The 1,135,176-nt window shown below is 35.6% G+C and overlaps 6 protein-coding genes, 1 non-coding gene and 6 pseudogenes across 22 annotated transcripts; 9 read left to right on the forward strand and 4 right to left on the reverse strand.

Moving 5' to 3' along the window:
• Positions 1-55,921: 55,921 nt before the first annotated feature.
• On the forward strand, positions 55,922-550,855 carry LRRC7 (leucine rich repeat containing 7). 5 transcript variants are annotated; one of them, XM_069478066.1, is made up of 26 exons: positions 151,960-152,056; positions 233,973-234,175; positions 268,406-268,523; positions 295,360-295,438; positions 309,359-309,448; positions 310,649-310,705; positions 382,972-383,035; positions 422,591-422,665; positions 428,346-428,490; positions 436,412-436,484; positions 445,623-445,752; positions 446,999-447,114; positions 450,589-450,658; positions 452,875-452,974; positions 455,626-455,750; positions 458,366-458,614; positions 463,447-463,647; positions 471,550-471,661; positions 471,879-472,059; positions 473,678-475,358; positions 479,239-479,379; positions 488,699-488,818; positions 509,259-509,480; positions 523,422-523,514; positions 539,170-539,244; positions 550,748-550,855. In XM_069478066.1, exons 1-26 carry the CDS (start codon positions 151,960-151,962, stop codon positions 550,853-550,855), a joined length of 4,725 nt encoding a protein of 1,574 aa, XP_069334167.1. The 5 variants fall into 5 exon arrangements, with proteins under 5 accessions (XP_069334172.1, XP_069334171.1, XP_069334170.1 ...); XM_069478067.1 differs by lacking the exon at positions 479,239-479,379; XM_069478071.1 differs by lacking the exons at positions 382,972-383,035; positions 422,591-422,665; positions 428,346-428,490; ... (15 more) ...; positions 539,170-539,244; positions 550,748-550,855 and adding exons at positions 55,922-56,640; positions 182,691-182,766; positions 344,860-346,419 and having other exon boundaries at positions 151,959-152,056.
• LOC138389596 (large ribosomal subunit protein uL30-like) lies at positions 219,970-220,573 on the forward strand (annotated as a pseudogene).
• Positions 434,518-435,062, forward strand: LOC138389081 (divergent paired-related homeobox-like; annotated as a pseudogene).
• A 25,157-nt stretch (positions 550,856-576,012) lies between the features above and the next one.
• On the reverse strand, positions 576,013-623,770 carry LRRC40 (leucine rich repeat containing 40). Its single transcript, XM_069478072.1, has 15 exons — positions 623,618-623,770; positions 616,027-616,208; positions 614,873-614,946; positions 612,816-612,945; positions 608,785-608,908; positions 606,926-607,068; positions 604,647-604,819; positions 600,552-600,639; positions 600,405-600,450; positions 588,292-588,400; positions 585,268-585,375; positions 582,863-582,973; positions 580,839-580,916; positions 578,443-578,628; positions 576,013-576,244 (listed from the first exon to the last, which is right to left on the reverse strand). The coding sequence occupies exons 1-15, from the start codon at positions 623,766-623,768 to the stop codon at positions 576,139-576,141; spliced, it is 1,809 nt and encodes a 602-aa protein (XP_069334173.1). The 5' UTR covers positions 623,769-623,770; the 3' UTR covers positions 576,013-576,138.
• Positions 623,771-623,924: 154 nt separating this feature from the next.
• SRSF11 (serine and arginine rich splicing factor 11) lies at positions 623,925-668,805 on the forward strand. Of its 12 annotated transcripts, XM_069480129.1 has the most exons (14): positions 623,925-624,010; positions 636,355-636,576; positions 637,603-637,635; positions 644,674-644,807; positions 648,580-648,689; positions 651,079-651,171; positions 651,864-651,913; positions 653,186-653,313; positions 655,245-655,326; positions 660,993-661,124; positions 663,391-663,480; positions 665,663-665,758; positions 666,073-666,211; positions 666,318-668,805. In XM_069480129.1, exons 2-14 carry the CDS (start codon positions 636,377-636,379, stop codon positions 666,510-666,512), a joined length of 1,482 nt encoding a protein of 493 aa, XP_069336230.1. In that variant the 5' UTR covers positions 623,925-624,010; positions 636,355-636,376; the 3' UTR covers positions 666,513-668,805. The 12 variants fall into 12 exon arrangements, with proteins under 12 accessions (XP_069336230.1, XP_069336234.1, XP_069336239.1 ...); XM_069480133.1 differs by lacking the exon at positions 637,603-637,635 and having other exon boundaries at positions 636,352-636,576; positions 665,642-665,758; positions 666,315-668,805; XM_069480138.1 differs by lacking the exon at positions 637,603-637,635 and having other exon boundaries at positions 636,352-636,576; positions 666,315-668,805.
• On the forward strand, positions 629,282-629,388 carry LOC138390951 (U2 spliceosomal RNA; annotated as a pseudogene).
• Positions 655,930-656,034, forward strand: LOC138391067 (U6 spliceosomal RNA). The gene has a single exon (XR_011234708.1). It is a non-coding gene; the product is annotated as a U6 spliceosomal RNA (small nuclear RNA).
• Positions 668,806-680,063: 11,258 nt separating the features above from the next.
• ANKRD13C (ankyrin repeat domain 13C) lies at positions 680,064-761,113 on the reverse strand. The gene is made up of 13 exons (XM_069478073.1): positions 760,189-761,113; positions 735,721-735,762; positions 727,834-727,938; positions 720,665-720,750; positions 719,224-719,269; positions 713,330-713,396; positions 708,658-708,802; positions 702,715-702,846; positions 699,212-699,373; positions 687,099-687,178; positions 685,394-685,492; positions 682,478-682,578; positions 680,064-680,389 (listed from the first exon to the last, which is right to left on the reverse strand). Exons 1-13 carry the CDS (start codon positions 760,631-760,633, stop codon positions 680,259-680,261), a joined length of 1,641 nt encoding a protein of 546 aa, XP_069334174.1. The 5' UTR covers positions 760,634-761,113; the 3' UTR covers positions 680,064-680,258.
• A 15,340-nt stretch (positions 761,114-776,453) lies between these two features.
• On the reverse strand, positions 776,454-777,073 carry LOC138390296 (endoplasmic reticulum membrane protein complex subunit 7 pseudogene; annotated as a pseudogene).
• A 24,025-nt stretch (positions 777,074-801,098) lies between these two features.
• LOC138390689 (cystathionine gamma-lyase-like) lies at positions 801,099-831,754 on the forward strand. Its single transcript, XM_069480143.1, has 12 exons — positions 801,099-801,370; positions 804,214-804,295; positions 805,709-805,804; positions 808,101-808,210; positions 810,260-810,391; positions 820,527-820,584; positions 821,049-821,126; positions 822,202-822,354; positions 824,135-824,256; positions 825,309-825,361; positions 828,428-828,566; positions 828,814-831,754. Exons 1-12 carry the CDS (start codon positions 801,203-801,205, stop codon positions 828,838-828,840), a joined length of 1,218 nt encoding a protein of 405 aa, XP_069336244.1. The 5' UTR covers positions 801,099-801,202; the 3' UTR covers positions 828,841-831,754.
• A 15,453-nt stretch (positions 831,755-847,207) lies between these two features.
• LOC138390688 (cystathionine gamma-lyase) lies at positions 847,208-869,431 on the forward strand. Its single transcript, XM_069480142.1, has 13 exons — positions 847,208-847,236; positions 847,342-847,515; positions 850,346-850,427; positions 852,204-852,299; positions 854,930-855,039; positions 857,076-857,207; positions 861,348-861,405; positions 861,867-861,944; positions 863,035-863,187; positions 864,648-864,769; positions 865,845-865,897; positions 868,556-868,694; positions 868,943-869,431. Exons 2-13 carry the CDS (start codon positions 847,348-847,350, stop codon positions 868,967-868,969), a joined length of 1,218 nt encoding a protein of 405 aa, XP_069336243.1. The 5' UTR covers positions 847,208-847,236; positions 847,342-847,347; the 3' UTR covers positions 868,970-869,431.
• A 154,508-nt stretch (positions 869,432-1,023,939) lies between these two features.
• On the reverse strand, positions 1,023,940-1,024,257 carry LOC138389600 (large ribosomal subunit protein mL52 pseudogene; annotated as a pseudogene).
• A 4,836-nt stretch (positions 1,024,258-1,029,093) lies between these two features.
• Positions 1,029,094-1,029,201, forward strand: LOC138390998 (U5 spliceosomal RNA; annotated as a pseudogene).
• The last annotated feature ends 105,975 nt before the right edge of the window (positions 1,029,202-1,135,176 follow it).

Here is a 1,135,176-nt window from a genome sequence, read left to right on the forward strand (position 1 = left end):
ATGCATGGTGAGTCAGTACGGGCTATTGGCAAAAGACCTCAGTCCCTCATATGGACCTCTCCAAAGGACTACTTAAGTGACCTCATGACATAGCAGTGGCTTTCTTCAGACTTATTTAAGAGAGGGCAAAACAGGCATTGCAATGGCTTTTAATGCTTACCCTAAGAAATTACACAATGTTATTTCTACAATATCCTGTTGGTCACACAGTTCAGTCCTATTCAGTGTGGGAGGACACTACGCAAGGCCATGAATACCAGAAGCCAGAGATTATTATGGCCACTTTAAAAGGTGGCTAGCCACCACAGCTGGTATACTGGCATTAGCTATTACCTATGATTTCCCATAAGACTGCTTGGGCATTATATTATTTAAAACTTGCCATTTAGCATTGCTCTTTCCAAAAGAGAAAGTCAAATCCTGGAAGCTGCTTTACCAAAACAGTTTTGTAAAAATGACTACTGAGTGGAACCTTAGGATATTAAAGTCTATGATGACATAATGCTGTTATCATTTAATGTTGAATTAGTAGATAGCATATAGCAAAGTCATTAAGGAATAGAATTTATAGAATTTCTTTCAAAGAGATGAGAAACTTACAAGGTAGAAAACTCAGAGGAAAGCTAAGAAATTTTTAGTTGTATTGTATGGCTTACTCATAATCATCTATAACAGGAAGGTATAATTCTAAGCTTTTTTTTTTTTGTACTATTATACAAAGATATAGCCAAATTAATTTGGACAATATTCATTTAGTTAAAAACAGCACTTGAAGCTTTAATGTTTATGTTGTTTATACTTTTTAACAAAGAGCTAACTTTATCTTTTGACAGGTAGTAAAATAAAATTGCAGTCCTGCTGGGTCCAGTTTCACCTTGAGAAAGTTCTTCTCAACCAAATTATAAAGGTTTTATAAAAACAAGGCAAGCGTTTAATTACTATCACAAAAGCAGCACCATTCCAATATAACAGTCAGTAACACATATTATCAATCAAATTGAATTTTTAAGACTGCTTTGTGCAGAATACACACTTGATTATGTACTCTATGTCATGAATAGTTTTCTAAGGACTTTAATCCATATTGGCTTTAACCCTGTCCCCTAAGGTTCTTTGCAGCATTCAATCTGGAATGAGAAATTGTAATGAATGGATAAATAGCACAGTACGCTATCTAATAGTTGCATGCAAACCATAGCACAGACTGGATTTTGTTGCTATTTCGTAGCTAACCACAAGCCGCAGCAACTTGACTGTGACCTGAATAATCACACGCAAAAAATTTGCATTAATTTTCACCTTGAATAACTATCCTGAAGTTTATTAACACTTCTCCTAGTAAATTATTTTGAAAACAAAGCAAAGTCAATACTACTTTCCTATATTAAATGCTGTACACCATGAAACTAACTTGGTCAGGCTGATGTGCATTCACAGGGGAAAAAAATCCCCCACTGAATTTATTACTAAGTATCAATAAATAGAAAAAAATATTTCCAGAGATGTTATTTAAACTTAAACCTAAAACATGAGAAGAAACCAGATTGCAAGAAGCCCCAGGGAGATGTCTCTAGTTACAGTGAAAGAGAAGTACAGAGCCTAGGAGAGGAAAGAGCTTAACATACACAAGAGACTGCCAGAATGAAGATCAGCATGGCTGAAGTGTAGGGATGGAGCAAGGGATGGAATAACACAATGTGAGTTTGGACAGGTAGGTAAGCAACAGATTAGGCAGGCAGTATATGCCATGATAACGACTTCTTTCCAAGGACAATGGGAAGAAACAGAAGAGCTTTAAATTAGTGAATATTATGATCAGGTAAAGGTTTAGTGAATAGATTATAAGGTTTCAAAATGAAATTATGGAGACAAATTAGTAGATGATCCCAACAAGGTTAGAAATGGCGGTTACTTACACTAGGGTAGAAACAATGATGATGGAGTAGAGCAGATGTATTTGAAATGCATTATATAGAATCAATAAAACTAGGGGTGAATTATATGTGGAATATATAAGAAATGAAAGTATCAGGGAGGACTACCAGGTCTCTTGAGCAACCAATTCAGTGTTAATGTCATTTAGTGAGATGGGGGTATACTTTGGGGAAAGTAGATTTAGGGGAAAAGTTAATAGTTTCATTTTAGGATGTGTTAACTTTGAGATGCTTGCAAATCATGTAAGTGGGTAAGTCAATTATTCTTTTGGTTATAAGAAGTCTGAATATCAGGAAAAAATGTATATGCTATAGATATAAATATGGGAGTTGACAGCATAGAGATGATTTTCAAAGTCAGGAATTGATGAGTTTACCTAGCAAGAAAATATAAAGACAAGGACCAATGTCTATGCTACACACAGAATTTTAATAGAAAGATAAGCTAAAATCTTTGGAAGAAAACTGGTAGAGCATAGTATTATAAAAATTGAGAAAGGATTTGTTCGAAAAGAGAGTGGCCAACTATGTTGAAAGGCACTTCAAGGTCCAATAAGATAAGCATAGAAAATCCCCCCATCAAGATTTAGCAACAACATGGACATTTTTGCAAATTAGAGAACATCAATTGCTGTGGCCTAGTGGGGACAGAAGACTGATTATAAAGGTTAACAGAATTAATGGGGTGTGAAGAAATGGAGACAGTAGATGACTCTTTCAAAATATTTTACCATGGAAGGGAAGCAAAGAAATGTGCAGAAACTAGGGGGCATGTGTAGGACCAAGGGCAGATTTTTTGTAACATGGGAAATGTTCTAGCAGATTTATATACTGACTGGAATGATGCACTGTAGGAAAAGAGGAAATGATGATGCAGAGAAGAAGGGTTGCTGGCAGAACATACTCCTGCCTGGCTGAAGCAGAGATTAGAAAAAAGAAAAGAGTGATGATAGGATTGTGTGTTAAAAGAAGGAATCATATCCTCAAGAAAACAAGCAGGATGGAATCTAGGAAACACAGAAAAGAGAAGGGATACGTGCTCTTCCATAACAGGAGGAACCAGGAGCCGATGAGTACAGATGGGACAGGTGTGAAATAATCATTTCAGAGACTGAGAAATAAATGTTATAGGAAAACACAGCAGAACTAATGTGTGGAATCAGGGACCTGTTTGAGGTTTGTACTTGAGAATTTAAAGTGAAACCAGTGCTATGTGATTTTCTCTGGCAATATTAATTTTCTTGGGTACAGGCACAGAAAATAATTTCATTTCTTTATGGTTGGGGATATATCAGATGATAAAAACAGAGTGAGAAGGGGTCAAGTGAGCTAAGGATATTTGTCAAGGTATGAGTATAATTATAGACCAGGGAATTTAACCTGAACAAGGAATGCAGTAAAGACTGGAAGAAAGAAGCAAAGAGATAATTAGAAATGATGGAGTCCATGTTTTGGGTTTCAGTGAAGTAGAAGAATTAAAGAAATTGTAGTTCTAGGACAAATGCCTTAGAAGTAACAAAAGTTATGGTTTGATACCGGGATGTTTGAAATTCAGATCTAAGCGAAACCTCAATTTCTGATGATGACAACATTGCATATGTATCTGGAGGAGCAGATGGCTGGGGCGGGGTGGAGGGAACAGTCATTGGAGGTGGAGAAGGAAAGAACTGAGATTCAAGTTTCTGCAGAGATCATTGATATGTAAGTCACTAAGGATATGTGGAGGAGAGGAAAACTGTGAGCCAGGAACAGAAATCTTCAATGTGTGCAGTAAACTAGATTCCAATTGCTGCCCTTCCTAGGAACAGAGCATATTTATTTCATTGAATTGGTCTTTTTAATACAGTCAGATTTATTTCTTTTTAGTTTATGTAAATTCATGAAAAATGGAACTTTTTCAAATGCCGTTTTTCCAATTATATACTCTGAAAATGTATACACTACAAACCAGAGCACCTCACCACTGTAGATCTAGGACATGTTGACTCCAGAAATGGTTGAGGAGAGCTGCTGAGGTAGCAAGACAAAACCAGGGAACTCACAGAGGAGCAAGACACCCAGGACCAGAAGAGAGAAAGACATCTGAGAGCAAATTACATGACAATAGAAAGGGGTAATGCATTTAGAAAAAAAGTTCATGAATTGTGAAAAAGGCATGAGATATCTATTCAAATCTTTTCTCCACTATACATGAGCTGATGACCTTGATCATTAATTATATAACTTAGTGTCTTGAGCAGTAAGTAATATGGAGATAATACCCATGATATCTTGTGGTTTTAAAGATTAAATGAGGGGAAATATGTAAAGTTCATTTGTTAGTTAGGGTACAGGCTAAGATGTTCTAAAAAAGAGATCTAAAATTATAGTTGCTTAAAAAAAATAGTTGCCTTAAAAAGAAATTTATTTCTCTTCCACTTAACAGACTAAGGTGGGTAGATGATCCCTGCTGTGCAAGGCCATTCCAGGACTTCAGTTCTTTCCACCTTGCCATATTCTATGGCATGGTTGTCCTCATGGTTAAAGCTGGCTGACCTCCATGCCTGCATTCCTGTTTGGGGGGTGGAAAGAAAGAGTGGAAGTCCAAGGCAGACAGCTTGTCTTCAGGAAGTTGACACATGCTGAACCTGTTACTTCAACTTGCATCCCAGTGGCCCACACTCAGTCATGTGGCCAGTGTAGTCTCTAGCAGGCCGGTCTTGTTCTCAGCCTTAACTTTGAGGTTTTGGGGTCTATAACCAAAATTTAGAGGAAACAGAATTACAGGGGAGAGTTTCAGCCTCCATCACAGCACCTATCACAATAATTGATCTATATTATTTCTAATTAATAGTTCCATTAATTACCTTTTCCAGAAATTTCTTTATTCATACTTTATCAGACATTCAAGTGCAAGAACATTTAATTTTTGTTTATAAATATATGGTAAAATTGGATTTTTTTGATATTTATTAACATAACCTATCAAAATTTTAGGAACACTTTACAAGTATTTAGCCTAGTCTGCGGCTGAGCCTATTCCCATAACAAAATGCAAGTACACTGCATGGCTTGGATGTATGGAGAACTTTAAAATAGACACTCAGACATATGTTATGTCTGGAGATCGGTAGATAGGAATCTATTATTTGGCTCAGTGTAACAGATTTGTGTATGTGGACCCAGCCCAAGCAAAACTACTCATAAGTAGGATGTTAATAAAACAATCGTAAATCAATTTCTATTCACTTAATTTGGTAAATGGCCTCACAGTAATACATTATCTCTGCCAAAAAATCTGTGACTGTCTAGTTTAGTTACCTCTGCTTTATTTATTAAACATTTTTTGCTGATGAGTATCTCTGGTTGTCCAGCATATGTCCAGTGAAGCAAGAGAACATTTGCCTCTCACTCCACCAAAACATTTCCAATAATGGGTGTATGCTAAATAAAGTAGCCATGGCAGCACTGGGGACACGGAAATCAGGATGTTAATGAAGAACTGGATGCCCCCAAATTTAGAATTCCCACGAATATAGTTCATAGAACTAAAAGAGGTCATTACAACTCAAAGTCATCAATTTTATGGAAAAATAAGACACTTGTCTTCTATTGTCAAATGGAGAATTTTGTAGCAGGAGCTCTGAAAAATCAATGAAAAAATTACACAAGTAATTGCTTTTTAAAACAATAACTTTTTAATAGATAGACCTGTGAATAGGGCAAGGTACCTGCTTGTTTCCCCCATTTGGTCGATATACATCATCTCCTTTAAGATCATTTTTTTTTTTTTTTTCTGAGACAGAGTCTCACTCTGTTGCTTGGGCTAAAATGCTGTAGTGTCAGCCTAGCTCACAGCAACCTCAAACTCCTGGGCTCAAGAAATCCTTCTGCCTCAGCCTCCCGAGTAGCTGGGACTACAGGCATGTGCCACCATGCCCGGCTAATTTTTTCTATGTATTTTTAGTTGGCCAGATAATTTCTTTCTATTTTTTCAGTAGAGACAGGGTCTCGGTCTTGCTCAGGCTGGTCTCAAACTCCTGAGCTCAAAGGATCCACCCGCCTTGGCCTCCCAGAGTGCTAGGATTACAGGCATGAACCACCGTGCCCGGCCTTTAAGATCATTTTATAGTTCCCCTTCTCCAGAAAGTTTCCCTGGTTGTTACCCATACTCCTGTGTTCCATTTTTAATACTTTAAAAGTATTTTAAAACTTTTTAGACTTGTTGATCTCTGGCTCTATGAAATAAAAAAATTATGATGATTTCACTATTTAGCTACTAATATTATAAACACAAATAGAGGAAAGAAAGAAACTCACCTACTTTAACACATGATACATGTGTTTCATTCACATAAATACTTTATTTAATTCAATGCATTGTTGTACAGTGGTTAAAACTCATGTCCCAGAATCAGATAATCGCACATTTGAATTGCCTGCTTGTCTAGTTTTGCTTATGTAATCTTATGCAAAGCAAGCCTAAATTTACTCATTTTGATAATTACAGAACCTACCCTCAAATGTTGATGAATGATTAAATGAAGTAATGTGCATAGAGTTCTTTATCCTTATATGGAGTAACTGTAAATAAATAGTAAGTAGTGTTGTTTTTACCAATTACTTCTGAAGCTATAGTTATGATAAGCTTAATTGTATAGGTGACAAAACCAAGTTCAAAGATTTTAGGTAACTTGAAATATATGTAGAATAGAAGATTTAGAATTGAAAACCTATTTTAAGTCCAAATGTGTTGTACTTTCCTATCACTTTTTTATGTTTGTTTTTTGTGTCTTCCTCTCCACCAACAAACACCTAAGCAAATACTGTTGTTTTCAGAATGATTATTAAGAACAGCAGCTGACTTCTAGGCAGGGAGCTTTCTGGTTATTCTGTACCCTGGGTAGGTTGAAACAGAAAGATAATAATTGCTCTCGTAGATATTTGGCTCCTGTTGCTTTTCACATGATATTGTTAGATAGACCAAAGTTTTATTATTAAGTAGCTTTTTGTTCTGCAAATCCAGCTGCCTCCTTTCTCTGTGCCTTCTCTTTAAGAGAAGGAGAAAAGGGAGAAGGAACCCAAATGGGTCAGACAAAAAGCAAAACATGTAGACAGTGAACAATGGAGCTCGGTACTGGATCTGAAAAGTCTGGATTACCTTCTGTCAGACTCCAGAGCTAACATTTTTATTATACTATACTATGCTGCTTCTCCCTGAGAGAAATAACATTTATTATCTTCTTAGGAGCCATGTAAGAACTTCAAAGCTGTTAAGTGTTACATCAAGCAAGGAGTTTACAGAGAAAATCAGAGAGCATACAAATACCAAGTCTAAGGTTCAGCATTCTGAATCACCAAGCTACACTGTATTATCCATCCTGTCCTTTGGGAGCAATTTGCAATTCAGTCATAATTATGATAGTCATATATATAATATATATATACACACACACATATTCATACATATGAATTCATGCATATGATATTCATATATATAAAACTTAAATTGCGTTACTTCTAAGATTTGACACTTTATTTCTAATTCACAAAAAAGTTCTTTTATTTATCTCAAGGTATGCAAGTGTGTTGGCAATATGTTTCACTTCTACACATATCATTTTGTGAAGCCTGGTGAAAAAAGCTCTATATGATTCCCATGCTATACTGGTGGATGGACTCACTTTTAGAAGCAATGTTATGGAAGGTGCTTTGGTGGGGCCAGGATGGGTGGCAGGAAAATAGGAAATAATTGCAATGTTCTGGATGAAAGATAATAAGCAACTGAATTAAATGGAGATATGATGATGAAGAAAAGATATGTTGAAATACCTGCAACCGGCCAGGCGAGGTGGCTCACGCCTATAATCCTAGCACTCTGGGAGGCCGAGGCAGGTGGATGGTTTGAGCTCAGGAGTTTGAGACCAGCCTGAGCAAGAGCGAGACTCCGTCTCTACTAAAAATAGAAATAAATTAGCTGGGAAACCAAAAATATATAGAAAAAATTAGCCAGGCATGGTGGCACATGCCTGTAGTCCCAGCTGCTCAGGCTTGAGCCCAGGAATTTGAGGTTGCTGTGAGCTAGGCTGACGCCATGGCACTCTAGCCAGGGTGGCAGAGCAGGATTCTGCCTCAAAAAAAAAAAAAAAAAAAAATACCTGCAACCATCAGGCTAGATTAATGCTTGGAAGTTAAGAAAAAAGAAAAAAAACTTGGAATGAACCTTGGAGCTGGGCTTTGATGATAGATGACTAAATGTGCAAAAGAAAGGTAAAAGTAATTAGGAACAAGTTGAGTTTTAAGGGTTGTGAAATCATAAAGGTCATTCAGATGAAAGTCAACTACACAAAGTAACCAAAGTTTTAAGAAATTTTATTTAAAAAATTATTTAATAATTTAAAAATCTATATCAAATACCTATTATGTGCTTTGTAATAGCATCTCTCAAGCATCATTTAGAAATACTGTTATTATTTTGAGATTTAACCCAAATAAAATGTAGTATTTTGAAGAAATTAATTGAAAATGTTAAAACTAGTATTTTGAATCTTTCTGAAGCTTTTCTTGTTATTCAAAGATTTATTTTGCCTTAATGTAAGATTTTCTGGCCCAGTATAAATATAATTTAGTTTGGTTATTGCTGGAACATTTACAGACCAAAGTTTTATATATTATATAATGGGTTATATTTGTTTTAGTTAAAATGTTGTCCAAAGAAGGATTTAAAAATAATCCCTTTGCTCATTTCTTTGATATCATCATAATCAAGCATCATTCATTCCACTTAGAGGCTATGTCAGACATTCAGATGGAGGTCAAACATTCAGTTAATTTGGATGAGCCAGAGACACTACAAATACCACCTCAAATCACAATTCAATTTTAGTGTGTTTTTCATCAGAGAAAGTGAATTTTACCAGATTTCTCATATTTGGGGACAGCAATGGTTCAGTTATTCTAGTCCATCCAGCTGTTTACCAAAATCCAAATGGGAGATTTCAATTATGAATATAAATGAAGTATATGTTTTAGTTTATTTGTGGGATTCTATTGACATAACCTTAGGCAGGAAAGCATTAATCAATACCTCATTTCCTTATATCTGTCACAAGGACATTTCTAGTTTTAATTCTACCGGACTGGAAATGGCAAACAATTTTGCAGTGGTGATCACAGCTTTCTTTACCATTATCCCCACTTTCCATTTAGAGGTCCCTCACTACAGTGTCAAGAAACTATTCTAACAATATGAATTTTCTAATAGATGTAACTTTTTATATTGTTTCTTCTTACTGAAAAACTTTAAAATTACAATACATTTGTCTGCATTCCTAGCCTACAAAGTAAATATGAACACAAAATTGCATTGCCTCTGATTAGAAAACCAGGATGTCATTGCAAGTTTGGTAACAATGAACAAGGCATTGAAACTCTCTTTGGTTCCCTTATCCATAAAATCAGAGCAAAACAACCTAATTCTCAGAATTAGTGCAGGAATGAGATAATAATTGAAATATCAAATGAGATAGTAAGATAGTAAGTGAGACAGTTAATAAAATAGTAAGTACAAAGCATTTTGTAAAATGGTAAAACCTTATGAATTACAAGGATTAACTTGTGCATTCAACAAACATTAAGCATTAACAAATATTAACTGGACACAAAATATGTGTTAGCAGGCCCGGCGTGGTGGCTCATGCCTGTAACCCTAGCACTCTGGGAGGCTGAGGCGGGTGGATGGTTTGAGCTCAGGACTTTGAGACCAGCCTGAGCAAGAGTGAGACCCCGTCTCTGTTGAAAATAGAAAGAAATTAGCTGGACAACTAAAAATATATGGAAAAAATTAGCCGGGCATGGTGTCACATGCCTGTAGTCCCAGCTACTCGGGAGGCTGAAGCAGAAGGATTGCTTGAGCCCAGGAGTTTGAGGTTGCTGTAAACTAGGCTGATGCCATAGCACTCTAGCCCAGGCAACAAAGTGAGACTCTGTTTCAAAAAAAAAAAAAAAATGTGTTAGCCATTAGGGAAATGAGGATAAATAAGGCAAAAATCCTTCTTATACAAATATCTCAGTCTAGATGGAGATATGATAATGGAAAGAAACACAACGTGTTTAATACCATAGGACAAGAAGCATGAGGTATGCAAGGGCTTTGAGAGTACTTAGAGAAGTACTTATCTGCATATGCCAAGAGGCTTACTTACGGGGATTCTTCAAAAATAAGTAGGACTTGTTCATTGGATCAACAAGGTGAGCAAGGCAATCTTACCTTAGGGACAGGATGTTCAAAAGTAGAGAAGCTTAAAAGGAAATACAGAGATTTCTGGTTCAGTGAAGATGGAGTAGTCCTGTTGTTCCCCATTTTTCCTCTTACAATTAAAAAAGCTTAGACCTAACACAATAAGCATAGGATATCTCAGAAAGGTGGAAAGAAAAAGGTGAACAACCTAGGAAACTTGTGATTTGAAAAATGACTCAGTAATGAGTTCCCTGGATTTCCTTATTACCTCTCATACATCCCAGACAGGGTGCTGCAAACACGTCCAACCCAGAACCACCAACAGGCACAGACAAAAAAGTTTTAACAAAGCCCCTAGTCAAACTAACAGGAAAGGGGTAAAACAGAGAACTTTTTTGACAATACTGGCCCTACTCCAGCCAAATACCAACTGGTAAAACAACTGCTCTACCCACTCCAACCCCCAGCCCTGTGTCATGAGTAGGGCTCCCTGCCCCCACTGTGGAAGGAGATGATATTCCCATTCCCCTAACAAGTGGTGTCTACAGGACAGAGTGGGGCGCTAAACCACAGAGTGCTGCAATCTCCCACCCAGGATAGTGTCAGCAGGGTCCAGTGGCCAGCCAAGCCTCTACTGCCACCGAACAACAGCAAGACTTAACTAATTGGTATGAGGTGGAGCTAGTCTAGTAAGCTGACAGCAGGGCTCTATGGAGAGCAACACAGTGATGTGAGTCGGCCCTCCACTTCCTCCCTCCCCAGCAGAGAGTCGTTCTTACAATCGTGGAGATAATGAGACAGTGCCCACTTTCACTGAGAAAGAATCAGCAGAGTTGTGGAGGAGCTGAACTTTCACCCATTCATCTGCAATAAGGCAGTATGAGTCTCAAAGTTATAAAATCAATAATCTGAGTTCTTACCTCAAGTAATTAAAAGAAGAAGAGCAAAATAAATCCAGATAGAAATCAGTGAAATTAAAAACAGGAAAACAATAGAGAAAATCAATGAAGCCAAGAGCTAGTTCTTTAAAAATATCAATAATATTGATAAACCTATTGGAAAGCTGGGAAAAATGAAAAGAGAGAAGACACAAAGCATAAGATTAACAATGAAACTGGGGATATCCTTACATATCTGGTAATAATTAAAAGAATAATAAGGAAATATTATGAACAATTTCATGCTCATAAATTTGACAACATAGAAGCAATGGACCAATTCCTTAAAACTCACAAACCAGCAAAACTCAACCAAGATGAGATAGACAACCTTAATAGTGCTATCACCATAAAATAAGTAACATTATATTTTAAAACCTCCTGAAGAAGAAGTATCCAGGCTCAGATAGTTTTGCTGGAGAATGCTATGAAATTTTAAGAAAAAAATTAATATCAATTTTAAACAATATCTTCTAGAAAATAGAATAGGAGGAGAAACTTCCCAACTCATTTTATGAGACTGATATCATCCTGATACCAAAACCAGACATAGACAGTAAAACAAAGAAAACTACAGACCAATATCTCTCATGAAAATAGATGCAAAATCCTCAAAATTTTAGCAAAGGGAATCCAACAGTGCATTCAAATAATTATATGCCATGACCAAATGGTATTTATTTCAGGTATCCAAGTGTGGTTCAATTTCTGAAAATCAATCAACCAATGTAATTGACCACATGAATAGACTAAAGAAGAAAAATCACATGATGATATCAATGAATACAGAAAAAGCATTTTGATAAAATTTTATACCCATTCATAATAGAAAAATCTCTCAACAAGTTAAGAAGACAAATTTCCTCATTTGACAAAGAACATCTGCAAAAGTCCTATGGCTAACATCATATTAATATTTAATGATAAAAAACTCAATGCTTTCTCTACAAGGTAAGGACGTCTACTCTCATCATTTTTATTCAATATAGTGCTGGAAGTTCTAGTAATTAGAATAAAGTAAGAAAAAGAAGCAAAAACTGTTAAAATTGGAAATAAATAAATAAAACTATACCTATTTTCAGATGACATGATTGCTTATATAGGAAATCTCAAAGTACATTAAAAAAGTTCTTAGAACTAATAAGTGAATTCAACACGGTCAAAGGTTCATACAACGTCAACACTCACAAATCACTAACATTTCTATATACTAATAATGAACATATGAAAACCAAAATTAAAATATGATAACATTTATGATAACTCCAACGAAAAAGAAACACTTAGGTACTTATATATGACCTTAACTAATTATGTATAGAATCTGTTTTCAGAAAATTTCAAAATACTAATGAAAGAAATAAAAAAAATAACCTAAATACTTGAAGATTAGAGCTGAGCACAGTGGCTTCTTCCTGTAATTGTAGCACTTTGGGAGGCTGAGGTGGGAGGATCACTTGAGGCCAGGATTGAAGATCAGCCTGGGCAATGAGGGTGAGACCCCCGCCTTTACAAAAAATTTAAAAATTAACCAGTTGTAGTGATATGCAGCTATAGTCCTAGCTACCTGGGAGTCTGAGGTGGGAGGCTCCCTTGAGCCCAGGAAGGCTGAAGGCTGCAGTGAGCTATGACCATGCCAATGCACTCCAGCCTGGCCAACAGAGACCTTGTCTCAAAATATGTATAAATAAATAATTGAAGATTAATGCTGTGTTCCTTGGTTGGAAGGCTCAACATAGTAAAAATGTTAATTCTCCCCAAATTTATCTATCAATTTAATAAAATTTCTATCAAAGTACCAGCAAGGTCTTTTATAGACATAGACAAGCTTATTCTAAAATATACATAGAAAGGCACACTCTCCAGAATAGCTAAAATAATCTTGACAGAGAAGAATAAAGTGGAAGGAAGGGAATCACTCTCTCTGATGATAAGGCCTGTTATATAGCTACATTGATCAAGACGGTGTGATGTTGGTGAAGGGAGAGACATCTATATCGATGAAACAGGACAGAAAATCTAGAAATAGACCCAACACAGTACATAGAGCAAAATGATTTTTGGCAAAGGTGCAAACGCAATTCGGTGGAGGATGGAAGGGGAGTTGATCTGTATCCAGTGATATCCAATATTTTTCTTAATCATGTGTCCTATTAATATTAATAAAAATGTTTCAGTCCCAAGATTTATGGCCTCATTTATTAATTATTTGTAAGTTAGATGTGTGTTCTACTACACTAGCTTATTATGGAGAACATAAACAAACTATACAAATTTGAAAAGTATAAGAAAAATAAATATAATTAGAGATTCTAATATTCTAACACTTTATTTCTTTACCCCAATAGATCATCTTGGGATGCAATCACCTAGATTTGGTGGTGGCCATTGTAAACAAAGAAAAAACTTGGTAAAACATTTTTTGTTGTTCTTTATGTTTAAGTAATATATTTGATTCTATTTATTTTCCTGAAATCACTGCCCTGAAATAGTACAAAGGACTAAATAATACAGGTGATATTCTCACAGTGTTAGAGCATACTACTATTATCTAGAGAATATTTTCTGTATTATTAATAGTGGAAACTTAAACACTTCCTGAAGCCATGAGAAATGAGAAGAATCTTGGGTTTACTCATTATATTTAAAATATAGGTTTGTTTTTGTTTTTGTTTTTGTTTTGAGACAAATCCTTGCTCTGTTGCCCCAGCTAGAGTGTGGTGGTCTCATCATAGCTCACTGCAACCTCAAACTCATGGGCTCAAGTGATCCTCCTGCCCCAGTTTCCCAAGTAGCTGGGACTATAGGCACTCACCACCACACCTGACTAATTTTTTCTATTTTTTGTGGAGAAAGGATCCCACTCTTGCTCAGGCTGGTCTCAAATTCCTAACCTCAAGCAATCCTCCCACCTGGGCTTCCAAAAGTGCCAGGATTATGGGCGTGAGCCACCATGGCCAGCCAAGTATGCTAAGTTTTGTAATGCTAACAGTGCAGAAAATCAAAATGGTCTTTTCAAAATAGTCTCCTGACCAATCTTCCCTTACACTTTATTTATTATATTTCCCTGCAAAATACATGGTGATTGAAAGCTATAACTTTTTCACGGTGTGCATACGTATGTATATGCTTTTATATTCAGTTCTGCTGAAAGATGACAAGGACTTACTGTTCTAAATATATTAGCATAAAATGTTTATGTTATCTATTTCTTTATTTTTTCTGTAGTTTATGGAAGCAGCTTATAACAAATAATCTCTGAGGTCTATATCAAGAAAGACAATCTTGTGTTGTATTTCTCTTATATGACACACACACACACACATACATATATATATATATACACATATATATACACATACACTTCGGTACGTAAATGTTAGAAAGAATATTTTATATTCCTCCAAAATAATAAAAAATATTCCAGAGTACAATAGGGAACACTAAGAAGGAAGTCTTCCAACAAATATTATGAGATTTTTGGAATAAATACATATTACCAAATAACCACCTTTAAAAAATCTCAAGGATTTACCCAGTGCAGTGGCATGTGCCTGCTATTCCAGCTGATTGGGAGGTTGAGTTGAAAGGATGAGTTGAGCCCAGCAGTTTGAGACCAGCCTAGGCAACAGAGTGAGACTCTGTCTCAAAAAAAAAAAAAAAAAGAAAAGAAAAGAAAAGAAAAATAAAACAAAACAAAAAAAATCCCAAAGACTTTAACCATAACTAAAAGGCCCAAATAGAGATAAAAATGTTGTCTACTCAAACCCAGGATATAGAACACAACCTTCTGCCACAAATTCTAGTGAAAACTCATCTAACACAAAACAGTGCTGGACCAACTTAAGGAAGGATGGTGATAACCAATATATAGCTCAGCTATTCATAAGCATGATGTAGTGTTACGAGAAATAAATGAAAAAGTTCCACTGGTACCTCTAGATTCTAACAAATGAAGGCTAAAACTGAGTGGGCTTTAAGGTAAAATGTGAAGGACTACATTTCTTCAAATCACAATGATAGGCAAGGCTAGAAGAGAAATCACAATTAGCTGACCTGGCCTTCTCATCAGAAAAATTGAGAGATAGAGGTAATTAGAAATAACTGTACAGAGATAAATTATATTTGACCAATGAAGTACAAAGCTTTATTAACCATGTAGCATCTTTCTAACTTAAATATTTAGCAAGGTAACTGGTTCACTCAAAACAAAAAGAAGAAACTAAACTCCAATGAAACTCAGCATCGATGGGAACAAGATACATTCCCAGCCTACTAGAACAAGTCTAATGATCATGCACACTCAGAGAAAAAAAAAAAGAGATAACCTAGACTTCATTGCCCAGAGTCCCAGTTCCTTAGACCACCAAAAGGCAACTAGAGTGCTAAACACTGAATTTATAACATTAGTTTCTAGCATCCACAATAAAAGTTTACTTAATAGTAGCTAAATATGTGTCATTCTTAAACAGTTATGCTCTGCTACATTCCTACATGTCATCTTCTCCATGGTGACTCATTGGCATTTAAAATCATCCTATGTATTTATCTTTTTTGTCATAGATCCCATACTGAAATGTAATATCCTTGAGGGTTGGTCTGTTGCTTGATTTGTTAACTTTTAGATCTCCAGAGACAAAATTAGTGTTTGGCACAGAGCAGAAACTCAATAAATAGATGCTCATTGACTGCACAGATAAACATAAAGGAGAGTCAAGGAGATTCTACTGTAGTATTTTGTGACAAATGAACTTAAACAAAATTTATACTACTTAAGCATAGGTAAACAGAAAAAAAAAACCTAAGCAAAAATTTGACAAAAGTAAAGATATGTATATTTGATGTATGTATTATATATATGAGACATATATATTGCAATTAAGGATATGGAAGAAAACATGGATTTTATGAAATTGAAATTATGATAATTAATTACATGAAAAAGACTGAAATAGAATAAGGAAATAAATTAAAGAGCAAAATAATGATAATTCAGAACTCATATACAAGCCAAAAGGAAAGAAGGAACACAGTCATCTTTTCAGAAAACCAAATCAATGGCATGGGGCAGAGACTTCAGAAAAGCACAAATAATATGCTGGAAAGCAATAAAAGAAAATATAATAGATGATAAAGTCAGCAAATATCTAACACAGAGATTTTTGATATGCCTGGAGAAGAGAACTGAACTATTAAGAAAGAAAAAACAAATTCAAAATATAAATGAAAGAAAACTTTCCTGATATGAAAGATGACATAAATCTGTATCTCCAAAAAGACTCACTGAATCTACTTGTCAGAAAAAAAAAAATAAATAGCAAAGATTGACAATTATAAATTCTATTTAAGTCATAAATTTATATTTAAAATTTATATTTTAATTTGTTATTTAATTTTTATAAAAAATATATAAATTATATTTATAACATATTTATTATCTAAGGAGCATTTAACTAGAGGAACTAGGTCTTCTATAAAGGCAAAACAATAGTCTGGCCTCAGATTTCTTTTTGGTAACTTTAGATGTGGGTAATGGAGCAGTGTCCAAAGCAGGGTACCAGTCGAGTACCTTTACCCATTCAGATTGTAATTTACATGTATTGGCAATAGAGACATTCTCAAATACACCAAGATTTGGAAGCATCACCAAGTTATCATCCTTAAAAAAAATGTATTTGAATTAAGCCTGTCAAATGAGAGATGGCTAAAAATAAAGAGCTTATAAATAGTAAAACTATTGTCCTATTCTTGAAATTTACAATCTTTATTTTGAAACTCAAAGCTGAGCAATGACTTCATTGTTCTAGTCAGTATCTGCCTTCTCTCTGATGTAGTGAATGGTTTGATCAGTAAATACCCACAGAGCAACAAGAAAAGGCAGTGGGAAGGAGAAAATTCAGCTTACAATATCTAAAAACCTCATCTCAACTGCATTTGGAGGAAAAATTTTTGGATCAAATTCTCTGCTTATAATTCTTCGGTTGATCTCTTTCTTCTACTAACTTATCTATTGATTTTTTCAGATAGTCAACATTTTGATTTCCAGTGTTTCTAGTTTTTAAATCATGCACAGTATCTTCAAAAATACTCTAGTCTTCATAAATATTATTTTTGTCTGTTTTATTAATATTAATGTTTGGTTTGGTGTCTCTCTTTCATAGTGTTGGTTTTTCTTGAATAGTCAACTATTCTTCATTATCTTCTCACGTTTGTACCGAGAATTTCTCTTTGCCTGCCTGTCTCTGGTGCTGATGAAAGACTCCTGGGAAGGGTGGGCTAGTTAACTGTGGTCCCCAAGCCCCAGGCACAGACCAGTACCAGTCCGTGGCCTGTTAGGAACTGGGCCACAGCCACTCCCCATTGCTGGCATCACCACCTGAACTCCGCCTCCCGCCCCTCCTGCCCCACTCCCAGCCCCCCGTCCTTGGAAAAATTGTCTTCCATTAAACCAGTCACTGGTGCCAAAAGAATTGGGGACTGCTGGTGTTTTTGGAATTTGGGTGCCACCTATTCCTGCTAGAATTATTTAACTAACGTGGGCTCTGTTTCTTTAGGTTTCCATATAGACTTTTACTCCTTTAAACCTGTGGGCAAACACCCCAACTACTCACTCTTCAGCCAGCTGTGAGAAAAGAAAAGGCTAACCACCCAGCTTCTCCAAGGCAGCTCACCAAGAGATCACTCTAACTTTCCTTCCCTCCACATCTCTCCATGTGCTCTGAGCTCATTTTCCCAAAATCACTCCCATCACCTCAGGACACGTTTCTTGATATTCTCTACCTTTTATCTCAGCAATTCCTCAAAATTTCTGGTTTAATGTCCTTGTTGATTGCATCTTAGCAGAGTAAGGAGTTCAAAGAAAATAGGCTAGGAGAAAAGAACTTTGGGGGAGGTGACCTTTAAACAGAGGCATGAATGAACTGAGTTATAATATGTCATGTAATATTACACAATATAATATATCTGGAAGACTAATATTCCAGGTAATTGGAATAGCAAGTACAAAATCTAGGAGATAAGAATATGCTTGGCTTGTACAAGGAATCCAGTGGGATTGGTGTGCAGTACAGTAATCATTTCTTGGTGAAAGTGAAGAGGGAAAGACCGTCACTGTGTCACAGTGTAATGAAGGTGACAAATACACACACATATACAACTGATCCAAAAGAGAATAAGATGAACATATGAAAAAGATCTTAATTACATAAGTGAATATAAGAATGTGAAAGATTAATTTTGACAAGGTAGAATAGGCAAGATTTTGTGAAAGACCTAGGAAGTGAGCTGATCTTAAAGGAAGAGATTTATTTCTTTTTTGATGTAAAAGTGTGAGTTTGTTGACCTAGCAGGATGACTTAAATCAAGGGCTCCATCATTTATAAAGTGTTGCTCTTGTCTGAGTGGTCTAAGATGTTTCAACACTATGCAGGCATTACAACTAGAGGAAAAAGGTAAGGAAAGGTGGTCAGCATTGCCCCTTTTGAATAAGGGTAGAACTTGAAAATCATGCACATCACTTCTACTTACATTCCATTAGTCAAAAATTTAGTCACATGGCCAACTTCACTGCAAATGGAGGTTTGAAAGTGCAATCTTTATTACAACTTGCACTCTACCTAGCTAGTATCTCTATTATTCTGGAAGAGGAAACAGAAAATATAAGGCAAAATTGGCAGTCTATACCAAATTTCTAAAAAGAAAATCTTCATAATTCCAATAACCAGAATATGTCAAGTATAACACTTTTTAAACTCCACTTATATATAAACTTTAACTCCATTAACCATTTAATGAATCACATTTACCTTAGGGTGATGCTAAGCCCACCTTTGATTATATTTAGCTATAGATATTATGTGAAACATTATTTGACTAGTTGAATTACTGGGCTAACAGATTGTAACATAAATTCTTTGAATTAAGTAGACATTCTACATCCAAACAACAAATACTTCATAGGTTATCTGTCAGATTCCAAATTATATCAACTAAAATTTTTATTACTTTATTCCCCATCTCCCTCGTGGATTTTTATATTACCATTTATAAGGGTCTCTTCTATTTCAAATTTGATAGATATGCATAGTATATGAAGCAATCTATATTTATGTTCCTTGCAAAGGCCAGAAGTTGACTAAACACATCTAGAACTGCTCCTGTCAAAATGTAGTGGTACACATCATGAATACATTATTTCTGCTGCAGCATCTGCAATGCATTTGGCACAGACTGCTGCAGACTTTCAGCTGACTGCAGGAAATGGCAAATATATGCTGCTCTTTGCTCCGAGGGGAACATACTGCATAATTTTTGTGAAAGTGAAGTCTCCCAATTTGTGTTGACTGCAACAAAACGCAAAAACCAAGTATTATTTCAATAGTTGTGACTTTCTATAAATGGAAGGTCAATTTAAATACACATAAGCTAATCTGCAAGAAACATTTATTATCCTATATTATTAATGGCCTCAAAATTTAGATTATGAATGAAACTTGTCAATTTTGATTTATTAAAATAGTATTTTTGTGGTCAGAATTCAAAAAGTATCATCTACAAACATATTAATAAATGCAAATGGAAGAAGTAATTTTTAGTTTATTAAATGATGTAAATTACAGCTATTTTCTGTTACTTACATTGTGTATTTAACAACAAATATTCCCATAGTTTATAAAAATAATAGAATCAAGGAAGTGCACAGGTAAGTTTTATTTATTTTTGAGAACAAAAGCTTTGAAAATGAAGTTTAACAATCAAGAAATGATCACAGTGGAAAGCACTCCTAGAGTTCCTTGACCAGTTTATTTTGGAAAAAAAATTAAAATCATCAGAAAGATAAAACATTGCTTTGACAGAAGATAATGCCATAAAAATGGAATAATCAGAGAACAATAAATTCTTGAAAATAAAAAATGTGACAACCAAAATAAAAATATCCAAAAAAACAGTTGAAAGTGTTGGAAAATAACATCACCTAGGAGGAAAATAAAAAGACAAAGACATTTTTATAGGATAAATAGGAAAAGCTAAAAAATTGAACAGTCAATGTAGAGAGTCATATATATGAATAATAGAAGTTCTTGAAAGAATAGAGAAAAGGAAGAAAGATATTAAAGAAGTAATAAAGGAAGATTGTCTAGAACAAAGGACATGAGTTTCTGCATTGATAAGACCCAGAGAGGGTGTAACACATTAAATAAAATGATTCATACCAAGTCAGTATTATAAAATTTCAAAATACCAAGAATTCAGAAATTGGATACTGAAAAGAGTTTAAAAACTCAGACAGGAAAAATAGGTCACATACAAAGGAATAAGCAGGAAAAATGTCATTGGACTTACCAAGAGCAACGCCAGGTGCTAGAAAACAATTAGCAATGCCTTAAGTATATTGACAGAAAAGGGGTTTCACCTTAAAATGTTTTATCTAACCAACTCTCAATCAATTGTGAGGGTCAAATTTTTATCATGTAAAAATAAATTAAAAATCTCTCTCATGTACCTTCTTAGGTGACCAATGAATGGTGTGCTTCAGCAAAACAAGAGAATAAACAAAGAAAGAAATAACTGGGCAACAAAGAAGGGAGGCAAAGGGAATTTCCAAAATGAAGATGAAGGAAGTCTCTAGATGACAGCTATCCACCAGGCTGGGAAACAAAAAATAAAGAGTTGTATGAAAGAAGACTGGGGGGGGGGGGCAGGGGGGAGGGTGAGAGAAAAAAGAGAAAAAAATAAAAGAGTTGAAATGATAGATCATCTGATGTTTGGCAGTATTTGTAAACATTACTGCAAAGTACTTGGCAGACTTGTTAGAGGATTTAGGAAAAAAATAGCAATTGATACATGTAACACTAAGAAAAAGGATAAAATAAGACCATCATTAGCTCTTGGTAAAATTAACTGTTCTTGTAAAAAAGTACAGTTGACCCTGGACCAACATGGGAGTTAGAGGCACCAGCCCCCTCATGCCACCCCTACACAGTCAAAAATCCATGTATAATTTTTGATTCCCTCAAAACTTAACTACTAATAGCCTACTGTTGACTGGAACCCATAATATTAATAATAATGTGAACAGTCGATTAACACATATTTTGTATGTTATTATATATGTATTACATACTGTATTCTTACAATAAAATAAGCTAGAGAAAAGAAAATGTTATTAAGAAAATAATAAGGAAGAGAAAACATTTACTATTCATTAAATGGAAGAGTGTCATCACAAAGTTCTTCATCTTTGTCGTCTTCACTTGAGCAGGCTGAGGTGAGGAAGAGGACAAGGGGCAGTTGGTCTTGCTGTCTCATGGGTGGCAGAGAGGAAAGAAAATCTGCATATAAGTGGACCCATGCAGTTCAAACCCCTGATGTTCACGGGTCAACTGTATATTTATAGTACACTACTTAGCTCAGTAATTTGCATAATCTAGTAGTATAAATGCTGAGTACTGATTTCACTAAAAGTTATGATGCAATGATGTGGTGAAAATGAGAGCAGAGATGTTAGTTCATCCAAACTCTTAACTATTATAACAGAAAATTTAATAGAGTCTGTCAAAATTAGTAAATCAATAAAGAGCAAATTATGTATAGTATTTGGAAATATGAATGTAAATACCAGAAGCAGCAACTAAAAATTGGAAAGTGGCTAGGAAACATGAGCAAAAGATAGAGAGCAAGTACTGGACATGGTTATTTTTTAATATAAGGATAACTATTTTATTATATGAGCAGGATTTAATAATGTGCAAGTAGAAAACAAATTGATGCCTCTACTGCTCTTTCAAATATATCTGCAGTCTTTTTTTTTTCCTTTATCACTTGAGTACAATTTCTAATATGTACAATAACTATTTCAGGTTTTTCTCAGACAATAAAGTGCTCTCTGGTCATTTGTAGACCTAAGCAAAGCAACTACATTGTCCAAACTCAGGTCATAATTGCAGAGATCCATAGTCTTTCCCATTTTAAAGATTTTCCCCCATCCTGGCCGAGGATTGTTTTAGCGTGGGAAGCCAACATTGAAGGCTGGGGCTGTTAATTGAAGGGAATGGACGGCTTCTTCTCTGTTTAGTGGTTTTCTGTTTCCCTAATTCTCTGATTTCTTTCTCTTGTGGTTGAGAGCACTTCTGTGGGTTTCTCAGGCATACTTTTTCTGAGGCACCCTTAATTGAAGCTTGTTTGCTGGGGACAATAATGGCTCTCTGCTGATTACCTATCCTCTTAGGATGGTACCCTCAGTTTCTGAACCCAATAATTACAACTTTAGCCTTTAAGATATACAATTTTAATTCAGCTTTAGGCCATGCTCATCTTATGGGTCAATGGGCTCTCTGGAAAAGTTTACATCCCTGCCATAAAAAGTGGAAATGGCAGCCTCATTCCAATCAGCCCTTTCCTTTTGCTCTGCTCCCAGGCAGGCAAATCCAACCACTAATTTTCACTTTTAGTCTTCCCAGATGTGAATCACTTATCAGTTTTCATGTCCCTTTAAAATCTAAGAGTTATGTGCAAGTTATCAGAGCGATCTTAAGACTCATCTCAGATGTCTTGAGATGAGAGGGAGGCCTCCCTTCACCTCCACTCTGTAGAGGTCAAAACCATATAGAACATGACAATACCCTCCAGGAATCTTCTCTTCCCCCTCTTCAGCTTCCCATCTTACTGCTGGATGTGAGTGATCATCAAGGCTGGAAGAATATTTCACAATTGCTTAGTCTATACAACACAGGTCTACAAGTGACTAGCTTCAGAGCACAGGGGTGTTTGGCAACTACTGTTTGGTTTCTGACTTTCAGAAATCAGCTAAAACTAAAAAAGAAATCTCTTTTAATCATCCTGTTGTTTTAGCTTTTTAGTATAATTTCTTGAACTATGTGCATTTTTATTTGGATAAAAAGATCAATTTTTCTAAAAAAGAGGAAAAGTAATGAGATACCACAATATAAGCTAAGTAATAACCCTGACATTTTTTTTGTCAGGTTTCCTAGTAAAGGAAGACTTGACATGCCATCATGAAGCAGTAAAGCTTCAGGTAAGATTCATGGATCTGATCTGCAAAAGTCACAAACTCAAATGCCCACAAGAACCATACAGATAATACACATGTATGAAGTAATGTAACTGTGCTATAATATGAAATATATTTGGTCTTTGTCCCCAGTTACTGGCACAGAGCTACTAAAATCCTTAGAATTTCCTAAGTCATAGGAGTGTCTACTATTTTCATAACAAGCCACTTTAGATCATACCTGAGTTTATACTAAGGAAGGGACTTAGGGTGGGACCCCAAGATAACCTCAGGATGGAGCTGGTCACCAGAAAGACCAAGTGATTAGAGGGTTGGAACTTTCAGCTTCACAGGACCCCTTGGGAGGTGAGAGAGTCTAGAGAGTAAGCTTTATAAAAACTCTTGAATAAGGAGATTTGGACAGCTTTTGGGTTAGTGAACACACACACTGGCTGGAAGGATGGTGGGCCCAGAGAGGTCGTAGAAGGATGGTGGGCCCAGAGAGGTCGTGGAAGCTCTGCACCCACACCCCCATACCTTGACCTATGCATCTCCTTCTTCTGGCTGTTCCTAAGTTGTGTCCTTTATAAGAGACTGGTAAACATAAGTAAAGTGTTTCTCTGAGTTCCAGGAACCATTCTAGCAACTTATCAAATCTGAGGACAGGGTTCAGGAAACTCCCAATTTATAGCCAGTGGGTGAGAACTAAGGAAGGCCCGGTACTTGTGACTGGTATCTGAAGTAGAGGCAGTCTCGTGGGACTGAACCTTTAAATCTAAGGAATCTGACAATAACTCCAGGCTGTTAGTGTCAGAATTGAATCAAATGATTGGACACTCAGCTGGTGTCACAGATTATTTGGTGTCAGAAAACACCCCCGAGTAACCTCCACAAAAACCACAGGAGTATGTTTGCTGAAGTATGTCAACCAGTGTCAGAAAGATGAGAGTTAGTGGTAGGGACTTTGAGAGTTTGGATAGTCTAAATCAGGCAGCTAATACTCAGTTTCAGCTAATTACCAGGCAATGATTTTAAATATTGCAATTTCAAAAAAAAACTCATTTTATGTGGACTCTCTTAAAAAAAATTGACAACTAATTTTTAAAAACCCAAAAAATTTCTAAAACAAACAAATTTGTCTGTCAACCATATTTAGCACTTAGGCAACCTCTGGACTGCAGAATTCTTTACACAATGTCTATTGTGTATAATCACTGCTGTTAAATAGGTGCCTTATCTCCCATAGTACCCTATAACTTTCTCTAAGATTATTAGCTCTAGATTATAGAACCAACAAAGCCAAGGTCAATAATTTAGTCCATTCAATCATTTAACAAATATTTATTGAGTTCCAATTATATACAAGGTACTATACACTACAAAAAAATAAGACAATGCAAAGATCAATGACAATAAAATGTTCCTTTGTGTAAATATTAGAGTCAGAATCTTGAATCAAATAGTTAATGTATCATAGATCAAGTGGATCAAAAGTAAAGATTTGCAAGAAATGAAAAGCCATTAAGGAAAAGTCACTAATAAAATTAAAGTATAATCTTGACCTAAATATAGTATGGAAAGACTAGATTCTCATACAGCAAAGATCCATCATGCTGTTGGTGACAATTTCTTTTATTACTACTATTGGAATTGGGTACAAACAGAGACACAGTCTCTTTTTTTTTTTTTTTTTTTTTTTTTTTTTTTGTTGAGACAGAGTCTCACTTTGTTGCCCAGGCTAGAGTGAGTGCCGTGGCGTCAGCTTAGCTCACAGCAACCTCAAACTCCTGGGCTTAAGCGATCCTACTGCCTCAGCCTCCCGAGTAGCTGGGACTACAGGCATGCGCCACTATGCCCGGCTAATTTTTTCTATATAGATTTTTAGGTGTCCATATAATGTCTTTCTATTTTTAGTAGAGACGGGGTCTCGCTCAGGCTGGTCTCGAACTCCTGACCTTGAGCAATCCACCCGCCTCGGCCTCCCAGAGTGCTAGGATTACAGGCGTGAGCCACCGCGCCCGGCGACACAGTCTCTTTTAATAAGCCATGGAATCAAGAACTTCTTATATATCTTTCAGAAGCCTATACCTCTCAGTCTTTCTGTTGCAGGAGGCAAACAAGTACCTCTAAATGAAACCGCCTCTGTACCTGGGAACCAACAGCCTGTTTACTTGATCAAATCAGAGTACCAATTTTAAAGTTTTTCTTAGCTTTCCCTGTGTTTCTAGGAATATGGAGAAAAATTAAATATGAATCCCTTCAATTCACATGTGCAGGCACATACACACACACACCCATTTAAAAGACATTTGTCGCTTTCATAAATTTTTCATTGTTGTACCTTTCAATATTTTAATTTCTCATTTGTTTTCATGTTTTTCATTCATGATGTTCAAATAAAAATATGACTAAGCATCAGGAAGTTATTTGTAGATAGTCAACGCACATTTTCTATTTTTAATAGTAGTTTTTTCCAAGTTTATTATCTCAAATAATGTAAAGAAATATAACCACTAGAACCTCAGTAGACAGAAAAGTAAAGGCTTGCATATCTGGATCATTTTCTCCTTTTCTCCAGCTATTCAACTTCCCTGCATTGCTTCCTAACCTATTGTGGCAGATGCTCTCAGGGCTCTCCCCATATTCACTCAGACCCTTTTACCTATTTCCCACATATCAGCTGCTGGTGTGCTTTTCCTCCCAAGAGCTGGAAGTTAGCATCCATGGATCTTTATTTTCAGATTGGCCTCAGGTGCTGGAACTAGCTTTGACTGAGCACCAGAAAGGCCAGAAGTGCTCCCTCTATCAACCACACCCCAGTCTCAGTGGGCAGCCCCTAACCAATGACTGATGTGTACAGTAGCTGAAAAGCTCCTGCTTTCTTGCCCCGTCAACTTTAATAACAAACAGAAAGAGGCTCTCTAAAAGAAAATGATGTTTATTCAGGGATAGGGCATTGCAATGGGAATATGAATGCCATAGTAAGCTATGTACATATTCAGGGGTGTAAAGGAAGACAAAGGTTTTTAAAAGAAAAATGAAGAGGATTTCATGATTGGTTTGAGATAATTATCCTTGATTACAAGGATCAATAACAAGGGTGGCGCTAGTTTGAGGTTGGACAGGCCGTTGCTGGGCAGATGTCCCTGCAAAAGTATTTTTTGGTGTGTAAAGTTGTGATGGCCTTCGTGCAAGGGTGTGGTTTTTGCAGATTCTTTTTTTTTTTTTTTTTTTTGAGACAAAGTCTCATTCTGTTGCCCAGGCTGGAGTGCCATGGCATCATCCTAGCTCACAGCAACCTTAAACTCCTGAGTTCAAGCAATCCTCTTGCCTCAGCCTCCCCAGTAGCTGGGACTACAGGTGCATGCCACCCTGCCCAGCTAATATTTTCTGTTTTTAGTTGCCCGGCTAATTTTTTTTTTTTCTTCTATTTTTAGTAGAGACAGGGTCTTGCTCTTGCTCAGGATGGTCTTAAACTCCTGACCACAAGTGATCCTCCCACCTCAGCCTCCCAGAGTGCTAGGATTACAGGCATGAGCCACTGCGCCTGGCCGCAGATTCTTTTTAGATAGTTCTTGTTACAGGTATATGTGCATGAGAACCCTCCCTTCATGGCTTTTCCTGGCTCTGTTTGTAAGGTTTTTTATTTTATCTTTTCTAAAACATAAGTGATTTCATTTTGATTCTGACAACTTTCACATTTCTCCTTTTTGATCAAGATCTTTCTCCAAATGCATCATTGCTCAATCATCCTGTGGTTATTTTTTGATGTCCGTCGGTGCTGGGATGGACCTCTCCCACATTGCTGATGTGGTCCCACGTTAGAGGGAATGATTAGTGACTAGGAGTTGGTGTTGAGACCCTTTTAGCCACATTTGAGCAACAGGGGAGTGTTGAAGGGAGTGACTTTCAGGCTAAGTCTACCTGGAGTCCATTGTTAAGTTCAATTTTGTCTGTTCCATAGCCATTTGCTATCATCTCAAAGTGCTGGGCCAGCATATTCTGTTAAGAGTTATATTTCTGCAGAAATTACAAAGTAGCAAAGTTTGAAAAGGGAAAATAAAAAGTAAAATTAATAGTAATCTGATAACTCCAGTTTGTATAATTGTCTTGAGTTATGAATCTAGGCTTAAAGACAACCAATTATATAAATCCAATGACCCATGGGGAATTAGGTGACACATGTTATAACCACGTGTGATTTTTTTTTTTTTAAATTTTGTGTGTATGAGTCTTAACTTCCCCAGAGGAATTTATCTAGGTATAGCATATATTATTAGCAATTGCACTGGCATTTCATTATTTAACTAATAGATACTAAAGAATCTCTTAAGTCAGGTTCTGTCAAGTTATTAGGACAAGCTACGTATTATGAAATTTCAATTATACCATTATCCTACCAAGTGGAAAAGGTAGCATTAAGGGTGTTAGGAATCTCATTATAATATAGAGTCTTATTCCAACATCTTGGGAAAAGCTGCCTACAATGTAAAACTGTCAACTTCTCACCTTGGTTTGCAGTTTGAATGTCTCTGGTGATGGCATCAGGTGGTTTGGTGAACTTTCTATGTGATCCATACATCAGGCATGAGACATTTTCCTCGTGATTCATCTAGTTTCAGCTTATTGGGCTTCAGGAACAAAGAAATTCCCATTTTTAATAATTCTGCGGACAAAAGTTGGATAGGAAGAATCTAGAAAAATTCAGCACCTAGTCTAGTCTGTAAGTAGATAACAAGAACTCAAAAATAGTGCACAAAGCTACAATCTAATAATAGGTATATTACAGCTTTTCTTCAGAAAAGTAACTTTTTCTCTCTTCATTGATCATATAGGAAACTTAGACTTAAAAACCTCTTGAGGCCAGGAAACCAAAACAAGGCAGTCTTAAGGTTCCTGGGCCTGTAAGAAGTGACAATTTTTATTGACTCAGTGTGAGGCTGGTATCCCTTGAAGCCAGGAATTTTATGAACATTTTTAAATAATGACATTACAGTCAAAGCCTTGATAATATATAACCAATGTTTCCAATTGTATCCTGTTATAAAGAAATAGCTGACTTTTACTGGATTTATGTACACAATTATATTGTCATAAAAAGCAAGAATACTCATGAATAGTCTCCAAATTTTGGAGGGATCAACTAGGGAGAAAAAGAAAATATTTCCACCATTGTTCATAAAAGTATACTTTACCAAATTTCTGTAGACTACAAATGGCTTAAGGGAGAAAATTTTCTCAAAGCTGAGAAACAAAACGTTTAACTAACGAATCAATAATGTTTCAAATAAAAGTTATGAAAATATTATCTTCATTATTACTTAATCTCATGTAATTAATTTTTATTTTATTTGATCTTGGACTTTTAAAGAAGGGCCACATGCCAGGTCACAGTGCACCTCACAAAGGGTCACATGCACTGGGGGCAGGTTATAAGGGATGGCGAATCTTGGTGTCAGGAAGTCTGCCCAGGGGTCCTCAGAATCTCAGCTCCTTTGTCTTGAAAAAAATCCACATTTGTGGGAAACAACTCAAAAGGTAAAGCAGTTAGTTAAGTAAAGGATTATATAGAAGCCATTGAAATTTCTTCAATGAGGGGGCCAGTTACAAAATACAGAATAATTAAATCTCAGTGATAATGGCTATTTTAAACTTTCCAATTTAAAATAAACAAACATTTTATTTTGTTAAATTTCATGACTTTACTCTTTATAATTTCAATATGTTGAGAAGAATTATAGCATATTTGAGAAGTTGCTAATGTTGGGTCAGCAGTCTGAAATGTCGGTTCTTGGTGTGCTCTTGTATGAAGAATGACCAGACAAATCAAAAGCAAAGTCACACAAAACAAGATTTATTGAAGAGAGAAAGACAGGATTATAAAGCAAGAGGAAGATACAGGTTTACAGAGCAAGAGCAAGATACATTTGCCACAGATGACGCTTGGACCCCTTGTCATAACAAAAAGGCCTTGGTCACAGTCTGGAGTCTTGTTTTATGGTCTCTGGATTGGGACCTTCTCATGGTTCAGACATCACCATGGAACCACTTTGATGGACAGTTGGGAGTTATATGACCTGACTCTTACAGCGCACTTGGATCTCCCATGAGCTCCCCTGAAAGCCCATTTGGGGGGATGAACTGCAATGTCGAGTTAAGCTAATGACATGATAATTAGCCTTAGGTTGTCCTAGGTCACCTTCCAGACCCCGTCGTATCTGTGCTGCTTGGACCACAGGCTAGAGAATCCTCTGCATTCTTTCGCAGGTGGCAGGCTAAGTTCTGATTGGCAGATTCGTAGGGTGTTCCCTTCTCCCCGAGATGTAGCAGTTGCTAGGGGTTCCCAGCTTTGTCCCCAGGAGGGGCTGGAGGTCCCTGGCTATCTATCTGACACTAACACAGGATTTGAGTTTTGGTTCTATGTTTTGAATTTATTTCATCTTTGAAATAAGGAAGAAGAACTAGATTTTCTCTAATTTTGCTTCTAACTCTTGCATTCATAAATAGAAAACTGATCTCAGAATGGTATTTCCTATAGCTTAATTCTATATATTAAAAAGTCCAAAGGTATCTGAATTTGTACACTAAAACATTTTCATATATAGAGAGTACATGTGTGTATACATACACACATACCTAGAGACATACACATATACTAATTTAGATAATGTATTACTTAAACAAATAGACTTCTCTATGTCAGATGAATGACTGCAGGCTAAATTTTCCCAGCCAAAGTTGGAATAAATCTGCTAAAAGCATAAAGTTTCATTGGTATTCTAAAAGGAAATAATACAAGACAGCTGTGTGGTTTTTACATACCAATTATGGTTCCCCTCTTTGAGTCATGTCAACTTAAAGTGAAAAATGAGTTTAGCTTCTTGACAAAGAGCATGTAAACACCAGACATTAATTTTTCTTTTCTGCTATATATTATAGTTTTGGTGAAAGCAGTTACTTACCATGTATTTACCTTGACCCAAGGGCTTTGGCCACATATTGATCTCAGAACCCATAAACCAGACACAGAACATAAAATAATGACAGAAATTCTAGCTTTTATCTGATACAACTTTGATATTTTATAACACTCATTGAGGGTAATGAGTCAAACGTTCAATATACAGAATAATACTCAGGTTGTCTGGAAAGTCTCACCTGAACTGAGAAGCAGCCTTATGAAAGAAAGAACTATGTATTTGGACTTAAGTCTCAGCTAATCATCCTGTTTATATCTGTGGCATGAGGTTATTTCATTCCATCTTATCCTTGGTTTCCTCATCTATAAAAAGAGGGTGAAGATGATGCTTACCAAGCAGGGCGGTTGTTATGAAATCTCTAATAAGCTAAAAATGTATAATCTTCCTAGTAAATGAATGCAGTAGATGACTATGGGTCTCTCTCCTAAGTACTAGATCTGTACATCCACCAGCTGTCCAACAATGAAACCAAAATTAATGGTGTTAACTAAGCACTTACTATGTGTCAAAATTTTTAAAAAAATGAATAGACTACCTACGTAATGGCAGATCGAGTTGTCATGGAAAAATCTCCTTCTTAAATATACAGACTATTTTATGAAATATGGCAATTTAAAAATATATAGCCTCAAATAGAAAAGATGAAAAACCCCAGATGGCAGAAAAGTAACTAAATGCCATTTCATTAAAGCCATTTGTTGATGCTGTGGTAATTTAGGGATATGTTGTACCAGATATAATCCCTACAGTTTAGGCTTTGTGATTCTAACAAATAACAGGAAGTAGGTGATGAGGCTGTGATAGGACCACCAGGTTCTTTTGCCCATTGCGCAGTATCAGACCAATACACTGAGACAGCAGGGATTGCAGCAGAGAAAGAGTTTAATAATCACTGGGCAGCCTAATGAGAGATGGAAGGAACCCCTCAAATCTGTTTCCCTGAAGAGTTCCGGGCTGGAGTTTGTAAGGGAATCAGCATAGCTGATTGGCTAGATCAGAGGGGGAGTGAAATTTTAGGAGTGCAGAAACTGCATTCTTGCACTTGAGTCTGTTCCTTGGCAGGGGTCACAGGACCAGCTGGTGTCAGTGAGTCCAATGGAACACAGGGTCTGGAAAATATCTTAGAAAACAGTCTTAGGTTTGAAATTGAAAATGTTATCCATAGGAGCGATTAAGGTAAGTTATAGGACTTTGTGATAAAAGGCTACGTGAGTCTTAAGCAGTAAATAGCTATAAGGGAAAGGGCTATGGAGAAAGAGCTGGTTAATATGTAGCTGTGTTTTTTCAAGACTTATGCTCTTGTTAAAATCCCAGCAACTTGGTTTTAATTAGTTTTATGAGGATTCAAAACTTTTGAATTATAGTAAAGTGAGGATCTAGAACTCGGATACTTATACTAAGGTGATACCCTGAAAGAGCTCATTACTGCACTAAAATGAGGAAAAGAGACCTCCTACCTCACCCCAGGTTTTGCATGGTTTGGAAGTTCATATTGACATTGTTATATGGCATAGAAATTCCAACTTTAAAGTATGAAAGTTGGCCCAAGTCCAGTAAATTTTGGGGATCCCAACTATGGGATTCCAACAGAAAGCAAAACTTTGCATTATAGAAAGTTTCACAACCCAGGATTCATGGGATGCCCACAGGCAAGAAAAATACAAACAACAAAACAAACAAAAATCTCCATAGGATGTGAGCATAGAAAAAAAACCCTGGATAAACTACTACCAATTAAGGAAACAATTCATCGAGAGGAGAGTTTGCAGAAAATATAAACAAAAGAATTCACAACTCCAGAACTAACAGGAATGTTTTGTCTCTACAGGTTTCTTGTTAAGAGTAACAACATTGGCTAGGATTTATTTTGTGTTTGCTGTGAGTCATGCACTGTTCTACCTGTTTGATATGCACTAAATTATCTAATTTTTAAAATTACATGTTCAACATTAAAACAACCTGAAACAAAAGACAGGTTGCCTATAAAGAATAATAATTAAACAGACAGTAACAATAACAGTCATAGAGACTGAAAAATATTGAACTATCTTCTTTAAAATGCTAGAAAAAAATCACTTATCAATTTAAACTTCGATACCCAAATAAATTGTGAATTAAGAATAAAGAAACAAATACATTTTAGACAAAGCCTAAAAGAGTTTACCACACATAGACACTGTTGGAAATAGCCACTAAAGCCTATATTTTACAATGGAGAAATTCAAATCTAGAAGAAAAGAATGTGATGTAACAGATAATGATAAGCCTAGTAATTGGTATTGGCAAATCTAAATAAGCATTGATTGTATAAAACAATAATAATGATGATGACTAATGTGAGGGTACAAAATCAAGTTGGAAATAAAACACTGGACATCACTATGTAAGATGCAAAGGGGAATCTAAATGTTCTAACGTCTTTATAGTTTTCTGGAGTAGGTCCGAAATATGGATTAAAAAATAAATTTTATTACGTTAAATATTCACAAAAAGAATAAACATGAAATGCATAAACTTCAAATTAGTAGAGAAGAGGAAAAGAAAATAGTTATTGTTAGGTAGATAGCAAAGGACCTCTGAGACTATCCTAGGGACAAAAATGGATGCTTTGTTTTAGTGCTCCCTTGAGCAATTGCCCCACCTGGGAAAAACAACAAGGGTTGGTCCCTGTCTTGGTGCTACCCCACCTTGGTGCTGCTCCATCTTAATCCTGCCGGGAGCAATTGCCACACCTGGGGGAAGGAGGAACCCCTGCTAATCTGCAAAAGAATGCAGGGAATCCCCAGCCCTGCAGGCCAGGCAGCCCAGGCACATGGGATTTGGAAAGTGACCTAGAGTACCCTAAGGTAGGGTAGGCAATCTGCTTACCCAGAGTTCACTGATTTCAGTGCTAATAACATCCAAAAGCAGTTACCCACTCATCCTTTTGCCTTTTCATTAGTAATATCTTTCATAGGCTCTTTCTGCCCTGCTAAATCCCATTTCCCAGGAGATCCATTCTTGGTCCTCTGCTCCTTTCTCTCTACAGTCTTTTGGCAATCTGATCCAGTCTCAGGATTCTAATCGCCATCCATACATTAACCATGCAAGCTCATCCCACCCATGAGACCACCTTTAAGCTTCAGGTGCATATATTTAAATTATAGCAGTACCAATTCATTTGGTGCCTCATAGACACAGATTCAACACCTTCCAGACTAAACTCTTTAAACTTCCCTTTTCCCACTCCACTCCCCATTGCTATCTCAATGTTCCTTCTAAGCCTAATCCCTCCCCTAGTCCTGTTGATTTTAACCTCAGCGTTTTAAAGTCTTAACCACTTACCTGGACACACAAACCCTTAAGTGACCCAAAACTTGCTCTAATTTTTCTGTCACTAGCTTCACCTTTTGAGATATTGAAGTATATTTAAGTTTCATGCCTCTATGCCTTATTTCAGGTTACTTTTTGGCCTAGAGCACTGTCCCACCTCCTGTTTGTTAACCGGGGTAACCTCTTTGAACTCTGGATATTGTTGCCTAAACCTGAATACAACACTAGGTGCCACTCTGTGCGTGGTCTACCCATTCTTCTGCCTCCCTATCAGCACTTACAGAGCCCTAAGGCAGTTATGTCCTCAAAATTCTACTCCTGGGCCATGAATCATTCTAGAATGTTCCTGCTCTTTGAAAGCAGGAGCATTATATGTCTTTTTAGCCTTAGCACCTATCACAGTGTCAATAAGAGAACGTGGTTACAAAGATTTTTTTAATTATATTGAATGTGCAAGTTAAATTGACTGATTACAAAGTTTCTGCATAGACTGTGATCTGGGGACTCCTGAATGTCCTTAAGGACTTTACAAGCAACCCAAAAGGCCAAAACTATTTTCATAATAATACCAAGACATTATTTGCTTTATTGGCTACATTGAAATTTTCACTGATGGTGCAAAAGCAATGATAGGTAAAATTGCTGGCTTTTTAGCAAGAATCAAAGCAGTGGCACCAAACTGTACTGTTTAATCATTGCATTTCACCACACACTCTTATTTTTAAAATGAAACAAAATTATAATAATAAGAATAATAATAGAATGTCAACTTCACTTAAAAATGTCCCTGATAAAAAATTAAGATGACTAATTTTATTAAATCTTAACCTTTGAAGACATTTCTTTTTAATACATGCTGTGTGACAAAAATGGGAAATATGCCAAAACACTTCTACTGCATAGCAACAACAAAAAATATTTGTGTCAAGAAAAGCACTTGTATGATTGTTTAAGTTGCAGTCTGAGCTAACCACTTTTTTCACAGACTATCATTTTAATTAATTAATTATTTATTTTCTAACCTGGTTCTTAGTGTGCAACCATTTTAACTTAAAAGAATGACAAATAGGCAAGCAATGGTTATTCATTCTTGGATATTTGGCACACATTTTCTCAAAAATGAATGAAGTAAGCCTGACATCTCAAGGACAACTGACAGTATTGTTGCCAGTGATAAAATCTGAGCTTTCAAGTGAAAATTAGAATTTTGGAAAACTTATGTCTGCTTCCATGAGCTTGACAGCTTTCCAATACTTAAAAACTTTTCTGATAAGATCGGTGGCAATATTAATAAATATAATTTTTATTGGTTAATGAAATACATCAACATTTGGAAGATCTGCATATATCAGAATGGATTAATGCCATTACTGTGGTAGTGGGTTAATTATAAAGGAGTAGTCCCCTGAGAAAAGGATACATTCAGCTCTCATTTTCACTGTCTCACATGCTCATTCACCTTTCCACTTTCCACCACGGATGACCCTCACGGGATGCCAGCGCCATGCTATTGAACTTCCCAGTCTCCACAACCACGAACTAAATAAATCTCTTTTTTTAATGCATTACCTAGTCTGTGATATTCTTATAACAGCAGAAAACAGACTAAGATAGCCCTCTTCAAGGTTGCATACTGCAGTCTTCTCATTATATCCTCACATGGTGGAAACAGTATAAGACAGCTCTTGAAGGTCCCTTTTACAAGGGCACTAATCCCATTCATGAGGGTTCTACCCTCATGACCTAATTATTTCCTGAAGGACTTCCTGAAACTATCACATTGAAGATTAGAATTTTAGCATACGAATTCTGGGGGGACACAAACATTTAGTCCTTTGCTGCAAGTGATCCAATTCCAGCCAATAGAAACCAGAGAAAGGTGGAAGATTCTAGAAGATTGTTTCTAACATTTAAAAGAGAATCATGAAGCGTCTTCCTTCTCATATGATGTATCTGAATATGGCTTCAATTGCTACTAGCAACCATTAAATAATATAGGTGTCTTTGAATAGGGATATAGAAAGAACTTGGGTTTTTGATGACACTGTTGAGGTAATACACAAACCAACCCTGAGACATTCTTCCCATTTGGAGTTCATATTATTTGAGCCAATGACTGTCCTTACTGTTAAGCTAATTTGAGTCATATTTTCTTATCTCTGTAGCCAAAAGCATCCTAAGTACCATAAGACAGCTATTTTTTATTATCAAATTTCCCATAAAGCAGAATATTATAGATTTTTGACCCTCATCTGTTGCTTTATTGCCATAGGGAATAATTTGCAGGGAAACTGATGTTAATGTTATTCCAGTTGTCAAGAACACCCTCCCCACCCATTTGGCTGATTGATTCAGGCCCCAGGTAAGGTCTTTTAAACTTTGGCTTTATATTTTTCATTACAATAAGAATTTATGATGCTGCACTAACAGACATGCTGTTTAGCTACAATTGCTAGTGCTTTAACAAATGCATTATTATATTTTCAGCACTTTTGAGAACGATATTTGAGAGTAATATTACACTAAACCAAGTATTACATTGATGACCATCCAAGGATGCTATTCTGTTACTAAAAATGTACACTGTTTATGTTTTGTGTATTATATTCACAGTGTGACTACAATGAGACATCAATAGACTAAAATAAAAACTAACTACATAGTTAAATTCTTTTAAAGTAGGCCCATAGAAACTCCCCTAGGAATCAGAAGAATGCTTTTGACTTCATGTAAGAAAATGTACAACTAAAAGTGACTTAAAATAGTTTTGTTTTTTTTCTATAGTAACAGAATATCTGGAGGTAGGTGACCCCAGGACTGGTTCAAGGTGAAGAATATCAGGGTTCTTGGTCAAGTTATAAGTGATTCTTTTGGCTTTCCTTCATGGTCTGAATTTGACTGCCACAGTTCCACATGAATTCCTCAACTTATAAGCAAGGGAGGTCACAATCTTTTTTATATTTCTCTTTCTTTTTTTTTTTTATCAGAAAGGAACATATTACCCCAGAAAATTATAGCAGGCTATACCTTTCATCTTATGGCAAATCCAAACCAAGCACTGCCAAAGTGTCATGGGATTATTATAAGTTAGCCCTCTTTTCCTTATAATATTGATGATCAATAGTTCTATCGAAATGAGGTTTTGTTAGTAAGTAAGAAAAGGGTAATGCCTAAACATAGGCAGCTGACAATATCTGCCCCTTACCATCTCCTAAATAATATATAATTTAACCTAGTTTCTCTTACATAGCTTTATTCTCTCCAAAATGGGAATCTACCACGTCTCACTTTGGATAATGAGTTGTTTTCACTCACTTCAGAAGACAAGCAGGTTGTCAGCACAAACCAGGAGGAATGGGAAGGACAGGTTTGAAGATTGGTGTTGCTACATATCAGTGCATGATAAAATAGGTGACTAAATCCAGTGTATTCAGCACCTGGTGATTTAACAAATAACATATTTCTTAAAAGAATGACATTTTCACATAAAAGATTAGGAATGACATCATATTAAAACAAAATGTAGGTCTCATGAAGAGTAGTACAACTATAAACCTACATTGCTAATGAATGGACAGATAGATAGTGGATAGATTTTTGTAGTGTTTTAATCTCCCTCAGAACCAGCACTAGTCCTCAGCCCAATGGCGTACGTGAGCCAAGTTCATATTAGAATTAATATCTGAACAAACTGAGGCCTTGGAGAGCAAGATTTAGAAGAAATACAAATCCCTTTGTACAAGCCATGCTTTGTCATTTCTGTCTAAATAACTCCCAGTCCCCAATTATAATACTCCAAGTTTGGTGGGCTCATCTTTCTAAGTATCTTTTAACCAGTTATCTTATATTACTCTCATAAATTAATTTACTCATTTATTTAGTCTTTTAGCACCTATTGAGAATATATTGCATGTAAAGCACTATGATAGATGTTTTAGGAACATAGTAATGTATAGAAACAGGTCCATCTGTCAATTACTTTCCCCATTCCCTAATGCTGTTCCTCAAGTTTCCAAGGTATTAAAACATCTTGCTTAAAACTTAGCAGAGAAAAGGAGGAACTTTTCATCTTAATTTTCCTGTTTACATACTTTGTCTTATTTACTCTGTGCATGGCTCTTTGTTCTAACAATGAGCACTTTATCTGCCATATTTAGAAGACACCATTATAAAAAAAGTTGTTTTAACTTATAATGTTAGCTTTACAATCATGCATATCCTCTTGTTTGCTTTCATAGTGCTATCTCCTTCATAACATTTATCACAAAAATAGTTAGATTATGGCTTGATGTCTGTCTTTCCTACTAGCCTACAGTCTGCATTAGGGCATAGTCAGAACCTGCTAGTTCATCATTTTGTTCCTAGTACAAGGAACCATTTCTTAAACATTACTGGAGCCCAGTCTGTTTTTGTTGAAGGATTGAGTGAATGAATTCACAACTCTATTCAACTTTTAACTTCATTCTCTACTAACCAGTGGTTGATTTATATTAATGCAACAAATACACATTAAGCAAAGATTGAATGAGCACATGCTACATGCCAGGCCATGGAGAGATAAAGCTCGTGATCTTAAGAAGCTTGCAGTACAGTGAAACCTATTTTATCACATTTAAAAACTTGACTCTGATTTTTAAAACCAGCAACACTAGTGCCTAATGTGGCTAATCATTCATTCATACCACATTCTCCAGACATTATTTTTCTGTCAGTATTTTAAATAAATTTGAACATAATGAAATTGCTTTAAATCAAAGCTATATGATACTTTCCTGTTAAGGTGTCAGGCAGGGAATAGAGAAGCTAGAGGGGAAAGTTTGAAAGAGGAAAGAGTCATGCAAAAGGTGAGCAAGGCCATTTATGGTGTCACCTGCGGGCAGAGTGGAAGCTGGGGAATTGAAAGCACATGTGCATGAAAAACAACTTGAACTATAAAAATAATAATCACAATTACACAGATAATTTATTTCTTCCCGAATAGTGGGATCCATAAGAATTCTTAAATAATAGTTTTAATGTGGCAATGTAGTATTTTTGTTGTTATTCTCCAATGATCCTACCCATGCTTCAAGTGCCATTTCTTCTCAGAAATCTTCAGTGATTCCTCTGGCTAACAGGAATTCTATCTACTTTGCAGAATCATTAGGAAGAGTAAAGAACGAATGCATGTGAGTGCACCTTCTGAACTGTAAATATTTAAACTATTCGTTTATTCATTCTTTATTTCAACAAATTTTGATCACCTACCGTGTGCCAGCATTCTTCCAGACACCGAACACACACTAGTTAAGAAAAAGACAAAAAAATCTCTCATGAAGTTTACTTTATAGTGGGAGAAACAAACAACAAACAAGATAAGTAAAATACATTGTATTTAGAACTAAGTGTTTAGGAGAATAAACATGAAAGAGTTATATGAAATTTGTATAAGTGGTTAAATTTATATAGGATGATCTCCTATATAAATTTACGTAGGATGGTCTCAGTGAAGGTCTCACTGAGAAAGTGATTTTTGATTAACAGTCGGTAAGTTGAACTTTATGGAAAAATGGCAAAAAAAAAAAAAAAATTATAGGCAGAGGGAAGAGAAAATACAAAATTCCCTAAAAGGGAATTGTGTTTGGAAAGTGAGGAAGCCAGTATGGCTAGAGCAAGTGAGTAAGGGGTAACAAGTAAAGTATGAGGTCAGGAGATCATGGGAGAGCAGATATGTAGATCATATAGGGACTTAGTTATCAAATGTATTAATAAGTTATTAGTAATTTTTTTTTTTTTTTGAGACAGAGTCTTGCTCTGTTGCCCTTGGTAGAGTACAGTAGCATCATTGTAGCTCACGGCAACCTCAAACTCCTGGGTTCAAGTGATCCTCTTGCCTCAGCCTCCCAACTAGCTGGGACTACAGGTACACACCATGATGCCCAACTAATTTTTCTATATTTAGTAGAGACTAATTTTTCTATTTTTGTTTGTTTGTTTTTAGTAGAAACAGGGTCTCACTCTTCCTCAGGCTGGTCTCGAACTCCTGAGCTCAAGCAGTCCTCCCGCCTTGGCCTCCCAGAGTGCTAGGATTTCAGGTGTGAGCCACCATGCCCGGACCAGTAATTTTTATAATCAACAATAAATAAATATTTCCCTACTTGACCACTCTCAGTGTACTTTAATGTTGCTTCCTTAATGGTCCTTATCATTCTTTCTTTTCTATTTATGGTTTTTCTTTTTTATTAGATCATAGGATTAGATCTTATTTGTCATTTTATATCTTACAATGTTAAACTGAACAAATTGCTGCCCATAAAATTATGAGAATAAAACCTAAATCACTGAATTGACCTTTATCGGTGTTTTCATCATAGACAAGTGACTCCATCATTACATCAGTGAAAGGAGGATTCAGTGAAATTTTACAAGTTTTATTTGTTCATAGTCCAAACACCTGATTATTGGCCCTGTACAGATGTGTACTTTTCCAAATTTTGTTTGGGACCATTAATGTTCTATAAACGTTCCCGAGATGATACATATTCATTCAATAAGTCAACAAATGCAATTCAATGACTACCATGTGCCAAGCATTCTGGGAGTGCAATGGCCAATACAATGAATATTATCTCTGTTCACGATAAACATTGTCTCTGTTCACTTATACTCCAGTGAGGAAAACAGTCATTATTTCTAGTTATAATGATTCTGATATGAAAGCGATTGCTTTTGCTTCTAAACTAAATTAATATTTAAATATGAAGGTTAATGGCAAATCATAGCTATCATTTATATAGCCATTACTATGTGCATTTTATAAGTATTATTTTATTTAATATTTATAATCTAGAAAAATCAGTATCATTCTTATTTTATAAATGAAGACACTGAGGCACTGACATAAAAAAATTGCCAAAATTCAGATAGCATTTAGCAGAACCAGAGTTTAAACCTAGATCTGCATGACCTCAGTGATTTAGTTTTAACCTCATAGACAGTGTGTTTCCAACTGGTTAATTCTTTAGTGTATTATCTGAAGCTTTATATTTATTAATTAATTTCATATGGCAAAATATGGCAGGGAGAAATACGAGGCTTGTCATGTCAGTTTCCTCTAATGTCTGAGGACTATAAATGTCTGTACAACATGCAATTACCAGGTGTTATTTGATATGCTATTGAAAATTATATGTGAGTGATCATAGTTAAAGATGGCAATAAAGAATATAAGTAGGACTCAGGACTACTTAAAGGTAGCCCAAAGATATTAAATTTTAATGAGGGCAATATCTAATTATTCTAATTAGCTGTTATTTCACGACTGTTCATATATTCCTTCATAAACACTTAATCGTTACTTAGATTAATTTTAAGAATTTAAGATATCATGTCATAAACTGACAACATATCATTTTTGAGAATGCCAAAAGTTTGCTCCTCTGTTGCATGAAGCAGAGGGAGAACTGCCAAAAACTTCAAAGGAAATGCTTTTATGTCAGTTTTATCAGGGGGTTAATAATAACTTCTCTAATAGGCACTTTGCCCCTGTGTACTATACAACAATCTGTATCTAGTCTCCACTGCCCAGGCTGCGAACAGGGCTAGAACATTTCTCATATTCTGTGGGCTATATATTCATATTCTAATGTGAGTGTTCTCCACAGGTGCACACATGCATGGCCTTCTTAGGAGCTTTAAGTTTTCCTGAGCTTTGTGAGTAGTGTAGGAAACTGTTGCTTGGGTTACCAGATAGTGGGTGATTTTCAACATAAATTAGCAAAGACTTAGAAATCTCTCCTCCTCTCCTCCCTTATGAAAAATTCTCTGACCTTCCCACTTAGAGACAGGGTCTCATTTTGTCACCGAGGCTGGAGTGCAGAGTAGCTTTTCACAGGTGTGATTACAACACCCTCCTGGGCTCAAGCCATTCTGCTGCCTCGGCCTCCCAAGTAGCTGAGATTACAGGTGCCAGCCATGTGCCCAGCTCACCCCATTTTCGAACTCATAAAATCCTTCCTGTTGTATTCATTCAGAACTGGCCATATTATGCCATAAATTTTACTACGTTTTCATATGTGTGACCCATGTGTACACTCATCATCCTCATAGGCTGACTTTTCTGACCCCACAGAAAGCTGGAATGCAGTCTTTGGAGCCATCAAATAAACAGTCTTGCAAATAAACAGTCTAAACACAATCAGTTTAGTCCATGTTGCAAAGATTTGCTGGAGTCACAGGGCAGAATCACATTTTGACATTTGACTCCTTTAATCTCACCACATGATTTTTTCCCCCAACATGCTAATTCCCTGGGATCTCTTCTATAATTCTGCACCAAATAGTGCCCAGTATCCTAGTCTCTACTTTTTTCTTTGGTTTTCTTTTCCTGGCAATTGTCAGCACTGCCATTGCCCACTTTATGTTGCAGAATAATGTATCCACTATCACCTTTAATTCTCATACCCATCCCCATTCTAGTCCTCAGGAAAAAATAATAATAATAAGCAATTCTGGAGTACCGTGAATGATCACAATGAGAGTTACAAACAATTTTGAAAGATTCCTATATATTTTACCACTCTTACTGATTTTGAAACCACCCTCACAGGGTTAACAGTACTTCTGTATAGAAATATAGTTATAATTAAGCATTAATCAGGCTGTACTTTGGACCACTTCCTTGTAGCCAAAAGTCAGGTAGTACTAGATACTGACCACTTGGATCCCCATTATTCCTATAATACAATTTCTGACATTAGAATCATAAGGCTTTTGTTGAACAATTGCTTAGGATGTTTTGCAGATCCTGAATTCCAGTAGGTCAGCTGGTGCCTACTAGTTTGAGGACCCCTACAGAGGAACCAAATCAACATGAAAATGCAATTTCTTCCTCTCCTAGTCTCATGACTTCACCCTACACTCTTCCACCAATCAATGATCTCCGCAATCCAGCCCAGTCCAAACCCCTTAAAATCCCCAACCCCAAAGTTCTCAGGGAGGCAGATTTGAGGTTTGCTCCCATCTCCTCCTTTGGGGGCCCTGTGATTAAACCTCTTTCTCTGCTGCAACCAGGTGTCTTGGCATATTGACTTGCCACACGCATTAGGCAACTAACCTATTATGGTTACAGTTTGCAGTTTGAACATACTTCAAGGGATTGTACTGTACTTCTGTAGGTCATCCATAGTTATTTGTACTAGATAAACACTCTAATATAGGTTGTTTAGTTTATTTCTCTAAAATATAGGAGCTGTGAGAGTAAATTATTAAAAGGAAGATTTCCTTCTCTCTGATGCTTCTGGAAAAAGATGTGTCAGGTTTTATGTTACTGGAAGGAGACAATCCAGTAACCCATTTTTGTCAGGAATTTTTCAAACACATATGTGAACTCACTGGACTTCAGTCTCCTGGAGGCTAGAGACTTGGTCTATTTCATCTTCATTGTGGAAGGTCATGGGAATTGAAAAACAAGGGTTACTAGACAATGGTGGATGGGGCTTATGAAAGACAAGGTGAAGATAAGCTATGGTGTGAGGAGAGTAGAGCAAGGGATGGGGAAACAGGGGTAAGCACATGTTCTGCCCATGTTTAAGAGCTTATCTATGTTGCACTCTGATTTACCTTGCCTGAGTGATAAGTTATGCAAATTTGAGGCAAAAAAGCTTTGGACTCTTGTGGTAAAATCATTAGGGAACAGCTGTCTGGAGGTGGTACATAGGAGAGCAGCTGGCTGGAGGTGGAAATAATGGACTCCTTCTTGGGGGAAAAAAAAAACAAATTCAAAATGAAGTCTACCTTCTGGATACAAAGAAATTCTCAGCATCACACTGGGGTAGGATACCAGATATTTGCATCAACTGTATGGACTGTAGAATAAATTGCATCATGTGGCTGACGTTTTTTGACCTTCTTCCTATTCTCTAAGAGACTCAAATGCCTAAGCCAGTCCCTGCACTCAGGAAGTCTTATTATGGTAATGTATATTTTTCATTGCATTTAAAGTATTTTGTGCATAGATACTCATTAAATAGGTTGCACACTCAGTAGAAGTAGAATTTGAAAACAGAATTCAAAAGACTTCAATTTTGTAGTCATTTTTATAGAAATCAGCTAATGGCCTATAATTTCAAAGAAATAGGCATATAATGAGCATAAGAAAAACTATGGTGAAAGGATAAATAAAAAGGAATTTTTACTTAAATAATCTTGGTATAGATTATAGTTACAAAGATATTTGAGCACACATTGTGAGTAATATAAGCAGGCAGTTCAATTTTAAATTAAGTTTTTAATGTAATAGCTCTGCTACCTTTATAAAGTTTTGATTTATTTCCAGGGAAGTAAAACAATCTCTTTAAATTTAATGTTAGCATAAGCATGGAAATCTTAAATTAACCAGGTGTGCTCTTTAGAAAAACAGGAATACTTCTAGATGTTTTTCAAGATATATAATACATAAAGGTTAAATACCAATGGTAAAATCTTCCTGGTCTTTTTAGGTATGCATTTAACATTATAAAATACCCTGTTAGGCTTTAGAAGATAGTGTCTGCATACTGATCCAGTAGCTGTTTATGTAAAAAAAGTAAAAACCATCATTCAGTGGTTTAATACTACAAATAAATTGCATTCATAATGATTTTTTCATTATCTATTCATTCTTAAAATTACCATATTCTTATTTATTATTTTAAAATGCTTTGTAGTACATAGAGAAACTATTGTAGAGAAGCAGATACTATTAATTTTTATTTGAAATCAAATAACTGACAGTGAACTGTATTTAATTTTCTTTTCATATGCAGGAAAAAATACACTAAGTAACTTGAGCTCAGAGATACTGGTTTATGGCATTTTCAAGCCATGGAATTAAGAAAATGTTATTGAGTTGAAGATTACACAATGTGAACTGCCAGTGTCTGACAGGAAGAATAAAGTTATCAAAAACCCTTTGGTAGTAGTATCTATGTAATGCCAAATTCCTGTCTGAACACTAAAACATTCCTTTAACTCAACTGGGCAAAGGTTAGTTTATTGATGTGATTTAAGTCCTGAAGAATATCAGAGATTCTCTGATCTGTGACCTTTTCTTGGGAGAAATGAGGAGAAGGAGCCTGAGTGCTGGGATAGTTGGGATGTATAATGAATTGAGAAAACTTCAACATCTTTTCCTTCTAGTATTAAAGTTTCATGAGACTTAACTAAAAACTGATTTTCTATGGGAAAGATTTTGACATCTATATTGATACCCACTTTTTGGTTATTGTTTTTGCCACAGATAGAAAATATGGTAAAACAACAAAATTTTGTCCATTTACAGATAAGGTAAATCCTCTGTTTTTCAAACTTCCATAATACCATATTTCAAATTTTCATTATTGTAGATATAGAGATTAAATAAATGAAATGTTTTTGTCTATTAGATTGGGAAGATTTATCAACAGTAGTGTGAAAACAGGAATTCTGATACACAATGTTTTTTTTTTTTTTTTTTTTTTTTTTTTGAGACAGAGTCTCACTCTGTTGCCCGGGCTAGAGTGAGTGCCGTGGCGTCAGCCTAGCTCACAGCAACCTCAAACTCCTGGGCTCAAGCGATCCTCCTGTCTCAGCCTCCCGAGTAGCTGGGACTACAGGCATGCACCACCATGCCCGGCTAATTTTTTCTATATATATTTTTAGCTGTCCATATAATTCTTTCTATTTTTAGTAGAGATGGGGTCTCGCTCTTGCTCAGGCTGGTCTCAAACTCCTGAGCTCAAACGATCCGCCCACCTCGGCCTCCCAGAGAGCTAGGATTACAGGCGTGAGCCACCGCGCCCGGCCCACAATGTTTTTTTTTAATTAATCATTTTATTTATTTATTTATTTTTTAGAGACAGGGTCTCACTCTGTCACCCAGGCTACAGTACAATGACACTATCATAGATCACTGCAACCTCAAACTCCTGGGCTCAAGTGCCTCAGCCTCCTGAGTAGCTGAGACTACAGATGTGGGCCACCATACCTGGCTGATTTTTCTATTCTTTGTAGGGACAGGGTCTCACTATGTTGCCCAGTCTGGTCTTGAACTCCTGGCCTCAAGCCACCCTTCTGCCTCAGCCTCAGCCTCCCAAAGTGCTGTGATTATAGATGTGAGCTAGTACACAATTATTAAGAACATAAATTAGTTTAACATTTTGGGAAGGGAAGTTACTATCAAATTTTTGTAAATGTATACTTTTTATAATGGCAATAACATTTCTAAAAATATATTTTATAAAAATCTTCCTAAGAATGCAAAGACATATGTAAAAAAAACATTCATTACAAAATTGTTACAATAGTGAGAAATTTAGTATCCACCTAATAGTCATTAACAGGAAAGAGATTACACAAATTATGATACATATGTGCAATGGGATTCTCTGAAGCCTATAAAAATGGATTATTAGTACTAAAATAGAAGGATATTTCACAACATATTGTTTAACAAAAAGCAAGATATAAGGCAATGTATATAATAAGAACACATTTCTGAAGAATAAAATTAATAAGATAGCTGTATGTTAATATATGCTAAAAAATTCAGAAAAGTACATAATGTTTACAACTGTGATTATTTCTAGGAAAGACATTATAAAGAACTTCTATATTTTACTTTATAAAATTTCTTCAATGATTAGGATTTTAATGATAAGCATATATTACGTCTATGTCCATAAAAAAATAAAAATATAAAAACTATCAGAGAAACAATCAGGTTATTTTTATTCTTTTCTTTAACAATGCTATGTTCCTACTTGATTTTTTTCTTCTATAATTTCAATCTTATTGAATTCTCTTTTATGTCTTTATTAAAGAGTCCAAAAAGAGCTAAATTTGCTTAATTTTCTTTATGTCTTAATCTTAATTGTTAAATGAATGTTCAGAACACCTTTCATGATTCAAGTTTGTTTATACATACTGCTATCACAATCTGGAGAGAAGTTTTAAATCAAATAATTATCATTAATGCTATCCTTTAATGTGCCCTACAATAAAAAGTACATTTTATGTTTATTATCTAACTGATGGAGATAACTGCTATTTGAAAGAGATTTTTGCTTACACTGACCCTGAAAAGATATTAGAGGCATAAAAACAATAACCAAAAGTATGGGGTTTTTTTTGTTTCACTTAGAAGCTATCATTCAGTAAAGTTACCATTACATTCTTTGTAACAACATCATGGTGACAGGGCTCATTTCCACTGCTACCTCTGAAAATATCATGCCCTATAGAAAAGAAATATACAAAATGCTATTTAACCACACTAACTGTAACATTTTTGACTGCAAAAAATTCACCTCAAAAAATTGTGACATAAACAGGTAAATTAGTCCACTTTCAAGATATAGAAGGTTAAATATCATGAAAATATCTCTAGGACAAAATATCTAGAAATGCTGGATAAAAATAACAAACTACCCTTTTTAACTGTTTTGTGAACAGTGAACTTCCAGAAAAGAAGGAAAATCCATGGAGGCCAAAAAGTAAGAGAAAAGAGAAAGCCACAATTGTAAGATGTATTAAATTACAGCTCTAATGGAATTTGCCAATTTGAGTAATGTAGACTTTGTTCATGAGCAGGTAGCTGAATAGGATAGAACTCTAGCCTAAGAAAGGTAGGAGGTAACTGAGACCTCTACTTAAAGGTGGGACCCTTGAGGGACTACATTTTCACTAAATGGTTAATTTAGAAAATATCTACCTTCTGGGAAATAGGAATTATAAGGCACTCTGTCTGCTTCAACTTTCATTCTAGGTGGGGAAGAAAGCCTTTTCTAAGGATTTATAATCACAGCCATGCCCTTTTCAGCACTCAGGACTTATTTTTCTGATCTGGGAAATCCACAGCTAAAGATGAAATGATTTAGGTAGCCAGATTTCTGGAGCACTGCAAGAAACAAAACCAAATTTTTACTGGAAAGAAACAATCAATTGTTCACATCATTCCCAAAGGTAAAGTCTAACTGAAATTAGCTCACAATCCAAAAAATATACCACCAGGAGCAAAAGTCAGGAGAAAATAAATCAGCACTCCAAATTAGACTCCATGAAATTCAGATACTGGGATTCTTAAAGTATGTAATATGTGATATCTAATACACTCCTGTATCTAAAGGAGGAGATCAAAAACACAAGCAAGGAACATGATGCCTTCAGAAAAGATAGGAAAATTTTGATATATAATGAACTAGAACTTCTTGAAATTATAAATCTAATTAGTGACATTAAAAACTCATTGGTAGGTTAAACATCACATTAGATATTCCAGAGAGAATTAGTCAATGGAAAGATAAGGGTCATAAATTTATACAAAATGTATCACAGAGAGACAAATAGAGAAAATTATGAGAGAGAGGTTGAGCGATATGAAAGATAAAATGAGAAGACAATATAAAAAATGAAGAAAAGACTATATATAAAGATAAACAAGCTGAGTTTTTATCTAAAATTAATTTTGAATCCTTAGTGGCATAAAAGGAAATGAAATAAAATAATAGGAAATAAAATGAAAAGAAATCTCATGCCTAAACACACAGTGTTCAAAGACAAAATGAAAAAATATCTCAATAACAACCAGAATGAGGGAATGATTGGTGACATATAAATTGTAATTAAACTGAGAGCAGATACTTCAACTGCACAATGAACACCAGAACCCATAGATTAACATCTTCAAAGTGCTGTCAACTATTGACTTTAAATCATATACCAGCTAACTTATTATTCAAGAATAGGTTTTAAAAAAGACATTTGCATCTAACCTAAAATTTTAGAATTTGAGGTTTTTATAGTTACTGATTATAAGATATCAGGTGAAAACTGTTGAGGAGAAAACTTTACCAAAATAAATGTTATCTTGAATCCAAGTGAATCTCTATGTGTTTCTTATTGACTAAACATTGCTTTTTCTGATTATAAAATTGAAATGGTTTTAAAGAAACAAAATTGAATGATAGCAAAGTAGTAGAACTTTTTATAAGTTATTCTTATTAATCAGTAATGTCAAGACTCCATTTTGAACTTTGATTAGATTCTATGCTAACCATCATAACTTTGGAACACAGTGAAATATTCTAGTGAAATTTATATTCTGAAAGACATTTCTTTGACCTTGAAGTAAGCAAAATAGTGAGACCTAACCAAAAAGTGATGCACTCCTGACTGTATATGATGTGCAAAGTACTACTTTCCTGCTTTTACTAAAAATAGATAATTTAATAAACTCATTAAATTGTTGAACTTAAGGTTTTGGCCACCACTATTTGACTATTTTCTCTCAGACAAATAGACTAGTAAGATTATACAGACTAGAAAATATAGAAAAACTCATAAAACAAAATTGTCAAAGTTATCAAACTTAGTATATTTTGCCACAGTCAAATTAAGTTTTAATTTTGTTTGTATTTACCACCATCATTTTCATCTAGGTTTATATGTGGTCTTACATGCCAAAAATGCAGTAATAATATTGTTATGCTGTGTCTATTCCCCCATCATTGAACGGAAAGACATTCTTTCCTAGGAATTCTCTTTCTGGAGCAAAGCAAATTCCTGACATTGTAATATAGTTGAGGTCTCTGGAGACTTGCGTTATGTAAGAAAACAATTATAGATGGGCCAACATGGCACCATGATATTTTCCATAACAAGGCACCACTCCAGCAGTGATTTGAAAAAGTAGAGCTATTAGAAGAATTTAATGGTAGCTAATTTTTTGGTTATGTATCTGGAGGTACAACAAGCACAAAGTAGAAAAAAGGCAATAAATATTCTTTTGCCCTAACTTCTAAGAAACAATAACTGGTGTGTTTATACTGACTGGTTTAGCACAGAAACAATTTAATACTAAATATGTACAGGCTCTTAGATTAAAGGATTATGTTTCCTATGGGAAGGGGGGAGTATTATATATGTTCTGGATTGTCTGCCTATGTAATCTGAGCTCTGGTCAGCTGTGCAATTTAACTTCATATATTTGCAGATCATTGGAATTTTTTCAGTAATGTATAGCTGTCATTAAAAAAAGACTTTGCTAGACAAAAATCAGTTCCTATCTTTTTAAAAAGTAGTTTATGTCTTCAAATTAATAATAATATACTGTATTGAATTTTAAGAACATACAATTTCTTAATACAATAAGATAAAATAATTTTAAAATTAGGAAAATGTTAGGTTGCTTTAACCATACAACATTAATTTTAGAGTAAAGAAATGGATTTTAAATTTTTACATAGCTCTAAAACTACCTAGAGATTGCAAAGACTTTCTCAGGAAATTTTTACACAGTAATGTGTTGGTGAACTGATCTACATCTTTTATTTAAAAAAAAAAGATATTTCATTCTTCTTGGCTGGTCATTTTACTTAGATTTTATCTAAGATAACCTTCCTGTTGGAGTAGTGGCATGATGAATTTAGTCTGGAGTTCTCATGACAGAGAATTGCCAATTTGATATAGCACTATACAGAACAAGGTCTTGTGAGATCACAATCTGTTTTTGAGAGATTTGTGGTATAAGAAAAATTTAAAAAGCTATTATGAATCTGTACCATGCTTAAGTATTAATAGCACAAGAAGAAAGGATGAAGAATTGTCAAAGACATTTTGAAGAAGAACAAGATGAGGCTCCTTGCTCTTCCTATATATCAACACTGATTATAAAGCTACAGTAATCAGGACAGTTTTCAATTTGAACAGGATAGAAATGGAACCAAATACACAGCCCCAAAATAGACCAATGAACTGATATATGATAGACCATACAGTAGTACAATCAGTTATCCCATAGGGGAAAAAAAAAGAAAAACAAACACAATTAGTCCCTACCTCACACTACACAGAGAATCAATTTCAGGTGGTTTAATATCTAAAATGTAAAAAATTAAGATTATAAGGCTTATAGAATACAATATAGAAAAACATATTTATAACCTTGGGGGTAGTAAAGTTTTTCTTAAACTATATACAAAACACATACCATAAAGGAAAATAATGATAAAGTTGATAATATTAAATTAAAGCTTCTTTTTACGAAAATACACCATATGAAGAATAAAAATCAAAGATGAGATATAACTGACAAAAGATTAGAATCCAGGATACACACACACACACACACACACACACACACAAATCAAGAAAACCCAACTGAAAATGAATGAAATATATAAATAAGCAATTCATATTGAAAATGTTATGGTAAATAAACCTAGTAAAAAGTGCTCAACCTCATAAGTAAGCAGAAAAATATGAATTTAAACCACAGTAAAGTACCATTTCACACCCCTCAGAATGGACGACATAAAAATATCTGATAATACTAAATATTGCCACAGTGTGGAAAATCCTTATAAATACTAATAGAAATGTAAACTGTTCAAAAAAATTTTATATTGAATATATTATACTTTGAAACCCAGAAATACACTGCTAGGTGGCATATAAACTAGAAAAATTCTTATACACATACATAAAGAGTATAAACAAACATGTTCATAACAGCATTAGTTATAATAGTAAACTGTCACTGGGATGTTAATATGATGAATTCCTACGATCACTTATCATCCAACAGCAAAAATTAGTCAACCAGAGTGACACACAAGAAGGTGAATCATTCTCACAAACATAATGTTGATTTTTTTTAAATCAAAATCAAGTTGCAAAAGAATACGTACTGTATAACACTTATATAAGGGTTAACTATGCAAAGCAATACAAAAAATATTGTTAGCAGTAAAACTGTACAAAATTTATGAATGTAGAAATGTACAAATAAATACTGAATTTAGAAATGAAATTACCTTAGGGAGGGGTAGACAGAAATAGAGGAATGGGAAAGGAGGCTTTAATCATATTTGTAATGTTTTCTTTCTTAAGATCCATATGGGTACATCAGTGTTCATTGTACTTAAAAAAATATTTAAATATGCAAACTACTGTCAAAAACTTACTAATTATCCAAATAAATTAAAATCCACAATGAAGAAGCATACTTTTTAGGTAGAACAGAGTGTTAATCTGAGTAGTAAATTTCACAATAATGGCCATCTAACAAATTCATATGAAGAAAAATTTTAAAGACCTACTCCTACCTCCTAGTCAGAACTTCTCTGCTGTTTTTCCAAAGCTAATTACAACCAAGCAGCATTCTTTACCTTTATGGAACCCCACTGATACTGATTCTGTCCTACTAAGCTCTACTAGTTCTGAACTTTTCAGATTTATATCTTAGTATATCAAAATTTAATACTGTTTTCTGTTTCCCAAATTACTAATATCTAATTAAGCCAATCCTGTTAAGATACTAACAACTCATAAACCTGAAAGTGTTATCCTTTCTGTAAGTTTTATTTTAATTAGGAATTGCCAAAGAGGGTATTTTTTAAGACAAGAGTGGCAATTCAGGCATCCAAAGAGAAAGATTAGGAAGATGTTTAGAACCTTTTTATTTAATATCATCATATGTCTTTTATTTTCAAATAAGGTTAGTCCTGCTTATATCCTAAGAACAGATTATCATTTCAAAGATTTAGTAGTATAAGCCAAAGGAATTGATTAACAACTTACATGATTTTATAGCATTGATGTCTACCCATTTATAGATGTAATCTGAACAGCTAATCTGTTTTAGATTATTAAGTATGAAATGCCAGATTTCTTTAAATACTAAGTTTCACAGTTGATATCTCTGACATTTCACTTTGATACTTCTTGTTTTATTTTTATTGTGAAGGTAAATTCCTAGTCTTTCAAACATATATTTTGTCTTGTGGTTATCTTTCAAATTTTTGTGAAACCATGAATAACTCAAAAATTAGTGTTATTTTTGAATATGAGTTTCGTTGTAAAACCAATGCAGCACAGACAGCTCGAAATATCAATGAAGTGTTTGGAAAGGATGTAGCTAATGAACGCACTGTACATCCATGGTTTTAGAAGTTCTGTTCTGGTGATTTTAGTCTTAAAAATGAGCCATGTGGGCAACCTAGGACCAAGGTGGATAATGATGAGCTGAAAGCTGTAGTGGAAGTGAATCCATCTCGACCTACATGTGAATTAGCAGCAAGGTTTGACATTACTACTCAACGATATTGGACCACTTGAAACAAATTGTCAAGGTAAAGCAGCTGGATAGATAGGTTCTGCATGAATTAAAGGAGATTCAGAAGAGAAATCATCTGGAAGCTTGCCTTTCTTTGCTGTCACGACATAAAGGTGAACCATTTCTACACCATATTGTTATGTGTGATGAAAAATGGATTCTTTCTGACAATCACAAATGTTCGGCACAATGGTTGGATGAAGATGAAGTGCCAAAACCACAGTCCTAAACCAAATATTCATCAAAAAAAGCTAATGGTGTCTGGAGGTCCAGCGCTGGTATTATCCACTACAGCTTCACGAAACATGGTCAATCAATTACAGCAGATGTTTACTGCAGCCAGTTGGACGAAATGAAGAGGATGCTTGCTATTAAACAGCTGAGATTGGTTAATAGAAATAGGCCAATCTTCTTACAAGACAATGCTTGACCACATGTTGCACAAACAACGCTGCTCAAACTACAGAGGCTGGACTCGGAAACTCTCTGTCATCCACTGTATTCACCAAACCTTGCACCAACTGACTACCACTTTTTCTAGGCATTGGACCACTTCTTGCTAGGAGAAATATTCAATTCTCAACAAGCCGTGGACATGGCTTTCGAGATTTCATGACCACTTGCTCTCTAGTCTTCTTTGCTGCTGGCATAAACAAGCTACCGTTAAGGTGGCAAAACTATGTCAATAGTTTAGGGGCATACTTTGATTAATTGTACTGCTTCTTGTTTGAGATATAATAATCTACACTTCTGATTCAAAATCAGACATTTCATATTTAATGACCTAAAGTGTCTTGATCAAATTTTTAAAATTGTGATTGTTTTTGATGTTGGACCTTTGCTTGAACAACAGCCAAAAGATATTTAACATTCATCTCTCTCTAATTTTGAGACAGTCATCTGCATTTCCAGAGGGTTGATGACAGAGTGACTTGGGGTTTAAAGACAGCGTCTACATTTGCATTTCAATAGTTCCATAATTCTATGAAACCACTGAAATCTTTTCAATATATGTCTCATTGCTTAAATAGTGAAGGTGGCCAAATTTTGTTCAAGATTCCTAAATCTTAGGGGAGAAAATGGGCCCCTGTATTCAAGGTCTATTCTAGAGAGAATGTCTTTCTCTTTTCCTATTTTTTATGTTAAAATCATGTTTGTTAAAACCCACAGCCACTACATCACATCTGAACATATTGAAAATCTTCTATCCATTTGGATCTTTATGAGCCAAAATCAAGATTCTAGGACAAGATAAAGGGGAAAGGAGGACATGTAGTTTGAAATTTATTGTAGCAGCACCATCAGTTTTTAATTTGGGTTCCAAAAAATATTCTTTTCCCTATAGGAAACAAGTTTCTTTTCACTTAAGAAAATAGTTTCACTTAACACAGAGAAAGTAAATTCATTGGTAGGTATGCTGCTTGTTTGTAAGGATCTGCAGTTACCCATAATTGGCTATGATTTTAAACAGAAGAATTTTTGGCAATTATTTTGATGTAAGATAAGGAATCCTGAAGTTAAAATAAGAAATTCTGGGTTCAAATTCAGGGAAACTGGGTACCTTTCTGAGATAAGCCTTTGTACCTGTCCTGTAAGTATGGATAAGGTTGTCCCCCCACATAGATTTAGGAAAAGACTAAATGAAAGAACAAACGTGAAATACTGTGTAAATTGTATTCATGATAACTGGAAACCTATAAAGGATTGTTATGATTGTATAATTGTTGTGTCAGGTTTTTCTTTAATAGATTTTTAATCTGCACCTAAAATTTTTCACATCACTCCACCCAGCTGAGACATTGAGATGTGGTAAAATGTTCACAAGGACAAAACTATAGGTGAAAAAATAGAGCTCGACAGAGGTCGATTGAAAAAATTCTTTTAACAATTTTTTTTTCACTTCCTTGTCATTTTCAGAACACTTTCTCTTTGGTGTTTTGTAACACTTTAAAAATATGGTCTGGCTTTTCAAAAGATACTTTCACTCCTTTTCCTTTCTACATGCAAATGAAAGTATGCATCAGTATTTGAAATACCGGGATGTTGTCCTTAAAAGTCAGCCCACCTTCTTGACCCAGATAAAGTGGGCAATAATCCTTCTCCTCAGTACTCTGCAGTTTAGGTGTCAGTCTTTAAAGTCTCTTCCTAGACAATCTGTAGCAGCCAGAAAAGATGATTTTGACCTTGAAGACTTTAGCATTCTAAATCTAGGAATACAATCAAGTGTGTTTTGTTTTTAGTAAACTCTGAGCTTACAATACACCCCGGAGTGGCATTTGAATGCTATGTACAGAGATTGGAGAACTAAAGGGAAGATTCTCCCCTGTAATGACGAAACAAAAAAACCTATGGTTTATGTTTCACAAAAGAATGATTCCAAGATAAGAAATCCATTTTTAAAGAGGGAATTCATTAGATGTGTTTAGAGAATAAAAGTCTAAATATAGGAGTAGCTTCATCAATATGTTTTTTAACATGTTGCTGCTTATGAGAGCTTAAGGAGAAGTGTGTGAGAAGAAAGTGTCTGTGTGTGCCTTTATGTGAGGGAGTATATCAGTGTATGTGTGGTGGGGAGTGTGTGTTCATGACAGGAGGAGGGGCAGTGAATAGATGAAGGGAAGTTGGGAAACCCCTTCTCTTTCTGCGCATTCCCAGGGCAGCAACCTCGGCCCCCCGAATGAGAAGAAGGGGACCTGAGAGCAGGCACAAGGGTTGCTGCCCTGACTGATGTGAACCCGGACCCCGCAAGCAGAGATTTTTCTCCTTGGCAGCCAACAACCTGCAGCAGGGAAGGCGGGCGGGGGAGGAAACCCCGAGGAGGCGCTCCCGGCCGCCTCTTTGCTGAGATAGCAGGAGCAGCAGCCTGCGGAGCCACGAGCGCAGCGTCACCGAGCTGGTGCGGGTGCAGGGGCGCGCAGGCCGGGAGCTGCTTCTGCCGCCCAGGCGGCCGCGCTGCAGGACGACGCGCCGTGGTGCCCGAGCGCCCTGGGCTGATCTGCGAGCAGCAGGAGCTCGCGGCCGCGAGCAGCCCGGAGCGGTGCCTCGTGCCACCTGCCTGGCGCACCGCGGGCGGCAAGAAAAACCCGGAGAGCTCAGCTTGTCGTCCTGTTCTCCAAAAGCAGCCTGTGGTGACGGAGCCAGAAGGCTAGCATTTCCATTCTCCGCCGGACTGGGATTTTTCTTCTCATAATTTGGGAGAGCCCTAGTAGAGGTCAGAGGGGCAGGCGAGGATCTCATAAGGGGGCGGAGGACTGTGAACGTGGTCACCCGCTCCTATCATTGGAAAATCTCCTTGACATTTTTCACACTTTGAAGCAACTGCAGCTAGTGTCGTCGGAAAAGGGGGTGGGAAAAAAAGAGAGGGGGCGGGGAGAGCGGGGAGACACAGCCAAGAGCCATGAGCAGCGCCTCCTCGACTGCCAATCTTGGCACCTGTGCGCCGAGCCACTGCACCGAGGAAGACCCCACTCCAGGCGAACCCCAGGCTTGAAGCCACGGACATCCAGCCCCTGGGCAGCAGGTTCTCGTCGGAGGAACCTGCAGCCTCCCACTCGGACCACCGTCACCACCGCCGCCTGCAGCCAAGGGAGCGCTCTGCCCCTCCGAACCGCCCTCTGCGCTCCGGCCCCTGGGGATCCTTGCCCAGTAGAGGCGCGGCTGCGGGCAGGGGGTGTTAACGGAGTTAGGTGCACGATTCGCCTTTCCTGCTCATCTCTTCTCCGCCCAGGATTTATTGTCTGTGGAGCCTTCTGGGGGCGGGGAGGGAGCTGCGCCTCCGCCACCGCCGCCGCTGCTGCTGCTGCGGTCGCTAGCGCGGCGCGCAGGGCAGGCGGAGGCTGGGGAGTGGACGCGCTCCTGACTCCCCCGCCGGCGCTTCGGGCTTCCCCTCGGCCGCTTCCCGCGGGAACCTCTCCAGCCGTCCACCTGAAGGGCACCGACATCATGGTCTAACGTGGCACCTGCCTGGATTTCCCTCTTCCTCCGGTTCTTCCTATCTCCTAGTCCTTCCCTCCTCCTCCTCCAAGGACCCTCGCGCCCACTCCACTGCGGACCCCTGAACACTTTAAGGAATAACCCTTGGCAGCTGCACGGCTCACGGTCTCCAAAACCTCATGGGCAGTTTCTCCCGCCGGCGATGTGAGTAGGGCACTCATGCTCCGGGGCGGAAAGGGCTGCTGGGGGCCTCGCCGCCTGCGACGGTGGGCACGCGAGGTGTGGGACCAGAGCGGCCGGCCGGGGTCGGGGGCAGGAGGGCTGGAGGCTTCGGCGCTCGCTGGGAGCTGCTCTTGCAGTGGCCCGCGGAGGCGGCGATGTGGTAGGTAGCGGGGCATTTGGAAATGGGGTGCTAGTTGGGCGGGTGCTTGGGAGCACCGAGTGGCCTGGGCTGACGAGAGACCCTAAAGGGTTACATACTGCGAAAAGGAAAGGTAGAGAGCGAGTGTTGGGCGCTGGAGCTGGGACCATTGGTCCAGCTGAGATTAGGTTTAGTTCCTCTTATTATCTTGGGTATCTCCGGTCAGCTTTTTCCCGGAGGTGTTTTAGGGATGAAGCGCTTGTTTGATCGTGACACACACACACACACACACACACACTTGTGGCAGGTTGCACTTGTCTCTTTATCTCAGAAGGTGTTGCATTACTGTCTCGATGTCTTTTTTAAAAAATACAATAAAAAGATTTTTATGTCATTGGGGATCGAAGGGAAAGGGTGGGGTTTGGGGGGATGGAGGGGACGAAGGAGCGTGAGAGACTGGAGGACGGAAAGAAGTGGGGGAGCGGTGGAGCGAAAGCTTTCCCGGGAGTCAGGGAGAACGATGCCGCCCTCCCCCTAACCTACACAACTCCTGCCCACACGTCTCCTTTGTGTGGCACGAGAAGCTGGTGAACCTGCACTATTCCCAGTCCAGTGCTGGGCCCCCTTTAGCGTCTTGCGTCCTCCTCTCCGAGTCATTAAGGATGCAGGACGTGTTTCGGATCCTACGTGGAAAGAGGGAGGGAAGCACGTTAGCATTAGGGTAATGATGGCACCTTGGCTTACAGACAATTAGATTGGCTACCAGGAGTCTCTAGTCTTACTGTTTGCAGAGTCAAGAACGGGGCGGAGGAAGGAGGGGTGTACAGATTGCCTTTTAAAATAGTGTGACTTCATAATAACGGAGATGGTTGCAAAATTGCTTCATTACACTTCTCGGCCATCAGAGCTGAATAAAGGACCCGCCTCCGCCCTCTCCTCCCATTCCTCCCTCTCTTTCTCTTCCCCACCAAGTCACAAAGCGAGCAGGTTGGGGGAGAGCGCGCAGCGCGAGGCGTAGAAGGGAAGGGGTCACTTTCACAACTCCCGGGAATTGGCTTCAAAAAGGAACCTTCTGAGTCTCCCACGTTCCTTTCGAAGTTCTCCTTCAAAAGAAATTACAAAAAGCGGAGGGGTGGGGCTGGGAATCGGTGAGACACAGGGGTCCTCCTCCTGTTCTTTTCTATTACTTTTCCGATACACTTTCGACACATCGAATTTACCTGCAGTGGTTACTGGGTTCGCAGGTAAATATATGTGTACCTGCATATGTTGAAAGGTCGCACTCCTGGCGGATGAAAAGCAATTTTATGTGAGCATATTTTAACCTCGGTAAATTTCGAAGCACAATAGAGATTTTATAGCGTGGGCGAAAAGAGTGCATTCCAGCGAAAGCAGAACACGTGATCCCTCCAACCGGAGCGATACAGTATTAGGAACTCGATTTTCTTTGTTCCAGCCTGAGCCTATGAGATGCTCAGCATCCCGGTTGCTTAAGTCCTCTTACAAAAGGAAAAAAAAATATATAAAGTTGACCAGAGTAGGCAAGAATACAGGGAAAATAAGCACAGGTAGATGGACACCTGTGAAGGGCTTGAAACCTTCTCTTCTGCCATTTCTTTTTTACCGCCCACGCTCCACCCCGCCCTTCGCCCCAGCCAGCCTCCTATTTTAAAATGAGGCATTTCACCTGGGAGAGGAGGTGGAAAAGTTCTTCTGCCCCTGCACACGTGGGTTCTCCAGCGCCTCAAAACCTGCTGCTATTCGCAACAGATTATGCCACCTCCCCAGTCCAAATGTCACGCCTCCATCCAGGAGTCGTTAAGCTGACTCTAAGGGAACCACCAGGAGATCTTTTTGCAAAAGACTTTAGTCAAGTCCCTGCTTCTTGGAAACCATTGATCTTGCAGGGCAAAGAATGAGTAGGAATGATTTTATTTTTGCTTAAGGGTCTTAGGATTAAAGTATATCGGGGGGGAGGGGTGTTTAGTGATTGCGTTTGGACTCCTTTGGTGTCTCAGGCCCCTGGAATGTCCTGAGGTCAGATTATTTATTAATTTAGTGAAGATGGAGTTTATTCCCGACCCAACATTTAGAGTTATCTGACTTGGAGACTTCTCATTTCATTTTCACTTCAGGTTTTATAATCCATCTTAATGGGTTAAAGTTTTTAAAATGTGAGCTATTTTTGTGCAATGCTGCATTGCATCATATTATACTAATATGTGGTGGTGAGGAAGGCAAAGTCAATTTCTATGACATATTATGAGGTGAGAGTTCTTTATATACTTTAAAATAATTTTGTCCAAGAAAAGATGTGTGCTTACCATGGCAACCCTTACGTTCTACATCACTTGTCCCTGCACATATGCAGCTTCAGAATTAGAAACAACTTCCTAAAGAAACAAATCTGGTCCAATTACAGTAGCCATGTTTAATTCAGAATTTTAGGGCAGCTTTAGGTGGACATTAAAATTTTATTAACTGAAATCTTATTCCACTCTAAGCTTTTAATTTTCTAATTCCTTTATAAAATACAGAACATAAGCTTAAAGTGTTTTGTGTGTCTGTATTTTTGTTTGGTTTGGATTTTTTAAATTATAAAGATATAATTTAATATTATACATTTTTTGCTTATGTAAGTCATTAAGTATATTATCTATATGGTGTTAGTTCCCAGGGGTAGTTCTTAGATCTCTCTTATTTCAGTACATGATGCATGGCAATATTTGGTATAAAAACCTGCTCTTGTTAATCATGACTTAAAACGGCCACTTTTTAGAACAGCTGAAAGCTAGATGTTAGATTTTAATGAATGTATCAAAATCACACCCATTGAGAATATAATTTTATTTTCTGAATGACTGTAGCCTCAATGTAAGAATGGATCATACATTCCATATTTGATATTTGAGCTTCATTCCATATCTAAATTAACAGAGTACACAAAGAGTAACCAACTATTGATAAATTACCATCTGAATTATTTCTAGATTTTTATTACATTTTCTTTCTTCGTATAAATTACTTCAAATATTTTTTGGAAAATTCTTTTTTTCAAACATATATACTATTTATTGAGCACAACACTTATAATAGCCACATCATTAATAAAGGACATTTGGAGTATTTTCTTGTCTCCAATAACAATGACTGCTCTGCAGAGTATCATCCACATTCTTTTGTAGCGTCATGTAAATTTGTAACATGACTTTGGGGGAACTGCTAATTCAGATCTGTGACACAGAACAGGATTTAGTTTATGACAAGCCAACTAACCATTGAGTATTTCCTACCTCCAAGGAAATATAACATTGGAGAGATTTGAGAATCTTCTGAGAACCCTGAAGTTTTCACCTTGAATCTGTTTAATCTACAGGCCACATCAGTCTTTGATAGACTTTTCAGTGTTTCCATATTAACAATGGAACTTTAATATTAAAATAGCAATTTAAACCTGTAGTGTAGCAATTACATTCTATTTTGAGGAAGCACAAAATCAGAAAGGAAATTCATAGATAGGTTTCACTTATGTCTTAAAATACTAAATTGTGAATTTTCAATGAAAACTCAAAATTAAAAGTGGCGCTATAAATCAACAATGTTTGGAACGTGGTGGCCACAAATCAATAGTATTTTTTATTTATGAGGCTTTAAACCACGTTCTGTGAATAATATTTGGATCACTAGAAATATTGATGTTGTATAGGAATAACTATAGGGAATTACCCTGAGATAGTGAAAGAAATGTAAGAAAACCTTTGGTATTTCCAGTAATAAAAGTAATCTTAAGTAATATAAATTAGTCCTTTTTAATGATATAAAAGAGATAGTAATAATTGCTAATTTGTAAGTGTAGTACATATCTAATAAGACAAAATGGTACATGAAATATGATTTGGACATTTTAGAAGAGTGTAGCAAAAACAGATTTTGATACAAATCTGTTTTTCTATAGTAATATATGTGTGTGTGTGTGTGTATGTATACTTGTGTACAGTGATGGCATATTATATTTTTAAAACATCCATTTAAATAGATCAAATATATCTATTTTCTGTCTCAGGATTAAGGAATATGCTCGGAAATCCATGAGCATCACTTGTCATCTTGCTTCCCCTACCATAGTGCCTGAACTGTAATCATAATTATAATAACACCTACCAGTTCCTAAACACCTACTAAGAATCAGGTGCTTTACTTCAAAATAATCCTGTAAGGAGCATTATTCTTACCATTTTAAAGATTAGAAAACTGAGGTTCAAAGACAGCAAGTGACATGTCTGTGTCACATAGTTGGAAAGTGATGGGCCAAAAGTTAAGCCCAGATTTTCTCCTGTGCCTTTTTCCCCATACAGTGCTCTCCATCGCATAAATTGAAGTTTGTCAGTTTCAGCTGAAAATCTGTAGATCACAGAACTTTTTTCTGATGTGCAAAGAAAAGTTATGATTTTGAGCTTGATTTTTCAAAGTGATCTACATATTTTAGAATAATATACTGTATTACTTTTGTGACCATTTAATATTGATATAGAAGATACTATTGCATAATTAATTAATGACAGAAACATTTAGTAACCTATTAGAATCTGTCATATAAAAGTACATAACAGAAGTTTTCAATAATGCAAATGTTGAGTCAATAGTGGTCATGTCTTTTCTGAAACTATGACTCACTTGATAAATAAGTCTCTGAAGAAATATCACATATGCTAATTAAATTATTAATCCTAATAGAAATATTATCATTTATCATTTAAAGACACATGGAAAAATTGTTAAATAAATTGAATAACCCAAAAGATTTTCTATGTACACTCATTTTCATTTCATTATTCACTGCTTAAAATCTGTATGTAAAATAGTATTTTACTTTATTTTACATGAAAGAAATAGTAGTTACCAGGGATAAAGTATTGAAATTTATACTAGCATTGACATGATCTGTTTAAATATTTTAACCACAAAGTAGTTGTGTACATAGTTTAAAGAATTAATTTATTGGCTTCTTAAAGATATGGTTTCTTCGGTTGTGCCAGGGAATTTTTGCTCTGCATGAAGTTTAGTAAAGTTGAAAGAAAATTTAACACCAAGGGAGAGTTATACTATACCTGAGGTAGTATCATAACAAATATGTAAAGTTAAAAACAAGGGAACTGTAGAACACCTGTGTAAGAGTGTGTGTGGTCAGATGAGGGATATAAATAAATTTTGTGGTATTCAAGAGGTAAAGTAGTATGAGAACAAGAAGCTGTTGGTTCTAATTGTTAAAAAAGGTAGCTGACCTGAAAAAAACAAACATGCTGATAGCATAAATACTGTCACTATCATTATGAGACTTTCCTAGGTAAAAAGAGAAGATGGTACTGTGAAAAGCATAAAAACAGAGCTAACAGTAGACAATATGGGACAAATAGTTGGAAAAGAGCTGTTAGATGTAATTTACTAAGAAAAAATACAGGATTTTTATGCTATTATCATATTGAAAAAGATAAGGATGCTTTCATATAGTGGCAAAATATTTTATTGATGCCTGGCTGCATTATCAAGTTATTTGATAATGGAAGGAAAAGCAAGAAATGAACCTTATTGATACAGTGCCCAAGTATTGTGAAGACATGTGTTACACCTAAAAGGTGAGTAATGGACATAAAGCTAAAATATGCCAGCAGAATTTAAAGGATTGTTGTGACACAGATGGTGTAAAAATTGCAAATAATTCGAATTCTTGAGTAGTAACTGCTTAAGTGTTCTTCATCAAGCACATTCATCATTGTAGTTCTTACCACCAGTAGGCACCTTACAGAGTTATGTAGGATGGAGATGTACCTTGGACCACATATTTTGAGCACTCATATCACATTGAATATTTACTGTCCAGTGTTATTATGAGTCAGTGTAATTCAAGACAGGAAAAAATGTTCTTCTCTATTTCAAGTGTGATTAATTTATTAAGACAATTATAAAAGCTATTATAATTAAATCAAATACCTAGTTAAACTTGGAGTGAGTGTTAAATATTAGTGATATCCTTAGGGTAATATTGTATTGTTGAACATTGGGCATACTGCACACATACACATACAGTGTAATTGTTCTATTTCACAACACACGCACACAGACATAGCTGGAATCTTACTATTTTCTGAGTTTATAATACTTCAGAGCCAGAAAGGACTTTAGAGGGTCTCATTTTATAAAAAAGGAAACCGAGGCCCTCTAAGTTTGTTTTCTTACTCAAGGTGACCCAGCTGTTAATGGCAGAAACGGCAATAGAACCAGATCTCTGGGCTCCCAATCTCTGCCAGTAACACCACACCCTTGGATTGGAGTCTTTTATACCTGAGCAAAGTGAAAGAGGGAAAGGAAACTTAATCCAATAGATCCAATTAATGTAGCCAGCCAATATGATGACACCATCCAAAGACATTTCTGTTTCATTTAATTTTGGCCTGAATTTCGTCCTGAGTTTTTATTTGACTTACATGTTTTGGACAATTGCCTTATCTTTCCACTTTGATTTGACTGTCTGGGCAGACTCTACTGCTATAAATTTAACATCTATTAAGTATTCTATTTTTAAAAAGATATCTTTATTTAAGAAATATGGAATTAATTTCCATTAATCCTGAAGCATTCTAAATGTGGATACTACATCCTTTTTTAAATATTAAATTTAAAATGTTCTTTTAAATTATTGATTTTTTAGGATAATGCCAGCTAAATAAATATTGGATGATTGAAGAAATGTTCAATTCATTTTCAATAAATGAATTCTCTTCTAAATTTGCTAATTTGGTTAAGGGCCAAGCAATGAGTTTTCTTACCAAAATACAAGAATTATTTAAAGTGATATTAGGCCTTACTATAAAGTGTTGCCTTAAATATTGATTAGGAAAGCATTCTAATTGGGAAAATAAAATATGGTTTAGTTGGAATTTGTAAAACAAACTGAGTTCTGTGAATTTTTTTGCATTACTAAGTTACATTATGTTGTCGTCGTTGTCGTTGTTTTGAGACAGAGTCTCACTCTGTTGCCCAGACTAGAATGCCCTGGCATCATCCTAGCTCACAGAAACCTCAAACCCTCCTGGGCTCAAGTGACCCTCCTGCCTCATCCTCTTTAGTAGCTGTGACTACAGGTGTTCACCACCATGGCCAGCTAATTTTTTTTTTTCCTATTCTTAGTAGTGACTGGGTCTCATTCTTGCTGAGGCTAGTCTCAAACTCTTGATGAGCTCAAGCGATCCTCCAGCCTTGGCCTCCCAGAGTGCTAGGATTACAGGCGTGAGCTAGTGCAGCCAACCACTAAGTTACATTCTGAAGAGTCTTCTGAAATAAGCTCCCTCTTCGAAATATCTGTTTACATAGATGTTATGACTTAGTTATTGTATCACAGGAAAAATTTGAAATTAATGGTTCTCATTTATGTTTTCTTAGCGCTAAAATTCTCAGTCCACATTATCTACAAGCTTTGTTTACTGGGAAACTTAGGGCAAGATGTTTTTTAACTCACTGACAAAACATATTAGCAACAATCATAAAACATTTTTGAAATTATGCAAATCTCTTAAAATATGTGTTATAAACAGATATAGAAATATTTATAATAAAAAAATTTGATTAAACAGATATACTTACACAGTCCCATCTAATACTCTTAAAAAGACAAAATAAAACTAATTAGTACAGATATAATGTTTAAAATTGAAGAGACACCATCATGAGTAAATTAGTGCATTACATATCAGCACATTAGCTATGCTTTTCATTTGTAGAATGGTTCTTATTCATGCCAGCTTTCAGTGTACTGTTCTGAGACTTGTGGGTGTGATAGAACGGAACATATTTCTGCATCTGTGAATGTAATCCCACACACCATTTTATATGACAACATCTGAATGTCCTAAGACTAAGTGTTAACAGTAAGACAAGATGTCAACCTCTACCAGTCCAGAGTTTAAATTTCCCCAATAATAATACCTGTTTTTATCTTTTACAGTATCTAATTTTATATGATGAGATGTTATTATTTAAACATGTAATATAAGGAGAAAGGGTATTTGATGTTTGTTTGCTTTTTCTGCCTTGTCATATCTAAGATTTGCTTCCTGCAGACAAAAAGCAAGTCACCAAAAGTTAAACACAGTAGACACCAAAGTGGGATATAAACAAAGGGGCCTGGGTGCAAAGATGATGTGCTTTTTTTGTACTATGGTACAGGAAGAAACAACTAGAACTGCCATGTATATTTATTTTACATATAAAAATAATAAAGTAGACAAGCTTCATTAAGAGTTAATATGTGGATTAACAGAATCACATTCTATACTGAAATCGAGTACATGCTCATTTATGAAAATATAGTGTATTAGAAAAACTAGGAAGACCAAAGATAATTAAGAATGCATTTAACTTAAAGTAAAATGTGTTGGTGAGTAAAAAATGTTAGAAAAAGATTGATATCAACAGTGGTTAAGGTCTGCTTTTCTTAAATATAAATGTATGTGTGTCAACCTCTTAGTCCCAGGAACTCTCTATTTATACATCTTACCCTAAATATACTCCCTGATCGAGACCAAGGGCACTTGTCTTCTGTAGCAACTTGCAAAGCATATATCTTCTCTACCATTTATTAATCACTGTAAATTCATCTCTGAAGACATGGTGTCATGGTGATTGCTAACTGAATAATATGCTAGTCTCTCTACAATCAGTCTTAGGGATGCACTAGTCACTCCTTTTGTTCCTACTTGTGACCAAGACAGCCCCAAACCTTAAGGGTATATCTCTTCTTTGAATGTGTAAAGTTCTCTTAATTTTTAGAAAGGGATATGTTCTTAATCTCCTTCCCCCTTTTCCTGGTAGAATGTTTTTGTATGGTCATGTGTGAAAAATAGATAGAAATGCATAAAAGAGAAAGTTGCATTTGGGTTCTGGGAATATGGATGAATACTTTCTTGTTTTAAATGTCACTTAATGGTATTAATATTATTGTTTAACAATGGATGAAATGGTATATTTTTAGTATAGAAAATAGAAATTTTATTGAGGGGCAGGGGTTATGGTCTGATGAGCCCGCATTATGAAAAGTAGTATAATAGCTTCTAGTATTTCCATTAAAAAGGAAGGCAGCAAAAAGCCCTGGATGCTACATGGGTTTTGCACTCTCCCCTTCTGGATGTGAGTCAGTGAGAAATGTCTCCTTAAACTGAGTAAAGATCATTGTTAAGATGGTGAATTCTTTTTAGAGTGCTTAGTTGAATTAAAATATATTGAATATGAATACAGTTTAATGAAACTTCAGAACTTCTTGATTATGTTCTCTACATATCTCTTTTTAAAAAACGATCAAAACTTTGAATTGTATGATTTGTGTGATCATCCAAAGATCACTTTAAATTGGTCTTGTTAGAATGCTTCAGTATATGGGCCACTCATTCCTAGAATTATTGTTTAAATAATTGTTTGTTTAAATGACTGTCTCCAAAACCAGCACATGTATAGGGACTCATTTGACTTTTTTATCCCTAGCAAACTAACTCACAGCCTAGTGCAGAAAAAATACGCATGTTTTGTGAATGAACAATTGAAAGAATGAATGGTTTCACCTATACTTCTGAATCCCTCTAAGTGACTCTTACAGCCGTTAGTGCAGTTCTCATTTTCTTCTTCTTTTCCGTTTTGAAGAACATCATAGGATTGTAGTTCCCAGCCCCTATATGAAGTTAGACACAGCCATGCGACTTGCTTTGGCCAATGCAATAGGAGCAAAGAGTGAGGAGTATCTCTTCTGAGTAGAAGTGCTTATGACCAGTGCACCATTTGCTCTTTCCTTGATGTAGCAATCGAGGAAGCATATGTCATGATGGAGCCTCCATCAGCCTGGTACCTGAACAACCACGCTAAATGCAGCCCTCCCTACACACATGCATTTGACATGTAATGTGACCAAGAATATAGTACTATAAGAAATATAGATTTGGGGAGTTGTTTCTTACGAGAGAATAACCTAGTCTTCCCTGCCTCTTAAATTTATTGAATTTTAGAAACAAATTGAAATTCTAGTGAAAATAGACTATTGAAGTTCAGTTCATGGTATCACAACTCTAGAAATGTTATATGAGCATGCCTCTAATTTAGATCCTAATATAAAAATATATATATTTTATAACTGATTAAAGTTATAATTTTTAATAATGCTATTATTTAAAAGATAATATTTTATAGATAAAAAGATTAATCCATTTGGGAAACTTTTATAGGTTTTAAGCACTTTTACTTCCTCAATTTGTAATTTTGTGCACAAGCATATTTTGATACTCTAAAAGTCTCTGAACTATGCTACTGTTCTTGTACAATTTAGTAATGGCTCCTCTGATTTTTAAACACATCAAAGAAACCAGGGTTATATATATTTTCTCATCCTATATGTTTTTGGGACAATCTTTATAATAAAAAAATCTACCATATCTATAGGAATCTGTAACTTTTTCTCTGTTGAATAAATTTTACTCAAGTTCTTATATGCATTCATTCATTCTAAAAATTTATTGTGCTACTACTTTGTGCCATGACTTGTGCTAGGCATGGCTGAATACAAATGTGGCCCCTAATTCTATGGGGATTACAGTCAAATGCACTAGATCTTAAACAAATAATCATTGTAGGGATATATAATTAAAAATTATAATAAAAGCTAAGAAGGAGAAAACTAAGCTACTGAGAGTAAATATGATAAGGATCTGAAGAGGAGAAGTAGCATCTCTGATAAACTGCTATTTCAAGAAGACCCCTAAGATGACAGGAGTTAGCTAGGCAGAGAAGGGGGCAGAAGAATTCCAGGCAGGGCAAATGGCAAATGCAAAAACCCTAAATCAGGTGTATGGAAGGGCAGTGTGATTGGAAAGAGGTTAGTGTGGCTGGGTATCAAGAGCAGGGGGAGATTGGCATGATATGAATCAGATATGAGCCAGACATCTATTGACATATTGACCAGGTTAAGAATTTAAGATATTTATCTTATCTATGCAAAGTCATTAAGCATTTTTTTAAAATATTCAATTCACTTTTTATTTATTTTTTTAAGATAGGATCTCATTCTGTTGTCCCAGCCAGAGTGCAGTGGCATCATCATAGCTCAATGCAACCTCAAACTCCTGGGCTCAAGTGATCCTCCTGCGTCAGCCTCCTAAGTAGCTGAGACTATAGGCATATGCCACCATGACTGGCTGATTTTTCTATTTTTTGTAGAAATGGGGTCTCACTCTTGCTCGGGCTAGTCTCAAACTCCTGAGTTTAAGCAATCCTCCAGCCTGAGCTTCCCAGAGTGCTAGGATTACAGATGTGAGCCACTACGCTGGGCCTCATTAAGCATTTTTAAACAGAAGAGTGGTGTGAACTAATTGACATTTTTAAATGATCATTTGGCCTGCTATGTTTACAATGCATAGAAGGCAAGAGTGAAAATAGGGATTCTTAAATTAGGAAATTAGGAGCTGTTTACATTAGGCTAGGCTAGGCAATAGATTAAGTTATCTTGGGCTAGAATTTTGGTAGTAGAAATGGAAGAGGTAGATGGAACTTAAATACATTTTATAGAACCTATTGGATTGATTTTGTAGAATCAAATTGAATTGATAGTGGGAGAAGGCTAGTGAGAGGAAGTGTGGTATTAAGGATTATTCCAAGATACCTGGCATGAGAAACTGGATACATAGTGATATCTGTTGAATAGAGAATCCAGAGAGAGAACTAGTCTATTTAAGTATTAGAACATTGACATTAATTTGAAGGAAACCGAATAACTGGCTGACATACTGAAGAAGCACGAATCAGAGCATCAATTTTTAAAAATAAACACTTATTCTTGTATAAAATTATTGAATACTTTTGTGGGGAAAATAAGTAAAGCCTCTTTTTAAGAAAACAAAAGTTTTCAAATAAATAAAAATTAGATATGCAGTAGAGTGACTCACTTTATATTGCTCTCTTGGTTTATTTTAATTATTCCTTGGCATGCAAAGAAAAAATAACTTCATACCCATTCTTTCTGAATATTAATTTCTCCCACCTTTTCTCATTATGCTTTATAGTTTGGAAAGAACGGATCACTCCTGGTCTTTTTATATTTCATTTCCTAAGATGATAAGAAGGCTGTAAAAAATTGGTAAAGTTTGTTTTAAGCAACCCACCTCAAACACTTCCTAGCCTCCTGCAGGAATGTAGCCACCAAGGGATCCATACTGCGGAATTCTCTGGGCAAAACTATACCTATTTGCAACTTGCCCCATATGTGGTCTCTTTCCTAGAGCTAGCTCTTCCTCATTAAAATTTTTTACAGCTGAATTTTGTCAGTTAAGACACTCTGTAAATTGCTGCCCAGAGAGTACATACATAAATAAAAGGATAATTTTTTAGCAATATATCCCATAAAAAAGTACCGACAATTCATGGCTTAACTGAGTAAGATAGTTATTTTACCCCTTCTTCCACTTAGCTCTTTCAGTGGTAACTGCAGTCCCAAAACATCTAACTCCACTCAGCTTGGTCCACCTAGTCTTTACTCCAGGATCCAGGCTGAAGGAGCAGCCCTTATTTGGGATGCGTTGTTCTCCTGGAAGATAGCTGGAACAAGAAGCCAAACTGACCACCTAAAGTTCAATGAGAGCTTCTGCTCACACACAGAGTATTTTATGTCCATTCACTTTCCATAGGCCAAAGAAAGTCACATAAGCAAGCCTAGCATGGCAAGGAAACAAATAGTTAAGCATCCACACTTGTATAAAGGCTCAGTGATGCCTTTAGGAACTCTGACTCTTTCCGAATCTTTTTCTACCTCTAGGGTAGCGGTTTAGCATTTATACTTTGAAAGATATTTTTTCCATCTTAACATAACTGCCTCTAAGTGGACTGGCACCAAAGAAATAGCCATAGTGAATACTAACTGTTTAGTTCCCTGAGTCTCTTTCTTGTCTTTTGTATCCTGGCCAGCATGCAGATCTGTTTAATGCAGTTGTACTTATGAATAGATTTTGATTTTTTTATTCTTTGATTAAGTTGAAATGTATTTTATAAATTTATCAAGTAAATTACCTTTGCTATGCCCTATTACCCTAGGTTATGGGGCCTTTAGAAAAAATAACATTCATCTTGAAATTTAGATTAATAGCAATTTAGTTTTAGCTTGGGGAAACAGAATTTATCTTTCAAGCACTGAAGCTTAGTTATGAAATAAAATTTTATTTTTTCTATTAAAATCTGGAGGATGTGTGGAATGTTTTGGATTTTAGGAATGGAAATACTTTGGAACTCTTAAGATAACGATCAATTCATAGAGCCTAAAATTCCTTTTAATGTTCAAAACCTTATATATTTTATTTTTGTTCAGGTCTACGGAACCTAAAACTTTGGGTTATAACAATTACTTATTGAATGAACCATATTTTCACAAATAAATTTTTTGCTTTGTTAGTAAGTAGAATTATTAAAATTGGGTGCATTTCTAATTAATTAAATTCTTCGGAAGTAAGTAGATTAGATCATTCATGTTTCTACTTCCACAGGTGTTCTTTTGAAACCAGTTGGACCCCCACTTTGAAGGGTAACACAATCACCACTAAACCAGTGGTTTTCAAACATTTTTTTAAATTATGGAATTCTTTTATCAAATGAAATATTATGAAGAACTCCAATACATAAAATGGAAACAAGACTGCTGTGTTTAAAATGACTATGTTTCATGTTCAAGAATTGTCATGCCAATGTATAATTATTTTATAATTTCTCACTTCCTTTTAAACAGAGAAATAGCTTGCCCCCAATTGGGGAAATTATATAAAAATATAGGCATTATTTGTTATTTTCAGCTACAGATTGCCAACAAACTTGGGGTTGAGCAAAGTCATTTGAATTGTTTTATGAGTACAAATAGGGTTGTATTGCATTCACTCTCAATTTTTTTTCTTTGATTGACAAAGGGTGATATTATCCACACAAAGACTCTCAGAAGGGTTCATTTTATCACACCAATTATCAGTATGTATGCCAGCCCTCTCTAAGACAGAAAAGTATTTGGGACTGCCAGTTCTGCTTCTTAATGAATATCTTCTGTGCCCGCCTAAATAGGCAAAATGGCAGAGAAAACACAACTCCAGGGAATCTAAGGCAGATGAAAAGACTCACTTTGATGAATATGGCTCGTTAGGATGGCTTTGGGTTTTGTCCTTGTCAGGGCTTGGAATCCTTTACTTCTCTCATCCTAAATATCTTGCTGAGATTGGATACATTTTTTGTGAATGTAGACTCCAGGGTGGTCACCAAAAAAACTGTTTCAGAGGCAAAGGTGGACAGAATTTGATTTCTCTGTTAACCTATAAGACAGAAATATTTGAGGGTATTTAAGAGGCCTTCTATTTTGGAAGACGTGAATTTTTATTACTTTGTATTGCCTAACCTATATTATACTTTTGCTATCTGCTACTTTGGCCTTATAGTTTTTATTTTAACAAATATCTGTCAAAATTATATTTTTCTGGCATCTGTTTTAGTGGCATGCATAGCTGAATTGCAGTAAGATCAAAGATATTAATATGAGTTTAAATTTTTTTTTCTTACTTTCTAGCTAGGTGACCTTAGCAAAGTTATTTTAACTCTATACATCATAATGTACTCATCCTTGAAGTGAACATAATAATACTCATCTCACATAAATGTTGTGATGATTAAATAATCTACTTAAGAAAACCAATCTGGTACACTATTACCTTAATGATACTTTAGATATGCAAATTGAATCACCTTACCCCCCTCTCCAATTAAAACAATTTATTGATTTACTATTTCTTTTTGGATAAAAACCAAAATTCATAATTTTTACTATAAATCCCCCAGTCCACCTATTATCTACACTCCAGCTTCACTTTCTATAGTTCCAAAAATGCTGGTGTTCTTTCAGTCTTGAAAAGCCCTTGTTTCCTACTACCTCAGGTCCTTTACATATGTTGTTCTTGTTAACTGCTCTTTTTACCTGGTTAACTCCCATTTTATCTACCTATTTCAACTGAGTGATCCTTTCCTGGGAGAAGCCTGTGCTATCATCTTCTCTGTTGACACCATATGTATAGCAGAATTCTATACACTGTTCCATACACATTCACTGAGTGTAAACTGCTGTACTGATCCATAGTTGTATCTTTCTGATTCTTTGAAATGCTTTATCTCAAGCATTTACAAAATTACTTCAAAATGAATTTGTATACAAATGGAAGGAGAAGAAACAAGGTAATATTTATTGGAGACCTACCGTCATTTCAGGAACTCATTTAGCCATGATATATGTAATCCTCACCAACTCTGTGAGCAAATAAGATTTTTAGGAAAAGACTAAAATGTATAGTCATTAAAGGTATTTTGTGCAGCTTCAAATGGAGAAGAGATGCATGTACAATTTAAAGACAAAAAAAAGTATATTTCTCTTTTGTTGAAAAGCTAGAGGATTACAGGAAATTTTTATTACATCAGGAAGGGTCCATGTTGTCGGATATTCTAATCTTTTTTTACCATTTGCGTAGATCAGGTTAAATAAAATTTAAAGCTTTTTAAAATACTATATATAATACATATCTTGCACATAGTGTAATATATTTATAAATTGAGTCACTATTATGAAAATAATTCCCATTATGTATGGAAGTATCTGTGATGCTAATACTCATTTGCAACATAAACACAAAAAGAGAAACTTTGAAAGAGGCTGCAGATGTCAAAAATAAGTTGTGGGCTATCACTGTAAACATTTCTTGGAAACACAATACGTGATAAAACACTTGCAGCCAGTTAAGTGAAGGCCACTGACCTTGTCAGAATGACACAGGCAGCCGCCGATGAGTTCAGAAAGAACTACATAAACTATAACCAAGAAATATATCCTTCTCAGATTTTTAATTAGTAAACTGTTCTGTTGTTTATCTTAAACATTGTACGAGATAATGTCTTTGGTTCCCTTATACTGCAGATGAATATCAACTACTAAAAATCTTGCTTACAAAAATGATTCTCAGAATGGAGGGACTTGTACAAATCTGTAAAGAATGAAGGTTTATTGTGGACTTAAATCTACTATTGTTAAATAGTGGAGGTCCTAAGAGCTGGTCTGACACTCAGCCAACTTTACTATCTCCAGTTATGTTGGAGGATCAATCAAAATGCCAAAATAAAATTAATTGATTTAAATTTTTGTCCATTTAAAATATTGACCTACTCAAAATGTTTTTCTTTCCTTTTCCCTCCTTCCGTATGTGTAAGTACTTAAACATTATGGTAATTGGTCTCTCTGACTTTAATCTCCCTCACCCATCTGTCAAATTAATTTTTGCGAATGCTTTCTTTGCAGAATTAATTTTCCTTTTCAGAGGTCCCCAGTAGTTTACCCCAGCTTATAAAAAGTCTCAATTTCTTAAATTGACCTTCACAAGCCTTCAAATTCTACTTTATAACTTCTCAAACTTATTCTTTGCTCTTTCTTTATACAAAAGTTACACTTCATGTACACTGAGCTGAGTTCTCCAAAGAGACCTTGTTATATATTCACTCCAAAGAGACATTGTGTTGCAGTGGGCAGGACGCTCACTGTGGAGACCCACGCATATCTGGTTCTGTTGTTCACCAGTAAGCTGTAAGTTTTAAAGCCAAACACATTGTCTGTTCACCTCTAATCTTCAGTTTCCTCTTCCGTAAAAAAGGAACAACTGCAATCATAATTATAAGCGCTCTCATAAGATTGCTTTGAAGATGACATAAAATAATATGTGCAAAGCAACAAGTAAGGATTCTAGTTGAGAATTAATAAATGCTAGACCTCATACCACTTGCTTTATTGAATTCTTATTTCCCATAAAAGTGCTAGTGAATTTCCCAAGGTCATAGTGAAATATATGTCGTATTGAATATAAAGACAAAATGTAAAGAGAAACAGTGTAGAATTTGTGGTCAAGGGCAGTTCAGCTTCAGCTGGTTCTGTAACAGGCTCCAGCTCTGCCTCTTCCCAGATGTGAGATGATGGACAAGTCAGCCTCTGCAAACCTCGGTTTCCTGACCGCAAAACGTACAGTCATTCTGTTCTGATAGGATATTCAGAGGGAAGATTCAATGAAATATTGCACACCATTTACTTAAAATAATTTCAGTAACTCTCCATAACTGTTATTTATTATTATTAAAAATGAAATTAATCTTTTCAGTTTAGTAGGTACCAATATAGATTTTTTAATTGAGCTATTAATGTAAAAAAGGCATTTTACGTAACTTTATTCTTGGCATTTTGAGTGTTATTTAAAGATGTAATATTTGTTCTTTATTTCCCTAAACTATTGTTCTTTGTCCATTGCTAAGCAACAAAATATAAGATCCTAAGAACTTACTTTTATTGTTTATTGGATTCTGTTCTCTGAATTCTGAGGAACAGTATAGAATTTACGTGAGTCTAGTAGCTCCCAACATGTTCGTGCTATTTTTACAACAGTATCTACATAATGTCGTTTGTAGGAGGAATTATTTTCTTGCCTTCAGAAATATATATATGAAAAAATATATTATGAAGAAATACATTGTACATGTTTGTATTTCTACATGTCTGTTCTCCTGGGATATTTTTAAGTATGCAAATGGTAAAATATGGTGTAATATGATCAATCTAGTATTTTAATGATAACGTAAATTATCAGTAAATGAAGAAAGACATTTAAAAAAATGTCTTCCTTCTTAAATTACTCCTTTTTGATTATTGTGTATATTACATACTCATCCCAACTTAAACTCTACTACTCTCCTCCATTTAGCATATGCTTTTTCTTCTTGCATTATGATCTCTAATTCCTGAACGGTTTTCAAATTTCTTTTCCCTTCTTGTTCCCACTATTGCTCCCCCAGTTCCGGATTTCTTTGTTTAATCTGCCCTCACTCCAGTGGCCCCTGCCTGGCCCTCACTGACTCTTCCCATCCTCTGGACTCTTCTTCCTCCAATCTGTGGGGCTCTCTGCTGTTGCGAAATACAGGCCTATGTAGGACACTTCTGATTCAACCACCACTGACTCCTTGTCCCCAAACTCTTTGACCTGGATTACGTATGCACGTAGTGATTCCACTCTCACCCTGTGCATTCAATATTCTGGCCACACTGAGCTATTAGGAGCTCTAAAAATATACTCTTGTTATTTGCCAAAAATACTAGCAAACTCCTTCTACTCATTCTTTAGATTGCAGTTCCAAATGTCACTTACTCGATGAAGCCTTTCTATATTTTCCTTCTTCTTCCATCCCAGGGGAAGTTAATGGTGTTTTCCTCTGTGTTTTGAAAGTAATTTACATATATCCCTACTGTAAGACTAATTATGTTATACAGGATGTCCCCAAAGTCGCCATACATAGGGAAAATGAGAAATTGTAGCTAAATGTACCTTTATTTACCAAATATTCATTACAAAATTTTACAAAATTTTTCCTTTGTATGGAGACTTTTAGGACACTCTGTATTTTAATCTTTTATGTGTTTATCTTTTGCAATAGAATGTTCGTTATGTTATCAGAAATAACATCTTTTTTCTTTTTTTGGTGAACCCATCTCTTAGCACATGGTACCTATTCAATAAACATCTAAGGAATAATGAATAGCAAAAAAAAAAAAATGAATGAATCAGATATGAAATTAACTAACCTGTATATACATATTGCTTACTCAATGAGTGTAATGTGATCAGGCCTATATTCTAAATTATTTATTTCTTCTTATTGTTAGGTGCATATGAAAGATTATACTAAAAATTTAATTTTATAAATTGAATATATAAACATTAACTGAAATAAAACTAATGCAGAAGAGAGGAGAGAGTATGAGCTTTGGCATTGTAAAACCTAGGGGATTCTAGCTGTACCAAGTAAAAGTGAGGAAATTTGAACAGGCTGTATAAATCTTATAAGCCTTAGATTTTTCTTCTGTATAAAGAAAATAATAATATTAATATCTGTCTTACCAGTTAGTCATAAGAATCAAATGAGATAAATAAATGGAAATGTTTCATAAACTATTAAAGACTAGATGTTTTTAATATAATATTCTAGTAGGTTTAAATTTATAGTAACTGTCACAGTCTCTGATGTGCCAAAATATTACTTTCAAAATCTATACTTGATACCAAGGTATCTCACAAGCATCATTTTTGTACTTGTTAAATTTGCATTTCCTTGAAAAATGTTATCAAGCTGCTTTTTGTCTGAAACAGTGTGTTCTTCCTCTTTCTGTCTTCATGTTGCTGCTGCTGCTGTCCGTGTGTGCGTGTGTGTGGCACGCTGTGGGGAGGCACCTGGTCCCTGTGCCAACACTCTGCAGGTGTCCCCACTGCATCCACTGCCCTCACCACAATTGTCCTTAAAGTTTCTGTACATCCCACCAGGACCACTAATCACTCAGGTCTTATATTTTATGTTCTCCTTATCCCAACTCCCCGTCCTTTCAGATCCACTCACACTTTCAGCACTTCATGCTCAGCTCAGGAATTTTTAACTCAGAAATTTTCACATTTCACTGGGGTATGAAGAATCTGCTGGCATATGTGTCCTCAGGCCCATGTCTGTCGACACTTCCCTGGGTCTCCTAGATGGACACCTTGTTGCTCAGACTAATTATGGGTCCAGTGTGTTCTAAGGAGGTTTGCAGGCTTCCAGGGTTATACTTTGCGAAGAGAAGCACAAGACTCAAATAAGAGATGCCATTAAAGCTATTGGGACATTTCTGCGACACTCACCCTGAACTTTTAATGATAATGATGTACCTATTATTAGACACTCACTAGAATCCATACTATGTTATAGTTTTGTTTACTTTGAATCATTCATTCTTCCTACATGGTGAAATACTTGTTTCCTTTGTGGTGGGAAGTCAGAAACTAAATCAAGCGCTCTTGTACTCTGTGGCCAATAGTCACAATCTATGCCTATTTCTTCTAGCTTGATACTTAATGTCCGGCTTTTCAAATTTCAAGAAAAAGCTCTCTCTCTCTCCACCTCCTCTCTCTCTCTCTCTCTTTCCCCGCCCTTTCAGCAAATGTTTGAGCAATACCTTCTTTGTTCCCAGCTATGTTCATCCTCTCCCTCTACAATAAAGGCCATCGTCTCCACATTTGTAAGGGACACACAGGATATAGGAAGAAAATGTAAGAAAAAATATTATCTATGAAATGCACCCAAATATTATATTCTCATATCATTACTATAATCACCTGCAATTTAGAGATTCTACTGTTTCTTTAAATAAGCTACTGATTCTATCTTAAAATTTCCCAGAAAGATAGATAACAAATTTGATTGCTTGTTCTGTGTTTCAACTATATTATAAATTGAAGACAGAAACTATGCTCAAGTTTTCTCATCTATAAAATGGGGCTAATAATGTCTATTTCATCAGGTTATTGGTATTAAATGTGATCATGTAAATAGAATACCTGATAAATTCCTAGTATTTGGTAGAGGCTCAATAAAGTTAAATTGTTACTCTTTCTCTCATGTTGTTATGTTGTATTCCTCCATAGCACTCAAAAGAGTTGGCAACCAGGATCAGCAAAGTCTAATAATAGTAACGATAAATGCAACAGCTCACAATTATTGGTTTGTCATCCAGCTGTGGTAGCCTTTGCAGAAGTCAAACACTATGTATACTTTGCGTTAAGGAAGCCCTACTGTACTCCAAAAATTGTCAGCAACAGTGAGGATTGGAAAGCCTCACTTTTCATGTCTTTAGAGCATTTAAGAGGTAGTAGGTACCACGTTCTAGGTTTCTAACTTGGTGTGTCTAACACAATACCAGCCATGGGCTAATTGCATCTGCCTATATTGTCTTGTTAAACTATTAGTTAATGTCCAGTTCTAGTCCAGGTTTAATATCAAATATGAGCTATAGACATCAAAAATACATACATGATATAATATTTGTGGAAATTTAGTCTCTCTGATTTCTGTTATTCTCACAGAGGTGTAAGGATTGAGAGAGAATAAATATGAAAAAACTTTTTAAAAAATATAAGATGCTATTAAATATCATAGACATTATTAATATTATTATTGCATTAAGAAGTGGTTAGAAACTAAATCCATTTTGCTTAAATATAGGAGACCTTAGTCATACATAAATTGAAGTTTAATCTTCAATAAATGAAGATGATAGTGATTAATTGAAATGGGAAAATAAATTCTTAAAAAAACGGGCTGGACACGGTGGCTCATGCCTGTAATCCTAGCACTCTGGGAGGCCGAGGCGGGCGAATCATTTGAGCTCAGGAGTTCAAGACCAGCCTGAGCAAGAGTGAGACCTCGTCTCTACTATAAATAGAAAGATATTAGCCAAACAACTAAAAATAGAAAAAATTAGCTGGGCGTGGTGGCACATGCCTGTAGTCCCAGCTACGTGGGAGGCTGAGGCAGAAAGATCGCTTGAGCCCAGGAGTTTGAGGTTGCTGTGAGCTAGGCTGACACCATGGCACTTTAGCCCAGGCAACAGAGTGAGACTGTCTCAAAAAAAAAAAAAAAAAAAAAAAATTCTTAAAAAACCTATGAAAATAGTAGAATGCAATCATTGATCATTGATTCTGGATAACTTACCAGAGAAAGATGCTGTACCCAGCCAGTTGTAGGAGTTTATTTGCTGTATCTCTTGAAACTTTTTAGATTTCTTCAAAATATATGGGCAGAAAAAAATAGTGATAATCAATGCCAAAGATGGTATGTTTAATTACTATGGAAGAGCTTCCACTATGTGTGTGTGTGTGTGTGTGTGTGTGTGTGTATATTAGTTCCATTAGTTCACATCAGTATCTAAGGTTTCTGAGACAATTTTATCTTTCCACTTCATAAAAAGGCTGGGGGATAAGAAGCTATTTGGCAGAACAGTGGTTTCCTCATATATGTCAAGAGGAAAAATCTCTCTAACCAGCAAGCATAAATCATACATGCTTTGAAGTAAGGCCATATGATCCTCAAATAATCTCCCTATAGAAAATCATAGTAAAAACAATAGCTTCCATGATGGATTTACTCTAAGGGCATTTATAACTTGGATCTTTAGCATTTTGACAACTCTATGATTCCATAGTTTTTCATAACCCAATATCACCAAGATAAATATTTTTATTTTTCTATATTACCTGGAAATTCACCAGAAATCTAATCTGTGACTCAGGATTGATGATCAGGTGAATACTTACCTATCCATTTCTTTATCCAATTAGAATAAATAGGAAGCAGATGAAGCAAGGAATGGCCATTTTTCATTCTTATTAATAAGGCATTAGCAAGATTATCACATCCATCTATAGAATATCTCTTTAAGGCTGGTCTACTGTTTTACCCCAGTAATATGGAAACTTTTTCCCTCTCTGTCTTTATTCTCATTCCTTCTTTTATTTCCTCTTTCATTTTTTCTCCTTTTTGCCTTGTAAACACTGCTACAAAAATATTAATCTAATTATGTTCCCCATGTGCAAGGCACTATGTCAAATGTTAAGGATGGACTTAATCTCTTCTGTCGCTCACCTTGTAGTTTACAGGGAAATAAAGGCAATTACATTACTTTGTGCCACATGCTATAGGGTAACGTAGGTTATCTTGCCTCTCTTACATTCTCTTTCGTCTCTCCACTCCCTCATGCACACACACACACCCACACCACAACACGTGTACCATATCTCCTCAGTTTGTATAAAGGAGCAGATGTTCCAATTAAATGAAAGTTTTAAATGAAATTAAATCATTACATAAAATCTGCTGATTCTAAAGAACATAAGAACTATTCCCGAAAAGGATCAAGAATCAAAAATCCAAGAAGATTGTATTGTAATTCAGATAAACAAAAGAATAAAAAAAGGAAAAGAGAGAAAGTAACTTTTTTTACCCCCCAAATTTGACTTTTTGGAAACACTTGAGTGAGCATTTTTCTAACTTTTGAATTTTAAGTCATTATATTATAACTATACCTAATGCTAGAAAAACACCACTGTAAATTTTCTATCTAGAGAGTGAATATTGCCTGATTTGAGTTCAAAACTAAATTTATGGCAGTTTTTTGTCTACTAAGGTTTTCGCTAAAACATAGCTGAGCATTTAGGGGCAATTGTGGAATTTAAGAACTTACCTTAGGACTAGGAATGCCAAGCATCTTACTTTTAGACTTAACAATAACAGGTAAAATTGTCATTTATCAAGCATATTTCAGTAAGTACCTGGCATGTATTTAAGCTTTACAACATCTCTGGGATAAAGAAAAATTTATATTCCTAATTTTAGAAATAAGGAAAGTGCACACGAGTTATTGGAGAAGATGAATCATTTTCTTAAGGTCTTAAGAGGTAAAGCTAGGATCCAGGCCTGGGAATCCTGACACTGTAATGCTGCCTTTTAATGCCTCAAAGGTTTTAGTTTTTTCTTTTTATATAAATATCTTAAACACACACATAATGCAAGTTTATCCCTCACTTATTATGAGAGTTCAAATATAGCTGATTGTGGCCAGACAGCTCACCTCCAAACAAATATTTCTAATTAATATTTGTTTGAGTCTATATATAGATTTTTCAGAGAATCATTTTTTTTTCCAGAAAATTAAATTTGTTTGAATTTGTAGTGTGTAACATGGAAGATAAGCTGAGTAATGAGGCATAAAAAATGAGCATTCTGTAATTTAGATTATTTAGAAATTTGATTATTCTTAGAATTGCGTTCATTGGGAAATAAAGACTCATATTCTATTACAAGCAAATTATTGAAAACTAAAGTAAGATGATGAAAAACTCACAGTAGAATCCAAGTGATTTTAACAATAATAATAAAACTATATTTGGACATCAAACACATACTTTCTCTTGTTTTACATTGTTTTTACACTGTTTTGCTTTTAGTTGCAATTCACAAGTGGTTGAAGGGATTTTTCAAATTTATTGTTAGGCAAATAGTAGACATTTGATAAATATTCTCTGATTTTCAAAAAATGTATGTACAGTTTAGAATATATATAAACTGTATTGATGGATTATATTTTATATACTATAAAAGATTTTTTCTTAACTTTAATATCCACTTGTTTTTAAATGTTCTTTCTTTGTAAAGCCAAATTGCAACAATATCTAAGAACATTTTAAAAGTTTACAAAACATAGCAGTTTTCATTTCTCACATATCCTTCTTTTATTTACCTTTTAGGTATACACATTTGTGGTTGAAACCAGAAACTGGGCATGATTTTCATGCTTTCTCATTTAAACATTATTTTGTAAGGCAAGCGTTCGGAGCACAGCCTTGTGGTCAGGTGAACCTGACTTGAGTTTGAATCTGTGTTTGCTTATTTCCCATCTGTGCAAGCAGAGGCTGGGGACGTCTTACAGCCATGAACACACACAACTGAGCCTCAGTCTCCTAACATGACCTGTCCCAGGCAATGTCTCTATTCCCTTTGCCACTCATGAGCTGGGTGACCTTGGGAAATTTTCTGCAGCTAAATTTTTTCCCTTCTAAAGTGGGCATAACATTTCTTACTGTTAAGGATTGTAATTGTTAAATGAAAGAATCTATAAAGTATCTAATATAGTAAACTCAATAAGCAGTAGGAGCTATTAAAAATGTATAATTCTTATTGTCTGTAACATTCTATGAAGTTAATATATCACATAAACATCCAGACTTTATAGATGTTTTACCCATTACAATAATGTCCAAATTATATCTTTTTGTACACAATTCTTTATCCCCCTGTTGACCAAACTCACCGAAATAATTTGTTAGAAGTAAAACTATGTTATGATAGATTATGAACAGTTTTATGACTTTTTATGTATACCATCAATTTATTTTCCAAAAGGATTATACTAATTTTTGGCACTTACTATGAACACTTTTATTTGGCAAGCATTCCAGAATATAAACAGTCAAATAAGTGTTCTCACGCTCTCTTTTTAGAGTTACTTTTACATGTCTCTTGTGGCTGGATATGGAATTCCTCCCATCCCTATATCCTATCCTAAATCCTGTCCCTAACTCTATCCATAGAGACTTTCGTGCTCACACTGTTTTCTCATCTTATTATCAGTGCCCTAGTCCAAATCTTTATAATCTCTGGCCTGAAATATTCCAGAAGCATCTTAACTGGTCTCTCTGCCACCCATATTTTCTTCATCCATGTTATAGTCTCTGGTGCCAACATGGGTCCTTCTAAAGCCGAGATCTGGACAAATCCTAATCCTGCATTTAATCCTCTCATTATGCTCTTCCTCTTCTCAGGGCCTTTGCTACTTTACAAACTCTTACTCAAACTGGAACAGGTGCTACCTGAGCTATATTAAAGGATGAGAAACAATTTTTCATCAGTGCCTTTTATTATCAACATACATAGACGATTATGTCACTATACCTAAAGAGAGTTTCGTAAAAATAATCACTGTTACTTTTTGTTTGAGTGTTTACCATATATCAGGTACCACTTTAAATGTTTTATGTGGATTAATTCATTTAAACCTCACAACTGCCTTATGAGATAGGTACTATCATCATGTCCACTTTCCAAACAAAGAAAGGAAGCCACAAGGAGGTTGAGTAACTTGCCCAAAGTCTAGAACTTGTAACTGATAGGGCTGGGTTTTAACCAGGAAATCTGGCTTTTCACCACTACAGAACCAATAGCTTCCAGGCAATGCCTTTTTTTTTTTTTTTCCAGTAGTAATTACTTTGCTACAAGTACTACCTTTACAACATTATTTTCCCTATCTTGGTTCTCCTGCTCTAACTGTGCGGTGGCCACTACCACACAGTAAAGTTCAACCTGTACTGACTTCACAGTGTATCAAATGTGGTGAAATGATGCATTACATTCCTCATTTCAAAAACAATTCACTCTGCCAGATGGCACTTCAATAAGAGATTATGGTGTATTATGAAGTCTGTACAGATATCCCATCATTTGCCTCCTGAAAATATTTAACTACAATGATACCATTTAAATCTCCAATTATTTTTCTTTAAGTTCCTCAGCTTTTACAATAAAGCACATATTTTTATTTTTAAAAAATCTATATTTAATAATATATCCAATAAGTGATTGCCTACTCAGGCTTTTAAACTGTCTCAAATATAGTAGATTGTGTACTTTGATGTGAGGATTTAATTACCTTTTATGTGACTCTTCTATGTAATTATCCTTAATCGCATACAAATGGACAGTGAGACCTAAGGGTCTACATCTATAGAAGGACTTTCCAGGTACTGTAAAGCACAAGGCTTCTTGTTTTATATGCTCATACAAGGCCTTTATAATAAGAGCACTTAATGTGTGATGACCATTATTCTAACTACTTTATTAAGGTTATCTCCTTTGCTCTTCACAGCAACACTAATGTTAGCATTATTTTTGGATAAAAAGTTAAAGAAAGAACCAGAGAGGTTCGATAACTTGTTCAAGGCCATACAGCACATTAAGCGGTGAAGACAGAACAAAAACCCTGGAAATTTGGCTCTGGAGCCCTTACGATTAAACGCTGTGCGACAACTGTCTTGCTATGATGTCCCTGAGCCTGGATTCTTGCATATAGATGTTAACAGTCCTTACCTCTTCACAGAGGTCAACTGAGGCACAAGCAAATTGGCACATAACAAGATGCTTTAAATTTCTGGAGATGAACCAACTGAGGTAAACAATTGTATCCATTGAAGTGTCTCAGAAAGAGAACTTGTTTTATAATTAAATAGTGGTTATAAATATATTTTCAGCTTTTATTGGAACAACCTTTTTTCTTTCCTCCGCAGATCCATTTGGATCTGTGGAAAATTTGTCACAAGGGTTAGCTAAAAGCTGGACCACTTATAGTCTCATTTAGAGTTAAGACTTACTTTTAAATATTTTCTCGCACCTATTTTGAAAACAGAAATGGATTGCGGATGATATCAAATGAATATCCACAAGTTCACCCACAAATATGCTTTGGCTTCATTATGAAGTGTGCAGTCGTAATGAGAGCAGTGGTCCTCTCTTCTCCGTCTTTGGCTGCTGTTAAGAGTTGCACATGGTCCACACGGAGCTCGTTACAGCATATTGATGGAGAACAGTCTGGTATCAGTCACGAGGTGTTGATGAGGCGGGCAGAGAATGATTAACTTCAGAAATTAGTTCAAATTCTCATTGATTATCTTATGAAACTGAAAAATCAAAGCCAATAAATATCCATTTTCCAAATTTCCATTATCTTCTCCCTTTGACTAGAGAGTATTTAAGTGAGTAATCAAATAAAAATAAAAGACTATTTGTGATTTTAAGACATTTCCTTTTAGGTTTATTTTCCAATTTTAAAAATAGATTTTGTGCCTGTATTAACTGAGAGGGGGAATGGGGAAGAAGTGAAAGGTAGGAGTTAGATAGGCCTGGGCATTAATCTCATTCTAGCACTTGCTAGCTAACCTTAGATGGGTTATTTAAGTTTGCTGAGTCTCAGATTCTTTATCTATAGAAGAAGGATATATCTCTGAAGACTTATTACATGAATTAGAAGTAATACATGTAAAGAACTTAATATATTGCCTAAGACAACATAGGACATCAACAAAGAGTATCTACTGTTATGTACTGTCTTTCCCACCTCTTCTAGCCTTTGTCCACTCTACCACATGCTATAAATAAAAATTTTCCATTAAATGAGACTGGTTTCACTAGCTATAATTTAAGTAATATATCTTCCAGATTGAATCTGAATCCCAGCATCAAGCACAGTGTCTCTAGCACCTAGGAAAACATCTGACCCATAATAAGTGCTCAATAAATTGCTGTTGACTGAAAAAGATTATTGGTTTGAATCCCCAAAGTGGCAGGTTTCAGACTGAGTGTGGAGATGACACAGAGTAAAGGTATCTGAGAGTCAGGCTTCCAGATGGCTTTATCTATTTCACATGATGCCCATTTACTCTTAACTTCAAAATAGACTACCAAGATATTAATTCAAAGGATTAACATCATGCAATAACATGCGGCAGTGTGGTGGTTGCTTTCTTTGCAGTTCTCACCTTTGCAAATACTTTTGTGACTTAGTGAGCTCATTGAAATCATAGTAAAGGAAAACAGGGAAGGAGGAAACGAGGAAGACTTTACTTCTCCACACCAAAATAATAATCACTACAAAATGTTCTGTGAGGAACTGCTCTCATCTACCAAATGGAATTTTCATAAGTGACATAAACTGATTTGTTGAGCATAATTCTGTTACTATATAACTTGGATAGATTTAAATCTGTGTTGTCCTATCCGCTAATGCACACCTGGAAAGATGTGTTTAGTCACAACTAACTAAATTATAGCTTTTTAATGAAGTGTGAGCGTTTCCTACTCTGTTGCTATAAAGTGTCAGGTTACTAAGCTTCATTTACCTGTGATCCTGAGACTAAACTTTCTGGAATATAGTCTATGGTAAAATATCAGAGAGTATGTTTTGATCTGGTTTAAGTAAACCAAAATATGTGGTGATGGCAGTATCTTGGGCAAGCACAGTAGTACGATTTTGGGCTATAATCTTTACAAAGTCCTCTTGAATAGTAAGTTGATGTATGGTAGACACAAAGGCAAGCTCATGATTATTCTCAGCAGTTATGAGATATTATTTCCTTGAATTAGAACTTTTTTTCTAAGAATTTTCCACAAGCCATGTTTAGATTTCTGAGGCATAGGCTGTGCTTCTCTCGGGAGAAGTCTGCCTATCTCCATCAAACAATTGATCTTTTTCTAGCGGACTCTAAATAATGACATTCAATGTGGTAAGAATAATTATAAGTGCCAATATTATGTCTTGTAATTAGAAAATACCTTTCACATTCACTGGTATTCATAGCTGTCCTGTGAGGTAGATGTGATTATCCCCATAAACTAAATGTAGAAAACAGAAGCCCAGGAGAGTAAAACAAGGAAACCTACCAAGAATTAGCAAATGGCAGAGCATGAATTGAAATCAATTCTCTTGCCTCCATTATTTGTACCTTTTCACTACATCCTGGGTGTGTAAGGCAGTCTCAGGATACATGCTGTAGTAAGAGTTCTTCAGAAAGACAGAAACCACAGCATGTGGGGGGTGTGTGTGTGTGTGTGTGTGTGTGTGTGTCTATAGACAGATGGGGGATAGTTTATTTTAAGGAGTCAGTGCACTTGACTGTGTAGGTCTGGCAAGTCCAAAATCTGATGGGATAGGGCTTGTAGGCTGGAGACTCAGGGAATAATTACAGTTTGAGTCCAAAGGCAGCCTGCTGGTAGAATTTCTTCTTGGTATGAGGAGTCAATCTTTTTCTATTAAGGCCTTCAAGCAATTGGATGAGACCCACCCATACTATGGAAGTCTGTTTTACACAAAATCTATTGATTTAAATGTTAAACTCATTCAAAAAACAGATTCCCAGTATAATATTTGGCCAAATATATGAGCACTGTGGTTCAGCCAGTTGACACATAAATTTAACCATCACACAGTTCAGAGTGTTTCCAGACAAAATGTACAAAGGGATTTTGGATGTAATTAGTTAAATCAAGGATGCCATTAGCAAGGTCAATGATCAAACATTCTACAGATTTCATGTTTCAAGCATTTCTGTTGAACGTTGATCACTTTGGTCTTATCTGAGGCTTTTACTCTCTTTATTTTATATCCACATACTTCAGACTATTTCAGGTCACCATGGAATTCAAATACTTTGCTCATACATTTCTTACATGACCTACCTAGCATGACAAATGAAGCATAATAATTGGCTCAAATGTGCCTGAACCTGTAGGAAGAGTCTATATTGACAAAATGGAAAAAAAACAAAACAAAACAAAACAAACAAACAAAAAAAAACCCAGCTTGCTTGTTTTCTACATCTGGCTGATATATGTATACCACACAGGGATGAGATACACATTGTCTCAGTTTTACAAAGGAAACAAAGGACCAGAGAAAGTCAGTAACAGGTTAGGATCACATAAATAGAATGCAAGGTATTTGGGGTTCACACCCATGTCTCTTTGGTGTGCATGTTCTTTTCATTTTGATACATATGCCAGAAATTCTTGTGCACTCCTGAAGATGCAGACTGGCAGCTTTCTTGGCCATTTATCTTGTTGGAGTTCTCCTTTAATCTGTGAGTAGATGTGCAGGCTAAATTTTCACTGGGAACTTCACTGCATTGCTTGGGACCTTATGTTCCCGTGAGATAATTTATGTAATTTATAATATAACAGGTGACTAGATAGACCATAGGATGAGCTCTAGTCTTTATGTCCTAAACTATGTTGTAAGCTACATGCCAGATTTTTTAAATTCGGTAGAGTATGAACTATAATAAGATCTTTGATTATATAAGTTTTAGAAGATAATATTTCATTCATCAAAGAGACCCATATGACAAATTAGAAGCAACATACTGTAAGGGAAAACTAGTGGGAGTTGAAGCTGGGTTTTAGCCTTGGTTCCCCATTTCCTTGGTTGTGGGGTGGAAACAAACATGGCTGGTTATCTACTTGCCATCCAGTTCATTTTTCTGTCTTGCTAGCAGAGATCTGATTTCATTTGGGTATCTGCCTTTACCCACAAGTCTTGAGAAAGGTTATATCTATTTCCAGATCTAGGGTAAATCACAATTATTCTGGTTTAAACATGCCTATTCCAATCTCTTTGCCAATGACTTATTTAGACCCAGTTCTGAAACATGAAAGGAGGTCTGCAAAGAAAGTTTAGTCACTCCTAAAAAGATACACAGGAAGGAAACTGCCCCTTTTGGCAGAATGGGAAGATAGAAGCTACTGAGTTCCTTGTGATACTTTGAGACATTGATTAGACTAAGTCTAGAGCCATCCTACCTCTAGACTTTACCTTATATGGCAGGCAAAAACCAATATTCTCTGTTTTTTATTAAACTTTTTATTTTAAAATATATTTAGATTTATAGAAAAATTGCAAAGATAATACTGGGAGTTCCCACATACCCCCACACCCACGTTCCTTATTATTATCTTGCATTAGTATAATACATTTGTCACAGTTAATGAACCAATATTGAGACATTATTATTGATAAGGTCCATGCTTTATTAATACTTCCTTAGATTTTACCTATTTTCCTTTTCCTGTTCCAGGATATCACATTGCATTTAGTAATCATGTCTCCATAGGCTTCTCTTGCTGTGACAGCTTTTCAGATTTTTCTTGTGTTTTTATGACCTTGATAGTTTTGATGTGTACTGGTCAAGTATTTTTCACAATGCTCCTCAAATGGGATTTGTGTTATTTTTTTTTCTCATGATTAAACTAGGACTATAGGGTTTTGAGAGGAAGAGCACTTATATCAATATGGATTCATGGGTATTTATTTTATATTTTGAGTTATAATCCAATAGTACTTTATTTTATTGTCCCAGTTGTTCCAGCTTTGACTATTCAGTGCTCTTCATTTAGCTCCTGTGTCCCTTTGACTTTCCCCATGCTTTTTTTGAACTTCCTTACTTTGTGGCACTACAAGATGCTCCAGGCTCATCTTGTATATTTCCCGCCCTAGTCTTAGAATCAGCTGTTTCTCAGAGGGTGCCTGGTTCCTTTAATTAAAGAATGGCATTAGAAACCAAGATTGGGGCATTAAGTGTACTATTGCTACAGGGGTGTCACTGCTTCCAGGCCCTCTCAGCTGACAAGGCAAGAAAATATCTGAGTGCGTACTAACATGTAGATACACATAATCAGGTAACATAATCAGAAATATTTCTATGTGTAACCATCTGTGTCTGTATTAAACTAAACATGAGTTCATACTGTTTCCAACTCTAATCCATTACTGCATGGATCATTCTAGCCTTCTCCTTCCTTTTCTTTGTAACCTCCCATTTTAACAGTGAGAAAACTGGTTTCTATCATCCACCATCCATTTATTTACTTGTTCAATCCCAATATACCTGTATTATGGTTTCAAAATTGTTCAATCATATCCCTGTGGGGAACCAACTTTATAAACTAGAGAATAGTGCTTATGTGCAGTTACTTCTGCCTTTGGTGTTATAGACTCCTTTCATTTATAAGGTTAGTTAGGTCAGCATTTTTTCCCTGCCAATATCATCATTTTTAATATAACAATTTAATCTTTGAATTGTTAATAATAATAATAAATATTTTGAAACAAATATCAATATACAAAACTTTTGCCAGGCCAATATGAAGAAAAAGGTACTGGTTTATGCTACTAACCTCTTTCATATTAATACTATCTTCTTTTTCATTTATTAACAAGAAAAAAATGAATATACATGCTTTTTTGAGGCCCAGAGTTTTCTGAATTTAAAATTTGTTAGTTCAAATTAATACGTTTACACCTTTAGAAGCAGTGGCTACTTTGGACAGTTGAATTCAATTTTGTAAATGTACTTCCATTGGTCCACACATATATTTTCCTTGTAGATTTTATGATCAAAAACATTATTTAAATAAGAAAACTTTGAAGTATGTAACTCTAACAATGTGTAAAATATTTTCATATCTCTGTCATTTGATCTTGAAAAGAATCTCAAGGAGTTGGAAGGGCAAATTATATCAATTTACTTTACAAATAAAAAAATTGAGATTAGTAAATCTCAAAAAGTAAGTATACTTTTATGTATGACTTTAAAATGCCATAACAAGAAACAGAACTGACATCTTCTGTCTTCCGTCTCTTCATTCAAAATTTTTTCAACATCTTTCTGTTATATCTAAATGGGTTCACTCTAATATATACATTTAATCATTTCTTACATTTTCATGATCATTGATGCATTAATGGCAAAAGCAACATTCCTAATCAGCAGGGCAAGATTGACTGTAGTGCAGAATATTTAAAATATTGTACACAGGGTAAGCTATAAGAGAGTAAATGTCCTTTGAAATAGACTGATGATTCTTACGAGTGGTATATAGCTGGATGTTATGATACATGTTTCATTATTTTACAAAGTCTTAAAATGGAACATTTTAAATAAAATAAATTTTGGTAAAATAAATTAAAATTGATTTTTAAATAATTGGCATTTATTATTAATTTCAAACCCTGTTCTATGGTACTGTAGTAGCTTCATAGGGCTGTCTTAACAAATTACCACAAACTGAGTGGCTTAATAGAACAGAAATTTATTCTCTTGTAGTTCTGGAGACCGGAAGTTTGAAATCAAGGTATTAGCAGACTGGTTCCTTTTGGAGTCTCTGAGGGAAAATCAATCTGTTCCATGCCTCTCTTCTAGCTTTTGGTGGCTCAGGCAATCCTTAGCAATCCTTGGCTTATATTATACAATTATGCACCATGTAATAACATTTAGGTGGCATCATAACCTTATGAAACTTGTTTTTCTGTACCTTTTCTACATTTAGATATATTTAGATACACAAATAATTACCATTGTGTTACAATTACTTACAGGTTTCAGTTCAGGTTTGCTGTACAGGTTTGTAGCCTAGGAACAATAGGCTGTACCACACAACCTAGGTGGGTAGGAGGCTATACCACTAGGTTTGCATAAGTACACTCTATGATGTTCACACAATGACAAAATCACCTAATGATTTATTTCTCAGAATATATCCCTGTTGTTGGATGATACATGACTATACATGCATCATTCCAGTCTCTAATTCTGTCTTCACATGGCTCACCCCCTGTATGTCTCTGTGTCTCTTTTCTCTTTTTTCTGTCTCTTGTATATTTGTGCTCATGATTGGATTCAGGACTCATCCTAAATCTATAATTTTATCTCAAGATCCAAAGACCGTATTCCCATATAAAGTCATATACACAGGAACCAGAGGACTTGGACATATTTTTTGAGGCCACTACACAATCCACTACAGATATATAGCTTAGAAGGTAGAATTCAGATGATTCAGAAATGACATTAATAATTTTTGTTAGTTATATGATATTGGTGGAATTGTTAATGCTGGGATGGTTGTGATAAATGGAAGAGTTCATTTTCATGTCAGGAAAAGAGTTTAAGCATCTTGCAAATGATTTGGTATGCTATAGTAGCTGTATTTTATAACTTTTTCATTACATAAAAAGGTAATTTCTACATTTAGTATAATTCATATTAATCATTTTATTACTGAAATAGTATTCTGGTAGAGATTTTCTATAGATTATAACCTCTGTTTGACCAATATATTAATACAGAAGACTAAGAAAAACATAACTTTTCAAGAAAAATATAAGGAGAAATTCTTGCTTCATTTATTGTTTTGTAGATTTTAGGGTATCCTGTTTGGTATCTTATAGCTCAAAAATCATTTTATTCTTTTGTAATAACTTTTCAATCACTTTCAAACTTTTAATTTAATTTTAATTTAATTTCAATTTATTGTATATTCTTTGTAATACCAAAATGTAGGTGACAAATTAAGAAGCATCATAACTACTCCCCTTTGTACTTGCTTTGTTTGTGACATTTTCTTCGTTTATTCTTATTAGTTTGATACCTTTGTGACATTAAAAGATGCTTCTGGTTTTTTTATTCCCATACATTTTGTTAGAAAATAAGTGAATCATTTGTAAACATATGAATAGTGTAAAAATTTAAATATCAGCTTTATGAATATTTTTTTTTTCTGTTTTTTTTTTTTTTTTTGGACCTGGGGAGATGAAGTGAATATTTGGGACTTTTTCAAAAGGCAAGTTATGACTTCTTTGTTTTGTTTTGGGGACTTTACTTAGGTGAACATATTATTTTCAAATTCAAAATTTAAAACCCCAAACCTCTCAAAAATTATGCAGTCTATTAATTTTATTTCATTTGGCCAAGTCAATTCAGATTTGATCCTAGCCCACAGAGCTAAATATTGACGTTTTATTTTTGGTCTTCAAAAGACAATTATTTTTCATTTTAAATATGTCAATAAAAAATAATGTGATGTTCTATATTGGCCTTTTAAATGAATTTACAGCTTGTAAAATCCCTAAATAGTCCTCTCAGTTGGTGAGAGGCAGTTGGGTTATAGAAGTCCTCTGTTAAGATTCAAAATGTGGAACTAGATAAACATTGTCATTAATACCTTAATTTGATTTAATGATTTGGTTTATTGGATTAGCTCTAGCAGAGAACAGCCCCCCAGAAAAATAAAACACATGATGGATTAAGTTTTGATGAAGGACTATGATGTTTTGGGCAACACTTTTTATTATTTTATGGGTTTTGCTGTAATTATTTATAAGTAGTTCTAAATCTACCACCATTTGTTATCATATTCCCCTGGGTTTACTTGCTTTAGGTTATAGGTGGTAACATGTGTTAAGGTGGCTCCAGGGAACTTCCTGCCACTTCAAGATCTGTGAAATAAGATAATGCAAATTAAAAAGTATCTACTCAGTAAAAGAAAGTTAAGCTATTTACTACTAATGAAATGACATTACACAAATAAAGTAGAAAAGACACATCATGAATATGTAACAAAGTATTAAAACTAGTCATTCAGCAAATGAGTGAGAACAATCTGGTTTTTGACATATGGTACCCCATTGAACATCAGAGTGATTGACTGGTCTGGCTGGCTAGGCAGGTGTCTTCTCACCTTAGTGATTGTCCTGATTGAACTGGGTGATTCTATTAAAGACATAGGATGCATCCAACAAAGCTACTGAGAACTTGCTTTGTGCAAGGCACTTATTACATACCATGGAGGATGCAAAATTAATAAGATACAATTTCTTCTTTAGAAGTAGTTGGTTGGGTCAGTTAGGGACACGCAATGTGTACACCGATAATAATGTGTACACATAATTGATATAAGTGGGTAAGTGCTATATGACTATAGTTTTGATTAGATGAAGACAACTACTTGATCAGATACTAGAGGACAGTTCCTAGAAAAGGGAACATTTTATTTGGGTTCTAAAAGATGGAAAATATTTCAGTAGACCAAGAGGAGGTAATGATATGGTATGAGAAACACACTCACACACACAAGTAAAAGGGCATGAGTTTGTATTTATTTAGAATGAATGTGGGGTTGGTCTACGGCTCAATGAGAGTTATGGCTGAAAAACTAAGTATGCCGGATGTAGGAAATGATCCCAATACTAAGCCAAAGAGTTAGAGTAATATTCTTTAAAAATTTTAAATCAAACTAAAAGTTACTTTTTTTAATCTTATAATTTTATTGCTCTTTTTAAGTGGATAAACTATAGTTGCTTTAAAAATTTATATGCATATATATATATATAGATCTCAAATTTTCTGAACTGAAATAATTCTCTTTGATTGTCTGATGAAAAACTTTACATAAAGCAAGTACAAAATGCCCTTAGCATTTGCACATTTGACATTTGAGATTTTTTTACTAAATAAGGAGCTATCTCAGAAGTCTATGGCATGATAACTTGTGGTTTTGCTGAGGCATCACTTTGGACAATGTATATTTAGAATGAGTTCAGAGCTAATCAAACCGTCCCTGAGCCTAAAAAACCATCAATTCTCTAATCATGATCTCATACACATTTTATCTAAGAAATATAGCAGTGGTATAAGGGAGTCACAAGCAACTTAGGATGCACACTACTCTAAATGTCTCATAAAGACACTCATTCCATTCACAAGGGCTCCATCTTTATGACCTAATTACCTCCCAAAGACCCCACCTCCATATACCATCACTTTAGGGGTTAGGGTTTCAATCTATGAATTTTGGGGTGATATATTCAGTCCATAGCACTTATCCTTTGGTTTCACCTCAAGCATCATCTTCTTGTCTGCATGAAATGTCTCTCAAATGATATCCCTGAATTCTCAGAATATCTCTGTTGCTATTTACCACAGCATATTGTATTTCTTGCCTTCTTTGCTTGTGTTTCCAGTTGGTGAGGTCAGGGAGAATATTCCTTGTTCACTGTTATATTCTCAGTCTCTAGCACAATGCCTGGAGTATAGTGGGCACATACTTTGAAATATTTGCTGATTAAGTGAATATATATTTCCAAATGTTGAGCAAAGCAACATGTTTCTAGATTTGGCAAATAGAAGCATTTTGATAACTTCTGGTGGACTGCCCAAAACAATTATAATTGACTTATGGGAAGAAGCTAGAAAAGAGGAATTACTCTGGAAATATTTCTTCCAGTTCCAGTTATACAGTTATAACTTCCAGTCATTAACTTTCACTTGCAGAATAAATGGCAGAAATAAATACATGTCCAAGAGGAAAGAATAATAAAAGACCATTATGAATTTTCATTAAAAACATGGAAAGAAGTAAGAACTAATGAGAACATATAAGAACTTTTATCTAATGTATGATTATAAGAACCCAATAATTATTATTTATAAAGTTTCAGAAATTTGGAAACATTCATCCAATCATACATCTAATAGCTCTGTTCTTCACAAACCTGCTCCCTTTTTATTTTATATTAATTAAGAAATACACATGGATGCATCATGTACATAAGCAAACTCTTCATTGAAAAATTTTATTGGTTTACTTACATTGTCAAGAGCATTTATTAATCACCTTTGTGCTTGAAGCGGCACATGGAATATCAATGTAAAAGGAATGTGACAGACACAGGTCCTCTTCTCAGACTTTATTGTAAGGACAAACACTCAGAAGCTTAATAATAAACTGTTCATCATGACAAACAATTTCCAAATCCAATCGCACTATCGACTTATTTCAAGTAATGTTAAATACAATTAGAATACATCCCTGGAGTATGTGATAATTGTGTATCACTCTTTTCTATGCCACTAAAACTGAATGCAAATCACCTGGGGAATGTGTTCATTTTTACTTATTAGCAGTTAGGCAGATAAAACTCTTATTTACCCTGGCCTCTGTGCCATGTTGATATCACTGACCAAGCACCAATTTGGACTTTGTCCTTTTGTGCAGGAAGGTACAGGAGCAATTTAAAATCACCCTTTGGCAATTTTCATTGTCTTCATTCATGTTTCCTTTCTTGGCACTGATTACTTATCTTGCCTCTCCTATTAACTTCTGTGTGACTTTAGGGATACAGAATTTAACAACTTGTGTGATCTGTCTTATTTGTAAAATGCAACTAATCTACTTACTGTGTGGCAATGTGTGGAATTCCTAATAACACCAGGCATCTCTAATTACTGGACTGACTTAGCAATAATTTGCCACAAATTTGCGGGCTAGGCATGGGTTATATAAAAAGTCTTTCAGTGTGATATATAGATACCTCCAGAACCTATCCCACAGGGAAAGATAAAATTAGCTGAGGTATATTATATTTGTGTCTTTCAAAGAGTGGGGGGTAGTTTTCTTCTGCTTTTCCCAACTCTGAGCCAAATATTTGGCATTAAGCAATCAGACTAAATATAAATATGTTGAACTATAGATCCATGTAATTATTCTTGCTTTAAAATTAGTGTTAGATTTTTTTTTAATCAGTAAGCCCTTTTATAAAGAGTTTATAAACACTTTTGTAGCAAACTTAATCCCCTTGCTGCTTCCATCTATAGGGGCTGAAAATTTTTTCTCATTTTCCCAGTCTACCTTGTAGCTAGGGTTGGCCTTGTGACAATAGCTCTGGTCAACGAAACATTCATAGAAGACTTCTGGGATGTTCTTGGAGTGTTTTCGCTTTCTTCATGAAAGGAGGAGAGGTTGCTGATACTGTTCCTCCTTCCTTCTTTTCATGTTGAAAGAAAGTTGCATTCACCATCTTGAGGAAAAGACCAGCATAATAACAGAGAACGTGGGGCTGATGTTGCTCTACTAAGTCAACACCAACAGCTTCCTACTTTAAGAATCCTAATAATGTGAAAAGAAGAGCTTTTTTAAATTTAAGCCACTATAAGAGGATTTATTTTAAGCTAAGTACATTCTTGAAACAAGATGAAAGAATATATGTATACATGCATTTTAATATATGTGAACATACCTATAATTGTTCATGAAGCACGAAGTTTGAGGGGAGAGGGTCTAAGATTCAATTGTATAAAATTCAGGTTCAGATGGCTGTGAGGTTAATGAAAATCACTCTTTTAAAATAAATAGTATAATTGTAAAGATAAAAAATATATTGTTCATAACTAATCACACATGGAATTGAGAAAATCACAAATGATCAGGAAACAATCACTTCCTATATCTTACCCCCCCATCTACCCCTCACCATGGAGCGAATGAGAATTTTAGTTTTCTGGGCGCTGGTCAGAGGATAGGACTTAATCACCAATTATCATTACCCAGATTCCTATTAATTTACTGCAATGAAAAAGATGAGGCAAAATTTAAATGTGATTACCAGAGGAATTCAATAAATATTTTTCTAGTACCAGTGATGAAAACAGTACTGTGTTAGCATTTAACGGTATACAAAGAAAAGTAGTTAACACCTGCCTTTAATAAGTTAGCAAGAAATATTGCATATGTTTAAAATAATTTTCAGGGTTGTAATCATAGTGCAATAAATACAATTTAATGTCAATTTTTGATATCTGGTAAGTGAATTTTCATTAGTAAAGTCTAGGTCCTTTTGGTTATTATAAACAAATATGCTTTTTGTACTTACACTCAAAAATTATTAATAGATCAATTATTCCTCTATTAAAAGTCTTTTGTTGTACTATATGTATATAAATAGCTAATAGTACCCTCATAATCAAATGTTTATTAAAATAAAAATATTTTATAAAATAGCATGGTGAAGCTTCAATTCCTATGTGAGTTTACTTCCTCAATTAATTCAATAATCTTTTATTTAAACTTATCATTGCTATAATGAAAACTTAATGGAAAAAGCCTTTTTTTCAGAGGCTTCATAACTCAATACATTCATGGACTTTACTATGAGGGAAAATATAAGAAGAATACATTAGTCACAAGGATGGAGTGTGGTGCGAAAACCTTTGTGAGCTGAAGTTATACTTAGTATGGAAAAAAAATCAGAACTACTCTGAGACCTTGTGGGAGCTTGAGTCTACAAGTGGGGGAAATGATTGTGTCTGCTGGACTCAGCATCTGGGTCCTTGTGGTGGTCAGTTACTATAAGCACAAGTAGTGTCTATTACAGTCCACTCTTACTAACATCACTCATCTATGTTCCTCTTCTTCCCACATATAGGTCATACTCCTCCTCCAGAAAGGTAACCCAAAATTGCATTTAGTTACTGGATCCAGGTCAAAGTAGAGTGACTTGGGTAATAGGCAGTTCTTTTCATGGGATCTGGACATGGTTCCTTGTGAGCCAGCAGCCTAAGAACTATAAGAAAAGTAATCTACAACCGCATATAACAATAATATACAATGGTGAGGCACAATAAGAAAAACATGATAAAAAACTCTCAGAGAAAGAATGGAAAACACTGATCCATAAGAATTATGAAATCTGACAAGGCAGAATAGGATGATCTCTACTCTGGTGGTGGTGGTTGAAGAATGTTCCTTATCTAGATCTCAATTCTGCGGTCTAAGAGGAACACACTCCATTCTTTCTCAAGACTCTTGGCTCCAGGATCTGGGACATTTTTCCTTTTCTGTTACCCTCCATTGCCAGATCTGATGTGAGTGCTGGGAGTTTGCCTTTCTTGGGGGCTGCCCAATATTCACAGCCTGCTTCTGGCACATGCAAGTATTGAGGTCACGGAGTTATTTTATTTTATTTATTTTTCCCAGAAAAATTTAACAGGTTTATGTATAATTGTTATAAAGTTGAACTGCTGAAAGTTGTGCTTGAAACATTTTGACTTGTGTTAATGCTTCACATCTCTGCATTTATATTAAAAATTCACACACAAATGAAAATGGAAAAACTTCCAATACCTGATTTCTGTCCTCTATTTTTCCACTCACAATCATATACTAGGTACCTTTTGACCCCATGGGAAAAAAAAATTTCTAACGTTCAGAACTACCAATAACAGGAAGAAGAGATTTTTGGGGGGGGGGGGCGGGAAATGAAATGTTTTCCCATTATAGTGGATTCTTAAGCATGTTCTCCACATATGCAGTGTGCCAGCTGGAAGTCTTTTGGCATAATTATTACACGTTTGGCATGGGTAGCACACAGGTTGGTGTCTTCAAAAAGGCCAACCAGATAGGCCTCACTTGCCTACTGCAAAGCACCAATAGCCGTGCTCTAGAAGCACAAATCTGCTTTGGAGTCCCGAGCAATTTCTCGCACCAGACGTTGGAAAGGAAGTTTGTGAATCAGAGGTTCAGTGGATTTCTGGTAAGGTGTTGTTTCACCGAGCGCCACGGTACCAGGCCCGTAGCGATGAGGTTTCGGCACCCTTCCTGTAGAGGGCGCACTCTTGGGAGCGGCTTTCGTAGCCAGTTGCTTCCGGGTGCCTTACCACCGGTCGATTTACGGCAGTCTGCGTTGTAACTAGCCGTGGTGTAAAGACCCCCGTCTTGGCTGGAGGTCGGGGAGCGAGAGGCGGCCCTGGCGTTAGGGAGAGGCGGCAGCGGCTGCGAACACCACAGAGGTATTTTAAATACCAAGTAGTTTCGGGTTCCTAGTTTCTTTGACCATGCAATTTCCTTGAAAACTAGTCAGCTTTTGATGTATTTTATTCCAGTCAATTCTGTTTCTGTAACTATACCCAAAGTTCTTTCCTCTGCATGCCAGTCTTTCTCTGCTTAATCCCTGCTGCGCTGAGGCCACCAGACATGGTTGCAGACGCTATATCCTCAATTCGGACCCTTGCCATGAGGGCTAAATTTTAGTAGACCTTTGACTGACTCTTAGAGACAACTTTTTTGGTCTTGTTTCCTATTGTTTGGAGCATAGAAGTAGTTGTCTTTAACATTCCTTCAAGGTTGTATATTTACGGACTTTCTCCTTCCTATCATTTCTATTGACAAACCTGCCAATTCTTGTTTCAGTTTATCTCTTTCTTGTAATGTTCTGTTGAAAACCGTAATAGCATATGGGCCGGGCACGGTGGCTCACACCTGTCATCCTAGCACTCTGGGAGGCTGAGGTGGGTGGATCCTTTGAGCTCGGGAGTTGGAGACCAGCCTGAGCAAGAGCGAGGCCCCATATCTACTAAAAAAAAAAAGAGACAGAGAGAGATAGAGATAGAGATAGAAAGAAATTAGCTGGACAACTAAAAATATATATAAAAAAAATTATCTGGGCATGGTGGCGCATGCCTGTAGTCCCAGCTCCTCGGGAGGCTGAGGCAGAAGGATCGCTTGAGCCCCAGGACTTTGGGTTGCTGTGAGCTAGGCTGGCACTGTGGGACTCTAGCCGGAGCAACAGAGTGAGACTCTGTCTCAAAAAAAAAAAAAAAAAAAAAAAAAAAAAGCATCTGACACACATGATCATGTTCTTTCTTATCACTTCCGCTAGAGCTGTAGGTTCTGTGAGCAAGTATCTGCTTTCCAAATTATCATTGGTAATAGTTTTGCCAAATATTTGAAAAGGCAGAATAGGGCTTTCCAGTCTCATAGCTTCTGTCTTTTTGCTACCTATAGTCTAAACACCTGGCATAAGCTTAAGGCCCCATATTTTAGTTTTATATCATAGTAGCATCCAATTTCAAAATATCAATTTCTATATTCAGAAAGCCTTACTGTTGCAATAAACAACCTCAACTGAGTGGCTTAAACAATAAATGTTTATTTCTGATTCATGTCCCAGTCCAGTGTAGATCTATATTTGGTGGAAGGGATGGCACTTGTGCTCTGTTCCAGTCCTTCCAAGACCCATGTCCCTTTCATTTGTGACTCTACTTCCTCTAGATCAGCAGTTCTCAAACTATGGTGCATGGACTTGAAGTGGAGTGATCTGCAAGGTCAAAGCTGCCCTCAGAACACCACCAGTTTCTCCTAAAAATGTCCTTGATAAAGGAGTAATTATTAGTGATTTTAATAGTTCTTGACTTTTGAATGCAAATCTTTTTCATATTCTCTATGAAGAAATAGGAATGATGCCTAAAGCACTTCTGCTACATACTAAAAGACAATAGTTGTCTTAAGGAAAAGCCCTTGTACTGTTGTTTAAGTTTCAAACTGAACTTGTCTTTTTTACCACCCTCTGGAATAGTATTTTTGCTTGAAAGAATATTCAATTTAGACTTGGATATTTGGCATAAATTTCCTCAAATAATAACAGAGTGAGCTAATTACTTCAAGGACAACTGCTAGTATTTGTGACAAATGGCAAAATTTGAGATTTCAAGTAAAAATTAGAATTTTGGAAAATCTTTATCTGCTATTATGAGCTTGAAAGTTTCCCAATGCTTAAAAACTTTTCTGATAAGATGGGTGATGACACTGATATTTTATAATGAAATGTGTCATATTTGAAGGATACGTATAACTCTGTAGACCAATATTTTCCAAATGACTAGTGCATGATGTTATAAAATCATGTACTGGTAAACAGTCCATTCCAAATGCAAAAAAGAGTCATAGAATTTAATATAACAGAATACGAAAAGTTCATCATTGTGGTTTCAAATTTTATATTACAAGATTTAAGAAACAATGAGCTTTCATGCTATATCGAGGAAGAATATCCCAAATCATCTTAAGATACTCCTTCATTTTCCAACTATTTGTGTGTGTGAGGCTGAATTCTTCATATGCAGAAGCAGATATCAAAAACCAGCTATTTTGTATTAAGCCAACATTAAAGAAATTTGCAAAATAGTAAAATAATGCCATTCTCACTATTTTTTCTTTTTTGAAATCATAGCTATTTTGATTAAAATATGTTATATAAGTTAATATGTAATGACTTTATTATTTTTAAATGGATCAATAAATATTTATATATTTTCTCACTTTTACATTTTAATACAGTAAATATCATTAGATAGAGTCCACATTAAAAGATGCTCTGTTGTTTGATTTGGGCTTCTCGGATAATCAATAATTTTTAAAAGTATAAAGGAATTCTAAAACCAAATAGTTTAAGAACTGCTACTTTAGAATTCTGTTCTTTCAACCAGTAATGGAGAAGAAGACTAAGAATTACAAGTGCAGGTTTTAATAGTTTTGGCCCCAAAGTGACACACATAATTGTCACTTATATTCCATTAGCTGGATGTCCCTCATGCAGGCATGCCTTGCTGCAGAGGAGCTGGACAGTGTCTAACTGTGTGCCCAGAAAGAAGAGAAAAGTACTGGTGAACACTAACCATCTCTCACATGGCACTGAAAACTTCTACTGATTATAATTTTCATGTGACTGTAATTGGAAAGTTCTTGATAACATTTCTCCTCTTGTAGGAGATTGTTCTCACCTTTTCCTATTCATTTCTACTTGATGTTTGACTATCTTGTAAATATGTCTCCTCCTTTTCCATAAGTACCATTTGTTGCTGCCCTAAGTATGAATTGGCCTTGACAGATACTTTACTTATACTTTTTAAAGTAATACTCACAGGTAGTGCTGTTATCCCTGTTTCACAGAAGAGAAAATCTAGGTGAAAGACGGTGAGCTAATTTACCAGCATCCTCTGAAGCCAGGATTAAAACCTAAATTTATCTGACTCCATTTTCTCTGTTCTTTCTACTTTCTTATATTTCTTTATTTAAGAAAAGACTGTCCCAAATCGAAGTCTGTCCATTTGATTTTCTATCTGATTCTATTAGTTCTCATATATTCTCTAATTCAGATTGTTTGGAATCTTAAAACATTAGCAAATCCTTAGAACTTAATTTACACCATGTTCTTGATTCATAGGCATACAGGAGATTTTCACTCACTAGAAAATTTCCTGGTGGAAATATCATAGTTATTTAATAATCACATTCAATCTCTTTACTAGAGTAAGGTGTTTATTTTTCTACTCTCAAAGTGTTAGCTTGTAAATTGCCTTGTTAGGTTCTATCATTTTTATCTGTAAAGGTATGTCTGAACCAAACGTTTAGCTAATCTAGTAGCAACTGCTATAGCAAGTTCAATCTCCAAAAGAGGTAATTTATTACCCCCTCCACTTAATTGCTTCCATTCTGCCTTTCGAGGATCTTAACACCCTCCTCTGGAGCTGTTGCAATAAATATGCTAGGTAATTCTCCTGCTTTCCATCTTTCCTTCTGTGTGCTTCAATCCAACTCTTCCTTCATATCACTTACTGACAGAACCATGCCCATAGGTCAAGCACTCAATGCCCTTCCGGTGTCCACTCAGTTAAGTAAAATTTTTGACTTACAGTTGTATCCAAAGCCTCTTCCTATGCCTTGGCATTTCTTTTTTTACTGCCACATACTTTCCCTAATCCCTTACTAGACTGGATCATTCTTTTTCTAACTTGTACTGTCTCAGCCTTTTACTTACCTAAACCTATTCGCAGTAGTAACTTCTTCATCCTAAACGTTTTGATTCTTCCATGTCTGTCTGAATCATACCCTTTCCCAAAATTTTACCAGATTATTACAATACATAATAATCTTTTCTTTCTCTGAATTTCCAGTTATTTATTTGTATCCTTTTTAGAGCTTCTAATATATTTTACCTTGCATTTATTTGTGCACTTGGCTTACCCTGAAATTAGACTAGTAAATTCCTTAAACAATGAAAAGCTGGCTACTCATCTTCTATTTTAATAATGCCTTATATTAAATACATAACAGTTGTTCATTCTGTATGACTGTAGGTGAATATCCTTTCTCCCCTTTTCTGTTTACTAATTATCCAGTAATAGGTGGAAAATTTTTTCAGATTGAACATCATATAGAAAGTAAATTGTTTTCCAAATTATTATTCTCTTGGCACTAGTTTTGGGATAGAAACTTTCTTGTTCACATGTGGCCCACACTTTGATTATAATTATTCTTTAAATGACTTTGTCTAGATACAGCTTTTCAATTAGTTCAGGACCATTTCCTACATGTTAGGTCATGAAAAGATGAAATTGTTGTTTTTCTAAGAATCTGAAGATAATCCCTTATTTTGGCCCTAGCATCTCTGATACGAACTTCAGGACAACCCATGATTATTTTATAACTTGGAGAAGAAGTGATGGACTTTATACATCAATATCCAAAGATATAGAATTCTTAGGCAGAACTGGCTGTGTGTTGTTGAAACCTAAGACCTGAGGTAAGGTTGAGAATGAAGAGATTCTGGAGAACTGCACAGAAACTCACCTTGAAGTGCAGGTGGTAAAAAGAACAATAATGAATTTGTAAAAAGAACAATAATGAATTTTTTAAAAGCTCAAGATCTCAGTAGAAAGAACAGTCAGTGCAATCATGTCTGTTGCTTTTCCAAGTGCAGGAAAGATCTTTCTAATAATTCTCTATAACATAGACCAAACCATTATTAAATTTGGCAAATGAAAACTAAAGATACTAAATATGTGCAAGGAAGAGAAGCTGGCAACTCTACCAGATGAGGCTACTTCTAAAAAATAATAGGCCCAGGCCTGGTCTCAGGTCCTTTGAGTAGCTCCTAGTTCCTGTTCCACCTCCTCTGGGAAGGAACCAAATTGTCTAGTGTCGGGAGTGTTCAGAGAATCTGTGTAAATCAGAGTCCAGGTCTGCTACTTCCTGGATCTTTGAGGAAGGAGGAAGAGTTTTTTTACCCTTACACCACTTCTGATCTTATCTGAAAATAAAATTCTTCCCTCTACAACTGACAGTAGAAACAGACAAGAATGGAGAAACAAACACCACATGTACTCACTATTAAACTGGAACTAACTGATGAGCACACATGTGCACAGGGGAAAGTAAAACTCCATGGAAATTACCAGAGAGGAGGAGGAGGAGGGGAGAGGCAAAAGTCTACCTGAGGAGTACAATTAACACTATTTGGGGCCGGGCGCGGTGGCTCACGCCTGTAATCCTAGCACTCTGGGAGGCCGAGGCGGGTGGATCGCTCGAGGTCAGGAGTTCGAGACCAGCATGAGCAAGAGCGAGACCTCGTCTCTACTAAAAATAGAAAGAAATTATCTGGCCAACTAAAAATATATATAGAAAAAATTAGCCGGGCATGGTGGCGCATGCCTGTAGTCCCAGCTACTCGGGAGGCTGAGGCAGTAGGATCGCTTAAGCCCAGGAGTTTGAGGTTGCTGTGAGCTAGGCTGACGCCACGGCACTCACTCTAGCCCGGGCAACAGAGTGAGACTCTGTCTCAAAAAACAAACAAACAAACAAACAAACAAAAAAACCACTATTTGGGTGATGGGCACACCTATAGTGGGGACTGAAGCATTACAAAAGTGATCCATGTAATCTAAAACATTTGTACCCCCTTAATATTTTGAAATAAAGTAAAATAAAGAAAAAAGAAAGAAATGAACATTCCTTCAGGCAAACACCAACCCCAACCACAGGGACATGATCTTAGAAAACCTTCTGAAGGACAATTAAATTAAATTAAAATTCAGTTGACTTACATGGACACCTTTGGGCTTATAGAACTTTAAGTGGTACCACAAGACAAAAGATATATTTCTAGTCCTCAATGACTTGGAAATTGAGTGATTATCTATTGGCATAGAATTATCTCAATCAACTGAGATAAAACAAACATTTTAATCCAAATTCCAAAGATATGTAGCTTTGCTAAAAGAAATAATATGTTTTTGTGACTAAATAGGACATTTAATTTCTCATTCTGAATCAACTACTTTAGCACATTGAGGATTTGCCCCAAGAGCTAAGGCTGTATATTTGTTTAGCTAAAAACCTCATGGCAGTAGTTCTTTCCTAACAGTGAGAAAATCAGATTTAAATTTAAGCCTCCATCCTATAGGAATCAAAAGACTTAAAAAAAATAAAAATCAAAAAATTTTCATTATTTTAAAACACTTCAAAGCTTACAAAAAAAGGTACAGGTAAGAATATAATGAATGTCTTTTTGGAGAGAAAGCTAAAAATACAAATGAAGCTCCTTGTGTTCCTTTCTCCAATCCCATTTTCCTTTTTTGCTTCAAGAGGTAACTATTCAATGAATTGGGTGTTTATCATTCCTATGTGTGCTCTTATAATTTTACTGTATGTTTGTATTAAAAACTATATATATAATTATTTTTACTGTTTTAAATTTTATAAATGGTATATACCATACATATCTTTCTGCCTCTTGCTTTTCTTGTTCAAGCTTGTGGGTTTTATTTTTTTAGATTTATTGGTGTTCATACATGGGTTTATTAACTTTAGCTATAAAAAGGTATTCCATTATAAATAAGCCACCCTTTATTCATCTATTTTTCTGTGGTAGACATGCAGGTTGCTTTCAATTATCTCTATTATGAATAATAAAAATAACCTGTTTTCCAATATTTAATCACTGAGACTTCAAAAAAATCTTAGCATCCCATTTCATATAGATTAATTTTGTTACTCTAGTAAGGGTGAAAATTTTTACACATATATTTTGGAGTTTCTTTTGTAAAGTACTTGTATAGATTCTTTGTCTATTTTCCACTGAAGTTTTTCTCTTTTTATTACTTGAAAAGTTCATTATATAATAAAAAGATAAAACTTCATCAAATAAGTATAAATTTTATTTTTGTTTGTCAATAGATATTTTTGTTTTTTATTAAGTATAACTCATATACAACACACACACAAGTATAGAGCTGAATGAACTATCAATATCCATATAATTAACATGCTGGTCAAGAAATGAGGACATTGCACACACTTCAGAGTCTTCTCTTCATGCTGCCTCCCCTAACCCACGCTGTCCTCCCTAAAGAAATTACCAGTTTGACTTCTAAGATCATGGTTGTTGGTTTTGCCTCTTTTTGAGCATCATAGAGGAAGACATACTTTCCTATGTCTTGCTTCTTTCACTCAGTATTGTATTTATGAGATTCAGTTTATGTTCATTTTGTATAGCTGCTATCGTTTGAGTATATCTACCTCTGTTTATTTGTTCATTTGTTTTTGCAATTGCTTCCCTTAGGCTTTCAAAACAAACAAATTCTTACCCTGGTTTATAAGCCCAACATGACCTTGCCCCTCTCTCTTTTACCCTGCTGAGGTCACAGGGTAAAAAGTCAGAGAACCATGAAGTATACCTTACTAGCCTGGCTCTAGAGCCTGCTTTAACGAACAGGCTATATTGTCATCTAGTTTTATGCTGGTTTTCAAAACTTTAGATAGTGCATAGCATGCTTATTGTGTGATCTGCAAAATCTTCAACATAGTCATTTTAAAAAGTTGCAAATAGATTTTTTAAAAAATCTGTTTCTCCATGTAGCCCAGCTGTTCTGCTATAGTTTTCCTCTATGCTTTGAATCCTAAAAATACCTCTCAGTTCTGGAAGAACATTGCTGTACATACGTAATGTATGGTTCTATTGAAATGTTTTATCTTTTTGTTTTTCTGGATGATAGAGTCAAGGGGTAGGGGGCTCACTTTCTGCCAACCTAACTGTGAATGACATTAGATTCTTGTTCCTTTAAATGCATAGACTCAAAATTACCCTTTGTCTCCTAACTTTTGAGTTCTGGTTTTATGGCTGCAATTCCTGGAACCACCTCTCTTAGGGCACTCTGGAAATGGTACAATGCAGCCCCTGGCACCTCAACCTCTTGAAACATGGCAGGTTATGGTTTTTAAGCTTGGGGATGATCAGGGAAGACCAGTGGTTTTAACAGTATAGGCAGACTTGTCTGCAGATTGAAGCAAACATATAAAAGAAAATATGACTGGAAAGGAAAAGTGAGTAGTGAGAAGCAGGAAGTATGTGACATTCAAGTATTTAAAGTTAAGTAGCATTTGCTTTAAGCATAGTGAATGTGATTAATTCTTAATTACTAAAAATATAAAAGGAAAAGAATTATGTTAAAATTGCTTTTCAGTAATATTATAGCAGTAATCATTTTGGTGCATTGGATTCAAAAGAGTAAAGCAGTCATTTTGAGAATTTAAAACAGGTAATAGATTAAGATCAAAAAAGCAGAAATCAGAGGTAATAGCATAAATGGTATGAGTAATCAAGCAATGCAACTTTGTATTTCTGACAATTAAATTTTTCATTGTCCATCTGAAATGCTTATGTAATAAAAAGAATTGGAATTTTTTTCTATTGAAATTTATTTTACAAACTACATTTTAATATTGCCTTTTTACCATTTCTGGATTTTTAAAATAATAATTCAGAACAAAGGAGTAATGTTTGCTCACAGAAAATGACCAGAAAGTTGATAGTGTGTATGCACAAGTTAGCAATATGCATTCAGTACCTATGAAACTAATGTATAGTTTCATTAGTAATTAAAGATATATCTAAATAAGGTACATGTGGTGTGTTACTTATGTTTACTTTAAAAATAATAATTTACTTTAAAAATAATATTAATGACATGAATAATACGGAATAATCCAAGAGAGGGTATTAAATTACTGACAATGAGCACAATGCACATCAATTTTTAACCACAAATTATGTAGATATTAACAAATAGATTAAAACAAGTTCTCTTAATAAGTGGTATTAATTCATCTTTTTAAATTAGTAGGTAAAATATTAAATTAGGTAAGTTTGGGACATATTCATTGAATAATTGAATAAATGAATAAATACTGAACCTAATTCATGGTTTGAAAGAAACTATTATGTATCAATTCAATACTACCTAGAATAAGCGTAGAATTACGCATTTCTTAAAAAAAGAATGTTTTTTAGGTCATGCAACCACATATGTGATTCTATTCTGTTCTATTCTAAATCCATTGAAAACTTTTTTTGTTCCTTGTATATGACATGATTTCTTTTGTTAGGCATTTTTCTTAGATAGGCAAACAGAGAATGCAAAGTCCAGTTAAATTTTAGAATATATTCTCAACAATAAATTTAAAAAATGAATTCTGACATCACTACAGATCTAAAGGATTTTACATACAGACCCACATAGACATACACAAAAAGACACAGATATACATTAGATAAATTTTGTAGTTAGGAAGTAGGAGGAAGGAAGGCTGTGGTTCTCTAAAGACTTTCTGCAGTTTTTTAATCATTTGTTTTCTTATTGATGCTGTTTAGGAGTTCCAGTAGAATGTTAAATACAAATGTTGATGGTGGATATATTTATTTTGCTTGGGGCTATAAAGGGAATATTTCTAATGTCCACTATTAAGCATGGTATTTGCTGAAGGTATTGGGTAGATATATTTCTCAGGTTAAAGAAATTTTGGTATTTCTTGTTTGTTGACAGTTGAAAACCTCGGAGTTGAAATTTATCTAAAACATTTCTGCACATATTGAAGTGGTTGTACAGTTTTTCACCTTTAATATGTTTATTAGGGGAATTGAAATAATAGTCTAAAGTTAAACTAGCCATGCATTCTTGGGAGAAACTTATATTGATCATAAAAATATAAATATTTATATCTGACTGGATTGAGTTTGCTACTATTTTATTCATGAAATTTCAACTTTGTTTATGAAAGAAATTAGACTCTAATTTTCTTTGCTCATGTTGCCCTTGTCTGTTCTTTGATATAAAGGTTACAGTGACTTCATGTAAGTTGGGGAAACACTCTTTCTTCCCTTCCTTCCCCTTCCTCCTTCAATCTTTCCCGTCCTCCTGCTTCCTCTCCCCATCCAACCTTTTTCTCCCTTTCTCTCCTCCCTCCCTCTATTTCCTTTCTTTAGAATCATTAGGGTAAAGTGGATTATCTAACCATCTAGGCTTTGTGGGGGGTTGGGGTGGGTATTTGTTTGATTTTTTTTTTTTTGTTTCAAGGGTGGATTTTAAACTACTAAATAAATATCTTTAATAGTGCCAAAATTTAGGTTTTATAATATTTTTTGAGTCTCTTTCAGTTGTTTATATTTTCCATAAAAATTATTGTTCCCTTTATATTTTCAAATTTAAAATAATACTATTGATAGTCTTGGGGTTAATTCTAAGTAAATAATTGAGCATTGCAGAGTTGGAAAGGAAAATAGCAATACAGTACTGATAGTTAGAAAACCCGATTTCTTATCACATCCCTGTCACTACCTAAACCTGGGAGCTTAGGCAAGATACTGAATCTCACCAATTTTATTTCCTTACCTAAACTTTTTGGAAAATTGGTAGGTTTTTTTTTTTTTTTTTGAGAATTAAATAAGATAATTTGTTTTAAAAATCAAACATAGTACTTCTCAAAGAGGAGTTACCAAATACGTGTTAGTTCTCTTTCTCTTTCTTCCCTTTTATGACTATTTGTGGTTATATATTCTGTAAATTATCTTTAGTGATTTCTTTACCTTAAGTAAGCCATCTCCCTATAGCTAACATATTTCCTGATACAGTTCTTCCTTATATGACTTATACTTAATTACATAGGGTAATTTTAATATGTCAATTGTAGGTTTTCTAAAAGACAAAAATGTATTTTGGAGATAAGCAAAAAGACTTGTTGATGAAGCAAAATTGAATTTCTTAACTCTAGTGTAGGAAGAGAAAACACTACACTGAGAGAATCTTAGTAGTATCCTTAGAATACGAAGGTCAGAAATTTTTAGGGTTTAAGAACCTAGTTTGAGATTTTAAGGCAGGTTTTCCCAGTAGAGAAATAGCTTGGGATTGGTGGGAACAATGAAGTAAATCTTGATGAGCAATATATTAGTCTAACAAATGAAATTTTTGGTTAGTTCACAGAATTATCTTTCAGAAGCAAATATTTCCTGGAGTTATAGCCAAGGTTATTTTGCTTGTTCTCAATATTAACATAAAAATGTGAACATATGCACTGCCTCAGAATTGCTTAATTTAGGTACAAGAAAGTAATCCAGCCTCTCATTAGTGTTTGACACAGTGTCAAGAAATCACATTCATGTTAGTTCTTAATCTCATTAATTTGGTTCATGTCTAACCCTAAAATTGAATATAGACTATTACGATCTGGGAATGATTAATCTAGATCTGTACTTCTGTTTAATATGTCATGATTAAGGTAGAGTTTCTGATGGTAGTTGTTCCAGTTTCTGCAAGTGGCATGTATTCTTGTTCTTTTTGTTGGAAGATCATTTGTTGCATCATTTAAGGAGACATAACAGTGACTTTACAGCAGCCTTTAAGACCCTGAAGATCACAAATTTGATCCTTGCAATACAGACAATAAAAGGATTATTATAATCAGAGTTCATAGGCTACTTCCAAGTTAAGAACCAAGCATACATGAAGTAAGCCAAGAGTACTTACCTCCAACCTGAAGGATCTGCGGAACCAGATACGGGGACATTAGAGAAATCCAATTTTACTATTTCTTTCTTTTATCAAATTATTTTCATTTTCTGGAACAACAGAGATCTGTCCAAACAAAAATGCAACATTCTTCACCTAGGGCAACATATGTTACAGTTCAAGGTGTTGCATTATATCTAAAGCATCTGTTTTGAACAACTTGTCCAATTCTATGAATCTCTTGGGTGAGAAGTCCTATTGCCTGTCGTCCTGTTGTCCTGTTATCCTACTAGTCTCTGTACTGTACTGTGCTGTAGTAGGTATCTGTCTATACAATTGCCAGGCCTCTTATATAGTATGAGATAAAGAGACTTGGGCTGAAGAACTCAATCTAAATCCAAATTCCACTTTAGTGGTTCAGTTTTTTAACTCAGACTGAGACCCAGTTTTCTTCTACTTGAATTAAATTGTCTATTTTTTTTCAAAGGAGAGAAAGTGATCGTTCATACTGGATTTTGGATAAATATCAAAGACCATCCTGATGGCAGGTATCAGTTCATTGAGGTAATAGATTCTGAGGTAACAGATCTTGTCTAAATTGTAGGTAGTAACCAGTGGGCTTCTGTGTCCCAAATTTGGTAAGAGTTGATAGAGCCTAACAACCAAATGGTGTCGTTGAATGGCATTTAATGTTCATCCATCACTCATCAAGAATTATCACATTAGATAATGAAACTTTTAGTATATAGGTCATCAGGGTACACCTAAAGCAAAAGATCTTCAAGTTGAGCTTAAATAGTATGATTGTCTTATCACTTCTGTAAAAGTAAAACAGCCTCACAATATAAACCATCACTTCTTTAGCTTTTTTTCAAACTCTCTTTTTGTGAAAATTTTACTACCTAAACAAGCTCAGATGAAAAGACCCTGAGTGTTGATTCTATGAGGACAGGAGCCTTCCTGTATAGGTACATCCTTAAAGGGGTTTTAGATTTCTGGCTCTCAGGCCTGTTGAATTGTTTGCTCTCAATTAACCCCTTAGTAGTTTAGTCCAAATATCCAGGATACCAAGTCACTTGTTATTATAAACTGGTATCAAACAAAGCTGATTGGAACTGAAATAAAAATAGGTACAAACTTAACAGCTGGACTTCTTGTATGTTTTAGCCAAATCATAAGCAAGTAAATTCTTGCCCAGTATTTGACTCATATCAAGGCCTAAGAATGCAAAAAGCAATATTAAGGATAGAAACTTTCAAGTATCATAGTTAACAGGTAAAGAATGTCTGTTAATAATCCAAAACTTTAAGACAATAAAAAGGAAAGAAAATAACTAGGAAAATAAATAAAAATATGCAGATTGAATAGGACTATCTGTGACTCTAGATATCTGGTTCTTGTTGTGTTGGTATTGGGTGCAAGATGTCTACCTTATGCAGTTGTTGTCTTTATCTGTAAGCTCTTGGGTGGAAGCTGTCTGCTCTATGTAGTTGTCTACTCGACCCCAAAGTCTTTAGAACACACTTTATCATATTCTCAAAGTTTATCTACTTCTGGAGGATTCCTGAAAGTCTTAAGTTTGAGGTCTCCAGAAGTATGTAGATCTGAGGAGCAACACTTGAGGGTTTTTCTGCCATGTTAGTTTTTAACAGTACCAGACAGCACCCTTTTCACTGTTGTAAGGAAGATTTTTTTTTCTGTTTTTTCCCACAAGATGAAATCTCCCAAAACATTATAATGGTAGAAATTGAAATAGTCTATTTACATACAACACACAATTGATTTTTAAGGATGTAATCCACAATTGCCCTGGGAGGAAAAAGAAATTATAAACAGTGTGAACTTTTTGATTTGTATGAGCACTATAGTGAGCACTATAATTGTTCCTGATTAGCAAGAATAATGGAACTAATAACCCAGAAACCAAATCATTTTTTAAAGTCATTGTACATTGTTCTTTGTATAGAACATAAGTATATAGCTGAAAAATACACAATTGTTAAACATAGATTTTTTATTTATACCTAATTAATTTAGGAGGGCTGAGTTTTTCTTTTGACTTATCATTTTTTAAAAATTCTAAGATTGTTAAGTAAAATAGCTATGATTCTGAATTGATTAAAATTTAGAGAATGAATCACAAACTTAGTTCTATCATCCCTTCATTTGCAATATGAAGGAGCAAAGATAATTTAGATTTAAAATAAATCTTAATAGGTTTATTATTTTGAGATGGAACTTGAATTTGGAAAAGACAAAATCAATAAGGTTGTTAGTGAAACAAAATACTAACATAAGTCATAATAATATTACAAAGTAGTTATAGGCAATACAATAATTAAAATGATTATTAGGAACTTCTTTCTCTTTCAAATTTAAAGAAATTTTCTGTCAAAATGATTCAGGAACCAAAATCATTCAGAGGGTTGATAAAAGACTTTTGGTGATAAAAAGAAATTCTTTTACATGGATAAAGGACTTGGACATTTTAAGAAAGGAAAACCCACATTCTAAATTTATTTCTTTATTTTTTCCATGCAATAAATTGTAGTAAACAGTTTATAAGCTTTTTACATTAGGAATGAATGTACTAACACTGGGTCAACACTGACAAAAAATTTTGAAGACAATTTATTTATTTCTCCCCATTCACTATCCATAAACACTAAAACCCTAGACAAACTGAGATATGAATATCTCAGTTCTTTTACCTGTACAGTGTCTTCAAGTTTGTCTTTTATTATCTTTTCATTAATTGTAAACCTTTCAATTAACTTTAAAATACCCTTATGTGTATTTGTTTAGGTATACACAAATATATATGTGTATATGGAAATACATGGTAAAATGAAAGCTTTTAACTTTAGCTTTTAAAGATAAATTAATCAGCATATTAAATAATATATTTTTAAATTTCTGGTTAAATTAAATTATTAATTTATTATATTAATAAACTTTACAGTTTTCTTTAGAAGCATACAAACCATATTTATCATTCTTATGTATATTTTTAGTTGTTTGTAATTATTATAGTTAGTATTACCTCAATTTTTTATATTAATTACTACCTTTAACCAAATAACTTGTTTTTCTGGGCAAAAGCAAACTAGAAGATAAAAAATATAGAATTTTCTGTAAGTACAATTTTTTCAGAAATTTAAAAAATTTTAAGGGGGAAATAAACAGATATAATTATTAAGACATTTACACATACAATTAGTTACTATTCTACATATAAAAGTTTTACAAGTGAATTTAAAACTATATATGGTGATATATGCTTATATCTTTTTCTTAGAAAATTATTCAAGTAGTCAAAGACCATTTATTAGCTAATTTTAATAATAGAAATTTTCAGTTGAATAAAGATCTGGAAGTTATTTAAGCTAACTATTAGGGCTTCATAGTTAGAAGCATGGTAGCATTAAGAGAATTCATAGCAGTAAACTATTTTAACTGATGCCCAATATTATTGTTTCATTTAATTGAATACAATTTTATATTTTTATAATTTTAAAGCATTTGTGGAAACAATAATAGTTTACAGGGCTTATTACTAGTATAAGAACTTTACAAAGTTTAAATCATGAAATATTAAGCCCAAATTTATTTTAATAAAAATATTATGTTAATATCATTTTTACATATGGACTGTAACAGAAAGAAAAAATGTAGGGTTGCTTTTTATTTTAAATTAAATCACTCCAACTCATTCAAAATATGAGGTGTCTTGTTTGAAATTGTTGTAATACAAATAAACCATTATATTCAAATACCAAAATGTTACAATCAATTAATCTGTAAAAGTTCCTAAGTAAAAGGGAAAAGTTAGGCATAAGAGGAAAAAAATGAAATATGAGAGGGAGTTACCTTCAAACAAAAGTAGGGCAGTCTACTTCAGTAAATATAAGAACTTACTTTTTAGGCAGATAAGGCAGAGGATCTATTCATGAGGAGTTTCTCTTTCTTTCCTTTCTATTCTTCTGTTCTAAATTGCCTCTGAAACACTCTTGCTAATATCAAAGTTTCCTCAAAATAGCCACTTGCAACTTCAGATTTTCTTGATATGCCAGTTAGAAAGATATGTATGTGGCTCACAACATCATGCATTAGATAGAGGGTCAAATAGACTGAAAACTCCATGAGAATTGCAGTAGTCAGTGCATTAGTTGGAGTTTTCTAGAGAAACAGAACTAATAGGATAGGTAGGTAGATAAGATAGATAGAGAAATAGATTGATAGATAGATAGAGATAGATAGATGAGGAGATTTATTGTGGGAAGTGGCTCATGTGATTTTGGAGGCCGAGAAGTCCCATGATATGCCATCTGCAACCTGGAGAGCCAGGGAAGCCAGTGTGTGTAATCCAGTCTGAGTCTGAAGGCCCGAGAACCAGGGGAGCCAGATGGTGTAACTCTTACTACAAGGCTGAAGGCCTGGGAATGGTGGGGTGGGAGCCAGTGGTATAAGTCACGAAGTCTGAAGGCCCAAGAAGCAGAGGCTTCTGTGTCCAGAGGAGGAAAAGATGGATGTCCCAGCTCACGAAGAGAGAGAGAATTTATCCTTCTTCTGCCTTTTGTTCTATTTGGGCTCTGAATGGATTGGGTGATGCCCCCCACATTGATGAAGGTAGATCTTCTTTACTCAGCCTACTGATTAAAATGCTAATCTTTTTAGGAAGCACCCTCACAGACACACTCGGGAATAATGTTTTAACAACTATCTGGGCATCCCTAAGCTCAGTTAAGTTGACATATAAAATTAACCTTCACAGTGAGTTAAAACAGTGCTTATAAGAATATGTATCTCCAGAACCTGGTTAAACAACAGTCAATGCCAAATGAGGGCGAATAAAGCAACTTTATTCTCTGATAACAGAAATAATTTTCCAGTTTATTCTACTCCACCCTCTCTGTCAACTCTTTTACTAAAGGCATCTCCCATATTCTTTGCACCTCAAGTTCTCTTTCCTAATGATGAGCAAAATGTCTATGGTTGACTAACCCTGGTAAACTCTTACTCCTTGCTAGGCTATGTGGTACAGGCATCTAAACTATCCCAATCCTTCTGTCTGTTTACTGTTACTCTCAAATTCTTTGCTCTCTTTACTCAGCAGGCTGAGATATTAATGTCAGATTAGTATACACAGTTTACAGAAATTCCAAAATTGTCTAATAGTTTTTAAGCATCCCTCTACTCCCTTATTTGGTTTGAGAAGTCTGAGTAACCCCTCTGCTGGCCTATGGAATATATTCTCTTATAGCATATTAAATTAGAAATGTTTAAAAAAACTATTTTAGAAGATCCTCAAATGTCTTAAACAATACATTTAAAAGTAATCCATGGATTGAGGAAGAAATCAAACAAAAATTAGAAAATATTTCAAACTGAAAGAAAATAAAGATATCAAAGTTTGTGGGAAGCAGCTAAAGCAATGCTTGTAGCAAAATTTTTAGCTTTAAAATATTTTATTATATCTTTACCTTGTATGTGGTCTATCTTGGAATATTTCCCAGGTACACTTGAAAAGCATGTCTATTCTGCATTTATTGGATGTACAGTTCAATAAATGTCAATAAAAACAAGGCGATTGAGAGTGATGTTCAGATCTTCTATATTCTTACTGATTTCCACTAAGCTTATGCAGTTACTGAGGGAGAGGTATTTAAATTTTAAAATATGATTGTGGATTTTTCTATTTTTTTTATTCTGTCAGTTTTTGCTGTATACATTTTGAATCTCCTATTTTGTGCATGCACATTTAGGGTTGTTATGCCTTCCTGATGAATTATCGTGTTTATCATTATCAAAAAAATCTCTCTTTGCCTCTGGTTATAGTCTTTGTCTTACATTTTACATTTTTCTGATATTGCTCTAGTCTCACCAGCTTTCTTATGCTTACAGTTTGCACGCTAGATAATTTTCTATTCTTTTATTTTGAATGTACCTGTGTTTTTCTATTTAAAAAGTGTCTCTTGTAAATAGATAAAATTGGGCCTTGCTTTTTTAACCAGATGATTTCACTGATGAATTTTATCTAGTATTAACAAGAAGAAATAATATTAATACTAAGCAGACTCCTTTAAAAATACTGGAGGAAGAAATACGTCCCAACTAACCCTGACACCAAAACCAGGTATTATAAGAAAAAAAATTAGAGACCAATATCTTGCTAAGAGATAGACACAAAACTTTTAACAAAATGTTAACAAATTGAATCTAGCAATATATAAGGAGGAGAATGCATCATGAACAAGTAAGTTATATCTGAGGATTAACATTCAAAATAAACCAATTAAATTCACCATATTAAAAAGATAAAGGAGAAAAATCATATGACCATCACAATAGATACAAAAAAGCATTTGAAAAATTCTATGAACTTTAATTATAAAAACCCTTAGCAAATCTGGTACAGAAAAGAATTTCCTACATTTAGTATCCATAAAAATCTGCAACTAACATTCCATTTATTAATTAATTGAATTCATTCCCCAAGATAGGGGGGAAAAGCAAGAATATTGACTATCCACTCTCATAACTCATACTTAACATTGTATCAGTGTTTTCAGACAGTGCAGTAAAGTAAGAAAAGGCACAAAATTTGGAAAAGGAGTTCTTTATTCACAGATGACATGATTGATTATATAGAAAACCCAAAGGAATCTATAAAACGACTACTACAACTAAGTAAAATTGCCAAATTCAAAGTATGTAAGTTCAATATACAAAAATCAATTGTATTTCTATATAATAGCAGCAAACATTTCCAAAATGAAATTTTTCAAAACTTGCATTTACAATAGCATTAAAAATCATAAAATACTTGGTCATATGTTGGGCCTTCACAACATAGAGGCTGGGGTCTTTGGTTCTGGAAAATTGCCTTATTGTTCCATAATGTTTTCTCCATTTTTTGTGTTCTTCTTAGAATTGCATTAGTCAAGATAGTTGACCTCCTAAATTAACAACACATTTTCTTTTCTCTATTTGTTCTAACTTCTGGAAGTTTTCATCGTATTTTTCATCATTCTTCATTTTTTATAGATCAGGAAAGTCTTTCAGGATCACTTAGTTAATCAGTATTTGAACTGCTATCTTAAAACAGGCAATGTGACTCCAGAGCACATGATCTTAGCCATTTCACAATAATGCTTCTTTTAGAAAATAGTTTTGTGATAAATAATGTGATGTTTAATGAATAAATATGTTCTATAAAGCAGAGAAACCACAAAAAGATATTACTATACATTCATAATATGAGAAAATAAAAATCAGGTTTTATACTAATGATATTGTATAAGGTTTCAACTGGTTTTGGTTTAGAACTATAATAAATCTTGGTACCAAATTGATTTTTCCAGTAAAGATTTAAAATAAAATCTAATGGGAAATTTTTTCTTGTCCCAGATTGCAAAATCCTCAAGGTCAAAGGCCATGTTATATATTAAGTTTTAGACCTCAGAGTGAACAGTTTATAATAGTTTGTTATAAATGATTTATCACTGGCATTCTGAGATTTTGGAAGTTATATTATTAATATGAATGATTATAAAGTTGTACACAATGGCCAATTGGACAGCATACTTATAATTATACTGATAGGTTAATCCCCTTTTTGAAACTGAAAAGTATGAATAATACATGCCATAAGTTTTTAATCTCGTTTTTGTAACTCTAACAGTAACTTGGAATTGCTATTAAAGTGCTAGAGCCTCACATATTTATTTTACTTTATTCTTTTTTTCCACCTGCTGTGAGATATTTTAAAAAAAGATATGGAAGTTTGATGAGTATTTTTGCATAGTTTTTCACTTAGGCCATCATTTTACATTTTTCTTCATCTTCTTGGAGCAAAGCAATAAAATAGTGTAAATAAGCAAACTCATTATATTTCAAGCAGTTATAATAACACATAGTACATATCTAACATTTAGAAATGTATTAATATTAATATAAAAAGGGATATTAGAGAATTACCAATATTTGGCTTTATAGCTTCATGGCATAATGAAAGTTAAATGTTGACTTCTAATTGGAAAGTCAACATTTTCTAATCTGGCTAGTGGTCCTTGATGCAGTCTCCTTAAGCACATCACAAATCAGCTATGAAGACAAAGAAAAGATTGAAACATGAGATATAAAACTAATAAACACATTCTATAAAGACAGGGATTCTCATTGCTTATGCCACACTGTCACAAAAGGAGAAACTGCTATAGTAGTTAAAAGCAGGATTATTGGTCTTTGGCCCTTCCTACACAATGTTCCCATAACTTCAGTACTCATTCCCTGTGACCCACATTATCTACTCCCTGGTTCTGAAAAGTCTGTATTGATTTTAAAACAGCGCAGCTGAACCTCTATTGTGTTTATCAATCCTGGCTGCACTGATATATCTGTGAATGCTATTTCAATGATTTGACACCACTGAAGTCTTTTTTGGTAAGTCTGAAACAGAGCTTAAGTATCTCTATTCTTAAGGAGTCCCACTGGTCATTCAGATTGAGAACCACATACAATGTGAGCTGCTTTTGTAGGCAGCCAGAAGTTAGGTCCAGTAACCACATATCACAGTCTGTCTATATTAATCTGAAGTCTGCAACTCCTAGAGAAAAAATCTGGGAAAGAAGAAAATATCATAGCAGGAAACATAATCCTAGAATATATGTTCCCACCAGTAACTCATTATAGACATAGGCCAAAAGACCCCCATTATCAATGCCAAAAAATCATATAGCAAATTTCTAGGTCCTCTGCCTATTCCAATATTGGAGGGGCAGACTTTGGGAGTAGGAAGTAAATGCTACATCATTGTGGCAGAGGCTTTCAGTGGGAAATGGGTTTGTACCCAAGTGAGCAGCAAATGCACTGAGTTATCCCTGTGCTTTGCTAGCCAGCACTAGGTCTGGAGAAGGCCCATGGGGTAGGGGTGAAGGGGATACTTTGGAAAATAATAAAGAAGGCATCATCTTGAATATTCAGTGGAGAAGAACTCCGAGAATGATTTGCTGTGAAAACACTTTTTAAAAATTGGTTGGCAAATATTGGATGAAAAGTTGTAAGTTATAAGAAGAAAAGTACAAAGTTACAGGGTGGGATTGGGTTGAGATGAAAAAAACAATAGAATAATTGTTATCCTATCCTTCATGTTATTGTTGTCTAGCATTTTAGTTCAATTATTACTTTTAAAGTCTACCCATTTAGTCTTTATTAACTTTAAAAGTAAATAAATCACCAATATGTTTCACAAATTTCTTTTTTACTTTCTTTTTTAATTTTTTCATTTTTTGAGACAGGTTCTAACTCTGTCTCAGGCTGGAGTGAGTGGAGCGATCACAGCTCACTGTAGCCTTGAACACATGGGTTCAGCCTCAGGCCTCCCTGGTAGCTGGGACTACAGACATGCATCACTGCATCAGCTATTTTTTTTTTTTTCTTTTTAATTTTGTTTTGTAAAGAGGGAGTCTCACTAACAGCCCAGCCTGGTCTCAAATTCCTGGCCTCAAGCAACCCTCCCACCACAGCCTCCCAAAATGCTGAGATTACAAGGGTGAGCCACCATGCCCAGCTTTGTTTTACCAATTTCTTTACTGAGCATTTTCTTTTTGCATTCTACTTCCCCTACCAGATTTAACAGTCTTCTTATAGAGCATCCTTTAAAGATTCTATGAAGCAGGAACATATCTAAACTTTTTAATTTAAATGGCTTCATTTTTCTCTCGGGCTTCAGTGATAGAACAAGTGGATGTAAAATTCTAAGTTTTCACTTACTTTTCTCAACACTAAAGATATTTTGAATTCTTGCAGCCCTGTTTGTGGATGAGAAATCTGCTGTCATTCTGCTTATTGATGCTTATTTATGTACTTCTAGAAAAATCTCTATCACTTCAAATACTGCTTCTAACTCATTCTCTGCTTTTCAAAATCCCATTATATGGATATTAATTATACACAAAGAATCGTGCTCATTCCTTAATATTTCTTTCATATTTCCTATGTTCTTTAGCCTGATTTGTTTCATTGAATATATATTTACTTTCTATTTGCTTCTTTTCCAAATTTACCTGAGCTTGCTAACTAGCTATATTCTAGAAATACACACATAAAATTCAATGATTCTTTGAGTAGGTTTCTCTAAATACATCTGAAAATTCCTTTAGCTAATATAAAGTTTTTTAAAGTTTATCTTGTAATCCTTTCTTCAGATTTATTTCTAGGAATTCAATAAAAAAGGTTTATTTCTAGGATTCGGTAAAAAATTATGGGTTTCCTACTACATCTTAGTGTAGGACCCATACTAAATACTAGGTTAATAATAGAGAACAAGATAGACATGCACCCTCTCCTCATGGACTTAACCCGTAGAAGAAAATACAGACTTGATTCAGTGATTGTTGGGAGGTTTAAATGAGAATGTGTGTAACCTTTACCGCCTATCCCTTGGAAATTGCTTGCAAATTAACTGTTACTAATTTTATTAGAAAATAATACTTGAGGTATTATGAAAAGTGAATTGTATGGTTCCGTGGGAGAATATAAGGGGAACAGGGAGAACCTCCTGAGGAAGGGCTAAGAATGAGACGTTCACCAGGTGTGCAGGGACAGGGCCTATTTGCCCTGAGAGTCAAATCTTTGCCCTTCCCCTGCCTTGCTCCGTGTTCCAGGAGGCAGACCTATTAGGTGGTTCCTGGCGGGAACTAACCAGTGTGAGAAACTGAGAAGAGAGAAAGAGGAAAGGGAGAAGCAGAATATTTCTCTCCTACTCATCTGCCGCAAGGGGCTTCACCGTCAGCTGCTACATCTCCTCCATGGTGGTTCTGGATCCTGCCAGATAAGGCTACTGTGGTTTCACCTCAGCTGGGCTTTGGAAACTCTCTTCCTTCTGCCTGTCTATACACTAGTGCTGATAGTGGCTTCCAGCTGTTGCTAATTAATCTCTACCCCCTGTAGGGCTTCTCAGCTTCTCCTGCATAATCAATTTCTCTGCACTCAATTCTCTCTGTGATAAATATTTAAAGTATTTTTTGATTTTTAGTAACACTCTGAGACACCAGGTAAAAATAGGTGACGAGGTATGTTCTAGACAGTGCAAAGAGTATATCTGAAGGTCTAACTATGAGAGAGGGCACATGGGATGCTATTTTTATGAATTTGAGAAAATCACCAGAAAATGTTAAGAAAATACATTTATTTGGAGAAAATGATACTATGCTGGCACAGATGTAAAGATTTATTAAAGATACTAAGTTGCAATTTTTCAAGATTTTCCATCTTCTAGTATGTTAGAATGTGAGCATACACATATTCTTAGATTCTCTGTCTTGCTCTCTGTTTACTTCAATATCTGGCTTCACCGCTTACTAGTTATGTGATACTGTGCAAGTTATTTTAACTTCTCTGTGCCTCAGTGTACTCATTTGTAAAATGCAAATAATAATAGTAACTATCTTATAAAGTGCCTAAAATGGTGCCTAGTTCACAATGAGTACTCCATTGTTAGCTGTTATTATTATTATTTCTTCCATTTTGAAGGGGGGAAGAATTACTTTTTAACTCCTGGAAGTGAGGAAAATTATGCATGTGCTTTGCTGAACCAAAATTCTAAACAGGTCTACAGGGTTGTGGAAGAAAGTAAGTGGATTCCGGAAAGGTTGATAAGCTTCAGATTTTGAAGGTTCATGTGTGCCATATACAATGTAATTAAATATCTAGAATATTAGGACTTATCAAAAGTTTTTAAATAGTTAAGAAGCATAGTAAGATGCATCTTTTCATACTTATTTTTCTAGAAAACATTCTGTGATAGCTTTGACAATGGAATTGGAAGGAGGTGATGATAGTGGAGATTAGAGTGAAATTTAGAAAGTTCTACTAACCTTCCAGGAGCCATGTAAACAAAGACACCACTAGCCCATATGGCATCTTTGTGTTAATTGAAAAATGACTTGCCTTCTTTAATGCAGATACAACTTCATGCAAAAGTTTATGGCTTGATAAATAGACCCCTAAGCCAAGTTCTCTTTTGCGGTTAACAAACTGCTTTCAGCGTACAGTGCAAGCAGCCTTAGACTTTACCAAGGGCCTGACTAAGGCTAGTAAGGATAGCTTAATGAATAAGATGGATTTCAAAAGAGTCTCCCTCACAGGATAATTCTTGGTGTTCAATGACAGTCACATGAGGATTAGGCTTACCCTTCAAGGAGGTTTAACAGATACGAATTCTTTATGAATGACGACAGGCAAGCTTAGAAGAGATTGCAAAGTGCAGACAGAGAATCCATTAATTTTTTCCAAAACAAATATTAATTTAAAGTCATTAGGGCTCTTTCTGCTAATAAAACTCAGGGGCATAGCACAACAGTAATACTATTACTTCACTATTTATTTTGTGGTTTTTTTCTTCAAGGAAAATTCATTCCCTATGCCTTACTATCAATTTTATTTCTTCCTCAAAAAAGAAAGCAAACTTACTTTTTAAAAAAATGCTATGTAGTCTTCTCAAAAAACATTTTTTATTAAAAGCCAAGCATCTCTTTCATTTGTTACACAACAATATATTATTTCATACATGTAGCAGATATTCATTAAACATGCATTATGGGCTATCTGTGAAATCTTTGACTGTGTTTAAGCTTTGTATTCAATTAGTGTTTTTAACCATACCTTTCTAAATCAAATGTAACATTGTACAGTTTCTTATGATCAGAAATCTTAATTATTTCTTTTTAAATACACTCTGAGTTCTTCAAATTTACAGATACTCTGGCAGAATTTGGGATCACATTGCAAGCATCATTACTTTGGCACTGTCTATAGCTTACCTAATTTAAGGGGTACATTTTAGTATATTTTTCATGTGATTATAGCTGTCACTGAGAGGAATGCTATCTTCTTATGAAAGTTATAGTGGTGGTGACAAGTATAGATGTCAATTCCAGAATTATGGACTGAGGCCCACAGCTAAATCATCTCCTAAGACAGTTTGTCATATCTAGATTCATGAAAACAAGTGATGAATGTCAACTCTTTCTAACTAGGTGACAACCCAGAGGAACCATCTGCATATAGGTAAGTTGTGACATGAACATACAGGCATAAATATGTTAACTTTTTAGTATTTTATTCATATTGTTTGTTTATAATTTCAAATGTGTATGTCTATTTAAAGAAATATGGGATAATTTAAAAAGCTATTTTCTGAGGCAAGTTTAACCTGGTTTACAAATCAGCCTATGATAGTGATTTTTTTTAAAAGTGTGTTTACGTGTGAAAGAAAAGCAACTATAACTTTCTTTATAGGTGAGACCAAAATTATGCATCCTATTTAGACATAATGGAACTTTGAAAATCCAATTATGCCTGTCAATTCAAAGAATTTTTATTTTGTCTTATTATATCTACTGAAGTTATTCTTAAAATCACTAGCAGATACAATTAACGGATAATTCATTTAAATGTTAAAAGCACTGTAGGAAGGGCTCACATCAGCAAGATGACATAATAAGAAGTCCCAGCCTTTGTTGCCTCCCACAAAAACACTGATTTGGCAGTGGTATATGGAGCTAAATAGTTTTATGAAAATTCCAGAATCCAGTTAAGAAGTTGCAGTATCTCAGGTAAACACAAAGCTGAGAACACTTGCATTGAAACAGGTAAAAAGAGCAATTTCCCTTTACCTGCTTCAGCCTATTTCACAAGCCAGCATATTGCAGCACCAGGAGAAAATGCCTTGGCACGATACATCTCTGTCAAGGGGAAAGAGAAGAGTAGAATGTGCATCCAAAGTTCCATGTCTTTGGAGGGCTGTGTATTGCCTCATTCAGAGCATGACAGAGCACTAACAGAGCTGACAGAGCTTGGATGACTGGAAGGCCACTGATAACAAAGAAGAGGAGGGCGTGTCTAGCTCCAGCCATCAAGGCTTGGACAACTTGAAGTTTCTCCCTCAGGAGGCAGGAAAAGGAGTTAGAGATATCTTGCATTTCATCTCTTTGGAGGTCTACTCAAGAGACTGGTATTTGTCTTCCCTGGCTTAGGGCAGCGATTGGGAACCAGCATATTTTGGATGCCTAATGGCTTCTGAGAACAAGGGAAATAGAGGAGGTTTACTGCTATAGATCCAGACAACTTTCAGTGCTGTAGAGTCATCAGAGGGAGCAAGAAATTATCGATTCCTGAAAAAGAAACTGCAAGCAAGCTTCTCTCATTGAGAAATTGCAGACATAGGCCCAGAGAAGTTGCATCCCTTCAGAACAATTTCAGAGGCCCCAGCATTTCCAGGTAGCTGATTGGTGAGGGTATTCTGCTGTAAAAAGCCAGACTGTAGGGACTGGGAGAGGAGGCTGTTTCTTCAAATGCATAGGTCTCAACACAAAGTTATGAGACACATGAAGAAACAGGAAAACATGGCCCAAAGAAAGTTAAAAAATAATTCTCAAAAAACAAATCTTAAAGAAATGGAGGTAAATGAATTAGCTTACAAAGAATTAAAAATAACCATCCTAAAAATGCCTTGTGGGCTCAAGAATATGATGCATGAATAAGACCAAAATATAAACAAAGAGAAAATATAAGAAAGAACCAAACAGAAATTTTGGAGCTGAAGAATAAAATAACTAAACTTAAAAAAAAAAAAAATCACTAGAGGCGTTCAACAACAAACTTTATCAAGCAAAATAATCAGAGAACTCAAAAACAGGTCATTTGAAAGTATCCAGTCAGAGGAACCAAAAGAAAAAAAAGAATAGGAAAGATTGAAGAAAGATGAAGGGAATTATGGAACAGCATCAAGTGGACCAATATGTGCCTTACGGCAGTTCCAGAAAAAAAAGAGACAGTGAAAGGGACACAAAAACTTATTTAAAGAAATAAAGGAGAAAAACCCCAAATCTGGGAAGAAAATGGAAATTTGGTTTCAATAAGTATAATAGACTCCAACTAAAATGAACTCAAAAAAATCTATACTGAGACATATTATAATCATCAAAAGTTAAAGACAAAGAGAGAATTTTGAAAGCAGCAAGAGAACAGTGACTTGTCACGTAAAAGGGATTCTTTAGATGACAATCAGTGGATTTCTCCACAGAAATCTTGCAGGCCAGAAGATAGTGGGATGATATATTCAAAGTGCTGAAAGAAAAAAAATCCTGGCAACCAAGAATACTACATCCAGCAAAAAATATGCTTCAAAAATGAAGGAAAACATAAAGAATTTCCATGACAAATAAAAGCTGAGGATGTTCATCATCACCACTGGACTTGCTTTATGAAAAATGCTAATGGGAGTCCTACAATTTGAAAGGAAAATATGCTGGAAGAGTGTGAAAATATAAAGCTCACTGATAATGGTAAATGGCAAATACAGAATACTATAACACTATAATGGCAGTTCATAAATCACTTTTAATTCTGGTATAGAATTTTAAGAGGTAAACATTTAACCTAATAACTAAAACTATAAAGATACGTTAATGAGTACAGAATATAATAATATGTAAATTGTAATATCAAAAACAAAGTGTGGAGGAGGGAAAAGAAATATAGAGTATTTGTATGCTACTGAAGTTAAATTTTTATCAGCTTAAAATAGATTGTTGTAACTATATGATATTTTATGTAAGTTCCATGGTAACCTGAAAGAAAATACCTATAGAAGATACACAAAAGAAAATGAAGCATCTTACTGAAGAAAATTCAACAAAACATAAAGAAGATAGCAAAAGAGGAGAAAAGGGACAGAAAACTGAACAAAATGGCAATAGTAAGTCCTTCTCTATCAATAATCACTTTAAATGTAAAAGAATTTAAACCAAACACCTGCAATGGCTGAACTGTTTTTTTTTTTTAAAAAATGAAATCATTGAAAGAGACTTGCTTTCAATTTAAGAACACACATAGGCTAAAAATGGAAGGATGGAAAAAAGAAAAATGATAACAGAAAGAAAGCAGGGTGGCCATGCATATATTAGACAAAATATATTTTTGTCAAAAGTTATCAAAAGAGGCAACAAAAATTATATAGTGACAAAAGGATTAATTCGCCAAGAAAATATAGCAATTATAAATACATTTTCATCCAACATCAGAGCACCCAAATATATGAAGCAATCATTGATGGAACTGAAAAGAGAAATACACAGTAGCACAATAATACTAAGGGATTTGAATACTCCATTTTTGATAAAGAATATAACATTAAAGCAGAAGATCAATAAGAAAACAGGGGATTTAAATAACACTATAGATCAAATAGGCATAGCAGTTATATACAGAACATTTTACCCAATATTAGGAGAATTCACATTCTTCTCAAGTGCACACAAAACATTCTTTAGGCTAAATTATATCTTAGGTCACAAACAAGTCTTAACAAATTTAAGAAGATTTAAATCATACTAGTATATTTTCTGACCACAATGGAATGAAACTAGAAATCAATAGCAGAATGAAAATTGGAAAATTAAGAAATATGTGGAAATTAAACAGCACACTCTTGAGCAACCAATAAGGAAAAAAAAAAAAATCAAAGGGAAGACAGAAAAATCTCAAGAGATACAAAAATGAAAGCACTACAGACTGATACTTATGGGATGCAGAAAAACAGTACTAGAAGAAAAGTTTACAGTGATAAACAACTACATAAAAAAGAAGATCTAAAATCAACAATCTAATTTTACACCTCAACAAACTATAAAAAGAATGTCAAACTAGGTCCAGAAGAAAATAATTAAGATTACAGTAGAAATAAATGAAACAGATAATAGAAAAACAATAGGAAAAAATCAACTAAATGAAGAGTTGACTTTTGGAAAAGATCAACAAAATTAAGAAAACTATAACTAGATTAAGAAAAGAGAAGATTCAAACACATAAAATTAGAAATGAAAGTGGAAACATTACCACTGATGCCACAAAAATATGAACAATTATAAGAGACTATTATGAACAATTATGCACCAACAAATTGGATAATCTAGAAGAAATGGATAAATTACTGAAAACATGCAACATACCCAAAATCAATTATAAAGAAATAGAAAATCTGAACAGGCCCCTAACTAGTAACTAGTAAGGAGATTAAATTAGTAATAAAAGACTCCCGACAAAGAAAAGCCCAGGACCAAATGACTTTGCTGGTGATAGCTGACCTAACATTTAAAAAAGAATTAACACCAATTCTTTTCAAATTTTGAAAAAGACAAAAGAGGAGGGAATCCTTCTAAATTCATTTTATAAGGCCATCCTGATACCAAAGACAGAAAAAGATACTACAAGAAAAGAAATTATAGGCCAATTCTCTGATGAATATAGATGCAGAAATCCTCAACAAAATACTCGCAAATGAAATTCAACATCACATAAGAAGAATCATACAGTATGACCAAGTGGGATTTATCCCTGGAATGTAAGAATAGTTGAACATACGAAAATCAGTTAGATATACCACATTAGTAGAATAAATAAAACTTACATGATCATCTAATAATAAATAGGTGCCAAAAAAAGCATTTGACAAAATTCAACACCATTTTGTTCTAAAAACATTCAACAAACTAGGAATAGAAGGAAATTACCTCAATATATAAAGATCATATATGACAAGCCTACAGTTAACATTATATTCAATGGTGAGTAACTGAAAGCTTTTCTATTAAGATCAGGAACAAGGCAAGGGTATATACTCTCACCACTTCCATTCAACATAATACTGGAAGAACTGATCAGAAACATTAGGAAAGAAAAAGATATAAAAGGTATCCAAATAAGAAAGTAGTAAAATTTTCTCTGTTTACAGATGATGTGGTCTTATCTGTAGAAATCCCTAAGGATTCCATACACAGAAAGAATATTGTTAAAAGTAATAAATGAATTCATCAAAATTGCAGGATACAAAATCAACATAAAAAAATCAGTTGCATTTCTACACAATAAAAATGAACAATTCAAAAAGGAAATTAAGAACACAATCCTATTTACAATAGCATTAGCAAGAATGAAATGATTAAAAATAAACTTAAGAAAACAAAAGACTTGTATGCTAAAAATTACAGGTCAGTGATAGAAGAAATTAAAGAATACATAAATAAATGCAGAGACTCCTGTGTTCATGGATCAGAAGGCTTAATATTGTTAAAATTTCCCTACTACCCAAAGCAATCTACAAATTCAATGCAATACCTATAAAAATCTCAATGGCATTTTTTTACAGTGAATTATATGATTATTTCCTATAATTTGGAAAAACAATCCTACAATTCACATAGAACCACAAGGGACTCCAAATAGCCAAGACAATCTTGTGAAAGAAGAACCAAACTGGAGGCCTCACTTGTCTTGATTTCAACTCTGCAATATTAAAACATTATATTAATAGTAATGGCATAAAGACATATAGACCAATGGAACAGAATAGAAATCTCAGAAATAAACCCACACATATATGGTCAAACGATCTTTGACAAGGGTGTCAAGACTACACAATGGGGAAAGGATTGTTTTTTCAACAAATGGTGCTGGGAAAACTGAATATCCACATGAAAAAGAATGAAATTAGACTGTATATAATACCATATACAAAAATCAACTCAGAATGGTTTAAAAACTTAAGTGTAAGACCTGAAACTATAAAACCCTTAGAAGAAAACACCAGGAAAAAGTTTCATGACTTGATATTGGCAATGATTTCTTGGATATGACACCAAAAACAGGGGCAACGAAAGCAAAAATAGAAGAAACGTGGAACTACATCAAACTAAAACATTCTGCATAGCAAGAGAAACAATAGAGTGAAAAGCCAACTACAAAATGGGAGAAAATATTTACATACTACATATCTCATAAGGGTTTAATATCCAAAATGAATAAGAAACTCCTATAACTCCATAGCAAAACAAAAATTGTTTTTAAATGGGCAAAGGATTTGAATAGATATTTTTCCAAAGAAGACATAAAATGACCAACAAGTGTATGAAAAAGATGCTCAACATGACTAATCAGGGAAAGGCAAATCAAAACTACAATGAGGGATCACCTCACAGCTGCTAGGATGACCATAATCAAATTTAGGAAAAAACCAAACAAGTGTTGACAAGGATGTGTATCAATACAAAAATAACAACTGTTGATGAAGATGTGGAGAAATTGAAATATTTGTGCCCTGTTGTTAGTAATGTAAAATGGTGCAGCCACAATAGAAAACAGTATGGAGGTTCCGCAAAAAGTTAAAAGTATAAATATCATATGATTCAACAGTCCCACTTCTGGGTATTTATCCAAAAGAATTGAAATCAGGATCTTGAAGAGATATTTACACTTCTATGTTTACTGCAGCATTATTCACACTAGACAGGAGATGGAAACATCTTGAATGTCCATTGACCGAAGAATGGATAAAGAAAATGTGGTATTTATACACAATGAAATATTACTTAGCCATAAAAGGAAATCTTGTCATATGCAAAAACTTGGATGAACTCTGAAGACATTATGCTAAGTAACATAAGCCAGTCACAGAAGGACAAATACCAAATGACTCTATTTACATGAGGTGTCTAAAGTAATCAAACACATAGAAGCAAAAAGTAGAATGGTGATTACTATAGGTAGGGAGTGGAGGAAATGGGGAGTTGCTGTTCAATAAGTGTAGAGTTTTAGTTATGTAGCATGAAATGTTCTAGCAATCTGCTGTACAAGTGTATATGGTTAATGATACTGTACTACACACTTAAAAGTGTGTTAAGAAGTCAGATTTCATGTTATTAATATTTGTTTCTTTACTACAATAAAAAAATAAAGCACTGTGGGAAAATTGTAGACATGATACAAAGAGCCTTATATTTATGTTAAAAACAAAACAAAATTATCAAAACATAAGAAACTTGAGAAAAAATATAAAATTGGAGTGGTGATAACAACTCATGATAACCCTTATCAAAGTTGCCAGTCTTATCACACAGATCAAGTGCGACATAGACCTCAAGATGCTTCCATATCAGTGCACTTATTCCGTGATGCTAGGTGAAAAAGCCAAGTTGCTATTCTTAACTCAGAGAATCCAGCTTTTCAATTCTAAAAAACTCGTTTCTGATACTTTGCCCAATTTACTTCTGTTGTGTATCACACATTGATTTTTACAAAGATGATAACTGCTATTAAGTTACAAGAGAAGTTGCACATATTATCCTTCTTTAAACAAGTGAGAAAAGTTGAGACAAGTTAATAGTGAATGTGGCAACTTCCCTGCCATTTATTCACCATTAATAAATGATAAATTGTTTCAATAACAAATTAGCTGCACTTCTCAGAAATGAAATTAATTTTAAAATATGCATCTTGATGATAAATTATCAAGATTATCCATCCCAGGTATCTTGGCCATTATTTGAAACAGAAGTAGCTTTAACTCGGGTACCCTGTTGCCATTCATCATAATTGAGGTTTTTCTCTAAGGTGGTGCAATATTCTGTATCTCATAGCTAATTGGTCTCTTCTAGCCAGGAAGCAAATTAATCCCTGGAGCAAGTTAGGCACTTTGAGAAAGCTATGAACTTGGTCAGATTCTATGATAAATTACTACTCTATAAATATTTAATGGAGTTAAATAAAAGAGTTCTCAGACCTTACACATATGCTTGAATATATTTACTGCTAAGACATTTGTATAAGTTATGGATTACATTCAAAAGCTAGTAATATATATCACCCAAAAATGTCTCAAACCAGCATGTGTTTTATTTTTTATACTTATCTCTCCACTATAAGAAGTATGAGGTGAAGTAGCTCAGAGATACCACTGGAGACTACAGCTTCTTGTAGCTTTCTGCCCAGCTGTTTGGCTTTTGTCTTCCTGCTATTGTTTCTATGTTGCATTCACTGCCTATACAATTATATCCATGTTACAAGCAGAAAGAAGAGAAAAGGCAAAGGGAAGAGACAAAGAGAAGCTAACAGAGCCTGTCTTTTTTTCTCTTTTAAGTGACTTTGGCTTACAGCATTTTAGCCTTGGACTAAGTCACATTGCCACTCCTCAATTCATGGGAGGTTGGGAGATGGAAGATTTTAACATCCAGGTACATTATTACCTCAAACAAAATTGGGGTTCTATTAGTAAAGAAAAAGAAAAAGTATGCAAGGCAGCTACCAGTGTCTTCTAAAATATTATGGTGCTTAAATAAAAATAGTTTGCCATTTACTTGTATATTAATTGATAAATATAGGAAATATCCTTCATCTTTTAAACTAAAGATACTCAAATTGTATCACACTGTATGCAAATTATTTAAAACATAGTTTGTACATAATGTTAATGCTTCTTGCAATCAAGCTATCAAATCTTGTGTGTCACCCTGTAATGTATACAAGAACATCTCAATTTAATATTAGATATTTGAAATTCCACATATTTTTAATTTGAATATTAGAATAGATATTGAAATTTTTTTTTTATATTTACACTGTTTACCAAATAAAGAGTCCTTTGAACTAAGTTCTCAGCAATAGTTATAGATGTATCATTTGTTGGCAAGAATTCCTTTTACAAAAGAAACAATAAGTGGTTATTTAATTTAGATTTGATATACATGGAAATGGGACACAAATGGGCCAGAGTATTTTTTAAAGTAAAGAAAAAAAAAAAAAAAAGGAAAAACTTGAAGCATTTGCAGTGCTATAATCACCAAAATGGAAACATTGTTACCTTCATGTCAAGTTTTGAAATGTTGAAAATTGGAGTTATTAAATTTATAAGATAGTATATTAACTGTCAACATACTGGCTTCTGTAATGATAATAAGCTATGTAAATAACTAGAATAAAACTGCAAGTGTTTCAATAATGTTAACAAGGCCTGATGACTTATCCTGCAAACAATGTTTATGTAACATTTGTCTTAGAAGTTTACAGTGCTAAGGATAACTAATGCTGTTTGAAACAATGCAGTAGTTTCAATTCCCATATGTGCAATGGTAACTGTTTCTTGTTGACTGATTCATATATTTCTAGATAACACTACCTCTGAAATACACATAAACTGAACACTTTGTAGTTTAAAATCCAGGTTTTATGTTATCAAAACTTGTGCCAGCATTTAACATTCAACAAATTGAGTACGGATTTGTCCAAGACACTTCCATCGATATTGAGACTCTAGTAGTCAACATGGCTCAGTTTCTATTCTCATAGAGTTGACAGTCTGATCTAGTGAATGCCAACTGTAACTCATGGTTCCAAGATCCACAATTCTAGAGGCCATAAATCACGTTGTATTCTAAGTGAAAGCTACTTCCCCCATGTTGTTGTGCGAAGGCTCTGGGTTAACAACCTGTGAATTACAATAACTTTTCACTTTTTCAGCATAATTGAAAAATGAGATTTTTCTCAATAGAAAAACATTACCTCATAATGCTGTTTTGAGGATTAAATGAGATAATTTATGGGCATTATATAAGCATAATAAATTTCATGGTTTTAATTTTTTTTATTTTAAAATATTTAGAAGGTACAAATGTTTTTGTTACGTGGCTTGAGTTAGGGCTGTAAATGCCCATCACCTGAATAGTACTCATTGTACCCGTTAGGTGGGTTTTTGACCCTCCCCTTCTCCCCCCTCCACCATGTTTGGTTTCCAATGACTTTCACTTCCCTCTGTGCACTCACTTGTGTGCCCATGGGTTAGTTCCGATTTATCAGTGAATACAAGTGGTGTTTGTTTTTCCATTCTTGAGATATTTCACTTAGGATAACTGCCTCCAATTCCTTCTAAATTGCTGCAAAAGGCATTATTTCATCCTTTTTATGGCTGCGTAGTACTCTATGTGTGTGTGTATGTGTGTATGTGTGTGTCTGTGTATGTATCACATTATGTTAATCCATTCATGAATTGATGGGCACTTGGGTTGATTCCACATCTTTGCAGTTGTGAATTTTGCTGCAATAAACATTCAAGTGCAGGTGTCTTTTTTATAAAATGACTTCTTTTCCCTTGCATAGATACCCAGAAGTGGGATTTCTGGGTAGGTCTACCTTTAGTTCTGTAAGAAATCTCTGTGCTGTTTTCCATAAGTGTTGTACTAATTTGAAGTCCCACCAATAGTGTGTAAGTGTTCCTTTCTCTCTGCATCTGCACCAGCACCTATTGTTTTTGGACTTTCTAATAAAAGCCATTCTAATAGAAATAAGGTGATATCTCATTGTGGTTTTAATTTTCATTCTCTGCTGATTGGTGATGTTGAGCCTTTTTTCATATGTTTTTTGGCCTTTTGTCTATCTTAAAAAAAAAAAAAGAAACTTCTTCTCATGCCTTTAGCTTACTTTTTAATGGGGTTGTTTGTTTTTTTTTCTTGCTGATTTGTTTGAGTTCTTTGTAGAGTCTGGATATTAACCCTTTATTGTATGTGTAGATAGCAAATATTTTCTCCCATTCTGTAGGTTGTCTATTTTCTCTGTTGATTATTTCCTTGACTGTGCAAAAGCTTTTTAATTTAATCAAGTTCCATTTATTTATTTTTGTTGTTACTATAATTGCCACTGGGGTCTTAGTCATAAATTCTTTGCCTAGACTGTTATCTAGAAGAGTTTTCCCTCCATTTTCTTCTAGAATTCTTATGGTTTTATGCCTTACAATTAAGCCTTTTATCTATCTTGAATTAATTTTTGTGACTGTTGACAGATAGGGGTCCTGTTTCATTGTTTTGCATCTGGCTTTCCAATTTTCCCACACCCTTTATTGAATAGAGGGCTTCTTTACCCTGGTGTATGTTGTTCTCTGCTTTGTCAAAGATCAGTCAGCTGTAGGTGGATGGTTTTATATCTGGGTTCTCTATTCTGTTCCATTGGTCTATGTCTCTATCTTTGTACCAGTACCATGCTGTTTTGGTTGCTATGGCCTTATAGTATAGTTTGAAGTCTGGTAATGTGATGCCTTGTGATTTGTTTCTTTTGTTTGAGATTGCTGTGGCTATTTGTGCTCTTTTCTGGTTCTAAACAAAGAGTAGAATTACTTTTTTCTAGAACTGTGAAATATGCTATTGATATTTTGATGGGGAAATTTCAGTTTTAAAAAAAATGTTTTCAAATTCACGTGGTTAACAGTGTGGGTTCTGGAGCCAGATGGCCTTAATTCTAATCCTGAGTCCACCACTTTCTGTGAATGAACTTGAGCAAGGTATTTCCTCCTCTGTGAAATGCTGACCTCACAGGGTTACATGAGAAGTTAACACAGTATTTAATTCTTGTAATCATACATTATCAATAAATTTTGGTTATTAATTAATTATTAACTAAGGCTGGATTATTAAGCCTCAGTCTCCATTTTACTGAAAGATATTTGATGGACATTTTCCTAACCATTTTATGCATTTTTCTTTGCCTTTGTTAATAAAATATTAATACAATATCATTTAAACTTTTCTTCATTTTTTAATACCATAATTACAAAAAATGATATACTACAGTAAAATTAGCTCATATTTATTGAGTGCTTAGTGAGTACCAACTACTCCTTAAATTAAGCATTTTGCATGTATAACTTCATGTCATCCTCAGAACAAAGTTTGTTGTTATGACATTTACAGGTTTTTGTTTTGTTTTGTTATTGGCATCCTTGCATAGTCTCAGCTGTAATTCAGATATTTGAGGCTTCTCATTAATTGAATACAAATAAATAACATGAATATGTTTAGTACTTTTCAATGGGCACTGCTAAGATCAGAGTACATTTGAGATCAATATTTCTCATTTTTTTCCAGGATAGAGATCTCATAATAGAAAGGGCAGCTATGATTCCAACCTAGAAAGTTACCTACAACCCAACCCCAACTGTGGCTATTTGTTTTACCTCATATTAATAATTATTGCTCTTGGTATTTGGAAATATTATGATTGACCAATGCAATACTTAAAAAAAATCCTATCCACAAAAAATCATTCAAGATCTATATAAAATTCCAAAGTTATGAAAGAGATTAAGAGTTGGGTTTTTTATGTTAAAATAGCATTCTATTTTTTAAGACTCTTTAACCTGCATCCACACCGTAGAGTCACTCTGTCTTTCATCTTGATCCGAAGTGACAGAGTCAATCCCAAAAAATCAGTTCCTCCTCCTCTTGGCAGTAATAAGATGACAAAACCTCAGTTAACAAAATAATCAGTTAACCTTTAGCACAAAAGCCTAATGGAGATGTAATCTGTATTGTATTTTGCTAGAGAGACTGAAAAATAAAAGACCCATGGACTGGGTGGTTTAAACAACAGAAATTTATTTTCTCACAGTTCTGCAGGCTGGAATTCCAAGATCAAGGTCTAGCAGGTTTGGTTTCTTCTGAGGTCTCTGGCTTGTGGATGGATGACATTGCACGGTCTTTTCTCTGTGCATTCATACCCTTGGTATCTCTTTGTGTGTCCAAATTTTCCCTTATTATAAGTACACAAATCATATTGAATTAGGGCACACCCCAATAACCTCATTTTAACTTATTCACCTCTTTAAAGGCCCTATATCCAAATACAATCACATTATGAAATACTAAGGGTTAGAGCTTCAACATATGAAATGGGGTGAGACATGGTTCACCTTATCACACAATCTATTTAGAGATCACTTTTCTTCCATACCGCCTGGTTACTAAACACTAGACTTTGGCTAAAATGCATAAAACAAATAATAATATGAAATACTATGCCTTTTCATGTTTTAATAATACATCATGATTTTCTGATAAAGAACCTTATTATTTTAATAAACATAGAAGGCAACTTATTTAAATAAAAAGTCTAGTAAAATCTTAGTTTTAGTGATGAGAGCTATTTCACATTAGACAACTAAACTGAAATGTAGTGTTTTATCAACGTATTTATTTATCTAACTTTATAATTTACCAATGCCTATTTACATATGTAAGCCAGTATAGAAGAAAATGTCATTCTAAGTCAAAGGTTTAGAATTATACCATTCAGTGCTGGTAAACATAGCTTTTACTCAATGCTAACAAAATAGCTGCTGACTGATGATTTTTAGAGACTCTTAAGTAAAATGATATTGCTAAAATAACGAGAAAAAATTTTGTATAGATTCAAGAAGTAAGAATTGTTTTATTATTTTTATCTGCTGACTTTTCTACTGGAATTGAGCTGCATGTACAAAGGGAATGAATGGTTTTTGTTCATCTCCTACATTTTCAGATAGATTTTCATTAAGAGTATTCATATGTTTCTTGGTTGTTGGTATTTGTTTTGTTATCAGTATTCTTTGGTGCATATTACTGTACTTGTCATTATAACGCTACCAGGCCAATAACCCTCTAATTCAATTCAGTGTACAACTCTGACGTGAGTGGGGCAAAGGCAATATATGTAACCTAAAATATTTGTACCCCTGTAATATGCTGAAAAAAAATTCAGTGTGCAAAATGTCTGACTAGGCAATATACACTCAAAGATATCCACTTATATGTACACTTTGACTTTCATTCATTCAATATTTGCCTAGCTACTATTTTCAGAATGCTAACTATGCACTAGAATCAGTGCTAAGCACCTCCCCTTGCCTTTTTTTGCATCATTTCACTAAGCAGGCATATAACCAACCTTCAACTTGTTAAGATGATCAAGAATGCCATTTTTTTCCCCCAGTAGGTCCTCCCCAAGATCATCAATTTACTGTTTCCTAGACATTGGAATTTCACAAAGCAATGATCTGTCTTTAAAATATCTTTGGGACAAAATTTTATTAGAACAATAAAAATACATTGACCATTTATTGTCACCACAATTTTATGAGAAAGAAAATTTTAATACCAAAAAGATAGTGTAACGAAAACTTCAGTACGTTGCTAATTATTCTTACTTCCCTAGTAGAAACTTTATAATTCACAGTCCAAAATTTGGGAACCAATGATCTATAAAACAGAACAGAGGGAAGGAGAGGCAGTAAATACCAAGGGTACTAATTAAAGACCTATGTTTAGAATAGTGCATCCCTTCTTAACATGTCAATGATTGTCTAATTAAAACATCAAAAAAGCTTGCTGCTGTGCAATATTTGATAGAATGACAGCTTATTTAATATATAGTATAAGATAAATGAGAATTTTTTTTTTTAATTATGAAGTCATCCACTTGTGGCTTTAGTTTCCTAACAAGACTCCTCAGGTTATTTAACATATCCAATAGTGCAAGCATTTGTCTCAATGTAAAAAGTAGTTTCAAAAGGATTTTTGCATTAAACAGAACCATTAGATCCTAAAGGTTGACTAAATGCTGATAAATGCCTATGATGCTAATGATAGTAGAGAGAAATAATTTTAGTGACAATATAATGGAAAAGATCAAGAAATAACTACCATAATCCTTTATTACATTATAATTATTTTAAAAAATAGAAATAACGAAAAGGAAAGGGAAGGAAAGGAAAGCAAAGGGCATAAATATTTAATTACAAGCAAAACCATAATGATTCTTTATGGTGTAAAAATCCAGTAAATTGTAAACCCCAAATTAGATACTTGCATTGTGTGTTTGTGTGTCTGTGTGTATGTATGTGTGTGTGCACGCGCACGCTACTGGTTACTGACCTAAATTCGCATTGACCTAATTTCTCACCAGCATTTCTGTGTTACTAATAGTGAAAAATATTCCTGAGATATTATTACTCTATGATTAATCTGAAAGACTAAAAGCATAATGTTTTTAAAGTATAATGACTAGTCAAGAGCATTACAATTATTATTTAAGACAACAATTTATTGGAATCTTAATAGCACTCTCTTTTGAATAGATGATTTATGTAAAGAATTTCCAATGCTTCAAGATATTTCTTATAAGTAGAATTACTTCAGAATAACACATACTGTCACTTACAGAAGCAGATTAGAAGTTTACCTATATTATCCAATTTGAAAAGTACTAAAAAGACCCCCAAAGATCCCCTTCATCCAAGTGTTCTGTATCTGAACTACCACCAGTAAAATGCACACATACTATTTTTTCCATGATGTATCTTCTCTATGTAAACTATTATAAAGGCTAACATTGAATTAATTTACCATATGATGTTATTTGCTTACCTAGGTCTGCAGAGAATGTGCATAGTATAAAGACAGAGAAAACACTGGAAGTGAGGAAGATTAACAAAAGGAGTCTTGAGGGCTCATGCAAATGAATTTTCTTCCTATTTAAAGATTTTGTCTAGGAACAGTCCTCTTGAAATAACCAGTTTTTGTCATGTTGTATTTTAGGCTATTCATTTATTTCAGGTTCTTTACCAGAGTCACAGACTTGTTTATCCTCCATGTTTGTTCATAGAATATTTCTGCCCTGTGAAATAATTGCCATTGATTTATTAATATTGACAGTGATGAGAATCTGATGGTTAAAATCCTATAATATTTTATTGATTCTTTCCATTATACCTCATAGCAGTTTTTCAAATCATAGTTTTTATACTAGTAGCATGAGTACTTAATGGCTATTACTTAAGCCTAAAGTATAATAATAATATACATTTTTAGTAATATTATTTTGATATAATGTAAAAATACAAGGGTTAATAGAGTTCTTATAGAAGAGAGATTTTGGAATTAGAACAACCTAAATCCTGTTTTTCCTACTTGCTATCTGTGCCATCTCTGACAGCTTATACACTGAACATTTCTAAGGCTTAATTTTCTCATATTTTGAATACTATGGTAATATTTTAAATAATTCATATTAGCTTGATTTTATTCCTTCCAAGATATATCATCTTGACAACTGAACTTGTTTGTTAAAAAAAAAAAAAAAAGCGACTTCCATTATTGTCAGCAGGAAGCATTAAATACCCTGAAAACAGTTGTTTCCAGGAAAACAACTAAAAAATCTGAACAAAATATAAATTAAATCTTTTTATATTTAGTGGCTGTAAGTGGTCCAGCAATCAGGAAATAAAGCTTAGATATTCTTTGGAGTAAAATATACTCCAATGCAGGCCTCAAGGAATTCTCAAAGATAAATGTCCAAGAGAAATGAGCTTATTATATAAAATTATAAAACACACTAAAAAGCCACAGAAGCATGACACACCATAAATCAGAGTCAGCAGAAACAAGAAACAGAAGAATCACATAAGACAATTTGCAGATACTGAAATTTTCTAAAATGTATGTGTTTCAAGAAACATGAAATGGAAATGTAGGAAAAGAACAGGAGTTTGTAGAAATAACCGGGTAGATTTATCAAAACAGGATAGGCAGAATTAAAGGAACCAACAAGGTGTTGTGACCCATCCTGGGGTTAACAACAGCAAGAAGCTATTTTCACATCTCTTTCTAAAGAAGTGTAGAAAAGGAGAGGTTGCCAGCAACTGGAGAGCTGCAGTAGTAGCTATAGCAAAGGTCATCAAGAGGTACTGCAAGCTTGGTGGAAGAATGCAGCTTCTGTGGACCCAAAGCCCACTGGAAGGTAGGCTGGGAAGTAAATACTTGTATCTCTGTCCTCCCACATTCAAATGTCCTTCTAGGAACTCATTGTTCTTTCATTGGCCAAATACACCTGGACACCAGAGGCAAGGGAACTTTGTCAATGCATGACCTGGAGATGACTGTGCCAGGACACAGAGCAGAGTGGAGAAGGGAGGATGCAGAGAGGAAGAAAGAGAATTCCCAATACAGGAAGTTGAGAGACATTCAGGATAGAGTGAAAATGCCTAAATTACACTTAAACAGAGTTATCCAAGGAAAAAAAAAAAAAGGAAAATCAAATATTCAAAGATAAAATAGATGATACTATTTCAGAATTGCTGAAAGACAATACATCTCAGACCCAAAAAACAAACCCAATTGAAAAGAAATTTACAAAGAGACAAAGTGAAACGGAAGAACACCAAAGACAAAGAAAAACATCTTAAAATAAGCCAGAAAGAAAAGAAAAATTACCTTCCAAGGAAGAACAGTTAAATTAATAACTGATTTGTCAACAGCAGCAATGAAGACATAAATGTTGGAAATAACACCTTCAAGGTGCTTTTGGATATAACTGTCCACATTTAATTCTTCACCTTGCAAAGCATTCAAGTACAAAATGTAGACATTTTCAAATGAACAACTGAGAGGGTTTTAAAAATCTAACTCACTTTAAAGAAAATTTTAAAGGTTCGACTTCAAGAAGAAAAAAGTAAGGCCTGTGATGCAATAAAGAATAGGAGTCAAATATTAAATATGTGGATACATTGAAACATCATAATTTCCATAAAAGAAGACATAAAAAATAAAATGAAAAAAGAAAAACAATCTCAATTCAAAATAAGAAAAGCAAAGCAAAATAGAAACTTTATATAAATAGAAAACACAAAATAAGATAGTAGACGTAAGTACAAGTTATCAGTAAATCAGATAAATGAAAATATAATATTCTGCTTAAAAACTGATTTTCTTAAAAGTTTGATTTAAAATACAGAACAATATTTTCTTTTCAAGAGATATATCTCACATAGGAGAACATCCCCCAAAACCTTATTTACAAGCTATGGAAAATGACATTCCAGGCAATCACTCTTCAAAACAGATCCTGCAACACTTATTATTATCAAACAGGATGTTAGGCAAATAGCACTATTAGATCTTACAATCACGGAATAGTGATAAAAGGTTCAAGTCAACAGGATCTTATAACTTCTAGATATGCAATAATATAGTCTCAAAATGTATAAAGCAAAAATGGCAGAACTGTAAGAGAAGTAGACAAATTCACCATCCTATTGGGGGACACGTTCATACTTCTGTCACTAGTTAATAGGCAAACAGAAATAAAATCAGCAACATTTGGATTAATATACATTATTTTCAAAACACATTTGGACTTTTGTTTTTATTTCAGCCTATGATGGGAGTATAAATGTTTAGGTTACGCATATTGCCCTTACCTCCCCCCCCCACCCCAGTCAGAGCTTTAAGCGTGTCCATCCCCCAGATGGTGCGCATGGCACTCATTATGTATGTATATACCCATCCCCTCCTCCCTGCTCCCATCTGCCCAACATCCAATGAATGTTATTCCTATATGTGCATTTAGGTGTTGATGAATTAAAACTAATTGGATGGTGTTTACCAGTCAATAAACAATGAGTTCTGCAAATAAAAAAATAAGTAGGTAAAAGCTGACTGTTAGAGATTGATGACCACTAGGATAAAAGAAAAAGTAGAGCCTGGTAAGGAGGCTCAAGAGTTTTGGTTCAGGAGTGGGATTTGGGGAGAGCTATTCAAAGTGTAGGATTAACAGTGGTTTTCAGTGTAGGCATCACTGAAAAAGTAACACTTGAATAAAGACTTAATGGAAGTAAGAGGGTTACAGAGCGAGGACACTGCTAGAGTAAAGGCCTAAGGCAAGAGTCTTTTGTGTATGTTCCAGTTGATTGATTAAGAGGAAGAGAAAAGGATATGAGGAGAGGTGACAGGCAGCTGAACACAAGGGTCTCACTGGCCACTGTAAAGACATTGGCTTTTGCTCCATGTGAAATGGGAAGTCCTCGTAGCATTGGGAACAGTGCAGTGACCTAATCTGATTCATGATTTAAAAGGACTTTCTGGCTGCTGAATTGAGAATAGATCACAGGAGAACAGGGTTGTAGCAGAGGCTGTACAGGTATGCTCTAACATTCCTTTAATGCATTACATATTTATTATATTTACATTAATGTAATTCATTTATTTATATACCCACATAAAAAGCCAAAAGAAGATAACTAAAAAGAAAGAATGAAAAGCCAGAGTCCTCTGGCCACATTGGGGTAAGGAACTGAGAATGAAATGCAAGGTACAGTGTTTAAAGGGGAAATTTTTGTGCACCTGGTGATGTGATATTTCCCCATGACTTCACAAATTTTTAGAAAAAGCAAAAATATTTTTAAGTGCTCCTAGAACTAGCAGAGAATTATGTAATGTCCATCTGAATAGCTCAAGCTGTTAGTATACTCAATTTCAAATAGGAAGTTAACTGAATTTTTCCCAGAAATCTATCTTCCTAAATAAAAGAGGCATCTTGATTCTTCCTTTCCTAGTAAAAGATAAGCATATTTCATTTTCTTATCTCAGTATAAATAAGAGATTAAAAGCATTTTATGTTGTACAACATCCTAGAAATTACAGATACAATTATGATCATATTTTCTTTTTCTTATCAATGAGTCATAGCCATCAAACAGTACTCATTTGATTAATCATAACAGTGCATTTATTTTTTAAAATGTTGTGTATCTTTTACTCTGAGTGGTCAGCACCGTATGAGACAATCCTAGAGAATTTACCAGGAGAACATTATGTCAACACTCAAAAAGCTATCAGTCTAGTGACTGAGAACCATTGGTTTATGGTCCATAATCACAGCTCAGAGAGATTTATCAGGGGTAGGATGTAGAAGGAGAGCAGGCTGGAGGCAGACACCCAAGGAAACACTTGGTCTTAACATCCCTGAATTATAAAGAATATGATGTCATTTATATTCCACAATGAGTATATATTTAGATATTTATAAACATCTTGAAAAGAATGATATATATTCATATTGGAATAAATTCACTTCAAGAAAGGAATGCATGCTTTTCTTGCAGTCATTACATTCCTTCCAGGCACATTTTTTCCCGAATCTAAACAGCTACCATAAATGATAGCAGTCCCTTCTCTGAGACATAAGAAGGCTCCAGGTAGGGTGGAATAATGTGGAGGGATCAGAACAGTTCTTTCATTTAGGTAGCTGTGCTCAGGTAGAAAGAGCTTCGGGAAATCAGAAAATCCAAGCTTGAATCTGACTTTGCTGCTGACCTTGAGCAAGAGAGTCTTAATTTCTTCATCTGTAAAAGACTAAGTGCACAGGCTTTTTATGAGGATGAATAATATATGTAAAGATGTTTTATAACCACAGGCACATTAGCGCTGTATAGGGCATACATTTATTCCTAACACCATTCGTTCATTCAAGCCATTAAAAATAAATATTTAATTTCTGCCATGTTCAATGTTGTTTGCAAAATGTAGCATCTAGATTTTAAAGAAGTTCATAAAGATACCCATCTATTTTGAATTCTATTTATGTGACAAAAAAGTGAGAATAATGTACGATTGGGTTTGCTATTTCCCTAAACATGTGACATGGCAATGTAAAAACAAGTTTCTCCTCTCTGAAACTATTGCTGATCCTTGTTCTTTTAGTAAATAATCGATAGCCTTACAAATCAAGCGTTCTGATCAGTTTCCAACTGGACAGCACCTTTCTGTTCTATTAAGCATTTCACCCCTTTTCTAAGCAGTTCAACTGTGGTTAAGATGTGCTTTCTTTTCATAATAATCTTTCTGTTTAATTTCAGTTTGTCTTTATTAACTATCAGCTCAACATAGTTGGCTGAGATGATTTGGTATTGATTACTTTTGCACTGTCATTTGCAGTTCAAATTGGATCTTTATACACACTTGAGACTCTTTTCAGTGGCTACTAATATGCATGCTTTCAGCACAGTCCTGGTCTAGGGTTTGGTTAATTCTACTTCACATTCAACTTTCCTTTAAAAAAAAAAAAAATCCCAGCATCTTACTGAAAAAACAAGCCGATTTTTACCACTTCTTCAACTCTTTGCTCCTCCTCCCTTTTTTTAAAATTCAAAGCCAAATAAGGAAATTTGAAACTCTGGGGAGGTCACTTGATTTCAGGGTTTCATGAGGATAGATGGTCACACCATGCTGCTCCCATAATCTTCTCTTTCCCTGAGCAGAACAGAGCAGACTACTCACTATTATTTTCAATAATAATATAGCAATCTTAGTCTTCCTTTTTTTATATGCATGCTTAGGCTCTACTTTCACTTTTTTATCATTTTTTTTTATTTCAGCATATTATGGGGGTACAAGTGTTTAGGTAACATTGTCTTTACCTCAACCAAGTCAGAGCTTCAATCGTGTCCATCCCACAGATGGTATGCATCGCAACCATTAGATGTATATATACCCATCCCCTCCTCCCCCCTCCCATCTGCCCATCACCCAATAAATGTTACTACTATATGTGCACTTAAATGTAGGTCAGTTAATACCAATTTGATGGTGAGTACATGTGGTGCTTGTTTTTCCATTCTTGTGATACTTCAGTTAGTAGAATGGGCTCCAGCTCTATACAGGATAATACAAGAGGTGCTAGATCACCATTGTTTTTTGTGGCTGAGTAGAACTCCGTGGTATACATATATCACGTTTTATTAATCCACTCATGTATTGCTGGGCACTTGGGTTATTTCCACATCTTTGAAATTGTGAATTGTGCCGCTATAAACATTCTAGTGCAGATGTCTTTTTTTATAGAATGTCTTTTTTTCCTTGGGGTAGATGCCCACTAATGGGATTGCTGGATCAAATGGTAGTTCTACTTGTAGTTCTTTGAGATATCTCCATATTACTTTCCACAGAGGTTGTACTAGTTTCAGTCCCACTAGCAGTGTAGGAGTGTTCCTATCTCTCTGCAGCCCTGTCAACATTTATTGTTTTGGGACTTTTTGATAAAAGTCATTCTCACTGGAGATAAGTGATATCTCATTGTGGTTTTGATTTGCATTTCCCTGATGATTAGAGATGTTGAGCATTTTTTCATAATGTTTGTTGGCCATTAGTCTGTCTTCTTTTGAAAAGTTTCTGTTCATGTCCTTTGCCCATTTTTGATAGGGCTGTTTGATTTTTTCTTGCTGATTTTCCTGAGTTCCATATAGATTCTAGTAATCAGCCCTTTATTGGACGTGTAGCATGCGAATATTTTCTCCCATTCTGTAGGTTGTCTATTTGGTCTCGTGATAGTTTCCTTGGCTGTGCAGAAGCTTTTTAATTTAATTCAGGTCCCATTTATTTATTTTCATTGTTGCTGCAATTGCCTTTGTGGTCTTCTTCAAATTATTTGTCTAGGCCAATGTCTATAAGAGTTTTTCCAACATTTTCTTCTAGAATTCTTATAGTTTCATGCCTTAGGTTTAAGTCTGTTATCCACCATGAGTTGATTTTTGTGGAGGTGAAAGGTGCAGATCCTGTTTCAGTCTTCTACATGTGGCTATTCAATTTTCCTGATGCCACTTATTGAATAAGGATTCTTTTCCCCCAGTGTATGTTTTTGTCTGCTTTGTCAAAGATTAGATGGCTATATGAGGATGGTTTTATATCTGGGTTCTCAGTTCTGTTCCATTGGTCTATGTCTCGTTCTTGTGCCAGTACCATGCTGTTTTAGTTACTACAGCCTTGTAGTACAGCTTGAAGTCTGGCAAATTGATGCCTACCAATTTGTTCTTTTTGCTTAAGATTGCTTTTGCTATAAGGGGTCTTCTCTGGTTCCATACGAAGCATAGAATAATTTTTTCTAGATTTGTGAAATATGATGTTGATATTTTAATAGGGATTGTATTGAATCTGTACATCACTTTGGGTAGTATAGACACTTTAACAATATTGATTCTGCCGACCCATGAGCATAGTATGGTTTTCCACCTGTTTACGTCCTCTGCTATTTCCTTCCTCAGTGTTTCATAGTTCTCCCTGTAGAGGTCATTTACCTCCTCAGTTAAATATATTCCTAGGTATTTTATTTTCTTTGTTGCTATTGTGAAGGGTATTAAGTCTTTGATTTGGTTCTCAGTTTGACTGTTGGCATATAGGAATGCTACTGATTTCTGTACATTGACTTTGTAACCTGAGACTTTGCTGAATTTGCTTATGAATTCCAGCAGTCTCATGGCAGAATCTTTGGGGTTTTCTAGATACAAGATCATATTGTCAGCAAAGAGCAACAGTTTGACCTCTTTTGCCCCCATTTGGATGCCCTTGATTTCCTTCTCTTGTCTGATTACTCTGGATAGGACTTCACCACTGAGTTGAATAGAAGTGGTGATAGAGGGCAACCTTGTCTGGTTCCAGTTCTAAGTGGGAATGCTTTCAGTTTTTCCCCATTCAATATGATATTGGCTGTGGGTTTGTCATATATGGCTTGTATCATTTTTAGGTAAGCCCCGTCTATGCCTATTTTGTTAAGTGTTCTTATCATAAAGGGTGTTGAATTTTGTCAAATGCTTTTTCTGCATCTATTGAGAGGATCATAAGGTCTTTGTTTTTGTTTCTATTTATGTGGTGAATTATTATACAACATTGAGAAGGAAGGAATCCTCCCCAACACGTTTTATGAAGCCAAAATCACCCTGATACCAAAACCAGGAAAAGACACAACAAAAAAAGAAAACTACAAGCCAATATCCCTTATGAATATAGATGCAAAAATTCTCAACAAAATCCTAGCAAACCAAATTCAGGTGCTTATCAAAAAAATAATCCATCACGACCAAGTGGGCTTCATCCCAGAGATAGAAATGTTCTTCTACTTTAATTTTAACCTTATTTTTAATGTTGGCTTTCCATAAATTATTTCTATTGAGTTTTTATACCTGCAGAAGAGTGAGTCATATGTATTTTCACCAGTCATGTGCCAAACAGGAGCTTTTAGACATGCTGTGCTATCTAATACTGTTGTCACATGTGGTTATTGAAATTTAAATTTAAATAAATTAAAATTCAACAAATTTTTTAAAATTACAAGGTCAGTTCCTTAGTCACACTAGCCACATTTCAGGCGCCCAACAGCTGTGTATGGCTAGCAGCTACTGTATTGGACAGCACAGACATTAAACATTTCTATCATTGCAGAAATTTCTATTGCACAGCCCACATAGTAGTTAATAGATCTGTTGTCAGACACATCTGGATTTATTATAAATCCTGATTTTTTGCACTTATTCCCTATAGGATCCTAAGCAAATCACTTAACATTGTTTGAGACTCAGATTAACCATAGATAAAATAAGGATGACATAGATAATGTATATATAAAGAACCTAACATAGCACCTGGGACATAATAAGCATATTAGAATACTTATACCTGACACCTTTATTCTCTTATGCCAATTTCCTTATCTTCCAGTGAGTCAGTCATTCTCCCTCTTCCTCCTCCATACAGTATAAATCCTTATCAACCAGATTCTCTCCCAAATTGCACATCCTTTATTCACTGGCTATACCGCCATCCCAGTCCACAATTCTAGATCAGTCCAAACTTGTTCCCTGATCTGAGTCTGCCAAACCTTGTTGGAGGAAATTATTTCCCTACTGAGATTATCAGCCTTATAAATGAACAGTCTCCATGTTCCTCTGGGTGACCTTCAGGCAACTTGGCAAAACTTTGATTTTACCTTTTAGGCTACTCTTTCATTTTTGATAGTTCCTGTCCTAACTGCAATGTCCTCCCCATGCCCTCTCCCCACCTCTGCATTAGATGACTTTATCACCCAAAAGAATCCATTGAACTTGCCTCCCATACATCTCCAAGTGTTTTTATAATACTTATGGGGGATCCCAAATGCCAGTATCTGGACAATTGTAAGACTAGCTAACTACTTTATAAGTGCCTGATTAACTTTAAGAAATACACCTGCCCTTGATAAACACTTAAGCTGATTCCACATTTTAGCCATTGTGAAAAACACAGAAGTGCAAATATCTTCTGGTTACATTTTATGTCTTTGCCTCACCCTGGTTAATGGGTAATACTGTTAAACAGAAGGAAAAAGTTCTAGTGTTCAATAGTGCAATAGGGTGACTATAATTAACAATAAAAATTATATTTCAAAATAGCTAGAAGTTTTCAAATGTTCCCAACAGAAATCAATGATAAATGTTTCAGGTGAATCATGTTCCAGTTACCCTGATTTGATCATTATATGCTTGTATCAAAATATAACATATACTCCATGAATATGTACAATTATTATGTATTAATAAAAAATTAAAAAAAATACACCTACCAAGACTTGACCTCAGCCTATGGAATGAAAATCTTTAGTACTGGGAAATCAGGTGATTTTGAGACCTAGCTAGATTTGTGAGACATCACCAAGAAATTTCCAACGCCATTTGCTTATAACCTCTGGTAGCTATTTGAAATTAATCTGACGGCCCTTATTTCTCCCCAACAGTTGAGCATGTAGGCTGCACTTTTCAGAGCTCTTCAGTGAGTTGTTAGAGTATCTGTCTTGCCTGTGGTCATTTCACTTAATCTCTCTTTGCTGGAATTGTTAACACACTCCCATTGGTGGCTTGCCAATCTCAAGAGTAACTAGAATAGTTCCTTTGGAGTGTCATGGCTATGCTGCAAAATTTTGTTTTTGGTCATTTTCTGACCATTTAATGCAAACTATAGATCATAGATGACACTGGTGGAAGAGTTCAAGTAACCAGAAGTGTAATCTCAAGAAGATGGAAGTCTCACAGTTATATAATAGTTTGGACAGGAACATTGCTCTGTAAACTTTTGACTTGATTTTAAGTGTGTTTTCCAGGGGACACCATATTTAGTATTCCAAAGAACAAAAAGACTTTTAATGTTTTTAAAATTTTTTCATCTATTGACATATCACTTATATAATTTATATTGAATTCCTTTCACCCCAGTAATCTTTTTGGCAATTCTTGAAAAATTTAAAATGTCACTGATAGAAGCAAAGATTTCAGTGACAATACCAAAATGATAAAAAATCAACATGTAATCAGCAGATTAATATACAAACAAATATATATTATATTTATATACATTATTTATAGCATTTATGTATAATTAAATATTAATATAAATATTAATGTTATATTTAATAATTTCACAATTAAATATGCATGAAAAAGTAAAATCTCAGGTAGTCAGTTTCCTCGTGGAATTATAACATATAATCATGAACTCATGATAATAATTGATTAAAAAGCAATTAGAAAATGGGAAAAGTCAGAAAAGATTGTTTCAATCTCAGTTGAGCCTCTTACTTCCTCTATGGTCCTACACAAGTCACTGAGGATTTCTGAGCCTTATTTTCCTCATCTTTAATATGTTCTTTCAGAAGATTGTTCAAAAGGTTAAATTAAATAAATGGTAAATAGTAACACATTATAAAATATTTCCATTGCTTCATCGATAGTCAAAGGTCACTATGAGATTTCAAAATATTTTCTATTAAATAAATTCTCTAAAAAACAAAGTTATATAGCACTTTAGTTAATTCATGAGGATAATGACCCACTTTTATCCATCTTAATATCCTTAGAAGATTATTACTAGTAATTCCTTAAATTATACTGATAAAAATGAAGTATACTTTATTAAATTCTTCATTTCTGAAAATTGGCAATTCATATACATGGATATTTTGTTTTTCTAATAACCAGAACATTTGTTTAGCCAAATATTTTTTTCACTATAGTACCATCTGTTCATTTTTTTTATTAAATGAAAGCCAGCTCTGATATTTTCCCTAAATTAGTGGATATTTAAAATATTAGTATATGATCACATTTTTGTTTGTGATAATTATGATTGATGATCACTACATTTACTGAACTCTTGCATTGTGACAGACACAATGCAAAGCATTTTACGTGTGTTAACACATTCCTGTGAGGTAGCTAATGTTGTTCTCATTGTACTCGTGAGAAAATTAAGTCACCAAATGTGTAACTTTCCCTAAAACTATCCTTTAAGAGACAGAATGAGAGCTTGAGTCCAGGCATTCTGATTCCAGAACCCAGGTTTATCACATTTAAGCTATGCTGCATTGCTAATATCACATTATCTCCTGCACATCTGCTCCAGAGTATTCCCAGAATGGAACCTCTGGGCCCGTCATTCTTGGGAGGCTAACTTGGGGATCTTTGATGCTAATAACAACCATTTAAGTGAAGCTCTCCCAGAGACTTTGGAAGTACTTCCTAAACTGTATTTCAGTTTTTCCAACATACCCTCAACCATAGTTACATAGAAATCAGGTAGATCACTTTTGTTTTCACATATTTGATAGAGAGATAAAAGAAAAATAATAGCCCATTCAAGAGAGTGGTTTACATATATTTCCAACCAATATAAGTTTTCATTTCCCATCAGAGTGTAATCACAATGAGTAAAATTGGTTTTCAAAATTATACTATAATTTTATGTAGATGTTTGCATATGCAGGTTATGTTTGCTATATTTTACTATCTTGAGCTTATAAATACTAGTGAATAATTATAAATCCACTTAAATTGTTATTAGATCATCATGGAAATTCATGCATTTGATGAAACATATAATCAGAATTGTGAATTGAATTAATTCAAGAGTCGGGAACTAGAACATTTTATATAATTTAGTTTACATAGCTAATCCTCATGGTGAAACTGCAGTGTCAGGCCTGGAAACTTAAATCCCACACACCTCCCCACACCACACATACAAACAAACGTGTATTATTAAAGCAAATTATGTCTTAAACTCTTCAGGTTCCCATTTGGTTTTCTCTCATTGTATTATCATCGTCTTGAGAAAAATAACTCTTTTTCTCATGTGAAATGAGCTTCAGGTGAAACTAAGATTTGTTATCACTGCACATTGAGAAACATTTTTTGCATTTTATAAACATAGGCATAGGGTGTATGAGCATGTGCACACACTCACACAAACACATAAAACAGCCCCTACATATGAATGGATCAAATTCAGGAAGCGTATTTGATATAAGTGTTTTTAAGCACCAATGACAACTTTCCGTAGGAGTAGTATTATGTTACTGTTCTACTACAAAATATTTATCTCATATTTCACACCATTTTTAATATTGCTTTTATGGAATCATCGATTCCCAATTTCCTTTCCAGATACCAGAAACATAATCCTCTGTATCACTAACCATAGGAGACCCTCCACCACCATAGCCATAAAAATCACAGTGTTTTCAATGGTATACATGCTATCAGCCAGGACAGTTATCAAAACCAGTGATATCCCTGGTTTAGGATAATCACGTAGATGTTAAGTCATGTTTATATCTTCTTTCTGGATGTTGGTAAAAAAAATTAAAAAAAGAACAACAACAACAACAAAACGTCATGTTTATATTTTCAAAATGAAATATAAATACTATGATTTTATCCTGGAACATCCAATAGAGTTTCTTTTTTAATGTTATAGAAATTAGTAGAGTGTATATTACAGTGCAAAACTAAAAACTTTACTGAAAACAGAAGGTACTGACCACAAAGTACATACTGTTAAAGATGCCCACCCAAGTTGTGTTTGATGAATTTGGTATGTTTTCTGGTTGTCAGCATCACCATATCACCAGTAACTGGGAAGTACAGTTTATATTAACCTCTTTTTGTAAGAAGTCACAATTATTAGAATTAGAAATCCCTCTCAATTCAGTCATTAACATGGAATGAAAGCAGCAATTCTCTTGAAACTGATATTTGAAATTTTGGTGAAAGATATAGTCTTTCTTTTTAAAGGGTGACATTAGTTTTTTTATAAATTTGTTCACTTTGCAAGTAATTACTCTTTAGTCAATAGGTCTCTGTGTTAGTCAGCTTGGGCTGCTGTAACAAAATACCATAGCCTATGTGACTTAAACAACAGAAGTTGCTTGTTCACAGATCTGGAGGCTGGGAAGTCCAAGATCAAAGTGCTGGCACATTTGTTTCCTTATGAAGGCTTTTGTCCTGGCTTGAAGATGGCCTCTTTCTCCCTTAGTCCAAACGTGACAGAGAGAGAAAGAGGTATGATCTTCCTTCCCTGTCTTATCTTCCTCTTCTTATAAAAACACTAATCTCATCATTGGAGTTTTACCCTCATGACCTCCTCTAAACCTACTCACCTTCCAAAGGCCCTCCCTGAAAATCACAATGGGGTTTGGGGCTGCAAAATGTGAATTTTGGGGGAACACAATCAGTCTATAGCAGCCTCTAATTGGAGAATGTGCATGAGTTTCATCCACGTGGTATTTTTAGATTTTTTTTTTACTTGAAGTGCCTTGGAAAAGTCAAGCACTCTCTAATTCACCGTAGTCCCTGCCGCTTCCTACCATCTAACTTCTTGCCAGATAATCTTAATGGTATTGTCTATCAAGCATCTGTAGGTACTTGAATTTGTGCCTCTTGATTTAGTCCATTTAACTTGTATACATTTATCAAGATTTTGGTATTAAAATACACTTTTGATTCTCTCTTATAGGATGGAGAACCTAATAAGGGGAAGGAATCCCCCCCAATATCAAAGAAGTCCTTGTAAAGAAGTTCGTGCAGCACTTCGTAAGAGACCTGAAGAGGAGTGTAAGTATGTTTAATAGGATTAACTGTGTTCTAGATAGATTTTGGTGAGTAGCATAATGAAATGAAAGGGTTAAACTTTAAATGTGTAGTCAAATAATAGAATATTTATTGAATTGAATTTATTTTTAAAAACAAATTGCCATGTTACCTGAATGTAAGTGCTTAAAACCTTGTTTTCTTAAGAGTGTTCCTCTGGTACTTCAAGGTACTTTACTGATAATTGGGTTTCATATTCAAGGGGATGAAAAAGTCTGCACCACATACTAAATCATGCTTAGATATTTATACTGTATATATTAATGGTTTTGAGAAGTCCTAAAGTAAAGAAACTTTTGAAATGTATTTAAAGTCAACATTTTCCAGTTTCCATTTATCCACAGTGCTTTTTTAATTTTTTTTTTTTTTTAACTAAGAACTCTTTGAAAACCACTGCATTAGATGAAAGAATAAATATCTGGGTGTAAATATAAACCTGTTTGTCAAATTGAAACATTTGATTTAATTGAATTTAGCAAAAAGTTTTGAAAGATAGATACCATACATCCTACCATAAAGTCATTTTAGTCCATCCTTAATTTATTAAATATTATAATATGTAATTGTATGCAGAGATTTTATTTAAATATTTATTTTCTATAATATATGGTAAATTGTTAGAGATTTTTTTACATAATATTCACATTTTAAGTTTATAAGATGACCTGTAATACTAAATTTCCTCGTGTATTTGCATATAATTGTTTTCAGGAAAATAAATTACATTCCATTATGACAAAAATTTATCTGAATTTTGTCCTTTTACAGGAACTTACGTTTTACAAAGACCAAGCTAATGTAGTAGGTTTACTGAATTATACAGTTTAGTACACTTTTAAAATTATATCAGCATCTTAAATTAGTTTGAAGTACACTGCTCTGGGTAAAGACCAAAAATATAAAAGCAGGGCATGCTCATGGCAAGTTGAGTGTTTTTGTTTTGTTTTGTTTTATTATAAAGTCAATAGATAACCTTATTGGGCTGACATATATGTTGTTCAGTATAATGTTAATCTTTTAATTGGTAAATTTATAGCTTCTAACACTACAAACAATGTTTAATTAAAACTAAAATTTGAAAATGAAGTTAGAATTCATGGGCATTTAAAACAAAAATCATTTATAAGATGTGGACTTTTTCATAAAAGTATTGCTTCTTTTTATTGGGTTCATAGGAAAACTTTGGGCTTTCTCCCCTATTCTGATTTAACATGATAAGCTTAGTCTCTGGTATAGTTTTACAGATGGAAAAAAAAAAAACTTAGAAGGGATATTTGTAGCTGCATCTACAGGTAATTCTCAGAGAGTTGCTATTTAACATAAACAAAATGACTTTTGAGGCACTTGTACTGAGTTGGTCTAGGCCAACGGTTGGCCAACCATGGTTTATTTATGAAATCTAACCTGATACCTGTTTCTGTTAATACAATTTTATTGAAACACATCCATTACTTATTAATTTAGATATTATATACAACTGCTTTTGCACTGCAAAAGAATTGAATAGTAGTGACAGACACCATATGGCCCACAAAACCAAAAATATTTACATGATTCTTTATGAAAAAAGGGTTTTGAACCCTTGTCAAGGCCAGTGGTTCTCGAAGTGTGGTCTCCAGACCAATAACAGCACCTGGGAACTTGTTAGAAATGCAAATTCTAGGGCTGCGACTTACACCTTCTGAATCAGAAACTCTTAAATCAGGTCCCAGTAATCTGGATTTTAAGAAGCCTTGCAGGAGATTCTGATGCAAGCTCAAGTTTGAAAACTACTAGCCTATGTCAAATGATTGGTGTCAGATGCTATTAAATTAGCTATACAAAAGACAACTAATGATTGATTGGTATATTTCGTAGTGAAGTTTTATTGTTCTCTAACGTAAGGTACATGTATTGAGGTATGGAATATAACTGTTGCTTGTGTTAAAAGTTCTCCTCAATCGAACTGTGGCAGTCAGGGCAATTATCACCACAGCAACTCAGCTGAACTATGTTATTCAACATGGAAAGTTGTACTGCAAAATGAGAAATCTATAAAATTATATTCTCTTCCAGAGACGTTTTCTTTGTTTTTTGTTAGTGTAATGATAAGTTCTTGTCCTGTTACAACCAGTATTAATTCCCCGAGAACAAAGCCACTATCTTTTTCTATAATGGAAGCAACATATCGTGGTAGTTAAAACTATTAACATTAGGGACACACAAAGGGTTTATTCTCTAACATGACACTTAATGTAACTAACTGCAGGATCCAGAATACTACTTTTTTAAATCTAAGATTCAGTAATACTCAGTTGATTTATCTGAAAAAACATGGGGATAATGATAGAGCCTACCTTATAGGATTGTTTTAGGGATTAAGGGAGATATCTATATTAAGTACAGATACTTGGACTTGGTACTTGGCACAGTACTTGGTACAGAACCTGGGATGTAGCAAGTTTTCTCTCTCTCTCTTGCTCCCTTGCTCTCTTTTCTTGTTATTATTGTTGTTCTTATTTCAACCTAAACATTTGTTTGAGGGTATTAACGCATGTTTTTGAGAACAGAAATGCAAATCCACAAAAGCAACACTACTATTTTTAGAAACAATAATGCATGGCAAGAAACAGGTTCTAAACAAATGCCATAAACCTGAAATTCTTGTAACAATGTTAGATAGTCATTTGTCTGACACAATGTCATCATTCCTTCCCCATGAGTCTACAAATTCAATATAGGATCTATACCAAGACTTCTTGGTCAACTCCCATAGAAAACTGCCATGTTGGAAAACCATGATAAAAAGTCAAATGGTAGGATTTCCCTGTACTGAGAATTGAAAGGAATGGTGAAACTTGGCTCAGGCTATAGGATTCTCCTGAGTAGGCAAAGCCCTCTGATATTTGGAGATGTTGTATAAAGGAAGGTTTTGCTAAATCACATAGTTCATAGTTTTACAATTCTTTATACTCTTTTATAATATTTTCAGTGTTAAAATCAACATAAGGTCACCAGACATAGCTCAAAGTCAATTATTTAGTGTGAACTATATCTAGTAATGCTGCATTTAGTATAGTCAAGCCAACTGTCACTAAAAAGAAATTAAGTCTTATAGAAGAAAGACTTTTAAACATGCTTAAGTTATTCCCCACTAAAAAACAAAATAAAAACTTTGTCCTTAAAGCCACAGCACCATTCAGCTATCGCCCTACACTCTTGTTCTATTCCCAGGCAAACCTCCCCAAAGAGTCATCTATACTCGCTCCATTTACTTACCTCCCACTCAGTCCTCCAAACTGGTCCAGTCTGGCTCCTACCCAATCACTCTACTGAAACAGCTTTCATTCAGTTCACCAATAATCTTTTCATGTTGCTGTAATGGTTTTCTATTGCTATGTAACAAATTACCACAAAATTATTGTTTTGAATTAACACTCATTCATTATCTCACAGTTTCTATAGGTCAGGAGTCCAGGCACTGAGTCCAGGCAGGAGTTCTCTGCTTCAGGTTCTCACCAGGTTTAAGCCTTATCAGAAGCTCAATTGGGGAAGAATTCACTTCTAAATTCAGTGTTGGCAGAATTTGTTTCTTTGTGGTGGTATGTGAACAGCCCTGGCTTTTTGCTGGCTGCCAGCTAGAGGCACCTTTTGGCTCTAGAAGGCTTCTGAACTTCCTTGCTGCAGGGACACTCTCCACTACCTATGGCTGCTTACTTCCTCTTCTCAGGGAGAGAGCCCTGCTCCTCCATTAAGTGGTTTCATCTGACTAAACCAGGCACACCCAAGAGAATCTCAATTGTGATTAATTAAATATCAACCAATTTGGGATGATAATTACACCATCACCTTTGCATAGTCTATTGACTATAAGAAAGTCACAGGCCCTTCTTGCATCCAAGGAGAAAGGATTACATATGGCTCAAACATCAGGGTATGCAATGATGATCATGAGGCCATCTTAGAATTCTGCCTACATCTGCTAAATCCATCAAGCATTTTTTTCAGTGCTCTTCTTACTTCTTAGCAAGAATCAATATTATTGATCATTTCTTTCTTTTTAAAACTACCATGGTCTGAATGTTTGTATCTCTCCAAAATTTATATGTTGAAACATTAATTGGGTGTCGGGCAGATGTGGGGGGGGGGAGGGGATGGGTGTATACATACATAATGAGTGTGATGCACACCGTCTAGGGGATGGACATGCTTGAAGCTCTGATTTGGGGGGAGGGGGGACAAGGGCAATATATGTAATGTAAACTTTTGCACCCCCATAATATGCTGAAATAAAAAAAAATGTAGGAAAAAAAACTTAAAAAAAAAAAACACCTAATGAACAATGTGATGATATTAGAAGGTAGGCCTTTGGGAGGTAAAAATAAAGTGCCATCTGTGAACCAGAAAATGACCCTTACCAGATGCCAAATCTTGCAGAACCTTGATCTTGGACTTCCCAGCTTCCAGAACTATGAGAAATAAATCTTTGTTGTTTGTAAGCCACCTCGTTAATGGTATTTTGTTATAACAGCCTGAACTGCCTAAAACATCCTCTAATGACTTTGCTACCATAATACAATACTTCTCTGTTTTTTCTACAATATCTCTCACTGCCTTTTTGTATGCTCAAGCTTCTCTTTCCAGCCATTATATATTTGAATTTCAGAAGATAATTTGAAGTCATCATCTTCTTTCCAAATATGCTGTCTCCACAGACAATATTGATATATAAAGTGTCAGTTATTACTATAATCAGATGATTCACAAATAGATACCTCCCTCTCAGACCTCTCTCCATTCATCCCAATGTGTACTTGAAACATCATCTTGGATGTGTCAACAATGCATCAAACTCAGTAAATCCCAAACCAAATCCATGATCTTTTGCTTAAAACCTGAACTTCTTCAGGTGTTTTCTGTCTGAATTCTAGGTGCTGTTAACCCTCCTCATTCAAAATCTGAAAGCCTAGGAGTCAGTCGTCTTTCGTACCTTTCTAGCCCTTTTTCCTCTTATATCCATTCTAATTTCAAGACCTCTCAATTTTATCTCCTAAGTATTTTGAATTTGTTCACAAATCACCTCTGTAAAGATTCTACCAGATACTCCCATAAATGGCTTTCTACATAACAGTTCTGAAAGTTTTTTATCTTAAAATGACCCTATGGCTTTCCATTGCTCATTGAAGAAAGACAAAAGCCTTACTATAGTTTGTAAGACTTTGTAGAGTCTAGCCTCTCCCCACCCTGTCAGACTGATCTCGCACTCTATTCCCTTGCCCTCTGTGCTCCAACCATGACTTTATTGGAATCTTTGATTATATTCAGTGATAGGAGAACAAAATATATATTTTTAAATGATATAGAGCTAGAGAGAAAAAATTACTCTGGAAAGGAAGAATATACCTTTGGAAAATAATAAATGAAGAAACTAGAAGAAAAAAATGAAGGTTTAAAAATTTCAGTAATCATAAGAAGATAAGTACTCTAAGAAATAGCTACAAAATAAAAAATATGGAAAAGTAACAACTTATTTTTTAGAAAAAGAAAGAAAAATAAACATTGATGAGGAAGAGAATTATTAAAAAAACTAAACATGAAGAGAATAATTAAAATCTTTACCAGAGTCAGCAAAAGAAGAATTTATATTGTATAAATATCAGGAATTTGGCTTTATATTATATAAATATCAGAAATAATTTATATTGTATAATTTATACAATATATATGTATATATTATGTATATGTACATACATATGTATAATAATTTATATTGTATAAATATCAGGAACAAAAACTGGAATCACTCCATGAATACAAAAGAAAGATGACTGAACAATAAATAATGAAGGGAAACAAAGATGTACATGGAAAAATAGAGAATGAAAGTCCAACCTAAGAATTATATGTTTTCCTAAGACAGAAATTAGAACAACTTAAAGAAAAATATAAGCAGAGACTTGACTGAATGTACTTTTTAAAATTATTAAAACATCTGACTGCATATTAAAATGTCTTATGGTGTAACATACAAAAATCAGTTAAATAAGATCCATACTCAGATATACCCAGATAAACATTTTAATTCTCAGAAGAAAGAACTCTGTCTTATTCACTACTATATCAACAACCCATAGCATATTGCCTGGCACTTAGGAGGTGTTTGATAAATATTTTAGAATGAATGGAAAATGGGTGAAGAAATTAATTACTTGACTTCAGAAGTGAATATGTACCACAAAAGTCTGGTGGAAAGAAAGAAAGAGATGGGTAGGCAAGAGAAAGAAAGAGAAAGAGGGAAAGGAAGGGAAAAAAGGGGAAGAAAAAGAGAAAGGAAGGCAGGAAGGCAGGGAGAGAGGGATGAAGGGAGAGGACCTCAAACTTCTGATTCTGGATTCTATGGCATAGACTCACCTTTCCCTGCTCCTTTTCTAAATGTAACTAAACACCCTGGAAATTATTCAACAGACCATGAGAAAAGGACTCCGAATATTTGAAAGAATGCAGACTGGCTGGAACTTCAGGACTTGAGAAAAGACATCATGGTGTGTTCCTTGGATTTTCTTTTTATCTCCCATACGTCCCTGGAGCAGGCCCCAGAGAGGCCTGCAAGCTAGCACTGTCAACAGGCATAAAGAAAGGAAGAATAAAAAGCAAGAGAAGCTTGCTCTCTGTTCAGAGGACTGAGAGAGGGGAAAAACCACAGAGAGCCCCAACCTCTATTCTAAAATCCTGATCGACAAACAGTACAATACACCTGCAACAGCAGAACAGTAAGGCTCCAGGCCATCCCATCCCTGTTCTCCCTGTTAGCAGACCTATCTGGTGATTATGGCAGCAGCAGTGAAGCCCTGTGTCTTCCTACCCTCCAACCAGTGTCATAAGAAGACCCAGGCCCGCTGGCTTCTCTGCCTTCCCAGAAGGCTACCCAGCACCAGTAGGGAGCCCAAAGATACACTTTCAGTCCTGGCAGATGACACCGGCAGAGTTTGAGCAGAAGCCCCAGCAATGTCAGAAGAACAAAGCAGACCAGAACAGCATTAGCATTATAAGAGACCAGAAAACTATCCCTAGGATCTAAAGCCCACAAAAGTAGTCCAGAACCTGTAAGGTATACACGGTTAAGTGCCTGCTAAAATGAAAGATTTCAATAAATTAAGAGTCTCATAACATAATAACCAAAATATTCAAAATACAATTGAATATCATTCATCATACCACAAACCAGAAAAGCTACAATCTGAATGAGAAAAGACAGTCCACTGACCCCAATACCAAGAAGAATTAGATGTTGGAATTATCTGACAAGAAAATTGAAGCATCCATCATAAAAATGCTTCAAGAGACAATTACATAGTCTTTTGAAACAAGTGAAGAAAAACAGAAAATCTCAGCAAAAAAGATAGAAGTTATAAAAAAGAAACAAATGGAAATTATATAACTGAAAAACATAATTACCAAAATAAAAATCTCACTGAATGAACTCTGTAGTGGAGTGAAAAAATCAGAAAATAGATTCAGTGAACACAAAGACAGCTTAATAGAATTTACTCAATCTGAACAACAAAGAATATAGACTAAACGAAAATGAATAGAGCCTCAGAAATTTGTGGAAAAATTACAAAATATCTAATATTTGCATCGTCAGTGTCTCAGGACAGGAGAAGGAGTATGGAAATGAAAAATATATTTGAAGAAGTAATTATTGCAAATTTCCCCAAATTGGCCAAAGATATAAATCTAAATCCTCAAGAAGCTGGGTGAACTCCAAAGAAGATAAATCCTAAAAACCCACACAGAGCCATTTCATGATTAAACTTCTGAGAACTAAAGACAAAGAAAAATCTTAAAAACTGCCAGAGAGAAATAACACATTACATATAAAGGAACATCAATTCAAATGACAGTGTATTTTCCATCTGAAACCATAGAGGCCAGAAGGAAATGACAATACATTTTCAAGTATTATAAGAATTGTCAACCCTGAATCTTCTATCCAACTCAACCATTCTTCAGCAATGAAGGAGAAATAATCATTCTCAGATGAAGGAAAACTAAGAGATTGGTTGCTAGCAAATGGCTAAATAAAATTCTCCAAACAAAATGATAATAGATGACTTGTACCTTCAGTAAAGAAAGAACAATACAATGTAAAAAAATACATGTAAGCATAATAGACTTTCCTTTACCTCATTTTTCATGGCTGAAGCAAAAACCGTAACATTATCTGATGTGCACAATGTATGTATAGGAAATAATTAAGATAATTATATTTAAAAGGTAGAGAGGGGAAAGGAACCTAAATGTAAGTAAGGTTTCTCTACTTCACTTGAAGTGGTATAACACTGATGCCAGTAGACTGTAATAAGTTTACATATATATATATATATATATATATGTATGTGTGTGTATAAATAACTAGAGCAACCACTAAGAAAGCTATAAAAATATACTCAAAAACATTATAAATGAATCAAAATTGAACTAAAAATATGTTCAAGTAACATATAGTAAGGCAAGGTAAAAGAAACAGAGGAACAAGAAACTGAGGGAACAGAACAGAAAACAAATAATAAAATGGCAGACAAGTTTTGACATATCAATAATTACATTAAGTATAAATGATATAATTACCATGGTTAAAATACAGAGCTTGTCAGACTGGATAAAAGAGCAAGACTAACTATATATTGCCTATTAAAAAGTGCTCTTTAGATGCAAAGACAACAGTAAGATTAAATATACAAGGATGGAAAAAGATATATCATGCTAAATTATTTAAATGAAAGCTAGAATGACTATAGGAAAAAGTAAGTTCAGAACAAAACATAACACAAGGGCCAAAGAAGGTCATTTCATAATGATAAAGAGACCAGTTCATCAAGAAGATATAACAACCCAAAAAGTATATGGCCTCAACTTATTTTCGTAAATTCGTGTGTTCTAGGACTTTGTTTCATTTGCTTTGCCATAATGTCTTTTTATTCAGTTTTTATCAACCCAACTTAGTTTTCAATACTTAAGAAATTCTTGGTAGCATAATTGTGGTTGTGATCTGCTTAGAAAAAGAAGCTATTGTTTTCATACAGAGAAATATTTATGCAGGTATAATTTTTTCTCAAATTGACCAGAGTCAATATTAAGGACACTAAAAATACACAAAGCCTGTCTATAGAGTTTCTAAATAATAACAAGCATTCATTGAAGAGTTTTGGTGTTTTCATTTTTTATCTTCTTATAAAATTTAAATTCCTGATAATTCTATCCTTATGGCAGTGATATTATACTTTTCCTTAATGTAAATAATCTATTTAATATTAATATTAGCCAGAGATAACACTTAAAATTATCTTGTTTTAAGATAACAGAATGTTACCCTTTCAAATATCAAAATATTCTAATATTAACCAGTTTGGTAAAAATCATTATGATCAGTCACATTCCTGCCTTCATATTAGAAACTACTGAATATGATTTAACCTTTTCCTGATGACTCAAGGACGGTTTTATAATCTTGCATTATTGTAAAGTGTGATAATAGAATTCTGTCTGTGTGCTTCCCTCCATATCAAGTTGTCAGCTGTCACTTTTGCTGTGACTGTTCTTGCTTTTTAACTACCCCTTCTTTTGACATTCTGTTTTCCATTTTAGTTTTCTCCTTTAAGAGCTGGGAAATCTGACAAACCATTCTTCTTGAGTATTGTATAAATATGTATCAATGAATCAGGGATTGAAAATCAATCAAACCTTAGATGCTTTCTGGTAAACAGAGTGAAAGAAGTGGGGAGCATTAGTGCAGTGTAAGGAGTAGGGTTCATTAGTGTAAACGATCCTGGAGCTACTCCTCTTCCAGTTGCCTTCATCTCAGGTCTGTGCTGGACCCCCGGTTACTTGTGTTCTTCACTAGGTCCTTATTTCTAAGCCACATCCCAATGGCTCAACTATGATGTTGATGCTAGTGCCGCTGTGATCAGGAGCTTAGGCAGTGGTGTTGGTGGGGTGCAGTGGGAGGGGGGAATTCATATCTACTAAGGAAATTTGACAGTTTGCATAACCAGAAGTTCAGAAATAAAGTCAACTTCAGGACTCCACCCTTCTCTGTGTCAGCTTTATCCTCAGGTTGGTAGCTTGATGCTGTGTAGTTATAGGGCGTGACAATTTGCAAAGGAAGAAATATCGAGCTTCTTTTTATGCAAAAAAGAAAAACCTCCCAGAAGCCCCTGGAAAATATTCCCTTCTCTATCAATTTCATTGGCCTAAATGGGATTACATCCCCTTCCTGTATCATTACTGTACACCATGAGAATGCTATGTGCTCATTGGCTTAAGCCTGTTATACTGGACCAATAAATTTCAAGAGCTGGTTTAGTATTAAAAGTAATCTTAGATTTTGTATTTGCCATTTTGCCTAGTGTAAGTAATTGAGCAGGTAAGGTTACTTAACACTATATCCTGTAGTTAGCTTGCATTATATTTGTCTATACATACTCAGTCATACCATGGTATTTTAGGGTTGTGAATAGGAGCAAGAGACAGGAGGTGGTACTTGAGATATCAGGAATCTGGGCGCTAATATTAAGGCGACTTCCAGGCACCTATGTATCATTCAGTGCCCTCTTTTCCTACTTGAGCCCTGCAGTTTGTGGGCAGTTTGCATTGTCATTATCTTCAGTTTCTCCGTTAACTTCCTTAATATACTTTCTTTCCATTTTAACACTAGACCCACTGCCCCTACATCTCTTTCTCATTCTACAGCCAGCCCTTCTTCCTTTAAACCTTAAACAATTATTAGTCATATTTTACAGATAAGGCTATAGGAGCTCAGAAAGGTTCAGTAATTTATGTAATGTCACATAGCTAATAAGTGGCAAAGCTGGGGTACAAACCTAAGTTTGAGTCTAAAAGCTATCTTATTCCTACTGTTACATGCTCTCTGCCTACACCATGCTGTGTCCTCATTTTACCTCTCTAGTTTTCATCTTCTGCTTAACTCTTAAATTTTTTTAACATAAAAACTCATACATGCCAAGAAATGCATATAACATGTGCGTATAACTTAAAAATTATAAACAAATGTTAATGCTACAATATCAGGGACACTGAATTAAACATTCCTACTCAGATTTGCTTATCTCTTTAGTTAGGTGCATAATTCCAGTCTTCCCCATACCTCATTGCTTAGGTTCTTTTTTAAAGTGCGTATTTCTTAAGTTCTACAACAAAACCAAAAAAATAAAATATATGATTTTAGTACAAAGGAATGTGAGAAACAAATGGTAAGTGATTGCTCATTGTCTCTAATAGGAAGCTAGAACATTTTATTAAATATTATGCTTTGTATTAATATCTTGGATTATGGTTAAACAGTGTCATAACAATCAATTAACAACCAGAGTTGTACTCCGTTGAATTTTATCTGCATGTCCAAAAGTAATACATTTAATTAACTACTTGTTTTAGCATAATGTAAAAATAAGATTAAAGGGAGATTAGATCAAATGAGATTCACAGCCTAAACATTCTTGGACCTTTAGAAAATTGAAATCTAGCTAATGCAAACTTAGTACTTACTGAAGTATTTTAGATGTGTTTAGACAGCTTTACCATTCAAGGTAGTAATGAAAATTTAGGCAAAGAACTTACCAAGAGTATGTCTTAAGCTTTTCTCTGGAAGGTCTGTAGGTTTGGTCCAGCTTCCTTAGTTATTTTGCAGCCACACTCCTCCTGAGATGCTACATAGGGTACAATTTTAGAAAAGATCCATCAGCACTTATTTCCCTAGAACCTCTGGCCTAGCAAATCATTCATCAGTGTTAGGGCTTGAACTCCCACTGGACTTTTTTTAAAAACACAAATGTCTCTGAGGAGTAACTCATCAAACTCCTCAACATGAAAGCATTTTCAGATCACTGGCCTCAAAAACTGGAAGGAATCAAACAAGAAGAGATCTTTGAATGCCTGGGAAGAAGTAAGGAAAAGTCAGAAGACAGATTCTTGAGTGAGGGATTTGAAAAGTAAATGTCAACTACTATATATTTTTGCCAAGGGTTGGTTTTGCTATCTGATGAAGGACTTTTTCAAATAAAATTTCAGCCTTTTCCAAATCCTTCTTCTCATTTTAGTAGTAACTGTCTTGTTATTTTTCCCTCCTTTATGAAAGCATCCCTGATGCCTTTCCTCTTCTTGACAGAGAGCAAGACCTCTGCCCTCTCTGTTCCTGAAACATTTTGAACAGATTTTAAAGTAGTACTTATCTCACTGTATTTTATCCTGTTGTTTGCATGTCTATTTCTTCTCCATTCGGTTGTAAGTTGCTTAAGGGCAGGTAGACACATCTTATTCTTCTATCTATCACTAGCATTAAGTAAAACATTTGGTGTACAGTCATCACTCTAATAAAAATTTACAAAATAAAAAGGAATGAATTGTAAAAGATACAACTTGGTTCATGTTACAGTAGTTGTAGTTGCAAGTATGGTTGGAGTTCAAATGTATACAATAGATAACATTCATTTTCCACAACAATTTTGTGACCAATTGAGATATTGACAAAATGTCAGGCACTTATAAATCAAACATCATGTTTATTATTTATAAAGGCTAGATTTGAGAACACAGTTGGGATGTTTGGCAACACTGGTGCTCTTCATAGTATACTCCAGAAATGGGCATGCTTATCTATCTGGCCACAGCAGTATGGAAAAACCATAGACCTCCTCTTTGGGAGAACTATGAAGCTTACAGCATTAAGAAGCAGATTAATGTAGAGTGTCTTTCCTGAAGCAACTCCATCCTAGAGAAAGATGGAGGAAGGGACTGGGCTAAACATATGCCTCGTTCTTCTCCAAAATTTATTAGCCAGATAAATCATTCCACTTCCTAACAGGAGTTAGAAACTAGAGTATTTGGGAGTCAGAGTATTTGAGAAATCCCTCCACACAGAAAATAGATGAGTGCATCCCCACTTCCAAAGTTCCCTAGAATTTTTGTCTTTTAAGCCATTGGGCTTAAACATTAAGCCCTTAGACAACTAGGGGGACTTTTATTAGGGTAGCCTCTACCCAGATATCAATTCCTAGTTTTTCATGGGATCATTGGGGGCAGAGAGGAAAAGCAGTATAGATTTAACTCCAAAACCACTCTGAACCAAAGTCTTGACACTCATTTCATGTTCTACTCTCATCTCAGATCATGTCCTACATGGTTGTCAAAGCTACTGCAACAGGATAAAGTTACATTCATTTATTCAACAAATCATGCTTCTCCCTCTTCTGGGTGTGATGGTTAATTTTATATGTCAACTTGACTTGGCCACGGGCAGGAGCTCAGATATCTGGTTAAGCATTATTCTTGGGTGTGTCTATGAGGGGTATCCAGAATAGGTTAGCATTTAAATTGGTGGCACGCCCTGATGTGGGCCCTTCCTAAAGCAGATGGCCCTCCCTAATGTGAGCGAGGATCATCCAATCCATGAGGACCTGAATAGACCAAAAATGTGGAGAAAGGCTGAATTCATCTCTGCCTGACTGCTTGAGCAGGCACATCATTCATCACCTGTCCTTGGTGCTCTTGGTTCTCAGGCCTGCGGACCTGGAACAGAATTGGTTTACTGTCTCTCATGCTTTCAAACTACACCACTGGCTTTCCTAGGTCTCCAGCTTGCAGACAGCAGATTGTGGAACTTCTCAACCTCCGTGGTTGCATGAATCAATTTCTTACAATAAATCTCATTTATATATTAAGTTCTAGAGAATGCTAAAACTCTGACCAATATACAGGGAGAAAAAAATTTAAAATCCAAAATGGGCAAATTCTCAACAAAGTTATGTTCTCACTGGGGAAAGCAGACATTAAACAAAATTAATAAGTTAAAATATATTAGAAGTTGATTCACACTATGGAAAAAATGGGGCAAATTTACAGCCTTTAGAAGTGAGGGCAATTTCAAGTAGGGAGAATATAGGCTTTGCACAGAGGATGACGTATGACAAGGGAGTGAAAGAGTTAGCTACGCCAGTCTACTAATTGTCTAGAATCCGTGATTTGTGCATTAAAACTCAACTGGGAAAACTCTCCCATCTTGAAGCTGATTTTGGTATAAGGCATTATGATATGGGAGAATAGTCATCTAAACAGATTGTTTCCTTTCTGAGAGAGAGCTTCTGAAGACAATTTTGCCTTTTTGAAAAGTTTAGAAACTTGCAGTGGTGAACACCCAAGTCATCAGAGCTTGTTTGCACTGCCTTTTTTTCCTGTGCAATATTTTCAAAACTTTAAAATTTGTTTTTCCCCTTTGAACATCGAGGGTGGACTGACTGTGTTTGTCTAATGGCATGGTTTCTACAAAGTCTGGTGAGCAGCTGTCTTTGGAGCCCTAGTGGCTGTTGCCACGTGCATTGCTGTGGAACTACTGATGCTTACACAACTTCGATCATTCTCATCTGAAGAATTAATCTCAACATACTCCTGACCTAAAGCAGCCATTCATATTTCAGAAATGTGTGCCCCTAGGACCTGATGAGGATAAGCATCTGCTTATTCAGGAAACTTGCTCAATAGTAGAATTTCTTTCTGCTATATCTTTTTCACAGAAGTGAAAAAGGCACAGTGTTTTATCTCTCTCTGTTGTTCTACTGCTTTTAGCATAGGGTTGCCATATAAAATAAAAGACACATGATTAAAATTGGGTTTCAGATAAGCAACAAGTAATTTTTTAGTATAAGTTTGTCCCATGAAATATTTAGGGCACACTTATACTAAAAAAATATTCATTGCTTATTTGAAACTCAGGTTTGATTGAGTATCTGTATTAGTCAGGGTTCTCAAGAGAAATAGAACCAATAGGACGTGTGTGTATATATATAGAGAGAGAAAGATTTATTTTAAGGAATTGGCTCCCATGATTTTGGAGGCTGGCAAGTCTAAAATCTGCAGGGTAGTCTGGCAGGCTGGCAACCCAAGGAGAAGTGGATGTTGCAATTTAAGTCTGAAGGCTGTCTGCTGGCAGAATTCCTTTTTTCTAGGGAGAGGTCAGTCTTTTTCTGTTAATGTCTTCACCTGATTGGATTAGGCCCATTGGCATCGTGGAGGGTAATCTGTTTTACTCTAAATCCACTGATATAAATGGTAATCTTATCCAAAAACACCCTCATAGAAACAGCCAGAATAAGGTTTGGCCAAATATCTGGGCACTTTGGCCCAGCCGAATTGACATATAAAATTAACCATCACACTTGTCCTTTATTTTTATTTTCTAAATCTGGCAACCCTATTTCAAGGACTCCAAATTGAATATCTAAGAGTTTAAATTGTTTTCATGGTTGATCTTTCTTTCTTTCTTTACCAATGTAAAATTAGTACAATTTACTAGTATCTTGTTTTTTAGTTGTTCATTGCTTTCAGATCCAAACATATATTTTTGTAACATATTTCCTTAAATGTTGTCTGATGAGGTCCCACATATGAGAGATAAGAAATCAGTAAGTTCTTAGTCTTACAAAAGCCTCCACTGTTCAAACAAATGATATCCATCCTTGCCTTCCTGGGTTGGATAATCCCATCCAGGAGGAAATTTCCCATTAAGTCAGCATGAAACCCAAGCCTGGACTTGATCTCTCACTGCTTTGCCTGCCTTTTCCTATAATATGCCTCTTGTAATATGTCTCATCTTACTGGATTTTCCTGAATTCCTTACATTTATGGAGTGTTCCCTTTGGACAATGCAATACCTGTACCCTCTCCTATAATGATTTTATCACTTTCAATATTTAAAAAATATGCTTTAAATATTTTGTGTTGATTTCCTGCCTTCTTCAATCTTTTATATTTTCTGGACTCTTTGTATAGAGTCCTCAGTCTTCAAGCTATAGTTCACCAGTTGCTGTTACTCTGAACTTGCTGTAGGTTTAAAAGGCCACATTCTCAGGTTTTCCCTAATTCTGCTCCCTCTTAGAGATTCATTCCAGACATTTCAGATTGCCCTATAAAATTGTCTCTCGGCTTCAGTAAGATTTCTTTAGGTTCCAGTGACAATTTTTTGACCTGGTAACAGTTGAAACATCTCCCATTTTTCTATTGGCTTTTAAAAAAAAAAAATTATCCATTTCCTCTAGATTTTCTAGTTGGTGTGCATAGATGTGTTCATAGTAGTCTTCATTTGTATTTCTGTTGTATCAGTTGTAAAGTCTCCTTTTTCATTTCTGATTGAGCTTGCTTGAATCCTATCTTTTCTTTTCTTGCTTAATCTAGTCAGTGGTCTGTCAATTTTGTTTATCTTTTAAATGAACCAACTTTTCATTTATTGATTCTTTGTAATTTTTATTTGGTTTCATTTTCATTTAATTCTGCTCTGATCTTTGTTATTTCTTATCTTCTGCTAGCTTTAGGTTTGGTTCTTGTTTTTGTAGTTCTTTGAGTTGTGACATTAGGTTGTTCATTTGTGATCTTTCTGTCTTTTTGATGTTGGCATTTAGTGCTATGAATTTTTCTCTTAGCATTACTTTTGCTGTATCCCAGAGATTTTGGTAGTGTGTGTCACCATTGTCATTCAATTAAAAAATTTTTTATTTCCATCTTGGTTTTGTCATTGATCCAAAAATCGTTCAGCAGCAGTTTGTTTCTGATCCCTTTTAAATCACTAATCTAGCTGGGGGATTCAAAATGTGTAGAACCTAAACTTAGCTAGCATAGAACAGTCAGGAGTATGTTAGAACATGTATCCTGAAGCCACGCTGCCTGTGTTTGAATGATAGCTTTATCATTTACTAGCTGTATGACTCAGGCAATTCACTTAATCTCCCTGTGCCTCAGTTTTCTCACTGAAAATGATATGGATTAAATGAGTTAAAATATGTAAAGCATTTGTAATAATTCCTGACTTATAATAAACACTATATAACTATTTGCTATTATTATTCCTTTGTAAATTCTGCATAAACTGATCTGGCTTTAGAATATCACATCTATACCTTGCTGCCTCTACTGAAATCTGTATTTGAGCATCCCCTTATACTTGTTCTATATCCAGTTCTTTTACTGGCCTAGCAGAAATTCACATTAACCTGGCACTTCCATGTCTTTTCTCCACATCATTGGACAAGAAACCAGAGTAAACTAGTTAGGCTGTGAGAGACTTCCACCTACTGTGAGGCTGGCTTCACTTTTCATAGAATAGTAATGCTAGCTAGCCCCTGGAAAATAATGACCCAGGAGCTTAGCAACACATTCAGCTACCTCACTTAAGCCAAAGGAAACAGAGAAGCAAAAGAGGAAGAAAGGGACAAAGACCCAGAAAACTCTAGGGAATTCAGTAGGAGGAGTTCATGGGTATTCTTTCTCAAGTGCCACCATCAATATGCTTCAGTTCCAAAGATTTGAAATCACTATCCCTCCATTTCAAGTATTTTTTCTCAGCAGAGAGAGAATTTGACTAGCCCAAGACCAGGGTTATGCTACCTTGTGTTTCAAAACTATTCCCAGAAAGAAGGAATCCTTGCATGACAGACAACCCCCCAGGAGGTGTCCGCTGTAGCTTGGAGCCCATGACTGTCCTGTGCCCCCTTGTGGCTTCCTCTCTGTTGTTAGCTTTGGCCATCCTTGACTTCTGACCTGCTGTAGCCCTAGCTGCAAAACCACAAGTGATTTGCAACAGCCTCAAGATGTTTTTTTAATTGTACTAGATCAAACTGTACTTGTGGCTTTAAAAATGATGGACAAAAGGTACAGACCAAGCCTCCTTCCTCTCTAAATTGTCAAATCAATTGTACATGTAAGGAACTAAGAAGTGCATCAGTTAGAACACCAATGTATTTCCAGTGTTTCAGGCTCATTGGAGTAAATAAATATAAGCCCCCACCTTGCTAAAGCAGAAATACTATTAACAGAGTGTCGTGTTGTTAGTTTTGCTTCACTAGACTCTTAGCACTGTGGAAACTGGGATTCTGCCTCTGTTGCTCTTAGCAATACCACTAACACTGAGCCCAGTGCCTGGCACATGGAGATGCTTGGTAAATACTTGTTCATTGAGTGAATGAATTAGTGAATAGTGGAAGGCATGTTCATTAAAAAAAAATACACTTCCATTTTTGTTCTCTTATCTTCCATATTAAATGAAAAGGAAAGTCATTAAAATGATAACATTTTAAAGCCAGTTATATATTTATGAATTCCATAAATTCATAAGGCTGTTTTCATATGTAGAATATGTAAGTGTTCCTATGAAATAAAGTCCTAAAGACAAGAAATTCATTCTATCCTCTTTGGAAGACTCTGGTTTTATTAAGTTAAAGGAAACCTAACTATTTTATAAGCGCCTGCTATTCTAGAAATAGCTGACTTAATTTACTTTCAAATTAGTACACAGAGAATATTTGTACTCAATCATTTTAAAATGGCATCTCCAGTATTGTGCAGGCCAAAGGAAAGAATTCATATTACATATATTAATTGTTTGAATTGATGATGTGTCCACACAGTATAAAGTTCAGAAAGTCTTTGTATTAATACTTTCTAAATTCTGTTTGTAAGTTCTTTTACAATTTTTAATAAAAAATGGCCAAAAATCAGGCATTGTGTTTTATTTTGTGTGAGTTTGAACATCCTGTAGTCAAGAACAAAGCCAAATACTTCCTTTTTAATTTTAAAAGCAAAAATATATATGACTTTTTGTCCCACTTGGCTGCATGCCCAAAGAGTGAATAATGTTACCTATCTCTTCATGGGTCAGCACACACCATGTTTAATCGAGAACATATTTTCACCTACAGTATTTGACATGTCACATGCCTATCAGTTTACTGTCAAGCAAGATAGAATACATCGTCAAGTGCATCAGTTCTTATTGCTCTCTTTTGGAGCCCAGCACTGCAGATGACAGTGAACATGACAGCTTTTGTGATTGGCAACATTTTTGCTGGCATCTTGTTATTAATAATACTTTGGCTAAGACAGTATTTCCAGGGATAACTCGTGGTGGAACAACCATCCTGCATCGTCAGCCACAAAATGAATTTTAAGCTTTTTCTAAGGCTTTTTCTTTTTCAGATTTTTTTTCTCCCCTTGGCCAAACTCTTAAACAAACCTTGTTATAAAATTAGTTGGGAAGGGGAAAAAAAGGACGAAGAGACCATTAAAGGCCAACTCTTTAATTTGTGACACAAAGGCTATTTACCAACTTTTAAGAACCACAATGTGTATGGAAGACTATAATCAAGAGTAAATGTGATAGAGACATGGATTTAAAAATGGAAAGAATGGAAAAATGATTTTTGATGGAATATACGGGAATATACAATTATAGCACTTGGAAGTTTATTACTGAGATGAAAATTTCTGATGACATGTGAAATATAGCCAGTATCCTGGGCATAGTATAATATGTACTTAATAGCCATAATGACTTTTTGTGTTTTTTTTCTTTTAAAATCAATGGCAGTTAGGAAAGGGTGAGTAGTTTTATGACTAACCATTATCCAGATGTGTTTTCCTCTCCTAGGATCAATTGCAATGTTTATTACGTAGATGCAATTTATATTTCTGGTGCTATGTATTATCTATACCATCATTAAGCAAAGCTCATGAGTGGCATGTTCCCAGTTCACTTATCTATCTGCATAGAGTCCACCCTTTAATTTCCTAATATTTTTAGTTCTAGTGAGCCCCTAGGACAGTCTGAAGAGAAGACAGTATAATTTTCTATGAATTTTACCTCAAAACCATTTTCACTTTGACCTTGTCTTATTTTATCTTGAAAAGTCTCACAGGAATGAATCTCTCCTGGCACCATTTTTAAAAACTTGTAAGTGGTTAAAAAATAGATTATTTATTTTATCTGATTGTTAATGCTTCAAAAAATCTTGATTTACTTTGTTTCATAAAATTTGTGCTATATTTTAATATTTTAGTGATAAATCTAAGCATTTTAGATAATTTTTTAGATTTCCTAGAACTCATTTACTCAAAGACAGCAAGATTTTATTTCCTTTGATATTTTTATTTAGAGTGATGGGACCATGAAAATTGAGAAAGGAGGTTATTTTATATCTTAAATCATACTTACTTGTTGGCTAGTTTATCTAAGGATGGCATAACTTTAGAGCCTTTTGTGATTTGTACTAGTTATATATCTACCTATCTATTCTCAGGACAAATTTAAATTTCTGATTTATAGGAATCGTTTAACAGATTACATAATCGTTGCTTCAAATTCACAAATTTGTGTAAATATATTTTTGCATGTGTATACATGCAACATGTACATAATGTACATATTAACATATATTAACTTCATTTTGTGATTTGCCCTTCAATTAACATAAAAAGTACTTCCTAGTAAAAGACGATCCACATAAAAGCACACATAGATAGTGTACATAATCACATATTTTATTTAATCACTATTATTTCTTTTATCTAAATGCTTAAAATTTATTTATCAAAGTTGAAAAGAAAAGGATTTGGTGAATGTTCTTGTTTATAGGTATTCTAGGTTACAAGATACATAATCAACAGGTTAAATACCTTTAAGAATTTTTTACCAGAGTCAATGTGCTTCCTTGTAACAGATACAGAAAATATGTAACCTGTACTTTTCCTTCATTGATTTTCTTCCAGGAACCAAAAAGATACACTCAACGCTAAGTCACAATAAACATATATAATAAGGTCTTTTCTTTTTTTCTCCTTTTTATGGTTATAATTTTTTTTTTTACTTAAAACTAATTTATAGGTATCTTTTGTTGTCTCCTAAAATTTTTTTTGGAGGAGATAAAGAAAGTGAAATGAAATAATAATAAAATAAAATGCCTTTTTTGTGTGCACGTTAATCATTGATTCAGTGAGCTGTTACTAAGCACATGCTATGTGCTGTTTTTTTATTAGGCACTTCATGTAAACTAAATCTCTTCTCATCTCAAGGAAAGAATCCATCTTGCCTCCATTTTCTCATCTACAAAATGGGAAATATTACCTATTTCCTAGTGAATTTTGTCATAAATTTTTAATGTTCTAGAATAGCTTTGATGTATAGTAAAGACTATTTATGGATATTTGTAATATTTAATTTTCATTTTATGAAATTTGACATTTTCAACTTTAATTTTTCAGTATTTTTTAAAGTTGAACATACAAAATAATTATTCTATTTATAAATATGGTAAGTTTTAACGATCACTTTAAACCTCATTATTTATGGAATATTATATCTTTAAAAATATATTCATTTTCTTCATAAATCTACTACATTTTATTTTATTTTATTTATTAAGCACTTCACACCTTGATATGACAAGCAAAACCATCCCAACAACTAAAACCACTCTCACAAATTTAATCAATTACATGTATAAGTGTAGTAATTTCAAATTCTCTGAAACATTACAATATTATTCTTAACCAACTAAATAAAATTCTCCTACATATTTCAACTAAAAATCACAATTCAGTGATTTATTACTCATTTCATATAAAATTACATGCCCTTATGCCCTAGCATGTTAAATTCTTTTAAATATTATAAACACTTTACATCTCATTTATATATTTATTTCTACATTAAATCCAACATCACTTATGGAAAGTGATTTTCTTCATAATCTCAATTTTTAATCTGTAATCTTTCCCAGAATTAGAAAGACACTATTGCCCACTTCCTCTTACACAGCATTTACCATGCAGTAATAAACAACTCCCGAACTGTAGTGTTTACTTTTTACTACCATTATTTGTTGCCTGCATATTGGCTAGGGCTCTGTTCCACCTTCTCTTTGTTCCAGAATCTTGAAAGAAAATGAGCTAAGGGTTGCCATAGAGGGAAAGCAACACTGGTAGAAGCACAGGATGGCTCATAAAGCTTCTCCTTGACTTGTATTCTGTAGCCAAAGTGAGTCTAGGATTTATCATCTTTCACACCCACCCCTCTGACTGCTCTAGAAATTATATTCACATCCATGCAGCCTTTTTACGTTGGACTTTTTGGACACTAGACCACACTGTTTTCTCCTATTAAGCTAATTGTTGACAATAAGCAATCTGCAAGTCATTTTCACATATGGCTTTAGGCAACATTTCACTCATCCTATGATGTTTTTTGCACTAATGTTTTTAAAGATGCAAAACTAAGCTAGCTAGCCAGATTATAGAAGGATTTGAAAGTCAGGGAGAGGAGTTTAGATTTAATGATGTAGGAAATAGGAAATAATTAACTCTTCTGAGGTGGGAAAAAGGAAAAGAGCATGGTGTCTTTATCACAGTGTGTCAAAGAGTATGGTATTCATGTCAGACCATCCTGGATTGGAATCCTATCACCACTGATATGGCCTAGGGTTCCTACCCATTAATGAAGATGACACTACCCACCTTGTACGGGTGTCATTCATTCATTGATTCAACAAATATCAGATGGTTCCTACTTTGTACTGGACATTGGTAAACAAAATAAACTCAGTTCTGAACCTCATACTCTCAGTGTAATGACACATACAAAAAATGTACAAGAAAAGAAGCAAATTGACAGTAAACAATTGTCATAAGGGCTCAAAAGGAAAACCACAAGTGATAGAGTATGGTGGGAAGGTGTATCTTTACACTGAATGGTCAGGGAATTGAAGTTCTGAAATGGTAACAATTAATGAAGAATAGATGAGAAAAAGTTTCCGAAGCTGTTGAGGATCCTTCAAGTTCCTTTGCCCTTTGGTATTCCAGTCGTGCCCTTGGCATCTAAGTGAAGGCACTGTCAAATCCCCCTGAGAACATTCTTCCAGCTGGTGTTCAGAGCAGCTGGAAGCACAGAGGAGTTAGTGCCCCCATGTGCCACGATCCTCATTGACACATTATTCCTAGGAGAATAAATAGCCCACCCTCCTCACCCCTCTAATGGGTCACCCTGAGGCATGTTCCACACTGTCTCCCAGAGTCCTCCAGCAGGATAGAGCCTCAGTTGCCCAGTGTGGCAATCTGCTTCTCTGCACACCCATTACTGGGTTCCTTTCCTTCCCTGTTTCATTTCTTTGCTCTTCTACTGGAGTTTCTTGTGTTGCCTCCCAAATTAATTATTTAATTTCAAATTTTTGTCCCAGGTAGAGTCTGCTGCAGGGAAACTAACCTGAGAAAGAAATCATCTCTAATCACTTAGGATAATGTATAGAATAAAATATGCACTCAGTAAATGTTGTTTTTACTTTTCCTCACCTTTGTCCCCCCAAGTCAAACATGTCCAATGAAAATGTTTTAGAATGTCATCTCTAGACTATATTCTAATCTTGGAAGTAGGTAATGTTTAGAATCATAGAGACCTGTGAGGGAACAGGCTATTGTTTTAGAACAGACAAAATGCAATGAAGACCCAGGCAGACCAAGGTGAGATGCCTGTGAAATTTAGTTATAATTATCAGTTTATGACTTTTCTGTATCTCTCACTGCACGTTATATACTCTGCAGGGCCACAGAGTTCTATGGGGTGGTATAAGAGGGTAGTGGTACTGTAAAGATACGCTTGGGTAAGAGAAATTATACATGCTATTAGGCTAACAAAAGTAGGCTGAGGGTTTGATGAAATTTATCAGGGCTTCCCCCAGCCTCCTGCTCTAATCTGTCATCCCTAGTAGGAGTAGCAAGTAGAAATGTGGAAGAGCCTCAGATGTCTGTCAGCACCCCAAAGCCACTATATATCCATATAACACATAAAATCTAAGTAAAAACAATATGCTTGCTATATAAGTGCATTTTCAAGTCAAGTATTTCTGTCCTCTCTTTCAACTCATTTCCCATATCTAAGTTAGCCTTCAACAGACATTCTGCAATCTCTACTGGCTCTAGTAAAATTTAAAAATTAATTTCCTACAGGCCTACAAGGTCTGATCCCTCCAATCTCTTCTTGAGCTACTTTTTCTTCATGCTCATTAGGCTCTGGCACAGTGGCCATCATTTAGTTCCTCAAAATATGCCACACTTTAGTCTCTTTTTGAATGTTGTTCTTTCTTCTGGAATTTTCTTATCAGCTGCAACATAGATAGCTCCCTTTCATTCATTAGGTGTTCACTTAAATGTCACCTTCTCATTGAGGTCTTTATCTGAGGAAATGTGTCAGTTAGTTATTACTACAGCAATGCTGTGTAACAACAAAATTTCAGTGATATGCAATAATGAATATTGATTGAGCCCAAGTGCCTGAGGCTTGGTTTGGGGCCTGCTCATCAGGGTGGGCTTCACTCAGTGGCTCTGCTGATCTCCTTTGGGCTTGTTGCTGTCTGGAAGTCAGTTGGAGGTCTGCTGATCTAAGGTGCCTCTGCTGGTATGAATCTGCTCCATATGTCTCTCATCTTCCTCCGAGGACCAGTGGGCTAACCTGGACGTGTTCATTTCATAGCCCCTACGGGGGAAAGAGGGGTAACAGTGTGAGCAGAGACACACAGGATCTCTTAAGGTGTAGGCTCAGAACTGGTCCATCGTTACTTCCACCTGTTCTGTTGGCCAAAACAAGTGACAGATGAAACCCAACGTCACTGGTATGCTCCTCCTATGGAAGTAAGGGGGGTAGGTAGTGAATATTTCTGAGCAAATCTCCAATCTACATTAGGTCTCCTTGTTTACTCTAGTTCAGAATGCTCAGTTTGTTCTCTGCAATTTTGTTTTCTGTGATCATGTGGTTAGTGTCTATCTTGCTCATGAAACTTTGCATTAGATAAGAAATAATAGACTATGCTATGATAACAAATTAAACCCCTATTTAACACAATAATAGTTTATTTCTCCTTCATATCACAGTTCAGTGCAGATTGGAAGGCTCCTCTCTTTGTGGCTATGCCAACTGGGTCTTTGAAGTTTGCCAGGGAAAGAGAGGACAAAAATATCATATGGGATGATTTTTCTCAGGGCCAGGCCTAGAAATGGTTTTTCTTACATTCACTCACCATTGACCAAACTTTCAGTCACATGGCCCAAAACTATCTGCAGTGGGAGGTGGGGGCAGAGAACTCCGAGTCTTCCTGTGTATCCAGGAAAAGAAAATGGTGCGCTGAACACACAGGTTTGTTTTTGCTGGGACTATGTGAGGTCTTTGATGACAAGATGTGTTTTTAGTGCTTGGCAAATCTAAACTCTTCATTTGTTAAATGAATGAATGAATGATACATGACTCCAAAGTCAATCTTTTCATCTGTAAAAAGACAATAATAATATATGCCTAACAGAATCATCATAAAGATTAAACAAACAATCTGTATGATAGGGAATTGTTTTATAGGAAAGATGAAATTTCTGGGGACCTCTCTTAAGTTCATGACTTCAATTCTGTTTCAAAAATACATAAGAAATTTTGTTATCGAATATTATCATAATTTGTAATAATAATGAGGAAAAATTGTTTATTTATGCAACTATTTGTATGGATATATGAGGTAATAAGACGTTTAGGTTTCATTTCATAAGATAAAAAGTAGGGATGATCTAAGCACAAAGTCAAGACAGGAGACCTAGAGCAGTGAAAAGCACAAGCGGTGGCCCTGTCTAGCTCCTAGTCTTCACTACATCTTCAGGGTTTCCTTCTCTGGCCAGCAGCACCGCGGCCAAGCAGTTCCACCCTGTCTGCTCCTCCCTGTAGAGTAAGGGATTTGGAGAGGGGAGCATATGTAAAGGCAACAATGAAAGCTTTATAGAGATCTACAGTCTGTGCTGTTTTTTTCTGTCTTCTTCTTACTGGGCTTAAGGCAAAATCATATGCATGAAAGAAACTTAAGGAATCTTGGTTTTGTTGACTGAAAATTAACTAAGATTTAATAAAGTGCATAAAATGCTTGAGACATCCAAGGTATTAACTGATGAGAAGCCCTTTATGAACCCCCAGACTGTGCTGAGTGTTCCTCATCCGGGTTCAATAGTACGCTGTATACCCTTCTGTCATACCACAGCTCACATTGCTGCCCCTCAACAATAAGCTCTTCTGTGGAGCTTATTCATATTGTATCCCAGAGCCCACATGGAATGGATAACTAGAAGGCCTTAGTCTCATATTTGGAAGGCTGTTTGCTCTTCCAGTTTCTGAAAAACCTTCATGTAGGAATTTTAAAGCCCTGCTTTTTAATTCAAGTGGCTCACAGCACCTGCTGCAGAGATATCCTTTGCTCCACCCAGACTGCACAAGTCCAACATTGGACACATGGCCCTGTGCTTTCTTGAAAGCCCTGCAACTCTGATTCTTACGTGTTGGGCACCTACCACAAGATGTGACAACAAATCCTTATAAATTTTCTGAAGGTGATGGTGACCTTCAAAATGTAGTAAATTCTTACTTGATGAGGATAGCTATAGTGTTATTTTCCTAAAATAATAAACTGACTATTGCTATTTAAAATTTCTTTTAAGCCTCTAATTCAATTTAAATATTTTCTCTACCATTATTTTTGCTTGAGGTAGTTCTTATCAAATTTCTTTGATATGCAGTCCCTGTGCTTCATTAGCTCCTAGGACATTGGTATTTAATAGTCAATGACTATTAGTAATCATGTCACAAAAACACTAAGAGAACTTTAACCATGAGACTGAGTTGGAGTTCTGAGCCAATTCAATATCTATTTCAAAGCATTCTTGACATTTCAAATCCCCTGAATTTTTCATTTATTCAGTAATTGGAAACCTAAATCTAAAACTTTGGTATTGTCAAGAGTGCTCACTGCACCCTCTGGATTGGAAAGGTTAATTTTAATGAACGTTTAAACACTTGCATTAGGAAATCTCATTTAAATATAATTGAACTGTGAAGCTGGTGGTTGGCATCCAAATGTGGCCTATTTACTGTGCAGTCACAGCTCAAGTGCTGTAGCAACACTTGTTAAATATTGCAGTGTCTACGGAGTCACAAACATTGATTAGAAGCAAAACTGAACAAGTTGCTTGCCCCTGGGAGACCATGTTTTAAGTAGGAACTTATATCCTAAGGACTTTTCACATGTACTTTCCACTTTTGAGTAGCATGTCAGAGGCAGGTCAGAATGGGGACAAATGGAGCGTGGGCCACTGAAAGATGTGGGAAGTGCAGGAAGGAAAGGGCTACAATAAGGAGTGCAGTGCTTGCTAGTGAGAATTAGCATCTGCCTACTATGCACAATGAGGGGGGTCTGTTGTGTCATTGCTTACATATAATTAAGGCACTGAGTGAGGAGATTATATTTCAAGAATGTTGACTAAAAATATGGTAAACAGAAATGCCACAAAACAAGAGTTATAGCCCAAAGCAAGGAGCTTTTCAAAAGACTTTCAAACAATACTTCCATTTGTAGGCTCTTTCAATAATTCTCTTAAAATAGACTTTAACCTAGAGGCACAGGCACTTAGCCAAGTGTACCCTAAGCCAACCAGGACAGTGGTAGCACTGAAAAAAAAAAAACAAAAAACACTTTAAAATTTAATTTCTTTTATCCATCTTAAGATATTTAGAAAAAGAGAACTATTAAGGCTGGTATGCTGGTCTCTATTATAAACAAAAGTTCTTTTTTTTTTTTCCTTTCAACGTTGGCCTTAAAATGCAATGGCACCAGTGACTAAGTACATTCAGTCTCTTGTAAAAGAATAATAACATAATGTCCTTAATAGTATGTGTGCCTTCCTGACTTTATCTCTTTTCTCTGAAGGATTGGGGTGATGTTGTGTACATTGCACTAACCATGGCAAGGCCATATTCCACCTATTTGCAAGGGACAAAAGCAAGTCTATTCGTCTTTAAAATGCTATTTAACATGAACATCTATTGTTCTAAATGTAGATACATATTCCCTCAGTGTATGAAGTAGTGAATCTGTCTGAATGTGGAGGAGCAATATTTATTTTCAACATAATGGCAACAAGATTACAGAAAACAAGAATAAAGTAATTTATTTTTAAATACATCACTTTGTCGGGTACTAGAATAATATATTTTAGATATATAATTTTACTTGTTATAATAAAACAAATAATAGTGAATACCCTTCTCCTAAGGAGAACGCTTAGTTTTTAAGAACTTATTTTATATTAAGATCAATTATTATTGTCATTTTATAGAAAAATAAGTTGAAATAACTGATTCCTTTTTTCTAATCTGTGGACCTAGGCTATATTAAATGATATTTAGTCAAACTGTAGAATGGCTATTTTCTTAATTTCAGTTCTGTTCATGATCCTTGCAGTTCCACCTTAGTTATCTGAATAACACAGAGTTGCACTCTGCGTGGGATCTGGTATGAAACTGATTAGAGGGTTTTGAATTCTGGGGAATAGACAGAATTGTTAAGCCTTTTGCCCCAGACAAGAATTTTCACCACAGAATGTTAATAATAGCTGAATGCTTAGCTTACTGTGTATCAGACACTACCTTCAGAGCTTTGCTTAGGAAATCTACCCAGTAATCTTACACATTCCTGGGACTTTCCCTGGCTTCTACTATTCTGTCCCTTTGTTAATCTCACTGCTAAGCTCAGCCAACACCTTCATAAGAAATATTTTGTAGAATTTACAAAAAGAAGCATATGCAGAGAGGTGTGTTATATGGAGGGGCCACAGCCTTCATCAATTCACCTTGTGCTCTTTGTCTTCCTTCTTCCCAGAAGATTCTCCTCTGCTAGTCCCAGACACACTGGGCTCCTCTGAGTCTCTGCTTCTACACCAAGAGGATATACTGAGGAACAAAATCTAGTGTCCCTCTAGGAGGAATTAGCTTACTGACAAAATTTTCTCTAGCCTAATACATCAGCAATATTCATTGAATTTAAAAAAGTATGAAATGTTTACAGTCTGTAATATATCATCTGAATTTAGTAGAAATACAAAGATAAATCAAAGAGGAAAGCAACGTGAGGAAGTTATAACTTAGCTGTTTGATGTGATGAAACATAAATAACTATGATCTGTTGGAAAGTGGTACAAGAGATAAGGAAAAATGGAAATTCAGAAGAGAAAGATTGCACACAAGTGAGAAGAATCAGGAAAAGCTTCCTGGAAGAGGAAACTCATTATCTGGACTTCGAAGGGAGTGGTGAAACCACACACGCAGAAATCAGTAAAATCAGTAGAAGGGCAGTCTGAGTGAAGAGAGCAATGTGAACAAAGATGAAGTAGGGGCCAGGGTGGTGAAGAGTCCAGCAAGTGTTTCGGTCTGCCTGGCCCATAAAGCATGATAGAATAATCTGTTAAGAGCAAAGTTAGGGGCAGAGAATCAATTTTTAAGCTGAATATCAAGATAAGGAATCTGGATTTTTTTTTCTGTAGACAGTGGCAGGACTAGAAGGAACATTTTTATCATGTTAAAACCATATCTCACTTTAGTAATACATTTGTAATCAGAAAATTACTTCAGCCTAAATACACCATTTGCTAATAAGCTTTATTGATTCTAAGACTGTGCATTTTATACAAATAAAGAATTGCATCAATTAAATAAACAATCTTCAGCATTTTACATGCTATTTATAGATTGTCACTATGGTTTTTATTTTCCAAAATATCCTTTACAGTTCTCATTTCAAGAAGAGGTTTTTAGTATCTAAGTCCTACTGTGCACAACTGGCTTAATTAAGCAGATCTTAAAATTCTTTTGGCCTTTTCACTCCCCTTTTTAAATTGTTGAAGCATTGTACTAAGTAATATTGAGAGCAAACTTCCCTTTATGACCCCTAAAACACACCAGGCCCTGCCTGACTCTGAACAAGGACTAGGTACTTCTCCATTCCACTGATAAATAGTCTTGACTTCCCTATAGTCTTGACTTATACATTTAATAATTATATAGAGAATCTTGGGTTTCATAGATATAGATATAAAGGCTTTACATAGAATGTTCAAATGAATAATTTTAAGGTACATTTTCTTTTTTATTTCCCATATCAACCACGGTGTAGTAAAAGTATACAGTGCAAACTGCATCATAAAAGTAACGTGTATATTTGCATTAGTCTCATGGAAGTCACTTATCTAAAATAAGTTTGATTATTACAAATGCATATGGGTATTTTGGGCTCAGTTATTTTAACTGTAATGCACTGAATACATTAAGCCATGACTATATGCCTATGTAATAACTGACAATGTTAAAGTACTTTGCTTTTTTTAAATGATCACTGGGAATTACCAAATTTATATACTTTATTTATACTATACTATTTATACTTTAAACCACTGTTTAGAGTATAATAGTGAGAATATAAAACTTTATTCATTTAGAATAATTAGAGTAGAAGGTAACTCTGACCTGTAAGAATCTAAATTATGAAATATTTTAAAAGAAAGTATAATTTCAAAACAAGGAAAAATATATTTTCTATTTATTATTATATTTAGTTATTAGGAATAAAACAGGCAAGAAGGAAAAGCACTATAAAAAGCATTTTTCTTGTAGGTATTGAAGTGTTGCTTTAAGAAAGAGTGTTAGACAACACTCATCCTTTTGTTCCACCTTGGATTTATACACCCACACACAAACGTTTCAAGCGATAGTGTTTGTGGAATTATTCTGATAGGATGTGTAATCTGACAACAATGAGAAAAGCACCTGATTAAGCTCTACACATTCCATTCTTGCTTATTATGTTCATTTAGATGCATTTGTCAATTTATAAATGCAGTTACTTAAAATTTTTTAAATTTTCTTTCTTTTTTAAAGGAGCCCGCTACATGAAAAAAATGCAAGTCAAAGTGGTCACAACCTAGAAGTCTGCAGAGACAGGAATAACTAGCAAGTAGATACTATGTTATTTTACTATGCTTAAGTATATAGAATTCAGTAGTGTCTGGGAATTTTACTCTATAATGACCAAATAGTCTTGTAATTTTAAATTTATACTTAGCAGTATTTGTGTTAACTTATACCACAAAAATAATTAGGAAGAAAAATGGTAACTATACATTTCAGTAAACTTATTTTTTTAAATAATAATGGAATAACTTTTGTAAGAAACGTGAGTTTAAATATTGTATCCTCTCTCAGGTCTTATTTTTAGAACACTAATTCAACATTTATTCCTTTATAAAAGAGCAAATTAATCTCCCTATGTCGTGTGACATATTTATCCATTATGCAAATGCATTAATTCCTCTCATAAACCATTAATAGATATTATGTTATAACCATGCTTTTAGGAAAGAGTGAAATTACATTCATTTTTCAAGGTTACATTTCAAAAATTCAAGGTGATATCAAATGAAATCCGGGAACAAAACAGCAGCTTTTCATTTATTAGTATTCCCTGACATTTTCAAGAAATGAAATAGGAGGTTCAATGATAAAAACATGCAATACTTGAACAAATGGATAAAAAATGAACTTAAGAATGTGGGAAAGGTAAATAAGATTATTTGAATGGTAAGAAGAATCTTTGAAAAGCTCATTGCTCCATGTTAAAATGTCCAGAGTTGATTCTTTCTCCTCAAATGTATCTTGAAGATTGTAATAGAATTAGAAAATGTTAGTTTTAACATCCTTTTTAGTTTTAAAGGGATTTTAGAAAATATTTACACTAAATATTTCATTGGTATCAAGAAGGGAACTGAGTTTGCTATTATAAACAGATTTTACATGTTATATGTATACATACATATAGGTATATAAATATTTTTTTCTTGAGATAATGCAGTTAGTTCTTATCTAAAAGGTATTTTTCAATGGTAATAATATTAAAATATATTTGCAAACAGAAATGTATAAGAAATGATGGGGATATCCACAATCAAAATATTTTAGAAATTGTGCTTAAATGTTTCATATTTAAAATTCTATAGTAATAGAAATTTCTATAACTATAGAAAATGTGTAAAATTGTATTTCAATTGCTTAAAAGTATAGATTCCTAAGAAATCTTATAAGCCAACAGACGTTTCTTCCTTTTCAGTCTTCTTTGAAGGCTTTGTGAATGGCAAGTCATGAATGATAAATACCTCACAGATAAACTTTATCAAATATTTATACAATTAGAGCCACACATTTTGATAAGAATACTAAGCAATAACTCAGTAGAGATGAAAAACATTTTTATAAAGTAAACTTTGGTTTGTACATTTAGACTTTGTATCTTTGATTGTCATAAAGTGACAAAAGCTTACACTAAGAGGGGGTGGAAAGGAAGGCACCTTCAAAATTCAAAGCCTTTTCTCATAGTTCAGTTGGTCTAACTTCATATTGAAAGAAGAAATTTGTAAAAATGTGTTTAAAGTTACCTTGATAATAGTCAACATCAGTTTTAGCTCAGAAGGAAATTTAGAAGGCCATAATGTAAAAGATATTGAAGAACTTAAAAAGCCGAGTTAGTACAAAAGGACAAATGTTAGTAGGAGTATGAGACTAGACTATTGGGAGAGAGTTTGGTCCTGGGAGACCAGGAAACTGATGCTAGCAGTAATCCAGGTGCAATACAGTGGTTGCAGAAGAGATAGAGAAGAAGACCTTGATTTGAAAGAAATACCTTCTTCACTAGATTCCACAGTAACTTAGTTTGGATGAATAGTAATCCCATTATTTAAGACCTGGAACATTAAAAGACAAGCAGTTAACTTTCAGTAGAGGATGTTAAATGGCCACTTTAGTTGGGAACATGAAGTGAAATCCGTGTGCTTCCAGCACAGCAAAATGGGGATGTAACAGGGATGGTAGAAATAAATACAGAACTGAGCTCTAGGATTGGAAGACGAGTGGGCTGATTGGTCTGAATAGAGATGGTAGTTGAAGCTATCAGAATTTAATCAGGCAAAATATATATATATATATATATATATATGTATATATGTATATATATACATATATATACACACAGAGTGAAAAGGGAACTTTACCACAGGGAGAATTCTGAGGACCAAAAACATCCAATCATCAAAATTCTGTTTGAAGGTAGAGGAATCAGCCACAGAAACTGAGCAATAGTCAAAAATAAGAGGAAAACTGGCTTGCAGTGTCTGTTTTGTTTTGTTTTTAAAAGAAACCAAAGAAGCAGAGAAATTCAAAGAGGTCAACAGTGTTAAATGCTCCAGAATCGTCTAGGAGAATGATTGAGGGAGAAAAAGTTTTTGGACGTTGCCATTAGTAATGGGAAGCCCACTGGAGCCAATTCAACTTTGGATGCCAGATGTTTTTCTGAATCCTTTTCAACATAGTGTCTTTATTCTTAATTTCTTCCTATATCAATCCCAATGATAGAATTATGGTTTTTAGATTTATCTATGGATAATTTCATTTTTAAAAATCCAATTTACTTATTCTCAAAATATCATTCAGGATATCATTGTGATAAGCACTTTAAGACTTCCTGTAATTTGAATATCAAAGTCAATTTAACGTACATTAGTTAAAGAATTGTTATCCTTGGGTAATTTTATCAAATATGCAGACCTATTATTATTCCATTTAGTAATCTCATAAATTATTTCTCATATTAGGCTGACAAATATTCAATTAGCCTCACAAATAATTTTAATCAGTACTTGGAACATAGTAGGTACTTATAAGTTATTATTGAGTAAATGAATTAATGAATCAGTGCTTTCCTCCCTTTAGAACATTACCATATTCTTTTTTTTTTTAGGTACCAGTATATCATCTGCTTGCAGAAAATACACTCAGAATAAATTATCTTCAAATTCTTAAATAAACAAATAGGACTAAGAAAAAATGAGATTATGTAACATTTTTATATGAGATTTCCCACCTGATTTTCATTAGCTCTATTTTTATTTTTCCTGCCCTGGCAATATAGACTTAATTTTCATAGTTGTAATCAGGGCCTAATAGCCAGCAAATCTTTTTATTTAGTAGAGATTACTCTTAAATCTTTGTCTTGCTTTCTTTCTTTTTATATCCACAATAAAAAATGACTTTATTGTTTTATTTCAGGTTATATAAATAATTCATGCTTTTTATAAAAGTTTCAAACAATGAGTAAAAGTATGATGAATGTAAAAATCACTTGACAAATGATCCAAATGATGGCCATAATTGATATTTACATTCCTTATGAACTGACCTCTTTATTGTTATCTCTAATAATGCTTTTTGCTTTAAAATCCACTCTCCTGTTTTTAGTTCAAATACTGCCAACTTTCATTTGGTTAATATTTGCATGACTTTTCTTTTTGCATCCTTCTTTCAACCTTCTTGTTCTTATATCTGTGGTCTCTTGTAAGCATCATATAGTAGCCTATATTTTAAAAAGCCTAATCTGATAATATTGATCAGATATTATCAATCAACATCTGATTGATATTGACTAAAAATATGATTGATATTGATTTCAAGTAAATACTTGAAATACATTTCTATTTAATTAAATAAATATAAAATTGAATTTTATCTACCATGTTACTATTTATTTTCTCTTTAACACACCTACTTATGTTCGTTTTTCTCTTTTATTACTTTCTTTTGAAGTTTTGGATTAATTAGATACTTCTTGTTCTGTTTCTTTCTCTATTAACTTATTAGGTAAACATCCTTGCACTGTTCTCATAGTGGTTACTCTAGAGATTTCAACATTCATCCTTAACTTATTACATTCTAACACAAATAGTTACTTTTAGCAATTCCCTGATATTACTTGCATCTTAGAAAACTTTAACTCCATCTTTTGCTATTATTATTGTGATAGATTTTTCAACAGGTGTCTTAAGCCTCACTGAATACATTTCTACTATTGTTTGTACAGTCAATATATTTATCTACATATTTACCTTTTCTGTTGTCCTTTATTTCTTCCTGCATATCTGTGTTTTCATCTGGGAATATTTTCCTTATGTCTGAAGAAGGCTCTTTAGTATTTCCTTTAATACTAGTGTGATGGAAATAAATTTTCTTGGTTTTTATTTCTCTGAAAATTGTTTATCTTCATTTCTTAAGTTTATTTTTGTTGGTTATAGAATTTCTTTCAGCACTAAAGATGTCTTTCCATTGTCTTCTAGCTTTCACCTTTTCTGTTGGGAAGTCATCAGTCTTTTTGCTTCTTTGATGAGTGTTTGTTTTATTGTTAAAATTATGTTTAAATCTTTTCTAAATTATTTTTTTAGTTGTAATAAAATACTCATAAAATTTACCATCTTAACCATTTTTAAGTGTGCAGTTCAGTGGCATTAATATATTCACATTGTTTTGCAGCCATCACCACCATCCCTTTCTGAAACTCTTTCATCTTACAAAACTGAAACAATGTCCCCATTAAAAAATAACTCCCCATTCTCCTTCCCTACCCCAGGCCCTGGCAGCCAGTATTCTACTTTCTGATTCTATGAATTTGTCTACTCTAAGTACTTCATATAAGTGAAATCATATAGTATTTGTCCTTTAGTAACTAGCTTATTTCACTTGGCATAATGCCCTCTAGAATTATCCATATTGTAGCAAGTATCAGAATTCCCATTCTTTTTAAGGCTGTATAGTAATTCATTGTATGGTATATACCACATTTTGTTTATCTGTTCATCTGTTGATAGACACTTGGGTTGTTGTTGGCACGTTTTTGCTATTATGAATACTGCTGCTATGAATATGGGTGTACAAATATCTCTTCAGACCCTTGCTTTCAGTTCTTTTGGATATATACCCAGAAGTGGAATTGCTGAATCATATGACAATTCCATTTTTAATTTTTTTAGTAAGACTTATACTGTTTTGTCTAACAGCTGCACCATTTTAGATTCCCATCAATAGTGCACAGGGGTTCTAATTTTCCTGATCCTTGCCACCACTAATTATTTTCTGTATTTTGCCTTTTTTATTTCTTTTTTAAAATAGTAGCCATCTTAATGGGTCTAGGGAAGTATATTAATGTGGTTTGAATATGCTTTTCTCTAATGACTAATGATATGAACATATTTTCACATTCTTATTAGCCATTTGTATATCTTCTTTGGAGAAATTTATATTCATGTTCTTTGCCTATTTTTTAATCTAGTTGTTTTGTTCTTATTGTTTACATGCTTTTTAAGATATTTCCCTTTTTTATATTCAACACTTTGATTATGATATACCTAAGCGTGATTTTCTTTCCAGTTATTTTGCTTGAGGTTTGCAAAAATTCTTGCATCTTGGGGTCAGTGCCTTTGTCAACTTTGACACACTCTTAGCCACCATTTTTCAAATACTGTTTCAATTCCATTATTTCTGGTTTTTGTCTGGGACTTCAACTGCATATATGTTAGATATTTCTACTATGTCTTACATTTCTCTTATCCTCTATTTTATATTTTATATCATTTTTCTCTCTTACTTTAGTTTGGATATTTTCTATTGATCTGTTTTCCAGTTCACTATTCCACATTTTTAATCTAGTTTAAAATTCATTTATTGAGTTCTGAATTTCAAATATATTTTTTAAATTCTCATCTATTTGATCCTTTTTATATATCCTAATTATCTATTATCTGGTCAAATTCTATTTCTTTATATCAAATCTGTTTTGTGCATTTTTTCTGTTATTTTCTTGAGCACATAAGTCATAGTTATTTTAAAGTTCTTATCTGTTAACCCAAATATCTAAATCATTTGTGCATCTATTTTCAAGATCTGTTCCTTCCCTTAAATTTTGGTCATTATGGGTCTGTCACTTTACTTTTTTTGTTTTGTTTTAATTTTTAGAAATTTTTAGTTGATAAATAGAAATTTTATATATTTATCATGTAAATGTTTTGAAATGTGAGTCATAGAATAGTCATATAGATTCTTTTTTCTTTTTTAATTTCAGAATATAATGGGGATACAAATATTTTCATTACATGGATTGCTTTTGTACTGCTTGAGGCAGTTATAAGTATGCCCGTATGCCAGATAATGTACATTCTATCCATTAGGTATGAGTTCACCCATCCCCTCCTTCCCCCTACCCACCTGCATGATTTCGATTGAGTTTTACTTCCATCTGTGTACATGAGTGCTGACTGGTAGTTCCAAATTAATAGTGAGTACGTGTGGTGTTTGTTTTTTCATTCTTGCAATACTTCACTTAGGAGAATGGTCTCCACTTCCATCCAGATTGTTGCAAAAGATATTAATTCGTTTTTTATGACTGAGTAGTAATTCATGGTGTACCTATAAATTATATTAATCCACTCATAAATTAATGGTAACTTGGGTTAATTCCACTTCTTTGTGATTTTTAATTGTGCAGCAGTAAACATTCTAGTGCAAGTGTCTATTAGATAAAATGACTTTTTTTCCTTTGGATAAATACCCAATAGTGGGATTGCTGGATCAGATGATAGGTCTACTTCTAGTTCTTTGAAGAATCTCCATACTATTTTCCATAGAGATTGCACTAGTTTGCAGTCCCACCAACAGTATATAAGTGTTCCTTCCTCTCTGCATCATGCCAACATCTATTGTTTTGGGACTTTTTGATAAAAGCCATTCTCACTGGAGTTAGGTGGTGTCTCATTTTGGTTTTCATTTGCATTTCTCTGATGCATAGTGATGTTGAGCATTTTTTCGTATGTTTATTGGCCATTAGTCTATCTTCTTTTGAAAAGCTTCTGTTCATGTCTTTTTTCCACTTTTTAATGGAGTTGTTTGATTTTTTCCTTGCTGATTTGCTTTAGTTCTTTGTAGATACTGGTTATTAGCCATATATCGAGTATATAGCATGTAACTATTTTCTCCCATTCTGTAGGTTGTCTATTTGCTCTATTGATTGTTTTCTTGCCTGTGCAGAAGCTTTTTAATTTAATAAAGTGAGATTTATTTATTTTTGTTGTTGCTGTGATTGCCTTTGGTGTCTTCCTCATAAATTCTTTGCCTAGGCCAATATCTAGAAGAGTTTTTCCTACATTCTGTTTTAGAATTCTTATGGTTTCATGTCTTAAAGTCTGTTATCCATCTTGAATTAATTTTGTAAGTGTCATCAGTTGTGATTATATATATATATATACATATATATATATGTGTGTTTGAGTCTTCTACATGGGCTATCCAATTTTCCAAGCACCATTTATTGAATAGGGATTCTTTCCCCCAGTGTATAATGCTGTCTACTTTATCAAAGTTCAGGTGTCAATATGTGGATGGTTTGATATCTGGGTTTTCTGTTCTGTTCCATTGGTGTGTGTCTCTATTTTTTTATTAGTACCATGCTGTTTTGGTTACTGTTGCATTGTAGTATAGCTTAAAGTCTGATAAAGTGATGCCTCCAGATTTGTTCCTTTTGTTTAAGGTTGCTTTGGCTATTTGATCTCTTTACTGGTACCAAACAAAGCATAGAATTATTTTTTCTTAAAAAAATTTTTTATGCAAAAAAAATGACATTGGTATTTTGATGAGGGATTGCATTGAATCTGTAAATCACTTTGGGTAATGTAGACATTTTAACAATGTCGATTCTGACAATCCATGAGTTTCATATGTTTTTCCATTTGTTTACATCATTTGGAATTTCCTTCCTCAGTGATTTGTAGTTCTCTTTGTAGAGATATTTCACCTTCTTAGTTAATATATTCCTAGGTATTTTATTTTCTTTGTTGCTACTGTGAAAGATATTAAGTCTTCGATTTCATTCTCAGCTTGACTATCATTGGTGTACAGGAATGCTACTGATTTATGTACATTGATTTTGTAGCCTGAGATCTTTCTGACTTTATTTATCAATTCCAGGAGTCTCTTGGTTAAATCTTTGGTATTTTCTAGTATAAGATGATATCATCAGCAAAGAGCAATAGCTTGACCTCCTCTTTCCCCATTTCGATACCCTTAATCTCCTTCTCTTCCCTAATCGCTCTAGTTAAGACTCCCAGCAGTATGTTGAATAGAAGTGGTGACAGTGAGCATCCTTGTCTTGTTCCAGTTCTGAGTGGAAACAGTTTCAACTTTTCCCCATTCAGTATGATGTTGGCTGTGGGTTTGTCCTACATGACTTTTATAATTTTTAGGTATGTTCCATCTATGCCTATTTTGCTAAGAGTTCTTATCATAAAAGGGTGCTGAATTTTGTCGAATGCTTTTTCTACATCTATTGTAATGACAATATAATCTTTGTTTTTACCTGTGTTTATGTAGTGAATCATATTTATGGGTTTATGTATGTTGAGCCATCCTTGCATCCTTGGGATGATGCCCACTGGGTCGTGGTGGATTTTTTTTTTTTTTTGATGTGCTGTTAAATTCTATTTTCTAGAATTGTATTGAGGATTTTTGCCTCTATATTCATAAGAGATATTGGTCTATAGTTTTCTTTTCTTCTTGTGTCTTTTCCTGGTTTTGGTATCAAGGTGATACTGGCTTCATAGAATGAGTTGGGGAGGATTCCTTCCTTCTCAATGGTATGAAATAATTTCTGCAGTATGTGTAGCAATTTTTTGTAGGCCTGATAAAATTTGCATGTGAAACCATCTGGTCTGGGAGTTTTTTTGTTGGAAGACTTTTTATTGCTGCTTCAATGTTGTTGCTCTTATTGGTCTATTCAGGAGTTCTAGTTTCTTCCTGATTGAGCTTTTGTAAGATTGTGTGTTTCCAGGAATTTGGTCATTGCGTCAACGTTGTTGAGTCTATGTGCATAGCAATTTTTACAGTATTCACAGATATTTTGTATTTGTGTGGTATCAGTTGTAACATCTCCTTTTTTATTTCTGATTCAGCTTATTTGGGGCCTTTTCTATTGCTGGTTAATCTATCAAGACGTTTATCAATTTTGTTTATCTTTTCAAAGAACCAACTCTTTGTTTCATTAATCTGCTGTATAATTTTTTGTTTGTTTGTTTTCAATTTCATTTAGTTCTTCTCTGACCTTAGTTATTTCTTTTCTTCTGCTGGGTTTCTGTTTGATTTGCTTTCCTTTTCTAGTTCCTTGAGATGATTCATTAGATTGTTGATTTGCGATCTTTTTGTCTTTTGACGTAGGCATTTAAGGCTATGAAATTTCACCTTAGGACTACTTGTGCTGAGTCTCACAGATTTTGATAGCTTGTGTCCCCTTGGTCATTTAGTTTGAGGAATCACTTGATTTCCACCTTAATTTCCTCCTTGACCCAATAGCTATTCATCAGTAGGTTGTTTAATTTCCATGACTTTGTGTAGAACTGAGTGTTTCTGTTGGAGTTGATTTCTAATTTTATTACACAATGGTCTGAGAAGATACATGGTATAGTTTCTATTATTATTATTATTTTTTTTTTTGGATTTGTTGAGATATGTTTTGTGGCCTGAGATGTGATCAATCTGAGGGAATGTGCCATGTGCTGTTGAGAAGAATGTATATGCAGTTGTTTGGGGATTGTTCTGTTGTAAAGAATGTTCTGTAAATGTCTGTTAGGTCCATTTGCTCTAGAGTCCCAATCCCTTCTAGCTTGTAAGATCTCAGTTGAGAAATCTGTAGTTAGCCTGGTGGGTTTTCCTTTCTAAGTTACCTGCTGTTTTTGCCTTATAGCTCACAGGAGTTCCTCCTTCAGGGTAACTTTGGCTGGTCTGATAACTGTGCATTATGGTGATTTCCTCTTTGTGATGAATCTCCCAGGTGTTCATTCAGCTTCTTGTACCTGAATTTCAAAATTTCTAGCAAGACCAGGGAAGTTTTCCACAATCATTCCCTCAAATAGGTTTTCCAACCCTTGTGTGTTTTCTTCTTCACCCTCAGGGATGCCTATAATTCTTATGTTTGGCCTCTTTACCTAATCCCATATTTCTTGTAGGCCTTGTTCTTTCCTCATAATTCTCTGTTCCTTATCTTTGACTGATTTGTTTAATGTAAAGGTGTTGTCTTCAAGCTCTGAGATTCTTTCTTCTACCAGGTCTAGTCTATTCTCAAGACTTTCCACTGTGTTTTGTATTTCCCTGAATGAATTTTTCATTTCCAGAAGTTCTATTTGATTGTTTTTTAATAATTTGATTTCTTTATTGAATTTTTCATTCATTTCCTGAAGTTTTTTGTGGCTTCTTTGTGTTGATTTTTAATTTTCTCTTGTATTTCATTGAATTTACTTTTAATCTGTATTTGGAATTTTATATCTGTCATTTCAATATTCTGATTTTGTTTGGTTTCCATTGCTAGAGATCTGGCGTTCCTGGTTTTTGGGGTGACCTTTCTCTCTGATTCTTCATATTTCTGGAGTTCTTTCACTGATTCCTTCTCATCTGGAGCAGCTGTTGCTTCTTATTTTTGGACGTTCTTTTGTTTAGTGTATGAGCTGCTGAAGCGAGCACAGATTTTCTTTTGTTTAGCTAGGGCTTTTTCCCCTCGTCCCAGTCCTACAGGTGTGTTTGTAGCGTATGTTGAGTAAGAACTTTTGCCTTTACTTGTGGGTGCTTTGATGGCTATCTAGGTTCTGTATGGATACCTTGGTCATACATATCCTTGGTGTGGTGGTTTTCTCAGTTGCTAGTTTTTGTAGGCTATAGGAGTGGTGAGCTATGTGAGTGAGCAGATTCCCTGCCTCTCTTTGATGAGGGAAGATGGTGGTCTTTGAAATCCTTTCTCTTTTTCCAGCCCTGTGGTCTTCTTAACAGTGTGAATTGTAATGGCATGCCCAGTTTAATCTTTGAGACAGTAGGTGGTGCTTGTGGGTGAGAATCAACCACAACTTATATGACTGAGTCTGTGAATGTTGTAAAGGGCATGCAAATTGACCTCCATATCAGTAGGTGGTGCTTGCCAGAAGGGACAAGCTGCAGTGTTGTTTTTGGGTCCTGTGACTGGCCCTAGTCCCTCAGGAGAAGCACTCAAATATCCCAGGGGATAGGTAGGGCTCTGGAACTTCAGGTGAGTCCTTACTCTCTGCCACTGCAGAGGCCAGTTGGGGAGTGAGGCTTGGAGGGCCTGGGTTGAGTGAGCTTGCCCTCAGGCTACACAAAAGCTTGGGAAGTGTCTGTTTTGGCAGGGGTCCAAGGTCTGTTCCCAGCTTCTGGGCAATACTGCCAGGAAGGTGCTGAAATGATCCTACCAGCCAGAATGTCTGCGTATGTCTTGTGGGGAGCACCTGAGACTCACAATCTGGCAGTCTGGAACAGGCCTCACTTGTCTCCACTCTCCCTTGCTCCATGGTTTTCCCCCAGCATCTGGCAGTAGGCAGGAGCTCAAGCTCGTTGAACTCCCTCATGACTGTGATGCAGGCCAGAAGGTTCCCTGCCCAGGATCCTGGCCTGAGCTGAGAGCACAGCCCTTCTGTGGTGGGAGGGGTCCCCTGGGAGCCTGCTTCAGCTAGGACCCACACTACACTCTTCCCACTGATCTGCCCATGTGGGCTCCCTTGCCTCCCGAGACTAATTCACAAATCTCTCCTCCTGCCCCCATGCAGTCATGACCTGCGGGTACGGGATCTGGCCTGTGGGCCCATCCCTGGTTTCCCGAAGATCAATCCTTGACCATGCCAGGAAGAAGTGTGTTGGTCTCAAGTTGCCCATGGGGTGCCCAAGCAAGTTCAATGTCCCTCCACCCCAGAGTGTGCCCCACTCTGATGGAGTAGGTGAGCAGCACCAGCAAGGACTGGAAGACAGGATGCTCCCAGTCTAAGCATCCCTCGGTCTGCTGCAGGACCCCAAGAGGAAAGATCAGAGCCCCACTCTCTGTGGAAGCCTTAGTGTGAAGTCTCAATTGTCTCTCTCAGAAGCCATGGGTTGGGGAGGAGAAGGGAAGAAAAACAGTCTGAATGGAAGAAAGCTAGTCTGGTCGTGTCTGTCCCTCACTGTGGGAGGCCACCCACCCAGAATGTCTAGGCACTGGAGTCACACAGATCACCCAGGACCCACTGGATCCCTGTGGCCCCTGCAGTCTGAGAAATGTCTGTGAGGGAGTGAGCAAGATGAAACCTGAGGATTTGAAGCCTCTTGGGGAGGACAAAGGCTCATGGTGGGTAAAGAAGCAATATGGTGCCTTACGTCCTGGCTGGGGTCCATGGAGACAGGAGGTGCCCCAGAGGGCTGGGATCCTGGTGCTCTGTCCACAAGAAACTCCCAGCTCGCTGGCAGCAGCAGCCTCTGGGCTCATATGTGCTGAAAGTCTCTCCAGCAGCTTGGAACCTCCCAACTCTCAGAGATGTGAATGAAGGAAGGAGAAACAAACTGCTCCACCTACCCTTTTCATTGGACTCCAAGCCTCTTGGGGTTTGATCTCTGCCAATACCTTGCTCCTTCCTGTTCTGCTTCACAACTTCTTCCCATGAAGTCTCCTGAAGGTTCTAGCACCCTTCCCTCAAATCCATACCCAATCCCTGTCTGTTTGATTTTTCCCTTTCATCTAAAACTTCTCCTTTTTAGATGCTCTAGCAGCTGGTGTCTCTAGTCAGTTATCTTGCTCACCATTCCAGTTATATAGTTTCTGAAGTGTAGTCCTCATACATGTGGAATGGCTAAATCGAGCTAATTAGCATATGGATTACTTCACATACTTATAATCTTTTGTAGTGAGCCATGATGGATCTGTCTCTTTAAGTAATTTTGCATTGAATGGTAGTCTTTCAGTATACAGAATTTTACAGTCTCCAGGTGAAAATATCTAGGCAAATAAATTAGAAAAGCTGTTCCACCTAATTCTTTCAGATACTGAGATAAGTAGAGGATGGGTGCCTAAGTCTATCTCTGTTTGTCCCCTCTTTCTAGAGTGTAGCTTCTAAGATTTTCAGTTGAAAGCTTTGTGTGTTCACCATTATTCTACCTCCAATGAATCTTTGTCAATAAGGGAGATTATTCTGCTCTGCATTTCAGAGGTTTTTAGCTAAAACTCTAGTTTTCTGTGTCATAAAGCACCAGAATACAGCAAATGGCTCAAAGGAGAGACAGACTATAATACTGAAGTTCCTCAATTCTCCAATTTTCACTCCAGGCTCACAAGGCCACATACAGCTCCTCTTATTTAGCTTTTCCCCAATTGTGGCATTCTGATCAAACTAAACCCACCCAGATTCAAAACTCTATTTTCTGTATCAGAATTGGCATATGTCTCTAGGAAAAGGAAGCTTCTGATGCTTTAGCTTATATTTCTTCAGTTCTTGGCACTCTGGAAACTTAGCCCAACTAGCCTTGTAGATTCCTCAGTTCTCTGATGCATTAAAATAGATGAATGTTTAAATTTATCTGGCTTTTCCAGTTGCTCTCTACAGGAGTGTTGGTACTATAGAAACTACTTATTCTTGCATTATTTTTGTGTATAATGGCAAAATTTTTGCATGTATATGCAAAAATATGTCATTATACATGCTGTTTTTATTATAGCTTTTTAAACATTTGTTTCTTTTATTCCATTTTTTACTCCTTTCCTGCCAATTATCATTCTAATTTCATATGTGTGAGAGTTTATTTAAATTACTCTTTCCATCATATTTTTCCTACTTAATAAATCATAAAAATCAACTTTGGAAAATATTTTGGAAGTTAATTACAAAGTTAAACATATACTTACTATACAACTTTGAAATCCCATTCCTAGGTATTTACTCAAGATAAATGAAAACATATGTCCACACAAAGACCTGGACACAAATTTTATAATAGCTTAATTCATAATCACAAAAAACTGGAAATAACCCCAATATCCCTCAACTGGCAAATGCATAAACAAATCATTGTTCATCTATACTTGGAAAGCTACTCAGCAATAAAAAGGAACCAACTACTGATATATACAACAAAATGGATATATCTCAAAAGCACTATTCTAACTAAAAGAATCCAGACACAAAAAGCTAAATATTTAAGTTACATGATATTTTATAAAAGAGAAAGCCATTGGTACTGAAACAAGATTAGCGGTTGACAAGGGCTGAGGCTGGGGGAAGGAGATTGACCACAAGGGAGTATGGGGAATTTTGTGGGGTAATTGAAATATTCTATATCTTGATTGAAGTAGTGTATACACAGTTATATATGTCTATCAAAACTCATCAAACTGTAAACCTAAATATATACACCTAAGTTAAAAACTTTTTATTAGAAAAAATACCAAGACAAAAATAAATAAATCATGGAAACCTTTACAGGTCAACTAGTCTAATGTATTCTTTCTTTCCTTCTCTTTTTAAAATTGCTTTTAGAATTTCTTTTTACACTTGTTTTATATTTTAGAGTAGTTTTAGGCTTATTGCAAAATATTGAGCAGAAACTACAGAGAATTCCCATATACCACCTAATCCCGTGCATGCACAGCCACTCCACTATCAAGAATGTATAAGAATGGTACATTTGTTACAATCTATGAACTTACATTAATGTATTAATATCATGATCATCTAAAGTCCATAGTTTACATTAAGGTTAGCTCTTGGTGTTGTATATTCTATGGATTTTGACAAGTGTATAATGGCATATATCCACCATTATAGTATCATACAGCATAATTTCATTGCCCTAAAAATCCTCTGTGCTCCATTGCCCCTAATCACTGGCAACCACTGGTCTTTTTACTGTCTCTATAGTTTTGCCTTTTCCAGAATATCACACAGTTGGAATCAAGCATTGTTTAATCAAACATTTTTTAAAATGATTATTTCACTCAGATCATGTGGCTACTTAGTGGCAGAATCGTACAGTAAGTATATGGCCTTTTCTGATTGACTTCTTTCACTTAGTAATATACATTTAAGTTTCTTTAGTGTCTTTTCACGGATTGATAGCTCCTTTCTTTTTAGCACTGAAATATATGCCATTGTATGGATGTACCATTGTTTATCCATTCATAATGTATTCTCTTTAATGACTGCACAGATTCTATATCTGGATGAATTTTATTAAATAATCTTCTGCTTAGGGACAATTTACTGTTTCTAATTTTCTGCCACCTAAAATAAAGATATATGAGCTAACTTGAATATATACTATTTTTGTTTACATTTGCTTCCAAAGGTATATATACCCAGGTACAGGTTTGTGGAGAAATGAGTAGTTTTAAAAAAAAAAATTTTATTATCCTAAAATATATGTATGATAAAATTTATCATTTTAATTACTTTTAAGTGTAAGGTTCAGTGTCATTAAATACATTTACATTGATGTGCAAAAATTTATTTTTAATGTTAATAGGTGATATAGTTCATATAGTTAAAAAATCAAAAGCTTCTAAATGATATAAACTAAAAAAACTTTCACCCAACTCTATCCCCAGCCAATCAATTTTCCTCTCCAGAGGGAGGTAACTGGTATTATCAATTTCTTGTATGAATTTCCAGAGATATTTTTCACATATGTAAGCCTATGTATACATGCATATTTTTCTTATTTTCCATAGAAATAATAACATATTTAGGCTGTTCAATACCTTGCTTGGCCTCTTAAAAGAAAATATTGGTGACAATTTCACATGTGTTCATAAAGAAGTTTCTTATTTTATTTTCATTTTTTGTAACTCCTAGTAGCATATTGCATGGATTTGTATCACTGCCAGTCTTTTGCCATCATAAACAGTGCTGCTCTAAATGATCATATACAAGATTATTTTGCATCTATGCAAGTACATCATGGGAGAAATGGAATTTTTAGAGACAGTTATATGCCTTTTTGTAATTTTGGTAGATTTTGTAAAATTTTCCTCTACAGAGCTTGTTCCAATTTTTACCATTATCCATAATGTGGTGAATATGACTTTCTAAATTCAATAGATGATAATGCACTCAAAAGCGGTGATGGTTTACATTTTCACAAGATTATACAGGTAAGCATCCTTTTCCCACATTGCAGCCCAGAAGTAGGTTGTAATCACTGTTTTCTCATTTTTCTCATTATACTGGTATAAAGTAATATCTGAGTCACTCCTAGTTCCATTTTCCTTGCTACTAGAGAGATTTGGCATTGCTTCATATTTCTATTAGTCATATGCTTTTCTGTAAATTGTATATTGATATCCTTTGCCTATTGTTTTTATTGTGTTGGCTTTTTCTTATGACTTTATAATTACTCTTTGATTATATATATACATATACAGAAATGTATTTTTTTCTTTCAAAAGCCTTGCAGATATTTTCTCTGGCTCAAATCTGATTTTTATGTTAGTTTTTGCCATTTTATTTAGTTATGTTAGGCAAAATACATCTTTTGTTTTTGCAATGGAATTAACTATTTAGTGTCTGCCCTGATTCTTCTACATTTAATGTATATTATCATTTAATTTTCTGAAAGTAGTTAGGTAGTTCTTATAGATTATAATGACAGGAGGTCTGTCCTTCCTAAATCTCCACCTATGATTGGTGGAAAAGTTCATTTTTACAATCAGGGAACATCTTATATCTAATGTGGAATACATAGATGGACTTTTATACATAAAAGTGTGGACTTCATACTTTTATGCAGTTACTCTGAATATATCGTTTTCTAGATGAGAGGTGTCAATAAACAAAAAGCAGTAAAACCTGACTTGAGACTTAACAGATTAAAAGAAAAAGGTGTGTCAAAGTAACAAAAACAGGAAAGAAATACAGCTTTTTAAAAAATCTTTCTGATACTAATTAGGTGGCCAGAAGTACTCCTAAGTTATTTCTTACTTTCCTCTATGTTTTAGTGGACAGTTCCTACAAATTATTAGGAAGAGAATTTGGAAATTAAAACCTTCATTTTTATTATCATTCAGCTCATGTGATATTTAGAGACCTTTCTATTCTTTATAAGTTACAGTGGTAGAAAGTATCCTCATCCTTTTGGGATGCTATGACAAAATACCATAAACTGGGTGACTTATAAACAATAGAAGTCTATTTCTTACAGTTCTGGAGCCTGTGAAGTTAGAGATCACAGCAGCAGCAGATTTGGGATGTAAACAGGGCTCCCTTCCTCATGGACAGCTGTAACCCCAGTGTCTTCTCACTGTAACCCCATGTGACAGAGGGGGCAGGGGAGTCTCTAGGGTCTGGTCTGGTCTTGTCTTGTCTTGTCTTGTCTTGTCTTGTCTTTTCTTTTCTTTTCTTTTCTTAATTTCAGAATATTACTGAGGTACAAACACTTTGGTTACATATATTACCTTTGCACTGCCCAGGTCAGAACTACAGCATGCCCAGGCCCTAGACATTGCTCACCATACCCATTAGGTGTGAATTTACCCATCCTCTAGTCCCCCCCACCACCTGCCCAGTGCCCTGTGAATGTTACTTCCATATGTGCACTTAAATGTGGATCAGTTAGTACCAATTTAATGTTGAGTACATGTGATGCTTGTTTTTCCATTCCTGTGATACCTCACTTAGAAGAATGGGCTCCACCTCCATCCAGGATAGTACAAGGGGTATTAGTTCATCATTCTTTATGGCAGAGTATACTCCGTGGTATACATATACCACCTTTTATTAATCAATTCATATATTGATGGGCACTTGGGTTGTTTCCATATCTTTGCAATTGTGAATTCTGCTGCAATGAACAACCTAGTGCAGATGTCTTTTTTATAGAATGTCTTTTTTTCCTGTGGGTAAATACCCAGCAGTGGAATTGCTGGATCAAATGGTAGTTCTACTTTGAATCCTTTGAGGTATCTCCATATTAATTTCCATAGAGGTTATACTAGTTTGCAGTCCCACCAGCAGTGTCAGCGTGTTCCCGTCTCTCCACATCCATGCCAACATTTATTGTTTTTGGACTTTTTGATAAAAGCCATTCTTACTGGAGTTGAGTGATATCTAAGGTCTCTTTTATAAGGACGATAATACCATTTATGAGGGCTCTGACCCCTCATGACCTAATCACCTCTCAAAGGCTCTACCTCCTAATACTTTGCCTCGGAGGTTAGGATTTTGACATAAGAAATTTGGGGATACATAAAAATTCAGTTCATTGTAGATAGGCATCAAGGATAATAGAGATATATAAGTCATGGAAGCAATAGGGCCTAGTGGTTAAAAACACATGTTCTCTAGGTGGATAGTCTAGTTTAAAATTCAGCACTACCATTTATGGCTATTTAAAATTGACCATATTACTTAATTTTTCACTGATTCTATTTCCTCATCTATAAAAAATGAGAATAATAATTGCACTTGCCAGTTAAGATTGTCTTGGGAATAAAGCAGCAAACAAAACGACAAAACCCACACCTTTGTGAATGAGCTATTCATTTGAAATATAAATGTGAGAACAAGATGAGAAATTGATTGGAATAAGAAGCACAGGACACATGTGACCACATAATAAACATTACTTATAATAATTATTTGAGAATCAAGAAGTACAAATCAAATTGGAAAAATTTATTTCAACAGATGGTATATTTAAAGCAGAATTTGTATTTGGAACTTATAAACCTATTCTAAACATTTTTGAAAAAAATTCTCATTCATAGTTTATAAAGAGAATAAAAAAATTATAAAATTATACAAAATGGACAAATTTATGCTTTTTTAACACTGGGATTTATTTATTCCACCAGTGTTTATTGAACATCTACCATATGATGGACGCTGTTCTAGGTGCTGGGGATGTAGCAGTAAATAAAACAGATAAAATCCACACCCTCATGAAGGCTTGTGTTTTGTGCAAGGGAGTGTTAGTTTAGGAAATCCTGACAACCATGTGGGAAATGGATTGGAATAGGGAGCAACAAATGTAAAACTCAGTCAGGAGGCTGTTTCTCTTTTGAGATGAGAAGTCACAGAGACTTATACTTGTGGATGGCAGAGAGTCCCACAAAAATTGTACAGTTGTGTGGTTACTGAATTTTTGCAAAGAAAATCATTTCACTGTACTATGGGAATTTGCTACTTTTAAATAAATCCTCTTGAACTATTACTATAAATAATTAGCTACTTATTTATTTGGCTTATATATTTAGTTTCTTTAAAGTATGATAAACTTACACTACAAAAAAATAAGACAATTGACCCTTAAACAACTTGGGGGTTTGAGGCACCAACCCCTTGTGTAGTGAAAAATCCATGAATAACTTTTGACTCCCCAAAAGCTTAACTACTAATAGCCTACTGTTGACTGGAAGCCTTACTTATAACATAAAACATTGATTAACACGTATTTTTATGTTATGCATACATATTATATAGTGTATTCTTAAATTAAGGTAGAGAAAAGAAAATGTCATTAAGAAAATCATAAGGAGGAGAAATAGTTATTATTCATTAAGTGGAAGTAAATCATCATAAACATCTTCATCCTCATCATCTTCATGTTGAGTAGTCTGAGGGGGGAGAGGAGGAGGAGGGGTTGGTCTTGCTGTCTCAGGAGTGGCAGAGGCAGAAGAACATACACATATAAGTGGACCTGTGCAGTTCAAGGGTCCACTGTACTAACCCCAAGCCATCCCCAAGTGCATATCCCACTGAGAATACCTCAGTCATTGTGTTTGGTAGACAAAGAAAAATTTTAAATAATATGTCTATAGAGATTAACCTAAAATTGAAAACCAGTTCTTAACAAGCTAGAGTTGACCTTTATAAAGGTAGAAATTCAAAATCTAAAAACTGAAATTACTGAAAAGATTCTTTAGATTCTGAGTAGGCACCAAAATGCCAGCATGTAACTTAGGTGCCTAAATGTTTTGAATATTATGCAAGGAAATAAAGTTATAGGAACTTGGGTGAGCCACAAAGTAGTCAGTACTGGAGAGGGAAGCTGGAGGCAAGCACGGAACGTGTTGCAAACCATGCTTGACTCTTAGGGCCATGATGGAGAGAGAGGGACGACTACCAGCTGCGCACCCCAAGCTCCTGCCCAGACTTGTGCTGTTTTGGGGAGCTCTACATGAGCCAGCAACTCAGCTTCTGTGCCCTCAGGTGTTCTGATACCAGGCAGACAAATCTCTGATTCTGTGATGCCTTTCTGACTGTATTCCTAAATTATCTGTGCCCAACGAAGGGCCCAAACCCTATCCATGGTCTGGAGAGCACTTTCTAGCTGGAATTGAGGAATTGAGGTTAGTTGTTTAACCTGTAGCTGGAACCATAAACCTAGAAAGGGAAGGAAGGTAAAAGAGAGGGAAATTCACATTTATCAAGTAACTTCTATGTAGTCTAGATACATTTATATATACATTTTCTTACTTAGCACTCATGCTATTCTTATAAGAAAGACAAGAAGCTGAGGTACAGGGAAGTTAGCTGAGTGACTTTTCAACATTTACCACAGTTCCTAAAGGGGAAATCAGTATTAAAATCTATTTCTATATGACTCGAAGGACCATTCCATTTCTCCTACATTACCAGGAGGAAAGAGTTTTCCTGAGAGAAATTGGATGGAGAGAACATCATAAAATTTTATCACCATAATAAAACTCTACAGAGTCATAGGTTTATTAAATAGAAATGCAAGGACTCCTTAAAGCAACAACAATGGAACAATGACAATAGCATTATTGATGGCATTAAATGTGGCACCTCTAGCTATAGTGTAAAGGATAGATTGGTGGAGACTATGGCAGGAGGTGGGAAGAATGGCTCCCAGGAGCAGCCATAGGACATCCAGAAAGCAATACCAAATGGGTTTATGAAACACAGGACAGAGATCTGGGCTAAAGATGTGGATTCAGGAGGTTTTACCATGAAGATGGGAACCAAACACTAAACATTAAAGAGTGCACCATAGCAGTAAGTATATAGTATAAATGATATTGCCCAAGAAAAAGTACATAGCAAGGTAAGAAGAGAATTGAGAGCAAAACTTGGGTTAAAATTTTTTAAAAAATAGAGAGGTAGGAAGAGAGCCAGGGTCAGTTGAGTTTGCAGAAGCAAAAAAAGGAAAAAGTGCTAAGATAAAATGGTCAACTGAATTAAATAAAAACTACAAAGCAATCTAAGAGTTCATAGAATCTTGTGGTTAAGTATTTTAGGGACCTATAAGAGAACTTCATAAACATGTAGGTTAAGCAATTGAGTGTGTCTTAGGTTGGATTCCTTGCAAACTCTGGGATAAAGATTTGTGTGCAAGAGGATTATTGGGTAGCGCTGGGAAGAGAGAGAAATTGAACTACAATCAGGTTGCAACAAAGGCTTCAAATAGAGCCTAGCAGTGACACTGGAGCTAAGAAACCCTTCGGTATTTTGCCAAAGTGAGGCAAGGCAAATGGGCATTTAAATCAGCACAGAGGGGTATATCCTGGGTGAGGTAATTCCCTTCAGTGAAGGGTAGTGCCCAGAGGGGAATGCACCTGTGCGCCATTAAAAGAAAACCTTCCAACAACTGGGAGAATGAATGGTTCCATCCTGCAAAGGAATCTGGGCTGGTCAGTGCCTTACAGCATCCCAGGAGAGTGTAGAAAATTAACATAAAGACTAGGCTATTATTTTAACACATTAACTGCCATGTGAGTTGTATTTAGTTTTGAGCCCAGGGCCTTGTGAAGCAGATGTAACTCACATGTCTCTTCACCTGGGGAGCTGCAAGAACTATTTTTCAAGTTGCATATAACACACACAGAAAACAATAAAAAATTACAATTTTTTCATTAAATTAGAAAGGATTGTTTTGTTTTCAAAGTTTTTTTTTTTTTTTTTTTTTTTTTTTTGAGACAGAGTCTCACTCTCTTGCCCGGGCTAGAGTGAGTGCCGTGGCGTCAGTCTAGCTCACAGCAACCTCAAACTCCTGGGCTTAAGCGATCCTACTGCCTCAGCCTCCCGAGTAGCTGGGACTACAGACATGCGCCACCATGCCCGGCTAATTTTTTGTATATATATATTTTAGTTGTCCATAATTTCTTTCTATTTTTAGTAGAGACGGGGTCTCACTCTTGCTCAGGCTGGTCTCGAACTCCTGACCTCGAGCGATCCACCCGCCTCGGCCTCCCAGAGTGCTAGGATTACAGGCGTGAGCCACCGCGCCCGGCCTGTTTTCAAAGTTTTTATTCTATTTTTGTAATAAAATGCTGTGGCCCCAAGAGAAAAAAAATATTTTTCTAGTGTAGCAGTCACTGTGTTAAATACTTTGCCATAAAGGATTTTTAATATTGCTGCCACTAATTCTCTTCCAAATTCTTCCCCACCAGCATCTTCTAGCCAACTCAATTCCTTTGCTGTCAGATTTTCTTCTTAGATAGATGTTTCATTCAATTATACATCCTCTAACTAAGTAGCTCTTTTTTCTTTAGCTCTCATTGAGTTGTTACTCTTAGCCTGCTAGTACTGTAGGAGACAATGTAAGTTTAAGTGGATTCCTGTAACCATCCCCGTTAATACTCATTATGTGAAAAAAATAACCATATTTTACAGAATTACTATTCCTAGATTAATTACCTTAGAAAGGAAGATTTCTAAAAAAAAAAAAAAAAAAAAAAAGGAGGATTTCTGTGGGAGCTTAAATTTAAGGAATTTAGAAATTATAAACCAAAACTTGATGTATCATTTCCAGGATCTGACTGAATGGAAAAGTGTGGTTTTATATATTTTTTGTAGGATTTTACATTTCCTTACAAGAAGACACTAAATAAACAGGTTACAATTTTTAATATGCAATTGTACCATAATCTTATACTAATCAATATAGAAAAAGGTTAAATAAAAACTATTAATCATTTTGGCAATTATTAACTTATGACAGCTCTGAGTGTGAGAATGGTGTAAAAATAGTTCCCAGGAGGGATTTGAGTCAAGGTGCACTTATATCATCCTGTCAACCATTTTTATCATTGTGTATTTTTATGTTCCCTATAGGTGCTCAATACAATATCAACTGTCCCTGGAAGTCACCTGGAATGTATATTTAGTGGCAATTTTATTACCTTTTCAGATTATATCATACCATATTTTTATTGATCTTTCAAAATTATTGATAGAATAGTTTGATATTTAATATGTGTTGGTGACAAGTTTTTTTGGAAAATGTGAATTTCTACTATATTTAAAAAAAACAGATTATGTAACACCTTTATTGAAATCTAACTAGAAACCGTTTGAAAAAGGCAGATTTGTTCTTGCTTTGAAAATACCATATAAACACCAAAAAAAAAAAAAAAAAATCAGTCCCATCTGTCAAATTGCCTGGAGATTGCATTTAACAAGGAATGAAGTTACATTAAAGGCCATGAAATATGCAACAAGAGAAGGAAGGATAAAGCCATCCAGCAGTTCATTGGCTTCACCTACTGTGCAGTGTACTCCTTGTGAACAAGATAGATTGGGTAGTTATTGCTACATCAAAATAAGTGCCATGGTGGAGAGTAAGAGAATTGAAAAAAGGATAGTGAACTACAAATTCCAACTCCTTCCATGATCATTAGCCAAGGAAACGTGAAAATTAATTACATTTTCTTTCATTTTAAGGGAGCAGATCAACTTTTCTTATTAGGAAACAAAAAAGCTTATTTACAATCAAGTAGCCTGCAACTCCATTAATATTATTACCAATTTGGCAGATGAAAGAAATTTTGCAGCTAAGCCCAAGGGAAAAGGAACAAATTGCTAAAGTGTATGCTGCTGAGATGGATAATGGCAATAATATAGACTCACTATTGTTTCACCAAAATGTGGAAGAAGCACTAGAAAATAGGGCTCATTTGGAGGACGCTAGCGGAAAATAGTGTGTTCCTAAATTAGCCCACTGAAAAAAGAGACATGATAAACGTATTTAGACACCCTTTTCAAAGGTAGCTTTTCCTTTGGATTGTACTTTTGAAAGGTGTTCACTTTGTTATCAAGTAACAAATTGAAAAAACATTATCTGGGACAAAATGTTCAATGTTAGATTTATTGAAAGTGGTCTCCATCTGTGAATGTTAGCAAATCTATCCAAGGATTCTCTACCAATACATTTTGAAGACAGGATAATAGCATCAGATGTCCTGAGCTATTTATAAACACTTACAAAATAGGAACTACACTATTAAAAGATCTTGATCATTAGTAGTAAGAAGTTATTTGGTACTTCCAAGTAAAATATGAAAATGTCCTCTCTACTGTTCCTAAGTTTTCTCACTTTACAGGCTAAGAAAACTCCATTTTTAATTCTAACTAATTTATTTAAAACACTAGACAAAGTATTTTGCTTGATTTCCTTATACCAGTGGAACTATTCTTCAAACCATTTAGTTCCTACAAAATGTAATAAAATAGAAAAACAGTCTCTCAGTAAAAAAAAAGTTACAAGTGGCAAAAATAATTCCAATTTAGTGGTAATAACAATTATCTAATTCTTAAAATACTGACTTCTTTAAAAAGGTCTGGAACATAACGTCACAAAAAAAGAACTATTTTTTTAAATAAAGGAAACTTTTAACACTACGGCAAATAAACAGATGTTTTAAAGATTGTAGTTTTAAAGAGTTGGATGATATTATACAATTTAATGAAAAACACAAAACATATATATATATATATATATATATATATATAAATTATTTAAAGGAAGATGCATACAATTATGACTAAAATATGCAATCACTGAGAAATTCCCAAAGTTCTGGTCAAGTGAAAAAAAAAGTATACCTGAAAGCTTAGAAATAAAGGATCTAAATATCTTGCCCAAATTCAGGAACTATAAAACAGCAATTATTTTAAGGCCTATATGTCAATTTTCTGCTGTGAGCGAATGAGATAAAGATTGTTTCATATTGGCAGACAGGGACAAATATCTAGAGAGAAATTAGATTTAAGTAAATGTAATAATGGAGCCCCTATTGAAGAAAATATAGAGAATTCTGCAATGCTCAATTGGCCTCAGTGAATGCTTGTAATATTTTGACTCTAAATTTTGACAAAATGAAGAGTTGGCTCTCTCCCCTTTTAATGAACAAAAATACTTTAGTTTCCTTGAACTAAAAATTAAATGTGAATACATACACGGGGCTATAACCAACATGCTCCTTTGAAGAATGATGTTTGCCAAAATATTCTATATAGAGTAAACCACTTTAACATGTTAGATATAAAACATGTTCATGGTTAACAGGGATTCCATTCATTTCTGAGAAAGTGGGAATTAATCAATGACACAGGAATTGATTCAGAGGCCCTGCATTAGCCAAATGAGAAAGAGATATCTAATTCCTAGGGGAGATTTCAGTGTAGGAAGGGATCTAGATGGGTTTCTGTAGAAAAGGCAATGTAAGAAAAAATACATGAAGCATGTATTTTCTTATCTGTTTAAGACATTATAAAGTTAGAAAATCTCAGAAATGGGGACCAATGTATTCTATATATATTAATAAATGAAAATATTTTCATAAAGGTGATTTGACTGGGATCATGTGGCTATTTAACAGCAGAACTGGAACTAGAATTTAGTTCTCCGGATTCTTAATCCAAAGCTCTTTAATGGAATTCTGGCAAGATTCCTGATGATACTTGATGTTCCCTGTTAGACATGCAATTAAGCTTATAATTGGTCCTTGTTCCACTTCTCTGTGAACATGACTTTCTTCAGATTCTATGAAATGGTACATTATTCACTGAGAGACAGAGAAGAGAGTGTAAAATTAAGTCAGCGAAGTAATTTTAAGTTGTCCAGGACACAAGGATAATAACATGATTTGATTATTTGTTATTTTCAACTTGTGTTTTCTTATTTGCATTAACTGAGTACCTGATTCATCTATGTTAGCTACAAGGGACTTTCAATTTCTGAAGAATAGTAAAAATTTTTATTGTAAATTGGAGCCTCCTCTGCTGTGCTTTCAGGTTTCCCCTGAATTATGATGTTTCATGTCATGCCCAACATTGCTCTTCTTAAAACTATCAAAACCTTTCTTTGCTATCACTAAAAATCTTGTTTACTTGTTTCTCAATACTGCATCTATTTTTATGCAGAGAAACAGCACCTTTGCTAAAAATGTCATTTTTTCCCAAAGGCATTTGGTTTTACTGTATCAGATTTATGCATCTGTGGGAGAGGTTTTCCATCTCAGAAATCAGTTTATCATGGTTTCTTGCTATGGTTAATTGTACTTATCTACCATCAGGCAACTTAGCTGGGGTTAGTTGTCTCCTAACTAACCCTAGGTCACTTTTAAGTGATCATAAATAAAAGTTTGAGTTGATAAGATGGTGCTCTTGTTTGTAATAGGAAACATTGCAAAAGTTGGAACTGCACATAAAAGTGGCATAAATAGCAGGGGATTAAAGTTGGGATTGTCACATGTATTTATCAAGAATCCAAGCTCCTGTTTAACTTTTTTGTTTTATATTAATTTTTAATCTTATTATTAAGCAAAACAGTCATTGTCAAAAAGTTAGAAAATACATATAGCTAAAATAAAGAAAATTTAAAGTATCCATAAGCCATTGGGGATAACCCCTATTAAATTTCAGTTACCTCTGGCTGTAGAGCTTCGTGCCTATAATCCTAGCACTTTGGGAGTCCAAGATGGGAGGATTGCTTGAAGTCAGGAGTTTAGCCTGGGAAACATAGCAAGACCCCATCTCTACAAAAAATAATAAAAAAAATCAGCCAGGTGTGGTGGCATGTGCCTGTAGTCCCAGCTACTTGGGAGGCTGAGGCAGGAGGATTGCTTGAGCCCAGAAATTCAAGGCTCCAGTGAGCTATGATCACACTACTGAAGTCCAGCTTGAGTGACATACTGAGACCTTGTCTCAAAAAAAAAAAAAAAAAAAAAAATTCAGGTACCTCTATCTGAACACACACACACACACACACACACACACACACCTATGAGAAAGAATAATTCTCAATATGAAATTTGTTGAGATTTTTTTGCTTTTAGCAATATATGATAAAGATTTTATCATTAAATACAATCAATTTTGAATTAAAAATACTAATTCAATGTGTGGATTTTACATGAATATTATTTCTGAATGAAAGAGAGCAACAAGAGCCAGAGTATTCACCTACAACATCATTTTAATAGCTGCATAGTATTTCATTATAAATGCATTCTGTATTTATTTAACCAATCCTCTCTGGCTACATTTTGAGCTCTTCTAAGTTTTCTTTGCTTTTATAAGCACTCATGCCTGACTTTGTACACAGTTAATTCTATGTAGATTTTCAAGGGTAGAATTACTGTTCAAGTAAAATTTCTGAATAACAGTTTTTAACTCTTCACTTTCTATTCCTTTGTTTCCTATGCCTATTGCTAATTTAATTTTATGCTGGAGACATTTTTTACTCCAGTTTTAGTGTACTATAGACAAAATGACTGAAAATAATTTTTTAAAGTCATGTGGATAAATAGAATGCTTATCCAATGACAATATACAAAGAAATATATAAGAATAATAAAATATTTTCTAGATTTTCAGACCTATAAAAAAGTGTTAAAAATAGAAAAAGGAGTACTCACATATTCTTTACCTAGATTCAACAATTGTCAACCTTTAGTCACATTATCTTAATCTAAGTTGCAGACATTATAACACTTTGTCTTTAGATATTTCACTTTACCTCTTCTAAATTAAGGACAGTCTCTTTTATAACCACAACAGGCCTAAAAAAATTTTATAATAATTACTTAACATAATTCACAATGTAGTCCACATTTAAATTTCCCCAAATGTCTCCCAAATGAAAATTTATGACTGTTTTGTTTCTAATCCAATCAACATTTATGCATTACATTTGGTCATTTTGTCCCTTTCTTCTCTTAATCTATAATAGTGTCTCTGAATTTCTTCAACATATTTCTTTTCCATAATACTGACTTTTTAAAAAACTCTTGGCCAATCATCTTTTAAAAGGTCCCATATACTGGATTTGTTAATCATTTCTTCATTATTTAGGTTATCCATTTGGGCAAAACTACTAGATTGCTCATATTGTATGATTCTTATTATATCACATCAGAAGACATACAATATCAATTTGTACTACAATTGGTGATACTAAATTTGACCACTTAATTGAGTTGATGCTAAATTCCTCCACTGTATGTTTCCTTCTATGTAATTAGTAAATAATTATAATAGATAAGTAAATAATGTGTGGGTTTTGAAAGTATGTGAATATCCTGACTCCCAACAACATTTTTACCAATAGTTACAGCATCCATTGATGATTCCTGTCTGAATTCCATTAAAGATTGTAAAATGAACATAGTCTATTCATTTTTCTACATTGTATTAGGATTCTTTCAAGAAGCTTCCTTTTCAATCTCTCTATCATTCTGTCTGTCTCTCTCTGTCTCTCTGTCTCTGCCTCTCTCTCTCTACCTCACCCCTCATCACTATGGACTCATGAGTTCATTTTTAATTCAATAAATTTTAAAAATTCAATGAAAGCAATAGAAATGTGATTGTTAAACTAGCACACTTTGGCTGGTAAAAATGTTCAAAATTATGCCATTGGGGAAGATGTATACATTTAGTAATATTAGCAGTGTTCTATTATTATTTTTAAATAATGATTTTGATGCTTTTCTGCAAGTCTCACTATAACATGTTGAAATTAATTACTTCACAATTTTCTCTTCCCAAAAATGGCATTTTAAATTTGTAAGATTAAACACTGCAGAAGTGTTATTCAGCTTGCTTTGTAAATTCCCACGAGACTCGATTACTTTTTCTTACTGATACACTAAGAATAGAAAATTATTGATTTATTCAGTAACATAGTCTAGGATGTTTAATATTTCAACATTGCTAAGTCACTTTGCTGTATCTTTACCTCTGAAAGAAAAACCAAGGAACTTCATTTGTAATTACTACTTTTATATTTTTAGTGTTTTACACACATAAAATTTACTTAATGTTTTCTTCATATTTTAACACAATCCAATAGTATTTCAAAGTCAATGAGATATTTTAGATCAGCAAAAGGCAGTTTTCAAAAATATTTCATCAGTGTTTGTGAATAAGTTAAATAACGATTCTCTTTCGGAGGAACAAAGCATCTGAGAGATAAAGATTTCTATCTGGAAAGTTATGGAAAATTTTCATTAACTTTAATGTGAATGTCCATTCTTGTGTGTGTAGTGGATAAATATACATATTTTAAAGTAAAACCATCACCTCTTTGAATATGGATTCATTCACGGCTTTGGGACTTCTTTGCCATATCTGTACAAAGGCGACAAAGCTGCCTGCTCTGAGTCCTTGATGTAAGACCCACAGTAGGCCTCATTTGATCGATGTAGCCATCACGATTATTATTATCGCCATCATCATCTTGACCTTGCCTTTCATATCATCAGTCTTGGAATTAATTTGAAGGTTGTGAAAGTAGGAGTCTTTTTTATATAAAGGAGTTAAAGGTGACCTTTTTGTATTGGTCTTTATGTTGTTTACTTCTTCACAGCTAGCTCAAAGCCTGCCGGTGCCAAACTCAAATTCTTACACATTTAAGTGCTTTACATGTTGCTCAAGTAGTCATAGTTTTAGCTACTTAGAGTCCTGCTGCTTCCCATGTGCCACAAATCTTCACCTACCATCTGCTAACCATAGACAGGACACGCCCTATGGCTACAAAAGACCTCAAAAGGCTGCTACCCCTTGTAGCTTTATGACCCAGAGACTCCCCACTTGGCTGCTGAGCAACATCCTCTAGACGTATAAGCCTCCTGTCCGATTCCCCTCTTTCCCAGAGTTCCCTTGCCCTAGTCCCCTTCTGTGTAGTGGTCCCTGCCACAGTGTTTGGAAGGTCTCCCAGTGTGAGACTCTTCCCATAACTCTTGCAAACCTGTCCAAGTGACACCTAATAAAGCTCGTTGTGCAATACTGCCATCTGGTGGTCATGTCATTTCTTTGATTAGCTCCCACATCCTGGACTCACCTCAGTCTCTTACTGGAGTTTTAGATTAAGGACTAAGGAGCTGAGAGTCTTTTAATAAATATTAAGCCTGGAATTTACTCTTTTGCTTTTTTTTAAGACAGAAGGGAAGGAGAAGTATGGGCTTTGGTCTACATTTATTTCACAACTTTACCCTAGGGAGTTTGATTGTGAGCTCTATTGCACTTATCCACCAGCGAATCTGATTTTTTTTTGGCAGAAACTGCCTTAATTTTATCCCAGAGGGTGACATATATTTGTCTGGGTTTACTGAGAACCATTTCGAGTGCTAAATAAGGGCCTGAATCTCTTAAGGAGGGCCATCTATGTCTTACTGAGTTCACAGGAAAAGAAAAATGTACTGAGTTCTAATAAGGAATGTTACATTGATTACTTCAGTCAGTCCTATTTAGAAGGGAATATTGGTATTTTATTGGGAGGGTAACTGGAATGATAGAGCTAGTAATTGGTAGAGCTGGTATTTGAACTCTGACCTTATCCTTTCATAGGCTTTCCCACTCACCATCTGTAACTGTACCAGAGCGGGTGCTGATCTGCAATTCAGTATTTTATAAGACCTCTGAAAAGGATACAAATATATTTTTTTTAATATTTTTCTGCAAGATTTTATTTCTGTCTGTGTTTTTCTATTGCCAATTCATCAAGTATCTTATAAAATGGAAAACTGGAACTCTTCAAAACAAAATGCCTACCCTTTAAAAAAAATGCCTTTATGTGTTTTTCTTATTATACACAGTGTTAGTTTATCAGTGGGCTGCTGTTTGAACCAGTTGCTTAGGGAGATTGAATAATACCCCTTTGAGAGAGGGAAAAAGAAAGGCTATTTTTATTCAAAAACAACACACTGGTGGATCTGTTAGTTGTAAAGGCAAGCCCCCCCACCCCCCGCCCCCCAGAGGTAGCTTATGTGAGAGAAATAAGACACAGAAAGAGCTAAACTGCTTCACTTAAGAAACTATCAGGAATTACAAATTTGAGTCTTGGCAGCTTGAGAAGGAAAAACTTAAATGGACCCTGGAGCCTCACAAAAAAGTAGATAGGCAGGAGCAAGTTTTTGAAGGACTCTTAATAGCTTGGAAACAAACAGGACTTAGAAAAAGATGGCCAAGTGAGAAATCCCTTAGAGAGGAAAATCAGACTATCATTATGTCAAAAATACCAGCTTTTAGGTTACTAGGTATAATATAAAATTCCTGGACTGAACAATAAAAAGAATTTGAGAGGCTTGTCTAAAAGCAAGATAGTGGTAGCTGGTCACTATGGTAACCAGAGGTAAAATGATGCTGATGGGAAGAAACAACATTAAGATTAGGTTGACTTTATGTATAAAGGACATAGAGAAAGAAAATCAGGTTGCCTTTTTTCATATATCCATTCTTCTTTGATTTGGAAAAGGAAAGATAGAGAGACAGTCACTAGCTAGTAAATATAATATAAATCATATAGTTCTTCCTGGTTTTCTTGGGGGCCAGCTGAAGACAGGCCAAGGTAAGGAAGGTAAGTGCAGTAATTAAAGGTATTAGTCATAGAGGGGGACAGCCATGGGGCTTTCAGCAGGTCCGCTGTCAGCCCAGAATATAGAAGAAGAAATGCTTCCCATCCACCAAGGATCAGAACGGCTTGAGGCCATCTTTCTACTGCCAAGCCTGCTTAACAGCTATAGAATGATTTAAACTGTACAGTCTCAGAATGGATACAACATCAAAGAGCACAAGATTGTAATAAGATTGGGGTACACTTTGAGAAAGTTAATTGATTTGACTGTAGGCCTTTGCGTTCGATTTTTTCCATTGCTTTGAATGGCATTTACTTTTTTATTATCAAAGGAGAAGTAGGCTATTTACTGGTTAACTGGACAATTTACTGGTTAATTGTGTCAGGTAATTTACATTTCATTTAATTTAATGAGGAGCTAGTGATTAAAGACATAAAGTCATATTTTGCCAAAAACAAGTTTAATTTGTGTACAATGGTGGCTACAAATCTGAATTTTCAAGATATCAATCCCCAGAGAAGAAACTGGCTGCTGGTTTATGCTATTATATAAATAATTATCATTAGGCAAACTGAATTCACTTGACAAGTTTACAGTTAAAAAAAAAAATGCCCTTGTCATCTGTTAGTCAGAATCTGGTTTTATAACTACCCAGTGTTCACAGATGTGAGTAGCATCAGAAAAAGGGCTCTAATGCAGAGAGCAGCCAAATGGAGAAAATTAACAAAAGATGAGAGGTTAGAGGCTCTTCTGTATGATTGGTCAGTTTTCTAAATAGAAGGAAAGGAGTACATTTATGATGGCTGTGCAGACTGAGGATGGCTGGGTGAGTCTGCTAGGGCTGCCACAACAAACCACAGACGGGATGGGTTAAACAGAAAGTTATTTTAAGGGTTGAAAGTCTAAGATCGAGGTGCCATCAGGTTGCCTTCTGAGGCTTCTCTGCACGGCTTACAGATGGCTCTCTTCTCACTGTCTCCTCACATGGCCTTTTCTCTGTACACACTCACCCCTGGTGTCCCTTCCTCTACTTATTAGGACATCAGTCATTTTGGATTGATGTCCAAAGTGGATTGGGGCCCCACTTTTATGACCTCATTTAACCTTACTTAGCTCTATAAAGCCCTTATCTCCAAATACAGTTACACTGGGAGTTAGGGCCTTAACATAGGAATTTGCGAGGGTGGTGGGGGGCAGGAGGACTTAATTCAGTCCATAACAATTGCCAATGCCCAAAACAGAGCAGACTAGTAGAAGTGTTCATTCATAAATTTAGACAAAAAATATTTATTAAGTATCCATTATATGCTAGACACTACACTAGACACTGGAGGAGCTACAGTGATGAAAGGCAAATGTAGATGTTATTCTATAGGTTAGTGGAGAAGGGAGTCATTTCAACAATTATACTACATGAACTGTAAAGTGCTGAGTTCTCTGAACTGTGCAGGAGTATTTAGCAGGGGCCCCCAATCTAGTCCTGCCAGATTAAATATAGAATGACCAGTTACATTTGAATTTCAAACAAAAAAAAAAAACAGAAAAATTTTTAGTATAGATGTGTCCCAAATCAGTGGTCCCCAACCTTTTTGGCACCAGAGATTGGTTTCATGGAAGATAATTTTTCCATGGACTCGATAGACTCCATGGTGGGGGGATTGGGGAGGAAGGGGGAGGGCGCTCAGGTGGTGATGTGAGTGATGGGGAGGAGGGCAGCAGCTATAAGGCTATAAATGCAGATGAAGCTTCATTCGCTCAACTTCACGGATGGTGGTGGAGGGGGAAGCTTTGTGGCCTGATCTTCGGCCCAGGGGTTGGGGACTACAGTCCCAAATATTGCATGGGGCATACTTATAGTATCCATTGTTTATCTAAAATTTAAATTTAATTGGGAATCCTGAGATTTTTGTTATTTGATTGTTTTTGTTTTTTTGTTTGTTTGCTGTATCTGTCAACTCTATAATCCAGGAAAACTTCACAGAGAAGGTGACATGTAACCTAAGAGGTGATGGATTGAGTAAGAGCAGGAAAAAAGTAGGAAACCAAAAGAGAAGAAAAGAATCGTGGACCACAAAAAGATGCTAGAGACTAGCAGGGAAGGTAGAAACCTCCAAAATGCAGTGTAGATGAGAACCAGTGGTAGAAGCAGACATTTAACAATGATTAGCCATAGAATACAGAACAGAGACAGGCATGAGGAAGAGATGGAAGAAATAATAACCCAATTCTACTAGTCTCCAAAGGTAATCAATATAAGAATGAGCTAGAAAAGATTTACCAACCAAGACCAGCCAACCACCAAGTCTTGCTGATTGTAACCATAATTTAGTTATTTATTTACTTAATTTTTTACTATGTTCACTCCTTTCTTCTCTACCTCCTTCTGCCTGCAACTTCTTCAGGAGCCTCCTGATTGGTTTTCTAACCTTCTTCAAACTTCTCCACAGAGCAGCAAGATGCAAATGCAAATCTAATCAGATCCTTCCCCCAACTTAGAACCCTCAGCACATTTCAAGATGCACTTTCATCTTGTTTAAGCCAATACAAATTATTCAGAAAGTGGTTCTAAGATATAAAAAACTGATCGAGACTTGAACGTGATTTTAAAAGAACAAGAACAGAAACAAAAACTATATGTGTGTGTTTATGCTAGTTATGTAACATAAAAACTCAGAAGGAAAACATTCTAAAATCCTCACAGATTCTAAACTGAATAAAGCAGAGCCAGGTATATGAAATAATTAGAATCATAAGTATTACTTTTGTTAAAAATATGAACAATTCCAGTCAAAAACTATTATTTTGTCTATCATTTAGGACACTTATTGGTTTATATCAGAATCAGGATTAGAATGCAAATTTTCTGGTGTCTTAATATATACTTATAAGTATACATAAGCTGCTTTATACAAATTATAACTAAGTAACATAGTATATTTTCAGTGAAAAGATTTTCAAACCAATAGTAATTTTATATACTCATATATTTTATTTTGGATGTGTTTAGTATCAGATTAGTCATTACAAAATATTTATGCACGTATGTGAGGGAGAGCCATGTGTATAAATACTGTGAGATATCTCAGCAACCAGCTCTGAATAATTGGCGATATGAGACTTGCTTATTTAAAAATGCTTACCAAATTCTGCATTAGTATGTTCAACCATTCTCAGATTAAAGTAGAAAAATAGGGTGGCTATTATTTCATAGAGACATTCCATAGACCTTCATTATTTTGAATTTTTGTGACTGAAAATGTAATTATATTAGTATCATTAACTTTATCAAACATGCCTTTACTGTTTACAGAGCATAATTGTAATGTATAAATGACAAGTAATTTTTTTAATTTTTATATACTTTTTTGTACCCACGGCAGAAAATATTTCTGAGCCGTAGATTTACTAATAATAGTAAGATATTCTATTGTTAAAGAAAACAGAGTTGGTGTCTGGTCATTTTTGTTATAACCTACCTGGGTGTTATTTAGAACATAGATGTTACTATAGAAGACATTTAATGAGAAAGATGATTCATTATTTAGAAGTCACCCATATGTAATATCTGATAAAGCATAAACATGCTTGGACATTTCTTTCTGAAGAAACTTAAAAAGAAATCCACATCATCAGCTGGCTAGGGATGGATACTTTCAAAGTAAAGAATTCTGGAATTGTCTGTCTTGGTCAGGAATGAACAGATTAGGGTCAGTATAAGTCCTCAGATAGAGCTTGACAGTTTACCATAATAAATGTTAGAAAGTGCTCTGAGAGCACAAGAATAGAATAACTTACGTCCTGAGGAAGTTGGAAAAGATTTGCAGAGGGAGTGACATTTGGAATGTCTTAAAGATGGATGATTAAGATTTCTCCAAGTTAAGAAAAGAATGAAGATCATTCCTGGCATAGAAAATCATTTGCAAAAGCGTGGAAGAACGCAAAGGCATTGTGGATGTGTGTTAGGTGGGAAGAAGTTGACAGCATTTCTAGGGTAGGCGATGAGGAAGCCAATTAGAAAACTATTTAAGAAGTCAAAGCAAGAGAAAAAAGGCAACATGATTAAACATTCCAGCAATGTTGCAATGAGGAGGAGCCAAATTTAAAAATCTGATTTATTTGTGATATTGAAAGTGAAAAAATGATAGAAAATACACAGTAAATGATGCTTCCAAAATTTTAGTGCAGGAGATGGAGGAGTTGCAACTAAAAGATGGAAGTGCCGTAAGAAAGTCAGATTTGGGGAAGAAAATAATGAGAGCATGTGTTAAACATTGTTGTAAGTTTAAAGGAAAATTAAAACAGTAATGAATAAGAGTCTGTACAGAGGGAGAAATTCATTGAGGACAACAATTTTGTGAGACTTAACTGAAATATAAACTTTTAACAAGAAAAAATCTTTTCTCTGTTACTCTGATATTGAGATTGTATGATTGTATATATTTACTATACTTCTTTTTAAAAGCAGAAAATTTCTAAAAAATGATAAAATACCCTTCAATTACTATGTCCTACCCAATTAAATCTATTATAATCTCTACAAAACAGCCCACCAATACTCGTGATAACTCTGAGACAAGCAAAAAAAATATTATACTAAATATATTCCCTTTACTATGGTCGGGGAAAATACATTTTTAAAATATAAATGAAATACTTAATCTACGAAGATAAAGAGATGGCTGAATTATCTAGCATAATCACTTATTCCAAAGTGTACATGTTTTCTCCTGTTCCAATACAGCATGCTCTCAACACATGCATTTATACACACACAAGCACAGTGCATATAAACTCATTTAATAATTTTTTTTCTACTATTCTTAAAAACTAAGTAGATGGCCCAGGAGAATGATGAAATTATGTTACTTGTCTGCTCAGATTAGATTCGGCTTTTGGTTCAGAGCCAGTCTAGGAAAATAGTTGTTGCTACTTAATGAGAAACCAGGTGTATTTTGTCTCCTTTAATGTTCATTTCTGTACCTTGTTTTGTTCTCCATATGTCTAGAAAATGTGAAATAGAAAGAAGATTTTCCCTGATTACATCCACATGTTAATCTCAGTACAATTGCCGGAGATGGATTGAGTTCTAACTGGGTTCATGAAAAAAGTAAAACAATTGAATTTATATTACTAAAAGAATTATTTGGTCTGTGGCATTCTGTGTCAGTAAGAAACATAAATATTTTTGATCTAAGGCTTAGTGCAAAATTCCGAGCTCACTCAATAGAAACATTTCCATCTGAAAAGGGTGCATTAGAGACGATGGAAAACAAAACCTTACTAATATTTTTCTCCCCATTTATTCATGCTATTGTAAATACACTTACCTGAAAACACACAACCAAATGAGAGATGACATGGTAAAATGCTATAAATTCTATTTGTCTTCCATATATAAAGATGCACCCTTTATTTGATCATTTACATGATTCCCTTATAATGGATCCACCTGCTCAAAAGCCATGGCCAGTAGGAAACTTCCAAAAATGTCTGGATTATTCACACACTGTGCTGGGACTATACCTGAGAATTATCCTACTTATCAAAATGAGACTGTTCCTATAACTAAAATAGGAAGTTATGGGATTAGCAGATGATCTTGTTCAGCAGGTGAGAAGGGTATTCCCAGAAATGATATTTAAAGGCAGTAATTGGTGAAAATAAAGTGTTTCTTATTTGTACTCCACTGAGTTCATCAATAAACTGATTTTATAAGCATAATCAAAGGCAGAACAAATAAAGAGATAGATTTAAAGCAGCTTAGCTCTTTTCTGGCTGGAATCACAGAGAGTGTCAAAGAGAAGAAAAAGAAGGTTCCTGCTGTGCCAGAAACCCTTAAGAAAAAGCAAAGGAATTTCGCATAGCTGAATGAAGATCAAATGCCTGAGAAAGAAGTTTGCCCAAAAGATGTGTCGAAAGGCAAGGAGGAAGCTTATCTGTGAAAAAGCTAAGCATTATAGGAATATAGGCAGATGTACAGAACTGAGATGCAAATGGCTAGGATGGCAAGAAAAGCTGGCAACTTCTATGTACCTGTACCTACCCTATAGATTGTCATTTGTCATAAGGATCAGAGTCATCAGTGGTGTGAGCCCAAAGGTCTGACAGATGTTGGAGCGTCTTTGCCTTCACCAGATCTTCAATGGATCCTTTGCTAAGCTCAGCAAGGCTCCAACTAACATGCTGAGGACTGTGGAACCATGTATTGCATGGGGGTGCCCAAACGTAAAGTCAGTAAATGAACTAATCTGTAAGCGTGGTTATGGCAAAATCAAGAAGAAGGAATTGTGTTGATAGATAATACTTTGCTCAATCTCCTGGTAAATATGGCATCATCTGCATGGAGGATCTGATTCATGAGATCTATGCTGTTGAAAATGCTTCAAAGAAGCAAATTACTTCCTGTGGCCCTTCAAGTGGAATGAAGAAAAAGACAACCCACTTTGTAGAAGGTGGAGATGCTGGCAACAGGGAAGACCAGATCAACAGGCTTTTTAGAAGAATGAACTAAAGTATCTACCATGATTATTTCTGTAATCTGGTTAGTGAATAAACAGTGACTGCTTTCAAATTGGAATAAAATTTAAAAAATAAAAAAACAGCTTAAATTACACTTGGCTCCACCAAACTAACAAAAATTGAAAATAAACTGATAATATCAGCTGGCAATGGTAAAAGAAAATGAACATTCACATACAATACTCCAGGAATATCAATTGTAAAATAATTGAGCAGTTTTGCAGTATTTACCAAGAAGCATGAAAGTGTTGAAATGATTTTTTACCTAGTAAATGCACAAGAGTTTATATTTAAGGTTGTTTATCAAAGTCTTAATCATAATTTAAAAAAATGGTAAATGTATATAAATTCCTAGTATGGGAAGAAAACTGGCCAAATAAATTAGTAGACATATTCACAGCAGAATATTTCATAGTCTTCAAAAAATATTTTTCAAGGAATATTTAATGATATGAGAAAATGTTCACAGTATAATGCTAAATTAAAAAGCATGACACAAGACAATACATTTAATCTTAATGATATGCATGTGTATTAGGGGATGTGTGTGTATTTGGAGTGCAACCTCAGAGTGCAATGATAGGAAATATATCACTGTGGTACTAGTGCTTTATTTCCAGATGACAAGAGTATTGTGAATTTCTTCTCTTAGTTGTACTTTTCTATATTTTTCAAATGCTTAATAATTAACATGTATTACTTTTATATTCTGAAAAAATAACAAATAGAATTTTAAATAGTGAAAGTCTGATTAAGCTGAATTATGTGACCAAAATGTCTAAATAGTTCTTTCATTACTCCTATTTCTTGTCTCTGTGCCAATAATGTTCATTAGTAAAGTATCACCCAGATATATTTCACATGATCTAGTGGTTAATAGTGTACTTTCTAAGGTAATATAATTTCTATTTTTATCCTCTCTCGAAAGTTCTTGAATTTACTTCCGTGATGACTTTAGGATATCCACATTCACGTACAGTGTCCTCTCTTTTCCATTAGAACTACTTCTCCTGAATGAGAAACACCCATCATTTCCATATGAAGTCATCATATCACTTTTGCAAGACACTTCTGAAATCTTTATCTAACTCTTTGGATCAAATTTTTAGGTTCAAGTAGTTTATTAGAGTCACTATGTGTGGTTGCTTAAAGATACTGGTAGTCATTTTTTTTCCTGGCTGTTTATTCCTGAAAAAGTGTGGGTACCCAATTGGCTTTATTCCCTCTGTGATGTCATGTATGTTCTTCAGAGTGTCTAGTTTTATACCCTTATTGGGCATTTTTTACCTGCATCTAAAATTATAGTTTTAAATCCTCTTCTACATGTTGGTGAGTTTAAGTTCAAACAAAATTTTCATCTTTGCTTCACTTGTTTATGTATTAATGTGTACAAAAGAGAATTTGATTGAGAACATATTGTGTGTCTGCCATGTAATCTCTGTCATGTATTTGGGGTATAAATAAAACACAGTCCATTTTTTTTTTACAAATAATAGTCTAATGAAGAGCTCATGCTACCTCAAGAGATTGGTAAGGAAACGACTGTAATAAATCTGTGCCAGAGTTGGGTCCTAAGTTTTATAGATGTCAGAGAAGAGCCACCTAACCTTTGTCTGGAAGCTAAAGACAGGTTATATGAGTTTTCTAGGGCTGCCATAACAAAATACCACAGACTGGTGGCTTAAACAGCAGAAATTCGTTGTCTCATAGATCTGGAGGCTAAAAGGCCCAAATCAAGATGTGATCACTTCCAGTTCCTTTTGAGGGCTGAGAGGGAAGGGTCTGTTGTTACAGGACTCTCTCCTTGGCTTGTAGAGGGCAGTTGTCTCCCTGTATCTCTTCGCATCATCTTCCTTCTGGGCACATCTGTCTTTTCCCAGGCCTTCTTTTTATAAGGACACCAGTTATACTGCAGTATACTCCAGAGTGACCTCATCTTAACTAATTACAGCTGCAACTACTCTATTTCCAAATAAGGTCACTTTCTAAGGTACTGGGGTTAGGACGTAGCACACGAAGTTCGGGGGACACCATTCAACCTATAACAGGGATAGAGGAAAAATTTTCTATGAGGCTCATCCTTGAATTTAGTTGAAGATGATGAGGAAAGGAAAGGTGAGCAGGCAAGATAGTTCAGGAGAAGAAACAGGAACTACAAAGGAACACAGGCATGGAAGATAAGGCGCTTGTGTGGGTGTGGTCCCAGAGGAGAGTGGAGTCTTGGCAGAGGCTTGTGTGCCAGCTCAGCAGTGTGGGATTGATAGTGAAGATAGCATAAAGCCAGTGAAGAATTTTATGTACAGTCGGATTTGGATTTTAGAAATGCTTAGTCTGGTAGCAACGTGAGTTTTGTGAAGTACATTCTGTCCACCAGCAGGACTCCATTCTTTGAGCATGCTCTTTTCATTCTACAAGCTCATCTGCCTTCTTTAAGCCTTTTCCAATACACTTTGCAAAACTTAATGCCCTCAAGTTTTGTTACCTTTCACTATCTTCTAAATAATATAATTCAGTAACAATTCAATTTCGTTTCAGTAAGAAATGAACAAATTTTATTTATAGCATTTATTACTTATAAAATGAATCAAGATAAGTATTTAAATATTCAGAATGTAGTAAACTGTTTGAAATTGTACTTTTGATCCTATATCACAGACTATGAAAAAAATTCAGAATTGTAACAAAATCATTCAGTTTTAAAACGAGCCTGTGATTCTGCCATTTCATGCTTTCATGAACCTTTCATTTAACAATTGTTAAATTTGCAAATGCATTCTCACATGCCTTTAACTTCCTTGCTGAAAGATTCTTAAATTAATTCTTCTTTTATTTGAACTCTTCTTTCAGCCTGAGGGTGACATCGAGCAGGCTTGTATGTTTCATGAATCTCTTAAAATCTTTCCAATTATAAAGTAACTGCCTAGATTTATACCCAAAGCAACTTAGTTGATTAAAAGATTATCACTACAAACCCTGTTTATTTAGTTCAGTCTCAAAATTGCAGCATTTGTTCTAAGTATCCTGCAGGCACAAGTACAGCTATCATCAGCAGTAGGTAAAATATTAATAAACATAGATAATATCAGAAGTTATCCATACTTATGATAGAAGAATGAGCATAAAGCAGCATGAAATGTCATTTCAAAATGCTTTCTTTAAGTTGTTTAAATCAGATTGAAAAGATGGGTCTTTCATCATATCTTGTGCAGGGCACCGTATTGACATTGTCACATCACAAAAGACAAAGAATCTCTTGAGATGACACAACTACCTGGAAAATGCTCTAGTATCTACTAAAGCTCCTACTCAAATCTTTGGAAGAAGGTATGGAGTAAGGTGCTTCAAATAAAGTGGACTTTGTACAAAAATAAATATTAATCATCTATATACCCAGATTTTCATTAAATAAAATACTTGATTAGACCACATCTAAATGTACTATACACATCCCTGCCTTCTCAATAGATCATGCTGTATCATTGATCTTTGTCTTTATAACTCTCTCATCATTAAGAACACAAATCTTTTTATACTACAGTATAAAAATTTCTTGGGAGATATAAAGGTTTGAGAACGCCATCTGAGTAATTTATTCAAGGATCACATGAGTGATTACACTGAGGTTCCCCCCAAACTTGAGATTCTATCAGTTAAATAGCCTCTCTCTGACTGCTTCTGCTCCATTCTTTTATTGTGTCTCTATATAAACAAACCTTCAGATATTAGTCCAAAAGTTTTTACTTTAGGTTATCACCTTATGAAAATTAGATCTTTGAGAGTGTCCTACTGATCATAAATTTGGTTCTTCTTACTGCTCTTGGCTCTGTTTCCCACTTGCCTGGAAGCCAAACTCTTCAATAAACATACCTAGAACAATTCATTACTGAATTAGAACTTTTCCCTGAACTTTGGCTGCTTTTGATCTGATGCTAAAATTTGCTTTGCACTGTCCTTACAGCTGTATTTGCATATTTAAATAAGTCAGTAGACAAAAATTCCAAGAGAAGATATGTGGACAGAGGACAGAAGTACTAAAGTATAATTGTTCACCTATGAGATACAATAAGGAGAGATCATTACACATTCTATACATGTATCTAAATATCACATGTGCCCCATAAATATGTACAACGATTATGTATCAATAATATTTATTTTAAATTTTTTAATTAAAAAAATTATTTAGGAAACACTGGTTGGAATGAAGACAAACATAGAGGTTTTTTTAATTGCAAGACCTCTGTCATAGTTCATTTGTGCTGTTGTAACAAAATACCACACACTGATTAATTTATAAATAATAGAAATTTATTTCTCACAGTTTTGAGGTTGGGAGTCCATGATCAAGGTGCTGGCAGGTTCGGTGTCTGGTGAAAGCCCAGTCTTCACTTCCAAGATGGTGTCTTGGTGCTGTGTGCTCTGGAGGGGACTAACACTGTGTCCTCACATGGTGAGGGGACAGAATGACAAAAAGGGACTGAGCTAGTTCCCTCCAGCCCTTTTATAAGTCATTAATCCATTCATGAAGATGGAGTCCTCATGACTTAATCACTTCTCAAAAGGTCCCACCTCCTAATACCACCACATGGGGATTAAGTTTTAACATGAATTTTAGAGTGGACACAAACATTCAAACCATAGCAACATCTCTGAGTCACTAATATGCTAATACACACTGCTTATTTCTAAGAAGAAGAGATAACCCAGGAGTGTGGGCTGGGAAATACTGCTGTTGAAAATGTAGACTCAGTGAAGCTTTTAGAACTGGGAAATGGACATGCATTTTAGGAGATTAATCAATTTATTAAATGTATGTATCAATATATAAAAAAGAGAAAACTCTAATATTCTCTTTTATATATATTATTGTAATTTGCAAATATAGATTTATTTAAATGACTTTTTATTTGATATTGATACTTACAACCCTGTAATTTATTAAAGCAGGGACCATAACTCTTTTACTCATTGGTGCTTTCCAGCGTATAACCCTGTACCTAGCACATAATAGATAGTCAATAAATATTTGCTGGCTAAAAGATTGTATAGAAAACGTCTAGGAACATTGAGCTTTTGTACAGTATTCCTTTTGGCAGTGCTACTCAGAGATGGTAAAGGTCTGAACTAGATTGACTGAATGGTGAAGAAAGGAAAAAAAAGACATAAAATATTTAATATAGAAGGAAAGGAAGCAGCAGATGACTCAAGGTAGAAAATTAAGAGATTTAAAGCACTATTAATTAAAACGAGATATCAAGAAGGAAAGCACAGTGCCTGGTAAGGAGTAGGAGCTTAGTATATTTTCAAGTTCTGCTTGGACAAGTGGAGTTTCATTTAAATTTGGCAGTTCATTAAGCAATAAGAAGCCAAAGTCAGGAATGATGGTTTAAATCAGGAATCATTCATAGAAAGAAGCTCTTTGAAGTCAATAGATGAAAATTCCTGGGCATACTGTGTAGCGAGAGAACAGAAGCATTGCTCTTCTTAAAGAGAGTAACTTGTCTAAAGAAGAACTTAGAAAAATTTAATAAGCTCCCTCTTGGTATTAAGCACTATGAGTTCTTTCTTGTTTTCTTGTTTTGATTGCTGATACGATAACATTAGCATTAAATACCACAAGGAGGTTTGTCTCAATAACAGTCCATTGATCCTGGTGAAGACAAACTGGGTTCCTTATATTGATCACAAATCAAATCATGTACAGCAATTGAAGATTTTCAGATATTGTGATAAGATGAAAACAAACCCATGAAATCTGAGTAGTTCTGAAATGCAGTCATTTCAACAGTCAACAAACAAACAAAGAAGAAAGCCTCAGAGGCTCCACTTGGAGTCCCAGAATCATGACATATATTGTCTAGGTAAGAGGGCTTCAGAGATGTACTTGAAGTTCCATAATGGTTTTAAAGATGCTTTTTGAAATACAATGTGGAGCAAGTTTGGCAGGTTTCCATATCAGTATAGCACATTTAGTGAGGAAAAAGGCTTCTCAGTGAATAAATTAGAAACATTTGTTATTTAAAAAATGCAAGACTGTGCCAAGTATGAGGACAGCCAGAATATTTGTCACAAGAAGTCTTGAAAAGATTGGGCTTTCCTTTATCCTGTTATCTTTCCAGGTATAGAATATTAGGCAAGTAGAACATGGGTGGACATTGATCTAAACTTCTAGAGAATGCAAAGGTATTGAAAGCTGAGTGTTTAGATATTTTTGTTGGTGTTGTTTGAGTGAAATCCTGCAGGCATAATTCTCAAGTAGTTGAAATTCTCTTTGGTTTAAATTATTAGCAGGGAAGGATTTGAAGAATATAGTAAGACAAGTCTTCCATAACTTCATCCAGGTTAGGCCAGGCTAGCAAGCACTACCACTCAAATGCATTTGACTCCGTGGGAGAGTATTGAAAGGGAGACTATTGACTGCACACTGTAGTTGTAGAAAAAGAAAATTTCCCCTTAGGTGTTCAGTTTAGATTCAAAAGAGAAGGGAATCTATGTAGTGTTATGAGAATCCAGAAAAGGATGCTCTATCTTTGATTTCAAGAAATTTACTGGAAGGGCCTTAAGAGAAAGAGATAAATACCTGTTTTCCTTTTGCCTTTTTCAACCCTTTTGAAAACTGAGAATCTAAGAATTCCTCTTTTGGATGTGTGTGGATATGTGATAACACAAGAAATGAGATTGCTAGCAAGTCAAGTCCAAACAATGGGTATGAAGCTAAATATCTCTGATGTATACTGGGCAGTGGCCATGTTTCAGAAGAAAGCACACATTTACTTCTATCATATGGGTAATGTATTTGTGCTTTCTTGGGTACTGTGCTCTACTCAGTTTCTGAAATACTTTCTCTATTCTACCATACTGTATTCCCATCCTTTTGACATTCAAAAAATTCTTTAAGACTGATCACTGGATAAGACAACAATATTATTTCCTTTATAGCTACCTCCTCATCCTGTTTTGTACCTGTAAAGTATTGAAAGCACAAATCACTGTCAAATGAGTATGTATGTATGAGAGAGAGAGAGAGGAAAAAGAAAGAGAGAGAGAGAACTACTAGTAAATTCACATCTTTGTAAATTCTTATATGCTGATCTATATACATCATCAAGGTAATACAAGGTCTGCTAATGGAAAAAAAAATCAATGGCTTTGGGGTAAGGAGGCATGGAATCCAAGGCCAGGTCCACTAATTATTCTGTGTTTGACCTGAGGCACATTACAGACTCACTAAACCTTAATTAGTTTATCATCAAAATGTGGCAAATAATATATAAACTGTCTATTTCTCATGAAACAAACAAGGTAATAGATTGTAAAAGGGCTTGAAATTTTGCAGAGATTATAGAAATAAAAGTAATCACAATCATCTTTAGCTCCCATATTCATTTGCTTACATAGTTAATATTTTAATGCATCTTTTCAAACTAGATACTAAACAAGTTACCAGAAATGTACATTGTGAACAGGCTGGACATGGTCTCTATCTTCACAGACCTTTCAATTTAGTAAACATGACTGATATTGAATAAGTAATTAAAACATGATCAAAGTGAATTGCAGCATATGGTTGTGATGTACCATATAATTTCCAAGAATTATAACTTACCTTGGTGAATAGTAAGAAGATATTCTCTCTATTTAATTTGAATGTTTTTAAAAGGCAAGGTGAATATACCCTTTTGCTCTATGCAGAAGCAACCACAGTTCTGAAGACTCTAGTATAAGAGATACCATGTAATCTTAGAAATGCAAAAGAAGCCATGAGTACAACAAGCACAGAAAGCAATGAGAAGAATGGTACCTGGCCAGGCTGGGCAGGGGCCTGAGTGTGAGTGTAGAAGGCAAGAGTCAGACAATGGGACCATATCACACTTGTTAGGTCATACTAAAAGTTTTGGACTTTGCCTTGAGGACAGAGAGGAATCATTGAAGTATTTGCAGCAAGAGGGTGATATAATATATTTGTGTTTTCAAAAGTTCATCCAGCTGCACCATGAAGGGAGAACAATAAAAAGATAGACACGGGAATAAATGTAAGAGATAATAGATTGAAGTAGATCAATGGGCAGTTGAGATGAAGAAAAACAGGCTTGACTCAGGAAATATGTAAGTTATGTGTGGTTAAGACTTGGTGATTGTTAAATACGGAAAGTGAGAGAATTGGAGGAATCAAAAATGATGCCAAGATTTCTGTCTTGAGAAAGTAGGTGAATGATATTGCTGTTCCCTGAGATTGGGAACACAGTAGGAGCACGTTTGCGTAGAATGGAAATTGCTAACACTTAGTGTACTCTTAAAATTTGAAGATGCAATTTTCAGTGTTTTGTGTGTACTTTATTATTTTACAGATGAAGAAATTGATAGAGGTAAAATAATGTGCCCCGGGTCATACAGCCAGGCAGTTGGCTCCAGAGTCCAAGCTCTTGACAATGATGATGTGCTACCTACCTCTCAAGAGCATCACTTCAATTATGAACATGCTATGTTTGAGATGCCTATAAAACATAAAGTAGAAATGACGAGGGATATAAATCTGAGTTAGACATAAAAATTTTTTGCAGCCATCCACTTACCATTTAACTTATGTTAAATGAAGTGAGAGTTGGGAAAGGTGAAAAAGATTATAAAGAAAAAGAGCACACAATTAGAAGAGCAACAGGCCTAGGGGAAAACTCTAACACTGTAAATCTCAGTGTCTGGGTGGAGAAAGTGACACCTCCTCAAAATACTGAAAGGGAGGAACCAAAGCGGAAAGATAAATGTCAGCAGAGTATGATGTCAGGGGAGCCAAAGAAAAGAGTGTTTCCAAAAGGAGGATGTAGTTCTGTGCCCAGGACTATGCAGAACTACTTGCTCATAGGTCAACTAAAAAGGGATTAAAAGGATGAGTGGGATTAAAATAAAAGCTTTCTTTAAACATGGAAGTTAATCTCCCACCTTCCTGATTTACCTATTCTTATAATCAAGACTTCACTAAGCTAAAAGGAATTTTAAAATATATATACTTGCAAGGATAGAGAAAATAGAAGAGAAGACATAGGCAGATAAGGAACTTCAGCGAAAATTTAGAAGACAGGGAAAGAAGATGCAGTTTATATACATACACGTTGCAAAGTATATGCTACATTAGCTACACTGTAGCTATAATTGTAGCTACATTGTAAAGTAGCTAAAAGAGATATGAAAATTGATTTACACCACAGACCTCTGTAGAATCTTGGAGACATCAGGTACCAGGCAAGAAACTGAACAGACTTGGTGTTAATACTACAAAAATTGAAAGTCTTCATATATATGGTAACATGGCTGTACACCAGGCTGAAGATCAGAATATTCTTCTCCAGAATATTCTTTGGCTTGTTGCCAGATCGTCTTGCAATAAAACATACCATGTATGCAAAGCTTCCAATTAGCATTTAAGAGCATCACTCTTCAATATTGGAGGACAATCTGGGATCACCAGATATTTGAGGAAAACCTCTACCATGAAAGATGAAGATCAAAAGAAACAAACAGAAAATAGAACTCAAAAATAACACAGCGACCAGGGGAGAAAAGACCAAAAGTCTACATTTAATATCTTCTGAGAGAAAGGAAAATGATATGCAACCTGAAACACAAATAGGATATTATAAAAAAGAATATTCAGGAAACAACACATAACTCTTGCAAGTAAAAATATTCTATTACATAAAAGATAATTTAGTACATGGATTAATAAGATAAAGTTGAGAAAATCTCCCAGAATATAGAATAAAAGGACAAAAACATGGAATTTCTATGAGAGAAAATAATTGAATTATAGCATAAGTCGAAGAGACAGGTCCTTCATCCAGCTAATAGAAATTGCAGAAAAGAGAAAATGTTTATAAAATGAAGAAGTAGAAATTATAAATTAAATAATAACAGAAAATTTAACAGAATTTCAGGATAAGTGTTTCCAGAGTGAAAGGGCCCATCAGCACCCAGTGTGATGGGTAAAAAAGCAAACCAAAACAGATTGTCATGAATTTTTAAGACTGAGGATAAAATAAAATTCTAAAATTTTCAGCTGGAGAAAAATATAGGTGCAAAACAGGATTTTGAATAAGAATGGAACTGGGTTTCCTTAGAAACTAGAAAATATAATAAATAAAAAGTGCCTTCAAATTTATAAAGAAAAAGTATTTCTAACCTAGAGGTCTATATCCAGCCAAACTTTCAGTCATTTGTGGGTAAAATAAAGCTAGCTTTAGACATGCAAAGCCTCAAAAAATGTACCTACCATAATCCATTCTCAGTAAGTGAATGGACATTATATTCCACCAAACTGAAGGAATAAATCTGGAAATAAAAAGATATGGCATCCAGAAAATAGTAAATATAACACAGAAAACAAATGCAAAATTCATAGAATGATGATGAAGAGACATTCCAGGATTACAGCTAGAAAAGCAAGGAGCAAGAAGAAGTGGCATTCCCAAAAGATTACTCTGGAATGGGGCAGGAGAGAGGAGTCAAGAAGTAGCACTACAATCAAGTTACTTAGAAATTTAGGGGAAAATACCTCTAAAAAGTGAAAATTGGAGCGTAAATCAGGAATGGAAGGTGCTGTGATTGAGAGCTCATCCACCAACTAGATAACAAAGTCATTAATGAAAGAAAGGAATGTTCAAGAGATTGGTAAATGAATGGTATGATAAAGAGTAGAGAGATGTTACTACTAGGGAAGGGGATCATCAACTGAGTAGGGGTTTTACAGGATGAGAGAGGAGTAATAGTATTTAGAGAACAAGGGAGAGGAGAATCCCACCTGCCAATGCAGAAGCTGGTTAATCAGCAGGAGATGTGAGAAAATCAGCACGCTCTACTTTTAAAGGCTATAAGATAGATAAATGACCTCAGGAGAGAACCAACTTTTAGTTGAGTCTATGAGAAGGGGAGGAAGAAGCATTCAGTGAAGGGGCTGAGGCTCAATGAAGATGGTGATCATGGTATAAGGCACAATCTAAGAGTTCAGAGGGAGCAAAGGAGAGGGAAGTTGGGCCAGGGGAATAGTTCAGCACACTGTGAAATGAGCGAAGAAATAGAAAAGATGACTGGAAGAGCTTGGATTTGTGACTAATGGAAAGGAAAGCAATCATAAGTAAATTAAATTTTCAAAGTTTTGGTGGACAGTGGACACTGACCAAATGGTTCAGGTGCAGGCCTGAGCATTCTTTTTTTCCTCTTGGTTCATAATAAAAACATGTGGTAGCAGCAACAAATAGACATCAAGAAATAGCCACATGATCCACTACAAAAGGATGAGTGAGAGACTTTGGGCAACAAGAAACATGAGCAATTGATTCACTACTCCTCTGTGTGTCACAGAGGCAGATGGGATGTATGCCTTGGGTCAGCTCTATGACATCACTGCTGTGGGGTCAATGTGACTACTAGTTACGCAAATTAAAAACCTGGGAATCTTTCAAGACACCTCCTTCTCCCCTACAGCCTCCCATTCCACTTCGCATTTAATTTATCACCAACTTTTTGCATTCTTCTTCTTAAATATCTTCCCAATCCTTCAATTCTTTTTATCCTCATTGCTACTGCCATAGTGTAAGCTATCATCACTTACCTTTACAACTGCAATTATCTCAGCAAACATTCACTAGCTTCCTAATGTATGTCAGATATTTGCTAGGTGCATTTATTGGATGCCTAACATGTGCTAGATCCCAGATCGAGGCATTGAAAGGCACCAATCCTATAATCAAAAATTTCGAGTAATATCAACTAAAATGATAGTTACAAAATCTTGCAATTCTGGCTCCAAGAAATGAGAAGTATACAAGTTTGAGAGACAGAAAGTAATAGAGAAGAAAGGTCATCTTTTTTAATGTTTTTGGTTAGCCTTCTACACATTACCATGTGCAAACAACCACCTATAAGTGCTTACTCATGACTTGTCCCCAGAATATCCTTTTATTAATTTCAGAAGTTAAAGGAAGAATAAGGATGGCTTGGGGCTGAACTTTCAACACCTCTTAATTGCCTCAAAATTTTACTTACTCTGAGCAATTTAAAAAACAAAATGCTAAATTGTTTTTTATAAACCATTACTAATTTCTGTTTCAGCAAAAAATTTATGTTGCTAGGTAAAAGTAAATAAACAAATTAAGTACAAATTTTAAATTCATGTTCTTTAAATACTAATTCTGTAGTTGGCAGACTGTACTGTATTCTGTGAATTTAAGGATAAGTAAGACGAGATATCCTCAAGAACTTGCTTAATACATGGGGAAATAGCATACACAATTAGAAAGCAATGTGCTCTGGGAACCCAGAGGAAGATGCTATTCATTCTTCCTGGGAAGACATTCACAGAGATAGTGACCTTTCAGTTAGAGTAAGAAATTTTTCAAGCAAATGTTTTTCACTAGCTGATGGTGATTTGGAGGAGAGTCCCAAACATATTTATTTATTCATTTGTCTATTCTACAGTTGTTACTGAATTTCTACTGTGTCAAGCAGCAAGATAAATACGAAGATGCATAAGACAGTCCCAGCCCACAAGAGGCTTATAGTCTATGACATAAAAAATAATAGACTGAATTAAATATTAAAGGTGCCGTAATACAAGTCTGTGCAAGATTTCATGACATTTGGTCAGTTTAACCTAGAGGAATAAGAAAAAAAAGATGTGTTGGGAATGTCACAGGAATTTCTACCCTGAGTACAAGTTATTTTCTCCCATCAAAATCACAGGATCCATAAAGATAGACTCCCCCATTCAGAAGTGAATAACCAATCAAGTTGTAATCTGTAGCTCTAGTAGAATTTAAACTCCATGAAAACAGGGTCTTTGTTCATGCATCACTCTAGCCCCAGTACCTAGATCAGTGCCTTGAACATTGTGGTTATTAAATAAGTATCTTTTCAATGATGGAATGAATTTATGAGTTTAAAAGAGGACACTATTAACTTTGGAGATGAGACCTGAATATTTTTACAGAAATGAGAGACATGTCTTTTCCAACAAATTCTAAGTATTTCTGTTCTACACTATAATTTTTGTAAACTCCAAAACACATTATAGATCCGTTTCAAGTGAGAGTGTAAGCATGATGGTAGCATTGAACTGAGTCAGGGTTGTATTCTGTCCCAATTCTGTCATTCCAAAGCTGTGTGGTAATGGAAAGTCCCTTAACCTCTCTGAGTCCATTTTTTAATTTGTTAACCTATCTCACAAACCTTTTAGGGTTGCTTAAGAATTCAATGATATAATACACGTGTGTGTCCTAATAAGGTTTAAAGCATTATAGGATTATAAAGTATATACCTAAATTAATATTCTAAGCTTTAAATATTATAAGAATGCCTGAAAAATGCAATTAAGGTTTTTTTTTCTTTCTGTTTTTCTCCAGTGCAGTGCCTGGAGATGACCACCAAACGGAAAATCATCGGCCGTCTCGTGCCATGCCGATGTTTCCGAGGTGAAGAAGAAATCATCTCAGTTTTAGATTACTCCCACTGCAGTCTTCAGCAGGTGCCAAAGGAGGTCTTTAACTTTGAACGGACATTAGAGGAGCTTTATCTAGATGCCAATCAAATTGAAGAACTACCCAAGGTAATTTTTGAAAACCTAAAATATATACTGTAAATGAGTATTTCATAATTTTCAAAGACTTAGCATAATAGTAATGTTAATTATATACTTCTGTCTGGGTAATTGACAAATCATTGAAAGTGCTATAACTTCCCCCAATATTTTCATTACCTTCTAATACCACTCCATTTGTAATCTCTTGTGATATATTAATAAACAATTGAACTCCATGGAAATCATCATTTTATGGATTATGCCTTGTTATTTTCACTTAAAATGGTCTCCATTGGAGGGTTGAGATCCATAGTTTATGTTTAGAAAAGAAAGGAAAAATATGACACTGTCTATTACAGAACTGAAAATTTGTATGTTGGACATTAAGGTGACGTTATTTTAAAACCTTGAATTATATGTTCTAAGTCTGAAAAATGCTTTCACATACAGTAATACTATTATGAAAAACATGTTTTCTGTTCCTGGATTTAAATAGTTGATTATTACAAACATCACTCAATATATATGTGGCATATAGTTAGTAAAAATAGTTTAGTAAAACTTTTAATTATCCAATGTCACATGCATGAACACACACACACACACACGGCCATTATAACATCGTTCTATGCAAAGCAAACCAGGTCTCTTGTGACCTCATTCTCCATTGCAGAAAAGATTAGGTAATAAGAGATTAGTTTAGAGCAGACCAAGACCACACAGCAGAGAGGTTCAAAATCTAAACCAGTGGATCCTAATAGTCACCTAAGTAGGTGATTCAGATTAAATAGTTGGTGTGTCATTTACTTGTGAAGGATTTATATATCTGAAAGGGAAAAAATTGTCCTGCATTCCGTTTCCATTGTTTATGCTAAAAAATACATGTATTAAATGTCCAGTAACCAAAAAAAGAATCTTCCACCATAAAAACTGGAACTGCATTATCAGTATCTGAGATTTCAATGTACTGATCAAAGCAAAATATGAATAATTGGTTTCATTTACGATTATGAATTATGATGTTTGCATATTAACATTTCAAAGTTAGGAACTATGTAATGTGTACTTCAAAAACAATAGTCTTTATTTTTGACAACCTGTGTATATAGTATCATCTGGGATCTTTCCTCGGGAGAGCTAAGTTAGGCCTAAAAAAATTGTTGGTCACATGGATTAGCTCCAGGATTGCACATCGAGTAGAGGCTGGTCTGAAATGGACTGTCTCTTCTACCAGAGGAGAAGCTACGTAAGGGCATGGATGGCAACCTTATTCCTCCTCAACTCCCTGTACACAGGCATGCATGGTGACTTTTACCTAATGGATACCGAGTCTCTGTTGTTCCTGACTGGTAGAATAATACAGAGAACTTCATGTGCTATAAGACTTAATTGGCAAAAGTATATGAGGTTTAAAAAGTCATAAATTTGGTATTTCATTCTAATTCAGAAAAATAAGCACAAGTTTTGTTTGTTTTTAGGTCAGGCCAATCTAGGATTGCCAGATAAAATAAAGGACACCTGGTCAAATTTGAATTTTAAATTAAAAAACTGACAATTTTTGTTTAATTATGTCCCAAATATTGCATGGGATCCATTTAGTAGTTTTTTATTTACATGAAATTCAAAGTTAACTGGGCATCCTGTATTTTTATTTGCTAAATCTGGCAACCCTAGGCCAATCTAGTTATTTAAAATCTTTTTCTAGATCCATTCAAAAGATCCTGAAAGATAAACAGTAAAAACAGGTTAATTTATCAAGCAAGTATTTATTTAATATCTACTCTGCCTCATAGAACTTGAGGCTTTAGTACAAGAGAAATAAATCTCAATCCCTGCTCTTCAGGATCTGACAGCCTAAGTATAGAAAAGAACTGAAGCATGAGGGGTGAGTGCTCAGTTATGTAATCAGAGCCAAAGAACCAAATACTATTGTGGAACTTATGTGTGGAGAGGGTTCCATTCCTAGAGAGGTGAAGGAAGGACTTGACCAAAAAGCACAGGTGCAAAATTTAAGATGAATGGGGGGAGAGCAGAGTTGTAAAGAGTTTGGAACTGCAATTGCGTGTGGGTAAATTCAACAAGATGTGGGGAGAGTAGGGCAGATCCAGATTTTGAAAAGTCTTGAAAGTCACATTGCATTGTTTGGCTTAATACATTAGTAAGATAACGCCATTGGAGAGTGTTATACATCAAGCAACTCACTAGAAACTTAAGTAGGCTCGGAAGAGAAATATTAAGATATTTTGTCTATTTAGTTAGTTAAAACAATGGCCTAACAATAAATAAAAATATAAGTGTACCAAAGACTTAATATACTTTACCAATATATTAGAATTAAAAATAAATTATCTTTTATCATTGCCATTATTTATATATTTCAAAGATTTTTCACATGATGTTAAGGTTTCTGTGAGTTCCCAGATTCAATTTTGTTACTTTCATAAAACTTCCCTGTGAGTTAGTTTCTTCTAAAGTATATGATGTATTGAGATATGATTTAAATGATCTGACATTGGGATATGATCATTATAGTACATGGATATATTTGTGCATTATAAGAAAAAATAGGAAATTAAAAATCAAAAGGAATGATGATGTATCAACTAGAGTTCATTATGTGTGTTTCAAGTAATGGAAAACCCAATCCAAATGGACTTTAGAAAGAAGTGGCTTGATTGGCTCACATAAGTGGAAGGTCCATCTCAGGACAGGATCCAGAATTGATTTGTTTCTATATACCTTGTGGGGGACCACCTTTGTTGTGTGGCCAGCCTCTCTCAGTGGCAAAATGGCTGCAAGAGTTCTAGAGTTCACTTCCACAACATCCCAAAAGAGAAACCTGAAACACTCTTTCTGAGAAGGACAAAAAAGTGTCTCCCCTAGAATGCCTCAACACTTGTCCTTAGATCTCACTGGCCTTAATTGTGTCACAGATCCAGTTCATTTGTTATTTGATTACAGAATAGGCTATTATGCAAGAAAAATGGGATTGCCCTGATTGGGCTTAATAATGATGGGTCACCTCTGTGGAACTGTGACTGCTGGCAACAATGTAAGGGGTAGGTGTAGAAGAGCTGTTGGGGAGATTACCACAATGTGCACTATAAACAAACTGCTATAAAATGATTGTTTCACGAGGAAAAGTTGCTTTAAATCAAAGACTGTGAGTGTAGTTTTTAATGACCTGTAAGCAAAGCATTGAGATCTTTGAGGATTTGGATCTTTAAAGTTAGATTAAAGTGTTTTTGTTTGCCATCTTATTTTACAGTTTTCTTTGTATTCCTCTTGTATTATTCTATTGCAATTTCAGATTGGTTGGGCAATATAATAGCCATTTTTATTCTTGATATTATAATATCATAAGAATTTTCTTTTATATATGTTTCTATTCTTTGCTTTCTGGTATTTTATACAGAGAATATTCTAGGTGGTCATGAATCTCTACTATAAAATGTTATACAAGTACAGAACAAAAAGTCGAGGTAATGGCACTAGGAAAGATATGTCAAGAGTGTGTCAGAAAAGATGCAAAAATAGATATGAAAGAACAGGAAGTATTTTGATTAGGAATAGTTCAATCTGTGTGTCTTAATTTTCACTAGTAGAAGGTAAAAATACAAAATGAGATGCCTTTCACACAGTGATAGAAACCCACACAGCTTATAATTTAGTACTGTTTTGCTTGTTATTTTGAATTAGGAACTTAAAATTACAGACAGAATAATAGACCATAACAGGTGCATATTATATATGAAGTAGTGTGGGAAGGCAAATGTGAAAAAAAGCAACAAAGAGAAAAACTGCACAGAAACTTCTTGAAACTGAAGAAGAACTTTTAAAAAGAGAATATAAATAATTTTGGAAAAGCCAACATGTGACCAAAACTGAAAGACATGGTGAGCAAATTTGTTAGATGAAGTCAATTTAACCATATGTAAAAGAGAACGGGATTGAATTTAGAGCACCATACTTTCAAAGCTTTCTCTACTTAAAAGTTTACAATCTACTCTACAGATACTTTAGGGGTTAAGAACCTGAGCTTTCAATCCAAACAAACGTGGCATTAGATCCTATCACTGCTATTTGGTTGAGAAAGTATTTTATTTTCTGGAAACCTCAATTTCTTCGTTAGCAAAAGTGGGGAAGTAACAGTACCACCTCCAGTGGGTAGACAGATGATTGATAGATAGATGATGATAGATAGAGTATTGGGTGAGATAATGGCATGTGGAATACCTGGAATAGAAAAATATTCACTAATTGGTATTTATTATTCTCCTATCACAGCTGAAGTAAGATTTCCATGTTAATTACTTTGAATCAAACAAAAGTAAGATTTTATAACATCTCAGGATAGTTCTAGGTGTTGATTATTCAGCACGAAATATCATGGCATGACTTTATCTCTATTTTGAATCTCCGAAAACATCTTCTAGGAAAAACATTCCCCTGCCCATAAAAGGTGATAGGTTTCCAACCCTACACAGTTATGCCAACACATTTGTGATAATACTACTAATTCCCCAGAGAATTTCCTTGACTCACAGAATGACAATATTATATAATTTTGAGTAGATGCAACCTTGGGGATTATTTAATTTGGCCCTCATTTATTACTAAGTATATCCAGAATGGAAAAGTTAATTGACTTTCCTTAGGCCACATGGCATGTTACACTCCTATCCAAAATTATTACCAAAGACTATGTATTACTCAGGAAAGGAGAGGTTATGATATAGTAAAAACAAATCAAAATCTCAGTGGATAACTGAGCAGAAATTTTTCTTTGTGTCCCATGAGTGTTGGCAAGGACCACTGCTCTTCAGGAGCCCATACATAATAAGTCTAACTTTCTACTCAATGCAGAAAAGTCTACTTATTATTTCTCTTGCAACAGTCATCCAATCTCTTCATGACCATTTCTATTACTGGGAAAAATCACTAACTTAAGAGGTAGGCTATTATATTACTGGAGAGTATTACTGGAGAGTTGTAGTTCTTAGAAAGTTGTTCCATTTGTCAATGATGTTTTCCTACATCCATCCATCTATCCACCCATCCAACACTTGACTAGGAGTTCAGGGTGATACAAAGATTATTAAGGCATGCTTTCCCTGGATAAGGAACTATGCTTCCATAATTACTGCCTTTATCCTTCAGATATTTTAAAGAAATCCATGTACTTTGCCTTAGAGTTCTCTTTTCTAAGATAAGCTTCCAAGTATTATTCACCTTTTTTTTTTTTTTATTTCAGCTTATTATGGGGGTAAAAAGTTCAGGTTATATATATTGCCCATGTACTGCCCATCCCCCCAAGTCAGAGCTTCAAGCATGTCCATTCCCCAGACAGTGCGCATTGCACTCATCATGTAGTTATACCCCATCCCCTGCCCCCACCCCTATCCCCCCGAGTCAGCACATTCAAGCGTGACCATTCCCCAGACAGTGCGCAATGCACTCATCATGTAGGATGCACCCATCCCCTCCCCCCACCCCCCACCTCAGTCTGATACCCAATTGATGTCATTCCCAAATGTGCATTTAGGTGATGATAAGGGAAAACAATTTGCTGGTGAGTACATGTGGTGCTTGTTTTTCCATTCTTGGGATACTTCACTTAATAGAATGGGTTCCAACTCTCTCCAGGAGAACAAAAGGGATTCTATATCACCGTTATTTCTTATAGCTGAGTAATACTCCATGGTATACATATACCACAATTTACTAATCCATTCATGAATTGATGGGCATTTGGGTTGTTTCCACATCTTTGCAATTGTGAATTGTGCTGGTATAAACATTCGGGTACAGGTGTCTTTGTCAGACAGAATGACTTTTGTTCCTTTGGGTATATGCCCAATAATGGGATTGCTGGATCGAATGGTAGGTCTACTTGAATCTGTTTAAGGAATCTCCATAATGCTTTCCACAGGAGTTGCACTAGTTTGCAGTCCCACCAGCAGTGTATGAGTGTTCCTGTCTCTCCGCATCCAGGCCAACGTGTTGTTTTGGGACTTTTTGATAAAGGCCGTTCTCACTGGAGTTAAGTGATCTCTCATTGTGGTTTTGATTTGCATTTCCCTGATGATTAGGGATGTTGAGCATTTTTCATATGTTTGTTAGCCATTCTCATATCTTCTTTTGAAACATTTCTATTCATGTCGTTTGCCCACTTTTTGATAGGGTTGTTTGATTTTTTCTTGCTGATTTTCCTGACAAAGCAGACAAAAACATACTCTGGGGACAAGAATCCTTATTCAATAAATGGTGCTGGGAAAATTGGATAGCCACATACAGAAGACTGAAACAGGACCCACAGCTTTCACCTCTCACAAAAATCAAATCACGGTGGATAACAGACTTAAACCTTAGGTGTGAAACGATTAGAATTCTAGAAGAAAATGTAGGAAAAACTCTTACAGACATTGGCCTAGGCAAAGAATTTATGAAGAAGACCCCTAAGGCAATCACAGCAACAACAAAAATAAATGAACGGGACCTGATTAAATTAAAAAGCTTCTGCACAGCCAAAGAAACAGTCACGAGAATAAACAGACAACCTACAGAATGGGAAAAAATTTTCTCATACTTCACCTTTTTTCAAAGATATGTTTTCTAGACTGTTAACTATCTTGATTATTTTCCTCTGGACACAGTCTAGTTATTAGCTTGCTTTTATATGTTGATTTATCAAATAAAACTATCCAGGTGGAAGTATCTAACAAAGGAGTAACAAAATATAATGGAACTCAAAAGAGAGATCTGAGTTGATATGAATATTTAACAGTCTTCCCCTTACAAGTAAGAGTTAAAACCAAAAGATAAAAAAAATACCCTTGCAGAGAAAGGAAAAAGACAATTGCAGAGAAACAAATATTAAACCTTGAAAAGTAAAATGATAGTACAAACACTGCTGGAACTTGCCTAGGAGTTATTAATATTTTTGTTTCCCCCAGAAGTCATGGCAACTTTGTATACAGGGGTAAAATTGGAAAATTTTATTGTGCTCATGAAGCCAAAAACCTCTGCATGGATGAGAGAAATATACCATCTCAATTGATTTTGATCTAGGTTTCTATTGCTTACAAAACCTATTTGCTCTAATGAACAGAACAAAAGGAGATAGCAACTTACTGTGTAGCACTTTCAAAGCTAATTCTAGATATTTCCAATCTTCCAAGGCATTTGAGATTTAAGGTCTTGAGCATTTCACTTGTAGAAACCAAAAATTAGCTATTTTATATATGAGGGAAGTGAGGGTCTAGCTTCCTTTTAGAGTACCATAAAACACTCAGAATGGGAACAAAATTGGTGAGATGTAGGGAAGTCAGAAATATATTTAAAAATAATTAGCAGGAAAACCAAAGAAAGAAATACTAATTTGAATATTAAGCTATGTAATCTTAAAATGCTCATTTTCTGGAGGCACATTGATGGTGTCTACATTTGAGGCTAGTGGTACCTTGGCAGGACTCAGATCACTAGATCACAGATGTCAAAATCCAGCACAATGTGGGAACTGACATTCTCTTTCTTTTGCTAAGTAAACATTTTAAAATTCTCATATATTACTTTTATTATTTTATTGTAAAAAGAATACTTTAACAGCCAAATGTGGACAACACTTATAATCACAGAATCAATGTTATCCCTTCACCAGAAAAGATAGGCAGTCAGTGTACACTCTGGTTTTTCTACATAGAAGTTTTATTGGGATGTAATTGATATATCCTCATATTCATTTTTATAAATTCAGTTGTTATATTCAGAGTTACGTAATCACCACCACTGTCTAATTCTAGAACATTTTCGTCACCCCCTGGAATAAACCACATTCCCTGCTTTGGCTGGCCCCTGGCAATTTCTTTTCCATACATTTGCCTATTCCAGAAATTTCATATAAACAGAATCATACAGCATGAGGCCTTTTGTGACTGGCTTCTTCACTGGGCGTAATGTTTTCAAGGTTCATGCATGTTGTAACATGTATCAGTACTTCATTCCTTTTTATTGCCGAATAATTTTCCTTTGTATGTATACACCATATACCAATTTTTAAAAAATAGAATATGACACTTTTTTGTAATGCAGAAAAAATTATTTTAAAATGTTACTTTTCTATAACACATATGTGTAATTGTTTTCTTAATACAAGTCCATCAATTTGGGGCTTTATAGTCTATAGGGTGCATGAAGCTGAGCTTCAGTACCTCACTTCTTCCAGTATTTTGTTTTAATTAAGCAATTGTTGAAATTCAATGTCATAAAAGTATACATTAAAAATGAAAGTATATTTTTTACAATATTCTATTCAGTATAAAATATTGTATGTAAACTGAAAGATATCAGAAAAAGCAGCCTCCATTGTTTCTCCTAGGAAAAACACAGACATAGGGAAGCCAGGGCCAGGCAAGGGCTGCAGGAAAGCAGTTGCATGGTGCTCACTACTCCGTATTGGCCCCTCATGCTGGCTGTGTAGCTGGAACATTGATCATCCGATATCAAGCAGTCAGAGATTTATCAAAAAGGGATGTTTTAGACTGGTGAAAATTTTGTCATGAGCTGGCTCCAGCCAGCAGCCCACGAAGTAGCAGAAATCCTCACTAACTCTTCAGAATATGAATGAATGACAAAAATGCGCCTGAATCATAACAGCAGCCAGCAAGTACAATAGAGCTCTGAGTTAATGACCAGCAAATGGGCTATGACTGCTGTGTTGGAGCTGTTTGGGCCAAGCCTACATGAAAATACCAAAAGAACTTTTTCCTCAGAGACTTTGCCTTTGGTCTTTCCTCTGCCAGGCTTGCTCTTCCGAGTGGCTTGCTCCTTTCTTTCTTTTTTTCTCTTTCTTTTTTTCTTTCTTTCTTTTTTTTTTTTTTTTAGTTTTTAATTTATTTCAGCTTATTATGGGGGTACAAAAGTTCAGGTTATTCAGGTTATATATATTGCCTATGCCCCCTCCATCCCCCCAAGTCAGAGCTTCAAGCGTGTCTATTCCCCAGACAGTGCGCATCGCACCCATCATGTAGGTATGCACCCATCCCCTCCCCCCATCCCCATCCCCCCGAGTCAGAACTTCAAACGTGTCCATTCCCCAGACAGTGCACATCGCACTCATCATGTAGGTATACATCCATCCCCTCCCCCTACCCCCCCACCTCTGTCCAATACTCAATTGGTGTTATTCCCAGATGTGCACTTAGGTGATGATCAGGGAAACCAATTTGCTGGTGAGTACATGTGGTGCTTATTTTTCCATTCTTGGGATACTTCACTTAGTATAATGGGTTCCAACTCTCTCCAGGAGAACAAAAGAGATTCTATATTACCGTTATTTCTTATGGCTGAGTAATACTCCATGGTATACATATACCACATTTTACTAATCCACTCATGAATTCTTGGGCATTTGGGTTGTTTCCACATCTTTAGAATTGTGAATTGTGCTGCTATAAACATTCGGGTGCAGGTATCTTTGTCATAGAATGTCTTTTGTTCTTTTGGGTAGATGCTCAATAATGGGATTGCTGGATTGAATGGTAGGTCTACTTGAATCTGTTTAGGGTATCTCCATATTGCTTTCCACAGGGGTTGCACTAGTTTGCAGTCCCACCAGCAGTGTATGAGTTTTCCTGTCTCTTCGCATCCTTCAAGTCTCTGCTCAAACACGGGAAAAGCTTTCCCCCATTATCTTATACAAAATATCAATACCCACCACCACCACCGCTTATTTACCCCCAACAAAATTTAAGGCTTCATTGTGTCTCTAGGAGATACCCAATGTAATTCAATTGCGTTAACCAGTATTAAGATACTGCCTAAATACTTTATCACTGGTATAAAATATCAGCATAAATAGCTCCCTCTGATATACTGGCCATTATTTTACAAGGAATAAGACCTTTGACAATGGCCAGAGGTGAGGAAGAAAGGAAAACATTGTTGCATATCTGCATATGCATAACACACAGAAAATAAATCTCTCATTTAATAGATTTTTAATTTTTGGTACTAATCCTGGGATATGGGGTGACATGAGATAATATTTGTGGCTTCTCCATAATCCACCACCTAACAGCACATTCTTTGCATTTTTTTCCTCCTCTCAATCTCTGAGTAATTTATCCATATAAATTAGAGCTACCACATAATGTTTCCTTAAATAAAGGAATGTGCCCTCTGACTCTAGGAACAGTCAAAGGCGGGACGTCATGGAATGTGCTTTTATATGTTTGTGGGTATTTGGTGGAATAAGTCCTCTAAAATGTTTTCCAAACTTTATGTTTAGTGATTCACTAGTTTGAGCTTCTTTTTAAATGGACAAAAATGACTGATAATCGAAAGAAGCATTCTGACAGAGTAGTGACTGTAGTCACTGGTTACTATCACAGATATACTACAGCACAATGTAAAGAATTCTGGTGAGAGAGGACCTACGCTTAACACAAGCTCTGCCACTCATCAGTCATGTAACTTCAGATATCTTGTTTAACTCCTTTGAACCTTAGCATCATCTTTCGCAGTAGATGCCCATCTAAATTTCTTCCTGTCCATCTCCTCCTGTTGTGTGTGGCAAGGCTCAAATAATATAGAGTGTACAAAAGCACTTTAAAAACAGCAAAGTAATCTACAGGTTGAGCATCCTAATCTGCCATGATGCCACACTTGAAAAATCCCACACCTGACCTTATATGACGGGTCACGGTCAAAACACAGTCAAAAATGCAGTCAAAACACAGTCAAAATTCCGTCAAAACTTTGTGCACAAAATTATTCTAAAATATTATTTAAAATTACCTTTCAGGCTACTATGTATAAGGTATATATGAAGTATAAATGAATTTTGTGTTTGGACTTGGATCCCATCCCCAAGATATCTCATTATGTATATTCAAATATTCCAAAGTCAAAAAAAATTCAAAATCCCAAACACTTCTGGTCCCAAGTGTTTTGGATAAGGGATACTCAATTTGTAAAACTCTTGAGTTAAGAGAAATGGCTTATTTTAATAAGAAAGGAAATTTTTTTAATGAAGTTGATTTGTTTATTTAAAATAAAGACAAATATAGCACTATAATAACAAAACAAAACAAACAAACAATTTAGTTGGCTAACAAGTTGCTACAGATTTGCTGCTTAATATGGGTTTACAGTTGTCAGTCAGGTTTTTTTTTATTGTGGGCCACAAAAACCAACTGACCATTTTAGGTAAAGATGAATATTTATTGGAAATATATCCACGGTCATAAAATTAATAGGATCCTAAAGAACTTTACATGGAAAAAAGACAGGAACCAAGAGAGCTCTAGATTGCTGCTCAGAATTCACAGCACAGTGACAGTCTGCTGCTCTTGTAAAGATGGCAACCTCCAAAGACTCCCATGTAGCCATGACAGTTGTTCAAGATTCAAATTCCAGCTGCCTCCCCCAAATGATATGCAAAGAAAGATGCTGTTAAAAGGAAGGTCAAGGTTCTAATGGGATAGAGGGAATGGATGTCAGACGAGCAAAAAAAAATTGTCCTCCAATATTCTACATAGTGTAGATCTTCAATGTTCTTGATTCTTCTTTTCATTCACTGATATTTGCAACTTAAAATATGCTAGTCCAAGACCGTTTTTCTTAGACCTTTCAATAAAATTATTTGAAATCAAGGACACTTGCTTATTTTGTGAGAGGTCTAATGAGATCAAAGAAGCCACAGAAGAAAGCTTTTGGAGGTGACAAAGTTTGAAATGCTATTTCATAGTTGCGATTTTAGTTTATCAAAACTTGAATAATCACTGATTATTTTATTCTTTTCTTCTAAAAAGGAGTCTTTTTGAAATGAAAGAAACTACTATATCACTGTAATTGCTGCTTAAACAATTGTCATGATTGGGAAATATGAACTGTTTTGCTCTAGATTTAACATGGCCTAAATTTGCAAATGCAGAATAAAAACATTGCTACTTGTTTAATAAAGTTGTCTCATTTTAAAATTTCATGTTAATAATAATTCCCATAGGTGTTTGTCTTTTATAAACATGGAATTGTCCATAATCTTGGCATTTTATATAAGCAGCCCCACAGATACCTATGGGGGGCTCTTCTTAGATTCTGGGTATAAGTAAAGGTGAAAAAATGACCTTTTCAACTCTCTCACACCCTCACAGATTTCTAGGATTCATTATTCTGTCCTCCAGTGCCAAAAGTATAGAATTTTTCTGAATATATAAAACCATATCCAGAATAAAACTATCTCATATATATGCATAAGTGATACATAAATAATCAAAGTTTGACTCTTTAAATCTCTTGCCTGAATCATCTTTCTTTAAATCTGTTCTTTTATTGTAATTATTCTGGCATTCAAATGAATAGTTTTTTTTTCAATAAATAAATAATGTAGGTGGACTCTCAAGAGGCCTAAGGAAGAGTGAAATGAAGGACAAATTAGCAAAAGCATAGTTTATATGTGGAAAATAATAGATAATTTGGGCTTACTCAGATTTCTATTTTTGATAAAAGTTTTATTATTTAAAAAGTTTGGAATATCAGCAACTCTTAATTAAGTTAGTCAATGAGAAATTGTGGTATATGTAGTACCCCAGTCATTTTTTCCTTTGTTTTATAATCTTTTTTTCCAGTCTATAATGAGGAATAAGACATTCTTGACATCACTTATTTCTAACCTTTTCCCAAATATTAAATCTCATTGAAATCTGATTAAATACATTTGCTGATTTTACTGCCAATTTTTGGGAAACGATATTTTTTTTAAATCCCAAATTTTAGGTAAAATATGTCAATTGATTTGTTTATTCATTCAGCAACCATTTCTTGAGTGCCAATTATGAGCAAACATTATTCTAGATGCTGGAGATACATTATTGAGCAAGACCAATAAATTCCTGTCCTCACAAAATCTACCTTGCTACAAAGGAGGATATAAATAAATAAATGATTTTAAAAGAAAATGTAAGGTAGTGAATGACAAATGCCATGATGAAAATAAAACAGGATAATTGCTGGGAGGCTACTTGAGGTTGAAAGAACAGTAAGTGCCTCTCTGAGGAGTGACCCTTTATGTTGAGTTCTGAATGACAGGAAGAGGTCAACCATGCAAGATCTGGGAGGAACATTCTAGGCAGAAGGGATACTCTGAAGTAGAAAGAAGTGTAGCATGTTAAAAGAATAGAAAGAAGGCAGGTGTGTTACAACATGGATGAATCCTAAAAATGTTATGCCCAGTGAAGAAGCCAATCACAAAAGGCCCCGTGCTGTATGATTCTGTTTATATGAAATTTCTGGAATAGGCAAATAGATGGAGAAAGAAATTGCCAGGGGTTAGGCATAGCAGGGAATGTGGAGGTTTATTCCAGGGGTGATGGAAATGTTCTAGCATTAGACAGTGGCGATGGCTGTGCAATTCTGTGAATGTAACAACCACCAAATTTGTAAAAATGAATTTGATGGTATGTAAATTACATCTCAGTAAAATTTCTATGTAAAAAAGCCAGAGTGCACATTTACTGCCTATCTTTTCTGGTGAAGGGTAGCATTGATTCTGTCGTTATGAGAGAAAGAGTGGTACAACACATGGTAGGAGAGGCAGGTGGGAGAGATGATGGGAGAGAGAATGGGGCTAAATCATGTAAGTTCAAGTAAGCTAAAAAAGGGCTTAAGATTTTGTTCTAAGTGACATGGGGGGCCATTTGAAGGATTTTAAAAAAAACATATGAACTTCCTTATATTTTTAAGATACCACTCTGACTGCAGTGGGAATACATTGTGGCAAGTCAAGAGTAGAGACAGAGATTAGAGGTTGTCACAGTTGTTCAAGGGAGAGGTTGGTGGCTTCAACTAAATCGATAGTAGTGAAGAAAAAGAGAAGAGTTTCAGACTATGTTTTGTAGGTAAAGTTAACAGAATTTTCTAACGGAATGGATTTGGGATGTAGGAGATTAGGATCTGAAATGATATTTAGAAAGAGTTGCTGTTGATAAAGGAGGAAAATAAGGAAAGAAAGGATTGTTGAGGATATAGGAAGAAAATGTATGTTGTCATGGAAGCCATGAAAAGAACAGAAAGTGTTTAAGAAGAGATTATAAACTAAGAGATTGGCTAAAATGACAGAGGGGAGACCATTGTGTTTGCTAGTATGTAAGTAATTGGTGGCCTTGATGAGAGCTGTACAATGAAAACCCAATTGAATGGTGAGTATAAACATCTCTATTATAAGGTTTTATTGTTAGAGAAATGGAACAAGCTAGGGAAGAGTGTGAGATTAAGGTACATTTTATTTTGTGTTTTAAGGTCAATGACATGAAAGCACATTTGTACACTACTAGGAATAAATGAGAAGAAAGGGGGAGAAACTAGATTCAGGAAATTAATTGAATAATTTTAGAAGCAAAATTCCTGAAGGCAAAAGGACATGGGATTCACAGAATGCATGAAGGGGTTACCTTGGAGGGGAACAGACACACTTCATCCTTTGAGATGAGACAGAAAAAAGAAAATATGGGTCAGATGATGATGGTTGGTAGGACTTCAGAGATATGATGGGTACCGAAATTTGGTTCAAATGATAGAGGTCTCAGTGTGTGAAAGAAATGCTGGAATCAGTGAGCTGAAAGGATGAGAAGCTGCAATCTTTCAATGTGCTGAGAGAGTGGGAGAGTAGGGTGCATGAAAGTTAGGATTACAGAGGAGTATCATTTATAAAAGAGATTAACAGCCTTAAATGTATAAAGTATCTGCAATTTGTAAATTTTCTTCTTGAAGTAGTGGGTAGTTGAGAAACAGATACCAAAGGCAAGTTCTCCTATAGTCTTCAATTTCAGCTTACATGTCTGGACCAGTGAATTAGCAGTAGAAACTGAAAAGATGACAGGTGAACAAGCTAAGTACAGAGGGGAAGGCAGGAAATGCAGCAATGTTTATTGTTTACCTGCTCTGTGCTAGGCCCTTCATATGCAATAGCTTTACTATCCTCAGAACAATCCTGATGAGTAGGTTTTGTTATCTTCATTTTAAATTTAAGATCCCCAAAACACAATGAGATTAAAGAATTTACCAAAGAATTATACAACAAGAAAATGACACAGTCTTTGCAATACAAATTTAAGCTTATATTACCCCAAATCCCACATTTTCACTTTACTCATCTGAGGGAAGGCCTTCTAGAATTTAGCGTTTGACTAGACTTGTGGATGAACAAGAAGGCTAAATTAAGGATAAGATTTGCATCCTAGAGAACTGGGAAAATAATACTATAAAAACAAATATTGAAAGGGGCTGCTGTGTCGAGAAGCATGAAAAATTCTGTTTCATATGCAAAATATGAGACATCAGCCCAGCATCCTTATAAAGATTCCAAAAGACAGTGAGAGATCTGGGACTGATCCTCACATCAGGACTGGCAATACAAATCTAACTTCTGTCCAGAGATCAGAAACAAGTAGGTATGTTTTCTTTGACCTGCCTATTTCTTGTTAAATGAGGTATTAGCCAACTTATATTAAATTTCACACACACACACACACACACACACAAATCCAGATTCCCAACTTCTCTAAAAAAAAGCCCTGCAAGATCTAGTAGGGTTCATGTTCCCAACTGGTAACAATTTTAGATGGAACTGAGTAGTGGCTGGGCTCTTTAGATGGAACATACCTAGGTTACCATAGATCACACTCAGGTTGGCCCCCACATTGAAATTACCTGTCTAGCTCCTCTAGGAAATTGAATTTGCAGCTCAATATGGATATTTATTAATTTTTAATGAAAAAATAATTGAGCTTTACTGTGTGCCAGGTATTTTGCTCGTCACTGGAACAATAGCAATTGAATAGGCTTATGTACTCTTGAGCATAAAAGAAAGACATTGAACAAGTAATAGCAATCAAGTATGTTGTCTGTTATGATGTATGGGAAGACACTGGTGTTTTGAAAACACTCAATGGAGTATCCTTCCTGAGGAATGTCATTGCAACTAATACTTAAGGATAAGAGTTCACCAGAAGAGGAATGAGCAGTATTTCCAGAGAGGGTGAATGAGGCATATTTAAGGAACTGAAATAAGTTCAGTATTGTTTCAATACATAATGCAAGAAAGAGTTGGGAAAAATGAAACTGGAGAAATTAAAGAGGCTTTTTGTGTCAAGATAGGGAGTTTAAATTTTATCCTGAAATCTAGGGAAATTCATTTAAAGGTTTATCTGGGTAACAGCAAGATCAGATACATAGTTCAGAAAGATAGTTTGGGCTGCATTAAGAATAGATTGTAATAGAGTAAACCAGACCTTATAAAAGCTAATGTCAGAGCTAATGATGGCCTGGCCCAGGGTGGTGACCCTGAAGATGGATTGAAGGACATGGATTGGAGAGGTTTTTAAGAGGCAAAATTTACTGGATTGGTCATTTCGATGTTGGTAGAAGGAGAAAAATGGGTCGCAGGTGACTCCTAGTTTTCTACTAAAGGATGTGGGAGTCAACCAAAATAAGAAAGGCATAGAATCCAGGAAACCAGAGCGCAGATCAGGAGAGTAGCAAAGGAGTATCTGTGGAAGCCAGTTGAGCACCATACTGAGAAAGCAATGTGCCTAGACTGGAGCCGGCTACACGGCACAGGGTGAGTTGCTCTAGAATATAGTGTGGACCTAGCAGTTAATCTGATGTGCTTTAGGATTGGAAATATAATTGCTGAACATTTGATGGAGCTGTTCCAGCATTTGGAGAAAATTAAGGATAACTGTATAGAAAACCAAGCTAATAAAAAATGAAACTACTTCAGGAAAAAAATGTTTATAAGTAGCAGATATAAAAGATGAACACATCTAGAGAGAGATCTGATGTACAACATGAGGACCATAGGTAATGAAATTGTACTGTATATTGAATTCATGCTAAATAAGTAGATTTTAGCTGCCCTGCCACAAAAACAAAAATACAATTGATAACTATATGAGATGACAGATATGTTCATTAGTTTTACTATAGTAATCTTTCTACCATCTATACGTATCACATAACATCATGTTGCATACTTTAAATATACACAATGACATTTATTTTTAAAAAACTTTTATCAGTAAAAACCATACACCACAGGGTACAAATACATATTACTATTGTCAGCATTGACTACTGCTCTAACCAAAAATTCGGATACAAGTATATTGGGAAGATGAGGAAAAAGAGAGTGATGGTGGTTGTGGTGGTAAGAGGTGATATGATTTTTCAACTGCCATACTATGAAATAAATAGGTGATGTCTACAATTGATAAATAAGAAATAGAAATACATGTCCATCCTTTAGAAATATAGAATAAAATACAAGAAGTAATAGCTATAAGAGTTGAAATCAACTATGGAAGAAGGATTATGGGATATGAATGAGAGGAAAAAGAAATGACACAATATTTTTATAAAACTAAAACTTATTTTTTAAAAAAGAAAAATATTTAGTCAGAAGAGAAAAGTGCCAGGGATTAACTCTGGTAGATCTGAACAAATCTGACCATATTATAATACTTCCTTTTGAAAATGATCCATAAGCCACACTGATAAACTAAATGTCTAATGCTCATGTAAATTATAAAGCATCATTTGAGCAAATTAAATGACATAAAAAGTAAAAATGTAACTTCATCAAGGTGTGTCAATTTCTGCTATCCTTTTCGCCAGTTCTTACAATAGTTGTTACCTGATTATTACATGATTTAATATTCTTCTTTCCCTGGCCTAGTCTTTAGTATGTGACTTGAAAGCTTGTTCTATTTTAGAGAAATAATCCTCCGTCAATTCCCAAAAGGCTGATTTTATTCTAGAAGTGAGTCCAAATTGCTACATTAGTAAAATGCCCTCTGATTTAGAACCACTTCAAAATCCAGTTTTTGACCAGCCATTCCTAGAACGTAAGTCCATTATCAGCTTATTATGGGAACATGGGGTTACTTCAGCATCATTATGAGGCTGACCTCCCATAGAACTGGCCACTAGTCATATGTAAAAATCATATGTGAACATTTGCTTACAAAAATTAGCAGAGCCATATGAGAACATGAGTCTGGATCTATGATAGCGTAGCATACATGTGCTGAATATTTCTATAATAACAAATAATTAAAGGATTTCTAAGAGAGAAACATGAATATGTTATGGAATCAAATGCAATATTCATGTGAATTCCAAAGAATAAAATATCATGTTTATTCTATTCTGCTGTTAAAGATATTGTGGTAGAAAAGTTTAAGAGACCCTGATCTAGACTTTAGAGATAATGAGCAGTTCCCCAGGTTCTGAGAATTAATGAGAAAGAAAAAAAGCTAAGAGCATGAATAATGTAAGATCACACTTATTGCATGCTGGCTAGTATTATTTAATTTTAAAGGTCAGCTCCAAAATTCCAAAAGGGCCTGTAATTGCAGAGACAAAGAGCAGTTAAAAGTGAAATGTCTGGTGTAGTGGAAAGCACTAAAGCCATGGAGTCAGGTGGACTTAAATTTGAATCCCAACTTGGGAAGGCTCTCAGCCTCAGTTTCTCTCCTATGTAAAATGAAGAAAATAGCAGCTACCTTGAAGGATTGTCTCACCCACATCTTATTTTTGTCATCTACTGACCTAGTGGTAATTCCTCTTCACTGTTATAAACTTAATAACATACTACTATATAAGTTGTGAATATGGGGTCAGCAAAACGTGAACTTTCAACAGATAGCAGCAACTGTATGAGCTGCAATACCATAAAGAATACAAAAAAAGTAGACTTTTTTCTATGAGAAGTAATAATAATCATACATTTCAGAAAGGAGGTTATCCTCTTTTCCAAGTTAACAGTTATATAAAATGAGAAAATCTTTTGCAGATACTTATTCTTTAAAAGTTTATGTGGAAATTACTTTTTAATAAAATCCTAGAGATGTTTGTCCTTTCTATGCATAGGGGAAATTTGTTGTTTCCACATTGAACCTGAAACAGCACTAAATGAGTTACATCTTGACCAGTCAGAGATTAAGGGAAACACTAATATTCTATCCCTTTCTTTAGGACCATTTTACTGTTTCTTGCTTTCCTGGTAACAATGTAGCCTTGCTGTTGACTTTTCATTTTGGCGAGTGTGTGTGTGTGTGTGTGTGTGTGTGAGAGAGAGAGAGAGAGAGAGAGAGATTTATTGCTTAGACAGTTAAGTTTTCTGTTTTCTTTAAATTTCAAGTGGATGAATTAAAGATTTGTTTCCCTTTTCTGAGAGGGCAATAAAGGTTATTTACATTGAATTTCATTCCTGTGGCCCTCAATGGAGTCTTTTCTGTGTGTCAATTGGCCTTTAATAGGAATAAAGATCTTTTTCATTGTTCTAATTAATTAATAGTTGATTGATAAAAGCTTGTAATATACTTTCACCACATGAATTGTGTTACTCATTACCATTAATGATAGCTGCTTTTGTCATCACCAATGAAGCACTGCCACCGGCCTGCAGAGAAATCCTAACTCTCGGAGACATGGGGCAGGGCCAAGGCCAACAGGGGCAGGGCATAGAAGACACCAACAGACAGGAGGAGGAACTCTCTAGAAGAACAAAGTCATGAAATCAGGGCGGGTAAAGCCTTTTAAGGAGGGAAGGATGACATTGTCAAATGGAATAGGGAGGCCAAAGAAGGCAAGAACTGGATAATCCATTAGACAGGCAATAAGGCGTCACTTGGGACTTTTGCAATGCCAGTGTCAGGGAAAAAGGGGAGAGCTTCTTCATCCTCCCATTCTCTCTAGGTTATTGCCCTCATCCATTCTCATGTTCTCAGCTACCGCACTGAGGACTCACAAATCTACTGGGCCAGCTCAGCCTTATCTCTCGATCTTTAAACTTGTACGTTTTGCAAACTTACTTGAGTATTCACGCTCAAGTCTAATTTCTCCCTCGAATCCTGTCACTTGTCTTGTATTCTGTGTCTGAGTTGGTGGCTATCCATTCAGTCTCATTACCAAGACTGTCATCCATTACTCTTTCTACTTACTCAGCTTCCACAGCAAATCAATGGCTTAATCTTGTCAATTTTGCTACTTAAATATTTCTTAAATCTAATTTCACCTCTCTACCCTATGACCAGAGCCTGTGTCAGGCCTTTATCATCTCTTGGCAGACTAACGGAACAGTCTCCTTATTGATAGATCCATTTTATTCTTCACACAGCCAACAGTGATATGTTCCAAATATAAATATGACCAGAACACAATATATGTTAAGGCAGCTACCTGTCTCTTCTCTAACTTCAGGGGAAAAAGCCATGCAACTTAGCAGGGAATGCTGATATGAGGCCTCCATTTACAGTCTACCTCTGCAATCTCTTGCTGCTTCTGCTCTCAGGAAGTATTTCTGAAACACAAAACTTTTTCTTCCCTCTAGGTTCACGCCATTTCCTCTGTCTGGTGTGCTACTTTGAGATTCATCTTAACTGTTACTTCTTCCCACAGCCTTCATTATTCACTAACTGGCACAGTTGTTTAACTTTCCACTGTGCCTCCGTGTTACTATGTGTACAGTTCCACAATTGTACTTACCGAACCATGGTAATTATTCATTCAATACATATTTACTGAATGCCCACTCTATTCCAAGGAAATAGGGGAGAAGAAGAAAGATACTGCTGTGTGGCTGCCTCCCCCACCAGAATATGGGACTACGTCCATTTGATGTTTATTTCACCAGGAACTAGAACAGTGTATTATCCAAAGCTAGATTCTCACTAAATATTTGTTGTATAAATAATTATAATATGATTTTGTAATAGTGGGTTATAGAAATATACACACAAGATTACAACTAATCCTACTTTTCTTAGGGGTCAGGGTAGTCTGCCTGACAGAAGATCATTGCTCAAGACAAGACTAGAGCACAATGTAATTAGGTTTGTAAATTAGAAATTGAGCCTTGAAGAAAATGGAACTTATTCAACAACATGGTTTGTTAAGGGTGGAGTCAGAATTCAAATCCAGGGCAATCTGATTCTAAAGTTTATAATCTATCCACTATTACCACTGGTGGAGAAAAGACTCCAGTTATATCATAAGCCATCTTCTCTCTGGGGCAGGGTTAGTCAGCAAAGTTGGGCCTTTGCTACCCACAACTAATCAGGACATAGGCAAAAATTTTATTTATATATATACTATATATACATATATATATATATGGGTGTGTGTATATATGTATATACACATGCACACAATCAGCTTATACTAGTATGAATGTCTAGATAAATGCCATTCAGCCCAATTGTTCACACATCACATTGATTTCTCTCTATATACAAAGCCAGTATTTTCTTAAATGTCAATTAATCAAAAATTTTACAACCGTTAATTACTAAAAAAGCAACGAAAGGAAAGCCACAAGGCATATCTGTGTGCACAAAAGCTCACACACATGCATCCCTTCTCTTTACCTTATAGGAAGATCAGGAATTCACCCCAAATGCCTAGAAACAGTGAAGCAGGATCAAAACTAATAACTTAAAGCTGTGCTTTTAAATTCAGCTTTCACTTTTTCTTATTTCTTTCTGGGTGTTAGCTTGCTACCATCACATAAAGTAATCAAGGATATGTAAGTTAAAGAATATTTTCTTTTTAAATGCAAATTATTGTTTAGGTATGACAATGTGCTATGCCTTCTACATTCAAACCAACAGCTGTTATTCCCATAAAACAGATACATTCCCTTCCTTCTGAGACAATGACAAATGTTAAAATAACCTTGCTGTTCCAAAGGGGAAAATGATTCAACAATGCTTTTGTACAAATTGCTCTTGAACAGATCTGTATTTTAAAAACAACAGCACTGATATTTATTGTTTTCTAGGATAAAATGCCTGGGTATTTATTGTAGTTATCATCTTTCTGCAGGAAATAAAAGGCTCTTCTCTGCAGCACATTCAGTACTGCTAAAATGCACTAGAAAAGATTATTGTTCTCTTTTCCTAGAGCTCCAGTCTTATTTGATGCTACCAGCACTTGTCTGGCCCTATAGCTTCCACATCAACTCTGTACCACCCTACCACTAGAGCCCCTGAAGTCTTGTTTGACTACTAAACCTTCCCTTCTTTGACTGCCCACACACAACTGGTACCAAGTCTTAATAATTCCTCCTTTTAAATGTGTCTCCCTCCTCATCCCTACTAACAATGTCTTAACTAAGAATATCATTATTTTTTATTGATATATTTTCTAATCTCCCACCTGCCTGCTTTTGGTCACAGGTGCCAGTTTCCTCTTGAAAACAAAATCTGAGTAAGTCCCTTCCCTGCTTATGACTATCTAAGGAGTGGACGTTAGCATGAGGGAGTAATGTAAAATAGTTTGAAAGTCTCACAAATCCACATATTCAAATTCTCTAGGTTAAGGGCAAAGTCTAGGGATGTTTATTTTGGAATAAAATGTACTTTCCAAGCCCTCTCTCTGCTGTAGCATTTATTACGTTGCATTTTAATTTTTTCCTGGTATTCATAACCACTAATTGGTTGTATATTTGAGGAAGGGGATTCTTTGTTATTCATCTTTGAGTTCTGGCACTGTGTGTGACACTGTGCCTGTCACTAGGTAGATGTTCAAGAGGTATTCATAGAACCCAAGCAGTCTAGGAAAAAGGGAAATGGAAAGGAAAGAAGAAATGAAAAATGGGGGGGAAAGGAGAGAAAGAGGGAGGGAGAGAAGAAGGAAGAAAAGAAGAAAGAAAGCGAAGGAAGGAGGAAGGAACTGAATGTCATAATTAGAAGCTTACAATTTCACCATGTGTATATAAAACCATTTTTACTCTGTTATTTTTAAGAGTTGGCTCTTTCCTAACTAAAGATAATTATTAACACTTGTATTAAGCTAAGAATTTTAAAACATTTTATCATAATATGCACAATATAATTATTTCTTTGAAACAGCTTTCAAATGAACTTGGAAACAGTATAGGCTGAACATTTTTAAAGGGATTCAAAGGAAGAACTTCTAAGAAACCAGCCATTTAGAGATGCCAACTCATTAGACAATCAGTCACTTTCCCCGGTGAAATCCACATGTGCCAACATATGGCATCAATAACCCTCTCATTGAATATTTATGATTTTATATAAAACTTTTCAGGAAAAAAGCTTATCTGTGGAAAATTCACAGACAACTAATGCTTTATTATTTGAGGTGGAAAACTAGACAGTTTATTTTCTTATTTTTTCCTAAGGAACTATGTTTTGAGATGTAGTCATTCACATTTATGCCATTTTTATAGTGTTTTTAATTTTCCAAGCCTGAATATAAAGATGATAATAAAATGCTAATTCAAGTTATAATAGTTTGCTTTTATATAGCACTAATTTAGGTCCTTGCTGTCAGTAGATAGTCATTGAATCTGAGTTTTCTTTCCTAATCCTCCTGGGACCTGGGACCATTATGATGGCTCCCTGTCCCATTCATTCTCCCCTCCCTGGCAGCCACCAACTGCTGTCAATTGTCGCTGTTATCTTTCCAAAGAACAGATCTGATAGTTCAGAGGAGGTAGCGTGTTATTGCAGAAATGGCTTTGTACCCAGATGATTTTGAATGCTGCCTCTGGCATTTGCTAGCTGTATGACCTTGTAAAAGTTACTTACTGAGTTTTTTCATCTACAAAATAGGGATAATAATAACTCCCTTGCAACAGTGTTATAAGTAAAGATGATAAATTTTAAAGTATAGTTTAGTGCCTTGCACCTGTATAATAGGCACTCAAGAAATGGTGGCCACATTTCTATTATTTTGTTGTCCTGCATGAAAGAACAACTATTTATTAAGAAGATCCAATGTGCCAGGCATTGTGTTACACACTTTCCATGCTGCAGGAACTAGATAAGCTTATAGTCCAGTAATCACAAAACACAGACATCCACGCTTCAACAGGGATGAGTAAAGAATGTTTACAAAAGCACACAGGTGAAGCATGTAAACAGGTGTTAATCTATGACCTGGAAGATGGGAAGATCTTAGCTTGAAGAAGAGGTTAGAGGAGAGGTGGGATAGCGTAGGGTGGAAAAGAATTCCAGCTGGAGACCTGAGATTTGCAAAGTCCAGGACGAAACACAGCTGCTGAGTGTAGCTAGAGAGGTGATAATGCAGGACAGCAGAGGGCAAGGTATGAGGAAGGGACAGGGAACAAGAGGAATGGTAAGATGAGAAACTGGAGAGATGAAGGTCCTAGAAAGCCACATTAACGAATTTAGATGCTGTCCTGTAGAGATCAGAAAACCATTGAAAAATTATGAACAAATCACATTTGCTGTTTAAGAAGTGACATCTTATGACTTGCTATCACCAAGGTCATTAACCTGGTCCACAGACCCATGCCTTGGCTTCAGGTGATTTGCAGTTTCCCTGAAATTGAATGCAAATGTGTGTATTTGTGTGTGTGCATGAGTACACTTGTGCACATGTGAGTTCTCACAAACATTTTTCTGGAGATAACATCTGTAGTACTGACTGAAAAATTCTTAAAAATGACCAAACACTTCCTAGAGGATAAAGCTCAGACTCTTACAACTTTTCACATTCTGGCTAAAACTCTCATTTTCTATCCCCCTCCACACAGTTTCTAATATAGCCACTCGCAATTTTTTTGCCATTCCCAATATGTTTCTGAGCCTTTTCTCCATGTGCAGCTTCCTGGACTTCCCTGATGTTCCCCATATACCTGTACCTCCACATCCCACCTTCTGCTCAGAAAACTACCCCTCTCTCAAAACCTAGTTGAACTGTTTCTTCCTTCTCTGGGCATCCCTTCATATTCCTTTCGCATTCTTCTCTGGCACAAGCACAAATCACAGTCATAGAATTCTGGTGATCCAGCTAGAATGAGAGGAAAAATAAACAGACAAGTAGGCTAGAAATAGAAAGTCCAGAAACTGACCCATACTTACGTGGAAATCAGATATACAACAAACTTGTCTTATAAATCAGTGGAGAAATAATGGACTTTTTAAAAATGGTACTGGAACAACTGATTATCTGTAAGAGGAAAAAATGAAGCCTTCACATCATTCAAAAAAATAAATTCCAGATGGATCAAATGAAAATATTAAAACTTTTACAAGAAATAAAAATAAGACAATATCTGCACAAGTTAAAACTGAAAGATAAATTTGACTACTGTAAAACTCTTTTTATCGAAAGACACCACAAAGAAATGAAAAGACTAGCCATATATTGGGAGAACTGTTAAAGAACTATTGTCCAGAATATGTGATAAACACTTTCACATCAATAAAACAGGAAAAGATGGTCAACTTATTAGTAATTAGGCAGAATATGTTAGCATTTTTCACAGCATAGATTGGAAAAAAAAATAGCCTGAAAATGGTATGGAAAAATAAGTATTCTTATCCTTTTTGGTGGGAACTCAAATTGTTGGAGCAATTTTGGAAAACAATTTCTATTACTTTGTAAATCTGAATATATATCTACCTACTCAGAGAAACTTTGGTGTATATGCACTAGCAGATGTATATAAGGATATTCTTAGCAGCATTGTTCATGTTAGAAAAACTCTGGAAACAACTCAAAAGTTATGAACACTAGAATGCATAAGAAAGTTGTATTATAGAACATAGAAGCATAAAGTAGTAAAAGTGAATGAATACATTGTATGCATTAACATGGGCTATGTTAATAACAATACCGAATTAAAAATGAAAAATTGCAGATGGAAGCATACAGTATTATTCTATCCATATAAAGAGAGACAAAACAATATATAATTTTAGCATTACTAAACCTATGATAAAAGTATAGAGAAAAGCAAGAGAATGAGTAGAATAAAATTCAAGAAATTGATTGCCTCTCAGTGGAGGTGGGTAGAAGACAAAGGGATATGATTAAGAGGAGCATAGAAGAGATTTCTTCAACTGGATTGAGAAATATGGATCTTTTTGTTTTATTATCATAATTTTAAAAGAACATACATATCGTATACACTGTAGTGTATATATATACAGATATATATTTCACAGTAAGAATTTAAAAAGACAATATTAAGATAAATACAATGACCCACTCCTCTCCTGAGGAGCTCAAAGTTTGATGCTTGCTTCAGACCCTATGTCCTTGCTACTTCATACATTGTTGTGATGGGCTCTATATTATTATCTTCCTTCTATATTATTTGAGTTTATTCTTTTGCCTTTTTCTGTCTCCTTAAGCTGTATGCTTAACTCATTCATTTTCAGCTCTTTGTCTTTTCTAATGTAAGCATTTAAGGCTACAAATTTACCACCAATTATTCTAGCTATATCCTGGCATTTTCATTACATAATCTTTTATTATAATACTTGTGTTTTGTAACTTCCATTATGATTTCATCTCTGGAACATGAGTTATTAAATTTTAGTTTGTAAATATACATCAAAATATAAAAGCTTTTAAAATTATCTTTTTGTTAAAAATGTATAACTTAATTGCATTATTGACTAAGAATGTGGTCTTTTATTATTAATTCTTTGAAATTTGTTGAGATTTCCTTTATGTCTAGTACATGGTCAATTGCAAATTTTTCATATGTACTTTTAAAAACATTATAATAGTTGAGTTCAGTGTTCTATATGTGTCCACTATAATAAGCTCATTAAATGTGGTCATCAGTTCTTCTGTGGCTTTTATTTTTGTCTGCTTTTTTAGTCAATTATTGAAAAATATCTTTTAAACTATCCTGCTATGGTAGCAGTTTAATATCTCCTTGAAAATCTGTCAAATGTTTCTTTAAATATATTAATGCTAGCATACTAAATGTATACAAGTTTAGAGTTGTTAAATAGTTGTAGTGAACTGACTTATGAACATACGGTCATTATCTCTAGTAATTCATTTTTCCCTAAATCAATACTACTGCATAACATTTCTTTTAATTTTGACAGTTTCATGATTTTCCATCAATTTTTGGGTGTCTCTCTCATAAACACAGTATAGCTTGATTATTTTTAATATTAATTTATTCTGAAAGTCTATTTTTAATTGTAGAGATTAAATCATATTTATTGATGGTAATTATTGATATATTTGTATTAATTTATTCAAATCTGTTCTTCATTTTTATGTCTTGCTACTTCTGAGTCTTTTATTTGCTTCCATTATATTTATTAAAGATCCCTTTATCCCTCTTTATCTCATTCTGTGTATTTTGCCTTTGCTCACTAAGAAATTCTACACTTTATTTTCATTCTTTTAGTTGTTATTCTAGAAATTTTAACATATCTCTTTAACTTAGCATGCATATTTAACTTTAATCTAAAGTTAATCAGTACCATTACTTTCTTCTCAAACAATGGGAAAAGCTGAGAATATTTTTATTCTGATTGTCTTTTTCCTGATATACGTACTTTGGTTGTTCAGAATTTTATTTCTACATTGAATTTTTAATCCAACAATTATCTATCTTGTTATTGTTTTATATAGTCAATGTTGTTTATATTTAACCACACATTTTCCTTTTTTATATTTTTTACTTTATCAATATTCCTTCTTGCTGCTCACACCTTTCTCCTGGGTCATTTTTTTCTTACTAAAAGGTATCTTTTGACAGCTGCTTTAGTAAAAGTGTCTTAATAGTAAATTCAGTTTGCCTTTGTTTGAAAATGTTATTTCAGCCTTTTTGTTATAACTGCAAATGTAAGATTATTTATTCTTAGCACTTTAGAGATGCCATCTAATAAATCACTGCTTTAATTATTGTTCTTGAGAAGTCAGCCTTCTGTTGTGTTTTCGCTTTCATTTGAGAAATTTTTTAATTTCCTTCCTAATGTCTTCATTGACCCACTGATCATTCAGGAGCATATGGCTTAATTTTCATGTGTTCATATAGTTTCCTGTGTTCCTCTTGTTATTGATTTCTAGTTGTATTCCATTGTGGTCAGAGAAAAGACTTTTTCTGATTTAAATTTTTTGAAATTTTTAAGACTTGTTTTGTGCCTTAATATATAATCTATCCTTGAGAATGATCCATGAGCTGAGGAGAAGAATGTGTATTCTGCAGTTGTTGGGTGAAACGTTCTGCAAATATCTATTAGGTTTGTTTGGTCTATAGTGCAGATTAAGTCCTGTGTTTTTTTGTTGATTTTCTAAGTGGATGATCTGTTCAGTGCTAAAAGTGGAGTATTGAGTTCTCCAACAGTTATTCTATTGGGGTCTTCTCTCTCTCTAGCTCTGATAATATTTGGATTATATATCTGGATGTGCCAATATTGGGTGCATATATATTTAGAATTATTATATCCTCTTGCTGAATTTACCCTTTATCATTATATAATGATGTTCTTTGTATCTCTTTACAGTTATCTGATAGAAATATAGCTACTCCTGCCTGCTCTTTTTTGGTTTCCATTTGCATGGAATATCTTTTTCCATCCCTTTATTATCAGTCTATATGTGTCTTTATAGGTGAAGTAAGTTTTTTGCAGACAACATAATGTTGAGTCTTGTTTTTATTATCCATTCAGCCACTCTATGTCTTTTGATTAGAGAGTATAGTCCATTTACATTCATTGTTATTTTTGGTAGGTAAGGACTTACTACTGCCATGTTGTTATTTGATTTCTGGTTGTTTTGTGGTCCGCTCTTTCTTTCTTACTTCCTGCCTGTGTTCTGTTGTTAAAGTGATTTTGTCTGGTTGTGTGTTTTAGTTTCTTGCTTTTTATTTTTTGTGTACCTATTGCAGGTTTTTTGATTTGAGGTTACCATGAGACTTGCAATAAATACTTTACAATAAATTATTTTAAATACATGACAACTTAACACTGCTTTCAAACAAACAAACAAAGAATCAAGGAAAAGATAAATCTAAAAGAAATTCTACCCTTCAACTTCATCCACTCCACTTTATAACTTTTTGTTGTTTCCATCCATACAAAAGATATGGATAAAAAGAATACTATCTCTCTCTCAAAAAGTAGTTGTGGTTATTTTTGAAAGGTATGTCTTTTAGTCTCTCTACTCAAGCTATAAGTGGTTTATATACCCCAATTCCAACAGTGTGATATTCTTTATTTGTGTGCTTATTGTTACCAGTCAGTTTTATACCTTCAGATGATTACTTTTTATTCATTAATGTCCTTTTTTTCATATTGAAGAACTCCTTTTAGCATTTCTTGTAGAATAGGTCTGGTGTCGATGAAATCCCTCAGCTTTTGTTTGTATGGGAAAGTCTTTATTTCTCCTTCATGTTTGAAGGATATTTTTGTAGGATATAATATTCTAGAGTGAAAGTTTTTTTCCTTCAGAACTTTGAATAAGTCATGCTATCTCCTGGTCTATCAGGTTTCCACTGAGAAGTCTGCTGCCAGACTATATTGGAGGTCCTTTATATGTTAGTTTTTTTCTTTTTTCTTGCTTTCCTGAGGATCTTTTCTTTATCTATGTCCTTGGGAGGTTGATTATTAAATGCCTTGAGGTAGTCTTGTTTGCATTAAATCTGCTTGGTGTTCTATGACCTTCGTATACTTGAAAACTGATATATTCCTCTAGGTTTGGGAAGTTTTCTATTATTATTTCTTTTCTACCCCAATCTCTCTCTCTGTCTCCTCTTTAAGACCAATAACTCTTAGATATGCTGTTTTAAATTTATTTTCTAGATCTTGTAGGTATGCTTCATTTGTTTTTATCTTTTTTTCTCTTCTGATTGTGCATTTTCAAATAGCCTGTTCTTCAAGCTCACTAATTCTTTCTTCTGCTTGATCAAGTCCACTACTGAGAGACTGTGATGCATTTTTTAATTTGTCAACTGAATTTTTCAGCTCCAGAATGTCTGCTTGATTTTTTTTATTGTTTCTATCTATTTGCTAAATTTCTGTAATAGGCTTCTGAATTCCTTTTCTGTATTGTCTTGAAGTTCATTGAGCTTTTTCAGAACAGGTATTTTGAATTTCTTATCTGAAAGATCAAATATCTCCATCAGTCCAAGATTGGTCACTGGGACCTTAATTAGTTCATTTGATGAGGCTCTGTTTTCCTGGATGTTCTTGATAGTTGTGGATATTCATCAATGCCTGGGAATTGAAGAGTTAGGTATTTATTTTAATCTTCACAGTCTGGGCTTGTTTGGACCCATCCTTCTTGAGAAGGCTTTTCAGATATTCAAAAGGAATTGAGGGCTGTAATCTATGTCTTTGGTCACTGCAACCATACCAGCACTAGGGGTTCCCCAAGCCCAGTAATACTGTGAATCTTGCAGTCTCCTGGTTTTACCACCTTGGTGGACTTGGATGAGATATGGGAGAATTTCCTGGATTGCCAGGCAAGATCTCTCACTTTCTTCTCTCACTCTCTGGGGTGGACTGCTAGAGCTGAGGGAGGAGTGATGTGGCCACTCCCTTATGGCCACCACAGCTGGAACTGTGGCAGGTCACACCTAAAGCCAGCCAATATCACTCAAAACCTGTAGTGACTGCTTTCTGGCTACCTCTGATGTTTATTCAAAGCCCAAGGTCTCCTTAGTCATACGTGGTGAATCCGGCTAGGACTGGGTTCCTTCAGGGCAGCATGTTTCCTTCTGCTCTAGGATGGGTCTAGAAATGTCATCCAGGAACTAAGGCCTGGACTCAGAGGCTTTGGGAGTCTGCTTGGTATTTTATTTTACTGTGCCCGAGCTGGTACTCAAGTTGCAAAACAGAATCCTCTGGACTCTTCCCTTTCCTCTCCCCAAGTGGAAGAAGTCTCTCCCTCAGCTGCACTGCCTGGAGTTGGGGGAGGGGTGACACAGGGATTGGCTTGGCCACTGCCACTGGTGTCTCACTGGGTCACATGCACCCCAAGTCCACTGACTCTGAGCCAGCACAGCCATAGGAATTGCTCATGGACTGTAGTCTTTGTGGCCTGACTGCCTTATGAATTTATTCCAGTCCCTCAGGCCACATTTTGTCAGCTGGTGGTAAGGCTAGCTGGAACTCCTGTTTCAGGGTAGAGGATTTCCCTCTGGCTGAGCTGGTCTAAATGCTCTCTCCATGGGCACCTGTGCAGTTCTGCCCTGTGCTGTGCAAAGTCCCATAATCACTTCACTCTCCCATCCCCAAGGGTCACATGTTTTCTCTGCACTCAGCATACTTGCATGACACTGCAGGAAGACAGGGAAGGGTGGCTTAGACAATGCAAAACTGTCTCTTCTGCCCTCTTCTGTGCCTCTTTCCTTGACATAATGTTAAAACCAGGTACTGTGATTGCTCACCTGATTTTTGGTTCTTCTGAAGTTGCTTCCTTACATGGATAGTTGTTGAATTTGGTGTTCGTGTGGAGGGATGATCCCTAGAGCTTTTCTATTCAGCCATCTTGCTCCCTCCTTCTTTCTGAAATAATATCTTTTAGAATGTACATTTTTTAGCCCAAACACACATTTATTTTCAACTTTTGGGCCTTTTTCTTCTGTATCAACACTCATGGAAAACTCCTATTTGTGCTTTAGTTTTAAATGTTTACTATGGACTCAGTAATTTATATTGCATACTCTTCCCAAACCAATTTTTTCAGAGTTAAATTGCTTCCTTTAGCTCAAGAAAAAGGGCACTTTAGTACATAGATATTTTAAGATTCAAAATAATTTTATTGTTTTTGAAATGTGAAATATCATTTGCAAATGAAAAGCAGGGTAACCATGACCACTAACAGTTTTACTCTAATTAACTATTAATTGTATTTGCTCTATTTTACGATATTGAAGAATTACAGCTATTTTATAATTATTCTATGCCTCATTTTCATTCAAAGCTTAAATCTTGAGAGAGCCATTACCATGGCATCTTAATTTCCTTGCCAATTTGTAGACATTATGACTCATATCTTTAGATTCTACTGAGACTATTTACCTAACTGAAGCTTCCAATCCAGTGAACTACCAGTCTTCATTGAAACCTAGCACTCTCCTCATTTTTCATTTAATTATTATTTAATTATTTCATGTAATTATTATGCATACTTCTAAAAATATTTACTCAGCATATACTATGTATAAGACACTGTGCTGATCACTTTTGTATATAGAAAGAAGAAACAGGTTGATACTAAGGTAAATTGGATGTGATGCCATCCTTCAAAAACCTCATCACGTAGAAAAGTAAGAAATAAATTATTATATAGGTGTGCCTCTGTGTCTGGTATATAAATATTAATAACAGCTAGCAGTTATCAAGTTTAATAAATGCCAAACACAGTTCTACATTTTCACAAGTACCATATTTCATCAAATTCAAGGCCATTGATCATAAGACACATTATTATTATAGTACCATTAAGCAAGAAAAAGACATTTCTTAAAAATTATTACTTACTCTTGATTGAAAGATGTATTCCAGATATCAAAGATGTTAATATATGAAAAAATGTGGAACTTAGAATTGATGAATATATTAACTCATATAATTCTCTCAACAACTCTTCAAGTTAGGTAATTTGTTGTTCTCATTTTGAGGCAAGGAAACTGATGGGTTCAGAAATGTTAGATAACTTGGCCAAGATTGCACAACTAATAAATAAATGAGTGAAGATTGATCACACGTCAACTTGATTCCATATGCAATGTTCTTAATCTCTATACCAGAGATCTTGGATTCTCTCTCTTGTAGGCTGTTCAGGAGTTTCTATACCTTTTGTTCCTAATGTGACCTCATTTAAAGTTAAAGAAGAATATTAGGACTTCTATTAATTTAGTTGAGATGATGATGTAAATTTTAAAAAAACAACAGGCAATTGTGTTCAAGCCTGAACATTGCTTAAAATGGTAATAGTAATTGTACTAAAGAGTAGTCAGTAAATCTTACACAATCAGTCATGAAGCAATTGATTTTTTAATCAATGAATCTATAAGTAACCACATTGCATACAGATGTAGATGTAATAGGGCTATCAGAATGATAGACACTAAAAATAACTTTACATTAACTTTTACCATGAGTATAGACATCTGTTTTCCTATTCCTTTAATAGGAACATTAGTAGTTAGTGGAAACTATCCATCGAAGTGTCCATCACAGTTTTATTTTTTAGGTTTTATAAAAAGAAGTAGCAACATTTATGTATAAGATGTTGAAAATTAATTCTACACTGCATGAAGTATTCCACATAATCTTTGTAAAGAGCCAAAAATGACCAACCCAAAGTAAGAAACTGCATATTTTATCTTGAGTAACAACCGGCATAATCTATTTTTTAAAAAGCTAATGAGTTAAGAAATCATAACCTTGTGCTACATTGTTTTTGCTTGCCTATAAATAATGAATTACATGTGAGAACAAGTGATAGTTAAGTGTACTGTAAGCTAATTGCATAGTCATGGATACCAGAAACTTAATCTGTTGAAATTTAGCAAAACAGAATTAGAAATGTCAAACAGAAAAGATCTCATTAAGATAATTCTTCCAGAAATGAATCAAAAATTTTGTCCCAGCTGTTCATATCATACGGGAATTAAGATGAGTTGGACAGAGCTAAAAAATAAAATTTATTATTTCTCAAATATGGTACTGGAAACACACATCAAAATTTCCAGATCACCTGTGTGTTTGATAAAAATGCAGATTTTTGACCCTCTTCCCAGACCTATTTGGGTGGAGCTCAAGAATTCACATTTTGAACAAGCAGTGTTGTAAGCATGTTGGATTTCAGAACCATTACTTTAATGCTTGGCTCTTCCCCACCTAGTGCTTTGGACTGATGGCAGAAATAAACCAATCACTTGTGATGTTTTCTCATCAAATATCAGAGGTTAAATATTTTATTTACCAAATATTTATGAAATAGTGTTGGGGGAGGGACACAAAAGAAATATGAGCTCATATATATCAATGTATTGCAATTCTTGTATGTCTAAAAACTGTTCAACATGATGAAATTAATGTGTTATGAAATCTAATGCAGTTGCAGAAAAAGACCATTGGGGTAATCCTGGTAGCTGTGAGAACAGAAAGGACAACTCCAGAAGTTATTTCAAAGAAAAAGAAGTCAGTAGGATTCACTGGCAAATTGAATGTTAGTGGTAAACACAAGGGGAAAAGTGAAATATCTTGGGTTTTGAGTCTGGGTAGCAGAAAATAGAGAGGCATGAATGGGGATGCAATGGAAAAGCATTCTGAAAACAATTAAGAATATGGGTATGGATAAAAGTGAAGCTTTTATAGTGGCTTTTTTACTACCACATCTATAAAAATGGTGACTTTCATTTTGTTACTGAGTTTATGTATGAATGGATTTAACTGGATTGAGATCTAATTAATGATTATTTTTCTGTTACAGCAATTGTTCAACTGTCAAGCTCTACGAAAACTAAGTATTCCTGACAATGACCTTTCAAATCTGCCAACCACTATTGCTAGTTTAGTTAATCTTAAAGAACTCGACATCAGTAAAAATGGTAAGAATCTTATCTCATCTCTAAAGATCTAGAAACATTTTGCTGAAAATGTGCTTTAATGTTTTCTCTTGGCAAATGATATAAAATAACTTTTTCTTTGATTTTGTTGCAACTATAAGTTAATTTTGTTGAAAAAATAAATTCTAAATTATAAGTCAAAGAGAGAAAACTTCTCCTCTTACTAATGTGCCTGACTCACTTAGGCCTTATTTCCCTCTGCTTCAGATATATAATATAAATTTTAATGAAATATTTTACTGCCCTTACACTGTTTATTTCCCTCATTCTCAGAGTAAAATTGTTTCTCAACATGTCTCAAATATCACCTGCACAATGAGGCCTCCTTGTTCACCCTACTTGAAATTGTACTCTCAATTTCCCTTACTGGGCTCCATTTTTCCCCCTAGCACTAACCATCCTCACAATATTGTATAATTTACTTATTGTCTATGATTATTTTATATTTTCTCCTGTCCTAGAATGTAAACTCCATTATGTGACAGGAGGAATTTTTCTCTATTTTGGTCACTGATGTGTCCCCAAATATCTAGAGCAGTGCCTGAGAAATAAGAAGGACTCAGTAGTATTTGTCATATTTCTGGCCAAACTTGTGTATCTGGTGTTTTTGTTGATGCGTCCGCTGATGTTGATATTCAGGTTGATGAGATTTACCTTTGAGTGTTTGTGGAAGTGCTGCTTCACACTTCAGTATGTCCAGGCACAATGAGGATATAAAACCTGACCCCTTCCATCCTTAAACTGTGAACATTTAGTTAAACTTTGTGTGTGTGTGCGTGTGTGTGTGTGCATGCACATGTGTGCGGCACACATGCACAAGTAGCGCTTTGGTTATAATATATTTGGTGCCGAGGGGACAGGCATGGACAAAATAGATCCCTGCCCTCATGAAACTTACATTCTATTGAGTTACTTAGACTTTAAACAGTAATTGTAGGTGATTAAATAAACAATTTTTTGTGAAGATACATTCAATGAGAAGGGCATGCATATGAGAGGGATATAATTGTAATCCAGTCTTTGCATTACAGGAAAGTTTCCCTAAGAAGTGATAACCAAGCTCAGACAGAACCAATAGATGTTAGGTAAGATTGGCTTGACATACTAGGTTAATAAGTATCTGTTTTGTGGAAGACCACCAGAAAAATCTCTTGGTCACATGTAAATGTGACTTTCCTAAGAAATGTGGTCCCTTTTAGAGCTCCATGACAATATCCCAGTAGCCTTGTCTTTCTTCATTTGGCCAGAAACTCCTCTCCACAGAGATCTGCATTGCTCATTCCCTTACCACCTTCAGGCCTTTGCTCAACTGTACTCTCAACAAAGCCTTCCCAGACCATCCTACTTAAAAATAAGACACTGCAACAAGCACATTCTATTCCTCTTCCTTGTTTTTTTTTTCTTTCTTTTTTCATATAAGAAACTGACATACCACATGTTTAACTTATTTATTTTTATATTTTCTGGACTCCTCTTACTAGAATTAAAATTCATCAATGCCCCAATTTTGTTGTTTTGTTTGCTGCTATATATCCATTGCCTAAACCAGTGTGCAGAGAGCCCATGAATGGATGGTTGTTCTGAAACATAGAACACTTGTTGAAATTTACCAGTGTGAATTGCTAGCGATTTCTTCAGTTTAAATCTTTTGAGAGTCGTTGAGAAGTTTATAGTATCCCTGAGGAGATAAGACTGACACTCATAAATAATCAGTGACTATCATAAAATACTATGCAATGAAGTGCTTAATTATAAGGCACACATTACAATTATAAATTCTTAGAGAACAGAAGATTAATTAAGACTGCTGTTATTAGAGGAGAGTTCAAGCAAAAGACGTAGCCTGAAGATTTCTGTGAAGCACAGTAGCATCTGAATAAAGGAAAGCATTTCATTTGAAGGAGACAATCAGAATGAAAACAGAGGACACAGACATCTTTCTATACCAGCTTGACTTGCCACTTACAGGTTTTTCAGGAGGACAATCTTAAAAGTACCAAGTGCAAATTTAGAGAGAGAATAGCAGCTAGATTTAGACCCATGGAAAGATAACCTTGGATCTATTAATACTATTATTCTTTTGAGAATAGATTTACAGGTTATACATTTGTATGGACTGGTTTTTCTATACTTTAATAAAAATTACTACTACTTAGATGTTTATATACATTCACACATCAGATTCTAAGCTTAAATTACAATTTCTGAGAAATATATGGACGAATGCCATGTCCCTTGGCTTTCAGACAGATTTAGCTGGATAGTCCAAGTAAATAAAAATCTATCTTATTTTTAAAGAGGATTAGAAAGCAATTTATCAGTGGCCACTGGTGATCAAATGGACTATAAGCCTCTCTTCTCTCCATGGAGGTTGGAGGGGGTGGGGCTGAAAGTCTCAACCCTCTAGTCTTTGTGGTGACCAGTCCCCATTCTGAAATTACAGATGGGCCGCCAGCGACGAGTCATCTCATTAGCATACAAACGACACCCTTTGGAATCCAGAGATTCCCAGGGTTTTAGCTGATGTGTGCTAGGAACCAGGGGCAGAGACCAAATATATATTTCTTACTATATCACAATGTCACAAGTTATAGTCATGAAACTTCAGATATTATACTTAATGGACAAGTTAAAGATTTTTAAGAGTAGTTTTAATTAAATGTAATTTTCACGTTGCCTTTGGACCTGGACACCTATGGAAACTGCCCTTCTTCTGTAAGTGTTCAGTTACATTTTGGGAAATTAGTGCTATTACCAATTGCAGAAACTGGAGAACAAGGTTGCACAGCAAGTTTTGCTTGACGTTCATGGAAAAGAAATGCCCCCTGGGTTGCTATATTGTGAGGAAAGAAGGACAAAGGCCAGCATATGTGTTAAGTGTGGGAACATATGCTCCCCACACCTGGCTTGCCCCCACCTAATGTAGCAGAATGGGTCTCCTCTGCACAGCTGCATATTGGGCTCAGTTTCAGTTTTGGTGTTTTCTGTTCCATTAATCTGTTCTCTCTTCCTCATTCAGCCCTTCTATGATGTATGTAACTACCATAAGCCAAATGGGGTTATCACAATTAAAGTTCATTTCCAAAATAATATCCAGAATAGGCAAAATACCATCAGGGCAAAAGCACTTTCCATCCTTTGTCCTTGATTATCTGTTTTCCCTTCAGTTTGGGCCTTACTGTCTTGTCAACTCTTTGATGCTTTTAAGATGTTTTAAAATGTATTTTATCTACATTTTGTGGTTTTTCTCAGTGAGAAGGTGGGTTTGAATAACCTAGCCTCACCACCATTGGAAACATTCCTTCCTATTCAGTGGGAAAAAGTTCACTTCCCATTAAGGTACAAGTCAACATCTTCCTGAAGTTTTCCTTTATAGTTAGTCCAAAAAGTTTCCATTCTTTCATGTTCCATTGATAGGTTCTAACTCTGTTTTTCCACTGTTCATATCCTGTGTTTAATGTGCTGCTTATGCCAGCTTATGGCTGCCTCTCAGCTAGAAGTGAAGTCCTTGAGTATGAACCCTGTCTTAGTTATTTTTCTGTCCTTGGTAACATCAAATTCATGTATTTTATATAATAGACTCTCAATACATGCATTGGTTGAATTGTGCTGGATTCTGCTGAAATAGAATAAAAGGGTTAAAAAGAAAAAAAAAACAATTTATCACCAAATGTAAATATGAAATTCTTGAGAAATATGACATTTCATGAGCATATAATTCCTAGCTGCCCTCTTGAATCAAAAAAAAAAATTTGTTGCTAGGAAGTGAATCACAAGTTACACTTCTTCAACTCAGAAGTTAGTCTGTAAGCATCCTTAGAAGTCTTTGCAACTGTTATTTTGCGGCTTTATTCTATGTTTATGATTCTCTATATTCTGGGAATATTTGTGCAAAAAGACATTCAGGAGATGGTGAGCTACTCTGCAACCCCAGTGCAGCACTAAAGACTGGATGAGTATGATTATATATAAGCCATTGCTAGAAGTTACACAAACAGTAAAAGCTTTCATCACATTGACCTTTTCAGAAAACCATACCTAAAAGAGCTGTCACTGATTCTGTGACAAATACCTAGACATATTACGCTGTATTACTTAGGGAGCATAATACATCCTTTGGAAATCTGTCAAGTGAAGAAAGAGCAGATAGCAGAAAATAAGTGCAGTGTCAGCACCACAATTGACAAGGTTGGAATAGCCCTGGTCAAGAAGAGGCAAGACTTGAGAGAATACAAGTGGCATTGGTATTTAAGGACAGGACTCAAGAGTATTTTGAGATAGTGACTCTTTCAGGCACTCCTCAATGTATGTAAAAATTTGCCTGAAATATGCTTGAATTAGATGAGTGACCCCTTAATGAAACTAATTCACTCCGAGGCTGAGGTTGAATCCGATCTTGGTTGTTCATGTGGCCTGCAATCTTTATTTTTCATGTCCAGTTCTTCTACCTGTCATCTTGATCCACCAGTTTTTCTTCATAATTCAAAAATAATATTATATATTAAAGCCTTTAGATAAGTGAGCTATTGTGTGCACAAGGTATCTGCCCAATTTGAGTGAATAGATTTTATCTACCTCTCTAACTAGAACTCCAACTGGCTATCTCCCTTCCATGTCATCCTGATAATGCCAAATCACCATTCCCAAGTGAATCAGGCTGTGATAAGTTGCTGTGACAGAAGAAACTATACTATCTTGTCTACCCACTCCATCCTCCCCACTGCTGTACAGAGTCCTCTTCACTTTTAAAAATACATTTCAGATGTCATTTATACTGGCACACTTTCTTGATAGCCTATACACAAAGAGAATTAATTGCTTCTTCCTCTATGATACATTTTTACCATATATATGTATATATATATTTTGTTTTAAATTTATCTCACTTTTGAATTTAATTTCTATGTATTTGATTAGATTATGAGACCCTTGAAATCAGAGACTATCTTATTCATTTCTTGATTTGGAACTACTAGCACAATATCCAGTATATAGGGTAGGCATTCAATAAATGTTCAGCAGGTAAATAAACATTATTAAAAAAGCATTCTTTTAAAAAACATAATATATTTGTATTACATTACATTAGGGATCATACATAGGATAGGGTCCCCATCTGTTATACTGAGAACCCACTAAATGTTTTAACTGAGGACTGGAAAAGATAGAAATGACATTGCATTAAGTAATAAGTAACCGCTAAAATCAGCTGTAATCTGCCATATAATAATATATTTAGTATCTTTGTTCCTTGGGATGACTACCTCATGTCAAGCTTTGACCTCTCCTTTGAGCTTCAGACTAATCTAACCAACTGCATGCTGGGTATAGCTATAATATATCCCCTAAACACCCCAAACATAATGTATTTAACACCAAACTCATCATCCACCTCAATCTGCTTTTCCTCATAATCCAATTCTCTGTTAATGTTACTATGATCTACACAGGGATTCAAGGCAAAAATTCATCCTCTCTTTCAACTTCCATATCCATTCAGTCTCCAACTCCAGTCAAATTCACCTCATAAATATATGGCAACTCTGTTTCCTCCTTACTACTCCCATTGCCACAGTCTTAAATGAGTTCCCTGTCTCTTTCCTAGACTATTCAAACAGCCTGCTAACTGGTCTCATTGTCTCCATCACCACCACCACATCACCAAACCCACCCTTCGCAAAACAGCTTTAGAACTCTTTCTAAATTGCTAATTTGACTGCATTACTCTCCAACTTAAGATACTTCAGTTGATCTAGGATAGAGTATATGGTCCTTAACACAGAATTAAAAGTCCCCACAATTGACCTCTATAGACACTTCCATTCCATCTGCCAGTCCCACCAAGGATGAGTTGCACTTTTTGACTTTATGGTCTAGATACTGAAGAGCTTCCTCACATATTTAATAGTGTGTCACCACCTCCATGACTTTATTTGTATTATTTCCTCTGACTAAATCACTTTTCATACCTTATTTTACCTGGTTTAATCATATTCTTTATTCAAAACTCAGTTCAGATATCATTGTTTCTGTGCAGCCTCTAAACTCCTAAATTAAGTCATGGGTCTCTCCTCTGTACTAATACACCCTGTGTATTCTCCATTCTAATGCTTAATATTGTATTGAAAATTTTGAAAGTTATATTAGAATATTTGTATGGTTTTAATTTTTTAACTATTAAACATTTTAAGCATGAAAAACATAATATGAGGCACCAATATGCCCACCATGGAGATTAAAGTGTTAACAATTATTACAGATATCACATTCTAGGGTTATTTTTTAGTAAATAAAATGTTACAGAAACTTGTTAATGCTCATCCCCATCCCTTCCCACTTTCTCCCTCTCAGAGTTAATCTGTTTAAAATTTCAATGAAATGCTAACTCATTTATAATATATATTATTCTGGAAGATTCTTTTCCTTGATAACTGATAGGTTATTTCCTCCCTTTATTTTTTATTTGTATATATTCATGGGATACAAGTACAATTCTGCTACATTGCTATATTGCATTGTGGTGAAGTCAGGGCCTTCAGTGTATACATCATGGAAGCAACACAATGTGTATATTATCTTTTTGATGGGATGTTGGATTTAATTTGGTAGTATTTTTTAAGGATTTTTGCATCTATGTTCATCAAGAATATCAGTCTGTAGTTTTCGTTTTTTGTGTGTCCTTGTATGGTTTTAGTATCAAGGTGATACTGGCATCACACAATGAGTTGGGGAGAATTCCCTCCTCTTTGATTTTTTGGAACAGTTTCAGGATTGGTATTAGTTCTCTGCATGTTTGGTAGAGTGCAGCTATGAATTCTTCTGGTCCTGGGATTTTTTTGTTGGGAGATTTTTTTTTACTACTGATTCAATTTTGCTACTCATTATAAGTTTATTCAGGAGTTCTATTTCTTCCTGATTCAATTTTGAGAGGTTGTATGTCTCCAGGAATTTATCCCTTTCCTCTAGGTTTTCTAGTTTGAGAGCATACAGTTGTTCATAATAGTCTCTGATGATCTTTTGTATTTCTGTGGTATCAGTTGTAATGTCTCATTTTTCATTTCTGATTTTGTTTATTTGAATCTTCTCTCCTCTTTTCTTGGTTAGTCTAAATAGTGTTTTTTATCAACTTTATCTTTTCAAAAAACAAACTTTTCATTGATTATTTGCATTGTTTTTTGTTCTCTATTTCATTTAGTTCTGCTCTGATCTTTGTTATTTAATTTCTTATGCTAACTTTGGGTTTGGTTTATTCTTGTTCCTTGAGGTGTGATATTAGATTGTTAACTTGTGATCTTCCACTTTTTTGTTGTAGACATTTAATGCAATGTAATTTCCTATTAGCATTGCTTTTCCTGTATCCCACAGATTTGGGTATGTTGTGTTTTCATTTTTATTCATTTCAAAAACATTTTTAATTTATGTTTTAATTCTTCATTGACCCAGTGATTGTTTAGGACCACGCTGTTTAATTTCCATGTATTTGCATAGTCTGAAGTTTTTCTTCCTATTGATTTCTAGCATTATTCCACTGTGGTCTGATAAGATACTTGAAATGATTTCAATTTTTAAAATATTCGTTAAGACTTGTTTCGTAGCCTAACATGTGGTCTATCTTGGAGAATGTTTCATACGCTGGTGAAAAAATGTATATTCTGTATTTGTTGGGAAGAATGTTCTGTAAATATCTTTTAAGTCCATTTGGTCTAAAGATCAATTTAAATCCAATGTTTCTTTGTTAATTTTCAATCTTGATGGTATGTATAGATATTGAAGTCCTGCACTATTATTGTGTTGCTTTCTATCTCTTTCTTTAGGTCTAGTGATAATTGTTTTATGAATCTGGGAGCACCAAGGTTGGGTGCATATATATATAGGATTGTTATATCCTCTTGCTGAACTTTATCATTTTATAAGGACCGTCTTTGTCTTTGTCTTTTTTTACTGTTTTTGGTTTAAAGTTTGTATGAGTACAGCTACTCTCGCTCACTTTTGGTTTTTGTTTGCATGGAAAATCTTTTCCATCCCTTTACTTTCAGTCTATGTGTTTCTTTACTAGCAATGTGAGTTTCTCATAAGCAGCATATAATTGGATCATGTTTTTTTTTTTTCACTCCATTCTACCAATCCATATCTTTTGAGTATAGCATTTAACCCATTTATGTTCAAGGTTAATATTGATACCTTTATTCCTTTATTCCTATTACATTGTTATAGGAATGTAGCAACTAGGAATTACTTTCTAGTTTGTTTTATAATGTTTTTGTTTTTTTTCTTTTTCTCTTTTTGTCTTTGTGGTTTCATGAAATTCTGTAATGTTGCCATTTGATTAATCTTCCCCCCTTGGGTGATTATTTATAAGACCTGCAAGTTATATTTTCATGTGTTTTTGTAATAGTGAATATCAACCTTTCATTTTCATGTTTAAGACCCGTATGAGCATTTCCTATAGGAGTCTAGTGGTGACATATTCCCTCAGCATTTGCTTGTGTGGGCAAGAATATTTCTCCTCCATTTATGAAGCTTATTCTTGTAAGAAATAAAATTCTTGGCTGACAGTTTTTTTTCTTTCAGCACTTTGAAAATGCCATCCTATTCTCTTCTGGCCTGTAAGGCTTCTGACGAGAAATCTGTTTTAGTCTTAATGGGATTTCCTTTATAGGTGACCACTTTTCTCTTGCTAATTTTAAAATTCTTTCCTTCACTTTGGCTTTAGACATTCTGAATATAATATGTCATGATGAAGTACTTTGCACAATATATTTTCTTGGGGTTCACTGGACCTCCTGTATCTATCTGTATGTCTAATTCCTGTGCTAGACTTGGGAAGTTTTCATCGATTATTTCCTTAAATAGGTTTTGTAAACTTTTGATCTCCCTTCCTCCTCGGAATTCATAAATTTGGTTGCTTTATGTAGTCTCAGATGTCTCAAAGGCTTTGTATATTCTTCTTTATTCTTTTTACCTTATTTTTGTCTGACTGAATTATTTCAAAGGCCTTTCTTCAAGTTCTGAGATTTGCTCTTCTACCTGGTCTAGTCTATTAGCAAACCTTTTGAATGTGTATTGTAGTATATCGTTTGGCCTTTAATAAGATCTTCAGTTGAAGAATTTCTGCTTGGATTTTGTTTAAGATGTCTGTCTTCTTGGGAAATTTGTCACTCATATACTGAATTGATTTTCTGATTTCTTTGTATTGGTTTTCAGATTTCTCTTTCATCTCATTGAACTTCTTTAAAATCAATATTTTGAATTTTGTCTGGAATTTCAAGGAACTCTTTTTGATTGGGACTTTTTGCTGTACAATAGTTTTGGTCCTTTGGTGGTGTCATGTTTCCTTTCTTTTTCATGTTTCCTGTTTCCTTGCATTGAGATCTGCACATCTGGTGTCACAGTCATTTCTTCCAGTTTTTTGAAGTTGCTTTCATAGGTGAGAATTTTTTCTTGAAGATGTATGTATGTTGTTGGTTTAGTAAGATACTTTAGCTTTGGTTTTGGGTGCCTTGGTAGTGTGACCTTTATATGATTTCTTCATCAGTACACAGGGTCAGTAGTATCTATGATTTCCTCAGTGGCTTAGGGTATGGTTATTAGTTGAGGCTGTGGTGAAGTTTTGCTGAGGACTTGGATGCTAACTGAGCCAGTCTTGAGGCTCTGGTGGTGGCAGCAGTATGCTGAGTGTGCCTGTTTAGGCCCCAGATCAGCTTATACTGGCAGAGGTGTTAGTGTGTGTTGGGGGGCCAAGTCTTGGGCTTCTAGGTATCTTTCTCAGAAGCTATTAATGGGAGGACTGAGCCAGGTATGTTGGCAGGTTCTCAGGCCCCTGGGCAGCTGATGTGATGTTGGGTGAGGGCAGTAGCAGTAGTGGATCAACCCACTGGGACTAATATGGTCTGCAATCCCATGCCACCTGTAACAGAGTGGTGGGTATGGCCCTAGGTATGTTTAGGAGAGCTTTGTCTTCTCTGTCTTTCCCTGGCCTGGTGGCCCCTATAGCTGCACTGAAAACTTGGCCCAAGGGCGGAGCACAGCCCAGGATTAATCTCTCAAAATGGTGCCTGGGGCCTGCAACCAGAGAGGGCAGGACTCCTCTCAGGCAAACAGTGTGGGCAAAAGCTCTGGGGAGTTCAGTCCACTCACATCTCAGTTTCACAGAAGTCTGTAACAGTGCAGTGGGTATTGTGCTAGGTATGTCTATGAGAGCCTGATTTCTCTCTCTCTCCTTGGCCAGGTGGAGGCTACAGCCATGTCAGCCTGAACTTGGCCCAAGGGCAGAGCACAGCCCAGTACTGATTTCTCAAAATGGCACTTTGAACTTGTGACCAGAGAGGGTGGGGCCCCTTCCAGGCAGGTGGCATAGGCAAGAAACAGTGGGGAGTGTGATCCACTCACATTTCAGTCTCAATAGCATCCCACAACAGGGGATGGGGACCTTCCCATGGTTGTGTGAGCTCCTGGTCCCCCCTCTTCATCCTCAGAGCAGTGCAGTGGCGGCAACCTTGTCTGTAGATCCTCGGTATGTGGGCTGTCAGAATGGCACCCAGCTGGAAATGCTGTAGGCTCAGATGCCTGTGGGATTCTGTGTGAGTTCCCCTTCTGAAGCAACATCTCTTTGCGATCTCTAGGGAGCTCCCTGTGTTAGGCCCAAGGCCCGTGTGGGTCAAGGGGTTCTCCCATAGGCAAGACTGTAAAAGCCCATTTTGGACTATGAAGCACTGGGTATTTCTTATTGTTTCCCTTCATCCAGGAGCTTCTCCCAGCTCTCACCCAGTTCCTGGAAAGGCAAGCTGCCTTAAACCCTCTCCTTACTTCTTTTTGGTGCTTCCCCTCACTTCTCTGGTGAATCTTCATGTCCTCTCCACGATGATCTGTTGAAATATGACTATCTCCTTACTATTCTGGTTCGTCTTTGTGGAGGAGGCATATACTACCTGTGTCTAGTCAGCCATCTTGATCCTATCTCTATTCTGTGAGTTTTTCATTCCACATTGTCTTTCTGAAATTCGTCCTTGGAAATCAATGTGGATCTAGTTACATCAGCAAAGTGGGAAAGTCCTTACTGCTCCATATACTTGCCCACATATTGGGTTATTAGATATATTAAATGTCAGCCAATCAAATGGATATATAAGGGTAGCTTGATACTTTAATTTATATTTCACTAATCACTAGTGAAGTTGGCAATAAAAAAATTTATTGGCCAGTTTACAGTATCTTTCTCTATAGTTTTCTCTTTGGGTCCATTTCAATTTTGAATGTCTGTATTTGATTTGAAAGATTTATATACTCTTAACACTAGTCCATTGTTGCTTGTATGGGCTACAAATATTGTTTCCCAATTTGTGGCTTGTCTTCACTTAGAGATGCCATTGTCATAAAGAAGTTGCCAATTTTAGTGTACTAAAATTTATTACTCTTCCCTTTATTAGCTGTGTTTTTATAACTTAAGAAAGTCTTCCCTACTCTAATATCACAAAGACATTTTTCTATATTTTTTTCTAAAACTAGTAGTTTTTCTTTTCTCACTGAGGTCTTTAATTTATTAATTTCCAACTTATTTTTGTGCTATATATGACCAAAATTTATCTTTTTTCCATATGAATAGATGATTAATTGTGCCAGCAACATTTATTGAGTTTCCTTACTGATTTGTAATTCTACCTTTTTTATTACAGAAAGCCTTTCCCCCCAAATCTCTATCCTGTCCCATCACCTTATTTGCCTATTCCTGTGCCATTACAACATTATTCTAATCACTATAGCTTAATTTTAAGTTTTAATATCTGAAAACATGAGTCCTTTTTTTTTTCTTATTTTCATTTTCAAATGTGTTTTGCTATTCTTGGTACTTAATTCTTCCATATGAATTTTAGGTTCCATTTGTTGAGGTGCACAATCTATTGAAATTTTTTTAATTGATTTGAATTGAAAGATTTAGAAAGAGGTGATATTTTTCCAGTGGTAAAACTTGTAATTCATGAGCATGGTATTTCGTGTTAGGTTTTATTTTGTGTCCTTCAATAAAATTTTGTAACTTCCATCATGAAGGTGTTACATATATTTTGTGAAGAGTGATATTTTAGGTACTTTAGGTTGTTAGTTTTATAAATTTTATCCCTTTTAAAAAATATTTTTTCTAATTTTGGTTGATTCTGTATAGAAACATTACTAATTTTGTTATCTTGATCTTATGTTCAGCTACAGTGGTGAATATAAGTTCTAATATATAGCCAGTAGATTCTTTTGAATTTTTATGTATAAAAACATTTCATCTGCATATGACAATATTATTTCTTTCTTTCTAATCCTTAAATCTTTGTTCTTCTTGAGTAACATTTTTGTAAATTATAATTCAACTAAGAAATAATCCATTTCATCATCCAGAATTTCAATTTTATTTCCATTTATTGTCCATAATCTTCTCTTATACTTTTTATAAATCTCTTCCACATCTGTGGCTGTTTCTTCCTTTGCATTCCTAATATTGTTTTGTGCTATCTTTTATTCTTTTTAATAATCTTACCAGATGTTTTCTACTTTATTAATCTTTCAAATATACTTTTGTCTTATTGGTCTTTTTTGATGTTTAGTTTTTTTGTTTTATTTATTTTCCAACTCATGAATTTCTATTTTCTATTGCAATTATTTTTATTATGCCCATTCTTCTTCTTTCTTAGGATTTACTCAGTTGTTTTGTAGTATTCTAATATATTGGGGGTTTTGTTAGTCATCAGTGTGTTATTTTTATGGAAATATATTGCAGGCTACATGATCTGGATGATACCGAGTTCTTATTAGTTATTGCCTTTCACATTGTGGCCAAGAATGTGGTCAATTTTTAAAATGTTCCTTGTTACTTATAATTACATGTATTCTTTGATTATTGGGTATAGGCCAGGGATCTATTAATATTATACTTTATTCTCCATTATATTGCTTCTCTAGGACAAATATTAATACCATATGTTCATGATTTTTACATACTTGTAACATTGAAAGCACCTAATACTTGCAACATTTTACTTACTTAGAAGATTCAAAACACCTAATGAACTGGAAAGAGATGAATTGGAAAATGAAGTTTCAACCTCTTGTGTTCAATAAAAATCCTATTCTTTTTTTCTTAAAAATAAGTACATTAACCTTGATCTTTCTAAAGAAATTTCAGTCAATTTTACCAAAACTTGGTTATTTATCTAGCTACATATTTAGAAATAAATAAATAAATATCCATGCTGCATATAAATCACCCTTCCTCTCTTAATTCTTTCTGTTCCCTAATTACATGCAGCAATCTGTGGGTAAAAGCATCAGCTGTCCACACCAAAGAATTTTTTATCTGTTATTCTTAATATTTTAATTAAGTAATAAAATAAAAATTCTATGTGCATCAAAGATAAATGATTTTGTGATATTGTGATCTCTGAATAAATAGTCTATGTCTGTTTATAGAGCTGATACCTGGTCATAATGGAGTAAATTGCTTCATATGGTAAAGCAAGGTAATGAATGATAAGGTTTAATTAAGCAGTGATTCCATTTCAAGTCTGATTGTCAATTTGTCATAGAGACTATGACACTATAATTTAAGGACTTTAATGAAAATGAATTAATTTGAAAGCTCTTTCTAATTCTGCAGCAATTAAGTGATTTTTCTCTGATCCACTAAAACTTATTTCTATACAAGAATGGATTTGAACAGCATCATAGTAGGCAAAATCATTATTGTTAGTTATAATGAAAGGCAATCAGAATTGAAGGCATTATTTTGTGTTTTACCAACTTGCCAATTATTCCACCCCTTCTCCCAAATGCATGCAAAACACTGAAGACAAATAATATCCTCTACTTGCAGGATATGAGAGGGAATATTTCTCTCTCAAATACATTAGGGAAAGCAGATATGAGTAACAAGTTAAATGATAAAAATCTTTAAACATTTGAGCCTACTAAGAGAAAAATAGAGACTCTGGTAGTGTATATATTATAAATTCTTAGGAGAGTCTATTTTGGGATGCCTTGTGTGGGTTGGGAAGAAAATGTTACCATGTATTTGTTCTCCATAAGCAATAAATGTGGTCTTTGGTGTTTTGCAAATCATTAGACCATTTATTTAGAGTAGCGCTTATTATTTTGCCCTATTAAATGCCTCACTTGCTGCACCAATAATATGTTATTTATCTGAAATGTGATCACTAGCACTTCCGTCACTTTAAGACTATCTTCCCTTTCTACAGAATCTGCTTCTGCCCAGAATTATGATTTTAAGATAAACTGAAGATTGATTTCCTCTGTTTCCTAATGGACATCATGGCAACAAAACTCAAATCTCTTTCTCCTGCCACCCTTTCAGCCTGATGCCAGGACTTTTAACTCTTTCTAACCTTTTCATCAGGAAATAAAATCAACAAATAATGCCTATATGTGTTACCAGCACTTACTCCATTGGAGATAGAGTCTACAGTCTGGTTAAGTACTAAACACAAGGAGGAAAGGAACTGCCACTACTCCCTTGCCCTTCTGAAGTCTGTGTGGGTCTCTTGTCACCTAGACCTGCAGTCACCAACCCCCGGCTGGGACCAGTACCCATCCATGGCCTGTTAGGAAAACAGGGCCCCGAATCACCACCTGAGCTCTGTCTCCCCTCTCTGCCTCACTGCCCGGTTCCCTCGCTTCCGTGGAAAAATTGTCTTCCATGAAACCGGTCCCTGGAGCCAAAAAGTTGGGGACCGCTAACCTAGAATGATCAATTTTCCTAGAGTCACAGCAGAGCCTTTTCTGAGCTAAGTGAATAACCTGTCTTCTGTGTCTCAGCAAATCCTAAAGTAATTGCGAGACAATGAAGTTGAACCGGTAATGCAGTATTATGAGGCCTCTCTTTACCATGCCATGCTTCCTTTCAGCTTCAGTATAAACTCCTTCAAACCAAGACAACCTTACATTGTGTCTAAATCCACAATAGCCCCTACCAATGTGCAGGCATAGTGAGTGCTCAATAAAGTGGCTGATTAATAATGAAGGAAAAATTCATTAGTCCGATATGAATCAAAATTATTAAACAGTCCATTTCACATCATAATGATTCGATATGTTTGTTGTTGAAGCAATGAGAGAGGGAAAGAGAGGGAATGAGGTGTCACTTAAATTAACTCATTTAGACTAAGTCGAATTCATTCCTCTGTAAACTCATTGTTGGTCAAGGTCATAACCACTTCTCAAAATTTTCTCAAAATATGTCCCTAAGGTTGAATCAGTTGTATGACTGTCTCTAATTATTGATTACTTTACCAGCATTTGGCTTTGCGCTTTATAAAGCCAATAAAATAGGCAGAGTCTTGCAGGAGACCTTTTAACTCTTCTTGCTGAGATTCCTACTGAGTTCCTGAGTCCCTGTACTTGAGTAGTTAGAGGTAAAGTAAACAATTCTAGTCTGTTTGCTCTTCTTGTTTTTTTTTTTTTCTTTCTCATTATCTTCTTAAGATCTGACCTGTATAGGTTCTCCTAAATTTACTAACCTAATAGCTGTATGCTTTTTTCTTTCTAGTATATAATAGATTGCCTCTCTGGAATCTCTAATCAGTACTTCCTGCACAACAAGTTATTGCCTCATTTGCCAAATATCCTTGGGATATGTGGGTGTATACACAAACTAATTTTCAAAATAAAATTAAAGTTCATCCTTTTACATATCAAAATTTTAATTTTGTTTTAATCATTCTGGGTGGACATTATTCCAAAAATGTTTCACATTGCATTATCTTCTTAAAATGAGTGAAATAAATGTAATTTAACTTATCCATGTTGATTTGAGTTCATCATGGTTTATGGTATTAAACTGTCTTTTTTAGTGCATGTAGCTCTTTGTCTCTACACAAAATAAGAATAGTAACTGTGAAGAGTTCTGGTGTCAACTTGGTAGTTTTTCCCATTATCCTCTCCATAATGAGACCATCAGTTATAACTTCTTCATGCTGACACCCTATTTTGAATAGGCCTCTCTTCTTATTTGCTCTTGCTAATAGCTATTGATTGAATACTAAGAGTACAAATATTCTGAACTAAGCTTCCAGTGCTTCTTGTCAGTATATCAGATTCAGAAATGAAGGACTTTATTATCTGATGATTACACTCAAAGTTCCAAAAAGTTGATACTGTCTGAAATTTGACCAAAGGTGATTATAGAGCAAGTGCATTTCCAATGCCCCTCTAAGGATGCTACATGATCTGTCTTGAGTATGCATTAAACTCAGAGTTCCAGAAAGCTGGGGTTGTTTGTGTTTGACCTGTATAGTAAGTATGCAACAAATGCAATATATAGTGCTCTGTTATAAGTGCTACATTGCCAATCTTGTAGAGCTAAAACTCATATCCCAAAGTAGTTTAAATCCTAGATTTGATGGAGGCAATTTAACATAAGTGAAATATGGTAGTGTTTGGAATAAGCTTGGCCTGGTTTCAAATCCTGGCTAGCCTCTGAGCCTCAGTTTCCTCATTAATTAAATGAGAATATTAAATTATTTTATCATTAAGAGGATGAAATAAAGTGCTTGTAACATTTTCTTATTAACCTTGATTTTTTCCTTAAGTCCAATCCAATTTATTAGATATACAAATAACCTACTTGCCTTCTCAATATTGAAAAATGCAATTACAAAAATCGATATCATAATTTAAAATATCAGATGAAAATATTAAAATCTTATAAATATGTTTTCCTTTTTTATTTTATACAAGGTATAACATTAGGGTTTTTGTCTTTTATCAGCATGTGACACATATCATAGAGTAAACCATTTGGACTGATATTTGTGAACTTCAGAAGACATAAGCATTCAATATGCACTATCCATAACTATTACATGTGTATTGATTTATACAAAAATTTATAAGTTAGAAATTTTTCAGCATTTGAGAGATCACTAAATTCTTGAAAATTTGGTATTTGTATGGAAAGAGATAGTTACCTTTTTTTATCTTCAAACAGGTAGTTAGAATCTGTAGCTTCTGGAATAAAATCCAGTGTTTCTTTTTGTTTGTAAAGTGTTTCAGGTTGTTGCTTCAAGCTATCAATGCTAAAATATAATTAGATGCAATTTAACAAGCATTTGCTGAGTTTCCATTGTTTTCTTAGCTATAACCCAGGTACTGGCGGGAATATCAAGAAATGAACATACTCTGAGAGGTTCTGTCTCAGTCTGTTCAGGCTGCTATAACAAAATACTACAAACGGGTGGCTTAGAAACAACAAACATTTATTTTTCACAGTTCTGAAGCTGTAAAGCCCAGGATCAAGGCAGTGGCAGAGTCTGATTTGGATGAGGGCTTGTTCCTCATAAACAGAACCTCAGGTAGTATAAGGCCCTTAGTGCCCTCATAAAAAAGGCTCCAGAGAGCTGCCATGCCCCTGCTAGCTGTGTCCTCACATGGTGGAAGGAACAAGACAGTTCTCTGGGAACTCTTCTATAAGGGTATGAATCCCATCTGTGAGAGCTCTGCCCTTGTGGCCTAATCATCTCCAAAATGCACCACTTTCTTCCTAGTATCATCACCTTGGGCATTAGTATTTCAATACATTAATTTGGGGAGGACACAAACATTCAGACCATAGCAGACATATTCTGGCCTCTCTGCAACCAGTCAGTATTTCTTCTCCAAAAGTTGTTTTATGCAAAAGCATGGTTTTAAGGGAATTCTTTATTTTTATATTTTAGTGGGAATCCTGGAATGTCCCAGTGAAAGAGATTTTTAAACATTTTTGGCAGTGTCTGTGTTTTAGAGCTGGCATTTGGCTTTGTTTAATTGGAAGATAGAACTTAATTTTCATTCTTATTTAAATTCCATTTTCTTTTTAATTTTAAAAAACTTGATTTTTTTCGAGATTACAATATAGCATTATTAACTACAGTCACTATGGTGTACATTAGATCTTCAGAATTTATTCATCTTATAACTGAGTTTATTTCCTTTGACCAACATCTCCCCCTTTCCGTCCACCCCTAGGGCCTGGTAACCACCATTCTACTCTCTGTTTCTATGAGTTTGACTTTTTTAGATTCCCCATATAAATGATCTGATGCAGTATTCATCTTTCTCTGTCTGGTTTATTTCACATAGCATAATATCATCCTGGGTCACTCTATGTTGTTGCAAAGAGCACGATTTCCTTCTTTTTTAAGGTCAAATAATAATTTATTGTATGTGTGTGTGTGGGTGTGTATGGATGCACACACACATAAATATTTATATAGGTACATATACACATGTATATGTATATGTTATGTTTATATTTTATGCATATAAGCTTTGCACATATTATGTTTTGCTGTGTGAAACCTTTTTAATTTTATATAATCCCACTTGTTTACTTTTGCATTTGTTGCCTGTGCTTTTGGTGTCATATTCAAAAAATCATTACCAATGTCAATGTCAAGGAGCTTTATTCCTATGTTTTCTTCTAGGAGTTTTACAATTTCAGGTCTTACATTTAAGTCTTTAATCCATTTTGAGTTGATTTTTATGTATGACCTAAGATAAAAGGTACAAATTCATTCTTCTACATGTAGATATTCAGTTTTTCCGGCACCATTTGTTGAAAAGACTGTCTTTTCTCCATTGTGTACTTTTGACACATTTATGAAAAATTAGTTGATTATGTGTAGGTTTATTTCTGGACTCTCTATTTTGTTCCATTGGTCTGTATGTCTGTTTTTGTGCCAGTGTTACACTGTTTTGATTACTGTAGCCTTATAACATAGTTTGAAATCAAGAATTGTGAGGCCTCCAGCTTGTTCTTATTGCTCAAAATTAGCTATTCAGAGTCTTTTGTGATTCCATAAAAATTTTAGGATTTTTTTAATATTTCAGTGAAAAATGTCATTGAGATTTTGATAGGGATTGCACTGAATCTGTGAATTATTTGGGCAGTATGAACATTTAACAATATTAATTCTCCACTCCATGAACACATGATATCTTTCTACTTATTTATGTCTTCCATTTCTTTCATCAGTATTTTGAAGTTTTCAGTGTACAGATCTTTTACCTTGGTAAAATTTCTTCTTAAGTATTGAATTCTTTTTGATCTTATTGTAAACAGGTTATTTATTTCTTTCTCAGATAGTTTATTGTTAGTATATAGAAATAAAACTAATTTCAAAATGTTAATTTTATATCCTGAACTTTAGTGAATCTGCTTATTAATTATAACAGTTTTTGAAGGATTCTTTAGGATTTTCTCTATAAAAGATCATGTCATCTGCAAACAAGGACAATTTACTTCTCTTTCTGATTTGGATGCCTTTATTTCTTTTTTTGCTTAATTTCTTTGGCTAGGACTTCAGTACTATGTTGAATAAGAGTGGCAAAAGTGGTCATTCTTGTCTTGTTCCTGATCTTAGGAGGAAAGCTTTCAGCTCTTCACTGTTGAGTATGATATTTGTTGTGGGCTTGTCATATATGTCCTTTGTTGTGTTAAAGTACATTTTTTTAGATACTTAATGTGATGAGAGTTTTATTATTAAAGGATGTTAGATTTTGTTAAACTCTTTTCCTGCAGCTATTGAAATGATCATATTATTTTTATCCTTTGTTCTCTTAATGTGGTGTATCAGATTTATTGATTTGCAGATGTTGAACCATCTTTGTGTCCCAGGGATAGATCCTATTTAACCATGTGCTGTTGAATTTGGTTTACTAGTACTTTGTTGAAGTTCTTGCATCTGTGTTCATCAGGAATATTGGCATGTGATTTTTTTTTTCTTATAATGTTTTTGTATGGTTTTGTGTCAGGTAATGCTGGCCTTACCTGTGTCTTGTAGGCCCATATAGTCGTGTTTTGGTTATTTTATCCATTCAGCTACTCTCTGTCTTCTGATTGGAAAATTAAGTCCATTTACATTGAAAGTAATTATTGATAGGTAAGGACTTTCTATTGCTATTATTAAATTTTTTTTCTGACTGTTTTGTAATTCCTTTATTTCTCTTTCTCTCTTACTGTCTTCCTTGTGGTTTTCTATAGTGGTGTGACTTGATTCCTCCTATTTTTTGTATTTGTTGTATCTACCATAGGTCTTTACTTTGTGGTTATCATATAGCTTACATTTAAAAAATCTTATAATTATAACATTCTATTTTTAGCTGATAGTAACTTAACTTTGCTTATAAAAATTCTAATGCCTTTACCCACACACACATATTTTAAGCTTTTGATGTCACAATTTATTTCTTTTTATATTGTGCATCCACTAACCAATTATTGTAGCTTTATTTATTTTTAATAACCTTTGTCTTTTAACTTTTATACTAGAATTAAAATTGATTTACACATCACCATTACAGTATTAAAGTATTCTGTTTTAAACTTTTATATGTTTTCATGTTACTAATTAGCATCCTCTCATTTAAGCTTGAAAAACTCCCTTTTGCATTTCTTGTAAGATAGGTCTAATTGTGATAAACTTCCTCAGCTTTTGTCTGTCTAGGAAAATGACAGATTTGCCTGGTAAAATACTCTTGGTTGGAAATTTATATATTTTTTCAGAGCCTTGAAAATATCCCACTCTCTCCTGTTCTGTTAGATTTCTACTAAGAAATCTACTAGTAATCTAAGTGAGGTTACTTTGATTTTGGTGTCTTTTTTCTCATGCTGCTTTAAAATTTCTATATCTTTCATTTTTGACAATTGAATTATAGTGTTTCAGTTTGGGTTTAACCTGTTTTGAGATCTATAAGCGTCAGGTACCTGGATGTCCATCTCTATTCTAAGATTTGGGAATTTTTCAGCCATTATGTCTTTAAATAAGTTTTCTGTGCTTTCTCTCTGTGTCTTCTTATTCTGGGATTTCCATAATCTTTATCTTATTTATCTTGATGGTGTCTCATAAATCCCATTCTTTTTCATTATGTCTTCTTTCTACTCTGACTGGGTAATTTTACATGACCTGTCTCCAAGTTTATAGATTCTTCCTTCTGCTTGATCAAATCTGCCCTTGAAACTCTATATTGCATTTTCCATTTCATTTACTATTTCTTCAGCTCCAGAATTTTGGGGAGGTTTAAAAAATAATTTCTATCTCTTGATTCAACTTCTTATTTTATTGATATATTGTTTTCCTGATTTCATTGAGTTGTCTATCTCTGCCATTTTATAGCTTACTAAAAACAAAAAAACTAAAAAGCTTCCTTAAAACAATTATTTTGAATTCTTTGTAAGGCAATTAATAAATATTGATTTCTTTGGGATTGATTACCAGAAAATTATTGTTCCTTTGGTGGTGTCATGTTTCCTTGGTTTTTTTTTTTTTTTTTTTTTTTTTTTTGGTTTTTTGTTTGTTTGTTTGTTTGTATTCCTTGAAGTTTTGTATTATTGTCTTTGCATTTGAAGAAGTTGTCACTTCCTTCAGTCTTTACTGACTGGCTTCAGGAGATAAACATCTTCACCAGTCAGTCAGGTGAAGAATTCTAAGTCTTTTGCAGACATTTTCTATGGATGTCCCCACTCCACTTATCTTGTTTCCTCTTGGGCAGAGTTTCTTAAGATTATTTGGCCTCTCTCAATCCCACAAAGCCAGAGTGGGTGCTGAGTATTCCACTTGTTTCCCTTAGGCAATGCCCTGAGATGCTTGAGTTTATGTGCCCTTTCCCAATCCTGCAGAGTCAAGATGGCTAGCTGTGCATGCCAGCCAAATATCTGCAAATGCTTGCACTGGCTATCCGGCAGGCACATGAAAAATCTAGCCTTAGTTACAGAGGAAAGGATAGGGAAAGTAATGTTTTAGGGACACCTATGGGCCAGTTGGGCCAGTCTTCAGCTAAGGCATACCATACAGCTCATGGGTGAACCTTCTAATAGAGAATAGTAGGCTATATAACTCTTTGTTTAGTTTTGAGCTCTGGTTGCTGAGAGTCTCCACCTCTCTTCCCTGCTTCCAGCTTCTCCCACCCACACAGCCATGCTATTCCCCTCAGTATTCTGGGTGGAGCAAGAAAAGGGGTGGGCCTCTAGAGCAGTGTTCCATACAGCTGGGAAAGCCAGGCGCTCACTTACTACACTTTTTCTCCTATGGGGGAATCATAGATTGAAGAGGCATCTTTTAACATTGAGCTGTACCACCTTAGGGGAGGGTTGAAGTGGGTAAAATGAAATTATTCTCCTAACCCTCTTCAATGCGTCTATTCTTATATGTTTTGCTCCAGTGGTGTACTGGAATTTTTCTGCTGGATGCCAAGACTCCCTCAAATATACTCTCATCTCTAGATGGTTGTCAAAATCAGTACACTGGGAGATAATGGTATAAAACTCCATTCTGCCATCTTGTTGATGTCACTGAAAATGTCTTTATTCCACCCTCATCTTTATAGTTGAGTGGATAATAGTTTGGTGGTATAAAAGATTTTAATTGGAAATTATTTTGCTTCAGAATTTATATATATTTCTTCATAATGTTCTCATTCCAAATATTTTTGAGAAGTAAAATATCACTTAGATCTTGATACTTTGTATAAAATCTGTATATACTCCCTTCTGTTTATTCCTGTACTCATTGAACTGGTGAACTTTTCTAATCTGTATTATTTTGCTATTCATTCTTTGAAATTACTGAAATATTCCTGAATTGTTTCTTTAAGATTTTCTATTCTTTGTTTTCACAGTTCACTCTTGTTAGGGATTTTATTATTTAGATACTAAAATGTCTGAACTATTCTAATTTTATCTTTTCTGGGTTTTTTTGGTCTAATTTTACTATATTTTCTAGACAATTTGCTCAGATTTTTCTTTTTATTCTCCCATAGAGTTTTTCTTCCAATCATTCTTTTAAGTTAGAATATAAATTTGAAAAAAATGAAGTGAAGTAAGCTTCACTTCATTTTTGATGTCTGTTTCTTTAGCACAATGTCTGGTACTTTTGAGTCCTCAACAGCATATATTCACATATCATAATGTATGTGTTGTGTGTATGTACACCCCCTTGTGTATTATATTATTATATATGTAAAGTATAATTTATATATCAATTATATCTCATCTGCAAGAGAATTTATCTCAGTTACTGTATTGATTAGAGATTAGCATAGTCTTTCAGCACACTAATTCTTACCTCTCTCCTGTGTTCTCAGAAACAGATAAATTTTACAAATTTATATCTAAAGTTAGCTCATTTTGATGTGATTTTGGTTCTTTTGTTGACTAACATCCTCTGCTATATTTATTTCTAATAATTATAGATGACATTATTATAGTACTTTGTGCCAATTGCTTTGTATCATGTTTCAATCCTCACTACAACTCTATGATGAAACCATTTATATAACCATCATTTTTCAGAGTAGGAAACTAAGACATTGAGAGTTTAAATGACTTTCCTAGGGTTACCCAGCCAGTAAATAATAAAGCTGGGATTCTACCTTAAGTCAACAGACTCTGCTTTGAATTATTTTAAATTTAAACTGTAAACAACATAATACACATTTTGGACAAATAATGTAGTACAATTTTCATCACAATAGGCAATTCTATTTTCAGCAGAAGATAAATAGATATAATCTCTTCATTATAATCATATTTTAATTTACTTCTGGTTCCATATCTTGGCTTACACATACTTTAACAGAATATCGTCTTAAGACAGCAACCTGGAAAATAAGGCGTCAGGCACAACAGCATGTAATAAGCTCAGATTGGAGAATGAACAGAAAAAGCTTAAGAGAGAATAGAAGAAGTCTGTATTCCTATTAGTTAGCGATATCCAAGGTAAACGTGAATTCTAAGGGGAAATATTGAGGATGGTTCACAGGTTAGCTTATTGTGCCATTTTTTAACATTTACTTAGAGTAGCTCTAGGTCTCATGATCTTCTGAAAAAGAGAATCAATCTTTCTTACTAAATTCATAAATAATGAAGCTTCCAAAATTATTTGATTTCTTATTTAGAAGTTAAAATAATTCAGCAATCATTTTAATATAGCATAATTTCTTTTTTACCATTTTTTTTGGTACTTATTCATGGGGTACATGTGCAACTGTACTACATTGATATATTGTATTTTGTTGAAGTAAGGGGCTTCAGTGCATACATCACTGAAGCAACACACATTGTACCCACAAAGCAACCTCCCATCATTGAACCCCCCCAACCCCACCCCTCCCAGTCTCCATTGTCCTTCATTCTACACTTTGCTTTTATGTGTACACATTATTTAGCTCCAACTTATAAGTGAGAACATGCACTATCTGTCTTTCTGTGTTTGAGTTGTTTCACTTAAGATAATGGCCTCCAGTTCCATCCATGCTGCTGCAAAAGTACATGATTTCATTCATTTTTATAGCTGAATAATATTCCTTTTTGTATAAATACATTTCCTTTATAGAATCCTCCACTGATGGACATTTAGGTTGATTTTATACATGTGCTATTATGATTAGTGCTATGATAAACATATGAGTACAGGTATCTTTTTTATATATTGATTTCTTTCCTTTGGGTAGATATCCTGAAGTGGGATTGCTGAATTGTATGGTAGTTCTATTTTTAGTTTTTTGAGAAATCTCCATACTGTTTTCCATAGAGGTTGCACTAATTTACATTCCCCCCAACAGTATATAAGCGTTTCTCCACACCCTTTTCTCTGTACCCTCATCAACATCTGTTATTTTTTGTCTTTTTAATAGTAGCCTTTCTGATTGGTGTAAGATATCTCATTGTGGTTTTAATTTGCTTTTTTCTGATGATTAGTGATGTTTCATATGCTTTTTAGCCATTTGTATGTCTTCTTTTGAAAGATGTCTATTCGTGTCCTTAGCCCACTTTTTAATAGGGCTAATTGTGGGGGTTTTGTTGAGTTGAGTTCCTTGTAAATTCTGGATATTGGTTCCCCATTGGATGTGTAGTGTACAAATATTTTCTCCCATTCTGCATGCTGTCTGTTGGCTCTGTTGATTATGTCTTCTGCTGTGCAAAAGCTTTGTAGTTTAATTAAGTCCCATTCTTTTATTTTCATTTTTGTTGCCTGTGCTTTTGAGTAATTCTTTGCCTAGACCAATGTCCAGAAGAGTTTTCTCTGTTTTTTTTTTCCCCTAGTATTTTTACAGTTTTGAGCCTTTCACTCAAGGCTTTAATTTATCTTTAGTTGATTTTTGTATATGGTTAGAGATAGGGGTCCAGTTTCATTCTTGTGCATATGGCAATCCAATTTTCCCAGTAGCATTTACTGAAAAGGGTATCCTTTCCCTAGTGTATGTTCTTGTCAACTTTGTCAAAGATCAGTTGGCTATAACTATGTGGCTTTATTTCTGGGTTCTTTATTCTGTTCCATTGATCTAAGGACATAATTTCTAATGCAATTTCACATAGAGAGAAATGGGATGAGAAACAACCCATACTCTTCTTTTCACCCTTATTTTGCATTGGATAATAAATGACCTGTCTTGGATTTGACTGCCTTTTTGCTTTTGCTTTTGCTTTTGCTTTTGCTTTCTTTTCTTTTCTTTTTTTTTTTTTTTTTTTTGAAATAGGGTCACACTCTGTTGCCCAGGCTGGTGTGCAGTGGCACAGTCATAGCTCAGTATGACCTCACACTCCTAGGCTCAAGCAGTCCTCTCATCTAAGCCTCCCAAGTAGCTGAGACTATAGGTTCATGCCACCACTCTGGCTAATTGTTTTGTTTTATAGAGACAGAGTCTCACTATGTTGCCCAGGCTGATCTTGAATTCCTGGCTTCAAGCAGTGCTCTCATCTCAGCTTCCCAAAGTGCTGGATTATAGGTATAAGCCACTGAGCCTCCCTGGAAGGTAGAATCTTTTGTTTTTTGAGCATCCATCATCAAAAAGTTCAACTACATCCTGCCACAAAATGTTCCTCATTCTTCTGTAAGATATGAAGTACTGGACTATTTTAGTTTTTTATGGAAATTTTTATATCCTTAGTAATAGTTTCAAAAATTGAGAGAAAGTGGTACTGCAGACATATCACGTAGCAACAGCTTCAGTCTTCGTTTCTAACTTTTGCAGAACCTACTATATTGTATCAGTTGATTGAAGTTTATCCCACATATTCTATTCTTCTGACCCTCACATTTATAGATTAGGTTTGTGGCTTCTTTATTTTCAGTTTCATAGAAATATGTGTGTTTTTCTGTCACAAAGCCCGTAGCACAGCTGTGACAGCAGATGAGCAATTCTCAAAGGCAATAAGCCAGAGACTACTTCAGGGACTCCAGGGAGGACACAAGGAAGAGATGCTCATCTCTTCACACTTTCAGGCAGATGCAGAGCTACACTCTGTGCAGCCAACAAGAAAGAATTCCATAAAATTTGTTAGAGACACATATTTGTTCGGGAATATTTATTGTTTTGTGATGTGTCCTTAAGTATTTTTTCAAGTGTATGTGTTCAGTGTTCCCAATCTTATAAAATGATTCTGGCAGTAAATATTTTATCTTCTGTTTTCTTTGTATCTGCTGATTCTCCCTTCTTTCAGCAGTGACACTGTAACTAAATAGCTTAAGCTATTGTTAATTCTTTAGGTTAGTAAATGTCAAAGTTCTATCTTAGGCTAAATATACAATTGTCCTCAATTTTATATCAATTTCCAACTATTACTATCATAAAATATTATTTTACATTCAACTTTTATTATAAAAAATGTATATGTTATATGACATTAATGTATTATTAAGTTATTGTTCCTACTTAAATGGTTATCCTAAATGGTGTTTACACTGTGTTTTGACTCATAATTTTAATAATTATTCCTAATATTAGAACTATAGTTTAAAGAATGTTTGCTGGAACCTTTTCATGTACTTTCATTTTTTTCACATTTTAGGTGTACAAGAATTTCCAGAAAACATAAAGTGCTGTAAGTGTTTAACAATTATTGAAGCCAGTGTCAATCCCATTTCTAAGTGAGTATGGGTGATTCAATTTTATTTATATGTATGTTTCCATTGGAAAATAATGTACAAAGATAGATGAAATTCACAAATAATTGAACTTTAAATATAACATTGATGTAGCATTTAATAGAATGATAGGAATGAAATAATTACATCAGAATAGTTTGATAAAACATGATTAAAAGCATTGCTGAGTGGCAATGAAGTCCCAATTGGCACAAGATAACATTACTTTGAAGTAAACTATGTCATCATTTTCTTCTCAGAAATTCTTAGTAATTCTTAGGCCACAATCCATGGATGAGAGTTGAAACTAAGAGAAGAGCTGTTAGTTATGGCCATGGTGGTAATATAGCATCAAGAACCTGACAGAACTTCAAGCGAGTGTAAGAGTTTAGGTTTTTGATGAGTGCATAAAAATAACTGACTGTGTAGTTCAAAGGATTCAAGTATGACCAGAAATAGAGAATACTTGTGTACCAGAGACCATAGCAAGAGGAAAGCAATAACCCTATGAGGATAGCAGAATGGAAGACATGGATGGTAAAGATGCTGTGATTAGAAAAACGGTATATGTGGTTCAAGATCTGCTAGTAAGAAATGCCATGGGAAAATGAGACCCATTATGTGATCATGTTGGTGAATTTTGGGTATTGTGTAATGACAAAGGTCTATGGAACCAAGCAGGTCAAGAAACCATGAAGTAAATGGATTGGATAAGTCATGAACATGAAGCTAATGTCACTAACAATGGAAATGGGTATAAAATTTAGAATGACTATTGACAGTTGTAGTATTTTGAAGAAGTATAAACAAATCAGTGGTATTCAGATGCAGACAATGAGTTTCAGAGTAAGACTGGCATTTTAATTACACAAGGCTGACAGTAGAATTTGAGAAAAATTTCTGTCTTTTGTCCACATGAAGTTGGGGAGGCTGGGAGAAACTGAAGCCCGTTTGGAAAGGCATTCAAGAGAAGTTGATGGGAAATTTTATACCAATAGAGTTGAGGAGAGGGAGTAGTGAGTGAGGTGATTCTCTGTGGATCATGAGAAGAGGCTCTAGTTGAGGCCAAGCATGGAATGTAAAAGAATGAAATAGAAGTTTAGATGGAGATCTTTATATTAAATGGTTTGTGAAATAATTTGAGGCTTTTAGTAGAAAATGTAGAACATCAAGCAATAAAGTGTGTTTGAAAGTTACAATTTTTCTACCTCAAAAGTAGAATATGGAGGGAAAAATAAACAAAACAAAACAAAGCCCTGAAAAGCTTTTCCAAAACTCTTGGACCAAAATGAAATTTTTTCAACATCTCAATGAAATAGATGTTACTAATCTCTCACACCAGAACTGCAACCATGTCCTTAACTTGAGTCATAACAATCCAGAATAGATGATGAATTGTTTTATTCCTTATTTTATTAATTCTAATAGCTCATCCTATTTAGGAATAATGGTAAAAATGGGAATGGAAGCCAGATGATGAATTACATATTTAGGAAGTTTAAAGTCTATAGCTATATCAGATATGTCTCTGAATTCCTTTCATATGTATGACTTTTTAAAAAATAAATAAATGTGACCTATTTTATAAAAAATGTATAATACTATAAACAGACAGTTTGGAAATTCATAAAAAAGTTACTCTATAGAAAAATGAATTTAAATAGTATATTAATTTTTAAAGCCAGGTTTTTTAAAATATAGTTTATATGCAGCAAAATTCATCCTTTTAGGTGTTAAATCAATTTTGAAAAAAGTATGCATGCATGTAACCATTACCATAATAAAGATATAGATTATTGGCATCACCCCAAAAAGTTCCCTCAGCCCAATTATCCAATGATCTGATTACTACCCCAGTAGTTTTGTTTTTTCCAAAATGACATATAAATTATATCATACTTTTGTGTCTGACTTCTTTTACTTAATATAATGATTTTTAGATTTATTCATGTTGTTTCAATAATCAGTACTTCATTGCTCTTTACTGCTAGGTAGTATTCCATTGTAACAGTATAACAAATATCACATGATTTGTGTATCTGTAAGTTGTTACACATTTAGAATGTTTTCAGTTTTGGGCTATTATCATTAAAGCTGGTACAAATTATACACGTGTGTATATGTGAGCATATATTTTCATTTTTATTGGGTAAACACCTAGGAGTAGTTTTGCGAATAGTATGGTATGCATATGTTTAACCTTATAAGAAACTTCCAAACTGCTTTCCAAGACAGCTATTGAATTTTGTGCTCCTACCAGTAATATATTAGAGTTTCAGCTGTTCCTCATCTTTGTCAGAATTTGGTTCTATCAGTTTTTTATTTTTTCTATTTTAGCTAGTGTAGTAGATGTGGTATTTCATTATGATTTAATTTACATTTCTAATGTCTAATTAGCATCTTTCCATGTACTTATTTACAATCTGTTTTGCTTCTTTTGTAAAGATTCAAACATTTTGTCCATACTCATTGGCTTGCCTTTTTATTATTAAATTGTAAGAATTTATATATTGTGGATACAAGTCTTCTAGCAAATATTTACTTACAAATAGATAAGACTACAGTTTATCTCTTCATTTTCTAAATAGTTCCTTTCAAATAGAAGTTTTTAATTTTAATGAAGTCTTATTTAATAATTTTTTATGGTTTATACTCTTGTTTCCTGTCTAACAGATCTTTGCTAAATTCGTAGGCATAATGATTTTCCGTTATGCTTTTCTCTGAAATTTTTATAGTTTAGGTTTTACACTTAGGTCTGTCATCAATTTGAAGTTGATTTTTGTATATTTGCAAGGTGTAAGGGTCATGGCTCATTTCTTTTGCACATGGCTAATTGTTCCAGTATCTTTTGTTGAAGCAATTATCCATTTTTCATAGAATTACATGGGTACCTTTGTTGTAGATCAATTGATCACATATGTTTGGGTCCTTTTCTGGATTTTCAGTTTTGTTAGATTAATTTATATGCTTGTTCTGACACCAATTCCATACTCTTATTACTATTGTAGCTTTATATTAAGTTATGAAATCATGGAATGTGAGTCCTTCAACTTTGTTCTTCTCTCTCAAAATTGTCTGGGCTAGTCTATACCCTTTGATTTTCTACATAAATTTTGTAACCAGCTTGCTAATTTCCACAAAAATATTAAAGCCTGCTGGAATTTTTGTAGGGATTGCATTGAATCTGTAAATCAATTTGGGCAGAAATGACATCTCAAAAATATTGAGGATTCTTATCTCTGAGCATAATATAGTTTCATACTGATTTAGGTCTTTTAAAATTTCTTTTATCAATAGTTTATGAATTCTGACATACACATTTTACATGTTTTATTCATTTTATTCCTAAGTAGTTCATGTTTTTTGTGCTGTTGCAAATGATCTTTATTATTCCAATTGTTTAATACTAGTGTATATAAATACAATTGATTTTTATATAGTTACCATAGATCCTGTAGTTTTGCTAAACTTACTATTAGTTCTACTAAATTCTTTTTGTGGATTTTGGGGAGATTTTCTATGTAAACTATCATATCTCTGGCAAATAAGACAGTTTTAGTTTATCATTTTAAATCTATATGCTATTTATTTACTTAGTTTTCTTGCCTTATTATTCTGGCTAGGACCTCCTTTATATATTGAAGAGAAGAGGTGAAAGCAGATACCATTGCCTTGTTCCCAGTCTTAGGGAAAAAGCATTTAGACGTTCACCATTGTGTGATTGTTACTTGTTTTTTTTTTTCAGATATACCCTTTATTAGGTTAAGAATGTTTCCAGTACCCTGTCACTCACTTCAAGTCCTCACTAGCTATGTATACTATGTAACAAATTACCACAAGCTTGGCAACTTGAAACCACACATATTTATTATTTCTCAGCATCTTTGGGTCAGGAATTTGGACATGGCTTATCTGAGTTCCCTACTTCAAAGTTCTCACCAAGCTACAATCAAGATGTGAGTCAAACTGTATTCTCATCTGGAGACTCACCTGGTGAAGAATCCATTTTCACTCTCATTCAAGTTGTTTGCAGAGTTCATTTCCTTGTTATAAAGCTGAGAGCCCCAGCTTTTTTTTTTTTTTCTTTTGTCACATTTTTTTTCACGGTATTATGGGGGTACAAACATTTTGGTTACATGTAATGCATTTGCCCCGCTCAAGCCAGGGATACAAGCATGTCCCTCCCCCATACAGTGCGTTCTGCTTCCATTTAGTTGTGGGTTTACTCCCCACACCCCCACCGCACCCCGCCACCTGACCAGCACCCAATGAATATTACTGCCATGAGTCCCAGCTTTTTTGCTGGCTGTCAGCGCGAGGCTACACGTGGGACCTAAAGGCTGTGTGCAGTTCCTTGCCATGTAATCCTCTCCAAAGGCAGTTTACAATATAGCAGCTTGCTTCTCCAGGGCCAGCAGCTGAATGAGAGTGAGTCTCTCAGCAAGATGGGGGTTATCTAAATAGTATAGTTATGGGAGTGACTCCCATCATATTTGTCACATTCTGTTGATTAGTAGCAAGTCACAGGTCCTACCAACACTCAAAGGAAGAAGATTATATTAAGGCATGAACATCAGGAGGTGAGGAACACAAGGGCCACCTTAAATGTGTCTGCCACACTTTTGATATCTGGTTTACTGAGATTATTTATTATCAATGAATGTTGAATTTGGTTAAAGTTGGGTTTTTTTTTTAAATAACATCTATTAACATGATCTTATGGTTTTTCTTCTTTAGTTTGATCATATGATAACTTACACATTGATTTTTGAATGCCATTCCAGCTTTGCATTCCAGGGATAAACTCTACTCAGTTATGAAGTATTACTCTTTTTTTATATATTGATGGCTCTGATTTGCTATAAATAATTAAGCATTTTCCCTTCTATATTGATGAGGCATATTAGTCTGAAGTTTTTTGTCTCGTAATTTCTTTGTCTGACTTTGCTGTCAAGGTAAAACTGGCTTCATAAAATGAGTTGGGAAATGTTCTATTTTCTATAAGAGTTTGTATACAATTAATATTATTCTCCTTAAATATTGGAGAATATGTAAGTGCAGCCATCTAGGCCTGAAGTTTTCATGATGAGAAAGTTTTAATTACAAATTTAATTTTCTTAATACCTATATGGCTATTCAAACTACCTTATTTATTCTTGAGTTATCTTTAGTAGTTTGTGTTTTTCAGGAATTTGTATGCTTCATGTAAGTTTTCAAATTTATTGGCATATCATTTTCAAAGAATTTCTTTATTGGTCCTTTAATATCTATAGGTTCTCTAGTGATGCCCTCTCTTTCTTTCCTGTTGTCGGAAATTTGTGTCTTTTTTTCTTTTTTTGCTTGATTAATCTAACTAGAGATTTTTTATTTTATTTATCTTTTTAAAAAACCAAATTTGAGTTCCACTGATTTTTTTCTGTATTGCTTTTCTGTTATTTTCTTTGCCCTAAGAAATATGTAAAGTATTAGGTCATGAAAACCCTATAATATAAAAGTTATAGTTGTGAGTGTTAGCAAGATGTGAACTTTATAGTATAGCCTGAATGCCTTAACTAAATCATTAATGAATATTATCACAATAAAATTAAAAGTGACTACTCAATGAGAAAACCAAGAGCTAACATTTATAGAGAACCTACCATGTCTCAGGCTTTTAGATATGTTATTTCATTTTAATTTTCACAGCAACTTTATTATATAGATAATTATTTAATATTATTACCTTTCTACAGATAGAAATGTATGAAGTCAGTATGTAAATTCCTGAGTTCTTTTGTTATATTTTACCATATCTGAAGAAGCATTTTTATTTGGTATAAATTAAAAGATGCATTTTGAAAAATTTGCAACATTCTTAATGCTCAACAATGAGGAAATTACTAGTAAATTACAATACATCTACTGGGTAGATAGGAAAGTTATATGTAGGATGACTATATGTCTCTGTTTGCCCAAATCATCTCTGTTTACTCTTCTTGATGTGGCATATTTAATAATGGCTCCCTTTTAACTTTGAAAAGTGTCCTAGTTTGAATTATAAATTATGTAGTTACTCTGTTTAAACAGCAAAATTTGAAAGGTAATTATAAGTATAAATTAAAGGGAGTAATAATGGTATAAGTTTGCAGTGATGTTAAAACAATTAATAGGAGATTAGAAAGAAATACATGAAATTATAATCGTGATTGTGTTAAATAGGTGGAATTGTGAATAATACTTTTCTCTTTATTTTCTAAATGTTCTCTAATATTGTTATATTAATTTGATAATTTTAAGCTATATAAATAAAAATATTTAGATGTAAAATATCTTTCCAGTTAGAGTAGAAGCTTTTACATTGGCTTCTTACTATGGCTTAACTGTTCTATTAGAAGTGAGATGTCTGTAATATGTTTTTACTTAACTTCTAAAATAAATGCAATGAGAAAAGTGTTGAAACAAGGGTGTCTGCAGCCAATCTTAATTTGCCTGTTCAAATAATGAAAATTCACAATTATAAAAGCACTTAAAATTGTACTCTAGACGATATTTTTTGAAAGGTCAGAATAAAAACAATACTAAGAAAAGGTAGCATAATTTCTCCTGTTTACTGATTCTTACTATGGGACAGGAAATTATTTAATCATTGGGGCAAATTTGAGCAGTGATATTAGTATTATTATTTTATAAATAAGGAAATAAAATCTTACAACGCTAAGTAATTTGCAGAGGTCACCTAGATGATAATTGGAATAACTGTGATTCAAACCAAGGTCTTCTGACATCAATACCCATGAGCTCAAACTCTATGGATGTCTAGGTTTATTGCTATCTTTTCTTTGTTGTAGTTTTTCTTAATTTAATTTTTTGATACATAGTAGATGTACATTTTTGAGGCACATGTGATAATTTGATATATTTATATAATTAAATCAGGGTAATTTGGATTCCATCACTTTAAATATTTATCTTTTATTTATACTAGAAACATTGAAATTATTCTCTTCTATACATTTTGAAATGTGCAATTGATTAATGTTAACTATAGTCACCCTACTGATCTGTAGAACACCAAGTCTTATTCCTTCTAACTATGTATTTGTACATATCACTTTTAATTTAAGAAGTTAATACAAGGAAAGTATTTACTTAATAGAGTTATTTACCAATTTATAAAACATATATTCTTTCAATTTTGAATAAATCTGTCAAATTTATTCGTGTGAATAATCACCACATAACTTTAGGATAGTAAAATCATTTCATTATTGGGAACTCATTACTTAGTGTAAAATATTGGCTATGATTGACTAGTTTGGAGAAAAATAAAGACAACCTGTGGTTATCATCTTCATCAAGTGTATCTAGCTTTCTAGGGAATATCTTCTGCCCCACAGTTCCCCATACATTCCTCTGGAAGTGGTGAAATGGACAAGTGGAGTCCCTGACTCTATTAAAAGCTACAAAATGTACCATAAAATTAAAAATAAAGTTGTTTTTAGCAGACTTTTTGACTATATATGTATTTTTCAAATAATCTAATCCAATTTTTATTGCCTGTTGTTTTCAAAGTACAATACTAGATAGTTTAAGAGATTTTAAAAATCATTATCCTCAGCTAATTTATAATTTATCTTATGAATAGAAAATGTCCAATACTGGTATAATAGAAAGCATAATTGGTATAAGCATTCTACTAAATCTATGAACAGAATCCTATAAGGAAAATGAAGGAGACGTTAATTTTGAAACTAAGTGCAGAGTAGCCATTCAATAAATTCATGTTGAAGTGAATTGAAATAAAAAGTATAGATGCTGGCTGGGCACAGTGACCCAGTCTTGGAATCCCAGCATTTTGAGAGGCTGAGGCAGGAGGATCACTTGAAGGCAGGAGTTGGAAATCAGCTTGGACAACATAGCAAGACTCCACCTATACAATAAAATAAAAAAATTATCCAGATGTAGTGGCATGTGCCTGTATCCTAGGTACTCCGGAGGCTGAGGCAGAAGGATTCCTAGAGCCCAGGAGTTCAAGGTTGCAGTGAGCTATGATTGTGCCACTCACTTAGTGTGGGTGACAGAGAGAGATCATCTCTCTCTCTTTCTGTCTCTCTCTCTCTCCATATATATATATATATATATTCTACATTTTTAAGAAGAAATATCCAACATAAAATGTCAGTTCATCTTTGTTTACAACCAGGCTAAAACCTGTCTTACTTTGTATGCTTGTTTTTCATATAATCTATTTTTAGTAGTCCAATTTTGCAATTGGAATCTACAAAATGTGGTCAATTCTTAAACCCTAGAACAAGTGTTCTATGAAATAAGCTAGATTCTTCTAAGGCATAAGCATTTCCAGAAAATCAATTAAAAATATATTTTTGATCGAAGAAATAATACAATACCATTTATCATATACATATGAGGAATAGTGGATTGAGGGAAGCTGAATCATTCAAACCATCCCTATAACTAGAAAATTAGTATTTTGAAAGCCTTTTTACTTATTAGTAGTGATGTTTTTAAAATAAATTATTAGATTAATGGTTTTAATATTTTTCTACTCCTAGATGTATCATATTGATCTTCTTTTTTGAAAAGTCATAAATAATGCCTTTTTTGAATGACTATAGGAACCAACAAGACAGCAAAGTAAGATAGTAGTTAAATTTCAATTGAAATCTATTCAACATCTGTGCCATTATCATAAAAACTGTCATACTATCAAGATGTGAGCTCTAATGCATTACAACAAAGGAAAATTAATGATCCACCATAGATCTTTTTGTAATCCCATAAGATTGAGTTCAAACCTTTGAGTTGAGCACTCAAGGCCTCTAAATCCTGCCCCCCTACTAATATTCTCAACTCTTAACTCCTGATATTCTCATACATAAAGTATTTGCTTTATAACCATCTTTTCTTTGTCACTCTTCTCAGGTGTCTTCTTACCTCTTCATTATAAATACTCTCATTCTTCCCCTGCCTCCTTTCTTTCTTTTCTGCTTTCATGAATCCTCTCTCTTAAGAGCAAACATGGAAACATCTTCTGTGAAGCCATATCCAAAAACTCAGCCCCCAAATACAAACAAACAATATATTTGCAGCAAAAATAACCGATATCCTATCAGTGTATAGTAAGTCTGTACACTAATCTGATATTAACATCATTGATAGGTTCTTGGAAACTGCGACTTTAAGCAAAATGATGTACAGCAGGTCCTCAAATAATGTCATTACCTTCAACACTGGTTTGTTATAATGTTGATGAAAAAAGAAAGATTGGTATTTTTGTTCTCATTTTGCTTAAAGTCACAGTTTCTAAGAACCTATTAATGACATTGAGTGAGGATTTTCTCCTGAGAATGTGTAGAGAATTGCTCTAAATCAATACAAAAATATTAATTGTGATTAGTTTGGATTCCTCAGAAGCAGATGTTTAGGAAAGATACAGGCAGTATATTTAGGAGGTGACCCCAGGAATACGTGTTGAGAGTGTATTATCAAGCTGTTTACTAGTATGGGCCACTGGACCTTAATCCTTCAGGGGAACTCTGGGAAACAGTGTTAGACACCTAACTCAGAGTTGTCAAACACAATGGAAGAGGGAACTGAGGTATTTATATTCCTAATAGTCATTAGTTGAGGACTGTTCCTGAGTGACATTAATTCCCCAGAGTTGTGGCCTACCGTGCGCATGATCAGAGCAGGCCTCAGCCTCTGTAGAAAGCCTTCAAACAGGGAACAAGAGGTGGCACACAGGAAACAAGAGTTTGATGATCAGGAGTTGCCCCAGTGTGCACTAAAATCATAAAAGCAGGGAGATGTGGGTGTGGTACCAACAGAAAAATGGACAAAATAAGTAAACATATATTTCACAGAAGAGGAAACACAAATTGCTAATAAACTTAGGTTCATAACTAATCGAGGAAATGATACTTTTTACTATTTTACATTTACCAAATTGGTAAAAGTAAGAAAAGCTAACAAAACCAAGGGTTAAAAAGGACATGGAAATAAGTTCTTATTCATTGATGGTTTCATTATAAATGAGTGAAACTACTTTGAATGAAATTTGGCTACATGTATTAAATCTAAACTTGCATTTCCTGTGATCTAGTGATATCACTTCTAGGGATACAACTTAAGTAATGTCTTGTAAATATACACCATTATTTATGTTCAAAAATATTCACAGAAAAAATGTTTGCAATACCAAAACAAAACACTAGAAACAGCTATAATGTTCATTAGAAAGAAAATAATATATTGTATATTCATACAATGGAATACTATGCTATGAAGGCCAATCAGTCACATCAAAATGGCTGAATCTAAAAGCTCTAATGCTCATTTTTTTATATTAAGGAGGTACAAGTGTTTTTGCTACATGACTAGCTTTTATAATGCTTGAGTCAGGGCTTTAAGTGTGCCTACCTGCATAATGTTCTTTGTACCTGTTAGGTAGATCTTAACCCCTCCGCTCCTTCCCCTCCTTAATTTCTAACATTTTTTACTTCTTTCTGTAACCATGTGTGCCTATCAATTAGTTCCAAATTATCAGAGAGTACGTGTGGTATTTGTTTTTCCATTCTTGAGATACTTCACTTAGGATAATGTTCTCTAGTTCCATCCAAATTGCTGCAAAAGACATTAATTCATTTCTTTTTATGGCTGAGTAGTACTCCCTGGTATACATGTACCACATTTTGTTAATCCACTCATGAATTCATGGGCACTTGGGTTGATTCCACATCTTTATAATTGTGAATTGTGCTGCAATAAACATTTGAGTGCAGGTGTCTTTTTGATGAAATGACTTCTTTTCCTTTGGGTAGATCCAGTAGTGGGATTGCTGGATCAAATGGGAGGTCTACTTTTAGTTCTTCAAGAACTCTTCATACTGCTTTGCATAGAGGTTGCACTAATTTGCAGTCTCACCAACAATGTATAATCATTCCTTTCTCTCTGCATCCATGCCAGCATCTGTTGTTTTTGCACTTTTTAATAAAAACCATTCTAACAGGGATAAGGTAATATCTCATTGTGGTTTTAATTTGCATTTCCTTGATGATTAGGGAAATTGAGAATTTTTTCATAGGTTTATTGGCCATTTGTCTATCTTCTTTTGAAAAGTTTCTGTTCATATCTTTTGCCTACTTTTTAATGGGGTTATTTGGTTTTTTTCTTGCTGATTTGTTTGAGTTCTTTGTAGATTCTGGATATTAGCTCTTCATCAAATGTGTAGTTTGCAAAGGTTTTCTCCCATTCTGTAAGTTGTCTATTTGCTCTGTTGATTATTTCTTTTGCTGTGCAGAAGGTTTTAAATTTAATCAAATCCCGTTTCTTTATTTTTATTGTTGGTGTAATTGACTTTGGGGTCTTAGTCATAAATACTGTGCCTAGGCTGTTACCTAGAAGTGTTTTTTCTATATTTTCTTCTAGAATTTTTATGGTTTCGTGCCTTACATTTAAGCCTTTTATCATCTTGAATTAATTTTTGTGAGTGGTGAGAGATAGGGGTCCTGTTTTATTCATCTGTATGTGGCTATCTAATTTTCCCAGCACTATTTATTGAATAGGGGGCTTCTTTTCCCCAATATATGTTGTTGTCTGCTTTGTCAAAGATCAGTTAACTGAAGGTAAATGGTTTTATACCTGGGTTCCCTGTTCTGTGCCATTGGTCTATGCCTCCAATTTTTGTACCAATGTCATGCTATTTTGATTACCTTATAGCCTTATAGTATAGTTTGAAGTTTGGTAATATTGTGCCTCCAGATTTGTTCTTTTTGCTTAAGATTGCTTTGGCTATTTGGGCTCTTTTTTGGTTCCAAATGAAACAGAATTATTTTTTCTGGATCTATGAAATACAATGGTGGTATTTTAATGGGGATTGCATTGCACTGAATCTGTAAATCACTTTGGGTAGTATGGACATTTTAATAATGTTATTTCTACTGATACATGAGCATGACATGTTTTTCTATTTGTTTGTGTCATCCACGATTTCTTTCCTCAGTGTTCCCTAGTTCTCCTTGTAAAGATCTTTCACCTCTTTGGTTAAGTATATAGGTATTTTATTTCCTTTGTAGCTATTGTGAATGGTATTGAGTCTTTGATTTGACTCTCAGCTTGATTACTATTGATATATAGAAATGCAATTTATGTACATTGAGTTTGTAAACTGAGACTTTGCTGAATTTATTTGTCAATTCTGGGAGTCTTCTGGTGGAGTCTTTGGGATTTTCTAGATATAAGCTCTTATCATCAGCAAAAAGCAATAATTTGACCTCCTCTTTCCTGATTTAGATGCCTGTTCTTTCTTTCTCTTGTCTGATTGCTCTGGCTTGGACTTCCAGTACTATGTTGAACAGAAGTGGTGACAGTGGGCACCCTTGTCTTGTTCCAGCTCTAAGGGGAATGCTTTCAACTTTTCCGCATTCAATTCTAATGCTAATTTTTAAAAGCCTTAGGAAAATGTACACAGGATGATCTGATTTATACAGTGTTCAAAACCATGCAAAACTATACATGTTTTAGGGGATTAAATAGTTATAATAAAGCTATTTAGAAAGCAGAATAGTAAACCTCATTCAGGGATTTGTGGGGTAAATAGGAAGATGTAGTCGGGGGTGGGGGGGGCACCCTGAGCGTTTCAAAGGTACTGGTTCTATTTCTTCTTTCTATTGTGTGTACAAATATATTATTTTATGCATATAATATATTTTATAGCAAAAGGTTGGTCAGAGGAAGACAAACCATGTAATGAAACTCAGATCCAATATCCCAGGATGAGAAGCAGGAAAACTGTTTTAGTAGAGGCAAAGGAGAGAACAGTCAATGATGGCAACTGTTGCTAGGCAGTGCGAGGTACAAAACGAAATGAAGCTAATGGGACTGGGATTTAAGAGGTCATTGGAGGCCTTGGTGAGTGCATTTTCAGTAATAGAGTTGGTGTAGATGCCAGAAAACTATAGTTTGAGTAGTAATAAAAAACAATGAGCTCTTTAAATAATTTTGGCAGTAAACGCAAGGAGGAAGGTAGGTTGTGACTTGAGGAGAAGGCAAATTTGAAGGCTATTTAAAGGTATTTTACAAAAGAACATAATTTGGACTAGACAATCGATAAAGGCATTCAAAATGTTTAAATAGGAATTTACTAATAGGAAAAAAATTAAGTACCCTTCCAAGAAAAAGTGTCCCAGAAAATCCTTGAATTAAATCTTTTTTAGTGAAAAAGATTCATATTTCAAATAATTATTTCATCTAATTTCTAAAATTCCCCCAAAGGATGTTTTCTCTTTTTTAAATGCCTCTTATATCATTTATGATTCTGTTTAATTATTTTTCTATGTTCTTGCTCATTTTTAATAAATATGAGTTAGACCAATTTGAATCATAATGTACATACATGTTGAGCTTGCATTGAAGAAATTATCAGTTAGGGGACAACATACTCCTCTTTTCATATTGGGCAGCTTTAATCATCACCATAACAAACTGTAGACAAATTTTGATGATTAAGTGAAATAGTAAGTAGATATTCTTGCCTGACATATATATGAATATTCTATTAAAAAAGGACATTAATTTTAAAATTACAAACATGCCATACAATATAAAATTTCTATAAAAAAATATCTTGGCCGGTGTGCATAAGGTTAGGACAGCAGTAAGAGATGATGTCGCTGACTTTAGCAGTGACATAAATCTCAGTATAGGAAAACAGCGTGGAGGTGGGTAAATGCCATTTATTTTAATAACAGGCAAATTTTTCAAGCTGTAACAACATGCTCAATAAATTCTTTCAATATTTTAATGCCAAAGGAGAGTTGAAAAATGTATTACATTTCTATTTTTTTCTCCTCGGAGATATGTATATTTTTGTTCTGTTTCTATAGCAACATTGATGCAGTGACTAAAACTTTAACTCCTTTTTAGACTTCCTGATGGCTTCACGCAGCTTCTAAACTTGACCCAGCTGTATCTGAATGACGCCTTTCTTGAATTTCTTCCAGCCAATTTTGGAAGGTAAGAATAAGAAATTTAAATTATGCAATTTTATTTTACCTTAGGTAAGTGCTTTGCTAGTGCCAGTAGATGAGGCTTCAAAAGTGACAGCTGTGATTAAAGATAAGCCTCATTATTATTCAGTAAATGAGATTCTGTTAATTAGTAAAACTTTTGGCAAAAACTAAAGTAAAATTAGCCCTTTACATGGCATTAATAATCAAATAAATTCTAGATGAATTAATGAGCTAAATATAAAAACTAGAGCCAGAAATGATCTGGAAAAAAATGCACATGAATATTTATGGCTCTTAGGTTGGGAAATACCTTTATAGGCATAGAAACAAAGAAAAATGTCCTAAATGTGAAATGTACATTCTTAATCACAAATGTTACTCAAACAGCAGAAACTATGAACACCTCTTATCCTCTTCCTGTGACTTCCTCAACCCTAGAGCTGGCACAGGGTGGGTGATGCCACAGATTTTTAAATGCATATCCTTTTCATAAATGTTAAAATGTATACCTTAGAGTCAATGAAATATGGTATATTATACCATTTTTTCAATTGTGTAATTAATGAAAATAATAACAGCTAGCACTTATTAAAACTTATGATGCACCAGGGATTGTGCTTTACATTATTATATCATTTAATATTCCAAACCATGTAAATTGGGTACTATCACATACTTATAGACAAAGAAACCGAAATTAGGAGGAGTTAATTAATTTGTCCAGTGTCACAGAGAAAGAATATGAGTTTGATTTTCAACTAGATCTGTCTTACCACAAAGCCCAAGTTTTTTTAACTCGATGCTGTACTATTTGCTTTGCAAGTTTATTTACAGTCTGTTGAAAGAAAGTATTGCCGTAGTCTGGCAAACACAGCACCTGGTATTTAGCATATATTTAATAATCTGTTGAATGCATGAAATTAAACAACAGTGAATCTAGTTTTATAAAACATGAAATTTAGATGACTGAGATTCAACAATATCTTTGAAATGTCTCATTTATCTTTAGGAAAGTGATATTTGTCATTGCCCAATGTTGATGCAACCCTACTCAAAATCAATTCATATATTTCTTCAAAATCTGTAACCACAGTAAAAAATGTTTGGGCATAGTTGTTTGGATAGTGATAATAATAGTTTACCATAGGAATACCTTTCTTATACAGAAATACTAAGAAGTAATTTTAAAAATTCGTTTCTATAGACTTGTCAAATTGCGAATCTTGGAGTTAAGAGAAAATCACTTGAAAACTCTACCAAAGTAAGTGACTGTGTATTTTCTGGATTTTGAATTGTGATTTTTCCCTAGTAGGAAAAATAACTACTTATTTTTATTTTGGATATGTTTTGCCATTTTGATTGAGTTAAATATTTTGCACATTTTTCCTAAAGGCCAAAAAGTATGGTATCCTGTAAGAGATCCATATTAAATAAGAATGTATCCTGCCTTATAAAACTATAATTACAAGTAAAAGTGAAAAGAGTCCTTTTAAGGTTCTTCTTATGGCTGAAGATACAAACTAGAAAATTATTGCATTAAAACATATGAAATTGTTACTTTATAGCTGAAAAACAGTTTCACGAGGTTCAACCTAATAGGATGGTTAGTTCTTCAAGTTAATTTGTGGACTGTGATATTTTTCAGTTTTTAAATCAAGGATATGCCAGAATTTTTCAGAAAAAAAGAGATTAAAATTTTTTAAGAGATCCTAACATGGTTTGGCAAAAAAGTTATATATTCTTACAAATTGTTCCTTTTTTACTAGCCTATTTAAAATTTGGCTTATATAAAAGTATGGGATATTTTAAACTAAAAACTAATCTCTAAAATTTTATGCAATGTTTAATTTAATAAAATGCTTTGTTTCACCATGCTTTGCTCTATCACATGTAACAACAGAATTTTTTATTGTACAGAAATAATTACTTTTGAAAGTCAAAAATTATTTAAAATGGACTTTTCTCCTCAGATAAATATGACTTGTGTATGTTATGATTAAAATATTGAAAGTGCTATGTTGCAGTTATTACCCTCCTGCAGTACAGAAAAATATTGAGTATAGTGATTAATTTTTCAAACATTTCTAAAAGAGTTAAAGACATTCCTCTGTTGAACCAAAACTTGATCTTATTTTTTACTTTTGGAATCCTTTTCCTAAGCAAAATAGACTGAATTTTATTGTTTTTAAACCAATATATCAACAAAATACCTTCAAGTCCATTTTATGTATGATTATATATGAAAATTTTGTCATTGAAATATAATGACATAATGATGAAAATAACTTTCAATAATAATATAGGTTAAATTCAGATATATAAATAAAGATAAAACAGCTATCTATTTCTTTATAAGTGGAAGATAAGGAGAAAGCATGAAAAATAGGAAATGTCTCCATATTTCAACACTCTGCACTTCTGAGTAATTCCTTTCTCTAAACTAAAGCATTATGCATCGGCCTAATCCAAGGTACCTGTCCCATGTTAAGGACATAAACAGAGATGGCAACATGGTTGAGAGCATTAATTGTTCAAGAATTAATCTCCTACAAATGCCGGTAGTGCCACTGTTTCCATCCCTAATGTTTTTGTTTGCCATATTTAAAGTAAGTGGAAATGGGGCCAAGTGAAAGCTAAACCAAGATAAAAGGACAGTTGTTCCCTTCATCTAAATATATACATTTAGATCAAGGAGAAAATATTGAGTATGCTGAAGAGAGTCATTTTCCCTTTGCTCTCAAATAGTGGCTTTGATTTGAAATGCAAAATTGACTTAGGTTCTCAGGTTTTTAAATATATTTTTTAAATATAAATTTGCAATATAAATCTAAACTCGATATAGATTGATAATATGGACTTTATATGAAATAGCTGTGAGAACAATTCAAAATAATGAGGAACAATACTCATAATTGGTGCATGGGTATTCTGTAGGCTGAGATCATGGCTCAGTATTAAACAGAATTAAAATAAGTAGAATAATATACATAAATAATTTTTGGCATAGAAAGACATTGTGAAGATCTATTAGAAATGACACTGGGTCTCTTTGGTATATATATAAATATATATGTACACACATACTTGTATACCTGTTACAGCTTTTACATTTTAAGAAACATATTCAAAATTATTTGTAATCTAGTGTGTTCATTTTATAACTTATTGACAAAAATCTAAAGAACCATATACAGACATAAAATATAGAGAACTTTATTTTAGTTTCAGTGTAGATAGAATGAGAATTGCAAAAAGATGTTCTGCCTCGAATAAAAATAAACTGTTTTCCCTCTATATTATACCTTTTGATCACCACTCTATAGCTGTAACTTAGAGTTATGTGAGAGATTTCTACTACCTTTATTTTGCACTTTCAATGAATATAAAGGTAAAGGAAAAACAACTTTACTTTTATAACTACTTCAAGAAGAGATAACTCATGATTTCCTCAGGGATATAAATAAGATGCTGGATCTTTAATGGATCTTCAGTGATTTTTTTCTTCTTTTCATCTTTTGCCTTAAGTGTATATGCCTGGAAATCTGTGAAAAATGTAAAAGCATGTAAGAATTACAATATAGCATACATTAAAATGTATATCCTTTAAGCAAACTGATAAAGACATTTTGATGTGTGCAAATTCTAGGATCAATTTTTTCGGTTACAAATAGAAGTTAGTATTATGAGTTTTTTACAATGTTCCTTTATGATCATTTCTCTAGATACATCAAGGGGTGATAAAATTAAATTCCTTGTGTATGCATTTGCTTAAAAATTATTGAAACAGTCGAGTCTTGATTATGTGTAATAATTGAACACATGAACATCTGGAAAAAACTAGATTGCCCAAAAGAAAAACCTTTAGATCCTATGTTACAATTTTTCCTCATAGCAGAATTATCTTCTCAGTTATTTTTTTTGAGGAATAGTCTTTAAAGTGGGGATGGTAGAGAGTTCAAATGAAAGTTAGGTGTCAAAGTAAAACCAAATTTTTGTTTGTTTACTTGGTTGTTTGTTTTACTCATTCAATTGCTGCTTATTCATTTCTTCCTTCATCTTTTTGTTTGTGTAAGAGTATCTCATGGTCAGGAATCCACGAGAGGCTGAATTCTCAGTGGTTCTGTCTCAGGGTGTCTCACAAGGTTGTAGTCAAGCTGTCAACTAGGTTCCAGTTGTATAAAAGCTTGACCTGGCTAGGAAATTTGCCTCTAATCTCACTCAAGTGGTGGTTGGCAATTGTGTTTCTCACTGGCCAGAAGCTAGAGGCTTCAATTCTATTCTTTGCCACATGGGCTTCTCTTTAGGGGTATTCTCAATTTGGCAGCTTGCATCCCCCAGAGAAAGTGATTTGAGAGAGAGAGGCAGGGGAAGGGGGCGGTCCAAGATAGAAGCCTTGGACTTTTCATAATCTAATCTCAAAAGTGACTTACCATGACTTCTACCATATGTTATTGGCTACAGAGCCCAAATCTGGTAAAGGATAACAACATAAGAGCTTAGATACCAGGATATACAAATAATTGGGGGCCATTTTAGAGGTTCCTACCACACCAGGTCTGGTTCTCACTAGGTCTCAAAACTCAATATTGACAGTGTACCAGATGTATCAGATGTGGAAGCTGACTCACACAGATCAAATTCACAGGAGATTTTATCTTCGCATGATACATTCTCTTTTTCCCAACTCTTCAGCTATACCAGTGTTCCTCTTGAACTAAACAAGTTTTTTCCCACCATTTTGGAGTATTTACATTGTTCAGAATTTTCTGCCTAGAATTCTCTTAGCACAAATCTTTGCATGGTTAAGTCTTCCTTATGATTCATGTGTTTCTTCAGATGTTGCTTCCTCATGAAGCCTTCCCCAATCACATCATGTAAAATTGTCATCTTTTTGTCTTTATACCATTTTTTTGTTCTGTTTGATTTTCTTCATAGCTCTTATGGCTCTCTGAATTATTTTGACTTCTTGTTTACTTGGAGATTATCTCTTCAAGAGAGTGTAAGCTCCATTAAGGAGAGATTTTTTTCTGTTTTGTCACTACTGACTGTCTGGTGCCTAAACCAGTACCTGGAACATGGGACATTCAATAAGCAAATAAAAGTGTTGATTTACTGATTCATGATGAGAAATGTCTGTCATGTGACCTGGACGTTTTGTGTCATTTGATTATCTTTCCCCATAGAAAGTTATATGGAAAACCAAATATTATAATCAGATGAATCTTTGGTGCGCATTCTTAAGTAAAACAAGGTAAAATTATTGGGGGTTCTCAATAGCTAATAGCCCAGCCTTGAATTCTTGAATTTTGAAGTTTAAACCTACAGATATTCTCTCCTTCTATCTCTCTCCCTCCCTCTCTCTCTCTCTTTCTCTCTCTCCCCCCCCCCCAAATAGTTTCAAAGTAGACATAATAATGAAGATATGACAAGGGAGGAAAACAACTTCAAGTTAAGGAAATTAATATGTATAACAGATAAATAAAATCCAAAAGTAGTATAACACTTATTTTCTTTTTTATTAAAATGTGACATTTAGTCAAGAAAGAAAATATATGTGAAGATAAAAATGAAGGGATGAGAACAATTTTTTAAAAATGATTTAGAAACCATTTCCACAGAAGTAATATAATAGCATATTAATGGTTAGTAATAGTAGTGGGTTTTATCTTTTAAGAAACTATTCCATATTTGTGAGAATTTTTTATTATATTTTTCATTTCAACAGATTTAGAGGATACAATTGTTTTTGTTACAGGGATGAATTGTGTAATAGTGAAGTCAGGGCTTTAGTGTACCCGTCACCAGAATTGTGTACATTGCTCCTGATAAGTAATTTCTGATTCCTCTTTTCCCTCCCACCTTCCCCTTTTCTTAGTTTCAAATATCCAATACCTCTTTATGGCCATATATACCCATCGTTTAGCTCTCACTTATAAGTGAAAACATGTAATATTTGTTTTTCCATTTCTGAGATATTTTACTTAGGATAATGGTCTCCAGTTCCACCCAAGTTGCTGCAAAAGACAATATTCATTAGTTTTGATGGCTGAGTAATATTCTGTGGCATGTATATACCACATTTTCTGTATCTACTCCTTAGTTGATGGGCACGTAGGTTGATTCCACATCTTTGCAATTGTAAATTGTGCTGCAATAAACATTTAGGTGCAAGTGTCTTTGTGATAAAATTACTCCTTTTCCTTTGGGTATATACCCAGTAATAGGATTGCTGGATCAAATGGTAGGTCTACTTTTAGTTCTTCAAGGAATCTCCGTACTGTTTTCCATAAAGGTTGTACTAATTTGCAGTCCTACCAAAAGTGTATAAGCGTTTCTTTCTCTGCGCATCCATGCCAGCATCTGTTGATTTTTGTTGGTAGCCATTGTGATAGAGCTAAGGTGGTATCTCATTGTGGTTTTAATTGCATTTCCCAGATGATTAGTAATGTTGAGCATTTTTTCATATGTTTTTTGGTCATTTGTCTATCTTCTTTTGAGACAAATCTGTTCATGTATTTTGCCTACTTTTCAATAGTGTAATTGTTTTTTTCTTGCTGATTTGTTTGAGTTCTTTGTAGATTTTTAGATACTAGTCCTTTGTCAGATGTGTAGTTTGTGAATATTTTCTCCCATCCTGTAGGTTGTCTATTCACTCTGTTGATTATTTACTTTACTGTGCAGAAACATTTTAGTTCAATTAAGTCTCATTTATTTACTTCTATTGTTGCTGTATTTTGTTTTGGGGTCTTAGTCATAAATTCTTTGCCTAGCCCAATATACAGAAGATTTTATCCAACATGTTTTTCCAGAATTGTTGTAGTTTCAGATCTTATATTTAAGTCTGTAATGCACGTTGGGTAAATTTTTGTATGTAGTGAGAGATGGGTATCCAGTTTCATTCTTCTGCATGTGGCTATCCAATTTTCCCAGCAACATTTATTGAATAGGGCATACTTTCCCCAATGTATGTTCTTATCTGCTTTGTTAAAAATCAATTGGTTGTAGATATACACTTTTATTTCTGTATTCTATATTCTGTGCCTTTGATCTATATGTCTGCTTTTATACTAGTACCATGCTGCTTTGGTTTCTATGGCCTTGAAGTATAATTTGAAGTTAAGTAATGTGATGCTTCCAGATTTATTCCTTTTACTTAGGATTGTTTTGGCTATTTGAGCTCTTTGATTCCATATGAAATTTTGGGTTGTTTTTTTCTAATTTTTTGAAAAATGGCGTTGATATATTGATGAGAATTGCATTGAATCTGTAGATCACTTTAGGCAGTATGGATATTATAACATTATTAATTCTCCCAGTGCATGAGCATGTGATGTTTTCCCATTTGTTTGTATCATTTGTGATTTCTTTCCTCAGTGTTTTGTAGTTCTCCCTGTAGAGATCTTTCACCTCCTAGGTTAAGTATATTCTCAGATATTTTATTTTCTTTGCAGCTATTGTAAATGGTATTGAGCTCTTGATTTGAAATTCAGCTTGATGGTTATTAATGTATAGAAATGCTACTGATTTGTGTACATTAGTTTTGTAACCTGAGACTTTACTGAGTTCTTTCAACAATTCTAGAAGTCTTTTGGAGGAGTCTATAGGATTTTCTAGATAGAAGATCATATCATCAGCAAACAGGGATAGTTTGACCTTCTCTTTTCCAATTTGGATGCCCTTTATTTCATTCTCTTGCCTGATTATTCTGGCAAGGACTTTCAATACTATGTTGAATGTGAGAATAATTTTTCTGATACTTAAAGTTAAAATAAAACTTTATCCAATAATACTTTATTAATGCTATAACTAATTTTGTTTCAACTAGAGCTAAAGTATATTATTTTAATGCATATGTGGTATTGTGAAAATATGAAGTAATATGAGGAAAAGGAAACACAGATAAAGCTTACATTAATGTTCATGTCTTCCCTGCCTCCTGATGCAAAAGGTATAATGTGTGATACCTCAGCGTGCTATCACAAAACACTGACTAAGAAAAGAATATTTCAAATACTTTCTAGCAGGATTTCTGGGGAAGTATCAGTAAATAAAGTAAAGCCTGATGAACATATTCAAAATTAAAAAAAGGATTAATTTGGAGGGTAAGGGATGCAAAGGACTGTTGGAAGAAAGGGTTAAAAGTGGAGAAAAGATAAGTCCAAAGTAATGACAACATCTGTTGAGTCATGGACCCTTCTGAGAATCTTAAAGAAGCTATGGAATCTAGAAAAGTATTCATTTAAAATTTAGATTGTATCTATTTTCAATATACTCATGCCCAATCATGAGTTTTCACCTTTTATTTTCACCTGAATGTAGACTATTTGGCTTTTTATGTAAAATAAGCCACATCAAAATACTTACTATACTATGAAGAAGCATGAAAACAGGGAGCCCTACCAATTTTAGGAGACCAAATGTGTCAAATGGGTAATTTTAATCATATAACTATTTCTAGTATATTCACTCAAAAAGAATAAATATACTAGATTTGAAATTTGAATATTTGAATTTGAAATTTTATTGAGCAAAGTTTCTTTTGGGCTGTTAATAGGATTATATTTCATTACCATCTATGAAGTTTTTTTAATTTCCCTTAGGAAATATTATTAAGGAATAATTTAAAGGAAAATTTTCCCAAGTACAAGCATGAATGATACTTTGAAACTAATAAACTATGTATGCTAGATAACTAGTAAATGATGTGTCTATTATTTATATAATTTTATTCCGTAGGCATAATTACTTTTATTAAGTGATTTTTCCTCTGAAAACAAAGGGTCCTGAAACTCTACAGTGTTCTGTCCCTGTGAAAACCTAAGGACTTGTAAACAACACACATATACTCACAGAAGACACCAATACATTATACCTTAAGTGAACATACTTTAAGAAAAAAAGACTCACTTTGAATTGGATATATACATTAAAACCAGAGCTACATTGAAGCACTGTTAATGAGAGACATTAGATCATGAAAGTCAAGAAAAGACTAAGGGGCTATTCCAGATTGAACAAGACTAAATAAATATTATAACTAAAAGCAATGTGATTCAGAATTGGTTCTTTTGTTATAAAAGACATTATTGGAACAACTGATAAAACTTCAGTGGGTTCTGAAGATTAGATGGCAGCAATGTATCACTGTTAATTTCCTGGTTTGTATGTTTGCCTGTGGGTTGTGTAGGAGAATGTGTTTGTGTGTAGGAAATACACACTGAAGTTTTTAAGGAATGATGGTGCATTAGATTGGCAGTTCACTCTCAAGTAGTTCAGAAAAAAAGTGATTTTTCCAGTTTTTCAATTTTCTGTAATTTTATGACTGTTTCAACATAAAAAACTCATTTTGTTTTGTATTGTTGTCTTTTGATTTTATTTTTAGTTTGTTATTATTGTGGGAAGAACATGTAACATGAGATCTACCCTCTTAACATATTGTTAAGTGCATAATACATTATTGACGGTAGGCACAATTTTGTACTGAAGATCTCTAGAACTTACTTATTTTGCTTAACTGAAACTTTGTACCAGTTGAACAACAACTTCCCATTTCCTCTTTCCCCCAGCCCCTGGTAACCATCATTCTACTCTGTTTCTATGAGTCTGACCATTTTATATACTTCATATAACTGGAATAATGCAGTATTTGTCCTTTGGTGACTGGCTTATGTTACTTAGCATGTTCATCTACATTGTCAAGATGGCAGGATTTTCTTCTTTTTTAAGGCTGAATAATATTCCATTTTATGTACATACCATATTTTTTTTATCCATTCATCTATTGTTGGAAATTTAGGTTGCTTCCATATCTTGGCTATTGTGAGTAATAAATCAGTGAACGTGGGGATACAGATATCTCTTCAAGAGTCTGATTTCAATTCTTTTGGATATATACTCAGAAGTGGGATTGCTGGATCATATGGTAGTCCTATTTTTAATTTTTTGAGGAAATTGTTCACCATAGTTTATCATACTGTTTGCCATAGGATCTGTACCATTTTCCAATATACCAGATAGAACATAAACATTTATTTTAAAAAGATACTTTCAAAGATGAATTTTTTAAAAATCAAGATTAAAAAGTACTATCAACTTAGATAAAATTATTACCTCTATTTTTTAGATACTTATATAGGGCAAGAGAATAATTTTCATTTATATGCTAAAATGCTTAAATATTTATGAAAATCAACATTTCAGTTATAAAAGTTCTACATATGCAAATACTATATGTATTGTATATTTATTTTTTTCCTAACTTGAATGGCAATACTTTATATTTGTAATTATCACTCAAATTTCTTAAGTATTCATTTCCAAATAATGTTTTTATTTTTTGGTTTGTTTGTTTATTCTCTTTTGATAAGATTACCTCATAGGCAGATTCATCTAAAATATGGTGAATTTGTCATGCTTTTTTTTAAAAACTCTCCCTTCCTTGTTATCTATTTTTCTACCAGTTTTCATTATCAATATAATGAAGAAAAGTTCATAAATTAATATGTATTCTGAACTGGACAGGTCTGACTAAGTCATTTTCTGTTCTCATTTCAGTGTCCTATTAATGAACTTATCTCATTTGGCATTGTGGTACTCTAACTAGTTATTTCAATGAAATACATCACTAGGTTCCTTAGTGCTATTGTAACAAAAATTCCGTTGTCAGGCACAGCTTACAGAATGGCTTTTTGATGTTTTTATTAACTCTGTTTTTGTAATTCTGTTTTGTAACTGTAATACATAATTGGATACTGTGTGTTTTTATAATTATATTACCTTATGCTTTAATCAATTTGTATCCATTTACAAAGCACAGTATTTTTGCTGAACCCATGGTACCATCCCCTTCTGGGTCATCTCTTATCAAAATTGACAGTATGACAAGCTAGCTACCAAGGGTGACAGTATTAGTGCCCTCTGGTTTTAGAGAATTCTAATTGGAACCAGGTATTTACTTTTTCTCACTTGGCGCTATGGTTTCAATTCAAATGAAATAAGTGATAATTATTACATTCTACATTTAAAAGCATTCTATAAGTTATAATGCAGCATAACAATGTAATTATTCGAGTCCCTTCTCAACTATCAAATATATGCTTTCATAGATTTGCAAAAGGAAAGCCTGTGAGTTCTGTTTTGTGAAGTAATTGTATTTCTTTTTAACCTTATACTCTAAACATAAAATTAAAACTGAGAATATTGTGGTTAGCTAAGATTGTGTCAAATCCAGTGAGGAGCTTGGCAGAGGTCACAAAGGTCAAGTAGCATCATGGTATTTCAAATTGCTCTTTTCAGAGTACTTCGCTCAATAGCTACTCTGATCCCTGATGATCAATTTACCCAAAGATGAAAACTGCCTGCTGTAACAGTGAAGTTGAAAGCACTGGGGCTTCAGTTTCATAAGATCTCAAGGCTTAGTCTCTCACAGAACAGTTAGCCTGCACCCCTACCTCTGTTTCACCCGAGAAGAGCCACAATGTACTTGAGTGGGTATATGCTTTGCTGTCAAACAAACCCAGATTGGTATTCACACCCTGTTGCTTGTTCATGAGTTAGTTACCTTCTCTGAACCTTGATGTCCTTCTTTGTAAAGAGTACTGAGTGTCATTACCTCTTTTAAGGTGGAAAATATATTCTGAGTAATAGTTGATGAAATAATACTTATCATTTAAAGCCAGGAAAATTTGTAAGCAAATTTAATATACACTGGTACTTAGAAAATTTGGATATGAATGAGAAAAGATTGATATGCATTATATCATTTTTCATTTTATCTCATAAAAATCTCTTTATTGAAAAGGGAATGGTATTACTTTTTAGTTTTTTCTTTATGGCAAAGTCTTAAAAATATTGTATAATGCTAATATACTTTTCTTATTTTTCTAGCAGCACTGTAGTAAAAACTGTTATGCAGATAATTGTCTCTCATCCTCAATACAGTATACAAAATGTTTAATTATCTAGTTAATTCTTAAAGTCTGTTTTTATTTTTAAAATTGATAGTTTCTTGACATAAATATTAAACTTAGAAACTAAAACACAATATAAAATTAACAAAACACTCAACACAGATTAGGAAATGCGCACATCCATTATTTGTGTCTTCATATATTTTTATGAATACAGTCACTGTAGATTTGCACATTCAAACAGTTTCATGTGGATAATTGTTCTCCCCTTTATGGCCTTTATGTAAATGTAGTATCTTTACTAAAGGCATGTCCTGAAACATCATATTAATATTGACTTTGGTCTCAGTGTCTTGGGCCAGAAAAATATACAAGAACCTAGTTAACAGATCTATTCCTGTCATCTCAGATATTACCTCTGTGCTGGTGAGTTGCCAACATTTATTTCCAGCCTGAATTTTTACCTGAATTCCAATTCCATATTCCAATAGCCAGATCTCAAATGGAATATTTACCATATATCAAAACTGAAATCATCCTCATCTCTCTCCTCCACATACCACCCCATAGCAAAATCAAACCAAACCAGACAAAAATCCCAAGCATCTTATCACTGCCTTATTACTGTACCACCCACTGAATCACAGAAATTAGAAATATTCATCTTCTTTTCCTCTCCTACTGCCCCCAAATCACTGGCCATCAACATATATCGTATTTAAACACTCATCCCTTCCCACTCTTACCACCCTCCTGGAGTTTCTTAATAACACTTGCCTTTGCCTTAAACAATTCCTCCTCCCTGTCATCTCCACCACTGGCATCCATCCTCATTGTTGTCAGGGCTTTCTTACTAAAGCATACTATGATCCATATTGATTTAAAAGCTCACAATGACTCTTCACAGCTTTCCAAAGAAAAACATGTCAATACCTTTCATCATCTGGAGTCGACATTTCTACCTTCATTACCACCTACCCTTTCACCATCCCACAGGGTCTCTCAGCTACATTCAATACACAATGCACCTTTCTGTCTCTAAGCATTTTTCTTGGGACCTTCCCTTTTTCTGCCTGAAAAACTCCAATCATCCCTTAACTTCCCCATTATTTTCACCATGAAATTAACCATAAGTTAAACATTCAGAGCAGTAGCTTAGAAATTCTACTCGAGTTTTTTCAAGGCGAATTTTCCACGGGAATTTGGATCTAATTATAGTTTTACCCAGAAAACTAATAAGCTTAATTTCATGAGAGATTTTCTTTTTTTTTTTTTTTCATTTTGAATATATTATCTGAAGCTCAGACTCCCTACATAGTTCAACTGTCAAGTAAGCAACTGCTGAGCAGTGTGCTTTCCCTTCCCGATCACAGGTTTTGTAATGGTATATAGTCTCAGCAACAGTAGACATGCAACAGGTATTAGGGAATTAATTTTCTCCAGGTCCCTTCTATGATATTTTATTAGGTACAGAAGAAAATCTCTGAATTTCAGCAGATATGTTTTATTTCAGCATTTTGAAAGATTTTTCTCCCACCCATGCTTTGATTTTTACTTTTAAAAAGGACTCTTCTGGAGTAAACAACAAACAATTACCCTATTGTTGATAGTTGGTTCAATAAAACACACTAAAACAGCTGAAATGTATCTAACTCTCCACAGATTTTTCTGCTTTCTTCGTATCTTTACTCTCCTCTTTACTTATATCCAGGGTTATTTCAGGTCTTTCAGTATGCAAAATACATCTTTAAAAAGCTTGCTTTTCTGTTGAACAGATGCAAGGGGGATATTTCTAAATTGCTGTAGTTTGCCAGTTTCTGTGACATTTAAGATCAGTGCCTGAGCAATATTAAAAATAAAAATCCACATAAGATATTAACTTCATGATATTAATTTCTTTGGATACACATTTTATATTTCCTTTTGGTAAAATGAGATTTTGTTTGTTCTTTCATGGATTTTAAAAGCTATGGTTTCATCCTTGCCAAACTACTTATTCCGTTATATTTAGTTTTATATTGCTTATACTCAAAAGGACCCCAAACCTGTACCTAATTACATTACATTTCTATTTCTTTTGCTTTAAATTTAAATTTTTTTCATAACTTTAATAGGACTTCTGCTTACATTTACTACATAGTAGCAATCTTTTCTGATTATAAAATAAATGCACTTATTTTATAAGCAAGATTATAAATAAAATTAATCAAATTAAAAATCTATGACTCATATCAAGCAGTAGCTGTTTAGATTTATGTTCATTATAAAAAGAAAGATGGGATAGAATATATTATGCTACGTGAATTGATTAAAAAGTAAGAATAACATTCTCTATTTAGGAAATGTTCAGTGGCATTTTGGATAAAGGGATTCTTTTGTGTTTCAATTACATTAAAATGTTATTAAAGCTATTTATGGACTCTGGATTATAGTGAAATATTTCTAAATTAAACATATTTCTAAAGGCAAACACCACTGCTTTATACAATTTTCAAAAGAAGAAGGAACAGCATTTCTTATGCTAAATATAATCTTAAAGGGCATCTCATAAATTATTACTTCCATCTAAATGGATATACATTTTTAAATATGTTTATATACTTTAGTTTTATAAAATGAAGATCTAATACCTAAAAGCTCTATTTAAGAGATAATTTAAAATAACGAATATTTGACTTCTATTGCTTACACATTAACAACATATAAACCCCTAGACATGGGATTCAATTCTCTTCAGTCTTGGCCCCCCTCATTCCTTCCCCCACTCCCCACTTAATTCCTAAATACAGCTTGTGGTTTTGTGCCTCTGTACACTTACTGATAAGTTCTCAGTTCATATAATCAACAAGTCAGTTAAAAATAACCTTCATTAATCATGTACCTAATGTGTCTCAGACACTATTCTAGGTGCCAGAGGATATAACAATAGAGACAGATTCTCTATTCTTCAGTGATTTTCAAGTGTGGTGGAGTGAGACAGACGATAAAGCATAAACAAATATGTGAATAAGATTGGTAACTGCTATGAAGAAAACAGGTTTTTGAGGGTTTGGGGGGAGGTTGGATGATTTTTTTGTTTTGACTAGGCTGGTCAAGGAAGACCATTTTGAAGAGGTAGAGTTTGCATTTAGATTTGATTGACGAGAATGATGAAGTTGTAGAGAAAGAGAAAGAACAAAAACAATAACCAAAAAAAAAAAAAGAAGAAGAAGAAGGAGGAGGAGGAGGAGAAAAACAGCAAACAGCAGAAGTACAACACTTGTGATGGGAACGAGCTTGATGTGTCTCAGGAGCAAACAGGCCAGAGTAGTTGGAACATGGAAAGCGCAGGGTGAAGGAGTATGTGAGGCTGGTGGGGCAAATTATGAAGAGCCTTGTGAGCCAAGTTTGGAAATTAGGATTATATTCTGCTTGTAACAGGAAGCCATTCAGCCTTTGAGAAATAGAGAACTGTTTGATCTAAGCTTTGTAACAATCAGTCTGGCTGCTCCACAGAGATGGGGTTTTACGTGCGGAAAATTGAAAGAAGGACACCAATTAGGAGATGATTGCAGTAGTGAAGATGAGAAATGATGGTGGCTTCATGTAGGGCTGTAGCGACGAAGATGGTGAGTGGGAAGATTTGAGATCCATTTTGGAGGTAGAGCCTTACTGACAGACAGAATGTATGGTGAAAGGAACAAATGGGAATCCAGGAACATTTCCAAAGTTTGTGTTTGACTAATTGGATGGATAATGCACAATTTCCTGATGTAGAGAAAATTTGAAGAGGAGCAGATGAGGGGAATCAGAAATTTGATATTGGCAGTGGAAAGTTTGAGATGTCTATTAGATAAATGGAGGCAGCTGGAAACATAAATCATCTCTTCAGGGAGATAGAGATACACGTTTAAGATTCATCAGTGCATAGAAGATATTGAAAAGTATGACACCCATTGAACTTATCAAAGGAGAGACTATAAATAAAGTAGAGACAGGAACCCAGAATTGAGCTTAGGATACTTTAACAATTATAGTTTGAGCATGGAAGAGGAGCCTACAAAAGGTACTGAGAGCGAACCTCCAGAGAGTTAAGAAGAAAACCAAGTGCAGGTAGTGCCACAGAAGCCTATAAGAAAAGCAGGAGGGAGGAGACAATTGTACCAGATATTGCTGAGAGGTCAAGTAAGATGAGAAAGGAAAACTGAACATTGTAGTTACCAAGAGATAGGTCAGTGATATAGGAGTTTGATTAGAACTATTTTGATAGTGCATTATGTGCAGTGTCAGTTAAGGAGGGTGGGTAAGGAGAGAATAGGGATTAGTAAAAGAAGGCAACAAGCACAATTTCTTCAAGTTTAGCTGCAAAATGGAGCAGTAAAAGGGCAGCAGTAACTGGACAGGGACATGGTGTCATGGAAAGGACTTTTTACAGATGGATTATAGTGCAGCTTACTTGCAAGTGGATGGAAATTATCCAGTAGAAAAAGAGGAATTAATGATGCAGGAGAAAAAGGAAATAATTACCAGAACAAATACTCGAGGAGGTGAAGAAATGGGATGCAGAGCACAAGTAGAGGACGTGGCCATAGAAGCAGGGACCCATCAAACTGGGAAACATTGGTGGCCTGCCAGATATTTCATTGGTAAAGCTTTGAATAAATGATACAAAGTGGGAAGATAATGTTCTCAACTGATTTCTTTGATTTTCTCTAGGAAACATGAATAAGAGTCATCATCTGAGTATGAGTAGAAAATATTAGAGATTTAAGGAGACAAGAGAAAGTACAAAAGAATAGTCCTCTTAGTGAGAAAGTTAATGTATTTGAGTGATGTCATAGAATCATCTGGAAGTGGTGAGTTTACATTTGAAATTTAAAGTTGTACATTTGAAGGGAATCCAATCAGCAAAGTTGAACAGTCTTCAGAAAGTCAGATACTTCTCAGGCATAGAAGGAGACAGCCAACCAGCTGGATTTTGCCAGGAAAGCCAGATGGAGGAGGGAGCAAGGGAACTTAGGCTGTTTATGGGATAATGACTAGGACCTAGGACTGCAAAATCCAAGATGGGAGATGGACAAAAGTGAGGATATGAAAGGGCCAGGAAGGAATATTTCATTTGTCCTTCTCTCCTTTTGATATAGTGTAAGTGTTTAAAGTGCAATCCAAATGCCACTCTCTCTGTAATGTGTCACCTGACACTTTAGGCACACAATTATTCTTTTCTCTTTGTTACATTGCCTTTGTACATTTCTCTATGAGAGCATTTATCACATCATGTTGAATTTGTTTTCTGAGTATATCCCCAAGAAGACTAAACTTTTAAAGGGAAGAACTGTGTCTTCTTTGTTCATCTTTATCTGGCAACAATCTGGGGCATAAGGAAGGTTCTCAAAGAACACCTGCTAAATGAAGGCAGTGTGTAGTAAGGCAGGAAGTGCTTTAGTGTCTAGAATAATGCCAAGCAGTTGATGGCCACCTGGTGAGTACTTGATTGATTTTAAGGAACAGAAATGAATAGGAAATTAAACTTTGTGGTATTTTCTCATATTACAGTTGGCATATTAACAAATTACTTGATTGTTGACAAATTAATAACTCAAACATAATGTTCATTGTTTATCTTTCTTTTCATTTCATTTGCATACTTTTAGGCATTCCATTCATCATTAGCCTTAGAGAGAGTTCACTACAGGTGTTACATTATCTTTTGTTTTTAAAAAATGTTGGCAAGGTAATAACATGGCTTAAACAAACACTCGAGTTATATGTGGATTTTAATTTGCTTTCTTAAATTAGTTAATTGAACATATTATCAATTTTAATTGAAAGAATAAATATCAACTTTGTATGTATTCTTAGATGATGTTTCCTTTATGAGAAAATGTATTATAGTACATTTTAGATGGAATGAATTTCCATAACATTATGTAAAATGAAAATGTGTTCTAAAGAAAGAAATGACGAAGAAGTTACAGTGTATTGCAAGCAATATGGCCTTTTCTAAATTGCCAAACGTTGCCTGGGAAGCAACCCATGTAAAACATCTTGTATCAGAATGTCTATAATGTAATTATAATTTGCTGTAGATATCTGTTACCAAAGTTTCTATAGTTTCCTAAATGCACTGTGCTTGAAAATGTTTACAATATCTTTGTCATCCCTGATGCCCAAATGTAACTACTGTGCATTCCCCTGATAAGGCTGATATTGTGAATAAAAACACTAATGAATGATAAACAGTATGTTCCACTGTTATATTGAAAGAACCATTATTTGATTTGTGATCTATGTAAAATTTTAAAATAAGTCACATTTTAAAGCAATTCTGTTCTACTTGTGTTCCCAGTAAAAAATTAGTACCCTCATTTTTTCCTCTTAGATAGCTTTAGATAATTCCTGATAGAAAAATTTGCATTTGAAATAAAATTTCAGATTGTTACAGGAAGAAGCATGTTGACAGAATCTAATCCAAGATGAAGGTAGAACTGAAACTCAGCAAACTGTGGGAGAAAGTTGATGAGAAATATGAACTCAGTTGATTTAGGGTAGTGGATAATTCTTTCCTTTTATAGTAACGATGAGAAAACTGAAATTCTTGCTTCAGTTGTAATTCAATAACTTACATAATTATTTTGTGGTTCTTAAATAAAATATTATGATTAACATTAGATATTGGTTCATGAGCAAAATTTACTACCTTGGAAAGCCTGGGAGACATTTCACTGGTAAACTTTTCAATAGATGATACAAAGTTCTGTTTTAACTGTGACCTCTTTTTAAGTTTAGAAATTGAAATAAGGATAACTCACTTCCCTAAAATTTCTTTTATTGTTTTCTGTCACATTTTTCCATATGTACTTTCAAACAGAAATGCACACTGTTTTTTCACTCTGGGATTACTGAAAAAGTAAGATGAAACAGAAATATGAATTTTTGGTTACATCATAAACTATTTTTAAACCAACTTCCTTGGGATGACCTGATGCATTAGAAATCTAGAAATCTTTATAATCTCACAGAAATAAGTTATTATTTGAAAACTATATAATAAAAAATAAGTATTGCTTTGGGGGAAAAACAGCATTAGATGAGCTGTTCCAACACTTTAATAGCAAAATTAAAAATATTCTATTAAAATTGAACACAAATTTCCAAACTATACCAGTATTTCAAAAATTCTATTGACTTTTTTAAGTTTGCAAGGTAAAATCTTGATTCATTTTCCTTAACTCAGCCTGTGCTTCCTCACCTTTAGCAGAAGCATTGTGACCAAGTAGAGGAGGCTTGGGCTTTGGAATGGGGCAAACATGATTCCAAATCTCTTTTTACCTCTTAGTTCCTTGGTACTTTAGAGTAAGTCATTTAGCCTCTCCGAACTTCAGTTTCCCATATGTATCATGTATTCTGGCATTATATGTAATACAGTATTTATGCTCTACCCAATAGAGTCTTGTACATGATAAGGTTGATGGATGACAAATGGAAGTGGTTGTTAAGTTTGCAGAGGGAGGAAACAAAAAGAAGCCAAGAGAAGCTTCTCAGAGGGACTCACTACTGTAGTAATCCTTGTTCAAGATAAAAATAAATTCAGAGAGTAGAGGGCCATCCAGACTACACCAATATTACCATACTAGAAGGTCTCTCTTGGTGTTCTCTTTTACCTTTCATCCTTTGAGTTGGGAATTTTGGCAGAACCCCTGCGTTCAACATTTGCCAATTCTATCCCTGTTTTGCCTGCTTTACTTCACAATGGCAGTTACACAACAGGATCTGGATAACAATTCCTCAGGAAGCCAAAATACTGATAATCAGGATCACTCTTTCTAGCCCACTAAACCATGAGTCATAAGGCATTTGCACTAAATTTTCCATGGCACAAGTACTCATTTTACATTTCCTGAGTTATCCTGACCTCTAGTTCTCAAGGAATTGTCTTTTGAGTCCTTTTATTTGTCTTAGCAATCTCAGTGCCTGGCATCTTGTCTCTAGAGACAAAGAATGTCATTATGTACTGATGAAAGGATCAATTCAACAGGAAGATATAATAATTGTAAATATATATGCACCCAACATCAGAGCACCTAAGTATATAAAACAAATATTGACAGATCTGAAAAGGGCAATTGACAGCAATACAATAAATTTCACTGTTAACCCCAGGTAACTGATCAGGAAATGAATGTCACCATTCATAAACAGAAATAAGCTTCTCTGCTTATTTTTCTACCCCCTCCCCACCCAAAAAAAAGTTTGCCTAAATCAACCCAAACCCAAATCCACTGCTTTATATACAACCCATTAAATTGCATGTTTCTGCTGAGAGTGGCTCCATAGGTACCATCTGTGTACATAAGGATTATTATCAGTAAATGTGTTAAAACTGAGAGGTGTGATAATTTCCAGCACTAGAATGAAGACAAATTTAAATACTTTTCAGTTTGCAGACAATAAATATGTGCATCCTGATTCCTGAAGTTTATTCAATAGCATTTCTAACACATTATTTTAGCATCACACACCTATGTAATAGATTTACTACATATGTAATTTCAAAACTATCATTATTATATTCAGTTATGATCCCCAAGTTGAATATGCTATTGACAGACAGCTAATTTGAATATTCTATCTTCCTTTCTCATTAAGTAAAGGTTTTATTATAAGTTGAACCAAGAATTTTTGTTCCCTTTTATATTGCTCTGATGGCATTTAGGGTTAATAGATTCTGATATTACCTCAGTCTCTTTTCTTTTGACAAGTGTAAATTAATCACTTTTGGAGAAGCTTTTCTTAGCTAAATTACAGAAATTTAAACGTCAACCTTTTTCTAAAAGTAATGCTTTTGTTAAGAGCTAACAAAGTTGAAAAAGGAATAAGGAATTCAAAATAGTGGAAAAAAGTTTCCTTAAACTGACAAATAAAATATGTTCATTTTGACTCACTTTAAAACCACAAAAAAAAAACTTTTCTAGAAGACCTACTCAAATTAATTTTGATTTTAATAATATGTGTTAATATTTGGAGAAACCACATTAATCTTTTTGTATTAATAAGTTAAATTGAACTAAATGATGTGAGCATTTATACTGAATATATCCATTTGACTACAGCCAACTTATGAGCTCAATTCTCTTTTTTTTCAGTGGTTCCCAAAATTTACAAAATTTAATTTACTATTCTATTTCTACTGTATTTTTTGTTCATGCAGACATAAACTCTTTCATCAGAGTTTTTCTTTTTTTTTGTTGATTTTTAAACTTTAAAAGGTTTACTAGCTCACATACATACTCTCTTTGTTGGATTCTATTTTGCTAAATAGTTAGCTATTATTGTATTATTTTCTTTGGATCTGTATTCCATATTCCCTGGAGAATCTCTTCGTCTCGTCGTTTCATAGTGCTTTATACCTGCCGGGCACTGGATTAAAGTATTTTATATTTATTAATATGTTTAATTCACATAATATCACAGTAATATAGGTGCCATTATCACTTTCCATTTTACAGATGAGGAAAATAAGGCTTTAGGAGATGAAGCAACTTGCCTAATATTGCACAACTCTTAAAGATAGGTTAGAGTTTCAAAGACAGACCTTCTGTCTTATAAATCTGAGCAGAAATATTGATCATAATAGTTACATTCTTTGCTAACCATATAATCATACTCTGTACACTTATCAAGCCCGAGGCCTAATATACTACTAAAATTAATAAGAGTATTTTGTAAGATGGTTGGAAACATAAATAGATGAATATCAATAAGGAATTTTTTTCATTTTAGAAAAAAACATTTATGAAGGAAACTGAAATAAATATTCCATTTCCTAGAGCAACAAAAATTAAATAATATTTAGGAATAAATGTAACAAGAAAGGCATAATGCTTATGAAAGAAAACTATAAATTCATATTGAAGTGCATAAAATAAGATGTGAATATATGAAAATATATATGATTTCTTATATGGGAAGATTTAATATTGTAAAAATATTATTTCTCCTTAAATCACTTATTAATGAAGTTCAATATTTATTTAACCCAACTCCCCAAAGGCTTTTAATTGAATGAAATAATCTTAAAATGTATATGAGAAAAAAATAAATGATGGGTTATATATTTGGGTCAATTGAGGCTGAGGTCAGAGTGAGATGTGGGTGAAAACTTAGAGGGGAGAGGAGAAAAAGACACACAATAAATAAAACTTGAAAAATTAAAACCATAATAAAAAATTATATATTACATAATCACATTTATAAATTTATAAGTTATATTTTAATTTTATATATATACAAAGCATTTTCAAATAGAAAAGTTCAAAAGGACTACCATTTAATTACTCCAACTACTATTGGTATTTATGAATTTTTGCATTATATTCCACCACATCTTCAACAGTGTTGATATTTTTCTAGATAATGGCCATAGATAATATTCTTTAGATATGTTCAGCAAATGGCATTCTTAATGCAACAGACACGACTCACTATGACCTTGGCTCAACATATTGATTTAGAAAAATGAGAGTGCTGGAAAAATCTTGCAGTGGTGACTTGAGAATCACAAATAATTTTTAATGGATTTTGACTCCTAAAATGTAATAGATTCAATCTACATTTTGAGTCCTGCTGGACATGACAAGCAATTTAACAGGTCCAGCTTACAGGGAGCTAGGAGCAGAAATCAGACCAAAAAGGAAGAAACTAGTAAATAGCTCTCATAAAAGTTGAATACATCCAAGGAGGCAGAAAATCAGGTTCAATGATATCTGCTAGGGAGTAAAGTGTTAAGCTGGTGTCACAGAACTAAAAAAGCAGACAGGATCTAGCTGTCCTTGGAAGTTTCCAGCTACACTAGCCATGACAGGAGAAGCTAATGGTGAATCTTAATTCTAAACCAGAGGCTCCTTGCTTTAAGCCTTATATCCTGCAGTGTCTATGTGTGTTTGACCTGGAAATTACAGGTATTCTTGCAGTTCAGATAGAGACAAGTGCCTATCAGGCCCTACCCACGCTTGATAAAATCAGTTGCTACAGTCTAGCTGTCTGGCACTTTTTAAAAGTTATTTGAAGAACAGGGCAGGTTCATCAGGTCAAGTTACTTGTAGTTGAGACTTTTCGTTTTTGTTTTTTTTTTTAATTTTGACAAGTATATCTTCCATTTATTGTAATAAAACATATACAGCATAAAATTTACCATTTTGACCATGCAATTTAGTGCTGTTAAATACATTTTCAGTATTATGCAACTATCACCACTATCTTCTTCCAGAACTTTCCATCATCCCAAACAGAAACTATACCCATTAAACACTAATTCTCCATTTCCCCCTCTAACCAGTGCCTAGTAACCTCTCTTCTACTTGCTGTCTTTATGAATTTCCCTCCTATAGGTACCTCATATAAGTGGTCATACAATATTTGGTTTTTTGTGTTTGGCTTTTTCACTTAGCACAATATTTTCAAGATTCATCCTTATTGTAGTATGTATCAGAATTTCATGCCTTTTTAAGGCTGAATAATATTTCATTGTATGGATATATTTGTTTATCCATTCATCTGTTAATGTACATTTGGGTTGTTTCCACGTTTTGGCTATTGTTGATATGCCGCTATGAACATTTGTGTACAAGTATCTCTTTAAGTTCCTGCTTTCAATTACTTTGGATATATACCTGGAAATGGGATCGCTGGTTCATATGGTAGTTCTATGTTTAAGTTTTTGAAGCACTGACACCATTTTCCACAGCAGCTACACCATTTTACATTTCTACCAGCAATGTGTGAGGATTCCGGTTTCTCTACATACTCATCAACACTTACTCACTTCTGTTTTTTTGTTATAGCCATATTAATTAGTGTTAAATTGTACCTCATTGTGGCTTTTATTTGCATTTCCCTAATGACTACTGATGTACATATTTTCATGTGCCATTTGGGATATCTTCTTTGAAGAAATATCTGTACAAGTTCTTTGCCTATTTCTGAATTTTTTTTTCTTGAATTTTAGGAGTTCTTTAAATATTCTGGATATTAATCCCTTATTGGATATATGACTTACAAATATTTTTCCCCATTATGTGGATCACCTTTTCAGTTTCTTAATAGCTTCCTTTTTTTTTTTTTTTTTTGAAACAGGGTCTCACTCTGTCACCCACGCCCAGGCTAAAGTGCAGTGGTGCGATCATCACTCATTTGTAGTTGAGGCTTTTCTGTTGAGATAATATTTCATTGTGAAGTCAGTGTAGCTATGCAGCTAGGTAGCAGGGCAGTCTCTGGCATATCTGTACACAAAGAGCACTTTCTACCTTGGATGGTCATTAGTCAGCACAACACCTTCCAAAATTAACCACAAAAGTATCCTCGGTAAAGGAATCTAATTATCACCCTTCTCATCTGTGACATAAAAGGAACAGTCTACTGCCCAGGATAGTATTGAAAAATATTTGCAGTAAACTACACAGCTCTGACCCAGACTCTCAAGTATAGGTTGAACATGGAGAACTGGTAGTATGTTCTTATAGATGACATATATAGGTTATATTGCTGGGTAAAAATAGTGGGTGGGACCCAAAAAGAATCAGGTTTCTTTCAACAGATGTGAAACTTTTTCTACAAGAAAATCAGAAATTAAAACTGAGTATTTATACTGTTCATTATAGTGAGGGTACACTGGAAAAGTCCAGATTTCTTCCTGGAAGTAGTCTTGATTAAAGCTTACCAATAACTAGTAGTCATGTTACCTTTGGATGTCCACATTAACAGAAAATTTTAAATCATCAGAACAGAGTCTACTGGCCCTAAATAGCAGCAGATGTTTGGAAGACTTTTAGCAAACGTAGTCAACTGAAAATATTTCCAATTAAGGATTTTCACTTGGAGAACACTATTGTAATAATTCTTTAGAGTCATGGTTCATATCCTTTCTGTTCTGAGAAATAGAGTATATTTTAGAGATGAATTATCATCTGTGTATTTCAGTACATCACAGGTGCCTTAAAGTCAGCAGTTTCAGTATTGAACTCATTATTTACATCACTATCTGTACTTTTTCCGGTATCACCAAGCTCAGTTAATAGAAATAACATTTTCTAGATCCTGTGAATCATCTCAGACCTATTTCTTACTCCCACATCCAATCAGTCAACAAGTTCTGTCAAATCTGTCTAATTTGCTTATTCATTTCCTTCTGTCTAGAACTCTCTGCCCCTAGAGGCTGGCTCCTTTTTTATCATCTAAATCTCAAATCAAATGTCATTTGCCTCAAAAGGTCTTTGATGACCCTCCAATCTAAAGTAGCCATTCCCACCCCAGGCATTTTCACAAAACTCTATTTTAATTTCTATATAACACTGATTACTACAACAAATTCTCTTATTTATTGCTTGTCTCTCCCATTTTAAAATTTCCCCTTGAGAACAGTCATCTTGCCTAGCTTGTGTATCACTGTATCCTCACTGCTTAATATACTGCCCAGTGCATAATATATAGTCATATTAATGCACTTATTTAATTCATTCATAACATGCATTCCACAAATACTTGTTAGGCATTTCTATGCCAGGAATTGTGGTAAGCATAAGAAATATGGTGATGGGCAAAAATAAACCCTATCTTTATCCTCATATAGCTTATATTTAATCAAGGAGGTAACCATTAAGTAAATGTAAAGTTACAACTGTGATAATTACTCTCAAATCTGTTTTCCCTTCTCTTAATCTCTATTGCTTTAATTTAGGTTGTCATTGTATCATGCCTCAGCTCTTAAAATCACCTATTTCTCTGCCTCCACTCTTGTCACTTTCCATTTTGTTTTTCCAAAGTTAAAATGCAAATTTGATGTCACTTTCTACCTTCAGATCTTTAATTACTTCAATGACTTTCAAGAAAAAGTATCTATACTCCTTAAGATAATGACCTTTCGTGACCTGCCTCTCATCTATCTCTCCTTCTCCTCACCACTTTTTTTCCTTCCTCACATTCAATTGCTCCAGTTACCCTAAATTACACTCTAATCTCTAGGCCTTTGTATATATTGTTCCTTCCGCCTGATACATCTTTTCCTGCTCTTTGATTAACTTATTTACTTATCCTTTATGACTCAGTGAAGATAAGCTCTTCAGAACGTCTTTTCTGAACCTATTCAGACTGGCTCAGCCATCCTTCTTCTTAGCAAAAAAATTATCTCATTGTGCTATAATTGTTTATTCACTAGCTGGTTTCCTTTTCTTGTTCCCTTTATATATGGAAGAATGTTCTTCATACTTCTATCTCTATTGCCTAGAGCAGTAGCAAGTATGTAGAATAAATGGAAGGAAAGTTGGATGGATGAATGGATGGATGGACGAATTTGCTTGACAAAATTAAAAATAAAAGCCTATAATGATATTCAACAACACAGCTTCAAACATTTACTATTTAGAATGTGTGTGAAAAGCATATTGGCCAGAACAGAAGGCTGGTGAAGCTCATTTGATTGTTCCAAGCACTGTAACAGTCAGCACTTAGTAATTTAGTATTAATAAGTTTATTCCATGTTTGTAGACATTAAGAACATCAACTCTCCATAGCCCTGTGTTTGAAGTATCAGAAGATAAGGTAACATGACAATTACATCATCAGACTACAAGATAATTTGCAAGATTTATACCACTGAATAAACACAGCTTAAAATAAATCGTAGTATCTTCCTCTAGTCTTCAGTAAGAAACTTTGTCACTTTGTAACTGAAGAAGAAAAGGTATGGTTGCAAGTTTTATGTCACTGGATGCAAGGAATTTCTGACAGATGGAGGCAGTAACATATCGTGTGTTAGGGAAACTTGCATATTTAGACCATTAAATAAAGTATAATGCAGGCTGGGACTTACTATGGCAACTGAGAATATATGGCCACTATTGCTGTCCTAGGGAAGTTGACTGTTGACTGCTATTTCTAGGGAAGCAAGAGGAACGTAAGGCACAAAGATAAGCTGGTCCTGGAAAAAGCCTCAGCATCTGTTTACAATCAGAAAGTTGTTTGTTGCCGTTAGCCATTAGGGACAGAATGAGTATATACCAAAAGTATAAAAATAAGGTGACTAGTTAATTCAACTGAGAACATTCTAACAGAGGGGAACTACTTCTGTCCTACTTCAGTGAGCCTAGAGGAAGCAATTTTCCTTGCCTTAAAAGGGTAAGTTATGCACCTATGCAGGTACTTCCATAGTAGCTATGGTCCTAGTAGAAGCTTCAGTTGACCATCTGCACAGCATGCATCTAATATTCAGCAACTATTCATTAGAAATGTACTATGTTTTAAGCATTAGGATACATGAAACCTAATAATCAGGAAAAAAAGCTAACGGTAGCTGATAGAATGGAACCAAGATGAACTTTTAGGAGTGAACACTAATAGCCACTAGATTCCTACAGTCAAGGAACCAACACTTTTAAAAGCATCAGAATAATCAAACCACTGAAGACAGTTCCTTATATATAGATGACAAAGAGAGGCAAAGCCACTGAACAAAATACTAGTCACTTCAGAAGTGGCCTGGCAATCAGCCTGTGACAAGGGTAACTTCAGAGTCAACAGCATTAATGAGTGAAGACAGAGCTCGTAGGTGTCACTGCCAAATGGAAAATAACATTTTGTGGTAGATGGAAAGTTTGGAAAAGAATAACTATGTCTGAGGCACTCATCTAACTTTCAATAGTGGGTCGATTTGCATTTGGCAAGATGGCAAGATGTCACATTCTTAAATCGTAAAAGAATGAAACCCAAGATAAATTCAACAGGATGGTTTTGCCTTAGTCTATTATTATTTCTAACACTCAAATGTTAGAAGAGCCCAGGAGGATGAGTCTTGCAATGACAGAGTTTTGGTGTGTTTGTTTATTTTTCCATCACTAGGTCTGAAAAAAAGAAAAAGAAAATAGATGGTGAAAATGAGAGAAAGTGAAATCATCTCCCTACTTTCTCTCCACTAGGGCTAAGGGTTCTTTATGGATGCTGTGGTTTTCAAAGAAGAAAGGGTTCCTGTGCCAGAGATGAGAAAGCTGTAGGGTCTGCAAGTAGAGTATAAGAATGGAGAGAAAGTGGAAAAGCAGCAATGTGTGACACTCAGCAGCAGGCTTAATGAGGGAACGGTGTATCATTCTACCCTCCCAAAGTCAACTTAGAAAATTTTTAGAGATTAGGAGCTGATGGCATCCAGACTTTCCAGACATAGACCTTTAGATTCCAAGGGTATTTATCATTTTCTATTTATAAAACTTTTTACTATAATTCTGCCTTAAGAGGATATATATTAAGAGGTAACCCATAAAATGAAAGCATCAGAGCATTCTTAAAAATATAAAAATCATAACAATAACCATACCTCACAGTGGTATTATTCAAAACAAAGTTTCTTTTCTTTTTTTTTTTTTTTTTTGAGACAGAGTCTCACTCTGTTGCCCGGGCTAGAGTGAGTGCCGTGGCGTCAGTCTAGCTCACAGCAACCTCAAACTCCTGGGCTTAAGCGATCCTCCTGCCTCAGCCTCCCGAGTAGCTGGGACTACAGGCATGCGCCACCATGCCCGGCTAATTTTTTGTATATATATATTTTAGTTGTCCATATAATTTCTTTCTATTTTTAGTAGAGACGGGGTCTCGCTCTTGCTCAGGCTGGTCTCGAACTCCTGACCTCGAGCGATCCACCCGCCTCGGCCTCCCAGAGTGCTAGGATTACAGGCGTGAGCCACCGCGCCCGGCCCAAAGTTTCTTTTCAATTAGCTTCAAAATTAATTTGTTAGCACTGAATATCAATTCTACATTAGTGTTCCTTTGGTAATTATTGCTTACTTGCAAGGCTCCATTAAGTTTCATGTTTGAAATGATGAATGTGTAGCTCTATTGATTACTGCTTATGATTTCATGAGTTATTCTTAGAATAATAATGTTTTTAACAATGTATTTATTGTTTTTCTAACATTCATTAATCAACTAAGCTTGAAAAGTTTATATATAGTAAGCTCACAGAAGGAGTAATATGTCACATTTTTTTCCAGGCTCTTTGGGATCCTGGTATAAATAAACTAGTTTAGCAAAGGCTTTATTACAAAGAACTTTACAAAATTATCGTACATCTCCATACCAAAGAAATTTAGAAATATAAAATAATATTTTTTATTTTGGTTCTGATTATGATTTTATTATAAGATCCTTATTCTTTAGTCTTCTTTCTCTTTTAATAATTATTCCTACTTTGAACCTAGAGTGAAGATGTTGCCAACATAGATATTTAGACACTTTGTCAGTTTTTAGTTTTTATAGCTTATTCTTTCAAGTTTCCAATCTGGGGTTGGAATCAGACACACAGACACACAAGTAACAATAACAGTATAGTTCTCTGAGAAGCACTGATATAAAGTGGAAAAGCCAGGATGAATCCCTTAGAGGGTTAAGAGCAGGACTGAATAACATAATGTGTGTGTATATATGTATATATGTGTATATATATAACACATAGTACAGAGCCATGCCAACAGGTCAGAACTTGGTTTTGAAGGATCCTGTGATCCACTAAAGAATATTAAGCTAAGGAGTCACATGATCATGTTTGCATTTTTCCAAAGTAAGTAACAATTATGAAGCAAATCTGAGGAAAGTGAAATTGAGGAGTCTGTAGACAGAAAGATGTATTCTATAGACCCTTTCAATAGCCTAGAAATCATGAGAACCAATTTAAATCAATGGCAACAGATTGGAGAGGAAAGACACAAGGTACACTTAGAAGATAGAGTCAAAATACTTTAGTAAAAGATTGAATTTGAATTGGGGAAGGTTGAAGGAAAAGGGAAGTCAAGGATGACCCAGTGGTCACTAGCTTGGGAGGCATGGTGCTTGGAGCTTGGGTGAATGATTGTGCTATTAACAGATACAGAAGGTTTGGGGGAAATGGGAGGGTGGGACAGGTGCTGGATAGAAATAATGAGTTTAGTTTTGAACTGGTTAAGGTTTAAGAGATGCCCTAGTGAAGAGGGCCAAGAGATATACAGATCCAGATGCCAGCGAAAGGTCTGGAATTACAGGTATGGGAATCAATCATATCATAGAGTTCATTATGAAGCCCAGGCAATCAACTACATCGTCTGAATTTCTGGTTGTGGAAGAATGATTATATTTATTGAAGTAAGCCAACTTGGTGCAATATATTATGAAGCCATTAAAATTATTTTTTAATAATGGGAAAATGCTCAAAAAATAATATCAGATCCAATAAAAACAGAATGCAAAATTTCTTGTACCATAAAATCTCAATTGTGTAAATAACATAGGCCTCAAAAAGCTGGAAGGAAAAGCATGAAAGAGTTATAATGGTCATATCAGGGTTAAAAGTTTATGGTAATTTTTCCTTCCCTTTCTTTGTATCTATGTTTCACAAGTTTTCTATGTACATTACTTAAAAATCGGTTTAGGGTAAGGATGGCTTCCTGTAAAGATAATGATTAAGCTGAATGTAAAGAAATAGAAATCAGCCAGGTGAATAGGACAGTAGTAGCAGGGGTACAAAGGTGAGGAAGGTAGTGTGTACAGGGAGCTGTAAGCAGTTCAGGCGTGATGGCGGAGAGTGATCAGAGAGGAAGCGGAATAGGAAGGTGTGGTAGCACTGTGAGGGCTTGTTATAATAAGATTATATTGCATGTACTCTGGGCAGCTCTTGAAGAAATATGCATACAGGAATGTATTCATTTGCTAGGGCTGCCATAACAAAGTACAACAGGCTGGTTGCCATAACAGAGTACCGTAACAATAGAAATCTATTTTCTTACAATTCTGGAGGCAAGAAGTCCAAGATCAAGATGTCAGCAGGGCTAGTTTATATGAGGCCAATTTCTTTGGCTTATAGATAGCCACCTTCTCCCTGTGTCTTCACATGGTCTTCCCTCTATATATCTATATCCCAACCTCTGCTTTTTATGAGGATATCAGTCATATTGGATTAGGGCACACCCTAGTGACCTCATTTTAACTTAGTTACTTCTTTAAAAACCTGATCATCAAAGACAGACACATTCTGGGATACTGGGAATTCAGACATCAACATATGAATTTGGTGGGGGGATAGGGACATAATTGAGCCCATAACAGGGAACAGTGTGGTTAAATTTCCTTTGGTAATCATGTGAAGTATGGATTTGAAGAAGAAGAGATAGATGAACAGGTTATTGTAATAATTCAGACAAAAATCACATTACTGTGTAGAACAATGTTAACAGAGATGGAGAGAAGGACAAATTACTGAAATGTTTAGGAAATAAAATTAGCACAGGCTTAAGGTTACTTGGATATTAGAAATGAGTGGACGAAGTCTAATGTAGGTCTCCAGATTTCTAGTTTGAATGACTCAGTTGATGGTGACGGCATCAATGAAGGTTAAAAAAAAATACAAAGTAAGGAGCTGGTTTAGAGAGAAAATGATGGATTCAATTAGAGTTACCTAGAATACATTTAGATATAGGAATCTGAAGTTCAAAGATAGATAATTGTACTAGAAGTCAAGTTTTGGGCTTCATTATTTGAAACGATGGGAGCAGATCCTCATATACTGAGCAATAAGCACAATGGACTTAAAAGGGAAAACCAACATTTATGAGACAGGCAGAGAACAAGCCCACGAGAAGACAATAAATTGTGAGGGAAAGCAGTAAAATTGTTTTTCATAGAGTCCAAAGGAGTAGAGAGCTTTGATGAAAGGAATAATGAATAGTGAAAGAGAGCAAAGAGATCCCAAAGATAAACACTGAGAAATGTTAGTTGGATTTGGAATTAGAAGGATTTTGGGACATTAATACCTAGCAACAATTCCTTGAGCTTTTGTGTGCTAGACACTGGGTAAAGAATGTTATGCATATTATATTTCATTTTGAGCTTCATTAAAGTAGACTAAGGAAAGTGACATTATGTCCATTTTACAGATCAAGAAGATCATGGCTCAAGAAAGTCAAATACCTTGCCTACGGTCAGCCAGAGAGCAGGAGATGTGAGAGTCAGTCCTAGGTTTCTTCCTATGCCACCAAAGCAGGTGTGATAAGTGGAGGGGCTCAAAATCCAGACGGTAATGGGCTGATGAGTGAACGGTTGGTGAGGAAGTAAGGTAGACTGCCCTTTTTAGAAGAGGAGCAAGGAGGACAGAGACCAACTGATCTTACTCCCCATTATTTAGTATATTGCCTACACACAGTAGATGCTCAATAAATTTTTAGCTCGATTAACAAGAAATAACTGTTAGCTTTTGCCAGCTATCAGGTATATATGTTAGGGGTCGAAGAGGAGGTAGCAGAGTACACACTGCCTACGAGTAAGGAGCCAGCAGAAAGGAGAACGCTGAATGAGAAAGGAAAACTTAGGAAGCCAGGTCCTTCCTAGAAGAGGTTGGTTGAACCTGATATCAAGTGCACAAGTTAGGAATTTGACTTCAATAGGTGAAGAAACACTTTCTTTCAGGCCGAATAAAAAAGAGTGAGGTATAGAAATAAATGTATAAGAATACATGGCAAGTTGCTTCCTCTATCAACAATCCCCTCAATATTAAGTTCCCACGTGAAAAAATATCTATCTCTTGTAAGTTATTTGCTGTAAAGTTTTAATAAATTTATTCATGCAATTTCCTATACCTAGAATTCCTTCTTTTCTTTGCATAGAAAATTCTTTTGGGAAAATAATCATAGGACAGGTTATCTCTTAGGATTGATTATGTCTTGAATTCTCCAAACAGATTCTATCACTCCCTCCCTTTTACGCCCTGACACACTCTCTCCTTGTTCTGTAAAGACTTGGAGGCCGAAGATAAACACATTTATATTACTTATTAAGCTCCTTTGAAATACTTAAGCATATCAACAAAATATTTCAAAATTTTATAAGTTATATTTTAGATCAAAGGCATTTCAAAAGTTGATTTAGTTTGAACACAACTGCATGTACTTAGTTCAACTTTTTATACAGAAAAAGATAACATGATTTAAATTTTCTTGCTGGTTAGCTAAGATTACTCCAAGAGATGACTGCATTTTTTAATAAAAACATATTCTTAATTCATTGACTTTTAATAATCTCATACTGCAAATGACGTGAAGATTGGGAAAATTTATACAATGTATTTAAAGAATAAAATGTTGCTTGCCATTATAAAGATGTATGTATTGATCACCTTGATGTTTAAAGAAAATGATTTGTACTTGTGCCCTATCGTCAAAGCCAAATTATATGCTGTACTATCTTAAGCTTTCAGCTGATGTTAAATTTTGGCTGGCTCAATAGTGGATGAGAGTATTAACTACTATATTACTGTTCTGCTAGAAAATTACAATTCTTGAATAATCTATATGCCCTATCAGAATATCATATGATAAGGCAGAGAGATCTGAGACAAAACAGTAAGATTTACATTGTTTTGAGTTTCGGAGGATACAATTGCATATTTCAAAATTATCCCAGAAAATTACACAAAATGCACAGTTATATTCAACTTGAGCATGAATTTGAGCTTTGTAGCATTATCCATGTGTAATTTATAAAATACAGTCAGATATTTAAAATATAAAAATATATAATAATATGTTTTGTAATATCTTGCCCATGCTGTTACTTTTCTTATATCAACAAAATAAGAATGGGAACTTAATAAACATACATTGAGAGAGTTAAAATAATCATGTGAAATTGCTATTTCAATCTGTAGATAAATACGTCTTCTAATTGACTAATATTGCATCCAAAAGTGAATAAATAAAACCAAACTTCTAGCAAAATCTATGAGACAAAATATATTCACAAAGAATCTGTTTATGTATTGCCTGCCAATTAAACATGAAGATGGGTAATTTTTGTTTAAATAGTCATGTGCTTTTCCAGTGTACCTATAGTATGCATAGAATTGTTTAACTTTTAGAGGATTTGCCAAGTTTTTCTAATGTAATTAATAATCATATGGATTTGAGGACTATACTCCTTGCCTTTTATTGTAAAAATGCTTTAAAATTAATGTGCACTAATCTCAGTTGTATGTAAAAATATTGTAATGAAATATTATATTTTCATTTTTTAATTGAAAATATAAAATTCTCTTTAGATGGAGCAAAGAGAAATTTCTGATGCAGCTAGGGAAGGTATTCAGTTGTCATTTAATGTTATGTATATCCATAATTACATTTATCTGAGAAACCATAAGTCACTTTGTGTTTTGCTATTTAAGCACATGCAATTTTTAAATTATTATATGTTAGTAAAATTGTAGCATTTCATTAATTTGAATAAAATATAGTACATAAAAATTGTAAACAAAATATGTATGAGTCTTTAATTGAAATATGTGATTGGTGGTTTTCTAGAAAAAGTGGAGAGAAAATTAAAGTAGAATAATAGCATGATTAATTGATTCAGGATGGCTCCTACTGTAAAATTATGTTCAATAAGAATCTGTCATGACTTGTGATCATTTGTCACTCTCCAGTATATCAAATATAATGGATTCAGGTGCACAAGCTGTAAAAGTGACTGTTATAAAAATGCCAATTTTTTAAAGAAGAAAGATGGTTACTTAACTGATTTAATTCCAAATAGCGACAGTATATTAATTTGGATTACTGCTGTGTTTCTAGAGATGATAAATATTTTCATAAATGATTTTGTTCTCATATATACATTTATCATTTTGCATTCAAGCCAATGATTGTTTTAAAAAAAATTTTTCGTGATACAAATTACACATATTTTTATTAAAACATAGAGATGCCTGGCAAAAGTTGCAGTTTAAATAATTAATAGAAAATAAATGGGAAGAATGATTCTTTGTTTACAACCCAAAACATTCTTTCAATTGAAATTCTTTTAATATAATGAAATGTATTCTTCTACAATATGTCCGCTTACATATACATTTCTCACTGGTGTCTTTCAGTGATGTTTTCTCATATAATAGCTTTTTTCAAATGCTATAAAGATTAAACTCAATTATTTTACCTATGATGAAAGCTGCTACACCTGAGAAGAAAATTTCATAAACTAGAAGTTCGTAAATTTTGTCATTTTCATAGAGAGAAAGGGACATTGAAACTCATGGTAAAATATCAATGGGTCCATTTCGATGCTGCCTTTAACAGTATGTATCAGTAGCACTTGTTATTGTAGAGAGTTAATTTAAATGAGTAGAAATAACCTTGGAAGTGTTAGTTTTAGCAAGTTATCTACATAAAAATGGCTACCACTTGGTGATCATCATATGAAAGTTTTGCTTGCTCCTTTCAGGAGGTATGCATGTTTTTTCTCGGTTCAATTCCACTCTGAGTTTAATTTTCTGTATGTATTTTATCTGACATTTTTCCTAATCCTAGAACTGTGCCTCTTTACAAAAATCTTGTTTAAAATCTATTACTATGGAATTACATTAAAGCAAGTAAACTTTCTACCTCCCTGTACTGTAAACCAATGGTAATTATTTTAGTCACCTTCTGCATTAGGAGTTCCATCTTTTGGGCATTGAAATTGATTTTTCTCATCTTAGCATCTGAAGATCCAGAGTGTGCCCCTTGCCCAATCGCCTGAGACTATACAGTGACACCTACAACAGAGGATGTGGAGGCAGCAGCTTTTCGGGCACCAGAAATGGCAGCATCAGGAGCATCAGCACGAATAGACTTTGTAGAGGTAGTTCTCCCAAACTATATTACGAAACCAAACATTTTTGGTGTGCTACCTGCTGATGGGGGCTGCCTTCTCACTGCCTAGTGTATACAAAATGTTTGGTCTTTGTTAAAGTTTAACAGTGACATTTCTGATTCATATAAACAGAACTGATTTTTTTCCAAGCATTTTCAGTTGCCATAACTTTCAATGAATATGAAATTTTTATCAGTCTCGGAAAAACACTAATACCCATATTTTTATCAAATTGATTTTACTATATGTATGTAAAGCTGCTGTTGCATATAATTTTTGTATAATCATTTTTAAATAGATCAAAATAAGCCATCATGTAAAAGTCATCTTAATGCAGTAAATAGGAGAATTTCTCTAGTTGGTTAAATTCTTCAGAGACTGTATTCAGTTGCCCAGTTGTTCTGTCATATTCCTTGATGATGTTCCATTGTGAACTTATTTTTCAGAGTTCCCAGATGGCCCAAGTCAAAATATGAAATGCTAGTGATTGATTGATTTTATGTTTCCTTTCATTTTATGTAATTTAATGTGAAACAGTTATTTTGTAGCTCTAAAATACACTTGTTAATTAACCATATTGGCTTTATTTGTACAGTTCAATGGCTTAAAACATTTCAATTTGCATGTAAAATGAGTCTCTGTAATGATGCTTTTACTAAATAAATAACAATTGGCATAAAGGGTGCATTTACTTTTAACATTTTATAAATACAATTTACAAGTATGATATATTTCATATGAAAATGTAAAGAGCTTGAAATTCAACATACAGAGGTCATCACCTTGCTGATGCCTAATACAGTACAGCATATTCATTCCTCACCCCATCTTAACTCCCTTTGGGAACAAGACAAAATACAAAAAATATATAATAGATTTATTGGAGCTATTGTTTAATTTAATTCAATTTAAAGGTCTTTTTAGGAAACATATATGAGCAGGATACATTGAGCTTAATGGCTTTTCCTATTTTTTTTTTTTTGCTTATATTTTATTTTACTATCAAGGAAATAACAAACTCTGACATTTTTTGCAAAACCTATGCTATGAAGCCTGTTCTTTTTTGAATATTTTTATTCTGTTTTATGCATTTTAATTATGTGAAATATATAAAATATGAAATTTTGTTCTAGAATGCATAGACCTTTGTATAAAACACATACACAACTGAAAGTGGGTGTTGATTTTTAGTTAAAATTATGTCAGTGCTGATTTTCCATGAGTTCTTATGAAGATCTAAATGTAAAAGTTTATAAATCTACTTAATTATGTTTGTACAGCATTGTTTTTAGCTGTGTGCTCCATATGTTAATTGACTTCTATCATTTTCACATATTTTGCCTATGTTGCTCAGAAACTGTATAGTGAAAAGTATACTGCTATTATAAAAACACAAAAAGTAAATCTTTGATACTGCTTTAGAATACATTGTTCTTAGTGTAGTTTTATAATGTGTTCTTCTGAATTCTCAATGCTCTTCAAATACCACCAGTCTACTTAGCTTTCTAAAATTTATTTTAGAGATTATTTAAAACATTCTTCAGGAAAATAGCTTTAAAGATTAAAGAAACATTGCTGTTTTGCCTCTATGATGTTCCAAGTAGAAAACTGGACCTTCCATTATCAAAGCTTAAAAATCTTAGGTAGCTGCAATAAAAGTCTGCAGCAATATGCAGACTGTGGGATAATTACTTTGTTAGCATGACCTTACTACAGTAAGCCATGTTGCTTTTCTGGTCTTGATAATGTTGATAATGTATAGCAATTAAAAACTTGTATGTGTAGAATAAAGGAAGCTTTTCTCAATAAAAAGAAATTGAGAAGTAACTTGAATAACTGTTGTCAAAGCTGAAGTTGTTTAAACCTGAAAAATTGCTCAATATCATTAATTATCAAGGAAATGCAAATTAAAACCACAGTGAGATACCATTTTATCCCTGCCAGAATTACCATGATTAAAAAGTCAAAAACCAATAGATGCTGGCACAGATATGGCATTGCTGGGAATGTAAATTAGTACAACCTCTATGGAAAATGGTATGTAGATTCCCTGAAGAACTAAAAGATGTACCATTCAACTCAGCAATCCCATTACTAATCTACCCAAAGGAAAAGAAGTCATCTTACCAAAAAAGATGCTTGCACCCATATGTTTGTCACAGCACAATTCACAATTGCAAAGATATAGAACCAACCTAAGTGCCCCCCAAGTGATGAGTGTATAAAGGAAATGTGGTGTATATATACACCATGAAATACTACTCATCCCCAAAAAGAATGAAATAATGTCTTTTGCAGCAACTTGGGTGGAAGCAGAGGCCATTATTCTAAGTGAAGTAACCCAGGAACAAAAAGACAAATACTGCATGTTCTCACTTATCAGTGAGCTAAGCAATGGGTATGCATGGTCATGCAGAGTGACTTAATGGGCATTGGAGATTCAGAAGTGGGAGGGTGGATGAAAAATTTCCTATTGGGTACAATGTGCACTGTTCAGGTGACAGGTATATTAAAAGCCTAGACTTCTCCACTATGCAGTTCATCCATATAAGAAAAAACCACTTGTAACCTCTAAATCTATTTAAACAAAAATAAATAAATAATAAATAACATAACTGCATCAGCAGAAGTGATTATACAAGTAAAAAGTTAAGCTAAATACCATCGAATATAATACTTGATTTATTTTTTGCCCACTGTCCATGTTATGTGTCCCTGTCTGTGCTTCAAAAAGTGCAAATGATTCATTCGTAGTGTTTGTGTCACTCTAATCTTTATTCTAAGGGGAATCACCCATAACAATTTAACAAAATATTAAATGCGTTTATAATGTAAAGTTACATATTTTTTCAGCCAGCCTCTAGATATATTTTTAAAAAACTAGATATAATGGTAAGAAGATGAAGTGTTTATATGCATTTATTATTATTGAAATAATTTTTATTGAACTCTTTTAGAAATATCTTCTACTGATTATATATTCATGAGTAGTGAGATATGCATATGAAACCAGAATTTGGCTAAATATATTCAGTAAAGAAAAACAAACAAAAAACTACCCCTTAAGAAGAAGGCAGTACATGTGCTTATCCATTCTCCAGGATACCAAATACAACAGGGACCTTTCCTCCTTCATAAAACTAGACTAACTCTGAGGAACCCGGGCATAATGTAAACAACATAGTCAATTTCCTTTCATCATCTATTGACATCTCATGAAGAGAAGCCAGTTTTTATGGCTCTTAGGAGTGCCTCAGAGAATAAAATACATATTTTCTTATATCTCTTAGAGGTTACAAGTTTCTGGAAGTTTATTAAAAATTTCATACATATATTCTACCATTCATATTTTCATTCATATAAGATTTTACCAATTAAGGTTTCTGCTATTTTGTATTTTCTTTTGAATCAAATCAACTTTTTTTGGAGCAAAACAGGCAGATCTAAATTTTTTTCACCAAAATACATGATTATTCTATCAATTTCTAGTAAAAAAGAAAATTTGAAGAAGCCATGTTGGGTGTAGTCAGTTTTATTTTCTATCACTTGTTTCTGCCACTAGCAATCAATACAAATTGGATAAAGATGATAGTTTATATTTATTCATTGGCATAAAAAGAAAATACTATTAGTAGGGCAAAAATATAGCATTTGGATATTCAGTAGAGTAAAAATAACAGGTTCAGAACAAAAGGCTAGAAAGCTTTGAGGATGTGGAAACTACATTGTTGCTTAAATTCTCATTGAGGTAAAAATCTTATATCAAACCAGTAATTCTTACAACTTCACCCACCGACCTCATATTATACATACTTGCTTTGATTTCAGCTTTATTTTACATATGGATTTAACATCTGAAATCCAAACTCTTAATCCTCTCTTTGCTTGGGTAAATTTTGGAGCAAATACAAACCTTTAATTCAATCCAGTTCAATAAACAGTTGCTGAGGGCTGACTGTGTGTCAAACACAAGTGTTAACACTGGGGACACCAGGTACAAAGAGCCCCCGCTGTTGGGCAGCTTGTAGCCTGGTAAGGAGTAGGGACAAGTAAAGCGTTACATGCAGTGCAGCATGGTACACAGGATTCTAGATACACGATGAAATAGATACGCCCAGGAACAGTACAGAGAAATAGTCCTATCTGTGAAGTTCGGGTAGGGATTTATAAAGGAGGTAAAGCCTGAGCAGTCTCAAACAATAAATTGGAATTTAAAAGTGGATGGAAGGATAGTGTTGCTCACAGAGGAAACATATCATGAGGGACAAAATGTGTAAAACAGTGAGCCTGAGGAAGGAGTAGCCATGAGGTAGACAGAGGAGAAATACTGAAAGGGGTCATATGCCATGGTTAGACTTCGTTTTGTGAATAGTAAGATTTAATGAAAGGGATTTAAGCAGAGGAATGACAAGTTAGATTTGTGAGTGATCAGATAAAATTTAAGTAAAAATTCACAGACATTCTTCTCATTAAGGAAGTAAAGAAGAAAAGCTATGCCAACAATTCTTTTTGTTAACAGTTTTATTGAGGAGTGAATTATATAACATAAAATTCACTTGTTTTAAGTGTACAATTCAATATCTTTTAGTAAACTTCTAGAGTAGTGCAGTTATCACCACAATCCAGTTTGGGCCATTTCATTCCCCCCAGTACCTCTTGCTCATTCACAGTCATTCCCCATTTGGATCTCCTTTCCTATCCCGGCCCCAGGCAACCACTAATCTGTTTTCTGTCTCTATGAAATTGCCTTTTCTGCACATTTCATATAAATGGAATTATACAACATGCAGTCTTTTGTACCTGGCTTCTTTCACAGCATAGTGTTTTTGAGGTTTCTGTGAGATTGCTATTAGACAAACAGAACAGAAGTATTTCACTCCCAGAAAGTCTATAAACATTGGGAAAACAAGAACATATGATAAGGCTATGGTGTGAGCCTGCCCAAGAAATGAAGGACATAAGGGATTGAGGGACCCAGATAGTGAGGACAGGATGGCTGGGAAAAGGAGTCAGTTAGAGTAGAAGAATCAGAAGTGCATAGTTATGTGAAAGTAGAAGAAAACATGTGAAGATATTTTAATAAAATTTGCTGAAGACTAAATATTTGAACTGCATTCCCCTTTAGTTGTTTGAGGGTCTTCTTCGTTGAGATCTTTGAAGGCAGAACTAGTCTTATTCATCATTTTCTCTCCAATGGCTACAAAAGTGCTTTGCCCAAATTTAAATTTGTTGAATGAGTAGAGGAGATACGGCAATCGGAGGAAATACAATTTTCTGCTAAGTGTTTAAGTACTATTGCAGATGATAAAAAACAACAAAATTAAAATGTCTAAAGTCATTTCCTGTATCTATTCATAAAATTGTGAAACTGTTCCAAAAATCATTCTCATCAAAACTCCCAATGAAACCAATACATTTATGGGCTATTAATCTCAATCATACTATTAGAACATTGTTGAGTTTGAAACTGTTAACATCATTCAACTACTATGTGTATAGATGTCACTTCCATTTGAATTATTGTGACACCAAAAGCTCAGGAAGCAAAAGCCAAAATAAACAAATGAGACATCAAACTAAAAAGCACAGTAAAGAAAACAATCAGCAAAATTAAAAAGCAATCTACAGATTGGGAGAAAATATTTGCAAACCATATGTCCAATAAGGGATTCATATCCAAAATATATAAGGAACTCACACAACTCAGTAGCAAAAAAAACAAGAACAATAAAAAAAAAATAAAATAATTTTAAAAATGGGCAAAGGACCTAAACAGCCATTTTTCCAAAGAAAATATATGAATGGGCCACAAGTATATGAAAAGGTCCTCAACATCACTAATCATCAGGAAAATGTAAATCAAAGCCAAGAGAGATCACCTCATATCAGTTAGGATGGCCATTATCAAAAAGACAAGAGATAAGTATTGGTGAGTGTGTAGAGAAAATATAAATTGTGGGGATGTAAATTGTTACAGCCATTATGAAAACCAGTATGGAAGTTCCTCAAAAAATTAAAAACAATATTATCATATGATCCAGCAGTTCCTATTCTGGATATATGTACACAAAGGAAATAAAAGCAAGACCTTGAAGAGATATTTGCACACCCATGTTCATTGCAGAATTATTCATAATTTCCAAGATATGGAAACAACCTAAGTGTCCAACAACTAATGAATGGATAAAGAAATTGCAGTACACAAACATCTGTGTGAATATATATATACACATACACACGTGTATATATACACACCTGTATATAAACAGTATATAATATTATTTAGCCTTATAAAAGGAGATCCTGCCATTTGTAACAACATGGATGAGTCCATAGGACATTTTGTCAAGTGAAATAAGCCAGATGCAAAAAGAAAAATACTGCATGATCTCACTTATATGTATAATGTAAAAATGTCAAATACATAGAAGTGGAGTGTAGAGCAGTGGTTATCAATAGCTGAGGGATGGGAGAAATGGAGAGATGTGGGTCAAAGTGTGCAAACCTGTAAGATGAATAAGTTTTGGAAACTGAATATATAGCATGGTGGCTATAGTCAATAATAAAATATTGCATACTTGAATTATGCTAAGAGAGTAGATCTTAAGTACAGCTATACCTCAAAGATATTGCAAGTTCAGTTCTAGACCACCACAATAAAGTGAATATCACAATAAAGCTAGTCACATGGATTTTCTTTATTTCCCAGTGCACATAAAAGTTATTTTTACAATATAGTAGTCTATTAAGTGTGCAACTGCATTATGTCTTTAAAAACAATGTACATGTCTTAATTATGAAATACTTTATTGCTAAAAAATGCTAATGATCATCTAATGCTTCAGCAAGTCATAATCTTTTTGCTAGTGGATGGTCTTGCCTCGATGTTGATGGCTGCTAACTGATCAGGTCGTGGCTAATGAAGGTTGGGGTGGCTTTGGCAACTTCTTAAAATAAGACAGCAATGAATTTACTGCATTGATTGCCTCTTCTTTTCATGAAAGATCTCTCTATAGCATGTGATGCTGTTTGCTAGCATTTTACCCACAGTGGAACTTCTTTTATAATTGGAGTCAATCCTCTTAAACTCTGCTGCTGCTTTATCAACTAAGTGTATGTAATTTTTGAAATCCTTTGTTGTCATTTCAACAATATTCACAGCATCTTCACCAGGAGTAACTTCCATATTAGGGAAGCATTTCCGCCAAACTCCAGGCTATCTTCACTGCTCCTTCTTCGCTGTGGGAGGCCCAGGTAACTGCCACAGCTTCTGTCACCCTACCACCTGCAGGTTCTGAAATATTTGTAGGGAGGATCTCTGGACACCACGGAAGTTGTGAAATGTTTACTTAAAAAGGTAAACCAAGATGGCCAACTAGAGACACTGCTTGCTAGACTGTCCCAGAGGGAACATAGGATTTCAGATAAAGGAGAAGGGAGAAGAAACTCAGATCAGGTATAGATCATAGGGAGAGGTGCCAGAGCTTGCTGGGGACCTCACAGAGGAAAATTGAAAAGCAGAGAAGGAAGAAGATAAAGAAAAAAAGATACCAATGAGGATCAAACCCAGAGAGGATTGGAGCCCAGTGAAAGGATAGGGGGGATCCCTCTCTCCCTTCCACAGCCTTTAGTGACCAGTGGGCTACCAATTTTCTTGGAGGCTTTTCCACTCCCATGAGCCCAGGCATGGCAGTAAACATGGAATAGTGGAGAGAGTTTGCGTGATCCTGGAGCTTGGTCATTCAGTGTGGGTCTCCCCTCCAAGGAGGGCATCAGGAGAGGCTGGAGAGCCAGTTTTCTTCCATTCAGACACCTCCTCTCCTTCTCCTCCCCCAACCACTGCAACTGGGAATGTAAATTGAGCCAAGAATTTGGCGAGTTGCCACCTATCCCTAGAGGGCCTGTGCTGTAGGCTGAGGTTTCCAGGAAGAGTGGTTCCCACACTTTTCCCTTTGGGGGCCCGCAGTGGACTGGGTATGCCTGATTTGGGAGCTCCCTGTCTGCTGGTGTTTCACGGAGATGCACGCTAATAGGTCAGACATGCAAGCCGGCAGGGAGGTTTTAGTGTTGGACAGCCAGGTTGTGATCTCAGACAGCCCCATATCCAAAAGCAGTCTTTCTGGTTGGGTGGATCCGCTTCAGCCTCTCCCTGGGAGCTGGGAGCAGGCCTTTTGAAGCTTGTAAAACAGCTACCTTACCAGCTGTTATGAAGCCTAAAAGCAAGCTCCCCAACCCAGCCCCACCCAGCCTCACTCCCCCACCTGCCTCTGCTGTCGGATCTCACCTGGAAGTTTCAGGGCCTCACCCACAACCTGGGCCATTTGAATGCTTCACCTGAGGGACTAGAGCCAGTCACAGGTCCCCAAAACAACATTGCAGCTTGCTCCTTCTGGCAAGCACTACCTACTTACAGGGAGGTCAATTTGCACAGCCCTTTACAGCAGTTACTGACTCAATCATACAGGGTGAGATCGATTCTAACTCACAAGTGCCACATACTGTCTCAGAAATTAAACTGGGCTTGCCAGTAAATTTCACACTGCTAAGAAGATCACAGGGCTGGAGGAAGAGAAAGGATTTCAAAGACCTCCAACCTCTCTCATCAAAGTGAGGCAGGAAATTTGCCCAGATGCATAGCTCACAACTGCTACAGCCTACAAACAACTAGCAACTGAAAAAACACTACACTATGGATATCTATAACCAAGGCATCTATCCAGAATCTAGATGGCCATGAAAGCACCTCAAAACAAAGCCAAAAGTTCTTACCCAACATATGCTACAAACACACCTGTATGAGTGTGGGGGGGGGGAGCCCCATCTAAACAAAAGAAAATCCAAAAAAAAAGAAGCAATAGCTTCTCCAGGGAGAAAGAATCAGAGAAAGAACTCCAGAAGTATGAAAAATCCAAGCAAAATGACACACCCAAAAAGGAATACCAGCTCTCTAGCAATGGATAACAACAAAAATGAAAATATTGCCATAACAGATAAAGAATTACAACTATGGATTGTAAAGAAGCTCAATGAAATACAAGAGAAAGTGGAAAACCAACTCACAGTAACCAGAAAAACAATTCAGGAAATGAATGAAAAAAATCACTAAAGAGATAGACATATTAGAGATAAATGAAATAGAACTTCTGAAAATGAAAAATCCATTTAAGGAAATATAAAACACAGTAGAAAGCTTTAAGAGTAGACTAGGCCAGGCAGAAGAAAGAATCTCAGAACTTGAAAACAACTTTTTCAAATTAACTCAGTCAAAAATAAGGAACAGAGAATTAGGAATCAACAAAGTCTGTGAGCAATATGGGATTATGTAAAATGTCCCAATGTAAGAATCATAGGCATCCCTGAGGGTGTAGAAGAAAGTGCACAAGGGCTGGAAAACCTATTTGAGGGAATAACTGAGGAAAATATCCTTGATTTTGCTAGAGATTTAGACATCCAGATTCAAGAAGCTCTATGAACACCTGGGAGACTCATAACAAAGAGGCAATCACCAAGACCATATATTTATCAGACTGGCCAAAGTCAACACAAAGGAGGAACTCCTGCAAGCCATGAGGTGAAAACATCAAATAACTTACAGAAGAAAACCCATAAAGCTAACTATAGACTTCTAAATTGAGACCTTATAAGGCAGAAGGGATTGGGGCTTCATCTTTGTTCTTGTTTACCAGAACAACTGCCAGCCTAGAATTTTGTACCCTGCAAAACTAAGTTTCATAAGTGAAGGAAAAATAAAGACTTTTCTGGACAAGTAAACACTGAGGGAATTTGTCAAGACCAGAGCCACCCTATAGGAAATACCTAGAACTGCATTATACATGAATCAGCACAATGTTCACTCACCAGTGCAAAACCAACCAAAATCTAAAGCTCAGAGTTCATATAAAAAAATAGAAAAGAGGTAAAACAAAGCAAACAGGTACTTCCCAACAGGACAAATACAACAGCATCCCACATATCAATTCTATCAATCAATATGACTGGTTTGAATTCCCTACTCAAAGACATAGGCTGGATGAATGGTTAAAAAGATACAAGCCAAGTATATGCTGTCTCCAGGAAACATATCTAACCCACAAAGACTCTTACAAACTCAAGGTTAAGGGATGGAAAAAATATTCCTTGCAAATAGAAACCAAAAGAACGCAGGTGTAGCCATTCTTATATCAGATAAAATCAACTGTAAATTAACAATAGTAAAGAAATACAAAGATGGTTATTATATAATGGTAAAGGGAGCAATTCAACAAGAAGACATAACAATCCTAAATATTTATGCAGTGAACACAGGAGCACCCAGATTCATAAAGCAAACCTTAGTAGATCTAAGCAAAGAGATAAACAGCAGCATCATAATTTCCAGAGATTTCAATACCCCACTGACAGAACTGGAAAGATAATCCATGCAGAATATAAATAAAGAAACACTGGACTTAAACGGGACTCCAGAACAAATGAGCCTAACAGACATTTACAGAATATTTTACCCAAACACTACTGAATATACATTCTTCTCATCAGCACATGGAACATTCTCCAAGATTGATCATATTTTAGACCACAAATCATGGCTCAACAAATTAAAAAAAAATTGAAATCATACCATGTATCTTCTTAGGTGACAGTGGAAAAAAACTACAAATCAACTCCAAGAGAAACACTCAATTTTATAAAAAGTCATGGAAATTAAACAACCTGTTGCTGAACAAGTATTGAATCAGTAATAAAATTAAGATGGAAATCAAAAGATTCCTCGAAATGAATGACAAAGGGGACACAAGCTATCAAAATATTGGAATTCAGCAAAAGCAGTCCTAAGGAGAAAATTCATAGCCTTAAATGCCTACAACAAAAAGACAGAAAGATCACAAATTAACAATTTGGTGACATGGCTCCAGAAACTAGAAAAGAAAGAGCAAACCAAACACAAAGCCAGCACAAGAAAAGAAATAACTAGAAAAACAATGGAATAACTAAGGTGAGAACATAACTAAATGAATTGTAGGACAAGAAAATAATGCAGAACATCAACGAAACAAAAAGTTGTATCTTTGAAAAGATAAATAAAATTGATACACTTCTTGCTAGATTAACCAGGAATAAAAGAGAAAGGACCCTAATAACACAATCAGAAATGAAATAGGAGATCTTATTACTGATACCACAAAAATACAAAATATCATCTCTGAACACTATGAAAATCTCTATGCACATAAACTCAAAAACATAGAGGAAATGAACAAATTCTCAGAATTACACAATCTCCCAAGACTCAATCAGGAAGAAATAGAACTCCTGAGTAGACCAATAACAAATAATGAAATTGAAGCAACAATAAAAAAATCTTACAACAACAAAAAAAAAAGCCACAGACCAGATGGATTCACAGCCAAATTTTATCAGACCTACAAAGAAGAGTTGGTACCCATGCTGTAGAAATGATTCCATAACATTGAGAGGAAAGGAATCCTCCCCAAATCATTCTACAAAGCCATTATCACCTTGATACCGAAGCCAGGAAAGGACACAACAAAAAAAGAAAACTACAGACCAATATCCCTTATGAACATAGATGAAAAAAAATCCTCAATAAAATACTAGCAAACCGAATTCAACAGCACATCAAAAAAAAAAAAAAATCCACCATGACCACATGAGCTTCATCCCAGGGATGCAAGGATGATTCAACATATGTTAATTGACAAATGTGATTCACCACATAAACAGAAGCAAAAACAAAGATCGTATGATCATCTCAGTAGATGTAGAAAAAGCATTTAACAAAATTCAATACCCTTTGATGATAAAAACCCTCAACAAACTAGGCATGGAAAGAACATATCTCAAAATCATGTGTATTTTACTGTTATTAATTTTATTACTGATTCAATATTTGTTCAGCAACAGGTTGTTTAATTTCCATTTGCCATATATGACAAACCCACAGTCAACATCACACTAAATGGGGAAAAGCTGAAAGCACTTCCACTAAGAACTGGAACAAGACAAGGATGCCCATTGTCACCACTTCTATTCATCATAGTGCTGGAAGTCCTAGCCAGAGCAATCACGCAAGACAAAGAAATTAAGTGTATCCAAATTGGGAAACAGAACATCAAACTATTACTTTTTGCTGACAATGTAATCTTATATCTGGAAAACCCCAAGGATTCTACCAAGAGACTGCTGGAATTGATAAATAAATTCAGCAAGGTCTCAGGGTACAAAATCAATGTACACAAATCAGTAGCATTTATATATACCAATAACAGTCAAGCTGAGAGTCAAAGCAAAGACTCAATACTATTCAAAATAGCTACAAATAAATTAAATACCTAGAAATATACTTAACCAAGGATGTGAAAGACCTCTGCAAAGAGAACTACAAAACATTAAGGAAAGAAATTGCAGATGGTACAAACAAATGGAAAAATATATGATGCTCATGGATTGGTAGAATCAACATTGTTAAAATGTCCATACTTCCCAAAGTGATTTACATCAAAATAGCAAAGTCATATTTCAGGCCTAGAAAAAATAATTCTGCACTTTGTCTGGAACCAGAAAGGATCCCGAATAGCCAAAGCAATCTTAAGCAAAAGGAACAAACCTGGAGACATCACATGGCCAGACTTCAAACTATACTACAAGGCTATAGTAACCAAAACAGCATGGTATTGACATGCTGTTGACACTAAAATAGAGGCAGACCAATGGGCCAGAATAGAAAAGTCATATATAAAACCATCCACATACATCCAACTGATGTTTAACAAAGGAGACAACAAGCTACTCTGGGGAAAAGAATACCTATTCAATAAGTGGTGCTGGGAATATTGGATAGCCACATGCAGAAGAATGAAAGGGCATCCATATTTCTCACCATTCAAAAATTAATTCAAGATAGATAAAAGACTTAAATGTAAGACATGAAACCATAAGAATACCAGAAAAAATGTTGGAAAAACTCTTCTAGATATCGGCCTAGGCAAAGAATATATGAAGACCCCAATGGCAATCACAACAACAAAAATAAATAAATGGGATATGATTAAATAAAAAACTTCTGCACAGTCAAGGAAATAATAAACAGAGCAAATAGACAACCTACAGAAGGGGAGAAAATATTTGCAAGCCATACATCCAATAAAGGGCTAACAACCAGAATCTACAAAGAACCAAGCAAATCAGTAAGAAAAAAATCAAACCACCACAACAGAAAGTGAGCAAAAGGCATGAACAGGAGCTTTTCAAAAGAAGATAGACAAATGGCCAATAAACATAAGAAAAAATGCTCAACATCACTAATCATCAGGGAAATGCAAATTAAAACCACAGTGAGATATCACCTTCCCCCTGTTACAATGGTTTTTATTTAAAAGTCCACAAACAATAGATGCTGGCCTGGATGCAGAGAAAAGAATGCTTCTACACTATTGGTGGGACTGTAAATTAGTACAACCTGTATGGAAAATGATATGGAGATACCTCAAAAATCTAAAAGCAGACTTACCATTTGATTCAGAATCTTTCCACTGGGTATTTACCCAAAGGAAAAGGAGTCATTTTATTAAAAAGACACCTGCACTCAAATGTTTACTGCAGTACAATTCACAATTGCAAATATGTGGAACAACCTAAGTGCTCATCATTCATGAGTGGATTAACACAACATGGTATATGTATACCATGGAAGGAAGGATGTCTTAATGCCTTTTGCAACAATTTGGATGAACTGGAGACCATTATCCTAAGTGAAGTATCTAAAGCATGGAAAAACAAACACCACATGTACTCACTATTAAATTGGAACTAGCTGATGAGCACACGTGTTCATACAGAGATGTAAGACTCAATGGAAATCAAGCAGGGGGGAGGGAGGAGGAGGAGATAAGTGAAAACTTACCTAACGGGTACAGTGAACAGTAGTTGGGTGACAGTCACACTTACAACCATGACTCAAGCATTATAAAAGTGATCCATGTAACCAAAAATATTTGTACTCCCGTAATACTTTGAAATAAAAAAAAGTGAACCAAAGTCTTTTATCTCCTATTAATATTTCATGAAAATCTCATTTAAATGAGAAAGCCAAATTTTACCCTTGTATTACTTTATTATTAATCTTAAAGATAATTTTAATAAGCCCTTATAAACAACAACAACAAAATTTCTTTGCTCATCCATAAGCAGCAAACTCCTCATCTACTCAAGTTTCATCATGAGATTGTTGCAATTCAGTCACATCTCCAGGCTCCACTTCTAATTCTAGTTCTCTTACTCTTTCTACCACATCTGCAGTGACTTCCTCCATTGGTCTTGAACTCCTCAAAGTCATCCATGAAGGTTGGAATCAACTTCTTCCAAACTCCCGTTAGCACTGATATTTTTGACTCCTTCCACAATTCACAACTGTTGTTTATGGCATCTAGAATGGTGAATCCTTTCCAGAGGTTTGCAGTTTACTTTGCCCAGATCCATCAGAGGAATCACTGTCTATGGCAGCTATAGCCTCAGGAAATGTATTTCTTAAATAATAAGACTTGAAAGTCCAAATTACTCCTTGATGTTGTGTTAGCAGGTATAGAAACAAAATTCATCTCCTTGTACATTTCCATTAGAGCTTTTTAGTGACTAGGTGCATTGTCAATGAGCAGTAATAATTTGAAAGGGATCTTTTTCTGAGCAATAGGTCTCAATGGTGGACTCAATATACTCAGTAAACCATGCTGTAAACAGATCTTCTGTCATCCAGGGTTTGTTGTTCCATTTCTAAAGCACAGGCAGAGTAGATTGAGCATAATTCTTAAGGCCCCTAGGATTTTCAGAATGGTAAATGAACATTGGCTTCAGCTTTCAGTCACCTGCTGCATTAGCCCCTAACAAGGGACTTACCCTTTCCTTTGAAGCTTTGAAGCCAGACATTGACTTCTCTCCCGCTATGAAAGTCCTAGATGGCATCTTCTTCAAATAGAAGGATATTTTGTCTACATTGAAATCTGTTGTTTAGTGTAGCCACCTTCATCAGTTATCTTAGCTAGATCTTCTGGATAATTTGCTGTAGCTTCTCCATCAGCACTTGCTGCTTCACCTTTAATTTTTATGTTTATGGAGATGGCTTTTTATCTTGAACCTCATGAACCAACCTCTACTGGCTTCCAACTTTTCTTCTGCAGCTTTCTTACATCTCTCAGCCTTCCTAAAATTGAAAAGAGTTAGACTTTGGCTTAAGGGAAAGCCTTAATTGTGGTTAGTTTGATCTTCTATGCAGACCATTAAAACCTTCTCCATAACAGTAAGTCTATTTCACTTTCCTATCATTCGTGTTTTCACTGGAGTAGCACTTTTAATTTCCTTCAATAAGTTTTCCTTTGCATTTACAATTTGTCAATGGTTTGGCTCAGGAGCCCTAGCTTTTGGCCTACCTCAGCTTTCAACATGCCTTCCTTACTAAGCTTAATCATTTCTAGCTTTTGATTTAAAGTAAGAGAGCTGTGACTGACTCTTCCTTTCATTTGAACAATTCAAGAGGCCATTGTAGGGTTATTAATTGTCCTAATTTCAGTATTGCTGTGTCTCAGGGAATAGCAAGCCCCAAGGAGAGGGAGAGAGATGGGGGAAAGGCTACTCAGTGGAGCAATCAGAACACACACAATTATTAATAAGTCTGTCGTCTGATATGGGTGCAGTTTGTGGTGCCCCCAAACAATTACAATAGTAACATCAAAGATCACTGATCATAGATCACCATAACAGACATAGCAATAATCAAAATGTTTGAAATATTTTGAGAATTACCAAAATGTGACACAGACACATGAAATAACCACATGCCGTTGGAAAAATGGCAACCATGGACTTGCTCACTGCAGGGTTGCCACAGACCTTCAATTTGCAAGAAACACGGTATCTGCAAAGTGCAATAAATAAAGAGAAGCACAATAAAACAAGGTATGCCTATGTTGTCACCACAAATAAAAGGTAACTGTATGAGGTGATGGGTTATGTTAATTAGCTTGATTGTGGTAATCATTTTACAATGTATATGCATATTGAAAAATCATGTTGTATACTTTGATCATGTACTAATTTTATTTGTCAATTATTCCTGTATAAAGCTGAACAAAATAAAAAATTTGAAAATAAAGTAAAAAAGTTGGGGCAGTTGTGTATTATATTTCAATTATTGGGAAGAAAGCAGTGGCACAGCAGGCAGAGGAAATGGTGGTTGTAGGAAAGTCCAAGACATTTATGGAATCAGGAGTGGACTGGTTTTCTGATAAATAGAGTAAGTTAGAATGAGTAGTGAAATTAGTGGAAAGGTAGATTGAGGAGTTAGGACCTTACTAATTGGTAGCTCTTAAAGATTGACTATGTAAGAAACAAGGACACAATTGATATTCAAGGCGGGGTTAAAAACTCAAGTGATAGAGAATAAATGTTGGAACAACTTCCCACAAATAAAGCAAATGATGTATTTAAACACAGTAAAATACACATTTTAAAAAATCCTTCTGGTACTGTGATTGGCCTGAAGATAAATGAAGTCATATGCATTACACCCAAACTTTGTCTTCCCCTCTAATAAAACAATAATCTAGACAAAACTGATTTTGCCTATAAGTGGCCTCCTATTCCTTAATTATGAAGGGGAACTAGTATTTATTTAGTGAATATGCCCAGCTATTTACTCACGTGCATTACTTCATTGCACCTTGTAACAACTCTGTAGGGTATATGTTTTAGCATTTTTACAAATGAGAACACTGAGTTTCAGAGAAATTAAACAATTTACACAAACAAGATCACTCTGATAGAAAGTGGCAGAAATTAGATTCAAACTCACTTCTCCTCATTAATCCCTAATGTTTCAACTTAATTGCTTTGCCTACAGATTATAGTTTTGCTTAAATTCTGTTTAAGAAACTTCAGTTTATACTGGTGTTGCTTATTTGATTTACCTCCAAGGCACTTGATTAGGAATCAAATTACATTAATGTTTCTTGTAGATTATAGATATTCATCACACGTGACAAGTATTACTTATTCTCTTGAGGTGTTTTTCATTTGTCAAAATACATCCAGGTACATTTTGGGTTCTGGAATCTCAGATTAACCATTCAGTCTTCATAGTGAGAGATTGAGGATATGATCAATGAGTTTTATAAGGTTAAAAAAGTGTCAGTTTCTTCATAATAATGTAATACTATCTCTAATTTATGATTCAGTGTCTTTAAGTAGCAATTTTATTTTTCTAACCTTTTAAAATTACGATAGTTTCTTCTTTTGCATTTCCTAGGATTTGAGATTGATAAAGTAACAAAACCTTATACAGCTAACATGCATTAAACTTTTCAAAGCCCATCAAAGAATGCTTTCAACAGCATATTTTTTGATCTACATATTAACCTGGTAAGAAAAACATAAAAATTACTTCCCATTCAGCTAAAAAGAACTTTAGATTGGGCACAGTGGCTCACACCTGTAATCCCAGCACTTTGGGAGACCGAGGTGAGAGGATCACTTGAGGCCAGAAATTCGAGACCAGCCAGAGCAATATAGCGAGACCCCATCTCTACAAAAAGTACAAAAATTAGCTGGGCATGGTCCTGCACATCTGTAATCCCACCTACTCAGGAGACTGAGGCAAGAGGATAACTTGAGCCTAGGAGTTTGAGGTTGCAATGAGCTATAATGATACTCTTGCATTCTAGCACAGGCAATGGAGAGAGACCCCCATCTCAAAAAAAAAAAAATTAATATTATTTGCTAAAATATAAATAATATTCTTAGGGCCATAGGCAATGAACTAATTTTTGTTTCAGCCTATGCCATTTACTGATGTATATTATATATTTTTCCTTGAGGAAAACTGTTTGGAATTGTAATTTTTATTTTAAGTAGATGCTTTGCCAAAGGATTTCATATGAACGGTAAAACTTTGAAATATAAATTGTTTTATACAGTAATTACTATAAACACAGTTAAGCAGTTCAGAGTATTTCTATACAGTAATTACTAAACAATGTACTTCCAGTAATCCTTAATATATGCAGATAGAGAAACTATGTAGATTCTAATATCAAGGCATTTCCTGTTCTAAGAGATTTTGAAATTTATTTTTTAATACAAAGTATCTCACACTTGAAAAAAACTTTTTTTTTCAGTCCTCTCAATGAGCTCTTAGTTTCGTGGGAGAGGTATTCTAGGCTCAGGAAAGTCATGTGCAAAAGCAGAGAGATGAAGGAGAAGCTGATGGAATTATGCAAGATACCAGGAGATTCATTTGTGTGGGATGTATTGGCTAGTGAATGTCAAGACATGAGGTTTGAGAAATAGAACAGAGCCTATTCAAGTATGGTTTTGTATATCAGTATAATGGTTAGATCAATAAAGAGAAATAAGCCTCATTAAATTGATTTTGGAGATACTGCCTATTTGATTTTACCTAATCTGAGCAGCAAGATCTTAACTCTAGTAAGTAATACAGTCGCTAATATTTATTGAGTTCTAAATTCCTTACATATATTAACTCATATAGCATCACAGTAGCTCTTTGAAAGTAGGTACTATTATTATCCCCCTTTTGCAAATAAGGAAACTGAAACATGAAGAAGTAACTTGCTGTAGATCGCCAAGCTGGTAAGGTGAGGAGGAAGAATTTGAGCCCTGGTAGCCTAACTCTGAAGCTTTGTTCTTAATGACCATGGCACAGCTGAATAAAGCCCACTCAAACTGAATTTCAGTTTTGAGGACATGTGATGATTTTTTTTTAGAAGTTTAAATATATATTGAATTCAGAAAGGTTTTGCTACATTTATTAGTAAAATACCTAAGCGTCCTTTTTTTTTGAAAACAGCTTTATTGAAGTATAATTGACATCTAATAGACTGCGTATACTTAAAGCATATAAATTCACAATAGCCAAAATATAGAAATAAACTAAATGTCCATTGACAGACAACTTGATAAAGAAAATGTGACTTTTGCATACAATGGAATATTGTCTATTGATTTACATGAGCCTTAAAAAAAGAAGCAAATCCTATCATTTCAACAACATGGATGGGCATGGAAGACATTATGCTAACTGAAATGTCAGTCATAGGACAAATACTGCATGATTCCTCTTGTAAGGGACACTTAAAATAGGCAGAGGTATAGAAGTAGACAATAGAATGATGGTTACTAGGAGACAGAGGGAAGGGGATATGGGGAGTTCCTGTTCAATGGGTATGAAGTTACAGTTATACAAGATGAGTAAGTTCCAGAAATCTGCAGTACAACATAGTGCCTATGGTTAATAACAAGGTATTGTGTACTTAAAATTTTGTTAAAAGGGTAAATATTATGTTAAGTGTTCTTACTACAAAAATAAATAAATAAACAAAAAAACAGCAAACAAAAAAAGAAGTGCTACAAGGAAACTTTTGAAGGTGATGGATATGTTTATTACCTGGATTGCAGTGATAGTAACATGAATATATACATATGTACACACTCACCAAATTGTATCTATTAGTTTATTACAATTTTTATACACTAACCCTAAATAAACAAGGGAAAAATTATAGAATTTGATACATTTTGAAATATATACACAACAGTGAAACATTGACACAATCAGGATAATAAATGAATCCACGACCTCAGCAGTGTCCCCGTGGCACGGCTCACCCCACCCAGGAAAATACTGTTCTGCTTTCTGTCACTATAGATGTGTTTGGATTTTCTAAAGTTTTATGTAAAGTGTATTCTCTTTTTCTGTCTGTATTCTTTCACTGGGCATAATTATTTTGAGATTCATTCATGCTGTAATGTTTATCAGTTTTTACTGCTGAATAGTATTCCATTGTAGAAATATATCATAGTTGTTTACCCTTTCACATCTTGATGAATGTTTGGGTTGCTTTCTTTCAGTTTGGGGCTGTTAAAAATATGCTGCTCTGAATACTCATGTACAAGTCTTTGTAGGAATGTTAAAGGAAAGAAGCCATAATGAATGTATATGTTCTCATTTATACAGAGTACAACATGAGGCCAAGCCAATCTATGCTATCAGAAATTACACTAATGGTTATCCTTTGGAAGTAGGGTACTTACTAGAAGAGTACTAAGGAGGGCTGCATTAGGACTCTGATAATATTTCATTTCTTCACCTTTTTAAAAAATGTTTTATTGATACATAATAGATGTACATATTTGGGGGGTACATGTGATAATTTAATACATTTATGTAATTTGTAAAGATCAAATCAGTGCAATTAGGATATCTATCACCTTAAATATTTGTCTTTTTATGCTAGAAACATATGAATTATTCTTTTCTATCTACTTTGACATTTATAATAGATTATTGTAAACTATAGCCACCCCACTGATCTATCAAATACTAGGTCTTATTTCTCCCATCAAACTATATGTTTGTTATCATTAATCAGCCTGTTTCTTCATCTTGATTTGATTTCATAGGTAACCAGTTCAGTATCTGAAAATTCAGTGAGCATTACGTTTCTGATATATATTCTTCTATAACTATCTTACATATTGATTAAAAGTTAAAATGAGGCTAATGAAATGGCTGTGGCTCAGTCTGGATGATTTTCTATATGTTGTCTGATTGGCATATAGGTTTCTCATTTCATAGCCCTATTACTATTCCAGTGATACACTCCCATACTACCCTCCCTGTACTAGCACTGGGCACTGACCATAGCTGCTACACCATCAGCCTGCAATCTTTGTTGCTATTGCCACTTCTCTACTGCTGCTGCCACTGCTCAAGCCATAACCAATTATTCATGGTCAGGAGCTTATATAGAGAGTATCTCTGGGGAGTAAGGAACATGTGTCTGTCTTGGATAGCCTAGGTGCCCAATTTACTGACAACAGAGAGGCTTGAAATCCAAATATCTGGCTTCTAAATGGGGTAAAAGTTGATACCCACCAGGCAAAGACCAGCAAATATACCTACTTACCAACTTTAAGTTTATTAATTGCTGCTGCAAGGGAGATAACGTACTATGGAGAACCACGGAGGATCTCAGTAAGAGAGAGTTAGGAGAAACTTACTATACTATAGGTGATTTTGAAAAGGGTCCAAAAAAGGAATTATGTTTTTTAGATTGGGTCTTCTCTGGAATTGGGACATTTGGCTATTGAAGATTTCAGTATTTTTAATCTATGAGGCAGGGGGAATGGAGAGAAGTTGAAGTTACCATTGGAGAAGAAGCAGTAGTCTCTCACATCATAGAAGCACAAAGTCTTTGTGTTTAAATCTATTCAGGCATAATTATATAGTTGTCTTGTTTTTATTTTGTTTCATCATGGTCAGAAAGAGTGCCCAACCAATGGTGACGTTTTGTATTTATGATCAGTAGGGAAATATCATGGCCTAGGTGATAACAACCAGGTCAGCTACCAGCTGTCAGTTGTTATGGCTGGTTTTTCCTTTCTTAGGAGGTAAGGTTTGCATCCCAGCAAGACTCCTAAACTAGGGAATTGCCAAAATGCCAGATGCTAGGCAGCCAATAAAAGAAGAAAAAATTACTAAAGATTACAATTTCCAGCTATTAAGTATCACTTTAACTTGGGGGTCAGAAAACTTTCTCTGCAATAGGTCAGATAGTAAATATTTTCAGCTTTATGGGCCATAGGGTCTGTATTGCAACTACTCAACTCTGCCAAAAGCAGCCATAGACATACGAAGACAACTGAGCATGGCTATGTTCCAGTAAAAGCATTGCTATGGTTAGAATGTGTCCCCTCTGAAATTCAGGTGTTGCCAATGTAATAGTATTAAGAGGTGGGGCCTTTAAGAGACGATTAGGCCAGGAGGGCTGCACTCTCTTTAATAGGATTAAAGCCATTATTTAAAAGAGGCTTCATGCAGTGTTTGGCTAGCTTGCTCTTCAACTCTTCTGCCATGTGAGGACTTGGTATTATGAAAAAAGAAATCCCTCACCAGATGACAACACCTTGATTTTGGACTTCCCAAGCCTCCAAAATTGTGAGAAAATAAATTTCGGTTCTTTATAAATTGCCCAGTTTATAGTATTATGTTATAGCAGCATAAGTGGACTAAGACAGCTATGCTCCAATAAAACTTTATTTATGAACACTGGAACTTGAATTTTATATTCTTTTCATTGATCATGGAATATTATTCTTCTTTTGGCTTTTTTCAACTATTTAAAAACATAGAAAACAATTCCTAATTTGTAGGCTGTATAAAAAGGGACAGTGAACCAGATTTGGTCTGTGGGCTATAGGTTACAGACCCTTGCTCCAGTAATAAATAAAATTATTGATAGGAGTCTGTTGCTCGTGTGACTGGTATGGAAAGAAAAGAACCAATGGTTTTGGATGGATCAGAAGAACTCAACATGTGCAATTAGAAGAAGAGTTACCATAAGAGAGGTTCCATGTAGCTTAGGTCCTTATAAAACTCAGATACTACACCTATTTTAATAGCTCTTATATTAGGAAATAGTGGCAGATTTTACTTACTACTTCATTTTTCTTCATTGATTTTCTAGGGCAAACTTCTTCTCATGAATTTTTAAAGGTTAATTATTTATTGGCCACCTTCACATGAGAGCCCTCATATTGGTTGCATACAAACCAAAAGCCCTGGTTGGGTTTTGCTTTTTGTTTTTATATAAAAATTGTGACAGTGTTTTTGGTAGCATACAATATTCTTCCAAGAGGCCAATCATAATAAATATGTTCCCCAAAAATTCCTCATAAAAATGAAATTACTGCATCCCTAATCTAAAAATTCAAAATCCAAAATGCTCCAATGAGTTTTTTTGTTTGTTTGTTTTTTGTTTTCTTTGTCCATCATGCAACTCTCAAAAAGTTTCGGATTTTGGAGCATTTCAGATTTTGGATTTTTGAACTAGGGATATTCAACCTGTATTCTCAATTGTGTTTTTTGTTTTTATCTAAAGAGGCCTTTAGGATATATTTTAAAGGTCTAGCTTTAGTCTTATGACCTCCAAAACTAAATCTACCAGAGAATTGTTCCCACAAGACAACCTAGCTCATTTAGCCACCATAAATGTCTCAGTATGGTTGTAAATTATAAAGTGTATAGGGATTTTGCAGGCAATAAAACCAGAAAGGTAAGCTAGTATCAAATTGTAAGGTACCTTGAATGCAATGTTGAGGAACTTGGACCTTTCCTGAAATAATTTGATTTCTGAACCCAGAAATGACATAACCAAATATTTTTGGGATTACTCTGATGACAGTGATGTATAGATTGGAAAGAGCTGAAAGCAGAGGCAGGAAGACAAGTGAAGAGGCGGTTACAAATGCCTGGGTTACCATAGTCCAAGAAGTAAGAAAGGCTAAACTAAGACAATGGCAGAGGGAATGAAAAGAAAGCATACATTCAAGAGATATAATGGAGGTAGAATAAATAGGCATTTGTAACTGACTACTTTGGAGAGTGGTGGAGAAAAAAACATTTAGAACAGCTCCAGGTTTCTATTATTTGGGCTACTGGAAGCATAGTGGTAATATTCATCAAAATAGGAAAGAGAGAAGTGGCAAGCTTTTTCTACTATTGCTTCATTAGGGCACTCAAACCTTCCTTTCCTATTGGGGAAATTGGCTTTATCTTCTGGTTTTGGTGTCAATGTTTTTTTCCATCTTTAAGAAAGAAGCCCTGCTCACAGTGTGAAGGCCCAGTGCAGCTTGACCCTAGGAACATGGCCTTACTCTAGCCTGATGGGAATAATTCTCTGAACCAGCCTTCTACAAGATTGAATTGCTCTTGAGAGAGAACCCTCTATATCTTTCTTGGGCATTAATGTTAAGGAAACAAAGAACTCCTCTGATCGCCTGCATGCTGTGGAGAACTTTACTGAGAAAATACTTTGCTATTTCCAGAACATGAAGCAAACTTTAACACCTAGGTGAATGCTAATGTTAGTGTCATTTTCTTTGCTTGGAATTCCCTTTCCACCTTATCCATTTGATGAACTCTTTATCTCTTAAACCCTAATTCCAATACTATCTTATATAAAGCAATCTCTAGGTCAGGCCCTGAATTATAAATTCTCATAGCACTCTGACTTCTGGGTAACATGAATCCCATTTAAAATAAATTAATACATTAATTTCATATTCATTTAACTTCTGAATTTTCTGGTAGAATGTAGGCTCCATTAGAGCAGGGAAGGTGTCAATTCTTGAATTGCTGTGATACATAATAAGAAGTCATAGTAGCCATTATAATTATTAGTTGGAAACATTTGTGACCACTCCACTAGGTTGTGAGGTACCTGAAGGCAACAACCACATCTTAGTCCCAGCCCTTAGCCTAGTGCCTCAAATCTAATGTGCTCAAAACATGTTTGTTAAATTAATAAAAAAATAATTATTTAGTTGATGAATTAAAAAGTCTTAATTTACAGAGAATTTATAAAGTGAAGTATCAGTGTAGTACAGAAGTAAAAGTTTAGATAATCAACGTGTTGTTTTGTTCACAATGATAACAATGATTTGAGGAATAAGACCTTTCTTCCTCTTTGGGCTATTAGCCAAATGTTTTATTACATTGACAAAAATTAACATTTCCTCAATAAAATTCAGGTTCATGAATATAATTTTTCTTAAGTGCATGTTGAGAAGCAATGGTTGATCTTATTATTATTTTAAAGCAAGATTTGCTATATATAAATATAATTGCCTATAAGAAATAATGCAACTAGACTTCAGTATCTTTTACAGTTCTGTGATTGAAATAAGTTGTCATTATGAGGCACATTTCACAATGGTCTCATTTACAGTAGATTTCTTACCCATTGTTATTTTTATTGTACAGTCCATTATTTCTGATAGCTATCCTATTATATTTTATTTCACAACTTCTAAGTGCTGACTGATATAATCATATTTTACATGATAATCTTTATGCCAGATTACATCCATGGGAAAAAAATTAGTCATGGTTAAAGGCACTCTGAAAGTTATCCTAAGTGAAATTTGTTCTTAAATTGCTATTGTAAATGAACATATGCAGCTTAAGGCACACATTATTTCAACTATTAAACAAAATCTAATTTTATTCCTATGTATTGATAGACTATTCACAAATATACCAGTAATATAGGGTATAGCATTCAAACAGTAAGGGAAGTATCTCTGGGAATACCTTTACATGGAAGGAATAACTGAGTTGTGTCAAAAACTAGTTGAGTTTGATGCAAATATTATTTTAAGGGGAAAAAACTTAGAGAAAAAGGATTGGGGTGGGGAGACAGAACAAGAAGGCTGAATAGAAACCTCTAGCCATTGTCCCTCCCCCTGAACACCAAATTCAGCAAGCACCTTCAGAAGAACCAAAAATCAGGTGAACTCTCATACTACCTGGTTTTATCATTATATCAAGGAAAGAGGTGCAGAAATAGTCAGAAAGACAATCTTGTATTGCCAACGCCACCTCTCCCTCAACCCATGTTACTGCCACACCAGCACATGGAGTGAAGAGAGAATCTGTGTGCCTGGGGGAGGGAGAGTGAAGTGATTGTGGGAGTTTGCATTGAAACTCAGGGCCACCCTAGCACGGGCAAACATAGCACAGGGCAGAATTCTGCCAATGCCCATGAAGGGAGCATTTAGACCAACCCGCCAGAGGGAAATCCTCTGCCCAACCTGAGTTCCAGCTAGCCCCACTACTGGCTGCTAAAAAGTAGCCCCAGGCCTGGACTAAATTCCTAAGGGAGTCAGGTCACAAAGGCTAAAGTCTTTGGGCAATTCTTGCAGCTATGCTGGCTCCAAGCCAGTGGACTTGAGGTGCACATGACCCAGTGAAGCACCAGCAGCTGTGGCCAGGCTTGGCTAGTGCCTGTGTCACCCTTCCCCCAATCCTAGGCAGTACAGCTGAGGGAGAGTCTTCTTCCATTTGGGGAGAGGAAAGGAAGAGCTCAGAGACATTTTTTTACAACTTGGGTACCAGCTCAGCCACAGTAAAATAAAGTATCAAGCAGACTCCTGAAACCCCTGAGTCCAGGCGTTAGTTCCTGCACAGCATTTCAGGACCCACCCTGGGCCAAAAGGAAACATATTGTCCTGAAAGGAAGGACCAAGTCCTGGCAGGATTCACCACCTGCTGACTGCAGAGCCCTTGGACTTCGAATAAACATCAGAGGTAGCAAGGCAATAGTCACCACTGGCTTTGGGTGAGACTGGGCTGCCTTCAGTTGACCTGGCACTGGCAGCCACGAGGTATTGCCCACGTCATTCCTCCCCCAACTCCAGCAGCCCAGCACAGAAAGTGAGGGAAGACAGTGAGAGACTTTGCTTTGTATTCCAGGGAAATCTCCTGTATCTTACCCACATCCACTAAGGTGGTACCACCAAGAGTCTGCAAGAGCCACAGCATTACTGGACTTGTGATATGGCTGCAGTGACCAAAGACTTAGATCACAACACTCAATTCCCTCTGAATACCTGGAAAGCCTTTTCAAGAAGGATGTGATTAAACAAGCCCAGACTGCAAAGATTAGAATAAATACCTAACTCCTCAATGCCCAAACATTGATGAATATTCATAAGCATCAAGAACATCCAGGAAAACAGATTCACAGCTAGTATCACAATACTGAATGGGGAAAAACTGAAAGCCTTTCCTCTAAGATCTGGAACAAGACAAGGCTGCCCACTGTTACTGTTATTCAACATAGTACTGGAAGTTCTAGCTGACAGAGCAGTCAGACGAGAAAGAAATAAAGAGCATCCAAATTGGAAAGGAAGAAGTCAAGTTATCCTTGTTTGCAGACAATATGATCTTATATCTAGAGAAACCTAAAGACTTCACAAAAAAATCTATTAGAACTGATAAACAAATTCAGTACAGTTGGAGGATACAAAATCAACATACAAAAATCAGTAGCATTTCCATATGCCAATAGAAAAAAATATGAAAAAGAAAGTAATCCCATTTATAATAGCTACAAATAAAATAAAATACCTAGGAATAAGCTTAACCAAAGAAGTGAAAGACCTCTATAATGAAAATTATAAGACATTGATGAAAGAAACTGAAGAGGACACAACAATATGGAAACTATGCCATGCTCATGGATTGAAAGAATCAATGTTGTTAAAATGTCCATACTATACAAAGCAATCTACAGATTCAATGCAATCCCCATCAAAATACCAATGACATTCTTCACAGACATAAGAAATATAATCCTAAAATGTATATGGAACCTCAAAAGGCCCAGAATAGTAAAGCCATCCTAAGCAAAAAGAACAAAACTGGCAATCATATTTCCTGACTTTAAATTATACTATAGAGCTATAAATAACCAAACAGCATGGTACTGGCCTAAAAACCCACACATAGACCAATAGAACAGAATAGAGAACCCAGAAATAAACCCACACATATATAGCAAATTTATCTTTGACAAAGGTGCCAAGGATATACATTGGGGAAAAGACAGTCTCTTCAATAAATAGTGCCGGGAAACTGGATATCCATATGCAGAAGAATGAAACTACACCTTTATCTCTAGCCATATACAAAAATCAAATCAAAGTAGATTTAAACATTTGATCATAAAAATTATGTTTTATTTGCCATTGAACACTAGATATTTAATGTTTCCTGGTTTGTATCAATAGGTTAGGTTTCTTTGTAAAGAGGTGTGCCAGTAGTTTGCATTTTTAATGAATGTCAATTCCTGAGCCTGTAGTCTTTAGTACCTGTGTTGTAAAGAACAATTTATTTTAAAAAAATTTGTAATATGAAGCTTATTTAAAGAGATAAATTATTAACAAGGAAATAACATGATAATTTGATAAATCATAAAATGCAAATGTCCATTAAATATAGAACACAGCCTAAGCAAAGCGAAAGATTCTTTTTCTAAGTTTCAATAAGAGAGAGACATCAGACAGCAACAACCGAGAGAAGTTTTCCTGTCTCTGCGCCTTTAATAGCCAGTAATTGGAGAGAGTATTTGAGCACATTTGAAAAATAAGTTAAAGGCTGGAATGCATAAGCCCATGCCAAAAATTTGCAGAATCCTGAGAGTCAGCAAACCCAAGTTACTGCACTGGGAGTTTATAGGGAAACAACAGTCCTGCCAACTCTATGTGGCTTTAAAGGTAATTGTACATTTAAATAGATGAAACCTTTGAATATGATAAAAAAAAAAATCATAGCTTGTACAATTTTATCAAAGTGACAGATGTCCTGAGATATTGCATTATTTTGTTCTAACTGGAATTTTTTCCAGCTTTGTAATTGGATACATGCTATAAAGTAACAGCATGATAGGAAAGACTTGATTTTAATAAATACAACCAAAATGACAGTGTTGAGAGCAAATGTCCCTGGATTCCAGTAATATGTAACCCAAGAAATGAGGATTTCAAATAATATACAAATATAAATAGTTATCTAGTGATAATTTGCTAATAATAAATATTCTCAGTCCTTTAATTTATGTCTCATATCTGTGTTCAAGGGCCTGAAACTTAAATATTCTTAAACTTTAAGAACTGGTGTAGACAAGGGGTTGGGAGAGTATGGCTTGTCCAAATCTAGCATGCCTGTGTTTGTAAATAAAGCTTTATTAGAACACAATCATGTCTATTTGTTAACATATCATCCATGGAGGCTTTTGCACTGCAATAGCAGACTTGGGTAGCTGAGACAGAGACCATATGGACCACAGAGCCTGAAACATTTCTTATCCAGCTGATTATGCAAAAATTGTGCTGACTCTTGGCATGGAATATAGTGAACTGTAGAGCATATACTTTATTCAAATGGCTTGCCATTCTGGAAAAAGAGATGAAGATCCTATATAGTGCTGTCACTAATTTTCTGTGTGATATTGAGCAAGTCACCAATTCCCCTCTAGTAAGCATGGAGTGTTTCTCTTTGCGGAGGTTGCAGAGTGTAGGGCCAAATGGCAAAACCACGGGGCTTTTAGGAAGAATGTGACAACTGAGCCAGAAAACTATGTCCAAAACAATCATAAACACAAGGAGGGCCTTAAGTGACTATTGAGAGCCAAGGTGCAGAGCCTAACAGATCAGAGTTTCAAGCAGACATATGAGGAGGAGCTCATCAAATTTAAATACTTACAGTAGCCTATTTAAATACACCTAGGCCTGTGTTTTCCTGGACTAAGTATGTCAATGATTTCATGGACTGAGATGTACAAGAACTTAGTTTCATCTTCTACAAAAAGAAGTTTTTGTAGGAAAACTGGCAAAGTGAGCTCCCAGTCTAAGAAATGTCCTGCAGGAAAGAAAAAAATGAAAAAGTTCCTTGGTTACGTAAGCAGGAAATAGTCTAAACTATTTCCATCTGTTAGAAAATCACAATGAACATTTGTATATTTTATCTGAGAAGTCCTGCCAATAAGAAATCTAACATTTTTATCAACAAGCTCTGCCAAAATGTACTGGCCATCTGAAATTTTTAAAAAATCATGCAACACCTATCTATAAATCCTTAGGAAAACTTCAGGAAAACACTGGCTTAGACAGTCTTTTATGTTGTTATTTCAAACTCTGAAAGCTTTCCCTAAGTGTTTTAGTAGCTAAGAGAGCATTTACCATGCACTATTTATGTGATTTACCTATATTAACTATTTTAATCATAACAATAACCCCATGACATAAGGATTTATATTATCATCCTTAAATTAGAGATGAGAAAACTGAGGTGCAGAGATGTTATTTAGCTTGTTCAAAGTCAAATAGCTAGTGAGTGGTGGAATCGGGATTTGGACCCAGGTAGTCTGAATCCAAAGTCCCTGGTCTCAACTACTATTCATATACAGTTTTGTTGCTATACTTCAGATATCCAGAGAAATAAAACACTTCCTAAACATTTTACCTAATATTTCTCTTATTATTTGAATTGTTTAAAAATCTATTATTGGAAATGTCAGGAAGCTAATGCAAGATTTAGACAGCCAGGGACTGGTGAATTTCAGCCTTATCTGCCTTTATCCAACATGCATATTCCACAATAAGTGAGCTAATGTATGTTCATTACAGAATTTATTAAAACAGGCCTATCAGGATAGCTTCTTGACAACTGTTAATTAATTGTAGCTGCCTCCTTGACAACTGTTAATTAATTGTAGATGACTGATAGAAATTGGGTGCTTTGTCTTTGTAAATATTCTAGGATTCAAACATCTTATTGGTAAAGAATCATTCATTCATGCCTGTGTGAATGTCTTCATTTAACAAACTCTGGCTGAGAAGTTATGCTGTAAATAAAACTGGCAAATTACTTGCTCTATGGAGGTTAAATCTACCAGAGGGAGAAAAACAATTAGCAAACAAACAAATAAAAATAGGATATTTTTAGTGGTGTTAAGAAAAAAGTAGGCCGGGCGCGGTGGCTCACGCCTGTAATCCTAGCACTCTGGGAGGCTGAGGTGGGCGGATCGTTTGAGCTCAGGAGTTCGAGACCAGCCTGAGCAAGAGCGAGACCCCACCTCTACTAAAAATAGAAAGAAATTATATGGACAGCTAAAAATATATATAGAAAAAATTAGCTGGGCATGGTGGCGCATGCCTGTAGTCCCAGCTACTCGGGAGGCTGAGACAGGAGGATCGCTTGAGCTCAGGAGTTTGAGGTTGCTGTGAGCTAGGCTGACGCCACGGCACTCACTCTAGCCTGGGCAACAGAGTGAGACTCTGTCTCGAAAAAAGTAAAACAGGGTAACATATAAAGTGAAGGCAGGGAGGATACTTTCTTTTGGATGGTGGAAGATGGACTAACATACAAGCTGAGATGAGGAAAAGGAGCCAGCTATGAGAAGATTCACAGGAAGAACATTACAGACAGGAGAAACAGCAAGGACAAAAGTAACAATCGTAGAAAATTTACACATTTGACAATTTTTACATATATGACTATATATTGGTAAATATTATTTAATATAACCAATGTTATTAGAACTTACTCCTTAAGATAACTGAGTTAATGTACAAATGAATCTAAATAATCAGCAAGATATTTGGTTCAGTTGGATGAAGATCAAATTGTCAGCATTACTGATGGAGAATGTGTCCCAAACTTGTGACCAAGTTCTAATATTTGCTCCCTGACCTATGGTGGTGATCATGTTTCCAAGGCCAGCCATTTGTATGGGGAAGTCAATCCAATGGACTTCTGGGTGGGGACAGACAGACGGGCCTGAGACAGGTGCTTACTTTACCAAAAAAGGAGTAGAGCCAATGGATGCATCCCACAAGCAGGCTAGATTCAACAGCATAAGGGCAAGCCACATGGGAACTCCCCTAGTAGAGTAAGGAGGTGACAAATGGAGGTAAGATGCTCACCTTCCTACCAATCAGGAAACGGAGGGGACATTGGCCATGGCTGGAGACAGTTTGATTGTGACAGCTGTGAAAGGAGCTACTGATATCTGGTGGATCAAGATCTTAGATGCTGTTAAACACCCCACAGTGCAAGAGATAGTCTCTTACAGCAAACAGTTGTCTCATGCTAAATGTCAATAGTGCCAAGGTTGAGAAACGCTGCATCCCAGAAGTCCCCTTTTCCAGCCATGAGGGTAGGAATAGGATTTCCTGCAACAAACACTAATGGGAATTTTGAGAGTTTCTTCACCTTGGACCAAAATCTTTTACATCCTTTGAGGACACATGTTAATATTACATGTATAAGATTATATATATAATATTATCTTAAGCTGCAATCTCAGTAAAATCAGTTGATTGTATCTCAATTTATATGTACTCTTTCAGTATTTCATTATTTCTTTTTACTTGTGCAAATATATGTGAGTCATATACAAAGTTTCTCCAAAACCCAGCTCAAATGTCACCTCTTCTTGAAATTATTACTAATTACTGAACTGTTAGCTGCTCCTTCCTCTGAGCTCCTACGGCAATCTATACACATTTTTATCCTGGCACTTATCACCCTGTGAAGTAATTTATCATTTAAAGGTCATTCCCATTTAGAAAACAAGCCCTTCAGAGTAGAGGCTGTGTAGGATGTGCTAAACATCCTGCAACGCACACGACAGCCCCCGATGTCAAAGAATTAAGCAGTTCAAAATGTCAGTAGTGCTAAGGTTGAAAAACTCCGCATCTCAGAAATCTTTGTAACTGCAGTGCCTACAGGGTGCCTGCCATAAAGAAGCACAAACTATTTAAGTGAGCTGATGAATGTTCACCAAGAACACTAACATCAAAATATTATGAGTTCTATTTTATTTTTCTAAGTCTTACTTGTTTGTATCCTCATGAAATTAAAAACTTATTACATATGTTCATTTAAAGGGAACATTTTTTGGACAATTTGACAGAATAATTATAGTTTAGCAACTAGCATGTGAACAAGAAAAGCAGTAGGCTGTGTTATGGACTGTCTAAAGTCTTGTGGGTAAGTAAAGACAGTCAATTTTAAAGGTGTAAAATATAGGCAATCATATTAGATGTCATCTTTAAAAAACAGAAATAAGAATGTAATAATTTTAAGGGAATAAAATGTAAGAAAGCATTAAACTTCAAAATGGAAGACTGTAATGATAGAATGAAACTATAATAATAGTAATTAAAAGTTGAAGGAAACTAAAATCATAAAAATAAAATGAGTTAAAATTAAAATAGAACAAAAAGCATTTTATATAAAATAACTTAAATACACTTCAGGAAATAGGTCAGAAAACCCCATGAGAAAGCTTTTCTTCACCGCCCTCCCATCCAGAACAAGTAAAAGAAATGCTAAAGGATTGGTAGGAAGCTGTATTATTTAATATAAATTTAAAGTATAGTTTCTACATATGAAGTTAAGAACCAAAAGTTTTAAAAGCAGTAGCCTAAAACTAGAATGGGAAAAGAAAAAGGCTTAGAGTTGGCATAGAGGCTATGTTTCCCCCTATGCACAAAAGGAAACAATCAAATTTAAACTACACTAATAGAAATGAAAGAGATAATAGTTTCCTTATACATTGTCTTGATCAGACAACACCTAGAGAGCATCTAGAGAGTAGTATTCAATTCTAAGTGCCACTTGGCTCTCAGAGATAGGATTGGCTCATTTTAGGCTCTGCAGTCCATATGGTCTCTGTCTCAACTAAATTCTGTGGTTGTAGCACAAAAGCAGCCATAGATATGTTAACAAATGGATACGGCTGTGTTCCAGTAAAGATTTATTTATAATACAAAAGCAGGAGTGCTGGATTTGGACCTGCCCAGTTTTGGAAAATAAACATTGACAAATTTTAGTAGGTCGAAATTGGATAATGTGTGTTTGAGGGTCTGGAAACCCTATCATATAAGGAATAATTTAAGAGATCACTAATATTATATTTAGCCTAGAAAAAAATAAATCCTATAACTAATAAAATTTGCTTTAGGACACTCAGGTACAAGACACCATTCATTTCTTCATTTAGTAAAATTAATTTTGTGTTGGTCCTCAACCACAGGACTGTCAAAAAAAAAAAATCTATTCTCAGGTTTATATTATCAGTGAGAAACACAGAGTTCACAGAATGCAGGAAATTGTCAAAGAGCCTCTGGTCTTCAGCTCATTGAGGTTCTCACCTGCATACCTGTTGCCTCAGACTACATGGCCAAATCAAATACAGGTGACTCTACTGCTCCTGTGTCACATTGAACTACTTGGTCCTTCACCTGGGCTCCCAAGGCTTTGGTGCTCATTGTTTGTTCGTTGGGCCCATGGTTTCAGAGCAAAGTTTGAGAGAATCTGCCACTAAGTATTCTCAGGCTGAAAAGAAAATCTAACTCTCTTTTCATGGGCCCCAGCTACTACTCACTCCTCTTTCCCTAGAAGCATCTATTCAGGGGTATAGATTTGGCAAGAGGTAAAGCAGATGGTCTCCTTAAAATGCTGCCCAAAGTTTTGCAACTGGTAGTCCCATATGGTCCCTTCTGGGCATCTTGAAATATATTTTAATATCTTGGTAGAGAAATGAAGCATTGGCATATGAAAAAACTTATAATTCAAGAAAGTATATGATAAATTCCAAGTAAATCATGGGGAAAAAAAAGATAACAGTATGTGAGTTATAAAGGAGAGATCATATTCAGGTAGATAAGAAGATTTCATTCCTCAAATCTTTATTTCCAGTGAAGACTTTTACCTGAGCTCCAGACACACACACACACCCCGCCCCCTACCGCACACATTTTTTCCTAATATAAGTGTCTCACATTCACCCAAAGTCAATATAGTTTTAAAATGCAATTCATTACATTCAACCTGTCTTACCTTATATTTATTCCATTCCAATAATCCCACATTTTTACTCCATCTAGAAACTATCTTTAATGTCTGTCTTCCTTCGCATCCCACATCCAATCAGTCATCTTCATTAACCAAGTCACGTCTTTCTCCAAAGCATCTCTCATACCTGCCACCATGTTATCCATATTGCCATTGCCTTATTTCTGGCCCCAGTTATATCTCACATGAATTTCAGGAAAGTGTCTTATCTGGACTCACTGCTTGGACATCTCTCCCCATTTCCCACACCATTCCAAGCTGCCAAAGTGAGCTTTCTAAAATACAAATCTGGTATCTTTTTCCTGCCTAAATCTTAAAGCCTTCAATTGCCTTCAAGCTAAAACTGAAACTCCTTGGTTTGACATATAAGATAACCTAATGATCTGCCCCTTGCCTACATATTATTTACTGTTTACTAGTTTTCTTATTATTTATTATTCCCTCCTATGTCTTATTTCTTACTCTTCCTACTAACCCATGGTTGGTTGAATGAGCCATGGTCTCTTTGAATCCACCTCCTTGACATTTCCTCCTGAAGTGGCCATCTCCCTGCCTCTGTAGACTGACCAACTCCTCCAAAGTGAAGCCTCAGTAAAGCCTCCTGCTTTCTATTCCCACCTCCCCAAGGCTGAAAAAGTACCTCTCCTCTGTGTTCTCCAGCAACCTGCACTGTATTTCTTATGACATTTACCCTAATTGGTAGAAATTATTGATTCTCTTAATCATTTCTCTCAAGATTATCAGGTACTTTATAAAAATAGCAACAACACCTTTCATCTTTTTGTTTTGTTTTTTTTTTTTTTTTTTGAGACAGAGTCTCACTCTGTTGCCCAGGCTAGAGTGAGTGCCGTGGCGTCAGCCTAGCTCACAGCAACCTCAAACTTCTGGGCTTAAGCGATCCTACTGCCTCAGCCTCCCAAGTAGCTGGGACTACAGGCATGCGCCACCATGCCCGGCTAATTTTTTTTTTTGTATATATATATTTTAGTTGTCCATATAATTTCTTTCTATTTTTAGTAGAGACGGGGTCTCACTCTTGCTCAGGCTGGTCTCGAACTCCTGACCTCGAGCGATCCACCCGCCTCGGCCTCCCAGAGTGCTAGGATTACAGGCGTGAGCCACCGCGCCCGGCCAACACCTTTCATCTTGATAACCCTAAAACTTGGGAGATAATAGAAAATCAATATATTTATGTTATCAAATAAATAATTTTGAGAGATGAATGGGTAAAGCCTTACTATTTGAATAGAACCAATTGCATTAGCAGAGCCTTAAAACTTAGAAAACTGTTCTTCTCAAAATCACCACCAGTCACTGTTGTTAAATCAAGTGATCAGTTCTCAGATCCATCTGCAGGCTTTGTCACAATTTGTCATGGCATCCTCCTTGAAATGTTTTCCTGACTTGACTTCCAGGTCATTACACTCTTCTGATTTTTCTCCTATGGCCCTAGTCACTTCTCAGCCTTCTTTGTTGGTTCATCCTCATATCCTCTTAGATCTATTCTCTTCTCATCTATACTCATTCCCTTGCTGATTTCATAGTCTCAAGACTTCACATGCCATCATGCTCAACAAGAAGTCTATGCCTGGACTTCTTCCCTGACTCCAGACTTGTGTATACACCGCCTGATTGACATCACTAGTTGGCTCCACAATAGAAATTTCCAACTTAACTCTTCTAAAACCGAACCTCTGATCTCCCCAAAACCCTGTTCAACCTGATCTTCCCCATCAGTCAATTTTAATTTCATCTTTCTAGTTGTTCAGACTAGACACACTTCTAGTCACCCTTGACTCTACTTTCATTTCCTATGGCCACTCCATCAACAAGACATTTGGCTCTAGTCTTAACTATATCCAGAACCCAGTCACTTCTCAGCACCTTTGCAGCCACCACGATGGCCCCAGCCATCATTGCCTCTCATGTGGCTTATTATATTGGTCTCCTATTTGATCTCCCTGCTTCTGCTGCTGTCCCTTTCAGTCTAGCTACAAGCCTGCAATCACAGATATCCTTTTAAAACAAGTTATTTCAAAAACATCTCCCATCAAAACCCTTCAGCGACCCTCCATCTTACTCAGAATGAAAACCAAAGCCTCAACGTTGAGCATAAGACCCCATATTATACAACTCCCCATGATACCAACTCCTCATGCCTCCTCCTTCTCCCTCATCCTGGTCTCCTAGGATGTCTTCAAGCAAGCAAAATGTACCTGTTTTAAAGTCTTTATAGGAGGGCTCTATTCTTTGTAGGAGTATTGGCATGCTCCTTCATTTCTTTTAGCCATGGCTCCAATTTCTCATTTAGGCCTTCCTTACCTGGTCACTATTAAAAATGAAATCCGTATATGAATTCTCCCTATCTACCTCCTCTGTTTAAGTTTTCTCCATAGCATTTGAACCTTCTAATATACTATTCTATTTTACTTAAATATTTTGTTTACTGTCATTCTCTCCCCACTGGATGCAAAGTCCTTTTGGGGCAGGAATTCTTACCTTTGTTCATTGCTGTACCCCAGATTAGCACATAATAATCATCTCTTAATAATAGTTGCTGAGTAAAGAAAGAGTACACATATTTTTTTGCATTTCTGAGTGCTTGATAGTGTCTGGACTGCAGCAGTTTTTCATTTAAAGTTCATAAAAGCCCCATGAGATGATTTTATATCCATTTTAAAGATGATAAAAGTAAAATTTTTAAGATTTGAGTCAGTGCTGCTTCTTTTCTGTATAGGCAGGACTTAAGGACAGCATTCCGGTTAGTGGGGAGACAAAACATCTTTCCGAAAAACACTCTCTTTTCTTATGTTGTATATTCACTTGAGAGGACTTAGAAAAATGTGCACGTATAATAATAACGTTCATCGGGTGCCAGGCAGATGGGAGGGAGGAGGAGGGAATGGGTATATACACATCTAATGGGTGCAGTGTGCACCATCTGGGGGATGGACACGCCTGAAGCTCTGACTCAGGTGGGGCAAAGGCAATATACATAACCTAAACATTTGTACCCCTATAACAGGCTGAAATTAAAAAAAAATTTTTTAAATAATAAAAAATGCTGACTGTATATGGAGAGTGCTTGGGTTCCCCTAACCTTTGACACCAACTCTTGCCCAAGGTTTTGCAATTCTTCAGAGCTGTAGCAGCATTCAAGTCAGTATGTTTAGGAGACAGTGAATACAACAATTTATCTCTAACAGAAGTTCATTTATGGGAGAAGAAAATGACAAGACTGATGATGTAATTGTGCTATATTGTGGAGTTTCATAATGGTTTTCTAAGAATTGGGTTTGTCCATTGATTCCCAAACCTGTGGTGATTCTTAAAAATATCAATAGTGGGGCCCCACCCTATACATTCTTTTGGTGTGGATATTTAACAATCTTCTCAGGTTTTTGTTAAGCAGCCACCCTTGTACTTCAACCTCTCATTGGCATTTGGAAATTGATGTTATAGATAATGATAAGCTACTAAAGGTTTTCAGATGGCAGTTTGCATACATTTCTGTGTTTTTGAAATTTACTTCTTGCTAAAGAATACCCCTATTTTTGTGCACTATTCAATCAGGTAATTCTGGTGGGGGGCGGGGGTGGAATGTCTTTCAAAGCAATGTGTCATGCACTGCTTCACAATAATATTTTTCTCCATCTGTTACAGGTCAATGCACAAACTGGCCCAATTGGAAAGACTTGACCTAGGCAATAATGAATTCAGTGAGCTGGTAAGCAAATGCCTTTTCTAAACTTGATAAATACACTCCAGGAGATTATTTTTTTGCTCTGCCTTTGTAAGCCCAGGCATTAAATCAAGTGCACATTTACATTTGTTAAATGTAATAAATAAAATCTGGGAGTTAAAGTGATTGTTTGACTATATAGTGAGCCCAGAGAACTGAATAACGTTAGGGTTCACTGAAAAAAAAAAGAGTTTGAGCAAGCTGCAAATTGACAGTTTTGAGTACCAACTATATGGCAGGCACCATATTAAGTGTGTTATATATGTTATCTCATTTAATTTGACATGTTGCCATTTTAACTTTATGGAAATGAGCTCAAAGTGGACACTGACATGCATAGCTATTAATATTATGCAGCTGAACAGGAATTAAACTGAAACTTGATTAACTACAAAGTCCATACCTGGAAAACTTCTGCCTTGGAGGCTGCTTGGTGGCATAGCATAGGAGAAGTGAGTCACTAACGCCATTCTATTTCCAGTTGTACTGAAAGTGTCTTTCTAGTGAACACACATTACTGCCTCACTGCCAGCAAGACTGGCAGAATTCTGCTTGCTCCTTTCGGGTGTTAGTTTCCTTTAAAATTTGCCCAAAGACCAAAATCTCAAATGCAGATCAGGAAACAAATATTCCCTTACAAGAAGATGCAGTTTTCTTTATTCAGAAATCTTCCACTTGGATATTTTCAATTTTCAAAAATCTAATTTTCAGAAATCTAATTCATTTAAAGTGTATTTAACTATTTTTAGATTAAAACATTTAAGTAAGTAATCAGTTTTTCCCTGTCCAAGCTCTCTTACTCTGTGGACTTTGTGCAAGTTGCTTAACCTCTCTAAACCTCATTTTCCTAATCTGTAAAATTAAAATTATAATTCCTCTCTGACACAGGGTTTGTGTGAAAATTAAATAAGATGATACATGAACAGGGCCTGGCAAAAGTTGTTCTCAGTAAATGCCAGTGTACAGGGGTGACAGGGTTTAACTCACACTGTATTCTGAATGCACAAGGAAAATTAACTTATTTTACTTTGACCATGGCTAATCTTATCATTATCCCAGCCTCTATCAACTGTTTATTAAGAGTAAAAACTGACTTTTATTCTTCTATGATTAAAAGTTTAATGTGATTTAAGAAGTTAGATGAGCCCTTTAGGTTTGTTCATCTATTTTTTTTCTTAAAAGATGTGTTAGTAAAGTTTGTTCATCTTTCTTACATAAAAACTCTCATTCTGTCATGTGTCCTCTCCCCTTCCCCTATTTCATTCCCTAAGATGGAATCTGATTATGTTCAAAGGAGGCTACATGTCTTTAGGACCTGGGTGAAAGGGACCCCCTTGGCCTTAGGCTGCTTTTTGGAAGTGCACTAGCAGCACATGCTGCCTCTAGCCTGCTGACTGCAGCTGATATCGCCTCTTGTGTTAAATTCTGAAGCTGTGGTCAGGTCTCTGGGCTCAGGCAAAACTTCCTGGGAACATTGGCTACCTTCCTCTTTGGGCATTGCTATACTCCACTTTCACTGGCTACAAGTGCGTAAGTCTCTACCGTGTCCTCCCTCCAGCACCAGTCTGAGCAGACCCTCTGCAGTTTCTGTTGTGAAGGTCTCTCACCAGCCATAATCCCAGTAGTGGCTCCACAGCCAGTCTGCTGGCTCTGAGAATCTACATGATGTGCAAACTGAGAAGAGCCCAGTAAAGATAAACTTCAGAGCCTCCCCTGCCTGCTTCCCTCCCCTGCCTGCCAAGTTTACTCTGCCTTGGATGCATCCAGTGTTATTCTAAAGCAGATTGCAAGATGGTGAGGGTGGTAAATACCAATGGAAACATGGGTATTTTTATACTGAATTAGTTGTTATGGATCTAGAATCTGCGCATGCTTTTATTAAGACATGGAGCTTGGCCTAGTAGTTGAAAGAACATGGACAGTGGATTCAGACGACTGAGGTTTGCACTCAACTCCATCTCTGGTGAGCTGAGTACCTTGGGACCTATTGCACACTCTCTAACCTCAGCTTCCTCATCCATAAAATAAAGATAACAACCCCGTCTATCTCACAGGCTTCTGGAGAGACCTTAATGTGAGAGAATCAACAGTAAACACTCAGTATGTTTCGGTGAATTCCAATTCTGTCAGGTATATCATTTTGCCAGTCTTTCATCTGGATATTTGTGAATCAATATTTTACTGTAAAGATTTTGGTCAACAAACATGAATAGGGTAGGTTAATTTTTTTAAAATAGATCTACTGAAAGTAAATTTAAAATTATTTTAATGTATGCTTTATTGTGTCTAAGAAATCATCATCTGAGCAGAAACAGTTTTTATTATTTGATATGTCAGCATTTCATGTTTGGCACAAAATAAGTCTCTTTTTCTACTTTTTTTTTTTTGCACTTGTCCTAGGAGGCTTTATTTGATAATGCTCAGTTATTTGGAGAGTATAATTGTGGAACTTCACATTTCTAATGTTATTCACTTTTAATCAAATGTCTGACTGCTATTAGTCATTTGTATGGAACTGGCTCTTGTTTCTCTGACAGTAAAAACTTTTAATGAGAAAATAAAAGACTTTGCTCTTTTGGAGATCTCTAAAAGCAATCTCTTGTGGGGGAGAGAGGATCAAATTCCATTCTGTAGCTAGACACTGACACCTAGGAGGTTATCATTGGATGATTTATTTTTGTATGACATGGTAAAGAGACAATGTGGAGAGTCTGTAACTGTAAGTTTAAAAAAAAAAAAAACTTAACATGTCAAAGCCTAGTGAAAATAGAAGTTCATTTGCCTGAGAAGCAATGTGTAATAAATATTCCAAAAAGATGCTGAGTAGAAATATCTACTATGGATGCATTTGTACTTATGAACAACTTTAAACAAAGAGAATTAGCTCATGTTTCTAACAGCAGCAACCACCCGAAGATAATGGCCAATGTTCTGGGAACATAATAGAGTCTTAAAGTTTTTTTTTTTTTTTTTAATTATTTCTTTCATGAATTGTTTTGCTCAATGTAAAACTAATAAATGTTCATTTAAGAAAATTTAGAAAGACTAAAGAAATATAAAAACAATAGTAAAAGTCATATATGATCCCATCCCATGTACATATAACCACTATAAATATTTTTTGGTATATCTTCCCCCTCATCCCTGTTTTCTTTTTTTTTTTTTTTTTTTTTTTTTTTGAGACAGAGTCTCACTCGGTTGCCCAGGCTAGAGTGAGTGCCGTGGCGTCAGCCTAGCTCACAGCAACCTCAAACTCCTGAGCTCAAGGGATCCTCCTGTCTCAGCCTCCCGAGTAGCTGGGACTACAGGCATGCACCACCATGCCCGGCTAATTTTTTCTATATATATTTTTAGCTGTCCATATAATTTCTTTCTATTTTTAGTAGAGATGGGGTCTCGCTCTTGCTCAGGCTGGTCTCGAACTCCTGAGCTCAAACGATCCGCCCACCTCGGCCTCCCAGAGTGCTAGGATTACAGGCGTGAGCCACCGCGCCCGGCCCCTGTTTTCTTTTTATTACGTCAAATGAGTATGATTTGGGGTCAGGTCAGAGATGGAACATTATTAGGTTGATGGGTGAAGCTGGATAACATCAACCCTTAATGACCTCTGTGCACTCTGAGTAGAACTAAGTGTCATAGAATAATTAGGAGCCTCCCGACTGTTGTGGAACAGTTAGCAGGGCTGAAACAGATTCCTTGACTATCATGGGGCCCAACAGCCCTATGGGAGGTACCTTTTCACTATCCAGTGAATTGAGTCCCTGTTGGTCCTGAACTGGTGGAGGAAATAATGGAGCCCCCAAAAGCAAATCACCATGTGTGAGAAACATTCAGGAAAATGAGGCAGATTGAGTAGCAGAGCTTGGAGGATGAGGGGATCAGTGGATCCAGAGGCACAGTGAGGCCCTGATGACCATCCCCCAATCTAGACCCCACTTCCAGCAAGCACCCGTCACTCCCACTCCTCTCCCCTCCCTGCCCAGGAAAGGAGAGGGCTGTTCTATAAAACAAACTGTCACTTAGAGCCCCAACAACTCTGCTATGGGAACCTTCATCAGAAGACTTAGTCCTAAGAAGCAAAATAAGCTTTTCTGCAAGCCTGAAAGAAGAGCCCAGCCCAGAGGAGGCTGACAGAGTGGGAACTGGGAAGTGGTCTGTGTGCGATGCAGAGTTCAGGAATTCAAAATAGGCAGGAGCATGGGCAGCAACCCACCCAGGACCACAGAGTGATGGGGGGCAACAGAGGAGGAAGGCAAGGATACAATGGTTATTGGAGCAGGGGCTCCCTTCTGTGGGAGATTCCCTTGTCTCTGCCCCTTCCCATCCTCCACCAAGGGAACTTCTAAAAAGAATAATTAGGGAGGAGGATCTCAGGAAGGGCCCAATTTCCTGGTCCTGTGCTATTCGAGCAGAGGGAGGGTGGGTCAAAGAAATGAGATTTGAAATTATACTGTAAATAAGGCATAATACATACTGGCTATATGTGTCTGTATAGATATTTCTATCTATTAATACCACATTGGAATTATAGCATGCATTCTATTCTATATTAATGCGTGCTTATCAAATTCAAATAATTAGATTCCTTACAGGCATTATAATTTAAAACCTTTCTTTGTAGCTTCCTAATTCAGTTGAATTAGAAAGACTGTCAAATAATAGCTACAAAATAAATAGTGAATTAAGACCTGAATTTAAGGGAAAAAAAAGTAAAACCAAAGAGGCTTGATTTTTATTATATCAAATTAGATACATATCAATTAATATGTGTAATATGCGTTTAAGTTACAAAGCATAATAAAACACACCCTACGAACCCAGTACCATGTTCTTAGGAGCTAGAACAAACACTGCCAGTCATGTGCAGCTACCTGCATGCTCTTTCCCAAAACCCACATTCTGTCTTATCCCTAGAGGTAGCAACAATCCTGAATTTGTTCAAAGTTCCCTTGCTGTAATTTTACCCCATTTGTATATATCTCTAAGTATTATATTGTTGCACTTTGCTTTTTCTCAAAATGTGACCATACCACAACTTACTTATCCTTCCTTATCTTCATGGACATTTATCTCCAGTTATTTATTACACTGTTGCTATGAACATTCCTGTAAGTGCACATGTGCAAGAGTTTATCTAAGGCATATATGTAGAAGTGGAATTTCTTTATCACAAGTTATGCATATATTCATCTCTAAAAATAATGTTTTTTTAAAAAATTGTTGTACTCATTTAGCAACAATGTGTAAGAGTTACCACACTTCACATCTTCATCAACACTTGATATTCTCAGGCTTCTTGTTTTGGCCAGTATCATGGCCATAGACTAGCATCTGATTATAATCTTAATTTTCATATCTCTGATTTCAAATGAGATTGATGATCTTTTTCATATGTTTGTGACAGTTTGTATTTTCTCTCCTGTGAAATGCCTGTTTATGTATTTTTGTCCATTTTTTTTTATTGGTTGTCTTTTTCTTAGTGACTTATAGGGATCTTTTATACAACTTAGGTACTAATCCTTTTTTAGTCATAGGTTCTACAGATCTCTCCTCCCTGTCTGTGGAGAGTCTTACTTTCTACAATGTGCCTTTTGATGAGTAGAAGTTCTTAATTGTAATATAATAAAATAAATAAATGTTTTTGTGTCTAGCACACTTTATGTCTTGATTTTTTTTTATTTCAGCTTATTATGGGGGTAAAAAAGTTCAGGTTATATATATTGCCCATTTCCCATCCATCCCCCCGAGTCAGAGCTTCAAGTGTGTCCATTCCCCAGACAGTGCACAATGCACTCATCATGTAGGTATACACCCTTCCCCTCCCCCCACCCCCCACCTCAGTCCAAAACCCAATTGGTATTATTCCCAAATGTGCACTTAGGTGATGATCAGGGAAACCAATTTGCTGGTGAGTACATGTGGTGCTTATTTTTCCATTCTTGAGATACTTCACTTAATAGAATGGGTTCCAACTCTCTCCAGGAGAACAAAAGGGATTCTATATCACTGTTATTTCTTATAACTGAGTAATACTCCATGGTATACATATACCACATTTTACTAATCCACTCATGAATTGATGGGCATTTGGGTTGTTTCCACATCTTTGTAATTGTGAATTGTGCTGCTATAAATATCCAAGTACAGGTGTCTTTTTCATAGAATGACTTTTGTTCTTTTGGGTAGATGCCCAATAATGGGATTGCTGGATCGAATGGTAGGTCTACTTGCATCTGTTTAAGGTAGCTCCATAATGCTTTCCACAGAGGTTGCACTAGTTTGCAGTCCCACCAGCAGTGTCTCCACATTCACGCCAACATGTTAAGAAGTTCTTTCCTCCCCAAAGTCAAAAAATATTTTTTATGTTTTCTTCTAAAAGATTGACAGTTTCATTTTTCATAATCAAGTGTATTTCTATTTGGGCTTAATTTTTTGTAAGATGTATTATTTTTGTTCAGATATTCAGTTTTCTAAGCAACATCTACTTCCTTTCCACATGAATATGGGTGTCATTTCCTAACAAAATATGATTTCTATACATTAATAAGTTACTTTCTTCATTGGACATTTTCTGAGTACCGGACCATACTGTTTTAATTAGCACAAACAATAAGTTTTGGTATCTGATAGGATAAATGTCCCCAACTTAGGCACCCAGACATTAACATTTCATATATAAATTTTAGAATTAGTTTATCGAGTTTCTAAAAAAGAAAAAAAAATGTTGGGATTTGATTAGAAACGCATTGACTCTGTAACTCAATTTTTTATTGGATTGACAATGAAGAATTGACATCTTTTGATAAATTGAATCTTTTTATGCATAAATGTGACATACATCTCCATTTATTTTACCATTTTAATATCTGTTTTATGATTTTATTCAAAAAAGGTTCTGTACATTTTTGATTAGTTTATTCCTAAGTACCTTATTTTTTTGTTGAGTTATAAATGTAGTTATAAACTTCTTCAAAAATTATAATCCCCAACTGTTTGTTGCAGGTGTACAGTAATCCATTTGATTTTTGTTTATATCTAGCCATCTGCTAAACCCTCTTAATAATATGATTAATTTGTCCACAGATTCTTTAGGGATTTCTATATAGCTAATCAAATAGTCTGTGAATAATCACAGTTTGTTTTCTTGCTCCTCAATTTGTAAACACTTCAGTTCTTTCTCTTGCCTTATATGTGACTAGGATCTCTAGTACTATGTTGAAATGAAGCAAATATCATTGTTCAATTCCTGATTTTAATGGGAATGCATTTAATGTCATTATGAATGCTCTTTACCATTAGTTTTCAATAGATACTCTTTATCAGGTTTAGAACACACCTTTCTGTTTTTCTAGATTACTAAGAGAATTTATCATGAAGAAATACTAAACTCTATGGAATACTTTCTTTGCATTTTTTGAGATCACATTTTTTTCTCCTTTAATCTGTTAATAGTGTGAATTATATATATGGAATTTATAGTGCAAAACCACCTTTGCATCTCTGGAATAAATACAATATGATCATGATTTGATCATGATCAAGACATTCTATATAAACTGTATTCAATTCACTCCTGCTTGGAATTTTTAAAAATCCATGCTTATGGGTGAGATTTGTTTACATTGTTCATATGTACTTTCTGTATCTGTGGGTTCATATTACTCATAAATTTTGGAAAATTATCAGCCCTACCTCTTCAAATGTTGTCTTTTATCTATTTGTTCTGTCTCTCCTGCTAGATTAAATACGAGTACAAAATCATCAGTGTTTAAGAAACACTAGCTACTTTTGTTATTAATAATTATTTTACCTGTCTTCTGAAAAAAATAATCAGATAAGGGGCACTATCCTTGAAGAGAATCTTTCTTACCTCTTTACCTAAAATTATCCAATATTCATTCTCCAGAATTTGGAGACATGCTGGTGAGATCATTTTGAGAGTGTTTTCAACTTTTTTGAACTATTTAATGTGCCAGTTACTAAAAAAGATATTTCTAAATTATAGGCTATTAAACTTCTGGATTAAAGACAAAACAGGGCCGGGCGCGGTGGCTCACGCCTGTAATCCTAGCACTCTGGGAGGCCGAGGCGGGTGGATTGCTCAAGGTCAGGAGTTCGAGACCAGCCTGAGCGAGACCCCGTCTCTACTAAAAATAGAAAGACATTATATGGACAACTAAAAATCTATATAGAAAAAATTAGCCGGGCATAGTGGCGCATGCCTGTAGTCCCAGCTACTCGGGAGGCTGAGGCAGTAGGATCGCTTAAGCCGAGGAGTCTGAGGTTGCTGTGAGCTAAGCTGACGCCACGGCACTCACTCTAGCCTGGGCAACAAAGTGAGACTTTGTCTCAACAAAAAAAAAAAAAAAAAAAAAGACAAAACAGGATTTTAAAAACAAAACACCTAAGTAACAGCAGCAAAAAATATTTGAGTGAGAAAAATTATTCCATGTGAAAAAAACAATATTTAATTTTTTAAACACAATTCAAAAATGTATTGAATTTAAAAGTTCAGAGAATTCATTAGGAAGTGAGTAGTATCATTTTAACTAATATTTGAAACTGTATATCAGGAAGTATTTATAGAAGCATTTCATAAATTCAGCCATCCGTGGAGTATTTTAGAGGACATATTCTATAATGCTTCTTTATAGAAAAGCTTTAAAAATATTTTGCACTCTACAAATCACATTTTAAATGCTTAGTAAAGTTACAGGTTATAAGCAAGAATTTCTAAACTCAACATTCAAATGGAATTGGTTTCTATTGGTTTTTCTAACTTTATTTCATAGTCAAAAATTTCAAAGAAATAAATTAAATTAACATTCTTAAAATGGAGATATTCCGAGAGAGATAATTGAGAATAAATGCCAATAGTTGTATAGACTGGGCTACATAAATAATATTAATGTGTTTTCATAGAAATTTGACAGTTGAATACTTATGCTAATGTTTAACTTGTAATTGAAATCAATTAAAATTAAATTAAACTCATTTTACTAAAAGCATGTCAGCTAATGGTTTCACCTCCTGAGTTTGTGCAAGGTGTGCCCATTTTTAATTACCTAAGATGCATGTATACCTGAGACAAGCACTATATTTGCATATCCAGTAATTTCCTTTGACAATAATGACAAAAGAGGTGTGCCACACCTACTAATCAAATGTTGTCATTTATTCTTCAAGTAAAACTTATAAATAAAAGCCAAATATTAAATAGAATTTGTCATCATATAACTGGCCACCCTATTTTTAGGAAAAATACTGGAAACATCCTCATTATTAACTCTTCCATTTTCCTGTATTTGTAAAACTACTAAGGCCGTGGATTGTATCTATATCACAGACATTTCCAGAGGTTGTTATTATAATATCAAGAGGAATTTGAGAAATGAAACTTCTTTTTAAAGTTACTGGAGGCACATCAATTTCTGTGTCAGTCGGGGTCCAGTCAGGGGTGGAAACTATATTGATTGTTTAGCAAAGAAATCTTAATAGAAAGAATGCTTATTAGAAAACTAAAAAGGGAACACTGGATGATCACACAGTCAATAACTCTAGGAAGCAGCCAATGTGCCTGTGGTGGGGAACAAAGAGAAGAGGGTGGTGTAACGAATTATGAAAACATGAAGCTGGGACTTAGCCCTAGAAGGAGGGGACCCGTCAGTTGGTGCTGTATCTCTGAGGGTGATGAGGCTGGTTCCAGTTGTATGGAAAAGCTACAAATTGGAAATAACTGCTGTTACTGAAGTCCAGTGTTACTATAGGGCAAAAAACTGTTGCTGATGAGATACTAAGAGGAGCAAAAAGTAAATAGAAAGAGCAAGTCCCTCTTTCTCCTCCAGCCTCCTGGTCTCTCCCCAGTGCAACACGGAGCCACCTGTCAGAAAAGTATTGTGTTTAACCCCAGAATTACACAATAGGGGTTAGAAGAGTTAGCTCGCAGCTGAAAGAGGCAATAGGCTAATACCCAGAAACTTAATACTGGGTCCTGAAAACAATAGATGAAAAATGTTTATTTTTGCTCACTCAATTTTAGCATCATTTTCTCCAGAAAGCCTTCCCTGTGCCTAGCAGGGTACCCAGCTCCCCAATGATACTTGACAAGTGTTGATGAACAAATGAATGAATAATCTGATTTTAAAAGTGAACAGTCAATTCTCATCATCACAATCATGCCTATATAAAAATGAAATTTTGAATTCAAACTAAACAATAATAGAGATGGAGAAAATGCTTTCATTCATCTGAAAGGCAATCATTCCGTAATTAGCTGTTTTTTGAGGTATCGATCTTTTTTTTTAATTTATTTCAGCTTATTATGGGGGTACAAAAGTTCAGGTTATATATATTGCCCATGTCCCCCCATCCCCCCGAGTCAGAGCTTCAAGTGTGTCCATTCCCCAGACAGTGCGCATCGCACTCATCACGTAGGTATACACCCATCCCCTCCCCCCACCCCCATCCCCCCGAGACAGAACATTCAAGCGTGTCCATTCCCTAAGTTACTTCAAGACATACTTCCAAATGGGTTTCTTGATGAAACTTTAAAGTACAAAATTTGGAATTACAACCAATAAACACACACACACACACAAACATACATATGTACATAAATAAATAAATAAATCTGTACTCCCACTGACTGAAATCTGAAAGGAATCCTTGATGAATCACTCAATTAAAATGCATTTTCTGACTGAAAATGATTATGGAGATATTTCTCTCAAAGAAGGATCGATTTGGAGTCTCCACTTTTATCGGTGCAACATCTGTTGGACTATGGCTTTAATAAGCAGACTCCACTGTCATACACACAGATAAAGGAACTCTTTTTCATGATTTTGAACTTTCTCTTTACTAGCAATAAAACAAATCATCTTTGCCTCTGTTTTCCAAGGAAGCAGTTTTCCCCTCATTGCCATTTCCTATTGCCACAATATCAGGACTGGGCACGAAGAATGAAATTAATTAGTTCCATTTGCCTTTTTGGAATTTTCTGGGAATGACATATATTTCAATATAGGCAAATGCCTTGGTGATTCTGTCAATAGTTTCTGACAGAGAAATTAAAGAAAATAAAAAGCTTCTTGATGGAACCAGAATAAACTACATTAAATAAGAGTTCAAATTTATACTCAAGACTTTTCAAAAAAATATAAGCATATTCTGTAATTATGGAGTAAACCCAAGAGAACTTTCTTGGGTTGCAAATAGGGGTTGTAAATCATCCAAAATACTAACAAAAACTGTTTTTAAAGTAATTAAATTCAAACTAGAGTCTTCCTCATTTATAGGCCAAAATAGTAATATCTAGATGTATTATCTGACTAAAATTGAATTAATAGAATAAAAATTGTTTTCTTTCAGATTTCACAACAAACTAAAACTAAAAGATAGTGAAAATGCTATGGAGAAATATAAAGAAAAGAAAAGGTGACATGGGGCAGAACCGATGTAATTAAGGATGGCAGTGAAGCTTCACTCGGAAGGTGACATTTTAGTAAAAACCTGAAGGAGATGAAGGAGTGAGGCAGGCAAATATCTGAGTGGAAGGTTGTTCTGTGCAGAGAGAAGAGCAAGCACAAACACCTGAGCTGGGAGCAAGGCTGACATGTGGACAGCAGGAAAACTGGAGGGACACAGTAGACTTAGTGAGAAGCAAAGGCTAGTAGGTGATCCATTAATTTGCAGGACTGGGGGGAATCCTGTAAGACATTTTAAGGATTCAGGATTTTATTCTGAGTTTAATGGGAAGCTCTTTGGAAGGTTTTGAACAAGTAGAACCTTGGTTTGACTCACATCAAATTATGTTGCATTAGGTTACATTCATTAATTACATTACATTACCAGGGTCACTTTGACTGCTATGATGGGAGAAAGGAGTTCTAGGTGGAGTCAATGAAACCACTTAGAAAGTTATTGCAATACTCTAAGTTATGGCATCCTGATTAGGGCAGTAGCAGTGCAGGTGCTAAGAAGGAGTCGATTTCTGGATAATTTTATAGCCAGTATATCTAGTGGGATCTGAACTTTGTAAATTAGGAACACCCTCTTTCAAAAAATAATACAAAATTAGGAGTACATAATTGGGTACAAAAGAGAATATTATTCAGAATGGAAAAAAGCTACAAATTTTAAGTTACAAATAAAAATTAATAAAATATAATTTCAAAAGCTGATAAATGCTGTAAACATCATAAAATCCAGGAAAATAACATAATAGCACACATGTATAGAGCTTTTCCCCTTACATTTTGCTTTCATGCTCTTTGACACCCTTTTCTATAACAAATATTTACTAATATCATTTTCCATGGAGATAACAGAAAAACAATCCAGTCTTTCTCTAACATAGTTTTTCTTACTGATCATTTCAAAATATTTATTTCAGCTTTACCATTTTTCACTGACATGCCTCATAAAATTTTAGGATTGTTGTCAAATTTGGGAAAACCTCTGCCTCCATACATTATTTTTTGTTTTATAAATAAATATTTTTATTACAGTATTACATACTTACAGAAAGTCATATGAATTATAGCATAGAAGTTTGATGAATTAGCTCTGAATGAACACATCTGTTCATTTACATCCAGAACAAGAAATAAAATAACGAAAATAACCCCAGAAAACTCCTTTATGATCTCTTCCGATCACAAAAGTAACCCCATCCTAATCCTTAATATAACACATTGATTTTGCCTGTTTTTGAACTTGACATAAATGGAATTCTATGGTATGTAGTATTTTGTTTCTGTCTTTTGCTTAACATTACATTTGTAAGATTCACTCACATCGTTTTATGCAGCATAAAGATTTTCATTGCTCTGGAGTCTTTCATTGTATAAATAAAACAGTTTCTATAACGGATACAGTGCATGCTGTCTGGGGGATGGGCACACTTATAGCTCTGACTCGGGCAGTGCAAAGGCAATTTATGTAACAAAAGCATTTGTACCCCCTAATACTCTGAAATTAAAAAAAAATTTAAATAAATAAATAGATAAATGCACCAGCGGGGGAAAGAAACAATTATCAAAAAAGAAAAAAAAAACAGATTCTTTTAAGTTCCCAAGCAAAAGTAAATTAAAATAAAAATGTAATTAATTATAACTGTCTAAGAATTGCTAAAATTATGCAAACTAGTACAACCTCTGTGGAAAGTAATACGGTGATACCTCAAAGAGCTACAAGTAGAACTACCATTTGATCCAGCAATTCCATTACTGGGCATCTACCCAAAGGAAAAAAAGACATTGTATAAAAAAGACATCTGCACTAGAATGTTTATAGCAAGCAGCACAATTCACAATTGCAAAGATGTGGAAACAACCCAAGTGCCCATTATTGCATGAGTGAATTAATAAAATATAGTATATGTATACCACAGAGTTCTACTCAGCCACAAAAAACAATGGTGAACTAGCACCTCTTGTATTATCCTGAATAGAGCTGGAGCCCATTCTACTAAGTGAAATATCCCAAGAATGGAAAAACAAGCACCACATGTACTCACCATCAAATTGGTACTAACTGACCAACACTTAAGTGCACATAGAGTAGAAACATTCATTGGGTGTCGGGCAGATGGGAGGGGGAGGAGGGGATGGGGGTATACACACCTAATGGGTGTGGTGCGCACCCTCTGAGGGATAGACACTCTTGAAGCTCTAACTCCGGTGGGGCAAGGGCAATATACAGAACCTAAACATTTGTACCCCCGTAATATGCTGAAATAAAAACAAAATTTTAAAAATTGCTAAAATTAAATAGAATGAAAATGCCTCCATACATTTTAAGCCTTGTTTTTCCTCCACTACCTACATACTTCCAGTCCCAGGAACCAAAGGGCATGTTTGTGTCTTAGTATGTCCTCTGGCTCTGCACTTTCATCCCCTGATGGCCAGGTGAGTCGACACAGTGGGCAGTAGGAGGATTTCTGGAAGCCATATCTAAACCAAATGGCTAGCCAACATAAGTGCATACAGAAATTATTGTAAATGTCATAAGTATATTCTACTACACCTGTATTAAGCATATCCCCATGCAACTTCCTTTTAGCTAGCTCCCCAAAATGCCTGTGACCATTCTATCACTGCACGACTCACAAAAGAAATTGCCACAGAGAGAAAGTCAGGACGGAAATTGTAGTTAAAGTACCCTACTTTTATCCAGCATTCCAGGTCTAGGTATATACTTGATAATTTAATGGATAAACACAATATAAAATTCTTACCTTACAGTTCCAGAGCTCAGAAGTCCTAAAATCCAGCTCTCACTGTGGCACTCCTTCTGGAGGTTCTAGAGGGGAACCCCTTTCTTCTCTTTTTCCATCTTCTAGAGGCCCCCCCATATTCCTTAGCTCATGGCCTCTTCCTCATGTCACTTTAATCTCTGCCTCTGTCGACACATCTTTTCTATCTTCTCCAACCCTCCTGCCTCCCTCTTATAAAGACCCTTGTGATTACACCAGGCTCCCTCAGGCAATCCAGGATAACCTCTCCATCCCAAAATCTTTAAATTAATCACACCCGTAAAGTTTCTTTTACCATGTAAAGTAACACATTCATATGTTCTGGGGATTAGGATGTGGACATCTTTGGGTTAGCATTATTCAATCTACCACAAACCCAAGATAATTGAAAATGTATGTGTACAGAAAGACTTGTACATATTCATAGCAACATTATTGATAACAGGCAAAAAGTAGAAACAATCCAAATGTTCATCACCTGATGAATGGATGAAGATAATATGGTATATCCACACAATGGAATAGTATTCAGTAACAAAAATTAATAAAGGACTGATAAGTGCTACCACATGGATAAACCTTGAAAACATTACGCCAACTGAAAGAAGCCAGAAGCAAAAGGCTACGTATTACACAATTTTAACTATATGAAATGTCCAGAATAGACAATCCACAGTGACAGAGAGTAGATTAGAGCTTGTTAGGGTCTGCAGGGAGAGGAGAATGGGGAGAATGAGTACAGGTTTTGTGGGAAATGACAAAAATGCACTGGAATTAGATAGTGGTGATGGTGGCACAACTTTGTGAATATACTAAAAAACACTTAATTTTATACTTTAAAAGGATGAATTTTAAGTCATGTGAATTATATTTCAATTTCTAAAATGTTAAAAAAGAAAACAATCTTACTTTTTCAAAGTTTACAAAAACATATGGCCATGTGTACTACCTTGCCAGGCTGCCTCCCAGGATCTGGAAAGGAATTCATGCAAATAAGGGCCTTAAAGCTTAAGCTTCATTAACTTCATGGTAAACCTGCCTCTATGTGAAAGCAACAGAATTTTTTGACAGATTGGATGTCAGGGACAAGAGAGAGCATAGTTAAGAATAATTTCAAGATTTGAGACCTAATCAACTAAAACATTTCTAATTCTGAGTAGAAGACTGTAAGAGATGAAGGGTTTTTTTTTTTTCTTTTGTCCAATTCTTATTTTTTTTTTTGTTATTGTGGTAAAAAACATATCCACACATAACATGAGATCTACTCTCAACAAATTTAAAATGTACATTACATTATTGTTAGCTATAAGCACAATGCTCACAGCATATATCTAGAACTTTTTAATCTTCCCATAACTGAAACTTTATATCCATTGAACTGCAACTCCCCAATTACCCCTCCCTAACAGCCCCTAGAAGTACCATTCTACTTTCTACTTCTATGGGTTTGACTACTTTAGATACGTCATTTAAGTGGAACCATGCAGTATGTATGTTTGTATGACTGACTTATTTTACTTACCAAAATGTCCACAAAGTTCATCCATGTTTTTGCATATGATAGGATTTTCTTCTTTCTTAAGGCTAAATAATTGTCCAGTGCATGTATATAATGCTCATCTATCAATCCATGCATCTGTCAATGGACATGTAGGACACTTATTTATTCATCCATCAGTGGACATTTATGTTGTTTCCACGTCTTAGTTATTGTGAATAATGCTGCAATGAACACAGAAGGACAAGTATCTTCTTGAGATCCTGATTTCAATTCTTTTGGATAAATACTCAAAAGTAGAATTGCTGGATCATATGGTAGTTTTATTTGTAATTTTTTGAGGATCTGCCATATTGTTTTCCATAGTAACTATACCATTTTACATTCTCACCAATGGTACACAAGGGTTTCAATTTTTCCACATCCTTGCCAGTATGTTTTTTGTGTGTTTTTGGTAATTATCCATTCTAACAGGTGGGAGGTGACATCTCATCATGGTTTTGATTTGCATTTCCCTGATTATTAGTGATGTTGAGCATCTTTCCATATGCCTGCTAGCCATTTGTATGTCTTCTTTTGAGAAATGTCTATTTAGATACTTTGCCCATTTTTTAATTGGGTCATTTGTTTTCTTAGTATTGTTTTCTTACTATTTGTTTTCTTACCATTGAGTTCCTCATATATTTTGGATATTAATTCCTTCTTAGATGTATGGTTTGCCAGTATTTTCTCCCATTCCATAGGTTATCTCTTCACTCTTGTTTCTATAAACATATTTTTGCTTTTGTTGCCTGTGCTTTTTGGGTATAACCCAAAACCAATGCCAAGACCAATGCCAACAAACTTTTTCTCTATGTATTCTTCTAGGAGTTTTACAGTTTTAGGAATTACACTTAAGTCTTTAACCCATTTTGATTTGATTTTTTTTATATATGGGATGAGATAAGGGTCCACACACTTCTGTGTGTGAATATCCAATTTTCCCAACACTATTTATGAAAGAGAGTGTCTTTTCCTCATTGTGTTGTCTTGGCAACTTTGCTGATGGTCACTTTTGATTAATACATATGTGGCTTTATTTCTAGCTGTTCTATCTTGTTCCATTTGTCTATATGTCTGTTCTTTGTGCCAGTAGTATGTGTTTTGATTACCATAGCTTTGTAGATTAGGTAGCATAACGCCTCCAACTTTGTTATTTTTGCTTAAGATTGTTTTGGCTATTCAAGATATTTTGTGGTTCCATACACATTTTAGGATTTTTTTTAATTTCTATGGAAAATTTCAGAATTTTGATAGGGATAGCATTCAATCTGTAAATCACTTTGGGTAGTGTGGACATTTTAACAATATTAATTCTTCCAATCCATGAATACAGGCTATCTTTCCACTTATTTGTATCTACTTCAATTTTTTTCATTAATGTTTTATAATTTTCAGTGTACAGATCTTTCACCTCCTTGGTCAAATTTATTCCTAAGTATTTTTAATTTTTTATGCTATCGTAAATGGGATTTTCTGATTTCTTTTTTGGATAGTTCATTTTCAGTGTATAGAAACTCTACTTATTTTTTCTGTTGATTTTGTATCCTGCAATTTTAGTGAATTTGTTTATTAGTCCTAACCAGTTTTTGGTGGAATTTTTAGGGTTTTCCTCATAGAAGAGCATGCCATCTGCAAAGAGAGACATTTTATTTCTCTTTCCAATTTGGATGACTTCTTATTTCTTTTTCTGCCTAATTTATCTGGCTAGGATTTCCAGTATATTTAATAGAAGTGGTGAGAGTGAGCATCTTTGTCTTGTTCCTGATCTTAGAAGAAAAGTTTATAGCTTTTCACTATTGGGTATGATGTTAGCTGTGTCCTTGTCATATGTGGCCTTTTTTTGTATAGAGGTACATTCCTTCTGTACCTCATTTCTTGAGTTTTTATCATGAAAGGATGTTGAATTTTGTCAGATTTTTTTCCACATCTACTGAGATGATCATATGATTTTTATCCTTAATTTTACTGATATAGTGTATTACATGCATCAATTTGTGTATGTTGAACCATCCTTGCATCCCAAAGATAAATCTCCTTAAGAATGTCCCATGTGCACTTGAGAAAAGTGTGTACTGAGCTGCTGTTGGAGGGAATATTCTGTAAATGTCTATTAGGTACATTTGGTCTATAGTGTTTTTCATGTTCTCTGTTTCCTTATTGATCTGGACTTTTTTTCCATTATTGAAAGTGGGGTATTCAGATCCCCTACTTATATTGTGTTGCTATCTGTTTCTCCCAATAATTTTATCAGTATTTGCTTCATACATCTGGATGTTCAGATATTAGGTTTGCATATATTTACAACTGTTATATTATCTTGGTGAATAGACCCTTTTATCATTATATAATGTCCTTGTTTGTCTCTAATGACAATTTTTAATTTAAAATCCAATTTGCGTGATATAAATATTACCACCCCTTTTCTCTTTTGGTTACCATTTGAATGGAATATCTTTTTTCATCCATTCACTTTTAGCCTATGTATCTTTAAGCCTCAGGTGAGTCTCTTGTAGATAGCTTATAGTTGGGTATTTGTTTTTATCCACTCAGTCACTCTGTTTTTTTGATTGAGGAGTTCAATCCATTTACATTTAAAGTAATTATTATGAGGAATGACTTACTGTTGCTATTTGGTTAATTGTTTTCTATCATATAACTTTTTTGTCTTTTTCTGTCCTCTTTTACTGTCTTCTTTTGTGTTCAATACACTTTTTATAGCTACTTGTTTTGACACCTTTCTCATTTTCTTTTGTGTATCTTCTATAGCTATTTTTTTTTTTTTTGGTTACCACGAGGCTTACTTAACACATCTTATAATAATCTATTTTAAGCTGATAACAACTTAATTTCAGTAACACAAAAAATTCTACACTTTTACATCTCTCCAAGTATATTTCATGCTTTTCGTGTGACAAATTACATATTTTTATGTTGTGCTTCTACCAACCTATTTTTATAGTTATATTTTTTATACTTTCATCTTTTAATTTATATACCAGACTTAACAATGGTTTGTGCACTATTACAGTAGACCCTCCTTATCTGCAGGGGATATGTTCCAAGATCCTCAATGAATGCCTGAAACTACATGTAGTACCAAACCCTATAAATGCTATGTTTTTTTCTATACATACATACCTATGGTAAAGTTTAATTTATAAATTAGGCATGGTAAGAGATTAACAGCATAAACTAATAATATAGAACAGTTATAACAATATATTGTGATAAAAGTTATGTGAATGTAGTCTCTCCCTCTTGTTCTCTGTCTCAAAAAAAAAACTTATTGTACTGTACTAATACTTCTTCTTGTAATCTGTCAGTCTGATTACTAAAATGATCATTGGATGACTAAACAGGCAGGTAGCATATACAGTGTTTACAGCACATAGTGTTGATACACTGGACAAAGGGATGATTCACACCCAAGGAGGGACGATGGAACAGGATGGTGTGAGATTTCATCATGCTACTCAAAACAGCATGCAATTTAAAACTTATGAATTGTTTATTTCTGGAATTTCTATTTAATATTTTCAGACTGTAGTTGACAGTGGGCATCTAAAACTGCATAAAAGGAGACCACAATAAAGGGGGATTTATTACAGTAATCTGTATTTGTCAATATATTTACCTTTAAAAGTAAGCTTTATACTTCCATATTCTTTTGTGTTGCTGTTTAGTGTCCTTTTGTTTCAACTTGAAGGATTCTCTTTAGCATTTCTTGTAAGGCAGGTCTAATGGTGAGCTCCTCAGCTGAACCACTCCAACTGTGAAGCAATTATATCCTATGCAGTTCTATTTCCTCTAGTGAATTTTCTGCTATCCCACTCTTCCTGGGTATCCAAGTAGGGCACCACATATAGTCTATGGTGAGTGAGAAAACATGTATACAAACAAGTACATACCATTTGGGACCTTCAAGAAAGGTGGATGCTAGTACGGGCCCTTCTTTAAGTGATTAACCACCAATTCACCATGTGATGTCCACAACTGAATAATCCATACAGTGATTGATGTGTCAGCTACCTGTTGTGAGGCACTCTCAACCCACCATCTCCTTCAGCCATTGGTATGGGATTCTCAGGGCCTAAATCTGTCCTTGCCAGAAGACATGGATGAAGAATTACTGGTGAGGACAAACACATTCTAGACATTCACTGTTGTTTTGGTTGTGCCAATCTGAAGTTAGGTGGAACACTGCCTTCTTATCTATCTGACCTTATCACTCATATTGGAACTCAGTGGGGCAGATCTTTAATGAGAAGTCCCAATGAATGAGATAGCTTTAAGTACTAAGCCGTAGAAATTTTTCAATTGCTCCTTATGGACTAACTGGCCTATTTTGCTCCTAGCACCCATTTTTCTAAGTCTGGAGATTTTCTTTGTTCAAATTGTTAAACTGATTATATTGCTCTTTGGTTGCAAAACTAATTGTATAAAAAAGAAAAAGAGAATGACCCCCCTTACTAACAACCCAGTCTCACTCCCCAGAGGCAAGCACAGTTTAATGTCTGCCATGCCACTTCTCTCTCTACAAATGTTCACGTGCATAGGCATTTTTTTCACTTACAAATCTATCATGAACATTGTAAATATTTTATTCTTTTTTAAGATTTGTATATGGTTTCCTACTGTGGGAATCCCATTATTTATTTAATCTATAACCTATTGATGGAAATCTGTGTTATTTCTAATATTTTGTTATTTTAACAGTGCAATAACCAACTTTTTATACATACATGCAAATATTTGCAAAGAATATATTCTTACAGGTAGAATTGCTGAATCACTGGGTATGCACAGTTTATTTTAATAGATACTGTAAATTCTCCCTTCCCAAAGCAGTACTAATTTATACAAACTTTTGGAACTTGTTAGAGAAACCAAGCAATTCTGACATCCCAGAGGGACGGACCCCTTTTGGTTTATATTCAGTCACAAGTGATTGACATTGATTTTTTTAAAAAATCTAATTTAAGCTACTTAAGTTGTTTTACAAAATTCTCTAAGTTTATGGCCTCTTGATTTTATTCTTTTCTGTTCACTAGTAGCAGAATTTTTTTTGCTTTCATTCATTTTCAGTTTTGTTTCTGTTCTGTCATTTCAATGGAACTTTGAGAGAGCTGAGAGATAAACCCCTTTTGACATCTGAATCAATCTGCTGTTTACTCATTCACCACATTTACTCTGTATTTATGAAGATGCTCTGCAAGGATGGAGGATACAAAAGTTAATGAAACATAAATTATGCCTTTCAGAAATTCAAGCCTAATAAGAGCAATGCAAATGAGAGCAGCACAATTAGCACATAGGTAGATGGACAGATAGATGGATAATAAAATAGGAGACCCGAAGACTGACTTTTGAGGGGAAGACAAACAGGTTCAGGGTAAAGAAAGACTTGAAAAGTAAATAGGGGAGAAAGAATGGCTCATGGAAGTTGTAGAGGGTGAAACAGAAGAGTAGGCTTAGAGAGCCTGAAGAGATTAGATGGACTGGAGTACAGATGCTTTTGTAGAATAAAAGGAAGTAAGATTGGAAAACTAAACTGAAGCAAGAGTATCTGAGTCTTTGAATGCCAGGCTAAGAATTTGGCATTTACCCGAGGAATGCCAATCTCAAAAATTAGAAGCAGGCAAATAAGATATTCAAGCCTACATTTTATAATTTACTCTGATATGAAGGATGACTTAATCAATCAACAGTTTTTTACTATAATAATAACTTACTACATGTCAGAAATTGTGATAGGAACTAGAACTTTAATAGGAAGAGATTAAAAGCAGTGATAAATGAAAATTATTATAATAGTTTTAGAAACATTATACAACCAGAACTAAAGTGATGACAGAGGAAAAGAAGAAAAGGATAGATTCAAGAAATAAAAAACTGAAAGAACACAGGGGAGGTGGATAAAAAGGAGAAAGAATCAGGTATGTTGCTTTTAGTTGTGATTTGGATGATGTCGTGGGTGGTGGTGTTAGAACTGAAATAAGAATATAGAAGGGGGAGAAGTTGAGTAGAAGATGAAACAGTTCTAAACACACTGAGTTTCAATTACCTTTGGAACACACAGTTGGAAATGTCTAAAAGACAGTTAGAAATATAGATCTGGAACTTCGTAAATCTGTCTCAGCTAGAGATAAATATTTGAGAATCACTGGTATAGTTGATCCTACGGAAATGGATAAAAGCAGAGGAAAAGTATACAGATTCAGAAGAAAAAGAGGTTGTGGAAAATAACATAACGTATTTATTTAAAGTTTTATAAACTTTAAGATATGATGTACTATAATTTATACCATAATTATCATTACTCTTTATAAACAATTGAACTAAACTACTAGATATTATTTAAATTCCACAAAATTGAGGAATTTGACCCCCATGTTCAGCAGTGTATCCAAGAACCCAGAATGTTGTCAAACATGTGATGTGGTGGGCTTTCAGTAACTATTCCTTCTCTGGGTATATTTACTGAATATCTTAGACAAATGTATTTGTCATAGGGGTAGATTAGTAGTCATGACTTTTCCCAATGAAAACTCTCACAATCATCTTCCGCAACCACACTGTTGAATTCATACAGCCAATTCTTTAACTGTGAAAAAAAAAAGTTTCTTCTTTAATTTTATAGGCCAAATAAAATTATAGCAATCAATCATTACTTCTTAAATGTTCAAACAGTTGATTTTGCATTTTGCAGGGTAGTTACTATTTTTTTCCATTCCAGGTACACATTTTTATATTATGTGAATAAGACAGAAATACAAATTTAAGAAAATATTTACAGTTAATCTGGAGAAAAAGAAAAAGAAGCACACATCTATAGTAAAGTTTCCAATGGGCTGGGATTGCAATACTCATTTTCAGATACCTCCAACATCTTCACAGCATGACCTCTGTGATTGTCAACGGTGATAATCTTACTATGTGCTTCACTGGTGCCAACAGAGCAAAGTAAATCCCCGTGGTACATGATCTTCCTACATGCTATGGGAGCCCTACTTTTGAGAACAAAACAATCTCCCTTAATCAGTCAAAAGAAGTTTTTCGAACTCCTGCTGTGTGCCAGGCATTGAGCTACATTGTGAGAGATTTATAAAGAAATATGAAACCTGCTCCTGCCTTGAAGAAACGTATTAAGTTTGTTGAGGAGACAAGGCATGAAAAATATTATATATTAATTATCAAATGAGCTGTCCCAGGAATAAATGTTACTCTGAGGTCCAGTGCTCAAGGTCTCCTGAGATCTGGCCCAGTTCACCTTTGCTAGTATTTCCTTAAATCCACAACGACAAGAACAATTATTCTTCTCATGCTCTTCACGAAGCCTAATTGAACTGTGTGCTATCCTCCATGCATATGGCATGCTTTTCCATCTTCTGTGCCCTTCCTTGTACTAATTCTTCCTTTTGGAATACCCTTGCTTTCCCTCATCCACAACTCTGTATTATCATTTGTAAATCTTACCCTTTCCTGAAGGTCCAGCTCAACTACAGCACTTTCTCCAAAATTCCGTTACTTCATTAGCTAGAAATAATCTTCACCTCCTTTCAACTCCTCTATAAAGAGATCTATACTGTACCCACTTGTCTTGTACCATAGTTGTCCCTATCTATGTAGGTGCATGATCATAGCACAAAACCTTCCCTTTCCCCGCTCTACTGCTTGGTGGATATTGTCCATAAAGGAATTCTAGTTCCTAGGAACCCAGTGAGGTTAATTTGTAGTTTCAGTGCATCTACTGGATTGCATTGACTGTTTCCATCTCTGGTGGTCCCTGAAACCATCTCACAAACCTGTTTCATTTTTCACATGTAGCAATTACGTAATATACGATTTGTATTGTAATTAACCACCTGCCCCAGCTAGGATGTGTGTTCCTTGAGGGCGGGGAATCTGTGCACTCGTCTTAGTAACCACTGTGTGCAAGTAGTATATATATTAAAGAACATTCTCAGATTACCCTCAACACATGTTAAAGATTTAGATATTTGGTCCACACTTTTAGAAATTCTGATTCAATGAGCTTTGTGTGGAGCCCAGGAACCTGCATTTTATCAAATTCCCCAAATGATTCTTATCTACAGTAAATTTGAAAATGGGCACCAGTTAACAAGCACAGTATTTGTTGAATGAATGGTTCCTTTTTTTCTTCTCATAAACTATAAGCATCTTAAAGGAAGGACAAAGGATCCTAATCTTTGATCAAATGGCCTGGCCATTTGAACATAGTAGATTCTCAAACACTATGGAATTAGTGTATCTTAATGGAATGACTTAGGTCTGGAGTAGTTCTGTTCCCTGAGGCACAGAATTTTCTAGGCCTTAAAAATAAGTTGGATTTGGATAGGTAGGGAGGAGAGAGAGCACCTTGGTCAGGAGATTGATATAATGAAAGGAAAGGGGTTGAGGAAACACAAGCGTGCTGAGAGTTGGTGATTTTGATGATTAGGTTAGTTTAAGAAGAGCAAGAGGTTCTTAGAGCAGAGGAATGAGAGATGAGGCTGCCTGCCCAGTCTATAAAATAAACATTTGTTAGCAAAACTCTCATTTTCATTTTAATTTAATAAAAGCAAAAATAAGTGGTTTTGATGTGATTAATGACTGACAAGGGATACACAGTGCTGAGTTGGCAAGCATCCACCGCCATGGCACATGTAGAAATATAAGATTTAGCACAGAATTAACCTGCCCAAGCATCTGTTCATAACTCCATATGAAAAAGAAAAAATAGACCAAAGCATATGTTATAAGTTGAAGTCTGGGCAACTTTTTTTTAATATCATGTTGGTAGGAATTCATATCTTTAGCAAAGTCTCTTATTGACTTGGTTATGTGAATTCAAATATTAAATAACCACAATAATGATAATGCAAAGCAGCTTTTTAAAAAAGGCATTCTGTTTCCATATGAAAAAAAGACCTTTTGTTGCAAAAAAGATAATAAATTTATAGTTAAAATATATCTCTTTGGTCTTTTGATATAGCCAGCATCAACCTATATATCTATAATTAATTCATGGGGACCTCTACTCATTCATTGATCTGTTAAACAGTTATTAGTGATCTACTACTTGCAGAGCACTGTTCACAAAATGTTAATGGCAAAGCATCATATGCACGATAAAAATTGATGATTCATTTTCACATGGAGAAGAGGTTGATATGGAACAATCAGTATCATCATTCGTTTTTTTCATTCATTCAACAACTCTTAGATGAACGAATATAGCTCCATGACTTTGCTTTGTTTTCTGTTGTATCCTCCACACAAACCCTCAATAAATGTTTGTTTAATGAATACATTTATCGATCACTCTTTCAGATTCTCAGGATACTAAATTAAAGTGAAAACAGAGATGGCCGTGCCTTCAGTAAGTTTATAGTCTCCTGAGAGAGACAAATAGTAATCCAGTATGCTCAGAAATGTAAAATTTCAGCTATGACAAGTGTTAAGGAGATGCTAATGGAATTTGTCCTAACATACAAAGACTTTCCGGAAGAAGTGATCTTGCATTGAAATCTAAAGAATGAGTGGAAATTAACTAGGCAAAGAGAAGGAAGAACACTTTAGGCAGAAGAGGGAGCAGGAAAGAGAATGGTTAGTCCACAGTGGCTGCAATGTAGACCGTGAGGGAGTCCCAAAAGTGTGAGTGGAGAGCTGGGTGGGTAAGGTGAAGGCATGTAAAGAGAATTCTTAGGGAGTTTCAAAATTATAAGTATTAGGCAAGGTTACATGGGTATGGAAATATATCATTTAAAGTCAATACAATACAAATTGTTTTGGTGACACTGGTATGTTTGCAATAGACATTTTTGTTAGGTTGAAACCTCAAAACTCGTAGCTCATTTGTAATATAAAAGAAAATTTTGTCTGATAAAACAAAGCATTTTTTTTAGTGATGAGCAAAACAATTAAGCATATAATTCCAAATTACATAACCTTGGCCCTTGTAGATTGCACCAACAAATATTATAATTTTACTAAATTACACAACAGCAATTAGCCCTCAAATGGGGGTTAATAATGGAATTGACACAGTATCATAAGAATAATTTGGGTGTATTGATGTAGAATTATATTGAAAAATTAATATACCCTCACTAAGGGTTTATTCAACTCTTGTGTAAGACTAATAAAAAATACATAATTTATTGATATAGTTCACATGATAGAATTAATGCAGAGAAAAATAAAGCTGAGACTTTTAAAGAGCAATTGTAGAATGGGGAAACCATGACATAAACTTATGAGCAAATAAATAATTGACTTTATTCACTCACTAGTTATTATAAAGAATTTGGTCAGGTACACTAATATGATTTTACTCAATTCACTTAGTTTTTCCTTTGGCCTTGTATACTATTATAATTTTTGCCACAGTATCTATCTCTGGATTACATCTCTCTCTCTCCATTAACCTGTATCTACATTTTGTCTGAGATAATATTATAATAATATTCAATTTTCCCTTTCCCACATGTACATTCACACATATCCTATAACTCAGTGCTTGACATAGGGTTGCTGCTTGGTAAGTAGTTGTTAAATTTTCAGATGTGGCCAATTAGAATATTTATAAATAAACACTACAAGTTTTAACACTAATAATGAGAAGTATCATAAGTGCTTAAATTTAGATTATCATTCTTATTATTTGAGTAACAGGGTTTAGGGATAGATGTTGTAGAATACTATAAATTTTCTCTTACCAGTTTATATTGTTTATGTGAAATATAGAAAACAAATATTTAATATAATAAATATCCAATAATATTTATTTCCTTTGTATTCTAACCTTATCTCTAATTGAAAATAATGCATAACTGAAGAGTAAAGATTAGAATATATCATAAAAATAGAAGATAACATATTTAGGAGTAATAAAACAAACTGTATTATATTTAGTAATAATAAAATAAAACAAATATAAAAAGTTAATAACTCAAATTCCATTTAAAATAACCCATAGAACTCTACTAATGTTTATTTAGATTTCCCAAAATGAAGTTTAAAAGTCTATGATATATAACACACATGATTTTATTGACCTACATAACAGGACTTTGCAGTGAAGTCAAGTAGGATAAGTATAAATATTCCTACTTCTCTAATGGGGAAATTGAAGCACTACAAGACTAAAGACTTCTACTGATGACACCAATCTTTTTCATTTTTTATTTAAAAAATGTCTATTAATAATTCACTGTGTATCCAGTAGGCTAGGTAGAAGACCAAGTAATGACTCAGTTTAGCATTTCCTATCTATCACAAATTGAAGACAGGATGACTTTGAACCCATCTATGAATGGGTTTTTGTCATGACTCAGTTCTTGCCTGAGCTATACCTGAAATGAGCTCTTTTTGCTACCAAACACATAAGCAAATATCTTCACCTGGAAAGATTTACAATTTTTTTAATATAGATTCTCACTTCCACTGAACCAACTGAAGCTACTGACTTAGGCAGCAGACTTTCTGCCTTATCCTTTACTGACTTTCAGGCAGAAAAGATAATGCATGCACACTTGACAGTTTAGCTTCTCATGTGATGCAATGCTTACTGTTTAGCACATTGATGATGTAATTTCTCTCTTATTTTCTGTTCAGGTAATTGGGCATTATGTAGTTTAATAGAGAATGAATGACCTTATATATCAGATATTGATTACTGACTTTCAAAGAATTCAGATTTTGAATTACAATGAAATCACTCTGAACAGTCATCTTTTACGTTTCAGAAGGTATTGCAGTTTTTCAGTACATCTTTACGACCTTCAAAGGTCATTGCCAGTATTTTATGCAACAGACACACACTGCTAAGTACCAGGGATTCAGAGATGCAAACCCTACTTTTAAAAAGCTCACAAGAGTACATATAGAATTATCAGTTAAAAGAGATTTCAGGTTATTGATTTGCCATTGAAAAATAATCACTCTGATTTTTTTAATTCAGTGAAATACCTAAATTGGGAAAGATATTTATCTGATCCAGAAGGAATAAAACAGTTTTAGATATTTTCAGAGTTTAGCTCATAGGAATGTGTGATAATAAAATGTGGTACATATAAAAGTATATGTATGTATTTTTAACATTTTAAATATTAATAAAAGATAGGGAAAATAGGTGTTAATATAACATAGAAACTATATAACTTACTATAATTATTATTTACATTAATGAACAAAATACATTACCTAAAGATTTTAAAATAAATGATTATATTGGCAACTGAAAATTTTCCCTCCATCTTGAAAATACATACAGCCATAAAATTTACTTTAATCAATTGGGCATTAATGTGAGTTTTGCATTTAGGCATTTAAAGTTGTTTTTTCTTTTCTGTATCCTTTATGGCCTGACTTTAGTAGCTAAGTACTAAGTCTGACTTACGTGGCTGTATTTCAAAGGTTCCAGCTCCGAAATGGAGGTGGTAACGACTTCCACAAGAGCAGTTTTCAGTGCTGTAGCAGAGTGGATTAAAGAGTGAATGGGAGATGAGGAAGCAAAGGCAAAGAGTGGCCAAAGTATCTCTACAGAGTTCCTGTGAAGAAGAGCAAACAAATGAGGAAGTAGTTAGAAGGAGCTATAGAGTCAGTAAAAATGATATTTTTTTAAAAAGTGATGGGAGACACTGAAGCATGTTTGCATGGTGTTGGAAATGACCTGGTAGAGAAAGAGATGAAAGTGTGTGTGGAAAGCAGATAACTCCAGGTCTAGCATTCTTGTAAAGACAAGAAGAGATCTAGAGCTCAAAAGGACAGGAAGAGGATGCAAATTTGGGAGAACCAGAGGTGGTTAATGAAAGAAAACACAGAAATGATTACAAAACACATAAATGTATTGCACCAAATCCAAACTGAAGGAAGGTCAACTTCAACTGATCCAGATCTCAGATGTGCCCCAAAGAAGTATGATGTAGGGAAAGTCCATATAGCAAAAGATAGCAGTCTTAACCAATTGTTTTTTAAAATATATTCTTTTGCAAATTTTCTGTATGTATGTGAAGAACCTGTAGTTCAAGTTTTATTGCCTTTGGAGTAAATCCACCACTGATTGTTTATTTCAGTAAATAATATGCTAAATTATGAGCTGGGGTAAGGGCAGGATACTTTTGACAAGATTGAAGAATTATGAAGGTGTCTCAGAAAGTCGAAAAGCAAATTCTTGGGGAAAAGTAGTAGGTTTGAAAGCAGTATTCAATCCCCATTTCAGGTATTTGTCATCAACTTAAAGGGAAACTTGCCAGCCAAACTGTGATTTTCTCCAACAAATCTTGGTGTAGTTGTGGAAAAGACAGAAAGTTGGATTCATCCAATGTTAAGTTCAGCTAGGTGAATGTAACAAAAGAGTTTGCTACGTGATGTTTGTGAGTAACTGTTCATAGTGATGAACTCTTTGTAATGAATATCAGCTTAGAAAGGAAGAAAAGATAGGTGAATAGAAACAAAGTAAATTTAACATATCAGTGATATGTCATGTCAGTAACTGTTGCAGGGGAATTTAAGGATATTTGGAATAAGTGAACTGAAAGTATAGGAGGTGATGATCAGCCAGTAGTTTATTTGTAATTGAGATTTCAAAGTTGATGTAGATCATTGTGAGGACAAGGTCTAAGTGTTATCTTAGGAATGGGTTACTCAGGCAGAGTAAAGGAAAAGATTGATTATGTACATGGATTGTTTATTTTGTTCAATTTAGTTGGAATTCTTGGAGCACTAGCATGCAAAAGTCACCATGGAAGGAGCTAGAGACACAGAAATAAACAAGATTCAGTTTCTGGCTTCAAGGAGCTTAAGATAATATGCAAAGCGCTACAGTATGAATACCTAACCCAATCAGGAATCAGGTAAACAGGCTTAGAGAACATTTGCAAAGACCAGATTGCAAAACAAAGCATGATGCCTTTAAGGACTGTAGAGAGTTGGGTTTTCCTCCAGGCTAGAGGATAGAGTGAAAGAAGAAGCCAGAAGTAAACAAGAGGCAAATAAGCATCCTTTTGTAAGATATGGTAAAGGCATAGCGGGGGCTTTGTAGTCTTTGGATAATAAGAAGACAATTTCAAGCAAGAGTGATTATGCTGAGCTGGCTCACAGGTTTCGGTGTAGACAGAAGATGGAGGAAGGAAATGACCATAGTTTTTATGAGAAAGAAAGCAAGACGACTGGTTTGAATTATGAGGTGAAAGTGCATGTGTTACACAGTTTCATGCTTAAATTTAGATGCAGACAATGTCACAAAAGTTTACAATCTAGGTGGAGGGTAATGCACTGAAGTGGAGATCGTGAAACCAGAATTGCTTCCCTTGTCCAGTTGTTAACATTTTGTGGAATCCAGCCAAGAAACATGAAATACCGGAATGTGGCATCCATGAGGATTTGTCTATTTTTGTTTACTACTGTTTCTCCAGTGCCTGGTACATAATGGGCCCTTAATAAATATTAATTGAGTAAAATTATTGAAGGAATTGAAGTTTACCTTCGGCATCTGATCTCCTCCTATGTCACCTTCATTCGAAGGCCCCCTGCCTAAGCAACATCATGCTAGGTGTGAAGCACTTAGAATTTTTCCCCAGAATACTCCTCTGCTTTTGAACCTTACTCATCATATCTTACACACTTCAAGATTAGGCCCTTGTGGTTCCCATATATCAGCTGTATAATTTTGGGCACATTCATTTGTTTCTTTATGCCTGATTCTCCTCTGTAAAATGGGGGTGACATCTAATGTCCAGTGAGCATTGAGCACTAACGCTTAGAACCAGGCGCTGTTCTAAGAATTTTAAATGTTTTAACAGTTCATCCTCATCATCCCCCTTTGTGGACAATGCTACTGTCATCCACCTGTTACAGATGAGAAACTTGACCCAAGGTTTTACAGCAGGTTAAATAACAAAGTCTGGATCTCTACTCAGTCTGGCTCCTGCAGCCATGCTCTAAATCTGCAGTCCCCAACCCGTGACCTGTTTAGGAACCTGGAGGCACAGCAAGAGATGAGCAGCAAACAAGCAAGTGAAGTTTCCCTATATTTACAGCTGCTTCCCATGGCTCACTCACCATTTCTCCCCCCCACCCCCAGCCCCACCCTCCACCCCCCACACCCCACACCCCTGCCAGCCACCTCCGGTCTGTGGAGAAAGTATCTTCCATGAAACCAGTCCCTTGTGCCAAAAAGGTTGCAGACTGCTGCTCTAAACTTTCTGCCTGTTCATGGTACCTACCTCACTGGATAGTTGTAAAGATTCAATGAGAATAAATCTAAGTACAAATACTTGGAAAAGTACCTTACTATATTAAGTACCCAACAGAAGTTAGATTTTGTTGCTGATACTGTTTTATTATTATTTATACCTTTTTCTGGACTTATGTATTCATTTGAGTCACCATTTCTCAAAGGAAATTAGATTACTTGATTTTAGACTGATCTAATTGGGGAAAAGTCACCGCTTGTAAGATGCTCACTTAAACTGATCTTCCTGCAACGTCCCTCATTGCTTCTAGTTCTGAGCTGGGGATGAAGATGGGACAAACCCAGCCCCACTTCCTTACAACAACTCTCAGATATTCAACGATGAGTGTCTTTGACACCGACATATTCCATTCTCTAGTCTAAACATTTTGAGTCACTTTTACCATTTCTCTTATAGCATGGTCTCCATATTCTGGGTGAACGTTGGTTTGTTAAAGACACTTTTACACTTGGGCACCTAAAAAGGAATAAAACACTGTAGTCCATATGTGGACTAATGGTTGTATAGTCCATTATACAGGACATCGAAAGAAAAGATTTGGGGATAGCCCTGTCACAGTCTGAGTTATATTTTCAGAGACCATTATAGTGCCATCTTTGCATGGAGTAGGTAGTATTTCTTGACTCAATGAGTTCACCTATAAAAAAAATGAATTAATAAATACTGAGCTTACTCTTGACCTAAATCCCTAATTTTGTTTCACATTTACTTCTGCTTTTGATTCTGTACTTCTGTGGTTGGTTTGGGGGACATATGGCAGGACTCTACGAAGTCCCTATTAAACTTCATTTTGTTAGAGCTGTCCAGTCTTCCACCATTTCAGATCATTTTGTATACTGATTTTGTCATTTCATATATCATCTGTCCCGCCAAACATTATGTCATTTGTAGATTTGTCCTCTGTGCCATCAATATAATCATCTGAGTATTTAAATGGAATACATTATGCTCATATTCATGTTAAAATATTCATAAGGGCTTATGGTTTGAAGTGTTCTAATTAATTAAAATCAGTCACATTTTCTCAGCAGTGCATTTGATTATTAATTTTCATTAAGAATATTCATGTATTCATTCATTCTTATTAAAATACTAAAAAATCCAAAATATTACCCAATTTAGGATAATTAAATTAAAAACAAAGCTTTAAAATTGTATTAACATTTTAGTGAGATGGACTTCTGAAATAAAATTGAGAAACAAAATATTAATGTAGACTGGAAATAGGCTCAGACCCTATGGCACTAACCTTTTCATCTCCAAGGAAATTAACTGAAGAAGTTGAACAGTCTCAAGGCATGTAGTACATTACAAATAAGAGAATGAACAAGTAGGCTTGTCATCAAGAGGTGAAGAATTTTAGTCATCCAATTTTGTGTATCAGAAAGAGTTTCAACCATGTACTGTGAAATTAATGAATAAAATATTTCCCAGTTGTGAGAGCTAAAGGGCTAGTAATAAACTAAGTGAATTGTTAAATAAGAGATTTAAATAAAAATGGAAGAAAGATTCTTAAAATGAAGTCATGTTTACTTGGTGAATTGCAAACCCTAAATGTTATTGAACAAAAATGGTAAAAGTAAAAAGAAATAAAAATAATACCTTGAAATACTGATAATCTCAAAATTTAGAAAAAATGTAATAACTGGAATATCTCAAAGAAATATAATAATTATGTCACTTTGGTTCAAGAATATGATTTTTTAAATTATCACTGTCCAATTTCCATTTTTTAATTCAAAAAAACACCTTCACATTTGTTTATCTGAATTTTGAAATAGGTTTAATTCTGTTTCCTTTCAGTTCTGCATAGTTTTGGAGAATAACAAGTTTTTTTATTACAATATCTATGAGGCAATTTCATACAACGTTAAGATTTTTAGTTCTTTTCTCATTTCACTAGTTTTACTATATTAGATAAGTGATGGGTGTTACATTTTTCATAGTTAACATTTCTCTTCATCTCATTGCAAAATAGGTATATAAATAAATATAATAAAACTGCATTACCCAAATTGGTGGTTAAAAGTAATATATATATTTAAATTAATGAAATAGCCTAAAATTGCATGACACAAGTTATTGAAATTTGTTGCAGTCATGAAACATCTATGTTTTATTTACCTTAATCCTGATGTAACCGTTTTCTTAGCTCATGTTGACTGATCATAGTAAAATCACCTTGAAAAGGATTCTGAAGTGGTTTAGGTAAGTGTAAATATAAAAAGACATCAGAGTGTTCTCCAATTTTTCTTATTACTAAAGTAATGTCTATGTACTATAGGAAATTTGAAATATACAGAAAAAAACAAAAGAAGAAAAATTTAAATCAATTATCATACCACCACTGAGATTTTAAAAATTAATAATTTGATGTGGTTTCTTTTAAAAAATTGAAAACAAAGATAAAAATTTTAAAGTAGTATATCAAATACCTACTAACCAAATGAACAAATTTTAACTATTTTTTATTTGATTTTGACTTTTGCTTTAAAGAAACAAAACACTGCAGATAAAGTAGAAGTCTTCTATGTTTCCCCTCCTATTCTTACTCCAATCCTTCCCTCATCAGGATAATTATTTCTTTGAATTTGGTATGCATCTATTTCATATTCCTGTTTTTATTGCTTGTAAGTATATTCATTAGTATATAACATTATTTTTTAATTTATGTAACAATTGTGCTGTATGAATTTCTGTACTTGCTTTTTCATTCAATAATATTTGCAAGATCTATTCATCTTCATACATAAAAATACAGATAATCAGCGGGGCTCGGTGGCTCACATCTGTAACCCTAGCACTTTGGGAGGCAAAGGCAGGAGAATCACTTGAGATCAGGAGTTCGAGAGCAGCCAGAGCAAGAACAAGGCCCCATCTCTACTAAAAATAGAGAAAATTAGCCGGGCATGGTGGTATGTGTCTGTAGTCCCAGCTACTTGGGAGGCTGAGGCAGGAGAATCACTTGAGCCTGGGAGTTTGAAGTTGCAGTGAGCTATGATGATGCCACTGCACTCTAGCTGGGTGACAGAGTGAGACTCTGTCTCAAAAAAAAAAAAAAAAAAAAGATAATCCATTTTCAAAGCTGTATACTATACCAACATATTACTTTATCATACCTATTCTGTTATTCTGTTGTAACCAACTTTTTAATATTATTTTCTGCAATGAACATTTTTCTGTAGTAAGTTTTTTTTAATATTTCAGATCATTTTGGTAGGTTAGTTGTCTAGAAGCAGATATGAAAGTTTTTGAAGCATGAAATACATATTTGAAAACATTTTCCAAAAAGACTGTAATTGATAATCGCCAAAGCAGTTTGTGAGAGTGTCCATCTCATAGTACCTTCACCAGTATTGAAAATATACCAAGTCATTCTTGAGTTAATTCACTGATTTTTAATGAAAATGATCAACTTTTAATGAAATTAAGTAGCATTATAAAAAAGATAATTTATGTGTTAGGTTGGATGTAAGCCATTTAGTTTAGTTCCAAGATCCACTTTAAAATTATCTATTGATCATAAAATACTATTGTATCATATACTCATGTTGTGGTTTTTGTTTTGTTTTTCAGCAAGGCTATATTTTGATCTCCTAACTATATTTTATCTCTGCTATTATCAAAAAGTTTCTGAAGTTTCCTTTATAGCACATTTTATTATAACATCCAGTAATAAAAATATCATTTTTTTAGAAATCTAGCATATGCTTTACTTTCTTTATTGGGCATTTGTGATCACCAGCTCTCTTTATTATTTTGGAATTTCAATTTTAAGCTATAACATGATGTCATCTTTGGAGCCAGAAGGCCTGAGCAATAATCCCAGCTGCAGTTATGCAACCCCCAATCAAATCATTCTCATTTTCCCCAGGAAATGATTATCATATTCTTTATCCATAAAATGGGACTATTATTACCTTATTATAGTATTAAACAGATTAAATGAGATCTTTTGAAACAAGATGAAATATAGATTAGCATCAGTTATCCCTTTCCACGTAGTCATATTACTAGATGCCTGGGGTCCCTAATACAGAGAAATTTCAGAGGAATAATTGGTCAGCTTTATCTGCCACTTTGCCTGGCACAGCCAGGAGAGTATGTTATGCAGTGCACCAAAGGCTGCCAAAATCCTTACAAACCATGCGAGGCCTTACGTTCTTACAGCATCCTCCCATGCTCACACATCAATACTTTATATTTCATACCTTAGCCAACTCTCCCCAGAATATGAATTTCATCATTGCCTGGAACTACTTCAGAAATCTTGAACCGCTAAAGTCTTCTCTCTCTTCCTAATTTTTCATTCTTCCAGTTCTCTCTGCCCCTCATTTCTACTGTACTCCTCTCTGACCTATGGAAACCTGAAGTCTTTTGTTTCTTCTATTTTCTCCTATACTGTCAGCCCCCTTCCTGGCTCAGAAAAAAACTTATAATAATTATTATTGATAGAGCTCTTTTGATAGTCCTCAGCTCCCTCTTTGATTCCCCTCAAACTATTCCAGTAGGTAGCATTCTCCCCAACAATTCTATGTATACAAAATTCTTGCCCCCTCATGCTCAAAAGATTACCTTTTTTCCTACTTGATCAAGAAAATTTGAGAACTTCAGAAATGCTTTCCCTCACCTTCTGACCCTCTCTGCACCATGCCCACCTACACCCATGTCATTTCTACAGTTTTCCCTCAAGGCTGAACGAATGAGGCATCTCACTTCTATTCATCAGTCTGTCTTCTTTGACCCCTCTTGGAATTTAAACCATTACTTTCGTACCATTTTATCTGTCCTTAATTTGTGCCTCTTTGCTAGTATCTATCAGCTTTCTTTTCCCATGACCCCTCAATTACTTCATAGGCCCCTCAACTTTTCTCCTCTCCTCTCATTCAAACTTTACAGAGAATGTTCTACCTGTATTGGGTTTATTTTCCTCTTATGTATCTTCAACCAACTGTAATATAGTTATGACCAGAAATGGCTATCACCAAGGTTACCAGTGGCCTACTATTTCCAAAATTGAGTGGATACCTTCAATCTCTTATTTCACTGGACACCTCTCTTGTGTATGATACTCTTGTTTACTTCCTTGTTCCTAACTGCTTTCAGCCCTCAGGTGTTAGCGTCCCCCAGGGTACCTTCCTCAGTCAACTACACTTCTGGTTCCCTTCACATTCCCCATGAGGACCTCATCCCTGTGTTTCTGCTTCCATAAAATGCCTAAGTTGTATCTCCAGCTCAAACCTATTCCCTAAACTTTAGATTTTAATAGTCAACTGATTCCTGGACATCTCCACTTAGGTCCCTCAGGAGCCTAAAGATAATCATGATCAAAACTGAATTCAGTCCCTCCCATGCATCTGCTCCCACCCCAATATTCTGCATCTCCACTGGTGACACCATTATATGCTGGGAAACTGGGAGACATGCATGGCTCACTCCCTTACCCCATATCCAGTCACCAACTCCTACCATTTTTATCTTCTAAATGTTTCCAGAATCAACTTCTCTTTATTTCTCATTACCTCTTTCATTACTAGCCCTAATAAGACTTCCTGTTTTTTCCTTTTTTCTACCCGGGTGGAGTATATATGCAAAACACCAATCTGTCAAAGTCACTTCCTATTAAACATCTTTTAATCATGCTCCTTCACCCATACAATAAAATTCTATCTCCTTAAAAAACGCACGAGGCCTTCATAGATCCTTGTCTTTGTTGTTGGACTCATTTCCTGCTACTCACTGTGTCTCAAACTTAACACTCTAGTTGAGCAAAATTCCTGTCATTCCTATTCACACATCAGGCTATTTCTCACCACTCTGCTTCTGACTAAAATGTACTTTTTTTCCTCTCCTCTCCTCTCTTCTTGTCACTCAACTCCTTCTCATCTCAGCTCCATGAATATTGCTCTGGCTCTCCCTCAATACTAAGGCAGATTAGTCCTCCTACTTTATATTCTCATAATATCATGTATTACCTTTATGTGTGTTTACTACAGAGCTAGACTGTGAGTTTCTTGAAGGAGAGACTGTACTATACATTATGACTCTGGCGTAATGCCTAGCACTTAAACGATGTTTAATCAGCACTTCCTTAATGAAGGGATGAATAAATTATAAAAGTGCTGTGTGTCCATTCTTGTCATTTTTTTCATACAATGTCACAATGTGGCAGAGACAGTAGTGTTCACCAAACATTCCATATACTCCTTCTACATTTCCCAGCCTTCCTTGAACTTAGCTTGGGGCCACATGAATAGTTTAGACAATAAGCTATACACATAAAGATACATGTCAGTTCCAGCCCAGTGTCTTTTAAGAGCGGTTGTGAATTTTCCACATTTTCTCTTCCCTTGCTTTGGCTCTTCTAGAAGTCTTGAGCTGGTGATATCACAAGATCTTGGGGCAGAAACCCATGTTGGACAAGTAGCAGGAGGAGGAAGTAAGCCTGTTGTGTGAAACCACTGAGAATTCAGGATTAATTTGTTAGTGGAGCATAATCTAGTCAACCCTGAATAATGCTTATGGTTACAAGCATAGACATTAATCTCTGTCTTATTATATGCATATCCGGTTTTATTGCGTCTACCCAGTGTGCAGCTCTTTCTCTTCTCCTTACCTTTGCATAATGCCTAGGCTTAGGGAAAACTGCACCGCGTGACTGTTGCTAGCCAACCTCTGTGTATCAGAGTGTGGTTCCCACAGTACATTTATGTTTTCCATCCCTGCCCAGCATAATGTACGGGCAGAGTAATTCACTGGCTGTTCCCTACAATCTAAGTGGTAATGGGAACATTTTCCTACATTAAAAAAAAAAAAATCCTCCATACTCCCTCATAGTTGGCTCTGATTTCACACAGAATGTCATGTCTCTAACTTTAAATTTTGACCCTTTTTATAAAAGAAACTTCTCCCAAGAAAAGTACTATGTTCTATTGCAATTGAAGGCTAAAAGGATCAGAGACTATCTCCACAGTAGGTCTGGAAGTCTCTGAAACACTCTTAATATGTCAAGGATGTGTGTATAACCTCCACTGACCTGTAATTACTAATATTCTGATGCTGACATTGATATAATTCCATTATTTCCCACAGGTATTCTATGAAATGCACTGGCTTTCCTAATTAGGTCCCAAATTTTACTGAACTATGCTTGTATTTTATTGTTTAAGTAGGTACTAATTCTTTCAGTTCAGGAAAAAAAAAAAAAACAGAAAATCTGGCTTCAGGTGTGGCTTAGTCCCAAGACAATATGATGTAACCAGGATCCATCTTTTAGCTCAACTTTCTTTAGAAAGACTCCATCCTCAGATAGACTGTCCCCTTTTGCCCCTGCCTGACGTTCCCAGAGCTGCACCCTTCCAGTTTTGAATCCAGCAGGGCAGAGAAAAAGTTGTTTCCCCAGAAGACACAGCCAAAGATTCATGGCTTTATATAGGTTCTGAGTGGGTCATGTTCCCATCCCTGAACCGATCCCTGTGGCCAGATGAATACAATGCACTGATTAGCTTCGGCCTTAGTCACCCCCCTGAAGTGGTAAAAAAGGAGCGGGTGTCAAAGGAAGCAAGTGGCCGAAGAGTGTGGAAGGGGATAATCTCCAGAGAGAAATTAGGCCACCACAAGGGAGCTTATGATGTTGGCAGCAATAGCAATCTCTATTCTCTCTATATAGTCTGCCATTCAGGAGGTAGATTGGAGACAGGTTCTGGTTAGGGAATGAAGATGTTTTATTATGCACTGCAGGGTAAACCTTGATCATATTCTCTTTCTCCCTTCTCTAACCTTCTCTAAGGTATTCTGTTCTCCCATATGCTGCCTTGTGTTTTAGTTACTTATAAGCATTTCTCTCCCCCAGATCTAGACCATCAGCTACTTCAAGGCAGGAACTATGTATTCTGTATTATGTATTACACATAGAAGGTATCCCCACTATTGAACAAATAATTATTTGATGATAAAACGAAGGGATAAGAAGTCAATGGGTCTTATGCACACTATTATCATGTCATGGTACTGTAATGCCTTTGCACATGGGTGTTTGCGTGTAAGGAGCTAATACACACACAGTAAGAACCTACTCTGTGCCCAAGTACAACAGTAAGCAACAGGGATGTGAGGATATAGTGATTATAAAAATAATTCCCCTGGCCTTAAAGAGCTTATACTCTAGTGAAAAAAGCAGACATTTATCAAAGAGAGTGTAAGTAATGCTACAAAAAATCATTGGAAGGTATTAAGGGAGAATGTATGTGAGTAATAGATCTTGATTTTTATTGTTTTGATTGATTCCAGATCAATTCCAGATTGCCTACCTCAGGGACTACCAGTTTTTTGGGAGGTCTGTTAAACTTGGAATTTCTTAGATGACTAATACTGGATTCCCAAATAAAAGCTTGAGATCTAAGAAATTACATCTTATATTTGTGATAAGAAAAGACTAATTTGGTTTTTTTCTCCTCTCTCCTTTCTCTCTTCCTCTCTCCTAGCCTGAAGTTATGGATCAAATACAAAACTTAAGGGAATTATGGATGGATAATAATGCATTACAAGTGCTACCTGGGGTATGTAAGTTTTTATTATGCCATGTTGTTTAACATTTATGTCATACATTGGTTGTATTTGATAATACTCCATCTTAATTCTCAGTGTTTGCATTTCAAAGTAAAATAACACTGTTTAGGAGTGTTCAGTCACCAACTGTTTCAACTAATTCATTTTTGAGTATTTCATATATCTTTTGTGAGTGTTATAAGCATGTAAAATGTATGAAAGATTTTTCTTGTTCTCTTTGGAGTATATTTGTCATCTCTTCCACATTTACTGTTTTTTTAAATCTGCAAAATTTATAACCTATATCATTAAAAGGCAAAATGCTACATATAATACCAAGTTTTATTTTTACAAAATTAACCTGATTCTTATAGATAACTAGACAATGATTTCTGCTCATATTGTTGGAGCTCTTCCATGAAATAAAAATCTCTCTCAATTGAGACAATTTTCCAATAGAATCCATTTAAATTATTGAAAATGGCAAGAATCACACTGTGTTAAAAACAGAAAGTTAAATCAGAGTCAGTTTTTTCCCTCAACTAAACAGCAGTCCAGTCATATCTCCTGAGTAGTAGGTTTACCAGTCAACCGATTGACTGCAAGTATTCCTGCTTTTTTCCATCTAGAAAAAATGGTTTGCCACAAAACGCTGCCCCTTGCCACTTGCACGCATGAGTGTGCACACACAAACACACACACACACACACACACACACAGAGCAAACACAGTCTCTCAGTTGTTTTGGATAACTCCAAACTCTTGGCATTGGACAAAGTAGCCAGAACAAATGGATATGCAATAAGTCTTCAGCCAACACAGAGGTTTAGATGTGTGTTCTCAAAGCCAATTTTATTTCTCTCTGAATTGACATTAAAAACTACTTAAAATGATTGCAAAAGCAACAAGAAGCTTATTCTCTCTTTGAACAAACATGAAACTACATAAAGGAGAAAATTTGAAAAAAGATTAGGGAAAAAATACTTCCTTCTTTTATCAAAAGGATACATTTCTATCATCACAGACGCAAAACAGAAAAGTATGTACATCTTCTATTTATTGATTTATTCAAAAATCATTTACCAATATACCTCTATGAATCGGAAACTATGCTAATGTCAGGTTTACAAAGATAATATATTCAATGACCTTGAATATATTTGTTTGAGGAGTTCACACATAGCAGGAAAGACAGATCTGGATTCTACTACACACAGTAGAGCCTGATTTGTGCCATGTTCAAGGTATGTATAAATCCTAGGGCAATACAGGTAAGACACTCATCCATTCCCTATGCAGAGATTGAGGAATCAGATTGTATGTCTAGTTGGAAGTTTATACCTGCTTCTTCATTATATTTATTTATTAAAACCACTTACATGCATTTACCATGGGCTAGGCACTCTCTAGATGTTTTCCAAATATTGATTCATTGACTTCCCATAACAACCCTATGAAGTAAGTTCTATTACCATCCCAGTTTTATAGATGATAAAACTGAAACACAGAAAAAGTAACTTAGCCCAAGGTCACGCAGCCAGTAAATAAATGGTGAAGCTATAATTCAAACCAGCTACAGAGGCTACTGTTCATTGTGATGCCCAAGATGCTCTCTATAGAACCAACAGAAGTTATAAATGAGAATTAGGTTCATCTTGCTTTTCATAAGGGTTATGTTCCCAAAATCTAACTGTGCAGAGCAACTTACGTGCCAAACTCCTTAAAAAGCTTATTATTTAAATTGAGAGGTAGTGATGAAATCTCTTGTAAAACATATAATGCTGCCTAATTTGTCTGTTTTGAAAGTAGATTTTTCACATGGACTACTACAGATTCCTTACTTTATTTAGTACACTTGAATTTGGCATTTTGCTATCCCCTATGTGAGAATACTCCACACTTCCCTGCCATGAATGGGCATGGCTGTCTGAATATCGGTGCTGGCAAATAGTTGTTTTTCAATTACCCAAGAACAGTCAACTTTGAAAGGCTCATCTTGAGTGCAGTTGCAGCACATGTCTGTCAGTTCCACAGAATGATTAATCCTAAATATTTAATGTCATAAGCCACAGGAAAAAAAGCAAGTTCACTTTTTTCTTAGTTCATGTATCATCATAAAGTTAATATACCTTTTAAATACTTTTGGAAGCCTAGGCTATTTATTATTTTCCACTCTGTTTTTCATAAATCAGAGAAGCAAATAAAGAATGATAAAATATTTAGCCTTCTGCATAGCTCTATCCTGTGACCATCAATCAAGGTTAATCAACCAAAATATGAGTAAACTGCATTGGATATGTGTTTATTTTTAAACCAACTCCAGCATCTTCTTTCACTTGTGGTTTCCACTGTGTTCATTCGCTGTTCGCTGCTCACCTACAGATCCCTCTACAGCCAGAGGAATGTTGGAGCAACATTTGTTATCTTCGAGGATTCTACAACGTTATGTCTCTAAGGCCCTTTACCACCCCAGGCTATTTTTGCCAAGGTGTTTGAAATTGAAGTTTGAGAAAGACTCAAAAATAAACCCCAAAATGTTATTTTGCTTCCAAAAAGAATGTTTAGTAACTGCACACCAAAATACTGAGTTATGCTGGAGTTAGCAATGAAGGAAGCTTCAAGGACAAAAGAAATTTTCTCCTGATAAAGGAATAAAAAAAGAAACACACACACATAAACACATATATCACCTTTTATTGCTCACTAGAAGAGAAGAGTGAGCTTAGGCAACGTAATAGTTCCTTGGGGTGGAAAGCTATAAGTGACAGTATTTTTCCAAGTGACACATTTCTAAGAATGGTGAGAAACTCAGTCCTCACTCACCCAAAGTACTCTGATTCCAGTACTCTGATGTAGCCTAGCAAACATTCACCCACTCTGAGATTGTGCTCACACTCTGCACCCATATAGAGAGCTAAGGGAGCAGGGCTAGAGATGTGCACTGGGTTAATTAGGGACATGGAGGTCAGGAACTGCCAATACAATAATTGAGTGGACTTTGCAGTCTGCAGTCTTATAAAAGTGAGTTTGAATTTCAGCTCCACCCCATACCAATGTGGTAACCTTAGACTTTTGCTTGTAGTAGATGCTCTCACACATTTTCCTCTAGGAATAAAGAACTTACTCTATTCCTCCAGCTTCACCCCCTTCAGCATTGCCTCACCTGAAGAGAACCTCCTCACCCAGGGTCACTCCTCCATTCCAAGAGACCTCCATCCAATGATCCACCAATGCAGGGATACATAAAGGCCCAGCCTTTTGGCCTCTACTCAGAACAACTGCAGGGAAAGTCCAATTTCAGTGCTCTTTGAGGGGTCAGCTGAGAACTTTCTCAAGATTTCATCACAGCCTGACTTCTTTGCCCCTTCCTTCCCTATGTCTTCCTGTCCACTGGTGTTGATCTGAAAAGCATTCTCTCATAAACTTGTATCTTTGTCTCTCCTTCCCAGAGTACTCAAGGTGTGACATTACTTAACCTCTAAGCTTTAACATGTGTTAAAATGCAGATTCTGATTCAGCAGGTCTGCGGTGAGTCTGAGATTCTACATTTCTGACAAGCTCCCAGGTGGTGTCAATGCTGCTAGTCTGTGAACACATACTGAGTAGCAAGAATATGAAATATTAAATCAAATAATATATTAGCCAGGAGTGGTGGTGCTTACCTTAGCCCCAGCTACTCAGGAGGCTGAGGCAGGAGGATTGCTTGAGCCCAGGAGTTCAAGGCTGCCGTGAGCTATCATGACACCACTGCACTCTAGCCTGGGTGACAGAGTGAGACCATGTCTCAAAAAAAGAAAAAATAAATAATATAATATATATAAAGTACTTATCACAGTACCAAGTGTGTGCTTTTGTGTATGTAACAAATGTGTTTATTACATATTTGTTTATTTACACTCTGTCAAATAAGAACAGACAATATAGTAAAATGGTAAAATGTACACATGTAGACCAGATAAATGGATGAACCATTGAGCAAATAAAATGTGTGGAACATTTATTTATAAAACACACCCTAAAGAAAAAGAAAATGAAAACTTCCATCCTGCCTTAACTCCTGTAGTCCGTGTTCCACCCATGTGATCACTGTTCCCTCCTTGCCCAAGGTGTGGGTTGATTCCTCCTCTGTCCTCAGCAATCAGTTACTAATCCAGTCATTCCACTTCTGAATTTCTCTTGAGTCCATCCCCTCTTCATCTTCACTTCTTCTGCCTTAACTACTAAAGAACTAAAATACTTCTAATTGGATTTCCCTGACTGCAGCCTTTGAAAGTTCCCTGAAGTCATTTCTTCTAAACACAAATATGAGCATGTCATTCCCCATCTTACAAGCCTGGTAGCTTTCCTTGCCTGTAAGAGTTCATTATCTCCTCACATCTAAGGCCTTTTAACAGCTGGCTTCTTCCTATAATCCCAACTTCATTACTATATTCAGCCACTTGGAATTTCTCACTCTTCTTCAAACACGCCATGCTTTTTCACACTTCTCTGTGAATGCATGTGCTGTTCTTTCTTGCAGGTACATGTTCTCCTTTCTTAAAAATCACCGTCTTCCAGACAATTTGCACTCCTTCCCTTTTCTTCTGTGGCATTCCCTACATACTTTTTCATTGCACATATCACAGGATATTATAATTATTTGTTCAGCTGAAAGTTTCCTTCAGTATTACTGTGAACTCCTTAAGGACAAGAACTGTCTTCATCATGGCAAGTCTCTCCTCATACCTTAGTCATGATTGTCCATCAGTCTGTAGCACACGTACTGGTATATAGCACATCCTCAAAAATGTGACCGAACAAAATTTGAATCTGAATAGTAGGATAAAGTCCAAATCAGAATTTAAACCTTTCTTATCCATTTGAAATTTTAAGGATCAACATGTCAACATTAGTTGTTTCAGTGCCAACTCCAAGATTATTGTGTTTTCTAACTGTGGCATTGAGATATAATTCCCATACCATACACAACTCAGTGTTTTTTTAGAATACTCGAATAGTTGTGCAACCATCCCCACTATCTAATTTTAGAACACTTTCATCAGCGCTAAAAGAATCTGTGAACTCATTAGCAGTCACTCCCATGCCCCCTCCACCTGGTTCCTAGCAGCCCTGCTCTACTTTCTCTCTCTTGGATTTGCATATTCTAGACATTTCATATAAACACAATCATACAATATGTGGTCTTTTGTGACTGGTATTTTTCACTTTGCATATGTTTTTAAGACTCGTCCACTTTATAGCATGTGTCAATATTTTATTCCTTTTTATTGTCAAATAATATTCCATTATATGTATGTACCACATTTTGTTTATCCATTCATCAATTAATGGAAATTTGGGTTGTTACCACTTTTTGGCTATTGTGAATAATGCAACTGTGACCATTTGTGTAAGTTCTTGTGTATACATATGTTTTCATTCTCAGGTATATACCTAGGGATTGTTGGATCATATGGAAACTCTATATTTAACATTTTGAGAAGCTGCCAAATCTTTTTACAAAGCAGCTGCATCATTTTACATTTCTACTAGCCATGTTTGAAGGTTTGACAATATCTCCATGTTCTTGCCAACACTTGTTATTGTTATGGTTTCTTTTAAAATTAATTTTACAGCATTGTGGTTTTTACAACTTTAAAATATCCCATGAAAGTTTCTCAACTAACCCTGAGTTTATGCAATGTCATCAAGTCTATAGGGAAGTTAAAGATGTTGGTATACCTGGATATGTCAAAAAACAGAATAGAAACGGTTGACATGGATATTTCTGGATGTGAAGCCCTTGAAGACCTCTTACTATCATCCAATATGTTGCAACAGTTGCCTGACTCTATAGGTGAGAATATAATATTTTGTCATGAATATTTATATCAAATATACCATTTTCTTTTTTGTTAGTATAGTTTGTCTATAGGTATAGGTAATATACTGTTAGTCTAATATTAATAAATTAGTAAATTCACTATGCAAATCACAAAATAGTATTTTACAAATATCCTAAAATGAAATATTAACTTTAGCTGTCAAATTCAAGAAGGCTCTCCTATTAAGATGATCCTACTAAATTGATATATTTTAAAAATCGCTAGATCTTTTATTTTGTGAAAGTCATGATAAGGAGTATATATCTTAGATTTATAGTTATTTGGTAACTATGTACATCTCCTTATATCATGATAGAATTATAGTAGTTCTATCCACAGCATGTTGCTACGTTCTATTTTTAATATTGTTATAACATTGTTATAATAATAGTATAGAAATAACATATGAAAATATATAAATATAAAATGTTTTATTTGTTCTATTATTTTTAAAAAGACCCATTGTCTTTATCATATTGTTAAGATTCATGAGGGCAGATGTTAGTATATAGGAAACCCTCAATCTATTTTTGTTTATAAATTTTTATATAAATAAAATATATAGATTTTAATCTCTTTGAAACAGGTGTGTTACATGTTCTGGAACTTAATGCTTCTAAAAATTGTCACAACCTAGGTAGCCCAGTTGAAGACAAGGTAGTCTCCCAAATTTTTCTTCACTATTTTATTTTTTCCATTTTGGCATCGTTTAAGGCTGATAAAGAGCATTAGTTTTAACAAAATTGAAGTCTAACTTTCCTTTCTTTCTGGATTTGCTGACTTTTTGATTTATTACAATCACATATTTTATAACGGTATTTTTGCAACTTGCTCGATCATGGGTCTTAACTGAGAGCTTTATCAAACACTTCCACATTTCCAGGCCTTGTCTTTGAAAATTCGGATGCAGAAAGTATGGCAAGCTCTCTGATCTGTATTTTTATCAAACATCCTAGATGAAACTTGTAATCAGACAAGTTTAGGAAATACTGGTTTATGTTGTAACAGGTAAGGAAGTATAATAGTTAAAAAGAACATTCACTGCTCAAGATCACTGGTCAAGAGTGACTTTAATACATAACCTCACACCCCTACTCAACCAGCATTCCATACTGTTTCAAATACATGATGAGGATAGAAAAACCACATATATTCAAAGAATATATTTTTCTTCATTGCTGCCTCCTCAGTGCCAAGAACTGTGCCTGGCATATGGTAGGTGCTCCTTGAATACTGAATAAATAAAAGGATTTTAGCCATCTTTAAGAAGAATGAGCATCTACTTGAAGCTGAGACAAAATTGAAATACAGCAATGACCCCAGGCCTGTTGGGCTCTGGACCACAAACAGCAGCCACAAAAAGCTCCTGTAGCAAAATAAAAAATAGAAATGCCTTAAGCATAACAGGGGAATAGAGTTTACAAAAGATTAAGGCAGGGGTCCCTTTTCTGTGAAGAGAGACTGAAAAAACCTACAACTAGTATGCAGAGCTATGGAGGAAGGAGAGAACAGAAAGGTTGAAACTGCTGAGAATTATGGCAAGTCACAAGCTGGTTTGGACTGGATCTGCAATGTCCACACAGGAAGAGAATACCACGTTGCTAACATAAGACCTGGTTCTGAACTCTAGAAACCTGGGGATCAGGTGGAGGTAACCAGACGGCATCCAGACAGGGAGGGGGGAGCATAATGAAGGAGAAAGCATTCACTCTCACAAATGAGCTTGCAAGCAAATATTTCAAAGGAAAACAAAGGTTATAACAACCAATAATTTAACCAAATAGGAGAATTTACCCCAAGGGAAACAGAAGTTATCAAGCAATGTAAAAATGATTTTATTAATAAGTGTGTATAGACCTTCAAATAGATCAAAGGAAGAATGACATTCATAAAAATAATAAGACCTTATAAAACAAGAGCCATGACTAAGAATAGATAGTTATGGAAAAGGAACAATTAAAAATCCTGGAAACGAAAAGAGAGATGTTGGTCAAAGGGTACAATGTTACAATTAGACAGGAGGAATAAATGGTAAGTATTTAAGGTGATGGATATGTTAATTAGCTTGATTCAATCATTCTACGCTGTATACATATAGCATTGTATCACTGTGTATCCCATAAATATGCATGATTATAAAATGTCAAAACTTTTAAAAAAAGAAATTAAAAAAGAGAAATCCTGGAATTGAAAATACTACATAGGGAAATAAAAAATGCAAAAGCTATGATAAAGAGAGGACCATATAGTCAGGTTCAGAATTAGTAAATTGGCAGATAATACTGAGGAACAGAACAGGCACATAGGGATTTTTTCAATGGAAAATATTAAAGATTACTTAAAAGACATGGAGAATAGAATGGAAATTGTATTCTAAAAATAAAAAAGTTTAAAAAAATTGTATTCTTCAGCCTACATGATGGGTGCAACGCGCACTATCTGGGGAACAGACACGCCTGGAGCTCTGACTTGGGGGGAAAGGTGGTACATGGGCACCGTATGTAACCTGCAATTCTGTATCCCCCATAACAATAAGATGAAATAAAAAAAATTGTATTCTTCAGAAATACAGGAAAGATGAATGGCAGAGAAACTATTCAAAGAAAAAATACTTGAGAGTATTTTTTCAGCACTAAAGATACTAGTAATTTCTCATATTAAATGCACACAGATAATGCTAAAAGGGATAAATATAATAAATTCACCCTGGCTTATTATTGTGAAACTGCAAAGAAAAAGGGGAAAAAAAAAACCTTAAAAGCTTCCATAGGAAAAAAGAGCTCATATACAAAATAATAATTGGAGATGTCATAATTCTCATCCATGAAAATAGTTTCTAGACTGCGGAATAATATTTTGAAGTACTGAAGAATAATAATAACAGGCAGACTGGATTTCTATACCCAGCTAAATGCTCATTCATGAGTGAGGACCCTTAATAAAGGAACTGGTTTGGTAAATTAAGTTGTTATCTCTAAATAAGTAGTGGCTGTAAAATAGGAATCTTTTATATTTAAAATATGGAAATAAAAAACATTGAAAAGCATTGTTAGAAAGGGTTATTGAGTGTGAAGGACATTATCTTGTTCAGGAAGAGGCTAGAAATACTGAATAACTTTAGAATGTGTAGAAAATATTAAGTTAAATATTTGCTGCATGTTAAAAATTTAAATGTATTAATATCTCTTAATAGAAATAGGATTTATAATTTCCAAACCAGCAGAGGAGGAAGAGAGGTATGAAAGAAAATATTTATACAACAGAAGAAAAAAAAATTTTAAAATCATAGAAATAGAAACATAAAATAAGATGGTAAAAATAAATTCAAATCATTTGTCATAAATCACAACAAATATAATGGATTTAATAGATTAAACTTATTTTATTAAAAGATCCAGAGTTTCAAGTTCATCTATATTCTGGTTATGAGACACATTTAAAACAAAACACAGAAAGTGTGATTTTAAAAAGGTGGTAGAAAATGAAGCATTATCATTAACATGATATAATTATTTGTTTAAACTATCTTCCTTTAAGAAAGCAAACTAGGAAATTAGCCTCCTGGTCTGAGGAAAGCAGCATGTCTAGGTAACAGAGAATACCACGCTAGATACTGGGATGACGTAAAACAGATTCAGACAGGCAGGTGGTACTATATGTTTTACAACTTCGTTTAGGATCTGAATGGTTCCCAAATGAAGAAAGTAACTGTTGCAGTAGCTTACTCTTCAAACTATCTTTGGGCCTTATTGACCTTTCAGGGGAAATTGTATTTATATATCTGCAGAGTTGCCATAGTCCCTGATTATAGATGTAGAATGACTGACTTTCCTCCAAGAATGCCCTTCTTGGTCAAGAGAATATCTGGGTTAGGAGACTAAAAGCTCTATTCTGAGGCCCGAGAATAATTCATTGATGCTAACTGGATGGCAACTTGCATCATGTCTTCCTTATTATCTATTGGACTACCAACACTTAAAAGAATAAAAGATAAGAATCTTCATAGTATTAATAGAAGGACATAGCAACTAAAATAAAATCTTTACTTCCATCATGTCTATTTGAGTTCCTCTGCAGCTGTAGGGTATTTGGAGTGGTACATTCAATGACAAATCCTATGTGCAGAATCACTTTCCTTGTGCTGGTTCCAGGGAAATTGAAGGGGACTCTTTTCTTCTTCTAGATAGAGAGTTTTAATAATCAGTTTCTTTGGATAGCAGAGAAACTCAATAAAAGAAAATATAATTTTTTACCTTCCAAAATAATTTATCTTATTTAAGGGCACAGGTTTTGTAGTCAGATGACCTGAGTTCAGATTCTGACTTTTCTACCTTACTAGCTGTATGAACTTAGATAAGTTACTTAATCTCTCTGTGCCTCAGTTTCATCATCTATAAAGTGGGAGTAGTAATAGTACTCGCATCATGAGATTATTTTGAGGAATAAATGAATTAATATAATGAAATTGCTTAGAATCCTACATGACATATAGTAAGCTACTATTATGATAATAAAATATTATTATAATCTTAGACTTAATGAGTACACAGCTATTTAATTTCAAAGTTCTATTACATATATTTAAATGCCATGTGAATATTAGCTATTTTAATAACAAATTATATTAATGTTTAATACACTGATGCTAACTATATATATATATATATATATACACACACACACACATATAGCTAAAATTGTAGTAAAAAGCCTCCTTTTTCTTTCGCTCCAGTACTTCTTAGTTGAGAGGACAGGATAAAGAGGTGGAGAATCGGTGAAGGGCACAAGGAGAGAGAAAGAATAGGACGAGATACTTTTGATTTCTGTAGAACAGAAGGAAGTCCAAGCAGATATGGTACAGAAATCCAGTAAAGCAATTATCTGCCAGAGGAAGACATGAGAAATGAGGATTAGGCTAGTGGCCTAATTCCACGTCGGAACAGTGACATTCTACAGAACCTCCAGAATCTGCTCAGAGTCTCCTCTTAGATACAATCAGAGCAGCAAAGTCACAAGTGAATGAGGTTCCTTTGAATACACAGACATGCTGCTGAGCAGGGAGGCCTAACCTTCAAAGCTGTCAAAAAGAGCCTCTTGACAGAGCTTCTTCTCAGAGCCCCTACATTTGGCCTTAGTCCCCAACTTGCTTCAAGGTTTTCACCACATCACTTCAGAGCTGGGGACCGATCCCCTGAGAGAGTGCTTTGCACACTGGCTCCGAGGTGTGTGCTCAGCCATCTGTAAGCCGGCCCCAAAGGCCTTGTTACCCAGTCAAGTGGTGTTGAAGCTGTCAACCCTCCTCCAGCACCACTCGTGGGCAGCACCACTAGTCTGATCAGCTACCAACTCATAAAAAATTTAGATGCAATTCACAGGACGCTGTTTTCTTGCCATATCTGAAAAACAAGCTCAGGTGTTCTTTTATATTTCCAAGGTTGATATTTTAACATACACACTAGAGAAACTAAAATGATTCAATCACCTTTTGAATGAGGACAAATATGTCAGTGGGTGTTCTGACTTCGGATATAAATTGCCCCAATGTGAATTGTCCTCTTTCCCAGGTGCTGTTGTTTTCAGGCTGATGTATCACGCTCCCAATGTTGTAGGTATTTTCTCATAGCAGTCTAACAGTGATAACATTTCTCTCCACTGGAATAGAATCTTGAATGCTTCTGAAGACTATATAACTGAGCATACTGAAATTTAAAGCACAGCAACAGCTTTATTTCAGACTTTTTGTGACTTACCCTGTGCCTTTAAGGAACCCTCAAAATAATTGAGAAGGGATGGGCCTGATCTAGAGCAGTGCTTCCCAAAGCATGTTCACGAAACACTAACTTTACGACATATTGTACATGCACACACACGCACGCACCCAAATTCCATAACAACTTTGGAGAGTCACACTGTTGCTTTAGTATATTAAAACTTTAGACTAGAAAAACTAGAAAAACTTTATTAAAGACCTGATCAGAGGAGCACATCTGGATCAGAAGATGTCAGGCTCAGAGGAGCTTCCTAAAGGCAAGCCCCAGATGCATTCACACAGAAAATGAACCATGTTCACTGAGAAGCAACTGGAAGATTTGAACATCTTGTTCAATAAGAATCCATATCCAAACCCCAGCCTTCAGAAAGAGATGGCCTCAAAAACTGACATACATCCAACAGTACTGCAGGTTCGGTTCAAGAACCACAGAGCAAAACTCAAGAAAGCAAAATGCAAGAATCAGCAAAAACAAGAAGCTCATCAGCAGCAGATACCAGAGGGTGGACACACAACCCAGATCCCCTAACAACGGCTATCCTGTAGCCCCCATTTATGCAGATCACCAAGCACCCTCATACCAACTTGGCTTATACTCCAATGTTAAGATCCCTACAGATGTCTTCCTTGGCCACAGAATAGTCCATTTTGGCTGCTGCCAAGATGCTGACATTGACTGCCTCTTATCCCATTTTGGAATCCCAGGTTGGTTCTCCATGCTTCAGTTCTAATGCTTTTGGCTATTCACTTATACAAAGTAGGGAGAGACACTAGACGTAAAAGGGCACATACAATGATTCACATTCAAGAGAATAATAGAGGTAGACAGACACAACAATATGAATTGATTTCAGAAACATTATGTGGCTCAAAAGAAAGATATAAACGGCTACATACTGTATTCATTCCATTTATGTGAATTCCTAGAGCAGGGAAAACTCATCTCTCGTGGTAAAAAGATTAGTGGCTGCCCATGTGGAAAGAATTAAATAGAGGCACAAAACAAATTTATTGGGGTGATGGAAATGTTTCATGTCTTAATTAGGGTGGGAGTTACCTTGAGGAATAAATTCATCAAAATCCTGAGAACTGTACATCTAAAACCTGTGCATTTTATTTTATCTAAATTTAACCTCAATAAAAAATATATAATGAGAAAAAAATGTATTAAAGAAAGCTGTTTAATTTTGTTTAGCTTGGCATTTCTCAAAACATATTTGACCAGGAAGCATACTATATCCATCAGCACAAATTTTTTGCAGAACATAGTAATCTATAGTCTACATGTGTAGTTCCAATGTAAAACAAAAATTTTGAAAATGTGAATGCTTTGCCCTTGGATTTTGGCTATTTAGGCCATAGAAATACTATAAATTATTTAATGGTTGGGTAAGGAAGTTGATTATGTCAAAGCAGCTGTACTTCAATTACTCTGTGGCTATTGCTCATTAAAACCCTGGGAGGAGAGCAAGCCATAAAGGTACTGAGGGCATAAATCAGATAGAGCAAGATGAATAGTTGTAACTTCAATTCTTGGCCAGTTCTACTTGGTGTATTAACAATTGCAAGTTTTCATGCTTACTGCTGATCCAAGCCAAGGATTTATGGTACTAAAAAGAGTATGAGGTCTATGTTGTAGTTTTCCAATACCATAATTATAACCACCACATTGCAATACCTCAGTATTCACTCATTGGTCATTAGGCTGAATTTGGATTTGTTTTCAATTTGTATCCCAACAGGAATGTCAGTTATAAGTACTTAGGAGTTAATTAAGTATACATCACAGCTGGCTTGAAAAATTTCAACTGGTCCATTTGCTAAAGAATAGAAAAGGGAAATGTAGCAGTATTAGTGTCAGCTCAGGTGTCTGTGGAGCCCTGTGTTTTGTTGACTTCTCTACATTGATGTTCTTGTACTCCCATTGATGGAAACAATTTTTTGCAACCAGAAGGTCAAAACTAGACTGCATATAAATATCGGTTTATGGTTTATATAGGCAGAGTGTAGCCAATTAACGTGCCAAGCATTCATCACAAGTGATTCATTTGATTTCCTTTGCTTCACATTTCCTGTCATAAATATGCTTTTATGTATTAATCATCTTTCTTCTCTGTTTCTAGGACTGTTGAAAAAACTAACTACTCTAAAAGTAGATGACAATCAACTTACACTGCTACCCAATACAATCGGAAAGTAAGTACCAACATTTCTTACCAGTCAGCCTCTCCAAAGCCAGAAATAAAAGGATGTATTGAGTTTTCTACTTGAAAACATTTTCTCCTAAAGATACCAATAATTTTGGTTATCTGTCAACTTATTTTTGACCATATTTTATTTATCTGTATCTATATATATTTAATTTTATATCTGAACATTGCATTGACATCCATATAATATCATGAGAAATATTTAACCACAAATCTTTCACAAGCAAAATGATTAACCAGACCTTCAATTATATTCTTGCTGATATTTTTCAGATATTATTAATTTGATGTTTTTGACAGAGTAGCCGCTCTAAATTCACTTGAATATTTCTGCAAAATCAAACCAATTTTTATAAAGCCCTGCAGTATGTACATCTACTATTATACTATTAGTAATACTTGATATTTATAGAAGCTTAATGTATGTATAGGAGCTTAATGTATTTATAGAAGTTAAAGAGAAAAGCATCTGCTTTAGCTAACATTTTTTAAAACTTCAAGATAAAAGTCCAACATTGCCTTCTAAGATGAAATATACACAATTTATTTGATAGCAATTTATTTCTAATTTTGTATTGCCATTGCTATTTGGTTTAGAGTTCTTTAAGAATATGTATCATCAATGTTTCCCTAAAACATTTTTCTTTACAATCTGTGTAAAGTGAGAAATCGATATAATCTGTCTTCATTCTAAAATTATGTAAGGCCAATTTTTCAGGGTCTTGTTCCATATCTCGGTGTGAAAAATTATATAAATTCTTAATTTAGCAAATTTGGGTATACTCAGGAGGGGAAAGTTTCATTTTTTTTTTTTTCTAAACAGCTTTGCTAGATATAACTGACATACAACAAACTCACATATTTAAAGTCCACTATTTGATAAGTTTGGGCATAGGTAAAAACCTTGAAGCCATTACCACTGCAATCAAGATGGGGAACATGTCCCTCATCTCTCCCCCATCCTCAACCCGCTTTCCCCCCAACTCCTGCCAAGTCAGCAAGTAACCACTGTTGGGCAAAGTTCCACTTTTAAAGAGTGGAACAATTCAACAAAATTCAACTTCAAATGTTCTGACTGTACAAAGTAGTAGAAGCTTAACCATACCATTTTTTATAATTTAATACCCACACCACACAGTATGTTTCTCTCTATAGCTACTTCCATTTTGTCCAGTATACAATAGAGAGAACTTTACTTCCTTTGGGGATACACAAAAGTAATTGCCTTTATCAGTCTGATGCTTTTTAAAAACTCTTGCTATCTAATTATATTCTCAGGCACTAATCTTTCTTCTTTAGGTCAATACTCAGGGGAAACTGAATTCAACTTCATTCATCCCTACTGAGGTCATGATTGGTATTTTGCCACTTATGTTGACATTTCTTATAAAAGTAATTACCCTAGCTCTTTGAAGATAAATTAAAGAGGTTTGATAACCTAAATATGGACATAGAAAAGTTACTTTTTCTATAGGAAGTGGAGCCCTGACTTTGGTTGTGCTGAGAACTAGATTTTGTCAATAGACTGGTGGTTTTCGGGCATTGCAGTCTGACTCTGTGCACACACTGTAACGTCAAGTCAGTCTTGGTTCTAACATTACCATCAGCATTTACTCATGTCCCTAGAAATCTTCCTGATAGTTGAATTATAAAAGTGGAGAAAGCTCAACTGTTCAAATAGTGACCCGATACAAGCTTTTTCACTACTGTGTTCCAAAGGAACAGATTTAGAAACATAGGTTGGCTGTCAACAGCATTCAGTTGCTCAGACAAAAAGACTTATTCCAGAAAAGCAGGGTGAGTGACCAGGAATTAGAGCATCTGTGAACCCTGAGAAGGCAGAGTAATGAGCCTTCTGTTAAAGCTGCTCATTGCTATTAAATTCTCAGATGCCACAAAGCCAGAAGAAATACTTATATCGGGTGACAGAGCTGGACAGGGTGGGGGCTTCACTGAAAGACCCAATAGAACTTAATGGAGATTCATGTGAGAGTGGGAGGAAATCACCACTTTGATTGACCATAATCAAGATCAGCCAATATCATAATGGAACTGTCCAGAAAGCCACTGAAGCATTAGTTGTGCAAACAGAGGCATCCACTCAAAATCAATAGGTACTAATAGCTTAGGTGTTCCCTGAGACTTCTGTCTCTGCCAGTTCTGAGCATCACCTATAATGGGATTGACAAGAGGGTGGCCAACATAATGACAGATGTGGAACTCTAATTCACAGGAGAAAAGGCAGAAGAAATTTGGGATGAACATCTTAGAGAAACATTTTCTAAAAATCACCTAAAGTAGGGATGTAACTACTTGAGGAATATAGTATCTGAAAGTCTGGGACCACAGACTTTCAGATACTATATTCTGGGACTTTCTCTCTACCCCCAAAACAGCTTCAGAGTAAGGAAGTATTTTCTGTTCCCACTCTACTTGCGTTCCTAGAACACAAATGTCTACACATCTTTGCTGTAGTGCTTTTCTGCTAAGTACTGGGAAAACATAGCCAGAATAGAACCAAAAATAATAATGTTGTATAGTTAAAAAATGTTATTGTAAACAGTTTATACAGGCCTGCCGATGGTGGTAGTACAGTCATGTGCCACATACCATTTCGGTCAATGATGAGCCACATATATGACAGTGGTCCTGTAAGATTTTTGTACTGTACTTTTACTATACCTTTTCCATGTTTAGATGTATTTAGATACACAAATACTTACCATTGTGTTACAATTGCCTCCAGTTTCAGTGCAGTAACACACTGCCCAGTTTTATGGCCTGGGAGCAACAGGCTATCATATAGCCTAGGTGTGTAGCAGGCTGCTGTACCATCTAGGTTTGTGTAAGTGGCCTCCACCATGTTCTCACAATGATGAAAGTGCCTGACAATATATTTCTCAGAAGGCAACATGTGACTATAATAACATCTATCATTCAATAATCCTATCACTCATCTTATTTACTAGGCTTCAGCCATACTGAGCTTTCTCCTGCACCTCTGATAGGCCAGGCTTTTTCCTGTCTCAGAGATTTCTTACTTGTTGTTTACCTTTACCAGAAATATTCTTTCTCCTCTCTTCATAAGACTGACTACTTCATGTCATGTAGGCCAACATTCTTAAACCTCAATGTGCACTCAAATTACCTGAGAACCTTGTTCAAAAGGCAGATTCTGATCCACTAGGTCTGGGATCCAAGGGGCCTGAGGTTCTGCATCTTTCACAAGCTTCTAGGTGATGTCAATAATGCAGGTTCACAACACTGTGAGTAACAGGCTCTAGGTCTAGATTTAAATATCTTCTCCACAGTGAAGGCTTCCCCCAATGCCCTTCCACCAGTTGACCACCAGAGAGTTTTCTCTGTCCCTGCTCCTGTTTTGTTTCCTTCATGACACTTTTTACAGTTTACACGCGTTTATTTTACAAACCATCTCATTCTTTTATTGTCAGGTAAATGCCACACTTCAATTAAGATAGCTTTTGTATCCCACCCCTAAAATTGTATAAAGTTTCTAAAAATTATAAACACTAGATCCTAATTTATCCTTGGTTTTGATTCCTATATAGTTTTAGATTAATCAGTGTTCTTCAGTAATACAATGAGACTATCAAACATTAATGATATTTGTAATGAGTATGCTTCAAATTTAAAACTCTTATGCCCTGACTTTTCCACTAAATGCCTTGACTCAGAGTGAAAAGACAAAGTGAAAAATGGGGAAATTATGCAAGTAAATATGGATGCTAGGTTAGTCATATACTTAGTTTTCTTTTCATTTTAATTTTTAAAAATTGACAATTCTCTTAAAAGTATGAAAAAAATTATCAAAGATAAATGAGTCTATTTAATTCAAAGGTTGATTACTGGGTTAGAGGTATAAAGGTTAAAAATTCCATCATAAAACCTCACTTATGTCCATTTTTAGTGCTATTATCTTCCCTTGATTCTTGTTTCAGGAAAAATACAAATGAAGTGTTGGAGGAATAGACTAATAAAAAAATAGGTTAAAAAAAGCACTAGTGGGTATATGGTAAATAAAACAATGTCACTCTTCTCACTAAAGATTTTTGTTTTGGAAAATATGGTTATTTTTTATAAAAATATGTTACATTAACATGTAATGGGTTTATTATTTAAGAACAAATGAATAAATAATTATTTTTCAAATTCCTGTTTTAATTTATAGTATGGTAGATACCAATAGATATAACCTATATAAGCAAAATTTCTCTGGGGCTATTAGTGATTTTTAAGAGTATGAAAGGGCCCTAAGACCAAAAAGTTTGAGAATTTTTGCTCTATATCATTCCACGGTTTGGATAACAAAATTATGATGACTATTATCTAACTTATGTTCTCACTTCAAGATAGCCATGTGTACACAAATGTTTTGTATTTACATGTATGGAAATAAAAAATAGACTAAAGTTTCACTATGTACCTTAAGCAATCTGTGTTAAAACTGAAAAGCAGTAATATTATGACTTTGCTTACTTTAGTGAACTCAAAGTTGCTGGTTCAAGGGCTAGAGATGAAATTTGATTATGATCCTGTTAAATGACACCCCAGGTCATATACAGAAAGTTTTTTATAAATTGTCAAATAACATATTTGTTATGAAATATTCTACCTTTAACTGGCATTGAAATTCTAAAAATGTTAAGACCAGCTACAGTGACCCAAAATATTCTTATTCTGCTCATGGAATATTTCAATACTTTAAATTATCTTTAAAACTGCTGAAAGAATTCATTTTTCAACATTTTTCACAGTTGAAATAGATTCCATGATTTTTGTGCCAAATGACTTGTAAAATTAATTGTCTTTATTGCTGAACCTTAATATGTGCCTAGGAGTTTCAGCAGCTCTAAGAGTTGAACGTCAAATAGAAATAATAATGAGTGATTTTTTTTGTACTCAGAGTGTTCTAGATACCATATTGTTGCTTTTTCTTACAAGCATTCTCTTAAAGTCCTCATTAGCACCATTTTATAAGTATTATCTCCCCATTAACAGATACAGAAACTGAGGCTGAGAGAAGTTACCAGATTTCAATGCCCAGCTGTTAATTGAACTATATATAGATGCCTCTCAATATATGTGATAGTCAAGTCACACATTTTGTAAGTGACTCTTCGTATTTAGTAATTTAATGGGCCCCATCATTCTAAATACAAAGGAACTTCCACAAGAAGAGAAGCCTGCTCTTTCTTAGCTTTGTAGTCTTGGATAAAAGCAAAGAAACCTTGGAAATCTGAATGTGTGTTTAAAAAGTCATTCCTTCATCAACCATGGTCTAGCAGGAAGACTGCTGGATTAGAAATCAGAAAATCTAAGTCCTTACGCAAAGTTAAATAAATCCCTTCTTTTCTAAGAGATTCAGACTCCTGAGGGGTAGTGTAGCTCTGACTTGCCCAAAGTCATTAATAGATATGACATCAAGACAAGTTTCATGAACACATAAGTTTGGGGAACTCTTGCATACAAGTTAGGGAAACGCTGCTAACTTGTTTATTTTTTTCCCCAGTTCTTATATCAGTCTCTTGTTTATCTTTTGTATTATCATTTAACTTTTTGGTTATTTTACCATGTCTTTCCAACTATAACAAAGGCTCCTTGAGGGCTGGGACCATCCCTTGAACATTTCTAATCTCCTTCATTGCACCTAGGAGGTATGGCCCAGGGGAATGGTTTCAAGCCTTGGAACTAGACTTCAGTTTCAATCCTGGCTTCTCCACCCATTAACTAACTGCCCTTGGGCAAGTCACTTCATATCTCAGAGCCATAGTTTTCCCATCTGTAAAATGGAAATAATAATACTTGTCTGAGGTTGTTGTGAGACTTAGTGCTAAATAGCCTTCAATAAATTATAACAGTTATTAAGAGTAAAAATCAAAAAGACATTTATTTAGTGGCCACTGCTTATGTTCATCCATGTGTGGATCCAGTGATATAACATGACTAAAACGTCTAATTCTTAAAAATAAAAATGTTTTATACTTATTTGCAAATGTGATAATAATACTGTATCTTAGTCTGCTGAGGCTACCATAACAAAATATCAAACTGGGTGACAAGATGGAAGTTTATTTTTGTTCTGGAGGCCGGGGAGGGAGTCCAAGACCAAGGCACCAGCAAGGTAGGTTCTATTCTGAGGCCTCTTTTCTTGGCTTGTAGGCAGCTACCATGTTGCTGTCTATTCTCATGACCTCTTCTTTGCACATGGGGAGAGTGAGAGAGAGTGAGATTTCTGGTGTCTCTTCTTACTACACTAATCCCATCATGAAGGCCCCACCCTTCTGACTTTATCCAACCCTAATTACCTCTCAAAGGCCCCATTTCCAAATACCATCACATTGGGAGTTAACAGTTCCAACATATGAATTTTTGAGGGGGGAAAACATAAAAACATTCCATCCATAACATACAAATTTTAAACTTATAACGTCTACTCTTAGGAAATGAGGTATTTGAAATTGTTTCCATGCTTTTTGGCAGAGTCCTCAAGAATAAACTGTTTACAATCATGGTATTTGATTGTCAAGTCAGAGGACTTTAGAGCAATTTAAAACACAAAATTAAAAAAATTTAATCTATTTCCCAAAGTGATAGAGGTATCCACACATAGACACACACACACACACACACACACACACACACAGTTATGGAGAAAAGTACAAAGAAATTTGATAAAGAAATTATCAAATGGAATTTCATTGATGTTTATATAAGATTTCAGTTGAAGTACAAAACCAGCAATCATACTCATTTAAGAGCCACCCTCCTTCACTGTCTAATTCCTCCTCCACTCCCTGGCCCAGAATTTTAAGATTGTGACCATTTATGGGTTGTGCACAAATATTAATTATAGTGCTTACTCCAGTATATGTGATTGTTTCATAAAATAAAATCATTTTAACAAGGAAGTATTACAGGATAACTTTTACATGTTTCAGAAACAGAATTTTCAAGATTTGGTTTTTTTAGGGTACTCTGTACCTCATAACAGATCACTTTAATGGAGTGCCATATCTGTACCAGGGGGTTAGCTTATACTTAATTCTTATTGAAACTCTATATGTTAGATATTATCAGCCAATTTTATAGATGAGAAAACAGGGGTTAATAGTAGATAAAGGACACCTAGCTATTAAATGGTCACAGTAGAATTGGAGCCCAAGCCTGTCTGAATATTTTCCACTGAATTATATTACTCCTGCTGAGAATTAAAAATTAAGAAGATGAAATTTAAAACCATTTATTTTTGTGCTTATTAGAATCTACATTAATAGGAGATTTAATGATATCTTGTGGTCATAAATGATATTAAAGTGACATTATAGATTATTTATGTAACATATTCACAATCCTTCTTCACTATTAGCTAGATAATTGAGAGTTAATGGTATAATTATAACTTCCCAACCAAGAGCAACTCAGGAAGACCAAACTAGAAAACAGTATAGAGAATACTGTTATAAAATGAGGTCAGTACTGTCTGTCCTTTGATTTCAAACATTGTTTTTCCCAGTAGAGTCATCATTCTGATACCTATGTGACCTCAGTACAATTCTTATAATGTTTCTGTGTATTTTAACTATTATTGACATGTCTGTTGTATGTGTCTAAATGTTACTCTTGAAAAATTTGGAAGAGTTATTTAAAGGCTTGAAACTCAACGTTGGTCCCTGGACAAGCAGCATCTAATTATCTAGGAGCTGGTTACAAAGGCAAGGTCTGGGCTTTGCAGCCCTGCCCCAAACAGCTGAATCAGAATCTGCATTTTAGCAAGTTCTCCTGGGGACTGGTATGCACGCTGAAGTTTGGGAAACAGTGTTTTAAAGTATTTTACACTTTCTTTGCAACTTGTTTTTACTTTCAATATGTACAATTACAGAGATAAAACTTCATAAAAAAATAAAACGATTTAGAAACAAATTTAACCAGGTTCACTAATAATAAGAGAAAAAATTTACCGAGCATGTATTTTATGACAGGTATTGTGCTAAGCTTTTTACCTACATTTCATGAAATAGTCAGAGCAACTGCATGAGGCAGGAATTATTAGTATCCTCGTTACAAACATAAAGAATCTGGGGCTTAGAGAGAAGTTATATGACTTGTCTATATAAAAGAAAATTTTTTCACAGTAAGCAGCACTTTCCTAAGAGCTGTTATTCAAAATTGAATGCTGTTTTTCACCGCAACTGGTTCTAACCTGCTGAACCTGTTAAGGTGAGGAACCTTGAGTGACCCTGCTCAGTCAGGCTGGTCCTGATTGCATTCGGGTTTTTTCCCTGACCCATGCATAATGGTACTGGATTTGCCTAACTGGACACAGAATTGGGAACTCATTCCACCCTTTCCATAATGCAGACCATCCTCAAGGCACCAAAAATCTGAGTCACTATGTAAAATTTTAAATGCTTAGATAATGAAATGCTTTTTAAAATACCACACAAAACACATCTGCAGGCAGAAATGAGACCTGTCCATGGCCTCTGCTGCAGATGCTAAGCTGAGAGGCAGGAGAATATAGTGAAGCCCTGGGGTCTGCACCGAGTTCCAGCTTTGCTACTTTGTCTGGCCTTGAGCAGGTTATGTAGCCTCTTTAAGCCTCATTTTCCTTATCTGTAAAATGAGCTTTAAAATGGTAGGTATCTTAAAGAGTTTTTATAAAGAAGAGATTATTTTTTTTCCTTTAATCCCTAAAATCCTTAGTAAAATACCTAGCATTTCATCACTGTTTTTGTTTTTATTGTTTTTCCCCTCAATCCTCCCTTGGACCTGCCCTCTCCACCCTTCTACCTCCTCACGGATATACATTCTGAACATCTGGCTACAAAGGACACCAAAATTGTAAACAAACAAAAAATCCTTCTGTCATTCTCAGTGGCTAAGTGACAGGTGAATTTAGAAAGGGAAAAAGTAAACTATAATTATTTTACCAAGTTAAACCACTTATTTGATGGGAAAAATATGACTGACTGATAATTTATATAATATGCTATTACCACATGAATAACTTTCGTTTAGTGAATTTTGGATATGGGGATTTTTTGAAAAATTTGTTTGCCATCTCACCTTTTAAAATGTCTAACTAATGTATTTAACTTTTCAGTTTATCTTTATTAGAAGAATTTGACTGTAGCTGTAATGAACTGGAGTCGCTGCCTTCTACTATTGGCTACCTTCATAGTCTTCGTACATTAGCAGTCGATGAGAATTTCCTTCCAGAATTACCCAGAGAAGTGAGGAATAAACTTGTTTTCTACTAATTAACTTTTTAAAAAATTATTATGAGTACATAAGAGTTGTATATCTGTATAAGGTACATGTGATGTTTTGATACAGGCTTACAATGTGAGTTAATCAAATCAGAATAATTGGAGTATCCAACACCTCAGGCATTTATCATTTCTTTGTGTTAGGGACATTCTAATTCCACTCTTTTAGTTATTTTAAAGTATACCCTAACTTATTGTTGATTATAGTCACTTTGTTGTGCTATCTTTTAATGAATCTGTTTTGAAATATAATCTTAACAGGTGCAATAGCAGTGTAGATTCATGAGTTGAACTGTGAATATATATAGGAATTATCTGCATATGTATTTGTTAATCATTCTATTTTAAATGACAAGTGACAAGTTCTCATATTTGATCCAGAAAATGTATTTGACTTAAACACTGCATGCAAAGAAAAGTAATAAAATATTGTAAGCTAATCAATGCTAAGGAATACCATTTTAAATCATTTAATTTATATATTTTTCTTTTAAGAACAGTTGTAAATAACATTTTGGGGTAATTAGATTTCTATTTTTGAGGCAAGCTTTTTTTAATGTGCATATCTTTATTAAGGTATCATATGGCATTACAATATTATTTTAACTTCAGGATCCACCAAGAGATTCTGTTAATTTTATCTCTAAATGGGATTTTATTTGCTAATGTCAAGAAAAAAGTATGAAGTATATTTTCAATTTAACATTGTCTACTAAACACTTTCATAATGATGGAAGAATAATCAATACATCATTATTTTAGAGCCAAAAGTTATAAATAAAAATGACAAATACCACCGTAATGTGCAATAAAACTGTGCCAAGAAAATGTCAATAATATTTTCTTTTTTGAGTACATATGATCTTCCATTATAAACACAGATATATTAGTATTCATTTGATAAACAAAATTGTGATTTATGAAAACAATGATGTTAATAACTATTTTAATAATAAAATAACAAAGAAAATTTATTTTTACTATGTAAAACAATATTAGGTATAAATTGCCTTAACATTTAAAAGAATATTATAATATATACATGTATTCTAAAAACCAAGATTATAAAAAACCAAAACATATCCTAAGAGAAAGTTAAAAGTGATAAGGAAATCTGTCACTTAACTAAATTGCTTTATAAATTAGAAAAACTAATGTAAAAATAGTATTACACTGTGATTCTTTACTTATTTTCTTTTGTTACCTATAGATTGGAAGTTGTAAGAATGTAACAGTTATGTCTCTACGCTCCAATAAACTGGAATTTCTTCCTGAAGAAATTGGACAGATGCAGAAACTAAGAGTCTTAAATTTGAGTGACAACAGGTATCTTTGCACATTTCACAAACACATTAGTTATTTACTGAAAGAAAATTATGAGGTTTTTATCTATAATATTGAACATATTTGCTGTCTTATGAAGTATATAGAAAGCAAATATCTATATTTTATTTAGGAAATGGCAGAAGCTAAATTATTTTTTAAACCAAGTATTTTTAAATTGTGTTCATTTGATTAAATTAAAATCATATATTATGTCATATATTAAAATTATATAAATATAAATCAACCAAATTTACATCCCCAAACTCTCTCATATGCAGAAAGCATAATAATATGAGGACATGGAAAATAATTATAATAAAAATATATTACATATATTAATAAAAATATATATGTGTATGTATGCACACATATGTTTTCATGGTTACATTTCCATCGCCAGCAAATTAACTGGGCAACATGTGCATTTTCAACTCCACCAGAGTACTGATGAGAATATTGCTAGTAAGTTAATGCTCAAACTTCTTAAAGTTTGAACATTATGGTAAGGACAATGAAAGGACTATTTAGTCATATTCAGAGAACTAAGAACAAAGAAAGTATACGTACTCCTCTTCTAACGAAGGTGTTATACTGGTAGATGAGTAAAAAGAAAAAGGAAACTTTTCAATTCATCTTTGCTTCAATCTTCTTTATAAAAGTTAATTACTCTCAAAAAAAGAATAAAAATAAATATTGACTCGACAGTACTGCTAAGTAGATAAAGTAATTATAGAATACAATGCACAAACTCTATGTTTTCAATAAGTTTCAGTCAGACAAGTGATAATATGAGGAACAAGAAACCCTGCAATGAAACAGTCAAAGATGAGCTTTTACGGAACAATAAGATGCTCAGATTATGAAAGTTTCAGGATAAACATGGGAGTTCTCATTTGTTTCTTAGTTTATTTGTGAAAAAAATAATGTGAATTTCAAAAAATAGAACATTTTTAAAAGGTTTGGAATTTTATTTATAAAATCAGAATGATAAGGAAGCACCAAAGCTTTAGGCATTGAGAGTAAGTCTTTTAAACCAACCTTGTTTCCTTTCTGACTGGGTTAACAGACTGAAAATGAGGAAAATGCATTGACTGTTGTCTCTGACTTTCATCAAGACATTTTTGTTAGTCACTAATTATATTTTTATAAATAAGATTAGGAAATATGGTCATGGAGATATCACAGAAAGATGGATTCCTATTGGATTCAATTACAAGTCCCCAGTGAAACTGTTACCTGGGAGAGGGTTTTTATGATGAGCTACAGAAGACTTTCCTAAATTCTTGGTCTGCTTTAATTTTATTCATTAATAATATGCACAATTATGTAGAAAATATATTTATCAAATATTACAAATGACCCATAGTTAGAAGTTCTATCAATACTTAGGAGTTACTTATTCAACAATGCTGCAGACGTTGAGTACCTTCCATGGGCCAGACATGCTGCTAGGTCCTAGGGCAAAATGTAAGAATAAGACATTGAGGAGCTCACAATACCAGAGATTTAAAATGCTTCATCAGGCCAGAAATACAAGCTTAAGTTATGTCCTAGTAGAGTGACTGGAACATGCTATGGAACCAAATTAATATTTTTAGGTTAACAAATCAATCAGTGAACCAACTAGAGGTAAAAGTCAATATTCAGCTAAAGCTGAGACCAAAATTAAATATTGCCATCAGAGAATGAACTGCTTGGAGAAAAGATTAAATAAGAAATATTATCCAAAAGTAATGATTATAACAATTTAATATTTAAAATGTGATAGATTTTTAAAGTTTGACATTATAGTTAGGAACAATGATTCCTCTGCCCTGTCAGCTACAAGATTGCTCCTGTGGCCACTGTAGTGCACATTTGTGATACTAAATAGAGGCTCACTTTCCACAAAAGAGCAAGAAAAAATGAGGGAAACTTATCCTTCCCTAGCAGTTTCTTTCTTCATATTCTACCATTGCGAATGGATTGATAATGACATCATGGACATGGTCGTACATGACTCTGGAGAGTTTTCCCCTCATGTAATTTTAATGCAGCAGAATTAACATTCTGCTTTTAATTTGTCCCCATATGAGGTGAAAAATTTCCCCAATAAGACCTTACTTCGTAATTTCTAGCTTAAGTGAATTTCAAATTAGAAACAACATTTTGGGGTAATTTGGGTTAAAGTTATGAATGATAGTATAACAAATAATTCTATTAAAAATTGTGATATAATTTAATATCTGTTATTCTTTGTAGTCTTATGTTTCACAAATATTTATTATCACAGAAAGTTAATTATATTCATCCTAAAGTTATCTAATGCCCAATCTTTTTGTATTGGTTGTCAATCTCTTTTCATATTTATTAAATTATTTGAAAGTCTAACTGGTTTTGCATTTAAATTAACTGCTTCCACAATACTTATTAAATATTGTAATTTTATTCCATTATCAAAATAAATGTATTCCTCAATTGGTTAATAGAATTACAACACATTAAAGACTTGAAATTTTTATTCCAAATTATATCTACAATGTTTACCTGTATTCAAAAGTGAACATCCAGAAGTTAGCAATAAATCTCATCGGCATGCCTTGTTTGCACTGCTCACTTTGCTCATGAGCTGTGATAGTAACTTATGTGTTCACAATTTGTTGATCGTGCACAATTTCAGGGATTCAGATAATATGTTAAAGTAGGTATTTGGCAGGTTGGCCTTCCAAAGGCTGAAGCCAAAGCTAAATACATAATTTGGATTGAATACCAAGGCTGATGTCAAACTTCACATATCTTGAAAGGGCTGTTTCTAAAGATTTCCTCTTTCAACATTTACTACACGATATACAAAGGGTGCAAGAACAAAAGAACACACTTTCTGAAAGGCAACATAACATTGGGGGCTGTAAATTTCTTTAGTAGTAAGACAGATATGTCCCCTTGCCCTCGTGGAGTCCTCCAGACTAAGAAAATAATCACAAAAATAAATATATCATTAAAAACTGTAATATATTCCGGAAGGAAAATACAAGGTGCTTTGATACTAGACCGAGGAAAGTAATTTAAATAAAGAGTCAAGGAAAGCCTTTTTGCAAAAATGGCATTTAGGCTGAGAATGAAACGATATGTGGGGTTTATTCAAGTGCAGTAAAGTGAAGTAAGGGAGAAAGGGTATCCCAGCGGAAAGGGGAGGCTGACAGAGAACCAGTGATGCTGATGAGGTAGGAATAGAGTTTCAGAAGAAACTTCTGGAGGAGTTTTTAGGAAACTTTTAAGCTTTAACAATGCATGTTAATAATTTTACAATGGGAAGTATTTGAAGGGTTGCTAATAGAAGGTTTTTCATTTTTTAAATATTGTTCAGGCTGCTCAAGGGAGAAAGGATTGTAGAGAAGAATGAAATCAACAAGTTAGAGTATTTTAAGTAATTCTTCTTAGAAATGAACCTTATCCATCTTCACCCATGCTATTACAATTTTCTTATTTTTGCAGATTGAAGAATTTACCATTCTCATTTACCAAACTTAAAGAGCTTGCAGCTTTATGGCTTTCTGACAATCAGGTAAAAACTTTTATTACCTGATTTACTTTGTTTATTAAGATGAACTGTAATTGAAACTTTGAATTACTAACTTATTTCTAATAGATAACTTTGACAATCACTACAAAATGTAGGTTCTTTATTCTCTAGAGGAGAGATTTTTGTAGAGATAGCAATTCAGACATTGCTATATACAAAACAGTACTATAATCCCTATCTTCCTTAAATATGTCTATTTAACATCTACTTGACTATCAAAGATCTAGTACACAAAATGATCATTTTATAGCCTTTTGGCTCTAGGTGGTACACGTATGTCCTTAGAGGATGTAATTTAATTATATCTCTGAAGGTAAAGAAAAAGAAACCATTTACCACAATCCCCACAAGAGGGAATTATCTTCTGTTCCTTTTTCTTCTCATGCTTTTAATTATAATCAACTTAATTCAAAAGCTTTATTCAAGAAATTTGCAACTACTAGTATTTTCTGTAAAATTTTTTGATATGATTCTTTATACTCTGGAAATGGATTATAACTGAGTTAGCAATTGAGTGTTAATGAATAATTTTATTAACTGGAAAATAACAAGAAACAATTGAAGATATCTGATTTGCCACCAGAAAAACTGGCGATAGACAATTTTGATATAGTTTATTAGTCCTCTTTTTTCATGTGATCCTAAAACTTTGAAGCACCTATTCTAAAATATGAATGGCCAAATGAAAACAATCCATCTTGAATTCAGTTTATCATTATTTTTTAAGCATAAAATAGCATTATCAGTAAATGAATTCTTCATACTTCTAGCTATTGGTCTACTTTTGTGAAAAATTAAAAATAACCTCTACAAAATATAAAATGTAAATGTAAGAATAATGTTTGCATTCCTGTAGTCATTAGAGCTTTTGCTTCCATCTACTGAGTAAAAAATTAGATTTTCATTCAAATTCAAATCTTATCAATAAACTATAGATTTTTCAAGGCATTAATATATTGTTATAAATAAATCATTTCTGGAATTAATGTGAACTGTGTTAATGGAACAGTCTATTCTACAATCTTGCATTATGAAAAAACACCCCCTAATATCATGATTTATTATTCTTGTGGGAGAATGAACAGAACAGTGATTGTATCATTTAACTTTTGTTTGGAACACTAATTTAATGTGTTTCTGACTGAGTTTCATGAGACAAACTGGTATCCCAAATCCCCTTTGTGCTTTACTCCTATTAATAAATGTCATGAAATAAGCATATTTTAGTGTGATATATTTCCAATATATTTCTGGCATATAATATCAGAGTTCTAAAAAAACTTTCAAAAATAGTATTTCTGAAATCAAATTGATAAAAGAGAATGAAATATGACTATAAGTAAATATATTGTAACATATCAGATACAAGTACAGTTGCTTATCTGTAATATGGATCCTATCTTTGATTATAAAAATATCTCTTAGAAGGCTGGGCACAGTGGCTCACACCTGTAATCCCAGCACTTGGGTAGGCTGAGGCAGGAGGATCACTTGAGACCAGGAGTTCAAGATCAGCCTGAGCACCATAGCAAAACCCCGACTCTACAAAAAATACAAAACAGCCGGGCATGCTGGCACACACCTGTAATCCCAGCTACTCAGGAGGCTGAGGCTTGAGCCTGGGAGTTTGAGATTGCAGTGAGCTGTGATGATGCCACTGCACTCTAGTCCAGACAGCAGAGCGAGACCTTGTCTCAAAATATATATATATATATATATATATATGTATATTAGAAATAAATGAATGCTTTTTAGCCTAATTAAATCCATGGATGATCTTATGTAGCATGAATTTACTAGTGAATTGCATTTGTCTTTCTAGGGCAACAGTTCATGAAAATGAATAGGCACATAGCACTATATCAAAAGCTTACTTAGTTGAAACAATTTAACACATTTTGGTCTCTTCAGGATTAAAACTGACATTGTTCAGTTGAATAGGTTTTGGTAAGTTTTGTAGAAGAGTATATTGAAGAAGAAGAAAACTTCATTATGAAAATCTTAGAATTTGAAAATATTCCTCAGCAATAGTCTTATTTCATGTTATACTTTTATTTATTTCTTTTTTTTTTTTCACTTTTCTTTCCATTGTTCATTCATCTGTGTGAGGCCAGACTATTGACTGTTATCTTATATAAAGTAAATATTCTTCATATTTGCAATTTTATTAATCTAATTTATGTGTTCTTTGCTTCCAGTCCAAAGCCCTTATCCCTTTACAAACTGAAGCCCATCCAGAAACAAAGCAAAGAGTATTGACTAACTACATGTTTCCCCAGCAACCTCGTGGTGATGAAGGTAAATTGTCAGAAGAAATTTCTTCTCTACTTATAATGATAATGGATAGAAAAGACTAATTTTATTCTGATCTCTGGCCAGGAGTACAAGCTCATGGACAAGCCTGTAAAGATAATTACACGATACACAAATATCATTTGGGGATTTGCTCTAAGCATAAGTCTTATTTTGTATGCCAAAATATTTCAAGTAAAATTCCAAAACAAAATTTTTCCTCTTTGTATCTTCTAGGAAAATAATGTTGCCCTTTAGGAGCAACTCCTCTTTGTGGATTGCAAGTCACAGGACTTGTTAACCATATGTGGGACCCAGCTAACCGAAACAAGCTAAGAGCAGTCAGATCCAAGGAGGATTCAATGAGCTGCTTCATTTTCTGTATTCACTTATTGCTTGAACACAATTTAAACATTTAGCCCAGTGACTTCAGGACTCAAATTATAGTTGACTCATGTTCTCAGTCAACTATAAAAAGATGGCTTGCAAATAATGACCATTCTTTTTTTTTTTCAAGCTGAGTTTCCCTAAACTATTTCAGCAACTAAAACCTTTTTGAATAATTAAATCTTCTATCCCATGATCACATTATTCATAAAAATTTTAAAAGAAATTTGCCGTTTACTATTAATATTTGAAACTTGGAAAAGGCTCCTTACTTCAAGCCACCACTGGTCGACATGTACATTTTCTACAGTTGTAGAGTAACAGTAATTCTTAGAAGAGTAAACCGCTTTCATCCAGCCATGGATAAAATCCGCCCCATCTGCTTGAATGAGAACAACTTGTAAAAGAAACCATTTTCTTACGTATTTTTTATTTTTAAGGATAATTATAATAAATGGCTTTAGTCTTTGACTTCCAAATGTAAGCGAACCATTTAGAGTTATTTTAGAATATTTTCTTCAAATTTTGACTTATAGAAGTAGAAAAAGGAAAAATTATTTTGCTATGTATTTTTTAGACCTTAATAAAGTTGATCGCTTGAATTTATGAAAGAAAACCCACCATGTTTACATATCATATAAGAAAAGTCTTAAGTAAAGATTATGTTTTATTCATGTAGCTTCACTTACATTTTCATTTTAGTAGCCCTAGAGTATCAAAATATTTAATTTTAAAAGGATGTGGGGAAAAATGAAAAGTGTTTCATATTCACTGGTCATTTCTGAGATCTAGACTTACAGATAAAATCCATAATTTGTCCCAGGGTGTGAGGTAAGCTTACTTAGGTAAGGTGCAATGTTAAGGAATTAGCCTAGGTGGGGTTTATTTTTTTCCTTTGAGGAAAGAAAAGTTGGTAATTGAAAAGTTTTCTTGAACTTCAAGTAAATCACCCTTTGGTTTTTCAGGCAGGAGGGTAATAAATTTTCAGAATCCCTTCAACAAACAAAGAAATATATGATAAGGCCTCCTTTGTTAAGGAATTTAGCCTAAACTAAGTAGTACTTTTATTGCATTTTAAGGTGATCTTTGCAATAATAATGCAAAGAAGATATTATCATTAGCCAACATTTTCATGTAAATTAAGGATTTATAAAACATTTTCCCTGTTAGAGACACATTTAAGCTAATTGAAACCTTAATGTTAAAGACTAAATTTTCCTCATTCTCTACCATAAAAACAAGGATCTCTCCTTCATTGCCCCACCCCACACATACCCAAAAAAGTTTCAATCTTAGATACTTTACTGCAAAATCAATGTTATGCAGTAAGCTATAATTGTGCCACTCCACTCCAGCCTGGGCGATAGAGCAAGACCTTGTCTAGAAGGAAAGAAAAAGGAAAAAAGAAGAGAGAGAGAGGGAAGGAAGGGAGGGAGGGAGGGAGGGACTGACTTTGGGAGGCTGAGGTGGGAGAATCACTTGAGGTCAGGAATTTGAGACCAGCCTAAGCAAGAGTGAGACCCCATCTCTACAAAAAATATAAAAATTAGCCAGGTGCCATGGCACACACCTGTAGTCCCAGCTACTCAGGAGGCTGAGGCAGGAGGATTGCTTGAGCCCAGGAGTTTGAGGTTGCAGTAAGCTATGATGATGCCGCTGTACTCTAGCTGGGGCGACAGAACCAGGGTGACAGATGAGAGACTCTGTCTAAAAAAAGAGAAAAAGAAAGAGAAAAAGAAATCCTGATAGGGTTTTGTGGGTACAAATACAGGCTCTATTCAGACATGGAATAGAATTCTGCCATTAGCTACAGAGAAGCTGCATAACTTTGAGCAAGTCTCTTAAAATTCAGTTATGCTTTGCTCATTAATAAAATAAGCATAACATTAATAGTACCATTATGCTGTTATGAGGCTTCAAAGAGATAATGCTTTAAAGTGCTCAGTCCAGCTCTCTCTGTTGTTATCCTATGGAGAACCCATTCCCTACACTAGGAAATTTCCCAATCCCAATATGTAACTAATGTATACTTAGGAAAGCTGAATTTGAGTTAAGATGTCAAAAGACAATGTAATAAATACCAAGAGAATTTTATTCCTTCTTTCCTCTTTCTTTCTTTCTTCCTTCCTTTCTTTTATTTGCTTCTTTCTTTTTTCTTATTTTTGTATTCTTTTGTAGTATCTATCATTTTTTGCATAGTATATTAAGTTCTAATAGTAACACTCTATGTTAAAAAAAAAATCAATAATGCTTTTGGAATTTGACTGTAGATTTCCAGTCGGACAGTGACAGCTTTAATCCTACACTGTGGGAAGAGCAGAGACAACAACGCATGACTGTTGCCTTTGAATTTGAAGACAAAAAAGATGATGATGAAAGTGCTGGGAAAGTTAAGGTGAACCTTTTAGTTTTTGTTGCTTCTTTCTCCTCTATATTCTTTTTGTTTGTCCGTTGTTATTATTCAAATAGATTTGGGAACAAATTAAGTGACCACTGCCAGAAGGTCACATACATCTTCCAGTCGCATGGTGGTACCTTTCATTACAGCAGCCTGGTAGTTCTAGAAGCACTGGTGTGCTTCGGAATGAGACTATGTCCCAAACCTGAATGAGCAAATTTGATAAGCCACCCCATCCTACAGAATGAGAGAGATTCAAGCTGAGAGGAAGTAAAAATAAATAAAAATCTGGGTGATGGACCTCCCATAAGCAGCTTAGTCCATCTTTGACACGCTGCAATGGTTTTCTTTTAATCACTGAACAAGGCATCATGCACACTGTATAAGTCCAAAGTACACATTTATGGAAGGGTCAATTGATTAATATGTTACATTGGCATTAAAATCACTGAAAGGTTCTGTGTCCCTGGGATATTTGAGAAGAATTTATGTGCTTCCTTAAATGTGAGGAAAAATTTTAAAGGAGATGAGTGCCTAATGGCAGGTGATGTTCCTTAGGGAAAATAACTTAAATATTTTTTACCTCAAAGCATATTTTTATTTTATTTTTATAGCTTTAAGGGGTACAAGTGCAGTTCTGTTACATGGGTATATTTTGCAGTAGTGAAGTCTGGGCTTTTGATGGACCTAATACCTGAATAGGGTATATTGTATCCAATAGTTGATTTTTCATCCCCTATCTACCCTCCCGGCCTCCCACTTTTTGGAATCTCCAATGTCTATTATTCCACTCTATATGGCCATGCATACCCATGGTTTAGCTTCCACTTATAAGTGAGAATATCTAATCATATTTTTAAAAATCCTTTATTGGGACTAATTTAAGTCAAGTAATAAGACTGAATTTTAAAATTTCTGTTTCATGTTATCATCATGGCAACATCTTGAATCTCTCATTTAGTTTTTATAATTTTATCTGTGCACTTTTTCCATCATGGATACTAACAGCTCTCACTCTTAGTGACTAATTATCTGAATAATTATATTTACATCCTATTAATAAATCTATATTGTGTGATGTGTTCTCTTCTCCATCCTCTCCTTCCCACATTTTCTAAACTTAAGCCAATACAGTATAGAACCTTACTAGAATTAGACAAGGTAATTGAGCCCTTACTGACAAGACCTACCTATATCATTATGGAGAACCCAAAATGGATTCCCAAATCCAGATTAAAAATTTTGTTAAAGATTTGGGTTTTTAGGCCGGGCGCGGTGGCTCACGCCTGTAATCCTAGCACTCTGGGAGGCCGAGGCGGGTGGATTGCTCAAGGTCAGGAGTTCGATACCAGCCTGAGCGAGACCCCGTCTCTACTAAAAATAGAAAGACATTATATGGACAACTAAAAATCTATATAGAAAAAATTAGCCGGGCATGGTGGCGCATGCCTGTAGTCCCAGCTACTCGGGAGGCTGAGGCAGTAGGATCGCTTAAGCCGAGGAGTCTGAGGTTGCTGTGAGCTAAGCTGACGCCACGGCACTCACTCTAGCCTGGGCAACAAAGTGAGACTCTGTCTCAACAAAAAAAAAAAAAAAAAAAAGATTTGGGTTTTTAAAAAATGTTTCTGGATGGTTGGTTAGTGACATCTAACCACCAAAGAGACATTTTTTTAACTTGTGAATTCCTGGAAAAAATAATGCTAAACTAAAAGTAAAAAAAACAAACCACTAGAACATTTCAGTTCTTCTTTTAAGGATTTCATATGTTAAATCCAGAACCAATGGATGATGCATTCTATGAGGTCCACCCTATGCTGGACCTCTGATTCATTTTTATATTTCACTGAACTGTCAAAAACTGCATGCTTCTTCCTAAATATCTATATTCAAAGGATCCAAGAAGAAAAGAGTGCATTTAATATACTCTGGTATATGTGTCAATGAAAACATAAAATATAGTAAATACAAACTATTATTTAGAAGCCCTGTTTGTGTGTTATATGATCAGGTTTTTTATAATCAGAGTAGGTTCATTATACTTTAGAATTTTTTTTCTTTATGTTTATTTACATTTGGTTTATTTATATATTGGTAAACAACGTATGTTTCCAAAATCTCAAACTACTTTGACTAATTTGAATATTTCCAATGCCGTTGGCTATTGGACAAATTAGAGCACAAACAAACTTCTAAATAAATCATCATGGATGTATGATGAATGGAATTACTGTAATTTTACACTAAATTAATCATACTTTTCTGGTTCATTACATGTACATTCAATTTAGCACCATTTTACCTTTAATTTACATGAAATTTAAAAAGGAACCATTGACCTATGCTATCAACTTTCAAATGAACTAGAGTATAATGCCCTACTTATAGTGTGTATAGTGTAGTATGAATGCTGCATTGTGTGGAGAAATTGTGACACTTTCATATGATATTGGTACTGTTTTATTACATGGATTTAAAGCTAATTTTATGATGGTTATTTTAAATGCATTACCCAGAGTGAAAGAAAAAAAATTGAGAGTAGAAAAATGATAAAGTGAAAGTATTGCTACAGTGCTCCTCTTTCTCCCAGAAAATGGAGATTCCTTCTCCCACAGGATCTCTCCTGCCAAGCCCCCTGGGAAAGGGGCCAGCGTGGGATTACTCTCCAACCTGCCAGACTGTCTGGCGATTGCTGCACACCATGGGCCAGGTGTGATCAGCAGATCCAAGATATGCCCGTCCCCCAGAATGACCCACAGCTGGCATGGGGTTGTATAACTGGCCTCCAGCAGGAAAGGAGCATGTGTACTCCATTGCCAGTTGCAGCACAATCCACCACTCTTCCCTCTCTAAGTGGCAGACAGGTAGGCCTAGGTGTTTGGGGTAGGAGAATCCCCCCTTGTACAGGCAACCTTGGAACAATGGTTTATGGGGTATATTCTGCATGATTTGGGGGGAGCAATGTTGATCACACAGGAACTTTCAAATTGCCAGTGTTTGATCCCAATTTAATTTTTTGTTTATTGACATTGGCAATGGGGTGGGGAGGACTGAGTCAGAGGGGAGGGAACATCACTGTGAGGTGCCTATTGGTGGGATATCTGGCATGGTTTTGGTTTTTGAGTTGGGTGTTTCATTTTTATTTGTATTTTTTTTTTTATTTTGAAAGATTTTTTTCTTTAAAGTGTGAGAATACGAATAGTCGGGCAGAATGTTGACAACACTATTGATACAATCTAAATTGTCCCCTCCACACATATGCACATTTTTTATAATGTCAATTGTAGAAGAGATTAAATAGCCAAAACTTGATTCTTAAAATAGCATGAGATTTAAATTGAGATTTGCTGAAAGCGGACTTTGAGCGCAAAGATAGACAAATGTTGAAAAGCATCAATTTCCTTTAATTTGAAGACCACAGATAAATGAATTCCTGTAAGAGAAGATTGGGCTGGGAGTTGTAGCAAATAGGGCTTCCTTATCTCAGTGGATTAGGTTTTTTAAGAGGTTAATGGGGGGGCAGGGGAAGGAATCATGTCTTAATGGAACATGAAAGAACACTACATTTTTTGTAAACTTTCCTACCCACATGTAATGGACTATATTCTTATTCGGTGTCTTATATTCTTTCTACAATATAAGGCAAGATGAGAATGCATTTTCCTAACTGAACCTGCTATAAGTTTCCTTTTTTGGTAAACCATTCCAACTAATTCCTAGAATAAGATAATTAACAAAAAATCAATGATCAAAGCACTAAGTATTATTTCTCTTACTGGAATTTATAATCAAATCAAATTAGAATTTGATCATGATATGAAATATAATATATTATATGAATATAATATATTATAATATCTGAAAAACATAGTTCTGTATGAATTCAAGATATCATTTCTAAATGCCCGAGCTATTATCATTAAGTAATTCTTTCTTCATTGCTAAGTTTTGGGGGGTCTCCAATATCTTACAGCTGCTATTTGCATTTACTCCACTGTATTTAGATAAATACACAGAATGTTGTGAAACATGTTTTCCAAAATTAAAATATTTCAGTAAAACTATTGCACTTTAATAAAATGTATATGTGAAATGAGCAAATACTTTATAGTGAGTGATAAACATAATACTTTTGCAAGAATATAATTGATGTATTTCCCACCTATGTTTATAATAAATGAATTTATATCTTTTTTAATTCCAGTTAAAATAGGGGAATATTTATAGCCTATATTTAGAAATATAAAGAAACTGCTTTTGTATTTGGATATTACTGAGCTATTAGCATAACTGGGTTTATGATCATATTTATTCATTTCTGAAGCAGTGCATACAGGACTTGAAAGATAGGAAAGCAAAATAATCTGTAAAATGGCATAAAATATGCTTGTACAGAGCTTACAAACATAATTTTAAAAGAAATTATAAAATATTGCATTACTTAGCTTTATTTTTCAAAACATTGAAATTATTTTGTTATTTAACTCAATAAAATTCACATTTTACACGTATAGTATTTCTTCTCAAATATTATACAAATATGTGCTGCACCTCTACCAAGGAATATCTCTGAGATAAGTAACACTTGTGTAACATAATTCTTAAAGTTAAAAGAGACATAAGTTTGAATCTAGGCATTGCACCTACTAGCTGTGTGACCTTAGGCAAGTTACACTGTCTGAGCCCCAGTTTTCTTTCTGTAAAGTGGGAACAGCTGTTGCAACGGGTTGTGAAATTTAAATGAAATTTAGTTATAAATTAATGATAAATTCTATAATTTATTAATCATTTAGTATATAAACACTAATTTATATTTAAGCCCATAGGATTAATAATATCTATTATTATATAAATAATAATAAATTAAATATCCCCATAAAATATTGAGCATGGTGCCTGGCACGTGGAAGATACTGAATAAATGATAACTGATGTTGCTGCATAAAATCTGAAAAAAGTTACAGACAAGTTACAGGTATTATGGCTAGACATATACACAGTAATCTAGATTACATAAGGAATCAAGACTTTAAAAATACGTAAGTAAAATCTGATATTAGAAATAGTATCTAATCTCTGCATAGTACTTACAAATTTTCAAAGGACCAGCCTTCATATTTTTCTCATTTTAGCTCTAGATTAACCCAACTACATGGGAAAGATATTATTTCCATGTTATATGAATAGAAATGACAGAAAGATTAGTGGCTGGTAGCTAGTTGGTAGTACATTTGTGGCTTAAATTTAAATCTTCTGACTCCAAGTCCAGCAAGTTTTGCTAGTAGACTACTAAATGGGAAGCAAGAAATTTATTTTCTAAGTGAAACAAATCTAAGCTTTATGAGACCTGAAGCTTCCACAATTTGGGGAGGGGACTTTTTTAAGGAAAGGAATATGTAGTACCTTATTATGACCCCTCATAAGACTTTGGAAGAGATTTGTAGCTTAAGCTTCTTTAGCTTCTTATTTAAATCTGTTGCTAGATTTAAATATTGTCACAGAAATAAAATATTCAAGCATATTCTACGATGTAACTGAAATATCACCTTTACTTCCTTTTAAAATAACCAGAAAATATTGGTACTATGGCCATAAGTAAATAATTATCTAATTGTGTCAGACGGGACATAGCATCTACAAAAGTAGATTACATTACTCAATGAAGTATTTAACTCAGTTAAGGAAGAACACATTTCTTTTGCCTACCATTCAATTTATAAGTGTAATTTTAGTGTTGAGGATTTTTTAAGTTACATAGAATTTTAATTTAATGCCCTATTTTCACTTATTTTTCATTCATATACCACTGGCTATTAAAAATCAAAAAATGTCCTTAATTGGCATGATAGTCATACCATTCTACAATTTACTTTCTAAAAAATGTAGTTTTTTGACTTTTAGCCCTTTGATGTCAAATACTTTTAAACAAGTACAACAATATAATTTAAAAATTAGACTTCATTTGTGATGAACATTTCCAATACCAGTTTAAACAGATGATCCAAGAATGCATGCATCCCAATGAACTTTGTCAAGCATGGATTTCATTCTTTTTATATTTATTTAAGAATGCATTATAAACTTAAGTACTCTAGGATGTATTTATATTATACTCAAATAACATAGTTTTTTTATATCAAGTCTAACTTTGTCTTGGGTTATATTTTTGTAGTTTTATTTCTACATGTTACCAATTTCATGCTTGTTGGAGATTAAGCTACAGTTAGGCAATTCTTACATTAACAAAATTATCTGGCTTTTCATCTGCTTTCCAAATATTTATTGAAAATATAATTTTATACTTTTAGTATTGAAAGGAATGTTAAAAATCATCTAGTGGAGTCCAGTCCCAGTATTTGATGAGCCACTAGGAAGACAAATATACTAGAAAGAATAACAAAGTTGGTGAATTTGCTAAAACTGCAGATGAGCAAAAGTGTTTGAATTTGTATTCATAATCCTCAGATCTGTACCACCATCATAGCTTCTTACATTCCATGAATTACATAGGTGTGTGGGGGTGGGTATGTGTGTGCCCCTCCCTCTTTTTCCTTTTCTCTTTTCCCACTCTTCCTCTTCCTCCTTTAGCTTCTCTTCCACCTTTTCTCCTCCACCTCCCTACCCTCCCACACACACTTTCCACAGACACATACTCACCACAATCACATAAACCATTCCATTTTGTAAAGTTGGTTCTACTCAGATGCAACAAGACACAATTGTTGGAACAAGCCAGGCCAAGTAAATCTGCCCCTTATTTTTCTCCACTTCCTTTGACTCAGCATGAACAACTTGTATTTATTCTATTTTAAATATAGTATAATAAATACTCTGATGTGGGATATTCTATATGGAATGTCTCGTATTTTCTCTCATTAAATACAGTGCTAAGAGCAGTGATGAATATGTGTTCCCAAAAGTCAGTCTGATACCCCAAAAATGAATTCAAGAATGGAAACAAATAGCTGGATAAATAAAAGCCAAAATTTACATGTTTGCCTAAAATATCTTTAAAAATGGTCTCAATTTTTTATTCCTCTTTATTGTAAGATATTACTCAAGAAGCAGGTTATTTTCTTAGGATAAAAACTAAGTATAGTAAACCACGCTGAAGCATTTTTTTCTTAGATTTTTACAAGAATTAACTATCCTACCTTTTGATGTAGCATGCTAATTAACATAAAGCTAATGTCTGCTTGGGCAGCGGATATTTTCAACTCTCCATTTTTTAATACACAGCTCTACTTGTAAATCTCTTGGGGTCTCCTCCCATCACCTGTATTGGTACTCTGAAGATATTCTTAACATCAAAATTATTACTTACGAATAATTAAGATAGGAAAGGGAACAGTGTCTAAAGTATGAAAGCAGCTGATAATAAGTTGATTAAATTTCTCAGAGATTACCAGTCACTTAAGTGTTTGACCTACTGCTATTTCGGCCATCTACAGGGTAGGTCTAAAGATAGGGCATAATCCAAAAATTATTCATAATCTAGAAAGGTGGGAAGGGGTAGGGAGAAGTCTCATGAGGCCGAATGTGAGAACACTATGTGTTCTACTCCATAGCATTTTCTCAGCCAGCTCAACACTCACTGTATTGCATTTGGTTATACTACTGCACATAACATGGGGTAGTTTTGTGAACATGCTTGCTGAAGTTATTTTTATGTAAATTTCTTTTTATAAACTTCTAGGTTGAAATAAACCTAAAACGATATCCAACTCCTTACCCAGAGGATTTAAAGAATATGGTAAAATCTGTTCAAAATCTCGTGGGTAAGCCAAGCCTTGGAGTGCGTGTTGAGAATTCAAATCCAACTGCTAACACGGAGCAAACTGTGAAAGAAAAATATGAACACAAGTGGCCGGTGGCCCCAAAGGAGATTACAGTGGAGGTATTTGAAGGTTATTGGTAATTGCCAGTGTGGTTTGGATTTTTTTGAATTTTAAATGATATGGGTTTTTTATTTTTAACTGAATAGATCTTCCTTGATAAGTGCATTTTTTCTAAAAATATAAATGATCTCTCTACTCTTTCAAACTATGAGGGTTGCATTTAATAAATCACAGACAAATGATGCCCTCATGGCTTAAAATCATGAATACAGCCCCAAAAGTTCCAGTACACACAGAATGAATAGTTATCATCCAGCAAGACCTGGCCAGGGAGTGCAGTATTATTTTGGCTACCCCAAATTTTTATTGTATCAGTTGTTGAAAAGACTAACCAAAGATTTTTTATTTTGGAAATCTCATAAAATTCCTACTCACATTTAGAGCACAATCTTTTTTATGTTTGGGTTACAACCTTTGTAGGAAACACCACTATTAACAACGAAAAGGGGAGATAACTTTGAAATTTAGGTTTATGGAATCTAGTCATGTGAAACTTAATTCCTGTATTTCAGAATGAGTTAGAAATTCATCCTTATTGATTTGTGTGGTCTGAAAAGAATTCAACTACATTTATGCCACCGCTACTATCTCTCTCATCAACTCCAGCTAATTTAGTTATCATCTTTTTATCTTCATTAGGACATAACTGGTATGAGTACATCTAGAAGTTCCAATAACTACTCAAAAATCTAAACTGACAAAACTCTTTTACAAATCTGCATTTCAAAGCATCGATTTGTTGCATTTATTAAACACCAACTCTATATGTAACACTGTGCTAAACACTGTGAGAGAGAGAAAAGAAATATAAAATGTGTCCATAATCCCCAATTAATTTAAAGCCTAGCCAGATACACTTAACACTCATGAAGTGATTAGAGAACATATTATATACAATATGATCACATGTTTGGTTGTGTGATAGAGAATATAATACTCTTAGTTAAGGTTAGACTGCATATTAAAGATTGAATGATTCTTTTAAAGTGAAAAAAGGAGAAAGGCATTCCTGGCAAAGGGAATATCTTGAGCAAAAAATAAGTACAGTGTGCACATTTGCCAGGCAAGGAACCAGCCTGCCCCAGAAGAGGGGAATACAGTTGTATATCTAAGGAAGACATTTTCTTAAGTATTAATTTTCATTGCTTTTAGCTTTTTGCTTATAAAATCAGTATTATTGTACTTTCTCCTTTCCAAAATATTACACATACACTATAGCAAAACAACAGGCTTTTCTTTACCCCTAAGATATTGCAGCAATATAAAAAGGAAGGAAATGAACATTTACCAGGTACACATTAAATACACACTTATAACACTTTTTATTCAAATCTCATGTAATCACAGTTTAACATCAAAATAACTATGCAGTCATGATAACTTATAAACTGGATAATTTTACTGTAATACAAAATAAGAACATCCTAAGATTTCTTAATGCAGGGATGGGATAGGTGAGGCAGGGAAAAGATGACTTTGGTCTTGAATTTGGTAATAACCCTACAGTAGAGAAAATAAATCTTAAAATTGTCCCACAAGCACTTCAAGCTTAACAAATCCAAAATTAAATTCAATGTTTTGTCCCCAAACTTGCTTCTGCTCCTGTATTATTGATCTTGATCTCAGCTGGCACCATTATCTACCATTTCATTCAAGCTAGAGATGTAAACGGTGTCCTGATTTCTTTCCTTCTTTCTCTATACATTTTTACCTAAATGTATCTTCTCTCTCTCTCTTCCCTCAGGCCCTCAACTCTGGCCAGCATTACAAACTGCCTTTCTTGGCATACCTTGTCCCCAGCCTCTTCAGCCTTGTCAGTGATCTTTCTAAAACGCAACTCTAATCATATCCTTTCCCTCCTTAAAAACACTACAGTGGCTTCTTATTAACTACACAAAATCTAAGCTTCTTAAGTACCTAAGGTAGCCATACTAAATAAGGCTAAGATTAAAGCTCAACTTTCAGCTTTAAGTTTATTTGTGTGATTTTCCCTCCCCCTTTTTTAGTTTTTTTCTTATACTGGCCTTTTCCTTTTAAATAGAAATTTCACTGCTAATTTCAATATTTTACCTAAAATTGCGATTCTAGATCTTCCTTCCCTAAGTTTGAACCAGCCTAGAGCAAGGAGAAGCTGTTGCTTTCTGTATCATCCTTCTGTCTCCAATTGACTACAGCCAAATTAAGGGTCATACTCCATTTCTTCAATGTCAGATTTAATAAATACAGATAATCAAGCATCTAGCTGATCAGTGTATACTGGGCATTTATTACATGCTTTGTACTTGCATGCTTTTTTTTGAGTCATTATTATTTAGGTATCACTGCCAAGAATGTGGAAGAGTGTAGTACACATTGCATGATATATTTATCTATGTGATTAAATATGGAAAACCAAGAAAAAAACTAAGAGCAGAGGTAGGCAGGACCAGAAGTGGAAAACAGAAAGAAAGAACAAGGTAACTAGATTACAAATACAACTGAGTAAGGAGGAAAAGGAAGAGTAAATCAACATTTATTTCTCTCTTTCTATTTGCCAACTCTATGGCAAGAGCTTTAACATGTTATGCTAGACAAAAAACAGAGCTGGAGAGCCATAAGAACAAGAGAACAGGGAGAGATGGTGGGTCCCCGATTTTCCCTTTTTTCTTTATGTCGTGTGGAGTTTGCATTTGCCTTTTCCCCAGCTCTCTTTATGTGGCTAGCACTTCCTCAGCCTTCATATTTCAGCTTGAAGGTCACCTCAACAGGAAGGCCTTCCCTTATCACCCTGATCAATCACACCCTCTGATTTTCTCAATCCCGTCACCCTGCTTGTTTGCCTTAAAATATAAAAAAAAAAAATTGTGATTACTTTGTTTATTGACTTCAGACTGTGAGGGCAGGGACCATTTCTATCTTGTCCTTCATTGTATTCCCAGAGTCTATTGCAGGGCCTAGTACAGAGGAGGAGCACAATAAATATTTGTGAATAAGTGATTGATACAGTCTAGGATTATACCTCTGGTAACATGTCTGTCTCTTCATCCAATTAAAAAAATTCACTGAATTCAAGGACAATTTCTGAGTTTTTGTTCAATTCATGATTAATTCATTATTGGCTGCCTTACCTATCCACATTTTATCACTTGTGTGTTGACTAATCTCCTGGTTTACAAATGCCCTTACTGTCTCAGTAATTTTGTTACAGTGACCCTAAACCAAAAGAAATACCTAGCAGTTCTATTTAAGTAGTTAGACCCAAACAACTTAAATATTTATGCCCTACTTAGTGATCATTTGAAAAACCAATGCACATAAATTGAAAGAGAAAATAATATTTTTATTTCATTCTTAGATAACAAAAACCAAAATGTTAATGGGATATATGTACCTGTTGGGCACTACTTACTTTCTCAAACCTAGGAATCATAGTGAATACCACAACTCTAAACTCTGTTTTGCCTTGATTTTCAAGTGGCACTTGCTTTTTAATCCCAGCAACCATCGAAAATTCTGCTTCACAAAGATTGTCTTCAAAAGGAATGTGCAATCTAATGTTGAAACTGAGAGCTACTTCAAGCTGACAATTTGCACAGTGTCTGACTGATGTCAAATATTGCTTTGTTTCCCTTGAACATTTAATATAACCCCTGGTGTCCCCGTGAATTACAACACCACCCATAGGTGCCTCAGAGCACAGTTTGGGAACCAGAGAAAAAGGCTTTTAAGTCTAGCAGATGTGAATTGAAATCTTGGCTCTACCATATTACCAATTATGTGACCTTGACAAGTCAAGTCACTAAAACCTTTCTGAGCCTTGGCTTCTTTATCTTCAAAAAAAAAAAAAAGATAATGCCTCTCAAGGTTTTTGTAGAGATGACATCAGATAATAATGAGTATTTATAAACAGCTCCAAGCACAGTTCTTGGCACAGAGGAAGGCTACAATAAATGATGATTCCCTCCCCTTCCTCAAGGGAATGATGTGCCACTTCCTGCCCTGTTCTTCTTTAATCCTTCTGCTGTCACTACCCGGATACCCGTTCACCAGGTCCACCACCGCTTTCAAAAATGTTCTCTGCTTTTCTTTTTGTTAGGAGACTCAGCCTAATCTTTCTCTATAGAGCACCCATATATTTCTCCTGGTAATAGAAAACTGTCATTTATCCTTAAAAATTTCCTTAAATTGCCTTTATTACTAGGCTGGACTCTCAAAAGCTCAGAAATAAGCTTTTTTTCCTTTCCTTTGACTTCTACCTTAGGCTCCCTTTCTCTTTGGCATCAGCAGCCAGATGTTTCAACAGTGGAAAGGCAGAGAGGCAAAAAAGAAAATTTTACCTTTTCTTTCTCCTTCACTTCTGTCTATTCACCGGAAAGAAATATGGTTCAATGTGCTTACAATGGGATCTCTACCAAATCTGATTCCCTACCAGTAGCTTCCACTGCCTTCACCCATAGAAGTAGTCTCCAAAATTTCGCCCACTTTTCCAACAGGAACTCAATTCCTTGAGCCTCTATAAGAGAATTAATAGAGACCGAGTCAATGATTAATTTACTTTGTTGGACAGTTAACTTTGTTCTGTGAAGGCTATTTGAGACATGAGCTTTACTTAGGATAGACAATATTGTGTACACAGTATCACATAGAAAATCTTTGAGTAGGAAAGATCCCAGTTTTCAAATCCAGGCTCTACTGCTTATTAAGTTTGTGAATTGGAATTATGACTTTACCTCACTGAGTCTCCATTTCCTTATCTGTAAAACAAAAATGATAATAATTATTTTAAAATAATGAATAATTATAAAAAACAAGGTTATATTTGGAATAATTAACAGGGATAATACAGGTAAAGTGTTTAGCACAATAGCAACATAATGGATGCTCCTTAACTGATGGCCATTATCATCATTGTCATCATCACCATCATCACTTTGCTCATAGAGATAAGAGAATCTACCTGGCTCAGTGCAAATTCATCATTCTTGCTTCAATAATGTCATCCTCTTAGGTGGAGGGCCACAGAACTCTAGGGATGAAATTGAAAGTTCTTAATTAGCTGATAATCATACTCTTCCTGGTCACTAAGGCTCTTTTTGATTCACAATAGAAATTCTTGAACAGAGTCAGAAACTTGAACCTGAGTCATACCTTAGCAACCGTGCAGAGTCCTGGTCACAATTTTGGGATTCAAGTTTGAAAGCTTGATCAATGTAAATAAGATGACTTGCATACTGACTGTGTAAGGCATCAGGGAAAAAAAAAATAATGAGGCTTGATTATATTAACATTCTGTACTTGTACAACTATTTGGTTTGCTTTTTTGTGTTTCTATTTTATTTTTGTTTTCAAATAAAACAAAATTCCTATAGTTGTAATTAGGTATAATAAGAGTATTTCCCTTTAAAATTATTATTTCAACAAATAAATTACCTTTAGAGTCATAGAATATTAGTACTAAACAGGAATTAACACTAATTCGTGGCCGGGTGCAGTGGCTCACGCCTGTAATCCTAGCACTCTGGGAGGCCGAGGTGGGCGGATCGTTTGAGCTCAGGAGTTCGAGACCAGCCTGAGCAAGAGCGAGACCCCATCTCTACTAAAAATAGAAAGAAATTATATGGACAGCTAAAAATATATATAGAAAAAATTAGCCGGGCATGGTGGTGCATGCCTGTAGTCCCAGCTACTCGGGAGGCTGAGACAGGAGGATCCCTTGAGCTCAGGAGTTTGAGGTTGCTGTGAGCTAGGCTGATGCCACGGCACTCACTCTAGCCTGGGCAACAGAGAGAGACTCTGTCTCAAAAAAAAAAAAAAAAAAAACACTAATTCGTATTATCTGTTTCCTATATTTTAATGATGAATTGAATAAGGTCCAGAGAGATACAGTGACTTGCCCAAGGTAACCTGATTAATAAATGATTAAAAAAAGAAACAGAAATAGAATGGAAATATGACACCTTATAACTGAAATTTTTTTGACAAGTCAACACATTTTATGCCTTTCATGGTGCTGTTTTGCAAATTCACATCTTCTTAGAAATTTCTCCAAAGGTATGTAAAGGTTTTTACTCTCTATTCTGTCACCTCAAAACTTTATTGTACATTTCTTATGCTAAACCTTTGAAATGATTTTCAAAATCCATGAAAACATGGATTTCCCTCTTCAGCTACAGAATTTTCACCAATCCCAGTCTCTTGCCTATCCCTCTTCAAATCTGATATTTCATTTTAAGTCCTTCGTGTGCTCACAGCTGAGCTTACCAGGAGGCAACATAATATAAGCGACGATCACTGGAATAGAACCCAAGAGAATCCTGCTCCAGTGATGGATCTTTGTCTAATTATCTGTGTGAGCCTACGCCTGAGCTCAGTCTCAGAATCCGTCTCTAGAAACCAAAAAAGTTGGGCTAGAGCTAGATAATCTTTCAATTTTCTTCTATTAAAATTTATTTTAAAAAGTTAAGTATCAGATATACTCAGGTTTTTCACAGGCAAATATTTCCATACAAACCTGACCAAAGTAATTCTCAAAGATAGAACTTAAGCTAAGAGTTAAAGAAAGGGATGTGTTTCTCTGCAATACCCAAAGACCTAAGCCTGTCACTATGGGGGTCCTTGGCAATATATTACATTTATAGAAAGCATTTCTCTTTGTTCATTACACCAATCAATTAGTTATAAGGCAAGACTTTTTAAATTTATATTTTGTCCTCAAATATATTCTTTCTCTGATTTAATAAAATATTTCTAAATGTGTCATATTAATGTCCCAAACTAACAAGATACTAAGGAATTTAAAACTAAGGCCAGGTGCAGTTGCTCATGCCCATAACCCAATGCACCTTGGGAGGCTGAGGTGGGAGGATCGCTTGAGCTCAGTAGTTCAAGGTTGCAGTGACCTATGATTGCACCACTGCAATCCAGCCTGGGTGACAGAGCAAGACCCTGTCTCTAAAAAAAAAAAATACTAAAAATTTAAAAATAAATGAAAATTCTTTGAATTAAAATTAATCTAAAGTTTAAAAAAGACATAAAGATAGTTACTATGCATAAATTTATATCACTACTTACTTATAGGCATAGATAAGGCATTTTTTTATGTAGAAGAAAGTGAAAATTTGGTATTGCCTTCCCTAATGCTCTCTCACTACCTGGTTAACTGGGAATAATATGAATTATAGAAGATCAAAATGCATGGTTTTTTAATGTGTTCGTTAGTCATAAAGGTATAGTCTTATATCAGTGTTGCTCATTACACTCAATGAATGGATATAGAATGAAGATTTAGCAGGCTAGATTGGTCATGAGAAAACTAGAAACCTTAGGAAGAAGGCATGCTGGAACTAGAGAAATTGCAGAGATGATCACTTGGGAAACAGAAATTGAGAGGGAGAGTGGGGAAAGAGCAGGATTTATAAGACCCATCACTGCATTAATGTGGCTAGGGATGCCAAAAAAAAAAAAAAAAATCTAATTATGTGAGAATTCACTCCTTAAAATTCTTACATGTGTATATATCAGATATATGTATGAATCATACTACTAATATATGGCTTATCGTAATTGTCTGGTGTTACAGTGAGTTATGTCTCATCTTCCCGACTAGATTGTAAACTCCCAGAGGGCACAGGCCACATTTTGTCTTTCTTTGGAACCTCCACAGTTCTTTGCACAGTGTCAGGCATATGAGCAATATGAAAAAAAAAAAAAAAAAAGTCTGATGAATAAGTGGCCTCACTTAAATCAGAAAAAAAAATAGTGCTTAACTCAGAGTTACATATGGTTCATTTCTCCCATTGGTCCACAGTGAATTAAATTCTAGAGCCACATCTTTGAATCTGAGCCAAATAAAGATATTGCCATCTTGGTTAACCATTGTTTAAATGTTTACTTTCCTTGTCCTATATTATTATATCTCTCAGGATTCTTTTGTTCATCCAGCTAATGAAATGAGGATTGGGGAACTTCACCCTTCATTAGCTGAGACCCCTCTGTATCCACCCAAACTTGTTCTGCTAGGGAAGGACAAAAAAGGTAACATTATGAACCTGATGTGGGAAATACGCCGCAAATGCATGTGCATGATAAATCACCAGTTGTACATTATGATACACCATAGCCTATAAAAATATTTTACAAATATACATCTCTAACATTAATCGGTATGGTATCTGTTTTTCATACTTGCTTTTCTGTGTTTGTAATTGTCAATGTTCATAGCATTGTAATGTTTTTGCCCTTTAAATTTCAGAATCAACTGATGAGTCTGAAGTTGACAAAACTCACTGTCTGAATAACAGTGTTTCCTCAGGCACTTACTCAGACTACTCGCCTTCCCAGGCCTCCTCGGGATCCTCTAACACCCGGGTTAAAGTGGGGTCCTTGCAGACAACAGCTAAAGATGCAGTACATAATTCTTTGTGGGGTAACAGGTGTGTTTAGAATTCCCTCTTTTTTGTTCCCAAATGCTTATTTTCAGCAACTTTTTAAAAAAATGGAATCTTCTTAATTTTGGAATTGTATTCCGCACAATTCGATGAGTGGCGTAGAAGACAGAAGAGGCAGGTAAGCAAATGTAGTTCACTCGGGACTTTCAAGTACAGGTGAATCCATCCTACAGGTGATGCCAGTGATTGAGGGAGACATGGTAGGAGATTAACAGGATGAGATGATAGAACTAAAAATTTTAAAAATCAAAAATTGTGTTTGCCCAACACTTTTTGATGAAGCCTATGGACATTTTGCCATCCAAAAAAGATGCCAGGAAAGCACTTATGTGCCTGATACAGAGAAATGTTCAACAAATTTTCATTGCTATCATCATCATCATCATGATGTTATCACCACCTGGAAAAGTTAGAATGTATTTAAAAGTACTTAATCTTTCCAAAATGCCTCCTACTCTATATTACTCCACTTTTATGTATGAAAAAAGCAAAAACCACAGAGCACAATACAGTGACTCAATAAGATAGTATTTGCCCAGTTCTAATTTTTTGTAACTTATTGCTGTGGTTTTTTACACTACAAATAGCAAATAAAAATTGTCAAATTATAGGTAATCAATAACTTTTACTCATATTTTACTAATATTGCCACTATTGGCAATATCTTCTTTAGTAATTCATGAATAACTATTTCTATTCATCAATGCCCATGATAAAAATATTAACTCTCTCAGTTTATAAATTCATTATTTTTGTATGAGCTGAGATTAATTTAGGTACTTTTGGAAAATACCTTCTAAATGTACTTTTTTTTAATTAGCATAAGCACATACAAGTATTTCCATCATTAATAAAAGGTATATAATTCAATTTTAGTGTGTAAATGGTTTATAATAAACTTCGAAAAATTACCATCTGCTAGAAATACTATTGGTCACTGGTGTAAACATGCCAATAACCTAAAGTCATAATACAATTACAGTCTAGAAAAATATACCTGAATGTGTTCTCTATACAATGCCATTTAGTGTTTCAAGACCTGGCCTTCAAATAAATGTTATTTGAAGACAAGTTAGATTCATTAGCTATACCAAGCATTTGTAAGAAAGGTACTCTCAAAGAATACTTTGGAAAATCACAATCTCCAGGGATGAGTACCAGGAATCACATGATTCTAATTATCAGTCAGGTTTCAGGGCCATTATTGAAAACCTATATATTTCATTCATTCATTCCTTCAACAAATACGTATTTAATGCCTACTATGTGCCAGGCACTATCTAGGCCTGAAGAAAATAAGATCTCTGTTCTCATGAGTTTACATTCTAGCAGAGGACATGAGATAATATACAATACATATAATGGGTAAGTAAATTATATAATATGCTAGAAGGTGATTATTAGTAGGAAGAAATAAAAGTTAGAGCAGGATAAAGGGATGGCTTTCTTTTGAACATGAAATAATAATACTATCTTGATCCTAAGTCAGGTGAGGATGAATGAGCAGCTAAAGGATGGTGGCCTTCTTTGCTGCTTGCTCTCTTTCTGGCAAAGACCCAACTCTTCCTCGTTTTCATATTTCTTCTTCCCTTTGCGTTCACAGGATTGCACCATCTTTCCCACAGCCTCTTGATGCAAAGCCATTACTCAGCCAGCGGGAGGCTGTTCCCCCTGGGAATCTACCACAGCGCCCTGACAGGCTGCCAATGGGTGATGCTTTCACTGACAACTGGACTGATGGCTCACATTATGACAACACAGGGTTTGTTGCTGAGGAAACCACAGCAGAGAATGCCAACAATAATCCTCTCTTGGGTTCGAAAGCTAGAAGCACAGCTGCTCATGGACGCAGGCCTTTGATCAGGCAGGATAGGATTGTTGGTGTTCCCCTGGAACTTGAGCAGTCTACACACAGACACACACCAGAAACAGAAGTGCCTCCTTCCAATCCTTGGCAGAATTGGACCAGAACCCCTAGTCCTTTTGAAGACAGGACCGCTTTTCCTTCCAAATTAGAGACAACCCCCACTACCAGCCCCTTGCCTGAAAGGAAAGATCATATCAAAGAATCTACTGAAATACCTAGCCCTTTTTCTCCAGGAGTACCATGGGAGTATCACGATTCCAATCCCAACAGGAGTCTTAGTAATGTCTTTTCTCAAATCCACTGCCGCCCAGAATCTTCTAAAGGTGTTATTTCAATTAGCAAAAGCACAGAGAGGCTTTCCCCACTAATGAAAGATATAAAGTCCAATAAATTCAAAAAGTCACAGAGTATCGATGAGATTGACATTGGTACATACAAGGTTTATAGTATACCGTTAGAAAACTATGCTTCTGGGAGTGAGCACTTAGGAAGCCACGAACGACCAGATAAAATGTTGGGACCAGAGCACGGGATGTCCAGTATGTCTCGAAGCCAGTCGGTCCCTATGCTGGATGACGAGATGCTCACTTACGGAAGTAGTAAAGGGTCACAACAACAAAAAGCAGCTATGACAAAAAAAGTCTATCAGTTTGACCAAAGCTTCAATCCTCAAGGAATGGTGGAAGTGAAACCTGAGAAGAGGCTACCGCCCCCTTTTCAGCACAACTCGGAGTACGTGCAGCAGCCCGGCAAGCCGGTGGCCAAGGATTTGATCAGCCCGAGAGCGTACAGAGGGTACCCGCCAGTGGAGCAGATGTTCTCCTTCTCGCAGCCGTCTGTGAACGAGGACGCTGTGGTGAACGCGCAGTTCGCGAGCCAAGCGCCGAGGGCGGGCTTCCTGCGAAGGGCCGACTCCCTGGTGAGCTCCACAGAAATGGCCATGTTTAGAAGGGTCAGTGAGCCGCACGAGCTGCCCCCGACCGATAGGTACGGCAGACCTCCGTATAGGGGAGGGCTGGATCGCCAAAGCAGCGTTTCAGTGACTGAGTCCCAGTTCCTGAAAAGGAATGGCAGGTATGAAGACGAACACCCTTCATATCAAGAAGTGAAAGCTCAGGCGGGAAGTTTTCCAGTTAAAAACCTAACCCAGAGGAGGCCACTGTCTGCAAGAAGCTACAGTACAGAGAGTTACGGTGCCTCCCAGACCAGGCCAGTTTCAGCTAGGCCGACTATGGCAGCTCTTTTGGAAAAAATACCGTCTGACTATAACTTGGGTAACTATGGTGACAAGCCATCAGATAACAGTGATATAAAGACGAGGCCTACTCCTGTGAAGGGAGAGGAGAGCTGTGGTAAAATGCCTGCAGACTGGAGACAACAGCTGCTTAGACATATAGAAGCTAGAAGGTTAGACAGGGTATGTCTGGCATTTCTCTGTAAGAATCTCTCTCCTGCCTTTAGTGTTACTTTATTGGCATTTCTAAGCACATGTAGTGAAGCATGAACTACATGGATGAGTAGATGATCAGTATTTTATTTATCTTTATATTGTGGGGGAAATGAATCATTGATAGCTATTTGTGGATATTGCTTAATGCTTTCTGAGAGTTCGTAACCTGCAGGTGAATTATTTATCGAATCTAGCCTAAATATTGTTAGTAAGAAAGAATTTGACTCTATTATATGGGATGGTGCTTCAATTGCTTTCTAGCCATTAAGGCAAAACGCCTCTTCTAGGACACAAAACTGTTCTCTAGTGACCTAAAGAGTATGATTTTTACTGAATCTATAAAAAGTGAGTATTTCTCCCCTTTCTGAACAGACTCACTTATATTAAAGTCAGGCCTAATTTGTTTATAAAAATTTGCACATAGTTACTGCTATGGGACTACTAATGTTATTACTTCTAATGAGCAATAATCTTCCCAGCAAGAAACAGAAAAATCAGCAGAGATTAAATGCCCTCCTACACATAAATTTATTTAATAAAAATCCTGTCATTTAGAATGTTGGCTTTTATATAGAAGGAAATGTTTAAACTCAAATTATATCACAGAAAACAAAAATAGATGATGTCTTTATGAAGACTACACATGTATAAATTAGTATGTATATTGCAGCAAAAAAAGGAAATTAATCCTAATTCAGTTAAAAATTGAATCACAGTGAAGCATGGAACGTACAGGGACCGGGGAGAGTAAAAAAAAAATAGCATATGAAACCTAGAATTACATTTTGTTGCCTGTTCAAATCTCTGTAAGAGAAATCGGGCATTTCATTTTCTAGAACGATTACCAATTGACCATCGTCATTCAGTGTACTTTGTGGCTTTGGTGTAGAGGGCTTTGTCTATGCTACATTGACATTAGATTCTTAAAGATACTTTTTGTGGAAATGGGGCCTTTTGTTCTCAGTTTCTAGGTTTGAATGCTCAGTGTAAATTGGGGATCTGGGTAATAGTATGCTATCAGAATGTTTCACTCAATAGTTTTATTATTTTATTTGGTGTCCTGCTAAAAGCACAGGCCACTACATTTATTATGTATTTCTTTAATACTGAATTTTGTGTTTTCAGGTTTATTATTTGTTTGTAGGTCGTGTCTACATGACAAGAAAACAATTTTTTTAGGGAAAGAGTGAACTAATAAATGTGAGTGTGGGTGTTAGTTTCTCAATGTGGAAATTGGTTCTGCCTTGCAAAATATTTCATCAGAATGTCTGTTTCAAATAGGTGTGCTCAGTCCCATTGAAGGGAGCCTCATCAAAGCCTCATGACTGGCTGTCAGTGGGAGACACCTGGTCAGTTGTCACCATGCCTTACCTCAAGTTATACCCTCCATGTAGACAGATAACTTGGAGGGCGAAAATATTTGGGGCCAAATAATACAGTACAGTTTGGGAACTCTGGCCTCGTGTAGACACGACCATACGTAACAGGGTAAGATGAACTAGACAAGAAAGGTTATAAGAAGCTTTTTGGAGCATATGTACCATGACTAGTAATTTGAGGCAACAGAGGAATGAGTGAAAACAAAGCATGAAAAAGAAAAGATAAAATTCTAAGCATTTGGTACCATCACTTCCTTACTGGTGTCCCAGATAAATGGTTCCTCTCCTTTGTTCCGAACCACTGAAAAGTAGGCAACCCTTCTTTGCAGAGCAGGAATTTTAAGGGAGCAGATAGGGCAGGGGGAAGAAGATTTGGATCAGCAAAAGTCTGGAGGCCCTGACTGTCCTAGATAACTAAAAGTGAATTCATGTGTATTTTCTATTGCTATGACAACACCTCCCTTTTTAATTAGTCTCCACATATCCCCTGTTTGTTTATGATTCCCTGGCTCTGTCTTTCACTTTTCAGAACAATTTCAATGTATATTCAATAGCTTCTCATTTGATTCCAAGAAATTAAATTACCTTAGAGTATCGCTTTAAGCCATCAGATCCTGGAAGCTCTTCCTCTTGTTTTCTCCAAGTAACATTTCTTTGCCTCTTTCAACTGGGTTACTGAGCTATTCAGGCTGTTCTTTACTTAAAACTTCCCAGCTACTCAACAAAATGAATTCAGGATACTGAAGCACAGATTTATTATGTAAAACTAGTTTTGATATTGCTGTGCTACTCAACATTCTGTCCAAAGTCAGACTGCACCAGAGACATGGTGTGCTTTGTTCCCAGTGAAATTTAGTTGAACCATTTGAACCCTGAAAATAAAATAGTTTCACTAGAAATTACAAGATCTTTGTCCATTCCACATAAAAGACAACCACCTAGAGACCTGGACCTTGGATAAGCTTAGCAGTCCAACATGATGTTGGCAAAAGATCTCAGTGCTGACCTTGGAGAGGCAGCTCCAAGTACTACCCTAGATAAAAGACGCTTCTTTTCTCCTTTAGTTTAACTGCCAGGCTCATGCTTCTACTACAGAGCCTCACTGTGACAGAGCATGGAAAACATGAGACTGCTTCTTTTCTATAGGAGCTGAGAGAGTACTAGACTGGAGTAATTTTAAACCTTAAGGAATTATCCACATGCTAGACTGATATGTTCAGTGTCCTTTTCAATTTTGGCATGGTGACAATGAAAAATCTATGTATGAAATAATCATGAATCCATAATAAATATGATTGGTAGGCAAGCACACCATCAGGAGTATAATAATCTTTCAGTTGACCTCAATGAAACTTTGATGCTAAAAATCATTACTTTGATAATAAAACCCTCAAAATAGAGTAGTGAGCCTGCTATTAATGTTCAGTAATATTCAGATAAGAAAAAATACACTAAGTTAACTTCTGGGATTTTTTTCCCAAAGTATTAATAAGAGAATTACTTAAAGAGGCCAAATTCTGTCAATGGTTTCATTTCCATTGTAGGGTGATGTTGGAGATTATACTGGTGGAAGCGATTTGCTGATAGGGCACCTAAAATGTTTTAATTTTTAAATGAAGTTCTATAGAAAAGAAATCTATCAGTCACTTAGAATAATTTTAGGTACACTCATTGAAAGGTAGCCAAAATGCAAATATCACCAGAGTGTTCTATAGATATTTAGGCATATTAGACAAATAGCATTAATAATTCAACAAATATAATTGCTTTAGTATCACTATGAAATTTCTTTAGTTTAAAATGTAATTTCTAAGAAACAAAAAAATTAGAAAATTTGGATCCACATATAACTTATTTGATTGGTTTAACTGAATTAATAAGTAAATTCAATCGAACCAATGATCAGATTGAATGTTTTTTTTTTTGACCAGTTGTTTCTCTGAGTTGCTATAATTATGCCTATAGACTAAGCAATAAAGGAGACTGATTTTGGCTTTAACATTGCTATGCATTAGCCTAAGACAGAGTTAGAAGCTAATATTTGTCTTTCTTATGTGATGATCTCACAATGTGAAAGAGACCATGAGATTTGCAGCTGGTAAAATTTAAGATCTCAGTGTTTGAATTTTTTAGATTAATGGACTACTAAAGATGAACAATACTTGTCCAAAGTCACTATAATCATGATATATAAACGATAGATTTTATAACTTTGAGTTAGCAGCAAATGTAAAACAGAATGTATCTTCTTTGCTTTTTGTCTTTTCTGTAGTTTTGGACGGTACTCATTATGTGCATAACTAACACTGTTTACTGTATGCTTCTGTCTGATCAAGTGCATGTTTAAAAAAGAAAGTTACTGTTTGCCTGCTTAAAGTTAAATGTTATAAATTTAAACATGTTCATGTAATAATCAGTTTGTTGAGCATGTGTTCACATCCTGTCACATGATTATTTCCTCTACTCAGAATGCTGCTTACAAACACAACACAGTTAACCTTGGCATGCTGCCCTATGGAGGTATTTCAGCAATGCATGCAGGCAGAAGCATGACTTTAAACTTGCAGACTAAGTCTAAATTTGATCATCAAGAACTACCTCTTCAGAAAGTAAGTATGGACTGCCCTACATGTGTCAGCATACCAAAGCCAATTAATGTTGTTTGTTCATTTAATGTGTTTAGGCTGTACGTACAACCCTGCTAATTATAGACTCTCACGAGTCCAAAAAGCACAAGGGCAAATAATGTAGAGCCCAAACTCTTAGCTGCTAAATGAATATTTGTAGCTAGACTGGTTATCAGGTTACTGCTTTTTGGACTGAGCTTTGCTTTTTGGATTGAGCAGGTACATGGCTTTTTGTGTTGCTTTAAGGCTCATTTTTCTTATTATTCATTCCCCTTGTCTTTTTTCCTTTGTTTTTCTTTCTTTTGTGTTTACATATTTATTTATTTATTTTTCTGTTTTGGAGATAGCCCTATCTTCTCTTGGTGATGCATTCTGAGAACAGAGCTGGAATTATTGGATTTCAGTTGATTCCTTTGGAAAAGATGTAGGATCCTAAATTAGAATGGAAATTAAGTGGCTGGCACTTCTAAATGCTTCTTCAGCCCATTTGTGTCTGTGTGTGTGTGTGTGTGTGTGTGTGTGTGTGAAATGTAACACAGAAGTATGAGAAACAAGTTTGTGGCTTAGGAAACTAGGTTAATGGAAAAGTAGCCAGTTCACTTGGTTTTAAATGAGAATGTAGGCACATTCGAAAGGGAATATACTGGAAGAGGAAACACTTCCATTGTTAAAGGAATATTTCTGTTTATTTTATTCAAGCAAAACTGAGAATGCACATTTTAGATGTTTAAGTTGATTAATGTCTCTGTCTTTGTTACATTTTAGTGGAGACTCATGAGTCATTTTCATATAATATGTCATTATGGCTATATATTAATACAGTCATTAGCCTAGTAAGTTGTTTTGAAAAAAAGCAATGCAAAGCAGGGATAAGAGAATGACAGCTGCTTCCAAACACTTCTCTCTTAATAAAATTAATAAACATATGAAACAAACTCCTATCCCAGCAAAATTAAGGCCATAGACCTCAAATTCATATTTTGTTGTTAAATTAGTCTTTAATAACATTCCCTGACTCTGGATGGTTTGGCTCCTACTGTGAGTAGAATAACAAAATCAAAAAGACATTTATATCCGCAGCTTTTTCATCACCTACCACCACTTTAAAACAAACAAACAAAACCCACTAAATTGATAGCCTTTGAATGTTATTTTTCCTGTCCTCAGTCTCATGTTGCAGGAGCAGTGGTGTGCTGGCAACTTTCTCTCCAGGGAGAAAAACAAGGCCCTGATTTGTGGTATTTTCCAATGTCAGAGATATAGTACTCCCACTATGGCCAATTTCAAGGTGCCAACTTAATGTCACTGAACTCAGAATTGGGAAGATTCATGTATAGTTGGATTTCAAGAGCCAGTACAAATTGTCCCCAGCACACCATCAGCACAACTATTTTTACTTGAGTTCCTACTGTAATGGAACCTGTTCTTCATGTCCTCTCAGATGCCCAAGGCCCTCATCCTCTTCCCTAACAAAACCAGTTTTCAAAAAGGTCTTGAAACTTAATTGCACTAAGTAATAGATGAGATATCACAGCTTTTTTTTTTTTTTTTTTGAGACAGGATCTGGCTCTGTCACCCTGGCTAGAGTGCAATGACATCATCCTAGCTCACTGCAACTTCAAACTCCTGGGCTCAAGTAATCCTCCTGCCTCAGCCTCCTGAGTAGCTGGGACTAGAGGCAGATGCCACCACGCCTGGCTGATTTTTCTATTTTTTGTAGAGACAGGGTCTTGGTCTTGCTCAGGCTGGTCTTGAACTCCAGGCCTCAAGCAATCCTCCCCCCTCGGCATGCAGAGTGCTAGAATTACAGGGGTGAGCCACTGCACCTGGCCATATACCACAGCTTTAAATAGTCACCTCTGCTAGAGGCCTTGGCACTTAGATACAAATCAAATCTTCAAACTAAAATAATGGGATTTCAAAATTCAGCAAGTAGATTAAAGAGATCTTGGTATTAAGGAAGCCTGAACCCCCTGAAATTATATAGCGACTCCCTTATTTTGCCTAATTTTTGGCTATATTTATTCATCAATATATATAATAATATATATATAGGTACATGCAGTATCTGAAAAATGGCAATATGCTTGAAACAGTGTTTCTCAGTGTCTACTTTATTCTCCAAATATAAATTAGGTACCTCTGTATTGCTGTATTAATTTTCTTATGTCATTTGGGCTACCCTAGATGGATTCACTATCTATTACTATAGTTCTAAGATGATCTGTAACAGAAATAATGCTGAATTATATTTGGGGACTTCTCAACCATCCTCACTTGGGCACAGAGATGACCTAAAGCTATTCTCTTTGGATGCAAACAAAGAATAATTCAAGTATTGAAAGATTCTATCTCAAAATAAATTATCATCAATACTTTATTATCTGCACCAAAGAAAATGAAGAGGGAGAAGGAGGAGGAGGAAGAGGAGGAGAAGAAAGACGGTATGCAAGGCATGAAAAAGACACACAGGCAGGGCAAGTACTCCATCACTGCGAAGACATTATGATCCCAAACTTATCAGTTTGAGGCCTATAAACTTTAAGCATTTAGGCAGCTGGGACAACTGCCCCGTCACCAGTGCAGGAACCTTATCAGGCACTGGGTGCTTAATCAGTTTCAAGAATAGTTCCAGGCTCTACCTCCTCCCATGGATTCTAATCTAAGCCTCTGTCCTTTCACCTTCATGCCCATATATGTCTCCTCTACAGAGCTTTGATTTGAAAATCTGTTTGTTTTTTCTGCCAAGCTTTAGAGCAACCTCTCTTAAAATGTGTTTCTCAGTTTATCCCTTCTTGGCTCCATTGACCATTACTAACCCGGTCCCATGATTGAGGTTCAGTTTCCCTAAACCTTTCTCCTCAGGAGACTAGATAGGCAAAAATCATTTTCCTTTGATTTAGAAATGCATAAAAGGCTATTACAACACTTTTGCTACTTGAGATAATAAAAATTAGTGTCTCGGGTATTTAAGATTTATTTGCATCCCCTAAAGGCTCATTAACCATGAGAATTGCACTAAAATAAAGGGTAAGATCAATGTATAAACAAATATTTTCAGTACATAAAATTGACAAAACTGTTCCTTCTCTGGTGGAAATTCTGAAGCTATCTCTTTTATTCATAAAATTCCTGAATGATAATATTGGGCCATCTCTAGGTAGATGCTATGGCAAATGACTCTAGGGTGTCCTAGAAAGAATGAAGTTTCCTAAGGAATCTAAATTAAGATTTTCACTTATTAGAAGTTAAGCACTGGAAATGGAGTTGCAACATACATTTGAACAGGTGATGCCCTTCCCAAGGAACATAGAGGGGCTGACATCCAGACCCTATTCCCGTCCTCTCTGTTTGCCAAGACTTGCCTCTTGCAACAATGAGGAAGGAACACCTTTTTGTATTTCCTGTGCTGCACCAAGACTGTCATAAACACATTTGAAATAAACTAATTAAAGGATACAATTATTTGTGAATGAAGATTAAAGAACTTTGCACTTGAGAAAGTATTTACATAGTGAATATGTGGATGAAAAAGGAACACTTTCCCAGGTTTTGCTAAGTATTTTGAATATTTCTAATTTTTTTGTATTTATTACATGTCAGGTTGAGACGTGTACATTTTTCATGGATTACAAGCTAAATATAGACTTTCTATACTATAAATAGTAACTTATATTTTCTATGATAATTTTATGGAATACTTTAAGATATTAAAAAAATACCAAAATAACTACAAAATTAACTTAATAAATTTAATTTCTTTTAATATTTTCATTCATTGATGCTTATGCTATTATATTTTCCTAGAAAATTTAATAATATTTAGGAACCAGAACATTTAGAACATTTGAATCAGACTTCAGAATTATTAATATTTTCTATTTATTTATTTAATCATTCATTCATTCATTTATTGATTTATCATTTATTTACTGCCTTTCCAAAAAGCATTTAAGGCAATTTTCTATGATGTTATTAATAGTTCCACGTGTTTCTTTGGATGTGTTCTATTGTAATTGAGCTTAGCTGCTGTCTTGAATTTTATGTTATCAGTGAGAAATACAACGTTGTAAAATGTCAGTACAAACTACCATTTTTATTATCTAAATTATACATTTGAATACATATTTCCATTCAGAGAAAAATAAGGACTAGGATTTATTGAGAATCTACTAAATCACCATGAGGCACTTTAAATATATTTTTTCTCACAAGTCACTAAAACCCTCAAAGGACATATTTATCTCCATTGTATAGATGAGGAAACTGAGGCTCATGTATATTTTTATTGTTTCACGGTTGTCTCCCTGTACTTAGCGTAGTAGTAGGTAGAATTTAAATCTGCCTTTGCTTGGTACCCACATACATATTCTTTCTACTATATGATGATGCATTCTCAAATGTTTGTAAAACCTAACATTTTCATAGGACATGACTCATCATAGTTGATAAACCTCTTTCATATACATTATTATCTCACATTGTCTTCAGAACAATGGAGAGGAAATATTATGGAGGAGAAAAGAATATACAAGTAGAATATATTAACTCATCCAAAGCATGTCATGACCCTAATCATTCCCTAGGTGTTACAGGTATAGTGCTCTCTTAGTTAGCTAACTTAATGAAAGTTAGTAATTACCTTGTGCTTGTTCAGATCCACTTGCATTTCCTGAGCACTCAGTATCACCAAGAATTATGTTTGGTAGCAGTGAAAGGCTAAAGGTTATGGACCCAAGAAAATCACTCATTAATCATCCAGACTGCTGCAGCCCTAGAGAGAAGCAGGGCTGGGGAAGAAATCATTTGGCCTTTCCTAACTCCCTGTCTGCAGGTATCTGGCTGTCAATAAATAGTATGGTCTCTTCTACACTGGAGAAATTGATAATTTTCTCTTGTCCTTTTTTTTAACCTTATCATCATGATATTATACCATCACATCTGCTTATTGGCTTATTGAATTAGGCACTAATATAAATTAATTATAATTTCAGGGGCAGGAAAGCTGACATCATAGAAATATACATATTAGATAATCTTACCATATAATTTTGCCTGTAAGAAACTGGTCTTACTGTCTGTTTTATTAATGTTGGTAAATTAGTTAGTTGATATTCATCCCACCAGATTTTGAGTTAGAGAAATTTAGATAGCAATATTTTCACCTAAACTATTTTTAAATTTCAAATGTCCTTTCTTACTGGATCTATGCAAATGGCTCAGGATCAGATAGTACCAACATTTGGTATGTATTTATTCACCCTAGTGCCAAGGGTTACTTTCTAAATGCCATTTTTTTTCCTGCTGAAAGCAAAGCAAGATTTATGCTGCACCTTGGGGCAACTCATGCCTATAATTTCTATCAATTTTGTTGTGTTTATTATTGGCTACCTATCGCTCAAGAAAGATTTGCTTACCTTCCTAATTATGAAAAAAGTTTTCAGCCTGTAAATCCACACAAATTCTCATAGACAGTTGTTAAAATTACCAAAATATTTAACAATAATGTTAGTACTCACATGGGTGCTTCATCACCATTATAATGAAATTCTGGCTTAAAAATCATTTGGGCATTACATTACCACCTTCAGATTGAAGCCCATGGAATCATAATCACTTAGATCTAAGCTTGGTATATATTGACCTTTGTAATACCTATATTTTCCAAGAAGGAATAATATAACAACCATTTCACTGGAAATACTTTGCAAAAAATTGTTTTTAACAATTTAATTCCTTTATGAACCATGTGCCAATTACTCAACAAAACAGGTCCTTAAGTAATATGTCCCAAGACCTTTGCAAAGTGCCAAATTCTAATAACACTCTAATACAATTTCTCCAGAAAAAAGCAATAAGTATAATTTCCCAAGCATACTGTGCACTCATCGATTAGCATATTGGAGCAAAGCTACTGTATCAGCTAAGCTTATTTAACTTATGTGAATTCTGTTCGTACACATATGTTTATACATACATACATATGGATACACATGCATAGACATATACATATGCAAACATACACATATATAGACACAAATGCACATTTGTGTCAGCAAAATTAGAAATTACTTCTTCAAGTAGACATTCATGATCATTCCCAATAGTCAAAATCATAAATATTCAATCTACAAATGTCCACACTCATCTTTGGGGATACCATTTGTTCAGTAAGACTTCTAGACCATTACTGCATTTCTTATGAAATATAATAATTTCTCATTTTTTACTAAATCACACTGGCCATTTTCTCTATTACTTTATGAAATATTAAAGACTTGCAGAATTTAGAAACTAAGTGAACAGTGCATTTTGATGATTTTCCATGTTTTTATCTTTAATTAGTTATATATAATGAGTAAAATAAGATTTGTTTTTACTCTTACCTAAAGAAAATATCTGGCCAGGTGCAGTGGCTCATGCCTGTACTTTGGGAGGCCAGCACTTTGGGAGGCCAAAGCAGGAGGATCACTGGAGGCCAGGAGTTCTAGACCAGCCTGAGTAACACAGCAAGAACCCATCTTTACCAAAAAAATTTAAAAATTAGCTGGGTGTGGTGGTGTGTGCCTGTAGTCCAAGCTACCGGGGAGACTGAGTCAGGAGGATCTCTTGAGCCCAGAAGTTCAAGGCTGCAATGAGCTATGATTGTACCACTACACTCCAACCTGGGTGGCAGAGCAAGACCCTGTCTCTTAAATAAATAAAGTGTCTGAAGAAAATATCAAGAATGTGGTCCAAAAAATAATTGAATGAATAACTGAACCTCAGTTTGGTTATTTTCTCTGGAATAATAAATTTCAACAGTGATAGCTTAATTTTTTAAAAATATTTTTCAGGATCTCCTTTGAGTCTTTTATATAATTTTAGCAGCTGAGCAACTGTATTTATATACAATAGCTATACTCCTTTGGGAAAGAATGTGAACACACTGCATAATTCTCTTTTTGGTCCCCACCACCACTACCACTACCATTACCACTAAACATCAATAAATTGTTTTCATGGTCTTTCTGCAAGCTTAAGTCACCACTGGGTATCTCATTTAATAAAAACAAAAAGGCCAGAGCATTCTTACATAGAAGTTTCTTTCAGGAAATTATTTCAATTTTGCTATCAAACTTATCTTTTTGATAAAGATTTAAAAGATGAAAGATAAAAAAGAAAGTATCTTTTTTTATGTGTTTGAATCTTTATGTTCCCTCTGGCACCTGAAATATAGAAGAATTGGTGTGGTTGTTAATTCTAATTTTAAAAAAGAGAGATATTAATTTATAAACTAGTGAGGAGCCTACACCATCATATTAGGATTTTGACTAAAGGGCTTTAGCCTCTTTTTTTTACACCAAAAAAGAATTCTGTGATTCTCAATTGCTCTCTAACAATGACTCCAGAGTCATGTCTGGGCATCTAAAACAAGTGTGGTAGAGGAAATAGAGATGGAGATGGGGATGATATGGAGATAAAAAAGGAAACCTGTTTTGAATTCTGGCCACTTCTCAAAAATCTGCATTGCATGGACCTCGCCAGATAAACATATTAATTATCCCACTTCACTGGCAAACATAAAAGTCAGAAAAGATATAAGTACTAAAAAATCAAAAAGAAAACACTGGCCAGTGGTGTTTAACCTGCATAATTATGTTTTAACAGCTTAATTTCAATATTTGTATTTTCCATATTGTAATATCCAGAAAATTGTGTATGGACATATGCAAACATATTCATCTAGAAAACATGAAGCTAGAAAATCAATGCTTGAAAACAAACAGGTGTTGAATAGCAGCTACCTGAGTATTTTCAAGTAACATGTAACTTAAATGTGTTGTCTACATTTTATTTTTCAAATAAATACATATTCATTCTTAAATAACCCAGGAGCTTAAATTCAGTACCCTTTTCCTGTTTTTTTTTAATACTTTCTGATAGGCTTATGAAAAAAGAATTCACATTACCAAAGCATAAGAAGAAAATTGAGTTATCTCCTTACTCTTCATTATATACAGTCGACCCAAGGAAGACTTTCATCTAGAGTCATAATAAATCCTATTCTAAAATTTTTCCGAACAATGCTTTTTAAAAAATGCATGTGATCAGAATGCAGATAGGGTGATTATATAATTGTTTTTTTAAAGAACGAACTAGGAACTCAAAATAACCAGTTTAAGTCGGGCAAGCAGCCCATCTGTAACATGTTATAAAGAGAAGAGTCCAGTTCTCCCTTTCTAGGGTTGGAGGATAATTCCTTACACAAAGTGCAGCAGCACATACACTCTCTAACCAGGCTTTATCAGTAGGAATTATTTAGAACATGTGCAGAAAATGGCTCAGGTAACACTGGGGCATAATATCTCAACCACATAAGAATTCTCCAGGAAACCAACAAGTACTTGTATATCCTATAGACTAGGGAAGGAAAAAAGCCTTTGCAAAAATAGATACAAATATACCACTGTATATCCCTCCACTAGAGGCTATGTTTCTGATGGTGTGTGATTGCTTGCTATTCCTCAGGATAGAATAAGGAGTTGTCCCCAAATATTTAATATTAGTAATAACAAAGACAGGGGTATTATTATTTGTTAAAAATAATAAGCAGAAAATCAGCCAAAAATAAAATACATATGAAGAATTTAAATGTTAATACATAAGTGATTTATATAAATAAATAAATTTGGTACTCAAAACAGTCATGATTTATTTATACTCTGAGTCTAATAGCATAATTTTTTCTAATAGCATATTTTTGATGTTGCTTTAATATTTCCCTCAAAGCTATTTGTAGATAATGCCATACATCTTGCATTATGCCAGTGGTAACACTATTTTGGATTAGTGCAAGGCATATTCTCCCAGAATCAATACAGCCTTATAAAATTTATTTTAGGTTATGGCTTGGAATATTGGAAGTTACATTCTATGTATTATATGGTTTCAATTTATATTCTAAATAGTAAGATCATACTAAAGACACAAATTAAGCAATCTTCAAACGTTATGGTTTTTAACACTTGGTTAATTTTATTCTGATTATTTTTATTCAGGTACCATAAATAATCTAAACTTTTCTTTAAAATTGAGTACATAACTCTAAGATGGTTATCTTAATTGTATTTCTCATTGCTTCTAAAAAGTTGTCAATTTAGAATTTGTACCTAGTAAATAGTAAATATTTCCAGTTGAGGATATGTTTTTCTGCAATTAAAAAAAATTAATTTTACTGTAATCATTAGGGACTCTTTTCAGAAAGCTATGGTAAACTTCTACTACATCACTAAAGAATGCCATACCATTTTTGCAATAGACCCCGTCCCAGCAAAGCAACATTTTAGACAATGGACAAGAAGATGTATCTCCTAGTGGCCAATGGAATCCTTATCCACTTGGGAGGCGGGATGTACCTCCGGACACCATTACTAAAAAGGTAACCAATTTCAAATTGATGACACAAACCATGAACCTTCCACATCCATTGTAATATGTAATCCATGTCTTGTGTCTTAACATCATTTCTAACTTTGTGATAACTTTAGGCTAAATATTATCCTACTAAATAGCATGTGTGGTTAACTCTAAGTGCATTGAAAAGAATGGAAAATAGACACTGTCAAGTGTTCAGAGTTGATAATGAATGTTTATAAACAACATCCTGCCACCTCTCTGCAGATATTACGTCTTTGACTTAAGAGTATCTTAAGATACTATAACCTCTTACCACCCATCTCTGAAGTGCGAATACAGAAAGGGTGTGACATATACTTCTGATTGTCTTGGCTTCAGCAGTGTATTGTAGCCAATTTGCATAAAATGAGATTTGACCACAAAAAGACTGATTCACTATATCTAAAGTCACAATTCATTCAACAAACATGTAGTGAGCAACTGTATGTACACTACTCTGTGTGGAGCACTTACTAGATGCTAGAGAAACAAAAATGAATAAGGTATGGTTTCTTACCTCAAGAACTTTTTAATCTAGTGAAGTATGCTGAGTGGTAATTAGATAATTATAATACTACATGATAGTTCACCATAACAGGAGTAAAAAGAAAGCCACAACCTGGGAGAAGACAGTTGCGATATATGTGAGGGACAAGGGATTTGCATCATTGCAGAATATATTTTTTAAAACTCCTACAAATCAATAGTAAAGACCCACAACACAATTTTTAAAACTGCCAAAATACAAGGGGAATCAGGAGAGTAAATAAACATTAAAACAAAACTGAACCTTTTTATCAATCAGAGAAATGCCAAAGATGCTATTTTACATTTACTAGACTGGCAAAAATTAAGAAATATGAAAAATGTAGTTGTCTGCAAGTATAAGAGCAATGAAAACTCTTTCATACTTCTTGTAGGAACATAAAGCACAATCACTTTGGTAACAAATTATCTTGTAAAGCTGAACATGCAAATACCCTACATTCTAGCAATTCTCCTCCTAAGATATTAAACTAGAAAAACTCTTATACATGTCATCAAGGTACTTATAATGTTTACAATACCAGAAAACTGGAAAAACTCAAATGTGTATAATCAAGAGAGTATGTAAATAATTTCTGTTTTCACACAAAGAAATATTTCACAGCAATGAAAATTAGTAAACTATAATTACAATAAGGTGTATAAACTTTAGAAACATAATTTGAGTGGAAAAAAGTTCCAGTAGATGGAAAACATCAGGAATACCATATTTATAAATCTCGAAAACAAGCAAAACTGAAAATACAATGTTTAGGCATAAGTACATTAGAAAGAAAACTATTGTTTTAAGTCAATGTAAACAGAATATTTAGAATTATGGTTACCTCTAAAGGGAAGGTAGCAGTAGGATCTGGGAGGAAGCTGATACAATTGTCGGTGCTATTCTAATTCTCAAGTCTAATTGTGGTTCTTACACTGTAGTTTTTAAGCTCATGAGTGTTCATTTTATAACTGTGCTTCATAACTTATATATTACATACTTACATACATTCTTTGTGACCTAGGTGGTTTTTTTTCCCTTGATGACTACTTCAGTGCTTTAAAAAAGTATGTTAAATATCAAATTTTATTTTATCCAAAATAATTTGTAATGTTACTGATTTTGAGGCACTAGGCATGTTGTTAATTTGCCTACTGGGTAATGATATCCAGCGCTACAGGAAATATGATGTGGTGAGTGCTGTGAAACTTCTAGTAACTGTCTCTTAGGAGAAGACCCTTTTATCCCTGAATCCTTCAATAGGCCTCTTCTTACATTTCATTGATCCAAAATAGCTAAGGACTTCCTGCCTCTAGCAAGAGGAATGAAATTATGTGAGTTACAAGGAAGATAGAGGAATGTTTAAGATATTTAAGATGGCAAATACCTGAACATATTTAAAGGCTGAAAGGAAGAAACCATTAGTGATGGGAAAATTGCAAACTTCAGACAGGAAAGGGAGGAAATCTGCTTCTTTTTGAGGAAAGAGGAGAGAATGGATGTGACTGCAGAATGTGGAGACAGTGCCTATCAGAGCCAAGAGTAAGTTGCCCAAGCAAACAAAGAAATCATATGCACTTACATAGTTGCAAAAAGTCACTATCATTTGACCTTAAAAGGAAAAGTCTTACTCATTTATTACTCTAAATGGAACTAACAAGTGTTTATATTATCCATCCATACATCCATTTTATATGGAATCCATTTTCAAAGTCCATAATACTACATTTACAATCATACCATCAATACACATCATGATGATCATTTCCTTGCCTCCCTACTTGCTTTAAGGACCCCATGCAATCCTGTGATCGGTTAAACATTTGTGAACTGGTGGTTAACCTTATTAAAATCTAAAATAATTGTTTAGTCTACCTGAAAACTTTATTATTAAACTTTTATACTTCTTGTCAAATGGGAAATAATATACTATGTCTTTAAAATTTTATCGTGTCTTTAATGTACAAAGTCATTTGTATCTTCTTATTTCTATCATGATAAACAGCTTCTGACTGCTCCATGTTACAACAACTTTGCCTAAAATCTGAGATTTTTTTGAACCTATAAATAGATATGTCTACTTGTTAACTCTGAGTAAAGAGAATAAAGGATGCTTTAAATATTCAAATTTAGCTTTTATTATATATTAATCAAACATGCCAAGTTAATATTCAGTGAGGATCAACCTAAGGAAATAAAAATAGTAACGGAAGTATTAGCCTGGGCTGCAAAATTTACTAAAATAAGTGTGATAATTAAACTATTATTTATTGAATTTATATTTTCCTCTACAATGAAGGCTTTTAAAAGCTAATGTTATTTTTGCAGTTGTCATGGAACGAGTAGTCTTAGGATACACATAATAAGAATGGAAACCTAGAAATTGAACTATAAATTGAATGAAGAATCAAAGGAGAATAAGTGGTGAAGAGTTCTTAGCCAGTGCCTACATTTGAGTTTATTTCTCCAAGCCTTTCCAGGAGATTTTTTTTTAATCTTCTCTCTGTACCCAAGCCATAAGAAACCACTGTGATGCTATAGGGATTTGGTGGGACATCAGTTTTGTAGAAAGACTGACTGGTGGCTCTCTATTCTAGCTGTCATAGCAGCTTCTTGGTTGAATAAATACTGGTAATACTCTTGGCCATGTCTACCAGTACTCCAAGCACAATAGGAGAAAAAATGTCGGTACCTTCCAATCTGTGGATCCAAAGAGTTAGGCACATGAAATAACTGGACAAAAAGTGTTCATCTCTCTGAAAGCATTTTGCTCCTGTATCTATGCCATCAACTTGTGTACCTGAGATTGGCTGGGTGATGGCAAAACGCTGAGGGTGTTAAATCCTGTCTTGTTTCTTTAATGGTGTAATAGTAGGTGGTAGTTTTTTAATCCCCTCTTGCTATGTCAGTCCCCAAAATCTCAAATTTTTATGTCCATTAATTCTAAAAGTCTAGGAATCACTGCTGAAAGAACACTTCACAGCTACGTGCATCCCTCTAACCCCTGAATTCCAGGCAGTAATATATGAGCACTTTAAGAATTATTAATAGTACTAAAATTTTTTTCAATGGCTGAAAACACTTGTGGTTTCAGAAAGAGTTATTTGTACATTAGAGTCCTATCTCATCACTTCTCTCACACCTGCAGTCTATTGGATCATACCACAGCCTCTCTGGTAAGAATATTAGCTACCATGTATTCAATCTTTACTCTATATCAGGCATTGTGGTAAATGCTTTAATGTATTTCTTCATCTAATCCTCAAAACAACCATATGAAATAAGCACTGTTATTTTAAACATTTTATGAAAGAAGAAACTGACAGAGTTAAGGTTATTTGCCATGCTCACACAGGTGACTAACCATTTTAGATTACTTTCCTATATGTAATAGAAAATAATATGAAGGCGATAGTGTAAAAAATGCAAAAACATATGTTATTTTAAAGGCAGGCATTACAGTCTGACTTGGTGACATTCTCCATAGGAATGATAATTCTGTTTTGCCCTAATTCTAGAATGACAAGACTCTTTTAAAAGTATTAGGAGTCTTAAACAGGTTGCATATCCCCAAGGAGATTAAAAACTGAAGCATAATACCTGTAAGGATATGTTAAAATGGTGGAGCAGAAAAATGTTGCAGCAAAAAGGCTACGATGGCATATTAGAACAAATATAACTTCGGACACTTCCCTTCTGGAATGCGTAACCAAGAGTCTGTGGAATCCTAGCAATACGAAATCTGAAAATTCTTTGATATCTAAAACCTAGACATTCAAAGGTCTCTTCAAGCATCTGTGACTCTTCCCTCCTTGAGTGTCTGTCCCCTCCCTCAGTCTTCTAGGTTAAGTGCATAATGACCTGGCAGTTGGAGTAATAAAGATGGGTGATAAGAGTCAACATCAGGATGGACACAGATGAACAGAATGGTATCAAAAGTTTGCTGCTTCAGTCTTAGCTCACAAACTTACCCCTTAGGCTGAACTTGCCTGTGATTTTTCTCACATCTACAATGTCAGTTCAGCCATTTAAGAGCTTCAAGATTGCCAGGAATTTATCAGGAGAAACTAGAGGAAATTATGTGGGTTTTTCTTGGGTGTATGTAGTCTTTTTCATGTCCTTAATACCCTTCCCTTACCCCATCCCCAAATTATAAATTTTGCTTTCTCAGAGCCATATAAAGTATTTTTTTAAAGATTTTTTAGGAAGTTTCAAAAAAACATTCATTTCCCATTTTAATTTTGGCATTTGTCATGTTTTTTAATATAATGCATTTCAACGTTTCTTTCCATACAAGTTTAGACAAGGAATTTAAATGAAAACATTGTATTATTTTATAAACGTCTTATCTATAATATATTATCATTAAATTATAGTCACTGAAAAGTAGCTCTCTAAAACCTTTTTCCACTAATAGGAAATAGTATCCATACTCTATATATGTGGCAATGGAATAAGAGTAACATGATTCTTGGCTTTTGTCATTTAACTGAGACTGGACATAGTGCTATTGAGATCCTTTACATCAAATGAGGAATGTATCTCATTTGCATAGAAATAGAGGAAAGTCTGGAATAGATAAGAAAGAGAGATGAGGATTTAAATATTGGAAAAAGTAGGGATGGTGGAAAATAGCCTCAATCTTGAGGATGTAAAAAAGCAAATCAAGATGTGGGAGAAGCAGATACGAAAATCAACCAGATAAACTTTACACATAAAAGACAGAAAAACAGAAATGTTCCTTATTTCCATCAACATTAAAGTCAAAACTATCTGTTCTGGTATAGAGTAAAATTGAAATTGAAAAATGATTCTAAAACCTGAGTGTCAATGCTGTAGCTAAACTCTCCTTTTGTACAGAAGTGAATATGTCAGGTAGAGTAAGTTTTTGCCTTAGGATTTGTATTTTTTCCCCCTCCCAAAAAAATATACATTATTAACAGTGAAGAGCCCCCAGGAGTAATGCTTTTACTTCATCAGTCCATAAGCAAATGGCAACAATCTTCTCCATCACTGTGAGTAATGCTAACCTCAACCCTGCCTTCCTACGTCCTGATTCTCCTTCCCAAGCCTAAATTTTATCCTCTGATAATAGCAAATTTTTCACTGATCAGAGTGAACTTTCCTCCTGGTAGACTGGGCAGTCTCTAAAATTCAGAAACAGACTGGAATTCCTTATATAGAGTTGTTTTGAACTCCATGCATTTTTCCAAATGTTAAGAGATTTTTGAGTCAGTTGGTAGGCTAAAACTCTCCTTGGTTCCCTCATCCTCTTCCCCTCACCCCAGTCCTGGTGGCATCACTTAGAACTTTGTCTTGAGCAATATAAAGACTGCATTGATATCCATGGTAACAGCATATTCTACCAAGGCTGCTGAGGAAAAGTAGCTTCAAGAAGAAACAGCAGCCAAATGCATTCGCTGTCAGCGAGCTCTGCCGGGAAACAAGAAATGAGTCAGTGAAAGGGCAGATTGATGAAATCATACAATTATAAATTGTTTAATTTAAAAAAATTCTCAGCATAATCTGTAGCTTCTGGAGAAACATTTCTTATACAAAAAAAAAAATTGCAGTTTTTCTATTGACCAAAAGCCACTTTTTTCGGGGGACATTAAAAAAAAGTGGAACAGTGGGAAGATACCAAATGTGTCCAAATAAAAAGGAAACTTCATTCTTAGCGGAACTTTGAAAATGACTTTCTAGATCTACAGTAATACAATTCTACTTTCTTTGGAGTTTTGGTATCTAGAAATAATGTAGAACTGATTGTTTGTGTGATTAGTAAGTACTCACTCCTAAATTTCACCCTCTGGTTGAAAAGGAACTTTTAAGCAGTAGTTCCAATCACAGCAGTTGCCTCGGAGGCGAACATAACCACTCTCATACAAATGTCCCTCCAAGCTAGGAGGCGTTAGGAGTAGGAGAGATGAGTAGGAGAGATAATTAGGTGGAAATTATATCTTATGCGATTTTTTTGTGGTTAGAGGTCAATTATTGATAACATTGTTAGGTACCCACCAAACAGCAATAGGAAGCTCTTTGAGATTTCTGATGCTTCTGTTTAGTGACTTATTAGTGACACATTAAGACACCCTCTCACTCCCCTTGCCTAACAAATCTATGCCTCTATCCCTACTAAACTTGCCTCAGCATGGTCTTTATGGCAGCAATATTAGTTATTGTTCTGGAACAGGATAAAAATGTACTGTTTGAGGTTGTATAAATTATAATATGCAGAATCATCCAAAGAATATTTATAGGAATAGCTAGGGGCTCAAATCAAGTTCCACTCCTTTTATGTGATTTTATGCCCTGTAATTCAGATAAATTAAATATATTCTTTTAAAACATAGCTTAACTGATCTATTATCATGTTATCTTTTCTAGAAAATCAATACAGCCATGCCCTTTGTTAAACCAGGGAAATAAGAATGAATATATCCAATTAGGTTCACTGTTCCCATAACTGAAAATTATTGATATAAGATACAGATTTTATATACATGTATATAAAAATACATATCTCTCTCTCTCTCTCTCTCTCTCTCTATATATATATATAGAGAGAGAGAGAGAGAGAGATGCTTATTAAAAAGAATTATTAGCCAAAGCAAAAGTACATGGCCTGGAGGAAATCAAGTATTCCACAAAAATAAGACCCATCAGAGGCAGCTCCATGACATAGTAATAGTAGCTGAATTAGGAAAAAAGGTTTGAAGAAATCAACGGAATAATTTATTTAATGATCAATTTCAAATATGTATTTTGTTAATTGGAAGAGCTAGAATGACATTTTTCTGATTGATTGATTTTAGTATTATTTAATTCATAGATACATTTAAAAACTTACTCTATTCTATTATGTTGTTAGATTTGTTCTCAAAAACAATATGGAAAGGAGGTTGTGGAAATGTGAATGGAAAAATTCTCTAACTTAAAGCAAAAGTGACAGGTGAATAAAATATTGCTTAGTTTCACAGTCACTTCTGTATTGGATTTTTCTTACATGATACAGCATTCTTCTTTAATTCAAAAAGCACATCCCTTTATCTCCTAATGCCAGGGCAACAATACCACTGTCTCCAGTATTGAAGAACATCACTGTCAGAAAATCAGGGGATTGTTCTCATCCAGACTGATTCTAAATTATTTCTTTAATAAAAGTGAAAACCAAAGAATGTCTATCAAATAGCTATTAAGTCAGAAATAGAAAATAAGCTTTCCACAGAGTAAAGCAATAGAAAGAGTGTAGATTAAAATACTTACTCCATCAATATTTGACATAGGTGTTCCTTAAAACAAATGACTGTTCTTCTTCTGAAAGTTGAGATAACTCAACAACATTTATACTATCTTTGTTTTGGAAGAAATCTAAAAGCAAAATTGCAAAATTAACCCAGGGCAATAAAAATGTCCTTGGTTGAGTATGTAATTTGAAGACCTAGGTAACAGGACAACTGGCAGATAATCAAGGATAGTTGTCAGATAGAGGAAGCCAAAACAATAAAATTCTATTTCATACCATTTGATCTTTATCTGACTTACTCCACTACCCATAGATTATTAGAAATCTTAAGGGTGAAAGGAATTATTGTCAAATTTTATCATTATTGTTAACATCTTCCATTTTATTTTGTTTTAGGAATGTATGTCAGTATCATCACAAACAAATCGTAGGTTGAAAAGTGTAGACTTAGTCTTAATCTCATCATTTCGCTATTATGGATGACCCATCGTTTTTTAATTTTGGTTAATAATTTCCAATTTCATAGCTATAGTTTATAGGTTGACATCTAATCATAGGAGAATGTGCTTATAGGGATTCCCTAAGTCAGAGATGACTGCCTTCACATACCAGCTAGCTGCCATCTTAAGACACATACACTGAAGTGAAAGATCTTATTGCTTCACCTTTTTATCTGTCACTTGAGATACTGAAGTATATTACCAGTATCTGACTTTAAAAATTCAAGATCAGCAAATATTTGAAAGCCCTCTAAAAATACTGCAGTGTGCCAGCACAACGCAGTGTCACCAAAACCCCAGAGAAGGAGAAAGAACATGTTTCTGCTCCCTCTCTTTTAAGTTGCAGAGCTTTCTTCCACATATTTGTGCAAGTTTGTCTTCTAACACCCAAAGGGTAGAAAGTAGATCTTGGCATCAAATGGCATCGTTAAGTACAAATAAAAGCTGAAGAAAACAATCCAGCTTAATAGCTTGGCTGTCATAATCATAAAAAGAACATCTACAATACACATAGTAGGCACTGCACTAAAGTGTTTAACATAGACACTCAATATCATCTTTATGACTTTATAGGACAAGGAGCTAGGGGCATGGAGTTAAGGAACCCAGAATTGGAATTCAGTGTTGTCTGAGTCTACATCTTGCTCTTAAACGCTATATTATACCACTCATATATTGTATCCCACCGACCCCCCCCAACCAAAAAAAAAATCAGAAAATGTTATAGCATAGCCCTGTTGCAATGTTATATAACCCTCACTATCAGGAATATATTTGATATATACTTAGCTAGTACTTTTTAGCACAGATTGGTATTGTTTCTTTTGTTTCATTTTCCGAAGAGAGAAAAAAAACCCTAGCACTAGTCATAGATTTAAAAAGAATTTTTGAGTCCTCTTCAATTAGTTTTCCTTGATCCCATGCAAATCAAAATTTTTAGAGATTTTGAAATGCATCTGTTTTCCAAAACTTTGTTTTCTTTAATCTGAAACACAAGTTCTTTACTTACCTTTGTGAATCTCAGAAAGAACAGAATCAGGAGCACTAAACACGACTTAAACAAACCTAGAGGTCCTTCTATTATATTGAATTTAGTTCATTTTGTTTCTCAATTATTTAGCACATCAAACTTACTGATTATATCATCTAAGATTCCTAACATCCCTTCCTGGACGCTGTCTCCATTTTCCACTAAATAATCTGAGTCCTGTCACCAACACCACTTGTGACAGTGACAAAACTGCACTGAATATTGAGACAAGCCCAGCTAAATGATAATTATACTAATACATAAAAACTAAACACTATATATACAACACTAAGCTGTAATACAAAAAAGACATTATCTCTACTTATTTCGTAGTTATTAGTTTTTTTTTTTCCTTTTAAGCCGAAGTTCAGGAGAAACTTTCAGCCTTAACTGTCTTGAATTCACCCTTGAGCATATTAAAATTTGCTGCTCAGTTTCTGCACCTGCAAGGAAAGAACAACGATGTACACCTTGTAAAGTGGTTTTGAAAAGGAATTAGTACTATGAGGTAAAATATTATTTTGGACAAAAATATGTTAATTATGGACAAGCTAACTTTCCTTTAGCTTTGTTCATAACAATAGGTTGTTAATGAGACCAAGGTCATGAGTTAGCATCCCTTTGACTTGGTTATCCATGAAAACAGACTCCGCTCTTCACCTGGACAGTTGGTTGTGTTAAAAACATATACAATGGTGGGGATAGAAATATCTAAGGGAAAAAATGAAGGCGAATCACAGCAACCTAAAATATTAGCTATGTTAATAGTGAGAAGTAAGCAGTATCATCTCTACTTATGGCAGGATTGATTTATTTTTATTTATTTATTGTATATGCCACCCTGATCCATAAAAAAGACCACTCCTCAATATCTGAAACAAGATGCATAATTTACTGCTTACTAACAAATAACTTGCAAGGTACAATCTCTCTGAGCAATTTGGGTTTGGGAAAGCATGGAGTTCAGGCATTGGTAGATTTTCAGAAGTTTTAATGTTTAGGAGTTCTTTGACAAAGCTTTAGCTGGGAAAGCATGGTTACTTGAGTGAGACTGTTGCTGATTGGCTGACTTTAAAGAGCAGTTTCTAAAGCAAGTTGTCATTGATTAATTATAACAAGTTTAAAACCAGTTCTTTCTGGGGATTATTTATTGCTATGGCCAAAGAACAATGAGACCTTTTCTCAGCAGCAGATAAGAACTTTTTATTCTCACTGCCATTATTGAGTACAAGCAAGACACTCAATGTATTGTGTTATCTTCTTTACTCCTCACTATCTCCTATTAATATTAAACACTTATTATTACCCACAATTTTCATATGATAAGCAGAGAGCTTACCTTCCATAGCTAAAAAGTGACAGAGCAAGAAATAAAATCCAGGTTCATCTGACTCCAAAGACTAAGTTATCTGTACTGCCTGTACTATTCTCTTAAAATTAACTTCTAGCATTTTATAACCCCTTTCATTTCTATAATTTTGCCATTTCAAGAATGCTACATAAATGGAGTCATACAATACGTAATATTTTGGGACTGGTTTGTTTTTTTTTTCCCCCAGCATATTTCTCTGGAGATTCATTCAGCTCATTACGTGTTCCTTCCTTTTTATTGCTGAGTAGTATTCCATGGTATGGACATATCATAGTTTATTTAATCATTCACCCACTGAAAGAAATCTAGGTTGTTTTCTGGTTTTGGCTTTTATGAAGAAAGCTGCTATAAAAATTCATGGGCAGGTTTTTGTGTGAACCTAACTCTTTCTGAGTCTCTGGGATAAATGCCCACGAATGTAGTTGCTGGATCATAACATACAAGCGTGTTTAGTTTTTAAGAAACTGCCAAACATTTTTCAAGAAGGGCTCTACCATTTTACATTTCCAGCAGCACTATATGAGTGATTTAGTTTTTCCTCATCACCTCCAGCATTTGATGTTGTCACTGTGTTTTTTTTTGGTCATTCCGATAGGTGGGTCATGGTATCATTGTGGTTTTAATTTGAATTTCCATAATAGTTAATGATGTTGAAACTCTTTTCATATGCTTATTTGCCTCCGTCTGTACATGTTCTTTGGTGAAATGTCTCTTCATGTCTTTTGTCCATATTCTAAATGGGTTGTTTAGCTTTTTACTGTTCGGTTTGAGAGTTCCTTATATATTCTAGGTACTATCCTTTATTGGATATATGGTTGGCAAATATTTTCCCCAGGCCCCTAGTTTGCTTTTTTATTCTCTCAATGTTTAAGGCTGTGATCTATTTTGAGTTAATTCTTATATAAAGTGTGAGACATAAGTCAAGTACATTTATTTTGCTTATGGATGTCCAACTGGGCCAGCACCATTTATTATAAAAATTCTTTCCTCTGTTGAATTGCTTTTCTACTTTTTTCTAAAATCATTTGGGCATATTTTTGTAGGTCTACTGATTAGTTTCTGTCTTATGTCATTGGTCTGTGTGTCTATCCCACTGCAAATACAGTGACACATAATCTTGATTACTTCTATTATAATAAACTTTAAATTAGATAAACTGATTCCTCTTATGTTATACTTTTTTAAAGTTTTAGCTATTCTAGTTGTCTTTCAAAATTTTAGAATAAGCACATATATCTATATTTATATATAAATCTTGCTAGATTTTGAAAAGAATTTGTTAAATTGGTGCATCAATTTGGACAGAATCTTTACTCTTTGTCTTCTAATCCATAAATAAGATATGCCTCTCCGTTTATTTAAATCTTCTTGGATATCTTCATCAGCATATAAATGTAGTTTTCAGCATATAAGTTTCACAAAAACTTTGCTTGATTTACACCTAAGTTTTTTATGATTTTTGCGTGATTATACACAGTATTGCATTTTTTTTTTTTTTTTTTTTTTGGTGAGACAGAGTCTCATTCTGTTGCCCAGGCTAGAATGTAGTGGCACAATCAAAGCTCACTGCAACCTCAAAATCCAGGTCTCAAGCAACCCTCCCACCTTGGCCTCCCAAAGTTCTGAGATTACAGGCGTGAGGCACCATGCCCAGCCAGTATTACATTTTAAATTTAGGTGTCCATGTGCTCATTGTTACCATAGATAAATACCACTTGATTTCTGTACGTTAATCTTGTATCCTATACTCTTGCTAAACTCACCTGTTAGTTTTAGACTCTTTGTTGTTGTTGATTATTTTGAATTTTCAATGTAGACAATTACGTCATCTGTATATAAGGACAGTTTATTTCCTCCTTTTCAATCTTTATGTCTCTTATTTCCTTTTCTTGCCTTATTTCACTGACTAGAATTTCTACTACTATGTTGACTAAGGGTGATGAGAGTGGACATTTATGTCTTGTTCCTGATTTTAATAGTAGAGCATTTGGTTTTTCCCATTAAGTATATTAGTTGCAAGTTTTTTTAGATGCTCTTTGTCAAGTAGAGGAAGTTTCCCTCTGTTGCTATTTCTCTGAGCATTTTATATCATGAATAGATATTGAATTTTCTCAAATACTTTTTCAGCTTCCATTGATATGATCACATGATTTTTCTTCTGTAGCCCATTAATATGGTGTATTACATTGATTGATTTTCAAATACCGAATAAGCTTTATAACATTGGAATAAACATTACTTGGTAATAGCTTATAATTCTTTTTACAATTTCTTGACTTTTTTAATTGAGGTAAAATATACATGTATAATTTACCATTTTTCCATTTTTAAGTGTACAGATTAGTCATAATAAATACATTTATATTCTTATTTTTCCCTTCCTCTTCCCCTTCCCCATTTCCTTCCCAGCCTCTGGTAACCACTAATCTACAATCTGTTTTCATGAAATCCATCTTTTTTTTGTAGAGATGGCATCTATGTTGCCCAGGCTGGTCTTGAGTTCCTGGCCTCAAGTGATCCTTCCATCTTGGCTTCTCAAAATGTTGAGATTAAAGGCATGAGCCACTGTGCTTGGCTGAGATCCACTTTTTTAGCTCCCACATATGAGTGAGAACATATGATATTGGTTTTCCTGTGCTTGTATTATTTCACTTAACATAATGGTCTCCAGTTCCATCCATGTTGCTGCAAATGACATTCTTTTTTACAGCTGAATAATATTCCATTATATGTGTGCGATTTCCTTTTTTTTTTTTTTTTTTTTTTTGAGACAGCGTCTTGCTCTGTTGCCCAGGCTAGAGTGCCATGGTGTTAGCCTAGCTCACAGCAACCTCAAACTCCTGGGCTTAAGTGAGCCTCCTGCCTCAGCCTCCCAAGTAGCTGGGACTACAGGCATGTGCCACCATGCCCAGCTAATTTTTCTATATATATTTTTAGCTGTCCATATCATTTCTTTCTATTTTTAGTAGAGGCGGGGGTCTCGCTCTTGCTCAGGCTGGTCTCGAACTCCTGAGCTCAATAAATCCACCCTCCTCGGCCTCCCAGAGTGTTAGGATTACAGGCGTGAGCCACCACGCCCAGCCCAGGTGTGATTTCTTATAATCTGCATATAGTTACATAATGTTCTTTAATTTACTCTGCCAAGGTCTGTCTTTTAGTTTGTGTATTTATACACTTTACATTTAAAGGAAGAATTGGTACATTAAGGTTTAGGTCTCAATTTATTCTTTTATTTTGTTTGTGTTCTCTTTTTTTTGCTTTTCTATTTTCTTTTTCCTGTTTCCTGTGGGTTACTTGAACATTTTTTAGAATTTCAATTTATATTTTTGCAGTGTTTTTAGTATATCTCTTTATATAGCTTTTTTAGTGATTGCTCCTGGTATTACATTATATATACATAACTTAGAAAAGTTACATGTCAAGTGTCAAGTGAAGTGTCAGTGAAGTATGGAAACCTAACCTCCTTTTATGTCTCATCACCCTCCTCTGTGTATAATTGTCTTAAATATTTCCTCTACATATATTTAGAACCATGTCAGACAGTGCCATAATTTTTACTTCAATCATCAAACACAATGTTAACAATTTAAGAGGAAAAGGAAAGCTCATTGTATTTACCTATATATTTGCTTACCATGTTCTTTCTTCCTTCCTAATATTACAAGGTTTTTTCTTTTACCATTTCCTTTTAGAGAACTTCCTTTTGATGTTATTTTAGGATAGGTCTGGTAGCAACAAATTCTCTTTGTTTTCCTTCATCTGAGAATGTCTTGATTTTTCTTTCATTGCTGAATATTTTTTCACAGGTATAGGATTTGGGTCCCACAGTTCTTTTCTTTCAGCATTTGAAAAATACTATGTCACTTCCTTCTGTCATCCATTGTTTTTGATGAGATATCCACTGTTATTCAAATTTTTTTCTATAGATAAGATATCATTTTTCTTTGTCTGCTTTCTAAATTTTTTTCTTTGTCTTTAGTTTTCAGAAGTTTAATTATGATGTGTCTATGCATAGATTTCTGTGGGTTTATTCTATGTGGAATTCTCATTGCTTCTTGAATCTGTAGGTTTTTGTCTCTTAACAAATTTCCTAATTTTTCAGCCATTATTTCATCATGTAATTTTTCAGTCCCACCTTCTTTCTCTTCTTTTGATAACATGATTGTTAGAATATTTGTAGCCCCACAGTCCCTGGGACTCTGCTCATATATTTCTCAGTGTGTTTTCTCTCTGTGTTCAGATTTTCCTGTTGTCCTATCTTCCAATTCACTGTTTCTTTCTTCTGTTCTCTACAATTTGCTGTTGATCTCTTCAATCACTGACTGAACTTTTAATTTCAGTTATTGTATTTTTCAGCTGTCAAATTCCATTTGTTTCTTCTTTACATCTATTTCTTTGGTGAGACTTTATTATTTCTTTCCTGATGGTTTCTAGTTTTTCATTTGTTTCAAGTGTGTACATAAATTGGTCACTGAAGTATTTTTATGGCTGCCTTAAAAATCAGATAATTCTAACATCTTTGTCCTCTCATCATTGGCATCTATTGATTGTCTTTTTCCATTTGGTTTGAGATCTTCCTGATTCTTGGTATGATCAGTAATTTTCAAATAAAACATGGACATTTTCATATTATGTTTTAAAACTCTGGATCTTATTTAAACTCTCTGTTTTAGTTGGTTTTCTCTGACACTACTCCAGTTGGGGAAGGGTGCAGTGATGCCTTGTTATGGCCAGGTGGAAGCAGAAATCCAATTTTCCCATTCAACCTCTATTGACCCTTGAGGCAAAGCTTCCTTCATCATTGGTCAGTAGGGATGGAAGTTTCAGCTCCCCACTTGGTCTCCACTGATACATTGGTGGAGATAGACTCATTACCATTGGGTGGTAATGGTGAAAGTCCTGACTATATAATATTAATAGGTCTTCTCTGACAGTAGAGGGGTGCTTCATTACTGTTGGGTGGGAGTGGAAGTCTAAGCTCCTCATGTGGTCTCCTCTGACATTAGGGGAGAGGGGCTTATTACTAGTTGATGGGGATGAATTCTGTGGCATCTTACTTGCCTTCTCTAATACCACCCCAGTAGGAGTGTTGCTGTGCCTTGTTATATCCTCATGAGGGTAAAAGTCTATGCTCACCACTTGGCCCTTTATGGCCTTATTGTGATGGGACCACAGTTTTCTCTATGATGTTCAGCTATAGTAGCACAGTTATTGTCCAAAAGCATTTCGTCTTGCTTGACTTCATCTTTCCTGATCCTCAAGCTCAAGAGAATAGACTTCTGTTGGGTTGTTTTGTTTTTCTTTTTTTTTTAAATTTTTGTCTGCACTTGCTGGCACTTGCAGATTACCTGCTCCTTCAGCTCCAAGTCTGGGATATATAATATAAAAATAAAACCCAGGGATCTTACCACCATGTTGTAACTTGGACCCAATGTCCCTAGCTAGTCTGCCTTCTTCTCTCTATTTTTCAGTCTCTTGACATTTATTTATATATAATGTCCAAGGTTTTTAGTTGTGCTTAATGGAGGGAATATGGAAAAGTACATCTACTTCATCTACCTAGAAACAGAAGTTTTACTGGCTCAATTTTTAAAACTTAAAACTGCATTTTTTTAAAAGGCACTGAAGAATACATGGTGTGAATAGAAAGTAATAGAACTGGATTTTTGTTATTGTTGTTTTACAAAATTACTAAAACTGACTCATTTAAATGAGGGCTGATTCCTCAGAATCCATTACTAAGTTATCCTTTGGAGAGGATTCTGTGTCGTCAATACTGCTCCCGAATTTTTTTAGAACTGTTTTGGACTTAATTTTAAAGAATGGACTGTGTTCTTTTGAACATTCTCAGTGGCATAAATTGTAATGCTTTGAGGTGGTGTTTGATATTTGGAAGCAAGCCCAAGTGGCTTAAGAGCCAAAATGGGTAGTAAAATAGATGACCAAATTGGGTAATACAATCCACTTCTCCATCTCACACTCTTTTTTAAAAGAACAGTGTGAACCAAATTATATTTATAGTGAGAAAGCCATTTCTTTTATATCATACAAAACCTTCCAAACACTTCCAACTTCCAAATAATAAGCTTGATTAGCTGTGGGATGAATTTTGCATGAGCAGTGCCATTTGGTATCAAATCAACATTTCTTCTCTGTGGTTTTCACATAACTGCTTCCTTGGGTCCCATGGATATTGGAGGTTTTTCCTGTAAACTCTGACAATTTGTTTTTTGGGTCAACTTCAAAATACCATATTCCATCACCATTCTCCTTGAATACATGTTATATTGTCCAACTTCCCTTTGAAAGTTCCAAACAAATGTCAAATCTTCTCTATTTCTTTTTGTCATTCAAAATGTGTAGCACAGGCTTTACAGAAATCTCCATGTCCAAATTCCCCTTCAGTATGAGTCAGTGTTCTCAGAGCTAACCCTCTGCTTGAACAAATCCCATCTCTAACATTTTCCACATTTTCATCAGTCCTTTGTACTTCATCATGAGCATCCTTATTACTGTTCTCATGCCTTTGTGCCACTCAAAAATAGCTTCCTCTTTACAGTTCTGAACCATAATTGTCCCTCTAGATGTCTTGCCATTTGTGTTTGTTTAACTTTCTACAAAGTGCTAATTCTTTACTTTCTACAGCTGTCATTCCTCATCCCCATTCATCACAGCCTATAGCCCAAGAGACTGAAAGAACTGCTGCTGCTGCTGCTGCTGCTGCTGCTGCTGCTGCTGCTAACAGAATCACTTTACAGCATGTTCCTTCCATGTGCACTTTTTGTTTTGCTAAGCCATCTAAGAACATGCACTTCATTACTTCATAGTAATGAAAAGATTACTAAATACAAAATCTTCATCATATTTGCTTAACCCTAAAGCTCAAAGTCATAGGCACAGCATCTAAAATAGATAGACCTAATTCAGTAACTAGGAATGGCCCTTTGGCAAACTCAAGAAATGCTAAAGAAATGGAATATATCCTCCCTCAACATCCTGATCTTTTTATTCTTTTTCATGGTTTATTTTCAGTTCATAGTTCAACTATTAGGAGGAAGGTGGCCACTTTAGAGGGGAAAGGGCCATAATATAATATATTGTTTAAGAGCAAGACCTCATTCCTACCAGTTTATAAGTTGTACAAATTACTTGGGACAGTTATTTAACCTCTCCCACTCTTAGTTTTGTCCTCAGTAAGAATGGATAATATAATCTAATGATAATTACCTCTTGCTGCCGTTGTGAAGATCAAAATAGATAATATTGTGTCTTAGCACATTGTTTGGCACTGTTTGGATGGTAGATATTACTTATTAAATGCCAGTTACTTTGTCAGTCATTAAAAACTTTAAGTAGGATAGGCTGGCACTCAAAGAGTTCAAAATTAGCATAATCATGAGCTAAATTGTCCCATCAGAAGAAGAAATAAAACAGAAATATAAGTCTAAAGGCCATTACAGTTCTATGATACATAGCATTAAGTTTTCATCCTTGGATAGACTGTACATTACTGGGTTATTCTAATCAACAAAGTAATCGTTAAGCTGCCATTATTGATTTTCTCATGTAACTTATACATCATGAAGCCAAAATCCTTCAGAGTTTGTCTGAGTGGAAAAATTCTTTGCTTATCTATGTGATTACTTTCAACTAAACTGCCAACCTTTCTCTCTCCCACTGGTTCAAACACTGACTGAAGACCCATGAATAGTAAGCCAGTAGAGGTGAGAAGCAGGTATAAACGTAAACTCCCATGATTGCTCGGTAGCCAAGCCAGTCAATCTCAGTGAGAAAGCTCCACCCTCAGCTTCTCCGACTCTAGGAGATCATTTTTTCTAACTATGTAACTGAGCATGCCAGTGAGTTCGATCAGAGTACAGCAGCTCAATATGATACTTGGCTTTTCATGTCTTTCCCCTCCTACCAAACAAAAGAACATGAAATTCCATGGGAGCAGGAAAGAATTGAATTTGCAATAAGGAACAACTTGACCAGAATGGTGTTCAATCTTCTAGAATGGCTGAAAAGGTTGCAACATCTCCTTTCATTAAGATTTCTAAGAAGGGAATAGATACACAAAGAAATACACATTTGTCCCTTATGATGTTATCTTAGTTTTGTGTGTTCACTGGTTAAGTGTGTTGGACAGTATTAGATTGATAATTGTTTTCACATTTTGCTGGTATAGTCTGAAACTCTTTTTTGCATCTTCTCCAATTTCTCATGACTGAAATATCTGTTTACATTACTGGTTTTGAATGTAAAAATTGTACATGATACCAAGATAGCCAGTTGGACATCTAAAATATAATCAAATGGTTATTTTGCCATACTTATTGCCAAATAGTAATTTTAAATATTTTCTTTTGAAATTACCCTCTTTTTTGGAATCCAGCAATATACTTTCCCTCTTCAAATGATTTTCCATTATCATTATAGTTTGTTTTTTATGTTGTTCTTCTTTAAGAACTTTAAAATAATTAAAATTAATCTCTTCCATGAATACTTGTCTAATAATTATCCTTTTATTCCTCCAATGTGACTTTTTCATGATAATCAAAAATCCTAATTAGTCAGGAAAGTTCACAAGCTTTCCTAGCTAATAAATTCTAAGATGAAATCACTTTTGAATTCCAAGTTACCTACCCTTAAAAAACCAAGAGGAAAGACAATGAATTCAGAAAGTAAATCCGCAGATCCTTCAACGGTAATAGGAGAAATTCCAAGCACAGCACTAAATATATGTTTAAAATTGTTAATGACAAGCATTCACTTCCCATGTTAGACCTCTATGCTAAACCATTCTCAATTTAAAAAGGCATATGCTGGGTTACCAGTTCACAAGCAGAGCTCCTTGCTTGGTAGAAAAGACATCAAGTAGAATCACGCAAGCAGCTGATGCTAGAATGATGATAAGAAAATAGGAATAAACAAAAGAGCAGGGGTATGATCATGTTATTTAAAGATGGGAGACTGCAGCGCACATAACCTCTCTCTTCCACCTTTAAGGATTGAGAAATGATCATTATCACTTTAAATAAGAGGTACTGATGAATCTCTCTGAAAGCTCCTGTCAAATGATCTTTTGCATGTAGAGCTCCTTTTGAAGACCTTTCCAGATCTAGTGCCTCCATAGGCTACAGCTACAGCAATTTATTAAATGATTAATTTTTAATGTCACTTAGAGACTCCAAAAACCATATTCTTAATTTAATAATGTAGAAAAGTGATAAATATTGGTTATACTCACCTGAACAAGCTTACCTGTGGCATAAAAGAAAATAAGTAATTCAATTCTTTTGCTTCGGATTTAGGAGACAGTTTCTATCATTTTTACCCTGATGTTACTTACATAGTATTACATCTCTCTCTCTTTCTCTCTCTCTCTCTCTCTCTGGTATTTTTCAAAATGAAACACCAGATGGAGCTCCACTTTATTTTCAAGTTGTTACTTCCTTTTCTTCTTGAGATTTTTCAAGCTGAATTTTGTTCCTTTAAAATGGGGTTAAAATAATCTTTGGCAAGTCACTAGATGACTACAAATGTATTTAATGCAACTTTGGTCCAGTATTAACATTTTCACAAACCACAGTAGGCAGACCCTTACTGTTTCTTCATTACCCTTTCCCGTCGTGGCTGAGAGCCCAAATGATGCCACTTTACCCAAGAGATATTCTGTATGTGTTTTCTACTTTAATCACATCCTTTCAGAACATGAATTTTTGCCTGACAGATTATCTTCCCCACAGGCAGGCAGTCACATCCAGACTTTGATGGGGTCCCAAAGCCTTCAGCATCGCAGCCGGGAGCAGCAGCCATATGAAGGAAATATAAACAAAGTGACCATCCAGCAATTTCAGTCACCATTGCCTATTCAGATCCCCTCTTCACAGGCCACCCGGGGACCTCAGCCTGGACGGTGCTTAATTCAAACTAAAGGGCAAAGGAGTATGGATGGATATCCAGAACAGGTGAGAAGAGATTTTTCATTATTGATAAATCTTCAGGAAATCCAAAGAATCCATGGTTTGCCTTCCCTCATTAATGTGATCCAGGACACAGTGCTATCACCATGTTGAATGGGGTGGAGTACTCTTTGTAGAAATTGTATCATTATTTTCAATGGTTAAGGACTACAACATGTAGGAATTTGTGGTTGGTAAAATGCCCATTCCACATAAGGAAAAACTGATGAGTCACAATAGTTTTTCAGTTACTATCCTACATCCTCTCTTAACCACTCCCAACTGTAATTTAGCTCTACCGTACAGCTTTTGAATGTTATTAAGAGCTTCAGTGGATTAAGTGTATTTCCCAAGGCCTCTGGTAAAATTGGCAGTGTGAAAAGTAAACTGTATTATTACCCTCCATTTGTGGGAAAACATTTTTTTAAGTCCTATCTTCTGATTGTTGAATGGTACAGAGATAAATCTTTGCTCTAAAAAAAATTATAAATAGCTAGAAGGGAAATATTTCTGAAATGCTCCAAAAATTACTGATAAGAGCCATGCAGCACAAACACTGCTGTTCTTCTACCTATCTGAAATTAGGATTTGCTTTTCCATTGTAGAATCTGTTATTCTTCCTTAGGACGAGAAAACTGAATAGGATCTCATCTATTGAGCTATATTAAGCTTAGAAAGTAAGACATTAAAATCTTAACACTCTGTTAAAATTAATTGATCTTATTTCAATTTTCAGATAATTAAGCAAAGCTCCCACTGACTTCACTAACTTTTTGATATGGTTTATAAAAGTTTCACTTTATTATTGCCTACTCAAAGTTTTACATGTCACCCCACCTTATTTTCTAAACATATAAGACAAGATTAACTTCATTCTCCAGTTTTTTTCCTTTACATTGTTAGGAGCCATTTATCATTTGGATCTCAACTGTTTAAACATCTCTTCTATTTCTTAATACCCTTCTTGAAGCTGAGATTATATATTAATCATTCTCAGAATCACAGATACTTTTTTCAAAATAATTTTCTTCCTTCCCTGTTCTGATCTAAACCAAGTGTTACAATTAAGGTTTAATAAACCAGACAGATGCTTTTAATTAGATAATGACATGAGGTTTTTAATTTTCCAGAGATTTAAGAAAGTTAATAAAGTTTTAAATTATGCTTTCTCAGAGGCATTTTAGGAGATTAAAAACTTCTTAATAGATATTACTTCCCCACAAATATCGTAAGCTCAACCCAGTTCTCTAATTTAGTTGTTCTTATTAATAGCTACATGGGTTTTTTTCCTTCCGGAATCAATGTATTTTAAAAATCCACTGAGATCAATGCCTTTCGTTTTAACCACTTTGAATAGTAGGTTTAATGTTAGCATGCAGTTATTCTAAACACTCTAAATTTAAACTATTTAACTATAGTGTTAAACTAAATTTAACACTATTTCTAAAAAAATACATAAATTGTAGAAAGTTTAATAAGAGGATTAGTAAGTTTTAAAGTTTACATGCATATTGAGTTTCAAACATCATGATTATTTCAGAAATGTATTTATAGTAGCTTTCAAATGTTTTGATCCATAGCTCTGGTAAACATCAAATTGATGTTTAAAAAATTTAAGCATTCAACGGCTATGGTAAGGAAAGGACATAAATATAACTCTTTTTGCTATGCCAGTTTTTTCTGCCTTGGTTTCAGGCTTAAATGATTCAGAATGTATTATACATTTCAGAATAGCTAAAAATGAGGACTTGAAATGTTCCCAGCACATAGAAATGTAAATGCCCATGATGATGGCTATCCTAAATACCCTGACTTCATCTTGACACATTCTATGCATGTAACAGAATATCACATATTCTCCATAAATATGTACAAATATTAGGTATCAATTTAAAAAACTTTAGGGTGACTACAAGAAAGCCTCAACAGCCTTTAAACAAGTAGCACTGATCCCAAAACTATGCTCTCCCCCTCCCCAATTATAAATCAAGTAGTTTCTTAAAATTGTTTTCACCATCAGTATAATATTTGTCCACTACTAGGGGCATGCTGGAGCCAGCTCACCCTGGCCCGGTATCATGTGCACTCTTCCCAGCTCCACGTTCGGTGACATCACATTAACAGGTGGAAGTTGCAGGAAAAATTACACCATGAAAATCAGCAAACACTACAAATTAGGGTATTCTTATATCCCCAACCAGCTGTTATACATTTTCCAACACACCTCTGACTACTACACTGTTTTCTTTTTTCTTTTTCTAACCTCTCCACTTCTTCATTTAATTCTATAGCCTTCAAGAAAGAAAACCATAGAACTAGATCTCAAAATTTGGGGTTCTAGTTTCATGTTTACTTGTATTAAGCCATATGACTCTGGCCAAGTTAGTAACTCTTCCTAAGCTTCTGCTTCTCTCCTTATGAATTGAGGACACTGCCACTCACTAACATTCAGAAAGTTTTTATGAGAGTCAAATGATACAATTCTATGCATACACATGCACGCGCGCGCGCACACACACACACACAGTAAACCTGGCACTGAGAATACAGAAATAGAAAATAGAAGAAGGAGAAATAGAAGATTTGAGAATTAATATATTTGAAAGAAACTAAAATTATCAGTCTCAGCCCCTTAATCTACAGATAGAAATAAAAACCAAAAAAATACAAAAAGGGACTGAAAGAGGATATGTAATTCACTCATAATGAAACTATTTCATGTATTTTTTTACTTTCCTAAGTCATATTTATTTTGAAAAGTCAGATCCCTCTAATATGTGTGTGTGGTGTTGTATGTTTTCAAGCAAGACTCTTATTCCAAATTTAATAAGAAAAAAATATTTAAAACATTTTAAGACTACATGGAGTTTTGCATGACAATTATAGGGTAGTGATTTAAGAGTAAGGACCACAGAGGTAGCATAAAATTTCTGATGTGGATTTTGGGCATATAAATCAAAACAGTCCACTTTAATGAGACATTTCTAGTGGTCTTTAAAAGAGCCAAGAAGAGAAAAATATAGTCTCATTTAAACGATCATAACACCAATGTTAAATTCTGTCAAGTATAATATGGAAAAAAACCTAAATCATTCAACATTTTTAAGAGCAAGGAGATACCATAAACCATAAACATAGCACAAAGAAAGACTGCTCAGCAAGACTAAACACTAATTCTATTAAAATAACGCTTGGAAACTCTACTTTTAAAAAAGTAATCGCTTATTGTAATGCTACAGGTTTTAAAAATCTGATTAGAATGAATACACATGTTTTATTTAGGGAAAAGAAGTCTGAATGAAAATAGCAAAAGAAGAGACAATAGTTACCATACATTGAGTGCCTGCTATGTGTCTTGCACTTTGCATCTCACACACGGGTTTGGCATTCAGGGGTGTGTGACCTGCACAGTTGTACAAGGTCCTGCTTAGAAGGGCCCACCCTTGGATTAACGCTCCACTGTCACCATTTTGTAATTCTTAATAATTGTTGATCAAGGTGCCTCACATTTTCACTTTGTACCAGGCCCAACTAATTATAGAACTAGTCCTGCCTACATATACTATTTCATTTAATCATCACAATAATCTTATTCCCTTTTTATTAATATAAATGAACACCCAAGGCACAGAGAAATAAGTAATTTATGGAAAGTATAATTGGTCAAGATAGAATTTTAACCCAGTTTATCTGACTCCAAACCCAAGTTCTTTGTCACAATCTGTTAAATTAACCACATGATCTCAGACACTTAGCTGCTGTGGCCTCAGTGTCCTCTTTTGTCAAATGATACTAATTAAACCTGCTTGAACAACAACTAAGAACTGCAGGACTGCCTCATGCAGATGGAGTGTTGATATGAACTCACATAAACACTTCAAATCGCTTTGAAAAGCAAAAGCTACTGAAGAAATGGAAACTTTTAATATTAACAAAAACATAACTCTATATCCCTTAATGTGACCCAAAGAACTCACGTATTTTTAATCTGATTAAAGTTCCATATGGCAGTGAACATATATAATAAATGCTACCACTGAGGACATTGAATGAATTAGAACGAGTTATCAATTGTGACCTAAGCAGAATATTCAACTTTGTTTAGCCATAAAGAAGCACTTAGTAAACTTTGATGTTCCTTCTCAGTGATGAAGCCATCTAAATTTTCAAACCACTCATCACAAACAGGGCAAAATATCCAAGACTTCTAGGAACTTAGAATTCTAATTTAATGCACTTATTTGTACATGTTTATTTTTCAGAAACAATGAACGTCAAGTCTGTTTTCAACTCTAAGATTAAATAAAATAAAATACATGGAAGTGATTTTTAAACTATAAAGTGTTACCCAGATTCAAGATATTAATTTCTGTAGACTATAAATCTTATTTTTAATAATAAATGTTCTTTTTAATGAAAAGTCTGCAGCAAAAACCATGTGCATGTCACCTAAAGTTTATTATCAGGGCATTTGACTTGGAAAATGGATTCTAATGCATAAACCACTTAGATTACTGACAAAAATAATAGAGGATAAGAGTCATAGTTGTATTAAGTGGTGAACTAAAGAAAACAGCCAGAAAGTGAAGGGTTGACTCCCATTCTACATGAAAAACTCTTAGCCATAGTACCCGTCCTTTTAGCTCTTCCCTTTCTTTCCCAGTCTAACTGAAGAAGCTTAACGATCCTATCCACCTTGTCCTCCCCTTCAAAATATAGTGATACTTTATCTTAATTGTGCTCAACCTCAGCTGTAGACTCTATTCAGGAGCTTTAAAAAACACTGGTGCCTCGCCCTCATCCCCAGATAAACTGATTTTACTAGTCTATATGTGGCCTAGGAAGTGCAAATTTTCAAAACTCCCCAGGTGATTCTATTGTGTAGCCAAAGTTGAGAAACGCTGCTTTAGATATTTTATAGCTGAATAACTTACCAGCTGAATAATATATTGATATTATCACTATTTAAAAGCATACATGGCTGGGGGCAGTGGCTCACGCCTGTAATCCTAGCACTCTGGGAGGCCGAGGAGGGTGGATCGCTCGAGGTCAGGAGTTCGAGACCAGCCTGAGCAAGAGCAAGACCCCATCTCTACTAAAAATAGAAAGAAATTATCTGGCCAACTAAAATATATATAGAAAAAATTAGCCGGGCATGGTGGCACATGCCTGTAGTCCCAGCTACTTGGGAGGCTGAGGCAGGAGGCTCACTTAAGCCCAGGAGTTTGAGGTTGCTGTGAGCTAGGCTGACACCATGGCACTCACTCTAGCCAGGGCAACAAAGCGACACTCTGTCTCAAAAAAAAAAAAGCATACATAATTGATCATAACTTGTTGAATATTTTTAAAAGAAACTAAAATTAGCTTGGTTTTTCCCTTTTGCAAATATATAATCCAAGACAGAGTATATTTATATATGTGGAATATATAGATTCCAAAGCATAAATAAGAAGAGAAAACATCAACATAATGCTTCAAATCTCTCAAAACCTTGTCATATATTAACTGATTTAATTTAATTGATAATTCTGTGATATAAGTAGAGCAGTTTCCATTTTATTGACTAGAAAACTAAGACTAAGAAAAGTTAAATATCTTGTCTGTGGTCATATAAAAATTTAGAAGCTGAGCTGAAATTAGAACCCAATCTCATGAACCTACCACATTGCATGCTGCAGCCTGCTATACTATAACCAAGCGTGTAAGCCAAGAGTAAGTTCACACTGGAAGAGTAAAACGATGGGAAAATACACCCTCTAGTCCATCCATGTCTGTTCCAAACAACAGGACATATCCTAACATATCAAGATGGCAGGAGCTCCATAGTTGTCTCCTGCCAGTGCCTGTAAGTATACATGCAAACTAAAGTTTGTGCCTAAAATAGAACTTGTAAGATGACATTAGACTCAGCCTCCATGAGTTATACAAACTGTTACGCATCCATCACATTCAAGAAAAAAAAGTTCCAAACCCTTCTCAAAAGAAGATGCTGTAGTCTATCCTGGAAGAAGTCATTTTAATACCAAATAATATTTGGAATACATGAAACAATTGGCTGAAAGACGGGATTTCAGACATTTCTTTGGATTAGATGCTTTGCCCAGTTGCCTGAAGAGCACGTAGGAGTTCCAGGTGAGGTTTTTGCCTATTGTGGGCAGGTGAAGAAAACCACATTCTTCCAAGTGATGTAAGAAGAAAAACTTGGAAAGATTTGTTTTATTTAAATTATTTATTTTTAAATTAAAACGCAATAATTTAATAAAGATACTTGTAAAATAGGTGTTAAAATGATTATAATTTTTTTTTTACTCAAATGATTTCAGGGACATCCTATACCTCCTCCTGCCCCACATAAAGAATTGTTATTTGTAAATATTTTCCCCCATAGAATTTTATTCTTCAGTCATTAAAATAATTCTTTAGCTCTAAATTTACAATTCACAGTTTGACACAAAGAATGTGTAACTCAACACCACAAATTTTATCAATTGTCTTTATAAGTTTTCTGCAGTCACATGGTAGAATGCAGGAAACATTGCAGTGGGAATCAAAAGACCTTTTTTAGTGTCCCACTAAATATAGGTATGATCATGTTGGTTTCCATAAGTATAAAATGAAGAAAGTGAAATGAATCATCTTTAAAACTTTTTTCCAGACTGAAAAAGCATTTCAGTTTCTATTTCCTAGATACATACAGAGTCAGCTGATTTTTTTCTGAAAGACCTAGAAAATGCTACAGCAAGGGGTTTTATTCAACAATCTTCATGAATAAAATCTTTTTGAAAGATTTAATTAGGGATTTGAGCTGGACTTACATCTCTCATTCACAATAGAAAAAGGTATGAAAATAGAAGAAGTATCAGTATTTAAAAAAATATTAGTTATTCTTGAATATTAACATTTATATATTCTATAATTATTGTTACCTTTTTGAGCCTATTACTCAGGCTCTTTAGAAATGTTGGAAAATGTAGAAAAGTTTTATATAGACTTTGTATGGCTATGCAATGCACATAATGTAAGTCAAAACAAAAAATTATAGAACCTTATTACTGCATGGCAGTCCTTATCATACAAGTGCTATTATATAATAACCCACAAAACCAGGAGCTAAAAGTAACAGCAACTTTAATTTCAAGTTTAATTTACATATCATGAAGCATTCTCCCTGCTTCTGTTAAATCTCCATCCTCATCTGATTTGACCTCTCAGCCATGTGGTTTGACTCACCATTTTTCTTGAAACATTTTCTTCTCTTGGCTACCATTATTCTACTGGTTTTCCTCTTACCACACCAGCCATTATTTCTTGGTTTCTTTGTTGGTTCCTCCTCTGTCCTGACCAAATATTGGGTGATACAGTGCTCAAGACTTGACTTTTCTCTTTTCTATCCACACTCTTCCCTAGATGACCTCATTCAGCTCCAGGCCAGGTGACTCTAAAATTTGTATCTCCAGCCCTGGCCTCCCTTCTGCACTCCAGATGTTTCCATGCCATTAGCTACTTGTTGACATCTCAACCTGGATGTCCAATGAACTTCTTAAAGTTAGCCTGGTCAAAAGAAACTGTCAATTTCCTGCCATTGCCCCTACCAAACCTGCTTCCCTCCAAGACTTACCCATTTTAGTTAATGGCCCTTTTATTCACCCTTTTGCTATGACCCTTTTTCTTACAGCCCACACCCAACCCACAGTGATTCCATCAAAATATATCCTAAATCCACCATGTCTCAGCACCTGCACCACTACCATCTTAGTCAGCCATAACCTCACCCCTAATAACTTCAAAAGAATTGCTTTTTCTCCTTCCAGTTTACTTTCCCTTGGTCTATTCCCCACTGCCACAGTGATCTTTTCAAAACATAAATCATATCACATCATTTTTCTGCTTAAAATTCTCTAGTGGCTTTCAAAATTTCTAAATAAATTCTAAATCCTCATTGTGGCATAATGTCCCTACAGATCTGGCCCCTGCCTACCTCTCTTTCTACTCTTTCCCTAGCAGTTTTCTCTATCATTCTGATCATGTTTTTTAGCAGCTTTGTTGCTATAATTTATATACCATAAAGTTCACCTGTTTAAAGTGTACAATTCAGTGGGTTGTTACATTTATACAGTTGTTCAACCATTACCATAATCCAACTTTACATTTTCGTATTCCAAAAATAAATTTTGTACACATTAACAGTCATTTTCCATACTGCCTCCCTCCAGCCCTATACAACCACTCATCTACTTTCTCTCTATGTATATTTGACTATTCTAAACAATTAATATATATGGGATCATACAATAAGTGTTTTTTCATGACTTGCTTCTTTCATTTAGCATAATGTACTAAATGTAGCATGTATCAGTACTTCATTCCGTAACATTGCTAAATAATATTTCATTGTATGGACATACCACATTTTGCTTATCCATTTATCAGTTGATGGGCAATTTGGGTTGTTTCTACTTTTTGGCTGCTATGAACATTAACATACAAATTTGTGTGTATGTTTTCATTTTTCTTGAGTAGATACATAGAAGTGAAATTGCTGAGTCATATGTAATTATGTTTAGCATTTTGAGGAACTGCCAAACTATTCTCTAAGGTAGCTACAACATATTACATTCCCACCAGCAATGAAAGAGGATTCTATTATCTCCACATCTTACTATACTTGTTATTGTCTGTCTTTTTTATTATAGCCATCTTGTGAATTAATATCTCATTAAGATTTTGATTTACATTTATCTAATGATTAATGATGTTGAATATCTTTTCATGTGCTTATTAAATATTTGTATATCTTCTTTGTAGAAATGTCCATAAAAGTCCTTTGCCTATTTTTTAATTGGGTTATTTGTCTTATTATTGGATTGTAAGAGTTATTTATATATTCTGGATATAAGAACCTAACTAGATATATGTTTTGCTAATATTTTCTACCATTCTGTGGGTTTTCTTTTCACTTTCTTGATTGTCTCCTTTGAAGCACAAAAGTTTTTAATTTTGATGAAGTCCAACATATAAATCTTATGCACCTTTGGTTTCATATCAAGGAATCATTGCCTAATCTAAGATCACGAACTTTACTCCTCCTGTATTTTATTCTAAGAGTTTTATAGTTTAGGTCTTATGTTTCAGTCTATGGTCTACTTTGAGTCAATTTGTGTGTATGGTGTGAGATACTGATACAGATTTATTCTTCTGCATGTGAATATCCCGCTGTCCCAGCACCATTTCTTGAAAAATTATCTTGAACTCTTTGTCAAAATAATTTGACCATAAATGTGAGGGTTTATTTCTGGACTCTCAATTCTATTACATTGATCTATATGTCTGTCCTTATGCCATCTTGTTGTTTCTTGACTTTATAAAGACATATCCATCTTTAGGACATTTACAATTGCCTTTTTCCTCTGCTTAGGATAGTTTTCCATTTTTCTTGTTGTCCATTTCTTATCCTTAACGTCATTTACATTTCCACTCAAATGTCACATACTCAGAGAGGCTTCTCTTGTCTTCTCTATCTAAAAGAGCTGCTCACTCCCATTCAATCAATCTCTACTACCTTATCTACTTTATTTTTTCAACAGCTCATCTCACTATCTGGAATTATTTGTTTGTTTTTTATGTTTAGTATCTATCTTCCTTATTTGAATGTAAGTTGCATGAGGTCAAAGATTTTTTTATCTTCCTTGCACATAGTAGGGAGTCAATAAATATTTGTATACTAAAGGCATGAATCATGATTTCTGCAACAATTTTCATTTTCAAAGCTATAATGGTTGTTAAGTAGTTGATTACATAATTGAAGCACTCTTTGAATAACTGGAATTCATTCTAAAATTGCTCATGTGTTTTAACAAGGAGCTATCATATCCTTTTGCTGCTGTTTATTTGAAAGTATCCTTGGCTGAACATTTATTTATCTCATTCATTTATTTATTCAAGCAAAACTTAATTGAGTGCTATGTGGCAGCTGTTGCTCCAGATAGTCAATGAAGAGGTAATAGACATAAGGAAGTGATTCAGATGTCCCACTTACATGAAAAACCATATATTAATAGATGTGGATGTCTCTTCAGCAGAGCTTTTCTTATAACTCTCCCAGAGTTCAGGCCTGGAAATGGCTTCAGAGGTGAAACGTTCTTAGTTATAAGCTTTCTTCTTGGTGCTTCAGAAAGTAACAACCCTCCAGTGGGTGAAAACCTGCCCTTAAATTTCATACAGTGTAAGATATTTGAGGTTCTAGTTGCTTGAGTTACCAAGGGGATTTTCAAACAAGTGTATAATTTAGTTTCTTTTTTAATAAAAGATAATAAAAAGCTTCTTTTACATTTGCAAATAAGCAAGATTTCCCTAGATTTTTTATCAACTAGGACACTTAATTACAAGTGACTCAATGTAATAAGACTTAATCAAAAACAGAATGTTTTGACTCATATAAGCTGAAACTCCAGGAATAGGGCAGGCTTTAGATAAGACTTAATGCTAGGCTCAGTGGAAGTCATGACTTCTTTTTCCATGGGTTGGTTTCTGTCTCAGACAGACTTCTCTCTTGTGGTAAAAAGATGGCTATGAGAGCTTCAGATCTTCTCATTTAAACCTAGCAAGAAGGAGCAAGATTCTCTTTTCTGGAAATCCTAGTAGATATCTCATAATTCCTTTCTGATTGGGTTACCTGCCCATTTTGTAAACAATCACATTTTTTAGGGAATGCAGTGCTTTGTTTTAGGTCTAGATAACATGACGAACCCAGAGCATACAGGCTGAGCATAAGGAAGTGAGTGGTTCTTCAAAGAGAAATTAAGGTATAGCTGCCAGAAGAAGGATGAACACATCTTGGGGAGTAGAAACAACAGGTGTCTACTAAAAGTTGTATGATATACACTGCAAGGAAAGAGAATGGTCACTAGGAAAACACTTCATTATAGCTTTACCAAGTATCTTTCTGTAATGCTACTCCCTAATCCTGAATTACACCTCCCCAAACACACACACACAGAGCATTATTTCCTGTGTTCCTCTGCTACTAGGTTTTGGAGCATTGCAGGACCAAGTCAGAGCACTACCCTCTATAGATTACAGATTATGACCTCATAGGACCTCACTGCTACATAGCAATCCATTTTATTCTGAAGTCCTCTCTAAAACAAGACCCAGTATTATAATTAGAGTAAGATTAACACAGACCAGAAGTAGCAAGTAAAGTCAAATGATGGAAACCGACTCTGAAAGACACAAATGCACCATTGTCACCAGAGTGCTGCATTTCAGCCAGAGATGCCATTCTTTGAAAATCAGTCTCTTAAAAGATAATTGAAATACTGATTCTCATTAAATAAGTTATTTATTAGCTTCTTAGACCTGAACTTTTGTTGGAGCGCTACATTTCCTCTTTGCTAATCCTCCAGTTTCAGACTGTTTCTGGCAGTGAGGTATTCTCTCCACTTACATTTTATGGCTTCTTTGGGCCTCAGCAGCAGGTGGAACTCCTTATATGTGAGATGAATACTCTCTCTGACATGGTTTATGAGACCCAATAGTCACAACACAACCTATTAGCCATACCTGAGCATGCCCAAGAGTAGGCTAGCTTCAGATCAGAATTTATGTTTGTCACATTTATAAAACCACAATATCATCTTTATTATTTCTATTATTAAAAAATATATTGAGGAAGTTTTTCATATAACTTGGCACATATGAAATTTGTTTCCCTTAGATTTTTAGTGCCCTCCAGATTTACAATAATATAAAATAGATATAGTCACTACCTTGAAAGAGAACAACTGGAAACTACTCTTAGCAATTTACTTTGCAAATGAAATCTGTTGCATTTGTTTCCTTTCAGGTTTTATATTGGTCTGGGGAAAGCCAGAAATGCATATACCTTCCACATGTTACATTGTGCAATATGAAATTTTTACATTAGAAAGATATAACCCCAATTTTAAATAATTTAATTGGAAATAGATATATGGGAAAAAACAAAATAAAAGTGTTTTAATCATATTGGTTGCTTTCTTCTCATTTTATAATTAATAAATAACAAAAAGGTACACTGGAATGTTGAATAAAGCTAAATTAATTATTCCTTCCAGATATATCAAATTATTATATGCTCATATCCATAGACTGTGAGCCATATAAATAGAAACTATTATAAGCTGTAGTTTCTATCGCTCTATGGTAACTAGTTTTAACAAACCTAGCTCAATTGAAGAAAAAGTTGCAATTAAATATATCTTTAAAATAAAAATATGGGAAAGTACTTACGATAATAGCATTTGCCCATAATTTAGAAACTGTTCATTAATGACTCTACCATGAAAATCACGTTAGTGGATAGTTTTTTGCCCTTGTGTTGCAAGCGAATTATATAATAGCTAAACATTATATTTACTATTATGAAATATGATAGTGAATTAAGGATAGTCCCATTAAACAGACAAACCTAATTGATCCAGTTTCCAGTGACAACATGTGCTAAGTCAGGAATAGGATTCAAGTTTGCCTTGACCTGCCTAAGAGGTAAGGATTAAAGGTCCCTTTACTATTGAAATACAGAGAGTATTTTGGGTATTTGCATTTTCCATAAGCAAATTAATAAGCTAAGCAAGAATGATGGAGAAAAAAACATTAAGCTACTTAAGAAAACAAGCATTTCCAATCACCATTAAAAACTTTTCCAGTATATATTTATATAAATACAAAATATATGGTAATGTATTTTCTGATTTTTTTTCCTAATTCTTTATTAATCTTTTGCCTGCTCACCTCTGGTAACACCTGTTTCACCTTGTTTTAGTACTTATTCTGCAGTTATAAGTTATAAAAGTGGTTTTATATCTTTATGTAACCAAAGTACGCTGCCTTTTGGTCCCAAGTCTTTCAATCATCTGGGGTCAACCTGTCCCACTTTACATGGAGAGCTAGCATTTTCCCCACAGCCCACACACACATCTCCAGCTCAGGATCACCAAGAATTCTTAAGTTTTATAGTTTCTCTAAGTCATCCCTTACACTGATTTCCCTTCTGCTGACTTCTTGATCCACACCCTGTATTAACTTTTATAATAGCTATCATCTTTATTATAGCCTTACCCCAATGCCATCATTTCACCATACTACTATAAAACACAAGGCTCTCGTTTAACAGACTTTTATTGATGATTTAGGGTACTGGGAAGATAATATAGCACAGAACATCAGAATATTAGCCTTCACAGTACAAAACATTTATTAGCCATTCCCTGTCACAAACAATGTCTCCACATTGTTGACCTCTTTCTTAAACTAGACCTATTCACACTGTTCTCTTCTTTCTTCTAAGGCCCCTAACTTCTACTCCAGGAGCTGCTGCCAGACCAAAACTCTTTTCATTGAGCATTTCACTCTTCTTTTGTTTTGCCCTCACTCAAGCTATGGTCCCTTTATCAAACAAAAAGCACTAATATTCTTAAACAGTACAATTATCTACCAAGGAGATGAATTGTACTACTCTACTAGAAAGCAGAAGCAACTTATTGAAATAGCCATTATTTCCCCTCACTCTGTATCTGAAAGTTTTCCTTTCTTTTTTCATACTGTCCTTCCCAATCAGTATGAATGCATGTTGCATTTATGGTAGATAGCTAAGAAAATGCACAATCTTTAAGTGTCAGACTTTGAATTTTCAAAAACAGCTAATCTAAATTTAGTCTTGTGTATGGTAATAAATAAGTACTTACTATTATCTGCTTGCCCAGGTAATTTCAAGCTAGTTTCCATCATAACTGATGCCTATAGGAACACTAAACATTTTTTTCAGAGTTTTTACTGCCTTTTATGCACCAAATCAACATAGGCTAAAAACTCAAGTGAAACATGAAGCTTTTCCATGGGGATGCAGTTATTTGAAAATATTTAGATTTTATAGCTATTTCATTACCTTTTTATATCTTTTTTACATAGTTTTGTGTGAGAATAGAAAAGAATCCTGGCCTTGGATTTAGTATCAGTGGTGGAATTAGTGGACAAGGAAATCCATTCAAACCTTCTGACAAGGTAAGAAATGAATTTCTTGTTGACAATTTTAATTAGAAAAATAGTGTTTTCTGCTGTGGTAACAAAAGTTAGAAAAAATTTTAAGTGTTTTTACTGTGTTTTCATGAGCTAGCTATGAAGCCAATTAGAAACTTTTTCAGCACAGGAAAAAAAGAACTCACTGCAGTGCTTGACAAATACTAAGAATAAGAAAAAATATATATTTCAGCATTTTATTTGAAATTCAGGGGAGTTTTTTCCTATTTTTGTGTTTTTTTTTTCTCACACTTATATATACATTTGTAAAGAAAGCTATATAGGCAATTTCTGACAAGTCGTTTCCAAAATTTTACTTGTAAATCACTTATTTATTATTTAGGAAAATGTTTTCTCACAGTAACAGAATGATTACGTAGTAATTCACTGCAAGGGTAAGCTGACTGACCTCTCTGTCTCTTCAACTTTGGTGTGTAAAGGCTTTCACTAATAGAATTGTAGAACTGAAAAACCACAGAAAACAAATTTTCTATGAAAAATCAGAGTTAGCATTAACAGAAGAATCAGGTCTTCCTCTCATGCTTCTCTCTATGCTTGTCAAACTCTGGGGTAAAGGTACCCCAACACCACAAACTCTAATCTCAACCATTGTCTGCACATCCAACATGCTGTCTATGCTCACATGTGGCCTGCCTAATCCCAGTGTGGACCATCTGACATTTTTATTTTTAAAAAGTTTACCCTGAGCTACATAACCTACCCTGCTATCATCAGTATTTAATACTCTCAGCTTTGAATCAATTAGTAATTATTATTCAATGATAGTTCAAATTATCTACTTTTAATTGCATCAAATTTAATTGTATTAAGTGACATCACAAAACTCTGGGATGATGAAGAAAGCAAAAATTACATATGAATAAAACCTCCACAGGCTCTTGACTTATTTACTTTGGAGGCACAAACTGGTTGGAACCATTTCAATTTACCACTATTATAAAAACCCACAAATCAATTTCTGATTATGAGACTTGCTTCAGAAAAACCTTGGATGCCCCCACTCTGGAGATTCTGCTGCCTAAAACAGAGCCTCTAATCCCATATTTTCCTCCACTTCATCCCAGTCATCTGGTTTCTGATACTCTTCCTATGCCTCTCCCTTTCGTTTTTGGAGAAGAGCAGGAGAAGAGGTTGGACCAAAAGAAGGAATTATTCACACTACTATATACATTAGGAAGGAAGGGACTAGAGAAAAACCTCCAGTGACCATAGATGGGAACTCCTTTAATCAACAGACTGGAGCAGCTTTTCATATATAAGGAATGTGATGGGACAGCCGTATACACTTAGGGGAATGCCGGTGAGGAACATCTATTTATAAGTAACTACTGCATTTCCATTTTGAAATGATGTTGAGGATACCATTGATTTATTATAATTAAAATATTCATGTTCTAGTCAGACCAACTGTTTCCTTAACTTAAATATATTATTAATACATCTTAAGATAAAAAGTAGAAAAGTTCAAAATTATCAGAAAAAATATGATGGTATTTTTAAAAACCCAAGGTATTATGTTATTCATCTTGACCCCTCTTTGTGTCTCTGGTTTTACATCTCCTCCTTAAATTCTCCCAATGAAAAGTTAATAACATTACCATTCTTAACATAGTTGAAATTCAAAAGACATGTTTTTCATTACAATTTTAGAAGCTGCGGGTAAAAATTATTTTTAAATTAAGGATGAACAGATTGCTAAATAGTCAAGATGTCAGAATGCTGTTGCATTTCTGCTATTTTCAATGCAGAAGACTAGATCTGAAGCTTTTTTTTTTGCCTATAATTCTTCCACTATGATGAATATGAACAAGTTGCAACTATTAATTTAATTTCTCATTTGTAATATTTGGATGACTTTAGTGAGACTGAACTATGCCTATGAGCTTATAATTTGCTCTTTTGGTTAAATATAACAGAACTTGAATTATATAATGTGTCCATTGAGAGATGTCTCTTCAAAAGCACTTTTCTTTGACTGATTACAGTATAAAACACTTCACAATCTGAAAAGTGAATCTCTATTATTGCAAAATTGCTAGGAGTAACTGGAAGTTCCTAATGTACAGAATAACCTCAATACTGCTCTTAATTTACTGATCACTTTTGGTGGCATGCCCAACATATGGCGGATACTTTTGTTCAGAGGATCTGAAGACATTGGCTCTGACAATTTACACAAGAATTTAGTCCACTCACAAGGAAAGAAATTAGTCTCTTGGAAACTCAATTGTATATTTTAGCCCCAATTCCCTATCTTTGTAGTGGATGCATAAAAAAGAGTAGGACCCAGTGCCTGTAGTTACCAAAAAATATTAAACAATAAAAAAATTAAAATGAACTGAAATATTCCTGTCTCCAATGTTGAAAAACAGATTGGTTTTTCATGAGTTAGCTAATTTACAACCGGAAGAGATTAGAACCAAATTAAACAGATGTTTAAATTTAACAAATACTGCCTGAGCCTGAGGTAGATGCTTTATAAGGAATCTGGTCATGGAAAAGTTTAAACTTTAATATGCTACATACTCTCTTCTAATAAATAAATCATGGATTAGGCATATTCACAGAAATACACTACATTATTTTACTTATTATTCATGGATGTTTGAATATTTTGCTGCTCAAAGTTCTAAGTATCCAAGAACATATGAATGTCTTAGAGGCACTGAGGATTTTCTTTATTAAAGTATAAACTAATAAATTTGTTCCATTCTCTTCATTATTGTTGATGAGAGCCATTGTTTCAATTAAATGTCAAGGACCAATGTAAGATAGCATCCAAACTGATTACAGCCAGACAAAGAAAGCTTGAAGTAGTCATTCCAAAAGGCTGAGAGTTGGGAGTGAGGCAAAAGTGAGCTGTGTTGCTCAGTCTGGCAGAAGTTCTGACCTAAGTTCTGGAATAGTGTGGGATTATTGCAGAAAACACATAGGACAGCCCGAAAGTTAACTGAGGCTTTATGAAGGACTCAGGATTAAGCTGTATAGGAGAAAATATTTTGTACCAGACTTTGAGAGTTTAGAATAGCAGCTTGTTTAGCAAGCTTAACTCCTCTCCAAGACCCAAGGGAGTCCTAATCAAATATGGTCTCCTCCAATTAAAAGGATAGAGCACAGTCCCATAGTTGATATTGCCAGAACAATGTTTAACAGTTGAAAAAATCAATTTGCTCACCATGGAGCTCATTATTTTGCAGTTCATTGTCACATAGAGCCACCATTTGTCCTCTCAATGAAGTGGATGGAAGCCATGATCTGATTTATTACAACAGAGAAACACTGTTGTCAAATTGGCAACATGCTGCAAGGAGATGAAAGATTTTGATACAACAAATCTGATAATTAAGCAATAAAAATAATTGCCTTTTATTGAGTGTCTACAATGTTCTGGGCACTGTATTAGGCTCTTTAATAATATATATGTGAACTTATGTGATCTTCATAACAACTTCTTTTAGTTGAGGGGTTTTATTATTCCCCACTTTACTGAGGCCCAGAGGGGCTAATTAACTTGCCCAAGGTCACTTAGCTGATGTGTGGCAGACAAGATTTGAAACCAAAATGATCTGACTCCAAATCCTTTTCTCTTAATAAGCACTATAATATATGCCTCCATCTGCAAATGCCACTTAGCAGAAGAGCCATATGACAAATTTATACCCTGTAGAGTTGAGACTAATATGATATTCTAATATTGAAAGTATTACAGAGTCCTCTAATTAGTCATAGTCTAGATATTTGCTTCAAAAAGTCCTTGGAAGTCAGCATGTATTCTCTATTGAATCTAGATAATTAGGAGCTCACTGTACAGGATGGATTCCTAAGCAATTATATAACTTGTGGACTAAGGTATCATTACAGTGGTGATTTTGCCAATGGAGCAAACCACAATACTCCTTGCCTGTGTTTAAGCATGCATAAAATAATAATTCATGACTGTAAAATTCAAGGTATTTACCAGTACAATTTCCATAGGATGTTGTTAGAAAGAAGAAACTGCATTAATAGATGACTGATACCATGCTATTATAGGATTTTACAAGGCAAACCAGGACTGTACAGAAGAAAGAATTTTTAATGATGCATTCACAAAGCCCATCATTCAGGGACTAATATCCTTCCTTGTTCCATTTGAGGAAAGAAAGACTAAGCACCTGGATTTTAAAGACATTAAGGAAGACACACAGCCCCTTTCTCTATATGCTCTAAAGGTATTGCACTGAACAGTCCTGTGAACAATTATCCAGTCATAGGATCAAAATGAAAGCAGTATCATGGATCCAGCCTATTCTCAACGGACTTGACAGCAGGAAATATACATACAGCTGTATTGGGGCCAAAGAATCACTTCTCATTTAGTCATCAACACCTAACCTTAACAGATGTCAGAGAGCTTACCCATATTTCCACCAAGTTGGGCAATCAGAAATGATAGAAACAAATCCATGTTCTTTTTAAAATAGCTTAATCCCAAGCCATACAAAATGTATTGGAAGCATGGCAAATATAAAATATAATCACCAATAAACTCTACATAAATGTCCTAGAATTTCAGAATAAATTACTATAACTTACATTCCTTTAAAATTATTGCCTCCATGCCCAAATGGCCTGCAGCAGGACTTAAACCTGTCTTCTTCTCACCCCAGCTTGTGTGGATATGGGTATTGCTTCAAATAAAATTTTTTTATGATTAAGATTAAGAAGAGAAGGACCATTAGACATGCAGAATTAAAGCATTCATTTGATACCTTTACCTGAGGATAACAATTACCCACAGGCATACATGACAATGGCAAGTGTAAAAATGCACAAGAGTAAATTTCCAGTTTTGCTCAGCTTCATGACATTGGGTGTTCATAAACAGAAGTATGCTAAAGAAATACTTTAACTTATGAAAAAGGTATATACCATATGTCTATTGCCTCTCAAGTATTCCCCATGGATATAAAAAAAACAAGAACAGACCAGGCACGGTAACTCACACCTGTAATCCTAGCACTCTGGGAGGCCAACGTGGGAGGATTATTTGGGGTCAAGAGTTCAAGGCCAGCCTGAGCAAGAGTGAGATCCCTGTCTCTATAAAAAATAGAAAAATTAGCCAGGTGTAGTGGCATGCACCTATAGTCCCAGCTACTCAGGGGGCTGAGGCAGGAGGATTGCTCGAGCTCAGGAATTTGAGGTTGCAGTGAGCTACAGTGACACCACTGCACTCTAGCCAGGGTGACAGAGTAAGACTCTTGTCTAAAAAAAAAAACAAGAAGAGCAACAAACACATTTGCCTGGAACACCACATAGCACAGGTTTATATTTACTAAATATTAAACTATATATAGCATATTTCCTTCACTTTGTACAACTACTAGGAAAATAGGATTTATTTTGCATATTTCTAAATTTATTTTGCAAATTTATATATTTGGAAAAATCTATATATTATGTGAAAATAAAATTCAGAAGCAAGGTATAGAGATCATATTGTTTTAGATTGTACTTTCGACTAAATTTAAGAAGAGGGTGAAATGACTTTATTTTATATAAGAAACTGGATTTTTAAAAATAAATTTTGAGCATAAATTATTTTACAACACAAATGATTACTTCAGCTGCATCTTAGTCACTTTGCAATTTGAGATTCTGAATGCCACATGGTTGTTTGAGGACATTAAAAGTGAGATGATTTTTTTTCAATAAAAAATGAATTTTTGCCAATTGTGTTCATTGTCTCAATGTTAGGGTAAAAAGCCCTGGATCTATTCAGAAACATTGGTATAAATGTAGTCTTCACTATCTCCTGTTAATAGTATTCCTACAGGTATATATGATCACTTATATGTTTATATGAAGCTTTTCAACAGCTCACTCTGTTGCCTGGGCTAGAGTGCCATGGCGTCAGCCTAGCTCACAGCAACCCCAAACTCCTGGACTCAAGCAATCCTCCTGCCTCAGCCTCCCGAGTAGCTGGGACTACAGGCATGTGCCACCATGCCCAGCTAATTTTTTCTATATATGTATTTTTAGCTGTCCATGTAATTTCTTTCTATTTTTAATAGAGATGGGGTCTCACTCTTGCTCAGGCTGGTCTCGAACTCCTGAGCTCAAACAATCTGCCCGCCTCAGCCTCCCAGATTGCTAGGATTACAGGCGTGAGCCACCGCGCCTGGCCTGAAGGTTTTTTTAAAAAAGGCATGGTAGTGTGCTTTAGCCAAATGAAAAATGTCACTATCCAGACATTATAAAGAAGACATGAATTTCAGCTTATGAAAGCAAATATATATCATTCAATACAGCCTTGGTTCTTTGAGAAAATATCAGTGGGGTATACATGTGAAAAAAATAAGGTGACTAAAATGTATCATTTTAAATAAGAACATCAATTAGGACTTTTTAATTCAACAACATATTTAGAAAATCACTAGAATTGAGAATGGTATCACTGTGTGATATTTTGTAACAATCAGTAAAGTATTTTTTCAACAAAAGTAAAGCCTAAGTGGATAGCTGACTCTATTAGTTGTTGGAGTTATATATTATTTATATTCTGTCTGCTACATCATTTTAGTCATTAAGCATGGAATAAAATAAGCAAGGGAGAAAATGCCATGGGGAAAGATATGGAGACTTTTTTCACATTTGTTTTTATGTGTTGAAAAATGTCAAACACTTCTCAGTCAAAATATAAAAGCACTTAAAAACCAGCTTATAAATAAGATCTTATGTAATTACTAAAAAGAATCAACAGGTCCACCAATAAATCAGGAGTTAGGTTTAGTAGTAACATTTAGCATTACTGCTTAAGGTATCAAATTACTCATATGCATTTAACTGCTCATTATCTTCACAATATAATTAAGGTAGTTATACATAGTCTTAATAACTAATTATATTTTCCAAAGTACAATGAAGTAGAAAACTGCTTCTTATATTTGAAACCTTGTTGATTAAACCCCATCACCATGCACAAACCACATTCCCGTAAAAAGGGACTATCATTTAACCCCCAGGACATTCATTAATATGAAATAACCAACCTCTTTTAGTGTTGCACTAAACATTAAAGTGAATAAAGAAAAGTCATATCTTTTTCATTTATCTGTCTCTTTGTTTATTGAGGTATACTGAGGTTCTTTGTTTGTTGAAAGAGAAAAAAAAAAATATGTTCCCTCTATTCTTTGTGTCAAAGAATGTTTCTGACTAAACTCAGAATGACCAGTTTGAATACCTAGACTTGGGAAGTTTTGCTTATTCCTCTACTGCAAGACAGACCCACAATATGTTCAGTTTTGTGTGACTCGCACACACTAGCTTGGGTGGCTTCAGTTCCCTGAAGGTGTTCATCTCTGGGCCATAAAGTGATAGCGGAGTGGTCAATGAGACAAAGAAGAACAAGGAAACATGTTTACTTACAATCCACCTGCCAGTTCTTCTGGGTATGAACTGCTTCTCCTTCATTCACACAGGCAGTCTCTGCTTTTACTCTGCGTGACATAATCATCCTCCTTTAAATATACTCTTAGTCTCAGATGTGTACAACTACCATGTCCTTTTTCTTTAATCTATACCTTTTATTTTATTACATGGTAATAAATGAAAATTCCATCACTATAACATTTCAAATAATCTAGAAATATAGGGACTAAATGTGAAAAAAAAAAAAAACCTCCCCCTTTTTCACTCTACCCTATAGCACCTATGTACAGCCTTGGAGTAAGAGCCACTGTCAGTCAGTATATTAGGAATTCACAGCGATAATGTCTCCTGGGCACTTGCCCCTGGGCTTTTTGATCTCCTGATTTCACTGCCACTTCTAAGAAATACTTCTAGCCCTTCTGACTTTACAATAATATGTTAGTCATTAAATAAAATGCATCTAGACATTATAAGATAAGGAAGACATGAATTTCAGCTTATGAAAACAAATAAATATAAAATAATACCATATTAAACCTATGAGGATTAGTTTGACTGAATATAGCTTACAACAAAAAAACTTTTCACTTCAACAACCTTATTTTAGCAGAAGTGACAAAAAAAGGTTTGGCTGAATTCTTCACTTTCAATTCATAATTTTGAAATGGTACAGTGTCAAAAAATTATACAATTGAAGGGGCTTTGAGGGAGCCTGTAAGAACGATAATCAGAAACCTGGTTACTGATAATATTTTAGGAATAACTAGAAAGGAGAATCCACAACCACCTACAGTTACCCACTCCTGTTTTTAATAGTTTCTACTATTTTATGCTATTTGTGAAGCTGAGAAGAAAAGCTATTAGAGGCTCTGACAGAATCAGTAAACTGTACAAAGCTTAGCAATCCAAATATTCACCACTAGTTGAGGTCTCATATCAAATATAAGATTTAAAGGATTTATAAAATAAAAATAAATGAAAAATATTTCTTTTATTTTACCCTTATAGGACAGAAATCTAGAAAGACAGTAAATTAAAGAGTATGATTATTGACTTTTAAAAGAATATATGACAATTAAGTAGAAGAAAATTCTTTTTTAAACTCAAGAATTTCACCAAAAAATAAACAGTATGCAAATGTACTTTTCATCAGAGTAGACAGATATCCCAGAGATGTTTAATTGTTAAAAAAGATAGGGGCATACTGAAGCAATTCATAAAATTAGGAATATAATTATAAAGTAACCAAAACCAAACACAATTTTAGCTCTTACATTCAAATTCCCTAAAAGAGAACACCCCACAATGATCAGCATCAAACTATAACAAATATTCTAGTGGCTAATATGTCATTTATATAAACAATCTCAGAGACAAGGGAATAAATTGTTTATTTTTTAGATGCTTTTAACAAGTCAGAAGAGCAGTATCTTGAAAACTATACACACACACACACACACACATATATATATAAAATATATATATATATATGCATTAACAAACAAACTTTTAGAATGACCTAAAGGAATGATGCAAGTCCAAAGACCAAACTATGTATTTCTTCCGCTAGGATACTATTTCCACTATATTGCCACTAAGATATTTGTAATGCCATAGTCAATTTCTATGAGTTTCATCAATCTCCTTGTTGCTTCAATGCATTATTAATAAATTTATTATGAATGCAACAAAGTGATTTCCAATTTTTTACTTTATTAAAAAATAGTGAAAGAGTTTGAAATTCCTTTAATCATCTGTGCATAAGATTTTCATGAAATTTTTCGAGGACTTTGGTCAGTTGCAGAATTTTTATTTGTATCTCTGTCTCAAATTTTCTAGGTTTCTAAAAGCAATTCTCCTGTCTAGTCATCTTTTACAGATCTTGCATTTCATCGCTTGTGAGCCAAAGTTCAGCAATACACTGGAGCATCATATTCAGCTGCCAGTATCCCTCTTTCTTTCTCTCTCTCCCTGTCTCCTCTCTCTCTCCCTCCCACCCTGACTTCCCATCTCCTTTAGCTTCTAATGGTCATGGAATAAATCTCTGTTCTTGCTGCATATAAGTTCCTCAGTTGCTAAGGTAGCAAATTATTCAAAACCTCAAATTTGATGAGTAACAATCAATTAACCCGAAATATTTTGCCATCACACTCTTGATTCATGGAGAGGAGCACTATTGATAATACCTTTATCCTTGATGTGTCCTGTCTTCTAATAATCATAGGGACTAAGTAAATGTAGTCCATTATGCATGTTTAATGTTGCTTCTACCAGCCACAATATAGCTTCGTGTTAATGTTGCCCACTTTATGAAAGAAAATTAATATTTACCATATTTTTAGAAACAAAAAGTTTCCCCTTAAAATCTTTGAATCTATGGCTCTTTTTGCTGTTTTCACATGTCAGTTTTTCCTCTAGAAACACTCTTTGAATTTTCATTATCATATGAAAGCATGAAAGACTATATTCTATAATATTTAACTAATGTGTTCTGAATTGTAATTGTAATAATATTTAATTTTTACTTGAGATATAGCCTTCCTAGAAACCAATTTCTTAGCATCAGCTAGAGCCAAGACTTTTCAGAATTTTAAAGAAAAGCATATTTCATAAGTTGAAGTTGCAGGTCCCTTAAGACAAGTTCTATTTTGGTGTCTACATTTACAATAGCTGAGACTGTCACAATCATTCATCTTCATCATTAAAAAGCCATATAAAGTTTCTTTCTCCTCTAAAGTTGGAATGTTAAATGTTGGCCTTGTAGAATAACTTTCTAAGTCCTTTAAAGTTTATGTCCAGAGGTGCAGAGGCTAAGTAAACAGTAGGACAAGGTCAAATCTTAACAATGGAAACCTATTAGCTTTGGTTCAAATGTATAGGGGCCCCTGTATGATGCATGAGTACATGGGGTCTGTGTCTGTCTCAGACACATCCAAATGTTGGTATCTGAGGAAGGCAAAGATTTGCATTCTTTCGAAAGGACTTTGTGGTACTTACCATGTTGCTCTGTTGAGAGATACCCTCTGGAGGTGGTACTGAGGGAAATCACTGTGCTTTTGAGCTGCTAAGGGACCTGAGGGCCATTCAAGAGGTGAGAGACATTAGAAAAACAGTGAGATGCCATGAGCCACTAACTAGATTCTAGCAGCCATTACTATAAAAACCTGATATTTCTGACTTGGAGCTACCAAAGGAAGTAGTCCCAGAAAGGTATTAAGAACCATTCATTAGAAGGCCCTCCAGATGGGAACCATGTCCACTACTGAGGGTGAACAATATTTGCAGCCATTGTCACTGTGAGCCACCACCAAGAAACCATAGGTGAGACGACGGGGGGAACTTTCCGGCCCTCTTCCCATCCCGTTCCCTGAATAAGATATGCCAGTACCCTTATCTATTGGGAATTCAAGGGAAGGATGGAAAATATTGACCCTTCAATATACTACAAACCGAGAGGAAAGAAGAATAATTTCCTGTCAATAAATCTGATACAGTTGGAGACTTAAAACCCTCAATGTGGGCTTTGCTGGATAAAAGGCCTTGAATTCTAGCTTTACTTACAAACTTTCAATAATTATTGTAACACTTATTGACCCTATACTGAGTGCCATCCACTGTTCTAAGTATTTTATATGTATTCAATCACTTTGTCCAATAACTCTATAAGGTATGTCCTGTTATTATATCCATTTTACTGATGAGGAAAAGTTAAGCACACAAAAATTAACTTGCCCAAGGTTGCCAATTTGAAATGGTGAACACAGACAGATAAACTCCAGAGCTATGCCTTTAACCACTATTTACATGGTATGGTAAACAGAAAAAAATAGCTGCCTAAAAACATCCTAATTTCCAGAACCATGAGTATGTTACAGTACATGGCAAAAGGAACTTTGCAGATGTGATGAAGTTAAAGACCTTGAGATGAGGAGATTAACCGGTATTATCCAGATGGGCCCAATGTAATCACATGGGTCCTTAAAAATGGAGACTCTTTCCCAGCTCCATTCAGAGGGAGATGTGACAACAGAAAGATGCACCATTGCTGGATTTGAAGATGGAAAAAGGAGTCCAGGAAGCAGGGAATGTAGACATTTCCTAGAAGGTAGAAGAGGCAGAGAAATGGATTCTCTCCTAGAGATTTCAAAAAAGAATGCAGCCCCTGCCAACACCTTTGTTTTAGCCCAGTGAGACCTATGTTGGACTTCTAACCAACAGAACTATAATATAATAAATTTGTGATGTTTTAAGCCACTACATTTGTGGTAATTTGTTATGGAATCAATAGGAAACTAATACATACTGCCTCATTTAAAAAGAGAGTTATTTGAGCTATTTCCCTTCCTTGGGCAAGACGTTTTTATTATAACTTTAGGTGTATAGGTTGTTTCCTTAGTTTTGGATGTATTTCACGATAGCTTGTTCCACATTTAGTGTTCTGCCAAGTGTTATAAGAAATTGAGCATATTTTAGTTCTTGCCTGCAGTTATAAAATTGTTAAGATGTCATTATTTGGATCTTTGATACATACATTAATGGTTTCTTGTTACTTGGAAGTTAGGAGATAACTTTTAACCAAACAGTAGGAAGTTATTGTAATTTTTAAAGTACAAACAATTAAAAAAAATAAATACTGTTTGGACTATGTAAAAAAACACTAAAAAAAAAATAAAATACAGTCTGATGATTCTCCACCAAATTCTGTCATCAGTGCCAAAGTATTCTTTGAAGTTTCAGAGTAAAATGAGTTGTTAAAAGGGTGACATATTGCTACAATGAGCTTTTTCAAAACAGTGTCAAAGTTTTCATGTTTTTCGTCAATATTTATCGTAACAGGGACTACAAAATGAGTTCAGATCTATTTGGTCTTTTTTATATGGCAGTATTTATATGCACAAATACAGTGAAAAATTAGGGCACTGGCCTTTGCAGGCAGTCTTTTGGGGAACATTCCACCTCCACAAATAATGAATGCCATAGACCTTTATCAAATGTAGTACTCATTGCTTTCTGTTTCAACTAATGTGGCAGTATGCTGGCTGATAGGGTATATATAGGAAAGAGGAAACTAAACCAATGGGCAGGAGCAGTTTCTTAGTTGATGAAGTTTATTGATTGAAAAGAAATAATAAAGCTTTAGAAAAAAAGCAATAAATGCTTTGGAAGACTCAGACCACCATAAGAGTAAGCACCAAAGCAAATCTTCAGAACAGCAATTGAATCCTGCAGAGCTATGTGATGGACGAAATTAAACCTGCCACAGACACCACATTTGTATTCTTTCAGCAGTCAGGTTGTGGAGTGTTGCTAGTTTCTCCTAGCATTGCAGATATGATGGCTATAATTCAGCTCCTATGGTCTGGATTCATACAAACATTATTAAAACTGTTCCTGTACAATGAGCTGAAGAAAGGCAATCAAAATTAACTGGGTAGCAGAGACTTTGACTGCTGAGATAAAATAATAGTCAAAACAACTTCACCTCCAGCAACCAGAGATGTAGTGGCTTATTTTGGGCAACAGTGTTATTCTGTCTATTGTACAGAGACCCCGACAGCAAAAAGGGGGCTATCGGGGGCTGATTATATATACAGTCTCCTCTGTTGATGGAGTATGAGAGCTGTGTGCCCAGTGAGGATAATATTTGTTGTCATAACCAGTGCCATTCACTGGTCTGGCAGATTAATCACTGAGCCTTATTTAACCTTTCTTTTTTAAACAACTAGTTTTCTTTTTTTTCTTCTGAATTGACCATTTGTACAACTGAATTAGCCAAAGCTGTTAAAGCATCATTCTTAATAGTGCCACTATCACCCTAAATTTCTTTAAGTTTTTATTATGTTCCTAATGCTATATAAGCAGTGCACATTGTGGAAAAATAAGAAAACACAAATAGACAAAAAGAAAAAAAAATCTGATGTCCCATTACCCAGTATAATTATTGTCAATGTTTAGGAGCTACCACTCCAGATATTTGCCCACACAAATATAAATATAAACATATTTCACCTAAAATAGTATCATAGCACACATAATGTTTTATAACCTGCTTTCACTAAACATTCGTGTACTTCTACATCAGCCACCTAGGACCTCATTTTTAATGACCATATACCATTCTATTGTAGGGATTTATTATAATTGCTTTAATCAATTCCCTGTTATTAGACACTTAGATATGGTTTGTAATTTTTATTTTTACAAATAATACCATAATGAACATATTAGTACATGGATATTGCATATTGGTCCAGTTATTTTCTCAAGATAAGTTCTAGAAGTCTAATAACTAGGTTAAAAGTTATGCAGTTTTCTAGAGATTTTGATGCCAATATGTAATTTCATTTAAATGAGAAGAAAACAGATTAAAATCAGAAAGATAAACATCATTCAAAAGCCTTAAATCAGTAAGTTTGATGCAGATCTGAAGTGCTGAATGAAAACACAGGTAGAAATATTTTAAATTGGGTCTGTTTGTTAAGCCATTTATACACACATACACACATTCACATATATATATATACACAAGCACACACAAAATTATGGGATGAAGTGGAAGTCATAAAGTTTATATCAGCAAGTGACATTGTTTTCTAAATAAAAGGCAAAGATATTAAAATATTGCTTTCTATTTTATTAATAATTCTTAGGAATGCAAAAAATTAACAGTAACTGTATTGACATATAATTCACATATCATAAAATTTGCCCTTTTGAAGTGTACAATTGAGTGATTTCTGTACATTCAGAGCTGTGCAACTATCGCCACTTTCTAATTTCAGAACATTTTTATTACCTTCAAAAAGAAACTATACACATTAACAGTTACTCCCCAGCCCCTGGCAAATGCTACTTTCTGTTTCTATGCATTTGCCTATATTTGATATTTCATATAAGTGGAATCATATAATATGTGGCCTTTTTGACTGGCTTCTTTTGCTTGGCATAATTCTTTCAAAGTTCATCCATGTTATAGCATGTTTCAGTACTTTATTCAATTTTATTGCCAAATAATATTCCACTATAAGGATATATCACCTTTTTTCATCCATTCATCAGTTCATTCTTTGGATGTCAATTAAAATCATGTCACCATCACACTTAAAATCCTTCAATAGCTCCTCCAGGTGATAAGAAAGTCTGTGAAAGGCCCATTTTGTTCTGGCCCTGACCTACTTGCTGGGCTGATCTTCTGCCACATTCCCAACCCCACCCACTCCCATCCTTTCATTGCCACTCCAGTCATAATAGAACTGCTTGCAATTTCCCCAATGTAATGGGCACTCTCACTTTTGTACGTGCCATCCCCTCTATCTACAATATCCTTCTTCCCCTTATCTGTGTGGATGCCTTTTACGTCCTCTATGATTTAGCTGTCAAGTATCTCCTCCTCTTGGAAGCCCTGACACACCAGGTATAAGATGGGTGCAACATTTTTACAATCCCTTATACCTCTATCATAACATTTGTCACACTGTTTTGTAATTATTGGTTTTCTTCTTCTCCACTAGATTGTGAGCTTATTGAAGTCAGAAACTATATTCTGTATATCTATCTCTGTATCACTAGCAATCAAGGCCTAGCACGTGGTAGACATTCAATATATGTTTTTTTAATATACATGATCAACAAAATTGACTTTTTAATAAACTAAATCAATTTAGAGGTTTTATAACTATGTAGACATAAACTTTAAGATGCATATTGGAGTTTTCTTATGTTGAATTTGTTCATAGACATTTTATATTAAAATTCTCAGTAACATACAAAGTAACACTCATTAAAATAAAGCAATATGTTTACATAATTCTAGCAAAGTTTTTAAAGTGTACATTGAATTTATAACCTATAGGAGACATTTTTAATGTAGAATAACAAGACAAATTCAGAATTTATATAAAAGATGGTTCAGTATCATATTTCAAATGATTTAAGAAAGGAATTATTAAAAATATGCCATGAGATCAATTTATGAATCATAATTGCACTTTCAAAACAAGACAAGCTTTTTTTTGCAAGCAAAGATGCTTCTTCTTGTAAACTTGGCATGGACAGTGGTTCCTTGCTTAAAATACAGTAGTACTTCAAACTTACATGTATAAACTGTTTTTTAATCTGTTTTTGCTATGTTCTATGTGAATGAAAATTTATTTAAGCAGGCCCAATTATTGGTAATAGAATCCTAACCTCTGTTACTTCTGACTTATAGGGTATCTTTGTTACTAGGGTTCAGCCTGATGGGCCAGCATCAAACCTACTGCAGCCTGGTGATAAGATCCTTCAGGTAAGATGATAAAAGAAATGCATGCAAATGCCAACACTGAAACAAATATGTAACCATGTTATTAAATTAAATGACTTGAATTAAATGATTGAAAATAAGTCCTCACATTGCTTATTTGCCTTTATTGTTTTGGGGCTGAGAGTCAAGTCAAAAACAATTCAGTCTGATAGAATCCTATATCCATAGCACCTTACATGATACATGGCATGTGGTATGTGTTCTGCATATTTTTGTTGAATTGAATGGAATTATTTGGTAATATAAGAAGAACTTATATATAGGAATCTATGCACAGTTATGAAGTAAAAGTAAGAGTAATGAAGTGCCTAAATATGGTGTCTGTGTGACTGTAATGAGAGAAAAGGGACTGGTCCGTATTTAATTTCTCAACAATAAGCTTATTACCGTTTGAATGCTATGAAAAACCTGGTTATATCTCTCTACACCTCCAGTCCCCACCCCAGCTCAGATGAACAAAAGTTTTGCTGTATTAAGATGAGTTTTTAAAACATATTGTCTGAAAAAGACTTCTGCTAACTTAAAGCTCTGCATATCAGTAAAGGGTCACCCTAGTAAACAGTTAAGCAAATGCTTTGCATAACCTCATCCATCTTGCTGCTTTGTCCTTCTCTCGGAATTCACTTCCCATAAAAAAGGTGCATAATCATTTCCTGCATTCCAGGGAAACGCTCTTGAGTATTGTTAATGTATTTAAAATTCAGTATTTTGGCTTATAACTCCAGAAATTTCCCACTACATAAATAGGTAGAACTACCTGAAATTGTTGTTGTTTGACCATTTGTAACTATTACTAAATGGTTCAACATAATATATTAAAGATTTAGGAGCACTGAGAAGATAAGACATGTGAAAAAGGAACCTTAGTGAGGTCACCTAATACAAACACAATTACAAGAAAGCAAGGGTCCCCTCAACTTAGCTCTGAGGAGATCTTCTGATCTGTCTACTTACTGAACTCTCTCAGAAAGTCCTAGAAAAGTAGAAATCCTGTATAGCCCAATATACATATAACAAGATTGCCTTAACATTTTATTCTCAGAAATGTTTTAAACTAATCAGCCAGATCACAGTAGAAACACCATCCAGCAGGCCTGAGTTCATTCCATGTAGGCAGAAGATGAAAAAAAACGGAAGTGGGTCTTTTGAGGTAGAACACTGAAACCAAAAAAACACAGAAGATAACCTAAAATTTTTCTTTACCACTTTATTTTGGAAGTTCTATATGTTGGACAGCCTAACTAGTCCTTTGAGTACTTTACATCGTCATGTCTATGGGCCTCAGATTTGTTATGTGTAAAATGAACTGTAGCTTCTATCTGATATCCTTCCCATCTCAAAAATTCAAGTGTTTGATAATTTTATGAATTGCTGTGAAAGACAGCCAAGAATAAACTAATAATATAACTCCCTAACACTCAGTAAATGCTGCTCATTAGCAAAGGAAATAGCTAGAGTTTTTTCTCTACTGAATTTCAAAGAAATTATTTTGAACCTCGGAGTTTGGAAAAAAAAAATGTATCCAGTTAATCTCAGATCTCTGTCCTATTAGAATGCTACAAGATTGGGAGTTCCTTTATCCATGACGGAGGTAGCAAAAGAAAGATTTTCCTTTTCTGTTCAATTCAGAAAAGAAATGTATACATGTACATCATAACAAAATTATATACATATATCCTGCAGATGACAAAATAAGTTAGCTCCTACTTGCAGGGTATTAGAAGGCTCTTTTCTGGCTATGAAATTCTAGGAGGGTTGTATGTGAGGTCATTAGGGTTTAATAGTTCTAATCCCTGAGAAGAATATAACAACATCAAAGTGCACAGAGGCATGGATTCCTAATGCAGGAAGTAGGAAGGAATTATTATATAAGCCCAATCAGTTAAAAGCCAAAAATACTGCAGAAGAGCTGCACCTGGGATATCTTTTCTCTTTACAAATGACTATTGTGGATGTAACATTTTATTTTTGCTATAGAACTCATTTGTATCTAGTATAATAAAACCAAAGTCCATTTTCAGTAAAAAAAAAAAGAAAGAAGGAAAAGAAAAAGAAAAAACCATGTAGACCTCAATCAAATAAAATACTGCATTTACAGTTTCATCCATACTAATTAAAAAGCACAAGTAGCCAACTATACTTTCTGAAAGAAATAGGAGTGGCTAATTCTGAACTAAAACTGTTGCCAACATCAGATGCTAAGAAGGCAAACTCTATTTTTTTCTCTTTATAATACTATTGTCTCTAAGTTTAAAGAACACTGGAAAATGGATTAATAACATTGAGTTATATATCACTTACAAGATCAGCATCAGATGTTCTCACTGGAGCAAATTTCTTTGCAAAGCTTAATGACAGTATTCGCCCTGGAAAAATCAAGGTTAAAGGAGAAAAGAAAAAAAAAAAAAAACAATGAAATGGCCCCTCTGATGACACTTACTGTGTTTGATAAAACCCAATAGCAAATAGCAAAAAAGATATACCTTTCTCCAGTGCTCCCCCAACCCAGAGTTTATTAGATAAGATCTTTCTTTTTCTGTAATTCTATCTACCACTCTCTTCTTATTCTGCTATGGCATTATGAGCATGTTATTTGAATTACATGAAGATGTGTACAATAAGGGATGATGTTAATTAAAACATATTCTCGTGATTTTTCTGTCATTTTATTATTCATTTTCCCAGAATAAACACACTAGAATTAATGAGCACATTCAAGTGATTCGCTGCGCTATTTTGCCTTAAGACAGTGTAGCTTATGGGAAGAGCACTACGCTAGTAGAACTCACCCTTCACAGACTCACCTTCTGTGAAGCTGGATTATATAAGAGTTAGAGAAAGAAAAAAACTGAAAGCACATGGATCATAAAAAAGATGTTATTAGACTTAGCCATTGTGCACTTGCCAATATTTGACCATTTTTGAAGTGACAATTTTGTTAATTTAGCATCAGAGTTTCTTTCTTCTGGTGTTCTTTCCACTTAAAAAATTCAGTCTAAATCATTACACATTTTAGAATTCAAAATATATCAGAATACAGAAAATCTATTAATTATAATTACTCTGTTGAAAAGATGAATAGGATAGAAAAAAAGAATATATAGGACTTTATAGTTAACAACATGATTCACAGTAACAGCCTAAAGCTCACTTGTAAGTATATCATGTTCTGTTACATCAGGGTAGCCCGCCATTCTCCCCTTCATTTACCCATTCCCTTCTCCATACATGAGCCTAACTTTGGCAGGAGAATAGAAATTAAATAACTTATAGAGAATTAGTTAATGACATCCAAATTTTGCCATTAACCAATGTAAATATGGCACCCAATTAAAGATACCAAAATAGGATAATCAATGAAATAATAATTCAAACAAGCCAGATGTTTCCCTTTTTTTTTTTTCTAGTCTTAAAAAACCTTGGCCCTACATTACAACTCATGCAGACAATTCAAGAAACCACTCTCAACAAATAACTCTGTCAACAGATACTTGGACTATTAGAGTTATTATTGTGCTTTTCTTACTTTTTTTTTTTAGCTGTTGGCAAATTGTTTGGCTCAGAGCATCATATCTCCTCCAAAATCATGGGGCGTGGTACCCATCAAGCCTATCACTGCTCTACTCCACAACCACTGACAACACTAACTCCACATCCTAATTAGTGTCTTAAAGGGGATGTCATTAGAAGCCCTGTAATAGGAGGGAAATCATATGCTCATAGCTAGGGAGATAAGATGAATGTATGCATTCATTAGAAAACAATAAAGTACTTGATTTCGTAACATAACTAATAGATATAGCAGTGTTAAGAAAATGAAGTGACTAATATAGGAAGGTGTTTCTTGGGATGCAGAGAGAGTGGCAACTCACAAGCAAAAATACAAGATGCTGGCCCCTCCTCACTGCATCCAGTGAATCAGCAAGTGAGTGGGAGAGGACACCTGTGTGGCAGGGAGTGCTGGGGATCACGGAGATCTCCCATTGAGGAAAAAGTCGGGGAAAAGGGGGTTTATTCCTAACGGAGCAGGAGTTCCTCCAGGCTTAACAGAGAGGAAAGGAGGAGGAAGAATACCCGTGGGCTAGACTGACATTGAATCTTCAGGAGCAACGGTAAGAGGCTTATTCCAGAAAGGGTGAGCATGGAGTACAAAGGACAGAATATTGGGGAGGAAGATCCCAGGCTCATGTGTTAGAGTCATAAAGGAAGGAGAAACCCTGGGATTTTAAAAAGTTTCTCATGGAGTTGAAGAATTCAAATCTCATGGAGTTGGAGATGGTTATAGTGCGGGTGGGAATAGGAGTAAGGGGGGACAGTTAGATATAGTTTTCAAGGCTCAGAGTGTGAGAAGTAAGTTTAGACTCCACAGAAATCTAAATGAAATGTCTGCAGATGGTTGGATCTGTTGTACACCAATATATAGTGGTATATGTGTATACAACCACTGAATCAAACCTTCCTTGTTTTAATGGAAGTTTTATGGCTCTTTTAATGACCAGTAGGTGTGATTAGCTGCTAAAAGAATTATCTTAATTTGGTAAAGCCTGTTTATTCAACAGCCTCAGCTATCAGGAACAAAAACATAAACTAGAAACAAACAAAATGCTTCTAAGGAAACGTAATTAATGTCACAAAGCCCATGCACTAAATCTCATGCCCTTCACTCATAAGAGAGGATTTATTTCAGACTTGGAGTCTTTTATCTAGTTTTCCAGACCACCAAGGGTAAAGCCTCTGGGTCCAGGCGCATTAACAGAAGCACAAAGTCATAGCCAACAGCTTCACTGTGCAGGAATAAAGACAAAAACTTCTAAAGCCAGAGACAAGATTCAAAAGTACAGCAGACTGGGGTCATTCAGTATAGGACAATGTTTCCCAATGGCATCCCTTCAGATATGTTTGAAAGAAAGAGTTCATGGTCAGATAAGTTTCCAAATCACCTTGTACTAACCCTAGTTTCAGTATTTCACAATGTACTAAGCATACTAAAAACCCTAAAAATCTTACAGACATATCTTCCAACATGTTTAACCATACAACCCTCTTTACTAACAGCATCAATTAACCACTCCACAAAACACATTTTGGGAAATGTTTGGTATAGAAGCAAACTAACTGGGCCCGTGGCTCTCTCCCAGAGAGTGTTGATGTTCACCATTATCACCATAAATCACTAAGAAAGGGTTAGAGTATGTTCATTTTTCTGAATTTTTAAAAATTTCTGCCAAAAAAGCTACAAAACATACAGAGTGAGAAATATTATTTTAGGGTTAAAATGAAGTGTTGGACCATTAAAGAAATAAATTTAAGGTATTTGAAAATTTCACTAAAACATTTCCCAATAAGGTCAAACAAGTTTCACATTTCGATAGTTTATCTAATTTGTGGATGAAAATCAGAAACACCAAAGGGGTTGGGGGCTGGGGGGAATAATCATGTAACTCTTAGTGTTCAGAGAAATTATTGCTTATAATGATGTAAACAATGAAGAGTAAGATTTTTTAAGATAAAGTTTTATTAGACAGCAACTAGAAATAGGTTTAAAAAATACATGTGGTTTTATATGCCAGAATTTTATTGCATATCATTAGACATCTAGTTTTGTTCATAATATATAAAGTTCTTGCACAGTAACTAATAAAAATATTTAGAAAGTACTTTCTGCAAATCAAGAAAATAATATTTTGAGTATTAAGTAAAACATGAAAACCAATAAAGACAAGTTAAATTTGTTAGGGTGGCTCTACCATTCACAGTTTGGCTGATATAAAAATAACGTTAATTAAGCATCTATATTATGTCATTTAAGTCACATGACAACACTGCAAGGTATCTTTTGTTGACAGATGTTAAATAATTTATTTGAGCTCTTTCCATTGTCAACCTCAATAATAAACAGAGGAGGTTCTCTAAAATAAAATGTTGTACACTTGGGAACAGAGCATTGCAATGGGAAAACATGTGCCACAGTAAACTATGTTTGTATTCAGGGAGGAAAGAAAGACAAATATTCTTAAAGGAAGAAATGAGGATTACATAATTGTTTTGATATAATTATCTTTAGCTACAAAGATCAGTTACAATGGTGACAACAGTCTGAGATTGGACAGGCAGTTGCTGGACAAGATGTCCTTTACAGAAGTATTTTTTTGTGTGAGATTTTGATGGACTTTGTGCAAAGTTGTATTTTTAGCAGACTCTTCAGTGATAGTTTTTGTTATTTGGTGTACAAACATAAGAGCCCTCTCTTCATGGCCTTTTCTAGCTCTGTCAGAGGTTTTTTAAACACTAGTCACCCCAGTTTGATTCTGACAACTTTCACACCATTATACGATGCTGATTCTCTGGAGCAAATTTTGCTGATAGCATTATATTGATCACATTTTCTAATTTATTTATTTATTTGTATAATACGTATCAAATGCCCGCCATATACAAAATATTGTGTCAAGCAATGGAAACAATATATTAGGGAACATGACTAAGTTCCTGCCTTTACACAACCTAGTCCTGAAAATAAGACATACCCAAATTACACGAAGCAGAAAATGAAGGAGAAAGAGAGCCAAGAAAGAGCTAAATATCAAACATTTAATAGCCCAAATCTATATTTTAAGAGTAAACTCCCCACCAAAACAGAGACCAGCCTAGCTACAAAGAGCCCCCTAAAAATGTGGGTCAATTTTCATGGCAAAAGTAAAGAAGTTATTTTTTTCATGGCAAAAGTAACAGTAATAGAATGTGTGTCTTGCTGGGAAACTGCCTTGCAAATCAAGGTAGGAAATGCATTTGTTGGAGATGTTCACTTGACATGTTTGATAAGAAAAAAACAGATATTCTAAAGTCAGAGCAGATAAATAGTAAATTTCTTCAGAATTACTATTTATTATCAGTTTCATACCCAAGTTTCCATACAAATAATTCAGTCTTCAGTTGATTTTATTCTATCTTGCCATGTCTCTTTTGAGCCTGAGTTCATGAGAAATTCAAGCTACAGTACGTGTGTGCCCTTAACACAGAAGAAAAACTCTTGTGTTTTGTGTTGTAAAGGTTTTTTTTAATACTACAGTAAAACCCATTAAAACTTCAAATTTTCTCACATTGACAAAGAACAATGTAAATTTTTCATATGAACTCTAAGAATTGAAGGCCTATACTTCAGTTTTTTTATTGGAAACTTTTAAAAATGACTTGGCATAGAGTCAATGTAGTATTGATTATGCAGTATACTCAGCCTTAATATATCCCAGTATTTAATGAGAGTACTCTATCAGATTAAAATTCTGAAGTGGAAATGAATTCCAGGTAGTTCATGTGAAGCACAATTATAATTATCTAAGATTCTTATTCTTCCTCATAATGCTTGGTAGTCAGGGTTGGCCACCATGAAGTCTTGCCTTTATATTAATAGTTCTAATTTGGTTGCTTTCTTTTTTAGTATTCCCTCATACCAAGAGCCATAGGCATTCAAAGTGCAAGATATTCATGTACTAATAACATATATCTAACATACAAAATATATATGTACTGGTCCTTTAAGTGTTTGCTCCTTGAAGGGTGAGTTTAAGTCAACCAAAAATCATATGCCCTATCTCTAATCTGATTTCCCTCTCAGAGTCTAAAAACATCAATGCTGTCCTTCTTATGAGATAGTCCCACCAACCCTGTGGCCAAGCCTTCTCTGAGGCTAGTTTTCAAGCTTAACACCTTGGATGATGAGAATACACAGAATTCCTAGAAGAATTACAGCATCATGTGGAAAACTTCTGCAGTATAAACATCCATAATTTATCCATTTAACAAAACATTTACCAGAAGGAAATCCAAGATAAATCCAGGAAGGAACAAGAGAATAAATCCAGAAACCAAGTGTGTTTTACAATAAATTGATGAGCTGTAACTGCAAAGCTCTACTTTTTGTTGGAATTGCAAATATTATTTTTATTAACCCTCAATCTTTTCATGTTTAAATCATGAAAAAGGGCAATTAAAAAACATTTTGTGGCACAGAAGATGTCAAATGGAATTAAAATAAGGAGGGATATCTGCTGGAAATAACATAAAGATTATAGTAAAATGTTCTTTCATATTTTCGAATCAGCTAAAGCTAGAAATCCATTAATTATAAATTCTTGAAGCATAAAATATTTAGAATATCTTTCTCTTTCCTGTACTGTTTTCTTGTTAATTTCATTTCAATTTAATAAGCCACTCATTTATTTCTCATTTTTCATTAGGTTGTAATTTCCTCAAAATTGCACACATTTTATTTGAATCTATGATAGTGTGTTTATATGAAACATATATACATAGCCAAACGTGGCAACACATTTTAAATTTTTATTAACTTAGCATTTATTCTTCAAATTATCTTTTGCATTTACATTATGTGTATATTTAAAATATCATATGTGTAAATGTAAATCATGTGCACATATTTTCAAAGCATCATTGAATTTATACCTTTCAATTAACATTGTGCAATACCAGCCTTTATTTCCTCAGCCTACTCTATTCACACACACAAAAGAGCCACAAAACCCCACTAGCCAAAATGTTGTGATTCTTCTGGACTTTATTTTAATTGAAAAAGCTCTACACAAATGCAGTAACATAATTGATTGCCTGTCTGAACTACCCAAGACATAAACCAGATAGCTATATTCATGTTAACAAATACAGTGTAAATTCTTTTTGCTCTTCTGTTCTAAGAATGAAAGGAGAAGGTTCTCTAGAATTGAGATTCGATCTTCTTCCATTCAAACCCCTTTCTCAATTCATTCTGTCATTGCCTTTCCCTGAAACAGGCCTAACATAATGCTCCATATCAAGAAATAGCTCAATCACTATTAAAAAGTGAATTCATTGATGAATCGAAAACATTAGTTACAACCTTACAACATCCAAAAAGACAAATCGTGTCAAGATACAGAGATTTGACAACTGTAATGTAAATTCCCACTTAGCCACTAGCTATGTGATATTGGCTATTTCATGTAATCTCTCTGATTTTCACATTTTCATGTTTCAAAAACTTAATGTTAGCTAAGCAAGGGGAAAATAGTTCCTTCCTCTAAGATTGTCTCCTTTTGTTGTTGCTTAATTAAAATTGTATTTCTTAAATTCAATAAATTAATAGTGAAGTAATATTAATAATAGTAGCTAACATTCCTCCATTGATTTTTTATAGTGTGCCAGGCCCTGTCCTAACCACTTGATATATATTAACTCATTTAATCTTTAATAAACTTTTAAAAATAACTCTTTCAGAGTCCTTCTGGTATTTTGAAGCCATTCCCAGGCAGTCCCTAGTTGTGTGGTCTTTTAAACAGGCCTCTTGAAGTTTACCAAAGCTCTCATTTAGACCCAAAACATTTCTGAGGACTAGAATTACAGAGAGAGTCCTAATGTTTATTTGACTCAGTGATGATTGGTATTAGGCTTATTCTCTCCTGGGATATAAGCTCTATTTATGTGTTTTCAATGATCTAAAAGGTGGTGTTTAAAGCTATGTTAAAAGCTAAGTTGTAAAAGGGGTCTCGCTGGCCTTGAATCAGAACCCAGACTGTGGTTCTCAACATCTTGAAGCCTTCTTTATTAGAAACCAATTTGAGCCTGGAATTAATCCAACTATTTCCTGTCCCTGTGTTTTCCTCTATGCTACAGAAAAATAGTGTAACTTGGTGCCACAAGAAAATATTTGATTCTCTTGGATTTCCAGTTGCCTTTATGAGCACTCTACTTTGGTCTCTCTTCAGGATGGCTTTTCCCCAGTCTCTCCCTGCCTGGGCCTCTTAGGAACCCCAGGTGTCCTGTACCCTCCCCTCAGTGCATTGGTACATGAGAATCTCTGATCAGAAATAACATGAAATGTAACCTCATTATCTGATTTTTACTACAACTTAGAGCAACAATTTTGAGCTGTGTAACAGACCCAAAGTTCCACTCAACTACTGTTTCCTGCACTGAAACAGCCAATGCCAACTTTGATAGGCATTTATTAAATGTTATTAATGAATGCCTATATAGTTTATTTAATTCAAAGCAAATTTATACTTATAATTACAGATTTTTCCATTTTGTTTCCTAGTATTTTCCTTATTGGTAGATGTACTATGGTTTTAAAATGCAATATTTCAGAATCTTCTTTATCACATCATTAGTCAACCAATTTTAAGGAACTAGTAATAAAATATCAGATGCTTTTCATCTAAGTTTTAAAGGTTGTGTATAGTATTGCTAGAGATTTAATACTGTTTTAAATTTGGAAAAGCTAAAAGTAGTGAAATACCTTAATTTTTAAGTGATTGGTTATTTGAAATATTAATCATATTGTAAGAAAGCATAAAAAAGAGTAAAAAAAAATAACAAAGGCAATGTGTGCCCAAAATCAGTATCAGTCCGTTGAAGATTGAGAAAGTCAACCAATTAACTGGCTCTATTACCTATACTTTGCTAAGCAGTCAACTTGACTGACTCTTCTGAATGAACTAAGTCTCAGACTGCAAGGAAAGCAATTACATAACCGTCAATCATTTAGTTGCCAAGATTTATTTCTACCAAGTTTCAATAAGATTGTGTTTTATTTTGGCCTTCATGGATGTAAAGGCTATGGGACCCGCTTCTCCCTGTACTACTAGTAAAAATCATTCCAATCAAGACAATCTGCAATTTAATGGAGAGAAAACCAAAGAACCATAAGCACTCACTTAAGAGAGGAATATATGTTTCATGACATAAATATCAAATAATACCCTGCTGGGATCTTGAAATTATAACCTTGAGCTAATTATGTTTAAAATTAATTTTGATTATTTATATTGATGATTCTTAACTAGAAGGCAGCAGGCATGTGCTCTATTACTAATGTCAGTGTGCTTTATCCCTAAGGGACACATCCTTCAGGCATATTGGATTGGTTTGAGAACCACTAGTATAGATAACAAATATAACTGCATTTAGCAATGGGGAAAATAAAAAAAAAATTTCTTTAATATAAATATATATAAGCCAAGAACTTTCAATAAGTCAAAATAAGATTTAATTGTACTATGTATGTCCAGTCATATCTGGCATGATTGAAATATTTGAACATGCTCATGGGGTTTTTTTGTGTAACACTAAGGTAATGGCCATGTGCACACTTTCAAACCACCCAACTAAGCTCCTGCCAAAACAAATCAAAACAATAACAACAGAACTAAACTACAATATCACCAGTACAGCTATCTGTTATTCACCAGTGTAATTTTATGATGGGCACAGTGGCAAAGACACATTGGGTACTCGATAAATATTTGTTGAATTCATAAATTGGGCTAAATCTGGGTAAAATTAATTAGTTACATCTGTAGTTGAAATTTCATTGTGAATTTTAAAAACAGCTAACTTTTTATGGCTCAGTGCTCCCATGAATCTTATGATTAGAAACAATGATACAGTGATAGTTTGCATTGATTGCCTTGTTTTATTTGTGTATTTACAGGCAAATGGACACAGTTTTGTACATATGGAACATGAAAAAGCTGTATTACTACTGAAGAGTTTCCAGAACACAGTAGACCTAGTTATTCAACGTGAGCTTACTGTCTAAATATTTTTTATAAATAGTGAAGATACGTCTAGCCAGACCTAATGTTCAAAAATAAATTTATACATACAAATAAATTTTGCCAATTGCTGGACCAATGGCAAACATTAGTGCCAAATGTATAATATTATATGTTAGCACTGATCATCCTTAAAAATGTTAACTCTATAAATATGATGTTCATGTGGTTATGTATTAGTTTTAATTGTCAGCCTCTGGCTGTGCATTGGTGCAGTTTTGGTTTTGTTTTTGTTTTTTTAATCAAATAAGTTTCTTCTCAAAGTGGATTTCATATAATTTCGGAGCACGGAAGCACACACAAGCTCTTTACGAATTCTGCTCTCCATCAGAAACACTGCCTCAAAGTTGTATATGCCTTTATATAGAAAATACAAATATAAAGAATTGTAATTCCCATAAAATATTTCTAGCACAAGGTATATGTTGGCATATATACAAAAACAGTATAGATAAAAACAATATTTTCATAAACTAAACATCTCGGATTGAGAAAGAAAATATATCTTAAAATAAGACTTTACTATATTGAATCTTTTTCAATAAAAATTACATGATAATGCCTTATGAAAGTAACTGTACATATGGTATAAAGTGTTTGTATTTGGTTCCATATTCATTTGCTAAATTCTCATAACACAGAGTGAAATATTTCATAAATTAGCCATTTATCTCTGGGACCCAAATAAAATACAATAAACTAATTTGTTCAATGCCTTTAGCTAATTACAAAACATGCAGAATTTAGAAACAGACTAAAGGTCATTGTAGATAACTCTTTTTCACCACAAATTTAAGCAGTGGATGATGGGTGGCAGGAAAGGTATTGCTTTATTTCTTTCAAGTTTATGTTGATTATAAACTGTAGCCCCTGTAATTTCTTTACTTGTAAATGTGGAATTTATTTGTGTGTTGCTTAATTTAATTTGCTACTTTTAAATCATTTAAAATGAGTTTTGGGAATTGACAAAATTTATCATTAAGAAAGACTGTTGTCAGAAAATTATGGTGGGTGATTAAAAAACTTTGGTATTTAAATATGAAACTTCAAATATAATTTCTCAGAGCTGTAGTCTACCTATATTATTAATTTTGATGCCTAATTTTGTGGGCAGAAATGGATAAAATACTTTTTTCCAAAAAATGTGTTAAGTCATATAAAATTCTGAATGCTGTCTTAGTGGAGAGAAAGATAAGCAAAGTTAATGTAGAATTATTTACTTTTGCATTGAAACTATTTTCTTCCATAAATAATCAAAATTCATTTTATTATCCTTTAAACATATTTCTCTTTTATAATAGTCATTAATTTGATTAAAATATTAATTTACAGTTACAGAATAATTTCCCAGAGTTGGTTTTATGCATTCTCTCTCATATTTCCACATCGTTCTTATGTTATATAATTAATTTACATGCTAGTGTCTCAAGTATTCTATCAGGAATTTCACAATAGTATCATATATTGATATCACCAAAGCTCTGAGAATAATATTTGTAAGTTAATTGTTTTATGGGGACATTGAAAATATTGTATTTTTGTAGGGTCTATTAAAATGAGTGTCACTTATTAGAAGTACAGTAGTATTTTTTGGCAATAGAATTTGTCACTTGAAGGCAAATGATACTTCACTTTATAGATGATGCACTAATTTTGATGTTACTTTATGTCAGGGTGACATTATATCACGATTTTATAGGGTTTGACAATTAGCTAATGATTAAATGATTGGCCTACTTAGTATGTTTCCCAGAAGTAACTTTTAAATGCATTTTAATATATTGAGAGTTTCTGATGAGAAATGTCTTTCAGAGCCTAATTTTCTTTGTCAAAAACTCATGTCAAGCCACTGTATACAGATATTATAGGATGATCATCATTAATCAAGATAGAGGCCCTCATTGGCCTCACAAGATCACTTAAAGGAATAATAAACTCATAGGTGTAGTTTGGTGGCAATGAAATATCTCAGATCATCCCATCAGTTTTGCTTAATCTTTTATGGGAGAGGTGGGAGAAGAGCCAGATACTGCCCCAAGTCTTTTTCTTATGTCAGGTTCCCACATCAAACCCAGGGCTTCAGGAAATGCTTCTGAGGCACACAGCTGAGAGGATCACAGTCCTAGCAAACACTTCTGCCACTTCTGATGTGCCAACATTATCTTGAGCCAATGCTTTAATACTTCCTATTCTGCAGTTCAGAAATGAGGAAAGAGAAAAGGGATCCTTGACCAACTGGAAGGGAAATCTGAAATGCCAAAGCACCTCATTGTCAATTGCACTGTCATGTTGCATACTGAGAACAGGCAGGTAATAATGAAAAGAGGCATTTTTTTTTTTTTTAGGTTGGCTGATAGAACCACTAATCCCTTGAGGAGAAAAGATCTAATTGATTCTGTAGGTGACAAAACCCAGTAATACATTGATTTTTGATTATTGACTTTTTGCAGTAACTGGTTTTGCTACCTGAAAATAGAATCTGGTTCATGTTAACAACAACAACAACAAAAAAAGTCAAGGGTGTGCTTTTTTAAAAAAAGAAAAATCAACAGCAACAAAAAGGAATGGAATTCATGATGCCTCCAACAGACTCTACCTCTTGGTCTTTGATTTTAATTGGACTCCTTCTGCTGGGGAAGCTGTTTATATGTAATGGGTCAGTAAAATCTAATGGAGTGGACTGAGAAAGGTTGGAGGTGGAAAGAATAAGCACTGAAAATCATTAGTAGAATTGTCACAGATTTTGCAAGATATAGACATTACTGGACAATTTTAAAAACTACTTACAAGGCTTAAAATACTTTGTCATAAAAGCTCTGTTATAATAATTCCAGCCTTCCAGACAACACAAGTTATCTAAACACACATAATAACTTAAAAATGTAAATGTAAAATATAAATGCATTTTTGATAAGGAATGTTCAAAGTCAGTATTACAAATATTTACATTGTGCTAATTTATTGCTCATTGAAGCCTATAGAAGATATGTGTCCCAGTTACTTAGAATTGTAATTACATAAATGTCAAATAATCTCAGTTATTTCTAGACCTTTCCTTGGATCACCACCTTCAAGATGAAAAGCAGCTTTAAAGAGGGAATGACAAAACAACATTAATTTGCTTTTCAAGATGATTGCACACATATCACTAATATAATTGCTTATTTAAAAATAGAACTGAAAAAAATAAAAATAATAAAAATAGAACTGAAATATAACAAGTGAGCTAAAGAGAAAGAATATTCAGAGGTGAGAAAACATTGAAAAAAATGAAAAGTAACTGAATTTGCCAAAATGATTAGAGGAAGGAAACCAAAAAACACTTTAATTTTAAGCATGAAATCTATTTAATATCTCTACCACAATTTAAAGCTTTGGAAAACATAGTGTGCTTGCCAACTAGTCTTTCCATTGGCTTTTACTGCTGTCCTTAATCAATTTCTGCCCCTCATTGGCACACAGATCAAGAATGTCTATTCTGATAAATACACTCTTATCAAGAGCCAAGAATACAATGTAACCAGATAAAATGCCATATCGATATAGGACTACCACTCTAAGTCTTTGGTAAATTCAATTAGACAGCACCTTTGACTGACTCCTGATATACTGACCAAAGAGCAGCTCTTTCTGGAACACTGGGTCAGTAAAAAATTTGTGCAAATAATTAAATCCAATACATTAAGAAGATGGGTCCTGTATCTAGTATAAAGAAAAGCAGAGTTGAAGTTCCACCTTAGCTCCTCTGACAGAAATGCTAAATCTTTCTGAACTTAATTCAGTGTTCAGACTCTGGGCTGGTGATATGTCCTCCCTTATGCTTATAGTTACCTGATCATCTGGGAATTAGGGGGAAACCGCCAGACTGGAGATCACTTGCATGAATGTTTTCCCTCAGCAATACAACCACCTTACATTAAGAAAAGTATCCTACCTTGGCTCAGAATATTTCCCCATCACCCAACGAGACCATACCACAAAACTACATTAGCAAGAAAATAGAATGTGGGCTATGGACAAATAGATGTGCACTATGGAAAGCATGTCGGTTAATATTACAGAAGATCCTTAGTGCCAGCTTTCCTATGCATCTTTTTTGATTTAAACTATTCAGAGAATGTATTAATATTTTCCAAGACACTCCACTATATAAAACTAAGGTATATGCAATCAAGTTTTCCAGTTCTTTCTTGAAACTTCTGGGGGCATTTCTGTTTCTAGGATGTAAAACTGACCTCTCTTCATTGCTACTGTCGCTGCTATAGAGCCATCCTCTAACTCCCCATGCTGTCCCAAGGCAGTGGATGTTTGCTTCTATCCTGCTGAAACAAAGATAAGAGCCCCCTTCAGAGTTCTAGCTGTTCGGAGATCCTTGAGTTATCAGCTGACGGTTCCAGCTTTCAATCCGGGAGGATTTTCTTGGGAGATCAAGGAACTTGTAGTAGTAACATTAACCAAGGCCCAAAGGTGGAGCACTTACCATGTTACTGACAACAACAAACAAAACTTGTGTGCAAGGGTGAGGATGGTGATACCTTAATAAAACCATGTTTCCACTTCTGTTTTTAAAATGTTGGATTTTGCCAGACTGCAGGACTTTCTCTAAGCTTCCCAGCTGCTTGTTACTGGGATAGGTTCCAGTGTTCCTTGCCTTTAACACTGTCTGCAAGAGAAGTGTTTGGAAACACTCTCCTGTGAGGGTAAAAATTGCATGGCTTCTACTTTGGAGAATTCAGAGATTTTTGAAAAACTGATAGGAAAAGTCCATTCTAAGTTCTTATTTTAAAACATACAGTGAAAATATAGAAATACTGAATCCCCTAGGCTTTTAGCTATGTGATTATCTTAATCTGCCCTGAGGGTAGTTCTATAAGAAGTAAGGAGAAAAGACTGAGAGGGGGAGATAATTTACTGGTTCCAACTTTAGAGGCATTTTTTTTTTTCCGGCTGGTAGAGTTTCCCCGCTTGGGTTCTGTGTAGGACAGTCAGCTCATACTCTTTGTCACAATGCAGTGAGCACTAAGCAAGGTAAGAGATGGGCCTGGATTAAGGCGTACACAGATGAGAAGGATATCTCTGCAGTTGCATCAATACTTCCCCAAACTATCTGCAAAACATTCTCATTTTGCCTAATTTTGTTAATGGCAGCACCTCAAAAAGTGGAAGGTTGTGTAATTCAGGCAGTGTTTATGTAGAAAGTACTAAAATCCTGTGACTCTTAGTCTGGTATTGGAACCAGTAGGGCTAACCCAGAGAAAAAGTCATGGGTCAAATTTCCACAGGTGAGATTTACAAACCTAGCATAATTTTCTTTTCTCCTTTAAAAAAATGGCTCTTTGTTTTTTCATTCTTGAAGCTACCATAAATTTCAATGGATGTAGAAATTGGTTTTGAAAAAAAGTTAAAGGAATCATCCAACCCTTCTCTAGTTTTGAAAGTATAATTTTTCTGTCACTGTTGCTCAAGGGTATTGTTTGTGCTGGTTTTTTCCTCCTTTAAAGTAACATGTTGAGTAAGCAGCCTAACAAATAGCCAGGTATCTCTAAATCTCTACACCTAGAGTAAAATATCTTAGTACAGAGACTTTTATTTTCATCAGCAAACTCCTGTATTTCCTCCACAGGAAGACATTTACTGTAGCTGAATCTCAGAGGCTTAAGGTATGTCATTCATAAATTAAAAACATTTGGAGACATTTCACTGCAAAATATAACAAAAACATTAAATGCAGTGATTACAAATATTAAAATAAATATTTGTTGAGCATCGACTATGTATTAGGCACTGCAAGGGTTATAATGTGGTAATGTGATCTCCTCTGCACAGAATCTCACAATCAAGTGGAAAGATGAGAGAAGTTCCAGATCAAAGAAAGTACAAGGCAATGTGGTGAGTCCCTTTGTCCCTGCCCTCAACCCATCTATTGCAAAAGGAAGTTCTTATCTATTCAAATCTGTTTGGGTTTAAGCATGGTTGCTCCATTTGGAGCTGCAGATAAGTCTTCCTACTGGGTCCTCCAGCCTACAAATATTTACCAGGATTTAGGACAACATTTGATGGGCTAGACATGGCAAGAGTGGATACCTTACTGGACAAGATAAATATCAACCAGAATCTCTTAAATCTCTGGAAGAGGGCCCAGAATTTTGACAGTTTGTACTACAGAGGAAAGGTAATATAATGAAGAATAGTGTCCCTCAGTCTGATCCAGCACTGTATCTATATGCCCCCAGTGTTATGGAAAAAGAAACTGAAGTCAACACTTGAAAAGACATGGGCTGTTTGAAAATTTTTCTCCAGGTTGAGTGCCCCCAAAAGGTCCCTCCTATGGCTACTATCAGTGAGCATGGGAGTCCATGCAGTACAATATTAGAGTGACCCACTCAGAAATGCAATGAGTCGAACAGCCATTCAGCTGGCTGCATTTCATTTTACTTTACTTGTGGAGTGAAGAACATTTTCACTGCATGTTGTTCAACTGATCCCATTAGAATACTGTTTGCCTGAGGTTGGTTCACACATTTCCATATATCATAAACATCTATTTATTCTACCAAGAAAAGCTTGACCCTCTGAATCTAGATATTGTTTATTTTTTTCTTCACCCTATACATACTCAGTATTTTAGACACATGGAAATCCTTACCTTTCTCAAGGACTAGCTGTGCTTTTTTATCTGAGCTTTTGCCCACAGATTTCTCTTCTGGAATGCCTTCCTCTCCCTGTTTCCTTTCTAAATTATCAAAATCATTTGTAGCCTTCAGGGTCCAGCTCAAATAACACTACAACCATGAAACCTTCCCTAATCTTAATGGGAAGAAATTTCTTTTCCTTAGTATCACTATATGAATTTTTTAATATTAATATTTTGTACTTTCACATTCTGCTTGAGATTATAGCTATTTGGTATTTATTTTTTCTCTCCTATCAATTGTAAGCACCTTAAGAGGATGAGACAATACTTAACAGAGGCCTTCTAGACAGAAGAGCCTCAGGAGGTAAGCAAAACATCTGGTTTTGCTTAAAAAGAAACAGGGTGTTCAAAAAGATTCTTCTATGTTGAGTGCCTCCAAAAGGTTCTTCCAGACATTTTGCTTACCATATATCCTTAATGCCTGTCATAGTGTCAGAAGCATAGTAGATGCTCAATAAATATTTGTGCAGTGATTAAATGGATGACAGGTCTGGCAAGTAAATGCACTTAATAAATATCGAATCAAACAGAAAGTTGATGTACGATTTGTGTAACCTTAGATCACAAACCTTTTACCTTCTCAGTTCATTCATCATTCTCAGTTTTTAAAAAAATTCTTCCTCTTAACCCAATCTTCTTCCCCTCCCCAACATTTTTCTAAGACCTTTTAGGCCTTTTCTACTGTGTTTCAGCAGTTTTGCTTAATTTCCCTTTTATGTTTTCTAAGGAACTTAACACTGTCCCAAAAGTTTAAGAAATGGCTTTTGTTCATTTAATTGGAGTACATCACATCTATTATTTTGATTTGCTTGGTTTTTATTTCTTTTCCGGGAAAAAGTCATGTATATAGTTATCATAAATATTTCAGAGAAATGAATACATGAGTTGAATTCATAGAGCCAGGGTTTTGGCATTTAGAGATAATGAAGTCCAGTTCCCTCATTTTACCAGAGGCCCCCATGGCCTGGAGAGGTGAAATGACTCTGTGAACTAAGGAGATGATAGTATATAGTTGAGTCTGATTTTAGACTCTTTTTCAAGATTCTTCTCCCTCTAGATTGTGACTTGGTACATTACTTTGCCTAAGCTAATTTTGTAATTTGGAGGTAGAGGGAAGAGTAAAGGGTGTTGTGAGAGAGATGGGGCTAGGGATGGGTAATTAGAATAAAGGGGTCTCCATCCCCATTTTACCTCTACAATTTAAACTGCTGCCTCATGCTGCCTGTTCTAGACAAAAGAATGGTCTGTCCACAGGTCTTTGGCCACAGTTTAACATTACAATGTTTACACATTGCACTTTGGCATCATTTCAAGGATAGATGCTACCCCCATATCTCTAAATTGAAAATTTCATATAGTCCAGCCAAAATTCTCACGCTACTGCAAAAGCCTATATAATTGATATGATTAAGTAGACAGAGCACAGAAAATCAGGGTTACCTTGATAAAACCATATTCTCCCTCACAATTTTTTTTTTTAAAGACAGGGTTTCTCACTCTGTCTCCTGGGATGGAGTACAGTGACAAGATCATAGCTCACTGCAGCCTTGAGCTCCTAGGCTCAAGAGATCCTCTTGCCTCAGCCTCCCGAGTAGCTGGGACTACAGATGTGCACCATCATGCCTGGATAATTTTTCTTCTTTTTGTAGAGACAGAGTCTTGCTACGTTATCCAGGCTGGCCTCAAACTCCTGGCTTCAAGTGACCCTCTCACCGCGGCTTCCCCAAAGTGCTAGGATGACAGGCATGAGCTACTGTGCCAGGCCCCAGGACCTATTATAGAGGTCAGCATCTGGCCTGTTGATCTCAAAGTAAAAAGAGAGCATATTATTTATACTGCCATGAGCATTGGCTTCATTCTATCCTTTCCTTGTAGAGACAAAAAATGGAATCCAGCCACTAAGTGGGGAAAGCCTCAGGTTAGTAAGCTCCTGACCAGTTTCTTTATTCCCTCATGGGACCTTCAAGTCTTTGCAAATGAAACATTTCTGTTTTAGCTTTCTCTCAAAAATATTTGCCGTATTTTTCCTATTTGAGTTTCATAGCAATTCATAGACTCCAAAATTGAGTGAAATATTCCCAAACATTAAATCCTTCTGTCATCCACTACTTTGCTTATACTACTAATACTTATTACCCCTATCCTGCCTCTGCTTTTTAATTTCTTGTATAAGGAGAACTTGCTAACTCTCTGTTTTGGCAAATTATGCCTTACTTTCATAAGATTTTTGACTTAAAAAGATTTAGAAGTTGTGAGTCTAGCCTGAAGGAAACTGCCATCATTGTTTTCTTTGATAGTATAATGCCTCAGATTCTCCAGAGGCCTATACTATTTTGTCTTACAACCCTGTGTCTTTATATTTACATGAGGAAAAGAATGCCAAGATCTTCTTGAATAAACATGAATGAAAAATGAAAGTGAAATATTGAGAGAGTGACATTATTTTCAGAGATTAAGTGGGTAAGAATATTTTAGAATAGTAAGAGTATTTTAAGCATTTTTAAGTAAAAGTATTTTAGAATAATGAATAAGAGCAAGAATAGATTAGGAGTGGGAGGGAGATAAATTAATAAATTATTAAGGGAGTAAGAATGAGAAAAGGAAAAGAAGGCCGATAAAGGACTGATACAGAGAAACAGAGAAACTGGATGAAAGAAATCAGATTCAGGGACATCCTCCAGTCCAGTCTCTTGGCTCTGGTGAACACACCCCTTTCTTCAGATGGCCCCCAAATTCCCTTTCTCTCCTTCTCCTCTCCCTGGGCCTGAAGAGTGATCTTTCAGTTCTTCTTGGTTTCTGGCCTCCCTCCTGCTCTTCCAGATGTCAAAAGAACTCAAAATGAAAAATAAGGCATATATTGGAAATATAACTGCTATTCCTTTCTAGAAACTATTTTTGTAATGTAGCAGGTAATTTTTCAGTCCTGCAACTTCTCCAAGCAAGGAAAATCCCTAAAAGGTATCTCATAAAAACAAAATTACCAGAGCAATAATGGCCAATATCAAACAACATAGCAATGGGTAAAAGTTCTGTGGAGAAATGAGCAAAATTTTTGTTCTATCATAAGACAGAGAAAGGCCTTGAGAGGATCTGGTTCATCTGTCTACCTACAGGGAAGAATTAATGCTATCCTTAAATTTCTCCAGAGAAGGGGCTACCACTTACCTCTGTAACCCACTCTGATAAAGCAACAAATTGTGTTTCATCTCAATAAAAACCTCCATTTAAATTACTGCGTTCAAGTCTGACATACACTGTTCTCATATACAGTTGGACACATCTACATATTTTTTTATGGAACATGTGTCTGCAGTTGAGAGGAGCCACCACTAGATGGAGACCTTACATCTACTTTTTATATCTGTGCCTTGGCAAGTCTGATCACACACTCAGCACAGCCAGTTTTTATGCCTGCTGTGCTGATGTAATTATTAACAATACCCTTTTCCATACGCTTCTGAGAATTAATTTGAAACAATGCTCTACATTTTAAAAATACAAGGGAAACATATAAGAGCTTTGAGATTATTTTAAGCAGTTTCCATATTTTTTTGTTTTTGTTCTTCAAGTGACCCATGAATGAGTTTTCCATATTTTTTGACGAAATCTGAGGTGTTATCAACCACCCAAAAACCGATCATAGAGTCAGAGATTCCTCTCTCTTTAAGCTTTGGGTAAGTGGGTGCTTTAAAGTTTTGAGGTTCCTTAATTGTTTGGTTTAATTAATATTTCTCTAACTTGCTTTTGTTTTCCAAATATTTTGTGCCTATATCCCATTATTTTAACCACACTTCTTTCAGATATTCTCATTCCAAGTACATATAGAAGAAATAGATATGCTGTAATTACTCAAAAATAAAATAAATTTTTTTGAGACAGGATCTTGCTGTGTTGCTGGGGTTAGAGTGCAGTGGCATCATAGCTCACTGCAACCTCGAACTACTGGCTCAAGCAATCCTCCTGTCCCAGCCTCCTAAGTAGCTGGGACTACAGGTGCACACCACCATGCCTGGCTAATTTTTTAAATTTTTTTTTTTTTTTGTAAACACAAGGTCTTGAACTCCCAGCCTCCCAAAGTGCTAGGATTGCAGGTGTAAGCCACTGCACCTGGCCTTGAAATTTATGCTTTAAGTGAGCTCTCCAAAACTTAAACATGAGAAACTTAACTAAGTTTGCCTAGCATAGCCTTCTTTATATAATTATAAAACTAGCCCAGTTGGAATATGTGTGTATCTGGGTATAGCTTTATTTCTATCTGGCAGTAACTAGACATCTGGCATAAACTCATTTTTTAATTTTATCCATGTGTACAAGTAATCAGCATTATATTATAATTATATCTTATTATGAAGTGAATAAGGAATATATTTCAAAATGTATCTCATAAACTGATAGTCAGATTCCAGGGGTAGTTTACAATCTCCCTCATCCTCTCTTCCGTCAGTCAGAATGTCTGGGTGTTGAATGCACAGAGCCCCTGGAAACCCTGGTGACATGTGTCCTCAAGTTATTTTGGTTCTTAGATATTTGGTATTCCAGAGCCTCTGATGGCTGGATTATTGCTTTAAAAAAAAAAAAAAAAAAAAAAAAAGCCGAATGTTTCTGTTTACTACTTCCAAGCTAATTATATCCTCACCCCTCACCCTGACAACTTAGCTGTCACCCTTGTCTGGGCTTCTCCTTTGCTAATTCCACCAAAACCCTACTTATTTGTGGGTTCAGAGTGTTTCTCTGCCAACCATTTAATCCTTTTTTCTTCCAACTTAGAGCAAAAGTAGAGGGGAAAACAAGGTGCTCTTTCCTGAAGTTTGCGTGGAACTATTTAAATCCTCTGGTGTTTTCCTCCCCAAAACCCATTTCCTTCTAGCCACATGATCACCTGCTATGAATAGAGCGCTCTTTCTAAGCAAATTCAGTTCAATCTTTTTTGGGGGTTGATCTTTTGTAACTTCTTTATGACCTCAAGCCTGCCAATTTTAGTGCACCATTTTGGGATTGCTTACCAAATGTGCTTCTTCTCTTTTCAAGGAAGTTAACTATCTCCTGAACAAATTTAATTGCCACACATTTTAAAGCAAATATAGCAGATGTGGACATTGTTTTATTCTTTTGGATATAGCTCTTGGCTTTTTGATTTGCCTGGTTTCCTATTTCAACTTTTTGATTCTTTCTCATAAGCTTTTTATAATAGGTTTAGGTGTAAAATCCAGAACGCGATATTAGAAAGAAAATGAGGAAGAATTTTACTGAGAATGGTAAGAGAAAACTACTTGAAAGTTTCTATTTATGTACTCCAATAGTGCTTTTTGTTTTCTTTTGCACTACTTCTAGATTTTTGGTATCAATTACCAAAAGTGGTTTGTTTGTTTGTTTGTTTTTGGCATATATGAATAATCTTAATTTTTTGTTCCTGGGAGCAATCTCTAGGTCAGTGCTTCCTATCCAGCAACTAGTGGAGATCCCCTTTGTGCTGACATATTGATCTCTTCTGAGTACAGTGACTTGGGGCTTACTGCTTTCACTTTTTTACCCACCAGTACCCCACTCTGCAGAACAAACATCATCATTTTCTATTTGTGTCATGACCTAAAGATGTTGGCAAGCTCTGCTTTTAGGTACAACAAATGGGAACATCACCTAGGTTGGGTTGGGGTGTAAGGCCCCCAGCAGCTGTGGGAAGAGAAGAAAGCAGGAGAAGCTGCTACTTACAATGCACTGGGTCCCTTTGAAATACTCCTTGCATTCCTCCCCTCCATTACCCTGAGGATGCTGGTTGTCCAATTGTGTCACTCCCCAGGGGAATAAGGGAATGATCATCACACTCCACACTTCACTTTTATTGGTGTTCATTAAGCCAGAATTTGTAAACGAAAGGCTGTTAGGTAGTGAGAAAGTCCCATTCTCTAAATTTTATTTTTCCTTTATATTACTTTATACAAACTCTCCCTGATTTTTGTAATCCTTGTCTTTATTGGCTGTCTTTCTGTTTTAAACCAGCCATCTTTGATAGCCAGTTTTTGGATATAATTTTTCAGCCATACTTGTGGGATCCTTCAACTTAGCAATAAGTATTCTGCACTTGATAAGATCTCACAGTTTCATTATGATCAAGACAGATTTCTCTAGCAGGCCATCACTGATATAAAACCATGAATGTTGCCAGCAAACATTGCAGGTCTATGTTTCTGGTCATTTCTCAGAGAAATTCAAACTTGGGAATTAATATCTCTCTCTCTCTCCGTGTATACACACACACACACACACACACACACACACACACATTTATTGATTTGTTTATCTAACTTATATCATTCTTTGTTTTTTACATTTCCACATATTTCTCAAAAACGACAGTTACTATCCCTTTTACCTAGGGACTTAGATCATCACAAACTACTCAAAAGTAAGGGACTATGTCTTCTTTTTTTAAGTCTTGCCATAAAAGACTCAGCATGTTCACGTTCTCAAAATATACACTCATATTTTGAGTATTTATCCAGAACTATAGGTCACCCAGACCTATAGGTTTGAACGGATCTAGCTTAGTGAGATGTTTAAAGCGTTCTCTCCTAAGTCTTCCTCTGGACTATCCTAAGGTTTGTCCTCTAGCCAATCTATGTGTTTATCTTTTTTAATATTATCAGTGGTTAAAACAATTTATATTTTTCTTGATGAGCATTCAATTTAATCAACAAATATTAATGAACAAAGGATTATGAGAATAGTGGAAGACACAAATATAAATATGCCATGGTCCCTCTCCTCAAGAAACAGTCTAGTAGGGAGACAGATACATAAAAAGTCTGATAAATGCTATTGTGTAGGTACAAAATATGAGAGAAGAAAGCATTGCCACAGTCTAATAAAATGGCAAATGCTTCCTTTCAGCTTTGCTGTTTTTAATGTAGATAAGGAACATTTTTCTATTCTCTTAGGAAGGCAGGCTCCTCTCCCTCATATATATCTTTTTCCAAAAAGGACAAGTCTCAGGTGACACTGGGGACATAAATAACTACAGGATTATCCTGAATGAATCATATCAGGGAGGGATAGTCACAGGCTAACTAAGATCTAGCTTTCCCACTTTCCTTTGACTCCATCCTTCCAAGGAGTTGCATCTTAGGGCTGGAAGTCAGACAGAGGGCTGGCAGGAATCAAGGGCAGCTCCTCCTTCCTGGGGGGAGGGACTGAAGCCCCAGCAGGCATCTCAAAGCTTGATAAACAAGAGCCTACCATTCCACTTGAAGGGATCAATCTGAGGGAAGAAGGAGACAATACAAGTTAACCTTTAGTGTCCCTTGAAATCTTTGCTATCATGAAATCATTCGTGTTTTAAACACCTAAGAAAAAATGTACACACTTCCTGTGGACTTGTATATTCTAAGCACTTATCATGCACATATATACAAGGAAAAGATTACACTCTTTACTGTTAGCAAACACTCCACTATTAGGAGGATGTTTTGTGTTTAATTACCTAATAGGACACATTAGAGTTCAGTAAGAAATGCAACTTGAACAGCACCTAAGATAAAATTTTCTAGGAATTAAAAAACTAAAGAATGCCTGAAACTATACAGACACAGATCAAGTCTCATGTATGTCAGACAGCTGAAATGCTGACATGGCCTGTCCTACCAGATCTTTCTCTAAGAATTTTCCCATGTTGACAATGAATTTCAGCTGCCCCAGGCAGCCTCTCTAAGTATTAAGAAGTGGTAGCCATCTAAATCCCCACAATGTATTCTAAGGGAAGAATCTCTTTAAAGATTACATTTCTTTGGCAAAAGAAATAGCAGGTATGGTTTTATTTCAAACAATATCTCGGAGCTTTTGTTTGCTCACTGAGGTTAAAATCAAGGATGTTTTACTCAGGTAAGGATCAGCCTAGAGGTGGAATAGCAACTATGTAATAAAGATGGGTTCAAAAAGTGTTGGAGTTCAGCCACACTCTGGAACACGGGTGGGAAACGTTTTCATGTTGGAAAACTGCATTAATTTTGCTCTAATCAAATAAGGCTGCATTCAAGAAACTACAATTAGATATACGTAAAAAGGTACATTTTTTAAAAATCTACTAATACAATGTTTTTAATAATTTCAAAAAATGAAAACTATTTGTTAATTTTAAAGTTAACGAACCTTTTAATGACTTCCTTGTGTCTGCTTTTTGTTGGAAAGCATTTGAATATTTGGTTGTAGGATGGAGGTCTCCAGTTGCAGTTGATCCTCTAGATGGATATCAGTCATTTGTGTGACCTACCTAAGTGCATCTTGATTTGGATTAGTTAGGAGAATGTAGATTCGCAGCAATAAGTGGTTGAAAAGCAAGAAAGCATTTTTCGGGCATGTTGCCTAAGGCATCGGGTATTCTGCATTTTTCCATATTTCAACTGGATCTTTCCTAGCATCAAACAATGACTTCAAAATGTCATCTACTGAGAGCTCAATCAATTCTATCTGTAGCTCTTTAGGTGCCTTGATGATATTAACTAGGTGAGGCTGAAATGCTAATTTGAGTGTGATGTCATGATTCTCAAATCACGACAGTGAAACTTTCATTGTATTCAAATACAGTGAAACTTTCATTGTATTCTCCAATTAATAGGTTTGTAACAGCTGTGTATTCTTCAAGCGATTCACATATATTATCCTGCTCATCAATGACCTCTGTTAACTGGGAAAAACGTTCATCTGAAATTTCCTTTTGAAAAAGTGTTTTGAAAAAAGAGAGCTCTTTTCTAAATGCTTGCATTTTTTGCCACATATCATATATAGACTTAGTTTTATCTTGCAAAGAAATATTCAAGTAGTTTTGGATTTGACATGCTATCACACAGAAATGCTTCATTCCTGTAGAAATCTTCTTTCAATAATTCGCATTGCTGATTCTGTTATTCGTAAAATTTAACTATCTGTTCTCACAGAGATAAAATTTTGGCTAACACCTGTCCCTGCAATAGCCAACACATTTTAGAATGATATGGCAAACCCACACTGAATACCTCATTGTTCAACTTTTAGCATGTTACAAAACTGACAATGCCCTGTTGCATTTGCACGAATATACTTAACAATACTTACAACTTGTTGCAAAGTGTCACTAGCTTTAGAACAGATTTTGTTGGTGCAAGACACTATGAAGAGAAATGAGAGCATCAGGATCTGTTAATACTTGTTTTTAATCTGTTCAATAAACCCTTCATGTTTCCTTGCCATGGAAGGTGCAATGTCTGTACATACGCTCACTAAATTTACCAAATTCTGTCCAACTTCATGACATTTACCTTGAAAATTGTTGAAGATATCTATTCCGTGTTCTGTTCACAAGAGTGCCCAAAGCAAGTAACTCTTTATAACAAAGAAATTCTATTATGACCCAAATGAAGAATAAAACCTGTGCCAAATCAGTAGTATCAGTTGATTCATCCAAAACAATTGAATAATATATATTTTCCTCTTGAAGTATAGCATGAAGTTATGTTAAGTTGAAGGCTAATTCATGCTGCCAATCAGTTATCGTTCTCCTTGAAAGAGGAAGTTTGTATTTTGAAATGTTATTGGAGTCTAAACATCCTACAACTTCAACAATGCATTTTTTCACAATTTCCCTATCACTGAATGGCTTCCCTTTTTTTCCCAAGTATACAAGCTACTTTATAAGTTGCTTCAGTGGCATTATTTCCAGGCCTTATTGCTGCTTGAAAAAATTGTCTTTGCTTTTCATCTTTTAATTTCTGCAATACAACCTCTTGAACCTCTCCCTCCAATTTAAAATATTTGTGGTCTTTATGAGTGTTATAATGCTGATGAGCATTGAATTTCTTTAATGTTGATATTGCAGTATCACAAAGCAAGCAAATCATCTTATCTTTAGGAGAAACAAGATAATATTGCAATTCCCAACATTAAAAAATCTGTTTTCTTCCTTCGGCGTTCTCTTGGTCTTCTTTGACGTGATGGGCTGTTAAGCAGACAGAATTAAAAAATACTGTCGAGCTGTGCAACTATTCAAAAATTCCACTTCAAACAGAAACACAGTGCACCATTATCAAAAACTGGTAACAGACTGGTGAACTCGACCCCCATAAACTTTCGCCAACCAGCCTCGTGTAGTAGTGGCGCCAATCAGGCAGGGGAAATTAAAACTAATCATGAGTGTAGCAGCTGTCAATTTAGCTCTTATGACTTACTAATGTTCTAATTGTACCAGTTAATTTGGGAGAATCATTCGTTGAAACTTATTATTTGGTATTTTAAATATGTTCATTTTAAAAATAAAATAAAAATATAAAAGATGAACAAAAATGTATTAATAAAAAGATTTGTTCTGTAAAATTTGGAGTCAGTCAAAAGGCTGTACTTAAGGACCTAGAAGGCCACAGGTTCCCCACCCCTGGTGTAGAAAATTAGCTACCATTTGGTCATGAAATGGTGAGATTTTCCTTGTAGCAACTTAGTGTCTTTGTGCATCAACTTAGAAAATATGAGTTTATAAGAAATATGCAATGGAATGTGCAGCATGCTTACATGTGAAAACGAGTGTGCCTTTTAAATAATCAAAGGACTCATCACTTTCAATATGTGCATATTGCTGGAGATCTAGGCTGAAAGATATTGAGGGGGAAAAAAGGCCCTGTATTTATGCATATTCAGTGGTGAAGATGGAAAAGCCATCTTTAAAAAAAAAAATCCGTTGTGTAAAATATAATGCCTACTACACAGACATCATTATTCCACTCATGAGTCAGTTTTTCTATTTCCAAATACCTGCGGTAGTTGAAAGCAATAAATATCCTAAAATTAGGGAGATTGGTTCTTTTGTGAACCATTGTACTGAGCTGTATGATAAACTAGAGAAAACTGTATTTCTCTAATTCTTTAAGGTACATGATATAGCAGAGAATAACTTATGCAACCTCATAGAAAGTTGAGAGGATGAATGAAATTGTTTACAAATTTTGAAGGACCTAAATTCTCAATACCCTATGACTCACAGATTGTTATAACAGTTTTAAAATCCTGTCTGAGGAATGTACGGATGTGGTAAAACTTAAATACAGTAGTGTCAGGTGGAATTTCAGCCTAAAGAAGCTCAAGTTTGTCCAAGGTATGATCTACCAGTGAGAGGATCAGTGCAAAGTTACAGCAAAACTAATCATTCTTTAGTTTAATCCTCATCATCTAGTCTTCCTCCAGGCATCAGCTGCCTAATTTAAAGAGACCATATCAGAAATGAAAAGCAGCAATCTCTCATTTACTATATGTCAAATTCAAAAGCATGGCTTCTTATAAAGACCCTGTTATGTTTTATTTGCCTATCTCAGAAAGAGATCTACTTACATGTCCTTGGTAAAAAGCAGTGCTTCATGTAGCTTTAAAGATTAGTCCTGCATCAGGTCATTCTAATGCTTCCTACCTGCAAAAACCACACACAGAAGTCTCCAATCCTGAATATCACTGGAATATTGAGACAAGAACTTCTGTTAGCATAAGCAAGATCACTGGACTCAAACCTCTGTTTAACGTCCTGCACATATTAACAAATACAAGCAGTAGAAGATTTAGGTGTTTTATTGGATTTCAGAATTTCATTCAGTACTCTTGGGAGAAGAGAAATTAATGAGCTTTTGACATTTCAAGAACTCATTGTTGAGATTGTCAAAGGCTTCAATAAGGAACTTTATTGAATAGATCAGGAAGTCATTAGTGAGAAAGAAATTAAGCATTTCTAGTGAAATCTATGTCCAGTGGATGTAACACTCCACAAAGAATGTATTTTATTCAGACCATTTGCAGTTAGGTGTACCCTAGATACAACTACCCAATAATGGCCTGTCTCCTACTTCCTGGCTTCCAACCCAGGTGGATGTTATGTTTCTAGTTTTTTCTATGTGAGTTAAAGGGAAGAGGAGAAAGTCAGGTTAGGGGTGTCACTACTACTTGAAAACTAGTTCTCCAGGAAGGGGCAAGTCAAGTTATCTACAGTGTGGCCTTCCCCCATTTCCTCAGAGGAATTGTGTTTCAATATAGGCCAAAGCTGAAATCACAGGAATGAGGCATTAATTGTAGGACTTCACAAAATAACCTTTTGGGAAGCTTGGAGGATAGGGCAGGTACAGTTTGCCTGGAGCCTCTGAAAAGTACATTTGTCAGATCAGGCTGAAACTCCAAGTCCTCATTAAAGATTTTTTTTTGAATTCTACAGTTTGATCAGTTTGTCGTCATGTCCTGAATGATAGAGGAGGGTACACAGGGAGGGTTTGTATCAGGTGAAGTGAAATCATTATTTCCTTAATGAGAAACTAAATTCTAGGTTACTTACAATAGCTGCCTTGCTTGGGGAAGGGAGCCATAGATTTGCAAGCAGTAGTGGTGGGGTATTTTTTGGTTTTGTTTATTGTTTTTGAATATTTGGAAAGATGATTCAAGCAATAATAAACTAGGTATGCAATAATCTTGTCAAGTAGTGTGTGCTGGCTTTGGAAAGGTAAGAAGAGAATTGTTACATCAGGCTGCTTTTGTTTATCAAGCTAAGCATGGACATGCCTTTCCAAAGGGCATATTTGATCATACGGTTAATTTAACATTTAGGTTGAAGAGCTGAACCTCATCAGGATAGAACTAGACTTTACAGGGTTCCCCCTATCCAGATTACAGCATGCTTACTACTTTCTTCCTGCATTCCACACATCTCAGCCTCCTGGGACCAGCTACTGGCAAGTAATTTTGTCCATTTTCATTGATCTGGCCACATGAGGAACATTCTGTTTCTTTAAATCTCAAGTGCTCAAACTGCCATGTAGAAACCAACTCCCTATCAATTTTCTCCACATTTAATCCTTGCCTTCTTGTCGTATTTTCATTTTTCTGCACTGGTTCCCATGGAAACAAGTCTGTTGGCAGAAAAAGTATGACTCTGCTTTTAGCCTTCTGCACAATACAAAATCTTTCTAGTGGTCCTCAGGCAAGTGTCATATAAAAAGGCAGGAAGAGACTACAGTTCCCTTGGCTAATGCCTCTAATCCCTTCCCTCCTATGGGCATTTCCCATCCTATCCCTAAACAGTCTCACTGGCCCTAGAGAAAAGACAGCATTAAAGGGCACTGTCCAGAATCCCTTCAACTACTGATACAAGTATTCAGAGGCCCTATCAACCACACATGCAAGGACTGAAACCTTTTGGTCCAGATGGCTTCCCCTTCTCCCTAAGTGTCAGTGACTTAACCAACATAAATGCCTAATTAATGACAAGGACAGCTGGGGCAGCATGGAGAAGCAGCTTTTACTCATTTTTCTATAAAATTTCCTCAGAAAGCATGAGATGTAGCCCAGGGGACAAGTTATGTCCTGAATTGAGCCTTAAATTAGATAAGAAAGGACAGTGGAACATTTAAGCAAATTTTCCCCTAATGAGTAAAGTGGCACAAAAGAGGAGGCCCAGGAGTCATTCCAGAGTTCTGAGCTCCTAAAGAGGAAGAGAAAACAATGACATAGATAAGGAAAGAGGACATTGTAACTGATGGCAGCACAGGAGCAAGGGTGCTTCATTTGAGACAATGCAGAGTTCAGGTATGAAAAAGGTAAGAAACCTACCCAAAGCTAAGGAAAGGGAGCATGAAGAAGGGGTTTTTAAGAGCTAATAGTCTGTAGAAAGGGAGCCTGCAAATGAGAACAGCTTCATGCACACTTTGGCCCAACTCTCTCCAAAAAATATTTTTGTAAGTAATGTATCTCTTAATAATAGATTATGTATTGTACTTGTTTTGAATTTTAGAATTCCATTGTGGCTTGGCACTAAGCTATATCCCTAGCAAACCCAAATCTCCTATGTCCTCAATATAGGAAAAAGCAGGAACCGTCAGAAATTAAACAGGATAGTTGGATTTTTTTTTTAAGAAAAATTAATGAATTCAGGGGAATGAAAATAGATGTTAGAAATAAAAATGTGGTTATCTCAGCTATAATTAAAGAAACTATCAAGCGTAAATGATCCCTCTTTTGCTGGGTCTTATAAAGCATGTAATACTTAAGCACACTGAAGTTTTAAAGTTAGCTGCTTATATTGTACAAAGGTATTTTTTGGCTCTTTAAAGGTTATTTTCCTACATTAAGAAAAGTTTTCTTATATTAAAAACTTTTATTGTGACTCAGGTTTTGTGTCTATGTACAGACACACATATATAGAAGGCATTTTTCTTTGCACATTTGTTTTGCACAGCTAAAATTTAAATGAAGTTAAATGCCCAGGTATGCAGGTCAATTGACCTTTATGATAGCTGGATTAAGGAAAGCATTTGACAAATGGACAAAAGAAATCACATTGTATTTCTTTGTATCTCTCCATCCTTCTTACCCTTCCCCAGCCCTCTATTAAAGAATAATGTTCTATTTAGTCAGGAAATCATACATAATTTTTTGGAAAGTCCATAGGAAAACCAAGATGAAACTCTAAGGCAGACAGAACATAAAGGAGATCCCACATCTGCTAGAAAGATTGAAAATTATTTTTAGAATGTTATTGTTGAAATAAATTTTATTTTCAATACTTGCAGAGTCTTTCCACTTCAGGGGACTCTTTCTGGTCTTGAATGTGGAAAAGGCTTCTGGTTCATGTCAGTAAGGACTGTTGTATGTTAAATTTATTCTAGGAAATTTAATTTTAGGTTTGATGACACCTAGTGTTAATGGAAAGCAATAAATGTTTAACACTTCTGCTTTATGATGTTTAGGCATTTCCCTTTAACATCCTCAACTACATTTGCGTCCCTGAAAATGCAAGTCTTACTGTTTACTATTTGGAATGAAAAGGAGAAAGATAACTAATAGAAAGATAAACCAGATATTTTTTCCTTGAAGAGCCAATCAAGTTTCTCTTGGTACTCAGTGTATAGAAGGGACTAAAGGAAGCTTAAGGATGATGACATTGTCTTCACATGAAGAAGAAAATTTTTCTAAGTTTAGTGGAAAATCAGAGGTAAACCTACTGAATTCTGTTTGTAAAATTCAAAGACCATCACAAATGACTTTCCAAAGTAAGATTATTCCAAGGTTACTATAGTTTATTACAAGTACTGTAGTTTTATTATTCTCACTTTATAACCACCCAAGGGCATCCCCCCACTCAGTTGTATGTAAGTATTAATAAATCATCAAATGAACTATGGTCTCTTTCTGTTCAGAAAAGAAATATTAAACTAAAACAAGCAATTAGGAAGGAAGATAGTGGAAGGTTTTCAATTGGTTTGTTAAGAATTATAAGTAAAAGGATACTAGATACTATGTTTTTAGGGGTTTTATGTGCCCATGAAAATTATTTTTTACTTCCTAAACTATTTGATACTTGATTACTTTTGACCTCATTCATTTTAGGGCATAATCATTTTATTACTCTATAAAGAAGTTTTAATTCTATCCATACAAATTAATATCATCCCATATGCCAAACATGTAAATTTTCCATTTTTTATTTGAGGTCATATAATTCAATTAGTGAAATATTTCACTCTTCTGTAAGTTTAAGAAAAATTGCTAGGCAGTGATACAACTTATAGTCACTATTTTAGTAAAATGTAGAAAGTCTCTAGACTCATTATTTTATGACATCTGACTTCACTACCATATGTGCAGCACAACAGTGACATCTGAAGGCCAAGTAATCAGAGCTCCTTTAGCCAGAGAAAGAACTTGAATTGGGATCTGATTTCCAAGAAATTCTATTATATTATAGTTTTCAAATTTACAATATGCAATTGGTAGATAAAGTGCTTCTTTATGACTTCTTTTGCAGTCTTTGTGAACATTTTAATGTGCGTTAGTAAACACTGACATTTTACATAGACATATTGTATATTAATGCATGCATTTCACTGCATAGTTTATTGACACGCCCCTTGTAAAGCTTTTATGGAAGAACTAACAAGCCACAGCAGTGCAGCAAAAGAGGCTTAATCTTTATAAATTGGGGCCTTTTCTGTCTCTTTGCTAGCCTAGGTGGCTGTATACAAATTCGGGTGGGAGGGGGCAGGAAACACCTCTTAACATTTAAGGTTTTCTACTTGGGTGTACTCTAGCCAATTCAAAACAAATTGCTTACTTTAATAAAAAAATTTTACCATTTTATAAAAAAATCATAACATGTTTAATTGAAATGGCTGTATTGTAATTAATATTTTGAGATAATTGTGATTTTGAGCTTAAATTATATATAAAAAAATTGTCATTTTTGTATGTGTTTAAAAGACTACTATATCATGACTAACAGTACTTTTTAGTTGAACTACATATTGATGTAAATAAAACTGAATGAAGACATATTTACTACTTTATTAACATAGATCGTGAATGTACTTCATGGATTTTTTGCAGTATGAGACCATAATGACCTTGAAAGCTGCTTTATTCTATGTGCAAAGAAGTCCTATGAATCTATATTTTAAATTTACTGATCAGTGAAATTACTTTGTCAGTTAATTTGCAAATGCAAGCTGTATTCTCTAGTTTTATTTTATGTGTTGATACTAATTGGTAAAGGTGTACAATGTGATAAGAATGCATTTTGAAGATGCTTTCTGTACAGATACAAAACACAGGGACTAAAATAATGCTGTGCAGTGTATAGCAGAGCCATTTTTCGGCTTTGGTGTACTCAACTTTTTCAGTATTTAAAAAAGTGTTTTGAATAACATAAAAGTCTCTTTATTGTATAAATAATAAAATGTCACCTTATTGTAAAGTGTCTTTTGTTTACTATCAAAGCAGACTTCTTAGTTAGTGACAGAGTTGTGATATGAAAAGGGCATGTTTTTTAAAAAACAAAACCATAAACGTTGTAATCAATATTTGAAAAATGTAACTTTTATTATGAACATGTAGTATTTATCTTTATTAGCAGTGATTTTTTTTGTAATGTAAGCATGCCTCAATTATCCAAAAGCTATCTATCCATCTATTTATAGAAATTGACATACATGCTATTGAATTGGCTACTTAATATAATCATATGGTGTTATAATGACTGATCAACCTACTTCTGATAATTTTGGTATAAACAAAAATGTTTACATTTAATTTTTATTAAATCAAGTTTTCCTACATGCAATTCCCTTTTCAAAAATTACGGCATTACTGCAAGTTTAGTCTTATCAAGATTACAAGCAGGCCTGGCTCAGTGGCCCATGCCTGTAATCCTAGCACTTTGGGAGGACAAGGTGAAAGGATTACTTGAGGCCAGGAGTAGGAGACCAGCCTGAGCAAGACCCCGTCTCTACTAAAAATAGAAAAATTAGCTGGGTGTGGTGGTGCGCACCTGCAGTCTCAGCTACTTTGGAGGCTGAGGCGGGAGGATCACTTGAGCCCAGGAGTTCTGCACGCTACCCTGGGCGACAGAGGAGAACTTGTCTCAAAAAAAAAAAAAAAAAAAAAAAGGATCACAAGCAAATTTTAAAACTAAGATGCTAGCTAGAAATAAGACGTACAACATTAGATTAAAACACACACAGAGTAGATTAGGCATACAAATAACTGCTTAATAAGTCTTTAAACAAAGTACATTTTAAGATTTCTGTGTGGTATATGTTATTAGTTGTTTTCTGTTGCTGTTATCTATAGAATCAATAAGATATGGTCTTCGATACTTTTTTTTTTTTAAGAAACAAAAGGTATTTTTAAATGCTCACACTCTCACTGAAGGGAAAATATGCAGATCCAATTTTTTTAATTGTTTTGAATCTAAAGATTATTGTATGGAAACAATACCAAGACATCATTAAAAATATTGTCAAGTTTAAATGCTACACTATTTTTTCCAATAATTGTATCTTGAGTACATTTCTGTGATATTAGCAACCCTTCTTTTTTAATTACTATTTCATCAGACCTAAAGTGTTAGACATTAACAACCCTGATAATTCCATAAAACAAGGGAAAGAAACCTACCCAATAGCTAGAAAAGAAACATTTCAACTAGATTAAAACAAAAACAAGACAGTGAATGTTGAAACTTATACTGAGACCAATCATATCATAAAAATCCTATCATGAGTAATGAAAGGTCTTGTTTTTTTAAATGCCAAAAATCAGTATTCTGTAAAATTCATTTCAATTTTATATCTAATAAAAAGGTAGAAATTGGATAGTCATATTCAAGTCAATTGGTCACATTATATGGAATACAAAAAGAAATGAAAAAGAAAACCCACTTCTACAAAAATTCTTTGTTATTATAAAAATACTAAATCACATTAAATAAAAATGCACTTTTAAAGAAACTGCCTGCTATAAGAAAATGAAAGTCAGTGGGATAAATCCTGTGTAAAATATTCAGAACAAATGTATGCACACAATATGTGGTTATCACCATTATCAATGTACACAACACCTTAGAAAAATGTTAAATAGTTGTTAATGTAAAAATATTTAATGGCAGTGAATATGGCCCAGGCCAATTATACAAATGACTAGGTGATACTGGGAAACTACAAGATTATAGCAATCATATTTAAGATAATACTAAAACAAAATGTTGTATCCTTTTAAGAATCAACCTGACCAGGATTATGAAACAACTCCAATTCAAGTAGGAATTCGGTCTCTCAAATATTCCAATATAGCAGCTGTTCCTTTCATTAGTATGGCCGCTCGAGGAACACGGAATGGATTTCCATCTAGTAGTAATGTTCTGAACAAAAGAGAGAAATTGAGAACTTAAATATTTTCCATTAGCAAGGTTTTTCTTCTATTTTCCTTTGTAATTTTATAAATACAATTTGTGTATTTTTAAATATTTGCCCCTTTTTAAATCTGAGCATTTAAACAGAATTATAACTAAATAACCAAAACATTTATTGAATATTATGTGAAAGGTACTGAGCTAAGTAATTTTCATTCACTAACTCTAAATCCTATTCTCTTAACAATCCTATGATGTAGGACCATTAATATTCCTATTTCATAAATGAGGAAATACAGGTTTAGGGAGGTAAAAAAAACTTGTCTCAGATCAAAAAGCTGTGAATTGAATCACCCTTCTATCCAGCCTCTTCTCAAGCTTATAATGACTATATATACTAAATCATTAAATTAGATTTAGACAAATATTAGAATGAGTAAACTAACATGTACCCATGCCAAGGACGATAATGTAATCAATGTATTATCACCACCACCGCCAACTCTTGCCTCCCTAAAACATAAATACAATGTCCTCTCCTTCCCTTGACCATGTACACATATATAAATCTATTTACATGTTCTGAAATGAAGTTCAATCTAAGATTTATGGGCTTGTTTTGTTTTATATAATGAATGAAATATCTTTAAATAGAACAGACTTTTATATTAATTTTTAGTAGCTTAACTGTTTATGTGAACAAAAGTCAAAGGACTCACACCATATTATACAGTTGATCTAAACTACATCTTAAAATATTTCTATGTTTCTTGGGAATTCTTTTAAACACTTATTTTCTTAATTTCTAGAAAAAGGTTTACAATTAGATTACAGTTGATTCTATTTATGGATTCCATATTTATAAATTTGTCTACTCAATAAAATTTGCAACCCCAAAGTCAATATGTGTGGCACTTGCAATATCATTCATGGACATGCACAGAGCAGCAAAAAGTTTGAGTCACCTGATGGGCACATTCTCAGCTGAGGTCAAGCAAGGTGATGTTCTTGCTTTCTAACTGTAAACAAGTATACTTTTTGTGGTCCATTTAGTACCACATTTTTCAAATTTTTGTACTTTTTATTGGTGACTTGACTGTTTAAAATGGCCTCAAGTATAGTGCTAAAGTGCTGTCTAGTTTCCCTAAGCATGAATGTGCCTTATGGAGAAAATATATGTGTTAGATAAGCTTTGTCCAGGCATAAATTATAGTGCTTTGGCCATGATTTCAATGTTCATGAGTCAACAATATTAAATAAAGTGTCTTTACATAGAAACACATAAAATAAGGTTATGTATTGATTGAAGAAAATGTGACTATATTCTTACAGGAATCTAACCCTCTACTTCCCCTAGGAGATCAGCATTCACCAATTCGGTGTTCACAATGACTCTGTAGAATATAACCACCATAAATAATGAGAACAACTGTATTTGTCTCCTATAATTTACTAATATGAGGTACCAAAGTAGATGGCAGTGTTGCTCCAGTGAAGTAAAAAATGCCAAAGCATTAATATACAGTTTTCGATAATAAAATTACCTCTGACACATTCTGCTTAATGACTTGGCTTTCTGTTGACATCTCCAACACCCTTTATAGTAACTTAATAAGCACTTATTGGATGCTCACTATGTTCTAGACACTGGGATAACTCTTTTCTAAAGAGTGAATCCACACAAAGCATGATGGGAAATCACAGTAGGGACTAATGCTACTTGGAGAATAGGGAAGGTTTTCAAAGGTGATATTTAGGTTCATTATTGATCAAAGCAGGATAAAGGCATCCTGAGGCTGAGGGAACAGCAAATGTAAAGAGTGAGAAAGACCAAGGTGGGCTTGAAATGGAATGGTAGTAGTTTGTAATCAGATTTCAAATAACCCTATGTGCGAAACTAAAGAGTTTATATTTCCCTGACATTTTTATGCAGTACAGTTTCAGGTTACAAACATACACAGTGATGAGAAAAGTACCACTAGAAACAATTAGTTACTATATTTATATATATATCATATAAACAAAGCTAAAAAAATGTATTTGTTAAATTTGAAAAATGAAATTGGGACTCTGGATTTTATTATGTTATTTTTAATGGGATATTAAATCTGTTACTTCAACTTCCTGTAAGTTTACCTCGGCAAGAAAAAAAATATCACTTTAACAAATCAATCAAATAAACAAAACACAGAAGATGGTGCAGTTACCTTAAGTTTACACAATTACCAAGTTCTGGTGGAATATGTAGGAGGTCATTATTTTGAAGGTCCAATGTGGTCAGATTTTCCATTGTCTTCATTTTCTGAGGGTCCACAGATCCAATCTGATTATTACTAATCAGAATAGTTTCAAGTGTGAGGATACGATATAGAACTTCAGGTAGTATTTTGAACCTATTAATAAATGAACAGAACATATGATTATACTGGAATTAGAGATCAAAATCATTCCTTAAAATAGATGATCTTAAATTTGATATCATGAAATAATTTTTTTAGCATATGTTACTTTATATTTGGCATAAATTTTGTATTTTCCAGAAGATAAAAAAAAGACTAATTTTGGAAACCTTGAAATATATGTTAAGTGGACAGCCTTGTAACAGTTAGTATTTATTGTATAAAATCAAAGAAAAGTTCAGAGTAAATTGTCTCATGTTTTTCTGTTCATATTCAGAAGACAAGGAAATCTCTTCCTGAAATTCTCTATGTCACGTTTCCATGTAGGTATTCTTCCTTAGTTCACTTTTACATCTTATGAAATAAACAGAATCACTGCCAATATATTAAGTAAAATTAGAGATTTATATTTTGCTTTGACTGAGGCTTCCAAAATTCATGTACTTTGTGTTCTTAAAAAGCTGACAAACTAGCATAGACTGCTGGCTTCCTAGTCCAAAGCAACCCTGAAGATGCCACAAGAGAGATGCGAAGGCTGATGGCTCTCAGAGCAATATTTGCAATTAACACAAAACCACTGAGGACTCCTTGGGGGACAGAGGCTGGCACAGCTTTAGTGTGGGGTAAACTGCAGCCTGGACCAGAAAAGACATGGATGGGCTTAAGAGCTCTGGCATTCTCACTTCCCCATACTTCCCTTCCTTTGCTGCCTTGATGTAAAAAGAAGCAATAGTGATGGGTAAACTCAAGGCAGCTCTAAAGTTCCAGTGAGACTGGAGAGCCAATACCAGGAGTACAGATAGACCAAATGGCCCCTAAATAGTAGCTTTTTTTTCTTTCCTCTCCTCAACCCATGAACAGGCAATTATCAAAGCTGTAGCTTACCTGTTAACACAGAAGTTAGGGCTAGCTTTTGCGACCTCCCCAAAGACATTACTTGCAATGCAATTGCTATTAATAGCTCAGTTGACAACTCAAGAGAAAACTGATAGCTCAATTCACAAGTAAAAATTGGGAGAGATCTGAGAAGTGCATACATTTTTAAATAATGACAATAATGGTATAACCTACACAGAAGAAAGTAAAAATAATGGAGCAGACAAAACAAATATTAAAATAAGCAGTATTTTGACATTACTATGCATTAGCTTCCTCATCTATAAATGAGTAGTACTAAATGTATACACTTGATATAAGGATTAAATGAATATATTTGAAGACCTTAGGATATTACCTGGGGTGCAGTAAATGTTAGCTATTAGTATTTTTATTAAATTGCTACCAGAATCAATTTTCATCATAGGAGAAATCATGACAATTGTTAACAGCCCAACTTCTGGAATCAAATCATCTAGATTCAAATCCCGACTCTATAATTTACTATCTATGCAGAGCTTAGGTAAGTTATTTACCTTCTATTCCTTGATTTTTAAATGGACATAATAACAGAAATACCATGTAGGGTTTTCATAAGAATAAGATAGTACATGTAAAGTACTTAGTACAGCATAAACAGATAATAAGCTCCCAATAAATATTAGCTACTCAATTATCTGCCATATCTTTGATAGTACAATATCTTGATCTGCAGTATCTTGATTGCAGAATAAAATCTTAAGTGTCATTTAGCATAAAAAGCTCTTCAAGGGCTGGCTACTACTTACATGCCAAACATCGTCTGTTAGTTAGTTCTACTCCTCTACCTCCTTATTTTATGGTCGTAGGCATATTGAGCTTCTTCAAGTTTTCCAAACACCCAATGTTCTCACAACTTTGTGCCTTAGCACATGCGATTTGCTCTAACTGGGATGCCCTCTCCCTGTGCACCTGGCAAATGTCTATTAAACCTCTGATTCAATTCTACCTCCTCTACCTTCAGGTAATCTCAGATGACACATTTTCCTATGTACTATGCTTTCCTTATAGCAAGTATAATTATTTACATGCATATTTGTCTTCCTACTAGGCTACAGGTTTCTCAGAGTGGTAAAAAGGAAGAAAAAATCTGTTAGGTATCAATTGTAAGAATGCTAAGACAGCAACATCACTTTCAATTCTAAGTAGAACTAAGTGAAAATAAAATCTGGATATTGAAATAATGTAAAAGTATGGGGCCTTTTTATTTGGCTCTTTTAGTTGTTTTCTCTACTAAGGAAGACCTACATATTTTCCAGAGTGACAATTAGAATCATCTTTTCTCTTACCTATTAAAGGAAAGATTGATCACTTGTAGTCTTATCAATGATTCCATTTCTTCAGGCAAAGAATTTAAAAAGTTGTTCCTAAATTAGAAATCAAAACAGATGATTTACAAAGTTTGAAAATTTTTACAAGTTTAATTTATAATTAAAATGTTTAGCAGGAAAAAAAATTACATGGATCAGCTTGTCAATCCTTGATCTGATCTCATTAAGGCTAAGTTCTGAGAATTTTGAATTAGTCAGCTGCCTCAAATATTTGGTTATTGTGCCAAATCCTAGTAATACCAATATGCAACCAATTGATAATGCAACCAACTCTTTAATAAAAGGTTTAATAGTGTTTACAGGGTAAACATGGTAAATAAACCCCTTAACTCTTTCACATTGGGTTGGGCAATACTTCCCCCATGGCTATAATACCACATGAAATAAATATTCTATTGGTATTAATACATATGTCTTACATACAGATATGAAATTCTCCAAGAATTGGAAAATTATTAAAAAAAATGAAACAGAAAGTTAAAGAGATTCTACATATTTAGAAACTTGGATCTTTGTATTCCACAGGTATTAAGCAAGTTCCTTACTGCTCTTTTAGAATTTTGATTTATACAGTGTCCTTTTTTTTTTTTTTTTTAGCTCTTACAATGAAACATGGCAGGAAACAGAATCTCATTTACTGTTGTAAGGATCTGGGAGCAATGCAAGAAAAGAGGTTAACAAGAAGGTAAAAGGATTTTAGAGGCAGTATAACTACTAATAATAGAAAATATCTGTGAGAAAATTATTCCCAACTAGATGGCTACCTATTACAAATGAATGATTTTTTCTAAACCTACTTTCTGGGTTCAGAAGTCAAGCCTAACATGTAAGAGTCATATTTTCTACAGTGCAACCTATATTTTTTTTATCTCTGTACTTTTCTACAATTATTGTCTGCATTAAGTTGTGTTGAATAACCCATTGCTGGTTTCTATTCACTGATATCAGATATAAAAGCAGATTTTGGTCACTTAATTAGAAACTTCCAAGTATAATTATAGACAGAGGCTTACACACACACACACACACACACACAATTTTGGACAAAAAGAAATAAAGATAGCAGCAATAAGAACTTGAATTCTTTCCCTCTGCTCTATTAATAACGAACTAAAATGTGGTTTTACAGTTTTGCCAGTGTAATTGCCACCCCAAAATGGAAGCAATTCCACATCTAATAGGAGCAGGATATTAGTGGACTTGCTTTTATCTCCTAAGTAAAACATTTTTGTCTCTATGGGAAGAACAAATTCTCTAAGAGATATAAATTAGTTTATCATTATTTGACTATTGTTTGAGCAAAACAAGAGAAGCCATATATATATATATATATATATATTTTTTTTTTTTTTTTTTTTTTTTTTTCATACAGGGTCTCACTCTGTTACCTGGGCTAGAATGCAGCGGCATCATCACAGAGAAGCTGTATTTTAAATAAACTAAAAACACACCTAGTAAAACACAAGGAAGCCCAGGCAATCAAGATATAGTTTACAAGTAAAATTTTAAAGCCCAAGAAAATAAATGACTAGCCCTGAAACATATATTCTTAACCTTAAAAAACTGTGATACTTGTGATTCTGTCACTTCAATTTGGACATATTTAAATTATTACCTCTGTAGAGACTTAAACACAGTTTCTTCTCTCTTTATTGCCACTCATAGTGTTCTTTTTCTTTATTTCTGGCATTATATGTTTCATGTAATATTTTGAAAGCAAGTAGGTTCTTTAAAATGGGTTAATATTTTAAATAATTTTGCCTTAACACTTAACTTGTAAATCTCTAATTATAGTGGTATCTAATCATTTCCTAATATTTCTAATATTTTCTAACTACTTAGATTTCTCCCAAAATACTGTTAATAAACTAAAGACTAGTTTCCATACTTACCTAGGAAAATACAAGGTGGCAAAAGTTAAGCAAAACTCAAAAACAAGTTATAATTTTTTTTAAAAGGCAAGCAATAGTACCAATAAATACCTGAGATCCAAAAAAGTCAATTTCTGAAGCATACATAACTCCAAGGATATAAAGGAAAGCTTATTAAAACTGAGATTAACATCAGAAACCATTTCCTTCAGTTCTATAATCCTGAAACAAAACAAACAATATGACCTTTAAAAATAACTAAAAGAGTGGAATTAGAATCTTCCTAATACAAAGAAATGATAAACGCTTGAAGTAATGGATACCCCAATTACTCTGATTTGATTATTACAAATTGTATGCCTGTATCAAAACATCACATGTACCCTGTAAATATAAACAACTATTATGTACCCATAATAATTTTTAAAAATGTTTTGAAAAGAAACAATATGTTTTATTTATTGTCCATAACCAATCTTACGTTATATAGCTAAATTAGATTTTAAAAGTATTGTTTACAAATAGGCAAATACTTAGGACAAATAAACCAGTCAAGATACAAATTGTACATACAATCCCGAATGGGGAATAGCTTGAAATAAAATATGCAATGAAGTTAACAGAATAAATCAGTAATGGGACTTTAACTGATATGTGTCTTTATTTAGTCCAAAATTTTATGAATATGTATTATTTTCATACCCAGAAAATACAGTGAAAAGTATGAATTGTGAATTAAAAATTTAAGAAAGAGGGAAAGTGGTTTAGAAACTCTCTAGACAAAAGTATGCTTTTTTTTTTTTTTTCCCCTACTATTTTTTCTTCTTTGGCTTTCGAAGTTACTGAAAATGTGATATAATAGCTGTGGTAAGAGAATAACATTGTTTTGCATAAAAAGAACCAGATTGTGGGATAAAATGAGGAAGTAAATAATAAGGTAATGTCTCTTAAATCTCTCCATATTTACTCCTAATTAACTCATTTGATCCAGGACCCCCTTCCAAAACAGACCTATCCTATCTGAGAGCAAATCTAAATGCTCAATTATTCTATCAAATATCCTCTCAGCCCTTCCCACAAGAGAGAACCAGGAGACAGACTATATTTCCTTTTGCAAAGGACTCTCTTGAAATCGTCATCTTTCAAGATCTGCATTCTCCAAATAGTATGCTATAAAATAGAAAGCAAATTATGGTTTGTCTGACTTTTAAAAAATTTTAAACATCTAAAAAACCTTTTTGGCAGTCAGATGAAAGCCACTCTGTTTGCTCAATATATCACCCTCCTCCACATCATCATCCTCTTTTTTTTTCTTAAAGTATTAATGTGCTTACTAAGCATTAGACTCTGGTAAAATGTTTTATGTGGATTATGTCATTTAATTTAGTTCTTATAAATAGGTACTATTATCATCTCTACTTCAGAGGTGAAGAAACTAAGAGCAGCTAGTTAACCTGTCCAATAACCACACAGTTAGTAGATGTGGGATATAGTATAAGCAATCAACTCTATTGTTTAAGATCCTTTTCATTACCCTATCCCATCTCATATGTGGTTGTTTTAATTCCTAGGTTATCTCTCAGCTTTCTTTGGGTATATAGTTTACTGTTAGATAACATATTAAAAGTTCAATAATATACAACTAATTTTCTCTCATAACCTAAAGATTTTGCTATACTTAACAACATAAATGTGTTAAACAGTATAAAATATAATGCAAGTGACTTCTAATGATTGCAAGTGAAGAATCCTTTTCTGGGAGGAAAATATTAACAAGCTTCAGGCAATTTTGTTTTTATTATCAGTGGAAAAATTCAGTGGCTTAGCAATTCATTAACATAAAACCCCAAATGAAAATTCCTATTAATCCACATGGACCTAGTGTTGGATGATCTCCTAACACTTTCCTCTAATATTCCATTATACAGGAAAAATAATTTAACATTTTTAATAATTCGAATACCTATTTTCCTTCAGTTTAAAATGTAAAAGAGGCCAGGCACTGTGGCCTGTAATCCTAGCACTTTGGGGGACCCAGGCAGGAGGATCACTTGAGGCCAAGAGTTCAAGATGAGCCTGGGCAATAGTGAGAACCCGTCTCTACAAAAAATTAAAAAATTAGCCAGGTATGGTGGCATGCGCCTATAGTCCCAGCTACTCAGGAGGCTGAGATGGGAGGATCACTTCAGCCCAGGAGTTTGAAGTTGCAGTGAGCTAATGATGATGCCACTGTACTCTAGCCTGGGCAACAGAGTGAGACCCTGTCTCAAAAAAAAGTAAAAGAAAAAAAAAACCAAAGTTTTAAAAAAAACCTCTATACCTCTCAGACAAATGATAAAAGTGTTTCTGGAAATAATGATATTTTGCAAAATCCCTCTAGTATTAATAATACAAAAAAATTACATATACTTTCTCATTAAAAAACCATGAAAAACAATTTTTCATGCAACTAAGATGAGAATACAACTAAGAACAAGTCACAACCTAATAGAAATGGCATCATGAATAATTCTTACCTTTTTGGAATTTCACATAGCTGATTCTTACTGAAGTTAATAGAAGTGATGATGTTGCTTTTTACTGCATCAAACACTTCATCAGGAATCAAAGTTGTTTGTTTATCACTAAATGGAAAATGATTTTAAAAAATGAACCATTCTTAGTTCAGAAAGATATGATTATTATTCTTCATTTATAAAGGACTTTAAAGATTTTATAAAATTTTCAAGGCAGTTATGAATTTTTATAAAAACTGCCAGAAAAATCTACCAACCCACAAAATGTTCAGTTAGGAATTCAGACAACATATTGTGTTATAACACATTGTGCTACACCTTCTCAGCATTCACATACCCAATGTGAATAAAAACAGACATATACCTTCAGAGCCTGAGATATCTGTAAATCATATAATAAATGGATAGCCCATTCCTCAACTTCTGAGCAGAACTGAATCTATCATTTTAAAAACTGGTTGTTGTCCCTCTTCTTAAAACTCTATTAAAGGGGCTACCTGTCATCGTTCTTTGGGTATATAGCTTGCTGCAAGGTAACAATAATTTTTAAAAGTTGAACATTATACTAAACTAAGTTTAGTAACCTAGACCAATTCTCTCTCCTTTAGTATGTGAAAAGGTAGACAGAGCAGTGGACTGAAACTAAACTATTCCTAGTTCTACCATTAATGAGCTTTGTAATTTACTTTTCCTGAACCTCGGTTCCGTAAAATTACAATCTGAAGAGCTATTCATTGTTATATATGCCATATTTTTTCCAATGTAAATATAAATAAATTTCCTTTTAATTAAAATTCTCATTAAGATTTTCAATAACATATAAATTAATCTTAAATGAAAAGAACAGTAATTCCCCATTATCCAGGGGGATACATTCCAAGACCCCCAATGGATGCCTGAAACTCCAGATACTATCAAACCCTATATACTATATATTAATACTATGTTTTTTTGATCTGATAACTGAGATGGCTACTAAGTGACTAAGGGCCGGTAGCATATACAACTTGGACACTCTAGACAAAGGGATGATTCGTGTCCCTGGCAGGATGGAGGGAGACAGTGCAAGATTTCATTATGCTACTCAGAACAGCAAACAATGTAAAACTTATGAACTGTTCACTTTTGAAATTTTCCATTTAATATTTTCAAACTGTATTAGACCACAGGTAACTGCAACCATGGAAAGTGAAACTGTGGATAAGTGGGGACTACTGTACAGAATTCTAACATTTGCAGATTTAACAATTTGTTGATGCTATTATTAGCTGTTATCCTTACATTCTTTTTTTTAAGTTATGAATGCCTAACACAATGTTACCCACCTAAAAGAAACTTCAATGGAATGTCAAATGAATGTATACACAAGAAATCAATATTACATATAATGTATGATATGGGAGAATCATGCAGGAAAGGCCTCATAATATGGATATGTAAAAAGATTGTCAAAATTTCATAATTATTATGCCTTCTACTATGGTTCCATTTTCTTCTGTGCAGATGCAGCATTTTCATCTTCTTAATCAGAAATGCTCAAGTCGTGGGGAATTGATTTATGCTAATCCATTGGAAGATTCATGCTATTTTCAAAATTTAGTTGAAAAAGCATTTGTGCCTTAAGATTGAGAATTAATTTATATTTTAAATAGAATATTCCGTTCCAATTAAAGTCTCTGAGAAAAACAAACTACAATAAATTTAGAATCAAAGCAATCTAAGACATATCTTTATTATGCTTTTGTGATATTTGTGCCTTACAAAAGTGGGAATGGTTGCCCCAAATAAAATTGGGTCAATATACTATATAGATTGTCTGCATGATTAAAATCAACAGCATATGCATCTTGTACAGTGCCCAGCATAGAACAGAAACTCAATAAATGGCATCAATACAGAATGGAGGGAATGGAAGCTAGAGATAAATACTAAGCCAAGAAAGTCTAAGGCAAGAATGAAGTCTGTTTCATTAGTAGATTCCAAAAATATCTACTGAATGAACAGGTATATGATGTGGAAGATAAGATATGCTAAGTTGCCATGCTCTGTGAGAGCAGTACACAAATATAAGTATAGAGTAACACACTACCTGTGTTCATGTGGCAAAAGGAACTTGGCTTAGAGCAGTGATTTCTACTAATATATATATCAAAAAATGCCAGGCAAGAGGTGACAACAATGTGAATGAAATCCAACAAATAGGAAATGGAGACTATATCCTGACTGCTAAGAAGGTGGATCCTACTGATACATTAAGGATAAGAGGCCAGACACTGAGGCTGGCTACATAGATTCTTGAATAAATCTAGTCACCTATCTAACCTATATTCTTTTGTATGTTCACTACAACACCTACCCATACATGAACCAATCACAGCAGAAGTTTTAACAGCATTGCTTATTTTTATTATTGTTGCCATAGACAGTACTGAAAGAATACTTGACAACCACCTTTAATCTTTATATAGGTATCTTCTTTTCCCAATTTAATACACTTCCATAACATAAAAAATGTTTAGGCTTTGTCTCAAATATTACTAACATTGTAAGTGTTTCAGTTTTAATATATGTGCACATTACCAGAGCACATTATTACTATGACATATTATTTGACTCATGTTCAGATAAATTAGCAGGTACAACCTCTCAAGCTTTGCCTGCTAGTCAAGGTTTTAATTAAATAAACTTACTGACTAAAAAGACTCCCCTGATATAAAAATTCTCTCTAGATACTGGTTACTGAATCAGAGAAGTTTATTATCAATACTTTCACTTTTTTATTTCTATAGTAATAAAACAGTCTTATAAAATATTACTATTAATGAAATCATCTATCACAGAAGGAATGGGTATTTAAATTCATTATACTTTTAATATGCTTTCATTTCATCATGGTTTTTCGCAACAGCTATTACTCTAAGTACTCTGATACAGTCCTCCTCCTCAATTTTCCTTTTTCTGAAGAGTTTTTTTCCCCTTAAGTTTCGTATGTGTTTGGCAATGTTTAAAAAATGAATTACATACCTATAGTCTAATATTTTTAATGTGACAATGGCGTGTACATTGACTCTGGATTCACTTGGTAGTGTCATTGCAGTCTCAGTAACAGAGTCACTTTGGCCAGGTCCATCATCTGGCAAAAGAAAAGTTATATAAAACCAATATTTATAATACAAAATCATTTTAAAAATTCTTGGTAATATGTAAAAATAGTGTACATGACTTCTAGATATTATTTGTGAGAATGCCTTTAGTCATGTTTTATTTCCAATAACTCAAATTTTGGTCTAGAATTTAATATTTAATAGAAAACTGAAAAAGTTACTATAGTATGGCTTCAAAACCTTTTAATACTACAATGTCTAAGAAAAAACAATGACAAGCAATCCCTCCTCTTAAGCAAAATAATATGGTCCACTAGAAGATATTTGTTCACAAAGGAAAAATATTATTTTCCTCAAATGTCTACCAAATAACTTTTTTCAGTTTAGGATACAATGAAGATGATTATCCCCAATAACTTAAAATCTGGCAATCTGCATAATCAAGTAAGCTTTTTGTACATTTTATCTGTTAAGAATTTTTCTCACTAAATGCAAGACTTTATTTTCAATAGATATTTTCCTAACATGCACACGTACTCACACATTCACACACTGTCAACCACCTTAATAATCTCCAGAGACTGTTTAACACTGCCATTGCATGATATTAAAAAAAAAAAAAAAGATACACCTTTAAAAGAAATGGCTTTGTGATTTTTTGTGCAAAAAAGACTTGAACAATATAGAGAGAAGTAAAATAAGACTATTAATTTTCAACAATGTGAAAAAAAGAAACAGTTCCAGAATTAATCCAGAACAGTAGAAGGCATGCCAAAAGAAAACAAAGAATTAGTAGTATCTCTGATATTGAATCAGCCTAGTAGGCATTCAACAAATATTTCTTGAATATTACTAAATATGTTTCTCTTACATTGAGTTCATCAGTTATTCACTAATCAATGATTAAACTATTTCCCATGCAAACATGATATGAATGCTTTATTCATAGAAGTAGCACAAAATAAATGACAATATCAAATAGAAATAAAAGACATCAGGGAAATATTAATATCAAGTGAATGCTTTGGTATTTAGAAGTTCCCTAGTAGTTTGGTCATGTTACTTTAAAGAATATGTAACATACTGCCAAGACTACATAAGCGGGGAGACAATATTAAACCAGCAACAAAACCCAACATTATTTTTTAAATATATATGTATACTACCATGATTATATATTTAGATAGGATACCCTGAACAATTTCCAGAGCTCCTTTTAATGATCAGCACCAGGGAGAATATAAAGTGGAAGACAATTTTCCCTGGGAGAGGACTGATATGAGAGAGAGATTTATTTTCATCATATATCTTTGCATATTGGTTGATTTTTTTTTTTTTTACCATGTGCAGTTACTGCCTTTTTCATTTAAAAATGCCTAAATAAAGAAAAACAAAATTTCAAATTGAAAGGGCCCACTAAATGCCAAACACAATAAATAAATAAAAGTAGAGCCACATCAAAGTATATTACTATAAAATTTCAGAAAAATGGTAACAAAGATCCTGTAAGTTTCCAGAGAGAAAAAAACAGCTTAATCGTGCAAATGACTGAGAAGAACATAGCCAAATAAGAGGTCAATCACATCAAGCAGGAAGAAAGAAATTCTTTTAAGAAATTCTTAAATGTATTCATTTGGTTAGTTAGGAGGGCATGGTGGGTGACTTAGTTGAATGAGTGTCACCAAATCAGTAAATCTTCAGAGCTTCAATTTATCCCTTTGAAGCAAACAGGCACAGATTACTCTGCTTTGCCAGTAGTTTTAGAAGGGATTAGAAAATCTGATAAGTCCCACTGTCACTCAGAAACAAAAGCAAAGAACTAGAGTCCATTGGTTATTTATGTTACTTCATTCCATACCATTATCCAACATATATTAGCTGGTAAGTACTATTATGGTAAGAGATGAAGACAGAAGATGAACTCAGTCTATTAGACAAGATAAGCAGAAAAAAAATCACAAAACATTCTGGTAAGTACAATGATAAAAGTATGTTGAAGGTATTTTTATGAGAGGAATATCTGTTGAGGATGGGTAGGAAGGCCTATAAAACCATAAGAGTGCCAGGTAAAGCTCCCAAGAGAGTAACCACCTCAGAAGGGAGTACGAGATCATAGATTCTTGCCAATAATACAAAAATTTAAAATCATTTGCCACCTTTGTAACTTCTCCATTTAATTTTTTAGATTCTTTTAGTATTTGATTTTATTATCCTCTATTCCTTTTAAAATGAAAGGAACTAAGTGAATGCCTATTTTCTTATGCAACAAAGCCAGGCGTTGGAAGAGGAACAAACCTTAGGAAAACTACCAAATGTATTAGCCAGGCTTGTAGACAGTATAACCTCTAAGGACAGAATGGGGGCTACAGAGAGAGAGAGAAAAGCAGGGAGTTCTTGGAGAACATGTGGAGCTAGTTTGGCCCCTGAGAGGGCATCTGAGAGGGGCTAAGGAGTAAAATGGCCCAAAGTCGGGTCCCCAGAACAGTCCCATCGGCCTTATCTGGGAACTTACTAGAAATGCAAATTTTGGGGCTCCACCCTACTGAATCAAAAATTCTGAGAGTGGGGTCCAGCAATTTGTGTTTCACCAAGCCTTCCAGGTGGTTCTAATGAACACTAAAGTTTGAGAACCACCATCCTAACCATTTTTCTAGTCAGGCACCCCACTTTTACCGCATAAAAAATGATGAACATAAATCAATAATACATAATCAGCAGCAATCTCTGGGTCTGGATCTAATTATCAGAAATTTTTCATTTATCCACAAACTGTTACTGTGCTTCTACTCTGTGGCAGTCACTGTACTAGATGTTAGAAATATAAAAATAAGTAAGATATTATGTGATAGACTGTAGCCACGCCTGCTGTGTATAGTCCATCCTAATCTTGATAACACAGAAGATAATTGCCCAAGGACTGCTCAGTAGTATAAGATTGCAAAGAACTGAAAATATGATATCAATTCATTATTATATAATTTATGGGCATAAATTATGTAATTTATGCCCAATTTATGGGCAGTTTTCTATGCTTGCTTTAACAAATTACCACAAATTTGGGGGCTTAAAAAGTGGTCCCCAACCTTTTTGGCACCAAGGACTGGTTTCATGGAAGACAATTTTTACACTGACCCATGATAGGGCAAGGCAGGAGGCAGGTGATGGCAAGCAATGAGGAGTGACTGTAAATACAGATAAAGCTTCCCTTGCTTGCCCACCACTCACCGCCTGCTGTGTGGCCCGGTTCCTAACATGCCACTGGTACTGGTCTGGGGCCTGGGGGGTGGGAGACCACAGGCTTAAAACACTGAAATGTATTATCTTACAGTTTTGTAGTTCAGAAGTCTTTAATGGGTCTTACTGAGCTAAAGTCAAGGTTTTGGCAGGTCTGCATTCCCCTCTCTAAGGAAGAATCTGTTTCCTTGCCCTTTTCAACTATTAATAGTAGCTACCGGTACTCCTCAGTTCCTGGCCTTCTTTCTCCATCTTCAAAGCCAGCAACAGTGGGTTCTTCTCATATCCTATCATGCTGACCTCCTCTTCTACTTCCCTCTTCTACTTTTAAGAATTCGTGTGATTACATTGGGCCAACCCATTTAATCCATGATAATATCCTTATTTTAAAGTAAACTGATTAGCCTTATTAACTGCCCTTTGCTATGTAAGGTAACACATTTACAGGTTGCAGGGATTAGGATGTGGACATCACTGGAGAGTCATTATTCTGTCTATCATAGGTAGAATAGCAAGATGATCCTAGTGACACAATAAGAAATTAAACTCAGAACACAGACATTAGAATCAGGTGATGGAGCTTCAGTAAAGGGAATCAGGTGATGGAGCTTGAGTAAAGGCAGTTTTCTGCAATCAAATAAAGTAATTAAGCCTAAGTGCCATGATGGCATAACTGGGTGTAGGGTATGCTTTTGCCTTAGTCCATTCATGCTACTGTAACAAAATACCACCAACTGGGTAATTTATAAACAATAGTAATTTATTTCTCACAGTTCTGAAAACTGAGAAGTCCAAAAAAGGTATGGCTTTTGGTATCTGGTGAGGGCCTTCTTGTTGTATCCTCACATGGCAGAATACTCCCTTCAACCCTTTTATAAGGGTGCCAATCCTATTCATGAGGATGGACACCTCATGACTCAATACCCTCCCAAACTCTGAATACTGTTGCAATGGGAATTAAGTTTAAATATGAATTTCAGAGGGGACACCATCATTCAGACCATAACAGAACCAATTCGGGAACTTTAGCAAGCTGCCAGGACCTCACCCTGGGCAGGCATAGTATCACCACCACCACTGGAACACATCTCCCACCAGTAAGCTGGGGAGGCCATAGAAGCTGCACTCACTTAACATCTCCAGCTTGGGATGCTCTTACAAGGTTCTTTGCTTAAACTCTACCCTTTGAGCTTATCAAAAACTGTAATTAGTGTAAGATTTTCATGCCAGATTTTGTAAAGCTCAAATCTAGTCCCCAAAAAAAGATATTTTATAAACAAAAGAAAATTTTAAATTATAGTCCACTGATATTTACTTAACATATTAATTTTTACCTGCAGAACAATAAACACAAATAGATATCAGGGTTATTTGAAAGTCTGTGATAATCAAATAAGAATGTTTAATATAATACTATCTAGATGAATCAAGGACATTGTAATATAATTTCACATGTCACCTCATGAAATTTTGATCTTCAAAAATAAACCTCTCAAGCAAGTACTATTTTCATTTTACAGATAGAAATGTGTGGGTTCAACATAATAACACATCAACTAAAATTGAAAAAAAGAATAATAAGGATCATCTGTGAAGAATGGTTTAAGTACTATGGATTTAGAAAAAGACTGACTTTAAAAAATACAAAAAATTTTCAGAGTTAAATTTGTAGGGCAACTGGGAATTGTAAATTTATTCTTCTTAGCAAAGAATAAATAACAGTACATTGCAGAAAATTTATCTAAATCCCACATGAGAGAAAGATCAAGATGGCCAACTAGACTCAGGTAGTATGTGCTTCCTCCTTGAGGAGGAACCAGAATAGTAAGTAGATGCTCACATTTTGAACAGATCATCTAGGAAAGAATGCTAGGATACATCAGAGAAATGAGGGAAAGCGCCAAAAGGAAGCAAGAAGAAGGTTCAAGGCAGCTCGCCTAGGCAGGGACTAGCTGAGAGCCAGAGAAGATCCTGGACACAGAAGAACAGTGAGAGAGAAATCCCCAGGGCTTCACATTCCAAAATGGGCTTTACAATCGTGGCTATGCAAGAACCCCTTGACATGGGCCTTGGCCCTAACGTAGGGGGCTGCCATTGCAAAGAGACATTGCTCCAGAAAGGGACCCCACAAAGAATCCCATAGGCATCTGTGCCTAAAGCCTGCCAACTGGATGCCATTCTGAAAGCCCACATACTGAGGATCTACAAATCTACAGATGTGGCTGCTGCCACTGTGCTGCTCTGAGGATGGAAAGGGGAGCCTGGGGGCTCCCATACAACCCTAGGAATGTCGCCAGCACCCTGCTGTAGGCTGATGTTGGGACTCAGATATGAGCAGACTGCACTCCCTTCAGCTTGACCACGCTGCTTGTCTGGAAGGGGTCCTATCCTCTCTGGTCGCATTTTGAGAGTCTGACATTAATTGAGCTGGGCCCTGCCCTCGGGATGAGATCAGGCTGCAGCCAAAGAAGGCCAGGAAAACCAGGCTGTCCTAGGTATACTTAGCACAATACCCACTGCCCTGCAACTACCTGCTGTGAGACCAAGACACAACTATATCATATGCCCCATAGCTTCTTACCCATGCTGCTCATCTCAGCAGAGCTCACCCTCTCTGGTTGGAAGCTCACAGCCAATGCCATTTTGAGAGCCTAACACTGGACTGGCCCCCTACCCTCCAGGGCAAGTTTGGGCTGACTTGGTTGCAGCTGCTACCCAGTGGGGAAGAGAAAGGTAAACCAGGATCTTCAATGCATACCTAAGACAATACTCACTGCCTACTATAGGCTGCCAGGAGGCCAACACAAGCAGATTGCACTGCCAACAACTTCTTGCGGGCAGTGGACAGATATTTTTCAAAAGAAGACAAATAGCCAACAAGCCTATGAAAAAGTGTTCAACATCACTAATCATCAGAGAAGTACAAATGAAAACCACAATGAGACATCATCCTATACCAATCAGAACAGCTATTATGAAAAAGATCAAAAATAACATGTTGGTGAGGATGCAGAGAAAAAGAGAACATTTATACCCTGTTGGTAGGAATGTAAATTAGTGCAACCTCTATGGAAAACAGTATGGAGATTTCTCAAAGAACTAAAAATAGAACTACTATATGATCCAGCAATCCCACTACTGGGTATCTATCCAAAGGAAAAGAAATATATAAAAGACACCTGCACTTGTATGTTTAACCTAGCACTATTCACAATAGCAAAGATATGGAATCCACTTAAGTGTCCATCGACAGAAGCCTGGATAAAGAAAATGTGGTATATGTACAACGGAATACTATTCAGCCATAAAAAAGAATGAAATCATGTCTTTTGCAGCAACAAGGATGGAATTGGAGGCCATCATCTTAAGTGAAACAATGCAGACACAGAAAGATAAATACTCCATGTTCTCACTTATAAATGGGAGCTAAATAATGTATAGACATGGAAGGAGAGTGTGGAATGATGGACAATGGAGACTTGTAAGGGTGGGAGGCGAGAGGGTAATGGGTGATAGGAGCTTGCTTGGTGGGTAAAATGTGCATTGCTTCAGTGATAAATTCACTGAAAGCACTGAATTCACCACAATGCAATATATCAATGTAGTAAAACTGCACTTGTACCCCATGGATACAAATAAAAAATAAATGGGAAAAAAATAAAATAAATCCTATATGAATTACTGGGCTTCTGCCAGATACTGTGGGCAATATAAATTAATCACCACCAGAATTTAATAAGCTTTCAAAAAGAACAAGATTTTTCTTTCACACAATGGAGTCTGACTAATCTGTGGACCATGCTTCTATATTTGAAGCATCACAGACAAGTGCCTTTTAATGAAAGTCTAAGATTATTTTCAAATGGTACATAACTGCATGCTTCTGGATTGTTCAGTATCCTCAAAGTGAAGCTTCTACTGTCAAGTCCCCTCATTTCAGCACAAAGTTTCTAGCTTATTCTACCAATATCTCTTGAATTGAATGATGAACACTATTTCCAATCTTCACCAACTCAATTTCTACCTCTAAAACTGAGAAAAGAATAGTTAAGAAGCAGAGGAGAAAAACTAAAAGAAATAAAAAATGTAGCAATGAAGCGGCCCAACTTTTTCCTCAAAGAGTTCCAGGAAATCTAGAGACAATTACATTCAATCCCCCTCTATTGTTTAATAGGCTTGGGCCCCATTATCCCAAAATTGATTTAATTGGGCTAAAGTCTGGCCTTGGCATTGTACGTGTTAAAAGCTCCACAGGTGATTCTTATGTGCCTCTATATATGTATGTAGACTACTCTTTCATTGAGTATCTTTTCAGTGAGAAATTCCTTTTCTATTATATATACACATAATTATTCTTTATATGATTATTGCAATTATAAGATCCTGGCCAATATATGCTTTGTTCAACCAAACTACCTTGAAGTCCAAAGGAATTTCTAAGTATGTATTTTCTAATACGTACACCTGCACAAACACCAAAAAAAAAAAAAAAAATGGAAGCGATGAGAACTAAGCCCTGGAAACTACAAATGACAGGAGATACCCAGGGATTATTAAAATGTGATTAAGCAACTAGGAGAGAAGGATAGAGAGAGAGAGTGGTAAAATGTCAATAAAATGACTAATCAGAGGCAAGAAGCAGAGCAACAAACAAAGGTCATGAATAAAAAGTAAGTAACTTTATCTCAGGCTTTTTCTCTTTTATTATTTTTTAAAGCAGCTGAACTGGATATTTTCTACTTCTAAACTTCTTAAACAAGGAAATAAGGCTACTTCTTATATGTATTTGGCTTTTGCTTGGTTTTCTTTTGGCTTACTGTCCTGTTTTAAATAAATTTTACCCATTCCAAATATAAGAAAGGAGAATAGAGGAGAAAAAAAAGGAAAAGAAACAGGGAATGAGACAAGATAAAGGGCTGAAAAATGAAAAAGGGCTACGAAAAACTGAGGGGAAGGCAAAGATATATGGGGAGAAGTTTCCAGTAAAAGATTCTACTGACATTTGTCCAGTAGGCTTTAAATTATTGCTTCCTTTGGCAGGCTATTAGTTTTCCCAAATTTTGGTTCCCCTCCTGCATAGAATACAAATAGAGAATATACTTCCCAGAGATCAACTTCTGTTACCCAACCAAAACTGGGGTTGTTCATCCAACACAGCAAAGCCAGACACTGAAGCTGAGAGTTGTAGCGGGAAAAAGAGACATTTTAATTGCATGGCGCCATGCATGGAGAACAGCAGCTAATGTTTAAGACCTGAACTCCCTGATGACTACAAGCCAAGGTTCTTAAAGGGAGGGGGACATTTCAGGCAGGCAAGATTGTAAATCAATACATGGAGATGTTATACGTTGGCCTGATCCAAAAAAGCAGGCTATCCTGAGAGGGAGTGCAGGGGAGAGCCTATGGGTTATAGGTGCATTTAGAGATTCCTGGATTAGCAGAAAGGAATGTTAAGATGGGTGTGACAGGCCCCATGGAAGGAAACTTAGAACAAGGAATGGCAGCCAGAGGTCAATTCCTCAGTTCCGTCTTATCTGCACTTTCCATTTGGTGGGGGTTTCTGAAAAACAACTCAAGAACATATAGGCCAGGCATGGTGGCTCATGCTTGTAATCCTAGCACTCTGGGAGACCGAGGCAGGAGGATCGCTTGAGGTCAGGAATTTGAGACCAGCCTGAGTAGGAGTGAGATCCCATCTCTACTAAAAATAGAAACGATTAGCTAGGCAACTAAAAATAGAAACAAAAAACTAGCCAGGTGTGGTGGTACACGCCTGTAATCCCAGCTACCGGCTGGGCAGGGGGAGAGGATCACCTGAGCCCAGGAGTTTGAGGTTGCGGTGAGCTAAGCTGACACCAGGACATCAAAAGCAAACAATACACACAAATCAGAGGCATTCATATACGCCAATAACAGTCAAACGGAGAACCAAATTAAGGACTCAGTACCCTTCAAAATAGCAACAAAGAAAATAAAATACCTAGGAATATATTTAACTAAGGAGGTAAAGGACCTCTATAGGGAGAACTATGAAACACTGAGGAAGGAAATCGCAGAACATGTAAATAGGTGGAAAACCATACCATGCTCATGGATCGGTAGAATCAACATTGTTAAAATGTCTATACTGCCCAAAGTTATCTACAGATTCAATGCAATCCCTATTAAATTACCAACATCTTTTTTCACAGACATAGAAAAAATAATTTTACGCTTTGTATGGAACCAGAGAAGACCTCATATAGCAAAAGCAATCTTAAACAACAAAAACAAAATGAGAGGTATTAATTTGCCAGACTTCAAACTATACTACAAGGCTGTGGTTCTTAAAACAGCCTGGTACTGGCACAAGTGCAGGGACACAGACCAGTGGAACAGAACAGAAAATCCAAATATAAAACCATCCTCATATAGCCATCTGATCTTTGACAAAGCAGACAAAAACATACTCTGGGGAAAAGATTCCTTATTTAATAAATGGTGCTGGGAAAACTGGATGTCCACATGTAGAAGACTAAAACAGGACACACAGCTCTCACCCCTCACAAAAATCAAATCACGGTGGTTAACAGACTTAAACCTTAGGTCAGAAACTATTAGAATTCTAGAAGAAAACGTAGGAAAGACTCTTACAGACATTGGCCTAGGCAAAGAATTTATGAAGAAGACCCCCAAGGCAATCACAGCAACAACAAAAATAAATAAATGGGACCTGATCAAATTAAAAAGCTACATGATGAGTGTGATGTGCACTGTCTAGGGAATGGACACAATTGAAGCTCAGACTCGGGGGGATGGGGAGGCATGGGCAATGTATATAGCCTGATCTTTTGTACCCCCATAATGAGCTGAAAAACAAACAAAAAATAAAAAAAAATAAAAAAAAAAAGCAAACAAACAAACAAACGTATGTTAGAGACCTCATGACTTTGGCTTGCTTGGAGAGCCATTGTTCCCATCAGGTTGCCCATTAACTTTTCAGTTTCAGGTGCCCGGGAACTTCCCCTGAAGGGACTCAAGATTTTCCTTATCTCCATGCTTAGGAGACCTGCTCTGTCTCACTTCCATCATGACAGTAAGGAGAGCTCTGCTAGCCTGCTCCCCAGAAAAGCTGATGAAACTGTATAAAAAAAACCAACCATCTAAAACCTCTGGAAATGATCCTAAGAGCAAACAGCAAATGAAGAAACATCTCTTCAAGAAAATCTATAAAAACTTTGTAAGAGGTGAGTCTGTGATATTTGAACTTAAACTGCTCCCTTGCTCCCCCCTCCCAGCTCAGAGAGGCAGACTCCAATCCAGAAAGATGTTGCCAAGAACGCAAGTCTCCCTTCCTCTTCACACCCTCCAGCTCCCAGCCAGGGGACTTTCTTCCTGAAAGGAATGTCAGTATTTCTTATCCAGTCCCCAGATGCCTGTTGCTAACACTAAATCCTGATGAGTAGTGTGAAGAGGTGAGGGCTCCCTTGTCCGGAACTCCCACTCATGGAAAGCAGGCTCTACCTTGGGCTTGGCACACTGGGAATATTGGGGACCTCAATGTTCTTCCCTTGACTCCCAAACTGGGGAGTCAAAGCAAGGAGAGGCCACTGACCACCCCTTTTTTGAATGCTCAAATCCTAGAGGAGAGTGTGACTCTGAGAGAAGCTTGCCATTGTCCCCATCCCCTAGCTCCACAGCCCTGGTTCAGAGATTTTGCCTGGTGGAGAAACAAGCCATGAAATAGTCTCCTAATCTCTTCCCAAGGGAACTGACTTCACTTGCAAGAAAGCATGAAGGCTTTCCAAAACAATGGAGGTTGTGGTAGTAGGCAATTGGGATGAGAATCATGGATCTACTGAAGATACAGCCTAGACTGTAGGCAAGCTAGCTCACGGGAGAAAACCAGGGAATAAAACAACTACAGGAAAGCTGGAGTGGCTATACTAATATCAGATAAAATAGACTTTAAAACAAAACACATTTTATGTCAGGAACACATAACAATGGAAATTAAACAACACACTCTTAAACAACCAATAGGTCAAAGAAGACATCAAAAGAGAAATCAGAGAACACTTTTGAGATAAATGAAATGACACAATATACCAAACTTATGAGCTGTAGCTAAAGTTATGCTTAGAGAGAAATTTATAACTGTAAATGCCTATATCAAGAAAGAAGGAAGATCTCAAATCACTAACCTAACCTTCCACTTTTAAGACAATGGAAAAGGAAGAGCAAACTAAACCTAAAGCAATTAGAAGGAAACAAATAATAATTACAGTGGAAATTAATGAAAGACAGAATAGAAAAACAATACAGAAAATCAGTGAAACTAAAAAGTGGTTCTTTGAAAGATTAACAAAATTGACAAAACTTTAGTATGACCAAGAAAAAAAGAGAGAAGACTCACATTAGAATCAGAAATAAGAGAGGAGAAATTATTACTGACCTTACAAAAATAAAAAGGATGAACCATGACCAACTGTATGCCAACAAATTAAATAACTTAGATGAAAAGAACAAATTCCTAGAAAGACACGAACTATGAAAGAAGAACCAAGAAGAAACAGGCAATCTGAGTATACCTATACCAAATGAAGAGATTAAATCAGTGATCAAAAAACTAGTGAGAAAGAAAAGCTCAGGCCTAGATGGCTTTACTGTTGAATTCTACCATACATTCAAAGAATTAAATTATATGCATGGATTTGCTCTCCCATCTTTAGATAGAGGTTGTTTAATAGAGATGTTTGTACATAAATGTAACTTATATGAAGTCTATCCTTCAAAATATAGGAGAAAATAAAAAAGTACCTTTAATCTTGCTTCGTAGATATTTTAGAACTTCTTGGGTTCCTTTCTAAAAGGGTGGAGACAAAGATATTCACCAAGACATATCTTGCAGTTTTATAGATCACTATAAAATTTAAAAACAAAGAGCTGAATTCTAACTATACTTACATTTATAATTTCTCTTCGAATTGTTCTCAAAGGATTTCCCTCTAGTGCTAGGAATTTCAAATGAAGGTTCCCCAATGAACAGGGCAGACTACAAAAGATTAAGTTGATTTCAAGGAAAACATTAAATATAAGTATAATCCAACCAAATAGTTATAAAACTCACAACATATGACAAACAATGTATCATATAATAGGGCCAAGTAATGCAGACTAAAACATTTCCTTTCAAGATAAATGCTAAATATGTAAAAGAAAAACCAGATTTGTTTTCAAAATTGTCATATTGAGATTGCTAAAAAAGAATGAGTAATAAAACATTTGCTAAGTTGTGTCCAGTACCAAAAAATAATGTAAAATATAGATTTGAATGAAAGTGATTCAACATAGCCATCCTCAATGATACTAAATGTTTTGATTTTGCACTTCAAGCATGCAAACAAAATTCTTTCTAAATAAAAAAAGATGACAAAAAAACCCTTTTATCACCCAATTCACGTTTTTCTTCAATAAGGAAAGTCATTTTTATCTTCGGCACACAAAAAGATAACCCATTTATATACATAAATATTTAATCTCAATAAAATGTATTAGGGATCTACAAAATACTAGGCATTGGTATAGGGATATCAAGATTCTTGTCTTCTAGTTCTCAATTGAACAAAGGAGAAAAACAGATATACAGCCAACAAAAACATAATAAATATTAATAAGAATTATCTTACATTGTTAGTGAGAATATAAAATAGTATAACCACTTTGGAAAGTGGAGTTTTTAAAGTTAAATATACACTAACCATACAACTAGGCAAACCCACTCCTGCATGTTTACCCAAGAGAAATGAAAATAATGTCCACACAGATACCTGCACACAAACATTCACAATAGTAAAAAATTGAAAACAACCCAAACATCCATCAACGAACTAGTGAAGAGACAAATGAACTGTGGTATATCTGTACAATGAACACACAGCTATAAAAATGAATGAACTGATACACACAACCACATGAATAAATTGCAAAAAAACTTTGATACATGAAAGAAACCAGACACAAAAACTATATACTGTGTGATTTCATTTCTATGATATTCTTAAAAAGACAAAACTGCAATAACAGAGTACATCAGTAGTTGCCAGGCGTTAGGGGTATGGAAAGGAAATTGACAGCAAAAGGTATCAGGAAACTTTTTAGGAAAGCATAAATTTCTACATCTGCAGTCCCCAACTCCCGGCCGCCTGTTAGGGGCTGGGCTGGAGAGCTTGCCACGCCCTTGCCACCGCCTTCCCCCTTCAGTGGAAAAATTATCTTACATGAAATTTAGGAAACAGAGAGGAGAAGGGCAGAGGCACCGCAGAGCAGGAGGTGAGCAGCAGGCAAGCAAGCGAAGGAAACTTCATCTATTTACAGCTGCTCCCCATCGCTGGCATCACTGCCTGAGCTCTACCTAACCACCACCACCCCCGCCCCCACCCGGTCTGTGGAAAAATTACCTTCCATGAAACTGGTCCCTGGTGCCAAAAAGGTTGGGGACCACTGCTCTACATGACTATGACTTGGTTACAAGAATGTATACATTTACGAAAAGTCATCAAATTGTATACTTGAATTGGTAAATTTTATTGTATGTAAATTACATATTAACAAATAAATACGATATTAAAAAACATATAAAATAAAACAAATGCTAAACAAGTTGCTATGAGGGTAGAGATATAGAAATTGGCAAGGGATTAAGGAGGAGAAGGTAGTAGCAAAACCTGGATTTGGGCTTAAAAAGAATGAAATTCTACTGGGCAGTGAGGCAAGAAAGGAGTATTCTAGGGTAGCAGGTAAAGGAATGAAATGAAGAAAGGATCATTATTATTTATTAAAATTCAGTGTAGTCAGAGACCAAGATACCTGTAAGAGTGAAAGATGATAGAGAATGAATGAAGTATGATTATGAGACATCCTTGAAAGTTAGGCTAAAAAGTCTGGACTTTATCTTATAAGACAGTGGTTCCCAATTGCTAGTTGGAAGATCAGAAGCATCAAAACCTCCCAAGAATTATTAAAAAAAAAAAAAACCCAAAAACTAAAACACATTTAAGGGTCTCATTGTTAGAGATTCTGGTTCACTGGTGCCTCAGAATCTGTATTTTTTTCTTAATGTTTCTCAAATGACTCTGATACATACCGATATTTGGAAATAGGGCTATGGCAATGAAAAAACATCAATGCTTTTTAAGCAAAAGAATGACCTGATAATTAGTATTTTATAAAACATACTCTAGTACCTTGTTGGAAATCAATATCTTAGTTAGAGAAGATTCTGGAAGGGTCCAAAATGACTAGAATTATCTAATACCTCAGAAGTATTGGGTTAGGGAAAGAAAAAAATAATATTTACTAAATGCCATTATGTTCTAGGATCTTTATATCCAGAGCTCTGGAGAGGAGAATATATATATATATCAGAAATATTTATACTAATTACTTTCTTTAATTCAGGTTCAGTTTTGTTTTAAATGTTTGCTTCCCACTGCTTTCATGCAGTAGACAATAAAACTGCCATGGAGAAAAATGTATATGTCAATATTTATGAGAGGTAAGAGTATTTCATCCACTATTTGTAGGAGGAAGCTCTTTTAGGGATATCAAGATGACTTATTAATTTTGTCATATATGAGTAAAAAAATACAGTCACTATCCAAGTATTTGAATCTATGGTCAATATGCCATATGTATATTGTGAAACAATTCTGATTTTTAAAAATATTTATTAAAAAATACACATACAACAAAATCTGCTTTGCCTAACTTTCCTCCTTCTGGGAATATACCCCATCTTTCCAGCACCCAAGCTCAAAACCTCAGACACCTAACTGGTGTATAATCGTAGGTAAGTGAGTAAGTCTGAGTCTTATTTTTTGTGTCTATAAAATAATTCCATCTCTAAATATTATGGTTCTATAACTTTTTATGATTCTTTTCTCACTACCCTCCCTCCTCCCCATCTTCAACACAGCACATCAGCTGCTAAACAGTACTTGATTCCAACTTCTCACAACACTCAAATTTGTCCTCTTCTTTCCATTCCCATTACCACCACAGATCAGGTCCTCATTACATAAGAGAAAAATCTACAAAGCTATCAATACAGTGAATTGGATACAGCAAGTGCTTCTTACTGATAAATATTATTAGATTAATCTAATAGAGTTTTATTTAGATTTCCCACATACAAAACCACTCCTATCCAAATATCCAACCTACTACCACCAATGTATTTTTTAAAATGAGATTACGATCAAATTAGTTCTTTTCATAATTTTTCTATAGCTCCCTACCTCTTAACTATGACTAACTCTTCAAAGGCATTTCAAGGCCGCCTTCTACATGGTCTCAACTTGTTTTCCAACCCCTGAATTCTCATAGCCTCCCTTCTTGTACCCTATTTAGAATTCCCAAAGCTTTGTACTGTTTCCTTTTGCGAAGAGAATCATTCTCAGTACCTTAAATGTGCACTTGAAAATCCTAGCATTATGGTAGGACTAAGGTGAGGCATGACTCTGAAAGTGAATATGTTCTTAAATTTTATGCTCCAGGCAATTAACTCACTTCACTCTAATTCTAGTCTTGAAGAGCATCTAAAAAAGTTATTTCTTCTATGCAGTCTGCTCTAATTCCTCTCAGTAAATCATGATTTCTATAAATCCTTTAAGCCCCCAAAGCATTTTATATCTCTTTTATGGCTTTGCATTCATTTAACAGATTCAACAAATATTTATCAGGCACCTCCTGTGTGTTGAGGCACTGATCAAGGAGTTGGATATAGAGCAGTGAACAAAACAGATAAAAACCCAGGCTTCCTAGAGTTTAGTTCTAGTGGGTTAAAGTAATTTGTAAATACATCTGCTTCTGTTAGCTTATCAAGCTTGCTGCCAAAAAAATCTGATTAATCTTTCCTTATCTGCACGTGATCCCTGCTCAATCAATATTTAGTGAATTCAATTAAAAAAAAAAAACTCCCATGCCTTTTACAAATATTTTAATTTATGAATTAAAACTACACACAAATATAATTTGTATGCATTTGATCTTTAAACTTACCTGCTAATATCATTATTGCTTAGATCAAGCCTTTCCAAAGACTGTAGTAGTGTAATTTCATCTGGAACAGATTTTAACTTGTTATCCCTCAGGTCTAGCACAAGAATAGAATTCAGATGCTTAAGATGTTCTGCCCTTAACATTTCAATCTGGTTTTCACCAACGTGCAATTCCTACAAAACCAAAGATTGGTTATGTGTATTTCTGTATTTCATTTTATACTAAATAATGAACATAAAACTGTAGGTACTCTTAATTTCAAATTTTTGAAAACCCCATAAAAAAGATACAACTTTCTAATCACCAAGGTGTTTAAATTTTCAATTACGTTTAAGCTATCTTACAACTAAAGGAAAATGGCAAGAGAGAAAACTTTCAAGAATTTTCTGGCAATTTAAAAATAATTAAAGGTTGAATCTGGAAGAAATATCAAGTTTACAAAGCCAAAGCAGAGAAATGATTTAATAATTACATTTATAGAATAAAAATACAAATCCAAAACTATACTGATGAAAAATTAGTTTCAAAACAAAGCAGTATCAATTTTAAAAAGTTATTTATATTATACAGTTGACCCTTGAACAACGGCATTTGAACTGTGCAGGCCCTCTTAAATGCAAATTATTTTCAATAAATATATTGAAAATAATTTATTGAAAATAATTTTGGGGAGATTTGTGACAATTTGAAAAACTCGCAGATGAACCACACAGCCTAGCAATAATGAAAAAAATTCAGAAAAAGTTAGGTATGTCATGTATGGACATACATAGATCGTAGTCTATTTTATCATTTACTACCATAAAATCACACAAATTTATTTTTAAAAGTTAAAATTTATTAAAACTTACGCACACACTTATAGACCATATGTGGCACCATTCAGTCAAAAGAAACATAAACAAACATAGAGATGCAGTATTAAGTCCTAACTGCATAAAATTAACTATAGTACATATTGTACTACTGTAATAATTTGGTAGCCACCTCCTGTGGCTATAGCAGTGAGCTCAAGCATTGGTAGTATTTGCTTAAAACACTGTGTGATACTAATCATCTCCATGTGAGTAGTTCACCTTTTCAGTATATTGTATATCACAGTGAAAGGTCTCTCATGTATTATTTTGTGATTCTCATGTATTTTTCATTGTGTTTATTGCCAATATTGTACCTTGAATAATATCATGGCACCCATACAAGATGCTGAAAGTCTACCAAGAAGGAGAGAAATGTAACATTGCTTGAAACACACCATAGAATGCAGTCTGTAGCTGAGGTTGCCCACCATTTTCAGAAAGACAATTCATCTTGTAAACAGATGACATAAACTTATGGTATCGATAAATACAGTACTGTAAATGTATTTTCTCTTCCTTATGATTTTCTTAATAACATTTTTTCTCCAGCCTACTTTATTGTAAGAATACATGTTATACATATAACACACAAAATATGTGTTAATCGACTGATCATGTTATCAGTAAGGCTTCAGGTCAACTGTAGGCTATTAGCAGTTAAATTTTTGAGGAGTCAAAAGTTATACGTGGATTTTCAACCACACAGGGGGTCAGTGCCCAATACCCCCACATTGTTTAAAGATCAACTGTAATCAGTTTGTTATTTAACATTTTCCTTAGTGATTATACTATAATCATATACTGATTTCCCATTAAAAGAATCTACAACTATCAGATGGAAAATGAATCAATCTTATTAAAGAAAAACTTTTCAGTTCTTACTATCACTGTCACCATTATGTTTAAAAGAAACTCTTTTAATGCTGATGCATGAAGGTATATATAAAGGAAAGCAAAGCATGTCAAATTTGGAAGACAATATTAATGCTATATACTTAAAGCCAAAAGAAAATAAATTAATTTTAAACAGACTTGATTATGATCAGCTAAATATGAGAGGTGGCAACTTAATAGAATTAGGTACATATTCCCATACTCCTTCCTACAGTATGGCCCCAACTTACCATTTTAGCCTCATTTATCTATTAATACTACTTCTCCAGTTATAAAATACTCACTAGAGGAATGGACAAATCTCTATTTTTTTAATCAATTTCTTTTAAAAAATTTATTACTAAAAAAACCATTAATGTCAGCAGTGTTATTAAAATTCTACAAAATATTAACATAGGGAAAACATAGTACTTATAACTACTAATACATATTCCTAATGTAAAACAAGATTAGCTCCTTTTTAAAAATTCATTTACATAATTTCCTTTTGGAAAATATATAGTTATTTAATAATCAACTAAATAGTACCTTCAAAAGTCTACAAGAAGGAAATTCTGGTAGAAAACGTAATTTATTTCTCCACAAATAAAGCAATTCTAGTGATTCCATGCCAGCCAATTCAGGAGGTATAGTTTCCAAGAGATTTGAATTACAATCCAAATGCTTTAATCCTGTAATATATATTCAGTGAAAAATGAAAATGCTTTAATAGAGAAAAAAATATTTGTTTCTGATTGCATACACCTTCAAAGAGCGTGTAAGAAATCACCACAAGGACTTATGAATCTGTGCCATTGTATACCACCACAATAATGAAGAATATACAAATATCAATGAACAAAATAAATGTAAATTAAATTTTTACATTTAATTATAATTAAAAAGAAATATTAAACTCAATATTTTATAATAGTCCAGGTCATCTCTGTAATAGATTTAAAAAACAAAGATCTCTAATACTCCACTAAAGTAGTCTAAAATAAAATATACACTATTATTATTTCCCTCAATTATTATGCATCTTTAAAAAGAAAAATCTTAATGTAATTAAAGACATATAAACATGGAAGCATACTGACTGTATGAATGGATGTCAAGAAACTCTGACTAGTACTGGCTTAGACACATCTGAATTTGAGGCAAGTTGACTTTTCATCAAAAAGCCTTGGATTTCTGTATGGATTTCTTCTACCCATCTATACTGCTTCCTTCTCTCTTTCCCCGTCTCCTTTTTATTTTTTTTTTAAATTACATGCTTTATCTAATACCTAACACTCCTGCTAAGAATTTATACTACACCTTTAGAAGAATGTCCTTACTTGCAGCATCTCTCTTATGTCCTAGGTCTTTCTTTCTTAAAAAGCAAAGCAGAAAACAAAAATGAGGAAAAGTAAGTCTTCCTTCCCTTAAGACTTCAATGAGTGGTTTTCTCCCTAATCCATATTACAAATTCTTCCATTTATCATAGCCACTATATACATATACATATATATATATATATATATATTCACAACTCATTTTCAACCCTCTAATTTGAATAGGCAATATGCATTTTACAACTTATTTTCCTGTACTTAGAGCCCATCAAATTTAAAATAATTCATGACTGGTTGAATATACTACCTTAGATTTTTTTTCTTTCGCTATATGAAAAACTGCTTTTCAAAACAAATGTGGTACTACTTTCAACTAATAATATAATAATTTATATATTATTTGACTAGAGTATTGAAGGGAAAAGTCACAATCTGATCTATCCCAAATCCAGTAAATTTTCTATTAAAAAATTTTGTTTTAGAGTTAGAGACCATGATTTTCACAAATGTTTGCATTTAAGAGCATTGACTGAGAACATAGCAGTAAGCAGTGGAAAGAGCAATGGGGATGGAGTCAGGATTCAAGCTCTAGCTCTACAATTTACAGTATAACTTCTAAGCCTGTGTTTACTTTTCTAAAAAAAGATTGGCAATCTGGGAACTCAGGCAAAACAAGATCATCACTTGACATTATCACTTATGGACCAGGAGAACGCTACAGCTATAATATAATCATTATATCATAGATGGATTCACCTGTGAGAGGGGAATAGCCTCTTGATGAATGAAGAGACAGCATATCTCAAAACCTTAATCAGTTTCTCAGGTATGTAATTTTAAGATTATATTTTCTTTTCTTCTTTTTTATATGCCTAAGTATCTTTATAAAGCTAATTTTTTTAGGCAGTTGCTAGACAATAATGGTCTGGAGAAGATCTAACTAGTTGCTATTGTTTGCATTTACCACCATAAAAATCTATTACTTTATTTCTCTGTATTAAAAATTATTTTTCTAAACGCAAGTTGCACCAACTTCAAAATAATGTATTTTTTAAAAAAGAAAAGATTTACTTTTCATTCTACTTATTTCTGCTGGCAAACTCTTCAGTTGATTACTGGAAAGATTGAGTCGCACCAGACTGGATAGAGAAGAAAAACTAGCAGGAACAGTTGTAAGACGATTATTCGAAAGATCCTTTAAAAAGAAACAGAAATAACGAATGAGTATATAAAATAAATGATTCCCAAAGGGGATTTCAAAGTTTTTTTATTTTATTTTTTTAGAGACTGAGTCTTGCCCAGGCTGGTTTCAAACTGCTGAGCTCAAGCAATCCTCCCACCTCAACCTCTCAAGTAGCTGGGACTACAGGTGCACGCCACTGCCCCTAACTTCCAGGATTTCAAAGTTTTGAAGGAATTACAACAAAAAAGAAACTATTTCAGAGCTGTTAAGTACTATAACTCTCTTTCACTGACAATTTCACAGATCATCACTCATTCCAATATTCTTTTTCAACATCTGCAGGCCCACTATGTGCCCATCAATGAAGTAGACAGGAATTAGAATGAATTCTGACCTCAAAAATATTTCACATAAAGGTTTCTGTTACAACTAAGTCATGCTATATCATGCATAATGTTTTCAATGCATAAATCCATTCATTGAATATTTATTGAGTACCTGATGAATTAGACACATTATTGATAAACTTTATATGAAATGAAAAACATCCTTTGCAAGAAAGAAAAATTTCTGAAAGAAAGAAAAATTCCTGAAATAAAGAAAAATAAAACTGACAAATGGCCCTTTAAATTTTTGAGGAAAAAAAATGTTTTCTCTTGGTTCTTTAGCTGACCTCAGCTAATCTGCTTTGACTAAGACCAGAAGTCTACTCTTTACTTTTCACTCATTCAAGATTGGTTGATTAATCTCTATACTGAATGTTTCTTTAAAATATGTTTGTTTTGTCTTTAAACAGTTACATGAGAACTTTTCTTTGAATCTCCCTTCAAAAGACACCGTTATGAGTCAGGTAATTTTTATAAAACTCAAATAGTTATAACACTTAAATTAGGTAAAGAGTGCTTCACTAGCTATTTGCAAAGTGTGAAGTAGGGCCAATGGCAATAATGAATTATTATATCAAATAACTTAAAGGAACTGTTCTCTAATACTTTCATTTAGTGTACCTTTAAACAACTGCATTTTGTGACTCTGAATAAACTGAGAAGATAGAAAAAGGTAAAAATGCTGGATCAGCTCAAATTTTAAAAAACATACTATTATGATTATCATAACACAATATTATCATAATGTATAACAGGGGTTCCCAACTTATGGTGAGTTGTATTATCATTTCATTATATATTACAATGTAATATAATAGAAATAAAGTGCACAATAAATGTAATGTGCTTGAATCATCCCGAAGCCATCTCCCACCCCGACGCCTGGTCTGTGGAAAAATTATCTTCCATGAAAATGGTCCCTGGGTACTGCTGATCTACAACATATGACATAACATAATCTACAACTCTAATACTAAAAACTGTAATAATGAAGAGATTGCTAATAAATAAATATTTTGCAATATCAAAAGTTACTGACACTAAATGCAATTTGGTATCCTGGATTGGATTCTGGAACCAAAAATCTATATTAGTGGAAAAACTGTGGAAATCTAAATAAAATATGTCATTTAATTAGTATTGTACTAGTGTGAATTTCTGAGTTTTTACAAATGTCCTGTGGTATTACATACAAAATGTTAACATTACTGGAAGCTGGGTGAAGGGGACATGAGAACTCTTTTGCTATATTTATAACTTTTCTATTAATCTAAAATTTTTGCAATGTAAAAAGCTTAAATTAAAAAGTTAATAACAAAATTCAGAAATTCTCAAAACATTTTTAAAAACACAAATCATTCTAATAAACCCCCCTCTAAGTTCTAGACAGAAAAACTAATAAAAAGTTAAATATTTATTGTGGCTAATTAAGTTAGGTATAAAACTTAAGTATGCTGTATATAAATTAATCTATATTTATGCCAAGTCATTCCTTTAACATTTATGTAGTACCATTTTGCTAAGCAGTTTTTATATAACTTTAAGAAATATTACCAGTTAAATGATTATAGGTATTTACACCTTTAATCTATTTAATATATTGTTGCTCATTTATGATTTCTTGCTTTTGTTTGTTTTTTTAGAGACAGGGTCTCACTCTGTCACCCAGGCTGAAGTACAGTGGCATGATCATAGCTCACTGCAGCCTCGAACTCCTGGGCTCAAGCAACGCTTCGGCCTCAGCCTCCCAAGTAGGGAGGACTACAGGTATGCTATACCACCCCTGGCAATTTTTTTAAATTTTTTTGTAGAGACAGTCTTGCCATGTTGCCCAGGCTGGACTAGAACTCTCGGCCTCAAGGGATCCTCCCACCTCTCTTCCAACCTCGGCTCCCCAAAGCCCTAGGATTACAGGCAATTTATTTGATACCGAGTATCTAGAACACATTTCTCAAAAGAAACATCTTTTCATTATGCAAATGACGCTCCAAGAACCCATAAGGGGGACACTAGAAATTTCTTTTATTATAAGGTTTCCTTTCAGCTTTCAACTCTAAATGGATTCTTTTTTATAAATCAATTGCCATCTCTTACCATTAACTTTATTAAAAAGTCTGATGGCTCCCTCCTCTGCCATTCATTGTATCTATCTATGCCTTTTATTTTCCAAACTTTATTTTCAATCTGATCAGATTGAAAGACAAAGAGATACTGAAGGAATGGTTGAGACGGGGATATATTTTGATTTCAAACACTAGAGCAGTTGAGGGAAATATCAAGGAGGATGTACATACAGAAAAAATTGAAATAAAAGGAGTTAATTTTTCCTTTAATAAAAAATAAAATTTAATGTAGAAATAGCATGAGTTTTCTAAAACATGTAAAAGGGAAAAGAATAAGAATGCAATATCAATTATGTGGGGTAGATATTATATATTAGTATTTCTGATCGCTAAAGTCTTTCAGATGATATAGCTTACAGTGGAATCATATTTCTTTGGTGGTAAAGAAGAAAAAAAGGATGTGATTTTGGAGTCAAATTGACATGTTCAAATCCTGATTTCGTTACTTATTAATCATGCAACTAGTCATGCATAACTTTTGACAAATTTCCTTTTTCTTATAAGCCTTAGTTTCTTATTTGGGATATAATTACATATTTTTTAATAAGCCTTCCTTATCATTTATACAATTCTGCAATATAATATACAATATTCCTTATCAAGGAAACCTAACAATAAGATACTGTAGCCCCAATACAATAAGGGAATAAAACTACCACTTTGCCATATGTAAAGCACAAAGTGCCTACTGTTTTTGTTATTATATTTATTTGTTTATTTTTTTACTTAGAGACGGATCTCACTCTGTCTTCAGGCTGGAATGCAGTGGCATGATTATGGCTTTACTGTAACCTCGAACTTTTGGTCTCAAGTGATTCTCCCACCTCAGCTTCCCAGTAGTTAGGATGACAGGTGTGCAGCGCCATACCCTGCTTTATTTTTAATAATATGATAAAATAATGTTTGTATTGGTTTATGACTATCTCTATTTAAGATAAGTGAAACAGATGAAATAAAAAGGTTTTTAGGGTATGTGGCTATTTTGAAAAATAGGGAAAAGGCAGGCCTTGAAGGCATTAATATTATCTGGAAACTCAGAAGGCAAGAGGGCTATTGATAATATAAAGGAGGAAATGGGAAATAGTATAGAAAAGATAATTGGTATGTGATAAAGACAACTCTCCTCTATTTCTGCTAAGCTGTAAAAACCTCTGAATAACAAGGTCATTTTCATCGCACCTTTCTCAAACTCTGTTCCTTAATTAAAACTTAAAGTTGATTTCATAATGTAATAAAAACAAATTTACAATTACTATTTTAGCAATCTAATTGAAATGCAGTTTCTGATAATCGACTCATAAAATCAGCTGTCCATGTTCCCACAATTTCAACTATATATACAAATTTCTCAGCCTGAGGAAAAACTCCACCAACCCCAAATTATACAAAAATTGGAAAATAACAACTTACTAAATCTTCTAAATTGGAAAGTTGTTCAAATCCCTCTGATATGCAAGTTAGTTCATTATGCTGGAGATACAGCCCCTTCAGATTTCTTAGGTTTGCAATTTCTTCAGGGAGTGTTTTCAGTTTGTTATGGCTATTGATTGATAAAATAAATGCTGAATAATTTAGTGACAACACAATAAATACTTATCAAAGGCATTTTTGCTAACCAACTACATGGGCTCATTACAAAAATGAAACATGATTACTAACTTAAGTTCCTATCAAAATTCACAAGCTAAAAATTTACGTTCATTAAAATAACAGTAATCAAAAGTAACCAAATTGGGGTTTCAAAGAAAAACAACAAAGAAATAAAGGTTTTTAACCAAACATGAATAATTTGTGAACTTTTGAAACTTGCTTATAATGAACTCATAATTTTACATGTAATGGGAAATGACATACAGGACTCAATTTTTTATACTTTATCTGACATTTAGAATTTTGGCAAAATATGTACAAACACACACCATAATGGAGTTACATCTTATACGTAAATTAGGTTTTAAATCTCGCATTCAAGGCAAAAATGGCTAGTTGTTTTTGAGGGTCTGGTATGTCAAGTTGAATGTAATATACAATTCCACTCTTCCTTGTGCTTGGTCTTAACTTTTCACTTTAGCCCTTCTGTACAGATATTCAGCTTAACGATTTAAGAGAAGTCCCAAATCATTGGGAGTGATATACTCCCTGATAATTAAGAGATGACTGAACTAGTTCCTAGGTTTATTACAACTTAGCTATTCATTTATGAATTCCACTCTGTTTTCATGCCACATACAGTTACTTCACAAATAACAGGGAGGAAATGAGAAATATAAGGGGCTTGCAATACCCCTAAATTACATTAGAATAAAACTAGTTGGAACAAAAAAGCCAAAAGTTGTCTTCTAAAATAAGAACAAATAAAACTGTTAAAAGTCAGATATTACTGTTGGTTACTTAGCTGAAATCTCTGCATATTTGATAGGGATCTAGTTGGACAGAGACGTAATTCTAGCTACATATTTCCTCCTCTTTTTCTTATCTAATTACTCCATTCTAAGAGTCATACTCTTAAGTTTTGGAATCTAAAGCTAAAGCCACACCCACTCTGTATTTACTCCCTGTTCTCTTCCTCTCAACTCTCCTTACTCTTATTCCTTTGACTTTTAAGGGCTGAAGAGGCTTTAATATAGTTCTAAACAATTAGTACCTTTTTATGTGTAGATATTTTTACTGATTTATGGTAATTTTACATTTTTTCCCCAAATGAGGACTGTGATTTGAAAGACTATTTTTCCTCTAACTACTTAGCTTACCTCCAGAAAATAGATTTCACTATGTTAAATAGTACCATATCTATTTTATAAGCCACATTTTTTCAAACTATGTTGTAAGTACTTAAACTGTTTCTTCTCTCAAATGATATCTCCCTTGATCTCCTTTCCCATAATCTGTGTCTATATAACACAGAAAAGGCAAAGTTATTCTTTCTTAAAAGTTTGGGTGTGTATTAGAGGGCAAACAGAGTTAGCTAGAGCCTTAGCTGCCTAACACCCCATGTACCTATCCATGATAGTACTAGAAATATGTCCATAGAATCCCAGGAGTCCTTGGAAAAGTTTAAAAACCACTACTAATAAAAGCCATGAAATTTTTCATCATTAATGAAAGAATAATTTTATATTTCTTTCTTACTGTTTAATACCTAGATACTTTTTAGAGTATCAAGCTAACTTAAAAGTTGAGATAAAAGCAAAGGGGTTTACTAAAATAACCACCACTAAAAGTTACTTCATAAAAATAATACAAAAGCATTTTTTAAAAATCAACTGGCCTTAAATTCAGAAAACCAGAAAACATGTAGGCAATTCTAAAGCCAAATATACAGACAAATTAAAAACTTAAGGTTTTTATTCTGCTTTAACTACTTTCTAACACAAAGATATTTTCTAATGTTAGGAAAAAACTGAAAGAATATTATATTTATTATATTTATAATAGCAATATTAGAAATAAATAAGCTTAAATTTTACCTGACATTAAGTTTCTGAAGATTTTCTAGCTCTCCTATAGCAGAAGGAAGGGATGTCAGCTGATTGTCATGTATCTAGAAATTATCAAAAGATAAAGTCAATATTCTTAGTCTTATAATTAACAATATATGAACTTGGCCATTGTACAAAATTATTCACCAATAATCCCATTCTTTTAATTCAATGGCAATGAGTTGGGGATTGGTAATTTGTTCTGTGTGTAGAAGATTTTGAAATTGTCCAAACTGCTGTTCAGAAATCATGAAGTGTTAGGTCAACAACTTTAAATATTACAGTTAAAAAATTTTTTACCTCATTGAGTGGAATTTCAATTTCAAATAAGAAATGAAAGAGTAAGAAACGAACAACAGGCCTCTGATGGTATGATTTATATCAACATATAGAAAATTATATGAGAAGGGAGAGAGGGACTTCTTTCTTGTTCTCCCAGAATCATATTGTTTTTAAGGTAGAAAGAAGCTTAGAGTAGGCCAATACATTCATTTACAAATGAAGAAAATAAAGAGTTCTCTAAAAATTTAGATCCTACTTTTTCTACACATAAATTGGAGGATTTTTGATGTTGCTAAGTAAAGTACACCAGAAGTCTGTATATTCTGAAATATACTGCTCATGCTTCACTTTACCACATGACATGGTAACTAGAGACTAAAATGAGTCCCTGAATAAAAACACAAAAATTTAATTTCGGTAATTTAACTCAATGAAGTTGAAGGCAAACTATAAAAACAAACAAAAATCTATCCTAAGTACTTGCTTTAATGTCTAGAATAATAATTATCAAAATAAGAAAAAAGATGAGCACAAGCAACCACTTATTAAATACTGTGTGTATGTATTAACTCATTTAATTCTACAAACAATTTTTAAAACTAGGTAGTAGTATCAGTCCTGGTTTATAGATACAGAGACTAAGACACAGAGAGGTAACTTTCCCAAGATCACACAGCTATGAAGTGGCAGGGTCACAATTAGAAACTTGGTATTCTGACCCTGCGCTCTTAACCATTATGCTATACCTAACATAATAATTTCTACCAACTCAACATGAAAGGTTTTCTGTTTACCAAAACCTAAATTTAGCTTTGGAATCCCTTCAACTAATAACCCATATTTATAGTCAGTCAACTTACATCAAGTACAGTCAGTGCAGGCAGCAGTCGAAGGTCATCTGTCAGTGACTGAAGTTTATTGTTTGATATGATTAGTTTGGTCAAATCCGTCTGCTCCCACCATCGTTCAGTAGCACTGAATGAAAGATTCTGATTAGCTTCCTCAGGGATATCTACATTTATTCTCCAGACACACTGAGGCACTATTTCCACCACCACATCACCACGAAAAAAGAGAAAGAAAAAAAGAAAAGAGAGAAGAAAAAAAGAAAAGAAAAAAATGAAAACAAGTAGATACTAAGTAGTATACTTCTGTAATAGCTATTCAATTTATACATTGAAAACAATTTCTGAAACAAATTTCAAATAAGTCAAAGAGTAATAAGTTGTAACTATAGTGAAAGTTGATTTTATTCAAAAACAGACTATGTAATATATATTTTACATATTAACTCTCACTTCATTCAACTTCAACTTCATTCAACTTTTCTACTAGGTATATACACTGCACAGCACATATGTAAGACAAATAAAGAAGGGACCCTACCATTATGCTAACAAACAGAGAAGGCATGGAAACCAACATCTATATGTAATGTTAAAATTTTTATAACAGAAGTATATACTACGGCTCAGAAAAGGCTTGTAATATTAGCTAATAATAGCTAACACTTACAAATACTTCTAACATCCTAACTCATTTAAACCTCGTGACAAATGTGAGGTGGGTGCTATTACTATTCCCATCTTATGGATGAGAAAAATGGGGCACAAAGAGGACATATAATTTGCCCAGGGCTACAAAGCTATTTAAGTGCCAGGGATGTGATTCAAACCTTGGCAGAGCTATATTGTTTTGCTTTCCATTTTTATTTGGGAGAAATATCTGACTCAGGTGGCTACTCTCTATTTTACCTGACATGCATTTTTATTTCTCACCCCACCATACAACACTGTGTTATTCTACTGCAGCAAATGAGAACTATAAGACTGTACAAGTTGAAAAAGGAGAGTCCACATTGTCACCACAAAACTTGAAGATCCAAAAGGTTGCTTGCTATAGTACTGTAGCACAACTATCTTAAATAATCCTTCATTCCTTGCAAAAAATAGGGCTATATATAGAGATGATGTAGAACTTTGAGCTCTATATCAAGGCAATCATCTGCTGTCACTATCATTTCAAAATCACCAAAGATTAAATGGAAAGGTGTAATCAAAGATGCAAATTCAGGACACTGAACAGCAATTCTGAATAATTAATCTGATACAGTGATGTTACAGAAACAAAGCAAAGCCCCTGAAAACCAGGAGACTTATACTCAAAAAAATTAGCTACCTATATTCATATTAGAATAAATTATAAGATCCCTCTCCTACCCTATATTTCTGATTAGATATTCTCCTCTGCTTCTCTATTAATTTACCACTGAATCGTCAGCAAATGAGACTAACACAAAAAACGAATCCACCTGCATTTCTGTTTGTAGCTCAAGGTTTATTTTTAAAGTGAAGCAAAACAAAATAATTTCACTCTTCCCAAATGATTTGAAAGCCAAGCACCATTAAATTTATCATTATTATTTTGGTATGTAGGTATGGATGGTTAAGTGGGAATGAGAAACATAACTCGGCCAGAAACTGACATGTGAATTTACTGACATGAAATTTGCACACAACACAATAAAAAAACTTGTTATCCATCAACTACACTAAATGAGTGTTAATATTTTATCATTATTATTTTAGATATTTTTGTTACTAAACATTGTCTTTTTGGAAACTATCTAGACATGGATAATTGTTAAGATTATACTGTTTTTGAACATATATCAATTTGCTTTTCTATAAACTATGACTTTCTGCTCACTCTTTTTCCCATTAATTGTGAGGTGTCCCAATTTCTTCCAGAACTTATAGCATCAAGATTCATGTCACTATCATACCCCTCCATCTGAAGAACCACTAAAAGGTATACCTATAGTCCTAATTACTGAGGAATTCTGTGGAGCCATCCTAAAAGTAGTTTATCAATGTATGAAACAGAAACTACAAGGTAAAAATGAATGTCAATAGCATATAAATGGGAAAAAAATTACTATGGAGTTGGGTTTTATGTAAAATTTCAAACATGCATAAGTTTAAAGAAGAGCATGATGAAATAAAACTCCATGTACCCATTACCCAGCTTTAAATATCAGCTTTAACACCTTTTACTTTTCCTCAGTTTTAAACACCTGATAACATTCCTACCTATTGTTCTGCCAGTCAGGCAACTAGAAAGCAACAATCACTAATGCCTTTACAACTCCATTTTCATTTTCTCTAGTCCAATGAAAAAGAGCTGCAATATTTATATTGAACCAAACTGATGATATATGCTCATAAAAAGAGCTGTCACTTAAAATTTCCAGAATATTTACAACATTCTTCTTTGAAGTTGGTTATTAACAATTATTTATCTTTGAGAATACCTTTCTAAATAAGTTATAGAAGTGACACTAAGAATGACTTAACATTGCCAATATTTGAATGTTTAAATATTAATATATATTAGAGTAGTCCTAAGACGGACTATTACAGAGCCATTAACAAATAAATAATCAGATTTTTCAAGTGACATTAAAAAAAACATACAAATAGAAGTCAGAAAAGCAATTTTAAATTTGTTAAAAAATATAAAAAACAGAAGTCAAATTATACATACTCAGTCACACACAAAAAAACCACCGTATTAGAAGAAAAACCTCCAAAACATTTACAGAGATTAACCCTGAATGTATTTTCATTTTTATGCTTTTCTATATAGATTCTAATCTTTCTGCAATAGATATATATATGTGATTTTATAAACAAGAAAATAATAAATAGTATATTCATAAAAGAACTAGAGCCCACATAAATAAAGTACAGTTGACCCTTGCACAACATGAGTTTGAATTGCATGGGTCTACTTATATGCAGATTTTCTTCCACCTGTCATCCCTCAGACAGCAGGACCAATCCCTCCTTTTCTTCCTCAGCCTACTCCAAGTGAAGATGATGAGGATGAAGACCTTTATGATGATTCCTTCCATTTAATGAACAGTAAATATATTTTCTCTTCATTACGATTTTCTTAGCAACATTTTTTTCTCTAGCTTCCTACTGTAAGAATACAGCATACAATACACATAACAAAGTACGTGTTAATTGACTATTTCTGTTGTTGGCAAAGTTTCCAGTCAAGAGTAGGCTATTAATAATTAAGTTTGGGGGGAATCAAAAGTTATACGTGTATTTTCAACTATACAGTGGGGGGTCAGTGCCCCAAATCCTCATGTTGCTTAAGGATCAACTATGTATCTAAACACTCTAAAGAATAACTAGATTTCAGTTACGGGTAAAAGTTAATGCCCTCAAGACTTATTCTAATAGCTTTACCTGTTGGCCCTCTGTTACTGATGAACTGGACTGGGTACCAGTTAACAGCTCTACCAAGTTAATAAAATCTCTCACTGCCCTTGTAGAGCTTCCATTAAGAAAAAATAAATCCAGAAGGCCACCACCTAAGAATCAAAAGGATTTTAACTGCTTTTCATTATATGCATCAAAATTAAAGGCTAAGTTTTGTTTGTCCAACATAGAAATAATGGGCATGACTATACTTCACAGATACATTACTAATATGACCATGTGAATACGAAGGGGGAGAGAAAGAATTGGAGTATAACATGAAAATTTAAATTATTTGTTTAACAAGTACAATTCTTAATAATAAATAAAACTTATGTTAAAATGTTTATGAGACTGAATTGTTTGAAGGTGTCACTAATCTTTATTTCCTCAGGACACAGAACAATATCTGAAAGATATGTGTAACTCCTTATAGTATACAAAACACTTTAACATTTATCTCATACGTTTCATATAAAATATCTTATATATACAGACATATATGTACAGTACTCTGAAATAAGCCATGTTTAAAAATATGTTTTGAATATAACTCATAAGTTGAGGTAATAATTTTTTGGGGTAGAAATAAAGATAGTAAGACTTGTTTTGACTATGTCAAAAAACACCTCTGTAGCTTTTATCTAGACTTCGTATAACATGGATTTTAAGAACCATAACCAACAGGCCACTGCCCCACTTCTATATATCACTTATTCATTGAACCATCAGTTACAGAGCATAAAAAGACAAATCAAAGGCAAATATGCTTAACAATGAGAAAACAAACCCAGGCCAGGTGCAGTGGCTCATGCCTGTAACCCTAGCACTTTGGGTGGCTAAAGTAGGAGGATCACTTGAGCCTAGGAGTTTGAGGTTACAGTGAGCTATGACTGTACCACTGCACTCCAGCCTGGGTGACAGAGCAAGACTGTCTCCACTAAAAAAAACAACACAGGAACAACAACAATGCAATTAAAAAATGGGCAAAAGATCTGAACAGACACCTCACCAAAGAAGATATATAGATGGCAAAGAAGCATATAAAAAGATGCACCACATCATGTGTCCCTAGGGAATAGCAAATTAACACAACGGGATAACACAATATACCTATTAAAATGGGGAAAATCAAAAAAACCTGTTCATATCAAATGTTGGTGAGGATGTGGAGCAACAGCAGCTTCCATTCATTGCTCATGGAAATGCAGAATGACACAAGAACTTTAGAAGAGACTGTAGCAATTTTTTACAAAGCTAAACATAGTCTTACCATATGAACCAGTGATCACACTCCTAGGTTTTTACTCCAAGTAATTGAACACTTATATTCACAAAAAAACCTGAACACAAATATTTACAGCTGCTTTGTTCATAACTGCCCAAAACTGGAAGCATCCAAGATGTCCTTCAAAAGGTGAATGAATAAACATCCATACAATGGAATATTATTCAGCAATAAAAAGAAATTAGCTATTATGTCGTCAAAAAGACATGGAGGAACCTTTAATACATATTGTTTGTTGAAAACAGCCAGCCTAAAAAGGCTACATTCTGATATCATTCCAATTATGAGACATTCTCAAAAAGATAAAACTACAGAAACAGGAAAAAGATCAGTGGTTGCCAGGGGTTCAAGGAAAGGTGAGTAAGGAATGAATGAGTAGAGCACAGGGGATTTTTAGGGCAGTGAAACTATTTTGTATGATATTCTTAATGGTGGATACATGATATATATTGCCAAGAGGCATAGAACTGTACAACACTAACAATGAATCCTAATGTAAACTATGGACTTTAGTTAATAATAATGTATCAATATTGGTTCATAAATCACAATAAATGTACCATATTAATGCAAGATGTTAATAACAGAGGAAACAGCTGGGGGGGGCATATAAGAATACAACGTACTAATTGCTCAACTTTCATTAATACGGTTTTAAAAAATTTTAATGTATAGTTGTTTGGGGGAAAAGGAAATTATTTGTTGTTATTAAAGCATAGAATTCTGAAAAGAGATGGGAGGTAGTATAGTAGAAGGAAAAGATTTAGAAAGCCTTTTGCATGTTATGCTATCTATACTGTATCTTCCGAGCTATGGGAACTCATCAAATGTTTTGAGTGACATTTAAGATCTATGTTAAGGAAATATGACTCTTGGTAATAACACTAAGATAGAGTGTTGAGATTTTTTTATTTGTTTTTTTAGAGACTAGGTCTCGCTATGTTATCCAAGCTGCCTCAGTCTCCTGAGTAGCAAGTGTAAGATTTAAAACAAGAAATCCAGGAAACCAGTTAGGAGGCTATTGCCATGATAGCAGCAATGGCCAGTTTTTACTGTGTACTTTTTATGTACCAGGCACTTTACCTATATTATCTCGTTTAAACCTTATTAGGTCCTATGATTACTCCCATATTATAAATGAGAAACTAAGGCACAGAATAATTAAGTACCTCAATGCTACAGGAAGGTAAGAAGCATGACCCCATAAGGAACTACAAATAGTTCAGAATTATAGGCTTTGGGTATCAAATGTTGAGTGACAAGGGATGACACTAAAAGGCTACATAGAGCCAGATAGGAAAAGACCTTCTATATCATGGTAACAGGGATTCCTTTTTGATATATAAGTTAAAAATATCATGAGCCTCTCTCATTTATATCTTTTTCCTCCTATGACATACTGTTTACTCACTTAACATCATTTTATGTGCCAAGTATTATGTTAGGCTCTGTTTATACAATAATAACCTCAACAGTCCTGAGCCATATCATCATGGTCCTAAGAGTCAAACTCTATTTGTTCCCTATAAATTTAACAAACTAATCCACCTGGGTCCAGTCAATAAGTACATTCTAGCACACCACTTGGCATATGAGAATACTTATTCATTTACTTAATTGTTTCCACTATATTTAATAAGAATCTCCTATGTACCAAGCACTATTTTGGGTGACAGGAATACAACAATGACCAAAACACTGAATTAACATTCTAGATGGAGAGCAGAAAAGACAATAAGCTAATGATATAAATTCTGATAGTGATAAATGCTATTACAAATTAAACAGGTAAGAGAATAATGTTAGCAATGGTACTTAGATAAGGTAGGTAGGAAGGGCCTCTCTGAGGTGTGGCCTCTGAGCAGAATCCTAAAAAAAGCAAAAGAGTGAGTGCTATGCAGGTTTAGGGGAAAATGTTCCAGGCTTTGGTAAAATTAAGTGTATGTGTATACCCATCTGTAGTTTGAAAATGCTTATGTTCCCATTCATTCAAAACTCTTCCAGGTAGAGCAGGGATTCTACATCATACATCCTTTTATTCAGCAAGTATTTGTTTGCCTGGTCTACTTTATACATGGCACATAAGAAAGCAATCATTACAAGGAAAAGGGAAGGTTTTAATCACAGTCTAAAAACTGAATATAAGTAGAGAAAAACATTATGGGAAGAATGCTATATTTCTCCATCTCCTTCTCTGCCTCTCTCTCTTTCTCTAACTCTCTCTCTCTCACACACACACAACACACAGATAATAATAGCATCTGGCCATTCCTTCGTGGTATGGAGATTTGTGCTTGTTAGTCTTTTTCAAGTTTTCTCAGGAGGGTCCCAAATGCAAACACTTAATGCAACGTCTAACCTGATGCTCAATTTAGAACACAATGTCATTATTTCTTGTATTAGGACGCTGCCCAGTTGCATAAAGAGGCTCTCAGCAAGGAACAGTGAGACTCATTTTAAGCTCACAAAAGGGTCGATAAAAAAAAAAAAAAACACATAAAATTTTAACGTTGGTTAGTGCCCTTAGAGATCACATAAAGAGAAGGAAAATGAAGGCCAAAGAAAGTATTAATTCACCATTTAATAGCTAATTTCGTCACACATTATACTGCTTATCTCACACAATGTAGGAATCATAGAAAGCAACGCGTTTAAATCTTGACCATATTCCCAGTAGGGTCCCTTCACCAGAGACTGCTGAAGCCAGAGGAAGAACCGAACTGGGCTGACCAAGCCAGGCGAAAGGTAATAAATGCCTAGGTTAGAGCACAGGGATCCTGGCTACGGGCCCGAGAAGGAGGGCCAGAGCCAGGCCAGAAGAAAGGGAGGCTGTCGGGTCCGAGGCTTTAGGGCAGGACACACAATCGGGTCGTTACTTCAGGGTCTTACCTTCACTGAGGTTCCTACCCGACAGGTTCAACTGGCCGCTCTTCCTCGCTGCCTTTAACAGCCCCTGGGGTACGGAGGTATAGCAGTCTCTCCTATCAGGTTTGAACCCCGCCCGGGGATCCCTCCCGGCTACTCCCCTCAGGCGCGACATGTTCAAACCCCCTCCGCCCGAAAGCAGCAGCCGCACCCGTGACGCTCAAAGGTGGCGCCGCCGAGCCGGCCCGCCCCTTTCGCGAGCGCGCGCTCTGTGCGCTGGGTTCGTGGCCCCGCGCTGGGCCTTCGCCTTCTGCGGCGCGGTCCAGATGTCGTCACCATCAGCCCCTGGGGCTGGAGGACACAGGAGCCCGTTCCGTTGCCGGTGCTGGCCTAGCGTCCTGGAATTACTTCGCTCGAGTAAGTGCGTTTAACGAACTTGAGGGGCGTTCGAGTTTATCGTTTGCACTATTACTGCCATTCCAACCTTCTCCTTTGTGTTTCTGATGTGGTGAAGGTGTCAGGAGAGGATAACCCTCTCTTCTCCCCTCTCCTAGTCTGAACGTGGGCCTTGACTAAAACTTGAGACCTGGGCGCGGTCTGCAGCCTCCCTGGACCCCAGCCTGTGTTTGTCGCTTGTGGTGGTGGCGCCAGACCTCCGGCGTACGGAGTGAAATAGATTTCCTGTTCTTCGGGCCTGTTCTCTGACACCATTCCCCTTGTTGTATTGAGGTTATAGTCCAGCATAGGCGGTAATGTGAAATGGAAGGAATGACAACACAGAAGAAAAAGAAAAGCTTAAAATTTAAGAATGGTTCTGTCCACGGGGACAGTTTAGGGAGACAAGCAGTGGCGCAAACTTTGGTGTAGCACAAACAGCTTAGAAAAGTGCAAGTTCGAATCCCAGCTGCTGCTTTACAAACTGTGTAACTTTAGACATTTTACTCGACCACTTCTAAAGCTCGTCCCTTTTCATTACTTTAGGGATAATAATCCTTACCGCTGAAACTTTTTGAAATGATTAAGTGAAGATAAAAGCTTAAATCTTGAGCTCTTGGTGAGAGAAAGGACTCCAGTTCAGAATTGCAAATGAAAATTTTGTTAAATAAATCGGTGTTTCCTGGGAAATTAAAGTTTACATTCCAAATGTACAGCTTGTTGATTGATTCAATAATTATTAAGAACTAGTGTTGCAGGCCGGGGGTGGTGGCTCACGCCTGTAATCCTAGCACTCTGGGAGGCCGGGCGGAAGAATCGCTAGAACTCAGGAGTTTGAGACCAACCTGAGCAAGAGCGAGACCCCCTCTCTACTAAAAAAAATAAATAAATAAATAGAAATTAGCTGGGCAACTAAAAATAGAAAAAATTAGCCGAGCGTGGTGGCGCATGCCTGTGGTCCCAGCTACTCAGGAGGCTGAGGCAGGAGGATCGCTTGAGCCCCAGAGTTTGAAGTTGCTGTGAACTAGGCTGATGCCCACCGCACTCTAGCCTGGGCAACAGAGCAAGACTCTGTCTCAGAAAAAAAAAAATTAATCTTGCATGGCACGTACTGTCCTGGATACTTGACTTTTCTTTTACCTGAAGTGATTTTATTTTAAAAACATATGCCCGGAAATATTCTAACCGCCATCAAGTCTACTGGGGATCAGTAGCATAGTTGAAAGGTAGGATGACAGCCCTCTGACAAATTCAGCATCCTGAAGTTTTACCTGAGTCCAGGTTCTTGCTACCTGTAAAATTCAGTTTTTAACACCCTACCCTTTTATTTCTTTGTAGTTCTGTAGAGAGTCCTTTACGGTAAGCGAACAACGGAAAGATACCAGTAGTTACCCTACTAAGCCAGGAAAGAACAGGTTTTAAAACAAAAGGACCATTGCAGCTTTTGCAAGATCATTAATCAGCTTGTCTTGACAATAATGACAATAGGTACTTATTGAGCCTTTATTAAGTGCCAGACTCAGTGCCAATAATACCTCTGTTTGCTATTATTTAACAACAATGACCAATTTTGCAAATGAAAATTGATGCTGAAAGGAGCTAAGAAACTTAACCCAAGGTCACAAGTTTCTGTAAGTGATGTTACCAGGAATTTGAACCTCAATCTGTCTCCAAAACCTTGGTAACCAACATGACTAGTAGCTTTTCATAATTTCCAACTTGCTTTTCTTAAATCCTGGAATCATTTTAAGAGACACTTCAATTGTTTTAAAGAGATTTATTTATTAGAGAACAACCTTTTTCTCTTTTGTAGGGAGTAACAGCCTACCTTTAGAGAATGAATTGCTCAAGTATAAAATTTTTAAGGTAGCCACCTCTGCCCCTACAATAGATCTTCTTTAGCTCAACTTATTAAAAATACACAAGAAAGTATACATTTTTCGTTCATTTGTTCTTGAAGTTAAATATTTCATTATTGACATTTAATGATACTATGTCAAAACATTGTTTCATTTTCTAAAAGAGAAACATGTTTAATGGCAAAGTAATTCTGAGAAATCCAAGTGGCCTTATATACTTGTGGTAAACTTCAATAGATATAAACTGACATATATAAAGAATTTACCAGTATATAGCTACAGTACAAAATGTACTTGCCTATCAAGTGCAGATTAGGTGAGTGACAGTGAAAAGTGACAGTGCAATTGGGAAAATTACATGTTTTATCTCAAATTTAATAGAAACTGAAAGCTAAGTGACTTGAATTGAGCTTCTTTGTGAAAAAGCAATTGTATGTATATATAATTATATTAGAATTAGCTTTTTATTTCAATTGTATCACTTTAAGAAGAATGCATTAAAGACAAACAAAAACCCTAACCTTTTCCAACATGGGCATTTAAGTCAAAGTATTTGCTTTTTTAAAAAAATGGACTTTATATATACAACATTAAAATAATATGAAATTGATGCCCCCTTCTCAGAGCTGGAGACTACTGCACCAGCTGCTGTTTGTAACAGAATTGTCTGGCTACAATTTATTATGTTCATTTTATTTAAGTAGTGGAAGGTTTTCCTCTTCAAGTTTCTTTGTTAAATGAAAAAGAAAGTTAAGAAACCAAACATATGTTAAGCCTAAGAATTATATTGGCCAGAGTGCTCTTCTGTTTGATCATGGAAAGTAAGACTATTATCAAAGTATAGAGCAGCTTGTCTTTACCATTGAAATTTAACAAGATACTTTCACATGTGGCTGTATTACTCTTATGAACATTGCTACATGTTAGATTTTTTTCCAGAGACAAAGGTACAGTTGATAGGATGGATTACTGAAGTAACTGAAATTGTTGTAATAAAGGAAAATAAAATTAATTTGTGCAGATTTTTCAAGCACATTTGTTGAAAAAACAAGTACGAGCAAAGTGTCTTTGCAGACATTTCTAGGAAGTTTCTTTTTGTGTAATGTAACAGATTTAGCCTATTTTGAATCAGTATTATGGTATCTTTCAGAATATTGCCTTGTCTGTGAGAGCTGCTGCCTTATGGTAAAAGTTATTTATTGAGAGAACATTTTAGTTTTCTTTAAAAATTTTAATTTGCAGTTTCACATTTGTTTTCTTTTCAGGCTTATTACTGCCAACTTTTAAAAGTAGCTGGTAGAAAAAATTCTTTACTATTTCTTTGAAGGAAGTACATATTTTATTCATAGTTTCAAATGTGGCTTTGAATTGTATCATGTTGTTATTATTGGAGTTATATGTGGTAATTTTTTCTGATGGAAAGAAAAATTACCATTTTATTTCTGATCCATTTTCTTTTGGATTATACGTTTCTATTTTCTTTGTGTGTTCCCTCTGCTTCTTTTCATACTTTTGAATCATGAAACAGCTTGCTCTGGGAGGTTTAATATTTGATTCTAATGTTTGGTCTTGTATTTCTCTCTACTTTCAGTACAAGAAAAATTTAGCCCCTTGGATTTAGGAAAATATCATTTTTATTTTTCTCTTATAAAAAGGCTTTTTACATGTTAGTGTTTTTCACTTGAAGAAAAGTGGAAAAACTAGTAAAAAAATTTATCAAAAGTGCTTTTATTCTATTTTTTGTTTTATTTTCTTTCTATTGAAAAAAATAAACCTAAACAAAGGTGGTGGTAAACTAATCTTGCTTGTGTTATTTTTTAAAAAGCTCTGGGGTATTGAGATTTGTTTGTTGGTTCTTCTAAAATTAGCTGGAAATGTTTCCTACTATTACCAGTGATCATTACTCCTAACCTTTAATACCTAATGTAATATTCTTGCACTTTTTTCCAAGATTAATATGTTCTCTGACTTAAGATCTCAATTTTAATCTTAATTGTGTTTTATGATTTTTTTTTTTTTTGCTTTAAATTAGTAAAGTAATATAGAGGAAAGTTAGGGCACCAAACCCCAGAACATTTCTTGCAGTGTCATTCTATCTTTTCATTAACACAAACAAACCACTACCAAGCAAGTCTGTTTAAGAATCAATTTTAATCAAAATCCACTCTTTTAAAATTTGACTTTATATCACCCCTTGCAAACATTTTTGTTCAATTGGATTCAGCTTGCAACTTCATTTACTTTAAAAAGGAAGAGGGAGAAAATGTTTATAAATGGTAAGTATTGTTCTGTACGAGCAAAGCTCCCTTACAGTTTTAATGAGACACAATATGGTCCCTGAGACTTTATCCCTTAGTGTCAATTTCACATGATAAGAGGAAAAATATGAATAATATGGCAGTTTGTTGAAATCACAATCAATAGATTGTTTATAATATGATGATACTCAGACTTCTAGATTGCATATTTATACTCAAAATTACAATTTGATAAATGCCAATTTAACTATCAGAATACCTTCAAGACTGCCCACAATTCTTTTTCTACTTGAGTTTTTTTCCCTATTCTTTAAAATATCACAGTTATGTATACATAAATAATTGTAAAGTATCCATCATTGGGGTGTCAAAATACTAGTGGACATTTAAATACTTGGTACCTACAATGCAAAGCTCAGCCTCCCAGAGTGCTTGGATTATAGGCATGAGCTACCACACCTGGCCAACATTTATGTCTTAATTAAAAAAGGAATGTTTTGTTTAGCCATCATCTGTCTATGCATGGTATTTGTTTATGTACTCCTTTGAGATCAAAATGATTATGAAAATTTGAAATCTCATATTGGTGTTGTGTTTGCATTGCAGCAACCTCTTAAAGGAGAGAGGGCATCCAATAGTAGTATAATTCATATCTTTACTATAACTTAACCATTTACAAAGTATTTTCATATCAATTTAATTTTGACAATAATTCTGTGAGGTAAGACAAGTAGTGTTTATTGTTATCCATCCATTGATAAAAAATTGGAGAGTTGGAAACTGACTTTCCTGTGATGGTATATAACATTGTTGCATGCCTGTGTGCTGGGCACTCTGAGTGCTTCATATCTATAATATTTCTAATCTTAGAAACTTCAAATGGTATCATTATCCCCATTTTTCACATAAGGGTGCACATTAGCTCACATGGCTAATTAGAGGAAGTACTTTATTATCGTAGTTGAGAACATGCATAGGGGAGTGGAGTGGGAGGGGGCAGAATAAAGGACAAAACTTTTTTTTTTTACATTTGTATAGTTTGAATATTTAACATTATTTATTGCTATATAACAATTTTTTAACATGCTACCAAAAAACCTATGTTAAAATGTGAAATCTAAAATAAGAAATTTCTAATCACTTCTCAGCCTTTTGGCTAAGATCAAGTGTAGTATCTGTTCTTATCAGTTTAAAATAAGAAACTTCTCACTATGGAAATTAACTCTTCTGAGTCATATCTTTCATGTAAGTGATAAAATAGAATTAGTCTAGGGTACTAGCCTAAAAAAGAATAATGGTATAAAAGGGAGCCCAGTTGAAGCTAACCATTTATTTTTCAAAATGAAAGGTTTTCATCAAATAATAGAGAAGTGAGACTAATCATTGTCATTCCCATTTTATAAGTTTAATTTTTTCTGGATTTATTATGATGAGTTGGTAGAAATACAGTACCTGGTTTGGTTTGGTTTTTTCATCCCACCCTGCTCCACTGTTACCTGCTTTAAGCAAGTTGCCTAAATTTTCTAAGCCTTAATTTCTTCATTTGTAGAGTAGGCATTATAATGGTAGTTAATCTTTTCTAAGCATTTTCATTAGCATTCTCATTCATCCTCACAACAACCGCAGTGAGGAGGGCACTATTATCCCCTTAATTCAGATAAGAAAACTGAAGCAAAAAGTAACGTGCTAAAAGGTCATACAATTATCTTAATTGGTAGTAGGGCCCCTTCAGGTTGACTCTAGGGTCTGCATTATTAATCACTCTAGCACCTTTTAAGTGTTGTAAGGATTAAAGGCCATATTAAATGCATTCAGTTAATGTAATTCAGTCTTATTAGTGAGTTGGAGTACACTTTCATATTTTGCAGTTCTTTAAGTCTTTAAAAATAAGTTTTTTTCATGAAGAGAAAGTTAATTTTACCACATAGGGAAAAAAATTAAAGGTCAAATTGTGCAAATGTCTAATTCTTTGATTAAGAAAAACTAATACCAAAATGCTTGAAACTATTTACTTAAAGATGCATATAACTCTACTGGATGTTTTTTCCACTGGATTTTTTAATTTTTTTTAAAGATTGTGAAGCTTTCCTTCCAATGGCCATTTCTTAATTGAGACTCCAAAAGAATCTTGTATAACGTAAAAGATGGTATTGAATAGTCAATGCCTGGAACTTTCACAGCCAAATGTTTCTTTTGATCTGATTCAATCAAAAAGACAAGCAAATCTGTACAGATAAATTGACTGATTTTACAAGTGATACATATGCACTATAGCTGAGAATACTGTGCACTATGGGATGTAGGGAACAATATCTTAATGTTCAGACTACTACTTTTTTCCTCTTATGTTAATCGTAAAGACAAAGCTGTGAAAAATGGGCACATACAGATTTTTGCCTACAATTTCAGCATGTTCACAGGCCCTGCTTTGTCAATTTAAAAACATATATAGAATGCCTGTCATTTGTGGACAATATAGATTAAACCATATGAAACAAGTATTTGGAAATAAACTTAGATAGACTTTTTTTCTGTCCTGGTGTGTATGTGTGTCCGTGTGTTTGTATCTGTTTGCTAGCTCATCCTTTATCTTCTCCACTTCATTTACAAGAGGAAGAACAAAAGGGAGCATGGGATTTACAATTTTGATTTTCAACTAAACATTAATATTTATAGAATTATCTAAGTTTATAGACTTAGAAATAGGATAGAAATATAATTCTCTAACTCACAGAATTAGAAATTAAAAGTGATCTGCAGATAAGTTTTTTAAAATTTATGGATTTGTAAGCATCAATATATTTCCTAGGATTTTTTTGTTTTTGTTTTTTAAGAGACTGGGTTGCACTCTGTTGCCCAGGCAGGCCCAGTCATAGCACACTGTAATCTCAAAGTCCTGAGCTCAAGCAATCCTCCCACTTCAACCACCGAATTAGCTAGGACTGCTATGTTGCCCAGACTGGTCTTGAACTCCTGGCCTCAAGCAATCCTCCCACCTTGGCCTCCGAAAGTGCTGAGATCACAGGCTTGAGCCACCGCTCCAGGGTTTCCTTATGTTTTTCATATTGCTTCCTATAGCTGTAGGGGGAAAAAATTATAGCCAAATATTTTGAGAGTTTACTGCAACTAAATTCCCCACTAAATCTAGCAAATACATTGCTGTCTTCATTCACCAAGTCTTTGCTACATGCATACCCTTATGTACATACCTTATTAATAAGCTACCTTCCTTACAGGGGTGGGCAGATTATATGAGGCATTAATAAAGTTTCTAGCACATAGGCCATATTCGTTAAGTGTTTGTAAGATGCTGGCTTCATTCCAGTATAATACTGTTGGGCATCAGAAACACAAAGATTGATACCTTCCCAGTCCTCAAAAAGTTTATTTGCTTGAGATTGGGGGGTGGGGAGAGTAGAGCTTTTTAACACTAATTTGATAAAAGGCCTGTTGTGCAGATTTGCAAAATTGTGTCAATTGGGAGGACTCCAGTCTTTTCCATTAGTGTGAACAAAGGTGGCTGTAAAAGTGAAAGTGATTTAACATTTCCAACTGAGAACATGGTGTCCAGAAAGTAGAGTGAATTGTACATACCTGTGTCTATTCTTTTATCTGAAGAACTTCCATCTAAGTACAAATATTTTTTTAGAAGCCTGAGACTGGAAAGAACTAAACCTTGTTTGTTATGACTGTGGTCCCCAATCCCCAGGTCCACGGCCTGTTAGGAACCGGGCTGCATCAACCACCTGAGCTCTGCCTCCACCACCGCCCACCCCCTGTGGAAAAATTGTCTTCCATGAAACCAGTGCCTGGTGCCAAAAATGTTGGGGACCTCTGCATTATAACTGAGAGGATTGGTAGTATTTTGAGGATTTGCATAAAGCATTATTGTCATATTCTTTGAGATACTTTCCTGCCAATATCAAGCACTAGTTTTTCAATTTTTTTCAGTGTGGTAGTAGTGTTGGTTCCCTATCTATGAGTGGAGGGCCCTGTGGATCTTCAGAGTATTATGGGGAGCCTGTTAATTATTTCCTATGTTTTGAAAGCCTATGAGAAATCATGCACTTTCCTATGATATAACTATATAGGCCAAAATGACAGGTTATTTTTTGCTCTGGATTAGAAATAGCATTAACTCTTAGTAAAACTGGTAATATTTATGTTCAAATATAACTGGAAGCCTTCCCTAACGTACCTCCAAAGGTGAGCTAAGTGATCCTAATCTGCGTACTTTCACTTCACTTTCCGCGTGACAGGATTTCTTTATAAGTCTCTTTGAAATTTAAACTGGCAAGCATTCATTCAACATAGAATGGTCTTACTTTTCTTGAAAGCTTCAAACTTGTTCTTATCCTTAGGGCTTTCTGATTTGTTATTTCCTCTGTCTGGAATGCTCTTATCCCAGAAATTCAAATGTCTTGCTTCCTCCTTTTACTAAGGTCTCAGCAGATAACACTGTCTCCCCCATCTCCTATCCCATTTTATCTCATCACAACACATTACTTCTTACATCTGTATCTTTGTTTTTTGAGAATTTGCCATACTAGACCTGAAGTTTTATGAGATCACAGACATTGACTTCCATTTCCCTGATATATTTCTAACAGTTAGGAAAATCCTTAGAACATGGTTAGGTACATAATATTTGAAGAAATTTGTGAAGTTTCTGACTGCCTCTTAAGATACGGGAGATATAGTGAATGAGACAGGCATGATCTATAGTCTTGTTTAATTGAGAGCCTAAAGAAATCTACAGTGATTTAAAACTAGCATAGATTTGGCTGTATTTGTTATTTGCTTTGATATATTTGTTATTTGCCTTTAGGCATATATTTTATTTCTATGAGAAACAGACAATAATGTAAGGTAGTTAACTATTTAATCTATTTATTAGACTTACAAGGAACTCAGAATTATTACTTACCTCCTCATTTGACTGAAGAGGAAACTGAGATAGGTTCTTAGAAGTGAAGTGAAATTTCCTCATATCACATGCTTAATAACAGGGCTAGTATTTTAAGCCAGTCTTTTGACTTTAAGTTCAATATTATTTTTAGCTGCTAGATGATTTGAAAATAAAATATTTAAAAATTTTCTTTATTTAAATAAAGTTCTTTTTTGCTACTTTGTTTCTCCATATCAAAGCATCATTTTTTTGTATGTTCAGTAAGTTGTTATTCATAAATTTGGTTTCTGGTGGTTTAAAGGGTTTTATTACAGAACTATCTTTTTCTTTAGTTTGAATTTGTAATTTTAATTATGAAATATGTCAAACACACAGAAAAGTATAGAATAATATAAAGGATTTCTGTGTACCCACCATAGAGAATAAATTAACATTTATGAAAAAAAGAAATCAGGCATGAACCCTCCCCTTGTTACTTTTCCCTTTATCGTTGAACATTGTAGCATGCTTGGCATATAGTAGGTACTCCTAATAAGTATTGAACTGTTTAGAATCTGTAATTGGCTGTTATGTTGGCTGATTCAAAATGAGAAAATAAGTCACCAGACAATCTTTGTAGCCACAGGTACTCATTTATGAGTGACATGCAATAAGTTATACAGTTGACCCTCCATATCAGCAGGTTCTGCATCCTCGGATTTAACTCTCATCAAAATATTTGAAAAAAAATTTTAATAAAGTACAGCAATAAGAATAATAGAAATTTTAAAAATAATACAGTATAACAACTATTTACATAGCATTTACATTATATTAGGTATTACAGGTTGAGTGTCCCTAATACAAAAATCCAAAATGCTCCAAAATCTGAAACGTTTTGAGCACCAATGTGACACTCAAGGTAAATGCTCATTGGAGTATTTGGGATTTCTGATTTTTGGATTAGGAGTACTGAACTGGTAAATATAATGCGGATATTCCATAATCGGAAGAAATCCGAAATCGAAAACACTTCTGGTTCCAAACATTTCAGATAAGGGATACTCAACCTGTAGAAGTAATCTAGAGATGTTTCAAAGTGTATGAGAGGATGTGCTTCAGATATATGTAAATACAGTTGTCCCTAGGGGTATTCATTGGGGATTGGTTCCTGGACCTCAGCAGATACCAAAATCCCGGGATGCTCAAATTCTGTATATAAAATGGTATTGTATTTGCATATCGTCTGTGCACTTTCTCCCATATGCTTTAAAACATTGGTCTCCAACCTTTTTAGCACCAGGGACCAGTTTTCATGGAAGACAATTTTTCCACAGATGGGAATGGTGGGTAGGGAGGAGGTGCAAGGGGTGCTCTGTGGCCCAGTCCCTAACAGGCTGAGGACCAGAACTGGTCCGTGGCCTGGGGATTGGGGACCGCAGCTTTAAAACATATCTAGATTACTTATAATAGCTAATACAACATAAAATAGTTGTTATACCATATTGTTTAGGAAATAATAACAAGAAAGAAAGAGTCTGTTCAGACCATCCACTTTTTTCTGAATATTTTCGATGAATGTATGTGGAACCCAAGGATAGGGTGGCCAACTGCTCTACACCATTTTATGTAACAAACTTGAGCATCCTTCAATTTTGGATATCTGCAGGAGGTCAGTGAGGTCCTAGAACCAATTCCCCACAGACAGAGGGACAACTGGATGCTTTTTAAAAAAAATTTTGAAAAGTCTTGTCACTAGCTAATGCTAAGAAATTGGTTTCTAGAAAGGCCATAATTTGTAATTTTGCTGAGGCTTACATTCAGTCAACCCATCCTTGTATGAACTAGCAAAAGTCATTTTAGCCTAGTCAGTTGGCTTTCCATTTTAGTAATCTTGTGCTCTAATCTCAGAAATTACACTCTTGATTGCATTATGACAAGAGGTATTCACTAGTGTAGCTACTCTATAAGGTTTTAGGTTTTAGCCTCCAAAAATATCCAGAGTCAAATTATTTAGAATAAATGACATTGTCCTTAAGGTATATTTGTGCATGTGATCATCACATTTATTAGGCACTCACTTTGTGACAGACATTGTGCTAGGTTCTGGGCTGACCCAAAACTTCACAACTTTGGAGGCTTCCTCTTTCTCTGCTATACATATATTATATGTAAATAATAAATATATGTATCCTTTGTTATTGAGCAGAGAAGAAGCAGCCCCTAACTCTGCTTGCAGAAGTTGTAGCAGTGAGGAAAAAAGGCTGTACAGAAGATGGCAGTTTGATAAAATGAGGGAGGTCATTTATAACTTACATCAAGGCACAGAGGAATGATATTTTTGTCATGTATGGGCAACTGCAAGTCACTGGATAACTCTACATGCAATCGAGAGAATAGTTCAGATGAGGTTGAAAATTAGGCAAGGTTTTTATAGTCAAAAGCTTTAAAATTATCTTAAGCAAGAATATGCATGTGAAGAAAGATTTTTCTTCAGAAATTGCAGATCATATACTTGAGCACATGTAAGTACTATAAAATATGATTCAAAAAAGTCAGCTTTTGTTACATAAAATTAACTTGCAAAGTACTAAGTGTAACCGTAAAATATATCTCTTCTGAAGGTTTTAGTTACAAATTTAATGTTGCCAAATTTTATGTGCAGTGAAGAGTCTACGAAATTTAATAGTGGTGGGAGGAAAATCTTGATAACTAAGGTGGAAGTATCATTTAGTAACTGGACAGATCTATGGATGATTATCAGTATATAAAGAAATACTGTGGGCTATTAATTATTTAATAAGAATAGTTGCTAAACTGTAATTTTTACAGAGAAGTGAATGCTTGCTTTAAAAAAAAAAGTTAATACCTTCCACTAAGGTATTAAAAAAGAGGAATAAAGAAAGAAAAGAAAAAGGGGGTGGTGAACGGGGCGAAAAGGGATGACACCGTCCACCAGACCGCGGTGCCTTTCGCCTTTCTCCAGCTGCGGGCGAGGCCTGCTGGGCTTGCGCGGGGCGGAGCCGACAGTGACGCGCCGGTGCACCGCAAGGCATTGTGGGGAGCTCTGGCCTGCGAGTGAGGTGGTTGGAAGCGAGGTGGGGGTGGCCGTTTGTTTTCTCGTGGTCTCGAACTCGCGCGCTCTCTTCCCCTCCCCCCGGCGTGCGGCTGGGCGGAGAAACGGCGGCGGCGGCGGCGGTGGCAGCGGCTGTAGCTGTAGCTGTAGCAGTAGCATCGGACACCCTCCTTTCCTCTCCTGCAAACTGGTTCCTCTTCCCCCTCCCTCTCACTGTTTGTTGTGTGTTTGATGTGTTAAAGCAGGAGCGAGAACGCGAGCAGCGCCATGAGCAACACTACCGTCGTCCCCAGCACTGCGGGCCCGGGCCCCAGCGGCGGGCCCGGTGGTGGAGGTGGTGGCGGCGGAGGCGGCGGCACCGAGGTAATCCAGGTGACTAATGTCTCCCCGAGCGCTAGCTCTGAGCAGATGCGGACTCTCTTCGGTTTCCTAGGCAAGATCGACGAACTGCGCCTCTTCCCGCCGGAGTGAGTATCGTCCACCATCACCGTTTTTGCTAACGCCGCCCCAGCCTAGGCAGGCCTAACGCACACCATTTCCTTAGGCCCTTGTCGCTGCTTTTGTGGGCTGGGCTGCTTTAGTTGATCGTGGCTGTTGCATTTACTTACGAAAGAGTCTATGTTTTAGATCCACACAAAAAATTCGGAGGCAAGGCCAGGGCTTTTGGGGATTGAGAAAAGCTGGCTCTTAATCTAGGGAATTTTTTTCCCCTTTAAATTGTGCCAACGTGGTCGTTTTGCTTTGGGCACTTAAAGCAAGACAAACAGCACTTTATATATTTCGTATATAGGTTAAATCCCTTTTATAAAAAAAAAAAATGAGTGTTTTTTTCTGTGCATTCTTGTAAGAAAGGTCACAGAATTATTTATGCTTGTGTTCATTTGGTGTTGAACTTTGGAGACTGTTGTTCACTTATTGCTAAGTATTGTTGTTAAGTGAGTCTGGCTCAGCGGGTATAATTCAAAGATCGTACCCTTTTTGACAGTTAATTCAGTCAGGCTGGGATACTTAATTCTCAAACTCCTGGCTTGGAGCGATCCTCCCTCCTCTGCCTCCCAGAGTGCTAGGATTTCAGGCGTGAGCCACCGCTCCCGAATACTTAATTCTTATATCAGAAATAGATTCTACCTGAAGCCAAGGATTTTCCTTTGTTTAAATAATGTACAGGTTTCTGATATTTCACAGTTCTAGAGAAGGAATTTTATAATTATTTGACAAAGAATTATAATTGCATTTATATTTACATAATTATAAATGTTGAGATTTAAATTACAGTGCATGACTTGTTTTTATCATTTTGAAATTATTTTTTATCAAAAGTGTTAAATGAGTGGATTAATTGTAAGGAAAAATAATTTAAAGAAGACAGGTGTATTAAATATTAAACATTTGGAATAATAGTCATGTGCTCTTTGGTTCATATACTGGTGGAAAAGTGACAATTCAGATGTTATTGTCAGTCAACAGTAGTCTGTCATTTAAGTACTGAACAGAAAATTAAAATCCTCAAAGAATCTACTTTTGTGGTGCATGTAATAAATCATTAATTTTTGTATATTTCTGCTCGATAAAGCAATTGACAGAAGTTGATCATAATGAGGTGTTTAGTATTTGCATATTTCATCACTTTCTACTTAAAATAATTTCAGGTGATTATTGGTATTTTCACATTGGTTGTTATTAATTTTTAGGGAGATACACATCTGAAGAAAAGAGTTAAAATTTTCCTGACATGTAGAATTCTGAGAACAAACGGATGTTTTTATTGTCATTATTTTGAACAGAAATTTGCTTTGGTAATGAAGGGCAAATAGCTTTTTTGATATAAACATATGGAAATAGGCCGGGGGTGGTGGCTCACGCCTGTAATCCCAGCACTCTGGGAGGCCGAGGCGGGAGGATGGCTCGAAGTCAGGAGTTTGAGACTAGCCTGAGCAAGAGTGAGACCCCGTCTCTACTAAAAAAATAGAAAGAAATTAACTGGACAACTAACAATATATAGAGAAAAATAGCCGGGCATGGTGGCACATGCCTGTAGTCCCAGCTCCTCGGGAGGCTGAGGCAGGAGGATTGCTTGAGCCCAGGAGTTGGAGGTTGCTGTGAGCTAGGCTGATGCCACGACACTCCAGCCCGGGCAACAGAGTGAGCCTCTGTCTCCAAAAAGTAAATAAATAAACAAACATATGGAAATAGATGTTTTATTGTTACTCAGTTTTCTCACAGCTTAATGTTTATTAAGTTGTTAGTAAAATTAATAAACGGTAAAATGTCAGAAAATAAGAGTGATACGTTTGATGATTGTAATCATAACTGGGGTACTTGAAGTAATTCGATTTAGTTATGACATAATTCTTACCAGTCCCTTAGTTATAAAGAATTTTTGTTACTGTTGCTGACTTTAGAATACTGTTTATTCTCTGAAGATACTGTTCTATGATACATTTGTAAAAAGATAACAAAGAGGAATGTAGTCATTTTACTGTTTGGCTCCTTCATTCATGTTCCACATACAAGATCATTTTGTCTTTGACAGTGTACGAGGTTATAATAAATGTTATATATGTTTAGTGGCCTTCTACATTTGAACGGTACTGTAAGTGGCTACTTTTATTTATTTGATGGAGGTTTGTTGTGGGGTTTTTTTGTTGTTTTTTTTTTTTTTAATCTCCAAACTTCAATAAGCCTGTCTGCATGTTAGGAATACTTTCTTGATGATTTCTATAAGTTCACTAGAGTTTTAAACAGTAAAATGTTGAAATGTTGCCAGGGATATGTACTGTGGACTTAGTGGTCCAGAAGGGTTCATCCTTCCAAAAATACTTTCCTACTCATAGAATAAGATTGAATGGCTCAGATTACATAAAATTCTATCTTTTGTGAACATATTTGTTTCCTGATTTATGTGATTGCTACATATACAGTCAGCCCTCTGCATCTTGGTGGTTTTGCATCTACCAACTGGATCAAAAATATGAGAGGTGGGGAAGCAGCTCTACTGAACATACGCACTTTTTTTCTTGTCATTATTCCCTAAATAATACAGTATAACAACTATTTCCATAGCATTTATGTTGTGTTAGGTATTATAAGTAATGTAGAGATAATTTGAAGTATGCCAGGAGGGTGCACATAGGTTATATGCCAATATAAGGGTTTTTTTTTTTTTTTTTTTTTGAGACAGAGTCTCACTTTGTTGCCCAGGCTAGAGTGAGTGCCGTGGCGTCAGCCTAGCTCATAGCAACCTCAAACTCCTGGGCTCAAGCGATCCTCCTGCCTCAGCCTCCCGAGTAGCTGGGACTACAGGCATGCGCCACTATGCCCAGCTAATTTTTCTATATATATTTTTAGTTGTCCATATAATTTCTTTCTATTTTTAGTAGAGACGGGGTCTCGCTCTTGCTCAGGCTGGTCTCGAACTCCTGACCTTGAGCGATCCACCTGCCTCGGCCTCCCAGAGTGCTAGGATTACAGGCGTGAGCCACCGCGCCCGGCCTAAGGGTTTTGAGCATCTGTATTTTGTTACTTGGAGGGAGTCCTGGAACCAATCCCCCATGAACACTGAGGGACAACTGTGTATAATTTCCTCCAATAAGGCAGTCATAGCTGCCTGGAACTTACTTCCCTAGGTATGCCCATGATATGCTTGCTTCTTTTCTTTCTCAAATGTCACCTTGATCAGAGAAGCCTTCCCTGACCATCCTGTGTAAAAATACGGCACTGTTTTATATAATAAAAATCATTATGCTCCTTGTCTTCTCTACTTAACACTATTTCATTTTTCTCTTTTTTTTCCTCTTTCTCTACTTAACACTATTTCATTTTCACCTGTGACCAATTGACAGGTTACGTTTAACTTGTCTTGCGGATTGTGAGGTTCTTAAGTTCATCAACATCTCCTAAAGGACATTTTTTAAGTACATTTATAATTGAACCACACCCATACCTACTGAAACTCTTAATTTCAGTTCTACATGCTTATTTGGGGGAAAACTTTCTGGAATTATACCAGACGTTTCAGTGACACCCTGCTCAGTAAGGTTTCCTGAATCGTTTTATTGTTGAATCCATCTATTTCTTGATTCTTTTAAGCAAAAAACTACCAGCCATTCACCCAGGGATAGAAGTGCTGTCTTCACAATAGGGAGTATTTTAACCTGCTCTTCAGAATGGCAGCCCTGCAGCTATTCAAAGCATCTATCAGTGTCCCACATACTTATTCTCTTTTAAAAAGAAAAATGGTTATTTTTTTGTTCCTAAAATGCATATTGGAAATTCAGCATTATTTGCATGTCTGTCGTGAGTTAGATGCTTTTTATATTTCTTAATCAGTCCTTACAAACCCAGAGAAAGGATCTTTTTTTCCCTGTTTTACATGAGTGAGCTAATATTCACATAAATTGTTTTGCTTGCCCAAACCACACTGCAAGTGTCTGAACTAGTACTAGAACTCCAGTGCTGTAACTCTCCTTTACTACTTGATCAGGAGGTTGTTGATTTAGCCAAGAAATTTGTGAGTTATTTTTTACAGTTAGGTATTCACATGTTTGGTTTTAGTGTGATTTCACAGTGAAGATTATAAATGAAGTGCATATCAGGTAATGATCCCAGTGAAGTTTGTCATAGTTACAACTGAAGACCACTGTAGTCTGTAGATAAGTTCATCAGTAACTTTTCAGTGACCCAAAATGGATATTTTAGTGGTCATATAAGTATAAATAACTTAGATAAGGGAAAGAATTTAGTTCACCTTTAAAGAAAAAATTGTTTTAATAAATGAAACATCTTACTGTATATTTCTTTACATAATGAGAGAGAGAATGTGTGAGGTCCACAGTCAAATTTTCAGGTGAATGCCACCTTACTCAGCACACCCCCTTTTTTGGACATGAAAAAATTGTTTTAATAAATGGAACATCTTACTGTATATTTCTTTACATAATGAGAGAGAGAATGTGTGAGGTCCACAGTCAGATTTTCAGGTGAATGCCACCTTACTCAGCACACCCCCTTTTTTGGACGTTGAAGATGCCTTTGTTTATGAGCTCGTAATTCTTCACTCATAAGATTGGCACAGTATTTTAGTGGGAATTGAAAAGCTGATTATCAGTGGCCTCAACCAGTTCTCATACTTTAGTGGGCATGAGTATCAATGGAGATCTTGTTAAGAATCCGGGCCCTCATATAAAAGGGAGGGTTCTCTGGGCTTTAGATGAACAACAGATATCTGAATTTTCTATGTGCATCCTAGAAGATTCTGAAACAGCTTTCAGAGAACACTTGAAGAGCCATTGAAAACAATACTACCACTCATGTGGAGGGCAAAAGTGTCAGGGCTCACTTTTCTCTTTCTTGCTCCTCAATTCTCCCTTCCTCATCTATACTAATTCTTAAAGATAGGGAGTAAAGGACATTTACATTTTTAGAAGTGATACCTGCACAAAGTTTTAGGGTATGCAAATTAGTTTCAGGTTTCCTGTAATATTAAGATGTCTTTTTAAAGTAAGTTTTAACTGAGAAAATACAAGAGTGTAAATATGGGCCCTAATGGCAACAAAAACTTGTTTTAAGCCTATTTTTAAAGTGTACCTTTTGAATGGGGATAAATTATATTATTTTCCCTTCTAAGTTCCTGTGTCTTTCACAGAATTCAAATTATTCATATTTGGTCATTACCCCACCACATACAGGTTTTGGTGTAGCCAAAATAATAGCATTCCTGTGACATTAGTGGGTAGAAATAAGTATGAATTTAAGATTACCAGGTAAGGGGAAATATATTGTGAGCACTGGGGCAGTACTTATTTTAATTTTAGTTATGGATACATAATAGTTATATATCTTTATATGGTACATGTGATGTTTTGATACAGGCATACAATGTGAATCAAATCAGGGTAATTGGGGTGTCCATCACTTTAGACATTTAGCATTTATTTATGTTAGGAACATAGATAGCTCCATTCTTCTAGTTATTTTAAAATCTACCCTAACTTATTGCTGATTATTCATTTTGTTGTGCTATCAAATATTGTTCATTCTAACTGTATTTTTGCACCCATTAACCATCACCACTTCATCCCTCCCTCTCCGCTACCCTTCCCATCCTCTGGTCACCATGATTCTATACCCTGTTTCCCTCAGATCAATTGTTTTTGATATTTACCTCCCACATATGACTCAGAACATGCGAGATTTGTCTTTCTGTGCTTTGTTTATTTCACTTAATGTTCTGCAGTTCCATCCATGTTGTTTCAAATGGCAGGATTTCATTCCTTTTTTTTGTGGCTATAGAATATTCTGTTGTGTCTATGTACCGCAATTTCTTCATTCATCCATTGATGGACACTTAGGTTGATTCCATATCTTGGCTATTGTGAATAATGCTGCAGTAAACATGGGAGTGCAGATACCTTTTCGATATACTGAATTCCCATCCTTTGGCTATATGCCCAGGAATGGGATTGCTGGGTCATATGGTTATTCTATTTTCAGTTCTTTGAGGACCCTCCAGACTATTGTCCATAGTGGTTAAGCTAATTTACATTTCCATCAACAGATTAGGAGGGTTCTTCTTTCTTCACATCGTTGCCAGCATTTGTTATTGCCTTTGTTTTTCATAAAAGCCATTTTAACTGGGGTGAGATGATATCTCATTGTAGTTTTGATTTGCATTTCTCTCATGGTTAATGATTTTGGACATTTTTTCATATACCTGTTAGCCATTGTATGCCTTTTGAGAAATGTGTTTTAGGATCCTTTGTAGGGCAGCACTTTCTAATTTTTTTCCTGAAGAACTCTTCATTCTATTTATATTCTTTAAGAAGTTTATATTTGATTGTTATTTCTTTTAATGAGATAAGAGTAGTGTTAAAGAATTGAGTGGGGTCACTTTTTAAGAAATGTAGTATTACTATTTCCTAAGGCTGATACTATGTTGGGTATTAGGGACATGAGATGATAGCAGCATTAGAAAAGCTTTTTAATTTTAGTAGTAAAAAACATGGATGTCAAAAAAGAAATGTGAAGTGACATAGCTTAATAGAACTACAAAAATGTTGGCCATTAAAAAAAAAAAACCACCGTATCCTTTCAAAAACACTTAACAGTGAGCCTCTACAACAAGATGGCAAAAAGTCCCTGTGTATATATTGTCAATTTTGCTTTGGACCTAGATCAGGGTCTATGCTTAACATGGGAGATGTTCTGTGGGAAACTTGTATTAGATGTTCTAATGGGCTTGAGTTCTCAGCCATAGGTAGCCTCATGTTAGTCATCAAGTTATGATAAAAATTGTTTTCTTGTTAGCACCCAAATTAAGATACAATTTTTTCTTTTCAGCAATGTATCTGAAATACCTAGTGTAGCCAAATCTGATGGAATTACATTTTTATGTACACATGAGCATGTCTCAATTATTAGAAAAGTTAACAGTGACGCCCCATTCAAATAGTATTAAAATATATTGTAAGATTTGCGTTTTCATTAGAGTCCTATGATGTAATTGGCTTATTATAATAAAGTGATGGTTGTCTACCCAGGATGCATATTAAAATTGTCAGGGAGAATTATAGTAGGAAGAGGAGAAACTCAGTACTTCATTAGAGATCTTCAATTGACGTGGAGTAGAGAGCCTGGATATTTTCCCCGCGATAGACAATTCTAATAGGTAACCAGAAGCGATATGATCGCTTTTGCCCTAGGGCATTGGCTTTCCAAATAACTTTTGCTGTGAAGTTGGGGAGTACTCTCTACCTCCTTTTGCAGAGAGTTTCATGGCAAAAATTTGAACCACCATACACTTTAAAAAAAAAAAAACCTGCTTCCTGTGTTAGCTATCTTATTTGCCTTTCTTTTACCTAAGGAAGCAATTTGCTGAGGGAAGTGGCTTTTTTGCCTGTTGAAATTTTTGCACAGTAGCATTAGGGGGGTAGAATGTTGTTCCCATGTGTGCTTAAAATTTTTCTTTTCTCTGAAAGTGCTCCAAACCAGAAAGCCTTAATTATTTACAGTACATAGGAGTTCTTATATGCTGTAGATAAGAGAAGACAGGGTATGGAGCCAGTTCATTATGCAGTTCAAGAAAATTCATTAATTATCAAATAGATGTACTTTCTTTCCCATGTTACATAGTTTTGTCCCTGAAGTGGAAAATTCTTCGTCTTTTTACTCTGGGAAATTAGCCGTAATGGAAAGTTTCTAAGCCAAAACTACCTATTACCTGTATTTTAAAAAAGCTGGTATTGGTATTATGAATGAAAATATTAACACTTCTATTGTCTCCTCAAATTCTGAGACTTTATTTTCACTGTAAATTTAAAGTGGTTATAGGTTTTTATCTCCACTGCAGTTTGCTACATTGTTTCAGTGACCAGAACATTATTGGTAATATTTTCTTTTAAACTGGTTAACTGTGTTTTATATATATTTATATATATATTTGGTATTTCCATCTGCATGTTTTACTTTTGGAATGCAAATGTTGGTTTGTGAATTATACGCTTGTGTTTTAGCTGATGTTTTTTTCCTTCTTTTATGTTGTTTATTTATTTATTTTTTTTTTTTAGTGATTCACCTTTGCCGGTCTCATCTCGTGTCTGCTTTGTTAAGTTCCATGATCCAGACTCAGCAGTTGTGGCACAACATCTGACAAACACTGTATTCGTTGACAGAGCTTTGATAGTCGTACCGTATGCAGAAGGTTTGTGCTTTGTTTAACTACCTATGTGGGCATCCTAAGATGACCATCTACCTCAGTATAGTTGTAGAGTGAGCATTAGTAGCATGTTAAAATCTAAGCTATTAACATTTTGAAACCCTTGTTATACTGCAGCCCATGATTTTTACTTGCGGATTTGTTTTAATTCTAAAAATTAGAAATCAGGTCTGTTTTTATAAAGCATTTAACTTTTTTGCTTTCTTTTAAAACGTTTTTAAGTTCATTAAAAGTATGTCCCTAATTGTAACTCCCCAAGATACATCTACTTAGTTAATTTAATGTTGAGTTTTATGAAAAAGTCCTGAAGGTGAATCGTTCACTCCGTGTACACTTAAACAGCAACCTTCAAATGCATGATGTTATTTCTGTTTTAAATAAATGACTAGGTTAGTTTTATTTTCTTAATCCTTCCTTACGTTGATAACTTGGAAAAAAAAATCCCACGTTGAATTCCAGTATAGCAAGGGTTGCAATGATTTTGGTTTTTGTGAAAGTTCAAGATTTCCTGTAGCTTAGGTGCCAGATGGGCACTGGGTGTTTTGTTTTTATGCCAGATTTTGTTCATTCTTGCTATATTTTCTAGAATATCTCTAAATAATAAATTCTTCTCTCTGTTATTTGTGTGTGTGATTTTTGTAGTGGAGAAGGCAAATGCAAAACCCTTCCAGATGACTGAAAAACAGTGGGTCCTCTGCAGCTACAGGGGATTCTAGACATTAACTAAAGGCCAGCAAGCACTCAAGTCCCCCAAGTGTTTTCCTGGTGTAACCATTTGTTAACTACATTTTCTCTCTTTTTACATTTTAGGCTGTTAAAGTAATTTGACAGAAAAAAATGAGCAGGTTTTTTGGATCTAAAAAAGCCACTGTGACAAGACAGCACTATTTTAATGCCGTTTTGTAAAATTTTCTAAGGCATATTTTATAATTAGTTTGTTCCCAATGTACTGCTACTTGATTTGCTTTTTGGTAACTGTAAATTTTTATCAAAGAAATCACTGAAATATAAAATTACTGGATTATAAGTTAATAATTTAATAAATATGCTGACCAGAATTTAATTGCTTTCCCCTTTCCTTAATAAAAACTGGTCAGAGGAAGCAAAGTCTTGATATTGTTGATTTTAGATGCTATCTTAGATCTTTGAGTACAAATGTGAACATTTACACCATACCTTGTAAAAGTTGTGAAATGTCTAATCCTTAAAACTTAGAGAAATTGCCTCTGTTTTTCTAAAGAAATTAACTTACGTTTATAGATGGGATAAGGCATGCTGTGTAATAATAGTACATCTATCTCCATGATATTAAAGTGTATGAGCCCGGTTTTAAGGTTTTAAAATAGATAGACAAACAAATTTTGAGTTAGTGGGTTTTGGTTAAACAATTTCTTTTATGTTAGTGTTCCTGTTGTAGGGTAAGACTATCATCAACAGAAAATTTACAGAATTCAAATTCAGGATGAGTAAAATATAGATGATAGGTCTTGGAACAAGGGTCAAATCATGTGAGTAATATGAAAAACATTTTAGTTAAGTCTTTAAATTTAAAGAATTTTTATTGGCTAAGTATTATAGTTCCCTAAACATAATACAGTATATCATATAATTGGCTTTCATAAATGTTTTTAGACCATACTAATTTTTCTAGACCTGTTTTTGAAAGTAAAATATTTAGGAGTGTACAGTGTATAGAATTAGGGAAATATTTAGTTTAGAAATCTATGCTTGGTGAATTTAATTCTGGTATGATATGCTGTATTAATGTTACTTCCACTAAATAACTTGATATATTCAGTCCCTTTGTCACCATTAACTCTGGATTTAGCTCTTACACTTTGGTGTTGGCTCTTGGTCAGTGTTATAGAACGATAGACAAAAAGTCTACGGTAAGGAATAGTCTTAATTGATAAAACTAAGATAGCTGGATTTGAAAGGAACTCTTAATAGTAATGGATTTGGGGGTTATTTAGGTTCCTTGGTTAATGTTTGTTTCTTTTGTCTGTTTCTTTTTCTTTCATTTCTACACATTCATGCAGTATTTCATGGTTCTATCAAAGCAGCAGTAAAAAAAATACTCTTGACGCATGAAAATTAACTGGTGAGGGGCCTCATTGCTATTTTCAAATTGTAGTTTTATTTTTAAATAGTCTTTTTTTAATCAGAGGATCAGATGCATGACTTTTTTTTTAATGGATGCAGATCTTCTATCAGGTGTCTCACAATAAATGCAAGAGGATTTTAGTTTGCCAGAAATGTTGCAAATGCACTAATTTGAGTAAGATGTTGATACTTAATATATCCTCTTGAGACATAATTTTGCATGCAAAATTATCCCATAATCTTTGTAGGTTTGTTAATATTGATGCATTAATGCCCTATATCTAAATGATCTTCTCCCCCTTCCCCTCCATAACTCTTGGTATCTAAATTGATGACAGCTCTGACACAAGCAAGATAACAGTGCTGTGTAGTATACATTTGTTTATATTATCGGCACTTCTCAGTATAGGTGGAAGGAACCATTACCTTTATTTAACAGTGGTTTTTCTTTTTTGTTGTTGTGTTTTACAGTTCTTTTCCCTGGTTCAGCCTGAACTATATACCAGGCCCTGCTGAAAATACCACCCAACAGTTTTCTTCTGCAGCTTATCCAGTTTCTCTTAAGTGCCCTGTACATATTGTATGTTTTATGATGAGATGCAGTTTCTTAATATGTATTACAGAAATACTACTGGTATTTGCAAATATGTAGTTTAATTGTATTATTGAACTCTCATTTTGGGGGCTTGGGCACATTAACAGATTAATCCATCTGTATAGGGCTTTTGCTGTTGGATAGAATTTAAATTGTCTACATAAATATTTGTCTTAGGACCCTTAGATTGTATCTGAATACACAGATTAGGCTTCAAAAACAGACATACATGTAATTTTTGGCTTAAGGAGTTTGGCTAAGTTAGCTTTTGAACTGACACTATATAGCAACATTTTTTGGTATGGTTAGCATGGCACATATTGGACCATAAAGCATTTTACTGTACAGGTAAGGAATGTGCCATGTTGTTTTACCTATTCTCTCTCTTTCTCACTCACTCACTCCCACACACACATCCTGTGTGTATTCAGAGACCTTCAGAAACATTCATATTCATTTCCATGAGTCAGCAAAAGCCCTACGCTTGATTCCAACAGAATATTTCCTTTACATACTTTTCTTCTCTTAATTTTTACAAAATTTGTATGGTAGGTGTAAAAGAAAATCATAGTAACTGTACCATATTATTAACCCCTAAATCAAACTTTTTTTGTCTTGTGTATCTTGATTTTTCTGTGTGCTTTATAGTGAAGCAGCCGACACGAGTCGTTGTTCATAAAACAGCTTTTGAAAGTTGAGAGCACACCCCTGGAGAACCGACTGTGCTTGCTTACGTTTGGTTCATGACTTAAAAATCGAGTACAGGTGATGAAATCTTGGCAGTGTTAACAAAAAAGTAGTGTGTATTGTGCTATTTTTTTTTTACTCTAGAAACTTAACCATTTGTAGAGAAAAAGGAAACAAATTTTCACACATTGAAGTTTCATTCTGACATAAAATTAATGATAAATAATCATAGAAATCAAGCTTTATATTTTAGCGATCATAAGTACTTTCAACAAACTCAGGTGGTGTATCAGGGAGACATTTTCTGGGTGTTTTTGTGTGTTTTCTGTCTTACAAAAGAGTGTGTTCTAATGCAAGGATGTTTCTCTGCAGGAGTTATTCCTGATGAGACTAAGGCTTTGTCTCTGTTGGCACCAGCTAATGCAGTGGCAGGTCTTCTGCCTGGTGGTGGACTCCTGCCTACTCCTAACCCACTTACTCAGGTATTAGTTCTATTGAATTCTCAGAGCATGGAAAGGAACACAGACTTGTAAATAAAGCTAAACTTGTTTGAGCTTTGTAAGTGTTGGTTAAGATTCTAATTCTTAGAGCAATATCGAGTGTGCAAAGAATTGTAAAAGGTTATATTATAATCAAAAATACTGCACAGAATCTCTTAGAAATTTGCATTTTAAAAACATTCTGAAAATCATAAAATATCTATTATGTCAGTTTTGCCATTGGGGCTCTCAAAGTAACCCATAAGTAATTGTGGGAAAATCTCATGAGGCATAATAACACTTCTGTGAATACACTGTTAAAAATGTATTCATTTGCACCAGGAAAGAAAATAAAGCTAAGTTCAGACTTCTCAAGTTAACCCTTTATTTTTATTTTTTCTTTCTTTTCTTTGCTCTTTGACTGCTATTCAGGGGGTTTGAATTAAGTGGATGGCTTGAAAATAAAGATGGATTCTTTTTGTGTGTGTGGTGATGGTAGGTAGCAAAAGATGGGTTCTTTGTTTGTTTGTTTTGTTTTTTGAGACAGGGTCTCACTTTGTTGCTCAGGCTGGAGTGCAGTGGCACTGTCATAACTCACTGCAAACTCCATCTCAACCAGGGCTCAAGCAATCCTCCTGCCTCAGCCTTCTGAGTAGCTGGGACCATAGGTACATACCTCCACGCCCAGCTAATTTTATTTTATTTTCTGTAGAGACTGGGTCTCCCTATGTTGCTTAAGCAGGTCTTGAACTCTTGTCCTAAAGCAATCTTCCCGCTGCAGCCTCCCAAAGTGCTAGGATTACAGGTGTGAGCCACCACACCCAGCCAAAGATATATTCTTGGTGGGGATGTCTGATGTGGGAAAGATGAAATAAAGTTGCTTAGAGTAATGTTTCTAACACTGATAATACTATAAGAAGCATATCATTTTGCAACTGAAAGGCACTTTAAATACCATGTATGCTAACTGTTCAGAGGGATTGCAACTGGTCAGTGATTACACCGATAATAGTGAATGATCAGCCTCAACTACAAATTTATAAAAGCATTCTTTTTATTATATAATTTTGCTTGTGTAAATAATTAGTTCTTTTAACTATGAAGTGAACTGTAGAGTATAATATCATGGAAAGATCAGGAGTTCCCAGGCTTTTGGGGTATGGTTTTGATTAAGTCTTAACCCCTAGTTTTTTTGCCAATGAAATGAGGGTCTGGCTAATTTCTAGAGATCCCTTTGATGTATGGAAGTATGTGATAACTATGTTAGATAGCAAATGAAAATAGTATTAACACTGCCTGTACTGAGTAAATAGTTAAGTTACAGAAAGTTTGGTACTTAGCATTACACAACATTAATTAACTGGAGAACTTTCAGCACAGTGCTTGTAGAAATATTCAAACTGCCTCTAAAGCTCTAAATCATGTAAAGAATCTTACATGGTTTGTGTCAGTTAAATTGTGGATTAATCAAAGAGTTACTAGCAATATAGATTACTAGGGGAATTCTAATGAATGCAGGAATCACAGGTATGAGAAACAACCACTAACTCTTAGACTGAAACAGAAGGAGCACAAATACAGATCAGGAGACTCCCCTTCCCCATCTATGCTAAGATTGAGACCTCTTTTGAAAGGGTGGATAGTGGAGAGGTTGTCTTAGGTGCCCTCAGAACTTGTTAGGAAACTACCTGAGGAGATGGCACTGAAGCTTACTGAGAGGTGAAGTCCACTGTGTAGAACATGTAGTGTTACGGGAGCAATCAGGAAGGGGACACAGGAACCAGGAAGAGAATCCCCTTAGTGTCCTTCCAGCACTCCTTTTTGACAAAGTCTAACATCATAGCAGCTATCAAAGGAGAAATGCTTCAGAACAGTCCTGCCTCTAGTATCACAAAGCAGCAGGGCAAAGAATAGTGGCTTTGGAGCTGAGAAGCAGTGAATATTTCTAAATGGCATGAGACTATATTGAAATATTTGGTATTTCACGTAATTAATGGCCAACATCTTGTTTTGGTAAGTTCTTCATGCTGTAACTAAAATTGTTTCCTATTTGATATCTGAATCCTGATTTTAGAGGGGAAAGGTTCTGTAATGAATGAAAAATGGGGCCATTGTATAGAGCAAGGATTGACAAACTAGCCCTTGGGCCAGACCCCTGTTTTTGTTAATACATTTTTATTGGAACACAACCATTTGTTTATGTATTGCGTATCACTGCTTTTGAGCTACAGTGGCAGTAGGTATATAGATTTGTGTGCAGTTCAGTAGTTGCAGCAGAGATCACGTAGCCTACAGACTTCAACTAGTTACCATGTTACCCTTTACAGAAAGTAAGTATTGACCCCTGGTATAAGGAATTGAAACAGTTTTAAACAAATTTGAAATTTCACAGATTGGCGCTGTTCCATTGGCTGCTTTGGGGGCTCCTACTCTTGATCCTGCCCTTGCTGCACTTGGGCTTCCAGGAGCAAACTTGAACTCTCAGGTACACTTATTACCCTTTTACTTTTGACCCCATTTTTATAGGAAATTTGTTTTATTAACTGTTAGTTTGCATTTCAAGAGCAGGAGTTAACAACTATGTTGTAGTAATAATTTTTCTTATGTAGACTTGTTAAAAGGAGATTTAAATGGTCACTGAATTAGTATAGCCCCTTGTCCACTAAAGAATTGCTTGTTTTATAATAGTTCAAAATCGAATAGGTTCACAGGCTGCCAACACATCATCAGTGTCATGGAGCCAGAGTAAATAGGTCTGAGTTTTATTTTATATGTTTCCTTAAAATGTTAAATATTTTCTCAGAAAGTCTTTAAATAAGATTATGTTCAGCTTCATAATCTTCAGGTAACTTGCTAAAGCTTCTCTATCCAATACTATAGCCACTAATGTGACCTATTTATTTTTAATTTTTTAGTGTAGCTACTAAAAAACTTAACGTGATAGATATGTAACTTGCATTGTATTTCTTTTGGTCAGCATTGTGTCTATGGCTTGATGCTTCTTACAGGTTTAACAGATTATCCCAGGATATTTTAACATACTGAGAAAATAGCAATCATTTATTGTTTTATGTATTCTCGATTATATATATATATAGTATATATATATATATATAGTATATATATATATATATAGTATATATACACACAAACACTGTTTTTTTGTTTGTTTTGCAGTCTCTTGCCGCAGATCAGTTGCTGAAGCTTATGAGTACTGTTGATCCCAAGTAAGGATTTTTTCTTTGTTTCCATTGGCAATATGTGTGAGTGTCTGCAACACAGTTATTTTTTTGATAGCTAACAAGAAAGTTATCTTTTCTCAAGATAAGCAATATATATTGTTTTCTAGAAAAAAGAGAAATCCAGAAGTAAGCCCATCTATAAAGGGTTTTGTTTTAGTGTAATTTGAGTCTTTCATAATAATTCTAGTGTCTTGTAGCAGGATGATAGCAAAAGAGCTAACAAGGGGAGAACTTAGTTTGAGTCCTGAAGATAAAAGGAGTAAGAGAGGCAAAGCTAAGGGGATCACTATCCCAGAGCAAAGAAGTAGTATGAGTTATGTGATTAGTTGCCATGTAATTAATAAGCCAGCATCATATTCTAGGTGCTTTTGATAAGTGCTCTTCATGCCCTAACTGAAATTGTTTCCTACTTCATATATGACAAATTCATGGAATTTTTTAAATTGGTAATCTCTTGGTACATTAAATTTGAACTTTTCCCCTTAACTTACTAATAGTGAACGTCACTATTAGTAAGTGGGAGAACATGGAGGGAGGACAGAATCATTTGACTTCAGTAGCTAGTGGCCTTATAGTTAAATTACCTTATAGTTAAAATCCAAGGATTATACCCCCCCACCCAGCTTATAAAATAAAATAACACCAGTACAATTGAAGCTCCCTGTATACTCTTTCTTGATTACATTTCCTACTCTCCCCATAAATAGCTACTGTACTAAACTTTGGTGTCTATAATTTTTTCTTACATGTGTAAACCCATAAGGGGCATCTTTAGCCTTTCTACTCAGGATTTCATGTGTAAGTTTGGTGGGCCATTGGCCTCTGCCTCAGTTTCTCCCCATCTACAAACTAAAAGGTAACATTCTTCCTCCAAAAAATTATTAATACTATGTTGTAGAAAGTTTTTAAATCATATGAAAGAAAGTTCAATTAAGTTTCTGGCATCAGCATATTCCCTTGTACTAGTGTTTCTGAAAATGTGTTTGTTTCTTTATGGAAAGTTAGTGGATGTTCTGCAAAATTAAATAGGTATTTCTCTTACTCCAGATACCTCTGAGTCATCAAAGTACAGATGCTCATTGTAAAAATTTAGAACAAGGCTATACTATATGTTGTTTACTGAAGTTATGGAACCCTCCCCCGCTTTTTGAAGGAGTATTTCACTAATATGATGTTATGAAATACCTATATATTGTATTTGAAATGCTGTTGTATATTTTTAAATATTTCAGATCTCAATTTTTGGTTCTGTTTCAGGTTGAATCATGTAGCTGCTGGTCTTGTTTCACCAAGTCTGAAGTCAGATACCTCTAGTAAAGAAATAGAGGAAGCTATGAAAAGAGTCCGAGAAGCACAGTCCCTAATTTCTGCTGCTATAGAACCAGGTAATAAATGTCTGTGCAGTTTTGTTGAATATTAAACCATATGCTTCTTGGCAAAAGTGATTATGGCGTAAGTGTGGACATATGTTGAATAATATACTAGTCATTTTTTAATTTTCTAATTCTGGTAAAATAAAAGATTATATAGTAGAGTGCCACCCAGACACACTTGAAACTATCTGGACATGCTTCTGATTGTCACTGGTACCAACTGCATCTAGTGTATAGAGGACCACCAGAATGTTCCTAGATATCTCCTAAAATGAACAGAATAAACAGCACAGGCTTCCACAACAGTGAGTGACCCAATCCAGAATATCAGTAGTGCCTAGGATTATCTAATACTCAGTGTGATATTTTGTTTTTTTAATCATTTGTTTGTCTCGGTTGGGATAGTCTAATTGTTAAGTTTTTTAATTGATGAGGAAAACCTAGTGAAAATGCTTTTTATGTCATTTGCTTAAAGAAAATCAGATGCCTTATTCTTTGTAGGTTGTCTTTTTGAGAGTAATGAATGGATAGCTCATTATCTGTCTGTATATATTTATGTCTATAGCCCTGGATTTTTTTTCCCCATTAAATAACATCTTATTAATTTTTTACTCTTATTTTTTAATAAATGGAAATGTATTAGGTACAGTGAACACTGTTCTGGTGATGGGCATACTAAAAGCCGTGACTTAAGCATTTATAAGGTACCCTTGTACAAAAACACTTGTACCCCCTTAATATTTTGAAATTTATAAATTTTTTAAATTTTTAAAAAAGACTGTTAAAGTATGTGCCAAACTAAAAAATAAAGAAGTAAATAAATGGAAATGTTTATAATATGCATAGTATTAGGAACACAATTTTATTTTAAAGTGTAATGTCTAAGTTGATAGCAAGTACTTTTTGTGTATTATATCATTTTATCAGTAAAATGTCAAATAATTAGCTGCAGTCACTGTATGATAAGCAAGCCAGTAGGAGCTCTTAGATACAAAGCTGGTTCTGTGTAACTCCAAAGCTAAGACACACCATGTGCTAGCTGTTGCTGTTTTCATTGAAAACTCATGACTGGAATAACTAAAAGTGGTTTATTTATGAATTGATTTTTTTTCCAAGATTTTGTGAATTTATTATTTATAACGGCATTCACAATAAATTGAATCCTATTAATGAAATGACTTAAATGTGAAACAGAGGAACTCAATCTCACTTTGATGATGGTCCATGTGTGAAAAATACAGTGGCTTTATTTCTCTCATTAGGTCCTAAGTTAAAGGAATTTACGTGTTATTTAAAAGCTAGGAAGTAAAACAGCTCAGTTCTAGATTTATTTCCTATACTTACATAACTGAAAATTGGTGGGTAAGAAGAGTGACAGGCTGGCTTGCTAAATTCTAATTGTGTCGCAGAAGTAAAATGAAAACAGTGAGTAAATCATGACTTTCTAGATTTGGGGACCAGATACTGAATCTGTTTATTAATCACTTTGACATCAATATACATAAGTGTGTTTATTTAGCAAATGAGCATAAAGTTAAGTGGTGGAGAAATAAGAGTTCACCTCCTCTGAACCTCGAGCATGTATATGTGCACACGTACACACTAAGGAACGTTTTGCTGGACCGAGAATTTAAAGTGTTTAACCCTTTTTCCTTTTTATAGATCGTTTTATGGAAAACACTTCACAGCTTCCTAAGTCTGGCAAGTGAGATAGTGAAAGGAACCTTATCTGAGAATTAAAAGTCTAATTTGGATCTACAAAAAGGCTGGATAATTTATAATTTGTATCATTTCATTAAGCTTCCACATTGTGATTATAAAATGGTTACTTACAACATTTAAGGATACATGTAAAAGCAGAAAATTAAATAATAACTTCTGAATGGGAATATTCCTATTTGTTGATTTCTAAATACAGGTGTTTTTTTAAATTTTAAATCTAGATAAGAAAGAAGAAAAAAGAAGGCATTCAAGATCAAGATCACGTTCTAGGCGGAGGAGGACTCCCTCGTCTTCTAGACACAGGTTAGATTGTTTTCTGTAGTCAGTTATACTTCAGACAAAGATAAGTTCTGTATGTCACACCTCTTAATTTGCTGTCTAACTCACTAGCTCCTGGTTAAAGTGTATTTTAGTAGCCACTGCTGTTAGAGTATGTAAATGAGTGTTCCCACATGTATAAAGGAAAGAAAGGTATGGAGTAGATAGATGATTCATACTTTAAAACCCACAAAAAATTCAGAGATGGTAGGAAAGCATTGAGACTTCAGTACCAGAATGAGTTACTATTATGGAAAGAACACTGGACTTGAAATTTTGATTTGATTTCTAAATATGACTTCTTCACTAGACTCCTGAGACTTTTAAATTATGAGGTTATGTACCTCAGATTATCTATCTATTGCATGAATATTCTCAAATGACGACTTGCTGTTATTTTTGAGATCATTCTTTTTATTACTGGATAAACTTACTGATATTGTCATTCTTTTGCTTGCCTGGAGTAAGATTAACTCAGCTTGTTCTCTTTTCTATGTGACATCTGTTTATGAATATATAAGGTTCTCTCTAGACCAGTGGTTCTCAAACTTACTGGTCATAGAACCATTTGACATGTGCAAAAATTATGTTTACTTCAGTTGCACGTATACTAAAGTTGGAATGAGACAGAGAAGATTAGCATGGTCCCTGTGCAAGGATGACTTGCAAATTTGTGAAGTGTTCCATACTGTGAAATACATATGTGTAAGAAGCCCAAAGAGCTTCTATTTATGTGGGTTATATCTGTCAGTGTTGACCATATTAAATATTAAAACTGTTGAAATAACCGTAATAAATCTATTCATGTTAACATAGCTTTGAAACAAACCTCTTTCAAAAAAAAAGTTGGGCCGGGCGCGGTGGCTCACGCCTGTAATCCTAGCACTCTGGGAGGCCGAGGCGGGTGGATAGCTGGAGATCAGGAGTTCAAAACCAGCCTGAGCAAGAGCGAGACCCTGTCTCTACTAAAAATAGAAAGAAATTATCTGGCCAACTAAAAATCTATATAGAAAAAATTAGCCGGGCATGGTGGCACGTGCCTGTAGTCCCAGCTACTCGGGAGGCTGAGGCAGTAGAATCGCTTAAGCCCAGGAGTTTGAGGTTGCTGTGAGCTAGGCTGATGCCACGGCACTCACTCTAGCCCAGGCAACAGAGTGAGACTGTGTCTCAAAAAAAAAAAAAAAAAAAAAAAAAAGTTGGTAGGAGGAGTGGCTTTGTTTTGCTTATTTGCAAATTTCCTTAATGTTTAGCTTAATAGAAAAAAACAGGATTCTGCATTTAACTTACTGCAATGTAGTTTCCTTAGTATATTTAGAAAATCTGACTTTATACAAACATGAAAAGGGAAAGGTAAATGTACAGTCATTTCAGGTAATTGTGATTAGTATTCTTTGATAAAATGCCAAAATTTGACAGGTGATAGTTTCTGAAAAGGTAGTTGCAATATGGAATCTGAAACCATAGTAATGAACTTTTTATATTCTGTTACTTTAAAATCTGTTGATCTTTCTTAGACTTTGAATGGATCTTTTTTTCCACGTGGGATTTTGTGAAAGTAAGCATTGGTGGTTTGAAAAAAATTGATTCGTTGCATTATGCAGTTTTCCAAATATTGATTTGTATTTGTTACACAATATCAAAAAATGATATGTAGTAATACCACCACCTCAGGTCTCATCAGAGAAACCAAAGTATTGAGATGCTGTCAAGTTCACAATAGTAGATTTGTGTTTTCCAAAATTTAATTTTCTCTTGAAAGGTTAGTTTTTATCCTTGGTAACAAATTTGTTTGTCTTGAAGTAATAGACTTCATTTATTTTTCCAAATACTGAAGTCTGAATAACCATAGATTGTTGGTTCTTGAAGGTGATATTTCATGAAAAGTCTACTAATTCAGCTTTATAACTCACTTACACAGATGTCTTCCTTTATTATTTAACCATTATACTTTAATGAGCATCAGGAGTGATTTATGCATACTTCCCATTTCATCACAGAATAGTACTCAAGGGACCAGATTTAATAAAAATTAACTTTTACTGCTTCATCAAAGACATCCTTATCCTTAGTAAAAGTGGCATTACTTTTTTCTTTAACTCCAAGTGCATACCTAAATACCAGTGAAAAATACAGTGAATATACTAGCACAGTTCAGTAGCCACTGCCTTGATTTGTGCTGAGGAGTTGCCAGCACTTTTACCTACCATTGCTTTTGTACCATTAGTGCAATTGTCAGCACAGTGAAAAGAGCAATAATATCTTAGTATTATTTTGAAAATAATTTTGACCTTATGGATCCCATGAAAGGTCTTAGAGCATTCAGAGTGTCACAAACCACAGTTTGGAAACGATTGCTCTGGGTTATCCATTACCAACTATTTCAGCCATTCTTCATTTTTCTTAATTTCTAAACTCTACCCTGGTTGGCCTAATTGCATTCTAGTTGTAGTCAAAACATTTTAAGGTTTTGACATTCGGAACTATGATACTCTAGTTGTACTCAGTTATTTCAGCTAGTCTCAGCTTCAGCTTACATATGTATCCCTCTACCACTTGACTTTCACACCTTATTTGCTGGTAGCCTTCACCCTTGGGTTCATCTCTTCTGAAACCTAGTTCCATCATTTGTCTGCCTTCTCTTAGCAACTTCTTTTACTCCTTAGTTTTTACCAAGGATTAGACAAAATTATTTCTCCTATTACTGGGATTCTTGAAAGAGCAGTGAAGTATACTTGAATTCTAGACTTTGTCACATCTCTCTTTTTTTTTCTTCTTTTAACCATAATCCCAGTCTCTTGTATGTCACATCTCTATTAAACACACATCATATCCAAATATCTAACAAACTATATTCTGCCTCAGAGATGGCCCTTCATCTTTACTTTCATGATCATCATCTTACTCTAGTATCATTGTCTTATTTTAAGTCATTTCTTGGGTTAATACACGGTTGTCCTACATGGTATGTCTGTTTTATTCCCTGTCACCCACCTTATCCCAGCCCGTCTCGTTCTTAGAGATATCTTTAAACCCAAATCTGGATCATGTCACAGCTCTATTGAATCTTGAGAAGCTCCCTATTGCTTCAATAAGGTGATAGATAAGAAGTAAGAATGGCATTCAGAGTTCTTTACTGTTCAGTCTGGTTTATCTTCCCATACATGTCATTGGCCACTCCAAAAGTACAGGACTACTTGCCCCAACATACCATTTTTATTATGTCTCCATGTTTTTGCTCATGATTCTTCCTGCCTAATGCTCTTTCCCACATCTTCATTTCTACCTGAGATGCTCCTTTTTCTTCAAGGTATAGCTCAAATTTTACTCTTAATTTGTAGTGTCGGTAATGCTTACAGTCTTCATCATACAGGACGCTGCTCTCATAGTTCAGTTTAATCTCTTCAGATGACCACAATTTATATGTTTCTCTTCTGAATTCTTAAGAAGGAGAGCTTATGTTTTTCTTTAATATACCAAATCTTACTAGGATTCTCAAATTTTAATAAGAATTACTATGACCAGTGAAAAATAGACGTGAAATACTTATTTCCCTGAACTCAGGCACTTATAATATATCATAAACAGATAATAATTATTGTGGATTGTTGTATCTTAAGCATCTTAGTATGTAAAATGACCATGACTTTCAGTAAGCTTTTTTACTGTTAGATGTTGTGCTACTCTCTATTTTGATGATTGTTAGAAGCTCACATAAGCTATTAATTGTAGTAAAAGTAACTCTACAGTACATTCCCCTTGAAAAACAACTATTTTAGAACCCTATGGTAAGTAGATTTATGTGGTTCTTCTGCCTATTAGATTTTTTAAACTTATACTATTAATCCCTTAATTTCGAAAGAAACCTGTAAGAATACTCTTGTGATTTGTTGTCTACATCTGTACTTTTTCTGTGTCCATTAAAGGTAGGAAAAATGTGTAACTTGTTCATTGAAAATTTTAACTTAAATTCTTCTTAAAGCCAGAATCCTCAGAAGATGAGCAATAATTATTCTAACAACATCAGTTTTTGTTTTCCAGAATGATTTAATCTCTTAAGAAAGTGATGATGCTGATATTTTATAGGCTCATTATTTCACTCGAAGTATATTATTAGTGCATTTTATTTTGTTTAAGTCAGGCACTATAGTAATTGCTCAAGAGTATAGTGATGGTTAGACAAATTTCCTGTGTCTTTGTGAACATACAGAAAGGTAGATAAGAATTAAGTGAAAATTTCTTAGGATATAGAGATGTTATTGCAAGAGATGTTTAATTAAGTAGTTTGAAATATAAAAATTTATTGAGTTCAATAAGGCACTACTGATGGGTTTTAAGGCAATTGTTTTAGAGAGTTAAGGCAACAGAAGCTGTATTAGCACATCATTAAGAGGAAAGAAGGGCATTAATATTTAATGTACAGTTTTCTATTGATATACGCAGGAGATTGGTTACAGGACCCCCTGTAACTGTATGCTGAAGTCCCTTGGAACTTATACGAAAAGTCAGCCCTTTGTATATGTAGGTTTTGAATACTGTTTTCAATCTGAATTTGGTTGAAAAATCCTCATATAAGTGGACTCTCACAGTTCAAGCCCATGGTGTTCAAGGATCAACTGTATATGCCTACACTAAGGCACTGAACTGGACTCTGTATAATCACATTTAATCTTTACAACCATCCTGTGTTAGAGCTCTTATTACTCTTCTTTGCTGAAGTATCAGGATCAAAGAGGTTAAATAATGCTCTAAGTTTCCTGGCATATAAATGAGAGTTAAGTATTAAAGACTAACCAAAGGATTGTAGCTTATTTTTAATTCTTAGAGGAAAATGAGTGTTTTAAGACAGGAAGGAGGATGTCAATATGTAAAGGTTAAATGTGCTTCTTAAGTCCTAGAAGAGAAAATAGAGATAGTGGGTCAGGGTAGGGCATGGATAGGAAACATTTCTTTCATGTGACATGAAAGAGACAGTCATGCAGAGATGGTGATATGTTGAGGGGAAAATGAGAGTAAAAGTAGCAGTTAGCACTGAGTCGTATGTATCTATATAAGGGTTCTACTGCACGGAGTTAGCTTCTTAAATTGTGAATTAAAGAAGTGGAATTTATTTCAGAGACAACAATGAGAAATCATAGATGGCAGCACACTAAGTGGTTTGTATTTATAAAATACAAATAATATCTGCTTTATGGGCTTACAAGGCCTATTAAAGTTAGTATATAGCCTAATTAAGTATTTGAGAAATGGTAAAGTTTAAGCTGTAATAGTGAGGAATCAAATAGAGGAAATACATGCCAAAATGTCATATAATTGTATAAGATGATGCAAATGAGTTGGATGTTTTTGTATTTTTCCTTCATTCTCTAGTAGAATTTTAACCTACTTAAGAGTTGTGGGTACGATGGGTATAGAAGGACTGGTCTGACATTGAGCAAAACATTAAAAGGCAAAGAATTCCAAGCCTTAAAAGGTATTACTGATTTCTAAGATATCAAAGGTATTTACTTTATGGACTAAATAATTAATGACAGCAGCTAGAAGGGAATTATCCCCACTTAATTGGTGGTGAATCCATATGTCTGATACTAAGCTAAATATTCACAGTCTTTTTACATGTATATGCACGTACTGGCTTCCTTTTATATTATTAGGCGGTCAAGAAGCAGATCGAGGAGGCGATCACATTCTAAGTCAAGGAGTAGGCGACGATCCAAAAGTCCAAGACGGAGAAGATCTCATTCCAGAGAGAGAGGTAGAAGGTCAAGGAGCACATCAAAAACCAGGTAGAAAAGACTCGTTAACATTGGGTGAGAACGTGAATTTTAGAGTTCCTAAGACCCCAAATACTGTGCTGCTACTAAATAAAGAGTTGGTTGGGTTTGGGGAGCAGAGAGAATAGTGCTAGACAGGGGAAGAAACTATTTAGAATTTGAGGGGACTGACTTTTTTTTTCTCATGCTTCCTTGCAAACTAGAACTTTAGCTTTATAGCTGAAGAACTTAGTTAAATTTCTTACCTATCCTACTACCTTTTTTCATTTCCTCCTTTCCGCTCGACCACTGCTAAGGATTTAGTGCTACCAGCCACTCCTCATGGTATGCCAGAGTTTAAGGCAAGACAGCCAAGCCTCATCTTTATAGGTCAGTGACTGGGAAACATTTAAAAAGGATTGCTATATACGCTGAACCATACTGGCGGTTCTCTGATCCTATGATTTGGGACCAGTAGGGAATTAAAGTGAGGATTTGTGAAAAAAGAAACATTTTATTTCCACTTAAACACATACTCAGTGACCAGTCTTTTCATATGGAGCCCAACCCTTTTAAATTAGTATGCCCCTGGTCATTTCTATTTGTCAGACATATATGTTTTCACAGTGCTTAATTTTTTTTATCAACTGTGCTTTGTCTTTTTCTAAAATAGGTATCTTAATTTTCTAGAAGCAGTCTTACATTTTGTATTGTTTTATCCATTCATATATTTAAGTCATGTAATTAAAATAAGTGCAGCTGGGGACCCAACAAAATTTATTCTTGGTAAGCATATAACTCAACTTATGGGAACAGAGGAGCTGGGGTGGCTTTACTGTCAGTGTTCAGGCCATAATAATGGCGGTTTTAGTCATTATGTGTTACACAGTGAATCATCTGTTAATTCAGTCAATCCAGCGTTGCTTAATGGAGCAGTTATGCAAAGAGGAATTAGGCATTCCTTCCTCTAAGGACTTTCTCATTACTGTGAGAGGAGTGGTGAATGTAGTTACAGGAGAAGGGCTGTTGTTAAATGATGATTGCCACTTGGTAACATTGGAAGAGGTTTAATTGATAAGTGACTCAGGTATTAACTTCTGATAAATTTCACTGGGGAGCATCGTTTCAGGTAGAGGGGAGAATGCTATTTCTTGAAACAGCAAGTATTTTCATATAGGTGGGCTACGAGGATATGAGATCAGAAGTATAAAGAGACAGATCATAGAAGGCTTTGTTGTTCACACTGTTTGCACTTGATCCAGGAGGCAACTGGAATTGGTTGAAAAATGATGAACAGGGAATTGGCATTTTCAGGTTTGTACACTGAAAGATTTCTGACAGTGCAGAATCAATTTATGGAAGGTATGACTAGGACCCATTAGACAGTTGTTGTAATCTAGGAATAAGATGATAAAGACTTTAATAAAGAGAGAGGATAAATGATGGAGCAGGATGACCAGAGAAGGGAAGGAATGAAATAGAAGACCATAGAATGGAAAGATTAGCTCAGAGCAATGAAAGGGATACTTTGATCCCTAAAATTATAGAATAGTTGAGATAGGGGTGTGTGTGTTTTTATGGGACTTCTCATTCAGCAAACTTACGTTGATCATCTACCCTTTGCTCAGGATCTCAGGGAGAATGGTGATCTTTGGGAAAAAAAATACCATGGGGAATAAAACTAAATTTACCAGAATTTATGAAAAGATTTTGAGTTGAGCTATGGCTGTAGTACCAGTCCATTTCAGTAGTATATTTTTCTAATAGCGCTGAATAGCCCAGAGTATGTAGTAACAGAAAAAGGTAGAAGCTTGAACTTGATCCATAATAAAGGTTAACATGGGATGTGTGCTTTGGAAGAATATTGATGGTATTGATGGGTGATTTTAATAGTGCATTATGGATTTTGACCTTAATAGGAGAGATGGTTTGGGAAAGTGGTAGTTAGCTGAGAGAAAAAGGAGTGTTGAAGAGCTTAGAGACAATTATTAAACCTATTGGTGTTTACCACCAAACATACCAAGAAACTGGCCAACATCCTAATATTTTTCTCATCTCATAGTGTACACTGTTGGAGAGAAATTTTACGTGACATACCAGGAAAATGGGATTTTTGAAGGAGTTATGTACCGCAAATATGACAAATGAGCTATTATTTCTAAAACAGTTGTCAGAATAACATCCGTGCTTTGAGGAATGGGATTAGACCTGATTATACTTTCATTTTTATTTGTAACACTATGTAAATTGGCACTAGCTGAGTCTTCTAATGCTTTCATAAATTATGTTCGTTTGTTAGAGATAAAAAGAAAGAAGACAAAGAAAAGAAACGTTCCAAAACACCACCAAAAAGTTATAGCACAGCCAGACGTTCTAGAAGTGCAAGCAGGTAAGATGACATCATGAATTCTTGGCATTTTAACTTTGCTTATAAGATTATCAGTAGGCTGTTGTGAACATGTGAACATGAAATGTTTTCCAGAACATAGATAAATACTTCAGTGTTGATAAAAGTTAAGCTTTGCCATTATTGAAAGCTTTTGAAAAGACAACTTGTGAAGAGTGAGCTGAAGTTTCTCTTTCTTGTTATTTAAATATTTTATGGTGTAGAGTATATTTGATACAACACAGAACTCAACAAAGGTTCAGTTTTTCTATCTTAACAATTTTAACAGCTAAAGCATACTGAATTGTTCCATTAAATTAGTTATACTATATTTATCATATCTACATGTTAATACTCAAGAATTTTTCTTTCCCTTATAGTGGTTCATTGATAAATTAATGGGAGGCAATGCAAGTTCTGAGTGTCATTCTTGGACTAATTCTGTCTCTAAACTGTTACAGTGCAAATTAAAATGCTGCAAACTTTACTCCTTAGAAAATATATTTTTCATACTTTGAAATTCCTATGATACTATTAAGGGCTAGCCATAATTAATTCCATTTTCTTCAGATCTCATGTACACATTACGTTGCAGTGTTTGTTTATTAATCTACATTACTTAAATTTGCTAGGAGGCTCATGCTATATGAAAAAATGGATGAAAGACCTAAATTTAAGAGGTAAAACTATAAAACTTTTAGAAGAAAACAGAAGTAAATCTTTATGACCTTGTATTTGGCGGTGGTTTCCTAAATATAACACCAAAAGCGCAAGCAACAGAAGAAAAAAGATAAATTGGAAATCACCAAAATTAAAAACTTTTATATATCAAAGGATACTATCAAGAAAGTAAAAACCTAGAGTGCTAGAAAATATTTGCAAATTATATATCTGATAAGAGACTTAATGTCTACACTATATAGAGAACTCTAACAACTCAGTAATAGAAAGTCAACAACCCAATTAAAAAATGGCAAAGAATCTATAGGCATTTCTCCAAGGAAGATATGCAGATGTTCAATAAGTACATGAAATGATGTTCTGCTTTATTAGTCACCAAGGAAATCCAAATCAAAGCCACAGTGAGATATCACTTCACACCCACTAGGGTGGTTATAATCAAAAAGACAGATGAAAAGTATTGGTGAGGTGGAAGAGAAATTAGAACCCTATGCATGGCTGCTGCTTTGGAAAACAGTCTGGCAATTCCTAAGAATGTTAAATGTAGAGGTTTTTGACCCAGTAGTTTTACTCTTGGGGATATACCCAAGAAAATCAAAAACATGTCCACATAGAAACTTGTACCTCAATAGCCAAAAGGCAGTGCTAATGTTCACTACATGCTGCAGCTTGGATGAGCCTTGAAAACAATTCACAAAAGGCCACATACTGTGTGATTCCATTTATGTGAACTTTCCTGAATAGGCAAATCCATAAAGATAAAAAGTAGATTACTGGATTACCAGGAGGGCAGGAAGAAGTAGAGGGGTATGGGGTTTCTTTTTGAGGGGTGATGAAAATGTTCAAGTTTTATTTTTTCATTGTTTTGTTTATAGCTAAATCATATAATGGCTATCTTGCCAGTCTGACAACTTTGGAGAATTTTTTTGTAGTCACAATAAAAAGCAGGGGAAAACTGTGTATCTCAATAATTGCTGAAAGCAGGGTTTGTCGGTGGAGGGAGGGGGATTTTGATAGGAACTCAGTCTGATTTCTGCCTTTCTACTAACTGGTTCTGAATTTCATCTAATGATTTGAAAGTTAATTTTTGGATTTTATTAGTGGCTGCCTTCTGTATCACAACATTATTGGATGATCCCGTACCTGTTCTGAACAATGAATGTTTGAATCTAAAACTAATTTTTTTCAGTAATAGTTTACTTCAGATTTCAGTCTTTTCTCAAGCTTTAATATTTCTACATCTTGTGTCAGAATGTCTTTAAAAAGAATTGCTGGAAATTAGGGAATTTCTTCAGGGCAATAAAGGAAAGGTACATGGTTTGCAGATGTTTATTATCCATTTAATTGTTTAGCCAAAAATGGTACTGTGAAGCAGGTCTTTCATTATTAGAATCATATTGTAGGAGTTCCTAGTGAAGCTCCAGCCTAGACACATCTGTGATATGTCTGTATCTTTTAGATCATACTGTATTTTAAAGCCTAGTTTTCACATTTGTGATTCTAGAGAGAGACGGCGACGAAGAAGCAGGAGTGGAACAAGATCTCCTAAAAAGCCTCGGTCTCCTAAAAGAAAATTGTCTCGCTCACCATCCCCTAGGAGGTAAGAATTTTAATCATTTAGATCTATCCTTTATATTTTTCAGAGGTTGTCAGTTTTAAAACTGTCCTGTGAAAGTTCTTAAGAATGTTTTGATATATTCTCTTTAAGCCTTGAGACTTAAACACTTTAGGATTGGGCATCATAGACCTGTAACCAACCTATGGTCTTCTGGCCTACGTTAACCTGTACACAGTTGTACCTTTATTGTCCAGGATTTTGTGTCTTCACTGTCCTATTTATATCTTGTGAACTTGGGTCAGGCTCATCATCTAAGCAAGTTAAACTTGTTGCTACACATCTTAATGTCATTCTAGACATAAAAAGGAGAAGAAGAAAGATAAAGACAAAGAAAGAAGTAGAGATGAAAGAGAACGATCAACAAGCAAGAAGAAGAGGAGTAAAGATAAGGAAAAGGACCGGGAAAGAAAATCAGAGAGTGATAAAGATGTAAAAGTATGTTTACAAACCAACTTATTTTGGTATTTTGGATGATGTTGACTTTTAAGAAGTGATTTTTCTTTGAAGACATTTACTTTTATTATTTTCCTTGGCAAAGCAGGTTACACGGGATTACGATGAAGAGGAACAGGGGTATGACAGTGAGAAAGAGAAAAAAGAAGAGAAGAAACCAATAGAAGCAGGTTCCCCTAAAATAAAGGAATGTTCTGTGGAAAAGGGAACTGGTGATTCACTAAGAGAATCCAAAGTGAATGGGGATGATCATCATGAAGAAGACATGGATATGAGTGACTGAATATTGCCTCTGTGGGAACCCAACTGTGTTATACATGCATCAGTGTCATTCCTTTGTGTGATTTATTAATGCTGTATTTGTTCATCTCAAACTTAGATGTATACAGCTCTGAGTTATAAATGGTTATAAAGCTCCTGATATTGACATTAGTTATTTACATCAAAAAGCTTTTAGGAAATGGTACAGGGGTAACCAGTTCTTGTCACAGTGAAATCTGATTGAGTAACCAAGCAGTTTTACTATTCTGGTACTGCTTCTTAACAAAAATGAAAAGCTGCATGCATCTACAGCAGGCATGGATTGTTTATGTTGTATGATCTCCTTTATTAAGTAAGTTCACTTATAGTATTTCTAGAATCTGATTCATTGCCGTAATAGAGCCACGTAGGGAATGCACTGATTGCATGTTATTGTGGCAAGAATATCCTAAATGTCATTAAAATCCTCCAACATGATGGATCTACTTACGGTCTTGTTTGTTGACATGACAAATTAACATTCTTATATTTACATCTGGAAATGAGCATTTGAAATAGATAATCCTTTAAGCCTTGTGGCTAAATTTTTGTGGCTTTTGTTTAACTTTGAAAGGTTATATATGCACTAACCTTTTTTGATGGCTAATTAGGCTTTAATTACAGAAACAAGATTTCAAATAAAACTGTCTTTGGCAGTGAGTAAATAGCATATTTTGAAGTAGAGTTGTATACTTTTTCATAAGGTGTTTGGGAATTTTTTTTCCTGAAATAATAATTTATTCCACATTTACATCAGTGAAAGCTATCTGCCTATCCTGAGTCCATCGGTTAAAAAAAAAAAAAAAGTTATCTCTTGTCCTGATTTTCAATTTTCCTTCCTTTCATTAATTTGTTTTAAGCTCAGTGTTGGAAAAAGGGGGTAGTGCATTTTAAATTGACCTTCATATGCTTTTAAAATAAGACAAATCTACTTGATAATGTACGTTTTATTTGATCTCAAATTGTATAAAACCAATAAATTTGTGTTACTATTACTGCAGTAGTAATCTTATGCACACAGTGATTTCATGTTATATGCAAAGTAGTTAGGCAACTGTTTTCTTAGTTAAAGAGTTTCAGGCTTCACTTTTGTTAAGTAAAAACAAAAGTAGGCTACAGTCTGTGCCATGTTGATGTACAGTTTCTGAAATTGTTTTACAAGACTTTGATAATAAAACCCTTAAACTTATGTTCATGTTCCTGTAAAACTGTATTTGTATTTATTTACGCTATTGAATGTATGACATTTACCTCATTCATTTTACAAGTGAAGCCCTTTCCCTTTCTATCCACATGTTTAAATATAGTACATAAATTCCATCACTGTAGTGATAGTTGCCATCATAACTGTCAAAAATGATTTAATTTCTATCTAAAGTAGTCATTTTTCTTAGCTTAGTATACTTTTATTATAGTGTGGGTTTGGGAATGGGATTGAATAAAGCAATGAACTTTAGGGTAAACAAATGATCCCAACTATATCTAGTAAATTTATATTTTCAGTGAAATATAAATATTTGCCTTTTCTGGAGTAGTATAGAAGCTGTCAATTATATGTATCTACTGTACAATAGTAAATAGTATATTCATTTATGAAATGAGTAGTGCCGGGATGGCTGGAATTAAGGGAAAGTGAAACTTGGGATTGTAGCTTTTATCCAAGTTTTGAGTATAAATTGGGTTTTTTTTTAACTGTTCTAAAATTGAAATGCCATATAGAAAAGCAGCATTGTTTTTACAGTTTGTAGTAAGTAACTTTTTAAAGATTTTATCAAAAGGAATTTTGTCTATGAGTATAAGAAGTTCTAGTAATGGACCTAATAATCACTGCATTTTTAAAAACAAAGTTGAACACAAATGACATTTGTGTAAACTTTTTTTAGTAAAGGTTGAACCATGTGACACAACCATTTTTGTAAGTCAGAAACAACTAAAATATTGGAAGTTTCACGTGGTAAAACCTAATATTATTCACAGTCTATTCCCTCACTTGTAATCTCTGAATACAAATATGCTAACTTTTCTAAAAGGATTAATTTTTTGTTTTTTTAAAGTAGTGCCACTGACTTAAGATGCTGCAGTGAAGATTATCCATTCTTAGGATATTTATTTTCAGCAAATTTTTTCTGCACAAAGGTAGTGTTGCACTGGGACACAGGCCTTTTAACAGATAAGATAACCAGTTGAAATCAAGTGAACACTGCCTCCACACTGAGTTTTGTTCTGTATTTGGTAGTAAAAATTATTTAAAAATAAAAGTGGTTTTGTTAGAAAAATGTTTGTCCTTATTTATTTGCCTAAATTCTTTAGAAGGGGATGAGTGGCGGTGGCTATGTAATGAGCCTTTTCAGATGGAAAGATTAAGAGTCTAGTCATGAGTTTGAGGTGTTATTTAGTAGAGTTGGGGAGAGCTGTGTTTCTTGCCTTCAGTTTCCTATCTGTAAAGTGGAAGTGATAAGCTACCTTGCAAAATACAGGCATACCTCAGAGGTTTTTCAGGTTTGGTGCCAGACCACTGCAATAAAGCAAGTCAGAAATTTTTTGGTTTTCCAGTGCATAGAAAAGTTGTTTACCCTATATGTACTCCATTAAGTGTGCAACAGCATTATGTCTAAAACAATATACATGCCTTAATTTAAAAGTATTGCTAAGAAATGATAACAATCATCTGAGCCTTTAGAAAGTTTTTTGCTGTCCTTTTGCTGACAGGATCTTTCCAAGATGTTGGTGCCTGCTGAATGATCAGGGTATGGTTACTGAAGGTTGGAGTAGCTGTAGCAGTTTAAGACAACAATGAAGTTTGACTCATATTTCATGAAAGATTTTTCTGTAGCATACAATGCTGTTTGATAGCATTATACCCACAGTAGAACTTTCAAAATTGGAGTCAATCTTCTGAAAACCTGCTGCTGCTTTATCAACTGAGTTTGTCATATTCTAATTCCTTTGTTATTTCAACAATGTTCACAGCATCTTCACCAGGAGTAGATTCCATCTCAAGAAACCATTTGCTCATCCATAAGAAACAACTCCTTATTTATTGAAGTTTTATGAGACTGCAGCAATTCAGTCACATCTTCAGGCTCCACTTGTAATTCTAGTTCTCTTGCTCTTTCTACCACATCTGCAGTGACTTCCTCCACTTGAAGTTGTGACCCCTCAAAGTGATCTGTGAAGGTTAGAATCAACATTTTCCAAATTTCTGATACTATCGATATTTTGATCTCCTATGGATCATGACTTCTTAATGACATCTAGAATAGTGAATCCTTTCCAGAAGGTTTCAATTGACTTTGCCTAGATCCATGAGAATAATCACTTATCTATGGGCAGCTATAACCTTAGGAAATGTATTTCTTAAATAAGAAGACTTGAAAGTCAAAATTAGTCTTTGATCCATGCAGAATGGATTGTGTGTTCGTAGGCATGAAAACTACTCTTGTACATCTTCATGAGCCCTCTTGGGTAACCAGGTGTGTGGTCAGTGAGCAGTAGTATTTTGAGAGGAATCTCTGTTTCTGAGCAGCAGGTCTTAACAGTGGCCTTAAAATAGTCAGTAAACCGTGCTGTACAGATGTGCCATCATTCAGGCTTTGTTCCATTTATAGAGCACAGAGTAGATTTAGCCTAATTCTTAAGGGCCCTAGAATTTTTGGGTAACTGAGCATTGGCTTCAACTTAAAAGTAAAAGTCACCAGCTGCATTAGCACCTAACAAGAAAGTCAGACTGAGCTTTGAAGCTGTGAAGCCAGGCATTGACTTCTCTCTAGCTATCAACGTCCTAGATGACATCTTCCAATAAAACCTGTTTCATCTACATTGAAAATCTGTTGTTTAATGTAGCCATCTTCATCAATGATCTTACCTATTAGGCTATTAAGTATGAAATATCTGATTTCCTTAAGTACTAAGTTTGACAGTTGATATCTCTGACATTTCACTTTGACACTTCTTGTTTTACTATTGTGAAGGTACATCCTCATTCTTTCAATTGCATGGTCTGGCTTGTGGTTATCTTTCAAAGTTTTTTTAAGAGCAATTTTTGTAAAACCATGGATAAGTCAAAAATCTGTGTCATTATCAAATACGGGTTCCATTGCGGAACCAACGCAGCACAGACAGCTTGAAATATTAATGGAGTGTTTGGGAAGGATGTGGTTAATGAATGCACAGTAGGTGGATGGTTTGAGAAGTTCCGCTCTGGTGATTTTAACCTTGAAACTGAGCCATGTGGGTAACATGAGACCAAGGTGGATAATGATGAGCTGAAAGCTGTAGTGGAAGCAAATCTATCTCAACCTATTCATGAATTAGCAGCAAGGTTTGACGTTACTATTCCAACAATATTGGACCATTTGAAACAAAGGGCAAAGTAAAGAACCTGAATAGATGGGTTCCGCATCAATTAAACAAGCATCAGAAGAGAAATTGACTTGAAGCTTGCCTTTCTTTGTTGTCCTGACATAAAGGCGAACCACTTTGTACGTGCGATGAAAAATGGATTCTTTTCAATAATTGCAAGCGTTTGGCACAATGGTTGGATAAAGATGAAGTGCCAAAACACAGTCCAAAACCAAATATGCATTAAAATAAGTTAATGGTGTCTGTTTCGTGGTCCAACGCTGGTATTATCCACTACAGCTTCATGAAACCTGGTCAATCGATTACAGCAGATGTCTGCTGCAACCAACTGGACAAAATGATGAGGATGCTTGCGATTAAGCAACTGAGATTGGTCAATAGAGATAGCCAATCCTCTTGCAAGACAATGCTCTACCACATGTCCCACAAACAACACTGTTCAAACTACAGAACCTGGACTTGGAAACTCTCTGTCATCCACCATGTTCACCAGACCTTGCACTAACTGACCACTTCTTGCAAGGCAAAGTATTCAATTCTCAACAAGCTGTGGAAAACACCTTTGGCAATTTCATCGCCACTCTCTCTCCAGACTTCTTTGCTGCTGGCATAAACAAGCTACCATTAAGTTGGCAAAACTGTGTCAATAGTTTAGGCGCATACTTTGATTAATTGTACTGCTTCTTGTTTGAGATATAATAAACTACACTTCTGAGTCAAGATCAGACATTTCATATTTAATGACCTAAAAGCTCTGGATAACTTGCTGCAGCTTCTACATCAGCACTTGCTGCTTCACCTTGTACTTTTAGGTTATGGAGATGAGTTCTTTCCTTAAACTTTATGAACCAACATCTGCTAGCTTCCATCTTTTCTTCAGCTTCCTCACTTCTCTCAGCCTTCATAGAATTGAAGAGAGGGCCTTCCTCTGGTTTAGGTTTTGGCTTAAGGGAATGTTGTGGCTGGTATATTCTATCGAGACCACTAAAAGTTCATATCAGCAGTAAGGCTGTTTTGCTTTCTTATCATTCAAGTGTTCACTGGATTAGCATTTTTAATTTCCTTCAAGAAACTTTTCATTTGCCTTCACAACTTGACTAATTTTGTGGCTCAAGAGGCCTAGCTTTTGGCCTATCTTGGCTTTCTACATGCCTTCCTCACTAAGCTTAATCATTTCCAGCTTTTGATTTAAAGTGAGAGACCAGCAACTCCTCCTTCGCTTGAACTCTTAGAGGCCATTGTAGGGTTATTAACTGACATAATTTCAATATTGTAGTGTTTCAGGGAATAGGGAGACCCTAGGACATAGAGAGAGAGGAGGGGAATGACCTGTGGGTAGAGCAGTCAGAACGCAACATTTATCAATTAAGTTCATGTTGGCCCAAAACATTTCCAATATTAACATCAAAGACCACTGATCACAGTCCTCATAGCATAATAGTGTAGAAGTGTGAAATCCTGCAAGAATTACCAAAATGTGACACAGAGACACAAAGTGAACACATACTGTTGGAGAAATGGAGCCAATAGACTTGTTTGGCACAGAGTTGCCACAAACCTTCAATTTGTAAAAAAATATTATATGGGAAATGCAATTAATTGAGGTATGCCGGCAGTTTTTTTTTTTTGTTTGTTTGTTTTTTTAAATGTAGCCCTGTGTGCTTGGGTCAGTAAATGGTAGCTGCTATTTGATTATGGGGCTTTAAAAACTATGTCATTAATAATTTAGGTAGGGAGTAATGTTAAAGCAAAAGCATAAAATAAATTGCACATATATTATTGAAAAGGTTATGTTGCCCTTTACATTTTTTTGAAGATAGTTTTAAATTTACTGGTAGTAATTCTATTGATACATATATATGGAAGGAAGAAAAAAATGTAAATAGGCACTTGGAAGAGAAAAAAAATGGGCTTCTACTAGAACAGTAAAAATTAGTTTTACTTTAATCTTGGTGCTGCATCTTACAACTGAGTCAGGTTCTAGTATTATCACTCGAAACACCATTTTTGTAGCCAGCAAAACTATCATTTTTAGTTGGGCTCTAGTTGAAGGGTTTAGGGTCCAGGCTGTTTGCAGATTGATAGATACATACCTATAAACTGGAATTGAGATTTCTGTTCCTCAGTCTGTCTCAAAACTAGCTATGCATTTCACCCCTGTACTGCTTAAACTATTTTTCTAATCAAGTACATGTAGTTTTGTTTGACTTAAATATGGAAGTAACAGAATTGCTACTGGTACTTTTGTTTTAAAAGTGTCCAGAGTATGTCTATTAGTAAGACTTTATTAGCAGAAGTAGTAATTATACTTTTCTAAATGTTTCCTGATAGTAATTCTGGACTTGTAGATTTATGAAAGCTTTACTATTTTATTTTTGTTCCTATTTTCCTTTTTCTATTTAAGCATGCGTGAAATTCATTTAGACATCCTTAGCAAAATAATTTACATGAAGAACACGATAATTCTTTTACTAGTGGGAATATTCGTAGGATTATACTTAACGTATATTATGGCAAATATTTAGCAATCTAAGACAATTCACAGAGTAAGGGTCCGAAATAACTAATATTTTTAAATGACCAATAATATAATGTCCTTACAAAAATAATAGACGTGACACATCCACATCCTTTTCAAAATCGTCTCACTTTATTGAAGGTTATTTTTATAATACACTGTGACTAAAATTAGTGTCATGATGTCTTTTTCTAAAATAACTAGTTAGCTAAAGTATGGTTTGTGCATGAAAAATTGAAGGTATAGGGTCACAAATTAAACAATAGAATGTTTCAAATAATGTTTAATACTATTCAGCTATCCCAAAATGTAATTTTAAAGAATTTTTCTTCCTAACATTGCAGGTATAAATAGGTTGAGCTTTCTGCGGATATACTAAATGTACTTTTAACAATATATTAAAAGTAAAAACTGCCCTTTTTTGTTCACTAAGTTGACAAAGTTAAAATTTGTTAACTTAAATGCCAAGTTTTCATAGACAAGCATCAGGTAGATTAGGAATGTTTTTATCTTTCCACAAAATTAATATAGCAGTCAGGATTTAATCAGAGAAGGAGAATCACTGGAAGAGAGAATTAACAGGGATTTGACCTTAACTGTAGGAGCTGGTTAAGCAGTCTTTATAAGGCGTGGTCTTTACCTGTGATGCAGGAGGTTGAAGTCCATAGGCAGTTGGGAGGGAAAGATGGATGACTGGGGAGGAGGGCTGGCAGTAAGAATAAGCTGGAACCAACCACAAGCACAAGCTGGGAACCACAAGCACAAGCTGAAACCCACAAAAATGGACTGAAGCACTGGTCTGGTCTTGATGCTTCTGAACTTCGTGGCATGGGTGTCTCACAGAAGCCAGGATGCTGCTTCATGGAGCTAGACATACACACCTGGACCAAAAGTATGAGAAGTTGGAGGATCCAGGGGAAGGTGGAGCAATTTTAGGCCCAGCTGCTACCTCATCCCAAAGGGGCAATAGATAAGCTACAGAATTTGTTTCACTTCTACTCCCCAAAACTCCTGTACCACCCATATTCATTACAGTCATGTGCTGCATAATGATGTTTTGGTCAATGACAGACCACATATATGATGGTGGTCCTCTAAGATTATAATGGAGCTGAAAAGTTCCTATTGCTAGTGACATTGCAGCTGTTACATCATAGCCCATCGTACTGCTCACGTGTGTGGTGATGCTGGAGTAAACAAGCCTACTGTGCTGCCAGTTGTATGAAAGTATAGAACATACAATTAACCATACATAGTTCTTGATAATAAATATGTTACTGGTTCATGTATATACTATACTTTTTATTGTTGGAGTGCACTCCTTCTACTTATTAAAACAAAAAAAAAGCTGAAAAACAAGCACAGGCAGGTCCTACAGCAGGTATTCCAGAGGCGGCTTTGTTATGACAGCTCCATGCCTGTCCTTGTCCCTGAAGACCTTACAGTGGGACAAGATGCGGAGGTGGAAGACAGTGATATTGATGATCTCCGACCCTTTGTAAGACTAGACTAATGTGTGTGTGTGTGTGTGTGTCTTAGTTTTTAACAAAAAAAGTTCAAAAAAAAAAAAAGCCTACAAAGATCAAAAGAAAGAATATGTATGTACAATGTGTTTGTCTTTTAAGCTAAGTGTTATTACAAGTGTCAACAGTTTTAAAATATTTTAATTGTTTTAGAGACAGGGTCTTACTCTGTCACCCATGCTGGAATGCAGTGGCTGGATCATTGCTCACTGTAACTTCAAATGTCCTGGGCTCAAGCGATCCTCCTGCCTCAGCCTCCCAAGTAGCTGGGACTACAAGTGCACATCCAGCTAATTAAGATTTTTTTTTTTTTTTTTTTTTTTTGTAGAGATGGGGGGGTCTCATTATTTTGCTCAGGCTGATCTTGAACTCCTGGCCTCAAGTGATATTCCCATCTTGGCTTCCCAAAGTGCTGGGATTACAGGCATGAGCCACCATGCCCAACTAAAAGTTTATAAAGTAAAAAGTTATAGTAAGCTAAGGTTAATTTATTATTGACAAAAGGAAAATTTTTTCTAAAAATTTAGTGTGGCCTAAGTGTACAGTGTTTATAAAATCTACAGTAATGTACAGTAATATTCTAGGCCTTCACATTCATTCACTACTCATTCACTAGAGTAGTGCAGGCCCCAACCGGGTCCGTGGCCTGTTAGGAACCAGGCCGCACAGTAGGAGGTGAGTTGTGGGCAAGCGAGATGAACTTCATCTGTATATACAGCCACTCCCCATCACTCATATAACCGCATAAGCTCCGCCTCCTGTCAGATCCTGTTAAGATTCTCATAGGAGCACGAACCCTATCGTAAACTGTGCGCATGTGATGGGTCTAGGTTGCGGACTCTAATGCCTGATGATCTGAGGTGGAGCTGAGGTGGAGATGCTAGCACTGTGGAGCAGCTGCAAATACAGATCATCATTAGCAGAGAGATCTGACTGCATAACAAATGTAATGTGCTTCAATCATCCCGAAACCATCCCCCCTCCCAGTCCCCTGGTGCCAAAAAGGTTGGGGATCACTGATCTAGAGCAACTTCCAGTCCTGCAAGCTCATTAACCATAAGTGCCCTATACAAGTGTCCCTTTTAAAAATCTTTTATGTAATCCTAGCAATCTGGGAGGTGGAGGCTGGAGGATCACTTGAGGTCAGATGTTCTAGAACACCCTGAGCAAGAGCAAAACCATGTCTCTACCAAAAAAAAACAAAGAAAAATTAGCCCGGCATAGTAGCCTGAGCCTACAGTCCCAGCTACTCGGGAGGCTGAGGCAGGAGGATGGCTTGAGCCCAGGAGTTTGAGGCTGCGGTGAGCCATGATGACATCACTGCACCCTAGCCCAGGCAACAGAGTAGGACCCTGTCTCAAAAAAATAAAAAATAAAAATAAATCAATAAATAATAAAAACCTTTTATATCATATTTTTACTGTCTCTTTTCTATATTTAGATACATGCACAAATACTTCCCACTGTGTAGTAATTGCCTACAGTATTCAGTACAGTAACATGCTGTACTGGTTTGTAGCCTGGGAGCAATAGGCTGTACCATATAGCTTAAGTGTGTAGTAGGTTATACCACCTCGGTTTGTGTAAATACACTCTGTGATGTTCACAAGGCAAAATCACCTAATGACACATTTCTCAGAACATATCTCCATCATTAAGTGACATAACTGTATTGGAAACATCCCTGCCAGGCACTGTCAGCCTTCTTTAGCGACCAAGAACTCTATTATATGGGAGCTATGGGTAAATAAGTGGTGGGTTTTATTTATTTATTTATTTTTGTAGGAGATTTTGCTTCAATATTTTTAGGTGTGTGGCAAAAGTAAAATTGTAATTCCATGTACCATAAGTACCATATGGCTAAAAGTACTACTATTCTAAAATGAGCTCTAATGATTAAATAGCACTTCATAAGGCAGTCCTATAAGGATGATGTCATGATGGAAAAAATCTGGTAATACTTGACATGTTATGAAATTTTTAGATGGCAACCAAAGATACTATTGCCCCAGATTTCAGACATAAAATGCTTTGCAAAACTAGTTTTTGCTAATTTATAGCATATAAACAAATCACAGACTTTTCCTAAGCTTAGTTTTGCTGTCTTTACAAGCAATTTAATACCTCCTGTCCATTTTGCTCTGGGGCAAGTTTCACTGTCAGTTGTCTTTGAAAGTTTCCAGTTTCCAAATATAGCAACTTTGGTAAGGATGCATTTTGTTAATTTTAGAAAACATGCTTAAGATACCTTTTGCTGGAGTTAACAGCAGAGGCATATCATATCCCATACTAATTTGACATCAATAATTCTTTCACTCAATTTTAAAGGTTAGCATAGTACAAACAGGGCTTCTAATTCACCTAAAGTTCTTTACTCCAACTTTTTCTCTAGCACATTGGAAATATAAGTAATATAAATGAGTAAAAGGAAGCACTCCTTAATTCAGTGGTTAACTCTTGAACAACATGGGTTTGAAATGCATGGGTCCACTTATACAAGCATCTTTGTTCCCCTAACCTCTGCATTATTCATGGGCCAATCGTATTCACTTATTAATAAAATATTTACTCCAGCCTTTTCATGGCCTTGAAACAGGACCTTTGTCTGCTGTACACTTAGTGAAAATTAGGAAGAGAGCTCACTAAATAATCATTATTCGCCACCCTCCCCCAAGGTGTGAATGAACAACTGCATGTGAATAACACTATAAAAACCCATTTTTATTAGTGTGAGGGGGGCTTAATTCCAGTTCTGAGCAGGAGAAGGAAATCAAATAGCTTTTCAGCTACTTCAGTTGTCAGGTGACAGAAGTATCAATTCCCAAACCATCATAGGAACTTACACTCACAGTAATCAGGGCATCTGCTTTATACTTCCCTTTTATGAAGTTTGACAATTCTCTGTATATGAACGTCTACAGAGAACAAATTATCTCATCAAAGAACTATTTTCTTGAGGCCAGGAACCATTATCTTCTTTAGATACCTGGTGGCAGTTAAGATGACTATCTCATGGTTACCCCCAATTTAAACAGTTTCTAAAATCACAAATGGAAGGCATATAAAATTTTATATACCTTCATTATAAAATCTTGATTTTCATGTGAAATTATCAAAATACATGGTGTTATGACCTATTCATTTGAGACACTGCATAAAGCTTCATTCATTAACTGCATTAAAAGGCACATTTTGAAAAATCTAATATTGTGAAAAGTTTATTTGCATTAATTAATTCTTTTTTTTCCACCATCATAAGAGATACTGACATTTGTTTGTTCTTTGTGATCAAAGACATTGGAATGGATAATTTGTTTCTACTATCCTTTAAAGAAAATAAGTCTTAAAAACAAAATCCAAGTGCAAAAATTTTCAGTAGTCTTCCTACCTCCACTGTACCCCAGCAAAATATTCATAGCTGTTAGGAAACTGAAAAATCCCAAGCTACAATTTCCATGTTTCTTCCTAAGGTGTCTGGACTTAGGAAAAAATCTGCAATATATTTCTGAAAGTATACCATATTCCTACAAAGTAAGGGAGCCTGAAAACAACAGTGATCACTGCCTTTCAGTGTCTCAAACTTCATATAACCATTGACTGGATAATTCAGTCTCTAAGTCACTTGATCTACAACCATTCCCCAAATAATAGAGATCAACTTCTATTCAACAAGGCTAGTCTGGATATACCAACTCTTTCCCCAAAATTCATTACCCACATAAGGTAGCAATTAGGTCTTTAACTATAATTATTTTTCTTCATTATAAAATGTAGTTAATAAAATGTCAACATATGCAATGTATATATCAGTATGGAATGTGTGGCTTTAAAGATGTTTATTATAAAATTTTTCTTATCGTCGATGTTTTGGATTTTTAAATAAATCATCTCTTCAATAAGGGTCTCTAAACTTATTTCAAATTATCTAAAATCCTGGAAAAAGTGTAAACTACTGGTCACTTTAAAAATACTTGATAGATGCACTCAACACATTTATCAGGATACATTTAAAAAACATTTAGCTAAGCTCTTTAATACAACATGACACTTTATAACTCTTATACATTATTCTCCCTAATTTATTTTCATTCTTGGACCTTCAAACCATCTTGGAATAAATATGAAAAATTTTAAGTGCAAAAATGAGTACTGCATGATTTTAACATTTTGGAGACAATTAAAATCAATAAATATTTTCCAGTGACTTAAAAAAAATAAACAATAGGAATTGTCAATCTTGTGTATACTTCAGGACTTGAACTTGTAACAAATATATTCTGTTAGCATATAAAATGTTTTTACCTTATTTTGAAAGCATTAAATACGTAGGGTTGTCCAAAATATGTGAATTGTTTTTTAAAATTGACACCAATGCATCCATACTCCACTAAAAACAAACAAAATAATCAGACTGGTGTGCACTTATTAGGAAGCAAGTTTAAAAATTTGGAATTTTTTAAAGTGCTGAGATTTGGAAGAGGAATATCTTTAAGCATGCTAACCATATCTTATCATGAACATAACAAGAACTATTAAACTCAAGTTTAGAAAAAAAAATAGAGGTTCTATGAAAAGAAGATTAGTAACAAACATTTTCCATTGAAGAATTCAAGTAAAAACAAATAGCACCACAATGAATTGCACTAAGGTGCTAAAGGAGGTACCTTATTCCCTGCAGAGTGAACGCTCCTTCTGAAATGTATTGCAACATATAAATGCAATTGTTTAATGGTTACCATTTGGTTCATTCATCTACAGAAAATTGCATTCCTTCTAGTTCATTATATTGAACAAACATTCAAATTACTGAACTATATATACATAATGTTACATAGTTTACATTTTATGAAAACAAAGCTTGAAGGAATATTTATAAATGTCACCTTGAATATAAGATGACAAGTTTAAAAGGGCTTCATATCTCTTAAGACATTTAATTTATGTTAATGGTCCAGGAGTGTTTTAGATATAGATATAGATATAGATATATTTATATGCATATATATTTCAACAAGAAGTGTAAAAATTTTTAAAAACAAATCACAGCACTCATAGCTGCTTTACATACGAAGGTCTTAGGGTCATTAACGTGTCAAACTATTATGTTTATAATATGTATATTTTTTTAAAAGACTGAAAATGGCACATCAGGAAACTTGCTAAATTCTTATTAGAGGCCCATTTCATTATATCATATTACTGATGTGTCGATTCAATGTGTAATTCCCTTTTCTTTGCTGAAAGCATTTGTCTCTTCTATTTGGATTCACTTTTGGGGTCTTTGCATTCTCCTTCCTTGGTTAGATGGTATTATTTTCCATGTCAGTTAAAGATCAGGAAAACGGCTTGGGTCTTCCTTGTAGTCATCAGGTATAGTAAAGATGGAGCCATCAAACTCATCGTAGCGAAACTCCTGAAAAGTCACAGTGGCTGTGATCGTGGGAAACACGGGTATATCTACAGAGAGAACAATGAATGATAACATTGTAAAATCAAACATTAATCTATCTATTCATAGACTATAAAGTACTACTGGAGATGACCATACTCTTTAAAATGTAAAAAACCACTACTCAAGGACCAGAAAAATCCAAATGTATATTTAATACTGAGTGTGTATCACTTGGGCAAGGGTCTGGGTATTGACTGCTGAGGAAAGAAAGACATCGAGGCATCCAGAATTATTTAAAAAACTCAAGATCCTATTTCTTCCCAATCTTAAGAATATAATGCCAGATTCCACCAGTCTTTTTTCTTTTTCTTAGGGCAAAGGAACAGCCACTTTTGTATGTTTTGCATTCTGACATCTTTTCTTCACATTATAATATATATATTATTCTGACTCTTTGAAAAGAACTGATTTATTTTCATTCTTACTAGCCCAAGTTAAACACATCAATCCATTTTTGTTTTAATACACTGAAAACAATCCATCACTTAAATATGTGGTATAAAAACAATCTCATCAAAACTAGAGTAACACCATACCAACAGACCCCAATATTCTTCCAAATGAAATATATTTCTGGCTGTACTTTTTTATAAGAGAAATCTGGCATTTAACATGGGCAAATACATTAATCATTCTGATTAGTTTTGTTCCTAATATGAGTTACTGGAAACAGCATAAGTCATAAAACTTAGGTTCTGATTCCTATCAATAATTTTACTTATGAGCCTCAGGGAATTCATGTATGAAATAAACACTGAAAATCCCTTCTGAAATAAGTCTATAAAAGCTAACTCAAGTGTCTGTTGAGGATAAACACATACAGTAAATTAAGAATGACTGATATAAGGTAGTATTTTATTACAGAAAGCAACAGTCTCATGTAAAAAAGAAAATAAAATACATTAGACAAACACAAAAGTCAACATAAGAATTACAGTGTTTCCAGTTACTTCTAGAAAAAAAACATTCATTTGTGCCTACTATGTGCAGATGCTGTTCTAATGCAGGGGTCAGCAAACTAAGGCCTTCTGCCAGGACTGTTTTTAAAGAGCCCATCAACTAAGAAAAGATTTTAGATTTTTAAATGGTTGGGGGGAAAAAAAGAATAGTATTTCAAGAAGTGAAAATTACATGAAAGTCAAACTTTAGTGTCCATACGTAGTTTTATTGGAATACAACATGCCCGTTCATTTACTTGTTGTCTATGGCTGCTTTTGTTCTCCAAAAGGAGTTGAGTGGTGGTGACAGAAACCCTATAATGGCTCATAAAGCCTAAAATATTTATTATCTTTCAGAAAAAGTTTGCTGACTCCTGTTCTAGGCATTAGATATACATCAGTAAATAAGAAACGAGATTAATGCATTTACAGAGATTACACTGGTTGGGAGAGACAGAAAATAAGTAAAAAGTAATGGTGATAAGTATCTAGAGAAAAACAAAGCATGGCAGGGGAATAGGAAGTCTCATTGTTGGGGATAAGAGTTGTTGAATAGGGTCGTCAAAGGAAAACCTCAATGAAGTGACTTTTCAGCAAAAACCTGAGGTAAAAACAAATTGGAGGAAGAAAATTCCAAATGGAAGGAACAAGAAGTACAAAACTCCCAAAAGGAAAGTATCTTGTTTTTTCTTGGAGCAGCCAGGAGGTCACTGTGGCTGCAGCCGATTAGCAGATGAGGTCAAAGTGGAAATAGGCAGCCAGATCAGGTGGGGTTTAGACCAAGGAAAAGACTTTGGTTTTTACTCTCGATCAGACGAAAACCCAATGGAGGGCTGTGACCAAAGCAGTAATGTACCTTAAGTTTTGCCAGATGTAATGAGAATATAATATAGGGTGACAAAAATGACCTTCCCATAATTTTTTTATTCAGCATGTGTTTATTGAAAGCATGCTATAATGCAAAGAATGTGTGACAGTAAGGAAAGGGGAAGGGACAAAACATGAATATCCATGCATATAATTACTTAAAAACTTTACAAAAATGTAAGCAACTAGGAAATCTATTTTCCTTTAAAACATATTTCTCATTAAATGTTATAGAACAGCTCAATATTTCTAAAAGACAATAAAATTACACCTAAATTTTTCTCTTACCTAATTTTACAGGAAATCCTGGAGGAAGCTTCATCTGAACAAATTCTCTAAGCTTGTTAAAGTGCTTGAAGGGAGCTATTACTTCTAAAACATTCAATAATCTGAAAAATGGAAAAAGAAAAAGTGTTTTCATGTTGAAATTATTTCTTTGTGTCCTTATGTTGTTTTTTAACCATATGCCTCAAACTTACACAGTAGTTCTGACTTCCCCATAGTAAGGATGAGGAAATTAGACATCTTCTTCCTCTTAAATTTTTTATTATTCTTTTTACTTTCACAGTTTGTAATTTTTATTTGTGCATAATTGTTTGATTTTAGGTCCATATTTAAATGGTTCAAGGCTTACATCAGTCTTCTTCCTGAAGTCTATACATTTCTGAGTTCTTTTATTTAGAATCATTGGGTACCTGATTTTCTTTTTGGGTTTTTTTTTTCCTTTCTTTTTTTTTATTTGAGAATATTATGGGGGTACAAATGTTTTGGTGGGTGCCTGATTTTCACTGACAATCTATCATGTGTGTGAAGGGCTCTTAAATGCTTAATATTCTTGATTTCTATTTGCTAAAAGAGTGTTTCTTACCTTTATACTTAAAGGGAAATTTAGCTTACATAAAATTTCACATTATCTTTCCCTCTGAACTATTCCATAATCACTAGTTATTAAACTTCAACTTCTTTCATGTTTCAATTGGATGGATTTCATTTTCAAGTAGTAGTATTTTTCTTTCAAAAAAGACCTAAGACTGCTATATTTCTTGAATTCTTTTGTATCTGAGAATATCTTTAGTGGCCTTGATACACACATGACAGTTAGTCATACTATCAGATCACACTTTCTTTGCTTCAGAAATGTCAAGATGTATGAAAAAACTTAAGGCCAGGATGATTTTGCCCCTTTTCTGCCTGTATGTCTTTAGATTTCTTTACTAACAATTGAAGCCCAATAGTTTATTCCTTTTTTTTTTTTTTTTTTTTTTTCCTGGTAGAGACAGGTTCTTACTATGTTGCCCAGGCTGGTTGAACTGTGGGCTTCAAGCAATCCTCCTGCCTCGGCCGTGCAAAGTGCTGGGATTGCAGGTGTGAGCCACAGCTCCTGACTGAAGCCCAATAGTATAATCAGGATAATTTCTGTTATTAATCATTCTGTTTCAATTTTTCTTGGAACCTAATGTTATCTTACAGATTCAGTTCATTGCAAAGAAATTTTCTTCTATCATATTTTCAACACTATTTTGGTTACATTTTGGAGACTCTATTTAAATGGAACAGCCATTGCTGTTCTTACACTGAACCATCTTTGTCCTCCATATCTGTTTGTTTCTCCAATCTCTTTAATCGCTTTTTCTACTGCATTCACTATGAGCTGTCAAAATTTAATTTTTAGTCACATCTATTCTGTTCATTGTTGTTTCTAATGTACTTGTTTTATAATAGTGCTGTTTAGTGTTCAATTTATTTCCTTAGCTTTACAATCTCCTTTTCATTTCATTCTACTGCCTTATCATCTCATCTTAGAATGATCTAGTTTACTGATTTTTGTGGCAGGTTTTTTGTTTGTTTTTCTGTAGCATTAAGAAGGAATTTTCTTCTTGCCTTTTATTCTAGAATGAATTATTTGGCATTTACTGCTGTGTTCCTTATTTCATTTTTTTCAGGTGTAGTGATTGTAATTGCCACATTTTATAAATTCTAAGACACCATTTTTTCACGTAATAGCATATCTAAAATTGGGATAAATCCTAAAATTGATGGCATTTTAAAATTAGCCACAGTTTTCTTCTTTATTAGTAAGTAGAATATAAAATTGGTGCATCTTTGAGTCAACTGGGTCCTAGATATGATGAATTATAGCAGATTTGTACATGTGGCTGTCTCCCTTCCCACATTTTCTGAGATTTATCTCTCTCTGACCTAACTTGAGGGCTGTGTAGAACATTCTATCTGCTCTTCTAAATCCTGGGTATGGGGCAAGGTCAGGTAATATGCTACACGTATGGACTTTTTTGGAAAAACATGGGTCCTGCTCTCTTCTCCAACAATTTTTTTTTTAATGTATTAGGTCAGATTGGAAAGGGAAAGAACTAGTAAGAAAAGATAGTCTGAGACTTTAATTCATCCCCCGCTCCCCACTTTAATGAGGAGCTTAAAGCTACAGTTTTATCACAGTCAGCTCTAGCTGCTTATCTTCACTCCACCCATCTCTCCAAATTAAATTCTTTTTTTTTTTTTTTACCCCAACCTACTTCAGGGGCAACAAATTAGATTTCTTTTAAAAGGAACACCTGGTGAGTACAGATTTGAAAGGATATAATCAAGATGGTCACTGCAATATTATTTAACATGATGACAAACTACAAATAATCAAAATGTTTATCAGTAGAGGAATAATAAAATGATAGTATATCAATACTATAAATTACTAAGCAAAAAGAATATGATGGACAAAAATGTAATTACTGTATGAAATTTAAGATACACTCACTTTTAAAAGAAAAAAGGGAACTCAAAGAACAAAATAGGGATTATTCTACCATTTTTATTTTAAAAAAATGCAAAAACAAGATTAATCTAGACAAAAACATTATAGTCATTAACTATTAATGTTGTAAGAGAAAACTATCACTTTTTGTTTTATAAATTTCCATACTTTTAGACTTTTTAAAAATAAGCATGTATTCATATATTACTTTTATAGTTTATAAAAAACTACTCAAAAATTTATCTGGTTAAAATAATGAAAATTAACACTTTTGTGAACCAGAAAATTTCTAGAAGGGTACACATACTATCAAGGCAATGGCCCTTTGCTTTTACATTTCAAAGGCCTCAAATGCACCACTCACATGTAAATATTATTATAGTCTTTAGTGTTTAATAGCTTCTGTCATAAACATTTATAGTTAGTAACAAACTTACAACTCAATCCCTAAGGGAAATTCCTGGCTCATGGCTATTGTGGCTTTAAATGTTTTCTTACTCTCTTTGCACACCAATTCTCTACCCAGATGAGGAGCTCTAAAATGGAAAAAAAAAAAAGAAAATGTCAGAAAATTTTTCCCATAGGCTATCATCTTCCTAAGAAAAATCTGTTAATCTTCCAATGATATTCATATTTTAATTTTTCTTAACCTATAGAAATAAAATTATGCTAAAAGGGAATAATAGGAGTATAAGAAATGAGACGTGAATAACAAAAATATTTCAGAAAAAAATTATCAGACCTCAAGTAATTTCACATTGAATATAATTTTAACAATCACTATTTTTAGGAACAAAGAAAATCACTAGAAAAAAACAAACTTTAAAAGTATCCCTGTATATCTTTGAAGTCAGTTATTCAATTTAACCTCCTTTACTGTCTACTACAGTCTCAGCATTGATCAATAAAAAGTATTATGAAGAATAAAGCATTTTATATTAACTATTATCAAAAGACAAACTTAAAAAATTTTAGTTTAAAGATCTAACTGGCTTTTATTTGTAATTCTAGCATAGGGGAACAACATGTTCTATAAAATAGAATGAGTGTTCCAATGAGCTGAGCAGAAGAGGCTGGTTTTATGGACTGAAAAGGGATGAAGACAGCAGAAACAGGGAACAAAAAGCGATCTAGTCCTTTCAAAGCTGTTTTCCTTATAGCGTTAAAACAGAGAGAACTTCCTTACCGTGCTAACTCAAGTGGACTATAATGTTTTATTTTTTTGGAAAACTGATCCACTTCAAAGTTCAGTGCACTTAGCAGAAGTAACTAAATTCTGGATTGGTCTGGTTTGTCGGAGCCTAATAGGAGGCTAGTTCAAAACAATGGCCTCCCACAAATTTTGTTTAACACTGTAACATATTACAATAGAAACATTTTGGAGACATTATAAAAATATAATAAACCTTTCAATAAGAAAAACAAAATGATGACAACTTCCTCCTACACAGAAGAGGGCAAGTAATATTTTATTATCCACCAAAATGAAATAATGGTTGGCAAGAATAAACTTTAATTATTCATTCAAAATAAACACTTGTATTATTCATTCATTATTCTTTTAGTCAATAAGTATGTGCTGAGTACAAGCTATATGCTAGGTACTCCACTAAATGTTAGTAATAAATGTTAAGCAAAGGTCCTATGGAAGAATGGTGGGATGTAGTCTATTGTAGGCTAAAACAAACAAACAAACAAACAAAATGACAAGAGATGAGCTTGGAAAGGCAATGAGGAGACAAATAGTGAATGGCCTTACACACCATGCTAAAGAATCAGGATAATCATGAAATACAAAAGTTCACCATACAATGGGAAATCTCAAATATGCAACTGTATTGGGCAATTCCCTACATTGTATTTCCTTAGAAAAATGTCTCTTATAGTTTTTTTGGTGTGTGTAAACTGGCAGGAGGGATGTAGAAGGCGGCTCTATAACCTTATTCAAAGACTGTGCATAATTTGGGATACTCCACTCTCATCATGCTTGATCCATATTTTTAAAAGGTAAATTAAATATTCAGACAAAATTATACCAATAACTCTCTTTAATTATTACATCCAAATAGCCACATACTCAGTTTTTATAGCTTTTATTCTTTCTAAAAACTAAAGAATACATAAACCAAAGAAATCCCTTACTTTCCATTTTCAGCAGATATGTATTCTTCCCATGTAATAGTGTTCTGAGGAGGCGGGGTAAGGGACTGTCTTCGAACCGGCTGCCAAAAAATAAAAAAGGGGTTGGGGAGAGATAATGAAAGAAAAATGTTATATTTTTTAAAATATAAAATTAAAGCTTCCAGTGAACTATTTAAACTACCAGTCTACTTAATTTCTTAATTTACAATTCTTGAAGAGGTTCCTTCTAAGATAGTTCCATGGTGATTTAAGCTCTATTGGTAATATTTATTATCAATTTTTTTCTAAATTCCAATAAGACATGTATCAAAGTAGTAGTATCCATTCATTCAATGTTTCAATCATCTAAAATGTTCCTGGCATTATGCTAGATGCTGAATATGGGAGCTACAGAGAAGTATAAGAACTAATTCTGACTTCAAGGAACTTGTAATTCATTTGGAAAGAAAAAAAATATGGTTATGAACAGTTAACTAGAAATACAAAATAAAATATTTTTAAAGGCCAAATGAAATTGTAGAAAACGCAGATGTTCAGGAAAGATGATAACCTTCTATGGATAATAAACCAAAACTATGTGATTGGACCTCATATATAAATGAAGATAAAATAAAAAGTATTTTAAAAACGGAGAATTAAAGGTAAAAAAACACAAGTAGACTCATTTATTTGAAGTCGAGACAGAAGTTCAAAAGGGAGATCAACAATAGATGATGAAGATCACAAAGATCATATTTTAAAACTTCCACTGTGTCTTCGTTAAATATGAATTTATATCACTATAGGATCAACTGGCAATAAAGAACTAAACTAGGGAGTGAAAGTGGAAATTGAAAATTCCTAAGGAAAAAATAACAGGACCCACCATGGAACAAAATGGCAATAAAAAAGACTATCATAAATAACAAGAAAAATAATAACATCAGGGAGGGTCCCATTCAGAGGAGTATAGTTTTGGATATAATGAATGTGAGATATTAATAGGCAGTATATTAGAGCTGTTAAAATCAAGGATTTTTTTTTTTTTTTTTTTTTTTTGAGACAGGGTAACTCTGTCACCCAGGCTGGAGTAGTGGCATGATCATAGCTCACCACAGCCTGGAACTCCTGGGCTCAAGCATATCCTCTCATTTCAGCCTCCCAAGTAGCTGGGATCACAAGCACATGCCACTATGCCTAGCTAAATTTTTTAAAACATTTTTTATAGAGAAGGGGTCTTGCGAGGAGGGGATGGGTGTATACCTATATGAGTGCAATGCGCACTGTCTGGGGAATGGACAAGCCTGGAGCTCTGACTTGGGGGATAGGCAGTACATGGGCAATGTATGTAACCTGAACTTTTGTACCCCCATAATAAGCTGAAATAAAACAAACAAACAAACAAACAAACAAAAAAAACATTTTTTGTAGAGAAGGGGTCTTGCTATGCTGCCCAGGCTGTTCTTAAACTTCTGGCCTCAAAGGATCCTCCCACCTCAGCTTCCCAAAGTGGTGGGATTACTGACTTGAGCCATCACACCAAGCGAAAATCAATGATTTTTAAGACACAAAACTGAGTTAGGATCCCAGCTCTAGTGAATTTGGGCAAGTTACTTTCTATTATGTCAATTTAACTCACTTGAAAAATGAGTATATAGCCTACCGTATTCTCATAGTTAAAAATTAAAGCAGATAACATATGTAAAGAGCTTAATGCCAGGCACAGAATAAAAGATTCAGTAAGTAATTATTATATATTGGGAAGTTCCTAGAGGGTAATTATAGAAAGAAAAGGAATTCTCTGACAAGATGAGAAATAAGTAAGAAAATGGAGGGCTGATAACTGACTCCTAAAAAATAGTTAGGACAAAAGGAGAAATAAAGGATCCAGATAAATAAAAGAAAAATGAGAGCACCAAAGTATTAAAATAAACCAGAATGTCAACTGAAAATACCTCTCAGATATAAAAATTATTTTTGAGCTGAAGGCAATTAACAAGCAGCAAAACGAGAGGAAAAACTTTCTCTATCCTCCTCTCCCTTTTCTGCCTAAAGATAGGATATAAATTCTCCTTCACTAGAGACAATTCTAGACTCTTACTAGCCCTGAGATAGCACCAGAGGAATCTGCAAGCAAAGCTTACTCCATTAGTTTCCTCCCATATATTTACCTTCCCACAGTTTCCTACCCTTGGAAACCTAAAACCACTTTCCCTTGCCCTGTCATTTCTTTACAAATTTATTGTTCTTTGTGTGAAGATGCTATATAAATGGAGTTCTAAGCCACTGTTTTGAGTTACTTTTCATTGACGTTTCTCCCATGAAGTATCTGCTGCATGCATTAATAAATTTGTTTGCTTTTCTCTTATTACTCTGTCTTTTGTTACAAGGGGCCATCCCAACTAAGAACTAAGTTTGGCAGAGGTAAAGTTGAGCCTCCCCTACAGAATCATGAAGGCCAAAAGACTGTTTCAATATCATACTACAGAGACATTAAAGAGAAAGAAGCCTGAAAAAAACGCCTTAGATTTTGTTGGTTAGAAATCACTGATGATCTTTGAGTAGCAGTAGAAGGATGTGGGAATGAAGGAAACTAATAGTTTTGGAGTATCAGGCGATAGGATGGACACGATTCTTTTTCTTGAGAAGCTTACAAAGAAACATACAAAAAATAGATAATTACAATTCAGGGTAATGGGAGTTACGATAGAAGACCTAGAGGATGACATAAATGCACACATAAGGGGTTTCTGATTCAGAATGGGGTAGCCAGAAGATGTGGACTAATGAGCTGAGGAGTCTAAAAGAAAGTGAACGGAATAACCAGCTGCAGGAAACTAGAGAAAACACAATGGTGAGAAAAAACATGATATACCGAGAAATTGCAGCTGTAGTGTGTCTAGTTGTATGAATAGCATACATGAAATTTTAGTAATAAGAGACAAGGGTAAGTGGCCAGACACCGAAGAGAAAGAGTAGTTTGAAAGGGTTTTGTTATGAAGTAGATTGTGCTTTACTCAGGAAGCAATGGACAGTCAAGTATTTTGTACAATATAATCTAGTAGTTAAAACAGAAATTTTGGAGCCAGAGTGATCAAATCCTGGATTTGCCAATTACTAGCTGACTTTGGATAAATTATTCAATCTATTTTGCCTCAGTTCAGTCAACTATATAACCTCACACATGGTTATTGTGAGGATAAAAATGGGTTGTTAAATGTACAGTGCTTAAACAGTACTCTACATATTTTAGTTATTGAGCATAGGCATTACCTATTTCAGGGCGATCATTCTGGTAGCAGTGTATAAATTAGGAAATTACCTCAGTAATCCAAATGAGATGATAACGGCATGCTATTTGGAAACGGATGGAGATAAATAGATTTAAGAGATCTTTAGGACTTTGTGATTGATCAGATACAGAAGTAAGAGGAAAGCCAAGAAGTCTAAGGAAAAATTTCAGGTTGCTGGCATGAGGAGATAATGGTGCCACTATCCAAGACAGAGAAAATAGGAACAAGAAAAAGGAATAAAAATTTTTGATCAGATTTACACATACTAAATTTTAGATACCTATGTTTACCCAAGTGAAGACAGGCAAAAACACTATATAGACGTGATGTGGAGAAAGGTCAGAGTTGAAGGTATGTATGTGGGTGACAGTTACTAATGTTTACATGGTAACTGAAGTTCCAAGTTTATATCCACTGATGAGATGCCAGAGATTTCTAGTTGTCTCCCCAATATTTATTCTCTCATTCTTCTTTGTAAAAGAACCTTCCTTCCAAATTTATGGCTGAACACATGACTTCTCAGAATAAGTATTTCTTTTCTAGCCATCCTTGCAGCTAGTTGTTACCATGTGACTAAATTCTAACCAATGAGATGTAAGCACAGCGATGTGTGTAACTTTTGAATGGATCCTCAAACACAACAGGCATGCCTTCTTCCTAATTACCATTCCTGCTGGCTGGAATATGAAACTCACAATAAATCATCTTATACCATGTGGATGAGGACCACATCCTAAGAATAGCAGAGAATTAAGACCCAAAAAAGGGCTAGGTCTGAGATTAATCCACAGAGCAGAAAAACCACACAAACTCAGATATTTACATGAGAGAAAAATAAACTACTATCTTGGTTAAGTCACCATTATTTTGAAATTTCTTTTCCTTTTTTAGAGATAGGGTCTTGCTTGGTCACTCAGGCTAGAGTACAGTGGTATTATCATAGCTCACTGCAGTCTTGAACTCCTGCACTCAAATGATCTTCCTACCTCAGCCTCCCGACTAGCTAGGACTACAGGCTGAGGCACCAGGCCCAGCTAATTTTTAAAAATTTTGTTTTTACAGAGACAAGGTTTCGCTACGTTGCCCAAGCTTGTCCCAAACTCCTGGCCTCATGCAATCCTTCAGCCTCTGCCTCCCAAAGTCCTGGGATTACAGGCTTCAGCAACCACGCTAGGCCTGGAATTTTTTATAAGCAGCCAAATTTATATCATAACCAATACTAAGTTTAATAAATACAGTGAGATATTATACATAATACTATGTTAAACAGCAATGGCCTATCAGCAGAATGACAAACAGGTTTAAAATCTAATTAGTGACCCTCATAAAGGCTATGGTAAAACATTAGATAAAATAGTATATAATGATATACTAGAAAGCAGAGAGACACATGTTAACAGAACCTGTAATTTTAGGGAAAACAGCTGGAAAAATTAAAGGTTGCTGCTCCAACCCAGAGCCACAGCAAAGACTAATCCCCTCTCCACCCAAATCTCTATTAATATATATGATTTATATTTATATATATATATGTTTTGCATTTTCATAATTAAGACACGTTTGCCACATGATTAGATACTATGGCATGTCACATCATTATATTTTTCTGGGAATAAACTTCTCTAAATAAATTTCTACTGTTTCCAATACAATTCTTTTTAAATGGTATATTATACGTCTCCCATCTTAGTAAAGAGACTATAATGAATATAATTTAACCTTTTATTGAACACTTTACCTCATCATTATGAATATCAATTATTATATTCTAATAATATCTTTTCTAGTTTATGTTTATTCTAATTGGTCCTTTATTACATACTTGACACTTCCAGCTGAATCCTTTAGTGCCCCTCCTATACTGACGCCATAGCTATCTAACCAACAGGAAGACATGAGGTTACCACAGGATACCTGACAGCTTTCTCATGTTATTCTGCCAAGTCAATCAGCTCTGTAACTAAAATGCCTTGTTCAACCCTTTTCCTCACAATTAAATGCAAAAACTCTGATGACTGCTTTTCTTGAAGTTTATAGGAAATACTTTATTTCTAGGTTTGCTGTTATCCTTTTTTTTTTTTTTTTTTTTTTTTGAGACAGGGTTTCCCTCTGTCACCAGGGCTAGAGTGCAGTGGCATCATTATAGCTCAGTACAACCTCAAGCTCCTCGGCTCAGGCAATCCTACTGCCTCAGACGCCCAAGTAGCTGGGACTACGGGCACACGCCACCATGCCTAGCTAATTTTTGTATTTTTTGTAGAGATGGCATCTCACTCTTGCTCAGGCTGGTCTTTAACTCCTGACCTCAAGCTATCCTCCTACCTTGGCCGCCCAGAGTGCTAGGATTACAGGCCTGAGCCACTGAGCCTAGACAGTTTGCAATTATTCTAATATTTCTTATGGTAAAAGTTTCTGGAAGTTTAAGATATTCATGTATTTTATATCTATTCATTCCTATTTAGATTTTATATATATATATAAAATTCATAATCACTAACAGGGCTTAAGTCAATATTCTGAACATATGGTTGGCACAATAAATGCTTTTATCAGTGACTCTAAGTTACAAATGGAGCAATGTTCCCTCCTCCAACAATAACTGGTTAGAACAAGGAGGGCGGAAAAGTACTAACAATACAGGAGCAAGTATCCATGACTTGGAGAATTTCTGAGCACTCAAATTTTGCTATAAAAAAGGTCAGAAATATATACTAAATACTAGAACGACATCTAAAAAGGAAGAAAAAAGGAGAGAAGGCACAGCAAAAGCATTCAAATGGCAAATAATTCCTCCTAAATGCTACCTATAAGCCATTTCTTACAGAAATTAAAAGAAATATTTGGTTGGAAATAAAAAAAACAAGAAGCCAAAAAGCTATTCATTTACAATAAAGAATATAAATTCATTCTGAAAAGGACTAAGATTTATTTTTAAGAACTGAACTTCTATTAAAACATGGCTTTAATTTTTTTTAATTGACAAATAGTAATTGTACATATTCATGGATTATATAGTGACGTTTTGATACAAATAATGTGTGGTGATCACGGTAATCAGCGTATCAATCATCTCAAACATTTATCATTTCTTTGTGTTAGGAACATTCAATATCTTCCTTCTAGCTATTCGAAACTATCTATTATTGTTATGGTCATCCTACACTGGTGTTGGAACACTAAAACTTATTCCTCCTATCTAGCTGTAATTTGGTTTTTTTTTTTTTTTTTTTTGAGACAGCACTCTGTTGCCCAGGCTAGAGTGTCGGGGTGTCAGCCCAGCTCACAGCAACCTCCTTCCTCAGCCTCCTGAGTAGCTGCGACTACAGGCGTGCGCCACCACGCCCGGCTATATTTTTTTTTTTCTATTTTTAGTTGTCTAGCCAATTTCTTGCTATTTTTAGTAGAGACAGGGTCTCGCTTTTGCTGAGGCTGGTCTTGAACTCCTGACCTCAAGTAATCCTCCTGTCTTGGCCTCCCAGAGTGCTAGGATTACAGGTGAGCCACCACACCCTGCCTGTAATTTTGTATCTTTAACAAATCTCTCCCAATCCTTACAACATGGCTTTAAAATGTAGTATTGTCATGTCTTTTGAAAAGAATAAGAAATCATATATATTTTCTAGGTTCTTAAAACTTTCAATAATGTTCCAAAGCCAAAAATATATATTTTACTACTATGTGTCCTATTGATTTTTATAAGATTTAGCAATAGCATCTTTTCAGGATTATTTCTTAAGGTTTTCCCCACTCTTTCCCAAATTCAACTTCCCAATATTTTTAAAAAATTCCTAAAACAAGTTAAAACATTTGGATATAAAGAAAAAAAAGACTATAACAAAGACAGACTGGGAAATAAAATACTTAAGAGGAGGAACAGGCTTGTGGTCAGGTTCCCCAAAATGAAAGGCCATCTTTAGTACTCTAGCTTTATGACTTTAGAGAAATTAACTTCTTTAAACATCGATTTCCTTTCTATACAATGGGACAATGGCACTCATCTCTTCAGGTCACTGTAATAATGAAGTAAGGAAAGTACTTGACAAAAAGTACATGCTAACAACTCCAATGTTTTTAAGCCAATGTAAATAATAAAGAAAAACTTGTTGAAGTGAATATAAATTCAGTTTTTAACCTGTAGAAGCTGAATTTGAGTTTATGGACTCAACTCAGATTAGGCCACTAGAGAATCCTTCACTATTCTCCAGTAAAATACAATGCTTTGTACATAACTGTCACTAACTAAATACATATATCTGAGTAACTAACCTACATTTCACCCTGACTTGTAAGTTAATATATGTCTATTTTCACACCTGATTCACTTTCATATTGCCAGCTGTGACCTAGAAGCCATTAATTTTCCATTTGGTTTGTAATGTCTTTGAAAACTGTTAAGATTTTAAATCTAATTCACCATTAAAATGGCAATGTCTCTTAAATTTGATAGATCCCTCCTTATTGACCCCCTATTGTTTAACTTTACAAGTTAAACTTACATATACCTTTCCTAAAAAGCTTCTTATGTAGGTTTAAAAGAACTGTACTCCTAAAATTATCAACAAAATACATACAAATATTTCTTTTCTCCTTTAATGCCCACTGTTGAATATATATAAACTGATATCATCAGTTCCATGCTGCTTTCCTTGTGTTAAATTCTGTGTCTAAGAGAAAAAAAACAATACAAAGCTATTGGTATCTTTTTTATAATTAGACTTATCAATTCTATTTTGTTGTTCTTGTATCCTATACCTTACCTGATTCAACCAAATCACATATATTGATGAATATCTGATAGAATTACTATTTTCTTTAAATTTCTTCTAAAGATTTATAATTGAGCTCCAAAAAAGATTCTCAAATGTAATTCTTCAATTCTTCTCTAACAATATATGAGACATATTTTCTTTAATCTAAAACAATTAAAAATATAATCTTAAAAAGATTACAAAGCTGACAACATAATCACAGCTCTCAGTAATTCTTAATAAATTACTTAGGTTAAAAAATAATATAATGATTTTTTAAAAATTAACACTACTATAAAAAAGTCTTTTCTAACATCAGAAAAATGGCATGCGCATCTGTTCTTACCATTTTATTCATTATTATGCTGGTGTTACCTTCCAGGTTAGTAATAAGAAAAACAAATAAAAGGAATAGGGATTGGCAAGAAAAAAGCAAAACTATCTTTATTACCTGATGTGAACATGTGTAGAAAATCCTAAGAAAGCCACAAAAGACTATAGAACTAATATATAAATGTAGCAATGTAAAAAAATTATATGTATTTCTAAATACCACGAATAAACAACTGGAAAATGAAATTTAAAAAGAATATCTTTTATGGCAACATCAAAAAATATGAACAATTTAGAGATAAATTTAATAAAATATGTGAAACACTTTTATACTGGAAACTAAGAAATATTTCAGAGAGAAATTACAGCAAACTTAAATAAATGGATAGATATACCATGTTCATCAAACAGAATATTCAATATTGTTAAGATATCAATTCTCCCCAATTTTATCTATAGATTCAATACCATCTCAAAAATCCCAGCAGGTAATACAATAGAGAAGGGACAGCCTTTTCCAAAAATGATGTTGGAGCAACTGGGCATCCAAAGCAAAAACATAAACCTTGACTTAAATCTTATACCATCTACAAAATTAATTCAAAATGTTTCATGTCCTTAAATGTAAAATACAAAACCATAAAACTTTCAGAAAAAACACAGGAGAAACTCTTAGGAACCTGGAGCTAGGCAGAGTTCTTAGACTCGGCATGAGACATAAAACAAAAATTGATAAATTGGATCTCATCAAAATTATAAACTTTTCCTCTCTGAAGGACTCATTTAAGAAGATGAAAAGATAAGCCTCAGGGTGGGAGGAAATATCTGCAAAACACATGTCTGATAAAGAACTAGCATCCAGAATATAAAAAGATCTTTGAAAACTCAACAGTAAAAAAAATAAACAACCCAATTACAAAAAGGACAAAAGACATGAAGAGACAGGTAACTGAAGAGGATGTATAGATGGCAAATAAGCACATGAAAAGGTCAATATTCGACATTATTAGCCATTATGAAAATGCAATTAGGCTCATAATGAGATAACATTATACACTATCAGAATGGGTAAAATAGAAAACAATGACAATACCAAAAGCTGGCAAGTATGCAGAAAAACAGTATCATTCATACACTGCTGGTGGGAATATAAAATGGCAAAACATTTTGGCAGTCTCTTGTAAGACTAAACATTAAACTACCATATAACACAGCTATCGTACCCTTGGGCATTTATCCCAGAGAAATGAAGACTTATGTTATGTTCACGCAAAAACTCATCCATGAATGTTATTGCAGCTTAATTCGTAATTCCCCCAAACTGGAAACAACCCAGATGTTCTTCAACAGATGAATGGTTAAACAAACTGTGGTATATTAATATCATGGAATACTACTCAGCAATAAAAGAAACAAACTATTGATACATACAATTTAGATGAATCTCCAGGAAATTATGCTAAGTGGGGGAAAAAAGCCAATTTCAAAGGATTACATATTATATAATTCCATTGTTCCAATGGACGAAGACATTAGTAGTTGCCAGGGGTAAGGGTCAGAGAGGGGGTAGGGGGACAGCAGATATACCTATAAAAGAGGAACATAAGGGATCCTGTGGTGATAGAAATATTCTATCATCTATCATCTATAGTCTTGACTATAAATGTCAATATCCTGGTTGTGATATTGTACTATACTCTGGCAAGATGTATCCATTGGGAGAAACTGAGTGAGGTATACATAGAATCTCTTTTTACTATTTTTTACAACTGTATGTGAATTTACAATTATTTAAAAATACAAAGTTTAATTAAAAAAAATACAAGCAGGCTTTTATGTAGAAACTGTTTTATCTATAGATTCAACACCATCCTAATCAAAATCCCACCAAGTTTTTTATTCTTTATAGAAATTGACAAATTGAATTTAAATATTCATTAAGAACTATAAAGTTCACATGAGAACTACTTTAATTTCTCATTAGAAGTTGAAAGCTTAATTATTTAATTTAATTCATATTAGTTTGTTCTATTATATAGCTATCTGGTATTAAACTCATTTAACTTCAATTTGCAAAACTACAGCTGATAAAGATGCTATTTAAAAACCCCTTTTAACTAGGTTGAAATATCTACCCTTAAGGTGTTTATTATAAATAAGTTTAAATATGCATAAATCAGAGACAACTGGCAAATGGTCTATGAAATGCTATTTTATAAAGTCTTATTTCCATGTACTCATTCCAAAATTCTGCTGTCAAAATTAAAGAAAGGTAGCAATAACTACCACAAAAAAATAATTTTTTAAAAAGAACTCTAAAAAAATTTAAGGCATAATATAAGTACAAAGACATTGTCTTTTTGTCTGGTCAACAATCGGAAAAGAAAAGCCTTGTTAAAGACTGAGCTCAGCGTTCCCTCTATCAATTCATCTCCATTTCTATTTCCTGAGCACATCATGTCCTATTTCTCCTACTGACCAAGGATCAGTAAACATCAAGAGGCTTCTGGAAAATGAAGTCTAGTGAGGCCTATCCCAAGGTCAGAAGAAAAATGAGGAGCACAAATGGGATGTGGCCGCAAAGCGATAGGATCACACTAAACTGGCATGATCACAATTTTAACTTAAATACTTTACACAGTGTACTCAAATAAACTATGATGATTCATTCAATACGTGAAATTTCTAAGCATTAAAATATTTTCCTGGCACACATAGTATTACCATGAATTAGCTGGAACCTGGCATACTACTCTGGAAAGTTTGACTATCACTAAAACACAGGATCTGGCACAGTACCCTAGGGGAGGGACTAAACATTCAAGGAATTCAAGCCTCCTTATAGTAGCTTTTAATCATTACACTACAATCTGGTACTCACACATATACTTGTTTATACAACACGTACACCCCTGAAACTGTTGTTTCATAAAGTAGAAATGACCCTTATTATGTGTGATGTGCTCTGGATTTTTGCTATCATTTTAAATTGGGTACTAATTTTTTAAAAAGGTGGTCGTGGCCCACTAAATTAATTTCATTATCTACTAAGGGATCCCTATACTGCAGTTTGAAAAACAGTGTTATACAAATGTAGTAAAATGTTAACATTTAGGGAATCTTGATGAAGGATATCAAGGAATTCTTTGTACTATTCTAGTACTTTTCAGTAAATCTAAAATTATCAAAATAAAAAATAAATTTAAGAACACATCTGATTCACCTTATAAGGGAATAAGATTATAGGAGCAATTACCATGTCTCATATATCTTTATATTTCCTAATTTCCCTCCCCTTTCCTTACTGTCACACAATTTTTTACATATAGCATGCTTTCAATAAATACATGCTGAATAAAAAATTTATGGGAAGGTATCAGCCAGAAATGACATTCATAAAGTAGGTGCAGATCTTTAGTTGGGCCTTCAAAGCAGTGAGATTTTGATTGGGGAAGCAGGAAGAATATATGTAAAGGGACATGGATTAAAAACTAATACTGGGTTTCATGTTTATAAAATGACTTTATTATTAATGAAGATTCAAAGACCAAATACAAATTTAGAAAAAATACCTAAGGCCATTTTTTTCTTTTTCTTCTTCATAATAATGACATCAAGAAAATACTCACAGAAAAATAAGAGGTAATACCCAGTAAACAAAACCTGTGAGTATATTTATATAAACTTACTGAATGCCACCAAGAATGAAGTCTATCTCCTCTCTCTTTAGAAAGCTACAAATTAGAAGTAAAATTTATACCTCAAAATTCTGTTCCATTATGTTTCCACCTTTACTCAAACTCTCCATGATGGCTTTATTTCGAAGAATATCCTCTTCACTGAGATGTTCTCTTCTTTTTCTTGATTCTAAAACAAGTCCATTCACCAGATAAAAGTCTGCCAAAAAGTTTCCTACTCTTTCCTAAAACAAAATAAAATATTTCAAAATAATCAAACTTAAAGTAAGATTTTTGAGATTAAAAGAAAGTTTCAAGGTAATGTATTTTTCCATAACATGTAACATGTAGGTGAAAATAAATACTACTTTGGTATTTAAAATTATAAAATCATTTTATACATTCTATTAAGTTAAAAATACATAAAATTATACATTTCAAATTAGGAAAGAAAAACTTAAAACACACAAAGATGTATGGTATTTAATCTGCAAATAAGTTAAATTGTAAATAAAAATACAATATAGTATTCCTTTAGATTCTACTCCCAATCAGCACAAAGCTATCTGAAAACTTCATTACGCTGACAGTCAAATATCATGAGTAACAAGGAGGGGTCAGAGATAACACTGTTCCCATTTTATAAACAGAAAAAAAGGTGAAATAAAAAGAAATAAATAGTTCAAGTCACAGAGGAATCTCTAGCACAACTAGAATTAATGATCTGTTCAAATTCTCTATTCTCTAACAAGAGCAAACATCAAGTTATAGCTGCTTGCTGCTTTCAACAAAGAAGAGAGAACAAGAGAGTAGCTTTGTTCACCAACACAATTAAGTGTTTCAGGGAAACTTAAGTGGTATAAGGGACATCAAGAAGAGAGTCATGGCCCGGCGTGGTGGCTCACGCCTGTAATCCTAGCACTCTGGGAGGCCGAGGCGGGTGGATCGCTCAAGGTCAGGAGTTCGAGACCAGCCTGAGCAAGAGCGAGACCCCCCCGTCTCTACTAAAAATAGAAAGAAATTATCTGGCCAACTAAAATATATATAGAAAAAATTAGCCGGGTATGGTGGCACATGCCTGTAGTCCCAGCTACTCGGGAGGCTGAGGCAGTAGGATTGCTTGAGCCAAGGAGTTTGAGGTTGCTGTGAGCTAGGCTGACGCCATGGCACTCACTCTAGCCAGGGCAACAAAGCGACACTGTCTCAAAAAAAAAAAAAAAAAAAAGAAGAGAGTCATTACTCTCCTTCAGTGAAGTCCTCCTATTCCTTCAACATTAATCTTTACCTTTTTCAGACCCACAGGTAGTCAGAGTTTAAAATACCGTACTTAAAAAAAAAAATCAATAACTTACTGAAAACAAGCTTCCCCTACTACCTGTATGCAAATCACTTGGTCTCCACCTTGCTGCTGTTTTCTGGCATTCCAATACTACGTGTTTAGAGTTGTTTCCAGATCCACTTTGCTTTCAGTGGCCTCCTTAGAAAGCAAAGCATTCTGCACCTGTTTCTACCTACAAAATGGGAACTGTAAGTATTACTGACTCCCTCCTTACTTGTCAAAGATTTAAGATCACCTAGATGCTGTTCAAGAGCTTTGAGATGCTTAGCAGTAGCACTAGATGAATAGCAGTTTCAATTTTCATCTTCTTTTGAAGTGATCCATCTAATGCTGTCCAGAGAACAAAGTACAGATAAGACTTTAAAGCCAACAAATGGACTGCAATGTAGGATCTCACAACTGGGAATCCTATAAATACCATTTGTTGCCAGATAGGCTTAGAGAGGAAAATTAGTAAGCCTAGATCTCATAGTCTGAACTTATCTGTGGTTGGGAAATACTCAGGTGGTAATCATTAATTTTTGAAACCTTACAATGAAAAGTCATTTATTAAATGTAAATTATATCAATAAAAATTTTAAGTGTATATTCCCCATTATCCAGTCATTCAATTTCTTGTTCCCTATAATAGAAAATGCAAAGGATGAAAAACACTAAATCATACATAATGGCAGAAAACTGAACATAAATGTGTCTCTGCATCTAAATGTCCAAAAATAGGACTAGATAAATAAGTTACAGTCTATCCATCGTAATGAATATCATGCTGTTGCTAAAAAGAATGAAGTAGCACAGTATGTGCTGATAAGAGAAGGCTTCTAAGACATACTAGAGAGTGAAAAAAGCCAACAGATACAACATGACACTTTGTAAAAAATAAACGTCATCAATATATTACTATGAATACATATCTAGGTATGGAAAGCATAACAAAGTTCTGGAGGATACAAACTGGTAACCTTCTGCAAGGAGCTCTGGAATTGTGGGCAGTGGTCACGTGGAACTTTTTAGTTTTATGTGTAAAGTTGTATGATGGTTAATTTTATGTGTTAACTTGTCTAGGCTATGGTGCCCAGGTGTTTGGTCAAAGAACAATCTAAATGTTGCTGTGAAGGTATTTTTCAGATATAATTTACATTTAATTAGTGGAATTGAGTAAAACAGATTACCCTCCATGATGTGAGTGGGCCTCATCCAATTGGTTGAAGGCCTTAAGAGCAAAGATGGAGGTTTCTAGAAGAAAAAGCAATTCTGTCTCAAAACTGCAATATACAAACACTGCCTGAGTTTCCAGACTGTAGATTTCTGACTCAAGACCACAACATCAACACTGCTTTGAATTTCCAGCCTCATGGACTGCTCTGCAGATTTCAGATTTGCCAGCCCCTACAATCACATAAGCCATTCCTTAAAATAAATCAATTTTGCCCTCCTCCTCTCCTATCTCCTTTACACTTTCCCTCCCCTTCTCCCTCCTCTCCAAGTCTTTTGTTTCTCAGAGAACCCTGACTAATACAGGCTATTTTTTTTATTGCTCCAATGATAATATATTCATTTCTACTATGTGTAATAAAAATAATTTTTCATAGCAGTAAATCTTGACTGTTACCTGATATGGTTATTCTTGAATTTAAAATTTTATAAAAATGCTTCATCCTACATACTATTCAAAAAATTTTAATATATTTTTGAATAGTCTAATCTAACCTTTTTCTGACAGATACAATGGGAATTACAGAAATAATTTATAATACAGTAATGGGAAAACTTCCACTGAGATTTACTGTAATGACAGTATTGTAGAAATGTAAGCTTATTTAATTTTAGTCATATACATAGAATTCTGAGAAACAGATACTGAGAGAGTAAATGATGTGGAAGTACAAAAGTAGGGGAGAATGAATTCAAGTGTATTCTTCTTTGCAGCCTTTTTATGGAATAAAGCATTAGAAATATAATGGAATCATGTGAAAACATTTTTCCCTGTACAATAACACGGCAGCTAGCAACAAGAATCCTTCCCAACATAGAATTCAAACAAGCTCAGCTTTCTTTCCTGGCTTCTCCAAGAATACATTCTGATTCTATAACCAACCATTATAATCTCCTATCTGGATTCAAGGAAGAGAGAATAAACTACTTGGAGACAATCAGTAAGATACTTCTTCCTGAATTTTCATCACATTATTTTGGCAACATTAAATACCAAACAATTTTTAAAGTTTAAGAATCTAGATTTGCACATACTGTTTTATCTTCCCGAAAAAGCCATCCTGTTTGGGCACGTGTGAAAGAAATTGACTTGGTTGATAAAGTTGCAGAGTAAATATCACTGCTCATTAAAATGTCAACTTCTTCTTCAGTTTCCATCTCTGATTCCTGGGGTGGAGGCAAAAAAAATATAAGAATCTAGGTTTTTCAGAGATTATTAGTGCTACATATGAAAATACCAACAATTACAATGTTACAGAATTCAAAGACAAAAATGACAGTTTCTAAATAACATGAAATGTAACTTATTCTAGAAGTTATATGTTTAAATCACATATCTACTATCTTCTCTAACAAGTTAGAATTATGACTAATTATGAACCTATAAAAGCAGAACACATGAATTACAGTACTCTTACATCATTAGAGATATGATAATGGAAACAGTACTACATTACCCATTACAGAACCATATAGCCTGCAGAGCAATTTAAAAGAACTACTTTAAGAGTAGATAGACCTGAGACAAATGTCCATACGAAGTGTTTTCTTCTTTAAATATAGATGAATCTTACTTTAATTCTTTTTAATCCAAAGACCCACCACTGTCATTTGAGCCTTTCTTTTCCTATTAGTTCTATCTAAGTGGAAGGAAAGAAGAAAAAGGAAAGAAAAGGAGGGAGGGAAAGAGGAACGGAGGGAAGCAAACAGAGAGGGAAGGAAAGAAAGTGGAAAAGGATCTTTTCTATATTCATTATAAAAAGAAAGGAATCCATAAATATCAACCCAGGATCTCTAAACTTAATAATTAGGTACATTTCAGGTTTTATCGTCTACATATTCCTTAGTGGTGGCATATAATAATTGAGCAATACTTATTTTTAAATGAGAAAAAAGGAATGATTTGTGCTTGTTGGAGGGACAGAAGACTAAGTGATCAAGTACAGAAGAGTAAGTGGGCAGGTAAAAGATAAAGTTCTATTCCATAATAGGCCAAGAGAGATATTCTAACTAATATTTGGAACCCTGTAAGGGAGAAAAATAGGTAGAACCTAGAGAGCTGTCTGGAGAATGACAACTGTCCCTAGGGCTCTATTCTCCGTATCTCCTTATTTCTAGTTTCCCCAGAGGCCCATTTTCTATTCTTCACCACCTAACTTTCCCCTACATATAGTCCCACTCTGAATCTTTGAGTCTACAAAAAAACAACAGCAATGGCTTGGGACTGGGACAGTACCATTTCCTCTACCCTTACAAATCAGGGATCCAAAATCTTGATGTTACTGCTAAGGCTATAATAGGTAAAAATGTATTTCTGGTGATCCAAAACTAATTCTGAACATAATTTTCTAAAGAACAACATTGGCTGGAACAGTTTGAATAGAATTGTTAAACCATTATACTTCAAATACATTATGAATCAACTTGAGTTTTATATATTAGCTTGGGAACTGAACATTATATATCACATTGTCTACGAAGAAATTTGCCTTAAGTTTCAAATACCCTATTTTCAAATAAACTTTTTAAACAGAATTCTTCTATAAATCTGAGACTATCTCCTAACCATATAATTGAAAAAGACCTGCTGTTAATTACTTTCCTTCAAAAAACATTTAATGAACAGTTATTGCTTATATATGTACAACAGGATAAACAACAAGTATTCCCTCCCTAAGGATTACTGCTCAAAATCTACCTTTCCTATATCTTAGGCATTAAAAAATACACACATACATATACACAACTACCCTTAACACAAGTCCTTTGGTGATCTCATAAATACTATAACATCAGCTAATACTTGTACACTACTAGCCTTTAATCTCTGGCTTCTCTTTCAGTGCCATATTTCTAACTCATCTATTGCCTAGTTGGCTATCCTGTTGTCATTTAATATGTAAGAAGTCCAATTATTTAATAAATATCTGAGAGTCTAATACAGGAGTCAGCAGACTATAATTAGCAAGCCAAATCCAGCTTGCCACCTGTTTTTATCAATAAAATTGTATTGGCATATAGCCATGCTAATTTATTTACATATTGTCTATGGCTGTTTTTATCCTAAAAACAGCATAGTTGAGTAGTTCTGAAAGAGATCATGTGGTCCACAAATATATTTAAATATCTAAAGTACTTATGAGCTCTCCCTTTACATTAAGAAAGAATTTGCCAATCTATGGCCTAGAATATACTGATGCTGTATTAGGTACCAAAGAATACAGCTAAAAGAACTCCATGCAAGCTGGGCCTGGTGGCTCACGCCTGTAATCCTAGCTACTCCAGAGGCAGAGGTGGGAGGATCACTTGAGACTAGGAGTTCAAGACCAGCCTGGGCAAAACGGCAAAATTTCATTTCTAAAAAAAAAATTTTTTTTTAATTAGCCAGGTGCAGGGGCATGTGCCTGTAGTCCAAGTTACTTAGGAGGCTACAGTGGGAGGACTGTTTCAGTCCAATTATAAAAAAAGAAGAAAGAAAGAAAGAACCCCATGCCCTTGAAGAGCTTAGCTCAATAACAGAAGAATAAAGCCAGATAAGTAAATATGGCATTAAGTTCTACAGCTCCAGATTTAGTAGGAGCATGAAGAAACCAATGATCACTTGGCAGGAGAGAAAATGACACTAAGTAGGTGTCCTACAGATAAGAGGGTGCAAGAAGAAAAGCATTCCAGGAAGTGGAAACAACATGAATAAAGTAATGAAACCCTAAATAGCCTGACACATCTGAAAAACTGCGAAGAGTTCAGTATTAGGGTATTTAAAATAGCAGGGTAAGAAAAAGGCTGCAAAACTAAGCAAAAGGCAGGTCACAAAAGGAATCATGCCATGCTAAGTTTAGATCTTACTTTTTATGTAATGAGGAACTTTTAAAGTATTTTTAATTAAGGTATATCCCATAAGTTTATTTTTAAAGTTCAATATATCTCCAATAGGTGGAATAATTTAGAAGCAGACAAGAAGGGACCCAGGAAGATCATCTGTGAGACTTTCCAATAGTCCATTTGAGAAATAATGAATGCCCGAATTACAGTAGTGACAACATGAATAATAAAGGAATAATTATAAGACATTAAGGAGACAGAAATGACCAAACACATTCTCTAATTAGAAAACAAAGAGTACAAAAAAAGATATCAAAAATAACTCCTAGGTTTCTGACTGAATAGAGAATAATGTCATTTATCAAAAAGGAGAAAAGAGAAGAAAGGGCAAGTTCGGGGAGAAAATAATAAGTTTAGTTTTAAATTAGGTGAATTACGAGGTACCTTGGAGACACACATAATATCTATTAGGCAAAACTGTGTGGAATAAAAATATATATTTATGAAACATCAACCTATAAAAGGTAGTTAAAGCTGTAGGAATGGAAGAGATTATACTGGCAGTTTGTAAAAATGAGAACCACATCAAAGGCATACCAATATTTAAGAAGTGAGCAGAGAAAAAGGAACAGGCAAAGGAAAATAAGGAGAAATGAGAAAAGAACTGGCCAAGGTCAAATTAAAAGGAAATGAACATTTCAAGAACTGTTACCAAATGATAGCAAACACTTCAGTGAAATTTAATAAAGAGAGAGTTGAAACAAGTACACTGCTTTTAGCAATGGACTCAAAATGAGTATCATGTAAAAGCTCAAGCTTGTTTCCTTTTCCAAATGTTCAATTCAGTTGGTGCCAATACCATCATCCACTCTTCAAGCCAGCATCACTACATTCACCCTTAACTCTTTCCTCTTCTTAATTGACTACATTCAAACTATTAGCGAATCTTATAATTTCATTCTCAGAAATTTATGTCACAGTTTCTCTTTCTTAATTACTCACTATATATTATTCACCTTAATTTTATTCACCTTGGATGAGGATTAGCCAAGATTCTTACCACCTCTCAACTGGATAACTACAAAAACTTCTCAAATAATGTCCCTGCCTCCAATCTCTCCTTTTTCAAATTCATCTTGCATACTCCTTATGAGATCCTGGAGATGTCATTTAATATCTATAAGCCTCAATTTTCTCATCTGTAAAATGGAGACACTATCTAATTTGGCAGATTATTTTAAGGATTTAATGAAGACAGCTGTAAAGCACTTAGATTATAGTCCTAATATGCTGGCAATTAATATTCAGTATATGATAGTAATTGATATACACTATTAATACAATGCCACTATCCACAGCACCTAGCAATCTCTAGCCTTTATTAGGTGCTTGATAAATGTTTGAGGAAGAAAGGGAGGGAAGGATGGAAAGTAAAAGAAATACATAAGATTAAGTCACCTAAATTACTTTTTGATCAAATTAATACCTTGTTAAAAATCTATGACTCTGTTGCTAACTGCAGCAGATGCTAAACTGTCTTATCTCGCTTAATTTTAAGGCCTTCTATAAACTATTAGTACTATCTCATGCTCAATAAGAGAAACTTTCACCGTAGTCAGACAGATATCCTTTCTCTTTCCCAAACAGTCCATTCTTATTCTTACTTCCCTGACTTTACTCATTTGGTTTTCTCTACAAGGAACAGCCTTTTTTCTGCTTTTTTTTCTTCTTCTCTTCAAAATCTTCATTGCTCAGTGCCAGTTAGGAAGCTATTTATTTCAACAGTACACATATAAGGTCTGGTCAATAGATATGGCAATAGGAAGGTCTAATCTAAGAGATACTGAAGAAGGAGCCACAAGATACGGTAAATGACAATGTGGGAAAACGAAATTACAAAAAATAGGGACAAAATAAAAACAAAGAGTGGCAAAAAGACTTAAACAACATCTCGTAGCTGGACACAGTGGCATGTGCCTGTAGTTCCAGCTATTCAGGAGGCTGGGGCAGGAGGATCACTTAAAACCAGGAGTCCAAGACCAGCCTGTACAACACAGCAAGACCCTATCTCTAAAAAAATTTTTTTAAATAATTATTAAAAATCTGTAGGGCTATCAATGACATATACATACCAGAAAAACTTTTTCTTTGGTTTACAGCAGGGAAAGGGAATAAAGGATGGAGATAATAGTGTACATGGTTTTTTCACAGGAAGGTAAGACATTACAGAAGGAAAATTATGTTGTACTGTAAGAAGGAAAGGATAGAGAAATGAAAGGTAGCCATAGAGTTAGGAAAAGTAGATAACAGTGTAGACGAATCCAAAAGAGGTGTTACTATTAAGGACTACAGTCCCCAACCCCCAGGCTGCAGACCGATACCCATCTGTCCATGGCCTGTTAGGAACTGGGCCACACAGCAGGAGGTGAGCAGCTGGCAAATGAGCAAAGCTTCATCTGTATTTACAGCCGCTCCCCATCACTCGCATAACCGCATAAGCTCCACCTCCTGTTAGACTAATGGCAGCATCAGATTCTCATAGGAGCACGAACCCTACTGTAAACTGTGTGTGCAAGGGATCTAGGTTGCCCACTCCTTATAAGAATCTAATGCCTGACAATATGAGGTGGAGCTGAGGCAGTGGTGCTAGTTCCGGGGAGCAGCTGCAAATATAGATTATCATTAACATAAAAGTTTGACTGCGCAATAAATATAATTAGCTTGAATCATCCCAAAACCATCCCCACCTCCCCATCTGTGGAAAAATTATCTTCCATAAAACAGGTCCCTGGTGCCAAAAAGGTTGGGGACCTCTGACTAAGGAGATAAAGAGAGTCAGCAACATTAAAAGCCAAGGAAATAAGATAATAAATGGTAAAGAGCAAGCACAGGTTCAACAGATGAAAACTACAAATGAAAACTAAGAGAAGTTGGAGTTTATTGATCAAACAGATTCAATGGATTGATCAAGATGGAGACCAGATGACAGAAATATAAAAAATAAAAATAAAGCTCGTGGTAAGGAAATGAAAGCTTTAGGAATAAATCATCTCAATTACACCTTATACTTTTAAAGAAATTACACTGAGGCTTGGCTAAAAACAGAGACCTTTTTTTGAACCATTTACAGGAATACTGACAAGACAACATGCTCACCTCATGGTGTATTCGCTGATAAACTTTTTGTTCATTGTCTAATACTACAAAAGATTCAGAGGGTGCCGCATCCCCATTGAAAATGAAGCTTAAATCCCCTCGTTGGCACTTCATGTCAGTAAAGTCTATGAGAGTTGTGTCAAGCCTGTGAAAGATGGGCAGATGAGAAACTGACAAATAATATTCTGATAAAACTTCATTAATTATTAAACAAGCTTTGTTCCTTCTAAACTCAAACCAAGATGTTAATACCATATTTCAAATTTATAGATAAAAGCTCAATTTAAAATATTTTATTAAAAAACAAAAGATATTTAAATATATATTCTATTTTACCTAAAGTTCATTTTTCTGAATATATATGTACTTCATTAACCCAGCAAGAAAGAAACATTTCCCCATTGTTGAAGCATTTCCTTTATTGTATACTTGTTTCCTACCATTACTAAAGTTACTCAATAGAAATTACTTCAACATGGAAGGACAGAGAAGAAAAGCAGACTTGTCTAACAGTCTTTGAACCCTTTACTATGAGGTCGCTAGTCTAGCAGAGTATTTAAGACCGGTACAGCAATGGATGGACCACATTCTTGGATTCAGAACTCCCCTTTCAATCTACATCTATACCATATGCCTAACCATCTGGTACACCAAACCTTGCTTTATCCTTCAATTTGATAAACCATTTAACCTACTCCAAACTCTTGGCCTTTCTGTTTTGACTTCCCAGATTCAGACTAGCATTCTCTTTCCCAGCCAACACTTCCACAGCCTGAAAACCATATAGATCGTTCTGTACCAAATACTCATGGATTCACAGACTTGTGTGTTTATTGTGCTCTTTGGTAACCTGGTGCTGGCATGGTCTAGCCCAATGGGCTAGTTTCAAACAATATTCCACAAATCACTACTGAAATTAAGGAAACTATTGAAATAAAAAACTTTCCAAGTACCCTGAAGTGCTTCAATCTTGCACAAAGCTTTATGGATCACCAGATCAGGATCATTCTAGCTGATTGGCTGCTCAAAACACACAGTCCTTAATCTAAGGACCTGATTAGTCTAGCTGTCAAGAGGTGTTAAGCTTCGTTAAGTCTTTATGAGAGATCCACCTTGGCTACTGAATTTCTAATGCAACTATAGGAATTCATCACTTTGCAGGTTTTTCAGTTATCACAGACAAGGCAAAGTGAGTTGGCATTCTTGGTTTTCCTATATAAGAAAAGTTGAGAAATGTAACATACCTCACATGCTGATCAAAAGAATTATTGGGGTTACATATAATTTATCATAAAAATTAATAACTTTAAAGAATGGAAGTGATACTATTAATAATTTTATCAGGAAAACAGGGGTGAACCAGAGTCAAGAGGGAAGTATGGTCACCGTATATACAAAGTATACAAACAGTATAAGCCATATAAAATACACATGCCCCTCAAAATTAAATCTGGAAGCCCTAAAAAAAGCAACTCACCAACTCTTATAGGAGTGAACTCTGTCTGCTGCTTTATAGCTGAATTCTAGCTCCTGGTCCACTCCCAGTGACCTACTCCATATATTACTAAACAAGTCCTATTATTGCTTGAGCAATGTCCTAGAGAAAAGTGTCATTAAAAGGGGCTCATCTCCTATCTCTATAAGATATGGGCTCTTGATAATACCAAAAAGGAACAGATCATTTTATATATATGTGGACTATTTGGGCTCCAAGCTTCAACTACCATAGAAGCTCTATGCCCCACATAAAAGAAGAAATGGACTAAAAATAGTCTTATGCCTCCATTCCCTTCTTATCCATCCTAGGAGAAAGTAGTAGTGGGTTGCCAGGGGTGGAGATGAGAAAGGTGAGGAAAGAGATGCACAGAAAGACAGAGAAAAAAAAAAAGTCAGACTGATATGTTGACATTTGAGATCTCAGATCTAACAATACCTAAAATCGCTTATAGAAACTTCCGAGTTATGTAAACTAGTCAATTTTTATTTCATTTATGTTTCTACAATTTGCAACAAAAGACTATCCCATACATTTTCTGCAATATCCTCACCATATTAGATGAACTACTAAGATGTATTATGTATGCCTCATAAATAATATAATTATTATCATGATGGTATTTTAAAGTACAGAGTGTCCCAATAGTCACCATACACAGGGAAAATAGGAAATTATAGCTAAATGTACCTTTATTTACAAAATATTCATTACAAAATTTTTCCTTTGTAGTCTCCATACAAAGTTGGAGTTGTTGGAGTTGCAGTTGTTAATACAAATGCAAAGATTTTCATAGAAAATATTCTTTTAAGAAGAAAGCTTGAAAAATGCCAAACAACACTGAAAGGAAATAAAACCTTCCCTGAGTCAGGAAAAGCTTGACATGAGACAAAGTTTGCAATGATCATTTCAATCAGTGAGTATGGATTACCTCTTAATTATTAATAGTGAAAATATTAGTACTTTCAATAATAATGTTGTTCATACTTTCCTATTTCTACTAAAGTATTAGTTTCTCTTAGATACCAAAGAAGACATTTCAAATGATTACATGGCTTTCATGAGAGAAAAGTAAACTTTAAAGATTTTTCTTTGAGCATATTTTAAAATTCAGCTTCATGTGAAGTGATGTTATAAAAAATTGTCTTACGACATTTAAAACTGAAAGTTTGTATTTAATGTTAATAGATTTTTTCCCCTTTATATAGATTCTAAAAATCTAGGCAAAAAAACTTTGCCATACATTTAAAAGCTAGCCTCTCCATTAATCTGGTAAACTGTGTTTGATAATGAGAACTTCAGAACCTATCACATTTCTCCTTCATCCTCAACTGCTAGTAAACCTCAGGTCTGAGTATCTTGCTAATTACACTAGCTTTCCCTTAACCCACAACCTCTGTCACAATTATTCTTCCCCAGACTCTTACTCTCCTGTCCCTGTTTTAAACCATTTTTGGGTTTTATTATCAATACATACTATATAATGTGCATCACAGCATTTACTTTTAAAAGTGATATATAAATGTGAAACAGTTCTTTGTAAAAGAAACACCTTATTGTCTAAACCTAAGAATCAAACAGAACTAAAACTAACTTTTTAAAATAGCACATAGAAGATAACACTGTTCTGCAAAATTGTCTACTACCTTTAGCAAGTACCTATATTAAAAATGTTTTAACTGATGAAACCATAATAAGTACCAACAAAAAGCTCCTAAATTAAATCTATATCATTATCAAACCCTTTTCTACTTAAGTTTTCTTCTATATTTTTCTGTATTTTCCAAGTTTTCTATAATAACCACGCATTTAATGTGCATGATCACTTTCATAATTAAAAAGACCTGAAGAGCTTATTTTTAAAAATAAAAAAAAACAGAAATATTTGCCTTAATCAAATTCTATTGCTTAAGGATAATTATCCTAGAATTTATTTCCAACTAAAGATTTATCTCCTCACTAATTCAAAATATTACACAATAAATTTTCTCAAAAATAGATAAGTCGTTTCTGCTTTATGACATGGTATGAAGAACAACTGTCAAGAAGTCAGAAGTCTTGCTTCAGCCATTAATTTGTAAAATGCTCTTATTAAAAAAAAAATCACTTAACTTCTCTTGAGTTTTCTCATCTATAAATGAAGAGTTTATATGAGATAATCCTTCAAGTTATCTCTAGTTCTAGACCCTTAAACATACAAATTAATATTATAGAGATGAATAGAGATACAGACATACAAAGTTTTATATATATACACACATAATTTGTATATATACCATTATATATCAGATACATAAGTTGACATATTCACTAGCATTATATATAGTTTACATATATATAATTTATAAATATGCCTACATTACTATAAAGCTAAAGATATAAAAATGATAAAAGTAAAATTCTCAAATAGACCTATTTTCCATCAGATCCAAACATCAATCTTAGTTATAAAAGGAAAAGAACAAAAAAAAAAAATCAAAATTAGCCTTAAAGTGCTCACTAAAATGTATAGATGACTGAGCAGATGAATGGATAGATGCATTGATAGGTAAATAGAGGAAGGAAGGATATGGAAGAAAAAGGCAAGAATTAGGTCTTCTTTATATGCCCCTTAGTCCTTAATAATCAGAGAGGTAACCCTTTTAAATCTTCTTACTATTACATTGTATCATGATCTTCACTCTGTTTACCTTCTAGATAGTCTATAGTTGAATAAGAATAATATCTCTGCTTTAGTCAAGATTTTATATCTTTGGTTTCTTATCTATAATTATCTCAAATGAGATAAAATATTGTAAATCTATTACAGCATTTTTAACACATTGACTGCCACACTAGAAAAAAAAATTTTCCTTAGGGCTACAGTGTTTTATTACAAAAATAGAATAAAAACTTTGAAAACAAAACAATCCTTTCTAATTTAATGAAAAATTTATTTTTTATTGTTTTCTGCGCTTGAGTTCCATGCAACTTGATAAATAGTTCATGCAGCTCCCAAGGAAAAGAGACATGTGCTTCATGAGGCCCTGGGCTCAAAACTAGTGTGAGTTAAATACAACTCATGTGGCAGATAATGTATTAAGTTATAAATACATGTAAACTATGAATACAGAAAGAAAAGCTTGCTCTAAATCTCAATTTTCTTTTATTCAATAAAATAAAATAAAATCACCTTACCTGATATTGATACCTTGTTTGTATATTTTACATGCATCAGAAGGCAGAATTCGGGAAAGTAAAGGCACTGTATTTTTGAAAACAAAAGATAAAACATAACTACCTAAATTCTGAGACATTTATAAACCTTCAAACTAAAAGAAGAGTAAACATTTTATTAATTCACCAAATTGTGATTTCCTTTCAACTAGTATTTTTCCACTTAAAAACATTGTAAAGCAATTTTGAGTGACTTCAAATATCTACTATTTAATTGTAATTTAAACAGTTTACTATATTCCCACCCCACCCACAAACACATAGGACAGCAGTAGAGTCAACATAATGCCATTCTTAGATACATATTGCATATTACAGATGAGTAAACAATACTCTATGTAACTAAACTATCCTGAATGTGTAACCAGATGGACCTGAATCCTATCTGATTCCTTAAATATAACCTGGAAAAATGGCAGAAAAGTAATGTGCATAATAGAAAGAGACATCTTTGGAACAAGACAATTAAATTTGAGTTTGAATCCCAAATATGTGCTTTGGTTATTTAAGTTCACTGTATCTGTTTCAAAATCTGTAAAATAGGAATCATACTATTTACCTATAGATTTCCACATTCCGATGTTGCTATCTATAATTCATACCATACCACCCCAAGCTATTTTCTGACAGTTTTTTATTATTTATTATCTGCTATATTTTAGGAAATAGTAGTTATTTTACGGATGAATAAATCTGCATAACAGGCTATATAAACTACCATGTACAAGAAATGAAAAAAGTGTGAACCTCAAAATCTTAATATTATGACCATATCACATTTATATGTGTGCATAAGTATTTGTGTATCTCTGAGTATAAGATACATTACATGTGTATCCCACAAAATGTAGTGTTTCAAAAATAGGTGATAAATTAATCTGAGTTAGAAACAAAAATTTTAGAGAAAATTAAAGGGTAGTTTTTTAAGTTAACTTTTCAAAAGCATCAATACTTTCTAATTAACATTAAAGGTATATACCTACTCTATCAATGTTTCTTTTAGACCCTTAGAGGTCATTTAATCCAAAATTACTTCCAGCATTGAAGACAGTTTTCTGAACATTTTACTGTACAAAAATAAGAAAAGTTTATTGCCCAGACGGAATATCAGCTAACAGTTACTCTAGTCAAAGAATATAAGAAATAATTTTCTAGCAAAATTTTTCCTTTTTTGAAACAAAAGTTGGGAAGAGCAATAATAGTGTAAATCTATAAATGATCAAAGTTCTTTCTCCATGCTCACTGAGATATATCCTTAAGTATTTGGTGTCGTATGAACCAAAGATGATTAACATTACAACTTAAGTTAATTTACCTTTATGGAAAACTTTAGTATCATACACCAAACAAACTTTAGTATCATAAATCAATACCTACTTATCAAAAATCAGAAAAGGAGGAAGATGGGAATGCAGAGCGAAAACAAGATTGAGAGGCAAAAGTTAAGCAAAAATGGAGAAGAAAATCATCAAGCAAAATAGATTGCTGCTAGATTTTAATGCATTCCAAAAACATAGCAATTCATATTTTCCTAATTCTGTAACGTCTTTTTTCTCCCCTATGTAAATTAGACAATTAATCTCTCTATTTCCTAAATTATCTCAGCATAATCTGAGAGTCTAGCACAGTACACCAAAGGTAGCATAATTCACTAAGCTGAAGATGAAAGAGTTCTTAAGTTTACATTTCGGTTTTGCTACCACTTATTCCATGATTTTAAGAAGAGTTTCTAAATTTAAGGTTTTCCATTTGTAATATGCTGGTAACAGCCTCAAAAATATAGACTGGATAGATTCTGTGTATAAACAAATCATTAGTTTTTCAGCTGAAATGTGCTGTATGTATAATGCTAAATTTTAAGTAGCGATCATAGTATTTTAAATTATTTTAACACTTACAAAGGGTTCCTTTAAAAAAAACTGATTTTATTTCATGCACACCAACAGAAAGTCTACAATAGATGGGGCAGTTACTGTTATCCTCATTTTAAAAATAAAGAAAATGAAGCTCAGGAAAAATATCTGATTTGCCATGTCAAATAGGAACCAGTACTTCCAATTCCAATTCAAAGCTTTCCTATACCTAAAAACCCAGGTTGGAGTAGTTCAGTTACCTTCAGACTTGCTATTACCTAAGTCTGTGGCTACTTTCTCAAAAGACTGAATATAGGTAACAAGATGAAAAAAAGTACAGTATGCTCTACTATCTCAAAATTAAACCTACCTTGATCTCAATATTTCTTGGCTTCCCCTTATTTCTGGTTTAAACTTCTTATTTTTCCTTTTTTTTTTTTTTTTTTAAGAGACAGGGTTTTGCTCTGCTGCCTAGGCTGGAGTGCAGTGGCCCGATCATAGTTCACTGTAACCTCTAACTCCTGGGCTCAAGCTATCCTCCCAACTTAGGCTCCCAAGTACCTTAGAACTGCAGGCGCGTGCCACCACACTCAGCTAATTTTTTTTTATTTTTTGTAGAGAACAGAGTCTTGCTATGTTGCCTAGGCTGGTCTCAAACTACTGGCTTCAAGTGATCCTCCTGTCTCAGCGTGAAATCCCAAGTGCCGGGATTACAGGTATGAACCACCATGGCCAGCCCTTTTTTTTTTTTTTTTTTTAACATTATATTTTCACAAGGCAAAGAAACATGCCAAAACGCTAGAAAAAAGCTTGATCATCAAATCTAATAATAGAAACTAGCTAGTGTTTTTTAATTGAAAGTGTGTAGGCTACATCTAAGTTTTTAGTTTTTTACATATAAGTTTAGTTTTCAGAATTACATATGACACCTAACTATCAGGTACTAACACTTTAAACTAGTAAAATTCTTTATCAATAATAATGAAACAGATGTGCTGACTTTTTTGAATCAAAGTCAAGTTCTCAAAGAAGGAATACTTTTGACAAATATCTCTGTGGTTACGTTATGAATTAGATTATACAACATTTATAATGTACTGTTTATAACTGTAGATATATATACAATTTCAGGAATGATTATATGTATTTATATCTCTTCATATAATTAAAATGTCACTTTTAAAGTATTTTATAACATTTTGTTCAGCAAGTCAAATTGACTATTAATATACTAGAACTGAAACCACTAACAATTACTATGAGACTCAGTTAAAGAGCCAAAATACTCAAAGGACATCCACACAGTTTAGGATGACAAAGCAGGACTGGGGTCTCTACAGATAAGAGAAAATGAAGTTAAAAAAAATATTCAGGCTTTAGACCAATCTAAACTTGGAGGTCTTTTATTATACAAGGGTAGTACAAACCTGTTTTTCTCTCTCTGTTCTAAGACACCAGATGCGCTGAATGATACATAAAGCATAAAGGCAAGATAGGACTATCAGTAACAAAACCATACATGATTTTTTTTTTTTTTAAACCATACATGATTTTGAGTGGAACCAAAACTAGCCTGATGAGCTAGAGTTATAAGACTGTGGGAAAAAGCTGATAACATTTAGAATTTAAAATTCTATATTTAAAAATTAAACACATTAGGAAAACCTTAATCATCCATGCCATAAAGTATTATGTAGCTCTTAAAACAAATGAAGTACTTACACATGAACTAATATGGTAAGATACCTGTGATATATTAAATAAAAATGACAGGTTGCATAATTATGTAATAGTATGATCCCATGAAAAAAACTAATACTAAGAATACATATATATTTGTGTGTGCATACATACACATACACATTTGTAAGCACTGAAAAGGATTTGGAAGTTTTCACATAAAATGTTAACAGTGGTTGCCTCTGGAAAGTAGTAACAGGGAAACTTAAAAAGACTTGATAATTTTCTATAATGTTCAAAAACTTACAGTGAATATTCTATTAAAAAACAGATAATCTTATAAAGTCTGAGAATAACATTAGTTTTAACTTTTGAGTTGTATTAGTCAAATATTACTAAAAAGGGTACTAAAATCTTTAAAAGTGTACATACGTTATAAAATCAGTGTTTAAAAACATTGGTAACTTTAATTTACATAAGCTTGAGGAGAAGCCTGATCCGTATCTAAAAGCTCCAAATAAAGAAGGCAGTTTACCAAAAATACAGTTTGTAGAAAAATTAAGTATTACTTAGTTGAGAAGCCACCAGAAACTTTCTTTTTAAGACAGTTCACTAACTTTCAATATAGCAGAAAGAAATGTGCTAATGGATTTCAGACTTATGGTTGCATTTGCTTTTTCAGAAGATATCAGAAGATAAATTAAAAGATATAACACGTATGATTGTTAAACTTGACAGGCATTTTACCGCTATACAGTATAGTGTACAACTTCCAGTTTCTAAGTGATGAGTTGAAGCTAAATTTGCAAACCCAAGTACATTCTGAGAATATCATAACTTCATTAAAGGTGAACAAATATCAGAATGTAATCTGTTGCAAATTAAGTTCCATTTATTCATCTACTACAGGCCTAAAACTGTGAAATTTCTATTACTATCTAACAGTAGTTAACATTTTTACTTATTTGGTAGAGACTATAAACACCTATTCGCAACAGTCCAATATATGAAATATGTAATTATGAATTTACACACATATACACATATATAATTTCTAAAACTTATAAAAAAATAGAATATATTTCATATACTTGTCAATATCTGATTTATTTTTAGGATTATTTTGGGGATAAATATCACCGAGCACTCAAATACCTTTATATTATACAAATTAATTTAGATGCTTTTAAAAGCACACATAAGCTCATTCCATCCAAAGCTTTCCAGACCACATTTTAAAAAATCTTTTAAAACAACAAAATTTAGTTGTTTAGTTAGTAAATTAAAGGTCATTAAGACCAAACTTCCTATTTGGACAAAAGGTTTTCTCCCTAGTGGACTCATGTTTAAAATGGGGAAGTAAAAAAACTTATCTTGCAAAGGTAAATCAATAAATGACTAAAAAGGTCTAGGTCAAAATTAAGGCCTTTTATAAATAATTGGAACAATGTGCATCTAAACAGTATGTTAAGATAGTGGCTAAAAGTTTGCAAGTGGCCAAATAATTGAAAGATGATGAAATGTACATAATCAAATAATGTTAACTAAATTCTTCATATCTAGACGTTTAATTACTAAAATATAGTTATTATAAACTTCCTTAAATTCAGTAGGCCCATAATCCTATAATTATTTCCTCTTTTCTGAAAATTACTTGCATTTAATTATTATAATTTTTAAGCCTGCTTTTTGTAAAAAAGAAAAAAAAAAAAAAACTTAAAAACTTAAAAAATAGAGTTTCAACCTTAAAAATAAGAATTCTTGGCCGGGCTCGGTGGCTCACGCCTGTAATCCTAGCACTCTGGGAGGCCGAGGTGGGCGGATCGTTTGAGCTCAGGAGTTCGAGACCAGCCTGAGCAAGAGCGAGACCCCATCTCTACTAAAAATAGAAAGAAATTATATGGACAGCTAAAAAATATATAGAGAAAAAATTAGCCGGGCATGGTGATGCATGCCTGTAGTCCCAACTACTCGGGAGGCTGAGACAGGAGGATCCCTTGAGCTCGGGAGTTTGAGGTTGCTGTGAGCTAGGCTGACGCCACGGCACTCACTCTAGCCTGGGCAACAGAGTGAGACTCTGTCTCAAAAAAAAAAAAAAAAAAAAAAAAAAAAAAAAAAAAGAATTCTTAACGTTACTAATGAAGTTGGGATAATTAAGTATTACTACAGGGCCTTATAACCATTACATTCAACATCATGAAAAACATGTTTCTTTAGAGCAAGTATAAAATTTGCTATGCTAACATTTCTATATAATAGTGAGTTTACACTTGCATTTCTGCATGAGTACATATTTCATAGTAAAACATAGCACATTCTTACCCCAGCTTTGAAAATCCCAGTGAAGTTCTAGATAAAAGTCACCTAGCTGAGAAATGAAATATGAATAATTACTAAATGAAGCACAGTTAACAGTTCTTATATCTGCTTAACATATTGCTTTAAAAAAAGTCTATTATCATCAAAGATGTATAGACAGGAATAGGAAATAATAAAAAATTAATTTCAGTATTTGCAGTTTGAGAAAACAAAAAACCAATATACGGTTATTACTTAAAATAAAACATTATAATAGCACATATTACTATACTTAGCAACAAAGGAAAATATGCATCACTGTAGTTTTATAAGAACATTTTAAAAACAATGTTTTAAAAACATTAAAATGATAGGCATTTAAATTTGTATTAATAAATATTCCATTTCTCAGCATAACAAAAATAACAATTATGGGTATTATTTTAAAAATAATTCACCTTATACTTAATAACTTAGTCAGTTATTAAAATGACTACCAAAATGATTACTTGCACAGCCTCATAGTAGTGTAAAAAAAGTGGCCTACTGCAATAAAAACTTTTTTTCTGTAAAGGGATAACAGAAGTTTACTAAATCTGAAATACGTCATCTTATGATAGCTATGGAGAAAATTTTTATTTCACAAATCAGAAGCTAGACACCAAAGTCTATAACTGTTAGGGGAACTATTACAATCAAATATTCTTTTAAAAAATGTATACATTCTGAATAGAAGCAAAGCATTACAAATACAGCAACAAAAACAAGTTAGTCTTTCATATTTCAAACAATGAAAAAAGTGAACATTAACATTAGATACCATTGCAACACAAGTAAAACATTTTTCTGGTTCTTTCTGTATCTCTTCAGATCTCAAAAGAACAACAACAGAATACCACCACCAAGAGAAGACAGGCTATCATCATATCATGATGATAGGTCTACCTTTCTCCCATAGTTCTTTCAGGCATTAGAAATACAGAGAAAGAGGATAACAGTAGAAAACAAACCTCTCTTGCTTTCTATGCCAGTACACCCAACTCTTAGCACTAGGAGGTAGGGCAAATACAAAGAGTTTTTGTTATATAAAGAAAATACAGGCCGCTCCTTCTACCACCAGCAGCTTTAGCTGTTTTAGAGAATATTCTAATCCAAATGATAAAGGAAAATAATTGCCATTAATTATGACTTACTTCCTGTTTTTGTAGAGCTCTTATCTAATTTACTGAAAATAATAAATCTATATCTTCATAGTTCAAAGTAAATGGTGCTTCTAAGATTACATTTATACATTATAATTAAAATCTTTTCTTATTTCAATTACTGCTTAATTCAAGCATGATTTTTATCATTTCTTGACCCTCACTAATCAGTGAGAATTTACACTCTGTTTTTTAAAAAAATGCTTAAAACTACACTTACAATTATTCTTTAGGTGCAAAATCAGCAGAGAAATGTATCTTACCTCTTTCAGGGCTTTTAATAATCGAGGTCGTTTTTCTTCAACACTTTCCCTGGATTGCTGCTTAAGCTTCCTTAAAAGAGCTGTAACTAAAGTTTAAATTAAAAAAATAATTAATTTAATTTTCATCATGCTATAAAAACACCACTGGCTTATTATACATATAGATAGACAATACATGCATATATATAGGTATGTGTGTATATATGTATAGCTATAAGCCCAGTATATTTTAAAAAGCCAAAAATCAAACAGCAATGTTTAAATACTGAAGGTCTCTTGAAATAGAAGAAGCTGAGACACAGAAGTCAGGAAACATAGGACCTAGTTTTAGTTATACCATTAACTAGCTCTGTGACCTAGATCAGTGGTTCCCAAATACTAATCTACATTTCAGTGCCCAATTATTCAAGTCTTCACTGATACATAGCAAAATGAGAAAAACTGGGAACTAGAGTAGGTTTTTCCTTTATAAAATATAAACATTTTTCAATTTAAAGACTGTCTACTATTTTTTATTTCAAATATCTTTTTTTAATGCAATGTTGATCACTGAAAAAGTAGTAATCTTTTTCTTAAGTTCTTATACACTAAAATGAAAAAGTTAGCTTCTCCACATCAATTCTCAAATAAAATTTTTTTCTGGCCTGTGAAATCAAAAAGTCTGAGAACCAACAACCTAGATAATCCTTTAAAGATTCAGATTTGTATGAATCTAGCCTTCATGTTTGTTATAATTTAACTTTAATATGAAAGTTATATTACCCAAACGTAGTATAATTCTTTTTATGCTAATTCTTTTCCACCATAAACTCAAATACCTAATGAATCTTTATTCAATCTACCTTGCCTTCAGATTGAAATGGACCTCTGTCAAATGTAAAGAATGGGAAGAATTCAATTCTTAGGTAGAAAAGGTCTTTCAATAAAAAGCAGAAGCTATATATTTTTCATCAACCTAATATAATTTCATCAGCTAAATATAATTATAACTGAAGGTATTCAATAAATAATGACCAAACATTATTAAAAAGGTAGTGACAAAGACTATATAGAGCATAGTAATATACGCAAGGGGATTCCCTGTTCTGAGACTTCACATTTAAAAATAGCATCAACTCAAACTTCTTATGGAAGCAGAAACATGCAGAAAAATGACACAAAATTACCAGTATGCTTTTTAGGGATCAATATTTGTATTCTCTTATTTTAAGACTCTTACTAACACTGATTGATAATGAAGATAAAATTAGCTGTAGAGGATTTAGGTGCTAATAGATAGAATTCATACAAAGACTCAAATGCAGAATTCCATAAACCACAACTAATTTACCTTTTCTCCCATTCAAGTTTTCAGTCTGTTTGGCCTAAAGCTTTTGGAACTATGCTCTACTGCACCAAATATTACTTAAATTTGTATCTTTTGCCTTCTACTTCCTTCTAAGCTCCAGTCTATTTCCCACTTCCTACTTGGGCAATACTACCTGGATTGATAATTCAAACTCAACAAATCTAACACAAATTAATTAAATCCTGTACTGCTCTCCTTATATTCTGTACATCAATTATTGAGATCACTATCAATCCATCATAGACACCTTGGAGTTATCCTGAATCCTTCTATCACTACCCATATCCGAGAGATAACCACTTCTGTCCTTTCTTTTAATTATTAATACTTTTGAATCTATCCCTTACTTCCCTAAATACACTATCTCTTAAGTCAAGCTTACCTCATTTGCTCCAAAAATATTTTTTTTCTAAAAACTTCTTGCCTCTCTGACTCTACTCAATTAATTAAGTCTTCTTATTTAACAATATCAATCCCGGCTTTGAAGTCTTCTGGGGTTTGCAGACATGGGAGATTGAGATTAAAACCTTGAATATCAAATGAAGCTGATCTGATTGTGGAAGTTTTAAAGAGTTCTAAATAGAAGAGTAATATGACCAGAAAAAGGAACCAAACATTAACAATGGTTATCTCTGGATGAGATTATTTTCTTCTTTTTTCCCTATAATTTCCTAATTTTCTATAATGAATGTCATTACTTTCTTATAGGGGAAAAAAAAAGTTTTGAAAACTCAGGAGAGTTGTGATAAATAAAAGTCCCAATACAATACTTGTAAGAAAAATCTTGATTCTTGATAAGTAGTCTTAAATTTTACTTGCAAGTTTTTATTCATTTCTTCATTAATTCATTGAACAAATATTATACCAGAGATAAAGGGGTGAATAAGACAACATATACATGACGTGAGTTCTAACAAAGTTTATATCATTAAGATACAGAGTAAAAAACAGACACTGAACAATTAATTAGAAGTACGCTAAGTCCTGCAAAGAAAAAGAAAGGGCCACTTTGGGTTGTTGTTGTTTTTTATTTTTTTTAATTATTATGGGTACATAATAGTTGTATATATTTATAGAGTACATGTGATATTTTGATACAGGCATATGATGTGAATTAATCAAATCAGGGTAATTGAGATATCATCACTCAGGCATTTATCATTTCTTTGTGTTAGGGACATTTGATTCCATTCTTTTAGTTATTTTAAAGTATATCCTAACTTATTGTTGCTTATAGTCACTTTGTTGTGCTATCAAATATTGTTCATTCTATCTAACTACCTAACTATATGTTTGTACCCATCAAGTAACCCCCGACTTCATCCTCTACTCCCTTACATTCCCATCAACAGTGTACAAGGGTTCTCCTTTCTACACATCCTTGCCAGCATTTATTATTGCCTGTCATTTTGATAAAAGCCATTTTAGATGGGGTGTGGGGGCTCACACCTGTAATCCTAGCACTCTGGGGAGGCTGAGGTGGGAGGATCCCTTGAGGTCAGGAGTTCAAGACCAGCCTGAACAAGAGCAAAATCCCATCTCTACAAAAAAAAAAATAGAAAAATTAGCCAGGCATGGTGGCACATGCCTATAGTCTTAGCTACTCGGGAGTCTGAGACAGGAGCATCACTTAAGCCCAGGAGTCTGAGATTGTAGTGAGCTCTGATGACACCACTGCACTCTAGCCAGGGCGACAGAGTGAGACTCGGTCCCAAAAAATCAAATTATTTGATTTTCTTCTATGGAATTGTTGGAGTTCCTTATATATTCTAGTTATTAATCCCCTTGTCAGATGGGTAGTTTTCAAGTATTTTCTCCCATTTTCTCCCAAAGTGTCTCACTACTTTGTTGATTGTTTCCTTTGTTATGCAGAAACTTTTTAGCTTGATGTGATCCCATTTGTCCAATTTTGCTTTGGTTACCTGTGCTTTGGGGGTATTACTCAAGAAATCATTGCCCAGACCAATGTCCTGAAGCATTTCCCCAATGTTTTCTTTTAGGAGTTTCATAGTTTCAGGTCTTAGATTTAAGTCTTTAATCCATTTTGATTTGATTTTTGTATATGGCTAGAGATAAGGGTCTAGTTTCATTCTTCTGAATACGGATATCCAGTTTTCCCAGCATCATTTACTGAAGAGACTATCCTTTCCCCATGGTATGTTCTTGGCAACTTTGTAGAAGGTAAGTTCACTATGGATGTGTGGATTTTTTTTTTTCTGGGTTCTCTATACTGTTCTATTGGTCTATGTTATCTGTTTTTAGGCCAGTACCATGTTGTTTTGGTTACCACAGCTCTGTAGTATAATTTGAAGTTAGGTAATGTGATTGTTCCAGTTTTGTTCTTTTTGCTCAGGATGGCTTTGGCTATTCTGGGTCTTTCATGGCTCCAAATAGATTTCAGGATTATCTGTTCTATTTCTGTGAAGAATGTCATTGGTATTTTGATGGGGATTGCACTGAATCTGTAGATTGCTTTGGGTAGTATGGACATTTTAACAATATTGATTCTTCCAATCTCGTCCTCTTCAATTTCTTTCGTCAGTGTTTTATCGTCTTCATTATAGAGATCTTTCACTTCTTTGGTTAAGTTTATTCCTAGGTATCTTATCTTATTTGCAGCCATTACAAATGGGATTACTTTATTGGTTTCTTTTTCAGATTGTTTATGTTGTCATTTAGAAATGCTGATTTTTTATGTTGATTTTGTATTCTGCAACTTTACTGAATTTGTCTATCAGTTCTAATAGGTTTTTTTGTGGAGCCTTTAGGGTTCTCTAGATATAATATCGGTCTGCAAACAAGGATAATTTGACTTCTTCCTTGTCAATTTGGATGCCTTTTATTTCTTTCTCTTGCCTGATTACTGTAGCTAGAACTTTCAGTACTATGTTAAAGAACAGTGGTGAAAGTGGACATCCTTGTCTTGTTCCAAATCTTAAAGGAAAGGCTTTTAGTTTTTCCCATTAAGTATGATATTAGCTGTGGGTCTGTCATATACGGCTTTTATCGTGCTGAGGTAAATTCCTTGACTACTTTGAAAATATATTTCAAGAAGAACTTAACCTACTACAGGAGTTGAGGAAAGGCTTCTCTCAAACAGAAATATAAAGTTGAAACCTAAATGAAAAAGACTGCCAGTTCAAGATAAGATCACAAACCAACATGGACTGCTGTCTCTTTCCCTCCATACTAACGTGTGATCTGCCACAAAAATAAGACAAAGGCTGACAGAGTTCCCAAAACTGCCATGAGTATACCATAACATAAATCTGTACAAACTGTGAGCAACTCCTGGAGAGACAAGGGACAACTAGATCCTAGTGCGCATAAGAAACCAGAACTGTCTAAATCAGAGGAAAGCTAGGGAACATGGATAAGGGATAAATAAGGGGAAAAATGACTTTTAAGTTGTATCTATATCATTCCCTGATACTGGCCTATGTTGATGACTGCTCATCAGGTAACCAATGTAAGACAAAAAAGCAATATAATCTTCAAATTTTATTAATTTTAAAGTGAAATGATTCTAAATAGTCTCTGACAAGTAATTTAGCACTGTTCTGTAGCATAAGAACACTGGCAAAATTATCAGAAATCAGAAAAAAAGAAATAGGTCACAAAATTTTTGCTAACAATTAATATTAGATTATCTCTGGTTTTTAAAAAATATAATTTTCTATGCCCAGAATATTTTAATGGAACACAAGCTAAACAATAAAAAAACTTACATCAAAGCCCTTAAAATAATTTCAAGGTACAGACATATGCTTTAACACCATCATAAATACATTTACATTAATATTTCTAAATTTTATTTTATTTTATCTTTTTTCTTACTGTATGGTCAATATGTGAAGATCTAAATATGTACCATAAGAGTTATTCAATTAATTATCCTTTAAGTTAGTAGTTAAATATTTGCTTCATGTGATGAGAAGCAATGAAAATATATGCACTGAGTAAGTAGGGATATACAATTATATAATGATGACAATGGGATACTATTTAGAAAGGTTATCTAAGATACCACTCTGTATAAGAAAATCACTTTACAAACAGATCTCAACTATATGGGCCTCAATCTTTTACCTTAAAATTTATTGGCAAATATTTTTTTTTTTTTTTGAAACAGAATCTCACTCTGTTGCCTGGGCTACAGTGCCGTGGCATCATCCTAGCTCATAGCAACCTCAAACTCCTGGGCTCAAGCAATCCTACTGCCTCAGCCTCCCAAGTAGCTGGGACTATAGGCATGTGCCACCATGCCTGGCTAATTTTTTCTATATATTTTTAGTTGTCCAGATAATTTCTTTCTATTCTTTTAGTAGAGACGGGGTCTCGCTCTTGCTCAGGCTGGTCTCAAACTCCCGAGCTCAAACGATCTACCCGCCTCGGCCTCCCAGAGTGCTAGGATTACAGGCGTGACCCACTGCACCCAGCCTATTGCCAAATATCTTATACCTAATTTTTCATGAAAATTTTGTTTGCTGTCCTTCCCAATAGATTATGAATTCTTACACAGTAGAGACCACGTCTTTATTCTCCACATTTTGGTAGACATACATGCTTTATAGTAAGGATTCAACAGATATTCATTGAATCTGAATAAAAGAATCCTTGAAAGGCACAAAAGTCTCACTGTGAGTCAGAAACCCAAAAGCCCATTTAGTTTCCTCTCTATTCTGCTAAGTGGTTAGAAATATCAAAGAAAGTTTCTTCGGATCTGTTGTGTAATTTTTAATTCATTCTCAGTCTATTTAGGATTTTTACATTTTTATTTCCTAAATAATTCTGGGATTAGGATTGTTTCTTCCTCTCATAAGGGTCTCCTGATGTCTGCCCATAAGGGACAAGTGTCAATGTATAACAAAAAATATATATGCTCATTTAGTTGTTATAATATCACAATTTTATCTCATATTAAATCTTAGGCCCAAATATAACTTCACCATTATTGTTCAAGACGTTCAGGAAGTCCACGAAAGTGTAACAGGTGGAGTACATATAAATCTAAACCATAAGAAAGTACCTAGAAGAGCCCAAAACTCAGCATCAAAATAAAACTGAATCTATCTAACATCGTATGAGTGTTCAACGTTATGCATTTCTTTAGTAAAACTGCCAACACTTTTTACTTCCTTCTATAAAGCTAGATTTAATTGATCTTTTTCAGCCTCAAATTGTTAATATTAAAGATAGTATTTCCATTCATTCAGATTTAAGTTTTGTAAAATTTTCAACTATTGAGATGTACTTGATAAAAATAAGACCTTTATGTGAAGTTAAAAAAAAAATTATGGGTAGGAGAAGGGAGAGCGGAGTAACTGAAAACTCTGTATGTTATAAAAAAGTATGTGACATGTTTTGGAAATACTGTTTTAAAAACTTAAACAAAATAGAAAGTTTTGCTCCTCTCTTCCAGCAAAGCCTATACTCGGCAAGTAAAGCAGGTAACTGTTGTGATACCGTGATTATTTTTAGTTCCAAGTAACAGTCCAAATAATTAAGCAGTTGCCAAAAAGCATAGACAGGTCGTAACTTTAAAAAAAGTTCTTTATTTGGATGAATAAAAAAATGGAAGAACATCAGTAAGGTAGAATGCTGCAAAAGGATAACAAATAATAAACAATATACTTTAAACATGATTCCTCAATTCTTTCTGTGTACTACTCAATGTTTAAGTTCCTAAGCATGAATAATTCATATATATAAACTGCAAAAGTTCATTACATGGAAAGTTAACACTAAATGAAAAATATTTCAAATGCATCACTTTATATTTTTAGAACATATATCAACAACAGTAATTCATATTGCTTACTCATCTGTCTATCTCCATAGCTGATGGCTTCCGCCAAAGGGCTCCATCCCTGAGCATTTTTCACCTTTACTGGAGCATTGTGAGCCAAAAGTAAATGGGCACATTCTGCAATATAAAGTGGTAATAATATCAAACATCTTGCAATTTTTTTGATCTCTAAATATAAATAACATATAAAAGTTTAATATACCAAATTAATATAAATAAATCTATGAAATACATAATGTGCTATGTAGAATTAAGTAATTTAAAAATTCTTATGTATCTAAAAACCAGGTTATTTCAGATCCCTGGATTCAAGAAGTATCCATTCTACTACCTAAAAAAAATTGGAACTCTCTGCACAGAAAAGCATATGTTTCCTAATAATTGTTCCCAAGAATATTTTGAAGATGTTTCTATACTCTAAAAGACAACCCAAGAACCTCAAGAGTAATTTACAACCAAATACCCAATTAAGACCCAAAAGAGGATTTGTGTGTCTATAATGTCAAAGAGAAAGCTCATTCTTTATTTCAGAAAAAAAAAAACAAAACCCAAAAACGTATTTTTAAAAAGGATCAGTAATGTTTCCACAAACTCTTATTTTTCAAATTTTAAAATTCTTTTGGTTGGGGAAAAAAAAGGCAAAATCCCACTTATGACTATAAGGATCAGTCAGTTTTTCACATAATCAAAATAAGTATGAGGTACATTTTCTACAGGTTGAGAAAACTTTTTAAAAAATTAAAAATAAAAAGTATGTTAATAGGAAAAAAAATTAAAACTGAAGCTCATGGGAAATTAGGTATGCTCACCATCCATTCATTCAATCATTCTGCAAATATTTATCAAATGCCTATTATATGCCATTCCTAAACACCTGGTACTGTTTATAAGCACTGAAGAAAAAAGATAAGGTCTTCTTGTGAGAGAGCTTATATTCTATGTTGGAAAACAATAAGTAAATTAATATGTAAAAAAGAAAAATAACATAAGATAATGATAAGTGCTATGAAGGAACTAAGGGTGTTATGACAGTGTAATGTGGGTGGGCTAAGGTAGAAGAAGAATGGCACTACTTTAGCACTATACCTATTGACAGAAGAAATATCTATACTAGCAGGGAACTTTATTAGAATAAAGTAAAGTAAATATAGAAATTTCACAGAGGTGTTTAAGTCTGTTAATAGTATAAATGAATATATATACAAGAATGTTTTATTTTAGTGTTATTTGTAGTAGCAATTATACTGGAAACAAAGTGAATGCCCATGATGGGGTAATAATAGGCATAAGTTACATCTACATTACTGGAGTAACATACAGCCATTTTTAAAGAATAGAGTCATATCAAAAGGACAGAGGAGTCAACTTGAGTGGTCAGCCACTGGCCAAATTTGGAAAATTTAGCATCAAAAAGAATGGACTAAATAGTGATAACACGTTGAAAAATAATAATTAATAAGCCCATAACATCAAAAAACAAAAGGGAGGGCAGTAAGTTCTTCTTTATAGAAAAATAATGTAATGACAGCTAAAAAATGACTAAGAAATCATAAATTAAGAAAATTATCATATTACAACACCCCATATAATCACTGATTTAGTCAAAAGGCTTTAATGAATGCTAGAACCACTAGGTAAGAGGCTATGTGCTGGGAAATAGGACATTCACATAGTACCAAAGTATTACCCCAAGACTACTTATTAATCCTAAACAGAAAAATGTCCTTCACACTGGATATATCTGAAGATCATCACTTTAAGGAAGAAATCAAACTTAGCACAAAACAAGGATTACAATAAAGATACATAACAATCAAATGCAATGAATGAAGCTCAATTGGGTCTTGTTTCAATATAAAATACCTATAAAAAACATTTTTAGACCAATTGGAAAAATTTGAATATGCACTGACTATGAGATAACAATATTATTAATTTTCTTCCATGTGATAATGTGATTATGAAAGAAAATGTCTCTATGTCTCTATTTTTGGGGGTACATGAAGTATCTGGGGGTAAAATGTCATGATATTTATGTTAGTTTTCAAATGGTATAGCAAAAATAATATATATAATACACAGAAAGATAACAAATGATACAATGTTAATTATTAAACCTACGTGGAAAGTATTTGAATGTTCATTGTGATAATCTGTCAATTGTTTTCTCTATATGTAAAACTTTTCATAGTAAGATGTTGAAAGAGAAAAAGCAATGAGGCCACATGTGGTGGCTCACGCCTGTAATCGCAATACTAAAGAAGAGAAGCTAAGGCAGGAGGATTGCTTAAGGTCAGACATTTCTGTATCAGCCTGGGTAACATAGCGAGACCCTGTCTCTGCAAAAATTTAAAAATTAGCTGGGTGTAGTGGTGCATGCCAGTAGTCCCAGCTACTCAAGAGGCTGAGGTGGGAGGATCACTTGAGCCCAGGAGTTTGAGGTTACAGTGAACTATGATCATGCCACTGCATTCCAGCCTGGGCAATAGAGCTAGACCTTGTCCCTAAAAAAAGAATGCAGAAGAAAAGAGGAGAGGAGAGGGAAGGGGAGAGGAAGGGAGTGGAGGGGAGGGGAGGGGAGGGGAGAGGAGAGGAGGAAAGAAGAGAGAGGAGAAAGAAGGGAAGAGAAGAGAAGGGGAAGGGAGGGGAGGGGATAATTATATAAAAAAATTCTATAAAAAATTATAGACATGAGAGTGTGTTTTCAGACACATATACACATATTTGTATATAATAATAAGCATGGGGAAAAGGATGGAAGAATATCCAGCTGGTTTTAACATGCGTTACCATGTTTATTAGGAGAAGGAGGTTAATAAGAAGAGGGATGATGGACAGCCAAGCTAAAAAGAATTTTAAAAATATAAAGGAGGCCGGGCGCAGTGGCTCACGCCTGTAATCCTAGCACTCTGGGAGGCCGAGGCGGGTGGATCGCTCAAGGTCAGGAGTTCAAGACCAGCCTGAGCAAGAGCGAGACCCCGTCTCTACTAAAAATAGAAAGAAATTATATGGACAACTAAAAATATACATATAGAAAAATTAGCCAGGCATAGTGGCGCATGCCTGTAGTCCCAGGTACTTGGGAGGCTGAGGCAGGAGGATCTCTTGAGCCCAGGAGTTTGAGGTTGCTGTGAGCTAGGCTGACACCACGGCACTCACTCTAGCCTGGGCAACAGAGTGAGACTCTGTCTCAAAAAAAAAAAAAAAATTAAAAAAAAATATATATATATATCTAAAGGAAAAAAATAATGGACCCTCCCCCCCCAAAAACCTACCATTGGATTTGTGTAAATATGTTTGTATGTGTACATATATAAGTAAGTTAGGGGAACATAAATATGGAAGATATCTATAGACTTCTAGGGCTATTTCATGATAGACTTTTGAATGAAAAGAAAAATATGGCAAAGTACTTCATAGTGATCCTACTTCAGTAAAAAACAAACCCCTGTGTTGCTGTAAGTAAAGGGTAAGGTATGAAAGGATACACACGAGGCTATAAATGTTAATTATATCAGAAAAAGAAGTGGAACGATAATACATTTATACATCTTTGTACTGCATTATTTTATTTATTTCAACATCCACATATTAATAACCAAAAAAATCAAAGAAAAAAAATTTTAATTTAAAATTATTAAAAAGTAGGATGCACAATATCTAAAGCAATATCCCACTTATATAAACTAAGATATCGGATTAGTTTAAGATTTATATATTATGCTAGACATGTCAACAATGTTTTCTGATATTCCACAGACCCTGAAGGATGGGCACCCTTCTCACTAGTCACTGCCAACTGAAGTAGAGATTAGCCACTAACAAAAAATCAGATAATCACATATGCGAATGACCTATATTTTTACATTAAAAAAAAAGAACTAGATCAATCATTTTCTCTCAGTAATTAACTAACAAGGAATAATAAGAAAACAAGGTAGTTAACAACTGGGCACTAACTCTTAAATGTGCCAGGAAGAAGGTGGGACTTGAGGAGTATGGACACACTCAAATTATGAGGAAAGAAATCACACATAAATAAGCAAGAACTATAATGGTGATAAAACATATAGAGAGAGGATAGGATAAATAGGACAGTTGGGAACATAATAGAACATCAATAGTGATCCTAATGACAGTGAGAAACCATATTAATTCTAGAGTTATTTCAGGGAACATACAAAAAAAATAAAAAACTTCACAGGCCATATGGCCAACTTTAGTCAATAGACCCAGAAATTCAGAAAAAAAAAAAAAAAATCAGACTTCTGTGGTGAAAAAACAAGGCTATTCAAGTAGGTTAAGATGAGTGAGAGAAGAGAAGCAAATCAAAGTGTCAAAGCCCTTTAAGGTATCTCTCTTTTCCTCAATCAACAAATACTATTTGAATATCCCGGAAATGTTATGTAAATACATAAAATACATTATGTATTAATACAAACAAGTATAAAAACAGGAAGTACCCCTCAACAATGAAATCACTAAAGGTGCAGTATATCTCAAAAGGAGAAGATGAAAAAATGGACTGGCTAGACTGAACCATGGTATAATGTAAAAACAAGTTATAGAACACTAAGTATAATAAGGTATTATAGATGTTTTATCTTCCACCACACACTCCAATCTCACTCTTGTGAAAACAAATATAAAGAATATAAAAGGACTTTAAGGAAATAAAGCAAACAGAAGTATACCACTGGAAAATGTAAATGGATCAGTATGTTACTGGTGGTACCTACTCTATACGAAAAAGACACAGAACAAATACTGACATTATTTGCAGATTCTGAATCATCTAACCAAGTGTTTCCCAAAATACATACCACAGAACTCTAGTCTTTCAACATACTTGTGAAAAAGAGCAAACATCAAATAACCGTGGGGAACACTAACCATTATGTCCAACACATGCCCCAAATTGGAACTTCACAATGCATATTAACATATCAAAGTTCTAACAAGTTCCACAATAAAGAAAACTGCTTGACTTTTATTAACCCATTATTTTTCACATCAATTTGACCTGGAAACTCTATTTTCTTCTAAATACCTATCAATATCCCATAAAACTAATGTTCTATGAAGCACATTTTCAAAAAGGCTGATAGAAACCTATGATAAGCATGATAGTACATTCACCTAAGATTATTAATAGAATGCCTAGACCAGGGATGGTAGATAGGTTTCAATTCACATTCAAATCTTGGTAAATCCATATTGAGTACAGTGCTAACTTAGGAAGGATTCTAGAATATAGCAATCAGACTCGGCAAGCTGTGTGTTGGCCAACTTTGACGTAGACTATATCCTTTTTGAATGGTTCTCAGTGAAAGGAGGGCAAGGCAATATACCATAAATCCAGGTTCTGGAGCCAGACCTCCAAGTTGAAGTTGAAATTCTGCTATAATATTTTTACTCTGGGTAAGTTGCTTAACTTCGTAGAGCTAATGTTTTTCATCTGTAAAATGGGGATAAAAATAGTACTTTGCTCACATGGTTGTTTTAAGGGTTAAATGGGTAAATATGTATAAAGTACTAGGAAAAGCATTTGGCATATTGTAAAATAATCAATATATTTTAATTACTTTTTAAAGTTCTAATCCAATGTTCTTTGAAAAAAACCTTTAAGTTTTTATTGATCAAATTTAGCCACTATATCTATTTTCACCAAGGTAGCTATATTGGAGATGTCCATCCTGCCCTGTTCATATTCATGCTACTTCTTCTATATTCCTGATTCCCTCTCCTACCCCTGAATCTCACCCAGATCATCTTAGCCAAAGCTAATTTCACAGATGCAAACACCTATCCTAAAGTCATATTAATAATTCATGAGCTTGCCATCACCCATCACTTGTGGCTTGGCTTGAGATGAACCAGACCTATCAGACTTTTAGCTCAGAAATCTGGGAACCTAAGAAACCAGACCAGTTGTTGGTGAACACTGAAATCAGAAAGTCATTAAAAGGATTCTAGAACAGTTATTTTACATCATGTTAAATTTCAGTAAGTAGAGAAAGTCAATCAGGAAAAGGGAAAATATTGCTGATATGTAAAAAAAAAAAAAAAGCAGACATACCATAAGAGATAGTCAGATGATAGATATGAAAATAGGAGAATGGCTGATCTCCCAAAATGTCTTGATTCCTATTCTTCCTAAGACCTGGCCAGTCCCCATTTCTTGAGTTCCTATAATATGTAGCCTTTTAATAAATCTCTTCTTACTTAGAAGTGAGTCTATTTTTTGTAAGAAAAAAAGTAAACAACATAACTATAACTTTGAAGATAAATAGACATTTGAGTCACCAATTATACAGAATTAAAATCAAAATTAAATTATCCTACAGATCATATGCTTCATTTAAGCATGTAAACTTAAAAACCAAACTAGCAAAAGAATTTTGTTTTTCAACAAAACAAGTTATAGTAACATCCCTGGGGTCAGTATACATTCAGATCAAATGTTTATACTGACAGCTACATTATACAATATAACAATAAGAGATATTCATAATGATACTTCTAGATCATTGGAAAGAAAAATGTTAACAGAAACTCATTAGCCTATTTAAAAATACAGGAATTGGCTGCGCACAGTAGCTCAGGTCTGTAATCCTAGCACTTTGGGAAGCCAAGGTAGGAGGATGGTTTGACATCAGGAGTTCAAGACCAGCCTGAGCAATATAGTGAGACCTTGTCTCTACAAAAAATAGAAAAATGAATCAGGGGTGGTGGTGCACACCTGTAGTCCCAGCTACTCGGGAGGTTGAGGCAGGAAGATTGCTTGGGCCTAGGAGTTTGAGGTTGCAGTGAGCTATGATGCCACTGTACTCTAGCCCAGCCAACAGAGTGAGATCCTGTCTCAAAAATATTAAATAAACAAATAATAAAAATACAGGAGTATATGTTTGTTTTTTTTTTTTTTTTGTTGAGACAGAGTCTCACTTTGTTGCCCAGGCTAGAGTGAGTGCCGTGGCGTCAGCTTAGCTCACAGCAACCTCAGACTCCTCGGCTTAAGCGATCCTACTGCCTCAGCCTCCCAAGTAGCTGGGACTACAGGCATGCGCCACTATGCCCGGCTAATTTTTTCTATATAGATTTTTAGTTGTCCATATAATGTCTTTCTATTTTTAGTAGAGACGGGGTCTCGCTCTTGCTCAGGCTGTTCTCGAACTCCTGACCTCGAGTGATCCACCCACCTCGGCCTCCCAGAGTGCTAGGATTACAGGCGTGAGCCACCGCGCCCGGCCTAGGAGTATATGTTTTTAAAAATTTTTTATCAAACACATTTAAATTTAAAAATCTAACACTCAAAGAATTGCCAATCAGCTATCTGGAATCCTTACTTTCTGGAATAACTGGGAATCCAGATAATTAAAATTCTATTACATCTAAAATAACCTATAAAAGTAGATCTTTTAAATCACCTGCCTATGAGTTGTTTTTTTAAATTAAAGAATAAACAAGTATAAAGTTTTTTAATTACCTACCACATAGAAGGCTCAACTTTTGAGTTTAGATACATAAAATATGCTATATTAAAAATCTAATAAAACTCTTCTAATATTAAAAGTATTAAAACAATTAATAAACATTACTATTTAGAAATAAGTATCTTGAAATTATAAATTTCTGCTTGATAAAATAACCAAGTATGGAAAAAAAACACAGTTTCAAAAGATATGAAGGTTAGGCAGGATATCCTCTAATGCTTTTTAAAAAAGGTTATGGAAAATGAGAAAATACCTATTAATTTTAAAATACTGAATTCTAAGCTCAATTAGCAAATAAAATAACCAAGTTAATTTTTAAAAACTCAAAAGACAAAATAGATCCTAAAATTTTTAAACTGACTATACATGAGTGAAGTTAAACATAAAAAAGAAAGTATTTACTAACCTTTATTTCCTAACATCACAGCAAGATGTAAAGGAGTGTTTCCTAAAATAAAAAAAAATTAAATTAGATGGTGTAAGAACATAAGAAAAGTGGTTTTAGCTCCTTCAGAAATCTCACTGACAGACTTCAAGCAAAAATAATGTGACTGCAAAATAATACTGATTATATGGCAAATTCAAAGTCAGAGGATGCCATGGTTTCTAAATAGACTGTACTTCTCCCCCACACTCCCCCCAAAAAAGGATAACCATTTTCCTTTTGAGATTTCTTTTCTAAACAGATTTCACAGATTCCCTTTCTTGTTTATGTCTCTATCACATCATTCTTTGCTCATTTAGCAAACAATTTAGATACTTACTCACCATTAGAGACAAAAATCAATTAAGACCCAATCCCAGTCCTTAAGTTGTTCAGAAATCTTCTGATACTGACATAAAAATAAATGATTGTTATTATTACTTATTAGAATAGAATGAGGTATAGCAGCATGACAGTGGGACAGAGAGCAGAGCTCCTGACTTTGCTCTCACAGAGAGTTAAATATTAAAGGATGGATCACACTGAAATAAGTCTTAAAGAATGAGTGAGAAATTTGTAGGTGAATAAAAGCAACATTGAGTAGCACTTCAGATTTAAAAAAAAAAAAAAATCCCCAAATTACATTCAAATGCAAGAATAGTTCATATTTGGGGAGGAAACAAAGTTATGATTAGTGAGAGTAAAGAGCTTGAAGAACAGTAAACTGAACAGAATAAAACTGGAAAGATAAGCAAAAGACAAAAGACATGAAAGCTATGCTGTGGTATATCCTGCACTTGATGTCACAGAACGACTACTTTAATCTCTAAATGATACCGTAAGACACATTTGTAGCCTAAAAAGATCCTGTTTATAAAAGAAAGCAAATCAATAGTAATATCTGAACATAAAAAGTTAGTAAATAAAATTTATAGATACTAATTTTCAGATATCAGCAATTTCACAAAAGTCAACAATTCTGGCCAATGAAATAAGCTAAACATTATCAAGGGATAATATGCATGATGAAATAAACTTCAGTACTTTTTCCAAAGTACTGATCTACCCCAGTCTCTTATCTTGACAAAACCTGCTAAGATGATTAAATCACACATATACACACACACTCACACACCCACCCACACATACACACAGTTTTGCTCAATAAAGGTAGAATAGAATGAGAATTATTGGCAAAGTCAGCAAGATACTATTTTGAGAAAAATTTAGAAAACACCACAAATAAATTCATTAAATTAAAATTATCTCTGCAAGTAATTTTACAAAAAAAAAAAAAACCCACTGGATTACAGTACATCTCTCTCTCTCTCTTTTTTTAATTTGAAGGGGTGAGGGGCTGTCAGTTTCCTTATTTTTGTTGAGACAGTGTCACTCTGCTGCCCTAGATAGAGTGCAGTAGCATCACTGTAGCTCACTGCAACCTCCAATTCCTGGGCTCTAGGCAATCCTTCTGCCTCAGTATTCCTACTGCCTAAGCCTCCCAGCTGGGTTTTTTTTTTTTCCTTTCTTTTTTGGTAGAGACAAGGTCTCACTCTTGCTCAGGCTGGTCTCGAACTCCTGAGCTCAAGCAATCCTCCCGCCTCCACCTCTCAGAGCTAGGATTACAGGCGTGACCCACCGCACCTGGCCTACAGTAAATCTCTTGACCTTAACAATTAGGGACCAAAAACACAAGATAGATTTGGGGATATAATTTACATTATGTTTGTCAGAGATAAGAATTGAAAGTACACATTTCTATTAGTAACTAGATAAATAAATCTCTTGCTTATGTGGGACTTATAGTCCAAGTTTTTGCCCTTCAGAATTCTTCCTAGTTGAGTTATGGCAACCACTGTAATACGCATTGTTAAAAATTATACACTGAAAAACATCTCCAAAAAAGAAGTTTTGCTCACAATATTATTTAAGAAGTGAGTCTCAATAGTTACCTTTCTCATAAAGACACTAAAGAAACACTCAGCTCCCAAAAAAGCTCTCTGTCTGTAATTTTTCTTTTCTCCCAAAAGACCTATAAGGTTAGGGGCTCTCAGTTAAGTTTTCTGCATTAGAAACTTTTAGTAAAGGACAATTTTTCTACTACTAACATTATGCTCAGTTTAAACACTAAATGAAAAGGCTTAAGAAAATTTTAAACAGTCATCCCAATAAATTAGGAACCATCTATGGGTCACCTTTAATAAACTATTCAGTGTTTTCAAAGCCTTCAGCATAATACAAGATTTAAAAAAAACATGAATAAGTATCAATTTCCAATTTGACTGGTCTAGAATAAGTTTCTCTTCTTTCTTTGCAAATACTGAACTAAACTTCCTAAGTTTGCACTCACGTTCTATGACAATTTACCAAGACCAAAAAAAGTAAATAAACGTGTTGACAAATTAGTGCCAGAAACAAAAGCTCAACGCCAATAACTATGCTAAAATCAAAGCCTTTACTTTGGACTACCATTCTCCTCCTCCCCCCTCCCCCTCCCCTTCCCCCTCCCCCTCCCCTTCCCCCTCCGTCTTCGTCTTTGTTTTTTAAAGAGACAGGGTCTGGCTCTGTCACCCAGCTCAGGCTGAGTAATGGCATGACCATAGCTCACTGCAACCTCCAGTTCCTCTACTCAATCGATCTGCCTGCCTCAGCCTCCCAGTAGCTATGACTATAGGCACACACCACCATGCTCGGCCAGTTTTTAAATTTTTTTGTAGAAACAGGGTCTTGCTATGTTGCCCAGGCTGGTCTCAATCTCCTGGGCTCAAGTGATCCTCCTGCGTCAACCTCCCAAAGTGCTGGGATTATAGGCATAAACCACCACATCTGGCTTTTAATTCCTATCGCCCTTTTCCATTTTAAGTTTTCATTATTTTATCTGAATATCTATAGCAACGACCTTCTAATGGTTTTCCTGCTCCAATCTTTCTTGCCCCATTTCAATTTTTTTCTTAAACTATACTGGAATAATGATTTTAAAACAAAAACTTGACCATGTTACACTTCCACTAAAAAGACTTAGAAATGCTCCCTATTTGATCTTTAACATAGTATAAAAGGTTCTTGATAATAAGTTCTTAACTTTCTTTCATGTCTTATTTTCTTCCTCTCCCTTTCTCTCATCTGAACTACAAACAAAACATTTTCCTGTAAGCCACACCCTTAGGCTTTTAAACATACTGCTAACCCTTCCTAAACGTTCCTCCTCTATTTGTTTGACATTAATATTTACTTCTCAGGGGTAAGCTTAAATATCACCTCTTCAGTTGAAGTCTTCACTGGCCTGTCCTAGACAAACAGATGTCCCTCTGCTCTGCTCCCAAAGCCCTCTATACTTATCTATTTGCTGCAGCACTTTTCACACTAAAGTGTACTCATATTTTTATGCATAAATATATCTCCTTCATTGTATGTTCACCTCAGGATGAGGTGTTCACCTCAGGATGACCAAATGCATGTTTTCTTCATCAAATGCTTCACATACAGCATCTGACACATTCAGTCAGATGCACTGACAAAAACAATCAGTAAGTACTCACGAACAAAGGAATGAGAAAAACTCTGTAGAACTAACCTTAGTAATAGCAAGTTACAGTATCCTGAAAATTAAAATGCAATAGGTATTAACCTTAGGAAAGAATTATAAATGCCAATGTTTTCATAATTAAGTAATTGGAAAAGTTCTGGTGTTATTTTTTCTTAATGTTTAGAATACACTTGTAGAACTATCTGGGCCTAGAGTTTCCTTTGACAGAACATTTTTATTATAGAGTCACTCACTTTAATAATTGCAGCATACTTATGTTTTATAATTCCTTTTTATGTTAATTTTGACAAACTAAATTTTTCTAGGATTCTATTTATTTTCATTTATTGGCATATATTTTTCTCACAATATCCTTTTATATTAATGATATCAGACTTTATACTGATGTCCCACTTTTTATCCCCAATATCTGTTATTTGTGCCTTCTTTTTCTCTCTTGATCAGTATAAAGGTTTATTAATTTTATTTATCTTTTCAAAGCACAAAGTTTTTGCTTTGTTGCTCTCTGTTTATTTTTCTCATTCAATAATTTCTGCTCTTTTATTATTTACTTTCTATTTTAGTTGGGTAAAATAAACTCAAATTGGGAAATTAAGCAAATCAAGTTGTTCATTTTCTAATTTCTTAAAATAGACTTGGTGATTGATTTTTCAGCTTTTTTCCTGATAATACATCAGTATCATTTTATTAATAATTTCTACCTTATTTGCACTGAGATCAGTGAACAGACTCAGTATACTTTCAGTCCTCTGAAATATTCTGAGATTTACTTCATGGTCATGTCTGATCAATTTTTGTAAATGCTTTCTGTATCCTTGAAAAAACATGTATTCTACAGTTGTTGGATGCAGCATCTCATAAAAATCTACTAGATCCAGTTTGTGTTGTTCATATTATTTATATCCTTATTGGTTTTTTTTTTGTTGTTGTTGGTGGTGGTGGTTTATTTTGTTACAGAGGAATGTTAAAATTTCCCAATATAAATGGGAGTTTCTACGTCTTCTTGTATTCTAGAAATTTTTGCTTGATATATTTTCAAGCTGTGTTATCAAGTGCAATCAAATTTAAAATCTTTATATTTTCTTAGTTAATGAAAACATTTTTCATTATGAGACATCCACTTTTCTCTCACATGGTGTTTGTTCTGTGCTTTAAAACCTATTCAGATATTAATACAATTACACCAACATTTTTGAACTGGTATTTTCATGGAATATATTTTTCAATCCTTTTACCTTCCACTTATCTACATTGTTATGTTTCAGATATGTCTCCAACTGCATGTAGTTGGCTGTTTTTTCATATGTTAAGATAATACATGTCTTTTAACTGAAGAATTTAATGCAGTTTCATATATTATACTTACTAACATATTGGGGTTTAAAGCTACCATTCACTGTATTTTCCATCTGTCCTGCTATTCTATATTCCTTTTTCTCACCTGTCTTCCCTTCTTCTAGATAGATTATTGTTATAATTCCATTTTGGTTTTTATTGGGTGGAAGGTATACATTTTTTATTTTACTATTTTAGTAGCTATACTAGAGCTGCACAGCACCATAGAGTAGCTACATGTAGTTGCTGAGCATTTGAAATGTGGATAGTTGAACTGAGATATGCTGTGAGTGGGATTTTGAAGACATAGTGTGAAAATAAAAAATGTAAAATATCTCAATGTTTTATATTGATCATATTGAAATAATGTTTTTGATATAGTAGATTAAATAAAATGTATTATTGAAATTAATTTCACTCATTTCTTTTTCCGTATGTAGTGACTAGAAAATTTATAGTTATGTGTGTGGCTTACATTTGTTTTTAAAATTTTTTAAGTTTCAAAATATTAAGGGTATACAAATGTTTTTGTTACATGGATAGATTTTCAATGCTTTAGTCAGGGCCATTAGAGTGCCCATCACTTGAACAGTGTTCACTGTACCTGTTAGGTACATTTTTTACCCCTTCTCTCCTTCCCTCTTCCTCTTTCTTGATTTCCAAAGATCTTTACTTTTTTCTGTGCCCATGTGTGCCTATCAATTAGTTCCCAATTATTAGAGAGTGCATGTGGTGTTTGTTTTTCCATTCTTGAGATACTGCCCTTAGGATAATTGTCTCCAGTTCCATCCAGATTGCCGCAAAAGACATTAATTCATTTCTTTTTATGGCTGAGTAGTATTCATGGTATATACAGATATACACATTTTGTTAATTCATTCATGAATTGATAGGCACTTGGGCTGATTCCACATCCTTACAATTGTGAATGGTGCTGCAATAAACATTCAAATGCAGGTGTCTTTTTGATAATATGACTTCCTTTCCTTTGGCAGATACCCAGAAGTAGGACTGCTGGATCGAATGGTAGGTCTACTTTTAGTTCTTTGAGAAATCTCCTAATGTTTTCCATAGAGGTTGTACCAATTTGCAGTCTCGCCAACAGTATATTTGTGTTCCTTTCTCTCTGCATCCGCACCAGCATCTACTGTTTTGAAATTTTTTAATAAAAATCATTCTAATAGGGATAGGTGATATATCATTGTGGTTTTAATTTGCATTTCCCTCATGACTACTGATATTAAGCATCTTTCCATGTTAATTGGCCAGTTCTCTATCTTCTTTAGAAAAGCTTCTGTTCATGTCTTTCAGCCACTTTTTAATGGAGTTGTGTGATTTTTTTTCCGTGCTGATCTGAGCTCTTTGTAGATTCTGGATAATAGCCCTTTATCAGATGTATACATTGAAAATATTTTTCTCCCATTCTGTAGGTTATCTATTTGCAATGCTGATTATTCCCTTGGCTGTGCAGAAGATTTTTAATTCAATCAAGCCCCACTTCTTTATTTTTGTTGTTGTTGTAATTCCCTTTGGGGTCTTAGTCATAATTCTTTACCTAGACTGATATCTGGAAGAGTGGTTCTTACATTTTATTCTAGAATTTTTATGGTTTCTTGCCTTACATTTACATGTTATCCATCTTGAATTAATTTTTGTGACTATTTAATAGATAGGGGTCCTGTTTCATTGTTCTGCATGTGGCTATCCAATCAGCACCATTTATCGAATACGGCTTCTTTTCCTCAATGTATGTTGTCTGCTTTGCCAAAGATCAGTTAGTTATAGGTAGATGGTTTTATATCTGGATTCTCTCTTCTGTTCCATTGGTCTATGTTTCTATTTTTGCACCGATATCACGTTGTTTTGGTTACTATAGCCTTGTAGAATAATATGAAGTCTGATAATGTAATCCCTCCAGACTTGCTCCTTTTGGTTAAGATTGCTTTGCCTATTTAGGCTCTTTTTGGTTCTAAACAACGCATAGAATTATTTTTTATAGATCTGTGAAATATGATGTTGGTATTTTGATGGGGATTGTGTTGAATCTGTAAGTCACTTTGGGCAGTACGGACATTTTTAACAATGTTGATTCTACCAATCCACGAGCATGATATGTGTTTCCATTTCTTTGTGTCATCGCGATTTCTTTCCACAGTGTTTTTGTAGTTCTCCTTGTATAGATCTTTCACCTCCTTGGTTAAGTATACATTACTAAATATTTTATTTTCTATGTAGCTATTGTGAATGACATTGAGTCTCTGATTTGACTCTAAGCTTGACTGTTATTGGTATATAGAAATGCGACTGATTTGTGTACATTGAGTTTATAACGTGAGACTTTGCTGAATTTATCAATTCCAGGAGTCTCCTGATGGAGTCTTTGGGATTTTCTAGATACAAGATTATATCAGTGAAAAGTGATTAGTTTGACCTCCTCTTTTCCTATTTGGATACTCTTTCTTTCTTTCTCTTGTCTGATTGCTCTGGCTAAGACTTACAGCACTATGTTGAATAGAAATAGTAACAGTGGGCAACGTTGTCTTGTTTCAGTTCTTATGGGGAATGCTTTCAACTTTCCCCCATTTAGTATGATGTTGGCTGTGGTTCTGTCATATTGGCTTTCATAATTTTGAGATATATTCCTTCTATGCCTAGTTAGTTGAGGGTTTTTATCAGGAAAGCGTGCTGGGTTTTGCCAAATGCTTTCTCTGCATCTACTGAGATGATCATATGGTCTCTGTTTTTGCAGCTGTTTATGTGGTGAATCACATTTATTGATTTACATATGTTGAAGTATCCTTGCATCCCTGGGATGAAGCCCACTTGGTCATGGTGGATTTTTTTTTTCTTTTTTTGATGTGCTGTTGAGTTCGGTTTGCTAGTATTTTATTGAGGATTTCTGCATCTCTACTCATAAGGGATATCGGTCTGTAGTTTTCTTTTTTTGTTGTGCCCTTCCCTGGCTTTGGTATCAGGGTGACATTGGCTTCATAGAATGATTTGGGGAGGACTGCCTCCTTCTAGATGTTATGGAATAATTTCTGTAGTATGGGTGCCAGCTCTTCTTTGTAGGTTTGGTAGAACTGAACTGTGACTCCATCTGGTAAGGGGCTTTTTTTAGTTGGAAGAATTTTTTTTATTACTGTTTCAATCTCACTGCTCGTTATTGGTCTGCTCATGAGTTCTAGTTCTTCCTGATTGAGTCTTGGGAGGTTGTGTTTCCAGTAATTTGTCCATTTCCTCAACATATTCTAGTTCACATATGAAGAGATTTTTGTAGTATTCATGGATGTTATTTTGTATTTCTGTGGTATGAGTTGTAGTGTCTCCTTTTTCTTTTCTGATTGAGCTTATTTGGGTACTTTCTCTTCTTTTCCTCGTTAATCTAGCAAGAGGACTCTCAAATTTTGTTTATCCTTTCAAAGAACCACTTTTTGTTTCATTTATCCTTTGTATTTTTTGTTGTTGCTGTTGTCCATTTCACTTAGTTCAGCACTGACGTTATTTCTTTTCTTCTGCTGGCATTGGGTTTGGTTTGTTCTTGCTTTTCTAGTTCTTTAAGATGTGTCATTAGGTTGTTAATTTGTGATCTTTCTGTCTTTTTGATGTAGGCATTTAAAGCTATGAATTTTATCCTTAGGACTGCTTTTGCCGAATCCCATAAATTTTGGTAGCTTGTGTCCCCTTTGTTCAGTTTCAGAAATTTTTTGATTTCCATCTTAATTCCATCCCAATAATTGTTCAGCAGCATGTTGTTTAATTTCCATGACTTTGTGTAGATTTGAGTGTTTCTCTTGGAATTGATTTCTAGTTTTATTCCACTGTGGTCTAAGATACATGGTATAATTTCATTTTTTTGGATTTGTTTAGACATTCTTTGTAATCTTAGATCAATCTTGGAGAATTTCCCATGTGCTCATGAGAAGATGGATATCAGTGGTTTTTTTGGTAGAATGTTCTGTAAATGTCTACTAGGCCCATGTGTTGTGGAGTCCCATTTAAGTCCAGTGTTTCTTTATTTATTTTCTGTTTCAATGATCTGCCTAGCTATGTCAGTGGGGTATTGATGTCTCCAGCAATTATGATGCTTCTGTTTATCTCTTTGCTTAGCTCTACTAGAATTTCCTTTATGAATCTGGGAGCTCCAGTGTTAGGTACATATACATTTAGGGTTACTATGTATTCTTGTTGAACTGTTCCCTTTACCATTATATAATGCCAATCTTTGTCTTTCTCTACCGTTGTTGATTTAAAGTCAATTTTATCTGATGTAAGAATGATTACACCTGTTCTCTTTTGGTTTCCATTTGTGTGGAATATTTTTTTTTCCCATTCCTTCACCTGGAGTCTTTATGAGTCCTTGTAGATTAGGTGCATTTCCTGGAGACAGCAAGATATATATATCTTTTTTATTCAGCCAGCCTATGTCTCTTGAGTGGGGCAGTCAGACCATTCATGTTGAGTGATAGAATTGTTAGGTGAGATGCTGTTCTGTTCATCATGTTGGGCAGTACCTTAATGCACTGTTTTCTCTTTTGTGCTATTTTTTTATATGAGCTGAGAGCTTTAGCTTTTGAGTGGTTTTCACTGGTGGGTGTCTTTTGTACTGATCCACATATAATGTACTTCTGAGTTTTGCATGCAGGGCAGGTCTGGTCTTCACAAATTCCCTAAGTGCTTGTCAGGAAAAGTCTTTATTTCTCGTTCTTATATGAAACTTAGTTTTGCAGGATACAAAATTCTTGGCTGGAAATTGTTCTATTTAGCAAGACTGAAGATGAGGCCTCAATCCCTTCAGGCTTGTAAAGTCTCCACTAATCAATCTGTGGTTAACCTGATGGGTTTTCCTTTGTAAGTTACTTGATGTTTTCACCTCACAACTCACAGGAGTTCCTTCTTCATATTGGCTTTGACCAGGCTGATGACTATATGTCTGCCTCTTCACAATGAATCTCCCAGGCATTCGCAGACCTTCTTGTATTTGGATGTCTAAATCTCTAGCAAGACCAGGGAAGTTTTCCTTAATTATTCCCCCAAATCGGTTGTCTAATCCTTGTGCTTTTTCTTCTTCACCCTAAGGATGCCTATGATTCTTACGTTTGGTCATTTTACATAATCCCTTATTTCTTGTAGGCTTTGTTGGTTCCTCTTGATTCTTTGTTTCTCTTGTATTTCATTGTGCTTCCTTACAATCCATATCAGGAATTCTTTATCTGTCATTTCAATATTTTCATTTTGATTGGGATCCATTGCTAGAGAGCTGGTATGTTCTTTGGGGGTTGTCCTTTCACTCTGATTTTTCATGCTTCCAGAGTTCTTGCACTGATTCCTTCTTATCTGGAGCAGTTGTCACGTCTTGTTTTTGGATTTTCTTTTGTTTATATGGAGCTTCCCCCTCCTCACTCTTAAGGGTATGTCTGTAGCATATGTTGGCTAAGAGCCTTTGGCTTTCCTTGCGGGTGCTTTGATGGGGGTCTAGGTTCTGGATAGATGCCTTGGCTATAGATATCTTTAGTGTGGTGGTTTTCTAAGTTGCTAGTTATTTGCAGCGGTGAGCTAAGTGTGTGGGTAGATTCACTGTCTCTTGTTGATGAGGGAAGATGGAGGTTTTTGAAATCCTTTCTTTTTTGCCAGCCCTGTGGTCTTAACAGCATGAATTATACGGGGTGCCCAGTTTAATCTGAGACAGTAGATAGTGCTTGTAGGTTAAGAATCAGCCACGTGCTGTATGACTGAGTCAGTACATCCTGTAAAGGGTTGTACAAGTTGTCCTCCCTGCCAGTAGGTGGCAATTGCCAGAAAGAACCAGCTACAGTGTTGTTTTTCTGGGACCTGTGACTGGCTCTATCCCCTCAGGAGAAGCACTTGAATGCCCCAGGCAGCGGGCAGAGCCCTGGAGCTCCCAGCAGACTCCTTAATCATCACCACAGCAGAGGTGGGTGGAGGAATGAGGCTGGGTGTAGCTGGGTCAGGTAAAGCTGCCTTCAGGTTCCACAAAGGCCTCTAAGGGAGCTGTCTCTGCAGGGCTCAAGAGTCTGCTCCCAGGCCACTGGGGAAAGCCACCAGGGAGGGGCTGAAGCAGCCCTACAAAGCCAGAAAGTCTGCTTGTGGGGGCAAGGGCCATCTGAGATTCATAATTTGGCTGTCAGAAGTGGGTTTCGCTCTTCTCCCTCACACCCCTGCAGTCTCCTTCCAGCGTCTCGCCACAGGCAGGAGCTCAGACTAGCTGAGCTCACCAGTAATGGCATTATGGGCTGGGAGCTTCCCTGTCCAGGATCCTGCTCCATGCCAAAAGCACAGCTTTCCTATGGGTGGAGGGGTGCTCCGCGAGTGCTGGGGCTCAGACTCACACTGCACTCTCCTCTCAGTCTTGCCCATGACTGCTCCTCTTCCTCCCAAGATGAGTTCACAAATCTCCCCTCCATGTCTCCAGGCAATACCATTAAGTTCTGGGGGTATGAGATCTAGCCTATGGGCCTGTCTCTGGGTCCCCAAGTTCAATCCATGACCATGGCAGGGAGAAGCATGCTGGTCCCAAGCTGCCTGTAAAGCACTCAAGCAGATTTGATGTCCTTCTGTTTCAGGGTATGTCCTGCTCTGCTGCAGCGGCCACGCGAGTAGCACCTGAGAGGGCCAGCAGACAGGGAACTCACAGACCAAGTACCCCTGGGTCTGCAGCAGGTCTTTAGGCAGCAAGGTATGAGCTCCACTCTCTGTGGAAGCCTCAGTATGGTAGGCGCACCAACAAAGGGGAAACAGCCACTTCTGGGAGTTTCAGCTAAACCATCCCTCTCAGCAGCAGATGGAGGAGGGAGGAGGAAAGAAAAGAGTCTGAATGGAGGACAGCTAGCACTCTGGTCATCTTTGTCCCTCTCTCCTGAAGGCAGCATGCCCAAAATGTCTAAGCTCCAGGGTCGCACAGATTCCCCAGGACCCACAGGCCCCTGGCTCCCATGGTCTGTGCTGGAGTTTGGAAACATTTGCATGGGAACAAGCGACACAAAAACTGAGGGGCTGAAATGAAGCTCCCTGGGAAGGACAAAGGTGCACAGTGGCTAGAGAAGCAGTATGGTGCCTGCTGTCTCAGCTCCGGTCTGCAGTTACAGGAAGTGACCTGAATGGGGCTGGCAGCCTGGTGCTTTGTCCTCAAGAAGCCCCCAGTTCACTGGTGGCAGCAGCTTTTTGGCTTGTGAGGCTAAAAAGGCTCTCCAGCAGTTCAGGAGCCTGCTGACTTCCAGAAGTGTGAGGCAGGGAGAAATAAAACCCCCACCTACCGTTTCTGCCAGGCTCCAAGCCTCTCAGGGGTTGATATCTGCCACTATCTTGCTCCTTCTTATTTTCCTCTGCAACTTCTTCCCGTGGGATCTCTGGTAGGTTCTGGCACTTTTCTCCCAGAATAACATACAATCTATTGTTTTTCTTTTTCATCTAAAATTTTTCCTTCTTTCTGAGACAATCTGGTAGCCAATATCTGCGGTCAGCCATCGTTAGAGACAGTAGTTACATGTATTTCTATTACACGGCACTGCACTAGAGTTTACAACATATATCCTTGATTTAGCAAAGTCTAATGTTTAGTGGTACTTTTGCCCCTATTCACAGGATAACAATGACCTTAGAACACTAACCCCATCCCTTCCATCTAGACTTACATGCTACTGTTATCTAGTCCCATAAGTTTTTATTTTGCCTTATAGAGTCAATATTCCTTTGGATTAACTATTTTTCTTGCTCTTCATTCCTTCCTACATCTCTTACCTTCCATCAGAATCATTTTCCTTCTACTCAAGTACATGAATCATATCTCAATAAAGGTGTTAAATAAGAAAATACACGGGGAATGGGGTGTAGGTAAGGTTATTAGAATTGCAGTGAAAACTTATTCAGGATCCCACAATTTAAAAAGCAAAAGTATTCTCTACAAAGGCCTTTTTATTGGGCCTCTTATTTGGCCACAACCGTTACCAGGTTAGTTCAGCTCCAGACTAAAATAAACTTTCTTGTTCATTTGCTTATTTGGTGTTAATTTCTCCACTCAAAATAAGATACTAGAAATAGCTTTATTTTTTCCACTGTTATGGGTCCTAATATCAATAAACGAAGGCAAAAGGAAGGAGTAGCTTTGCTGTAAGGCATAAACTTGCTCCTGCTGTCTGTTTCCCATATTAGAGATTTTCTCATCCTCTCATTCAGGGGTCAGCACATGACATAAATAAAACTTCATTGTTACACAACCACATGCTGATCATTTATGAACTGTTTATGGCTGCTCTCATAAAACAGAAAGTATGGCCTGCAAGCTTAAAATATTTACTACCTTGCCCTTTAATTAAATGTTTGCAGACCCCTACTCTAATCAGTATGAGCTTCACTTCATACTGTCTCACTTCTATTACAGAACACCTGTTAGCCATCAATATACTTTCCACATATAATCACATTACATTACTGTTACTAAAAATTTCTCTCATAATCTATTATGCTTACTTGAATCTACAGTCATGACTGCATTTTAATGTACAGTCAGGAGAGGGCTTTGTAGGTTCTGCTATTTGTCTTCTGTCTTACCCTGAAGTAAAATCCATTTACTTTTAACCAATAAACATTTCCTGAGCATTATTATGTGCTAGGAATCGCACTAGACACTAGAGAATGAACCACTAACAAGCTAGAAATAAGGCTTGCCCTCATGGAATGATCCCAATGATTGTGCCTCGAGCCACTGGATAGTTACTGATGTAATTTACAAGACTAAGTGGCCAGGTAGAAGAGAAGGAGGTGGAAAATGGTAATTCCATTTTGAACAAGTTAATATTGAAATATCTCTGAGATTCCAAGTGGAGATGAATACAAAATATGGAACTCAAAGGAAAAGTCTAGGCTGGATATATAAATTTGGCAGTAAAAAGGGAGAAAGATATATACAATCAAATATATAAATTTCTGAATATCCCTTTTTTGTCCTAATAGTAAAAGAGGTAGTAACAGTTTTCCTTCTTTACTTCCATCGTTCAGGAGAAAAAAGAAGTACCATGCTTTAAATGGTAAAGAAAGAAGAAAACGTAAAGAAACTGGTAATACTAATTGCTACCAAGGAGGGGAACCAGCTGGGTAGAAACAAGGGTGAAGGAGAAACTTTACTTTTTATAATGTATTCTTTTACATCATTTTAGAATTCTGTAGCATGTGAATGTAATACCTATTCAAAAATTTGTTTATATTAAGGAGAGCCCACCAGAGTCTAGACAGAGCATCTAGATGAACAAGTCAAGGTATCCATGCTCCTAGGCAATTTCTTAAACCCTCCAAGAACATACAGAAAAAAGGGTAAAAGCACCAGTATCTACTTAAGTTGCAAATGAAATTTTCCATTACAAGTCTCAATTATTAATCATATTATCAAAAGATTTATGAATTAGAAATGACTGAGTTCAATAACCCAATCCTTCTCATTTTACAGATAATATAATCAGAACTACCTACTACTAAGATGCCAAATACCATGCTTTGCTTTTATATATATATATAGAGAGAGAGAGAGAGAGAGAGAGAGAGCACGCGCGCGCAGGAGGAAGACAGACAGACAGGGTCTTCCTCTGTCACCCAGGCTAGAGTGCAGGGGTGTTATCATTGCTCACTGCAACCTCAAATTCCCGGGTTCAAGTGATCCTCCTGCCTCAGCCTTCCAAGTAGCTGGGACTACAGGTGCGCGCCACCACCCCTGGCTAATTTTTAATTTTTTTGTAAAGACAGGTCTGGGCGGGGGCATTGTCTTGCTATTGCACAGGTTGGTCTCAAACACCTAACCTCAAGCAATCCTCCCGCCTCAGCCTCCCAAAGTGCTAGGATTACAGGTGTGCACCACCATGCCCAGCCCAAGTCAATATTTTAAATGGCAAAATAATGATCATCAACATTATCATCCAGCTAACAGTGAATTTACTTTATCAACCAAGTGTATTATCAACTAAGTGCTCAAATGTACTAGTTACCTCCATCTCCTATCCCCTCAGTTTTCTATGTCCCCAACCTGCTGCTTAAGGTAATTAAATTACACAAAGGATACTAAAAACTTAAAATAACATTTGCTATCACCTTTTCACAATGTAGTTTTTAAATCTGAAATTGGATGCCTTGGTTCTAACTTGGTAAACAAAATTTAATTCTGTTTTTTCAAATGAATGAAAAACATTCCAGTAACACTAAGACCATTTTACTTTTAAAGTATGCAAATAGTCATCAGAATGGCTGGCATTTAATGGACATCTACTAAATATGCTGGGCACTATGCTGTATACTTAATATCTTATCTCATTTAATTTGTGCAATAACCCTGTGGAACAAACATTATTTCTATTTCACAGGTAAGAAAAATAAAGCTAACAGTTACTTCCCAAAATTACACATCTAGAAATTAAGGGAGTTCATGACACTAAAATCCATATTCTTTTTACTGTATCAATAAGTTTTGAAACTTTATAGTCTTAGGACCCCTTTATACTCCTAAAAATTATTAAAGATCCCAAAACCTTTTGTATGTACATATCTACTGATAGCTACCATATTAGAAATGAAAACTTCAAAATTTTACTTATTAATTTAAAAATCACAATAAGCCCATTACATGTTAATATATAATGTTTATGAAAAAATTAACTGCATTTTTCAAAACAATGACTGACAAGAGCAGTACTATTTTAAATTATTTAACTAAAGACAAATAAATTTCTTTAATGTCTGGCTTCATAGAAAACAGCTGGAATTTTGTATCTGCTTCTGCAATTAATCATTAGGTGTAAAATGTTTTGAAGTGTATGAAGAAAATCCAGCTTCCCGCACATTCACAGGTGAAAAAAAAGAGGATTTTAAATAGCCTTTTCAGATAGTTAGGAATATTCTTTGAATCTACACCAAAACTAAGTAAGTGGTCATTTCTTAAAAGTTAGTTGCAATATGGAATCTAAAATCATAACAGTAAGCTTTCTGTACCGTGTTAAACTGAAATACATTGGTCTCTCTTACACTTTGAATGGATCTTTTGCTGATGCATGGTTTTGTAACATCATGCATTGATCATTCAAAAAATATTGATTGACCAAGTTATGCAGATTTTCCAAATGTTGCCACATTTCACTATACAATATAAAAAAAAAATCACATTTGGTAATATCAATTCCAATCTGACCAGAACAATCTTTTAAGTACTGGGAACCCATCAAGCTTACCACGGCAGAGAAAAGTTCTCCAAATTTCCAATTCTCATTGAAAGGATGAATTTTTTTATTGGCAACAAGTACTATCACTTGTTTTCTTTGAAGTCATAGGCTTACTTCATTCATTTTCCAGAAAATGTTTGTCAAATATCCTAATTATAATAACCCTAGTTTGTCTGTAATCTGCTCTTTCAAGTAAAAATGATGTTCTATGAAAAAAACGGCTAGTTCAGCTTACAACTCCGTTTCACAAATGTTTTCCCTTATTTACCTTTCAGATTGCAACAGAAGAGCATCATACACAATCCCCATCATCTCACAAAGAATACCAAAAACGCACATACTCAAGATTAAGATTTAATAAAATTCACCATTTTTACAGTATCAACAAAACATTAAGTGAAATTGGCATTTTAATTTTATTTTTAAAAAATTTTTATTGCAAGTGCGTGGCAATGAATAATACAATGACTACTAACAATTTGGTGCCCTAACTTGTTCTAAAGTGCCAACAAATTTACTCACCATTGCCTTTGTACCATCAGTGAAAATGTCAGCACAGTGAAAAAGGCAAGCAATGACTTGATATTGCTATAAAAAGTTTTTACTTTGTGCACACCTTAATCATAGAGCAAAGCAGGAAATTACGAGTACCAGAACCAACATAGCTTCAAGTTCTACAGATATCTTCAAGTCACCAACCAAGCAAGCAGTAAAAAAAGGGAGAATTTCTGCATTTGATTTCAAAAGTGGTACTATACTACTAAAATTCACAGACGCACATAATCTTACATCCAAACTATCATCAAACAACTCCTACCAGCTCTATCTTTCCATCACTTCCAGTTACCCACATTAACCCCTGCCCACCCAAGTTTCCACTTCACATAGCCACCAGAATGAGCCTTTTAAAATCAGTGTCACTCTTCTCAAAACCCTCTGACAGCTTTCCATGTTGCTCCCTGTAAAAGCCAAAATCCTTAACAATGGTCTACAAAAATTCTACATGCTTACACCCCTAACTACCTCTCAAATCTCACAAATCCTATCACTCTCCCCCTTGCTCACTTTGTTCCAGCCACATTTACCTTCTATTCCCAGAAAGTGCTCCTTTGCATTTGCTATTTTCTGCTTGAAACTCTGTTCTGCCTGGTATCTGCTCCCTAATTTTCTTAAGGTAACTGCTTAAATTTCTTTTACTCGTATCTTCCCTGACCCTGACTGCAATGAAATAATTACTACCTCTCCTCCCCATACTCCCAGCACAGACACTCTCTCTCTCTCTCTCTTTCTCTCTAGCCTCCTCACTTTGCTTTACTTTACTCTTTAATACTTATCAAGGCCTGGCATGGTAGCTCACACCTGTAATCCTAGCACTTTGGGAGGCCAAGGCAGGAGGATCACACTTGAGCTCAGGAGTTTGAGATCAGCATAATAGCAAGACCCCTTCTCTACAAAAAATAGAAAAATTAGCCGGTAGTGGTGTCACACATCTGTAGTCCCAGCAACTGGGGAGGCTGAGGCAGGAGGATTGCCTGAGCCCAGGAGTTTGAGGTGATGATGAGCTATCATGACACCAGATCCTCGTGCCCGGGCAACAAAAACAAACAAAAACTCTTATCATTATCAGTCATACCATATATGTATTAGTTTGTTTATTGTCTGTCTCTCCCATTAGAATGTGAGCTCCATGAGAACAGGGACTTTGTCAGTTTTGTTCACTGTTGTAACCCTAGCACCTAAAACACTGTATGTCATATATTATTAGGAGCTTAGTATATATCTGATGAATGAATGAATGAACCAACAAAAGAAAAAAGAAACTATAAAAAACCAGAAGAGCAGTGTCAAAATCTGTTTTTACTTTCCAAAAAGCATTTCACCCCAGGACAATGCAGGTTTCCACATGATTCTCTATGAAAACCAAAGGATATGTATCCATAAGAGGATAAGTGACACAGCACAGGTGGTTTTATAGAATTCAGTACAGTACTTAAAAGAGAGAGCATGCAGTAACTGTCTGACAGATATCTGCAGCCAAGAATCCAAATGCAATGAACTAAGCTACACCAGTAGTAGACTAAAGGTGACTTATGGGAGAGTCAGATAAACCTAACACTTTAGTAGACTGACATGGAGTATGAATTCAAGCATCAAATACAACCTCAATTAAAGTCCTATTTAAACCTCAAAAGCAAGAGTGGCTTCTGTTGAAAGGCAATTAATACCAAAGATGAGAGCAAGATATTGATATTAATTGGTATTACTATTATATGAGCCTTCAGAGTTAAAATATTTTCAAGTCCATTCTCCCATTTGAGAATATAATGCCCCAAGAGATAGATATTATTATATTTACTTATATCAGAGGTTCAGTAAATAGCATGTCATAAAAACCAGTTCAAAGAGAATCATGGTCTCAAACTGAGATCTGATTCCAAATATAGAAATGGCAAAAGACCTTTTCCCTTTTTCCTACCCTCACTTTATATACGTCAGTCTTGCTCTAAAACTGATCTCCAATCTTTCCCTCAAGGAAATAAATGGTATAGGTACAGGAACATATTGTTTATCTGGCCCACTCCCATCCAATTCTCTAAGAACTACACTCATTTTCTAGAAGCCAAAGCATCCTGACAATTACACTGTACTCTGAATTAAGGTAGATTTCTATGACTAAAGAATGACATCACCTTGGGGCAGCCATACTACCCAAAATTCCATTCTCCAATGAATCCTCTAGAATTCTCCTCCCTCATTGAGGATGCCCAGGACCCAACATCGCTAATAACTGTCCATTTCTGCTACCGTTTTTGCCACAATTGGAGGGTCAGAATTTCTACACCTATTGCAGCTCAGTTCTGGAAAGGGAAAAAGAGGCTCCTCACTCCCTTTTCAGAAGTGCTATACAGACATGCTCAGATCACATTTGTGAGTGGTGGGTCAAGTCCCACAGTGCTAATGCCAATACCATTAGGAAACACAGCCACTCAACCTAAAGACAGTCAGTCCTACTCTGTTGGAGATGCACATGGGGAAGAATAAGGAGAAAGGAGGAAGATCATGTTCATCTAATCATGATCAACTGAATCAACTCTGGTAGATCAAGGGAGTCACAGATTTCATTGCCAAATCACCCTCATACCAAGTGAAGGTGTGTAACACACTTCTAATGCGTTAAAATCTTGAGCTTCTAGATGCTACTTTTTTTTTTGACAATATGAAAATATTTGATTCTTACTTTACGATAGCCCTTTGCATGAATCTTTTCATATTTTTGCCAACCTACCTTTGGGATAAATACCTAAAAACGAGAAAGCCAGCTCAGTGAATAAATACATATGCAATTTTTCCAGATATTGCTAAATTCCCCTAACTAGGAATTCTACCATTCTGCAGTCCCCCCAGCAATGTGTAAGGATGCCCACTTCCCCACAGCTTGGTCAACAGAATATGTTGTCAAACATTTTGATAATTGCCAATCTGCTAGGTGAGACATGATATTTTTCTTTTTTATTTCAGCATATTAGGGGGGTACAAAAGTTTAGGTTACGTTAGACACTACTTTTTTCCTAAGAGAAACTAAGGTCTTTCAAAAACAAAGTTCTGAGAAGATGACAAAACATAAAGCAAACAAATATAAAAACTACTAATATTCTTTTAAAGACATGTCATCATTAACCCTGTCCTGGCTAAAACTGTTCACCAGAGGCTTAATTCAAGATTTTCTTTGCCATGTAGAGCTTAGCTTTATAGTTGCCTCTTCTCAAAGACACTCATTACACTTTATTCGTTTGCATCACCCATCTCTAAGATTTTAGTGACAAAAACAAAGCAGAAAAATATCAAAAAGATTTATATAGAATAAGCCAAAATAAACATACCGCATGGTCACCAGATTATCCTTTCTCCTCAATTCTCAAATGCACATTTTTAATCTTTCTGAAATTAGAATTTTAAAAAAATCTCTAGCTGAAGAAATCCACCAGCCTCCAGGCAGAGACATTATACGTGTGAACCATTTCATTGTCACTGCACTGAGTTACCTGCATTGGCAAGGAATACTCTTGATTGAATTTTAACTTAAATTTGAAACCTTTAGTCATTGTGTGAAATAGCTTCAAGAACATATCACAACTTCGTAAAAATGAAAATTAACTGTATATAGAGAAGATGGCTTGTCACATGCCAGGCAATGTAATTAAAGGCAGTAGAAACTGCCAAATCTCTCAAAATAAATCAGAAATTTTTTAAATCTAGGAAAGGCTGGTCTGAGCACTTCATATATCCACAACTTTCATCACTCTGGCACATAAAAGCTTCTGACTAGCATCCAAGAGAAGCTACTTAACTTCTTAAGGACATTTAACTCAGGGAAAACACAAATCACAAGTTTAACAAATAGGAAGTTCAGTCAAAACCAAGAAAGTCTTCTATATGTTTCATATCGTTCTCAATCCTAAAGGTGTTTTAAAAAAAACAAAATCATTATTATCAATTATAAAAAATGGCAGCATGTCACCAAGATGCTTTGCCAAATTACCAAAGACAAAAAGTGATTCAGAAAAATCTTTACATTCAGAATATGAAAAAAATGCTTAGATTCAATCTTTAATTTTATACTAAGAAAAAAGTGGTAGATCACTAAAGATATACTAAAGATACAAAGTTTAATAATTTTGTATACTTTTAATATACTATTTCTTTTCCCCTCTAAAACAGCTGTTTTAAATAAGTCATGAGTTAAAATCATTTGGCATATCTGAATGCAGTATATATATGATTTTACAGCTATTACTGTATTTAACTTATACTTCAAGAGATAGGTTTGGATTCAGAATACAATATATTCCTAAAAATAACTGATGGCTCAAAAAAAGCAATTCCCACTCAACCAACATTTCACCACAAAAGAAAAAGCTCTATCTGTGCTCCTATTCAATTGAAGTCAACAATTTGCAACACACACACATACTCCCCTAAAAAAGTTTACCAAAGCAGAGATCAGTGAAAATTCTAAGAGCTAACAATGCATAGTGAACTAAATAGTGACCAAATTAAGATTCAACAAGCTCTCCAGCTAAAATAAAAGACTAACAAAATAGAATTTAATAGATCTAAAGTCCTGTGTTGAGGTTAAAAAAATAAACACAAGAAGGGATAGAATGGAAAGAGAGCAGATGACTTGAGGAAAAATGTTAAAAAATTAGCATCCTCTGTGCTGCTTAACTGCATAACTGTGTGCTGCGTTAGAGCAATATAAATGCAGCTTTATTGTTGTCTTTGCTCATTAGGCTAATATGGCTCCAGCACTGAGTTAGCTTTAGACACCATCCTCTAAGGCAGCAGTCCCCAACCTTTTTGGCACCAGGGACCGGTTTCATGAAGACAATTATTTCACTGATCAGGGAGTAGGGGAGGTGGGCGGTGGAGCTATACCGACAGGTAGTGGTCCACGGCCAGTGCATTGGAGACCGCAGCTCTGAGGGAAGAATTAACAAACTACAGTGACGAAGGTTTCATTTACTTATTTAACACACTTATATAGTATTTACTGTCTCAGGGACTATTTTAAACACTTTATAAACCATGTCATATGAGGAGTGGATACAGAAGTTAGGAATGTTTAACCTGAAGATAAGAGGAATATGATAGCTCTTGTCAAATATCTAAAGGGCTATCAGGTGGATGAAGTAGCCCATTTGTTTGTGCCATCACATAAAAAAGAAATAACAAACAAGAGTAAGAGATTTGGGCCGTACTTTTAACTCTGAGAGCTGTCCAATGTCACAATCTCTTTGCAAGGCTATTTTAAGGACTAAATACAGAAATATATATTAAAGAAATTTGCTATAAATTGCCACATACACATTATTAGAATTGACTGCCTTGCAATATAGTGGGTCCCAATGAATAGAAATAGTTACAAAGAGGCTGATCATAGGCTTTGGAGTCCTTGCTATTAGTTTGATTCCTAGCTTTGTGACTTATACTAAGTATGTTACTCCAGCAAAGTTTCTTTGCTTCTCTAGGCTTCACTTTTCTCACCTTTAAAATGAGAAAAAAACCATCTGCTTTGCAGGGCAGTTGTGAGGATTAAATGTTATAATGTATAATGCTAATGTAAACACTTAGCACCCTGCTGACGCACTCAATAAACTGTATCTATAATAATAATAATCACTATCATCATCATCAGGTTGTGAAAGGAATCCCTACAGTAAATATAAAACTATGTGATACATGACATAATTGTATGACTCTGCTATGCACCTGTATGACTGTATGATTCTGCTATGCACCTATCATGTTATAACAATCCAAAATATTAGCTTATTTTTGAGTGATTTTTAAAACATTTATCTTTTATAATTTGAAAGGAAACATATCCTAAAAATCTAAATCTAGGTAAAATATCATTAATGCAAGTAACAATGTAATAAAGCAATAGGGAAATTAAGAAGCTAGAGGAGAAAAAAAGGAACTAAAGAAGCAGCACATTAAATAGAAACTACTCTTCCTAGAAGACTTCACTGCAAGACATTAGATCACTGCAAGACATTAGAATGGATATATTGCAGGGAGGAAAACAATTGCATTTTCCACAGGTATGTGAACCACTGGTCATATTCATCAGAATTATCAACAATATAAGGGCAGCGAAACACAATACAAAAGTTCCTTTAAAAAAGTGAATTTCAGTGAACTAAGGGCATAAGTTTAAGGGCATAGAGGATTCTAATTACTTTGAACAGAATCTGAAACTTAACAAATGTACTCCTAAACGTTGGATTAAATAATATAGAAGCCCAACAACCCTGCAATTCAGTCAGTACCTTATGTGATATTCATCCATCTCTTCTTTTAAAGGAAATTAACTCTCAAAAGGAACCTTTTATCTGTTTCAGAGGTATTTCAAGGTAATATAACTGTAGCTACTATGAAGAACAAATGTGAAAAACTTCCTAATAATTGACTAGTAAGCTGAGGCTACAATCTATCTCCCATTAACAACTGTTTTCCAAAGGAGTAGAATATAATTACCATCAACAAACAACATGTTTGTCACAACAGTAAATTGATGAAATAATTAAATGTAGGAATGAAAAACTGGGTGCAGCTTTAAGGTATTTTTTTGGGAATATGATTTATGATAAATGACAGGTGGTGATATTATTGCAACTACAATATTATAAATTTAAAAAACAAGTGTAGTTGGAGAATTATACAACCAATAGAAACCTTACTGTTCTAATCTTAATTTTTGTCCTAATTTTAGGTAAGAAGCCTAGAGTCCAATGGAATTAAGAGAGTTTATTCCACAGGCAAGCATTTCATTCATGTGTGCATCATATGGAGCACACTTAGTTGAGTGTGTTCTAACTGAATGTATACAATAATTGTCATCTTAAGTGAAAAGCGGAGTGATCAATATTTTCCAACTACCCAGTTTAAAATGGCCTATGATAGTAAATGTTAAAAAAGTCAGTGTTTACATTAGTTTTCATTAATAAATTTACTGTTGCTTAAAAATCAACTCAATCACATTACTTTTTAAAATGAAAGAAAAAAATTCAGCTGACAAGGTGAAAAGTAGAAATACAGTCCTTCAATAACAAATATACTATACTTTCTCATATAGGCTATAATGAAATTACTATGAAAAATCATGGTACTATTTTTAGTCACAATCATCAGGATGAGCCATTAGCAATTATCTACATAAAACAAGCAAAAGATCAAATCTCTACTCCAACAAAAATTAGCTATTGAGAAGTCACTGTAATCGTTCTAAGTATCAAATGCCAACAGATTTCTACTGTGTGGCTTTCAGAAATCAAACCATCGTAAGTTTCCTGAAAGCAGACAAGAAGGAGAAAGACAACCTGAGGGCAGGTAGAAATCACAACCTGTTACAGTCAAACTGGGATAATGAAGGGGGGTGGGCAACTTATATGTTCAAAATTAAAGAATCCAAGCTGAGAGGGAGACAAAGAAAAAACACACAGTTTCATAAACAAAATAAAAAGACCAGGTTGGATAAGAGGTAACCCAAAATTTCTGACAGTCCAGAATCAGTACACTGAAAGCCCGTTCAAAGAAAAACAAAACAGCCTCTCACAGGGAACTTTGAAGTGGACAAGGAGGAAACATTCCTTTGCACCCACAGAAACCAACCCCCTAACCACTTGCATGCTATTACTGAATTGGTCACGATTTACCGGCATTTGGCCCGGCTAATGGGCAAAGGAGAGGAAAGAAGGGTCTGCTCGAGGGCAGCCTAGGATTCCAGAGGCCCAGGGAGGCACATCCGAGGCTTGGGGAAGGAGGTGGAGAGGGGCTAGCACTCCTCACCGTGATTATCTTTCTGCCCGATATTGTGCGTGCGGATGAGAGAGGACAGTCTCCTCACATCTCCCTTGAAGACGCACTCGTGCACCGGGTAGTGTACGGGGCAACTGCCTCCATCTGCGACGACAGCAATGGGGTTGGTGCCGGCTAGAAGAGCCGGGGACTGGGAAGTGGTAGTCACGGAGGAATTGTGCAGCGGCAGGGCCGGGGCGCCGGGGGGATTGGAGGAGGCCGGAGCTGCCTTCAGCTGCAGCCGGTGGTGATGGTTACTGAAGAGCTTATGACAGGCTTTACCGCCCTTGCCGCTGCTGCCTGTGCCAATCCTGCCTCCGGTAAAGGTGCCGCCGAGGGCAGCCGCCGCTTCTTCATCTCCGGGCTCCAGCAGGTCCCCCTCTTCTTTGCTGGGCTTGTGGTCCCTCCGCAGTGAGCGGATCTTCTCCCCGGTCATCGCCGCCGCCAGGGGCGGGGGGGGGATCCGGGAGGCTCACCGCCGGCGACGGAGCTGGCGCTGCGGCGGCACAAGGCGATTAGAGCGGTGGCCAGGAGCCTCCAGCGCAGCATGAACTCCCAGAGCACCTCCGAGCCCGGGACAAACGCATCTCCCGGAGGAAGAGGAGCTGGCTCTCGCCTAGGCCCAAAGGGACGCGCGCTCGCTGGGGGGAGCTAGAGCTCAGGTACCCACGACACTAGAATCCCAGTCCAGCCGCCACAGCAGCCACCTCCACTACCTCACACCGAAAAACAGGGCACGGCCATCTTCCCCTTGCTCCTCTCGCGAGAGCTCCCCCGGGAGCGAAAAGGGAGGAAACACCGCGATAAGTGAGCTGCCTGCTCCTTCCCTCGCACCGTCTTTTCCCAGAGTCTCCTGGCGCCGCCGCCTCCCAAGCAGCGTGTTTCCGCTGGAGGCTGGAGTCTTGGATCCAGCCGATCGAGACACAGTACTCACACCGGCTGCGCTTCTTGTACGCGGTCTGAAATCTTAGCCATGTTGGAGATGTTCCGTGCACGTTATAAACAATCACTTAAATCCTCCGACCTCTGAGCCTCCCGCAGAGAAGTGCAGAATGACGCAACTGCACGCAGGATGTGATGTCACTGAGATGCACAGGACACTCATTCAATAAACATTTACTAAACATCTACTTCGTGCCATACACTGAGCTAGTAGATTTATAAAGCGCTACTCCGGAGGAATGACAGTCAAACAACTGAGTACCATAGCCAACTGAGCGACGAAAAAGCAAAGGCGGGAAGCTAGGTAGCACAAAAAAGGGACAAATTTTAATGTTGAGGTGTCAGAAAAGTCTTCACAGAAGAGTTTAGGGGCTGACCTTGGAAAACTGGGTTCAGAAAACGGAAAGAGAGGAGGTCACTCAAATATTTGTTAGATGAATTTCGGGCAGACGTCAGAGTTAAAGTACAGGGGGCGGGGTGTACACTCAGGGAGGGCAAATAATTGAGTAACTGGAATATTACTGGACTAGTTCATGGCCAAACTCAGCCTATTGTCAAATTCTAAAGTACTGTAAATCTTCCAACAATAAAACTTTGACAAAGTAACTAAAGCCGCAGGGCACGAGGGGGGGGGGCGGGGGAGAATAGTAGTGGGGGTTAGCAAAACGTCCTAAAGATCTTCACCCAATTATCTCTCCAAAGTCCCCATTTACTCTAACAGTTAGCTTCTCTCAAATCTTTTTTTTTTTTTCAATCAAACTTTACTACCACCCCTACCACCTTCCCCGCTCCCTCAAAAAAACAAAAACAAAAAACAACTCTGTGGGTCTCTCTTCATCCTCCAGTCACTCAGGATTTCATCTCCAATCTTCTTCCCAATCTATTCAAATCAATCTCTTTCTCCCTTTTCTCTCTTAATTTCTTTGTTGGAGGAAGAGATTAGTTCCGTTTATGTGAAAACATTACCCAATCAGCACCTCAAAGCATCCCCATATATACAATAACATATACGCCCATACATGCAACACACACAACATATATATATATAGAGAGAGACCCGTATCTATCCAATGAGCAATTCAAAGGATCCTCCTCAGAAAGCAGCAGAGACTGAACACACAAATACAATAACATTTTGTTCTTCCACAATAGCAATATTTATTAACTCTAAGCCAGGCAGGCAGTATGCTTGGCACTTTATATGCTGTTAGGTCCTCTGATAAGCATTATTATCTTCACTTGACAGTTGGAAAAACTTGCCCAATGTCTCAATGCTAGAACATGGCATGACCAAGTCTGACTCCAGGGTTAGAGAGATAGGAAATGCCAAATCATGCAGGCCTTTGTATGTCAACTTAAAAGTTTAAGTTTTATCCTACAAAAAAATGTATAGCTTTTTAGGAATTTTAAACAGGAGAATAGGATGATAAGATTTGCCTTTTTAGAAAATTCACTCATACTTTAGAAAATTATGTATCAAAAACAGATTGCTGTACAAGGGAACTACACCAAACACAAGGAAACTAAATCAAATAGTAAGCATGTTAATATATGCATGCTAAAGTCTGGTAGAATATATACATCACACAGAGTGAACAGTAGTTATCTCTGGAAGATGGAATTGCTAAATCATATGTTCCCTGGATTTTTAAAAATTTATTATTAATTTTTTAAAGAAGTGTGCAGTAATTCAGGTAAGATGATGAAAGCATGAAACAAGTTGGTAAGAGTTAGTCTGGAAAAGGTTTGAGTTGAAGTTCTTGTTGTTTATCCAAAAAGAGTTATATGGTGTACATTTTGGTTATTTGGAAATGAACCTTAGGAGACAGAGAACTAGGGTAAGCTAGATTCAAGAGTTATCATTATACAGTAAAATTGATGCCCCAGAAGTGGTTTAGTTCCCCAAAGAAAAGTATGTAGAGTGAGAAATTAAGAAGGTGCAGTAGAACAAAACTTTGAAAACAAAATTTAACGGGTGTGTATAGGAGGAAGCATGTCTAGCATCCTATTATCAAAACTTATATCAAATATTCTACCATTATACTTGCGAAGTAATCTTATCTCTTGATCCAGAATTTAAAAGCACTTTATTAGTGGCTGCAACCCATGGATGAATGTGAAAATGCCTAAGTGTCCCTCCAGTAAAATCAAATGCCATAGACATCGAAAAATAATATTCAGCCCTATTTTTAAGGGCTTACAGTATAAAAGGGAAAAAATGACCGAATATAAGATTACAATACATAGTGAAAAATATAAGTATTGAAATTATATAAGATCCCAATATTATATAGAATAAGAAGTTATTGATTCTATCTGGAGGAAATGGAGATCAGGTGATTAGGAAATCTTTCTGGAAAAGGTAATGTCTTAACCAGGTTTTAAAGATGGTATATGAATTGGCCAAATAGGCAAGGGGAAAAAGACATTATAAATAATAATAATTATTACAAAAACAACTATCATTTTTTGAGAGCTTACCATGCGTTAGGCATTGTTCCAAGCACATTTCAGGAACTATTTGATTTAATCCTCACAACTCCTCTGTGAGGTACTGTCCCTATTTTACAGATGAGGAAAATGAGGGACAGGAGGGGATCACTCCGCTAATAAGCAGAGACAAAGAAAATCGGATGTATAAATATAGCATGGCATTTGAGAACCATTGGAGCAGAGTAGGTGACAGAAAAAATGGTGGTAAATGAGACTAGAATGGAAGGCTGGGCTAGATCACAAAAAGCAAGGTAGGAAACATGGACTATATATGTCAGGCAATGGAGTATTTGCAAAGGATTGCAAACACAGGAAAGACAGAATCACATTTAACCATCATAATGTGCAATCAACCAAAGTCCCAAAGATTTTACCAATCTTTCCAGTTTCACCTCTTACTACATTGCCAAATTTACTCTTCATTCTAACCAACACAATCCATGAACAGTTCCTTTTCCTCTTTCATGCCTGCATGCCTTTACATATGCTGTTCCATATGTCCAGAACTCATTTCCATTTTATTCACCTAGATAACTCCTTCAGTCTGTCAAGAATTAGTTCAAATTTTATCTCTTCTTAGCACAAGGGTTTCTTTTTTCACTTGGCAAAGAATTCAGGGCCAGGAAATTACACTGAACTAAACCTCTAAATAAAATTTAGCATGCCCTTCTATTATAATTGTAGGCCACAAACCACTATAGTATTGGCATTAAATAATATCTGTGATTCTGCAACCAAAAGAAACCACAGATATTTTCACACCACGTTACAATTGCTACAAACTCAAAATATCATTTACACTCATTACTACCTCAAAATTATGTTAATAATTATGACCATTGCTAGGTCTTGTTGAATGAGTTAATAAAGAAGCATATATGTTACTCTATCACACATTTGTTTTTTAAAATATTTTGATAGCCATTTTGTTACACTAAATTTTCTTTGTAATCCTAAATATTTTATGCATTTAAAAACATTATTCTGAAAATGGGTCCATAGGCTTCTCCACACCACCAAAGAGGTCCATGGCAAAAAAACAGAAGTTAGGAAGCCCTTCATAGGAATCACTGATAACACCTGTCCATCTGTCCCGTTCTCTCCTATCCCACAACCCATCATTCTGAATTAGATGTCCCCCCTTTCTCTCCTTTCTAATTTTGTATTATAATTTCTGCAGACTCCTTGATATTCTTGTCTGTCTCCTCAACTGTTCCTTTGGGCTTTCTGAGTACTGGAACTATGTTTATCATTGCTGTATGCACAGTGCCTTACAGATAGTGAATGCTTAATATTAATAATAAACAGTTGTTGAATTAATTAATTACAACATAAAACCCCAAGGTATCTACAATGTACTGAGATAACTGTGAGCTCAGTCATGAGATGCTTAATAAATTTCTTAAGCAATGCAATCTGACTTCACTTAAGTTGACTACTACACCCTTAGATTCTTAGGTGAAGCCTAAGAGTTGATATATCATTTAGGATTTTTTTTTTAATTTTCAAGTATGAGTACATTCTATGGAGATTGATATAAATAAGGGATTTACTGACTTACATAACAGAAAGGTGCAGAGATAGTCTTCAAAAGTGGCCCCTCAGAATCCTATGTGAGTTTTCGAATCCGAATCCCCCATCGCCCCTCTAGGTTTGAAGCGTCCTCCTCAGGCCAGCTTCCCTCAAGAACACAAGATGGCTGCCAGCAGTAACGGGCCACGTGCTTCCCCCTTCAGGTCCGGAGGAGGCCCTATAGCCACGCCAGTCCAGAGCTTGACAGTCGCAAGACAGCCGGTCCAATCCCAGTGTCCTGCAGAATGCTGATTGGCTCAGGCCCGGCTTACCTGAACAAATCCCTGTGAAGGAGATTTGCCCAATCAGGACTAATGTCTGAGCTGGAGGTGTGGCCAAGCCCTCCAAACAGCAGAACTAGTTCACAATGGAACGAGGTGGGAAAGATGCTGGGGAGACAAACACAGGAGTGGTCAGCAAGAGTAAAATTAGTACGCCCTCCCAGAGACTTAAAGGGGATTTAACTTGGGAAAAAAAAACTGTTATCACAGTCTGTTGGATTAAATATGATAAAATATGGAGGGATTATCAATTATATTGATACATCCTGAGTAAATAACTTCATGGCGAACGATGTGTTTTTATTCAAATGTTATTGAGATAGAATTCAATCCAACGACTCAAGCATATAACACAACTACTGAATTTACTAGATAATACTCTGTAGTTCTACAAATTAGCACTTCTCAATTTCCCTCCTAGTGTAGTTAAGATTCCAAATAATACTCAATGTGCTTTGAATAGCAGAAAGCTTCTGATAAATGGGTGCCTTTTCAACTTTTTCTAATGACAGTTATGTTAAATGTCTTACATGTTCACAAACACTCAACATTGACTACATGGTTAAGCCTGGTTCTAAGAATGAATATTCTGAATTTTAGCAGAAATTTATGTATCTATATTAGCCTTAGACAAAGTACCTAATCCCTGTCCTGGTGTCTTCATTTAATAACAGCAATAGTATTGCAACATGAATACAGAATAGCAGTACCGTACAAAATAAAATCTCACTAGTTGTATTTTATGAATGCATCAACAGACCTACAATTAAGATTGGTAATTAGCAATTTTACTAAATTCTCCTTGCGTTGATACTGATGTTTCTAGTGTAAACATTAGTGCAAGTTTAGTTTACAACTTTTTTTTCTCATTCTCTGAAGGTTTGTATTTTATATTTTCACAATAATCCAGGATATGATTTCCTACACTCCACACTGGTTGAGCCAGACCCACAAGTATTTTGTTTGGATGGATGACACAGCTGCCTGGCTAATCTCCAAAATCTGACAACACTCACAACATTCACTGACAAATGAAAATAGCAAACCGTATAAATCAATACCTTCTTCACATATTTTACTTCCCTCTCCCTAGGTCTCAGTATTTTTCTGTTTCCTCTAAACCTGCCTACGTCCTTTCTCAGAGGCAATGCTGAGCCCTTTTGTTTCCTTCTACTATTTCTGATATGTGGTTATCAGTGATTTAGTCAGATTTCTCTTAAGCAATCAGAAAAAAAATCAGAGAGGCAGAAATTGCCAAGGAAACCACAGCCAATAGCTGCGGAAGCTCCTGAAGGAAGCAATTTTTTTGAGACAGATAACACACACACATTGATTTGGGGAGGGAGGGAGCAATGATGCCAGAGTGACAGTAAGAGGCCAAGTCAATGAGATGAAAAAGAAAATAAAAAGTACGACATTCATAAATAAAATTATATTTAGATTACCAACAAAGGCTTGGAACAAGAAAATTAGGACAAGGATAGGACCCAAAGGAAAACATCCCCTTAGCCCTCTGAAGTTTCACTGAAAAACCAACTCACAAAAGGCAGATTAATTGGAGAAACGAATACAAAACTTATTAACATGTACACAAGGAAAACTACAGAGTGATAACCCCAACCCCTCAATGGGGTGCAGAAGTGTTGGGAAATAGGCTAAGAGACATGAAAAGTTTCAGGGGTTTTGCAGGGCTTTGCCTATTTCCCAACACAGAAGCTTATATATCATCTTGAGGTTACAGAAAGAAGGAGGACTCAGAGCATGGCCAAAGTCAGATTATGGTGGTAAATCAGGTTATAGTGGCAAGACAGGTTATGGGAGCGAGAGAAGGGGAGGCTTGCCAGCAAAGGTGGTCTTGTTAGATAGATAAAATCTCACAGGTGGCAGTCCTCAGAGAGAATAAATGATATTCTCTCTGAGAGATGATAAATGTTTTTTTCAGATCTTTAAGGTGCCAGACTCTCAGTTAATCTTTCCTAGATCCGGACAAGGGAAGGCATAGCTGCATTAATGCAGATTTCCCCCACAAAAGACAGCTTTGCAAGGCTGTTTGCTGGCTCTCTGACAGCTATTTCAAAATGTGTAAAAGAAATATATTTTGGGATAAAATATTTTGATTTCCTTCACAGGGATAGGAATGGGTTTTTCAGTGAAAGAAGAGGGTCAGACACAATTGGTAAGAGGTGTGTAAGAGATTAAGTGGCATAGATGGATAATGGTCAGTACATATGTCCATAGCTTCCTGGATCTGTTTAATGTTAAATTACTTTATTGCTCAGAATGCATCTAACTATATTCTGTATCTATTAGCCTACATGGTCTTCAAGAACATTCAACTCAAAATGTTCAATATGGAACTCCTCTCCATCAGCAATCCCACTGACCAAATCTGTATTTCACTTTCATTATCTTTAACTCTTCCATATCCCTAAACCGCATACTCAACCAGTCAACAAACCTTGAACTTTCTACCTCTTATATAGCTCTAAAATTAAACCACGTTTCTCGATTTTCCAATGGCCATACTTAAGTTCCAGCCACTATTGCTTGAAACTGCCTCCAAACTGTTATGTCTCTGGCTCCCATTTTCCACCTGTGCTTGCATCACTCCACATCATTCACCCCTTGAATTACCAGACCTATCAAATAAAATATTTTATCAAATAAAATATTGCATGGATATTTATTTGCAATACTTGCAGTATTGTCCCATGCAATGTTTGGGATGTACTTATACATTTGTTTGGCTTGTTAAGAGTTACATATGTTGTTAAAGTAAAAAGCCAAATGTGTAGGAATAATAACACCAAATTTAGGATAGTGTTTTCAATGGAGCATGAAGAAGAAAAACACCATCAGTTAGGGGTACACAGGAAATTCCATCATATGTGTGTTTGTATTACATATGTATTTTTAATTTTTGTTTTGTTTTGTTTTTGTTTTTGGAGACAGAGAATCACTCTGTTGCCCAGGCTGGAATGCAGTGGCCTGAACATAGTTCACTGTAACCTCAGACTCCTGGGGCTCAAGCAATCCTCCCACCTCTGCCTCTTGAATAGCTGGGACTACAGGCGTGTGCCGCTGCATCTGCCTAATGTTGCCCAGGCTGGTCTTGAACTCCTAGCCTCAAGGGAATCCTCCTGCCTTGGCCTCCCAAAGTGCTAGGATTATAGGCATGAGTCACCAAACTCAGCTTAATTTTTGCTGTTTAGGTTTATCTTTTATTGAAAGAGTACTTATGTTTTATTTCTTAAGCCTGGTGATGCATATGCAGATTTTTAAATATTTCTATGCTCTAAAATTAAACTATGTTTCTCGATTTTCATGTCTCAAATATTTATAATAAATATATTTAAGAATTTTTTCAATCACTCTCTAGATAAAGTCCAAAGAATCAAATATGGATTACAAACATCTTCACAGTTTCGCTGACCCTGCTTACTCCTCTAATCTTGCCACTTCCAGTTTGTAAACAATAGTTTGGTTATGCTGACCATTTTTCCTCAAAAGACCTCCAAGCCTTTGTCCATACTATTTCCTTTCTCCAGAACTCAGCCCTGCCCCCCTTTCTCTTGTTGAGTCTCAACTTCATTACCAATATCATCAGGAAAACTTCTCTGGCACTTTATTTATGTCTAGGTTAAGTGCATCTACATGTTTCCAGAACATTCATTGCTTTCACCATCACTTACCACTTATTCATATATTGTAATTGCTGACTTGCTTCTCTGTATCTCCCATTACAATATAAACTCCAAACGCATGGAGACTGTGTCTTATTCACCTTAATGTCCCTGGCCTCTGACCAGTGCCTTGCATTGATGGGCCCTCAATAAATACTAGCTGTAGGAATTAGTTAATTAATGATAGGCTAGCTTCTTAACATTCTTGAGGCATGCAATAATTTTACTTTAAATGTGAACCCTGTTTTATAATTAGTATTTAGATGAATCATAAAGTGGTACCACCCCATAGCATGTAGATTAGAAATCATTACTTAGAATAAAGTTTTCTTCTGTCATTCATATTGCAAAGTTTGATTTCAACATCATCTGTCACCTAAACAATGCCTTGCTTTAATTTTTAGGATTAGCACATCATAAATGTTCATCACATTCTACCTTTGCTATTCCAAATTAGTATCATCTGGGTCACTTTGGGGCACTATCAAGAGTAGAAAAATAAAAATAAGACAAGTGGTCATATAATTATTGAGGGCCCCAAATTGCTAAAATCAAAACCTAATGTGAGTCCTTGACTCTTGTGAACATTTGGCCCAGGGAATGCAAAGAGCTACTGTTTAGAGAATACTTATTGACAGTCAAGAGCCTTATATGATAGTGCTTACTATGATGGGTTTACCATTGTCCGTGAGCTGGTTCTCAATGTGACAAAGAAATCTAATTTTGTCAGCACACTGACAATAAGTCCATTTTCCAGAGATGGGCTTGAGATAAGCAAGAATAAAAGATTAATATATTAGAATTCCAATCTAAAATTAGTGGTGGAGTGGACTAGAATTACTCATCAGCACATCTCTGTAGACAAACTGCATACAAAGCCAAATAAGCAGAAGGCTGGCTGGTGAGCATGGGATCAGAATAAGGAGAATCAGTTATTTGATTCTAATGTTAAATGGCATTGCGTTTTGAGATCCTGATTTGCTTTGTTCTACGGGAGTGAAATTTCTGTCTGTGAGGCAGATGGAGACTCACAAGACCAGAGGAGGACCAGCCCCCTCCTTAGCCCACACTGTGCCGATGGCCAGTGCCAACTTGTGCCTCCGAGACTCCTTTCTCTTTACATTCCAGGATGAATCATACCCATTCCCCAATCTCATACGCACCTGTTTGTCACTTTTTTCCATTAATTATATTAGAAATTCAGTGTGGTTTGTCTGCCCCAGCAAGCCATTTTGTCTTTTTAGGAGATTTTACATATCTTTATACTCCAATTCACTACGTGATCATTTCAAATTTTAACTTTCAAATAATATAAAAATTATTTCTCTTATTTTATGTTTTGGGGAGGCACTTCACATGGATGTCTATACACTGAAAACATATAAAATCGAAAGCAAAATATTTCTGTTTCATTTTAGGAAGTAGGAATGAAGAATATTGCTATATTCTTAATGATTCTTCTGGATGTGATCTACCAATTCAAATATTTACTAGACACTTTAAACCAGCCATCTGCATATGCATTTGTGTACACACACTTACACACATACACATACAATCTAGGACAATTATTCTTCATTTTTAAAGCTTTTCTAATTAGTTCTTAAGTAACCACAGATAGTATAAAAAAGAGGATGCGAAACGGAAGCAGAAAGAGAAGAAGGAAAAGGAGAAGAAACTCAATCATCCAGATTAATGTTAAACAAAACATATTGCAACATGTGTACAGCTTCATTTTGATGAAAAAGTCTCTAATTTTTAAGCCCCATCTAATTTTTTAAAAACTTATTTATTTACTTATTGTCTCACTTTGTTGCCTGGGCTACAGTGCAGTGGCATCATCGTAGCTCACTGCAACCTCAAATTTCTGGGCTAAAGCAATTCTCCTGCCCCAGTCTCCCAAGCAGCTGAGACTACAGGTGTGTATCACCATGCCAGGTTAATTTTTCTTTCTTTCTTTCTCTCTTCCTTCCTTCCTTCTTTCTTTCTTTCTTTCTTTCCTTCTTTCTTTCTTTTTTTCTTTCTTTCTTTTTCTTTTCTTTTTTTTTTTTTTTTTTTGTAGAGATGGGGTCTCAATATGTTGCTTAGGCTGGTCTTAAACTCCTGGCCTCAAGTGATCCTCTTGCCTCAGCCTCCCAAAGTACTAGGATTGCAGGTGTGAGCCACCACCCTTGGCCCCCATCTAATTTTTTAAACACCATCTTTTTTAAGTGTGCTTTCATGCTATAGGCATTTCCTGTATTCCTGAATTTTCAATAAGTCCTAGATATATGCTTTTGTTTCTTTTGATGCTCTATTGTTCACTGCACAAAAATTATTTCATTTTGAACATAATTTCAGTTTGATGTTATGGCAACACATCATATGTCTTGTTTTGCTGTACCTAATTTTTTTTAATGTCCAACTTTTGTTACTTCAGTCTATCCTTATTTTCTAAGAGTCTTCATTGAAGCCTTTTATCAAGCACATAGGCTCTCTGGTGACTATTTGGTAGTTAAAACTTTAGATTGGGTATTCTTCATTTACACAATTACAGTAGTCCTTTACTCACTGAAATACATATTGCTCATTAAGCATTTAGGGTAAGAAACTTGATTTCTTACATACATTATTAACAAAACATTCTTAAACCAAAAGTATAATCAATCATTAGAGTGAAATAATTTGCCATTTTAACTCAGTGACTTTAATTTATTGTGCCTTATGTCTCTTCAAAGAAACAGAGACTTACAGGCATGGACATGGTTAGCCAGTAAATAAATCAGTGTGATCATATTTTGAGCAATCCAAAGGGGAAATGGTTTCTATTACCTTAGATATTGAGAAATTGTAAGACTGATATAATACTAATAGCCATTGATCATTTACTTTCTATATAACAGATGTCATTACAGACTCTCTACCTATATCTTGGCAGTGAATCTCCAACAGTACTTCTCAAACCGTCTGTGGAAAAGGGCCAGCTTTGTTTTATTTGCAATCTGTTGCAGACTAATACTTTTGTAAAATATAACAAAAGCAAATTGCTAGGAAAATGAAAATTTTAAATATCATACAAAACTTTATTAAATTGAAAAGACATAAAATCACTCTGTCAAATTTCTATAAAAGTTTCTTAATGCTTATTCTTAATTTCTGACCAGTAACAAATAGTTCTCCAATGGGCTCTGATATTCGGACCACACTTTGAGTAGCACTAGCCTATAAAATAGGGATTATGATTCCATTTTTGTTGAAAAAACTGAGGCCTGGATAAGTAACGTAACTTACTTGAATTCATTCAGATAATCAATGGCAAAGACCAAATTTGTACCCAGGATTGATTCCAAATTCTGAAGTTTTAAGTAAGTATAATACACTATTTCGTTGTGGGTCAATGAAAATTCTAAAATTGTGCTGCTCATTAACTGCTAACCACATGTGGCTATTTAAACTTAAATTAATTTAAATCATAGAAAATTAATTTTATTTCTTCAGTTGCACAAGTGACATTTCAAGTACTGAACAGCCACGTATGGCTAGTGGCTACCACATTGGACTGTACAGATAGAGAATATTTACATCCTCACAGAAAGCTCTATAAGGCTGTACTGCTCTAGAATATCAATAATTCCTCTTAGGATTATTTATTTAATTTCCAAGTTAGTATTAGATGCTTTCAGATTGATTGGTTGGCACACAATGATGCCTCGCCCCCTTCTTCAAGAAACTGCCCTCTTCTCTAATCCACAAAACCAGGCAGATTTTATCTTCCATGACTCTGCCCCCATCTCATCAGTCATAGCTGATTGAACCAGCTGCAGACACCTCACTAAAGACAAGCCAGATAAATGTGTCTTTTATCTTCATAAGGTGCTCACAGATCTTAAAGAGACTTACTTTGATTTAAAAAAAAAACAGTATTAATAACCTACTAACTTGCTAATTAGCTAATCCCAATTATTTCTCAAGAGAAAAGAAAATAGTAAAAGTCTATAAACGGGAATTTGACCTAGGTTCCTGCAGAATACTCAACCCCAGATCAAACACTGTAGTCAAAGGGATAAGGCTGACTTGTAATAACATGGCAGCTAGTAGCACCCTGTGGATCAGGTGAAGGGTAGGTACCAAAGAAGAGGAAATATTCATGTATTTGTATGTATACCTATAGCCAACATTGAGTGTGTACTTACTACTCACTAAACATTTTTTAGGCACTTTGCATGAGTTATTTCATCCAAAGGTCCAAACAATACTTTGAATACACCAATTTTACAAATGAGGGAATTGAGGCAACTGAGACTTACAGTGTTAGGGCATAATTAAAAGCCTTGGTGGTTACTAAAACTTCATACTACAAGAAAAGTAGTATGCAACACTATAAAGTGTTGAAAAGTAACCTAGCAGCAATAACGGTAGAAAAAAATAAGATTCCATAGAGAATTACTGATTCTAAGTCTCAGGGTAGAAAAAAATTTTAAATAAATCTACTTATCTATTTATCTTTCTGCTGTTATTACTAGAAAGCAAGGATAATTTCAAAAATTTCAGAGATAGTGTTTAAAATTCAAAGGAGCCATTCCCATCTGCCATGATGTAATAATTTGAGTATCAAAATTTTGATTATTACCATTGTTAATTAGAACAAATTGAGTATATAAAACCCATGAATTGAGTAATGATATTAAAGAAAAGATTAACATACTATGTGCAAAAGATAGTTTTATTAATAGTAGAAAAGGGTCCATAGAAAAGGAAATATTCAATTTTTATTGATATTAATATAAATAAGAGACAATATACAATTGTATTTTGTTTATCCTATTAAGCATGTATCTATTTATAAAATATAGATGTGTATTTTTTCTGTCTGTATAAACAAGATATACATAGAGAACTCTAAGTGAGTCAAATGCTTCCAGAAAAAGTAGAAACTGTCAGAATCAAATACACTAATCAGGCCTATTGGTAATAACTGATAACCAAGCAGAAAGTAGACCCAGCAATTCATTAGTGCTAGTGGTCATATAAACAATAACCAATTTAAAGGGGATTCAACAGTGTGTTTCTAAATAATAAAATATACAACTATCACAAATATAAGAATTAATTGAAAAGTTGATCCCTTATCTTCTGGTAGATTAAAAAAAAAAAACCTTTAGAAGACCTTTAGATGGCCCTACTCAATGAATTATAAATGAGATTCTGATATGGCTTATAAAGTTTCTAATATTTGTATCAGACCAGATCTAGTATATCACAATGGCATCATCTCAAAGAGCAGGGTGGTTTAATGGTAATGAACAGGGAACTAGAGGCAATCTGCTCAGGCTCAGAGTGACTTTTCTGAATCTTAGTTTCTTTATCTCTGAAATGAAAATTACAATAGTTTCCATCTCATATTTATTGCAAAGATTAAATGAGTGTATATATGTGCTTAGAACAGTGCTTTGCACATAATAATCACTAAGTGTTAACTATTGTAATTTCTGGGAAATACCCCAGAAATTTTGGCAAAACAACTGAGATCTGTATAAAGATGTGTATTTACAGCTTCCATTGAGTAGACACATGAAACTTTATTTTTAAAAAAGACTTCGGTCTAATAACAATGGCTTGGATACAGTTCTTTGGACTATACAACAAGATTCCACATCCTGACCAAGAATCAGTGAATAGCCCAAATCATGTGATGTCAACTGATATGAGATTTTTGAAGGATGGGGCTTTTGGCAGCATAGGAAAGGAGGAAGAATATGGCAAGGTTATTGCAACTGTAGAGAGTATGAAAATAGTATTTAGTAAACAAATGCAATACTTTTTCAAACTGCTGCCAGGACTGACTCAGCGGATAGCAAACCACCAACCCTAATTCCAACACTAGTGGCCAAGTGAGAGGACAAGTATAATCTCTCAGCTGTTGGTATGTCTTCATGTTTCTTCTTCAGAGACTCTTTTCCCATCTTGGATAACTTTCTCAGCAATCAACTACCCCAACCTCCCACCCCATATCCACCTTCCATCTTCTTTGCCTTCCAAAGAAAGCACACTCAGGAACTCCAGGATACTTAAGTAGTGGGCTGAGTTGATCTCTAAAAACAATAATTCTTTATCCGAACAAAAATTGCTTGGTTGATCTTACCTGAAATCTAATAGTTTATAATTGGAGAAACTTAAAGGAAGCAAAATGACAGTAGACACGCAAAGAAACAAAGCAAGAGGATTAGACAACAGCAACCCTCAGCATACAACGCAGGACCCTAAGAAATAGGTAACGTAACCTTTCCTTTACTCAGAATCTTCTTTGTTCTTTGTAGAAATATCTGGATTGTGGATTGTGGACTAAATATACATATAAGTTTTAACTAAGAATAAAATCCCCTTTAATTGTTCACTGCCTGCCAATGAGCAATGTCTTCTAGCTTACTGTTGCCTCTGGGAATGTCTCCAGGACGTGTCTCCTTAAATACTTGCTCCATCTACTAGTTTCCTGTGGCATACCTTTCATTTTAGATCAAATCCTTGCTTTCCCCTTGTTTTTGCAGCCTGCCTTCATTCAGGACCTAGAAACAAAGGGCTGCTTTAATCCAGTTCCTATATCTTTTACTGGTCTTGTTAGTTATTCCAAGTTCCTGGCAACATTTATTGAGGTCATAATACATAGGCTTTGCATATATTGAGTTACTTATTCCTTATAACAACTCTATGAATTAGATACTATGATTCTTTTTGTGGATTAAGACTTATTTTAATATGCATAATGTATAATATTTCATATAATTTATTGATGTTATTATCTATAGTGACATCAATATTGACTTCATACAGACAAAAGATGAAAGCTGGGTTTTCATGTATACTAAGTACAAAACATTTGCTGAAAAGTTTTTTTTTTTTTTTTTGAGACAGAGTCTCACTCTGTTGCCCAGGCTAGAGTGAGTGCCGTGGCATCAGCCTAGCTCACAGCAACCTCAAACTCCTGAGCTCAAGCGATCCTCCTGTCTCAGCCTCCCGAGTAGCTGGGACTACAGGCATGCACCACCATGCCCGGCTAATTTTTTCTATATATATTTTTAGCTGTCCATATAATTTCTTTCTATTTTTAGTAGAGATGGGGTCTCGCTCTTGCTCAGGCTGGTCTCGAACTCCTGAGCTCAAACGATCCGCCCACCTCGGCCTCCCAGAGTGCTAGGATTACAGGCGTGAGCCACCGCGCCCGGCCTGAAAAGTTAACGTATACAACAGTTGTAAAAGATCAACTTTCAGGATAACTCAAGTCTGCAGTAGTTGCTTCACACATTTTCCCTCAAGACTTGGATACTACCCAGTGTTGACATCTTTGTGCAAATGCCAGCTTTGGGTTGTCTGACTCCCTCCTTTTTCTAGTCCCGTTTTTGCCTGTTTTATTGCTGCCACTGCTAGATTTGCCAGATGATTCTGAAGTGAAGAGTCTTATCATGGACTCAGAAACATGAGGACATTCACTGTTGGAGTTCAGCATATTCATTGACTGTTCTATCTCTCATCTCATGTCAGGATAACTTTTGTTGACTATTTTGGCCAGAAGCACAAATATCAATAATGGAAAAACCATCACAATAACCCTTGGGTTCAACAGAGTGTCTGTCCGGCCCCATGACTGCCTTTTAATGAAATAAGAAGGTGGACCTGAAGGTTTCATCTGGAGAGGATGGGGCAGTCTGACCACTTCTGATGTTTTGATGTAATTCACATATCTAGCTCTCATTTTTCCTTTTAAAGTGATAGCCACTCGGACAGGATCACACCTGTAAGCTGGCGATATAACCTCTATTACATAAATCCTGAAGGTATGTCATAAACAACAAAACTCTCAGCTCTGGGTACCCCTGATAGCAGCAGTAGCAGCAGCAGGACAAAAAAGAAGCCCCACAGAGCAGCCACCATAACAGCAGCTCTCAGCAGTCAGGCTGGCAGCCCCAATAGCCCCAGATACTATGATTAGCCTCATTTAGGGTTGAGTAAATTGGGCTTCAAAGTAAAAAAGACATAAATGGTGGAACCAGGATTGGGGTAAGCAGTCTTGGTTCAGAGCATGTGCTTAAGATACAGTCTGTTCTGCTATAACACATTTATATAACACCAATGAGCAAATACACAATTGGTATATAGGGAATCCTGTCAGCATAATTTGAAAGTTGGGAATTTTTCATAGGTAAGAGAGCCGGAATAGCAATAATAGAATTATAGTCACAGCAGGAATGGTAAACTACCCTCAGCTCAGATGCTGCACAGAACCCTTTCAGCTCTATTTTAAGAAATGTAAAACTGAGTACCTGGTTCCACAGCTCCTTCCCAGAGATGTGCACACCTAGTCTTGCTGAGCTATTAGCTAGTAGAGGTGGTACTTGCTCCTCTGCCCACCTTTACAGCAACCCCTCTAGCTCAGAGCTCTTCTTCCATCTGTTAGGTAGATAATGAGGAATTCCAGGTCTCCTAGGGATGAAAGTGGGTGCTGTTGCCCCCACCTTGGTCCTCCCCAACCCTGATTCTCCTACCTGGGGGAGGGGGGAATACCCTATAAATCTGCCAATCAGAACTTGGCGCGCCAGCTGCAAATATATGCAGGGGATTCTCTAGCCTATGGGCCAAGCCGCATAGGTACCATAAAGTCCAGAAAGTGACCTAGAACCCACATGTATAGTTAAGGCTCGGGTTATGTGACTCCCAACTGTCTAATCAAAGTGGTTCCATGGTGACCTCTGAACCACAAGGGAGGTCCCTATCTGGACATTATAAAATAAGACTCAGACCATAGCCAAGCTCTCTCTCTCTTTGCCCTTCCTTTTGCTTGCCCTGCTGCAACAATAGGTCCGGTCATCATCCATGGCATATGTATCATGCTCTGTAAACCTATATCTTGCTCTTGCCCTATAATCCTATCTTCCTCTCCTCGATAAACCTTATTTTCATGCTTGCCTAACTTTGGCATGTCTGATCATTCTTTGGCCAAGAGCACGCCAAGAACCAACAGTCATCTACATTGTCTTCACACCTGCATGCCAGCGCTTTCACTGCATTGCTTTTTTGCATTTTTAATATTCCTTTAGGCAGTCTTCAAACACACTAAACCATGTACCTGGGTTGTCCAAAGTTTCTCCTGAGGAACCAATTGTTTTTTTTTTTTTTTTTTTTGATAGTAATCAGGCCATAGATTTGTATATGCTTTGAGTGGTCTTCCCCAATCCTATTTTGTCATTTTTTTTATTGCATAATTTTGCAGATTGTGAGGCTTCTCAGTGGTATGATATGTCATACATAAGGTTATAGCATCAACCCAGACATCCCAGATTTATCATCATCACAAACTTCTTATCATCCCAAGGCACCAGACTAATTGGAATAAAAAATGATATAAAATTTACTCCCAAAATGCTTTCTGCCAATAAGATACTTAAAATCTACTAAGGGACAGAGAATATGTACATGTAAAAGACAAATAGTAAGGTTGTTAAAGTTAGCCAAACATGACAGCTAAGCAAATTGTATGGTACCTTTATGATATTGGAGGCAGGACCCTAAACCTATAATCGGTCAACTTGGATTCGAATCTAGACTCTATCACCTTCTTTGTGACCCTGGAAAAACACCTAAACTTTACATGTTCTAGTTTTCTAAGCTTTAAAACAGGAATAACATTACCTGTTTTATAGACTTGTGTAATAATTACGTGAATAACATATGTCCAAGTGCCTGACAATTTCAGTGAAGACACTGAATAAATTTTAATTTTTCTTTCTCTTAAACAGTGCATAAACATCATTCAGGTGTCTCAGCATTTGTTTCTAAGGGCTGTAAATGAATAAAACTGAGTCATTATTTCGTAGTAATTTAGAAAATATTTTCAAAAATTGTGCCTCCAAGATCAACAATGAAGTCACTGCAAAGTCAGAGTAGGGTTTTTGATCATTCAAAGTTAAAGTTGTGCCCTCCTGACTCTGTCCCATTCTTCTTGGTTTTTGTTTTTTGTTTTTAATAACACCTTTATTAAGATAAAATTCACATACCACATCATTTAAAGTACATATTCAATGGTTTTTAGTATACAGCATTGTGAACCATCACCACGATCAACTTTAGAACATTTTCATCACCACAAAAAGAAGCCCTGTACCCATTAGTAATCACTCCCCATTTTCCCCCAAGCCCCTAATGATTTGAAGTTAGATAACTGGGAAGAACACCTGAAAGTCTCACCATTCCCTCAGCTTAGTCCAAGGATCTGCTACTTTTTGAAATACGACCCTTTCTTTCTAGTATGATTTGGATAGGTATGTACAGAATGGATGGAAACAAGTCAAAGGTCTCATACCAGCCACTGATCATTGGCTAAAGTGTTGGAGGTGAGAGAAACAAATAAGGAGCATGATTAAAAGCTCTGTTTCCAGACTAGAGAGGCCAACTCTTGTTGAGCAATGACTCAACATGCAACCAGAAAGGGAGGTGGTGAATAGCTATCCAGATGACCAAAAAAAGTAACTCACATGTGATATTCAATATGTATAACTCTTTACTGACTCCTAATCCAAACAAGTAGGGGGCAAACACAAAGCAACCAGATTCTTATCACATAGCCTCCTGGACCCTTCCCTGGCACCTCCAGTTTTCTAGGTGCTCTTTGGCATCCTGATTTATACTTTCATTTTTTTATACTAAAATCCATGTATCTACTGTTTTGTAACAAATTGTTCCAGAACTTAGTGGCTTAAAATGAATGGTAAACATGTATTTCACACAGTTTCTGTGGGTCAAAAATTTGGGAGCAGTTTAGCTGGGTGATTCTGGCTCAGGGTCTTTCACGTTACAGCGGTCAAGATGTTGGCTCAGGCTGCAATTATCTGAAGCCTTCATTGGGCTGGAGGATCTGTTTCCAAGATGGCTCACTCACATCTGGCAATCTAGTGCTAACTCTTGGTAGTAAGTCTCAGTTCCTTATCCTATGGACCTCTACATAGGGCTCCAAATTATCTTCACAATGTGGCAGTTGGCTTCTCCCAGAGTGACAGATCCAAGAGAGAGGGCAAGGAGGAAGCCCCAGTATCTCCTATGACCTCATTTCAGAAGGCATACATCATCATTCTGTTAGTTAGAAGTAAGTCCCATATTCAAGGGGAGGAGAATTAGGCCCCTCCTCTTGAAGAAAACAGTATAAAATAGTTTGTAGACATATTTTAAACATCCCTGTCCAGTTTCTTCTGATGTCTTTATGTAAGATAGGAAGGAGATATAACCCTGTATCTTCTATGTTTCAGATTAGAATGTTTTCCTTCTTTAATTTTCCTGTAATTTTTATAGATAAATCAAGTATGATGGACAAGAATTAACATTTGAAATCAGAAAACCTGGGTTTAAGTCTGGATGCATTCATTTACTTATTGTTATATAAATTCAAGCAAGCTATTTAACTGTTTTAAACCTCAGCTATCCCACCTATTTAATGGGATCATGATAATACCAATCTCAAAAGATTAGTATAAAGATGCACATAACATAATGTTCATGAGAATTGTTTGAAAATTGAAAGTACTATACAAATGGCTAGGTTTTAAAAATTATTATTACCCACACTTACAAAAAACTATGTATCTTTATATGTGAGAGAACAGAACACTGGCACCATATTTTTCCATTTTTATGATACCAATTTTTCCAAAAAAATTAACAGCTCATCTCTACTGACTCATTTGACAAGAATAATGAGTTCTGCAATGAATCAAATTTTTCCTCCCTTGAAAAATATGAAATGGACCATTGTATTTTCCTATTAGTAAGTGTTGAGAAAAAATAGGTTTATTGTTTTGTCACTGACCCACCCTAGCCTTCTTCTGAAGTGAATGGACCAGAGACAGCTAGGTTGAACAGTTGAATGGTTTTAAAGGAACTTGCCCTCTCTACTTGCAGTTTATCCTTCCTGTGACTTTTTCTCTAAGCTAAAAATTGATGAATATTTGAAATTTTGTATGAACCAGGAAACAGGTACTCAGCAGACATAGGTACCTTGATTTTGGATTTCCCAGCTTCCAGAACTGTGAGAAATAAATTTCTGTTGTTTATAAGTCATCCAGTCTATAGTATTTTGTTATAGCAGCCCAAACAGACTAAGACATGGGGTCACTGCTGAAAGCCCCAGATGCTTGAGGTCTTTGCACTGTGGCTTGAACTCAAATGTCTCCCAGCCATATAAACTCTGGGAATTGTTCAGCTTTCAGCTACCCAACAGTTGTTCTTCACCCAGGTTTGCGGGATGTCAGCTATGCATGTACAGCTTAGCTTTCAGTCAAACACAAGAAAATGCCTTATGCAGGTTTCTAGAGGTTTTCCTCTGCATAATTTCTTCCTCTGTAACACTCTGCCTCAGCTCCCTGAATTCTGACCTCGGTCTCCTCAAGTAAATGAAACCATCGTGCTCTGCTTGGGAACCCCTTCCTGCACTGTGGTCTAGAAACGTTCTCTAGGCAGAAAGCCAGGATGGTAATAGGGCTCGTTTCTCTTCTTTAAGATATCATAGTTCTGCATTGTCTGTTATCTAAAAATTGTTTTTAAAACTATATTTTGTCCAGTTTTCTAGTTGTCTATGGCAGGAGAGAAAGTCAGACACCAGTTACTCTGTCACTGTTAGAAGTGAAAGTTCAGTTCTCTTCTTTGGAAATGTATTTTCATTTTAATACCATAAAGCTATTTTCAAGTCCTTTTTGAATGTATGTGGGAGCATGTTATTAAAAAAAAAAATGAGGTCAGTCCTTGAGGGATCCACTGGGTCTTCATTGTGTGTTTCCTCATTAGGATCTGAGTCACTCTTTCTCTAGACCAGGGCTATTCAATAGAACCTTTTGTGATGAGGGAAATATTCTCTCTCTCTCAGTTGTTTGATACAGTAGCCACTGCCCACATGTGGCTACTGACCCTTGAAATGTATTATACAATGGAGGAACTAAATTTTACATTTTATTTCACATTAATTAAATACTCACATATGGCTAATGGCTGCTGAGTTGGACAGCACAGATCTAGAAAATAATTTTCTGTGTTTCAGAGCCCAGTTGTCACCCCAAGGCCCTTTGTCATCATCTGCAGTTGAACAAACCTTCTGATTTTCTGGTTTTGAACTTTCCCCCAATCTCTTTAGTTAGAATACTGTCCCTACCCCTCTATGTCTATTAAAATTCTACCTATCCCTAAAGTCAGAATTTATGACTTCCTTCTTTCCTTCCCTTCCTCCTCCCTCCTGCTTCCTTCCTCCCTTCCTTCATTCCTTCCTTCCTTTCATGTTTCCATTAACAAGCAGTTGTTGAGAATTTACTTTGTGCCAAGCCCTGCCATCCTAAGAAGATGAACAGACAAATCATATATAATCTTTAACCTCCAGGACATCAGAGTCTAATAAGAAAGGCACATATATAAACAAGTAAATTATAATACAGTTTAGTAAATACAACAACAGAAAAAAATAAAGGGTTAAGAAATAACACTGTTGTGCATTTTCTGTTGCGGGTCTTGTAAGGAGGATGGGACTGAGCATGGAGAGAGAAGGCTTACAGGAGGATGATTTGATGTTGACCCTAAAATCTGAAACAGAAATTGGAGGTTGACAGGTGGAAAAATGAAGTAGGGTATTCCAGATAGAAGGCGTGGAATTATGGAACATCTGTTAAGGAAACTGTTAACAGTTTAGTGTTACTGGAGAGTAAAGTAAGTTTGAATATGAGGAGCAGGGAGAGGGGTTGTTGGAGAATGCTAGATTATGACATTTAAGAAGCAAACAGGATTGACTACTTCTTTGATACAGTCAAGAAGCCTTGACTATATTGTGCCAGTGAAAGAGAATGTTGAAGGCTTTTAATCACAGGATTGACAGGGAAGTTACTTACAGGGCTGTTACAATACCTCTGATGACAAATAATGAGGATTCAGATAACTGTAGTGGCAGTAGAAATGAAAAAGAGAAGTATAATAGGAGAGACACTTAGGATGCTAAACTGGCGTGGCTTAGTTGGCTGACTGGGTATGGGATGAAGGAGGGGAGAAGTCCTGAGTGACTTAGAGTTACAACTTTGGTTATTAAATTGGTGGTGATGATTCCAATCATGAATAGGGAAGAATAGCAGTTTTGAGGTAAAGGATAATGAACTCTGTTTTGGACACATTCAACAGTTGGTTATATAGCCCTCAACTTTAAAAGACATGTCTTGGCTGAAGGCAGATAAGATTGTATCTCTACTTCATTGTATATACACACAAAACCAAGCACAGTGCATTGTATATAGTAAGTACTCAATATGCATTTTTTATTTGCTTGATTTTTAAAATCAGATGAACCAATAAATTAGACTTCTTGGCAGCACTTTGAATGGGCTTGTTAGCATTATCTTACCTCTTTGGGAGTGTGTTTTTGGGAAAACAAATTGTGCATGATTATAATAGGTAACATTTATCGTGCATTCACTATGTGCCAAGCACTCTTCTAAAAACTTTACTTGTGTTAATTCATTTAATACTCAAAATAACCAAATGTAGCATAAGGGTATTACATGTAACATATTACAATTGTTAAAAAAAATGGATATATTTTGCAATTTTTAAAAGGTTTTCCTTTTTTTCCTACATTTATCACCCAATGTCAATAAAGAATCTCTGTACTTGGCCTTTAAGATTGTGAGATACCTCAGTGAACAACCATAAATGAAAGGAATTTATAGAGATAGAGAGAGCTGTTCTTTTCAGGCTGCAGAGGGCAGACAGAATTCTGAACAATGAAAAAGTTAAGCTGCCTTTTCTAGTAAGGCACGAAATTGAGAACATTTTTAAAGAATATCAGTCTTCTCTTTTCTAATATAGATATATGAATGAAAATTAACACCTACAACCATCCTGTCTACTTTTCTGTTACTTTAAAAATATGCTTTTGGCATTGACAGAAAATAAGTTATTCAAGACACTGGAGCTTTGAAAATTACTGCTTTATTACGTAAATGTATCCTTTATTCTCAAAAGAGTTTTTCCTTGTTGAATTGTCAGTTCCACTAGTTAACTGGTTATCTTGAACAACAATAATCAAAAAACATCTCTGATTTCTGAAGAAATGAATACTGGTTAGGTTGCTTTTTTAGACAGAAGAGGCTTGGAATTTATCCCTTTCCTTTTGTGTTTAAATGTAAAATAAATTTATGGCTTTGATAGATTCCTTGTCTTAAAACAATGCGTGAGAGTCTGTGATAGCACATATGGTGTAAAGATAGGTAACAATAGTTCTTGTGTTCAATAACTGGAGACGATCAGTAATTTGCCCAACATCACAGAACTAGGAAGGAATAGAACTAAATTTGAATTCCAGATATCAGTAGGTCAAGCACTATCTGTCTAGCCTCCCTAGAGCATGACTTATACTACCCCCCCCCACAAACTGCCACACAGTGAGTACAATTACTATGAGCTAGAAGATTCTCTACATTAAAAAAGATTCTCTACATTTTATGAGCATCTCCAAAGCTTAGCTACTCTGATGTTGTGCTCCTATGGTATCTCGTACATTCCTCTATTATGACACTTAACGCAATAAAATGAGATTAGGTGTTAATGTGTCTCTCCCACTAATACATGAATACTTCCAGCACAAGGACTTGGTTCTATTCATCTTCTACTTATAGAGTCCAAATCACAGCTTATGTTCAATAAATTTAGCTGAGTCAGTAAATGGATAAACACTAGCCTGTCTTTTGTCTAATCTGGAGGAGTTTTCTCTATATTTATTTACTAAGAATGCATACCTGCCATATACCAGACCTTGTTCTAGATGCTAATATATATGAGTAAACAAAACAAAAAGTACTGTCCCTATAGAGTTTAATTCTATTTTTTTAATTTATTTTTATTTTTATTTTTTTTGAGGCAGACTCTCACTCTGTTGTGCGGGCTAGAGTGCCGTGGTGTCAGCCTAGCTCACAGCAACCTCAAACTCCTGGGCTCAAATGACTCTCCTGCCTCAGCCTCCCAAGGAGCTGGAACTATAGGCGTGCACCACCACGCCTGGCTACTTTTTTCTATTTTTAGTCGTCCAGCTAATTTCTTTCTATTTTTAGTAGAGACGAAGTCTCACTGTTGCTGAGGCTGGTTTCAAACTCCTAACCTCAAGCCATCCTCCTACCCCAGCCTCCCAGAGTGCTAGGATTACAAGCATGAACCACCGCGCCCCGTCTAGACTTTAAATCTAGTGAGGAGGCAAATAATACCTAGTAAACACAATAGTTTATATAGTCGGACAGGAGGTGACAAGTGCTATGGAGAAATTAGAGCAAAATAAGGGACATCAGGATTTGGGGAAGAAACCAGGTTGAATTTGAAATAGTGTAGTCAGTGTAGTTTCACTGAGAAGGAGGAGGTGACTTTTGAGCAAAGACCTGAAAGTGGTGGGTGAATCAGCTATGGGCCATTTAGGGGAAAGGCATTCCCAGTAGAGCGAGCCAGGAGTACCTGATGCAAAGGCCCCAAAGGCAGGAGCCAGCCTGAATTGTTAAGGGAAAAGCAGGGAGCTCACTTTGAATGCAGGGCAAAATAGGAGATGTGAGCAAGGAGGATCTTGTAGGACAATTTAGAGACTTTGGCTTTTACACTGAGATGTGAAGACAATGGAGAGTCTTAAGGAGGAGTGACATGATTCAACTTACATATTAAGAGGATCGCTCAGGCTATTGTGTTGAGGGTGGACTTTAAATGGGGAGAAGGGAGACGGGTTTGGCTGCTACGGTAGTCATCCAGGATAGAGACAGTGGTGGAAAGCAGCGGAGGTGCTTGTGTTTCTGGGGATTTAAATGAAGGGATCAAGCACAATATCAGTTGGGTACTCACATAATGAATAAGAATTCTTTTAAAAAATGACTCTATGTATTACAGTTGTTTGTTTGGTCTAACTCTCCTACTCTTCTATATGCTCCTCAAGGTCGGAGACCAGGTTTGTCTTGTTTATCGTCGTATCTCTAAATGTACCCAGCATCTAGCACAGTGCCTGGCGTATAAATGGCATTCAATAAATATTGTTCAATGAATGACTGGATGGTCATATTATCCACCCTAATGCTTGTGACTCAAAACTTTTGATTAAGGTTCTGTTAGTAAGTGAACATTTAGCAAGAGATAAGGAAATGGACTTAGCATTTTTGCCTGTGGAAGAAATGTCTCAACGGATGCATCTAGTTACAAAAAAAAAAAAAAAAAGTTCTGTAAAGATTAAAGGAATTTTTAATAAATAAATATGGAGTTATAAATGGGGGAACATGACTCCAGGCCTATTTATAATAAAAACTGTTCTACTAGGAACTCAACAGTGCTCAAGTATTAATTGGATAAAATTACCCAATGGTCTTTTAAGTTGAATAATTTGTCTTGATGATGATTAAGTAAGGAAATCATGTAGAAGACAAAGTATTTTCTGCTTATGAGTAATAATCTAATGATATAAGACTTAGGAGAAGCAGCAGCAGATATTACGTTTATTTTTCCTCCACTGTTTCTTGAACTGCAACTGTAGAAAGAACAGTTTAATCTAGCTCACTTTTTCTACTCTCCTAATTTCCTTTGCTTCATAATAGCTATACCTGCATTTTCATATTCATTTTTTTTCTATGGATAGATTTGTACTTCAGAAAAATAACTCCAATGGTCTTCAAGGGGGTCTAAATGGAGTCTATATTTATTTACATATTTCATACGATTCTCTGGTTTATAATTCATTTGGGAACAAATTTCTCTTATAAAGAAGTTAATTTCATTTAAAACAAAAAATACAGTAAATAGCTTGGCAATATTGGTGTGTTCCTACTATTTATTTTTTTAGACTTCTTCAGGACAAAGAATAAGTCTTGGTATCTTCTTGACTGCCTAGCATTTATTCAGTCATTTAACAAATATTTATTGAGCATTTTCTTTATTTTTTATTTTTTATTTTTTTTATTTTTTGAGACAGAGTCTCACTCTGTTGCCCAGGCTAGAGTGAGTGCCGTGGCGTCAGCCTAGCTCACAGCAACCTCAAACTCCTGAGCTCAAGGGATCCTCCTGTCTCAGCCTCCCGAGTAGCTGGGACTACAGGCATGTGCCACCATGCCCGGCTAATTTTTTCTATATATATTTTTAGCTGTCTATATAATTTCTTTCTATTTTTAGTAGAGATGGGGTCTCGCTCTTGCTCAGGCTGGTCTCGAACTCCTGAGCTCAAACGATCCGCCCACCTCGGCCTCCCAGAGTGCTAGGATTACAGGCGTGAGCCACCGCGCCCGGCCTTGAGCATTTTCTATATGCTAGACAGAGAGCTAGGTGCTGGTGACAGTAAGATAAAATACTTCTCCCTTCCTTCCAGCAACATAGAACTTAGCAAAAGACTTTAAACAGGCAATTACAACTGAACATTATAAAGAATTGTAATGGAGCCCACATCCGTAAGAGGGGAACTAACTCCAGGGATAGTAGCTTTAGATAAATTTTGCCAGAAGAGGAAAAGTTTGAACTGAGATGTATAACAGAGAACCAAATGAGTGTTAGCTCATCTGGTAAGGAAGGGGGAAGGGAATTTCAGGATAACAATATGTATAAAGACCCATAATCATGAGAGAACATTGGCATATTTAAGCAACTGAGTGTAGTTTGCATGGCTGGAAAAGGGTAGGAAAGGGTACTGGATGCTAGGCAGAGGATTTTAAACTTTGTATTAGGCAAATCACTGACAGGTTTTAAAGCAGAGCATAGCATGATCAGTTTTGCACTTTAGTTTACAAAGTTCTTTTTGGTAGCAGAATGGAGGCAGTATGGATTGTTCAGGGCACATAATAAAGAACTTGAACCAAAACTAACCATTAGGCTTGCACATACTTGGCATTGAATAATTGTTTGTTGATTGAATAATGAATTAATAATGAATACAGTTTAGTATTGGTATTCTTGATATGCCACATACATATATATAGCTATAGGGACACAGAGAAGCCCTTTCCTGAGAGGAGGTACTTGAGCATACTGACATAATCAAAACTGTACTATTGAAAAATTATTCTGGCTCTAAATATTAGACTAGTAGCTCGGTACAGTGGCTCGCACCTATAATCTTAATACTTTGTGAGGCTGAGGTGGGAAGATATCGCTTGAGGCCAGGGGTTTGAGACCAGCCTGGGTAACAAAGCAAGATCCCACCTCTACAAAAAGAAAAAACAAATTAGTTGGGTGCGGTGGTGCACAAATATAGTCCCATAGTCTCAGCTACTAGGCAGGCTGAGGCAGGAGGATCACTTGAGCCCAGGAGTTTGAGGTTGCAGTGAGCTATTATGATGCCACTGCACACTAGCCCAGGCAACAAAGAGAGACCCTGTCTCAAAAAAAAAAAAAAAAAAAAAAAAAAGATTGTACTAGTGGGAGCCATATAATCAATAACCTCCAGGGATTGTATTTTGGAATCTCTGCCAACTTCAGTCCTTAGTTGCCAGTTTCCTTGTAAAATATGTGCATGTTGGAACATTAATCACTCTAGATGGATCTAAATGCTTGATCTTGATTTTAGATTTAGGGGGTACCATGGGGATTATAGAGTGGCTGGAATGAAAGTTATTTGGATAGAACCTAATTTCCCACTCTATCCCTTGGCCAACATGCCCATATTGATTATTTGCAATCTATTGATGGTTTGAATCTTACTTGATTGCCAGTGAATTTTATTCTCTATTGGCAAGATTACCCAGGAAATGGGTTCCAAATTGTAAGATAATTTTATTGTACCTCCACAGTTCAGGCCCAATAATTAACTTGAACCCAGGTGCGCAGAGCTAAATTACCCAGTTCGTATCATTAGAGCAGTTTATTGCAAATCAAAGTCCCTGAAGGTGTACAATATCGATTTCATCATATTTAAAGCAAATAAGAACATAAAACAAATTATTTTCTGAGAAGAAATGACAAATTTTTCTGCAGAAGCCACAGCAATGCCCGGACTCAATTCCTTGGTGCAAGCCAAGCTGATCCAAGGAGTAATAAATGGCCCCTAATGTCCTGTCCTACCTATGAACCACATGGTGAAGTTTCTCTGTTATTCCTTCCTTCCTTCCTTCTGTAATCTTCTCTCACTGCTCACCCCTCTTTATAGCTCCTCCTCTCCCAAATGCCTGGATTTTGATACTTGATACCGTAGGATGTGGAATAATTCAATAGGTAAACTAATTCACATTACGCTGTTAATGAATAACAATATTTACTGAAGTTTCTGGTCTTGTGTCCCCCGTTCTACTACAGAAGGAGATCCCAGCCCTCTGAAGGCACATCTCAGTACTTCTGGAGTCTCTGGAGGTCTCTTACATCTGCCTCAGCAGTAAATCTCTGGTCCTGCCCTACTCCAGTGGGGTCTAAGCAGTGTGAGACTGTGAGGAGCAGGGTGGGAGGCGAACTGAGAAAGGGGTGGACCGCAGGACTGAAAGGCACCCACCTCAGCACAACTAGCATTCCCTGAGTGGGTCAAACTCACACCTGGGCCTTTCTCCCTTCAGGAGGAGTTCCCATCCCACACCTGGTTTGTTCCGCCTACAGACAGGCATCTGGCAAGCTTCCCCCAACTAGCTCAGCCAAACACATCAGAGTTGTCTCCAACTCAACCTGAAACCCAAGAAAAATATCAATATAGATGCACAGGCACAGGCACACACTCACACATGCACATATACATCACAGGAAAAGACAGTGGGGGATATTTTACAGGAGGGATGGCTATTTTCTTCTTCTTCTTTTTCTTTCTTTCTTTCTTTTTTTTTTTTTAAGACAGCATCTCCCTCTGTTGCCCAGAGGGCAGGGGCATCATCATAGCTCACTGCAACCTCAAGCTCCTGGCCTCAAGTGATCCTCTTGACTCAGCCTCCTGAGTAGCTTGGACTACAGGCATGCACCACCATGCCCAGCTAATTTTTCTTTTCTTTTCTTTTTTTTTTTTTCAGAGACAAGGTCTTGCTACTGTCCAAGCTGGTCTCGAACTCCTGCTACTCTCAAACTCCTGGCCTCAAAAGCAGTTCTCCCACCTCAGCCCCCAAAGTGCTAGAATTACAAGTGTGAGTCACCATGCCTGGCCTATTATTTTCTTTTTCCTTATCTATCTTTCCTAAATTTTTCTGGAGTTCATTTGAATTACTAATACAATTTGAATATCTAATAATATAAATAAATGTTATATTTAAAGAAAAAAGACATCAATGACTAAAACATCTTCTATTCTCTCCCTCTCATAACCCTAATTCTTATTTCAACATTGATGATGGTTCAACCCCTCCCCCACATCATATCCTTCCCAGGATTTCAGCTATGCTCACTTTATTCTCTGGTTCCTGCAACCAAGGGAATCTCACATCACCTCCTACAGTTCTTCCTCTCTTTCAGCTCCACACTAACCTAAGTGTGGAATTCAGCCACTTTTCCTTGATTTCTATTAAAAGACATTTCTTATATTGAAGATTTTATGGAAGGTTCTGAGAATGCACAAGGTTTATATCAATGAAATGTGAATAACCAAAAATAGAATATTAGGCTTACCTGTTTTCAAAAATGTGCCCTCAGCCGGGCACGGTGGCTCACGCCTGTAATCCTAGCACTCTGGGAGGCCGAGGCTGGCTGATTGTTTGAGCTCCGGAGTTCAAAACCAGCCTGAGCAAGAGTGAGACCTCGTCTCTACTAAAAATAGAAAAAAATTATATGGACAGCTAAAAATATATATAGAAAAAATTAGCTGGGCATGGTGGTGCATGCCTGTAGTCCCAGCTACTCGGGAGGCTAAGGCGGGAGGATCACTTGAGCCCAGGAGTTTGAGGTTGCTGTGAGCCAGGCTGACGTCACGACACTCTAGCCCGGGCAACAGAATGAGACTCTGTCTCAAAAAATAAAATAAAATAAAAATAAATAAATAAGTAAAAAACGTGCCCTCAGCTTGTGTCCACCAACCTGGGCTGCAACCTCCAGCCATGCTGCTCAGCTGGTTTGCTTTTCCCTCTGCCATTCCTGCTGGATTGTCATAGGCAATTTCTTCCTCTCAGGGCTCCCATGTTCTCCCTCTAGCTCCAACCTTACCTGAGCCCTCCCTATTCACATCCCAAGGCTCATCTATCCACACCCTCTGCTTCCTAGAGGGACAGGATCTCACCTCTACCCACTTCTGGAAGGAAAGGGGACCAATGTGGAGACTGTCTGCTGATATGAAGCATATATAACACCACTCTGCTACAGTCCCTTTCAGTTTTGTGTCATATCTTTTTCTTCTGTAACATTGGTCATCCTAAAGACTTATACAAGGCCAGGCGCGGTGGCTCACGCCTGTAATCCTAGCACTCTGGGAGGCCGAGGCGGGTGGATCACTTGAGGTCAGGAGTTCGAGACCAGCCTGAGCAAGAGTGAGATCCCCGTCTCTACTAAAAAACAGAAAGAAATTAGCTGTACAACTGAAAATATATAGAAAAAATTAGCCGGGCCTGGTGGCGCATGCCTGTAGTCCCAGCTACTCGGGAGGCTGAAGCAGGAAGATTGCTTGAGCCCAGGAGTTTGAGGTTGCTATGAGCTAGGCTGATGCCACAGCACTCTAGCCCAGTAAACAGAGTGAGACTCTGTCTCTAAAAAAAAAAGAAACAAACAAACAAAAAAAAACGAAATCTCTTTTTTCGTAGGAAACTATATGACTCTCATGGAAAGGAACCAAATCTTATTTGTTTACTTAATGCCTCATTTTCCAATATCATCCCTTTGTTTTATGTTTTTTTTTTTTTTTTTTTTTGAGACAGAGTCTCACTCTGTTGCCCAGGCTAGAGTGAGTGCCATGGCATCAGCCTAGCTCACAGCAACCTCAAACTCCTGGGCTCAAGCTATCCTACTGCCTCAGCCTCCCTAGTAGCTGGGACTACAGGCATGCACCACCAGGCCCGGCTAATTTTTTCTATATATATTTTTAGTTGGCCAGATAATTTCTTTCTATTTTTTAGTAGAGATAAGGTCTCGCTCTTGCTCAGGCTGGTCTCGAACTCCTGACCTCGAGCAATCCACCTGCCTCGGCCTCCCAGAGTGCTAGGATTACAGGCGTGAGCCACCGCGCCTGGCCTTCATCCCTTTGAAAATTCCTTGCTTAATAAATGTTTTCTGAAACTTTCAAATCTCAGAAGGATTTGCATGTTGAGAGGGCAATATTTAATCTCTATTTAAACCTTAACTCCTAATTATTCATCAAGATTTAGATCAACTATTCTTTCTTCTATGAAACTTTTTCTGAGTCCCGACAATACTTTATTTACACCTTCATTATAAAAATGCAATCTTTCATGGAAGTTGTTAGACACCTTTCGCCTAGCTAGGTGCTGGACTCCTTAGAGAAAGGAACCATGTCTACTTCATTACAAAGTCCCAAGCCCCCCAACACTTATTGTGGTACTAGACCATCAAAGATATTTGATAATATTGATAAAAGAAAAAGAGGAATAGAGGAAGGAAGGGAGGAAGGGAAGGAGAGAGGGAGGAAGAAAAACAAGAGGGAATGGAGGGGGGGCGGAGGGGAAGAAGGAAAGAATGAAGAGGTTGTAATATTGGCCCTTTCAGGTAGCATTTGACATGGAAGATGCTTAGGAAAAAGCAGCATTTCTAGGGCATTTCAAATCAAACCATATTATTAACTATTTATTATGTGTGCAAATAAGGTCATGCCTGCAATGTGGATTGCTCATTTACCAGAGTAGAACAATATATGTATTTCAAATGCAGAATTTTCACAATAAGCATTAAACCTCAAAATGGTTTTTGAAATAACACCTCTATCCCTCTTAATAAAATGTGGTCAGTTCTCAGCAACACACAAACACACACAATTTGAGAGGAGGTGGGCCAAGGGATTAATGCTTGGCAGAACTATATTGGTATACCTGCTTTATACCTAGTGACCAAAAAATATTTGTTATATGAGAAATTCTTCAGTGAAGCCTATGAGTAATGGTAGCTGAAAGTTGTGCTGGTGACATGCCATGATAATATGTAGAATTTCTATTTCATGCATGGGTTAGAAAATAGTTTTTCTCTCTTTTTGCGGTCCTCACATATCAAATTTTAAATTTACATTTAGGTTACTATTTGTTAAATGGTGTCATATGGAGCAATCCCTTCAATTAATAACCAAGGAACAAATGAGAATAAAAAGAAATATTTAGGTACCTGGTTTTGTCATTATAATTTGCATAAATATTCTCTTAATAGTAACTCATTAAAGATGTACCTTAAGAAACACAGTAAATGAAAGAAAAATGCATGCTTTATCCCAGGGTGTGGGGCTCTGAGAGAAGCTGAGTTTTGATCCCAGCCCTACCACTTGCCAAGTGTATATATTCATTATGAAAAATTGCCTAACCTTTCTAAGCTTCTGTTTCTTCATCTATAAAATGAAGCTGACAATGGCATCTATCTCACAGGGCTATAAGGAAAGTCAGTGAGACAATCCATGGAAAGCTCTTAGCACAGGTAATCAACAAATGCTTCCTATTCCCATAATGATATTATTTTATTTTTATTAATATCAAGAGTCTTGTAACAGCCAGCATCATCCACCTCCCCTACTCAAATCCTCTCAAACAACATTTCTAAATTAAGATTCTCAAAATTTTCCTTTAGTCTTATCACTCTATAATTCTAAAATCTTGAATGAGTCAAAATGATTAATAGAATAGACTATAACTCCTCAGCCTGGCATTAAAGACCTTCACCATGTGGCCTGAAACTGCCCTTCCTGGATGGCCACTCACACTCTCCATGCTGGACACGTGGCCCTTCCCTCTCTGCCCTGGGTGTCTGTCTGCCTCCATTCTTCTCCTTTCACCAGACATGCCACCATCCCCACAAACCCTCACATGTCTGCTAAAATGTTGCTCACATTTGTTTTCCATTGCTGCTAAAACAAGTTACCACAAACTTAGTGGCTTAAAGAACAAAAGTTTGTTATCTTACTGTTCTGTAGATTGGAATTCTGCCATAGTCTCACTGGGCCAAAATCAAGGTGCTGTGCTCCTTTTTGGAGGCTCTAGAGGAGAATCTGCTTTTTTGCTTTTTTCTGGTGCCTAAAGGCCTCTTGCATTCCTTGGCTCATGTCTAGCTTCTCTGTCTTCTAAGCCAGCAACATTGTATCTCTCTGACCCTACTTGGATCTTCCGTTGTCACATCACTCTCTGACCGTAGCCTCTCCCCAACTCAAGGTTCTTAACCCTAATCACAACTGCAAAGTCCCTTTTGCCATGTAAGGTAGCATAGCCACAATTTCTAGGCATTACAATATGGACATCTCTGGGAAAGCCATTATTCTGCCTATAATACTGCTCATTCATCTGTAGCCACTGCACTCTAATAGACAGATAGTGGAATTGTCATTGTCAAATTTGTTTTGAGGATAGTTTAGAATATATCAAAATTAACTTTATACATTGGTTTAAACTCCACTTCTATGAATTCTAAGCCACAGAGATACACATTTATTCATACAACAGAATACTTATTGAAATTGTGTTACCCTCCAGGTACTTTGGTAGTTGCTAGGAACAAAGAGAAAGCCTTTGATCTCAAGTCACTAGTACATGAAGGCAAAAAATAAACAAAAAATATGAATTATGTTAAATGGTGATCTATGCTGTTTTCCATTGAGCAGATCAAAATCTTGAGAATGTTTCTTGACTCCCCTCTTTTCCTCACACTCCATATCTAATTCATCAGTAAATCCTACTGGTTCTATTTTCAAAATATGTCAGAATCCAAACACTTCATGAGCACCTATGTGCATTTAAAAAAATGTCTCCCAAAGTCAATCAAGACACTATTACCAGATAATGGGAAAATGAATGATGGGAAGGAAAAAACAAACCAATAAACAAGATCTCAACTACAATATCTCATATATCTAACATGTCTTGAACACAACGTTTATCCAGGTAATTAGCAATTGTGACAATCCAGTGGCATATCATGAATTCCTCACACTTCACAGGTATTTAACAGGTTATTATTGTGTAAATACTGTTGTACTCTACCTGAAGGTACATTCACTCTGATGCTCTCTGTTGGACAGATCAGTGAGCTGGGTGGGCGATGCAAAGCAGCATATGGCCATGTACAAATTGCTTTATGTAAAAGCTAGACTGAAAATGGAACATCAGCATGGCACCAAAGAAAGATCGCATATTTTCTGGAACATATGTGCAACTTGCTCCTTAAACCTTTAAGCAAATCCAGTCAAGGACAATATCCATGTGTTAGCAAACTTTACCTGTAAACAGAAAGATCTTAAAGAGTTTAGGTTTTGCAGGTATAAACCATGTGGAATATGTCACAATTACTCATCTCTGTTGTAATCAGCATGAAAGTGACTGTAGACAATACATAAACAACTGAGCAGAGTATGTTCATATAATTTTATCTGTAAATATTTTCATATGGATTTCCAAAAGATAAAACTCACTCTTAAAAACATATACATGTTTTTTGAAGGTGGTGGGCTAATGTGTGTTTATCCTTCTCATAACTAGTTTTGTTCAAACAACATGATATTAAAAAGCACAAAAGTACATAATCCAATATGTTTTAAAGACAAGTTAATTTTATCAAGTGGACCCTAAACTTCCTATATTTAGGAATATAGTGTGCTGTGAGTACAGGTCAGAACCACCCACGCCCCCACATGGCCTCTGCTAATAGGACCTTCCTGAGTGCCTTCTGCTAAGATCCAGAGCAGTGAATGTCAAGAGATAGGAGCAGGCTCTATTCCTTGGTCTATATGCAAAACAAAAATATATTGGCTTTCCTCAAAAGAATATCTTATTTGAAGCTCATTAATTAGAGAACTTCAGGGTATTTTATTATAGCATAAGTACCCAATTAATTAATGCCTTTAGTTGACACTTCAAATGTGTTGTAGTAGGGTCTGTGCACTAATTATTCTGGAATCTTTATTCTTGACCTTTCTTGTTAACAGTATTTAATGTCTGAATATGATGGGACAGGTGGTAGCTGCAGGGCACAACAGAATCTATAAATATTATTTGGGTAGAAGTTGAATTTTCCCTTGACTCAATAGCTCAGATTTATTTATTATAATACACTAATTTTGTTCTTTGTTTTAGAGACGAGGTCTTGCCATGTTGCCCAGGCTGTAGTGCATTGTCTAGTCACAGGCAGGATCATGTGCACTGCAGTCTGGAATCCCTGTGCTCAAGAGACCCTCCTTCCTCAGCCTTTGGAGTAACTGCTACACCATGGCTGGCTGTGATCTAATTTTATGCAAACCCTAAGTTGGCTGCCAGATTTGGAGGTGGAAAATTATTTTTCTTTAATGACAAGATTGACAAGTGAATGGATTCAGAAATTTTAGTGAACCTTGCAATTTTTGCTGAAAAGCCAGTTCAGTCATGAATGCACAAAGCTAAATTACACAATTCAAATCATTACAGTAGTTGGATAAAGGTCAACATTCCAGGTGGGATGCTATTTTGACTTCATTTTACATAAAGCATATTTCAAACCAAACAGGCACTGAAAGTAAATATCTGCACTGGGACTGAATATGCAATATCTCCAATGCATATATGCATGTGGTGTTTCACAAACATTTCTGGTCACAGTGTTGTTTGTTTTGTATAGACCTTCCTAGGGACACAGTTTGGGGTAATTTTGTCTAGTAAGTATGTCTTTCATTTTCCTAGAAATCACAATCTTTATTATAATGAAGTTGTTTTCTCCTAAATTTCTCCATGTTTGTGTTACCAATGTATTGTCTTTGATAGTAACATTAAATTCAGAGCAGCCCCTTTAGTTTTTTTTGTCATTGTTCTCAACTGGATTTGACCTTTCTGTATTTGGAAGCTTGTGGGGTTGTGCCACTGGCCCCCAGGGAGGTTAAATGCTCTGCAGTGAGCCAGATAGTTCTGCAACATGGAAAGTTTCTCCCCCTAAAATGTTTCTTCTATGATATGAAATTGTCAGTAAGACAAGTCAAGACATTTTCAATTGCTGCATTATAAGTTGAACAAGACTTCGGCATGTCTGAATAGTTCAAATAGCTTATCAATCACTTTTATATCTTATCTCTGTGCAGGTTCATGAGCTGTGCAAAAGATGTTGCCCACTTTTTCCATTGGACCACATGACTGCATAACATTCCTCTCCAAAGATACTGAAAATATCAGTATCTTTGATACAGCAATATCAAAAGTAACTCTCTGACCTAAGTGCTTCCCACTTGGTTTACTCAGCTTGTACCCTTTCCCTGCCTTGAGCTTGTAAGAACCTACTTTTGAGAACAGCCAAATATTATTGTATCCATTTTATACAAGAGGAAACTGAGACTTCTAGAGGTTAAGTAGATTGCCCTCCCTAGTCACAGAGATAGCAGGTTCTAAAGTTGAGCTTCAAACCCAAGCATTTTGACTGCAAAACTCAGCTGCTTAAGTGCTACTCAAAAATACCTGAGTTGGTGTTTCATTACGTTTTTGAGTCATATTTGACTTCTTTTACATCACTGTGAAACACATCCTAATGATTTTGGGGATAATTCTTCATCTTCATCAAGTGTTGAAATTCTGTGTTGAATTTTCAGGCTAGATATTCACTATATATATAGTATGCCACTTATCGTCTTTGTATGTATCACTACAATAAAGCAATTGTGCTAGAAATTTGCTCCAATATCCCTTAAACATTAAATTTAATAGTTCCAGCAACAGTATTTAGACTTTTTTATTCACAAGCGATATCATGTTCAATTATATCATATCAAAACCAGATTCAGTTTCCTTTGGTTGTTATTTTAAAAATTATTTACACCATCAAGTGAAGGTAAGTGTCATAAGTGCTCTCTAGTGGGCTTTGGTCCATTGTCGTTATCTACACTTTCCCCAATTAAGAACTTGTGTTATAATGTCGTCTTCCTCATGATCCCCAAATTCCCTTCATAATTCTCATAATTTCATTGACAAAAGCCAAAGGAAGAGCAAATTCTTTCTACTCTCAGCTAAAGCAAAACAGATCTAAGCATTGCCTATATTTATGCTTCAGAAGAATAGTAATGTATTATACAAACATCCTCCCATGTCCTTACTGTGCCGTTTTTACTATTCAGTCACAGTATATTTATTCACAGCCTGACTTTAATGAGAGTGGTAGAGGTCTTTGTGCACATATGCAAAAAGTACAGTGCTATTAACATTTTCATCGTATTTAAGAAGTATTTATTATAACATAATGCACTCTGTGTTTTATAAAGGATCAAACAGTAAAGAGATCTAAAAAATGAGAAATCTCCCATTTTCTCTAGAATATTTGCCCATGCTGAATGTCATTCCCAAGAGGAATTAATAGTTTTTCAGTAAGTGTTATGATAATGTGGTGGTGTTTTATGCAAGCTAACTTAAAGGAAAAATGATCACACATCCTGAACTATATAGCATTTACTGGATTTAAAGTAGCTATCATTTATTCATTTAAAAAACTTTTTTCTAAATCAGTTACTTAACCGAAACTTTTAAATTAGATTTTCCTGTAGTGTTACTATTGTTGAAAAGGTAATTTTTCTCATGGTATAGAACTTGAATACAAAAGCAAATAAAATGTAAAGAAAGTTACATTTCCAAGCTGGGTCTGATGGCCCATGCCTGTAGTCCCAGCAGCTACTCAGGAGGCTGAGATGGGAGAATCCTTGGTGCTCAGGAGTTAGAAGCTATAGTGATCTATGATCACACCACTACACTCTAGCTTGGGGGACATAGGGATACCACAGTTAGTCCCTGTCTACAAAAAAAAAAAAAAAAAAGAGAGAGAGAGTGAGAGAGGAAGGAAGGGAAGAAAGAAAGAAAGACACCTATCCACTGCAGATCCATGTTCTCTGCTACCAGAAAGGTTTTACACATATTAAATCATAAATATCTGTTTAAAAGTAATGCAACATAGTACATACTCTTTTGAAAAAGAACGTATACATTGCTTTGCTGTTTTAGAAATTATAGATCATGGCATACCAGTGTATCTTAATCTCCTCCTGCTTCTTGGCCATAGTTTAACAATCACAGAGCAGTATCATAACTGGCTAAGTACTCTTTAGGATCAGTAATTAAGCCATTTCCATTCTTTTGCTAGTAAATAGAGCAAAATAGGTTATGAAGAACATCCTTATTGATCTTCATAAATGTGTAAGAATACATCTAAAGGATAAATTCCTACAAAGGAAATTTTCTACAAATGAAATTTTCTGCAAATGAAATTTCCAAGTCATAGAAAAGGGTATTTTTAAATCCTTCATAGATAATACTAAGCTGCCATTCAATAATGTTTTCTCAATTTATGAGCTTAAAATGGCTGGATTTAGAGCATTTGTGTTGGTGTCATCTTTTAAAGAATTCTTTATTATAATAACACTGAATAAAATGTCCATATTTATGCAACTCACGGTTTGTCAGCAAACATTGGGAGGTAAAACTAATTAGAAATGTTTTAGACTCTCCTGGTCCTTAAGTGCCATTTTGTATCATATAAAACTATACTTGTATATACTTATATATACCTATTGATGTAACTTGCAGTTGACAACATGCAGTAATTTTAAGAGAAAAATATTAATTAATTTTATATTAATATCCATTAGTGTTTTGGGGTCCCTCCATTTTTTTCCTCCAGGCTTAAAAATTTTGGTAGGTTTCTAAAGGCTCGCAGGCCCTTGGGCACTACTCCTCTAGAGCTTCATGGGTTAAGTGTCCCTGGAGCTGATCTGAAAAGCAAATTGTCTCATTCCTTCTCTTCACATCTTTCTTTCACACTGTAAAATTTTAACAGCTGTTTGTTCCTTATTCTTCTTTTTCTTATAGTTTGATAAAATTTCATATCTTTAGCTGCTACTCTGCAAGAACAGAATATTCCCAACTTTCCTTGTGCTAGAAAATAGTCACAATGTTAAGTAGGTCAAGTCTGTATTGTTTAGGGGACAAGGAGACTTTTGTTGTTTGTTTTGAAGGAGTGATCCTTGTGAGAATGAGGCTCCGGGTGCAGGTGAGTGGTGGATTGTGACATGGGGCTGCCTCCTTTTTCTGCAAGGATGTTGCTGTTAATGTGTGACAAGGAAAGCATTTTGTGTGAGGATGTGAGGCCCCAGTAAGTTTCTCAAAGCCACCCTATCTTTCTTCTCATCAGGAAGAGTTTCTCCCAGTACTTCAAAAGAAAATAGTGATGCTTGAAAAGGCTCAAGATTGAACAGCTCTTAGGAAGCTGCCAGAATTCTCCTTAGACATGGTCATTACAGCACCTTCTCTGTTTCTTAAGAAAAATAAGCCCCTCACTTCTATTTCAATCTTTATAAGCACTAGGTCATTACAGAGTTCAGCGTATTTGAGATTAACGAGAATCCAAGCTGAAACTGGGCTTTTGGGCCACTGTTTTCTTAACCAATCTCCCCGTTGTGGCTGGAGTCTTTCAGCACCGCCCTCAGGACAAAGGGGTAAGGGTCCTGGGCACGGACTGTGGTAAGAGGGGCTATTTGTGTGGCCTGTGTACAGTTACTGGCTTTCAACACTAAGCCAGCCTTTCTCCACATCTCGGGCGAGCCTCCAGCCTGAGGTTACACAAACGCCCGCGCGGCTCACGGAGCCTGCATGGTCGGTACTCAGGAATTTCGCCCGCAGGGACTAGCACCGCGTGGACACGGGAACTCCCGCTTGTCTCCACTTTGCGTCCCGGGAAGCGGGGTTAGGGACACGATCCAGGCAAGGCCTCCGCTGCCAGGCACTGAGGAGCGGGGACCGCGTCGGGCCTTCCTCATTGGGCCGCGCTGGCTCCGCCCCGCGCTGATCTCAAGAGTCCGGGGCTGTCAATAAAGTCTCAAGACAGCAGTAGGGGTGACCTGCTTTCGTGCGCTCGCTGTGGGCTCTGCCCGCGTGACTTAGCTCTCTGGCTCTCTCCGGTGCTGACGTCTTTTCCTAGTTATATCTTCCTCACTCTTTCCTCCTTCTTTCGAAGTTCAGCATGCAGAAAAAAGCTGCCTCCCCTCAGGGTTTCCTGCCTAGCTTCCAACATTTCTCCACGCAGGCCATCCATGCGGGCCAGGATCCCGGGCAATGGACCTCCCGGGCTGTGGTGCCCCCCATCTCACTGGCCACCACGTTCCAGCAAGAGGCGCCGGGCCAGCACTCGGTGAGCCGGGTCTGTCTGGGGCAGTCCAGTGTTTAACCGGAAAGCAGATATGGCTTTTAAATTGAAAAGGCACGTAAATAATTTATGACTTCTTACTAGAGAGGCAACCCAAAGCGTGTTTCCACCCTGTAATTCTTGCAGTAAAGCTTAGCTTTGAGGCGGTCCAGTGATAATATTTCTTTTCATAAGCAGGACTGGAAGGAACAGTTTGTCCAACCTGCCATATACATTTGGACTGAAATTCATGTGTTTTTGGCAGATTCAAAACCGAGGGTCGTAACTTCTTTGAATTACCTTTAGCAGTAAAAATTTTAAAGGTATAGTTAGGAGTCAGCTTAAAAATATTAAAGATCTGATCACTTGCCTAGAATCAAGATCGTTGCCAATAGCTGCATTAATAGTGATTGAGTACCTACTGTGTGCCAAATATATACATACATATATAGTATCATGTGTATTACATGTATTGCCTCATCTAATCCTAAGAACAACCCCATTCTGAACTGAATTCTCATTTCAGTGATGAAATAGCTGAGATTTGGGATGTTAAGTAACTAGCCTAAGGCCAGTAAGTGGTACAGCTGGAATTCACACCCTGTTCTAGAATCCTACACTGCAGTGCTAGGCTATACTATGCAATACTCCAATAATGTTAATAGTAATTTAATGCGTTATATCATTTAAGCAGAGTGGCTTAGTGATGAAGATCTCAAGTCATGTAATCAAAGGCTTGGTTTGAATTGTTATACCCCCTGTTCTGACCTGGGAGACCTTGAGCATGTTACTTAACCTATCCAAGCCTCAGGTTGATCTTGTATAAATGGGGATAATAATACTACCTACCACATGAGTTGTTGAGATGTATGTAAAGCTGTATGGTACATAATAATTACTCAATGGTCATTTGGTTTTTCACAATGTTCACATTTACACTAATTCCATCTGATCCTCACAACAACCAAGTAAGAGGACAAGACAGGGATTATACACCTGTTATTAAAAAGGAACTGGCCCAGAGTCATACAAAAATGACCTGTAAAGCCTGTGAAAAAAGCTTTGTTAATCACATAGCTTTTTCCTTCTGATGGCATACTTGACAGATCTTGGAGAGTTTAAAAGTTGCCAAGGTTTCCAAGAAATTAGTTAACCTTTGTACAAAGTGCTTTGAAAACCACTTCAGTGTGTTACTTAAGCTGAGGAGAATTCTTATAGACTTAGCCCTTTGTGAGGTGGAGTTCTAACAGCATTTCTATTATATACCTGGTTTTCAATGCTCTTAGCTACTGTATTTTTAAGTCAAAATGTGTACACAGCCTCTCTTCCATGCATACAGTTTGTTCCCAGCATAGGATTTAATGCATATTTGTCTGCCCAAGTTGTGGAACTTATTATAAAAGTTAACCATTGAGGTATGATATTAAGAATTAAATGTTTTCAGAAAGCGAGAAGGGATGGTTAAATCCACAAGACTCTGCTTAATACCTTTTAAAAATATCAGTTAAGACCACTTCAGGGAATTTGAAGAGCTGAATGAGAATCATGTGTCTCCAGTTCCATTTGGAAAGCCATTGAATGGACGATGCTATTTGCCACTGAAATATGCTTCTTTTCTTCCTACAACATTAAATATCTGCAGCGAATATTTATGGAAACATGAATACTTTTCTGTTGCAGGAATCACATGAGTGCAAGCGTTTTTTTTCTGTCTGGTAGATACTGTTGCAAGTCATGGTAAGGAGGTGATGGTGAGGAGTGGAGAGGATATCCTGGAGCCCTGTGAAATATGTCTGTTGAATTTATCAAAAACAAGGAAACACAGTGACAAAACTTTTAAAAGTTATTATTACTAATACTACAAGGTTGTGAATCAGAAAGAAAGGGGTAAAAAGTCGTCGTGTTTTGTGATATCCTAAATGAGGCAGGGAGAGAAAATATATGATTTTTAATCAATGTTTATATCCTTGGTTTGAATTTTGGATTTGACACTCCGTAGGTACTATAATATTTGGCTTCACGTTCTTCAAACCAGGTCATGAGGATTAAATAAAATTGTTAACCCCAATCCGGTGGGTCTATTGCCTGATGCCCAGATAGAGGCCAATACACTGAGACAGCAGGAGTTCAGCAGAGAAAGAGTTTACTACTGCAAGGTGCCAAGTGAGGAGATGAGAGAAATTTCTCAAATCCATATCCTTGAGAATTTTGGGTCTAAAAAGTGGTTTGGTGAACAAAGAGCTAGGGAATTGGGTCTGCTGATTGGCTAGGGATGAAATCATAGGTTTGGGAAGGAGAAATTGTCTTCTTGGCTGAGATAGTTTCTGGGTAGAGGGTTGCAGGACCTGTGGGATCAGTTTCCAAGCTTGGGCACTGGTGTTGTTGATGCCAGTTTGTGCCCCTGAATGCCGAGTCCAGAAGGTATCTTAAAGGTCAGTCTTAGGTTTTACATGTTACCTATAGAAGGGATTAGGGAAATCAGAAATCTTGCTGCTGTCAAGGATACCTGACACTTATTTTATCCTCACAACACTTTTATGAACTAGATATCTGTATTTTATTCCCATTATACAGATATTGAGATTGACTCTTGGAAATGGTCAATAATTTACCCACTGGCATGCAGCTCATAAGTGGCAGACACAGAATTCTAATAGAGTTTGACTTTAGACCTCTCCACACCACTACATCCGTAACATTGCCACGTTTCTGTCTAATGGCAGGACATATCATGACTAAAGAAAAGAAAGTCATCACAACAGGATGAACAAACTCATAGTTGTGGAGATGTCTACATTAGGACTCTAATAATAAATCTCTTAGAATTAACTCTAACTTCTTTTCTTCAGGGTTTTGAGTATAGCCGTTCTGGAAATCCCACCAGGAATTGCTTGGAAAAAGCAGTGGCAGCCTTGGATGGGGCTAAGTATAGTAAGTAATTTCCACTTTACAGTCTAGAAATGTACTGAGAAAATCATATGACTTATAAGGGGAAAGTTAAAAAAAAATAAGACAACAAAGAAAAAAGATAAAAAAAAATTATAGAGGCACAGAATATGTAACTGGAAAGAAATAAAGATTTGCCAGTTCAAAATTCTTATTCTAGTAAGACTTGGAATTCTGCACACAAAGTCCCTCATTTGATATATAATGATATGCATATATGTAATCGTCAGGTACAAATAAATATGAATAGAAGCAAAATGTCAGCATTTACTATTTAGTATTCATGTGAATACAGTGTTCATCTGAAGCCTTAGTAAAAATAGATGAAAATTAAGTAAGTTTAATAACACTACCTATGAGAAGATAAAGTTTCTTATACTTTGGTTCATTAACCTGAAAATTTGTGCCTCCAAATAGCACCAAAGTCTATTTGCCAGCGCCAATAATCCGTGACGATGTACTCTCAGAGATAAAGATTAGCTCCCTGAAGATTTTTTTTTTCATAAAGGGAGGGGATTGCTGTTAAATTATCTTTGTATTTTTTATATAAATGATACTAAATAAAGGCAGGATAGTGAATAGAAAATAAGAGTCTTATGTATCCTTCATGATTAAATTTATCAGACAGATCAGGTCTGATTTTGAGTTTTGTTAAAATATTTGCTGAATTGTGTATCCATATAATTAATGAAGGAATTATATCTTTGCTTTATTGCTTATATTTGAAATTGTTTAGTTTGATATTTTAAAACTGTAATTTAATTGGCAATAGGCCATTTATCTCAGAGTTTTGTAAAGAATTATTTCAAGTATTTCAGAGAAATGTTATAGCCAAGGCAGAATTGATGTAATACGAAAGTCTCTGCCTACATTATATGTTTTTTTATCTTAAAGATATTTCATTTATCTATTTATTTTTGAAACTGGGTCTCACTCTGTTGCCTAGCTGGAGTGAAATACAGTGGCATCATCATAGTTCACTGCATCCTCAAACTCCTGGGCTCAAGTGATCCTCCTGCCTCAGCCTCCAGAGTAGCTGGGACTGCCGGTGCACACCACCACACCGCACTAATTTTTGAATTTTCTGTAGAAATAGTGTCTCGCTGAGAGTGGTCTTGAACTCCTTGACTCAAGCGATACAACTGCTTTGGCCTCCCAAAGTGCTGGGATTACAGGCATGAGCCACTGTGCACGGACAGATATTTTATTCTTAAAACAGAAAGGGGGATTCTGTAATGGTATTAATCAAAGTATCTCTCCTGACTCGGCTGCGAAGGCTGTCCTTCCATCAGCAGCAAGAGGGAACATAATGTAATGCAAGTAATACTAATACTGTAGGTGTTTTTTTAACCTATAGGTCCGACTTTTTGGTTTACTCTAACTTAATTTTTATTTTAGGTTTGGCCTTTGCTTCGGGTGTAGCAGCCATTGTGACTATTACCCAGCTTTTAAAAGCAGGAGACCAAATTATTTGTATGGATGATATGTATGGAGGTGGGTGACCCCTCTGATTCATATTGTGTCAGCTGGTATTTTAAAGATATTAATAATAAAGTGAGTCCCGAATTATATTAACAATGTTGTCAGTATTATTTATTAGTTGTTAAATTTTAAAGGTGTAATAGGCACCTCCATGCTGTCTCAGACTTGGCAAAGGAGGCACAAAAACACTTAGGGTTTGTGCTCTGGAATGGCTTATAAGAGAGATTGTTAAATTAGAATTCTATTTAAGCCGTTAGAAAGAGCATGTAGAACTTGATCAACTTTCAGACATATTCTGCTCTAGAGAAGATCATGTTTAGGGAGCATGTTCTAATAACTTAAAATTTTTACCTGCAATGAAGATGAATTGTAGAGAGCTCAACCCTACCTATCCTCTTCCCCTTTTTATTTTATTTTTTTAAAGAGCATTTTGAAAATTTGTTGAAAGCTATGGACCTCTTCCCTCCAAAAATATTCTTAAGACTATACCCAGTATTTCACATTTAAATTTAGGGGTCCCACAGATTGACCCCTTGATACTCATTCATGAATCCAAATTTAAGAACTCCCATTCCAAAGAGACGAAGTGTTATTTGTTTAAGGTGAGTGAAGAGTAGACAGACTTGCTGTTGCCTTTAAGCCAGACTGATTTCTGTGTTCAAACAATAGCAAAGAATTTTGTAAATCTACACATACATATATTCTAAATGCTTCCAAATAATTAAAATGATTTCTAGAATATTATTATAATTTTATATATTTTCTTTCTGAGAAAAGAGTTAAATGTCTAAGTTCCTCAAAGGAAGAGATTTATTTTCATTTAATAGTAATCATCTTATCCCTCAAATTTGCACAGTGCTTGGTATTTTATCTTAGGTCCTTATAATAGTTTGTTGAATTCAAATGATAGAAATCTCAAACCATTAGTTATTTTTACAACGCATTATAAAAATCTCATGGCAAACATAGGTACTAAATCATAAAAATTGTTGATTTTTAACAATTCTTTATATTCTTTTTCAATTTTACATTACCTAGGGTCAGTCTACATAATATCAAAAGTCTAGTTTATCTTTGATCATAGGGTATTTTTCTTGTTGTTGTTGTTTGTTGGCTATCAATAGTAGCAATTTTTCCTATATATATGTATATGCAATAAATTTGCATATATAAAAATCCAATCCAGAAGGGTGTTTATAAAAAAACTATTTTAAGTTGAATGATTTATCTTCTTTCACTATAAAAATCTAGTAATTTGATTTACATTGTCTCATTTTGTCTGTTAAAGCTTTTAGAGCCACATATAAAAGATTGAGAAAGTACAAAGAATAGTAACCAATTATTTTCTATTGTAACAGAGTGAATGGCCTCAAAAAAAAAAAAAAAACAGGGCAAAAGAATTTTCTGTCTCTTTAAAACTTCCCGCACTCTTTTTGGGTACTGAGCCCTGCATCCCTGTCTCAGGCCAGTGGCTGGGAGAGGCACAGGAATATCTTTTGCCCTTTACAGTGCAGGAGATGGACCAGAAGGCCAGGCACCTCGCTACTGGAGGTCTGGAGGTCTGGAGGTCTGGAGGTCTGGGTGGGCCTCCCATGTGGGCAGAGGTGATGTCTTCTGCAGGGATGGCAGAGATGGGACAACTAAAATCATTAACTGAAGCTGAATGACAGTAGTCTAGAACTGAGGGCTCTCCCTTTAAAAGCTCTGTATTTCTGCTATGTACAGGAATTTGGATTTTGAGATAATAGTCTACCATTTTCCTCCCTTTATGGCAAAGTAATAAACTTCTCTTTCCTTCTCAAACCACTTGTTCTCCTTCTGATATGGCCTCAAGTACAAGTGCTGAGGTTTCAGTAACAATCTTACCAAAGTATTAATATAATTGAATTGAAATTTATTGTGAACATTTCATTGACATTAGTTCATTTATTTTAGATTTGAGTACTAGAAAGAAATTGTTAAAAACGATATTGATGTTTCAGGGAGAATGCCACTTAATGGTTGAAGAGTAGACACTGGGTGTTTTGAAAAACATTTTCTGTTTCATGCCACTTGTGAATATCTAGTGTGTTTTATTTGACTCTTGAACCTTAAGTTTAAAGTCCAAGCCTTTCATCTTATAATTAAGTACCTAAAGTAAAAAAAAAAAAAGAATGTTCAATCCTTATTATTCTTTATTACATTGCTTTTAGTTGCATTTTATTGGTGACTGAGAGTTCCTTATGTTCTAAAGTGTTTATACCTGTAAGGAACAAACATTTCTTAATACAATGTTCTTTCAATTTTATGTCATTCTCTTCTGCCTCAGGTACTAATGAGTACTTCAGGAAAGTGGCATCTGAATTTGGATTAAAGATTTCTTGTGTTGATTGTTCCAAAACGAAATTGCTAGAGGCAGCAATTACACCAGAAACCAAGGTAACTCAGCTAGTTTTCGCTTTTGCCTGTTTTCCTTGTGATATTTTGTTTTTATTATTTCTGTTTACTAGAGGATATAATTTAAATTATATCAAAGAACAAATTTTACTGGAAGCCACTGGAAATATCAAAAAGATTAAGATAGGTCTGGCATCTCCTAGGTATTATTGCATAATAGTTAGGTACGTGAAATCTGGAGTGGAATTCAGTTCTAATTCTGTATTATAGTTAGTGTATTGTCTCAGGCAAATTATTTAAGCAAAGTCTCAATTTCTTCATTTGCAAAATGGGGATAATTGTACCTGCTTTTTAGAAAGGTATTTGTGAGAATTAAATGAGATAAGGCATATGAAATGCTTGGTACTATACCTGCATACATGGTAATTGTTAAAAAATGCCTGTGCAAGAGTACACAATTCTCAGTTGCATTGTCAAGTCTGGTATTGGTAAGAGAAGTCATCATAGGGGTTGATTTATTAGGAAAGGAAGCTTGCCAAATCCCAAAACCCTAAGCACAGTGTTTTCTTCTGTGCTGTAAGAGATACTGCTGCAAATATTAATAATAGTTAGAAGTAGAGAATGGGCCACAAGCGATATTTTGTCTCCATCCTGGGAAGCTTGTATGCTACTGGAAGGTGGTTTGTTCCTGAGTGAATGGCATATGTGATATTCTTTCTTGTGACCTCATTTAAATTCTGTGTGGGTAGAAGAAGGACCAGTGTCTTTTATAAGTCAGCCGATTCCAACTTTTTGTTAATGATTAAAAGGTTAGAATTGTACCCAAGATTATGTTGCAATGAATGCTAAAAAGTGAACATCTTTTCATATACAAATTATTACTTTGCAGATTGACACAGGGGTAAGCTTTTGGTGATGAAGGATTGTTTTCAAAGCCACTTTTTTTTTTTTTCATCTTGCTTGAGAAAAAGGACACATTAAAATAGCTGGTCTAGTCTTTCTCAGGGAGGAAAGCAAATTGTGAGAATATTCAGTCTTGTGAACAGAACTTATTATAGTGGCTCTTTACTGGCTTGAAGTAATACATTTTGCCCCCTGAAATATCAGGCTCATCATTTGTAGAATTTTTAAGCCTATGTAAAATGTACTTTGTAGTTATATACTTATTTTTAATTTTAATTTTTTTATTATCACAAGGAGTAATAATGCTTAACCAGGAATAATTTTTATAAATTCTTTAAATATATCAAGATTTTTGTAGAATATAAATTATTTTAACCAGCTTACCTTTTTGAAACATAGTAAAACTCTAGAATAGGAAGAATATTAAACCAGATGTCTTGCCCACTTAATAATAGGTAATAAAAAAAAAGGATCATTAGTCCTTATAAAAAGAAAGCTGTAATTCAATACAGTGGCATCTTGTTCAACAAATAAAATTCTCTTCCTTGGTCATTTCAATAACTGTCAAGCATCTACCATGTATTCATGTCTGAGTTGTGGTAGATTTTGAGGTATACGGGTAAATATCATATTGCCTCTTTTTAAATTGAGCTATAACCAGGTTTTCTGTCACTTTTCTCCTTCAGTCTAAAGCCGATGATCTTCTAAAAGCCATAGTTACTTATTTTATAGTTTCTAGTTCATCTGACATTATTCAAATTCATATTAAAGACATTTTTGTCATAATGGGGAGAATTCTGTTTAATGAAAATTAGAGGATGTATTCTTACAGAACCTATGTTATTCATCTTTGAGAACAAAATTTCTAGACACTGAGCTATGTCTTTGGAAAATAATTAGAATAATTAACTTTAGCACTTTTTTTTCTTGTACACACATTATCTCATTTGATACTTACAACAACTCTATGAGATAAGTATTACCAACCCCATTATATAGATGAAGAGGAAAGTTACTTAGCCATGGCCTCTCAGAAATTTGTAGGAGAGGTGAGGATTCAGATTTGAACTTTTCAACATCATCCCTGCATTTCCATTATATAAAGTAGGCTCCCAGATTGTTACAATATTTGAGATGTATGTTGAAGTATTATTTTATAAACTATTGTTATTTACTGAATGATTTTAGCTTGTTTGGATTGAAACCCTCACAAACCCCAGCCTGAAGATGATTGACATTGAAGCCTGTGCACATATTGTCCATAAGCATGGAGACATTATTTTGGTTGTGGATAACACTTTTATGTCAGCCTATTTCCAGGTAAATGAAAACAAAATTTCTTGGCAGGATTAGTAGACCAAACATAACTATAAATAGAAAAGGAAGGACTTACATTAAAATCATGATCTAACTCATGAAATCTAATCATAATTGTTTATTAGATAAAGAATTAAATTTGGACATTTTTCTGCCATTAGTTAATATCCTTTCAAAACTATGTTAATGTCATACGTGGCTCTTTGTGGTTTTTAAATGTAGTCTCAATTAAAGCTTTCTGGTTCTCTTAGGATGTGTGATCGTATCTGCCATTCCCATATGCACACGGGGGACTTCACTGTTTATGTCTTGGTCACAAATTTTTTAGCCATATCTCATGTATTTTTATATATCAAAGAAAATCTGTACTCAATGATATCTCATTATATGTCACACACATATTTCTCCAGTTCTTTTCTTTCTTTCTAGTTTTTCTTCCCTTTTTAGGACCTGATAGACTATGCCTAGACACCTCTGTATCTTTAACTTATTTGTATTATAAATTGCTACTTCATTTGTTTTACATTATACCTATATGTATATTTATATAAATATATTGCTCTTTATTAGTCTTTTTGGGCTCCTACAACGAAATACCATAAACTGGGTAGTTTATAAGCAGAAATTTATTTCTCACAGTTCTGGAGGCTGGGAAGTCCCAGGCCAAGGCACCAGCAGATGCAGTGTCTGGTGAGGGCCTGCTTTCTGGTTCACGGATGACGTTTTCTTGCTGTGTTCCCACATGGTGGAAGAAACAAGGCAGGTCTCTGGGGCTTTTTTCATAAGGGCACTAATCCCATTCCTGAGGGGTATACCCTTATGACCTAATCGGTCCCAAAAACTTTACCTCCTAATAACATCACACTGGGGATTAGATTTCAGTGTCTGAATTTGGGGGAGTACAAACATTCAGACCATAGCATCTCCCTTTAAACTATCTCCTTTCCTACCTACCTCTCTACATTTGTTTCCCCCTCAGACCAACCCTCCCATACATCGTTCATTCCTTTCCTTTTTTCTCTGTTTTTAACCTAGGTTCTTCCTCTTTTCTGTTTTGCTTTTCTTGACAGATCATGTTGGCATCTCTCTCTAATTGACCTGTTGTCTGCCTTCTCCCCACTGATTCTCCCTCCCTTTCCTCTGAGTACCTAACTCTGTTTCCTTTCCTTGTTAGGAGTTACCTTCTCCCTGCTCTGTTCTTCCTGCTTGTATCTTGTCATACTTAGTACACTTCCTGTAGTTCATCTTTATTCTGCAGAGTTCCTGACACCCAGCTCATTGTCTCCAGCTCTTCAATTAGGTGGATATTTATAGGTTCTATTGTTTATATTTATCCACTTTGGTTTGGGTCCCTAAAGCTGACTCAGGCTGCTGCCTCCATGTGGTACAGTGACTCCTTGGGCAGTTTGTGTAAATCTTTTCTTTACCTTCTTCCATTTTATTTGAAGGCACTATCATTTTTATTTTCCTTTCCTGAAACACACTTCCTGGCTACACTGACTTTAGAAAGCTTCATGGGCCATCTGCCTTTGGCTCATGCTATATCTTTGGCTGCTGCTTGTATCAGGTCGACCAATCTGTTTCCAAGTGAAAATCCCCTGGCATCATTTATTTTTCCCAGGTGATTTTGAGGGTAGGATTCTTTATCCCAACTCCTTAAACCATATGCCACTTACATGAGGCAAGTTAATGCAGCACAGCATGGCTTTAGCCTAGTGACAGTGAGTCCTGTGTATTTGCCAAAAGATTGCATGAGTTTTTGAGCCTGGCCCTGCCCAGGTTACTCATCAGGCCTGGCCCTCTTCCTCCTATTACCTTCACTAAAGTAGGTCCAGTTTTTCTACCTTTTAGAGGCCCATATCATCTTCTTCCTGCTAAGGACTGGAAGTTGCTTTATTTGGACCTGAGTTCATTCCAGTTGAATTAATCAGAATCCTATCATCCCTAGACAGTCATATATATTGGTTCCACAAAGCAAATCTCCTCCTAAAAAGGTCCTCTCATTGTCTTACCCTCAGGAAAGCTGAATATATTCTTTCTTCCCTGCCTTTTGTTTTCTGTGTCTCCTATCAGTCCTACAAAGGGCAAAATGGACACACCAGCCTGCAGTTTCAGAGTAGTGTCTCTGGAGTCTGGCAGGATGGATGTGAGTGAGTCCTGGCTCTATTAGCTTTTTAATCTGAGGGATCTATCTCATTTTTTATTTATTTATTTTTTTATTTCAGCTCATTATGGGGGTACAAAAGTTCAGGTTATATATATTGCCCATGCCTCCCCATCCCCCCGAGTCTGAGCTTCAAGCGTGTCCATTCCCTAGACAGTGCACATTGCACTCATCATGTAGGTATGCATCCATCCCCTCCCCCCACCCCATCCTCCCCAGTCAGAACTTCAAGTGTATCCATTCCCCAGACAGTGCACATCGCACTCATCAAGTAGGTATACACACATCCCTTCCCCCCAGCCCCCATCTCTGTCCAATACCCAATTGATGTTATTCCCAAATGTGCACTTAGGTGATGATCAGGGAAACCAGTTTGCTGGTAAGTACATGTGGTGCTTGTTTTTCCATTCTTGGGATACTTCACTTAATAGAATGGGTTCCAACTCTCTCCAGGAGAACCAAAGAGATTCCATATCGCCATTATTTCTTATAGCTGAGTAATATTCCATGGTATACATGTACCACAGTTTACTAATCCAATCATGTATTGGTGGGCATTTGGGTTGTTTCCACATTTTTGCAATTGTGAATTGTGCTGCTATAAACATTTGGGTGCAGGTGTCTTTTTTATAGAATGACTTTTGTTCTTCTGGGTAGATGCCCAATAATGGAATTGCTGGATTGAATGATAGGTCTACTTGAATCTGTTTAAGTTATCTCCATATTGTTTTCCACAGGGGTTGCACTAGTTTACAGTCCCACCAGCAGTGTATGAGTGTTCCTGTCTCTCCACATCCACGCCAACATGTATTATTTTGGAACCTTTTGATAAAGGCCATTCTAACTGGAGTTAAGTGATATCTCGTTGTGGTTTTGATTTGCATTTCCCTGATGATTAGAGATGTTGAACATTTTTTCATTTGTTTGTTAGCCATTTTTATATCTTCTTTTGAAAAATTTCTATTCATGTCGTTTGCCCACTTTTTGATAGGGTTGTTCGATTTTTTCTTACTGATTTTCCTGAAGTCTAAATAGATTCTTCTTATCAGCCTTTTATCTGATGTGTAGTATGCGAAAATTTTTTCCCATTCTGTAAGTTGTCTGTTTACTCTCGTGACTGTTTCTTTGGCTGTGCAGAATCTTTTTAATTTGATCAGGTCCCATTTATTTATTTTTGTTGTTGCTGTGATTGCCTTAGAGGTCTTCTTCATAAATTCTTTGCCTAAGCCAATGTCTGTAAGAGTCTTTCCTACATTTTCTTCTAGAATTCTAATAGTTTCTGACCTAAGGTTGAAGTCTGTTATCCACCGTGATTTGATTTTTGTGAGAGGTGAAAGCTGTGTGTCCTGTTTTAGTCTTCTACATGTGACTATCCAGTTTTCCCAGCACCATTTATTAAATAAGGAATCTTTTCTCCAGAGTATGTTTTTGTCTGCTTTATCAAAGATTAGATGGCCATATGAGGATGGTTTTATATTTGGATTTTCTGTTCTGTTCCACTGGTCTGTGTCCCTGCACTTGTGCCAATGCCAACAGTTTTAATAATCACAGTCTTTTGGTATAGTTTGAAGTCTGGCAAATTAATACCTCCCATTTTGTTTTTGTTGCTTAAAATTGCTTTTGCTAAATGGGTCTTGTCTGGTTCCATACAAAGCGTAAAATTATTTTTTCTATATCTGTGAAAAATGATGTTGGTAATTTAATAGGGATTGCATTGAATCTGTAGATAACTTTGGGCAGTATAGACATTTTAACAAAGTTGATTCTACGAATCCATGAACATGGTATGGTTTTCCACCTATTTACATGCTCTGCGATTTCCTTCCTCAGTGTTTCGTAATTCTCCCTATAGAGGTCCTTTACCTCCTTAGTTAAATATATTCCTAGGTATTTTATTTTCTTTGTTGCTATTTTGAAGGGTATTAATTCCTTAATTTGGTTCTCTGATTGACTGTTATTGGCATATATGAATGCCTCTGATTTGTGTGTATTGATTTTGTATCCTGAGACTTTACTGAATTCATTGATCAATTCTAGGAGTCTCTTGGTTGAATCCTTGGGATTTTCTAGATATAACATCATATCATCAGCAAAGAGTGAGAGTTTGATCTCTTCTTTCCCTATTTGGACTCCCTTGATTCTACTTTCTTGCCCGATAGCTCTCGCAAGGACTTCGAATACTATGTTGAAAAGTAATGGGGACAAGGGGCAGCCTTGTCTGGTTCCAGTTCAAAGTGGGAATGCTTTCAGTTTTTCCCCATTCAGTATGATGTTGGCTGTGGGTTTGTCATACATGGCTTGTATCATTTTTAGATAGGCCCCTCTATGCTAATTTGTTAAGTATTCTTATCATAAAAGGGTGTTGAATTTTGTCAAATGCTTTTTCTGCATCTATTGAGAGGATCATATGATCTTTATTTTTGCTTCTATTTATGTGGTGAATTACATTTATAGATTTGCATATGTTAAACCATCCCTGCATCTCTGGGATGAAGCCCACTTGGTCGTGATGGATTATTTTTTGATAAGCACTTGGATTCGATTTGCTAGGATTTTATTGAGAATTTTTGCATCTATATTCATAAGGAATATTGGTCTGTAGTTTTCTTTTTTTGTTGCATCTTTTCATGGTTTTGGTATCAAAATTATGTTGGCTTGGTAAAATGTGTTGGGGAGAAATCCATCCTTCTCGATATTGGAGAATAGTTTATGTAGGATGGGCACCAGTTCTTCTTTGTATGTATGGTAAAATTCAGGTGTGAACCCATCTGGTCCAGGGCTTTTCTTTTTGGGAAGGTTTTTTATTGCTGTTTCAATTTCAGATCTAGATATCGGTCTATTCAGGAATTCTATTTCTTCCTGGTTGAGCCTGGGAAGGCTGTGTGTTTCTAAAAATTTGTCCATTTCCTCCATGTTTTCTAATTTGTGTGCATAAAGATTTTTGTAGAATTCATAGATGATATCATGTATCTCTGTGGCATTGGTCATGATTTCTCCTTTCATGTTCCTGATGGAGTTTATTAGAGTTTTTTCTTTTCTGCTCTTGGTTAGTCTAGCCAGAGGCGTGTCAATTTTGTTTATTTTTTCAAAGAACCAATTTTTTTTTTATTAATCTTCCTTATGGTTTGTCTGTTGTCCTTTTCATTTAGTTCTGATTTAATCTTAATAATTTCTCTCCTTCTGCTGGGTTTGGGGTCAGTCTGTTCTTCCTTCTCCAGCTCTTTGACTCTATTCATTAGATTGTCTATTTGTAAGTTTTCTGTCTTTTTGGTATAAGCATTTATGGAAATAAATTTTCCTCTCAGGACTGCTTTAGCTGTGTCCCACAAATTTTGATAACTTGTGTCTCTTTTGTTGTTTAATTCAAAGAACCTTTTGATTTCCATCTTGATTTCTTCATTTATAAAATAATTGTTCAGGAGAAGGTTGTTTAGCTTCCATGACTTTGAGTAGAAATGAGAATTTCTGTTAGGGTTCATTGTTACTTTTATTCTGCTGTGATCTGAGAAGATGCATGGTATAATTTTTTTAAATTTTTTAAGACATGCTTTATATCCTAGGATATGGTCAATCTTGGAGAATGTCCCATGAGCTGATGAGAAGAATGTATATTCAGTGGTTTTTGGGTCGAATGTCCTGTAGATGTCAGTCAGGCCCATTTGTTCTAGCATTCTATTTAAGTCCATTATTTCTTTGTTTATTTTTTGTTTGGAGGATCTGTCCTGTACTGTCAGTGGTGTGTTAAAGTCTCCGGCTATTAAATGTTGTTATCTATCATTTGGTTCAGATCAAGTAGGGTTTGCTTTATGAATCTGGGTGCACCTAAGTTGGGTGCATATATATTAAGTACAGTTATGTCTTCTTGTTGAATTGGACCCTTCACCAGTATATAGGAACCATCTTCATCTTTCATTACTTTTGTTGATTTAAAAACTAAGTTATCAGAGATTAAAACCACCACACCAGCTTTCTTTTGGCTTCCATTTGCTTGAAATATCGATTTCTACCCTTTTATTTTCAGTCTAAATGCATCCTTGGAGGTTAGATGAGTTTCCTGAAGACATCAGATACTTGGCTTGTAGTTTTTTATCCATTGGGCCAGTCTATGTCTCTTGAGTGGGGAATTCAATCCATTCACATTTAATGAGAGAACTGATAAGTGAGACAGATTGCTGTTTCTCATGTAGGGCTGAATTTCATTGTTCTGTTTTCTCTCTTGAGCCATTGTGATAACTGGGTTTTTATTTTTATCTCTTGAGTAGTTTTACATTCTTGGGTCTTTCTTGTGCTGATCCGTGTGTAACTCTGTTTTGAGTACTTCTTGGAGAACTGGTCTTGTCTTGGTGAATTCTCTGAGTTTTTGTTTATCTGATAATGTCTTAATTTCACCTTCATATATAAAACTGAGCTTAGCTGGGAACAAGATTCTAGGCTGGGCATTATTCTGTTTCAGAAGAGTGAGAATGGGGCCCCAATCTCTTCTTGCTTGTACGGTTTCAGTTGAGAAATCTGGCGTGATTCGGATGGACTTTCCTTTGTATGTTACTTGTTTTTTTCTCCTTGCAGCTCGAAGAAGGGCCTCTTTAGTGGATATTTTGGTCAGTCTGATAACTGCATGACATGGTGTCTTCCTATTTGGTATAAATCTCCCAGGGGTTCTTTGAGCTTCTTGAACCTGTATATCTAGAGTTTTGGCAAGGCCTGGGAAATTTTCCTCAATTATATCTTCAAATAGCTTATCCAACCCTTGCTTATTGTTTTCTTCACCCTCAGGAATGCTGATAACTCTCACGTTAGGCTTCTTCACATAATCCCACATTTCTTTTAGACTCTGATCTTTTGTTTCTTTGCTCTATCTCTGTGACTGACTTATTTAATTGGAAAGTGTTATCTTCGATCTCTGAGATTCTTTCTTCTGTTTGATCTACCCTGCTCTTGAGACTTTCCACCGTGTTTTGTAGCTCCCTGAATAAATTCTTCATTTCCAGGAGTTCAGTTTGATTTTTCTTCAATATTTCGATTTCTTTAGTGAATTTTTCTTCCAAGTCCTGTATCTTTTTTGTGGTTTCTTTGTGTTGGTTATCCATTTTTTCTTGCATAATATTCAGCTTACTTATGATCCATGTTTGAAATTCTTCCCGTGACATGTTGCTATTTTGAATCTGGTTTGTGTCAGTTGGTAGAGAACTAGTAATCCTCTTTGAGGGCAAGATTTCAGCTTGATTCTTTATACTCCCAGAGTTATTTCGCTGAGCCCTTCCCATCTGGATGAATCGTTAGATCTCTTCTTTCAGCTTCTTTCAACTTTAGTCTGGATAGAGGCACACCGTGCGCGCTGATCTTAGGCTGTGTAGCAGCCCAGGTGAGCTGCCTCCTCTGTCGCTAGGGGGAGCCCTTCACGTGTTGTTCAGGATTTTGCTACCTCAGCTGGGGGGCTGCTCCTGTTGGGTCCAGCCCCCGAGAATTAATTTGACCCAAAACCGGCTTGAGAATCAAGTCACTGAGCTGTTGTAATTGCAGACAGAAAGAGACTTTTTCCTTGCCTCTTCCTCTCCCGAGGTGGTTTCTGCCTCTCTCTGTGTGAAAGACAGTGGCTAGGGGGAGGGGGCGGCGCCCTCGTTCACCCAGCGCCCCAGCTGCTGCAGCTCCCAGGGGCGATGGCCCGTCTCGCCCCAATGTCCGCAAGGACCACGTTCCACTCTCTCTCGACTCTATCTCATTTTTCTTATTCTCTTTTCCTTACCTATACAGTGAGAGCCTAAGGTACTGATTTTATTTAGTTAGGTAAAGTATTTTTACAGTGCTTCACTGGTTTATGTAAAATATGCAGCATGGTTCTTAGCACATAAAATTAGATCAACAGATGTTAGTAATTGGTTTTTATTTTTCCTTCTCTTTTGGCCATAGAGTTTACAGACATTAGCACTAGAAGAGACCTTAGACCTCATCTACTTTGATCCCATCACTCTAGCAAAAGATGAGCAAACACGTATGTAGAGAGTGCTTTGGGCAATATCTTAAAACATCCTGTTTTTGATACACCCTAATTGAAAGGTTCCATCTCCACCTACACTATTTATCTTCTGAAGACAAAACAACTCTAGTGAGGATAAAACACAGACATATACTTTTATGTTGAAGAACATAGAAATGGATAATTGTTGATAATACATTGGTAAGTCAATTATAAGTTTTTACTCTCACGGTGAACAAAGACATTTTAAGACTAAAGGATAAACCTAGAAGATACTATGTTAAGTGAAATAAGCCAGGCACAGAAAGGCAAGTACCTCATGATCTTATTCTTATGCGGAATCTAAAAAAAAGTTGATCTGATAGAAGTAGTGACTAAAGCAATGATTCTCAGAGACTGGGAGAGGAAGGGGAAACGGGTGGTGGGATAGGGTGGTCCAAGTTATAATTAGAGAGGAGGAGTAAGTTTTGGTGCTTTATTGCACAGAAGGATAACTGTATTTAACAACATATTATATATCTCATAGAGGTAAAAGAGAGGATTTTAAATGATGCTCCCATGAAGAAATGATAAATGTTTGAGGTGATAGATGTGCTAATTACCCTGATTTTGTCATTGCACAATGTATACATGTATTGAAGCATCACATTATACTCCATAAATATGTATGAATATTGTGTCAAATAATAATAAAAGAGAAAAAAAACAAAAAGGTAAAGGATTAATTTGTAGGAAAATTAGGTGGGAGAATGCAATCCAAACAAATTTCTTCTCTTTTCTTTTTTTTTTTTTTTTTTTTTGAGACAGAGTCTCAACTCTGTTGCCCGGGCTAGAGTGCCGTGGCGCCAGCCTAGTTCACGTCAAACTCCTGGGCACAAGTGATCCTCCTGTCTCAGTCTCCTGAGTAGCTGGGACTACAGGCATGTTCCCACCATGCCTGGCTAATTTTTTCTATATATTTTTAGTTGTCCAGCTAATTTCCTTCTATTTTTAGTAGAGACAGGATCTCGCTCTTGCTCAGGCTGGTCTCGAACTTCTGTGTGCAAATGATCCACCTGTCTCGGCCTCCCAGAGTGCTAGGATTACAGGCGTGAGCCACTGCGCCCGGCCCAAACAAATTTCTTTATAAGTGACTTTACACATTGCAAAACTAGTAGAGTTGTCTCTTGGTATCCATGAGAGAATTGGTGTCAGGAACCCCCAAGGGTACCAAAATCTACAGATGTTCAAGTGTTTGATAGAAAATATGCAGTATTTGCATATAATCTACACACATTCTCCTGTATACTTCAAATCTCTAGATTTCTTATAATAATCTAGTATTATGTAAATAGTTGTTATATTATATTGTTTAGGAAATAATGACAAGGAGAAAAAGTCTCTATGTGTTTAATACAGACACAACTATTCTTGTTTTTCACAAATATTTTCAATCCACAGTTAGTTGTATCCATGGATGTGTAACTCCCAGATAGGGAGGCCTGACTATATAGTAAAAATAGTAAGGAGTCAAGTTCATGACAAATGAAGTGTGAATAATCATAGTATGCATCATTAGGTTTTAATGATTTAAAATCTAAGCAGATTAGTTTATGCTTACTTGACATAAAAATTGCTGAATCTTTATGTCAAGTATTTTATGAGTTTAATGTGTCATAAAATGCCAATGTGTCTGCTGTAGGTAATAAATTTAAGCACCAGTCTGAAACTGCTATAAAGAAATAGATGCGGGAGACCTGTGGACCTTAGTCTACCTGCTATTTCCATATAAGTTACGCTCTCAGATTGAATGCTGGGTCCAATACTTCATATTTTTATTTGTTGGGAGAGAGGTAAGGGGAAGATAATATCACAGATCCTGGGAAATTTTAAAATGTACATATTTTTATCAAGTTAGTATTGATTAGAATAGGAATGGAATTTACAGTTGCAAATAGGCAGGTAATGAAGCATATTTTCGAATGGATTCTCATTTAAAATAAAAAACTTTTTTCTTTCAGCGGCCTTTGGCTCTGGGAGCTGATATTTGTATGTATTCTGCAACAAAATACATGAATGGTAAGATATGTACAGTCTACACTTTGGATGTTCTTTTCCATGGATTGGTGAAAATATCATAGAGCTTGACATTTTCATCTCTTTTCTTCTACTGTTAAGTATGCTTTGTTCTGTGACTCACGTAAAAAATTAAAAAATTACACTTTGATTAAACATAAGATTTCATTTATAGTAAACAAAACTATTGTCATGATTTGTGAGAAGAGGATTAAAATTTACTATAAAAGATTGTGCTTTTATGCTGCTGACATCTGAAAAATAAATATTTAGTTTTTGTATCATTTTTATTTTATTATTTTAGGTATAGCTTTTGCTATTGTCAAATTGAATAAAGTTTACTTAAACTTATTTTATAGGACTTTTTCCTTCAAGGGTTTTTTCAAGTGAAAGTCACATTTTAGAAATTATAAAACAAAGAATAAATATAAATTATTTTTAACCTAAATGTTTTTGTTTTGTTTTAGGCCACAGTGATGTTTTAATGGGCTTAGTGTCTGTTAATTCTGAAAGCCTCCATGATAGACTTCGTTTCTTACAGAATTGTAAGTATTAAAAAGTCCACATGCCTTCTCATGCTCTCAGTAACTACTTTTGATATTTATATTTCCATTAAATGTTGTGAAGTAATATCATTCTGAAAATATGAAAAAATTAGAAATGGAAAAAATTCTGATTTTTAGAGGAAAGTAGAAAAAATTGGACTATAAAGATATACTTATAGCATAGCAAGGATTTATGGAATGTCACAGGAATGAGTTTTGTTATTTTCATATCCATGTTAATTTTAATCATATCTGTAAAGCCTAAGTGAATTTTCAGTTTTAAGACTTAATGGATTTTTTTCGTTTTGTAAAAAACATTTGAAATGAGGGCATTCATATACTATACTTTTTATATCTGGAATGATGGTTAATTTTAAAGCACTTCAGGCATAAACTTACATTTTCAACAGGTATCTAAATAACATTTCCTGTTTATATTGTTTAGTTTAACTCAAGTGTGGATAAGAATTTAAGTATGACAGATAAGAAAAAACATAATTAGGAATAAAAATACCCTTTTAGGAAATAGCTATTAAAGTCACAAAAGGAGACACTGAGGAGGGAAACCAAAACTTATTGCTTGATAAATGTCCTTTCATTTAGAAAAAGTAGGAATAAGCTTTCGCATTCAGGAGGCATGTGAAATCATTGGCTGCTTTAGACAAAGGCTACATAGAATGCTGGTTGAACATTCAGTAATAATGGGAGTTGAACTGCTATTTCTCTCTGTACGTTGTAATAATTTTTCAACAAAATATAAAGTTAAACTATGGGCAGTATGTCATTTCATTAAAATCATAGAAAGGACGTTTTATCTTCATCTTTGAAAAGTTCACATACTGTGTTTTTCCTTAGTTTTTCAGATATTCATTTCTCCTAATTTTAAAGTAAATTTCTCTAAGCATATTTTATATTTCATTCTCTTGCTTCTGATTTGATATATTTACCCCCTAAAACTCAAACATTGAGCTGTGTACCTAGCTTCTCAGAGTCACTATAATGAAAGAGAAAGGCCAGAGAATTTTCTGGGTCCCACCCCGCCTTCAGACTAACCCAAGATGTGCTCATTTTGCAGCTCTTGGAGCAGTTCCATCTCCTGTCGACTGTTACCTCTGCAATCGAGGTCTGAAGACTCTGCAAGTCCGAATGGAGAAGCATTTCAAAAATGGAATGGCAGTTGCCCAGTTTCTGGAATCAAATCCTCGGGTAGAAAAGGTTATTTATCCTGGTATGTTAATTTGATTTCTAAGCAGCTATGCCTATACTAGGATTTTAACACTTATCCTGAGCATCCTGTTCATGTAACATTTATTTGTAAGTTAGGTAATTTCATGTATCTTTATGTTGGTCATTTAATTTTGAGTACTGCCATGCGTCAGTCTCTGTGGTGGGTCTAGTGGAAAGGAGATAGACATGCTCTCTGTCCTTGTGTTGCCTAGAGTCTAGTAGATGCTTGGATATTAGGAAATTAGTTTTATACATTAGATGTTCCTGTGATGATCTTTAGTTTGAAGAGTTGTGTATACCTATTCAAAAATTGCAACATTGTACTTTTCAGCTGATTTGTTTGTAATCTTGTCAATGTGCTCGTCTGCACTAGCTCTGACTTTAACCTGATAGAGCAGCAGTCCCAACCTTTTTGGCACCAGGGACTGGCTTCATGGAAGACAATCCTTCCACGGACCAAGGGGTGGCAGTGGGGGTGGCAGTGGGGATAATATGGTCCCAGGATAACCCAAGTGCACCACATTCATTATGCAGTGAAACTTCTCGTCCAATGACAATCTGCACCTGCAGCTGCTCCCCAGCACCAGCACCACCGCCCCAGTTCCACCCAAGATCACCAGGCACCAGACTTTCACAAGGAGCGGCCAACCTAGATCCCTCGCATGCACATTTCACAGTAGGAATAGCCGTCCTATGAGGCTCCAATGCCACCACTGATATGGAAGGAGGTGGAGCCCACTCTGTGATGGGAGCAATGGGGAGTGGTCCCAACAAGGATGCAGCCTGGCTCTCCTGCTTGCCCGCCGCCGCCGCCCACCTCCTGCCCCATGGCCTGCCCTCCAACAGGCCACTGACCGACACTGGTCTGCTGCCCAGGGGTTGGGGACCACCATGATAGAGCTTTGTCCGGATTGAGACTTGATAATTTATGTGACAAAATTCCCCTGACTGTCTCTTACGTCCTTTTTGAATTCCTTCACCTCTCCTAGTATCTAGAAATGCTCTTGTGGAGTTAGCAGACTTACATGCTACTCTTTGACTTTATTTTACCAATCCTTTAAGCTGGGGTGGTCTTAAGGAAATAGTTTTCTTAAAAATCCTTTTGCGGTATCTAGCCATGTGGTCTTGGGTATAGAGGAGAATTAAGACTGGTATGTGTCTGCAAGGAATTTAAATACACCAAGCAGAAACACCTATGAGATGAAATGCCCTATTTGTATTGTAGGTAAAGAGCTGTGACTGGTGTAAATTTTGGATGGAGGGAGGGAGGAGAGTTTTGAGCTGTGCCCTGAAGAATGGGCAGCATTTGTTAAAAGGGCATGGAGAAGGCGTTTCAGATTTATTCAACATGTGTTTATTAAAAATAAAGTTGGCCCTGCCAACTATGGGCCAGGCTTTGCGCTGGGACCCATTTATTATCAAATGAAATGGATTTGCCCCCATGGAGCTAGTCTGGTGGATAAGACAGATATTAAGTAAGAAATTGCAGAAGGATATAATTAACAGGGGGAGTCTAGGTTAAAGAGACAGCATGTGCAAAGGTCCTGGGATGAAAAGGTTGCAGTGGCACTGGCAGAAAGAAAGCTGCAGAAGGTACCAAACATAAGTCAATAGGAAGCTGGAGAGAGAGACAGGGGCCCACACAAGTAGTCAGATAGGAACCTGCCATAAAGCTCAATGGTAGCCTTATGTGAAGTTTCTTTAAGAGGACAGTGAAAATTTTTCCCCCAATGACAGGTTGGACTCTGAAATATGACTTTTATTCTACGTTGTGATTACAGGGCTGCCCTCTCATCCGCAGCATGAGTTGGCAAAGCGTCAGTGCACAGGTTGTCCCGGGATGGTCACATTTTATATCAAGGGCACTCTTCAACATGCTGAGACTTTCCTCAAGAACCTAAAGGTAAACTGTCAAAATAGCTTCTTAAATTGTCGAGGTAAGAACTCCTTACAGCAGTTCATTATCTCTCACTTCTACTCAACCCACGTAACATTTTTGTACCTGCCGGTCACACCCATAAACCTTTTTACCATGAATTGGATTGGGTTAAAAAAGACTTCAACACCAATGACACAGTGGTAGACATCTAAATATGTCTGTTTGCTTAACTCTCCACATACTACAATCAGTTTGAGAGGGACAGAATGTTTTAATGCATTGGTGTCCCAATTTATCTAAAAGTAAACCCCTTTTTCAGATGAAATAGGTGAAACCTCAAAGTAGTGTGTAGTTAGTGCACTGCCCAAAGGCTGTTGTGAAATCCATCCTGCCAGTGGCTTTCCAAACCCTGTGCCTTGCAGGCTGCATCTGCCTGGGCTGAGGGAAGAGGAGGCCTTTGTCTAATTGTCATAGAGGCAGGAGGCTCTTGAAAGAGGGGCATGTGTAACTTCATACACTTGGTTTATCTTAAACTTATGCAGGTTAAATACTGCAGGTCTAATAAATAGAAACCTGCCTGATTAGTTAAAGCCCTTGGTGTGACCCAAATTTAACACAGTTATGAGACTAATTTTTAAAACATTTGTAAAAGTCAATGGAAGTTAACACTAAATAGAAAAACTGCATGTTTTTTCCTATTCTTTTTCCCTCTGCCAGTGAGGAGTTAAAAGTTATGCGTATTAACAGGTAAGTGTATATGACTTGGTAGACATTTAGAGATTTTTGTGTTTAAATGGTAACCATGGAGTTAGGTGTCAAATGTAATAATTTTGAGGTTTTAGAACTCATATAGGGCCAAATTAGGAAGATATGGGAGTTTCACTTGGATCAGGTTTTAACGTTTTAAATAAAAGTTTAAACATAATATGCCTAATTGGTGAAATCATTGTTAGAGACTCTATTCTCATTTTTTCTCTGAGTTTCTTGCCCGGGCCATTTTACTAAAAACATTTCATTTTAGATTTTAGTATTTTTATTTTACTAGAAGATCTCAATTTGTGTTTTCTTTACTATAGGTATTTATTCTGGCTGTGAGCTTGGGAGGATGTGAAAGTTTTGCTCAGCTTCCGTAAGCATATTTCTGTTTTTCTCAGTATTTTAAATTTGATATCAGCTTTAATGATTGTTTGGAAAAGGAGTACAATAAAATTATGGATATATCAAGATATTTAACAATAAAAATATATCATGGCACTAAGTAATCAGAATGGACTCTAACCCAGTCAGGATGGAGACCCTGATAAAAATCTAATGGTGGGCTACTTATCAGTAAGCTGTGTCCTTCTAAATGTTGATTTCTTCCTTGTTCTGCATGAAAGAGATTCCAGCAGTGACTGTATTCTAGGATCTCTGACCTCTGAGCCAGGGCCTGTGTTCTACTGACTTGGCCTTGGAGGGCAGATTGGAGACTTTGTACTGGACAGGGTGTTTTCAAGGCTCCTTGGGAAATAGAGAATGTGTCTCTGATGAAATTCCCAGATCCATGTGTTCTCTGTTCTGTGTGGGATAAACCTTTAATAGCTTCATATTGTCTACAAGGTAAGTCCAAACTCCAACTTGGTATTCCAGGCCCTTCACTGTCTGACCCAATCAATTCATCTACTTTTATCAAAGAGTAGAGAATATTGAAACAGGAAGCAGCCTAAGATCATATAGTCCAACAGCATATTTTATAGACAAGGAAACAAAGACCCAGAAAATATGGCTGATTTGTTCAATGTCACACATGAGTATGTTAGCAACATCATCTTTGGCTTTGCATCACAAACAGTGAAGGGAAGTGGAAGAAGCCTGATTTGGATTTGAGACCCGTTTGCACCAACTACTTACTTTACCATGAAGCTTCCATTTTTTTCATTCATAAAATGAGATTAATAATTAATGATTATCATTTATTAATTTCCTGTCCCACCAAGCATTCCTGAGCTATATGTTGCCTTTACTGTATGCTGCTATGACCATAGGTTATAATTATTGCAGGGTCAGTCACCATCATTACCTAATAATTTTTAAGTGTGATAAATGCACATGGTATGTTTCTGTGGTTTCATTTTCATAAACATTTATGGAATAACTTGTCGTGGCAGCATTGTGTTGAGGAATGTCAGATTATCCAAATTTAGGCATATTTTCTGCTTTCTCATTGTGGTTTATAGTTAGAGGAAGAGTCAGGCAATCTCACAGTTAAAATTTATATTATGTCCAAATAGTGATTTGAAATAATTCGTGTAACACAGGTAGCTTTTTTGTTAGTCTTTCCAGGAGATGCCTGCTAGTGAATCTTGATGCACAAGAGGGAACACTAAGCATATATAAAATTGGTTTATGTTTCAGAGTAATGAATTGTGTATTACTTTAAGACTGTCTTCTTAAAAATAGACTTCTCCCAATTATTTAGGGATTTGGTTTAAAGTTCTGTGGCCCGCAGACACTCTAGCTTGGGTGATCACCCTTTTGCCGGTGGATGAGTGGATTTAGGTCAGGGCTTGTCGGTTCTATCACCCTTCATTCTATGTCCCTGACTTTGCTGCAACTAGTGCAGCATTGCAATAAGGCAGAGAGAAAGTGGAGCCAATGTGTATTGGCTTAGTCTCCCAGCCTAAAAAACATTAACTCTGTGACCTGAGAAAAGTTACTTATGTTTTCTCTAACTCTCAATTTTCTCAGTTGCAAAGTGTGGACAACATTGTACCTAGCTCTTAGGATTGTTGTGAGAACATGGGAAAAAAATCCCAATACCTTGGTTCATAGTAAATACCCAGTAAATATTAACTACTACTATGAGTTATTATTTTTTATTAGGTATCTACTATATTCCAGGTATTTAGAACTGCTGTATATCCTGTGACAAACTTTTAAGATAGGTGTTATACCCAATTTTTATCCATTTAAAAAAAATGAATTAATGCGCACAAATCATCTAACAGAATACTTGCCTCATAGTAAGCACACAGTAGGTGCTTTCTATTATTCTTTTAGGAAAGGAGATAGGCATTGAGGATAGGTGGTAACTTTTACAAGTGCACAGAGCCAGTATGTGGAGGGGCTAAGATTCATACTCAAGTTTATTGGCCTCTGAAGCCTTAGTTCTTACTTCTACATGTATACTCTCTCATAAGGAATTAAGAGCCTGCCAGGGCAGAACATTTTAGGGAGAATGTTTATGTGTAGAAACTTCATTAGAGTGATAAAGGGAGATATCCATTTACTCAAACCACAAGTGAGATTTTCTTTCCATGGGTCTGAAGTAAGATAGGAGAAAGCAGCTTAGGCATTGGTTTTTCTGGTGATGTGCAGGGAAAGGAAGAGTGTTAGTTGCAATATACATATTGGGGGTAAGTAAGACTATAAGCTTCTTCTCCGTTATGCCTCAGCCCACAGAGATATCTCCCTGCCCTGAAGTTTGGCAGTCTTTTTGTCCATACTTGTTTGGCTTTCTCTGTAGACCATTTTGTTTTGTGAATTGTCATGGTCTTTTAGCTGTTGCTTTGTTACCCAGGGTAAAGAAGATATCTCATTCTTCATGGTGTCCCAATTCTTACTATAGTCCCTGACACATAATAGGTGCTTTACTCTTACAGATGAGTTACTAGACAGTTTGGCAAATTCTTTAAGGCCTCTATGCCATGGGTTATATGCTGGGGTTCTTGATGCTCAGTGGTTGCTACTGGTGCTCCTGAGTTGTCTTTCCCTGGTGTGCCTCACAAGGTCCAGTTCCTGATTGATCCAATGATTCAAAGAAAATAAATTCTGGCAGGCTTTTGTTCCCAGAGGCCTCTTATATGTATCTGTCCAGCAGGTTGTTCATAGGGTGTGTCACTTCTGGTCAAAACCTCATTCAGGGAGGTGTTGAAACATACACACTGGAGGCTATGCCTGTCCCTCCTGTATGGGAGTGCTTGGTAGGGACCTTCAATGTCTAAATCTATTAATAGTATACCTTACCGATGGTATAAACAGGAGTTGAAAAAATCTTGGTTTTCACTTAAAATTATCAATAGAATATATAAATATCATGATTTCTCATTTTTTTGCCTGTGAAAAATTATACAGGTATGAAAAATTTGATATATGGGGCAATATGCCTCCACTGACAGAACATAATGATAAAAAATTTGCTGATGTTTCCTTCTAGGGCCATCATGACTCATGTATCAGTGCCTAAGAAGGACAGAGATATCTTTGGAATTACCGACACAATGATTCGACTCTCTGTGGGCTTAGAGGATGAAAAAGATCTACTGGAAGATCTAGATCAAGCTTTGAAGGCAGCAGTAAGTGTGATTATTTTTGTGTGTGTGTTTCATCTTTTGGGTGGGATTGCTGTATTTATAAAGAGTGGTGTCACTGTGAACTCTAAAGGTTTTCTCTTCCTTCAGTGGACAGCGTGTGTAAATGTGCAGGGAACTCAGCTGAAGTAAAGATTTAAAGGATGGTCACATTCGGAAAAGACTTTTTGAGGAGGTAAGGGTTTTGCCTACAGGTTTAATAACATATTTTTCCTGTGCCTTGTTATTACAGCACCCTCTGAGTGGAAGTTGCAACTAGTATTCCAGAACTGCTATTACAAGCTGCTTCCTGAGAAGATCAAATCTTTTGAATCATTTAATGGATGATTAATGAGTTTTCACAAAATTTTCAAGTGAAAATGTTAATTTTCGCTTGAAAAGTAAATGTCAGTACCTCTCAGAACTGTAACTTTCTAGGGAATCATCCTTGTTAAAAACAGTTTTCTGTATATCTTATTATAATTGACAGGTCAATTCTGTTAATATCTTTTTTTTGTAGTAGTAGTATATTTAATCTGTATATAAATGTTACAAGTTAACTTTTCCACATCAAACAAAGTAACATTTTACATCAAGAGAAAAAGAGGACAGGAAGGGGTTTAATGAACGAGTCCAAGGAAAGTGATGTGGATCAGAAGAATGTTTTCGGCAGATCCAAGCAGTTTTCAGTGGAGTAGTCAGTGTCTTCCAAGGGAGATTTCCTGATTTGGGCAGAGCCTTTGGTGGCAGGTGCTGGTTGCTTATCATTGTAATCAGCTGCATGAACAAACACAAAATGACATGCCCTATATATGTTTTCCCTGTACCTTTCTTATACTTTGGAGTCCCAAGCCAGTAGGTCTAAATGTCCAGAACCTTATAATCTTTCTGTTGAACTAAGCATTTTACCTTTTGAGTTGTCTCCCAGAAACAACAGACTGACTGCAGGATAACAACACCAAGACTCACCATGCATCACCAACCTGTGAATTCTGAATTAGACCTCCTGCACACATTGCTTTCAACCCCACCCTCCCCAATACATGTAGCCACCTTACTGAACCCCTTATTAAAACCCCTGCCCTTGGTTGGTCAGGGAGAAAGATTTGAGGCAGTTCTCTCTTCTCCCAGGTGATATCATCTGTAACAATTTTCCTTTCTTCCTTGGCGATCCTCTTTGTCTCAGTAATTGGCTTTGTGTGCGGTGAACAATTGGACCTGGGCCAGAACCCCTTTGTCAATTCTGTTAATACCTTTTTGTTGATTTTGCTATACATTTGCCTCGGAAGGAGGTGAGACTTATGCTGCTTTTGGGATCTGTTAGGTCTGGAGCCGAGAGGGAGACACAGGAAGCCTCATGTGTAGCAAAATGCTGTTTATTTTGGGCATCTGGCTGCAGATGGTTGGAGGCCTAAAGAGCATCCACACCAAGGAAGGGGAAAGCTTTGGGTTTTATGGAGGATTTTTCCAGGGGGAGTGAGCAACTGGGCCAGAACCGCTGCTGTAATAAATTTTTTTCAAACAAGCAATTTCTGGGACCCCTGTGTGGGTCTCATCCTGCAGAGATGAGGGTAGCTTCGTCCTTATCAGGGGGATAGGAATGCCGGTGTCACAGCAACTGTCTGTGGTTGGAGTTAGATTTACAACCTCGGGACTCTCTAAACTCCTGCGGCTATTGTTTCACAGGCCTTGTGATCAGTATCTAAGTTTTCCATTAGCTGCATTCCATCCTATACATACTTTCCAGGTTTCCACCCTGAATAAACCAAACACTCCACCCTTTTTAATATATATATATGAAAAGGAAGGGCAAGATATGGGAAAGGGTAAAAATTAAAAATTAGAATGATTAGGAAGCCGGCATCCTTGTCTTTCTGATTGCTTCCTTGTTTTTTTTTTTTTTTTTTTTGTTGTTGTTCCTGGAGACTTATTTATGTCTGGAATGTAGTCAGGCCTATTGCAGGGGATGTGATTTTTGTCCCTGAGATATGTTTTTGGGCAGGGAACAAAGGCTTGGAGTCCGCCACCTATCTGTCGGGGAGCTTCTCAGGAACACTTTGAGGCTGTAAAAGAAATTCTAAAAGCTGTGAGCTGGGGAAATGTAAAGAGAAAGACTTACATTTCCTTTCTGGGATTTTTTCAGGTGTTTGTGAAAAACAGAGTCCCAGCAGGGTGCCTGCTAGTTTGGGAGTGAAGCAGCAAAGAGTTGGGAGAGCTCAGAATTGATTTTTAGCTGTTATTAGAAAATTGGGAGATTCAAGTCCACCCTAATATTTCCCCCTTTCTGTTGTTTAAGATTACATTTTTATTTAAAATGAACTCAGAAGTAGGGAAAATGGGTGGAGATCTTTCTTCTATAGCTGCTTCTAGCTAAGGAGGGGTGTAGAGATCTTTTTTATGGAGTTCATTTGAATTATTAAAAGGGAGGGGGTTGAAAATGGACGGTCTTGAAGTTAGATTAGAGGCAGGATAGGGGTCTAGCTGGAGAGAAATAGGGCCTGAATTTGGTTCCATATGAATGTCACCAGAATGTAGGGTCCAGAAATGAGAGCATTAGCCAAGAAACCTAAGATGACACAAGATGAGAAGAATTGACTGTTTTAAGAAGGTAGAGAGGTCTCTTGGACTGTATGTAGGTAGAGATGTCATAGAGCACCCATAGTGGGGGGATGGAAAGTAAGGTTATTATTAGGGCTCCCAGCATGGGCAATGGACCAACAGGCCTGGTATGTGAGCTGGGCTGTGGCGGCATTCATAGAGTGACACGAGAAGTGTAAAGAGGAGGCAAAGCACCATATTTAGCCATATATACCACGGCATATTACCGGAACTTGGTATCCGTGATGGGCTGGACTTTCGGGGAGCTTGCCATGTGGAAGCAGGTTCTGGAGGGCCTGTAGGTTTGAGTCCAGAGAGATGACTCTAGGACAGACTCTAGGATGCGACTCCCAGAAGTTCAGCTGTAGTGGCGGAAGCAGTGAGAATTATTTAAAAGGTTGAAGGGGACCCAGTTTGCCCTGGGAAATCTTTGAGTAAAATCTATTCCCTAGACTCTAAGTGTTGCGGGTCCCTTTACGAAGTCATCCAGTGAGTTCTGAGCTGGCAGGTAGGCACCAGGTGGAATTTAATAGTTTAAATCCCGGAGATAACTTTGTAATTTACTTAATATTACTTCAATGGCTTTGGAAAGCAAAGCAAGAGAATTAATAATGTTTTAAATAAAAAGTTATAAAAATTTTAGTTCTTTCCATGACATTTTCCAAAGATGCAAATCTTGGACTATAATTGATTATAAACTGTTGTTTAAGAAGAATTGGAGCAAAACAACAACTATCCACGGATGCTAAAGATTTTACAATGTCATGGTTACAGATGTAAAGGAGATTTAGTTATTTTTGTGACACATCATGTAATTTCATTAAGAGCTAATTAATACTTTCAGAAAACCTTGTTTTAACCAAAATTTTCTTTTCATTAAAGCTAACTGGATTGATAAGGAAAACCCCCATCTATTACTTGGCACATCAGCCACCTGAGACCCCCACCCCTCTCGGCATCAGCATAATACTAAGCTATTACCTGGGGTATCAGCATAACACTAAACCTATTACCTGGTTCATCAACATAATTCTAACCTATTACCTGACACATCAACTAACCTACTACCTGGCGGGCATTAGCCACCTGAGACCCCACCCCTTGGACCACCCCAACTTAATAAAAGTGGAAAAAATAGGGTAGACGGGGCTCAGAATTTGGTGGTGAGACCCCTCTGAGCCCTCCTGCGAATAAACTTTGATTCTCCCACTCTCCGTGTGTTGCTTCGTTTGTCCTCGGGACCACCCGCCGTAACACTTGCTGTAACAGGATCACATACTAAATTCTTGTATAAATTTTTTTTATAAACTTTATCCCACCTACACAGAACATGGCTAAAACTTTGTATTTTGTCCTAACTTTCCCATTTCCTAAGTAACCAGTCATTTTAGGACAAAAAAAAAAAAATTCCATACAAGATCCTTATGTTTCCATACTCATTGTCTTTTTACATTCCTTTTCTTACAAATTACTTTCTATTTTGTTTTTAATGAAATATTTGATGTAAGCACTTACTTGTTCTTTAAGCCAATTAATTAGAGCGTTTTTACCTACTTTGGTAGGGAAACATTACATGTACATGACATATATGGACACGCAAACATATAGACATATAGCAGGAGATAATTTACTTGAAACAAGGCAGAAAGTTCTATAGTTTGAAAGCTCAGAGCGTACCAAAGAAAATGTTGCATGTAGAGTTCTAGTTAAGTTTTTTCCATGAGTCACAGGAAGGAGTCCATAAGATCTTTTCCCAGTGGGGGCAATTGGGAAGCACAAAAGGGGGTGAGCAGGCAAAGACTTTATCTCCCAGCTACAGAGAAGCTGTGGAATACACAGGGGGTTTGTGTTTTACCTTTCACTCTGATCGTGGGGATAGGAGAGGGAAACAGAGGCCTGAAAATTCAGAAAGAGCAGAGGATGTGGCTCCCTTGTTAGTTTTTACCTGTGCTAAAGAGTTACCTAAGGCTCGGCCATCCCGGTGTGTGGAACTCCAGTCTGTTCCAAAGTCTGACGTGCCTGTCAGCTGCAGCAGTTTTAGAGGGTCTGTGGGTGTGGAGGATGCCCGTCCAGGGTGGGGGGCAGTCAGTTCTGGAATGCAGGTGCGACCCCCGATTTCAGGAAGAGGGCACTGGCTCTTCCAGTGCCTTTCTTTTATCAGAGGGGGCATGGTCCTGGGGGAGCCCATTTCCTGGGGCATTTTTACTCTAAGGACCCAGAGTCCTAGTGGAGGCAGGGCTCAGTTCCTGTAGAAGGGTGTGGCCTTGTCATCTACTTGCCTGGGGCCTTTTTGAGTAACTCTCTGGAAAAATTCCTTATGGGGGCAGCCACTATTTGAAAAGCTTTTTTTTCTGTTTTTTTTTTTTTTTTTTTTCTTTTTTGGAGGCTTTTGTCTGTCCCACTCTGTTTTTCCTTCACCTCTCCCCACCTTGGTTATTAAAGACCTTGAAAGCCAGGTTTAGGAGATCCTTTTATGGGGTATGAGGGCCTTCATCTAATTCTTGGAGCTTGCCCCTAATGTCAGATGCTGACTGGGAGATAAAATGGGTGTATTGAAGAGTAAAGTTCCCTCAGGAGTTCCTGCTTGATAATCCCATAATGGCTCTGTTCTAAGGACGATGACTGTCCCCTCTAGCTGGGCAGAGGCATGTTTATGAATTTATTCGCCATGTGTCTGGGCATTAAGTCAAACCCTCTCCTTCTCCTCAGGGGATAGGGTAGTGGCAAGAATAATGTAGAGGTCATGCCAGGTCTGGTCACAAGACTGAGTTAAATAAAAGGGACATGCACCCGCATGATGTCTTCCGCCCCAGCCCCTTCCCTAAGCGGGTACAAATTCTTACTTGTGGTAGAATCTGCAGGTCTGGGACTTGAGAACGAGAGTGGGTAGTAAGGGGGCCAGGAAAAGGACAGGGGCCGGTTGGGGGTTAGGCTGAGGCAGGTCTGGTTGGGGAGACCTGTACGGGGGAGGGCTGAGATTGGAAGGGTCAGGAGTGCAATAGGAAGATTTGAGCTGGATTACAGCTGGTACAGAGTGGAGGGCAGACAGGCTTGGACATAGGGAATCTCGGACCTTTGCCATTGCTGTGACAGAAATTGTAGTGAGACCTAGTGTTTTGAGACTTCAGAGGAGGCATCCCAGAGGGGTAGCTCTTTAGGAGGAGTAGACTGAGAAAGAGTAGGGGTCACATGGGACTGATTCTACTCAATTCTAGGCGTTCCTAGAACGAGGGAATAGCACGGGAGTGACAAGTGAGCAATGAGTGCGAGTGACGAATTGGAACAGGCGTCCCTGTGTCCAACAAAGTTCCCAGGGGCCGAGGGTCCTCCGACTTAACCAGTAGGGACTTTCGAGTTGAGATGAGTCGAGAAAGGAGAGCGAGAGAGGTCAGGAAACAGTCTCTTGAATGAGAACGAGAGGGATCGGGAAAGGAGAACAAGCTTGTGAGCTCCCCACTCACCAGGAACAGGGTATCTCAGGGTGTGTATTTTGGAAGTCAGCAAGGAAGATCCAAGTGCCGGTCCAGTGTCTGCCTCTCAGCTTGGTTCATGAGGGTCCAGGTGGAAAATCGCCTACCTTGGCAGAGCTAGAATGCTCTGCCTGCACTCCAGGATCAGAGACAAGTTAGAGAGGGACCGCGGCATGGCTGGGGACTTCTCCCAGCCACCTCGTCAGAGACAAAGGAGGTTAGTGGCTCAGGGGACATAATCAATCCAGGAGACTTGTCTCTCTCAGTTTAGCCAAAGATCTGCGGAAACCTTACTGATGACCCGGGGATTCAGAGGAAGGCAGGATTTGGGAGTTAGCTCAGGATGAACTGCTACTGCCGACGGCTTCCCGAGTTGCAAGCCTTGCCTTCTAGAATCCCTGAGGTCATGTCCACTCGGTGTGCCCTCCCGGGTTTCGGTACAAAATGTTAGGTCCAGAGCCAAGAGGGAAACAAACGAAACCTCGTGTGTAACAAAATGCTATTTATTTTGGGCATCTGGCAGCAGACGGGTGGAGGCCTAAAGAGCACACATCCAGAGAGAGGGGAAAGCCTTGGGTTTTATAGAGGGTTTTTCCAGGGGGACTGAGCAACTGGGCCCGAACAGCCGCTGTAATAAATTCTTTTCAAACAAGCAATATCTGGTACCCCTGCGTTGGTCTCATCCTGCAGAGATTGAGGGGTAGCTTCATCTTTATCAGGGGGGATTGCTACAACTGTCTGTGGTTGGAGTTAGATTTACAACCTCTGGACTCTCTAGACTCCGGCTATTGTTTCACAGGCCTTGTGATCAGTATCTAAGTTTTCCATTAACTGCATTTTGTCCTATATATACTTTCTGGGTTTCCACTCTGAATAAACCCAACAGAATCATGTTCTTTTTTTCATAGTCTAAGACTTACTTTGATCATGTTTATAATATAATGGTAATTCATTTTTGGTATTTTGAGAAGAATTTAAATTATTAAATGAACATTCTTTAATCAAGTGTGATTTTTGCATATTGTTGAAAAGATCATTGAAAGCAATAGTTTACACTTAATTATCATAAGCCAAAAATTTCAAGTGTGAAATTATACTGATTCAAGGTACTTAATATATATTTAAAAATATATCTAATTATCAAATGCATCCCATTGTGACATTTCTATATTATGTGACATTAACCTGTATTCCTGGGTCCTTTTAATTCCCAACATTGCTCTTAGAGGTTTTAGCCTCTTATGTTAAGTTTTATAAATTCAATTAAATAACTATTATTCCCAAATCTTAGTGTTTGCAGATTGGTTATAAATTCTATACATGGCACGTTAAAGGTCACCTTTATACAGAGAAATATTACTTTTTGTATTTTTATTGAAATAGTAAATTTGTTGAGGCTACTGTAAAATATGTTTAAAAATAGAATCTTTTACGCTTAATTGGATAGTCAGAAGTTATTTTCAATAAGCCATAAGTCAAATGCAGACAATCACCAGGTTAAGATGAGATACATTCTTGAGAATGTCTTTAGGTCAGATTTGTATTATATGTAACTCAGATCCTTGATTATCAGCACATATACAGTTATAATTTTAATAGTAACAATAGTATAATGGCTCATGTGGTACCAATAATACAGTGTAATACTGTGATAATACGTCTGTACTGTAGTAATGAGTTACAGAAACTATTGTGTCCTTTCTTTTAATTCAAACAAACAAAACATAAAAGTAAACTCATACAAAAAATTTAGATAGGAGATAGGAGAAATTTTAAAAAGGAATATTAAAGGTTAATTAACACTCACCTAACGTTTCATTAACGTTAGGCTAATAGGAATGTTACACTTATTTTAATCTTCTAACCAAATCAATAATTTCATAATTTCACCTTTCTATGTCAATAATTAATCTGTTATACTGCTGAGTAATAGTTGATCCTTTCATTGGAGCACTGCCTTTCACGTTTCCTTTTACTTAAATTTTGAAATATTACAGGGGTACAAACATTTAGGTTACATACATTGTCTTAGCACTGCTCAAGTCAGAGCTATAGTGTGCCCATCCCCCAGACAGTGTGCACCGCACCCATTAGGTATGAATATACCCATCCTCTCCTTCCCCCTTCCACCTGCCTGACACCTGATGACTGTTACTTCCATGTGTGGACATAACTGCTGATTAAATAGTACCAATTTGATGGTGGGTACATGTGCTTGTTTTTCCATTCTTACGATACTTCTCTTATAAGAATGGGCTCCACCTTCATCCAGAACAATACAAGAGATGTTAGTTCACTATTGTTTTTTGTGGCTGAGTAGTAACTCCATGGTATACATATTCCACATTTTATTAATCCATTCATGTAATTGATGGACACTTGGGTTGTTTCCACATCTTCGCAACTGTGAATTGTGCTACAATAAACATTCAAGTGCAGATGTCTTTTTTAATAGAATGTCTTTTTTTCCTTTGGGTAGATACCCAGTAGCAGGATTGCTGGATCAAATGGTAGTTCTACTTGTAGTCCTTTGAGGTATCTCTATATTACTTTCTATAGAGGTTGTACTAGTTTGTAGTCCCACCAGCAGTGCATGAATGTTACTATCTCTCTGCATCCAAACCAATATTTGTTATTTTGGTACTTTTTCATAAAAGCGATTTTCACTAGAGTTAAGTGATATCTCATTGTGGTTTTGATTTTCATTTCCCTGATGATTAGAGATGTTGAGCATTTTTCATCTTTCTTGGCCATTAATGGGTACTATATTAAGTAGGCACATAGCATCATGTTTGTATTTTATCCTGATAGATGACATTTAAGAGAAAACATTATTATAAAGACTGTAAAGTGTTAACATTTGTTTGTGACTCAGTTTGTTCAAGTAAACTGATCTCTGGCTCTTTCAATTTACATCATAAAAGAAGGGGAACTTACTCTTTTAGTGTCTTTGTAGTGCATTTTCTTCTAGTTTTTCAGTGAATTCTATTATAGGTAAGATGTATAAGATGGTGCATTATTGGAATTTTTTGCCAAAAAATACCAGCTCTGAGATGTGGCAGGTAAATAAGAAAGTAACAATAAAATCTGGACTATCTTTTAAAAATTAAGACATCCATTTTAACAACAGAGCAGCCTTAAATGACCTGATTCCACAGAGGAGCCAGGAAATAGCTGGGAACTACAAGTTTATTTTGTATAAAGATGGAACTCTTAACAGTGTTTTTGTAAAGTGAAAATGATATAATCATTTAATTACTCAGGTGTACCTGAAGACAATTTCAGGAAAAAAAAATAAAGCTTGTAATGCACTTCAGAAAAGTGCAAAAGGGAACATAATACTTCAGAACAAATTGCTTAAGGAGGCCAATATTGAAAGACATACAAAAGGTGGTAAAGATGATTGAACCAAATATCATCAAGGAGAAACAAAAGTGTTATTCAAAATAAGGAAATTTCTCTTAGGAATTATTGAAAGACAAGTAATAAAAAAAAGAATTTCCATTTCGACAGCTACAGAAACCCTGATTTCAGTTACTTTATAATACAATACAAATGTAGCTAGAAAAAAAATAAGCACAATAAAAAATGAAATTGCTTTTGGGATAGAAATTGAAGACTGAAGAAAGGATTGCTATATTTCTTTTTTTTTTTAAACCCATTTAATTCAATGTTGACTTATTGCTCACAAAATAAATTTAAATTTGTTCTAGTGAGAACTGTCAGATATCGCAAACATTCCTTGTCTTTTGAACAGTGTGCCTTTAATAAAACACATATACTGTAGCACTGTGGATTAGAGACTTCTGACTTCATTACTATTTTTATAATACTTTACATCTCAGTTTCTTCAATTAGAAAAAAATCAGACCTTTTTTGTTTCTTTCATTTACTATACGGTTGCTCTCCTATGTACCTGTTGAATTAGAGGAATAAGTATAATCCACCTTCTACAGAGAAGGAAAGGAAAGTTGACAGTGGTTTTGAGGCCATTCCTCATTACTTGGTTCACAAAAATGAGTGACAGAGCCAGGGCCAGAAGCCTGTCTTCAGACCTCTCATTTCTTTGTTCTAGTGCACCGTTCTTAGTCCAGCATAGAGAATTCTCAAACAGATTAGCAAGCCACCCTTTTGAAACTGCAAGAGTTATTATGTGATCAAAACATCACAATGCAAACTCTAGGCTCTAGTTGGGAAAGAGAATAGCGTGGTGACTTTGTAATACAAGATGGACATATGTTTTAGTCATACAGCTTATTTTATTTTGAATGAAAGAGCTGAGCAAAGTCTAGCCTTGTCATGCTCCTCAGGGGGTGGTCTCTGAAATAAATGTGTTGCAGAGTGGAGGACAAGAGAGCTGGTCTTTTATACCCTGTATTATTCAACCATTCATCATGGACTGGAAATGGGGGGTGGGGGGCAGGGAAGCTCATCAGGGAAGCATAGGTAACTTCCCTGATGAAGTGGCTCTTGTCAGCTGAGGGCAATTCTCTGGTGGAGGGTGGATGTGTGCCCTAGCTTGGTAAAGGGGACCTGATTAGTGTACTATAACATCCACTACAGGTGGTAGGTCATGCCTCCTCCATTTTATCTAACAACCTGCATGCTAAGCCTAAAGAAAGTAATTGTGGCTATAATGGGGTTATTGATCTATAATGAAATTGCTCACCTCTCCCTCCCTCTCACTCTCCCTCACTCCCTCCCTTCCTTCCTTCCTTAGGTAATAATGTTTTCCTTTTTGTGCAGAAGTAATTTTTTTTCCTAGAGAATTCAGGGATTGAGAGGGAAAAGGAGGTTTTTATATAGGCTTCCAACACAGAAAAGTAGAAATCAGACTTTCTGAGTTCAAAACAAAGCTCAGGTGTTTACTGGCTAGTTGATCTTGATTTGAGCAACTTTAAACTATTTAAGCTTCAATATTCTTCCTCATAGGAAAGAAGGGGGTAATACTGTTTGCTGATACAATGCATGTAAAGCATATATATGCATTAGGTGCTCAGTAATTATTAGCTTTCCCTACGGCTTAGTGTATGTCTTTCAGTTTTCCCTAAATTATATAGACAGTGTTTTGAATATTGGAATCATGACAAATAAAATTATTCAACCAACTCTTACTGTGTTTAGATTTGGAATATTCTGCTGTTGTTACTAAGTAACAGACTGGTTATGCTGGTCTGGAACAACATCTTGACTGGTCTCTTAAATCCAGTCTCATCCACCTTCCCTACCCAAATGCTCCAAAACATCATTACCAAGTTAAGATTCTCAAAATTTTCCTTTAGTCTTATTACTCTCCAACTTCAAAATCTTGAATGAGTTAAAATGATTCATTGAACAGATTATAACTTCTCAGCCTGGCATTAAAGACCTTCACCATGTGGCCTGAAACTGCCCTTCCAGGACGGCCACTCACACTCTCCATGCTGGACACGTGGCCCTTCCCTCTCTGCCCTGGGTGTCTGTCTGCCTCCATTCTTCTCCTTTCACCAGACATGCCACCATCCCCACAAACCCTCACCTGTCTGCTGAAATGTTGCTCACATTTGTTTTCTATTGCTACTAAAACAAGTTACCACAGACTTAGTGGCTTAAAGAACAAAAGTTTGTTATCTTACAGTTCTGTAGATTGGAATTCTACCATAGTCTCACTGGGGCCAAAATCAAGGTGCTGTGCTCCTTTTTAGAGGCTCTAGAGGAGAATCTGCTTTTTTGCTTTTTTCTGGTGCCTAGAGGCCTCTTGCATTCCTTGCCTCATGTCTAGCTTCTGTATCTTTTAAGCCAGCAATACCATATCTCTCTGATCCAACTTCTATCTTCTGTTGTCACATCACTTCTCTGACCATAGTCTCTCCCCAACTCAAGGTTCTTAACCCTAATCACAACTGCAAAGTCCCTTTTCCCATGTAAGGTAGCATAGTCACAATTTCTAGGCATTACAAAGGAACATCTCTGAGAAGACCATTATTCTGCCTATAATATTGCCCATTCGTCTCTAGCCATAGCACTCTAATAGACAGATAGTGGAATTGTAGTTGACGAATTTGTTTTGGAGGATAGTTTAGAATATATCACAACTGAACGTATACATTCTTTTACACTCCATATAACTCCACTTCTATGAATTCTAAGCCACAGAGATACTTACACATTTATTCATACAACAGAATACTTATTGAAATTGTGTTACCCTCCAGGTACTTTGGTAGTTGCTAGGAACAAAGAGAAAGCCTTTGATCTCAAGTCACTAGTACACGAAGGCAAAAAATAAACAAAAAATATGAATTATGTTAAATGGTAATCTATGCTGTTTTCCATTGAGCAGATCAAAATCTTTAGAGTCTTTCTTGACTCCCCTCTTTTCCTCACACTCCATATCTAATTCATCAGTAAATCCTACTGGTTCTATTTTCAAAATATGTCAGAATCCAACCACCTCATGAGCACCTATGTGAATTTGCAAAAATGTCTCCCAAAGTCAATCAAGGCACTATTACTAGATAATGGGAAAATGAAAGATGGGAAGGAAAAAACAAACCAATGAACAAGATCTCGACTACAATATCTCGTATATCTAACATGTCTTGAAAACACCGTTTATTCAGGGAATTAGCAATTGTGTCAATCCAGTGGCATACCATGAATTCTTCACACTTCACAGGTATCTAACAGGTTATCATTGTGTAAATACTATTGTACTCTACCTGAAGGTCCATTCACTTGGATGCTCTCTGTTGGACAGATATTGAGCTGAGTCGAGGATGGAAAGCAGCATGTGGCCGTGTACAAACTGTTTTATGTAGAAGCTAGACTGAAAATAGAACATCGGCATGGCACCAAAGAAAGATCTCACATTTTCTGGAATACATGCGCAACTTGCTCCTTAAACATGTAAGCAAATCCACTTAGGACCAACTCATGGGTTAGCAAACTTTTTCTGTAAACAGAAAGATCCTAAAGAGTTTAGGTTTTGTAGGTACAAGCCATATGGACTCTGTCACAACTACTCAGCTCTGCTGTTACAGCACAAAAGTGGCCGTAGACAATACATAAACAGCTGAGCAGAATATGTTCATATAATTTTATCTGTAAATATTTTAGTATGAATTTCTAAAAGACAAGAACTCACTCTTAAAAACATACCCATGTTTTCTGAAGGTGGTGGACCAGGACTAATGTGTGCTCATCCTTCTCATAGCAGTTTTGTTTGAACAACATGATATTGAAAGGCATAAATCCACATAGTCCAACATCTATTAAATGTAAGTTAATTGTATCAATTGTACACTTCCTATATTTAGGAATATAGTGTGCTGTGAATATAGGTCATAACCACCCACGCCCCCACATGGCCTCTGCTAATAGGACCTTCTTCCTGAGTGCCTTCTGCTAGGATCCAGAGCAGTGAATGTCAGGAGGTAGGAGCTGGCTCTATTCCATGGTCTATATGCAAAACAAAAATATATTGGCTCTTCTCAAAACAGCATCCTATTTGAAGCTATCAGGGACATGCAGGGTATTTTAATATTATAGTATAAGTGCCCAATTAATTAATACCCGTGGTTGATACTTCAAATGTGTTATAGTAGGGTCTGTGCACTAATTATTCTGAAATCTCTATTTTTGACCTTTTCATGTTAACAGGATTTAATGTCTGAATATGATAGGGACAGGTGGTAGCTGCAGGGCACAACAGAATCTATAAATATTATTTGGATAGAAGTTCAATTTTCACTTGACTCAATAGCTTAGATTTATTTATTATAATACACTAATTTTGTTCTTTGTTTCAGAGACGGGGTCTTGCTATGGTACCCAGGTTGTAGTGCGGTGGCTGTTCACAGGCAGGATCATGTTCACTGTAGTCTGGAATCCCTGTGCTCAAGAGACCCTCCTTCCTCAGCCTTTGGAGTAACTGCTACACCATGGCTGTCTGTGATCTACTAATTTTATACAAACCCTAATATGGCTGCCAGATTTGAGGATGTAAAATTATTTTTATTTAATGACAAGATTGACAAGTGAATGGATTCAGAAATTTTTGTGACCTTTGCAATTTTGTCCTAAGGGCCACCTCAAACATGGATGCACAAAGCTAAATTACACAATTTAAATCAATAAAGTAGTTATTAATAGATAATGGTGAAAATTCCAGGTGGGATTCTATGTTGACTTCATTTTACTTAAAGCACATTTCAAAGCAATTAGGCATTTAAAATAAATCTCTCTTTTGGGTCTGAACATGCAACATCTCCAACATAGGTGTGTATGTGGTGTTTCTCAAACATTTCTGGTCACAGCGTTGTTTGTTTTGTATAGACCTTCCTAGGGACACAGTTTGGGGTAATTTTGTCTAGTAAGTATGTCTTTCATTTTCCTTGAAATCAGAATCTTTGTTATAATGAAGTTGTTTTCTCCTAAATTTCTCCGTGTTTGTGTTACCAATCTATTGTCTTTGTTAGTAAGATTAAATTCAGAGCAGCCCCCTTAGTTTTTTTTTTGTCATTGTTCTCAACTGGGTTTGACCTTTCTGTGTTTGGAAACATGTGGGGTTGTGCCACTGGCCCCCAGGGGGGTCAAATGCCCTGCAGTGAGCCAGATAGTTCTGCAACATGGAGAACTGCTCCCCATAAAATGTTTTCTCTACGGTACAAAATTGTCAATAAGAGAGGTGAAGACATTTTCCAAGTTGAACAAGACTTCTGCATGTCATGATGGTTCACATAGCTTATCAATCACTTTTATGTCTTATCTCTGTGCCAGTTTATGAACTGTACAAAAGATGTCACTCACTTTCTCCATTGGACCACCGACCTCGGCATAGCATTCCTCTCCAAAGAGACTGAAAATATCAGTTTCTCTGATACAAAAATATCAAAAATAACTCTCTGACTTAGGTGCCTTGCACTTGGTCTACTTACCTTATACACTTCCTTGCCTTGAGCTTATAAGAACTTAGTTTTCAGAGCAGCCAATTATTATTATTTTACCCATTTTACAGAAGAGGAAACTAAGACTTCTAGAGGTTAAGTAAATTTCCCTCTCAAGTCACAGAGATAACAGGTTCCAAAGTTGAGCTTCTAACCCAAGCAGTTTGACTGCAAAACTCACGCTTAACTGTTGTTCAAAAATACCTGAGTTGGTATTTCATTATGTTTTTGAGACATATTTGGCTTTTTTTTTTATATCATTGTGAAATGTATCCTAATGATTTTAGGGTTACTTCTTCATCCCAAATGTGTGAAACTCTGTGTTCAATTTTCAGGCTAGATATTCACTATATATGTTAGTGTCAGTATGTCTTTATATATATCAGTAAAACAGAGCAATTATGCTAGAAATTTGCCTCAATGTCTCTCAAATATTAAATTTAATAGTTCCAACAACAGTGTTTAGACTTTTTTATTTTCAAGTGATATCGTGTTCAATTATGTCATATCAAAACTCGATTCAGTTTCCTTTTGTTGTTATTTTAAAAAATTTGTTTATACTGTCAAGTGAAGGTAAGTGTCATAAGTCCTATCTGGTGGGTGTTGGTCCATTTTAGTAATCTATACTTCCCTAAATTAAGAACTTGTGTTATAATGTCATCTTCTTCCTCTTGGTCCCAAAATTCCCTTCATAATTCTCATAATGTCATTGACAAAAGACAAAGGAAGAGCAAATTTTTTCCCTTTGAGGCAAAGCAAAGCAGATCTAAGCATTACCTATATTTATGCTTGACAATAATAATAACATATTTTATGAACATCTCTCCCAAGTCATTACTATGTCATTTTTACTATTCAGTCACAGTATTTTATTCATAGCCTGACTTTAATCAGAGTGGTAGCAGTCTTTGTGCACACACACAAAAAGTAAGTGCTATTAATATTTTCATAGTGTTTAAGAAGTATTTATTATAAAATAATGTACTTTGTGTTTTATAAATGATCAAACAGTAAAGAAATCCAAAAAATTAGAAGTCTCCCATTTTCTCTAAAACATCTGCCCATGCTAACTCTCATTCCCAAAAGGAATGATTAGTTTGCCAGTAAGTGTTATGGTAATGTTGTTTTGTTTTATGCAAACTAACTTACATGAAAGCTAGCACATACCCTAAACTACATAGCATTTAACGTGGCTATCATTTATTCATTTAAAAAGCTTTTCTATAAATATCTTTCTTAACTGAAACTTTTAAATTAGATTCTCCGGTAGGGTTATTATTGTTGAAAAGGTATTATTGTTGAAAAGGTTATTATTGTTGAAAGGTAGGGTTATTATTGTTGTACATGCCCATGGTACAAACGTTGACTATAAAAGCAAATAAAATGTAAAGAAAGTTACATTTCCAAGCTGGGTATGATGGCCCACACCTATAGTCCCAGCAGCTACTCAGGAGCCCAAGATAAGAGGATCCTTGACACTCAGGAGTTAGAGGCTGCAGTGATCTATGATCACACCACTGCACTCCAGTCTGGATGACATAGCTAGACTTTAGTGAGCCCTGTCAAAAAAAAAAAAAAGAAAAGAAAGAAAGAAAAAAAGAAACCTTTCTACTGCAGATCCATGGTCTCTGCTGCCAGAAAGATTTTACACATATTAAATCATAAATCTGTTTAAAATTAATGCAACATAATACATACTCTTTTGAAAAAGAATATATACATTGCTTTGCTTTACTGTCTTAGAAATTAGAGATCATGGCATACCAGTGCATCTCAATTTCCTCCTGCTTCATAGCCATAGTTTAACAATCACAGAGCAGTATCATAACTGGCTAAGTAGTCTTTTCAGGATGAATAATTAAGCTGTTTCCATTCTTTTGCAAGTAAAAATAGCAAAATAGGTATGAAGTATATCCTTGGTCATCTTTGTAAATGTGTAAGAATACATTCAAAGGATAAATTCCTACAAATGAAATTTTCTACAAATGAGATTACTGAGTCATAGAAAAGAGCATTTTAAATCATTGCTAAATAATACCTAAGGTGCCATCCAATAAGGTTTCCTCAATTTATGAGAATAAAAGAGGCCTGATTTAGAGCATTTATGTTGGTGCCATCTTTTAAAGAATTCCTTATTATAGTAACACTGAATAAAATGTCCATATTGTGCAACTAAGGGTTTGTCAGCATACATTGCGAAGTAAAACTAATTGGAACTGTTTCAGACCCTCCTGGCCCTTAAGTGCCATATTGTATCACAAAAAACTATACCTGTCTATAGCTATATATAGTTATTGAGGTATGTTGCAGTTGACTTGTTGTAATTTTAAGAGGAAAATATAAATTACATATGTATTATATTCATTAGTGTTTTGGAGTCCGTCCATTTTTTTTTTTTTCCCCTTCTAAGCTTAACAATTTTGGTAGGTTTCTAAAAGCTCACAAGCCCTTAGGCACTTCTCCTCTAGTGCTTCATGGGTTAAGTGTCCCTGGAGCTAATTTGAAAAGCAAATTGCTTCATTCCTTCTCTTTACATCTTTCTTTCACACTGTAAAGATTTTTAAGAGCTGTTTATTCCTTATTCTTCTGCTTCTTGATTGGTTTGATAAATCTTCTGATCTTTAGCTGATACTCTGCAGGAACAGAAATATTCCTAATTTTCCTAGTGCTAGAAAATAGTCACAATGGTAAGTAGGTCAAGTCTGTATTGTTTAGGGGACAAGGAGATTTTTGTTGTTTGTTTTGAAGGAGTGATCCTTGGGAAAATGAGGCTCCGGGTGCAGGTGAGTGGTAGATTGTGACATGGGGCTGCTTCCTTTTTCCTGCAAGCATGTTGCTGCTAATGTGTGACAAGGAAAGCATTTTGTGTGAGGATGTGAGGCCCCAGTAAGTTTCTCAAAGCCACACTATCTTTCTTCTTATCAGGAAGCATTTCTCCCAGTACTTCAAAAGAAGATAATGATGCTTGAAAAGACTCAGGATTGAACAGCTCTTAGGAAGCTGCCAGAATTCTCCTTAGACGTGGTGACTACAGCACCTTCTCTGTTTCTTAAGAAAAATAAGACCCTCACTTCTGTTTCAATCATTGTAAGCACTAGGTCATTACAAAGTTCAGTGTATTTGAGATTAATGAGAATCCAAGCTGAAACTGGGCTTTTGGGCCACTGTTTTCTTAACCAATCTCCCCATTGTGGTTGGAGTTTTTCAGCACCGCCCTCAGGACAAAGGGGTAGGGGTCAGGGGCACGGACCGCGGTAAGAGGGGCTATTTGCGTGGTCTGTTTACAGTTACTCGCTTTCAACACTAAGCCAGCCTTTCTCCACATCTCGGGCGAGCCTCCAGCCTGAGGTTACACTAAGGGCCCTGAGGCTCCCAGGAGCCAACAGGGCAGCTTCCCTAAGGGCGGTACTAAGGAATTTCACCCGCAGGCACTAAAAACCACGTGAGCACAGGAACTCCAGCCTCACTCCACTTTGTGCACCGGGAAGGGCCGTTGCGGGGCGCTCCAGGCAACGCCTCTACTGCCAGCCAATGAGGAGCGGAGGCCGCGTTGGGTCTTCGCTGATTGGGCTGCGGTGGCTCCGCCCGCGGTGCGCGCGATCCTCCCTCCGGGTTAATAAAGTCTGATCCCGAGAGTCAGAATGACCGGCTTTTGTGCGCTCGCAGTGGGCTGTGCTCGCGGTATTTAGCTGCCTTTCGCCTGATTCGTTTGGCTTTCTCCTGCCCTGACTCCCCGGTTTCGTTGTTATATCTTCCTCGCTCTTTTCCTCTCTCCTGCTTTCGCAGTTCAGCATGCAGAAAAAAGATGCTTCTTCCGACGGTTTTCTGCCTAGCTTCCCACGTTTCGCCACGCAGGCCATCCATGCGGGCCAGGATCCGGAGCAATGGACCTCCCGGGCTGTGGTGCCGCCCATCTCACTGGCCACCACGTTCAAGCAAGAGGCGCCGGGCCAGCACTCGGTGAGCTGGGTCTGTCTGGGGCAGTCCAGAGTTGGGAGGGAAAGTAGATACGGCTTTTAAAATAAAAAGGCACGTAAATAATTTACAAGATGATTTATAAACTAGGAAGGCAACCGAAAGGATTTTTCTACCCTGTAATTCTTGCAGTAAAGCTTTGTATTGGTTAGGTCCAGTGATCATATTTTTTTTTTGCTAAGCAGGACTGGAAGGAGTAGCTTGTTCAACTTGCCATATAGATTTGGACTGAAATTCATGTGATTTTGGCAAATTTGCATTTGAATACTGAGGTTCATAACTTGTTTGAATTACCTTGAACAGCAAAAATTTCAAAGATATAGTAAGGAGTCACCTTAAAAAATATTAAAAGTCTGATAATTTGCCTTGAATTAAGACCGTTGCCAATAGCTGTATTAAGTGATTACTATGTGCCAAATATATACATACATATATAGTATCATGTGTATTACATGTATTGTCTCATCTAATCCTAAGAACAACCCCATTCTGAACTGAATTCTCATTTTAGTGATGAAATAGCTGAAATTTGGGATGTAACTAGGTTAAGGCTAGTAAGTGGTGCAGCTGGAATTCACACCTGCTCTAGAACCCCAGACTGAGGTGCCAGACTACACTATGCTATACTCCAATAATGGTAGTAGTAATTTAACCTATTGCATCATTTAGCAGTGTGGCTTAGTGATTAAGAGTGCAAGTCATATAGTTAAAAGCTAGGTTTGAATTCAGACACGACTTCTTCTGACCTGGGAGACTTTGAGCAGTTACTTAACCTATCCAAACCTCAGGTTGATCTTGTATAAATGGGGATGATAATAGTACCTACCACATAAGTTGTTGAGATGTATGTAAAGGTGTATGCTACATGATAATAACATGGCAGTTTGGTTTTTCACGACATTCACATTTACAAAATTCCATTTGATCCTCACAACAACTAAGTAAGAGGGCCAGACAGGTATTATATACATACCTGTTACAGAAAAGGAACTGGCTCAGAGTCATACAAAAATGACTTGCAAAGCCTGGAAAAAGAGCTTTGTTAGTCACATAGCTTTTTTCCTTCTGAGAGCATACTTTTGATGGATCTTGGAGAATTTAAAAGTTGCTGAGGTTTCCAAGAACTTAGTTAACCTTTGTAGTTCCAAAACCTTGGTTATGCTTTGAAATCCACTTTAGTGTGTTATGTAAGGTGAGCAAAATTCTTATAGACTTAGCCCTATGTTTTGTGAGGTAGAGTTGTAAGGGAAATTCTACAACTGGTTTGGAATACTCTTATCTACTGTATTTTGAAGTAAAAACTGTGAACCCAATCTCTCTTCCATGCATACAGTTTGTTCCTGGTGTGGAGTTAAGTGAAGTGTGGCTGCCCAAGCTTTGGAACTTGGAGCTTTGGAGAGTAAGAATTAAATATTCTGAGAAAGCCAGCAGGGATGTTTAAATCCACAAGACTCTGCTTAATACCTTTAAAGAAATCAGTTAAGATGACTAAAGGGAATTTTAAGAGCTCAGTGAGAAACACGTAACTTACCAGTTCCATTTGGAAAGCCACTGAATGGGTGATGCAATTTGCCACTGAAATGTGCGTCTTTTCTCCCTATAAATACCTGCAGTGAATGTTTATGGAAACATGGGTACCTTTCTGTGGCAGGAGTCATATGAGTGCAAGCATTTTTTTCTGTTTGGCAGGTACAGCTGCAGGTCATGGTAAGGAGGTGATGGTGAGGAGTGGAGAGGATATACTGGAGCCCTGTGAAATATGTCTGTTCAATTTGTCAAAAACAATCAAGCATAGCAACAAAACTTTTAAAAATTATTATGACTAATACAGGCAGGTTGTGATTCAGGAAAAAAAGTGTAAAAAGTCATTGTGTTTTGTGATGTGTTAAATGAGGCAGGGAGAGAAAATATAGGATTTTTAATCAATATTTAAATCCTAGATTGGAATTTTGGCTTTGACACTCCCTAGGTACTATAATATTTGGCTTCACATTCTTCAAAGCAGGTCATGAGGATTAAATAAAATTGTTACCCTGCAACCAGGTGGGTCATGCTGCCCATCACACTGAGACAGCAGGAGTTGCAGCAGAGAAAGAGTTTAATATTGCAAGGTGCCGAGTGAGGATATGAGAGAAATTTTTCAAGTCCATATCCTTGAGAATTTTGGGTCTAAGATTTTTTTAAGTGGTTTGGTGAACAAAGGGCTAGGGAATTGGGTCTGCTGATTGGCTGGGAATGCAATCATAGGTTTGGGAAGGAGAAATTGTCTTCTTGGCTGAGACAGTTCCTGGGTAGAGGGTCGCAGGACCTGTGGGATCAGTCTCATGCATGGGCACTGGTGTCATTGTTGCCAGTTTGTGCCCCTGAATGCCGAGTCCAGAAGATATCTCAAAGACCAGTCTTAGGTTTTCATGTTATCTATGGAAGCTACTGGGGAAGTCATAAATCTTGCCGCTGTCAAGGATACCTGATGCTTATCTCATTTTATCCTCACAACACTTTTATGAACTAGATATCTGTATTTTATTCCCATTATACAGATATTGAGATTGACTCTTGGAAATGGTCAATAATTTACCCACTGGCATGCAGCTCATAAGTGGCAGACACAGAATTCTAATAGAGTTTGACTTTAGACCTCTCCACACCACTACATCCGTAACATTGCCACGTTTCTGTCTAATGGCAGGACATATCATGACTAAAGAAAAGAAAGTCATCACAACAGGATGAACAAACTCATAGTTGTGGAGATGTCTACATTAGGACTCTAATAATAAATCTCTTAGAATTAACTCTAATTTCTTTTCTTCAGGGTTTTGAGTATAGCCGTTCTGGAAATCCCACCAGGAATTGCTTGGAAAAAGCAGTGGCAGCCCTGGATGGGGCCAAGTACAGTAAGTGGTTTCCATTTCACAATCTAGAATTCATTTTTAAATGTACTGAGAAAATCATATGCCTTTAAAGAGGAAAGTTGAAAAAGAAAAGAAAAGAAAAGAAAAAAATCCCTCCTGCAAAAAGAGGCATAGAATGTAGAACTGGAAAGAAATAAAGATTAGCTAGTTCAAAATTCTTATTATATTTAGAATTGGAATTCTGTGCACAAAAATCCCTCATTTGGTATAATCTGCATATAAGTAATCATCAGGTACAAATAAATATAAATAGAAGCAAAATGCCAGCATTTACTATTTAGTTTTCATGTGAATACAGTCTTCATCTGAAACCTCAGTATAAATAGATAAAAATGAATCTTGGCCGGGCGTGGTGGCTCACGCCTGTAATCCTAGCACTCTGGGAGGCCGAGGCGGGTGGATCGCTCAAGGTCAGGAGTTCGAGACCAGCCTGAGCAAGAGCGAGACCCCGTCTCTACTAAAAATAGAAAGAAATTATATGGACAACTAAAAATATATATACAGAAAAAAATTAGCCGGGCATAGTGGCGCATGCCTGTAGTCCCAGCTACTCGGGAGGCTGAGGCAGGAGGATCGCTTGAGCCCAGGAGTTTGAGGTTGCTGTGAGCTAGGCTGACGCCACGGCACTCACTCTAGCCTGGGCAACAAAGTGAGACTCTGTCTCAAAAAAAAAAAAAAAAAAAAGAATCTTAATAACACTGTCTGTGAGAATATAAACTTTCTTATACTCTGGTTCATTCACCTGATAATTTGTGCCTCCAAATAGAACCAAGATCTATTTGCAATAGCCAATAACCCATGAGAATATGCTCTCAGAGATTAAAAATTAACTCCCTGAACCTTTTTTTTTCATGAAGGGAGTAGATTGCTGTTAAACCAGCCTTGTATTTTATATATAAATGATACTAAATAAGGGGAGGGTAGCGAATAGAAAATAAGAGTCTTATGTATCCTTCATGATTAAATTTATCAGACAGATCTCAGGTCTGATTTTGAGTTTTGTTAAAATCTTTGCTGAATTGTATATCCATATAGTTAATGAAGGAATCGTGTCTTTGGTGTATGTGTTATGTTTGAAAGTTTTTAGTTTGATATTTTAAAACTATAATTTAATTGGCAGTCTCAGATTCTTTTAAAGAATTATTTCAAGTATTTCAGAGAATGTTATAACCAAGGCAGAATTGATGTAACACAAAAGTCCTTGCCTACATTATATATTTTTTATCTTGAAGATATTTTATTCCAATTTAGGTTTCTTTTGGAACTGGGTCTCACTTTGTTGCCTAGCTGGAGTGGAGTAGAGTGGCATCATCATAGTTCACTGCAACCTCAAACTCCTGGGCTCAAGCGATCCTCCTGCCTCAGTTTCTAGAGTAGCTGGGACTGCAGGTGCACACCACCACACCTGGCTAATTTTTGTATTTTTTGTAGAAATAGGATATCGCTCAGGCTGGTCTTGAACTCCCGGCCTCAAGCAATACTCCCGCCTCTGCCTCACAAAGTTCTGGGATTATAGGCGTGAGCCACCGTGCACAGACAGATATTTTATTCTTAAAATAGAAATTTATCAGAATATCAGAATATTAAAATCCAGAATATTAAAATCAAAATTTATCAGAATATCTCTGGCAACTCAGCCATGAAGGCTGTCCTGTCAGCAGCCAGAGGGGACATAAACTAATGCAAGTAAATACTGTAGGTGTTTTTTAACCTATAGGTTCAACTTTTTGGTTTCCTGTAACTTGATTTTTATTTTAGGTTTGGCCTTTGCTTCGGGTTTAGCAGCCACTGTGACTATTACCCATCTTTTAAAAGCAGGAGACCAAATTATTTGTATGGATGATGTGTATGGAGGTAGGTGATCTCTCTCATTCATACTGTGTCAACTGGTATTTTAAAGATAATAAAGTGAGTCCTGAATTATATTAACAATGTTGCCAGTATTATGGATTATTTATTGTCTCTTAAAGGTGTGATGGACACTTCTATGCTGTGTCAGCCTTGGCAAAGGAGGAGCATAAACACTCAGTGTCCATGTTCTGTAACTGCTTGTAAGAGAGATTGTTTAATTAGAATTCTATTTATGTGTTAAAAGGAGCATGTAAGACTTGATTAACTTTCAGACATAATCTGCTCTGGAAAAGATAATGTTTAGAGAGCATGTTCTAATAATTTAAAATTTTTACCTGCAATGAAGATGAACTATAACTTAGACAGCTCAACCCTACCTATGTTCTTCCCCCTTTTATTTTTTGGTTTCAGGGAGCCTTTTGAAAATTTGTTGAAAGCTATGGACTCCTTCTCCCCAAAAATGTTCTTAAGACTACACCTAGTATTTCACATTTTAATTTTCAGAGTCTCACAGATTGACCCCTTGAAGCCCATTCATGAATCCACATTTAAGAACTTCCATTCCAAAGAGATTAAATGTTAGCTATTTAAAGTGGGTAAGTGGGGAGAAGACAGACTTCCTCTCACTTTAAACAGGACTGATTTTTGTGTTCAAAACAACTGCAAAGAATTTTGTAAATGTACATATATATTTCAAATGCTTCCAAGTAATTAAAATGATTTTTAGAGGATTATCATTTTATATATTTCCTATCTGAACAAAAAGTTAAATATCTAAGTTCTTCAAAGGACGAGATTTACTTTAATCATTTTATCCCTCAGAAATTTGCATGGTGCTTTGTATTTTATCTTAGGTCCTTATCATAGTTTGTTTAATTGAAATTATAGAAATCTGAAATCTTTAGATACTTTTATAAAGTAGTATAAAAACCTCATGCCACTTGTAGGTACTAAATCCTGAAGATTGTTGGTTTTTAAAAATTATTTATATGCTTTTTCAATCTTACATTACCTAAAGTCAGTCCATGTAATATCAAAAGTCCAGTTTATCTTTGATGCTTAGAGTGTCTTTCTCGCTTTTTGTTTTTTGGCTATCAATAATAGCATTTTTTCCATTAAATTTGCATATATAAAAGTCAAATCCCTAAGGGTGTTAAGAAAAAAAAAATTGTTTGAAGTTGAATGATTTATCTTCTTTCACTATAAAAATGTAGTAGGTTTTTTTTTTTTTTTCATCTTATTATGGGGGATACAGAATTTGAGGTTATATACGTTGCCCATGTACCGCCTGTCCCCCCAAGTCAAAGCTCCAGGCGTGTCCGTTCCCCAGACAGTGCTTGTTGTACCCATCATGTAGGTATGTATCCATTCCCTCCCCACTCCCCCTCCCTGAGTCAGCACCTTCAAGCGTGACCATTTCCCAAATGGTGCGCAATACACTCATTATGTAGGCGTACACCCATCCCCTCCCCCCACCCCCCACCTCAGTCTGATATCCGATTAGTATCGTTCCCAGATGTGTATTTAGGTGATGATCAGGGAAACCAATTTTCTGGTGAGTACATGTGATGCTTGTTTTTCCATTCTTGGGATACTTCACTTAATATAATGGGTTCCAACTCTCTCCAGGAGAACCATAGAGATGTCGTATCTTCGTTATTTCTTATAGCTGAGTAATATTCCATGGTATACATATACCACAGTTTACTAATCCCATCATGTATTGATGGGCATTTGGGTTGTTTCCACATCTTTACAATTGTGAATTGTGCTGCTATAAACATTCGGGTACATGTGTCTTTGTTATAGAATGACCTTTTTTCCTTTGGGTATATGCCCAATAATGGGATTGCTGGATCAAATGGTAGGTCTACTTGAATCTGTTTAAGATATCTCCATAATGCTTTCCACAGGGGTTGCACTAGTTTGCAGTCCCACCAGCAGTGTATGAGTGTTCCTGTCTCTCCACATCCATGCCAACATGTGTTGTTTTGGGATTTTTTGATAAAGGCCATTCTCACTGGGATTAAGTGATATCTCATTGTGGTTTTGATTTGCATTCCCCTGATGATTAGGGATGTAAAATGTAGTAGTTTGATTTACATGGTCTCTTTAGTCTATTAAAGCTTCTAGAACCACATAAAAAAATTGAGAAAGTACAAGGAATAGTAACCAATTCCTTTCTATTACCAAAGTATAAATAAATGAAATTTATTTTGAACATTTAATCAACATTGGTTCATTTATTTTATATTTAAGTTTTAGAAGGAAATTCTTAAAAACGATATTGATGTTTCAGGGAGCATGCGACTTAATGGTTGAAAAGTAGACATTGAGTGTTTTGAGAAACATTTTCTGTTTCATGCTACTTGTTGTGAATATCTAGTGTGTTTTATTTGACTCTTGAACCTTAAGTTTAAAGTCCAAGCCCTTCATCTTATATTATGTACCTAACGTAAAAAAAGAAAAAGAAAAGAAAGTCCAAGCCTTATTATTCTTTATTATATTGCTTTTAGTTGCATTTTATTGGTGACTGAGAGTTTCTTTTATTTCTAAAGTGTTTATACCTGTAGGGAACAAACATTTCTTAGTACAATGTTCTTTCAATTTTATCTCATTCTCTTCTGCCTCAGGTACAAACAGGTATTTCAGGCGGGTAGCATCTGAATTTGGATTAAAGATTTCTTTTGTTGATTGTTCCCAAACCAAATTGCTAGAGGCAGCAATTACACCAGAAACCAAGGTAACTCAGCTAGTTTTAGGTTCTGCCTGTTTTCCTTATGATGTTTTGTTTTCATGATTTCTGTTTATTAAAGGATATGATTTAAATTGTATCAAAGAACAAATTTTATTGGAAGCCACTGGAAATATCACAAAGATTAAGATGGGTCTGGCATCTCCCAGGTATTATTGCATAATAGTTAGGTACGTGAAATCTGGAGTGGAATTCAGTTCTAATTCTGTATTATAGTTGGTGTATTATCTCAGGCAAATTATTTAAGCAAAGTCTCAATTTTTTCATTTGCAAAATGGGGATAATTGTATCTGCTTTTTATAAAGGTGATTGTGAGTATTAAATCAGATAATGCAAATAGAATGCTTAGTATAGTACTTCCACACATGGTAGTTGTTAAAAATTTCCAGCAAAGATACACACTTCTAAATTGTATTATCAAGCTAGTATTGGTAACAGAAGTTATCAAAAAGATTGGATTATAGAAAAGGAAGGTTGCCAAACTCTAAAACTCCAAGCATAATGTTTTTTCCATGCTGTAAGGGATACTGCTACAAATAATAGAAGTAGAGAATGGTCCACAAGCAATCTTTAGCCTCCATCCTGGGAAGCTTGTATGCTTCCGGAAGGTGTTTTATGCTTGAGTGAACGTCATATGTGATATTCTTTCTTGTAACCTCATTTAAATTCTGTGTGGGTAAAAGAAGGAATAGTGTCTTTTATAAGTCAGCCTTTTCCAACTATTTGTTAATGATTAAAAGGTTAGAATTGTACCCAAGATTATGTTGCAGTGAACGCTAAAAAATGAACATGTTTTCATGTACAAATAATTACTTTGCAGATTAACACAGGGGTAAGCTTTTGGTGATGAAGGATTGTTTTCAAAGGAACTTGTTTTTTTATCTTGCTTTGGAGAAAAGACACATTAAAATAACTGGTCTAGTCTTTCTCAGGGAAGAATGTAAATTGTGAGTATATTAAGTCTTGTCAACACAACTTTATATAGTGGCTCTTTACTGATTTGAATTAATACAGTATTCCCCCTGAAATATCATGTTCATCATTTGTAGTAGAATTTTTAAGTCTATGCAAAGCCTACTTCGTATATATGTATTTATTTTTATTACTCATTTTAATTTTTTTATTATCACTAGGAATAATAAAGCTTACCATGAATAATTTTTATAAATTCTTTAAATATTTCAATATTTTTATAAAACATGAATTATTGTAACCACCTTACCTTTTCCTAAGTAAAACTCTAGAATAGAAAGAGTATTAAACCAAATCTCTTGCCCATTTAAATAATAGGTAATAAAGAAAAGAATCATGAATTTTTTTTAAAAAGAAAACTGTAGATAATGTAATTCAATATAGTGGCATCTTGTTCAACAAATAAAATTCTCTTCCTTAGTCATTTCAATAACTGTCAAGCATCTACCATCTATTCATGCCTGAGTTGTTTTAGGTTTTGAGATATACAGATAAATATAATATTGTCTCTTTTTAAAGTGAGCTATAACCAGGTTTTCTGTCACTTTTCTCCTTCAGTCTAAAGCCGATGCTCTTCTAAAAGCCATAGTTACTTATTTTATAGTTTCTAGTGCATTTGGCATTACTTAAGTTCATATTAAAGACATTTTTGGCGTCATAGGGAGAATCTTTTTTAATGAAAATTACAGGATGTATTCTTACACAACCTGTGTTATTCATCTTTGAGAATAAAATTTCTAGACACTGAGCTATGTCTTTGGAAAATAATTAGAATAATTTAGCACTTTTTTGCTTATGCGTACATTATGTCATTTGATACTTACAACAACTCTGTAAGTATTACCAACCCCATTATATACTTGAAGAGAAAAGTTACTTAGCCATGGCCTCTCAGAAATTTGTAGGAGAGGTGAGAATTCAGATTTGAACTTTTCAACTTCATCATCCCTGCATTTCCATTATATAAAGTAGCCTCCCAGATTGTTACAATATATGAGATGTATGTTCAAGTATATTTTTATAAACTATTGTTATTTACTGAATGATTTTAGCTTGTTTGGATTGAAACCCCCACAAATCCCATCCTGAAGATGATTGACATTGAAGCCTGTGCACATATTGTCCATAAGCATGGAGACATTATTTTGGTTGTGGATAACACTTTTATGTCAGCCTATTTCCAGGTAAATGAAAATAAAATTTTTGGACATGATTAGTAGAGCAAACATATGTATAATTAGGAAAGGACTTACATTAACATTGTGATCAAACTCATGAAATTTTTATTAGACAAAGAATTAAATTTGGACCTTTCCTGGTATTAGTTAATATCCTTTCAAAACTATGTTGTGTCTCATACGGTACTTTGTGTTTTTTAAATGTAGTGTCAATGAAAGCTTTCTGGTTCTCTTAGGATGTGTGAACTCTGAGGACATATCCTAAGATTATGTGATTATATCTGCCATTCCCATGTACATAGTAGGCACTTGACTCTTTATGTGTTGATAATAAATAAAACATACTAGTTTTTAGTCACATATCATATGTTTTTATATATATTTTAAAGGAAAGGCTATACTCATTGATATCTCACTGTATTCACACATATTATTTCTCTCTTTCCAGTTTTTCTTCCCTTGGCACCTCATAGATTATGCCTAGACCTCTGTATCTTTAACTTATTTGTATTATGAATTGCTACGTCATTTGTTTTACATTATAGCTGTATTAATATTTACATAAATATATTGCTCTTATATTAGTCTTTTTGGGCTCCTATAACGAGATACCATAAACGGGGTAGTTTATAAACAGAAATTTATTTCTCACAGTTCTGGAGGCTGGGAAGTCCCAGGCCAAGGCACCAGCAGATGCAGTGTCTGGTGAGGGCCTGCTTTCTGGTTCACGGATGACGCTTTCTTGCTGTGTTCCCACATGGTGGAAGAAACAAGGCAGGTCTCTGGGGCTTCTTTTATAAGGGCACTAATTCCATTCTTGAGGGGTATACCCTTATGACCTAATCATGTCCCAAAGACTTTACCTCCTAATAACATCACACTGGTGATTAGATTTCAGTGTCTGAATTTGGGGGAGCACAAACATTCAGACCATAGTATCTCCTTTTACACTGTCTCCTTTCCTACCTACCTCTCTACATTTGTTTCCCCCTAAGACCAACCCTCCCATATATCCTTCATTCCTTTCCTTTTTTCTCTGTTTTTAACCTAGGTTCTTCCTCTTTTCTGTTTTGCTTTTCTTGACAGATCATGTTGGCATCTCTCTCTGATTGACCTGTTGTCTGCCTTTTCCCCACTGGTTCTCCCTCCCTTTCCTCTGAGTACCTAACTCTGTTTCCTTTCCTTGTTAGGAGTTACCTTCTCCCTGCTCTGTTCTTCCTGCTTGTATCTTGTCATACTTAGTACACTTCCTGTAGTTCATCTTTATTCTGCAGAGTTCCTGACACCCAGCTCATTGTCTCCAGCTCTTCAATTAGGTGGATATTTATAGGTTCTATTGTTTATATTTATCCACTTTGGTTTGGGTCCCTAAAGTTGACCCAGGCTGTTGCCTCCATGTGATAGAGTGACTCCCTGGACAGTTTCCATAAACCTGTCCTTTACCTCTTCCATTTTATTTGAAGGCACTGTCATACTTTATTTTCTTTTCCTGAAACATACTTCCTGGCTGCAATGAATTCAGAAAGCTTCATGAGCCATCTGCCTTTGGCTCATGCTATATCTTTGGCTGCTGCTTGTATCAGGTCAAGGAATCTGTTTCCAAATGAAAATCCCCTGCCATCATCTATTTGTCACAGGTGATATTCAGTATAGGATTCTCTATCCCCACTTCTTAACCCATATGCCACTTACATTAGGCCAGTTAATAAAGGATGGCTTTAGCTGAGTCACAGTGAGTCCTGTGTATTCCCAAAAAGATTGCCTGGATTTTTTAGCCTGGCCCCACCCAGGTTACTCACCCGGCCTGGCCTTCTTCCTCCTATTACCGTCACCAAAGTAGGTCCAGTTTTTCTACCTGTTAGAGGCCCATATCATTGTGCTCATACCAAGGATTGCAATTTATTTCGACTTGAGTCCATTCCAATTGCATTAATCAGAATCCTATCATCTCTGGATAGCCATGTAAATTGTTTCCACAAAGCAAATCTCCTGAAAAGGTCCTCTCATTGTCTTATCTTCACAAAAACTAAATATATTCCCATTCTTCCCTGCCTTTTTTCTTCCCCGAGTCTTCTGTAATTCTCAGAAAGGGCAAAATGGACACACCAGTACAAGGTTTCAGAGTAGTGGCTACGAAATCAGGCAGGCTGGGTGTGAGTCCTGGCTCTATTGGCTTGTTAATCTGAGGGAATCTATCTCACTTTTCTTAGTCTCTTTTCCTCATCTATACAATGAGAGCCTAAGGTACTGATTTTATTCAGTTAGGTAAAGTATATTGTGCAGTGCTTCACTGGTTTATGTAAATATTTAGCATGGTTCTTAGAACATAAAATGAGATCAACAGATATTAGTAATTGGTTTTAATTTTTCCTTCTCTTTTGACCATACAGTTTACAGACATTAACACTAGAAGAGACCTTAGACCTCATCTGCGTTGATCCCATCACTCTAGCAAAAGATGGGCAAGCACATGCAGAGAGTTCTTTGGGCAATACCTTAGTTAAAACATCCTATTTTTTAAACACGCTAACTGAAAACGTCCCATCACCACCTACACTAATATCTTCCAAAGACTAAACAATTCTACTGAAATTAAAACACACGTATACTTTTATGTTGAAGAACATGTTAATGGAAAGAAGTTGATAATATATTAAGTGGGTAAGTGAAGTATAACTTTAACTCTTTCTGTGAACAAAGACATTTAAAGACATAAAGATAAAGGATGAGCCTGGAAGATACTATGTTAAGTGAACTAAGCCAGGCACAGAAAGACAAATACCTCATGATCTTATTCACATGTGGAATCTACAAAAAGCTGATCTCATAGAAGTAGTGTCTAGAACAATGGTTCTCAGACACTGGGAGGGGAAGGGGGAACGGGGTGGGAGAGAGTGGTCAAAGTCACAATTAGAGAGGATGAGTTAGTTTTGGTGCTCTAATGCACAGAAGGATAACTGTAGCTAATAACCAGGTATTGCACATCTCTATATAGGTAGAAGAGAGGATTTTAAATTCTTCCTCCCACAAAGAAATGATAAATGTTTGAGGTGGCAGATATGCTAATTTCCCTGATTTAGTTATTGTACAATGTATACATGTATTGACACATCACATTATACTCCAAAAATATGTATGAGTATTGTGTCCAATAATAATAATAATACAAAAAGAAAAACAAAACAAAAAACTAAAGGATTAATTTGTAGGAAATCAGGTGGGAGAACACAATCCGAACAAATTTCTTTATAACTGACTCTACACATGGCAAAACCAGTACAGGTATCTGTGGGGGAATTGGTTCCAGGATCCCCCCCCCGCCCCGCCCCAGGACCAAAATCTGCTGATGCTTAAGTCTTTGATAGAAAATACCATGGTGTTTGATAGAAAATAGCATAGTATTTGCATCCTCCTGTGTACTTCATATCTTCTCTAGATTTCTTATAATAACCTAATGCAATATTCATGGCATATAAATTGTTGTTATACTGTGTCGTTCAGGGAATAATGACAAGGAAAACAAGACTGTACATGTTCAATACACACAACTATTCATTTGTTTTCCAAATATTTTTGATCCACAGTTGGTTAAATCCATGAATGTGGAAGGCATGTATAGGGAGGGCTGACTGTATAGTAAAAGTAGTTAGGATTCAAGATCATGATAAGCCAAGTGTAAATAATCATAGCATACATCATAAGGTTTTAATGATTTAAAATCTAAGCAGATTAGTTTATACTTACTTAACATAAAAATTGCTGAATGTTTATGTTAACTTGTTTATGAGTTTAATGAGTCATAAAATACCACTGAGTCTGTTGTAGGTAATAAATTTAAGCACTGGTCCGTAACTGCTATAAGGAAACAGATCTGGGAGATGTGTTGTCCTGGTTCTATCTGCTATTTCCACACAAATTATGCTTTCAGATTAAATACTATGTCCAGTACTTCATATTTTTATTTGGTGGGAGAGAGGGAAGGGGAGAATAATATCACAGATCCTGGAAAATTTTAAGATGTACATATTTTTACCAAGATAGTATTGATTAGAATAAGAATGGAATTTACAATTGCAAATAGGCAGGTTATAAAGCATATTTTCAAATGGTTTATCACTTAAAATAAAAAGCTTTTGTTTCTTTTAGCGGCCTTTGGCTCTGGGAGCTGATATTTGCATGTATTCTGCAACAAAATACATGAACGGTAAGATGTGACAATTTACACTTTGGATGTTCTTTTCCGTGGACTGGTGAAAATAGCATAGGGCTTGACATTTTGATCTCTTTTCTTCTACTATTAAGTATGTATTTTTCTGTGACTCATGTAAAAAGTAAAAAATTGCACTTTGATTATATGTAAGATTTCATTTATACCAGACAAAACTATGCTCATGATTTACGAGAAGAGAATTAAAATTTACTATAGAAGATTGTGTTTTTATCCTGCTGACAACTGAAAAAGAAATATTTAGTTTTTGTATCATTTTTATTTTATTATTTTAGGTATAGCTTTTGCTATTGTCAAATTGAATAAAGTTTACTTAAACTTATTTTATAGGACTTTTTCCTTCAAGGTTTTTTCAAGGGGAAGTCACATTTTAGAAATTATAAAACAAAGAATAGATATAAATTGTTTTTAACCTAAATGTTTTTGTTTTGTTTTAGGCCACAGTGATGTTGTAATGGGCTTAGTGTCTGTTAATTCTGAAAGCCTGCATGATAGGCTTCGTTTCTTACAGAATTGTAAGTATTAAAAAGCCCACATTCCTTCTTATGCTCTCAGTGACTATATTTCACATTTGTATTCCCATTAAATGTTGTGAAGTGATAACATTCTGAAAATGGAGGAAAACATTAGAAATAGAAGGAAAAAATTCTGAGTTTTAGAGGAAAGTAGAAAAAATTGGGTTATAAAAATATAGCATAGCAAAGCTATATGATATGACATAAGGAATGAGTTTTGTTATTTCATGTTCATGTTAATTTTAATCATAACTTGTAAAGCCTAAGTGAATTTTTAGTTTTAAGGCTTATTGAATTTTTTCTTTTTGTAAAAAACATTTGAAATGAGGGCATTAGTATACTATACTTTTTATATGGAATGATGGTTAATTTTAAACAGCACTTCAGGTATTATATAAACTTACATTTTCCAACAGACATCTAAATACCATTTCCTGTTTATGTTGTTTAGTTTATCTCAAATGTGGATAAGGATTTAACCATTGCAATATGACAGATAAGATAAAAACATAATTAGGATTAAAAATACCCTTTTAGGAAATAGCTATTAAAGTCACAAAAGGAGACACTGAGGAGGGAAACCAAAACTTATTGCTTGATAAGTGTCCTTTCATTTAGAAAAAGTAGGAATAAGGTATGTATTCAGGAGGCATGTGAAATCGTCAGCTGCTTTAGACAAAGGCTACATAGAATGCTGGTAGAACATTAAGTAATAATAGGAGTTGAACTGCTATTTCTCTCTGTATGTTGTAATAATTTTTCTAAGAAATATAAGGGTAGATTATGGGCAGTATGTCATTTCATTAAAATCATAGAAAGGACTATTTATCTTCCTCTTTGAAAAGTTCATATCATCATGTTTTCCCTTACTGTTTCAGATATTCATTTCTTCTAATTTTAAAGTAAGTTTCTCTAAGCATATTTTATATTTCATCCTCACGTTTCTGATTTGATATATTTACTTCCTAAGACTCAAGCACTGAGCCACGTAGCTAGCTTCTCAGGGTCAATACAATGAAAGAAAAAGGCCAGAGAATTTTCTGAGTCCCACCCCATCTTCAGACTAACTCAAGATATGCTCATTTTGCAGCTCTTGGAGCAGTTCCATCTCCTGTTGACTGTTACCTCTGCAATCGAGGTCTGAAGACTCTGCAAGTCCGAATGGAGAAGCATTTCAAAAATGGAATGGCAGTTGCCCAGTTTTTGGAATCAAATCCTGGGGTAGAAAAGGTTGTTTATCCTGGTATGTTAATTTGATTTCTAAACAGATATGTCTATACTGGGATTTTAACAGTTATGGTGAGCATCTTATTTATGTAACATTTATTTGTAAGTTAGGTAATTTCATATATCGTTATCTTTGTCATTTATTTTTGAGTATTGCCATGTGTCAGTCTCTGTGGTACTAATGTTCTGTAAACTCTGTGGCCAAAACAGAAGGAGAGGGGGCTGATGGGAAGGTCCCGGGATGACCCAAGCACACAACATTCATTGTGCATCAAACCTCTCTCCCATTGACAATCTGCACTTGCAGCCACTGCCCAGTGCCAACACCGCTGCCCAGCCCCACCCCAGATCATCAGGCACCAGACTCTCATAGGAGCAGGCAACTTGGATCCCTCGCCCGAGTGGTCCCCAGTAGGGTTCGCAGTCCTATGAGAATCCAGTGATGCCACTGATCTGACAGGAGGTGTAGCCCACGCGGTGGTGGGAGCTGTCAGGAGTGGTGGCAAAGCCACCTGCAGCCTCCCTGGCCTGATGTCGCCTACTTCCTGCTGCATGACCTGGGTCCCTGGGGTTGGGACCACCGTGATAGAGGTTTGTCCGGATTGAGACTTGATAATTTATGTGCCAAAATTCCCCTGAGGGTCTCTTACTTCCTTTTTGAATTCCATCAATTTTCTCAGCATCTAGAATTGCTCCTGTGGAGATAGTGAACTTACATGCTACTCTTTGAATTTATTTTACCAATCCTTTAAGCTGGGGTGGTCTTAAGGAAATAGTTTTTTTAAAAATCCTTTTGCAGTAACTAGCTTTGTAGTCTTGAGTATACAGGAGAATTTAGATTGGCCCCTGTCTGCAAGGAATTTAGATACACCAAGCAGAAACACCTATGAGATGAAATGCCCTATTTGTATTGTAGGTAAAGAGCTGTGACTGGTGTATATTTTGGATGGAGGGAGGGAGGAGAGTTTTGAGCTGTGCCCTGAAGAATGGGCAGCATTTGTTAAAAGGGTATGGAGAACGCGTTTCAGATTTATTCAGCCTGTGTTTATTAATAATAAAGTTGGCCCTGCCAACTATGGGCCAGGCTTTGCACTAGGAACTGGGACCCAATTATTATCAAATGAAATGGATTTGCTCCCATGGAGCTAGTCTGGTGGATAAGACAGATATTAAGTAAGAAATTGCAGAAGGATATAATTAACAGGGGGGGGTCTAGGTTAAAGAGACAGCATGTGCAAAGGTCCTGGGATGAAAAGGTTGCAGTGGCACTGGCAGAAAGAAAGCTGGAGAAGGTTCAAAAGATAAGTCAATAGGAAGCTGGAGAGACAAGGGCCCACACAAGTAGTCAGATGGGAGCCTGCGATAAAGCTCAATGTTAGGCTTATTTGCAGTTTCTTTAAGAGGACAGTGAAATTTTTCCCCCCAGTGACATGTTTGACTCTGAAATATGAATTTTATTCTACCTTGTGATTACAGGGTTGCCCTCTCATCCGCAGCATGAGTTGGCAAAGCGTCAGTGCACAGGTTGTCCGGGGATGGTCACATTTTATATCAAGGGCACTCTTCAACATGCTGAGACATTCCTCAAGAACCTAAAGGTAAACTTTCAAAATAGCTTCTTAAATTGTCGAGGTAAGAACTCCTTATATAGCAGTTCATTATCTCTCACTTCTACCCAATCCAGGTAACATTTTTGTCACACCCTTAAACCTCTTTATTGTGAATTTCATTGGGTTAAAAAAGACTTCCACACCAATGACACAGTGGTAGACATCTCAATATGTCTGTTTGCTTAACTCTCCACATACTACGATCAATTTGGGAGGGACAGAATGTTTTAATGCATTGGTGTCCCAATTTATCTAAAAGTAAACCCCTTTTTCAGATGAAATAGGTGAAACCTCAAAGTAGTGTGTAGTTAGTGCACTGCACAAAGGCTGTTGTGAAATCCATCCTGCCAGTGGCTTTCCAAACCCTGAGCCTTGCAGGCTGCATCTGTCTGGGCTGAGGGAAGGGGAAGCCTTTGTCTAATTGTCACCAGAGGCAGGAGGCTTTGGAAGAGAGGCCTGTGTACCTTCACATACTGGGCTTACCTTAAACTCATGCAGTTTAAATAGTGCAGGAAAATAAATAGAAACCTGCCAAATTAGTCAAAGCCCTCCTGGTGTGACTCAAATTTGATACAGTTATGAGAGTAATTTTTAAAACATTTATAAAAGGCAATGGCAGTTAATAGTAAGTAGAAAAGCTTCGTGGTTTTTTTTTCTTTTTTCCTCTGCCAGTGAGGAGTTAAATGGGTATATTTAATAAGTGATAGTATTAACAAGTAAGTTTATATAACTTGGCAGACATTTAAAGATTTTCATGTTTATATAATAACCACAGAAGTAGGTGTCAAATGTAATAATTTTGAGGTTTCGGAGCTCATATTAAGTATCACTTAAGTATAGAGTCAAATTAGGAAGATATAGGGGTTTCACTTGGATCAGGTTTTAATGTTTTTAATAAAAGTTTAAACATACTATATCTAATTGGTGAAATCATTGTTATGGACTTTATTTTCATCTTTTCTCTGAGTTTCTTGCCAGGGCCTTTTTATTAAAAACATTTATTTTTATATTTTAGTATTTTTATTTTACAAAAAGGTCTCAATTTATGTTTTCCTTTCTATAGTTATTTACTCTGGCAGAGAGCTTGGGAGGATATGAAAGTCTTGCTGAACTTCCGTAAGCATATTTTTGTTTTTCTCAATATTTTAAAATTGATTTCAGGTTTAATGATTGTTTGGAAAGGGAGTATGATAAAATCTGGGACATTTCAAGATATTTAACAATAAGAATATCATGGCATTAAGTGATTAGAATGGACTGTAACGGAGTCAAGATGCAGACCCTGATAAAATCTAATGGTGGGCTGCTTGTCAATAGGCTGTGTCCTTCCAAATGTTGATTCCTTCCTTCTTCTGCCTGAAAGAGATTCCAGCAGTAAAAATGTATTCTCGGATCTCTGACCTCTGATCCAGGGCCTATATTCTATCTACTTGGCCTTGGAGTGGAGATTAGAAACTTTGTACTGTACCCAAAATGAGATTAATAATTAATGATTATCATTTATTAATTACCTGTCCCACCAAGCATTCCTGATCTATATGTTGCCTTTGCTGCATGCTGCTATGACAATATATTGTAATTATTGCAGGAGTAAGTCACCATCATTGCCTAATAACTTTCAACTGTACTAAATGCACATGGTATATTTCTGTGCTTTCATTTTCATGAACATTTATGGAATAAATTGTCTTGGCAGCGTTGTGTTGAGGAATGTCAGGGATTAACAAAATATAGGCACATTTTCTGCTCTCTCATAGTAGTTTATAGTTAGAGGGAGAGTCAGGCAATCTCACACACTTAAAATATGTATGATGCCCCCATAGTGATTTGAAATAATTCATGTAACACAGGTATCTTTTTTGTTAGTCTTTCCAGGAGATGCCTGCTAGTAAGTCTTGATGCACAAGAGGGCACACTAAGCATATATAAAATTGGTTTATGTTTCATAGTAATGAAATGTATATTACTTTAAGACTGTCTTCTTAAAAATAGACTTCTCCCAATTATTTAGGGATTTGGTTTAAAGTTGTGTGGCCCTCCGACACTCTAGCTTGGGTGATCACCCTTTTGCCGGTGGATGAGTGGATTTAGGTCAGGGCTTGTCTGTTGTATCAGCCTTTATTCTGTGCCCCCAACTACGCTGCAACTAGTGCAGCCCTGCAATAAGGTAGGGAGAAAGAGTGGAGCCAACGTGTATTGGCTTAGTCTCCCAGCCTAACAAAACATATGACCTCTGTGACCTGAGAAAAGTTACTTATATTCTCTAAGTCTCAATATTCTCATTTGCAAAATGTGGACAAACGTACCTAGCTCTTAGGATTGTTGTGAGAACATGGGGAAAAAACTCCCAAAGCCTTGGTTCATAGTAAATACCCAATAAATATTAACTACTACTATGAATTATTATTTTTTATTTGGCATCTACTACATTTCAGGTACTTATAAGCCCTTCATGTAGGTTCCTTTACTTAATGCCTGTGAAAAACTTTTAAGATAGGTGTTATCCCCAATTTTTATCCATTTTTTAAAAAATGAATTAATGCACACCAATCAGCTAGCAGAATACTTGCCTCATGGTAAGCACACAGTAGGTGCTATCTGTTATTTTTTCAGAAAAAGAGATGGGCACCAGGAATAGGTGGTAACTTTTACAAGTGCACAGAGCCAGTATGTGGAGGGGCTAAGATTCATACTGAAGTCTCCTGGTCTCTGAAGCCTTAGTTCTTACTTCTACATGTATACTCTCTCATAAGGAATTAAGAACCTGCCAGGGCAGAACATTTTAGGGAAGATGTTTGTGTGTAGAAATTTCATTAGAATGATAAAGGGAGATATCCATTTTCTCAGACCACAAGTGAGATTTTCTTTCCATGGGTCTGAAGTAAGATAGGAGAAAGCGGCTTAGTCATTGGTTTTTCTGGTGATGTGCAGGGAAAGGAAGAGTGTTAGTTGCAATATACATATTGGGGGTAAGTAAGACTATACGCCTCTCCTCCGTTATGCCTCAGCCCACAGAGATTTCTCCCTGCACTGAAGTCTAGGAGTCTTTTTGTCCATACTTGTCTGGTGTTCTCTGTAGACCATTTTGTTTTGTGATTGTCATGGTCTCTAGCTGTTGCTTTGTTGCTCAGGGTAAAGAAAATATCTCATTCTTCTTGGTGTCCCAATTCTTCCTATAGTGCCTGACACATAGTAGGTGCTTTACCCTTACACATGTTGATAATGGTGATGAGTTGCTAGACAGTTTGGCAAATTCTTGAAGGCCTCTATGCCATGGGTTATATGCTGGGGTTCTTGATGCTAGTGGTTGCTACTAGTGCTCCTGGGTTGTCTTTCCCTGATGTGCTTCAAAAGGTCCAATTCCAGATTGATCCAATAATCCAAAGAAAATAAATTCTGGCAGGCTTGTGTTCCCAGAGGCCTTTTATAAGTAGCTGTCCAGCAAGTTGGTCATAGGGTATATCAATTGTCGTCAAAACCTCATTCAGGGAGGTATTGAAATCTACACACTGGAGGCTATGCCTGTCCCTCCTGCATGGGAGTGCTTGGCAGGGATCTTCAATGTCTAGAGCTAGTCTACCTTACCAATGATATAAACGGGATTTTTAAAAATCTTGGTTTTCACTTAAAATCCTGATTAGAAGAGATAAATTTCATGATTTCCCATTGTTTTGCCTGTTAAAAATTATACGGGTATGAAAAATTTGATATTTGTGAATTATGCCTCCACTGACACAACATAGTGATCACATATTTGCTCATGTCTCCTTCCAGGGCTATCATGACCCACGCATCAGTGCCTAAGAATGATAGAGATGTCCTTGGAATTAGTGACACACTGATTCGACTGTCTGTGGGCTTAGAGGATGAAAAAGATCTACTGGAAGATCTAGATCAAGCATTGAAGGCAGCAGTAAGTGTGATTATTTGTGTGTGTGTGTTTCATCTTGGGAGTGGGGATCAGTGTATTTATAAAGAGTGGTGTCACTGTGAACTCTAAAGATTTTCTCTTCCTTCAATGGACAGGGTATGTAAATATACGGGGAACTCAGTTGAAGTAAAGATTTAAAGGATGGTAGTGTTCAGAAAGGATTTCTTGAGGAGCTAAGGTTTTTGCCTACAGCTTTAATAACATATTTTTCCTGTTCCTTGTTATTACAGCACCCTCTGAATGGAAGTTGCAACTAGTATTCCAGAACTGTTATTACAAGCTGCTTCCTGAGAAGATAAAATCTGAATAATTTAATGGATGATTAATGAATTTTCACAGAATTTTCAAGTGAAAATGTTAAGGCACCTCATTACTTTTCAGAACTGTAACTTTCCAGGGATCATTCCTGTTAGAAACAGTTTTCTGTATCTCTTATAATTGACAGGTCAATTCTGTTAATATGTTTTTGTTGATTTTACTATATATTTGCCTCTGAAGGAGGTGAAACTTGTGCTGCTTTTTGGGATCATGTTTTTTTTTTCATAGTCTAAGACTTATTTTGATCCTGTTTACAATATAATGGTAATTCATTTTTGATGTTTCATGAAGAATTTAAATTATTAAATGAACATTCTTTAATCAAGTGTGATTTTTGCATATTGTTGAAAAGAGCATTGAAGGCAATGGTTTACCCTTAATTATCATAAGCCAAAAATCAAATACTTGAAAAATCTGTGGAATTCTACTGATTTAAGTTTGTACTTAATATATTTTTAAAAATAAATCTAATTATCAATTGTATCCCATTGTGACATTCCTATATTATGTGGCATTATCCTGTATTCCTGGGTCCTTTTAATTCCAAACACTGCTCTTAGAAGTTTCAACCTCTTATGTTAAATTTTATAAGTTCTGTTAAATAACTGTCATTCCCAAATTTTAGTGTTTGTGGATTGGTTATGAATGCTATTGTTGTCTCCCCCTGCTTGGAGGCTGTTTGCATGGAGAAGCTAGACACAGTTTAACAGTAAGAAACGCTATGTCATTGGCTGGTGGTGCATGTTTGGCTTTCTCTGGTTGGTCCTAAGGTGGAAGCAGGACAAAATCAGGGAAGGTGTCAGTCATTAATAGTTCCTGGCCATTTGGGCCAATTGTTGCACAAGTTATTGTTTAGCTTCCTGGATTGTCACTAGAGATAGCAGTCTGAATTCTTGCCATTCTGATTTATAGCAGGCTGACCTCCTGGGTTGTTTATTGTCAATAAGGATGTTGATTTTCTGGGTTGGTTTCTGCAGGTTGTAGGTCAAAGTTTTATTTTTACATATGGTTTGGCCATTGTTCGTTTGTATATTCAGTCTCTCAGGGCTTCTGGAGAGCAGTAAGTAATTACCATTGTTTTAGTCAAGGTTCTCCAGAATAACAGAACCAATAAGTTCTGTGTGTATATGAGTGTTTGTAGAGAGAGAGAGAGACAGAGAAAGAGGTATTTTAAGAATGGCTCATGCGATTGTGAAGGCTAGCTAGTCTAAAATCTGTGGAGCGGCCTGTTAGACTGTAGATTTACCTAAGAGCTATTGTAGTCTTGAGTCTGAAATCTGCAGGGTAGACCAGCAAGCTAAAAATACAGGCGTGGATTTGTTAGGGACAGGTGCAGGTTGGCAGTGCTAACCACAGGAAAAGAGGACAGGTGCACAAATGAGGAGACCAGTGAACATTTGGAACCAAACCCACAACTGCAGGAATTTGAGGTTAGGGACTTTTCCTAGCCATGAGCATGCACAGAAACTAGGAGCTCATGTCCAAAAGTAACCTTTTTTTCATTAACATACATTAGCATAGTAAAAATCACACCCACTAGTGCCGTAACAGTTTACAAATGTCATGGCAACCCCTGTAAGTTACCCTATAGGGATAAAACTGGGGAGGGCCCTTAGCTCTAAGAACTCTCCACCTTTTTCCTAGGAAAATAATATTCCACCCACCATTTAGCAAATCATAAGGCGTAGACCTAAAAGTAGTAGTGTGGTAGACCCCAGTATCTTCTCCACTTGAGGAGGTAGACCCATTTCCCATCAGGAAATGCCCTTTCACTTTCTATTCTATGCTGAAAAGCCTGCAATAAAGCTGCTTGTGTGGAAGCACCAAGTAAGTGTCTGTCATCTCTTACGTCAGCCCTGCTTGTGATTTTTCCAAGCAAGGAGCCAGAGAACCGGTGCAACACCCTTCAAAAAATCAACCCTGACAGATTCTGTGTTGCAATTTTGAGACAGAATTGCTTTTCCCTAGGGAAACCTCAGTCTTTGCTCTTAAGGCCTTCAACTGATTGGATGAGACCCACTCGCTTTATAGAGGTTTAACCTCCTTTGCTGAGTCTATTTATTTAAATATCAATTAAATCTAAAAAATACCTTTATAGCAACATCTAAACTGGTGTTTAACCAAACTGTGCACCACAGTTAACACAAAATTAACCATCACAACCATGTTCTAGGCAATGTGCTTCACTGCCTGAGAAAGTACCATTATGTTTATTAGGGTTTATGAGATTTATCTGCAACCACATCTGCCTCTGTTAACATGGTTCATACTGACGACTTGCTGTTAGAACACTTTGCCCTGCCCCCTTCATAAAGTCTATCTGGCTTTGTAGAGGGAAACAGAGCTGGACAGCCACAGTCTGGTCAGCTTAGATGAAGTCAGGCTTTCAGGACGCTATTTTCACGGAGTTGGGTCTTAGAGAACTGTATGCAAAATTCGGTTCTACCATTGTGTTCACTATATTCACTTCGAGATTCTAAGAGTGAGATTAATACCTTACACCAAAGCCAGTGGGCACCATCTTAAGTAGGCACACAGCAGCATGTTTGTATTTTATTCAGCTAAATGCCATTTAAGAGAAAACATTATTATAAAGACTGTAAAGTGTTAACATTTGTTTGTGACTCAGTTTGTTCAAGTAAACTGATCTCTGGCTCTTTCAATTTACATCATAAAAGAAGGGGAACTCTTTTAGTGTCTTTGTAGTGCATTTTCTTCTAGTTTTTCAGTGAATTCTATTATAGGTAAGATGTATAAGATGGTGCATTATTGGAATTTTTTGCCAAAAAATACCAGCTCTGAGATGTGGCAGGCAAATAGGAAAGTAACAATAAAATCTGAAATATCTCTTAAAAATGAAGACATCCGTTTTAACAACAGAGCAGCCTTAAATGACCTGATTCCAGAGAGGAGCCAGGAAACAGCTGGGAACTACAAATTTATTTTGTACAAAGATGGAAATCTTAATAGTGTTTTTGTAAAGTGAGAGTGATATGATCACTTAATTACTCAGGTGGACCTTAAGAAAATTTCAAGAAACAAAAAAAAATAAAGCTTTGGTCAATGTGCCCACCATGTCCTTGGAGAGAGGCTGAAGCTGCTGAGGTCTGGCCCCAGGTACCATTGTGAAGATGTGGGCTTCCTTAGTCTGAGCCACTGTCTGGGCTGTGAGCAAGAGGAAGCTGCAGCCTACCTGGGCCGCCCTTACCCTGACACCTTCAGTAGTAAACAAGATAAAACAGCTTAAAGATAAGTCTGAGCAGGCAGGTGTGAAAGTTGGTGTCTGTTACCAGAGGCTGTAATGGCCTTTCTTACACTATAGCATATACAAAAACAAAAGGAGATTCTAATGAAGAAGTTGTTCAGGATGGAGTAAGAGTGTTCATTGACAAGAAAGCACAGCTAACATTTTTAGGAACAGAAACGGACTATGTTGAAGACAAATTATCCAGTGAGTTTGTGTTCAATAACCCAAACATTAAAGGGAACTTGTGGCTGTGGGGAAAGGTTTACTATCTGAAACCTCAGGACTCCTCTGGCTATGAGCTCCAGGAAGAGTTGGGGCTTACTGAAGAAATCATGTGACTGTCACCTGCTTAATGTTGGGTTGCCTTGTAAGGCAAATAAAGTGATGCATTTTGAAAAAAAAAATAAAGCTTGTAATGCACTTTAGAAAAACACAAAAGGGAACAAAATACTTCATAACAAATTGTTCACGGAGGCCAATATCAAAATAAATACAAGAGTTGGTAAACGTGATTGAAATAAATAGCATCAAGGAGTAACAAAAGTGTTATTCAAAATAAAAAAATTTCTCTTAGGAATTATCCAAAGACAAGTAATAGAAAAAAAAAGAATTTCCATTTCTATAACTAAAGAAATCCTGATTTTATTTACTTGAAAATAGAATACACACATACTTATAAAAAAATAAGTGCAATAAAACATGAAATTGCTTTTGGGATAGATATTGAGGTTTGTTCAAAGAAACAATTGCTGTATTTCTTTTTTTAAAAAATAAATCCATTTAATTCAATGTTGACTATTCCTCACAAAATAAATTTGAATTCCTTCTAGTGAGAACTGTCAGAAATTGCAAACCTTCCTTGTCTTTTGAATAGTGTGCCTTTAATAGAACACATACAGCATAGCCCTGGGGACTGGAGACTTCTGACTTCATTACTATTTTTATAATATTTTATATCTCAGTTACTTCAATTTGAAAAAATTTCAGGCCTGATTTTTTTTTTCATTTATTAGCTCAGTTGCTCTCCCGTGTACCTGTTGAATTAATTAGAAGGGATAAGTATAATCCACCTTCTACAGAGAAGGAAAGGAGAGTTCAGATTGGTTTTATGACCATTCCACATCATTCAGCTAGCCAGAATAAGTGACAGCGCCAGGGCCAGAAGCCTGTCTTCAGACCTCCTATTTCTTTATTCTAGTGCACCGTTCTTAGTCCAGACTAGAGAATTCTCAAACACATTAGCAAGCCACCCTTTTGAAATTGGAAGAGTTCTTATTCTGTGATCAAAGCATCATAATGCAAACCCTAGGCTCTAGTTGGGAAAGAGAATAGGGTGGTGTCTTTGTAATACAAGATGGACATATATTTTAGTCATATAACTTATTTTATTTTGAATGAAAGAGCTGAGCAAAGTCTAGCCTTGTCATGCTCCTCAGGGGCTGGTCTCTCAAATAAATGTGCTGCAGAGTGGAGGACAAGGGGGCTGGTCTTTTATACCCTGTATTATTCCATCATTCATTATGGACTGGAGATGGGGAGGGACAGGGAAGTTGAGCAGGGAAGCATAGGTGACTTCCCTGACGAAGTGGTTCTTGTCAGCTGAGGACAATTCTCTGGTGGAGGGTGGATGTGTGCCCTAGCTTGGTAAAGGGGACCTGATTAGTGTACTATAGCATCCACTACAGGTGGTAAGTCATGCCTCGTCCATTTTATCTAACAACCTCCAAGCTTAGCCTAAAAAAAGTAATTGTGAGGCTATAATGTAGTTATTGATCTATAATGAAATTGCTCACATCTTGCTCCCTCCATTTTTTCCTTTGGTAATAACGTTTTTCCCTTTTTGCAGAAATTAATTTTTTTTTCTAGAGAATGTAGGGATTGAAAGGGAAAAAGGAGGTCTTTATATAGGCTTCCATTACAGAAAAAGAGAAGTGAGACTTTCTGAGTTTAAAACCCAGCTAAGGTGTTTACCAGCTAGTTGACCTTGATTTGAGCATCTTTAAACTATCTAAGCTTCGATATTCTTCATAGGAAAGAAGGGGGTAATAACATTTACTGATACAATGCATGTAAAGCATATATATGCATTAGATGCTCAGTAATTGTTAGCTGTCCCTATGGCTTAGTGTATGCTTTTGAGTTTTCTCTAAATTATATGGACAGTATTTTGAATATTGGAATCATGGCAAATAAAACTGTCCATCCAACTCTTGCTGTGGTTTAGATTTAAAATATTCTGTTGTTGTTACTAAGTAACAGACTGATTATCCTGGGTTGGGGGTGGTGTTTCTCATTTTGGCCCAGCTTACAAGCTGCTTTTACCAACTGGTGTGAAGATTTGTTGGCTCTTTTAAAAAATTGAATATTGAAGAAAGAAATGCCAGAGGACCTGGCTGGCCCATATATGTAGCTGATACAAATGATAATAGAGTATTTTGAATATATAAAACAAACTTAAAGTTTAATCTTCACTAAATAGCAATAATGATAATTGTAATATTATGGAAAGGTTTGAAAGTTTTCTTGTCATAAAGGGGTCAAGAAAGCCCTCAAGAAAAAGAAGACTTCCCTTATTGAAAGTCTGCTGCATTTTCTTAATACTTAGGAAATTCTTTCCTATGATGAATACAGTGGGGGTCCACACACATATGTATATTCTTTTGGAAACAGAAATTCTGGTGACTCAATTATACTCAAATAACAACTTAAATATAGGCTTCATTACATCTTCAATAATTCTGAGTGGTATACTCTTGCATTCTGAGAATAAAAATTGAAAAAACTCTGGTGTTTTGTCAGTTATTCATGCTTTAGTAACAACACAGCTAAAAACTAGTAAATGTCATTCTATTTGCTATGCAAAGCCTCTTGAAGTAGGTGATAACTTACAACTTGATGGTTATTTGATGGGAAGGGGGTGTGAGTGGAAAAAGATGCTTTGCTTTTTTTATAGGTTTTCTGAGTAGTCTTTGATACTCTTTGCATTAACATCTACTCAAAATATCCTAATGGGAAGGTGCTAAAACTTTTTTCTAGCAATTTAATCTGGTTGAAATAATGATATGTTAATATGGGTTCAATATGAATGCTAGATGTCCTTTTCTTCAAATTGGATTCAGTTCAGGAGAGGGTCATCTCCTTTAGAAGGCTTTGAGTTCCTGGGCTGTATATTATGATTCAGTTGGTCCACAAAGAATAAAGTAAAATAATAAATGTATTTAAAATTTTTATTAAAAAATCTTTAAAAAAAAGGGGTCAAGAAAGGAAATTCACTGTTATAAATTTTTCATGTTGGATGAATTTTTAAGCATAGACATTTTAAAAGTATTGAATTGCAGGTATCTTCTTGTGTTTTTGATTCTCAAAATCAAATAGCCTTTGTAAAAGGCAAAATAACCAAAATTGCAAAGTGTAATATTATTAAGCAAGTAGAGTGGCCATCTCTTTTTCTTGACTGTCTAGCATCGATTTGACCTTCTTTGGACAACATATACCCGTGGACCTGTGGAAACCTCCCCCTAATCCCCATTATCAGCCACTGGTTTGGTGGGAAACTCTAGCAGTGGGATTAACGAAAACTAATCCACATATCTAGTCTGGCCACAGTGACGATTCTGGGTGAACACTTGATCTAAGCTAGACCACTTAGAGTGAATCTTAGAACTTTTATGGGAATTACCAGAAAAGCTGTATTCTCATTGCCTTGTGACCTGAGCCTGGAAATACCTGGAGCTGCTGTGGCCATCTCACCACTAGGAGAGCAACATCTATCTGAGTATGAAATCCCATGGAGAAGCCATCTCTGAGAGTTGGACAGAAACCAGGCCTTGGTGATATCTGTGAGATGTGAATCCATTTATCTCAAAAGTTAGACCTATGCCAGCCCATGTCAGTCACATGAGCCAATACTTTTCTTCTCCCACTCTTCCTCGTCTTCCTTCTTTTGCTTTTTTGTAAGCCAGTTTTTCTTTTGTTGTCTTTGTTGCTTCTGCTCTTAGTAACTATTAATAAAAGAGTCTCATCTGATACTGAAATGAAGAGAACATTTAATGGGTAATGAGAATCTTAACTGTCTTCAGATTTTCATTTTTACAGTTGTAAACAATAATATCACCCTATGTACAGATTTGATATTTCATTAGTCGGGATTCTTCAGAGACACAGAAGCAATAGGATAGATGTGTGTGCGTGTATATGTGCATGTGTATGTGCGTGTATAGAACAGGCTTATGTAATTATGGAGGCTGGCAAGTCCAAAATCTGCAAGGGGTGGGGGCAGGCCAGAAACCTAGAGAATTGCTGATGTTGTAGTTCAAGTGGAAAGCCATTTGTTGAGAATTACTTCTTGCCCAGGGGAGTCAGTCTAGTTTGTATGCTTCAAAAACCCATACTCCTTTTTCTCCCTTATTTTTTGTGTACTTTTTTTTTTCAGACTTCAGTGAGCATGAGGGGAAAAAAAAACAACCCATGCTCTTAACAAACAAGCCATAGCAGGGGCGATAACATGATCACGAAGGTGGTTTTCCCAGGGATGAGGCTTATCCATTGCCTTCTGGCTGTGCTGACCCCTGAGATTTCCCCAAATGTGGGGCACTGCGTTTGCATTTTCCCCTGATAAAATGGTCTGAAACAAACAAAAAAAAAAAAAAAACAAAAAAAAACAAGCCATATTGCCACTTCAAGTCTGCCAATCTGTTTGCCACGCTTTGGTTACTTTTAGCAGAATACTCTAGCATTGTGGGGGAAAGGTGATAAGTAGATATATTTTTCCATTCACTGTTTATTGAGCTATAACTGCTGTTTTTTTTTTATTCAATGTTTATTAATCTAAAACTGCTGGGAATGTGTTAAGCTCAAGATACCACGTTGAGTAAGACAAAGTCCTTGCCCTCAAAAAATTTAGTATGGAGTTCAGAGAAATAGACAGTGTGCTAAAGCATGCACGGGATGCTATGAGATCACATGGTAGGGACACCTGGTCCTGGAGGGACAGGGAAAATTTCCTGGAGGAAAAGGAATCCAAGTTGAATCCTGAGGGCAGAGTAGGTGTTAGGCAGATGAATAGGGTTGGAAGAACATTCCACAACATAGCTAGGACTCAGTTTTCTCCTAGTAAAATGAGGGATATAACTAAAAAAAAAAAAAAAAATCTCTAAAATATCTTTTGTATTAATTTTCTTTGCTGACATAACTAATTACCACAAAAGTAACTTGAAAAACATAAATTTATTATCTTACAGTTCTGTAGGTTAAAAGTCTCACGTGCATCTCACAGCACTAAAATCAGAAAGGCTGTGTTCCTCTCTGGAAGCTCTAGGGGAGAATTCAGTTTCCTGCAATCCTAGGACTGAGATCTCCATTTTCTTGGGGCTGTCATCTGCAGGCTGTTCCCGGCTTCTAGAGGCCACCACATTCTATGGCTTCTAGTCCCCTTTCTTTGTCTTCAAAGCAGCAACAATGGGTTGCATCCTCTCATGCTTTGAATCTTTCCTTCTTTGGCTCATCTCTCTGACCCAGCTGGGAAGATTCTCTACTTTTAAGGACTTGTGTGGTTAGATTTAGCCTGCTTACATAATCCAAGATGATCTTTATCTCAAGGTCCTTAATCTTAATTATGTCTGCAAATTTCCTTCGGCATGTAAGGTCACATATCAATGGGTTCTGAAGATTAGGGTGTGGAAATCTTGGTGGGGGGGAATATTCTGCTTTACCACACCTTCCAATTTTAACGTTTTCTTATTTTATGGGAACTAATGTTGAGGAAAAGTAAGGCAATGGAAATTTGGAGAGACAGTACTTTGGTTTCCCGTGCTTAGAAACAATTGTTAAATTAGCCCATACCTATAGATAAAAGTTCTTCCCTAAGCAGAAGGGAGAGGTCATAATCTGGAGTAGCCCTTGATGCTGCTATATGCCTGAAAGTCTTTCTTTTTGTAGGAGTATTCTAGGAGTCTATAAGCAGCTGGGAGAAGGTGAAGATGGGGGTTCTGGCTAAGGAGAGGTGGGCTCAGTGCTAAATCTTCAGGTTCTTCTGGAAAGGTTTACAACCTGTTGTGCACTCGCTGGTCTGACTTCTTGTCTCCAAGTTGCAGAAACAAGATGACTATGTTTTAGATTGCTTATCCCTCAGCAAAGTTGGGGTAATGGTTTACAACACTGCTTCCCTGCTAACCCCTGGTCATATCTGAGGTTGACTGAGTCTTCAAATATGCCTGAGACCTTGGTGGATTCTTCCTTACTCTTCAGATCCATAACAACCAGAACCCTCCCTCTATATTGAGGTGGATCTCACCTCTTGGTAGGAAGGAACTGTGCTGTTTAGACCATCACTTCCATTTTGATGAGGGATAATCACTCTGAAATAATCAGCTGGATTCTCTAACCTGAACCCTAGAGGCCAGATTTCCTAAATTCAAGGAAAAAAAGTGGTACATTTGGAGTGGAAAAATCAGAATCTTTCGATCTGGAAATCCCTCCATGCTCTATTCACCAAGCTGCTGGAAAATGTGTTGTTTGAAATATGGAAGGGAAAAGTGGATCCAAACACCATTTTAATATAATTATTATGAAATTTAATGATTTAAACTTGCAAGACCACATATTTTATAATACTGTGAAGTATACCTGATAGTATACCTCACATACTATGTTTATCTCTAAAATACATAATTTTTTTCAAATACAAAGTATAAGTATGGATTTTGGGCCCATACTGCCAGAGTCTGAATCCTGGTTTTACTTCTCATGGAACTTTAAGCTAATTACTTAACCTTCTCTGTTTCCTCATCTCTAAAATAAGGATAATAATGTGGCACCTACTTTCATGGATTATTTTGAACAATAACTGATATAATATTCGTAAAGTGCTTGGCACAATGTCTGACATTTGAATTATGCTACATTAACTCCATCCATGGAGAAAAATAATATTATGAAAAAATGACCACTAAGTATGCATCCTCTACAAACTTAAAATGAATAGGAAATTCATTCTTCATTACCTACAAAGTTACTACTTAAATTGATATTTAAGCTGACAAAATATAGATTATGTCTATCTTTATCATGTCTGCTTTCAAATGATGCCCTGATTACTTTCAGATAGAACTCACAGCTCTCAACTGTTATTTGTTTGTACCCAGAAAAACCTTCATCCAACATATTTCAGAGCTTTTGTGTCATGACTCTGCTGGCCCTCTCTCACTTCCAGTTCCTTTGACAGTTTCTTGCTTGATATTTCTCAACCAATTGTCTTCTAAGGTCCAGAGAAATACAGATTTCTTACTTGATAAACTTTGATTTGTTCACCAACATCATCCATAATAAAATGCTATGATAAATTCTAATACTATATTCATAGGAAAAAGCTGAGGGGGTAAATTTTGTATGAAAGGCAGTAGGCAAAACAGAAGAGATTTATAAGATGTAAAACAATGATTTTATGAGTTAGTGGGTTTTGGCATCTACGCTGATTTTTACTGAATGTTTTTGTTGTTGCAGTTGAGTTTCTTCCCTCAAAGCACAATCTCTTCTCTCGTCCATCAGACTCTCAGTGAAGAGATCAGCCGGTGTTTATGACAGGAAGGTCTGCTGCTGCTCTAAGAAAAGTCACATTGAGCTTTCATATCATTTCCTTTTGCTGAAGAATCAAAATTGATGTGGAAGAAAATCTGTGACAGTTTGCTAAGAAGATAAATTATTATTGCAACTGGCAAAGGAAGTGGTACATGAAGGGAGGTAGATTAAGGCTCTAAAGTGATCAAAAACTTATATTTCTTGTGCTTTCTTTATACTGAAAGAAATTCATTAAACATTTTTGAAAGATATAGAGAAAAACCCCACCTACCCACCATGTCTTCTCTATTTCTGTAATCAAGATCACAGCTATTTCCTTTGAACATGCCTTATGACTTTGTCTCTTTTTACTTTTGTATCTCAAGGTCTATTTGTGGTGAGTGATGGTGGGGAGACAAAAAAGACCATGTGTCCTGAGGGTTTCATCCAAAAAGAGTTTTAAATTGAGACTTCTTAATATCTTTAAATGAAATAGAGACACATAAACAGATGCCTCATTTTTGTAAACTTATATTTTTGCATGTTTGCTTTTTTAATACATTGGGAGCCTCAAAATTGAAATATCTTTTGACCTGTGAGAAGCACTGCTTTTCTCTGGATCAGAATTTCTCCCTACAAAAACAAAAAACAAAACAAAACAAAAAACAAAAACAAAAACAAAAAAACAAAAAAACCCCAAAAGCAAAACAAAACAAAAAACCACCAAAAAAGATTTTTTAAAAAGGTAAAAGAAAAATAAACCAACAAATAAACGAAAAGAGAATTTCCCTTCCTTGTTTTTATTACCATGTCCCAAAATATAAACCAGCCTTTACAAGCTGGCTCAAATGTTTTCTCCATGAAGCCATCCCTGATCTTTTCAGCTGGAAATAATTTACCTCTTCTGTGACCCCATATTACTGACATACACATCTTAATATCTTTATACTAGGCTGTAGGCTTCATGTGAGCAAGGACTCGTGTCTTATTTTTCTGTTATATATTAGTATTTGATGTCTCTTAGAAATTCCTAAAAGATAAATTGTTTTTGAATGGAGGCCTGTGATAGCTCTATTTCTTGAGAGGCATTTTTAATTAAATTTTATTATTCTTTGCTTCTCTGTCTCTGTCTCTCTCAGTTTCTCTCCTTTCTTTCATGGCTAGCTGGGACCGAAATAGGGTGGAATGGTTTACATGCTCTGAAGTCAACATTTCTGAGCTCATAGTGTTTTTCAGAAAACAACATGGGATTTGTTATATGTAAATCAGTCTTTGCAGAATTGGACTAGGTGTTGTATATATTTGCAAAGATTTTCATTATTGTAGCCTCTTTAATATCAGTCTAATTTAGTGTGAAAGCTCAAGAGGTCTCTGCTTAACTAGAAAATAATTCCTCTGGACATATTCTGGGCTATTTGCAGTGTGATTAGTGACATCCTCTTTCAGGGGCAGAAAAAACATTCCCTGGAGCTCTCAAAGGTCATTAAACAGATGTCCAATTACTGCCTGGATAATGTTTGGCAACATCTCTACCAGATGGCTTCGCTCTGGTTATCTTCCAATTTTTATCTCTCTACCGCTACTCATCTTTAAAGGGTTCTGTCTGCAGTAAACAACAATTATGCCTCTAGGATATCTTTGAAGCACAGAACATATTGGTCCTGAGTTGGTTTCTTCAAAACTGTAGTTTTAGCACACAAGCCAGCTCTTAGTTGTATAGGTGATGTTTTCTCAGGTTTTCCTGGGACCACGAAGGTGATCTTGTGTACTGAGTAAATTTTTTACCTGCAGAGAGGACAGCAATTTCTCTTTGGACAAGCAAGTTAATTTGTCCTGCAGAAACCTAGAAGAGCTCAGGAATATGAGAATCCATAATGTAGGTGTAAAGTGGAATACAAAGGATACCCAAATTAAGGACTTATTTAACAGTTTGTAAAAGAAATCGTTAGGTTGCTCTGGTCTCCTCCCCAATGGTAGCTAACTAGGTTACTACCCCTCTTCACTCCTACAGAGTCCTGGAGATTTAGTCTCGGGAGAAACTAAAACCAAGGTATTTACAAAAACAGGCAATGGGCTGGATTTAGCGCTGGAGACATAGTTTGCCTAACCTAAAACCAATGGCTAAGGAGCACGAGACGTTATGAGGAAAACCTTCAGCATGAGACACCAAAAAAAAAAATAAAATAAAATAAAAGAAAGAAAGAAAGAAAGAAAGAAAAGAAAAACGAAAAAGACTACACACACACACACACACACACACACACAAACACAAAATCCCCAAAACAAAAAAACCAAACCAGAAAAAAAGGAAATCACTGGAAAAAACAGATGATGCAGAGAGCAGAAGCAAGCTTTAATGAAATTAAAGTCATTATTTTTAATCAAGAACAGGATACTACAAAAAAGGAACAATCAGAATATGAAAGAACTCCAAGAACTTAAAACTATGATGGCTGAATTAAAATAAGCTTAAAAGAAGAATTGGCAGATAAAGTGTAAGAAAATTCCTAGAAAAATAATAAAAAAACAGATAGATAATAGGAGGGAAAAGATAAGAAAATAAGAGGATTAATCTTGGAGGTTGAACATTCTGCTAATGTTAGTTCTAGTAGGAGAGAACAGAGTAAATAGAAGGGAAGAAACTGTCAACCAATTAATACTGGAAAACTTCTGAGAATTGAAACACTTGATTGAAAACACAGGTTGAAAATTCCCAGCACAAAAAATAATAACAAACTTTTTCCAAGGATAATCATCATGTCATTTCAATACCAGAAAAAATATTCCAAAATTTTCCAGAGAGAAAAATGTTTACTTACAAAGGATAGCATCTGAAAATAGAATAGCGTCAGACTACTCAACAGGAATTTTGAGAGCTAAAAGATATCATTTCATATATAACAGATCATCAATCATTACATTAGAACAAAGCCACTGTCAGACATGTAAAGTCCCCAAAATTTACATACCTATCCTTAAGAAGATATTAAGAAATGTGCTTCAACAAAATAAGGGAAAAAGGGACGAAAAACAAGAGTTTGGATTTAGGAAACAGCAAGTCTAAAACGAAAGAGGCGAAGGGAATTTTCAAGATGTCAACAAAGGGAACTCCCAGGTTGATGGCTGGACTAAGGAGCAGTGAGTCCAGGTTGGAGCAGAAGGTCAAGGTACAGCAGGAGGGCTGCCTCTGGCATAACATATGAAACTGAGAAGTTACCAGGCAGGTTTGATTGAATTGAATATTGTATAGCAAGGTATTTCATAGGGGTGCTGGAAGGTGTGGGAACTGAAGCAAATTGTTAGGGACAGGTGCAGGTGGGCAGTGCTAACCACAGGGAAAGAGGAGGGAGGTAAAAATAAGGAGTCCAGTGAGCATTTAGAACCAAACCCTCCATAGTGGGAACTTGAGGTTAGGGACTTTTCCTGGCCAGGAGCATGCTCAGAAACTAGGAGCTCATGTCTAATGGTGACCTTTTCCCTGTTACCATATATTAGTGTAGTAAAAATCACACCCACCAGCACCATGACAGTTTACAAATGTCACGGCAACCCCTAAAAGTTACCCTATAAGGATAAAATTGAGGAGGGCCCTTAGCTCTAAGAACTCTCCACACGTTTGCCTGAGAAATAATGAATATTTCACCCACCATTTAGCATAGCATAAGGTGTAGACATAAAAGCAGAAGTGTGGTAAGATCCCAGCCCACTCGTGGAGATAGACCCATTTACCCTTAGGAAATGTACTTTCGCTGTCTATTCTATGTTGACAAGACTGCAATAAAAGCTGCTGGTGTGGAAGTACTAAATGTCTGTCCTCTCTCTGTCACACAGGCCTTGATTGCGATTTTCCAAGCAAGGAGCCAAAGAATCGAGGCAACACCCCTCAAAAAAATCAACCCTGACAAAATGAAAAAAATGAAAAAAAATATGTACAAGACAGTAAATGTTACTCCACTTGACTCAGCAGAGATGAATATTTTTGTAATTCTAAGAATGAAACCTCTATATTTGGGTTTAAATGAGAGAGAGAGAGGGAGAGGGAGAAAGAAGAGGGACAGAGAAAGAAAGAAAGGAGGTATAGAGGAAGGGAGAGAGAATTATATCGGGAAGAATAGAAGAAGGTGAAGAGAGTAGAGGGTGAGTGAAATCATCTAGCATATTGGAAAGTTGATAAATAACTAAAATCTGATGAGTTGAGAGATAGTGATGTATACATACTAGTTAGAATTTTGAAGGTAAATATTAAAGAAATGTTAAAACTGCAAAAAGGACAAGAAAGGTGGCAGGCAAGGAGAATGTGGAACTACCATTTTGTCATTGTTGTAAGCCTTTTAGCACTGCATAAACCTAAAGACAGTTTTGTGAACAGTACTTTGATTAAAAATTAGAATTCACTAAAACAATCTATTGGGAAAAAGTTCTGTGTGTGTAATCTTTTGTTTTGATTCTTGCTGGTTTCAAATCAGTTCCACCTAAAAGAGATGGTGGTAGAACTTTAACAATTATTCCTAGAATTTAAATATAAAGATACATTGGATAATTAAAAGTAAAAATTAAAAATCCTAGGAAAGGCAATTCATAGGGGCCAAGAGCCACCACACCCTTTTCATACCATTTAATAGGATGCACTAAAATAATCAAAATCCTTATATTAAAGATGGCATATTACAACTAGAAGGGAACCTAGAAGTTCTTTCATACAAAATGCAAATTATATTTGTTTTATAGCCAGAAATTGATTATATGAAGAACCAAGTGGTTTGTTATAAAAAAAAAATAGTCCCCTTGTAGGACTGAGTTAAGGTTGCACAGGTCACAATTTTATCAGTTAGTTTTGTTAAAGTCAAATAAAAATAGACAAATCTTGAAACAAAAGAGATGGGAGCAAAAGAGTATGCAATTAGTAGTTAGGCTGAGACAACAGGTGCAAATTGGAACATAAGGTCAGTTTATTAATATATATTTGTGAAATGTAATTAATTTCTCTGGAGGTCTCCTACCCATGATTCTTAACTTTTATTTGGGAAAACAGAATTGCAATTCGGGGCATACCCACAGACTGAGGTGGTTTTTAGCATTAATGTGTGCAAAGAACAAAGAGAAGGTTGGGTGTTTTATTAGGAAGAGAAACATTACTGTTGTTTTGCAAGAAAGTTCACTGGCACTGAAGTTTTGGGGAACTGGCAAGCTCTGATTGTTGAGCGATGGCAGTAGGTAAGACTAGTCTTAGAGTCATGGCAGGTCATTTCAGCAGCTGCTAGGTAAAAGTGGTCTTAGGGTTACAGCAGGCCATTTCAGCAGCTAGGCTAGTGGGATAATTCTTGAAGCAGGTGCTATGTGCTCTGACTGCTTTCTCTCTCTGGTCCCCTGATGCTGATTTAGTTGGGTATAACAAGAATAACTCAATCTTTGTAAACAATTTTCAGTTTATTCTATTTTTTTATAGCATTAGGATTAACTTGTCATAATATACAGTTGCTCTTATTAAAGGATCCTATTTTGGTGATCTGAAAATTAGGGCTTTCTTTTAATTTCAAGTTGTACTTGAACTCTTTGATCACTATGAGTAGCATGCCAACACCAAGGATGTAGTCCTTTGGAAAGCCTTTACTTGAAAATACTTCCCTTTCTTCCTTGTGGGCTGAATCAGGAAGTTGTTTCCAGTGCTGGAAGCAAAGTGTTGTCCAGTATTCACATCCAGCCGGATGGAGGTCTCAAGGGAAGTATATGATCTATGAAAAGACTGTGTGTGCTACTCTGCAAATTGGAGATAATTACTCTTAACAGAGAAGTGCTTTGAAGTTGCTGTGTGAAGTCAATGCAAAGCGTTATGAAGCACCCACATGAAAGGATTCTTTTCTTTATTACATCTTTGCTCACAGAGGGGATGATTGCATCGAATCATTCATCTTCTTTCCCTGCGGAAACAGATCGTGGAGTTGTGTGCCATGCTCAGCATGCGTCTCCTTCCTGGGCCACCAGATTTCACAGAATGTTAAATAAAGTCTGCTTTTATCAGCACATAACTGCTCTTCTGTGGTTTCATTCACAAGTAAGATCTGTTAAAATGAATTACTTTTTAGAAAACTAGCATTGTTTAAAACCCTGAAAGCACTGGAAGCAAATTGAGCTTAGCACGCTGCCAAGCAGCAGGTGACTGCTGACAAGTGTTGAAAAATGAAGGAGCCAGCAGGAGCCCGAGGCTCCCTCCATGTGGAAAGGGCTCTGGGAGCAAAACAGTCCTACAGTTTGGTTTTTTTGGATACCCAAACCTGCCCTTCTCTGGAAGTTAAAGGTTCTTGGGGGAAATAAATGAAATTCCAGATTTGTTAATATTTATGGTTTGAAAGAGACGGGAGAAACTTTTGGTTTATACTTGAGGTATATTTTATGTGGAAGCAATATCTGATCTTCTAATTGTAAGGCACTGGTTTAAAAAAATTAAGACTCCATTGAGGGATGTAGTCTTAATTACCTTGCTGCCGAAGAGGAGGCCGGAAGGTCACCAGCTTGGAGTCAGTCATGTCTGCACGCAGTCCTTCCCCACTCGAGCACTCCATGATTCAAGTTTGGGTTCTAAGTACCAGTTTGAAAGCTTGTCTGTCTGTCTTTCCTAATTCCTCTAGTTCATTCTGCCCTCTCCCCTTCCTGCTTTCTTCTGCTTTTATTTGCTGACATCGACCTTAATGTAGAAAACATTTTATTGTTTTCAGATTGTTTCAGACGTATTGTTTTTGTCTCTGTAATGAGGTGATGCACTGTTTTTGATGGGAAAGTACATGCCTTATTTTTATTTTAATTTTCTGTTACTACTTAGTACACCTGGTACATGCTTAATATATACACCTGGTAAGTGCTCAATAGATAGGGTGTCCCCATATAATTTATCATCCAAATTGAGATACTTTTGGGGGCAAAAAAAGTATGCAGTTAGTAGTTAGGCTGAGATAGCAGGTGCAAATTGGAACATAAAGTCAGTTTATTAATATATATCTGTGAAATGGAATTAATTTCTCTGATGGTCTCTTACCCATGATTCTTAACTTTTATATCTTTTCTAATCTCCAGAATCTTTCTATTGGTGCTTGAAAATTCTCTTTTAAAGCCATTTTCACTGAGATTGTGCTTTCAAAAACCACATTAGGTGACTCATGACCTGTTCTCTTTATGAGCCATTACGTTATTCCTTACTCCTCCACTTTGTTCAGCAATAGAGTTAGGTGATGTTTCTCCCTGCCCAAACATTTGAAGATAGACTCCCCCAGGAAGTCATTGTAGCCAAGATATTTCAAATTATACTCCTATTCTTGGATATTGATACTAAACCACCAGTCTCTTTCTTCAATAGGCTTTTAATTTGGGATGGGAGAAAATATTTCCTGTTTGTTGAGGTCTGATTATATTCCAGGCATCTTTCTCCATATCTCTATCTATTGCAAAGTAAGGCACTCTTTTTCCAAAGCTTGTTTTGTGAAATATTAGGTCTTTGGGTGTGTTATTTAATATTATGTGAAAAAAGCTTTCCTTGATCAAGTACATTGGAGAAATGCTATATTGAAGTTAAATGAAGCAATTCTCCATCTTTAATAAGCAAGTGTGCACTATCAATTTCCATGAGGGGTCTACAGTAAGCATTTTTTGAACCATGGAACTCATTCCCCATCTTCTCCCTGAACTTTTCCTCCTTTATCTTGAAACCAAAGAGCATTGACCTTATCTAATTTTCTAAAGAATACACTTTGGGAAAATATGAATTAGTGTTACATACTTCCTTTAAAGATGGAAATAGGTTTCACTACAAGAGAATTCTGCAGAACAGGCTGTTCCCTGAGTCACCACATAGCCAGGTGACTTCCATTACTTTGATATCTGCAACTGAGGACTTAATGAAGTTAACAAAATAATTTGTTGGGAATAAATAAACCCAAGTTTTGTAACAAGAAATGTCTACTTCATGTACTTACATATGCAAGTAGTTCCCCCTTATCCGTGGTTTAGCTTTCCGAGGCTTCAGTTACCCATGGCAAACTGCAGTCTGAAAATACTAAATGGAAAATTCCAGAAATAAACCATTCATAAGTTTTAAATTGTGTGCTGTGCTGAGTAGCAAGCCTGATGAAATCTCACTCTGTCCTGCTTCATCCCGCCCGAGACGTGAATCATCCCTTTGCCCAGCATCTCCATGCTGTCTATGTTGTCCACCTGTTAGTCACTTGGTAGCCAACTTACTTATTAGAGCTGTTGTGGTATCCCAATGCTTGTGTTCAAGGAACCCTTATTTTACTTAATAATGGCTCCCAAGTGTAAGAGTAGCGATGACAGATTGTCATAATTGTTCTATTTTATCATTAGTTATTGCTGTTAGTTTCTTACTATGCTTAATTTATAAACTATACTTTATAATATGTATGTATATATAGAAGAAAACATAGCATATATAGGATTCAGTACTATCTGTGGTTTCAGGCATCCACTAGGAGCCTTAGAGCATATCCCTTGCAGATAAAGGAAGACTAACAAATTTTGAAGAATTTCTAGTGATTTCAGAAATAATCCCCAATTCTCCTTGCTAAGAATCTGGTGACACTCATTATCTGTTGTAGCAGAGAAATAGTTTCCATCTGGCCCTCTCTTCATTCCATTCTGTATGTTCCATGTGGGTCTCGTCCCACATAATATGATCTGTCAGATTCCTTCTTTAGGGCTCTTATTACAAAGCCAGTGTTTGATTATGCACTTATGCAAAGTGCAGTCTTTAATTATCAACCCTTTATTAACAATCTTTTCTAAAAGGATATGCTGTCTTTTAATATGTTCAACAACCACTTTGGCTGCCTTTTTATTTGCATTAATATATAAAAATGACTTCCTGATGTTACAGTTCTGTTCCATATACTGTGTTAGTGGAGGTTTTATTTTAAATTTGCTTTGGAAAATTTTGCTTGGACTCTGAATTGAAAATAGACCCTCCTGCCCCTATGTAAAAATCACAGATGTCATGAGATTTAAAAATCCCTTGCTAGCAGTAGTTTCTTAGTATTATTGTTAAATCCCTTTGGTCTCTAGATTAATTTTACAAACTTGTAATACAATCCGCAGATGTGCAGTGCCTGTGCTAGGCATAGAAGAAACAAAGACAAAGAAGACATTTTGGGCCCAATATTGTGTAGCTATGGGTATGTATTGTCTCTCTTTTTCCAGATAGGGTTGCTAGGCTATTTAAGGAAAAAAATGGACACATTTGATGAAAATACATAAACCAAGTGAGAAAAGAAGTGGTGGAAACTTTAATCCCCAAAATCTATTTAAATTTTATATTAGATGGGTTCTCATATTCATAATATTACATTAACAGAAAATAATATGTTCAGGAAAAGGACATTTGTATGACTGTCATTTACTCCCAGTGTATACCACTGAGTACTGAACTGAGCAGTTCAAAGCCAGGAATTTGGCAATCCTGTTGATAGGTAATGAAATCGGTCTCAGAGAAGTTAGACAACTTGCCCAAGGTCATGTAATTTGTGAGTGGAAAGGCTTCCAGGGCACTTCCCCATGGCAACCTTGTTCCAAATTTCTCCCAAGCCATCTCTTTTTTTGTTTTCTTTTTTCTTTCTTTCTTTCTTCCTTTCTTTTTATTTTTTTTTTTGAGACAGGGTCTCACTGTGTTGCTTAGGCTGGAGTGCAGTAGTACAATCATAGCTCACTGTAATCTTCGAATTCCTGGGCTCAAGTGATCGTCCTGCCCCAGTCTTCCAAGTAGCTGGGACTACAGGCACGTGTCAACATGCGGAGCTAATTTTAATTTATTTTTTGTAGAGACAGGATCTTGCTATGTTTCCCAGGCTGGTCTTGAACTCCTGGCCTCAAGCAGTCCTCTTGCCCCAGCCTCACAGAGTGCTGGGATTACAGGCGTGAGCCACCACACCTGGCCTCCATCTTCCATAATTACTTGTGAACACATTATTTCATAAAACATGTGTAATCAAGTAATGTAAGAAGGTCGAAGCAGAAGTACTTCTTGGTCCTTAGAAGTAGACTTGAGGAAGAACTTAACCACACCTGGGAATACAAGGAAGGATGCCAGAAAGAGAGGACTCTGAATACTGAATGGTGAGATTTCCCAGTGGACAAAGTGAGTTGTTCTAGGCAGATGAAACGTGCTAAGAAAGGTGATGAGAAAAAGCCCTTTATATTAATATTCTATAATTTCTACACTAACCAGAACTTACTTGGCACAGCTGGAGCCCAGTGTATGTGTAGGGACAAGACAATAGGTAAACTGGGACATGTAAGTAGCCTAGATCCTGATGAGCTGATTCTGACATACCAAGGAATATGGGAAAGCTATTGATTGGCTATTTGTTGTCTTTTTTTTTTTTTTTTTGAGATAGATTCTTGCTCTGTCGCTTGGGCTAGAGTGCCATGGCATCATCATAGCTCACTGCAACTTCAAACTCCTGGGCTCAAGTGATCCTCCTTCCTCAGCCTCCCGAGTAGCTGGGTCTACTGACACATGCCACCATGTCCAGCTAATTTTTCTATTTTTAGTAGAGACAGGGTCTTGCTCTTACTCAGGCTGGTATTGAACTCCTGACCTCAAGTGATCCTCCCACCTTGGCCTCCCAGAGTGCTAGGATTACAGACATGAGCCACTGCAGGGACCATTGTTCTTTTATATCACAAATTCCAGGAACAGGAAGATAATGGGAGAGGGTCACATTGTGAAATTTTTGATAACACTTTAGATAATTTGTCAGCTAGTCTTAAAACTATAGAGAAGTAAAGAAAAAACAAGATGCCTTTTAAAAATTGCCCCTGGGCATAGGTTTGTGGTAGAGGAGATGGAAGCAGCGGTGGTTGAGTGACTGAAGTCTCATACTCACATGTCTCTCTGGGCCTTATAAATTTTGCTGACATTCCTCAGACTGCTCTGAGCTACTTTTCTTTCTCAGTGTAGCTTATTTCCCTTAGGCTACAGACCTGTACAGCATGTTACTGTACTGATACTGTAGATAATTCTAAGTATTTGTGTATCTGAACATATCTAAACATAGAAAGGTGCAGTAAAAATATGGTAGTATAATCGTACAGGACCACTCTCGTGTATGTGGTCCATCAGTGACAAAATGTAACATTATGTGGTACATGGCTGTATTTCTTTTAAATTAAATTTTACATTTTTAATAAGTAATAAATGCATATAGCAGAACATTCAAAATTTAGAAGTGAAAATACAGTCGAAAGTAATGCTTCTTCTTCCCCATCTCGCAGCTATGCAATTCCCCAATGTCTCCACTATTAATAAATTTTTGTGTATCTTCCAGAGATGTTGCTATTCTATGCATTAAATGTATGTAGGTGCAATTTTTATTTTTTAAAACCAAATTATAACTCAATATCCCAGGTAACATAGATGGCTAACGGTTCCATAAATTTTGTTTTCCCCTTCTCTGGTAACTAGATTTGTGATAGCTACATGGATTCCCACCCTATAGATCATACCTACAGCCTCCCTTGAATCATGATGTCACCAAGGGACTAAGTTCTGGCCAATGAATACGAGTGACAGTGATATGAACAACTTTTAGTCCTGCCCTTATAAGGCAGATACTCTCTCCTCCTTTCCTCATTCCCTTTTAGCTGGAATAAAGTCTGCCATCTTGGTGGTCAATGTTGCAAAGATGGCAAAGTGACAAGGGAGAAATAGCCTGGGTATCTGATACTTTAATCCACTATGATAGCTCTGGATTACTTATTTCTGGACGGTTATGTGAAATAAAAATAAAATTTCTTATTTAACCTGTTGTTATTTTAAGGTTTTGTTATACCAACTGAACCTGGAGGGTAGCATTAATGTTAATGTAACATGCTTTTCCGTGCCTTGTTTTTTTCTACTCAATATACAGTGGAGATTGTTTCATATTACATATAAAGCTTTCACATCCTTTATGGCTGTGGTCCTCAACCCCTAGGCTGTGGACTGGTGGCAGTCTGTGGCCTATTAGGAATCAGGTTACATAGCAGGAGGTGAGCAGCAGACAAGTGAGGGAAATTTCATCTGTATTTACAGCTGCTCCTCATTGCTCACATCACTGCCTGAGCGCCACCTGCTGTCAGATCAGCACTGCCGTTAGATTCTAACAGGAGCGAGAACCCTACTGTATAAACTGCGCATACAAGGGATCTAGGTTGTGTGCTCCTTTGTGAGAATCTAATGCCTGATGATCTGAGGTGGAGCTGAGGAGGTGATGCTAGCGCTGGGCAGTGGCTGCAAATACAGATTATCATTAGCAGAGAGGTTTGACTGCACAATAAATGTAACGTGCTTGAATCATCCCAAAACCATCCCCTACCGGTCTGTGGAAAAATTGTCTTCCATGAAACTAGTCACTGGTGTCAAAAAGGCTGGGGACTGCTGCTTTATGGAATTTAATTTTACTGTGTACTATAATTTGTTTACCTAGTTTCAGGACATTTAGGTTGTTGCTAGTCTTTGTTTATAATGTTGCAATTTATATCCTTCTCCAAACATTGTTTTATACAAGTGTGAGAATAACTGTAGCATAAACTTCTAGAAGTAGAATTACTAGGCTAAGGATATGTGTTTTCTACGTTTGAAAGATATTTCCCAGTTGTCTTCATGGACGTTGTCGTCAATTTGCCCTTGCACCAGCAAGGAATAAAGTTGCCTGTTTCCTCAACCCTTGTCAACACAGTGAGTTCTCAAATTTTTGATCCTTGCCAATCTGATGGATAAAAAACGGTATCTCATTATTGCCTTAATTTACATTTTGTGAAGCTCTTTCCTATATTAAGAGTCATTTATATTTCCTTTCCTACCAACTTTCTGTCTTGCTCATTTTCTATTGGGTAAGAAAGGTTTTGGCATAGATTTCCTATTCAACTAATAATAATATTATTTTATATTCAAATACAACAGCAACAATATATATTTATTGAGATTTATTGATTTATTGAGTCAGGTAATTTTTAAAGGTGGAAGCAGCAAAGAGTGAACTTCAGCATTTGAATGACTTATGTTTTTATTGTAAATTTTTCAACACAGGTTAAATGGATATAATTTCACAGTTATTTCTTTTTGTGCTATAAAATGATAGAATTATTTAGTGTGGTACCTATTGTCAAATAATTTAAGTGGATTTAAATATTTTATGATTTTATTGTTATTCTCTAATTGAAGATAAAAGACAAAATTGTTTTGTCATAAAAGAAATGACAAAAAATTATAATTTGTGACTGACAGATTATTAAACCCAAACATAATAACAACAAAAAATATACTACATTTTCACCCAAAGAATTACTGTAATATTTATGATATTAAACAGTTTAAAAAACATTTAAGCCCTGAGAGTATTCCCATGAAGCAGGCCTCACCACAAACACCATGCAAGTGGATAAACTGAGGTCAGTTTACTTGTTCAAAGTCAGTCTACATGAGCACAGTACTGTAAGGATTCTTCACAGGAGTCAGACACCATCCTCGTCTCTCATTTACCAACTACTGCTATTTGTTGTGCTATTATTGCATGCTTACTGTATATCAGGGGGAGCAGCCAGCACTCAGGGATACAAAATTAATATTTTGTCCCTATTTCTGAAGAAATATATTATTTTACCCACTCTATTGGGGTATAATTGACTTACAATAAATTGCATATATCTAAAGTGTACAATGTGTTAAGTGTTGACATATAGACATATCCATGAAATCACTGCTGCAATCAACATCATGACCACATTGGTCACTCCCAAAAGTGCCCTGTACTCCTTTGTAAATTTTCTCTTTTTCCCTTCTTGAAATAAGTACTGGTCTGCTTTTTGTCACTGTAGTTTACTTTGCATTTTTAATTTTTATTTATTTATTTATTTATTTTTATTTCAGCATATTATGGGGGTACAAAAGTTTAGGTTATGTATATTGCCCATGCCTCGCCTCCCCACCCTCGCCCCCGAGTCAGAGCTTCAAGCGTGTCCATTCCCCAGACAGTGCACATTGCACTCATTATGCGGGTATACACCCCTCCCCTCCCCTGCTACTTTGCATTTTTTAGATTTTAACATAATTAAAGTCTAAGAATGTACTCTGTATGTCTGACTTCTTTCACTTGGCATAATCATTTTGAGATCCACTTATGTTTTGGTGTGTATCCACTTTTATGTGTATCAATAGTTGTTACTTTTTATTGCTGAGGATAATTCAGTTGTATAGATATAAATTTATTTGTCCATTTTTTTTGATGAACATCTGGATGGTTTCCAGTTTTTGGTTATTACAAAAAAATCACTCATGTGTAAATCTTTGAATGGTCATATGCTTTCATATCTTTTGGGTGAATTCCTAGGTGTGGAATGGCTGTGTCATATGGTAAGAGTATGTTTAACTTTTAAAGAAACTTCCAAACTGTTTCCCAAAGCACTTTTATTTCCCTATAACCAACATCTGAGAGTTATACTCCTTTGCCAACATTTGGTATGGTCAGTCTTTTTAATTTTAGACACTCTAATAGATACATAGTGGCATCTCTTTATGGTATAAATTTTCATTTCCTAATGACTAATGATGAACATATTTTCTCATGTGCTTATTTTCTACCAGTATAAGTTTAATTCTAACGACTAAGTCATTGAGAATGTATTAGTCAGTTTGGGCTGCTGTGACAGAATACCATAGACAGGGTGGTTTAAACAACAAAACATTTATTTCTCACAGTTCTGGAGGCTAGGAGTCTGAGATCAGGGTTGGGTTCTTGGTCAGGGCCCTCGTTCTGGTGTACAGATGGCTGTCTTCTTGCTGTATCTTTGCATGGCTGAGAGAGAGAGAGAGAGAGAACACTCTGGTCTCTTCATCATATTAGGTCATTAAATATGAAATGTCTGATTTTGAGTCAAAAGTGTAGTTTATTATATCTCAAACAAGAAGCAGTACAACTAATCAAAGTATGTACCTAAACTATCGACACACTTTTTGCCATCTTAACGGTAGCTTGTTTATACCAGCAGTGAAGAAGCCTGGAGAGCAAATGGTGATGGAATTGCCAAAGGCATTTTCCACAGCTTGCTGAGAATTGAATATTTTTTCTTGCAAGAAGTGGTCCAAAGCCTGGAAGCAGTGGCAGTAAGTTGATGCTAGGTCTGGTGAATATGGTGGATGACAGAGTTTCCAAGTTCAGCTGTTGTAGTTTGAGCAGCCTTGTTTGTGTGGCATGTGGTTGAGCATTGTCTTAATCGCAAGCATCCTCATTATTTTGTCCAGCTGGTTGCAGTAGACATCCGCGGTAATTGGCTGACCAGGTTTCAGGAAGCTGTAGTGGATAATACCAATGCTGGACCACCAAACAGACACCATTAGCTTTTTTTTGATGAATATTTGGTTTTGGACTGTGTTTTGGCAATTCATCTTTATCCAACCATTATGTCGAATGCTTGCAATTGCCAGAAAGAATCCATTTTTCATCGCACATAACAATATGGTATAGAAGTGGCTCGCCTTCATGTCAGGATAGCAAAGGAAGGCAAGCTTTGAGTCAATTTCTCTTCTGACGCGTGATTAATTCATGTGGAACCCATCTATCCAGCTTCTTTACCTTGCCAATTTATTTCAAATGGTCTAATACTGTTGGAATAGTAATGTCAAACCTTGCTGCTCATTCACACTTAGGTTGAGATGGATTCACTTCCACTACAGCTTTCAGCTCATCATTATCCACATTGGTTTCAGGTGGTCCATGAGGCTCATTTTTTTTTTTTTTTTTTTTCAAGACTAAAATCACCAGAACTCACACCATCGACGTACTGTGCGTTCATAGCAACATCTTTCCCAAACACTTCGTTGATATTTCGAGCTGTCTGTGCTGCACTGGTTCCATGACAGAACTTATATTCGAAAACAACACAAATTTTTGATTTATCCATAGTTTCACAAAAATTGCTCTAAAAAATGTGAAAGATAATCAGAAGCCAAAACATATGTTTGAAAGACTGAGGATGTACCTTCACAATAAAAATAAAACAAAAAGTGTCAAAGTGAAATGTCAGAGATATCAACTGTCAAACTTATACTTAAGGAAATGGAACATTTCATACTTAATAACCTAATACAAGGGCACTAATCTCATCATCAGGGCTCCACCCTCGTGACCTCATTAAACCTAATTACCTCCCAATACCATCACATTGGCAATTAGGGCTTCAACATATGGATTTTGCAGGGTGGTGGGAGGGGGGGGACACAAATATTCAATCCATAGTGGGGACCTCAGAGAAGTGAATACTGAGCAGAGAATTGAAGAATGAGTTGAAAGTTGCCTGTTTAAAAAACAGTGTGTGTGTGTGTGTGTGTGTGTGTGTGTGTGTATGTGTATGTGTCTTTGTAGAATAAAGTGGGCTGTCATTAAAATCTTGGTGTGAATTTGTTTATCAGATGGTTTTATGCAGACAGGAAAGAATCTACATCACATCAAGACCTGAAGCACTCTGGCAAAGAAGGATTGCTGAAAGGAGGGTGGGCTGTGTTTGGGAAGAGTGTGAAAAACAGGTGGGGGGATTTAACAGAAACCTCACATACTTCATTCTTACATTTTGCTCTTTCGATATTCTGTTTTAGATTTGCACATGACCAATAATTGACATCTGGGGGCTAAATAACCAGATCTGATGGAAACTTGAAATCTTGGAAGTTATGGACATTTGTTTTTTTAAAAGGTAGATGAGGCAATTTGCCTCTGAGTTCTGTTTGCAAAAATGACTGTGAGGTGAAAGTGGAGACCAACAGGATTCATTAGAGGCTTCTGACTCCATTGCCCAAAGCTCACTGATAACCAAAGTACACAAATAATATAACATCTCCAGGTCAGAGTAAATCAAACTAAGCTCTTAAGTCAAGGATAAAAGCAGGACAATATAATTTCCATCTTAATAAATTGAATTATCCCGATCTTCCCACACCTGCTCTCCTAGCCAGACCTGGGTAATAGACCCAGTTACCCTGAAGTAAGGAGCAAGAACTGTGTTTGTTGAGTCACTGTTTGCATAAAATCCAGTACTCCCATAAATGCCCTGTGCCTTTGGATCTGGCAACCAAAGGCATTGGTTACATTGACGGCAGTGAAATAAACCTTATGACCAGTCACTGATCATTAGTTATGACATTTTTTAAGGCAGTAAATAGTACATATTTATTCTGAGAGGATTATATCCTAGTATATCCTAGTGGGAACACCAATGATGGCTGCTTATATAAATGCTTAGTTTATTAAAAAAGCTTGTGAAAGCAGGTGATCATAAATAAATAATGATATAGCAAATACTTTAACTTATGGATGCACATTGAATTCATCAATCTTTTGTGTAGGGCCAAGGCCTTTTCTTCATTCATTCATTCAATAAATATGTATGAAATTCTTACTATGTGCCAGGTACTGTTTTAGGGGCTAGAGATAAATACAATAAGTAAAACAGACAAAATTCCTTGTTCATGTAAACTTAACACAGGAGCAGAATGGGGGAAGGTGGGAGGACCACGAGAATACTCCCTCAGATTTCCTACGACAGGGAGCATACCTGAGCCCCACTTCTTGTCTGTGTCCTCCCTCCCTTCCTCCTTCTTTTCCTCAAATACATATAATAATACAATCTTCCTTATCACCAGGCTCTCTGGGGGTTGAGATTACTGTGATAAACAAGTAATTACTGCATTAAAGGAATGCCTACATTTGGAGACACAGACAGTTAAATAACTACAATACCTAATATTTGGATACACGCTAGAGATATGAGTGATGTATTATGAGAGCCTGCAAGAGGAAGGGACTACCTGTGTTTGGAAGAATTAAGGAAGTCTTCATAGAGCAGGTAATATCAAACTGGGTTTTGAACAGTTTGGAGAATTGTTCAGGAGGAAAGGAGATGACTATCACCTCCTCAAAATGAAAACTCCTGCAAACTGTTTGGCACACAGTGAACGGGCATTTCCACATGTCAGGGGCTGTGGAAGAGAGTGGAGACTTCAAAGACAAATCATGATTAAATAAAGGAATGGTTTTTAATATTTCTCGTGATAGTGCTACTGCATTTATTATTTTTAAGTGAGTCTCTATCTTGTAGAGATCCATGCTAAAATTTTTAAAGATAAAATTACATGACATTTGGGATTTTTCTTTAAAATCATATGTTGGGGGTAGCATGGGGGTGGAGTATAAATAGCCCAATTAGCCATACATTGATATTATAAGTGGTGAAGCCGAGTGGTAAGTACCAGGGGCTCATTAGATTGTTTTTCATCATTAACAGTAAAAATAAAACAACAAAACTTGGTTCCTGAGTTTGAAAAGCTCACAGTCTCTTGGGAAGAGAAGTTTCCTAAGAGATAGCTTTAGCACATTAAACCCAGTTCATAACCCAGTATAAAATGATATATAATGTTACAGAATAAAATAATTGTTCTTTAAAATAAATACTAACTCTAGCTGCTTCCACTATGTATGGAGTGTGACATAATTCCTACCAGTGGGAAAATAATCTCTTCACAGCTCCCTTGCCTTTAGAGACTAGGCAGGTGGGGAGAAAAATTAGATTCAGACAAGGTGACCTATGTTTATCAGAGCACATAGATATAGCATATACCTTTGGCTATATAAAGGAAAGCTCAGAGGCATATTTTTGAAATGCTGGTGTTTGTAAAGAGGGAGGGCGAGAGAGAGTGAGAGAGGGAGGGAGAAAGAGAAAATGCATGAAGGCAATTAGTGATATTATAGGATGTTTCTGTCAAGTTGGTGGACATAATATGGAACTGTTTGTCTGTGTTGTGGCTCTATGACCTCATCCATTGCCCCTAGACCTTCACAAAAGGCTGCCACACAAATGGTTTGCCTGCTCTTTCTTTTCCTCCTTTCCCTTTTGCAGAAAATAGGGAAATAAACCTGAGTTTCTCATGATGGAGCACCTCGGTCATGAGAGGTGATATTGAAAGACTCTTGGGAGAAAGCACTCAGGCACATTAGTGACATGAGAGGGTTAACCCTAGGAATGCACAGATATCTGGACAGAATTCAAATTTGCTGACATGTGGTTAAAATTGGAATTGGCTGTCAAAAAGAAGAATGAAACTAATGTATTTAAGTCACCAATATTTCATTGGAAATGGTTTATCAGCTGCTTTATTCTGTAAAGCGAGGGATAAGGATCCTGGGCAGCATCATTGCCCGAGATGCCATGAGGAAGAGAAGCACCAGAAAGGGGCATGGATGTTTCTGAGAAGAGGATAGAGAATGGTCAAAGGTGGGTGATATAAAAGAGACCTCCTTTTAAACGTGATCCTCCCTGGGCCCTTGGCCTCCATTTTATCTCATACAGTACTAGACAAACAATTGATTTTGAGGGCCTAGCCATGACTTCTGCACAAAACTGTAATTACCATGCAATGGAGATATTTACTTTCAATGCCTGTTTGCTTTGAAATATGCTTTAAGTAAAATAAGATCAATATGGAATTCCTGCGGGAATTTTGATCCCCATCCAATTACTTTAATGATTTAAATTGTGTAATTTAGCTTGGTGCATCCGTGTTTGAACTGGCTTATACGGCAAAATTGTGGAGGCCAGTAAAACTTCCAAATCCATTCACTTGGCAATCTTGTCATGAAAGAAAAATGACTTTAAAGCCCCAGATTTGGCAGCCAAATAAGGGTTTGAATAAAATTAGTGGATCATAGTAAATAAGTCTGAGCTATCGAGTCAAGTAAAAATTCAGCTTCTATCCAAATAATATTTATAGGTTCTGTTGTGCCCTGCAGCTACCACCCGACACCCATCCTATCCCGGTATTAAATCTTGTCACTCTGAAAGGAAGGTCAAGAGTCCAGATTCCAGAATGATTGGTGCACAGACCCCACAACACATTTGAAGTGTCAGTTAAAGATACTAATTAATTGGGCACTTATACTCAAATAAAGTATCCTGCAGGTCCCTGATTTGTGAGCTTCAAATAGGATGCTCTTTTGAGGAGAGCTAATATATTTTTGTTTTGCATATAGACCAAGGAATAGAGCCTGCTCCTACCTTCTGACATTGACTGCTCTGAATCCCAGCAGCAGGCTCTCCAGGAGGAAGGTCCTATTAGCTGAGGCTACATGAGGGTTTGGTGGTTCTGACTTGTATTCACAACACACTTTTAAATATTGGAAGTGTAAAGCATGCTTGATATGATTAGCTTCCATTTAATCCATGTTGGACTATGTACTTTTATGTCTTTCAATATCATGTTGTTTGAACAAAATTGGTTATGAGAAGGATGAGTACATTATATTTCTGGCCTGCCACCTTTCAAAAACATGCTTTTAAGAATGAGTTTTTAATCTAAGAAATACATACTAAAATTTTTACGGATAAAATTACATTAATATGATACCTGCAATTTTATCAGAACATATCCTGTTCAGTTGTTTATGTATTGTCTACGGCTACTTTTGTGCTATAACAGCAGAGCTAGTAGTTGTGACAGATTTCATATGGCTTATACCTGAAAAATCTAAGAACTTAAAGATCTTTCTGTTTACAGGAAAAGTTTGTTAACACATGAGTGTGGGCCTGACTGGATTTGCTTACAGGTTTAAGGAGCAAGTTGCACAGATGTTCCAGAAAATATGAGATCTTTCTTTGGTGCCATGCTGATGTTCCATTTTCAGTCTAGCTTTTACATACAGCAATTTGTACACGGCCATATGCTGCTTTCCATCCTCCACCCAGCTCACTGATCTGTCCAACAGAGAGCATCAGAGTGAATGGACCTTCAGGTAGAGTACAATAGTATTTACACAATAATAACCTGTTAGATGCCTATGAAGTGTGAAGAATTCATGATATGCCACTGGATTGTCACAACTGCTATGTATCTGAATAGACTTTGTGTTCAAAACATGTTAGATATATGAGATACTGTAGTCAAGATCTTGCTTGTTGGTTTGGTTTTTCCTTCTCATTATTCATTTTCCCTTTCTTTAGTAATAGTGTCTTGATTGACTTTGGGAGACATTGTTGTAAATGCATATAGGTAAACATGAAGTGTTTGGATTCTGATATATTTTGAAAATAGAACCAAAAGGATTTACTGATGAATTAGATATGGAGCGTGAGGAAAAGAGGGGAGTCAAGAAAGACTCTCAAGATTTTGTTCTGCTCAATGGAAAACAGAATATATCACCATTTAACATAATTCATATTGTTTGTTTATTCTTTGCCTTTGTGTAGTAGTGACTTGAGATCAAAGGCTTTCTCTTTGTTCCTAGCAACTAGCAAAAACCTGGAGGGTAACATACTCTCAATAAGTATTCTGTTGAATGAATAAATGTGTATCTCTGTGGCATAGACTTCATACAAGTGGAGTTATATGGAGTTTAAAAGAATGTATAAATTCAGTTGTGATATATTCTAAACTACCCTCCAAAACAAATTCGTCAACTACAATTCCACTATCTGTCTATTAGAGTGCTATGGCTACGGACGAATGGGCAACATTATAGGCAGAATAATGGCCTTCTCAGAGATGTTCCTTTGTAATGCCTAGAAATTGTGACTATGCTACCTTACAAGGGAAAAGGGACTTTACAGTTGTGATTAGGGTTAAGAACCTTGAGTTGGGGAGAGACTATGGTCAGAGAAGTGATATGAAAACAGAAGATAGAAGTTGGGTCAGAGAGATATGGTATTGCTGGTTTAAAAGATAGAGAAGCTAGACATGAGCCAAGGAATGCAAGAGGCCTCTAGGCACCAGAAAAAAGCAAAAAAGCAGATTCTCCTCTAGAGCCTCCAAAAAGGAGCACAGCACCTTGATTTTGGCCCAGTGAGACTATGGTAGAATTCCAATCTACAGAACTGTAAGATAACAAACTTTTGTTCTTTAAGCCACTAAGTCTGTGGTAACTTGTTTTAGTAGCAATAGAAAACAAATGTGAGCAACATTTCAGCAGACAGGTGAGGGTTTGTGGGGATGGTGGCATGTCTGGTGAAAGGAGAAGAATGGAGGCAGACAGACACCCAGGGCAGAGAGGGAAGGGCCACGTGTCCAGTATGGACAGTGTGAGTGGCCATCTGGGAAGGGCAGTTTCAGGCCACATGGTGAAGGTCTTTAATGCCAGGCTGAGAAGTTATAATCTGTTCAATGAATCATTTTAACTCATTCAAGATTTTAGAGTGGTAGCGTGATAAGACTGAAGGAAAATTTTGAGAATCTTAACTTTGAAATGATGTTTGAGAAGATTTGGGTAGTGGAGGTGGATGAGGCTGGATCTAAGGAGACTAGTCAAGAGGTTGTTATAAAAGTCTTGATAAAAATAAAATAATAATATCATTTTAGTAACAGGTAGCATTTTTTGATTACCTGCACTCTGCTAAGAGCTTTCCATGGATTATCTCACTGGCTTTTGCTTACAGCCCTGTGAGATAGATGCCATTGTTACCTTCATTTTATAGATGAAGAAATATAAGCTTATAACATTAGGCAATTTGTCACAATGACTGCATACAGTTGGCAAGTGGTAGGGCTGGGATCAGTACTCAGCTTCTCTCGGAGCCCTGGCTCTTACCCTTTCTCTTTAGGATCTAAATGAGGGTGGTGACCCTGGGACAAAACATGCACTTTTCTTTTATGAACTGGGTTTCTTAATCAAGGTACATCTTCGGTGAGTTAGTAGAATATTTATGCACATTGTAGTGACTAAACCAGGTACCCCAATTCCCAATTTTTTTCTCCTTTGTTCTTTGGTTATTAAGTGAAGAGGTAGGTCCATATGACATCATTTAATAAATAGTAACCTAAATGTAAATTTAAAATTTGATATGTGAGAATTGCAGAAAGGAAGAAAAAGTATTTTCTAACCCACAAATGAAATAGAAATGCTACATATTACCGTGCATGTCACTAGCACAACTTTCAGCTAACACTACACATAGGCTTCACTGAGGAATTTCTCATATAAAAATACTTATTGGTCACTCGGTGTAAGGTAAGTACACCAACATAACTCTGCCAAGCATTAATCTCTTTGCCCTCCTCCTCTCAAGTTGTGTGTTCTTATGTGTTGTTAAGAACTGATAACATTTTTGTGAGGGGGATAGAGAGGATATTTCAAAAAGTATTTTGAGGTTTAATGCTTATTGTGAAAATTCTGCATTTGAAATACATACATTTTTCTATTCTGTTTAAGAAGCAACCAACTTGCAGGATTGATCTTATGCAGACAAAGAGGTAGTTAATAATATGGTTTGATGTCAAATAAAATAAAATCATGAAAATTTGAAAGCCTTGGAAATGCTGCCTTTTCCTAAACACCTCTCACGTCAAATGCTATCTGAAAGGCCCAACATTACAACCTTTTAATTCCTTCCTTCCTCCATTCCTTTCTATCTTCGTTCTTCCATTTTTTTTGTAAATATTTACTGATGCCTTTTATGGTCCAGCACCATAAAAGTTGGAGAGCTTGGGACTTTGTAATAAAGTAGATGTAGTTCCTTTCCCTAAGGAGTCCAGTGCTGAGCTGGGTAAAAATGTCTAATAACTTATGTGAAAATATTTCATTTTTATAATAAAGGTGTGAATAAGATATCATTGGAACCCAGAGAAAGTTTCACAGAAGAGAGAAAAATTGAACTAAATCTTGATGAATAACTAGGAATTAAAGTTTAAATAGAGATTAAATATTTCCCTCTTAACATGCAAATCCTTTTGTGATTTGAAATTTTATAAAATGCTTAATACACACATAATTACCAAGGGGACTATGCCAGGAAATGAGGCGTTAAGAGAACAAATAAGACTTGATTCCTTTCCTTGAGAATCATATAGTCTCCTAGGACAGAGGAGGTCTCTCAGGTGTGTATTTTTAGTATAATATAAGGAGAGACACTTTACCTTGATGGGAACAGGGTGGAGACTGGAAGGTTAAGGTAAGGGGTTAGGGAAATTTGTTCAGAGGAGCTAAACCTGTACTAAGTCTTAAGGATGACCAATGTTACAGAAGAAAAAGATCTGACACAAACCTGAAAGGCACGGTAGTAGAGTAGTGTTATACTTCCTATCAGTGGAGAAATAATCTCCACATTGGTCCCCTTTCCTTCCAGAAGTGGGTGCAGGTGAGATCCTGTCCCAGTAGGAAGCAGAGGGTATGGGTGAATGACCCTTGGGATGTGAATATAAAGGGCTCAGGTAAGGTAGGGGCTAGAGGGAGAACCTGAGAGCCCTGAGAGGGAGAAATTGCCCATGACAATCCAGCAGGAATGACAGAGGGAAAAGCAAACCAGCCGAGCAGCATGGCTGGAGGTTGCAGCCCAAATTGGTGGACACAAGCTGAGGGCACAGTTTTTGAAAACAGGTAATCCTACTATTCCATTTTTGGGTATTGATATTGCATTGATGTAAGCCTTGTGCATTCTCCAGAACCTCCCATAATGTCTGCAATATAAGAAATGCCTTTTCCAGAATAACACAGAGGTGCTAGATCACCATTGTTTTTTGTCATTGAGTAGTAATCCATGGTATACATTTACCACATTTTATTAATCCACTCATATGTTTATGGGCACTTGGGTTGTTTCCACATCTTTGCAATTGTGAATTGTTCTGCTATAAACATTTGCGGGCAAATGACTTTATTACAGTACATTCTTCTAAATGGAGTATCACAAGAATGGAAAAACAAGCACCAAATGTACTCACCACTAAGTTAGTACTAATTAATCAACACTTATGTGCACATATGGAAGTAACATTCATTGGGAGTTGGACAGGTGGGAAGAGGTAGAAGAGGATGGGTAAATTCACATCCTATGGGCGTGGTGCACGCTGTCTAGGGGATGGGCATGCTTGTAGCTCTGACATAAGTGGTGCAAAGGCAATATATGTAACTAAAGCCTTTGTATCTCTTTGAAATTAAAAAAATATAAAAAATAAAAAAAAAGAAATACCTTTTAATAGAAATCAAGGAAAAGTGGCTGAATGCCACACTTGGGTTAATGTGGAGCTGAAAGAGAGGAAGAACTGTAGGACGTGACGTGAGATTCACTTGGTTTCAGGAACTGGAGAATAAAGTGAGCATAGCTGAAATCCTGGGAAGGATATGACATGAGGGAGGGGTTGAACCATCATCAGTGTTGAAATAAGAATTAGGAGGGGGAGAGAATATAAGATGTTTTAGTCATTGATGTCTTTTTTCTTTAAATATAACATTTATTTTTGTTATTAGATATTCAAATTGTATTAGTAATTCAAATGCACTCCAGAAAAATTTAGGAGAGATAGATAAGGAAAAAGAAGATAATAGGCCAGGCGTGGTGGCTCACACTTGTAATTCTAGCACTTTGGGGGCTGAGATGGGACAATTGCTTTTGAGGCCAAGAGTTTGAGAGTAGCAGGAGTACGAGACCAGCTTGGACAAAAATAAAATAAAAAATTAGCTGGTCATGGTGGTGCATGCCTGTAGTACAAGCTACTTAGGAGGCTGAGGCAAGAAGATCATTTGAGCCCAGGGGTTTGAGGTTGCAGTGAGCTATGATGATGCCCCTTCAGTCTAGTAGCCTGGGCAACAGAGGGAGATGCTGTTAAAAAAGAAGAAGAAGAAGGAGGAGGAGGAGGAGGAGGAGGAGGAGAAGGAGAAGAAGGCGAAGAAGAGGAAAAGGAAGAAAATAGCCATCCCTTCTGTAAAATAGTCCCCACTGTTTTTTCCTGTGATGTATATGTGCATGTGTGAGTGTGTGCCTGTGGCTGTGCATCTATATTGATATTTTTCTTGGGTTTCAGGTTGAATTGGAGATGAACTCTGATGTGTTTGGCTGAGCTAGTTGGGGGAAGCTTGCCAGGTGCCTCTCTGTAGGGGGAACAAGACAGGTGTGGGATGGGAACTTCTCCTGAAGGGAGAAAGGCCCAGGTGTGAATTTGACCCCTGCAGGGGATGCTAGTTGTGCTGAGGTGGGTGCCTCTCAGTCCTGCTGTCCACCCCTTTCTTGGTTTGCCTCCCGCCCTGCTCCTCAGAGTCTCACACTGCTTAGACCCCACTGGAGTAGGGCAGGACCAGTGATTTACTGCTGAGGCAGATGTAAGACACCTCTAGAGACTCCAGAACTGCTTAGAGGTGGCTTCAGAGTGCTGAGACATCCTTCCATAGTAGGAAAGGGGACACAAGACCAGAAACGTTAGTAAATATTGTTAGTCATTAACACCTTAATGTGAATTAGTTTATCTAGCAATTTACTTCATGTCTTGAAGTATCAGGTATCAAAATCCAGGCATTTGGGAAAAGGAGGCTCTCCAAAGAGGAGTGGGTCGTGAAAGAAAATTGCAGAAGGAAGGAAGGAATAACAGATTATGTTCACCCACATCTTTCATAGGTAAGACAAGACTCCAGGGGCCATTGATTACTCTTTGTCTCAGACTGGCTTGTGCCAAGGAATTGAGTCCAGGGCATAGCTGTGGCCCCTGCAGGAAGTTTGTAATTTTTGCTTAGAAAATTATTTGTTTATATGCTTATTTGCTTTTAAGTACAGTTGTTCCTTGGTATACTTGGTATTCGTGGGGAGTTGGTTCTAAGATCCCCCCTGCCAATACCAAAATTTGAGCATACTCAAGTGTGGCAGTTGGCTTTGCAGAACCCGTGTATAGGAAAAGGTAGCCTTTCATCTAGGCTGGTTTCTCATCCCTTGAATACTGGAGGATCTGCGTTTTGTTGGAAAAAAGTTTGCATATATGTTGAGCCAAGCATATATAAAACCCATGTTGTTGAAGGGTCAACTATGAAATGAAATCTATTTGGTACACCTTCTAGGACTTTAATTCCCAATGAATTACTCTAATGACACTAATTAGGTAATTTAGCTCCATGCACCTCTGTTTGAGCTAATTCTTGGGCCTAACCTGTGGAATATAAAATAAAATTAAATGAAAATTCTGGGCTCATTTCTGGGCAATCGTATCAATCAGGAACAAAGTTCATTGGCAACCAAGTAAGATTCTAATCATCATCAGTAGATTGCAGTTAATAACCATGGGCATTTTGGCCAACATATGGAGAGGAAGTAAGCTTCTACTGAAACAATGTTCATTCCAGCCACTCTCTAATCTCCATGATATCCTGGTATTATATCTGGAAAATCTAAAATCAAGATCATGCCTCCAGATCTACCTCGAGTGATTGATGCTCTAACATGCACATATTATACAAGGAAGCTGGCACCTGAGGACATCAATGAAGTTGGCAGAGATCCTGAATATGATCCCTGGAGGTTATTGATTATATGGCTACCAGTAGTATCATCTTTGGAGGTAAATGAACACATCCTGGTTTGAGTATAGCCACAGATTGGAGCCTGCTCTTGCATCATGATACTTATTTATTTAATTAGTTTTTTTGAGACTGGATCTTGCTGTGCTGCCCAAGGTGGAGTGCAGTGACACAATCATAGATCACTACAGCTGCAAACTCCTGGGCTCAAGAGATCCTCCCACCTCAGCCTCCTGAGTAGTTAGGATATCTTCCTCTGGGTTTGGAAAGTTCTCTGTTATTTCTTTGAATAAACTTTCTATCCCAATCTCTCTCTGTCTCCTCTTTAAGGCCAATACTCTTAGATTTGCCCTTTTGAGGTTATTTTCTAGATCTCATAAGCGTGCTTCATTCTTTCTTTATCTTTTTTCTCTTGTGACTGTGTATTTTCAAATAGCCTATCTTCAAGCTCACTAGTTCTTTCTTCTGCTTGGTCAATTCTGCTATTGAGAGACTCTATTGTTGTTGTTATTGTTGTTGTTATTTCAATATCTTTGTTAAATTTCTCTGATAGATTTCTGAATTCCTTCTCTGGGTTGTCTTGAAGTTCACTGAGCTTCTTCAGTACAGCTATTTTAAATTCTTTGTCTGAAAGGTCACCTATCTCCTTCACTCCAGGAGTGGTCACTGGTAGCTTATTTAGTTCTTTTGGTGAGGTCATGTTTTCCTGGATGTTCCTGATACTTGTAGATGTTTGTCAATGTCTGGGAATTGAAGAATTAGGTATTTATTTCAATCTTCACAATCTGGGCTTGTTTGAACCTGTCCTTCTTGAGAAGACTTTCCAGATATACAAAGGTAATTGAGTATTGTAATCTAAGTCTTTGATCCCTGCAGCTGTATGAGCAATGGGGTCCCCCAAGCCCAGCAATGCTGTGACTCTTACAGACTCATGGTGGTACCATCTTGTTGTTCTTGGGTGAGATATAAGAGAATTCCCTTTACCCGGCTTTCATAGTGCTATGGTTTGAATGTTTTTGTTCCTTCAAAAATTCATATTGAAACTTAATCCCCAATGCAACAGTATTAAGGGCTGTGGCTGTTTAGGAGGTAATTGAGTCATGAGAGTTCCACCCTCATGAATGGGATTACATGCCCTCATAGAAGGGCTCAAGGTTGAAGGAAGTGCTCTCTTGCCCTTCTGCCTTCTGCTGTGTGAAGACACTGGACACAGCAAGAAAATGCCACTTTGGAAGCAGAGAGAGCAGCCCTCACCAGACACCAAACCCGATGATGCCTTGATCTTGGACTTTCCAGCCTTCAGAACTATGAAAAATAAATTTCTATTATTTATAAATGATCCAGTTAGTGGTATTTTGTTATAGAGGCACTGAAACAGAGGGTGACATTTTATATTGCTGTAATACAATATCAAAACCAGGAAATTGACATTGATACATTACTATTAACTAGATTACAGTTATTATTTAGCTATCACCAATTTTTAACCTGCATTTAATATTCATGTGCTGCATAACACTGATTTGGTCAACGACAGACCACACATATGAAGGTGGTCCCATAACATTATAATGGAGCTGGAAAATCCCTATTGCCTAGTATTTATTATACTATACTTTTTATTATTATTTTAGAATGTACTCCTACGTATACAAGAAAAGTTAGCTGTAGAACAGCCTCAGGCAGTTCCTTCAGGAGGTATTCCAGAAGAGGGCATTGTTATCACAGGAAAGATGACAGCTTCATGCATGTTACTGCTCCTGAAGACCTTCTAGTGGGACAAACTGTGGAGGTGGAAAACAGTGATATTGAAGATTCTTGTGTAGGCCTAGGCTAACGTGTGTTTTTTTTTTTGTCTTAGTTTTTAACAAGAAAGTTTAAAAAGTAAAAAATAAAAAATTTTAAAAATGGAAAAAAGCTTTATAGAACTAAGAAAAAATATTTTCGTGCAGCTGTGCAATGTGTTTGTGTTTTAAGCTGTTATTACAAAAAAACAAAAAAGTTAAGAAATTAAAATTTATAAAGTAAAAACGTTACAGTAAGCTAAGATTAATTTATTGTTAAAGAAAAGACAATTTAAAAAATAAATTTAGTGTAGCCTATGTTTAAAGTGTTGATAAAGTCTACAGTAGTATACAGCAATGCCCTAAGCTTTCACTTTCACTCACTATTCACTCACTGATCGACCCAGTCCTGCAAGCTCCATTCATGGTAAGTGCTCTATACAGGTGTACCACTCTGTAAATCTTTTAGACCATATTTTTACTGTATCTTTTCTGGGTTTAGATATGTTCAGATACACAAATACTTACTATTGTGTTATAATTGCCTATAGTATTCAGTACAGTAACCTGCTGTACATAGGTTTGTAGCCTAGGAGCAATAGGCTATACGATAGAACCTAGGTGTGTAGTAGGCTGTACCATGTAAGTTTGTGTAAGTACACTCTATGGTGTTTACATAACAATTAAATTGCCTATCAACACATTTCTCAGAACATATCCCCATTGTCAAGCAAGTTATGATTGTGTTTGTCTCTGTGTTTGCTTATGTGTGTGTCTAGTTTTGTGCAATTTAACCTCATGTACAAATTCATGTAATCACTACCACAATGAAGGTACAGAACTGTTCTATCACCATAAGAATTTCATAATGCTTTTGTTTTTTTTGCTTTCCCACTCCCCCATTCACATCCTTGACCCCTGGCAGCCACTAATTTGTTCTCCATCCCTATAATTTTGCCATTTTGAGGATGTTATATAAAAGGAGTTGTACAGAATGCAATCTTTTGAAATTGACTTTTTTTTTGCCCTTGAAAACCTTCGAGGCTGTTACACGTGTCAATATTGTATTCTGTTTTATTGCTAAGTAGTATTCCATTGTACGGATCTGGCAGAGTTTGTTCAACTCTTTGCCCATTGAAGGGCATTTGAGTTTCTAGTATTTTGCTCTCACAAATAAAGCTGTTATCAACATTCATGAACAAGTTTTTGTGTGAACATAAATTTTCCATTCTAACTTTATTATTAAGATCCAAAATAATGAAAAATTCATTTTCCTTCAAAATTTTCTTACTAATTGAGCTGTTTTTACTTATAATACTTCTGATACCAAATGTGTGAGTTTTTTCCTCACATGAATCAATTCTCTAACTCTCCAGACACCAAATGTATATCCAATAATTCAATTCTGATCCTATCTACCTGGAATTAGCACCAGATCCCACAAGGTTAGGGGCTCAGTCCCATAAGATTGCCCCCACTTCAGATGGCAATCACAAGTCCAGAGCCACCTGTACTCTGACTGACCAGCTAGAAAGTGAGGATTCTAATAACCCCATCCTCAGGTTAGATAATCGCTAGAATGGCTCACAGAACTCAAAAATACATTTTTATTTACTATTACTGGTTTATTATAAAGAATACAACTCAGGAACAGCCAAATGGAAGAGATGTATAGGGTAAGGTGCTGGGGGAAAGCGGGAGGGAGAGTCAGAGGTGCAGAGCTGCAATGCCTCCTCTGGGCGCGCCACCCTCCCGGCACCTCGATGTGTTCGCCAACCTGGAAACTCTCTGAACCCTGTGGCTTAGGGTTTTTTATGGAGGTTTCACTAGGTAAGCATGACTGATTAAATCACTGGCTTGTGGTAATTAACTCAATCTCCAGCCCCTATTCCCTCCCCAATCCTGGAGCTTGGGACATGGGGCTGAAATTTCCAAGCTTCTAATCAAGGCCTGATCTTTTTGACGAACAGTCACCATTTTGAATCTACCTAGGGGTCCACCATGAATCACCTCATTGGAGCAAAAGATGCTCCCATTACCCTTATCACTCATGAAATTCCAAGGGTTTTAGGAGCTCTGTGCCAGGGACCAGAAACAAAGACCAAATATCTTTTTGGGATACCACACCATTGTATATTCTTAAGTGTCTAATAACGACGTTGTTAGAATTGCAGTTGGTAACTTGGACCATTGCCTCTATATAAACTATTAAAGAATATATTTTTACTGAATGTGTGATGTACTATTCTGTGTGACTCAGGCTGTTTTTCAATCAACAGTGTGCACTTTATGCCTCACCTTTCATCAATAATGAAAATTAGTGATAAGAAAATGTTCTTTGTGACATTTCTATTTCCTTAAAGTCTATCAGGAGTAAATTGAAACTGTGTTTGCAGAAAGCCTTCTGCACGATAAATGTTATTTTTAAATTGCTCTTTGAAGGTACAAATGTGGAACATTTGAAAACGATGAGCATTATATTGATATATTTCATGTGGACAGGCGTTGCATCCTTAAGTCACACTGAGGACAGAAACTGCCCAAGCCCCAGAGGTCCTTTGCCCTATTCTGAGCCCAATCCTCAGGCAAGTGACACTAAGAATTACTGAATCACTTTGGCTAATTGTAAGAGATTAAGTAAACTGAATAGACAAGAGGTAGTTTTCAGAGCTTAACCTCCATTGTTTGACTTTATTGTATTGGTTGCACTAAAATTGGCCATTTTAGTGTCATGTGATCATTTACATCAGAATGTGAGACGGTTTTGAAGGAGAAAATGGATTTACCCATCTCTCTGCTTCATTGGTTCAGTTCCAAAACAGACAGGGCATGGCAGGGATGGTCCCTGCTGCTGTCATACAGGAGTACACAAGACATTCTACATACATACATACATACATACAATTATGGAACAAAAATGTTACAGATAACCAAAAACAGCCTTCAACACTATTACAAAACATTGGTACACACTGCAGTTTGAAGATTTAAGTCTTGCAAGGAGGCAGACCTAGCACAAATCTTAACCTTGCCACTTGTGAGCTGTGAGAATTTAGGCAAGTAATTCACCTTCTTTGTGTTTCAGATTTTTTTATCTATTAGGTGGGGATTATCATGGTATTTACCATGTGGGATTGTAGAAATTAAAATGCGATAATTTATATAAAGAGACTTGGCCACACCTGACACTTAAGAGCTCCCAAATGGAACTTACCATTTAGACAAAAATATCTCTTGTGACTGATTGTAACTTTCAGCTCAACCTATCTCTGAAATAGTACAGATGACACAGGAATGGAGACAATGTAAGTGGGGCTGGGAGAGGATGCTGGGTGTAGCTTGATGTTTATTCCAGATTATTTTACTGTGGACAAGTAAAAGGACAAGAAAAAGTAGGAAGGTTCCAAAATTTTCTTGTTTGGTTAAATTGTTGGAAATGGGAGCAATAAGTTAGGAAAGGTAGTGTTATAAAAGACATTGATTCATCCAGGTCCACGCAGGTTTAAACCAGTCAAGTAAAGGGAGAGGTATCTCAAAAATAGCATCTTATGCTGTCCGTCTCTTTAGGTAAACATTCCTACATTGTTGGATATCTGTGCTCTTAAGTTAGGTGTCAGTTTTCTCCTTGCACATCATAGATATTTTTGGTTCGTTAAAGCCTCTGGAGAACGCGATGTTCTATTTGTTTGACTCCTTATCTAAAGCAGAGAACTTGTCTCTACTTTGACTGGTGGATGTGACTAGATGGTGGGGCTTAAGACATTTGGAAGAAAATTTGTAAGTTGTGTTTCAGGAACACATATACAATGGCATACATGTTGAATAGAAAGACCAAATCTGCAGTTTATCCCATTCCTCCCTGACAAAACACTGGCTCCTTTTGACTTAGTTTCTGGGGTGTGATACCTTTCCATTTTCTGAGTACATTAGTTACGTATATGACTGAATCTAACCAAACTTTTTTCTCTTCTTTTTTTCTGTTCTCCAAAAAGAAAGGCTGTTGTCAAAGGGATTTATTGATTAAATCAACTAGAGCAGTCCACAATTCCAATTCTCAGTTAGTAATTGCTCTTTGGATATATATTCCAAGATTATAAATTCTGTATGTTTTTAGAACTATCTTTTCTGACACATACAGTAATTCTATGAAGTAATATTCCCATGATCCCTTTTTTTAGAGATATCAAACTCATAGAATGACTTGCCCATGCCTAAAGTCATGTCAGCACCAGGACTTGAACTCATGACGCGTGTAGGCTTTCTGACTCATAACTAAGAAACACAGCTTTTGCTGTTATTCAGGAGATTAAAGTGCATCCCAGAATGGAGATTATACAGATCCTTGGTCCTGCTCCAAAGAGCACAGTTCAGTGACATGAAATAAAATCATATTTAAATCTGCCATTTTAAGCCTCTTAGTGAAGACATGATTAATACCAAATAAGGAGTTTATTTTATTTTATACAGTTTTACTCTTTGTAAGTTCATATTAGACAAACTGGAGAAGAGCTTGATTAAGGGAAATTTTATATAAACAACAGTCCAGTCCTGATCACTCACATTCTTCATTCTCTTTTCTCCCCAGCTCAGTTCTGGTTCTTGTCTAGTGCTGCTGTCAGGCTTCCTGGAAGCAGCCACAAGAGACAGAGATCTGGGCTATGTTCCAGTGCAAGGGTCTTTTCTAGGTCACTTTCACACATTTTTATAAACTTAAATTAGGCATTTTTCTGGCCAAAAAAGAAGACTGATCACTATCTTGTCTTCCTTTGGTATATCTTCAGACCCGGTCAGCATTTTCATCCGACAAGACAACCTCGATGGAGTCATTAATAATATTTTCTCTTTATATTTAGTCGTCATCATTTTTTCACAGTTCATCCTCTGAGATGTTCAAAAATCATTCATAGTAAAATTCCTTCTTTCTGTTGAGATCAGGTTTTACTATCTCTGCTTAGAATGTCTCTATACACTTCCCTAAAAAATAGCTAGGGTCCCAAAATCCAGTAATGAATGACTTGCTGAAGTCCAAAGGAAGTGCATTTATATTTTACCTTATAAAGCTGCCACTGGGTGATAACTTGTATGTCTGATCTCTCAGTGCTGATTGAATTTTTAGAAAACTGTAGCAATTTTATGAGTGTATTGCATTGCTTCATGTTATGAAAATATATATCAATTAAGTACATTAAAAGTTAATGATATAAGCTAAAGGTTTTAGGAAAAAAAAATCCAAAGTGACTGAACTTATATTTGTTTTTAAAAGAGACTCTCACCATGTTTTAGAGATCTGAGACAGGAAACAACCAAACAACCTGCCATTTATGCACAAGCTAAGTCTGTTTCTGGCCATCATTATTCCAGTGAGCTTGTCTGCTCCTGCCCAATTTCACCCTATATTAACTAGTATTGATTTGTAATATACTTCATAAGTTAACTGGATTGCTGCCTTGTTAAGAAAATGAATGAGTATTTAGGAAGTCTGATGAAATAATTAAGGATTTTTATTGCTTTTCAAATGAAAATCGAATTAGCTTTAGATTACTAAAAACCTAGAGTAGAGAACGGAGATTGAGCTAATCAACTTTACCCTTTCTTGAGTCAGGTATAAAGATTAGAGGAAAGTCAGCAAGCCACCCTCTAGCTAGAGACTCGGTGAAGACTTGACTCAGGGTGAATACAATTAGATAAGCAGAACAGGGGGTTGCAGGCTAGGGAGCTGTCTGTGGGCCGAAGTCAGGGCCAGAGCATCAGACAAGGCATACTTGGGGAATCTGTGAAGGCAGGTTGTAGAAGGAGGCTACTTTGGGAGAAAATGTAGGCAGATAACAAATGGCAGCAATAAGTGCAAGAACTGGTAGAAATGGGCTCTAAGATAGTCTAGGAAATGATCAAAGCAGTGATGGCAGGTAAGGTAGGGCACAAATGAATACAGTTCAGCATGGCAGAAGTAAGAACTCAATTGCCCTTTGTGTTGTAGATGGTTTCCTTTTCTCCTTCACTCCCTATACCCACTTCATCATCAATAACCTTCAAAATATGTCCTTAGTCTACTCATCTCTCTCTGTTGCTACAACTTCAACACTAGTCCTTTCTCCATCTCACAACCAAGAGTGTCTGAAAAACAAATCAGATGATGTCACCCCTTTGCTTGAAACTCTCCAAAGTCTTCTCACTTAAGAATAAAATCCAAAGTCTTCACTCTGGACTCCATGACCCTAATGATTTGTCCTTTGGGCACTTCTCCAACTCCACCTCACCCCATTCCCTACTCACTATACTCCAGCCAAGCTGGAATTCTTTTATTCATTATACATGCCAAACTTATTCCTGCCCTGGGGAATTTGTTCTTGTTTTTCTCTTCCCAGAACCTCTTCTCCAAGGATTTTTCACAGTTCATTCCTTCTTGGCATTTAAACCTAGGCTACTCTCCAGCATCCCAGAGGGTTGTACCTTCTCTGCTGACTGCCACTGGGGCAATGAGGAGGATATCCGAGTAAGAGATACTATCTCTTCTCCTGAAATTTATTAATGTAAACTATTGGCCTTTGTCCTATGCTGGGAATCACTTTTTGGGAGTTTTCAATACAATGGAGTTTATTAACTCAAAGATTTTCTGGCTTTAATTGTTCTGTTCATGTGCACTGTCTCTATTTTGCACCAGGCAGCCTTCTATTTATACCCCAGAATCTACCACAATAGCCAAATAAGATTGAAACATGGAAATGGTGAACTCCCAGAAATGCCAATTGCAATGGTTGACTTTAGGGGAATTATAATAATTGTAGCTAACATTTATTGACAATTTTCTACTTTACAAGCATTATGATAGGTATATTGTATCTACTAGTTTAATTAATGCTCACTGTTGCTATTATTATCCTCATATTACAAAAGAGAAAACTGCCCAAGGTCATACACCAGAAATTCAAACTCTAGAGCAGTGCTGTCTAAAAGAACATTCTGTGATGATGTAGTAGTAACAGGAATTCATCTTATGTTAGGACCATGCCAGACAATGTTAAGGCCTTCTACAAGTCAAACCCAGGAAAATCTTGGTTACCTACACAGTCACTTATTCTTCCCATGTGTCTCAATCCAGGCAGGAGCTACAAAGGCAATGGGAGAATCTCTTGCTCCCAGAGTTGGTGGAGTCCTAACATCTTTCTCCTTAGACCCCAATCTGCTAGCCAGGATTACCCTTCTATAGTTTGAAAAGAACAAGGGATAGCATTAGTTGGGCAATCGGAAATCATGGGGTCTAGAATTTGAAATGAAGAAAGTCACTTGATTTTTTTTATGACTTGGTTTCTTAAAATGGTAAAAAATCACTTCCTTCATTCAGCAATGTTTATTGCATGCCTACTTGGTGCCAGACTTTCCACTGTGCACTATAGAAATGGGTACTATAGAAATAGGATATAGAAATGACTATGAACAGCTCCTCTCTTCAAGGAGGGCATAACTCACAAAATGATAACTCCAAAGTAGCGTGGGAAGTGCCATGGGAGAGATACGCAGAGCACTGGGGAGGGGTCTCTAATTCAGTTTAGGAGAGAGGAGGGTTTGATAAAGATTGGCCAGATTGGATGACACATGAACTGATTTTTGAAGGATGAGTACAATTTAGACACAGGAAAATTATGAAGACAAATCTTCAGGAAATCCTCTCAACTAAGAAAAAAATTGTTTTCAGATGGTCATTGAAATATTTGTTTGCAGATTATTTAAACTTGCAAGAGCAAAATTTCTGTTAATATAAAACTCAAAGAATCATTGTTACTACTCTGTGTGGGGGACTTCCAGTGTTTATTTGCAGGAATCATCTTTAACATGGACTTCACTTTAGTGAACCCTATTGCAAGGGGAAAATATCCTTAGAGCAATAGGGTTAGTTTACTTTTTTACTGAAACCCTAGACTAAGACAATTGTGTTGTATTTGATGAAATTGGAATTTAGTATTCAGACTTCCCACTGGGCAAAGTAAAAATAGATACAACTTGTGATAGAGTAGTGAACAATTACAAGGCATTACCCAACTCTAAGAATACAGCACAAACTAAATAAATAAGCCACCAAGATACGATCATTCTCTCCTAAGATCTTGAGTTTTCACAAGGAGCCAAAGGAACTTCATTAATGGCTTGTTTCCAAGGAAAGGCGCAAACAGTAATTATTAGCAGAGCAGAAAGTGCCACCTAGTGGTCCTTAAGGGAAATATATCACGTACCTTCTAAAGAGCTGAAATTATTTTGTTGTTTTCTAAAATTTTATGCCATACTTGCTTAGTTTTTTGAGTTGCAAGTAATTCGAATAGTGCATATCATGATAAAGTGTTTGTAGTTTCAAAATTTATTTTTCATGTTCTTCCAGGTAGCAAGAACAGATACATACTCAGGTGACTTCAGGTGAGAGTTTATGAAAAACATGCCTGCCTAAGAAAGGAAATGTAGGAAACTGAATTAGCGGTCAACCAACCAGGCCTCTTAGAGAATTGGAGCAATGACTTCCTGTTAAAAAATTATAGCAGCTGTAATGATTTAAGAGTCACCTTGTTTATCTCGCATCATATCAAAGACATGAGTCATTGTATCCCACTTTCAATAATCCAGCATAACACTAGCAGTTAGATATCTACCCTCTGGGTAAGAGACTCAAAATATGGATAAATTAAACAATATCATAGAAAAGATATTTCTGTGTAAATGTTCATTCCCTTCCAGGCAATACAAAAGCCTGCCAGTCTTGGCCCCACTTAAGTGGTTCTCAGACTTTTGTGTGCATTAGGATCACCTGAAGAGCTTATTAAGCTAGATTTCTCAGCCCATCCTGAGAGTTTCTGATTCACTAAGCCTGGGATGAAGCTTACTGAATCAGAGCATTTGCATTATTAACAAGTCCCAGGTTATGCTAATGCTTCTGGTGGGAGAATACCTAGTTTGAGAACTTCAGTAAAGTTTTAAGAGCCTTTTTTCTTAAATAGGAATAGGTAAAAAAAGATCACTGTATATTTGGTGGGGCAGAGGGGAGATCTTCAACAATAAAAGAGAGAAAATAAAATGAAAGTAAAGGCAGAGATATGGCAGGAAACAGAAGGGAATTAAAAAGCGGTTTGAAAATACCACATTCATTCATTCATACATTCAACAAATATTTATTGGGTGCCAAATATATGCCAGGAATTGTTTTAGGATGCAAGTGATATAGCAGTGATACAGTCTTTAGAAGTTTGAGGGAAAATGACTTTCAACTAAGTATTTTATACTTAGTCGATCTGTAACTCAAGTGGAGGCGTGGGCCAAATGCATATTTATAGGCATGCAAAAGCATGTCTTCCCTGTATGACTTCCATTTTTTTAATGAAGTTTCATGAGAATGTATTCCAGCAAAACAGAGAAATTAAACAAGCATGGCGGAAGAGGAATAAGTCTGAGTAACAACCTGGCTTGCAGCAGGAAGAGAGATGACTCCAGGAGGAATGTCTCTGGCAAAGCAGAAATTTCATAGAGGATCTGATCCAATAAGCCTTAAAAAAGGGGAGGATTATTATGAAAAATACATTGTATGAAGAAAAGAAAAACAATGAGAAATTTCAAGAAATCTGTACAGGAAAGGAAATATAATCATTGTAAAATTCTTGGCTTCATAAGTTCCTAAAACTGTAAACAAAAGTTAACAGTTTTAATAAAAATTTTATTATAACTGTGTTGGGAGGAAGATGGAAAGTAGATGGAGGGTGGTAGAAGAGATATAAATATTTGCATATTATAATAAAAAATAAATAAATGGCTAAATTTTAAAAAAGCAGCCTAAAAATATTTCGAGAGTTGATGTGATTTACCAAAATAAATAGTTACGGAAATTAACAAGTGTTTCCTCTTAGAGAGTTAGATAGATTGGTGAGGAGAGATTAGGTAGAACATGGCTTTTCTTTATGAGCCTTCTGATCTCATTTTTATTTTTAACTACTCATGTATTACTTTGATAAAAATAAAAAAATATTTTAGAAAATCAAAAACAGCTGTAGGTGGAATTAAAAAATTTTACTTTAGGGGTTTTCTTGTATTAGGAAAATCTGTCCTCATTATTAATCAAGAGTAGAAAATACTTTTGTTCAGAAAGGAAAGTTGACAATTACAAAGATAGTGTAATTATCTTCTTTTCAATCAGATTGGACTGAGAAAAATAAATTTAGGAAGAAAATATTGGGGACCATTAGAACCTTACTATCATGTGCCCCACCATAGTCTGGAATTTGATACTATATGGGTTCATCTAAGGCTTTGTCTAACTCTTTATTCAATAAATATATATTATGATTGTGTTGTGTACCTGGCATTGTATTCTAATGAAATTTATTATTATTATTCTTGTGAAAATGTTATTCTACCTATGACGGTGTGTTTTCAGACAAGAAATCAGAAACTGAGGAGAATTGGCACCCTCTCAGTGGGGTCCTTTTAGGGGCTTCAAGCACGAGAGGCTGGTTGTTTTTAGATGGAAGGGCTACTTTTGCTGGCAAGGGAAGCACAGTGGGTTTGGAAATTTAAGCTCTCAGATTCATCTAAATCCATTCAAACTTTTCATCCAGTTCTGAGAGGCAGTGGTGGCAAAATTGCAATCCTGTGACTCACTCACAGGGCGACTGTGGGGTGGAACAGCAAAACTCAGTGTCTGTCAAGCTACCTGTGAGAATCTAGTCTACTTTTGACTAGATTCTCAAGGAAAGCGTCATAGCAAGCTTTGCACTGAGAAAATTTAAAAAATGGCTTGGCATATTTTTCTTTTCCTTGTAGAATTTCTCTTTGAAAACTGGTTGGCGGCCAGTTTTCTGTCTCTTAAAACTGTAATGGCCACCCGTCCCTTCTTTGTCTGCTTAGACGTGGCCCAAATGGAGTACCGTTTCCTCTGAGAGATCACTCTTTATCATTTCTCTCTCGTTGCCCACATTTCACCTGGTATCTGCTTCTATTATTGAATATAATAACTGCAAATGCAAATTCAAATAAGTAAAATGAGGGTATCTATCTTATATTTAGAATATAGGGAATGGCATAACATTATGGTTAAGTATATGAACCCAGATGGCCTAGTTTCATTGCCTGGCTCTTCTGCTTCTAGCTATGCAAACTGTGGGAAAGTATATTTCCGTGGGTCTAAGTTTCCTTATCTATAAATAGCGACAATAATAGTAACTTCCTTTAATGTTTGTTGTGAGGATTAAATGTGTTAATAGATGTAGCACTTAATAAATGTTAGCCATTATGATTTGTGTAAGTTGTCCATCAAATAAGTTAAATACTGTCTATTTCAAAGTCATTTAATCTCATTGTGGAATATTTCAGAGGAAACAATTTTAAGGACATTCTGCATTTGTGATACCTCTGCTGCAAATAGTGATATTTCGTTTACTGAATATCCTGGAATATCTGGCAAAACAATTTACAAGGCACTTTAAAGTTTTTAACATCTGGATAATATCTTTTTACTATAAACACCAAACCAGTTATAAAGAGTAAAATATCTTTTCTGGCATCAAAGGTAGTAATTATTTTTTTCCTCTGCTGACCAACAGTTGCTGAGTTGAGAATTTTGATTCATTTATTTAGTGAATTCATTTAAATGATGTTTTTTACTCTGATTTTTTGCTAGTTGTTTGAACTGATTGGGATTCTTGTCTGTTGTTAGTTGCTTCATTTTTTTAGGTTTTAGGGAGGCAAAGCATTATTTTGCAGGCCTTGCCTCTAACCATCCATTCAGTATGCCTCTTACCAGGTTCTAGAGAGATACTAAGATAAATAAGTCCCTGCTATCAAGTACATCCACACAAGAAACATTTTATATTGGAGCATGAACAATAGCTTAAGCCCCTAATGGAAGGGTTAACTACACTTATTAGTACTGAAGCTTGCTAAGCCTTTGCTTTTCCCTTTGTAAATAAGAATAATAGGACTTATTTCACAGGATTACTTTAAGGCAATGTTTACCAAACTTGGCTGATTATAAAATTGCATGAGGCACTTAAAAAAAATACTGGCTCCTAAGCACCTCCCTTGAACAGTCGAGCAGAAGTGGGGCCCGGGACTCTGTATTTTTAATAAAGCACTGTAGATGATTTTTATAATATAATCATTTATTATTTTAGAAATATTTTTCTAAGGTAGTGCTCCTTAAAGTGGTTTCTTGGGCCTCATTCTAAGTAAGTAAATAAAGAACTCTGGGTCTAGCAATCTATAACTTAAAAAACCCTCCAAGTGATTTTGATGCACACTACAGTTTAAGAACCACTGCTACAAGTCTTAAATTAGATAATCTAAATTTGGTTTAAATTAGATAAGCTTAGTTAGTACCTATCCAAAATAACTCTAATAATTATTAATAGCATAGAAAAAAATCAGATCAGAATATTACCTTCTAAAACTATGAGTAAATTGGTATTCTAGCTTTTAGGCATTTGTGCAGTTTTTGTCAGTGTTGCAAGTGCACCCGGAAAAACCTGGCTGAAATTGCCTAATAGCTTAAGTTCCAGATTTCCATAAAAGAATTCCTTATAGATAAAGATCATGACAGATAACATGGTAGATGTATTTATTAATTGTTGGTTAATTGCATACATACTTACTGGGCACCAAAGTGTACATGAAAACATTTGAGATAGTTTCCGCCATCAAGAAATATAAGAAGCATATAAACATGTTGACAAGAAACATGCATACGATGTTTGACTTTGAGTCACTTACTTAAACTCTTCTCATTTCCCTTACCCCATAACATATTAAAATAAACTCAAATTTTGTTGATTCTACCTCTGAAACATTTTCCTTCCATTTCTCTCCACTTGCGCAATCACTTTCCCACAGCAATCCTTTTTCTCTCAGCCTCTTTAGATCTTCCTGCTCTAAGGTTTTTCCTTCCTTTTATATTTAGTTTGATGTTTATAATGGAAAGATATTATGCAGATGTCTTCCCACTACACTCAGGGTAATCTTCTAAATGGCAGGTCTTATTATGTCACTTCCCTTTTTTATTACCCTCAAGGGCTTCTCATTATGATAAAGTATAAACTTTGTTACTTGTCCTCAAGGGCCTGTGAAATTTCAATCCTTTGTCACAGTCTCTTGTCAGGCTGGAGGCCTGGCCTCATATAAGCTTGTGGGCAAGTTAAATATGTAATGCCCAAAGGTCCCGACGATGGCATTGGCATTGCAAGGCACTTGTATCAAGGGAGGGCCAATCTGGAGGACGGGGTATGACAAAGACTGGCAGGAGAGAGTGGACAGATCCAGGCCAAGAAAGAGGCTGGGTTCAGGGGAGGATTCCAGACTCTGGATATCTGGGTTTACGTGCAAGGAAACTGAGGCTTGAATAAGAAGGAAAATCTGCTCAAAGCAAGTTGGGTGGGGCTCATCCATCTATACAAAGTAAGGAATGCAAGAATTACTCCGGATTACAGAGACTATTGGATTGGAACATGTATTTCTCCTGCTTTAGTCAGATTTAGGGCAGGACATTAGATGCTATAGGAGCAAAATCTCCTCCAAGGAGACTGTGGGAAAGCTAGGGTGTGACTTCTAAGATAGGATGTAATGAAATTTTCAAGGAAGTAATACAGATAATGTGTCTAATTATAGAAGAAGAAATCAGCAAATATAGATTGGTAGACTAACTTATAGGATAATGGCTTTCTTGAGAAAGCTGGATAATAAGTAGAAATCTTAAAAAATGATAGGATTGAGAAAGAAAAGTGGCTCAGACCAGGCTGAAGAATGTGAGGTACGCAAAATTTATCAGGCCTGGAGAGACAGGAGCATGCGACTTCAGTCATGTCCCTGCACCCATGCACAGGGGGTAATTGTTTAAAGGCATTGTGGTTTTTCTTCCCTTCCCTGTAGTTTCTCTCTTTCTTTCCTTCTCTCTCTCTTTTCCTTCCTTCTTTCCTCTCTTTCTTCCTTTCTTTCTCTCTCTCTCTATTCCTCCCTCCTTTCTTTCTATCCTTTCATCCTTCCTTCCTTCCTTCCTTCCTCTCTTTCTCTCTTTCTTTTTCTTAACTAGAGACGGGATCTTGCCATGTTGCCCAGGCTGGTGTGCAGTGGCTATTCACAGGTATGATCATATTGCACTGTGGCCTTGAAGGATCCTCCTGCATATTCATTAGTCCTATCCTATTCCTGTGTACAGGACTTAGGAACTCTACGTATTTTGCTCTAAAATCTAGCATTTAATGTTTATGTTTTTAATAATGACCTTGTTCTCCCAGGAATCAAGATTCAGAATTTTGGACTTCTAATGTTCTTTTTCTCCTACATTGAATCCTTCAGACTCCCCAAAAGTTATCTCTGTAATGTTTCTCACAGACAAATTATCATTTCTTTTTTCACTGCCATGATCCTATTTCTGACCTTTGCCAGTCATCTTTATTATATTCTTAATTAGTTTCTTCATTCACCCTTCTCTTGATCCTATTCATTATCATTGGGTTACATTTTCTAAAGAGAGTTGTGTCTCTTGTTTGCTTATAAGCCTTATGCTGAGCATTTTCCTTTTTTCCCTCCAGATCTACTTTCTACCCTTCTCCGCTCTGTTCTGTGTCATGGGAGGAGAAAACCTGGATCAACTGCACCCTTCCTTGGCTTCTTTGCCTTCTGGCTTCCAGTGGGTTTCAGCCAGTGCTGAGCTCTAGGAGGACAGTGACAGGAGTATTTATTCAGATCCTGACTGGTACAAACCTTAAATGCCTTTTCTTTATCTACTGAAACAAGTATAGACTTTTTATCTCCAAGTTGAATATCAAGTTTCAAGCTACTCTTCTACTGCATCCTTACATTGGCCCTTTGCTCCAGTAAAACTGGGTTAGTCATACTTCCCTGATTAGACATAAAAGCCTGCATTGTGTTTTCTTTGCTTGGAATTCCCTATTTCTCTAATGTCATCATCAAAGTCTTGTTATCCTTTTTTTTTTTTTTTAAACATTTTATCTCAAATGCAACCCCTTTCATGACACCTTTGCTAAGGTCCCAGTTGAATACATGTCCCTTTAAAATTTATCATTGAGTTAATAATTGCATATTCCCTTGTCTTCTGATGCTTGTATTTTCCTTGTCTTGTAACTATTAATATACTTGTTGTCCCTCTTATTTTGTAAGCTCTTTGGGGTAAGGACTGACTGTTACATCCCTGTTGTATTTTCTGAATAGTCAATGTTCAATAAATATGTAGTGGATCTGAGGAAATTACAGTGGCTAAATTTAAAGATTCAGATTATTTTTGGGTAGGGCCAATGCTTCAAATCAGGTAGAATATTTTAAAGCTTATTATACTATGGTAACAGGGGTAAACATGACTTTCATTTACATGGAAGTAGATGATAAAGTCAGGAATAACTTTTTTATCATTCATTTATTTAAAAATATTTATTGAATATCTATTGTGTATAAGATACTTTCCTAAGTACTACAAAGTGTTTCCATTGATGCCCAACAGCATGGTATTACTTCTTTTTAAAAATTAGCAGAAAATTAGAGAAAATGAGAATTTACGATCAGTTATTCGATTGGTAATTTTATAATTAGATTTTTTTGATGACTTAATTCCAACAGTTACCAGAAAGTTAACAAAAATATAATACCTTTCTCACTATATAAAGTGTGACACCAGTTGCAGCATAGCAAAGGATTTTCCTAGGTTCCCAGAAATACGTTATAATTTACAATTTACATGAATACTATTGAGATTAAGTTTTGTTTCTGAGACTTAGCAGGGACAGAGGAGAGAACTGCTAGATAAAAAATGCCACGAGAATATACTTTGTGGCATTTTAATTTATTGTTATCATTCTTACATTATAAATTGTGGATTCTTTTGTTTATCTCCTCGATACACAAAAACTTATTCTTGGGAGATTGAAAATCTTTTCCAGTGAATAAGAGGACAAAAATGGTAAATTGAAACTATTTATTTAGAGAATTTCTCTTCTGTTATGCCATCCTCCAAAAGTATTTCGTTTTAGTGTTTTCATTCTGTGATGATGCCTTTTAAAAACAAACTATGGTCTTGTGTTCTTGAAGAAAGAAAAGAGTAGACCAAACAGAATTATTGCAAGATAAGGATCCTTATTTGGTTACAAAAATACCCAAATGATGAAATGTATATTAATTGTTTCAAAAATACTAGAATTATGTTTTTCAGGTTTTTATGTTTAGAAACTCTAATAAGCTAAATTTCAAATGATTTAAATATAGATGACTAGAATAGCACAGAGATTTAGGAGCAGTTTGAAAGTGAAATCTGTTGCTCACTGTTGCTTATTTCTAGTTGGGAAGTACTTCCGAGGCTTTGGAACGGAAGAGCTGTTTCAGGTGGATCTGAGTACTTTCCAGTGTTTTATTTCTTTCAGCACCACTTTTTGACTGATTGGTCTAAAAATTAAAGATTCATTTTAGAGGATGCTAATTTTATGATCTTCTGTGGTTGATTGTTTCTAATGTTACTTTTACAAAACGATAAACTTTATTACTTTTTTTTCCTGATTACACAAAATAGAAAAAAAAAAAAAAAGGAATACAGAAATCTAACAGGATACAAAGCAGTGAATATTACAGATGACTCTTTAAGTTTCTTAATGTTTCCACCAGGACTTTGAAAATTCAGCACATGGGGTATTAATACGTTGCTCTGTGCTTGAGGCAACCTAGATCCCAAAGGTGAGATGGCATTTTCCACCCCCTGAAACAAAACCAAACAATAACCAAACAAAAAACCACGTGGAGAAGCTTCTTTAAACAATTTTTCTTTGAAAAGAAAAATAACAGTTTATTTTGTATTTGCTTTTGTTCTCTTTGATCTCTGAAGGACGTTGCTGAGAAGTCTGTGTTGACCGTAACACACTTAAAGAGTCTTTGGGAGTGAGGTGAACAGTTAACTCTGGTAGAAAAAGAAAAAATAGTTGACATTAGCCTCAAACATTGGATGCCTCGAACATTATTTGGCTTTAAACCTGGCAGTTTTCTCCTTTCTTTTAGTTAAATAACTGTACCAATATCTTCCCTGCTTCTGTTGGAATGTTTCTTTATGGGGTTTTCTTCTGTGTTTGTGTTAGAAGTTTGCATTTTGTTTAACTTAAGTAATTCCCATATAAGGTTTAATATATGCTGTAATTGATAAATAAATTTAAAGCAGTAGAGCTTGCTTCCTTAATTAAATTGAAATGTTTCAGTTGTGTTTTTAGCTCCTTTCTTTCTCTAACAAAATTTAACAATCTGACCTTTCCCATTATTTGACTACCCATAATAAGATGTGACTTAGTTGTATCATAAGAGGGAGCTAACTTTTTTTTTGAAAGAAGCCCCCTGACCTGCTGAATGCATGCAGCAGTATGTGCTCCTCTACTGGGCTTGAAAAACTTTGTAATGGCTACGTCAGGACCCCAGGCCTACAGAGCAGGGGATGCTGTTGTTACTGCAGCAGGTTTTTATTGACATTGTTTACAAATAACTTGTTTTTAAGTGAATTATTTTCATTTTCATTTTTTTTCTTGTAAAATTTTGCTTAACTTGTAACTTAAGTGATACCAGGTATAAGAATAAAGATCTTAACAGCACTTTCCCCAGACGTGGGTACCCAGCACCTCAGTGATCTCTCCAGGCCCTGCAGTGAGGGAAGCAGGGGTGGGGGGAGTAGCGTTGAGATGGTCACTAGACCAATATGGAAGGCAACGTGGTGATGTGGTTCAAAGGCTCTTCGAGCCTTCTGTAACACTCGAGCAAAAGGATTTATTCTTCCCTTTCTTTAGAAGAAATCCACACATTTTCTCCAGCAACTAAAATCTGTTTCATGTGAAAACAGCTTCAAATGTCTATTTATGCCAGCCATTTTGGAAAAGCAAAGTAGAGTAAGATCATATTTTTGCTATATTTTTGTATTCTACATTTTTCCCCATTTTTTCTCAGGAGTCGGGTAGAGGAGAGTGGGTGCACCAGCTCTCATCTGTTAACTTGAGAGTTTATCTTGATATGTAGTCAAACCTTGTTCATAGGTACTTTGACTTATGCCATTGCTCATCTTTGAAATTTCTGAAGGTATGTTTCTGACTACAGTTGTGGTAACTAGTGCAAAAAGAAGTGATATCCATTAGTTGTAGCCAAGGGCCTATGCAGAAGAAACTGCATCTTTTTGCCTGCAGTTATTGAAGACAAGGGCTTGTTTTCATAATTACAGGCTGAAGTTTTCAGTTAAAAATTAGTGGGTTGTAGCCAAAGGAGAGAGGATTTGTTAATTTTTTGATTTCTCAACTAGTGCTGGCAAGCTTGGAGTGGAAAGTATAAAATTTCAAGTTTATACTCTAAAGTTTTATTTTGATCAGTAACACTCTCATTTCTTGGCTCCACTATTTATTTTGTCTTAAAAGCCTTGAATTTGGGGCAGCTTGTTTCTTGATTGACGTGTGGGAAGTCAAAGGATATGACACCAGTCTGTCAGCAGCGCACTAGCAGCTGTCTCAAGCCCGTGACCAGGCATGTAGAGAATGCTCCAGCCTTGCCTTCTCATACACATTTGTAACATAATATGCTCTTCAGTTTGTACAAGATAGTTAGAATATTCTATCAAAGCTGGGAAACATGAATCTGGCAAAAACAAAGAAAAGACAAGACAAAACACAAACCATAAACTTCTGTGGGCTGAAAATGGGAGAGGGGTTGGTGAGAGAGAATTAGAGTTGGACATATGTGAAGTTCTCCAAGGAGGAGCCCTGTGTGTTCTCTAAGGGAGGGGGTAGAATCCCAAGGAGTATGAGCATTTGTACTCTATCTCACTTCCTTTCTGAAACCACCCAAGGAGGCTGCCTCACAGGTCATGAGGAACCCATGCCACCATGTCAGGCAAACCATAAAATGCAGTGTCAAGGGTTCCATCAGAGCTCTGATGGCCCTGGGATGTCATGAAAGAGCTTCCCCATGTCCTTGAGGCAGTCACAGCTTTTAGGGGAGGAAAAAGGGGGAAAAAGAGAGAGTGAGACAGAGACTGACTTGGTGATCTGTGAGTCTCACATTCTTGATGAGGGACACACAGAGAAAGATGGGTGGGCCATAAGACCAGAGACTGTGCAGGAGGGAACTCAGTGAATGCTTATGTGGACCATCTTCTGAAGACTGAGCAGGATCGTAATCTCACTAGATGGCAGCAGAGTGTAGGGTCTGGGATATGAAGAGGCTCAGCTACCTCCCCTTCACCTCCAACCCTACACTTGCCACCACTGCTCCTTGCCATGACTTTTCTTTAGGAATTTACATGCCATCTCTGGTAGAGAGGCAGAAAGTGACAAACAGAATTGTTGAGTTTAACCTGGAATGAATGAGTTTACGCTTAAAGTAGTAAAATTTCATTTTTTCTTTCAAATCCAGCCTGTAGCACCACTAAATCCCAGAATTGTGTAAGCTCTAATTCCTTAATGAGTTCCTTATTCTATATCACTCATGGACGTTCTATTTCTCTAATTGAACTCTGACCGATGTTGGTCATGCTTCCACAGGAATAAAACCTTAAGGATGGATACTCTCAATTGGTTCTGGATTATCTGGGATTGGTTCTTGGATGAGATTAGATTTATAGGCAGTTAACCTTGTTTTCATTAGTAAGGAGGGCACTTTTCCACGGCATGCAGTGGCAAAACCATTACTTAATTTATTACCTGTGGGCACCTGTAATCCAACACCTATACAAGGCAAAATTTTCTTTTTGGGCAGTCATAGACAGCTTCAGTTCCTTTACCCAGACTTTGGGTGGGGAATTTAAAATCTGGAGCTCATAATTTTCTTTCTTCAAGTTCTCCAGCTCACCTAGAAGTGATCAACTCACCGCTTTATCCTCCTTATTCTAGGGTGAGCAACCACCCTGGTTTGTCCAGAACTGAGGGGTTCCTTGAATGCTAAAACCAGGGAAGTCCCAGGTAAACTGGGATGAGTTGGTCACCTAATTTATATTTAAGAAGTGTTTTATGACAGAATTTACTTGATTACAGAAATCAGTGCTTTCAAGGACTAGGAGGATGCAGTGATGGTGAGTCTCAGCACATCCTCACTCAGTTCAGGCTTGGAGACTGAACACAGATTACTGTAAACTTAACCTGGTGGTGACTCCAATTACAGCCACTTTTCCAGATGAGATTTTGTTGTTGGAGAAGACACATTCTCTGGCACTTGGCATGCAATTATTGACCTAGTGAATATTTTTTACTCTATATTTGTTAATAAAGATAATCCAAACCAATCTGGTTTGAGTTGGCCCCTTCAATATCCTGCCTCAACTGCCTCTATCAGCTCTCTAGCCTTTTATCATTATGAAGGTTAGTAAACTGTTTCTGTAAAGGGCGAGATAGTAAAAGTTTAGGCTCTGTGGGTCTCATGAAATTTCCTTCCTCATCTTCCTCCTTCTGCTGCATCTCCTCTTCCTTTTTCTTCTGAACCCTTTAAAAGTATAAAAACCATTATTAGCTCCAAGGTTGTACAAAAACATGTTGTAGGCTGGATTTGACCCATAAGTCACAGGTAAGTGAACTAGCTAATATAACCTCCAATTTACGGAAGGGTTAGCTTGCATGAGGTCACACAGACAGTAAATGTGTTATCTTGGATTTTGATAAGTTCCTATAAGATTCCAAAACCTTTTATTCTTTCCGTGGCTCTAATTCCTTGTCAGACTTTCTCCTTTATGCTGGTTTTATTTTATTTTCACAAATGAGGAATGATCCTAGATAACAATGTAACTTATGACCGATTACTGTTAGAAAGCATATCTCACCATTAATTTGCTAAAACTGAAATCATTATATTTGAGTAACATTTCCTATTATTTTACTAACTAATTTAACAAATACTTATTGAAGGTGTATCACGTCCTAAACACTATGCTAGGATATGGAGCTATGACTGTGCGTAAGACAGACTGGTTCCTTTTGCTTAGAGATTACTGTCCAGCAGGGAAAACAGACTTTAAGCAAATAATTGAACAATGAAATGCAATTGTGATAATTGCTCCAAAGGAGAAGTCAGGTTGCTGTGGATTACTAATATTCCCCCTACGTAATGAGTCAGTGTAGAGGCAGGGGTAAGTGGGTGGGGGGCAAAGTACACGGAGTTGAGAAGAGAGGTTGGATTAAGGGAGAAAGGGTTTTGGCCATGGCATTCACTGAATTACCTTCCCATTACCTATTCCATCCAGAAATACTCAGCTGTTTTAATTAAAGAGTCAAGTCTCCCAATATTGAGAAGGGTAATTTAATATTATGACTGGAACTTTTGCTCAGTAATTCTCTAACATTGGTGCAAGAGCTTAGCAAAGGGAAGAACTTATTAAATGTGCCAGTTTCTCGACCTCGTCCCAGAGATTCTGGTTAAGGATGGGGCCCAGGAAGATGCATGTCTGTTGAGCCCTCCGTATGATTCTGAAGTAGGCAGTCCATGATCTATATACTTTAGATAAATAACTACTCAACATAGAAGGCAAAGGTGTTATATTGGTCTTTGTTTCTCAGTCCCCCAAGAAGGAATGCAACAGCTACTTCTTAGCACCCTATTCTTAAGGAAGCAGACCCACCTCCAACATTTGTTAAGAAATCTTGGTCTTCATAGTCTTATTTGCCTCCAGCTATTATGCACCGTGCCCCTCCTCCCCTATCTTGACCTTCTGAGGTATGCTTGGGTTTTCTTCTTGTGTTTTCTCACCTTGATTTATGTTGTTTTTTTCCTTTCCAGGCATGACTTTTGTTGAATGTTGGCTCCCCCAGAAATGTTACCAAAACAATGATAAGGCAAAGCTGAATTTATTCTTACCACGGTAAGGAGAGCACGGCATTGACAGTGTCTTGGCATCTTAGAGGGAGTGGGACAAAGACAGGCTATTTATGAGCATTCTGAAGTCTAGGTTAAGCCTGGTCTTTCAATATGGGGACTTGATTAGAGTTGGGTAAGGAAATGGTATAATAGTTTAACATTGGTAGATTTTGAGTTGACAGGTTCAAGTAGTCTGGGGATGTAAACACTTGTTTATGCTTTTTATTGAAGTGTTGATGTGTCTTTCATGAAATTACTGGAATGAATAAAAAAGTTATTTTCAACTTTTATCTTCCTGGGCAAGGGAAAGACTTTCCTGGAAGAGTAAAGTTACATTGATGATAACAGTGGAATAATAAAGTCATATAAAGGTAGAAAGTAAGTTGTGTAGGTAAAGATGGTTTTGGCTCTCACTTTTTTGAATAAAAATGATACAGATGTGGGTGGGGGGCAGGGATGGGTATATATATACATAATGAGTGTGATGCGCACTGTCTAGGGGATGGACACGTTTGAAGCTCTGACTCGGGAGTGGGGGGGCAAGGGCAGTATATGTAACCTAAACTTTTGTACCCCCACATTATGCTGAAATAAGAATTTAAAAAAACCCTAAAAAAACAAACAAACAAAAAAATGATTCTAATTATATAGATTTTTCCATTAATTTTTTATTGTTTTAATTTTATTGGTATAAATTAAAGCATTCCCCCTGCCAGCAAAGTCTTGAGTTTGTTATATTTCCTGAATTCTTTCATGTTTGTGTCTTTTTTTAATGTGGAAAACATTTTGGTGGGTCATGATGTTCTTAGGGGACGCTTTCTTCTCCTCAAAAAGAAACACCAAAAAATTATTTCCAACATTTTTTAGTGTATACTTAGTTATAGGAGATAGAGAGAAATAATTTTTATAATAATAAGATTACATCCACTATTTCTTAAAAGTTTAAAATTTAAGTTCATATAATCTTAAAGGAAGAAAAAAATAGATAAAACTGAAGTAACGGTTAAATTTAAATAAACGGTTCTCTACCAAAAGAGATATGATTTGGTAAAGGATCCTTCTAAGTTAACAATAAAAGCGTATTTAAAAACTCCAAGATAATGAAGTAATTTTTCCATGAGTTGTTTCATTTTTTTGTGTTATCTTTTATTTAACTATTAAGAAAAATGAGAATATTTGTACTCTTACATTTACCCCTCCTCCCTTCCTTCTGCTGATTTTTTAGAAGAATTTCCATTTTCAAATTTTCGAGCATATGACATTTCAATTCTGTTCTGGAACCATAAGTCTTATCACCAGTTGATTCTCCACAGTTTGACAGTTTTTCTAAGAATATTTTCATTTTTTATTCATCTCTTGTTTGGTTAGATTTCAATGTCATGTAGCTTTTTTTTTTTTTATTCCAGAAAGGTTCATAGATACCATGTTCCTCAGGTCTTGCACATGTGAAGATATCTGTTACTTTTATATTTGAAGAACAATTTAACAGCATATAAACTTTTTGGATTACATTTCCTTCATACCCTATAGACATTAGATTTCTTTCACTCAGACACTTGCTCCATTGCCTTCTAGAATAACAGGCAGATGTCTGAGGTCAATTTGATTTTTTTTTCCCCTTGTAGTAGCTTGATTTTTTTCCCTTGGGTGACTGAAGTATTATTTCTTTGTCCTTGAAATTCAATAATTTAACTAGGCTATATTAGAAAATGTGTCCATTTTCACCTAGACCATTTAATCAATAATTTCCAAAAGATTTCATGACTTCTCTCATCCCCCCCAACCCGTGATAGTCATCAAGAAGAAAAACTCTATAGGAAACTCTCTTCTTAAAAAGCATATTAATATCCATTAGAATGAGAGAGATGCAAAATGTGACCAGCATTCCATAACTGAGTCATTCATTTAATGAATAGTGTCTGCTATGCATTTGCCAGATTCTATTCTAGGCGAACTAAACAGATAAAGTTCCGACTCTTATGTAGCATCTAAATTTACTGTACTATCCACTGTTAGTTGCACACATTTTGAATATTGAGGCTTTTAAGTAGGTGTAGCGCTCACTTTTTTTTTTTTTTTCTGAGATAGGGTCGCATTCTGTCACCCAGGCTGGAGTGCAGTGGCATCATGATAGTTCACTGCAACCTCACTTTTGGACTCAAGTGATCCTCTGGCCTTAGCCTCCCAAGTAGCTGGGATTACAGGCATGTGCCAAGACACTCAGTTTATTTTTGTATTTTTGTAGAGACGGGAGTCTCACTGTTGCTCAGACTGGTCTCAAATTCTTGGCGTTAAGAGATCCTCCCACCTTGGTCTCCCAAAGTACTAGGATTACAGGTGTGAGCCACTGCGCCTAGCCTCCTCTGTCTTATTTATGGGTGCCATTATCTTTTCATATAGGGGAGACATTTCTATGCTATGTCCCATCCCATAATGGAGGAGGCAGGATGTAGATTCCTGGACATCTTTAGAGCTACCACACAAGCATGTGACATAAGCTTTCCTAATCATGTGTACTAGGGTGAGACTTTGATGTGGAAGTGAGAGAGGAGGGAAGAGGTTTTGCTTGGAGCTTCTGTCATTTTGCTGGCAGTACTGGTGTTTGGCTTTCTTTGGTGACCAGACCAGAAACAGTAGCAATTTTTCATCAGTTCCAAGGTTGACTTTCTTTGGTAGTTGGTGGATTACCAGCAGTAGTGGTGATTTTATCATTGGGTCAATTTTGTTGTGTAGTTTTGGGTATTATTCCTAGAAGATTAGTCTCACTCTGGTTTTCCCGGCCTTTCCAAATTCAGACCTACCCAAAGCCTTTTATTAAAATAATTTTCTGCATAATTGGGAGATTCAATTAAAAGTATGAACTGATATAAGATGCTTATGCAGTGGATTTTTTTTTGTTTTCAGTATTTCTATTGGATTAGTCTTTTTGTTTTGCCCTTTTCTCCTATCTAATCATTCTGTTTTCTTCAACATTCTACCTTCATTGGAGTAAAGTTTTATTTCATGTTGTAATTTGTGTCTTTTCTCTAAAATATTGCTTGTGTTTCTTCTATTGAGTCTCAAATTTCTTACACAAGAGTTTTTTTTAATACTTCTTTAAACACTTAAAGTTTTGATCTGGAAATCAAAAAACTCTTTGAGGAAATAAATATTGAGAGACTCAAAATTTTTATAAACACTTCTGTGCCTAGTTATAAATTTATAATTGATGGTATATGTTTAACATTATACGTTACAGAAAATATAAACTACATTTTTAAAGGATTAAGAAAGTAAACATTTGTAAATCCATATAATTCTTGTAAACAGGTACTTCCTATCTGTAACCTATGATTGCCTACATGTATAAAATAGCAGGTATGGTCATCATATGGTTACTTGATGTTACTGTAACTGGATTATGGAATGAGTAGTACTCAGTTGTGTGCAATCAGGAAGAGATATTATTCTTCTCTTACTGCTGCCTTTAAAACATGAAATTGACAATCCTTCTTCCTCCCCTGAGTGACATTTTGGGGTGTGTTCATAGCTTTTCTAGTTACTTTGATCTAAAACAAAGTACTCGTCTGCAGATATCAAAGGTCTCAATCAGATCTAAATCCATACTTTAATCTCTCATCCAATTCCAAGTATCTTCTCCTCTTTTGGTTATCTATTGCTTCATATCAAACTACCTCAAAACGTAATGGCTTACAGCAAAAATCGTTCAAATATTTTTCATGATTTTGTAAAGAGTTTGGACAGGGTAGAGTGGGGATGATTTGTCCCAGTTACATGATGTCTGGGGCCTTAGCTGGGGTGCCTACAATGTCTGTGGGCTGGAATATTCAGGTGGCTTCTTCATTCACACCTCTGGCACTTGGTGCTTCTTCATATGGTATTTGATCCCTGTTGCATCCCATCCTTCATAACCACTCCACATGGCCTCTCTGTCATAATTATTTAGTTAGCTTTCTTACATGCCAGTGTGGGGTCCAAAGAGCATGAAAGCAGAAGCTGCCAGACCTTCTCAATGCCTGGGCTAGGATGTCCTAGAATATCATTTGCTCTAGATTTAGTAGATCCAAATAGTTTTCCTTAGACTAGATTTAATTTGTGAGTGGTTTGATCTTTGAGAATGCAACTTAAAAGAATCATAAGGCCATGTGTTGATATTTTTCCCCAGGTAATTTCTTATCAGTTTTAGGCAATGAATAAAGGGTAACATGATAGCGGTTTTTCAAAAAAGTTTTACTTTTTTTCCATTGTGGATGTCAGACTCTAAAGTTTTGGAAACTCTTACAGATGTAAGTACAGATCTTTTCTGAAAACAAAAAGTCATTTAAAAATCATTGTAAAAGATACTTTAAGAAGAGTACAATATGGGGCTTAAGAGTATAATTTCTGTCTAATCTCATCACGTATTAAAAAAAAGAGTATAATTTCTGGAACTTTGCTACCAAGTTCAATTCTAGCTCTACCTCTTATCGGTCTTGTAACCTAGAGCAAGTTACTTAGCCTCTCAGTGCCTCAGTTTCCTCAAATGTAAAGTGGAGATATTAACAGTCCCTCCCTTATACAGTTGTGAAGATTAAATGAAATCATACTTGTAAAACTGTTAAAATATCTACCCCTCCTAAATACTCAATCAATGTTAGTTATATTTATTATTGTTTTGTATTATTATTATTATTATTTTTTTTTGAAGCAAACCCACTTTTTTTATTTCAGCTTATTATGGGGGTACAAAAGTTCAGGTTACATAGGTTGCCCATGTACTGCCTATCCCCCCGAGTCAGAGCTCCAAGCGTGCCCATTGCACTCATCATGTAGGTATACACCCATCCCCTCCTCTCACGCCCCCCTCCCCGAGTCAGCACCTTCAAGTGTGACCATTCCCCAGACGGTGAGCAACGCACTTATCATGTAGGCATACACCCATCCCCTCCCCCCACCTCAGTCTGATATCCAATTGGTATCATTCTCAAATGTGCATTTAGGTGATGATCAGGGAAACCAATTTTCTGGTGAGTACATGCGATGCTTGTTTTTCCATTTTTGGGATACTTCACTCAATATAATGGGTTCCAACTCTCTCCAGGAGAACCAAAGAAATGTCGTATCACTGTTATTTCTTATAGCTGAGTAATACTCCATGGTATACATATACCATAATTTACTAATCCATTCATGAATTGATGGGCATTTGGGTTGTTTCCACATCTTTGCGATTGTGAATTGTGCTGCTATAAACATTCGGGTACAGGTGTCTTTGTCATAGAATGACTTTTGTTCCTTTGGGTAGATGCCCAATAATGGGATTGCTGGATCGAATGGTAGGTCTATTTGAATCTGTTTAAGGTATCTCCATAATGCTTTCCACAGGGGTTGCACTAGTTTGCAGTCCCACCAGCAGTGTATGAGCGTTCCTGTCTCTCCGCATCCACGCCAACATGTGTTGTTTTGGGACTTTTTGATAAAGGCCATTCTCACTGGAGTTAAGTGATATCTCATTGTGGTTTTGATTTGCATTTCTCTGATGATTAGGGATGTTGAGCATTTTTTTCATATGTTAGCCATTCTTATATTTTCTTTTGAAAAATTTCTATTCATGTCGTTTGCCTACTTTTTGATAGGGTTGTTTGATTTTTCTTGCTGATTTTCCTGAGTTCTAAATAGATTCTTGTTATCAGTCCTTTATCTGATGTGTAGTATGTGAAAATTTTTTCCCATTCTGTAGGTGGTCTGTTTATTCTCGTGACTGTTTCTTCGGCTGTGCAGAATCTTTTTAATTTAATCAGGTCCCATTCATTTATTTTTGTTGTTGCTGTGATTGCCTTAGAGGTCTTCTTCATAAATTCTTTGCCTAGGCCAATGTCTGTAAGAGTCTTTCCTACATTTTCTTCTCGAATTCTAATCGTTTCACACCTAAGGTTTAAGTCTGTTATCCACCGTGATTTGATTTTTGTGAGAGGTGAAAGCTGTGGGTCCTGTTTCAGTCTTCTACATGTGGCTATCCAGTTTTCCCAGCACCATTTATTGAATAGGGATTCTTGTCCCCAGAGTATGTTTTTGTCTGTTTTGTATTATTATTATATGAAACTATCAATCCAATAGGAGGCAGCAAAGGAGAAAACATGACAACAAAAGGGAAAATGCTAGAAATATGATCATTGGGTTAGTACACACGAAGATTCAATAAATGAATATAGATTATTTGTCACTATTAAAAGGCAGACAATTAGATTGGACAAACATTACAAAATCCAGTTATATGATGTATCGAAGAGCCAAATCTGAAACTAAATCACAGAAAAAGACCAAAAATAAAGAGACGATTAGAAAGCATATCAGGAAAATTATAATCAAATGAAAGCTGACAAAGCAAAATAAGACAAATTAGAAAATATGGCAAAAAGCATTACGATAAAGGTCACAACATGATAAAAAGAATTCATCAAGAAGATATAAAATTATGAACTTCAAATGTACCCAATGTTGTATCAAAATATATAAAACCCAAGCTGACACAATCATAAATTTGACAAATTCATAATCATACTGGGAAGTTTAAAATTTTTTTATCAGAAATTGTTAGATCAAGTAATATTGTAATGATTTTGAATAAAAATAATAGCTTTATTTGCACCCCAAAATAGAAAATGTGCATTCAATTTATCTTTAAAAAATTTTTTTTTCTTTTATTTTGATTTTTTTTGAAAATATGCATTCTTTTTTAAGGATACATGAAAGAGTTATAAACTTTGGCCAGGTATTAGATCTCAAAAGGAGTCCCAACAAAGGTCAGAGCATGTCCCTGAACATGGTACATTATATTAGAAATCAAGAGTAGGAAATCACTTAGAAATACTCCATAGGTTTGTAAACTAAAAAAGTACTGCTACATAAGACTTAAAGAAGAAAACACAATGGGAATAACAACCTATTTAGAACTGAATGACAAGGAAAGTTCTACAAATCAAAGTTGCCAAAGAAAACTACATAGAGGTTCATTTATGGCTGAATTTGAAAATAATCGGGTTATGCATCACCTTCAAAAGCTAAAGAAAATTGACAAAGGGAAAGAAAAAGGCAAGAAGAAGAATGAATGAACTAGGAAACAGAAACAGAGAGGATCAACAAAAGCAAAATCTGGTTCTTTATGAAGATTTAGGTTGTACTTATAAAATTTGATATACATAAAATATTGCAGTATGGGCACTCTGTCATAGAGACAAGGAATGGAGAGATGTGCATTCAAAGCCCAGAACTTTTCCATGAACTTTTAGTCTCTGTTATCATGTTATCTAATCACATAGATGTCTTCCTTTCTTTACTTTTCACTGTTAGCTTACATTCTGAGAAATAAGAAAATATTGTACCATTTCAGATTCAGCCAGGAAGTAAGTTTCTTAATGTATATTCTCAAGCATGCTAGTCCTGCTACAAATTCAAAGCAAAATATTTAAGGCAAAATTAAATATAAATGTAAATATGCATATTTAAGGCAAAAGTAATCTTACACATTACTGACAAGAAGTAAAGTAGAAAGTATTATGTGGCAAAAACCAAATTCTTACTTAGCATGAGTTAAAGCACATATGAAATGTTTCAGACATATGTACAAGAATTGGTGGGATGTACTTAATGCATTGAAAAATGTCAGCCAGAAACAGTGGCTCACGCCTGTAATCTTAGCACTCTGGGAGGTGGGAGGATCGCTTGAGCTCCGGAGTTCAAGATAGGCCTGAGCAAGAGCAAGACCCCATCTCTACAAAAAACAGAAAAATTAGCCAGACATGCTGGTGCCTTAGTCCCAGCTGCTGGGGAGGCTGAGGCAGGAGGATAGCTTGAACCCAGGAGTTTGAGGTTTATGTGAGCTATGATACTGCCACTGCACTCTACCCAGGGCGACAGAGTGAGATTCTGTCTAAAAAAATTTTTTTTTTCCTTAAAATTTCAGGGTTTGGGTTTTTTTTAGTTGAACCTTAATGTTTTGCAGATACATCTGCTTTTTTAAAAGGGTCAAGCCATTGTCATTGCCCAGAATCATGCCGTCTGTTTTATTTTTAGGAAGGTCATTAATGGGAACTGTCTTCACATAGATTTATTTCATTTAGTTGATGTGCTAATGAGTTCTAGGGGAAAGACTGTATTTTACACCGTGTGTACAATGTACGTACATTAGTTACATTTATGTAACTGAAATTGCCGTCATTTTCTCCTCTATGAAAGTTTAATTTCCTTATTCAAATTGCTCTAAGTAGATTGCCATTGAGTGTTGTAAAATAGGTAAGAAAATGAATTTTACGGTCTTAGAACATCCTGGTACCCTTATTTAACACAATCATTTTGGATGTTAAACTAGATGGGCTCATTATCTTCTCTCTTCAATCTACCTCATAGTTAAGGAAAATTAGTTTTAATCTAAAAGAACGTTTTGTTATTTCTCAACTCAAAACTTACACTCTGCCTCTTTTATTAAAACTATCTCTGCTCTTATAACCAGAATGGAGATTTCCAGTCTCACGAATTCATTACATTTTCACTTTATTTTCAAGACCAAGCTATGTGTCCTTTAGATTATATTAGAATAAAATGGCTTTGCTACTCATTGCCAAAAGGATATGGAAAGATTAGAAATTAAGTTTAGTTTAGTAGGTATCTATTGAACATATAATATATACTCTTTGTTGTGAGGGAAAAAGAACCATAAGAAATGACTTTGCTTATTTTACTCAAAACTGACATGAGTAATTGATTGTTCAAATGGATGGTGTAAGCTCTAATGCTATTTTGGACATATCAACTTTTGTCTACCAGGAGAATTACCAATATGGAAAGATTGGACTTTGGTTCATTCACACAACAAATGCTTGGTAATGCCTGCTATATATGATGCGATATAGTTGTGAACAGCACAGAGGTAGACCCTGCCTGTATGATGCTGGAAAAAAACGTAGGAAGAGTATTTTAGGGAACAGAGTCTTCTACTAAAAGCAATTTCAGAGATTTCAAACAGTGAGAACTAATGTGATACTCTTCCCTTTTGTGCTCAGAAGAACCCCAAGGGATGACCTGTGGTCACAGGTATGAACTGCCTTATCTTCATTGCTCAGTGAAATAAACATGAGTGATTGACTTCCAGGCTTCAGCAAGGGTTTGAATCAACACTTGTCAAGTGCTGCCATTCAGATTCTTGCCCTACACTTGGAAACACAACACACTTGGTTTGTTAAATCCATTCAAAATGGGATTGTGGTTAAAACACAGTAAAATTTAAGCTCTATGTCAAAGCACATACTTTTCTTCTTAAGTGAAAAAAATGTTGGCATAGCTAAGGAAGTGCTTACATTAAATCAATGCCCTGCAGTTAAATCTAAGTGCTATGGAATGAGTATACTATAAATATTTCAAATCTTTAGGAAAAAATAATTTGAACTGGACTCATACATTATTATAACACTATTATATTTTAAGTGTGTGTAAAGTAAAACTGGTGGAATTTCCTTGCACATGGTAGCTTTCTAGTATATTGTATATATAAATATAGATAAGAAAGGTGTGCATATCCTCAAAGGGTCTTTCTGTATATCAGGTATTGAAGATCTTACTTTGTGCCAGGTACTTCGCTAAGTGCTTTATGAACACAGTACTGTCTAATCTAAGCAGTAATTTAAGCATCACAACAATCCTGTGATGTGGATAGCGACTATCATCAGTGAGATTTTGCAGATGAGAAAACTGATGTTTAAAGAAGTGAAACAACTTATGCGATTTCATAGAACTAGTAAGTGCAAACATTGGTAAATCATATTTGCCTAATTTCAAAGTCTACCTTCTTAACCATGCTGCTATAGGTTTTAAAATTTTATTTTTCCAACTTGTAGTTCACTCTTTTTTCCACTCAAAATGTTTTTGCCTTTAATTAATATACAGCCTTGGATACTTTTGGAGATCAAAAGTTAAGGCCTAGTACTTTAGTCTGCAAAACATTTATTGAATCTTGTTACCATTTATTGGTGCCAACTACTCTAGACAGCCCTGTTTTAACAATGATGTGCATTGGTAACTACTATTACTAGAAAAGTATTTAAAATGGGTCTGAAGTCTATCCTTGCACAGTATAATTAAAGCACCTATTACACCTTTATGATATTAGAACTTATCATATGTGATCTCTGATTTTCTTCTTCCCCAAATCTGGTCTACCAGTTTTGTTTTCTCTCTGCTCCACGTCCAAACATCTTATGCTCTGGAGCTCTGACTTGGGGGGAAAGGCGGTACAGGAGCAACGTATGTAACCTGCAATTCTGTATCCCCCATAACAAGATGAAATAAAAAAAAAAAAAAAAACTTTCCAATGACTTGATATTGTGGAAATTTTCTGGGTTTTTCCCTAAAGCAAAAGTATCCACCTGATGGTCCAGAATCCGGATATGAATTACAGACCCAGTATGTCTACTTTGTGTATTGTTTTTAAGTTTTTTTTTGAGACAATAAACTTGGGAAATTTCACATAAAGTATTAACGCCTGGATCATAAACATAATCTGGCAACACTGGGTCTAAACTTTTGCATGGTAATAATGACCTATCTCTCGTTAGTAGATGCGACTTTAGGTAGGGTGGGTTCTCTTCTGTTTGCCACAGACACATCACTAACAACTGACTTTCCAATTCTAGCTCAAATGCCAGTTGCCATTTATCACTGTGCTTGCACTGTTTGTTTTCTCATAGTTGAGCACTCTTTCTCTATATTATGTCTTAAAAGTAATAAAATGAAATATAGACCCAAAATCTACATACCTCAAAAGATGAAAGTAAGTGTATTTGTCCTTAGATTTGAATAATATCCAGAAATCTTTAAAATGCAATCAAATATGTGCCTTATACTAATATTTTTCCCTGATTTTATGTTACCTCCCTGGTGATGGAGTTTGTGACTTTAGCTCTAGAGCAAGCCTAAATATTCACAGACGCTAAAGAACTACCAAAAAGGAACAAGGGCTAGAGTTACCCAAATTCTCTTTGATTCAGAGTCTAATTCCATTAGGGTCACTCACATTTCTTTAATGTTATAATGTACAAGCCATGTACTTGTTTGAATTACTGAGCAAATTCATTTGTGAAAAGTTATGTGTAAAAATAGGACCTTCCATTTGTACTTTAGCTTTAAAAAGTTTATATAATTTTTCTTTCAAATTAAATAAAATAAATTTTATCTGTATTATAAAGCATTCACCAATTTCCCTCTCTTTTTTTCTTCTTTACTAACAGAAGCCTTTTGGACTTTTTTTTTTTAATGTTGTATATTTCTTTTTTTTTATTTCAGCATATTATGGGGGTACAAAAGTTTAGGTTATGTATATTGCTCTCCCCGTCCCCTTAGTCAGAGCTTCAAGCATGTCCATTCCTCAGACAGTGAGCATCGCACTTATTATGTAGGTATACACCCATCCCATCCTAACCCCCCCCACACCCGCCCGACACGCAGTTGGTGTTATTCCCAAATGTGCATTTAGGTGATGATCAAGGAAACCAATTTGCTGGTGAGTACATGTGGTGCTTATTTTTCCATTCTTGGGATATTTCACTTAGTAGAATGGGTTCCAACTCTATCTAGGAGAACATAAGAGATTCTATATCACCGTTATTTCTTATAGCTGAGTAATACTCCATGGTATACATATACCACATTTTACTAATCCACTCATGTATTGATGGGCATTTGGGTTGTTTCCCATCTTTGCATTTGTGAATTGTGCTGCTATAAACATTTGCAGCCCTGGACTTTGTGCCTGCAGACTTGTCATGTGATAAAAATAAACTCCTGCTTGGGAACACCATAATAATTGTAACATAGGACTATAAGCAATCTCTTCTGATACTAAAGGAAATAAACGTTTATCAACAATTTGGAGCTTAGGAGCTTCACATATATTAATATAATTTTATTTAAACTTTTTTATTGAGACAGAATCTCACTCGGTCACCCAGGCTAGAGTGCTGGGGCATCAGCCTAGCTCACAGCAACCTCAAACTTCTGGGCTCAAGTGATCCTCCTGCTTCAGCCTCCTGAGTAGCTGGGACTACAGGCGCAAGCCACCACACCTGGCTAATTTTTTCCATTTTTAGTAGAGACGGGGTCTCGCTCTTGCTCAGGCTGGTCTTGAACTCCTGAGCTCATGAGATCTTCCCGTCTCGGCCTCCCAGGGTGCTAGGATTACAGTCATGAGCCACTGTGCTCAGCAGTATTTTATTTAATCTTTGTAATAGCATTTTTAATGTGAAGGAACTGATACTCAGAAATTAAATAACTAGCCCAGGGTTACACATCTAGTATCTAGAGGTGCTTGATATGAAACCTGATCTTTGACATCCCGTATAATCACCACTATCATAAAAATAGGGTTAGCATTATTATTTTTTGTTTCATTACCATGTTTGTACTAGAAGCGTTTCACCAAGATGAGAATAATTCTTAACATAACTTTCAGTGAACATGAATGCTTGTTTTTACTTGTAATTGGTATTTAAAAAAATATGAGAGAACATAAAAGTTTTTTTCTCCCCCAAAGCTGGAGTTAGAATAAGGTTAGGTATATTGAATTGACCTTTACACATAGTTTTCTGTGCAGAATTTCAGTTGAAATCAAATTACAAAGCAACAACAACAACAACAAAAAAAAAAAAAAAAAAAAAAAAGGAAAAAACCCCTCTGGCTTTTAAATAAAACTTTTATTTCTTTTTTCCATAAAACTGATTACTAAGATGTCATGATGCTAAGCACAAGAAATGTACAATTGGGAAAGAGTTGGAGAGATTAGATTAGAAGGGAGTGATGTGCATTTACTCAAGGAGAAACATATCTTGAAGGCTAATAAAGAAGAAAGATATTACAGCGTATATTTATGTACTCTTTGTCAGGGACGGGATGGATAGATCTAAATTTGTACTATGAGGTACCTTGTACAAGTTTCTGGAAAGTATTATACTCAAGACCATGTTTTTTTTTTTTTTTGTCAAGCATCTTTGTCTTAAACTTTTAAAATTATCTCTGATTTGAGGGAAATATCATCCATCTGTTTCTGGTTCATTTGCACTTTACTCATCAACTTACTATTTTATTTGCAACATAATATCAGAAATAGAAGACTTCAGAAACAGCTAAACTCAAGTTTTCTTTTATCTCTCATAATGAAAAACATTGAAAATCAGAGTTTAAGAGCCCTAAACAAACTATTTTTGAGTGTTGCTTCAAGTAAGTGTCTATATAAAGTTGATACCCATAGTCAACAACTTAAAGTGAGGTCATTCTTCTAGTAAATTCTTCATGGTGGAAGACTGCAAGACACTTTCTTGGCAGAATCAGGGAATTTAATTTTTATACTCTGAAAACTGTCAGAGTTGCTTCAATTCAACAAGTGGTTTATTGAGTAGCAATACCCTTAAAGATAGCTAGGCTCTTCTGCAACTAAGAAAATTATATAAGCCACATTTCCAATTCTCAAAGAATATCAAGCTACATTGGATAGGTTAGACATAGGTGACAGATAGGAGAATAAAGAAGGCGTCACTGATTTGGCAATGACAGCCGTAGGGTCTTTTGGGTTTATCAGTGGTGAGAAACCAATTAGGGTTGAAGGCCCTGTGAAATGTGTGTGCGTGTAATTTGAGTTAGGTTTTAAGAGATTATTAAGATTTATATATGATAAGAAGGTCAGAGTTAGGTGGTGGCAAGTATAGGGAGCGTACAGAGAGTTTGCGTCAGTATATTGCAGGAATATCATAGATATTGAGGCAAGAGGTTCATGTACAAGGCTGGTTTGTGGAAGATTTGTTTTCGAGAAGAACAATTTTATTCTCTCCATATTTTTGTCTCTCAGACATAACCTTTACCTGGAACTGATGACTGCTTTTTATCATGTGCCCTTGTTAAATTATACAACTTATCTCTCTTTTGCCGTGGTCACCTTGATTTCCTTTATGGACATAGCTAAATAAGCAACCTCTTTACCGTGTCTTGGCTTAGTAGAATCTTTTAAAAAATCTGACCATTGGATTGCTGCTTGCTTGCTACAAAAACTGATTAAACCCATTTCTGGAAGAAAAAACTTTACAGAAGATTGCAAATATATCTAATTTTCCACTTAACATTCCTATTTTGAAGATATATTGAGATAGTATTTGACCCCTTAAGGCACAATTTTGAAGGAATGCAGAGAGATTGAGAAATGCATGATCTTAAAGTTCTCCAGGATCTGAGCAATACAATACAGGTATTAATTTTACATGTGGAATTGACACTCTTGTAAGTTAAATTTCTTTTATCTTCTTCCTTACACAGGAGAAATGCATATTAAGTTAAAACTGCCAATTCCCTGTGTCAGCAAAGTAATAATAGTTGGAGGAAGGTAGGTTGGTGTGGGGAATAGTTTCCATTATTTATATGACTCCCAATTGTTTAGCTAGAGATAATTTTAAAAAGTCCTTTTGCTGTAGGAATAATGGCAGGTGGACTGCATCATAGTTTCAAATCTCACTGCAGTTCTGGGAAACCATAAATAACAAGAGTTGGACAATTAGGAGACTGGCCAAGAATATAAAAGAAGACCTGGTTTTCCCTTTTTAAAAATGGTAGGTCACAGTAAATGTATTCTTAAAATCCTATTGCTTTAGGATGCAGGTCTAACTAGTACAGATTTCAGGCCACACATAGTATACAAAATTCAACTACATACCTTATTTTTCATAACAATTTTTTTTTGAACCCTCATTCTATCTGTTGGTGAAGATTAAATCTTAGTCAATCCAGTCATTTCGGGGGTACCAGTCTTCTTACATATTTTCCCCATATGTATTTAAGTTCCAGAGGCTTATGGGGGTGCTGAGAGCATGTTTTTTCATCCTTGGTTAATGACATCTATCCACTATGACATTATCTGAGATGTATCTTATTTTCCCGACTTGTAACTGGTCCACATGTGTCACCACTGTATTCTCCCTGTGTAACTCAGATGGCCTTATTCCCTGCTCGGTACATAAAAAACTCTGGCTCTGCTCCTGGACCACAATGGTAAAGGGAGAATCTCTCCATCTAGACAAGCCTCACAACCATCCTACCTACTATTCTTCCACCATGTTGTAGAAGAAGGACATAGCTGTCCAGTTCCTTTCTGTTTTATGTGAAAACAGAACACAGATCCTTTCTCCTCTCAGATTCCAAACACGGGTCCAGGCTTTCTCACTTTCCCACTCACCAACCTCTAAGGGCTCTTTCTTTGGGAACCGGCATACAGCCTTCTTGCTTTCACCATCTCCTCCCTTCTTCCTCTCTCTGCCCCACACCTCCACTGTCAAAGGGCGTCTTTATCTAGTCTGGAGGTGATGGGATGGCTTTTCCTTTATTCTTTCCAACATACTGTTTTATGTTTTTAATGGCTTAGATTTTGGAACCTCAGAAATTCAAATTCTTGGAAATTAAATGCCTTGGATTTTGAAATTCAAAAGCCATGTTTCTGTCTTTCAGCTGATTCATCATCCTCCCTCAGACAATGTATCATCATCCTCATGCTTAGTCAGGAAGAATCACAGGACAATAGAGTTGATGTATCAAAACAAACCCAGCCGCACTTTTGTTTTTAGTAATGCTTTATGGAAATGTACAAAGAATATTTATTTTTATTCTTGAGCATCTTGTTTTCAACAACTACGAAGAGTCTGAGGTTTAACCCTTCCTACAACTGACAAGTTAGCCTGCTACAGTCTCATGGATGATGGTAGTGTACATGAGACTCCTGGGCCAGAGACAAGGAATAATTTATAACTCACAGCAATAGCAGTAGCTAGAGTATTGATCAATATTTTTGTGCTGTTTCCTGGAGCCGCAATTCCCACACAATGATGACAAGAGTGCCAGATGACACCTGCATATGCAGTGGGCTATGTTACAGGAAGGGAACCCTCAATTTAGGGAATCTGCATCGTTTTTAGTGGGCAGAAAGCATACCTGTCCTTTGCTTCAGTGAGACACACTGTCTCTATCTTCCAAGGCTGTAAACAAACCTGCCCTTTGCTCTGGAGAGAACCACTATCTGTGCAGCTCCTATACAAACACAGCGTATAACAAAGGGCAGTCAATGCCTTACTTGCGAGATATACAGAAATGTGAGAGACCCATGGATATTTGTCTCCTAGCACTCATTAGCTCTCAGAGAAATATGCTACAACAATGAAAACCCCTTCAATCATCAAGCAAGAGTTTGAAATCTATGAGTTGTCCATTGTCCACTTAAAGTATGATTTGAGCATTTGAGTGCTGGGAACACAGTACAATTACAAAGGCAATAATGCAGTGACCCAGTACATGGACACTTACGTGAGGAGGATAATAGTTTGAGCAGTAGTTGGTGCTACTTAGCAAGACTTTCCCATTAAAGTCTTCCCTCACCCACAGTCCTGCCCCTCAGCACTGCCCCAGAGTTGCTGCTTTCTGATGGATATTGCCTATGAGGCACTCCTCAGTTATTTATTCATTTATTTAAAATCAGTTTTAAGAGTTTTTATTGGGATTGTGATCTATTCTGAAATATATTTAAAACCCTCTAGTGAGACCAGAGAATAGGAAGATGTTAGAAAGAGGATGTGTAAAATCTTCCTTAAACTAAGATGGATTTCTTTGTTTAAATCCAGTTTTCAGGTATTCAGAGGACAGCTTCTGGAGTAAATACACGAGCCAAATAAACCGGTAATGGTGAAAAAAATGTAGTCAATTTTGTATGAAAAAGTAATTGAATTTTTCTTTTTCTGTGGGGATGTTTAGTCTCATGCAGGTAAATTCAGGATAATAAACGTGGGAAAATGTCCTCTTTCTGAAAAGAGATTCTTCTGATTCCTTTTTGACTATTATTAAAAAATAGTTTCTGGTATCTGTATTATTTAGTTACTGCTGAAGATAGAGCAAATTCAAGTATGCTAATTATATTTATTACTGTTAAACAATTACAGTATAAAGGAAATGTGAAATATTTATAGAAGTTGGTGACAATGTTTTACATTAATAATGAAAGTAATAGCCATTCCATTTAAAGTACTTATGATTAGAGTGATAAAGACTGTATTTTTTAAATAATTGAATTAAGACTCAGTAGAGTCCTTCTGTCTATTAATGTATATGGCATCTGGAGTGAATCCCACTAACTGATATACCTCATAGCTTTGTTCCAACACAGCAGGACATGGGGTCTATTTTCAGTGACAGCTGCTAAATTATAGGCTCTACCTTCTTCAGTGACACTAAAAAAGAAGACCTCAGAAAAGCCATCCTGGCTACTGTGACATGAATGGCTGGTGGCATATCCATTCACATACAGTAACAGTTTATATATGATGGGTTTTCATTCCTGTGTGGAGATAGTACAATGATTTTGAAGAGCGTGCTCCTTATTTCCAAAAAAATTGACCAAAGTTCTAAATGTGGCTGCTGTGGGAGGTGCTGGGTATTTTAGGCTCCACTGAGAAGTGGTAATAAGTACCGAGGCCTCTTGGCAAAGCAGCCTGTACCTGCTCCATTGTAGCTCTCCTCAGGGTGTCAGCCTGAATGCTTTCATCCACTTCCATTTCTTCCTCCCCGACTCATACCTCTGAGGAGACCCATTAGCGTCCTGAAAAAAGGACCAGTAGTTGAGTTAGTTTCATCATAATGACAGCAATCAAATTACTCTATGATTTTGAGACAGGATGATGTTTTAAGTTGCTCATTTATGTTTTAACTTCTCAATCTTGACCTTTTCCCTCCCCTCCATTTAAGCAAACACCAGGTTTTTCTGCTTTGTTGCTTTAGGGCAAAGTATATGGAAAATTGTCAGGGTCGATTTTTGAAGAGTGTTGTCCCATTTCTTTGGCTCCTTGCTTAGAAAAATAGCAAGCCAGGCCAGTGCCATGGAGTAATGACAGATACTTAGCACTTCCAGACAAGCAGCTTTTACCACTTCTGCTTTTATGTGTATGCTTGATGATATGCTAAATGCTGGGTGGAACATTCATTATTTTCCTGGGAAAAGGGTGGAGAGTTCTTAGAGCTAAGGGCCCTCCGCAATTTTATCCTTATAAGGTAACTTCCAGGGGTTGCCATGATATTTGTAAACTGTCATGGTGCTGGCTGGTGTGATTTTTACTATGTATGTTAATGGGAAAATGTCACCTTTGGACATGAACTACTAGTTTCTGTGCATGCTTCTGACTGGGAAAAGTCCCTAATTACAAGTTCCTGCTGTGGCGGGTTAGGTCCTAAATGCTCACTGGACTCCTTATTTCTGCCCCCTCCTCCTCTTTTCCTGTGGTTAACATTGATCACCTACACCTGTTCCTAACAAAATTGAAGAGGGGAGCAGAAATAACTTCTCTGGCTTTTGTTGTCAAAGCCTAAATGCATTGAGAGTTGAGTTTGAGAGTAAGCAAGGTGGCTTAAAGAAGCAAGGTCGGGGTACAAGGGAGGAACAAATGACTTCTCCCAACTAGAAAGAGTTTACCTGGGCTTGGTGGAGGAGGAGACCCCTGAATCCTGGGCAGCATCCAGAGAGAAATGGCTGCACAGTGCAAGCAGGGAAATGGCCCAGTTTCACGTAAGATTACCATGCTCACAGTGAGATGTGGGTACCACAAGGAGCCGGCCAACTTTAAGGGACCACTATGAGCTTGGTCTATGAGGAAGGTAGTGGCCATGATGATGGTCAAGGACTAGAGGCCCTGCTTCTGCTTTCAGTGCACAAAATAAGCCTCCTAAATACTCGTGTGGCAATGGAAGGGAGAGCCCAATAATGACTGGGATGATATTCTGGATACGCTCATAGCTCTGAAGTTCAGAATCAAGATTAAAATAATTTGGAGGAAATAAAGTGTTTATGATTGTGAACAAAAGAATTACACTTGCCAAAATTGCTTATTGGCTGATGAGAGAATTTTCCCATGATAATCCCAATGATTATCAATTAGCAGATATTTTTAAGCATTCACTCATTCAAATATTAATGCAACAAATATTTATGGAGCTTCTATTATGTGACAAACTGTGTGCAAGGATCTAGGAATATAGTAGTGGACAGCACAGTCATGACCCCTGTTTTCGGTACAGAATAGAGATGTTAAAACAAGTAAATAATTATAAATATGAAGGATTTAAAATTTACAATCACAACTCAAGAAGGCAGAAATGTAATTTGACTTTTTTATAAGTGAACTCAACTTAGTACTGATGTCTTATAACACTACCTCAGCGTGAAAGCGGCAAATGTTACTTTATAGCCCACTGACTAAAACTGTAATCAACTGCAACAAGACTGAGGGGTATGTTCTTAATAGTCAGGATAGGAATTGTGGTGGTTAATTTTCTGTGTCAACTTGACTGGGCTAAGGGATGCCCAGATAGCTGGTAAAACATTATTTCTGAGTATCGTCTATGAGGGTATTTCTGGAAGAGATTAGCATTTGAATCAGCAGACTGAGTAAAGAAGATCTCCTTTACTAATGTGGGTGGGCATTATTCAATCTGGTGAAGACCTGAATAGAATTAAAAGGTGGAGGAAGTTGAATTGTCTCTCCCTTCTGGCTGGAACATCCATCTTCTCCTGCCCTCAGACATTGTTGCTTCTGGTTCTTGGGCCTTCAGACTCAGACTGAATTACACCACCAGCTTTGCTGATTCTCCAACTTATAGGTGACAAACTGTGGGACTTCTCAGCCTCCATGGTCATGTGAGCCAATTCCCATAGTAAATCTCTTCATATGTATATGTATATGTATATGTATATGTGTATATATCTATAGTTATATCCATGTCACCTATATGTATCTATATCATCTATCTACCTTTATGTCTGTCTCTACATCTATCTATATCACCCATATCTATATCATCTATCTTTCTATCTATCTCTATATTTATCTACCTATCTATCTGTCTCCTATTAGTTCTGTTTCTCTGGAGAACCCTGACTAATTCAGGGAGGAATAGCAAATATTAGAGAGACACTAGTAATGCCTATTGCATTTTGCATATTTCTATTGGATATTTCAATAATCTAGTATTTGATGTTGGAGTTAAGGGCAATAATGAAATGTTTTAACAATTGTTCTCACTCTTTCACATTAATTACTACATGTAATCCTCAGAACAGCCCTGTAAGACAAATGAAAGTGTAATTGGAAAGAGAGCCCGAGACTAAAATATTATAAGCATCTGTAAGATATATATTAAGGTACACTAGAGCATCTCTTGTATTGATTGGTCAGTACCACTGCCGTATCAGTTTGGTTAGTTTAATCAATACTTATTTATTTTTCCCACTCTTTTAGTTATTTTAAAGTATACCATAACATATTGTTGACTATAGTCACTTTGTTGTGCTACCAAATATTGTTCAAACAACATTATTTAGTCAATATTTATTGAATATACATTATTTGTTAGGTACTGGGTTAGAGTCCTAGGTTTCTCTGTGCAAAGCTGGATTAGAGTCCCAGGCAGGCAGAAGCTGGGTTAGAGGTCCAGGCTTCTTTGTTTGAAAGGTACCTGCTGGACTGAAAGATTTTTCCTAGATACTTCTTTTGAGTAGGAATTTACTTTCTGACTCCCTGGGCTGGAAAATATTTTTTTGGTTCTTTGTGAGGCCTCTTTGTTCTCTCTTTTTGATCCTGTGTCTCCCACAGGAACTTTTCAGTTGACTGAACACCCCCTTCTTGAATCCCTGCTCACTATATACTCCACCAACTCTGTCCACCTCCCTCTTATTGGTATGATTTTGATGAACATAATGTGGAACTTAATAGTCTCTTTGGGAAACTTAAGATGTCCCCAAACTGGATCCTCTAAGACCTCTCCCTTCCTGTTACCTCTGTTCCTCCTTGTACCACCTTGACCTTCTCTTCAGCTCCCTTAAATTCTACAATATGACCCCCTGGAAACTCCCACCTCTTCCATCCCCCTGGATCCCTGCCAGACCATTTTCCTTCCCACTCCAGCCCCCAAGTCACTTGGATTCTAGGTCCCCTGCCTCCCTGGGTACTCTCAAGGGACTTGGGGATCTCCCCAGAGCAACCTGAGACTAAAAAGAAAAAAAAAAAGTAGAAAGAGAAAAAAGGCCATTTGGAAATAGCGTGGATATTATATCCACTCAAATGCCTTTGGAGACACCCAGACAGCTTCTTGCTGTCTCCTCAGTCATGTACCTAAAGTGAAGAATGGAGCTTCCACAAGATTATTTGTCAGAAATTGTATGAAGTTCACAGAAATTTGTCAGTACTCTCACTATCTGTGATATGTCTGGTATAATGTTATCAATCATAATTTCAGTTATTTTTTAAAAATGTTTAATGCCACAGAAATAACCAAGTTTTCTCTTCAGTGAACTCTAGTCAGATCTTTAGGAGCTGATGAATTCATAAAACTACTAATCCAACATCAGGCAGGACAAGAAATAATTATATAATACTGCATGAACTAATAAAAGATGATTATGGTTTTTGACTTGGAGCATTGCTGGTTGTTTAATGTTCTATTTCTGGATTTAAGGAATCCTTTTCTCTTTTCTCCTAAGCTACCTATAATTCACAGCAATTTAATAGTTTATAGTTTTATAAAAAAAGTGGAAAGCTTATCTTTTTTCTCTACCTGATCCTTCTAGAATTCAGAAACTCTTAGGTGTTCACATTTTCATGGCAATGTAGTTATTTGCATAAGTCCAACAAAACTCTGTTCTTGTAACAGCATATAACTAGAAACATTTGTTATATTACCAAGACTTTAACTGGAATTTTGTATGTGAGAATGGTGTGCATAGAGTCTGACTGAAGGAACTAAAGTTGACTTTAGGAGCAAATGCTTACAAAGCACTCTTGATAAAACTGGCCTGTTGCCTGGTTTTAGAGTTCTCAGCCTTACTGATTAGTAAGCAGGGTTACTTCCTGGCAGGCTCAGGAACGGCAGGATATCTTGGAGACCTTGAAAAGAGAGGAATTCACCCAAATCCACAGATGCTGAAGGTGAAATCTAGTGGCAATTCCTTCTCTTGGCTTCCTAGCATTGAGAGACTTTTAAAAATCTTATCTGAGACAACTTATGAAAAGTTCTAGCAAAGCAAACTCAAAAAGGCCTATAGCCAATTACCATTCTTGCTGCACTTATGCAAATAATCAGGCCAAATGTAATGAGACCAGACTTATTTTATAAACAAGAATAGCCATAACCTTACTTTGGTTATCTTTGATCACAAAGGGGAGAAGGGTGTAATTGTAGAAATTTTGTGTCAGTGGAAAACTAAAATTCACTCTTGTGGGTTCTCGGTTCTAGTTTTTTCCAATACCTGGCTATAACTTTCCAAACTTACATTTCCAGTTTTTCTTCTACTCTCCTGACCTGGCATCACTGAGAACTAAAACCATTCTTTCCCAAAGCCTCACAGGCTGAAGGTGGATGACTCATATGAGCTTCAAAGAAATCACTGCAGGATATCATATATGGCAACCTTTGTGACTGGTATTGTGTGGCTCGCTCAGAAAGCTCACAGAATACCCAGTACCATCACCAAAAACATTCAAACTGCAAACCAGGAAACCTGTCATATTGCCACTGCCATCTTTGAGCTCAAAATCTAGAAATCTTCTCAACTGGATGCCCTCTGGACCCAGAAATTGGGTTTCCAACCATTAATCTTTGTTTTTCTTTTATTTTCATAGAAATTTTTCTCATTAATAGCCCGACTGCTTGCATCATCCAGCAAATATCCTCTATAACCAAGTCCCAACCGATGCTTCAGTTCGTCGTTAGTGAACAAAAGATAACTAAACCAGAAAATGGACTTATATTGTTCAGAGGAAAGAAAGAATGTTTCTTCTTTCCTTGAACAAGAATGAGGACTGACAAAGATTCTCTCCTTAGCCAAACTCTAGTCAGGTTCCTCTGAACGTCATCTCAACTAGGCTCTGACTTTTGGACTTCCTTGTTCATCTTTGCATTGTCCAATTTTACAAGAATCCTAAGTCAGTTTAGCCATAATCCTTCATCCTTCATATCTGATCACCTTTGATATCTGATTGGATTCCTCATCCTTCATCATCCCCCAGGTGATGTCTGATCACCATGGTCTGCCTTCAGCAAGATTCCTATTGGGTCAGTTTAGGCAGAATCTCCCCTTACCTGATGTTTCCTTATGGTAATCTTCCATCCACTGATCCTTCCCTCACAACTGCCTTGAGCTATGAATTCCCACTTTTTCTTGTTGATTTGGAGTTGAGCCCAATCCTTCTCCTTTACTGCAAAACCCATTGCTGTGGTCCCTACATCTATTGCCATGGTCCTGAGTAGAGTCTGCCTTACTGTGCTTTACCAGGTGTCATGAATAAGATTTTCTTTAACAGTACCATGCTGGTTTCTAGGAGCACAAAGATGAATAAAATGAGATCTTTTTTTTTTTTTTTTTTTTTATGAAGAAGCTTACATTCTCATGGGCAAGATAAACACAATTCATGGCAAGTAATAAGACAGACATGCACAAGATGGCAGAGAGGGTTGGGGGGACGTAGCGTCCAGTGAAGATTTCTACTTCATGGAGATGTGCCCAAGAGGAGTCTTGAGGGAGGAATAAGGCTGAGCAAGTTGAGGAGAGATGGGGAAAGAAACTGCATTAAAAAGGCATCAAGGTGTGAAACAAATGGTACTCAACCTCAAAAGCCATACTTCTTTCTAAAACGTGTTTATTTATTTCCTTTCCACAACCTCTTACTTCAAAGCCAGAGGGACCATAATAGAAATGATGATCTGTTCCTTTTCCTAAGATTCCCAAAGAATCGAGCACCTACACAGTTTCTAAGGTCAATTCTTTCCTAGGATGATGTTTCAATACAGGAAACCTGCTATAACTGTGAAGTCCAGTGACTCTGCCCCATGCTTCTCTGATCTGCTTCCTTTTTGATCACAGATTATCATTATATAACATCACCCTGGGTAGTGTTAGCATTACTGTGGAGCTTTGGGCCTTCAGATCATCTCAGTGGTATTTAAAAACAAAGCTCCTTTTCCTGGAATCTTAGGATGTGCGAAGTTTGGATAATGTTTGTGTATATTTTCTGATAGAAAAAATTACTGCAGATCTCTCTTGAATTCCATGGAAATCTCCTATTTCAATAAAAATAATTGGTGTTATTATCTATGTCTTTTTAAAGGGATGCAGCCATGCTTCTATGAACACTACAGTTTTTCTTTAGAAACATGCAACTATTCTGAGAACAATATCAAAAGCAGTAAGCTAATTGTGTGGCAGTCCAGAAAGTTAGCCTCTTTTGCTATGTAGCTTTACTTTAATACTTTCACTTTAATAGGCATTAACATTACAAGAATTCTTTCTAGGCTTTGTCAAGTCTTCCTGGAAGACAAGATGCCTATGCAGTACTTGCTAAGAGTTCCCTTTTTAAGTTCTTGGTTGGGTATGGGCAGTGGGCTTCGAGGGTCCATATATCATTTACAGTTCTTTGCACATAGCGATTCTCAAAAAATGTTTATGAAAAGATATAATGTTTATTAAATGATTCATTCATCATTCATTCATAATTATAATGAATGAAAGAAACTCCTATCAGTAGACGGGAGTGTGTGTCTGTGTGTGTATTTTCCATAGCTTCTTAATTGGTGTTTCTACTTCTGTCCTTGTCTCCCTACAACTCATTCTCCATAAGCAGCCAACATGATCCTCCTTTGGTTTAAACCCTTCCTGGCTTCCCATCTCACTCAGAGTTAAAACCAAAGGCCCAAAACTACAGTCATGCACTGTATAATGATGTTGTATATGGAAGTGGTCATCCAGTAAGCTAAGGTTAATTTATTATTGAAGAAAGAATTTTTTTAATAAATTTAGTATAGCCTAAGTATACGGTGTTTACAAAGTCTACAGTAGTGTACAGAACTGTCCTAGGCACCACTCACTCACCGACTCACCCAGAGTAACATCTAGTCCTGCCAGCTTCATTCATGGTAAGTGCCCTATATGGTGTATCATTTTAAAAATCTTTTATATGTTATTTTTACTGTACCTTTTCTGTGTTTAGATATGTTTAGATTCACAAATACTTACCATCATGTTACAATTGCCTATAGTATTCAGTATAGTAACATGCTGTACAGGTTTATAGCCTAGGAGAAGTAGGCTATGTCATATGCCCTAGGTGTGCAGTAGGCTACATCATCTAGGTTTGTATAAGTGCACTCTATGATCTATGCACAAGGAAGAAATCATCTAATGACTCATTTCCAAGAATGTATCCCAATCATTAAGTGACACATGACTGTATAAGGCACTGCACAATCTGGCCAGTTACCTCTCTGACTTTATCCCATATGACCCTTGCTTAAGTCATTCTTCTCCAGCCAGGTTGGCTTCCTTGCTGCTTCTCTTAGGTGTCTGGCAGGCTTCCTGTTGAGGGCTTTTGTACTTGCTGTTCCATCTGCCAGGAATGCTCTTCACTCCTAAATACATAAAGACTCTCTCTTTCTTTCCAGTCTTTGTTGAAATGTCACATTCTCAATGAGGCCTTCCCTGACCACCCTATTTAAAGTCACAGCCTGCCTCGTTCTTCATCCCCTTCCCATCCCAATCCTTTTTATCATCATCGAACACACGATAGATTTACTAGTGTTGATCTTATTTATTGTCTGCCTCTGCCCTAACATCATCCTTTCCAATAGAATATAAACTCTATGAGGGCAGGGCTTTTAATATATTTTATTCGCTATTTTTCTGTGCCTAGAACATGAATGACACACAGTAGGACCTCAAGAAATATTGGTTCAATGAATGACAAAATGAATGTGTGTATGGTCTTTAATAAGAATTTTAGATATTCATGAGCAAATCCTCTGTCTGAGACTTTTGTTTTCTGTGTCTCCTTCAAAGTCTAGGCCAGAGCATAGTTCTTGGGGAAAGGAATGGAATTGAGGTGAGTCAGTGTTCGGCTGAGTGGTTTCAGCTGGACCAAGGAAGTACGTGATGAGATGAAGGTCATACAAGGAACCAGCCAGAAGAAGGAAGGAGGTAGGAAGTGGGTGTGTACAGGCAGAGAAGAGATTTCTGCTAGTGTCATATGGAGACAAGGGAAGGACATGGTCTGGAGCATCAGACATTCCTGGACTCAAATTCTAGCTTTGCTACTCAATAGCTGTGTGACGTTGTGTAACTTCCTTGATGCTCTGAGGTTCTTACCTGTAAATAATAATAGTGTCTACTTTATAAGGTTGTTGTGAGGTTTATATAAGGCAATATGAGTGAAGAGCCTGGAATATAGTAAATTTCAATAAGTATTCTCATCTTTCCCTCCTGGCTTCACCTCCTTTGATTGCATTAATATTTATTCATTCCTTGTTGCTTTCCTTAAACCCTGCCCACAACTATAACTGTTTAATTCTCCTTAGTTACCCACCTTGATTGTGCCCTGGCTGATCAAGTATTGGTTCTAGGAGTTGCTTCAGAATTCACATCCATAGAATGAGATTCAGAGACTGGGTATTCACAGATAAACTCCTTAATATGGGGATTGGTAAAAGGAAAGAAATTGAAGTACCTGAATGTCTAACTCTGAAATAAGTGGAAAATTGGGAAGGTTCAGTGGCAGCTCTGATGAACTCCTTATCTCCTGTAGTCATAGGACAGATATGGCTCAGGACCAAGGCTGAGTCTGATAGTGGGGAGGTATGGGAGACAGGTATGTGATGTATCTCTCACAGGGGGCACAGAATGGGGAGACATTTGTGCCCCACTCACATGCTGCTAGAGGGCACCCACTGAGGAGGGCCTTAGCACCCAGGTCGGCAAGCTGGCTGTCCATCAGTCTCTTTCTCACACCTGGGTTAAACACCTGCTCAAGTGTGGCTATGGCAGCATTGTGGGAAGCTCTGCATTGCTCAGAAACATGGATTTCCCCTCACCAAGGCTGATCCCTGGCATGGTATCATTCCCCAGAGGTACCTGACAGTCATCTGGTGATACATTGATTACACCGACTCTCTTTAAACATGAAGGGGCAACGCTTTGTTGCCATCAGAATAGGCACATATTCTTGGTAGAGAGTCCCTTCCTCGCCCACAATGCTTCTGCCAGCCCCACCACCCGTGGGCTTATGGTGTGCTGTAACCATCACCCACTGTTCCACAAAACATTACCTCCACCCTTGGGACATATTTTACAGCTAGTAAAGGGTAGCAATGGGTTCACACCCACAGAATTCACTGATTTTACCACTAATCTCAATGACCCAGAAGAAGTTACAGTACTAGCTGGGAGATAACACCCTGCAAAGCCAGGTGCTGTCATACTGATTGTGGTGTATACTAACCACATGTATTTCTGTCTCCACTGTTGTCAGAATACAGGGGTCTGGATGCAAGGATTGGAGACTGGAGTGGCATTGCTCACTTTTAAGACAAATAACATGGTAAAGGAATTTTCGCTTCTTATATCCATGTTCTTGGGCTTGGTGGATTTGGAAATTTGCTTGCATCAGGGAAGATGGTTATGGTTCTGAAGAATTAAAAGCTCAGATTGCTCCCTGGCCACTCTGGGCTTCCCATAACACTAAAGCAACAGGCAGAGAAAGGGATCACTGTATTTGCTAGGGTGACTGAACACAAATACTAAGGAAAAAATGGGTTTCTTTTCCATGATCAAGGCAAAGAGGACTATGTCTGGCACCCAGAAGATTCAATGGCATGTCCTTTAATGCTCCCTTGCCCTGTAGCCCTTGTCAATAGGAAATGGTGGCAACTCAGTAAAGTTGACCACTGAGGACTGAGGTCCTACAGAAATAAAGCTGGCTGCTCCAGGAGGCTGACCTTTATGGACAACATCAAATGGACATCTTTGCCCTCTGACTTAGTTGGATTCGGCCGATGGGAGGCACTGACAAGACATTGGAATAAGGGAGGAGAGTGATATCACTATGTTTATTGGCCTGCTCCCTGTTGGATTGCACTGGGGTGGTTGCTGTCTTCACCCAAGGCCTCACTCAGCTCTCACGCAGGGTTCTTCTAACTGCTCTCTCCCTTGCCTCTTTATGCCCCAGGGTAGTAAGGATTTCTGCCATTAATAACACTGGGCACAACATCTTTCCTCTTACATTCCTTAAACTCTGTCCACATGTATGTAAGTAGTTCTTTCATTAAATCCTGCTGAACTCCCAAAGGCTACAGTTATTATTTCCATATTACAGATTAGGAAACTAAAGCTAGGAAATGGTAAATAACACCCGCAGTGCTCACAGAGAGTGAGCTGTTTCACTAGTAACTGTGGAACTCAGATTTGCATCCAGGTGATTCCAAGACAATGCTAAACAAATAGCATCAAATTCTGATTACTGCAACACATATTGTTAACTGGGAAAAAAGTTTGAAAGTATACTTTATTGACATCCAAAATGCCAGGTTTCAGACATAATGTTAAGAATGGGGAGACTTCGAATATATCTGGAAAGAAAAAAAATAGCCAAATTTGAACATTATTAGGAGGTTCTGTTCCCAATATGATTTAGAGAAAGAATCTTATCTACCTATTTCAAATAGGCCTTTGTTAATTTAGTGATGTATAATTTTTACCTTTTTCCTGGTCTGAGGTTTTCAATCTTAAGTTAAGTAAAGGAGACATAGGCCACAGGTTGATGGTTGTGGTGCTGTAGACAGAGGTTTTTGACCTAAAATTTTTATTGTAGTTATGTTATGTTTTAAGGTGGAAAATAATGCCTTCTTAGTGGATGTGGGAAGGTTGGGGGTAAAGTTGGAATGGCAGGCCCTGTGAGGGAGCTGGGTTCAGCTTTAACCTAGAAGATGTAAGAAAAAAGAGAACAATGAAAACCAACTCTATCACCAACTTTGGGCTTGTCTGTGGGACCTTTCTGGAAAGGTGATCTGGAATTAATATGAAATGGGGACACCACAGGAGTAAGACAAGGACAAGTGGATTTAAATTCAGAACAACTTAGAAGTGAAAATAGCAAAGAAATCTAAGAGAATTCATTCGCTCCATATCAATCTATGCTTCATTGGAGAAAGGAGAAGCTAGGATGGAATTTGCAATGATGAAATTAGTGCAAGACTGGATGGTGAGCACTTAATGTGTGAAAATACACTTTGAGAAAAATGCACATGTACTGGATAGTATCATGCAAGATAGTTAAAGGTAAATCTGAATATATTTGGCTGTCTTTGGAATTATGTAGTATTTTGCCAGCACTGTCATTAGACAGTTTGAGTGAAGAATGTGGATCTCACTCTGAGCTCACCCTTGCACAATGAATGGAACACGAGATATATGCAGGCTTACAGAGGTGGAATATAACCAGTAGTGTATGGTAGAAAACCACAGGGCACATTAAAAAAAGAGCAAAATTTTAGTTTCATCCTTCCATTTATTCAAACGGTCAAAACCAGAGGTGGGGAACCTTTTCATGTTGGAAGACTGCATTAATTTAGCTGTGATCAAATAAGGCCACATTCTAGAAACTTCAATTAGATATACTTAAAAATGTACATTATTTTGTAAAAATCTAACTACTGTGTACTTAATAATTTCAAAAAGTGAAAACTATTTGTTAATTTTAAAGTTAAATAACCTTTTAATGACTTTGTTGTGTCTGCTTTTTGTTGGAAAGCGTTTGAATATTTGTTTGCAGCATGGTGGTCCGCAGTTTCAGTTGATCCTCTAGATGGGTATCATTCATTTTTTACCTTAAGGGCATCTTGGTTTGGGTTAAGTACGAGAATGTAGATTCACAACAATAAGTGGTTGAAAAGCAAGAAAGCATTTTTCGGGCATGTTGTGGAAGGTGTGGGTATTCTACTGCATTTTTCCATGTTCAATTGGATCTTTCTTAGCATCAAACAATGACTTTAAAAATGTCATCTACTGAAAGCTCAATCAATTCTGTCTGTAGCTCTTTAGGTGCCTTAGTGATATCAACTAGGTGAGGCTGAAATGCTAATTGAAGTGTGATGTCATGGTTCTCAAAGTCAGTGAACCTTTCACTGTATTTTCCAATTAATAGGTCTATAACAGCTGAATATTCTTCACATGATTTTCATATATTATCCTGCTCATCAGTGACCTTTGCTAACTGGCGAAAATGTTCATCTGAAATTTCCTTTTGAAGAAAAAGTGTTTTGAAAAAAGATAGGTTTTTCCAAAATGCTTGGAATTTTTTGCCACGTATCATATATAGACTTAGTTTTACCTTGCAAAGAAATATTCAAGTTGTTTTGATTTGACATGATATCACGCAGAAATGCTGCATTCCTATAGAAATCTTCTTTCAACAATTCACATTGCCAGTTTTGTTCTTCATAAAATTTAACTCTCTGTTCTTGCAGAGATAAAATTTTGACTAACACCTGTCCCTGCGATAACCAACACACTTTAGAATGATATGGCAAATCCACGCTGAATACCTCATCAATCAACTTCAGCATGTTATGAAACTGACAATGCCTTGTTGCATTTGCAGGAATATAGTTAACAATATTACAACTTGTTGCAAAGTGTCACTTAAAATCATAGCTTTAGCACAGTGATTTTGCTGATGCAAGATACTATAAAAAGAATTGAGAGCATCTGTATTTGTTAATAATTTTTTTTAATCTGTGGAATAAACCTTTCCTGTTTTCCTGTCATGGAAGGTGCACTGTCCATATATATTCACTAAATTTACCAAATTCAGTCCAACTTTGTACACTTATCTTGAAAGTTGTTAAAGATATCTATCCCCCGTGTTCTGTTAGCAAAATTGCCCAAAGCGAGTAATTCCTAGTAGCAAAGAAAATCTTCTGTTATTACCTGAATGAAGTATAAAACCTGAACTGAGTCAGTAGTATTAGTTGATTCATCCAAAGGGATTGAATAATATATATTTTCCTGTTGAAGTATTGCATGAAGTTGTCTGTTAAGTTGAAGGCTAATTTATGCTACAAATCAGTTATGGTTCTCCTTGAAAGAGGCAGTTGTTTATACTCAGAAAAGTTATTGGGGTCTAAGCCTTCTATACTTTCAACAATTCATTCTTTCACAATATCTACAACACTGAATGGCTTCCCTTTTTTCCCAAGTATATAAGCTACTTTGTAAGTTGATTTAGTGGCATTATTTCCAGGTCTTATTTCTGCTTGAAAAAATTGTCTTTGCTTTTCATCTTTTAATTTCTGCATTACAACTTTTCGTGCCTCTCCCTCTAATTTAAAATATTTATAGTCCTTATGAGTGTTATAATGTTGATGAGCATTGAATTTCTTTAATGTTGATATTACAGTATCACAAAGCAAGCAAATCATCTTATTTTTAGCAGAAACAAGATAATATTGCAACTCCAAATCCTCATTAAAAAATCTGTTTTCTTCCTTTAGTGTTTTCCTGGTGTTCTTTGCCATGATGGGCTGTTAAGCAGACAGAATTAAAAAATACCATGTAAGTACTCACAAATTCCACTTCAAACAGAAACACAGTGGACCATTGTAAAAAGCTAATAACAGACTGGCATACTCAATCCCCATAAATTCTCACCAACCAGTCTCGTGTGCTAGTGGTGCCAGTCAGGTGGGGTAAGTTAGAACTAAATCATGAGTGTAGCAGCCATCAATTTTGCCCTTATGGCTCACTAATGTTCTAATTGTGCCAGTCAATCTAGGAGGATTATTTCACTGAAACTTATTCTTTGGTATTTTAAATACATTCATTTTAAAAATAAAATAAAAATATAAAAGACGAACAAAAATGTATTAGTAAAAATAAAAGATTTGTTCTTTAAAATTTGGATTCAGTCAAAAGGCTGCACTTAAGGACCTGGAAGGCCACATGTAGCCTTAAGGCTACAGGTTCCCCACCTCTGGTCAAAACAAATGAGCAATGAGTGAGAGTGAACAATTTTTCTCAGTAATGTGAGAGATGCCAAAGAAGAGAAAGTGCTCTCTGAAATGCATAGTGAATGTTAAATGGGAACTAGGCTTAGGAAAAACAGGGAGAAGGAGACAATAGCTATATACATATTAATAACTTGTTAAGGGCCCTGACTTAGAAGAAAAGTAAGAAGACATAAACATTGTGGTTAAAAAAAATTATACATAGCTCATATATATAATTTTTATATATTATATGTATATAATGTATGTGATATATTACATGAACAGAATTAAGAACAAAAACCATATGATCATCTCAATAGATGCAGAAAAAGCATTTGATAGAATTCAGCATCCCTTCATGACAAAAACCAACAAACTAGGCATAGAAGGAGCATACCTCAAAATAATAAAGGCTATATGTGACAAACACACAGCCAACATCGTACTGAATGGAGAAAAGTTGAAAGCATTCCCACTAAGAACTGGAAAAATACAGGATGCCCACTGTCACCACTGCTATTCAACATAGTATTGGAAGTCCTAGCCAGAGATATCAAGCAGGAAAAAGAAAAAAAGGCATCCAAATTGGAAAAGAAGTCAAATTGTCCCTGTTCACAGATGATATGACCTTTTACCTAGAAAACCCTAAAGATTCCACCAAAAATTCTTAGATTTGATAAATAAATTCAGTAAAGTTTCAGTATACAAAATCAATGTGCAAAAATCAATATCAATAGCATTTCTATACACCAATAATGATCAAGCAGAAAACCACATCAAGAAAACAATCCAATTTACAATAGCTACAAAGAAAAATACTGAGGAATATATTTAACCAAGGAGGTGGAAGATCTCTACATGGAAAACTACAAAACACTGATGAAAGAAATTTTAGATGACACAAAGAAATTAGAGAAACATCGCATGTTCATGGATCGGAAGAATTAATATCCTTAAAGCGACAATACTTCCTAAAGCAATTTATAGGTTCAATGCAATTTCTATCAAAATATCAATATCATTTTTCAGGGAATTAGAAAAAACAATCCTAAAATTCCTATGGAACCAAAAATGAGCCTGAATATGCAAAGCAATCCTAAGTGAAAAGAACGAAGCTGGAGGCATTACATTACTTGACTTCAAATTATACTACAACACTATGGTAATCAAAACAGCATGGTACTAGTATAAAAGAGACACATAGATCAATGGAACAGAATAGAGAACACAGATAAAAAGCCATATATTTACAGCCTACTGTTCTTTGACAAAATTGACAAGAATCTACACTGGGGAAAGGACACCTTTTTCAATAAATGGTGTTGGGAAAATTGTATAGCCATATGCAGAAGAATGAAATTAGATCCTTTTTATAACTATATATAAAAATCAACCCAAGATGGACTAAATCTAAGACCTGAAACTATAAAGATAATAGAAGAAAACCTAGGGAAACCCCTTCTGGACTATGGTATAGGCAAAGAATTCATGACTAAGACCTCAAAGGTAGGCAACAAAAATAGACAAAGGGGATGTAATTAAACCAAAAATCTTCTGCACAGCAAAAGAAATAATGAACAGAATGACCAGACAGCCTGCAGAATGGGAGAAAATATCTTCAAACTATTTATTTGATAGGGAACTAATTTCCAGAATTTACAAGGAACTTGAACAACTCAGCAACAACAAAAATAAATAATCCCATTAAAAAGTGGGCAGACAACATGAATACATATTTTTCAAAAGAAGACATATAAATGCCAACAGGCATATGAGAAAATGCTCAATACCAGTAATCAGAGAAATGCAATTTAAAACCACAATGAAACTTTTTCTGACAATAGTCAGAATAGCTACTAACAAGACAAAAAATAACAGATGTTGGCAAGGATGTGGAGAAAAAGGAACACTTATGTGCTATTGTAAACACTTATGTAAATTAGCGCAACCTCTATGGAAAACAATATGGAGATTGAAAGAACTAAAAATAGAACTACCATTTGATTCAGCAATCCCACTTCTGGGTATCTACTCAAAAGAAAAAAAAATTATTACATCAAAAGGATAGCTACACTTGTATGTTTATCACAACACTATCCACAATAGCAAAGATATGGATTCAACCTAAGCATCCATCAACAGATGATTGGAAAAAGAATATGTGCTATGCATACACAATAGACTACTATTCAGCCATAAAAGAGATTGAAATCATGTTTTTTTGCAGCAACATGGATAGAAATGGAGGCCATTATCTTAAGTGAAACAACTCAGAAATTGAAAAGCAAATACTGCATGTTCTCACTTATAAGTAGGAGCTAAATAATGTGTACACATGGACATAGTATATAGAATGACAGACCATGGAGACTTGGAAGTGAGGGACAGGAGCGGGGTGGATGATGAGTAGTTACTTAATAGGTACAATATACGTTTTTTGGGTGATGGATATCCTAAAACCCCTGACTTTACCAGTACATAATCTCTCCATGTAACAAAATTACACTTGTACCCTATAAATTTATACGAATAATATAAAAAATAAAAATATAATATATATTTTCTTCCATTGATATTTGTTTTATATTTGCTTAAATATGGGTACAATTGTTCAGGGCAGGTCTAGTTAGCATGATAGATTATATGGCATGTGTTGTGCAGAAAGGGAGCGCAAGGGAACTATGAATTAGAGCCCCATCTCTTGGGGTATCAGAGCACAATGGAGGATGGAGGCAAGAGGAGGACTCCAAGTAAGATCAGGATGATGGGTTAGCAGAGGTGTAGCTCCAGGATAAGAATCAGGATCTTGGGTTGGAACCAGGTGTATCTAAGCAGGCAAAGAATAAAATCTAGAAAAGGAAAGCATGAACAGTATCTTTGGGTTTTGCATATATGATAAAGTTCATTAACAAAACACCTGGGTTCTGATTATTGAGTCCGGAACAGTGGTTTTCTGCTCTTTACTTTGGTTTTAAGCACTTTCATTGGGTGAGTAGATCACAATTAGAAGTTGTTTTTGTAGATGATTGTGAGGCTGGTGGTTGTAGGAGTAACTACTGAGGGGAGGTGAGTCCCGTGGGAAGTCTGCAGGATCTTAAGTGCTTCTTTTTTAAGGCCATAATTCTTGTTGGCTTAGGTAATGTTTATAATAAGTATAAATTCTTTAATTTACTAATGAGCATCTGAATTTTAAAATCTGCCCCCTCAAAATTGATGAATAAATTTTACTCTAATAATTTATCTTAATGAAATGCTCTTTCATTTAGCTAATATTTATTGAGAGCCTATTATGTGTCTGGCACTGTTTTAGACTCTTAGGATTTATCAGTAAATAAAACCAAGATCCCTGCCCTAATGAAGCTTTTGTGGTAGAGGGGGCAGATAAACAATAAACAAAATAGAAAGTATATTATCTAGTATGAAGGTAATAGATGCTTAAAAAATATACGGCAGAGCAAGTCTGGGTTATGGGGAGCAGTTTGCAAAAAGTAAGTAGGGTTTTAGTGAAATCCGATTGAGCAGTTTCCATTTGAGGAAAGCCTTAAAAGAAGAGAGGGAGTTAGTCATAGCCACAGTGTCTGGTGGAAGAGAGAGGAACAGTCTAGGCAAAAGCCAAAGCCAAACAATAAATGGAGTTAAAAGAACTCAGTTTAAATTCTCACCGACTGTCTGCCCTTAGGCAAGTTATTTTTTCTCTCTGAGCCTCAACATTCTCATGTATAAGATGGTGATAATATCTATTTTTAATGATTGCTATGAACATTACATAATTTATTGCACACAGTAGGTACTCAACAAACAATAATTATTATTATTTTCTGTCTCCTCGTTTGCCTTTCTAATCTCTAGGAGTTCTTCTCACACTGATAGTCTACAAGTTTTTCCCTTTTTATTTGCATTATTTCTACCACCTTCTTTTAAATTCTCTCTGTTATACACATGACATTTTATAATCACAAACAAGGAATGGCTTTAAGTAGAAATTGAATGCATGATTATTTATTGTCAGCCACAAAAACTTGGCATTAATTCTACTCAAACCAAGACTTGGGATGCATTCTCCAACATTTAAATAGACAAGTATAAGTGATTTAACTCAACAGATCAACTCATTTAGCCAACAATTAACTCATTCTGTCAGCTTGAACAAGATGTATTTCTCCTACAGTCATCACATTCACAGTTTCAAATTGGAACACATATATGAAGCAGGTGGACAATGGGAGTCAAACAGATACTCCCAAGGCCATGGTAAAACCCCTCTGCAGTTTAGATGTCTGAATATCTAGTCTCAAAATTTGTTAATTTCATGTTTTATAACTCAGACGTCTGGGCAACATTTGTCCAAAAGATTCAACACTTTAAAAAAAAATGTCTTCACAGGTTGAGCATCCCAAATCTGAAAATTCAAAATCTGAAATGCTCCAACATCTAAAACTTTTTGAGGACTGACATGACACTCAAAGGAAATGTTCAATGGAGTGTTTCATATTTTTTATATCCAAAATCTGAAATCTGAAACATTTTTTGCCCTAAGTATTTTGGATAAGGGATACTCAATATGTACATCCTTTTTTCTTTCCTCCAAGCATTTACCAGTTTTCATTGATTTTGGTCTGTTACAGTGCATATGGTGGCTCATATGTTAATCTCTGGGTCTATCATGGAGTAAGAAAATGCTAGAAAATATTGCTCTGATGCATTAATTTTGTTTTTTTAAAACCATGGGTTTTAGTTCATGTTACTCTGGGAGTTTCAAAAATTTTTTCACATACATTCATAATATGAATAAAAATTTTTTACAACATATTCACAACAAATTTATCACAGTAAACACTTATTCAATGTCTAAATTCATTCAAGAAATAGTTACAGAGAATCTACTATGTGCTAGGCACTATTCTAGGTTCTGAAATTCAACAGTGGGCAAAACGAAGTTCCTATTTTATATGCTTTGTAACAAATTATTCTAGAAATTTGCAGTTTTATAGCTGTAAAGGAATTTAGAAGAAATAGTAAAAACCACTAACTTTACAACCAAATAGACTTAGGCCAAAGAGTCTAAGTAACTTCTCATAAGGTCACCCAATTAATGTCAGAACTTGCGCAAGAGATTGTTTGATGATTCCTACTACAGAAGGAGAATACTAGACATCTTTTGTATTACTTATCCTGGGATATTCTGCCTTTCCTAGGGCATAACAAAAGGACTAAATTTCAGATGTTTATGTTCAGGGCAGCTTTGCAATTTATTATTATTTTTGTTATGGTTTTTATTCATTTGTCCTTAAATCTGTTCACTCAGCTCAGGCCAATTACCGTGATAAAAACACCTTTGTTGATGATACAGTGTATGTGACACAGACTGAAGGTTGAGTCATATTGTCTGCTATCACATGTCTTTTACATTGAGCCCAATTTATTCCAAGATTCAATTATCTGCCCTTTGTCAAGTTGGTTCTTTGTTTAGAATCAGTAATTTACAACACCATTAAAACTCCCAGAGTGTGAGATAGGACTCCAGTCCTTAGAATGAGGGAATTCAAGGTTAAGGTGGACAGAAAGTAGCCTTAGCTTAGGTGCCGCGGATTATCCTCCTGGAAAATAAATGTAAAAGAGAACTCTGGGGGACTTAATCTTTGAAAATCTAACACATTAGTAATCATCTCTGGTACATTCTTTCAGTCCTGCCAGAAACTCTGAGAAATGGATTTGGCAGATGGAAGAAAGCATACTAAATGGTATAGTACTGTAGCACTACATTGTAGGAAGCAAGTATAAGCCAAGAAAGCTAATATTTTCCCTTTAATATGATTTCACCAGTAAAATATGAGATGCCAGAAAATCGATGTTTGTGTCCCTGAAGGCAGTACATGATTTAACTTTACTGCCTACTTAAATTCACTTTTAGGGGTATGTTATCAGGAAAAACTTGTGGCACGCATTAACCTTTATTAATGTACAATGAAACAAGAAGCATTTCCTTTCTAAAACCCCATTACAGCAACATTAGTAATTGTTACACAAAAAGACCTGTCTATATGAATGTATTGTCAATCAAAATGAATTGAAGGCATCAACACAATCTTTTCTAAGAGGCTAGTTGGTGATACAGACTCAATCAGATGAGAGAAGCCTTTGTCAATCACCCATATGCTCATTTTTCTTGCTACCCTAGACCACTCTTCCAGGTACCTGAAGACCACACACCAGTGAAACCGCAGCTAGAGAATGGATCTAACCACTGGAAGTTGTTTTTTGGTGTGTCCTTAGAGCATCTATCTCTTTTGACCATAGTCCTCCCTGAGCTTCATTACCTTTCTCTGTGGGAACTGACACAGAAATCTCTTTCTGTGACTTTCTGGTTCAAAGAAGCTGAAGGAGCTTATAAGCCAGAAGGTAACTATTTAGCCCTTGACCTTTGATGATGCAGAGGGTTGCTTAATACTAACTCTAATAGTTGATATTAATTTAAAAAACTTATTTTTCTTTTCCTTATATAACCTAGTTTGGAAAACAATAGCAACCATAAAATAAGTAGTGAGCAGCACATTACCCTTTGGAAGACAATCTACCCTTGCTAACCTCTCCCTCTAAGGCTAAATTTCAGACAGTGATGTTCATGCTGGTGCTCTAGAGACATCATGTTTATTTCCTTGTTGCAGAAATTAAAGAGCAAATAGTGAATCATTAATGGGATGGTGTCAAAGAATGCAGAACCGTTCTTAGAATGGGAGGAGAGTCAGCATTTCTAAATGACCTGATATATATTTATGAGCTTTCTTTTATATGCATCTAGTAGTTTTTATCACCTTGCCATTTCTCTTTAATGTATGTATTTGGAGTGGGAAAAGTCAGCTGTAGAATTACAGATAGTAGATAGTCCTATACAGACATGAGTGGAGAAGCAGCCAAGGAGTTTGAGCAAGGGTTCAAATTTTGGTAATTTATTGTGTATATTTGGGCAAGTTACTTAACCTCTCTAAGCCTCAATTTCTTTTTAGTTGTCTGATGGAAATGTTAGTAAGTGTTTTTCAGGATTGTTTTAAGAATAATATGAGATAGCAAATAGAAAGCGTTTAGTATAATTTGGCTAAACATAGATTTACTGGACTTGCCTTTAAGGACACTAAGTTTTATCATCACTTTCCAATTAGTTTCAATGAGCAAATATTTGGTCTTTGCCTACTATGTGCCAAGCACTGTATTCAGCCTCAGGATACAACAGTGAACAATATAGAAACAAGACAGCTTTTGGCCCAGATGGCAGAGATGGTAGAGATTGAAGAAAGGGAGCTATGAGATGTTCTTCAACTTTGAAAATTCCCGAATGGCTCACTCTTCTCTTCCTTATACCAAATAGAGCTCAGTAAAGATGGATTTTAGTTACCTCTTGGCTGAAGTAATTGTATATGCCCAGACAAAGGTTGGGTTTCATGACCTTATGATAAAATTATTATTGAACTTTCATGATGCCTTGATATATAACACAATGTTATGGAATTTATATCTCAGCTTATGTAATTGATGTGTCAGTGCTTGTTTACAATTACTAGGTGATTGCCACTGCTGTGATAGTCTCCTTTGGGGCACTTTGAGAATAATATTAGATAGCACATAGAAATTTGAAATACAGACCGAAATTCAGTACAGAATGATATTCATAAATATCATTAATATTTAACAAGATTATGCTAGTCATATATAAAACTAGACAGATCCCTGATACCAAATTCTTGATGTTGTGAGTTTGACCACAATAAGTATTTTTTATTTAGATTTTTCAAAAAATTCCATTGTCTGATTGCTCTAGCTAGAACTTCTAGTACTATGTTGAATAACAGTGAAAGTGGGCATCCTGGTCTTGTTCCAGATCTTAGAGGAAAGGCTTTTAATTTTTCCCCATTCAGTATAATATTAGCTGCAGATCTGTCATATATGGCTTTTATCATGCTGAGGTAAGTTCCCTCTAAACCCAGTTTTTTAGAGTTTTTATCATGAAGCCATGTTGAATTTTATGGAATGCTTTTTCAGCATCAATTGAAATGATCATATGGTTTTTGTCCTTTATTCTGTTGATATGATGCATCACACTATTTGATTTGTGTATGTTCAACCATTCTTGCATCCCTGGGATGAATCCCCCTTGATCATGATGAGTAAACTTTTTAATGTGCTGTTGAATTTGGTTTGCTAGTATTTAGTTGAGGATTTTTGCATCTATGTTCATCAGAGATATTGGCCTATAGTTTTTTGTTGTTGTGTTTTGACTGGTTTTGGTATTAGTGTAATACAGGTCTCATAGAATGAGTCTGGGAGCATCCTCTTCTCAGTTTTTTGGAATAGTTTAAGTAGGATTGGTATTAGTTCTTCTTTGAATGCTTGGTAGATTTCAGCAGTGAAACCATTGTTTCCTGGGTTTTTCTTTGATGGGAGACTTTTTATTACTGCTTCTATCTTGTTACTTGTTTTGTTTAGGTTTTGGATTTCTTCCTGGTTCAATATTGGTAGGTTGTAAGTGTGTAGGAATTTATCCATTTCATCTAGGTTTTCCTTTTTGATTTCCAACTATATGGGCATAGAGTTGCTCATAGTAGTCTCTAATGGTCCTTTGGATTTCTGCAGTATCAGTTGTCATGTCTCCTTTTTCATCTCTGATTTTATTTATTTGGATATTTTTCTTTCTTAGTCAGTCTGGCTGACACTGTGTCTATTTTGTCTTTTCAAAAAATCAACTTTGTTTTGTTGATCTTGTGTATTAATTTTTTTTGGTTTCAATCTCATTTATTTCTGCTCTAATTATTTCTTTTCTTCTACTAGTTTTTGGCTTGGTTTGCTCTTTTATTTTTAGTTCTTTAAGATGCATCATTAGGTTGTTTATTTGAAGCATTCTACTTACTTGATATAGACACTTATTGCTAGAAACTTTCCTCTTATTACTGCTTTTACTATATCTTATAGGTTTTGACAGGTGTTTTCATTCTCATTTGTTTCAAGAGTTTTTAAAATTCCCCTCTTAATCTCTTCATTGACTCACTGGTCATTCAGAAGCATATTGTTTAATTTTCATTTATTTGCATATTTTCCAATGCTCCTCATGTTATTGATGTCTAGTTTTATTCCATTGTGGTCAGAGAAAATACTTGGTATAATTTCAATATTTTTTAATTTTTTGAGGCTTATTTTGTGGCCTAACCTATGGTCTATCCTTGAGAATGATCCATGAGCTGAGGAGAAGAATGTGAATTCTGCAGCTGTTGGATGAAATGTTCTGTAAATATCTATCAGGTCCATTTGGTCCATAGTAAAGATTAAGTCCAATGTTTCATTGTTGATTTTATGTCTGGATAATATGTCCAATGCTGAAAGTGGAGTGTTGAGGTCTCCATTGATTATGGTATTGGGGTCTATCTCTCTCTTTAGCGCTGATAATATTTGCTTTATATATGTGGGTACTTCAGTGTTGGTTGCATATATATTTAGAATTGTTATATCCTTTTCCTGAATTCAACACTTTATCATTATATAATGACTTTCTTTGTCTCTTTTTATAGTTTTTGTCTTGAAATCTATTTTATCTGATAGAAGTATAGCTACTCCTGTTCTTTTCTGGCTTCCACTTGCATGGAATATCTTTTCTATCCCTTTATTTTCAGTCTATGCATGTCTTTATAGGTGAAGTGGGCTTCTTACAGACAACATATAGTTGGCTCTTGGTTTTCTTTCTTTCTTTTTTTTTTTTTGTTGCTATAGCATAGCCTAGATGATCCTGACCAATATGTACTGACAAGGGTCTCTTTATAATTGAGGGCTTCCAGCCCAATGTGTATGATAAGAGAAAGGCTTTGATTAAGAATTCAGTATACTAAAAAAGGCAATAATAGAGATCCAGCAGAAGAGAGATTTGTATAAAATTATTCTCTTTAGAAATTCTGAGATGTTGGAAGTGGATTTCCAGATTTTCCAGGAGAATATATTTTAAGGATGAAGCCATAAGTTTTTCCCACAGGGCTCTTACTTATGCCATCTATAACCAGTCTTGGAGGTGTTTTGGGATATTATGTATGTCTCTGAGGAGTTAATTTGAGAGAAAGAAGGGATTTATGATTTGCTATTTGATGCAGGGATAAGCTATTATTTTTTCCCTGTAAAATGGCAGTATCTGGTAAAAAATTTAAACAAAGTACTCAGAATAAAAATAAGATAAAAATAGTTTGAAATGCCCATATAATTATAAAAACAATTAGTTATAAGAAAACATGACAACAAATAGTGAAAAAGGTTCTAGATCTGAATATAAAATATCCAAAAGCCGTAACTGAATTAATAGACTGAACTTCATGTGTCAGAAGGTAGTGAAGAGCCAAAGAAAAAGAATGATTATGAGGAGGTGAAAGGGTAGGGGAGTAGAAGAAGACTGAGGTATCCTCTTCAATAATCAGACTATATATATTCTAGTCATGGGCTCAAGCCATTGGACCAGAGGCACATACTTTTAATAATAATAATAGTAATGTACATATATAGAGTTTTCTAGGTCCCCCTCTTTTCCCCTTTTAGAAGGCAGTGTCTTCTAACCTATGCTAAGCAGAATGCTTAGTTTTTCTTTCTTCCTTGTGCCCTCTCTGGAGTGCTCCTCTAGCACATGGACCTATTCCACCATTCCTGACTTTGCGGTGGGCTTCCCTCTTGTGCCACCACTCACTGACTTGCACTCCATATGATTTATTTGTGCCTTATCTCTATGAGAAGCCAGGGGCAGATGGAGAAGTAGAGCTACTCATTCGGTATCCCCAAGACTAGCACATTCATTTGTGACGATATGTATCTACTGCTCTACTGAGAGATTAGTGTAATTTCAAAAGGAAATTACAATGTAGGAGCAAAACCATTAAATTCCTAGATAATTTGAGTTAATGCCAGAGTCTTAAAATGCGTCTAAAAACTTTATATACTTCCAAAGGAGTTGGATATGGGGAGTCCCCTATGGGACCTATGTGGATCTCCTGCTTTTGGTTTGGGTGGAGTGAGGAGTAAAGAGTTGCTTATGCCATAATAACAACCATAACAAACATCCCTACCAGGACAGAGAACAGTCAGGGCCCAAATAATGTCTTTGATGACCATTAGGGGCACACCAATTTACTGTTTCTTGTCAATAAGCAATCATCTAACTTTGCCTAAAGTTTCACAAGTAGTTCATGTTTTTCCAAAGAAATGTTTTAATTAAGAAATTATTATAAAACAAAATGTATCTGAACAAGAAAAACAGAGTTATTAAGCTCTGTGATTCATATTGTCTTAATTGTTATTCAATAAAATACTTTCCAGGATAAGTTAGAAAGAACTTGAAGAAAACATGCTGGCCATTTGGTCTACCCATGTAATTTTATACATGAGGAAACTGAAGCTAAGAAGAATCAAGGACTTATTCAAGGTCATATAGACAATGGTAGGCTCAGGTCTGAAATGTAGATATCTGCATGTTAGTCTGGTCTTCTTTATTTTCTTGCTTCCTTCCTTCTCTCCCCCCATTGATTTTTTTTTTCTTTTCTCCCTATGATAGTATGTTGCCTCTTCTGGTGTTTGCCAGACTTAAAAAATAAAAATAATCCTAAACTTCATGTAGAACCAAAAAAGAGCCCATGTAGCCAAAGCAATCTTAAGCAAAAAGAACAAATCTGGAGGCATCACATTATCTGACTTCAAATTATGCTTCAGGGCTATAGTAACCAGAGTAGCATGGTACTGGTATAAAGGTAGAGATAAACCAATGGAAAAGAATAGAGAACTGAGAAATAAAACCATACAGCTATGACCAACTAATTTTTAACAAAGCAGACAAAAACATACACTGAGGAAAGGATGCCTTATTCAATAAATGGTGCTGGGAAAATTGTATAGCTACATGCAGAAGAATAAATAGGATCCCTATCTCTTGCCATATACAAAAATTAACTCAAGATGGATTAAAAACTTAAATGTAAGACCTGAAGCCATAAAAAATTGAGAAAACATAGGGAAAAAATTTTTTAGACATCAGCCAAGGCAAAGAATTTATGGCTAAGAACCCAGAGGCAAATACAGCAACAACAAAAATAAATAAACAGAACTTAATTAAGTTAAAAAGTTTTTGCACAGCAAGGAAAATAATCCAAAGAGTGAATAGAAAGCCTACAGAATGGGAGAAAATATTTGCAAACTATACATCTGACAAAGGACTAATATCCAGAATCTACAAGGAGCCCAAAGAAATCATGCAGAAAAAAAAATAACCCTATTAAAAAGTGAGCAAAAGACATGAACAGAGATTTTTCAAAAGAAGACAGACAAATGGCCAACAAACATATGAAAAAAATACTTTCTGTCACTAATCACTAGGGAAATGCAAATTAAAAGCACAATGAGATATCACTTTACCCCATCAGAAATTCCCATTATTAAAGAATCAAAAACCAATAAATGCTGGCATGGATGTAGTACCAATTTACATTTCCATCCAATTCCATGTGCTGTCTCAGATTCAGCCTGATTCTCAGAGTTTGTCCCCTTCCTCTCCCATCCCACAAGGAAGTTGGACTTTTGTACTCACACACCAGTCAGTCATTGGCTAAGGGCCAGCTTGGTGGGGAAAGTAAATCCCAGGTCCTCCTGTTCTCCATATGGACAAGGGGGCATTAGTGCCCAAGGGCAATTCTTTAAAGTAGCAGAGCACGCAGAGGCTGGGGCTGGGAACATAGAACTGTTACAGGGATCTGAGGGGATCTGAGCAGGACATTAACTGTATCATCCACAACCAGGATTCAATTTTCATAAGGAGCCAGGGAGCCTCAGGGGAGAGAAAATGTAGGTATTAGAGGTTAGACCTAAGAAATTGTGCTACTGTTAAAAGGAGAAGGCTACTGAGCACAGCACTGCATTTTCATATTGTCCTTCAGTCTGACCCCCTGCTCTTACAGGCCTTTGTGTGAGAGGACTCCCCCAGGGGAGCCAAGGAGTCAATAAGATAAAGGATCTATTTGACTACAAACTCGGCGGAACCCAAAGATGAACAGAAGGAGGCAGGAGGACTGCTCAAGCCCAGGAGTTTGACACCAGCCTGGGCAACATAGCGAGATCCCGTCTCTAAATTTTTTAAAAAAAATATTAGCCAGAGATGGTGGTGTGCACATGTAGTTCTTGCCTGATGGCCTTAAACTGGAACATTGTCTGTCCCTGGGTCTCCTGCACCATTGGCCCACCCTGCAGATTTGGGATTTACCAGCCTCCATAACTGTGTGAGCCAATTCCTTGTAATAAATCAATCTCTTTATCTCTCTCTCTCCCCCTCTGTCTCTCTCTCTCACACACACACACAAACACAAACACACACACACATAAAATCTCCCATTAATTCTGTTTCTCCAAAGAACCTTAATCAAGTTCTCAAAATCCTCTATTTTCCCCCGCCTTTCCCCCCCCGCCCCCCCCCCCCCCGACTACTAAGACTATGTCAAGGTGGTTCTGTCCCTTACTGCAGGAAGTCTAACAAGTTTACTTGATCTGTTGGTTTTTCTGGTGGACTTTTAGGGAGCTCACAGTTGACAATTCATGTCCACTTTTTGTAATACTCAGCTGAAGAATCACTTCCCTTGGTAAGCCTGAGATGTCCCCTTCAATTCCTTGTGCAGGTGCAGTTAATGCTCCCCTCCTGTGCCCCCATACTTCCCTGCACATACTTCCCATATACCCTCAGAGCTCAATCCTGCTGTGATGCTTTTTGTCTTCCCTCTTAGATTGGGAGTCCCTAAAGGTAGTAGCCGTGACTTTCATCTTTATATGTTGTTAGCACTGCCTTGAACAGAATATAAGTGCCCAGTTGATGTTCAATTGTTGACTGCTGTACTGCATGAATGAATAAATAAGCAACAAGGTGCAGGTAGGGAGACGTAAAATAAAGAGATCAGAAAGGAGGTGATTGCCATAGATTATCAATGAGGTAATGAAGGCAGGTGAGTAGAAATGAGTAACCTCTTCCAAGGTGAATTAAATTGGGAAAGTGCAAGCACATTGGGAAAATTTCAAGAACTAATTGAAGATAAAAACTAGCCTCGTATTTCCGTTAGTGGTTTTCAACATTGACTGCACATCAGAATCAGCTATGGTGTTAAAAAAAAATTCCGTGCCTCTTTCCTGGCATCGCCCCTCCCTCCCTCCCTCCCTCCCTTCCTTCCATCCTTCCTTCCTTCTTTTTTACTATTAATACTGTTTTTATCCACAAATCATAATTGTATACATTTCACCTCACCGTTCCGGTTTAATTAGATCTATTGTGGAACAGGATGTTGAAATATTTTAAATGTGTTTCTGATACCTCTGAGGTTTAAATGCTCAGTGGTGCTATTCTGTTGCTGTTTCTTTGACATTTCCTGAGCTGAGTGATTACTCAGCAGGTATAACTAGTAAGAAAGAGGACACATGAGATTCTCCTGTCAAGGAAACTTAGGGGAATCTTGTGTGAAAGATATGGGGTGACAGTGGGTCAGATAGTTTAAAAAGTACATTCAATATGATCAACATTTTTTTTTAATTTGAAAAAAAACTATTGTTTGTATAACTGAAATTATGAAAAGCAAATACTGGCAGGAAAACAAAACACTGCAATTCTCAGTGGAAGCAGTCTCTCTTTGGGGAATTTCTTAGAACTGTTTTCTGTGGGAGGAGCTTGAAATTTGAATGTTTACCAAAAGGCAACATGTGTTTGAGACTGTAACACACTGTTTTTGCCCCTAGAGTTAGAAAAGTGTAACATGTGCTCCTTCTCTCTGCTTCCCTAACAGACTATGTGAACTTATCTTTATCCTTGCGCTTTTCACAACATATGGTGTAGACATTTTTGTTTTGTTTTTCTCTTCCTTTCATTAATTTGTAAACCCTTAATGAAGGGCAGGATTATAACGTAAATCTTTATTCCTGCATTTAGAAGCTAGTGGCACTCAATAGGGGTTGATTGAAAGAATGAGGTCAAGTAAGGAATGAATCATCTATCACTGCTTTGGCAGGAACATGAAGCATGTGAGGTCATAGATGTGAGTTCAGGCTGGAGTAGGACCAGATGGTTACTCAAGGATATTGTCCCATGACCCTGAAGTGGCCCCTCACCCTGGCCAGTCGCTCTACATATGTTGGTGCATCAACCACTATCAGCAGCTCAAAGGATGGGTCCCTACAGATAAGTGTCACCAGCTCCATTGTGTGTCAAGGCCAACTGCATTTATTTTCTCCTCTACAAATTAGAGATAACATTACTTCTTACAGGGGAGTTGTGAGGATTGAATGAAGGCGTGAGACATATCTAAAGTAAAAATTCGAAAAGTTTTCACTAACTGCCCTTGAAAGAGAGCAAATTTGCCACAATATTGACATTTGGGCAGAAATGTTTTAGAAAGCATTGGAAGGGGTGTTGAACTAGATGGACTTCCAGGCTCTATCCTATCTTGAAATTCTGTTATTTTAGGTTTTTGACCATGTTTTCTTTTTTACTTCAATTTTTATTTATAAATGACACATATAATTATACAAATTTATGGGATACAGTGTGATGTTTCAGTGCATGTATACATTAGATAATGATCAAATTGGGATTATTACCACATCCATTACTTCAAACATTTTTCATTTCTTTGTGGCAACAACATTTAAAATCATCTCTTCTAGCTACCTTGAAATATACACTACATTGTTATTTGCTATTATTTTATTTAACTCTCTTATTTCAAAGATAATGAAGCTAAGGTACAGAAAGATAAAAGAAAAAAGATTTGCCAATTCCCTGTGTGGCCATCCCTTATTCATCTTTTTGGAATTCAGCTAAAACGTCCTTTCTTCAAAGAGGATTTCTGAGACACCCCTGCCCCTATTCCACCTCCCTCTCATAGCAGACTACTGCTCTTATCACAAGTTGTAACCCTGTGTTTATTTATGCATTTATTTGTTCAATGTCTGTATCTCACACCAGGCTACAAAGTACATGAGGGTAGAAATCAAATCCTTTTTTTCCCCCACAGAAGGCTTTCAAATATTTGTTAAATGAATGAACGCCAAACTAATTAACTAATTAGTTTTAATGTATTTACTCATGTCAACTTCCAAAAAGGATTTGAAGCTGATAAACGGCAATGTATTATCCATTAATTTATTTGTTCACTTATCCATTCATTTATTATGGAGTTTATTTTTATTGAAAAGATTAATTATGATAAAGTTTTCACAGCTGGCTAATTTTTTTCTTTTCTACCATTGCATCTATCATTATTCTTGGCAATCTCAGTGCCAATAAAAATGATCTGTTCAACACTGCAGCCTCTGATTTCCTTAATTCCATGTTTTATTCTGTCCACCTTAGCTACCGCTATTGGACCTCTCCTAGACCAGTGTTCTTCAGAGTGGAATTGTGACCTATTAGAGGGTCTTAAAAATAATTTTAGTAACAACATTTAAGACAGAAATGGAACAGAATTAAATATATCAGAGCACACTTAAGGATAAGTATTGTTTTGTGAACATTTTTATATGTGTACTAAATGTCTGTGTAATATTTCTTTCTGAGTATTGTGGTCTAAAACTTTGTTAAATACTACTCTAGGCATCATTGTTATCAATAATTGAAGCATCTCTGAAATCTCAATTTTAACCTACTCTTTTCCACTACCCCTCCCCCTCCTACCTCCCTTGCTCCAATAGGTCCCTTTGAACACTTTATCACTCCATGCAGATCATCTTTTACTTCACAGTGTTTCCTCCTTGCCCAGGTAAGACTCCAGGGGCTAACCAAATCATTGTAATTGACTTCAACTCTTTCATTGCCCTTTCTTTCCATTTCACCTGACTGCCAAAACAAATTCTCTGCTCAGTCCATACTGTGCCCAGTCAGCCTTGGAAATGGCTGCAGTTAGGGAGGCATACTTTGCCCACTGGTTGCACTTTGAGTCTATGACAATGAATCTCAAGTGAGGCCTCAGAACTATCCAGCCATCTTTCTAGAATTACCTGATAAGTTTTCCAATTCTGAGCTGCTTTCACACCTTCTCTCTCCATTGACCTCCAACATAGCTATGCCTTCTCTACTCCCCTGTGGTGAACTTACTCATTCCCTGAGGAAACAAAACCACCATAGTACAACTAAGTCATCTCTCCACTACCAAATGTCCACTGTATCTTCATTCTTATCCCTAGGCTCTTCCTTTTCTCCCATGACACTGAACTGCTCCCATTACCCAAAGCCAATCCTTCTGCTCACCACCTGATATATCCCCTATGGATTTCCCATTCTGGCCCTTCATATCTCTGCCTCTCAATCACAGATTATAATACTCTAGCTGGGACCAATGCTGTGGAGTTTTTTTAAAAAAATTCTTCCTGCTCTGTGTCTTGCTGGGTATAACAGCAAGAGGACTGAGTATGTTGGGGAATCTTGGGGTGGTGCTGGAGAGGGCGTCACAACATGCTGCCTTGGGCAGCCGGGGGAACCCAAACTTGCTCTGTGTCTGTGGAGGCTCCATAAAGGGAAAAATAGTAAAGAAGGGAGGGAGAATGAGAATACAGTTGTACTTCTCAAAAGTTCTGAAAACTGGCCCTGCATCTATATTACGTTGATATAGCATGCTTTCCTAATAACATTGTCAGATATTTGTGGAAAAGCATAACAAGGTCCTTCAGCCTGTCCCTACAGCCCTCCTTGTCTCTCTAAAGTAGGATCTGCACTTCAACTCCTTCCCACAGTCATTATCCTGATATAGAAGGCAGAGAGAGTTTAAAGGTCTTTTCTCACTGGGACCTTGAAGTGCTCATTTGTAGAATTTATGGGAAAGAAGATTCTCCGTTTTTAGTCTCTTCTGTTGCATATATTTCCATTTCCTGACCTTTTAAAAAATGACCTTTCAGAAGCAATAATTGTTGGGAATGGAAGTAATGGGGACAAAAACTTTTTACCATATTATACCTCAAAATTGACCTCACAGTCATCCCTCAAAAGACTCTTGTTATGACAGTTTCCTCCACCTAGGAGAATTATGGTCGCCAGAATTCCTTTCAAAACCTGTTTTAAAAAGGTTTGTATCCTGCCTCATCTCCTCCTCCTGTATGTGTTAATGATATTTTAGGTTCATATTTTTGAATTCTTTAAAGTGCTTTCTCATCTACGATTGCCTTTCATTCTGAGATGACTTTATGAGTCAGATAAAGAGGGAAAATGAGACTTAGAGAAGTTAAGTTATTGAAGTTACTGGGGGTAAGTTTGGGCAGCTTTCTAATTAGAGCAGAACCTGGTGATAGAGCCAAATATTTGGAACTTCTGGATTTGAATACTCTTTATACACGTGTGATTACATTACTATATTGCTCAGAGATTCATGAATGGTCATCTTTTTGGCCTGGTCATTTAAAAGGGTCCCTCAGCTTTATCCTATAGATTTGATTTACCTGGGGCTGGGAACCAAAAAATATATATTTTTAATATTTTTTCCCTCTATTTTCTGGCTCTGTTGCCTGGGCTAGAGTGCCGTGGCATCAACATAACTCACAGCAACCTCAAACTCCTGGGATTAGGTGATCAGCCTGCCTCAGCCTCCCGAGTACCTGGTACTACAGGCGTGCACCACCATGCCCAGCTAATTTTTTCTATTTTTAGTAGAGACGGAGTCTCACTCTTGCTCAGGCTGGTCTTGAACTCCTGAGCCCAAGCAATCCTCCTGCCTCAGCCTCCCAGTGTGCTAGGATTACAGGTGTGAGCCACCATGCCCGGCTGATAGATATTTTTAAAAGCTCTCAGATAGTTTTGATTTACAGCAGGTTTGGCAACTATTGTTGGACTAGTCAATGGCCATTTTTCCTGAGGAATGCACAATTTACATATTGTTCTAAATGCTCTTCTTACTGTCTTACCCTTGAATTTTTTTTCTGCCCTTCATTAAGAGTCACTATAATATGCTTCTTTGTGGCTAATATTGAATAAAATACATTGGACTCTAATTGCTGACTCAAGTACTACCAGCACAGGAAAGTTTACAGTATTAGTGTGTTTTAATAGGTGATTGATGTCACAGAGCAGTATTATTAGAAAGAAAACACTGGAAAATATGTAATGATATAATTGAGAGTTACTAAAAATGAGAAATTATTTTACTGAGGCTCTGTAAGCTTACTTTATTGACATTGCACTTTATATATTACATATTTGGACCATGGAAAGCCTTTAACCTGACTCATTTACACATATTAATGTTAGAGTTGGCCAAATGTTTGGAGGAATAGATTCTGAAAGAAGAGACCTTAGACACCAACTCAGATGCCAGTTTTGCTGAGAAACTGTCCTTCTTCTGATGTCCTTAGTTGCTCTTACTGTCTGTGTTCAGAACACTTTCTTTATACCTTTACTATAGAACTTACCATGTTTTCCTGTAACCAATTCACATCTCTAACATCTCTATGGGATTGTGAACACCTCAAAGGCAGAGATTCTATTATTTATTTTTGTATTCTCTGTAGATCATAGCTCAGTTCATTTATACATTCATCTAAAAAAAATATTTGATAACTCTTTCATCAGGCATTGACTCACTAACTCCACTGCAGAAGATTGGTATGTTGGTCAGAGTAATTCCATCCTTCCTTGACAGATTGATTTGCAAACTGGCCTGTCTTAGGTAATATAGGCTGATATGCGAGAGAGGTTTCCTTGAGGTTTTTGAGAAAGAACTAGAGTGGATATGCACAAGGAATCATGCTGACTCAGTTTTTGTGGGCAAACATCTTATGATCCTAAGAACAACCTTAAGACTAAAGTATATGTGATTAGACAAATAATGTTGACTGGTGGAGTGAGGAGAGAGAGGGTCCAGAAGTATTACCCAATAGGAGGCTACAATGTATGAAGACTGAGAAGAGTGGAAAGAAAAGCTTACAGGTGGCCAAGGAGCTAAAATAGGCTCAGTAGGACTGTAGTGAAGAGAGGGAAGCTGAGAGTGGCAAACTTTGCCCAAAACAATGAAGGGCACTGGGGTCTTATAAGGCATATTAAGATGTGTGCTTGATGTACCTTTAAAAAGAAAGTGTTTGTTGAATGATCTATTCTGATTCTCTCATGATAATTTTGAGAAAACTAAGAACCCAAGTTAGATAACTTAATAAAGGTCATATTTCAAATTCACAATAGAGTTGGGACTAGACTGTAGATCAGATTTACAATGAAGTGCTGATTTCCTTATGCTGTTTGGTCTAATTCAGTAGTTCTCAATCTTGCTTATATACTAGAATTATCTGAGAGTTTTTAAAAACTGTAGAGGGCTGATCTCGGCCCTAAGATTTGATTAAATTGGTTTGGGATGGACCCTGGGGACAAGTATAATTTAAAGGCTTCCTAGGAGATTCTTAAGTATTCTTATGTATAGCTAGGTGGAGAGCTCTGATATGTTTTGAATGTTTTTCTCTCCAAAACTCATGTTAAAATTTAATTGCCACTGTAAGAGTATTAAGAGGCGATTAGGCCATAAGGGCTCTGCCCTCATGAATGGATTAATGTCGTTGTCATGGGAGTGGGTTCGTTAAAAAAGGATGAGTTCAGTCCCTTTTTTCTCTCTCTCTATCTCTTGCCTTCTCTTTACCCATCTACCATGGGATGATGCTGCAAGAAGGCCCTTGCCAGATGTCAGCCCCTCGATCTTGAATTTCCCAGCCTTGAAAGCCGTGAGCCAACAAACTTCTGTTTATTATAAATTACCTACTTTCATGTATTCTGTTATAGCAGCACAAAATGAACTAAGGCAATTCCCTTGACTAGATTATAAGGCTTTTGCTATAATATGCAGTATAGCTAATACAGAATCTCTGGGTTCTCTTTGTATTTCTAAAACAGAAAAAAAGAATCCTTCCTATGAATCTTGTATTTTGCAGTTTCCTTTAGTGCAGTGTACTTTCATGCAGTTGTGTCAATGGAAGAGCCTTGATCTCTAGAACTTTAGGGGGTTAGAAGTGGTTTCTCAACTGTAGGAAATGGTAATAATATATAATTTTATATATTATATATAAATATATATCATATATATTTATATATATTATATATTATATATAGCTCTCCAGGCAATTCTTGTGGATCTCTCTCCCCTGTGTCATTCCAAATTTGGAACCACTGCTGTAGCGCACATAAAGAAGAGGAGTTTGTTTTTGAAATGGTGGCTGACTCAATATTTCTCTAAAGCTGCCTTATCGATCATTACTCTATTGTAGGTAGAGAACCACCAGTTCAATGTCAGTGTATGAGGCTTAAGGGATAGATAACTATGGAGATCATTTATCTTCACACAGAATCACCAACCATGACTATAGGCTCTATTTTTAACTTAGTCATCTCACATATGTGTCCAGTCACAAGGGGAACCAAAAGATAATGGAATGCATATCTCTGCCACTTCCACCTCCACCCTCACTGCCATGTACCAAACTAGAAGTAAACATTTTGTCTTATTCAACACGACAACCCAGGCAGAGTTGTCAATTTTGGAATAGATGGAAATCGTTCCTAGAAAGCAAGGTCAGAATTTTTACCTACCTGTAAACATAGGAACACTGGCTTCACATGTGAAACCCTGAAAATATGAAAGCTATTGATCCAAGGTGTATGTTTCCAGTATTATTTCAAAGTGTTGTTCCTTTATACATTTTCTTTCTTCCTTCCTTGATTTTCTCTTTCCCCCCATTTTTCCCTCCCTGTTTGATTTTCATCCCATTTTGTTTTATTTTTTGAGATAGAGTGTCTCTCTGTTAACAGGGCTAGAGTGCAGCGGCATCATCATAGCTCACAGTAACCTCAAACTCCTGGGCTCAAGTGACTTTCCTGTGTCAGCCTCCCAAGTGGCTGATACTATAGGCATGCACTACCACGCCTGGCTAATTTTTCTATTTTTTGGTAGAGATGGGATCTCGCTGTTGCTCTGGGTGGTCTCGATCTTCTGGCCTCAAGCAATCCTCTTGCCTCTGCCTCCCAGAGTGCTAGCATTACAGTCCTGAGCCACCATACCTGGTCTTATTTTTATTTTTAAAAATCATGTTTCCATCTCTCATGTGTACCGTCCTTTTTGTCATGCTCCCTACCTGGTTTCCAGAACTTTAATCTTGAATATAAAAGCTTCCCTTCATTCTGTTTTAAAATTATCCTGAGATTATTCCTGTACAATATTCAAAAGTCTTGTAGCTACACCACAACTTGAAATAGTATCGCTTTACATCAGTTGTGATTTCAGATTTCTTTGATTATCTTGTTTCCTGTTGGTCTTAATTTTGTCTTCAAATTCATTAATCATGACTGCTATCACTTCATGTTTCTTGCAGGAATGACTACCCTAGGATTCCATAATTTTGAATTGGCATAGGAAACACCCTATTCCTCAGGAAAAAGGGTACAAGAGTGAGGTTTTAGTTTTCAAAGTAGGCTTGGTGGGTCTCAGAGAGAATAGATGGAAAAGAGAATTAAATCAGGAAAATTATATGTGATTTTTCATCCCTTTAGTTTTCCAGAGTAATTTGAAAGAAGGCAAAAATCAATGTATTTTGCAAGAACTACATAGGATAAAGACAATGTGATGTTTTAAACCTATCTCAAAGGCATACTTTTAAAAAATTATTTTTAAAATTTTAAATAAACCCCTTGTAGTACAACATTACAAGATCTTTTTCTACCTCCATCTTTCTCCAAACACAATACTATTGCTACCCATGTTTTTGGCAGTGGTTTAGAGAGAACATTTTAGAAGAGATAGAATCAATCAACTTGCCTCTGCAAACTTCACCCTTTGTCCTAGCAGTATCCCCTTCATGCTTATGGAATCCTATGATCTTCCACTCATAAACATTGGTGGCTCTTAGGGAGTTGAAAAATGAAAAAGAAATCAGCTATAAAAATTGTGGCTTATTTGAAAAAATTAACATGTGTAAAACACATATACAGATAAAACATCCACACATTTAAGTTCATTTGTACATTATTTCAAAGTCTAAATTTGAGGCCTCCTATGCATGGGAGGCTCAGTGTACTGAAACCCTCTTGGGATGATCATTATTCCAGAAGTCTGGTGCTTAAATGGGATCTCAATAATCCATTAGTCAGATGGAAACCATCCAAATTCTTTGACATAAATGAGTAGCATCCCAAAGTTTTTATATTTGCATTTTCCAAAGTAATCCAAAATTTATTTGACAGACTATTACTATTATTATTTGATTTTTAGATATCAAGGAGAAAAGTTAAAATACTTGAGAAAGGTCTAATTTAGGACTTTGTCAAAATCTAGCATGCCTCTTTTCTCTTTGCTTGACTTGAAATAATTTTTAGGACACCAAATGACAGAGAACAAGTAAAGATTTTTCTATTGTCTTCTTTATACCCAATAAAACATTAAACAGTGTTTAGATATCTATTGCAGTACTTCTCAGCCATCCATGGTAAGCTTTCTATTAATATATCAAATGCTTGAGAAATTTTGGAATATCCAAGATGAAAAAGCAGATAGGTATGGAGTAGATGGTAACCCATTATCAAGCTTGACTGGACAATGATTCAAAGGGGAGTGAAGAGAAAGGTTGTTTTTTATTTGTAATTTTCTTGGCATCTGAAATGCATAGCCATTATGATTATATCTGACGCAAGAAGTGAATGCTAATTTTCCTTGTCTTTATTTCCTCCTCTTTCCTTTTAGTCATGGATTCTCCCCAGCCAAGTTGTCAGTGGAGCTTAATACATTTCTCAAGCTCTCCTTTAGCCAATGTGGTCATGTGACCGACCATGTATAGCCAATAGGATGTGGGTAGAGAACTTCCACACCATTTTCTAATTTTTCAGAGACAGGGTCTCTCTCTGTTGCCCAGACTGAAGTGCAGTGGCATTATCATAGCTCACTACAGCCTCGAAGTCCTGGGCTCAAGCTATCCTCCCACTTCAGCCTCCCAAAGTGCTGGGATTACAGGCATGAGCAACTGGTGCCTGACCCTCCTGCCCACACTATATTCTTAAAGCACTTTCCTTCTACTTCTCTTTCCCCATTTCCATGGGCTGGAACACAGATAGGGATGATGATGAGTCAGCCATGACCATGCAGGTAAGGGAAACAACCTACAAGAACCTATAAGAACAATACATGGAATGAACAATAAGAAAGAATGAACCTGAGTTATGAATGGCTTTGATAGCAGAAGTCCCATCTTAGATAGAAATAGAAAGACTGATGATGATGATGATGATAATGTTATATCTTGTGTCATCTATCTACTAGTCTCTGGATTAGCATGAGAGAAACATTCCTGTTTTGTTTGAGTTACTGTATTTTTGGATCTCTTTGTTGCTGCAGGCCCACAGTAACAAAACTAACATAAATATCATTGCAATTTCTTTATCTCATTTGAGATCCAAAAGAACAGATTACTTCCCATGCACCTTCCTTACTCTAATAGAAACATTAAAATGGTGAGCAAGCATAATTTTGAACATGGAATTTCCATGGAATTTTGTAGCATTGCATGTTCCTTTACCTTCCTTTACTTTGTTGCAATATGTATAGATATATTCCTTTTGGAAAAATGTGTTCAGAGTGATACAGCGAGTACATGGACAATGGCTAGGGCATTTATAAAAATAGAACGCTGACGCACAACCTGTAGCAATCTGTCCCAGAAACTACCCCTCATATCTACAATAAACAGCCCTGGAAGTCAATCTATAATAAATCAGACTTGTAGGAAGCCAGAGTGTTACCTCTGGTAACAATCCAGGAAGCTAAACAATAATTTTGTAACAATTGGCCTAATTTGGCCAGGACTTGATTAATAACTGACAGCTTCTTTAATTTTTTTCCCTAGTTTCAATTTAGGACTAACCAGAGAAAGCCAAATATGCACCCTTACCTAATCATCCAGGATGCCTGCTTCTGCTTAGCTCCCCTCTGGCTTCCCCATACCAATAACCTCTAATCAAGGCATACGTAAAGCTTCCTCTTCCTTCCACTGTAAAGTGTTCCCACTCCTGTGCTCGCTCACCTTTGAGCCTTTTCGAAAACATGAGTGATAGTGGTTGACTCCTTTGCTATAGCAAGCTCCGAATAAATAACTTGTTCTCATTGAGTTGTTATTTCTCTATTTCCATAAAAGACTTGCTTATTGAACTATACCTTAAAAACAATTTTTACAATTAATCCCATTTCTTTCCCAAGACAGAAAATTTTATAGGCTGCACTTATAAAAGCTCCCTGAAGAAGGATTCCAAGGGTTTTTGGAGTGTTCTTAAAATCACTCTTGGAACTGTGGGATCCTTCTGAGCCCTGATCTGATTACAGTTCTAGCTTCCAGGTCTTGGATTAGCAATGATGACAGTGAGCTCTCTGGAATTATAATAAGGACCTTTTGGTTTCCTGTTCATGTTCCCAATGTTGCTGATCATGTCAACTTTCACTAAAAAATAACTTTAGATTCAACAAAGCTATGTCTCCAGACTTACAGACTATGTGTACATAGCATCAAGTCAAATGGAAATTTGGTATGAGTATGGTTAATTTGATCAATATAGACAATAGGATAATTCAAAATCAAAATAGACTTTGGCAGTCTGATTTATCGTATTTGGCTTTTTAATTTATCTAACTAGTTCCAGATCTCTAGACTTGAGAATTTTTGCCAGATTTGATAGTATAGATGAAATTCGTTTATACTTTAATTAAATTATGTTCCTCTTTCTTTTAATAGAATTTTGATGCTATTGTAACTACCACAACCACATGCCCACCACCGCCGCCATCATTCGTCACTTCCTGATTGGTATGCACATCCAAGGACGGAAACTAGTGTGGATACAACAATGAGGGTAGATGTTTTGATTATAGTTAGATTGTGATTGAAAAAAATATTAATTCGTACACTAAAATCTATCCTTCAGGCTCCATTAAATTTACTATTTTTCTTGGTTTTAATAGAAAATAACACAACTATCCTAAAGTAGCATAGAATTCATTTTCAGCAAAATAAAGCAAATGTTTGAGTGAAAAGCCTAGAATCTTTAGTGTAAAAATAGGCTCAAACTGATTTGCTTCATTAATGAATCAAATTAAATAAAAATTATGCAGAAATGGGGGTATATGAGAACTCTGTACTTTCTGCTCAATTTTGCTATGAACCTAAAAGTACTCTAAAAATAATGTTTATTAATTAAAAAATTTATATATAAATAATACATGTAGTAATAATAGTGGTATACATATATAACACTATATATAAAATTATATACACAAAAATGAAGTGAGACAAAATGTGAACATAATCCACAAATACATTGTTACTTAAAATGACCACATTTTGTAAATATTTGTTGTTGCTGTTATTGTTGCTTTGCATTGAAAAAGAGTGCCCTATATGAATTATTTTTAAGCCTTAAGAAAAGACTCTTTTGTTTTAACTTTGGAAAGAAGAAAGCAGGATTTTGGGGACACAGGTGAGTATTGGGGGAAGGAGAGTGACTCTGCTGTGGTAACCTCTTTGCCACCAGGGGGCAGCAACAGGCGCTCAGATAAGTGCAAAAACCAACAGAGTTCAGAAAGAAAAGGTGATTATTGTGCCTACTGAGCAAATGAATCAAAAATTGATCCTAGTCTTACATTACTTATTGCCTGAGGTTTTCACAGCTGTCTTCCTGACCCTCTGTGAGCAATGGCTGGGATTTAGAGACAGAACATACTGTTAAATATTACCTCATTCCATTCATTCATTAATATTTATGTACAAATTTTGAAGTGGAAAGACTTTCTTGAACAAAACTTGCATTCTTCTTTTTACTTTTTATTTATCAAATCTCTTCCTTAAATATAACAGCACTACCAGGTGTAAAGCAGTAAATTTTTCCAATTACTTGATCCTGAGGTAGTATACATGTCTTTCTGAAGACATACAAGTAAAAGCTGCAAACATTCTTCAGACTCAGGAAGGGCCAAACTTGATATGCAGCCCTGTGTTGTCTAAGACCGTCAGAGCTGCCATGACAGCTGATCTTCATAAATGTCCTTTCTTGCTGTTAATGGGAAATGGCCATTTTGCTTCTTATAAGTGACAAATGGTTTTTGGAGGATTGATTTTCCATGTGGCCCAGCTCCAAGCCATAAAAGCTGCCATTGCTCATAAATGTTCCTCAGTTCTGATCCTTGCCTTGCTAACCTTAATTTGTTGCTATGCAATTAATGGCTCCCTATCACTTACCAAGGCCTGATAGTGTTTTACAGTTAATCAAATGCCCTATAACTTGTAAGGGCTTTTTGTTTGTTTGTTTATTTGTTTGTTTTTGTGACAGCCAGATGCCAGGTAGGCTATTCCAATCTTCCCCAGTAGCTAGGTGATATTTAAATGGCCTTATTTATGATTATTATGGATGAATGGAAGCAAGTGTGGCATGGATATTGTGTGTTCTAAGAAAAGGTGATAATGATGCTAATTAGGCAGCATATTGGAAGTGCTTCCTGGAAGTTATTGTAGGGAGATGGATTTTATGCACTAAAGTTATTACCAATGCTTTGGATTTTCTCCCTAATATTTGGGCATAATAGGTATGCAACCTTTGGATAATGGTGTTTCAAGTTCATAGCAACTCGATGTTTACAAGCTGCTATCATTAGTGAAAGCTATTCACTTATCCTTGATGCTGTAGGAAAGATAAAACCGTAGTTACTCCAGCAGAAAGTAATAATGACAGCGTTTGTCAACATTAGACAGAAATAGCACCATTCCTATTTTCCTGGGAGAGAAATTGCTAAACAAACATCTCACACTGCAGTGTAAAGTCTAATGCTAGTTCTAGTTATATCTAAGTGGTTTAACTTGCAACACCCACATTTTTAATCTTTAAAAAAGATTTCTGATACAAATATACTATTCCACATCTACCATCAAGAAAATAAACAATATATTTATATGTAGTCATACTTAAAAGTCATGGGATGGTAGATCTAATGCATAGAGTAACTTAATGTGTTAGAGGCCTGGTACTTCTAGATTGGGACAGTTTATTGTGCTGGGATAAAAAAACTTCCTAGTAAATCAACTTTATGTTCTAGTAAATCAACTTTCTACTAAAATAACTTTTGCCAAGTCTTCCCTATTACTTAACATCCTGGATCACTATGGAAGCTGCAGTTGATACAGACTTAGAGAAGAATGAAAAACTTCATTCAATTCTTCATGGATTTGGGTAATGATTGAAAAGAACATAGAGGAAGTAAAAGTAAGGATTTGGGCTTGAATCAGCAGAAATATTAAGTCATCCTGGAGTGAAAATTTACATCTCTACCCTTAATTTTAAATCACTCAGGAAAGCTGAGTTTATATAGACTACATATTCCTATTTTAAGGTTGCTTATAGTGTATTAAGAGACTTAAATAGAGATGTTAGTGAAGAATGCTATAAGACTTGTGTAAGTGGGGAAATTTTAATCATATTTCCCTGACTCTCTCCAAAAGGTAGAGTAACTAAGTGGACTTTGAGATACTGAATTAGGAAGAAACTATGTGGCACACTATAAGTATAGACATGAAAACTTCTTTTGTACTCATCATTAAAGAAGAACTGGCAAAACCGAGTATTTCATTGCGATCTGATTTGCAACAATTCTGTACATCACAATTCCTTTACCAGCTCTTTATTTTAGATAAATTGTTGAAATTTCTTAAGGCCCAGTTTCCTTACCTGTATGAGAGTGTTTGACTACTGACCTCTAATATCTCTTTTAGCTCCAACATTTATGTGTCCTCCATAGATATTTTTCTCTATTTCCATCTCTTAGGGAATTTCTTGATTTTTTTAGAGAAAATAATTCAAAGATATTTCTTAGTAAATTTAGAGAATGTCAGGATGGGAGGAGATAAATTCAATTTATGTGGAGATACATAACTGGCATATTTATAACAAATAAATCAAAGTGTAACTGTATGAGATATGCTATGTTTCCTCTTTTGATATATGGTACACAACCCTGTACTCTTCTAAGAAGACAAAAGAGAAAAATTACAATCAGGCTAAAGACATTTCATTCCTCAGGAACACTATGGAGAAGACAAAGCTAAAAGCAGGACTGATATAATTTAGGAAAATTGTAAATTTTTGAGAATATTGTAAAATACCTTGAATTTTTGAATTGTTTGCTAGAAACTGAATCCCAAACAAAAATTAAACTTGGGAAAATAATCCTGGAAGACAGATTCTGCAATTACCTGAGGATCGATTGAAGAATAGCTGTAGAAAAACATACATTGTAAAGAGGTTTCAGATTAGAGAACATAGACACATATGATAGTTCTGACTCAGGTCTGAGAGAGATTAACTGGATATGTTGTGCAATCTTTTATGCTCCTTATATTTAGAAGGATGACAAAAAATCTTATTAGAAAAATGTACTCTGCTCCTTTAGGAAGTTATACCTTACTAATGCCTTTAAATCAAAAGTTCTTAAATTGTGATTCAGATGACCCCAGCCCTCTTTTGCTCTCTCTTTCTCTCCCTCTCCACGTGTGTACATATATAAATGATAATATATAATATAAATAATAGATATAGATTCATTATAAGGTATTAGAGAAAGAGAGCAGAGAGAGATTGGTTTATTATAATGTATTGACTCATGCAATTATGGAAGCTGAGAAGTCCCATGCATGATCTTCCATCTGCAAGCTGGAGACCCAGGAAAGCCAGAGTTGTAGTTTGAAAGCCTGAGAACAAGAAAGCTGATGATATGGATTCCAGTCCAGGCCTGAGAACCAGGAGCACCAAGGGTAGGAGAAGATTGATGTCCCAGCTCTGCAGTCAGAGAGAGAGAGAGAGAGAGAGAAAGAGAGTGAATTTAACCTTCCTCTCATTTTGTTCCATTCAGGCCCTCAGTAGATTGGATAATATCCACTCACATTGGACAGGGTCATCTGCTTTACTCAGTCTACCAGTTAAAATGCTGGAAACACATTCACATACACACCCAGAAATAATGTTTAATCAGCTATCTGGGTATCCTGTAGCCCAGTCAGGTTGACGCATAAAATTAACCATCACAATAGACTATAGATTGATGCACAGATAGCCTGAACAATGTTAAAGGAATTGTATCAGCTTGGAGTGAGGGGACAGAGAGATAGTACACAATAAAAAGAGGTCTTTGAACCCTTGAACTTCTACACACTGAGAAAACTATCCAACTCAGCTGAAAATATAGTCTACTTTTTATGAAAAAACAAATAAACAAACATGACTCAGAAGGCAGAACTAAGACCCTAGAAGGTGAAGCCTGGAGCCCCAAAATTTAGTCTTAGGGAGGAGTAATAGATCCAAATCAGGAAAATGGCAACACGAGTCTGGAGGGCTTTCAAAGTTGATATAAACCAGCAACTGCTGTGGACCTTGTATTTTTCCTGCTTTTTGAATGAGTTCGTTTATAGTGGTTATCCTATGATTGTCCCATGTTGGTATGTCAGGTGTGTGTGGGGCAGATAACTTGCCTCTTTAGGTCACAGTTCTTCAGATAGAGAGGAAGAATACTAAATAATCCGTACATGAAGAGCCACACACAGTGGCCTCATTTGCACCTGGATCTGACTTAGATGATAAGATCCTAGATCTTGAGCCTGATGCCATAATGGGATGAGACTTTTGAGGATTTTTTGGAGAAAGTGAATATATTAATATTTTGCATGTGGGAGAAATGAAAATTGTGAAGACTGTAGCACATTTTATTTTCTGAAAGTGGATACAATAATATTTTTTAAATGACAAATGTTCTTCTAGAAACTTGCCACTCATTTCTTCATTAAAAAATGGAGTTTAATTCTCTCCTTTTGAATCCAGGAAGGCATGTGGCTCACTTGTAACCAACAGAATGCAGCATAAGTGAGGCTGTATGACTTCTAAGGCATCTTCTGTCTTGTTCATGAAAATACTTTCTCTTCAAGCATTAAGCTACTCCATAAACAATGCAGTTGTTCTGAGGACACCACGTTGTTGGGAAGCTTAAGCTAGCCCATGCTAGAGACCACATGAGGAAGCCCTGAGACTACATGAAGAGAGAAAGTAGCCCAACTAGCTCTCACCTTTTCTAGCCCCTCATCATTTCAGCACTAGTCACTGTATACCTGCTACTACACAAGAGATCCAAAGCTGATCCTCTCAACTGAACCCTTCCTGAATTCCAGAGCATGGGGTGATTCATTATTCAGCAGTAGGCAACTTGAATCTGGACAATAATATTTTGAGACACCTATTCTATAAAAACACAAACACTAATATGAAAGAAAGAATAAAAAAGTAGAGCTGATAATCAAATTATGCATGGGTATGGTATACCAGCTACTTGATTGGATATCAGCTCTGATTATTCAGTTTCTTTGCCATGCCAGCTATTAAATATTTTGAATATGATTCCTATGCACAAATATGTTTATGGCAGCATTGTTTATAGTGGTGACCCCTTTCCCACTACTTCCTGCTACACACACACACACACACACACACACAGAGGAAACTGTAAAAAAAAAAGTGAATATCTATCAAGAGAGGAATGTTTGAATATATCTGTTTCATTTATATTATGAAACATTAGATCACTATTGAAAACAATGAATTAAATCTATATTTACTGTCCTTGAGGGATATCCAGGATACTTGGTTAAGAGACAAAAGCAAGTGAGAGATAAAAGTACGGACCATGTTTTATAAAAATATAAAAAAACATATTCTGTTGTTTGTGCATGGAGAAGTTTGTGAGGATATACAACACACAACTAACATGGCTAATCTCAGGAGATGGGATAAAGGAAAGATTATCTTTATCTTTGGATTATTTTCTTGTTTCAGCAAGTTTGCATAACTTTTGTAATAAAAAAATCTAATAAAGTGAATTTTGAAAGTAAAAGCAATATATTCAACAAATTCAAGTTGCCAGATAAGAATTAGGGAGAATGGGGAAGAGGTTATTTTTTTTCTTTAAATGTCTTTGTACTTTTTTCATGTTTTAAAATAAACATTGACCATTTTATTATTTAAAATGTTTTTATAAAAATTTAAATATAAAAGTTTAGGATGCTTGCTTTCTTGTTACAAATAACCTGTGTTAAACCATAGACTGATGAATTTTTAAGTGACTGATTATTATGCTAAAATGCATAGTGAAAAGTTGCTTCTTACAGAAGGAAGACACAGTATATTATTATAGAGAAATGAAGAGGTAGAAAAATAGGAGAAAAATACACAAATGACTAAAGACAATATAGACAATATCCAGGAAGAAATCTCTAACAGTTGGCATAAATGGTAAATAAGCTTTCAGGAGATTTTTTTTTTTCTTTCTGGAAGTTCCTAGGGCTTGAAACTAAGAGATTTTCTTATCCAAAGTAGGTGTATAGCAAGTCAGATGTTCCTTTTAAATCAGTTGGTGTAGAGCATGAGTCTGGCAGGCTTTGAGGCTTCTATGAAGAAGGTGGCAAAAATTAGTCATGTTGCATGATATCCTGTAATGATATCCAACATATAAGAATAAAAATTCAAGTCAAAATACATATACTGGAGAGTATGAGTTCAGGAATAGAGTAAATACTCTGAGCCTGGGTTAACTGATATAACATCACAATCCTAAAACCTCAGTGGCTTGACACAATAAAGAATTATTTTGTGCTCGTGTCACAGCACAGTGTGATTGATGGAGGACTATGCTCCAAGCAGTTACTGCAGAACACAGGTTACTTCCGTCTCATGGTACTGCCACCTTCCGTATCTTAGATCACTATAGAAGGGGAAGAGTGAGAGTGGAGTCTTGAGTGTGGAAGATTTTTATGCACCAGATTTGGAGGCAGGATAGATCACTTTTGTACACATTTCATTTTCCCAGAACTTAGTCACATGGTGCCAACCTGTCATCAAGGAGCCCAGGGAGTGCTACTTAGGTGTGTGCCCAGGAAAAGGAGGAGAGAAGGGGTGTTGGTGAAGAGTGGCAGTCCCTTCCACAGAAGGCCTCCTGAGGAAGGACTCCCTGGCTGGCATTATACGTATGACCAGGACCTGCAGAGATGGTATATGCACAAATTTAATCCTCTAGAAAAACTAAATTAACTCCATGTTCATTTATAAATGCTTAATTTGTAAAAAGGGAAGAAATATGTCATGACTGGAAAGTTGGGAATGTTGTAAACTAAAAATTTGAATTAAAGTTTATTGTAGACCTCCAAATGCAGTTTACATGCTAGCCTTATAAAAACCACTTGCAGGTCCACAAAAACATGTTTTTTTACTTGCAGCATCCTCTGATTGGGATGCCCCCTTTCCTTTTCCTTTCTTTATTTGCCTTCCTCCTACGCATCAAGACTCAGCTCATGGATGATTTCCTTTAGAGATTATATTAACTCAGTTTGGGTTGGGTGATCCTTCCCTGTGCTTTCATTACACACTGGACATTATTCTCCCTCTTTCATTGCATACTGCACTGCATTATAACTGTTCCACTGAAATCATCCATTTTTCCAAATATTTTTGATCTGTGGATGATTGAATCCACAGATGTGGAAACCACAGATATGGAGGGCTGACCGTGTGTGTGTGTGTGTGTGTGTATTTCACATTTAAAATTCAGTAATTAATATCAAATAATTTTGTGCTTCTTGCTAATTAGATATCTAGGAACCAAATATTCTAAGGTTAAAAATAAACGTGGCTCCTTGATGACTTTGAGCACATTTGTGATATGTGTCCATGAGAAGGGAGGCATGAGATGCGGGGATGAAGGACCAGGAAGGAAGAAAATTGGGAACGAGAGGGAGAAATGAAAAATGAAGAGGCATATGGGCTTGTTTATGTGCTTTTTTGTGTAAACATATTTTTATATAAACTCTGGTAATTTTTCTTATCTGATATGATAGGTGGGCATATTTTGGAAAACTTGCTTAAAAGACTCAATTATTTTCTGCCTGCAAAATTATATGTGAATTGAGACTTGGATACATCTCAGTGGCTACATCTGACTTTGATTAGTTTGTTGTTCAAATGGAATCAGATGGTTTTACTTGGGAATAACTTATTCATCCTTCAGCCTTCTGTTAATGTTCTCCAAATTTAATAGTAGCGTTGTATAATCTATAATATGGGTATTACCAGGCAGATTTAGAAGATGAAACTTAATGATGTGCTCTGGAGACAGAAACAGCTATATTTTGCCATTTAGGTGCCAAAGTGGTTTTCTAATTATCTTGGGTGGTATTGTGACCCATTATAGCTCTGTATAAGGATGGGGAAAAGGATCAGTACCAAGAGCCTGTCTAAATTGCCTTCACACTCCAATGTGTACCTGTTACGGAAGCCTACAGCTCAAATGAGATAGCCTCTCTCTTCTTCAAGGCACACAAATTTTGCCCTTACTCTCTTCCACCACAAGTCTTTCCCCACCTTCCAACTCCGAACTCCATCAGTGCTTATTAACTATTGTACTCCTTTCATATCCTTAATCGGTCTTGGATTGCTATTTATCTCTCCAGGCGCAAGATAAACTTTCCCCAGTGAATCTGTAAGCTCCTTATATGCAGGAACAATTATTATTATCTTATTTTTAGAATTAAAAAGATTGCTGGAAATTAACATTGATTATTTAAATTTCACATTATTCAGGGAATCTTAAATCTGAAAAGTTTTCATGTTTTCTTACATTTTTCCCTATAACCATCAGAAGCATTAAAAGTAAATTTTGAAAGTTGGAATCGTTATTAAAAAACCAAAACCAAAAACCCCCACATTAACTAGTCTGAATATTTTAAGGTTTCTTAATGAATTTTATTTTTTGAGAGTATCTTTATGTCTTTAGTACTTTCTAAATTTTAACTAAGTGCTAAGAGCTTTATGTACATTATCTTGGATATGGCTTTACCTAAGCCTGTGTTCCTCAAACTGGTACTAGTTACCCCTGGGAAACTTGAATTTGTACCAGGGGTACTTAAAGGCCACACAATAAGTATAAGATAAATAGTTGTTTTCAGAAAAGGGTCAAGTACCTCAAGAGAAGTAAATCTTAGGTGCATACAAAAACCTGTATGGAAACGTTTATAGTGGCTTTATGTGTAATCACAAAACCTGCAAACAGCTCAACCAACCAGTGAGAAATCAAACTGTGGTATATCCACACAGTGGAACACTACTAAGCAATAAGTGGAAAAATCCAGTTGATTCATGCAATAATATGGAAGAATCTCAAGTGCCTTTTGTTAAGTGAAATAAGCCAGACCCAAAAGGCTTCATGGTGTATAAGCCCAATTATATGACATTCTGGAAAAAGGCAAATTATAAGTACAGAGAACAGATCAGTGGTTCCCAGGAGTTTGGGTGGGAAAAGGATTTATACAAAGGGCAGCTTTTGGGATGATGTGGCTGTTCTATATCTTGATTGTGGTATAGTTACATGGCACTATATGTTTGTCAATACTCATAGCATCTACACTGAGAAGAATGGATTTTATTGTATATTAAGTTGAAATACTTTAAATCCCAAGAAGCCAATAATGATAGAATGTTATAAAATTTGTACTTTCAGTAATTTGCTACATTTTCTGAAGCAATTTAGTAATTATTTCCAAAGCCATAAAATTGCCCATAGCTTTTCATCCAATTATCCTATCCTGAAGAATTTATCCTAAGAAAATCATAAAAATATGGGAAACTTACACACATAGAGACATTTATTAGCTTTTTAATAGAAATAATTCCTGCCTTATTGCTTTTAATTGCATTTATATATTTGCTAGCAAAATTTTACATTTTTTCTGACATTTACTAGCCAGTTTTATGAGAAAGAATAAGATTAATATCCTCCAATCATTGAAGAGTAATAGACACTTCTTTTCTCAACAAACACATAGACCCATCCATTTCTGTGAAATGATTACAAATAGGCTTGGGATTTAGTAAAATTTCTACTGTTGTTGCTGTAGATAAATAAACACTTGGAAATAAAAATATATGGTTGCTAGGCAGGCTATTTAGTAAGATTTGGTTTAAGAATTTTTAGTACATTTCACAGTTAGAAGTTTGTCTCCAAATTTTTATTCCTTTAATTCAGCCTGGACCTTTGCATTTCATATGTTTAATATCAGAAACTGAGAAACGAAAACCCCAAGTTTTGTGCATTCTTTTCCTTGGGAGACTGAAATTTTGAACTTAACCCAAACTTTTCATTCTTTTGTACTCACTTAATTTTGGCAAAATGTGCTGTTTAGTTCATGAAACTTTTAAACACTCCATTAGATACTGCAAAATAACATTTTGAAAAATTAAAAATAGATGAATGTAAACCACAAAATTCTTTCTTAAAAATGGCCACATATTTTAAAAAATCAACTGGGGAAAGCGCTACTAAAAATGTATTAGGATGAAGTGAGAAGGTAAATATTTGTGGGTGAGAAGACCAACCGTAACAACAAAAAACTAAAGACACAGTCGCTCCTCGTTCATTAATTTGCTAAATGTCTCTTGAGTATCTACTATGTACAGGAAATGTTCTGTGCATGGTGATGTAGTTGTGAAAAAAGTAGACAACAATCCCTTCCTTCATGGACCTCACATTCTAGCCTATTCAGAAATGAGAACAGATGGAGTTTAATTCATCTTCAGATGTTTTCATTTTTTCATTTTTTTTCCTAAATATATACTGTCTTATGTAAAGTTAATGATATGGATAAAACATTATAACATTAAATGATATGTTTTATACATATTACCTTTTTCTAATCAATGTCTCTCTTACTTCCAGAGACTTTTTTCCTGCTCTTAAACCTTTGCCTTCCACCTTAGATTTTCAGTAGGTGACCTTGCTTCTGATTTCATTGAGAAAACAGAGGCAGTCTGAAAAGTATGTCCATCTCCTCCTACCGCCATATCCACTAATCTGTATGCTTCAGAGCTCATATCCACTGCCTCCCTTCCTATTATTTTTCAGGAGCAGTTGATGTACCTGTCTTAGATCAATTCATCCTCTCAGGCACTGGATCAAATCCCCTCCTGCCTATTCACAGTGTTTACCTCTATAATTATCCACTGTCATGCCTGTTTCATCAGTTTTTCCCATTAGCTAAAAACATGATATAAAATTTCAAACCTTAAATAAAAATCATCCCAAGATTCAACATATCCCCATAGCTGAGATCCCTTGGTTCCTTTCCTAGAAACTCTCCAAAGAAGAAGTTGTTTATAGATGCTATCTTCCCTTGCTTCTCAATCTCTCTTGGAATCACTCCAGTCAAGCCTTAATCTTCATGATTTCACCCGAAAAACTTTTACTAAGGTTACCAAAGACTTCCATATTGCCAAAGTCAATGTCAATATTCAGACCTCATTTCAAGAACACATGATAAAGTTTTTGACTTTTTTCTTCTTGAAAACCTTTCTTGGCTTTGGAGATGGTCTACAGAAAGCCCCTCATGCACCACTATCACTCAGCCTCCTTTGTTGTATTATCTTTCTCTTCTAGACTTGTACATGTTGGAGAACACTCGTTCCTCAATCTCTTCTTTTCTCTACCCCTTCACACCTTCAATGACCTCATCTTAAGACGTTAACAGCATCTATAGGCTGATTATACCCAAATTATGTCTATAGCCCAGAATTTTCACTGGACTGTAGATTACTTCTAATGTCTGATTGGATGTCTTATAAGCATCTCAGATTTTAAGTGTCTAAAAGTGATCTTCTGATTTCTCACCCTCCTTGAATTCTACTCCTCCTGTAGTGTTGCCCATCATAGTAAATGGTATTTAATTCATTGAGTTGCTCAAAAATCTTGGAATCATTTCTCATTCCTCTCTTTCTTTGGTTCTCCTATCTAAATCAATTAGCAAATGATGTCTCAAAGCTGACCACGTCTCACCTTTGAGTCCAAGCCACTACCAATTGATGGTTGAACACCTGCCTCCTGGCTGGTCTTCCTGCTTCTACAGCCAGACTGTGTTACTCTCCTGCTCTAACCATCCAATGGCTCCTTATGACATTTAGACTAAAACCTAAACGTTTTTCTGTAGCCTACAAATACTTGCACAATCTGACTTCTATTCTACCACCTTTTCTCTCAATTATTTGTCTACATCCTCCTTTTTAAATATCCCAAGATTGTAATACTCTCAAGGGCTTTTACACTTGCTACTTTTTTCTGCCTAGAACACTTTCCTGAGCTATTAGCCAGTAGAGCTGCCATGTTGCCTGCATGGAATGTGAATGGTGTCTTCTACGTTTATGATAGGCAGCTGCCCTGTTTGCAAGTGTCAATTCCTCATTTTCTTCATATTATTAATCCCTCCCTGATGCATTATTTACCAATAATAAAATTCAACAGTAGGACATAAGCTCCATAAAGGCAGGAACTTATTCTGTTTAATTCATTGCTCTATTATAAGGATCTAATACATAAGAAATCCCCAATATATATTTGATGAGCTAATAGAGTTGGCAGATTTAGCAAATAAAAATATAGGATGTCTAGTTAGATTTAAATTTCAGTATCAATAGCAAATACTTTTTTAGTATAAGTATGCCCCAAATAATGCCCAAATTTTATCTGGCAGTCCTATCAATTAATGAATTATTAACCTGGAATTAAGGGCAAGCTATTTAATATGTTAAGTATTAGTAACCATCACATAGATAAAAAACCAATCTTTTATGCAATGCAGGGTCCTAAATTCTTGACCACTAACTAAATTTGAAAATGAATATTTTCTTTGCCTTTAGTCCTTTCTAGCAAATAGGTCTACCTATGGGTAAATTTTTCATGTTTGCTATTAATTTAACATGAAGACTGAAGAAAGGCATCTATGGTTCTGCATGACTAAAATGAAAGCACATAATGTCAAAGGGTTTTAGCCCAGGCTGAGCATATTTAATGAATTATAATTAATTATAATTAATGAATTATAATTAATGAATTATTTCTAGGTGAAGATAATGAGCTTAGTAATGTGAATATTATTTACATGGCATGATGTAGAAGAGAGAAGACTAGGTTGGAAGTTTGGAGATATGGGTTGTGGCTTCTGACCATCCATTCAGTTAGGTGAGTGGTTAAGTCACTCAACCACCTTGGGCCTTCATTTCTTCATCTATAAAGTAATGCTCTTCTTTGACTTATATTGAAAATATGCATTTCTTAGATGGTAAAGAATTTACAAAAAGGATGTTGTATATTTTGCCAAGGTCGGCAGGTTCTTGGCAAGTATAAACTTAACTATCAGTTTGGCTATTTATGTTTTAAGCTTCATTTTTTCCACAAAATGAGATATTTGTTTATTCACTCAACTAGAATTTATTGAGATAAGCTTTGTAATGACTACATTAGCTTCTGGGAATACTAAGGGCTCCTGCCCTTCAAGGAGCTTACAGCCTGGTCCTGGGAAACAGACATGCCACATACATGCCCAGTAAGAGTTGTTGTGATAGAAGTAAGTACCATTGGGTAGATGCCCAGTACTGGGATTGCAGGATCAAGTGGTAGTCCTACTTGTAGCTCTTTGACGTATCTCCATATCACTTTCCACAGAGGTTGTACTAGTTTGCAGTTCCACCAGCAGTGTATGAATGTTCCTAGCTCTCCACATCCACGCCAAAATTTATTGTTTTAAAAAAGACATCTGCACTCGAATGTTTATAGCAGTACAATTCACAATTGCAAAGATGTGGAAACAACTCCGGTGCCATCAATACATGAGTGGATTAATAAAATGTGGTATATGTATACCGTGGAGTTCTACTCAGCCACAAAAAAAACAATGGTGATCTAGCATCTCTTGTATTATCCTGGATAGCACCAAACCCATTCTACCAAGTGTAGTATCACAAGAATAGAAAAACAAGCACCCTAGGTATTCACCATCAAATTGGTATTAACTAACCTAACTGATCAACCCTTAAGTGCACACATAGTAGTAACATTTATCGGGTGTCAGGCAGGTGGGAGTGGGTAGGAGGAGATGGATATATTCACATCTAATGGGTGTGGTGCACACTGTCTGGGGGATGGGCATGCTTGAAGCTATGACTCAGGTGGGGAAAAGCCAATATATGTAACCTAAACATTTGTACCCCTGAAATATGCTGAAATAAGAAAAAAAAAGAAGTACCAGTAAGCATGAAGGCAGAAAAGAGGAAGAGATAAATCTCTCCCTTTTAGAAGAGGTACATATAAGGATAAAGGTAGTTAGAAAAGATTTCATTGAAAAGGTATATCTTGGCCGGGCGCAGTGGCTCACGCCTGTAATCCTAGCACTCTGGGAGGCTGAGGCGGGTGGATCGCTCAAGGTCAGGAGTTCGAGACCAGCCTGAGCAAGAGTGAGACCCAGTCTCTACTAAAAATAGAAATAAATTATATGGACAACTAAAATGCATATAGAAAAAATTAGCCAGGCATGGTAGCACATGCCTGTAGTCCCAGCTACCCAGGAGGCTGAGGCAGGAGGATCGCTTAAGCCCAGGAGTTTGAGGTTGCTGTGAGCTAGGCTGATGCCACGGCACTCACTTTAGCCCGGGCAACAGAGTGAGACTCTGTCTCAAAAAAAAAAAAAAAAAAAAAAAAAGGAAAGGTATATCTTGAAAGGTGAGGGAGACATGGCATTGTAGAATTACCACTAGACACAGTTGCTGTCTATCTGTGACTTTGTATAATTGTTTTATTTCCTCAGTGCCTGTTTTCTAACCCACACTATGGAGTTAATATCTGTCTCTAAGTATTTTGGGTAGAGTTGAGTATTTGTGAAAGTGCGGGGCATACTGTATTTAGTGTGAGTTCCTGAATCCAAACCAAAGCTTAAGAAAACAGACTCATGAACTTTTCATTGAAAAAGGATTAGTAATTTTTAAAGATTTTTGTACAAAAAGTTATTGGTGAATCAGTGCCAGTCCATGTCAGAGATTTCAACCATTTTCTATAAATGAGAAAAAGAAAAAGAATGGCACACAGTTATGTTAATGTAAAGTTACCTGTTATTCTTTTTTTGGGAATTGTTGTCTTTCATTCTGAGATTAAGTTGTGTCTGTTCTTTGGTTGTAAGAATTTTTTTTATAAAAGGCTAATGAAGTAGATGGTTGATTGGTTGGTTTTAGTAATAATGTACATGCTTTACCAGATAAGTGGGCAATTATATGCTTGTTATTTTTTTGTGACAAAAAACATATAATAAAATTTACCATCTTAACCGTTTTTAAAATGTGTAGTACAATAGTATTAACTATGTACACATTGTTGTAGGACTGATCTCTACAATTTATTCACCTTGCAAAACTGAACCTCTACACCCGTTGAATAACAACTCCCCTTTTCTCCCTCTTTCCTGCCTTTGGTAACTACCAGTTTGCTTTCTGTTTCTAAGAGTTTGACTGCTTTAGATACCTCACATAAGTGGAATCAAGTGGTATTTATTATTTTTGTGACTGACTTATTTCACTTAGTAAAATGTCCTTAAGGTTCATACATGTTATAGCACATGACAAGATTTCCTTTTCTTAAAAGCTGAATAATATCCCACTGTATAGAATGTACACCACATTTTATTTATCCATTCATTTGTCAATGTACATTTAGGTTGCTTCTACTTCTTGGCTAATGTGAATAATGTATGTGCAAATATCTCTTTGGTACTTTCAATTGTGATATATACACAGAAGTGGGATTGCTGGATCATATGGTGATTGCATATTTAATTTTTTGATGAATCTCCTTACTGTTTTCCACAATGGCTGCACATTTTACATTCTTACCAACAATGCACCAGGGTTCTAATTTCTCTACATCTTCACAACACTTGTTATTTTTTGTTATTCTGTTTTGATAGCGGCCATACTGACACGTGTGAGGTAATATCTCATTGTGGTTTTGATTTGCATTTTCTTGATGATTAGTAATGTTGAGCATCTTTTCATATGGTTGATGGTCATTTGTATATCTTCTTTGGAGAAATGTCTATTCAAGTCTCTTGCCCATTTCTTAATTGGGTTATTTGTGGGTTTGCTGTTGAGTTGTAGGAGTTCTGTGTATATTCTGTTTATAATTACTTATCGTTTGCAAATATTTTCTTTTATTCTGTAAGTTATCTTTTCACTCTGTTGCTTGATCATTTGCTGCCCAAAAGTTTTTGAATTTGATGCAGTTCATTTGTCCCTTTCTGTTTTTGTTGCCTGTGCTTTTGGTGTCATATCCAAGAAGTTATTGCCAAGGCCAATGTCATGAAGGTTTTCCCCATGTCTTCTTCCAGGAGTTAATTTTTTGTGTACAATATAAAGTTAGGATCCACCTAATTCTTTTGTATGTGAATAGCCAGTTTTCTTAGCACCATTTGTTGAAAAGACTATACTTTTCCCACTGTGAAGCCTGGGCATCCTTGTCAAAGAGCATTTGACCATGTTTGATGAGAGGGTTTATTTCTGGGCTTTTAATTCTGTTCTATCAATCTGTATGTTTGTCTTTATGCCAGTACCATGCTTTTTGGATTACTGTATGTTTGAAATACATTTTGAAATCAAGAAGTATGAGGCCTTCAGCTTGTTTTTCTTTCTTAAGAGTGTTTTGGGCCAGGCGTGGTGGCTCACGCCTGTAATGCTAGCACTCTGGGAGGCCCAGGAGGGTGGATCCTTTGAGCTCAGGAGTTGGAGACCAACCTGAGCAAAAGTGAGACCCCGTCTCTAAAAAAAAAAAAAAAAGTGTTTTGCCTATTTGGGGTATGACTGTCATTGTAATATTTCAAAAACTTAATATTTTATGAAGTTTTACTGAAATATAAAATTATGGGAACCATTTAATAAGAATATATTTCTTAAGACAAATGAGGTTCTATTAATATATAATGCTATCTTCACTTAAATAAAAAACAAATTTCATTTTTAAGATATATTCAATTTTCTCTGGCATTCAAAAAGTTATACATTTGCAAGGAGCATCATTAATGATTTAAAATAAAAATCCAATATAGTTATATGAATTTATAATTCTTGACAATACCTAATTTATTCATTTACTCATTTTCTCACTGAAAAACTATTGAGTATCTACTATGTGCCTGGCAAAATAATAGGTATTGGATCTAGCTCTGAAGATGAAAGACTTGGTCTTAGCCCTCATGAAACTGATATCCCAGTGAAGGAGACAGACAATAAACAAAAAAAGGAATTGTGTTTAATACATTATTATTGTTCCATCAAGTTATTTGCACAAAGGTACTCCTCTAGTGAGGGATTTAACTCAACTCTTATAATTCTAATGCTCTCTAAAAAAATTGCTCACAGGACTACGAAAATTGGTCAACTAAGTGATGAAACTAGGAAAGACTATTTCCATGAGAATAAGACGGCTTCAGTTTAAGGTCTCTGGGAATGACACTTAATATTATGTGTCTGACTTGGACAAATCTGAAGCTCACTTTTCTCCATCTGTAAAACGGAGATAAGAGAATCTTATAAGATGGTGATTAAATGAGATAATGTAGGTAATGGACAAATTGGTTAGTGCTCAATAAGTCTTAGCTACTATTGCTGTCATCATTATAACATTAATCTATTTTTATTAATACCCAGGGACAAAGAAAGTAGGGTAATTGCCTTAGCTGGCATGATGAGAAGGAAGCTCTGGCACTTTCTCTTTTAAACTGCTTGCTGGTTGCTGATTAATAAGAGAATTTTGTTGCTGGCAAAGTTCAGAATATCTGTTTTGACTTTTCAGTTATGAATAGATCAAATCAACTCCAATGAACTTCACTTTGGTTATTTGATAATTTAAGGGAGACTGTAAAAAAATGATAGCCAATTAGCCCTAGTTAATCAATACTGTTAACTAGGTAGCTTGTTTACCTCTCAGCAGTGTGCCTTACACCTGCATGAAGTCATTGTCACTCTGCTACCATGGTTACCTGTGGACTTTGGACAAGGAGCTATAATATATATGAAGGTGCAGTTTGCATCAGTGACTAAAATGATTTTAAAAGAAGAAGAAAAAGAAGAAGAAGAATGTGATTTATTTTTCCATTTTGTTGTCCTCATTTTGAGATTATATATAAATGCAAAGCATTTATTTTCTTATCCACTTAGTATATTTGGTAAATATTTAGAGTGTTTGCTATGAGTCAGACTCTTCTTGAAAATTCTAAACTTTATCTGACAAATAGGTTATATCTGATACCTTTATAACCTGGAAGCCACAAGTAACATGCTTTATTTAAAATGTCATCCTTCATAAGGAGTTTAGAAAAAAACATAAAAATATACTTGAGCTCTTAAAGAAGCAGCATGAAGCAGTTATCACAGAAAAAGTTGGGGTTTGAAGACAGATAGATGTGGGTCCAAATCACACTTTTGTTATTTATTAGCTGTGTACATGACCTTTCTGAGTTTCACTTTCCTCATTGGCAAGGTGATGAAGATAATATGTAGTTCATAGGACTGGATAGAATAATGTAGATAAGTTACTTGCTATTTAGTAAAGATCAATATGTATTTGTTTTCTTTCCATTTCTTTTGGCATTGCAAGATAGACTTTTCAAGTATGGATGTAGATTTACATATTTTAATACATTCATTTGTTCATTCATTCATTCAACAATTATTGAGTAATCCCAGTGAGGTAGGAAGCATGGACATTTGAATGGCAATGCTGAAAAGAGCCTTGTATTGTACTCAAGAAATGTGAATCCCATTAGGGTTGTCCAGTTCCTCAGAAATTAGGGGCTCAGTGCCATCCAATCACACCAAACAGGAGCTGAGCACTGCTCTCCCAACAACAGTGGAAAAATTAGAGCAACTGACATTTTTCTTGTAGACAAGACGGAATGATCTGGAATGCTTATACATTGGTAAGGGGATACATTAAAGTGATCCTCTGAATATAATTTTCAACATTTAAAAAATGCTATTTAAAGCATTTATGTAGCAAATTTTTATACAACTGTTGTGGAAAGACAGTAAATTGAATTTTGGAGTGATAAGTCGTGAACCAAGCCTATAGCGTGAGTAACTGTTAAAGCATGATTGCTAAATATGAATAACATATGAATATCCATGCATTTGTGTGTGTGTGTTTGTGCACGTATAGAAGGGGATAGATTCCCCAGATATTGCAACGGATACAGGTATACTTTTTCCTTTTGTCATTGAGTAGAAGGCAGGACAAACTCTGGGAAGAGAAGTCACTTGGTATGAGAAAATTTTGAAAATTAACTTTTATGTCACTTGTGGAGAGGAGGCAATTTCCTGACCTCTGTTTCCACAACATCTTGAAGAAGAAATCTTTGACCTGATTTACAATTACATTTAATGACTCTGAAAATTATGTTCATAATGTTAAAATAAAATGTTTCTTTTTGGTCATGTTATTCTAGGGGTCATGCTAGATGCTGAGGGTACAAATTTTTAAAGAGCACTGGCTCTTTTACAGTGTGCCGGGTAAAGGTTAAGGGAGAGATATAGAGACCTAAATCAATAAATATAGTAAACTCTTAGATTGGAAAGCCTATTAGGGGCTCACAGTGCAGGTGTAGAAACATTTCTCATATGGAGATTAGGAAATAAAAGTAAAAGAGTTTATTTTATCTTCTTAGAGGCGAGAGAGAATGAGAGAGAGAGAGGAAAGAGAGGAAGAGCAGGGAGATGGCGTGGCATCCCAAAGGAGAAGGGAGATGCTGGCACTGAGGCCAAGAGGCCTGCTGATTTTAAGTAGAACAAAGAGAAAAAAAAAAATAGTGATGGCTGTGAGTTGATACCAAAAGTGGCAGCAGGATGTCAAAATCCAAGAGTTGGTTTCCTGCCTTTCCTTGGAGATGGGGATTATTACCGCAGATGTGACTCTGACCTCGAGACATGGTTGAGGCTGTAGCTCATTCTTCTGCTGTTTACTCAGGAATTCTGTAAAAGCAGATTCTCAAAAAACAATATTGAAAGAGAGAGATTTACATCTCTTTTCTGTCCATTCGGTTTTTTTCAGAAGTTGTGCAGAACAGAACTCCTGCAGGGTGCCTGCTGACGAGAGAGAGAACTCAGGATTGATCTTTAGCAGTTACAAGTAATTGCTGTATTAGGTATTTTATGTCTGTATATGCTAAAGTAGGGCATCAAGGTGTCAATGACCATGTTTTCCTGAGTTTATCAGTTAAGGTTGAGTCAGAAAAACAACAGCTATTCCATGTACTGTAGTTTTTAAAAATTAAGTCATGAAATTATGTCTCTCAAAGATCCGAAGTATTGTAGTTCATTAAAGCTGCTACCAATGTTCTCAGCCTGAATCACAAGAGTGTGTGTGTGTTTTTAGGAGGAGTCTCACTATGTTGTCCAGGCTAGTCTCAAACTCCTGGGCTCAAGTGACCCTCCTGCCTTAGCCAACCAAAATTCTGGAAATTATAGGCGTGGGCCACTGCATTCAGTCCCAGAGTGTGTGGTTTTTTTGGTGTTCAAAAGGAAGCCATTATAATTTTCTGGGGAGCTCCTATTAACTATTCCATTCATAGCAGTCAACTTAGTGGTTCTCAACGGTGGGCTAGAAAATTGGTATCAATTTCAGATGTGCTGAGACATCTTGCTGTAGCTACCTTCAGAGAATATCACCTGCTCCTTCTATTCCACCTTCAAAATTTGGTGTGATGGCTTCCCATTGGTAGATTTCAAACCAGAACTATATGGAGAAGGGCATTCTGAGACATGTGGTTCCAGGCTTATCCTCTGTAGTCCAATGAAATTATACTCATATAGATGAGTAGACGATTATAGACTATCAACACTTATCAGGTGCATCTGAAAAATAAATATACATTCTAGAATTAAAATGTACATAGTTTTAGTTGGTATCCATTGTTGAGGTTCTAGTGATTTCTTTTGGGGGTGACTTTTCACTGTGATCTAAGACATTCTATAATAAAGACATCTGCACTAGAATGTTTATGGCAGCACAATTCACAATTGCAAAGATGTGGAAACAACCCAAGTGCCCATTAACACATGAGTGGATTAAAAAAATGTGGTATATGTATACCATGGAATGCTACTCAAACACAAAAAACAATGGTGAACTAGCATTCACCTCTTACATTAGCCTGGATAGAGCTGGAGCCCATCCTTCAAAGTGAAGTATCACAAGAATGGAAAAACAAGCACCACATGTACTCTCCATCAAATGGATACTAACTGATCAACACTTAGCTGTTCACAAGGAAGCAATAGTCAATTCGTTGCCGGGCAAGTGGGAGGAGACGGTGGGGATGAGTAAATTCACAACTAATGGGTGCGGAGTGCACTGTATAGGGGAAGGGCATGCTTGTAGCTCTGGCTTGGGCGAGGCAAAGGCAATATATGTAACCAAAATGTTTGCACCCCCACAATATTCTGAAATTTAAAAAATAAATAAAAGAGCTAATATTAAAAAAATACATAGTTTTAAATTCATCCAGTGTATTAAATGAGATTAGATATAGCTGACAAAAGAAACTATTCAGAATGCAGCACATAAAGGTGAGGAGATGGAAAATAAGAATGAGAAATTAAGATATGTGGAGGATAGAATGAGAGGGTTTCAGTAGAACACAGATTAATATACTCAAACTGGGTAATTGAAGAACATTTAGAAAAGGAATTGTTCATAAGATGTGAGTGCAGTGAAGTTAAGAGCTTAGGAAGATGAGGAAGGGTGTGGGGAAACCTTATTGGAGTTAAGTACGGACAGAACTTTGAGGTTAGGTTGTTGGGTAGATAATGCAAGTGTTCCAGTTGCCTGTGAATTGAGGCTGGGAGGAAGACTTTGAGAGGAAGAATAAGGAAAACAAAGCACAGATTGAAGGAGAATACAGTAGTCTGGAATGTCGGCTTTAACCCGGTGCCTGAAGATGACATACAGAAAGTACATCACCTGCTTTTGGTTCAAGGGGCCTGAGCAGGCTGAGGTCCAAGTAGTGTCAGAGGCCTGACGAAGTCAACATATTATGTGCTTGCTCAGTGTTCAAGTGGTGTGTTCATGAGCAGCTGAAGCAGAATCCTGAAGCTCTGAGTGTTAGGGGTTTATACAGTGAGTGTGCCAGCACCCCATGCCCAGTGTACTCACAGGGGCCTGAAGCTTCTCAGAGGTTAAGGTTTCACATGGAATCACAGAATAAACACGGAGGATTTGGGAAGAGGTGGCCATTGGCAGAGTTGTCCCCCTATGATCCTGATTTGTCTAGATTCCTGTTTGCTTAGCTCCAATGCTGTCCCAGCAGTGTGGGGTGCCTAGAAGTCCTAGTATTATACTTTGAGTAGTAAACATGGCAAGAACTGGAAAGGAGGGCTTTCTGATGGCAGCCTACTAAATAGAATAAAGAAGCCACTGACATAAGCGTTCCACTATTGGGATGTTTGGTTGCCAACTGCCGTCTGCACTTGAAAAGGGAAAGTTGAACCAAACAGATCCTTCAATTTGGAACAAAGCAAGCCCTAAAGGGCTATTTCTCAGTATAAAGGTAGGCTAAACGCTATTTGGCTTTTGGATTATACTTCTCTATCCCTTCCACAAACCAAATTCCTAGACTTGGAAAAAATGACTTTTACCCTCGAGCAATGTAAATGTTAACTACAGTAAGAAGAGTTAAAAGAATCAAATTCTTAATCCTGGGACTGGTATGAAATATATCTCTTGAATGTGGTGCCTTTATACAATGTACAAGGTGAACATCTATTCATGGAGGCTTTGCATTTCTACATAGTTGTTAGCACATTTGGGATGTAAATTTTGTTTTGAGGAAGGAGCAGGGCAACTGAGATCAACTATAGGATACTAAAAACACCTCCCAATCCCCATCTCTACCCCCAGACTTTTGTTTTACACAAGCCTCTTCTTCCCTCAAAGATGTTCAGAACGTATTATAACATCACAAAAGAATTGCCCTAATTTATAATATTTAGGCATGATTTTAATATAACCCCTACAGTGTCTGAGGATCGCTGTCACTTTTCTGGCTTCACTACTTTCCATTCAAAGAAAACTAAGAGCTTTCATATTTGTTCCAAGTAGAAATGGATTTCCGCAGACCTCATTTTTCTGACTCATAAGCTGGTCCTTTTTGCTGCCTCGTGTTAGCCAAGTTTTTCATTTCCTGCACTAGGTGTCTATGATGTTTTCTGTTTTTAATGATGCCAAAAGAGGCAGCTCTATTACGGTGTGCTAAAAATGAGCACTGTTCTCAGTTACTGCCAGCATCTATTTCCACAACACTCCTCTTCTGTCTCTTCAGTGGTTGTTCCTGTCCCTGTTCACCACTGCAAAAGTTTCTGGGACCAGTGTGCTTCTGTCTTGCACCAATGCAGGTCTTTGAGTATTTGACTCTTTTTTATAGTAGTTGTATGCCTTAAGGCGCAAGTGAGTCCTGGGTAGACCAATCCAAGGAGAAGCTGTGTGCCAGACATGATGGTATCTAAATCATCCATTCCCGCCCACCTTGCCTACTTTTCTCCTTATCTAATTAGTGTGTCTTGACTCTCTTTTTCCTTAGGATGAGTTCTTTCCCTGGAGACTTCTTGGCATCATCTCTATAAATAGATCTCTGGTGTCCTGTCCCAATTCAACTAGTTCCTTACTCAGGCCTAGGCCTGTGATATAGCAAAGAAAAAAAGAAAGGAAAAAAAAAAAAAAAAAAGACCATGAAAGAAAGAAAACTGAGGATCCAATCAGTATAGATGGTATATAAGTATATTTACTTTGGGCCAGGGGGGTGGGCTGGAGGAGAAAGCTGGCAAGGACAAGGGTCCTGAAAACCACTAATGCTAGGCATAATGCAAGGAACAATTTGATTCCCCTGCCTCCTACTTACAATTTAGTAGCCTGTACTTAAATAAATAAAAGAATTGAGAAATTGGCTTTAAATGCCCTAATCAACAATACCCCACGAGCTGCCCACAGTAACCTCCTACCCCATTAGCTATCTGATTTCGTCTCCTCCCTGGAGCCTCTTCAATCACTCTGCTCCAGGTACATTGGCCTATTTTCTGTCCTTCAGATATACCAAACGTGCTATTTCCTCAGCGCCTTTGCACTTGCTCCTTTATTTCCTCTAGCTCTCCTTTCAAATACCATCTTCTCAGGGAAGCTTTCCCTGACCACACTATCCAAACTAACACCCCTTTCTCTCCAGCCCACTTTCCTCTGTATAGTGGCTATCCATCATTCATGATTTTCCCAAATCTTTTGCACATCTTCTCTTCATTTTAGTAGTTTCCCATATCGTGAGCCCAATGTAAACTCCAAATTTTCTAATGCAGAGTTTTTAAAAAATTTGTACTGTCCAGCCTCCCTTGCCAAGGGAGTGCAGATACCATCAACCAGATGGAAGGCTTTGATTTGGAAGGCGGCTGTGTGACCAACAGGGTACACATGGGCATGCATTGTGCTAATGCAGGTGTCAGCAGGAGCCATGAGCTTCCGGGTTGGCAGGAGCAAAAGCAGCCTTCCTGACTGTGCCAAAGGCAGCGTGGTGCAAAGGTCAGTAGTGGCAACAGCAGTGGCTGTTAGCAGTGGCTCATAGCTTTGTATCAGACTGTTTTACAATATAGTTCCGGAGATCGTTTATCTGTGAGCTTTCTGTTAGTCCTTAAATCCCTTCCTGCTGGGACAACTGGTGGATTCAGTTGTCTCCACTTAAAACTCTGACTGATACAACATGCATTTGTGCATTTATTTTTCCTCATGGCATCCCACATATTATTTATTTGTTTCCTTAGTGTCCTAGTAGGACACACCTACTAGATGTGTCCCCAGTACCCACAACAGTACCCAGTCCATAGTAGGTGCTCAATAAATATTTGATGATAGAAAAAAATGGGCTAAACATGACAGGGTCTCTTACAAAATCATCTAGACCTTTTAATTATTGGTATTAGTTATCTCTTGTTGCATAATTACCCCAAATCTTCATGGCTTAAAACAACAAATATTTATTATCTCTCATAGTTGCTATGGGTCAGGAATCTGGGAGCAGTTTAGCTGGGTGGTTGCCATCAGGATGTGGGCAGGGGCTGCAGTCATCTGAAGGGTTGAACAGGGTTAGAAAGTCTGCTTCCAAGATGTCTCGCTCACATGGCTGTTGGCAGGTGGCCTCAGTTCCTTGCCATGTGAGTATCTCTAGAGGTTACTTGAGTGTCCTCATGGCATCGCTGCTGGCTTCTTCCATGGGGCAAGTGCTAGGAGACACAGAGAAAGAGAAACAGACCAAGAGACGCAAACAGGCAGAGACCAAAGGAGAGAAAAATAGAAACAGAGAGACAGACAGAGAGAGATACACACAGAGAGACAGAGAGACACAGACACAGAGACAGAGACAGAGAGAGTGAGTGGATACCACAATGTCTTTCATGACCGAGTCTCAGAAGTCTAACTCTGCCACTTCTACCACATTCTATTCATTACAGTCACTTAGCTCTACCCACTCTCAAGGGGCAGGGAATGACCCTCCACCTTTTGAAGGGAGGAATGTCAAATAATTTTTTGACCTATATTAAAACCACTACACCCACAAGCATGGAGTGAAAAATAGCTGTAAGCCTATTTCCCATCTCTTCTTGGACTTCCATCAAATGTTTCTTCATCTCCTTTTCCTTAGTAATCGTATCTCAATATTATTTGGTGAAGCACTATGTCCTGGCAAAATACCATATTTTCTGCCTCTTTTTTTAAATTTCAAAGTATTATGGGGGTACAAATGTTTTTTGGTTACATGGATCACTTGTGTAATGCTTGAGACAGAATTACAAGTGTGCTCATCACCGAGACAGTGTTCACTGTACCCATTAGGTAGGTTTTTGTCCATGCCCTCCTCCCCCTCCCCCTGCTTGATTTCCTTTGAGATTTACAGCCCTCTATGCACATGTGTGCCCATCAGTTATTTCCAATTCAATAGTGAGTACATGTGGTGTTTGTTTTTCCATTCTTTAGATACTTCACTTAGGATGATGGTCTCCAGTTCCATACAAATTATTGCAAAAGGCATTAAGTCACCCTTCTTTGTGGCTGAGTAGTATTCCATGGTACACATGTACCACATTTTGTTAATCCACTCATGAATTGATGGACGTTTGTGTTGATTTCGCATTGTTGTAATTATGAATTGTGCCGCAATAAATACTCACATGCAGTTGTCTTTTTGATAAAATGACTTCTATTCCTTTGGATAAATACCCAGTAGTGGGATTGCTGGATTGAATGGTAGGTCGACATTTTCTGCCTCTTTGAGGTTGAATTTGGCTATGTGAACCTCTGGGAGGCTGCTGACTCCAGAGGAGGCAGACCCCCTCCACACTTCTTCCCTTTCTTTCTTCTGCTCTTTGTGTGTGAACATGGTGACGGGCTCTCCAGTAGATATCCTGGGCTGTAGGCAGTGTAGAGAGGGCACAAAAATAGAATGGATGATGCTTGTGGAGTCACTAAACATGTCCTGTACTTACTACCTCTTCTATCTTGCTTAAACTAAGTTTACGTTGAGTTTGCTGTTATTTACAACCAAACTAATTCGAATGCATTTATCCTTGGGCAAGTGATTCCAATTGTCTTTTGTTTACTCTCTTTTCTTGAGAAATTGTCTATTTTGCCCCACAGAAACTCGCTGGCAGAGCATAACTAGAAGCCATTGGTCTTCAATCCCAGCCCAGTTCTGCTTCTCCCTCGTGACATAGATTCTGTGGATGCCAATGGAAGAAGTTCTTTTCTAGCCAGCTTGGAAAAGCCAAGAATTACAGAAATTTTCTTTCAGTTCTTTAGATATTAGGGACTTGGTATCATAACAAACTTGAGATTCTCATGAATGCTTCACTAATTTTGGTTTTAAGTTAGATGAACATCTCTCAGCAGGAGAGAAATTGCTTGTTTTATTTTCATTTGCTGGCTCCATCTAATGAACCCAATCTTTTATTCTTTACTCTGTAATTCACTGAGACTTTCTGATATCCCTTATACTCAAACCTGTCTCTTAAGAGTCCTTTCCAGATGCTAGAAAATTCCCTGTACTGACAATAGCATATTGTCAAAACATTTACATTTTGTGCACCAGATACCTCACAGTCATCATTTCTAACCCTTGCAGCCATCTGGAACAGTAGCACTATTATTTTCTCCATTTCAAAAAGAGAAAATCAAGCCCTTGGACCTTATTCTGGGTTACACAGTTCAAAAGTGGCTGAGCTTGGATCCAAACCAGGCTCAGAATGACCCCAGAGCCAGTGTTCTTCCCACTTCTCCTGTTGTTTACCCTTCACTGAAATTTTGGTGGACACATTTAGTTACAGTGAAAAGTATAAATATGGAATGAAAATTACAATGTAATTGCCAAGTTGGCGCATCCCAGTGCATGCATAGTCTTGGAAATGTATAACATTTTTTCCTAATAGAATTTATTGAAACCGACTTGGCAAATCCTTGCAAGTGTGGGCCATCAGCCAGGATATACATGTCACTTCACAAAATGGAATCTTATGTTAAAATGATGTTTGTCAAAATGGGATTTTTCTAGAGGGTTATGTTTTCAGTGAAAACACTCAAGCATTTAGATCTTGCCCGCCTCTCTACTCAACTTCCCCTCAGGTCTTTTCAGATGAGCAGAGCATCATTGGAAGCCACAGGGTGCAAAGTTCAGTGAAGGCTGAGAAGGGCAGCATTGGGGAGGACGGAAGAAAAAAAGGGATGGTAGGACCACTGATGTGTTCCCGCTTAGCACAATACATTTTTTTCATTGGATTAACATTTTATTTAACCCTCACCTACCCTGATTTATGTTACTTTCTGTTGTAAACTCAAAGATCAGGGACCAGGATGAATTTTCTAGCGTTCATTTTAGGCACTCAACAAACCTTAAAAATGATAACACTTTCCCATAGAAGACTTTGTAAGAGGAGAAATACCCAGCATAGTTTGTTTGTTTGCTAAGGGATTTTTGCTTCCAGGAAAAGCAACTAAACAAAACCAGAAAGTCATAGAAGAAAACATATTATATTATAATATCAATTATAGCCAGAAAAACTAAAATATGATAATATGTATCACTCATTTATTTTCTCAACAATTATTTATGAATAATTTATTAAGAATACATTCCATGTACAAGCACAGCATTAAGGGAAAAAACGGTAATGTTCTTGATTAGCTAAAAAAAGATATTGTTATCTGAGACAAGGAAAGAAATATTGAGGGAAGGATAAACTGTTTTATTAACAAATCAAAAAGTATATGCAATCCAATGTTGATTTCTTAAATAAAGGAGACTAAATTAAAAAAATAGGAATTTCTTCACATAAGCAATTTGAGTCATTGTTTGCAACATAGCAATGTCTTCTATTTCCTAATGAGATTTTTGTGAATTCTTAGAAAAGAATAAAAAGTAAATTTATTTAAACTAATAATTATGCCAGATGGCATATGGAGACAAATGGGGGAGAGAAGATGTTGCTGAAAAATCAAGTGCTGGCCATACTTTGAAATTCCCAAAGAGCTAGGAATTCACTTGGGTATAAATTGCAGATGAGGTTTGGCAGTTGCATAAATAACTGATTATTCTTATCAACTGAGGCACAATTTGGAAGAATTGTATCTTGGATAATGGTAAGTATACACAGAGAATTAAACTCGCCATTTCTGCTTTGCCATTTTTTCTAGCTGTATCACTTTTAGCAAGTTATTTAATTTCTCTATGCCTCAGTTTCTCCACTTGTAAAATAGGCTGTAATTCATACTTATCTTCCAAGATTATCACTAGCATGAGAGTGTGTACAAAGCCCCCAGTGTGATGTGAGCACTTGCTCAATAGTAGTTCTTTTTATTAAGTTGTAATTACTATTTTAAGACCAGGTGTAAGAATTAGAAAAATTGGTAATCCTCTCATAGTCATTTTTTCAAGTGTGAATCATTGATATCGAAAATTTTTCTTAAAGCCTTTTAGAAAACATGTAAATCAACAAAATACTTTCAAAATTAGTTCACTCTAAAGAATTCATGTAAGATAATATTAAAATGCTACACTTGTTGCTTGGTCGCAATTATTAAGTACAGTTCTTCTGTAGCTTCAATTAAATACCCATGCAATCACATAGTGTAAAAATCTGACCAGTTCAGCAAAATCAGTATTAAATTATTTTACTTGTTAAGGCAAGATGAGACAAATGTCAATGATTTAAATTGCACTTTGTTCATTTTTTTCATGGAATTTCACATGCAAAAGTAAATTTGCCATGTGTATGGGAAATGGAACTAAAGAGAATCAATGATTAGAATCAAAGATAAGGAGGGAAATAATCAGGACATTGCTGCAAATATGGTCTGGCTACACTGAGCTACATTCCTTAAAGGGAATAAAGGTCTAATTGCCCAAGGAACTACTTTTCTTCCTGGAATCATCTATTGATTGGTGCATAAACTTCTTGATTTATGTTCTTCATGAAAATATTTTTTTCACAAGAATTGGATTTCCCTGACATCTGTTGAAATTTATTCTATATTCTCATGCTGGCTCAAATTCAGTCACTTACTTACATAATACTTAGTGGCTATATAAGCATATAGAAGTATATGTAAGATTGGTAGTAAATTTTCCACGATTACACAACAACTCTGCCCCCAAATCATATCTGCTTTGGGGCTATAAATTAATGTTGAGGCTCTGCAAACACTATGTGACTGTAAATGAGGCAAAAATAAATTCCTTTTGTAAAAGTGAAAACCAATACATCTCAGAAAAAAAATAAAAATAAAGACATTCAGATGATGTAGAGAGTTTTGAGACACAGTCAAAATAGACTCTAGGGCCATATATTGGCAATAAATTAGCTACTGCTTGGCAATCTAATATGCCCACAAAAAGCCCCTAAATATTTCTATATATAAGTGGAGTTTTCCTGTCATAAGAAAAGAATATTTCTTCTTTTTATGATTCTAATCATTTTCAATATGAAATATTACTTTTTAATCTAGGCAAATAGTTATCATAATGTTGCCAGAAAATGTGCAGCAATTTGGAAGAAAACAAAAACTACGTGGCCAACATAGATTTGCTTAAATAGACAGACTGAGAAAATCTTCAGCAAGGAAAAAAAATATCTCCACTGCAGTGATCATTGCAGAGGCACATTCTCCAAGATGTACACTGCAAGGTGCTGACAGGTAAACAGTATAATGTCTAGGCTAGAGAGCTGTCTTTTGAACGTTTACCTTTCTAAATCTATTTAGATAATTTTGACTTTAAGACATAAAAATCTATGGTATTCTCTTTTATGCTCATAAAGCCTATCTTTTGTACACACTCCTTCAATATTAGGTAGGCATTGGAAATTAGGACATAACTCTAATTTCACATCTCTTTTGGGGAACATAAAGGCCCATAATTGTATTCATGTAACCCAATATATATAATAACTTGAGTCAACTCTCCCACATGGGATTTCAGGGGAAAAGAAGAAGACTGTTTATACACTAGAAACCAGCAAACAAAACAAGCAGGAAAATTGCTTCAATGTCTGAAGCTGAAATTTGGTGTTATGGTGTGACTGACCCTATGACTGGCAGTGATTAATTTTAGAAAGAGGCAGAAACACATAAATGTTCTTCATTAGAAAAGATATTCTATTTTTTACCATAGAACTTTTATCCGCAGTTTTTCCTTCACTTTCTTCTCCCTCAGAGATGGTGTCTTTGTAAGTGAGGACGGTGGTTTGTATGATCTTCTGTTGGAAGGCTTACAATGCTTTTGTTTGGTTCAAGAATCATGCCTGTTGAATTTGAGGTTGAATAAGACTGTAGGATTCTCCTGTATTCTTACATTTTTAAATTTAGAGATGTGAGATGAAGAACAAGTAGTGTATTGTTGTTCTTCTCTCTTCCTTTAAAATCAAATCCAGAGATTTATTTTGTTTCTTTAGTTATGTTTCCCTGATTCTCCCATGTTCCTTGTAGCTTTGCTTTGGTGTTTCTGCCTTTGAGGAAGCAGCCACCTCTCCCAGTCTGTACAGACTAGTTTCATCGGTCTTCACCAGTCACCCTGGCTAGAGATTCTGGGAGCCTCTCAAACATTTTCACATGTTTCACAACATGTGCACACTCCATTCTTCTTCATCTCTCCCCGGAGGAAAAGTCTGAGGGTTGTGTGCCTTCTTCTAATCTCACAAAGTTGTTTGGGGCATGATAAAACTCCTGCTCTTTTACTCTAGGGCAGTGCACTGAAATGACAAGAGCTTGAGTGCAAGGGCCACTTCTCTTTCTTCCTTCTCAATGAGAAGCCTCAGGATAGTGCAACTATTAACAACAGTACAGGCCATTGAGAGTTGCCCATTCCTTTTTTCTGGAGGAGGGTACCAGAATGCTAGGAAGCTGGATGCAAATCAAAGTAAATTTTCTCACTTTAGAGTTTTTGATTTAAACACTCCTTTTGGTGGAATTAAATTTACATCTATTTTTAGAAAAAGAAAAGACAATAGTATACAGGTTTAAGACATACACGCAAACATACTAAATTGCATTAGTACCTTTTTAAAAATATATTTTAATCCAGTTCAAATAAATCATATTCTGATAATTTTGAAGATTTCTAAGTCTAATTTCTCTATTTCTCTAATTGCTGTCATTATAGCAAGTGAAGATTCTAATAGTCACATAGCTGTTGTCAACTTGTCAAATTGGATTTTGTTTAAGAATGTCTGGGAAATTCTCACTTCTACACTTGGTGATAAGCCAGCCATTAAGGAATCTTGGCTCAGAGGTTGAAATCTCAAGGGTTCAGAAATAAAGTGATGAAGAATTAAATATGAATAACATCATGTCTGGTGGACCTTTTCCTGGAAGGGTGACAGCGCAGAATCTTTGTTGTAAAAGTTTAAAGGCTTTGGGTTCTTATAGCTTAAGAGTTAAAAACCACTTTCTGTTCAACCTGTTATGTTTTCTAAGTGAAAATTCCCTGGGTGTTAGCTGAACCTTTGCAGCTGGACTGGAGAGTTGGTGCAAGGGGCAGGCTGAATAGGAGGAATGGGATTTCCATAAGACATCATGTAGCTGGACTGCCCAGAAGCAAATTAGTTAGTTTACTACTTAGAAGTTGTGAAAATGCTGCATCCTCAACTTTCAAATTTGTTGATTTCCTAAACCAATGTTTGTTGAACATACACTGTGTAGACAAGGACCGATATAGACATTGCATATACATCTGATAACAAAAGACACAAAATCCCTGCTGTTGTAAATCTCACATTCTAATGTGATGAGAGAAGGAACAGACAAAAATCAATATAAATACATTTTATATGTAATATATTTCTATAGATTTTATCTCTCTCTATATAATGTTAAAGTAAAGAAAGAAAGGAGAGTAGGAAACCATGGGTGTGTGGATGTGCCGGGGGCAGTGGACATGGCTAAGCTACAGTGCTCAAGGAGGATCTCCCAGGAAGGTGTACTTGAGTAACCAACTGAAGAAAGTAATGGAGTAAGCCATGTGATTATTTGAGAGAAGAACATTTCAGGTTGAGGAACAAACAAAAGGTGGGAGTCTGCATGATGGGAGCAGTCTGAAGACAAATGTGAGCAGGCAGGAGAACAATAGGAGACTGGGTTGAACCCACTTAGGTGGGCCTTGTGTGGCATGGTGGGGACTACTGCTTCAACCTGAGAAGCCACTGGAGAATTCTGAGCAGAGGAGCTGGAAAATCGATTTATTTCCTTACATTGTAAAAAAGATGGCTGTGGCTGCCATGTTGATAACAGACCGTAAGTTATAGCTGAAGTCTCCTCTTCTAAAATCCATATGGTTATTAATTTCTGTAGGTTTCAGGGAAGCTGGCCGCTGAGCACTAGGCGGAGGGAAGACATAAATTCACTCCTCTCATTTATGCTGTGGATTCTTCTGAGTTCATGAGACATGAAAGCAAAGGTTCAGCTTAAGGTCATTGACAGAGTTAGTCTTGCTTCTCAGAAGGAAATCTTATGGGGAGAAGCAGGGGTGACAGGCTTTAGAATTAGGCAGACCTGCCTATAATCTTTTTCATTCACTATCTGTGATACCCTTGTCAAATTATCTCACCTGTGGAAATGAAGATGCTATTGCCCATCTCATGGGACGGTTATAAGGACACACACATAAAATCACGTGCTACTGTCCAGCCTAGTGACTGGCACAAAATAGGAAAGCAATAGATACGAATTTCTTCCCTTCTTTGTTAGCCTTTTGAAATTAATCATCTCTGTACCTTTTGGCAGACTTAATGGTTACAAGTAACTCAAATGCCAGTATTCAGAATGATGAAGATGTATAATTTTAATTATAGATAATTTGGGTTGTAAAGACAATTACCCTATGTGCTCAGTCTCTGTGGAAGGATAGCTTAAGCAAAAAGCAAAAGCTGAGCAAAATTATTCTCAACCGTAAGTTATCACTGTTAAATGTTATTCAGTGACCTAAATAGAGAAGGAATTTCACTTACTGTCTAACTAAGGAGCCAGCATTATTTGTTTCTCAATAACTATATCTTCCCTGTATATGTCCATGTTGTATTTGAACATCTGGAGCAGTTCAAAAGTGATCATTTTCTCCCCAAAGGGAGAATTCATTATCTTTCTGTATATCACTGCTCATTGTGTAGTTTTCATGTACATTAGGAGAATGGTGGTGATCAAGGAGTTGAGAAAAAATATGAGCAAAGGCTCTTTGGATACTATAAGAAATATTTTAAGATCTCAGGCTAAGTCCATTTTCTGCTGCTATAACAGAATACCACAGACAGAGTCATTTATAAAGAAGAAAGTTTTATTTGTCTCACAGTTCCGAAGGCTGAGAAGTCCGAGAACATGATGCCAGCATTTGGCGAGAGTTCTCCCATGGCGGAAGGGTGGAAGTGGGCTGAGCTCATCCTTTTCATCAGGAACCTGCTCCCCCTATAAGGTATTCACTCCCAAGGAGACAGCATTAATCCATCCATGAGGGCTCTGCCCTCATGACCTAATCTCCTCTTAAAGGTCCCACCTGTCAATATCATCATAAATTGCAATTAAATTTCAATATGAGTTTTGTCAGAAACATACAGACCTGATGTTCTCTGCTCCTGCTGACTTGGAGAAGAAATGTTCCCTAGACATTTTTTATAAAAAATTTACAAGGCTTCGACTGAGTACTTATCTAAGAACATGAACAAAGAAGGAGCTCCTATTTGAGACATTCAACCTACAGATTGAATTTCTGTGGGCAGTCTTTCTGTGGGCAGGGAGGGAAGTTATTTAAAGCAAAAAAACAAAAGTCAGATTTTTAAAATGGTCACAATGAAAATTACCTTCATGAATTATACGCTAAAGTGAAAAACATACATTCATTCACAAATATTTATTAAACATTTTCTATGTTCCAGGAATTTTCTAAGCATCAGAGATGTGACAGTGAATAAAACAGGCAAAATCCCTGGTCTTGTGGAATTTATCTTCCAATCAAAGAAAGAACAAAATAAAATAAATGAGCAAACTAAATATTAAGTTTGATAATGATAAACTCTATAGGGAAAAATCAAGCAGGGAGTTAATAGGGAGTACCAGAAGCAGAAGTTTAATTTTAAATAGGGTGACCAGGGAGGTCTTATTGAGAAGATAAGATTGGAGCAAAGACTTGATGGAGCTAAGTGAGCGAGTCGGATAGATTTCTGATGGGAAGAGCAGTTCTCACCGAGGAACAGCAAGTGAACAGACCCTGAGTGAGGAGCTTATAAGAACTGGAAGGCTATCTGTGTGGTTAGAGCTGAATGAGCAAAGGAGAGAATTGAAGGACATGAAGTCACAGAGGAAATGAGGAGTGTGGAGGTGATACAGATCATGTAGGGTCTTTTTGTCCCCCCTTTTCATCAAAACATTTAGTAGATACGAACTGCACAAGGCCTGAGCTATGTATGGGCTGTTAAAGGCTTGAGTGCCTGGCTAAAACTGCTGTCCCCTTGTCATGTTGCAGGGCAGCTATTGCTCATAGTTGGGCCTGTACTATGGCCTGCAAAGGAGGGTAAGAAATCCTAGAGCAAGATTCAGCTGAACTGGAATGGAGGCACAGGTGAGGGCACTGAGCCAAGCCTCCCAGGTGATGATCTTACAGCCTGTTCTTCTGGGTGTCCAAGCTCTTTTGCCCTGAAGACAGACAAAGAACATGAAGCCTCTCTTCTGGCTGGGATGAGGCATCTAGGTGACAGAAAAGAAAGCTAGGGAGAGGCTGGGAAGGTAGGAAGAGTTGCTTTTTTAAATTGACTTGGAAATGGGTTCTGCAGTGAAGTCCCTTTGGGTTTAAGAGCATTTTTCTGCTTCCTTTCTTCTTCCTGCAACTTCTGCTGCCCAAGCTGCCATGCCTGTAATCCAGCATCCATTTCCTGTGACGACAGTACAACTCATTTTGCAAACTTCTTCCTTTCGGCTTTTCTTCGAAGCTGGCCTTTCACTGGGGGAGCAGGGCTGCCATCAGCGTATGACCAGTCTGGGAATTCCATAGGAGCCCATAGCGGGTGGGGTTGGCAGTCAGGCCCTGCTGGAGTCGCCACTGGCTGCCCGCCCAAGCTGCTCTGCTGCAGGGCAGACACTAAAGAGCACAGTTCCTAAAGCAGCCATGCCAAGACCCATGTAGAGTCTTATAAGTCATGATAAGGAGATGGGAAACCAATGAAGAGCTTGGAGAGTGACGTGATCTGAAATTTGCTTGAACAGAGTGACCTGTGTTGCTATGAAGAGGACTTTCTTATAGTGGGCAAGGAAGGATGGAAGCTTGGAGATTAATGACTATTGCAGAAAGCAAGGCAAGAGCTGATGGTGGTCTGCACCAGGGTTGGGTCACTGGAGGAGGAGACAAGTCGTTTTATTCTGGACCTATTTAAAATGTAGAATTCATAGAATTACTTGCTGGATTAGATTTGAATTGTTAGAGAAAGAGAGATATCAAATATGATGACAGAGGTTTTGGCACCTAGAGAAATGCACATTAAGTAAGGCAGGGAAGAGTGCAGGGAGAGCAGGTTTTGGGTTCAGGAATTCAGCTTTTGGATATGTTAAGTCTGAGATGCTAAATGGAGATGCCAACTGGACAGCTGGAAATATGAGGCAGGAGGTCAGGAGACAAGTTTAGTTTGGAGATATAAATTTGGGAGTCTTCAGCATAAAGATATTATCTAAAGTTATTAATATTAGACTTGATGAGATCACCAGGTATGTGAGTGTAACCACTGACCATTACGTCACTGGGGAGATGAAAGGTCACTAGCAAAGGAGTCTGAGAATGATCAGCAAATTAGGTAGAGAAACCAGGAAAAAAGGTGTTTCAAGGAGGAAAAAGGAAGGATAAAATACCTGTTATTCTGATTCCTCCTAGAAACCTTTATTTCTCTGTCATTCATCTGCTGCTAAAGAAAATTATTGAGAAAAGTAGTATGAGAGATATGTATTCTGTTTTGAAAATTTTCCAGTTTTTCACATATGATATGCCAGATCATCTTAAGACAAGGCTCACAAAAATATTTTATATGGGATGCTAGTTTCCTCTTTTGTAGAAAAGAAGAAAGAATTTCAGGCTCAAATAAGATTCATAAAACCAGGTTTTCTCATTTCAGAACTCATTGTAGCCTTATATGTTATTATATTTTATGACTCTCTAAGAAAATATAGTTTGAATAAAATAGTATACAGTATCTCTCAAACTTATTTGATCAAGATTCTTTTGATCATAATGAAATATATTGAGTGATGCTAATTACCTTGAATGCAACTTTGTTTCCCTAAAACAATATCCTTGTATAACTTTTCTCTGGCTCCTTATAGGACTTCTTTCATAAAACTGGGCTTAGAACATTATGCTAGCTTTTGCTGAGTAATAACATAAGATATAGTTGTATGAATAATGACTTTGCTATTTTAAAGATACAACCGCAGTTGAAGAAATTGATTAATCACCTCAATGTACTGTCTACAAAAACTCTCATTAAAAAAATCCTCTCAGAGCCCAGAGCCGTGAAAATGCTTCTTCTAGATTTCTGTCTGTGGAACTGTGGTGATCTATAGATAAAGATATTAAATAAATAAAGATATTAAATTAAATTAATATCTTTATCTGGCTGTGATTATGAAGACTGAAAAATTTTATGATCTTTCATCTGCAAGCTAAAGACCTGGGAAAGCCAGTGATGCAGTCCCAGTCTGAGTACAAAGGCCAGAAAACCAGGAGAGCCAATGGTATAAGTTCTAGTTTCAGTGCCAGAGAAGAACAATGTCCCATCTTGAAAACAGGTAGGCAGAGAAAGTGAATTCTCCCTTACTCTGTCAATGAAACATATTGAGGGGAGCTAATTAACTTGAATGCAACTTTGCTTCCTTAAAACTATAGCCTTGTATAATTTTCCTCTGGCTCTTTACAGCTGCAGTCTCCAACCCCTGGGCCATGGCCCAGTACTGGTCTGTGGCCTGTTAGGAACTGTGCTGCACAGCAAGAGGTAAGCAGCGAGTAACCGACAGAGTGAAGCTTCATGACCCAGTGAAGCTTCATCTGTATTACAGCCACTCCAATTGCTCACATCACTGCCTGAGCTCCACCTCTTGTCAGATCATTGGTGGCATTAGATTCTCATAGGAGTGTGACCCCTACTGTAAACTGCACATGCAAGGCATCTAGGTTGTACTCTCCCTATGAGAATCGAATGCCACTCTGGTCTGTAGAAAAAATTGTCTTCTGTGAAACCAGTCCCTGGTGCCAAAAAGGTTGAGAACCACTGCCTTAGAGGACTCAAGTCTCCAATGGATTGGATGAAGGCCATCCACATTGGGGAGAGCCATCTGCTTTGCTAAGTTTATTAATTCAAATGTTAATTTCTTCTAGTTACACCCTCACAGACACAATCAGAATAATCATTAACCAAATATTTGTGCACCTCAAGTCCCAGTTAAGTTGACATATTAAATTACCCATTACAGGAGTCTAAATGGAAAACATACCTATATAAAGTTGGAACACCAAATGTCTTCACCCTTAGTAACATGATAAAATAGAAAAACCTCCCAGGCAACTGCAAAGTTAATCAATTATCTCAAACCTTGGCTTTGAACAGAGCGGGGAGAATATGCTATTGAGAAATTAGAACCATGAGTTTACCCTATGTGAGTTTGTAGTACAAAACCACATTACCTATTTGGCTTCCAGAAAACTTTAAACCAAAAATTAAATTAAAAATGAGTATAAACTTAAGTGGCCCAGAAGCTTGGCAGAAGCAAATACAAATTCTATTAGGAGGAACTTACTTTTATCTCAGCTTTCAAAAAAATCCCACAAGTAAATTAAAAAAAAATAAGTATTATAGTTCAAAGTAAAGAATAAGTAAGTATGTAAGGAAAGTTTAACAAAACCCAGCAAAACAACAGTCCTTAGAAACAGGCAAGAAAAGGACTTCAGATAAGGAAACTATTAGGCATAGGCTTAAATTGATTATGTTTAAAAGAAAAAAAAACATGAAAATATGCAATGCAAGAAAGAAACTATAATTACCAGAATAGACAAAGAAACAAAATGAAATATCAAGAAATGTTTGTAGCATATATAGATATATAATTGAAATTAAAAACTCATAATTTAACCCAGAACATTAAACAAAAATGAAAAGGGATTTTGTGAACTACATAAGAGATATGAACCAGGAAAATGCAGCACAATGAAATAGAGCACTGAAAAAAGTATCAGTCAGGAGACATAAGGAGGGAGTGAGATTGCATTAGTTATTTATTGATGTACTATAATATTAACACATTCTCTAGCAGCTTAAAACAACGCACATTTACTATGTCAGTTTCCATGAGTCAAGAATCCAAGCATTCTTTTATTGGGTTCTCTTCTTAGGATGTCACAAGACTGCAATCAAAGTGTTTGCTAGGCCTGTATTTCCATCTGAGGTTTGACTTGGGAATGGTCCATTCCCAAATTCACTCAGGCTTTAGGCAGAATTCAGTTCCCAGTGCTTGTAGGACTGAGGGCTCAAGTTTCTTGCTGGCTATTAATGAAGGCTGCCCTCAATTCCTAGAGGCCTCATACAGTTCCTTGCCACCTGTGGTTACCAAATATGGTTGTAGGCTTCCTCAAAATCAGGGATGGAGAGAGAGAAGGAGGCAGGGAGGGAGGGAGGGAGAGAGGCACTACAATCTTGCGTACTCAAAATCACCTAAAACCTATCATCCTTACCATACTATATTGCTTAGAAGTAATTCACAGAATGCACTCACATTCAAGGGGATGGCATAATATAATGGCATGATCACCAAGGGGCAGGGACCATGGGAACCACCTTAAGAGTCTGGTCTGCCACAGAAATGGCCCAACAAACATCTATTTGATATTTTAAAGGTAGACAAAGAAAATTGGGAGATGCATCCTAAAATAAATAGCTAAAAAATTTCCAGAACCAATTAAATATGATAGAACCTAGATTCAGTGAGGACAGTGAAATTGAAGCAAGATAAATAAGAACAATAGCAACAACAAAAACCCAGCACCACCATACCACATCATATTTGATTTAAGCTTCAGAACACCAATTCATAGAGAATACTTTTTAATTATTTAGAGAGAAGAATGTGTTACTTGTGCAGAAATGATAGACTGATAACTGAATTCTCAATGAGAAGTCAAGCCAGAAGGCAATAAAAAAATAGTTGAGTGAAGGTTCGGAGACAAAGACTAACAACCTATAATTCTATACTCAGTAAAAATATCTTTAAAGAATGCGGAAAATATAAAGACATTTTAGGGAACAAAAACTAAGAAAGTTTTCTGCCAGCATATTTTCATGAAAGAAATTATAAAGAATGTACTTCCTGCAGAAGAAAAATTATCTGGGATGGAAGATCTGAAATGCAAGAAAAAATGAAGAGCACATTAATAAATATGTGAATAAATTTAATCACATATTAACTGTATAAGTTAACGTTGGTAATGTCTTAGGGAACCTAAAAAGTAGAATAAAGATCTATGACAACAATATAAATTCTTGGTGGTGAGAGTAAATGGTGAGAAAGCAGTTCTCAAATCATCTGTGATGAAGGAAGGACAAATTTTTAATTCTTCCAATACATGGCAGACCAATACTTTTATAAAATACAATGAAATTATTTACTAGAAAAATAAAATAAAAAGACATAAATACAAACTTTAGAAGGAAATAAATAAAAATAATCACAATAGAATTAATAGTAAAACACATAAAATCACTTAATTTGTTCCAGGTACTTTTTTGTGCTTTTAGTATATTGATTAATTTACTCTTGAGAACAACCCTATATGGTATGTACTACTATTACCTAATTTTACAGATGAGGTTACTTTCCACAGGAAGGTTAGAAAATAAAGCAAATAAGCAAAAAGTAATATAAGAGTAGATATTTACAATATGAAAAATCCAAAATAAAAAAGAATCAACAATACTCTGGTTTCCCTTCAGATCATATAAATCTTTCACATTTTACTAAAGATTTCCATGGAGAGGAATAAAAAAGAACCAACACAACTAAAAGTATATTTTTATTTTATTTCAGAATTTTAAGGTGGTACATACGTTTTGGTTACATGATTGGCTTTTGTACAGTTTGAATTGAAATTAGAAGTGTGTCCTTCAGCTAGTTAGTGTGTATTATACCCATTAGGTGTGAATTTACCCATCCCCTCCTCCTCCTTCCCACCTATTTGATTTCCCTTGAATTTTACTTCCATATGTGCACATAAGTGTTCATTGATTGATTAGTTTCAATTTAGTATTGAGTACATGTGGTGTCTGTTTTTCCATTCTTGTGATACTTCACTAAGAAGAATGGCCTCCAGTTCCATCCAGTTTGTTACAAAAGATACTTGATTTTCGTATCTTTTTTATGGCTGAGTAGTGCTCCATGGTATACATATACCACAATTTATTAATCCACTCATGTATTGATGGCCATTTGGGTTGCTTCCACATCTTTGCAATTGTGAATTGTGCTGTTATGAACATTCTAGTGCAAGTGTCTTTTTTCTAAAATGTCTTTTTTTTCCCTCGGGTAAATACCTAGTAGTAGAATTGCTGGATCAAATGGTAGGTCTATTTTTAGTTCTTTGAGGTATCGCCATGCTACTTTCCGTAGAGGTTGTACTAGTTTGCAGTGCCACCAACAGTGTACCTTTCTCTCCACATCCTTGCCAGCATCTGTTGTTTGGGAACTTTTTGATAAAAGCCATTCTCACTGGAGTTAGGTGATAGCTCACTGTGGTTTTGATTTGTATTTCCTTGATGATTAGAGACGTTGAGTATTTTTTTATGTGTTGTTTGCTGTTAGTCTATCTTCTTTTTAAAAGTTTCTGCTCATATCTTTTGCCCACTTTTTAATGAGGTTGTTTGATTTTTTTCTTGCTGATTTGCTTGTGTTTTTTGTAGATTCTGGTTATAAGCCCTTTATTGGATGTATAGCATTCAAACAGTTTCTCCCATTTTGTGGGTTGTCTGTTTGCTCTATTGATTGTGTCCTTGGCTGTGCAGAAGCTTTTTAATTTGATCAGGTCCCATTCATTTATTTTTGTTGTTGCTGTGATTGCTTTTGGGGTCTTCTTCATAAATTCTTTGCCTAGGCCAACATATATTTTTAAATAAAACTAAAGAAAATTGATAAACACATGCTTAAATTGGTCCAAAAAAGAAGAAAGAAATGATGAATCAGATCAGAAATAAAAAAGAGGTACACAACTACAAATATAATCGATGCTCAAAGGATAATAAAAAGGTATTAAGAAAAACACACAATAGTATGTAACTGTGAAAATATATAAATTATAATTGCCCACAATAACATAGATAGCTCTTAGCAACTTAATATTGATTAAAGATGTAAGCTACATTACACTCTTTACAGTATGCTAACATTTTATCAAGTGCAAAAGCAAGCAAAATGAAATTATATATTATTTAGAGACATATATGCACAAACATAAAATATAAAAAATAAAGCAAAGAAGTCATAAATAGAAAATTTCAGATCGTGTTTATTTCTGGGGAAAGACAGGAAAGAACTAGAGGAAAAACACACAGACAGATGCAGTATGACTGGCCATGTTCTAATTCTGTTTGTGTGGTGGAGTCTTAAGTGTTCATTTATGTTTACGCTTCACAAATTACATAGAAATTGTGTGCTTTATAACTAAATATTTATATATAACAATATCACATTAACTGTTTTTTTTTTTAAAAAAGATATTTGCTATAAAATCAGAGATAGGGATTTCCATATATAAATTGATCTCTATCTAAAGCATTTTAAACCTTAGTTCAACCAATTTTGTTCACCCTCTCTTCTCATTAGCAATTATCTGTTACGAAAATGCCTATATTATGAACAAGACTGCTCAAAAACTCAACTAAACTCCAGAAAAGTAAGGGAATGTTTGGCTAAAGAAACTGTTGTATTCTTTCCCTCAACCACTGATGACACTTGAGTCTGATGAGAACATTGGAAAAACGTGATGGGAAATGGGTTGTACCAGGCAATCAGGTGAAGCATGCAAACTCATGCCAGTTCTTTATTTGTTCTGAAATCAGCATCACCTGGATAACCCTGAATGATTAGTCATATAATTATATGGAACATTCTCATTGCCTACATCATATCTTGCAAGATGAAATGCTTCCAAGTGTAAATTGTCTGATTTTATTTCAATTATAAAGTAGTGAATTTAAGAAAACATGGAAGCATTCATTTTTAAGGAAGCAGTAACCTGAAGTGTAACATACATACAGAAAAATGCACATGTACTATTAATAAGTGTTCAGCATGATACATTTTCATAAAGTAAACATAATGGGGGCCCAGATTAAGAAACAGAATGTTCAAAACTCAAGAAGTCTCCTCATGTTCCTACCCCATTTCCCCCTGGAATTATTTACTCTAAAAGATTTAGGAAATGTAGAAAATCATCAAAAGAAAAGAAAAAAAAATCTCTAATTCCACTATCCAGGGATAACTACTAATATCACCGGTGTTTATCCTCCCGTTGTTTTTCAGAGTTGAGATTTGCTTTCTTTTTTTGTATAGTTTTTCTAAGTTTCAGAATCTTGATAAAGTTTTCCTCCCCTGCCCTTCTGCTTCGGTTTGAGTCTTTACCATTGTGTTAAAATTGATTTTAATGCTTTTTGGAGTAGGTAAATTAGTAGTCCAAATAATTTACCAGCTACTAAGGAATATTGACACAAGTTCATACTGAAATATTCTGCCCACAGACGCCTGAAATTTCCTGCTTAGAAATTCATTTCTTACTTTAGCATTAACTTCTACTATTGTTTACATAATATAAATGCTACTATTGTTTACATAATATTCAGCACCTGACTTTGAATGAATAACTCAGGTGAGGTTAATCCATGACAAGTGATCTACAGACAGGAAAGGTGTACAGAGCTGAGGGCACCTGGAGGGAAGAGTTGGGGTGAAGCTATGAGGACAGGGGCAAGAGATGAGAAGAACATCGAGGGCGTGGGTGAGAAGCTTAGCAACAACTTCCCCTACTTTTCCATTTTTGCTGGCACCAGGTCAGGGTATTTTCTTCTTTCCTCTATTATCTGTCTTTGCCTCCTGTGGGATTATCCATCTATGTTTCTCTATCCTCTGTTCCCTCTTTTCTTTCTCCTTCTAGTCAGAACAATTCTTGGTAAAGCACTTTGCTGGAAAGGAAAGAGGAAATTATTTAATTATTTCAGTGTGAACTAAAGAGATGAAGTACTTTTGCAAGACAATGCACAGTAGAAGAGATCAGATAAGTTGGCTGTAGGACACACACTTTAGAACAGGATACAATAAGATCATCCTCTGATATTGACATTGGTTTAATACTTTGATAACGTTGTAAAGTGGCTCTTATTTTAGAAACAATATAAAATTATATTCATCAAGATTTCTAGATTAGTAGCGTTTCTGCCACAGTCCCTGAGAAAAGTGTGAACTCAGAAGAGAGAGCTGAGAAGAGATAAATGAAGGCCTGTTTACAGAGGGGGATGGAGGTAGAAGAGCCCACAAGGGGTGGAGAGATGAGCAAGGACCAGCAGAAGTTACTTACCACTGCTAGGCCTGAAAAGGAAAGGGGAATCAAGGAGGTTATGGAACTCAGAGACAGTTTGGGGCCATGGAAGAAGAGAGCTAAACCTGTAGAATGCAGCTATGGCCATAATCCAGGCCAGGCAGAGAGGGGATGGGGAGAACAAATAGCCCAACTGCTCTCTCTTCTCACCTTCTGATCTCCTGCCAGTACCTCCCATTGATCAAATCAAACCAGAAGCCTGAGTGATGAGTTCATAGAGGTCATTCTTCCTGGGGACACAACAGAGAATGGTTGCATGGAAGAAAGATGGCAAACGCAGTTAGCCAGTACAATTCATCATACACTGTCAGACAATGCATGTTATGCTAATATTACAGTTTTCCACTAGGCGGGGATTTTAGTATTTCAGTTAGCTAAAGGGCACTATAGGACAGCCAAAACAGCTCTAAAGCAGTCAGGGCCAGTCTGTGTCGGCTGTTTAAAGGCAAGAAAGTGCTGAGAAACCCAAGAAAGTGCTGGGCACTTTTCCTGGGACCAGTAGTTGTCTTGGTACCTGCCTAGTCTACTTTGTAACAATTTTGCTGAGTACTCCAGGCTAGCACAGTGTTTTTGTTATATGGTGGGGAACTTTGCATTTTTCCCTCAGGGTCCTGACAAGAGATATTTGAACTTGAAGAGTCTCTCTGAGGCAGCTCTATCTCATCATCGTCTTAAATTTGATCATTTCAAGGGAGTTGGCCCTCCAAAGACTCTTATTTTGAGTCCCTATCAAGGAAGAAAGGATTATTGGCCAATCTGCATTTGAACAAGACTATTGGGCATAATTTTATTTTGTAGCAGTAAAATTCACAGGAGAATTGGATCAGGAAAAATGGCTTTTAACTAGGCCATGAATAAAGCAAGTGTTTTATAGGTCCAAATTTTTGAGGAACAAATTACCTGGAGTGGAGACAGTCCTTGTGCTTTAGACCGTGTGTATCCCGGGGAGGTAAGTGTGAGTAGCATATTTTCTTCCCATCTGCCCTCATCCCATATCCCCCAAGAAGTCTAGATGTCAACCATTAATACTTATGGAGTAATACTGGAGAATTAAGAATACTTTAGACCCCTGCACGACCATTAATGATTCCGATGGAAAGGCCCAAAGTGAGATTAAAGTTGAGCTTTGAGTGTGTGGGTCAGGAAGTTGCTTCTGGCTATTAAATATTTCTATTTAATAGTCACTTTTGTTTTCTTTTCTATTTGGCAGGGGGGAAGAGTTAGTTGAAGTTCAGCTTCGATCATTTCATCATTACCAGGCAGAAAAGTGCTAAATCTCATTATGCTGTTTGCAGAAGCTCTCATATTGAAGATCTTTGGCAATCTTGCAAAAATAGAACTGAATAAAAACACCAGGGTGCTCCAAAGACACTGATCCTTGGGCTCTTCTGCAAAATGATCTAACTTCTGCTGAGAGATATTCTACTTTGGGTGTTTAATTCTGAGCTCTGTGGAGGAAGCTAAAATATAAAGTCTCCCTATGTAAGAGTATCTTTTAAGAAAGCACTTGATCTTCAAAAGGCACCCTTCTCCTGTTCTTGCCACATTACATACACAAAGTGCAATGAACTATACTGAAGCAGTCCTGCAAGTGGAGGATTCAGGAAAGTCATAGGTTAATTGTTTATGATTCTTTTAATAAATATTAGTATTAGTAGTCACAGGATTGCAGGATGTAAGTGGGCTCCTTTGAAAAAGCTGATGGCTAACTTATGAAAATAAATTGGACAACTTTTTAAAGTATCTGCTACATTCAAGGCATTGTGCTCAGTCTTAAAGTTGATCAAGATAAAGCTCTTGCCCCTAAGAAGTCTATACCAAATTGGGGGTGGGGGAAGCAAGATAAATACATTTAAAAAAACCTAATGCAGTGCAGAGCAAAATTTAGTATTTCTTTCTATGACAGGGACCCAGAGGTCCTCTGGTTGAATATTTCAAAAATGGGAGAAAGCACATTCAGCTGATATCACTGAGGAGCTGGTAGTTGAGATCCGAAGGTTTGATAGAATTTGACTGGAGGAAGTGAGGGGTAGAGGTTATGCCAGGCCATAGGAAAAGCAGAAATGAGATAGAATGGGATATCCCAGGAGCAAAGAGTGGGTCTGTGTGGCTGGAGTATAGCGAATGCAAAGGTTTAAGTGAGTAGAAACAGGGGGAAGGAAAATTTAATGGGGAAGGCTTTGGATGTCAGTTTGAGGGAGTTATCTATAATTCATTAGAATGGGGAGTCATTAAAGGTTTTATCATAGTGACATCTTAGGAAGACGAATCTGGCAGCATTTTCAAGGGTGAATTGGAGGAAGGAAGCCCATTTAGGAAGCCAATGTGAAAGTCTGGGCTTGAGATAACGAGGCCCTGAAATAATAGAGTAAAAATGGGAATGAAGAAAAGAGGTGTTGCAGAGGAAGAAGCTACATGACTTAGGAGCTGATGGGCTAGAGCAGGAGGCAAGATTAATTTTCAGGGATCAATTGTGTGAGTAAGAGAGTCCTGCTGCCATTAAGGTAAACAGGGAAGTAAATGCAAGAGCATGATTATTTTGATTTGGACATTGCAATTGAGGTGAAATTATAGTAGGACATCCTGCCAGAGTTAGCATGTAGATAGGCAGAAGGGCACCTGCCTTTAGGAAAGTGGTCAGAACTATAGATATATAATACATTTGGGACTCATCTGAATAGATATGGTGGTTGACAATGCCAGTTGATGAGATCCATTTGAAAGAGTACACATAGAGAGAAAGAGGAAGATATAAGAGCTTCCAGGGGGAAAATATCTACATTTACAAGGTGCAAAGAGGAAGAGGACTCAACAAAGCACTTAGAGAAGAAGTCAAACAGGGAGGAGGAGAACAAGTGCAGAGTCACAATTCAACTCAAATGAATTCACTGGAACAAAAATTGTTTATCAGGCAGCTACTAATAAGACAACATATTAGGTACTGGGAAAACCCTGACAAATAAGCTAAATCTTTCCTTGCCTTCATATACATTATAAATTAGTAGGAGAAAATGACAATTACTATTGCAATTATAATGCAGCATGACAAGTACTCTGTTGATTACTAGAACCATGTGTCTTTATCTTCCTATGACTCAATATTATTATCTAAAACATGGAAATAATAACAGTGCCTATTGCATTGGATTATTGTAAAGAGATAATACATGTAAGGCACTTTGAACAGTGCCAGGCTCACAGAAACTACTCAATAAATGTTAGCTCCCCTTTGTTTTATTATTTTTGTCATCTTATTATTGCTGTGATAAAGGAAATATAGGGTGGCTATGGTGGTCATGGAAGGCAGCCCAAAGTATCAATGTTCAACCGAGAATGGAAGTAAAGAGGGCATGGGAATTGCTCTAATCAGAAAAAAAATTATGTGAAAAGGAGAGAGATGCTTTAGTGTATCCTTTAAGCCAAGGGAGGAAAATTACAAAAAAGAGGTGGGCAACAGGATTAAATCCCACAAGGACTTTAAGGATGCTGAAGACAAAAAGAGATCTTTGGGTTTATTGAAGTGACTTTATGAAGTCACTGCGTTATGGGCTCAATTGTGCCTTCCCCTCAAATTCATATGTTGAAGCTCTAACCACCAACATCACAGAATGTGACTACATTTGGAGATAGGACCTTTAAAGAGGTTATTAAATTAAAATAAGCTCATTAGAGTGGGCCCTAATCCAATCTGAGTAGTGTTGACATTAGAAGAGGAAATTTGGACACACAAAAAGAGACACCAAGGATGTGCCTGCACAGAGGGACAATCGTGTCAACACAGGAAGGAAGACATGTGAAGCCAGGAAGAAAGGCCTCAGAAGAAACCAAGTCTGCCAACACCTGATCTTGGGATTCTAGCCTCCAGAATTGTGAGAAAATAAATCACATTATTGTTTAAACCACCCAATCTGTGCTACTTTGTTATGGCAGCCCCAGCAAACTCACACATATTGTTACATTCAAATAGAGTAGATAAGCAATGCAATTGGTTAATGATGAGTGTATGAAGAGAAATAGAAGTAACTGGAAAAGTAATGGATTTTTAAGAGAATAATAATGTACCCAGTCTTTTCCCCCAGGAGATTTGATTTATGTGGGTATAGTTTCTTCTAAATGACTTTCAGAGTTATTCATTTTTTAGTCTTGTTAATTCATTTTTGTAATAAAAGAATTTAAAAATGTACTTCATCTTTATGGATAAATTACTTTACCTGTCCTTGACTATAATAGCTGAATCCATCTTGTGACCACAGGGCATTTTCTTTTATAATGACATTATTAGCAGTTCCAAAGTTGAAAATGTCATGGTTTCCCTTGAGTCAGGAAGATTTCTATTTTTGGAGCATGGAGGGAAGAATGAGCATGGGGAAGAGATAAAAAAGCATTAGGGGTAGGCTTTGTTTCCTTTTAAAATAATATTTTTATCTAGAGTTCTAACTCCTAAATTGCAGGAATAAGGCTACTTATATACACATTGTACTGAGGCTCAAAAAATATTTAACTATCATTTAGCACTGTTAAGTATGCAAGGGCAAGAATTCTGGTTTTAAAATAATTAACTATTGGCCGGGCGTGGTGGCTCACGCCTGTAATCCTAGCACTCTGGGAGGCCGAGGCGGGTGGATCGCTCGAGGTCAGGAGTTCGAGACCAGCCTGAGCAAGAGCGAGACCCCGTCTCTACTAAAAATAGAAAGAAATTATATGGACAACTAAAAACATATATAGAAAAAATTAGCCGGGCATGGTGGCGCATGCCTGTAGTCCCAGCTACTCGGGAGGCTGAGGCAGTAGGATCGCTTGAGCCCAGGAGTTTGAGGTTGCTGTGAGCTAGGCTGATGCCATGGCACTCACTCTAGCCCGGGCAACAGAGCGAGACTCTGACTCAAAAAAAAAAAATAAATAAAATAAAATAAAATAATTAACTATTGAACTTGATTTCATACCATCCTCCAAAATGAAGCCTCTTCTCATTTATGGAAAACTTAGTGTTTCCCTGGTCTTGCCTGATGTTCTCATTTTTATCATCAGGATTTTTGTCATGTTGTGCTTACAGCTGAAATAGCATGCCATCACTACTCCAAAATATTCTTCTGAATTCTACTCATCTTTTAAGATCGCTCAGTCCTTCCTCCCCTAATGAGGCTTTCTTTGTATACCCTAATCAAAAGGGATCTGTTTTTCATAGTCTCTTATAGCACTTACATTCTCTTCCACCAGAATTGGATGAAAACCATAACATTTGAACTTGGACAGACTCAGATTCAAATTTCAGATCTTTCATTTGATAGCCATTTAAGTTTGGGTAAATTGGTAAATTGGTTAATTTTTCTGAACATTCATCTTTTTTTTTCTTGCGAAAGTAAATTGGTAATAAGATTGTGTTAATGATAAAATAAGATTATGGATTTGAAGTGCATGACAAATAGTTGATGACCAGGAGTCTGTGCTCTCTCAGTTAGAAGGTAAAGAAATTTGCTCAAATTAATTTAAGTAAAAAGGAGGCTATCCTGAGGACACAAGGATGTCACCAAAGAATCCAGGAAAGCCTGAACAACCAGGCTACAGATTTGGTGCAAACAGGTAATCTCAAATGCCAGCCACTTTCCATTTTTGTCTCTAATCCATGGCTTCCTCTTTTCTCTCTGCACAGCTACCCTTATCTCCCACAGCCATATTGGGTACAATAAGAAAGAAACAGGTAAATTTGCATATTGTGCCCAGAGTTGGTGTCAGGGTTCCCAGGAGCCGTGCCTGCTGCCACTGGGATTCTGAAGAGCCTCTTGTTCCTCCTGTTCAGAAGGACAGGATGCACAGTTCATAATAAGCTGCTCAAATCCTTAATGCTTATAACCAAAGATGGTTACGAAACAACCAGAAAAAAAACCAAACTAGAATATAGTACAAGTATAAAATGAGCTATGAGGTATAAAAGGGATTGAAGATAGCAGAATTTGGTAGTATAAATAAAACATTTAACAATATTGAAATGGTAATTTTGTACATGAAAGCATTACACCAAAATAACACTGTGACAATGACTGGCTGCATCTGAAATGATTTTCTGTTGATAGAACAGAAGACAGCACTGCAAATCACACGAATGCCTAGGCCAAGTCATTGAGCATGTTTGACTAGTGCATTTGCAAAACCAAATAATTACAAGAACAGTAGCTTCCAGTCTTGTGGTATTTATAGTTTTCCCCCTTTTCTGCCCTTAATTTTAAATCTCAATACTCTGCCAAGAATGGAGCTATATACAATAGCTAAGTTTCTTCCGTGGAATTTGAACCCAGTTTTCTTATGTCTGTGTGGAAATTCCATAGATATTTTCTAGGGGATGTGGCCAAAATGGTAGAGTTTGGTTGAAAGAAGTCTAAAAAAATTTGTATTCTGCTCTATGCTTTAGGTTAAGAAGAGAAGATAAAATGGTAAGTTTTGCAAAGCAACCCCAATCTTTTGCTTCCTGTTTTTTAGTATGGGTCAAAGAAAGCACATTCTCTTGGACCTGCATTGGGTGTAGAGAAAGCATTGCCAGGTAGAGGTGTTTTGAATGGAAGGAAAGTGATGCACAGAGACTGTGGTAGTCCGCAATCCACCCAGAAAACTAAACTACATGTGTATCTTAGAAGAAATAGAGAGAACTAAAACTGTTTTGAGACCTGAGAGCCAGAGATAGAGTAGCCACACTGCAGCTCTCTCTCTCCATTTTCCTTTCTTTTTAAAATATACATGAAATTTTGTCAGAAAATAATATGAGGACCTTGTTTATGTTAGGAAATAATATTTCTCAATTCTTAGATTCTGTCAATAGAAAAATAGAAACACTGGTATTTGATTCAGATGGTATTAAATAACAAATTCCTTGTTTGTTTTACTTTGTCAGGTAAGTAAAGAAGAAAGATTTTCAAGTACATCAGAAATGGACAGCCAGCAGATATACAATTATGTAATTAGATTTAAAGTATACTTCATTCATCCATTCAACAGATATCTGTTGAATACTTACTATATGCCAAGCAATTATATGTTTCCTTAAAACCCAGGCTCTTCACAGGACTTTGGTATTTATATGTACTGAGTGGAGTTGATGGCTTACCCAGACATCTTTTTGAGAACATAATGTGTGAAATATTTAACCCATGATGAGCAATTACTTGAGGTATTAGCCACTTCTATAAATTGACACAACATGTTGGTCGTATTTTGGAGAATTCTTTTTCATAACATTTTTTTCAGGTTAAATTTTGCTAATAGATTTTTATAGTCAATAGTACATGCATCTTATTGATCACTGCAGGAGATGAAATTTAAAAAATAGAGTTTTCAGGAAATTATTAGACTTATTGGATGAATTATTATTCTTGTATCTTAAAACATTTCTTGATGTTTTGTCTTTCTTTTTGTAGTTTTCTATACATGCCACTCTAATGCTGGAGATAATCCCTTTAGAATAAAAAATAAAGGAAATCAGACTGATCTCAGAGTCTTATGAGTGATTATGTAAAAAAGAAAGAAAAAAATCTATCATTCAAAGACAGCTGAAACAGGAACCAGATAGCCTGAGTTCTAATCCCAACTCTGGGATCTGACTAGTTAGACTGTTTTCATTAAGTTTTCTATCCTTTCTGTATGTCTTCATCTATCGGTTGCTAACGTTTATTGAATCCTTACTGTGTTCCAGGTACTGTCTTAAGTTAGATTTTTTCACATGCTATCTCCTTTTATTAGTCCAACAATCTAAATTGACATTATGATTATTCCCACTTTACAGATGAGGAAACTGAGGCACAAAGAAACTAAGCAAGTTGCCCATGCATACATAGTGAGTAAGCAGCAAAGCTAGTACTCAGACGTAGGCAGTTTGCTCATCACTGTACCATGCTGCTTCCCTACAGTATCTTTTATTAAATCACTCTACTGAAAAAACAATAAGCTAAAATATTCCAAGATTTTAACTTTTCCTTTTTCAGTTTTAGGTTATTTAAAAATTGTAAACATAATACTTAGCCAACTACATAGAAGTATATAAAGTTAAAAGTAAGGTAGAGTCATTCTCTGCATAACACTTCAGGCAATGATAGACTGCATGTACAACAGTGGTCCCATACATTATAATATCATATTTCTACTGTACCTTTTCTATGTTTAGATATGTTTAGACATACAAATTCTTACTGTTGTGTGTTACAATTGCTTACAATATTCAGTACAATAACCTGCTATGCAGGTTTGTAGCCTAGGAGCAATAGGCTATATCATAGAGCCTAGGTGTGTAGTAGGCTACACCATCTATTAATAGGTTTGTGTAAATACATACTGTGATGTTCACACAATAATGAAATCACCTAATGATGCAATTCTCAGGACATATCCCTGTTGTTAAGTGACCCATGATTGTACTTTACTCTTTAATACTATTCCCCTAGAAGTAATGACTGTTAGCAGATGGCTCTGTATCCCTCCAAAGATTTTTTCCATATTATATAACATGTGTTTTTTAAAGCAAAAGTGGAATATAGGGTAAGTATTGTTGCATATCTTGCTTTTTAAATATAACAATTTATGATTTACTTCTACGTTAGTAAGTATAAATTTGTCACATTTTAAAAAGCACTCCCTAATGTTCCATTATATATGCAGTTGACTCTTGAAGAACATGGATTTGAACTGTGTGGGTCCACCTATACACAGATTTTTTTTTCAATAAATATATTGGAAAACTTTTTGGAGATTTGTGACAATTTGACAAAACTCACATAGCCTAGAAATTTCGAAAAATGTATGTCATGAATACATAAAATATATGTAGATATTAGTCTCTTTTATCATTTACCATGAAGCATACAGGAATCTATTATAAAAAGTTAACATTTATCAAAATTTACCCACATACTTACAGACTCTACATGGCACCATTTGCATTTGAAGGAAAAATAAACAAATGTAAAGATGCATAATTAAACAATAACTGTTTAAAATTAACTGTAGTACAATACTGTACTACTGTAATAATTTCATAGCCACCTCCTGTTGCTATTATGGTAAGCTCAAGTGTTGCAAGTATCCACTTAAAGTGTCATGTGATCCTAATCATCTCTGTGTGACCAGTTCATCTCTCCAATAAATTGCCTATCACAATAAAAAGTGATCCCTTCCTGCTCGAGTGTATTTTTCTTCATGTTTAGTGTAATACCATAAACATTGAATAACATTATGGGATCCATACAAAGTGCCACTAGTGATGTTGAAAGTGCTCCCAGAAAGCAGAGAAAAGTCATGACATTACAAGAAAAAGTTTAGTTGCTTGATATGTACCATAGATTGAGGTCTGCATCTGTGGTTGCCTATCATTTCAAGATAAATGAATCCAGCATAAAGGCCATTATTAGAAAAAGAAAAGGAAATTTCTGAAGATGTCACTGTAGCTAAGTCAGCAGGCACAAAAACTTCACAAGTTTTGTGAAATAGCTTTTTATCTTGTGTTAAAAATGAAGCTTTTATGTGGGTGCAGGATTGCTATAAGAAAGGCGTACCTACATACCCTAATATGATTCAAGAAAAAGCAAAGACATTATATGACAACTTAAAGCAAAAGGAAGGTAAAGGATCTAAAGCTGGAGGATTAAATGCCAGCAAAGGATGGTTTGATAATTTTAGAAAGAGAATTGGCTTAAAAAATACCAAGATAACAAGAGAAGCAGCTTCTGCCCACAAAGAAGTAGCAGACAAGTTCCTAGATGCCATGAAGAAAATCATCGAATGGAAAGATTAGCTGCCAGAACAGGTTTTTAATGCAGATGAAAGTGTCTTATTCTGATTTAAAAAATGGCACAAAGGACATGTATTAGTAAGGAAGAGAAATGAGCACCAAGATTTAAGGCAGGAAGGATAGGCTCACTCTAATATTTTGTGCAAATGCAGTCAGATTTATGATCAGGACTAACTTTATCTGTAAAGCTGCTAACCCCCTCCACCCTAGCCTTGAAGGGAAAAGTTAAAAACCAGCTGCCAGTCTTTTGATTGTACAAAAAGAAGGCCTAGACAATGAGAACCCCTTTTCTGGATTGTTTTCTTTAATGCTTTGTCTCTGAAGTCAGGAAGTACCTTGTGAGTAAGGCACTGCCTTTTACAGTTCTTTTGATATTGCACGATGTCCCTGGCTATTGTCATTTTCTTCTTAAGGATTTTTAAGGCTCACTAAACATGGTACTCAATGGAAAGGATTGTCAATCCTGTGGAAGAGAACCACAAAAGACAGAACATCATAAAAGTCTGTAAGGATTACACAATTCAAGATTCCATTATTGTTATAGAAAAACCTGTGAAAGCCATCAAGACCAAAACAATAAACTCCTGTTGGAGAAAACTGTGTCCAGGTATTCTATATGACTTCACAGGATTTACAATAGAGCCAGACAAGGAAATCATGAAAGTGGTTGTAGATGTGGCAAAAGAGGTAGGAGGTGAAGGGTTTTGTGATATAGGTTGTAGAGAAATGCAAAAGCTAATAGACATCACACCAGAGGAATTAACAGAAGACAACTTGATGGAGATGTGTGCTTCTGAACCAGTGCCAGACGATGAGGAAGAAAGTCATAGAAGAAGCAGTGCCAGAAAATAAATTGACATCAGACAATCTGGCAGAAGTGTTCTAATTATTCAGGACTGCTTCTGGCAACATGGACTCTTCTGAGAGATGGGCACTGAAACAAAAGCAAGCAGTGGAAGAAGGACTGGTATTGTACAGCAGTGGTTCCTAAGCTTTTTGTCATCTGGGACCAGTTTCATGGAAGACATTTTTTCCATGGTCAGTGGGGGTGGGGGATGGGGGTTTCAGGATGATTCAAGTGGATTAAATTTATTGTACAGTCAAACCTCTCTGTTAATTATAATCTGTATTTGCAGCTGCTGCCCAGCGCTAGCATCACTGCCTCAGCTCCACCTCAGATCGTCAGGCATTAGGTTCTCATAAGGAGCTCTCAACCTAGATCCCTCCCATGTGCAGTTTACAGTAGGGTTCCTGCTTCTATGAGAATCTAACGCTGCTGCTGATCTGACAGGAGGTGGAACTTATTAGGTGATGTAAGTCACGGGGAGTGGCTGTAAATACAGATGAAGTTTTGCTCGCTGGCTCACAGCTCACCTCCTGCTGTGGAGCCTGGTTCCTAACAGGCCACAACCGATACAGTCCATAGCCAGGGGCTTGGGGACCTCACCTGTACAGAAACATTTTTAGATAAATGAAAAAGCAAAAACATCAGACAGAAAATGCAATATATTTCCAAATGTTACACATAAAGTGCCTGACTCTCCTGCCTTTCTTTTTACCTCTTTCATCCCCTCTGTCTCTGCCCTCCCGAGACAGCAAGACCAACCCCTCCTTTTCCTTCTCCGCAGCCTACTCAATAGGAAGACAATGAGGATGAAGACATTTATGATGATCCGCTTCCACTTAATGAATAGTGTGTGTGTGTGTGTGTGTGTGTGTGTATCTTCCTTATGATTTTCTTCACATTCTCTTTTTTATAGCTTACTTTATTGTAAGAATACCGTATATTATACAATAACAAACAAAATATGTGCTACTTGACTATTATCAGTAAGGCTTCTGGTCAACAGTAGGCTATTAGCAGTTAAGTTTTTGAGGAGTCAAAAGTTATATGTGGATTTTCGAGTGCACTGGGGTCAGCCATTTTAACCCCTGTGTTGTTCAAGGGTCAACTGTACAGTAATTTATTTAGCCGTGCTTTTATTGAAACTCATTTATTTTGTTCACAAAAAATTTTCATTATTTCAACAATGTAACAATGATGTGCTCTATACGTATATCTTGCTGTACATGTGCACGCATTTTTATAGAATAGATTTGTAGAAGTAACATACTTTCAAAAACCATAAAGGCTAATGTTAAAGAGTCATTCATGGTTAACTTACTTTTTCATATGATTGGCCTACTGTACTCTAAAAATAATGCTACGAAGAATGAATAAGTTAGTATTAATAGTTTATTATGTAATGCCCCCCCTAAACAAAAAAACAGAGAAGAGGTAGCAGAATTCACAAGAACGTTAAACTTGGCCATGCTTGAGGGAAGGACCCCTCATACAATGCATCTCCTTGCTCACAGAAGGGTAAGGAAAGCCCTTTTGTGAGTACAACCAGATGAGTTTAGTTATGAAGCTCCCTACAATTTGGAGCATTTTAAATCAATTTTGGAAGATACCAATGCTGATTATAGATTATCTTTCCCTGTAGATATTTGAAGGTAAGATAAAATTTCATTATTTGTTCAACTGAGAAGCAAAAGTTGGGCTAGCTGCCTCCAGTAGGTCCTCTCTCTTGTATTGTAGTAAATGATCTTAAGGACAGTGACATTCTCTATAATTCTGCATCAGTAAGATTCAGCATCTTTATACAAGCTGAGATGTTGACAAACTGTGGCACAGTTAGTTCATCTTGCTTTTGAAATAGTTTTCAACACTTTTCACTACATTAAATTGTAAAGATTCTCTCTCTCTCTCTCTTTGTTTTTGAATGAGGTTGTTACACAAATTCAAAATAGCTTAAAGTGCCTACTAAGGAGAAATTCATGTCAGAAAGAAAACTGTCGTGGAGATTCCTATGTTTCTGCCATAAAAAATATTTAAATGCCTGCGTGTTTTAAAATGGAAATTATTGAATATAATTTTCTTGTTTGGTAGCTGCTTAACATATTATGATTAATTTCAAAAAATAAGTGTGACATAGATTTGAGATCTTTTTATTAGTTCCGTGGTCTTGAGCAAACCATTTAACTTCTCTGGCCTCAGTTTCCTCATTTGTAAGATAGGAATAATGAAGGTTTTTCCCCACTTTTCCAGATTGTTTTGAGAACGAAAACATGTATCTAAAAGAGTGTGAAACATTTTAAGTGCTTATAAAAGTAGCTAAAAATTTATGGCAGATACTGTCAGTCATCTATCCAACAATAATTCTTCTCTCACTCCATTTATGTATTAAATTTAATTTTACCCACTGGGGCTATGGGCTTCAGGGGTGCCTGTGTCTCTTCAGCCCAGGTAATGAATCTTGATAGTCCTAAGGCAATTTGTTCATTCTACTTGCCTATGATGGATTTAAAATAGGCAAGTTAATCACTTCTGGTCAGGAGACTTCAGGGAAAGTCTGTTGAGGACTTTTTGGAAAAGAGAAAAGGCATAAGTCAGGAACATTCCTGTTTTCTCCCTGTGGAGGTTGTGTTGTGAGGATGTGCTGCCCCAGAGGTCGTGAAGTTCTCTGGCAACCAAGAGGGTACAAGCCCTAGGACAAAAACCAATGTACAGAAGATGCCAGAGCTCCGATATGAGTTGCCGAATTAAACAGCTCTGCGGCTTCCCTACATCTGAACTTCTTGTTAAGTGACTTTCAAATGTTCTTATTTTTTGAGAAGATTTTACTTGTGTTTTTGATTAATAGTAACTGGGACCATTCTAGTTAATGAGTAATTACCAGGTTAAAGTAGTTCCGCAGATTCAAAGGCCATATTTACTTGTCTCTCAAAGCTATTTTGCTGAGCCAAAGTGAATGTTTGAATTATTATCCAGTAAATTCAGATAGTGTAGAGTGTATCTAAATAATTCAGGCTTCAAAATCTTCTTTGAGCAACAGCAGTATATGTGGGGGGAAAAAGGCAAGGCCCTATAAACTTCCTGGATTTTTTTTCCCCTTTGTGCAGATAAGTTGAGAATGTTATAAAGACAAATGCAAAAGTGAGAACAAGGTATAATTTTTTTCAAAGTTGTTACTATAAGGAACACACCTCACAGAGTGAGGGAAGAAAAACCTCCTAGCCATGAAATACACATGAATTGTTTTAAATAGTGATGAGCTGATGGAGAACAGTTAGCCTTTCTTCTAAAAGTTTAGAATTTCTAAATGTAAACAGTTTAACTTTATTGCATTCTAGTCTTTTGACAAGAGGGTTCTATATTTATGAGGTATAATTTGAAATATGTAATTTGAACTTTTAAGTTTATATTTTGGTTTCAAAGAGGTGTCTTTGTTTTGGCTGTCATTGTCATACCATTGGTATGTGAAATTATAATCTTTTTCATGAAAGAAATTAACTAGACACTCATAAATTAATAGGACTCTTATGAAAGTGGATTTGACCCAGTTAACCAAAGATGTTATGGAATTTTACACAGACTTTTAATATTAAATATTAGTTTAATCAAGGGTAACATTTTCTAAAAGGCATGATATTTTATAGTATAATAGTTTATTCATAATTAATGTGACTATCAAATAATACATCAAATACCATATTAAATAATATGATTTGCCACTTTCCCAATATTGTACATTAATATTCAGAGATAATTTATGCTGACAATAATGATTCTGAAATCTGTAATATCAGAAAAGTCAGAGAGGCGATTATTGAGTATAGTGCTTATGAGTGTGGCCTTTGAAGTTATGCAATTCTGGATTCAAATCCCTGCTCTGTCACTTACTATGACACCTTAGACAAACCATACACTACCCCATCCCCAGCCTTAGTGTCTCCATCTGTAAAATTGGAGACAGGAGGGATGTATAATAACATTAATAATAATAACATATGAGGTTTGAAGATCCAATGAAATGGAATGATTTATGTAAGGTACTTAGCAGGGCGGATGGCCTACTAGAAGTGCCTAGCAAATTCAAGTTATTGCAGATAAAAACTCATTTTTTTTTCCCTTTGGAGACAGGGTCTCTCTCTGTTGTCCAGGCTGGAGTGCAGTGGCATGGTCATAGCTCACTGCAGGCTTGAACTCCTGGGCCCAAGTGATTCTCCTGCCTCAGTCTCCTGAGTAGCTAAGACTATAGGTCCTTGCCACCACGCCAGGCTAACCTTAAAAAGATTTTATAGAGCCAGGGTTTCACTATGTTGCCCAGGCTAGAGTGCTGTGGTGTTAGCCTAGCTCACAGCAACCTCAAACTTCTGGGCTCAAGCGATCCTCCTGCCTCAGCCTCCCAAGTAGCTGGGACTAGAGGTGCGCACCACCACACCCAGCTAAATTTTTTTTTTTTCTATTTTTAGTTGGCCCGCTAGTTTTTTCTATTTTCATTAGAGATAGGGTCTCACTCTTGCTCAGGCTGTTCTCAAACTCCTGAGCTCAAGCGATCCTCCCACCTTGGCCTCCCAGAGTGCTAGGATTACAGGCATGAGCCACCATGCCTGGCCTCTAGGAAAACCTTGATGTAATATATATGATTATGTGGTATTAAGTTATCTTCATTGTTTCTACCAGAGAGTTATGCTTGCTCTTAACAGATGTCTTGACATTCATACATATTAGATGTGTCCCATCTAATTATTACTTGTCCATATTTTCTAGTTGTGCTTCAGAGATCTACTATGCTTTTACTTACTATCTACTCTTTTTTCCCCATGAAGAATAGAATTTAATTCTGCATTGAATCAAATCCATATTGTGATTAAAAAGCTGTATAAGAGGATTGTCCCACAATTTAGAGTCCTGGTCTTCTCTTTTCTTTCAGACAATCCTTCTCCACTTCCAATCTCTGGACTAATTTTCTAACTTATGTCTTTCTCAGTCCTTTAGTACTTTGATTTGTTAAATGCCAGGAATCAGGTACTTTTATTTCTTTTTTGTTCTGAGTGCCTATCTCTCTCCAAAAGCCCTATATTTTAGTCATCGTGATTGCTTAGTTTAGTTTTGTACCTAGGAGGAGAGAACGTCAGGGGATATATGAATGTTCTGCATAGTAAAGGCAAAACAAGGTAATGGCAATATTTTTATATTCCTAGAGTTCTTTAATCTCCATTCCTATACCATTTTTCTTTTCTATTCTGTAAACATCCAGGCTCTGCCTTATGTCTTTCCCTTATATACTATCTATCATTTTCTGAATGATAAATGACTTCAAAATCTCAGTAAATACCAACAAATCTTTATTTTTCTCACTCATGGATCTGTTGGTGAACTCTGCTTAAATTCAGCCTGCACAATGAGTCCAGGTCTGCTCCATGTGTCTCCCATTCTTCTTGGATGGGGCATGTTACTCTCATGGCAGATAGCAGAGATGCAAAAACTCAAGCCAAATCCTGCAAGCAAGCCTAAAATCTCTGCATCACACATGCTACAATCCATTGGCCAAAGCAATTCACATGGCCAAGACCAACATCAGTCAGGTGGGGAAATATATTTGACTTACCCAGTAGGAGATACTGCGATTCACATGGCAAAGGGAGTGGATGTACAATTCTGTAATAAGGTGTGAGGGAAGAATTAGAGGCAATAAGCTAGTCTACCATATCGCCCATCTTCTCTCCGTGCACTGTAGCACCTCTCTGATCTCATGCGGTCAGAATCCAAGGCAAGCTAGGGGAGAACAGAAGAAAGTTCCTGTTTTCCTATATGGTACAAGTCCATTTACACTGAATCTTAGAGAAGAGAGGAAGTGGATGACCATGTGTCATGATGTCTGACAAAAGCATTCAGGCCATATTTTATAGGCACTCTTTTTACCCTTATAGACAAAATGCTTTGTGTGCATCTTAAATATATAAACAAAATTTTTATTAAATACTTACTATATGGCAAGCACAGTGTAAGTTCTTTGTGAGCATTGTCTTGTAAAATTCCTATAAAATTCCTGTGGGGTTTGTAGATAAAGAAACCGAAACTTAGAAAGGTTAAATTAGTTTCCACAAGTGTATGAAAAAACTAATTATTCTATAGCCCTAGCAACAAGTAGTCAACAGAACTGGTTTTAAACCCAGTTACTTGATCAACAACTGCTGCAGTGAACATGCTTTTATAAACCAACTACTCAGGGCTAGCCTTTTGCTTCTGAAACTTAGCCAATCAGGACTCACTCCAATAAACACATCTCTGAGTTTTAACCAATCAACAATAGTCTCTATCCCCAGTAACCAGGTTTCTACAGATAATATTAACTGCTCTGTACCTCTAAAGTGTCCTTGAACTGCATGCTTTCCCCGAATCCTACCGAAGACCAGCAGAGCCTGTGTCTGAACAAAAGCATCTGTTCTTTCTTGCTGTAGTAAACAGCACATTCAGTTTTGTGTTTTTATTTCAAATATTGGTTTCATTGTCCTTACCAAAGTTCACACAGCTGGCAAATGGTAGAGTTAAATAAAAAACCTAGTTCCATCTGATTTTGGGCCTAAACTCCTACCCAGCATGATCTACTAATGTCTTTCTTCATTTTTTAACAATGAGTGTCCGTTGCCTAGAAAGTTTAGCCTCTGGTGGTACTTCAAGTCTTGGATGGTAATTTAACTTTGCATTTCGTATTTATCCAAGTAACTTGTAAGTGCAGTTGACTCTAACACAATTTCACCTTATCAGTGGTGACTAATTTATCAATTATTTGTTTATTACTTTTAAATATATTCAATGGAGTGTTTAATATTTTAAAATACTAAACACTCTGCTGGATAGTGATAGTGATGAAATTAGGACATTTTAGCCTTCAAGGGCTGGTAGCCTAATTGACACAAAACAGAAGAGACAGAAAACAGTGTTTCAATGTGAAATGTGTGACCACGTATACAAGGTGCAGTAGGACCTGTGAAAGACGAGTTCCTAGGCCTGACTTTGGCATGTGGGCACTCACGAAACTGCCAAATGGCAGATATTTGTGTATTAGGTCTTTGGAGCAAGCAATTTTTTTCAGAGTCAAGAAAAATGTCCTCAAATTTGCTAAGACTCTTCAAAAGTCAAACACTGAATCAGTAATTGTACTAACCCAAACTTGAGTTGTTTAGGAGGAGGCCACATCATAAATATATAGTTTATAAAGTGGTAAAAATTACATTTGAGAGATGCAATTTTCTGTATCTATTACCCTAAAATTTTAGTTTTTATTTTTCCTATCAAGCACAGTGACAGTTGTCTAATGTGGAGTAATTGCACATTTCAGATAGCTGATGCAAAAGATTGTGAAAATATGAAAAAAATCTTAATGATATTTAGTAAAAACAGGAGCTGACTTAATAAGGAGGCAGATATTCCCAATGATCATCAATTCTACTTACACTGATTCCTTTTTATTTTTGACATAAAGCTACTTTTCTAGATTACTTCCCACTTCTTTTCTTTGGTACTCTACCAGTTTTTGAAACATGATGTAATCACTAAAATGATAGTTTTGTACACAAGGAAAAAGATGTCTAGTTTATACAGAAGATGTCAGTGCTTTAGGCACAGAAGCAATGTTTTTATTTAGTCTTGATTGATGACTGGGCACAGCCTTAGATTTCAGCAAGATGTTTCTTGCTTTTCCCAAACAACTTTGACCTCGGCTGATAAGTTTCCCGGCTGAGCCAAGAACTCAGAGCCACTACATAATGGTCATTTCTGCTGCAGAAAGAACTAGATCCTCTTGTGTCTGTTAGAGATGCACTGGTTTAATGTGAGGCGATGTATAATATCTGCTCAGTTATAATGATTGTGGCTTCGGTTAACCAAAAAGACAGTGAGAGCATCTCAAAAGGTTTAACATTGATAGGGGACGGTTGTGTTTGGAATTACTGCAGACCAAGTTTACCTTTGGTCCTTTCTTTCTTAGGGAACCTCTGTGACTCGGGACTACCCAGTCCCCCCACTCCCTCACACAAGTTTTGACTCCCTAATTAGACATTTATTCTTGTGTTCTGAATCTATATTTCCTTCTCTAATCCAGAATGCGCCTATTAACAAGTCTAGCATTCATTCCAGAAGCTAACTCATCGCTGGTGTCAGATAAAACGATTCCTACACTATCAGAAAGAATGATGATAGCTATAATTTATTGACCGCTTCCTAAGTTGCTTTAAAGGCCTTGTAGCATTTAATCCTCACAAAATCCCTGAAAAGGAAGTATTATAATCTCCCCCCTTTTACAGATTACAAATCTAAGATTTAGAAAAATAAATCGATTGCTCCAAGTTCTCGTCATCATGAAGTTGGCAAAGTCAGGCTTCCCATCCGGGTCTGCTAGATGCCGAAGCCCTGTTCTTTACGTAGCGTCACCTCACAAGTATTGGTGACTGATAAGGAGTTTCAAGGGACACTTGTAGTTTGACTGGAACAATAACAGAAACCTCTAGAGAAAGATATTCTTGTTCAAGCGGAAGATTTCCTGAAGTTTCTCAAATAAGACCACACAGAAAAGTTTCCTGCTCATTAGAAGGTCAGGCTCGTTGTGCTCAGCACAGTAGATGTTAGGATAGGAGCAGGAGGAAGAGCCCACGGATATGTGCAGCCCCTTCCCTTCCCTTACCTCCCCTTTCCTTCCAGCTGTTTACTTCCCTCTTTGTATCAGTCATCAAGGCAATTGTAGATCACAGTGCACAGAATGATAGAACATTACTGTTGGGAGTGATCTTACAGGTGATTCACTCTAAACCCTTCATAGAGGAGAGGAAGAAACTGACCTGGAAATAAAGTGACTTAAAGTCACCCAGCCAGGAAGTAGGTGGTGGAGTCAGAACTCAAGTCTTCCTCTCTCTCCCTTTCTCTCTCTTTCGCTTTCTTCCTCTCTTCCTCCCTTCTGTCCTTCCTTTCTACCTTCCTTCCTCTCTCCTGCGCTCCCTTCCTCCCTCCCCTCCTTCCTTCTTCTTCTCTCTCCCCACCCCCTGTTTTTTCAGTGTCTACTATTTGCCAGTTACTGAGTACTGGGAATACAGCAGAGTAAACACACTAGAAAGAACCCTGCCATGATGGAGTGTATACTTTAGTGGGGAGAGACATATAACAAACAAATAAACCAGTAAAATTTATACTACACCAGATGGTGATAAAAGCTATGTAGGGGGCAAAGGGCATGCCTCAAATCATGGTTTGGGTGTGGCAAAGTCATAACATGTAACCAAAATGTTTGTACACCCACAATATCCTAAAATATAAAAAAAAGCTATGGAGAAAAATACAGCAGGGAAAGACGATAAAGAGAGCAAGAGGAGGGAGTGAGGGTACTTGAGTAAGCTCTTGGGAAGACAGCCAGCCATGCAGAGAATTCCAGACGGAGCAGCAGCAGTGGGGGAGCGCGCTCGGACTTGGGCTGTTTGAGGAACAGCGAGAAGGCCGGTGTGGCTGAGAATAGTGCACGAGGGGCAAAGCCACAGGACGCTGCCTCATCTACCAGTCAGCGCCTTTAGATCAGCCTTGTTGCCTCTTTTCAAGAGGCTCGTTTTTGATGGATCTGACTAATATCTTCTTTATGGCCATGACTAATGTCAGAGACTTTCCAACTAGAGATAAGCCATGGGGTAGAAAATGCGCCTGACCAGGAGTCAGACTACCCAGATGCAAGTCCTGCCATAATTAGCTGGGTCATTTGACTTGTTTAAGCTTCCTTTTCCTTCTCTGCAAAACGAGGATGATGTGAGCTATTTTGCAGGGTTTTTGTGAGGGTTGAAGAAGATAACAAAGATAGCATATCTAAAAGCAATTTGTAAGTGGATAGTCTGAGTAATTGAAGTCAGTCAGTGCACAAGTATTTTTTTGATCATGTTTAGTGGGAATGTGGGGCTCATCCCTTCTGATGTCCAGGGAGCTGCTGCTGCTTCATCTCTGTCTGGAAGGTGTGCAGGGGGACTCTACTACCGTGGAGGAAAATAAGAAAAAGGAAAGATGCTCCTCTTTATCTCTATCTTTATACGACGACCTTAGACTTCATTCCTCCCCTGCCAGCACCAGAATGTGGGAGACGGTTATGATCAAGTGTGGTCCTCAGTTGATCCTCTGATAAGACACAGTCTATATTCTTCACTGTCAGGGCAAGACCAATGTGATAGATGGTGTGACTGCTGGTGTTCTGAAGAAACAGTATTACCGGATGTGAAATTTACAGTGTAGATGTTTTCTGAAGTTTTAAACGTATGGGTATTGACATGCTAGTGCCTCCCAGCCATCTATCATAGCAACTTTCTAACCCTTCCATGGAATTATTTCCATAGAATTTTAAAATAAAAATCAATTATTGGAGAAACTATCATGAACCTGAAACTTTATGTACAGACAAAAATGGTGCCTCTTTTAATCTAGTTGCCAAATACACTATTTATAGAGCATCTATTACGTGAAGGGTGTTGTGTTCTTAAGAAAACTATATGTAGTTAGAGTCAGAAAAACTGGTTTACTGTGTGATCTTAGGGAGTTTCATCTTTAAAATGGGAATAATAAAACTGCTTCAGAGAGTTGTTATAAACATTAGAGATATATTTTAAAAGGGTCTGGCACATAGTGCTATATAATTATGATCAATATATATGTCTTAAGTATTTTTATCATCTTTTAAGAGAAGACAAATGGTTCCCTATTTATATAAAGTTCCCCTTAAAAATATATGTGTGTACATTTTGGTAAATAATATAACCTTTCTGATTTCTTGCCTATTGTTTGGTGAACATATACACAGCTGTTAAGACATTGCCCATCTCTCTGGAAAAAACTAGGCATTGTGCTTTCATAGCACTTGTTATGTATTCAATTAAGCATTCATCATGTTGTCATTTAATTATGTATTTATCTGCACTATTAGGCCATGCCAACGTTAGAGACTTTGCATTATTTTTTTAATATTATAGCCAATCTCCAAAATAAAAAACATCTGGCACATAGCAGACATTCAAATATTTTTTCTTTCAAATCTTAATGTGGTGTCCAATTACTTCCTATGACTTGCCTCAAAATGCTTGTTCCTTGTGATTCATCACTTTCTACCCCAGGACCCTTGCACTAGAGATGCCACATGCTCTTCTGTAATATGCCCTGCACTTTTACCCTTTGTTCCGATCCCCATAAAGCAGACTTTGTGACTACTGTCCCTGTTGCCTAGTCCACATTCATTGTAACCCCCACCCCTACACAAGCACACATACACTTGGCTAACTCCTACCTGTTTGCAATAAAGAACTTGTACTGCATCTTCTCCAGCCTGCCTCTTGCTTAGGACTTTCTGTTAAGGGGACCTCTTACCTATTGTCATTTGTACCCTCTGCATATAACAATATTGAATATTTCAGGCATTGTCCTAACCACTTCCCTATACTAGCTCATTTAATTCTAACAATGACCTTGTGAATTAGCAACTTTTAGTAGCATCAGTTTGCAGATGAGACCTAGAGACTCAGAGAGGCTGAATAACTTCCCCAAGCAGCAAGTGGTAAGCCAGAATTCAAACCCAGACTGTCTGGAGTGGCCAGACCCCCCACGGAGAGCTGACACATTCTTTTATATTGACAGATAAAACACATGTTAATTCAATGTTTCTAATACATCAATTTTCTTTACAAGTTGTTTTGTCTCATTTGTGTACTTCCTATAATATTATGTACTTAATGTTTTTATTGAAATCAATTTGGGTTTTAAAAAATGTGCACACATATATTTTTAAAGAAAGATTTATATAAATAAGAAACCATTGGCCTTCTCTTAAAAAGATGATGAAAGTACTTAAGTCATATAAACCACCAATCATCTCATACATCATGAGTAATACACATACTAAGATTTGGAAGACTTTGCATTATCTCGTTAGATTGTTATATCAGCATTTTCATTATTTTATAGGTCAGGCAAGCAAAGCTAGGAGAAATTAAGTTGGTGTTTAAGGTCACATTGTTGCTCACAGACAGAGCTGGCCCCAGTACCCAGGCTCTTTGTTCTACTCTGGTATTTATTGTGGGCCATGACGAGGCAACTGCTAAGAAGGGCACTGCTAAGAAGTGTCCTCCCAGTGTGACCAGGAAGCAATGCAGGTGGTGGCATTGGGGCCTGGCTAGACAGAGAGGCCCTGGGCTACTTGATATCCTAGATGACTGCCAGTGTGGAAGACCTCTGGGAAGGCAGGTTGATACTGGAGTCTCCATCCTCCCATCCACCCATCCCTGGCCACTTAGATTCAATCCTGACCTGAAACAAAAAGGACTAGAAATAATTTTTAGTTTGGAAGGCTCTTGCAAGCCCCCAGTATAGCTTGGATCTATTTATCCAGAAACTTGTATCTCCTAACAGAAAGTGTTTCTGAGAAAGGAATCTTTGGGATTCAACCAGGGGGCCAAGCCTCTGGATGAGCCTCTGTCAACTGCTGGTCCTCCAGATTTTTTTCCCCATAGATGGGATTTGAGAATCCCATCTAGTGACATCACACCTATCAACTTGGTAGGGCACAAGAGTTGGGGGATAGCTTTAGTCTGGGATAGGGTGAATGAGATTTCAGGAAGTTTCTGAGGGAGTCCAAGTCCTAGGAACAATGCTAAAAATCACATATCAGGGGAGAATTAAGTGACATATTCCTTAGAATTAAGCATCTAATATTTAATTACATATGCAGTAAGTACTAAATGAATGCTTATTAGAAAATATAGCAATATTTGAAGTCCTTTCCATAATAGCAGATTGTATACTGCATTGAACCTACCCTTTTGGAGGTAACAATGGCTCAATATTGGTAATTTTGTATAATTGAACCTAATACTTGGGTGGAAAGTATGAGTTGGGCATCATGGACTTCTGTCAAAGCTCAGTGACAAAGACATTATATTGGATCAAGCCATATAACTTTTCTAGGTCTCAGTTTCTTCATCTCTTTGATTTTGAGATTAGATTGGAACAAACTGTTGGTTACAACTTATAAATTTGTTTGATTAATTAAAATTGGGAAAATAATGATCACTTATAAACTTAGCAAAAATATTTCAAAACATGGTACCCAGAGGAAACAATTTTTCTTGGTTAATTTTTTATTTTGAGGTAATTTAGACTCATATGCAGTTGTAATAAATTACACTGTAGAGCTGCGGTCCCCAACCCCTGGGCCACAGCCCAGTACCAGTCCATGGCCTGTTAGGAACTGGCCCTGCATCACTGCCTGAGCTCCGTGCACCACCCGGCACCCCCCATGGAAAAATTGTCTTCCATAAAACTTAGGAACCAGCCTGCACAGCAGGAGGTGAGTGGCGGGAGAGTGAGCAAAGCTTCCTCTGTATTTACAGTTGCTCCCCATAGCTCACATCATCTCTCCAGCCCTGCACCCCTCCCCCGCCCCCATCCCTGGAAAGATTGTCTTCCATGAAACTGGTCCCTGGTGCCAAAAAGGTTGAGGACCACTGAAAGAGAGATCCTATGTGCACCTTACCCAGTTTCCCACAATAGTAACATCTTACAATAAATAGTATGATACAATATCAAAATCTGGCCATTGACATTGATGTAGCCTAGCACAAAAATTGCCATCACAAGGATCCCTCTTGTCGCTCTTATATAACCACACCTAGTTCCCTCCCATCACCACCCACCCCTTAGCTCTCAGCAACCATTAATCTGTTCTGCATCTCAATAGTGTTTTTCATTTCAGGAATGTTACATAAGTGGAATCTCACAGTATACAATCTTTTGGGATTGGCTTTTTTCACTCAGCACAATCTAAAGATTCATCCAGGTTATTGCATAGATAAATTTGTTACTTTTCGTTTCTGATTAGTATTCCATAGTGTGTATGTACACAGTTTGTTCAATCATTCACCAATCGAAGCACAGCTGGGTTGTTACAAGGGTTTGGCTATTACCAATAAAACTGCATAAGCATTTGTGTACAGGTTTTTGTGTGAACATGACTTCATTTCTTTTGGATAAATGCCCAGAAGTGCAATTCCTTTTTTAAGAAACTGCCAAACTCTTTTCCAAAGTGTCTATAACATTTACATTCCCAGAAGCAATGTATGAATGATCCATTTTTTTTTTCCTGTACCCTTACCAACGTGTGTGGTTGTCATCACAATTTTTATTTTAGTCATTCTGATAGGGGTGAAATAATATCTCATTTTGATTTTAATTTGTCTGGCTTTGGGATTAGAGAAATAGTAGCTTTATAAAATGAATTGGAAACTGTTCCCTTCTGTTTTATTTTCTGAAAGATATTGTATAGATTTAGTATTAATCCTTCCTTAACTTTTGATATAATTCTCCATTGCAATCGTTTGGGCCCAGAGATTTTTGGGGGACTTGTTAAATTATGAATTCAGTTTTCCTAATAATTTGATGACTATTCTAATGATCCACAGTCATGTGCTTCATGAAGACATTTTGGTCAATGATGGACCACATATATGACAGTACTTCCACTAGATTATAATGGAGCTGAAAAATTCCATCACCTAGTGATGTCATAGCCATTGTAACATTGTAACATTTTTATGGTTGGATACCCATATACTTACCATTGTGTTATGATTACAGTATTCAGTATAGTAACATTCTATACATGGTTATAGTCCAGGATCAATAGGCTATACTACATAGCCTAGGTATGTAGTGGGTTGTACTGTTCAGGTTTGTGTAAGTACATTCTGTTAGTTTGTTTGCACAATGACAAGATCACCTCACAATGCATTTCTTAGAACAAATCCACTTGTTAAGCAATGCATGACTGTATTTCATATTGGGTGGGTTGTGGTAGTTTGTGTTTTTTGAGGATGTGGTCCATTTAGTCAAAGTTCTCAAATTTATGAGTGCAGAGCAGTTTGTAGCACTCTATGCTATCCTTTTGATTCTATAAGGCCTAGAGGCATATCCCATTTCATTCTTGATATTTATAATTTGTGTCTTCTCCCTTTTTTCCTTTGTCAGACTTCCTAGAAATTTGCCAGTTTAATTGATTTTTGCCAGAAACCATCTCTTCATTTCATTCAATGTTCTCTATTGTTTTCCTGTTTTTAATTTCATTGATTCCTGCTCTTATTTTTGTTGTTTTCTTCCTTCTGCTTGCTTTGAGTTTATTTCATCTTTGTTTTTAGGTTCTTGAGTTAAGTTTACATTATTTATTTGAGGCTCTTTCTCTTTTCTAATATATGTATTTAGTAATATAAATTACCCTCTCAACATAGTTTAGCTGTTTCCCCCAAATTTTGATATGTTGTACTTTCATTTTCAAATTTTCTTTGAGATTTCCTATTTGACACATGGATTATTTAAGCAAGTGCTGTTTAGGTCACAAATTTTTGATGAATGTCCTATTATCTTTCTGTTACTAATTTTTAGTTTGATTCCATTGTTATCAGAGAACAACTCTAATTTCAATTCTTTTAAATTTGTTATGGTCATTTTATTGGCCAAGGATATGGTATATCTTGATATATGTTCTATGAGCACTTGAAAAGAATGTATTTTAAGTTGATGCAAAAGTAATTATGGTTTTAGCATTGTTGAAATTTGACATTTGATATTGGAATACATTCTTAAATAAATGTGGTTATGTTACACATCATTTCAATGTTTTATGTTTTTTGCTAATGACTTATAATTTGCTACTTATTTGCTATATTTTAGACTACAAAAATGATGTTAGACACAAAGCAAATTCGAGTGATTTTCTTATTCCAGTTCAAAATGGGTGGTAAAGCAGTGGAGACAACTCACAACATCAACAAGGCATTTGGCCCAGGAACTGCTAATTAACATACAGTGCAGTGGTGGTTCAAGAAGTTTTGCAAAGGAGACAAGAGCCTTAAAGATGAGGAGCACAGTGACAGTCCATTAATCCCGAGGCACGGATTTTTACATTATGAGAATGAACAAACTTATTTCTTGTTGGCAAAAATGTGTTGATTGTAATGGTTCCTATTTTGATTAATAAAAATATGTTTGAGCCTAGTTATAATGATTGAAAATTCATGGTCTGAAACCAGAATTACTTTTGTACCAGCTTATATATTCTTCTTTGTTGACTGTTCTATAAATGCTGATTAGATTCTTTGGTTTATGGTGTTCTTGAATTGCTGAAGATCTTTGTTGATTTTCTTTCTGCCTAGTTGTTCTATCACCATTATGTAGTGGCTGTCTTTGTCCTTTCCTACTTTTGCTATTTTAAAGGTTATGTTATCTGAAATAAGTATAGCTACCCCTGGTTTCTTTTGGCTTCCATTTGCCTGGAGGATTGTTTTCCATCCCTTGACCTTGAGCCTGAAAGTATCTTTGAGGATTAGATGTGTTTCCTGTAGACAGCAGATACTAGGCTTGTGGATTTTTATCCACTCTGCCAGTCTATGTCTCTTCAGAGGACAATTCAAACCATTCACATCACTACTAGGTAGAAATTTCCCCCTTGGCCTCCCAATTAAATCAAAAGAGGGGATTTCTCGTTACTGCTGGATGTGGATGGGAGTTCTGGCTCCCCACATGGTCCTTACTGACACTTCAGGAGGAGGGAGGCAAACCATGCTCATTACTGGTCAGTAGAGATGAAGTTCCTGGTCCCTACTTGGACTTCTTAAATATCACTCCCCTGGGTGTAGTGGGACCTCTCATTACAGCCTAGTAAGGATAGAGGTCTAGGCTCCCCTCTCAGCCTTGGCTGGTGTGGGTAGGAATGGGCCCGCAGGTTTTCTGTGGGGCTTGGCTAGAGTAGAAAAGTCGTTTTCTGTCTTGCTTGGTTGCCCTTCTTCTGGTTCTTTGGCTAGAGAGAGTAGATTTTTTTTTTGGAGGGGGTGCTTTTTTTGGTCTCTACCCCTTGCCATTTCCTGGTTGCAGGCTTTTTCAACTTCAACTCCAGGTCTTGGATATATGAAGCAAAACAAACACTCAAGGAACTCACCAAGATACCATTCCTTGAGTCCAGATGTCCTCAGCCTGAATGCTTCCTCTGTCTACTTTTCCAAGTCCTCTTACTTTCAATTTATATATAATGTTCAGTGGTACTTCATGGGAGAAATAGGGAAACGGTTATCTACTCTATTTTTCCAGGAGTAGAAGTCTCAGGGAACGTATTTAAAAGGGATTTTTGGTTTTAAGTTCTAGCTAGCCATTTTATGATGCTGAGGATGATAGACATACTGCCCAGAGAGATTTACTGACCAACTGACTGATAATAAACCTTCTGCACATTTATCAATATATGAGTAGGTATTAGGGATAGAGTTGATACTCAATGATTGATGCTGAGATGTGGAAAGGCTGTTTTTTCTGTATTAAAATCTTATTGTTGTATTATCTAACAAAAAATATTGAAATTCTATTAACAGATGCTCTCTACTGTGAATTTACCTCCATTTACTTGTAAGTTCTCCTAGTCACTATGGGTTCAGGAGATTCAAAAATAAAGTTTTGATAAAATTACCCTATTTATTATCAGTCCCAAGTTTTTTCAAGGGTGAAAAGAAAATCTGGTGATTCTTCACTCTTTTCACAGGTAAATTATTTGGATATTTATTTATTTATTTATTTATTTTTATATTTGGATATTTAGTTCAACTTTTTGTTTAGATACACCCGCAAAGCAGGAGAATAAAAATTAGGGCTCAGTATTCTGACTGCCATACACTTCCACGTTAGTATAAACTTAATTAAAGTTTGATGAATTTCTGAGGTTATCCGTGGACTCAGGAAGTCACTTCATTAAGGAACTGTCTCAACTTCTCTGGCATAGCTGAGTTTCACAGTTCTAGCTGGAGGTCATATTCTGTACCCAGTATTTCAGAAACAGTAATTTGGCAATTGTGCAGCTAAATAACTGCTCTGTAATAATAATCAGTGTCTGTTAATGACTCAAAATGCAATTAACAGAGATAATTTTTGATAATTTGAATGAATGGAAGAAAGCTGTTTTCTTTTGCAGGAGATCACAGAAAATAAGCGTCTGATTGTCAAACTGGAAGGCACAATCATTCTGCCATCCATGATGGTTATAAAAATTGTTTATGGAGCCCTAAGTGGGTTTTTCAAAATGATCCTGGAAATAACAACAGATAAAATGTTTTAACTGAATATTGAGGCATAGATCAAAGAATCACAAAGTTTCACAAAATTCATTAGTAAAAACAAATCATTCCTGGCAACTCCAACAAATGGCAAATCATTCTTGGCAGCAAGTGGTCAATAACATGTCATTGCCAGAAACAATTATCTGTAGTTCATACCTAAGCTAGCAAACCATTCTCAGCATCTTGCCAAGTGGGGACCAGAGCCAGGCTTCATTAACTGTGACAGTTTGACCATAAACAAGAACAGCGGAAATGGAATAATAAAAATGAGTATTGTTATTTTCTGTTTTCCTAAGAAACCAAAAGCCATGACATAATATAGCTATTGTTTGGAAAATTCGCTTTTCTTCTCCGACCAAGTTCTCTGGACATATTATGGAAGTATGAAGGTGACGTAAACAATGCACAAAAAGTTTATTCTAATTGTGATCTTCCCAGACACATTAGTGGTGTCACATGACTCTCCTTGACACTTTATAGTCTAGGTTGAAAACAGGTAGGTTCATTATTTTTTTTTTCTCCATGACACATCACTTACACACTACATGCTCATGTGTTGAGCCCTTTATCTCTCTATCCATATATCATCCAGTAATTTATGTGCCCATCCATTGACCACTGACACCTACCCATCTGTCTACCCATCCATCCATCTATCCATCCATCCATCCATCCACCCACCTACCCATCTAATCACCCACTCATCCATCCATCCATCCATCTATCCACTTTTTCTAGTACTTTTCTTTCAAATTAGAAAGAAACAAAATAGTAAGGGAAGAGAAGAAAAGTAAAGGAAAGAAAATGTATGAAAAATAAAAGCATATAGAGCAGGAAAAAATGGCAGGAAAACAGCATAATGAAATGGAAGAAATACTACACCTGGATTCAGAATGTATTTTCTTTTCAGCTCTATCACTTCCTGGATGTACAACCAGTGACAGCTTTCTTGACATTCCTGAACCTTTCTATATTTTCAAGGTGTGGTACCTTGCCTTTATTTACCTCAAAGGATCAATGCAAAAGTGTCATCTGTCAATGAATATGAAAGCATTCTGTAACCGTAGACTGCAAAATAAAGTTTAGATCATTTTATAATAAACTTGAGTATATAATCTAGTTTAATATGACTCAATTATCTGGAGGTTTTCATTTTTTAAGTGTGCATGCTCCTCTCAGAATTTCACCTACTATTTGTGTGTTTTAATTTTTTTTAATTTAAATCTCTATTTTATATTATTTTATTTTTTGAAGGGAATCTTGTATTTCGTAGGCCTCATTTTGATGACAAAAAGACTATAATAATAACATTATAATAAAATAAAAATAAAAATACAATACTGAAAAGGATCGTCCAGAGGGAGTCAGGGTCTCCCAATCCTGTCATGGCTCTGTGGTGGCTCAGGTGGCTGCTTAAGGCTGAAGGGTGGGTCTGAGATGAACCTGCAGAATCATCCAAGCTGAGCCTCACCTGCCGGGCCCAGGGCTGCAGTCCCCAGGAGTGCTTCCATGGGCACTGGAGCTGGGTCTGCCCTGGCAACAAGGCACAGGCCATGGGCCTCAGGGCTCCTGGAGGTCGGCAGGTCAGCCAGCAGCATGGGCGAGTCCATCTGGATCTCACGCTGCAGGAATTCAATGTCGGCAGGGTTCATGCCATGGCCCTCGAGCCAGTCAGCAAACAGGGAGGCTGAGAGTGAGGCTGAGTCCACCTGGCCATCCTGTGGATCTCTATTTTATTTGGAATTTAATAAAATGTAAATCTCCACTTTATTTGGAATCCTTGGGTAAGTATAATATTTTATTCTTATTTGTCACATAGATCTCTAGTTAATCTAACATCACTTATTAAAAAGTGCACATCTTTTCCACCTATTTGAGATACTGCCTTAATATATACTAAATTTTAATATGAAATTTGGTCTATTTTAGATTGTTAAATTGTTCTATCTATATATTCATATGTGAACACCATGCAGTTTAATTATACATTCTTTATAATGTATTTTACTACATGGTTCTGTGCATTATTTTCTTTGATCTTAGCATAACATTTTGTGCTTCTTGACCAGTCTTTTATTCTTGTTTAAGTGAGATGGGTTTTTCCAGACTCTTAAGAGGAGTGTAGGCCTGCAGAGCTTTCTTACCTTCACAGTTGTAGAGCTCCCTGTAATTATTGTTGTGAAGTGTTCAAATACATGATACTTCCCATGACCTACTTCCTCTGTTCTTCTCCCCTACTTTTACCTGAGTCTTTTCATTCATTTGGTCCTTGTGTCTCTATCCTGCTAAGTTTACATTCTACTCACTGCAGATTCTCCTGTACGCTGGTCTTTCTCCTCAAAGGGAACTTTACATGTTTTTTTCTTTTCTTTTCTTTCTTTTTTTTTTTTTAAGAGACAGCGTCTCACTCTGTCACCCAGTCTGGAGTGCAGCGGCCTGACCTTAGCTCACTGCAGCCTCAACTCCTGGGCCCAAGCAATCCTCTCACCTTAGCCTCTCCTGAGTAGCTGGGACTATAGGCATGTGCCACCATGCCCGGCTAATTTAAAAAAGATTTTTTGTACAGACAGGGTCTTGCTATCTTGCCCAGGTTGGTCTCGAACTCCTGGGCTCAAGCAATCCTCTGCTTTGTTCTCCCAAAGTGCTGGGATTATAGGTGTAAGCCACCATACCAGGTCTAGATGTTTTATTTCAAGTTTTCGTAGGGTGGAAACTGACTTGCAACAGCTGACTTTTGCTGTACCTTTGCACTCACATATTAGAGCCCATGAAACCAGGACCCAGTTTGGGTGTTGTTTTAAGAATGGCCCACTCAGCTTTCCAAAAAACGATGCCTTGATTTTAGGTCCTTGAGCAATTCAATTACTGGGCCCTGCAACTCTCTCAGCTATCAGAAATCCTTTTGCCTACTCCCTGCTTCATCCCCCACAGTTGTCAATACTATGTGAAACCTATTCTAGTTGGTTTGGCCTCAGTTCCTCAAATTTTAGGTTTATGAAGGTAACTGTTCGGTTTTGTTTATAGAGTTTAGTAGCATGTTTTGTTATTCTAATTGCTTGCCTATTTTGCAGGGGAATTTGGAAAGTGAGTAACTGTGTTACACCCCTAAAATTTTCCTTTGAACTTTCCCCTAAATTTCCTTATTATAATTATAAAGATTTGTCCTTTTATATATAGTTATTTATTCCACCTGAATTATATTTTCAAGTAGGATATAAAGTAATGATTTGACTTAATTTTTCCCATTTACATTATTTTCCCCTGCATATATGCATCTTTCCCTCCTATGTATTATAATCCTATATCTTTCACAAGCATTCAGTGAATTTAGTTCTGTTCTGGGATTTCTATTCCAGAGTTGTATTTCAAGACTACTCTATTTTAATCACCATAGTAATTATATATCTGGATATTTGATATTATGTCTTCTCCTGCCTCTTCGCTGATCTTTGTCTTCTTGTTCAAAATTTCCTGTCTACTTTTTGCCTTTCTCTCCTTTCATGCATTTTATTATCAGCTTGATAATTTTGCTGAAAATATTGTGATTTTAGAAAGATGACTTTTTTAACATATCAATTTTCTTACCTATGCACAGAGTACATCATCATTTATTTATGGTGACTTATACATATTGCAGAAAAGTTTTATAATTTTCTCCACTAATGTGTTACAAATATTTTCTCAGATTAAATTCAATGTTTAATAGTGGTAGTGTAAGTAGCACTCTTAAACTGCTACTGTTACCAGGGAGAATTCTTTCAACCTTTCTACCATAAAATATGATGCTTGTTCTATATTTTTGTAATAAGTTTTCTTAGGTAATAAAAGATAATTCTATTCTTCTTTTTCTAAGAGATTTATCATGAGTATTTAATTTTATTGAAGGCTTTTTTCCCCAACATCTAGAATCTTGCATCATGTGTTTTATTCTACTTTAAACTATTGATGTAATGAATATGTTAACAGTTTTTCCCCTAATATTAAACTCTTCTTGTATTACTGGGTTAAATCCACTTTGCTTGTGATATATGTAGTATGATTTGTATGTTAAATAATATGAATTCAGAAATGAGACTTTTGGCAGTTGGCTCCTGTCTTTCACAAATGTTCTCAAACAAGGGTGGAATACAGTGCTTGTCTTCATGGAGGAATGGGTGGTATCAAAGGGAAGGCAAGGAAAAATGGAACATTAGAAAGTATCTCTCTTTTGGAAAGCAGAGAGGTGGAAGGTGAATCTCCACATCTTAGTATTCTCCAAGCCTACTGTAACCAGACTACTGCTGTTGTAGAAGTCACAGCTGGCCACCAAACCGTGGTGCCTAACCATGGCCTGCGACAGATGTACATTACATAGCTGGACTTTGGAACTCCCAGCTGACTAGCTCTACAGGCCAAACCAACCATTTTATTAGCTTTACAATAAAGAAATTCACCAATTTATGAGACTCACTTATTTTTTACGCTCCATCTACTACATATACAGCTTTGCTAATGGAGGTGCTCTGTGCCAGTGGGCCTGAAATTTAAACCTATCGAGTCTCATAATTTGTAGCCTTGCTGAAATGGAAACATTAATTTATTTTGGACCTAAAGCTGAAGCCAGAACAATTAAAGTACAGCCTTGAAGCAGAGAATATTGAGGCACTAGGTCTTTCTTAATTAAATGTTTTCTCCTAATCAATAGAAGTGATCCTCAGAAGAAAATAGGATTAAGATGTGGTATATTTCCTCCTGAGGCTATGGTTTCAAATTTCCTCAAAAAAAGCAACCATTAAGACAGAGGAAAGTGGGGGAAAGAGGGACACAAATAAATGACTAGAACTTTCCTTCTAAATGAGTGTGTCTCAACCTATCTGTGGTGAAGGACCAGTTCCCTCACCCCTTCTTCATTGCAGATCAGCACTTTGTAAAATACAATAAAAATGAATTACTAGGAAAATGACATTAAAAATAACAACAAAGACATAAAATAAACCCATTTTTTATTACTGAATTTAACAGATAAACTTACTCTTTCAAATTGCTCTAACAGTTTCTAAATTTTATTCTCAATTTCTGTTCTTGCATGGAGCAAAAAAAAGCTGCTCACTGATGGGCACTGGTCCTTGGGCCCCGCTCTGGGTAGCACTTGTTTGAAGACTCTGCAGATCTCTGGCCAAGTTCTCCGGTTGTAGTTTCTCACCTATTGGCATGAGCGGGAGCTAATAGGTGGGAAGGCTAGAATGTTTTGAGAAAACTCGCTATATGAAGAAATGCTAAGCCTATTTAGACAGAGCCTGTGACTGTTTGACTCCAAAAACAATCCTCTCCACCCAGCCTCAAACTCACATCAACAGAAAGTACACTGGAAACCTGTGCAGTGCCTAGGTAGTATATCCCCTTGAATACTTATCTCAGCTGTGGTCAAATAGAAACAGAAGAACTTCTCAGAGTACAAAACTGGAGGAAAGTCGGGAAGACAGATTCTTGCAGAAAACATCACCGTAGGCTTATACCAAATTGACTGCAAAGGAAGTTTTTCCTCTGCTTAGATAAGGAATCCTTATGATTACTGCACATTGCAATTTAATATGTAGTGTGGATTATTGGTTTTCCTAATTCTTCCTTTTAAAATGGGAAGTGTTATTATAGTAATCCTATTTCTTCTCTTACACTGAATATTGTGTAGATTGGGGTACACATAATTTGGGTTTTAATTTGAAGTCACTAAATCATGAAATGCCACATCAGGGCATAATAGATAAGTGTCTATCAATCATCTGAAAACTCTAGACATGTATGAAGATGCAGTAACTGGATGAGATTTGTATGTTTTTCCCGTTGGGAAAAGCTTGAGTTATTTTCATATAAAATGTGATATATATGTTAGGAATTGAATGTTGGGCAGCCCCAAAGTTTGACTGTGGCAGACGCTGGTGGTTGGCTTTCTCAATACACATTCCTGATTCTACTTGTAACACAGAGGCTCTGCAAGTATAAGTACCCACTTTTATAATCTGCCACTCTAATAAGGTCGCAATGTGACATAGTTCTGACCAATAAGCAGAAGTTTTTGGAGGAAAATTTGTGGTAAAGCTTTTGTTTTAAAAGTAGACAGACCTCTCTCTTCTCACTTCTTCCTGCCTTGAGCATGGACTAGATACCTGTAGCTGCAGCAACCATTTTTCAAACATGAGATACAAAAACATAGACTAGATGTTGGAAACTGCAGCAGCTGCGTTTCAAGTATGAGATGCAAACATGCAAATGAAAGAGTAAAAAAACTAAGATCCTGAGACATGGTGGCTTTGTTGAGGAATTAACCAATGGCAGCCATCAGTTACCTCTGGATTTTTTAATACAGAAAAAAAATCCATACTTGTTATGCTATATCTAGACATTTTATTTAATATAATATTTAACATCATCTTTTGTCCTCTTCTGTAGCTGTTGTGAAGTTGGCCATCAGTTTAACTGTTGTTCATTTGTAGATAATATGTTTTTTTCTTTAATGTTTTCCGGTTGCACTACGATGTGACTCTGGATTGCATTTTATTTATCCTGCCTGACCCAGTGTATTTTTTCAACCTGGGAATTTATGTTTACTATAACGTTGGGAAAATTTCCATCACTTCTCTTAAATATTGATTCTCCTTCCTTCTATTCTCTCTTTCTAAAACTGTACTAGATAAAAGTTGAAGCTTCTCAATTCTTTACTTTCCCATTTTCCATTTTATTTTCCTTGTGTACTGCATTCTCAGTAATTGTCCAAATTTAATTTTCAGTTCATCTATTTTCTCTTCTGCTCTGCCTGATCTGATGTTTAACTTGAGCACATTTATTATTTTTTTTTGGAAACCAACCTGACCTGGGAAAGCACACTTACATTTTAAATCGCTTTTATGTTGCTCTCTGGCTAAGGTGTTTGACCTGCTGTTTCTGCTTTTGGAGTGATCTGCTTATTCTCACTCATGGTGCATTGATTTTTCATGTTGTTTGTCATTTTTTATTGTCGGCTTATTTTTAGTGAGTTTTCTTTCTGTTGATTCTCTTTTGTCCCAGGTTGTAGAAATACACACAAGTTTTGAGCACTTCAGAGGGATTACCAGTCCAAAATAAATTTCTATAGTAAATTCTTAGTTTCAGAATCCTAACAAATTAAAGACTTTTTTTCTACCCATGGTCTAACTCTGGGGTTCTGATTTCTCACAGGATGTAGGTTTTGTTTTCACCCAAATTTCTGGGCAGAGTAGATTCTGGATTGCTTCCTGGTCTGGGAGTAGAATTTTTCTACACAGAGGTATAATCCTTCCAAGTTTCTAGTTTTATGGAGGTGGCCTCAGTATCAATTCTCACCTGGAGTTGGCCCAAGATCAAAACTTCTGTCTTTCTTTGTGCATCAAAACCTCAGTCCTGGCTACTGGCAGCTACGTGTGTTTGGCATCACCTTTGGGTGCTATGACATATCTTTGAATTTCCTGTTTTTGGCTGGGGCATTTCCATTTTTTTCGTTTGTGCTTGACTATTAGATTTTTTCTTGTCTATTTATCCAGCATTTCTGTATGTTTGTAATGGGAGGGGTTCCTCTGGTAAGTTCATTTTCCATTTTTCCACAATTGTCTAAAGGCTTTGTTAAACCAAAAAATTACATTAATCAAGATGCCAACACCCACAGAGTATTCACTAGTTATATTATTCTGTGTACATTAGCACATATTTGGAAATATACTAGAAGGGATAAAAATATGCAATTTAAAATCATAAATTCTTGGACTGTAATTCCTTCTATATCTCAGGCAAATTATGTTATGTGTCTAAGGCTGACATTACTCACAGTGAAGTAACAGTCTTTACCTCATAGGATGGTGCCTGGCACAAAGAAAGTGAAATAAGAAATATTAGCTATGCTTAACTACAGAGTATTGTTCAAATTTTTTAGGTCAGCATTTAATGATCATAACCTACCTTCCTGTATTATTTCCACATGCAACTTTTTCTCCATGCATTTTTTTTGTTGCTCCAAAAACCATATGAAAATTATTTCTGTTCTCTGAACAAATTCTCCATACCTCTCACATTGGTTTTGCATACACGAAGCATTCTTGTATTCTTAACTGCACTGGAATCTCTAGATTGAAGAAACAGGTTTTTAAACTTGCTCATATACCTTGCTAAGACATGGTATAGTGACTGTCGCATCTTAATGCCTGATTAGTGTTAGAAATATTTTACCTTCTTTGTCATGTTTCCAAACACCATACTGATTTTCTTTTCACTTCACTGAGCATTTCTTCCTCTAGAACAGTTAAATAATTTAAAAAATTATAATTCTCCAAAATAAATAAATATACATTTTTGTATAAAAATAATTTAACCCAAAGAGTTTATGAAACAAAGATAATGGCTTCTTCCATTTCAATTATGACCAGGAGTTATGGATGAGAGGAGTAAAAATTCCCAGTGAAAATGCAAATGAATCCCAATGACATTAATAGAATCCATTCTCTAGCAACATTACCTTAGGCAAGATTAATTTAAAATGTAATATACAGAGTCATTAAGTATCTTCACATATGCACATTTTCCCAGTGAGATTGAATATTGTTTTAAATGAAACAAATAAAATTAACTGAATATATATTCTTGGTAAATTATTTCAGCTAAACATGAGATCTGACATTCCTGTGGGATTCTATCTTTCCAGGATTGTATTATGTTTCTAGCCCTACTCTGGTTAAGGATATGTGGTTGCAAGGACTGAAAAATAATTCAAACCAAATTAAACAAAAATGCAAGGCACCAAATGCAAATAGGATTTGTGTTTTATACTTCTGTTAGTCAGTCTGATTAGATGTATATTAATTTTATTCATTTTGTCTAGGAACCAGAGTTTGGTTACATTGCCTTTCTCTATTGTTTTTATTTTCAATTTTATTCATTTTTGCTCTTTATTGTTTATTTCTTTTTGTTTAACGTGTGTTTATTTTTACTCTTTTTCTGGTTTCTTAGGTGGAAGCATACACCATTGTTTGAAATTTTTCCTATTTTTAATATAAGACTCTAATGCTATAAACTAACCCTCACCATGTTTTAGCTACCTCCCATAAATTGTCATTATTGAGTTTTTATTATCATTCATTAAAAAATATTCTTTAGTTTTCTTTGTGAATTCTTCCTTGGCATTTGGCTTATTTAAAAGAGGGTGGTTTAATTTGCAAGTATTTTGGAATTTTCAAGATATGTTTCTATTATTTACTTCTAGTTTAATTTGATTATGATCAGAGAACATACTTTGTATGATTTAAGTTCTTCAAAATTTGTTGAGTTTTGACTTATTTTCCAAAACATGGTCTATCATGGTGAATATTCTATATGTACTTGAAAAGAATGCGTATTCTTTTGCTTTGGGTGGTATGATCTATTAATAGCAATTAAGTCAAGTTTGTTTTGGGGTATTATTCAGATGTTCCATATCCTTTCTGATTTTTCTATCTTTCTGTTTTATTATTAATTGGAGAGAGTGCTAAAGTCCCCAATGACAAATGTAGATTTGTCTATTTCTTTTTTTTTTAATTTCAAAGTATTATGGGGGTACAAATGTTTTTGTTTACATGGATGACTTTTGTAATGTATAAGTTATGGTTAAAAGTGTGCCTATCACCCAGATGGTGTTCATTGTACGCATTAGGTAGGTTTTCACCCATTCCCTCCACTCCCTCCCCCCTGCTTGATTTCCTTTGAGACTTACTTCCCTCTATGCACATACATACTCATCAGTTAGTTGCAATTTAATAGTGAGTACATGTGGTGTTTGTTTTTCGATTCTTTAGATACTTCACTTAGGATAATGGTCTCCAGTTCCATCCAAATTGCTGCAAAAGGCATTAAGTCATTCTTCTTCGTGTCTGAGTGGTATTTCATGGAATACACATACCACATTTTGTTAATCCACTCATGAATTGATGGGCATTTGGGTTGATTCTCATCTTTGCAACTGTGAATTGTGAATTATGCTGCAATTCACAATTCGAGTGCAGGTGTCTTTTGATAAAATGACATTTTCCTTTGGGTAGATCCCCAGTAGTGGGATTGCTGGATCAAATGGTAGGTCTACTTTTAGTTCTTTGAGGAATCTCCATATTGTTTTCCATAGAGGTTGTACTAATTTCCAGTCCCACCAACAGTGCTTAACGTTCCTTTCTCTCTGCATCCACACTGGCATCTATTGTTTTTGGATTTTTTAATAAAAGCCATTCTGACTGGGGTAAGGTGATGTCTCATTGTGGTTTTGATTTGCATTTTCCTGATGATTAGACATTGAGCATTTTTCTCATGTTTATTGGCCATTTGTCTATCTTCTTTTGAGAAGCTTCTGTTCATGTCTTTTGCCCATTTTTTAATGGGGTTGTTTGTCTTTGTCTTGCTGATTTCCTTGAGTTCTTTGTAGGTTCTGGTTATTAGTCCTTTATTGGATGTATAGCTTACAAATATTTTCTCCCATTCTGTAGGCTGTCTATTTGCTCTGTTGATTATTTCCTTGGCTATGCAGAAGCTTCTTAATTTAATCAAGTACCATTTATTTATTTTTGTTGTTGCTGTGATTGTCGTTGGGGTCTTCTACATAAATTCTTTGCCTAGGCTGATATCTAGAAGAGTTTTTCCAACACTCTTTTCTAGAATTCTTAGGGTTTCATGCCTTACATTTAAGTCCTTTATCCATCTTGAATTATTGTTGTGGTGAGAGACAGGGGTCCTATTTCATTCTTCTGCATGTGGCTATCCAATTTTCCCAGCATCATTTATTGAATAGAGATTTTCCTCAGTGTATATTGTTGTCTGCCTTGTTAAAGATCAGTTGGCTGTATGTGGATGGTTTTGTATCTGAGTTTTCTGTTCTGTTCCATTGGTCTCTATTTTTGTGCCAATACCATGCTGTTTTGGTTATTAGAGCCTTGTAGTATAGTTTGAAGTCTGATAATGTAATGTCTCCTGATTTGTTCCTCTTGCTTAAGATTGCTTTTGCTATTCAGGTTCTTTTCTTGTTCCATGCGAAGTGTAGAATTATTTCTTCTAGATCTATGAAATATGATGGTATTTTGACGGGGATTGCATTGAATCTATAGATCACTTTGGGTAGTGTGAGCATTTTAACAATGTTGATTTTACCAACCTAGGAGCATGATATGTTTTTCTGCTGGTTTGTATCATCTGCAATTTCTTTCCTCAGTGTTTTGTAGTTCTCTTTGTAGAGGTATTTCACCTCCTTTCACCCTCTGATCAAGAAATAAAATATCTATGAATATTCTATGAAAATATCTATGAACATAGATATTTTATTTCTATGAATATTCATAGATATTTTATTTCTTTGTTGTTATTGTGAATGAGTCTTTGATTTGGCTCTCAGCTTGACTGTTATTGGTGTATAGCAATGCTACTGATTTGTGTACATTAATTTTGTAACCTGTGACTTTGTTGAATTTATTTATTAATTCCAGGAGTCTGTTGGTGGAATCTTTGGAGTTTTCTAGATATAACATCATATCATCTGCAAAAAGCAATAGTTTGACCTAGATTTGTCTTCTTTCTTTTTTTTTTTCATTCTATTCGTCTTTGCATCATGCATTTTGAAGCTCTACTGTTAGATGAATAAATGTTTAGGATTATTATGTCTTCTTGCTGAATTGAACCCTCTATCAATATGTAATACCTCTCTTTATCTCTAGTAATATTCTTCTGAATTGTACATTATCAGGTATTAACATAGTTACTCTAGTTTTCTTTTGATTAGTGTGTGCATGCTGTATCTTTTAATATATGTATATTTTTTATTTGCAGTGTATATAAATCTTTTTTTTTTTATTTCAGCTTATCATCATGGGGGTACAAAAGTTCAGGCCATATACACTGCCCATGTCCCGCCCATCCCCCCAAGTCAGAACTTCAAGCGTGTCCATTCCCCAGATAGTGCGCATTGCACTCATCATATGTAAAACTAGGTTTCTTATAGACAGCATGGTTATTCTTTCTTTTTTCTTTTCTTCTTTTCTTTTTGAAAGAGTATCTCACTCAGTCACCCAGGCTGGAGTGCAGTGGCTTCATTATAGCTCACGGCAGCCTCAAACTCCTGGGCTCAAGCGATTCTCCTGCCTTGGCCTCCAGAATAGCTCAGACTACAGACTCATGTCACCAGGCTTGGTTAATTTTTCTGTTTTTTGTAGAGAAGGAGTCTTGTTCTTACTCCAGCTGGTCTTGAACTCCTGGAAGTCCTCTCACCTTGGCTTCCCAAAGTGCTAAGATTATAGGCATTAGCCACTATGCCCAGCTGGTTATTCTTTTTAATACAATCTAACAATGTCTGGTTTTAATTTTTATGTTTAGATGATATACATAGACTAAAAGTATTTTCATGGTTTAATATCCATTAACTTCTCAGTTTTTCAAATTTCTTTTATTTTCTTTTTCTTCTGCTTTGGATTACATTTTCATTGATTACTTTTTATGATTACATTTTATCTCTACTATGGGCTTATTATTTCTAACTCTCATTGTAATTTATTTTAATAGTTGCCTTTGGGCTAACAATATATTAATACATCTTTAGTTAATCAAAGTCTGTCTTCAAGTAGTAGTATTCTACTTCACATGTTGTGTGAGACCTTAAGACAGTATACTCTTCATTTCTTTATGTAGATCCAAGTTTCTTTGTGGTGTCAGAATCCTTTTTCTTAAAGAATTTCTTTTAGCATTTCTTATGGTTGAGATCTGCCATTAGTGAATCCTTTTAGTTTTTGTTTGATTGAAGAAGTCTTTACTTCATCCTCATTTTTGAATGTTATTTTCACTATATATAGAGTTGACAGCTTTTTTCTTCCAGCACTTTAGAAATGTGTTTGTTCTGGCATACAAAATTTCTGGTAAGAAGTCTGCTATACATTTTATCTGTGTTTTATTCTATGTAATATGACTTTTTCTCTGGATGGCTTTGAGATTTTATCTTTTGTGATCAGCATTTTGAATATTATGTTTCTATGTATGTTAATTTAATTTTATTATTATTATTTTGTCTTGTTTGGGATTCTCCAAGTTTCCAGGACCTGCAATTTTATGTCTCTAATAATTCTGGAGAATTTTCAGCCACTGTTTCTTCAAATACTTCTTTTCTTTTTCCAAAGAATGTTAGGTACTAGGTAATTTTTAATAAATATTTCTTTAATGCTGTCCTCTCTCTCCTCTCTCACTCTCTTTCTTTCTCTCTCTCTGTCTCTCTGAGTTTTAGTTTGGATGATTTCTATAGACCTTTCTTCAGGTCACTTACTCTTTTCTTGGCTGTGCAAGTCTACTGATACTCCAGTTAAAGGCATTTGTCATTACCATTACTGTGATTTTTTTCCCTAGCATTTTTGTTTGACTACTTTTTTTATCTTTTACATCTTTCTTCTGAAACCCCCATCTGTTCGTACATGTTGTCCATTCCTTCCACTAGATCACATGTTAATCATAGTTATTTTAAATTTCCTCTCTAATACATATATTATCTGGGTTATCTCTTAGTCTTGTTCTATTGATTGATTTGTCTTTTGAGAGTGAGCTGTTTTTCCTTGCCTTTCTGTGAAAGTGCTGAATCCTAGCCACTAGACCACCAGGTAGCTTCCTTGCCTTTTTGTGTGTCTAGTTATGCCTTATTGATTGCTGGACATAGCGTGTAGAAGAGCAGAGACTGAGATAACTAGTATTTGTGACTGGCAATGAGTACACCCTTTCTTCCTCTGAGCCATTCATATGGGATATTGGATCATAGAGTCAGCATTTGAACTGGCTTTGGGTTTATTGTTGCTGTGGCTAAATGTAGTGCACCACCAGCTTTAAATTTCTCTAGCATTAACTTGTTCTTTCCATGAAGTTGGTTTTTCAGAGCCTTTTTCTTAATTTTCCTATTTTCCCCTAAGTCTTAGGCCTTCCTTGGTCTTTCCCTGCTCCTGGCCTTCCTCCAACAGTGAGCTGCTGTTGATTGTGTTTTGGTGCTTGCTAGCCTGGTGATGGAGTGCAGGGGAGGTCTGTGCAGACCTGGTTAAGCCTCTGTCTTAGGTGGTTTCCAGTTTATCCTTGGAAGGTAAAGGTTTTGCTTCCAACATTCTGCAGCCAAGGGAGGATAAGAAGACAGGAAAGTTCAGCATCCATTTGCTCATTTCCTCTGTTCTTGTTATGTTAGGGTATCCTGCTATAATTTGAAGACTCTTTTAAACTCTTAATAGAACAAAACAAAACTAAACTAAACTAAAATCTCTTCAGGATTCTGTGACAGTGAAAGGAGGTATAGTCACATGACTGATCAGAGTGGGGAAAACCTATGGGTCTAACTTCTCTAAGCAAATTTTTAAAAAAATCTTCTCATTTTAGGCATTTCTTCTCCACTTTGCTGTGTCAACAATCCTGAGATTTGGGGGCATCTTGAATTGCAAATCAGATTATTTCTTATTTTTTTCATTGCTGCCTTTGAATTCTGTATTTTTTTCAGGTCTGTTTTCAGCTTCTATAATTTTGTTACGTAGGTTTGTCACCCATTTTCCCTGATTTTGTGGATTTATATCTTTAAACCAAATTATGTTACAATTATTTTGGTGGGGTTTTGGGGACAGGGTGGACCAGAGGAATGTATGTGTTCAATCTACCGTATTTACACGGAAGTCCCTGACTGGCAATCTTAAAGAGATTCAGCATTTTCACTTCTTATCAAGTTTCTCTATTTTGTGTGTAAATAAACTTTGGAGAGGCTCAGATTGTTCTTCTGACATGGCCAAAAATAGATGAGACTGTCTAGAATATGCAGTTTCTAGTTTATCTCTGGGATACATGTGTTTGTCATATATTTCCTTATCAGAATTTTTAAAGGCAAAGTTTATTTATTATCTATTTTTGTAATGCGTCTACCATCTTGTCTATTTTCTTGATTTCTATTATTTTAAACTCTTTCATATATTTAGCCAGGCTAAAAATTTCAATCTTAAAGTCTTATAACTTTTACGTAGAAATTGTGCTACGTAGGAATTATTATTTGTTTTGTATTTCCCCAGAGTTTGTTTTTTTCCAGAAAAATGTCATCATCTATTTATGAAAATCCAAATATATCATTAGCAGGCTCATAAACTAGAAAACAATGTAAGAAACAAATTTCTTCTTTTTATCTTTTTTTAGAATGAAGTTAAATGATGTTGCTAATACAAAACTGGCTCTTCCATTCTGTTTCCTCAAAAGGGTATCAAAGTAATGTTAAGAAGTTACAGAGCTTTCTAGTTAGAAATTATCAAAGTTGGGGCCAGATCACTCTTATTATTTCACTATATTTGTTTATCAAGCAGCTACTAAATTTAGAGATTTATATCATATACTCTGGAGAACGTTTAGGAGCACAAGTTCCTAACAGGACCCAACTGGTTGCTTGGTGCTATATGCCTCTTTTTCACGCAGTAAGAACACAAATATATAGGCTTAATACCACATTAATCTCTAGGCACAACCTTGAAAATAAAACTGAAAGGCTTTAAGAAGCTTGATTTCATTATTCTGGAGCCCAACATTGAGTTACTCTTGCTGCTAATTGTACTGCTCCAATTCTATCACTGAGATTTTGGCCCTAAGTTCCAGTGAGGGGTCGGTCTTGGTAATTTCCCCAGAAGCTATATGATCAGTATCCTACCTCTTTTTTTCCAGTTACCCGTTTATGCCCTAACTACAAAAAATAATATCTATCACATAGAACTTTGACTCATACCTGATGTTTTACCCCTTGCTACTAGATTTTCTTGATACCAACTGCTCTCCTAAATTTTGAGATCTTTGAATTTTGCTTAACACTTTTGTTTCACTTTATGTGTCAGGACATTCCCTCCCTACTTCTGAGCTGCTCCCCCCAACCCCCCAGTGAACTACTACATGTGTTCTGCTATGTTATTCTTAAATTTTCTGGCCTTCTTAGGTCCTACAGCTCGACGTGTCTTCCAGTTCAGTGGCTGTGACTCATTCCATGTCATAGATCCTGTAATTATGTTGAGACACTTCTTGAAACAAGGTAATTATTACTCTTTAGGGATTTGTAATTGGGTTTGGTACACAATATATACATAAAAAAATGAATAACAAGATGAACTGGAATGTCATCAATGTTAAGCAGAGAGTGGCATGTTGGAGCACTGATGGAACACTGATAATAACTGTGTCAAAAGTATGTTGGCAATACTTGGCTCACACCTGTAATCCCAACACTTTGAGAGGCCTAGGTGGGAGGATTGCTTGAGATCAGGAGTTCAAGACCAGCCTGGGATTCATAGTGAGACCCCTACCTCTACAAAAAATTACAAAAAAAAAAAAAGCTGGGCATGGTGGTGTGCACCTGTAGTCCCAGCTACTTGGGAGGCTGAGGCAGGAGGATCACTTGAGCCCAGGAGTTCGAGGTTGCAGTGACCTGTGATTGTGCCACTGCACTCCAGTCTGGGTAGCAGAGTGAGACCTTGTCTCTTAAAAAAAACTAGTATGTTGACAGCCCTGATCCAAGGATCCAGTTCACTTCTTTATAGATTCATGTCTTTTGACCAATTTGGGAAGTTTGGCCATTATTCTTCAAATATTTTATCTGTTACTTTCTCTCTCTCTTCTCCTTTTGGGATTCCATAATGGGTATGTTGGTCAGCTTGATCATATCCTACAGGTCCCTTAGGCTCTGTTCCCTTTTATTTATTTGTTTTTCTTTTTGTTCCTCAAATTTGATGATTTCAGTTGTGCTATCATCAAGTTCTCTGATTCTTTCTTCTCCCTGCTCAAATATGCTGTTGAACTCCTATACTAAAGTTTTTGTTTCAGTTATTATACTTTTCAGATCCAGAAATTTTGTTCGATTACTTTTTATAGTTTCTCTCTTTATGGATATTCTGTTTGTTCATACATTATTTTTTAATTTCCTTTAGTTTTTTGCTCACATTTTCCTTTGGCTCTTTAAGCATATTTAAAACAGTAGTTTTAAAGTCTTTGCCTAGTAATTCTGATGTCTGGGATTTCAGATTCTCCTTATTCTTAAGGGTTTGCTTTTCTTTTGATTGTTGAAGACTATCATGGTCTATTTGTTTAGTGGCTTTTCCACACTATTTTTGCAGACTGTCTTCCTTTTCTTGAAGTCTCTGTTTCTTTAGTTTATGTTCTGCTAATGTTTTGACAGAGAATTTCTTGAATGAAAGAAACCTAAAAATAAAAGCAAAATAAAAACAAAAAGGATAAAAGAAAAAAGAAATTACGGACTGCAGTGTTTACAGATTGCCTCTATGCTAGGCCACTCCAATACTTAGCCAGATTTTCAGTGAACCTTGGTTTAGCCCAAGGTGAAAGTTTAGGGTCTTCTCTGAGCATGCATCTCATCTGGGTAAGTGCACAGCTTTCGAAATCCCCCATATTTATGGGTTCTTTTGAATGTCCTAATTTTCCAAAGAATTTCTTATAATTTTTTTTCCTGGATCTTAGGACATATATTCACATCCGTGCTTCAGGTGGCCTCAGACAAGTTAGAACAGACTGTCATGGCAATTTGTGGATAAGGTCTATTCTGGTCCCTCCAGAGCCAGGGACCAAGGGCTGCTACAACTTCAAGACTGTCACCACTTTGGGGAGAGGGTGGGGCAAAGACAAATAAAAGCATCATAGAGCTTCTTGTTTTCAAGTTGCCTTTTTTTTTTTTTTTCCTGATTCAGCATTTGCTTCTTTACAATAAACCTTTAATTGTTTTCTAGAGTTCTAACAAAGTTGGTTCTAACTATTTCTATTTGTCTTTTGATGATTCTGCTGGAGGATAAGAGCTCAGGGCTACCTATTCTGCTATTTTCCTGATGTCACTCTTTAATTCTGGGGAGCATTAATCCCAAATGAGCATACCTGAGGAAAGACAACAAACTGAACATTTTTTCCAATCCTCAAAAACCCTCATTAGAAAAGAAGAGAATGAGGACAAAAAGTGTTGCAAGTCTGAGGCTCAGCAGTGGGCATGAATCATGATGCATGTGATGCATGCTCATCGTGAGTGATTGGATGGTAATGAGAAGACTAGTGAAGTTAAACTGAAGAGTTTGTGTAGTGGTGTATTGAGGGGAAAATGCTATAGATTGGAAGGCCTTTCTTAAAAAGTTTCACTATGGGGTAGAAGCTTGCCAAGCTTGTGTTTTAGGAATAAGAATCTTTAAATGTTGTACAGGATAGATGGCTGGAAGGAGAGACTACAGACAAGTCATACATAATTATAATATTCTATGCTATGCAATATTCTATGCAAAAATCATGACAGTAAGGAAAAAAGATGACAAAATTACAGAGACATTCCAAGCAGATGTAACAAATGCCAGCAGCATGGATTGTGGAATTTAGGTATGAAATTTTAAAGATAATAAAGGAAAGCAGATGACTCTCCCTTTGAAGTGAATTGTTTATTTAACCCAAACACATACGAATACCTAATTCCAGAAACACTTGCTGCCCTCATTCTATTTATAGTTCATGACTTGAGACAGTACAATAAGGTATCTTAAACAAATAGGTTTTTTTTTTCTCCTGACAAATCCTACTGAATAAGAGATTGTCAGATGTAAAGAATTAAGCCGTTACAGATGGAATGTGAGCTGTATTTCTAAGACTCTGACTCATTCATCTCATTTATTGGCAGTTTCTCAAAAGGGAAGACAGAAACAGAGAAATATGAAGGTTTGCTTATGTTTCTTCCCTTTGTGCAATCTAGTTCACCCTCATTCAGTCTAATGCCAGGGAGGCAGCATTATGATAAGATTAGTCATATGTCTAGAGAGAAACTCTCCTTTGGGTTACTTAGCATTGAAAAAAATATTTTTGTATTAAGCTTTTGATCTCAGATCATTTAAAACCATGATGGATGAGCTCAAAGGGCAGGAAACATATCCAGGAGTAATTCTGGTGTGATTACTAAACTTTCCATTTTGGCTATAGAGCATATAAAAATGATGCTTCTCTGATTTAATAAAAGAGTAAGGGAAGTGAGGCATCTGCTAATGAAAGGTGCCAGCATTTTTGTCCTTTTAGAATGTTTCGATGGAAGCTGTGATACTCTTTAATTCTGGATCCTATCACATTTAAGAGGCTTAGCCGCCTCCAAAATGAAGCGATTATTCTGTTCCTATGGAAGGATAATGTACTATTTAATAAAAGCTGGATGCAGAAGACATCAATAGTACAATGATAGTGAAACCGTTCTATCCTTTGGTTACTGAAAGAGTATACAGTATTGTGCATATTCAGCACATAATAAATGCCAAGCACTTTGATAGGGACACTCAAACACCTACTTACTTTAACCTCATAACAGACGTGAAAGTATCATTGTTATTAGTTTTACAGATGAAGAAATGTTCCCCGTATCAAATGGTAAGGATCAGGCATAGAATTTGAATCCAGGTCTGTACTTTTCTAAAATCTCTTCTGCTAACAAGAAGTGATAAAGCATAATATTTCAGAGTGTGGTATCTAAAAGCCACTTGCTATGGATCCCAGTGAAGGGTTCTCTTTGCTTGAGGGGAAAAGAATCATGACTCTCAGCAAAACACTGAAGCTCACTCAGAGTAAAGCCCAAAGTTCTTACTGTGATCTTCCTAGATTCTGCAGCAAGTGAGAGGACTTGGGAACTTTTCCCAACTGATCTTACATTTCCACACAGGTCCAAAACCAGTACCTGACAAAATGGGAGTCAGAAAGAAATACTGTTGGTAATAATAGAGGAGGAATTTCATTAACAAAACCAAATGGAGGCTACCCCAATACCTCTGAATTTTTCCACTAAGCCTTAGACTTTTTTCTGTTTTTCTTTTTTGCTTTTGGCTGTTTGGGAACCTCAGAGAAATTTCAGCTCAGAAAATACTTATTTGATATATTTATGTTTGATTTTTCTTTTTCTTTTCTTTTTTCTTTCTTTCCCCCTTCCTTTTTTCCTTCCTTCCTTCCTTTCCTTCTCTCCTTCTTTTGTTTCTTTCTTTTTTTATTCCTCTTTTCCTTCTTGTGAGAAATTTTGCCTGCTTCAGAGCCAGAACCAAATTGGATGAGACTACCCCCACAGAGATGGTCTTAAGAGACCGCTGGGACCCTATTTAATTGGGAAACTCATTTAACCAAGAAGGCCGGGAAAGAATTGCCAGAGGTAGAATCAAAATCAAGATCATGTTCAAGGGGCAGCAAGTTTGAACCTGCAAAGATGATGTTGATGATCAATTCTGAAAAATGAGGTAAGGATGAAAATAGGAGGGTTAGAAGCTGTGAGGTATGGGGTATCAAGAATAAGACAATGTTAGAGAAATAAGCCAGGACAAGCTGAAGTTCTGGGAATGAGAGAGTGTTGAAATTTTGATTTTTATGTGGCATTTGATGTATAATGCAGGTGATTATTCAAAGGAATCTTACAGATTTTGGCATTTATTTTGTGTTGTGTCAAATAGCTTGTGTATCAAAAGGATTCTCAATGAGCGAATTCTACCTATAACATCTTGGATCTTTTGTTGTTGTTTTGACCTTGAAAAATATTAGACCTACACATAAATAAAAAACAAAAATATCTTGACAGCTATGTCTCCCCTGGAGGGAGTATCTGTGCATGAACTAGAAAGCGTGAGATCATAGCTTTGGGCCCAATCTTAGCAAAATCATGATGTCTCATTTCTCTTACCTCTGAAATTGAAGCTAAAGAGAGATACAAGGTTATTTTCTATTCTTGAGTGAGAGGTATTAGAGAAATGTAGAGCACCGACATTTCATTTCCACAGCCCTGAACTGTGCTGTCCTCAGAATGCAAGATGGATAACTTGCCGTTGGAGCTTATTGCAGACTGGCTTCTTCCGATTCATGAATAACTTCAGTTCAATACACATAGCTGAAATAACCCTGAATAAAAAAGAGGCACATGATAGCTTCACATACCAATCTATGCAGGTGAACATAAAACTGCTGACTTGCATGGACAGATGTAATTTTCTTATCTCTATCCCAGTGGAAAAGTAAAATCAAAATTATGGTTTCCTGTGCTCAAGAAGAGACTGACTCATGGGTAATGGCTGAGCTCATTCCTGAGCCATGGCTCTTCTTTCAAGGGTGAAACTGGACCCAGGCAGGGTCACCACTAATTTTTGCAGCAGCCACGTTTACAATTGAAGTACAAAGATAGCGGGTGTGGGGAGGGAGGGGTAACTCCAGCAAATATCAGATGATTTAAGTGGGAAATAATTCCTGTTATTTAGTTAAGAGAAAAGTGGTGTCAACTAAAGAAAAAATAAAGCTTTTAAGGAATTAAAGAGAGTATTATTCAGAAGTCTTACTGAGGATTGCAACCTGGGAGAGTCTTTCAGAGAGTTGCTGTTAGACTGCTCCAACATAATGTTTCAGCCCACAGTTTATATACAGGTGGTGGCAGCTCTGCATATGCTCAGAAGTGACATTAAATGTGCCCAGAAGTCACATTAGAGCGAAATCTCATCAAGGTTTGGGTACAAGGATACATTTATAGATTATAGAGGCAAAATTATTAATCCTGTCGGGCAGACGTTATCTCATGTATAGGAAGAGGCAAGGTTTAGGATCATCAAACTTATCTAAAAATGCAGTGATTCAGGCAAGAGACGTGGGAACCTGTGCTCCAGTCTATTTATTGTCTTCAAGGCATTCTTCCATAAATGGCAGTCCGTAATGGGGAAACTTTATGGTTATGCACATCCACATAATGTAAATAGCTGCAGATTTATTAACTGTATAATACCTAGTTCACTGCTGTAAGCTACAATAATTCACACTTTTTTTTAAAAAAAAGCATCAAGTTGTTTTGTTGCTGCTGTTTTAAAAATTTTGTCTTGTATATAAATGGAGCAACATTGCTCCAAGTAGAACTGCTTCTTTCACGGTAAGATCTGAGAGCTGTTCACAACTACTCTGCATCTCCATTGCAATAGGAATGGTGCAGAAAATATCAGCTCTACTGTCTAGCAATAACCCAGTGGTAGAAGAAGAGTAAGCCTGTACTTTTTCAAGTCTTTTCATCTAGAATGTTTCAGTGAGAGCTTTTTATGGGGAAATTATTTTCCCCCTTTCTTAAGATCATTTGTCATTTATGGCTTAGTACATAAACCAATATTTACATGTATCTAAAGAAAACTTGTGGAACATGTGTGCTGTGTAGATACAGAAAGAGGTTGTCTACAAGACCTCTATAAAAGGCAAGCTGTCAGTTCTCATACCTTGGGGAATTGTAGAAGCTCTCTTCCCTTATCCCCTGTGCTAAGCCTACTACTGTTTCCTTGTCTGCTTTGCAAGAAACTCTACCTTGTCTGTATTTCATATAATGTTAGGTGTTTGTGGAAAAGAGAAAGAGAAATGAGCTCCTTTCTAATTTTTGCTTTTAAGAAAACACAACAATATGATAGTTTATAGGTAGAACCCTCAAAAGCAAATTGCTGTTTTGCCACTTGTAACAGCATGGATTTGGAAAATAGAATTTTCTAAATGCCAGTTTCCCTGTCTGCAAAATGGAAACATATTAGCATCTGTGTCTTAAAGACACTGTGAAGGTTACATGAAATAAGGTACACGAAGCACATTGTATATTGTCTCATTTAATTCTCAAACCACTCTATGAAGTGAAACTATTATTATTTCTCTTTCAACAGATTTGTTAATTAAAATTCCCAAGTTCACTGTTAGCAAGTACAGGACATGGTATTCAAACCCAGCTCTGCCCTACTTGAGGATCTGAACTCTTTACCACTGCAAAATACTTCTCCCTGGTTTCTAGTGAGGAAGGATTTAAATCACTGTTAGAACGAATGCTGTGCTGTTGTATACTCAATCTTTATATTTGTGATATATATAATGCAGCCTGGCCTAATTGTATAGAAACCTAGCTCCATTTTTCATACCAGAATACAAATTTAGCCATTTCAAATCCAATATGTGGTTATTTTTAAAAATCTCAGATCTAAGCACCTTCTCAAGTGTTGCTCCAGTTTGAAAGCTAACAGGCAAGTCCCCAAGGACAGCTGCAGTGAAGGTTCTGGGCTCAAGGTAGGCAGAGCAAATCAGCAGCTGGTAGAAAACGGATACTTCTCTGGGAGTTCTGCAGGTTATGCTCATATTCGTAAATGTTAATCCAGCTGGTACCTATTTGAAATTGTTAATAGAATTATGATAGATTATCCTTTCTCAAGCCAACACCAGAAAATTCAAATGAGAGATAAAATTAGCCCTACAGGCACTGGCAGCTTAATAATAGCCTAGCCCTGTGGGCCAAAATCTTCTTGGTTTCAGGACCCCCTATGCTCTTAGAAAGTATTGAGGGCACTAAAGCATGTTAGTTTATGTGTGTTATTTACATCTTGCTGGGCTCCATATTAAAAATGAAAACTGATAAAATTTGCATTTGAAAATAACAATAAACAACCCATTATATGTTAATGTGAATCAATGTTAACATAAATGTTTTTAATAAAAAATAACTGTGTTTTCCAAAACAAAAAAATTTACTGAGGAGAGTGGCATTGTTGAACAGTTTTGCAAATCTCTTTTATGGCTCAATAAAAGACAGCTGGATTCTCCTATCTGCTTCTGCATTCAGTCTGTGGCAATATTACACTTCAGGAAGATTCTAGAAAACATCATTGTTCACTCATGAGAGAATGAGAGGGAAAGCAAAATAACATTTTAGAATTATTAGTAAGATAGTTTTGACCTTACAGACCCTCTAAAAGGACCTTGGGGACGTCCAGGGTCTCTTAGACCACACTTTAAGAACCACTAGCTTAGCCCACAAATTTGGTGCCATGAGGAACATCCTCCTGATGCTGTTGGTTTGACTGATAATACAATCATAATCATGGCTGAAATCATTCAGCTTAGAAAAATAGACTATATTAGCTTGAAGTATTGAAAAATGTAAGCAAAAATTTGGATTTGTAAGTTATAAAGCTTTTACACAAATTGTGGGAAGGTCAGGGACTTTTTTCACTATAGCTTTTACAGATGTGAGAAATAATATTCCTTTCCTATGATTTTTTGTTCACTTAGAGTCTTATCTGATGGGTTTCATAAGCCATTTAACAGAGTAGTTGTTGTGAGATTCAAATATATATTCCTTTCAGTGAAGGAATATTTACTGAGCATTGAGGTATCCAGCCTCAGGGGATCCATCAGGCCTCCAGTGGGTAAATAAGTCTGTGGAAGCCCAGCTGGCCTTCTCTCCCACAGGCTCCCAAAGGGTCCAAATCTCCACCTCTCCCCGCACTGTGTATTTTGGCTGATCACGCGAGAGCGCATAGCCTGGCCGTCTACCTCTGTGTAAGGTCTACAGATTCTCTAGGCATTTTTGCTTTCCTTCTTCCTGACATATTCCTGTGGTTCCCACGGTTACATTGGTGGGGCTTCAAGTAGGCCAGACTGCCCCAGAACATAGGTCTCTATTCACCTCCCTTCAGAATACCTGCCTGCTTTCTTCTATCCCATTTGGTTTTCTTTCATCCTTGGCCCAAGAAGGTCCTTAATTGCCTGCAGTTTCTAGTGACCCTGCTAATTTGTGTAGCTCATTCCAAGCAGTCCCCTTTAGTAATATTCAGCTAACTCTGCAGCTAGTTAGAAATAAAATAAACCTTGAAAATAAACCTGACACTAATGTTATCAATATTTATAAAATTTTGTAAAATCTTAAAAATATTTTTATTGATACTATGCCCAAATTCTTAAAATTTAATACACTCTTATAATGCATCTTGTAATTTATATGAATTTCTTAGAATAACTATATAGAAGTCATAATTTGAAATTTCAGTTATGATGTATCAGTAAAAATGGATAAACTAACATATTTATAACTCTTTTCAGTTTACAAAGTGCTTTCATAGACATAAGTTCATTTCATTCCCCAAGAAATGCTATTTCAGGTAGCTACCTGTTATCCCTATTCTACAGATGAGGTGAAAAAAAATGAGGCAATGGGTGATTAATTAACTTGTTTGAGTAATCAACAGGGCTGTTTCACAGTCACAGGTCTTCAAATTCAATACCCAGCTCCCTTTCTGTTATGCTAGTGTTTTACAGATTTAACGTATTTGCATATTATTTTTAAATATTTACCATATCCATGTACTTGAATTTGCTGTGTCCATAAACTTAAAATTTTAACTCACTTTATTATTTAAAATAGCAGGTATTGAATTAAGTATCACTATAAATGAAAAATCCTTATCTTTTGCTTTCAAATAAACCATAACAATAAAAATGATAAAGTTATTTAATTCTAGTTAGAACTGTGGCCTGCTAAAAAAATTTCAGGTCCTATATACCCATTGTTAAAAAGGGGAAACAGAATGAGATTGAGAAGTTGTTAAAGTCTCACCAGCACCAAATTGCAGCTTTCTCTTTGAGGATTGAAAGCACATTGAATAAAAAAGAACTTTGACGACACACTATGTGAAATCATTTTAGCACCTATCCATGCTTGGGAGACATCAAATTGCAGCATGGCATATTTGAAAAAGTAATGAAAGAAAACACATTTAGTTAGAGATGAGGGTCAAGTTTATAATAAAAATAGTTGCTGATAATGTCACCCAAACTCACCTAAAGATTCATTGCCTTTGTCTAGGAGGAAGGAAGTGGTGGTAACACAAACATAAATAAAATTCAGGCCCCATTTCAAAGAGTTTCTCTACAGGAGAGTTTCCAGTTAGAATTCTAGCTGGGGATAAAAGATAGGCTAGACCCAAGTTGTCCAGTCTTTTTCATATAAGAACATTGTAATACTGGGTTAAACTTAAAGAGGCTGCGGCAGCTTCCTGGACCCTGTGTGTCTGCCCAGAGGGCCTCTGGGATCAAGATCTCTGGACACTTGGAAACCATTTGTGGCTCACTGGGCTGCAGCAGCACATTGAGTTGGAAGCTCCGCTATAGGAGTCTGACGAGAGGACAGTGGGTTAAGGAGAAAAAGCCATGGTTCCTGACAGCAAAGAATCCATAATTTTTCCAGAAACATTTCTGGGGCATCTTCTATGAGCATGGCATTGTAATAGGTATTAGGGGCACATGACAGATTTGTATGAGGCAGTAATTCAATTTTACCAGGGAGAAAAAATATTGAGCATCCACAACTTGTGACACATAGCAACAGATATTTTAAATTTCTCAAGTATTCAAGAAATGACTTCTGTATATTTCTCCGCCAAATTAGATTTCTTTTCCATACTCAAATTTTATATATTAAATACTTTACAGTCATTAATTTCATTGTATGCATTTTGGTTTTTCCAATGGCCCTATTCAATAATATATAAAAACATTAATCTAATTTATATATTTCTTTTCAGAAGAATAAAGTTTATTGGCTATTAATAAGGTAAGAGGCATCTCACTGGTGCCTTATATAAATCATTTCAAGGTTAGATCAACCCTACAGAATGAGAATAAACACCTCATTTTCCAGATGAGGAAATTTTGACCAGAAAAAAAAAAAAAAAAAGACAGCAAATACTAGACAAAGGCCCAGCATTTAAATGAATGCATTTCTGACTTCAAAGCTGATCCCCTTTCACTGCAATATACTGCAGTTTTGAAATCTATTTCTATTCATCTTTGTCTTGACTTAGTAACACAAAAATAGCAAATTATCCACTGTTACACTCTTGTTCCTCCTCTACATAATTCACAGACCGATTGGCTGATAGACACGCATACACACACACACACACACACACACAGGTACACAACTGTTAAGAATATAACTTTTAATAATATTTTACTTTGAAAATGTAAAATCATCTATTCAGATAAAAATCAATGTTTTGGGCAATAGAAGTGGACCTACAAAACTGTTTAATTATTAATCGAAAATATTTATAGGTCCCTTATAAAATGAAAATCTCTTGCCAAATGCACTGAAAGTCATATATTGGTTCCCTGTGGAGAGTCTCCACTTTGAAACAGCTTTAGTAGGTCTTGGTTGAGCATCTACTTTATGGAAGACTTGGAACTCAGTAATGCAAAGGATTCAGCGTGCTCCAGGACAGTGCTTCAAATTCGATGAGCAAGTTGTGATTCAGTAGATCTGAAGTAAGGCCAGAGATTCTGCATTTCTAGCAAACTCGCCTCCTGGCACCACATTCTGAAAAGCAGGGGTCTAGGACATGCCATTCAAAACGTGGTTCACAGACCAGTGCTAGTCAGGAAACTGTTCATTCCTGGTCTGCAATGAGGTAGGCACAGAAATTGAAAGTAAGCATGTAGACACCTTAATAGCATTTTAACAGAGTAATTTTAAATTTATTAAATTTAATAATAAAAAATTGAGCCTTGCATTTTGTACGACTTTGTTTTTTAAATTTCATCTTTCTAGTAATTTATTTTTATTAGATTTTATAAAAACATTGATCTGTGACAGATTGGAGATTATTATGTATGTATGTATATATAAAAACTAGTTCTTTACCACAAATTATTCAAGAAGCACAAATCTAGAACAACGTATCTGGCTCATGAAACCTATAATGAAATTGGAAAAATATGACAAGCAACAATAAACACAGGACAAAATGCAATGGAGATTATTTAGGAAATGAAGACTTTTGAAGGTTCAGAGGAGTACGAGGAAATAGAAAGATCTAGTGCTTACGGAGTATCTGTTTATGTGACATATGCAGTGCTAAGTCCTTAATATCAATATTTAGCCATATAAAATGCCATTTTTAAAATGAGGAAATTGAAGATGAGGGAGATTAAATAACTAATCAAAATTAAGAAGGGGAAGGGCTGGAATTAAACCCCGGCTTTAATATGTAGCTGTGAATTGTGGAGCCTCATAGTTCTCAAACATCCTGTCTACATTCTGCTGGGATCCCACACTGTGAGTCTCACCTTCTCCAGGTAAACTCCAGAAACTACATTTCCAGCCTGCATTGTCATGTCAGCGCGAGTGCAGGCATGTGATCCAGGTTTTGTAGTATGAAGCCTGAATAGGCCAGAGACTGGAGACATGGGCGCCAGAGACTGGAGACCTGGGCACCAGAGTACAGATAGGACAGAAGACACTATTGGTTTCTGTCGTGGGTTGAATTGTGCCCTCATCCCCACACTCCAGATTCATATGTTGAAATCCTAACCCTCATTACCTCAGAATGTGATCTTTGTTGGAAATAGGGTCATTGCAAATGTGATTAGGATTCAGTGGGCTGCTAATTCAATATGACTGGTGACCTTATAAAAGAGAAGGAAAATTTGGATGTAGACACACGTACAAGGAGAACACCATGTGAAGATGAAGGTAGAGATCGTGGCAACGCAGGAGAAGCCAAGGAACGCCAAAGACTGCCAGCAAAGCACCGAAGCCAGGAGAGAGGTGCGGGACGGGCTCTCCCCCATAGACCTCCGAAGGAACAGACCCTGCCAGCACCTCGATCTCAGACTTCTAGCCTCCCAAACTGCGAGACAATAAATTTATGTTGTTTAAGAAAACATTGTTTAACATTTTCTAGAAGAAATATTTGAGCCGTCAAAGTGAAAAATCTCCCTACAGGTGGAGCAGGATTATAAAACAATTCTTCCAGGAATATTACAGTAACATGGCAGAACATCAAAGATAATGTGAAAGGTCTTAAAAATTAAGATGGTAAATTTTATGTTATGTGTATTTTACCACAATAAAAAATTTGGAAAACAATGATCAAAAGGGAAAAACAGAAGAGAGCTTGTGAGTTTAATCCTGAGGTGAGTCTACAGGGCCTGAGAAAGGGGTAGAAACAAGAGCAAAGGGCACCTACTCTCCAAGAGTGGGCAATACCTCCACCTCAATACCATCATCATTAGATTCTGACTGCATAGTGACTTGGGGAGCTCTTGTCTAGCCATAGAAAGCAAGTGTAGGTCAAGAAAATCAAGGGAAGGTCCGGTATGTATTTGTGTGTGTGCATGTGTGTGTGTGTATACACATGTAGAGGGGACTCTTCTTTTCATATTTAGTTGTTCCTGCTCTCCTGGGCATGTTGAGAAGAGCTCAATTTATCAGGATATATACCAGTCAGTCTAATGTATATTAAATTCCTTATCTAAGCCAGGGTTTATAAACCCTAGGTTTATAAATGCAAAGATAAATAACACACAGTTTCTTCCTCCATTTGTGGAAGAAATTCCACTCTGTTGTAATATTTATTACAATTATAGGAAAAAAATACAATTTTTGAAGGTAATCTCTTCAGGTTTAAGTACCCCATTCACACACATAGTTTCTCTAGGATCTAAGGATATTTGCTAGAGACTGTCTTAAATGTAGACATTTATTATGGAACTTTGCTAAATGCCTTTACACTTCATCTTGATACATTGGTTAAGATAAAGGACATAAACAACCACATTCACATGTTTCTCATTTAGGTATCAGTATTATTGCTTCAATTTTTTTTTTGTGAATACTTTAAGGAGGCAGATAAAGTGCAATCTATAAACTGAGTACAAATATTACATGTTCTCAATCATATGTGTGAGCAAAAGTATTAATCTCATGGAGGTAGTGAATAGAATGGTGGTTACCAAAGGGAACCACCGGAAGAGTAGTGGAGAGGCAGGATAAAGAGGGTTTGGTTAATGGTACAAAAATACAGTTAGATCGAAGGAATAAGTAAGTTCTAGTGTTCACTAGTGCAATCTGGCAACTATACTTAATAATTTATTGTATATTTCCAAATAGCTAAAATGGAAGATTTGGAATATGGCCAACACAAAGACATGATAAATGTTTGAGGTTATGGATATGCCAGTTACCCAGATTTGGTCATTAGACACTGTACACTTATATCAAAATATCACATGTACCCCATAAATATGTACAACTATTATGTATCCATAAAAAATTAAAAATAAAAAAACTAAATACACTTGAGCATCAGTATAAAACTTCAGTATTGTGGCATTGCTAGGTTTACTTTCTGTGTTCAAACTAAATGTGTTTCCAAATTAAGCAGAGGCAAATGCAAAGGAAATCAAATGTTTGCTCGGTTCAATAATATATTGATACTAAAACATCAGATGATAATGACAATCCCATAGAAGAATTTTCTTTAAAATCTCTACAAGAATTACTGCTCATATTTTTTATTTTTATCCTTACCACAATTAATTTTTATGGATTACTTTATCATATCTATTTCAGTGGAAAGTCTGGCTAAAGTTCCAGTAACTGACTACATAATCAATACCTTAGATATCAAGGAAATGTTTCCTAAAAAGGAAGAAATCTTTTCTTGAATGACCATTTTTTGCAGGGGGGGGGTGGAGAAATACATTTAAAAATGAGTTTTACTGAAACTTTTGTGCTCAGAGAGATGTGTGGGTATTTTCTCTCTCAATGCCAAACATTATCTCCTGTTTATGGCCTTAATGAATAAAACTAGTACGTGATAATAATAAAAAGTCCTATTTACTGCCAATAGGAATAAAAGCAGTGTCTATAATTTGTGGTGGGAAGTGCTATTAATGTTATCTTTATAAGAAATGGTGATGGAGGAATGCCAAGCATTTCATTCCGGTAAAGAAGACAATGAAAATGAAAGGTAAGGTAAGATAATGTAAGAAGTTAGTTAAGAATGGCTTTTTCTTTTTCTTTTTCTTTTTCTTTTTCTTTCCTTTAGTCATAAAAATATCAAACAATAAGGAGGAGAGGGAGGGGGAGGAGGAGAGAGAGAGGAAAAGGGACTAACTATGATGGAATGTTAGTATTGGAATAGTGGGAAGAACAGGGTTGCAATTAGAACTCATGTGAGCACAGAGATGTTTGGGAAGCGTACTTACTGTCTTTTGTATATCCATTTTCTTAGCTGTAATATGTAAATAACAATATAAGACAGTGTGAGGAAAGCCTTTGTAGACTGTCACACTATACAAATGTTAGTTATTATTCATACTCCCAGAGTGAACAGGATGCAAAACCTCTGCCTTAAGGGAAGTGGGTTAGGACCTACGCCACACCACTGAACCGCATCAACCAACCAGAGATGAACAGCCAGACCACACTGCAGGTAAAGTCCCACTAAATCTTCTAAAATAGAGAGATGTGTCACACAGAAAATGCCACAGGGATGGCAAGCCATGTCTCTTTGGGAGGCTTTCCTAGGTGATGATTGAGCAGATATTGATGGCATGCTTTCTTGTGTTGTTCACACTGAGAAAAAAAAAACAAAAAAACTACAAGATGGATTGAGCAACAGCATTTGAAGGCAGTGAAATTAGAAAGAGTATCTGTGCCTTGTGTGCAGAACTTAACAGGAGTATGTTGTAGATAAAAAATTGAGAAATATTACAAAATACCCACATGGTACAACTATTAACATTACATATCCATAAAAGTTAAAAATAAAAAAACTAAATACACTTGAGCATTACTTTAAAATTTCAATACTGTGGCATCACTATGTTTACTTTCAATGTCCAAACGAAATGTGTTTCAAAATTAACCTGAAGCAACTGCAGACGAAGTCAAATGTTTGCTCTGTTCACTAATATATTGGTACTAAAAAGTGGCATGATTATGACAGTCCCATAGGGTTTTCTTCAACATTTTCACTCCTCATCTGAGCCATGATGCCCGCTACTGCCAAGTACTGAGTTGAAATAGGGTGTGGTGATGTGTCGTACTGTTACATATGCAGCTTTCCTCATTTTGACCACTCCCCCCTCCCCAGAATACTAATTTCAAGAGTCATCTGTCCTTCTAAATTAGATATCTATTTATTGCATAATTATATCTAAAAAAGTTTTTTAATTTAGACATCTGAAATCATATTTTCCCCATGTTGTCTATCTCTCTTCCAGTAGAAATATAAGCACTAAGAAGCTACAAACTTTATCTATCTTGTATAGTGTATCTCCATTGTCTAGAACAGTGTCTGACATATTGTAGGCATTGAAAAAATGTGCTGAGGAGTGAATAAATGAAGAAAGTGACAAAGACTTAGTTACCCTGCAGCTATAGATGATTGCCAAAGAGGAAATGATATGATCTTATGATTTCCAACATACATGGATTCAGATAATATAAAATAATTTGTTTTTCCAAAAAGTCCATAGTGTGCCCTTTGGTGGATAGTTAGTAGTCTCTTTGAAGTCTGGTCTCCATTCTTGTTTTTCCCTTCTCTTCCTTCTGTCTTTCCTTTGGTCTTTTCTTCCCTTTTGCCCTTCCCTGCCTCACCACCTAATCCATAGTCTTACTTGTGTCCTAGAGATGAGCCCCATCTTGGAAGGGGTATGTCCAGTGGGACAGTAAGTCCCGCTAGGGGTAGATTCAAGTTTTTTAAAGTCTAAAGGGACGAACATGTGTAAGAAAAGCACTGTTTCTTGCTATATCAATTGCACTTTTCTAGCAAAGTTTCCATAGGATACTATGCTAACAAAGTCTCCGTTGCTTTTGTTTCCCTGTCGCAGATGAGGAAGACAAGGAAAAAATGGACAGAGCTGGAAGCTGGAAGGTTGCAGGAAATCCATTGTGCAGTATGAGCTCATCTCATGGGCACGGCAACTCAAGAGCTCTGCAGAGTCCTCTGAAAACAGTGCTGCTCAAATTCTAATGTGCACAACAATCATCTGAAATATTGTTAGTAGATTTCGTTTTAGTTGTTCTGGGGTGGAGTATGAGATTCTGCATTTCTAATAAGCACCCAGGTGGTCCATGGGTCTGCACTTTGAATAATCAATCTCTAAGAGAAATTCTTTCATTTTGCACCCCTGCCTTACAGTCTGCTGAAAACAGCACCTTGTAAGGGAAAGTGCAAGATGATTTGGGGTCATCTAGAATTGGATTTGAAATCTGAACCCAGTATTCCTTAGGAGACACTGGGCAAGGATTATTGTTTAAATATAACCTTTCTAAGCCTCCGTATTATCTGGAATATGGGTTTAATGATATGTGTCTTATAGGATTGCTACAAGAATTAAATTTCTTTTTTTGCAAAGCACTTTAGTGTGAGGCCAAGCTTGATCCCTTCCCTCCTTTTTCCCCATTTCAAGTTTTTCAAAATGGTGTGTGCAGACCATCACGATTCAGCCTCAAAGTCTATTTCAGATTCGATCTGTTTCTACTCTTGACAACTGAAACCATATATACCCAGACAGCTTACTGTCTACATTAACATGATTTTACTTTCCAACCTCCTCATTAACCTCACTTTATTATTCCAGGAAATCCTTGCCCAGGAAGATGAAGTTGCAAATAACTATTGTTTATTTCAGACCCTTGGAATTTATTTATCTGAAAAATTGATTTGTTCTCATTAAGTAAATAGCCTCTTCTCAGAACAATAGCTCATTCAAATGGGCTCATCAAATGATCGTCTACTCTTCAAAGTCCTCCCCTTTCTGTGTTCGTTAATCTTATGCTATTACATTATGAACATTTTTCAGTACCAATCAGACCACTTCATTAAAAGATAAGCCTTAAAGGAGACCCCAAAACCTTACAAATGCAACTTTTGACTCTTCCCTGGCAAAATGCTACTAAGACTCTATCAAGGTGGTAAGTGGCCTCCTTTAGGGCAGTAAGCAATACACTTGTCTTTACTTGACCAAACAAGCTATTTTGCTGGTCTCTTAAGAGAGTTGGCAGTTAACAATATCTTCTAATAAAACTGTTATCCAGACAAATGTAATTATTTACTTGTTATTTCCTGAAGGTGTCATGTTTTTTATATTAATATTTTAATATTCCATGCTTTTGCACAATCAGTTCCTTTTTTTCTGGAATATCATCTCCTTTTATTTAACTTTCAAGACTCAGACTAAATGTTGCTTCCTCTGTGAAATCTTTATTGAAACACTATAGCAACATAGATCACTCATGCTCCTGTGCTCCTACAGCATTTTGTGGGCCTTTTCTGTAATATCCTATTGTTTTCTGATTGTTTGGTTACAGACTTTCTTTCCCAAAGGTAGCGTGTTCCTTTAAAGTAGGGACTGTGCCTTCTCCATCTCTAACATCAATGTCTTGAAGAATTAAAAAACCTTGTCAGTTGATCAATAAATGTTTGTTGAATGTTGAATGGAAAATATTCAGTCTAACTAAGTAGAGAAAGAAAAGGGCTAAATAAATATTCTTTAAGAGAAACTTTGGCTTCTTTTCATAAAACTTTTTTTTGTGTTCTCTAATGTATTACCCTTTTTATTTTAGGTAACCCTGAGAAATGGTAACCTCTGAAGTGGTAGCTGTCTGAGCCAGCAAAACAGAACCCTGTTGATGTCTCAAACTTCTGTCTAAAAAGTAATTTCTCATTTCCTTTCCATCTAGTAATTATTGATGACAATTATGCGCATGCAGCTGGCCTAGCCCTTGTATCAAGGTAGCAGATGGCTTTTTTCCTCCTTCAGGAAAATTTTACCTCCTCTGGCATCAATCTGGTTATAAATGTTGTCAGTTTCATGATCTGAAATTAATAGTGAGCATTTTCTTTGGCCCAATCAGGGCTGGTAGAAGGACCAAGTTTTATAGCGTGAAATTCATGACACTGACAGCTGAGAAAAATGATGCCGGACATAGTTATGTTTCTATTTAAATATTATTTACCCCTATGCACAGTGTGTACTCTTTTTGATAGTCACAATTAATTCAACACTTGGCCTATTAAAGACAGATTTATGGCATAGCAATAGAATATTTTTTATTTCCATTTAAAGTGAAATGTAGAGGTTCCGTAAAAGTGTCAGAGCTCGTGGCTAGCAAGTTTTGACAAGAGCTAAGTTAATGTTTGCAGCAGTGAAGCATTTCCTAGATGACTGTATGTTGAGTTATCAGATTAGTTGCTGAGGAGAAAAATTAAGTGAAATCTAAAGAGTACTTATGACAAACAGTAAGCCTGGATTGACATTTTACTCTAGCAAAGTAAGCTGTTTGGAAAACAGTGCAGAAGTCTAAGTATATCTTAGTTTCTGATTATTTTGTGTCATTTGGAGGAATATTTATTTAATATATATTAATACATTTAATGTTCATTAGGGAGTCTCAGCTACTTTCATACCTCTCTCTCTAGTTGTCATCTAAAAATGAAAGAAATAATCTTTATTATAATATAAGCCAGCCAAAGAATTTATGAAGAAGACCCCCAAGGCAATCACAGCAGCAACAAAAATAAATGAATGGGACATGATTAAATTAAAAAGCTTCTGCACAGCCAAAGAAACAGTCCAGAGAATAAACAGACCACCTACAGAATGGGAAAAAATTTTTGCATACTACACATCAGATAAAGGACTGATAACAAGAATCTATTTAGAACTCAGGAAAATCAGCAAGAAAAAATCAAGCAACCCTATCAAAAAGTGGGCAAAGGACATGAATAGAAATTTTTCAAAAGAAGATATAAAAATGGCTAACAAACATATGAAAAAGTGTTCAACATCTCTAATCATCAGGGAAATGCAAATCAAAACCACAATGAGATATCACTTAACCCCAGTGAGAATGGCCTTTATCAAAAAAACCCAAAACAACACATGTTGGCGTGGGTGTGGAGAGACAGGAACACTAATACACTGCTGGTGGGACTGCAAACTAGTGCAACCTCTGTGGAAAGCATTATGGAGGTATCTTAAACAGATTCAAGTAGACCTGCCATTTGACCCAGCAATCCCATTACTGGGCATATACCCAAAGGAAAAAAGGTCATTCTGTAACAAAGGCACGTGTACCCAAATGTTTATAGCAGCACAATTCACAATAGCAAAGATGTGGAAACAACCCAAATGCCCATCAATACATGATTGGATTAGTAAACTGTGGTATATGTATACCATGGAATACTACTCAGCTATAAGGAATGATGAAGATACAACATCTCTATGGTTCTCCTGGAGAGAGTTGGAACCCATTATATTAAGTGAAGTATCCCAAGAATGGAAAAACAAGCATCACATGTACTCACCAGAAAATTGGTTTCCTTGATCATCACCTAAATACAAATCTGGAAACGACATCAATTGGACATCAGACTGAGGTGGGGGGTGGGGGGGGGAGGGGATGGGGGTATGCCTACACAATGAGTGCATTGCGCACCGTTTGGGGAGTGGTAACACTTGAAGGTGCTGACTCGGGAAAGGGGGGGTGGGGAAAAAAATATGAAACTATTGTTTTTAACTTGCACTGTTCACTTAATAATTTATCATGAATATTTCCCATATTATTTCATATCATTGTACAAAAAATAATGTATACATTATGAGGACATACCGTATCTAACAAGATATACTGTTAGACTCTTTGATTCTGTAAAATTAAATTAAAAAAAAAAAAATAATATAAGCCAGCTAGCCTTCTGATTAATCTTCATAACATTGGCTTATATCATAATAAAAACAAGCATCATAATATATTTGTGTGAAGTGCCAATGATACTGATTTCTGTGTGGCTTGTGTTAATCATATTTTTCAGGAACATAGGTAGCAATCATAATAGTCCACTATAAATTTATTGTGATTTTTTTCCTTTAATATGCATGACCTGAGTGATTCTTAAATAAGCCTGCGAGGTATTAATGTGCTCATTTTACAGAGGATATGGAGGCTCAACCAGAGGACGTGACTTTCCATAAGTTGCAAGTACGTGGCAGAATCAGTGCCAGAACCCAGGACTCCTGTCTCCCAGAAACAGTTCCTTTTGTTCTACAATACACAGATCTCCGTTAATATATTTAAAAGTAATTATAGAAGAGATGTTACAGACCTTTCACATAGAATTTGATCAATGTTTATTTTGAGGAAAGTGAACTAATACAGTATTAATTTTAATTGCATTCTCCATTTGAGAAGAGTAATCATGAAAAGAAATTAAAAGATTGAGCTCAAAATCGATTTTCTTGTCTTTGTAGCAACGACTGAAGAAGCTTCAAGATGCCGTAGAAAGACTTTTTCCAGAAACTGTTTTGACCTCCTCATATTAGGGTATAAAAGACACTACTCAGTAGTACTCTGGGATTTTAATCATATTGGGTTTGAACTCAGACCTTTCTCTGTGGATGCGTCTACACTTTGCAAACAGAGTGTCAGGGTAAACTCGTGCCCATGGATGCCATGACATAAACTGATAACGTGAATGGGTAGTTTCTAAGCACTAGCATGTGCCAGGCACTATGCTGGACACTTGCTTTATATATATTATAATTTTTCAATTAACGTTTATAACAAATTTGCATCCATTTTATGGCTGTGAAAACAGGCTCAGTGCAGTTAAGGAACTTGTCCAAATTCACACAGGTGTTACATGACTGAATCAGTATTTGAACCCAGGTTTGCCTGATTTTAAAGCTCCTTGTGCTCTATAATCCTGCTTTTTTGTCATCAAATTTTGTAGCCTCAGAAGTAGGGTGAGAGAAATGGGGGACTCCTCATGGCAGGGAGGGCCATGTATGAGCAGAGAGAACAGAGCTTGATAGAAAAAGTGAGAGGTTATGGCACGTGGGAATTCCTTGAGAACAAGAATTAAGAAGATATGGCTCTGGTCCAGGTTCCGGTGTCAATTAGCAAGCTTTGGAAACATCACATGACTATTCTATGATTTAATTTCCTTCTTGGTGAAATGTGAAAGTTAGACTTGATTGATAATTTTCTAGACAGGTTCCATGAGTTCAAGGGATTCAGAGAGTGACGTGGTTTCTAGGAAGGCACCATAACAAAAAGTAGAGCTCACTTATATATAAAAAGCATACATATCTACACAAAATATGCACTTTTACACTCATTTAAAACACTTTTACTGGGCATTTTCTATGTGCCATGAACTTGCTGAGAACATGGTAAATCGGGTACACAGTTAAGGGGGAAAAGCACAGTCCACACGCCTCACAGAGATCACTGTCTCAAGGGGCAAACAGACTTCAGAAGAATTATCACAGTAATAAATACATAGCTACAGATTGTGCCAAGTGCTAGTATTAAAAGTTCAGGATTATCTGAAAAACTGTGACTGGTGATCTAATTTAGATTAGTGTGGACATGGGAGGGTTCTCTGAGGAAGTAACATTTGCACCAAGACTTTGAGGGTGACCAGGGAGGAGCAGGGGAGAATATTCCGGAGGCAAACACATGCTAACCCTGGCTGTGGAAAGGGGAGGAGACTGGGCTGTCGGAGACACATTTTGTCCCAGATCCACTTGCTGCACCCACCAGATTCGCTGGGTCTCATCCCCACCGCATTCAGGCTTGGTGGCTGTCCCGACAGAGACCTAGACCAATTCTCACCACCACCGGCTCTCTCCTACCCTTCCAGGATGAAGCCAAGCTTTGGCAGGGGCTCCATCTTAACTTAGCAAGTTTTATGAGGAAGTGTTTAAAATGTCCAAGGAGAAGTTTACTTCCATTCTATAGAAACGTTTCCAGAGCATGGAACCAGATGGGACGATATTCACATAATTTTAGAAAATTAGAAAAACCCTGATATTTAAACCTAACCAAAAGAAAAAAAAAAGTATTGACCAATCTTACTTAGGTCAGGAGATACAAAGCTACAAAATAAAACATTAGCATGTAGATTCTTGAAGTAAAAGAATAATTACATGAAGAACAAGTAGAACTTATTCCTCATATACAGAAACATGAGTAATATGAATTCTATTAATGTATTTAACAATATTAGGTCAAAGGGACAAAGCCACACGATCATTTCAGTAACCTTTGAAGTCCTTCTCAAGCCTGCGATGAAGATGAGAGAGGAGAGGCTGTGCCGCAGCCGAGTGTGCTAAGAGCAGGGTAAAGGGGGTGTGTTGAGAGCAAGCACCTTCCCCAGGCAGTGTAAACTGGGAACAAAGCTGTACCTTTCTTGGAGACCAAAAAAAGACCCCAAGAAGAGAAGCTTTTGAGAGGACTGGCTGGAAATTCAAAGAAGCTCCATTATCCCATTGACCCCTGAAAACCCCAGGGCTGAGGAGGGCTTATAAGTGGCCTGCAGGAGGGAGGCATTTTCTGTATCTAGAGCAGTAAACAATAGACCCCCTCGGGCTGATCTCCAGAGAACCACTGGAGTGCAATGACGGAATAGGTCAGATTTAGGCATCAGTCACATCAGAGGGGAGGAGCGGGGAGTCTGATGCTGGATTGCAATTGTGTTGGGCATTTACCACTGTGCTATTTTCCTCTAATTGCCTCTTTCCTTTGGTCAGTCTCTGGAGGGGGTAAGAAAGAGCAGCCAGCAAGTGTGGGAAGGGATGTGGAAGAGGGCAGGGAGAAACAATGTCAGCTCCCCCTGCTTTCCAGATGAAGGCTATCAAGGTTAAATATAGGCCCCACCTGGCTAGCTGGAGATTTTTCCTTTGAATGAGTTTGAAAAAAATTAAACACCGTATTAAAACAGACTTATGTAATTCTCAGGCAGACCTGCACTTCTTAATGCTTGAAAGTTACAAGAAGGCATTTTAATAGGTAGAAAGGATCTCAGAAGTGATGGCACCTGCTTGAGATTTCATTCAGGGATGGGGAAGAAGTCCATGAAGGAAGATTAACAGGGAGTGATGAGAAGGATAAATCGTTTTCATGATTACATCCAAACAAGTACAGCTTGTTAATAAATCTTTATAGACAAATTTAGGGGTTATTTTCACTACAGACACTTTTTGTTTCATACTCTGGATTGCAAAGCTAACCCTGCCTACCTGTAAGGTGTACAGTATTTAATCGTTTATTTTAAAACATAGGAAAACTTGTACGTACAAATTAGTATTACCCCCAAAACAGTTACTCTGAGAAAATATACCCTTACTTTCATGAAGCTGCTCTGTTCAAAGCATTTTAAAATTTTTTCTTAGTTTTTAAATGTTAAAAAGTACCTTTAGGCTAATGCTACTTGAAGGTTATCTTATAAATAGCATTTTAATTCAAACTCCACATGATTTGTTGACATCAGTGTCTTACTCATAGCTACAGTTAATTTGAGACATTGAACAAAAGGATTTCCAGAACATGTTATTTCCATTAAAAAATTACTTGAGATATACCGCTTGATAGATTTTCATCTGAAACTTTGCCAAAAGAAAACAAAATTAACGAAGCAAATTAATCAGATCTACACATAACAATTTATATTAAAAGAAGGTCAGTATAATAGCAGTATAGGACCCAACTTAAATGTCCAACAGGAGAGGATTGCATCAATTTCAGCACATCCATATAATAGATTCCTATGTATGCATTAAAAATAATGTTTGTGAAATACATTTTATTACACTAAAGAGGTTCACCATACATCGTTAAATACAAATACTGGTTACAAACTATTAAGCCTGATTTTGTGTGTATTTATAAAGTTCTTCTCCCACACATTCTCACAGCTTGGTTCCTTCTTTTAGGTTTTTGTTCAAATATCGTCTTAACCCTGTAATATATCCTACTTCCCACATGTCATCATCCTTATGCTTCATCTTCTTTACTCACCTTCATTTTTTCTTATTTCACTCCTCACCAACTGACATATTTGTTTATTATCTGTCTCCCTTCACTGAAATGTAGCCTTCCTAAGAGTAGGGAATTTTTTGTTCGCTGCTGTATCCCACTGCCTAACAAAGTATCTGGAACATAGTAGGTGCTCAGTAAATAATTGCTGAATGATTAATGAATGAAAATATATGTACATATATATATATTTATGTACACAAAATATTACCAGTGACTATCTCTGGGTGAAGGGCTTATGGGTAATGTTTTTAACATTTGCTTTTATATATTCTTCAAGAGTTTTTACAATGAGTGTTACTCTAGAATCAGAAATAGAAAAAATAATTTTTAAGACCTCACTTCAAAGCAAAATTTGTGTCTATATCTTCTATCTTCTGGAACTGTACCAGATCAAATAACACCCATTTCCATGTAAAATTCATTATAATATATCAAACAGCTATTCTCTCTCTCCCTGACATCCCCTTCCCCACCATATTCTCACCACAATTGCTTGCAAGTCTAAAATTCATTTTTCTTCACCATGATGATTGCTTTCATTAGTTGCTGTGCTTTTTCTATTATGAGGCTGAATGCGCTAGACAATGGTTCTCTAACTTTGATAGCAAGCTGAAAAACATGAAATAACTTAGCTTTTTCACTTCAAATAGGAGCACATTGCTTTGTAGTACTGTGAACTCATTTTTGCCTTATTCTCTATGTACACACACACCTAGATGCCTGCCCTCTGGTTCACCCTCAACTTTCTCATAATTTTAAGCCACCTATTTATGAAAGATAAACTGTAGAGTATAAAATTTTAGTCTTCTTAGGAAAGTATTTGCTTATTTTATTTATTTTTAAATGCTCCTAATTTTCTGTGTTTAAAATCACCTTTAAAAGTATCCAGGAATGAATCAATTAAGGACTGCAGTTCATTAGTTTCAATTTGTATTTGGTTTCTCTGTTAAGAATAAATGGATTCATCTTCTGCTAAAATAGAATTATAGGGGAGTTTTAAAAAAGATAAATAGCAGTGTCACTTAGTTTCTTCCTATGCATGTGTAAATGAAAACACTATATCTTATATTTTCAAAATAATGTACCCATGTTTACAATTTTCTTCCAAGTACTCAGCATCAATTAAATAGGATGATCATAAGTTAAATCCTTCCTGGATTCAAAATATATTTTCTAATGAGGGAAATGCAGTTAGGGGTGGGAGACAGCATTTATATATTCTTTATGTATAAAATTTATATCTCTATAGATCTTTCCTTTGAGTTTTGTATCCATATATCCACCTACTTACTTAACATATTTTCTTGGATGTGTCAGGCATCACATATTCACAAATCCAAACCTGAACTCACGGTTTCCAGTCCAAACCACTTGTTTCCTCCCCTTGAGTTCAGAACAAATTGAGAAATAAAGTAAAGGGCAAAAGGAAAACAGATATTACTTCTCTACACTCTCAGGAATCCAGGCTGCCAAAGTCTCCAGTAACTTGTAATGATGCCGTCTGTGTCCTTCTCAGCTACCCAGCAGGAGACAGCATGGAGAATCTTGTGTTATTGGTTCTTCTACTCAGAGGTGAAAAAGTCACTTCTGCTTATGTCTTATCGGCCAAAGTAAGTCACATGGCCATACCTAATTTCAGGGACCCATATACTCAGAAGAAAGGATGGATGGGAAATCTTGGTGATCACTAGAATGTCTTCCACAAGCAGCATCTTAGACAGTCTCATTCTCTTTACTTGATTTAGTCCAACGTGCTTTCATTCCCCCCACACCTACCATCTTGCCCCTATTCCCACTCTGGGCTGAGGCCTAGGATGTGATGCGTGTTAGGGCTAGGGTGGGCCCAGGCAGCATCTTCCCCTGGTCTAACCCTCTTTAAATCATCCTCAAATGCCGCTCACAGCACTGGGAGCGATTTTTGTTCTTCTTCGTAGGGCTGGAACTTCCCTGATTTCATGGACTGTATTCTTGCCTGAATATAGTCCTCCCTGTTCTATGATTTATACCGTCGTGATCCTTCTCCAAGCTTTACTCTCTGATATTTAAAGAAAAATTTTTAGGATTCAGCAAACTTCTTTTTCTCTCAATTAAACCTAGCTTTCAAGACTACTGCTCTAAATGTACTTAGAAGTCTAATCCTTTCTAATTTAATGAAAAATGTTATTTTTTATTGTTTTCTGTGAGCGAGTTATATGCAATGCAACCCACGTTTTTAGAATTAAATTGCCTATATTGTAACAATAAGCAGATCAACAAATAAAATTTTCAAGAACCAATTGCAGGGTTTTGCCCAGGGGGTCAGCCATCACGTAACATGTATGCTACAGCATGGCAGCGTGAGTTGCCTGTGCACCACTCTGCTCCCAAGATAAAGAGATGTGTGAGTTATATATGCCTCAAAAGGCCCTGGGCTCAAAATTAGCATGAGTTAAATACAACTCACATGGTAGTTAATGGGTTAAGGGCTATGAGGCAGTGGGTGCAGAGCACCGTATCTGTGGGTGGAAAATGATGATGACCGAGACAACAGCCATGTTGTACCCACAGCACTTTTGAGGTCAAGAATTGGATCTTTCTGATTTCAAATCAAAATCACTAGGGAGTGTACAGGAAATGCAGAGGGCCTTGGAATCCCCTTGTGGTGAATTCAGGGGCCAGAGATCATCAAGATTACTACCCACGCTCTGAATTGTGCCCAAGGCTTGAGGGACCTCAGCAAGCAAAGGTCACACATTGAGGCTAATTGTTAAGTCCTAGCAAATCTACTCTCACACACTGGATGATTCAGATGAGCAAGTAGGTCTCCTTGTGAGAGGGAAGCTTTATAAAACTTTTATAGGGACTGTCTTGAGAAAGGGCATGATGCTCACTAGGGTTTGGAGTAAATTTTCTGGAATTCATCGCTTATCAGCCACCAGAAGGTAGTCTATAAGTATTAAAACTTTGATGGCATGAATTTGGTCCTGTCTAAAATTGGCAAGGGTGAAATTTCAATTTTTAACGTCTGCCGACATGATATAGATTTCATTTCAAGCTCAAAATACCCAGTTCTCTGCTGTGACATCATTGGTGAAAACCATCCAGGACTTGAAATTGGATGTTTCTCTTTGTCTAAAAGGTCATGGTCCTTAACAAAAAAATTCCCAGATGGTTCCAATCATAAGAGCAAAGCCTCTCTCTCTGGTTCCCAGAAGTCTATACTGGCATATTTATTTCATGCTTGTCTATGGAGAATGAAGTCTTATTTTTAAGGCTGAATTAAAATGAAATATGTTAATTTTCTCCTTATAGAGTTATCATTAATATAAATGCCAATTATATAAAATCTAGTTATAGGCTGGGTGCAGGGGCTCATGTCTCTAATCCTAACACTTTGGGAGGCCAAGGTGGGAGGATTGCTTGAGGCAAGGAGTTTAAGACCAGCCTGAGCAACATTGCGAGACTGTGTCTCTATTAAAAAAAAAAAAAAAGTTAGAAAAATTATCCGGGTGTGGTGGTGCACAAGGCTGAGGCAGGAGGATCCCTTGAGTTCAGATGTTTGAAGTTGCAGGGAGCTATGATGGTGCCACTGCACTCCAGCCTGGGCTACAGAGTGAGACCCTATCTCAAAAAAAAAAAAAAAAAAAAAAAAAAAAAAATCAAGTTATAAAAAGTGATTTCATTCAATAACTATCTAATCTACAAATTTTATCATCTGTTTAAGATAATAAATACTGGAAAGTGTCTGAAAGGGGTCTCAGAGTGTGATTTTTTTGAAGGGTGATCAAGTATGACAAGTAACTCTAGGGGTGACTATAATTCAGTTTATTTGGAGTATAGTTGCCAGATTTAACAAAAATATAGGATGCCTAGTTAAATTTGTATGTTGCAAATGTATATCTGACATGGAGTCTGGTCATTGGAGGTGGCCCTGACAATTTTTCTAAGTCCACCCACAAGGGCCAGCACTGCCCAGAACATGCTTCCACTTAAAATAAAAAGGTTCATTGTTTATCTTAACGTCAAATTTTACTGAGTATCTTGCATTTTATCTGGCAATTCTAATTTGGGGAGGAACTGGCTGCTTGTCAAGACACTAAAAGTGCTATGGTAATTTTTCATCCGGTGTCATCCTATTGTCATTAGGCTTATTCATAAGAAAGAAAAACAAATTGGACAGGAAAATATCACTGAGTGAGATCACCCTGGGTTTTTACTCTGTCGGCATTTTCCTTTGTATAATGCTGAAATATGTATTAGTTGGAGAAGAGGATTTGTTGTGAAGTATTTTGGGGTGATGTAGCTCAGGATTTTGTCAATAGAACCACTTCAGAAGACATTCCCAGCACCTTGCAGGGCTCCACTCTTGCCAGCACCCAGCTCTTCACTCTAGTGCTTGAATGTGCCCAGTGAAAGAGAGGAGTCACAATTTAGGTTTACTGATTTACTTCCACTTACATCCTGGAAATTCAGAGCTTTGCATCTTTACAGTAGCCTAGGCCTGTACTTGAGGACAAAACTAAATGTTCTCATTTCATCAATAGGCTCAGGAAGTTTAGATCAATTTAATGACCCCTCATGTATTAATGGAAAAGATAAGTATAAATTACAAAGCCTTTTGAATTCCTAAATAGTGGGGAGCACCATTTAGGGACTGTGTTGTCTTTGCTTGGTTTTATTATTTGTAATAATAAAAGACATAATGAATTCAGCTATTAATATGTTGTGGGCACAAGATCAATATTTCTCTTATCCTCACAACATTCTCATCATGTAGGTATTATCATCTCACTTTTATAGATAAGGGTTAATCTTTCATCCCTAGATAATGCAATTGTCAAGTACATTTCTGGATTTTCAACCAAGTTTAAATCAAGCTAAAGCTTATATCTTAACCTAACCAAGTTGCCATCATTTGACATCTTCCACTTCAGGGCCAAATTCCTTAAGAGGAATGCAGACCTGACTGGCTCACTGCTTGCCAGGGGTGTTGTAGATGATTTGATCTTAATCACACTCTATGAAGAATATTACCATGTTATGTAAAAATCACGAATCTAAGATCAGGAATTGGGGGGAAGGAGAAGTAATGACAGTATAGCTGAAAGAAGACATTGGGGAGTGATTGAATTATTTCCAGGTTTCAACAACAACTGAGATTAGCCTATGGATTAGTCCCTCTTCCTCCAAGAAATGAAGGCAGAAATGCAAATAATTTTTCTTCAGCATGATTAGAATAATCTAGGTTGGAAAATTGGCACACAAAAGAATTAATTTGTTCATACAGCCTAGTGATTGTCTGATGTAAAGTACTTGGTTTTTTTTTGGGGGGGGGAATATTACTGCCCTTTAACAATCAGGAAAATAAAGATGAAGGAAGAAACAAAGTGAAAGTGCAGTCTGTGCTAGTTTAATTCTATGTCACTGTTGACATTTTGCCTACTCCGGGCATTATCACACCAAGGAGGAGGCTATGACAGCTTTTCACAGGACACATTTCATGCCCAATTTTGATTGATGCATTAAATGTTACCCCAGTGGCTGAAAGATTTAATATATCTCAGCTGTTTGTCTGTATCCTTTGGCTACAATTATGACAATTGATATACTTTGTGAAATATGTGAAATACTTTATTGACATCATTATTTTATATTCCTTTGAAAGATGTTTATTAGGTAAATCAGTGTTATTTTTCATCATTTTGCAAATGCAAAGCTACTTCTACTAATAAACTCTCAAAATAGAGTCCAGTATCTGTTAAAGGTAATATACACCATGATAAAATATCATAGAACTGGAAACCAGACAATATTTTTAGAGTGCAAACTCTGCCTGTATGACCTTGGAGCTTATTGACCTTATTGAGTTTCTCTTTCCTACCCTGCAAAATGAGGGAGCTGAATGAGAAACCTTAGCCATCTCATTGATTCTTGTACTAGGGATAGCCACTTGTTTAATGCCATTCAACCAACAGTGAGCCAAAGCTGCAACGGCAGCAGGTGCTACCAGACTGCTGACTCAGGAAACGACTGTGGCCTCCAGCCTGCTGTTCGCACTGCTGTTTTGGCAGCCTTCCTCTGTCATTTAAAAAGTGGCAATTCCTACAAAAGAATTTATAAGAGCTCTGTATAAAAAGATTTTGAAAATTTTGCAGGAGGCTTCCAACTTAATTTAAGACACTGAGAGGTCTGAATACTTGGGCTGTGCCTCGATTATGCACATAGTGGGAATTCAATCAATATTGAAGGAATGAATGAATAAAAAAATTAGTTATCACTGGAATAACAGTCTCACTTTTGATTAAATTTTCAAAGAAGGAAGCATCGTCTTCATGTTTGGCAATATTGTCTATACTGTATAAGAATTTGAAAAATAATAATATTAATATATTTGTATAATATTTTATGGTTTGCATCTCTCTTTCATTTACATTGTCTTATTTGATCCTCACAAAATTATGTGAAATATTATTATTACTATAGCCTTTAATTTTTTTCAGAAGAAAAACCGAGGTTCCTAGAGTCTAAATTAGCAGCTGAAGACTCAGCAGCAGTAAGTGGCAAGAGAGAATAAAAGCACAATTAATTATCCTTTACTACAACACAATTATGACTATCAAAATTTCAATGTGTCACTAAATAAGATAATGCATACAAAGCACAAGGGACAGCAGGAAGTGCACCATAAAATTTGTTTCTCCCCCTTTTTTTCCCTGCTTATCCTGTGGGAAGGCAGGAAAACTGCCTCGTTGAGTGGCATGATTTGTTTTCCAACATTCATTGAACGCCTACCAAAGGACAAGTACACTGCTGGGCCTGGAGATACAAATATGAGTAAGACACAATCCTTGCCTTCAAGTTGCTTATTGTCTAGTGCAGAAGATAGACTAGTAAATAGGAAATACTTCCAAAAATGTAATACCTCCCTGGAGAGACACCTCCTGAGAGCTAAACAGAGATACTGATCCAGTCTTAAGAGAGTCTCAAAGACTAATGAAGGAAGTAATCATCCAGGCAGAAACTTGGCTTTAACAAGGCTACGGTCGTTTAAAATGTGTTCACATTTTTTTTGACTTTCTCCTCAAGAGGTGGGGCTTAATTTCCTTCCCTTGAATGTAGGCTGGACTTAATATATAGAATGTGGCCAGAGTGATGATATTTCACTTCCAAGACTAAGTCATAAAAGACATGTGGCTCTGCCATGCTCTTTCAGGTCAGTCTTGCTTTGGAAGATGTCAGCTGCCATGTTGTCAGAGCACTCAGTCAGCCACATGGAGAGGCCTGAATTACAAAGAACTGAGGCTTTTACCAAAAGGCATCAAGGAACTGAGATCTGGCTATAGCCATATGAACGCGCCATCTTGGAAGTGGATTTTCCAGGCGAGCCTTCAGATAACAGCAGCCCTGGCCAGTGGCTTGATTGTAACCTCATGAGAGATTCTGAGCCAGAATCTCCCAGATAAACTGTTTCCAGATTCCTGACCCACAGAAAGTATGAGATAATACATATTTGTTGTTTTAAGCTGCTAAGTTTGGTTAACTTGTTATTCAACAACACATAACTTATGCACAGCAAATGGGAGAAGCGGTTGTGAAAATGTTCTAGGTAGAAGGCAGAGCATGTGCAGAGGTCAGTAAGGGAGGGCATGATGTGCTTAAGGAAATTGAAAGCAGGTAAGTGTGCCTGGAGATGAGTTTGAAAGACCAGAGGCTGAAGAAGGGGTAGTGAGGTGAGCAGATCGTGAAAGGTCTTATAAAATATGAAAAGGAGTTATTCTCATGGCCTGCAAATATTTACAAAAGAGGAAACTCTCAAGGGTATAGTATAATAGCTATAAAGCCTATGCCCTTTTTATTTTACTCTTCCCTTTCCTGTAATAACATAATTTCTCTTTGGCTAAAATTCTTAATGAAATGCATAATCTTTGTATAAGTACTCAGAAGATTAGAAGCCACAAATAACATGGACCCTGGAAATAGGAGGCTAATGACCAGTGTAATGAACTGTTCTTTTGTCAGAGCTAGCAAAGGTAGTGGCCAGTGGCTTCATTTGCAAAACTCCTTTTGAAGCCCTGCGTGTTCCATCTCCTAGTGAAGCTCTGGACCTAAGGGAGGTGGAGGTGAGTGTGGGCTTGCTCTGCTCTAGTATCTTGGAGTTTCTCATGAGCTAGAAATGAAATATTTCCTTATGGTCAGCAACAGCTTGAAATCCCTGGGGGAGAGTGGTCTTTAAAATGCTTTACCTTTGGGTGATTTTATCATCATAGTTAAAGTGTGCAGTGCTGTCATAAGATCAAAATCATGATTGAAGTGATCATATGAACGAGCACTACCCCTGTCCATGTCTAAAGCTTGTCTTCACACTTATCTGGTCCACACTTTTGTGCCATTAAGTTGAGACATCTGATAAGAATTCAGTTGCTAGTTTTGGTATGCAGTTTCTATCTTCTGGCCATTTTTATCAAGTGTTGATCATTTAAAGTGCACTTATACTAGAGGTTCCCCACTCAAGTGCCACGGAAGTAGGCATTTCATGTATGTTAGGGAGGCAGTTCAGGCTGTCAAGTTGGAGAGTGCATCACACTCTGAAGGGGCAACTCTGTTTCTGAAATTATTTTCATCCAGAAAAACAGGTCTAATGATCCCAGATCTTCTAGTTTTTCAATAGAAGCCAGGATTAAAATTTTTAGGTGAAATCCCAATCTTTTAATTGCTTAAAATGTGCAGATTCAGTTTGTTAAGTACTCTGCATGTTAGCACAGAACGATCAAAATAAAAAATATACTAGTGGGTTGGATTCAGCCCATGGGCTTCTGGTGCTATCTCAAGTATAAATGATATAAAAGCTTTGCCTCCCCCAAATTCATCTCCAATAGCTAACGTCTTAACTAAAACACAGATCTGTCTGAAACTTTTCATTGGCTTCTCCTTCGTTAATTGTTATACACGGTATATGAGGCCCTCTATGATCTGGCCTTGCTTCCTTCTTCAGCTTTTTATTTTACCACTCTCCAGTCTTGATCATGTGCCAACTTTGCCTACAGCAGTTCAGGTTTATGGATGTTGTCTGAGAACCCCACTTGGCTTAGTACTTGTCTAGGATTTTTCATTTTACTAAAGTGTCATTACTAACAGTTGCATTAAAATAAGTTGAGATGGGTTTCTTGCACTTTGTACTTCCAGCTTTTGCCATGTATTATCTAGTAATGATGAGTTGCATGTGTATTAAAAAGCATTCTCTCTATAACATGTGGCTAAATCTGAGAGATAACCAATCACTTTCCTTTGCGCAAGCTTTTTCAGGCATAATATAACTATTTCCTTCCTTTCAAAGACATGATGCATAGTATTTGTTAATTAAAAAAATGGCTAGGTATAGTTTACATCTTTGGATCTGAGGAGTAAAGGGACAAATATTTAACATTGCCAACCACTTGTAGTGACTCAGAAACTGTTTAAACTCAAACATTTATATTAAGAATAATTATTCTGCTTATGTGTGTTTCTAACATACAGATAAATAAACGGTTTTGTTTTTTTGCTTTAATGTACATATACATATGCTATTTTTAATTTTTGAAAGAATTTTATTTTTGAAAATAGTTATTGAATAAGTATATTGTAGGTCCACCAATCTAATAATAATGATGATAATAATAATTTTTGCCATTATATAAACATTATAAATTATGTAATTTAAATTGTTTTAGCATTTTTTCTACTTTCAAAAATGTCCCACTTTGGACAAAAAATTTTATGGTCACCTTACTTAATTTTCTTTACATTCTATTCATGTAAAACACCTTTTAATCTGATCAACACACTGAACTGTTTCTCTAAGCCTTTGCTTATACAAGTTCATCTATATGACATGACATCATTCCCACCTCTAGACATTCTTCCTTCCTTCCTCAAAGTTTAACTTACATTCATCATTAAATAACTAGCATGGATGAGTATATACGTGTATATGTGGTGAAGAACAAATTTTACAAGTATGAAATGGGATTATGTGGCCAGTTAAATTTATGTTTAATATTAAACTAAAACTTTAAAATTAGAACTTTAAACTAAAACTTTAGTTAAACTAAAATTCAGAGATCATATCCTTCATAAATCTTTGCATTATAATGATCTGTATAGGTGACTATACCCCAACTAGTTTTCAGCTTATTGATGGCTATAGTCTGCTGTACTCATATTTGTGTTCCTAGAGGCTTGCATGGTGCTGGTACGTATCTGCTTAACAGCCATCTATGGATACAAAAGAAGGAATAAATAAACTAATGTATGAATGAGTGAATATAGATTAAGAAAACCCATGATCCAACTTTCTCTTAGTTCCTCATCAACCTCTTGGCTATTTTTTGCCAAAATAGAAACAGAGGGCAATGGATGTTATGGTAGTTTCATATGATGAGAATTTTTCACCACCCACACATTCCTATTTCTGGTGTAATATGCACCCTCTGAGAGAAATGGGTGCCAGTGACCCGTAATAACGCTGCTCAGAGCAAAACAGTGCCACAGTTATCCTTCCTGTCCCCTCAGAGTACAGTTCAATTTCTTGGCTGTTATTCATCAGGGCTGTGCTTCCTGCTTTCATTTGGTGCTAGAGAGTAAAATGGAATTTGTGCTTTGCATTATTCATTACCAGCTTAGCAATGGGGAACAAAACCTTCTCTTTGACATCTCTTCTCAAGACAAGAAAATCCAGAAGTTGGGCTTCAGATAGGAGGTAGAAGAGAGAAGATTAAAATTGTTTTGAATCCTGGCTACTATTGAAAACTAGAAGATCTGGCATCATTAGACCTGTTTTTCTGGATGAAAATAATTTCAGAAACAGAGTTGCCCCTTCAGAGTGTGATGCACTCTCCAACTTGGCAGCCTGAACTGCTTCCCTAATGTATATGAAATGTCTACTTCCGTGGCACTTGAGTGGGGAACTTCTAGTATAAGTGTACTTTAAATGATCATCACTTGATGATGAAATGGAACGCAAATTTTCTGAGGACAAAAGTCATATTTTGAAGTATTTTTTTCTACTGAGGCTTGGATCAAGATACTTAAAATGAAAGTGGTGTGTGATAGGATGGACATTCGTTTGTATAAACAAAGAGGGCTTCCTAATACTCTTGCCTGGGTGGATGGCCAAACCTCCTGTCCATATACATGGACTAGGTCGGGTTAACCATGAGGTGACACTTCAGCTACCTGATAGAACATGCACAATCCACAATGTGATAGCAAAGGGACAACGAGTAATCCCCAAGAAGCAAATGCTGCATAAAATTAATGTGGGTGAGTGGCTATTTTCATCCATGCCACAGATGCAGTGGCTTGGTGTAGGGGTGACGCTTGTGTGAGTGTTGACAGAGGAAGATAAGTAATGTTTGAGGGCCCAGGAATTCTCTCTTATCGGTTGAGGAGAAAAGTCAGAGTGACATAGTTTTCTCTTCCATGCATCTTCAATTGGATCGTAGTGATGCTGGGGGAATGTGTGGAGGAGCGTTCCGAGGCTGAGTCTGTTCTCAGGAAAAGAATGTCTTGATTACTTAGTGATGCCAATCAGGGGTGCTGCATGAGGAGTGACAGTACTAGTCATATTTTCCATTTGTGACATGGGTTCATCTACTGTTTGAGTACATAACATGCAGCACAATGATTCTGGTCAGGGTGAAACTTAGTTTAAAACTAATGACCTGTGCTGAGAGGAAGGTAAGTTTCTCACTTCACTAGATAAAAAAAAGAACATACATAGCCTGGTGCTTTCTATTTGGCTGCCTGTGCCTCGTGGTAAAGGTCTTCACGTTATGTGTGTGCTCCGTTTGTGTATGTATAATAGTAACGCTTCTTCCAGGGAGCGCTGTCTTCAGTCTGCTGCGCAAGTGCTGCCCTTTGGGTGGCAGATGAGTCTTTTTCCTGCACAAGAAACAATATACTACAATTCTTTTCATAGCTTATGAACTTCTGACTTTCAGTCTTGCACTTTGTTCTGTAAACAGCGTCTCCTTTTTCTGTAATCTGTCTGGCTACTAAATGAGAAAAGTTTGAAAATGAAATTGTTTTAAAGAGCAGTCTTTACAGCTAGCTGCCCCTGGACATGAATCCATAATTTAACACAACAATAAAGAGGTTAAGTGATTGACCCAAGTCTTTCAGCAGTGGGTACACTCATCTCTGCTGTCTTTTTTCCAAGAGAACTTAGGTATCTTATTCCGGGAAGGAAGCCAGGTATGTCTAAATGACTCTCGATGCTTTTGCTAAATCACAGGAATTACCTTGTTGCTGAGCACACATTTTATGGTTATTAACTTCAGCTATCATGAAGAGTTGATGCCCAGGGAGACATATGCTGGGGAGGAATGTATATACATCTTTTCCCCATCAGCACATTTCTTCCAAGATGTTTCCTGGTTGTAATTTAATGACCAGCTATGCTGATGTTCAAAAAGACATAATTTCTCCTCTTTCAACATCTCTTTTTCATTCATTCATTCATTCATTCCCTCAAAACTACTATGACTCTATAAGCCAGACCCTGTGCTAGACTCCAACAATATAGCATCGAACAAAGACACAATTTTCCCTCAAGGATCATATATTTTTATTTCAAACAAATATTTATTCACATTAAAGAGTGATATATACAATTATAGGGAAGTAAAGAGAACAATTGGGGCACCTAGGAGGAAACTTTAGTCTGAATTTGGGACAGAACTGAGACAGAACTCCTGAAGGAGTAACGCCTTGGTTAAGTTCTGAAACCTAAACTGCAGTAATCTGAATGAATGGGAACCTGAGAGTGTGGCCATATGGAGAAAGAGGGACAAAGGTTCAGGGCCATGAAAGAGCAAATCATTCAAGGAACTGAAGGTGTTTACTGTGTGTAGAATGTGGGGTGCAGGGGGAAGATTGTGTTTGGAGATTGCACCTGACCCCACATAACGAAGAATTCTGAAGCCATTTTAAGGAGTATGAACCTTATGTTGAGGACAAGGAAGAGATGTTGAAGGGCTTTAAACTTGATCTGACATGATTGGATTTGCATTTTAGGAAGATTTTGCTCTCTTTTCTTTTTTTCTTTCTTAACATGTGTATGATATGTGTTATGGAATATATCAAGATGGATTGAATTTTTTATGATTGTACTGTGGAAAAGCTCAATAAACTCTAATGAAAGGTATATAAATCCCAAATCATAAATTGGGTACATGGCACCCAAATCACAATGAATGTGAAAGTGGTCCTTCGATAACTTTGTTTGGAAAACACTGCTGATTTATTCCCCTCTATGGTGATATCAAGGACATCCATCATTTATCTACAAGAGATGTTGTACAGGATGGAGTGAGGAAAGGCATCACTCTGCATCACCCTGATGAATTATATCTTTGGGTCACAAGTGACAGAAATAAAATTCAGCTCAAGCAAGAAAAGGAATTTATCAATCCATCTGTTGGAGGGACTTGGACTGATTAGAAACAGAGATTTGATTCGTCGCTCAGCTTGTTGGCTTTTTCTCAAGCATTGTTATCCATGAGAAAAGAGAGAGGACTGGTGGCTTCCCTGCTGTCTTAGATTAGATTCTCCAGAAGCAGACCTTGCAAGCGATGTATTAGGAAGTATTCCTGACAAAACATGGTAACAGAATGGAGATGAGGGCCAGAGAAGGGAGGGACGCTAAGCAAAGGTGCAAAGCTGTGAAATCTACCGAAGGCCCACAGAGGGTGACTACCGGCTCAATCTCCCAGGAGGACTCCAGAATGGAGTGGACTTCCGTTTCCCCTCAGCATTGCCCTAATAATAAAGTACTTGCTAGCCAGTTAAGGGCTGCTCCCAGGATGTCACAGAATTTCCCAGGATCTTTTAGCTGTAGATGTGCACATGTGAAGTGGATCTAGCATCCAACAAAGAATCTTCCAACAAAGAGGTGCAGGTGTGTGAAAAAGGTAAAAGGATCCATAGGGATGTGGGTTTGGCCTTAACAGCATCTAGCGCATCTTTCCTCCCTTCCCACCACCCATTCGTTTGGTTCATGTGTCTATATGAAAACCAGAGTAAGAATGTGCATTAGTAGAAACACGGGGCAAGGGATACTGGGCAAACAAATACCATGGGTATTTACTAAGTTCCCTATCTGTAGTCTCCTACAAGTCTCATACTTTATCCCAGAGCACTATGGAACCATCTGCCTGAGCGCAATGGCCAGAGGAGATAAATCCTAAGTACTTCTGTACTAGTCTGGGTGCTTGGTTATAAAAATCTATCATTTGATCTGCTTAACTTATGCAGAAAAAGAATTCATAGCTCACAGAAACCTGGAAATCCTGGAGAAATAAGGATTGGCAGGAATTGAGAGAGACCGTCACAACAAATTCTTACTGCACAGAATGGTCTGATGGTGCAGTCACTACCATATACCTCCATACCTACCACCGCCAATGCCAGTACCTCCGTTGCAGGGCACTTGCTCACGTGTGGGGTACCCCACAACACCTGGACACTCATCTTCATGTCACTGGATGCTCCCCTCCTCTGCAGCTCTAACTGACTTATACATACAATAAGTATATCTTGAATATATTTTATTTAATGTAGTTCTCCTATGAGTTGGACAGAGGGGCATGTGACTAGAAGATGACCCATCTGTCTGCAAGTTCACAATCTGGAGTTCTGAAATTGAGAGAATTTGAGAAGAAAGTTTTACAACACCTGGAAAATGCATTTTGTTTATTGTAGCTACCTTTTTTCCTAGATTGTGAAATTATGACTCTAGGGTCAGTATAGTTTATAAAGAGTCAGTGTATTGTAGTTGGTGCTTAATGTACCCAAACCTCATGGAATATCCAAAAAATTATCAAGGGAAAACTTCCTGGGCATTTGTTTTACTGACCAATGGACATTTCTAGAGTTCTAAGTCAAAAAGAAGTAGTAGAAACACAGGGAAAGGGATATTGAGCAAATAAATACCATTGATGTTTACTAAGGTCCCCATCTGTAATCTCCCACAAGTCTCACATTTTATCCCAAAGTGCTATGGTAATATCTCCCTGAGGGCAAATGGCCAGAGGAGATAAATCCAAAGTACTGTTGCTTACCTATGGTACACATTGCAGAAATTTCCTAACAAACAAAATTCTGTGTCTCGATGAGAAAAGTGCAGCCTGCTGAACTGGTCTGGGTCTTTGGCAAAATTGTTATAGAAGTGAAATTGGATGCAGGAGCCAGTTTCCTTTTTGTGTATTTACTTGCTTTTTCAGTGACACAGTCCCTTTCTTACTCTTTTCTATCCCCTTCATTGACCACTTTTTCTTTGACCATCTCTTAAATGAAGACCGCTTATGGCTCTGTTCCTGGGTCCCATCCATTCTACTCTCGATAAGTCTTCACATCCCCTGATGATGCTTAAGATATATATTATTCCATTGTGGCGAGTGTCCCCTTTCCCCAAGTGCCCAAACCTTGCTGTTCTTATTAAACATGCAAAGAAATGAGTAGCCCCCTGAAGTAATAAACATTAATTGTAACTGCTGTTAGTCCCCCGCAAACCCGCAACCCTCACCAGTGAAACTCCAGCCACCACACACACAAAGGTCAAGTGGTCTCTCATAATACAGAGTAATCTCTGGTACCTCCCAAAGTCAAAGAGATCAGGGAACTCAAATGCAAAAGAGAGCAGAGCTTTTAGATGTGAGACAAACCCATTTACAACTCTCAGGGCTACATGAAGAAATCAGGGGACCCCAGAAGGGTCAACGATGCCTTGACTGTGTTTCTCAGGGGGTCTCAGGGTCATTGGTCATCATGTTTAGATCCCTTCATGTGGTATTGAAGATGATAAAAGAGAAGGAAGAGCAGAAGTGGAAAGAAATAGAAGAACAAGTCTTAGAGAAGTCAATTTGAGGACAGTTTAAGCTCCCTAAAGGCCAATGAAGTTTTACATTTTTCTCAGTAAAAATCATGCCACTATGAAACCAAACCAAGAGAGGGACTGAGCAAACAATTAAAAGGGGTTTCACATTTCAGAAAGAGGATCCAAAAGAGCAAAATCAGAAAAATCTCTAAAAAAATAGCCTGAATATCAGATTTTAATTAAGCCAAATTTGACCATAGAGCTCATTTAAAAAAATCTTTAAAATATACAAGCAGCAAGCTTTCTGTCCTGTGAGCAGTCAGCCTTTCGCAGGAGCCAAGACAATGACAGCTGTGGAGAAGTGCCTGCCCCTCCCTGTCCAGGAAGGCCACCTCCTCTCCCACTGGTTGGTTCCCAGTGGCAGCAGGAGGCGTCTCTCCGGCCCAGTAGAGGAAACAAGACAAATGGGGAAAGACATTGCTATCACACTCTAAATACAAGCCAAAGTTTTAAATCAAAAGTATGCCTGAACAAATGACTCAAAATCAACACAAATAAACACACTTGAGACCAAAACCAAGAAGCCCTTCATGGCTTTAACCAAGGTCTCCAAAGAGGGAGCAAAAACAAACAAACAAAAAGCAGCCTTTCCAAGATCCAGGCCTGTCCTAAGGTCAGCTTAAAGAAAGGAAAGTTTAGCCACAAAAGTCAAGTTCTCAAGGATATGAAACAAGATGAGACGGGAACCTCATTTGGTTCTTATTTTGGGAACCCACAGAACGATTTGTATACCAGTCTAATGAGAAGTGTAGAACTCACCTGTTGACGGTGGGGGCAGGGATCTTGAAAAATGAATTTATGGGGCTTTAGGCCTGTGTTCTGCCCTATGGTACTCCTCTTTATGACAAAATGATACGGAAAAACAAAGGCAAAGGAAGAGACAATTTCTGGGAGGAAAAGGATCAGACAGTATGAATATTCATACCAAAAACACCCTAGAGTCATTTCATCTAAGAATAGTCATACAAATACTTTTCTCCCATTACTCTTCAATTTGGAAAGCAAAAAGAGACTGATTTTTACTGCCCACCCAGCTGCATTCCACAGAGAGAGATTGGGAGTCCGACTGCTTAGAATTTCTTGCCCATCTGCTGGCTTATCAGATCCTGGGTTCCCTTCACTGTGGCTTCCAGAACAGATCCGTTTTGGTTATCCTGGTCATGATGCCAAAACTGTGGAGGTGAAAGGAAAACTTCCCCTTTACCGTTTGAAGGTTCACTGAAAATCAGCTGACAAAAGGCAGATTAATAGGAGAAAAGGCATACAAATTTTTATTAATGTCCATAGCGGGGACATTACTCCTCCAGCGCAATGGTGTGCAGACCTTCTTCTTAGGGAAAAGGGAGATGGGGAGTGTGAATGATTTTAGGGGGATAGTAAATGATTTTTAGCGGGATGCAGTGGACGTGGAGAACATACAATGGCCTGGGATAAAGTCTTTTGGGCCTGCAGAGTAGACAGTGAATGGCATGTAACAAAAGTCTATCTGGGTGTGTTGACAGACTTCAACCATTTTTTCTGCAATATGAGTTAAGTTAATGAAAACTCAGGGAAGGGAGCAGAGGTAAAGGTTTTCTTCTTTGTTGGGTCCAGACTTTATGGAGATAAGGGAACTTAAGAGAACAACTTCATCCTATGCTTTTGGAGAGACAGGGCATTGAGAGATGGGAGTCAGGGAGAGAAAGTCCAAGAGATCTTAGGCTGCTTCTTCAGTTCAGCATGTCAAAGTCCCATATTTTGGGGAATTGGTTTCTGAGCTCCAACACCTTTCATCCCTATTTATATCTTTCCCAGCCTTAGACGACCACCCAGAGTACCAGCACCCTCTTGCTGTGTAGAACTGGTCTACCTCCAAGTACACAGATGGCACCAAACAGTTCATCAGTCCACAGGTATTTTTAAGCACTTATTAATACATTGTATTAGGGGCTGGGAAGGAACCATGAAGAAAACAGCCATGACCCTGTCATGACGTTGCTCACAGTCCAGTTGGGAAGATGATGTTAAACAATAATTAGACAGAGAATTAATGGGTATTTTTTATTTTTATTTTATTTTAATTGTATGTGTTTGTGGGATACAAGTGCAATTTTGTTACATGTATAGATTGCATCATGGTGAAGTCAGGTCATTTAGGGTATTCCTCACCCAAATGATGTATATTTGCATCCATTAAAGAATTTCTCATCATCCTCCCCCTCCCACTCCCTCTCCCTTCTGAGTCTCCATTGTCTGTCCCTCTGCACTGTTTTCATGTGTACACATTATGTAGCTCCCACTTATAAGTGAGAACATACGATATTTTTCTTTCTGTGTCTGACATGTTTCACTTAAAATCTGGAATTGTTCGTTGCCTTCTTACTTTCTCTCATGATTTATCCACATCCTCTGCCACAAATAATGTTTTCTCTGTTTTCTTTTCTTGATATTTACTTACTTCAAACTTCTTTATTTCCACATTCAATATCATGTTCTAATATATCTATGAATATCTCTGATTTACACTCAGATCCCAAAGCATGGAAATCTCAACTTTAAATAGAAATTTTTAAAAAGATAGTTGTAATATCATGAATCATATATCATATAACATATGCCATAATTATGGTTCATAATTGACTTTTAAAATTTTTATTTCAATATTTTTAGGGGGTACAAGTGCAGTTTTGTTACATGGCTATATTGTATAGCAGTGGGGTCTGGGCTTTTAGAGTACGTATCACCCGAATAGTGTACATTGTAATTTTTCATCCCTCACCCCTCTCCCATCCTCCCACCGTGGGAGTTTCCAATCCCTATTATTCTACTCTGTATAATCATGTGTACCCATAGCTTAGCTCCCACTTATAAGTGAGAACACATGATATTTAATTTTCTGTTCCTGAGTTACTTCACTTAGGATAATGGCCTCCAGTTCCATCCAAGTTGCTGCAGAAGACATTATTTTATTCCTTTTTATGCCTGAGTAGTATTTCATGGTTGGGGTGTGTGTGTGTGTGTGTGTGTGTAAAACATTTTCTTTATCCAATCATCAATTGATGGATACTTAGGTTGTTTCCATATCTTTGCTATTGTAGATCATGGTGTGATAAACATATTAGTGTGGGTATGTTTTTCATATAAAGACTTTTTTTCCTTTGGGTAGATACCCAGTAGTGAGATTGCTGGATCAAATACATTTATTTCTTTGAGAAATATCCATACTGTTTTCCACAGAGGTTGTACGAATTTACATTCTTACCAAAAGTGTGTTAAATGTTCACTTTTCAACCTATCTGTGCCAGCATCTATTGTTTTTTGACTTTTTAATAATGGCCATTCTGACTGGATTAAGATAGTATCTCATTGTGGTATTAATTTATATTTTTTTATGTAGTGATGTTGAACATTTTTTCAAATGTTTCTTGGTGATTTGTATATCTTCTTTTCAAAAATGTCCATTCATGTCATTTGCCCACTTTTTAGTGGGGCCATTTGTATTTTTGTTTGAGTTCCTTGAGGTTCTGGATAGTAGTCCTTTGTCAGATCATAGTTTGTGAATATTTTCTCTCATTCTGTAGGTTGTCTATTTACTCTTTTGATTTTTTTTTTTTTTTGGATGTGCAGAAGGTTTCAGTTTGATTAAGTTCCACTTATTTATTTTTATTTTTGTTGCTTTTGGGGTCTTAGTCATAAGTTCTTTGCCTAGGCCAATGTCCAGAAGAGTTTTCCCTAGGTTTTCTTATAGAATTTTTGTGGCTTCAGGTATTACATTTCAGTCCTTAATTCATCTTGAGTTAATTTTTGTATATGGTGAGAGATAGGAATCCAGTATTTTTATTCTGCTTATGGCTATTCAATTTTCCCAGGACAATTTATGGAATAGTGTGTCCTTTCCCCAGTGTAGGTTTTTGTCTGTTTTGTTGAAGATCTGTTGGTTGTAGGTAAATGACTATTTCTGGGTTCTCTATTCTGTTCCATTAATCTATGTGTCTGTTTTCATACTGGTACCATGGTATTTTGGTTACTGTAGCCTTGTGGTATAATTTAAAGTTGGGTAATGTAATACCTCCAGTTTTGTTCTTTTACTTAGGATTGCTTTGGCTATTTGGGCTCTATTTTTAGTTCCATATGAAATGCAGGATTGTTTTTTCTAATTCTGTGAAAAATGGCATTAGTATTTTGATAGGAATTGCATTTAATCTGTAGATTGCTTTGGGCAGTATGGTCATTTTAACAATAGACAAAAACAGAATTTAAGTATTCTGTGAGAACATCCTAATCTTAGGTGCCAGAGAAAGCTTGCCTGAGGAAGTGACATTTATGGTAGGACCTAAATGGTAAATAGCAATTAGCCAGGTACAGAGGTGGGGTTGGAGTTGGGATAGAGGAATAGAGTTTCAGGGGAATAGAAGGTGCAGAGATCTAAAGGAAGGGTGGGGCTGATCTGGTGTGTTTGAGAAGCTCTGGGCCTAGCTCTCCGTTCTCTACCCTATCAAAGTGTGCCTGTCCAGTGTCTTACACTCCCTATACACTGCTGCTAGTTGACAGCAAGTTGTTTGGTGAAAGGCTAACTGCCCAAGACATATATGAGCCTTCAATTTTTTCTTTCCTGGCTCCCCTGAAGCAAAAAGATACTGATGAGATAATCCACACTGAAGTATTAAAGATTTCCAAGTCTTGATACACTCTGCTTTTAGGGTTATTTGTATCTGAACAAGAAACTTCTGAGTACATCAATGCTTGCTTCATAAGGAGTAGCTTTATTAAGTGGGGATTTCAGCTCTTTAAATAGGAATTTCACTGTAGAGAGTTGGGAGGGGATAAGACAAGGTTATTCATGCCCAATAAACATCACATTGTGTGAAAGTAAAGTTGTAATTATCTCAAGCATGTTGACACCAATAATGACATTGAGAACTTTATGATTTAGTATTAGCTGGACATATTCATTATTCATTAACATGATTAAACATTTATAATTTTATTTTTTATGAGAATCAAAACTTTGAAATACTGCTTGGAAAATAAGAATGGAAATGGGTTTTAATTCTCAGGACTTGACTACATTGAATACAAAAACAGAACTTTTACTCTTTTTCTTACTGTTGAGTTATACCTTAACCTATAGTTGGATCCTTCAGCCTGTTTCTCTGTTCCAGAGCTCCCATGTGGCTGGTAAGTGCAGGGAGTGCTGATAACTCTTGTGACTTCTATTTCCTTCTGAGGGAGAAGGACAAGTTTAAAATCTTGTAACATCACATCTAATCATAAATAGGCAAAGGATGCAAAAGCCACATTTCTTAGCATACAAGGGTTAAAGGTAAACTTGAGTGCTGTAAATAGTCAATGTGACTTCTTCAAGATGGATTCATTTAATTAACATGGAATGCAGAAGCATTTGTCAATATTACAGATATGATACCTTAGACTGGATTAAGGAAAGATTCATTGGTGCTCCACAGTCATTGGTGCTTCACATTTGATAAATTCTGTTAAAAACTGATGTTTGAGGAAAAAAAATCAATTTAACTTCTTCACTATAACATATACCAAAATTAATTCCAGAAGAATTGAAGAATATGATATAACAATGAAATTATTAAAAAAGCAGAAAATATGAGTGAATTTTAACTCTTCCTACTATGGAGAAAATATAATATTAGGTATTGATATCTTTGACTTGATAAAAAAATCTATATGTGCAAAAATTATATTATAAGGTTTTAAAAGAAATAGTAAACTGCAAAATTTTAGTAAAAAAAGAAAAGGCATGTTTACATTTCCCTGATATAAAATAATAACTTTCAGCCCAATAAGAAAATATAAAATTACAATTCAATGGGCACAGAGCATCAGAAGAGATTTCTCCCAAATGAAACACTTGTGACTGTTAAATATATGGAAAAATGCAGAGTAGAACATCCAGAATGACAGAATAAGGACCTCTGAAACTGTATTCTTACATAAAAGCAGCAAGAAAGCAATAAGAGCTTTGGCAAAATTGTCAAAATTAACGTTCTTAAAACTCTATAAATAAATTAAAGGCTTGCAACAATCTGAGAAGGGTTTATTCAAGAATAATAGCTGAATCTTGATAAGAATAGTGAGCTTTGTGGTGTTTTATTCCCCTCTCCTCAGCTTCCCAGTAGCCTTGAAAAATAGCAGTTTCAGAAACATGGTAGTTGTAGAAATTAGCAGCCTAGCATCCACTGGAAGGGGTAGATAGGATTTGTAGGTTCCACAAAAGCCCCATACCCAAAGAATTGTCATTATCTGATCTTCCCAGTAGCTCCCTAAAATACTCCATTCACAGTTTATCTTTGTTTGACCTAACTTATGCTCTCTCAGCAAGGAGATCCCTATTTTCAGGGCAGTTGTCTAAAACAATCAGCAGCAGCTGTGACCCGGCTGAGGCAGCAATACCAGTAGGGGCAAACAAGAGGCTGGCCAAAATACTTAAAAGGAAAATTTAAGACATAAGAGGATCATAGGGGGTTTTGAAAGGCTCTTACATATTTCTGGATCTAAAAGTCTGCACACATATGCAATGTTGTGTCCATGCCCACAAAAGACTTAAGAAGATCCTCATTTTCACCTCTGACTAGTATTAAGGCTCTGAATAAGCAGGAAGTAAAGGCTAAGGCAGAGTTGTAAACTACCAGAGTGTCTAAGGCAGACTCCAACACTCAAAAGAGCCTTTGGAAGAGGATGGGAAACTTACTTCTTCAAGATTTTTAAAGAAATCTCTGTCTAATTACTAGCTGATCGATAAGCTAATTGAGCAGAGGCTTCAATGGCTAAACAATGCAAAGAATCCAGACTTTATAGACTTAGTAAAGAAAAGTCACTAAACAAACAAACAAACAAAAAAACACAGTAAAAACAATAACAATCAGCTGCAACAATAAATTCTGGAAAGGGGGTTAATATGATTTCAAAAGTGTTACATTATATTGCTTAAAATTTTAACAACAAAAACGTGTGAAACATGCAAAGAAAAAAAGTATGGCTCATACATGTGGGGAGCGGTCTAGGCCTCCTAGTGTATCCGCCCAGGACATGCATAGTCAGGCCCTCCACCTATCCCTGTGGGACACGCTTGTGGGACACACCTATCCGGGGCTATAAAAGCAGCTTGCATTTCCTGTTCGAGGTCTCTCGCCATGTAACTGTTGTAGGTGCCTCATTAAACTACTGTTGGAAGAACTCCAACTGGTCATGTCGTACTTGCTGGCAACTGCGGCGCGACAAGTGGTGCCGAGACCGGGGAACTCTCGCACCAGGCGGAGACGACCTCATTAGAGGTGAGTTCAGAACCGCAGTAGTAGAGGTAGAGTTGGACCCCCACCTTTGATCGTGCTTCACTATGGGAAATTCCCCGAGCGCCCAGCTGCTCCGTGCTCTACAGGAGCTTTTGGCTGCACGAGAGTTGAAAATCCCCGAGCGTGTCTTACGGCATTTTATGCAGGAAGTAGATCGTGTGGCACCATGGTTTCTCCACTCGGGCTCTTTCACCGTTCCGAGCTGGGATAAATTAGAGAAGGACCTTCGCTGTGCCCGTGCTACTGGGCCCCTTCGAGAGTGCGTCCTTCCTATTTGGGCATTGGTGCGCACCTGCCTAGAGGACTCTCCTCGTAGTATTCAAGTGCAGCAGGGGCAGCAAGCTCTGAGTGACTATCAAGATAGTATGTCAGAAAGGGATAAGGGTGGTCCGGACCGGCCGGGGTGTTCGAGAACCCGGTCGGAAGAAAAGCGGGGAGCCGCCCGCAAGGGAGGGCGCTCAGGAAGGCGACGGGGACGCCCGTTGCCCGGCCCGTTATCTAGGGAGGACGTGGCTTGTAAAATGGCCGCCCTCCGTCTGTCTTCTTCTTCTTCTTCTTCTTCCTCTTCTTTGTCCCGCTCTTCTTCCTCGTCTCGCGAGAGGGAGGCGGAGTTTTCTCCGGCCGATAAGGCAGACTTGGAGGAGGCGGTGACGGCGTATGAGGCGGAGCGTTATCGCCCGCCTCCGTATGCCTCCGCCCCTCCCCCACCAGTTGATGGCGGGGGAGGTACATCTTTCATGTCCGACCGGGTTCGGAGAAAAGTCAGCCAGTGCTTTCCTGTATTTGAGGATGCCAACCATGGGTCCGGTGCAGCGCGGTCTCCCTCTTCTCTCCACCTTGCCCCGATTTTGGCATCTCCTTATTGTAGATATTAAGGATTGTTTTTTCTCTATCCCGCTGCACCCCAATGATAGAGAACGTTTCGCCTTCACTGTTCCTTCCCCAAATCATGAAGAGCCTGACTCTCGCTATCACTGGAGAGTCTTACCTCAGGGGATGGCCAACAGCCCAACCATGTGTCAACTGTATGTGGCAGCAGCTGTAGCTCCCGTGCGCCACACCTTTCCTTCGATTAGGATTCTACATTACATGGATGATCTTCTTCTTTGTCATTCCGACCCTTCATATCTTCACCGTGCTTATGCCACTTTGTGTGCTCATTTCTCTTCCTACGGGCTGCACTTAGCACCTGAAAAGGTTCAGGAAGGTGATATAGGGGAGTTTTTGGGGGCCCATATAAGCCCCTTGTCCATTCGTCCTCAAAAAATTACTATTCGGGTAGATGGTCTTCACACCCTAAATGATTTCCAAAAGTTACTAGGTGACATCAATTGGCTTCGCCCTTATCTTCGCCTGTCCACAGCACAGCTGAGCCCTTTGTTCCGGGTGCTGGAGGGTGATTCAGACATATTGTCCCCTCGCGTTCTGACTCCTGACACACGACAGGCCCTTCGGCTGGTCGAGGAGGCGATACAGCACGCCCAGTTGGTTCGGATCCAGCCTGATCAGCCTTTTTCTCTTTGTCTTTTGCCCTCTTTGGAGACACCTACTGCAGTTCTTTGGCAGGAGGGCCCTCTGCTCTGGATTCACGCGCATACCTCTCCGCGACGGGCCATTGAGCACTATCCTACCGCGGTTGCTGATCCCGCGTTGTCTGCGCTTAAACTCTCCTTAACTCATTTTGGGGCCCATCCTTCTGTTCTCCATTGCCCCTATACTAGAGCTCAAGTACAGATTCTCTGTGCCTCGGTAGACAGTTGGGCAGTCCTTCGATGCTCTTTTTCTGGTGTTATAGACAATCATTTCCCCAAGCACCCTCTTCTTCAGTTTGCTCTGCGACATCAGATTATCTTCCCCCGTGTCACGTCTTCTGACCCTCTTCCCAATGCTACTACAGTTTATACTGATGGGTCCTCTAATAGTACGGGTAGTTATGTTGTCAATGGCCAGGCCTTCACCGCTTCTTTTCCTTACTCTTCCCCTCAGCATGTGGAATGTGCCATCGTTGAGTTGGTCCTCCGTACTTTCCCAGGACCACTCAACATTGTCTCTGATTCTGTCTATGTCGTTCAGGCTGTTCGGTTGTTGGAGGTGTCTCACGCCTTGAACCCACGGAGCACGGTATTCTCTTTATTCTGTGCTGTCCGGTCAGCCATCCACTCTCGAAGTGCGAGGTTCTTTATCACTCATATTCGGGCCCACTCGCTCTTGCCTGGACCTATGGGTGCCGGCAATGCCCTGGCGGATCGGGCCACGAAATTATGTTGGCTTGGTTCTCCTTTGGAAAGTGCCCGCAACTTCCATTCGTTGTACCATGTCCCAGCTTGTACTTTACGCCTTAAATTTGGTCTCCCCCGCGCCTCTGCGCGGGAAGTGGTCCTCCAGTGTGCGGACTGTGCACCTTTCCGCTCACAACCTTCCGTGGGCGTCAACCCGCGGGGCCTTCGGCCTCTCCAGGTGTGGCAGATGGACGTCACTCACATTCCCATGTTTGGTAAGTTGTCTTATGTTCATGTGTCCGTAGACACCTGTTCTGGGGTTATCCATGCCACTCCTTTAGCTGGAGAGCGCGCCTGTCATGTCGTCACGCACTGTCTAGAAGCATGGGCTGCCTGGGGCAAGCCTGAGGTCCTTAAGACTGATAACGGCCCGGCCTATACTTCCCGGGCCTTTCAACAATTTTGCCGCCGTCTCGGCGTTACCCATCGCACTGGCTTGCCCTATAACCCCTAGGCCCAGGGCATTGTAGAACGCACCCATGGCACAATCAAAGTCTACTTACAAAAACAAAAGGGGGAGGCTGGGGCTTTGGGCGGTGGCAGGTCTCCCAAATCTGCCCTATCTCTTACTCTATATACTTTAAATTTTTTGCTGCTGGATGACCGTGGTCGCTCGGCGGCAGATCGCCATGTGGATCCTGGCCCCCCCCTTTCTGAGCGGGTGATGTGGAAAGATGTGCTTTGTAATCAATGGAAAGGACCGGATCTGATTCTCAGCAGATCCAGGGGAGCTGTTTGTGTTTTTCCACAGGACGCCCCGGACCCTATCTGGGTTCCGACACGCCTCACGCGACGCCTCAGTCATCCTGCTGCTTCCTCGCCGGCTCCTGACGACGATGCTGTTGTGGCAGATTCTGCTTTCCCTGACCATGACCCTCCTCGCCCTGGGAGTGCTGTCCAGGGCGAAACGTCGTTGGGCCATCCTGCCTGTATTCCCGAGACCCCTGCCGGTGTCTCATGATTCGCAGATATTCCCCCGGTTCTTTATTACCAATGCTTCCCTAGGACTTCCCTACCTCCCGTGGTCCAACGAGTCTGGAGCGGTTCCCGGCAATGAATCCTATATCCTTGCTGGGTCCTTGTGCTTTACTACCATTATCCCGACTAACGGCAACCTGTCCTGTATACTTCTTGCCAACCAGACGGGTGCTTGGGTGGACCGGCCACGTCCCCGCAACGGGACCTTTGCTAATGGGACTTTTGTGACAGGGATGTGGCCTGCGTTACACAAAACTGTGAACATTTGAGACCGCTGCGTCAGGCGCTCAGTTTTCCAACGTGACCTTCGGTCCCACGCCTGTTTGTCTCTGGCCTCCATTCATCTGGATTGTGGCCCGCCTGGAAAACCATACGGCCACCCTTAACTGCTCAACTGTAAACTGCACGTATACACGTTGCTGGAATGCCTCAGAACACAGGATGGCCGTGGTTGCACGCATGCCCCGGTACGTCCCCTGGCCGGTTAACGCACCGGATTCGTTGGTTCTCTTTCGACATCGTAGGGACTTTGGCGTGACAGCTCTTGTCTTTGCTATTGCAGCGGCCTCCGCTGCGGCCCTTACCGCCACTTCGATCGCAGCGGCGGGCGCCGTACAAACGGCACAGGTCCTAAATAACCTGTCAGCAACGGTAGCAACTGCCTTGGACACACAAAGCTCTATCAACTCACACCTGGCGGGAGGGATTATGCTCCTAAATCAACGTGTGGACTTGGTTCAAGAACAGGTGGACAGTTTGGTACAGCTCGCCCAGCTTGGTTGCGAGTGACGACTGCCGGGATTGTGTATTACTTCGATCCCATATTCTAACCTTTCCCAGGCGGCCAATCTCTCTAAAGAGCTTTCTCGGCTGTTACAGGGCTCTTGGTCTGCCAGTTTCTCCAAGCTAGCCACTCAGTTACAACTAGAAATCACCCATATTAATTCTACCCGGTTAGATCCTGTGCTTACTGATGGCCTCCTCCCCACCTTTTTGTCGCTTCTACACGGGGTTCGGGAATGGGCAGGTCTTGGATCCCTGGGCCTGCTGGGATGTCTTGCTTTTTGGCCTCGTGTTCTGGATGCTCATGCGTGTCCGTTGGCAGCAACAAAGGGATCGAGTGGTCATGGCTCAAGCCTTTGCTGCCCTTCATGAGGGCTCTCCTCCTGGAGTGTGGATAAGCATGTTACATACGGACGGCAACTACCGCTTTTCCCCTTGACAGCATGGCGTGGCCCTTGCACCCTGAGGGCTTGTCCCCATTGCACCGGGAAGGGCGCGCGACCCCTGTTTTGTGGTCAGCCCTTGCACCTTCATGAGCTCTCGCTCATTGCACTGAAGAGTGGTGACCATACGCCCCTTGGTGAACTGTGACCCTAGATCCGGACTGGGGCTTCCGTTCACCATGAGGCAAAAACAAAAGGGGGAGCTGTGGGGAGCGGTCTAGGCCTCCTAGTGTATCCGCCCAGGACATGCATAGTCAGGCCCTCCACCTATCCCTGTGGGACACGCTTGTGGGACACACCTATCCGGGGCTATAAAAGCAGCTTGCATTTCCTGTTCGAGGTCTCTCGCCATGTAACTGTTGTAGGTGCCTCATTAAACTACTGTTGGAAGAACTCCAACTGGTCGTGTCGTACTTGCTGGCAACTGCGGCGCGACACATACACAGGAAAAAGAGCCTCAATAAAAACTGTCCTTGAGTAAGTCCAAATTTTGGACTTGTTAGAAAAAGACTTTAAATAACCTATTATAAGTAAGCTCAAAGAACTAAGAGAAGTCATGTCTAAAATAAACCTAAAGGAAAGTATGAGAATGCCATCTCATTGAACAAAGAATATCAATAAAGGGACAAAAATTATATAAAGAAAAATAATCTAGAGTTGAAAACTACAATGATAAAAAGGAAAGACTCACGAGAGTAGCTTAACAAGAGGTATAAGATGGCAAAATAAATTAAAAAAAAAAAGTGAACTTAAAGATAGATCAATTGAGATGGCCCAGTTTGGGGAACAGGGGAAATAAATGAAGAAAAATTAGCAGATCATCAGAGACCTGTGGACACCAGCAAGCTTACCAACATATACACAATGAGAGTCCCCAAAGAAGAAGAGAGAAAGAGGTAGAAAAAATATTTGAAGAATTAATGGCTGAAAACTGCCCCCAAATTGATTTAAAAAAACTTTATACATTTAGGACCCTCAAAAAAAAAAATCGTCAAGTGGGATAAACTTAATTAGATCTACACCCAGAGACATCATAATCAAACTGTTGAAAGACAAAGAGAGAATCCTGAAAACAGCAGAGAGGTGTCTCGTTGCATACAAGGGATCCTCAATAAGATTAACACCTGATTTCCATCAGAAATCATGGAGACAAGAAGGCAGTGGGATGACACATTCAAACTGCTGAAAGAAAAGACTATCAACCAAGAATACTATGTCCAACTACCCTTCAAACTGAAGGAGTCATTAAGAGTATCTCAGAGAAAGAAAAACTAAGGGAAGTTGTTGTTAATGGGCCTGACTTACAAGATATACTAAGGGGAGTCCTTTACCCTGAAGTAAAATGACAGTGGACACTAACTTGAATCCATATGAAGAAATAAAGAACATTCACAAAAGAAACTTAATATGGTAGCTAAAAAACAACTGCTTAAAGAGATAATTATAGAAATTTGTTTATTGGCTTATAATACATAAAGATATAATTTACATGACAATATTAGCACAGAGGAGGAAGAGAGAATGGATGTATATTTGGACTTTGGACCAAAGCTTTTATACATTAATGCAATTAAGTTGGGACTAAACCAAACTGTATTGTTTTAAGTGAAGATGTTAATTTCAGTCTCCAGGGAAACCACTGAGAAAATAATTTAAAAAAATATAGTTACAGAAACCACAGTATAATTAAAATGGTACAGTAGAAAAGAACTATTTAATACAAAAGAAGGTAGCAATGGAGGATTAGAGGAATAAGAAAGATATTATATATAGAAATCAAACAGTAAAATGGCAGACATAAATGTTACCTTGTCAGTAATTATATATTTTTTTGATTTTCATCTTTTTAGAGATGGGGTGTCACTCTGTCACCCAGGCTTGAGTGCAGTGGCACTATTATGCTTACTGTAGCCTCAAACTCCTGGGCTCAAGTCAGCTTCTCAAGTAGCTAGGTCTACAGGTATGCACCATCACACCTAATTAATATTTTTCTTTTCTTTTTTTCGTGGAGATGGGATCTCACTATGTTGCTCAAGCTAGCATTGAAATCCTGGCTTCAAGCAATCCTCTTCCCTCAGCATCCTGAGTCACTGGGATTACAGGCCATAATTATATTAAATGTAAAGGAATTAAATACTACATTCAAAAGGAGAAATTGGCAAAATGGATCAAAAAACCCATAATCTGATTATACATTGTCTAGAAGAGCTACATAATCAGACTCAGGAAAAGTATAAACCAATCTCACTTTAGAAAGAGATGCAAATATATTAAAATATCAACAGCACAAATCCTATAATATGTAAATCTGTAATAAATATGTAATATCTCATCACCAACAATGAATTCAAAGATAGTTATATATAAAGGAAGTCATCAGTTGAAAACACTAGCAATTATGGGACAAAAACTCATACAATTATATAAATATATAAAGAATAAATGATAAAATTCAACAGTAATTCATGAGTAGCATTTTTTTTACACAACTGCAAAGGGAAGGAAACTTACTTAAAAAGATAAGGATTTCTAACAAAAAATATACATCACATATTCATTTATTTCGATAACAAGTATTTATTTGGTGCCTACATGTATCAAACACTTGTTCTAGGCACTGGTGATATAGCAGTAAAGAGAATAAAGACCCTGTCCTCATACAGCTTACAATCTACTGGTTAAACACTTCTTAAATTTTAGTTAATATTTAGAAGCATTCCCATTAAAGTCAGAAGCAAGGATGCCTACTCCTATTCTTCAACCAATTAGAAAACATAATGGAAAAGAGGTCCTACTGAAAATAGTGTCCAGAGTTATAAATTTTATTGGGATTGATCAATACAACAATTTTATGAATTTTATGTGGACAATTTTTAAACATTATTAAAGGACATGTAAAAAATATGAATAAATGGAGATATATTCCCTGTATATGGAAGATTCAATATCAAAAATTGGTAATTATTTTTCATGGAACCTAAATGAATTCTAAAATTAATATGGAAGAGTAAAGGGATAAGGAAAGTCAAGGTACATTTGAAAAGGGGCTAGGCTACCAGATATCAAGGTTTATTATATAGTTATAAAAATTAAAACAGTTATGTATTAATGTAGGAATAGATATGTAATAAAGTAGAGAGTCCCAAAATACATATATGAATATATAAAGATTTTATGTAAATGATAGAGATGGTATGCAAAACAGTGAATGAAAAGATGGTTCATTCAAAAAATGGTTTCGGTGAAACAAAATAACTCAGTTGTCTCAAATTTAATAAAAACAAAGAAATGGTGTTGGGTCAGTGGATTTACATGGAAAAAGTGAAATTAGGTGACAAATGAATTTTTAAAAAGAGATAATGTTTACTAAAAAATATAACTTTTTTCCCTCACCCAAAGCTTCTCTAAACATCTGAATTAGAAGAGATTATTTTAGACTCTTAAATTCAGTTCTTTAAACCTTTCTTAAACCTGAATTAATGTTATTATCCAATTTTTAGAAACATTGTCATTAACTATTTATCCTACAGTTTAGAATATAGAAACTGAGTATCTTTTTATTATGTGAAAATGTGAGAAAAATGTTTATTTTAATTAAGGTACATCTAGATCCTTCCTGTCAGAAGATTTATGTGGTGCATAAATATATCTTACATATGTTATGGTTAACTTAATTATCTGCATCTTGGTACTGTTCTTCTGTCACTGAGTTTAATTACATTGTATTATGACTGGTAATTAAACAGAACAAAACATCATTACATCATTAATTGGTTTTATAAGACCTTGAAACCTTTTGCCAAGAGCTCTTGTTTTTACTACAAGCTATTATGTTACCACTATTATCCGTGTTCACAGAACTGTTTCTGATCCATGAGTTGTCAGGTACACAGTTGCCAATTACCTCAAATTTGAGCTCAAAAGCCACTAATGTGTTTTGCTTTGGGTGGACAAAGGCCTTTTGGTCAATTATGTAGATGACCACCATTTCATATCAGTCACTTTTAAAGTTGTTCTCTACCAAATGGGTGTCCTGAATGCCCTAAAATAACAACTGGCAAACTCATGTGAATGAGTTGTCTGTGATTATACAATTAACATTAAAAAGAAGTCACTATTTACAAACAGCTGAGTTGTGCCTTACAATGAAACTTGATACTTCCAGGGCAGTGCATCTTGTACCTCTTTTCCATGATGCCATGAGCAGTGGCATTGGGGTGAGAATAGGCTAATTGAAAGATACTCTGGAGCTGGAGCTGTGACCATAATTCAGCATTTATACAGTGGTGAAGGTGTACCACTGTACACATCTTTCAGCAAGGCCACTGCACAGTTGTATGCCTATACTTCTTGCACTGACATTTGGTTCCTCCTTCTGTCTTGATGGTCATGCTTTCAAGCTATCCTACCATGAAACTCTGGTTTTTCAGAGAATGTAGAACCAATGGATTGAGATACCCTACTTTATTCCAGGGACTATTTTACATATGCTATGTTATTTAAATGCCACAACATTTAGGCTAGGCTCTATTATCACAGTTTTACAGATAAGCAAACAGATTAAAATAGATAAAATATTTTGCTTAATAGAAGCTGACTAGGAAGTGACACATCTGGTATTTAAAACTATTTTTTTTTCTGATTTCAAAGCTATTAACCATTTTTTCCTACTGTTTTGACTCTCAAGAGGTTGTTTTTGTTGAAATTACATGACCATCCTATATCTATTATGAACATTGAGGTTATTTGCAATGTGGAGACATAGATGTTGTGTCCAGGAAGGGTAACTCTACGTGTCTATAGAACTGCTAAGGAATTGTGAGGATGAAACCTTGACATTCCCCCCCTCTTCATCTAGAAGTTGAGAAGGGTAGATAATCATTCTTGGGCACTGGGTATTTAAGAATTTCTCCAGATGAAAGGAAGCTGGGAGCAAAGTAGGAAAGAACATTATTTAGGATTCACAAAACTATGAGAAATCAGCTTTTTGAAGTGTTTGTTTCTTTTGTTATTTACTAACCTTTAGTGCAGATTTACTTAAATATGTCAGTCTTGTCTTAGTTTTGCTACAGAGTATTTATAAGAAGAGTATTATTATGCTTAAGTCAAAACAATAAAAGAGGAGCCCAAAAATATCTCCTCAGGCTTATCCTACCTAATTTGCTTTGCCTTTAAGCAGACTTTGCCATGAGTTAACTCATAAATTAAATTTCTAGTGATTATGCTCCCTATCTTGTAGAAAAAAAATTTTTCCTTTATAATTTTTATTTTTAAATAATTTTAGATTTACAGAAGAGTTGTAAAGCTAGTATAGATAGTTCTTGTACATCCTTCATGCAGTGTGCCCTAATATATTTATCAAAACTCAGAAATTAACATCCATACATTACTATCAACTGAACTCCAAATTTTGTTCATATTTCACCAGTTTTACTATTCATATTCTTTTTCTGTTCCAGGATCCAATTCAGAATACCACGTTACATTTAGTCATCATATCTCTTTAG

Source organism: Eulemur rufifrons, chromosome 8 (assembly GCF_041146395.1).
Source record: "Eulemur rufifrons isolate Redbay chromosome 8, OSU_ERuf_1, whole genome shotgun sequence".
NCBI classification, from domain to species: domain Eukaryota; kingdom Metazoa; phylum Chordata; class Mammalia; order Primates; family Lemuridae; genus Eulemur; species Eulemur rufifrons.

Bases quoted from the DNA above. Each gene is read 5' to 3' on its own strand.
- LRRC7 (XM_069478066.1), top strand. From the start codon at position 151,960: ATGGAGAACCTAATAAGGGGAAGGAATCCCCCCCAATATCAAAGAAGT. The intron at 152,057-233,972 runs GTAAGTATGTTT...GTTTTTCTCCAG, and splicing joins TAAGAGACCTGAAGAGGAGT to TGCAGTGCCTGGAGATGACC. The intron at 472,060-473,677 runs GTGTGTTTAGAA...TTGCGTTCACAG, and splicing joins AATTCTTTGTGGGGTAACAG to GATTGCACCATCTTTCCCAC.
- LRRC40 (XM_069478072.1), bottom strand. From the start codon at position 623,768: ATGTCGCGCCTGAGGGGAGTAGCCGGGAGGGATCCCCGGGCGGGGTTC. The intron at 612,946-614,872 runs GTAAAATTTAAG...ATCAATCAATAG, and splicing joins CTTCAGAAACTTAATGTCAG to CCATAACAAACTGAAAACAC. The intron at 604,820-606,925 runs GTACTATTTAGT...TTGGTTTTGTAG, and splicing joins CTTCTTGTAGACTTTTGAAG to GAATTGCACGTTGGTGAAAA.
- SRSF11 (XM_069480129.1), top strand. From the start codon at position 636,377: ATGAGCAACACTACCGTCGTCCCCAGCACTGCGGGCCCGGGCCCCAGC. The intron at 636,577-637,602 runs GTGAGTATCGTC...AGTACTGAACAG, and splicing joins CTGCGCCTCTTCCCGCCGGA to AAAATTAAAATCCTCAAAGA. The intron at 666,212-666,317 runs GTATGTTTACAA...TTGGCAAAGCAG, and splicing joins AGAGTGATAAAGATGTAAAA to GTTACACGGGATTACGATGA.
- ANKRD13C (XM_069478073.1), bottom strand. From the start codon at position 760,633: ATGACCGGGGAGAAGATCCGCTCACTGCGGAGGGACCACAAGCCCAGC. The intron at 719,270-720,664 runs GTAAGATACATT...TTCATTTCTCAG, and splicing joins TATTAAAAGCCCTGAAAGAG to CTAGGTGACTTTTATCTAGA. The intron at 699,374-702,714 runs GTATGTGCAAAT...ATTTTGTTTTAG, and splicing joins TTTTTCGGGAAGATAAAACA to GAAAGAGTAGGAAACTTTTT.
- LOC138390689 (XM_069480143.1), top strand. From the start codon at position 801,203: ATGCAGAAAAAAGCTGCCTCCCCTCAGGGTTTCCTGCCTAGCTTCCAA. The intron at 801,371-804,213 runs GTGAGCCGGGTC...TCTTTTCTTCAG, and splicing joins AGGCGCCGGGCCAGCACTCG to GGTTTTGAGTATAGCCGTTC. The intron at 810,392-820,526 runs GTAAATGAAAAC...TTTTTCTTTCAG, and splicing joins TTATGTCAGCCTATTTCCAG to CGGCCTTTGGCTCTGGGAGC.
- LOC138390688 (XM_069480142.1), top strand. From the start codon at position 847,348: ATGCAGAAAAAAGATGCTTCTTCCGACGGTTTTCTGCCTAGCTTCCCA. The intron at 861,945-863,034 runs GTAAGTATTAAA...CTCATTTTGCAG, and splicing joins GCTTCGTTTCTTACAGAATT to CTCTTGGAGCAGTTCCATCT. The intron at 864,770-865,844 runs GTAAACTTTCAA...TCCTTTCTATAG, and splicing joins CATTCCTCAAGAACCTAAAG to TTATTTACTCTGGCAGAGAG.